This window comes from Tachyglossus aculeatus, chromosome 2, assembly GCF_015852505.1.
Source record: "Tachyglossus aculeatus isolate mTacAcu1 chromosome 2, mTacAcu1.pri, whole genome shotgun sequence".
Taxonomy (NCBI): Eukaryota; Metazoa; Chordata; class Mammalia; order Monotremata; family Tachyglossidae; genus Tachyglossus; species Tachyglossus aculeatus.
In genome coordinates, this window is record NC_052067.1 from 160,909,727 (window position 1) to 162,063,159 (window position 1,153,433).

The 1,153,433-nt window shown below is 43.7% G+C and overlaps 2 protein-coding genes and 15 non-coding genes across 23 annotated transcripts; 10 read left to right on the top strand and 7 right to left on the bottom strand.

The window, feature by feature from the left end:
• Positions 1-38,874: 38,874 nt before the first annotated feature.
• LOC119924439 lies at positions 38,875-39,012 on the bottom strand. Its single transcript, XR_005449152.1, has one exon. It is a non-coding gene; the product is annotated as a small nucleolar RNA SNORA7 (small nucleolar RNA).
• A 60,619-nt stretch (positions 39,013-99,631) lies between these two features.
• LOC119925101 lies at positions 99,632-99,769 on the bottom strand. Its single transcript, XR_005449770.1, has one exon. It is a non-coding gene; the product is annotated as a small nucleolar RNA SNORA7 (small nucleolar RNA).
• Positions 99,770-101,007: 1,238 nt separating this feature from the next.
• Positions 101,008-101,145, bottom strand: LOC119923551. Its single transcript, XR_005448879.1, has one exon. It is a non-coding gene; the product is annotated as a small nucleolar RNA SNORA7 (small nucleolar RNA).
• Positions 101,146-152,303: 51,158 nt separating this feature from the next.
• On the bottom strand, positions 152,304-152,441 carry LOC119924596. The gene has a single exon (XR_005449301.1). It is a non-coding gene; the product is annotated as a small nucleolar RNA SNORA7 (small nucleolar RNA).
• A 228,471-nt stretch (positions 152,442-380,912) lies between these two features.
• Positions 380,913-907,742, bottom strand: TAFA2 (TAFA chemokine like family member 2). 2 transcript variants are annotated; one of them, XR_005456473.1, is made up of 6 exons: positions 907,677-907,742; positions 539,719-539,825; positions 425,538-425,690; positions 423,782-423,906; positions 407,710-407,956; positions 380,913-383,179 (listed from the first exon to the last, which is right to left on the bottom strand). XR_005456473.1 is itself a non-coding variant. In XM_038768659.1 (5 exons), the coding sequence occupies exons 2-5, from the start codon at positions 539,822-539,824 to the stop codon at positions 383,168-383,170; spliced, it is 396 nt and encodes a 131-aa protein (XP_038624587.1). In that variant the 5' UTR covers position 539,825; positions 907,677-907,742; the 3' UTR covers positions 380,913-383,167. The 2 variants fall into 2 exon arrangements, 1 of the variants encoding a protein (XP_038624587.1); XM_038768659.1 differs by lacking the exon at positions 407,710-407,956.
• LOC119924811 lies at positions 401,096-401,233 on the top strand. The gene has a single exon (XR_005449503.1). It is a non-coding gene; the product is annotated as a small nucleolar RNA SNORA7 (small nucleolar RNA).
• Positions 527,846-527,934, top strand: TRNAY-GUA. Its single transcript is given in 2 exon segments — positions 527,846-527,882; positions 527,899-527,934. It is a non-coding gene; the product is annotated as a tRNA-Tyr (tRNA).
• On the top strand, positions 620,795-620,932 carry LOC119924992. The gene has a single exon (XR_005449665.1). It is a non-coding gene; the product is annotated as a small nucleolar RNA SNORA7 (small nucleolar RNA).
• Positions 626,171-626,308, top strand: LOC119925000. Its single transcript, XR_005449672.1, has one exon. It is a non-coding gene; the product is annotated as a small nucleolar RNA SNORA7 (small nucleolar RNA).
• Positions 661,484-661,621, top strand: LOC119924800. The gene has a single exon (XR_005449493.1). It is a non-coding gene; the product is annotated as a small nucleolar RNA SNORA7 (small nucleolar RNA).
• LOC119925103 lies at positions 794,636-794,773 on the top strand. Its single transcript, XR_005449772.1, has one exon. It is a non-coding gene; the product is annotated as a small nucleolar RNA SNORA7 (small nucleolar RNA).
• LOC119923374 lies at positions 856,563-856,700 on the top strand. The gene has a single exon (XR_005448841.1). It is a non-coding gene; the product is annotated as a small nucleolar RNA SNORA7 (small nucleolar RNA).
• Positions 883,338-883,479, top strand: LOC119923740. The gene has a single exon (XR_005448953.1). It is a non-coding gene; the product is annotated as a small nucleolar RNA SNORA7 (small nucleolar RNA).
• A 47,929-nt stretch (positions 907,743-955,671) lies between the features above and the next one.
• Positions 955,672-955,808, bottom strand: LOC119925107. Its single transcript, XR_005449776.1, has one exon. It is a non-coding gene; the product is annotated as a small nucleolar RNA SNORA7 (small nucleolar RNA).
• A 5,687-nt stretch (positions 955,809-961,495) lies between these two features.
• LOC119925125 lies at positions 961,496-961,633 on the bottom strand. Its single transcript, XR_005449793.1, has one exon. It is a non-coding gene; the product is annotated as a small nucleolar RNA SNORA7 (small nucleolar RNA).
• Positions 961,634-973,460: 11,827 nt separating this feature from the next.
• LOC119924516 lies at positions 973,461-973,600 on the top strand. Its single transcript, XR_005449227.1, has one exon. It is a non-coding gene; the product is annotated as a small nucleolar RNA SNORA7 (small nucleolar RNA).
• A 19,322-nt stretch (positions 973,601-992,922) lies between these two features.
• On the top strand, positions 992,923-1,141,725 carry USP15 (ubiquitin specific peptidase 15). Of its 6 annotated transcripts, none has more exons than XR_005454902.1 (22): positions 992,923-993,011; positions 1,037,578-1,037,729; positions 1,048,776-1,048,906; positions 1,058,797-1,058,923; positions 1,065,974-1,066,119; positions 1,078,138-1,078,199; positions 1,085,525-1,085,611; positions 1,098,637-1,098,781; positions 1,114,339-1,114,512; positions 1,116,862-1,117,020; positions 1,117,160-1,117,384; positions 1,121,555-1,121,638; positions 1,121,733-1,121,827; positions 1,121,926-1,122,117; positions 1,124,192-1,124,307; positions 1,125,149-1,125,424; positions 1,125,993-1,126,063; positions 1,126,471-1,126,586; positions 1,129,186-1,129,335; positions 1,129,630-1,129,692; positions 1,134,691-1,134,779; positions 1,139,776-1,139,864. XR_005454902.1 is itself a non-coding variant. In XM_038760446.1 (22 exons), exons 1-22 carry the CDS (start codon positions 992,923-992,925, stop codon positions 1,139,953-1,139,955), a joined length of 2,970 nt encoding a protein of 989 aa, XP_038616374.1. In that variant the 3' UTR covers positions 1,139,956-1,141,724. The 6 variants fall into 6 exon arrangements, 5 of the variants coding, with proteins under 5 accessions (XP_038616374.1, XP_038616382.1, XP_038616391.1 ...); XM_038760446.1 differs by having other exon boundaries at positions 1,129,589-1,129,692; positions 1,139,776-1,141,724; XM_038760454.1 differs by having other exon boundaries at positions 1,037,578-1,037,705; positions 1,129,589-1,129,692; positions 1,139,776-1,141,724.
• Positions 1,141,726-1,153,433: the final 11,708 nt, after the last annotated feature.

The window sequence follows — 1,153,433 nt, forward strand, 5'->3', positions numbered from 1 at the left end:
GTCAAAGGTCATCATCATCATCATCAATCGTATTTATTGAGCGCTTACTATGTGCAGAGCACTGTACTAAGCGCTTGGGAAGGACAAATTGGCAACATATAGAGACAGTCCCTACCCAACAGTGGGCTCACAGTCTAAAAGGGGGAGACAGAGAACAAAACCAAACATACTAACAAAATAAAAGAAATAGAATAGATAGGTACAAGTAAAATAAATAAATAAATAAATAAAGGTCATGGGTTCTAATCCCGGCTCTGAGAGACAGGGGCCATGGCTTCTAATCCCAGCCCCACCACTTGTCTGCTGTGTGACTGTGGGTAACTTACCTCACTTCTCTGAGCCTCAGTTACCTCATTAGTGGAAAGAGCATGGATTTGAGAGTCAGAGGTCGTGGGTTCTAATCCCAGCTCTGCCACTTGTCGGCTGTGTGACTTTGGGCAGGTCACTTCACTTCTCTGTGCCTCAATTACCTCATCTGGAAAATGGGGATTAAGACTGTGAGCCCCACGTGGGACCACCTGATTACCTTGTATCTACGCCAGCACTTAGAACAGTGCTTGGCACATAGTAAGCGTAAGATTGTAGTAAGATTGAGACTGTAAGCCCCACATGGGACAGGGACTCGGTCCAACTCACTTTGCTCAAATCTATCCAAGCGCTTAGTACAGTGTCAGAAGCAGTGTGGCTCAATGGAAAGAGCACGGGCTGTGGAGTCAGAGGTCATGGGTTCAAATCCTAGCTCCGCCAGTTGTCAGCTGTGTGACTTTGGGCAAGTCACTTATCTTCTCTGTGCCTCAGTTACGTCATCTGTAAAATGGGGATTAAGACTGCGAGCCCCTCGAGGGACAACCTGATCACCTTGTAACCTCCCCAGCACTTAGAACAGTGCTTTACACATAATAAGCGCTTAATAAATGCCATTATTATTATTATTACGGTGCCTGACACATAGCAAGTGCTTCGCAAGTACTGACTACCATGAGAACCCCTCAGCAAGTTACCTGCAGGGCGGAGGAGCTAAGGAAGCCTGAGAGGCCATTTTTCAATCAATCAATCAATCTATCATATTTATTAAGTGCTTACTGTGTGCAGAGCACTGTACTAAGCGCTTGGGAAGTGCCTCACTTCAGAGCAACCTCAGTGAGCTCTGTGGCAAGACTAGTGGAATGTGGTACACAAAATCTCAAGGTGCCATCCTGGCTAATCAATCAATCAATCAATCAATCACTCAATCATATTTATTGAGCACTTACTGGGTGCAGAGCACTGTACTAAGCGCTTGGGAAGTACAAGTTGGCAACATATAGAGACGGTCCCTACCCAACAGTGGGCTCACAGTCTAGGCTAATGCTAGGCTTAAGCCAGGCTGATTTGAACCCATCCAGAATGACCAATGAAGAAATAATCTTAAAGTAAGTTTTCTCATGCCAATCAGTCTATGTATTCAATTCATAGCAGGAATCTTTACCCTTTGGGCATTTGGTATTCACTCCCCAGCCCTCAGTCTCACGGTAGGTAGGAAAATTATCTTTGACTATGTATATCTGTAATAATAATAATAATAATAATAATAATAATAATGTTGGTATTTGTTAAGTGCTTACTATGTGCAAGGCACTGTTCTAAGCGCTGGGGTAGATACAAGGTAATCAGGTTGTCCCACATGGTACTCACAGTCTTCATCCCCATTTTACAGATGAGGGAACTGAGGCCCAGAGAAGTTAAGTGACTTGCCCAAAGTCGCACAGCAGACAAGTGGCAGAGCCGGGATTTGAACCCACGACCTCTGACTCCAAAGCCCGTGCTCTTTCCACTGAGCCACGCTGCTTCCTAAATCTGGATCTGTAAATACATGCAAATACTTTTATATTTATGTCCGTCGCTCTAGACTGTAAGCTCAGTGTGGACAGGGAACAAGTGTACCAACTCTGGGTTATTGAATTCTCCCACGCAGTTAGCGCAGTGCTCAGTAAATATTAACTGATTGATAGCCAGGTGTTGTTGTTTTATGCCCTCAAGACATGTCCAACCCAATAAAACAATAAACAGACACATTCTCTGCCCACAGTGAGCTTACGGTCTAGAGGGAGCTTACATTAATAAAAATAAATAATGATCATGGTTCTTGTTAGGTGTTTACTATGTACCCAGCATTGTTTTAAGAATGCTGCTTTAGAGAAGCAGCGTGGCTCAGTGGAATGAGCCCGGGCTTTGGAGTCAGAGGACCTGGGTTCAAATCCCGACTCCCCTACTTGTCAGCTGTGTGACTTTGGGCAAGTCACTTCCCTTCTCTGGGCCTCAGTTCCCTCATCTGGAAAATGGGATTAAGATTGTGAGCCCCATGTGGGACAACCCTGATCACCTGGTATCCCCCCAGCACTTAGAACAGTGCTTTGCACATAGTAAGCGCTTAACAAATACTATTATTATTATTATTATTATTATTATTATTATTATTATTATTATTCAAGAGCTGGGGTAGATATAAGTTAATCAGGTGGAACACAATCCCTGTCCCAAATGGTGCTCATACTCTTACTCCCCATTTTACAGATGAGGGAACTGAGGCCCAGAAAAGTTAAGTGACTTGCCCAAGGTCACACAGCAGACAAGTGGCAGAGGTGGAATTAGAATCTAGGTCCTTCTGACTCCTAGTCCCATGCTATATGCACTAAACCACGCTGCTTTAGAGGCATGCCAGTCTGATGCCATTCCACCAGTCAGATCCAATCAATCAATCCATCAATCATATTTATTGAGCGTTTACTGTGTGCAGAGCATTGTACTAAGCGCTTGGGAAGTACAAGTTGGCAACATATAGAGACGGTCCCTACCCAACAGTGGGCTCACAGTCTAGAATGGGGAGACAGAGAACAAAACAAAACATATTAACAAAATAAAATAAATAGAATAGATATGTACAAGTAAAATAAATAAATAAATAGAATAATAAATACATACAAACATATATACATATATACAGGTGCTGTGGGGAAGGGAAGGAGGTAAGGCGGGGGGGATGGAAGTCAGGGCCTGGCACACAGTAAATGCTTAACAAATACCACAATTATTATGATTATTATAATAAATAATTTTAGGTCATACAGCAATCTCAATTGCATTACTAGTTCTCATTACATATTGTCCACTAAACTAGGTGTGAGCACCTAGAAGGCAGGGATTTTGTCTACCTACTCTATTACATTCTCCCAGGTGCTTAGCACAGCATCTGCTATTCTTGCCTTCCACTACAACCCAATTTGTCACGGGAGAATCCATTCACCCAGTTCAGTGGAAATCTGCAATGAAGATATGAAGGTGACAAAAAAAAAAAAACAACAAAATTCTGCTTTATAAATAATCGATTATCTGAAAGTGGAGGTCAGTTTTTTTTAAGTGGTATTAATGCATGAGGCGTTTTGAAAATGAGGCTTATATTTATCTTTGATCAAAAATTCATGTGGTTACACCAATACTTGTTAAGGAGATATTGACTGATGCTATGTAATATAAATTATAGAAATCTCACAAAACAGATCCAGGGGTGAGGTATAAAATTATCTTCTGCATAACTGAGAAGCAGCATGGCCTACTGGAAAGAGCCTGTGCCTGGGAGTCAGAAGATCTGGGTTCTAATTCTGCTCCACCTCACATCTGCTGTGTGACCTTGGGCAAATTTCTTTACTTCTCTGTGCCTTAGTTACCACATCTGTAAAATGGGCATTAAGACTGTGAGCCTATGTGGAACAGGGGCTGTGTCCGACTCAATTATCTTGTATAATAATTATAATGTGGCATTTGTTAAGTGCTTACTATGTGTCAGGCACTGTACTAAGTGCTGTACAAGCAAATTGAGTTGGACACAGTTCCTGCCCCATATAGGGTTCACAGTCACAACCCCAATTTCACAGATGAGATAACTGAGGCTGAGACAAATGAAGTTCATGCCGTCGTATTTATCGAGTGCTTACTGTGTACAGAGCACTGTACTTGAAGTGACTTGCCCAAGGTCATACAGCAGACAAGTGGCAGAGCCAGGATTAGAACCCATGACCTACTATCTATCTACTCTGCCATGCTCTAACAATAATAATAATAATAATAATAATAATAATAATAATAATTGTGGTATTTGTTAAGCGCTTACTATGTGCTGGCCACTGTATTGAGCATTGGGGTGGATACACAAAATTAGGGTTGGACACAGCGCCTGTCCCACATGGGGTGCACAGACTCAATCCCCATTTTACACATGATATAACTGAGGCACAGAGAAGTGAAGTGACTTGCTCAAGGTCATACAGGAAACAAGTAGTGGATTAGAACCCATGACCTTCTAACCCCAAGGCCCGTGCTCTATCTACTATGTCATGCAGCTTAGTACAGTGCATAGCATATAGCAAGAGCTTAATGAATAGCACAATCATTACTATTATAACTGTAATATGGAAAAAGTCTTTGTTGCACTTATCACCACTGATGATCACATTCTACCTTCTTTCAACTCCACAACTCTGCTGAATTGAGTTATTTGTACCTACGATGTTATATACATTTTGAGTTGATCAATCAACAGGACAAATGAATAATAATAATAATGGCATTTATTAAGCACTTACTATGTATAAAGCACTGTTCTAAGCGCTGGGGAGGTTACAGATGATCAGGTTGTCCCACGGGGGTTCACAGTCTTCATCCCCATTTTCCAGATGAGGGAACGGAGGCCCAGAGAAGTGAAGTGACTTGCCCAAAGTCACAGAGCTGACAAGTGGTGGAGTCAGAATTTGAACCCATGACCTCTGACTATAAAGCCCGGGCTCTTTCCACTGAGTCATGCTGCTTCTCATGATAATATCCAACGACTCTTTTTCAACTCTCATATTCAATCAATTGTTAAATCCTTTCAGATTTTCTTCCCCCAAATTCCTGGGATCCGTCTATTCCTCTCCATACAGAGGGTCTTCACATTGGTCCAGTTACTTGTCATATCACAACTAGACCAATGTATCAGCTGAACAAATACCATTATCGTTATTAGTATTGTTATCTTCATTGTTCTCCCTGCATGGCCTACTGGATAATCGAGAATGGGCCTGGGATTCAGAAGATCAGGGGCTCTTATCCTGGCTCTGCCGCTCATTTTCTACTCAATCAATCAATCAATCGTATTTATTGAGCGCTTACTATGTGCAGAGCACTGTACTAAGCACTTGGGAAGTACAAATTGGCAACACATAGAGACAGTCCCTACCCAGCAGTGGGCTCACAGTCTAAAAGGGGGAGACAGAGAACAGAACCAAACATACCAACAAAATAAAATAAATAGGATAGAAATGTACAAGTAAAATAAATAAATAAATAAATAGAGTAATAAATATGTACAACCATATATACATATATACAGGTGCTGTGGGGAAGGGAAGGAGGTAAGATGGGGGGATGGAGAGGGGGACGAGGGGGAGAGGAAGGAAGGGGCTCAGTCTGGGAAGGCCTCCTGGAGGAGGTGAGCTCTCAGCAGGGCCTTGAAGGGAGGAAGAGAGCTACTCAGCCTTCCTGTCCCGCCATCGACCCCTGGCCCACGTCATCCCCCGGGCCTGGAATGCCCTCCCTCTGCCCATCCGCCAAGCTAGCTCTCTTCCTCCCTTCAAGGCCCTACTGAGAGCTCATCTCCTCCAGGAGGCCTTCCCAGATTGAGCCCCTTCCTTCCTCTCCCCCTCATCCCCCTCTCCATCCCCCGCATCTCACCTCCTTCCCTCCCCACAGCACCTGTATATATGTATATATGTTTGTACATATTTATTACTCTATTTATTTATTTATTTTACTTGTACCTATCTATTCTATTTATTTTATTTTGTTAGTATGTTTGGTTTTGTTCTCTGTCTCCCCCTTCTAGACTGTGAGCCCACTGTTGGGTAGGGACTGTCTCTATATGTTGCCAGCTTGTACTTCCCAAACGCTTAGTACAGTGCTGTGCACACAGTAAGCGCACAGTAAATACGATTGATTGATTGATTGATTTTCTGTGTGACCTTGGGCAAGTTATTTCACACTTCTCTGGGCCTTAGTATCTCATCTGTAAAATAGGGATTAAGACTGTGAGTCCAATGTGGGACAGGGACTGTGCCCAACCCAATTTGCTTTTATTCCCCGCCCCCTCCCCAGTTCTTGATACAGTGTCTAGCACATAGTAAGTGCTTAACACACACCACTATTTTTATTATTGTTCAGTCCATCACCACCACCCCCATACAGACACCCATCTCTCTAGTCCATACTTCACTCTGATGCCCAGATCAGTTTTCTACATCATTCTGCACCTCTCTTCCTACTCCTTAATAATAATAATGATAATGATGGCATTTATTAAGTGCTTACTGTGTGTAAAGAACTGTTCAAAGCACTGTGGAGGTTACAAGGTGATCAGATTGTCCCTCGCGGGATCACAGTCTTAATTCCCATTTTACAGATGAGCTAACTGAGGCACAGAGAAGTGAAGTGACTTGCCCAAAGTCACAGAGCTGGCAATTGGCGGAGCCAGGGTTTGAACCCATGCCCTCTGACTCCAAAGCCCGTGCTCTTTCCACTGAGCCATGCTGCTTCCCTTAATATCATTAATGGAAACTCAACTCAGCCACTTGTCAGCTGTGTGACCTTGGGCAAGCCACTGAACTTCTCTGTGCCTCACTTACCTCATCTGTAAAATGGGGTTTAAGACTGTCAGTCCCAGTCTCCCCCTTTTACACTGTAAGCCCACTGTTGGGTAGGGACTGTCTCTATATGTTGCCATCTTGTACTTCCCAAGCGCTTAGTACAGTGCTCTGCACACAGTAAGCGCTCAATAAATACAATTGATTGATTGATGTGGGACAACCTGATCACCTAAATACCATCATTATTATTGTATCCCCCCAGCACTTAGAACAGTGCTTTGCACATAGTAAGTGCTTAATAAATACCACCATTATTATTATTCCCCTCCACACCAAGTTAAAACTCTTAGTTGTCACCAAGTGGATAGAGCACGGGCCTGGGATTCAGAATGACCTGGTTCTGATTCCAGGTCTGTCACTTGTCTGCTGTGTGACCTTGGGTGAATCACTTCACTTCTCTGTTCCTCAGTTGCTTCTTGTGTATGATGGGGATTAAGACTGCAAGCCACATGTGGGATAAGGACCGTGTCCAACCCAATTTGCTTGTATCCACCCCTGTGCTTAGTGCAGTACCTTGTACATTGTAAGCAATTGAAAATCATTATTATTATTATTGTTATTATTATTATTATTATTATCATCATCATCATCATCATCATTATTTAAGTCCCTCCATTAGCTTTTTCCTTCTTAGTCTTTCACTCTCTCGTCTCCTCCACTGCAGCTCCTGCTTTTCATTCCTCTCATGCTAACGTACTTTAGAAACAGCATGGCATAGTGGATAAAGCACAGGCCTCGAGGTCAGAAGGTCATGGTAGCTCCACCACATAATAGTAATAAATAAATAATGATAGCATTTATTAAGTGCTTACTATGTGCAAAGCACTGTTCTAAGCGCTGGGTGGGGATACAAGGTGATCAGGTTGTCCCACAGAGGGCTCACAGTCTTCATCCCCATTTTACAGATGATGTAACTGAGGCTCAGAGAAGCTCCACACGGCTGACAGTTGGCGGTGCCGGGATTCAAACCCATAACCTCTGACTCCAAAGCCCGTGCTCTTTCTACTGAGCCACGCTGCTTCTCCAATGCCTGCTGTGTGGCCTTGGGCAAGTTACTTCACTTCTCTGGATCCCAGTCCCCTCACCTGTAAAATGGGGATTGATACTGTGAGCCCCAGGTGGGACGGGGACTGTGTCCAACCTGATTAACTTATATCTTCCCCAGCTTAGAACAGTGCTTGGCACATAGTAAGCACTTAACAAGTACCATAATTATTATTATCATTATTACTTTCTGTACCTAATTTACGTCTCTCTCACATTTCACCTCCTGTTCAAGCTTTCCATCCTGCCTGGAACAACATGCTCCTTCAAATCTGTCAGAATGTTCTTCTCTCCAACTTTTGAAGCACCACCTCCTTCAGGACACTTTCCCCAGTTCATTTTTCTTCTCTTTGTATCCTGTCAATCAATCTTTCATTGAGTATTTACTGTGTGCAGAGCACTGTACCAAGTGTTTGGGAGAGGACAATAGGGCAGGGTTGGTAAGGCTCCAAGATCTCTCTACTGAGGGGCACAATCCCGCACGAACCAGCGACCGTCACTGGGACGGAGACCTGACCGACGACCCCGAGATCTCTCCGCTGAGATGCCACAAAGCGACGTCGACCATCACCTGCAACAGTGCTTGACCGAGGACACCGAGATCCCTCCACCAAGCGGCCTTGGCCTGTCCAGGTAATCGGCCAACCGAACAATGGCCTACCATCCAACCGTCCTCCCACCCACCATCATCATCATCATCATCAATCGTATTTATTGAGCGCTTACTATGTGCAGAGCACTGTACTAAGCGCTTGGGAAGTACAAATTGGCAACACACAGAGACAGTCCCCACCCAACAGTGGGCTCACAGTCTAAAAGGGGGAGACAGAGACCAAACATACTAACAAAATAAAATAAATAGAATAGATATGTACAAATAAATTAAATAAATAAATAAATAAATAGAGTCAAAAAGTATGTACAAACATATACATATATACAGGTGCTGTGGGGAAGGGAGGGGGGTAAGATGGGGGGATGGAGAGGGGGACGAGGGGGAGAGCACTCTGACATTTCATTCCCCATCTGCTGCAGCTGAGAAGTGGCCATTTCTTCATCTTCCCCGTTTCTTTGCAGTCAGGCCTGATTCCACAGTGGAGAATACAGATCAGGGTATGGCTGCCTGACTCCCTGCTGACAAAGACCCAGATTTTTACATATCAACCCCCGCCTGCCTTCACACTAACCCAGACCCTGTTTTCTCCTGAATATCGATCTCTTCATTCTCAAGAACCTGCTCACAATTCAACCATGTCCTCGGGGTATCACCCGATTAAGTAGTTATTGCTATGGATTACCTCACCTACACCGTTTAAAGTACAATGTCCCCTCAACATCCACGCTTTCGTCAGTCCAACCCAGTCCTCTCCTCCCAACAAAACTCCCCCTCGCCCTCCTCCTTATAACATCTTCCCACCTCTTCTCCCCTGCCCCATCCCTCCCATCCTGCCCCATAGTCACCCCTCATCCCTCTCTCCCTGCATCATCAGCTCTCTCCCAACCAACTCCTCCCCACCTTTGGAATTCTTTGGGAATTGCTTTGCGACCATACTCTCCCTAGTTTTCAGTGCCCGTTCAACTCAGACATGCTAATTGTATCCTCTTTCCTCCGCAAATGCGTCAGAGAGAGAACAGTAGTTACATCCCTTCAGTACACAGTAGAGTTCCCCAAGTGGTAATTTGCTTGTTTATCTTTTTCAATCATCATCTATTTCCAAGTTTAACAGCCTCAAATGTGAACATGTTAATACCCGTTCCACCCCAGATGCAACACGACTCTCCGAGATGTGACAATACTAGATTACTGTATGTGTCATCTGAGTTATCATGTTCACGAACTGAAAAACAACAAATGTGTGACTTTGATAAAACACAATGAATACAGATGAGATTGTAGATCAAAAAATATCACTGGAGAAAGTAATTCCGGCGTTACTAGGCCAGAGTAGACACAGGTTCAAAAACTGTAGGGAGAGAAGGAAAAGTGAATGTGTGATGAATGTAGGTTATCAAAGTGAAGTCTAAGATTCTACTTATCCAGATGTAATTAAATCTAGATAGATTGCCAGTCACAATTTCCCCTCTATTTCTCAAGGGTTGGCTATTTCTTGGCACCATAATAATAACAATAATAATAATAATGATGATGATGATGATGCATTTATTAAGTGCTTACTATGTGCAAAGCACTGTTCTATTGTAAGCGCCGAGGAGGTGATTCATCATCATCATCAATCGTATTTATTGAGTGCTTGCTATGCGCAGAGCACTGTACTAAGCGCTTGGGAAGTACAAATTGGCAACATATAAAGACAGTCCCTACCCAACAGTGGGCTCACAGTCTAAAAGAGGGAGACAGAGAACAAAACCAAACATACTAACAAAATAAAATAAATAGGATAGATATGTACAAGTAAAATAAATAAATAAATAAATAGAGTAATAAATATGTACAACCATATATACATATATACAGGTGCTGTGGGGAAGGGAAGGAGGTAAGATGGGGGGGATGGAGAGGGGGACGAGGGGGATTCCCTGGCCTGGAATGCCCTCCTTCCGCACATCCGCCAAGCTGTCTCTCTTCCTCCCTTCAAAGCCCTACTGAGAGCTCACCTCCTCCAGGAGGCCTTCCCAGACTGAGCCCCCTCCTTCCTCTCCCCCTCTTTCCCTTCCCCATCCCCCCACCTTACCTCCTTCCCCTCCCCACAACACCTATATATAATAATAATAATAATAATAATAATAATAATGGCATTTATTAAGTGCTTACTATGTGCAAAGCACTGTTCTAAGCGCTGGGGAGGTTACAAGGTGATCAGGGTGTCCCATGGGGGGCTCACAGTCTTTTGGTTCTCTGCCTCCCCCTTCTAGACTGTGAGCGCGCTGTTGGGTAGGGACTGTCTCTAGATGTTGCCGACTTGTACTTCCCAAGTGCTTAGTACAGTGCCCTGCACGCAGTAAGCGCTCAATAAATACGATTGAATGAATGAATGAAATAGAAGTAAAGCTAGATGCACTTCGTTAACAAAATAAATAGAATAGTCTTCCCCTTCTAGACTGTGAGCCCGCTGTTGGGTAGGGACTGTCTCTATATGCTGCCGCTTTGTACTTCCCAAGCGCTTAGTACAGTGCTCTGCACACAGTAAATGCTCAATAAATACGATTGAATGAATGAATGACGGGGACTGTGTCCAACCTGATCAGCTTGTATCTACCCCAGCGCTTAGTACAGTGCGTGGCACATAGGAAGCGCTTCTCAGTGGAAAGAGCACGGGCTTTGGAGTCAGAGGTCATGGGTTCAAATTCCGCTCCAGCACATGTCTGCTGTGTGACCTTGGGCAAGTCACTTAACTTCTCTGAGCCTCAGTTACCTCATCTGTAAAATGGGGATTAAAAGATTGTGAGCCCCACGTGGGGCAACTTGATCACCTTGTATCCCCCAGCACTTAGAACAGTGCTCTGCACATAGTAAGCGCTTAACAAATGCCATTATTATTATCATTATTATTATTATCATTATTATTAATCCCCATTTTCCAGATGAGGGAACTGAGGCCCAGAGAAGTTAAGTGACTTGCCCGAAGTCACACAGCTGACAATTCGCAGAGCCGGGATTTGAACCCGTGACCTCTGACTCCAAAGCCCGGACTCTTTCCATTGAGCCATGCTGCTTCGATTATTATTAATGATTAATTAATAATTAATAACAATTATTATTATTGTTATTATGTATTGGAATGCGGGCTGCAAATTACCAATGCATTGTTTGTAAGATTATTAGCCACTTGACATTCTTGTCAAATGGAAGAAATAGCAGTGAATTGGAGAGCTTTCCTTGCAGGTACAGTGTGTTTGGTGGGGTTTCTGTAGGGGAGGGGGCAGAAGGGTAAAGTTACTTAGAGAGGAAGGCAGGAGAGAGACTGGGGGATTTAGGAGGCCAATTGGTTTGGCCAGGGTGACACGGGCCAGGGCCGGAGGACTCAGTTCCAAACACGCAAAGCACAAGAAATAAATAAACTACTGCTGCTTTTTAGCCGCTGGACTCGTAGCTGTGTTGGGATGTAGGAAGAGAACTCTCGAGTGTAACCTTAGGCTTATGAAGGAAGTGTCTCAAGGAATTTGGGGTTATCTGGCATTTCTTAGTTCTGGATTTCTCCATGTCTTTTATTTAACTGAATTTCACCCAGAGCCCGGTCCTCTGAACTGTCTTGAGCACTGCACATAATTTGTCATGAAGGTTAATATGTATGTATGTTTGTACATATTTATTACTCTCTATATTTATTTTATTTGTACATATTTATTCTATTTATTTTGTTAATATGTTTTGTTTTGTTGTCAGTCTCCCGCTTCTAGACTGTGAGCCCGCTGTTGGGTAGGGACCGTCTCTATATGTTTCCAACTTGTACTTCCCAAGTGCTTAGTACAGTGCTCTGCACACAGTAAGTGCTCAATAAATATGATCGAATTAATTGAATCAGGCTGTCCTACGGGGAGCTCACAGTCTTAATCCCCATTTTACAGATGAGGTAACTGAGGCCCAAAAAAGGTAAGTGACTTGCCCAAAGTCACACAGCTGACCATTGGTGGAGCCGGGATTTGAACCCTTGACCTCTGACTCCAAAGCCCATGCCCTTTCCACTGAGCCATGCTGCTTCACCATGAAGTCACGCATGCTTCACCATAAGTATTGAGTCCTCTTCATACAGTAAAGCACATAATAAATAGTATTATACTATTAATAATAATAATGATGGCATTTATTAAGCACTTACTATGTGCAAAGCACTGTTCTAAGCGCTGGGGAGGTTACAAGGTGATCAGCTTATCCCACGGGGGGGCTCACAGTCTTCATCCCCATTTTACAGATGAGATCACTGAGGCACAGAGAAGTTAAGTGACTTGCCCAAAGTCACACAGCTGACAAGTGACGGAGCCAGGATTTGAACCCACGACCTCTGACTCCAAAGCCTGGGCTCTTTTCCACTGAGCCACGCTATTACTGCAAACAAGCTAACCAAAGCAGTGTTGCCGAATGGAAAGAGCTTGGTTTAGGTGTTAGAAGACCTGAGCTCTAATCCTGGCTCCACCACTCATCTGCTGGGTGACCTTGGGCAAGTAACTTAAATTCTCTGTGCCTCAGTTACCCCATCTGTAAAATGGAGATTAAATCTTCCTCCCTTGGATTTATAATAATATATTATCATTATTACAGTATTTCCTAAGTGCTTACATGTGCCAGGCACTGTACTAAGCGCTGGGGTGGATACAAACAAATTGGGTTGGACACAGACCCTGTCCCATGTGGAGAGCACAGTCTCAGTCCCCATTTTACAGATGAGGTAACTGAGGCCCAGAGGATGATGGCATTTATAAAGCACTGTTCTAAGCACTGGGGCGTTTACAAGGTGATCAGTTTGTCCCACGGGGGGCTCACAGTCTTCATCCCCATTTTGCAGATGAGGTAACTGAGGCCCAGAGAAGTGAAGTGACTTGCCCAAGGTCACACAGCAGACTAGTGGCACACTCAAGATTAGAACCCATGACCTTCTGACTCTCAGGCCTGTGTTCTATCCACTAAGCATGCTGTTTATATTGTGAGTACAATGTGGGACGGGGACTGTGTCCAACCTGATTATCTTGCCTCTACCCCAGCTCTTAGCACATTGCCCAACACATAGTAAGCACTTATCAAATACCAAAAAAAAATGTTAGGATGCTTTGGAAGTAGATCAGCAGATCCTCAGATAACCAGGGTCTCTCTGGACTATAGCTGTATAAAGAAATGTGTTTTCAAGTTTGATTTTAAATTTCAAGGTTGAACCAGAATTAAAGTAACTGATGTCTAACCTGAGAGACATTGAAATGGTTTTCAACAGGGAGGCAGTAAGTAGGGCCTAGTTGAAAGCCGACTTGTACTTCCCAAGCGCTTAGTACAGTGCTCTGCACACAGTAAGCGCTCAATAAATACGAATGATTGATTGATTGATTGATTGAAAGTGCATGGAACCATGAGTAAGGAGACACAGGTTTTTAATCCCAGCTTTACCACTGGCCTACTCTGTGTCCTTGAGGAAAGAACTTTATCACTCTCTGCCTCAGTTTCTTCACCTGTGAAATGGTGGTAAAATATTTGCTGTCACTACCTCTTAAAAATGTGTGTTCCCTGTAGCATAGGGTGTACGCTGTCTAATATTGTATCTTTCATGTATCTCTCCCAGTGGTTAGGAAAAGGGTTTCAGCATTTAGTAATATACTTAGTAAAGATCCCATAATTATAACTTTTGTGAGATAATTTTTGGGTTTATAGTTGTATATGCAAAATTATTCAAAATTAGAAAGGTTGGTATAATGCTTGCCATGAAGATGTTGGCGTCAATCACCTTCGGTCAACAACATACTGGATTCCTGGAAGAGAATCCCTCCAAATTAAAGACCCTCCCTGCCACCTCAACAATTCTTCACTGTTACCCAGAACATAAGTTGAGAGGTTGAGGAGTCATTGATTCCTTAAAATCTCCTTGTCCTGGTCTGTATCTTTGTTCACGGTCCTCTCCTGGGGAGGTGGAACAGCTCCAATTTGAGTCTCAAGGAAAGATGCTTGACCCGTTTAATAGCTCTTCTCATTTTCTCCTAGTTAGCTACAAAAAATAAGGGTTTGGGACCAAAGGTCTCTATAGACTCCCTGCTCTTTCTTCCTCCACTACCAGGGAGCTAGTTCTCCCCACACCCTGGAAATGAATATTTGCCCAAGTGGTCTCAAGGCAAGGATTATGTCTTTGGTTTTTGGTTTCCCAGCACTCATTACCATGATCTGCATACAGTGGAGCTTAATGATTACAGTACTTGTAGGTGAGAATAATCAAAGAATATTCATCATATCCCCACTGACGGGTAGGAACCGTCTGTATATGTTGCCAACTTGTACTTCTCAAGTGCTTAATACAGTGCTTACCTCCTCCAGGAGGCCTTCCCAGACTGAGCCCCCTCCTTCCTCTCCCCCTCATCCCCCTCTCCATCCCCCTCATCTTACCTCTTTCCCTTACCCACAGCACCTGTATATATGTATATATGTTTGTACATATTTATTACTCTATTTATTTATTTATTTATTTTACTTGTACATATCTATGCTATTTATTTTATTTTGTTAATATGTTTGGTTTTGTTCTCTGTCTCCCCCTTCCAGACTGTGAGCCCACTGTGGGGTAGGGACTGTCTCTATATGTTGCCAACTTGTACTTCCCAAGCGCTTATTACAGTACTCTGCACACAGTAAGTGCTCAATAAATACGATTGATTGATTGGTTGAGTGCTCTGCACACAGTAAGTGCTCAATAAATACAATTGAATGAATGAATGAATATTGTAGAACATTCAGTAATATTGCCATAAATTTCCAACGAGGATGGGATCTCCATACTGAGATGTCTAGATCACTTAATTAAAGTCAATAAAAAAGGAAAAGTGAAAAATAAAATGGAACTGAAAGGAATAGAAATGACAAAATGGCATTTAGGAAAAGAAGAACAGATAATATTTGCTTCCTAATTGGGCTGAAAATGTCCTTATTAATAAATCCCCATTCCAAGCTAACATCTAACTGGCATCTGCTGTCTTTTTGCAGAAGGAGTACAACGGTGACCTAAATACCAAGATGCATGTCAGAAACAGAGACATAATCTGTCTAGATAACCACCAGATTTTTGTGTTCACAAGGAGAAGGGTAAGTAAATTACTGGAGAATCATACTGAGAAAGCCAGTGTACTGGCCCTCCTAATCTTCCCCCTCTCAGGGTCGCACCTGGAGAGTTTCCAGTCCTCTACTAGTCTCGACTATGGGAGGGAGAGTCAAGCAGAGGTCAACCCATTCCGTTCTCAGCTTGGCCAGTGGCTAGCAAGTGGAAGGCAATTTTGTTACAAGTCGAAACTCACCAGTGCTGAGCAGCAGCAGCACGGGAGAGAGTCGAGGGCGGAGACTCGAGTTTACTGCGCAGAAGGAGGCAATGGTAAACCACTTCCATATTTTTACCATGAAAACTCTAGGGAAACACTCCCAGACTGATTGCAGATGGAGAGCGGGGCAATCTGGGAGAGACGTGTCCATGGCAATGCTTTGGGTCGAAGATGACTCTATAAGACAACTAATCTTCATTTCCAAATGCTTCTGATTTGGAGCCTGAACCATTATTCATACTTTGCTTGAACTGGAGTTTCTACTTGCCAGTCACTCAGTCAATCTTATTTATTGAGCACTTACTGTAGGCTGAGGACTGTTCTAAGCACCTGGGAGATTACAATACAATAGATGTGATGTTTCCTGCCCTCAGGAAGCTCAAGGAGCAGGGAAACAGATATTGAAATAGATTGAGGCTATGTACTTAAGTGCTGTGGGGTGCAGTCTAGCCCAGGACACAGATGCTAAAATCAATCAATCAATCAATCGTATTTATTGAGCACTTACTGTGTGCAGAGCACTGTACTAAGCACTTGGGAAGTACAAGTTGGCAATATATACATATAATGTTGGGCAGGGACTGTCTCTATATGTTGCCAATTTGTACTTCCCAAGCACTTAGTACAGTGCTCTGCACATAGTAAGCACTCAATAAATACGATTGATGATGATGATATAGAGACAGTCCCTACCCAACAGTGGGCTCACAGTCTAAAAGGGGGAGACAGAGAACAAAACCAAACATACTAACAAAATAAAATAAATAGAATAGATATGTACAGGTAAAATAATAAATAAATAAATAAATAAATAAATAAATAAATAAATAAATAAATAAATAGAGTAATAAATAAGTACAAACATATATACATATATACAGGTGCTGTGGGGAAGGGAAGGAGGTAAGATGGGGGGATGTAGAGGGGGATGAGGGGGAGAGGAAAGAAGGGGCTCAGTCTGGGAAGGCCTCCTGGAGGAGGTAGAGAGGTAGAGAGAATAAAAGAGCATAAAGATATGACTATAATGTCATCACATGAGGGGTGTGAATATCAAATGCTTAAGGGATACAGACCCAACTACAAGGACAATGCATAGCGGAGAGGGAGTACAGGAAAGGAGGGTGTAGAAAAGTGTTGCATAGAAAAGTGGAGTTTCAAAAGATGAATTTGATATTCACACCCCTCATACGGTGACACTATGGCCATATATTTTCGCTCTTTTATTCTCTCTACCTCTGATTTATTTTAGCATCTGTGTCCCAGGCTAGACTGTACCTCACAACACTTAAGTACATAGCCTCAATTTATTTCAATATCTGTTTCCCTGCTGCTTCTCATGTTGTTCATATTAATGTGTCTCCCTTTCTACACCATTAAGTTGTTGTGGGCATGGAACATTCATTCATTCATTCATTCATTCATTCATTCATTCAATCATATTTATTGAGTGCTCACTGTGTGCAGAGCACTGTACTAAGTGCTTGGAAAGTACAATTTCACAACAGAGACAATCCCTACCTAAAATAATAATAATAATAATGATTGAGCCCCCTCCTTCCTCTCCCCCTCCTCCCCCCTCCATCTCCCTCGCCTTACCTCCTTCCCTTCCCCACAGCACCTATATATGCGTATATATGTTTGTACGTATTTATTACTCTATTTATTTATTTTACTTGTACATATTTATTCTATTTATTTTATTCTGTTAATATGTTTTGCTTTGTTCTCTGTCTCCCCCTTCTAGACTGTGAGCCCACTATTGGGTAGGGACCGTCTCTATATGTTGCCAACTTGTACTTCCCAAGCGCTTCGTACAGTGCTCTGCACACAGTAAGTGCTCAATAAATACGAATGAATGAATGAATTAATGAATGACAGAATTTGTTAAGCACTTACTATGTGCCAAGCACTGTTCTAAGTGCTGGGGTAGATAGAAGATTACCAGATTGTCCCAGGTGGGGCTCACAGTCTTAATCCCCATTTTACAGCAGCAAGTGGCGGAGCCGGGATTGGAACCCATGACTTCTGACTCCCAAGCCCAGGCTCTTTCCAATAAGCCACATGCTTACAACGGGCTCACAGTCTAGAAGGGGGGAGACAGACAACAAAACAAAACAAAGCAAGTACACAGGCATCATTTGCATTAATATATATAAATAGAATTATTGACATATACAGATCATTAATAAAATCAATAGAATAATAAATATGTATGTATATACACAATTGCTGTGGGGCAGGGAGTGTGGTAGAGCAGAGGAAGGGACTTGGGGAAGTGGGGAGGGAGTCCAGACAATGACTATCTACCTACCTATCTACCATGCCTACCAACCGTATTTTCCAAATGCTTAGTACAGTGCTCTGCACACAGCAAGCGCTCAATAAATACGATCGAATGAATGAATGAACTCTGTTGCACTGTACTGTCCCAAGCACTTAGTGAAGTGCTCTGAGTATAGTAAGTGCATAATAAATACCACGGATTGATTGATTATTACAAGGTAGTAAATTTCGGGTACAGTTAACTTTTTTTATAAGAATAATGGGGTGACCCTGACAACAGTAAATACAGAAGAGTAAAAAGGAAAAAAAACAAAAAAGAGGACTTGGAAAAAACATGAATCGACACCTAATGAATTAACATCTGATTCTTGAATAGAATCAGTTTAAGTTTAAAGCATTTTTATTTTTATAAATAACTGGTATTTTTACACATTCAAACTACCACATTAGCAAAATACCTCAGCCCTCTCCTCAACCATTTTTTTCCCCCCGTGGCTGCTCCTGTTTCTCATCCTCTCTTACTTTGCACATACCAAAAGGCTCTGATTAGGTTCTTCTAGGCTTCCTACTTTTCCCTTACTCCCTCAGGAAATTCATCTTCTGTCACTGCTTTGGCTACCATCTCTAGGAGGATGGCTTCCAAATCCATTTCTCCAGCAATCCCCCATCCCATTATGCCTCCACTCGGATGTCCTGCAGGCATCTCAGTTTAACATGCCGAAAATATAACTCCTCATCTCTTCCCCTAAATCATTTTTCCCCCTAACCTTTCCATCTCAATTCATTCAATCGTATTTAATGAGCGCTTACTGTGTGCAGAGCACTGTACTAAGCGCTTGGGAAGTACAAGTTGGCGACTTATAGAGACGGTCCCTACCCAACAACAGGCTCGCAGTCTAGAAGGGGGAGACAGACAACCAAACAAAACATATGGATGGGTGTCAAGTTGTCAGAACAAATAGAATTAAAGCTAAATGTACATCATTAACAAAATAAATAGAATAGTAAATATGTACAAGTAAAATAAATGGAGTAATAAAACTGTGCAAACATATATACAGGTGCTGTGGGGAGGGGAAGGAGGTAGGGTCGGAGGGACGGGGAGGAGGAGAGGAAAAAGGGGACTCGATCTGTGAAGGCCTCTTGGAGGAGGTGAGCTTTCAGTAGGGCTTTGAAGGGGGAAGAGAACTAGCTTTGTGGACGCGTGGAGGGAGGGCATTACAGGACAGGGGAAGGATGTGGGCTGGGGGTTGACGGCGGGACAGGCGAGAACGAGGCCCAGTGAGGAGTTTAGCGGCAGAGGAGCGGAGGGTGCGGGCTGGGCTGGAGAAGGAGAGAAGGGAGGTGAGGTAGGAGGGGGTGAGGGGATGGACAGCCTTGAAGCCGAGACACCAGCACCTTCCTCCCCATCCCCAAAGTCCCCAATCTTGGTATCATTCTCTGTCACTCATCTCTCACCATCAAGTCTATTTATTGGCATAACTTGTCAGTTGTTTCTGCACAACATTTTTTGAACTGGACTAATCTTTTCAACTCAAACTGATACCACCCCGCTACCCTGAAGAAGCAATAATGATCATAATAATGATGGCATTTATTAAGCGTGTACTATGTGCAAGGCACTGTTGTAAGCACTGGGGTGGTTACAAGGTGATCAGGTTGTCCCACGGGGGGCTCACAGTCTTAATCCCCATTTTACAGATGAGTTAACTGAGGCATAGAGAAGTTAAGTGACTTGCCCAAAGTCACACAGTTGACAATTGGTGGAGCCGGGATTTGAACCCATGACCTCTGACTCCAAGGCCCGGGCTCTTTCCACTGAGCCATGCTGCTTCTCTTCTTCTGCTTCTTCTGCCTAGTGGATAGAGCACGGGCTTGGATGTCAGAAGGACCTGAGTTCTAATCCCAGTTCCACCAATTGTCGGTTGTGTGACCTGGGGCATGTCATTTCACTTTTCTGTGCCTCAGTTATCTCATCTGTAATATGTGGGACAGAGACTGTGTCCAACCTAACTGACTGGTGTCTACCCCACCGCTTAGTACAGTTCCTGGCACATAGTAAGCACTTCACAGATGCCATAATTATCATTATTAATATTATCATTATTATTACAAGCTCTGGTTTTACTTTGGCTAGATTATTGCATTAGCCTCTTCATTGGTCTCCACCTTCCAGTTTCTCCCACTTTCCACTCTACAAAGAATCAATTAGTCTACCAGTAGTATTTACTGAGTGCTTACTGTGTGCAGAGCACTGTACTAAGTGCTTGTACCTTCAAGTAGCTTAATATCTAGTTGGGGAGACAGACATTAAGATGAATTCTAGTTCTCACCTCTGTCTCTTCACACTGTCTCCCAGACCTGGAATGGCCTCTCTTTCCAAATCAGGCAGACCACAGCTCTGCCTCTATTCAAATCTCACCGCCACAAGCTTTCCATTCATTCATTCATTCGATGGCATTTATTGAGTGCTTACTGTGTGCAGAGCACTGTACTAAGCGCTTAAGAAGTACAAGTTGGAAACATATAGAGACGGTCCCTACCCAACAGTGGGCTCACAGTCTAGAAGTCTAGAAGTCCATCAATTTCCCAGCACCCTGAAACACATCATAAACCAGGAGCCACTAATTAGCAGCATGGCTCAGTGGAAAGAGCCCGGGCTTTGGAGTCATGGGTTCAAATCCTGGCTCCGCCAATTCCCAGCTGTGTGACTTTGGGCAAGTCACTTAACTTCTATGTGCCTCAGTTACCTCATCTGTAAAATGGGGATTAAGACTGTGAGCCCCCCATGGAACAACCTGATTGCCTTGTAACCTCCCCAGGGCTTAGAACAGTGCTTTGCACATAGTAAGCGTTTAATAAATGCTATCATTAATATTATTATTATTGGTAACTACAGGCTGTAAGAAGTTATAAGGCCTAGTGGAAAGAAAACAGACTTCGCCATCAGAGGACCTGAGTTCTAACTCCAGCTCTTCTATTTGATTGCTGTGTGACTTGGGCAAGTCACTTAATTTTTTTGTGCTTCAGTTTCCTGACTTTTAAAATGGAAATTAAATACCCGTCCTATCTTCCTCTTAGACTCTGAGCCCCAACTATTTGTTTCTGACATACCCCAACCAGGGCTTGGTGTATATATCACTGTTATTATCATCCCTGCAGGCAATGCTACAATTTCTGAACTCATTCACAACCCTTACCAATTCTACCAACTCTGTTGTAGCTTATCAACTTTGATGCATTGTACTCTCCCAAGCACTTGGTACAAACTGCCACACACAGTAAGTGCTTAATAAATACTATTAATGGACACAGCTCAATCCTTAGTATTCATTAGTACTCATTTATTACTATTATTGTTATGGTATTTATTAAGTGCTTACTACTTGCCAAACACTGTTCTAAACATGGGGGTTGTCCCACATGGAGCTCACAGTCTTAATCCCCATTTGACAGAAGAGGGAACTGAGGCACAGAGAAGTTAAGTGACTTGCCCAAGGTCACACAGCAGCAAGTGACAGAGGTAATGATAATCATAATCATAATAATAATAATGGCATTTATTAAGCACTTACTATGTGCAAAGCACTGTTCTAAGCACTGGGGAGGTTACAAGGTGATATAGTTGTCCCACAAGGGGCTCACAGTCTTCACCCCCATTTTACAGATGAGGGAACTGAGGCCCAGAGAAGTGAAGTGACTTGCCCAAACTCACACAGCTGACAAGTGGCAGAGGTGGAATTAGAACCCACATCCTCTGACTGCCAAGCCTGTGCTGTTGCCACTAGGCCATGCAGTGTGTTATACAGAACATCTTCTTCTATATAAGCCTGCTCGGTGCTTTTTTCAGTGGTGTAAATATTTTATGCTTGTCTCTCCTGTTAGTGAGTAAATTCCTTGTAGAAGTGAATGTGTCAAGTCATTATTCTGTTCCTCCAGACTCTTAGTACAGTGCTCCGAACCAAGTGGGTGTTCCTTAAATGCTACCACTACCACTCCTACTTCATGATGACCATTTATTGTTGAAATAAAAATCTTTGGATTATGTGGCAGAATATCCAGAAAACCTTCTTCCTTTCCTGAAGCTAGTGAAGACTGAATCCTACATAGTCAATCTGTCACTGAATCCTGTCAGTTCTACCTTCACAACATCACTAAAATATGCTCTTTCCTCTCCATCTAAACTACTATTTTGCTGATCCAAGCACTTATCATAGCTCTCCTTGACTACTGACTTCCCTGCCTCCTGTCTCTCCCCTCTTTGGTCCATATCTCACTCCACTTACTACTGTCCAGATCATTTTTCTAACAAAACATTCAATCCACACTCACCACTCCTCAAGAACTTCAGGTGAGAGAAGCAGCGTGGCTCAGTGGAAAGAGCAGGGGCTTTGGAGTCAGGGGTCATGGGTTCAAATCCCAGCTCTGCCAATTGTCACCTGTGTGACTTTGGGCAACTTCTCTGTGCCTCAGTTACCTCATCTGTAAAATGGGGATTAAGACTGTCGAAGAAGACTGAGCTCCTTGTCTTCCCTCCCAAACCTTGTCCTCTCCCTGACTTTCCCATCTCTGTTGACGGCACTACCATCCTTCCCGTCTCACAAGCCCGCAACCTTGGTGTCATCCTCGACTCCGCTCTCTCATTCACCCCTCACATCCAAGCCGTCACCAAAACCTGCCGGTCTCAGCTCCGCAACATTGCCAAGATCCGCCCTTTCCTCTCCATCCAAACCACTACCCTGCTCATTCAAGCTCTCATCCTATCCCGTCTGGACTACTGCACTAGCCTTCTCTCTGATCTCCCATCCTCGTGTCTCTCTCCACTTCAATCCATACTTCATGCTGCTGCCCGGATTATCTTTGTCCAGAAACGCTCTGGACATATTACTCCCCTCCTCAAAAACCTCCAATGGCTACCGATCAATCTGCGCATCAGGCAGAAACTCCTCACCCTGGGCTTCAAGGCTGTCCATCACCTCGCCCCCTCCTACCTCACCTCCCTTCTCTCCTTCTACTGCCCAGCCCGCACCCTCCGCTCCTCCACCACTAATCTCCTCACTGTACCTCGCTCTCGCCTGTCCCGCCATCGACCCCCGGCCCACGTCATCCCCCGGGCCTGGAATGCCCTCCCTCTGCCCATCCGCCAAGCTAGCTCTCTTCCTCCCTTCAAGGCCCTGCTGAGAGCTCACCTCCTCTAGGAGGCCTTCCCAGACTGAGCCCCTTCTTTCCTGTCCCCCTCGTCCCCCTCTCCATCCCCCCATCTTACCTCCTTCCCTTCCCCACAGCACCTGTATATATGTATATATGGTTGTACATATTTATTACTCTATTTATTTATTTATTTATTTATTTTACTTGTACATTTCTATCCTACTTATTTTATTTTGTTGGTATGTTTGGTTCTGTTCTCTGTCTCCCCCTTTTAGACTGTGAGCCCACTGTTGGGCAGGGACTGTCTCTATGTGATGCCAATTTGTACTTCCCAAGCGCTTAGTACAGTGCTCTGCACATAGTAAGCGCTCAATAAATACGATTGATTGATTGATTGATTGATTGACTGTGAGCCCTCCATGGGACAACCTGATCTCCTTCATTCATTCATTCATTCATTCATTCATTCATTCAATTGTATTTATTGAGCACTTACTGTGTGCAGAGCACTGTACTAACCGCTTGGGAAGTACGAGTTTGCAACATATAGAGACGGTCCCTACCCAACAGCGGGCTCACAGTCTAGAAGGGGGAGACAGACAACAAAACAAAACGTGTAAACCAAATAAAATAAATGGAATAAATAAGTACAAGTAAAATAAATAGAGTAATAAATATGTACAAACATATATACAGGTGCTGTGGGGAGGGGAAGGAGGTAAGGCGGGGGGATGGAGAGGGGGAGGAAGGGGAGAGGAAGGAGGGGGCTCAGTCTGGGAGGAAGGAGGGGGCTCAGTCAGAGCAGCCCCCTCCCCTGGGTGGCTGCCGGGTCCGCAGCGGCGGCGGTGAAGGGATGAGGAGGAGGAGTACTTAGAACAGTGCTTTGCACATAGTAAGCACTTAATAAATGCCATCATTATTATTATTACTATTATCCACCTCTGCATCAAACAGAAACTCCTTACCGTTGACTTTAAAGCCTTCTTCAGCTCTCTCCCTCCTACCTTATCTCGCTGAATTCCTATTATATCCCAACCTACACATTTTGCTCTCGAATGTCAAGCTACTCATTGTACCTCATTCTCATCTATCTCCTAGCCAACCCCTAACCCACATCTTATTTCTGCCCTGGAATTCCCTCCCCGTTCATATATGACAGACCGCTACTCTTTCCACCTTCAAACTCTTACTAAAATTGCTCTCTGAGTAAGGCCTCTTTTCCCCTACTCCCTCTCCCTTCTGCATCACCATGCACTTGGATCTATAGCCCCTTTGGAAGTGGATAGTCATTCCTCCTTCAGGCCCACAACACTCCTGAGCAAATCTTTAATTTATTGTAAAGTCCATCTCCCCCTCTAGATTGTAAACTCCCTTTTATTTTTATGGTAGTGCTTACTATATACCAGGCACTGTACTAACCACTTGGGTAGGTACGAGCTAATCAGATTGGGCATAGTCCATGTCCCACATGGGGGTCAAAGTCTTCATCTCCATTTTTCAGATGAGGTAACTGAGGCTCAGAGCAGTCAAGTGACTTACCCAAGGTCACACAAAAAGCAAGTGCCAGAGCCAGAAATAGAATCCAGTTCCTTCTGTCTCCCTATCTCATGCTCTATCCATTAGGCCATGCTGCTGCTTCTTCTTGTGGGCAGGGAATACAATAATAATAATAATGATAACAATTATGATATTTGTTAAGCACTTACTATGTGCCAAGCACTGTTCTAAGCACTGGGGTAGATACAGGGTAATCAGGATGTCCCCCATGGGGCTCACATTTTAATTCCTATTTAACAGTGAGGTAACTGAGGCACAGAGAAGTTAAGTGACTTGCCCAAGGTCACACAACAGACAAGTGGCAGATCTGGAATTAGAACCCACGTCCTCTGATTCCCAAGCCCGTGCTCTTTCCACTAAGTCATGCCCCTCTGTTATATTATAATAGTAATCATGGTATTTGTTAAGTGCTTACTATGTGCCAGGCACTATACTAAGTGCCGGGGTAGATATAAGTTAATCAGGTTAGATACCTTCCATATACCACATTGGAGTCCCAATCTGAATCCCCATTTTACAGATGAAAAATTACTATTTTTAGTGCTTAATAGAATGCTCTGCACACCACTGACTGATGGATGATGTTTAAGTTTGTAACTAAGCTTTAACCACTGAGGTCCTAATTCGATTTGCTTTGCCGCATTACACATTTCTTTCACCTCCTCTATCAGAGACACAAAATGACTTATCTCAGAAGATTTGAGCTTATCAAAGAGTAGAATATCTGTCCAAAGTTGTTTGTGTGGTTAGATCTCTGACAATTCAATTTGCACATCACCTTTCTTCAAATAACCTCCTGGCTCTCACTGGAATATTCCTTTAAATGATTTGGGAGAATCTGGGGCAACAGATGCAGATCATACAGCCTTGCTGCTTCAAAGACACTCACTGCTTTGACTGAATCCCAGTGCCACATCAGGTCAGGATTAATCCAAGAGGTTTAGGGGCAGTAGCCCTGGTATGGCCATACCACACTGAATACACCACATCTCGTCATCATCAATCACATTTATTGAGTGCTTACTATGTGCAGAGCACTGTACTAAGCGCTTGACTCTCATCTGATCTTGGAAGCTAAACAGGGTAGAGCCCGGTTAGTACTAGGATGGGAGGCCACCTGGGAATATTGGGTGCTGTACGCTTTCTTCTGGAATGTGAACCTGTTGTGGGCATGGTTTGTCTCTATTTGTTGCTGAATTGTACTTCCCAAGCACTTAGTACAGTGCTCTATACATAGTAAATGCTCAGTAAATATGATTGAATGAATCGAATGAATAAAGATGAATGAATGAATGATAGCCTGGATTTAAGGAGACTACCAAGTGCCCTCCAGACCTACACAATTTGAGCCTCAGCCACTTAAGATGGTGAGTAGCATGGTAAAGTGGTTAGAGCATGGGTCTATGAGTCAGAAGATCATGGGTTCCAATCCCGGCTCCACTACGTGTCTGCTGCATGACCTTAGCCAATTCACTTCACTTCTCTGGACCTCAGATTCCCCACCCTTAAAATAATCATAATAATGATGGCATTTGTTAAGCACTTACTATGTGCGAAGCATTCGCTGGGGGAGATACAAGGTGATCAGATTATTCCACATGGGGCTCACAGTCTTAATCCCCATTTTACAGACGAGGGAACTGAGGCTCAGAGAAGTTAAATGACTTGCCCAAGGTCATGCAACAGACATGGGGCGGAGCCAGGATTAGAACCCATGACTTCCGACTCCCAAGCCCCTGCTCTTTCTACTGAGCCATGCTGCTTCTCTAAAATGGCGATCGAGACTCTGAGCCCCACGTGGAACAGGGGCTGTGCCCAACCTGATTTGCTTGTATCCTCCCCAGCACTTAATACATTGCAAGCACATAAGCAGCACTTAACAAATACCACAATCATTATTATTATCAGTCGTGAACCTCTTGAACCGATCAACGGACCCACCACTGTATATAATAACAAGATGGCAACCAAAATGGACTTTCCCCAAATGGACACTGCACTTAAGGCAGGTCAGAGGGAGAGGCCACCCAACCCTGCCCCTCCAGTCTCAGTGATGCCATCAGTGTGCATTGGTCATTTGAAATTTTGTACAGCAGGACAGACAAATGTGTGGTGGTGTGCACTTAAAGCCTGGGACCTTCCACCACAGCCCAGCCCAGGGACAGAGCTACCCTTACTGGTGTCTTCAGGCTGCCCTCTGCCCAATTGCCAGTGAGGGCACGTCTGACTCTTTTAGACTGTGAGCCCACTATTGGGTAGGGACTGTCTTTATATGTTGCCAGCTTGTACTTCCCAAGCGCTTAGTACAGTGCTCTGCACACAGTAAGCGCTCAATAAATACGATTGATGATGATGATGATGACTCTTAGGGAATGGGCCTCGAGTGGAGGAATTGGAGGAAGCAGCAAGGTGTAACGGGTAGAGCTTGGGCCTGGGAGTAAAAAGGTCATGGGTTCTAATCCTGACCCCGCCACTTGTCTGCTGTGTCACTTCTCTGTGCCTCAGTTACCTCATCTGCCAAATGGGGATTGAGATTGTGAGCCCCATGGGGGACAGGGACTATGTCCAACCCTATTTGCTTGGATCCAACCCAACATTTAGTTTGGCGCTTGGCACATAGTAAGCGCTGAACACTGAACAAATACCATGATTATTATATATCATATATACCTGTACATATTTATTACTCTATTTATTTATTTATTTTACTTGTACATATCTATTCTATTTATTTTATTTTGTTAGTATGTTTGGTTTTGTTCTCTGTCACCCCCTTTTAGACTGTGAGCCCACTGTTGGGTAGGAACTGTCTCTATATGTTGCCAACTTGTACTTTCCAAGCGCTTAGTACAGTGCTCTGCACACAGTAAGCACTCAATAAATACGATTGATTGATTGACTGATTATTAATCATTATTATTATTATTCTCTGTGCCTCATTTCCCTCATCAGTAAAATGGGGACTGAGACTGTGAGCCTCATGAGGGTCAGGGACTGTTTCCAACTCGATTGGCTTGTATCCACAGCAGCGCTTAGTACCTGTGCCTGGCACAGAATAAATGTTTAACAGATACTGCTATTATTATTATTGAGTGAAGCAATGCTTCCTTCTCTAAATGAACTGTGATTATTTTTTTCATGGCATTTGTTAGGTCCTGAATATTAATGGTAACAATAACTGTGGCATTTGTTAAGCACTTGCTGCGTGACAGGCACTGTACTAAGCACTGGGGTAGATACAAGATAATTAGGTTGGACACAGTCCATGTTCCACATAATAATGGTGGCATTTGTTAAGCGCTTACTATGTGCAAAGCACTGTTCTAGGACTCCCAGTCTCCATCCCCATTTTACAGATAAGGTAACTGAGACACGGTGAAGTTGTTCTCTCCTTCTACAGCCCAGCCCGCACCCTCCACTCCTCTGCCACTGACCTCCTCACTGTGCCTCGTTCTCTCCTGTCCCGTCGTCGATCGCCGGCCCAAGTCCTTCCCCTGGCTTGGAATACCCTCCCTCCACACATCCCCCAAACTAGCTCTCTTCCTCCCTTCAAAGCTCTACTGAGAGCTCACCTCCTCCAGGAGGCCTTCCCAGACTAAGCCCCTTTTTTTCCTCTCCTCCTCCCCATCCCCCACCTCTGCCCTTCCTCCTTCCCCTACCCACAGAACTTGTATATATTTGTACAGATTTATTACCCTATTTATTTTACTTGTACACATTTACTACTCTATTTATTTTGTTAATGATGTGCATATAGCTATAATTATATTTATTCTGATGATTTTGACACCTGTTTACTTGTTTTGTTTTTGTTGTCTCTCTTCCCCCTTCTAGACTGTGAGCCCATTATTGGGTAGGGACCATCTCTATATGTTGCCGACTTGTACTTCCCAAGTGTTTAGTACAGTGCTGTGCACACAGTATGTGCTCAATAAATATGATTGAATGAATGAATAAATGAAATGACTTGACCATGGTCACCCAGCAGGCAGGTGAAAGAGCAGGGATTAGAACCCAAGCCCTCTATCTCCAAAGCCCAAGATTTTTCCACTAGGTCACACTGCTTCCTATGGGGAAGTTGATAGCTTGCAATTGTCAGTGCTTATTAACTCTTAGAAGTACGCATCAATGCCTACTCTCTTTGCTCAGCCAAGCCCATGGGAGATAACTAACTAACCCTATGAGCACATCCAAGCAATCAGGCAAATTTCTTGAGCCCTTTCTGCATGCAGAACACCGGACTAAGCGCTTGAGAGAATGCAATATAACAGACTTGGTAGACCCGTTTCCCTGCCCACAGTAGGTTTACAGTCTAGAGAGTTCATTTTCACGCTGGAAGTTAAGCCAGCAGGAAAGATATGACTGTAGGAATCCCTGCTTCTGTCTCCCCTTTCTGACCCGGCTTCTGGTCCCTGATGTGCAAATGGGCATGTTTTGCAGTCTTTGTAAGCCTGATCCTCGGTATTCAGATCTTAGAGAAAAATTTCATCAAGGAGAATAACCTCCCTTTGAATGGCTGCAAGATGGTCTACTGCTATTCAGCTCTGAGCATGTGTTCCACTCTTGCCCATCACTTGGATGGGAAGGAATTCAAGGTATATTTATATATATATAAATATAAATATATATATATATAAAGAATATATATATATTCTTTTTGGGGAAAAGCAATACTGTATTGGTGATGAACTGATGTTTAATAACACCTTCACTGAGCAGGAATGAACCGATGCAATTTAGCTTTCCAACCCTCTGTGTCTAGTGATTTTCCTCCCCAGGTTTCCACATCGAAGGCTATGCACTCAAATATCTTCTGACAATAGAGTAGTTAGACACTGGCAGTGTTGCATTGAGACCATACAGATTCTTAAAGACATATTTTCTTTAGAAAAGAAACGACTTATTTTCTTCTAGACTGTGAGCCCATTGTTGTGGGGGGACCGTCTCTATATGCTGCCGACTTGTAATAATAATGATAGCATTTATTAAGTGCTTACTGTGTGCAGAGCACTGTTCTAAGTGCTGGGGAGGTTACAAGGTGATCAGGTTGTCCCATGGGGGGCTCACAGTCTTAATCACCATTTTACAGATGAGGCAACTGAGGCCCAGAGAAGTGAAGTGACTGGCCCAAAGTCACACAGCAGACAAGCGGTGGAGCCAAGATTTTAACCCATGGCCTCTGACTCCAAAGCCCAGGCTCTTTCCACTGAGCCAAGCTGCTTCTCTGTTCCCAAGTGCTTAGTACAGTGCTCTGCACACAGTCAGTGCTCAATAAATATGGTTGAACATTTTACTTAGACTGCAAGTCCCATGTGGGATAGGGACTGTGTCTCACCCGGTTTACTTGTATCTACCCCAGGGCCTGGAACAGCGCATAACACAGTATTATTCTGTTTCCAATTCATAGCAACTCTATTCAAGCGTATTTATTGAGCGCTTACTGTGTGCAGAGCACTGTACTAAGCGCTTGGGAAGTACAAGTTGGCAACATATAGAGACGGTCCCTACCCAACAGTGGGCTCACAGTCTAGAAGACTCTACGGCTATACTTTCTCTAGAACGGCCTTTCCTCTGCCATAATCCGCAACCTTTCTTATGGTTCTTCCTTTATTGTTGTTATGGTCTCTATCCATCTAGCTGCCAGTCTGCCTTTTCCACATTTTCCCTGGACTTTTGCTAACATTAGTGTCTTCTCCAGAGAATTAGTCCTGCTGATGATGTGTCCAAAACATGCTAATCTAAGTCGAGTCTTTTGGCCTCCCAAAGACCACTTTGGTTTAATTTGCTCCAAAATCCAATTGTTTGTTTTTCGGGCAGTCTATGGTCTTTGCAAAAGATTTCTCCAACACCACATTTCAAAAGCATCAATGTCCTCTCTATCCTGTTTTTTCACTGTCCAGCTTTGGGATCCATACACTGTCACTGGAAACACCACAGAGTTGGCAATTTGTATTTTTGTGGCAATTGTTACATCAGCACATTTCATGACTTTTTCCAGGCTCTTCATAGCATGACACATAGTGAACAATTAGCAGTGATAATAGTAATAATAGTTAATATTCCTCTTCCTGTTGGCTGTCAATCATGGTGGGGGCATAGGCACTGATTCACTGATGGGGTTTTAAAATATTTCAGCTTTGGATAGTTGCAGGATCATTAGAGAATCACTAATGCCTCTAAGCAGGATTTGAAAGCTTGAAATAATCAATTGTCTGGTTACACAGCAGATTCTTGCAAACCTTCCATTAATCAGTCTTATTTATTGAGCACCTACAGGGTGAAGAACATTTAATTTGGAGAAGCAGCATTGTTTAGTGGTTAGAGCACTTGCATGGGAGTCTGAAGGACCTGGGTTCTAATCCTGGCTCCACCACTTGTCTGCTGCATGACTTTGGGCAAATCACTTAACTTCTCTGTGCCTCAGATTCCTAATCTGTAAAATGGGGATTAAGACTATGAGCCCTGTGTGGGACATGGACTGTGTCCAACCTGACTAGCTTGTAATAATAATGATGCATTTGTTAAGCACTTACTATGTGCCAAGCACTGTTCTAAGCGCTGGCTAGCCCAGACCTTAGTACAGTGCCTGGCATGTAGTAAATGTTTAAAAAATACTCTAAAAAAATAGAAGCAAAATACATATTCTCAGCCCTATGACATTTACAAGAGTAAGTCAAGATGACCAAACTGTGAATAAATATTGAGAGCAAGAGGAAAAGGAAAGAAGAACAAGTAGCAGGAAGAATATGTCACAATGCAATAACTGAATAAATAATTCAGTATACAACCACATATGCATATGAACATAAACTCTAAGGATAGGAATAGAATAAAGTTCTCCTCTCAGAAGAAGGAAATCTATTGATCAATCAAATAATATTAGTATTTATTGGATGCCTGCTGTCTAATACTGTGTGATACCAGGATAGTAGAGCTGACATTTCTTTATGTTATATCTGAAAAAGACTAATTAAATGTGTTAACCCATTCCCCAGAAGTGTTTTCATTTGAGCAAATTGAGCAAATTGTTTCTGTTTTCATGTTTAACGAATGACCTATAGTAAAAGATAGGGTAGTGGGAAACTGTAAAAGTCACCACAGCTTGTCAAACAGTTTTCAGTTTTAAAATGGCAGGACAGCTTTGGGTTCATTTTCCTGACTGAAAATGGATTTTCCTGACTGGATTTTTCCGATTGAAAAATCTCGAGTCTTGTGAGAGAGTGAGGTGAACATTGATGGTGATGATGATGGCATTTATTAAGCGCTTACTATGTGCAAAGCACTGTTCTAAGTGCTGGGGGGGATACAAGGTGATCAGGTTGTCCCACGGGGGTCACTGTTAACCACGACACCCATGGAATGGACATGGAAATGCCACAAGCTTTCAAAAATGCCACTGAGTTTAACATCTTCAAAAAAAAGTGGAAAGAACATATTGTACATAGGGACTATATTCAAAATGCTATTGATGCTTGTCTTCTTGTTTTGTTGTCTGTCTCCCCCTTCTAGTCTGTGAGCCTGTTGTTGGTTAGGGACCGTCTCTATATGTTGCCAACTTGTACTTCCCAAGTACTTAGTACAGTGCTCTTTACACAGTAAGCGCTCAGTAAATACGATTGAATGAATGAATGGGTAGGGATTGTCTCTATCTGCTGCCGAATTGTACTTTCCAAGTGCTTAGTACAGTGCTCTGCACACAGTAAGTGCTCAATAAATATGAATGAATGAATGAAAATATTTAATTAATTAATGATGGTATTTGTTAAGCACTAACTATGTGCAAAGCACTGTTCTAAGCTTTGGGGAGGTTACAAGGTGATCAGGTTGTCCCATGGAGGGCTCACAGTTTTAATCCCCATTTTACAGATGAGGTAACTGAGGCACAGAGAACTTAAGTGACTCCCCCAAAGTCACACAGCTGACAGTTGGTGGAGCCTGGATTTGAACCCATGACCTCTGACTCCAAAGCCCGTGCTCTTTCTACCATCAATCATCACCATCAGTGACTTGTCTGAAGGACTGGCTATGTGTCCTCTCACTTTTTCTCATAATTCAGTGTCCAAAACGGGGACTTTAGAAAACAAATTAACTCTGATCATCCAGTTTGTGGATTATCCAGGGTTTTTATTTTTTTTTCCTTTTCCATCTCTTCTACTCAGCTGGCCAGTTAGAGATTCAAGTAGGAAAAACATAGAGTGAGGAAGAGAGAGAGAGAGAGAGAGCGCAAGAGAGGAAGAGCAAGAGGAAAGGAGAGAGAGATTGAGAATCTTACAAGTACATAAAACCCAGACATTTGTTAGGTCAACAACATCAATAATTCACTACCGCTTTGAAGGATGCCATCACTGTGTTTTGCTCTGTGCATCAAAAGGAAAACCAGTGGGTGGTCTCTTAGATATACAAAGAGGAATATTTCTCCCACTGTATTGTAAAAGTAATTGCTGTAGAAACCTCTGCAAGGTGCAATTTAAAGTACAGTCTTTGTTCAGCATCACTGCCAAGTGGATAAGAAGTTTAATGATCCTGCATTCCGAACTACATATTTTAAGCAATGCATTGCATGCTTTGCACTCTACCACTATTATGAGATTTCAAGGAACAACAAAAGAGGAACTTAACATTTTTCAGGTCACCGAGAGAGCTCAGATTTGTTATTTTCCATTGACATGAAAGTAGCTAAGTCAATACTTGATAATACGTAACTGGTACTTACTTTGTAGGAATTATATTAAAATATAAGAAGGTCTCAACCTTCCATCTCTCAAATGCAATATTAAAAACGTATTAATATTTAAAGTTTCAGGAGCCACTGTGGGAAATAAAAATTTAAAGAACAAGTACAAATCACTGTTGGAAAATTCTGATTTAAACGCTTTAGTTTTCCAACTAGCGTTATCACTCCATACAACAATCCAGTCAGCAAAACAGAAAGAGTAATGTTGTAACAAGCTTTCAAATGCTTAACAAAGCACATTTCACTGACACTATATTTCTTCTTTCTAAAGGGATATTTTTGAAATCTAAACCAACACTGTAATTCCAAAGAGCAGAGGTGATGTTCAAATATACACTTACCCAGGGAACTGTAAAGATATTTATTCCTACTTAATTGGTGACTAGAATGTCCTACCATTTCAAGAATAGTGTTTTTAGAGGAAATGTTTGATTTAAGGTAAAGAATGTAAAACTTGTGGAATGCTGTGAATTCATTCATTCATTCAATCGTATTTATTGAGCGCTTACTGTGTGCAGAGCACTGTACTAAGAGTTTGGGAAGTACAAATCGGCCACAGATAGAGAGGGTTACTAACCAACAACGGGCTCTTCTCAGTCTAAAAGGGGGAGACAGACAACAAATCAAAAGCAACTTTCTTTTTATCAATCCTCCATATAGATCTGAGTCCTCCTATTGTTACTGTTCAATAGACAGAAGCATAACTTGGCAGCCAAACACAAATGCATTCCCCTCAAGGTACAAATCCCCATAAAAATTTAACAGATAAGAACTCGAGCTTTTCCTTCTCTCAACTCCTAACTCTTCCTTCAGTTCAACTTTCCCTCCCTCCCTTCTTTTCTACCTCCCTCTTTCCCTCCCTCCCTCCCTCCTTTTCTTCCTCCCTCTTTCCCTGGCTTCATTCATACACACTTCTAATCCTAAATATCTGGATGTGTATTTATTTGCATGGCTAATTTTCAAGCCCCTTACCTTTGTAGTTCACTGATCTGCTCACAGTAAGCCTCTGATAAACAGCATTGATTAACTGATCTTTAACTTTCCTCCATGGCTTATCTTGCTCTAACTAATTTTTAGACTTTTTAGACTGTGAGCCCACTGTTGGGTAGGGACTGTCTCTATGTGATGCCAATTTGTACTTCCCAAGCGCTTAGTACAGTGCTCTGCACATAGTAAGCGCTCAATAAATACGATTGATTGATTGAACTAATCCCTCATTTCCTCACCCTGTTTACTTTCCCCTCCTTATCACCTTTGCACTTGGGTCTGCTTTATGCAGTTTGATGCCCACTCCATCTCCTGTCCCAAAGCATTTATGTACATATCCTTATACTCTATTTCCCCTGGCTGTAATTTATTTTCCTGTCAGACTCATTCATTCATTCAATCGTATTTATTGAGCGCTTACTGTATGCAGAGCACTGTACTAAGCACTTGGGAAGTACCCACTCTAGTCTATTAGCTCCTTGTGAGTAGGGATTCATTCATTCAATCATATTTATTGAGCGCTTACTGTGTGCAGAGCATTCTATAAAAATAACAATAACAATGATGATGGCATTTGTTAAGCGCTTACAAATGTGCCAAGTACTGTTCTGAGGGCTGGGGTAGATACAAGGTAATCAGGTTGGCCCACGTGGGGCTCACGGTCTTAATCCCCATTTTACAGAGGAGGTCACTGAGGCACAGAGAAGTTAAGTGACTTGCCCAAAGTCACACAGCTGATAAGTGGCAGAGCTGGGATATTCTCGTAAGAGCTTAGGCCACTACTCTGCCTGCAGTCAGTGCTCAATCAATGCCAATGACTGATAGATTGCTTGATTGAATGTTTTATTGTTTGACTCATTCATTCATTCATTCATTCATTCAATCATATTTATTGAATATGATTCAATATTCACTAAGTGCTTGGGAAGTACAAGTATAGAGACGGTCCCTACTCAACAACGGGCTCACAGTCTAGAAGGGGGAGACAGACAACAAAACAAAACATGTAGACACATGTCACTGATAAATTAACTGTACTCTGGATAGGAATGTGGGGCTGGAACCCAGACACACTTGGTTTGCTACCATGGTAACAGCATCATTTGGGGATACAGGAAACAGGGAAAAAAAAAATATATATATATATATTTCTTCCTTAATAATTGAGAGAAGGAGGAGGGAGAGATTAGGAGGGGGAGGCACTTATGTGACTATTTATAGTAGGTTTGTGTTTCCTATGGAGAAAGAAATTGCAAGGCTATACTGTAAATTTTTGCTTTCATTTGAGGCATATTCTCTTTAAGACATCAGCTAATAGAATCCTTAATCACTATATCACCAATGTTATTATGGTAAAGCCTCAAAAATTCACTTCCAATTTCTATTATCAGAATTAGACTTCCCATACTAGTGAAACAGATAGCTGATGTCTAATTAAATGTTCCCTGGGCAATATGACAAGTCAAGGATCAACAGCATCAGCATCTTCAAACAATTAAAAAGACTGATAATTGTAGACTGATAGAATATAATTTAGGGCCTTTTAACTAAACTATAATAATTAAAAAGCAATAAAACCATTCAGGCCTAATAAGCCTTAGTCCAAAAAGTTCATAAAATTGAGAAATTCTTTCAAATTGTAATTAAGGGCTGATTGATAGCAGGGTGTGACTCAATATTGCCTCACTCTTCCCTTGGTACCCAGTTTAAAGTCCCTGCTCAAGTCTTGCCCTTTTGCAGTGCCAAAGGAAGGTGCCCAATCTGCTTAATTAAAGACAGTAACAAACTCAATGAGTTGAAATTTCCTGAATCTTCCTCAAATTAAATTGACTCCAAACCTCTTGGGATCACATTGGCCATGCAGATATTTGTAATCTGCATCTGTCTTTCCTATTCATGCTCATGGCGGCTTTTTGAAGAAAATTAATTGGCTCGATTTAATTTCAGTTTTCTTCCTAGTTTGTCAAATTTTCTTTCATTTTGGGAAATCTGCCTTACCTATCATGACCTGCCCTTATTAGTTAGGAGTAGTGAGTGCATAAAGGTAAGTATTCTTTAATTCAGTCAAGCATGATACTAAGCGCTTGGGAGAGTACAATATAACAGACACATTTCTTGCTTTCCCTCTCTTCTGTCACCTTTCTTTTCTTACCCCCTAGAGTTATTCCTTTAAATACCTATTTAATGTTTTTTTTTAATCTTTCAGAGATCTAGGTCATGAGTTTGGAGGTTTTTTTAATAGTATTTGTTAAGCATTTACTATGTGTCAGGTACTGTGTTAAGCACTGGGTAGATACAAGCTAACCAGCTTGAACATCGTCTGTGTCCCACATGGGGCTCATAGTCATTCATTTAATTCGATAAATACAATTTCGTGCTTACTGTGTGCAGAACACTGTACTAAGTGCTCAGGAGAGTATGATACAGCAATAAACAGACACAATTCCTGTGCACAACCAGCAGTCTTCTACCCCATTTTACGGATGAAGGAACTGAGGCAGAGAGAAGTTAAATGACTTCACCAAAGTCACACAACAGACAAGCGGTGGGCCCGGGATTAGAATCCAGTTCCCTCTGACTCCCAGGCTGTACTCTATCCACTAGGCCATGCTGCTTTTGATGTCATCTTCTTCAGTACCATCCATGGCTCACCTCCAGTTCTACTACAAGTATTATTTCCAAAGTTAACTCATGTTCAATCAATCAATCAATCAATCAATCGTATTTATTGAGCGCTTACTATGTGCAGAGCACTGTACTAAGCGCTTGGGAAGTACAAATTGGCATCACATAGAGACAGTCCCTACCCAACAGTGGGCTCACAGTCTAAAAGATTGAGAACCAGACCATCATTGCTGTTGGTTTGCTTTGTTTCTCATTTGGCTAAAGACTAAAGGGATATTTTCTGTTTGCATCTAATCCTTTGGTCTCTTAGAAAAAGAAAATGCTTAACTATTGATCTCACCCAAGACTCTTTATTTTTTTTTTAATTTCAGTTTCCCAGGTATAGCTGCATCATCAACTCATTTATCCAAAAATAGTCCCTTAGTTTTATATTTTCTTTTACTTCAATAATAATAATAACAATAATGATAATGGTATTTTTTAGGTGCTTACTATGTGCAAAGCACTGTTCTAAGCACTGGGGGGATACAAGGTGATCAGGTTGTCCCATGTGGGGCTCACAGGCTTAATCCCCATTTTACAGATGAGGGAATTGAGGCCCAGAGAAGTTAAGTGACTTGCCCAAAGTCACACAGCTGACAATTGGTGGTGCCAGGATTTGAACCCATGACCTCTGACTCCAAAGCCCATGCTCTTTCCCCCTCTGCTTCTGCCATGCTGCTTCTCATATTTTTCAATTTAATTTTTAAAACACTTGCCATTTTTTAATGAAGGAAAAAAGAATAGGGCTTAGATAATCTTAGCCGCTCAAAATACTTTAGAGCTGGCTGCCTGTTTTTTCCCAAAACTACATTAGAGTCTCAGGACCATTTAGTTACTCAATAAACTACATTTTATCACCACAGAGCACAGATGATCAAAGCTTAGTCTATCCACTTGAGTTGGTTATCACTGGATGAGCTGTCGCCCTAATTAGCTAGGTAGGCATTTAAAAGATCACTCTTTTCAGATGAGAATTAATTATAGTTTTATCCTGGTTATGCACTTGAAAGAGCGTATTTAGAAAAAAAAAAAAACATGGTCTAGGGATATTGCACTGACTTGCAATTCACTCTTTTTTTTTTCTCCTCACGGAGCTCTATCCTCAGGATCTTTTAGCTGACCCCACAGTATTGAGCCCTGAATGAGTATGACTAATTGTGAAGGATAGAAGCACATGTTTGGAGGGACCATGTGGAAAATTCCCCTGACCAGATGCCTTATGCACATAATTAATCAAGTAGCAGCTGACATTGATCCAAACTTGTTAGTGTGCTGAGATGGAGTCATTAACAGATCCACTGTCTCCTTGGAATTAGAAAGAATATTTAGCACTTTAGGATGTTGTAAGATCAACTCCAAGACTTGGAGCCTTGGAAAATTCTATTGGATGCATCGTGACGTTCTCACTTACTGACGATGATGCTAGAGATAAGCCAAATAGAGGGAATCGAGAGCACTGATGAAAGGTGTTAAGGTGAAGTAGCAGCCTTTTAGGGAAGATGTGCATAAAATGTGAAGAGAGAATGGCATGTTTACATGGTGTTTTTAAACCTCAACTGTTGTTGCTGTTCACTTATGTTGTCGAGTCACGTGTGACCCACAGTGACGCCATGGACACATCTCCACCTCCATCTGCAATTGTTCTGAGAATGTATCCATAGATTTTTTTTTGGTAAAAATACAGAAGCGGTTTACCATTGCCACCTTCCGCACAGTAGATCAGCGTCTTCGCCCTCGACTCTCTCCCAGGCTCCTGCTGCCCAGCATGGGTGAGTTTTGACTTGTAGCAGATTTTCTTCCATTCGCTAGCCACTGCCCATGCTAGGAATGGAACGGATACATCTCTGCCAGACCCTCCCTCCCATAGTTGAGGCTGGTAGAGGACTGGAAACTCTCCGGGGGCAGCCCTGAGAGGTGAAACCTCAACTACAGTTCCCCTAAAGTCAAAGTTCTTAGGTCATGTTGGGAAATATTTACTGTTCGACTTTCATTAAAAAAAAAGTAATTTTACTGAAAATTGTTGTTCAAGGTAAGGTTTTTCTTCACTTATCAATAAATCAATCATATTTATTGAGTGCTTACTGTGAGCAGAGAACTATGCTAATTGTAAGCCCGGTGAACAGCAGGGATGGTCTCTCTTTATTGCTGAATTGTACTTTCCAAGTGCTTAGTATAGTCCTCTGCACACACTAAGTCTCATTAAATATAATTGAATGAATGAATGAATACTAAGCGATGAAACATCTTCTCAATCAATCGGTACTTATTGAAAGCATATTGCAGGGCATAATACTACACTAGATGGACCAGTTCATGAGAAGCAGTGTTGCTCAGTGGAAAGAGCATGGGCTTCGGAGTCAGAGGTCATGGGTTCCAATCCTAGCTCCTCCAGTTGTCAGCTGTGTGACTTTGGGCAAGTCACTTCACTTCTCTGTGACTCAGTTACCTCATTTGTAAAACAAGGATTAAGACTCTGAGCCTCCCATGGGACAACCTGATCACCTTGTAACCATCCCAGGGCTTAGAACAGTGCTTTGCACATAGGAGGCACTTAATAAATGCTATCATTATTATTATTATTATTATTATTGAAAGCAGAAGACACATGGCCAGTTCTTGGTCCCCTTCTGTTTTCTATCTACACTTACTCCCTTGGTGAACTCATTTGCTCCCACGGCTTCAACTATCATCTCTATGCTGATGACACCCAAATCTACATCTCTGCCCCTGCTCTCTCTCCCTCCCTTCAGTCTCGTGTCTCCTCCTGCCTTCAAGACATCTCCATCTGGATGTCTGCCCACCATCTAAAATTCAACATGTCCAAGACTGAACTCCTTATCTTCCCTCCCAAACCCTGCCCTCTCCCTGACTTTTACATCTCTGTTGACGGCACTACCATCCTTCCCGTCTCACAAGCCCACAACCTTGGTGTCATCCTCGACTCCGCTCTCTCGTTCACCCCTCACATCCAATCCATCACCAAAACCTGCAGGTCCCACCTCCACAACATTGCCAAGATCTGCCCTTTCCGCTCCATCCAAACCGCTACCGTACTCGTTCAATCTCTCATCCTATCCCGACTGGATTACTGCATCAGCCTCCTCTCTGATCTCCCATCTTCCTTTCTCTCCTCAATTCAATCTATACTTCACGCTGCTGCCCAGATCGTCTCTGTGCAGAAATGCTCTGGGCATGTTACTCCCCTCCTCAAAAATCTCCACTGGCTACCAATCAACCTACACATCAGGCAAAAACTCCTCACCCTCGGCTTCAAGGCTGTCCATCACCTCGCCCCCTCCTACCTCACCTCCCTTCTCTCTTTCTCCAGCCTAGCCCGCACCCTCCACTCCTCTGCCGCCAACCTCCTCACCGTGCCTCGTTCTCGCCTGTCCCACCGTCAACCCCCAGCCCACGTCCTCCCCCTGGCCCGGAATGCCCTCCCTCCGCACATCCGCCAAGCTAGCTCTCTTCCTCCCTTCAAAGCTCTACTGAGAGCTCACCTCCTCCCGGAGGCCTTCCCAGGCTGAGGCCCCCGCTTCCTCTCCCCTTCCTCCCCCTCCCCATCCCCCTGCCTTATGTCCTTCCCCTCCCCACAGCACCTATATATATATATATATGTATATATGATTGTACATATTTATTACCCCATTTATTTTACTTGTACATATTTATTCTATTTATTTTATTTTGTTAATATGTTTTGTTTTGTTGTCTGTCTCCCTGTTCTAGCCTGTGAACCCACTGTTGGGTAGGGACCGTCTCTATATGTTGCCAACTTGTACTTCCCAAGTGCTTAGTACAGTGCTCTGCACACAGTAAGCTCTCAATAAATACAATTGAATGAATGAATGAATGAATGAATGGCCTGTCCTCAAGGAACTTACAGTTAGTCACATAATATATTTCTTGCTTATATGAAAGGTTCATATTTTTCATAGGAAAAACTCACCAAGCACTGATTTGTGAATTGAACATTTCTTTTCAAGTTGATGTAAGGGTATATGATTTTTGGGTTTTTTTTTTTAACTCAAAAAGATATTGAAATGGCATGGTTTAGTACTGAATTTTTCTAGAATATAAACTTCTTGTGGACAGGGAACATGTCTACCTACTCTTATTGTCCTCCCCCAAACATTAGAGTGCTCTGTACATAGTAATGTGGCTTAGTGGAAGGAGCTCCGGCTTTGGTGTCAGAGGTCAGGGGTTCAAATCCCAGCTCTGCCAATTATCAGCTGTGTGAATTTGGGCAAGACACTTAACTTCTCTGTGCCTCAGTTACCTCATCTGTAAAATGGGGATTAAGATAGTGAGCCCCCCTTGGGACAACCTGATCACCTTGTAACCTTCCCAGTGCTTAGAACAGTGCTTTGCACATAGTATGTGCTTAATAAATGCCATCATTATTATTATTATTATCATAGTAAGCACTCAATAACTACCACTGATTGATTGATTGATTGATTTTCCTTGGATTTGGGGGCTGAGGGTGATCATTTTGTTTAGCAAATACTACGTGGTGGGCGGGGGGGAAAATAATCATTTCCACTTCAGCCACCTGCATTGGAACCACGCATTTTGACTCCTGAGTGGGAAATCTGGACTGGAAGCAGAGATATTCCAAGTTGAAGTAATGGGATGTTTAACTATCTGAATTTCAGGCCTTTCCTCTTTAATAAACACTGCATAATACTTGGAATCCTGTTGGGCTACCTAAGACGGTGGCTTTCATTGTGACAGGTCATAAATACCGTCCTACTGTTCTATGCTTTATAGGGGTTGAGGGTAATTGTGTGAAGCTTAAAAACATATTGGTAGCATGACCCCCAGGCCCCGGTGAGCTCAACACAAAAAGAAACTCATGAACACAGAAAGTTTCCATTTTACCTCTGAGTCACAAAGGACAAAAAAACTAAGGAGATCTTCACAAAAGGCTTCATGGCTGTGTGTGTGAGAGGGAGGAAACTTTATTTTCTGCCTCTCTCTTGCAGTGTGATTAGTCTAGGGGAAAGCACTACCATCCATTATGATGACAGTACTGAAATGGAGCTAGATTAGACTGCAATAGCAAGTATGGAGCTATTTGTGTTCCCTAAGCATTTCCTGCCTTAAATTATATCATCATTATCATCATGAGGGATTTATTAGATATTGATGTCTGCAAAAAAAATTGCTCTTGTCAGATGAACAGACGCGTCGGAGGAAGGATCGAGAGGGAGATACTGATTTGCCCACTACTTTATTAGAGTAGCACTGTATAACAATAGGGTATCCTGCTCATTCATTCAATCGTATTTATTGAGTGCTTACTGTGTGCAGAGCACTGTACTAAGCACTTGGGAAGTACAAGCTGGCAACATATAGAGACAGTCCCTACCCAACAGTGGGCTCACAGTCCAGAGATATGTAGCATGACCTTCTTTAGTTATAAGAATAATAGGAGACGGGTGTATTGTGGTAAGGGTGGTGGAGAGTCATTATGGTTGAAAAGGGAAAAAGGAATATTTTGGATAGGATAAAGAGAAGCATAATTTGAAGAGAAGAGGAGATATGGCTGGATTCAGTGGTAGACAAGGGTGATTATAACAGAACAAGACTAAAGATTTGGAGAGATAGACGAAGAGCCAAGACGAAAAATGAATGAGGAAAAGACAAGAGAAGGAATGGAACATTTTCAAAACAGAAATGAAGAAACAAAATCAATTCTTGGACCACAGTGCATGGTGAAAAGTAAGAAGAGACTGTGGAGTGGGGAAAATAGGTGGAGGAGACCACAACAAACCACTTAGGAATGATAATTCTAGTCAGGGGATTCAGATGTTTCCAACTTTTAATGGGAATGGAGCCTGTACAACCCAAAATGTGTTTGGGATGTACTGCGCTGTATTTACTCTCATAAGGACTTGAAACAGTGCTCGTCATTCAGTAACCACTCAATATATGCCAGTGATTGACTGGAACCAGAGAGGTAGAGAAAGCAGTATGGCCTACTGGAAAGACTGGAAGTCATGGCACTTGGATTCTTGTCCAGGCTCTACACTAGCCTGCTGGGTGACCTTGTGTAAGACACTTCGCTTCTCTGTGCCTCAGTTCTCTCATTCACAAAATGGGGATTCAAAACCTATTCTCCCTCCTACATTGACTGTGGGCCCCATGTGGGACATGATTATCTAGTAACTACCCCAGTGCTTAGTATAGTGCTTGGCACCTAGCCAGTACTTCACAAATGCCACAAGAATTAACTGTTATCCTTAAATTGGGACAAGCCATAATAGTTTCATGGATTCCTCTCTTTTCCCAAAAGTCAAGGAGGTTCAATCTCCAGAGATATCTAACAATCCTATTATTATTTGTGTTATGTCTGCTCCTCTACCCAACACCTCTACAATGGCACTGAACATGAATTCTTTGGGCTTGGATGCACTTAATACATTAAATGTTGTAAGACCCTGTGCTAGATTGCAAACTCCTTGAGAACAAGGTTCATGTCTATTAAACATTGTCCTCTAAGTGTTTACTTCCCTAAGCCATCCTTTCCTTTTCTCCCAGTCATTCATTCATTCAATTGAATTTATTGAGTACTTTCTGTTTGCAGAGCACTGTACTAAGCGCTTGGGAAGTACAAGTCAGCAACATATAGAGACGGTCCTTACCCAACAATGCGTTCACAGTCTAGAAGGGGGAGACACACAATAAAACAAAACATGTAGACAGGTGTCAAAATCGTCAGGACAAATAGAATTAAATCTATATGCACATCATTAACAAAATAAATAGAATAATCCCTTCTGCATCATCCTGACTTGCTCCCTTTATTCATTCCCTCCTCCCAGCCCCACAACACTTACGTACATATCTGTCATTTATTTATTTATATTCATGTCTTTCTCCCTCTCTAGACTGTAAGCTCATTGTGGACAGGAAAGTGCCTGTTTGCAGTATTGCACTCTCCCAAGCACTTAGTACAGTGCTATGCACACAGTAATAATAATGATAATAATAATAATCGTGGTATTTCTTAAGTGCTTACTATGTGCCAGGCACTGTACTAAGCACTGGGGTGGATACAAGCAAATCAAGTTGGACACAGCCCCTATCCAACAGAGGGCTCGTAGGGCCCATTTTACAGATGAGGTAACTGAGGCCCAGAGAAGTTAAGTGGCTTGCCCAAGGTCACACAGCAGACAAGTGATGGAGCCGAGATTAGAAGCCATGACCTTCTGACTCCCGGGCCCGTTCTTTATCCAATATACTATAAGCGCTCAATAAATACGATTGACTGGCTGACTAGTATGGTGTCCCTCACACAGTAGGCATTCAAAAATACTACAGATTGACTGATCTGAGCTTATGTTCTGGAAATCAGTTTTATGAACCCAGATAAAGAATCACATTCTAAGAAAAATAAATTTAAGAAGGTTTTTATCAATGGCTTTCATTTCCTGACAATCCTCTTGAACTGTAAAGCCATTTCGTGTGTTAACAAATGGAAAGGGCATCTTTGATTCACCTCAGGAGATCAGCAAATACACAAAAAAAATGCAAGCTGAAAGATTTGGCCGAGAGAATCAAGCGTACCATTTAATAAATGATTAATAGCAAAAACTATTTACAAAATAAAAGCAGTGTATTTCCAAAATTCTTTCAATTTTAATCCACCCTGGTTTTCCCTGTTTGTGGTTAAATATATCAGTGATTTTTTTTGCAGGTGACCAATTCTCTGAAATTCTACGCTGCCTACCCAACTCTGTTGGATTCCAAGGCATCCGATTTGATAGAGAATCACTTTGACTGAGGCACGAACATTTTGTTTCAGGATTTCCACACCACAGGGAGACCTGTTCAGTAATTCTCTAGAGGAACGTAAAGTGGAAAGTAGAAAGGCATACGGGGTGGCATTCTACTAGAGAAATGATAACCGAGGCCAGGAGGCTTCTGTTGTTTCTGTGAATAAAAAGGTATGATTTCTCCAAATGGCAGGCTAACAGAAAGAAATGGGAATTGAGAAAGATACTGGGACAAAGGAGATAGAGGGAAATGAAGTCAAACTCTCCAAAAACTGTGTTGACACATATTTCAAAGAGTTTGAAGGTTCACTTATGCATTCCACTTATCCACATTGAGAAAGGGCAAGATCAGTTTCATAAAGATTCCTTTTAGTATAAGAATATTAAATAAGGGTAATCTGGTTCTTTCTAAATTGTTCAGGAAACTGCCAGGTATTATGTGATTAAAAGACTCAAAGGTTACCTTCAATTATCTTTCAGTCCTGGATGAACATGAAGACCAAACTCAGAAGAGAATTGGGTTAATTGTTTTCTGGGCATTAATAAATTCTTCAGTTACGTATCTCATCTTATCTTTGTGCCCTTGATATATTAAATTAACAAGAATGTGACAGAGATGAAACAATCAGAAAAATATAGATGGTTCTCCTGCACTGATTAATAGAATATCAAATTAGATTTGCCTTGCAGTTGAAGGATCTTCTGGTAATTATCCCTTTTTAATTGATTGTTCCTTTGGCTTTCTACAGGATGTGCTGCCTTTTCAAAGAACAAACAACACTACTGCAGCAGGTACCTAGAAAATCAAGGAACTAGACTGTAGTTACCTGTAAGATTGTGATCTCCAGGTGGGTAGGGAAAGTGTCTATCTTCTCTGGTGCATTGAACCCTCCCAAGCACTTAACACAGTACTCCAAACACCATAAACACTCAACAAATGCCATTGATTCATTGATTAAGTAGACAATTTCTAGAATAATGACACATAATAGGTACTTTGGATTATCAGAGTGTGAGCTATTCACACTTCTCTTTACACATGCAGACCTGTTTAAGTAAAATAGAGGACTGAACAGTAACTTTACGTGGCTTCCACAAAACAATGCAGGACATTCAGGACCCCAAAATTCACAATTAGCCACTATAGTTAGACTGTCATCTCTAAGCCTCTAGACTGTAAGCTCCTTATGGGCAGGGTTCTTGTCTGCCAAGTCTACTGTACTGTGCCCTCCCAAGGACTTAAGTGCTCAATTAAGTGCTCACTGATGGACGGATTGATACATTTTGCCAAACTTGGATTGTCTCGCAGAAATTCACAAGATCATTATGTTTAATCCTCCAGTTGGTTTGGTAGACAAAGCCTTAAAGTACTGTTCACACGAGGGCTTTATTTAAAATGGTATTTCTTAAACGTTCTGCACACTTTAGGTGCTCGATAAATGCTGAATTGTCTGACAGATGACTCTCCCCCCTCTCCCCGCCCCTGCTCCTTCAAAGCCTGATTGCAGGGCCATCTCCTCCAAGAGAACTTGCCTGACTAAACCCTCCTTTCCTCTTTCCCCACTTTCTCCTGCATCACCCTGATTTTCTCACTTTATTCATCCCCCCTCTCAGTTCCACAGCACTTATAACCCAGTGCTTAGCACAGTGCTTTGCACATAGTAAGCACTTAACAAATACCATCATTATTTTTATTATTATCTATGTCATTTCTTTATAGTAAGGTCTCTCTCCCCTCTCAGGATTCCACCCAGAGAGTTTCCAGTACTCTAGCAGTCTCATCTATGGGTGGGAGAGTTAAGCAGAGGCATACCCATTCCATTCCTAGAATGGAAGGCAATCTGCTAAATTCAAAACTCACGCTTAGAACAGTGGTCTGCACATAGTAAGCGCTTAACAAATGCCATCAAAACAAACCTGTGTTGGGCAGCAGCGGCATGGGAGACAGCTAACGGTGGAGACTCAAGTTTACTGCATGGAAGGGGGCAATGGTAAACCACTTCTGGATTTTTACCTAGAAAACTCTCTGGATACATGGCTCAGTGATAGAGCATGGGCCTGGGAATCAAAAGGTCATGGGTTCAGCTCTTAGAACAGTGCTTGGCACATAGTAAGCGCTTAACAATACCAAAATTATTATTAATGGCAGCTCCACCACGGGTCTGCTGTGTGACCTTGGATAAGTTACTTCACTTCTCTGAGCCTCAGTTACCACCCCTGTAAAATGGATATTGAGACTATGAGCCCCATGTGGTACAGGGACTATGTCCAACACGATTGGCTTGTATCCTCCACAGTGCTTAGTACAGTGCCTGGCACATAGTGAGCTCTTAACAAATACCACAGTTATTCTTATTAGAGAAGCAGCATGGCTTAGTGGAAAGAGCGTGGGATTGGAAGTCAGAGGATGCGTGTCTAATCCCGCCTCTGCCACTCGTCTGCTGTGTGACCTTGGGTAAGCCACTTAATTTCTCTGTGCCTCAGTTACCTCATCTGTCAAATTAAGAGTAAGATTGTGAGCCTCACATGGGACCACTTGATTACCTTGTAAACTGCCCCAAAGCTTAGAACAAGCGCTAAACAAATTCCATTATTATTATTATTATTATTATTATTATTATTATTATTATTGCACACTACCAGAATGATTGCAGATGGAGTATTCTGGGAAAAATATGTCTCTGTTGTCACTATGGGTTGGACATGACTTGGCCGCATAAAACTAGCTAAGGTCTCTCTCTCCCTCTAGACTGTAAGCTCATTGTGAGCAGGGAATGTGTCTGTTTTATTGTTATACAGTATTCTCCCAAGCACTTAATACAGTTCTCTGCACCCAGTAAGTGCTCATTAAATACAACTGACTGACTGACTGAAAGTGATGACAGTTGCTACCCAAAGGATTCACACCTGGATATTATTCTGCTATCATAAAGCCGTATATGTTCCCCAAAAGACAAAAGGTTTTAGTCAGTAGCAGAAGATGTTGGCTAAGAGAAGCAGCATGGCTCAGAGAAGTAGCGTGGCTCAGTGGAAAGAGCCCAGGCTTTGGAGTCAGAGGCCATGGGTTCAAATTCCCGCTCCGCCAGTTGTCAGCTGTGTGACTTTGGGCAAGTCACTTAACTTCTCTGTGCCTCAGTTAGCTCATCTGTACAATGGGGATTAAGACTGTGAGTCCCCCGTGGGACAACCTGATCACCTTGTAACCTCTCTAGCGCTTAGAACAGTGTTTGTACACAGTAAGCACTTAATAAATGCCATTATTATTATTATTAAGAGTTCACAATCTTTCCATTCTTTTGGCCTGTAGATTGGCCTGTGCTGTTCTGGTACCATTTATATACTGTCAAATAACAAAACTTCTGAAAACCAATCTTTCTGTTTATATTAATGCTCAGTTCATATTATGAAATCACATCAACTAGCCTCTTTATCTGAATTTTCACACATCTTAATGACATTATATGATATTTCCCCACTAAAAACTGGAAGAGGCACTTGGATGATAATGATGGAAAGAAAATAATCTATACGAGTACATTTTTTCCTTCTTTTCTGAGATGCAATTACTTTTCTTTTCCTTACCAATTTTGTCTCACATCCTGTTTTGACATGTTGAGTTCATATGTTTTCAAGGTTTCAAATTTAGAAACCCTATCGTTGCCAACAACTGTATTCCATGAGCAACTTACAAGGGTTCCTATAAGAGAACCCCCACCCCCTGTCAAAAATAGGGAAAGAATCCACCCTTTGCCCTGGAAATAATACCAATAATAATAATTGAGGTATTTGTTAAACATTCACTATGTGCCAAACACTCTACTAAGTACTGGGGTGGATACAAGCAAATCATTTTGAACATAGCCCCGTCTCTCGTGGGGCTCACAGTCTCAGTCCCCATTTTGCAGATGAGGGAACTGAGGCACAGAAAATTGAAGTGACTTGCCCAAGGTCACAGAGTAGACATATGGAGGAGTTGGGATTAGAACCCATGACCTTCTGTCTCCCAGGCCTATGCTATAGCCAATGTGCCATGGTGCCCTGCTGGATTGGTATAATTACCAATCCAATAATGTGATAGTACTTGTTAAGTGCTTATTATGTGCCAAACACGATTATAAGTGCTAGGGTAGATACAAGTTAATCATCATCATCATCAATCGTATTTATTGAGCACTTACTGTGTGCAGAGCACTGTACTAAGCACTTGGGAAGCACAAGTTGGCAACATATAGAGAGGGTCCCTACCCAACAGTGGGCTCACAGTCTAAAGGGGGGAGACAGAGAACAAAACCAAACATACTAACAAAATAAAATAAATAGAATAGATATGTACAAGTAAAATAAATAAATAAATAGAGTAACAAATATGTACAAACATATATACATATAAACAGGTGCTGTGGGGAAGGGAAGGCGGTAAGATGGGGAGGATGAAGAGGAGGACGAGGGGGAGAGGAAGGAACGAGGGGGAGAGGAAGGAAGAGAAGTTAATCAGGAGAGGAAGGGAGAGAAGTTAATCAGGTTGGACACAGTCTCTGTCCCACATTCATTCATTCATTCATTCATTCATTCAATTGTATTTATTGAGCACTTACTGTGTGCAGAGCACTGTACTAAGCGCTTGGGAAGTACAAGTTGGCAACATATAGAGACTGTCCCTACCCAACAGCAGGCTCACAGTCTAGAAGGGGGAGACAGAGAACAAAACAAAACATATTAAGAAAATAAAATAAATAGAATAAATATGTACAAATAAAATAAATAGAGTAATAAATACCTACAAACACATATATACATATATACAGGTGCTGTGGGGAGGGTAAGGAGGTAAGGCGGGGAAGATGGGGAGGGGGAGGAGAGGGAGAGGAAGGAGGGGGCTCAGTCTGGGAAGGCCTCCCGGAAGGCCTCCCGGAGGAGGTGAGCTCTCAAGAGGGCTTTGAAGAGAGGAAGAGAGCTAGCTTGGCGGATGGGCAGAGGGAGGGAGGGCATTCCAGGCCAGGGCAGGACATGGGCCGGGGGTCGACGGCGGGACAGGCGAGAACGAAGCATGGTGAGGAGATTAGCGGCAGAGGAGCGGAGGGTGCGGGCTGGGCTGGAGAAGGAGAGAAGGGAGGTGAGGTAGGAGGGGGCGAGGTGATGGACAGCCTTGAAGCCCAGGGTGAGGAGTTTTTGCCTGATGCGTAGGTTGATTGGTAGCCACTGGAGATTTTTGAGGAGGGGAGTAACATGGCCAGAACCCACATGGGGCTCACATTCTTAATCCCCATTTTACAGATGAGGTAACTGAAGCCCAGATAAGTTGATGACATGCTAAGGTCACAGAGCAGACATGTGAAGGAGCCAGAATTAGAACCCAGATCCTCCTGATTCCCAGGCCTGTGATCTATCCATGAAGATGACACGGCAAAATTTCCATAACAATGAGGTTTACAGGCAAGCGCCTTTGCACTGGTGCAGGAACCAGTGGCCTCTGCCCTTCAGAGCAAAGAGTGTTGTCTCCTGGGCCCCTTTAATGCCTTTCACCACTCCTTGCCCCTCCACAGTTCCTCCCTGTAAGTGGGCATCCCCACCTCTGACATCAATCTGGGTAGTCTGGGGCATTCCTGAGGTGGGTCTTGATATTTTGGGGTGTCCCCTAGTTGGGAGTCTCTGCATCTCTTGCCAAAGGGTCATGGTTGGGTCCGCTAATATGACCTTTTAGGGCTGACTGGGGAGATCTTTCTCTGCCTCTTGAATACTGCCAATCTCAATAGTTCTCCTGGTAGTGATGGGATAATAATGTTAATGATAATTGTGGCATTTGTTGTAGCCCCTTTTGTCCCTTGGATCCCCTCCTCCTTACGTGTTCTAGTTACCATACTATGACTCCTGGCACCTCCCTTTTTATAAAAAGCAGTGTGGCTCAGCGGAAAGAGTATGGGCTTGGGAGTCTGAGGTCATGGGTTCAAATCCCGGCTCTGCCACTTGTCCGTTGTGTGACTTTGGGCTAGTCACTTAACTTCTCTGTGCCTCATTTATCTCATCTGAAAAATGGTTATTAAGACTGTGAGCCCCAAGTGAGACAACCTAATCACCTTGTATCCCCCCCAGTGCTTAGAACAATGCTTCACACATAGTAAGCGCTTAACAAATACCATTATTATTATTACTGCCAAGAACTGCCCACCCAACTTCATTCTCTGACTCCTTCCACTATTCCCCTTGCATACAACTTTGGCCATAGGACACCCCAACCTCAACGTCTAGCCTCTGTAACACCTATAAAACCTTAATTCATTCATTCATTCAATCGTATTAATTGAGCACTTACTGTGTGCAGTGCACTGTACTAAGCTCTTGGAAAGTACAATTCAGCAACAAATAGAGACAATCCCTACCCAATGGGCTCACAGTCTAGAAAGGGGAAGACAGACAACAAAACAAAACAAAGCAAATGGAAGGCATCTGTAGCATCAATGTAAATAAATGGAATTATAGACATATATGAATCATTAATAAAATAAATAGAATTATAAATATGTACATATATGCACAAGTGTTGTGGGGAAGGGGGGTGGAGCAGAGGGAGGGAGTCAGGGTGATGGGGAAGGGAGGAGGAGCAGAGGAAAAGTGGAGCTCAGTCTGTGTAGGCCTCCTGGAGGAGATGAGCTTTCAGTAGGGCTTTGAAAGTCTTTGAATGTGAGGAGGGAGGGCATTCCAGGCTAGAGGTAGGATGTGGGCCAGGGGTCAATGGCAGGACAGGCAAGAATGAGGCACAGTGAGGTAGTCAACAGCAGATGAGCAGAGTGCAAAGGCTGGGATGGAGAAGGAGAAGGAGAGAAGGGAGGTGAGGTAAGAGGGGGCAAGGTTATGAGAAGCTTTGAAGCCAATAGCGAGGAGCTTTTGCTAGATTCGAAGGATGATAGGAAACCACTGGAGATTTTTGAAGAGGGGGGGTAACATGTCCAGAGTGTTTCTGTAGAAAGATAATCTGGGCAGCAGAATGAAGTATGGATTGAAGTGGGAAGAGACAGGAGGTTGGGAGATCAGAAAGGAGGCTGATGCAGTAAACCAGTCCGGAGAGGATAAGTGGTTGTACTAACAAGGTAGTGGTTTGGATGGATAGGAAAGGGTGGACCTTGGTGATGTCATGAATTTGAGACCGGCAGGTTTTGGAGATGGATTAGATATGTGGGGTGAATGAGAGAGCGTAGTCAAGGATGACACCAAGGTTGCGTGTTTGTGAGATGGGAAGGATGGTAGTGCCATCCACAGTGACGGGAAAGTCAGGGAGAGGACAGGGTTTGGAAAGGAAGATAAGGTGCTCAGTCCTGGACATGTTGAGATTTAGGAGGTGGGTGGACATCCAGGTAGAGATATCCTGAAGGCAGGAGGAGATGCGAGCCTGAAGGGAGGGAGAAAGTACAGGGGAGAAGATGTAGATTTGGGTCTATATAAGATCCATTAGTTATGTATAGGTTATTTAATTATGTTAATGTCTGTCTCCCCCTGTTAACTGTCAGCTTATGGGAAGGGAACTTGTCTACCGACTCTTTTTCATGGTACTCTCCCAAACGTTTAGTACATTGCTCAGCACACCGCTGCACCATTGATTGTTTGACTGATAGATGATTTTGACTCTAATTGCCGGAATTCTAATCCATTGATTAGTGTTATTTAACGAGGGCCTATTAGGTGCAGAACACTGTTTTGGGAAAATGCACCAGAGGGACACAACAATCACTGCTCTGAAGGAAGATGAAATCTAAGTAGGGTGTCATTCATTCATTCATTCAATCGTATTTATTGATCGCTTACTGTGTGCAGAGCACTGTACTAAGTGCTTGGGAAGTACAAGTTGGCAACATATAGAGACGGTCCCTACCCAACAGCGGGCTCACAGTCTAGAAGGGGGAGACAGACAACAAAACAAAACATATTAACAAAATCAAATAAATAGAATAAATATGCACAAATAAAATAAATAGAGTAATAAATATGTACAAACATATATACATATATGCAGGTGATGGATGGATGGGTGTCAGATGAGTGTCAGATCCCAAAACAAATTACAGGTAGGAGCAAGATGAGAATGTAACGATGGATAGATGAATAAGGAAATGGTTAAATAAAAGAGTGTATATGTGCATGTGCATGTGTGTGTATGCATATATATGCATAAAATAATAATGATGGCATTTATTAAGTGCTTACTATGTGCAAAGCACTGTTATAAGCGCTGGGGTGGTTACAAGGTGATCAGGTTGTTCCTCAGGGGGGGTCACAGTCTTAATCCCCATTTTACAGATGAGGTAACCGAGGCACAGAGAAGTTATGTGACTTGCCCAAAGTCACACAGCTGACAAGTGGTGGATCTGGGATTTGAACCCATGACCTCTGACTCCAAAGCCTGGGCTCTTTCCACTGAGCCATGCTGCTTCCCATATATATACCCATCTATGCATATATAAACAGATATGTATAGTAAAGCATTTATACATATCTACCCACACACACACAAATCTCATCTATATGAGATATGCATACTTGTGATTGTGATTCTCCACCACTTGTCTGCTGTGTGATCTTGAGCAAGCCACTTGACTTCTCTGTGCCTCAGTTACATCATCTGTAAAATGGGGCTAAAGACTGTGAGCCCCACGTGGGACACCCTGATCACCTTGTATCACTTTGTATCCCCCCAGCGCTTAGAACAGTGTTTTGCACATGGAAATCACTGAACAAATGCCATTATTATTATTATCATCATCATCATCATCATTATTGTTCTCTAGTTGCCAATGTGGCTGAAAGGTCCAAAAAATTTGGAATATCAATTTAGTAGGATTACGGAAAGATATAAATTCAAATAAGATGAAAGATTTTGCATTCAAATACGTCCTAATACTAATTATGTTAATGATTAAACATACTGTAAAATAGGGGTAAGAGTCTATGCTGGGGTAGATGAAAGATAATCAGATCAGACCCATTCCCACTCTGGCACATGGAGCACAATCTACGAGGTAGGGAGAGATCAGGAATCTTACCTCCATTTTAGAGATGGGTAGATTATAGTACAGAGAAGTGCCTTGATAGGTGTGCTGTTATAATGTTAGTACAGTGTTTTGCACACATTAAGCATTCAATAAATATGATTGATTTTGATTGATTGATGATAGATCAAGCTTACAGATCAGGTCAGTTGTCCACTGTCCCTCCTGGTTATAAAATTAGCACCACTCCACTGGACCAGATTTTTCCTTTTACCAGCATTAGCTATGAAACCTCCAGCTCACATAAGCGTTTCAAACAATCTACATACCTTAATTTTCCCCATAACCTAGCTCCACATCCAGCCCAGTTGTTCAAAACTCCCCTTTAGGAAAATTGGTCCTCAACCAGATCCTAAAAATGATGTACATAAAACAGCAGAGGAGCACTCACCGTTCAGAAACCCAGATGCGATTCACCAAGGAACCCCGAAGCCGGTAAAGGATGGAGTAGGAGTCTGAGCTCTAAGATTGTGCCTACGCAAGAAAATGAGATTAGGCAGGAGAGGCAGTTAGTCAGGTAATTCGGAGGGAAAAAAAAGAAACTTATCATCTAGGAGAAAGTAGTGTACTGCTCTGGTTCACCCAGATTGGCTGTCAGTATTGATCCGATGACCTACTCCATTTCACTTTGTCTGTGGAGATATGAACCCAGAGTGTCATGAGGAAAGATTATTATTTGTGTTGGGAGGTGAAGAAAACATTCCGTCTTTTCCCCTGGAATGCATTGACTGCCTTCCCCCAGCCGTATATTGGTTGTTTATTCTACAGAGGGTAGTGGATAGGCACTACTCTGAAAGAATCTGAATTGTGTTCCAAAGTTTCCCTCCCTTATCACCTGGAAGCAGCATGGTCAAGTGGGAAGATCACAGGATTGGGAATCCCTGCTCAGCCATTTTTCTGCTGGGAGACCTTTGACAAGACACTTAATTTCTTCATATGGTAAAATGGGGATTAAATACCTGTTTTCCCCAAAACCATAGACTGAAGTCCTCTATGACACAGGAAATGGGTCTGACCTGATTATTTTGCATCTACCCCAGTGTTTAGTAAATGCTTAACAAATGCTTAGGGAAGCAGCGAGGGCTACAGGAAAGACTGGAAGACAGAAGACCGGGGTTCTATTCCCTGTTCTGCAACTTAATGCTGTGTAACTTTCGGGAAGATACTTAAATTCTCTGTGCCTCAGTTCCCTCACCTGCAAAATGGGGATTCAATACTGTCTTCTCTCCTACTTAGACTTTGAGCCCATGTGGGACCTGATTGTTTTGTAATAATAATAATTATGGTATTTGTTAAGTGCTTACTATGTTCCAGGCACTGTTCTAAGCGCTGGGGTAGATACAGGGTAGTCAGGTTGTCCCACATGGGGCTCACAGTCTTAATCCCCATTTTCCAGATGAGGTAACTGAGGCACAGGGAAGTGAAGTGACTTGCCCAAGGTCACACAACAGACAAGTCGTGGAACCGGGATTAGAACCCATGACCTTCTGACTCGCAGGCCCGGGCTCTAGCCACTACGCCAAGCTGCTTCCCGAGCATGTCTTGTACCGACCCCAGTGCTTAGTACAGTGCTTGGCAACTAATAAGTACTTAATAAACCAATCATTATTATCGTTACTATTATTATTATTATTATTATTTTTAGTGGTAGTAGCAGCAGTAGTAGTATTAGTAGTCATAATAGTAGTAGTAACTAGTTCAGTGCCCGGCACATAGTAAGTGCTTAACAAATACCACAGTTATTATTGATATTATGATGATTAATAGTAGTAATATGAGAAAGAGCATGGACCTGTGAATCAGGGAATATTAGAAAGACCATGGACCTGTGAATCTGGGTCTGAGTTTTAATCCTGGCTCTGCCACTAGCCTGCAGTGCAACCTTGGGCAAATCACCTAACTTCCCTGTGCCTCTGTTTCCTCATCTGAAAAATGGAGATTCATTATCTGTTCTCCCTTCTACTTAGAGACTGTAACCATCATGTGGGACAGGGACTCTGACCAAACTGCATCTACTCCATTTACCCCAGTGCTTACTACAATGCCTGATAAATGCCAGTATCATTATTATTATACTTATTATTAATCAATCAATTAATTAAACCATCAGTCACATTTATTGAGTGCTTACTGTGTGCAGAGCACTGTACTAAGCACTTGGGAGAGTACAATATAATAATAATAATAATGGTGTTTCTTAAGCGCTTACTATGTGCCAAGCATGTTCTAAGCTCTTGGGTAGATATAAGGTAATCAGATTTGTCCCACGTGGGGCTCACAGTCTTGATCTCCATTTTACCGATGAGGTAACTGAGGCACAGAGAAGTTGAAGTGACTTGCCCAAAGTCACACAGCTGACAAGTGGTGGCATCAGACTGTGAGCCCACTGTTGGGTAGGGACTGTCTGTATATGTTGCCAACTTGTACTTCCCAAGCGCTTAGTACAGTGCTCTGCATACAGTAAGCGCTCAATAAATACGATTGATTGATTGATTGATTGATCAGGATTAGAAGTCTCGACTTCTGACTCCCAAGCCTGTGCTCTTTCCCCTAAGCCACACTGCTTCTCCACAACAGAACTGGTAGATACGTTCCCTGCCAACAATGAGCTTACAGTCTAGAGGGGGAGGTAGACACTAATATCAATAAATAAATTATGGATATGATTATCATTCTAATTATCGTCATCATTACTATTAAATATCACAATTAAATTGTGTTTTTATTGTTGTTGCTGAACTTCTGGACAATACAACAGACTTCAGATGCCAAAGATTAAGCATTGCCAGGAAACACCCATTGACATCCTGTAGGACAGAGGGTGGGGAAAATCATCCAATCATTCCCAGGGATTCGCGTATTCATGGATAGTTCCAGAGGTCAAATGTTTTTAATGCCTATCCATCTCCATTATCTGCCAGTTCAGAATTTACTTTCATTAGGCAAATACATTTCTAAATGGACAGATTCATTGTCTGTGATGACAATAACATATTTTATAGCTGTTCTAAATGGCCCTTCGGTTTGACTTTGGTAGACGAGGGGCTTGAAAGATTAAATGCACAATTATCTCCCAACACTGCAGGTTGTTCATCCTTCTTCTTGTATTTGTTTTGTAGGAATGCTGTCTAGTTACTAAGACATTATTACCTATGAAGATATATGACAGCATTCCTCCTTGTAAACCAGCAAACTCCATTCCATCCTGATTCTCCTAGACCTGTCAGCAGCCTTTAACACTCTGAGGCATCTTCTTCTCCTGGATCCCCTCTCAAAACAGTTTCCTTGACTTTTCCCCTGTTGCTCCTGCTACCTCTAGGCATATCGGCATGTTCTCTTTTGCTGGCTGCTTTTCTGCCTCCCATTTCCTAACTGTGGGGATTCCTCAAAGCATAATTCTAGGTCCCCGTCTCTTATACATCTACATTAACTCCCTTGGAGAATTAATTCGCTCCCACCACTGCAACTCTCACCTCTAAGTGGATGGCTCCCTATTCTGCTTTAGTCACAACCTCTCTTCTTCTATACGGTCTCACATTTCCTTTTCCCTTCAGGGCCTCTCTACATGGATGTCGCACCTACACCTCAAATTGAATACATCCAAACTGAATTTATGGTCTCACGAAAACCATCTCATCTCCCCAACTTTCCCATCACAGTTGACATGATCATCATCCTCCCTGACTCACAAACCCATTATTTTGGGGTTATCATTGCCTCATCGTTCTCATTCAACCAGCATATTCAGTCAGTCGGCAAATCCTGTCAGTTCTATCTCCACATCTCCAGAATCCACCCCTTCCTTCCTCCCCATTCACACTGCTACCCCGCAGGTCTAAGCACTTGTCATATCCCACTCTGACTACTTCATCAGCCTCCTCGCTATCCTCCCGGCCTCCAGCCTCTCCCCACCCTACCTCATACTTCACTCTGTTGTTGCCCAGATCATTTTTCTAAAACATCATTTTGCACACTTCTTCACGTGCTTCAGAAGCCTTTAGTAGCTGTCCATCACTCAGTGCATCAGGCTGAAATTCCTCCCAATCAAGTTTAAGGCCCTCCATCAGCTTTCTCCCTCTTCTAATAATAATAATAATAATAATAGCATTTATTAAGCACTATGTGCAAAGAACTGTACAGGGTGATCAGATTGTCCCACTGGGGGCTCACAGTCTTAATCCCCATTTTACAGATGAGGTAACTGAGGCATAGAGAAGTGAAGTGACTTGCCCAAAGTCAGACAGCTGACAACTGGTGGAACTGGGATTTGAACCCATGACCTCTGACTCCAAAGCCCGTGCTCTTTCCAGTGAGCCATGCTGCTTCTCATAAAATATTGACATTTATTAAGCACTTACCTTGTGCAAAGCACTGTTCTAAGCCCTGGGGAGGTTACAAGGTGATCAGGTTGTCCCACAGGGGGCTCACAGTCTTAGTCCTCCTTTTACAAATGAGGTAACTGAGGCACAGAGAAGTTAAGTAACTTGCCCAAAGTCACACATCTGACAACTGGAAGAGCTGGGATTTGAAGCCATGATCTCTGACTCCAAAGCCTGTGCTCTTTCCACTGAACCACACTCCTCCTCACTCCTACCCCACACACTTCACTCCTCTAACACAACCTACTCACTGTGTCTAACTCCTCTGCATCTTATAAAAATTCTCACATCCTCCCTTCCCTCCCTAACAGCCATCTTCAACCATTCCCTCCAATGGCTTCTTCCCCAGTTCCTTCAAACATGCCCATGTCTCCCCGATCCTAAAGAAAATCCTCCCTTGACCCCATGGCTCCCTCCAGTTATCACCCCATATCCCTCATACGATTCCTCTCCAAACTCTTTGAGGGAGTCTTCTACCCCCGCTGTCTCAAAGTCCTCTCCTCCAATTCTTACCTGGACCCCCTCCAATCTGGCTTCTGTCCCCTTCACTCCACTGAAACCACCCTCTCACCAATGATCTCCTTCTTGCCAAATCCAACGGCTTCTACTCTATCCAAATCCTCCTCAACCTCGCAACTGCCTTCAACACTGTGGACTACCCCCTTCTCCTGAAACATTATCCAATCTTGGCTTCACTGACTCTGTCCTTTCCTGGTTCTCCTCTTATCTCTCGGACCGTTCATTCTCAGTCTCCATCATGGGCTCCTCCTCTGCCTCCCACCCCCTAACTGTAAGGGTCCTCCAAGGTTAAGTTCTTTGTCCCCTTCTATTACCCATCTACACTCATTCCCTTGGAGAATAATAATAATAATAATAATAATAATAATAATGGAATTTGTTAAGCACTTTCTATATGCCAAGCACTGACCTAAGCACTGGGAAAGATGCAAGCTAACCAGGTTGTCCCACGTGGGGCTCACAGTCTTAATCTCCATTTTACACATGAGGTAACTGAGGCTCAAAGATGTTAAGTGACTTGCCCAAAGTCACAAAACTGACAAGTGGCGGAGCCAGGATTCATTGGCTCCTGACCACAACGAGTTTACAGTCTAGATGGGGGGGATACAGACTTTAATTAAAATAAATCATTTACAGATATGTACCTAAGTGCCACGTGTCTGGGGCCAGGCAGATGCTGAGGAAGAAAGGGAGCTGGTCAGGGCGATGCAGAAGGGAATAGCAGAAGAGAAAAGAGGAGACTCAGTCGAGGAAGGCCTCTTGGAGGAAATAGGCCTTCAATTAGGCTTTGAAGTGGGGGTGATTAATTCTCTGTCAGATTTGAGGAGGGCTCTGACACCTGTCTCCATGTTTTGTTTTGTCGTCTGTCTTCCCCTTCTAGACTGTGAGCCCGTTGTTGGGTAGGGACCGTCTCTATGTTGCCAACTTGGACTTCCCAAGCGCTTAGTACAGTACTCTGCACACAGTAAGCGCTCAATAAATGTGATTGAATGAATGAATGAACATGGGGGAGAGGTCGGCAGCAAGTTAGGCTAGACTGAGGCACAATGATAAGGGTAGCACTAGAGGAGCAAAGTGTGCGTGCAGAGTTGTAGCAGGAGAGTAGTGAGGTGAAGTAGGAGGGGGCAAGGTGAGGAGTTTTTGTTTGATACGGAGGTGGTTGGGCAATCTCTGAAGTTTTTTAAGGAATAGGGTAACATGTCCTGAACGTTTTTGTAGAAAAACGATCCAGGCAGAGAGTGAAGTATGTACTGGAGCTGGGTGAGACAGGAGGCTGGGAGGTCAGCAAGGAAACTGATACAGTAATCCAGGCAGGATAGGGTGAGTGATTTAATTATTATTATTAATAATAATAATAATAATAATAATAATAATAATAATAATGGTATTTATTAAGCGCTTACTATGTGCAAAGCACTGTTCTAAGCACTGGGGAGGTTACAAGGTGATCATGTTATCCCACATGGGGCTCACAGTCTTTATTCCCATTTTACAGATGAGGTCATTGAGGCACAGAGAAGTTAAGTGACTTGCCCAAAGTCACACAGCTGACAAGTGGCGGAGTCATGATTTGAACCCATGACTTCTGACTCCAAAGCCCGTGCTCTTTCCAGTGAGCCACGCTGCTTCTCACCCAGTTTGGGTGGAGAGGAACGGGCAGATTTTAGTGATGTTGTGAAGGTGGGACTGACAGGATTTAGTAATGGGTTGAATATATGGGTTGAATGAGAGAGAGGAGTCAAGGTAACGGCTTGTGAGACGCGAAGCATGGTGGTGTCGTCCCCAGTGACGGGAAAGTAAGGGGGAGGGCAGGGTTTAGGTGGGAAGATAAGGAGTTCTGTTTTGGCCATGTTACTCTTGAGGTGACAGGAGGACATCCAAGTAGAGATGTCCTGAAGGCAATAAGAAATACCTGCTGAGTGACCCTGGGCAAGTCACTATACTTCCCAGGGTCTTGGCTTCCTGTTCTCCCTCCTACTTAGACTGTGAGACCCATATGGGACAGAGGATGTGTCCTACCTGATTAACTTTTATTCATTCATTCATTCATTCATTCATTCAATCGTATTTATTGAGTGCCTACTGTGTGCAGAGCACTGTACTAAGCTCTTGGGAAGTACAAATCGGCAACATATAGAGATGGTCCCTCCTCAACAACGGGCTCACGGTCTAGAAGGGGGAGGCAGACAACAAAAGAAAACGAGTAGATGGGTGTCAATACTATCAGAATAAATTGAATTTTAGCTAAATACACATCATTAATAAAATGAATAGAGTAATAAATATGTGTAAATATACACAAGTGCTGTGGGGAGGGGAAGGGGGTAGGGCATAAGGAGGGAGTGGGGGTGATGGGGAGGGGAGGAGGAGGAGAGGAAAAGGGGGGCTCTGCCTTTGAAGCTCCTGGAAGCTCTCAGTAGGGCTTTGAAGGGAGGAAGAGAGCTAGTTTGGTGGATGTGTGGACGGAGGGCATTCCAGGAAAAAGGGAGGATGTGCACCGGGGGTGAACGGCGGGACAGGCAAGAATGAGGCCCAGTGAGAAGGTTAGCGGCAGCGGAACCGAGTGTGCGGGCTGGGCTGGAGAAGGAGAGAAGGGAGGTGAGGTAGGAGGGGGCGAGGTGATGGAGAGCACCTGTTACCGAGCTTAAAACAGTGCTTGACACATAGTGAGTGTTTAAGAAATCCTACCATTGTTATTACCTGTGTTCTAACAGTTGTGGCACTTCCATGGAGCTCAGTGACAATTGTCTTAGAAATTGTTGATTCTATTTGAAATCTAGAATTAACAGGTGGTGACTCTAGGACATACCGTAATTAGAATAGCTAGAAATTGAAAATAAACCTTGAACACTTGAATTTCCAAAGTCCTGATCTATGCCTGTTTACTTGTTTTAATGTCTGTCTCTCCCCCTTCTAGACTGTGAGCCCACTGGGGGCAGGGATTGTCTCCGTTGCTGAATTGTACTTCCAAAGCATTTAGTACAGTGCTCTGCACACAGAAGCAGCGTGGCTCAGTGGAAAGAGCATGGGCTTGGGAGCCAGAAGTCATGGATTCTAATCCTGGCTCTGCCACTTGTCAGCTGTGTGACTTTGGGCAAGTCACTTAATCAATCAATCATATTTATTGAGTGCTTACTGTGTGCAGAGCACTGTACTAAGTGCTTGGAAAGTACAAGTTGGCAACATACAGAGACGGTCCCTACCCAACACTGGGCTCACAGTCTAGAAGCGGGGGACAGAGAACAAAACGAAACATATTAACAAAATAAAATAAATAGAATAGCTATGTACAAGTAAAATAAATAAATAAATAGAGTAATAAATACGAGCAAACACATATACATATATATAGGTGCTGTGGAGAAGGGAAGGAGGACTTAACTTATCTGGGCTTCAGTTACCTCATCTGTAAAATGGGGATTAAGACTGTGAGCCCCACGTGGGACAACCTGATTATCTTGTATCCCCCCGCCCCAGCGCTTAGAAAAGTGCTTTGCACATAGTAAGCACTTAACAAATGCCATTATTATTATTATTATTTATTAATAAACGTGATTGAATGAATGAATGAATTATTTGTACTTTTCTGGTTGTAGCTAAGAAAAAAGCTGATCTGTGTCTGTTTATACAACTTAATTTTATGGATCATGAAAGAGATACAAAGAAGACATTAAAAGTACAATGTGGAACACCATCGCGTGATGATTTGTTCAGTACGAAAGAGCTTTTCCATCTTATATGAAATTGTGTTGTTAAAGGCAGACACTTTCACATGCAATGTTAATTAAATAGTCATGTTCCTCACGTGAGTGTTAACTTTGTGGAACTATAGCTTGGAATTGTTTTTTGAGTTTTTTTTTTTTAATGTAGTTACACTGTTTACTCCTTGTTCAGATGTTCTCAGTTAATCTAATTTCCCATTCCTTTATAATCGAAGCAGCATGGCTTAGTGGAAAGAGCATGAGCTTGGGAGTCAGAGGTTCCGGGTTCTAATTCCGGCTCTGCCACTTGTCAGCTATGTGACTTTGGGTGAGTCACTTAATTTCTCTCTATCTCAGTTACCTCACATGTAAAATGGGGATTAAGACTGTGAGCCCCATGTGGGACAACCTGATAACCTTGTATCCCCCAGTGCTTAGAACAGTGCTTAGCACATAGTAAGCACTTAACAAATACCATAATTATTATTAAATGATAGCACAAATTGTTGTTATCTGTTATTTTGGTCATTTGTAGGGGACTGAGGTTAGAACTAACAAAAAATTTATATCACTTCAGTAAATATTCACCTACCTGCCAAAATCATTTAAACACGAGCCTGAATCTGACCAGGTGTTTGAGATGCTAGCAATGTTTCTCTGGTCTTCATCTGCATAGAATTCAAATTTCCTTCTCATGCATTCTTTCATTCATTTAATCGTATTTATTGAGCGCTTCCTGTGTGCAGACCACTGAACTAAGCACTTGGGAAGTACAAATTGGCAACATATCATCATCATCATCATCAATTGTATTTGTTGAGCGCTTACTATGTGCAGAGCACTGTACTAAGCGCTTGGGAAGTACAAATTGGCAACATATAGAGACAGTCCCTACCCAACAGTGGGCTCACAGTCTAAAAGGGGGAGACAGAGAACAAAACCAAACATACTAACAAAATAAAATAAATAGAATAGATATGTACAAGTAAAATAAATAAATAAATAAATGGAGTAATAAATATGTACGGTCCCTACCCAACAATGGGCTCACAGTCTAGAAGGTCCTTCAAGGCCCTACTGAGAGCTCACCTCCTCCAGGAGGCCTTCCCAGACTGATCCCCCTCCTTCATCTCCCCCTCCTCCCCCTCTCCATCCCCCCTGCCTTACCTCCTTCCCTTCCCCATAGCACCTGTATATATGTTTGTATGCATTTATTACTCTATTTATTTTACTTGTACATATTTATTCTATTTATTTTATTTTGTTAATATGTTTTGTTTTGTTCTCTGTCTTCCCCTTCTAAACTGTGAGCCCACTGTTGGGTAGGGGCTGTCTCTATATGTTGCCAACTTGTACTTCCCAAGCGCTTAGTACAGTCCTCTGCACACAGTAAGCACTCAATAAATACGATTGATTGAATGAATGAATGAATGAATGAATAAATAAATAGAAGGGGAAGACAGACAACCCCAGCAAGAACCTAATATACTAATTCCATGAGATATTTTCAGAATCATTGCTTAAATTTAAAATTCTGAACAATATCCTCTAACCTTAATTCAACAAATTTGATACCAGTTCACTCGTCAAATACAGAATTTTCCAGATAATTAATTTCACTATGATGCTTGTTTGAACTCAGATGTATTGTGATCTAAAGACTATACATAGAATCATGAGGCAAACCAATGATGAATTCATTTATGGGAATAATTTTCTAGCTTTAATTTATTAACTTGTAATGAGATGAACCTAGAAGAAATTCTACAGGTGGAAAGTATCAAAGATAATGATAGGTTTTTGGGGTCACAGATTCCAGTATTTTTCCAAGACAGAGCTACAAAAATATGTCTGATACATAAAACCTTTATTTTTTGTACCTAAAGTCAGAAATGGGTACACCAAATACTAGTAAATTTCCTCCCCTAAAGATCACTAGTAAAATGCCAATAGGACACCATGAATCCAGATAAATTAATTTTAAAGAAATGTGAGAGCATCTAGCCTTAGTTATATCAGTAATATTATTTCTTATTAATATCAATAATATTATTATTATATTATAATGCACATTACATTATATATATATATACACATATATACATTATATATATACACCATGGATGCATTATTCATAGAATTTGTAATGATATTAGTGATAGTAATAATATTTAATAATAATAATAATTGTGGTGTTTGTTAAGCACTTACTATGTGCCTTGCACTGTACTAAATGCTGGGGTGGATACAAGCAAATCAAGTTGGACACAGTCCCTGTCCCATATGGAGCTCACCATCTTAATCCCCATTATACAGATAGGGGAACTGAAACATGTAGATGTTAAGCGACTTGCCCAAAATCACACAGTAAACAATCAATCAATCAATCATATTTATTGAGTGCTTACTTTGTACAGAGCACTGTACTAAGCACTTGGGTAGTACAAGTTGGCAACATATAGAGACAGTCCCTACACAACAGTGGGCTCACAGTCTAAAAGAGGGAGACAGAGAACAAAACCAAACATACTAACAAAAAAAAAAAAAATAGAATAGATATGTACAAGTAAAATAAATATATAAATAAATAGAGTAATAAATATGTACAAACATATATACATATATACAGGTGCTGTGGGGAAGGGAAGGAGGTAAGATGGGGGGGATGGAGAGGGGGATGAGGGGGAGAGGAAGGAAGGGGCTCAGTCTGGGAAGGCCTCCTGGAGGAGGTGAACTCTCAGTAGGGCCTTGAAGGGAGCTCGGGGGGTCACGTAACTGTGACAGAGCTGGGAGTACAACCCAGGTCCTTCCCAGTACTATGTTCTGTCCATTAGGTCATGGTGCTTCTCTTCCTTACATACATACCTTCATGACGTACATGACATACCTTCAAGGGAAAGTTCCCCCAGTCACTAGTACACAACACGTGTAGCGGATGTAAGTTTGAATTCAGAGTTCCCTGTCTCCTAAGGGATCCTGGGACTTCCATAGCAGACTTTTTGCTTGCTAGGGATTCATCAGCATATCCCGAGTCCTAGGAAAAACTGTCTTTAGGCTGAGTCATACCTGAGTCCCTCAAACCTTGCTTCTGGGTCCCCTTCTGTTCTCCATCTCCATCCACTCCCTTGGAGAACTCACTAACTCCCATGGCTTCAACGACAATCTCTACGCAGATGATTCCCAAATCTACATCTCCAGCCCTCATCTCTCTTCTCTGCCATCTCTTATTTCCTCCTGCCTTTAGGACATCTCTCTGTGGATGTCCTGCCAACACATCGAGCATGTCAAAAACAGAACTCCTCATATTTCCACCCAAGGACTGCCACCCTAACATTATAGACAGTACCAACCATTCTCCCTCTCTCACAAGCCCTTAATCTTACCCAACTCGGTCCAAACTGCTACCTCATTAATGCAAGCACTTATCCTACCCCGCCATGATTATTGTATTAGCCTCCTTGCTGACCTCCCACCCACCTGTCTCTCCCAACTCCAGTCCATACCTCATTTTGCTGCCCAAATTATTTTCCTTCAAAAATGTTCAGACCATGTTTCCCCACTATTCAAGAAACAAGAGTGGTTGCCCGTCCACCTCCGCATCAAATGAAAACTCCTCACCATTGGCTTTAAAGCACCTAATCACATACCCCCTCCAATCTCACCACACTACTCTCCTATTACAACCCAGCCCACAAACTTTGGTCTTCTAAAGCCAACCTTCTCACTGTACCTTGACCTTGCCAATCTTGCCACTGACATCTTGCCCAATCCTACCTCTGTCCTGAAACGTCCTCCCTCGTTACTGAACATGAATGAAGGCACATCTCCTCCAAGAAGCCTTCCCTGATTAAGCCCTCCTCTCCTCTTCTCCCATTCCCTTCTAAATCACTCTTGCTTGCTCTTTCATTCATCCTCCCTCCCATTCCCACAGTACATATATGTATATATATCTGTATATACCTGTAATTTATTGATTCATTCAATCATTTAATCTGTTTACTAATTTATTTATATTAATGTCTGTCTCCCCACTAGGGTGTTAGCTCATTGTGGGCAGGAATGTGCCTGTTTCTTGTTACGTTGTACTCTCCTAAGCACTTAGTATAGTGCTTTGTACGCAGTAAGTGCTCAATAAATACGATTGAATTAATGAATCCCTCTGATTCAATGCATATATTCAGTCTGTCACCAAATCCTACTGATACAACCTTCACAACACAGCTAAATTTCCTCTCCATCCAGACCGCTACCTCATTAATCCAAGAAATTATCCCATCTCACCTTGATTACTGTATCAGCCTCTTTGCTGACCTCCCTGCCTCCTATCTCTCCTCAATCCAGTCCATACTTCACTCTGCTGCCTGCATCATGTCTCTAAAGAAACATTTAGCCCATGTTTCCCCACTCCTCAAGAACCTCCAGGGATTTTTCCATCAACCTCCACATCAAACAGAAACTCGTTTTAGGCTTTAAAGAGCTCAATCACTTTGCCCCCTCCTGATGATGATGGTATTTGTTAAGCGCTTACTATGTGCCAAGCACTGTTCTAAGCACTAGAGTACATACAAAGTAATCAGGTTGTCCCACGTAAGACTCACAGTCTTAGTCCCCATTTTACAGATGAGGTAACTGAGGCATAGGGAAGTGAAGCGCCTTGAAGTGAACTACACATAGAGCTTTCAGTCTTAATCCCCATTTTTCAGGTCAGATAACTGAGGCACAGAGAAGTTAAGTGACTTACCCAAGGTCACACAGCAGACAAGTGCCAGAGCCGTGATTAGTAATAATAGTAATAATTCTGGTATTTGTTATTGTGTGTCGGGCACTGTATTAAACACTGGGATGAATACAAGCAAATTGGGTTAGACACAGTCCAATAATACCAGAATTATTATTATTATTATTATATATGATCAATTGATTTCAGGGCTCAAAACATAGACTGAAAAGGCACATCACCCCAAGATTAACTTGGGAGCAGCATGGCTCAGTGGAAATAATAATAATAATAACAATGATGGCATTTATTAAGCGCTTACTATGTGCAAAGCACTGTTCTAAGCGCTGGGGAGGTTACAAGGTGATCAGGTTGTCCCACGGGGTGCTCACAGTCTTAATCCCCATTTTCCAGATGAGGGAACTAAGGCCCAGAGAAGTTAAGTGACTTGCCCAAAATCACACAGCTGACAATTGGCAGAGCTGGGATTTGAACCCATGACCTCTGATTCCAAAGCCTGTGCTCTTTTCCACTGAGCCACGCTGCTTCTCATAGAAAGGGCCCAGGCTTGGGAGTCAGAGGTCATGGGTTCTAATCCCAGCTCTGCCACATGTCTGCTGTGTGACCTTGGGCAAGTCACTGAACTTCTCTGAGCCTCAGTTACCTCATCTGTAAAATGGGGATTAAGACTGTGAGCCCCACGTGGGACAACCTGATCACCTTGCATCCCCCCAGGGCTTAGAACTGTGCTTTGCACATGGTAAGCACTTAACAAATGCCATCATTATTATTATTATTATTATTATTAAAAAAGCATCACAGCAGAGGCAGAGGAATCTGGGCATAAAAGGCAAAATGCAGAACTGTTCAGGGTCCATCAGCTGGGTGAAGACAGACTGTCCCATCACTTGTGCAAAATAATATGAGGCAGGACCTTGTTGCCTGGTGAAAACTCAGTGATCAGCCCCAATCAATCTTTGCTATCATTTCATCCTAAAACCTGTCTCATTAGCACTTTTGGCATCCGTTTGGCTGCAATGACACAGTGCACATTGCTAAGTGCTCGGGAAGTACAAAAAAGCAAGTGCCCACCAGATGCAAAGACCATAATGTGGGAGACCGACCAGAAATGTATTAACCAACAGAGTAATAAAAATAAATAATTTAACGTGCAATTGAATAAATCTACACAAATAAGTGCTGAGAATGAGTATAGGTAAATACATGTCTGCTAAACCCTGGCCTCCACTGAAAGGAAAAGTACGAATCATTTTTAGAAGGCTAAACGGAAAAGTACTAGAACTTAAATATGGAATTCCCAGAATTAAACTCTCACTGTTAAACATCATTACTTCAAAAATCATTTCAGATCAATGCCAGGAAACATAAGGGCAAATCTGGACACAATCACTGGCGAATCATCAGGAGGTGGGTAGACTGGTGTTAGGAATATTATGGAAAATAACTTGTTATAGGTTGCAAATGACAGTCCAACACTTTGGTAATAACATGATATTCTGAAGGAAATTCCAAAAAGGAACTCATTCTAGGACATCATGAGTTTTTTTTTTTTTAAAAAGTAGCGTGACCTAGTAGAAAGAGTAGAGAAATCTTGACTCTAGACTGTAAGCTCCCCTTCTAGACTGTAAACTCACTGTGTGCAAGGAACATGTCTGCAAACTCTGTTATATTGTACTTTCTCAAGTGCTTGCTACAGTGGTCTATATACAGTAAGCACTCAGTAAATATGACTGATTGATTGAGTGACTGGGAGTCAGAAGACCTGGGTTTTAATCCCAGTTAATTGTGGGGGTTGTTAAGAGTTTACTGTGTGCCAGGCACTGTACTAAGCGCTGGGGTGGATGCAAACAAATTAGGTTGGACACGGTCCCTGTCCCACGTGGGGCTCACAGTCCCAATCTCCATTTTCCATTAATTCATTCATTCAGTTGTATTTATTGAACGCTTACTGTGTGCAGAGCACTGTACTAAGCACTTGGGAAATACAAATCGGCAACATATAGAGACGATCCCTACCCAACAACAGGCTTGAGGCACTGAGGAGTGAAGTGACTCTCCCAAGGTCACACAGAAGACAAGTGACAGATCTGGGATTAGGACCCACGATCTTCTTGCTCTCAGGCCCACGCTCTATCCAGTACACCATGCTGCTTCTCTCTTCTACCATTTGCCTGCTGTATTACCTTGGTGGACAAATCACCTTTCTCTGTGCCTCAGTTTCCTCATCTGTAAAATAGGGATTAAATACCTTTACTCCATTCCTCTTATATTCCAATTTCCATGTGGGACAGGGCTGTGTCTGATCTGATTATATTGTACCTACCCTCTTCACTTAGCATAGTGGATGGCTCACAGTAAATGCTCAACAAATACACAATTACTATTATTACTATTATTATTTGAAAAATTGGCTGCAAAAATAACAAAAGGCAAGAAGGTCAAATAGATTTTGGTGAGTGGGTGGATCAATACTTAAAAAATATCAACTGGCTTTGGACTAAGTGGAGATTGCCCTAAGAGGCCTGCAAATGATTGATTTTAAGTATATGACCCTCTACATATTAGAACCAGCTCCATTTTTGTCCTCTCCATTTAGTAAATAACCACTTGCCTTCTGCATTAGATAAAAACACCATCTTAAAGGAGGGAGATACTCTGTATAAAGTAGTATGGAGAAGGAGTGTGGCTCAGTGGAAAGAGCACGAGCTTGGGAGTCAGAGATCATGGGTTCTAATTCCAACTCCGCCACTTGTCAGCTGTGTGACTTTGGGCAACTCATTTCACTTCTCTGGGCCTCAGTTACCTCATCTGGAAAATGGGGATGAAGACTTGTGAGCCCCACATGGGACAACATGATAACCTTGTATCCCCCAGTGCTTAGAACAGGGCTTGGCACATAGTAAATGCTTAACAAGTGCCATCATTAATTAGTCAGTTAATTATGAAAAAAGGTGGGTAAATTTATGCTGATATTTTTAAGACTGTACCAAGATGGGGTGATAAGTAGATAGTATTGTTCCTCCTATCACAAATGCAGAAGAGCGCTCAACTCTCACATAACACATAGGCAGAACACAACATAACCCAGTACCTTTCACAAGGATTTATTTTAATGATAATAATAATTATTATGGTATTTCCTAAGCACTTACTATGTGCCAGGCTCTGTTCTAAGTGCTGGGATGGATACAAGCAAATCAGAATGGACACAGACCCTGTCCCACGTGGAGCTCCGAGTCTCAATCCCCATTTTACAGATGAAGAAACTGAAGGACACAGAAGTGAATTATTGCCCAAGGTCACACAGCAGACAAGTGGCAGAACCGGGATGAGAACCCATTACCTTCTAACTCCAAGACCTGTGCTCTATCCTCTGTACCATGCTGCTTCTCCATAGTGAGAGTTGAGGTTTTGTCCCGAGCATACTCATTTGGCAAACATTGCACACTTTCACTGGCAGTATGCAATGGTGGAGAAGTAGTCAGTGATGATGCCAGAAAACTTTAAGCTTACCTCTAGACTGCAAGCTTGTGGGAAGGGGCCATGTCTACCAATTCTGTTATGTTATACTCTCCCAAGCACTTAGTAAAGTGCTCTCACATGGCAACTGTTCAATAAATACGGCTGATAGATGTTGAATTGGAAGACTTTCCCAGAGGTGCAGAAATTCAATTCCATACCTGCTTTCAGGTCTCCTGTGGCATCTTCCAGCTTGACTGTGTACAAAAAATCGAACAGGAGCAGGCATTAAAATAAATTATGGATACGCACGTAAGTGTTGTGGGGAAGAAAGGGGAGTGAATATCAAGTGCTTAAACTACTTATGATTCAAGTTCATAGGCAACACAAAAGTGAGAGGAGGTAGAGGAAATGAGGGTTCAAGTCCGAGAAGGCCTCTTGTGGAGATGCAATTTTAATTTTATGTTTGAAGTGTCATGAGGGCATCCAAGTAGAGCTATCCTGAATGCAGGAGGAAATATGTGACTTCAGAGAAGGAGAAAGATGAGGGATGGAGACATAGATTTTGCAATCATCCATGTGGAGATGGTAGTCGAAGCCACGGGAGTGAATTAACTTTCCCAAGGAGTGGGTGGAGATGTTGAATAGAAGGGGGCCCAGAACTGAACCTTGAGGGACCCCCACTGTCATAGAGTGGGATGTTGAGGAACTGGAGAACGAGACTGAGATGAGAGGAGAACCAGAAGAGGATGGAGACAGTGAAGGCAATGCTAGATAATGTTTCAAGGAGTAGGGAGTGGTCCACAGTGTTGAAAGCACTTAGTACAGTGCTCTGCGCATAGTAAGTGCTCAATAAATATGATCGAATGAATGAAAGCAAGTGAAGGATCAAAGAGGATTAGGAAGCAATAGAGGCTGTGGGATTTGACTATGTCATTGGTGACCTTAAAGAGGTGATGCTAGACTGTGAGCCTGTTGTTGGGATTGTCTCTATTTGTTGCCCGAATTGAACTTCCCAAGTGCTTAGTACAGTGCTCTGCACACAGCAAGCGCTCAATAAATATGATTGAGTGAATGAATGAATTAGAGTGATGAGGTGGAAGCCAGATTGGAGAACTGGAGGAGAAAAAGTAAAGACAGTGGATATAGACAACTCACTCAAGGAGTTTGGAGAGGACTGGTGAGAGGAAATGGGTTGATAACTGGAGGGATGTCATGGAGTATAAAGAGGGGGCTTTTTATAATAAGGGACTCATGAGCGTGGGCCTGGCAGTCAATAAGGATGGAGAAGTAATTCTGCTGGGCAGAGGAGATGGCAGAGTTAAAGCAGGTGATGATGAAGTTGAGAGGAATGAGTTCATCCAGGTTTCTGTATTTCCACCAGCAGTGCTCCTCAGCAAATGCACAGAAACGGAGGAAATGTACTGTGGAGATCATTCAGTCTTGCAGGTTAGTGGTGTGAAATAGTCAGAAGGACAGGGGAATGAGGGAGTTGAGTTCAGTGGACAGGGCAGTGTTGAGGCTGAGGATTCATGCTTCAAGAGAAGGTGATATGGGATCAAATGAGGCATGATGACTTTAGAAAATTGGAGGGTGTCAAAAAATCAAAGGACTCTGGGAGAACAGGACAGATTTATGGGGAATGGGAGAGAAGGAAGGCAGGGAGGAGGTTGTTGTCAGATAGAGGAATATCAGATTTGGAAAGGAAAGAGATTGTCCAGTGGCTAGAGATGATGAGATTGAGCTTGTGCCCAAATTGCTTAGTAGGTGAGGAGGGGTAGAGCATTCCATCTAGTCAGTGGACTAGAGGAATGCCAAGAAGGAGATAATAATAATGATGGCATTTGTTAAGCGCTTACTATGTGCAAAGCACTGTTCTAAGCGCTGGGGGGATACAAGGTGATCAGGTTGTCCCACGTGGGGCTCACAGTCTTCATCCCCATTTTACAGATTAGGTAACTGAGGCTCAGAGAAGTTAAGTGACTTGCCCAAGGTCACACAAGCAGACATGTGGCGGAGCCAGGATTAGAACCCATGACCGCTGACTCCCAAGCCTGTGCTCTTTCAACTAAGCCACGCTGCTTCTCTTAAAAGGAGGGTAGCAGAAGGATTGTCAATACGGTTGATAGAATGTAAGACGGAAGGCCAAGTTGTAAAGAAGGGGCCAGATGAATAGCCAGGAGTGTAGATGTGGTGCTCAAGCACTTAGTACAGTGCTTTGCACTCAGTTTCTGCTTAATACAATTGAATGAATGAAAGATGAGAGGTCGGTGGGCATATGCAGAATACCAGTTGCTCTGGAAAAGATAGTGATCACTGAAGAAGATGAGTCATCAAGGTAGTGTGGAAGCAAGAATTCCCTGCAAATCTCAAGTTGTTACCAGTTAAGACCAGGCAGAGGCAGGGGTCTCACAAGAAAGACAAAGGACAAAAGAGGGGGGCTACCCAATCACCCTTTAGGCTATGTGCAGAATCACCCCACTTGTATTGGCTTCTTGCTTTTTGTTACCTGTCATTGATCAGATTGTCAGATGTGAAGCAGGTGGGAGTTCCCAGTCAGAGGAAAGAGGAGGGTGAGGGGTTGGTAGTGAGACAGTTGAGAATGAGGTACAGTGAGTTGGCATCAGAGGAGTGAAGAGAGAAGGCTAGGTTGTAGTAGAAAGTCAGTGAAGTAAGGTAGGAGGAGGTGGTATGGAACTTATTTGCTATGGAGTGGAATATTATGGGACCTCTTGGCCACCAAAGATATGTTTTCCTGTAACACTAGAAGAGTTTCATTACTCTCTCTCTCTCTCTCTCTCTCTCTCTCTCTCTCTCTCTCTCTCTCTCTGTGTGTGTGTGTGTGTGTGTGTGTGTGTGTGTGTGTCCTATACACATATATGACAACTAAATCCTCATATTTACTTGTTATGAAACTCTGAGGAGAGTAGGATTTGGAAAGCAAGGGAAAAGAAAGAAGGAGACAGAGGAAGCAGCATGGGCCAGTGGGCAGAACATGGGCCCGGGACCTGAGTTCTGTCTGCTGTGTGACCTTAGGCAAGTTGGTTCACTTCTCGAGGCCTCAGTTACCTCATCTGTAAAATGAGGATTAAGGCTGTGAGCTCCAAGTGGGTCAGGAACTGTGTCCAACTCGATCTGCTTGTATCCACCGCAGGGCTTAGAACAGGGCCTGGCACATGGTAAGCACTTAACAGACACCATAAAAAAAGAGGAAGTTTGAGAATATCAGGAAGGGAGTGGGAGGGAAAGGGGGTGAGGTGATAAAACATATCATGCTCCTTGATCACAGTGATGTAATCAGCAATTTATACAAACCATATGTTGGAAATTCCTTTCTATCTCCCCTCCCACTCTATTTCTTCTATGTTAATTTAATTACAGTTTAAGTTTCCATACAAGTTCTTACCACTTACAATATCAAGGGAAAACATGTTAACTAGTTGCCTAATAGAACTCAATTTAGTAGAAATGATTCAGAAAATAATGTTGAGATTTGGCTAATCTTTTAGAAATTCTTTTAGAAATATTTCAGTGTATTTATCCACAATGTATTATGAATGGGCCCTGGTGCAGAACTTTGAAAGATAAGGTAAGCTCAATTGAGACTATTCTTAGAATATTTTTTTTCTTATTATATCGCTTTTACATTTAATTTTATTTAATGATAGCTCTCTTGAGGGTGTATATTGATATTCATGTTACCTAAAAGCAATAAATGGCATTTTACATTTCAATAGAAACTGTACCATGGATTTAATTTTCTTGATTTGATTATACAAACACAGCTCTCCCTGACAATGAATTCTATGATCAGTCAATATTAGATAATACCACTGCTTCCAGAGAACTTGGAGTCATCAGAAACTATGTGGAATGGTAACGACATAAATCCTTCTTAAATAACAACCACTGAATCATGCACAAATTGTAGCTTTCCAACCTTAGAATTATGTTGCAAGGTCATTTGTAATGCAAATCATTATTCACATGTAGAGCAATATTTAGAAATTATTGTCTATCAAGTCTCACAGTTGAAAAAAGAGTCAAAATTCAGGGATTTTAGTTTCGTGGCATATTAAAATTCATATATGGACTATCAATATTGACTGAATTACCTTTAAAGAAAATCAAAATAATGTTATGCCCTATTATAGTGCATCCTCTAAATTGGGAATCAACTTAGTAGTCACCAATCAATCAATGGTTTTTATTCAGTGCTTAATTTGTGCAGAGTACTTTATTAAGGCCTTGGGAGAGTACATACAGTGGGTGGACACCATCTCTGCCTTTGAGGATCTTAAAGTCTAAGAGGGGAGATAGAAGTTAAGATTAATATAAGATCTGTCTTATTTGAAAATGTAAGACTGCTTATTTCCCCTTCAATAACACTGAGTGGAACAGCCTCTTTGCCATGAAAGAGAAGCATTGCAGGATATATATATATATATATATATATATATATATATATATCCACCCAAAATATATACATATATTTTGTGTGCCTATATATATAGGCACACAAAATTGTGTCCTTGTTGGGTTGCATTTTATGCTTGTGGCACTTGGTGCTGTTTCCCCTGGAAAAGACTTCTCTTTGATCCTTGACTTTTGCTTCTGGAAAAGCCATTAAGTATATAGGTTCACATACTTAATGACATACTTAAATGACTATTCACAAATTAGTCACTCTCTAAATTACCCAATCTAAGGTTTTAAGATAGGAAACCTGACAAGTATTGAATACTTCCAGTCCCCTAGCATGCAGTGTACTATCGAACAGAGTTTGTCAAAATGGTAAGTTATCGATGCAGTTCTGTGTGGGTTTATAGCCCTCCTACCAATCAATCAATAGCATTTATTGGACACTTACTTTGAGCACAGCACTATATGAAGGTGCCATAAAGCTGAAAGAGGAGTTATACACATCAGAGCTTCTTAGTTTAATAATAAAAAGTGTATTAAAGAGCAAATAAAGACTGTGTTATTTATCCCTATAATTTCTGATGAAATAGAATAAAGTTCTATTGATTAATTTAAATGTTTGTTTGTATTTCTTTTCTTATTCTTTCCTTATAGAGTATAGCTATGTGAATCTTATGGTCAATCAGTCGGTCAATCATAGCTTTTGAGTCTTACTGTATGCAGAGCATCATACTTAGCATTGGAAAAGTACAATATAACAGATACATTTCCTCCCCACAGTGAGCTTACAGTCTAGAGGGGGGAGGTAGACGTTAATATAAATAAGTGCATTTCTGGGTATATACATACGTTTTGATGGGCTGGGATGCAGGATGAATAAAGGGAGCAAGTCAAGAAGACGCAGAAATGGGAGGGAGAAGAGGAGAGGAGGACTTTTTCACGGAAGGACTCTTGGAGATGTGTCTTCAATAAGGCTTTGAAGGTGGGGAGAGTAATTGTCTGTCAGATATGAAGAAGGAAGGAGTTCCAGGCCAAAGGCAGGAGGTGGGAAAGAGGTCGGCCATGAGTCAGATCAAGGTACAGTAAAAGGCTTGTCATTAGAGGAGCAAATTGTGAGGGCTGGGTTGTAGTAGGAGAGTAGCGAGGTGAGATAGGAGGGAGCAAGGTGATTTGGTACTTTAAAGCCGGTGGTAAAGAGTTTCTATTTGGTTTGACCACTGCAGTTTCTTGAGGAGAGGGGAAACGTGTACTGAATGTTCCTGTAGAAGAATGATCTGAACAGCAGAGAGAGGTATAGACTGGAGTGGGGTGAGACAGGAGGCAGGGAGCTCAGCAAGGAGGCTGATACAATAATCAAGGTGGGATAGGATAAGTGCTTGGACTAATGTGGTAGCAGTTTGGATGGAGAGGAAAGGGCAGATTTTAATGACGTTGTGAAGGTCTAACCAACAGAATTAAATGATAGATTGAATATCCGGTTTGAAAGAGAGAGATGAGTCAAGGATAACGCCAAGTTTACGGACTTGTGAGACAGAATGGATGGTGGTGCCATCTACAGTTATGGGAAAGTCAGGGGGAGGATAGAAGATAAGGAGTTCTGTTTTAGATATGTTAAGTTTGAGGTGATGGCAAGGTAACCATAGATTCGTAGAGATGTACCAATATTGATTGGTATTTATTGAGTGCTTACTGTGTACATGGGAGAGTCCATTTCAACAGACTTGGTAGACAGGTTCTCTGTCCATGATGAGACAAGAACTGGATAAAGGCAGTGGAGAATAATAACAAATGAGAGGTTTTAAATCTACAGTCTACTAAAAACAGAAGCAGTGTGGCTCACTGGAAAGAGCACGGGCTTGGGAGTCAGAGGTCGTGGGTTCTAATCCCGACTCCTCCGCTTGTTAGCTGTGTGACCTTGGGCAAGTCACTTAACTTCTCTGTGCCTCAGTTACCTCATCTGTAATATGTGGATTAAGACTGTGAGTCCCATGTGGGACAACCTGACCACCTTGTATCCCCCCAGTGCTTAGAACAGTGCTTTGCACATAGTAAGCACTTAACAAAGACCATCATTATTATTATTGTTATTAAAAACAATACTTTTTTCATTATTAACAAATAATAATAGCCCTATTAAGTTCTTATTTCATGCCAGGCTCTGGGATAGATAAAAAATGACACAGCACCTGTCCCACATAGGGTTAACATTTTAAGAGGGAGGGGAAAAAATACATTTTAAACCCATTTTAGAGATGAAGAAACCGGGACACCGAGAAGTTGTCACTTGCCCAAGGTCACTCTGCAGCTCATTTTCCCAAGTTCATTCATTCATTCAATCGAATTAATGAGAGCTTACTTGTGCAGAGCACTGTACTAAGTGCTTGAACTAGAACACAGAACACAGGCCTCCTGACTCTCGGACACATAATCCTTTCCCTAGGATACTCTTCTGTAACGTCACTTAAGATAAAACCCAAAGGAAAATCAAATCCTATCTGCTCAAGATTCTTAAAGTACCATTAGATAGAAAAAAAACTACTACAGAGTTTTTATGGATCTTCTATAACGGTGATCTCAGGATCTGTTTAAAAAATTTATTATCCTTAAACATGGTTACACTAATCTATTTAAGCTTGTTGAAAACACAGGGCATTTCATGATTTTGCCAGTAGAATGTTTCTTCTGAAACACTTTTCCTGATATCAATCTCTGCTTTGCTCCCTAAATTCATTCATTCATTCATTCAATCATATTTATTGAGTGCTTATTGTGTGCAGAGCACTGTACTAAGTGCTTGGGAAGTACAAATTGGCAACATATAGAGGTGGTCCCTACCCAACAACGGGCTCACAGTCTAGAAGGGGGAGACAGACAACAAAACAAAATATATTAACAAAATAAAATAAATAGAATAGTAAATATGTACAAGTAAAATAAATAGAGTAATAAATCTGTACAAACATATATACAGGTGCCGTGGGGAGGGGAAGGAGGTAGGGTGGGGGGGATGGGGATGGGGAGAGGAAGGAGGGGGCTCAGTGTGGGAAGGCCTCCTGGAGGAGGTGAGCTCTCAGTAGGGCTTTGAAGGGAAGAAGAGAGCTAGCTTGGCGGATGTGCGGAGGGAGGGCATTCCGGGCCGGGGGGAGGACGTGGGCCGGGGGTCGACAGCGGGACAGGAGAGAATAAGGCACAGTGAGGAGGTTAGTGGCAGAGGAGCGGAGGGTGCGGGCTGGGCTGGAGAAGGAGGGAAGGGAGGTGAGGTAGGAGGGGGCGAGGTGATGGACAGCCTGGAAGCCCAGGGTGAGGAGTTTCTGCCTGATGTGCAGATTGGTTGGTAGCCACTTGGAGGGGAGTAACATGCCAGAGCGTTTCTGCACAAAGATGATCCGGTCAGCAGTGTGAAGTATAGACTGAAGTGGGGAGAGACAGGAGGATGGGAGGTCAGAGAGGAGGCTGATACAGTAATCCAGTCAGGATGGGATGAGAGATTGAACCAGCTGGGTAGCGGATTGGATGGAGAGGAAAGGGCAGATCTTGGCGATGTTGCGGAGGTGAGACTGGCAGTTTTTTGTGATGGATTGAATGTGAGGGGTGAACGAGAGAGTAGAGTCGAGGATGTCACCAAGGTTGCGGGCTTGTGAGATGGGAAGGATGGTAGTACAGAGACCATGATCAACTTTGCATTCTGCTTCAATTTGTATTTTACGAAGTTGATGGATGATCTCGATTATAATTTCCAGGAACATCTATTAGGATCAGTTCATGAGTTTTGCACAATAAAACTTTATTTTATTCAGCATACACCATCAACCCTCTTCACACATCAGTAAACATGTCTAGAAATGTCTTACATCATCTTAATCAGTCAATGTTATCACCCTTATAGCTAAAATTTGAAGATCTCTGCATCAGTTGGACTCTTCCAAAACTGGCCAATCTCTCAGTAAAGTGAATATTTCTTCACACATTTTCTAAGAAAAAGTAAATAATAATAGACACGGCCCAGGACGTTAACTGTATTTCTGTCAACTTCTGATAGAAAAAGTAATCAAATGGAACGAAAAAATAATGCAAAATTTACTTTTACTACTGTAAAAGAGGCTACAAAAACCTCAAAGGAGATGTGAAAAGGAAGTCTTTGAATGCTCATGATGCATGATTACAGAACATTTTCTATCTTATTTTAATGCTCTCAAATCATATTCATTTTGGATAAATTCCTAAACCCATACTCTATGTACACAATTCTCACTGAACTTAACAGATCTACTATTTAGATATTAAAAGAGTTGTAAATCATTGCAACAAATTTAGCACATACAACAATCCCCACTTTCCAATGTTTCTTCCATCTCTCTTTCAACATAGCACTATATCATTTTAATGCTGGCATGATTTATGACACTCTATCGCTGTGAGATAATGCAGAAGAGTTTAGCTTCTCATCCCTATGAAGAATTTTGACTGACCTGATTAGAGTGATTAAGCCTCATTTCATATGAGCATGGGTAATGGCAGATCTCCAATTTTTTTTAGCAAAGGTTGTTTTTTTGTTGAATAAGAGGTAAAAGATAGCATTCTGAATAGTAATATTAGCAGAATTTGTTAAAGTTTTTCTAAGTCGCAAGCAACTGTACTAAGAGCTGCTACAAATTAGTCAGAGCAGACACAGTCCTAGCCCACATGGGGCTCCTAGTCTAAAAGGGAGAAAGAACAATACTGAAACCCCATTTTACAAATAAATATATTGATGCACAAAGAAGGTAAGTGTCTTGCCCAAGGTCACCCAGCAGGCAAGTGGGAGAAGCAGCCTGGCTCAGTGGAAAGAGCATGGGCTTTGGAGTCAGAGGTCATGAATTCAAATCCCGACTCCACCAATTGTCAACTGTGTGACTTTGGGCATGTCACTTAACTTCTCTGTGCCTCAGTTATCTCATCTGTAAAATGGAGATGAAGACTGTGATCCCGCCGTGGGACAACCTGATCACCTTGTAACCTCCCCAGCGCTTAGAACAGTGCTTTGCACATAGTAAGCACTTAATAAATGCCATTATAAAGTGGCAAAGGCGGGGTATTTGAACCCATGTCCAGGAACTTCCAGGCCAATGTTCTTTCCGCTAGGCGACAATATTATATTTACATATAAACAAAACACATTTTAATTCAAAATCTTCCATTAAGGGACCATATTTATATTGTTATTTATTTGCAACATGGTAGTTTTTATTACTGTTTTTTAAAATATCTATATCGATCTGGTTAGTTTTTTGGAATGCTTTTTGCACATGGATGTGTATTCTTTAAGGCTTGATATTCACCGATCAATCAATCATATTTATCGGTCAAGTGTTGGCTAGCTGAGAAGTAACAACGTGTGAACTTCCTTGGAAACAGGTGGTGGGCAGCTTGCCTTCACAGATGGAGAACACAGTTAATTTGGCTGGGTCTAACTGAGTAAATCTCCAAATTTAGGAATCCAACTTTCCTGCATCAGGTCATCCAAAGAATAGTTCCAGCTTTGCTTTTGTTCTCGGGGATGGCTGTTCAAACCTTGAAGGTCTACCCACTCGGTATATTTTCTCCACTAGCCTGTAGCTTGGGAACTTATCTTCCCCTTTGTTCTGCAATTGTCTAATAAGATGCTCTGCCTCCAATTGGTGCTTAATGACACATAGTAAGGGCTTAACAAATGCCTAATAATAATAGCAATAACACTGATAATAGTATTTCAGAATCTTGTAATAGGACAGTGAGCATGAAAGGAGAGGAAAGGAGAAGGGGATGGCAGCTAGGTTGGTGGAGGCCAGAGCTATGCTATATTAGTTTTACCACGCACATACCTCCATCTGTAAAGCAGTGACCATAAAGAAACTAAATTTCTCACTAGCTTGTAAACCCCTTTAAGGGCACGTATTGTGTGTTATGTACTCATCCAAGCATTTAGTTCAGTGCTCTGCACACATTAAGCACTCAATAGAAACCACGGATTGATTAGGAGCAAGACCAGTAAAAATCCCTTATCCACTTCTGGGAATTTTTACCTTAACACAGATGACTGGAATATAGGTGGAATATAAAATTGTCTTACCTTGCTAGAATTTCAGGAAACAGCTCTTATAACTTGACCTTTCTTGGCATTTGGGACTTAGGAGCCACAGAAATAACTTTATATGCTACCCATTTTTTTCATGAACTCATTATATTTTAAGTTTGATTTTCGTTTTTCCTTGTTGAGTTCATAAAAGCTTTATGGAAAAATATGAATAGAAGGCATCATTTTACTTGATATTGATTGGCACTGGCAAAAAATGAATCAGCTAACTACCATAAAAATCCTCACTCCGTGAGTGATTTCGGCACCACGGTTATAAACAGTACTGATTACTACATTGAAGGACCTGCCTTTGCATTAGGGAAATGTTAACTGAATCAGTTAACAAGGGAACCCGACTCACTTCCTTGGCTGTACCTCCCTCCTTGCCCCATGGCACTTGTGTGTACATATGTACATATTTATAATTATAATTCTATTTATTTTTATTAATGATGTGTACATATCACTAATTCTTTTCATTTATAATGATGCTACTGAAGCCAGTTTACTTGTTTTGTTGTCTGTCTCCCCCTTCTAGACTATGAACTCATTGTATGCAGGGATTGTCTCTGTTGCTGAATTGTACTTCCCAAGCACTCACTACAGTGCTCTGCACACAAGTGTTCAATAAATATCATTGAATGAATGAACATTTTTTATTAGAAAATATTAGAATATCTATGAAAATATTAGCATCTTACAAGACCTTCAAAATCTTTCTGAAATAACATCTCCTTCAGGAGGGCTACTCCAAGTGAATCTATTTCATTATTATTATTATTATTATTATTATTATTATTATTATTATTATTATTATTAAGTGCCGTTGAGGTGCTTCTGATTCATAGTGACTCCATGGATACACTTTCTCCAGAACATCCTGTCTTCTGCCATATTCCACAACGTTTCTAATGATTCTTCTGTTACCATTGCTATGGTCTCAATCCATCTAGCTGTTGGTCTGCCTTTTCCATGTTTTCCCTGGACTTTTCCTAGCATTAGTGTCTTTTCCAGAAAATTAGTCCTCCAGATTATGTGTCCCAAATATGCTAATCAAAGTCGAGTCATTTGGCCTTCCAAAGGCCACTTTGCTTTAATTTGCTCTAATTTTATATGATAATAATAATAATAATGTTTGTATTTGTTAAGTGCTTACTATGTGCCAAGCACTGTTCTAAGCGCTGGGGGGGATACAAGGTAATCAGGGTTGTCCCACGTGGGGCTCACAGTCTTCATCCCCATTTTACAGATGAGGTAACTGAGGCCCAGAGAAGTGAAGTGACTTGCCCAAAGTCACCCAGCTGACAAGTGATGGAGGTGGGATTTGAACCCATGACCTCTGACTCCTAAGCCCGGGCTCTTTCCACTGAGCCATGCCACTTCTCTTAGCTATATATCTGATATATATATATATATATTTGATTGAATGAATGAATATATATATATCTCATTTGTTCATTCAATTGTACTTATTGTGCACTTACTGTGTGCAGAGCACTGTACTAAGCCCTTGGAAGAGTACAACAATGAGCAGACACATTCCCTGCCTATGATCTAACAGTCTAGAGTATACAGTCATCCCTTCCATGCCCCTAAGAATTCAAGTACTCGCACCTCTGATAGCACTTTTGCATACATCTTCATACATTATTAATTACTCCTATTTGTAAAGCAATCAGTCTATTGAGCACTTTCTGTTCCCTTTTGTATCTGTCCTTCCCACTAGATTGTAAACTCCTTGTGTAGGGATAGTGCATACTAATTTTAATGCATTCTCTCAAAACCCTAATAGTAGTAATAATATTTCCTGAGCAACTCATGTGCAGAGCATTGTTCTTAGCGCTGAGAAAAACACATGGGTTAGAACTAGATATACGAGATCCTCTAATGTGGCCTGAGGCCCTGGGACCAGAAGACCTGGGTTCTAATCCCATTTCTACTGCTTACCTGCTATGTGACCTAGGGCAAGTCAGTTAACTTCTCTTTTTCTTAGCTTCCTCATCTGTAAAGTGGGGATTAAATATATGATACAGTCCTATGTAGATTGTGAGCCCTTTGTGGGACAATGATTGTGTCTAATCTGCATATACTCCATTCATTCATTCGATCATATTTACTGAGCGTTTACTGTGTACAGAGCACTATACTAAGTACTTGGAAAGTACTAAGCACTTGGAAAGCACTTGAAGCAGCTTGGCTCAGTGGAAAGAGCATGGGCTCTGGAGTCAGAGGTAAGGGGTTCAAATCCCGGCTCCGCCAAATGTCAGCTGTGTGACTTTGGGCAAGTCACTTGACTTCTCTGTGCCTCAGTTACCTCATTTGTAAAATGGGGATTAAGACTGTGAGCTCCCCCGGGACAACCTAATCACCTTGTAACCTCCCCAGCACTGAGAACAGTGCTTTGCACATAGTTAGCGCTTAATAAATGACATTATTATTATTATTATTATTACAATTCAGCAATCCCTGCCCACACCAGGCTTAGAGTCTAGACCCCAGTGTGTAGTATGGTACATACCACATTGCAAACCCTTAATAAATCTCAACTTGTGTGTGTGTCTCTGTTTCTCTCTGTCTCTCTCTTTCTATATATACATATATAATAATAATTATAATAATAATTTTGGTATTTGTTAAGCAGTTACTATGTGACATGCCCATACCCACTGTGTTACTATGTGGGTATAAATAGGGTTGGACACGGTCCCTGTCCCATGTGGAGCTCATAGTCTCAATCCTCATTTTACAGATGAGGGAACTGAGGCTCAAAGAAGTTAAGTGACTTGCCCAAAGCCACAGAGCAGACACATGGTGGAGCTGAGATTCAAACATATGACCTCCCAGCCCCGTGGTCTATCCACTATGCCATGCTGCTTCTTCAGTGAGCTTTTTACCCTCATTCCCACAGCAGCTATGGTCATATCCATAATTTATTTTAATATCTGCTTCCACCTCTAGAATGCAAGCTCCCTGTGGACATAGAATGTGTCTACCAACTCTGGTGCATTGTACTGTTCTGCACATAGTAAGTGCTCAATGAATACTAGTGATAGATGGATTGATAGATCGATATAAGAAAGCATGAATATCCTTTACACTATTTCCCATGGGGACAGTTCTTTATTTAGCTCTTTGCTAAAACATTCATTTTCTGAAAGTAATTGACAGCAATTAATAGTCAGAGTAGTGATGTTAGGTCTCTTGTTCAAATTCAGAATTCATTTATATACCAAAACAAGAACCCGAGAGGAATATCTTACTGTATTCTTCCCAGCACCTGTGAAAGATAGAGGCTCACAATCAAAGAAGAAGATGAAGTGAGGTTTGGCTGCAGACACAAGTGGAAAGATGAAATACAAAAACTTAAAAGCAAAGATCAGAGTCCAAAAAGCCTGGTGGTAAAGGGAAACTGTGGGTATCTCAGGAGGCAGAGGTCCATGTGGCTGAGAAGGCCGTAAAAACCAAAGCCTTCCCAACAGGCTAAAATTTATAGAGGCCTTGCCTGCTGTTGCCACTTAAATACTCCCACTATCCTGTGCCCACCCAGGGTAAATTGGGAGCAAGGGTCCAGGGTGGACACAGTAGAGATGATGGGAGGTGGATAAGGCCTGGAATGGCCTCCCTCTGCCCATCCGCCAAGCTAGCTTTCTTCCTCCCTTCAAGGCCCTACTGAGAGCTCACCTCTTCCAGGAGGCCTTCCCAGACTGAGCCCCTTCCTTCCTCTCCCCCTCGTCCCCCTCTCCATCCCCCCATCTTACCTCTTTCCCTTCCCCACAGCACCTGTATATATGTATATATGTTTGTACATATTTATTACTCTATTTATTTATTTATTTATTTTACTTGTACATATCTATTCTGTTTATTTTATTTTGTTAGTATGTTTGGTTTTGTTCTCTGTCTCCCCGTTTTAGACTGTGAGCCCACTGTTGGGTAGGGACTGTCTCTACATGTTGCCAACTTGTACTTCCCAAGTGCTTAGTACAGTGCTCTGCACACAGTAAGTGCTCAATAAATACGATTGATTGATTGATTGATTGATTGATGAGGGGTCATAAGGTTTCATTCAGGGGTCAGCCTAGTGGAGTGAGAGACCCTGCTTTCAGTAGACACTCAAAAAATATTATTCATTGATTGATAAAATAATTCGTGGTTCAGTGGATAGAGCCCAGGCTTGGGAGTCGGAGGTCATGGGTTCTAATCCCTGCTCCACCACTTATCAGTTGTGTGACTTTGGACAAGTCACTTAACTTCTCTGAGCCTCAGTTCCCTCATCTGTCAAATGGGGATGGAGACTGTGAGCCCCACGTAGGACAACCTGATCACCTTGTATCCACCCCAGTGCTTAGAACAGCGCTTTGCACATAGTGAGCGCTTAACAAATGTCATTATCATTGTTATCATAATTAATAAAAGCTCACTGTTCTGCAGCTTTTATTATGTCAGTATTATGTTTATGTCAGTATTACGTGTTTTTTATGTCAGTACATAATTTTTGGAGGTTCATTCATTCATTCACTCAGTCATTTATTGAGTGCTTACTGTGCTGCAGAGCAGTGTATTAAGTGCTTGGGAGACTACTATACAACAATAAACAGACACATTCCCTGCCCACAGTGAGCTTATAGTCTAGAGGGGGAGATGGACATCAATACAAATAATTACAGATTTGCACATACATGCTGTGGGGCTGGGAGTGGGTAAGAAGAAAGGGACCAAAGGGAAGTTGTATTTTGGAATCACCATATCAAGGATATTTATTGAGTGACAACTGTGTGCAAAACACTGTACTAGGTGCTTGAGAGCGTTCAATACTACATAGTTGGTAGACACATTCCCTGCCCAGAAGGAGATAATTTTACCTTCAATTGTGAGTTCTCCATGAGATAGGAACCAAGTCTTCAGATACGCACATATCTGTAATTTATTTATATTAATGTCTACCCCCCCCCCCCCCCACGACTGTAAGCTCGTTGAGGACAGGGAATGTGTAAATATTAAACAGTAAATATACTGTTGTATTGTAGTGTCCCAAGAGCTTGGTACAGTGTTCTGCAAACAGTGAAGTGCTCAATAAATACGATTAGATGGATGAAGGATGTCTAATTCTCAGCTGTGTATTCTCCCCCAGTTCTTTATGCAGTGTTCTGTACTCAGCAAGTGCAGAGCAGCAAGGCTTAGTGAAAAAAGCACAGGTTTGGGAGTCAAAGGTTGTGGGTTCTAATCCCAGCTCTGTCACTTGTCTGCTGTGTGACCTTGGGCAAGTCACTTCACTTCTCTGTGCTTCAGTTACCTCATCTATAAAGTGGCAATTGAGACTGTGAGCCCTGCATGGGACAACCCGATTACTCTGTATCAACCCCAGCATTTAGAACAGTGTTTGGCACAGAGTAAGCGATTAACAAATACTAGAGTTATTATTAATAAACGCTTATACAACTACGGAGTAGTGATGAGGGGACAGCAGCAGGGAGTATAGTACTGATTTGCTAAAATCCCAAGTAGGAAAGTACTGCTACATCACAACCGTATGCACAACCAGTCTTTTATTTACAATATTTGTTACATGCTCAAAATGTGCCAGTCACTGTAATAGTACTGAGATAGATACGAGATAATCAGGTTGGACTTTGGACACAGTCTATGTCACACAAAGGGCTCAGAGTCTTAATCCCCATTCTACAGATGAAGCAACTCAGATGCAGAGGAGTTGAGTGACTTGCCCAAGATCACACAGTAGATGAGCTGTGGAGCTGGGATTAAAACCCAGTTCCTCTGACTCCAGGTCCATGCTCTTTCCACTAGGTCATGCTGCTTCACACTACTTTTTCTTATAGTATTTAGTAAGTGCTTAGTATGTGCCAGGCACTGTTCTATGCGCTGGGTTAGATACAAAGTAATCAGGTTGGACACAGTCCACGTCCCACATAGGGCTCACAGTCCTAATCCCCATTTTACCTGTGAGGCAGCTAAGGCACCGAGAAGTTAAGTGATTTACCCAAGGTCATGCAGCAGACAGGTGGTGGACCGGGATTAGAACTCAGGTCCTATGACTTGCAGGTCTCTGCAGGTGTCAATCAAAAACTCCTCACTGTCCATCAGCTCGCCCCCTCATACCTCACCTCCCTTCTCTCCTTCTACAGCCCAGCCCGCACCCTCCGTCCCTCTGCCGCTAACCTCCTCACTGTATCGCATTCTCACCTGTCCCACTATCGATCCCTGGCCCACGTCCTACCTCTGGCCTGGAATGCCCTCCCTCCACACATCTGCCAAGCTAGCTCTCTTCCTCCCTTCAAAGCCCTACTGAGAGCCCACCTCCTCCAGGAGGTCTTCCCATACTGAGCCCCCTTTTTCCTCTCCTCCTCCGCACCCCACCATGCCCTACCTCCTTCCCCTCCCTACAGCACCTGTATATATGTTTGTATAGATTTATCACTCTATTTATTTTACTTGTACATATTTACTATTCTATTTATTTTTTTAATGATGTGCACCTAGCTTTACTTCTGTTTATTCTGATGACTTGACACTGTCTACATGTTTTGTTTTGTTGTCTGTCTCCCCCTTCTAGACTGTGAGCCTGTTGTTGAGTAGGGACCATCTCTATATATTGCCAACTTGTACTTCCCAAGAACTTAGTACAGTGCTCTGCACACAGTAAGCACTCAATAAATACGATTGAATGAATGAATGAATGAATAAATACGACCGAATGAATGCTCTTTCTACTAGGCCATGCTGCTTCTCACTACTTTCCCCTCACTTCTTGGCTTTTACAGCGGTAATGACTTCCTCAAGATTGGAAGCTAAAGTCACACCTTCGTATTTTGTCAGATTTCAAGCAGCAGCCTTTGTCTGTACCTCAGGCTAGACACCTACATTTTGAGATAATTATCAAAACTGTAAAATGAGATTCTATTATTTTGTTGTACTATGTCTTAAGATCATCAGATGAATTGTTCAGAGAACAGGATAGAGACTACACGGTTTTCATGATTATTAAATAGGAACAGCAGTCAACTAATCACTACTTCCCCCTGATTTTGTGCTGCCAGGAGACAATAGCTCATTTCTAGTATGGTCAAACCTTATAGGCTTTTCACAAAAGTAATGTGGCACTTTCTTTTTCATGTCAAAAATAGAGCATCGAAGATGTTGAAGTTCAGGGTTTTAAAACAAAATTTCAAAAACCCTATTTGGTATTAAATGAATTTCCCCAAATGATGCCTGCAATGACTAAAGAATACTGATATAAATGATTATTTAGTATTTTCTCTAAAGATACAGACACATATTCCAATTCTATTCTAATTGTAGAATGCCAGGCCCTGGAGGATAGATAGAAAATGAGTGCTATGGAAAATCTGAAAATACAGTAAAACTTTAGAGAAGATATATGTTTCATAGGAATATTTGTCTCCAACACCCTATTTGCCTTCTGTTCAGATTGTGAATCCTGAGAGCTCATGGAACTAAGCTCCCGCAGACGGTAAGCTCACTGTGGGCAGGAAACATGTCTATTAACTTTGCGGTACCGTACCCTCCCAAGCATTTTATAGCACACTCCGCACATAGGAAGTGCTCAATAAATTCCAGTGATTGATTGATCTATTGTCTATATGTCATTGGTGTGTTGTTTCAGTGTTTTGTAGAAGTGCTTAGGACACAATAGGTGCTCAGTGAATGTCAACACTGCTACTATTTCCATAGCGACATTGATTGTACTGAAGTGTAGGTGGTAGAAATAGTTTAAGTTCCTCACAATACGTTTACAGTCTAGAGGGAGAGCCAAATATTTATATAAATGAATAGTTTATTCATTTATTAGTATTTAGTATTAATTAGTATTTAGTATGTAATTAGTATTTATTACATATTAGTGTGTACATAAGTATGGTAGGGTAGAGGGACAGGTGAATAATTGGTGCAAATCCAAGTGCAAGAGTGATGCAGAAGGGAGTGGGGGAAGATCAATCCATCCATCAATCAGTTGTATTTATTGGGTGCTTACTGGGTGCAGAGCTCTTTATTAAGTGCTGGGACGAGAACGATATAACAGAGTTGGTAGATGGGTTCACTGCCCGCAATGAGCTTACACTCTAGAGGGGTATTTATAAATCAATAAATTACTGATGTGTTCATAAGATGAACATCTTAATCCAAGTGCAAGGATTTCATATGTTCATAAGATAAAAGGGAGAAAATCCAAGTGCAAGGGCCAAACAGAAGGGAGTGGGAGAAGAGACTCTCAGACTGAGCGTCCTTTCTCGTCTCCTCCTCCCCATCCCCCCCGCCCTACCTCCTTCCCCTCCCCACAGCACCTGTATATATGTTTGTACAGATTTATTACTCTATTTATTTTACCCGTATATATTTACTATTCTATTTATTTTGTTAATGATGTGCATTAAGCTTTAATTCTATTTGTTCTGACAGCTTGACACCTGTCCACATGTTTTGTTTAGTTGTCTGTCTCCACCTTCTAGACTGTGAGCCCGTTGTTGGGTAGGGGCCATCTCTATAGGTCGCCAACTTGTACTTCCCAAGCGCTTATACGGTGCTCCACTCACAGTAAGCGCTCAATAAATACGATTTAATGAATGAATGAAAGAGGAATTGAGGGCTTAGTCAGGAAAGGCCTTTTGGAGAAGATATGCCTTCACCAAGGCTTCGAAAAGGGGAGAGTGTTTGCCTGTCAGTTATGAAGAGGGAAGGCATATCGGGCCAGAGGCAGGATGTTGTTAAGAGGTCGGTGGCAAGATAGAGGAGATGGAGGTACAGTGAGTAGGTTGGAAATTAGTGGAGCCAAGTGTACTGGCTGGATTGAAGTAGGAAATCGGGAGGTAAGGTATATAATAATGATAATGGCATTTATTAAGCTCTTACTATGGGCAAAGCACTGTTCTAAGCACTGAGGAGGTTACAAGGTGATCAGGTTGTCCCACGGGGGGGCTCACAGCCTTCATCCCCATTTTACAGATGAGGTAACTGAGGCCCAGAGAAGTGACTCACCCAAAGTCACCCAGCTGACAACTGGCAGAGTAGGGATTTTAACCTATGACCTCTGACTCCAAAGCCTGTGCTCTTTCCACTGAGCCACGCTGCTTCTCCTGGGAGGGGGCAAGGTGATTGAGGGCTTTAAAGCCGATGTTCAGGAGTTTCTGTTGGATGCGGAGGTGGACTGGCAACCACTAGAGGTTCTTGATAAGTGGGAAAACATGGACTGAACGTTTTTGTAGACAAATGATCTGCATAGCAGAGTGAAGTATGCACGGGAGTGGCGAAAAACAGGAGTCAGGGAGGTCAGAAGGGAAACAGACTGAATAACTAGTCAAAGTGGGATAGGATAAGTTCTTGAATTAATGTGGTAGGAGTTTGGAGAGTGAGGACAGGGTGGATTTCAATGATGTTGTGAAGTTTGAACCAACGGGGTTTAATGACAGATTGAATAGGTGGTTTGAATGGGAGTATTGAGAAACAGCATGGCCTAGTGGATAGAGCACAGGCCTGGGAATCAGATGGACCTAGATTTTAATCCCAGTTCTACCAGTTATCTATTATATGACCTTGGATGAGTGGAGAAGCAGCGTGGCACAGTGGAAAGAGCCCGGGCTTTGGAGTCAAACCCTGGCTCTGCCAATTGTCAGCTGTGTGAGTTTGGGCAAGTCACTTCACTTCTCTGGGCCTCAGTTCCCTCATCTGTAAAATGGGGATGAAGACTGTGAGCCCCCCGTGCGACAACCTGATCACCTTGTAACCTCCCCAGCGCTTAGAACAGTGCTTTGTACATAGTAAGTGCTTAATAAATGCCATTATTATTATTATTATTATTATTTCTCTCTGCCTCAGTTACCTCATCTGTAAAATGGGAATTTAGACTATGTGGGGCATGGCCTGTGTCCAACCTTGTATCTATCCTAGTGCTTAGTAAAGTGCCTGGCACATAGTAAGTGCTTAACAAATACCATAAAAAGAGATGAGTCAAGGATAACGCCAAAGTTAAGGGCTTGTGAGACAAGAAGGATGGTAGTGCTATCTACAAGGACAGGAAATTCAGTGGCGGGCGGGAGGACAGGTTTGGGTGGGAGGATAAGAGTTCTGTTTTGGACATGTTCAGTTTAGGTGGCAGTGGGACATTGAAGTAGAGCTGTCTTGAAGACTGGAGGAAATGTGAGACTTAGAGAAGGAGAGAGATCAGGGCTGGAGATGTAGATTTGGGAATCATCTGCAAAGAGATGGAAGTTGAATCCACATGAGTGAATGAGTTCTCCAAGGGAGTGGGAGGAGATGAAGAATTGAAGGAGACCCAGAACTAAGCTTGAGGGACTCCCACAGTTAGGGGGTGGGAAGGAGAGGAGGATCCCACAAAAGAGATGGATAAATAGGAGCCAGAAAGATTGGAGGAGAACCAGGAGAGGATAGGGTCACTGAGGTTAAGGATGGATATTGTTTCCAGGAGAGGGGGGTGGTCGACATCATCATCATCATCAATCGTATTTATTGAGCGCTTACTATGTGCAGAGCACTGTACTAAGCGCTTGGGAAGTACAAATTGGCAATATATGGAGACAGTCCCTACCCAACAGTGGGCTCACATTCTAAAAGGGGAGACAGAGAACAAAACCAAACATACTAACAAAATAAAATAAATAGAATAGATATGTACAAGTAAAATAAATAAATAAATAAATAAATAGAGTAATAAATATGTACAACCATATATACGTAAATACAGGTGTTGTGGGGAAGGGAAGGAGGTAAGATGGGGGGGGATGGAGAGGGGGACGAGGGGGAGAGGAAGGAAGGGGCTCAGTCTGGGAAGGCCTCCTGGAGGAGGTGAGCTCTCAGCAGGGCCTTGAAGGGAGGAAGAGAGCTAGCTTGGCGGATGGGCAGAGGGAGGGCATTCCAGGCCCGGGGGATGACGTGGGCCGAGGGTCGATGGCGGGACAGGCGAGAACGAGGTACGGTGAGGAGATTAGCAGCAGAGGAGCGGAGGTTGTGGGCTGGGCTGGAGAAGGAGAGAAGGGAGGTGAGGTAGGAGGGGGCGAGGTGATAGACAGCCTTGAAGCCCAGGGTGAGGAGTTTCTGCCTGATGAGCAGATTGACTGCTGGCCACTGGAGATTTTTGAGGACATGGTCAAAGGAGCCTGAAAGGTAGAGGAGGACTACCCAGACTGAGCCCCCTCCTTCCTCTCCCCCTCCTCCCCCTCACCAGCCCCTCGTCTTACCTCCTTCCCTTCCCCACAGCACCTGTATATATGTATATATGTTTGTACATATTTATTACTCTATTTATTCATTTATTTTATTTGTACATATTTATTCTATTTATTTTATTTTGTTAATATGTTTCGTTTTGTTCTCTGTCTCCCCCTTCTAGACTGTGAGCCCACTGTTGGGTAGGGACCGTCTCTATACGTTGCCAACTTGTACTTCCCAAGTGCTTAGTACAGTGCTCTGCACACAGTAAGCGCTCAATAAATACAATTGAATGAATGAATGAAAGGAGGATTAGGATGGAGTAGAGGCCGTTGGATTTGGCAAGAAGGAGATCATTGGTGAAGGCATCTCTTGGTGAAGGCATCTCAAACCCATTCTTTAATGGCATTTGTTAATAATAATAATTTTGGTATTTGTTAAGTACTTACTATGTGTAAAGCACTGTTCTAAGCTCTGGGAAGGATACAAGGTGATCAGGTTGTCCCATATGGGGCTCACAGTCTTAATCCCCATTTTACAGATGAGGTAACTGAGGCACAGAGAAGTTACTTGCCCAAATTCATACAGCTGACAAGCAGGAGAGATGGAATTTGAACCCATGACCTCTGACTCCTAAGCCCGTGCTCTTTCCACTGAGCCACGCTGCTTCTCTAATAACGATGGCATTTGTTAAGCGCTTACTATGTGCAAAGCATTGTTCTAAGCACTGAGGAGGTTACCAGGTGATCAGGTTGTCCTACGTGGGGCTCACAGTCTTCTTCCCTATTTTACAGATGAGGGAACCGAGGCCCAGAGAAGTGAAGTGACTTGCCCAAAGTCACACAGCTGACAAGTGGCAGAGTCGGAATTTGAACTCATGACCTCTGATTCCCAAGCCCGGGCTCTTGCCACTGAGCCACAGTATCAGGTTGAACACAGTCCCTATCCCACATAAGGCTCACAGTCTAAATTGGAGGGAGGAGAATTATAATCCCTAATATAGAGATGAGGCAACTAAGATAAAGAGAAGTTAGGTGACTTGCCCAAAGTCACACAGTAAACAACCGGCAGAGTTGGAATTAGAATCCAGGTCCTGTAACTCACAGACCCATGCCCTTCCCAATAGGTCACACTGCTTCTCCTCAGCACTTTTTGAATTAGTGCCTGTGTAGAAATTGTGGTGCAGAAACACTCTGGGCATGTTACTCCCCTCCTCAAAAATCTCCAGTGGCTGCCTGTCAACCTACGAATCAAGCAAAAACTCCTGACTCTCGGTTTCAAGGCTGCCCGTCACCTCGCCCCCTCCTACCTCACCTCCCTTCTCTCCTTCTGCAGCCCAGCCCGCACCCTCCGCTCCTCTGCCACCAAACTCCTCACTGTACCTTGTTCTTACCTGTCCCGCCGTTGACCCCCAGCCCATGTCCTTCCCCTGTCCTGGAATGACCTTCCTCCGTACAACCGCCAAGCTAGCTCTCTTCCTCCCTTCAAAGCCCCACTGAGAGCTCACCTCCTCCAGGAGGCCTTCCCAGACTTAGCCCCCTTTTACCTCTCCTCCTTCTCATCCCCCCCACCTACCTCCTTCCCCTCCCCACAGCACCTGTATATATGTTTGTATAGATTTATTACTCTATTATTTTACTTGTACATATTTACTGTTCTATTCATTTTGTTAATGATGTGCATTTAGCTTTAATTCTATTTGTTCTGATGACTTGACACCTGTCCACATGTTTTGTTTTGTTGTCTGTCTACCCCTTCTAGACTGTGAGCCCGTCGTTGGGTAGGGGCCGTCTCTGTATGTTTCCAACTTGTACTTCCCAAGTGCTTAGTACAGTGCTCTGCACACAGTAAGCGCTCAATAAATATGATTGAATGAATGAATGAACGAAAGATGGCTGAGAATCCAGGGCAAGTTGTGGAGTTGTGGAGTACTAAATCCCCATTTTACAGTTGAGGAAACTGAAGCACAAAGAAGGTAAGTGACTTTCCGAAATTCACACAGCAACTAGCAGGGTGATTGGCATATCCAGGATTAGAACCCAGGTCCTCTGATATCCAGGCCCATGCTTTTTCCACTTGGCAATTCACTTGCCTACTGTGTGACCTATGGCAAGTCAATTAACGTATCTGTGCCTCAGTTTCTCGGTCTGTAAAATGGGTTTTATATACTGGTTCTTCGTGGGGGTTCCCCAAGGTTCAGTTCTTGGTCCCCTTCTGTTCTCGATCTACGCTCACTCCCTTGGTGACCTCATTCGCTCCCACAGCTTCAACTATCACCTCTACGCAGATGACATCCAGATCTACATCTCTGCCCCCGCTCTCTCCCCCTGTCTCCAGACTCGCATCTCCTCCTGCCTTCAGGACATCTCCATCTGGATGTCTGCCCACCACCTAAAACTGTCCAAGACTGAACTCCTTGTCTTCCCTCCCAAACCCTGCCCTCTTCCTGACTTTCCCATCACTGTTGACGGCACTACCATCCTTCCCGTCTCACAAGCCCGCAACCTTGGTGTCATCCTCGACTCCACTCTCTCATTCACCCCTCACATCCAAGCCGTCACCAAAACCTGCCGGTCTCAGCTCCGCAACATTGCCAAGATCTGCCCTTTCCTCTCCATCCAAACTGCTATCCTGCTCATTCAAGCTCTCATCCTATCCCGTCTGGACTACTGCACCAGCCTTCTCTCTGATCTCCCATCCTCGTGTCTCTCCCCACTTCAATCCATACTTCATGCTGCTGCCCGGATTGTCTTTGTCCAGAAACGCTCTGGGCATGTTACTTCCCTCCTCAAAAATCTCCAGTGGCTACCAATCAATCTGCGCATCAGGCAAAAATTCCTCACCCTGGGCTTCAAGGCTCTCGATCACCTCGTACCCTCCTACCTCACCTCCTTTTTCTCCTTCTCCAGCCCAGCCCACACCCTCCGCTCCTCTGCCGCTAATCTCCTCACCATACCTCGTTCTCTCCTGTCCCTCCATCGACCCCCGGCCCAAGTCCTCCCCCGGGCCTGGAATGCCCTCCCTCTGCCCATCCGCCAAGCTAGCTCTCTTCCTCCCTTCAAGGCCCTACTGAGAGCTCACCTCCTCCAGGAGGCCTTCCCAGACTGAGCCCCTTCCTTCCAATCCCCCTTGTCCCCCTCTCCATCCTCCCCGTCTTACCTCCTTCCCTTCCCCACAGCACCTGTATATATGTATATATGTTTGTACATATTTATTACTCTATTTATTTATTTTACTTGTACCTACCTATTCTATTTATTTTATTTTGTTAATATGTTTGGTTTTGTTCTCTGTCTCCCCCTTCTAGACTGTGAGCCCACTGTTGGGTAGGGACTGTCTCTATACGTTGCCAACTTGTACTTCCCAAGCCCTTAGTACAGTGCTCTGCACACAGTAAGTGCTCAATAAATACAATTGATTGATTGTATACCCCAGGTGGGACACAGTCTCTTGTCTGATCTGATTTTATTATACCTACCCCAGTGCTTAGCATGATGTTTGACATTTAGTAGGCACTTTAATACTACTATTATTGCCATCTTCATTCTTCAGGAACCCAGCATGGAGCTGCCTTATTTTTTTGAAATCCACTTTTCAATACTGTGGTTACACCAACCATAACAGTTTGGAATACTCAATCAATGATTTAGCCCAGAATTTGCATCTGTGTATTGCTGAAGAATATCCTTGTGGTCTCGTGAGAGGAAATTAGTCACTAGGACCAAATGTCAAGTTTTCCTTAGATTCGCTAAATGTTTAAATACATCAATTCATTATTTTCTCTTTCCCAAATAGGTTTTCCTATTTATTTTGAGAAGGACTGAATTTTCACACGATAAATATATAAAAAATCAATATGAACCAGGATCTCTAACATTCTAATACTTGACAGGTGACTAGAATTGTACTTTCACTCATATTTTGAACATATTAGATAATTAGAAAATATTAGAAAAGACACTAGGATCCAAACCGTATCCAAAGTTCTGGGAGGTTTGGGAAGCAGCATGACCTAGGAGATCACAGGCTTAATAGTCAGAGGACCTGGGTTCTAATCCCAGCTCCACCACTGTATGTGATCTTGGACATGTCACTTAACTCCTCTGTGCCTCAGTTATCTCATCTGTATAATGGGGATTAAAGACATGTGGGGCATGGATATGGTCCAACCTGATTAGCTTGTATCTACCCCTGCCCTTAGAACAGTGCCTGGCACACAGGAGATACTTAAGAGATACCATTAAAAAAATAAAAAGGAGAGAAGAAGATCCATGTCTTCTCAGTAATTCCAACTATCAAAGGATATTTCCATTTCATTTTTCCCTGTGACCCATTAGATATAGAATGAGAAGCAGCATGGCATAATAGAGCTCTGGCCTGAGCATCAGAAAGTCATGGGGTCTAATGATGGCTCTGCCACTTGTCTGCTGTGTGACCTTGGGAAAGTCACTTCAGTTCTCTGGGTCTCAGTTACCACATCCTTAAAACTTTGACTGTAAACTGTAAAACTGGATATTGTGACCCCAACAAGGGACAGGGACTGTGCCTGACCCGATTTCCTTATATCCACCCCAGTGCTTAGAATAATGCCTGGAACATAATAACTGCTTAACAAATACCATAATCATTATTATTGTCATAATTATAGGAAAATCAGTTCCAAAATTAATTTCCTTTCTACCTGTCTCTGTTAGGTCACTACTAAATCAATAATAATAATAATAATTATCATATTTGTTAAGCTCTTACTATGTGCCAGAACCTGAGATGATTAGAGTGTCTGACAAGATAAACTATGTGCAATCAAGCCAGTGGGCTAGGCTGAGCTAATAATAATAATAATAACAATGGCATTTATTAAGAGCTTACTATGTACAAAGCACTGTTCTAAGCAGTGGGGAGATTACAAGGTGGTCAGGTTGTCCCACGGGGGGCTCACAGTCTTAATCCCCATTTTTACATATGAGGTAACTGAGGCACAGAGAAGTTAATTGACTTGCCCAAAGTCACACAGCTGACTACTGGCAGACCTGGGATTTGAACCCATGACCTCTGAAGCCAAAGCCCATGTTTTTTTCACTGAGCCATGCTGAGTCTAAGGAATTGAAGAAACATATCCAGATTTGAATTTCAACTCTTTCATAGTTCCCGTGTGTTTGTAATTGAGACAGATGTGCTATTAGCAAACTGCAGGATGTTCCCGCCACATTTCTATCAGGACCACGGTTATTCAGCCAAAGATTCATCATCCATCCATTGCACAGAATTAAGTCTTAAGTGACATGTGTAATCCCTTTCATTTCTTCTCAGGTTTAAGGCCTGGACCTGTGGCATTTGTCTCCCATGATTTCATGACATTAATCTCTGTGACATGAGCCACCCTGGAAGCTTGTCAGCATCACCCACGATGGGGTTTTAAGATGAGGCCTGAGATGAGCCACAAGGCAATTTTCATGGCAACGCTACTCAACTTCCTGCAACCCACACAGATGGAGGATGCTGTAAATTGGAACTCCAAATAACACACAACCACTCAACCATGAATGGCAGTGGAAAGGCCCAGAGAGGGTCAAGATAAAAAATGGACTCACTGATGCACAACTTCAATAAGGCGATATTAGAAACTTCTGGAAACAACAGCAGCAACAAAATCAACCTAACATGCCGGGGTTGGGAAAAGGGAAAAGCATGGTATGGCGGATAGAGCTCAGGCCTGGGAATCAGAAGGTTGATTTTAATTCCAGCGCGGCCACTTGCCTACCGTATGATCTTGAGCAAGTCATTTTTCTTCTGTGGGCCTCAGCTGCCTCATCTGTAAAATGGGGATTGAGTCTGACTGTTCCACATGGGACAGGGACTGTGTCCAACCCGATTTGCTTGTATCCACTCCAGTGCCTAGTGCAGTGCCCGGCACACGGCAAGCACTTAACAAATACCACAATTATTATTATTAAAGTTTCTTGCAGATGTCGATCTAGGGAGAATAGCCAGAAGCAGATTAGAGAATAGACATAGTCCCGGTCCCACGTGGGGTTTGCAGAGGTAGGACGAGGGCCAGGGGTCGATGGCGGGACAGGCGAGAACAAGGCGCAATGAGGAGGTTAGCGGCAGAGGAGCAGAGGGTGCGGGCTGGGCTGTAGTGAGCCCACTGTTGGGTAGGGACTGCCTCTATATGTTGCCAACTTGTACTTCCCAAGCGCTTAGTACAGTGTTCTGCACACAGTAAGCACTCAATAAATACGATTGATGATGATGATGTAGGAGAGAAGGGAAGTGAGATAGGAGGGGGCGAGGGGATGGCAAACTTTGAAGCTGAGAGTGAGGAGTTTTTGCTTGATTTGAAGGTTGATAGGCAACCACTGGAGATTTCTGATTTCCTATTCCAATCCAACCCACGCAATTCACTCTTCTAATGCCAACCTACTCACTGAACCTTGATCTTATCTATCTTGCTGCCAAGACACCCATGTCTTACGTCTGGCCTGTTGCCAACTTGTACTTCCCAAGTGCTTAGTACAGTGCTCCGCACGTAGTAAGTGCTCAGTAAATACGATTGAATGAATGAAGGGAACTCCTTGCACCTTCATAACCGCCGAATGATTACTCTTCCCACCTTCAAAGCCTTAATAAAAAGCACATCACTGGTAAGATTTAATCCCCAACTAAGTCCTCATTTCATCTTCTTTCATTCCCTTCTTTGTCACCCTGGTACATGGCTTTGCACATTATATTCACCCAACTCACAGGCCCACAACACTCCATAGATAGCCATGATTCATTTATTTATATCAATATCTGTCTCCCCCTCTATACTGCAAACTCCTTGCAAATAGGGAATGTGTCTATCATCTCTTTGACACTGTACATTCCCAAATGCTTAGTTCGATACACTACAAGAAGTAAATGCACAATGAATATGATTGATTGATTGGTGATATGGGCTAGAATGTTGGCCACATATACATCATACATATAGAAATGCATTGTCTTGTCTTATGCCGTCGAGTCATATTTGACCCATAGCAGCACCATGTCTCCCAGAACGCCCCACCTCCACCTGCAATCGTTCTGATAGTGTATCCACAGAGTTTTCTTGGTAAAAATAAGGAAGTGGTTTACCATTGCTTCCTTCAGTGCAGTAAACTTGAGTCTCCACCGTCGACTCTCTCCCATGTCGTTGCTGCCCAGCACAGGTGCGTTTTGACTTGTAGCAGATTGCCTTCCATTTGCTAGCCTCCACCAAAGCTAGTAATGGAATGGGTAGGCCTCTGCCTGACACTTCCTCCCATAGCCAAGACTGATAGAGGACTGGAATCTCTCCAGGTGTGATCCTGAGAGGGCAGAAATGCATTGTGAGTAGTGTAATCTTTGACATTTTAAAAAATAATGTATGCATATATGTATATATTATATATGAATATATCTCTAATCCTGTCTCCGCCACTTGTCTGCTGTGTGAACTTGGGCAAGTCACTTAAGCTCTCTGTGCCTCAGTTGCCTCATCTGTAAAACAGGGATTGAAACTGTGAGCCCCATGTGGGACAGGGATTTGTCCAACCTGATCTTGCCGTATCTTCCCCAGAGCTTAAACAGTGCTTGGCACATAGTCAGTACTTCAAAATACTGTTTTTAGTAGTAGTAGTGACGGTAATCATTAAGTGCTTACTATGTGCCAAAGGACTGTACTAAGCACTGGAGTAAATACAAGATAAGCAGGTTGGACACAGTCCCTGTTCTACATCATGCTCACTGACTAAGTAGGAGGGAGACTAATCAATCAATCGCATTTATTGAGCACTTACTGTGTGCACAGCACTGTACTATGCGCTTGGGAAGTACAAGCTGGCAACATATAGAGACAGTCCCTACCCAACAGTGGGCTCACAGTCTAGAAGGGGAAGACAGAGAACAAAACCAAACATACTAACAAACTAAAATAAATAGAATAGATAGGTACATGTAAAATAAATAAATAAATAGAGTAATAAATATGTACAAACATATATACATATATACAGTTGTTGTGGGGAAAGGAAGGAGGTAAGATGCGGGGGATGGAGAGGGGGACGAGGGGGAGAGGAAGGAAGGGGCTCAGTTTGGGAAGGCCTCCTGGAGGAGATGAGCTCTCAGTAGGGCCTTGAAGGGAGGAAGAGAGCTAGCTTGGAGGATGGGCAGAGGGAGGGCATTCCAGGCCCAGGGGAGGATGTGGGCCGAGGATGTGGGACTAAGTATTCATCCCCATTTTTCAGATGAAAAAACTGAGGCACAGAGAAGTTAAGTGAGTTGTTCAGTCACAGCAGGCAAGTGGCAGAGCTGAGATTAGAATCTTGGTCCACTCACTCCCAGGCTCTTCCCAATAGGCCCTTCTTGTCTTATGCCGTCGAGTCATATTCGACTCATAGCAACCCATCTCTCCCAGAACGCCCCACCTCCATCTGCAATTGTTCCGGTAGTGTATCCATAGAGTTTTCTTGGTAAAAATACAGAAGCGGTTTACCATCACCTCCTTCCGTGCAGTAAACCTGGGTCTCCACCCTCAACTCTTATTCACACTGCTGCTGCCCAGCAAAGGGGAGTTTTGATGTAGCAGATTGCCTTCCACTCGCTAGCCACTGCCAAAGCTTGGAATGGAATGGTTATGCCTCTACTTGACTCTTCCTCCTGTAACCAAGACTGGTAGAGTACTGGAAACTCTCCAGGTTCAACCCTGAGAGGGGCAATATGTGCCTTGCAGCCCTTCAAAATAGTCCTTAAATTCTCCCATTCCCCTTAGTAATTTATTTTAATGGCTGTCTCCCCCTCTGGAATGTGACTCCCTGAGAGCAGGAAACATGCCTATCAACTCTACTATATTGTTCTCTCCCAAGTACCTAGGACATTTCATTCATTCATTCAATCAATCGTATTTATTGAGCACTTACTGTGTGCAGAGCACTGTAATAAGCGCTTGGGAAGTACAAGTTGGCAATGTATAGAGACGGTCCCTACCCAACAGTGGGCTCACAGTCTAGAAGGGGGAGACAGAGAACAAAACAAAACATATTAACAAAATAAAATCAATAGAATAAATATGTACAAATAAAATAAATAGCTCCCAGTCGGTGCTCTATGAATAACACTGGCTGATTCATGTACAGCCATATATGATGATGATGATGATGATGATGATGATGATGGCATTTATTAAGTCCTTACTATGTGCAAAGCACTGTTCTAAGCGCTGGGGAATTTACAAGGTGACCAGGTTGTCCCACATGGGGCTCACAGTCTTAATCCCCATTTTACAGAGGAGGTAAGTGAGGCCCAGAGAAGTGAAGTGACTTGCCCAAAGTCACACAGCTGACAAGTGGCAGAGCCGGGATTTGAACCCGTGACCTCTGACTCCAAAGCCCAGGCTCTTTCCGCTGTATATACCTGCATAAGTATTATCTATTATACATGTTTATCTAGTATATATTGCAGATATGTGCGTGTATATATATATATATATACATATGTGTGCATGACAATGGGTCCAAAGAAATATCCAACTAGATATAGGCTCAGACTCATTTCCATAAAGTTTCAATATACAAGTTTTACTCAATTCACATCAAGGACAATGCCATGCTATAATCTCAACGATTCATTAAGCAAAGCATGATGAGGGAAAAGGTATTGGCTTTGGAACATGAATAATATAAAAATCAACAGTTGTTGCAAGATCTTGTGCTGCAGAAGAGTATGATGCTTATATAAACTTTTACAATCATTTCCAAATTCCTCAATTATATGAACAGCTTCTACAAAATACTTCTACAAAATACAGCATTATTTTTATTTTTTTCTCATTGAGGGTTTGTAGTGACTGCAAGCTTTGCAAACAAAACGGACAACTGGAATGACATTTTATCTGCTGAGGGACAGTTGAAAAGAGAATACTCTTTTTTTTGCAGCAGGATTGCATGATTCTCAGGACTGTTAATGCATGGTCTGAGTTCTTAGTCATAGCCCAGAGTTCAAGGAACACTTGGAGCTTATTAGGGGAAAGATTGTCCTATTTATTAGGTGAGAAGTTCTGGAGGAAGGCGGAAATATGACATTGGAAATGGCAAAAATTACTTTCCTAGAGAATGAGGTGGGTTTGTGGACACACAGCTAGTTCTTTCTTTGATATAAATACACTGAAAGGCAGAAAGGACCTGAATAGGGAACCACTTAAAGAAATTGTGATAAATATGGTACTTGTTAAGCACTTACTATGTGTCAAACACTGTTCTAAATGCTGGGGTAGGTACTAGTGAGTGGGACTCACAGTCTCAATCTTCATTTTACAGATGAGGTAACTGAGGTCCAGTGAAGTGAAGTGACTTGCCTAAGGGAACACAGCAGACAAGTGGTGGAGCTGGGTTTAGAACCCAGATCCTTCTAATAATAATAATAATGATGGCATTTATTAAGTGCTTACTATGTGCAAAGCACTGTTCTAAGTGCCGTGCTCTATCCACTAAGTCACAGCTGCTTCTCAGTGCAAGTGAGTTTATTCATCGATGGAGGGATGGATGGTTGGATGTAAAGGTAGGTGGATGGATGGATGGATTGATGGAAGGATGGGGGGAAGGATAATCTATCACATTTTTTTTTCCTTCCAGCTCTATGGAAATGTGGACATAAATGCTCCTCCCCGGCATTTGCGGCAAGTAGTAGCATTGGCCATGATGCAGTGGCCCTGCCAGGTAGATACCAGCTGTGCCATCTGACCCTCACTCCTTCTACCCCTGATCTTCCAGCCTACAGGAACAAACTAATGACTAGGTGCTCAGTCCAGGAAGCAATGGGTTCCTCATTTTCACAGGATGCAGTCTTGTCAACATTGCGGTTTGAAATGCCCCTCTGTCCCCCTCTATCTTTCCCCACCCCACAACCACACAACACCTAGTCTGAGCACATCAGCCACAACCAGTCACCTTTAAATACTTCACCTCCTACCCCCATCTGATTTGAGTCTACTTTTACTTTTAGCCCTCGATACAGCTCAAAGATACATCTTGTTGGTGCAAAAATGTGTAGAAATTAATCCTTATCACTTTTTTAAATGGTATCTGCTAAGCACTAACTTTGTGCCAGGCATTGTTTTAGGAGCTGGAGTAATAATAATAATAATGGCATTTATTAAGCACTTACTGTGTGCAAAGCACTGTTCAAGCGCTAAGGAGGATACAAGGGGATCAGGTAGTCCCACGTCAGGCTCACAGTCTTAATCCCCATTTTTGAAGTTGAGGGAACTGAGGCACAGAGAAGTTAAGTGACTTGCCCAAAGTCACACAGCTGACAACTGGTGGAGCCAAGATTCGAACCCAAGACCTCTGGCTCCCAAGCCCATGCTCTTTCCACTGAGCCACGCTGCTTCTCTAGGTTGGACAAAGAACCTGTCCTGTGTGGGCCTCACAGTGTTAAGCTCCATTTTACAGATGAAAACATGTCTAACTCCCCATCAGGGAATCTAACCCCGGTCTCCTTTGTGACAAGTGGGAACACTAACCACTATACTGACACAAACTGTAGTTTATTCATCTTCTCCTGCATGTGCATGAACAATTTACTCAGTCTCCAAACTAGGAGCAGGAATGTTTCCTTCTCCAAAATGCCTGCTTTCACTTAGAAGCCCAACGTTTCTTTTCTCGAACAATCCACCATTCTACACTAGGAGTTTCACATCATTCTTTCAATCGTATTTATTGAAGACATACTGTGTGCAGAGCACTGTACTAAGCGCTTGGAGGGTACAATTTGCAACAGAGACAATCCCTACCCAACATGGGGCTCACATTCTAGAAGGGGGGAGACGGACAACAAAACAGAACAAGTAGACAGGCATCAATAAAAAGAAATAGAATTATAGATATATACACATCATTAATAAAATGAATATAATAATAAATACATACATATATACACAAGTGCTGAGGGGCAGGGAGGAGGGTAGAGCAGAGGGACAGAGTCAGGGCGATGGGGAGGGGAGGAGGAGCAGAGGAAAAGGGGGACTCAGTCTGGGAAGTCCTCCTGGAGGAGGTGAACTCTCAGTAGGGCTTTAAAGCAGGGGGAAGTGTGCTAGTTTGGTGGATGTGAGAAAAGAGGGCATTCCAGGCCAGAGGGAGGATGTGGGCCAGGGGTCGACGGTGGGACAGTAGAGGATGAGGCACAGTGAGGAGGTTAGTGGCAGAGGAGTGGAGTGTGCGGGCTGGGCTGTAGAAGGAGAGAAGGTAGTTGAGGTGGGGGGTGGGCAGGTGATGGACAGCTTTGAAGCCAAAAATGAGGAGTTTTTGCTTGATACAAAGGTTGATAGGCAACCACTGGAGATTTTTGAGGAGGTGGGGGTGACATGCCCAGAGCGTTTCTGTAGAAAAGCCAGAGTCTGTGAGTTCTACACTTCTACAGACAAATAACAACAACCGAGTTTCGACCCGCCGATAAAACCTCGCTGTAAAACTGAGTCAAAATTTTTCATCCCATTATCCTCCCTAAGTGTTTTAGTTAATCTCTGTGAATTCTTTCATTAGAGATGTTGCAGGATGGAATTCACCCCAGCTTAAAAATTTGATAGTTTATTAAACACCTAATGTGATGATCCTATACTATTTCCACATGACGTCGGCTCTGGTTTTCAGCTGTGGAACTAGTAGAAAGAAAAATGATAATGATGTTGTGAAGTTAATAGCGGGATTCTTCCAAGAGCTCAAAGGGATTATTTAGAAGGTGATTAACCAGGACGAACTGATTTCTTCTGATGGTAAGTACGTAAAACCAATGGGTCTTAATGGGTAACAGTTGAGAAATGAAGATAAAACTACCTTTCCTCCCTCCCTCTTAGATTATGAGCCATAGTTCTATCAAGGATGGAGTCCAAACTGATTATTTTATATCTATTCCAGGATGTATGTTTGGCATCTAATAAGGACTTAAAGAGAATATAATTCTAGTTGAAGGTATGACATTACAGAGTTGTTTTGTTCTAAAAAGCCCAAGAAACTGAGTTTTTCTGTTCCAGGAATCAGCAAAAAATATGCTAGCACATTGTAGCTTTAAAATCTTTCACTTGCTCAGTGCTTAATGGGACATTTCTAAGTGAACTAAAATTAAGTGTATGAAGTCTATGTTAAAAAGGGTTCATGGGGGGCTTGATAAAATAAAAATTAAGTCCACAGAATTGGAGAAATCGGGAATGCAGTGAATCAGTCAATGGTAATTATCGTGCAGGAGAGACAGATGTTGAAATAATTTGCAGAGAGGAGGGAGAAGAAAAGAGTTATGTTGGAGTCCGTGACAGAGGTATAGTTTGCGTAAGAGGCTTTTGGGTGGCTTACGAGGTTGTCTGGGCACCTTATCAATTCTACCAATCCCAAGGTGAAGGGGTTGAACTATGATCCAACAGGATGCTGCCTCTTGTTATATGAAGCAATCCGATGCCAGCCTAGTGCCACCCCCAACCAGAGCTCCCTGATCTCTAGCTAAACAGAATGAGCCCCCTTCTTTCCTCTCCTCCTCCCCATCCCCCTGCGCTACCTCCTTCCCCTCCCCACAGCACCTGTATTTATGTTTGTACAGATTTATGACTCTATTTCACTTGTACATACTTACTATTCTATTTATTTTGTTAATGATGTGCATTTAGCTTTGTTCTGATGACTTGACACCTGTCCACGTTTTGTTTTGTTGTCTGCCTCCCCCTTCTAGACTGTGAGCCCACTGTTGGGTAGGGACCGTCTCTATATGTTGCCAACTTGTACTTCCCGAGCGTTTAGTACAGTGCTCTGCACACAGTAAGTGCTCAATAAATACGACTGAATGAATGAATGAATAATACTTCAAAAGGCATGGATGTTCTGTTTTTCTTGAGAAAGAAGGGATACCAGTGTGAGAGTATTAGGTGATTCTTAATATTGCTTGGGGAACAGCTAGAGAAGCAGGGAGTCAGTTCTAATTGCAAATTCTAACCTGAGTTCTAATCCCGGCTCAGCCACTTGTCTGCTCGTTTGACTTTGGGCAAGTCACTTAACTTCTCTGTACTTCAGTTAACTCATCGGAAAAATGGGGATTGAGACTGTGAGTCCCATGTGAGACATGGACTGCATTCCACCTCATTAGTTTATATCCACCCCAGCACTTAGAGAGTGCCTGCCACATAGTAAGTACTTAAACAACATAAAGGAAAAAAAAAGCAACAACAATGTGCCACATTCCCATAATCTTTATCTATTACTTTGGAGGGAGTGGGGATTAACATTTTTGAAAGCTCCATTACCTCTGTCCCTCGTCTGCTGGGTTCATACCTTTCTCAACTAAGAGAAGCTGCCTCATTCAAATCTACCAGTGGCAAACTGAGTAAAGGTGGAAAAACAGTCTTGGATTCAACCCTCAACTGTCAAGCTGACCTAGCAGGCTGCTACTACTATTTTCAGCCACCATGTAGCCCAGAGGAGAGAAAATGTTAGGTAGAACTCATGGAAAAGGGACATTTTACATCACAAGATTACATTCTAGTGCTGGCCTTTTGGTTGACCAGAAAGATTGACTAATTAAGAGCCCACTATTCATTCATTCAATCATGCTTATGGTGCGCTTACTTTGCACAAAGCACTGTACTAAGCTCTTGGAAGAGTACAATATAACAATAAACAGACACATTCCCTGCCCACTCTTCATCCTGCTCCAAATTCACCTAGAATCTGGGACATACCTAAGACCTTTCATGGCAGCAATGGGGTGTTGGGGAGGAAAGGATGAGCTCAGAGGGTCAAAAAGACTTGAAAGCTCCATTAATCAGACATTAGGAATTCTGGGAGAGATTCACAGGTGGGATTAGTGTTATCCTTGTTAGAGTGTTAGCTCCTGTAAGCAGGGAATTGTCACTTCTTTTTTGTACTTACCAAGTGCTTAGTACAGTGCATTACACCCGGTGTGGGATCAGCAGATTTTATTACTATTACTAATGACACTATGTGGAGTTTTGGTAGGGGGAAGAGATGGGAAGTTGGGAGCAGCAGTGGGAAAAGGAAGGGGAGGGATAGGTGGGTAAGGGAGGAAAACAAGGGGGAGGAGTGGTTGGGATAGGAGTGAGAAAGATTTAAAGGGGAGGGGAGGAGAGGGATGGGACAAAGAGCAAGAAGGGTAAGAAGAGGAGGGAAGTGAGTGGGAAGGGGAGGAGGAGGAAGAAAAGGGGGAGAGAAGAAGGGGAGGAGGGAGGGAAAGAAAGGGAAGGAAGAGAAAGTGATGGGGTAGACAGGGAGGAAGAGAAAGGGAGGAAGAAGAGGGGGAAGGAGGAAGGAGGGAGGAAATCAGAGAGGGGAGAAGGAGGAGAAAGATAGGTGAAGAGAAGGAGGGAACAAAATGAAAGGAAGGAAAAGATGGTGAGGAAGAAAAGGGAGAAGAGGAGACGGTAGAGGAGGAAGGGGATTGGGGGGGAGGGGAGATAAGATGATTCTTCAATAATGGTGGTCCCAGAGTTCACAGCCTGGTGGTAACAAGTGCAGGGTGGCTCTTCTAAAAAAAATTAAAATAAACAACAAAAAACCCCTCTTTCTTCCATTTATTTTTTCTCTAGACTATGTATTTGGTCTCCTACTTGCCTCCCTCTGGATTTCTATGTGCTCATTTCTACTCTCATTATCAACAATGGGTGAGAGAGTCTAGCTCCTATGGAAAACACCACTTATAAATAGAATGACATACGGCTATTTGCCACAAAATGATTGTCAAACATTCTAACATATTCAAGAACTAATGTAATTATTAGTCATAATCAGTGCCTGTCAGTTTTCACAAATTGAAACAAATTCCACCCTGTTTCCTCTCACTCCCAACGCTGCTTCCCACCAGCCACGGACGGAGAGAATTTCTCCTGCTCATTAACATTTCTGAATGGTCCCTCTTCAGAACTAAATCAGGGGAAGCAAGCTCCATGATAGTTTCATGTAATGCCCACAAATTAAGCATCTACTTTTCCTGAATAACATCCCCAAGTTGCTTAATACCCAACATCATTTCTAATGCACCAAGTAGTCTCAAGTGGAACTATTACTCAAGGCAGTATGTATTACTGCCTCTGTAATGGTCCCAGAAATAATATGTACAAATTGTCAGTGTTTAGTGAAGTGATGTTAAGTTTTGCATTATGCTTTAGTGGTGATATCAGCTTGGCACTGGAACTGTATATTAATCATATTTTGTCAACCACTGGTAGCATATGGTATTTTAATGACACGAAGCAAGTTTCCGGATTTGTGAACAGGTGCTAATCGTTATTTTTGAATATGAAAGAACTTTGACAAGATGTTCCTTTCCACCAAACTGCCTCCACAAAAGCAAACCTAGTCAAACTGACTAATCAGTCCTATGTGCATCAAGATAGTCCACATTGATTCCTAATCACATTCAAAATCAGTAACAGCACAACAGCTTGAAAAAAAAAGAGCTGTTTTCACCTGAATACAGAATAGAACTCCAGTTAGGTTTTTAATGCTTTTTTATATCAATCAATGGTATTTACTGAGCACTTACCAAGTACAGAGCACTGTACTAAGTGCTTGGGAGAGCACGATATAACTAAAAGGAAACAAGCAAGCTTATTTTTTCTTGCCATTGAGAATGGTTCATTTTGGTCTCCATAGGTTGGGAAATGGGGCAGATTTATGAAAATGCTTTCTGTTTAGCTCTAGTGGAAAGAGCATGGTGCTGGGAGACAGAATACCTGGGTCCTAGTTCCAGCTATGCCACTGAGGGCTATGTGACCTTGGGCAAGTCAATGAATTTCTCTGTGCCTCAGTTTGCATAACTGCAAAATTCATTCATACATTCATTCAATCGTATTTATTGAGCGCTTACTGTGTGCAGAGCACTGTACTAAGAGCTTGGGAAGTACAAGTTGGCAACATATAGAGATGGTCCCTACCCAACAGTGGGCTCACAGTCTAGAAGGAGGAGACAGAAAACAAAACAAAACATATTAAAATAAAATAAATAGAATAAATATGTACAAATAAAATAGAGTAATAAATCCATACAAACATATATACATATATACAGGTGCTGTGGGGAGGGGAAGGAGGTAAGGTGGAGGAGATGGGGAGGGGGAGGAGGGGGAGAGGAAGGAGGGGGCTCAGCCTGGGTCAGTCACATAATTGAGGAATATGTGAATATTTGTAAAAGATAAAAAAGTAGTAGTAGCAATAATAGTAGAAGTAGGAGTAGTAATGGCAGCAGTAGTAGTAATAGTAGTAGCGTTTATTGAGTTCCCTTTTGGTGCAGTAATAATAATAGTATTTGTTAAGCACTTACTAAGTGCTAGCACTGCAATAAGCACTGGGATGGATACAAATAAATTAAGTTCGACACAGTACCTGTCCCATGTGGGGCTCAAGGTCTCAATCCCCATTTCACAGATGAGATAACTGAGGCACAGAGAAGTGAAGTCTACTGTGTGGCCTTGAGTAGGTCAATCAAACTTCAGTAGGAGTGCAGCGTGGCTCAGTGGAAAGAGCCCGGGCTTTGGAGTCAGAGGTCATGGGTTCAAATCCCGCCTCCGCCACTTGTCCACTGGGTGACTCTGGGCAAGTCACTTACCTTCTCTGTGCCTCAGTTATCTCATCTGTAAAATGGGGATGAAGACTGCAAGCCCCACGTGGGACAACACGATTACCTTGTATCTACCCCAGTGCTTAGAACAGTGCTTGGCACATAGTAAGTGCTTAATAAATGCCATTATTATTATTAGTAGTAGTAGTAGTAGTAATTGTAGGAGTGGAACAGCGAGGCCTAGCAGAAAGAGCATGAACCTGGGAGTCAGTAGACCCGACTTTAAACTCATTGTGGGCAGGGAATTTGTCTATCATTCTATTGTACTCTCTCAAGCGCTTAGTACAGTGCCTTGCACACAGTAAGTGCTCAATAAATGCAATTGACTGACCGACCTGACTTCTAATCCCAACTCTGCCACTTATCTCTGTGTCACCTTGGACAGGTCACTGACTCTCTGTGCCTCAGTTTCCTTAATTGTGAAATGGTGATTAAATACCTGCTTTCCCTCTCCTTTAGACTATGAGCACCATATTAAACAGAGACTTTCCAACCCAATTGTATTTACCCCAGTTCTTGCCACAGAGTAACTGCTTAACAACTACAATGTAATGATATTTACTGAGGGACTACTACTGTGTATATTCATTCATTCAATAGTATTTATTGAGCACTTACTGTGCTTACTGCAGAGCACTGTACTAAGCGCTTGGGAAGTATAACTCAGCAACATATAGAGATGGCCCTACCCAATAACGGGCGCACGGTCTAGAAGGAGGAGGCCATGTATATGCATTGTAACGATAGAGTGTGAGCTCCTTGTGGGCCAGAAATTTATCACGTCACTTTCCAAACAGCTAGAGCAGCGTGCTGCAGCATGGCATAGTGGATAGAGCACAGAGCTGGGAGTCAGAAGGTCATGGGTTCTCATCCCGGCTCTACCACTTGTCTGCTGTGTGACCTTGGCTAAATCCCTTAACAGCTCTTTGCCTCAGTCACCCCATCTGCAAAATGGGGATTGTAACCTTGAGCCCCACATAGGACAGGGACTGTGTCCAACTCAATTTGCTTGCATACACCCCAGCACTTAGTACAGTGCTTGGCACATTAGTAAGTGATTAAATACCACAGTTAAATGCACACAATGAGGAATGGGCTGCCAACTGCGTATACTACTACTGCTACTACTACTACTACTACTACTACTAATAATAATAATAATAATAATAATGGCATTTATTAAGTGCTTACTATGTGCAAAGCACTGTATAGGCCTTTTACTCAAATTGCTCAAAAGGATAAAGAATTGTCACAAAAATCATCTTTACTTTGAAGAACATGTATGCAAGTGATTCTCCATGAGCATGAAGAAGAATAGAATATGCAAATAAACCACACCCCAGCAGCTATCAGTCTTCCAGGGCCTCTCTGTTCTCTATTCTCCTCTCTCCCACCATCCACCCCTTGCTCACCTGCTCCCTCCTGCCTGAGACTCCCTCCCCATTCACATCCACCAGATCACTGCCCTTCCCATCTCCTCCAGGAGGATTTACCCAGTGGATTTCTAACCCCCTCATCTCATCCCTGTCTCTCATTCAAACCACCCATTCAGTCCATCACTAAATCCTCCATCTTCACAACATCACTAAAATCTGCCTTTTCCTCTCTATCCAAAATGCTACCACATTAACCAAGCACTTATCCTATCCCTGATTACTATACTAGCCTCCTTGCCAATCTTCCTCCATGCTCCACACTACTGCCCAGATCACTTTTCTACCAAAATGTTCAGGTCATGTTTCCCCACTCCTTAAGAAACTCCAGTAGTTTCCAATCCACCTCCACATCAAACAGAAACTCTTTATCATCAGCTTTAAAGTAGTCAACCACCTTTCCCTCTCCAAACTCACCTCACTACTCTCCTACTACAACCCAGTTCACACACTTCGCTCCTCTAAAGCCAACCTTTTCACTGTACCTCGACCTCATCTATATACGTCTCACCCACATCCTGCTTCTGCCCTCTCTCTTCATACCCGACAGAAAATTACTCTCCCCCTGCTTCAATCAATCAATCAACTGTATTTATTGAGTGATTATTGTGTGCAGAGCACTGTACCAAGTGCTTGGGAAGTACAAGTTGGCAACATATAGAGACAGTCCCTATCCAACAGTGGGCTCACAGTCTAGAAGGGGGAGACAGAGAACAATACCAAACATATTAACAAAATAAAATAAATAGAATAGATATGTACAAGTTAAATAAATAAATAAATAAATAGAGTAATAAATATGTACAAACATATATACATATATACAGGTGCTGTGGGGAAGGGAAGGAGGTAAGACGGGGACGATGGAGAGGGGAACGAGGGGGAAAGGAAGGAGGGGGCTCAGTCTGGGAAGGCCTCCTGGAGGAGGTGAGCTCTCAGTAGGGCCTTGAAGGGAGGAAGAGAGCTAGCTTGGCGGATATTGGGAGGGAGAGCATTCCAGGCCAGGGGGATGACGTGGGCCAGGGGTCAATGGCGGGACAGGCGAGAACGAGGCATGGTGAGGAGATTAGCGGCAGAGGAGCAGAGGGTGTGGGCTGGGCTGGAGAAGAAGAGAAGGGAGGGGAGGTAGGAGGGGGCGAAGTGATGGACAGCCTTGAAGCCCAGGGTGAGGAGTTTCTGCCTGATGCACAGATTGATTGGTAGCCACTGGAGATTTTTGAGGAGGGGAGTAACATGCCCAGAGCATTTCTGGACAAAGACAATCCGGGCAGCAGCGCAAAGTATGGATTGAAGTGGGGAGAGACACGAGGATGGGAGATCAGAGAGGAAGCTGATGCATTAGTCCAGACGGGATAGGATGAGAGCTTGAACGAGCAGGGTAGCAGTTTGGATCGAGAGGAAAGGGCAGATCTTGGCAATGCTGCGGCGCTGAGACTGGCAGGTTTTGGTGACGGCTTGGATGTGAGATGTGAATGAGAGAGCGGAGTCGTGGATGACACCAAGGTTGCGGGCTCATGATATGGGAAGGATGGTAGTGCCGTCAACAGTGATGGGAAAGTCAGGGAGAGGGCAGGGTTTGGGAGGGATGACAAGGAGTTCAGTCTTGGACATGTTGATTAGGTGGCGGGCAGACATCCAGATGGAGATGTACTGAAGGCAGGAGGAGATGCGAGCCTGGAGAGAGGGGGAGAGAGCATGGGCAGAGATGTAGATCTGGGTGTCATCAGCGTAGAGATGGTAGTTGAAGCCGTGGGAGTGAATGAGTTCACCAAGGGAGTGAGTGTAGATCAAGAACAGAAGTGGACCAAGAACTGAACCTTGGGAACCCCCGCAGTAAGGGGATGGGAGGGGGAGGAGGAGCCTGCAAAAGAGACTGAGAATGAATGACCGGAGAGATAAGAGGAGAACCAGGAGAGGACGGAGTCTGTGAAGCCAAGGTTGGATACCGTGTTGAGGAGACGGGGGTGGTCCACAGTGTCGAAGGCAGCTGAGAGGTCGAGGAGGATTAGCATAGAGTATGAGCAGTTGGATTTGGCAAGCAGGAGGTCATTGGTGACCTTTGAGAGGGCAGTTTCTGGGGAATGTAGGGGACGGAAGCCAGACTGGAAGGGGTCGAGGAGAGAAAGCCTTATTTAAGGCACATCTCCTCCAAGAGACCTTCCCTGACTAAGCACTCCTTTCCTCTTCTCCCACTCCCTTTTTACATCACCTTGACTTGGTTCCTTTGCTCATCCCCTCCAGCCTAAGCCCCACAGTACATACGTCCATGTCTGTAATTTTATTTATTTATATTAATGTCTGTCTGCCCCTCTAGATTATAAATTCGTCATGGGCAGGGAGTGTGTCTGTTATATGTACTCCCCCTAGGACTTAGTACAGTGCTTTGCAGCCAGTAAAGGCACCTACTAATTCCCTGAAAGACTCTTAAATATTTAGTACCATATATTCCATACAGTAGGTGTATAATAAACGTGATTTCTTTATTGGTTGACAGAAAGTAACCTCTGAATATGGAATGCATCAACATCACTTAATTTTACTAGAGCTGTTATTTGGTTAGGTAATTTCACAAAACCACAGAATAGTGTCCTATTCCTAATCTGCTATCAGTTTTCCAAGAGTGTGTAATTGGATGACATCCTTTTGATCTAGTGATGCCATATAGAATACTGGCCTCCCAAGAGACTATGAAAGGCATACCTTCTCCTCCTCTAACTTAAATTGATTGAGCTGAACAATGTAATCTTTCACCATTATTTCCAATACGGTTTGACTTCCACCAAGGAGGCAGATAGAGAACTATTTATAATCCCAATCAAAACCTTTATAGTTCTGCGTTTTCAACCATCCTGAAGGCTACAAGTTGGAAGCTGAAGGTATTGATTGTTCTTAAAACAGCAGGGTGAGAGCATTTAGGGAAGCAGCATGCCTAATGGCTAGGGAATCAAGACCTTGGTTCTAACCCTGGCTCCACCACTTATCTGCCCGGTGACCTTGGACTTTCATTTCTCTGTGTCTCAGTTACCTCAACTATAAAATGGAGATTAAGACGGTACACCCTCAGTGGAACACGTACTCCTTCCAACCCCATTAACTTGTATTTACTCCAGTGCTTAATACAGTTCCTAGAGCATAATCACCATAAATCACCTTAAAAAAATTGAGAGTCTTTTGGCAAATTAAAGATTACTATACATTCCTGCATTTCTGCAATAAGCATCAGATGCCATCACTTTCTTTTGCTTTCTTAATCATAAGGATTTCTATTAAAATCAGTAATATGAAGGAACTCTGAATGGGTGGTAGATGATTTAGCTGTAACTACAGTAGTAAAAAGGGAATTCCCTACAAGTCTATAAATTCATTCATTCATTCAATTGTATGGAATGGGCATGCCTCTGCTTGACTCTCCCTCCTGTAGTCATGACTGGTAGAGTACTGGAAACTCTCCAGGTGCGACGCTGAGAAGGGACTTGGAAGAGTGCAATATAATTCCCCCTTCTATACTGTGATCCTGCTATTGGGTGGGGCAGTCTCTATATGTTACCAACTTGTACTTCCTAAGCGCTTAGAATAGTGCTCTGCACACAGTAAGCGCTCAATAAATATGATTGAATGAATGAATGAATAAAAATATAACAGACACATTCCCTGCCCACAATGAGTATGCAGTCTAGAGGGGGAGATGGACATTAATATAAATAAATAAATTACAGATTAGATAAATTACATAAGTGCTATGGGGCTGTGAGGGGTTATAAGTAAAGGGAGCAAAACAGGGAGATGCAGAAGGGAGTGTGAGAAGAGGAAAGTTCTTGGGCTTAGTCAGGGAAGGCCTCTCAGAGGAGATGTGCCTTCAATAAGACTTTGAAGGGGGGAAAAGTAATTGTCAGATGTGAAGAGGGAGGGTATTCCAGGCCAGAAAAAGGATGAGGGTGACAGGTCAGCCATGAGACAGATGAGATCGAGGTACAGTGAAAAGGTTGACGGTTGGATTTGAGGAGGGAGAACTTTCCAGGCTAGAGGAATGATGGAGGCGAGGGGTTGGTGGTGAGATAGATGGATAAAGGCACAGTGAGAAGGTTGGCAGTAGAGGAGCAAAGTGTATGGGCTGGATTGTAGTAGAAGAGTGGACAGATGAGGTCAGAGGGGGTCAAGGTGATTGCATGCTTTGAAGCCAATGGTGAGGAGCTTTTCCTTGATGTGGAGATGGATGGGTAACCATTGGAGTTTCTTAAGGAGTGGAGAAACATGTCCTGAACGTTTTTGTAGAACAATCATCATCATCATCATCAATCGTATTTATTGAGCGCTTACTGTGTGCAGAGCACTGTACTAAGCGCTAGGGAAATACAAGGCAACATATAGAGACAGTCCCTACCCAACAGTGGGCTCACAGTCTAAAAGGGGGAGACAAAGAACAAAACCAAACTTACTAACAAAATAAAATTAATAGAATAGATATGTACAAGTAAAATAAATAAATAAATAGAGTAATAAATATGTACAAACATATATACATATATACAGGTGCTGTGGGGAAGGGAAGGAGGTAAGATGGGGGGGATGGAGAGGGTGACGATGGGGAGAGGAAGGAAGGGGCTCAGTCTGGGAAGGCCTCCTGGAGGAGGTGAGCTCTCAGTAGGGCCTTGAAGGGAGGAAGAGAGCTAGCTTGGTGGATGGGCAGAGGGAGGGAGGGCATTCCAGGCCCGGGGGATGACGTGGGCCGGGGGTCGATGGCAGGACAGGTGAGAACGAGGTACGGTGAGGAGATTAGTGGCAGAGGAGCAGAGGGTGTGGGGTGGGCTGTAGAAGGAGAGAAGGGAGGTGAGGTAGGAGGGGACGAGGTGATGGACAGCCTTGAAGCCCAGGGTGAGGAGTTTCTGCCTGATGCGCAGATTGATTGGTAGCCACTGGAGATTTTTGAGGAGGGGAGTAATATGCCCAGAGCATTTCTGGACAAAGATAATCCGGGCAGCAGCATGAAGTATGGATTGAAGTGGGGAGAGACACGAGGATGGGAGATCAGAGAGGAGGCTGATGCAGTAGTCCAGACGGGATAGGATGAGAGCTTGAATGAGCAGGGTAGCGGTATGGATGGAGAGGAAAGGGCGGATCTTGGCAATGTGAACAATGATCCGGGCAGCTGAGTGAAATGTGGACTGGAGCAGGGAGAGACAAATGCATTTGTTGTAACACGAATTTGCTCAGCTGCTTGTCACCGGCGTATCCATTGGGACATAGTGTGGCGTAGTGGAAAGAGCACGAGACTGGGAGTCAGGGAGTCTCTGACTCCCTGGGAGCCTGGGAGTCAGAGAACTGGGTTCTCATCCCGGCCCCACCAATTGTTTACTGGGTGACCATGGGCAAGTCACTATACAACTCTTTGCTTCAGTCACCCCATCTGTAAAATGGGGATTAAATCCTACACCCTTCTACTTAGAGGGTGAACTTCACGGAGGACAGTGACTATGTTCAACCTATCTTGTAGTGTTTAACAGAGTAACTGGCACCTAGGAAGCACTTAACAAGTACCATAGAAACAAAGAAAAATCTTGAAGTTGGAAACTCCCAGGGTTGCTAAGGAAAAGACCAGCTGGGTGTAGCATTCAGAACTCCATAATGTCAAAGGCTCAAAAAAGTTCATCTTTGGCTACATGATCTATGTATACATTGTTCTATTTCCAAATTTTGATTATCACCCCAGCCCCACAATACCATATCCTTATGCGCTACTATTTTGCCTAGCCATAATACATCTTAATGGTTGTGTTGCCTTGTAGACGGTAAGCTCCTTGTGGGCAGGGATCATGCCTACCAACTCTGTTGTATTTTACTTTCCCAAGTGCTTAGTTTAGTACTCTGCTTACAGTAAGTGCTCAATAAATGCCACTGTTTGATTAATTTATTGATATGTGCACCATATTAGACTTAGATATTTTTCTTCTTTCCTCTCTGCAAACCGCTCCTTAGAGTCTTCTTACTCTTCTAGGGTCTTTTTCTTCTTAACCATTGCATGTAAGGAACACAAGAGTTAAATCACCACTCTTCCAAGAGGCCTTCCTTGACTAAGCCCATTTTTTGCCTACTCTCCCTCCCCTCTGCATTGCCTATATATTTAGATCTATACCTTTTAAGCACAATATTCACACCACCCTCAGCCCCACAGCACTTAATCATTCATATTTATTAAGCTATTACTGTGTGCAGAGCACTGTACTAAGCGTATGGGAAAGCAGCTTGGCTCAGTGGAAAGAGCACAGGTTTGGAAGTCAGAGGACATGCGCTCTAAACCTGGCTCTGCCACTTGTCTGCTGTGTGACCTTGGGCAAGCCACTTAACTTCTCTATGCCTCAGTTACCTCATCTAGAAAATGGGGATTAAGACTGTGAGCCCCACATGGGACAACCTGATTACCTTAATAATAATAATTATGACATTTATTAAGTGCTTACTATGTGCAAAGCACTGTTCTAAGTGCTGGGGAGGTTACAAGGTGACCAGGTTGTCCCACTGGGGGGCTCACAATCTTAATCCCCATTTTACAGATGAGGTAACTGAGGCCCAGAGAAGTTAAGTGACTTGCCCAAAGTCACACAGCTGACAATTGGCGGAGCCGGGATTTGAACCCATGACCTCTGACTCCAAAGCCCGTGCTCTTTCCACTGAGCCACGCTGCTTCTCTAGATACCTTGTACCTACCCCAGCTCTTAGAACAATGCTTGACACCTAGTAAGCCCTTAACAAATACCAAAATTATTATCATTATTATTATTACAATATAACAATAAAGAGAGACAACCCCTGCCCACAACAAGCTCACAATCTAGAGGACATATCTGTAATTTATTTCTTTATACTGATGTCTAGACTGTGAGCCCGTTGTTCGGTAGGGACTGTCTCTATGTGTTGCCGACTTGTACTTTCCAAGCACCTAGAATAGTGCTCTGCACACAGTAAGCGCTCAATAAATACAATTGAATGAATGAATGAATGACTCTCTTCCACTCTAGACTGTAAGCTAGTTGTGGGAAGGGACTGTTTCAGTTTTCTTGTTAAATCATACTCTCCCAATTTTATAACCTATGCTGTTATATTTTACAATGCTGTATTGTACCGTCTCAATATTGTACAGTGCTCTGCACATAGTAAGTGCTCAATAATAATTATAATTATAATTATTATAGTATTTGTCAAGTGCTTATTATGTGCCAAGCACTGTTCTAAGTGCTGGGATAGATACAAGGTTATCAGGTTGCCCACGTGGGGCTCACCGTCTTTCCGGATGAGGTAACTGAGGCACAGAGAAGTTAAGTGGCTTGCCCAAGGTCACATAGCAGACAAGTGGCAGAACTGGGATTAGAACTCACATCCTCGGACTCTCAAGCCTGTGCTCTTGCCACCGGTCAGGGTAACTGACTGTCTTGTTTTGATGTCTGTCTCCTCTACTGTAGACTGTAAGCCCATTTTGGGCAGGGATTGCCTCTCTTTATTGCTGTAGTATACTCTCCAAGCACTTAATACAAGGTTCTGCACACAGTAAGGACTCAATAAATACGATTGAATGAATGAATGCTTGTAAATTCCTTGTGGACAGGGAACATGCCTACCAACTCTACTGTATTGTACTCTCCCAAGTGCTTTGTATGGTGTTCTGATCACAAAAAATGCTCAATAAATACCTTTGATTGATTGGTAGTAGTAAGGCAGGGAGTTTTGAGGAAGGGCTAATCCTAAGGGATGGGCTTCAAAATACTAATAGACCAGAAAGTCCCATTTTTCGAACTTTTCCACCCAGATTAGAAACTGTCAAATCTTGTTTTAGACCTCAGTTGAGTGAGTGTGCAAGTCCCGTGCACAGAGGTGTAGGGGATCTTGGCTTCACTGCGCCTCTGGACTGGATACTTAGGATGCCTGTTATCAGTGGTCTGGGGGACCATTAAGCTCACAGTGTGTCAGCTGCAGATCAGCCAAAGCCAGATTCAGCATTGACCACATCGGTCCAGGCCAGGCAATCTGGTCATCTCTGGAACTGCTCAAGGAGAAGATTCACACATACCAGCCTCAAAACAAAGACCTCTCAAGGAAAGCATTCCTGAGTTCTGTTAATGAAAGGGGAGGAATCAGTTCTGTCTGCAAATCCACCTGGATTCCTGCCTGGATTACTGCATCAGCCTTCTTGCAGACCTCCCAGCCTCCTGACTCTCCCCATACCAGTCTGTACCTCATTCTGCTGCCCAGATCATTTTTCTACAAATGTTTTCAGGACATGTCACCCTGCTCTTTAAAAAACTCTAGTGGTTGCCTATCCACCTCCTCATCAGACATAAACTCCACACCATTGCCTTTAAAGCACTCCATCACCATGCCCCCTCCTAGTTCACCTCCCTTCTCTCCTACAACCCAGGCTGCACACTTTGCTCCTCTAGTGCTCCCCTTCTCACTGTGCCTCAATCTTACCTGTCTCCCCACCGACCCCTCGCCCACATCTTGCCTCTGGCCTGGAATCCATTCAATCATATTTATTGAGCTTAGTCTGGGATGCCCTCCATCCTCAGATCTGACAGTCAATCACTCTCCCCACCTTCAAAGCCTTATTGAAGGCAGATCTCCTCCAAGAGGCATTCCCAGACTAAGCCCCACTTTTCCTCATTCCCACTCCCTTCCACATTGCCCTGAGTTGCTCCCTTTCTTCTTGCCCCCTTCCAGCCTCCCTGCACTTATTTACATATCTGTAGTTTTATTTATTTGTATTGATGTCTGTCTCCCACCTTCTAGACCGAAAGCTCTTTGTGGGCAGGGAATGTGTCTGTTTATGGTTGCATTGTACTCCCCTAAGCGCTAAGTGTAGTGCTCTGCACACCGTAAGCGCTCAGTAAATATGATTGAATGATTGAATAATGAATGACCCACAGTGAGCTCCTTGAATATTATCAGTCAGTCAGCTGTATTTACTGATTTCTTACTGGGTTCAGGGCACTATACTAAGTGCTTGGGATAGTACAGTATATCATTATAAATAGATACAATCCCTGCCCACAAGGAGCTCACAGTCTAGAGTTCAACAGCACTGAGGCAATGCTCCCTCCATCGCAGCTTCCCTGAACAGGACATGTGTGAAGAAGAATGGATGGTACAGGAGGATACAAAAGCAGCTAATAAATGGGACCATGCTAGGGGACTCCTGCAAGCAGTGAGGGTAGAACAAGCGTGTAACGTTAGAGTGAAACACAGTTTCAAACAAGCAGAAGTAACAGTAGTCTGCTAGGGGCCCGGGGCAGAAAAGAGTAGAAGCAGCAAGGCCTAGTGGAATGAGAGAGGGCCTTGGACTCAGAGGACCTGTATTCTAATCTCAGTTTCACCATTTTGTCTGCTGTGCCACCTTGGCCAAGTCACTTCACTTCTTTGTGCCTCGGTTACCTCATCTGTAAAATGGAGATTAAGACTGTGAACCCCAGGACAACCTGATTACCTTGTCACCATGTAAGAAGCAGCATGGTTTAGTGGAGAGAGCCCAGGCTTGGGAGTCAGAGGTCGTGGGTTCTAATTCCAGCTCTGCCACTTGTCAGCTGTGTGACCTTGGGCAAGTCACTGAACTTCTCTGGGCCTCAGTTACCTCATCTGTAAAATGGGGATGAAGACTGTGAGTCCCACTCGGGACAACCTGACTACCTTGTATTTACTCCAGCGCTTAGCACAGTGCTTGGCACATAGTAAGCGCTTAACAAATACCAACATTATTACCCTGTATCTACCCCAGTTCGGTGCTTGGTACATAGTAAGTGCTTAGCAAATACTATAATTACTGTTATTATTATTACCACAGGACTTAGTACAATGCCTGGCATAGTAAGCACTGGACAAATATCATTTAAAACAACCAAAAAACAATTGTAACAGAGACTTTTCTACCTTGAAAGGAGCCACTCTGAAGATCAGGATACAAAGGGGCTGCATCAAAAACACAGACAAGCTCAGCGTACAGCCAACATATAATAATAATAATAATAATGGCATTTGTTAAGCACTTACTATGTGCCAAACACTGTTCTAAGCCCTGGGGGAGATACAAGGTTAACATATCATCACAGAACTACCTTCATGGGAAGGTAGGTCTAGAAGTCAGAGGACTCGTGTTTAATCCCAGATCTGCCATTAGCCTGCTGGGTGACCTTGGGCAAGTCACTTATCTGTGCTTCAGTTTCCTCAACTGTACAATGGGGATTCAATAACCATTCTCCCACCTACTTGGACTGTGAGCTCCATATGGGACAGGTACTGTGGCCAACATGATTACTTCCCCAGTGCTTAGAGCAATGTTTGACGCATAGTAGGCATTTAACAAGTGCCATAATGCTATAATAATCATTATTCTTCTTATTCATATATAATAGTAGCAATAGATCATTATTGGTAGTGGGGCAGGGGCTCACAGTCTAAGTCAGATGGAGTAAGATTTATGGATTGATGTATGGATTGACTAGAGTGACAAGTATTCATCTATTTTTTCAGCCATTTCTACACACCGGTGGATAGAATTCATGGTCAGAAGTGTCATCTTCAAAAACAAAATGTGCTATATATGGGTCATTTAATTCCTAGAGAAATATTTGCTTTCCTTTCCTTCCATCCTTCCATCACATCAACAATCCACTTGTTCTGCATGCTTGTGCATTTCTCTAGGTCATTTGTGAGAAAATCCTTCTTCCCACTCTAAATTCACATTAAGATGCCAAAGCCTACAGCTAAATTAAAGGAGCCAGTGTTCTAGCAACAGCACATCTGGGCTTGTCTCTCACACTCCGTCTCTCTCTCACGATTTGTGGGAGTGAGGGATACCAAACAAATAAAACCTCAGCGTGTTAGTGACAGGTTAGGTTTTCACTGCTATATTATTTTCAAACTCCGGTGGTCCAAACTGATATCTAGATGCAGTCCAAACAGAAATATGGAGTGGTTTCCAGGCAGTACCCCCTAAATAAGGTACCGATACCTGAGACCCATTTTCATTCTTCTCAGCATCAATATGGAGCAGCACAAAAGTGCACAGAAATCTCCTCGATGGCCTTTTCACTGCTGAGGCTGATCAGGGCTTGAGTTGGAATAGAGAGCCTGCCATAGTGTGGCTAAGTGGTAAAAACATGGGCTTTGGAGTCAGAGGTCTTGGGTTCTAATCCCTCCTCCACTTGTCGGCTGTGTGAGTTTGGGCAAGTCACTTAACTTCTCTGTGCCTCAGTTACCTCATCTATAAAATCTGTTACTCTCCCAAGTGCTTAGTAAAAGTACGTGCTCAATAAATATGATCAAATGAATGATCATAAGAGAGGAAGAGAGGGGGAGAGAAAAGAGAAGGGAAATATTAGGGAAGAGAGCAGGGAGGGAGGAGAAGGGAAAAGGGAGTGGAAAGGAGAGGAGAGAGCAGAGGGTAGCAAAAGGGAAGAGAAAGGGGATAGGAGAGGGGAAGAAGATTAGAGAAGAGGGGAGGGTGGAAGAAGGGAAGAGGATTGGAAAAGAGAGGAGAGGGGAGGGAGGAGAGGTTAGGGGAAGAGAAGGACAGGGGGAAAGAAAGCAGGGGGAAGGGAGTAAGGACAAGGCAGCCCTACCTGCTGACTGCCAAGCCTGGGTAGGAAGGGGAGAGGTGGGCATTCATGGGCAGGCCTGAGCCAGGAGGGAAGGAGAGAGGCCAGAGGTGCAGTCCAGCCTTCCCCTCCTCTCTCCTCAGCCCCCTGGACACTTTACTCCAAAGCCAATTCCAAGGAAACCCTTTCCCCTCATTAGGTCCAGCCAAGCTGGACAAAGGGAGGATGGCAGTAACTTGGTAGGGTCAGAGGGTATCCTACCTGACTAGTGAGGATGAGGGAGATAGGAGAGAAAATGCAAGAAAACAATTTTTATGCCTGCTCATTTTCTTCTTCCTCCTTCTCCTCCCCCTCCTCCTCCAAGGGGATCTGCCATGGGTTGGGGCTCATGGGAAGAGGTTGCAGCTCCTGATATAGGAATCAGACTTGTCTCTACCCCAGCTCCTCCATGCCCAGTGTGCAACTGGTGCACTCACGGTTGTTACTGGGACAAAAGGTAACTCACATTTAGCCCCAGACTGTCCTCTTCTCTGGTCCAGGACGGGGTGAGCCCTGCCCTTCCCCATCTGCCTCGGCTGCCTGATACTTCTGGTGCTGCTTGATGGTGTGGGCAAGGGATTTTGGCAGCTGGAACTCATGTTATAATGAGCTGACTCATGGAGCCATCATCTTGGCTCCCCTCCCAGCCCCTTCTGGTTTAACAGAGCTGGCCATCCCCATTCCTTCCTGCCCACCTTCCACAAGATGACAAAGCCAGTGGCATCACCCTCACATATCCAAGCCTGGGAGTGGGCACCTGTACCTAACTACCAAATGGGACTCCAAGAAGAGCCACAAGTTACTTACGAGACATAAGTTCCCAACCCCTGGCCTAGAATGTCTCTCCTGGTGGACAGACTCTGAAGAGTTTATCAAGCTAAACTGGCCAGAAAAGAATGCAAAGGCTCCCAAAGTAGGCAGGTATAACTAACACGTAATAATAATAATAACCGTGGGATTTGTTAAGCGCTTACTATGTGCCACGCACTGGGGTAAAGCACAGGGGTGGATACAAGCAAATTTGGTTGGACACAGTCCCTGTCCCACACAGGGCTCACAGTCTCAATCCCCATTTTACAGATGAGGGAACTGAGGCACAGAGAACTGAAGTGACTAGAGAAGCAGTGTGGCTCAATGGAAAGAGCATGGGCTTTGGAGTCTGAGGTCATGGGTTCAACTCTCAGCCCCACCAGTGGTCAGCTGTGTGACTTTGGGCAAGTCACTCAACTTCTCTGTGCCTCAGGTACCTCATCTGTAAAATGGGGATTAAGACTGTGAGCCCCCTGTGGGACAACCTGATCACCTTGTAACCTCCCCAGCGCTTAGAACAGTGCTTTGCGCATAGTAAGTGCTTAATAAATGTCATTATTATTATTATTATAGGTGGAAGAGTCAGGATTAGAAACCATGACCTTCTAATTCCCAAGCCGTGTTCTATCCACTATGCCATGCTGCTTCTCCTGCTGGTCTAGGACACTCCAGCACAGCAAAGGAACTAGGCTGCAGTCATTTTGGCTCAAATAGGTTTTGACCATCCATGGATTTTTTTTGCAGACATTTAGCAATATGTTTCATCTGTTCCCCTAATCATTTGTTACACCTACTCACTGCCCTTGGGGAAACACAGCTGGCAGCGACAAGATAGCACTGTGGTCCAGGCCCTGAGGAGACAGAGGACCTGAGTTCTAATTCTGGCTCTGAAACGTGCCGACCAAGTGACCTTGGGTCAGTCACTTAACTTTTCATTGCCTCTGTTTCCTCATCTGTAATGGGGATTAAATACCTGCTCTCCCTCCTATTTAGACTGCAAGCCTCATTTGGAAAGGGATAGTGTCTGATCGTGGCTCAGTGGAAAAAGCATGGGCTTTGGAGTCAGAGGTCTTGGGTTCAAATCCCGGCTCTGCCAATTATCAGCTGCATGACTTTGGGCAAGTCACTTAACTTCTCTGTGCCTCAGTTACCTCATCTGGAAAATGGGGATTAAGACTGTGACCCCCCCGTGGCACAACCTGATCACCTTGTAACCTCCCCAGCGCTTAGAACAGTGCTTTGCACATAGTAAGTACTTAATAAATTCCATTATTATTATCTGATTTTCTTGTGTCTACCCAGTGTGAGGTACTAGTAAGTGTTCCAGAGTACCATTATTATTATGTTTGAGAAGTGCTACATAATAATAATAATGATGGCATTTGTTAAGCACCTGCTATGTGCAAAGCACTGTTCTAAGTGCTGAGGGGGATACAAGGTGATCACGTTGTCCCACGGGGGGCTCACAGTCTTAATCCCCTAACTCTATAATGCATTCCTCTTTGCAGGTTCTTGAGACGAAAATCTTCTTGACCAGAGTGAGGACTGTCAGTCATTTATGATTGAAGGCTCCATCATCATTATTTATAATCATAATTTATCTGTGTGGCTTAGTGGAAAGAGCATGGGCTTGGGAAGCAGAGGGAGTGAGTTCCAATCCCGGCTCCGCCACTTGTCAACTGTGTGACCTTGGGCAAGTCAATTAACTTCTCTGTGCCTCAGTTCCCTCATCTGTAAAATGGGGATGAAGACTGTGAGCCCTACCTGGGACAACCTGATGACCTTGTATCTATTTCAGCGCTAAGTACAGGGCTTGACACATAGTAAGCGCTTACAAATACCAACATTATTATTATTATTATTTAAAGGAACTAGTTCCACCTTCACTCAAGCAAACCAAATGTCTTTCCCAATCCCCTCGTTCCTCCCACAATCCCTTATCTTGCTCCCCCTTTAAAAAATGTTAAATCTTCTATCCTATCCCATCTGATTTTTGCCCTGTCAACTTTTACAGGGTGTATGGGCATTAATGTGCCAAATTCTCTCCTCTCTCATTTTCAATCGGGCGCTCAGCTGCATTTAATCTTTGAGGCAAGAAGGAGCATCATTTAATGCATCACTGCCACACCGTATCCTCAATCCCTTGAAGTTCTGATTCCAGGGACCTACTTAGACATAGAGGAAGGATAGAATTCAAATCGAGAGAGTTAATAACTGTCCAGTCTTTGGCCACCTTGGTAGCTAGTTCTGTATGTGTGTAATTTATCATTATAATACAGTCAGTGATTATTATTACTGAATCAGGGGCATAAGAGACTAAAACGCCACTCCAAGTGACCTTTATCTCTTTTCTTGGGTGACTCTCAAATCCTCTAAGAAAATGAAGGGTCTCTCATTTGAGGTGCTGTTGAGTAAAAATTATGACAGTATATAAGAGGAAATGAGCATCTCATGAATGGAATGAAATATTCAGGTTATCAGCAAAAGCTATTAACAGAAGTCAGAGATACAAAGTGAGGATGCATGGGCTGATTCTCTGTTTTCTTATGATAGGATTCTAAATCCAGGCACCAGCAAGGTCAATCAGTCAAACGTATTAATTGAGCGCTTAATGTCTGCGGAGCGCTATAACAAGTACTTAGGAGAGCACGATAAAACAATAAGAGTTTACCTCCTCCAGGAGGCCTTCCCAGACAGAACCCCCACCTTTTTCCTCTCCTCCTCCTCCCCTCCCCATCGCTTCCCTTCCCCTCCCCACAGCACTTGTATATATTTGTACATATTTATTACTCTATTTTATTTGTACATATTTACTATATTTATTTTATTAATGACATGTATATAGCTATAACTCTACTTATTCTGATGGTATTGACACCTGTCTACTTGTTTTGTTTTGTTGCCTGTCTCCCCCTTCTAGATTGTGAGCCTGTTGTTGGGTAGGAACCGTCTCTATATGTTGTCAATTTGTACTTCTCTAGCGCTTAGTACAGTGCTCTGCACACAGTAAGCACTCTATAAATACGACTGAATGGATGAATTAATAAACAGACACATTCCCTGCCCACAACGAGCTTACATTCTAGAGGAAAGGACAGACATTAATATAAATAAATTACAGATGTGTACATAAGTGCTGTGGGGCTGAGAGGAGGAATGAATGAAGGGAGCAAGTCAGAAGGATGCAAAAGGGAGTGGGAGAAGAGGAAAGGAGGGCCTAGTCCTAGAGAAGCAGCGTGGTTCAGTGGAAAGAGCACGGACTTTGGAGTCAGAGATCATGGGTTCAAATCCCAGCTCCGCCACTTGTCAGCTGTTTGACATTGGGCAAGTCACTTAACTTCTCTGTGCCTCTGTTACCTCATCTGTAAAAATGGGGATGAACACTGTGAGCCCCCCGTGGGACAGCCTGATTACCTTGTATCCCCCCAACACTTAGAACAGTGCTTTGCACATAGTAAGCACTTAATAAATGCCATTATTATTATTATTATTATTATAGTCAGAGAAGGCCTCCCAGAAGAGATGTGCCTTCAGTAAGGCTTTTTAAGGTGGGGAGAGCAATTTTCTGTTGGATATGAGGAAGGAGGGAATTCTAGGCCAGAAGCAGGAAGTGGGTGTGAGGTTGGTGGTAAGATGGATGAGATGGAGGTACAGTGATAAGGTAAGCTTTTTGGGGGTTTTTTTTGATGGCATTTATTAAGCACTTACTATGTGCAAAGCACTGTTCTAAGCGCTTCTCTGACAATGGCCCACTTAATGATACAGAGGATGTGGCTGCTGCTCTGACATGCTTCATTCTGCTCCTCTCTAGGCTTCTAAATGGGAAGACGAATGCAGAAATACTATGGATTCACCTTACTCATCTTCTCACATGTTCCCTTCTAGACTCTAAGTACCATGTGGGCAGGGATTGTGGCTATTGTATTATAGTATTTGTATATTGTATTATTATTGTATTTACCAGCTATTGTATTCAATCAATCAGTGGTGTTTATTGAGTGTTTACTATGTGCAGACCACTGTAACTAAGCACTTGGGAAAGTACAATAAAATAGAATTATTGCAGTGTACTCTCCCATGCTCTTAGTACACATAGTGCACTAATAAGTACCACTGATAGATGGATTGGTTTTGAGGCAGTGTGACCTGTTGGAAACAGAACGGGTTTAGGAATCAGGAGGCCCAGGTTCTAATCCCAGCTCTGCAACTGCCCTGCTGTGTGGCCATGGAGAAGTCACTCAACTTCTCTGGGCCTCCGGGTCCTCGCCTGTACAATAGGAATTAAAAATACCTGCTGTCTCTACCTCTTAGATTATGAGCCTCCAAGAGGCCTTCCATGACTAAGCCCTATTTTCCCTTACTCTCTCTCCCTTCTCTGTCGCCCTTGCACTTGGATCAGTCCGCTTTAAACATGATATTCACCCCAACCTCAGGCTCACAGCATTTACTCATATGTCCATATTAATTTATGGAAGCAGCGTGGCTCAGTGGAAAGAGCCCGAGCTTGGGAGCCAGAGGTCAAGGGTTCTAATCCCAGCTCCGCCACTTGTCAGCTGTGTGACTTTGGGCAAGTCATTTGACTTCTCTGTGCCTCAGTTCCCTCATCTGTAAAATAGGGCTTAAGACTGTGAGCCCCATGTGGGACAACGTGATTACCTTGTATCCTCCCCCCAGTGCTTAGAACAGTGCTTGGGACATAGTAAACACTTAACAAATGCCATCATTATCATTATTATTTATTTATATCAATATCTGTCTCCCCCTTTAGACTGTAAGCACCTCATGGGCAGGGAAAGTGTCTACCAACTGTCTACTTGATTTGTTTTGTTGTATGCCTCCCCCTTCTAATCAATCAATCAATCAATCAATCGTATTTATTGAGCGCTTACTATGTGCAGAGCACTGTACTAAGCGCTTGGGAAGTACAAATTGGCATCACATAGAGACAGTCCCTACCCAACAGTGGGCTCACAGTCTAAAAGGGGGAGACAGAGAACAGAACCAAACATACCAACAAAATAAAATAAGTAGGATAGAAATGTACAAGTAAAATAAATAAATGAATAAATAGAGTAATAAATATGTACAACCATGTATACATATATACAGGTGCTGTGGGGAAGGGACTGTGAGCCCGTTGTTCTGCAGGTATTGTCTCTATCTGTTGTCAAATTGTACTTTCCAGGTGCTTGATGCAGTGCTCTGCACACAGTAAGCGCTCAATAAATACAACTGAATGAATGTATGAATTTGTACCAACTCTATTGTATTGCATTCTTCCGTGTGTTTAATATAGTACTCTGCATATGTTAAGTGCTCAATAAATACCTTTGACTGATTATTATAATTAATTTTGTCATGGTTATTTGGCACAGACTAGAAAGGATCCTAATAATGTTCATTTTTGTCTTAACCAAATAAGGTCTGAAGGACTGAAAGGAACCAAACGTTGAAAACTTTGCTAGGAGGCACAGCTTGAATTAGAAAGACAAATGTTTAACTTTAATCAGTTTATTGGTTGAAACCATTATAATAATAATAATAATAATGGCATTTATTAAGCGCTTACTATGTGCAAAGCACTGTTCTAAGTGCTGGGGAGGTTACAAGGTGATCAGGTTGTCCCATGGAGGGCTCACAGTCTTCATCCCCATTTTACAGATGAGGGAACTGAGGCACAGAGAAGTTAAGTGACTTGCCCAAAGTCACACAGCTGACAATTGGGGTAGCCAGGATTTGAACCCATGACATCTGAATCCAAAGCCCAGGCTCTTTCCACTGAGCCACGCTAACCATTCATACTAAGTATCTCAGTCCACACGATTGGTGGTGAAATGTCAAAGTATGTATTGCAATATTCCAATACTAATGACTAATTAACAAGGCCTACTTACTGGGGCTTAATAAGATAGTGCCTCTTAAGAGTAGCTATTAATTATAATGTTAACAGAATATTTATAATTACTTCAAAATCAACCTTTATATCCTCAGGAGCTTTCTCACTCTAAGTCACTTGATGTCTTATAGAGAAACTAATTAGTAAACAAATGATAAGTATTGAAGACATACAAATTAGTTCTTTGTTTACTGCTTCCTGATTGCACCATATAATTTTGTATTGTAATTAAAAATGATTTCATTTTTGTAAACAGAAATGTGTATGTTTCAGGAACGGTAATGTAACTTCAAGTATTCTGAGGCAATTGTTGACATATTCATTGGTTGCTACTGTATGTTCACTAGTAATAGAGCAAAGGAGAAGTGGAAAAAAACTTGAATCAGATCCATCAATCAATCAGTGGTGTTTATTGAGTGCTTATTGTGTGATTCTTTTCACAAAGGCCTACCTATCTTTTATTGGCATCATTAGAATTTCAGATTTATGTACCCTACCTCCCACAAAAAAATCTATAAAAACATCGATAAAAATCAATTATTTATAGGCACATTGGAGGAAGATTCTCCACTGACTTCTACTTGCTGGAACTACCAAAAAAGAGTTACTGAAACTCTGAAAATCACATCTTAATGATAAATGGATGGGCACTTGGATAGACAATATCCCACCATTTTGATCATTATATTGGTTTATAATTACAGGCTACTTTTTAGATACTAATAATAATGATGATGGCATTTGTTAAGCACGTACTATGTGCAAAACACTGTTCTAGATGGAATACAGCACTATCTGCAGCAATCGAGAGACATCTCACATCTAAGTAAATGTGATTCTTGGAGGTTAAACTCCAAGCCGAGTGGCTTAGTGGAAGAGCCCAGGCTTGGGAGTCAGAGTTTGTGGGTTCTAATTGTACTTTCCAAGCACTTAGTACAGTGCTGTGCACACAGTAAGCGCTCAATAAATAGGTTTGAATGAATGAATGAATAATCCTGGCTCTGTCACTTCATCATCAATCGTATTCATTGAGCGCTTACTATGTGCAGAGCACTGTACTAAGTGCTTACTAAGTACTAAGTACTCTGTCACCTGTCAGCTGTGTGACTTTGGGCAGGTCACTTCACTTCTCTGGGCCTCAGTTCCCTCATCTGTAAAATGGGGATGAAGACTGTGAGCCCTACGTGGAACAACCTTGTATCTATCCCAGCAATTAGAAAAACACAGTGTAAGCACTTAACAAATACCATTATTATTATTATTATGGGCAGGTAAGTGTCGCTTCTCTGTTTTGAACCTCCCAAGTCTTTAGTACAGTGTAATTCACCTGGTTAGAGCTCAGTACATATCATAGCATACAAGACATATCATATATTATCATTACTACTAAATACAATGTGTATATCATTCTATTTTCCTACTGAAAATGGGGAAAAATAGGTTCACTTAGCTTTGCTGAGAAATGCCTGCCTGTGTTTAAGAAAGATAAAGGGAATGAAGAAGGGCAACCCCTACTAACATAGTTCCTTGTCCTTTACAGACAGTGTTTATAGCTTGCCAGAGTTAATTCATTCAGTTGCATTTATTTAGCACTTGCTGTGTTCAGAACACTGTACTGAGAGCCTGGGAGAGGACAACACAACAATAAACACATGCATTCTCTGCCCACAACGTGTTTACAGTTAGAAGAGTAAAACTGACTTGCAAGAATACTGGCAGGACCCCAATCCAGCTATCTTGGGGTCATTCAACAAGTCGACTGTATTTATCAAGCACTTAGTATATGCAGAGCATTCTACTAAGCACTAGAGAGAGTATGATACAATTGATGGATGTTAGCCTTGCTCTCAATCAATCAAATGTACTTATTGAGCACTTACTGTGTGCAGAGCACTGTACTAAGTGCACTATAGGGTTGGTAGACACATTCCCTGCACACAGAGGAGTCAACGGTCTAGAAGCAGAGGCATCCCATGAAAAAGAATGAGAATGACCAGTCAAGAGTACAATTCAACACTAAACAAACACATTCCCTGCCCATAAAAAGCTTACAGTCTAGAGGAGTAAAACTGACTGTCAACAATAATAATAATAATAATAATAGAGAAGCAGTATGGCTCAGTGGAAAGAGCATGGGCTTGGGAATCAGAGGTCATGGGTTCTACTGCTGGCTCCACCACTTATCAGCTGGGTGACTTTGGGCAAGTCACAACTTCTCTGTGCCTCAGTTCCCTCATCTGTAAAATGTTTTTCCACTAAGCCTGGCAAGACCCCTATCCAGCAATTTTGGAGTCAATAGCCAGATCACTCAACAAGTCAACAGTATTTACTGAGCACTTACTGTATGCAGAGCACTGTACTAAGCACTAGAGAGAGTACAATAGAGTTAATGGATGCTGCCCCTGCCCTCAATCAATTATTCATACATTTATTGAGTACCTACTGTGTGCAGAGCACTGTACTAGGCATAATATAACAGAGTTGGTAGACGCATTCCCTGCTCATAGAGTTTACAGTCTAGAAGCTGAGAGAGAGAGCCAATGAAAGAAAATGAGAATGATCAGTCAGAGATTTAGGAGGAGGACCTGGAGAGGTCAGTGTCAGTGAAGCCAAGGTTTAGTCATGTTTCCAGGAGAAGTGGGTGGTCCACAGAGATGAAGACAGGCTAGATGTCAAGGAGGATTAGGATGGCTGTTGGATTTGGCAAGAAGGAGTTCCTTTGCAACCTTAGAGAAGGAAGTTTCTGTAAACACAAATGGGCAGAAGCCAGATTGGAGGGAGTCAAAGAGAGCATTGGAAAAGAAGTGGAGGCATAGACAACTTGATCAAGGAATTTGGAGAGGAATGGAAAGAGGGAGATGGGGTCATAACTGAAGGGAGCCATGCGGTTAAGGGAGGATTTTTTAAATTTATTTAGGATAAGGGATCCATGAGCACGTTTGAAAAGCAATGGGGAACCAGCCCTTGAAGAGTGAACAGTTGAAGATAGCAGTCAGGGAGGGAAGAAGAGAGAGGGTAAGTGTTGTGATAAGGTGTATGAAGGGTAGGGTCAGAGGCACAGGTGGAAGGGATTGATTTTGAGAGGAAGTGGGAGATCTCATAAGACACTGCAATGAAAGATGGGATAGTTGAAGAAAGGTCAGGAGGTCGGAGGGACTGGAGAGGTACGGGGGAAATCAATCAATAAGTGGTATTTATTGAACACTTACTATGTGCAAGGCACTGAATTTTAAGGAGATCAGGCCTCATGGTTTCCATTCTATCAATAAAGAAGGTGGTCAGTTCATTGGGGCAAGAGATAGGGGTAGGCAGGATAATGGGCGTTTGAGGAGGGAGTTAAGCATCTGTAAGAACTGGTGAGGTCATTGGTCATGGGAGTCTGTAAGGATGGAGAAGGAATATCAAGGAGTTTATAATCCAGTCATGGAAAACCAGTGTGTCATAGTGGAATGTGTGCAGACCTGAGTTCTAATCCTGACTCTACCACTTGCCTGCTCTATGAAGTTGGGCCATTCTGGCCTCAGATTCCTCATTAATCAATCAATAGTTGATATTTTCTTAGCACTCACTGTGTGCACAACACTAAATGAAGCATTTTGGAGAGTACAATGTAAGAGGTGTTTTACAATCTAGATTAATTTACGGTCTGGAAAATGGGAATCAAATACTTGTCCTCCCTCCTAATTACAGTGTGAGTCCCATGTGGGGCAGAGTCTGTGTCCAACCTGATTACCTTTTTTCCATTCAACTGTAAGCTCCTTGATGGCTGGGATTTTGTCTACCAATTGTACAATTAGTACAGTGTTGTGCACAAAGGAAGCAATGAATAAATAATGCAAATTATAATAATAATAATGCTTAAGTTCATTCATTCATTCTTATTAACTAAGCACTGTGTGCAGAGCACTGTACTAAGCACTTGAGAGAGTACAATACAACAATAAACAGACACATTCACATTCCCTTCACAACAAGCTTACAGTCTAGAGGCGGGGAGACAGATATTAATATGAATAAATAAATTAGAGGTATGTACAAAAATGCTGTGGAGCTGAGAAGGGGGAAGAAGAAAGGGAACAAAGTGAGAGTGATGCAGAAGGGAGTGGGAGAAGAGGGAGGGGGGCTTAGTCAGGGAAGTCCTCTTGGAGGAGATGTGACCTCAATTAGGCTTTGAATTGAGAGTAATTGTCAAATTTGATTCTGGGCCGGAGGCAGGACATGGACCAGGGGTCGGCAGCAAAACAGGCAAGATGGAGGCATAGAGAGAAGGCTAGCGTTAGGGAAGTGAAGTGGGTGAGCTGGGTTGTACTAGGAGAGAAGCTAGGTGAGGTAGGAGTGGGTAAGGTGATTAAGTGCTTTAAATCAATCAATCAATCAATCGTATTTATTGAGCGCTTACTATGTGCAGAGCACTGTACTAAGCGCTTGGGAAGTACAAATTGGCATCACATAGAGACAGTCCCTACCCAACAGTGGGCTCACAGTCTAAAAGGGGGAGACAGAGAACAGAACCAAACATACCAACAAAATAAAATAAGTAGGATAGAAGTGTACAAGTAAAATAAATAAATAAATAAATAAATAGAGTAATAAATATGTATAACCATATATACATATATACAGGTGCTGTGGGGAAGGGAAGGAGGTAAGACAGGGGGATGGAGAGTGGGACGAGGGGGAGAGGAAAGAAGGGGCTCAGTCTGGGAAGGCCTCCTGGAGGAGGTGAGCTCTCAGCAGGGCCTTGAAGGGAGGAAGAGAGCTAGCGCGGCGGATGGGCAGAGGGAGGGCATTCCAGGCCCGGGGGATGACGTGGGCCGGGGGTCGATGGCGGGACAGGCGAGAGCGAGGTACAGTGAGGAGATTAGTGGTGGAGGAGCGGAGGGTGCGGGCTGGGCAGTAGAAGGAGAGAAGGGAGGTGAGGTAGGAGGGGGCGAGGTGATGGAGAGCCTTGAAGCCCAGGGTGAGGAGTTTCTGCTTGATGCGCAGATTGATCGGTAGCTTTAAAGCCAATGGCAAGGAGTTTTTGTTTGATGCAAAGTTGGACAGGCAACCACTGGAATGTTTTCTGGACCGGGGTGACGTGTCCTGAACGTTTTTGTAGAAAAATGATACTGGCAGCAGAGCGAAATATGGACTGGAGTAGGAAGAAACGGGAGGTTGGGAGGTGAGCAAGGAGGCTATAATCCAGGAGGAATAAACTGAGTGATTGGATTAACATGGGAGCAGTTTGGATGGAGAGGGAAGGGTGGATTTTAGTGATGCTCTGAAGGTGGGACAGACAGGATTTAGTGATGGATTGAATATGTGGCTTGAATGACAGAGAGAAGTCAAGGATAATGCCAAGGTGAAGTATGGACTGGAGACTGGAGAAGTGTGGCTTGTGAGACAGAAAGGATGGTGGTGCCATAGACAGTGATGGCAAAGTCAGTGGGAGGACAGGGTTTGGGTGGGTGGTTAAGGAGTCCTATTTTGGACATAGTAAGCTTGAGGTGACAGGAGGACTTCCAAGTAGAGATGTCTTGAAAGCAGGAGGAAATGTGACACTGCAGAGAGGGAGAGAAATCAGGGCTGGAGATGTAAAAAGAGAGACAGGAGACAAGGAAAATGCCAAGGTTGTGGACTTGAGAGTCATAGCCCATGTGGGACAGAGCTTGTGTTCAACCTGATCATCTTGTAACTACCCCAGTACTAGTACAGTGCCTGGCACATAGTAAAAACTTAAGAAGAATGATAATTCTTAATTATCATTGTTATTATTATTGTTATTATGAGTGGTACTGTAAAAGTGATGCGTTAGTTAGGAGCAGGAGAGGGCTTCAGAGGGAAGATGTGGAGTTCAATTTGGACCTGTTGATCTTGAGATGACAGCGGTACATCTATGGTAGCGAGAAGTCCCAGAATCAGGAGGACGTGCAAAATCGCAGAAAAGAAGAGAAAGTGGTGCTAGTGGGGTAGATTTAGTGGGCAATGCCAGGGCTGCGATTTGCCCAGGAAGAGTTTGTTTGGAATGCAAATATTTCTGGGTGCCCCATCAAATCTATCTATCCATGTGGAACTATGAACCAACATGATTAATTGATACCTGATTGATGCCTGTCAGTCATATGATGCAATCTGATGCTGATCTGGCACCCTCTCCCGGAGCTCATGGCCCGCTACCCAGCTGCACCAGAGACTCCATCCTTCTGCCCCCGTTGGAGCGGCCTCTCTTTCCCCTCTACCCTCGCAGCCACGGCCAGGGACTCCATCTCCCTGCTCCTCCTGGACAGCTTCTCTAGGTCCTCCACCCTCAAAGCCATGAGAAGAGGCTCCATTCCCCTGCCCCTGACAGAGCGGCCTGTCTCCTCCACACACCCAGTCATGGCAAGAGACTCTGTCCCCCTGTCCCTGATGGATCACCCTCTCTGTCTCCCCCACCCTCACAGCCAGGATGAGAGACTCTACTCCCTTGCCCTCATCAGAAAGGCCTCTCTGCCTTCTTCCCACACAATCATGGCCAGAGACTCTGTTCTCCTGCCCTTACCAGAGTGACCTTGGTGACCTCATTCGCTCCCACGGCTTCAACTATCATCTCTACGCTGATGACACCCAGATCTACATCTCTGCCCCTGCTCTCTCCCCCTCTCTCCAGGCTCACATCTCCTCCTGCCTTCAGGACATCTCAATCCGGATGTCTGCCCGCCACCTAAAACTCAACATGTCCAAGACTGTACTCCTTGTCTTCCCTCGCAAACCCTGCCCTCTCCCTGACTTTCCCATCTCTGTTGACGGCACTACCATTCTTCCCGTCTCACAAGCCCACAACCTTGGTGTCATCCTCGACTCCGCTCTCTCGTTCACCCCTCACATCCAAGCCGTCACCAAAACCTGACGGTCTCAGCTCCGCAACATTGCCAAGATCCGCCCTTTCCTCTCCATCCAAACCGCTACCCTGCTCGTTCAAGCTCTCATCCTATCCCGTCTGGACTACTGCATCAGCCTTCTCTCTGATCTCCCATCCTCGTGTCTCTCCCCACTTCAATCCATACTTCATGCTGCTGCCTGGATTATCTTTGTCCAGAAATGCTCTGGGCATGTTACTCCCCTCCTCAAAAATCTCCAGTGGCTACCAATCAATCTGTGCATCAGGCAGAAACTCCTCACCCTGGGCTTCAAGGCTCTGCATCACCTCGCCCCCTCCTACCTCACCTCCCTTCTCTCCTTCTACAGCCCACCCCACACGCTCCGCTCCTCTGACGCTAATCTCCTCACCGTACCTCGTTCTCACCTGTCCCGCCATCGACCCCCGGCCCACGTCATCCCCCGGGCCTGGAATGCCCTCCCTCTGCCCATCCGCCGCGCTAGCTCTCTTCCTCCCTTCAAGGCCCTGCTGAGAGCTCACCTCCTCCAGGAGGCCTTCCCAGACTGAGCCCCTTCCTTCCTCTCCCCCTCGTCCCCCTCTCCATCCCCCTCATCTTACCTCCTTCCCTTCCCCACAGCACCTGTATATATGTATATATGTTTGTACATATTTATTACTCTAATTATTTATTTATTTATTTTACTTGTACATATCTATTCTATTTATTTTATTTTGTTAGTATGTTTGGTTTTGTTCTCTGTCTCCCCCTTTTAGACTGTGGGCCCACTGTTGGGTAGGGACTGTCTCTATATGTTGGCAACTTGTACTTCCCAAGCTCTTAGTACAGTGCTCTGCACACAGTAAGCGCTCAATAAATACGATTGATGATGATGATGATGACCTCTCTTTCCCCTCCACCCTCACAGCCATGACAAAAAACTTCATTCCCTTGACAGAATGGCCTTTCTGCCTCCGCCACCCTCATAGCCGTGACAAGAAACACTATTCCTCTGCCCCTGTCAGAACGGCCTCTCTTTCCTCTCCACCCTCACAACCCTGACAAGAGACTCCATTTCCTTGTCAGAGTGGCCTCTCTCACTCCTCCCACCTCACAGCCGTGACAAGAAACTCCATTCCCCTGCCAGAGCGGCCTCTATGTCTCCTCCTCACATATAGTCATGGCCAGAGACTCTGTCCCCCTGCCCCTGCTAGAGCAGCTTCTCTATCCCATCCACCCTCGCAGCCATGATGGGAGACTCCATCCTCCATCCCCGGCTGCATAGACCAGCTCAGAATAAAGTCCCTCCATCCACTTCCCTGTACCACCCTTTTGTTGCCAGATTACGTGACTTCATCATTTAAACTAGGAAGATAGTCTATCAGGAGCTGACATAAGTGGCACATTACTCAAATCGTCTCGAGGGGCATCACTTGATTATGGTGGTAGCGCATTTTTAAAAATGGTATGCGTTAAGCATTTGCAATGCGCCAGGCACTGTATTAAATGCTGGGCTACATACAAGTTAATCAGGTTGGATACAGTGTGTATCCCACTTGGGGTTCACAATCTTAATCCCCATTTTACAGATAAGAGAAGTGAGGCCCAGAGAAATGAAGTTACTTGACTTAGGTCACACAGGAGACAAGTGGTGTGGCTTAGTGGAAAGAGCCCGGGCTTGAGAGTCAGAGGACATGGGTTACAATCCCGGCTCTGCCACTTGTCTGCTGTATCACCTTGGACAAGCCACTTCACTTCTCTGTGCCTCAGTTAAGTCATATGTAAAATGGGGGTGAAGACTGTGAGCCCCACGTGGGACAACCTAATCACCTTGTATCCTCCCCAGCGCTTAGAACAGTGCTTTGCACATAGTAAGTGCTTAACAAATGTCATTATTATTATTATCATTATTATTATTATTATTATTATTAAATAAAAGGGGTTCAGACTTAAGCCGTGAAGGACACCCACACAATGTTATTGAAGGCAGAGGAGGATCAATTAATCAATCAATGTTATTTATTGAGCTCTTACTATGTGCAGAGCACCGTACTAAGCTTTTAGGGCCTACAATGCAGCAGAATTAGAGGACATGTTCCCTGGCCCTAGCGAGTTTACAATCTAGAGGAGAAACCTCTAAAAGAGTCAAGATTACAAATGACCCCCAAATCTAATGAATTATTCTGGTGGATTAGATGCTGTTTTCTACACCTGCAAGTGTTCATGTATCTCAGAAGTACTCCTTGTTTACAAAAGTATTCCCCAGATACTTTGCAACAGCCGATTGAACGTCAGTTTAGAATCAGGAAAACGTCCACATGTTCAACCATCCAAACAAGCATTTAACACACTTTGTTTACATTTTTCTCCTATTTGTTATTTCTAATTTAAGTTGTCAAACCTGGAAGGAAACTAATTGCTCCGTGGAGTAAACTGAAATTCAGTTTATACTAATTTTAGTACCACTTAAAGAATATCTTCAGAATCATCTTCTGAACCTTAATTGGGCCACTGGAGAGGTTAATGAAAACTTTGAGGATTAATTATGCAAATTTCACCCATTTTTGAGTGATTTACTTCTTTTTCATTCTCTTTTCAAAAATAAGGATGCGTATTTTAGGATGATTTTTGTAAAATATAAAGCATATGATGCATGAGAATGTCCAAAATAAAAATACAAGCTAGGACTTACACAGAGAACCAAATAAAAAAATTTCAGCAAAATTAATAGATGAGAATCACTGGCTCCAGATCTTTCTATTTTGCCATCAAATACATGAGATATTTTCAAAGGCAGTTTTATTATGTTTATTATATTATTATTATTGTATTATCATGATGTTAAGTTTATTATCTTTGCTCCTAGGTTTGACAAAGTCGTCACCACAGTTAAAGCCACAACAGTAGTGTCTCTCGCCCCGCACTAGACTGTAAGCTCATTGAGGGAAGAGAGCGTGTCTTCTAATTCTTGTATTCATTCATTCAATCATTCATTCAATCATATTTATTGAGCACTTACTATGCTCAAAGCACTGTACTGAGTGCTTGAAAAGTGCAATTCCGCAATAAAGAGAGACAGTCCCTGCCCACAATGGTCTTACAGTCTAGAAGGGAAGAGACAGACATCAAAATAAGTAAACAGGCATCGGTAGAATCAATATAAGTAAATAGAATTTTAGAAGAGATTCTCATGCACATAGTACGGTTCTCTGCACAGGTAGGTGCTCAATAAATGATGATGATGATGAAGACAGTGGTGGTGATGGATAGATCTTGGTAGCAGTTCTTCTGATCTGCTTACAGAAGCAGAGTGGCTCAGTGGAAAGAGCCTGGGCTTTGGAGTCAGAGGTCATGGGTTCAAATCCCGGCTTCGCCACTTGTCAGCTGTGTGACTTTGGGCAAGTCACTTCACTTCTCTGGGCCTCAGTTACCTCATCTGTCAAATGGGGATAAAGACTGTGAGCCCCCCGTGGGACAACCTGATCACCTTGTAACTTCCCCAGCGCTTAGAACAGTGCATTGCACATAGTAAGCGCTTAATAAATGCTATTATTATTATTATTATTATTATTATCTAGAATTTCTGGGAGTCAGAGGACTTGGGTTCTAATCTGAGCTCCACCATTTCTCTATTGTGTGATCTTAAGCAAGTCACTTAACTTTTCTGCGCTTCCAAGAACCCCATCCTGCACCCAGGCTCACATTTTATTACCTATGGTTAGCAGGAGTGTCACCCGCACAGTAGAATGATGATGGCTACTTTATTTCCCACCCACCCAGGCTAAAACGCATGGTCTAGTGGCTAGAGCCCGGGCCCGGGAATCATAAGGTCATGGGTTTTCATCCTGGCTTTCCACCTGTCTACTAGTCTTTTCAAATTGTCCCTTTAGCACCACTTGTCTGCTGTGTGACCTTAGGCAAGTCACATCACTTCTCTGTGCCTCAGTGACCTCATCTGTAAAATGGGGATGAAGACTGCGAGCCCAATGTGGGACAGGGACTGGATCTTACCCGATTTCCATGGGAAGCAGTGTGGCCCAGTGGAAAGAGCCCGGGCTTTGGATCCAGAGGTCATGGGTTCAAATCCCGGCTCCGCCAACTGTCAGCTGTGTGACTTCGGGCAAGTCACTTCACTTCTCTGGGCCTCAGTGACCTCATCTGTAAAATGGGGATGAAGACTGTGAGCCCAATGTGGGACAGGGATTGGGTCCTACCCGATTTCCTCAGTTACCCCATCTGTAAAATGGGGATTAATGATGATGATGATGGCATTTATTAAGTGCTTACTATGTGCAAAGCACTGTTCTAAGTACTGGGGAGGTTACAACGTGATCAGGTTGTCCCATGGGGGCTCACAGTCTTAATCCTCATTTTACAGATGAGGGAACTGAGGCACAGAGAAGTTAAGTGAGTTGCCCAAAGTCACACAGCTGACAATTGGTGGAGCTGAGATTTGAACCCTTAAACCTCTGACTCCAAAGCCCAGGCTCTTTCCAATGAGCCATGCTGCATCCACTGAGCCACATTGCTTAAGACTGTGAGCCCCTGTGGGACAACCTGATCACCTTGTAACCTCTCCAGCGCTTAGAACAGTGCTTTGCACATAGTAGTGCTTAACAAATACCATTGTTATTACTATTATTATTTGATTGTATCCACCCCCCTCCCCCCCTCCCCCCAGTGCTTAGTACAGTGCCTGGCATAGTAAGCACTTAATGAATACCATTATTATCATTATTTTTACTACAAGGGATAAATGTGTGCTTATGTGTTCCATGTGTTTGGCATGACTTTTCAAATTAATCCCTTACTACATAAAACTCATCATGTTTGGCACCACTCATCTTATTTATTGAGCACTTTCTGGGTGCAGATCATGGTACTAAGTGCTTAGTAAGTAAAATTCAGCAATAAAGAGAGACGATCCCTGCCCACTACAGGATCACAGTCTAGAAGGGGGGAGACAGACATCAAAACAAGTAAACAGGCATCAATATTAATTAATAAAATTATAGGCATATACACATCAAAACAAGTAAACAGGCATTAATATACATAAATAGAATTATAGATGATATATACATATATACAAAAGTGCTGGAAGGCAGGGAGGGGGGTAGAGCAAAGGGAGCGAGTCAGGGTGATGGGGGGGGTGCTGAAGAAAAGAGGAGCTTCATCTGGGAAGGCCTCTTGGAGGAGGTGAGCATTCAGTAGGGTTTTAAAGAGGGGAAGTGTGATTTTTGGCCAATTTGAGGAAGGAGGGCATTCAGGGCCAGAGGTGGGATGTGGGTCAGGGGTCGACAGTAGGACAGGCGAGAACTAGGCACAGTGAGGATGTTAGCGGCGGCAGAGGAGCAGAGTGTGCGGGCTGGGCTGGAGAAGGAGAGAAGGGATTTGAGGTAGTAGGGGGCAAGGGGATGGACTGTTTTGAAGCCAATAGTGAGGAGTTTTTGCTTGATACAGGGGTTGATAGGCAACCACTGGAGATTTTTGAGGAGGCGGTTGACATGCCCAGCCTGCAGGGGGTCCATTCCATCTACATTGCAGTGGGGGGTTCTTGTTTAATTTCTAATTCTGACCAGCAAGTCTCTCTCTCTCTCTCTCTCTCTCCACTGTCTCGAGGTCTCCTTAGTCCATTACACACAACCTTACTAGAGAAGCAGCATGGCCTAGTGACAAGGGCTTGGGCGTCAGAAGAAGTGGGTTCTAATCCCGGCTCCACCACTTTTCTTCTGTGTGACCTTGGGCAAGTCACTTCACTTCTCTGTGCAGTAGTTACCTCATCTGTAAAGTGGGGAGTAAGACTGAGAGTCCTATGTGGGACAGGGACTGTGTCCCACCTGATTACCTGTATCTACCCCAGTTCTTGAACAGCACTTGGCACATAGCACTTAACAAATACCATAATTATTATTATCCAAACCTCTTCCCTCAGGGGCAACTTGACACTAAAACCCTTCATTACCCAACATATAATATGATTTAATTCACACATTCACACCCGGGATTCTCCCCTGTCCAATCCTGACTCCCCGCAGTGACCCAGCAGAGGTCATCCCACAGCCACACCTTCTTCCTCTATGTGGTTTTTCAAATTAATCCCTCCCTCCCCACCCTGCAGAAATACCCTGGTACATCATTTCCCATCTGGACTCCAAACAGAATTCCTTCTGCACTTCCTGCCTCCAGCCTCACCACTCTTTAGCCCCATCACTCTTTATGCTCTGAAAATCTACCTGTCTCAGCTTCCTCAAATCCCAACTAGAAAGAACCATTTCTTTTCTCCAAAGATCACCAGTAGCTCTTCACTGCTTATCTAATATAAGTTCTTCACCATGAAGGATCTCCCCCAGTTAGTTGACTCTCACTTCTCTCTTCTTTTCTCCCCCTACCTCTGTTATCATTTTTTGCTTTCAATTCTCCTCCTTCTATCCTGTTGCTCCCACCATCTGATCTGCCTGAGTTACCTTCTCCTCTCAGCTCTACTAAACCTCATCTCTCTCTAAAAGCCACCTCTCTCCTAATTAATCCTCGACTATTCTGATCATGCCGCCCCTTCAGCCGCTTCAGCATCCATTCGTATTTATCCGTTGTTATTTATCTAGTTGTTATTGATTTATTTTTTCCATTTGTGTTGACTTTTCAATAAGGAAGTAAAGGTTTGTGCCACAGGGACTGTCAGCTTTGGTGCTTGGGCTATGGATTTTTCAGGCCTCTGTCTGTTTTTCTTTCATCTGTTTTGTTGTTCTTCCTCCTTGTTCTTCACCTTCTACTCTTTCAAAAATGTTTTAGATTTCTTTCAGGGAACATCCTTATAGCACCTACAGGGCAGTTTATGTCCGAGGGCTTGCATGTCCAACTAAATAGCCTTTATTGAGACATCTTCTTGGTAAATAAAACAAAACAAAATAAAAAATCCCCTGGTTGTTATGGGAAGCAGTGAGTTTGTTGTTTGTTGTGTCAGGGATTGTCTATTTTACGGCTACAAGTTGTACCCCTAACCCCAACCAGCCATCTCATCTCATAATGATGACATTACAGGTGGTAGTTGTGGTGGTAGTGGTGGCCCTGATAGTGATGATGGGGGTAGTCCTGGTGGTGCTCTGCACACAGTAAGTGCTCAATAAATATGATTGAATGAATGATTGTACTTTCACCAAATCCTTTCGGGTTCTGTCTTCAGGACATTATCAAAATCTGCCCTTTCCTCTCCATCCACTCTACTACCATGCCGATCCAAGCACTTATAATAATGATAATAACAATAATAATAATAGTGGTATTTGTTAATTGCTTACTATGTATCAAGCACTGTTCTAAGCGCTGAGGGGAATAAAAGGTGATCATGGTTGTCCCACATAGGGCTCACAGTCTTAGTCCCCATTTTACAGATGAGGGAACTGAGGCCCAGAGAAGCTAAGTGACGTGCCCAAGGTCACACAGCTGACAAGTGGCAGAGCCGGGATAATAATAGTACTAATGATGGTATTTGTTAAGAGCCTACTGTGTACCAGGCACTATACTAAGTGCTGGGGTGGATAGAAGCAAATCGGGTTGGACACACTCCTGTGCCATGTGGGGCTCACAGTCTCAATCCCCATTTTCCAGATGAGGTAACCGAGGTGCAGAGAAGCGAAGTGACTTGTCCAAAGTCACACAGCAGACAAGTGGGGAGCCGTGATTTGAACCCATGACCTCTCTGTCTCCAGTCTCTCCCCACACTAGTCCACACTTCGCTCTGCTGCATGGATCACTTTTATAAAAAAATAGGTTCAGTCCATGTCTGCCCACTCCTGGAGAACCTCCAAAGGTTTCCCATCCACCTCCGCATCAAACAGAAACACCTTCCCCTTGGCTTTAAAGCTCTCAGTCAACTCTCCCCCTCATAGATCACCTTGCTGTTCTCCTTCTATAACCCAGCTCATACAATTTGCTCCTCTAGTGTCAGCTTACTCCATGTGCCCCGATTTCATCTCTCAAGAGCCCGCACCCTTTCCCACATCCTCCCCCTTCCCTGGAACTCCCTCCTCCTCCTCCATATACTGCAGACTACTACTCTCCCCACCTTCAAAGCATTATTAACTTCACATCTCCTCCAAAAGGTTTTCCCCTCATAAGCCCTTTTTTCCCCATTGCCCTCTCCTTTCTGGGTTGTCTATACGCTTGTGTCTGTGACTTTGAAGCATTTGACATTTGCTCCATTCATTCAATCGTATTTATTGAGCACTTACTGTGTGCAGAGCACTGTACTAGGCACTTGGGAGATGGTCCCTACCCAACAGTGGGCTCCACCCTCGACCCCACAGTACTTATGTCCAAATATTGAAATTATATATTCTAAATTATTTATTTACATTAATCTCTCTCCCCCTTTAGTTGATAAACTCGTGGGCAGGGAATGTGGTTGCCAACTCTATTGTACTGTACCCTCTTAAGCACTTAGTACAGTGCTCTGAACATAGTAAGTTTAGAGAAGCAGCACGGCTCAGTGGAAAGAGCACGGGCTTGGGAGTCAGAGGTCATGGGTTCTGATCCCAGTTCCGCCACATGTCTGCTGTGTGACCTTGGCCAAGTCACTTAACTTCTCCGAGCCTCAGTTACCTCATCTGTAAAATGGGGATTAAGACTGTGAGCCCCACATGGGACAACCTGATCACCTTGTATCCCCCCAGGGCTTAGAACAGTGCTTCATAGTAAGTGCTTAACAAATGCCATCATCATTATTATTATTGTTATTAAGTGCTCAGCAAATGCCATTGATGAGGATGATGATGGTGGTGGTGGAGGTGGAGGTAATAACAGCAGTGATGGTGGTGATGATGGTCACAGTCCAGGTGGTGCCGCTGGTGGCAGTGGTGATGCATCCCAACCGCTACCTTGCTGGTTCAATCTCTCATCCTATCCCAACTGGATTACTGCATCAGCCTGCTTTCTGATCTCCCATCCTCCTGTCTCTCCCCACTTCAGTCTATACTTCACTCTGCTGCCCGGATCATCTCTGTGCAGAAACGCTCAGGGCATGTTGCTCTCCTCCTCAAAAATCTCCAGTGGCTGCCTGTCAACCTATGCATCAAGCAAAAACTCCTCATTCTCAGCTTCAAGGCTGTCTATCACCTCGTCCCCTCCTACCTCACCTCCCTTTTCTCCTTCTACAGCTGAGCCCACACCCTCGGCTCCTCTGTTGCTAACCTCCTCACTGTACCTCATTCTCACCTATCCCGCCTTCGACCCCCAGCTCACATCCTTCCCCTGTTCTGGAATGTCCTTCCTCCACGCAACTGCCAAGCTAGCTCTCTTCCTCCCTTCAAAGCCCTTCTGAGAGCTCATCTCCTCCAGGAGGCCTTGCCAGACTGAGCCCCCTTTTTCCTCTCCTCCTCCCCATCCCCCCAGCCCTACCTCCTTCCCACAGCACTTATACATATATATTTGTACAGATTTATTACTCTAATTTACTTGTACATATTTACTATTCCATTTATTTTGTTAATGATGTGCACATAGCCATAATTCTATTTGTTCTGACAATTTTGACACCTGTCTACATGTTGTGTTTTGTTGTATGTCTCCCCCTTCAAGACTGTGAGCCAGTTGTCGGGTAGGGACCATCTTTACATGTTGCTGACTTGTACTTCCCAAGCACTTAGTACAGTGCTCCACACACAGTAAGCACTCAATAAATATGATTGAATGAATGAATGAGTGAATGATGCTGGTGGGACTGGTTGAGGTGCTGGAGGAGATAGTGATACTGTTGGGGAAGATGCTGGTGAGACTGGTGGTGGTGATTTTTTTAATTGCATTCATTAAGCGCTTACTATGTGCAAAGCACTGTTCTAAGTGCTGGGGAGGTTACAAGGTGATCAGGTTGTTCCATGGGGGGCTCACCGTCTTCATCTCCATTTTGCAGATGAGGCAACTGAAGCACAGAGAAGTGAAGTGACTTGCCCAAAGTCACACATCTGACAAGTGGTAGGGGTGGGATTTGAACCCATGACCTCTGACTCCAAAGCTCGGGCTCTTTCCACTGAGCCACACTGCTTCTGGTGATTCGGAAGTAACATATAGAGATGGTCCCTACCCAACAGTGGGCTCACAGTCTAGAAGGGGGAGGGGGGATTTTGGTCATTAGTCTTAGAAGGACAGTTATCTAATTATTATTACTATCATTATCATTATAATTATCTTGGAGTGAAATGGGTGGAAGTGCTAAGTGCTTAGTACAGTGCTTTGCACACAGTAAGTGCTCAATAAATATGATTGAATGAACTGCAGGGATCAAGAAGAGAAATGGAGGCAGTGAGTTTAAAAATAATAATAATAATTACTGTGGCATTTGTTGAGTGCTTACTATGTGCCAGGCACTGTTCTAAGCACTGGGGCAGATACAGGAAAATTGGGTTGGACATAGTCCCCGTCCTGCGTGAGGCTCTCAGTCCCCACTTTATTGATGAGGGAACTGAGACACGGAGAAGTGAAGTGACTTGCCCAAGTGGAGGGCATGCATATAGGTGTATATAACTAGAATTCTATTTATTCTGATAGTATTGACACCTGTCTACTTGTTTTGTTTTGCTGTCTGTCTCCCCCTTCTAGACTATGAGCCCATTGTTGGGCAGGGGCCGTCTCTATTTGTTGCCAATTTGTACTTCCCAAGTGCTTAGTACAGTGCTCTGCACACAGTAAGTGCTTAATAAATACAATTGAATGAATGAATGAATGAATTCTGGTGGGACTGGTGGTGGGGCCGGAGGAGATGGTGGTGATGCTGGGGGGACTGGCGGAGGTGCTGGGGGAGGTGGCAGTGGTGATGGTGAGACTGGTCGTAGTGCCGGAGGAGGTGCCAGTGGACGTGGTGGAGAAGCTGGTGAGACTGGTGCTACTGCTGGGGGAGATGGCAGTGGTGGTGTTGATGGTAGTAGTGATAGTGGTGATAGTGATGGCGATAGAGAAGCAGTGTGGCCCAGTGGAAAGAGCCCAGGCTTGGGAGTCAGAGGTCATGAGTTCTAATCCCCGCTCCGCCACTTGTCAGCTGTGTGATTTTGGCCAAGACACTTCACTTCTCTTGCCCTCAGTTCCCTCATCTTGAAAATGGGGATGAAGACTGTGAGCCCCTCGTGGGACAACCTGATCACCTTGTATCCCCCCCAGCGCTTAGAACAGTGCTTTGCACATCGTAAGCACTTAACAAATGTCATCATTATTAAGCACTTCGTATGGTGCTCTGCACACAGTAAGTGCTCAATAAATACGATTGAATGAATGAGTGATGATGGCAGAGGTGGTGATGGCGATGATGGTATTGGTGGAGGCAGTCATGGTGAGGGTAGTAGCAGAGGGAACATACTCTGCTATTCACATATGCTCATCTTCAACAATTAGAACCCTCAAGAAATATTACTGGATTGCACAGATGCCATTTATAATCACCATCTTAGATGGACTGTGGATGGGAACCCCACGTGGGACAGGAACTGGTTTCAACCCACTTTGCTTGTATCCCCCCAGCGCTTAGTAGAGTGTCTGGTATACAGTAATAATAATAATAATACTAATGATGGCATTTATTAAGTACTTACTATGTGCAAAATACTGTTCTAAGTGCTGGGGAGGTTACAAGGTGATCAGGTGGTCCCACGGGGGGCTCACAGTCTCAATCCCCATTTTACAGATGAGGTAACTGAGGCGCAGAGAAGTTAAGTGACCTGCCCAAAGTCACACAGCTGACAATTGGTAGAGCTGGGATTTGAACCCCTGACCTCTGACTCCAAAGCCCGGGCTCTACCCACTGAGCTACGCTGCTTCTCGACGTGCTTAACAGATACCACAAATAAATTACTGGGGCATATGGATGTTTTCCATCTCTGAGAAGATTCTAACTAGACAGATGTCCAAAAAACTTCATCAGCAAAGGACAACCCAAATCTCTGTGTGGCCTCGGATCAAAGAACAACACGGCCAGTAGAATCTTTGCAGCGTGCCACATACAGAAATAGTTCAGGAAGCAAAACCAAAGCCCCTTTACTTTTTCATTGACTTTGCATAAAATATTCAATCTCACCAACAGACCAGAATTCTGCTGATTGCTAAACAAATTTACTTTCCATGGACACTCACCATGACCTGAGGCTACTCTACAATACTGTGGCTCACCATGTTTGAGTTTTACTGAGCATCGTCATTATACAGCAGAGAGGGTGGTAGATAAATCCTATTCAACCGAGTCTATGCTGACGTGTTTGAGGGTTAAATGCAGAATTTAGAGTATGGATCAGAATGTGCTTAGAGAAGCATCGTGGCTCAGTGGAAAGAACAAGGGCTTTGGAGTCAGAGGTCATGAGTTCAAATCACAGCTCCACCAATTGTCAGCTGTGTGACTTGGTCAAGTCACTTAACTTATCTGTGCCTCAGTTACCTCATCTGTAAAATGGGGATTAAGACTGTGAGCCCCATGTGGGACAACCTGATCACCTTGTAACCTCCCCAGTGCTTAGGACAGTGCTTTGCACATAGTAACTGCTTAATAAATGCTATTATTATTATTATTATTATTATTATTATTATTATTATTAACTACCAGGCAACTCTTCCAATCCATCAACCTCTTTGAGAGGCCAATTCTCGAACTTCTGTGGACTGGTAATTATGCTCTTGAGGCACACACAGAGAAAGACGTTCCAAGAATTATGAATCACTCCAAAGCATCCCACAGTCATACGAATTGACAATGAGCCTTATAAAAGCAAGGTAATGTACAAGCCCACACCGAGAAATCCATCACATAGAGAGTAGGAGAACCATAAACAAAAGGAAAAAAAAAATGTTTTGTACATCAACAAAGAAAAATTCCAGGAACAGTGGTGAGTTTGGAAGCCTTCAGCATTCTGGAACTACTGCTGTGAATGTCTTGGAATTATAATAAAATATAAACTAGGCAAGCTCCAGTTGGAACAAGGAAGACCAGAGAAGCATTGTGGACCACCCCCTTCTCATTAAAATGCTATCCAACCTTGGCTTCACAGACTCCGTCCTCTCCTGGTTCTCCTCTTATCTCTCCAGCCATTCATTCTCAGTCTCCTCTGTGGGCTCCTCCTCCCCCTTCCATCCCCGTATGGTAGGGGTTCCTTAAGGGTCAGTTCTTGGTCCTCTTCTGTTCTCTATTTACATGCACTCCCTCAGTGAACTCATTCTCTCCAACAGCTTCAACTATCATCTCTACGCTGATGACAACCAAATTTACATCTCGGCCTCTGCCCTCTCTCCCTCCCTCCGGACTCTTATCTCCTCCTGCCTTCAGGATATCTCCATCTGGATGTCTGCCCACCATCTAAAACTCAATATATCCAAGACTGAACTCCTTATCTTCCCTCCCAAACCCTGCCCTTTCCCTGACTTACCCCTCACTGTAGACGGCACTACCATCCTTCCCATCTCACAAGCTCGCAACCTTGGTGTCATCCTGGACTCCACTCTCGTTCACCCCACACATCCAATCCGTCACCAAAATCTCCTGGTCTCACCTCCGCAACATCGCCAAGATCAGCCCTTTCCTCTCCATCCAAACTGCTACCTTGCAGGTTCAATCTCTCATCCTATCCCAACTGGATTACTGCATCAGCCTCCTCTCTGATCTCCCATCCTCCTGTCTCTCCCCACTTCAGTCTATACTTCACTCTGCTGCCCAGATCATCTTTTTGCGGAAATGCACTGGGCGTTTTACTCCCCTCCTCAAAAATCTCCAGTGGCTGCCTGTCAACCCACGAATCAGGCAAAAACTCCTCACTCTCAGCTTCAAGGCTCTCCATCACCTCGCCCCCTCCTACCTCACTTCCCTTCTCTCCTTCTCCAGCCCAGCCCGCACCCTCCACTCCTCTGCCGCTAACCTCCTCACTGTACCTCGTTCTGGCCTGTCCCACCATCAACCCCCGGCCCACGTCCTTCCCATGGTCTGGAATGCCCTCTCTCTGCAAATCCGCCAAGCTAGCTCTCTTCCTCCCTTCAAAGCCCTACTGAGAGCTCACCTCCTCCAAGAGGCCTTCCCAGACTGAGCCCCCCTTTTCCTCTCCTTCTCCCCATCCCCTCGACCTTACCTCCTTCCCCTCCCCACAGCATTTGTATATATATATATATATATATATATATATATATATATATATTTGTACAGATTTATTACTCTATTTTACTTGTACATATTTACTATTCTATTTATTTTGTTAATGATGTGCATACAGCTCTATTTTTATTTGTTCTGATGATTTTGACACCTATCTACATGTTTTGTTTTGTTGTCTGTCTCCCCCTTCTAGACTGGGAGCCTGTTGTTGGGTAGGGTCCATCTCTGTATGTTGCCAACTTGTACTTCCCAAGCACTTAGTACAGTGCTCTGCACACAGCAAGTGCTTAGTAAATACAATTGAATTCACTCATTCAGTCAGTCATATATATTGAGCCACTTTAAATGGGTTGGGGAGATCACACCAATATTTGAATGTATTGAATCAAGGTTTCCCTAGCAATGGTCACCGGCATGCCAGTGCCATGGAGAGAGCTTCTAGAAGTTGTCTAGATGTTCTGGGCCAAGAGCTCTAATGTCAGTGCCCACTCTAGACTGTAAGCCCGTTGTGGGTAGGGAATCTGACTGTTTATTGCTGTATTATACCGTCCCAAGTGCTTAGCCTAGTGCTCTGCACATATGAAGCTCTCAACAAATATGATTGAATAAATGACAGAATCATTATGGGCAGGAAATGGGTCTACTAGATTGTTAGACTGTACTCTCATTCATTCATTCATATTTATTGAGCACTTACTGTGTTCAGAGCACTGCACTAAGCGCTTGGGAAGTACAAGTCAGCAACAAATAGAGACGGTCCCTACCCAAAAATGGGCTCACAGTATAGAAGGGGGAGGCAGACAACCAAATAAAACATGTAGACAGGTGTCAAAATCGTCAGAACAAATAGAATTATAGCTAAATGCACATCATTAAGAAAGTAAATAGAATAGTAAATATGTACAAGAACTCTCCCAAGCTCTTATTACTGCTCTGCATTCCTTCATTCATTCAGTCAGTTGTATTTATTGAGGGCTTGTTGTTGTTGTCTTTTTCTGTCGAATCACATCCGACCCATAGTGGCACCATAGGCACATCTCTTCCAGAATGCCCCACTTCCATCTGCAATCGTTCTGGTAGCATATCCATCCCCTCTCCATCCCCCTGCCTTACCTCCTTCCCTTCCCCTCTCCATCATCCCCTCTCCATCCCCCCCACCTTACCTCCTTCCCTTCCCCATAGCACCTGTATATATGTATATATGTTTGTACATATTTATTACTCTATTTATTTACTTAACTTGTACATTTTTATTCTACTTATTTTATTTTGTTAATATGTTTTGTTTTGCTCTCTGTCTCCCCCTTCTAGGCTGTGAGCCCACTGTTGGGTAGGGACCGTCTCTATGTGTTGCCAACTTGTACTTCCCAAGCACTTAGTACAGTGCTCTGCACACAGTAAGTGCTCAATAAATACGATTGAATGAATGAATGAATATCCATAGAGTTTTCTTGGTTAAAATACAGAAGGGGTTTATCATTGCCTTCTTCTGTGGAGTAAATGAGTCTCTGCCCTCAACTCTCTCCCATGTCACTGCTGCCCAGCGCAGCAGAGTTTTGACCGGTCACAGATTGCCTTCCACTCGCTAGCCATTGCCCAAGCTAGTAATGAAATGAGTAGGCTTCTGCTTGACTCAACCTCCTGTAGTCATGACTGGTAGAGTACTGGGAACTCTCCAGATGTGACCCTGAGAGGGGATTGAGTGTTAACTGTGTGCAAAGCACTGTACCAAGTGCTTGAGTACAATATAATGTTAAAATGTTAAAAAATGTTAAAATCCCTGCCCACAGTGAGCTTGTAGTCTACTGCACACAGCAAGTGTTCAATAAATACGATTGATCGATTGATTTGCAGCTACGCCCTCCCTCTGGTATCATGGACAGGGTTACCCAACAAAATCAAAGACGGCAGCACCCCAGACAGCTATGAGGCCTCCAAGCCCGATGTGGTCCTACTTATTTCACTGCACGGATGTGTACATTGCATGAATTTGGTATGACACCCATATCTGAACCTTGAACTAGTGTGTGTCACTAACAACATCCCACTTGCTCAGACTAGTTCTTTGGTAGCTGGACAAAGTTGATGAACGCACATTCCAAACATGCCCAACATACTGCCAAAAATAACTTTTGCATCTGAAGAATCTGGCTCACAGAATTATAAAAGGTATTGAACATAGTGGGCTATTTTCAAGAGAAAATAGCATCCCTGAGCAAGTTACTTAACTTCTCTGTGCCTCAGGTACCTCATCTGCAAAATGGGGATTAACATTGGGAGCCCTAAGTGGGACAGGGACTGTTTCCTACCTGATTATCTAGTTTCTAGTGCTTAGGACAGTACCTGACACATAGTAAGTACGTAACAAATGCCGTAAAAAAAGAGAAGCAGTGTGGTCTAGTGGAAAAAGCATGAGCCAGGGATTCAAGGACCTGGATTCTACTCTTGTTTCCTCCACTTGTTGGCTGTGTGGCCTTGGACAAGTCACTTACCTTCTCTGTGCCTCAGTTACTTCATCTGTAAAATGGGGATTATGATTGTGAGCCATGTGTGGAACATGGACTGCGTCCAACTTGGTCACAAATTTCATTTAAAAAAACGATTCCTGATTTACAGGATCAAACCTCTGAAGTTTTCTGTTTTTATCACATGCATTTTCCAACTGTATTTCATTTGAGCTGAGGATATATCTCAATTCCTTTTTTTAATCTGGTGATTTATCTTTCCATTTCCTATTATTTATAAGTCAATGCTCCAACTATAAGTTTTCAATCTTCTAAGCTTTGAGGTGGGGGACATAATTCACTGGAAAAAATCCTAGAAGATAAAATTGCATATTGTTTAAAGCTATTGGGTTTCCTTTCATTTTGCCCCAATAAGTAGTCCTTGCCTAACATTCTTAGTGTTAAAGAGATTAAGTCCAATCCTTAACTGTTATCCCCTGAGCATTTGCTTACTAAGCATTTGCTCAGTTTATTTTCAATGCTGTTTTTCAAGTGATAAAACTCACAGATTGTGTATACTGTACATAAGAACTTAACAGGGGGAAAAATGCCAAATTATCTTGGAATGAGCATTTCAGTTCAAATGGCAGAGTGTCAGATAATATCATGTTAGTTTAGAAAGCATTAAATAGGAAAGAGAAGAATAGCACAGTTTTTATAATCTGGTCCAGTGACATCTTGATAAAGTTATTATAGGTTGTCTTTAGATAATGTGATAGTCTAAAGCACAAGCAAATTATCCATATAATTCAGTTGTCTTCAATACACTTTGCCCTCAGGTTACCCAGACTTTCAGGTGGTAGAATTGGACTATCCGAATAATTAAAAATAAAATATATTTCAGGGTTCAATTATGTGTCCAACCTGATTGGCTTGTACCTATCCCAGTGCTTAGAACAGTGCTCAGCACAGTGAGTGCTTAACAAATACGATTAGTATTATTCTTATTGGATAATTTGTTCGTGTAGAACCAGGCCCAATTTTAATCTCTTTCTGCCTTCCTAAATGTGACCCTTGAAAGAGCATGGGCTTTGGAGTCAGAGATCAAGTGTTCAAATCCCGGCTCTGCCAATTGTCAGCTATGTGACTTTGGGCAAGTCACTTAACTTCTCTATGCCTCAGTTCCCTCATCTGTAAAATGGGGATTAAGACTGTGAGCCCCCCGTGGGACAACCTGATCACCTTGTAACCTCCCCAGTGCTTAAAACAGTGCTTTGCACATAGTAAGCCCCTAATAAATGCCATTATTATTATTACACCGAAAGTTGTCTTCCTTTTATCCAGGAAATAATTGGAAACTGATTGAGCAAGGAATATTGGGTAAGTTGAAGCAGACTGCCTGTTACAGTACAGTTTCTTTCCCAGGGTTTAGTACAGTGCTCTGTACATAGTAAGCTCTTAGTAAGTGTTCTTGCTACTACTATTACTACAGTTACTAGCATATCAGCGTATATTAGAAGGTTAAAAATTTACAAAAGAAGTAAAAGCCTTAATTCCTGAATTCCAGAAGCATTTGATCCAGAGGAGAAATGTGGCCTAATGGAATGAGCATAGACCTTGAGCTAGTCACTTACCTTCTCTGTGCCTCGGTTACATCATCTGTAAAATGGGGCTTAAGACTATGAGCCCTGTGTGGGACAGAGACTGTACCTAACATAATTATATTGTATCTACCCCAGCACTTAATAGAGTACCTGGCACACATTGTAAGCAATTAATAACAAATACTATTAAAAACATAAATTTTGTAAAGGAGGAAACAAGCAGACTCCAATTGTTAAATAGATGATAGATAAAAATGTGGGTATATATATATATATTCATTTTTAATTAGGCATAAATGTATATGCCTATTTAAAAAATGAATGTACACATGAATGCTAAGGTGCCTATTGGGAGGTTATGAGCAGTAAGGTAGGCGGCACAGCAGATAAGCGATGGAGCCAGGATTAGAACCCAGGTCCTCTGATTTCCAGGCCCAAGCTCTTTCCACTAGGCCTATCAGACAGAAAATTGTTCTCCCCCACTTCAAAGCCTTGTTTATGGAAGGCACATCTCCTCCAGGAAGCCTTCTCTGACTGAGCCCTCCTCCCCTCTTCTCCCACTCTTTTCTGTGTCACTCATATTTGCTCCTTCATTCATCCTCTCTCCCTTCCCCATGGCACATATGTATGTATCTAGACTGTGAGCCCGCTGTTGGGTAGGAACCGTCTCTATATGTTGCCAACTTGTACCTCCCAAGCGCTTAGCACAGTGCTCTGCACACAGTAAGCGCTCAATAAATACGATTGAATGAATGAATGAATATCTGCAATTTATTTATTTATTCATTTAATGTCTTCCTCCCCCACTAGCCTGTGAGCTCGCTATAGGCAGAGAATGTGTTTGATCTTATATTGTACTCTCTCAAGCACATGGTACAGTGCTTGGCACACAGTAAGTGCTCAATTAATGTGATTATTATTATTAATAAGAATAATAATAATAGACCAGGCTGCTCCTCAACTAAGCACTTATGTAGACACAATAGATAGGGTTTACAGTCTTCATCCCCATTTTACCATTGAGGTAACTGAGGCACAGAGAAGTGAAGTGACTTGCCCAAAAGTCACATAGCTGACAAGTGGCGGAGTCAGGATTGGAACCCACTCCCAAGCCCAGGCTCTTGCCATTAAACCACGTGCATTAGCTCTCCCTATCCTCAGTACACTAATAGCAATAATGATAACAGTAAAAAATAGTAAGCCACTACCTACAAGTGGTACTTGTTAACTGCATACTATGTGGCAAACACTGTACTAAGTGCTGGGATAGATACGATATACACAGTAGACTGCATATGTGAGTGTGTATTTATATAACGTGAGAAACAGCATGGTCTAGAAGATAAATAAGGAGCCTGGGAGTCAGAAGGACCTGGGTTCAGATCCCAACTCCATCACGTGTCTCCTATGTGACCTTGGGGAAGTCATTTCACTTCTTTGGGTCTCAGGTACCTCATCTGTAAAATGGGGATTAAGATTGCAAGCCCCACGTGGGCACAGGGACTGTGTCCAACCCAATTTGTATTCACCCAGTGCTTAGAACAGTCCTTGGGCAGAAGAAAAGAAGAAGGTGGTTATCGTTTGTCACAGACTGAGCCATTTCAGCTTCCCTGAAAAGTCATTGCAGCATTACTTTTGCTGTGTCTGTGCTGAATTGCGTTTCCGGGTTCATCTTATTGCTTATTAAAATATTTGAAGACCAGAAAGAACATTGCCAAGCAAAGACAGTGTTCAGCAGCAAAGCATCTACCTATGGCCTTTAAAACTAGATATTTGTTAGGACAGGACCCAGTCTTGGTTGAATGTGTTCTGTTGTTCGAGAATCTTGCAGCTTGTGAAAGAAATGCACTCTGGCAGGAGTGTGAGAAACCTCTGTCACATTGAAAATCAATGGGGAAGAAAGGAGAGATGAGTGGGAAACTCTCATTCGAAAACTGTACACTCTGCAGAAAACCTCTTTTCAACCTTTCAGAAAGAGAGGATTGCAATAGCCAGTGGTTTCCTGGTTTTCAAATTTTGAAGAGAGGCTGAAACAGAGATGACAGTGATCTGGGTCTATTTTCCACCTGCGTAGCCTTTTCCAGCATTTAAGTACAGTGTTCCACATGAAATAATAATAATAATAATAATAATGATGGTCTTAGTTAAGTGCTTACTATGTGCAAAACACTGTTCTAAGCACTGAGGGGGGAATACAAGGTGATCAGGTTGTGCCACGTGGAGCTCACAGTCTTAATCCTCATTTTACAGATGAGGTAACAGGCAGAGAGAAGTTAAGTGACTTGCCCAAATCACACAGCTGACAAGTGGCGGAGTCGGGATTAGAACCCATGACCTTTGACTCCCAAGCCCATGCTCTTTCCACTGAGCCATGCTGCTTCTCCAATAAGAGCTTAACACATAGCACGATTTTCTATGCATTTCTCTGAGGGGCACACCATCACTTTCTGCGATCACTTATCGCTCGAGAATTAAACTGAATCATTTATGACAGTGTGGAAGACTGTATAAATAGGAACTGTGTTCAATCAAATAATCAATTTTGAGCATGTACGTTGAGCAGACCATTGTTCTAAAGCACTCGAGATAGTAGAACCGATTCCTGCCCTCAAGAAGCTTGCAATCTGTTAGGGGAAACTGATAATAAAATGAATTCCAGATAGTAAAGCAGTGTAGTCAAATATCTATATAAAAGTTTGTAAATATTCACACGAAAGGATACATAAGCTTTTTTTATGTCATTTGTTAAGAACCTACTATGTACCAGATACTTTACTAAGTGCTGAGGTGGATGCACAAAAATCAGATTGAACCAGTCCCTGACCCACAAAGGGCTTACAGACATAGCCCCTATTTTTAAAATGAGGTAAATGAGACACAGAAAAGTGAAATGACTTGCCCAAGATCACACAACAGAGAAGAGGAAGAGCCAGGATTAGAACCCAGGTCCTCTGACTTCCAGATCCGCTGCTCTCATTCGTCTTTTCATTTGCAAAGCAAGGGATAGCAAAATTAAAAACTTTCAAAGTAAATGGTGGACACAAAAACCTGGGAACTCAGAGAAATGTGTCTTTAATTTCTGGGCAGTCTCATCGAGTTTCATGGGTGACCACATGTCATTTTCTGAAGGGCTTTGTTTAGCCAAATGTGAAAAGGCACACACACACACACACACATGCACACAGAGAGCATTGATTATATGAGGCTGTTAATGGGTGTAGAATTTAGGGGCTCTTTTAGGGGCTCTATTAAGTTGATTTGGTTCTTTCAACTGACATCCTGACTCCTTACCATTACCATCAGGGAGTTTACGATCTAATGGGGAGCAGACATTAATATAAATCAATACTTTATAATATCTAAGACACTCAATTAGCTCTCTCCCTCCTACCTGACATGGCTCATCTCCTATTACAACTCATCATGCAAGATTTGCTTCTCTACACCAACCTCCTCTCTGTCCCTTGTTCTTGTATGTTTCATAACCCTGTATATAGCTGTATATATGTTTGTACATATTTATTACGCTATTTATTTATTTATTTTACTTGTACATATCTATTCTATTTATTTTATTTTGTTAGTATGTTTGGTTTTGTTCTCTGTCTCCCCGTTTTAGACTGTGAGCCTACTGTTGGGTAGGGACTGTCTCTATATGTTGCCAATTTGTACTTCCCAAGCGCTTAGTACAGTGCTCTGCACACAGTAAGCGCTCAATAAATACAATTGATGATGATGATGATGATAACCCACAGGACTTATTTATATATCCTTATACTCTGCCACTTCCTCTTTCTGTAATTTCATATAATATCTGTCTTCCCCTCTAGATTGCTCTACCAATTCTACTTTATTGAAAGCTCCCAAGTGCTTAGTGTTCTGCACACAATTAGTGAAACTGAAGCAGAGTGGCTTACCGGATAGACAACAGAGCTAGGAGTCAGAAGGACCTGGGTTCTAATACGGTTCCACTGCATGCCTGCTGTGTGACCTTGGGTAAGTCACTTCACTATGCCTCCGTTATCTCATCTGTAAAATGGGGATAAGAGTCTCAGCCCCAAGTGGGACAGGGACTGTGTCAGATCTAATGAACTTGTATTTACCCCAGTGCTTAGAACAGTGTTCAGCACATAGTGAGTGTTTAACAAGTATCATTATTACTATTACTATTATTATGCTCTCAATAATCAGCACTGATTGATTGATTGATATTTTCCTGGGAAATTTCAGGGCACTTCTCAGGCCCTGGAAAGCTCAGTTCTACACTGCACCAGGCTTGATTCTTCTTCGGAATAAATATTCTGTGTCACAATTGCGGTCCTGACACATTGATTGATGTGCTGTCAAGGGCATATTGATGAATCAACTCTATATAATGGCAGTAAACAGACCAGCCTGTTGCCCAGAATTTGGAAGAGGGGTTGCCTTTTTGAGCAGAGCTTCAAGTTGAAGGGAAGAAAGAGATTTGCCAATAGCAACAGGTGCTAATAGAAGAAAATTCAGTAACACAGTAGAGCGCTAACTCCACAACCACCCAGTGGAGAATGGATTGCTGTGCTGAGCCACATCACTCCAGTTCACACATACAAAAGGAAAGACCTGCAACAAAACTTACATTATTGCCTTCTAAAGGGCAGCTATCAATCAGTTAATGGTGTATTTTGAGTACCTAATATGCACAGAGCGTTGGTGCTTACAAGAATACACCAGAAGTGAACCAAAAGAAAAAAAAACGCTAAAAAAGCAAAAAAGGAATTATATTTCCTGCCCTTTTCCCTCTTAAGAATAGGTTGAGGGGAGAGTGCTTCAAAGAACAGAAATAATATCCCACTAGTAAATCATATTTGAAGAGGACATCATTGTTGGTGAGTTTTGCCCGTGATTGTTGTTTGGGGGAGAAATACTACTACAGCTAATAATAATAATGATTCTGATATTTGTTAAGAGCTTACTATGTGCCAAGCACTATTCTAAGCACCGGGGTAGATACAAGGTAGGTTATCCCACATGGGGCTCATAGTTTCAATCCCCATTTTACAGATGAGGTAACTGAGGCATAGATAAGTTAAGTGACTTGCCCAAGGTCACACAGCAGACAAGGGGCGGAGCTGGGATTATAACATAAAACCTTCTGACTCCCAAGCCTATGCCTTATCCACTACACCCTGCTGCTTCTCATATATACATATAAATAAATTGATAGATCACTCCCTTGGTGAACTCATTCGCTCCCACGGCTTCAACTATCATCTCTATGCTGATGACACCCAAATCTACATCTCCACCCCTCTTCTCTCTCCCTCTCTCCAGGCTCGTATCTCCTGCTGCCTTCAGGACATCTCCGTCTGGATGTCTGTCCACCATCTAAAACTCAACATGTCCAAGATTTGAGCTCATTATCTTCCCTCCCAAACCCTGTCTTCTCCCTGACTTTCCTGTCACTGTGGATGGCACTACCATCCTTCCCATCTCACAAGCCCGCAACCTTGGTGTTATCCTTGACTCTGCTCTCTCATTCACCCCACACATCCAATCTGTCACCAAAGCCTGCTGGTCTCACCTTCACAACATCGCCAAGATCTGTCCTTTCCTCTCCATCCAAACCGCTACCTTGTTGGTATAATTTCTCATCCTAGCCTGACTGGATTACTACATCAGCGTCCTTTCTGATCTCGCATCCTCCTGTCTCTCCCTGCTTCAGTCCATACTTCACTCTGCTGCCCAGATTATCTTTCTACAGAAATGCTCTGGGCATGTCACCCCCTTCCTCAAAAATCTCCAGTGATTGCCTATCAACCTTCATGTAAAGCAAAAACTCCTCACTATTGACTTCAAAGCTGTCCATCCCCTCGCCCCCTCATACCTCACCTCCCTTCTCTCATTCTCCAGCCCAGCCTGCACACCCCGCTTCTCTGCCACTTCTAACCTCCTCACTGTGCATCATTCTCACCTGTCCCACCATCGACCCCCAGCCCACATCCTCCCCCTGACCTGGAATGCCCTCCCTCCACACATCCGCCAAGCTTGCTCTCTTCCTCCCTTCAAAGCCCTACTGAGAGCCACCTCCTCCAGGAGGCCCTCCCAGACTGAGCACCCTCCTTTTCCTTTCCTCCTCCTCCTCCCCTCCCCATCATCCCCCCCGCCCTACCCTCTTCCCCACAGCACTTGTATATATTTGTACATATTTATTACTCTATTTTATTTGTACATATTTATTACTCTATTTTATTAATGTGTATATAGCTATAAATCTATTTATTCTGATGGTATTGATGCCTGTCTACTTGCTTTATTCTGTTTTCTGTCTCCCCCTTCGAGACTGTGAGCACTCTGTTGGGTAGGGACCATCTCTATATGTTGACCATTGGCACTTCCCAAGTGCTTAGTATAGTGCTCTGCACACAGTAAGCGCTCAATAAATATGACTGAATGAATGAATAAATGGCTATATATTTATTTGCCCAAGGTAATACACTAGGGAAGTATCAGAGCCAGAAATAGGACCCAGGTTCCCAGACACCCAGTCCAGTGTTCTATTCTATTAATCCATGTTTTCTCTCATTCATTCATTCATTCAATCATATTTATTGAGTATTTAATATGTGCAGAGCACTGCCCTAAGCTCTTGGAGGAATACAGAAGCAGCGTGACTCGGTGGAAAGAGCACGGGATTGGGAGTCAGCGGTCTTGGGTTCTAATTATGCTCCGTCACTTGTCAGCTGTGTGACTTTGTGCAAGTCACTTAACTTCTCTGGGCCTCAGTTCCCTCATCTGTAAAATGGGTATTAAGACTGTGAGCCCCATGTGGGACAACCTGATTACCTCGTATCTCCCCCACTGCTTAGAACAGTTCTTGGCACATAGTAAGTGCTTAACAAATACCATCATTAGTATTATTATTACAATATAACAATAGACACACTGCCTGCTGTCTCCCCCTACTAGACTGTGAGCCCACTGTTGGGTAGGGACTGTCTCTTTATGTTGCCAACTTGTACTTCCCAAGCGCTTAGTACAGTGCTCTGCACACAGTAAGTGCTCAATAAATACGATTGATTGATTGATTGCTCACAACAAGCATGATATTTAGTGAGCACTTACTATGTGCAGAGCACTGTGCACAAATGGACTGTGTCCAACTTGATTGGCCTGTATTTACCCCACCACTTGGTACAGTGGCTGGCACATAGTAAGCATTTTAACAAATGTCATTAAAAAAATAGATTTTGGATCCTATTTCCAGATCAGGAACTTGAGGCACAGAGAAGTGAAGCGAAGTTACTTGCCAAAGGTTACACAGCAGGCAGGCAGCAGAGCCGGAATTTGAATCCAGATCCCCTGATTCACAGACCCATCCTCTTTCCACTAGGCCATACGTTCTCAAGGTTGAACAGTACAATGACATTCTACAGACGACCAACGCAGTCACGCTGCTGCTACATTCGGACAGTCTTCCAAAGGAAGATTCAATTGAGTCGATTGAATTTTGATTCTTGATTCAATTTTCTACTTTCTGTCTGGCGACGCGTGTCGAACAAGTGTGCTGTCTAGCCAATGGAATCCTGTGCTGCCGATAAAGATCTCACCCCAAAACTGAAACAGACAGCCTGGTGCGACTTTTAGCCTGGCATCTGGAATTCATTCCGCCCTAGCTAGTCCGGGAACAGACACGCAAACAATGTGAATGTTGTTCAGTGAATTTTTTGGATGATTTAGGGATGATCTACCAAGTTCTCAGAGTGTAGGACTCCAGAGGGACAGGGACTGTGTTTAAATCCTCCAGACTGTAAGCTCGTTGTTGGCAGGGAATGTGTCTGTGTATTATTATACTGTACTCTCTTAAGCACTTAGTACAGTACTTTGCAAACAATAAGCACTCAATAAACATGATTGAATGAATAAATCCCACCTGGGTATTCTGGAGAAACAGAGTGGCTTAGTGGAAAGAGCACGGGCTTGGTAGTCAGAGGTCATGGGTTCTAATCCTGTCTCCACCACTTATCATCTGTGTGACTTTGGGCAAGTCTCGGTGCCTCAGTTACCTCATCTGTAAAATGGGGAATATGGGTGTGATCCACACATGGGACAACCTGGTTACCTTCTATCAACTCCAGCACTTAGAACAGTGCTTGACACATAGTAAGTACTTAAATACAATTATTATTATTATTATTATTATTGTTATTCTCTACCAGCACTTAGTACTGTGTCTGCACACAGTAAATGCTAAGTCAATGCTATTACTTCTACTCTTTCTAATCCAGTTCATTCAAACAAAGTATATCCATCATTAGCAAGAATGATCCACATACATAAATGTCTCTAGATTCCCTGGATAACTCTGCAACTCAAAATTTTGCTTTGGTAGTGTAGAACAGCCCTGAATATCCAGACTGGAATAATGTTGCTTGGTTTCTTGTGTTTCTTTTTCCTTCTACTTCTAAGAACATCCTAAAATGGTTTCCCCAATCAAGTGTGTATTAGTACTGCTCACATCTTATGCATTCTGTTTGAAATAATGGGTAATTCATCATCAAGACAGGTTTCTTGCAAATGAATCATTTACCTCAGCATGCAGTCTTAATCGCACAAAAATTTCAGTGATCATAAAAACAGCGACTGGCAGAAAAGCAGTGCTCTCATATCTCTTCCCATTCCATGTTTGGAAATATGAAAGCAAGAGATGGAAGTTTTCTTGCTTCGATGTTCTATTTTCCTTGTGATTATTTCATTTCTGAGCTGGTAGAGGTCGCAGAGATGATATGGTTCTTCAGCTTTAGCACTTTAATGACTTGGTTGTCTAATTCTTGGGAGCCAATAGCAAGGGAGAAAATAGTTCAGCAAGACTGATACAAATTGCCTTGCCAGAGGAAGCACTTTGTTTCCAAATGTACTAGCCGCAAACTTAATGGTCATCAATTACATATTCACTGGGTTTCTGAGCTAGTAATATAGTTTCAGTTTCCTTTTCATAAAAACTTACAAAGTCATACAGAAATAAGAAATTTGCTGCCCAATCAGTTCTTCTAAGCTCAACTAAAAAGTTCATTAAAAATATGTTAATATGTTAAGCTTTTTCCTTTTCATTCATTCATATTTAGCTTTGAATGCATTTACCATCTATGAGAGAAATGGAATAATGATAATAATTGTGTTATCAATCTATCAATCATTGGTATTCATTGAATGTTTACAATGAGAAGAGTACTGTACTAAGCACGTGGGACAGAGTACAATTCAGTGGAATTAGCGGATATGTACCATGACCACAATGGCTCAATGCTTCCTGTGTGTTCATTGCATCTGTAAAATAGGGTTTAAGACTGTGAGCCCTTTGTGGGGCATGGACTGTGTCCAACCTGATTATTTTGTATAATAATACTGATGATTATGGTATTTGTTAAGCACTTACTATGTGCCGGGCAAGGTACTAAGAGCTGGGGTGGATCCAAGCAAATTGGGTTGAACGCAATCTCTGTCCCACAGAGGGCTTAATCTCAGTCAAGCAAAAACTCCTTACTGTCGACTTCAAAGCTCTCCATCCCCTTGCCCCCTCCTACCTCACCTCCTTTCTCTCCTTCTACAGCCCAGCCCACACCCTCTGCTCCTCTGCCACTAACCTCCTCCCTGTACCTCATTCTAGCCTGTCTCGCCATCGACCCCCGACCCTCGTCCTTCCCCTGGCCTGAAATGCCCTCCCTCCACATGTCTGCCAAGTTTGCTCTCTTCCTCCCTTCAAAGCCCTACTGAGAGCTCACCTCCTCCAGGAGGCCTTCCCAGACTAAGCCCCCTTTTTCCTCTCCTCATCCCCATCCCCCCAGCCCTACCTCCTTCCCCTCCCCACAGCACTTGTATATATCTGTACAGATTTAACACTCTATTTTACTTGTACATATTTACTCTTCTATTTATTTTGTTAATTGATGTGCATATAGCTTTAATTCTATTTGCTCTGACGATTTTGACACCTGTCCACATGTTTTATTTTGTTGTTTGTCTCCCCCTTCTAGACTGTGAGCCCGTTGTTGGGTAGGGACCGTCTCTGTTGACAACTGGTACTTCCCAAGCACTTAGTACAGTGCTCTGCACACAGTAAGCACTCAATAAATATGATTGAATGAATGAATCCCCATTTTACAGATGAGGTAACTGAGGCCCAGAGAAGTGAAGTGACTTGCCCAAGGTTGTGGTGAGCCCACAACAATCTGCCTTGGTAGAGACTGTTTGTGATCCTGTAAACAAGAAGGAAGAGACTGGCAAAGGCACTGATGGGCTCTACTGGGGACAGGTGATTGCTAGCCTGTGGGAGTGCAGCATGGAGGGAGGCGAGGCCTTCTCTCCCTGCTCTACCCAGTAATGGGGCTGAACCAATCAATGATGGCACGTGGGGTCATAGCTGCGATGCCTAAGGCATAAAAGGCACTCATTTTGAATTGCAAGGAGGCACCTGGAAGCAACATGGAGGCATGCAGAGAATCAGAGAGCAGCAGGAAAGCAGCACTCCACAGCAGGAGAAGGCCTTAGCCCTTGGAAGCAGAAAGAAGAAGCATCGGCAGAACGGGCTCCTTCGACCACAGATTGATATTGGACCCTTGGTGGAGTGGAATGAGTGTGTGTGTATGTGTGTCACTCCCTTGCACATTGGTAAAACTAAATAAAAAAAACTTTCCACAGTAACCTAGGTGGTCAGAGGTGTGGTTTGACTTCTACTATGTGTCACTGAGGCTCCCCTGGTCCAGCAAGGCTCTGGGTGGTCCCAACCCAGGGCTCACGACAAGCACACAGTAATCAATCAATCAATCAATCAATCAATCAATCGTATTTATGGAGCACTTACTGTGTGCAGAGCACTGTACTAAGCGCTTGGGAAGTACAAGTTGGCAACATATAGAGACAGTCCCTACCCAATAGTGGGCTCACAGTCTAAAAGGGGGAGACAGAGAACAAAACCAAACATACTAACAAAATAAAATAAATAGAATAGATATGTACAAGTAAAATAAATAAATAAATAGAGTAATCATAGCGGAACTGGGATTAGAACCCCTAACCTTCTGACTCCCGGGCCTGTGCTCTACTCACTAGGCCAAGCTGCTTCTCAGCAGCAGTATTTACCCCAGCGCTTAGAACGATGCCTGGTATGTAGTGAGTGCCTAACAAATTGTGTGTATTAAAAAAAATGCATATCTCCTCCCTGTGCTTTGGACCTCCTCATATCTCTCACCATCAGAACCCTTGATTACTCCCTCCATCTTCCTAGGACTCCACCGCCCCACGTACAACTGGAAAAATTAAGAAAAAAATTAGCCTTGCCTAAATGGGGAATTCCACATAAACTACTTTCTGCTCATATCACATATTGTCCTACGTAGACATTTGGAGGCCATGTCAGAACATTAATTCCTCAACAGTGTTTCTTTGAACATGAAAGATTAGACCACTTTATGTCCAAAATAATTAACCAGCTAAATGTTAGATATCATGTTTTGTTTGTTCTGAGGATAATCTCATTACTCACATTCCAGTTATCCTGCACCAGATCTAATCTGATAATAATTGGAAAGCATGAGAATAATAATAATAATGGTATTTGTTAAGCATTTACTATGTGCAAAGCACTGTTCTAAGCACTGGGGAGATTACAAGGTGATCAGGTTGTCCCACGGGGGGCTCAAGGTTTTAATCCCCATTTTACAGATGACGTAACTGAGGCACAGAGAAGTTGAGTGACTTGCCCAAAGTCACACAGTTGACGGAGTTGGGATTTGAACCCATGACCTCTGACTCCAAAGCCTGTGTTCTTTCCACTGAGCCACACCACGTAGCCTAGTGGATAGAGCACGGGCCTGGAAGTTAGAAGGACCTGGGATCTAATCCTAGATCCGCCACATGTCAGCTGTGTGACCTTGGGCAAGCCATTTCCCTTCTCTGGGCCTCAGTTCTCATCTGTAAAATGGAGATTAAATGTGTAAGTGGGACAGGGACTATGTCCAACCTGATTAACTGGTATCTGCCCCAGTGCTTAGAAGAGTACTTGACACATAGTAAGTGCTTAACAAGTACCATTATTATTATTATTATTTCACTTCCCTGGGCCTCAGTTCCCTCATCTGTAAAATGGGAATTAGGACTCTGAGCACTCTGTGGAACAGGGATTGTGTCCAACCCAATTACCCCATATCTACCCCAGCGCTTAGAACAGTGCTAGACACATAGTAAGTGCTTAACAAACACCATCATCAATATAATCGGTAGTTTTGCAACTGGAGAATCAGCCAGCAAAGAAACACTTGGTATCTGTTCCAATCCAAATATTCAGGCCTAATTGTTCTTACTATAATCGAAGCAGAACGAACTAAAGATGTTCTGATCACCCAAGGCAAGAGCAGAGTTAATGGGAGATAACCATTTTATGATGAATCCAAACTGTCATTTTATTTACTGTACTGCATTTCCAACTGAAGAAATGCAAGCCGACGTCAAGACCAATCAGATCATGCAGTGCAAAGTTCCCAGAGAACACAACACTCAGTAACATCTCAAACAGCTAAAGGCAGAAACTTATCATATATTAAGATCCCAACAACTTGAAGTGGGTGCATTATCCACATTCTTACTTCTCAATATTTCTCCATGACAGTTTCAGAGCTCTGGAGAATAGGAAAAGGAAGGGAATCAAATCAAGCAATCTGAAGTTTTTATTGACTGATCGTCGTGTAAAGAGCACTTCACCAAGCACTTGGGAGAGTACAACAGAATTAGTAGATGTGATCCGTACCCTGAGGAGCTCATGATCTAGTGGGGGAAGGCATGCTAAAATAAATTATAAGTAAGAAGAAGAAATAGAATATAAAGAGAAGATAAGCAGTGTGGCTGAGTGGATAGAGCATGGGCCTCAGAGTCAGAAGGACCTGGATTCTAATTCTGACTCCTCTCATGTCTGCTGTGTGACCTTGGGCAAATCACTTCAGAGTCTGTTATTGGGTAGGGACTGTCTCTGTTGCCAAATTGTACTTCCCAAGTGCTTAGTACAGTGCGCTGCACCCAGTAAGCGCTCAATAAATACGGTTGAATGAATGAACGTCTCTGTGCCTCAGTCACCTCATCTGTAAAATGGGGATTGAGTGTAAGCCCCTTATGGGAAGGGGACTGTGTTCAATCTGATTAACTTAATAATAATAATGATAGCATTTATTAAGCACTTAGTATGTGCAAAGCACTGTTCTAAGTGCTGGGGAGGTTACAAGGTGATCAGGTTGTCCCACGGGGGGCTCACAGTCTTAATCCCCATTTTACAGATGAGGTAACTGAAGCGCAGAGAAGTTAAGTGACTTGCCCAAAGTCACACAGCTGACAAGGGGGAGAAGCTGGGATTTGAACCCATGACCTTTGACTCCAAAGCCCAGGCTCTTTCCACTGAGCCATGCTGCTTTTCGTAACTTAACTTGTATCTATTCCAATGCTTAGAACAGTGCTCGGCACATAGTAAGCACTTAAGTACCATTATCATTATTATTATTATTATTATTATCATTATTATTATTACTTACATAAATCCTAGAGTGGGGGTGTGCAGGGAGAGAGAATACAAAGGCTTTGGAGATGCCTAACTGGCAGGAGGAGGGGAGATATACACTGGAAATCAATTAGTCACAAATAATCAATCAATTAATAAACCCACAGTATTGACTGAGCACTTATTGTTCACAGAGATCTATACTAAGTGTTTGGAAGAGTACAAGAATACAAAGTGGGTAGATATGATACCTGTCGACAGAGATCTTACAGTCTAAAGGGGATAATGAGAACTAAATCATGGAAGGCCTCCTGGAGGAGATTCCATTTCAGAAGGACCATAAAGATTAGGAGAGCTGGGGTCTGTCGGATGTGAAGGAGGAGCAGAAGTGAGCAGCAGTAAGAGAATTAGGCACAGCAAGTCCATTTTCTGAAAGGATCAAATCTTCTAGGGGATATGAGAGAGAGTGAGAGTAAACAGAGGGAAAAAAGCCAAGTGCCTTAAAGCAAAAAGTCAGGAATTTCTGTTTGATGTGGAGAGGAAGGGGCAACCGTTGGAGATTTTTGAGGAGTGGGAAGATGTGCACAGAACAATCTTTTAAAGAAAAGGGGAGAGGGGAGACTTTAGTCAATCAATCAATCAATCAATCAATCGTATTTATTGAGCGCTTACTATGTGCAGAGCACTGTACTAAGCGCTTGGGAAGTACAAATTGGCATCACATAGAGACAGTCCCTACCCAACAGTGGGCTCACAGTCTAAAAGGGGGAGACAGAGAACAGAACCAAACATACCAACAAAATAAAATAAGTAGGATAGAAATGTACAAGTAAAATAAATAAATAGAGTAATAAATATGTACAACCATATATACATATATACAGGTGCTGTGGGGAAGGGAAGGAGGTAAGACGGGGGGATGGAGAGGGGGACGAGGGGGAGAGGAAAGAAGGGGCTCAGTCTGGGAAGGCCTCCTGGAGGAGGTGAGCTCTCAGCAGGGCCTTGAAGGGAGGAAGAGAGCTAGCTTGGCGGATGGGCAGAGGGAGGGCATTCCAGGCCCGGGGGATGACGTGGGCCGGGGGTCGATGGCGGGACAGGCGAGAGCGAGGTACGGTGAGGAGATTAGTGGTGGAGGAGCGGAGGGTGCGGGCTGGGCAGTAGAAGGAGAGAAGGGAGGTGAGGTAGGAGGGGGTGAGGTGATGGACAGCCTTGAAGCCCAGGGTGAGGAGTTTCTGCCTGATGCGCAGATTGATCGGTAGCCATTGGAGGTTTTTGAGGAGGGGAGTAATATGTCCAGAGCGTTTCTGGACAAAGATAATCAGCCTGTAGGGAAAAAGGGGGAAGTGAACTAATGGATAAATTAAGGCTAAGGGATTGTCTGTAGATTCCAATTCCTATTTTACCCCTGGTTTATTTTATCACTGATATGCATATATGCCCTCTGATACACACACACACATGCATATACTAGTTTTCCTATACAAAGATGAAAGTGAATTTGACCCTGCAGGTGCAAACGTGGCCGAAATTGTTGATAACGATGAAAACGATAATAATAATAATGATGAGAATAACTGTATTTGTTAAGCCTTTCCTACATGCTAAGCACTGGGGTGAATACAGTACAGTCAGATCAGACAGTCCCCGTCCCATACAGGAAGCAGAGTCTAAAAGCAAGTCTAAACAGGTATTTTTCCCCCATTTTACAGAAGCGGAGTCACAAGGAAGCTAAATGACTTGCCCAAATTGGACCCTCCAAGCAGTCTAGGCCATATGGGGGATGCCGGAGAGCAGGGCACCTAGGGGTGATGGGAGAACAGCACCTCCCTGCAGGAATTTGCGGTGGAGGTAAGACCAGCCTTTAATATTAGAAATACTACTACTAATAATAATAATAATGGTATTCGTTAAGCACTTACTATGTACCAGGCACTGTACTAAGCACGGGGATGGAAACAGGCAAATGGGGTTGGACACAGTCCCTGTCCCACATGGGGCTCAGTCTCAATCCCCATTTCCCAGATGAGGTAACTGAGGCCCAGAGAAGTGAAATGACTTGTCCAAGGCCACACAGCAGGCAAGTGGTGGAGCCGGGATTAGAACCCATTGACTTCCAGGCCTGGGCTCCGTCGACTACACTGGGTTGCTTCTTCGTTTCTTAGTTTGCTATAGAGCTTTTATTACCAAAGTGCCCTCATGTTAATTAGTTCATTTCAACCCTCACAACAACCCTGTGAGGTAGGGAGACAATAATAATGATCATGGCATTTATTAAGCGCTTACTATGTGTGACACACTGTTTTAAGCGCTGGAGAAGTTACAAGGTGGTCAGGTTGTCCCACGGGGGGCTCACAGTCTTCATCCCCATTTTACAGATGAGGGAACTGAGGCCCAGAGAAGTTAAGTGCCTTGCCCAAAGTCACACAGCTGACACTTGGCAGAGCAGGGATTTGAACCCATGACCTCTGACTCCAAAGCCCATGCTCTTCCCAATGAGCCAAGCTTCTTCTCAAGGCAGGTATGTTTAATCCCCATTTTACAGATGGGGAAACTGAGGTACGGGGAATGTAAGTGACTCACCCCCGGTCACATGACAAGCTAACAGCACAGCTTGGATTTGAACCCGGGTCCTCCGGCTGTCTGTCGCTTCGCCACACTGCTTGTTCAATTGCACTCTCCCAAGCACTTAGTACAGTGCCCGGGACACAGTAATTGTTCAATAAATATGATCGAACAAAGGGGAACCAGCAAAATATGGAGTCTGCCCTCCAGGAGTTAGCATTCCTGCCTCTGGACCCCTGCCTTTTGTCCTCTACCTTCCTAATAATAATAATAATGATAATAATAATAATCATAATGGCATTTATTAAGCGCTTACTATGTGCAAAGCACTGTTCTAAGCGCTGGAGGAATTACAAGGTGATCAGGTTGTCCCACGGGAGGCTCACAATCTTAGTCCCCATTTACAGATGAGGGAACTGAGGCACAGAGAAATTAAGTGACTTGCCCAAAGTCACACAGCTGACAAGTGGTGGAGCCGGGATTAGAACCCATGACCTCTTACTCCCAAACTCGGGCTCTTTCCACTGAGCCATGCTGCTTCCTACTTGGAGAAACAGCATGGCTCAGTGGAAAGAGCCGGGTTTTGGAGTCAGAGGTCAGGGGTTTAAATCCCGGCTCCACCAGTTGTCAGCTGTGTGACTTTGGGCATGTCACTTAACTTCTCTGGGCCTCAGTTACCTCATCTGTCAAATGGGGATGAAGACTATGAGCCCCCCGTGGGACAACCTGATCACCTTGTAACCTCTCCAGCGCTTAGAACAGTGCTTTCTAGACTGTGAGCCCACTGTTGGAGGGACTGTCTCTTTATGTTGCCAACTTGTACTTCCCAAGCACTTAGTACAGTGCTCTGCACATAGTAAGTGCTCAATAAATACAATTGAATGAATGAATGAATGCTTTGCACATAGTGAGCGCTTAATACATGCCATCATTATTATTATTATTATTATTATTATTATTATTATTATTACTTCCTGCCTCCTGCTCCTTTCCCCTGCCTTCTGCCCCCAGCCTTTTCCTTTGACCTCTATCCTTCATCCTCTGCCCTCTACCCCCTGCTCTCTGTCCTTTACCCCTCCTTTGTCCTCTGCATCCAGCTTTGTGTCCTCTGCCCTGCACTTACTCAAAAATGTTCCATCCCAACACGGGCTGGATCGGCCACCAGTGTGGACTTTGCTACTGAGAATTTCAAAAAATTACTTTCAGAATCCTTAATGATAATAATAATAATAATAATAATAATAATAATAATAATAATGGCATTTGTTAAGCGCTTACTATGTGCAAAGCACTGTTTTAAGCTCTGGGGAGGATACAAGGCGATCAGGTTGTGCCACGTGGGGTTCACAGTCTTAATCCCCATTTTACAGATGAGGTAACTGAGGCCCAGAGAAGTTAAGTGACTCACCCAAGGTCACACAACTGACAATTGGCAGAGCCTAGATTTGAACCCATGACCTCTGACTCCAAAGCCCGGGCTCTTTCCATTGAGCCACGTTATGACAAAAAAGTGGGGCTTAAGTTCCCGAACAACTCAAGATAAACATAATTAAAAAAGCTTTTGCGAATAATCAGTTGCATTCTTGCAAGACCCCACGTTAGGGAAAACTCAATCAATCAATTGTATTTATTGAGCACTTACTGTGTGCAGAGCACTGTACTAAGCGCTTAAACTCATGTAATTTGTGCCTGCGTATCCAGTGTCCACAAAAACATCTCTTCTTATACGTCAACACATTAGTTGTTAGGACTTGGGGTAGCACTTAGGAAGCTCAGAAGAAGTTACCTCCTCACCGTGCCTCGTTCTCGCCTGTCCCGCCATCGACCCCCGGCCCACGTCCTCCCCCTGGCCTGGAATGCCCTCCCTCTGCCCATCCGCCAAGCTAGCTCTCTTCCTCCCTTCAAGGCCCTACTGAGAGCTCACCTCCTCCAGGATGCCTTCCCAGACTGAGCCCCTTCCTTCCTCTCCCCCTCATCCCCCTCTCCATTCCCCCCATCTTACCTCCTTCCCTTCCCCACAGCACCTGTATATATGTATATATGTTTGTACATATTTATTACTCTATTTATTTATTTATTTATTTTACTTGTACATATCTATTCTATTAATTTTATTTTGTTAGTATGTTTGGTTTTGTTCTCTGTCTCCCCCTTTTAGACTGTGAGCCCACTGCTGGGTAGGGACTGTCTCTATATGTTGCCAGCTTGTACTTCCCAAGCTCTTAGTACAGTGCTCTGAACACAGTAAGTGCTCAATAAATACGATTGATTGATTGATTGATTGATTGATTGATCTCTTATACGTCAACACATTAGTTGTTAGGACTTGGGTCAGTACTTAGGAAGCTCAGAAGAAGTTACAGGATGCCAGCCCTCGAGGATTTTACATTTCAATGGGGGAGACAAACATGAGGTGTTTACAACCAGAGTGATGGAAATAAATAACTGAGCACACAAAGATATGTGAGTGCTGAAGATGATATAGATAAAAAGTTCACAAGTGCCAGATTTGGCCAATGGGCTCATTCTCGCCTGTTCCACCTTCGACCCCCGGCCCACGTCCTTCCCCTGGCCTGGAATGCCCTCCCTCCACACATCCGCCAAGCTAGCTCTCCTCCTCCCTTCAAAGCCCTACTGAGAGCTCACCTCCTCCAGGAGGCCTTCCCAGACTGAGCCCCCTCTTTCCTCCCCTCCTCCCCATCCCCCCGCCCTACCTCCTTCCCCTCCCCAAAGCACTTGTATATATAACTGTACAGATTCATTACTTTATTTATTTTACTGGCACACATTTACTATTCCATTCATTTTGTTAATGATGTGCATATAGCTTAAATTCTATTTGCTCAGACGATTTTGACACCTGTCTACATGTTTTGTTTTCTTCTCTGTCTCCCCCTTCTAGACTGTGAGCCCATTGTTGGGTAGGGACTGTCTCTATATGTTGCCGACTTGTACTTCCCAAGTGCTTAGTACAGTGCTCCGCACACAGTAAGCGCTCAATAAATGATTGAATGAATTAATTAATTAATGGCTCAAGGCGCTGGGAAAATAGAGAAGCTGCATGGTCTAGTGGAAAATGCACAGGCCTCGGAGTCAAAGGACCTGGGTTCTAATCCTGACTTCAACACATACATGGTGGGGAGGGAATGTGCCTGCTGTTGCATTGTGCTCTCCCAAGTGCTTGTATAGTGCACTTCACATTAAGCCCCCAATAAATACGATCGAATACCTGCTGTGCGATCGGAGAAGACACAACTTCTCTGGGCCTCGGTTACCTCATCTCTAAAATGGGAATGAAGACTGTGAGCTCCATGTGGGACAGGGACTGTGTCCATCATGATTACTATATATTTACCCCAGTGCTTAGTATAGTGTCTGGTACATTGTAAGTGCTTTACAGATACCATAAAAAAATCGGGAAAGGCTTCTTGGAGGGAGTATTTTAGGGGGACATGGTTGTGGGGAGAGCTGTTGTTTCATGATGTTGGGACGTAGGGAGATCCAGGCTGGGGGATCCAGCATGTCAGGGGATAGAAGCACAAGAATCAAGCGCTTAGTACAGTGCTCTGCACTCAGTAAGTGCTCAATAAATATGATTGAATTGAATGAATGAAGAATCCTAGGTCAGAAGTCTTAACACATATCCGTTGCAGTGACATTCTAATTCAGTATTAATGGGATGTAATTGCTTGCTCAAATAATAAGCAGAGATGTACTTGTCCTTTGTACTAAAATAGGTCTTACCTCCTGGCCTTACCTCCTTCCCCTCCCCACAGTACCTGTATATGTGTATATATGCTTGTAGGTATTTATTACTCTATTTATTTTATTTGTACATATTTATTTTTTTGTTTTGTTTTGTTCTCTGTCTCCCCCTTCTAGACTGTGAACCCACTGTTGGGTAGGGACCGTCTCTATGTGTTGTCAACTTGTACTTCCCAAGCGCTTAGTACAGTGCTCTGCACACAGTAAGCGCTCAATGAATATGATTGAATGAATGAATGAATGAATGAATGAATGAATGAAAGATGACAGTGGTGGAGAAGGTCACATACGACCTTAGAGAAGCAGTGTGGCTCAGTGGAAAGAGCCCGGGCTTTGGAGTCAGAGGTCATGGGTTCGAATCCCGGCTCCACCACAAGTCTGCTGTGTGACCTTGGGCAAGTCACTTAACTTCTCTGAGCCTCAGTTACCTCATCTGTAAAAATGGGATTAAGACTGTGAGCCCCACGTGGGACAACCTGATCACATTGTATCCCCCCCAGAGCTTAGAACAGTGCTTTGTACGTAGTAAGCGCTTAACAAATGCCATTATTATTATTGTTATATGACTTCATGAGTGGCTTGAGTGAAGTAGCATGGCTTAGTGGAAACAGCACGTGTTTGGGACTCAGAAGTCATGGGTTCTAATTCCAGCTCCACCACATATCATCTGTGTGACTTTGGGCAAATCAATTAACTTATCTGTGCCTCAGTTATCTCCTCTGTAAAATGGGGAATGAGACTGTGAGCCCTACATGGGACAACCTGATTACCTTGTATCTACCCCAACGCTTAGAACAGTGCCTGGCACATAGTAAACACTTAACAAATACTATCATTAACATTATTAGTCACTTCCCTCGGCCTCAGTTAACTCATCTGTAAAATGGGTATTAAGATTGTGAACCTCACATGGGACAAAGACTGTGTCCAACCCAATTTGCTTGTAAGCACCCCAGCGTTTAGTAAAGTGGCTGGCACATAGCAAGTGCTTAACAAATAATAATAATAATGCTATTTGTTAAGCACTTACTATGTGCCAAGCACTGTTCTAAGCACTGGGGTAGATACAAGGTAATCAGGTTGTCCCACGTGGGGCTCGCACTCAATCCCTATTTTACAGATGAGGTAAATGAGGCACAGAGAAGTTAAGTGGCTTGCCCAAGGTCACACAGCAGACAAGTGGCAGAGCCGGGATTAGAACCCACAACCTCTGACTCCCAAGCCCAGGCTGTTTCCACTAAGCCTCGCTGCTTATTACTGAAAAGGCCAGTGTAGGATCCTCAGTGTCAGTCACACTGGGCACACAAAGAGTGTGTTTCTAATTGTGTTGTTGTAGTTAATGTTTGTAGCACTTGGTGATATTTTCTCTTTTGTCTCTTGGTCCATCTGGAAATTTAGCTCAAACAGAGCCTCTCACCTCCCTGATGGCAAGGCACTGTACAGGTCTACCCTCGGCAACTGACTCCCAATTTTCAGCTAGGATGCAGCACTGTTTGCCGCTTTGTTTCCCTGTGTCCTTAAAACAGTACCTCTGCCCTCCTTGCATTCACTTTCCCAATTTAAGCTTTCCATTATAGCAGCTCTTTGGGCTTCCTGCTCTCAATAATCACATAAATAATAATAATAGTGGCATTTGTAAAGTGCTTACTATGTGCAAAGCACTGTTCTAAGCTCTGGGGAGGCTACAAGGTGATCAGGTTGTCCCACCGGGGGCTCACGGTAAATCCCCATTTTACAGATGAGGTCACTGAGGCACAGAGAAGTTAAGCGACTTGGCCAAAGTCACACAGCTGACAACTGGCGGAGCCGGAATTTGAACCCATGACCACTGACTCCAAAGCCAATGCTCTTTCCAAAGAGAATACAATAATGCCATTAGTTTTGGTCATCATAATCAACGTTTCATCTCAATGATAATGATAATAATGATAATAACTTACTAAGTGCCAAACTGAAGTGCTGGAGCAGATAAAATTGTATTCATCCATTCAATCATATTTATTGAGGGCTTATTGCATTCAGAGCACAATACTAAGCGCTTGGGAGAGTACAATGTAAAAATAAACGGACACATTCCCTGTCCACAATGAGTTTACAGTCTAGAGGGAGAGACAGACATTTATTATGGGCAGAGAATGTGTCTGTTGTTTTATTGTACTCTTCCAAGTGCTTAGTGCAGTGCTCTGCAAACAGTAAGCATTCAATAAATATGACAATGAAGGAAATACAATTGAATTAATATAAATAAATAAGTAAAAAATACCCCCAAGTGCTTGGCACAGTGCTCTGCCCACAGTAAGCACTCAAAAAATGCAACTGATTGATTGATTGATAGTCATACCTAATACAGACTCTATCCCACATAGGGTTAAAGGTCTAAGGAGGAGGGAAAACAGGTATCCCATCCTATCTTCAAGGTGATGAAACTGAAGCATAGAGAAGTCAAGTGACTTACCCAAGGTCACACAGCAGGCAAGTGGCAGAGTTGTTATTAGAACACACTTTTCCCAATTCACTGTCTTGTGCCCCAAGTATGAGGGAGAACAATAATTGAATCCACTATGTACAGATCAGCCAATCATATTTATTGGGTTGATTGAGGAAACTGAGGCACAAAGAAGCTAAATGAGTTGTGGAATTACAATATGTACATCAGATCTTGAAAAGTTCAGGAAATTTATATTGATTTCCACGTTACTTAGCCATTAGGTAGGGTGTTATTTTGCTAAACTTCCCAGTTCAAGATTTTTAGATGCCCTGCAGTATTCATTGACATTATGTCATGACACTTGATTGACATATAAGACTGCTGAATTATTTGAAAATTCCTAATGTTATAAATACATTTTCACAGAAGATTGGTCTTGTACAAGTAACCCTAATGATCTGTTGTAAAAATATGGATTTAGAGTAGTTTTAAAATATGAATTATTGACTCAACCAGTAATAAGTCCAATGGCAATATTGTTATCTCCCATATAAATACTTATTAAATAATTATTTAAAACAGGAATTATTGACCCAGTTGACCATAACAATTGCTCCCGAGGTGTTATTGTCTGTTATGCTACAGCTAGAAAAGTCATTTCAGAACTTGGCTTCTTGGCTCAGTGCACCAAAACAAAATCACTCTGGTCAGCTGTGTGAAAGTATCTTAGTTGATGTATCATCGAATAAACAGATGGCACCTGATCCCAGGAGCAATTTCACAATGATAGCATTGATGTTCAGTTATTTTCCAGTAGCTTTACAAATGGAGATCCCTTAAGAAATCGAATTTAAGAAAAAAAATTTGCCCAAATTGAACTTGGTTAAGAAAAGAATCACCTTATTTGCCACCAGACTGTAAGCTCTCAGTAGACAGGGAATACGTCTACCAACTCTGTTGTATTGTACTCTCCCGAGCACTTAGTACAGTGTTCTGTGCAGAGTTACTGCTCAATAAATGCCAGTGCTGCGTGGCTTAGTGGATAGAGCATGGGCCTAGGTGTCAAAAGGACCTGGGTTCTAATCCTGCCTCTGCCACTTGTCTTCTTTGTGCCCTTGAGGAGATCAATTCACTTCTCTGTGACTCAATTCTCTCATATGGAAAATGGGGATTAAGACTGGGGATTAAGATAACCGCTGCCTCAAATTCCTCAATGCCAACTCTCTCCTTGAACCCCTCCAATCTGGCTTCCATCCCCTATGATCCACCGAAAGTGCCCTCTCAGAGGTCACCAATGACCTCCTTCTTGCCAAATCCAACAGCTCCTACTCTATCCTAATCCTCCAAGACCTCTCAGCTGCCTTTGAAAACTGTGGACCACCCCCTTCTCCTCAACACGCTATCCAACCTTGGCTTCACGGACTCCGTCCTCTCCTGGTTCTCCTCTTATCTCTCCAGCCATTCATTCTCAGTCTCCTTTGCGGGCTCCTCCTCCCCCTCCCATCCTCTTACCATAGAGGTTCCTCAAGGGTCAGTGCTTGGTCCCCTTCTGTTCTCTATCTACACTCACTCCCTTGGTGAACTCATTCACTCCCACAGCTTCAACTATCATCTCTTAAGCTGATGACACCCAAATCTACATCTCTCCCCTGCTCTCTCTCCCTCCTTCCAGGCTCGTGTCTCCTCCTGCCTTCAGGACATCTCTATCTGGATGTCTGCTCACCATCTAAAACTCAACATGTCCAAAACTGAACTCATTATCTTCCCTCCCCAACTCTGCCCTCTCCCTGACTTTCCCGTCACTGTAGACAGCACTACCATGGTGCCTGTCTCACAAGCCCGCAACCTTGGTGTCGTCCTCGACTCCGCTCTCTCATTCAACCCTCACATCCAATCCATCACCAAAACCTGCTGGTCTCACCTCCGCAACATTGCCAAGATCCACCCTTTCCTCTCCATCCAAACCGCTACCTTGCTGGCTCAATCTCTCATTTTATCCCAACTGGATTACAGCATCAGCTTTCTCTCTATTCTCCTTCCTCCTGTCTCTCCCCACTTCAGTCTATACTTCATGCTGCTGCCCGGATCATCGTTGTGCAAAAACACTCTGGGCATGTTACTCCCCTCCTCAAAAATCTCCAGTGTCTGCGTGTCAACCTATGAATCAAGAAAAAACTCCTCCCTCTCGGCTTCAATGCTGTCCATCTCCTCACCCCCTCCTACCTCACCTCCCTTCTCTCTTTCTACAGTCCAGCCCACACCTGCCACTCCTCTGCCACTAATCTCACTGCACATTGTTCTCACCTGTCCCACCGTCAACCCCAAGCCCACGTCCTCCCCCTGGCCTGGAATGCCCGCCCTCCGCACATCTGCCAAGCTAGCTCTCTTCCTCCCTTCAAAGTCCTACTGAGAGCTCACCTCCTCCAGGAGGCCTTCCCAGATTGAGCCCCCTCCTTCCTCTCCCCCCATTCCCCCCGCCCTACCTCTTTCCCCTCCCCATAGGACCTGTATATATGTTTGTACAGATTTATTACTCTATTTTACTTGTACATATTTACTATTCTATTTATTTTGTTAATGATGTGCATTTAGCTTTAATTCCATTTATTCTGATGACTTGACACCTGTCCACATGTTTTGTTTTGTTGTCTGTCTCCCCCTTCTAGACTGTGAGCCCGCTGTTGGGTAGGTACCGTTTCTATACGTTGCCAACTTGTACTTCCCAAGTGCTTAGTACAGTGTTCTGCACACAGTAAGTGCTCAATAAATACGATGAATGAATGAATGAATGTGAGCCCTATGAAGGACAGAGACTGTGTCTAGCCCACGTACTTTGCATCTAACCCAGCACTTAGTACAAATGCCTGGTGCCTAGTAAGTGCTTAACCAATACCATAATTATTATGACTGATTTGTTGATTGATTGTGCTAGGAGAACTGACAACAGCAGTCTGATTTTTCAAATGAAATGGGTTAGAACTGCACTCCTCGATCAATTTTTGAAAATGGGGTAATAGTCTGCCCACAGTGCTCCAGAAGAGGAAATAACATCCCTTCTTCCTGTTTTGTGGTGGTAGCTGGTCTCCAAATTAGAAGACACCATTGTGCTGATGCCTGTTTACTTGTTTTGATGTCTGTCTCCCTCTTCTAGACTGTGAGCCCATTGTGGGCAGGGATTATCTCTATTTTCTGCTGAATTGTACTTCCCAGGTACTTAGTACAGCACTCTACACTCAGTAAGCAATCCATAAATACAATTGAATGAATAATAATAATAATCATGATGGCATTTGTAAAGCACTTACTATGTGGCAGGCACTTGTTCTAAGCGCTGGGGTAGATACAAGGTAAACAGGTTGTCCCACGTGGGGCTCACAGTCTTAATCCCCATTTTACAGATGAGGTAACTGAGGCATAGAGAAGTTAAGTGACTTGCCCAAAGTCACACAGCTGATCAGCGGCAGAGCCGGGATTAGAACCCATGACCTCTGACTTCCAAGTCCATGCTCTTTCCACTATGCCATGCTGAATGAATGAATTAATAAATAATGCTCACTACTGAAAAGGAAAAATAAAGGGCCCGACAGTCCCTGACTTGGCTTACACACAAAAAGGCAGTTACTTGTTGTTTTGTCATGATTGGCATTTGCAGATCCTGACACTGTTGTCTCTCTTGCCTCCTTGTCTCTTGTTCTTATCAATCAATCAATCAGTGGTACTGAGTGCTCACCACATGCAGAACATTGTACTAAGTGCTTGGGAAAGTACAATAGAGTTGGTAGACATGAAATCTGCCCATCTTTTACTCAAAATTAGGTACTCAATCAATCAATCGTATTTATTGAGTGCTTACTGTGTGCAGAGCGCTGTACTAAGCGCTTGAGAAGTACAAGTTGGCAACATATAGAGACAGTCCCTACCCAACAGTGAGCTCACCCTTACCTTAAAGTTAATCAATCTTTCTCTGAAATATCGTTCTGTGCATTTCTTCCCACTCCTCAAAAACCTCCAATCCAACAGCGCATCAAGCAGAAACTCCCCATTTCCACTAAAGGCATTCAATTTATTCAATTGTATTTATTGAGCCCTTACTGTGTGCAGAGCACTATCCTAAGTGCTTGGAAGAGTACAATACAGCAATAAACAGTGACATTCAGGGCCCACAATGAGCTCACAGTCTATAGTTCGGAAGACAGAGATCAATACAAATAAATAAAATTGCCGATGTGGACATAAGTGCTTTGGGGCTGGAACTGGGGAAGAGCAAAGGGATGAATAAAATGACAGTTATGTACAGAAGTGCTTTGGGGCCGGGATGGGGGAAAAGAAAAGGGAGCAAGTCAGGGTGAGGCAGAAGGGCGTGGGAGATGAGGAAAAGTGGGGCTTAGTCTGGGAAGACATTCAGTCAGCTCTCCCTGTCCATTTTTTTGCTCTACTCACACTAAACCCTGGCCTCCACACTTTACTCCTCTAAAACAACCTACTAGACTGTGAGCCCGTTGTTGGGTAGGGACTGTCTCTATATGTTGCCGACTTGTACTTTCCAAGGGCTTAGTACAATGCTCTGCACACAGTAAGTGCACAATAAATACGACTGAATTAATGAATGAACCCACTCACTGAACCATGATCTCATTAGCGAAGCAGCGTGGCTTAATGGAAAGAGCATGGGGTTAGGAGTCAGAGGTCGTGGGTTCTAATCCCGGCTCCACCATTTGTCTGCTTTGTGACTTTGGACAAGTCACTTAACTTCTCTGTGCCTCAGTTACCTCATCTGTAAAATAGGGATTAAGACTGTGAGCCCCACGTGGGACAACCCGATTACCTTATATCTCCCCCAGCTCTTAGAACAGTGCTTGGCCCATCGAAAGCGCTTAACAAATGCCATCATTATTATTATTTATCAATCTCATATTTGACCCCTTTGACCTCTTGTTCAAACCCTGCCTTCTGTCTGTACCTCCCTCTCTCCTATCTGACAGACCACCACCCTTCCCATATTCAAAGTCTTATTAAAATCATATCTCCTCCAGGGAATCGTTCCTGCCTAACCTCTCAAATCTCCACCTTATTCTCCCTTCTGTTACTGTGTCCATCTAAGCAGCATAGCCTAGTGGATAGAGCACAGGTCTGGGCATAAGAAGGACTTGGGTTCTAATCCTGCCTCTTCGACTTGTCTGCTGTGTGACCTTGGGTAAGTCACTTCACTTCTCTGGGCCTCGGTTCCCTCATCTGGAAAATGGGGATTCAGACTGTGAGCCCCATGTGGGACATGAACTGTGTGCAACCCAATTAGCCTGTCTCTACCCCAGCGCTTAGTATAGCACTTGGCACATAGTAAGTAAGCACTTAACAAATACCATACACACACATCTAACATGAAGGTTGATTGTGCCAGCCACTTGCCAGCTCCTCCGTTTTCCTCAGGTTTTGCCATCCTGCCAACCTGTCTATGAAGTCCTGATTCCTGGACTTCTTATACTGGGAGGCCCATATAATAATAATAATAATAATAATAATAATAATAATAATAATAATAATGGCATTTGTTAAGTGCTTACTATGTGCAAAGCACTGTTCTAAGCTCTGGGGGGGGATACAAGGTCATCAGGTTGTCCCATGTGAGGCTCACAGTCTTCATCCCCATTTTAGAGATGAGGTAGCTGAGGCACAGAGAACTTAAATGACTTGCCCAAGGTCACACAGCAGACAAGTGGCAGAGCCAGGATTAGAACCCATGACCTCTGGCTCTCAAGCCCGGGCTCTTTCCAGTGAGGCACACTGCTTCTCTTATGGGCCAGAGCCTGTGTCCAACCTAAATACCATGTATCTACCCTAGTTGCTTAGTACAGTGTTTGTTACATAGTAAATTCTTAATACATACAACTATTATTCTTATCATTATCATTGTTATCAGAGAAGCAGCAAGGCTTAGTGGAAAGAGCACGGACTTGGGAGTCAGAGGATGTAGTTTGTAATCCCAGCTCCAGCGCTTGTGTAACCTTGGGCAAGCCACTTTACTTATATGTGCCTCAGTTACTTCATCAGCAAAATGGGCATTAAGACTGTGGGCCTCTCATGGGATAACCTGATCATCTTATATTATAATAATTATAGTAATAATGGTATTTGTTAAGTGCTTACTATGTGCCAAGCACTGTCCTAAGTGTTGGGGCAGATACAAGGTAATCAGGTTGTCCCAATGGGGCTCACAGTCTTCAACCCCACTTTACAGATTAGGTAACTGAGGCACAGATAAGTTAAGTGTCTTGCCCAAGGTCACACTTCTACAACTACTTCTGCAACTACATCCAGCTACCTGGATGTAGTTACCAGGTACCTCCATCTCCAAATAGTTTACAACTACTACACTCCTACTACATCCTCAAGGTCACACAATATTATTATCATTATTCCAATAATAGCTATTATTATTATTAGTGGAACCATGTTGTAGTTGGCTCTTATACCATGTATCTATCTTAATGCTTAGACATAGTAGGTGCTTAACTGATACCATCATCATCGTTATTATTATAATTATTATTCATTAGAGAAGCAGCATGGCTCAGTGGAAAAAGCACGGGCTTTGGAGTCAGAGGTCATGGGTTCAAATCCCAGCTCCACCAATTGTCAGCTGTGTGACTTTGGGCAAGTCACTTAACTTCTCTGGGCCGCAGTTACCTCATCTGTAAAATGGGGATGAAAACCGTGAGCCCCATGTGGGACAACCTGATCAATCAATCAATCGATCGTATTTATTGAGTGTTTACTGTGTGCAGAGCACTGTACTAAGCGCTTGGGAAGTACAAGTTGGCAACCAGATCACCTTGTAACCTCCCCAGCACTTAGAACAGTGCTTTGCACATAGAAAGCGCTTAATAAATGCCATCATTATCATTATTATATTATTATTACTAATAATTTTCTGTGTTTCCAGTCCTTGCTTGCCTCTCCCAAGCAATCTCTTCCCCTCTTCTCATGCTGGCCCATGCCTCAGCTCCTGGTTCTTCTCCCATATTATCTCAGATCCCCAATCTATCCATACTATTTGTTGAGTACCTACTGTATGACTCCAGCTGGAAGGAGCATGGGAGTAGTATACCCAAGCAGTCATTGAAAGGAGGTCACCCACAGGACCCAAAATAACTGCGGTATTTTTTAAGAGCTTACTATGTGCCATACATTGTACTAAGTACTGGGGTTGGACACAGTCCCTGTCTCATGCAGGGGAGCTCACATTCTCATTCATTCCTTCAGTCGTATTTATTGAGTGCTTATTTTCTAGATAAGTGGCCCAGAGAAGTGAAATGACATGCCCGGGCTCACATAGGAGACAAGTGGTGGAGCCTGGATTATTATTATTATTGTTATTATTATGGCATTTGTTAAGCGCTATGTGCCAAGCACCGTTCTAAGCGCTGAGGTAGATTATTATCATTATTATTATACAAGGCAATGAGGTTGTCCCACATGGGCTCAAAGTCTTAATCCCCATTTTACAGATAAGGAAACTGAGGCACAGACAAGTGAAGTGGCTTACCCAAGGTCACACAGCAGAGAAGTGGCAGAGCCGGGATTAGAACCAGATTAGAAACCATGACCTTCTGACTCCCATCCGCTACGCCATGCTCTTTCCCAAACACTACCGGCTTGTACCGGGATTGAACATGCTACCTCAGCATAATCAGCACCATTCTCTCACCAACTGAGTTAACCAGCTGATGGACCAGCAGGGCTAAAGGAACTATTTACAAATACCATAAAAATACATCGATTTAAAACCGTAGTGAGGTAGAGCACCCAAGAATACAGCAGAGCAGTGATTCCAGGGAGACCACAGCAGCAGATGGAGCAGTCAGCCCAGTAGGAATCCAGCAGTTGGCTGGTGGAGATGGGGGGAAGCCAGGACAGGCATGACTCTCCTCCATGAAGACAGCCAAAGTTGGAGTTGCAAGAGTCCCAGGCCCAGCAAAGATCTCTCTTAGAGTTTAAGCAATGTGTAGGATGGATCCGTTTCACATAAGTCTCTTCTGTCATACATGCACACAATGTACTTGCCTTCCCTTCAAGCCCAATAAGCACATCGGTTAACTCTTCTGACGTTAAAAAATACAGAGGCGGGCATTTTCTTCCACTCATTCATTTATTCTATCATATTTATTGAGCACTTACTATGTCCAAAGCACTGAACTAAGCACTTGGGAGAGTACAATATAACAACAAACAGACACATTCCCTGCCCACAATGCACTCACAGTCTAGGGGAGAGACGGACATTAATATAAATAGATAAATCACAGATATATATGCACAGAAATATACATATGTATTGTGGGGATGGGAGGGAGGATGAATGAAGGAGCAAGTAAGAGCAGCCCAGGGGGAATGGGAGGAGAGGAGGGCTTAGTCGGGGAAGGCTTCTTGGAGGAGATGTGCCTTCAATAAGGCAATTATCTGTCTGATAGGAGGGAGGGTGTTCCAGGCCAGAGGCAGGATGTGGGTAAGAGATTGGTAGTGAGATAGATGAGAACGAGGTACAGTGAGAGGGTAGGTATTTGAGGAATGAAGTGTGCGGGCTGAGTTGTAGTACATCTCCTCCACTAGACTATAAGCTCCTCAAAGGCAAGGGTCCCGTAAACTCGTTGTGGGAGTTGTGCTCCTCACACAGCACTCAATAAATACATCTGAATGCATATTAATTCTACTGTATTCTCCCAAGTGTTTAGTACAGTATTCTGCCAACCACAAGCTTTCAATATATCCTGTTGATAGATTTCACCATCCATAGCATCACCTTTGTAAATGAAGGACAACCAAACACGCATTCTAAGACATTAAACTTCTATGACCTTCTCTGAACTCCAAACTTCTCTATTGGTTCACTATTTCCAGATGATATCAATCAATCATTTGTACTTATTGAGCACTTACTATATGCAGGACACAGTACTAATTACAATACAATTAATTTAGCAGTCATTCTCTGCCTATAATGTGCTTACAGTCTAGAGGGGGATATAAATCAAAGGTATTTACTGAGCACTTACTATGTGCAGAGCACAGTACCAAGTGCTTATGATATCTGGCTTTTAGTTGGGAGCTGAAGAAGGAGAATTTGCATGGCATTGGATTTTGATCTTTAACTCAATTGTAAGCTCCTTGTGGGCAGGAAACATGTCTAAAAACTCTTTTGTGCTATATTCTCCCAAGCACTTAGTGCAATGCTCTGCCCGCAGTAAACACTCAAGGAATATGATTGTTTGTAAAAGCTCTTCTTCAAACCGTTATTAAGCTGCTGCCTATATTAACTCTTACCTGTTTTCTCTAGCTCCACCCCGCATGAGACAATGTGCCTTGGTTGCAAGACAGCCCGTGTTGGGAGAGAGAAATCAAAGCTCCAAGTCCTCTTTGGCCCATTCAAAGAGATTCAAAGGATTCTGGAGATGAAAGGGAGGAGGGACTTAGACTAATAGATAGAGCACAGGCCTGAGAATCAGAAAGACCTGGGTTCTAATCCTGGTTCTGCCACTCATCTGCTGTGTGACTTTGGGCAAGACATTTCACTTCTCTGGGCCTCAGTTCCCTCATCTGTAAAACGGGGATTAAGAATATGAGCCCCATGCAGGACAGGGACTATGTCTAAACTGGCTAGCTTGTATCTACCCCAACGCTTAGAATCAATCAATAAATCAATCAATCGTATTTATTGAGCGTTTACTGTGTGCAGAGCACTGTACTAAGCACTTGGGAAGTACAACTTGGCAACATATAGAGACAGTCTCTACTCAACAGCGGGCTCACAGTCTAGAAGGGGGAGAAAGAGAATAAAACCAAACAGGGCTTGACACATGGTAAGTGCTTAACAAAATCAATCAATCAATCAATCGTATTTATTGAGCGCTTACTATGTGCAGAGCACTGTACTAAGCGCTTGGGAAGTACAAATTGGCATCACATAGAGACAGTCCCTACCCAACAGTGGGCTCACAGTCTAAAAGGGGGAGACAGAGAACAGAACCAAACATACCAACAAAATAAAATAAGTAGGATAGAAATGTACAAGTAAAATAAATAAATAAATAGATAAATAGAGTAATAAATATGTACAACCATATATACATATATACAGGTGCTGTGGGGAAGGGAAGGAGGTAAGACGGGAGGATGGAGAGGGGGACGAGGGGGAGAGGAAAGAAGGGGCTCAGTCTGGGAAGGCCTCCTGGAGGAGGTGAGCTCTCAGCAGGGCCTTGAAGGGAGGAAGAGAGCTAGCTTGGCGGATGGGCAGAGGGAGGGCATTCCAGGCCCGGGGGATGACGTGGGCCGGGGGTCGATGGCGGGACAGGCGAGAGCGAGGTACAGTGAGGAGATTAGTGGTGGAGGAGCGGAGGGTGCGGGCTGGGCAGTAGAAGGAGAGAAGGGAGGTGAGGTAGGAGGGGGCGAGGTGATGGAGAGCCTTGAAGCCCAGGGTGAGGAGTTTCTGCTTGATGCGCAGATTGATCGGTAGCCATTGGAGGTTTTTGAGGAGGGGAGTAATATGTCCAGAGCGTTTCTGGACAAAGATAATCCGGGCAGCAGCATGAAGTATGGATTGAAGTGGAGAGAGACATCATTATTATTATTAGGGGAAAGGGAATTCTTGGGGTCAGAATGGAAAGGTAGAAAGAGGAAGAGCAGGAAATTTGGTCCTAGAGCAGGACGTTTGTTCATGACGTCAACACCAAGAAAGATCCCCTGGTGGTGAGGCATCGTGCAAAAGTTCTATTGTCGGAGTGACATTTCACAAATTACTTGGTTTCTCTTAAAAGGCAGATGATGACTCAGAGAATCTGAAAAAAGTGTGCTGGAGTCATAAACCATTGCTGAAAATGCATTTTTCACTCTAATGCAGATTGAATTTAATTGCTCCCTTCATTCATCCTCCCTCCCATCCCCACAGCACCTATGTATATATCAGCATACATCTGTAATTTATTTACTCACTTATGTCTATTAATGTCTGTCTCCCCCTCTAGACTGTTAGCTCATTGTGGGCAGGTAATGTGTCTGCTGTTTTATTGTAGTCTCCCAAGCGCTTTGTACAATGCTTTGCACCTGGTGAGTTCTCAATGAATACAACCGAATGAGCAAATGAATGAACACTCTTCAAGAACTGAATTTTGTAAAATGCTTTATCAGTTTTGCAGTTTTAAACTCTTCCAGAAATATATTACCCAGCTGTCAGTTAAAGTAAATAAGTAACAGTATTGAGCAATTTGACCTTCAGGTGAAATACATTGGGTATGTACAACCACTAGATTTTTTAAATTAATGTAACTACAAGATGTTTTAGGATAGGTATGATTTTTCCATTTTTTGTTCTGACATTTTAAATGGTGCAACTAACAGGGATACAAATTTTTCTTCATTTCCATTAATTTTTGGAGTATAAATAATTTATAGCTCTCCCAAGTGTCGGTAAGAATGAGTATACACTGTGTGGTGCTTTGAGATAATAGGAAATTGCAGAAATAATATGCAGTATCAATCAATCAATCAATCATATTTATTGAGTGCTTATTGTGTGCAGAGGACTGTAATAAGCGCTTGGGAAGTATAAGTTGGCAACATATAGAAACAGTCCCTACCCAACAGTGGGCTCACAGTCTTAAAGGGGGAGATGGAGAACAAAACCAAACATACTAACAAAATAAAATAAATAGAATAGATATGTACAAGTAACATAAATAAATAAATAAATAGAATAATAAATATGTACAAACATATATACATATATACAGGTGCTGTGGGGAAGGGAAGGAGGTAAGATGAGGGGGATGGAGATGGGAACAAGGGGGAGAGGAAGGAAGGGGCTCAGTCTGGGAAGGCCTCCTGGAGTAGGTGAGCTCTCAGTAGGGCCTTGAAGGGAGGAAGAGAGCTAGCTTGGTGGATGGGCAGAGGGAGGGCATTCCAGGCCCGGGGGATGACATGGGCTGGGGGTCGATGGCGGGACAGGCGAGAACAAGGCACAGTGAGGAGATTAGCAGCGGAGGAGCGGAGGGTGCGGGTGGGCTGTAGAAGGAGAGAAGGGAGGTGAGGTAGGAGGGGACGAGGTGATCGAGAGCCTTGACGCCCAGGGTGAGGAGTTTCTGCCTGATGTGCTGATTGATTGGTAGCCACTGGAGATTTTTGAGGAGGAGAGTAACATGCCCAGAGCGTTTCTGGACAAAGACAATCTGGGCAGCAGCATAAAGTATGGATTGAAGTGGGGAGAGACACGAGGATGGGAGATCAGAGAGAAGGCTGGTGCAGTAGTCCAGATGGAATAGGATGAGAGCTTGAATGAGCAGGGTAGCGGTTTGGATGGAGAGGAAAGGGCGGATCTTGGCAATGTTGCGGAGCTGAGACCGGCAGGTTTTGGTGGCGGCTTGGATTTGAGGGGTGAATGAGAGAGCGGAGTCGAGGATGACACCAAGGTTGTGGGCTTGTGAGACAGGAAGGATGGTAGTGCCGTCAACAGAGATGGGAAAGTCAGGGAGAGGGCAGGGTTTGGGAGAATGAATGAGAATGAATGAATGAATGAGAATGAATGACCAGCGAGATAAGACGAGAAACAGAAGAGGACAGAGTCTGTGAAGCCAAGGTCGGATAGTGTGTTGAGGAGAAGGGGGTGGTCCACAGTGTCGAAGGCAGCTGAGAGGTCTAGGAGGATTAGGATAGAGTATGAGTCGTTGGATTTGGCAAGCAGGAGGTCATTGGTGATCTTTGAGAGGGCAGTTTCCGTGGAATGTAGGGGACGGAAGCCAGACCGGAGGGGGTCGAGGAGAGAGTAGGTGTTGAGGAAAACATTTTTGCTCTATATTTTCTTACTATTTCACAAAAGGAAAAAAAGAGGAAAGTTGATACCATTCAGCAAAAAAAATAGTTCATAGTAAAAAGCTATCAACTTTTTTTTTAACATTTTTTAAAAGAATCCTAGTTTCTTTAAAGATCATTATTGCATGGACACTGGGGGAGTTTTGGGAAGTAGAGGGAAAGATAGGTTGAAGAGTTATGAGATTAGTCAGGGAAGGTTTTGTGAAGGAATGGGATTGTAGTAGACCTTTGAAGAGAGAAATAGTGGTGGTCTGCAGGAGGAAAAGAAAAAAGAGAGTTTCAGGCTGGAGGGAAGGTAAGTCAGTCAACAGTATTTAGCGAGCACTTACTGTGTGTAGAATGCTGTACTAAGCCTTTGAGAGAGAACAATATAGGAATATAATGGATACACTCCCTGCCCACAATGACCTTACAGTCTAGAGGGGAAGATAGACATCAATATAAATAAATTCATTCATTCATTCAATCGTATTTATTGAGTGCTTACTGTGTGCAGAGCACTGTACTAAGCACTTGGGAAGTACAAGTTGGCAACATATAGAGACAGTCCCTACCCAACAGTGGGTTCACAGTCTAGAAGGGGGAGACGGACAACAAAACAAAACATATTAACAAAATAAAATAAATAGAATAAATATGTACAAATAAAATAAATAGAGTAATAAATACGTACAAACATATATGCATATATACAGGTGTTGTGGGGAGGAAAAGGAGGTAAGGTGGGGAGGATGGGGAGGGGAAGGAGGGGGAGAGGAAGGAGGGGGCTAAGTCTGGGAAGGCCTCCAATAAATAAATAATAGGCCTCCAATAGGCCTCCAAATAAATAAATTTCAGATATGGACATAAGTGGTGTGGGAGAGTGTGAGCAAGAGGGTGATGGCAGGATATGAGAGTGAAGCACAGTGACTAGTTTGGTATTATTGGAAGAGCAAAGCATGCTGGCAGGGTTCATTGTTGATAATAATTATGGTATTTGTTAAGTGCTTACTATGTGCCAAGCACTGTTCTAAGCACTGATGCCAAAGAGAAGCAGCGTGGCTCAGTGGAGAACAGCACGGGCTTTGGAGTCAGAGGTCATGGGTTCAAACCCCGGCTCCGCCAATTGTCAGCTGTGTGACTTTGGGCAAGTCACTTCACTTCTCTGTGCCTCAGTTCCCTCATCTGTAAAATGGGGATTGAGACTGTGAGCCCCCCATGGGACAACCTGATCACCTTGTAACCTCCCCAGCGCTTAGAACAGTGCTTTGCACATAGTAAGCGCTTAATAAATGCCATCATCATCATCATCATCAAAGAGAGCTGGTATTAACCCCAGGGAGAGACATGGGAAGGAGTGTGGCCTAGCAGAAAAAGCACGGGTCTGGGAATAAAGTAACAAAAAATAATTATCATGGTACTTGTTAAGCACTTACTAAGTGCCAAGCACTGTTCTAATCACTGGGGTACCTAAAAGTTAATTAGGTTGAACACAGTCCCTGTCCCACATGGGGCTCACACTTTAAATTCCCATTTTTCAGATGAGCTAAATGAGGCCCACAGAAGTTAAATAACTTGCCCAAGGTCACACAACAGACATGTGGTGGAGCTGGGATTAGAACCCATGACCTTCTGATCAATCAATCAATCAATCATATTTATTGAGCGAGCGCTTACTGTGTTCAGAGCACTGTACTAAGCGCTTGGGAAGTACAAATTGGCAACATATGGAGACGGTCCCTACCCAACAGTGGGCTCACAGTCTAGAAGGGGGAAGGACTCCTAGACGCATGCTTTATCCACTATGCCATGCTGCTTCTCATTTTTAGACTGTGAGACCACTGTTGGGTAGGGACTGTCTCTATATGTTGCCACCTTGTACTTCCCAAGCGCTTAGTACAGTGCTCTGCACACAGTAAGGGCTCAATAAATACGATTGATGATGATGATGATTTATTCAAGGACCTAGGTTCTAATCCGAGTTCTGCCACTTGCCTGCTATGTGACCTTGGATAAGTCACTTCACTTCTCTGGGCCTCAGTTTTCTCAAATGTTAAATGGGGATTCAATACCTGTTCTCCCTCTTACTTGGACTGTGAGTCCCAAGTAGGGCCGAAACTGTGTCTGAGCCAATTAACTTACATCTACCCCAGTCCTTAGTAGAATGCTTGCCACATAGCAAGTGCTTAACAAATACTATAAATATCATAATTAGGTCCCGAGATAACTGAGCGAGTTGTCCCTAGTTTCACACCTCTCTTGAAGGGACAATGACACTATCTTTTGTTCATCTTATTTTTCATCTTGAAGTTGGATTTCTCAAACAGACGCCATCCCAGGACTCCTTTAAAAACTCATGGTTACTCTCCTGAGACACAACTAAAAACACGTTCTTTTAATTCTTCATCCATAGTTCGGAGCACATTTAACAAGTTACCACTATCAACAATAGAATGAGAGGGAGTTTTGAATATTAATACTTTCATTCCTTAGGGAATTTATTAAGTTTACTATGTAACAAGCACATAAAGCCTAACTAAAGGCACATCTCTTCCAAGAGGCCTTCCCAGACTAGGTGCCCCCCTTCCTCTTTTCCCCTCTCCCTTCTGCATCTCCCTGACATCTCCCTTTGTTCTCCCCCCACACACACACCACTCCCAAACCCACAGCATGTATGTACATATCTGAGATTAATTTATTTGTATTGATAATAATGATGGTATTTGTTAGGCACTGCCTCCCTCCTCTAGTGCTCATTGTGGGCAGGTAATGTGTCTGTTTATTGTTGTAATATACGTTCCCAAGCACTTAGTACTTCTGTACACAGTAAGCACTCAATACATATGATTGAATGAATAAGGAGTGCTTAGTTCAGTGCTCTGCACACAATAAGCACTGAAAAAATATGATTTAATGAATGAGTGAACGAGTATACAACACATATAATAGAGTCTCTTTCTCATATGAAGCTCAAATCTACGTCAGGGAAGGTAACGACAAAGGTAATAAATTACAACAACAGTACAGCAAAGTCACAAGCCAGTACCTCTTTTTCCCCTTTATTCTGCCTTGGAAACATGAAGGAAAAATAGAGTCGCACTACAGTGATAGAGAAAATAACCTTGAAGTTAACAAATTATGCCTATAATCTAAAACAGCGTTGATGGAACAGATCCGATTAAAATGAAAATTCCTGTCACCATTCTCAGACCACCAAACCTCAATCAGGAGGTATTGATTCTGGTAATTAAAATAAGACCTGGTATTGAAATACTAGATGAAGACTAATCACACTTGCCCAGATTTGTCTGGATTTCTATTTTTTGACCCTGGCTTTCAGCCATAGACATGTTTGAATTTACAACTGAACCCTGCAAGATCAGGTCTAAATGATGGACACTCCTCAGTTGGTAAGCCCAGCTAGGGAGAAAGAAAGGAAAATGTGGGAGTAAATAAGACTAAAGAGTGATAAGGGGGTCAACAGGGGATGGCATCCTTGAGATGGTAACATGGGGTGGTAAAACCTCATATTTTAGAAAACTGAATTTTTAATGGTATTTGTAAATGCTGGGGAGATTCAAGAAAATCAAGTTAATAATAATAATAATAATAATGACATTTGTTAAGTGCTTACTATGTGCAAAGCACTGTTTTAAGCGCTGGGGAGGGCACAAGGTGATCAGATTGTCCCACGTGGGGCTCACAGTTATCATCCCCATTTTACAGATGAGATAACTGAGGCACAGAGAAGTGAAGTGACTTGCCAAAAGTCACATAGCTGACAATTGGCAGAGCTGGGATTTGAACCCATGACCCCTGACTCCCAAGCCTGTGTTCTTTCCATTGAGCCACGCTGCTTCTCTAAGTTGGACACATATTACAGATGAGGCAACTGAGTCACAGCAGAGCTAAGTGACTTGCCCAAGGTCACAGAGCAGACAAGTGGTGGAGCTGGAATTAGAATCCAGGTCCTCTGAATCCCAGGCCTGTGCCGTTTCTACTAGGCCACGCTGACCTCTGAGAAAAGTGCAAAAATAGAAAAGTAAAAGAGAGAACATAGCAAGACGGGAGAGAAAAAAGAACAAATGAAGGGAGAGGAGGTGAAGAGAAAAAGAAAAAGATCTTGTTTATCATACACTATTCTGATTTTACATTTCAAGGCCATCTCTGTAATTTCCACCCATTTTGTTAATGTGGAGATATGTTTTAATAGAATAGTATCCCCCTTATAGACTGTGAGACTGTTGTTGGGTAGGGACCATCGCTATATGTTGCTGACTTGTACTTCCCAAGCGCTTAGTACAGTGCTCTTCACACAGTAAGTGTTCAATAAATATGATTGAATGAATGAATATCTTGAAATACTTTGCTGCTGTCTCAAAGGGAAGAGACAGTTGTCTCACTCATCAAAATGGAACCAAACATATATTCCTATTGATTTGAACTATATACTAGTATTAATGAATTCTGTTCTCTAGAGAACTGAGTCTCCTGTGTTCATTAGTGGAGTTCTGATGCAATTGATGCCCGTCTACTTGTTTTGTTTTGTTGTCTGTGAGCCTGTTGTTGGGTAGGGATTATCTCTATCTGTTGCTGAACTGTACTTTTTAAGTGCTTAGTACAGTGCTCTGCACACAGTAAGCCCTCAGTAACTACAGTTGAATGAATTTAATGGCAGATCGAGAAAGCAGAATAACCGGAAGAAAATAATAGAACAAGGCTGTGAGTAAAAGAAAAGAAAAATAATAGGTGCTTCCAATAAGCCCCTCCTGATTGATTTCCACAAAAATAATTCTTCCAAGCCCACCAGAAATTTATACTCATCCTAAAGATTCTTGTATATAAGGTATACAATTTTACATTCAATAACATCCTATGCTTACTGGACATAATAAGCAGTGTGGCTCAGTGGAAAGAGCCCGGGCTTGGGAGTCAGAGATCATGGGGTCGAATCCCAGCTCTGCCACATGTCTGCTGTGTGACCTTGGGCAAGTCACTTAACTTCTCTGAGCCTCAGTTCCCTCATCTGTAAAAAAAAAATGGGGATTAAGACTGTGAGCCCCACGTGGGACAACCTGATCACCTTGTATCCGCCCCAGCGCTTAGAACAGTGCTTTGCACATAGTAAGTGCTTAACAAATGCCATTATTACATAACAAATGCCATTATTACAATTATAACAATAATGGTATTTGTTGAGCACTTAATATGTGTCAGGCATAGCTCTAGGAGCTGGGGTTAAATACACATTAATCAGGTTGGATGAAGTCCCTGCCCCACAGGGGTCTCACAAATCTAAGCAGGGAGAAGAATAGGAACTGAATTCCCATTTTCCCAATGAGGGAACTGGGGCGGAGAGAAATTAAGTGACTTGCCTAAGGTCACACAGCAGACAAGTGGCAGAGCTGGGATTAGAAGCCAGACCCTCAAACTCCCAGGTCAGTGTTCTTTCCAATAGGCCACATTGCTTCTCAAAATATGAAAATAAATACGATTTGAATGAATGAATGAATGAAACAATTAGAGAGAAAACTTACTGTGAGGAGGGAGCTCCTTGTTTTTCCCTAAAGCTTTATGGTGCATTAGAGGGCACACAGTGATTGCTAATACTAGTACTACTAGTTTAGTGCAGTGACATTTCATAGAAAACTAATTCTCGGGGGGAAAGTGAATGCCAGCATGAAATGGCCTTGTAAAGCATTTTCACAATGACTATCGTGAGAAATGAGAAGCCGTGTGACTCAGTGGAAAAACCCTGGGCTTTGGAATCAGAGGTTATGGGTTCAAATCCCTGCTCTGCCAATAATCAGCTGTGTGACTCTGGGCAAGTCACAACTTCTCTGTGCTTCAGTTACCTCATCTGTAAAATGGGGATGAAGACTGTGAGCCCCCTGTGGGACAACCTGATCACCTTGTAACCTCCCCAGCGCTTATAACAGTGCTTTGCACATAGTAAGCGCTTAATAAATGCCATCATTATTATTATCCAGCTCAAATCTCTGAAAGAAAGGCTAGGAGTGGTTCTGAAAGTGTGTCCCCTCTATCTTTCTGGATGAAAATCGGTTTTAGGATGTGGTATGTGCACCACCATATACTTAATCAATCAGTCAATGGTATTTATTGAGCACTTACTATGGGAAGAGCACTGCTCTAAGTACCTGAGAGATTACAATATGAGAGAAATTAGCAGACACATTCCCTGTCCATAATAATAATAATAATAATAATAATAGCATTTATTAAGTGCTTACTATGTGCAAAGCACTGTTCTAAGCGCTGGGGTATGTACAAGGTCATCAGGTTGCCCCACGGGGGGCTCACAGTCTTAATCCCCATTTTACAGATGAGGTCACTGAGGCACAGATAAGTGAAGTGACTTACCCAAAGTCACACAGCTGGCAATTGGTGGAGCCGGGATTTGAACCCAGGACCTCTGTCTCCAAAGCCTGGGCTCTTTCCACTGAGACAAACTGATTCTCTAATGAGCTTACACCCCATCCAGGAGTCCTGGCTGCCTGGCTGGATATTTAGAACTGTGCCTAGCACCAAGAGGCACTCTATAAATGCCACTGATCATTGAGGTGGCTGCGTGCCAGCTTGGGAGTCTTCGGGACAAAGAGTGTGGAAAAAAAAAAAAGGTGGTATTTTTAAAGTGTTTACTATGTATCAGGCACTGTACTAAGTGCTGGGGTGGATACAAGCAAATTGAGTTGTACACAGACCCTGTCCCACAGGGGGTTCATGAAGTCTCAATCCCCATTTTACAGATGAGGGAACCGAGGCACAGAGAAGTGAAGTGATTTGTCCAAGGTCACACAAACAGACAAGTGGCAGAGCCGGGATTAGAACTCACTCATGACCATCTGACTCAAATGCCCATACTCTATCCACTATGTCATGCTGCGTCTAGGACCTAATTTGAAGGACTTCTGACCTTTTTTTTGGATAGCATTTATTAAGCACTTACTATGTGCAAAGCACTGTTCTAAGCTCTGGGGAGGTTACAAGGTGATCAGGTTGTCCCACGGGGGGCTCACAGACTTTATCCCTATTTTGCAGATGTGGTCACTGAGGCACAGAGAAGTGAAGTGACTTGCCCAAAGTCACACAGCTGACAAGTGGCGGAGCCGAGATTTGAACCCATGACCTCTGACTCCAAAACCTGTGCTCTTTCCACTGAGCAACGCTGCTTCTCATATGTCCTTGCTTATTGATGCAAATTACGGCGAGAAGCCAGAGGCCCCCTGGACGGGAGGCTGGGTGGGATAGTGAGTGGAGAGGTGGGGAAGAACATTGGGTCTTCAAAGCCCCCAGGAAGGGTAGGAGAGGAAGAGGATAAGGAATTACAGAAAGCCAGCATGGCCTAGTGGAAAAAGCACGGGCCTGGGAGTGGGAAGGCCTGGGTTCTAATCCTGACTCTGCCACTGGGCTGCAATGTGACCTTGAGCAAGTCACTTCACTTCTCTGCCCCTCAGTTATTATGTCTGTAAAACAGGGATTAAGACTGTAAGCCCCATGTAGGACAAGGTGTGTGTCCAACCTGAATATCTTATCTATCCCAGTGCTTAGTACAGTGTTTGGCACTTAGCGCTTCGCAAATACCATTGAAAAGGAATCACATAGTTTGAAAGATTTCTATCACAGTTGCTAGATGTCTACTGTCCCATTGTGCCAAGAAGCTTAATGTAACGGATAAAGCACCAGCCTGGGAATCAGAAGGTTGTGAGTTCTAATATCAGTTCTTCCAAATGTCTGCTGCATGACTTTGGGCAAGTCACTTCACTTCTCTGGGCCTCAGTGACTTCATCTGTAAAATAGAGATTGAGACTGCATGCCCCACATGGGACAAGGACTGTGTCCAACCCGATTTGGCTGTATCCACCCCAGCACTTAGTACAGTGCATGGTACATAGTATGTGCTTAATAAATACCATTAAAAAAAGTCAGCATTCTTGAAAGAAAGTTAGTTATGGTATTTTTAGTTGCTCACTAAGTTCCAAAAACTGGGCTAGGCATGGGTATAAATATAGGGGATAAGACACAGTCATGCCAATCTTGAAGAAAACCAATAGTGAATCAATCAATCAATGATGTTCATTGAGCACTTACTTTGTGAGGAGTACTGTACTGAGTACAGTAATATCCCCTGCTTCTTTCCATTTTCTCTCAACCCCTGCCCTTTCTTCACCTCTCCCGTCTTTCCCAGCAATATTTCAAGAGGAGATCTCCTCCTGTCACTCAGAATCCAGGCCCTCTCCCTGAACCTCCAACTCTATTCCTTTGTACCTTATCACTTGCCCCCTCCCTAACTGCCATCTTCAATCATTTGCTCTCCAGTGGCTTCTTCCCCACTGCTGTCAAACATACCCATGTCTCCCCATCCTAAAAAAAAAAAAAACCCTCCCTTGACCCCTCGGCTCCCTCCGATTATCACCCCATCTCCCTCCTACCATTCCTCTCCAATCTCCTCGAGTGAGTTGTCTTCACCCACTGTTTCGAGTTCCTCTCTTCCAATTTTCTCCTTGACCTCCTCCCATCTGGCTTCCACCCTCTCAAAGGTCACACATGTTCTCCTTCTTGCCGGATCCAATGGCCTCTACTCTATCCTATTCTTTCTCAACTTCTCAGCTTCCTAGGACACTGTCGACCACCCCTTTCTCCTGGAAATGTTATCCAACCTCTGCTTCACTGACACTGTCCTCTCCTAGTCCTCCTCCTATCCCTCCAGCTGCTAATGTTCGTTTCTTTCATGGGCACCTTTTCTGCCTCCCATCCCATAACTGCGTAATTCCTTCAAGGTTCAGTTCTGGGTCCCCTTCTATCCTCCCTCTGGACCCACTCCCATGGAGAATTAATTCTCTCCCATGACTTCAATTACCATCTCTATATGGATGATTCCCAAATCTACATCTCCTGCCTTGGCATCTCTCCTTCTCTGTAGTCTCACATTTCCTGCTCCCTTCAGGACATTTCTACATGGATGTCCTGTGCTGACAACTCAAAATTAACATATCCAAAGCAGAGCTCGTTATCTTCCTCTCCAAACCCTGTCCTCCCCAACTTTCCCGTCAGTGTAGTTGGCACCACCATCCTTCCTCTCTCAAAAGCTCATAAAGCTGGCATTATCCTCGACTCATCACTATCATTCAACCCACATATTTAAGCTGTTAGTAAATCTTGTAGGTTCACTAAAATCCACCATTTTCTCTCCATCAAAACTGCTGCCATGTTAATCCAAGCAGTTATCCTAAGAAGCAGCGTGGCTCAGTGGAAAGAGCACGGCCTTTGGAGTCAGAGGTCATGGGTTCAAATCCCAGTTCCACCAATTGTTAGTTGTGTGACTTTGAGCAAGTCACAACTTCTCTGGGCCTCAGTTACCTCATCTGTAAAATGGGGGTTTAGACTGTGAGCCCCCAGTGGGACACCCTGATCACCTTGTAACCTCCCCAGCACTTAGAACAGTGCTTTGCACATAGTAAGCACTTAATAAATGCCAGCATTATTATTATTACTGTGCCTTGATAATTGCATCTGCCTCAACTCCCTGCCTCCTGCCTTTCCCCACTCTACTCCATACAACCTTCACCTGCCCAAATCATTTTTCTACAAAAACATTCTGTCCATGATTCCTCACTCTCAAGAACCTCCAGTGGTTGCCCATCCACCTCCACATCAAACAGAAACTCCTTACCATTGACTTTAAAGCACTCAGTCACCTTGCCCCTCCTACCTTACCTCTCTGCTCTCTTACTACAGCCCAGCCCTCACGCATCGCTCCTCTAAAGACAACCTACTCACTGTTTCTTGATCTCATCTATCTTGTTGCCCACATCTCGCTCACATCCTGGCACTGACCTCAAATGCCCTCCCTCTTCCTATCTGATGGAAAATTACTCTCCCCACTTTCAAAGCCTTATTGAAGGCAAATCTCTTCAAAGAGGCCTTCCTGATTAAGCCCCTATTTCCTCTTCTCCCACTCCCTTTGGCATCACCTTTGCACTTTGATTTTCACCTTTTTTCATCCCTCCCTCAGCCTCACAAGCACTGAAGAACATATCTATAATTACTTGGCTTATATTAATAATAGTCTCCCCTTTAAGACTGTAAACTCACTGGGGGCAGGGAATGTGTCTACCCACTTCATTTCATTGTACTCTCCCAACTGCTTAGTACAGTGCTCTGAACACAGTAAATATGATCGATTGACTAAGCACTTCAGAGAGTATGATTCAGAATTGGTAGACACGTTCCCCATCTACAGAGAGCTTACAATCTAGAGGGTGAGACAAACAATTAATTTAAATAAATTACAAATGCGTACACTTGAAGGTGGGGAGAATGGTGGTCTGTTGTATTTGAAGGGGGAGGGATTTCCAGGCCAGAAGGAGGATGTGGGCTTGGGATCTAAGGACAGTTATATGTGAAATCGTAGTATAGAGAGTAGGTTGGTGTTATGAGAGAGAACTGTTTGGCCTGGATTATAGAGGGGAAACCAGTGAGAAAGGTAGGAGGGAAGGGCTGTCAAGTTGAACCCCAAAAGAAGGAAAAAACAACCCCATCAATTTGTCCTATGCTTTATAGTTATCTCTTCCCCTCACAAAAATCACATGAAGAATGGTTAAAGTACAAAAATAATAATAATAAATTTGATTTCCTTACAAAAAAGAAATCTGACATGTGTAACAATGAAAATAGATCACTAGGGGCCCCAGCTGTGTAATACTGAATATTAAATTATTCTCTTTGACCATTTTTTCTAGACTGGGGAGAAAAATGGAAAATTTCCTGAGATGAAAAGTCCTTAAAACAATAACCAGGAACCATTTAAATAGACTACTGCCTTTCAGAAAGGAAATAAGAGTCTCAGGGGACTAGAAATAAAAAAGAAAGGTGTTTTTGGCTCAGAGGGCAGGAAAGGCAACTCCAAACCTTTCAGAGGAAAGTTTTCTATTACTCCTTCTGAAACATTTTTGGAGAAAAACCATCTAATATCATTTCCCCCATGAAAGGAAAGCTCAAATTTCTCATCAAGGACTGGCTCCCTAGTAATCTGTGGCTCAGGGGCAATTACCTCTTATACTCAGACTCTAAAGTACACAACTTCTAATGAGTGAGAGGATGGAAAGGGCCATGATGATAATAATAATCATCAATAAGAATCATAATAATAATTAATAACGATGATGATAACTGTGGTATTGGTTAAGCACTTGGTATATAGAATGATTGAGCCCCTTTTTTCCTCTCCTCCTCCCCATCCCCCTGCCCTACTTCCTTCCCCTCCCCACAGCACCTGTATCTATGTTTGTACAGATTTATTACTCTATTTATTTTACTTGTACATATTTACTATTCTATTTATTTTGTTAATGATGTGCATCTAGCTCTATTTCTATTTATTCTGATGACTTGACACGTGTCTACATGTTTTGTTTTGTTGTCTGTCTCCCCCTTCTAGACTGTGAGCCTGTTATTGGGTAGGGACCGTCTCTATATGTTGCCAACTCATACTTCCCAAGCACCTAGTACAGCGCTCTGCACACAGTAAGCGCTCAATAAATACGATTGAATGAATGAATTAATATATATATCTCAGGCAATGTGCTAAGTGCTGGGGTACATGTAATACAATCTGATCAGATAAATAGGCCATTGTTCCAATCCTCTTTGGTTCTGGATATGTATATAAGAGTTAGGGAGGTTGATGGGTTCATTAATAATAATAATAATGATGGCATTTATTAAGTGCTTACTATGTGCAAAGCACTGTTCTAAGCACTGGGGAGGTTACAACGTGATCGGGTTGTCCCATGTGGGCCTCACAGTCTTAATCCCCATTTAACAGATGAAGTAACTGAGGCACAGAGAAGTTAAGGGACTTGCCCAAAGTCACACAGCTGACAGTTGGCAGAGCCAGGATTTGAACCCATGACCTCTGACTCCAAAGCCTGGGCTCTTTCCACTGAGCCACACTGCTTCTCTGCATGTGGAGGTTGAAAAAGCCAGCAATGTAGCACTTGTAAAAGCAGAATGGAAGAACTTCACAGCTGAGAAAGTCACCTTCTCTGTAGAACTAGCTTTCCACAAAAATGTAGGCAATGAAGAAAAAAATAAAGAATACACATAACAGAAACACTATGCACCTCTTTTTCTAAGGTCCTTCCAGAAACTTCCTTCAAAATAAATCTATTTATGTTTGGTCAGATGCAAAGTCAGAAGCCACATGTTTTTCAGTCCCTGCCAAGTTTCTGCCCAAAGTCCACCAACAGAGGGAATTTATTTCTCCAGCTCTAGGAGAGTCTGATAATCAGGAAGTGATAATCAGGAAGTGATTATCTGGTTTTTGTCATTACTGATTGGCTGGAAATTTCAGGGAAAGAGGACAAGAGAGGAGGATATAAAGAGGTTAAATGGCCCTAGGGCACCAGCTATTTCCTCCAGAGGAAAAATTAGATCACAGGTTCCTTGCCTTTTCCTTTTTTATTCCAGTAACGTGTGCTCGAGGGCAGGTTTTGGGGTTTATGATTTCGCTGAATGTGGCCATATTGCTTGGAGAACAAATCAGAATGTCCAACTCCATATGATGAAACCTTTTGCCCATTTTGGTGAACTGAGATGGGATATTGAAAACAGAAAATTATGCCATCTATTAACTTGATGAGTTTTCATAACTCCTGAAATGAAATTTGTGATTAATGAAGATTTTATGTTGGCTGTGTAGTTTAAGATGAGGTTTTTATGTACAAATGGCATTATTCATGGGTTAATGAAGGAGAAAATGAAATGCAAAATAAAGTTGATTGACAAACATAATAAGTGAAAGGTAGCACTGGTTAATAGAGTATTGATTAGAATTGTAAAAAAAGAGATGTTGGCAATTCATCCAATATCCTCATTCTGGGGCTTCAGCTTGGCACATCTAATAAACATCTTTTAAGTCCAATTTCTATTTTGACATAATTCTCTTCATATCTTCCATCCCCTGAACCAGAAAAAAATAATTTTTGACAGCTATTTTAACATCTCAAATGAAGGTGAAAGTAGGGACAGTGTCTATTTTGTCTAACATAATTCGGAATACTTAATATGGTCTATGTAGACTATCCACATAGCCACAATTATGCACCTAAAACCAGTCAAAAGAGTGGAGTTTCAAAAAAGTTTCCTTCTATAATATTCAGTTTGTGCACTCAACCCTGTATTGTTGAGATATACTCTCCCAATCACTTAGTACATTTATTTTGGTTGTATTGTACTCTCCTGAGTGTTTAGTACAGTGCTCTGCACACATTAAGCACTCAATAAATTTGAGTGAATTATCTCAGAACAGTCCTGCATCCTAGCAGCAATGATTCCTGGTTAAAGCATCTCTGTGTTAACAAAATCAGTGGAAGGAGGCATTTTTCAGGAGTTAAATCAATCAATCAATCAATCGTATTTATTGAGCGCTTACTATGTGCAGAGCACTGTACTAAGCGCTTGGGAAGTACAAATTGGCATCACATAGAGACAGTCCCTACCCAACAGTGGGCTCACAGTCTAAAAGGGGGAGACAGAGAACAGAACCAAACATACCAACAAAATAAAATAAGTAGGATAGAAATGTACAAGTAAAATAAATAAATAAATAAATAGAGTAATAAATATGTACAACCATATATACATATATACAGGTGCTGTGGGGAAGGGAAGGAGGTAAGACGGGGGGATGGAGAGGGGGACGAGGGGGAGAGGAAAGAAGGGGCTCAGTCTGGGAAGGCCTCCTGGAGGAGGTGAGCTCTCAGCAGGGCCTTGAAGGGAGGAAGAGAGCTAGCTTGGCGGATGGGCAGAGGGAGGGCATTCCAGGCCCGGGGGATGACGTGGGCCGGGGGTCGACGGCGGGACAGGCGAGAGTGAGGTACGGTGAGGAGAGTAGTGGTGGAGGAGCGGAGGGTGCGGGCTGGGCTGGAGAAGGAGAGAAGGGAGGTGAGGTAGGAGGGGGCGAGGTGATGGACAGCCTTGAAGCCCAGGGTGAGGAGTTTCTGCCTGATGCGCAGATTGATCGGTAGCCATTGGAGGTTTTTGAGGAGGGGAGTAATATGTCCAGAGCGTTTCTGGACAAAGATAATCCGGGCAGCAGCATGAAGTATGGATTGAAGTGGAGAGGGACACGAGGATGGGAGATCAGAGAGAAGGCTAGTGCAGTAGTCCAGACGGGATAGGATGAGAGCTTGAATTAGCAGGGTAGCGGTTTGGATGGAGAGGAAAGGGCGGATCTTGGCAATGTTGCAGAGCTGAGACCGGCAGGTTTTGGTGACGACTTGGATGTGAGGGGTGAATGAGAGAGCGGAGTCGAGGATGACACCAAGGTTGCGGGCTTGTGAGACGGGAAGGATGGTAGTGCCATCAACAGAGATGGGAAAGTCAGGGAGAGGGCAAGGTTTGGGAGGGAAGACAAGGAGCTCAGTCTTCGACATGTTGAGCTTTAGGTGGCTGGCGGACATCCAGATGGAGATGTCCCGAAGGCAGGAGGAGATGCGAGCCTGGAGGGAGGGGGAGAGAGCAGGGGCAGAGATGTAGATCTGGGTGTCATCAGCGTAGAGATGATAGTTGAAGCCGTGGGAGCGAATGAGGTCACCAAGGGAGTGAGTGTAGATTGAGAACAGAAGCGGACCAAGCACTGAACCTTGGGGAACCCCCACAGTAAGAGAATGGGAAGGTGAGGAGGAGCCTGCAAAACAGACTGAGAAAGAACGACTGGAGAGATAAGAGGAGAACCAGGAGAGGATGGAGTCTGTGAAGCCAAGGTCAGATAACGTGTTGAGGAGAAGGGGGTGGTCCACAGTGTCAAAGGCAGCTGAGAGGTCGAGGAGGATTAGGACAGAGTATGAGCCGTTGGATTTAGCAAGCAGGAGGTCATTGGTGACCTTTGAGAGCGCAGTTTCCGTGGAATGAAGGGGACGGAAGCCAGACTGGAGGGGGTCGAGGAGAGAGTTGTTGTTGAGGAATTCTAGGCAGCGCGTGTAGACAACTCGTTCAAGGAGTTTGGAAAGGAATGGTAGGAGGGATATGGGACGATAACTAGAAGGTGAGGTGGGGTCAAGAGAGGGTTTTTTTAGGATGGGAGAGACATGGGCATGTTTGAAGGCAGAGGGGAAGGAACCAGTGGAGAGTGAGTGGTTGAAGATGGAAGTTAAGGAGGGGAGAAGGGATGGAGCGAGAGATTTCATAAGATGAGAGGGAATGGGGTCAGAAGCACAGGTGGCCGGAGTAGCACTTGAGAGGAGGGAGGAGAGTTCCTCTGAGGATACCGCTGGGAAGGATGGGAGAGTAGCAGAGAGTGTTGAGAGCCGGGGGGTTGGAGAAAGGGGGGAAGAGACTTTGGGGAGGTCGGACCTGATGGATTTAATTTTATTAATGAAGTAGGAGGCCAGATCGTTGGGGGTGAGGGAAGGAGGAGGGGGAGGAACTGGGGGCCTGAGAAGGGAGTTGAATGTACGGAAGAGCTGGCGGGGGTGATGGGCATGGGTGTCAATAAGGGAGGAGAAATAGTTTTGTCTGGCAGAAGAGAGGGCTGAGTTAAGGCAGGAAAGGATAAACTTGAAGTGAATGAGGTTGGCATGGTGTTTAGACTTTCGCCAGCAGCGTTCGGCAGCTCGAGCATAAGAGCGAAGGAGGCAGACAGTGGCAGTGATCCAGGGCTGTGGGTTAGTGGTGCGAGAGCGGCGAAGGGAAAGGGGAGCGAGCGAGTCTAGCTGAGTAGAAAGGGTAGAGTTGAGAGCAGTAATCTGATCATCAAGACTGGGTAGAGAGGAGAGGGCGGCGAGGTGGGGTGTGAGGCGCTCTGAAAGATGGGTGGGGTCCAGAGAGCGGAGATCTCTGTGAGGGAGTAATATGGATTTACAGGGGAAAGGAGTGTGAGTGAGGAGGCAGGTGAGAAGATTATGATCAGAGAGAGGGATTACAGAGTTGGTGAGGGTGGACACAGTGCACCGGTAGGAGATGATGAGGTCGAGGGTATGACCAAGTTGGTGAGTGGGTGAGGTGGGGTGGAGGAAGAGGTTGGCAGCGTCAAGGAGAGATAGAAGGCGGGCGGCAGAGGAGTCGTTAGGGATATCCATGTGGATATTGAAGTCTCCGAGGATCAGAGTGGGCATGGAGAAGGAGAGAAGGAATGTGAGGGAGGGGTCAAAGTCGTTAAAGAAGTTGGAAGTGGGGCCCGGAAGGCGGTAGATGACAGCTACAAGAATCTGGAGGGGGTGGTAGAGGCGAATAATGTGGGCTTCAAAGGAAGGGAAGAAAGGGAAGGGGGAGGAGGGATAGTGCGAAAGTGACATTGGGGGGCGAGAAGGAAACCGACACCTCCTCCTTTTCCGGTGAGTCTGGGGGAGTGGGAGAAGAAGAGGCCTGCACTGCAGAGAGCAGCAGAAGAGACCGTGTCGTCCGGCGACAGCCATGTTTCAGTTAGGGCGAGAACTGGAAAGGAAAAGGTCCAGGATGAAAGGGATCTTACTTAAAACGGAGCGGGGGTTCCAGAGGCCACACTTGGCATCAGCTGTCGAGGGAGGGGAGGGAGGGGGAAGGGTGCGAGGGGTGGGGAGGGTTTGGATTGGGATGAGTTGGCGGGGGCCTGGGCGCGGAGAGTGGGAAGGAGGATGGCGATGGGGAAGGAGAACTGGGATGAGGTGGGGGCGGGGAGAAGGGGGGGGGGGGCCGGGAGGGAGAAGCGGAGGACCTGCGCTGGTACAGAGGAATCCTTGGTAGGGGGGTGAGGGGGAGTGGTCTTGGTGGGTGAGAGGGAGGGAAACAGCTGGGTGGGAGAGGGGAAGGGGAAGGTGAGGAATGGGAATGGCAGTTGGGAGCAAGGGAACTGAAAGTTCATGGTGAGGTCAGCAGGGCAAGTGACAGTACCGCGGGGGGTTAACAATTGAGATGCAGAAGCAATAAAACAGTAGCAATGATAAAAGTAGGCGATGGCATCACAGGGTGTAGTTAAGCAATCAATATGCTATGGCAATAATAGAATTGGCAGACCATGATGCCACAGAGAGCAGATACAAACTATTAAGAGCTGGAGTAGGGTGGGCCAGTTAAAGGGGGTCAGGGAGCAGAGATACCTGGGGAGGGGAGCGAACAGTCAACTAGCATGGGAGTTAAATGGAATCTTTCTCCAAAAATTATTTCATAGATTAATACCACATATAAAACAGGATAATGGGCCTTCTTTGGCACTTGAAGATCATTTATGAATAGAATGGGTTTGCCTGCATATGTATTAAAATGTATTTCCATTATTCATATTAATGTCTACCTCCCCCTCTAGACCGTAAAGTCATTATGGGCAGGGAGCATGTACTAATTCTATTGCATTGTAATCTTCCAAATGCTTAGTCCAGTGCTCTGCACATAGTAAGTGCTCAATAAATATCATTGATGATCAAGTCATTATTAATTTCATATTCAGAGAAAGATGTTTGATCTTGATCCATTTTATTGATGCTGTGAAGATAGAACTGACAGGTTTTGGAGACACTGAATATGTGGGTTTAATGACAGAGATGAGTTGAGGATAATGCCAAGTTTACAGGTTTGTGAGAAAGGGAGGATGATTGTGCTGTCTACAATCAATCAATCCATCAATCAGGTGTATTTACTGAGTGCTTACTGTGGGCAGAGCACTGTTCTAAATGCTTGGGAGAGTACAATATAACACAATTGGTAGACACTTTCGCACAGCAAGCTTACAATTTAGAAGGGGGGGATAGACATTATTATAAAATGAATAAATTGTGTATATATACTGTAGGGCTGAAGGAGAACTTGAAAAAAGGGGGCAAATCCAAGTGCAGCAGTGACAGAGAAGGGAGTGGGAGAAGAGGAAATGAGGGATTAATCAGGGAAGACCTCTTGGAGAAGATGTGCCTTCAATAAAGCTTTGAAGGTGGGAAGTGTGATCATCTGTCATGTGAAGAGGAAAGGCATTCCAGGCCAGAAGCCAGAGGTGAGCTAGAGGGCAGTGACAAAATAGATGCTACTGAGGTATAGTGAGTAGGTTGGCACTAGAGGAGTGTCTTCTGTGGGCTGGGCTGTAGCAGGAAAGCAATGAGGTATGGTAGGAAGGGGCTAGGTGATTGAGTGCTTTAAATAATAATAATAATGATGGCATTTGTTAAGTGCTTACTATGTGCAAAGCACTGTTCTAAGCGCTGGGGAGATACAAGGTGATCAGGTTGTCCCACAAAGGGCTCACAGTCTTAATCCTGATTTTACAGATGAGGTAACTGAGGCCCAGAGAAGTTAAGTGACTTGCCCAAAGTCACACAGCTGACAATTGGCAGAGCCGGGAATTGAACCCATGACCTCTGACTCCAAAGACTGTGCTCTTTCCACTGAGCCACGCTGAACGTAAAGAGTTTCCGATTGACACAGAGGTGGACGGGCAACTTGTGGAGGTTCTTGAGGAGTGGGGAAAGATAGAGTGAGTGCTTTTGTCAAAAAGTGATCCATTCATTCATTCATTCTTTCATTCAATTGTATTTATGGAGCATTTACTGTATGCAAAGCACTGTATTAAGTCCTTGGGAGAGTACAATACAACATTCACAACAACAGACACATTCCCTGCCCACAATGAGCTCACAGTCTAGAGGGGGAGACAGACATTGATATAAATAAATAGATGGCAAATAAATAAATTAATAACAGATATTTACATATGTGGGGCTGGGAGAGGGGGTAAATGAAAAGAGCAAGTCAGAGAGACGCAGAAAGGAGTGGGAGAAGAGGAGAGAAGGGCTCAGTCAGGGAAGGCTTCTTGGATTTTAGCAATGCCATGAAGGTAGAACTACAGGATTTAGTGATGGTAGACAGCCGAGTGATTTATGGACTGGAGAGGGGAGACAGGAGTCCGGTAAGTCAGCAAGGAGGCTGATATCAAGTCTATGGGGGTGGGAAAGTTCTGGGGAGGAGAGGGTTAAGATGAGGCGTTCTGTTTTGGACAGCATACAGACAAGTATCCCCATTTTACAGATGAGGAAACTGATGCATAGAGAAGTCAAATGATTTGCCCTAGTTCACCCAGCAGGAAAGTGACAGAGTCAGAATTAGAATCCAGGTTTCCTGACTCATAGCTCTGTGCTCTTCCCACTAGGCCGTGCTGACGCCCATGATAATGGTGCCATCTTTGCATAGTAATAACCATAAATAATTTATAATAATCACAACATTTTTAAGCTCTTACTCTGAGACACATGGTATGATATGAGCAGGAGTGCAAAATCAAGATCATTCACTCATTCATTCAATCGTATTTATTGAGCACTTACGGTGTGCGGAGCACTGCACTAAGTGCTTGGGAAGTACAAGTTGGCAACATATAGAGACGGTCCCTACCCAACAACGAGCTCACGGTCTAGAGGGGGAGACAGACATTAATACAAATAGATAAAACAATAAATCACAGATATCTACAGATAGATATGTGCTGTGGGGATTCATTTATTCAATCGTATTTATTGAGGGCTTACTGTGTGCGGAGCACTGCACTAAGCACTTGGGAAGTACAAGTTGGAAACATATAGAGACAGTCCCTACCCAACAACGAGCTCACGGTCTAGAGGGGGAGGCAGACATTAATACAAATAGATAAAACAATCAATTACAGATATATACAGATAGACAAATATGTGCTGTGGGGAGTCATTCATTCAGTCGTATTTATTGAGTGCTCACTGTGTGCGGAGCACTGCACTAAGCGCTTGGGAAGTACAAGTTGGAAACACATAGAGATGGTCCCTACCCAACAACGAGTTCACGGTCTAGAGGAGGAGACAGACACTAATACAAATAGATAAAACAATAAATTACAGATATCTACAGATAGATACATATGTGCTGTGGGGATTCATTTATTCAATCATATTTATTGAGGGCTTACTGTGTGCGGAGCACTGCACTAAGAACTTGGGAAGTACAAGTTGGAAACATATAGAGACAGTCCCTACCCAACAACGAGCTCACGGTCTAGAGGGGGAGACAGACATTAATACAAACAGATAAAACAATCAATTACAGATATATACAGATAGACACATATGTGCTGTGGGGAGTCATTCATTCAGTCGTATTTATTGAGTGCTCACTGTGTGTGGAGCACTGCACTAAGAGCTTGGGAAGTACAAGTTGGAAACACATAGAGACGGTCCCTACCCAACAACGAGCTCACAGTCTAGAGGGGGAGACAGACATTAATACAAATAGATAAAGCAATGAATTACAGATATATACAGATAGATACATATGTGCTTTGGGGAGTCATTCAGTCGTATTTATTGAGCGCTTACTGTGTGCGGAGCACTGTACTAAGAGCTTGGGAAGCACAACTTGACAACGCACAGAGACGGTCCCTACCAAACAACGGGCTCACAGTCTAGGAGACGGGAGGGAGGATGAATAGAGCAGGCCCACACTCTATCCACTAGATTATTCATACTAAGTGCTTACTGTTTTTCAGAGGGGCAGAGTCGTGGGGTGAGGAGGCCAAACAGCCCTGTCAGCGAGGGGGACCTCAGCCCCAAACGGCGCCCACCCAGGCCGGCCTATTCCGCCAGCCCTCGGCCCTGCTGTCACAGCCTTGGACGTTGGGGCGGGGAGAAGCAGGCCCCACCACCAAGTCAATGGGACCTCAGTGCCATGAAACCGGGGAAGCAGCGTGGCCCGGTAGATAGAGCACGGGCCTGCAAGTCAGAGGATCTGGGTTCTAATCCCGGCTTGGTCACTTGTCTGCTATGTGACCTCATTCTCGCCTGTCCCGCCATCGACCCTCGGCCCATGTCATCCCCCAGACCTGGAATGCCCTCCCTCTGCCCATCTGCCAAGCTAGCTGTCTTCCTCCCTTCAAGGCCCTACTGAGAGCTCACCTCCTCCAGGAGGCCTTCCCAGACTCTCCATCCCCCCCATTTTACCTCCTTCCCTTCCCCACAGCACCTGTATATATGTATATATGTTTGTACATATTTATTACTCTATTTATTTTACTTGTACATATCTATTCTATTTATTTTATTTTGTTAGTATGTTTGGTTTTGTTCTCTGTCTCCCCCTTTTAGACTGTAAGCCCACTGCTGGGTAGGGACTGTCTCTATATGTTACCAACTTGTACTTCCCAAGCGCTTAGTACAGTGCTCTGCACACAGTAAGCGCTCAATAAATACGATTGATGATGATGATGATGTGACCTTGGGCGTGGGGTCCCAAGACCCTGCGGGGACCTAGCAGGGATTAAGACTGTGAGTCCCATGTGGGACAGGGACTATTTCCAACCTGATTACCTTGTATCTACCTCAACGCTCAGTACAGTGAAGCAGCATGGCTCAGTGGAAACAGCAAGTGCCCAATAAATACGATTGATTGAATGAATGAATGGAAAGAGCCCGGGCCTTGGAGTCAGAGGTCAGGGGTTCAAATCCCGGCTCTGCCAATTCATTCATTCATTCAGTCAATCGTATTTATTGAGCACTCACTGTGTGCAGAGCACTGCACCAAGCGCTTGGGAAATACAAGTTGGCAACACACAGAGACAGTCCCTACCCTACAGTGGGCTTACAGTCTAGAAGGGGGAGCACCCAATTGTCAGATCAGACACACGAGGGTCACAATCTAAAGTTGGGAGAACAAATATCTTATCTCTATTTTAAAGATGAAGAACTTGAGGCCCAGACAGGTCAAATGGCTAAACCAAAGTCACGCAGGAGGGCAGGGATAGAGGTGGAATTAGAACCTGTTTCTCCTTATTTCCAGGCCTATGCTCTTTCCAGGTCAAGTGAAAATCTTCTGGAATTTCCTTGTTTCTGAGCTTACAAATATGCTCCACTAGAGAAGCAGCGTGGCTCAATGGAAAGAGCACGGGCTTGGGAGTCAGAGGTCATGGGTTCAAATCCCGGCTCTGCCACTTGTCAGCTGTGTGACTTTGGGCGAGTCATTTCACTTCTCTGGGCCTCAGTTCCCTCATCTGTAAAATGGGGATTAAGACTGTGCGCCCTACGTGGGACAACCTGATCACCTTGTAACCTCCCCAGAGCTTAGAACAGTGCTTTGCACATAGTAAGCGCTTAATAAATGCCATTATTATTATTATTATTATTTTACTTCACTTCTCTGTGCCTCAGTTCCCTCACCTGTAAAATGGGGATTCAGACTGTGAGCCTCCCGTGGGACAACCTGACCACCTTGCATCCTCCCCAGCTCTTAGAACGATACTTTGCACATAGTAGCGCTTAACAAATGCCATCATTATTATTATTATTACAATATAACAGGGTTGTTAGACACGTTCCCTGCCTGCAATGCACTTACAGTCTAGAGGACAAACTTAGCTATCAAGCATTGAGATTCTGTAGGAATGACACACCTAAAACATTCAAAGTAGTTAGATACTACGGCATTTTCTGAGTGCCCACTGACAACATTGCACTGTTCTAAGTGCTTGGGAAGGGGAAGCGGAGAGAAGAGCCCATGTTTCCTGCCCACAAAGAACTTGTATTGTAATTCATTCATTCATTCATTCAATCATATTTATTGAGCGCTTACTGTGTGCAGAGCACTGTACTAAGCGCTTGGGAAGTACAAGTTGGCAATGTATAAAGATGGTCCCTACCCAACAGTGGGCTCACAGTCTAGAAGGGGGAGACAAACAACAAAACAAAACATATTAACCAATGTTGGGTAGGGACTGTCTCTATATGTTGCCAATTTGTACTTCCCAAGCGCTTAGTACAGTGCTCTGCACATAGTAAGCGCTCAATAAATATGATTGATTGATATTAACAGAATAAAATAAATAGAATAAATGTACAGATAAAATAAAAAGGAGTAATAAATACGTAGAGACATATATACAGGTGTTATACATATGTACAGGTATATACATAGTAAGCACTTAACAAATACTGTTATTATTATTATTATTATTATTATTATTATTAAGTAGCGGAGGTGGGATTAGAACGCAGGTCCTTCAGATTCCCAGGCCTGTACTCTACATGCTAGGCCAAGTTATGTCTCACTGTTTGACCTTTTTCCAACGCCCCGCTCCCCTCCAGAGTCAGGTGCTTCCATGAGTCCGGGAAGAGGTGAGCTGTTCCCAATGCACCCCCTCCCCCAGAGTCCCAGCTGGGAGGACTAACAGGGAATTCCATTCAGCAACAAACACACAGGGCTACCTGTACATAATAATAATAATAATAATAATAATAATAATAATAATAGTGGTATTTGTTAAGTGCTTACTTTGTGCAAAGCACTGTTCTAAGAGCTGGGGGGATACAAGGTGATCAGGCTGTCCCCATGTAGGGCTCACAGTCTTAATCCCCATTTTACAGATGAGGTAACTGAGGCCCAGAGAAGTGAAGTGACTTGCCCAAAGTCACACAGCTGACAACTGGCAGAGCCGGGATTTGAACCCATGACCTCTGAATCCAAAGCCCGGGCTCTTTCCACTGAGCCACGCTGCTTCTCTTGCATCAGCAGTACCTGCATCAGCAGGACTTTTCGCCACGACCCCCAGGGGTAGCACGAATCTCAGGGAAAGGGCAGGAGTACTTTCCAAGCACTTAGTACAGTGCTCTGCACACAGTAAGCGCTCAATAAATTCAATTGAATGAATGAGTCGGGCCAAAACTCCGGGATGTGCTTGGGAGATTTGGAAGCATGTGCGTTGGGAGAGGCCCACGTTCCCCGTGCGCACGCTCCAAGTTCCAGACCCAAAGCATTGCTAAGCACTTAGTACAGTGCTCGGCATACAGTAAGTGCTCAATAAATACGATTGATTGAATGAATGAATGAACGAACACTATGAAACTGTGTGAACTGGAAAATGGGCTTCTGCAGAGCCTGGAAATGCAAACTGTAATAATCTTGGGGCAAGGAGGTGGAGTGGGGATGGGGGCAAGCTAGTAATATCCCTGGGGTAGGGAATGGGGCCAGGGGCAGTAAGAAACCTCAGCTAGTTCATCTGGCACACTGACAGAGTGGAGGCTCCTTGGGGGCAGGGACCATGTCACTTTTTTGTCTGGACTTCCCAAACACCCAGTACAGTGCACCAGGAAACTGCAGAGGGCAAGTCAGAAATAATCATAATATTTAACTATGGGCCAAACACCGTGCTAAACGTCGGGGTAGGTGCACGACATTCCCATTGGACATCGTCCCCATCCCACGAGGGGCTCACAGCCTGAGAGGGAAGGAGAGGCGGTATCTCTACTCTGTTGGGCAGATGAGGAAACTGAGGCCCAGAGAGGTTAAGGTACTGCCCAAGGTCAGCCAGCGGGCCGGGGGAAGAGCCGGGTATTTCGGTTCCCGGATTCTCCCGACGTGGACACGCACTGACACTGACACGCACTCCCGATGTGGACATGTAATGAGGGAGGCAGTGTAATCAGAATAAACACATAAAGTATACATAGTCGTAGTATCGTCCCATTATAAGCTTACTATAGAGGGTGTTCTCATAACAGTGCTGACTTCCAGTAAGTTACTACATGAACATATTGGACCGTAACAAAAATTTCCCCTGAATGTTTTACTATATAATAAGAATTATTTTCCTTTCAATATGTCATTGACTTTTGCCTCTTTTTAAGAGCCTGACAATTTATAATCACTTTCTCTCTCTCTCTCTCTCCCTACCTATAAATGGTTGCACATGAGCATGCACACACACACACACACACACACACACACACACACACAACAATAATAATGATGGTATTTGTTTAGCACTTTGTGCGAAGCACTGTTCTAAGCGCTGGGGGGATACATGGTGATCAGGTTGTCCCACGTGGGGCTCACCGTCTTAATCCCCATTTTACAGATGTGGTATATGAGGCACAGAGAAGTTAAGTGGCTTGCCCAAGGTCACACTGCTGACAAGTGGCAGAGCTTGGATTTGAACCCACGACCTCGAACTCCCAAGCCTGCGCCCTTTCCGGTGAGCCACGCTGCTTCTCTTGTACATATCTCTTCTCTCCCATAGTACATATTCATACATATTCATTCATTTTGTTGTCTGTCTCCCACTTCTGGACTGTGAGCCCGCTGTTGGGTAGGGACCATCTCTATATGTTACCAACTTGTATTTCCCAAGCGCTTAGTACAGTGCTCTGCACACAGTAAGCGCTCAATAAATATGATTGAATGAATGAATCTCCCCTCCCAGGCCCTGTATGTAATTCATTTATTTCTATTAATGTCTGTCTTCCCATCTAGACTGTAAGCTCCTTGTGGGCAGGGAATGTGTCTGTTTATTGTTATATCATACTTTCCCAAGGGCTTAGTCCCATGCTCTGCACATAGTAAGTGCTCAATAAATATGACTGAGTTACTGACATACTTGCATATACGTACGCATGTGTAGCTGTTCTCCATAGTCAAAGAAGACACCTCTGAAGGTAAAGTTTACCTATGAGTTCACGCATGGCTGAAAAGTAGGCAGTGCAGGAGCTTATGTCCTGGCCTCATTGTGCACACAAAAACTCAGCCTTTGACTCAAAAATAAACACAAAAACTCAACAGCCCTAGAAATGCATATTTGTGTTCATATATATTTACTGGAATGACCCCTGCTACATTATAAAATAAATGAAATCAGCACTATTTGCCATTCACCTGAAATAGAGTTATCAGATTCCCTTTTCATGTGGGAGACTGACTATTCAACAGGTTGATTTATCATGTTCACGTGTGTCCAAAGGGTACGCAGTAAAATTACTCTTAGATTTTAATCTTCACGGGGCTAGCTCTTACATTTCCGATGCTGCCCCTTTAACTGTCACTCCTTCCTACTTCACTAAACTTTTACTGAATTTACTTTCAAAAGTCATAGCAGGCCAACTGCCTGGCAAAAGTAAAGAGGTAATAGTTTGACTTTCCTAATTTGTACATCAATTTCCCCTCAAAAAGATGCATGCCTCGGAATGACAAGACCTAGGCTATTTCTAGAGTTACTTTTTGTGCAGGCTGACATGTCTAGGGGAAAAAAGACATTGTTTATTTGCATTTTAATAGAGTGAGAATCCCATTTTGAAAACTGCTACAGTTTCATTTTATACTAAGCCATGTTTGAATAGACTCATTTCAGCATTTTTTTAAACACCCCCGTCTCCATTAAACTACTACATATATTTAATTTCCTCAATTGAAACTACAGTGGTATAACAATATATTGCACAAAGCTTGAACACTCTGGGCAATTTGTGAATGAAAGTAATAGCATAGTAGTGATATGGTTCCAACCCAGTGACCGAGAGAATACTGAATCCGACAAAATGGGTTCTTATTCTCTTAAATGGTCAAACTAGAATGTGCTATCTCCTTGTTTAAGATGGCTTACACAACATTACCTCTTTTAAAGGAAAAAGTTGATTACACCTCCTTCCTTTCCCATTGCCCTGGCCATGCAGAATGAGTTGTTAAATGAATTTACTAAATAATTTCTTTTGCAATAGATTTGCAAAGCACATTTAAAATCAAATGATTATGCCTAGTGTAAGCAAGTTATTTATCCCGTATTTACAACTGTCAACTGTACGGAGGGTTTATGATATTCACTTACATTAGGGAAAAATTAGAAAATGGGTATTCTGGGAGCACCATCAACAGTGATCCTCTCTCATCACCCAAATGCTAAAATACTTATTTCTAGGTTGGCGGTAGGAAGGTGGGAATGGATCTGAATGAACCTAGCTTCCATTGAAACTAATTGAAGTTAGGCATTAATCTTGAAAGAATGTTCTCCTCAATGAAACCAACTTCTATTCTGTTTGTTCCTATTTCTGAGCCCCAGAAGAATAAGATGGATACGATGGACACTCCGGCATTTAATGCATCCTAGCTGATGCTGTGAGTTTCATATGCCTAATGCAATTTTTCTTCCTGCCAAATGATAGTGCATTCCTCTTCTTAGAGAAGCTTACTTTACAGGTGGAACCAATTATTTAAAAGCCGAATACTTTTTTCGAACCCATATCTGGCAGCATTCAGTTTGGTGAGGAAACTCAAAAAAACAATTGATTTGGTGCAGAATGTCTAATGGTTTATAGCAGGTCTTCAGTCATGGGATGCTGCTAATTTAAGGGGACAACCCAGCAATTGCGCAGAGACAAAATATTCTTAAAACACCTTACATTTTAATAACTTACTGAACAATATCTCTTCAAAGTTATCTATGGTCTCTAAGGAAAATGTTGAATACAAGTGCAGTAATTCTTGGTAAAGATAGTGTCCCAGATATACACACTACTAAAATCAAAATACAAGATATGCATTTCTCTCTCTCTCTCTCTCTCAGCCATCTTTGTGTGGTCATTCAGGTGGGGGAGGTCAATATAATCTAGTGAAAAAAGCTAGAGTCTGGAAGTCAAATGATATGAGTTCTAATCCCAGTCCGGCCACTGGCCTGCAGTGCAATTTTGGGGAACCAATTGTCTGTGCCTCAGTTCCCACACCTGTAAAATGGGGATAACTGTGCACTGTCTGTCTTAGACTACAAGTCCCGGGTGAGACAAAGTGTATCTGATCTATCTAATAGTTACCATATATCTTAACATATCTAACATATAGCAGGCACTTGAAATTGACCACAATCGTTAATAATATAGAAATAACTTTTAAGATTGTTCTGCAAAAGCTCTAACAAAATGTATTTATTAAAAATAAGAAGAAGAATGATTGTGGTATTTGTTAAGCACATCCTGTGTGCCAGGCACTGTACTACCCACAGGGGTGGATAAAAGCAAATAATAATAATGATATTTGTTAAGCACTTACTATGTGCCAAGCACTGTTGGATGTCCCTCCCCCTCGTCCCCCTCTCCATCCCCCCCATCTTACCTCCTTCCTTTCCCCACAGCACCTGTATATATGTATATATGTTTGTACATATTTATTACTCTATTTATTTTTTTGTTTATTTTACTTGTACATATCTATTCTATTTATTTTATTTTGTTAGTATGTTTGGTTTTGTCTTCCCTTTTTAGACTGTGAGCCCACTGTTGGGTAGGGACTGTCTCTATATGTTGCCAATTTGTACTTCCCAAGCCCTTAGTACAGTGCTCTGCACACAGTAAGCGCTCAATAAATACGATTGATGATGATGATGATGATGTCCCTGTCCCAGAGGGGGCTCACAATCTCAGTATCCACTTCTCAGGTGAGGTGACTGAGGCCCAGAGAAGTGAAGTGACTTGACCAAGGTCACAGAGCAGATATGTGGTGGAGCCAGAATTAGAACCCGTTCCAGGCTCATGCTTTATCCATTACACGATGCTGCTTCACTTTGAATTGTCAAAAAATACTTTTGTGCAATCTTGATAGCATTTGCTGTTTCATAAAAGATGATAAAGTTTTGGCTTTTTTAAAGGCAGCACCTTTGTAAAGCTCTCGACAAGGACGAAGGCCAAGATCCAAAGCTGTCCCAAGGCTGGTAGGTGGCAACTCAGGCTTAAGTAGAATTGCTCTGGGGCAGCACTCCCCAACATTAGGAACGTTCCTCAGGGGCAATCCAGGTTAAAAAAAGATCAAAAAGAAACATGGCAAGCAATCTATAAACACTGGTACATCATCATCATCAATGGTATTTATGAAGTGCTTACTGTGTGCAGAGCACTGTACTAAGTACATGGGAGAGTACAATGGAGCTGGTAGGCATGGTCCCTGCCCATGGTACATTTAATAATAACTATGATCAGTATGATATTTATTAAGTGCTCACTACAAACTCTATGCTAATCACTGGAGTAGATACCAAACAGAAGTGCCCAATCTCTGGAATAATAATAATAATAATAATAATAATAATAATAGTGGTATTTGTTAAGCACTTCCTATGTGCCAAGCACGGTTCTAAGTGCTGGGGTAGATACAAGGTAATCAGGCTGTCCCACGTGGGGCTCACAGTCTTAATTCCCATTTTACAGATGCTGTAACTGAGTCACAGAGAAGTGAAGAGGCTTGCCCAAGGTCACACAGCCGACAAGTGGTGGAGCCAGGATTAGAGCCCATGTCCTCTGACACCCAAGCCCCTGATCTTGTCACTAGGCCACATTCCTTCTCTAAGTAAGAGGTGTGATCATCATCCCCGTTTTACAGATAAGGAATCTGAATCTCAGAGAGGGTGAGTCACTTGTACAAGCAGATGAGTAGCAGACCTGGGCGTAGAACCTGGATCTTTCCACTAGGCAATGCTTTTTAAAAATAGCTAACAATCCTCCTTACAAAAAGGGCACAACATCTCTTCTCCAAGAACGGTCAGTGGACTCTCATTCCAGACTCTCACGGCCTGCGTCCTAAACAGCCTTCTCCACCTGAATGTAAAGAAACTGATTTTGTCCTCTTGCACTTTTCCCATTTTCAAAATAAAGATATAAGCCCAGGAGGACAGGAAGCATCTCTTATAAATTCCACATGTCAGGCAGCCGGTTCTAGGAGATTAGTAAAAAGATATGTGCAGATTAAGGTAAGAGGCTGGTTGAGAAGCAGCCTAAGACCCGACATTCCCAGAGTGAACACTAGTTTTCTGGACACCAAAGTATTCTGTTTCTGATGTGCCTCATCTTCTGCTCTCACTACACTTTCCTTCTTGGACTCTGTCACATGATTTGATTATTTTCCCGGAGAAAGAGAGGGGCAAGCAGTGTGGGTTGGCAAAGGAAACCTTCAGAAAGTAATAATAATAACTGTGGTATTTGTTAAGCACTTGCTATGTGCCTTTCTCATGGGGGCTGCTCTTCAGAGTCTGAGAAGGAAAGATGGGGTCGGGATCAATCAATCAATCATATTTATTGAGCGCTTACTGTGTGCAGAGCACTGTACTAAGCACTAGTGGATGGAGGTCTCTCAGTCCAGGAAACAGCCGGAAGGTTTGGGAGGGTACGATGCAGAGCGACGTAGGAACAAAGTAAATTATGGAATTTCCACGCTTAAAGATTGGGCGGGGAAGGATGAAGAGAGTTTAATGTGCCCACAGTAAGCGCTTAATGAATATCATAATTATAATTATAAGGGATTGCCAGGCTTCTAAGGGTCTTATCCACCATACTCACACACAGATAAAATTTCAATCAATAACTTCATCTTCAAACCCAAAGGACAGCAACATATTTGAAATAAAACTAGATCTTTTTAATGTATTATTTATTCCATGAAAATAGGACATCTGAAATGTCAGTTAGCATAACGCCGACCCCTAGGGAGGAAAGGAAGAGAGATCTCGACAGCAACAACATAAGAAAACTGAGTAAATTTGTATGGGAAGAGGCAGGCAGAAATCATTTAGGGTTCTAAGGAGTTCCCCTTCAATGGAACAAGCGTTCTCCCTGGAGAAACCGCAAATTCAACCTCCCGATCTTTATTGTAAGTCATTCTTCTGAATTCGTAGTACTTCAGGACATTTTCTCATGAAAACTTTGTTATTCCTATGGTGCATTCTTGTTAAGTTATTAAGTGCTATGGGCCAGATCTACTTCCTCTGCAATTTAATGTGAAATTCATTCGGAGTTGATGAATCAATTAATCTCCTGCTCCAGGCCCTCCCCTCAGAGTAGGGGAAGTTGAATTGCTGATTGAGAGCCTCACCTCTTTCAATATTCTCATCAATATTCCTATGACCCTGCCATTCCATGGAGGTCAGCCCTGAGTTTTTGTTTTGTTTGTTGTTTTTGTTTAAATGGTTTTTGTTAAGCGCTTACCAGGTGTCAAGCACTGTTCTAAGCACTAGGGTAGATACAAATCAACTACATCAGGCACAGTCCCTATCCCACATGAAGCTCACAGTCTACGTTATAGAGGCTGAGTTATAGGGATAATAATAATAATAATAATAATGGCATATGTTAAGCACTTACTATGTGTCAAGCACTGTTCTAAGCACTGGGGGGGTACAAGGTAATCAGGTTGTCCCACATGGGGCTCATAGCCTTGATTCTCATTTTACAGATGAGGGAACTGAGGTACAGAGAAGTTAAGTGGCTTTCCCAAAGTCACACAGCTAAGTGGCGGAGTTGGTATTAGAACCCATGACCTCTGACTCCTAAGCCTGTGCTCTTTCCACTAAGCCACTCTGCTTCTCTGGCTAAGAGTTACCATTTCTACACTGCACAATTATGCACAATTACTCTATTGTACTCTTCCAAGCCCCCTCTCAGGGTTGCACCTGGAGAATTTCCAGTACTCTATCAGTCTCAGCTACGGGAGGGAAGAGTCACGCAGAAGCCTACCCATTCCATTCTTAGCTTGGCCAGTGGCTAGTAAGTGGCAGGCAATCTGCTACAAGTCACAACTCACCCACGCTGGGCAGCAGCAGCATGGGAGAGAGTCAAGGGCAGAGATTCGAGTTGACTCCACGAAAGATGGCAGTGGTAAACCGCTTCCGGATTTTTACCAAGAAAACTCTATGGATATACTACCATTCATTCATTCATTCAATCGTATTTATTGAGAGCTTACTGTGTGCAGAGCACTGTACTAAGCGCTTGGGCAGTACAAGTTGGCAACATATAGAGACGGTCCCTACCCAACAGTGGGCTCACAGTCTAGATGGGGAATGATTGCAGATAGAGAGTGGGGCATTCTGGGAGAGATGTAGCCATGGGGCCGCTATGGGTCAGAAATGATTTATATGTTCGTATATATGTTTGCAGATATTTATTACTCTATTTATTTATCTTTCTTGTACATATCTATTCTATTTATTTTATTTTGTTAGTATCTTTGGTTTTGTTCTCTGTCTCCCCCTTCTAGACTGTAAGCCCACTGTTGGGTAGGGACTGTCTCTATGTGTTGCCGACTTGTACTTCCCAAGCGCTTAGTACAGTGCTCTGCACACATAAGCGCTCAATAAATACGATTGATTGATTGATTGATTGACTCAATGGCATAAGACGAGACAAGACATAAGACGAGACAAGACATAAGACGAGACAAGACAAGACAAGACAAGACATAAGACGAGACAAGAAAAGACTCCCAAGAACTTAGTACAGGGTCTGCATACAGAAAGGGCTCAATAAATACCACAGATTGATCGATTCAACTTGGCATACTGATTAATAATAATGCTAATAATAATGGTAATAGTGCCAACCCTGGGAATTAATATGTTGTAGTGGAAAGAGCACAGGAATGGGAGTCAGAAAGTCATGAGTTCTAATCCCAGTTCTACCACGTGTCTGTTCTGTGGCCTTGTGTGAGTCACTTCACTTCTTTGTACCTTAGGTACCTCATCTGTAAAATGGGGATCGAGAGTGTGAGCCCCACATAGGACAGCGACTGTGTCCAACCCAATTAGCTTGTATCTAGCCCAGCCCTTAGTATAGTGCCTGCACAGTAAGCCCTTAACAAATACCCCAATAATTATTATATGATAACAAGGGCGGACATAGTACCTATTCAGTCAATCAATCAGCCAATGGTGTTTAATGAGTGCTTACTGTGTGCAGGGCACTATACTGAGTTCTTGGGAAAGTATGATACAGCAGAGTTGAATGAAATACTCCCTGCCCACAAGGAGCTTACAGTTAAAAGGGAGAGACAGACATTAAAATAAATTACAGATATGGACATAGGTGTGGGATGAAAATCATGTGCTTTAAAGGTACAGATCCCAGTTCATAGGTAATGCAGAGTAGGGAGGGACCTCCCAAGATCATCGAGATTCCCTGAAATGAGTTACGTAATACTGTTCTTAGGCACGAAATACACTTAAATAACTTAACTAAAAGAGTAAAATGAACAGTATTGAAGAAAATGTGTAAAGATATCTTTGTCAGTCACCACCAAGTATCACATTTAGTAATGTAAGTAGTGTAATAATAGTATTTATTGTATTAAGCCCAAACTAAAGGTCTACGGAGCTACAGGCCTAGCTCTAACTTCTAAGGCTCAGAGTCTTGGAACGCAATCAATCAATAGTAATTATTGAATGTTTACTTTGTTCAGAGCACTGTACTGTGTGCTTGGCAAAGCACAATACACTAGAATTGATAGGTACATCCCTACCCACATGGAATTTACAGCCTTCATGGGGAGACAGACATTAAAATAAATTACTGATAGGAGAACAGAAGAGTATAAGGATAGGGACATAAGTTCTGGGAGACTGTGTGTAGGGTGAATAATAAGTGCTTGAGAGGTAAGGATCTGGGGGCATAGGTGGCTCAGAGGGCAACTGGGAAAAATGAGGACCTATATACGGAAGGCTTCTTGTAGGAGGTGAGATTTTAAAAGGGATTTAAAGGAGGAAGATCACACACAGGTACTATATCTGGATCCATGTGCAATTCCATCAGTGTCATTTATGGGCTGTAATTATTATGAACTGATAAAACAGGAGCAAGAACAATCACGGAATATATTCAGTTTCCTAGCAACAAAGTTCTGCTCCCCTTAATTCAGCTGTGTTGGGTAAGACACATGAAGAGAATGAGGAACAGCAGGGTAACTGAAAAACTGCTGAATAGACAGCTGGAAAGGGTAATAATAATAACAATAATTATAGTACTTTTTGAGCACTTACTCTGTGCCAGGAGCTGTTCTAAGCTCTGGGGTAGTTACAAGTTAAGCAGATTGGACATAGTCCCTGTCCCATATGAGGCTCACAGCATTAATCCCTATTTTTACAGATGAGGCAACTGAGATCCAGAGAAGTGAAGTGACTTACTGTGTACCAGGCACTGTACTAAGCTGGACTCTGAGCCCATTGTTGGGTAGGGACCATCTCTATGTGTTGCTGATTTGTACTTCCCAAGCAGTTAGTACAGTGTTCTGCACACAGTAAATGCTCAATAAATGCTATTGACTGAATAAGCTCTGGGGTGGATACAAGTATGAGATACAGTCCCTGTCCCAACTGGGGCTCATGGTCTTAATCCCCATTTTACAGATGAGGTAACTGAGGCCCAAAGAAATGAAGTGACTTGCCCAAAGTCACACAGCTGACAAGTGGCAGAGCCGGGATTTGAACCCATGGCTTTCTGATTCCCAAGCCCATGCTCTATCCACTACACAATGCTGCACTAATTGTAATAATAATAATAATGGCATTTATTAAGCACTTACTATGTGCAAAGCACTGTTCTAAGCGCTGGGGAGGTTACAAGGTGATCAGGTTGTCCCACAGGGGGCTCACAGATGTAATCCCCATTTTACAGATGAGGTAACTGAGGCACAGAGAAGTTAAGTGACTTGCCCAGAGTCACACAGATGACAACTGGCGGAGCCTGGATTTGAACCTCAGACAAGTACACTAATCCCTTGGGGGTGGGAACAGTCCTGGTCACTGGGGAGTGGGGGCCATAATTATTGGTCATAAGATTCCAGTGTTTATTACAGTGCCTGGTACATAGTGCTTAATACCATTCTTATTATTATTTATTAAGCATTTAGTATACTCCAAGCACCACATTAAGTCTGGGGTAGATACAAAATGATCATGTTGGATATTCCATGTTGGAGTGGTCTATGAGGGAAGGAGAACAGGTATTAAATTCCCATTGTAAAGATGAAGAAAACAGAGGAGTTAAGTGACTTGCCCAATGTCACCTAGCAGGCAAATGCTGGGATTAGAACTCAGATCCCCTGATTTTCTATTGTACCTATCATGGTTTGAACCCATGATGTAGGATCAAAATATAATAATAATAATAATAATGGCATTTATTAAGTGCTTACTAAGTTCAAAGTACTGTTCTAAGCACTGGGGAGGTTACAAGGTGATCAGGTTGCCCCACGGGAGGCTCACCATCTTGATCCCCATTTTACAGATGAGGTAACTGAGGCACAGAGAATAATAATAATAATGATAGCATTTATTAAGCGCTTACTATGTGTCAAGCACTGTTCCAAGCGCTGGGGAGGTTACAAGGTGATGAGGCTGTCCCACGGGGGGCTCACTGTCTTAATCCCCATTTTACAGATGAGGGAACTGAGGCCCAGAGAAGTGAAGCAACTTGCCCAAAGCCACACAACTGACAATTGACAGAGCCGGGATTTGAACCCATCATCATCATCATCATCAATCGTATTTATTGAGCGCTTACTGTGTGCAGAGCACTGTACTAGGCGCTTGGGAAGTACAAGTTGGCAACATATAGAGACAGTCCCTACCCAACAGTGGGATCACAGTCTAAAAGGGACTGAAACCCATGACCTCTGACTCCAAAGCCCGGGCTCTTTCCACTGAGCCACGCTGCTTCTCTAAAATATGAAAATCTAAGAGATATGAAACCTCCCACGGTGGGTTTTGAGGGAGCTGAGCAGCCAGCGCATTTCAGTGGGTAGTTAAAAGTTCAGATGCCATTATACTGAGTTATGGACATGACACCCTTGTGGATTCTCAATGCAGCAAGTCTCAGGTCACCCCAGCGGAGAGCATTAACTGTAGCTCTGTGACAGTCGTAACACTGGTTTGGTAGAGTACCCTAACAGCTGCTGCTGCCAATCATTTTCTATACTGTGGTTCTGCTCTGAAGGGGGTTGAGAGCTATAATTCTGACCATAAAGGATGCGGATTTGTGTCTGATCTGCTTACATCGTGTTAACCTCAGCGCTTAGCACAATAGTTAATGCCTGTGCTTAGTACACGCTATGGACTGTGAGCCCACTGTTGGGTAGGGACCATCTCTATATGTTGCCAACTTGTACTTCCCTAGCGCTTAGTACAGTGCTCTGCACACAGTAAGTGCTCAATAAATACGATTGAATGAATGAATATGGAAGTAGCCTGGCCTGGTGGAAAGAGCACAGGCCAGGGGTTCAGAAGGCATGGGCTCTAATCCTGGCTTTGCCACTTACCTGCTGTGTGATCCAGGGTGAAGCAGTGTGGCTCAGTGGAAAGAGCATGGGCTTTGGAGTCAGAGGTCATGGGTTCGAATCCCGGCTCTGCCACGTGTCTGCTGTGTGACCTTGGGCAAGGCACTTAAGTTCTCAGAGCCTCAGTTCCCTCATCTGTAAAATGGGCATGAAGACTGTGAGCCCCACGTAGGACAATCTGATCACCTTGTATCCCCCCAGCGCTTAGAACAGTGCTATGCACATAGTAAGCGCTTAACAAATGCCATTATTATTATTATTATTATTATCACGTCACTTTGCTGGGCCTCAGTTTCCTCATCTGTAGAATGGAGTTTCAATTTCTTGTTTGTTCTGCTACTTAAAATGTGAGCCCGTTGTGGGACAGCGACTGCAACTGCTCCGATTATCCTGAAACTACCCCAGTGCCATAGAACAGTACTTGGCACATAGTAAGTGCTTCTGAAGCAGCATGGCTCAGTGGAAAGAGCATGGGCTTTGGAGTCAGAGGTCATGGGTTCAAATCCCAGCTCCACCAATTGTAAGCTATGTGACTTTGGGCAAGTCACTTCACTTCTCTATGCCTGGTACCTCATCTGTAAAATAGGGATGAAGACTGTGAGCCCATGGGGGACAACCTGATCACCTTGTAACCTCCCCAGCACTTAGAACAGTGCTTTGCACATAATAAGTGCTTAATGAATGCCATCATTATTATTCTGTTTTTGTTTTGTTTTTTATGGTATTTGTTAAGAACTTGCTATGAGTCAGGCACTGTACTAAACACTGAGGTAAATACAATCTAATCAGGTTGGACTCCATGACCTACTATGGGGCTCCCATCTTAAGCCCCATTTTACAAATGAGGTAATTGAAGCACAGAGAAATCAAGTAACCTTCCCAAGGTCATATAGCGGATGAGTGGCAGAGATTAGTTGATTACTACTATTAAGATAATAATGATGATGTTGGGCACACAATAGTGCTTTAACATCTTCCAACATTATTAGTGTTATCCCCAAACCCAGTAACCAGATTCTTGGTTCCAACCAAGACTTTGTGGGGAACGCTGAGATCTTCAAGTCCAGATCTTTCCAGGTCTTGCGCTAGCTCTCACTAGTGTTTTAAAAGCCAGCATAGTTCACCTCTATCTCGGCAGCATCTATCTTTATATCATGCTCATCTGCTACCTTTGCAGCATTCCAGGGGCCAAAGCTGGGGAAATTGATAATTGACCCAAACTTTCAGCTTCACAGTAATTAGCTTAGCTCTCAATCAATCAATCATATTCATTGAGAATTTACTGTGTGCAGGGCACTGTACTAAGTGCTTGAGAAAGTACAACACAGCAGTATAACAAACACATCCCCCGCCCAGCCTGAAGGCTCAAATAAGGCTGTGCTAGTAGGGGAGATAATAATAATAATAACAATTGCGGTATTTGTTAAGCACTTATTTTGTGCCAAGTGCTGGGGTGGATACAAGCAAATAGAGTTGGACACAGATCCTGTCCCACATGGGGCTCCCAGTCTCGATCCCCATTTTACAGATGAGGTAACTGAGGCACAGATAAGTGAAGTGACTTACCCAAGGTCACACAGCAGACAAGTGGCAGAGCCAGGATTAGAACCCACGTCCCATGACTCTCAAACCCATACTCTATCCACAACGCTATTATTGAGCATCTGCAAAGTGCAGAGCACTCTACTGATCAATCAATCGATGGTACTTATTGAGTGCTTACCATGTGCAGAGCACTGTACTAAGCATTTGAGAGAGTAAATTATGACAGAATTCCCAACCCATGATAAGCTTACTAAGAGTTAGGGAAAGTATCTCTGAAGCAAACGATGGCTGCCCACAGGTGCCTACTCTTTAATATTCTCAAACAGGGGTAGCAGAAGAAAGAATAGGATCAGGTAGGGGAACAGAAGCAGTATATCAGGATAAAAATAATCAGAATTAAATTAATTAAATGCTTGGATGAATTAGGAGGAGATTTATAGAATTGTATGTAAGTGCTCTATGTAATCGTGCATTAGTGCTGAAAGTGGGGATGCATCGCTGAGTACTGTTGGTGTTTGGCATAGCTGTGTTCATTCAGGGACATTCTGAGACTGGTGTAACCCTAATCCCAATTCCTGCCTCATCCCCTGACCATTTTTAGCTAAATCCTCTTTTTGAAACCATAAATCAAGGTCTTAGAAGAGCGCCTGATGGAAGCACTCAATCACTTGAACTGGAAAGGTGATTCATCTGAGAAAGAGGAAGAATACAGAGACGGGGAAATATTTGAATTCCTGAAAGGATTCTGAATCTCAGCTCATCCATTTCCTGTGGGTTTTATTTCACCCAGTATAGCCTACTTGTTGTAATTTTGGAACTTGTTAAGCACTTACTATGTGCCAGCATTGCTCTAAGTGCTAGGGTAGATAAACGTTAATCAGGTTGGACAACGTTCCTGTCCGACATGGAGCTCACAGTATCAATCCCCATTTTACAGATGAGGTAACCGAGGCCCAAAGTTACAAGACTTGTCCAAGGTCCCAGAGAAGAGATGTGGTAGAGCCAGGATTAGGACCCATGTTCTTCCAGCTTCCAGGCCCATGGTCTATCGACTAAGCCACACTGCTTAGTGGACAGAGCATGTTCTCCATCATGCTCGCTGAGCATTTCCTATCAGTCAAAAAGTCAGTCATATTAGCTTACAGTCTAGAATGGAAGACAGACACTAATATCAATAAATTACAGATAAGCACCTAAGTGTTGTGGGGATGAGGGAGGGGTGAATAAAGGCTGCAAATCCAAGTGCACAGGTAACACAAAAGCAAGTGGGAAAAGAGAAAACAAGGATCTAGTCGGAAAGGCCTCTTGGAGGAGGTGTGCCTTTGATAAGACTTTGAAGGTGGAGAGAGATCATCTGTAGAGTATGAAGAGGGCTTCAAAGCCAGAGGGAGGATGTGAGTGAGAGGTCAGCATTGAGACAGATGAGATCGAGGTACATTGAGTAGATTAGCATTAGAGGAGTAATGTATGCCAGCTGGGTTGTAGTAGGAAAGCAGGGAGTTAAGGTAGTATGGGGCAAGGTGATTGAATGCTTTAAAGCTGATGGTAAGGAGCTTCTGCTTGATGCAGAATTGGTTGGGCAACCACTAGAGATTCTTGAGGAATGGGGAAACACGGATGAACGTTTTTGTAGAAAGATACTCTGGGCAGCAGAGTATGTACTGGAGTGGGCAGAAACAGGAGTCAGGAAGGTCAACAAGGAAGCCGATGGAGGAATCGAAGCGGAATACGATCAGAGATTGGATTAATGTGGTAGTGGTTTGGATGAAGAGGAAAAGGTGGATTTTAGCGATGTTGTGAAGGTTGAACTGAAAGGACTCTGTGACAGATTGAATGTATTGGGTTGAATGAGAGCGATGAGTCAAAGATAACGCCAAAGTTACAGGCTTGTGAGACAGGACAGACAGTGGTGTTGTCTACAGTGATAGGAAAGTTAGGAGCAGGACAAGGTTTGGGTGGGAAGATAAGGAGTTCTGTTTTGGACCTGTCGAGTTTGAGGTGTCGGCAGGATATCCATATAGAGATGTCCTGAAAGCACGAGGAAATGCAGGACTGCAGAGAAGGAGAGAGATCAGGGTTAGAAATGCCAAATTGGGAATCATCTGCATAGAGATGATAGGTGAAGCCTTGAGCCGTGAATCAGTTTTCCAAGGGAGTGGGTGTAGATGGAGAAGAGAAGGAGACGCAGTATTGTGCCTTTGAGGAACTCTCACAGGTAAGGGGTGGGAGGCAGAGGAGGAACCCCTGAAAAAGATTGAGAAGGAGCAGCCAGAGAGTTAGGAGGAGAACCAGGAGAGGACAGTGTCAGCAAAGCCAAGGTTGGATAATGTTTCCTAAATTACGTGCCAAGAATACATTAAAGTGCATTATCCATGTGCCAATTTGGCACTACACAAAGAATTTCAATGCAAGAGATCAATGGTATATCTAGGAGTGTGTTGATGTCCAGCCTGAAACTATATATCCCTTAACCAACCCCATTCATTTACAGATTCAGCAGACTAATCACTCCAGTGGTGATTATCAAGTGAACAGACCACTCTACATTTCCATGCACTTTACCATTTAGCTACTCCTCTTGTTCTTCAAGATCTGTGAATACCTTAAATCTCTCAATGCTGAGTTGGTGATAAATCCAAGGAGTGCCCTACTGACTTCCTTTAGAGATACTGACAGGAAACTTCATAAAAGGAGATCACTTTATGAAATAATCTTAATCCAAATGTGATTTGAAAGCCATCTTGAGGCTAAGGAGAGAGAGAGGAGGAGGAGGGTAAAGTAAGATGAATAGAGAACTAAAGCCACAAATGGGCATCTTCAGTCCATTTAAGAAAAATTCTTCAATGAATAATGCAAGGTTATGAGTAGTTCTTCAAATTTGAAAACATCGTAGACAAGAAGCTAGCCTAAAGAAAAGATACATTTGAGAATGTCTAATCAACATTTTTATAGTCAAGTATGTTTTTATGATACAAAAAAAACTAAAAGAGAACAAATCACCCCAAATAGCACTTTTATATTTAGGTCTCTCTCTCTTTTTTTTTAGCACCCAGGGACTGCCTAATCAGTACATTTAAACTTAAACGTTCAGTGCCCCAGATAACCTGAAAATTCAGTCTTTTTCTTTGCAGGTTTATTATGGGATCTCTTTGAGTGCAATCAGGGACTGAATGGAGGAGAAAAAACTTCATTCCAAGTCTAGACCAAAGTCTAGCGACTCAGGAGAGTCTGATTCACATTCAGTAGTAGAGGGGGAAAAAAAAAAAACCTATTCCAGATATAGAGCTAGTCATTGCCTGTTTAAGTCATGGCCTACTTCACCCTAACTGTGGAGCAGTGATATTAGTGAAAATGCTGGAATTCTGTGCAGGATGAAATTTATGTGAAATTGCAGTTCGCAGTACAGCTGGCAAGCAGGGCAATCAACAAGAAGCTGTCCATCAGGAAAACCTCCTGAAAAAGCACACTACTCTGTTCCTTCTTGAATTTTGATGTGAGGAAACTACCAATAAAATAGAATGAGGCTACCAAAGCCCTGTTATCAGTCCAACGTCTCCTAGAAATCTCCCAAATATTGACTCTCACTATATGTAGAAAATCATCCAAAAGCAGCTAGGAAAACAACCCCAGACCCCAAACTAAAATGAAAGCAGACTGTCTTGAAAGAAAAAGAGGATGAATAAATGTGTATTAATTTTAATGAAAACCAAATCCATGACTCCTAAAAGGATGACGAAGGAGTCTCCCTCTGCAAATGACAGCTGAGCCTCGGGGAGGCCAAAATAAGGGGCTGAAGCATATGGAGGTTAGCCCTCACTCTTGCCCAGTGCCTAAAGCACATTACTCCTTTGCTTTACAAAAGTGTCTGTCCTCAGCAGAAGGAATAGCTGAATGGCAGGTCAGATGCCAGGAGGCCCTTTCTATATGTTGCCAACTTGTACTTCCCAAGCGCTTAGTACAGTGCTCTGCACACAGTAAGCGCTCAATAAATACGATTGATTGATTATGCTGCAGGTTTCCAAGCATTAATATCAGTGGAGCTTATTTTGAGGTTGTTTTTCTTTATCCCTCGTACCTTTCCCCTGGGCAGCGTTCAGTGCTCTCTATAAAAGGTCACAGGGGTGCTTTAGAGATATTTGATTCTCTGAGACTCTGAAATGGGGGAAATTTGATTTTTTGGGTGCCGCTATTGGAAGGGTTGTACTGATGGTTTGAGTTTGAAGTACAGGTATGGGCATATGTATCTCAGTCGCTGTGGGCAGGGAATATGTCCACCTACTCTGTTATGCTGTATTCTCTTAAGTGCTTAGTACAGTGTTCGGCCCACAGTAAATGCTCAATAAATATCACTGCTTGATTGATTGGTTGATCGATCTCGTACAGAGCCACAGTGGGGTTTGGGTAGATACAGAGAAGGATAATCCAAATTCAGGTCTAGAGATGTTTAGGGTACAGAAACACTGAGGAGATTAGGAAGCAGTGTGGCCTAATTGATAAAGTACGGCTCTGGGAATCAGAGGATCTGGCTTCTAGGCCCAGCTCCACCACTTGTCTGCTATGTGGCTTTAGGCAAGCCACTTCACTTCTCTGTGCCTCAGTTACCTCATATAGAAGAGTAGGATTAAGACTGTGAGCCCTCTGTGGAACAGGGATTGTGACCCACCTGATTATCTCATATCTATCACGGCAATTTAAATAGTGCCTGGCACACAGTAAGCATTTAACAAATACGATAAAAAAAACAGGACTCTTCAGTATGAAAATCTGAAGGTCAGTTGGGAAACTTTGTAAAATGATGAAGTCTCTGGACAGGGAAAACTAAAAATTGTTCCCCAAATCCCACACCGTCAGGTTGAGGAAACAACAGAGCTTACTTTGATATTTGTCCTCATCTTTTATGTTATTTTAGTATTTCATCGTTGCTGTGTGCCTGTCATCAATCCACTCTCCCTTTTTAATCATCTTACATTGTGAGCTCCTTGAGGTCCAGGGATCATGTTTACTTTCCACCCATGTATTTTTTCCCAGCATTGAGTACAGTGCTCTGCACACGGTGAGCCCTCAACAGGAGAATAATAATAATGATGGCTTTTGTTAAGCACTTAATATGTGCAAAGCACTGTTCTAAGTGCTGTGAAGGATAAAAGGTGATCAGGTTTTCCCACGTGGGGCTCACAGTCTTAATCCCCATTTTCCAGATGAGGTAACTAAGGCATAGAGAAGTTAAGTGACTTGCCCAAAGTCACACAGCTGACAAGCGGCAGAGCTGGGATTAGAACGCACAACCTCTGACTCCCAAGCCCAGGCTCTTTCCACTGAGCCACGCTGCTTCCCCTTAAGCAGTGTTGCTTAGTGGATAGAGCACTGGCTTGGGAGTCAGAAGGACCTGGGTTCTAATCCCAGCTCCACCACTTGTCTGCTGTGTGACCTTGTGCAAATCACTTAATTTCTCTGGGCCTCAGTTACCTGATCTCTAAAATGGGGATTGAGACTGTGAACCCTCTGTCGGACAGGGACTGTGTCCAACCTGATTATCTTGCATCTACCCCAGCCCTTAGTACAGTGCATGGCTCAGTGGAAAGAGCCCGGGTTTGGGAGTCAGAGGTCATGGGTTCTAATCCCGGCTCATCCACATGTCTGCTGTGTGACCTTGGGCAAGTCACTTAACTGCTCTGAGCCTCAGTTCCCTCATCTGTAAAATGGAGATTAAAACTGTGAGCCCCACGTGGGACAACCTGATCACCTTGTATCTTCTCCAGCACTTAGAACAGTGCTTTGCACATAATAAGCACTTAACAAATGCCATCACCATCATCGTCACATAGTAAGCACTTAAATACCATGAAAACAAACAAACAAAAAAAAACCAAATATTACTACTCCTGCTGGAGGATTGTGAGTCTATAGCACTTGGCATGTTGATGCAGTGGTTGACTCATCCATCACCTCCTTCTCCCAGATGCTGGCAATCAAGGAGAGGACACCAATTAAACTGCAGCTGTGTTCTTGATTTCTTTGTATTATTTAGGAGGCAGAAGTTGAGTCGACAATTAGAAGCTGATTTGACACATTCACTGAGCAGGAGTCAACCACCAATGCTCAGTTTTCCAAAACCCATGAAGTCCTGTGATTTCCCACCCCCACAGTTCGACACGGCTACTAGCTGTTCTTGCATTGAAATTCCCTGTGGAGATCAGTTTATCACGTTTAGGGTCCATTAGAATAAGTGCCTACATCCTTGTGCTGGAAGTAGTAGTAGCTTGCCCTGCTACTAGAGGACCTGAGTTCTAACCCCTGCTCTGTGACTTGCCTACCGTCTGACCTTAGATCAGTCACTTAACCTCTCTGTCTCCCAGTTTCCACATCTATAAAATGGGGATTCAATACCTGTTCTCCCTTCTACTTAGATTGTGAACTCTAAGAGGGACAGGGAATGTGTCCAACCTGATTATTTTACATCTTCCCCAGCAGTGACTACGGTGCTTTGCACATAGTAAGTGATTAACAAATACTTTTGTTAACAATTGTCAACAGTAGAAATATATTTCTTAAATATTCCCTGGAGGGGTCAGACCTTGGGCTCTGCACTTCACCAGGCAAATCAAATTTGATGCCAAACTGCTAAAATATCATAGTATTCATCAAGCACCGAAGCAATCAATCCATCAATCATACTTATTGAGCATAGTGTGTGTACAAAGCAATTGAGAGAGTACAACATAATGATATAACCGACACATTACCTGCCCATGGTGAGCTTACAGTCTAGAGGGGAAAACAGACAATAATATAAATCAATGATTTAGGGATATGTTCAGAAGTGCTGTGGGACTGGTGGCGGGGCTGGCGAATAAAGGGAGCATATTAGAGTGACAGTAGAAAAGTAAAGCGTGCAGGCTGCGTTTGTAGTAGGAGAGTAGGGAGGTGAGGTAGAAGGGGCCAAGGTGATGGACTGCTTTAAAGTTGATGGTAAGGAGTTGCTGTTTGATGTGGAGGTGGATGGGCAACTGCTGGAGGTTCTTGAGGAGTGGGAAAACATGGACAGAACACTTTTGTAGGAAACTGATCCAGGCAGCCAAGTGTCATATGGACTGGAGTGAGGAGGGACAGGAGGCAAGGAGGTTAGCGAGGAGGCTGATACAGTAATCAAGGCAGGAATCGGATAAGTGCTTGGATTATAATAATAATAATAATAATAATGATGATAGCATGTATTAAGTGCTTACTATGTGCAAAGCACTGTTCTAAGCACTGGGGAGGTTACAAGGGGATCAGGTTGTTCCATGGGGGGCTCACAGTCTTAATTCCCATTTTCCTGATGAGGTAACAGGCACAGAGAAATTAAGTAACTTACCCAAAGTCAGCCAGTTGGCAATTGGCAGAGCCGGGATTTGAACCCATGACCTCTGACTTCAAAACCCGTGCTCTTTCCACTGAGCCACGCTGCTTCTCTAATTAATGTGAATTAATTAATGTGGCAATTAAAGTGGATTAATGAGGTAGCAGTTTGAATGGAGAGGAAAGGGTGGATTTTAGCCATGTTGTGAAGGTTGAACTGACAGGGTTTAGTGATAGATTGAATATGCGGGTTGAATGAAAGAGAGGAGTCAAGGATAATGCCAAGGTTATGGGCTATGGTAAGCACTGTAGCAAATACTGAAAGAGAGATAAGATAATCAGATCAGACACAGTCTCTGTCCCACAGGGGATCACAATGTAAGAAGGAAGAAGAGCAGGTATATAATCGCATTTTAGAGAAACAGCATGTTCTAGTGGATAGAGCACTGTCCTGGAAGTCAAATACCTGGGTCCTAATTCCAGTTCTGCCATTTGACTACTGTGTGACCTTGGGCAAGTCACTTTACTACTCATTGCCTCAGTAACCTCATCTGTAAAGTGGGGATTTAGACTGTGAGCCCCATATGGGAAAGGAAGTGTGATCCACCTGATTGGCTTGTATCCACCCCAGCACTTAGGAGACTGCCTGGCATATCGTAATGGCTTAACAAATACCATTATTATTATTTTACCGAGGAGAAAACTGAGGAAGAGGTTAAGTGATTTCACTAGGTTCCACAATAGGCCAGTAGTAAAGCTGGGATTAGAACCTGTATCTCTGAATTTCCAATAGAAGCCTTTTCCACGAGACAACGCTGTCACCATTATTCCAGTGACCTTTGGGGAGAAAGCTCTGCCTGCTTTCTGCTTCCATAATTGGGTGGGTGTCTGAACCCCCACATGTGTGTGTGCAGACATGCGCGCACACACACACACACGCGCGCGCACACACACACACACACACAAAAACACACACCCCCTCCACTCATCGCCCCAATTCCCAAAACAGGGGAGTATGGAGGCCCTACCCAGCATGGTTGCAGCTCCATCCCTCCGCTGCTTTCTGAGGTTTGACTGGTCTTGGGTACGGAAGAGAGTCTCTGATGAATATTAGATTCATTGGCAACATTAACTGCAGGGTTATTATTATCATGATTGCTATTGTTATTATTATTACAGCATTTGTAAAGTACCTACTATGTATGTATTTTTTTAAGCGGTATATTCAAGATAACCAAATGGGAAACAGTCCCTTTCCTACATTGAGTTCACAGGCTAATGAGGAGGGAGAGTGGGTATCAAAGGTACAGTCCTCTAGACTGTTAGCTTGTTGTGGGCAGGGAAAGTGTCTGTTATATCGTACTCTCCAAAGCACTGAGTACAGTGCTCTGCACACAGTAAGCATTCAATAAATACATTAGACTGACATTTAACTGACATTTAGAGGAGCAGCGTGGCTCAGTGGAAAGAGCTCGGACTTTGGAGTCAGAGGTCATGGGTTCAAATCCCGGCTCCGCCACTTGTCAGATGTGTGACTTTGGGCAAGTCACAACTTCTCTGGGCCTCAGTTCCTTCATCTGTAAAATGGGGATTAAGACTGTGAGCCCCACGTGGGACAACCTGATCACTTTGTAACCTCCGCAGTGCTTAGAACAGTGCTTTGCACATAGTAAGCACTTAATAAATGCCATTATTATTATTATTATTATTATTATTATTATTTAACAGATGAGGAAAACAGACCCAAAAAACTGAGTAGCGGATTCAAACCCAGATCTTCCAACTCCCAGGTGACTTGAGTGTATATTCCTCTACTGCTTTCTTGTATATGGTGTATGAAGTAATTTCCTGGACCTAAGGTTTTCCCCAAGGATATTTCTGGCACTTAAAAGACAGTATGAATGACATTCATTGCTTAACAACTGAATTTGAAGTCTAGTAATTTGCCTAAGGCCACTGCCCTTAGGCATTCATGCTAGGACTTACCTGGTGCTGATTATGATTTTGAAGACAACTTAGTCTGACCTAGTAATAGTAGTAGTCATGGTGGTAGCAGCAGCAGTAATTGTTGAGATTCCACTGCATGCAATGCAATCTGCTAGTCAAGTGGAAAATACAAAACAAGAAAGTGACCAATGAGGAGCTTACATTCCTCAAAAGTACAAATAGAATAATCATAAGAAACCATTTAATAAATAATCCAATACGCATAGATAAATGAGTGCTCAGGATGGGTACATGCAAGAGAGAACTAGTAAGTCATCTATCTCTTTTGAGACTGTGAATTCCTGGAGAGAAATGCTCATGTGTTTTTTACGTTGTACTCTTCCAAGCCATTAGTGCAGTGCTTCACCATCAGTACGTGCTCATTGGTGATGTTTACTGTTTCACAAGGAACAGAAGAAAGCAACTATCATAAGGGAAGAAAATTGTAAATACGGATGAATTATAGTCTCTATTCCATGTATAGCATGGTCTAGTCAGAAGCAGCATGGTCTAGTGTATAGAGCACGGACGGGCCTGGGGGTATACACATTCACACATTCTAATCCCGCATCCACACTTGCTGCTGTGCCATCTTGGCCAAGTCACTTCACTTCTCTGTGCCTCAGTTCCCTCATCTGTAAAACAGGTATCAAGGCTGTGAGCCCCACGTGGGAGAGGGACTGAGTCATTCATTCATTATTCATTCATTCATTTAATCGTATTTATTGAGCACTTACTGTGTGCAGAGCACTGTACTAAGCACTTGGGAAGTACAAGTTGGGAACATATACAGACAGTCCCTACCCAACAGTGGGCACACAGTCTAGAAGAATACTAGTCATTAGTATTTACTGAGCACTTACTGTGTACAGAGAACAATCTAGAATCAACCTGATGATGTTGTAACTACCCCAGCGCTTACACAATGCATCACACATAGTAAGCCCTTAACAGATAACATGAATATTGTTATTATTATTATTATTGTTAAATTCCTGCTATGTGCAAAGTGGTATGATAAGCACTGTGGAGAAATATATGTGAAGAACCAATTAAAACAAGTTCCTGACCCACAGGGATTCACTGTCAAACTCAGGGAGGGCAGACACATGGAAGCGCTTAGTACAGTGCTCTGCACACATTAAGCGCTCAATAAATACGATTGATTGAATGAATGAATGAATATTATTCAGACAAGTGTGAACATATGCAAGTTCAGCCTCTTTTAAGCTGGGAGGCAGGATGGCCTAGTGGAAACTGCCGGGGACTGGGAATTAGGAGAGACCCAACAATACCAGGGGCCTGCTGGGTCACCTACATGACAATCTCGTTGTGTCTCAGTTTCCTCATCCATAAAATAAGGATAATATTGCTCTCCCTCCCTCTTAGACTGAATCCCAAGTGCATGGGGGACTGTGTCTGATCTGTTTGTGTTATATCTTCCCCAACACTTTAAAAAGTATTGACACAAGTAAACACAAGAAAACACTTTATAAGTACCATAATCCTAGATTATGCTAGTAGAAGCAGGGTTGCCTAGTAGAAAGAACACGGGCCTGGGTTTCAATCCAAGCTCCACCACTGGCTTTCTGTGTGTACTTGGGCAAGTCACTTAGTATCTTTTTACCTTAGTTTCCCCATTTGTAAAATGGTGATTCAACACTTGTTCTCCCTCCTGTGTAGATTTTGAATTCCATGTGGGATAGGGACTGTATCCATACTGATTATCTCGTATCTACCCCAGCACTTTGTACAGTGCTTGGCACATAGTAAGCCCTCAACAGATACTATTATGATCATTAATATCATCATTACCTTGTCAGCATTTATTGAGTAATCACTCGGTTGCAGTGAATTGTACAAGGTGTTTGAGAATCATTTCTGTAAGTATTCATGATTTGTTGATTTATATTAATGTTTGTCTCCCCCTCTAGACTGTAAATTCATTTTGGGCAGGGAACACATGCACCAACCTTGTTTTATTGCACTCTCCCAGGTGCTTAGTACAGTGCTCTGCACACAGCAAGTGCTCAATGATTGATTGATTGATCAAAGTAATGCTAATCTTCTCACTGACCCTTCTCACTGTACCTCAAAATTGTCTATCTCACCGCCAACCTCTCGCCCACATCCAGCCTCTGGCCTGGAATGCCCTCCGTCCTCATATCAGACAGATAATTGCTCTCCCCCACTTCTTGAAGGCACATCTCCTCCAAGAAGCCTTCCCTAACTAAGCCCTCCTCTTCTCTTCTCCCACTCCCTTCTGCACTGCTCTTACTTTCTCCTTCATTCATCCTCCCTCCCATCCCCACAACATATATGTATTTATCTGTAATTTATTTATTCATTCATCTATTTTTTAAGTTTATATTAATGTCTGTTTCCCCCTCTAGACTGTGAGCTCGTTCGCGGGAAGGAGTACATCTGTTTGTTGTTATATTGTACTCTCCTAAGTGCTTAATGCAGTGCTTTGCACACAATAAGCAGTCAAAAAATACAATTCAATGAATGAATGGATAAAGTACGGAATAGATAACTGCCACATTTCCTGCCCACAGTCATCTCATATTCTTTACAGGGCAGTCAAAGAAAATGAAGTTACAACTAGAGGGGGAGAAATAAATGAGTACAACTTTATACACAAGGGCTTAGGAGGGTGTAAATAAGTCTATATGTGCCGGAGTTGGCAGAAGAGATGATACGGCTCGGGGTGCTAAGAATTAGGTCAGAGGATGCCATTTTGGAAGAGGTGAAATATCAGGTGGGATATGAATTTGGGGAGAGCTGTGGTCTGTCCTTTAAAAAGAGGGAAGGCGTTCCAAGCCAATGGAACAGTGACTGAGGAGACACAGGTTGGGGAGTTGAGAGAGTTGTTTCTTTCTCTTTATCCTACTAGTAAAATCTTTATAATACATTCAGTATTGATTTTTAAATAAGAACTTGCCACTGTAGCTCCATGCCAAAAAGAACTATTGACAATGGGTTAAACATTGATTTATAGCCACCACACCTGGAGCCAATATCAACTAAGTCTTAGTGGAGGAACAATTAGGAAGACAAAGATAGAAGGTGAAAAGAAGGCTAGGCCCCTGGTTGTCAGGTGATTTGGGTCTCTCTCTCCACTTACCCAACACCCTTTCTTCCCCCTGACCTGCAGACCCTCCCTCTTCAATCACAGAAGATTCCTCCTGTTCAACAACAAAACTGGAGAGGTGAGGCTGAAGACCTGTTATTCCAAGCTCATTAATGGACAGGGAGCATGCCTAAAAACTCTGTTAACAGTGTACACTCCCAAGCACTTAGTACGGTGCTCTGTACATGGCAAGCACTCAATAAATACAATAATTGACCGAATATTCATTCATTCCTATTTATTGAGCACTTACTGTGTGCAGAGCACTGTACTAAGTGCTTGGGAAGTACAAATTGGCAACATATAGAGACGGTCCCTAGACGGGCTCACAGTCTAGAAGGGGGAGACAGACAACAAAACAAAACATGTGGACGGGTGTCAAGTCATCAGAATAAATAGAAGTAAAGCTAGATGCACATCATTAACAAAATTAATAGTAAATTAATAGTAAATATGCACAAGTAAAATAAATAGAGTAATAAATCTGTACAAACACATATACAAGTGCTATGGGGAGAATACCAATACCTTAGACTGTAATTTCCTCAGGACAGATATCATGTCTACCTAGTCTATTGTACTTCTACACGTGCCTAGTACAGTGCGTTATACTAAGTGCACCCTAAATAATATTGATTGATTGATTGGTAAAAAAGAAAGGTGTATTGCACAGTATTTCCTTGTGGGCAGAGAATGTGTTTGCCAACATCATATTGTACTCTCAAGCGCTTAGTACAGTGCTCTGCACCTAGTAAGAATGCAATAATACTATTGATTGATAATGATGACAATAAATGTGGTACTTGTTAAGTGTTACTGTGTGCCAGGCACGGTACTAAGCACTAGGGTAGTTACAAGTTAATCAGGTTGGACACATTTCTTGTTCCACATAGGGTTCACAGTCTTAATACTCATTTTACAGATGAGGTAACTGAGGTGCAGAGAAGTAAAGTGACTTGCCCAAGGTTACACAGCAGGCAAGTGGTGGTGCTAGGATTAGAACTCAGGTCCTTCTGTCTCCTATGCCAGTGCTCTATCCTATAGGCCATGCTGTTTCTCTACTCCTACTACTAATAATAATAATGATAATAATGGCATTTATTAAGCACTTACTATGTGCAAAGCACTGTTCTAAGCGCTGGGGAGGTTACCAGGTGATCAGGTTGTCCCACGGGGGGCTCACAGTCTTAATCCCCATTTTACAGATGAGGTAACTGAGACACAGAGAAGTTAAATGACTTGCCCAAAGTCACACAGCTGACAGCTGGCAGAGTCAGGATTTGAACCCATGACCTCTGACTCCAAAACCTGTGCTCTTTCCACTGAGCCATGCTGCTTCTCCTACTACCACTACTACAACTACCACTACTATAACTAATACTACTACATTTATAAATAGTGGACTGTGAGCCCACTGTTGGGTAGGGACTGTCTCTATATGTTGCCAATTTGTACTTCCCAAGCGCTTAGTACAGTGCTCTGTGCATAGTAAGCGCTCAATGAATACGATTGATGATGATGATAGTGGAACGGGAGGACAAACCATATAGCCAAAAAAGGTACAAAGGCAGTAGTTTCAGTGCCGTCTAGAATCTACATACTTATCCAAAATAGAGAAGCAGCATGGCCTAGTGGAAAGAGCACAGGCCTAGGAGTCAGGGGACCTGAGTTCTAATCCTCTCTGCCACATGTATGCTTTGTGACCTTGGAAAAGTCACTTTCCTTCTCTGTGCCTGTCACCCCATCTGTAAAATGGTGATTAAATCCTAACCCTCCTACTATGAGAAGCAGCATGGCTCAGTGGAAAGAGCATGGGCTTTGGAGTCAGAGGTCATGGGTTCAAATCCCAGCTCTGCCAATTATCAGCTGTGTGACTTTGGGCAAGTCACTTAACTTCTCTGTGCCTCAGTTCCCTCATCTGTAAAATGGGGATGAAGACTGCGAGCCCCATGTGGAACAACCTGACCACCTTGTAACTTCCCCAGCACTTAGAACAGTACTTTGCACATAGTAAGCACTTAATAAATGCCATTATTATTATCATTATTACTTTAGATAAGGAGCCCCATGTGAGAAACGGAATGTGTTCAACCTGATTGACTTGTATCTACCCCAACACTTAGAAAAGTCCTTGGCACTTCCTAAACACCTCTCAAGTACCACTACTTTTATTATTATCCTCATTATTATTGTTATTAGTTTTAATGATAATAATGAGGATAACAATAAAATAAAATGGAAGACATTGCGTTCCCTGAAGGGGAGGAAAGTAACTTTTTTCTGTGGAACATGAACACAGCAGGCTCCTCCGCACACAAGCGCTTTGCTACTAGGCAGTAAGGAAAAGCAAGGGTAAAAAGTGGGGAATAATCACCCCAATGACAGGCTGCAATTCCAACAGACCTCAGGTGCTGTAGAGACTCACTTGGGGCTCAGAGCCACTCTTTCAGGGAGGCTGCCAAATCCACCTGGCATTGACAATACCCCAGCGCCAAGGTTTAATTCAGATAGCTGGTAGTGGCAACCCTGTGACTGGCATGGATGAAAAATGGTCACTTTTCCAAAAAAAAACCACTTCCCCCACCCCGACAGCAGCAGAGCTGGCACCCTCCCCAGACCACATGGAAATTTCCATAAATACAGGTCACTCAGGGAAAGAAATCTTAAATCCATAGTTCAACTTGGCTAATTACTAATCTGTGCCCCCCTGACTTGCTCTCTTTAGTCAACCCCCTCCTAGCTCCACGATGTTTATGTACGGGTCTGTAATTTACTTACTTATATCACTGCCTCTCTCCCCCTCTATACTGTAAGCTCAATGTGGGCAGGGAATGCATCGGTTTATGGGTTGTATAATACTCTCCCAAGGGCTTAATACGGTGCCGTGCACACAGTAAACACTCAGTAACTATGATTCATTGATTGACCTAAGGTCACACAGCAAGCAATTGGCAAAGCTAGGATTAGAACCCCAGTCCTCTGAATCTCAGGCAGGTTCTTCAGGGATTTATTTAGGAATTGGGTACACTGTACTATATTGTGCACCCAGGAAAATTTAAAAAAATGCACTTGCTCTTGGATTTGCTCCTCTCCCTCAGCCCTACAGTATTTAGATACATTTCAGTAACTCATTATTTATATTAAGGTCTACCTCCCTCTCTAGACTGTTAGTAAGTTGTGGGCAGGGAACACATCTATTGACTCCATTATATTATGCTCTCCCAAATGTGCTGTACAATGCTGTGCACACAGTAAGTGCTCAAAAGTGGCGTGACCCAGTGGATAGAATACTGGCCTGGGAGACAGAAGGATGTGGGTTCTAATCCTGCCTGTGCCACCTATCTGTTGTGCGACCTTGGACAAATCACTTCACTTCTCTGTGCCTTGGTTCCCTCAACTGTAAAATGGAAATTAAGAAAATGAGCCCCGAAGGGGACATGAACGGTGTCCTCCTAATTAGCTTGTATCTCCATATTATTTGTTGGGGAACACAGAAACAGTGCTGAGGTGTTCCCACTGGGGAGGTGTGAATTTCTGAGGTGGCCAGCTCACCATGATAATGGTAGTAAAGCGGATAGTGTGAAAATCAATCAATCAATCATATTTATTGAGTAGTTACTGTGCACAGAGCAGAGTATTAAGTGCATGGAAGAGTACACTATGACACAGTTGGTAGACACATTCCCTGCCCACAGTGATCTTACAGTCTAGGGGGGAGACAGACAATAATATAAATGAATAAACTATGGGTATGTACATAATTATATATGGTATTATTTAAGAGCATACTATGTGTCAAGCACTGTACTAAGCGCTGGGATGGATAGAGGTTTGTCAGATTGGACAGTGCCGTGGGGCTGAGGGTGGGATGAATAAGGGGAATAAATCCAAGTGCAAAGGCAGTGCAGAAAGGAGTGGGAAAAGAGGAAATGAGGACTTGGTCAGGGAAAACCTTTTTGGAGGAAATGTGGCTTCAATAAGGTTTCAAACGTGAGGAGAGTAATTGTCTGCTGGATACAAGAGTCAACAGGCAAGACATGGGCAGTGAGATAGATGAGATCCAGTTTTGTGGAGTTGTCTGGCATAAGAGAGGCAGCATGGCTTAAAGGTTAGAGGACAGTCCAGGGAGTCAGAAGGACCTGAATTCTAATCGCACTCTTCCACATGTCTGCTGTGTGACCTTGGACAAGTCACTTAACTTCTCTGGGCCTCAGTTACCTCATCTGTAAAACAGGGATTAAGAGTTTGAGCCCCATATGGGACAGGAACTGTGTCCAACCTAACTTGTAGCTACCTCAGAGCTTAGAACTGTGCTTGCCACATAGAAAGCACTTAAGTACCACCATAATGAATATCATTCTTAGAGGAGCTAAGTGTACGAGCTAGAGAAGTAGCATGGCTTAGTGGAAAGAGCCCGGGCTTGGGTTCTAATCCCAGCTCCACCACTTATCAGCTTTGTGACTTTGGGCAAGTCACTTAATTTCTCTGTTCCTCCGTTAACTCACCTGTAAAACAGGAATTAAGACTGTGAGCCTCACGTGGGACAACCTGATTACCTTGTATCTACCCCAGCACTTAGAACAGTGCTTGGCACATAGTAAGTGATTACGAAATGCCATCATTTAATAGGAGAGCAACAAGGTGAGGTAGGTGGAGGCTAGGTGACAGAGTGCTTTAAAGCCAGTGGTACAGAGTTTCTGTTTGAGATGGAGGTAGGTCGGCAACCACTGGAGGTCCTTGAGGGATGGGGAAACATGGACTGAAAGTTTTTGTAAAAAAATGATGCAGGCAGCAGAGTGAAATATGGACTGGAGTAGGAAAAGACAGGAGGCAGGGAGGTCAGCAAGGAGGCTGATACAGTAATCAAGGTGAGATAGGAGAATTGCTTGGATTAACATGGTAGTAATTTGGATGGAGAGGATAGGATGGTTAGTGATGTGGAGAAGACTGATCCAACAGGATTTAGTGATTGAATACATGGAGTGAATGAAAGAGAGAAGTCAAGGATAACACCAAGGTAACGGGCTTGTGAGACAGGAAGGTTGGGGAGAAAGACAGGTAATCGGGTCAGACGGAGTCCATGCCCCACATGGAATTACAGTCTAAATAGGTAGGAGAACAGATATTAAATCCAAGTTTTACAGTGGAGGAATCTGCCCATTCATTCAATCACATTTATTGAGTGCTTACTGTGTGCAGAGCACTGTACTAAGTACTTGGGAAGTATAATGTGGCAATAGAGACACACCCCACCCAACAACGGGCTCACAGGCTAGAAGGCAGAGACAGACAACAAAACAAAGCAAGTAGACAGGTGCCAATACCATCAAAACAGATAAATAGAATTATAGATATATACACATCAATAAAATAAATAGAATAATATGTACAAATATACACAAGTGCTTTGGGGCAGGGAAGGGGGTAGAGCAGAGGGAGGGAGTAAGGGCGATGGAGAGGGGAGGAGGAGCAGAGGAAATGGGGGACTCATTATAATAATAGTAATAATAATAATAGTATTTGTTAAGCTCTTACTATGTGCCAAGCACTGTTTTAAGCACTGGGATGGATGCAAGGTTATCAGGCTGTCCCATGTGGGGCTCACAGTATTAATTCCCATTTAACATTCCCATTCCCATTTCTGGCAATTTACAGAGCCAGAATTAGAACAGTGATCCTGCGACTCCCATTTCCATGCTCTTTTCACTGGGCTCCCCTAGCATGGGAAAGTTAACAACTTTTATGTGGCAAGAGCCTCACTTTTAGAGATGCAGCATGGCTTAATGGAAAGAGCACAGACTTGGGAGTCAGAGGTCAAGTGTTCTAAACTGTAGTGTGCCACTTAGCTGTGTGACGTTGGGCAAGTCACTTCACTTCTCTGTGCCTCAGTTCCCTCATCTGTAGAATGGGAATTAACACCATGAGCCCCACGTGGGAAAACCTGATAACCTTGCATCCATACCAGTGCTTAGAACAGTGCTTGGCACATAGTAAGCGCTTAACAAATACCATCATCATTATTATTATCATTATTATTATTTTAATGACCAGGCCAAGCAAATGCAGCATACAGGCACGTGGTAAACCTGCTGAATAGACTGTGTGGGTGGGAAATAAGTGACTAACATAGTACAGTGCTCTGCACACAATGAGTGCTCAGTAAATACAGTTGCATGAATGAATGAATACAAACAATACCACAGACACTTTCCCAGTCCAAAATGAACTTACAGTCCAGCGGATGAGCTTACTGAGACAGTCATTAATATAAATAAATATAATTACAGATGGCTGTGGCTCAGCAGAATAAATCAAACAGGAAGCTGATCATAACATACAATAACCAATGAACCATATTAATTTATTTTTATTTCTCATTGTATTTGTTAAGCGATTACCATGTGCTATGCACTGTACTTAGTGCTGGGGTAGATACAGGCTAATCAGGTTGGGCACAGTCCATGTCCCACAAGGGGCTCACAGTCTTAATCCCCATTTTTATGTTGAAGCATAGAGAAGTGAAGTGATTTGCCCAAGGTCATTTGCTAATGAAAAACTGGGAAGCAGCCCCTTGGGATTCTGATTAGTTATATTATATTAATATTATATTAATTATATTATTTATAAATAGCAAGAGCAGGAAGAACTCCGTTCACAAATCCCAAAGACCACATCTCTCCCAGTGTTCATAACCTCCTACGAATCCTAAACTCTCTCGTTTCCAACAAAACTTCCCTATTTAATTCCCAACCCCAAGTCATATAAGCCATTACTCGCTTTTATGAATTCATTTCTGCTCATCCTTAGATCTTGTGAGTACATATATATGCTTATTCATTTGTCCTGTGGGATGGAGCACGAGCCTAGGATCAGGAGGACTTGGGCTCTATCTCAACTCCATCACTTGTCTGCTGTGTGGCCTTGAGCAAGTCACTTAACTGCTCTGTGCCTCAGTTCCCTCATCTATAAAATGGGGTTTAAGACTGTGAGCTCCACATGGGACAGGGACTCTGCCCAACCTGATTACCTTGTATCTACCCCAGTGCTTAGAATAGTGCTTGCTACATGGAAAGCACTTAACAAATACCATCATTATTATCATTATTACATTTTTTATGTCCCTCTCCTCTGTTAGAATGAAAGCTTCTTATAGGCAGGGAACCTGCCTCTTCTTTCTCTTGATTTTTTCTAAGTGCACAATAAAATGCATTCATGAGGGAAGCAGCATGGCCCAGTGGCAAGACCTCGGGTTTAGGAGTCAGAGGATGTGGGTTCTGATCGCGATTCGGCCATTTGTCTGCTGTGTGGCCTTGGCTAAGCCTGCTGGAGTAGATAGAGCACAGGCCTGGGATTCAGAAAGTCATGACTTCTACTCCCGGCTCTGCCACTGTCAGCTGTGTGACTTTGGGCAAGTCACTTAACTTCTCTGTGCCTCAGTTACCTAATCTGTACAATGGGGATTAAGAGTGTGAGCCCAATGTGGGACAGGGGCTGTGTCCAACTTGATTACCTTGTATCTGCCCCAGGGTTTAGAACAGTGAGTGGAACATAGTATGCACTTAAGAAATACCATAATATTAGTAATAATAATAATAATAATAATAGTGGTGTTTAAGTACTTATTATAAGCCAAGCACTGTACTAAGCACTGGGTGGGATATAATTCAGTCAGATTTAAAACAGTCCCTGTAACACATGGGCCTCCCAATCTATGGGGGAAGGGGAACAAGTAATGAATCCCCATTTTACAGGTGAGGATACTGAGACACAGAGAATAATAACAATAATAATAATAATGACATTTTATTAAGCGCTTACTATGCGCTTAGTTCTAAGTTCTTAGCAGTTCTAAGCACTGTAGAGGTTACAAGATGATCAGGTTGTCCCATGGGGGGCTCACAGTCTTAACCCCCATTTTACAGAGGGAACTGAGGCACAGAGAAGCTAAGTGACTTGCCCAAAGTCACACAGCTGACAAGTGGTGGAGCCGGGATTTGAACCCATGACCTCTGACTCCAAAGCCCGTGCTCTTTCCACTGAGCCACGCTGCTTCATAGAAGTTAAGTGACTTGCCCAAGATCATGCAGTAAGCAAATGGAGGAGCCAGGGTTAGAATCTAGGTCTCCTGATTCCCCAGCTGGTGTTCTTTTCCCTTAGGCCATGCTGCTTTAACTGCATTAATGCTATCTATTTCACTAATCACCTTATGTTAGGGGTATTATTGTAATCCTGCAGAAAAGCATTAGTGTCAGCCCTCAGAAAAAGGAAATTTTAGCTGGGATTTCTGTCTCTATTCAATCCCTCTGAGCCTAGGATCTTAGGGCAACAGACAACTGTGAACTTCCCCTGGCACCCACAGCCTGGCTCCCTTCCCACTACCTCAGCGGGAGGCGAGCTGCATTTCATCCATTTCCTCTGCCCTGACAGCAGCTGTAGTCCCAGATCAGTATCTAGGGCAGTATGAGTGGGCTGGCTATAAGGACACAAAGCCAAACCAGAGGTGGAAAAATTGGAAAAGTCGGAAAAGCAGATGCTTTGGAGCACTGGACTCCAGGAGGCTGGGGAAGGAGGAAGGGAGAATGTGGGTTAGAAAACAAAGTGGCTGATTCTGAAGCTCAGGTCCTTAACCCAGAGCCTGGAAGCAGAGAGGCAGCATGGCTTAATGGATGGAGCAGGGCCCTGCTATCTCCAGTGGTTACCAATCAATCTGCGCATCAGGCAGAAACTCCTCACCCTCGACTTCAAGGCTGTCCATCACCTCACCCCCTCCTACCTCACCTCCCTTCTCTCCTTCTCCAGCCCAGACTGCACCCTCCGCTCCTCTGCCGCTAATCTCACTGTGCCTCGTTCTTGCCTGTCCCGCCATCAACCCCCGGCCCACGTCATCCCCCGGGCCTGGAATGCCCTCCCTCTGCCCATCCGCCAAGCTAGCTCTCTTCCTCCCTTCAAGGCCCTACTGAGAGTTCACCTCCTCCAGGAGGCCTTCCCAGACTGAGCCCCTTCCTTCCTCTCCCCCTCGTCCCCCTCTCCATCCCCCTCATCTTACCTCCTTCCCTTCCCCACAGCACCTGTATATATGTATATATGTCTGTACATATTTATTACTCTATTTATTTATTTATTTTACTTGTACATATCTATTCTACTTATTTTATTTTGTTAGTATTTTTGGTTTTGTTCTCTGTCTCCCCCTTTTAGACTGTGAGCCCACTGTTGGGTAGGGACTGTCTCTATATGTTGGCAACTTGTACTTTCCAAGCGCTTAGTACAGTGCTCTGCACACAGTAAGTGCTCAATAAATATGATTGATTGATTGATTAACTGCTGTGTGACCTTGGGAAAGGCACTTCACTTCTCTAGGCATCAGTATCCTCATCTGTAAAATAGGGATAGGAGTGTGAGTCCCATAAGGGACAGGTACTGTTTCCACCCTGATGGCATTGTATCTACCCAATGCTTAGAACAGTGCTTGGCACACAGTAAGCACTTAACAAATATCATAATTATTATTATCTAATTATTATTAGAGAAGCAGCCTGGCCAGGTGTCAAGAGCACAGGCTCGGGAGTCAGAGGACGTGGGTTCTAATTCCAGATCCGCCATTTGTCTGCTGTGTGATTTTGGGCAAGTCACTTAACTTCTCTGTGCCTCAGTTACCTCATCTGTAAAATAGGGATTAAGACTGTTAGCCCCACGTGGGACAACCTGATTACGTTGTATTTACCCCAGCGCTTAGAACAGTGCTTGGCAAATAGTAAGCACTTAAATACCATCATTACTATTATTATTAACCTAGCCCCTCCCCAGACTCGCTCCGACACATAGTGATGGTGATGGTGATGATGGCATTTATTAAGCGCTTACTATGTGCAAAGCACTGTTCTAAGCACTGGGGTAGAGACAAGGTAGTCAAGTTGTCCCACGTGGGGCTCACAGACTTAATCCCCATTTTCCAGATGAGGTAACTGAGGCCCAGAGAAGTTAAGTGACTTGCCCAAAGCCACACAGCTGACAAGTGGCAGAGCTGAGATTTGAAACCATGACCTCTGACTCCAAAGCCCGGGCTCTTTCCACTGAGCCACGCTGCTTCAGAGCACTGTACTAAGCACTTGGGAAGTACAAGTTGGCAACATATAGAGACGGCCCCTACCCAACAGTGGGCTCACAGTCTAGAGTGGCCTAATGCACAAGAGATGTGTATGCATGAAGCAGGTTTCTCTGTTACCAGTTCACATATTTTCTCCTTAGGCCTCCAAGACCTTGGGACTTGGAGCCATAGGAAGGCTCTTTCTAAGAAGCCAATTCCTCCTTTCTTCACCCCATCTATTCTCTTTTCAGGCCTTGAAGACCTTAGGGAGAAAAATGATCAAGGGAGTTTCCGGAGGAAGCAGACTGCTCCTTTTTCAATCTCATCTACTCTCTTTTCAGGCCTTGAAGACCTGACTGAGAAAGATGAAAGCAGGAGATTGGTCACCTGAAGTACGCTTCGCCTTTTCCACCCTGTACATTTTCTCTGAATGATACACAAAAGACCTGGAAAGCCTAAGGTGGAGTAACAAACAGGAACGGTATCTACAGGAAGCAAAACGTCTCCTTTGTCAGCTCATAGTGGAACCCCCAAGCCTCCAAGGACCGATATGTTCATATTTTTATATTCAGTTGTTTCCCCGTCCTGCCATTTAACTGAGCATCTGTCTCCCCAGATACAGTGTAAACTCCTTTCAGGAAGGGACTGTGTCTATTGTATTGTTCAATTCAAACAGGTACCAAGCTCTACAGAGATTGCAAACCCCTTGAGGCCAACGATCATGTCTACCAACTATACTGTACCCTCCACACAGCTCTCAATAAATCCCACTGAATGACTGCACGAATCAAGCAGCAGGGCTACTGGAGAGCTAAGTGTTCCACTCTGAAAATATCTGCCTTTTCTTGCCCTGACCTCAAAGGGCCAGTTTAGTGAACCTCTTGCTATCTTTGTAAACCACTCCAGTGCTGCCACTGATTGGGGAGGGTCTCCTAACTGCAGCTTATCTCTGATGCCAATATTCATTCATTAATTCATTCAGTTGTATTTATTGAGCGCTTACTGTGTGCAAAGCACTGTACTTGGGAAAGTACAATATAACAACAGACACATTCCTACTCACAAGAAACTCACAATCTAGAAGGGGAGATAGACATTAATATAAATGAATAAATAAATAGATGAATAAAAAGATAAATAAATGAATACATAAATAAATCAAAGATCTATATGTATGTGCTGTGGGGTTGGGAAGGGAGGATGAATGAAGGAGCAAGTGAGAATGGCACAGAAGGGAGTGGGAGGAGAGGAGAGGGGGACTTAGTCAGGGAAGGCTTCTTGGAGGAAGTGTGCCTCCAACAAGGTTTTGAAGTGGGGGAGAGCAATTATCTGTCCGATAATAATAGACTGAAATCTTCGGGAGGGCAGGGATCAAGTATACCAACTCTATTATCCTCACCCAAGAACTTAGTACAGCTGGGTACCGGACACCAGCGCGAACTGCCTAAACCATTTCTCACTGGATCATGGTCATTCTGGGCACCACTACCTGATCTTCTTTCACTCAGTTGAAGTGGTGAATGTATGGCATGGTATGAGATGCATCTTCTGATCAGTTCCTGCCAACAAGAGCCACGTATTTTTATCGTTTCCTACTTACAAGACCTGAAACTTCATTAAAACTTTATAATAGAGACAGAGCCAGAGAGAAAGCTTCTCAAAAAATCAAAATCAGTATGCTTCCCCATCTCCAACCACCATTGCCCCTGCTGCAGGAAGGGTTTGGATCTGGGGTCTTCCTACCGACAGGATCCGAAACTTTATTAGAGACAGAGAGAAGTTTCTGAAAAAATCTATATCCTTCTCCATCCCTGGCTGTACTGCCCCTGCTATGGGAGGGGTTTGGATCTAGGGTTGCTGCCTTTCTAGATCCTCAGGGCCCAAAGCAATGGAGGGGGACAGAGAGGAGGTGGGGGGGCTGGGGGTTAAAAAGCAGGTTTACCAACACTGGGAGATATGTATATTTTTATTTATTTTTAAATAAAAAGAATGCCCCTGCTGCCTCACCCTGGCAAGTCTTATCCACAAGATGGGGGAACTCCAGCACCTGGAGATTTTTATCATCATCATCATTATTATTATTATGCTTACAACAGGCAGTATTCCTAAACAGCTTCGAATATGTGTGTTATATTGTTGTGCTGTACTCTCCCAAGCACTTAGTACCCCAGTGCTTAGAACAGTGCCTGGCACATAGTAAGCGCTTAACAAATACCATAATTATTATTATTACAGTACTCTTCACCCAGTAAGCGCTCAACAAATAGGATTGACTGACTGATGGATTTTTTTTTATTTAGGGTAGCAATAAGGCCAGCTCTCCAGCTCCCTTCCTCCCCTGCCCAATGCCCTGAGGATGCAAGGGCAGTGGACAGCAGTGGACAGATAAGCAGCTCTCTGTAACTATCTGGGAGACCCCCCAGCAGAAGCAACTCAGACATGAGGCTCCTGGGGGTGTCACCCCTGCTGCAGGGCTTAGCTTCAAGTTCATCCAAACATGTTTTGGTTTCAGAGGAAATTGAACACTCTCCCACAATCATCCTATATTCCTTCCGCGCCGGCTTCATTGAAAGCCCTTTCAATCTCTTCCCCAGATCCTCCCCCAGTCAGAAGGTCATAGGTTCTGATCCCAGCCCCGTCACTCATCTGCCGTGTGGCCTTGGCCAAGTCACTTCACTTCTCTGGGCCTCAGTTACCTCTTCTGTAAAATGGGGACTAAGACTGTGAGCCCCATGCAGGACAGGGACTGTGTCCAACCTAATTTGTTTATATCCACCCCAGCACCTAGTAGAGTGCCTGGCATATAGTAAGCACTTAAATTCCGCAATCATTATCATTATTATTACTATTATTACTTGTCAGATCGGGCGACCCAATGATTCAAAGTCTGAGACAGAAGGCCCCAGAGACATTTAAAAAGTCTATCTGACATCATCTTGAAGGATTTCATCTCAATGACATGCAGTAGCAAAAAACGTGCCACTCTGTCTTTGAATCCTACAGTGCTCTACCCCATGTAAGTGCTTAAGAACTATCATTGTTAGATAGATCACAGATAAATAACAGACAACTGAACTCATCCCCAATAACACAGGAGCATCGGCATTCATTCATTCATTCATATTTATTGAGGACATTGTGTGCAAAGCACTTGGGAGAGATTTTTTTATCATTACTTAGAGATCCTCTATAGTTCTACCAAAAATGATTTTTATTATCATTTTTGAGAAATAAACTTGATCATAAAAACTCAACTTTCAGATTGCTTTTAGTCACAGGAATTTAGGCCTTCTCTAACCAGGAGAAACTGTTTAATTTAACTTAAACTTTAAAGAGCAGCCTCAGAAGGTAAAAGTTTTAAGATATTACAGAATAGAGAAGAAAAGTAAAATATGGGGGAGAGGGAATCCAACTGTAGAGAGTTTTTAAAATCAAATGTGGATTTATTTGGGGATATGGAAAATACTGAAAACGCTTTGAAAAGGAACTAATTTCTCAATTAGCCCATCTAAACCTTTCTTTCAGATATTCAGGTATTCATTTAAAATATCACTTATTTATGTACTAATATTTATAAACTTAAAATCCTTATTGGCACCCATGCCCATTGCCCTCACCAGTTATTCCAGACATATAACTCCCTCTTCAAACCCCTGGTCCCCTCGCTTCCCCACCTCTTGCCCCTAATGAGCTGGCCACTTTATCAAGAAAATTGAGACCATCAGGTGTGATCTCCATTAAATATCCCCTGCCCCTCCCCAGTCCCTTCCTTCTCCTGCCCCTTCTCCATCTCTCCCATCTTACCCAGCAGTATCTCAAGAGGATACTGCCTTCTTTAAAAAAATCCACCCCTCCACCTGCACATTCAACCCTATCCCTTTGCATCTTATGAAAACACTTGCCCCCTCCCTTCTTCCCTCACCAACCACCATCTTTAACTGCTCACTCTCCAATGGCTTTTTCCCCACTGCTTTCCAAACATGCCCATTTCTCCCCTCATCTAAAAAAACCCCTCTTGTGACCCCATGGCCTCCTCCAATTATCGTCCCATCTCCTTCCTACCATTCCTCTCCAAACTCCTTGAGTGAGTGGTCTTCACGTGCTGTCTCAAGTTCCCCTCCTCAAATTCTCTCCTTGACTCCCTCCAATCTGGCTTCCATCCCCTTCACTCCACAGAAACCACCCTCTCAAAGTTCACCAATGATCTCCTTCTTGCCAAATCCAGTGGCCTCTATTCCATCCTAATCCTCCATAACTTCTGCTGCTTTTGACAGTCGACCATCTACTTTTCCTGGAAACATTTCCAACCTCGGATTCAATGACACTGTCCTCTCCTGGTTCTCCTCTTATCTCTCTGGCTGCTCATTCTCAGTCACCTTCTCAGGCTCCTCCTCTGCCTCTCATCCCCTAAAGGTGGGTGTCCCTTAATGTTCAGTTCTGGCTCCCCTTCTATTCTCCATCCACACCCACTCACTTGGAGAACTCATTCACTCACATGGCTTCAATGACCATCTCTATGCAGATGATTCCCAAATCTACATCTCCAACCCTGATCTCTCTCCCTCTCTGCAGTGCAACATCTCCTTCAGCATTTGAGACATCTCTACTTTGATGTTCTGCCATTACCTCAAACACATGGAAAGAGTACAGGCCCGGGAGATAGAAGGACCTGGGTTCTAATCCTGTTCAGCAACTTGTCTGCTGTGTGACCCTGGGCCAGTCACTTAACTTCTCTGGGCCTCAGTTCACTCATCTGGTAAAATGGAGATTAAGACTGTGGGCTCTCTGTGGGATAGGGACTGTGCCCAAGTCGATTATCTTGTATCTACCCCAGTGCTTAGAACGGTGCCTGGCACATAGTAAGCACTTAAACACCATTATTATTATTATTATTATTATTATTATTATTATTATTATTCCCACCCTAACTTTGCCCTTCCCCTGATTTTTCCATTACTGTAGATGGCACCACCATCCTCCCTGTCTCACAAACCCATAATCTAGGCATTATCCTTCACTGCACTCTCTCGTCCTCCCACCTATTCATAATTCTTTTGGTTCAACATTCACAAAATTGCTAAAATCTGCCCTTTCCTCTCCATCTGAACTACTATAGCACGTGTATATATGTACATATTCATTATGCTATTCATTAATGATGAGTATATATCTATCATTCTATTCATTTATATTGATGCTATTTATGCCTGTGTAGTTATTTTGTTGTGTTGTCTGTCTCCCCACTTCTAGACCTTGAGCCCATTGTTGGGTAGGGATTGTCTCCTCCGAGTTGTACTTTCCAAGCACTTGGTAGAGTGCTCTGCACACAGTAAGTGTTCAGCACCTCCCAAGCGCTTAGTACAGTGCTCTGCACACAGTAAGTGCTCAATACTTCCCAAGTCATAGTACAGTGCTCTGCACACAGTAAGCACTCAATAAATATGATTGAATGAATGAATAAATATGATTGAATGAATGAAAGTTAATCCAAGTGCCTATCCTAATCTGCTATAATTACTTTATCAGTCTCCTTGCTGACTTCCCTGTCTCCTGTCTCTCCCTATTCCAGGCCATACTTCACTCTGCTGGCAAATCATTTTTTCTACAAAAATGTTCAGGCCATGTTTTCCTGAACCTCAAGGACCTCACCCATCCATCTCTACATCAAACAGAAACTCCTTACCATCAGCTTTAAAGCACTCAATCACCTTGGCTCCTCCTACATCACTGCTTTCCCAGCCCACACACTTCACTTATCAGGTGCCAACTTTCTCAGTGTACCTCAATCTCACCTGTCTCACCACCGACTTCTCGTCCAGATCCTGCCTCTGTCTTAGAAAGTCCTCCCTCTTCATATCCTTCATATACTTCTCTGCTGTGTGACCTTGGACAGGTCACTTCACTTCTCTGGGCCTCAGCTATCTCATCTGTGAAATGGGGATGAAGACTGGGAGTCCCACGTGAGACAACCTGATTCTATTGTATCTACCCCAGTGCTTAGAACAATGCTTGGCACGTAGTAAGGGCTTGACAAATACCAATATTGTTATTATTATTATTAAATCCAACAGACACTTATTCTCTCTGCCCTTCAAAGCCTTATTGAAGGCACATATCTCCCAAGATGCCTTCCCTGGATAAGCCCTCATTTCCTTTTACCCACTCCCTTCTAAATCTCCCTGATTTGCTCCCTTTATTCATTCCCCAAACCAGCCCCACAGCCCTTATGGGTTCATATCCGTATTGTTTTTATATTAATATATCCCCCCTCTAGACTGTAAGCTCACTGTGGGCAGAGAATGTGTCTGTTATATTGTATTCTCCCAAACAGAATATAACAGTGCTCTGCACCTAGTAAGCATTCAATAAATATGATCGATTGAAATAAGTAGCCTTTAAAATTCAAGATTTTTAGATACATCATGTGTATTGACTTTTTATAAATTGACTGCAAGAGTGTAGGGTGTTCATTTAATAAAATGAACATTCATCAAATAATGGAATGAAGGAAACAGATTGGCTCACTATCCATATGCTTCCCAGAAGGGAAGAAGATGCTATAGAACAAGGTCAGATTTCTCAGGGACAGACACTCCCACATGTTCAGTGGGATATTGAGAAGCAGTGTGGCTCAGTGGAAAGAGCCCGGGCTTTGGAGTCAGAGGTCTTGGGTTCAAATCCTGGCTCGGCCAACTGTCAGCTGTGTGACTTTGGGCAAGTCACTTCGCTTCTCTGTGCCTCAGTTACCTCATCTGTAAAATGGGGATTAAGACTGTGAGCCCCCTGTGGGACAACCTGATCACCTTGTAACCTCCCCAGTGCTTAGAACAGTGCTTTGCACATAGTAAGCACTTAATAATAATAATAATGATAATGATGGCCTTTATTAAACACTTACTACTCTATTCACGCAAAAAGTCTCAAGGAACATGGGAAAAGATGAATGGATAAAATAGCCACCGAGGATGGTAAGGAAAAAAATTGGTTCTGTTGTGTGTATCAACAGCCTTAATTTAAAGGATGTCTCTAAGGGCATATTCACACACCACGAGTCCAATTTGTTGCCAATTTGTACTTCCCAAGCGCTTAGTACAGTGCTCTGCACATAGTAAGCGCTCAATAAATACGATTGATGATGAGTCCGAAGTATTAAATCTTATTTTTGTCAATCAGACCCATATTACCAGTAACTGAGGAATGATGTCAGAGAGTACTATTGGCTGAACAATCATTAGAGAGAGACACTGTCATCCCAGTTTCCCATCATTTATGGGCGGTTTATGATGGAGTCTCCATTGGAAATAATAAAAATAATAATAAGCATAGTATTTAAGTGCTTACTACGTGTCAGGCACTGTACTTAGTACTGGGGTAGATATATACAAAATCAAGTTGGATGTAGTACCTGTCCCATGTAGGGCTCACAGTCTTAATCCCCATTTTACAAATGTGGTAACTGTGGCTCTGAGAAGTGAAGTAACTTGCCCAAGGTCACACAGCAGACATAGGGCAGAGCTTGAATTAGAACTCAGGTCCTCCTGACTCCCAGGACCATGCTTAATATGTTTGGTTCTGTTCTCTATCTCCCCCTTCTAGACTGTGAGCCCACTGTTGGGTAGGGACTGTCTCTATATGTTGCCAACTTGTACTTCCCAAGCGCTAGTACAGTGCTCTGCGCACAGTAAGAGCTCAATGAATACAATTCATTGATTGATTGATTTATCCACTAAACCGTGCTGCTTCTCGGTGATGAACGAGCCTCACTACAGAATCTTCAGAACTGAAAACCTCCAGGAAGGAATTGATTCTAGGGTGGGTGGCTCCTCTTGATTCCTCCCCAGTTATGTTCTTGTTGAACCTGGAGTTCCAGGAACAAGTACAGTGGCTGACATACATTCCAAGCGGCATTTTTTTCCTAAAATGCATTAATGGTTGAAGTGGCCAAGCCTTCCTTCTGGGCTACATAACCCAGCAGGTGGCTAACTGGGGACTTTGTCATCCAAATTAAGTCAGCTATTTTCAGGGTTCCTGCTGGCTCTGTCCTCCTCACAGTATGGTCTAGGTGGTGCTTCAGTCTGAAAACTTCATCATGGATGGCATAATTACAACAGTCCTTTAACCCAGGTGTCCTAATTCCCAGAGCGATGCCCTTTTTACTGGACCACCAGCAGGTCACTGGGCAATTAGACGGGTAAATGAAATACTAGTACAGTAAAAGAACCGTCCAGGCAATGAGGTAGAAGCGGTTGAGTTCTCTGCCAATTTTGTCGCCAACCGCTGTGCAGGATTGATTCTTTCTGGGCGAACCTGAATGAGAGTTTTTAAAGTTCTGATTAAAAACAGAGAGAAAGGAAGTTGCAATTTAGCTGATGCTACCAAAAGCAGGTTTGTTGGTGCTAGCGATACCTAGCAAGGAAAGGATTCTTCTGTGCTCTCAGGTGACAACAGGGCATGGCAGATCACCTGGGGTGGGAGAGAGAATGACTCGTTAACCTAAGGAATCAATCAATCAATCGTATTTATTGAGCGCTTACTATGTGCAGAGCACTGTACTAAGCGCTTGGGAAGTACAAATTGGCATCACATAGAGACAGTCCCTACCCAACAGTGGGCTCACAGTCTAAAAGAAGGAAGGAACACTCATGGAGGCTGGGTTGGAGGTGTGACTTTTCCCATATCATCGTCATCATCATCAATCGTATTTATTGAGCGCTTACTGTGTACAGAGCACTGTACTAAGCGCTTGGGAAGTACAAGTTGGCAACATATAGAGACAGTCCCTACCCAACAGTGGGCTCACAGTCTAAAAGATGCCAACATCTGAATAATATTAAGAATTTTGGGATGCAGCATGGCATAGTGGATGGAACCCAGGGCTGGGCATCAGAAGGACTTGGGTTTTAATCTCGGCTCCAATACTTGTCTGCCATGTGAACTTAAGCAAATCACTTCAATTTTCTGTGCCTCAGTTACCTCATCTGTAAAATGGCGATAAAAACTATTGAGCCCCTTGTGGAACAGTGACGGTGTCCAACCTGATTAGCTTGTATCTACCCCAGTGGTTAGTACAGTTCCTGACACAGAGTGAGTGCTTAAATACTATATATAAAAAAGAAAAATAATGGTGGTGCTAAACATTGGGGTAGATATAAGCCATATGGGCTGGTGATGGTGGGAGCCAGAGGACCTGGGTTCTAATTCCAACTCGGTCAACTGCTTGCAATGTGACCATGGGCAAATCACAACTTATCTGTGCCTCAGTTTCTTCATCTAGAAAATGGGGATTAAATCAATACCTGTTCTCAATAAATATCTCTTCTCCCTCCTACGTAGACTGTGAGTCCCAGGTGGGACAGGGACTGTTTCCAACCTGATAAACTTTGCAACCAGCCCAGGGCTTAGAACAGAGCTTGACACAGAAGAAGGAAGGAAGAGAGAAAGAAAGGGAGGAAGGAAGGGAGGGAGGAAAGGAAGGGAGGAAGGGAAGGAAGGGAGGAAGGGAAGGAAGGGAGGAAGGGAAGGAAGGGAGAGAGGGAAGGGAGGGAAGGGAGGGAAAGGAGAGAGGGAGGAAGGGAGGAAGGGAGGAAGGGAGGAAGGGAGGAAGGAAGGAAGGAAGGAAGGAAGGAAGGAAGGAAGGAAGGAAGGAAGGAAGGAAGGAAGGAAGGAAGGAAGGAAGGAAGGAAGGAAGGAAGGCTAGTGGGCTTCAATCTGCTGCTTTAAGATGTTCCAACAACATTGTTCTTGCAAAACCTCAGGAGACTAAAAATAATTGATCAGTTGGAAACAGTGTTGTCTAATGGAAAGATCCCGGGCTAGGGCACTTGTCTCCTGTGTGATCTTGGACAAATCACTTAACTTTTCTGTGTCTCAGTTTCCTCATCTGTAAAATGGAGATTCAATACCTGTTCTCCTTCCTACTTATGCTGTGGGCCCCATGTGGTACAGAGACTTTGCCAGATGTGATTATCTTATATTTACCTGAATGCTCAGTACAGCGCTTAATTACCACATTATTATTATCATTTTTAATCATTCAAGATATAACTTCTGAGGAAGAGTAAATTTGAGTCAATTAGGATAATCCAGACAACTGAGGAATATAATATCTGACAGTGGAAGGATGCTAAATATCCAAGATTAATAGCCTGTATTAATTGAATACAGCAAATAATCATTTAACTCTTGGCAGCTGTAATAGTATTATTTTTTATGCCCCCCCACCTGCAACTTCGGCACATATAGATGTCTGTGCTCCCCATTAGACTGTAAAATCTTTGAGGATATTCATTGAGTGCTCACTGTGTACAGAGCACAGAACTACTTGGGATAGTACAATACAACAGAGTTGGTGGACTTCTTACCAATGCCTTTAAAGCAGGCATTCACCTTTCCCCCTCCTACTTCACCTCATTAGACTCCTACTACAATGTGACCTGTACTCTTCACTCCTAATGCCAACCTTATGTGGCCTAGAGGAAAGGTAACAGCCTTCAAAGGCTGGAGGCCTGGGTTCTAATACCCTCTCTGGTATGAGAGTTAAAAGATTGTAAATACACAGGAGAGTTTAGAATAAATCACCTAGGAGTGCTGAGATAAAATTTTCAGCCCTTAGAACAGTGCTTTGCACATAGTAAGTGCTTAACAAATGCCATTATTATTCTTACCTCAATCTCATCTCTCTCACCTCCAACCTCTCTCCCACATCCTGCCTCTCCTGGAACACCCTCTCTCTTCAGATCTGACAGACAATTACTCCCCCGCAGCCCCCTTCAAAGACTTATTGAAGGCACACCTCCTCCAAGAGGTCTTCCCTGACTAAGCCCTCATTTCTTCTTTTCCCACTCACTTCGGCATCTTCCTGATTTGCTCCTTTTATTCCTCCCCTGTCCCAGCCACACAGCACTTATATACATACCTGTAATTTCATTTATTTCTATTAATGTCTGCCTCCCCTTCTAGACTTCAAGCTCATTGTGGGCAGGGAATGTGTCTGTTACATTGTTGTATAATAATAATAATAATGGCATTTATTAAGCACTTACTATGTGCAAAGCACTGTTCTAAGCACTGGGGAGGTTACAAGGTGATCTGGTTGTACCACTGGGGGCTCACAGTCTTAATCCCCATTTGACAGTTGAGGTAACTGAGGCACAGAGAAGTAATTTGCCCAAAGTCACACAGCTGACAATTGGTGGAGCCGGGATTTGAACCCATGACCTCTGACTCCAAAGCCCGGACTCTTTCCACTGAGCCATGCTGCTTCTCTAATTGCACTATCCCCAGTACTTAATAGACAACTGACAGTGGCCGGTAGACATGTTCCCTGCCCACAGCGAGCTTGCAGCCTATAGGGGGAGAGAGACATCAATTGTAGAAGCAGTGTGGCTTATTCATTCATTCATTCAGTCGTATTTATTGAGCAGTTACTGTGTGCAGAGCACTGTACTAAGCACTTGGGAAGTACAAGTTGGCAACATATAGAGACGATCCCTACCCAACAGTGGGCTCACAGTCTAGAAGGGGGAGACAGACAACTAAACATATTAACAAAATAAAATAGAATGAATATGTACAAATAAAATAGACTAATAAATACATACAAACACGTATACATATAAACAGGTACTGTGGGGAGGGGAAGGAGGTAAGGTGCGGGGATGGGAAAGGGGAGGAGGGGGAGAGGACGGAGGGGGCTCAGTCTGGGAAGGCCTCCTGGAGTAGGTGAGCTCTCAGTAGGGCTTTGAAGGGAGGAAGAGAGCTAGCTTGGTGGGTGTGTGGAAGGAGGGCATTCCAGGCCAGGGGGATGACATGGGCCCCGGTCGATGGGAGGACAGGTGAGAACGAGGCCCAGTGAGGAGATTAGCGGCAGAGGAGCAGAGAGTGCGGGCTGGGCTGTAGAAGGAGAGAAGGGAGGTGAGGTAAGAGGGGGCAAGGTGATGGACAGCCTTGAAGCCCAGGGTGAGGAGTTTTTGCCTAATGCGTAGGTTGATTGGTAGCCACTGGAGATTTTTGAGGAGGGGAGTAACATGGCCAGAGCATTTCTGCACAAAGACGATCCAGGCAGCGGCATGAAGCATGGATTGAAGTGGGGAGAGACAAGAGGATGGGAGATTGGAGAGGAGGCTGATGCAGTAATCCAGTCGGGATAGGATGAGAGATTGAACGAGCAGGGTAGCAGTTTGGATGGAGAGGAAAGGGCGGATCTTGGCGATGTTGCGGAGGTGAGACCGGCAGGTTTTGGCGACGGATTGGATGTGAGGGGTGAACAAGAAAGCGGAGTAGAGGATGACACCAAAGTTGTAGGCTTGTGAGACGGGAAGGATGGTAGTGCCGTCAACAGTGATGGGAAAGTCAGGGAGAGGGCAGGGTTTGGGTGGGTAGATAAGGAGTTCAGTCTTGGACATGTTGAGTTTTAGGTGGCGGGCAGACATCCAGATGGAGATGTCCTGAAGGCAGGAGGAGATGCGAGCCTGGAGGGAGGGGGAGAGAGCAGGGGCAGAGATGTAGATCTGGGTGTCATCAGCGTAGAGATGATAGTTGAAGCTGTGGGAGCAAATGAGTTCACCAAGGGAGTGAGTGTAGATAGAGAACAGAAGGGGACCGAAAACTGACCCTTGAGGAATCCTACAGTAAGGGGATAGGAGGGGGAGGAGGAGCCCGCAAAAGAGACTGAGAATGAATGGCCGGAGAGGTAAGAGGAGAACCAGGAGAGGACAGAGTCTGTGAAGCCAAGGTTGGATAGCGGAAAGAGCATGGGCTTGGGAGTCCCTGGTCATGGGTTCTCATTCCTGCTCTGCCACTTGTCTGTTTGGTAACCTTGGGAAGCTACTTAACTTCTCTTTGTCTCTGTTACCTCATCTGTAAAATGGGGATTAAGACTGTGAGTCCCAAATGGGACAACCTGATTACCGCTTAGCTACCTCAGCACTTAGGAAAGTGCTTGGCACAAAGTAAGTGCTTAACAAACACCATTATTATTATTATTATTATTATTAGAAATAAATAAAATATGGCTATGTAATTATGTGCTGTGGGCCCAACTTCTTACTGATTCCACTTTACTCTCCCAAGAACTTTCTAAACTAGACATCCTCAAATACCACTTACTGATTTTATGAAAGCCTACTAAATTCAGTGCATTCTAGTGAGTGTTTGGGAAATGCCACAGAAGCAAACGACTGCTTCTTGCCCACAAGCAGCTTTAACAGAACAACATATAACTGCTCAACAAGTATATATACACAAGTGCTGAGAATAGGCATAAATAGATAAATAAGAGGTAGCTGAAAATTAATGAGAATCATGATTAAACAACCAATCAGGGTATTTATTGAGCACTGTGTGCAGAGTGCTTGGGAGAGTTTAATATAACTTAGTTGGTCGAAACGATCCCAGCCCACAAATAGCCTATAGTCTGAAGGGAGAGACACACATGACGGTAAATTACGGACAGGTATGTACAAGTTGTGGATGAGGTGAAAATCAAGGGCTTATAGGGTACAGATTCAAGCGCATAGATGTTACAGAAGGGAGGATAAATAGGGGAAATTAGGGTTTTGTCAGGAAAGGCCTCATGGAGGAAATATGACTTTAGGATTTATAATAATCATGATAATTTAATGATAATATGTCTAATACTGAGCTCCTTATCTTCCCTCCCAAACCCTGCCCTCTCCCTGACTCTCCCACCACTGTGGACGACACTACCATCCTTCCCATCTCACAATCCCATAACCTTGGTGTCATCCTTAACTCCACTCTCTCATTCACCCCACAAATCCAATCTGTCACCAAAACCTGACGGTGTCACCTTCACAACATCACCATGATCTGCCCTTTCCTCTCCAACCAAACCACTACCTCGTTAGTGCAATCACTCATCCTATACCGACTGGATTATTGCATTAGCCTCCTCTCTGATCTCTGATCCTCCTGTCTCTCCCCGCTTCAGTCTATACCTCACTCTGCTGCCCGGATTATCTTTCTACAGAAATGCTCTGGACATGTCACTCCCCTCCTCAAAAATCTCCAGTGGTTGCCCATCAACCTTCGCATGAAGCAAAAACTCCTCACTATTAGCTTCAAAGCTCTCCATCCCCTTGCCCACTCCTACCTCACCTCCCTTCTCTCCTTCTACACTCTGCCCCTCTGCCTCTAACCTCCTCACTGTGCCTCGTTCTCACGTGTCTCACCGTCGACCCCCGGCCCACATCCTACTTCAGGCCTGGAATGCCCTCCCTCCTCACATCTGCCAATCTAGCTCTCTTCCACCCTTCAAAGCCCTACTGAGAGCTCACCTCCTCCCGGAGGCCTTCTCAGACTGAGCCCCCCTTTTCCTCTGCTCCTCCTCCCCTCCCCATCACCCTGACTCCCTCCCTCTGATCTACCCCCTTCCCCGCCCCACAGCACTTGTGCATATTTGTACATATTTATTACTCTATTTTATTAATGATGTGTATATCTATAATTCTGTTTATCTAATTTGATGCAATTGATGCCTACCTACTTGTTTTGTTTCATTGTCCATCTTCCCCTTCTAGAGTGTGAGCCCATTGTTAGCTAGGGACAGTTGCTATTAGTTGCCGAATTGTACTTTCCAAGAGCTTATTACAGTGCTCTGCACACAGAAAACACTCAATAAATACAGTTGAATGGATGAATGAATGATGATTTGAGTATTTGCTAAGCACGTACTATGTACCAGGCGCTGTTCTAAGATCTAGGGTAGAAACAAGATATTCACATTGGACACAGTCCTTGTCTCACCTGGGGCTCCCCATCTTAATCCCTATTTTACAGATGAGGGAACTGAGGCACAGAGAAGTGAAGTGACTTTTCCAAGGTCACACAGCAGACAAGTGATAGAGCTGAGATTAGAACCGGCCCATGTTCTTCCCCTGCCCTGGAATGCCCTCCCTCCACACATCTGCCAAGCTTTCTCTCTTCCTTCCTTCAAAGCCCTACTGAGAGCTCACCTCCTCCAGGAGGCCTTCCCAGACTGAGCCCCCTTTTTCCTCTCCATCTCCCCATCCCCCCCCCCCCACCAACTTCCCTTCCCCACAGCACTTGAATATATTTGTACAGATTTATTACTCGATTTATTTTACTTGTACCTATTTACTCTTCTATTTATTTTGTTAATGATGTGCATATAGCTTCAATTCTATTTGTTCTGACGATTTTGACACCCATGTCTCCATGTTTTGTTTTGTTGTCTGTCTCCCCCTTCTAGACTGTGAGCCCTTGTTTGGTAGGGACCGTCTCTATACGTTGCCAACTTGTACTTCCCGAGTGCTTAGTACGGTGCCCTGCACGCAGTAAGCGCTCAATAAATATGATTGAATGAATGAATGAACCTATGTCTTTCTCACTCCCAGGCCCATGCTCTCTCTATCCACTACACCACCCTGCTTCTCCTCATTAGCCTTATAATTACTCAACTCTCCTCTTCATTTTAACTAACACAGCCCCAGAAAACATCTACTCATATCAACGTCTACCTCCCCATCTAGACTGTAAGCACCCTGTGGGCAAGGAACGGCTCTATTGACACCATTGCATTGTACTCTCCCAAGTGCTTAGTCCAGTGCTGTTTCAACAGTGAAAGAAGAAGCCAGTATTGTCCCTGCAAGGGCTGGGGAAAAGAAGACCAGATTTAAAGCTGAATGCAATTTATTTTTTAAAATTTTCCGCTGCTCTTCTCAAGAGGATTCATTTCATGGTTTAGCACGTTTGATATCGGTGGCAGTAGTGCAACTAGGAGTTGAGCTGACTGAGGAGGAGAACTGTCCCAAGGCTGTTTCACTGGCCCGACTGCAGCCTCTATGATTCACTCATCTGATAGAGGCTTCTTGAAGCAGTTCTATCTTATCATACATTTCCACAGACAGTTCTTAGGCTATTAAGAAGAAACCAGAGAGGGGAAAGTGTGTGCTTATGCTGCAAAATAGCTATAGTGCACACCCATTCAGGCTGCTTTTGTCTGTGACCTCCATCCTACATACTTCTAGAGAACAGCGCTTCACAGAGCTCAGTTTATGGCTCTCGACAAGTCATTCTACCTCCGGAATTCTTAAAAAGGAATCTTCCCGTGGAGATCAAAATGAAAAAGTGCAAACGCCATTTTTAGTAAAGAGAATATACTAATCTGTACAAGTAGGACAGAATTTTCACAAAAGCAAAGGAAATCCATTTCCAATACCACAGAACAAAATGCTTTACAGGCTAAAGCAAACCAGTGCAATTGCTTTTTCATTCAATCAAATGTATTGCGTGCTGACTGTGTGCAAAGCACTAGGAGCTTGGGAGGGTACAATATAACAACAAACATATTCCCTGTCAACAATGAGCTCACAGACTAGAGGAGCTGACATTGCTGGTTAAACTATCTCCAAAAGCAACATCGCTTCTGAAGTAAGAGTAATAAAGGTATTCATTCAGCACCCATTTGATGGAAATCACTAGACTCATTCCTTCATTCAATTGTATTTATTGAGTGCTTACTGTATGCAGTACACTGTACTGTGGCACAGAGAAATTAAGTGACTTGCCCAAAGTCACACAGCAGACAAGTTGCAGAGCCGGGTTTATAACTCATGACCTCTGACTCCCAAGCCCAGGCTCCTTCCCCTAAGCCATGCTGATTCTCCCCTGTCATCTAATAATAATAATAATAATAATAATAATAATAATAATAATAATAATAATAATGGCATTTAAGTGCTCACTAGGTGCCGAGCACTTAGCGCTTAAACTTAGCACTTACACTTAGCACTTACATCCCAGTGCTTAGAACAGTGCTTTGCACATAGTAAGCACTTAATAAATGCCATTATTATTATTATTATTAAGTACTGTTCTAAACGCTGGGGGGATAGATAGGAATCATTCAGATAACTGTTACAGAATACCAAACTACTTTTCTTAGAAGTCTCCACCTAGTAACCAATCCCTACTTTAGAGAAGAGAAGCAGTATGGTGTAGTGGATAGAGCATGGAAGTGAAGCAACTTGCCCAAGGTCACACAGCAGACGAGTGGCAGAGTCAGGATTAGAACACATGACCTTCTGATTCCCAGGCCCATCCTCTATCCATTACGCTGATGTGTTCAAGGGGGATAATAAGGAAATCCATGACAGCCAGAATAGTTCTAATAAAACGCTCATAGAGATGTTCCCTTCAATCAGTCAATGATATTTATTGTAAGCTTATGGGCAGGGAACGAGGCTGCTAATTCTATAGTACTGTACTTTCCAAAATGCTTAGTACAGTGTTCTTCACACAGTCAGTTCTCAATCAATACGATAAACTGACTACATGCTTACTGTGTGCATCCTGGATAATAATAATAATAATAATAATAATAATAATAATAATAATAATGTCATTTATTAAGTGCCTACTATGTGAAAAGCACTGTTCTAAACGCTGGGGAGGTTACAAGGTGATCAGGTTGTCCCACAGGGGGCTCACAGTCTTAATTTTACAGATGAGGTAACTGAGGCACAGAGAAGTTAAGTGACTTGCCCAAAGTCAGCTGACAATTGGTGGAGCCGGGATTTGAACCCCTGACCTCATTCATTCATTCATTCAGTCGTATTAATTGAGTGCTTACTGTGTGCAGAGCACTGTACTAAGCGCTTGGGAAATACAAGTCGGCAACATATAAGGACGGTCCCTACCCAACAATGGGCTTACAGTCTAGAAGGGGGAGACAGACAACAAAACAAAACATGTGGACAGGTGTCAAGTCGTCAGAACAAAAAGAATTAAAGCTAGATGCACATCATTAACAAAATAAATAGAATAGTAAATATGTACAAGTGAAATAGAGTAATAAATCTGTACAAACCTATATACAGGTACTGTGGAGAGGGGAAGGAGGTACGGTTGGGGGGATGGGGAGGAGGAGAGGAAAAAGGGGGCTCAGTCTGGGAAGGCCTCTTGGAGAAGGTGAGCTCTCAGTAGGGCTTTGAAGGGAGGAATAGATGCTGGCTCTGCCACTTGTCTGCCTTGTGACCTTGGGCAAATCACTTCATTTCTCTGTGCCTCATTCATTCAATCACATTTATTGAGAGCTTACTGTGTGTCCAGTACTGCATTAAGTGCTTGGGACCTCTGACTCTAAAGCCCGTGCTCTTTCCACTGAGCCACACTGAGAGAAGAAGATCAGATCCTTATTTTGCAGATGATGCAAAGAGAAGGTATGACTTACCCAAGGTCACACACATCACCTAAGCATCAGAGCTGGGATTAGAATCCAGGGTTTCTATTTCCCAGGTCCAGGTTTTTTCTCCTAGGCCACACATAGTCTCATGGCTTGCTAGCTTTAAGCACCCTTTAGGGACACAATAGAGACCCTGAGCCATGACAAGTCTGAAATTTGGTTCCTCTAGCTAAAGTACATTACAAATCTTTGTTTCGTATCTGCATATTTTTGTTTCATCGCTCCCTGTTTACCTGTCACCAGTCCCCTCCCTTAATTTTAATTCTTAGACTGTTTGCAGCTCAAGAACAGGAGCACTATTTAAATAGCCCCGTGTGTTCTTTCCTAGGGCTTAGTTCAGTGCCCTGCACACAGTGAGTACTTCCTTCTCTCCTACAGCCCAGCCCGCACATTCCGCTCCACTGCTGCTAACTTCCTCACTTGTGCCTCATTCTCACCTGTCGCTCCTGACCCCTGGCCCACGTCCTACCTCTGGCCTGGAATGCCCTCCCTTCTCACATCATCATCATCATCATCATCATCATCAATCATATTTATTGAGCGCTTACTATGTGCAGAGCACTGTACTAAGCGCTTGCGTAGTACAAATTGGCAACATATAGAGACAGTCCCTACCCAACAGTGGGCTCACAGTATAAAAGGGCTCACATCCGCCAAACTACCTCACTTCCCCCTTTCAAAGTCCTACTGAAAGCTCACCTCCTCCAGGAGGCCTTCTCAGACAGAGCCCCCCTTTTCCTCTGCTCCCCCTCCCCTTCCCATTGCCCCCACTCCCTCCCTCTGACCTACCCCCCTTCCCTCCCCACAGCACTTGTGTATATTTGTACATATTTATTACTCTATTTTATTAATGATACACATATAGCTATAATTCTATTTATCTACTGTGATGGTATTGATGCCTGTCCACTTGTTTTGTTTTGTTGTCTGTCTCCCCCTCCTAGACTGTGAGCCCATTCTTGGGTAACGACCGTCTCTATCTGTTGCCAATTTGTGATTTCCAAGCGCTTAGTACAATTCTCCGCACACAGTAAGCATTCAATAAACACGATTGAATGAACACAATGGGCAGGGAATGGGTCTGATGTTACACTGGACTCTCCCACATGCTTAGTTCAGTGCTGTGCACACAGTAAGCGTTCAATAATTATAATTAATAATTCATTCATTCAATCATATTTATTGAGCGCCTACTGTGTGCAGAACACTGTACTAAGCGCTTAAATTATAATAACAGGGCTTCTTCCTTGGAGGGCAAAGTATGTGGTAGATGACCTGCTTCACGTAATGGTAATAGCAACTGCGGTCTAAGTTAAGTGCTTATAGTGTGCTAAGAACTGAGGTAAGTGTGTGTCCGCTGTGTGATCTTGGGCTAGTCATCTCACTTCTTTCACCATGGACTCATCTGTAAAATGGGGATTAAGACTGGCAGGTTCAAAGGGGACAGAGACCGTGTCCCACACAATTTGCTTGTATCCACTCCAGTGCTTAGAACAGTGCTTGGCACATAGTAAGCATTTAACAAGTACCATAATTATTACTACTATTATTCATGCATCCAATCTTATTTATTGAACACTTACTGTGAGCAGAGCACTGTACTAACCCTTTGGGAAATACAATTCAGCAACAAATTATTAATGATTTATTAATTATTAGATTGCAATACAGTCAGATCAGGGACAGGGATTAAAATAATCACTTCCTGGAACACAGACCCTGGTTTTATTGAACTGCAGCCTCGGACAAACACAACAGGGAAAGAAAATCTCGAGGGGTTCAAAGCTCTCCAGGCTTTCTGTTGGGGGTACAATTGGGACTAGAGGGAAGATTTGCATTCTGAAATTTAAGGACTTCATGCTGGAAAAGTCTGTGTGTACACTCAGAGAAAGTTCACATCTCCACACAAGAGTCCGGAATTCACACTTCATAAATTTTGACTACATTTAAGACCCTTAAATGATTTATATTAAAAATAGTCAAGTATTTAGTCATGTTGAGACAAAATGTACAGGTATACAATGATTGAATAAGGCAAAAAAAAAGCCAACAGCATTGCTTCCAGTTTGAGAAGCAACCTAGACTAATGGAAAGAGCCCTGATCTGATGTTCAGGAGGTATAACACAGGCTCCTCTACTTGGCTGCTGTGAGACCTTGGGCAGCATGGCTCAGTGGAAAGAGCACAGATTTTGGAGTCGGAGGTCATGGGTTCAAATCCCAGCTCTGCCAATTGTCAGCTGTGCGACTTTGGGCAAGTCACTTAACTTCTCTGGGCCTCAGTTACCTCATTTGTAAAATGAGGATTAAGACTGTGAGCCCCCCCGTGGGACAACCTGATCACCTTGTAACCTCCCCAGTGCTTAAAACAGTGCTCTGCATGTAGTAAGTGCTTAATAAATGTCATTATTATTATTACTATTATTATGTCACAACTTCTCTGTTCATTTTTAAAAGGAGATGAACAGCCTGTTCTCCTTCCCTCAGACTGTGAACTCAGATGAGGCAGGGTCTGTTTTTGATCTGCTTATCTTGTAAGTATGGTAGCACTTAGTACAGGTCTTGGCCCGTAGTAACACATAATTGGTTAACACAATCACTTAATAATAATCACTGCACAGTGTTATAGCATGCAAATAGCTAGCTTCTAATCCAAAAAGACTAAGAAATGAATTGAAAACTACTGCTGCAATAAAAATACAATCTCTTTAGCAGTTTCATTGTTTTTTCCTTAAGTCAATTAGACCTTTGTTCTCTGGGTAAAATTTCTTTTCAAAATAGAAGAAGGCCCTGGAGAACACACTTTTTCCCCAGTTGAAATGTGTGTGTGTGTTTCTTTTTTTATTTCTATAAATCAAACCACCTGTTTCTTTTTTCTGGAAATAATGATGTCATCTTGCCTGCAATTTATAATCTCTAGCACTGGTTTTCAATCTTCCAAAGCCAATTGATAGGAAGAGTGATTTCTGGCTATGCACTTTGTGCTTCCATCTAACAATTAATCCTTGGATTTCCAATTATCCTTCTTTCCTAATGGACATTTGCGTCTCCATGACTTCTCATATCAGTGTCTGTCTGGTTAATACAGCAGTTAAGTACTTGGTATGCTTGTGATTCAGTGTATTCTGGAGCTTCATAGCCATACCCTACGTAAGCAAACTATTATATAATCTGCGATTTTCAATCGCTTTTGATAGTTCACATTATTTCAATTGCTCAACCAAGAGGATTTACATAGCACTTACTACACGCATTGTACTTACTACACTTCTCTGTGCCTCAGTTACCTCATCTGTAAAATAGGGATTAAGAGTGAGAGCCCCATGTGGGACAGGGGCCATGTTCAACCTAATTAACTAGTACTACATCAGCACTTAGAACAGTGCTTGGCACATAGTAATAATAATAATAGCATTTGAGTGCTTACTATGTGCCAGACACTGTACTAAGTGGATGCACTGGGGTGGATACAAGCAAATCAGGTTGGACATAGTCCCTGTCCCACACATGGCTCACAATCTCGATCCTCAGTTTACAGATGAGGTAACAAATACTGAGAAGTCAAGTGACTTGCCCAAGGTCACACAGCAGACAAGTGATGGAGCCGGGATTAGAACCCATGATCTTCTGATTCCCAGGCCCATTCTCTAGCCATTATGCTACGCTGCACTGAAGAAATACTGTTATTATTAGTATTGTTATTAAGGAGCAATGCCAAGGCACTCCCTAATTAAGCCTTCATTTTCCCGTTTCCCTCACCCATCTGCATCATCTATGCAATTGGATCAGATATTCACCCAACCTTTATGTAATCAATCAATGGCATTTACTGAGCACTTACTATGTGCACAGCACTTTACTAAGCACTTGGCAGAGTACAAAGTACGTATCTTTAAATCATTTAATATAAATGATTTATTTATATTAATATTTCTTTGTCTTCCCCTCTAGACTGTAAGATATTCATGGTCAGGAAACATGTCTACCAACTCTGTTGTATTGTAATCTCCCAAGCGTTTAGTACGGTTCTCTGCATGCAGTGAGCACTCAATAAATGCCATTGATTAATTGATTGCTGCTTTTCCCACTCTATTCCCCGAAGCAGGAACTGGTGTCTGAAGCAGCATATCCTAGTGGGTAGAGCACAGGACTGGGAGTCTAAATTCTAATCCCAGCTATGCCACTTTCATTCAATCATATTTATTGAGTGCTTACTGTGTGCAGAGCACTGTACTAAGTGCTTTGCCTGCCAGATGACCTGGGCAAGTCACGTAACCTCTCTGGGCCTCAGTTACCTCATCTGTAAAATTGGGATTAAAACTGTGAGCCCATGTGGGATATGGACTGTGTCCAACCTGATTAGCTTGTCTCTACTGGTCATCTATCACGTGGGGTTGGGTTCAAGGATCTGCATGGCGAGAGGGAGATAGAGTCAGAAAAGGTGAGCCATGCAAGATTTATTCTACATGACAAATTAAGCCTCTCTTTCGGGAGGTCTACACTTATGTTTTTAGTTACTCACATGTGGCGTATTGAACTACCCTCTTGGGAGGAATATCATTCTATGTTACTCTCATGTGGTAAAGCACCTAGCTCCGGACCATGAACACTTCCCAGTCAGGAGGAATTCACTTTTGTGTTACCTGCACATGACGAAAGACCTAGCACCCACCTACAAACCCTTCCCAAATGGGAGGAATACACTTGTGTGTTACTCACATATGGCAAAGTATCTAGGGCCCACCCACAAACTCTTCCCAGGAACCGCTTCCTTGCTAAGAAGGAGCATGGCTTAGTGGAAAGAGCCCAGTTTTGGGAGTCAGTGGACGTGGGTTCTAATCCCAGCTCCACCACTTGTCTGCTGTGTGACCTTGGGTGATCACTTCACTTCTCTGTGCCTCAGTCACCTCATCTGTAAAATGGGGATTAAAAGTGTGAGCCCCACATGGGGTAATCTGATTACCCTTTATCTAAACCAGAGCTTGGAACAGTGCTTGGCACATAGTAAGTGCTTAATGAATAAAATTATTATTATTATTCCCACCCAGGTGGAATACATTTTTGCATTACACACTCATGGTGAAGCACCTTAGCCTTAGCCAGCTGCTGCAAGTCTCCATCCACTACACAGAATGTCAGAGGCGACAGATATTTATCATTTATCAGACACAATTACTCTCCCCTCCATCAAAGCCTAACTGAAGGCACATCTCCTCCACGAGGCTTTCCATAAGCCCTCTTTTCCTTTTCTTCAACTCCTCTGTGCATCACCTGATTTGCTGTCTTTATTCATCCTCCCTCTCATAGCACTTACTCACATACCTTTAATTTACTTATATTAATGTCTATCTCACCCTCTAGACAGCAAGCTCATTATGGACAGGGAATATGTCAGTTATATTGTTATACTGTACTCTCCCAAGCACTTAATAAAGTGCTCTGCACACTATAAGCTCTCAATAAATACAATTGACTGACTGACTGACCTGTCCCGCCGGGCCATTCAGGCTTCCGGATTCTACTTCTCCAATGTCCGTCCTCTCCCTTCCCCCACTCCACCACCTTATTTGATTGGCACAGGGATGAGGGACATCTTCTGTATTTCTGGCTTGGGATATCTAGTGGTTTCAGTTGTCCCACCCATGCTTCCGAGTTCCCCTTTGCCATCTCGATGCTCATGATAGTAGCACTTGACCTTGAGATGGTGATTACTCCAGTTTACCTTGGAACGCTATCCAAGAGCTTAATGCAGTGCCTAGCATATAGTAAGATCTTAAATACAATAAAGAAAAACAAAAAAAGAAAATTAAACCACTCTCCTATACTTCCAGGCCTTTGGGTCACTGCCGCCTCCACATTTTCAATTCAAGCTTACCATTGTGCGCTGTAGAATTAAAGAGTACCGATTCTGATTCCTTATTTCAGGTTGCTTTACACCATTCGAGGTTTGTGTTGGGTTAGCTCAGCATTTCACTTTCAGATCCATATCCACCCACATGCGAACATTCATAAATCTCACCCGACAGGGCAGTGTACTGTTTTCACAAGTTATTAATAATATTAAGTTTAAAATAACTCCACTACATCAAGGTAACAATGATGACCTAAATGGTACCCACTAATGCAAGACATTTTAACTTATGACAGAAATTCAGTCCTTAATATGGCCCACCGCGCCCGGCTATTATAGCACATAGATTACTTTTGCTTCCCTACCGTAATTCACTTACCATTCGCTAGGTTCACTTTATAGCCTCTCTGGTCTACTGAGTGAAATCCCGAGCCATAAATTAAATGGCTAAAGACCATGACAGCCCTCTGTGCCCGGAGACTGCCTCACGTGCAAACAAATGTACAGCATTTTTAAAAGTGCTTGAGAATCCCGTACATATGTGAGGAATACTTCATTAAAACACAATTTCTCTCGATAGTGGACATGAAAAATGACTCATCTTTATGGATAAGGAGTCATCATTTTTCCAATGAATTTTTAGAAATTGCATTTGCTTGGGGGTTGAACTAGGAAGATAAATAGGAATCCGTTTCTGCGACCTTCTGGCCCTTCCAACTGAGCAGATGATTAACCAGTAATACAGCTGGGGTTCCCAGAGAGAAGAATAGCCATTTCCATCACTGGATTGGCTGCCCTTAACAGAAACAAATAGTCAGCTGGCTGTATTCGGTGTAGGGACGGGTTTAATGAGTCTCCTTTATGAGACCTGTTTTTTGGACCAAATGAGAGCCATTTTGTGTTCGTGGACCCCACAGAGCAGGAGAGGGGGACTGTACCTCCAGATGAGAACTTTTCACTGAATTTGACCTTTGTTTAAAATACAGGCCCATGATTTCCTTTTGCATGAAGTTGTTTGGCAAGAAGGAGGCTGTGTGGCCTTTCAATTTAATCTTAACCTTGGGGAGGAGGAAAGGGCAGGGAAGATAAAAGGAGGAAAGAAGGGAGGAGAGCTTGTAGTTTCTCCCTTTTTTATTACAGCGGAGCTTAATCAATATCAACTCTTTTACATCATCACAAGAACATGAGTAAAGAAAGCTGAACAAATCACAGCACTCACCTTTTAATAAATACCCACAACTAGTCTGAAAACGAAATAAAAGCAACATTTAATATTTTTTGGCTTTACTGATTATGCCAAATTATGATACATAGGTGTATTGAAGGAGAGCTCAAACGACTGGCAAACATATCGCTTTACTAAAAATTACCAAATTCCTTTTAATTTGACTACCACTCACATTTATAGAAATTTTCCAAACCCACTACTCTGACCCTGGATCATCTCAACTTTTTACATTCTATTAAATAACTTCTAAATCTTGCAGAAGCCGACAGCTGTTTTGGGGAGTCATCTAAATAGAAAATTGGCAATTTGGAAATTCAATCTGCCATAACATGACTCCTTTATCTCAGCGAATTAAAAGGCATGACTTTGGGTCTCCTTACAACAAATAAAGCTACCTTTCCAATAGGCTGTCTATATTGAGAGTCCTTGGCTAAAGTCTAAGGTGCTCTAGAAAGTGATCTAGAAAACCTAAAAAACCATCCCTGAGCCAAGATCTCCTCAAGTGACTAGCCTCGCTTCCATACAGTCCGTATAAAACTGTTCACTGGAAGAAATGCATTAATAAAAGGGTGGAAACTCAGAAACTCCAAAGAGACAAGATCATTTCCTCTTAACACATCATTCCATTGATCCTCTCTAACTTTGCTCCTAACAGCAGAAGCTCAGCAAAGCATTTGGGCAACAAGATTATTACTGCTAGTGTCAATGTGACATTTGATTAAACCAGGTCTTTCAGACTTATCTATAAAAGGACGGGATTCTCGTGCTAAGAACTTAATCCTTGTGTCTCTAATTCAATTACATTTGTTGATTCAAGCAGGAGCTCTAATTCTCTGCTCCTTTTAAGGCCCCCGTGCCACTGAAGAATAGGTTTGTTTCTTCACAGATTTTAGGCATTCATTATAGTCACACAACTCATTCTGGGACGAAGAAAATGTAGCGTATTTTCATGCTCCGGATGATTACTTTGAAGTGGCTCGTTTATCAAGTAGAGGCAATCTTATTTCAGAACACTTCGAATGAATAAAGTGATACTCCTGAATCTGGTAAAAACAGTACTCTTCTAGTATAAACAACTAGGCTTCTGAGATGAATCATCACTCTGGCATTATGAGATATTTTCCTTTCTCCTTCATGTTAATAAGCTGTTGGGATTCATATATCTGGACAGATCAAAGGTGTGAGTGCCCTTTTAGAGCCCTTTCCCACTGCAAATCAAACAATTGATCATAGTTATTGAGTGCTTACTGTGTGCGGATCACTGTACTAAGCTCTTGGGAGAGTACGAGACAACAGGGTAACAAGGACATTCTTCTAGAATGTGAGCCTGTCATTGGGTAGAAATTGTGTCTGTTGCCAAATTGTACTTTCCAAATGCTTAGATTTTGTTCTGTACACAGTAAATGCTCAATAAATACGATTGAATGAATGAATGCCCACAATTAGCTTACAGCCTACTGTTGGAGGAAAGTGGGCTTTCATTCATTCATTCATATTTATTGAGCACTTACTGTGTTCAGAGCACTGTACTAAGCACTTGGGAAGTACAAGTCAGTAGCATATAGAGATGGTCCCTACCCAACAATGTGCTCACAGTCTGGCCCAATTCCATTCGACTTCTATCTACCCCAGTGCTTGGAACAGTGCTTGACACACAGTAAGCACTTAACAAGTATTATTATTATTATTATTATTATATGCAGTTATGCGGGAGGAAACCACAGGGTTGCAGGGGTTGGAATGGGCTTGGGAGTCAGAAGTCATGGGTTCTAATCCCGGCTCTGCCACGTTTCTGCTGTGTGACCTTGGGCAATTCACTCAATTTATCTGAGCCTCAGTTCCCTCATCTGTAAAATGGGGATTAAGACTGTGAGCCCCACGTGGCACAACCTGATCAACTTGTATCCCCCCTGTGCTTAGAACTGTGCTTCACACATAGTAAGTGCTTAACAAATGCCATGACCATCATCATCAATCGTATTTATTGAGCGCTTACTGTGTTCAGAGTACTGTACTAAGCGCTTGGGAAGTACAAGTTGGCAACATATAGAGACAGTCCCTGCCCAATAGTGGGCTCACGGTCTAAAAGGGGGAGACAGAGAACAAAACCAGACATACTAACAAAATAAAATAAATAGAATAGATATGTACAAGTAAAATAAATAAATACATAAATAAATAGAGTAATAAATATCTACAAACATATATACATATATACAGGTGCTATGGGGAAGGGAAGGAGGTAAGATGCGGGGGATGGAGAGGGGGACGAGGGGGAGAGGAAGGAAGGGGCTCAGTCTCGGAAGGCCTCCTGGAGGAGGTGAGCTCTCAGTAGGGCCTTGATGGGAGGAAGAGAGCTAGCTTGACGCATGGGCAGAGGGAGGGCATTCCAGGCCCGGGGGATGACGTGGGCCGGGGGTCGATGGCGGGACAGGAGAGACCAAGGTACCGTGAGGAGATTAGCGGCAGAGAAGCGGAGGGCGCGGGCTGGGCTGGTGAAGGAGAGAAGGGAGGTGAGGTAGGAGGGGGCGAGGTGATGGACAGCCTTGAAGCCCAGGGTGAGGAGTTTCTGCCTGATGCGCAGATTGATTGGTAGCCACTGGAGATTTTTGAGGAGGGGAGTAACATGCCCAGAGCGTTTCTGGACAAAGACAGCAGCAGAATGACGTATGGATTGAAGTGGGGAGAGACACAAGGATGGGAGATCAGAGAGAAGTCTGATGCAGTAGTCCAGACGGGATAGGATGAGAGCTTGAAAGAGCAGGGTAGCAGTATGGATGGAGAGGAAAGGGCGGATCTTGGCAGTGTTGCGGAGCTGAGACCGGCAGGTTTTGGTGACGGCTTGGATGTGAGGGGTGAATGAGAGAGCGGAGTCGAGGATGACACCAAGGTTGCGGGCTTGTGAGACGGGAAGGATGGTAGTGCCGTCAACAGAGATGGGAAAGTCAGGGAGAGGGCAGGGTTTGGGAGGGAAGACAAGGAGCTCAGTCCATCATTATCATCATTATTATTATTAATAGGCTTTCATACCTCTGGGAAACTCTTCTCTTTCAGTAGACTTCATACATTTTTTAAACGGTATCTGTTAAGCATTTGCTGTGTGCCAGACACTGTTCTAAATGCTGGGATACACGCCATTGTAGGCAGGGAATGTGTCTGTTTATTGTCATATTGTGCTCTCCCAAGCACTTAGTACAGTGCTCTACACATAGTAAGTGCTCAATAAATATGACTGAATGAATACGAGATGAGCGGGTTGGACACAGCCCCCTGTCCCATAAAGGGTTCACAGTCTTAATACCCATTCTACAGATTAGGGAACTGAAACACAGAGAAGTGAAGTGACTTGTCCAAGGTCCCACAGCAGAAAAGTAGTGGAACCGGGATTAGAACCCAGGTCTTTCTGACTCTCATAGCTGTGCTCTATGCACCAGGTAATGCTGCTTCTCTATATCATCCAAAATTCTAGAAACAACCTGGCTTCTAATCCCAGCTCCGCCATTTGTCTGCTGTGTGATCTTGGGTGAGTTGCTTCACTTCTCTATGCCTTGGTTATCTGGTCTGTAAAATGGGGAATAAAACTGTGAGCCCCAGGTGGGTCATGGACTGTATCCAACCTGATTTTGCTTGTATCTACCCCAATGCTTAGTACAGTGCCAGACACGTAGTGAGCACTTAATGAATACCATAAAAAATACCAAAAAAGCCATTAGATGCCCCGACCCCAGATGACATTGAGATAATTGTAAATTACCTCACTCAATCACCCCGGTGTTACAGGCTGAGAATAAATCTAAAGAAAATCAAGTTGATGTATCAGCCTGCAGCAGGGAAGCCATAGAAACAACCAAATATTCAAAATTAGCAGCACAGACCTGAAGGTTCTTTCAGAATTATGTGAGCAATACAGCCCCACTGACCAGTAACACAATAATAATAATGATGATGGTATTTGTTAAGTGCTTACTAAGTGCCAAGCACTGTTCTGAGCACTGGGGAGGATACAAGGTGATCAGGTTGTCCCATGTTGTGCTCACAGTCTTCATCCCCATTTTCCAGATGAGGTCACTGAGGCACAAAGAAGTGAAGTGATTGGCCCAAAGTCATACAGCAGACAAGTGGCGGAGCCAGGATTAGAACCCATGACCTCTGACTCCCAAGCCCAGGCTCTTTCCACTCAGCCATGCTGCTTGTCTAGACAAGTTATGCTAGACAAGTACACCAGGAAGTATAATAATAATAGTAATAATAATAATTACAGTATTTGTTGAGTACTTACTATGTGCCAGGGTAGATGCAAAATAGTTGGGTTGAACACAATCGCTGTCCCACATAGGGCACACAATTTTAATCCCCTTTTGCAGATGAGAGAACTGAGGCCCAGAGAAGAGTAGTGACTTGCCCAAGGTTGCGCAGCAGACAAGTGGTGGAGCCGGGATTAGAACCCATGACCTTCTGAGTTCCAGGGCTCATGCTCTATCCAATGGGCCATGCCGCTAATGATAATAATGACAATCATAATAATAATTGTGGTATTTGTTAAGCAACTACTATTGGTGCCACAGTATAGGTAGGGGAGGAAGAGGGTATTGGACTGCTTTTTATCGATGAAGAAACTGAGGCAAGGACAAGTTAAGAGACTTGCCCAAGGTCACAAAGCAAGCAAGTGGCAAATCAATCAATCAATCAGCATTTATTGAGCACTTACTGTGTGCAGAGCACTGTACTAACTGCTTGAGAGAGTACAACAGTATAACAGACACATTCTCTGCCAACAACAAGCTTACAGTCTAGAGGGTAAGACAGGCATTAATATTAATAAATTATTGTTATGTACATAAGCGCTGTGGAGTTGTGAATAAAAGGAGCAAGTCAGAGCAAAGCACAAGGGAGTGGGAAAAGAGGAATTGAGAGCTTTGTCAGGGAAGGCCTCTTGGGGATGTGCCTTTAATAAGGCTCTGAAAGGGGGGAGAGTAATGTCTTTCAGAAATGATAATGGTGAGCAATCCAGAAGCAGGACGTGGGTGAGAGGTCGGCAGCGAGATAGACGAGATAAAGGTGTGGTGAATAATTTGGCATTAGAAGAGCAAAGCATGCAGGCTCGGTTGTAGTAGAAGAGGAGGAGATAGGTTAGTCCTACAGAGCCCTTTGCTTTCAAAGAGGCTCCGGAACTTTAGTCAAGGGGTGGTGGAAGTGGTGGGGTGCAGAGACACGGGGAGTTCTAAACAAAACAAGTACCCAAATGTCTGTTTAAAGCATGGAAGAACTGGAGACTGAATGTGATCCGGGTGTTCCTAAAATAACTTACGATCATTCAGCTCGCATTTAAGGCTGAGAACTTCAGGTCATGTTACAGACTCACATTTTCAAATCAGTCTAGTATTAGCTCGAATGCCCCCTGCAAATTATTGGAAATATCTATAACCTGGCCTCATCAATGTTGCCACCATTCATTATATATCCCACTGGAGAAAAGTGGCATTAAGGAGGAGGAATCATGTAATAATAAGAATTTTGGTGTGTGTTAAACACTAGGTATCACCTGGTGTATTTATTCATTCGATCATATTTATTAAGAACTTACTGTGTACAGAGCACTGTACTAAGCGCTTGGGAAAGTACATTACAGCAATATGGTGTGACAATCCCTGTTCACAACAAGCTCATAGTATAGTGTGAGGGAGACAGACATCAATATAAATAAATAAAATTACAGATATCGACATAAGCGCTGTGGGGTGGGGAGATGGGGAAGAGCAAAGGGAGTAAGTCAGGGCGAAGCAGAAGGGAGTGGAAGATGAAGAAAGGTGAGGCTTAGTCTGGGAAGGCCTTTTGGAGGAGATGTGCCTTCAGTAAGGCTTTGAAGTGGGAGAGAGTAATCGTCTCGCTGATATGAGGAGGGCGGGTATTCCAGGACAGAATTAGGACGTGTGTCAGGGGTCACTGGCGAGACAAGCGAGATGGAGGCCCAGTGAGAAGGTTAGCACCAGAGGAGCAGAGTGTGCAGGCTGGGTTGTAGAAGGAGAGAAGTGAGGTGAGGTGGGAGTGTACAAGGTGATGGAGAGCTTTAGAGCCACAGGTGAGGAGGTTTTTTTTTTTTATATGAAGGTGGATAGGCCACCAATGAAGACTTTTGAGGAGAGAGGGTGACGTGTCCTGCACATTTCTGTAGAAAGATGATCTGGACAGTGGAGTGAAGTATGGACTGGAGTCGGGAGAGGCAGGAGGTTGGGAGATCATCAAAGAGGCTGATTCAGTAATCTAGGTGGGATACGATGAGTGATTGTATTTACATGGTAGCAATTTGGATGGAGAGGAAAGGTCAGGTTTTAGTGATGTTGTGAAGGTGGGACCGACAGGATTCGGTGATGGATTGAATATGTGGGTTGAATGAGAGAGAGGATTCAAGCTTAACCCCAAGGTTACAGGCTTGTGAGACGGGAAGGTTGGTGGTGCTGTCTATAGTGATGGGGGAAGTCAGGGAGAGGACAGGGTTTTGAGTGGGTGGATAAGAGTTCTGTTTTGGACATGTTAGGTTTGAGATGATGGGAATAAGTCCAAGTAGAGATGTCTTGAGGGCAGGAGGAAATGTGAGCCTGGAGAGAAGGCGAGAGATCATGGAAGGAGATGTAGATTTAAGTATCATCTGCATAGAGATGGTAGTAGAAGCCATGGGAGCGAATGAGTTCTACAAGGGAATGCATGTAGATGGAAAATGCTGGGAGAGCAGCTGGGCCGGCCTGTCAGTGAGGGCGTTCTCAAAGCGAACTCAGTTTCCCTGGCGACATCTGGAAGGTGGGCCTGGCCATGCCAGGGAGGCTCTGAGCGGAAGCCTGAGGGTTTGGGTTCCACTCTCTTGTGCCCAGCGCCCAGGCCGGGCCCCTGGTGCACCGGTCGGGCCCTCCTCTTCGCTCTGCCGCACTGGGCCCTGTGGCAACCACTCATTTACTCATTCATTCATTCATGAGAAGCAGCGTGGCTCCATGGAAAGAGCCATGGGGGGGAGTCAGAGGTCGTGGATTCTAATCCCAGCACCGCCACTTGTCAGATGTGTGACTTTGGGCAAGTCACTGCTCTGTGCCTCAATTACCTCATCTGGAAAATGGGGTTGAAGACTGCGAACCCCACGTGGGACAACATGATGACCTCGGAGAAGCAGCGTGGCTCAGTGAAAAGAGCCCATGCTCGGGAGTCAGAGGTCATGGGTTCTAATCCCGACTCCACCATTTGTTAGCTGTGTGACTTTAGGCAAGTCACTTCACTTCTCTGGGCCTCAGGGACCTCAGGTGTAAAATGGGGATTAAGACTGTGAGCCCCACGTGGGAGAACCTGATCACTTTGTATCACCCCCAGTGCTTAGAACAGTGCTTTGTACATAGTAAGTGCTTAAATACCATAATAATAATGATAATAATAATGGCATTTATTAAGCGCTTACTATGTGCAAAGCACTGTTCTAAGAGCTGGGGGGGTTACAAGGTGATCAGGTTGTCCCACGTGGGGCTCACAATCTTAATCCCCGCTTTACAGTTGAAGTAACTTAGGCCCAGAGAAGCTAAGTGACTTGCCCAAAGTCACACAGCTGACAAGTGGCGGAGCCGGGATTTGAACCGATGACCTCTGACTTCCAAGCCCCTGCTCTTTCTACTGAGCCACGCTACTTCTCTTCATCTGCTCTGGAGTCCAGGCACACTCCTGTAATTTGTTTTCCTGGAGAGAGAGAGCAAGGCCATTTTACAGCCCCGGCCCGTATATGGATGTAGCCAGAACCCCCTAACTCTCAACATCTTTTTCCACCCCAAGTGGATCTGAGTCTGGCCCGCTGAAACTGTTTATTTCTGAGAATCCAGAAAACTGGTCGAGATATAGGGGAGGGCTTTAAAATAGTAATAATAATAGTAATTGGGGTATTTGTTAAGTGGTACTCTGCGCCAAGCACTACACTAAGTACAGGGGTCAATGTAGATCATAGGACACAGTCTCCGAATCCTATGGAACCAAGTGCCCCTGTGCTCACTTCACTTCTCTGGGCCTCAGTGACCTCAGGTGTAAAATGGGGATTGAGACTGTGAGCCCCACATGGGAGAACCTGATCACTTTGTATCACCCGCAGCACTTAGAACAGTGCTGTCCACATAGTAAACGCTTAACAAATGCCATCATTATAAGTAAGAGGTAGTTCAGTCATTTATATTCATTCATTCAATCACATTTATTGAGCGCTTACTGTGTGCAGAGCAATACAATAATAATAATGATGGCTTTTTGTTGTACTTACTATTTGCCAAGCATTGTTCTAAGCGCTGGGGGGATACAAGGTAATCAGGTTGTTCTACATGGGGCTCCCAGTCTTAATCCCCATTTTACAGATGAGGTAATTGAGGCCCAAAGAAGTTCAGTGACTTGCCCAAAGTCACACAGCAGACAAGCGGCGGAGCTGGGATTAGAACCAATGACCTCTGACTCCCAAGCCCATGCTCTTTCCATTGAGCCATGCTACTTCTCCGTACTAAGCGCTTGGAAAGTATTGGGCATGTAGTAAGCTCTTAGGAGAGTACAATCCAATTCTAGACTGTAAGCCCGGTGTGGGCAGGGATTGTCTATTGCTGAACTGTACTTTCCAAGCGCTTAGTACAGTGCTCTGCACACAGTAAGTGCTCAATAAATTCGATTGAATGAATGAACAGCTTCAACTATCATCTCTATGCCGATGACACCCAAATCTACATCTCTGCCCCTGCTCTCTCTCCCTCCCTTCAGGCTCGTACCTCCTCCTGCCTTCAGGACATCTCCATCTGGATATATGCCCACCATCTAAAACTCAATATGTCCAAGACTGAGCTCCTTATCTTCTCCCCAAAACCCTGCCCTCTCCCTGACTTTCCCGTCACTGTAGACAGCACTACCATCCTTCCCATCTCACAAGTCCACAACCATGGTGTCATCCTCAACTCTGCTCTCTCGTTCACCCCTCATATCCAATCTGTCACCAAAACCTGCCTATCTCACCTCTGCAACATTGCCAAGATCCGCCCTTTCCTCTCCATTCAAACCGCTACTTTGCTGGTTCAATCTCTCATGCTATCCCGACTGGATTACTGCATCAGCCTCCTCTCTGATCTCCCATCCACCTGTCTCTCCCCACTTCAGTCTATACTTCATGCCGCTGCCTGGATCATCTTTGTGCAGAAACGCTCTGGGCACATTACTCCCCTCCTTAAAAATCTCCAGTGGCTACCAGCCAACCTACGCATCAGGCAAAAACTCCACACTCTTGGCTTCAAGGCTCTCCATCACCTCATCCCCTCCTACCTCGCCTCCCTTCTTTCCTTCTATATCTCAGCCCACACCCTCCACTCCTCTGTCACTAACCTCCTCACTTTGCCTCATTCTCACCTGTCCCGCCAACGACCCCTGGCCCACTTCCTCCCCCTGGTCCAGAATGCCCTCCCTCCATACATCCGCCAAGCTAGCTCTCTTCCTCCTTTCAAAGCCCTACTGAGAGCTCACCTCCTCCAGGAGGCCTTCCCAGACTGAGCCCCCTCGTTCCTCTCCCCCTCCCCATCCCTCGCGCCCTACCTCCTTCCTCTCCCCACAGCACCTGTATGTATGTTTGTACAGATTTATTACTCTATTTTACTTGTTCATATTTACTATACTATTTATTTTATTTTGTTAACATGTTTTGTTTTGTTGTCTGTCTCCCCCTTCTAGACTGTGCGCCCGTTGTTGGGTAGGGACTGTATATGTTGCCAACTTGTCATTGCCCAAGTGCTTAGTACAGTGCTCTGCACACAGCGCTCAATAAATACGATTGAATGAATGAATGAAAAAACCTTGAGGGACCCCCACAGTTATGGGGTGGGAGGCAAAGGAGGAGCCTGAAAAGAGGATTGAGACAGATGAACAGTTCTAGCACAATCCCTGCCTCATCTTAGGATCATAGACTAAGTGGGGTGAGAGACCAGGAATTTAATCCCCATTTTACAGGTGAGGAAATTGAAGCACAGAGCAGTTAAGTGACTTGCTCAAGGTCCCACATCAGGCAAATGGCATAGTCAGAATTAGGATTCAGGGTTTATCAGTGTCTATTTGGCTATGTTGTTTTTCATGGATAATGGTCATTTTATTACTTGCAAACACTTGAAAGGCAAACAGGCTTTGATTAATTGACTTCCTCCATGTGCAAGATATGAAAAAGAACAAGATCAGAGGCTGCAGCAACTAATGAAGTAAAAGGTGGCAGGTATTGCTGGATTGAAAAATCCCAAATCAGAGAAGCACATGGCCTAGGGGAAAGAGCATGGGCTTGGAAGTCAGAGACCTGGGTTTTCATCCTGTCTACACCACTTTGCTGTGAGACCTTGATCAAGTCATTTAACTTTTCTATGCCTCAGTTTCCTCAACTTTAAAGTGAGGATTCAGTGCATGATCTCCCTCCTACCTACCTCATGTGGGACAGAGACGGCATCCAACCTGATAAATCTGTATCCAGCCCAGCACTTAGAACAATGCTTGACACATAGTAAGTGCTTAACCAATGCCGTAATAATAATTATTATTATTATTATTTCCCCAAAAGAATCAATCATTTTCCTTGTACCATATGAAAGCAATATTAGTAAAGGCATGGTTTTAATTGTTCACTTCCACTAGGTTGTAAATTCTTTCAGGGTCAAGATTGCTTTTAGTTTGTTTTTTAAAATGGTAGTTGTTAAGCACTTACTGTGTGCCAAGTGCTACATTAAGCCCTGGAATAGACATAAGCTAATCAAGTTGAATACAGTCTTAATCCCTATTTTATCTTTTGTCTCTAATGAAATAATTGAAAATATTTGAGTTCATACCATATTCATTCATTCAATCGTATTTATTGAACACTTACTGTGAGCAGAGCACTGTACTAAGCGCTTGGAAAGTACAATTCAGCAACAGAGACAATCCCTACCCAACAATGGGCTCACGGTCTAGAAGGGATACCATATATAAACTCTTGTGGGAGAGTACAGAATAGTTAGGACCCAAAGATCCCTGCCCTCATGAAGCTTACAGCCTAGTTGAGGTGAAAGACGAGATAATTCAGACAAAAAAGATGAGAAAAAATTGAATATGTAGATGAGTAAACACTCATAGGGTATTTGGTCAGGTGCTTTGCCAGAAACTTAGTAGATTGCTCTAGTCACTGGAATTACTCAAAAAATGTGATTCCCCAGATAATTCACCTCCCAGACAAAATGGTCCTACTTAAATGAACTTCCACCTCTAGTGGAAAGGAAATCTCACATGACTTCCCAAAGAGATTACTCAGAAAGAACTATTCACTAAAGACATATTTACTATTTCCTAGAGAAGTAGCGTGGCTCAGTGAAAAGAGCACGGGCTTTGGAGTCAGATGTCATGGGTTCAAATTCTGGCTCCACTAACTGTCGGCTGTGTGACTTTGGGCAAGTCACTTAACATCTCTGTGCCTCAGCTACCTCATCTGTAAAATGGGGATTAAAACTGTGAACCCCCCATGGGACAACCTGATCACCTTGTAACCTCCCCAGCGCTTAGAACAGTGCTTTGCACATAGTAAACGCTTAACAAATACCATCATTATTGTTATTAAAATATTCTAATTTCATGTTTTTGTAAACCTAGATTCAAATAAAAGAATAAAGTATTTTTAATTTTTTTTTGTATTACTACTTCAAAATATAACATTCATTATTTGGGATGGAAAAAAACAATGACATAAATTTATATACATACACGGAGGTGTCCTATCCTTAAGGTTGGCATATTTTCATTTAAACATTGGGTGAATGTTGTAATTTAGACGCTGATTCTCTACTAGGCAACTTGCAGTAACATAAGTCTTACAGATGTAACAAGTTCAGCAATCCTGGAAATGTCATTAAGGCTGTCGTTAAGAATTAACTTATTTTTCAGTTGGAATAAGTGCCTCTAATTTGTAATTTGTTTTTCTAACAAATGAGTTTACAGGTGCACACATTTAAATTGCTTATCAAGTGATATTTTATGTCTGTTCTTTCCTCAGGAAACAGTAATAAATGAATTTGAAAAGGAGTTTCCAATGATATGTAATGAGGCAAAGTAACTTGCAGCTTCTTCGTTGGTATTTTCAATTTACACTGATATAGTTTTGAGTGTTTCTGTTCTATTAGCAACAATAGTTACCAAATTCCATGGTGTCCATTGGAACTAAACCAATTTATAAAATTTCAAGTGATGCAATAGATTAATAGTGCAGTAAATTTCTAAGCCATTTTCTGAGGTGTGGAATGGATGAACCATTTTCCTCATAAAACTTTCTTTCCTTCTTCTGGTTTCAAATTGCCAAAGAAATATTAGCTGTAACTAGCCTTCATCAATCATCATTGGTATTTATTGAGTGTTTACAGGTGTGCAGAGCAGTGTACTAAGCACTTGGGAGAGTACAATGAGTTGGTAGACATATTCCCTGCTCACAATGAGCCAGTGGATGTGAAAGACATAGAATGAGGATTACAGACAGATGAGTCCGGGTTTGGGAGTCAGAGATTGTGGGTTCTAATGCCGACTCTGCCGCTTGTCAGCTGTGTGATCTTGAGAAAGTCACTTCACTTCTCTGGGCCTCAGTTACCTCATCTGTAAAATGGTGATTAAGACTGTGAGCCCCCCGTGGGACAACCTGATAAACTTGTATCTCCCCCAGCTCTTAGAACAGTGCTTGGCACATAGTAAGTGCTTAACAAATACCATCATTATTATAATTGTTATCTTCAACCCACAGAGTGAGAGAACAGTTCCTCAGCAAACCTCAGCTGCCAATATCAATATCTGTAATTCACACCTATATTCCTTTATCAATCACTGGTATTTATTGAATGCTTGCTACGTGCAGAGCACTGTTCTAAGCGCTTGGGAGAGTATAAGAGAATTAGCAGACACATCCCCTGCCCATAATGAGCTTGCAGTCCATATAATATTTGTACTGATGTCTGTCTCCCAGCCCCTAGACTGTGAGTTCTTTGTGGGCAGGGAATGTCACTGTTCATTGTTGTATTGTACTTTCCCAAGTGCTTAGTACAGTATTCTGCACACAGTAAACACTTAATACAACTAATTGAATAAATGTATGAATGAATAGAAAGTCTACTACCATAATAGGGCAATCAGCCTGTCATGCCAGTGAAGATTAGGCTGAAAAGAGTTTTAAATAGCACACCAGGAATCCGATAATCCAAAGAGCCCTTAAGCAGTTATATCAATCAATATCAATAGTGAAGCAGCGTGGTTTAGTGTTAAAAGCACGAGCTTGGGAGTCAGAGGTCATGGGTTCTAATCCCAGCTCAGCCACTCATCAGCTTTGTGACTTTGGGCAAGTCACTTAACTTCTCTGTGCCTCAGTGACCTCATCTGTAAAATGGAGATTAAGACTGTGAGCCCCACGTGGGTCAACCATATTACTGTATCTACATTGCCACTTAGGATAGTGCTTGGCACATAGTAAGCACTTAACAAATACCATTATTATTATCAATCAGTCATATTTATTCATTCAATCGTATTTATTGAGCACTTACTGTGTGCAGAGCACTGTACTAAGCGCTTGGGAAGTACAAGTTGGCAACATATAGAGATGGTCCCTACCCAACAGTGGGCTCACAGTCTAGAAGGGGGAGACAGACAACAAAACAAAACATATTAACAAAATAAAATGAATAGAATAAATATGTACAAATAAATAAATAGAATAATAAATACATACAAACATATATACAGGTGCTGTGGGGAGGGGAAGGAGGTAAGGCGGGGGATGGGAAGGGGGAGGAGGGAGAGAGGAAGGATGGGGCACAGGACATTTACTAGTCTAGAGGCTGTATATCTAGCTTTATTTTTATTTATTCTGGTGACTTGACACTGGTCCACATGTTTTGTTTTGTTGTCTATCTCCCCCTTCTAGACTGTGAGCCCATTGTTGGGTAGGGACTGTCTCTATATGTTGCCAACTTGTACTTCCCAAGTGCTTAGTACAGTGCTCTGCACACAGTAAGTGCTCATTAAATACGACTGAATGAATGAATGAATGAATGAATGAATGAATGAATGAGAGGGAGAAGAGGAAATAAGGGCTTAGTGAGGAAAGGCATCTTGGAGGAGATGTACCCTCATTAAGGCTTTGAGGGTGAGGAGAGTGATTGTCAGGTAAGAAGAGGAGGGCACTCCAGACCAGAGGTAGGACTTGGGCTAGAGGTGGGCGATGAGAGATGAGATCAGGGTACCATGAGGAGGTTGGCACTAGAGCAGTAAAGTGGGCAGGGTGGATTGTAGTAGGAGGGCAGGGAGATAAGTTTGGAGTGAGCAAGGTCATTGAGTACTTTAAAGCCAATGGAAAGGAGTTTCTGTTTGAAGGAGAGGTATATTAGGACTTGGGTCTGGTAACCATTCTGTGCTCTTTATACTAGGCCATGCTGATGATTGTCAGATTGTCGGAAGCAGCATGTCCTAGTGGAAAGAGGCAGAGTGGAAAGAGCACTGGAATGGGAGTCAAAGGACCTAGGTTCTAATACTGGCTCTGCTGATAACTTGCTGTATAGCTTAGGGGAAGTCATTTAACTTCTCTGTGCCTCAGTTCATTCATTCATTCATTCATTCAATCATATTTACTGAGCGCTTACTGTGTGCAGAGCACTGTACTAAGCGCTTGGGGAGTATAGGTTGGCAACATATAGAGACGGTCCCTACACAACAACAGGCTCACAGTCTAGAAGGGGAGACAGGCAATAAAACAAAACATGTGGACAGGTGTCAAGTCAGCAGAACAAATAGAATTAAAGCTAAATGCACATCATTAACAAAATAAATAGAATAGTAAATTTGTACAAGTAAAATAAATAGAGTAATAAATCTGTACAAACATATATACAGGTGTTGTGGGGAGGGGAAGGAGGTAGGGCCGGTGGGGATGGGGAGGAGGAGAGGAAAAAGGGGGCTCAGTCTGGGAAAGCCTCAGTTTTCCTGTTCTCCCTCCTAGGCTTTGAACCCCATGTGGGCAGGGTCTATGCCCAACCCAATTAACTTGTAACTACTCCCTAGTTTAGAAGATAGTAAGTGCTTGAGAAATACCATCAAAAAATCCTCACAGGCTATAAAAATCTCATAACAAGTATCATTTTCAAAACTGAATTATGACTACATAGGGATATCATTGCTGTAGCTGAAGTGACAATAGTATTATTAGCTTCTTCCTTAAGCAATGGAGAGGTTCTTTCACTGAAGAGCAACATCTTTCACATGTATCGTGGTGTACTTTTGTTGTTTCAAGAGGCCTATTTTCAGTCCTGCCAGGAGCCTCTTTTAAAGCAAATACCTGACACAATCTAACTGGAATTGCAAATGCTCACCAAATTTGGAATTGATAAGTAATGTTGAGGTTGATTACAGGAAGTGAAAACAAACGAGTGTTCCAGGTCATTGATCTGAGGAGGAATATGAAGGAGAAAGAAGAGACAGTCGGACAGGTGGAGAGGAAGCAGCCATCACAAAATTGAGGGCAGTATGGGAAAGCAAATACCCCTTCAGCTCCATCCTAATTGCTAGTCAGTCAGTTGTATGCATTGAGCGCTCACTGTGTGCAGAGTACTGTACCAAGCACTTGGGAGAGTACAATATAACAATAAACAGAAACATTCCCTGCCCAGGATCAGCTTACTAATCAATCATATTTACTGTGTGCTGAGCACTACATTGCACTCTACTTCTGTGCCACTACTGCCTGCTATTCAACTACAACCCAGATGGCACAATTTGTTCTTCTAATGCTACCTTCTCACTGGACCTTGATCTCGTCTATCTCGCCACCGACCTCTCGCCCACATTTTGCCACTGGCCTGGAGCACCCTCCCTCTTCATAACAGACAGATAATTGCTCTCCCCCACTTCAAAGCCTTATTGAAGGCACATCTCCTCTAAGAAGCTTTCCCTAACTAAGCTCTCCTCTCCTCCCACTCCCTTACGCATCGCCCTGACTTGCTCCTTCATTCATCCTCCCTCCCATTCCCACAATACATATGTGTGTGTATATATATATATATATATCTATATCTGTAATTTATTGATTTATTCATGTATATTAATGCCTGTCTCCCCCTCTAGACTGTGGGCTTGTTGCGGGCAGGTAATGTGTCTTGTGTTATATTGTACTCTCCCAAGTGCTTAGTACAGTGTTTTGCACAATAACAGCTCAATAAATACAATTGAATGAATGAATGAATACTAAGCCCTTGGGAGAATACAATATGACAGAGTTGGTAGATACATTCAGGGCCGACAGCAAGCTCACTGATCCAAGCACTTATCACAGCCCACTTTGATTCCTGCATCAGCCTCCTGGTTGACCTCCCTGCTTCCTTTTTCTCCCTTCTCCAATCCATATTTCTCTCTGCTTCCTGGATCATTTTCCTAAAAAAAATAGTCAGTCCATAATCTCCCTATTGCTCAGAAATCTCCAATGGTTGCCCAAGCTCTCATCCTATCCCGTCTGGACTACTGTATCAGCCTCCTCTCCGATCTCCCATCCTCTTGTCTCTCCCCACTGCAATCCGTACTTCATGCCGCTGCTCGGATTGTCTTTGTCCAGAAACGCTCTGGACATGTTACTCCCCTCCTCAAAAATCTCCAGTGGCTACCAATCAACCTACACATCAGGCAGAAACCTCGGCTTCAAGGCTGTCCATCCCTTCACCCCCTCCTACCTCACCTCCCTTCTCTCCTTCTCCAGCCCAGCCCGCACCCTCCGCTCCTCTGCTGCTAATCTCCTCACTGTGCCTCGTTCTCACCTGTCCCGCCGTCGACCCCCAGCCCACGTCATGCCCCTGGCCTGGTATGCCCTCCCCCTCCCCACATCCGCCAAGCTAGCTCTCTTCCTCCCTTCAAGGTCCTACTGAGAGCTCACCTCCTCCAGAAGGCCTTCCCAGACTGAGCCCCCTCTTTCCTCTCCCCCTCCTTCCCCTCTCCATCCCCCCCACCTTGCCTCCTTCCCTTCCCCACAGCACCTGTATATATGTATATATGTTTGTACGTATTTATTACTCTATTTATTTATTTTACTTGTACATATCTATTCTATTTATTTTATTTTGTTAATATGTTTTGTTTTGTTCTCTGTCTCCCCCTTCTAGACTGTGAGCCCACTGTTGGGTAGGGACCGTCTCTATATGTTGCCAACTTGTACTTCCCAAGTGCTTAGTACAGTGCTCTGCACACAGTAAGCGCTCAATAAATAAGATTGATTGATTGATTGATTGATCCACCTTCGCATCAGGAACAAAACTCCCTTCCATTGGCTTTCAGACACTAAATCACCTCTCTCCCTCCTACCTTACCTCTCTGATCTACTAGAAACTGGGCCTCACGCTTCACTCTTGTAACGCCAAATTACTCTCTGGATATCGATCTTTCTCGACGCTGACCTCTTACCCACATCTTCTCTCTGGTCTGGCACTCCCTCATCGTTCATCTCCAACAGAGTACCGCTCTCCCCATCTTCAAGAGCCTCCTAAAATCCCATCTCAAATAGGCCTTCCCTAAGCCCTCATTTCCCCTACCTACTTTTCCATCTGCATCACCTATGCCCTTGGCTATGTGCCCCTTAAGGACATAGATAATAATAATAATAATAATGACATTTATTAAGCACTTACTATGTGCGAAGCACTGTTCTAAGCGCTGGGGAGGTTACAAGGTGATCAGGTTGTCCTATGTGGGGCTCACAGTCTTCATCCCCATTTTACAGATGAGGGAACTGAGGCCCAGAGAAGTTAAGTGACTTGACCAAAGACACACAGCTGACAAGTGGCAGAGTTGGGATTTGAACCCAGGACCTCTGACTCGAAAGCCCGTGTTCTTTCCACTGAGCCATAGATCCTTGGATGATCCTTGTTGACAGGGAATATGATAACCAATTCTACTGCATTGTACTTTTCCAAGCACTTAATACAGCGTTCTTTACAAAGTTGAGAGCTCAATAAATCGTTGATTGATTGATGAGAGAATAAATGGAGTCAAAGGAAGATGTTAGGTATTCATTGAGCATTTACTGTGCTTTGAGCACTACAATCAAGTTGAATCAGGCTCATATGTCCTTATTCAGGTAAAAGAGCAACTGGAAGGGAGGAAACCGGGTGAAAGATGTAGGCGAAAAAGTCTATCTTCATTTTTTTCTTTTAAAGGAAGCAATTACTGGGTTTGAGATGGATTAAACCTGAAAAAAAAATACTAATTAAGTGATAGATTTGTCTCACACAAAGGGATGCCTCAAACAATTGATAGACATATATTGAATAGTCATTATACTGCATTCCCCTGGAGAACTGCTTTAATGGTATAGTAATATGTCAGTTACTAGAAATGCTCCAACAGGTAAAGCACAGTACATTTGTGAAATCAAAGGCATTGTTATGGCTGAAAGAGTGAGTGCACTGGTTAGGGAGAGATATTAGCAGTCTTATAGGATACTAATATTCCCATGGGAAAAAAAAAGGAGAGAAAGGAAGGGAGAGGAGAAAGGAGAAGCAGCTTGGCCTAGGGAAAAGAGAACATGTCTGGGAGTCAGATGACCTGGGTTCTAATCCAACATCACCACTTATCTGCTAGGTATGTGACCCTGGGCAAATCACTTAACATCTCTGTGCCTCAGTTACCCCATCTGGGGATTAAGATGGTGAGGCCTATGTGGGACTCGATTACCTTGTGTCTACCTCAGTTCTGAATAAGACTGTAAGCCCCACGTGGGACAACCTGATCACCTTATATCTACCCCAGTGCTTAGAACAGTGCTTGGCATATAGTAAGCGCTTAAATACCATCATCATCATTATTATTATTATTAATCCCCATTTTACAGATGAGGTAACTGAGGCACAGAGAAGTGAAGTAGCTTGCCCAAAGTCACACAGTTGATAAGTGGCAGAGCTGGGATTAGACCCCATGACCTCTGACTTCCAAACCCGTGCTCTTTCCATTTAAGCCACCCATTCTGCTTCTATATGTGTGACCCTGGGCAAGTCACTTCACTTCTCTCTGCCTCACGTACCTCATCTGGAAAATGGGGATTAAGACTGTGAGCCCCATGTGGAACAGGAGCTGTGTCTAACCCCATTTGCTTGTATCCACTCCAGTGCTTAGTAGAGTGCCTGGCACATAGTAAGTACTTGCGTGGCTCAGTGGGAAGAGCCCAGGCTTGGGAGTCAGAGGTCATGGGTTCTAATCCCAGCTCTGCCACTTGTCAGCTGTGTGACTTTGGGCAAGTCACTTAACTTCTCTGTGCCTCAGTTACCTCAGCTGTAAAATGGGGATTAAGACTGTGAGCCCCACATGGGACAACCTGATGACCTTGTCTCCTCCCCAGCTCTTAGAACACTGCTTTGCACATAGTAAGTGCTTAACAAATGCCATCATTACTATCATTATTATTAACAAATACCATAATATCATTATTGTTATTATTATTATTATTATTAACAGTGGGAGAGTTAAATACTTTGTATTTAACTCAAGGAAACTACATTCATGGGTCTGGGTCTCACTATTATTATTATTATCATTATTTTATTATGGTATTTGTAAGTGTTTACTACGTGTCAAGCAGTGTACTAAGCGCTAGGGTAGATACAACTTAATCAGGTTGGACACCATCCCACTGTCCCACAAGGGGCTCACAATCTAAGTAGGAGGGAGGACAGGCATGGAATCCCATTTTACAGTTGAGGAAACTGAGGCACAGAGAAGTGAAGTGACTTGCCCAAAGTCACACAGCTGACAAGTTGCAGAGCTGGGTTGAGAACCTAGGTCCTCTGATCCCCACACCTGGGTTCTTTCCACTAGGCCACGTTGCTTTTCTGTAGTAAGGAATGATGATTCAGTTCTGTCTCATCACTCTTAGACATAGATCAGCCTATCCATTAAGGTTAAGAATATCAACCATATCTTAGTGGAAAAAGCACGGGCCTGGGAATCAGAGGTCCTGGGTTCTAATTCCAGCTTTGCCGGTTGTCTGCTGTGTGACCTTAGGCAAGCCACTTAACTTCTCTGTGCCTCATTTACCCCATCTGTAAAATGATTAAGACTGTGAGCCCCACTTGTTAAACACAAGGGTGTAATCCAGGGATCATTGGTGATAGAACTGAGAAAGGCAAAGTGAAAGAGGGAGGAACAAGGAGAAAGAGTAGGGTTAATAGGAGTAAAGTCTGGATATAGAGGAGGCAGGGAGCTGATTGAGGCTCAGAGCCTATGGTCAGAATTTCTCCTTGATGCAAAGAGAACTAGGTGATCATGACAGGTTTTTGAGGAGTGAGGACACGTGAAGGACAAGGGATGATGACAGAAAGGGGTGAGAGCACTTAGTACAGTGCTCAAACCTTTAGTTCAGTGCTTTGCACATAGTAAGCACTCAATAAATATGAATGAATGAACGAATGAATGATAGGGTGCAGGAGCTGGGTTATGTCGACCCCCTGGGCAGGATGTGACCATCAATTCCATTTATTGAGCACTTACTCTGTGCAGAGCACTGTGCTAAGTGCTTGGAAGAGTACAATACAATAGAATTGGTAGACATTATCCTTTCCGACAAGGAGTTTAAAAATAGTTAATAACAATTATAGTATTTGTTAAGTGCTTACAATATGCCAAACACTGTAGGAACTGCTGGGGTGGATACCAGCAAATCAGGCTGGACACAGTTTCTGTCCCCCATGGGGCTCACAGTCTAAAACCTCATTTTACAGATCAGGGAACTGAGGCCTAGAGAAGCGAAGCGATTTGCCCAAGGTCACACAGCAGCCAAGTGGCAGAGCTAGGATTAAAACTCTGAACATTCAGACTCCCAAGCTGGGGCTCTATCCATTACACTGTACTGCTTCTCAATCTAGTTTAAAATCTAGTGGCCACTTGGCTGGCTACACCTGTCCATAATTCACTCTGCTGCCCAGTGCATTTTTCTACTTGAAAAATGCTTAATAAATACCATCATTATTATTATTATTATTATTATTATTACAAAAACGTTCAGACCATGTTTCCCCACTCCTCAAGAACCTCCAGGGATTGCCCATCCACCTCCTTATCAAACAGAAACTCCTCACTGCAGGCTGTGAAGCCCTCCATCATCTCACCCCCTCTTACCTCACCACTCTCATTCATTCATTCAATCATATTTACTGAGTGCTTACTATGTGCAGAACACTGTACTAAGAGCTTGGGAAGTACAAATTGGCAATATATAGAGACGGTCCCTACCCAACAACAGGCAACTCAGCCCACACACTTCGCTCCTCCACTGGCCTGGAATGCCTTCCCTCCTCTTATCCAACACATAATTACTCTCCCCAACTTCCAAATCTTATTGAAGGGCCATCTCCTCTCCAAAAGGCCTTCCCTGACTTAAGCCCTCCTTTCCTCTTTTCCCACTCCCTTCTGCGTCACCGTGACTTGCTCCCTTTACTCATTCCCCCTCCGCCCCACAGCACTTATGTACTTATCTGTAATTTATTTACACTAATGTTTGTCTCCCCCTCTAGACTGTAGGCTCATGTGGGCAGGGAATCTACCTGCTTACTGTTATATCATACTGTCCCAAGCATTTAGTGCAGTGTTCTGCACACAGTAAGCACTCAGGAAATACAATTGAATTGAATGAACAAATGCACACAATAAGCACACCATATTTACAAATGAGAAATGTTTCAGGGTCGCACTGGCAACATGTGTTGGAAAACAACAGAGTTCACAATCGCAGCAATGTTACAGGTTTCTAGGCCTGGACACATGAGGACTTTAGCTTTGGATACATTGAATTCAATGGGTTGGCAGGACACACATGTAGATATGTCCTGGAGGCAAATGAAAAGCGATCGCAGAACAAAGGATTGCAGAAGCAGTGTGGCCTGGTGGAAATAGAATGTCCCTGTGAGTCAGAGGACCTGGGTTCTAATCCCAGCTTTGACATTTGTCTGCTGGGTGAATGTGGGCAAGTCGCTTAACTTCTCTGTGCCTCAGCTTCCGCAACTGTAAATTGGGAACTCAAAACCTGTTCCCCTTCCCTTTTTGACTGTTAAACCCATGTAGGGCAGGGACTGTGTCCATCCTGATTATCTTGTATCTGCCCAAGTGTTGAGTACAGTGTTTGGCACCTCATAAGTGCTCAAGAAATACCAGCATTGCCACCAGGTGGGCAGACAAAAAGCCTAACTCGGTTGTCCCGCCGTACAGCCATTTCTCCATATTCATGGCAGATTCGCTTTAGAGAAACTCCTGCAGATGTTGTTTCAAGAGTCCTATTTTCATCCCTGCCAGAGGCCCCTTTCAAAGCAAGTACCTGGCACGATCTATCTGTTATTGCAAATGCTCGCCAAATTTGGGCCATTATGGAATTGGTAAACAATATTGAGGCGATTGCAGATGAGAGGAAGCCATGAGTACCATCTGCACTGGTGGCAGCCTCACTCAAAGCCTAGGGGATAGAGCACGGGGTTGGGAGTCGGAAGGACCTGGGTTCTAATCCCCACTTGTCTGCTGGGTGACCTTGGGCAAGCCATTTCAATTCTCTATGCTTCATTTACCTCATCTGTAAAATGGGCATTAAGCCTGTGAGCCCCATGAGGGACAGGGAATGGGTCCAACCTGATTACCTTGTACCTACCCCAGCACTTAGAACAAGTGCCTGGCACAAAGGAATAACTTAACAAATACCATAATTATTATTATTATTTAAAACATTTACTGTACAAATCGTGTCCATCCAGTTTTCCCAAGGCAGTCAGGAGGGGAGATTCCTCGGTCTCTGAAGACGCGAGGCTGTGGCCTCTGGTCACAGATCTGGGACTCAGAAGGTCATGGGTCCTAATCCCGGTTCCACCACTTGTCTGCTGTGTGACCTTTGGCAAGACATTTCATTTCTCTGTGCATCAATTACCTCATCTGTATAATGAGGATTAAGACTGTGAACCCCACAAGGAACAGAGACTGTATCCAACTCAATTTGCTTGTATTCACCCCGGCGTTTAGTACAGTGCCTTGCACATAGCACTTAAGAAATACCATCATCATCACCATCAAAGGGACAGCAGACTGTCCTTCTGGACTGTAAGTTCCCTGAGGTCAGGGAACAAGTGTACTAAATCCCATGTACTCTTCAAAGCACCAAGTACAGTGCTCTGTACTCAGAAAGCACTCAATATGTACTTTTAATTGATAGTACTGTACCTGGACAGCTACTGCCAACTGTAAAAATGCAATGAAAAAAATACACAAATGCCAATGGACAAGTAATAATTACTTTCAATGTGGCATTTGTCAAAGGCTTATCTAGCCAGAAAACATTAGTGGTACCTCCAGATATTTCTCAAAACACTCAGAATACAGAATTATATATCCAGCCTAATTCAGAGGGAGAAGAAAAAAGGGCAGTTAACCCAGAATCCTTTCCAATAATCAATGCCTTACCTTGGTAGGAGAGTTTGCATATTCATTCATTCATTCAATTGTATTTATTGAGCACTTACTGTGTGCAGAGCACTGTAATAAGCACTTGGGAAGTACAAGTTGGCAACATATAGGGACGCTCCCTAACCAACAATGGGCTCACAGTCTAGAAGGGGAAGACAGACAACAAAACAAAACATGTGGACAGGTGCCAAATCATCAGAACCAATAGAAATAAAGCTAGATGCACATCATTAATAAAATAAATAGAAGAGTAAATATGAAAAGTAAAATAGAGTAATAAATCTGTACAAACATATGCTAATGAAGCTTAGAGCCATGCCATTGAAAGATATTCTCTCATCAGGGTTACCCATAATGAAAAGGTCTAAGCCAAAACATCAAAGTTGATTCACCTGAGCTGGGCAGCAGTGGCAGAGAAAAGAGTCATAGGTGGATGACTCAGTGAACAAAATGTTGATAAAGATAACGGCAGAGACTTAAATTTTTACTGCGTAGAATGCAATAGTAAATCATTTCTGTATTATTGATCAAGAAAATTCTATGAAAAACAACCACAAAGTCATTACGAATCTGAAACGACTTGATGACATCTAAGAAGAACCCAGAATCAGATTCTTACATCCTGATATTCACAGGTTCTATATACTAATAGACTTCCTTAAGAACACAATCAAACTTTTAATTACCAGATAAGTGCAGTCGCAGGCCAGTCTAAGGATCAGGACATCCAGGAAGTCCTTGAGGCATGACTTAGCAAGAAAAGAGAGCCCAAGTATGGCCACACCTGAATTTAAAGGCTCTGTACTGATTGCTGATTGAGGCTCACTCCCTGAGGATTTGGGGAAATGTAGGCCTCCGGTGCTAAAGAAATTTAGAACTGAGATACATAATGCTTCAAGAATAACTATCCCACTTCCCCTTCAGTTTATTTGAATTTAGTTTCACCTCTAATAGAGGCCTGAACATTGTACAGCCAGACCCCATAATAGTCAGGAAAATCAATTTTCCTCTGTCTCCATGACTGATTTATTTATCTTTGGGGAAGCTCTTCAGTCAGTATCATTAGTGCTTATTGAGTGCATGTGGGGAGAAGAACATTGTATCAGGAGCTTGGAGAACATGCTATCGCATGTAAAAGATGTGAACCTTGCCCTAAAGGATTTTGCAGTGGGGAAAACAGATTAATCAGTGAACTTTCCATACTGAAGACTTTGAGTGTATACAGATATACATAGATATTAAGTGAATAAAATAGAAATGAAGAGATAAACCTACAAATGCTAAGGGGACTTTGGAAGGTTAAGCATGAATTCCTTCTGAAGGCTTTGAGTAGGATAGGAATGGGGTTCAGCAAAGTGGAAAGAAAGACAAGACCAGGGCAAAAGCCTTGTTCAGTGTGTCAGAAATTAGAGATTTAGAGGTTTTCACGGAAGGAGTTTGAAATCTCCCTCAGCTTCGACTTAGCTCAGCCTTGTCAGAGGGTGAATCATATTTACCACTTTCAGTTCCACAAGCGATGGGGCATGTGCTGAATTAAAAGTTGAAGTAATTGTCTAGAGTGCTTTTTTTTAATCAAGAAAGTGGAATTGTGTGAGTTTCATTTTCTCCTCCCAAATATGGCTCACTTTAGTACAATCCTGGCCTTTCCTCTGTGGGGCAATATAGTTCATTTCCTGAGAAAGAGCAGTTTGGACATGATGTAGAATAGAAGGGAGTAAAGAGATTATAGTGGAACTGGTGAGGTCCCCAGAGCGGGAGACCAGGAAGATAACAAGCAAGTGCAGGATGGGAAGAGATTCATTCGTAGAGAAAAATACAAGCATACCTTGGGTTTCAAACACCCCGCAATCCATACACTCTGGAGATTTGTACAATACCATCACTTCCTAACCCTTCTCAGCCTATGTAAGTCCCAGCCTCGATATTACATCTTTTTGCTAATAATAATAATAATAATTGTGGTATCTGTTAAGTGCTTACTATGTGCCAAACATTGTTATAAACTCTGGGGTAGGTATTCAGTTTGGACACAATCCCTGTCTGACAAGAGGCTCACTGTCTTCATCCCCATTTTACAGATGAAGTAACTGAGGCACTGAGACATGAAATGACTTGTCCAAAGTCACACAACAGACAATTCTATTTATTTATACTGATGCCTGTTTACTTGTTTTAATGTCTGTTTCCCCACTTCTAGACTGTAAGCCTGGTGTAGGCAGGGATTGTCTCTCTTTACGTTGAATTGTACTTTCCAAGTGCTTAGTACAGTGCTCTGCACTCAACAAGTGCTCAATAAAAATGATTGAATAGTTACGTGACCCCCTGAGCCCACCTCCTCCCACTGGCCTGGAATGCCCTCACTCCACACATCCACCAAGCTAGCTCTCTTCCTCCCTTCAAAGCCCTACTGAGAGCTCACCTCTTCCAAGAGGCCTTCCCAGACTGAGCTCCCTTTTTCTTCTCCTCCTCCCCATCCCCCCACCCTACCTCCTTCCCCTCCCCACAGCACCTGTATATATGTATGTACAGATTTATTACTCAATTTATTTTACTTGTACATATTTACTATTCTATGTATTTTGTTAATAATGTGCATTTAGCTTTAATTCTATTTATTCTGACGACTTGACACCTGTCCACATGTTTTGTTTTGTTGTCTGTCTCCCCCTTCTAGACTGTGAGCCCATTGTTGGGTAGGTGCTGTCTCTATATGTCGCCCAAGTGCTTAGTACAGTGCTCTGCACTCAGTAGGTGCTCAATAAATATGATTGAATGAAGGAATGTGGCAGAGCTGGGATTAGAACCCATGTTCTTTAACTCCTTAGCCTTTGCCTTTTCCACTAGGCTGCGGTGGGAAAATCAATTCCCTCCCTGTCCCTCCTTTCATCCATTATCTCCAGCAGGGTTTCCGCTCCTGTGTTCTGAATCTGTCTCCTCCCTCTTTGTCCTTCTCCACTACCCCCTAAGCCTTTACACGCACCGCGCCGCTACTTCAATACACGGTAAACTGCATGCTCGACGAATCTCGCTCTGTTCCGGGTCAGTCTGGCCCCGACCTTAGTGGAAAAACTTCCTGCAGCATTTTAAAGGGAGAAGAGTCTCAAATAAAAACCAGCGTTCAGCTGAGAGGAAGTTGGGACAGTAAGAGGTAGGACAGAAACCCCTCTCTCACTTATAAAAATGATCCTTTCATCGAGGAACATGGCATTTTACTTTGCCGGCAGCCCGACTGGATAATCTGAAGCTACATTGTATGCAGTATAATTGGAAAAGAGGGTAAGTCATTTCAAATTGTTGTGCGAATATATGTATTTTTAAGTCACAAAGATATAACTGAGCACATGTAGCTCTCATGCTCTGGTCTATTGTGCATCCTGATCACCAGAAGGAAACCCTTTTACATCTGGGCCTAGCGCTTTGAATGCTATTTTAACCTCTGGTTTTCTAATTATCACCTACTTACTGCATTCACCAGCTCCCCATAATGAACTTGTTAACATATTTTAAGACATTAATAGATCTTTTATTAGCAATTATGCTTCAGAATTGCTTCCCATATAAAAACCTCGTTGCTAAGGGTGTCATTCCATTGATTCTACATCAGTGTGTACTCTGTTCAGCAGTTTCAAATGGATAATAACTCACTAATATAACTTTACAGGTACATTCTGTACCTTTCTCTCCTCCGGATTAGAGACATAGCAGCTCATTAGACAGCGAGTAAGAAGCCAGGCCAAGCCTTTCCTTTTAACGATCAGCAGTGTGAAACCATAAGCTGTGCCCTTCTTTTAATGATTTCACAGCACACCTCCGACATCCCAAGAGTTTGAGGGTGGGAGAGGGGAGAGAGAGAGAGAGAAAAACAGAAAGAGAGAGGTTCATCATGCTGCTTCTCGTAGGGATAATTAGTTGATATCTAGGTGACACTTTTGGTGTTTAATTTTGGACATTTGTTCAAGGTCCTGCTTACCCTCCTGTGTCACTTGAAGATCAACAGAGCTTAATTAAAAATTGTCCCATCTGTACAAGTTAGTGAGCTGAATAAAAGGGACCCAAAAGTCAAATCTCAGACCCAAGCAGGTGTAAAGTTGAGACATCACCTAATCTGACCAGTTCTCATCTAGACTGGGCCATTAATGACATAGCGAAGAATAGTCTGGGATTTTGGCTTGTAAAAATGAGATCTAGGAGGTCCTAAGCCTGCTGAATACTCCAGATAACGAGGGCTGATTTTTTAGATTTGTCAAATTGGATGGGTTGTCACCTCCAGCACTCTGAGGGGATTGGTGATGGTACAAGGCAACAGTTTCCTAGGAGAGATGGGGTACTATCTCCCTTTCTCTCCTCCCCTCTCTCCAATTGATCAGTGGTATTTATCGAGCACTTTTCACATGCTGAGCATTGTACTAGGCGCTGGGGAGTGTCTGACACAATGGAGTTGGCAAACAAGGATCCCTGCTGACAAGAAGTTTATAGCCAAGAGGGAGAGACAGACTTTAAAATAAATTACAGGTAGGGGAAATATGAGAATACGAGAACGTGTACATAAACGCTGTGGCGTTGTGGGGTGTTGTGCATTACCAGGACTGACTATTCATTCATTCATTGAATCGTATTTATTGAGTGCTTACTGTGTGCAGAGCACTGTACTAAGCGCTTGGGAAATACAGTGCTTGGGAAGCACTTGAGAAGCAGCATGGCTCAGTGGAAAGAACACGGGCTTTGGAGTCAGAGGTCATGGGTTCAAATCCCGACTCTGCCACTTGTCTGAGTGTGACTTTGGGCAAGTCATTTAACTTCTCTGGACCTCAGTTCCCTCATCTGTAAAATGGGGATGAAGACTGTGAGTTCCCCATGGGACAACCTGATCACCTTGTAACCTCCCCAGTGCTTAGAACAGTGCTTTGCACCTAGTAAGTGCTTAATAAATGCCATTATTATTATTATTGTTATTATTACAAGTTGGCAACTTATAAGAACGGTCCCTACCCAACAATGGGCTCACAGTCTAGAAGGGGGAGACAGATAACAAAACAAAACATGTAGACAGGTGTCAAGTTGTCAGAACAAATAGAATTAAAGCTAAATGCACATCATTAACAAAACGAATAGAATAGTAAACATGTACAAGTGAAATAGAGTGATAAATCTGTAAAAACATATATGCAGGTGCTGTGGGGAGGGGAAGGAGGTAGGGTGGAGAGGATGGGGAGGAGGAGAGTAAAACGGGGGCTCGGTGTGGGAAGGTTAGGCACATAGTATAGGACTATAAACTCCTCTCTAGATTGTAAGCTCGTTGTGGGCAGGGAATATGTCTGTTTATTGTTGTATTGTACTCTCCTAAGTGCTTCGTATAGTGCTCTGCATGCAGGTAAGAGCTCAATAAATATGACTGAGTGAATGAAGTGGTTTAGATCCAAGTGCATGGGCAAAGCTGAAAGAAGAAGTAGTAGTGGAAATGAGGGCTCAGTGGGCAAAGTCTCTTAGAGGAGAAATGATTTGGGGATGCCTTTGAAGGTGGCAAGAGAAGTGGTTTGTTGGATTGTGATTGTGAGCCCCACATGCGACAACCTGATCACCTTGTATCCTCCCCAGTGCTTAGTACAGTGCTTTGCACATAGTAAGTGCTTAACAAATACCAAAATTATTACCATTATTATATGATTGATGTGAAAGGGAGTTCCAGACCAGAGGGATGGCATTCATTCATTCAACCAGTCATATTTATTAAGAGCTTAATGTGTGCAGAACACTGTACTAAGCGCTTGGGAAGTGCAAGTCAGCAACATATAGAGACGGTCCCTACCCAATAATGGGCTCAGGCTAGGGGTTGGTGGCAAGATAGACGAGATTGCAGTAGAGTGAGTAAGATGGTGTTAGAGGACTCAAGTAATAATAATTATTATTATGGTATTTGTTAAATGCTTACTATGTGCCAAGCAGTGTTCTAAGCACTAGGGTAGATACAAGTTAATCAGGTTGTCCCACGTGGGGCTCACATTCTTAATCCCCATTTTACAGATGAGGTAACTGAGGCACAGAGAAGTGAAGTAGCTTGCCCAAGGTCACACAGCAGACAAATGGCGGAACCTGGATAAGAACCCAGGTCCTCAGACTCCCAGGCCCATAGTCTTTCCACTAAACCACGCTGCTTCATGTGCAGAACTCCTCATCTTCCCATCCAAACCCTGTCCTTCCCTTATCTTTAATAATAATAATAATGATAATGATAGCATTTATTAAGTGCTTACTATGTGCAAAGTACTGTTCTAAGCACTGGGGAGGTTACAAGGTGATCAGGTTGTCCCACACGGGGCTCACAATCTTAATCCCCATTTTACAGATGAGGTAACTGGGGCCCAGAGAAGTGAAGTGACTTGCCCAAAGTCACACAGCTGACAATTTAGAGAAGCAGCGTGGCTCAGTGGAAAAGAGCACGGGCTTTGGAGTCAGAGGTCATTGGTTCAAATCCCGGCTCCGCCACTTGTCAGCTGTGTGACTTTGGGCAAGTCACTTCACTTCTCTGGGCCTCAGTTCCCTCATCTGTAAAATGGGAATGAAGACTGTAAGCCCCACGTGGGACAACCTGATTACCTTGTATCTACCCCAGCACTTAGAACAGTGCTTTGCACATAGTAAGCACTTAACAAATACCAACATTATTATTATTATTATTAATTGGCAGAGGCGGGATTTGAACACATGATCTCTGACTCCAAAGCCCGTGCCCTTTCCACTGAGCCACGCTGCTTCTCTGATCTTTCCCATCACTGTAGACAACACCATTATCCTCCTTATGTCACAAGCCCATAGCCTTGGCATTCTCCTCAACCCATTTTCATTCAATCTGTCACCAAATCTTATCAGTTCTACCTTAACAGCATCACTAAAATCCACCCTTTCCTCTTCATCCAAACTGCTACCCCGCTAATCCAAGTACTTATCATACCTGGCCTTAACTGCCTCATCAGCCTCCTTGAAAACCTCCCTCCCTCCTGTCTCTCCCCACCCCAGCCCTAATCTCAATCTGCTGCTTGGATCATTTTTCAACAAAAACATTCCCCCATCTCCCGACTCCTCAAGAACCCCCGTTGGTTGCCTATGCACCTTCACATCAAACAGAAACTCCTGACTGTTGGCTTTAAGGCTCTTGATCAGCTCTACCCTTCCCTATTCCCTCTCCTTTCTGTGTCACCCATGCACTTGGAGCTGTGCCCTTTAAGCATTTGATATTCATGACACCCTGAGACCCTCAGCACTTAGGGATGGATCGGTAATTTATTTTAATGTCGATCTCCCTGCTGGACAGTAAGCTTCTTGTAAGCCAGGAATGTGTCTGCAAATTCTGTTGTATCGCACTCTCCCAAGTACTCAGTAGATAGTATTGATTGATTGATTGATTGACTGTGCAGTTTGGGTTGTAAAGGGCGACCAAGCAGCCTAGCCTAGTGGAAAGAGCACAGGACTGGAAATCAGAAGACTGGGTTCTATCTCAGCTCTGTCAGTTGCCTGCTCTGTGACCTCGGACAAGTCACTTAATTCCCCTGTACCTGAGTTTTCTTATCTAAAAAATGGATGTTAAATACCTCTTCTCCCTTCCTCTTAGACTGTGAGCTCCATGTGGATAAGAGACTGTGTCTGATCTGACTGTATTCTACGTATTCCAGTGCTTGGTGCAGTATTTGGTATTTAATAATAATAGTAATAATAATTGTCCTGTTTGTTAAGCGCTTAAGTGCTCTGCCAATTGTCAGCTGTGTGCCTTTGAGCAAGTCACTTAACTTCTCTGTGCCCCAGTGACCTCATCTGTAAAATGGGGATTGAGACTGTGAGCCCCCCGTGGGACAACCTGATCACCTTGTAACTTCCCCAGTGCTTAGAACAATGCTTTGTGCATAGTAAGTGCTCAATAAATGCCATCATTATTATTATTAGTAGTATGATCCAAGCACTGTTCTAAGTGCTGGGTTAGAGAAAAGGAAATCGTGTTGTCCCACGTGGGATTTACAGTCTTAATCCCCATTTTACAGATGAGGTAACTGAAGCACAGAGAAGTTAAGTGACTTGTCCAAAGTCACACAGCTGATAAGTGGTGGAGCGGGAATTAGAACTCACAATCTCTAACTCCCAAGCCCATGCTCTTTCCACTAAGCCACGAGCACTTAACAGATGTTCCAATTATCCAGCCCTTAATCATGACCCCCAAAATAGTTTTCCGCACTTTGAACCTCAATATCATTGAACTTGCAGCCATGTTTTGCATTTCTGGCTTTAGTTCCAGTCTCAAGACTGGTAAGCTCCTTGTGGGCAGAGAACGTGTCTCCTCACTCTGTTGCATTATCTTCCCCACACATTTAGTACAGTGCTCTGCACACAGTTAGCACCCAATAAATTGATTGATTCATGTCCTCCATCAGCATATTTGTGTATATTCATATATATATATATATATATATATATATATATATTTGAATAAATTCAATTGTTTTTACCAATAGGAATAAAAGCGTTAATCAAATACTTTCAAAGCCTTAATTAAAAGTACATTTTCTCCAAGAAGAATTCCTTGCCTAAGCCCTCATTTCCTCTTCTCCCTCCCTCTTCTGTGTCGCATTTGCACTTGGATTTACATCCTTTATTCACCCCTCCCTGAGCCCCGCAGCATTTATGTACATATCCATAATTTATTTCTTTATATTAATGTCGGTGTCCCCCTCTAAACTGTAAGTTCACTGTGGGCAGGGAACTTGTCTACCAACTTTACTCTCCCAAGTGCTTAGTAGCATGCTCTCTACATAAGAAGCATTCAATGAATATGACTGATTGATCAACTGATTGATTGACTGCAAGGCACTCTTCTAAGTTCTAGGAATAACTGACTGGGTGGGAATTAGGCAGGGTCTCTGGTCCTAAAAGGATTTGTATCTAACTATAAAGGGGGAAGGGAACCACGACAGACACATAAAGAGAGACAAAGCAACAAGATCACAAAAAAACAACATAAAAGACAAGGACAGAGATAAATTCGAAAATAAAATGTAAAATACAGAAGAGTACTGTGCCCCTCTCAGGACAACACCTGAAATGTTTCCAGTAATCTACCAGTCTCAGCTATGGTAGGGAGAGTCCAACAGAGCCGTATCCATTCCCTTCCTAGCCTGGGCAGCAGTTAGCAAGTGGAAGGCAATCCGCTACAAGTCAAAACTCACCCGTGCTGGGCAGCAGCAGCATGGGAGAGAGAGTCGAAGGCAGACACTCAAGTTTACTGTGCAGAAGGAGGCAATGGTAGACCACTTTCTGATTTTTACCAAGAAAACTCTCTGGATCCACTACTGGAATGTTTGCAGGCAAAGGTGGGGCGTTCTGGGAGAGATGTGCCCATGGAGTCTCTATGGGTCAGAAATGACTTGACAGCATAAGACCAGAGTACTGTAGCTAGAAGAGCAGAATTTTGGGCTTCCCACAGTTCAGAGCCAGCAATTACAATCGCAGCCACGGTGTTTGCCAACAACCTCCCAATGGTCTCCATTGTGTGGAGGCGTGATCTGCCGTGGTGTCTATCCTTCCCACTGGGTAGATTGAGGCAGGTGATGATGGAGGGGACATGGCTGATGTGTATTTCTAGATCTGTCTCCCCAGAGTGGAAGCTCCATGTGGGCAGAGATCATGTCTTGCACTTCTCTTGTGCTTAGAACAGTGCATTTCACTCAGTAAATAAATACAATTCACACTAACGCTGCTAAGATGTGTTTTCCTCCCAGAGGTCGTAGTCCTACTTACGGAGGAAAGGTAATTGCCAAGGAGCGTTTCGCTCTCTCCACTGCTGGTCAACACCCATTGGTCACTTCTAGAGTCTAAAATCCAAGAGGTACTAGTCACTGGCTCTCCGTCTCCTACCCAACTTGGAAAAAAGTATCTGGGCTGAGGGGCGAGTGGTGTGCGTGTCTCTGCCTCTCTCTATATTTATAATAATGGCATTTATCAAGCGCTTGCTATGTGCAAAGCACTGTTCTAAGCGCTGGGGAGGTTACAAGGTGATCAGGTTGTCCCACGGAGGCTCACAGTCTTAATCCCCATTTTACAGTTGAGGTAACTGAGGCACAGAGATGTTAAGTGACTTGCCCAAAGTCACACTGCTGACAATTGGCAAAGCTGAGATTTGAACACATAACCTCTGATTCCTAAGCCCGGCCTTTTTCCACTGAGCCACGCTTTATCCAGACAACTCAATTATACTCCTTTGTTTCTTTCACACCCCCATGGAAACACCAATCTTTTTGCTTGGACATCCCTCAGAGATTGGCGATGCAGTTTAGTGGAAAGAACATAAAACTGGAATTCAGGAGGCTTGGTTCTAGTCCCACCACTGCTACTAGCCTGCAGTGTGACTTTGGTCAAGTCATTTAACCTCTTGGTACCTTGCTTTTCTCATCTGTAAAATGGGGATAAGGTAGTGCGCTTTTAGTGGAAGGGGGGCTATGTCCAGTTAGAAAGCACTTATCACAAATTAAGCACTTAATAGATGCCATAATAATTACTCTTCCATTCCTGATTCCATTTTATCCAGAAGGTTTTACCAATATTCCAGATTCTTCAGAAAATTATGCTTAAAGATAGGGGGAAGGTATGTAAAAACTTCATGCATCATTAAACCCAATGAATAATGCAATTATTTTCACACCCAGTCAGATAATAGAAGTCAACTAACTAAAGACCTGATTAGGAATTAGAGGGCTTTATGCCTGCATTATTGAATGTTTATAGAAAATAGATATTGCTTATCAGCTCCCTAAATTACAATACATAATTCAATTTGATTCCTGTTCCTTGAGATAAATTAACACTGAATGACAACATTGTTCAATAAATGTATTCTTTTATTATACCTGCTGCATGTGATTCCAAATAAAATCACTCAGCTCTAACAAACCGTGAACACTTTATAGGAGACCTTTTCAAGGACTGCCTGGTTAGGCAGTCTTTACTCAGGTAAAACCCCCTGATTTTATTCACTTATAGCTGTTTTCGTAAGCTTTCTCACACAAATAGAAGTGCTTCGGGGCTTCATCCAAGAAGTCTACAAGACTAAATTAACAGTTAGGACCAGATAAAATAGAGATTATATCCCTGCTATTCTTTAAGGCACTTTGAGAAGTGAGCAAGGTAATAAAATGCTTTACATCTTCTTCTCAACAGGAGAGTGCAACCTGGTTGGAATGAACTATCTGGGATGACAAATCAGTTAGGTGGATTGAAGAAGAATTTGCAGATTTTATGCCAGTAATCTTAGCCACATTTGTGAAGGAGCATTGGATAGAGTTCATACTCCAGAACATTTCATAGCAAATGATACAATGAGAAGCAGTGTGGCCTAATGGAAAGAACGTGGCCCTATGGTCAGGAAACTTAGGTTCTAATACCAATTCCCCCATTTGCCAGCTGTGTGACCTTGGGGAAGGGAAACCCCATTTATCTGTGCCTCAGTTTCCTCATCTGTAAAACGGGGATCCTATACCTGTTCTCCCTCTTCCTTAGATTGTGTGTCCCATGTGGATCATGGACTGTGGTCCCTGAGTGCTTAGTGGCACTTAGTTGGTACATAGCCAGTATTAAACAAATTATTGCTATTTTAGAACTGTTATTCTGAGGAAGTTAAATTACATCCACAATTCTTTCCTGTTTAAATTGTTGCTAGTACTTTTATTTTTTCTCCCCAGGGAAAGTACTTATGTGTACCTAGGCCTGTGCCCAGCAGCAAACAAAGAAAGGCTAGCTCACATCTTCACCCTTCTTTCAAGAGACAGAGTTGTGAAAGGTGCATTCCTTCATCAGTCAATCTTGGAAGGGAAAGAGATAAGTCAAATCCCAGAGAAGTCAATAACCAGGTGAGTGAGCAAAGGAATGTGTGGGAGAGATATTGCAGAATCTTCTAAATCAGTTTCATTTACAATGACTGAGCCTCCTTTCCCTGGATTCTGTCCTGGGCTTGAAAGTATTTTTGGATATTTCCAAAATATCATGGATTCTGAAGAAAGAAAGATTATTGGAATAGGAGGGTTAAGTATTCTTGAGTGAAGCACTAAAGAGAGATACTATCCACTTAACTGTAATAATCTTGACAGTAATTGTTTTCAGCTCGATAGAATTATTATTTAGTTTTCTAGGGATTGTGAAGAATGAGCTCTTTAGAAGAATGGGGCTCTATAAATCAAGACATTATTTAGATTTCTGCAAGTAGTCTTTTCTCATTATATGTCCTGGAGACTAGAACATTTTTGATGAACTGAAAATATTATGATATAATTATGGGGAGAGACATTAATATGGTCATTAAGTACAAATATTTTCATGAGAGCTCTTTCCAAAGTAGACCTTCTAGTATATCACACACTTATGTCCCATCTGATTTACATTCTTGATCCCTTAATCACTCTTTAGTATGCAATTCATGACAAGAAAACATGGCCAAAATGAAAATTGAATTTAATTTAAGATTGAAAAGACTTCTGGGTTACCCAAATTAAAATAATAGCATTTTGGTTGATTCTGCTTCTTTCTTTCAAGCTTTTTAACAAGTAACTTGAAGGATTTTGTTTTTGATTTGTCGTTGGCACCTCTCTGTAAAAGTCAGAATGCCACAACAGCTTTCAGCTCTAGCTACTACAACCAAACTCCTCCCATTGATGTAGCAATGGCGAACGGAGTCCAGATGAGTAGTTCCATGCAATGTCCAGTCAGATCACTCAATCATTGGTATCTGAGTGCTAACGTGTGCATAGTGCTGTACGAAGCACTTGGGAAAGTACAGTACAATAGACTAGTTGAACACAATCCCTGCCTACATGGAGATTACATATGCTAACCTTAACAGGTTTTTTCTTAGGAGGGAGACCTAGTTTTTCCAGGAGGAGTTGTGCTGTTAAAGCGGATGTAATGGAAAGGAATAGTTTTGAATATCAGACTAAAAAGACATATCAATTTCCTCTATAATAATGATAATAACAATAATCATCATAATAATGATATTTGTTAAGTACTTAGTGTGTGCCAAGCATTGTACTACATTCTGGGGTAGATACAAGGTAAGCAGGTTGCCCCGCTTGGGGCTCACAGTCTTAACCCCCATTTTACAGATGAGGTAACCCATGCCCAGAGAAGTGAAGTGGTTTGCCCAAGGTCACACAGCAGACAAGTGGCTGAGTTAGGATAAGAACCCAGGACCTCTGACTCCCAAGACCGTGCTCTTTCCACTAAGCCACTCTGCTTCTCTATGTGGAGTTGTCCCTCCTATTCAAAAATGGGGAAAGGTATGTAGAAGTTTCACGCATCACTAAACCCAATGAATGATGCAATTATTTTCATACCCAGTCAGGTAGATAAAGGTCCATTGTGAGTGTATTTGTGACTGAAAAGGCCAGTGTGGGATCCATGGGTCTGGCTACACTGGGCACACAAAAACCTCCCTTGTTGTGTTGTGTTTTAAATGTTTGTAGTGCCTGGTGCAGTTTTCTTTTTTGCCTCTTTGTCTCTCTTTGCATTCGAAGCATTTGGTCAGAGCCGGTACTTTCCAGTTGGCAGCATACCATGTTGGTCTGCCCTCAGGACTGGACTTTCTAGAATTTTCCCTTCTAGACTGTGAGCCCACTGTTGGGTAGGGACCATCTCTATATGTTGCCAACTTGTACTTCCCAAGCGCTTAGTACAGTGCTCTGCACACAGTAAGTGCTCAATAAATACGATTGATTGATTGACTGACTTCCAGTTTTCACATGGGAAACAAGCAGTCTGAGTTTTACATAATAGTTTTATTTTGGGTTTTTTTTCCTATTTGCCTTGGTTGGCACCACAGATTTAGAGCTCATCGATGCAGTTTACTCATGAGCTGGGTTGGGGAAAGGCAGGCAATTTTTAGGGCCACCTTTCCTAGTCCTCTGCCACATTCTGGTCTGGGTGAATAGTTTTGATGTTACCTGGGGAGTTTCAGCCCTAAATCAATCAATCAATCAATCAATCGTATTTATTGAGCACTTACTTTGTGCAGAGCACTGTACTAAGCGTTTGGGAAGTACAAGACGGCAACATATAGAGACAGTCCCTACCCAACAGTGGGCTCACAGTCTAGAAGGGGGAGACAGAGAACAAAACCAAACATACTAACAAAATAAAATAAATAGAATAGATATGTACAAGTAAAATAGAGTAATAAATATGTTCAAACATATATACAGGTGCTGTGCAGAAGGGAAGGAGGTAAGATGGGGGGGTTGGAGAGGGGGACGAGGGGGAGAGGAAGAAGGGGCTCAGTCTGGGAAGGCCTCCTGGAGGAGGTGAGCTCTCAGTAGGGCCTTGAAGGGAGGAAGAGAGCTAGCTTGGCGGATGGGCAGAGGGAGGGCATTCCAAATCCCATCTGAAAGAGCCCCTGGAGATATAGGAAAAGCACCTGGACCCTAGCCAGCCTCTGCTGGGTTCTAAATCCTCCACCTTTCTCCTTCCACAAGTTTGGGGCTCCCTACTCAATGCACCCCAAGTCCTTCCACCCCTCTTGTTGCCACCACTGTATGGCTGGAAGTAACTCCCCGAGGTCATTGAGGACTAGGCTACCACCACTTTCCTGCTGGAAGCCCATGGACAAAGTACCTCCACTCATGGTTCCCTAAGTCATGTGACACCCCCATCACCCAGAGATTTTCCTCCCACCCCCGACCGCAGGCAAGCACTGAGATCTGAAATCTGCCCCTCTCAAGGCTGTAAGCTCATTGTGGGCAGGGACTGTGTCTGTTTATTGTTGTATTGTACTTGCCCTAGTGCTTAGTACAAAGCTCTGCACACAGCAAATGGGTAATAAATATGATTGATTGACTTTACGATATCAAATATATTCTTCATATGGTAACAACAAAAACAAATATATGTTAAACTGCCTTTCCCTGGATCTAATACTGTTCCTCTGAGAACCCTCGGAACTTCCCTGCAGGTGTTCCCAAGCTATAGTTCTTCTAATAATAATAATGGCATTTATTAAGCACTTTCTATGTGCAAAGCACTGTTCTAAGTGCTGGGGAGGTTATAAGGTTGTCCCCCGGGGGGCTCACAGTCTTAATCCCCATTTTACAGATGAGGTAAGTGAGGCACAGAGAAGTTAACTGACTTGCCCAAAGTCACACAGCTGACAATTGGCAGAGCCAGGATTTGAACCCATGGGCTCTGACTCCAAAGGCTGTGCTCTTTTCCACTGAGCCACGCTGCTTCTACTTCTCAGGGGCAGGAGCCTCACTACTTTAAAGTCCTGGCCGCTGGATTCCAAACTCCCAGGGATACTCTCTGATCCCTCCTTGTGTCCTCTATCCATTCAGGATCCAGAGCAGTTATCGATCAATGATATTTATTGAGCACATACAATGTTCAGGCCACTGTATTAAGCACTTGGGAGAGTACAATACAACAGAATAAGATCTCCTCATGTACTTCTCTCCCAAACACATCCACTCGCTTCTCTTTATCTTGAGATGTTCAAGGTTCTCCTTCTTCTTCCCAACCTGCCCCTCTTCTTCCTGCTTAATCCTACTCTCTGACAGGCTAAAATGACATTTCAGGGCAGGCACCAAAAAGTGATTCTCCTGGCATCCTCTTTCCTCTCTTTAATGTGTGGGTAGTGGTACTAGTGGTTGAGAAGCAGCGTGGCTCAGTGGAAAGAGCCCAGGCTTGGGAATCAGAGGTCATGGGTTCAAATCCCAGCTCCGCCAATTGTCGGCTTTGTGACTTTTAGGCGAGTCACTTAACTTCTCTGCGTCTCAGTTAACTCATCTGTCAAATGGGGATTTAAACTGTGAGCCCCCTGTGGAACAACCTGATCACCTTGTAATCTCCCCAGTGCTTAGAATGGTGCTTTGCACATAGTAAGTGCTTAACAATTTCCATTATTATTACTATTATAACAGGGCACTTCTGAATAGGACTGCTTTGCCATGCAGGGTAAGCTCACTGTGGGCAAGGAGCATGTCTGTTTATTGTTATAATGTACTCTCTCAAGCACTCAGTACAGTGCTCTGCACCCAATAAGTGCTAATTAAATACAATGGACTGATTGCTGAGCAATGCTGCTACCACCTCTTCATCGACCAGGCAACATGTTTAGGTTATCATATATGTTATTATATATGCATATATATATTTTATATATTTTATTCTGATGACTTGACACCTGACCACATGTTTTGTTTTGCTGTCTATCTCCCCCTTCTAGACTGTGAGCCCATTGTTGGGTAGGGACCCTCTCTATATGTTGCCGACTTGTACTTCCCAAGTACTTAGTACAGTGCTCTGCACACAGTAAGCACTCAATAAATACGATTGAATGAATATATGAATTATATATATGATTATATAATATTATGACTCATATTATAATATTAATATATTAATATTATGAAGCAGCGTGACTCAGTGGAAAGAGCCCGGGCTTGGGATCCAGAGGTCATGGGTTCTAATCCCAGCTCCACCACTTGTCAGCTGTGTGACTTTGGGCAAATCACTTAACTTCTCTGGGCCTCAGTTACCTCATCTGAAAAATGGGGATTAAAACTTTGAGCCCCACGTGGGACAACCTGATCACCTTGTATCCCCCCCAGCACTTAGAACAGTGCTTCACACATAGTAAGTGCTTAACAAATGCCATTATCATTATTATTATTATGTATGAATTATATAATTCATATATGAATTATAGCTCTATAATATATAGAGCTATATAACATATAATATGATATATAATGCATTATAGAGCTCTAATATATATCATAAAATATAGCTCTATATGAATTACAGCTCTATAGCTATAATTCTATTTATTCTGACGGTTTTGACACCTGTCTACATGTTGTGTTTTGTTGTCTGTCTCCCCCTTCTAGACTATGAGCCCATTGTGGGGTAGGGACCATCTCTATATATTAACGACTTGTACTTCCCAAGCACTTAGTACAGTGCTCTGCACACTGTAAGCGCTCAATAAATATGATTGAATGAATGAATGAATATTTGGCACCATTTTGGGGCAGGGGAGTTGGAGACCATGTAGATTAGAAGAAAGGAGGAGGAGGAGGAAGAAGGATATTGGTACATGCACATGATAGCGCTTAAATTACTGGGATATGTGAAATTTGTACAAAATAGTATGAAAGGTTGTTAGCTCTGATATGCTTAGGTGGCGTGAATTTGCTGAAATAACACTTTGGGGACATATTTAGGGGAGAGGATAAATTAATCAGTGACGTTCACCAGGAAGAGATACAGAAGGGCTTTGAAGATGGGAAGAACTGTGCTCTATCTAATATGAAGGGAAATGGATTTCCAGGCTTGGGGTGAAGAGCATGAGCAAGTTGGCAGTAGGAGAAAAGAAAGGAAGAAAGAGTGAGTCGGTATGCAGTTGGACAGGGGAGTGGATAAATAGGAGGGAGAAAGCCGATTGGGTACCTAAAAGAAAACAAGCAGGAGTTTCTGCTTGATGCAGAGAGGAATAGACAATTTTTTGAGTTGTGGAGGAGAGGGGAGAAAATGCACGTGGAATACTATTTTGGAAAAATAATTGGGGAGCCAAGTAGAGAGGTGTGATACTGGAGCCAGGAAGGTCAGCACAGAGGCTGCTGTAGTATTCACACTCGACTATGACAAGTGCTTGGACTCTCACGGTGCCCCTGTAGATGGAGAGAAAGGGAAGGATCCTGAAAATGGTGTGGAGGAAAACAAACTGGATTTGGTGATCGACTGGGGATCAGCTTTGAAAGAGATGGAAGAGCCAAAGATAAAGCCCTGGTTGAGTGTTTCTGAAATGGGGAGGATTGTAGTGTCACTGGGTTGGGAAAGTGAGGAAAAATGAGAATTGGTTGAATAGAGAAGTCTGGCTTCCAGAAACCCTTGCCTAGTAGAATAAGGTGTGAAGGTAAGGCATGCTCGCTCAGACCACACTGTTCAATGGGCATCTGCTTGGATTGCAGGGAAGATGATAAACACAAACACATAAATGCCAACCCCAGAGAGGGCAAAGGAAGTGATTTCCCCTTAGGTCTTTGAGTTGAATGACCAGGCTTTATCAACCCAGGCCTCTGATCACAGGCCCACAAAAATCTCTAGAGTGTAAACTCGTTGTGGCTGAGAATGTGTCTGTTTATTGTTGTATTACACTCTCCCAAGGGCTTAGAACAGTGCTTTGCACACTGCAAGCACTCAATAAAGGCATTTGAATGAATGAATCAAAATATATTTCTTAGGTTGACAAATTATATTTAAAGAAAAAACATTGAACTGAACACATTAATCTCATACTAGAAAATGTTCATGAGGTAGGTTATATATCACTTTACATCCCCATTCTTAGGGCAAGTGAAAAGCCCAACCTAAACACTATTGTATGATGCAGTAAATTGAGTTTGCTACATAATAATAAATGGAACATGAAAATCTCACAGCTCTCCCTCTGAGTTTCGTCAGTGTATTATAATATTAATAATAAGAAGAATTGTGGCATCTAAGTGCTTACTAGATGCCAAATACTGTACTAAACACTTGGGGTAGTTACAAGATGATCATGTCAGACACAGTCTCTATTCTACCAGGGACTCATAGACTAAGGGGATGGGACCAGAGATATTTCATCCCATTTTACAGATTAGGAAACTGAGACACCAAGTTAAGTGGCTCGGCCAAGGTCACACAGCAGGCAAGTGGCAGATTTAAGATTAGAATCCAGATCCCCTGACTTTCAGGCCCTCTCATGTAAAGGGAAAATGAAAAGTAAAGGGTGTGATGATTTCAGGAGGACATTTTTATTTTGTAAAGTAATTATTACCATTCTCTACATTTTATGCCACGGTACTTTGCTTATCATATAAAAATTATTAATGTTGAGGTAATGGACTTAAAGGTGTTGTGAAATACTAAAATATATTTTAAAAATCTAGGGATTTTTATTTTCAATGTGAATAGGCTGGTATTTGGGCTTGTGTATCAGTTCGGTCTAATCTCTGACTGGATTTGGGGTTCTTTGAACACCCTCCATTCCCCCTCACGTTGTTCTCAGTCAATTCTAAATCCTTTTAAATTAAATAATTTCACGTTTCCTCGTTTCTAATCTTTTCTCCAGCTAATCTTAAATTTGTATTGAATGGGAACAGATCAAATCATTCTAAGTATATCCCTGTTGTTGCTTGAATGTGATAATTGTTATATAATAGATTACATCAATTCACTTCTTTGGAGGCACAACAAAGATTAACCATTTATAGGTACATTACGCCTTATTTAGGAGCCTTTTGAGAGGAGATCACGCAACTTGATTGTTAGCTGAGACCATGAAAACTGCGAACATAATATATACCAGGTTAGCAGAGGCTTCGTTTCCTGGAGTTTGCTGAATGCTTTAAACTTAAAATTTCTACATATTAATTAACAGTATTTATTCTCTAATATGCTGACAGCATTTTGGAGGCCAGCCTCATGGACTGCCCGGAAATAGTCAGGGTGTCGACAGGCCCGGTGTGGGCAGGGATTGTCTCTCTTTATTGCTGAATTGTCCTTTCCATGTGCTTAATACAGTGCCCTGCACACAGTAAGCACTCAATAAATATGATTGAATGAATGAATGGATTTCTAATGAAGGTGAATAGACTGCTTTGTTTCTAGTACAGTGCTCAAGCGCTTAGTACAGTGTTCAACACATAGGAAGCCCATGATAAATACAACTGATTGGCTCCCCAGATAACTAGAAGTCAACCACAGACACACACTAAGTGCACTTTCATTCATTCATTCATTCAATCATATTTATTGAGAGCTTACTGTGTGCAGAACACTGTACTAAGTGCTTGGAAAGAAAAATTCAGCAACAGAGACAATCCCTACCCAACGAGGGGCTCACAGTCTAGAAGCAGCGTGGCTCAGTGGAAAAGAGCAAGGGCTTTGGAGTCAGAAGTCATGGGTTCAAATCCTGGCTCCTCCAATTGTCAACTGTGTGACTTTGGGCAAGTCACTTAACTTCTCTGGGCCTCAGTTCCCTCATCTGTAAAATGGGGATGAAGACTGTGAGCCCCCCGTGGGACAACCTGATCACCTTGTAACCTTCCCAGTGCTTGGAACAGTGCTATGCACATAGTAAGTGCTTAATAAATGCCATTATTATTATTACTATTATTATTATTATTAGAAGGGGGATACTTTGGGGATACTGCAGCCTCTCTTGAAAAGTGCCCTCATTTTACTTCCATGAGATTTACCTCTTCCTGTTAGTGCTCACGCTGTGAATGAATTTGTCCTCTGGAGTGTAAGCCAGGTTGAGGGCAGGGAATGTGTCCATTTATTGTTATATTGTATTCTCCTAAGTGCTTAGTACAGTGCTCTGTACACAGTAAGTGTTTCACTAAATGTGACTGACTAGCTGACTGTGAGTTCAGCTGAAATGGTGAAGATTCAGTGGGCTGATTTTCTCACTGAGCTAGTATGACAATCCAATCACCACTTCAAACACCCGCTAGATTCACCAACTTGAATTGAGTTTGTGTAGTAGCAATAATAATATATGTTAAAAATTTTTAATGGTATTTGTTAAGTGCTTACTCATGCCACACACTGTACTAAAAGCTGGGGTAGATAGAAGGTTGGACACAGTTCATGTCCCACATGGAGCTCACAGTCTTTATCTCCATTTTATTGATGAGCTAACTGAGGCACAGAGAAGGTAAGTGAATTTACCATGGTTCCCTAGCAGTTAAATGGTAAAACTGTGATTAGATCTGAGGTCCTCTGACTCTGAGGCCTGTGCTTTTTCCACATGGTCACACTGCTTCCCATAGGCCATGCTGTTCCCCATGCAGAATCCAAAAAGTGCAGATATAAGTACGAATCAGTGTTCGACTTCTAGTCGTTTGGAAAATCAACAGCGGTATTTATTATGCCATCATTTCAACTACCATCTCCATGTAGATGATCACCAAATCTCCATCTCCATCCCTTTTCTCCTTCTCTGCAGTCTTGAATTTCTACCTGCCATTAATAATAATAATTATAATATTAATGGAATCTGTTAAGCACTTACTATGTGCCAAGCACTGTACTAAGCGCTGGAATGGATAAAAGCAAATTTAGTTGGATACAGTCCCTGCAACACATGGGGCTCACAGTCCTGATCCCCATTTTACAGATAAGGTAACAGGCACAGAGAGGTGAAGTGACTTGCCCAAGGTCACACAGCAGACATGTGGTGGAGGCGGGATTAGAAACTCCGACTTTCTTTGATTCCCAGGACCATGCTCTCTCCACTATTCCATGCTGCTTCATCTCTATCTGGATGTTCCTCTGACACCTCAAACTAAACAGAACTCCTTATCTACCCACCCAAACCCTATCCTCCCCTGTCTTTCCCTTCGTTGTAGAAAATACCACTATCGGCCCTATCTTACAAGCCCATAACCTTGACATTGTTCTCTGCTTATGACTCTCATTCAACCCTCTTATTCATCATCATCATCAATGATGGTATTTACTGAGCATTTACTATGCACTGAATACCTTACTATGCCCTTGGGAAAGCACAGTACAACAGAGTTGGTAGATACAATCCTGGCCCTTAATGAGCTCACAGTCCAGAGCAGGAGACAGACATCAAAATTAAACAATAATTTGTAATGTACAATTTATTGGTATGTACCTAACTGCTTTGGGATTGAGGGTGGGATGAAAATAATAATAGTAATAATAATTAAAAATGGTATTTGTTAAGCGCCTACTATGTGCCAAGCACTGTTCTAAGCATTGGGGTAGATACAAGGATATCAGGTAGTCCCGCGTGGGGCTCACAGTCTCAATCCCCATTTTACAGATGAGGGAACTAAGGCACAGAAGAGTGAAATGACTTGTCCAAAGTCACACAGATGACAAGTGGCAGAGCTGAGATTAGAACCCATGACTTTTGACTCCCAAGGCCGTGCTCTTTCCAAATATCAAATATCCAAGTGCATAGATTGATACAGGCATTGATTGATTGATCGATTGATATAGGCGTAAGCTGCAGGAGATTCTTTTTTGAAACGTGAAGGCATAGGCCAGAATAGGAAGAGGAAAAAGGTCAGAACACTTTAGTAATGCTGTGTGTACAAGCTCACACAAGAGTTTCTTCATTGAAACATGCGAACTTCAGGGTAAGAGGAGAATGATGGTGATGATGGTATTTATTAAGCGCTTACTAGTGCCAAGCACTGTTCTAAGCACTGGGGTAGATACAAGGTCATCAGGTTGTCCTAAGTGGGGCTCACAGTCATAACCCCCATTTTACAGATGAAGTAACTGAGGCACAGAGAAGTTAAGTGATTTGCCCAAAGTCACACAGCTGATAATTGGCAGAGTTGGGATTAGAACCCATGACCTCTGACTCCCAAGGAAATGAGAGGGAAGTGTTATCATAATTCTTTGAGTGCAATAGGAGAGTACACTAGAAGAAATGGCAGAGGTATCTGCGCTTAGTACAGTGCTCTGCACACAGTAAAAGCTGTAAGAGCTCAATAAATATGATTGAATCTTTATCTTCCTTTTCCCCTCTTTTTCTCCTCCTTTTTTTTTTTATTATGTTTTGCTCCCCTATTTGTTAGACGCAATTACTAGCATAATAGCCCCTCCTTCTTTTGGGGATTTGAAAATCAGGCAAAAAATAGAGGCAATTTACAATACTGTACTATTATTATTTTTGCTACTACTACTTTACCTCTGCTTTACTACATTGACAGTGAGGGATGGATCAGGCAGGGCATCTGTGGCTCTGAGCCAAAGAGTAATGCCATCACAATGCAGTCTCATAATAATTAATAATAAATGATAAATAAATTAATAATAAATAAAAATAAATAAATAAATAATAAATAATAAATTAATAATAAATTTGGTATTTGTTAAGTGCGTGCTATGTGCCAAACACTGTTCTAAGTGCTGGGGTCGATACAAGGTAATCATGTCGGACACAGTCCCTGTCCCACATGAGGATCACTGTCTTAATCCCCTTTTTACAGATGAAGTGAAGTGACTGGTCCAAGGTCACACGGCAGACTTGTGGCAGAGTCGGGATTAGAACTCACATCCTCTGATTTCCAGGCCTGGGGAGTTTCCAACTAGCCCACACTGCTTCTTGAATCTGTCTCATGTGATCCAACTTCATATCCTCAGGACCACTGCACCAAAAACTAGCCTCCAAGCACCCTTCTCTTTCTTCTCCCTCACGCGTACATACACCTTATAACTACTCCTGACGTTGTCCAACTCTGTTATATTGTACTTTGCCAAGCTCTTAGTATAGTGCTCTGCGCACAATAAGCACTCAATAAACACAATTGAGTGACTGATTGAGTGATGAGGCGAGAGCAGGGTAAAGAACATTCAACCCTTTCCAAGTTCCTGAATAATAAAACAGGTTTTTCTGCCTTTGGAAAGTGCAGTGACAATGAAAATTATTTTTTCTAGCCCCTAAGACTGATCTGCTTCTTATAGTGGCTTGACTAAGGTGCTCTTGCCACAAACCAAACAATATTTCTTTATTTTGTAATTAGAACCCCCTAGGTTGCCCCAGACTCATTACCTACAATTATCTGGGAATCTAGCACAAGCTTATGCGTGCAGTGTAGTTACACTGAGTACATAATTATAGCAAGAAAATAGACCAGCTGGATAGGACACACTGAACAATTTCACAAAAATATGGTTTTGTATTTTTCTTGCAACCACCAGCTACATTAACAGTGGCTGATTACATGGTTTAATACAATTTTCAGTCAAGATAGTTACAGAGGGTTATTTTGTAGGTTATCTAAAAGTTATGGGCTTTTTTTTTCATTGAAATGACTAGACTAAGCTTACTTGAGGAAATGAACTTTGATGGTTTCCTTCTCTGGGCCAGTTCATGATTTTTAGGAAAATCATAAAATCATCTTAAAATAAATATCTTTACATATTACTTAGCTCGTGAGCCCCACGTGGAATTAGGGACTGTCTGACCTGATTAACTGGTGTCTACTCCAGCACTTAGTGATTGACCCCTAGTAAGCATTTCACAAATATCATGATTAATTAATTAATCTCAAGTAATTTCAAGATGAGACTATTGAAAAAATTGATTATTTAAAACAGTAAAGTTTCTGGATATTCTGTCCTGAGTCCTGATCAATTCAACGGTAAAAACCCAGGTTTTCGCCCAAAGGAATTGTGATAAACATTCAAGTGGATGGTGGTTAGTTCCTATCTTTCTCTTCTCTCTAACCACTCTCTTAAAGCTGAAGAAATGATTGACAGAAATATCTAAAAAGCAGATCTTCACGTTGGTAGCACCTTGATGGCAAGAATCCATATCCTTTGACCCTGTATTCCTGACTGTATTCTCTCATAATGACTGTGGTGTTTGTTAAAAACTTAGTATATGTCAAGCACTTTATTAAGTGCTGGGATAGATAATAATAATAATAATAATAATAATAATAATGGCACTTGTTAAGTGCTTACTATGTGGAACGCACTGTTCTAAGCACTGGGGTAAATACAAGGTGATCAGGTTGTCCCACGTGGAGCTCACAGTCTTGATCCCCATTTGACAGATGAGGGAACTAAGGCCCAGAGAAGCTAAGTGACTTGCCCAAGGTCACACAGCAGACATGTGGTGGAGCCGGGATTCGAACCCATGACCTCTGACTCCAAAGGCCGGGCTCTTTCCACTGAGCCACGCTGTTTCTATCTCTATATATAGATATAAGGTAATTCATTCATTCATTCAATCGTATTTATTGAGCACTTATGTGCAGAGCACTGTACTAAGCGCTTGGGAAGTACAAGTCGACAACATATAGAGATGGTCCCTACCCAATAACAGGATCAGGTTATGGAGCTCAAAATCTAACTAGGAAGGAAAACAGGTACTGAATCCTTATTTTTCCAAGGAGGAAGTGAGGCACAGAGAAGCTTGCCGAAGATCATGCAACAGGAAAGTGGCGGAGTCAGAATTAGAACCCAGGGCCTCAGACTCCTAGGCCCAGACTCTCGCCACTAAGTCACTGTTTCCATGTGTCCTTTATCTGTTCCCACAGTCTCATTCATTCATTTATTTATTCAGTCCTATTTATTGAGCACTTACTGTGTGCAGAGCACTGTACTAAATGCTTGGGAGAATGCAACGCAATAAACAGACACATTCCCTACCCACAGTGAGCTTTGGGTCTAGAGCCGGGGAGACAGACATCAATGCAAATAAATAAATTACAGATGTATACATAAGTGCTCTGGGGCTGGAAGAGGGGAAGAGCAAAGGGAACAAGTCAGGGGATGCAGAAGGGAGTGGGAGATGACGATAGGTGGGGCATAGTCGGGGAAGGCGTCTTGGAGCTGATGTGCCTTCAGTAATACTTTGAAGGGGGTTGGGGGGTTAGAGTAATTGTCTGTGGCCTGTGAGCCCGTTGTTGGGTAGGGACCGTCTCTGTATGTTGCCAACTTGTACCTCCCAAGTGCTTAGTATAGTGCTCTGCAGACAGTAAGTGCTCAGTAAATACGATTGAATGAATGAATGAATGAATTTGGTGTTTCAGGCCAGAGGCAAGATCAATCAATCAATCAATCAATCAATCAATCGTATTTATTGAGCGCTTACTTTGTGCAGAGCACTGTACTAAGCGCTTGGGAAGTACAAGTCGGCAACATATAGAGACAGTCCCTACCCAACAGTGGGCTCACAGTCTAAAAGGGGGAGACAGAGAACAAAACCAAACATACTAACAAAATAAAATAAATAGAATAGATATGTACAAGTAAAATAAATAAATAAATAAATAGAGTAATAAATATGTACAACCATATAGACATATATACAGGTGCTGTGGGGAAGGGAAGGAGGTAAGATGGGGGGATGGAGAGGGGGATGAGGGGGAGAGGAAGGAAGGGGCTTAGTCTGGGAAGGCCTCCTGGAGGAGGTGAGCTCTCAGTAGGGCCTTGAAGGGAGGAAGAGAGCTAGCTTGGCGGATGGGCAGAGGGAGGGCATTCCAGGCCCTGGGGATGACGTGGGCCGGGGGTCGATGGCGGGACAGGCGAGAACGAGGTATGGTGAGGAGATTAGCGGCGGAGGAGCGGAGGGTGCGGGCTGGGCTGGAGAAGGAGAGAAGGGAGATGAGGTAGGAGGGGGCGAGGTGATGGACAGCCTTGAAGCCGAGGGTGAGGAGTTTCTGCCTGATGCGCAGATTGACTGGTAGCCACTGGAGATTTTTGAGGAAGATGTGGGCTAGGAGTGGGCGGTGAGACAGGTAAAATTGAGGCACACTGAGAAGGTTAGAATGATGCATCCTGACGTCCTCTTAAAGCTGCAGGAATGAATGACAGAGAGATTTAAAGAGTAGATCTTTGTAACTTCCTTGAGAGCAAATGTCTGTGCCTACCATTTGACTGTACTCTCCTGTTTGCTTAGCATGGCGTTTTGCACACAGCAGGGTAGCACGTGATCAGTTCTTAAAATGTCCACTCTTTCTAGGGGCAACTGCAAAGGGCCTGAAGACAATAATGATGGTAATTATTAAGCACCCACTGTGTGCCACGGACTGTGCTAGGCACTGGAATGGTTACAAGGTATTCAGATTAAACTATGTCTTTGATCTACATGGCCTTCATAGTCTAAGTGGGAGAAAAGAAGGATCTAATAACCATTTTATAGAAGAGGAATCTGTTAGACCAAAATGCTAAATGACTAACCCAAGGTCATATAATAGGCAAGTAATGGAGTGTCCCGTATAGTACTATATGTTGGAGAAATGATATACAAAATAATAATAATAATAATAATAATAATAATAATACGTTTTGTATTTGTTAAGTGCTTACTACGTGCAAAGCACTGTTCTAAGTACTGGGGAGGATACAAGGTGATCAGGTTGTCCCATGTGGGGCTCACAATCTTAATCCCCATTTTACAGATGAGGTAACTGAGGCACAGAGAAAAAATAATAATAATAATAATAATGGCATTTGTTAAACCCTTACTATGTGCAAAGCACTGTTCTAAGCGCTGAGCACTGTTCTAAGAGAAGTTAAGTGACTTGCCCAAAGTCACACAGCTGACAGTTGGCGGAGCCGGGATTTGAACCCATGATCTCTGACTCCCAAGCCCATGCTCTGAAGCCTCTTTATCAATCAATCAATAGTTTTTATTGAGTACTGACTGTGTGCCAAGCACAGTATTAAGCACTTGGGAGAGGGTAATAAAGTCAGTAGATGCAATCCCTGCCCTCAGGTAATAATAATAATTATGGCATTTGTTAAGTGCTTGGCACTATACTAAGTAGATAGAAGCAAATCTTGTTGGACAAAGTCTTTGACCCATGTGGGGCTCACAGTCTCAATCCCCATTTTTCAGATGAGGGAACTGAGGCCCAGAGAAGTGAAGTGACTTGCCCAAGGTCACCCAGCAGATAAGTGGTGGAGCCAGAATTAGAACCCATGACCTTCTGACTCCCAGTCCTGTGTTCTATCCACTATGCCATACTGTTTATCAGGTATCAGGTATCTTACAGTCTAGAGAGGGAGTTAGAAAATAAAATGATTTGTTTAAGTACGGGAAGAAACTGAGTTAAATGATAGATACAAAAATGCTGTAGGGGCAAGGTAGGAAGAGGCAACCTCTATGTACACTCAAGTGCATGGGTGTCACACTAGGCAGGGAAAATAGGGTGAAAAAATGAGAGATAATCAGGAAGAATATGGGAAGAGTGGTGGTTTGAGATATGTGTGGTGGGGAACCTCCAGACAGATAGGAGGATGTGAACAAGAAGTCAAGGGTGAGGGTGAAGAGAGGCCCAGTGAGGTGAGTTGGTTGGTGTGTGAACTGGGAGAGCAATGAGCATAAATAGGAGGGGAAGAGCTGGTCAAGTGCTTTAAAGCCAATAGTCAAGAATTTCTTCTTTATAAAGGTTAGAGGAGGCATAATTAAACTCTAGAAAATAAGAAAAGATTTGAACAGTGAGCTACCTAAATCCCACCGAATCAGGATGAGGGAATTCTATTAAAGCCTGAAGGTGGAAGATTCAAAGCAAATACACTCAGATCTGCTGTAACAAGTGTTTTTTCCTCCGCATTTTGGCTCAAGTACAGTTAGGGAATTAGAGAATATTTATTCAACATCGCAAGCCTGTTTGTATACAGTCAGTGCACCATAGCGTTGGAAGAAACGGTTTGGATACATGTATACGGGGGAGTCCATCAACACAAGTTTTCTTCCACATGGAAGTTTAGCAAGAAAGGGCCTCCGCATTGTAGGAGAGCTGGATGTTGAAGCAAATCCTTCTTAACACTGTGGGAGGCAAACATATGGAGTTCACAGGCAGTTGTCCTGGGAAAAAATATCGGCAGATTCCAGAAGAGTTTGAATAAATCCAAATGCTATTAGAGGGAAAGATATAGATGCAGAAAAGAAAGTTAGGGAACTGAAAAGTGAATAATGGCTTATGCCACATTAGTGTGGATGTGAGGGGGAACAGTAGTTAAGCATTCAAACACCCTGCTGACACTTTTGGAGGCCCAATACTTGGCTGAATGTGCTGCTCACAAGGGAGTTGTTTAGCTTTTCCGGGTTCAGGGTTATGGAAGAAGAATTAGTTGGGGGTTATTGCACTGAATTCTCTCATCTATTAATCCAACCAATAAGCAGGCCAGAGTTTCTCAGAAATGATATAAAAGGCTGCAGGAAAGCTCTCCCATTGCCTCACAAGAATCACTGCTGCCTTGGATGGTGATGAAAAGTCTTCTGTGGAAATTTGGAGTGGGGTTGAATAGGAGAAGGATTGGCTCTGCCAGGCTAATCAGATCCTGGCTGGGAGGTATTGGAGAGTTCAAGGACTGTTCTGCTGTGTGACCTTGGGCAAGTGATTTAACTTTTCTATGCCTCAGTTATTTCATGTGTGAAACCAGGATTAAGTTTGTGAATCCCATGTGGGATATGTACTGTGTCCAACAGGCTGTAAAGTTGTCCTCTAGATTGTAAGCTCACTGTGGGTAGGGAACGTGTTTGTTATATTGTAGTCTCCCAAGCTCTTAGTGTGATGCTCTGCACACAGTAAACACTCAAAATATATGATTGATTGAATGGCTGATCTACTCCAGCACTTAGTACAGTGTCTGCCGCACAGTAAAAGCTTAACGGGTGCCATAAAAAACAGACCTTCAGTCAATCAATCAGTCACAAATGATCTCCTTCTTGCCAAATGGCTTTTACTCTATCCTAATCCTCCTAGACCTTTCAGCTGCCTTCGGCATTCTAGACCAACCCCTTCTCCTGGAAATATTATCCAACCTTGGCTGCACTGACACTTTCCTCTCTTGGTTCTCCTCCTCTCTCTGGCCTCTCATTCTTGGTCTCTTTTGCAGGCTCCTCCTCTGCGTCCCACCCCCTAGCTGTGGGAGACCCCCAAGGTCCAGTTCTTGAACTCTTTCATTCCCATGACTTCAACTACCATCTCTATGTGGATGATTCTCAAATCTCCATCTCCAGCCCTGATCTCTCTCTCTCTCTCTCTCTCTCTCTCTCTCTCTGCAGTCTCACATTTCCTCCTGACTTCAAGACATCTCTACTGTAGATGTTCTGCTGTCACCTCAAACTTAACATGTCCAAAACAGAGCTCCTTATCTTCCCACCAAAACCCTGTCCTCCAACTGATTTTCCCATCACTATAGATGGCACCACCATAATTCCTATCTCACAATCCCATAACTTTGGCATTATCCTTGACTCCGCTCTCTCATTCAATCCACATATTCGATCTATCACTAAATCCTGTCAGTTCAATCTCCACAGCTTCATTAAAGTCCGCCCCTTCCTCTCCATCCAAAGTGTTACCACTTTAATCCCTACACTTGGCCTATCCTGCCATGATGATTGTATCAGCCTCCCTGCTGATGTCCCTGCATCCTGTCTCTCCCCACTCCATTTCATATTTCACTCTGCTGAATGGATCATTTTTCCATAGAAATGTTCAGTCCATGTTCCCCCCCACTCCTTAAGAACCTCTAGTGGTTACCCATCCAACTCTGCATAAAACAGAAACTCGTATTTAAGGTTTTAAAGCACTCAATCAATTCACCCTCTCCTACCTCCCCTCAATTCTCTCCTATTACAACCCAGCCCACATAACGTCGCTTTTCTAATGTGACAAGATCGAGGTACAAAGATCACTCACTGTACCTCGATCTTGTCTATCTCGCCACCGACCTATTGCCCATTTCCTGATTCTGGCCTGGAATGGCTTCCCTCTTCATATTCAAAAGACAGTTCCTCTCTCCCACTTTAATGCCTTATTGAAGGCACATCTCCTCCAAGAGACCTTCCCTGAATAAGCCCTCATTTCCTTTTCTCCCACTCCCTTCTATATCACTCTAACATTCTCCCTTTATTCTCCAAACACCCCCCAGCCTCACACAACCTAGGTATATATTCGTAATTAATTTGTGTATATTAATGTCTGTCTCCCCGTCTAGAATGTAAGCTCAATGTGGACAGGAAATGTTTCTGTTATATTGTTATACTGTACACTTCCTAGTGCTTGATTGATTGAATCATGAGGATTAATTGAGTGCTCTGTGAAGAGCACTGTACTCAGCACTTGAGAGAGTACAATAGAGTTGGTAGAGACAATCCCTGCCTTCAAGGAGATTACAATCTAGTGGGAGAGACAGTCAGCAAAATAAATTAGAGATGGAGGGGAGCAATAGAGTGTGAATTTATGTACAAAAGTTCAATGGAGTAGAGGGGCTGAGTTTCCACGTGCTTAGCGGATGAGAAGTGCCTAAATGGAAGTACGGGGCAAATAGGCTGGAGAGATGAGAGATAAATCTGGGAAGGGCACTTGGACGGTGTGGGATTCCAGAAGGATTTTGAAGATGGGGAGAGCAGTAGTCTGCCAGATTTGAAAGGAGAGAGAGTTCCAGATGGAAGAGAGGGCACCAGTAAGAGATTGGAAGTGGGGAAGATAGGAGCAGTGCAAAGTGAATGGATTGGCTTGAGGGGAACCAAGCAAGCAAATGCTGAATCCATGCTCAGAACATTAGGACAGATGGGCTGTATAATAATAATAATAAAGTTGTGGTAATTGTTAAGCACTTACTATGTGCCCGGCACTGTACAAATCTCTGGGGAAGATACAAGCTAATGGTGCCCCTGTCCCACATAGGGTTCACAGTCTTAATCCTATTTTACAAATGGGGGAATTGAGGCACAGAGAAGTGAAGTGACTTGCCCAAGGTCATGCAGCAGACACATGGTGGAGTCAGAATTAGAACCCATGTCCTTCCAACTCCCAGACCTGTGCTCAACACACTAGACCATGCTGTGGAAAGAGAAGGAAAGAACTAGGATGTTTCCCCCTGTGATCCTCTTTAAGGGAAATGCCCGAGTCTGAGTTCATTTCTGTAAAGTGCAATAGAGCGACCAGCTGACAGACAACAGAAGGATAGCAATTGTTGAAATTCTCCCACAGGTGCACATGGGACTGATTCTGTGGGATCTCCTCTGGACTGTGGGCAGGGAATATATTGACCAACTCCGTTACATTGAACACTTTCAAGCACTTAGTGATAATAATGATAATTATGGTACTTGTTAAGCTCTTACTACATGCCAAGCATTGTTCTAAGCACTGGTGCAGATACAAGTCAATCAGGTCGGAAACAGTCCCTGCTTACATTGGGCTCACACTCTAAATCCCCATTTTTTCAGATGAGGTAACTGAGGCCCAGAGAAGTGAAGTGACTTGCCCTAGGTCACACAGCAGTCATGTGGAAGAGCTGGCATTAGAACCCAGGCCCTTTGGGCTCCCAGGCCTGTGCTCTATCTGCTATGCCACGCTGCTTCTCTTAATAAAGTCCTCTTCACCCAGTAAACTTTCTATAAAAAGAATTGAAAATGACAGTGAGGAGACCACAGTCTCTTTTGGACTGTGCACCCAAAAAATTTGCCCCTTGGGTTGCCCTGAATGGGGCACCTGGAACCAATTCTAATCTTTTGGCTCTTTGTCTCTCGACCCTTATGGAGTTTTGGTCCAAAGAGCAGAGCAATCACTCATTCAAATTACTGAGCATTCACTGTGTGGGCAGAGATGTTGGGAGAGAAAATACAATAGAATCGGTAGACAAGATCCCTGCTCACAGTGCACAATGCTGGTTTAGTCCATATCAAGCCCTAAACAAATGTTTAGAATGTTACCCCATAGATGATTTGGAAGCAGAGTCAATTTCCAATGTTTAGTGATAAGGCCCTATTTTATAGATCAGCTTCATCATACATTCAAAATGTAGACAGATGCAGGAACATAAATGATGTCCAATCAACCCTCTGATCATTGAGGGAAAATTTCAATCCTCTGAAGAATATTCTGTTTCTCTACAAAGGTTCTCCAGCCATCTATATGCAGTTCGAAAATCCCATATCTCCCACGCTTTTAAAGGAAAAAAGGAGGTTTGCCACCAGATATGTCTTTCTAATGATGGCGCCCGCTTGCGCCATCAAAACTGAATATATTTCCTTTCCCAGTCTTTCAGCAGTTACTGGCTCTTTAATATGATAATGAGCAGGTTCAGAACTGTTTTCAAAACTTCCCAGCTCATAACAATTTTCTGAAATGCTGTCACACATATTTTGCTGCACCTGCATAGGCATAGAAATAGAAAACAGCTAGTGTTTTGTTCCTGATTCTCCCTTCGGAACTATAGTTCAGGGTTTCATTAGTGAGCCCACTGTTGGGTAGGGACCGTCTCTATATGTTGCCAACTTGTACTTCCCAAGCGCTTAGTATAGTGCTCTGCACACAGTAAGCGCTCAATAAATACGATTGAATGAATGAATGAATGAATTAGTGCACATTTTGGCCTTGGAACCCCTAGCTCTTTTTTCTCTTGCCTTCAACCTTGCAATCCACTCCTACAGGGGGCCCAGGTTTCACGAGTTTCTTCAACTTTTACTTGCTGTCTCAGATTTCATTCTATCAATACTGTACCCTGCCAACATTTTAATCTTGCATGGAAGAATAGACACTGTAATGATATTATTCATTAAATATCTGTCTGTTGCTCCATAAGTCATGCTCTGTGTCAGTCGGCATCAATATTGTCTGACTTGCTGTGAGAGATCCTAGGAAACAGGAAATTGTCTATTTCTCTTGCTCCGAACACTCAATATTGCACCTTGTTCAGGTGGGTACTTCATTCATGTTGACATAACCTAATAATAGGGATAAAAGCACTGATTTTGAAGTAGAAGACTAAATGTTAAGTTTGCAGGCAACACATAGTGCACTTTAAACCAAGGGATACCTTTTCTTCTCATTTGAAATTCAATCCCTTGTTTCTTTTTCCATATCATAATTGGACACGTGATTTTTTTTAAACCTCCATATTTCATTGAGACATTTTTCAAATCGCCTTTATGTGGGTTTTTTTTTTTTTAAGTAGAGATGGTTATTGCACAGTGCTTGAGAAATGGCTTTTTGGATTAGCAGTGGTTAGATCCACATGAAGCAAATGTTTCCAATCTGAGATAACATTCCTTTCCGACATGGTTTATCTTGTCTACACAACAGTCAGTAGAACAGAACAGTAATCTTGCAGGACTCTGTTATGAAATATTTCAGCCTAGCGAGCTACAGGTCCACTCTTTACTCCTCAGCTAGTACTCTTCATTCCTTTCAAGCCTACCCATTAACTGCACCTTGCTCTCTACTCATTTTTTATAGTATTTGTTAGCCTCCTCCCCATCCCGCCCACCCTACCTCCATCCCCTCCCCACAGCACCTGTATATATGTTTGTACAGATTCATTACTCTATTTTACTCGTACATATTTACTATTCTAGTTATTTTGTTAATGATGCGCATCTAGCTTTACTTCTATTTATTCTGATGACTTGATACCTGTCCACATGTTTCGTTTTGTTGTCTGTCTCCCCCTTCTAGACTGTGAGCCCGTTGTTGGGTAGGGACCATCTCTATATGTCGCCAACTTGTACTTCCCTAGCGCTTAGTACAGTGCTCTGCGCACAGTAAGCGCTCAATAAATATGATTGAATGAATGAAATTAATGAATGCCAGGCACTGTTCTAAGCCCTGAAATAAATACAAGATAAACAGAATGGACACAGTCCCTGTTCCACATGGTGCTCAAAGTCTCAATCGCCATTTTACAGTTGAAGAAACTGAGGCACAGAAGTGAAGCAACTTGCCCAAGATCACACAGCAGACTAGCGGCAGAGTCGGGATTTAGAACCCAGGCTTTTCTTACTCCCAGGCCCGTGGTCTATCCACTGGGCACACTGCTTCTCTTCCACCTCTGACCTGTCTCTCACAGTTTCCCTCAGCCTAGGCCTTCCCCCAACCCTTCAAATCTATCAATTCACAGCTTTCTCTCCATCTTCGAATCTCTCCTTAAACTCTCACATTCTCCAGGAAGTCTACACTGATTGTTCCATCTCTCAAGTCACATTAACTCCACATCACTCTTAGCAAATTTGCTTCACTCCTACCCCCAGTACTAATATACCTCAATATTTCTGCATGTACAACTATTTATTCAGCTATATTCATTCAATCATACTTATTGAGTGCTGTGTGTAAAGCACTTTACTAAATGCTTGGGAGAGTACAATAAAACAATAAACTCATGCAATTCCTGCCCACAATGAGCTTACAGTCGAGAATGAGGGAGACAGACATTAATATAAATAAATAAATTACAGATAGGTACATAAGTGGGGTTGGGAGTGGGGATGAACAAAGTGAGCAAGTCAGGGAGAGGGAAGAGAGGAAAGGGGGGATTAGTCAGGGGAGCTTTTCATCGTGATACCACTGTACTATGGCCTGCTATATCCTCTTACTTCCATATTTTGTGATTTCTGTCTGCCACTCCATTAGACTGTGAGTTCCTTGAAGGCAACAACCTCACCAAATGGAAATAACCCATGCCTGGGAGTCAGAGGACCTGGATCCTAATCCCGTCTCTAACATGCCTGCTGTGTGACCTTGGACAAGTCACTTAATTTCTCTCTGCCTCAGTTTCCTCTTCAGTAAAATGGGGCTTCAAAGCTTGTTCTCCCTCCTACTTAGAGTGTGATCCCCATGTGAGAGGAGGTGGAAGAGGAGGAGGAGGAGGAGGAGTGAAGATGGAGGAAGAAGGAAGAAGGAGGGTTCATTCATTCATTCAATCGTATTTATTGAGTGCTTACTGTATGCAGAGCACTGTACTAAGCGTTTGGGAAGTACAAGTTGGCAACATATAGAGACGGTCCCTACCCAACAATGGGCTCACAGTCTTGAAGGGGGAGAGAGACAACAAAACATGTAGACAGGTGCCAAAACCATCAGAATAAATAGAATTATAGCTATATGCACATCATTAACAAAATAAATGGAGTAGTAAATATGTATAAGTAAAATAAATAGAGTAATAAATTTTTACAAATATATACAAGTGCTGTGGAGAGGGGAAGGAGGTAGGGCAGGAGGGATGGGGAGGAGAGGAAAAAGGGGGCTCCATCTGGAAAAGCTTCCTGGAGGAGATGAGCTCTCAATAGGGCTTTGAAGGGAGAAAGAGAGCTAGTTTGGTGGATGTGTGGAGGGAGGACATTCCAGGCCAAGGGAAGGGGGTGGGCCAGGGGTCGACAGTGGGACAGCTGAAAACAAGGCACAGTGAGGAGGTTAGCGACCGAACAGTGGAGGGTGCGGGCTGGGCTGGAGAAGGGGAGAAGGGAGATGAGGTAGGAGGGGGCGAGGTGATGGAGAGCCTTGAAGCCGAGAGTGAGGAGTTTTTGCTTGATTCGTAGCTTGACAAGCAACCACTGGAGATTTTTGATGAGGGGAGTGACATGCCCAGAGTGTTTCTGCACAAAGATGATCCCGGCAGCTGAGTGAAATATAGACTGAACTGGGGAGAGACAGGAGGATGGGAGATCCGAGAGGAGGCTGATGCAGTAATCCAGTCGGGATAGGATGAGAAATTGAACCAGCAAGGTAGCAGTTTGGATGGAGAGGAAAGGGTGGATCTTGAGGATGTTGTGGAGGTGAGACCGGCAGGTCTTGGTGACGGATTGGATGTGTGGGGTGAATGAGAGAGCAGAGTCGAGGATGACACCAAGGCTGGCAATTCACGGCAGCCTGGAGACAACTAACCGTACCTCACCCCCGACAGAGACTTCCCCAGTCTGCCTCAGCCTCGGCAGGGAGTCCTTACTCCACTTTGAGGAATGTTTTGCCTTTTTCTCCCTTTCAGAATGATTTGATGTGAAGGAAGTCATGTAACCGTGCTGCTAGGTCAAAAGACCATTTTAACTGTGGCAAACACAAGCTTTATGACAGGAAACCTCCCCTCGTGTGTGAAAAGATTTTTATATTTTTTGAGGAAGTATTTCACGGAACTGATCCGGAATCTCCAGAAAGAAAGCATCATTCAAGTCCTTAGTTTGATTTGCTTGCCGAGAGACAGGTTGAGAAAGTGTTGCTTTTCCCAGGAATTTTGCTAAAATATCACCACTTATTCTTCCCAGTTCCAAATCATGGTATCTTTTATTAGGATTCAAATTTGTTGTAAATACCTCAATTTTAACAACCAGCATCTCAGAGATTGCGTTTCTCTGTATGTTTCAGCAGTGACGGATGGTCAAAGCGTCTGAGATTCACTACACTCAGGAAACTGGTAATGAAGCTTATAGAGCTTATTGAAACTGTCATTTAACAAAATATATTAGCCAATTCTAAATGTCAACTCCAGCTCTATTGTACTTCAAGTTAAATGCCATGCAAAAACAGCTTGAAAAGGCTCCATTACTTGCTTATTTTCAAGGGCAGGAGAAAATTCCACGGAAGTAAGAACAGAGAAGAACCAGAGCCTCCAAAGCCCTTCACCGGCAGAGACAGAGATAGAACGCAGGGGCTGTCATGATTAATGATTCACCGTTTATTAGCGATGGTTTACCGTTTGTGATTCCCTAAGCTTCCTTGACTTGCTAGTTTCACTCTTTCTGGTCCTGTTTATCCTTAACTCATTAATGTGACACCTCCTTATATATCCCTTGGTTGGGTTTCATTCTCCAGAAACACCGCCACTCATAAATATCACAGAGCCCGCCTTCCATCATCCTAATAGTTAAATGAAGGCAATGCTCTGTAATTGAAACAGTAAGAAAGGTCACCTTGACAAGGCCGTGACTGGAGAAAGTAGCTTAAGGCCCCACAGCTCTTTATTGTGTATGAGTTGAATGGATTTATGTCGAGTCACCGACAAAAACACATTTAAATGATGTTAAGCTTTCGAAACAAACCGAGAAGTCTTTTTGGAGTCATTTCACTGCAAAAGAGACTTTGAATATGGATAGCTTTTGAAAAAATGCAGAAACCTGGAACCATGATGCTAATACAGCTGTATGGACTAAGCTCCTCCTGCCTGAATTCCCCCAAACTGATGATTTTAGAGGTGGTTTTACCAAGTGATTATTTTCTTTCTCAGTTCTAATAATAATAATAATTGTGGTATTTCTTAAGATTTTACTATATGCCAGGCTCTGTACTAAGTACTGGGAAGAAACAAGTTAATCAGGTTGGACACAGTTCTACCCAACATATTTATTCATTCATTCATTCAATCATATTTATTTAGCACTTACTGTGTGCATAGCACTGTACAAAACTCTTGGGAAGTATAAATCAGCAACATATATTCATTCATTTCATTCATTCAATCATATTTATTGAGCGCTTACTGTGTGCAGAGCACTGTACTAAGCGCTTGGGAAATATAGATCAGCAACATATGTTGTTGGTCCCTACCCAATAACGGGCTCACAGTCTAGAAGGGGGAGACAGAAAAAGTAGACAGGTGACAAAACAATTAGACAGGTGACATACAAAACAAGTAGACATAGGTCTCGCAGTCTTAAATCCCCATTTTACAGATGAGGTAACCGAGGCACAGAGAATTAAAATGACTTGCCCAAGGTCACACAGCAGACATGTGGCGAGGAGCTGGAATTAGAACCCAGGTCCTTCTGACACGTAAGTCTGTTCTCTAACCACTAACCTACACTGCTTAGTTTTGGCATTGTTAGTTGAGGGGGTGGGGGTTTGGCAAGGAGAGGAGGCCGTGTGGGGCTTTTTTGGCTGTGGAATTGCTTTCCAGAGACCACCCATTTACCCTCATTTTTCATGGGAACAGAATAATTCTGTCCCCTCACCCCCACCAGAAGGCCTTCTTTTCTGGCCTGAAACCATTCATTATCAGGGGAGTCATAGATGAGCTCACCACAACCTAAACGTGTATTCCCCAGAACTTAATAGAAGCGGCGTGGCCTAGTGGAAATAACACGAGAAGGACCTGGGTTCCAATCCTGGCTCTTCCACTTGTCTGCTGTGAGACCTTGGGCAAGTCACTTCACTTCTTTGGGCCTCAGTTACCTCATCTGAAAAATGGGGATTGAGGCTGTGAGCTTCATATGGGACAGGGACTGCGTCCAACCTGGTTAGCTCGTACCTATTCCGGAGCTTAGAGCAGTACTTGACACATAATAAGCACTTAAATACCATCATCATTATTATTATTTTATATTTTGGAGATGGGGAGATTTACTGTGCTTTTGAAAATGTAGCATCTTGAAAAAGATTATCAGAGGCAGATGCTAAGATTCTCAATTAATTAATTTTAATTGCAGCCTTCGTTAGGAAGCTCAGGTTTCCTAAATTCAATAACCTGGTTGGTTTCAACTGACCCCTTCCCTCTAGGAATACCCATTGTTAGTGTATTTACAACCAGAATATCCCCACTGAGCAACTGGAGAGGAGCTGTGATGCACAAACAACAAGCATCCGTCTGTGCCTCGTGAAACCCATTTCCTTGGGGGAACTGCAGGAGAAGGCGGGTCTTGCATCAGAGAGAAGAAGCGAACATTAATTAACAGGAGAAGCAGTGGAACAATCCCCGGACTGAGTTTCGGGAGACCTGCGCTCTAATCCCAGCTCTTCCACTTGTCTGTGTGTGACCTTGGGCAAGTCACTTCACTGTGCCTCCATTTCCTCAGTGTAATTTATTATCATTATTATTATTATCATTGTATACTATGCAACAGTATAGTATGTGCTTAACAAATATCATTATTAATTAAATGAATTATTAATATTAATCAAATATCATTAATAATGATAACACTTGAGAAGCAGCATGGCATACTGGAAAGAGCCCGGGCTTTGGAGTCAGAGATCGTGGGTTCAAATCCTGCCTCTGCCAATTGTCACCTGTGTGACTTTGGGCAAGTCACTTCACTTCTCTGGGCCTCAGTTACCTCATCTGGAAAATGGGGATTAAGACTGTGAGCCCCCGTAGGACAACCTTATCACCTTGTAACCTCTCCAGCACTTAGAACAGTGCTTTGCACTTAGTAAGCGCTTAATAAATGCCATCATTATTATTATCATCATTATTATTATTATTATTGTTAAGCACTTACTATGTGCCAGGCACTACCCTATGCACTGGATTAGATACAAGATGATTGGGTCAGACACAGTCCGTGTCCCAAAAGGGGCTCACAGACATAATCCCCATTTTACAGATGAGGGAACTGAGGCACAGAGAAGTTAAGTAGCATGCCCACGATCACATAGCAGTGGCAGAGCCAGCCCTGGAACCCAGGTCCTTCTGACTTCCAAGCCTGTGCTCTATCCACTAGGTCATGCTACTTCCTAATTAATCCTTGATTAAGGATTAAATACCTGTTCTCCCAACTACTGTGAAAACCACTGGGTCATAGACTATGTCTGATATGATTGTATTGCATTTTTACACCAGTGCTTGGAACCTAATAAGCACTTAACAAATACCATTCCCCTGTCTTCCTCAGCAATGGGCTCCAGATCAGACAGGTGAGCCCGGACGGTCTCTGATACAGAGTTTCATGCCTAGAGAATCTGCTGCAAACATGGCATCCTCAGGTTGCCATGGTGGTTTTTCCTGGCTGCTGCTTCCCCTCCCCAACTCCAAATCATGGTCTGTGTTGAGTTCCACGTGGGGATGGAGAGTCAAGTCTCAATGTCGTCCCCTCAATCGAAGGTGACTCCTCAGCGCAGAAAGGGGAACTCTGAGTTGCTGTTGCCGCCCCTCCCCACTCCTCCCTCTCTTCCCTCATAATGAAGGCCTGAACCGCTGCCTCTTCAGAGCAGCTCTGCAGTGCTCAGCCCGTGTTCATGGGTTCAGGTCATGGGTTCCAATTCCGGCTCTGCCACTTCTCTACTGTGTGACCTCGGGCAAGTCACTTCACTTCTCTTGGCCTCAGTTCCCTCATCTGTAAAATGGAGATTGAGACTGTGAGCCTCACATGGGACAGGGACTGTGTCCTACAGGATTTGCTTTTATCCATCCCAGAACTTAGTACAGTGCCTGCAACATAGTAAGTGCTTAACAAAGAGCACAATTATTATTAAAGGGGCCTGACATGGAGCAACCTGTTGTCTCTGTGTCCTCTATACTATATCTCATTGGGAGTCATAGTGCATCCCATAATCATGGTCCAGTTACTTAACTTCCTTGTGCCTCAGTTACCTCATCTTTAAAATGGGGATCCAAACTGTGTGCTCAATGTGGGACAAGGACTATGTCTGAGCCGATTATTTTGTATTATTTATTATTGTGTATCTTCCCCAATGCTTAATAAAGTACCTGGCCATAGAAAGAGCTTAACAAATACCATAAAAAACAACATTACTATTTTAGTAACTATACTATTATTATTTATACTAGCTGTAGTCTCACACCACCCCCGCAGTGCCTTAGAGAAGCAGCATGGCCTGGTGGAAAAAGCACAGGCCTGGGGGGGTCAGAAGTCACGGGTTTTAATTCCGGCTCTGCCACTTGTCTGCTGTGTGACCTTGGGTAAATCACTTAACTTCTCTATACCTCAGTTACCTCATCTGTAAAATCACTAAACTTCTCTGTACCTCAGTTACCTCATCTGTAAAATGGGGATCAAGAGTGTGAGCCCTATGAGGGACATGAACTGTGTCCAACCTGATTACCTTGTATCTATTCCAGCGCTTAGAGCAGTGCTTGGCACATAGTAAGTGCTTACCAAATACCACAGTGCCTTTTGGCCCTCTCCATAATAGATGGATGGATCATCAGCTGGTATCCAAAGGTAGTCGAAACGCAGTTCATTTGGGACCCTTCATCATTGTTCCCTCTGCCCAGGCAGAAGCCGATACAGACACCAGGGCTTAAGGCCAGGGTTTAGAGAAGCAGCGTGGCTCAGTGGAAAGAGCATGGGTTTTGGAGTCAGAGGTCATGGGTTCAAATCCCTGCTCCGCCATCTGTCAGCTGTATGACTTTGGTCAAGTCACTTCACTTCTCTGTGCCTCAGTTCCCTCGTCTGTAAAACGGGGATTAAGACTGTGAGTCCCCCGTGGGACAACCTGATCACCTTGTAACCTCCCTAGCATTTAGAACAGTTCTTTGCACATAGAAAGTGCTTAATAAATGCCATTTTTTTAAAAAAGGGAAGCACTGGAGTGACCTGAAAAGTGTCTTTTCCCCCTCCATGGCTAAGAAACATGATTCCTTCCACAAAGAGATGAACCTAGACCACTGAGAAATTTTCACGTTTGGTCAATATGGCATTTGGGGGTTGCAAAATGATGGATTCCATCTCATATTGAGCAACGTTTCCGTTTCAGGTCTATCTACACAATTCATACTGCTGGTTCATTCTTGACAGGTAACCTCTGGATAGAAAATATTGCACGGACCCACTCTGAATAAAGACCGCTTCTAAAAAAATTTGAAATCTTGATTTTAAGTTTATGGCTTAAATTGATTTCTTCCTCAAATTTAATAAACTAGGAGATCCTGTGATGATGTATTATCATTTCCTATCAGACTTTCAAGGCTTTTGCTCCAGAAATCGAATTAAACTTAGACAACCTTCAATTCCGAGTTCAAGAGCGAGAGAAAGATATAGAGTTGGGGAGTGAGAAGAGTGGCTAGAAGACAATTTGGCTGGGGAAAGAGAAATGCTGCAGGCTTGAGTCCTTTCGTTCATTCATTCACTCATTCATTCGTAATCATTGAGCATTTACTGTGTACAGGGAGAGCATGGTGTTGGGAGTCAGAGGTCATGGGTTCAAATCCCAGCTTCTTCAATTGTCAGCTGTGTGACTTTGGGCAAGTAGCGTGGCTCAGTGGAAAGAACATGGACTTGGGAGTCAGAGGTCATGGGTTCTAATCCCGGCTCCTCCACTTGTTGGCTGTGTGACTTTGGGCAAGTCACTTAACTTCTCGGCCTCAGTTTTCTCATCTGTAAAATGGGGATTAAGATTGTGAGCCCCACGTGGGACAACCTGATCACCTTGTATCCCCCCAGTGCTTAGAACAGTACTTTGCACATAGTAAGCACTTAACAAATACCACTATTATTATTATTATTATCATTATTCTCTGTGCCTCTTCTCTGTGCCTCAGTTACCTAAATCTGTAAAATGGGTATTAAGACTTTGAGCCCCATGTGGGACAACCTGATCACCTTGTATCCTCCCCAGCACTTAGAACAGTTCTTTGCACATAGTAAGTGCTTAACAAATGTCGTCATTATTATTATTATTACAATGTAGTAATAGACACATTCCCTGCCCACAGTGAGCTTACAGACTAGAGTCCTTGAACAGGTGATGAAAGGGTGCTTCCACTAGGACAATTTAGCCACCCTGATGGTTGCACATAAACCTTTAATAATAAAGCCACAAAAATGAAGTAATTTTTTTAAAAAAGATGGATATGGGAAGGGTGTGTATGTGTGTGTGTGTGTGTGTGTGTGTGTGTGTGTGTGCGCACATATGTGTGCACGTGTGCGTGTGCACGCACACACATGTGTGCGTGTATCTATGTAGAACAAAGATCTGTGCCTGACATGAGTTTTCCAAGGACTGATTAATTGCATGAGGGTAATCTTGATTTCTGGGATTTTCAAGCATTTTAGGTTATAGATCACAGAGATGATTTTGAAGATTTGTCATCAAATCTGAACACTTTCTCCTCTGCCAGGCAATCCAGCAACTAAACCGTATATGTGTATGTTTGTGCATATACTGATCTATATTATTTACATGGCAAAACGCTACTGACACAGAGGGCCTGTTGATGTGTGCAGTGTAACGGAGAAAACCTTTGCAGATTCCACATTCCCTGCCCCATTGTCATGACTATATCTCACATCAGGACAGTTTCTGTTTTCATCTCTGCCTTCTTCCAACCCAGTCGCCATGACGATGTGTCTCTAGGAGACTAACCCTTCTCTCAATTTCTGCCCCGCCTCTCCCCCCAGTTTGGTTGTCCACTGTAGTGGTCTTTCCACAGTTCACTGCTCTGTCATGTTGTTTGAGACTGGGCTTCACCAGATAACAATGATAATTATAAGAATGATAATAATCATGGTATTTTTTAAGCACTTACTATGTGTCAAGAGCTGTTCTAAGCACAGAGGTACACACAGTCTCTGTCCCACATGGGGCTTACAGTCTTAATCCCCATTTGACAGATGAGGGAACTGAGAAGTGAAATGACTTGCCTGAGGTCACATAGCAGACAAGTAGCAGAGTCTAGGCAATGCTGTGCGTATACAGATTTTTGAACCATTTTATCTGCCCATCATATATATTTGTCAGTGCCTCTTTTCACTTCCCCACAGCTGCCAGAGTATCCAGTTATCACACATTCTCCTCACATGTCCCATCCAATGGAGCTGTATGCTGTGAGCACTCCTTCACTGGTGGAGAGCAGACTGCACATCATGACCTCATTTTTGACAATTTAGTCCTGCCATTTGATGTTGCATTGGTTTCTTAAATGCACTACTGCATGGTTATGCCTTTGATAGTAAGTGCAAGTCTCACGTGGCAGGAAATGCATTTCTTTATTCTTATATTGTATTTTCCCAAGTGCTTAGTGCAGTGCTGTGTACATAGTAAGTGCTGAATAAATACAATTGAATAAATGAACTGTCATGTAGAAAGTTCAACACCACAACAGCCTTATGAACTCTCAACTTGGCATGGAGTTTGATGGCCTGTGGTAATGACTGTGTCCTGCCGCCTACCAAAATACATTCATTCATTCAATCGTATTTATTGAGCGCTTATCGTGCAGAGCCCTTTACTAAGTGCTTGAAAAGTACAATCCAGGAGTAAAGAGAGACATTCCCTGCCCACAACGGGCTTACAGTCTAAAAGGGGGAAGACAGACATCAAAACAAGTAGACATCAATGTCAATAAATAGAATTATAGATATTTACACATCAAATCAAGTCAAGCAATCAAAACAAGACATACATGTTTTTAAATGTATATATCTTTAAATTATATATAATAAAGTACTTGTTTAATGTCTGTCTCCCCCTCTAGAATGTCCCCTTCTAGACTGTGAGTAATAAGGATGGTATTTGTTAAGTGCTTACTATGTGCAAAGCACTGTTCTAAGAGCTCTAAGCCCTATGTTGGGTAGGGATCATCTCCGTTGTCAAACTGTACTTTCCAAGGGCTTAGTACTGTACAGTAGTTATTGAGTAAGTGCTCAGTAAATACAATTGAATGAATCAATGAATCAGTGTGAAATCAGCAGCAGGGATTATGTCTTTACGGTGTCTCTTTTCCCTAATGACCTGGCTACCAGCTTCATCCACAATTTTGAAACCATCAGACAAGATCTCACTCAAAATCTCCCCTGCTCCTCTACAATCCCTTCCTCTTCAACTCTCCCTATATTTCCTGCAGCAACTCAAGATGAGATCCCTCACATCCTCTCTAAATTAACCCCCTCCACCTGTGTTTTTAAACCCATCCCTCAATACCTTTTATAAACACTCGTCTCTTCCCTTCTTCCCTCCTTGACTGCCATCTTCAACTGGTTACTTTTCAACATTGTAACGTATGCCCTATCCTAAAATCAACCCTCGCTCGACCCCACGGCTCCCTCCAGTTTTCACTCCATCTCCCTCCTACCTTTTATAAAGAGTTGTTTCCAGGTGCTCTCTTCACTTTCTCTCATACACCTTCCCCAGACTAACTTCCACTCCCTTCACTCCATAGAAACAGCCCTCTCCAAAGTAACCAATGACCTTCTAGCCATATCTGACAGCCTCCACTCTATCCTAATCCACCTAGATCTCTCAGCTGCCTTCAACAATGAAGACCATCCCATTCTCCTTGAAAATTCATCCAAACTTGGCTTCACTGACACTTCTCTCTTAGTTCTCCTCTTTCTCTCTGACCATTCCTACTCAGTTTCTTTTCCATGCTCCTCCTCTGCCTCCCACCCTCTGATGGTGGGGGTTCCTCAAGGCTCAGTTCTAGGTCCCCTTCTATTCTCCTCCTAAACCCTCTCCCTGGGAGAACTCATTCACTCCCCTGGCTTCGATTACTAATTCTATGTAGATGATTCCCAAATCTACATCTCCAGCCCTGACCGCTCTCCTTCCTGCAGTCTCACATTTCCTCTAGCCTTCAAAACATCTCTACGTAGATGTCCCACCTACACCTCGAACTTAAAATGTCCAAAACTGAATTCCTTATCTTTCCAACTAACTTCTGTCCACCCCCTATCTTTCCTACCACTGTCAACAACACTATCCTCTCTATCCAAAGAGCCCATAATCTTGTCTCTAGAGAAGCAGCATGGCTCAGTGGACAGAGCATAGGTTTGGGAGTCAGAGGCCATGGGTTCAAATCCCAGCTCCGCCGTTTGTCAGCTGTGTGACTTTGGGCAAGTCACTTAACTTCTCTGTGCCTCAGTTGCCTCATCTGTAAAATGGGGATTAAGATTGTGAGCCCCACATGGGACAACCTGATCACTTTGTATCCTCCACAGTGTTTAGAACAGTGCTTTGCAGATAGTAAGTGCTTAACAAATACCAAAATTATTATTATTATTATTAACTCATTGCTCACATTCCATCCACATGTTCAATCAGTCACTAAATCCTGTCAGTTCTACCTTCACAGCATTGCTAAAATCTGCCCTTTCTTCTTCATCCCAATTGTTACCATGCTTATCCAAGCACTTATCTTACCCTATTGGCTACTGCATCTGCATCCTAGCTGACCTCCTGATCTCCTGTCTCTCCCCAATCCAATCCACACTTAACTCAGCTAAACAGATCATTTTTCAACAAAAACATTCAGTCTACGTCTCTCCACTACTCACAACCTCCAATGGCCACCCAGTCACCTCCACATCATAAAGAAACTCATTACCAGAGGTTTAAAAGCACTGAATCAGCTCAATGCCTCCTACCTCACCTAACTGATCTGCTACTCCAGTCCAGCCTGCACACTCCGCTCTTTTAGCACAAGCTTCCTCAATGTGCCACCATTTCTTCTCTCTCACTGCAGACCCCTTTCCCACGTTCTCCCCCTAGCCTGGAATTCCCTCCCACTCCACATACACCATACCATCATTCTCTCCACTTCAAAGCTTCATTAAGGCCACATCTTCTCCAAGAGGCTTTCTCTGATTAAGACCTCGTTTCCCCTCCTCCCTCTCCCCCTGCACTTGGATAATAATAATAATAATAATAATAATAGCATTTATTAAGTGCTTACTATGTGCAAAGCACTGTTCTAAGTGGTGGGGTGGTTACAAGGCAATCAGGTTGTCCCATAGGGGGCTCACAGTCTTAATCCCCATTTTACAAATGAGGTAACTGAGGCACAGAGAAGTGAAGTGGCTTGCTCAAAGTCACAAAGCTGACAATTGGCAGAGCCAGGATTTGAACCCAAGACCTCTGACTTCAAAGCCCGTGCTGTTTCCACCGAGCTACGCTGCTTCTCTGGATCTGGATGTGTGCCCTTTGGGCATTTGATATTCATTCATTCATTCAATCGTATTTATTGAGCGCTTACTGTGTGCAGAGCACTGTACTAAGCGCTTGGGAAGTACAAGTTGGCAACATATAGAGACAGTCCCTACTCAACAGTGGGCTCACAGTCTAGAAGGGGGAGACAGACAACAAAACAAAACATATTAACAAAATAAAATAGAATAGCAAATATGCACAAGTAAAATAAATAGAGTAATAAATATGTACAAACATATATACATATATACAGGTGCTGTGGGGAGGGGAAGGAGATAAGGCAGGGGGATGGGGAGGGGGATAAGGGGGTTGACTGGCTACCAATCAACCTATGCATCAGGCAAAAACTCACCCTCGGCTTCAAAGCGCTCCATCACCTCACCCCGTCCTACCTCACCTCCTTTCTCTCCTTCTGCAGCCCAGCCCTCACCCTCGGCTCCTCTGCCACTAATCTCCTCACCGTGCCTCGTTCTCGCCTGTCCCGCCGTCGACCCCCGGCCCACATCATCCCCCTGGCCTGGAATGCCCTCCCTGCCAACATCCGCCAAGCTAGCTCTCCTTCTCCCTTCAAGGCCCTACTGAGAGCTCACCTCCTCCAGGAGGCCTTCCCAGACTGAGCCCCCTCCTTCCTCTCCCCCTCATCCCCCTCTCCATCCCCCCGTCTTACCTCCTTCTCTTCCCCACAACACCTGTATATATGTATGTATGTTTGTACATATTTATTACTCTATTTATTTATTTTACTTGTACATATCCATTCTATTTTATTTTGTTAATATGTTTGGTTTTGTTCTCTGTCTCCCCCTTCTAGACTGTGAGCCCACTGTTGGGTAGGGACTGTCTCTATATGTTGCCAACTTGTACTTCCCAAGTGCTTAGTACAGTGCTTTGCACACAGTAAGCACTCAAAAAATACGATTGATTGATTGATTGATTGACTGATTGAGAGGAAGGACAGGGCTCAGTCTGGGAAGGCCTCCTGGAGGACGTGAGCTCTCAGTAGGGCTTTGAAGGGAGGAAGAGAGCTAGCTTGGCAGATGTGCAGTGGGAGGGCATTCCAGGCCAGGGGGATAACATGGGCTGGGGGTCAATGGCGGGACAGGCGAGAACGAGGCACAATGAGGAGATATTAGTGGCAGAAGAGCGGAGGTTGCGGGCTGGGCTGCAGAAGGAGAGAAAGGAGGTGAGGTAGGACGGGGCGAGGTGATGGAGAGCTTTGAAGCCGAGGGTGAGGAGTTTTTGCCTGATGCGTAGGTTGACTGGTAGCCACTGGAGATTTTTGAGGGGGGAGTAACAAGCCCAGAGCGTTTCTGCACAAAGACGATCCAGGCAGCAGTGTGACGTATGGACTGACGTGGGGAGAGACAGGAGGATGGGAGATCGGAGAGGATATTCACCCCAAACCCATAGCACATATGCATATCTTTAAATTATACATTATAAATTACTTCTATTGATTGATTGCTAACTCTGTTGTACTGTATTCTCCCCAAGTGCTTAGTACAGTGCTCTGCACATAGGAAACACCCAATGAATATAACTGATTGATTGAAAAACAACCTGGCTTTTATCTTAGGCAATTGTCCTGACCCCCGAAGGCATCATCCTATGGCCTATTTCACAAAAGCCCCAGTTTTTCATCTCAGTCACTCTGCCTATACAAGTATTAGCTACTGGTATAATTGTTTAGTATGTTTCTAATTTCTATTTTCTCCTTTTTCAATCATATTTATTGAGTGCTTACTGTGTGCAGAGCACTGTACTAAGCGTTTGGGAAGTACAAGTCGGCAACACATAGAGACAGTCCCTACTCAACAATGGGCTCACATCCTAGAAATGGGCTCAATTCTTCCCCCTATTGCCAACATTTTCTCCTGTCTGTCATATTGTAATCACTTTGAGGGCATTCATTCATTCATTCAGTCATTTATTGAGCGCTTACTGTGTGCAGAGCACTGTACTAAGCACTTGGAAAGTATAATCTGGCAACAAATAGAGACAATCCTTACCCAACAATAGGCTCACATTCTAGAAGGGAGGAGATAGACAGCAAAACAAAAAAAGTAGACCAGAATCAATAACTTCAATATAAATATATAGAATTATATATATATAGACATCATTAATAAAATAAACAGAATAATAAATACGTACATACATACAGAAGTTCTGTGGGGTGGGGAGGGGAGTAGAGCAGAGGGAAGGAGTTGGGGCGATGGGGAGGTGAGGAGGAGCAGAGGAAAATGAGGGCTCAGTCTGGGAAGGCCTCCTGGAGGAGGTGAGCTTTCAGTAGGGCTTTGAGGGGGGAAGTGAGCTAGTTTGGCAGCTGTGAGGAGGGAGGGCATTCCAGGCCAGTGGAAGGATGTGGGCCGGGGGTCGATGGTGGGACAGGCAAGAACAAGGCTCAGTGAGGAGATTAGCGGCAGTGGAGTGGAGGGTGCGGGCTGGGCTGTAGGAGGAGAGAAGGGAGGAGAGGTAGGAGGGGGAGAGGTGATGGAGAGCCTTGAAGTCGAGAGTGAGGAGTTTTTGCTTCATAAGAAGGTTTATAGAAAACCACTGGAGATTTTTGAGGAGGGGGGTGACATGCCCAGAGCAGTTCTGTAGAAAGATAATCTGGGAAGCAGAGTGAAGTATATAGGCTGAAGTGAGTAGAGAAAGGAGGTTGGGAGATCAGAAAGGATGCTGATACCGTAATCCAGTTGGGATATTCATTCAATCGTATTTATGATGAGTGATTGTACTAACAAGGTAGTGGTTTGGATGGAAAGGAAAGGGTGGATCTTGGCAATGTAAGGTGAGACTGGCAGGTTTGGGTGATGGATTGGAAGTGTAGGGAGAATGAGAGAGCAGAGTCAAGGATGATGATGATGATGATGGCATTTGTTAAGAGAACTTACTATGTGCCAAGCACTGTTCTAAGCACTGGGGGGATACAAGGTAATCAGGTTGTCCTACGTGGGCCTCACAGTCTTCATCCCCATTTTACAGAAAAGGTAACTGAGGCCCAGAGAAGTTAAGTGACTTGCCAAAAGTCACACAGCTGACACGTGGCAGAGCCGGGATTAGAACCCATGACCTCTGACTCCCAAGACCATGCTCTTTCCACTAAACCACAGTGCTTCTCTGACACCAAGGTTGTGGGTTTGTGAAACATGGAGGATGGTAGTGCCATCCACAGTGACAAGAAAGTTAGTGAAAGGACAGGGTTTGGGTGGGAAGACAAGGAGCTTAGTCTTGGACATGTTTAGTGTTTAGGTGGTGGATGGACATCCAGGTGGAGATGTCCTGAAACAGGAGGAGATACGAGCCTGGAGCTAGGGAGACAAAACAGGGGAGGAGATGTAGATTTGGGTTATCATCCACGTAGAGATGTTAGTTGAAGCCGTGGGAGCAAATGAGTTCACCAAGGGAGTGAGTGTAGATAGAGAAAAGAAGGGGACCAAGACCTGACCCTTGAGGAACCCCTACAGCTAGGGGATAATAGGGAGGAGGAGCCCACGAAAAAGACTGAGAATGAATGGCCTGAGAGATAAGAGGAGAGCGAGGAGAGGACAGATTCCATGAAGCCAGGGTTGGATAGCATGTTGAGGAGAAGGGGATGGTCGACCGTGTCAAAGGCAACACGTTATCTGACCTTGGCTTCACTGACTCCGTCCTCTCCTGGTTCTCCTCTTATCTCTCCGGTCGTTCTTTCTCAGTCTCTTTTGCAGGCTCCTCCTCCCCCTCCCATCCTCTTACTGTGGGGGTTCCCCAAGGTTCAGTGCTTGGTCCCCTTCTGTTCTCAATATACACTCACTCCCTTGGTGACCTCATTCGCTCCCACGGCTTCAACTATCATCTCTACGCTGATGACACCCAGATCTACATCTCTGCCCCTGCTCTCTCCCCCTCCCTCCAGGCTCGCATCTCCTCCTGCCTTCAGGACATCTCCATCTGGATGTCCGCCCGCCACCTAAAGCTCAACATGTCGAAGACTGAGCTCCTTGTCTTCCCTCCCAAACCTTGTCCTCTCCCTGACTTTCCCATCTCTGTTGACGGCACTACCATCCTTCCCGTCTCACAAGCCCGCAACCTTGGTGTCATCCTCGACTCCGCTCTCTCATTCACCCCTCACATCCAAGCCGTCACCAAAACCTGCCGGTCTCAGCTCCGCAACATTGCCAAGATCCGCCCTTTCCTCTCCATCCAAACCGCTACCCTGCTAATTCAAGCTCTCATCCTATCCCGTCTGGACTACTGCACTAGCCTTCTCTCTGATCTCCCATCCTCGTGTCTCTCTCCACTTCAATCCATACTTCATGCTGCTGCCCGGATTATCTTTGTCCAGAAACGCTCTGGACATATTACTCCCCTCCTCAAAAACCTCCAATGGCTACCGATCAATCTGCGCATCAAGCAGAAACTCCTCACCCTGGGCTTCAAGGCTGTCCATCACCTCGCCCCCTCCTACCTCACCGCCCTTCTCTCCTTCTACTGCCCAGCCCGCACCCTCCGCTCCTCCACCACTAATCTCCTCACTGTACCTCGCTCTCGCCTGTCCCGCCATCGACCCCCGGCCCACGTCATCCCCCGGGCCTGGAATGCCCTCCCTCTGCCCATCCGCCAAGCTAGCTCTCTTCCTCCCTTCAAGGCCCTGCTGAGAGCTCACCTCCTCCAGGAGGCCTTCCCAGACTGAGCCCCTTCTTTCCTCTCCCCCCTCGTCCCCCTCTCCATCCCCCCGTCTTACCTCCTTCCCTTCCCCACAGCACCTGTATATATGTATATATGGTTGTACATATTTATTACTCTATTCATTTATTTATTTATTTATTTTACTTGTACATTTCTATCCTACTTATTTTATTTTGTTGGTATGTTTGGTTCTGTTCTCTGTCTCCCCCTTTTAGACTGTGAGCCCACTGTTGGGTTGGGACTGTCTCTATGTGATGCCAATTTGTACTTCCCAAGCGCTTAGTACAGTGCTCTGCACATAGTAAGCGCTCAATAAATACGATTGATTGATTGATTGATTGATTGAGGAGGATTAGGATGGAGTAGGAACCATTGGATCTGGCAAGAAGGAGGTCATTGGTGACCTTTGAGAGGGTGGTTTCAGTGCAGTGGAGGGGACAGAAGCCCCCTCCAGGATGCAAGGATTAGATTTCTTATCTCTTGCCTCTGTTGTATTCTCGCAAGAAGTTAGTAAAGTGTTTTAAGTAGACACCAAAAGAAAACAGCAAAAAAAAACTATTGGTTGAGTATAAGACAACCAGTATTTGAAAAACTAATATCCCCAAAACACTGCTACTATTCTATATTTAAGTAGCATTATGCATTGGTAAGAAAAAATAACTCATAAAGGAATGCTTAAAGTACATTGCAAGCATTTACCCTTTCTAAATTATTAAAATAAGTCTCTGAAATAGCCACCAGCAATTATAGGTCTAATGGTCATTTCACCATTTAATTTTACCCCCACATTATCTTTGTGCTTCTTTAGCAAAACAAGAACAACCACACTTCTATCAGGAGGTAGATAAGATTTTGCCTAATGCATTGTTTGAGTTGGCACCACATAATATGGTCTTAACTTGCAGAATTTCAAGTCACTTAAATCTTCCAGATTTCCTGACTGCCTAATTTAAGGGAGTCTCAGGAACAATGACAAATTATTTGTCCATGCACAAAAATGTTTTACTTTTCTGCTTCTTGGCTATACTCCACCTTTCATTTATACAAACCACTGAATGATACTACACTCCCTACCCACAGTGAGGAAATAGACATGTTACATTTACATGTAACATGCTACATTGAAAATGAATTGATCAGTTGTATTTATAGAGCGCTTACTGTGTTCAGAGCATTGTTCTACACACTTGGGAGAGTACAATATAGCAGAGCTGTTTGACAGAGAGCTTCTTCAATGCTTTGGTGAGACTCAGCATCACTCTGGATCTCTTCAGCTTTGGTGTGCCACTACTGGTTGCACATTTTATTATTGTTATTGCTAATAATGATAACAACGATAATTGTGGTATTTGTTAAGCACTTACCATGTGCCAGCCATTGTTCTAAGTGCTGGAGTGGATTCAAAAAAATTTGGTTGGACACAGTCCTTTCCCTGTGTGGGGCTTAGAGTTTCAATCCAAATTTTACAGATGAGGTCACTGAGGCCCAGAGAAGTGAATAATAATAATAATAATAATAATAATAATAATAACTGTGGCATTTATTAAGCGCTTACTTTGTGCCAGGCACCATACCAGGTGCTGGGATGGATACAAGCAAATCAGATTGACACACCCCTGTCCCATTTGAGGCTCATAGTCTCAATCCCAATTTTACAGACGAGAGAACTGAGGCCCAGAGAAGTGAAGTGACTTACTCAAGATCACTCAGCAGACAAGTGGCAGAGCCAGGATTAGAACTCATGACCTTCTGACTCCAAAGCCCATGCTCTATCCACTCTTCCATGCTTATCCAAGGCCACACAGCAGACAAGTGGCAGAGCTGGGCTTAGGACCCATGACCTTCTGACCCGGAGGCCCGAGCTCTATCCATTATGCCATGCTGCTTCCCATGTTTCTTTGCTTACTCTGTTTATGCCATCAATACCTTCTCCTAGGGCTCTTCTATTAAGATCATGAGGCACTGCATTTTGGTGACACATTTTCATCACAGGAATCCCTATGATACCTCTAGGTTGTACCCACTGTCTTCTCAGTACAAGCTTTGACAACATTGACAAAACCACCCTTTGCTCGCCATCCAAACTGCTGCCACACTAATCAAAGCACCTATCCTATCCCACCTTGACTATTTCATGGGAATGTGTCTGTTTATTGTTCTATTGTACTCTCCCAAGGGCTTAGTACTGTGTGCTCTGCACACAGAAATGCTCAAATATGACTGAATGAATCTGCCTCCTGTCTCTCCCGACTCCAATCCATACTTCACTCTGCTGCATGGATCATTTTTTAACAAACATATATCAAGCTATAAGGTTACCAGATTGGATACAGTCTCTGTCCCATATGGAACTCATGCTACCTTATCCCCATTTTACAAATGAAGAAACTGAAGGCTAGAGAGGTAAAGTGACTGACCCAAGGTCACAAAACAGGCTAGTGACAGGGCTGGTACTAGAAGATTCTAGTAGGCCATGTAAAATTGAAAATAATGAGCAAATTCAATTTATAAGATGAACAAATACTACTGATTATGCTATAGTTGACTAACATGACTATAACTATATGATGAATTGAAACCTCAGTTAACAGACAGTTTAGAAAAAAAGATGACCTAATTATGATGACCTTTGTATTTCTTCAGGAGTGTAGGTCTTAATATGTTTGTAAGGAATCAGCCATCAACTTGGGCGAACTCTCTGTCCTGTGCTCACATTTTGGTGAAGGAAACATTAATCAATCTGGTAAAAAAAAAAAAAAAAAAGGTTCACAGCTAATGACAATTTAATGAAATCTTCAAAGACTTACTGGCAAGATGGCATCAAATACATCCCAACATTCCCGGTCTCTGGAAAATGGATTAAGGTTCCTAGAAGGGCTGGACAGAAATTTTAAAGTGGAAAAAAAAAATATTACCACAGACAATTGCTCCTGCTATGTAGCCGGTAATAATAATGATAGTATCTGTTAAGTGCTTACTGTGTGACAAGCACTATTCTAAGTGCCGGGGCAGATACAAACTAATTAGGTTGAACACAATCCCTGTCCCACATGGGGCTCCCAATTTTACAGACGAGGTAACTGAGGCACAGAAAAGTGAAGTGACTTCCCCAAGGTAACACAGCAGACAAGTGGCAGAACTGTTATTAGAACCCAGGTCCCTCCATCTCCCAGGGCTGGGCTCTATCCGTTAGGCCTTGTACAAATGGAATAGAATATACATGTACATACGTGGTCCCAACAGCTGTTTACCGATTGCCCTTTGAGGGTAGGAACAGACTGGTATGTAGTGCACCATTTGTTGTGAGATCTTTTATACTACAAACACTGTCCCCTCTCTAGATTGTGATATTTTGTAGTAATACCATCATCTTTCCCCACCATATGCTCTTCCTCTAGGAGTCTAATGAGCTCGCAGATATGAAGGATAACAAGGGAATATGTCTGAGGGATAATTCCTACGATTACAGCATATGGTTTTCCGGCCCTCTTGCCATGACTGCTGGGAACCCTTCTTGGCTGTGGGTGTTGGAACCGATCAGCAACTTCGGACTCGAAATTCCACCATGTCATCAGCCCATTCGGCTGCCATTTGGAGCAGCAATGATCTGTTTCCCTGTTTAAATGCCGTCAGAATTTAAGGAACTGCCTAGTAAGGCACACTCCTCCAGTGTGCCCTTGGTCTTCAATCAAAAACTCACATTACAGGTAAACTGGCTGAGTCATTCAGGTCTTTCTGAGATCTCACAGAACTCAATTCTATCTAACTTTGATTAATGAAGCCTTGAAGTGTCCAGATAGTAATTTTCTTTATTATTGTAAGTGTGGTATCTGTGAAATGTGCACTAAGTGCCAAGCACTGTGTTAGGTACAATGCAACTAATCAGACATGGGGTTCGTAGTCTAAGGGGAAGAGAGAATGGGTATGTAATCCCCATTTTACAGGTAAAGAAACTGCGGCACAGAACAGTTAAGTGACTTGCCCAAGGTCACTCAGTAGACCTGCCCTGACTAAGCCATCCTTTTCTCCCACTTCCCTCTGTGTCACCCTGACTTGCTCTTTTTATTCATCCCCCCGCCCGGCCCCACTTAAGTATACATATCTGTAATTTTATTTATTTACATTGATATCTAGACTGTGAGCCCCTTCTAGACTGTGAGTCCATTGTTGGGTAGGGACCGTCTCTATATGCTGCCAACTTGTACTTCCCAAGCGCTTAGTACAGTGCTCTGCACACAGTAAGTTCTCAATAAATACAATTGAATGAATAAATGAATTTCTGTCTCCCCTATAGACTGTAAGCTCATAATGGTCAGGGACTGCGTCTGTTATGTTGTACTCTCCCAAATGCTTACTAAAATGCTCTGCACACAGTAAGACTCAGAAAATATAATTGACTGAGAGCCAGGATTGAAAGCTAGGAGTCTCTTCCCTCTAGGCCATGATGCTTCCAAAGAGCATTTACACTCAAAACACTTGCAATGTGTTGGTGTGCTAACCAAATGGATTTTCCATCTATGCCCATGATCTTTGCTGACCTCTGCCTTTCCCCGGCCTACCAACTCATGTACCTATCTTTTTAATAAGCATTCAAATTATATCTAAACCAGGAAGTGTTACAGTGCACGGTGACAAGCTAGTGCACGCATGGTGAGATGATAATTGTAATGGCACCTATCAAGCACTTACTATGTGTGAAGCACTGGGATAGATTCAGGATTATCAGAGATAACACTGATCCTGTCCCACATGGGGATCAGCATATATTTTATCTTCATTTTCTAGATGAGGAAATTAAGGCCTAGAGAAGCCAAATGACTTGGCCAAGATCATACTGCGGGCAGGTAGAGAGCAAGGACTAGAACCTGGGTCTGTGCTCATCCCATTAGGCCTGAAAATATTACCTGGGGAGAAAAAAAATGAATTAGGGAGGTCAGCAAGGAGGCAGGTGTAGTAATAGGAAATGATAAGGCATTGGATCGGCACAGTAGCAGTTTGGATGAAGATGAAGGGGTGAATTTTAGAAATGCTGTGAAGGGGAACCAACAAGATTTGGAGACAGATAGAATGTGCATATTGGTTGGGAGAGGTGAGTTGAGAAGTCAAGGTTTTGGGCCCGTGAGGCAGTGAGGATGGAAAGTCAGTAGGGAGGGCAGGGTTTGGGTGAGAAGATGAAGAGTTCTGTTTTGGATATATTAAGTCTGAGATGTCATCGGGACAAATAGGTAGAAATGCCCTGAAGGCAGGAGGAAATGCCAGACTGCAGAGAACAAGAAGGGGTCAGGGCTCGAGACAGATGACAAATTGTCAGTGTTCAAACGGCAGTGTCCTCATGATTGACAAACTGGTATTCAAACTGGTTTATAATCTCTTGGGCTGGACTCCAAAGTGCTGGAGCCAAAAGGACTGGCTGGTTAATTTTCATATTTGTTCTTTCCAAGATATTGTCTGGGGATTTTCAGAGAATGGGCTGAGCAGTACAGTTTCCTTAGAATAACAAAGTAAGACTGCCTACAGAAGTACCACATCACCTCAACGAGTTTCTCAAATTGGACAGCAGCGGTGGCCATTCCAGCTCTGCAGACACATGTGTTTCCTGGGCCAAAGAGGCCAGGAGGCTGGACGTAATCTAATGCCTCTATTACAGGAACAGTGTGGCTCAGAGGATAGAGCATGGGCCTGCAAGTCAGAAGGACCTGGGTTCTAATCCCAGCTCTGTTACATGTCTACAGTGTGAGCTTGGGCAAATACACTTCACTTCTTTGGGAATCAGTGGGATCAAAATGGGGATTAAGAGTGTGAGTCCCATGTTGGACAGGGACTGCAACCATTGTGATTTAACTTGCATCTACCCCATCATATACAACAGTGCTTAGCACCTAGTAATTGCTTAACAAGTACCATAGTTATTATTATTATTATTATTATTATTTTAAGCCCTAGGGACAAGTAGCTTCCCAGCAGCACTAAAGTAACCTATTTCAAATGGAACCAGCATGCCAGTCCTGTCTAAAACAAGTGCTTAAATAATAATAATAACTGCGGTAGTTGTTAAGCGCATACTATGTGCCAGACACTGTACTAAATGCTGGGGGGAATAGAAGCAAATCAGATTGGATGCAGTCCCCGTTCCACATCAGGCTCACAGCCTTAATCATCATTTTACAGATGAGGTACCTGAGGCCCAGAGAAATGATGTGACTTGCCCCAAGTCATAAAGCAGACAATTGGTGGAGCCAGAATTAGAACCCATGAACTTCTGATTCCCAGGCCCCTGCTCTATCCATTACATCATGCTGTTTCTGTAAATAATAAGAGTCTATGTAAACTGACAATATCTAAATGCTTCATTTGGTGAATGCAGAAAAAGCAGCGTGGCCTAGTGAAAACAGCACAGGTCCGGGAGTCAGAAGGGCCTGGGTTCTAATCCCGACTCCATCACTTGTCTGCTGTGTGACCTTGAGCAAGTCACTTCACTTCTCAGTGCCTCAATTACATCATCTGTAAAATAGGGATTAAGACTGTGAGCCCCGTGTGGGACCGAGCGTATGTCCAACCAGCTTAACTTGTATCTACCCCAGCACTTAGTAGAGTGCCTGGCACATATACCATTAACAAATACCATTTTTTAAAAAAAGGGGTGAGGTGAGAGTTGAAAGGTTATAATGTAGGGAGCCTACATTTAAATGGTAAACTCTTTATGGGCAAGGAACGCGTCCACCAGCTTTGTTGCACTGTGTTTTCCCCAGGGCTAAGTACAGTACTCCAAAAACAGTAAGTGCTCAGTAAAGACAACTGATGGAGAAGAAAAATTAAATGGAGGAAAACCCCCTTGAGCCATCACACTGATCTCTTCACAACCTGCAGTCCCCCAAAACTAGACCAAAATGGGGGAAACCTGGAAGATAATCACTACCACCCTTTCTAGGCAAAGGAGCAAAAGTATAAAATGGAATGAAGAAGATGTGGGATTATCTGGAAGAGTAAACGCATGACTGTTTTACTTATGGTGAAGGAAAATGTCAGCAACCCTATCATGGAAACTCACAGAGTTCTGGAAAAAAAATCAGGAAATAGGCAGTTTCATAACAGCCCTAAGAACAAGTAGTAATCTTCTATTGAAACTGTGTGGAATAGATTTTTTTGGTCACAAATTTGTCTTTTCAGCCTTCTGTACACATAAATAGGCTCATGCTGCACTTATGAATTCTTCTGAACTAAGAACACTCCATGACCTTATCGAAAAAGAGGGAGGTCAAACCATCAGAATTTTAGAAGATACCCTCCGTTCTTCAGGTAGTTGTTTATGTATTTGGAATAGACAGTTTTTTCCCTCAGAGGAGAGAGGGAGTTTTCATTTGCCTAAATACCTTAAAAGTAACATGAACAAATAGAGTTCTCCCTCATATTAGGTTTATAATAGTAAATAATAAAAGTTTTATAGGCATATGTGTTTTACATTTCATTGTAGACAATGGTAATGCCTGTTTGAAGAGAATCAAATGGTAGGTTGGAAAAAAGGTGTTGAGATTACGTTTGTCGATACCGATGATGAGCCCGATTCGGGCAGTGATTGTCTTTGTTGCTGAATTGTACTTTCCAAGTGCTCTGCACACAGTTAGTGCTCAATAAATACGATTGAATGAATGAATGACTCACTAGCCACTACTCTGCCTCCCTCCCCATCCCCCCGCCTTACCTCCTTCCCCTCCCCACAGCACCTGTATATATGTTTGTACATATTTAGTACTCTATTTATTTTACTTGTACATATTTATTCTATTTATTTTATTTTGTTAATATGTTTTGTTTTGTTGTCTGTCTCCCCCTTCTAGACTGTGAGCCCGCTGTTGGGTAGGGACCGTCTCTATATGTTGCCAACTTGTACTTCCCAAGTGCTTAGTACAGTGTTCTGCACACAGTAAGCGCTCAATAAATACGATTGAATTGAATGAATGAATGGATATGCCCTCAAACAGCATTGATTGATGGATTGCTATTTCCCTGATGCCACCAAGCAAGTCACTTGATCGCTCCAGTCTTCATTGCCTCGTTTGCAAAGAGTAGCGGAGACCCTTTCTTTTAGACTATAAGCCTTGTGCAACAGAGGCACTGTCTGATTTTTTTAATGGCATATAATAATAATAATAATAATGATGATGATGATGGCATTTGTTAAGCGCTTACTATGTGCCCATATGCTAAGCACTTAGTACGTGCCAGGCACTGTACTAAGTACTGAGATGTATACATGTTAATCATGTTGGACACTGTCCATTCTCCACATGGGGCTCATAGTCTTGATTCCTATTTTACAGATGTGGTAACAGGCACAGAGAAGTTAAGCAACTTGTCGGAAGTCACACAGCAAACAAGTTGTGGAGCTGGGATTAGAACCCAAGTCCTCTGACTCTCAAGCCCATGCTCTTTCCACTAATAACAATAATAGTTACTATTGTATTTGTTAATAATAATGATGGTATTTGTTAAGCACTTACTATGTGCCAAGCACTGTTCTAAGCGCTGAACTGCTTATTATGTACCAGGCACTGTACTAAGTGCTGGGGTAGATACAAGCAAATCAGGTTGGACACAGTCCCCATCCCACATAGGGTTCAGTCTCAAACCCCGTTTTACAGGTGAGGTAACTGAGGCCCAGAGATTAATAATAATGATGGTATTTGTTAAGCTCTTCCTTTGTGACAAGCACTGTTCTAAATGCTGGGGTAGATACAAGTTACACAGGTTGTCCCAAGTGGGGCTCAGTCTTAGTTCCCATTTTACAGATGAGGTAACTGAGGCACAAAGAAGTGAAGTGACTTGCCCAACATCGTATAGAGGATCAGTGGCAGAGGATGAACTCGAACCCATGAACTTCTGACTCCCAAGCCCTTGTTCTCTCCACTAAGCCATGCTGCTTCTCAAAATCTCATAATGGCCTGGGAGTCAGATGGTCATGGGTTCTAATCCCTGCTCTGACCACCTTGTGTCTTTCCCAGTGCTTAGAACAGTGCTTGGCACATACTAAGAACTTAACAAACACCATAATTAGTATTAATTAATTATGAGGGCACTGAATATTTAATCCCCCTTTTACGGATGAGGAAACTGAGGCCGAGAGAAGTTAAGGCACAGTCAGGCACTCTGTCCACCCTGAATATCTTGTATCTTCCCCAGCAGTTATCTCAGTGCTTGGCACAGAGCAAGCGCTAAACAACTACCATCGTTATTTATTTCCCAGTGCTTAAATAAGTGCTGGGCATACGGTGAGCTCTAGGGACCGTCTCTATATGTTGCCAACTTGTACTTCCCAAGCGCTTAGTACAGTGCTCTGCACACAGTAAGCGCTCAATAAATATGATTGAATGAATGAAGGAATGCTCTGCCACTTGTCTTCTGCGTGACCCTGGGTAAGTCACTTCCCTTCTCTGGACCTCAGTTACCTATCTGCGAATAGGGATTGAGACTGTGGGACAGGGATTGTGTCCACCCCGATTTGCCTGTATCCACCCCAGCACTTAGTACGGTGCCTGGCACATAGTAAGTGCTTAACAAATACCACAGTGATCTGATTAACTTGTATACCGGTGTTCATCACATTACAAAATAAACACCGAGTTCAAGCATCTTCACCTGTATCATCTAGAGGTCAAACAACCTCATAGTGGAAAGGCAAGATTAGTTGACTTCATTATTACTATCTTGCATTGCTGCCATGCTCATCAGGACACAGAATTTCTAAGTTATACGAAAAGAAAGGAGAAACCAGCTCCTTTACCTGTAATCATTATTACAAGTAACACTTATTAAGCACATATTATGTGCCAAGCACTATGCTAAACGCTAGGGTAAGTTCAATACAACCAGATTCGACCAGATCAGACACAGTTTCTGTTCCTCATAGGAGTCACAGTCCAAGTAGTTGGGAGAACAGGTATTTAATCCCCATCTTGCAGATGAGGAAACTGAGGAACAGAGAAAAGTCAAGTGGCTTGTCGTACATCACAAAGCAGGTAAGTGGAGTAGTCGGAATTAGAACCCAGGACTACCGACTCACAATCCTGTGTTTTTAGGCTAATATACACTGCTTTTTAGCTGTTGGGAGTTTTCTAGTGGGGAGGTTTGAAATGAGCACGGAAGGCCTTGGGGCTACTGTTTGACCAAGTAGATTTTTATTTAAATTTGAGGGTAATAGAGCATTTATCCCAAGCTGGTCAAAAGAAGCAAAGTGCTGCTACCCAGCCTCCAGGGGATAATGTGCCCTAACCCAGCTTTAATGGACCCCACATGATGATGATGACGGTCTTTGTTAAGCTTTTACTCTGCGCCAGGCACTGTACTAAGCGCCAGGGAGGATACAGGTAAATTGAGTTGGACACAGTCCCTGTCCCATGTGGGGCTCACAGTCTCAATCCCCATTTTATAGATGAGGTAACTGTGGCACAGGGAAGAGAAGTGACTTGCCCAAGGACACACAGCAATCAAGTAGCTGCTTGCTTCCACTCCCAACGCCCAAATCAGGAGAATGGTATTTTGCAAACCCTTGAGGAAGAAGACTAGATGTGACATTTTCGGGCTGTCATATCTTCCTTTTGAATATTTCTTCTTAAAAAATGAGCAAGTGTGCATTTGGGGAGTTATTGGGGAAAGAATGTTCTTGCCTAAAAGTTAAGCAGAAGTACACTATGTAATCTCACAGAAACATTAAGAATTGCATTGTTCAATAATAAGGAACTTTAAAAATGACTTATTTCAGATCAGAATGGAAACCACTTGCCGGAAAGGGACAATATGTCAGAAAGATGAAGTCTGTTTCTAATTTCACATTCTGGACAAAGGAGGGGTTGGTTTTAAAGATTTTTTTTTAACTGTGGAGGTCAATTTGATTGTTTTCGAAATGGCCTTATTCAGTTACTAATATTGGTCACCTCGGCTGAATAATTTTGGCAATACATTAGTTTTTCTTAATGGTGTTTCACTTAATATGAAGAAACATTTGTTGTTTGAAATTTGAATCATTATAGTATCATGGTTTAAGTACTAGAATCTCTAAGTATATATTACTGGCTTTTGAGATGAGGATGATGTATTCTCCCAGAACTTCTGCAGCTTGCAGAAAAATTAATTTGAAATGATCACTTAAAGCTATAAAAGTGTTTTCATGTGGTTTTATTAAATGGGAAAACTCTGAATTTTACCCATCAAAATTCCCCATCAATATGCACACTTAGAAAAATTACCTAATGTAAAAGTGTAGGAATAGAGCTATCAGTTACCCTGAAAAGATAACAATTATCCCCAAAGTAGCTCCTTCTTTCTAGAAATCAAGGATATGTATTGGGTGCTTACTGTGTTCACTGTACTGTACTAAGCACTTGGGAGAGCACAATACAACAAAAATTGGTAATAATAATAATAATGATGATGGTATTTATTAAGCCCTTACTATGTTCCAAGCACTGTTCTAAGCGCTGGGGTAGATACAAGGTCATCAGGTTTCTAGACTGGTAGTCCGCTGTTGGGTCGGGACCGTCTCTACATGTTGCCAACTTGTACTTCCCAAGCGCTTAGTACAGTGCTCTGCACACAGTAAGCGCTCAATAAATATGATTGAATGCATGAATGAATGAATCAGGTTGTCCCACTTGGGCCTCCCAGTCTAAATTCCCATTTTACAGATGAGGGAACTGAGGCAAAGAGAAGTGAAGTGGCTTGTCCAAAGTCACACAGCAGACAAGTGATGGAGCTGGGATTAGAACCCACTTCCTCTGACTCCCAAACCTGTGTTCTTTCCTCTAAGTCATGCGGCCTCTCATGTGGTTAACAAGGTCCTTGTCCACAAGGAGCAGAACTAACATTACACATAACGGTATTGCTTGGTATGGGTCTAAAATGAAGTAAAAACTAAATTAAAGGGAGGCCTGGGAATGGAACTTTTGAAAAATGAATTCCTTTCCAGAGCCAGTCATGGCTCAAAGTCTTTTGGACAGACAAATATGGCATGATTCATTCCTTTAATCATATTTATTAAGGGCTTATTGGGTGTAAAACACTGTACTAAGCACTTAGGACAGTACAATAATACAAGAGACACATTCCCTGCCCACACTGAGCTAACAGTCTAGAAGGGGAGATAGACATTAATGTATATAAATAAATAAGTAAATAAGGCATGAAGGATGAGCACAAGATGAGCACCTGTCTACTTGTTCTGTGTTGTCTCTCTCCCCCTTCTAGACTGTGAGCTTGTTGTTGGGTAGGGACCGTCTCTATATGTTGCCAATTTGTACTTCCCAAGCGCTTAGTATAGTGCTCTGCACACAGTGAGTGCTCAATAAATATGACTGAATGAATGAATGAACGAATATGGACACTGCAGAGACCCCGCTAGATTGTAATCTCCTTGAGGGCAGAGATCATACCTACTAACTCTATTCTAGTCTCCCAAAGTCCTAGTTCAAGTCCTACATAGAGTAAGCACTCAAATACCATTTGAAAAGCTGCAGCCATTCAACATGAAAATTGGGGGAAAAGTAGTTGCAATTTTACTGGGGAAAGGCATGAACGTATAAGTGATGCAGATCTTTGAGAAGGAATTCCTTTTTTTTTCCTGAGCCAGTTTTCCGTGGCAAAGCTGAGCCACAATATGACCTGGTGGGAAGAGTATGGACCTTGGAGTTGGAGGATGTGGGCTTTAATCCCAGCTCTGCCAATTGCTTGCTGTGTGACCTTAGGGAAGGCACTTACATTCTCTGTGCCTGAGTTTCCTGAACTGTAAAATGGGGATTAAATACATGTTCCCATTCCCATTTAGACTGTGAGCCCCATGAAGGGCAGGGGTTATATTTGATCTAATTAATTTGTACCTACCCCAGCGCCTAGGACAGTGTTTGGCATATAGTAAGCATTCATTCATTCGATCATATTTCTTGAGTGCTTACTGCGTGTGATACAATATAGTAATAATAATAATAATGGCTTTTATTATGCTTACTATGTGCAAAGCACTGTTCTAAGCACTGGGGAGGTTACAAGGTGATCAGCTTGTCCCACAGGGGGCTCACAGTCTTAATTCTCATTTTAAAGATGAGGTAACTGAGGCACAGAGAAGTTAAGCGACTTGCCCAAAGTCACACAGCTGACACTTGGCAGAGCCAGGATTTGAACCCATGACTTCTGACTCCAAAGCCCATGCTCTTTCCACTGGGCCACACTGCTTCTCTGCTTCTGTATGATGATAAACAGACACATTCTCTGTCCTCAATGAGTTTGCAGTCTAGAGGGGATACAGACATTAATCTAAATGAATACATTACAGATATAATAATAATAATAATAATTTTGGTATTTGTAAGTGCTTACTATGTGCCAAGCACTGTTCTAAGAGCTGGGGGAGATACAAGGTAATCAGTTTGTCCTAGGTGGGGCTCACAATCTAAACCCCCATTTTACAGATGAGGGAACTGAGGCACAGAGAATTTAAGTGATTTGCCCAAAGTCACACACCTGATAAGTGGCGGAGCTGGGATTAGAACCCATGACCTCTGACTCCCAAGCCCGCACTCTTTCCACTGAGCCACCCTGCTTCTCTACGTACATAAGTGTTGTGGGGCTGGGATGGGGGATGAGTAAAAGGAGCAAGTCCTGCGCAGATGGAAGAGGGAGAAGAGTAAAGGAGGGCTTAGACAGGAAGGCCTTTTGGGGGAGATATGCCTTCAATAAGGCTTTGAAAGGGAAGAGAGTAATTGTCTGTCAGATATGAGGAGGGAGAGGGTTCCAGGCCAAAAGTAGGATGAGGGCGAGAGGCCGATGGTGAGACGGATGAATTTGAGGTACAAGGAGAAGGTTAGCTTTAGAGGAGCAAAGTGTACCTGCTGGGTTGTAGAAGGAAAATAGTGAGGTGAGGTAAGAGGGAGCAAGGTGACTGAATGCTTTAAAGCCAATATTGAGAGGATTTTGTTTGATGCAGATGTGGATGGGCAGCCACTGGAGTTTCTTGAGAAGTGAGGAAACATGGCCTGAATGTTTTTGTCAAAAAATGATTTGAGCAGCAGAGAAGTATGGACTGGAGTGCGGAGAGACAGGAGGCTGAGAGATCGGCAAGGAGGCTGATACCGAAATCAAGGTTGGGTAGGATAAGTGATTGTATTAATGTGATGGCAGTTTGGACTGAGAGAACTTAAATACCATAAAAAAGAAAATGACCCCAGGCAAGCGGGGCGGGGCGGGGCTCCCCTCACGCTTCGCACCTCTCCTCCCAGAATGATTTTATTGATTCATTTATTAATTCATAATATTAATAATAATAATGAAAGTGAAGCAGCGTGGCTCGGTGGAAGGAACACGGGCTTTGGAGTCAGAGGTCATGGGTTCAAATCCCGGCCCCGCCGACTGTCAGCTGTGTGACTTTGGGTAAGTCACGTCACTTCTCTGGGCCTCAGTGAACTCATCTGTAAAATGGGGATTCATTCATTCACTCAATCATATTTATTGAGCGCTTACTGGGTGAAGAGCACTGTACTGGGCGCTTGGGAGGTACAAGGTGGCAACATATAAAGAAGCAGCATGGCTCAGTGGAAAGAGCACGGACTTTGGAGTCAGAGGTCATGGGTTCAAATCCCAGCTTCACCAATTATCAGCTGTGTGACCTTGGGTGAGTCACTTGACTTCTCTGGGCCTCAGTTGCCTCACCTGTGAAATGGGGGTGAAGATTGTGAGCCAACATGAGACAACCTGATCACCTTTTATCCCCCCCAGCACTTAGAACAGTGCTTTGCACATAGTATGCGCTTAACAAATACTATTATTATTATTATTCCCCACCCCAGTACAGGAGGAGTAGGGAGAGTAGAGGTCCAATGCCTACCAAAGTCATATGAAGCAGCGTGGCCCAGTGGAAAGAGCACAGGCTTGGGAGTCAGAGATTGTGGCTCTGCCACCTGTCATTCATTCATTCAATGTATTTATTGAGTGCTTACTGTATGCAGAGCACTGTACCAAGCATTTGGAAAGACAATATGTCAACAGAGAGAGACAATCCCTACATAACAATGGGATCACAGCTGTGTGACTTTGGGCAAGTCACTTAACTTCTCTGTACCTCAGTTCCCTCATCTGTAAAATAGGGGTTAATACTTTGAGCCCCCTGTGGGACAACCTGATTACCTTGTATCTACCCCAGTGCTTAGAACAGTGTTTGTAACATGGTAAGCACTTAACAAATGTTATTATTATTATTATTATTATTATTATTATTATTATTATTATTATTATTATATCAACAAATGTGGAATCTTCAGGAGTCACCTCAGACTCCTCTGGAGCCATTATCTTGCTTTTCCGCTCCGCTCTGTCTTGTTTAAACTGTAAAATCAATGTGGGCAGGGAACATGTCTAATGACTCTGTTGTATTGTACTCTCCCAAGTCCTTAGTACAATGCCTTTTGCGCACAGTAAGTGCTCAGTAAATATCATTGATTGATTTGTATCTAACAGTTTAATGTGCCAGGTTGAAGAGCAAAGGGGCTGGCCTGTAGTATACTTCCTTGATCTGGGAAGGAGCAGTGAAGCTCCTACACTGACATTTCCTTTAAATTAGGGGCAAACAAAAAAACACAGAAAAGAATCAGATTTTGCACAGGGAAGCCACTGGAGAATGGCCAAGACCTAGGGGTTGGTTTTGGCAAGTCTCCTGAGCAGCAAAAACAGAAAGGGAAAAGGAAGAGTTCCAGGCCTCTTTACTTTCCCTACATTTGGCCTCATGCCCAGGGATAATAATAAAAATGATACTAGTATTTGTTAAGTACTTACTATGCACCAGTCACTGTACTAAGGGCTGGGGTGGGTACAAACACATCCAGATGGACACAGTTCCTGCCCCAAGTGGAGCTCACAGTCTTAATCTCCATTTTGTAGATGTGGGAACTGAGGCACTGAGAATAACAATAATAATAATGATGGTACTGGATAAGCACTTACTATATACAAAGCACTGTTCTAAGTGCTGGGGGCATACAAAGTGATCAGGTTGTTCCAACAGGGGGCTCACAGCCTTAATCCCCATTTTGTAGATGAGGAAACTGAGGCACAGAGAAGTGAAGCGACTTGCCCAAGGTCACCCAGCAGACAAGTGGCAAAGCTGGAATTAGAACCCATGACCTTCTGATTCCCAGGCTCATACTCTATCAACTACACCATGCCGTTTCTCTGTTTTTCTTTTACAGTGAGTGCCGGGAACACCCAGCCTGACTCAGAATCCTCCTGACCTGCCAAGCTGTCTTCACCAGCTATTTTGTTTCTTTTTTATGGTATTTGTTAAGCCCTTACTATGTGCCAAGTACTGTTCTAAGCACTAGGGGAGATGCAAAGTAATCAAGTTGGACAGAATCCATGTCCCACATGGTGCTCAAATCTTAATCCCCATTTTTCAGATGAAGGAACTGAGGTACGGAGAATTGAAGTGACCTGACCTAGAGGCAGCGTGGCTCAGTGGAAAGAGCATGGGCTTTGGAGTCAGAGCTCATGGGTTCAAGTCCTGGCTGGGGCAATTGTCAGCTGTGTGACCTTGGGCAAGTCACAACTTCTCTGTGCCTCAGTTCCCTCATCTGTAAAATGGGGATGAAGACTGTGAGCCCACCGTGGGGCAAGCTGATCACCTTGTAACCTCCCCAGTGCTTAGAACAGTGCTTTGCACATAGTAAGTGCTTAATAAATGCCATTAATATTATTATTATTATTAAGAACAGTGGAGCTGGGATTAGAGCCCAGGTCCTTCTGACTCTCAAGCCTGTGCTCTGTCCACCAGAGCATGCTGCTTCTCCTTTGTTCTTTTAAAATCCGTGAAAAGGTTTCCTCTTTCCCTTCCGCCTAAATAAACCACCAATCTTCCTCTCCAACTGCAGCTACATCCCCTCCGGCCCCTCCAACACACCCTCTTCCCCGGACAGGGATCTTCTACTCCCCACTGTTCCCCTTCCACACGAGACTAAGACTGCAGCTCCACAGATCCAGGGTTGATATTGGGATTTGGATATTAATTCCTCTTGCCCCCATTTCACCGATTAGGATCCCACCCATCCCTCCCCACCCCACAAGTGGATACTTGAAAACACAGAAGTGAATTATCCTCACTTGTTCTCTCTTTGAAATGGATTGTGGATTCATATATAAAGTGTTACCTATCGTCTGCATTTTCAGTCATAAACATAAGGTGGAGTGTAATTTTCCACAGGAAAGTTATCTTCTACAAATATGCCAAGCCAGGACCTTTGAGAAGAACTTAACTTTGATTCATCACTTCCCTTTCTATCAACATGCCTGCAAAATAGTGGGGGAAAATCACTATACTGAACAAAATACCATAGTCATTCTCTTTAACTGAACCATGATTCTCTAAAAGGTGGCATTGGCTATTTTTGAATCATTTATAAAAGACTTCTCACAGAAGAACAACCTGATGTTTGAGACTAGGAGTACTTTAGGAGGGGCAAAGAGATTATTATAACAATATTCACTATGCTAGTGGAAATCAAGTACCCAGCACAACAGTTTGTGTTTCTATTAGCTTTTAAAGAGGCTGACAATGTGTCAGCAGCTGTCACAACAAAACAGCAGAGAACTCAAATCCTTCAAATGCCACCTTCCATAATGAGCAGAGAAGAGGTGCAAGAAAACATGAAAGATCGTGCCAGGTAAAGGTCTATGGCGACATTTTCCGTGAAATATTTAAAATTACAATGAAATGGTAACAGAGAGTTTTGCGAGCTCCAGAATAAACACTTTGAAATTGTAATTTACCAACAAAGAATGAACATAAATGTTTCCATGAGAAGAACTGATTACCTAAAATTGACAGCAGTGATTAGGTAATAGTCTTCGTGCCATTTAGCAGACCTGAAATTAGGAGAGACTGCTTAATCCCATCGGACTGTTTGGCTGTGACATTTTTGATGCACGGCTCTAGAGATCTAACTATCTGCAAGAAAACAAATGACGGGGGTGGCATTTGCACTGCAAGTCTAAATCACGCTCCATTTACCAGTGTCCCGGAGAACAGCCGGTGTTTCTAGGCAGGAGGACCGAGTTGATGAGCTGGAGATGGACACAACTAAATCTGCCGCTGGTTACAATTTCCTGTGACAGCGAATGCATACACGGCTCTGTCTATGTCTCCACTAGGCCCCTGTGGTAATTCAGGGCCATTCGGTAAGAGAACGAACCTAGTTTTACCTTAGGCTTGTTAAGTCTGATCATGCAATCGAGCAGGCGCTTGTTTCTGCGCTGTGTAAATGGGAATGAATTATGAAGTTTCAGCCTCTGCAATCCAGTGCTCAAAACCAAATCTTTACATCCCCAAAGCAGCCCAAGAGCGAGGAGCTAGCATCATTCTTTCAGCCCATTTCTTTGAACCACTGGCAGTCCTCCAGTTTGCCACACAAAGGCATGAGAAGCAGCATGGCGTAGTGGCTAGAGCACGGCCCTGGGAGTCAGAAGGTCATGGGTTCTAATTCGGGTTCCCCCCCTTGCATGCTGTGTGACCTTGGGAAAGTCACTTCACTTCTCTGGGTCTCAGAGTCACCTCATCTGTAAAATGGGGATTGAGATTGTGAGCACCATGTGGGACAGGGGCTGTGTCTGACCTGATTTGTTTGTATTCACCCCAGCGCTGAGAACTGTGCCTGGCACCAAATAAGTGCTTAAAAATACCATAATTATTATTATTATTATCATTATAGGCACTGGCAACTTGCATCCCATGACAAGCCCCCCATGAGCCTCTGGATGCTTCATTAGACAACCTTAGAACCTGAGATCTGGGGAAAGGGGAAGAGGATTTTATTGGTTTGGGGGGGGGTGTTTTATGATAATTTGTTAAGCATTTACTATATTCTGAGCACTGTCCTAAATGCTGGGATAGATACAAGCTAATCAGATTGGACACAGTCCCCGTCCCACTTATGGCTCACAGTCTTAACTCCCATTTTACAAATGAGGTAACTGAGGCCCAGAGATGTCAAGTGACTTGCCCAAGGTCACACAGCAGACACGTGGTGAAACTGGAATTAGAACCCAGGTCCATGGTCCATCCAGCTGGGCTGCTTCTCTGGTTGTGTTTCAGTACAAGTCGCTTAACTTCTCTGAGCCTCAGTTACCTCATCTGTAAAATGGGGATTAAGACTGTGAGCCCCATGTGGGAAAACCTGATCACCTTGTATCCCCCCAGCGCTTAGAACAGTGCTTCACAGATAGTAAGCGATTAACAAATGCCATTATTATTATTATTATTATTATTATTATTATTATTATTCATAAACATATTTGAACCCCAGTATGCTTCTATTTTACTCATGCAGCTTAATACACTGCACCCAGGAGTGTTTGGGTGGTTGATAAATAAGGTTTGGGGGAATAAGTAATAAAATGAACAGAAAGGACAGGTTGGACAGCTCCAGGTAGAAATAAGGGAGGAAAGGGGGATTGATTCTCTCTGAAGATAATAGATTGTGAACAGAAAATGTAGGGAGATAAAGTAAAAATAGCCAGAGAGTGTCTTGAAGGATAGTGGAAAACTATAGTTATTAAACAGGAAGCATAAAGAAAGCAACTAACAAACATGAGTAGTGGAAGGAGTTGAAGAAGGAAGAATGCTGGACCATCAAGATGATAATATTAATAAAAATAATGATAATTCGGGTATTCATTCAGCACTTACTATGTGTCAAGCACCATACTAAGTGCTGGGGTAGAGACAGGATAATCCGGTTGGACACAGACCCTGATCCTGTTGGAGTTTATGGTCTAAGGGGGTGGTAAAACAGGAATCAAATCCTCATTTTACAGATGAGGTAAATATGGTGGTTTGTTCAAGGTCTCACAGCAGGCAAGTGGTGGAGTTAGGATTAGAACCCAGGTCCTCTGACTCGCAGGCCTGTATTATTTCCAGTAGGCCAGCCTGATGACAAAGCAGAATCCACAAGGAGGGTGATGGAAGAAGATGAATTCTTCAACATCAGTGAATCATATTTATTGAGCTCTTACTCTATGCAGAGCACTGTAGTAAGTACTTCGGGGAGTACAATATAAATAGAGTCGGAAGCCATGTTCCCTACCCATAACGTGTTTAGTCTCAAAACCCGTAGGAATTATTACTTCAGAGGCAAAGAGACTCATGCTGAAAGCCAAACCAGATTGGACTATAGGATGTTGAGGCGGTAAAAAGAGTTTATTACACTATGATCTTTGCTCTGTGGATTGGATACCACTGGTGACAATGATGGTGTCTATTGTTTGACCTTGGACAAGTCACTTAACTTCTCTGTGCCTCAGCTGGGATTAAGACTGTGAGTCCCATGTGCGACAAGGACCATATAATAATAATGATGGCATTTGTTAAGCACTTACTATGTGCAAAGCACTGTTCTAAGCGCTGGGGAGGTTACAAGGTGATCAGGTTGTTGCGTGGGGGGCTTGCAGTCTTCATCCCCATTTTACACATGAGGGAACTGAGGCACAGAGAAGTGAAGTGACTCACCCAAAGTCACACAGCTGACAATTGGCAGAGTCGGGATTCAAACCCATGACCTCTGACTCCAAAGCTTGGGCTCTTTCCACTGAGGCACGAGATTAACTTGTATCTGCCACAGAACTTAGAACATGGGAAGCAGCATGGCCTAGTGACAAGTGCACAGGCTTGGTAGTCAAAGGTCATGGGTTCTAATCCCAGCTCTGCCACATGTCTACTGTGTGACCTTGGGCAAGTCACTTCACTTCTCTGGGCCTCAGTTACCTCATCTGTAAAATGGGGACTGAGGCTGCGAGCCCCATGTGGGGCAGGGACTGTGTTCAACCTGCTTACCTTATATCTACTCCAGTGCTTAGAACAGTGCTTGGCACATAGTAAGCACTTAAATACCATCAAAAAACAAAAACAGTGCTTCACACATATTCAGTGCTTAAATAAAATAATAATTATTATTATTTATTACTAAGGATGCACTTTGAGCAAAGCACTGTACTAAGCAGAGGGGTAGATACAAGATAATCAAATCAGCCCCAGAGTATGTCTACATTAGGCTCACTGCTTAAATAGGGGTGAGAACAGGTACTTTTTCCCCCCATTTTACAGGTGAGGAAACTGAGACATAAAAAAGCTAAGTGCCTTGTCCAAGGTTACTTGATAGGCAAGTGGAAAAGCTGAGATTAAAACCTAGACCCTCTATCTTTTGGTGAATGAAAGGATTAACACTGAGCTGCCCTCAATAGGGACATTTCCTATTTTAGGGGGAAATCTGCTCCCCAGTAATAATAATAATAATAATAATAATGGCATTTATTAAGTGCTTACTATGTGCAAAGCACTGTTCTAAGCGCTGGGGAGGTTACAAGGAGATCAGGTTGCCCCACGGGGGGGGGGCTCACAGTCTTCATCCCCATTTTACAGATGAGGGAACTGAGGCCCAGAGAAGTGAAGTGACTTGCCCAAAGTCACACAGCTGACAGTTGGCAGAGCTGGGATTCAAACCCATGACCCCTGACTCCAAAGCCCATGCTCTTTCCATTGAGCCACGCTGCTTCTCTTAATCTCCAATCAATTGTATTTATTGCACATTTACTTTGTGCAGAACCCTGTACGAAGCAGTGTGGTCTAGTGGATTGAGGACTGGCCTGGAAATCAGAAGGACCTAGGTTCTAATCCCAGGTCTGCCGCCAGTATGCTGTGTGATTTTGAGCAAGTCACTTCACCTCTCTGTGCCTCAGTTACCTCATCTGTAAAATGAAGTTGAAGACTGTGACTCCCCTTCCCCACCCCCCCGCCTTACCTCCTCCCCCTCCCCACAGCATCTGTATATATGTTTGTACAGATTTATTACTCTATTTATTTTACTTGTGCATATTTGCTATTCTATTTATTTTATTTTGTTAATATGTTTTGTTTTGTTGTCTGTCTCCCCCTTCTAGACTGTGAGCACTCTGTAGGGTAGGGACTGTCTCTATATGTTGCCAACTTGTACTTCTCAAGCGCTTAGTACAGTGCTTTACACACAGTAAGCACTCAATAAATACAATTGAATGAATGAATGAATGAATCTGGGAAGGGACAGTGTCCCACGTGATAATCTTATATCTACAGAGCTTAGAACAGTGCCTGGCACATAGTAAGTGCCTAACAAATAACATTTTAAAAAAGTGCCTGGGAAAGTCCAGGGTGCTTTGTGACCTTTGGGCAAGCCACTTAACTTCTTTGAGCCTCAGTTATTTCATCTGCAAAATGGGGATTAAGATTGTGAGCCCTAACGTGGGACAGCCTGATTACTTGTATCTACCTTGTAGAGAAGCAGAGAAGAGAAGCAGCGTGGCTCAGTGGAAAGAACACGGGCTTTGGAGTCAGAGGTCGTGGGTTCGAATTCCAGCTCCGCCACATGCCTGCTGTGTGACCTTCGGCAAGTCACTTCACTTCTCTGAGCCTCAGTTACCTCATCTGTAAAATGGGGATTAAGACTTTGAGCCCTGTGTGGGACAACCTGATCACCTTGTATCCCCCCAGCACTTAGAACAGTGCTTTGCACATAGTAAGAGCTTAACAAATGCCATTATTATTATTATTATTACCTCAGTGCTTAGAACAGTGCTTGGCACATAGGAACTGCTTAACAAATACCACACTAATTATTATCATTTGAATGGTCATACCAAGCATCTGTAACTTACAAGCACAGTTAATTTTAATAATAATAATAATAATAATAGTGGTATTTGTTATGTGCTTACTATGTGCCAGGCACTGTACTAAGCTCTGGGGTGGCTACAAGCAAATTGGCTTGGACACAGTCCCTGTCAATCAACCAATCAATGATATTTATTCATTCAATCGTATTTATTGAGCGCTTACTGTATGCAGAGCACTGTACTAAGCACTTGAGTGCTTACTATGTGCAGGGCACTAGACTAAGTGCTTGGGAGAGTACGATGTAGCAGAGTTGATAGACACATTCCCTGCCCACTTAAACACTATAGGGACAGACATTGATATCAGTAAATAAATTACAGCTATCGAATAAATTATCAGTAAAAAAACTAAGTGCTGTCGGGTTGAAACTATGAAACTACATTCTTCAGAACTGGCCAGTCCATAAAGATTTCAATTAAAAGTTCAAAACCCTCAGCAGGCATCCAAACTGTCGCTGGCTCACATATCGACTGAAACGGATACTGTCCCATAACGGGCTCACAGTTTCCATCCCCATTTTACAGATGAGGTAATTAAGGCCCAGAGAAGTGAATGGACTTGCCCGAGGTCACACAGCAGACAAGTGGCAGACTCCCAGTCCTGTGCTCTGTCCACTAAATTATGCTGCTTTTCACTGAACAGAAGACTGGGTGGCTGGGAGGGGAAGTGATCAAAATCACCCTGCTCTCTGAGGGTCACTCACACCATTAGCAGGAAATTAAATGTGAGCCTTGTGCAGGTGTTTGACCCTTGCCTGCTCTTCAGAGCTTTTTCATTCATTCATTCATTCAATCGTATTTCTTGAGCACTTACTGTGTGCAGAGCACTGTACTAAGCGCTTGGGAAGCATTGGCAACACATAGAGACGGTCCCTACCCAACAGTGGGCTCATAGTCTAGAAGGGGGAGACAGAGAACAAAACAAAACATATTAACAAAATAAAAAAATTGAATAAATATGTACAAATAAGATAAATAAATAAATAGAGTAATAAATATGTACAAACGTATATACATATATACAGGTGCTGTGGGGCGGGGAAGGAGGTAAGGTGGGGGGGATGGGGAGGGGGATCAGGGGGAGAGGGGGCTCAGTCTGGGAAGGCCTCCTTTTTGCCAGATGGCGAGGGTCTGGTGGGTGACCGGGAAATAAAGTTTGCCCTTTTCATAGTCACTGAATGTCTCTTTTGTGGTTAGATAATTGGAGAATTGCTCCATGCCATTTCCAAAGACCATCCGCATCGCGTGGAAATGAAAACCGGGAAGGAGATTTCACTAATACTCACATTTGGTGATAGCTATCCTGGGGCTGGAGGCTGTGGTTTTTTGGGGGTGTTCTCTCACAGGGATCTCAGTAAGTCCTCAGCAAAAAGGAAGTACTCAATAAATACTTTCTTTGGGGACAGGGGGTGAAGGGGAAGGTAGCATTTTTGATCCTCTTGGGATCAGCGAAGCAGCGTGGATCAGTGGAAAGAGCATGGGCTTGGGTGTCAGAGGTCATGGGTTCTAATCCCGGCTCCACCACATGTCTGCTGTGTGACCTTGAGTAAGTCACTTAACTTCTCTAAGCCTCAATTACCTCATCTGTAAAATAGGGATTTAGGGTGTGAGCCCCACGTGGGATGACCTGATCATCTTGTATCCCCCCTCAGCACTTAGAACAGTGCTTTGCACATAGTAAGCACTTAAATGTCATTATTATTATTATTATTATTATAATCCTCTTGCCTCAAGCTTATTGCTCCCCCCTGAAAGAGTGACAGGCCACCTATCAATCAACCATATTTACTGAGCACTTTCTGTAAGCACAGCATTATACTAAGCAATTGGAAAAGTACAATATAGCAATATAACAGAGTTGTTAGATATATTTCCTACCTATAGCAAGCTTACAGTGTAGAGGTACACTCCCTACACTTATAAGCACATATTAACACATAAACTACTACCATCGATAAATGGAAATAACATATTTGGATGCACAAAAGCCCCTTAAAAGAAGGCGCGTGGTAGAGCAGTGTAATCTAGTGGATAAAGCACGTACCTGGGAACCTGGGTTCTAAACCCGGCTCCACCGGTTGTCCACTGTGGGACTTTGAGCAAGTCACTTAACTTCTCTGTGCCTCACGTGCCTCATCTGTAAAACAGGGATTAAGACTGTGAGCCCTATGTGGGACAGGGATTGTGTCCAACCTGATGACCTTGCTATCTACCCTAGAGTTTATAACAGTGCCTGACGCGTAGTAAACGTTTAACAAATATCACAATTATTATTATCAGAGAGCAACAATACTCACAGAACTTTCAATGGTTCCAGCAGAAGGTGAGGCAAATAACTTGTATTCTGAGAACTCCCTAGCTCACTTCTCCCATTCTCCTTCATGAACTTTAAGTTAAGAACCACTATTCCAAGTGGTGAAAGGAAGCCAGCTGGGGAAGATTGCTCTCTTTCAGAATTAATGATGAGGCAATTAGTGGCAAGAGGGTGTTCTCCCTCTCAACCAAGTGCAAGACAAAGGCCTCTCCCTCCTAGCTCTGCATTGCTGTAACACCAATCTACAACCACTGCTCTCAGCACTCAGCAATATCTCCCACCTCTTTGGGAGTCAGCAAGACCTAGTAGAAAGAGATGTTGAACCTATAGAGACCAAGGATGGCATGTTTATATAGTTGAGTGCTATTTTTTCATATCAGTTTGTTCAATTTTGGACATGAGTTATTTTTTTCTCAGTGTATATTGCATTTGTATAGAATGTTGGCCTTGCCGTAGACTGACCACTGGTCAAGGATAAGAATTGTTCAATAATAATAATAATGATGATGATGACATTTATTAAGTGCATACTATGTGCAAAGCACTGTTCTAAGTGCTGGGGAGGTTACAAAGAGATCAGATTGTCCCACGGGGGGCTCACAGTCTTAATCCCCATTTCACAGATGAGAGAACTGAGGCACAGAGAAGTGAAGTGACTTGCCCAAAGTCACACAGCTGACAACTGGCAGAGCCGGGATTTGAACCCATGACCCCTGACTCCAAATCCCGGGCTCTTTCCACTGAGCCATGCTGCTTATGATGATGGCATTTATTAACGCTTACTATGTGCAAAGCACTTCTCTAAGTTGTGGGAAGGTTACAAGGTGATCAGGTTGTCCCACTGGGGGCTCACAGTTTTAATCCCCATTTTACAAATGAGGTAACTGAGGCCCAGAGAAGTTAAGTGACTTGCCCAAAGTCACACAGCTGACAATTGTGGAGCCGGGGTTTGAACCCATGACCTCTGACTCCAAAGCCTGTGCTCTTTCCACTGAGCCACGCTGCTTCTCCAATGTTCAATGTTCAGACAAGGGTATATTTCATAACAAAATTATAAATAGTGAAGGGTAAGAGATGGGAAAGGGAGAAAAGGAAGAAGAGGGGCAGCTTAAAGGGGGTAATGGAAGAGAAGGATGAAAGGGGAGGCAGTATGGCATAATAGAAAGAAAAGCCGTGGGGCCTATTGGAAAGAGCATGGGCCTAAGAGTCAGAAGACCTTGGTTCTAATCCTGGCTCTGCCACCTGCTTGCTATGTGACCTTGGGCAAGTCATTTAACTTCTTTGAGGCTCAGTGTTCAACTGTAAAGTGGGGATTCAATACCTTTTCTCCCTATTATACTATAAGCCCCATGTGGTCTGAATTAATCACCTTGTACCTACCCCAGTGCTTAGAATAGTGTTTGACACATAGTGAGTGCTTAACAAATACCATAAAAAAAGGAAAAGAGCACAGAAGTAGGAGGGAGTGAGGAGACAAAAGTCCAAGCTACTGGCTTGTTGGGTGATTTAAGACAAGTAACCTAAAAACCTCTCTGGGCTTCAGTTTCTTCATCTATAAAATGGGCCCGAGATAGATTATGAGCCCAATATGGTGACTGTCAGACAGACTATCATGTAATTCTGGCAGTTCTACCTTCACATCCCTAGAATCTGCCACTTATTTTCTACCCAAACTGCTACCACACTGATCCAACCACTTCTAACCCACCTGGACTACTGCATCAGCCTCCTAGCTTACCTCTCTGCCTCCTGTCTCTCCCCACTCCAGACCCCACTCCAGACCAGATTTTACCCTGCTGCCTGGATCATTTTCTCGAAAAATGCTGAGTCCCAGCCTCCTTTCTTCTCAGAAACCATCAGTGGTTGTCCATCTAAACTCTGCATCGAAGAGAAACTCCTTATTATTAGCCTTAAGTCACTTAATCTGTTCTTGGCATCCTTCTTTAAATCGCTAATCTCCTACTTTACCTCAACCCGCATACGTTGCTCCTCTAATGCCAAACTACTCACGGTGCCTCAATTTCCTCTTTCTCCCCACTCCTGCCAACTCAGCACCTCCTAAGCACCATGGCGTAGTGAATAGATCATTGGCCTGAGAGTCAGAAAGTCATGGGTTCTAATCCCTGCTCTGCCACTTGCCTGCTGTGTGACCTTGGGAAAGTCACTTTAATTCTCTGGGCCTCAGTTCCCTCATCTGTAAAATAGGGATTGAGACTGCGAGCCCCACGCGTCAAGGATCGTGTCCAACTCGATTTGCTTAACCACCCCGGCACTTAGAACAGTGTCTGGCACATAGTAAGCACTTAACAAATACCATCATCATCGTTATTATTACTCTAAGCATACCTCTTCGGTCACCCTTTCGTACGTATCTTTAAACTCTATTTCTTCCTCCTACTTAAAGTTTATTTTCTTGTCTACCTCCCCAGCTAGATTGCAAACCTCTTGAGGGCAGGGATCATGTCTACCAATTCAAATGTACTGTTCTTTCCCAAGCGCTTATACACAGTAAGCTCTGAACACAGTAAGCACTAAATCAATTCCATTGATCGATTGATTGAGTGGAAGAGGAAAGAAAAGAGAAAGAGGAGAGAGGAATGAAAAGAGTGTAAGGATTATTTTATTAATGATATGTACATATCTATAATTCTATTTATCTATTTTGATGCTATTGATGCCTGTCTACTTGTTTTATTTTGTTGTCTGTCTCCCCTCTTCTAGACTGTGCACCCATTGTTGGGTAGGGATTGTCTCTGCTGCCAAATTGTACTTTCCAAGTGCTTAGTACAGTGCTCTGCCCACAGAAGCGCTCAATAAATACGATTGAATGAATGAATGAATGATTGAGAAGAGTGACAATGATTAGAGTCAAACTGAAGCAGGCATCATTGTCTAGACTGTAAGCTCGTTGTAGGCAGGGAATATGTCTACCAACTCTGTGAGAGTGTACTCTCTCAAGCCCGTTGTTGGGTAGGGATTGTCTCTATCTGCTGCTGCATTGTACTTTCCAAGTGCTTAGTACAGTGCTCTGCACACAGTAGGTGCTCAATAAATACTATCTATTGATTAACGGATAGCCATCTCTTTTCATTTCCCTAGCTCCATCTCAGCCTTAACAAAAACTCTTGCTGAATTTTGATTGAAAGGGCTTTACTGCCATACATACTTAGTACTCCACAGTTTTTAACAGGCCTCATGCCCCCAAGAGAGCTCCTGCATAATCATCATTTGCTAGCAGATTCAAAAACCTACATGACAAATCCTGCCAGTTCCCACACACCATCTCCCACATCCGCTTATTCTTCTCGTCCCAAACTCCAGGGTCTCCCTGCTCCGAATGAAGCGACATGCTGCTGCAGGGATTATCTTTCAGAAACACTGCTGGGGCCGTGTCTCTCCTCTCCTCAAAACAGTCCCCAGTTCCCTCTGGTTCTCCACATCCAAGCAGGGAAGCAGTGTGGCCTAATGGAAAGAGCCTGGGTTTGGGAGCCAGAGGACGTGGGTTCTAATGCCAGTCGGCCACTTGTCTGTTGTGAGGTCTTGGGCAAGTCCCTTCGCTTCTCCTCTCAGTTCTCTCATATGCAAAATGAGGATTCAATCCCCGTTCTTCCTCCTACTGTGAGCCCCATGTGGGAGCTGATTATCTTGTATCTACCCCAGTGCTTAGTACAGTGGTTGGTACATAGTAAGCGCTTAACAAATGCCATCATCATTATTGTTATTACTCTCCAACACCTCAGCCCACCATACCTATCTTTTCTCCTCACCCACTATTGACCCATTTGCTCTCTTTGAATCTCCAAAGCTAACTGCCTCACTCTCAGTTCCTGTCTCCATTCTCTTGCTCTTTCTGTTAGAGCACCTGGCTAGGGATTCCTGTCCTTCCATCAGGTAGCAGAACATGTTTTGTTTTGTTTTGTTTTCTGTCTCCCCATTCTGGATCGCGAGCCTGTTGTTGGGTAAGCAGCATGGCACAGTGGAAAGATCACGGACTTTGGAGGCAGAGGTCATGGGTTCAGATACCGGCTCCACCAACTGCCAGCTGTGTGACTTTGGGCAAGTCACTTAACCTCTCTGTGCCTCAGTTACCTCATCTGTAAAATGGGGATTAAAGCTGTGAGCCCCCCATGGGACAGCCTGATCACCTTGTGACCTCCCCAGCACTTAAAAAGCCCACTGTTGGGTAGGGACCGTCTATGTTGCTGACTTGTACTTCCCAGGTGCTTAGTACAGTGCTCTGCACACAGTAAGCACTCAATAAATACGATTGAATGAATGAATGAAAGTAGACAGGTGTAAGCATTCAATTCTGCTGCTTAGAGAAGCAGCGTGGCTCAGTGGAAAGAGCCCGGGCTTTGGAGTCAATGGTCCTGGGTTCAAATCCTGATCTGTCAGTTGTCAGCTGGGTGACTTTGGGCAAGTCACTTCATTTCCCTGGGCCTCAGTTACCTCATCTGTAAAATGGGGATTGACTGTGAGCCCCCCGTGGGGCAACCTGATCACCTTGTAACCTCCCCAGCGCTTAGAACGGTTGCTTTGCACATACTAAGCGCTTAATAAATGCCATTATTAATATTATCATTAAAAGAGTGCTTTGCACATAGTAAGCGCTTAACAAATACCATCATTATTATTATTATATGTTGCTGACTTGTACTTCCCAAGCATTTAGCACAGTGCTCTGCACACAGTAAGCACTCAATAAATACGATTGAATGAATGAATGAACGAACATGGGCTTTTCCCACATTTGAAGGCGCTCCTAAAATCCCACCTCCTCCCTTAAGCCTTCCCCAGTTATTTTCCCAGATTCCGACCGCATGTAAAGTCACAGCCAACTCTATCACTTTCAAAATTATTTATACCCATCCTCAGCACTCTTGCATATATAATAATAATGATGCTAAAAATAATAATGATAATTGTGGTCTTGAAGTGCTTACTATGTGCCAGGCACTGTACCATGAGCTAGGGTGAATATAAGCAAATAGCGCTGGACACAGTCCCTACCCAACATGGGGCTCATAGTCTTAGTCCCCATTTTACAGATGAGGTAACTGAGGCAAAAGAATAGAAATAAAATAGTGATAATTGTGGTATTTGTTAAGCTCTTACTATGTGCCAGGCACTGTACTAAGTGCTGGGAAAGAGACAAAGTAAACAGCTTGGATATAGTCCCTATCCCACTTAGGGCTCGCAGTCTGAGTCCCCATTTTACAGATGAGGTAACTGAGGCACATAGAAGTGAAGTGACTTGTCCAAGATGACACAGCAGCTATGTGGCAGAGCTAGGATTAGGCCATGCTGCTTCTCATGTCCATTTAGTGGTACATCCAATTATTTATTTTGACTATTCTATTGGTAAATATTTTTACCACTGTCTGCACCACTAGATTGCAATCTCCATGTAGGCAGGGAATCAGTGACTTCTTTATTTTGTACTTTCCAAGCATCCAGTCTAGTACACTGAACCAAGAGGACACACAATATAGTCTAATAATTCCCTTAAAAAATGACATCACCTTCATCTTTGGAAAAACAAATTTCTGCTGCATAACATAGGCATGATTACATCGTTCTTATAGTCAAGTTTATGCCCAGTAGGATAATGCTAAAGTATCTGTTTAATTTTGAAAAAAGTAAAAATAGATATCCTAGGGGTAGTGGCAGGATTTGTCGTGGGATTTTTTATTTAAACAATATTGAAATAAGAATTGCCGCAGGTGTGCAAGTGAAAAAGGATCTACTGGGGAGAAACAAAAGCTTGTTTCAGGAAAACAGAAAGCACCCTCAGATCGTATATCCATGAAGGGAGTCCATTTTCTATCACAATTTTATTCACTTGTCACAACATTAATCTATTGGGGATAATCTAGTTAGTATATTTGAAAATCCATTTATTTTCACCTATTGATATGCATGTGTTACACTTGTATATAATACAGTATTTCCAGTGGTGATTTTAAGAACAGAGTCAAAGGAAACAATTTTGAGAAACATGAAGCAGAATTTCAACCAAATCCGCACCCATATAATATCCTACAAAATACCAGCTTTCACTTTGTATTATTCCAAACAAGGGAATAAGGTTTCATAAGTTTTCACAGCCCTCTCCATCCATTCCCCTTTCTGCGCAAGCCTGTCCGGTGTGAATAAATCTGAAAATATGGAGACATCTAACTAGCTCTTACAACAGTTTATCCTCATTAAAACCAAGCAGAAAGCATTTCTTTCCATGGAAATGCTGTCTCGCATTCTTCAGAACAATGTTAAAATACACGTTTTCCATGTATTTGCAACAATTTTTACAACTGTGGTTCTGCTGTGCAATAATAGGGCCGAGGAAACGGTCTTGGAACAGCATCTCTAGGGCAATATTCATCATGGAACCCAATTTAGGTCTAATTAGCCATGTCAATGAGTTGTAGAAATGAAAAGATTTCCCTCTTTCTCTAGTATAATGGTACCTCATGCTGGCCACTTGTGTTAGCTTACGCACACAATTCGCTTCCAATAGGTCTGTGTCCACACAGTCTTCATGTCAGCTTACAGAATGAAGACACAGAAATTGTTTCCTTTACCACCCCCTCAGCCTGTGTGTATACAACAGCAACGCAACTTCCATTCTCCTCTACCTTTACGTTGCCGGCGGAGTCCGACAAATGCAGTAGAAAATTATATGTTCTGTAATGACTTAGAAAAAGTTCATAGATGTTTAAGGCCTTTAAATATCCATAAGATAATTTTTTGTAGAACCAGCAAACCACAAATTTGAAAGCCAGTTCCCCAAATCAGGGAGAAAGCCAGCTAGAATTGTCTGAGTCGGGCTGTTGTTAGTGAACATTAGTGAATTGGAGACTGGGAGAAATGAACTGTTTCCTCTATCAACGGACAGATTGGGCAGACGAATACAAAAGCATCCAGACAGTCATTGTGTTCAAGCAAGAGACAGTCATAAAAAGTCAAGAAAACCCTCCAAAAGAGCCCCATTCAAGCTCAGAATTGTTATACTCACATGCATCCCTGGCTATTTCCGAAGGGGAGTTCTACAGAGCCTTCCACTGCTCACTGCTGATCTGGGTGAGACCGGGAAGCATGGAAACGAAGGAACTAAATACATAACACTCATTGTTTTTTTTCTTCAAACTTAAAGCGTATGTATGCTCTAGAGATTTAAAATACTTTATCATGAAAATTGGAATCCAGTTTTGACCACTACTGATGGAGCTACTAAAGGAGCTGCTGTTAGCTTTGGAGAAAGATCTCAGCCTGCCTATACCTACATATATGATCCGATGAAGTATTCAGAGAACTATTACTTGTCAACAATAATCATTAACCATGGATATACATTTCCATTTCTAGAACAAAAGTAACTTCAAGATGTTGAAATATGTAGTCCCTAAGAGCTCTAGGACTCAGATACAAATAAAGATGTTTAAACTGTTGCCATGCCAGAGGACAAGTTATGAAAAAGAAATGTGATTCAAGCAGTATGGGATCCAGTCAGTGGTATATAGGATTCAGCATGGTAGCGGAACTCAAAGTCCAGTTCAGGGTGAAGAATGTTTTCAGATACAAGAAAAACAGTCTTTTCCGGAGCCAAGAACCCAAAAAGTTGGAATCTCTGTGACATCCTGGGAATCGCAACTCTTCAGACTGAAGTCAGTTCTGTTAGCCAGTACAATTTTACAAGTGAACTCAGTTCAAATCAGTCAGCGTCTTCTGGAAAGAGAAGTCCTTGCCTGATTTTTAAGAAGTTTTGGCTCCAAGAGGTTGCTGCTTGCGAGCCCATAATTCCCACAGAATTAATTGGTTCTGAAGAGCACTCACCAGCAGTATAAAAAGCTAGATTGCTTTGGATGTTAAGTTCCTACAAGGTACGTTTAATATTATCAGCCTTGAGATCCACTTGATTTGTCTTTAGCTAATGGGTTACCTGAAAGTTAAGAAGAAAAGATAGTCAGCATCTCAGAATACAGCTACAGACTTCAAGCAAGTGTGCATTTAGAAAAAGGAGAACTTCATTGGCCTTGAAATACTGAAATTCACTAGCTGGGCTTAATCTCAAACATTGGAGGTTTTAGGGATTCTCACTATAGTCAACAGGAATTACATCTTTATTTGAAACTCCAGATTTCCATTTGATCTATTCCTTTTCACTACATATACACACCATCCATACAATCATAGCGAAGTTTTGCCATTTATCTGGTTACTTCACCTTAATCACAACTGTTTAGATTTTTCCCCAGTTGGAGTATTAACACTTGGTGAGCAGGGATTATGTTGCTGAATTGTACTTTCTAAGCACTTAGTACAGTGCTCTGCACAGAGTATGTGCTTCATAAATATGACTGAATGAATAAGTTATGTCTTTTTCAGTTGTACTCGTTCATAGACTTAGTACAAGTGCAATGCATATAGCAGATGCTCAGTAAATACCATTGATAGATCATTTGATTGGTTGTGAGAAGCATTGTGATCCAAAGAAAAGAGCACACACCTGGGAGTAATTCATTAATTCATTCATATTTATTGAGCACTTACTATGTGCAAAGCACTTTACTAAGCACTTAGAGGAGCTCGGTTCTATTCCTGCTTCTGCCTGTGGGTGACTTTGGACAATCATCTAATTTCTCTGGGTCTCAGTTTCCTCATTTGTAAAATGGGGATTAATTATCAGTTATCTCAGCCACTTAGTGAGCCCTATATGGGAAAAGGACTGTGTCTGACCTGATTACCTTCTCTCCAGCCCAGACTGGAGAGTCTAGTGTTTGGCACTTAATCTAGTGTTTGGCACATTGTTGTTCGTTTATATTACTATAAAGTGTCGTCGAGTCATTTCTGATTCATTGTGACTTCATGCACATACTTTCTACAGAACGTCCTGTCTTCTGCCATAATCTGCAACCTTTCTATTGGTTCTTCCATTATTGTTGTTATAGTCTCTATCCAGTAGAGAAGAGTCTGCCTCTTCTATACTTTCGCTGGACTTTTCCTACTATTAGTGTCTTCTCCAGCAAATCAGTCCTCCTGATTACGTGTCCAAAATATGCTAATCTAAGTCGAGTCATTTGGCCTTCCACAGACCACTTCGGTTTAATTTGCTCCAAAATCCATTTATTTGTTTTTCGGGTAGTCCATGGTATTCGCAAAGCCTTCTCCAACACCACATTTCATGAGAATCGATGTTCTAGCACATACCTCAATTAATAGTGTTTTCTCCCAAGAGCTTAGTACAGTGACTGGCACTCAAAAGTCACTCTCTTAATGTTACCACAGTACTTATGTACACATCTGTAATTTATTCATTTATATTAATGTCCATCTCCCCCTCTAGACTGTTAGCTCATTGTGGGTAATGTGTCTGTTGTTATATTGTACTCTCCTAAGCGGTTAGTACAATTTTCTGCATACATGCTCAATAACTACAGACTGACTGACTGTGATTGTCTTGAGTTCTCGTTAATTCTGTCACTGTCTCTTCACCTTGAGTGTTGGGATATGGAGGCCCAAGAATCATCAAGCAAACTATAGCAAACCCCAATTTCCACTCAAGAAGTTGCAGTAGTTGTGTGGTGGTCCAACCTTGCTTTCAATAGAGGTGTTAACAGGGAAGACTGTTTGGAAATGTGTTTCTCATTCCTTTATCCTGGATGTGATTTCACACCAATAGTGCTTTTGAGGTCTAACTGTTTTAGGAAACTAGTAATTCAGAAGAATAAATAGCAGCTTTGTCAACAGAAATGACTAGGAATGTCTAGGAGTGAATGTAGAATTCCTAGTTTTTGAAAAAAACTCTCAAACCTGACTACAGCAGATTCATTCACGCTAACTGGAAATAGAAGAACCACAGAGAAAAAGGGAGTGTGAGTCAAAGCTTATTCTGAGAGCCCTTTAACTAAAGGGGATATTAAATATCACATTCTGAGGATTATTTTCTCTGTGTCACCCTGGACATTTAATGATTATGCAATTTGAAATGGCTAACTGTGTCAAGAAGAGATGCTCTCCCAGTCATTGAGAAGCAGTCTTCCAAATGGGTGCTAACAGTTGGTAACAAAAAGGGGTGTTGACTTTTCATTGAGATTGTGGAGAATTGGGACACACTCTTAAGTATGAAAAGTTCCTTTGCTGTATGCAAAAAGATTTGCATAGGGTTTTTGTTAGCTCTGCAGTAGAGAAACACTAAGCAGAATAACAAAAGAGCTATTTTATTATATTTATAAAAATTACTTTGGCTCTGCCTATATTAGTGGATGAAACCTAAAACGATGTTCAAAGGGAAGAAATAAAATTAGACTACGTTGCTGATTTGTACTTTCCAAGCGCTTAGTACAGTGCTCTGCACACAGTGAGCACTCAATACGATTGAATGAATGTAAGAGTATTTTATCCCTATCTTTAACACTCGAGTACATGTGTTTATTGTATTTGTATGTTCATTTGCATATTTAGCCTGATGCCTGGCACATAGTAAGCACTTAACAAATACCATAATCATTAGTTTTTGGAAGATGGCAAGTGTTTAACAAATACCACAATTACATTCAACTATTCATTCAGTTTTTCCATCTTGGTAAGTTGCTACTATTTTGTGCTTTATTGTTCTACATTCTACTCCTCTTAACTTTCACCTGTCTGCCCATCCCAGCATATTGTAAGTTCCTGGAGGGCAGTGACAGTGTGTCTCACTTCTGTTGTTCTCTCCTAAGTGCAAATGTTCTGATTACATAATTACTCACTCTGCCAGGTTCTTGTAGAGTGTAAGGTCTTCTCTAATAATAATAATAATTAACAATTATAGTTTTTGTTAAGCACTTACTATGTGCCAAGCACTATAGTGAATGCTGGAGTAGATACAAGGTAATCAGGTTGTCCCACGTGGGGCTCACAGTCTTAACCTCCATTTTTACAGATGAGGTAACTGAGGCACAGAGAGGTTAAGTGGCTTGCCCGAGGTCACACTGCAGATAAGTGGTGAAACTGGGATTAGAACCCATGACTTCTGACTTCCAAGCCCATGCTCTTGTCACTAAGCAATGTTGCTTCTCTTGGCTGAAAGCTCCTTGTGGGTAGGGAACGTGTCTATCAACTCTGTTATTTTGTATGCTCCCAAGCATGGAATATAATGTTTCTATGCAGTAAGAACTCAATAAATGAGACTGACTGAGTGCATCTTCCACTGATAACCCCTTGAACACAGCCTCCTTCCTGTCTGAAACTCCCTCCTGTGTCATGTATAATAATAATAATGATTTTTTTTGTCAAGCGCTTACTATGTGCCAGGCACTCTACTAAGCACTGGCAGATCACTGCTCCCCCTCATCTTCAAAGCCCTTCTGGAATATCAGAATTTGGGAAGCAGCATGGCTCAGTGGAAAGAGCCGGCGGTCATGGTCATGGTCATGGTCAAAGAGCTTTGGAGCCGGCGGTCATGGGTTCAAATCCCAGCTCCGCCAATTGTCAGCTGTGTGACTTTGGGCAAGTCACTTAACTTCTCTGTGCCTCAGTTACCTCACCTGTAAAATGAGGATTAAGACTGTGAGCCTTCCATGGGACAACCTGATCACCTTGTTACCTCCCCAGCACTTAGAACAGTGCTTTGCACATAGTAAGTGCTTAATAAATGCCATTATTATTATTATCTCCTCCAACTTCTCATCTCTACAATTTAGCAATCTCTCATTTTCCCATTTGATTTCCCATTTTATTGCCCCTTCAACACTTCTCCCCACTAAGTACTTGGCTACTCACTGCCAATCTCCAGGAGCACTTACATACTTATCTTAAACTCTGTTGATTGACTGACTGTTTTACTCTCACTATTGCTCAATAAATGTCATTGTTGATGATGCCTGAAGTCACTCAAAATGTAATAAATTGATTGACGGTATTTATAGTGTTATCCTACCAACTGCAGAGCAACATACTAAGCACTTTCAAGGGTGCAATAGAATTAGTTGACACAATCTTCATCTTTGAGGATCTTAGAGTTTAGCAGGGGAGTCTAACTGATCTACTATTGCCCAGCCCTTACACTACACTCCTCTAAAACCAGCTTACTCACTAAGCCTCGATCTCATCTACCTCATTACCTACCACTTTCTCATGTCCTCACTCTGAGCTTGAACTCCCTTCCACTCTAAATATATCAGACCAGCACTCTCCCCAACTTCAGGGCCTTCTATTCTCCGTCTTTTCCCCTCTCATCATCATCAATCGTATTTATTGAGCACTTACTGTGTGCTTCTGGGTTGTCTATGCACTTGGATCTGTGACCTTTGGACATTTGATATTCACCCCTCCTTCAACCCCACAGCACTAATGTACATATCCTTAGATTATGTATTATAAATTGTTCATGGCTCAGTGGAAAGAGCACGGACTTGGGAGTCAGAGGTCATGGCTTCTAATCTCGGCTCTGCCGCTTATCAGCTGTGTGACTTTGGGCAAGTCACCTAACTTCTCTGTGCCTCAGTTACCTCTTCTGTAAAATGGGGATTAAGACTGTGAGCCCCATGTGGGACAATCTGATCATGTTGTATCCCCCCCAGCACTTAGAACAGTGCTTTGCACATAGTAAGCATTTAACAAATACCATCAATCAATCAATCGATCGTATTTATTGAGCGCTTACTGTGTGCAGAGCACTGTACTAAGCGCTTTGGAAGTACAAGTTGGCAACATAATCATCATCATCATTCAATAATAATAATGGTATTTGCTAAGCGCTTAATATTTGCCAAGTACAAGCACAAGGGTAGATGCAAGGTAATCAGGTTGTCCCATGTGGGGAAGCACAGTTTTAATCCCCATTTTTACAGATGAAGTAACTGAGCCATAGAAAAGTTAAATGGCTTGCCCAAGGTCACACAGCAGACAGGTGGAAGAGCCAGGATTAGAACCCATGACCTCTGACTCCCAAGACCTTGATCTTGCCAGTAGGTTATGCCGCTTCCTTCTCTAGACTGTAAGCACATTTCTGTCAACTATGTTGCTTTGTACTCTCCCAAGAGTTTATTGTTCATTTAATAATAATAATGATATTTGTTACGTGCTTAGAATATGCCAAGCATTGTACTAAGCAATGGGCTAGAAACAAGGTAATCAGGTTGTCCCATGTGGGGATCACGGTCTTAATCCCCATCCCCATAGAGTGCTCTGCACATAATAAGTGCTCAGTAAATACCATTGATGCTGTTGATGATTGATAAAGCTCAAGATTTAAACAACTGAACAGGAATTTCTCAGTGACTGCTAATGACTGATAATACCAAGTGAGGTAAGTATCTGGGAGACATTATTTTTGACTGATCACATTTCAGATGCGTAGGCATGTTTAACTATTTTTCCAGAATCACTGCCTGAGAAAAGTCTCCTATTTCAGTACACCCTCCTGGATAGGATTAACAACTGGAAAATAAGGTTCAATGACCAAATTTTTAGATATACTTATGAGCAATTTTATACATTGCTCATCTTCAATCTGGGTTGAGATTTTGCTTGATGTTTTTGTAGGTAACACAAAATAATGACTTTCATAAGCAACTGATGTATAAAATTTGCCTTCGAGGTAGAAGGGGAAATAATGTTTAAAGAATTGGATTTTTTTAAAGTTATTTTATTATTCTGCTAGTTTAGCTTTCCCTTAAGCTATGTTTTATCACTTCTTTCTTTAAAAGCAGCTGCTGTTAATATAGATAATATTTATTTAGTCCCAAACCTGCTACACATGAACATTTTGGTATTCCTTCCTTTTTTGTCTTAATGTGTGTCCAGTGTAGCTGGGACTTTGAATCCTTTACTGGGCCTTCGAGTCACACGCATGCTCGAAGGTGAACTTCCGATAGTAGTTGTAGGAGCAGTTGTATTTATTAAGCACTAACTGTGTGCAGAGCACTGTACTAACTGCTGGGGGAAAGTAGACAGGTAGAAATTAAACATGGTTCCTATCCCTTATGGGGCTCACAGCCTAAAAGGTAGTGTTTTCTTTTTTATAATATTATGAGCATTTGCTTATTTATTCATTCATTTAATCATATTTATCAAGCACTTACTGTGTGTAGAGCACAGTACTAAGTGCTTGAAAAGTAAAATTCAGCAACAGAGACAATCCCTGCCCACAATGGGCTCACAGTCTAGAAGGGGGGGAGACAGACATCAAAAAAAGTAAAAAGGCATATGCATACTTGATATAAAAAATGGTCGAAAGACAGTACATCTGACTAGGTGTTTGTTATATGAACATTAATGCAAATCACATTTAAAAATGCCCTTTTTAATGTTCTGAATGTATGCAATTCCTTCACACTCTAAGTGTCATATATCCTAGCACTTTTTATGGTTCACAAATGGATAGCTTGAAATACTCAAATTATTAAATATTCTCAACGACTGTCTTGTATACCTGCTCAGAAGAACTCTTTAAAGGCTGATTTCTTCACTTTTAAAAGTCTGATTTACACACCTCTAGACTGTAAGCTTCTTGTGGACAGGAAACAAGGCTATGTTAGACTGTACTCTCCCAAGCCCTTAGTTGAGTGCTCTGAATATAGTAAGTGATTAATAAGTACTATTGATTGATATGCCTTTATTAAGTTTCTAATATTAAATGGAGCTTATAGGTGGTAAAAAATTTCCAATTGCATGACTCCTGACTATTAAAGTCATTTTCCCCTATCATCTCATAGAACATTTCTCTTTGGGCAGAAGTCAAATGGCCAGAGGCTTATCTTTCATTTTCAGTTATTTTCCAGTAACTGAAAATGGGTGTTATTGGACTAGTTTCATTGAACAGATATTTACCACCAGGACTATGTGCCATCTTCAGGTTTTGAGGAAAACAGCTGTAAAACATTGCATGCAGAAGCGAGATGGGGCTAAGATTGTTATTGTGATGCCTAGAGCTTCATACACCATAATCACTATCTCAGTAAATTTTCCTTCCCTAGGGCACTTTTTTTATACAGCTGTTCTCTTTGTGAAGACCATAATTGCATGTGCAGCACATGAACAATTTCGGGTTTTTGAAACGGCTGTGCGGCTGATCATAGGCAAAAAGAAAATCAAATAAAAGAATGTCTGGTCTTTCGGACCAAAGCACGAGAACGTATTAAACCTGCTCCTCCACTGACAAGGCAGTTTATAGGCTCACGTTCTGAGATGCATAATCTCCTTCTGACCACGAGGATCTATTTTAGTCAAAGCTCTCTTCCACTGCATTAAATAGGACTCAAGGGACCAAAAGGGTTAATGTGTCTCCAATAGGTTTGCTGATAGGATCGGCCCCAAGCTGTCCCGAGAGGGTCCTTTAGTCAACTGGATTGAGAAAATGTAATCAGGTTAGAGTTAGCACCAGTGCTGAATGGACAGTTTCTGTTCTGTACTTTCTGCTGTTTTACAGTTGTCACTGGATTCCTTATTTGTGAAGTTATGAGCATTTCCAAAATGTGTAGGTTTAGTTGCACCCCAGAGACGAATTTGGGGGTTTTGATGTTCCCAAGTTTCAAGTTAGAGCTTTCAACTTCGCTGAAAATTTCAAACTTCACTTTCACCTGCATTTCACTTCATCTTATTCCCTTGAACTACAACGCCTAGGGGTTAGCCTGTACACTGTAATGGCCCATATCACAGTCAGAAAACAATGCCAAGGAATTGTAGTTTGCTTTTCTCTCTTTTTTTTTTCCTATTTACTTGGAACCCTAAATGCTATAAAAGCAAATTTAAAGTAAATTTGATGATTCTGAATAATTTGAACTCACATTTCACAGCTATAATTATATACAAGTATTTTTCCATACTCAAAGTAGTTGTTGAAGTAATTGTGCTCAATGTGAATGAGTTTTTATCATTAGAACTTTCCCATTTTGAATATCATATCACATATTTCCTCACTTTCAAGTTACATTAACTTACTGTTTTGTAAAAGTATAATTATGGGTGAGTGTATTCCTAGCCTTTGTCAGTGACATTGATGGGTCTCTCTTAGGAGACCATGTTTATCAGGAAACAAATGAAAGAACCGGCCAAAAAATGGCTTGGAAAGGAAGGGTGGAAGAAACACCGAGAGATAGGGGAAGGTAGGGTGAAAGAGAGGAATGGAGAAGAGGAAAGAGAAGCTGGGGCAAAGGGGAGGAAGAGGGCCAGAGGGGAAGGGAGAGGTGAAGGGAGAAGAAAATGGGGACTGGAGGGGGGTTGGAGAAGGTCAGGGAGAGGGAGGAAGAAGGGGAAGAGGAGGCAGAGGGAGTATACTGTAAGAATATAATGGGGAGAGACAGTGAAAGTGGGAAGAGGAGAGGAATAGGGATAAGGGCAAGGAGAGAGGGAGGGGATGAAGAAGGGAATGGAAAGGGGAAAGGGAGGAAGAAGAGACGGGGCAAGAGGCAAAAACCACCAGGAGAGAAAGTCAGAAAGAAAAACGGCAAAGATATAGAGAATCAAAGAGTGAAAAAGTCAAAGAAAAAGAAAGAGACAGAGATTTTTAAAAACAGCAAAAATAGATAAAAGTGTAGAGGTATGGGTAATGGAAACACAAACAAACACAAATACCTCACCCACAAACATTCCCAAAGTATTCTATTTACCAGATTGATATTAGTGGAGACAATGAAGATGGGGAGCTCTGTTTCACCTACAGTCAGGTGGACAGAGGGCAGGTAGCAGCAGCACAGTGTGATCGGAAGCTACAACCATTATACAACCCCGAACCCCTGCCACTCCTTCACTGACTTCCCCAGCTGATGCCTTCTTCATGTTCATATTATCCAAAAAAATGTTCCTCGACCCAATGGCTTCCTACAATTATTGCCCCATTTCCTTCTTCAATTCCTCTCCAAACTCCTTGAGTGAGTCATCTATATCCAATGCTCACATACTCTCCTCCAGTTCTCCCCTTCAGTCTGGTTTCCACCCCCTTTATTCCATGGAAACTGCCCTCTCTGAGGTCACCAATAATAGTCTTCTTGTCAAATCCAACAGCCTTTACTTTACAGGCTTACAAAATCATTTCTGTCATGATAGCAGGCTGCACCCTGCTAATCATGATGGAAATGCTACTAAGAAGCCAGCCAGTAATGGAAACCATAGCATCAGTGGAGGAGCAGCAGAGAAGGGAATCTCATTGTTCTTGACTTCCCTTTACCTGATCAATTAATAATATTTACTGAGCGCTTATTGTGGGCAGAGCATTTTACTAAGCACTGGGGAAACTACATGCCAACAAAGTCAGTAGACGTTTTCCCTGTCCACAAGGCATTTACAGTCTAGAAGGAGAAAGAGACATTAATGTAAATAAATTACGGATATGTCCAGAAATGTTGTGGGGCTGAGACCAGTGCTAAAAGGGTAAAGGTCTAAGTGCATAGGTAATGGAGTGGGGAGAGAGAATAGGGGAAAAGAGGGTTTAGGTGGGGAAGGCTTCTTGGGGGAGATGTGACTATAACAAAGATTTGAAGGTGGGGAGAGGGTTGATCTGCAAAATTGGAAGGTGAAGGGAGTTCCAGGTCAGAGCGAGGATGTGGGAAAGGTGTTGGTAATGAGACAGATAAGAACGAGGCACCCTGAGAAGTGAAGTGTGCAGGTTAGGCTGTAGTAAGAGAAGCAGTGTGTCTTAGTGGCAAAAGCACAGGCTTGGGAGCCAGCGGATGTGGATTCTAATCCCGTCTCCACCACTTTTCTGCTGTGTGACCTCGGGCAAGTCTCTCAACTTCTCTGGGCCTCAGTTACCTCATCTGTAAAATGGGGATTAAGATTGTAAGCCCCACGTGGGACAACCTGATTACCTTGTGCTTAGAACAGTTGTTGGCACATAGTGAGTGCTTAACAAATACCATCATTATTATTAGTAGTAGTAGTAGTAGCAAATCAAGGAGGTATCAAGGTAAGGAGGTGAGCCGATTGGGAGCTTTAAATCCAACGGCAATAATAATTAATAATTATGGTATTTGTTGCCAATTTGTACTTCCCAAGCGCTTAGTACAGTGCTCTGCACATAGTAAGCGCTCAATAAATATGATTGATTGATTGATTAAGTGCTTTCTATGTGCCACGCACTGTTCTAAGCGGTAGTGTAGATACCAGGTAATCAGGTTGGACACAGTCCCGGTCCCACATGGGGCTCACAGTTTTAGTCCCCAATTTACAGATAAGGTAACTGAGGCACGGAGAATTTAAGTGACTTGCCCAAGATCATACAGCAGACAAGTGGAGGAGCCTGGATTAGAACCCATGTCCTCTGGCTCCCAAGCCCATCCTCTTGCCACTAGGCCATGCAGTTGTTTGATGACTGGGCAACCACTGGAGATTAATAAGGAATGGGGAGATTGAATATTCTTTTAGAAAAATGTTCTCGGAAGTAGAGTGAAGTAATGAGAGATAGGAGGAGATCCAAGATAGAACTGTGTCACTGAAGCCAAGATTAAATAATGTTTCAAGGAGAAGGAGGTATTCCACAGTGTTGAAGGCAGCTGAGAGGTCTAGGAGGATAAGGATGGAGTAAAGACTGTTGGATTTGGCAAGAAGAATGTCATTGTTCACCTCACCGAGGGCAGTTTCCGTGGAAAGAAGAGAGTAGAAACCAGATTGAAGAGGAGAACTAGAGGAGATTAAATGGAAGCAGTGGATATAATCTACTTGCTAAAGGAGTTTGAGGAAGAATGGGAGAAGGAATAACAGGAAATAACTGTAGGAAGCCATGGGATCGAGGGACTTTTTTTAGGATGGGGGATATATGAACATGTAATAATAATAATAATAATAATAATTGTGGATTTCTTAGACCCTTAATTAATTAATGATGGCATTTGTTAAGTGCTTACTATGTGCAAAGCACTAAGGCACTGTTCTTAACACTGGAGTAGATACAAGCCAATCAGTTCAGGCCCATTCCATGTCCCACAATGGTACTCACAATCTTAATCCCCATTTTACAGATGAGGTAAGTGAGGCACAGAGAGGTTAAATGAACTTGCCCAAGATCACAAAGCAGGTAAGTGGAGGAGCTGGAATTAGAACCCAGGACTTTCCCAGGCCCATGTTCTATCCACTAGGCCAGCCTGATGTTTGAAAGAAGTCAGAAGGAAGCCATCACTTGAATTTGGTGGGTGTTTTGAAAAGATAGGAATGGATGAGGTCAGAGGCACAGGTCAAGAGGGTAGATTTTGAGAGAAGAGAGATCTCCCTTTAAGATACCACAAGGAAAATTGGGAGCATCAAAGAGGGTGCAGAAGGAGGGAGGGACTGGAGAGATGCAGCCCAGCTTTCAGGGAGGTCACACCTTTTGGTTTCAATTTTATCAATGGCCTACATAGCCAGACCATTAGGGGAAAGAGACGGGAGAGACAGTGGGGACGCAGGAAGGGATTAAACACAGCCGGCACAGGCAATGTGAATGGGAGTCAATAACGATGAAGAAGCATTGTTGTCGGGTTGGAAGAAAGAGCAAAATTAAAGCAGGTGAGGATGAATTTACAATGGATGACATCAGCCAAATGTCTGGATTTCTGGCAGAAGCACAGCACAGCTCATGCAAACAAGCTGAGGAAGCAAACTGAGGAAGCAAACTGTGACGGATGGCACTATTACTGATCATTATTACCGACACCATACATGATGCCACTAGCATTCTGTGTTATTGTTTGCCAAAGGGGTAGAGCTAAAAGCGAGACTTTCTGGGGTTCAACCAGGCAAAAGTGAGGCAATGTGATGCAGGCTAGTATTCTGTGAGAATCCTGGCTAATGCAAAAAAGCACCTGATGAATTTATCTAACCTTCCCTCCCAACCCGCCCATACAATTCAGGTTCAAATTCTATCAGGAATGTTCCATCATACCAGTGAGGAACAAAAAACTATAGCATCTAAGTGGCCCATGATTATATTTCTGCAGTGGCCAAGTTTTGTTCATTGTATTTTTTACAGGTGGATGGAGTCTCTGTCTTTGTTTTGTTTGTGCTTGCCGAATGCTTCAAAAAGGCCAGATTTCCTTTCTGAGTGTTTCTTAGTATTCTCCAAATATTGGTCTGGTCCACAAGAGGATCCATTCTCTCCATAATGTGGTTGTAAAATTCCCATTGTGAGGAATGAAAGAGCAATTCCTTTGTTACTGCTAATGCTAATACGAGTTATGCAAACAGATTAAAGGGAAAAATAGACATTGTGGATATTGCAGCCCATTTCATAAAGAACCAGTTCCATTCTAGCTGAAAGGCCTGTGTTATTTACAGAAACATTTATTTTTGGATTGTGTGCCTGTACTCTATTTGAGCAGCTGGAAAGCAAGGTGTGGGTGCCAATATTTTTATGGGAATAAAACAGTTGAAATGCAGTGCATGCTCAATCTTTGACATCCTGAAAGAATAATAATATTCCAAGGGTGCATAAATTTGTGTAAATAAATATTTCAGCAGATAATTAATACATCTCTAATTTAGCTTTTGTTTGGCATTTAATAAGTGAGTTCTTTTTAATAAAGGACATGGCACCTTAAATTCCGATTTGAATTAATTTGTTCATTCTTGGCATATAATTGCTGCTTTAATACTTATTTTTTCACATGGTGGCTATGTCATAAATATAATGAATTTGTACTCCCTTCAGTTTCTGTGTACTAAATGTACAATTAAAGCACAATTACCGGGCATAAACCAACTTTTAAATTTGAACTGGAGAATAAGGGAAGTATAAATAAAGTGGAAGGTGTTGGGAAGTCTGGATAGGTAAAAAAATATGCACCAAGATCCTGACCTACTGCCTTTATGGACTTCAATCAGTGGCATTTATTCTTCTTCTTGATGGCATTTATTAAGTGCTTACTATGTGCAAAGCACTGTTCTAAGCGCTGGGGAGGTTACAAGGTGATCAGGTTGTCCCACGGGGGGGTCACAGTCTTAATCCCCATTTTACAGATGAGGGAACTGAGGCACAGAGAAGTTAAGTGGCTTGCCCAAGGTCACACAGCTGACAATTGGTGGAGCTGAGATTTGAACCCATGACCTTTGACTCCAAAGCCTGTGCTCTTTCCATTGAGCCATGCTGCTTCTCATTGAGCACTTACTCTGTGGAGAGCACTGTACTAAATGCTTGGGAGAGTACGACTGAGTAAATAGACACAATGCCTGTCCATAATGAATTTTCCATCTGCAGCAAGGCGTAGTGGATAGAGCATGGTCCTGGGGTCAGAAAGTTCATGGGTTCTATTCCCCGCTCCACCACCTGTCTACAGTGTGGCCGTGGGCAAGTCACTTCACTTCTCTGGGTCTCAGTTACCTCATCTGGAAAATGGGGATTAGGACTGTGAGCCTCTCGTGGGGCAACCTGACTTCCTTGTATCTACCTCAGCACTTAGAACAGTTCTTGGCACATGGTAAGCGCATAACAAATATCATAATTACTATCGGAAGAAACACAGTAGGGACTCAGATGGGTGACAGAGAGGAGAGAGAGAAAGGGTAGGGAATTGAGGGAGTGGTCAGGGAAGCCTTCCTAAGGGGAGATATGATTTTAAGAGGACTTTAAATAATAATTAGATTAATGATAATTGCGGTATTTATTAAGTGCTTCCGAGAGCTGGGAGAGATTACCCTGTAGGTAATCAGGTTGAACATTGTCCTTATACCACATGGAGCTCAAACTCATAATCCCTATTTTACAGATAAGGGAACTGAGGCCCAAAGACAAAAGTGACTTGTCTAAGGTCAAACAGCAGACATGTGGCAGAGCTGGGATTAGAACCCACACCCTCTGACTCCTTGGATGGAGAGAGTCCTGATCTGCTGGATGTGAAAGGGGAGGGAGGCAGGGAGGAAGATGAGAGCAAAGAATTGGGGACAACTTGTGATTCCCTCTGAAACATGAGCTCCTTCCTTTATGGCTAGGAGTCTGACTAAATCAATCCCTAAGTGCTCCTGAAGAGTACTGTGTTTACACTCCTTCGTTTCTCTTCCCTCAAAAACAAATGGTTAGCGTTGCACTTTTTTTTTCCATTTTGCCAACCAAAACAATTTTGTTTAATACTGAGACAAGAAGCAGAATTTTCCCTCACTGATCTTCTTCCACTGAGAAGCAGCGTGGCTCAGTGGAAAGAGCACGGGCTTGGGAGTCAGAGGTCATGGGTTCTAATCCCGGCTCTGCCACATGTCTGCTGTGTGACCTTGGGCAAGTCACTTAACTTCTCTGAGCCTCAGTTACCTCATCTGTAAAACGGGGATTAAGACTGTGAGCCCCATGTGGGGCAACGTGATCATCATCCCCCCTCCCCCTCGTCCCCCTCTCCATCCCCCCGTCTTATCTCCTTCCCTTCCCCACAGCACCTGTATATATGTATATATGTTTATACATATTTATTACTCTATTTATTTATTTATTTTACTTGTACATATCTATTCTATTTATTTTGTTTTGTTAATATGTTTGGTTTTGTTCTCTGTCTCCCCCTTCTAGACTGTGAGCCCACTGTTGGATAGGGACTGTCTCTATATGTCGCCAACTTGTACTTCCCAAGCGCTTAGTACAGTGCTCTGCACACAGTAAGCACTCAATAAATAAGCTTGATTGATTGATTGATCTTGTATCCCCCCCACCGCTCAGAACAGTGCTTTGCACATAGTAAGCACTTAACAAATGCCATCATTATTATTATTATTACTAACTAATCTTATATCAGTACTATGCCAATAAACATTTGGGTACATAGTAGCCTTTGGCTGTTGGAAAAATATCTATTTTACAAACGAGTGTCCTTCATTCTAGCTAACTGTATGGAAAGAACTGGAAACCAATGTTCAGATCAGAGGTCAGAATTCTGCAGTAAAATGATCTGACAGCATTACTGTATTAGGTGACTAAGGATAGTGGAGCCCTGTATTTGCCACCAGACTGTAAATTCCTCGAGGGCAGGGATCTTTTTAAAAGCACATATATTAAATGCTTACTATGTAACAGGCACTGTATTAAGCTCTGGAGTAGATACTAGCTAATCAAGTTGGGCACAGTCCATTACCTACATGGGGCTCCCAGTATTCATCCCCATTTTACAGTTGAAGTAACTGAGGTACAGAGAAGTTAAGGGACTTGCCCAAGGTGACAGAGAAGACACATGGTGGGGCTGGGATGAATAAACAGTAATAATAATAATGGTATTTATCAGGGTCTTACTATGTGTTGAGCACCCTACTAAGCAATGAGGTAGATGATGTGAGCCCGTTGTTGGGTAGGGATTGTCTCTATCTGTTGCCAAATTGTACTTTCCAAGAACTTAGTACAGTGCTCTGCACACAGTAAGCGCTCAATAAATATGAATGAAGCAAATCAGGTTGGACACAGTCCCTGTCCCATGTGGGGCTCACAGTCTCAATCCCCATATTAATAATAATAATAATGGCATTTATAAAGCACTTACTATGTGCAAAGCGCTGTTCTAAGTGCTGGGGAGGTTACAAGGTGATCAGGTTGTCCCACAGGGGGCTCACAGATTTAATCCTCCATTTTACAGAGGAGGTAACTGAGGCTCAGAGAAGTGAAGTGACTTGCCCAAAGTCACACAGCTGACAATTGGCAGGGCTGGGATTTGAACCCGTGACCTGTGACTCCAAAGCCCGGGCTTTTTCCATGGAGCCACGCTGCTTCTCCAATTCTGTTCTGTTCTGCTTCTATTACAGATGAGGGAACTGAGACACAGAGAAGGCCACACAGCAGACAAGTGGCAGAGCCGGAATTCGAACCCATGACCTTCTGACTCCCAGGCCCGGGCTTTATGCACTATTCCAAGGGCCTCTGAGTCCTACCCATGCTCTTTCCACTAGGCCATGCTTTTTCTCATCTTGTGTCCTTACTCTACTGCACTCTTCTTTACAGTGTTCTGCACAAATTAAGTTCCCACTAAATAATAATTATGGTATTCGTTAAGTGTTTCTATGTGCAAAGCACTGTTCTAAGTGCTGGGGTAGATGCAGAACATTCAGGTTGTCCCACGTGGGGCTCACAGTCTTAATCCCAACTTTTACAGTTGAGGTAACTGAGGCACAGAGAAGTGACTTGTCCAAGGTCACACAGCAGACAAGTGGCGGAGCTGAGATTAGAACCCAAGTCCTCTGACTCCCAAGCCTGTGCTCTTTCCACTAAGCCATGCTGCTTCTATGACCAATCAATTGATTGATTGTAGATTCTCAGAGGCTCAAACCCAGACCCAGTCCAAATTGAGCCCTAAGTGGTTTTGAACACATTTCCAGGAGAAGCTGCAGGGACATTGGTGTTCATCCATCCAATTTACCTTTCGTGTGCAATGGTGTCATAGCAACCATTGTTGGAATAGACCTGTGTCCTCCTTTGGTCCAGGAAAGCTCAAAATGGGAGCTAATCACAGTAATAGTACTTGTTAAGCAATTACTTCGCGTCAAGCACTGTTCTAAACACTGGGGTGGACACGAGCAAATCAGGCTGGACACAGTAATAATAATTGTGGTATTTGTTATGCTCTTACTGGGTGCCGGTAACTGTTCTAAGCGCTGGAGTAGATACATGATAAACAGGTTCGACAAAGTCCATGTCCCACAGAGGGATCACAGTCTTAATCCCCATTTTACAGATGAGGAAAATGAGGCACAGAGAAGTGAAGTGACTTGCCAAGGTCACACAGCATGCAAAGGGTAGAGCCAAAATTAGAACCCAGGTCCTTCTGTCTCCCAGGTCTATGCAGGGAACAATCCTATCCAGACCAAATATCTTCCCATGCCTGTCTCGGCCTGTGAGGTTAAGGTCTGGACTGCAGCCATACCGGGTTCTGCCTGGACATTCTTTACTGAAATGAGATTGGCCTCTGGTAGCTCATCCACTTACGGAAGGAACAGGCACCTTTATTTTTCCTTGTAAAGAGACTAATAATAATATTAGAATGCAGAAGCAGTACGGGCTCTTACTACAGAAACAAACATCTGTCAATGTTTTCTAGCTGCCTGCTCGGTGTAAATGAAGATAGAAGCTGGAAACCAATTTTGGAAACAGATGGACCTGCCCTATTTCTTGGAACTCGGAAAGCCGTACAGTGTGGCTGCCACGAACCCTTCTTCGTGACTCGAGATAGCAGATGACAGGTTGCTCAGCCACTTAAGTACCTTCATGCACTCTAAAGCAGATGATCTTAATATTTTTGCATGACATTTACTGTTAGAAAAACAAAACTTTTCCCAGTGTTCCGCAGGATCATTCCTGAATTCTCTGGGGAGCGGGAAGAAGTTTCTTGAAGCTATCCTTGTACCCCGCTCTCTCATACTCCCTCCTCCTGTTACCTAAGCAACACTGAAAGTCAAGGTTTGATAGGGTTACCCCAACTTCGTCCAGGAGAAATTCAGCTGCAAAAAAAAAAATATTTCAGAGGTAATAATGAGCAGATTCTACATCCCTGCATAACTCCTTTCTTTTATGTAGTTGGATGATTTTATTACTTTATTGAGAAGCAGTGTGGCCTAATGAAAAGAGCTCAGACTCAAAAGTCAGGGGTCCTGGATTCTAATTCCAGCTCTAGGCACTGGTCTGCTGTGTAAATTGGGCAAGTCGCTTAGTTTATCATTATCATCATCATCATCAATCGTATTTATTGAGCGCTTACTGTGTGCAGAGCACTGTACTAAGCGCTTGGGAAGTACAAGTTGGCAACATATAGAGACAGTCCCTACCCAACAGTGGGCTCACAGTCGAAAAGGGGGAGACAGAGAACAAAACCAAACATACTAACAAAATAAAATAAATAGAATAGATATGTACAAGTAAAATAAATAAATACATAGAGTAACAAATATGTACAAACATATATACATATATACAGGTGCCACAGTTTCCTCATCTGTAAAACAGGATTCTCCCCTCTCAGGGTCGCATCTGGAGACTTTCTGGTACTTTACCAGTCTCGACTAGGGAAGGGAGAGTCAGGCAGAGGCCTACCCATTCCATTCCTAGCTTGGCCAGTGGCTAGTGAGTGGAAGGCAATCTGCTACAAGTCAAAACTCACCCGTGCTGGGCAGTAGTGGCCTGGGAGAGAGTAAAGGGTGGAGACTCGAGTTTACCGAGCGGAAGGTGGCAACGGTAAACCACGTCAGGACTTTTACCAAGAAAACTGTGTGGATCCACTACCGGAACGATTGCAGATGGAGAGCGGGGCGTTGTGGGAGAGATGTGTCCGTGGAGTCGCTTTGGGTCGGAAACGACTTGACGGCATAAGACAAGACAAAATATTTATTACTCTATTTATTTATTTATCTATTTAACTTGTACATATTTATTCTATTTATTTTATTTTGTTAATATGTTTTGTTTTGTTGTCTGTCTCCCCCTTCTAGGCTGTGAGCCCGCTGTTGGGTAGGGACCGTCTCTATATGTTGCCAGCTTGTACTTCCCAAGCGCTCAGTACAATGCTCTACACACAGTAAGCACTCAATAAATACGATTGATTGAATGAATGAATGAATGAATGAAAACAGGGTTCAATATTCCCTCCCTCTTAGACTATGAGCCCCATATGGTACAGGACTGTATCCTACCTACCATGTATCTACCCTAGTGCTTAGTACAGTGCTTGCGCTTAGCACAAGTGTGCTCTGCACACAGTAAGCGCTCAATAAATATGATTGATTGTCCCAGAGTGATATCCTTATTACTGTTTCACCTTTCCCAATGTTTTTGTTGCTAACCCAACGTGCTCTCTTTATTCTTAGAAAATAATAATAATAATGCTAGCATTTATTAAGTGCTTACTATGTGCAAAGCACCATTCTAAGCACTGGGGAGGTTACAAGGGGATCAGGTTGTCCCACGGGGGGCTCACAGTCAATCGCCATTTTACAGATGAGGGAACTGAGGCACAGAGAAGTTAAGTGACTTGCTCAAAGTCACACAGCTGGCAATTGGCGGAGTAGGGATTTGAACCCATGAGCTCTGACTCCAAAGCCCGGGCTCTTTCCACTGAGCCATGTAAGTGGCAGAGTCGGGAATCGAACTCACGACCTCTGACTCCCAAGCCCAGGCTCTTTCCACTGAGCCACGCTGCTTGGGTCAGGGACTGTCTCTAATTTTCAACCATGTATTCCTTTTCAGCACTTGAGGAAACAGAATGGTTTAGTGGAAAAAGCATGGGCTTGGGAGTCAGAGGATGTGAGTTCTAATCCCGGCTCTGCTACAAGTCTTCTGTGTGACTTGGAGCAAGTCATTTCACTTCTGTGTTCCTCTGTAACCTCATCTGGAGAATGGGGATAAATACTGTGAACCCCATGCGGGGCAGGGACTATTACTATCCTTGTGCCCCATTATTATCTTAGACAATCTACTATAAGGACTGAATTGGAATTTTTTTAAGTTCTTGTCTTGTCTTCTGCTGTCGAGCTGTTTCCAACCCATAACAACTCCGTGGATACATCTCTCCCAGAACACTCCACCTCCATCGGCAATTGTTCTGGTAATGTAACCATACAGTTTTCTTGGTAAAAAAAATATGGAAGTGGTTTACCATTGTCTTCTTTCACTCGGTAAACTTCAGTCTCTTCCCTTGACTCTCTCCCATGCTGCTACTGCCTAGCACGGGTGGGTCTTGACTTGCAGCAGATTGTCTTCCACTTGCTAGCCACTGGCCAAGCTAGGAATAGAAAGGGCATGCCTCTGCTTGACTCTCCCTCCAGTAGTTAAGACTGATAAACTACTGGAAACTCTTTATAAGTTCACCATAGCTATTTCAGTGGATTTTCTTAATTGTTCGTAACCAACACCTACTTTATGGAGGAGCTAGTGATTATTATTTTGGCAGCATTCCCTTGCAAGCCCAGAATGTCTAGGGCTCAGCAGAAGGCAGAACCTTCAAAAGATGAAATTACACAGCCCTATAAGCTCCTTGTGGACAGGGAATGTGTCTCCCAACTCTGTTTTATTATATCGTCCTAAGCATTTAGTACAGTACTCTGCACACAGTTAGCACTCAATAAATACCATGAATTGATTGACTGATTGATTGATAGATGAAAGGTGGGTAAGATCAGGGGACAGATGTGGGGAATAGAAATAAAACTTTCTGGAGTTGCTTCCAGGTTGAAATCGGAAACACTGCTCCAGCAGTGTGTACGCTTCTTGCGGACAAGAATGTGTAACTTCTTTGTTTTGTAGAAAGAAAGAGCATGGGCTTGGGGATTAAGACTGTAAGCCCCACGTGGGACAACTTGATCACCTTGTATCCACCCCCAGCGCTCAGAACAGTGCTCTGCACATAGTAAGCACTTAACAAATGCCATTATTGTTATTATTATCATTATTATTATTATTACTAAGTGCTTGGGAAGTACAAGTCAGCAACATATAGAGACAGTCCCTACTCAACAACGCATTCAGCATGTTCTATGTACAATTTTCTTCTAAACACTACTGGTCTTGAGTGCCCCTTTATTCCATTTTTATGTCAAAATTTCTAAAATTCTTATAGTCTATTTATGAAGAAAGAGCACGGGCTTGGGAGTCAGAGATCACGAGTTCTAATCCTGGTTCCACTGCATGTCTGCTGTGTGACCTTGGGCAAGTCACTTAACTTCTCTGAGCCTCAGTTACCTCATCTGTAAAATGGGGATGAAGACTGTGAGCCCCACGTGGGACAACGTGATCACCTTGTATCCCCCCCAGTACTTAGAACAGTGCTTTGCACATAGTAAGCGCTTAACAAATGCCATCATTATTATTATAGAGGTCATGGGTTCTAATCCTAGGTTTGCCACTTGTCAGTTGTGTGACTTTGGGCAAGTCACTTCACTTATCTGTACTTCATTTACCTCATCTGTAAAATGGGGATTAAGACTGTGAGCCCCACGTGGGACAACCTATTTACCTTGTATCTACCCCAGTGCTTAGAACAGTGATTGGCACATAGTGAGCGCTTAACAAATACCATCATTATGATTGATAGAATAATTGAATGGTTGGTTGATTTGTACCTCCCAAGGTATCTCTTCAGCACATTTTACCAAGCACACACATTTCCTCCCAGAGGTCTTCCCGGATTAAGCCGTTTTTTCAATCCAGCGCTTAGAACCGTGCTCTGCACATAGTAAGTACTTAATAAACGCCATTAAAAAAAAGATGACTCAAATATGACAATGACTCTCCCCCGTTCAAAGCCTTATTGAAGGCACATCACCTCCAAGAGGCCTTCCTAGACTAAGCCCCACTTTTCCTCATCTCCCCACTTCCTTCTGCATTGTCCTGACTTGCTCCCTTTGCTCTTCCCCTTCCCAGCCCCACAGTATTTATGCACATGTCTGTAATTTCATGTGTTTTTATTGATTAGACTGTAAACCCACTGTGGGCCGAGAATGTGACTGATTACTCTTGTATTGTACTCTCCCAAGAGCTTAGTACAATGCTCTGCACACAGATAGAGCTCAATCAATATGAATGAACAAATGAATGAATCTTTTCCCCATTCCCTCTCCCTCCTTTGATCTGTTCCTTTTAAGCACCTGATATTCACCCCACCCTCAGCACCACAGCACTTTTGTAGATATCTGTAATACATTTATTTACTTTACCGTCTGTCTTCCCCTCTAGATTGTAAACTCCCTGTTGTGAAAACAGTAATTGTGATATTTGTTAAGTGCTTCCTATGTACTGAACTAAGTAGCGGGGTAAGTTCAATTTAATCAGACTGGACACAGTCCATGTACCACATTGTTCAAGTGCTTAGTACAGTGTTTTACATACAATAAATGCTGTATAAATACGACTGAATGACTGACCATGGATCTCACAGTTTAAGAATACTACCCAAATCCTTAGACTAGTGCTTAGCAGGAGGCTCTGAAAAAATACTACTGTTTGATTGACTAGGTAGACTTTAAGGTTCTTGAGGCAAGTCAATAAACTTCTCTGCATCTCAGTCAATCGATCAATGGTATTTATTGAATTCTTGCGGTGTGTAGATCAATCAAACAATCAATCATATTTATTGAGTGCTTACTGTGGGCAGAGCACTGTTAGCAGCATGGCTTAGTGGAAAGAGCACAGGCTTGGGAGTCATTCATTCATTCAATTAATTCATTCAATCGTATTTATTGAGCACTTACTGTGTGCAGAGCACTGTACTAAGCACTTGGGAAGTACAAGTTGGCAACATATAGAGACGGTCCCTACCCAACAGCGGGCTCACAGTCTAGAAGGGGGAGACAGACAACAAAACAAAACATATTAACAAAACAAAATAAATAGAATAAATATGTACAAATAAAATAAATAAATAGAGTAATAAATACGTACAAACATATATACATATATACAGGTGCTGCGGGGAGGGGAAGGAGGTAAGGCAGGGGGGATGGGGGAGGGGAGGAGGGGGAGAGGGAGGAGGGGGCTCAGTCTGGGTTAGACTGAGGTCAGTCAGAGGTCGTGAGTTCTAATCCCAGCTCCACCGCTTGCCAGCTGTGTAACTTTGGACAAGTCACTTAACTTCTCTATGCCTCAGTTACCTCATCTGTAAAATGGGGATGAAAACTGTGAGCCCAATGTAGAACAACCTGATAACCTTGCATCTATTCCAGTAGCGCTTAACAAATATAGTAACAAATACCATCATTATTATTAAGCACTTGGGAGAGTGCAATATTATAATATAACAGAGTTGGTAGACCATTCCCTGCCCACAATGAGTCACTGTACTAAGTGCTAGGCAGTGTATAATACGAAAGAGTTGATAGACACATTCCTTGTCCAAAACGAGTTTACAATCTTGATTTCCTCCTCTGTAATGTGTGATTCAATAACTGTTTTCCCTCCTACTTAGCCCGTGAGCCTTATCCGGGACAGGGGCTGTGTCTGGCTGGAATACCTTGTATATGCCCTGCAATTGGAACAGTGATTGGCAGGTAGTAAGCCCTTAACGAGTACCACAATTATTTTTGTTATTATTATTATCATTATTATTTTACCACTGTTTAATTGATTGATTGAAAGTGCTGTCTCAGGCCAGAGAGCTTGTCACAACAACAGACAAGTAAACACTCCAAGGAGTTTCTTTCTTCCATTTATTCCATTTCCAACCCCCTCTGTAGGGTGAAGTGCTTAACCACGTGTTTAGTGGCATTCTCCACCTATTATCCTGCACCTGGTTGTTCGTGACAATTTCTGCTCTTTCCATCAATTGCTAAACCCTGGATGGTTCTTTCTCGGCAGCCTGAATGCCGGCTCCTGCAACAGAACACAGGCGTCACTGTGATGTTTTTAGTGTCTCTGGCAGACAATGGGCCCAGTCAAGGCCCTGGAACTCTGCCTGAACCTGCAGGTGCTGGAGATGAGCATGGTGCCCAGACCTTCAGCATGCTAGAAGGAAAACCTGGAGTCAGATAGTCAGACCCGACACAAGCCGTCAACTTGAAAGGACACCCACTCTGGGAAACATCACTGAAAGGTTCATATTGGATTTCTATCCCTAGCCTAGATCAATCGATGGTATTTACTGAGTGTTTACTATGTGCAGAGCATTGGACTAAGAGCTTGTGAACAGAATTATCAGACACATTCCCTGCCTTTAATGAGCTTACAGTATAGAGCTGAGCTTACAGTCTAGATAAAAGTATCCAGTTACTGTGTCTCATGTCAAATAAAGAATAAATATTAGGACACCCAAACCCTAAGCCATCAATAGGGTAGGGTTCATGCCCATTTTACAGCTGAGGCTACAGAAAGAGGATAAATGACTTGCCCTAGGTCACCCACTAGGCCAGTGGCAGAGAAGGAACCAGAACTTGAGTGGCTTGATTCCCAGTCCCATGCTTTTTCATAATTACTAATAAATCCCCTATTTATTATCAGGTCTTCATTTAGTCAGTGACTTCTTTTTGTTTAGTAATATTATAGTTAAGGGCTACCAAGGTGACATATTTTCTCTTGCTTAAGGCAGTTACTAAGCATCCCCATCTCCAAGGTCACTGATGACCTATTTCACAGTTCATTCTCAAAACTTTCACAGCAGGGTCAGTTTCCTTTGTGTGGCAAGCAGAATTGAATAAATCATCTGGATAACCATTCAAGGCCATCCTACACTCTTATTAAGGATACTAGCTGGTGTGAAATATTACCAGACTTTGAAAGTCACAGGGGTAAGAAACATAAGGTCAGATGCAGAGCTATGGTCATTGATAATTTCAGATAATTAATCGAATAAACAAACAATGATAATCACTGCAACAAATTCCCAAAGAGGCCCCTTTCCATTCAAAAATCATTCTTCCTGTTAGAACAGAATAGATGAGAAAACTCCCTAGGAGAAAAGAGAACTACCCAAGTTATTTTCTTGGAGTTATTTTCCTGTGAGAAGGTTTTCTGCCTTCTGACCTTCTTTCCTGCAGCGATACCAATTAATCTTCCTCCCTCTGGATGATGGGAAACCTGGAACACTAATCGTAACTCCAATAAATACTATGTCACAGGTAATCCCATTAAGATGGCGTACACACCTGGTGCTCTGGGAGAAACAAACCAGGACAGGAGCTCATTTCAGGAGCCGGTTTGACTCTTTATTCCTCAATGAACCTTCTGGCCCTTCCTTAGAATCCGACCCAAACTAGGACTCGTCACAACTAAGGCTCCAACGAGGAGCCAGGAATATTTTTTGTGTGGAAAACTCAAAAATTGTCATCAGGCACGGCAGAAACCTCCTCTGTCTACTTCTCCATGTGGACTTGAAGAGTTTTACACGTTTGCCTAAGGAACAAACACATGTCAGGCACTACACTGATAGTCGTATTATTTATACAATACAAGCCCGGAAAATAGGGACACATTTTAAGGGAACAAATGTAAAATGACAGAGTGTATTCTTTTTCAGCTTGGACCCACAGAAGCTCAGGAAGGAGAACATTTTACATAGTTCGCAACAGCAATACTTTGAATTCCCATCCCCTTTGCATTCCACAGTCTAAATGCATTTTTTATAATGGTCAGATCCATATAAGCTATGGAATGGGCTAAAAACAAAGGTTATTGAGTTTAAAATGTTTTCCAGGTCATGAGTGGTCCTTATCATGCGTGTTGTGAAAGGGCTGATAAAACCATGGGCATATGAAAGGTACAATTTAGCTGAAGGAATAGTTGGGTTTTCACTGGTGGTGAAAAAAAATGGTTATATTACCTTCACAAAATCCTGCCCAGCAGATCCTCGCTTCCAGTACAATATACATTCACATGCACTAAAGCATTTCAGATATCAAAATGGATTTTAATAGTACTTCTGCTGTCATATATACATATTATGTGTCTAAATCCCAACACTCAAAGATTTGTCCACCCTCAGAATTTGTCTTCAAACCCATTCTCAGCCCTTACACATAAACATGTATTCATTTGTTCAGTTAATTATTTATCCTGACATATTTGCCACCACCTAATTTATCTTATTTCTTCCTGATCCCACTATTTAAAAATCCTTTCTGTCCGTCTGTCTTTGTCCCACATCATATTGTACGTTCTTTGAAGGCAGGGAATGCATGTTTTGCTTCTCTTGTATTCTCCCATAAGCTAGTCCTCTAGACTGTAAGCTTGTCCTCTAGACTATAAGCTCATTGTGGGCAGGGAATGTATCTGTTAAATTGTTGGGCTGGACTCAAGCAAGAGCTTATTGCAGTGCTCCACACAGAATAAGCACTCAATAAATATGTTTGATCTTCAAATGGTGCTCTCTGCACAAACAAGAGGCTCAATGAATATACCATTGAGTAACTGAATGCTCCCATCTTTATAGAAAGCTTTCTTTGATAGCTTTCCCCTTTTAGACTGTGAGCCCACTGTTGGGTAGGGACTGTCTCTATGTGTTGCCAATTTGTACTTCCCAAGCGCTTAGTACAGTGCTCTGCACATAGTAAGCGCTCAATAAATACGATTGATTGATTGATTGATTTGATACTGACAAAAGGAACATTGGGTTCCAAAAGGAAAAAGAGGGGCAAATTCAGAGAGGTAAACTGACCTATTAAGAATAATAATAATAAGGATGGTATTTGTGAAGCACTCACTATGTGCCAAGTACTGTATTAAGTCACATCCTTCACCATTAATTTCTCTGATTGTTCCTAAGCTTCTACAGTCTCAGGATTTGGCATTATGGATTTGCAGAGGTGCTGACATTTAGATTCACATTTGAACTTCTGATATTCAAATGTGTTCCCAGTCAGAAATGGTGTGTTTGTTGTTGTTTTTTAGTGAAATACAGGCACAAGGAAGAAAGAGGACTTTGTTTTAATGCAACAGTCTTAATTAATGTAAAGCTAACCTCTTGGTATATAGAATTGTCCAACAAGATACTACAGTACTGATGGGGTCATGCTAGGGTATCTATTTAAATTACTAAATTACTTTTCTTTCATTTGCTCATTATTTCTGAGTCATCTCCATGCTTTGACATAATACTACAAGGAAGGTTTTCTTGTCAGATACTTAGCTGTACCACTTTTTCTTACTCCAGGGCACTGCACTCTCGGCATTAGATTGTGTAATATGGGTGAGAAATAAATATTCTTGTCCCAGCTTCCTGAAATATAGTCTACTGGATAAATAGACCAATGGCTGGTACACATTCACTTGGCAGTGTACACACCTCTCCTTCTTCTCCTTTATACTGAGTAGAGTATTCCCTTTTAAAAATGTCGCTGTCATTTTATAAAAACAAAGATTGATGTTGAAGAGGTAAGTTCATTGATCCAGCCTTTTAGAGCCAGGAGAAACTGAACTTATTTTTAACAATGAGAATTAAGGAATTTTCCATGAATTTCAAGTATCTGTAATTTCCACATCCCTCATTCTCACAGATAGTTGAGAGTCAGCTGAAAATGGAATGTGTGTGTGTGTAGCATAAAATCTTTCCATTTTGTCACTGAACAAATCACTCGGTGCTAAATACTGTGCCCTAAAAGAAATCTGTATTTCCTACATTTGATCTGTGTTTATTTCCCCTTCAAAGCAAGGCCTCAGGCCTCAGTTTGGCTAAGTGGCCAGAGGCAAAGAAGACAGATTTCTTGTTAATGCTGAACCTGGAGACTTTAGCAGGGGAATTCTTAGGAGGTGCTACTTAGATGGGACAGGTAGACTTTAAAAAAATGTTCTCCTCCCTCCATTTCTCTTTTCCTAACCTAGGTATTTACTCTCATCCTGTACCAAATAGCTACTCACATCCGTTTTAAAGAAGTTATTTGACATGTTAGAAGGTGGGTAAACTTTATTTAGGCTGCTTCGCATCACAAATCTGTTTAGCCTTTTAGTAGAGAGTGCAGAATTAACAAGGATTGCATCCCCTATCCATCAATAAAAGTATTGCCGAACAAAAGATTTAGCCTAATTTTTCCAGATTTTTTTTAAGTAATGTGTTCAATTTAAAATGCACAGACCATGTTTTGTTTCTCTTCCAAAGACTGGGATAGAATCAGAGTTGGCTAACATGAGGATATAACATATACCAAGGATGGCAATCATATTTCATTGGGCACAAAAAAGCAGATGTTTCATTTCAAATCCAATGTTTCTCTTGTTCATTCTTTGAATAGGAATTATTAGCATCCACTAACAACTAAAAAGAAACTACTTATAGTTAACAATCTTTAAACACGTCCTTTCTGCAGTCATTTCCATTCTGGGCTCATTTGATTTAGTAGAAACTGTGAGCCCACTGTTGGGTAGGGACTGTCTGTATGTGTTGCCAATTTGTACTTCCCATGCGCTTAGTACAGTGCTCTGCACATAGTAAGCGCTCAATAAATACGATTGATTGATTGATTGATAATTCTAATTATTGGAAAGGTCAGTTACATTCATCTACAGAAATTTGAATTATCTAATGCATATTATAAAATGTCTTAATTTTGAAATAGTTTCTATTTTTATGTTTTTAACTAATGTTAAAGTACATCTCAATTAAATGGCTGATTTTACCACAACCAAACTATGATATGTAACTGTGCTTTAGAGATGATTAAGGAAATGCAGTACTACAAATCTATTTTTGGTTTGGGTGATTTAAAATAAATAAATCTCATTTTGATGTGGGCAGACTGTGTAGCATCCATTTTTCACACATAATATGTAATCACCTAGAACTGATAGAAACTTGAAGAAGTATTTTTTAAAAAGCAGACATGGCCAGCTTCTCATAACCACTTATTGAAAAAAATGAGAATATGGACTAGCTGAGTAGCTGTTGTAAATTTCTGTGATTTCCTCTATGGCTGTACTGGACTCTGCCAAGCACTTAGTACAGTGCTCTGCACACAGTAAGTGCTTAATAAATACAATTGAAAGAATGAACTATGGAGTAGTTCATGAAAATACTGTTCATATAATTCCTCGATTATAAAAATAGCTGCCCTAAATAAGTTGATTGAATCTGTTTGAGTCTTTGGTGTAAGAAGCCCCAACATAGATTTGTCTAAGTGAGCTTAGCCCAAAATGAAGATACGCATGGGCATGATCCTAACGTGGAAATTTGCAGGTAACAATTGGAGGAATGAAGAGAATGGCCCAGATCTTTGAGCTTCAACCAGTTTTGTTCATTAACTGCATGGAAAATGTAAATGAATGCCGACCAACCACAGGCCAGTGAGATTCTGATAATGGTTCTTTTCCTCTCTTCTGGCTCGCAAGTCCAGAACCTTGTCTACTTTGTGGTGCTTTCATCCCCCTTAACTCGCTCCTCCTGGAAAATTTCCCAGATTGTTCCACCAGTTTGGTCATGTATGTACTCTGCTGACATTATTTACAGAAATCTTCCAGGAAGTGTTGTTAAGCTAAGTGGGGAAAGTGGAGGAACCACAAAGTCTTTTAACGGAGTTGAGTGTAGCCCCTGAGAATATGTAGTTCACACACACAAATACACACACACACACACACACACACACACGCACTTACAAACACATACACACACTTATAAACACATACACACAGTTGTAGAGTCAGGGGGGAACCTGGAAGTGAAAGATTGGTTACTGTCTCTGCTTCTGGATGCTCAGCGTCACCAGAGAAGATATCCAGATTGGACCATTTGAATTTCATCTTTGAGATACCAGCTAATGTGAAGTTCTTCTTCTTCTTCAATTGCCTTTGAGTTGTTTCTGACCCCTAGCGACTCCATGGTCACACCCTCTTCAGAACATCTCATCTTCCATCATGAAGTCATTCTGGTATGGGCATCAATAGAGTTTCCTTGGTAAAGATATGGAAGTAGTTTGCCGTTGTCTTCTTCCCCACAGTAGTAACTCGAGTCTCTGCCATTGTCCTTGTTCAGCGTTTTGCTCATTTAATCGTCAGCCTTTGACTCTTTCCCTTGCTGCTGCTCCCCAGCACAGGTGAATCTACTTCCATACTTCACTCTACTGCCCAGATCATTTTTATACAAAATTGTTCCATATGTGTTTCCCCGTTCCTCAAAAAACTCCATTAATTGCCGGTCCACCTCCACATCAAACAAAATATCTTCACCATTGGCTTCAAAGCAAGTCAATCACCTTGCCTCCCCCTACCTCAACCTAGCTACTCTCCCATTACACCCCAGCCCACACATTTCACTGTTCAAATGCTAACTTTAGCACTTTTGCCAACCCCTCACCCACATCCTGCCCCTGGCCTGGAACACCCTCCCTCCTCAAATATGACAGAAAATTACTCTCTCCCCCAACCCAAGGCCTTATTGAAGGCAAATCTCCTCCAAGAGGCCTTCCCTAACTAAGCACCCCTTCCTCTTCTCCCACTCCCTTCTGCTTTGCCCTGACTTGCTCACTTTGTTCTTCTCCTCTCCCAGCCCCACAGCACTTATGTACTGTGAGCCCCACATGGGACAACCTGATAACCTTCTATCCCCCCAGCGCTTAGAACAGTGCTTTGCACATAGTAAGCACTTAACAAATGCCATTATTATTATTATATCTGTCATTTACTTATTTATATTAATGTTTGTCCCCCCCCATCAAAGACTGTAAGCGTGTTGTGGACAGGAAATGTGTCTGTTTATCGTTTATTGTACTTTCCCATGTGTTTAGTACAGTGCTCTGCACACAGTAAACACTCAATAAATACGACTGAATGAATGAATGAATGAATGAATGAATGACTTTGTCTGAAGCTTCGGCTTAGACATTTTCCATTAGGTGTAGCCCTATATGGCATAGCTCTAAGCTTCATCAGCATACACGAAAACTCTTCTGCCCCGATAAGGCATGGATTCATAGGAGAGAATGCAAGGTAGGGACCGTGAAAACCTGGCAGAGTCACAGTGTAAGGAAGCACCAAGGTGGCAATACATGAAATGAGAGCAGTTCCCACCTAAGGCCTCCAGAAGTATTCCACTCAAGCCCTCTGCCTTTCTACTCCAACTATCTGATAAGTAGAGGAGCTAATTTTAACCCTGTTGCTCATTAGGATTGAGCTTGGGTGACCCATGTAACCAAGAAGAGAGGAATAAAAAAAATCAGGGAAAATGGCAAGATCCTTGATGTCAATTAAACAAAGAATAATTGCAATCCCAATATCCAAGTGGTCACAGGTCACCAATATGGTTCATCTGTCTCTCAGACATCCAAGATGTAGTCAACAGGGTTGATTTGGATCCCATTCCAGGAGCAGGATTCTTGATGACATAACCAGGACCTTTCTTTTAGCACAATCACCAAACTGTGATGATGATGGCATCTTTGAAGTTTTGTGGGACTGTTTCAGTGTTCCATAGGTTGAGAATAAGTCCATACCATTGTCTTGGCCTTAGGGCCTCTCCCTGTCCGGTCTCCTCAGATCCAGCGTGGACCTCCTTAATAATAATAATGGTGGTATTTGTTTAGTGATTACTATGTGTCAAGCACTGTTTTAAATGCTGAGGTAGATTCAAGGTAATCAGGTTGGACACAGTCCCTGTCCCACATGAGGCTCACATTCTTAATCCCCATTTTACAGATGAGATAACTGAGGTACAGAAAAGTGAAGAAACTTGCCTAAGGTCACACAGCAGACATGTCAAGGAGCTGGGATTAGAACCTAGGCCCATCTGACTCCCGGGCCTGTGCTCTATCCACTAGACCACCCTTGTTTGCTTCTTAGTGTCCCCTGCACATCATGTTACAGGTTTTCTAGGCTCTCCTTGTGTTATGATCATTCTGTTTCGCCATCCAAAGTGATTTGATCTTGGAGTAATTTTTATCAAACCAGTCTTGTTGGTATTTCCTCGTCATGCAGACTTTCTGGATGGTTGCCTAGTTGGCGGTTTCTCAGAGAAGGAAGCCCAAGTCTCAAGTGTCCGTGTGAATAGTGAAAGGCTGCTTCTCCAAGGGTGCAGATGCAGAGAAACCAAAAGACGTGTTCAGATCGAACCGGGTGCAAAGATGGGAGATGCACTTAATTCTAGCTGGGAATAGCAAAGCACCCATATGCTGCTCATTTCCCATTTTTAATTGTAAAACCCTGGGCCAAGTTTTGAAAATATAGTCTGGGTAATGAGTTCTAAAATAGATCCTCCATTTCCCATAAGCTCTAATCGCCCAGGCAGACAACTGCAAACACTGTTAAATTACCATGAACTAAGTAAGTCTCCCTTTTAATTAAAAATACTAGATTAGCAATGTTATTTTTGCAAATGTGGCTCTCTAATCACCCAGTCCCAGACTCTCCTTTCAACAGAGAAGCTATCTGAGAAGCAGCATGGCCTAGTGGACAGTCATGGCCCTGGGAATCAGAGGATCTGTGTTCTAAATCTGCCACTGCCACAGGGCCTGCTGTGTGACTTTGGGCAAGTGAATTACCTTCTCTGTGTCTCAGTTTCCTCACTAAAATGTGGTTTTAATATCTATTCTCCTTCCCTCTCTTAGATTTTGAGCCTCATGTAGGACAGAGACTGTGACTGACCTGATTATCTTGTATCTAGTCAGTGCTTGCTATATATTATATTAATACATAATGTAATATATTATAGTATAATATATAGTATAATATATTATATCAATTATATTAATGTATTATAGCTATAATTCTATTTATTCTGACTATTTTGACACCCGTCTACATGTTTTGTTTTGTTGTCTGTCTCCCCCTTCTAGATTGTGAGCCTGTTGTTGGGTAGGGACTGTCTCTATATGTTGCCGACTTGTACTTCCCAAGCACTTAATACAGTGCTCTGCACACAGTAAGCGCTCAATAAATACGACTGAATGAATGAATGAATGAATATAATAACTGCTTAAAAAAATAAATAGTATCATCACCATAGATCATAAATTTGATTGAGGCTTCCTTTCAAACTTGTCACTTGGTGATCAACTGACTCCTCTACCATTACCAGTTTATTAGAAGCAGTGTGGCCTAATAATAATAATAATAATGATGGCATTTGTTAAGCACTTACTATGTGCAAAGCACTGTTCTAGTAGATAGGGCACAGGCCCGGGAGTCAGAAAGACCTGGGTTCTAATCCCAGCTCTGCCACCTGTCTGCTGTGTGACCTTGGGCAGGCACTTCACTTCTCAGTACCTCGGTTACTTCATCTGTAAAATGGGGATTAAGATTACAATGTGGCGAAGTGTCTGTGTCCAATGGCAATTTGCTTATGCCCACCCCAGAGCTTAGAACAGTGCCTGGCACATGGTAAATGCTTAACAAATACCCCAATTATCATTATTATTATTACTAGCTCCAATGGGATCAGTGTTTGGGAACTGGCAGCCTTCTTGGTGTCAGATCTGTCATTGTGCCCTTCAGTCAGTTGCGGCAAACACGTCAGAACGACTCTCTCCTGCACAATCTGTAGCCAGCCACAGGCCTCAAAGTTTGGCCTCCACACAGACCTGATAATACACTAGAAGTGACAGATTCAAAGATCAGCTGTCTTTTTTGAAGGGAGGCTCTGTCACTAGCCACCCAGGAATTATGCTACTGAAAATTAAACTCTTTCTACTTCTTTCCCCGGAGTCCTTAAATTAGTTGTCAGGGAGAGGGGGCCTAATTCCGAACTTTAATCTGGGTGATTTTTTCCTATTAATTAGCTGCATTCCTAATGAATACAATAAAAAATGTTGAACCCAACTTTCTTTCTGTGAAATTTAGGTTTGAGTGCTATGTGCTTCACTGAATGGCCCATGAAATTCAATTGGCCTTGAATAATTACAGGGCCCACATAAAATCTGCCCTTGTATGTTTGCACTCCCATGAAGTTGGTGTTTATGAAGTTTTTACATCCTTACAAAACTTATCAAAACTTGAGCATGCAAGTTAAGCCATCATTTTCTTGACTCCAACCCTTCATAACCTTCAAACTTAGTAGTCTTTTCTGTGAAGAAGACTGCTGACTTTTTGTTTTAATTTGTCAGATTCTTCAGAAAAATGACACCTAAGAACATTGTACTTATTCATTAAGATATCATTGTGTACTGAATTAAGGGAGTGATCAGAAGGAGACTGGAAGTGTGATTAGTAAAGTCAGTGTGTATCTTGAAATAAGTACCCAGTCAATCAAATAATATGGTTCTGTCAGCAACACAGAGGAGAACACATTGCGATTGAACAATCCTGAAGAGGCTAAAGTTAGGGCACGGACAAGGGTAGTAGATTTCACCTCAAAATTACTGCGGTACTAGCAAAAAAATGATAGGAGTAGGTCCCAGCATCAAGACGACATCATGATGTTGTGATAGCTTTGCTGCTCAGATTATAAATTCATAGCTTGTCGTCAAATGTGTCATTGGAACATTGTCTATTACAGAGCGTTATAAAGTAATCTGAGTGTTTCTATAATTTTTTTTTCCTGAAACAGGAAGAGTAGTATTAGCAAATTTCACTCTTCTCTACCAAGTTACAGCTGAGTTGAGTTGTTGCAACTGTTCTTGGAAAAACAAATCTCCAAAGGAACATATTAACAACATAAGAATCCATGGAAAGGTTTGGCCATTTCGGAAGATACTCCGGCATCAGGATTCATCAGAAAATGAATTGAAGATTCCTATAAAGTGGGAAATTAAGTAGATCTTTACGGGTTAGGGCATACTAAAATCGACTCCTCATACCACTACCTACATAGATTCATTCATTCATTCAATCATATTTATTGAGCGCTTACTGTGTGCAGAGCACTGTACTAAGGGCTTGGAAAGTACAGTTCAGTGCTTGGAAAGTAGTGGAGTTAAGTCAATTTACAGAGGCAGGTGAATTACATAATGAAGAATAAGCATTTCTCATATTAATCACTCAAGATTAAAAAAGATTAATAAGGGGGAGTGTTTGAACCTGAATTTTCTAGTCATCCTTTTTAGCACTGTTAAGAGTGCCAGTTCCTTATAGGCAGATAACATTTCATCTTACTATCCAGAATAACCCAAGTCTTACTCTTCCTCCTCCTTCTACTACCATTTCTATCATAAATTTTACCAAATCTTTCTAACCTAGCTTTACTTAGAAGATGATGAACTCTCTCCCCTGCTATTTTGAAATGCCTAACTAAAATGTTTTCATTTAACATTGGAAATAATATAGTTTTATCATCAATATTATTTTATTTTAAAATAAAATATTATTTATTTTAAAATCAATAGAATCAACATCAGCAATATCAATAGAAGCACCGGGGTGTAGTGGATAAAGAACGGGTCTGGAAATCAGAAGAACATGGATTTTAATCCTAGCTCTGCCACTTGTCTGCTGTGTGACCTTGGACAAATCACAACTTCTCTGAACCTCAGTTACCTCATCTGTAAAATGGGGATTGAGACTGTGAGCCCCACATGGGAAAGGGACTGTGCCCAACCTGACTTGCTTGTACCCACCCCAGTGCTTAGTACAGTGCCTGACATATAGTAGGCGCTTAACAAATACCATAATAATAATTATTATTAAGTATAGATTTGTAACCAGCAAGATGTTCAGCATAGTTTCTTTCATTTAACACTTCAAAAGTAGCGCAGACCTCAGTAAGTAACTATAAGAGTCTCTACATGCTTGAAGTCATTAGCAGTGGGAACTTCATTTCAAAAATAGTGATTACGGATTTCACGTTCTCCCTGCTGAATGTTAGCATTTGGGAGAAAGTATTCACATCAAAATTAGCGTGTTCTTCCTTTTTTTCTAGTTTTCTCTTCTTACCCATTTCCTCTTTATCGTAATTTAGAGAATGTGGGGCAGCTCAGAATTCACTGTAAAGAGAAATATTGGCTGGAGAAGCAGCATGGCCTAGTGGAAAGAGCCTGGGCCTGGATACCAGAAGACTTGGGTTCTAATCCTTACTCCACCACTTATCTGCTGTGTAACCTTGGGCAAATCACCTAATTTATCTGTGCCTCATTTCCCTCATCTGCAAATGGGGACTGAATACTGTTCTTCTTCCAACTTGGATTGGAAGCCCCATGTTGGACCTCTTTAGTACAGTTTAGCACAGTGCTTGGCATGTAGTAAGCACTTAACAAATGCTATTATTATTATTATTGTTCTCATTATTATTATTATTATTATTATTATTATCATTATTAGAACATAATCCAGAGGAAAGTTTAATGGAATGAGAGGGAACTTATTACAGTCAGAAAGAATACTCTCCATCTATACTGAGAGCAGAACAAAAACAGGAATAGTTCAGGCATGAGGATGAATTTTCAGAGAGGTTCATTCTAGTCATTCAAAGGAATTACTGTCAGAGCATATGGAGTGATCTTCTGGGGAGTGGGCAAAATAGCACAAAATTGCATGCTTGAAGAGGTATAGACCTTTCTGTGACTTTTAAGGTTTGCCTCAAAGGCTTATATACATCTCTTCAATTGAACATTAAATTTATTTATTCTTGTTTCACTGTTCGTAAATATTTTTATGTCTACCTTCTCTATTAGAGTATAATCTCTTTGTAGACAGGGAGTATGTTTTGCCCTTTTCTTTTGTTTTCCTGACTGTTTGGTTCATTGAATAATCATGTCATAAATACCACTAATAGTACTACCTTTCTTCCTGCCCTTTCACTATTTGATTCTCCAACAATTTAGACAATGATTATAAAATATATTTCCACCCTGGCACTTCTGTACATTTGTTATTTTGTTCCCCTCTTTTGGATCTTTTGTCTACTTGGGTTAGATTTGAAACTTTTAGAGTGTAATGTCTCCTGAGGGACAAGGCCGAGTCTCATTTCTCCTATGTAATTCTTCTTAGTGCCAGCACTGTGCTATACATACAGAGAGCCTGCACAATAAATACATCTGAGTGATTGATTGAATGAACTCTGTTCAGGGATTTTCTAGCTTAGATTTTGCACTACTCTTCCAGGCATTTGGAAGAAATGTCCTCTGAAAATTGAATATATAAATGGATCTTAGACCCTCCCTTTAGAGCATTATGGGTTTTCTCTTCTATTTCCCCAATGGAATGAGGAAAGCAGAGGTAAAAATAGCTAACGGCTCGCTCTGGGGGGTGATTTAGTGCAGGAGGGAGGACCAGATTAGGTGCCATGGTAAGCAAATACAAATATTATATCCAGTTTGGCCCTCAGCCTCACTGCTCTGAGTGTGCCCAATATCGGAACCACATTCTGTGCCAGTGATGGCATGCCTGGCTTTTACCGGGAGCCACTTAAACTCAGCTGCTATTGCTTTTGGCCTCTAAAAATGGGTTCTATGGAAGAGCTCTAAATTGGATGTTTGTATGACAATTCAGGCTATATTTTTCCTCAAAGTACATTTATATATGCATTGTGTATGTATACATTATTCTTAATCATTTATTTAGCCATTCCACTAGTTAAAATGATCCTTTTAGGCCAATGCATCTGATACTTAGGAAGAAAAACTGCCTTCCAGCTGAAAGTGATTGCTGTGTAACTCGTTCCTGATTATCTTCTGGCTACCCATTTGTTATCAGGCCCTACTAAACCATGATTTCTTATTCTCTTTTGTCACCACTGCCATGATTATTTTATTAAAGATAAAATAGTGAATGTTGATAGTGATGACTATAATGATAATGCTGATGATTAAAATATTAATGAATTTTCTTCAATATGCCCATATCTCTGTGTAGCTAGGTCTGACTCATAAACTGATTTAGAAATAGTTGTCATTCCACCTATGTCATTTTATTCTACATATAGATGTATAAAGCCCGGGCCTCGGAGTCAGAAGGACCCAGGTTCTAATCCTGGCTCTGCCACATGTCTGCTGTGTAACCTCAGGTAAGTTGCTTCACTTCTCTAGGCCTCAATTACCTCATCTGTAAAATGGGAATCGAGTGTGAGCCCCCGTGGGACAGGGACTGTGTCCAACCTGATTAGCTTATATCAACCCAGCACTTAGAAAATTTCTTGGCACATAGTAAGCACCTAAGTTCCATAATAATGATAATTATTATTATTTTTATTACGCAGTTTTAAAGATGATGCTACTGATGATCTGATTTTTATCAGCGGTAGCAAGTGTGGGAAGATTATCCTTTGCTGCTCTACTGCATTTGTTACTTCAAATGCTTGGCTCTGTTTTGGATTCTCCTCTTAGTGTTACAATATCCTGAAGACTCATCTTCATTTGGGGTTTTTATTTCATCATGACTTCAGAGGTTTTTTTCAGCTCGCTCCATCACCCCAACCAATTTTAGTTCTTCATAGAGTATTTCTTGTGGCATTCTTTTGTCTTCAATTCGTCTCATGTGACTGCCCAGAAAAGCTGTGATGTGATGTGCTTTGATGTCGGTGGTCTGATTTTCCATTCAGGATCTTATCATTTGTAATCCTGTCTGACCATCTGATGTTAAGGATTGCAAGTACGTGGCATTGGTGGATTTTCTCAGGAAGTCAAATGTGGACTTCTGTGGTAGGACAACCCATCATAGTCTTAAGGAAGATTGACAATTCAGTTAACGCTATATACTTTCAATTTGCCATATTTGCATCACAACCTATCTTTGAGCTTCCCAAAGAACCCATTAACCTTCCATCACGTTGTCTATCCTTGCATAGTAATAATGATAATAATGCTAATACTAATATTCATTAAGCACTCACTATTTGCCAAGCACTGTGTTAAACACTAGAGTAGATGCAAGATACTCAGATCAGGCACAATTCCTATCCCACAATCCCTATCGCTATTTCAGTGTCTAAGAAGAAGAGAAAACAGGTATTTTGCTCCCTGGCATAGACCCACAATAGCACTTAAGTACATATCATTGAACTCTGTTGCTTCCCCAACCTATTATTTATTTTACTGTCTGTCTTCCCCACTGGACTGTAAACTCCACTAGGACAGGAGTAATGTCTACTAACTCTACTTTTCGAGATGCTTCTAAAAGTGCTCGGCAGAGAGTAAGTGCTCAATAAATACTATTGACTGACTCTCCTTATCTTTTAAAAATTGTTGCTTAGTGGAAAGAGCACAGACTTGGGGGTCAGAGGACATGAGTTTTATTCACTGCTCCGCCACCTGTCTGCTGTGTGACCTTGGGCAAGGCACTTAAACTTCTCTGGGCCTCTCTGGGCCCATCTGTAAAGTGGGGATGAAGGCTGTGAGCCCCAACTGATTACCTTGTATCTACCTCAGTGCTTAGAACAGTGCTTGGCACGTAGTAAGTGCTTAACAAATGTCATTATTATTATTATTATTGCTAATAATAATAAAAATGAGGAAAACAGACAGAAAGAAGTTAAATAACTCATCCAAGATTACAGAGCAGGGCAAGTAACACAACATAAAACCTGAATCTCTGGATTCCCAGTTTCATGCACTTTCCCAAAGACCATGCTACTTTTCTTGCATTAGATCATCACTGGATAATGATGAACTAACAGGTAACAGGATTCAGTGACTGCATTCAATTTGGTGTTCCCTATGACCCTCCTTGATTGCATATACACTTTATACGGTGTATTATGGTTGATTGTGGGCTGGTCCTTCAGGCTAATTGTCAAACTCTGATTCTGAGGAACAGCCCACAACCCACCTTGGGTCTTCTTAGGTTTCTGCTTCCAGAACCTCATTGTTGATGTATTGGAATTCTTAATGATTCTTTCATTCTATTGAGTTGGGTCTCCGGAGAACCAGATTCATCAGTTTGACGCCTTGAGCAAGGCTGCAGAGAATAGGGTGGACCTCTTGCTCAGCCCTGGTTTATGCCACTGGAGCTAGGGAAAAGGGATGACGAGTTCCCTAAGGTTCTGTTGAGAGCAGTCACATCACTGTGGAGTAGCTTGAGAATCTTAAAAAGCTTCTCAGAGCAGCCAAAGCTGTTCAAGAATCACCAGACGTAAGGACTACTGATGACCCTGGTTTTGCTTCTGTCAGATTTCTGGACACTGTGAAAAGATTTTGATGCTATTTTTGCTTCGAACCTGGATCCAGTGAGCATCAAAGACCACACCTTACATGATCTGCACATGCATTGCAATTCTGGGAGGTTCTGGTTAAAAATGCTCAGGAGTTAGACCCAGAGGTCTCTGGCTAGACCTTTTCTAGCTTTGAAGAGCACTGAGAACCCAGAATGATTTCCACGTTCAAGAACTTCCCCAACTCTCCTCCTGGAGAGATAGGAGGCAAAAGCCAACAGGGTCCAGGTGATGTAAACAACACACATACCAGCTAGTAAGGCCTAGTCTTTTGTGTGTACAGTGGTCCTGAATTGGCCTTTTCAGTCACACATGCATCCACAGACAAATATCACCAACAATGGCATCTTCTTCAAATACCAAGGACCATTGTATTCACATACATGTGTGCTTATACAGACACATGCACACACACACATACGTATGCACTCACACACATACACCTGAGGTGGAAAATAGGAAATGCCAAATCAATTTGATATTTCTTTTAAAAGAAATATCAGTTTTTCAACTTTGTGATGTCACACAATAATAAATGTTGATTTAGCTTATTTTTTTGCCTTTGTATCTCCTGAGGTGAAAGTGAGTCTGTCAAAGACATTTCATTCAATTGTATTTATTGAGTGCTTACTGTGTGCAGAGCACCATACTAAGTGTTTAGCACTGTACTAATTTGAATAAGGGTAAATTTTAGATAAATATGCAGACAAGTGACTTAGTTGAAACTGTTGGAAAGCAGAGGATATGACCACATAACATTTCTTCCAGCCCTGAAATTTAATCTTATCAATCTGTCTGCCTTAATTACCTTCAAGAAAGGTGGTGTCCAAGTCTTCATCAGTGAACTATTTTTCAATGTTTGAAATATTCAAAAAAAACCCACATAAACCTTGAACTGATCATACCAACAGAAACTACTAGAATCTATGTTTTTGAAAGTCAACTCAATCCCCTTCAGAAAGATGAAAGTTTGAGTTTCTTCTTCCAGAATTCTAACATTTGATACTTCAATTAAAGAAAATTTCCCACTACTGTATTGAGATAGCATATGCATTTATCGAAAAACACCACATTATATTGTCACATATCATTAATTTTTAGTACTTCAGGGTAGGAAATCCAAGCACGATTCTGGAAGGGAAAGACTCAGTTATTTTATGATGATCATCCATTTCCCATTTTTCGCAATCAGTCACTGCATCTCCCAGGGCCACTGTTTCACCTACCCGAGTGGTTTTCACTTTATTTCCAGAGGAACAGCTCCATCCTTTCCGGTCGGGAAGAACTTTACATTCTTCTCCTTCTAGACACGGCTGCATGTGGCACCACCATTTCTGAGCCACTATTGAAGCTACAGAGGTAGGGGGGAAAAAAAGCCATTTAATATTTTCCATTCAAAACTATAGAGTGTTCTAGTGAAGCTATATGCAATTCTATAAGGGAAAAGAGTCATGAAATTTATTTGTTTCCTTGCTTTCCAGATGATATAAGCTTTTAATAAATCGTTTAAAAAGTAATGTCTTTATTTTGTTTTCTCCAGCAGCCCCCAATTATCAACTTTTGGATCTGATCCTACCTGTGAGGAACAAGGAGGGGAATGAAAGGAAAATTCCCCCTCAATGTCAAGCCCAGAGATCTGTCAGTTGCTCTGAATTGGTGTTATGATAGTAGGAGATGGGCTACTCTGTTGAAAGCCTCCACCATCATTTGTTTTCGTTCAAACTCTCCTGTCATTTACTGTTGACATTAGAAAACATTTACTAAGTGTTTTTCTTTGCTTCCCTCTCTTGGAAACATATTAACTAGGTTCTAGTGGGTTTCTACAGAAAAAAGAAAATCCATCAATTCACTGAGCTCTTGCTCAGTGATTGTAAGCCCCATGTTGGAAAGGATTACGTCTTTCATTCTTTTTTTTATGTTTCCCAAGCATCTGTGTAGTACCTGTACCCAGAAGGTGCTCAGTAAACATTCTTGCCAAGTTTGAATAATGTTGATGTGTTGACCAAATCGACTGTGTTCTATTTCTGATTTACATTTTCCAACACAGTTTACAGAATTCCAATTCGGCTCTTCAAGCCCTAGAATCCTACTGCTTATTTCCTTTTAGTAACTATCTCTGTCCTGATCTTTTATATTGCTTTTGTCCTCTAATCATTTGAACTTTCCTGATGTGTCTGTCACCAGTTCCTTCTCTCACTCTATGCTCTGATTGCAAACCCTCTGAGGGCCAGAGGTCATGTCTGTTCTCACCTGCATATACTTTCCCAGTGCTTATTCCAGTGTTTTGCATATAATAAGTGCTTAATCAATACTATTACTATCTCCCCTGGAGACTGTAGGTTTGCTGTGGGCAAGGAATGTGTTTGATTTATTGTTGTATTGTATTCTCCCATGCACTTAGTACAGTGCTCTGCACACAGTCAGTGCTCAATAAATATTGACTGACTGACTGCCTGGAAGAAAAGATGGCACTTTTCCTCGGACAACCTGGATGGTGGGTTAGCTTTACATTCCTCTCTCTCAAAAACAACCAACCCTTAACATGTGTATGCTTGTGAAGAAACAAATACTATATGAAAATTCTATACTTGATCATCACAAATTAGTTTAAAGATAAAAATATCCAAATCAAAGATTTTTACTTTGCTGCAGAGAAAAATGATTTGCTGATGCAGCTGTCGGCTGACTGATCTTCAGTCAATTCTATTCAGAACTAAGAGGCATTTCTGTTATTTACGGGATATAATCTCCTTCTTGAGAGGGTCCCCTTGTGATATTTAATCATTTCTCTGGCAGGTAGCATCAAACTACCCACTGTCAGTTCTTTTCCAACCCCCACCCTCGTTATGGGTCAGTTTGCATCTTTGAGCTTAAAGAACGCTTAATTTCAGTTACCAATAGAGGAAGCGACTGATCATGGCTCTAGTGTCATGAAGCCACCTGGAAAGAGACCTTACAGCGAAACAAAATAAGAAGTCGCACCATCAACACAAGAAGGCGCAGCCCGGGTGGTCCCTGCCACCTGCCCGGGGAAACAGGAGCACTTGACTGTCTGTGACCTTTCTTCTATCTTGTTCTTATTACAACATCTGTGGAGCGCCACAACCTCACAGGTCCCGGTTTTAACATGGTGAGCTGTGCAAACACAAAAAGAGAAGATAACATTCTAGGCAGTTGGGGACGCTTTTTCTCCGCCTGCTTTGAATTAGAAATACAACAAATATGGTTTGAGAAGGAACCCTGTGATGCATGAAACCCAAATTAAAATGGTCCTCGTTCTATAATGCAGATTTGATTTCTTTCCTAAATACAGTAGGGATATTTCCACCAGGAAATGCTCCTGGATGCAAAAACAATTATAGAATGTACAGTAGATTGTTACAGAACTGAGATATATAGAAATTATGTACGGTAACACAAAGACTATATTTACATCCATGGTATTGTGAGTAACCTTTTCTGTTCAACTCAGGCAACAAAATATTTCTTTCATCCACTGATAGGTGATTCTTCTCCAGAGTGGCAGTGCTACTCCATAATCAGACTTGAAACGAAAATTCAAACATTTCATCCAGAAAATGATGTGTTGCTTTTAATCAAAATGATAGGGGTAAGAGTCTAATCTCTCTGTGGAATTTTAAAATGTTAGTGTTACCCTTGTCTCCCTCATGCAAAGTGAACCCTAAGCCTCTTCAACCATAGAGCCAATGCCCACCTTATCATTCCACCCTCACCCCAGATGCAGAGAAGCAGTGTGGCTTAGTGGAAAGACCACGGGCTTGGGAGTTAGTGGTCATGGGTTCTAATCCTGGCTCTGCCACTTGTCTGCCGTGTGACCTTGGGCAAGCCACTTAACTTTCTCTGTGCCTCAGTTAACTCATCTATAAAATAGGGATTGAGACTATCAGTCCTACATGAGACAACCTGATTATTTTGTATCTACTCTAACACTTAGAACTGTGCTTGGACATAGTAAATGCTTAACAAATACCATTCATTCATTCATTCATTCATTAGTATTTATTGAGCACTTACTGTGTGCAGAGCACTGTACTAAGCGCTTGGGAAGTACAAGTTATTATTATTATTACCAGTGGAGCTGCTGCTACTGCAAGATCCCCCTCAGGCTTCTAAGGTAATCTTCTTTATAATAGTAATTATAATGATGGCATTTGTTAAGTGCTTACTATGTGCAAAGCACTGTTCTAAGTGCTGGGGAGGCTACAAGGCAATGAGGTTGTCCCACAGGGGGCTCACAGTATTCATCCCCATTTTACAGATGAGGTAACTGAGGCCCAGAGAAGTTAAGTGATTGCCCAAATCACACAGCTGACAATCAATCAATCAATCAATCATATTTATTGAGCACTTACTGTGTGCAGAGCACTGTACTAAGCACTTGGTAAGTACAAGTTGGCAACATATAGAGACGGTCCCTACCCAACAGTGGGCTCACAGTCTAGAAGACTGACAATTGGTGGAGCCGGGATTTGAACCCATGACCACTGACTCCAAAGCCCATGCCCCTTCCACTGAGCCACAATGCTTCTACAGCACATAGAAGGCTCTCCCTGATTCTTCCACCAGGGAACCAACCTCATCCCCCTCACCCTCCTCATCCATGGAGCACCCCAAAGCTTCACACAAGGAGCTACTACTGAAATGGAGAGCACGGCCCAGTGGATAGAGCATGGGCATGGGAGTCAGAAGGTCATGGGTTCTTGTCCTGGCTCCACCACTTGTCTGCTGTGTGACCCTGGGCAAGTTCATTTCATTTCTCTGGGCCTCAGTTACCTCATCTGTAAAATGGGAATTGAGACTTTAAGCCCCCCATGGGACAGGGAGTGTGTCCAACTAGATTTGCTTGTATCCACTCCTGTGCTTAGCACAGTGCCTGGCACCTTGTAAGTGCTTAACAAATACCATCGTGATAACTATCTCAGCAGTGGGCTGGATCCCCCATCCCCACACCCCTCTCCCATGCCCACCCAGCCACCAGTCCTGGAGTCCAGTTCCTTTGTCAGTTAAGCTTCAGAGGCCAAGGACTACTCCCCTTCACCCATACATATTTATTTTATTTTGTTAGTATGTTTGGTTTTGTTCTCTGTCTCCCCCTTTTAGACTGTGAGCCCACTGTTGGGTAGGGACTGTCTCTATATGTTGCCAACTTGTACTTCCCAAGCGCTTAGTACAGTGCTCTGCACACAGTAAGCGCTCAATAAATACGATTGATGATGATGATACATAGAGACCCCCAGGACCACCCCCCTTCACTCACACATAGAGACCCCCACCCCAAACACCGAGGTGCCATGGTGCGTCTCCCAACCCCTCTCCCAGAACAGAATCCACAACAACGACTGGAGCCGCTGCCATCACCAAAAGATACCTCCGAGTCCCCTCCATCACAATGTGGGATTGACCCTAGTGCCCCATGTTTCCCCAATGCCATGGTATTGGAGGATTGTCGCCCACCTCCAATCTCTGGGCCATGTGACTCCAAGATCGTACAGCAGGACTCAAAGTGGAGATCAAAAAGCTGGCTTCAAGGTTACCAAGAAGATCTTGCAGAATTTTGCTTCGGAGGGAATTTTGGAAGAGGGACCAAGAGTGATGAACACGCATGAATGGAGATAATAATATTAATATTAATGACAATAACTGTGGTATTTGGTAAGCGCTTACTCTGTGCCAGGCACTGTACTAAGCACCGGGGTGGTTACAAGCAAATCGAGTTGGACACAGTCCCTGTCCCATGGGAGGCCCCCAGTCTCAATTCCCATTTTTACAGATGAGGTAACTGAGCCCCAGAGAAGTGAAGCGACTTATCAAGATCACACAGCAGACATGTCACAGAGCCGGGAGTAGAATCCATGACTTCTGACTCTCAGGCCTGTGCTGTATCCATTGACAACCATAAATTCATTCATTCATTCACATTTATTGAGCACTTACTTTGTGCACAGCACTGTACTAAGCACTTGGAAAGTACAATTCAGCAATAAATAGAGATAATCCCTGGCCACAATGGGTTTACAGTCTAGAAGAGGGGAGACAGACATCAAAACAAGTAAACTGGCATCAATAGCATCAACATAAATAAATAGAATTGTAGATATATGCACATCAAAACAAATAAACAGGCATCAATATAAATAAATAGAATTATAGATATGTACATATGTACACAAGTGCTGTGGCAAGGAGGGGGGTAGAGCAAAAGGAGTGAGCTGGGGTAATTGGGAGAGGGAGCTGAGGAAAAAGAGGGCTTAGTCTGGGAAGGCCTATTGGAGGACGTGAGCCTTCAGTAGGGCTTTGAAAGGGGGAAGTGTGATTGTTTGGTGAATTTGAGGAGGAAAGGCATTGCAGGCCAAAGGTAGGACGTGGACAAGGGGTCGATGGCAGAACAGTCAAGAAACAGATGAAGATGATTAAGATCACAAGGACTAATGATGGTTTGTGTTGGCGGGATCATCTACATGAGGGCCAAGGGGAGGCGATTGTGTCTGATTGGGTAAATGGACAGATGTGTTAAGATCCTGCAGGTGTCAGTGGTCCATGTTAAATGCCTGGCCCAGGGACCACCCGTTGAGACCTTCTGGGAAGGAGTGGGATTAAAGGTGTCTGTCTTGGAGTGAGCTCTGGCCCCTGCCTTCTCTACGCTATTATCTGGGAGTGGCAGCAGTTTGCATGAAAACTGTATAAAAATACAAATCATAATGAAGATAAAAGTCATATTTGTTAAGTACTTACTATGTGCAAAGGACTGGGTAGATACAAGATCCCACAAGGGGCTCATAGACTAAGTAGGAGCGAGAACAAGTAATGATCCCCCAATTTGCAAATGAGGGAACTAAGGTAGAGAGAAATTAAATGACTTGCCCAAGGTCACACATTAGGTAAGTGGCAAATGCATGATTAAAACCCAGGTTGCCTGCCTCTCAGTCCCATTATCTTTCCACTAGACCACACTGCTTCTCCCAGAACATTATTATCATAGATATCTAGGGATGTTAAGAGATTTGATATTATATTTCCTAGTGGGCAACTTAGCCCAACTCTCTGAGAGATGAGCAATGCTTTTTCTGTGCTGGGAGATGCAGAGGTTTCCCTGCATGGTTATCAATCAATCAATCCATCAATCAATTATCGAGTGCTTACTGTGTGCAGGACACCATACTAAGTTCTTGGAAGACTACAACAATATAATGACACATTCCCTGCCCACAGCAAGCTTACAATCTAGAGGTGGAGACAGACATTAATATAAATAAATAAATTGTGGATAGGTGCATAAGTGTTGTTGGGTTGGGGAGGGATGAGTGGCTAATATCTATTCTATTTTATTTTATTTTGTTTACATATCTATTCTATTTATTCTATTTATTTATCTATTTATTTTATTTTGTTAGTATGTTTGGTTTTGTTCTCTGTCTCCCCCTTTTAGACTGTGAGCCCACTGTTGGGTAGGGACTGTCTCTATATGTTGCCATCTTGTATTTCCCAAGTGCTTAGTACAGTGCTCTGCACACAGTAAGCGCTCAATAAATTTGATTGATTTATTGATGGATTGATTAATAAAGGGAGCAAGTCAGGGTAATGCAGAAGGGAGTGGGAAAAAAGGAAAGGGGAGCTTAGACAGGGAAGGCCTCTTGTAGGAGATGGGCCTTTGATAAGGCTTTGAAGACAGGGAGAGTAATTGCCTGCCTGCTTTGAGGAGGGAGGGTCTTCCTGGCCAGAGGCAAGACATAGGCAAGACATGGGTGAGAGGCCAGTGGTGAGATAGATGAGATCGAGGTACAGTGAGTAGGTTAGCATTAGATGAGTAAAGTCTGCAGCCTGAGGTATGGTAGGTGGAGACAAGGGGATTGAGTGCTTTAAAGTAAATTCATTCATTCAATTGTATTTACTGAGCACTTACCGTGTGCAGAGCACTGTACTAAGCACTTGGGAAGTACGGTAAATGGTAAGAAGTTTCTATTTGACAGGGATGTGAATGGGCAACCACTAGAGGATCTTGAGGAGTGGGGAAACATGGACTCAACATTTCTGTAGAAAAATGATCTGGTCAGAAGCCATTAAGACCTCCCCTAAACTATATTAGTGCTTAGAACAATGATTTGCACACAGTAAGTGCTTAATAAATGTCATTATTATTATTATTATTACTATATCAGAAGTTCCTGCTGGACATCGGACAGGACCTTGAACTCTTTTCCCCTACCATAACATCAAGTCTCCTTCTGAGCCCTACTCAGCAAGAAGGCCAAAACAGAGCTGGTGGTTTTCTCATCGTTTATACAGATCAATGGAGAAAACAATCACAAACACTGGCATCCTGCTTTGTGTCCTTGAATGCCTGTTTGATGCTTTATCGTCTTATTTAGAAATTACATACCTTGCAGGCAAAATCTGTTCAACTCATATAAACTACTCAGCATGTGGCTGATGATTAGTAAGTATTAAATAAGTAAATAAGTAATTTAAGAACCTAAAATGAATAGACTGCTACTTGCAGAAAGTTTCTGAACAAATCCCTAAACATGATATAATGAGCCCTCAGATACCAGGCTCTTGCAATTTGGCAGAGAGCGCTTCATGGCAGTTCGAACAATCAGGTATTTATTGAATGCTTACTCTATACTAAGCGCTTGATGAGATGAGAAGCAGTGTGGCCTAGCGAAAGGAACATTGGCTGGGGAGTTGGAGGACCTGAGTTCTAATCCCACTCTGCCAATTACTGCTGCGTGAACTTGGGCCATTCATTCACTTAACTTCTCTGTGCCTCAGTTTCCTTATCTATAAAAACAGTGAGAATACCCCTTCTCCATCCTACTGTGATCCCCAAGAGGGACAGGACTGTGTCTGACCTGTATATCTAGAATATACCCCAAAGCTCAGTACAGTGCTTAGCTCACAGCAAGTTTTAACAAATGCAATCATAGAAATGAAAATTAATTAAAAATGATAATAGTTGTGATATTTCTTCTTATTATTAGTTTATGATCCATTAGAATGGTACATGGTCCTCCTCCCATATCCTTCATCCAAAATTATTTAAATGAAAAGGGAACAAATTTATCCATCAATATTCCCAATTACTACCAATTTTTTTTTCACAGACGCTGAATCATAAATACAAATAGCAGTTCCTTCACTGTTGTGAAGTGGCAAAAAGAGAGGTGCTTTTCATCATATAGCTAAAGCAATCAATATCTCCTCAACTTTGAATCTTTTAGTCTCTCCCAAATATCTAGTACATGAGTTTCCTTCCTTTTCCTTGTCTAATTTATTCCATTGGAATTGCTTCTTTCATCAGCCCTCCAACATTTTCCTTTTTCCCCAGAAGCAAATTGATTGGCATCATGCCTGATTTATTTTTATTTTCCAAACAAAGCAGTTCTATAAAATTAGGATTATAATCAATCAATCAATGGTATATTTTGAGTGATTACTGTAAGTTCTGTACACAGTGCTTGGAAGAGTAAAGTATATCAGAGTTGGTAAACATGATCCCTGCCCACAATGAGCTTAGGGTCTAGAGGGGGATGCAGACATTATTGTAAATAAATACATGACGGAGGGTGAGGTAAATACAAAATGCCCCAAGTGTACAGAGTCAAGATGATGCAGAAGGGAGAGGGAATATGGGAAAGAGGGATTAATTGGGGAAGGTCTTTTAGAGGAGATGTAAACTTACTAAAGAAATGTGATCTTTATAAGGCTTTGAAGGTGGGGAGAGTGGTGGACGGTTGCTTATGAAGCAGCAAAGCAACTTAGAAAAGCAGCATGGCCTATTGGAAAGAACCGGGGCCCGGGAGTCAGAGGACCCAGGTTCTAATTCCGGCTCCACCGCTTGTCTTCTGTGTGACCTTGGACAAGTCACTTCAATTCTCTGTGCCTCCGTTACCTCATCTGTAAAATGGGAATTAAGACTGTGGGACAGGGACTGTGTCCAATCCAATTAATTTGGGCCTACCCTGGCAGTTAGTAGGGCTACTGGCACAAAGTATTCACTTAACAAATGCCATAAAAAATATGAAGGGGGAGGAAGTTCCAGGCAAGAGGGAGGATGTAAGAAAGTGATCGGCAGCGAAACAGACGATATCGGAGCACATTAATCAAGGTGGCCCTGGAGGAGCAAGGCGGGCAGTCTGGACTGTAGTAAGAGATGGATAAGTTAAGTTAAATATCATTTCCTTTGACCTTACTTCTGTTTCGAAGTACAAGTGAGTACACATCCTCCATTATCGTGCTCATCCTGCTCACCACTGCTAGTGGAAAGCCAGATGCCAGGCTGACCTTGTCCATCTCAAATTTATCCTCATTTGCTATAACTCTGCACCCTTCTTCTGAAACCAGCACCGCTTCTTCTACCCCAGTTGAATCCCACTGAGGCTGCTTTCTGCAAGGTCAACAGCAGAAACTCCTCACAATGAGAAGCAGAGTAGCTCAATGGAAAAGAGACCGGGCTTTGGAGTCAGAAGTCATGGGTTCGAATCCCAGCTCCACCACTTGTCAGCTGTGTGCTTTTGGGCAACTCACTTCACTTCTCTGTGCCTCAGTTCCCTCATCTGTAAAATTTGTATTAAGACTGTGAGCCCCACGTGGGACAACCTGATCACTTTGTAACCTCCCCAGCGCTTAGAACAGTGCTTTGCACATAGTAAGCACTTAATAAATGCCATTATTATTATTATTATTAATCTGATTCAAGACAGCTCTCCCCCTCTTACCTATCATTCATTCTTCGATAGTATTTATTGAACTCTTACTCTGTGCAGAGCACTGTACTAACCACTTGGAAGAGAACACTATAACAATAAACAGACACATTCCCTGTCCGCAAAGAGCTTACGGTCTGGGGGCAGTGATGCAGAAGGGAGTGGGAGAAGAAGAAAAGAGGGGCTTAGTCAGAGAAGGCCTCCTGGAAGAAATCCTCACTCCTCTCCTAGAAACAAAGCCTGCGCACTTCACTCCTTTAAAAACATTATACTCACTGTGCCTCTCCCTGTCCTCACCCACTGTATCTGGGGTGAACCAAGGGTTTCCTGGAGGAAAATGCTTCTGGGGACTTGAATCTATCAAGTGGATACAAATCTCACTGTTCGCACCCTCCTCTCCGCAAGAGGAAAATCATTAGAACCAGCGTGGCTCAGTGGAAAGAGCACCGGTTTTGGAGTCAGAGGTCGTGGGTTCAAATCCCAGCTCCACTAATTGTCAGCTGTGTGACTTCAGGCAAGTCACTTCACTTCTCTGGGCCTCAGTTCCCTCATATGTAAAATGAGGATTAAAGACTGCGAGCCCCCGGTGGGACAACCTGATCACCTTGTAACCTCCCCAGCGCTTAGAACAGTGCTTTGCACATAGTAAGTGCTTAATAAATGCCATCATTATTATTATTAGGCAGAGTATAAGGTCTTTGTGGGTAAGTAGCATTTACTTCTAGACTGTAAGCTCATAATGGGAAGGGAACGTGTCTTCTTATTCTGCAGCATGGCTCAGTGGAAAAGAGCCCAGGCTTTGGAGTCAGAGGTCATGGGTTCAAATCCCAGCTCCGCCACTTGTCAGCTGTGTGACTCTGGGCAAGTCACTTCACTTCTCTGGGCCTCAGTTCCCTCATCTGTAAAATGGGGATTAAGACTGTGAGCCCCCCTTGGGACAACCTGATCACCTTATAACCTCCCCAGCACTTAGAACAGTGCTTTGCACATAGTAAGCACTTAATAAATGCTATCATTATTATTATTATTATTACTCACCCATGTGGTTAATACAGTGCTCTGCACATAGTAAGTGCTCAATAGATAATATTGATTGATTGAATAGGGACTTTGTGTCACTGTTATTCTGTACAGTGAACCACACCAAGTGGGTGATCAATAAATGTTATTGCTATTGCTACTAGATTGACACTGTATCAATATTGGCAAATCACTATCACAGGACATTTGGGACTTTTCAACACTCCTCAGCCTGTCTCACCTAGTTTCGTGGCAGATAAGTGAAGCAGTTAGACTCCAGAGCCAGTCCTTTCTTAAGGATTTCAAGATAATCAAGATTTCAACTCTGCTTGGACTCAAACAAGTGGAGTCAAGCCATTCTTAGGTATTTCTCTGTTGGCCAATCCTCTTTCAGTTAGAGCATTAAAGCAGCAGAACATTTTTGAGTTGCTAAGGAAATTTGGGTTTCAATTCTGGGTTAGCTTTGCCCCATGCTAGTCAATGGATCAATCAATTGTATTTATTGAGCACTTACTGCGTGCAGAGCACTATACTAAACGCTTGGGTCAGTACAGTATAATGGAGGTGGTAGACACATTCCCTGCCCACAATGAGTTTACAGTCTAGAGGACAAGCTTACAGTCCAAAGGAGGAGCTTATATGCCAACACGGTCAATGAACTTCTAAGTAATAGCTGCAAAAGGAGAGCAAGCCAGATGAGACCATCATTCTTTCCTTTATTTGATCTGTAGAGAAATTTGTAATTTGATTTACAAATTCTGAAACACAATTACCAATAAGGTTAAAAGTTATGCCTTAAGCCTTTTGGAACAGCCACATCCTTCTTTACCAAAAGGAAGTGAGACTCAGGAGGGTAAGTAAACTGTCAATTAACAATGTCTACAAAGAGAAAACATTTCAGTTAATATTAATTTACTGATTAGGCCATATAAATTGTGATCTATCATATTTTTCAATATACCATAATTTACAAAAGCAAGAAAACTTTGGAGATAAGATAGCCCCCTTGAATGGAAGGCTATTTTCAAATTATAATGTATCCACCATTTTTTTTTATCTCTGAGTATCTGTCATTTCTCAATTTCTATAAATCACACCATTGGACATGGCTTTTACTGTATCTCTCACCACATATCCTTCTTTAAATGCTACTTATTTTGCCGACTTACTAAAGTAGTCCAAGCAGTAAGCAGCCTGAAGCACATTGGCTGGAGACATCAAAGGGAATCATCTCTGATTCCACTCTGTTCTTTGTTCCTCTCAAGCAGATTTTCTGTAAAGGTCTTTCGTTCTTGACTTTCCCACCTCCAGCCCTTTGCTCAAATGTTTCCCCTTGCTTGGACTATCTCCATCTCTTCTCCAATTTTTGCCCGTCGAATCCTTCTAACTCTTCTAGTCTTGTCTTATGTCATCGAGTCGTTTTCGACCCATAGCGACACCATGGACACAGCTCCCCCAGAACGCTCCGCTCTCCATCTGCAATCGTTCTGCAATTGTTTATATCTATTTGGGCAACGATGGTGTCTTCTGCTTTTATTGTATACTCCCGAGGGCCTAGGATCTTGCCAAGTTCTTGGGCCAGTAGACGGAGCAGGGCTCAAGGTAGCCCCAACACTGAAAGTTTGGGAGCATCATGCCTAGTGGAAAGAACAGGGGCCTGGGAGGGAGGGAGGACCTGGGTTCTAATCCCAGCCCTGCCAATTGCTTGCTGTGACCTTGGGCAAGTCACTTAACTTCTCTGTTTCTCAGTTCTCAAACTCAAGTGCTATGGGAAGCAGCATGGCTCAGTGGAAAGAGTCCGGGCTTTGGAGTCAGAGGTCAGGGGTTCAAATCCCGGCTCCGCCAATTGTCAGCTGTGTGACTTTAGGAAAGTCACTTCACTTCTCTGGGCCTCAGTTATCTCATCTGTAAAATGGGGATTAAGACTGTGAGCCCCCCGTGGGACAACCTGATCACCTTGTAACCTCCCCAGTGCTTAGAACAGTGCTTTGCACATAGTAAGCACTTAATAAATGCCATTATTATTAATCATCAGACATATTGGGGACATCGCTAGCCACATCTGAATATGACGAGACTGAGCCTCCTCCTCCCCCATACAATTATATTGTATGTATTATATGTATATCATATATATTTATATTTTATAAATGATATTTATGTACATATACATTAGAGAAGCAGCTTGGCCTAGTGAAAAGAACCTGTGCCCGGGAGTCAGAAAAATCTGGGTTCTAATCCTGGCTCTGACACTTCTCTGCTCTGTGATCTTGGGCAGTTCATTTCAATTCTCTGTGCCTTGGTTTCCTCATCTATAATTTGGGAATTAAGACTGTGAGCCCGAGGTGGAATACAAACTGTGCCCAAATTGTTTATCTTGAATCAACCCCAGTGCTCAGTACAGTGCATGGCACATAGTAAGCGCATAACTAATATCATGAATAAAACTAATAAATCAATGGTATTTATTGAGCACCTACTGTGTGAAAAGCACTGTACTAAGTGCTTGGAAGAGAAAAATAAAACAGAGTTGGTGGAGATGCTACCCACAAGAAACTTCTGCTCCAACTCTCCTCATAATAATGATAATAATAATAATAATTGCATTTATTAAGCACTTACTATGTGCAAAACACTGTTCGAAGCACTGGGGAGGGTACAAGGTGATCAAGTTGTCCCGCGGTGGGCTCACAGTCTTAATCCCCATTTTACAGATGAGGGAACTGAGGCATAGAGAAGTGAAATGACTTGCCCAAAGTCACACAGCTGACAAGTAGTGGAGCCAGGATTTGAACCCATGACCTCTGACTCTCAAGCCTGGGATCTTTCCCCTGAGCCAAGCTGCTCCTCATGCCTTTTTTTCATACTTTCCAATATCCTCCTTCATTTAAATTATCCCACTGCCTATAAAGAGGCAAAGAATAAAATCAGCATAGCACATATATAAGACCCACAACTGTCATTCCAAGTCTTACCAATTTTTATAAAATATATCATTTAATATACTTTTAAATTGCACTTAATTGGGTTGACGTGAGATGATAAAAAAAGCTCCAGATACACATGAAAGTAAAGTTGCCATCAGGTTGAGAATTTGCTCTTGCTTAGTTTTCTCTCCATTAGATTTCAGTTCTTATTTGTATTCTGATTTGTCTCATTGATTTTGAAATTTTGTTTGTCTTTGAACACTTCTATTTAATAGTTTTACAAAGCTTGACTGACTCTCTGGAGACTCTGTATTACACCTTCTTAGCTGAAATAAAGCATCACCCAGATGCACCAACAGGCATTTGAAAAGCAAGCTAGTTAGTGGATTTAGGTTGCTCTAAACCATTCTGAAAGGAAAAATATGCTGAAAACTTTTCCAGAAAGCCAATTTCTCACTTTCTTTCCTTAGAAAGCAAATGTAATTTAAATTTATTGAATGAAACAAAAGAGTATATAATGATGATGATGGCATTCATTATGTGCTTACTGTGTGCAAAGCACTGTTCTAAGCAGGAGGTTACAAGGTGATCAGGTTGTCCCAAGGGGGGCTCACAGTCTTCATCCCCATTTTACAGATGAGGTAACTGAGGCACAGAGAAATTAAGTGACTTGCCCAAAGTCACACAGCTGACAACTGGCAGAGTCAGGCTTTGAACCCATGACCTCTGACTCCAAATCCCAGGCTCTTTCCACTGAGCCACGCTGCTGAGAGCCCATACCCATTCTTCCTACACGGCATTTCTTTCCTTCCAGATACATTCTTCAGATATGGAAGTAGCACAGCTTAGTGGATAGAGCATGGGCTTAGGAGTCAGAGGACCCGAGTTCTAATTCCAACTCTCTCACTGTAGTCAGAGAATGTTTCTGTTCATTGTTCATTCATTCATTCATTCATTCAATCCTATTTATTGAGCACTTACTGAGTGCAGAGCACTGTACTATGTGCTTGGAACGTACAATTCAGCACCAAATAGAGACAATCCCTGCCCACAGTGGGCTCACAATCTAGAAGCGGGGAGACAGACATCAAAAAAAGTAAACAGGCATCCATACGCTTAGTACAGTGCTCTGCACACAGTAAGGACTCATTGAATATGATTGATTCACTGATTGATTGACTGAGAGAGCATGCACATCTCCATTCAGCTGAGCTCCCAGGCATCCATGACGTCCCTTCAAACTCTAAGCTTCTTGTAGGCAAGGAACAGGTTTGCTAACTCTGTGGTAGTCTACTCTCCCAAGTGTTTAGTACAGTGCTCTGCATAGTCAGTCAATCATATTATTAGAGCTAGAGAGAATACAATATAACAGACACATTTCTTGCCCACAATGAGCTTCAGTATACAGGGGAAGACAGACATTAATATAACTACATAAATTACAGATCATCATCAATCATATTTATTGAGCGCTTACTATGTGCAGAGCACTGTACTAAGCGCTTGTACTAAGCTCTTGTACTAAGATCTGTATGTAAGTGCTGTGTGGCTGAGGCAGGAGATGAATACAGGGACCAAATCAAGGAAGCCAGAACGGAGTGGGAGAAGAGGAAATGAGGACATAGTCAGGGAAGGCTTCTTGGAAGAGATGCGCCTTCAGTAAGGCCTTGAAGGTAGAGAGTGTAATTTTCTTTCAGATATGAAGAAGGAGGGCATTACAGGCCTGAGGCTGAAGGTCGGTGGAGAGATACACAAGATCTAGGTACAGGGAGAAAATTGGCATTAGAGGAGTGAGGTGTATGGGCTGGGATATACCACTACTAATAATAATGTCATTTGTTAAGCACTTACTATGTGTCAAGCACTGTTCTAAGCACTAGGGTAGATACAAGGTAATTGGACAGAGTTCCTGTTCCACATGGGACCGACAGTCTTTGTCCCCATTTTACAGATGAGGTAACTGAGGCCTAGAGCAGTGAATTGCCCAGGGTCATATAGCAGACAAGAGGCGGAGTCAGGATTAGAACCCAATTCCTCTGGCTCCCAAGCCTGTACTCTTGCTACTAGGCCATACAGCTTCGTAGTAGGAGAGTAGCAGGGTGAGGAACCCATTAAGTAAATATGACTGATGAGGTGATTGAGTGATTTATTGTCCCTGTGTTGAGCTTTACTCCCTGGGCAGCACTTTCGTTCATTCATGCTTTCATTTGCATTTATTGAGCACTTACTGTGCACAGAGCACTGTACTAAGTGCTTGGGAAGTACAAGTTGGCAACATATAGAGACGGTCCCTACCCAACAGCGGGCTCACAGTCTAGAAGGGGGAGACAGACACCAAAACAAAACATATTAACAAAATGAAATAAATAGAATATTAAATATGTACAAGTAAAATAGAGTAAAAATTATGTACAAACATATATACAGGTGCTGTGGGAAGGGGAAGGAGGTGGGGGGGGATGAGAAGGAGGAGAGGAGAAAGGGGGCTCAGTGTGGGAAGGCCTCCTGGAGGAGGTGAGCTCTCAGTAGGGCTTTGAAGGGAAAAAATCTCCAGTGGCTACCAATCAATCTGCGCATCAGGCAGAAACTCCTCACCCTTGGCTTCAAGGCTGTCCATCACCTCGCCCCCTCCTACCTCACCTCCCTTCTCTCCTTCTCAGCCCACCCCGCACCCTCCGCTCCTCTGCCACTAATCTCCTCACCGTACCTCGTTCTCTCCTGTCCCTCCATTGACTCCCGGCCCACGTCCTCCCCCGGGCCTGGAATGCCCTCCCTCCTCACATTCATCCGCCAAGCTAGCTCTCTTCCTCCCTTCAAGGCCCTACTGAGAGCTCACCTCCTCCAGGAGGCCTTCTCAGACTGAGCCCCCTCTTTCCTCTCCCCCTCCTCCCCCTCTCCATTCCCCCTGCCTTACCTCCTTCCCTTCCCCACAGCACCTGTATATATGTATATATGTTTGTACATATTTATTACTCTATTTATTTATTTATTTATTTTACTTGTACATATCTATTCTATTTATTTTATTTTGTTAGTATGTTTGGTTTTGTTCTCTGTCTCCCCCTTTTAGACTGTGAGCCCACTGTTGGGTAGGGACTGTCTCTATATGTTGCCAACTTGTACTTCCCAAGCGCTTAGTACAGTGCTCTGCACACAGAAAGCGCTCAATAAATACGATTGATGATGATTGATGATGAAGAGAGCTAGCTTGGCGGATGTGTGGAGGGAGGGCATTCGAGGCCAGGGGGAGGAGGTGGGCTGGGGGTTGACAGAGGGCCAGGAGAGAACCAGGCACAATGAGGAAGTTAGCGGCAGAGGAGTGGAGGGTGCGGGCTGGGCTAGAGAAGGAGAGAAGGGAGGTGAGGTAGGAGGGGGTGAGGTGATGGAGAGCCTTGAAGCCGAAAGTGAGGAGTTTTTGCCTGATGCGTAGGTTGATTGGTAGCCACTGGAGATTTTTGAGGAGGGGAGAAACATGCCCAGAGAGTTTCTGCACAAAGATAATCTGGGCAGCAGCATGAAGTATAGATTGAAGTGGGGAGACACAGGAGGATAGGAGATCAGAGAGGAGGCCGATGCAGTAATCCAGTAGGGATAGGATGAGAGATTGAACCAGCAGGGTAGCAGTTTGGATGGAGAGGAAAGGGCGGATCTTGGAGATGTTGCGGAGGTGAGACCTGCAGATTTTGGTGACAGATTGGATGTGAGGGGTGAACAAGAGAGCAGAGTCAAGGATGACACCAAGGTTGCGGGCTTGTGAGACAGGAAGGATGGTAGTGCTATCAACAGCGATGGGAGAGTCAGGGAGAGGGCAGGGTTTGGGAGGGAAGATAAGGAGTTCAGTCTTGGACATATTGAGTTTTAGATGGCGGGCAGACATCCAGATGGAGATGTCTTGAAGGCTGGAGGAGACGCGAGCCTGAAGGGAGGGAGAGAGAGCAAGGCCAGAGATGTAGAATTGGGTGTCATCAGTGTAGAAATGATAGCTGAAGCCATGGGCGTGAATGAGTTCACCAAGGGAGTGAGTGTAGATAGAGAACAGAAGGGGACCAAGAACTGACCCTTGAGGAACCCCTACAGTAAGGCAATGGGGGGGTGGGGGGGGAGGAGCCCACAAATGAGACTGAGAATGAATAGCCGGAGAGTTAAGAGGAGAACCAGGAGAGGACAGAGTCTGTGAAGCCAAGGTTGGATAGCGTGTTGAGGAGAAGGGGGTGGTCCACAGTGTCGAAGGCAGCTGAGAGGTCTTGGAGGATTAGGATAGATTATTGGTGACCTTATTGGTCATTGGTGACCTTTGAGAGGGCAGTTTCCGTGGAATGTAGGGGACGGAAGCCAGACTGGAGGGGGTCGAGGAGAGAGTTGGCACTGAGGAATTCGAGACAGAGCATGTAGATGACTCGTTCAAGGAGTTTGGAGAGGAATGGTAGGAGGGAGATAGGGTGATAACTAGAAGGTGAGGTGGGGTCAAGAGAGGGTTTTTTTAGGATGGGAGAGACGTGGGCATGTTTGAAGGCAGAGGGGAAGGAACCAATGGAAAGTGAGTGGTTGAAGATGGAAGTTAAGGAGGGGAGGAGGTACAGAGCGAGAGATTCATAAAATGAGAGGGAATGGGGTCAGAAGTACTTCTGGGTTACAGTATCATTTGGAGTTATGATGGTGCAAGGTAACAGTCCGTGACTCGGGAATGGAAAGGGAGAGACTAATACCTAAGATAGGGAAACAGGAAAAAGAGTGTGTGAGAGAGATGGGGCAGAAACAGAGAGAGAAGGGGAAGAGTTTCATGCCCCTGTTATACCAAACTGCAACATAACCACACTTCCTGTCTCATTAAATGAAGCTGGGGCTTCTGGGTGGGGAATGTGTCTGTTTATTGTCATATTACACTCTCTCAAGCAGTTAGTACAGTGCCCTGCACACAGTAAGCACTCCATAAATATCACTGACTGACTGACTGACTGACTGACTGACTGACTGACTGCCTGGGACTTATCAGCCATTAGCTGGGTGGGCAAATTTTCTCTTTCCTATTTGGTATTCTGGGATCCACTGCTATGACTCACAGGACAGTGTTTAATATTCCAAGGGATACTATCATAACCGATTCAGGTCTCCTTAAATTAGAGAAAGCTAATTTCTAAAATATTTATTTTCTGGCCATGGGATGGTCCACACAGCCATTCACTCTCTTTATTTATTTATTTATTTTACTTGTACATATCTATTCTATTTATTTTATTTTGTTAGTATGTTTGGTTTTGTTCTCTGTCTCCCCCTTTTAGACTGTGAGCCCACTGTTGGGTAGGGACTGTCTCTATATGTTGCCAATTTGTACTTCACAAGCGCTTAGTACAGTGCTCTGCACATAGTAAGCGCTCAATAAATACGATTGATTGATTGATTGATTTATAACAATCTTCCGGTGGAGATTTTCATTGTCCTTCATGCCCATTCAATCCATCAATAGCATTTTTTGAGTGTCTACTCTTTGCAGAACACTCAGAGACAGATACAATTCCTGTACTCCAGAAATTACCAATTTAAGGAAGAGGCATACACTGAAATAATTTACACATAGGAGGAAGAAAGGGAAATACATATGTATATAAATAAACACCCCAAGCCTTTCTTATATGAACTCTTTTTGGCATTCATTCAATCATATTTATTGAGTGCTTACTGTGTGCAGAGCACTGTACTAAGCGCTTGGCACGGTCATTTGTGGGTGATCAGTGAACAGAAGGATTAGGAAGAAAACCAGAAAACCTGAATCTTCAAACTAAACAATTAAATCTTTTCTACTCCTAGCAAGTTGGCCTTGTTCAAACTGATGACAAAGGAAGCAAATTTAGCTTATCTTTTCCCTAAGCTTGGCAATTTAAATACAATAGTGTGTGTCACTCTAGATATAAAGGATGAGAATATTTTAATTTTACAAAAGAGTACTTGAATATTTTCAGCTGTTAGGAGAACTACCAGTAGCTTTGAAAAATTGAACACTGCCCTGGGATTCAGGGCAATGAGTCCCAAGAGATAACATAGAAAAATTACTTTATGATATAAAGTTGACAATCACAAAGTACTATGCATCAGAACATATTTCATATCAACTAGTATGGGGATAATTTTCATGTCTTTGAGTATAAATATCAGTTTTGGTGTCAGGTCTAATAATCAATTTAACAGTCTATTAACTAATTAATGATTAAAAAATAAATGCCACTGCCACTAATTTAATGAGCTAGTGGTGTCAATTGTATCATCAGAAATGAAACAGGTAGTAAAGAAATTAAAGGTTATTTCCAGCATTGAACAGCCAAACAAAACCTTATAATGCTATCTTTAAAAATTGCAAACTGGTCCACATGCAAGGAGGTGCTTAATAATATCCAATGTAATGAAAAATAATAATAGTAATATTTGTTAAGTACTTACTATGTGCGAAGCACTGTTCTAAGAGCTGGGGTAGATACGAGGTAATAAGGTTGCACATAGTCCCTGTCCCCAAATAGGGCTCACAGTTTTAATCCCCATTTTACAGATGAGGAAACAGAAGCACAGAGAAGTGGTGACTTGCCCAGGGTCACACAGCAGACAAGTGGCAGAGCCGGGATTAGAAGCTGTGCTCTTCTGAATCACCTGCCTGCTCTCTATCCACTAGACCACACTGCTTCTTTTCAAATTGTCACCCTTAAATAATGGCCTTCTGATAACCAGCTTAAGGTGGATTCAATCGAGCAAGTAAGAAATAGTGATGAGCACCCACGGTATGCAGAGCACCATACTAGCTCTTAGCAGAATTACATAGAAGTGGTAAGTACCACCATGGCCATCAAGGATTTTATGATCCAGCAGGAAAGACGTAAACTAAATTTTTGACTTGTCTTATGCTGTCCAGTCATTTCCATCCCAGAGACACACCACAGACACATCTCTCCTTGTCTTCCCTCCCAAACCCTGCCTTCTCCCTGACTTTCCCATCACTGTTGACGGCACTACCATCCTTCCCATCTCACAAGCCCGCAACCGTGGTGTCATCCTCGACTCCGCTCTCTCGTTCACCCCTCACATCCAAGCCATCACCAAAACCTGCTGGTCTCACCTCCGCAACATTGCCAAAATCCGTCCCTTCCTCTCCATCCAAACCGCTACACTGCTCGTTCAAGCTCTCATCCTATCCCATATGGATTACTGTATCAGCCTCCTCTCACATCTCCCATCCTACTTTCTCTCCTCACTTCAATCCATACTTCACACTGCTGCCCAGATTGTCTTTGTCCAGAAACACTCTGGGCATGTTACTCCCCTCCTCAAAAATCTCCACTGGCTACCAATCAACCTACGCATCAGGCAGAAACTCCTCACCCTCGGCTTCAAGGCTGTCCATCACCTCGCCCCCTCCTACCTCACCTCCCTTCTCTCCTTCTACAGCCCAGCACGCACCCTCCACTCCTCTGCTGCTAACCTCTTCACCGTGCCTCGTTCTCGCCTGTCCCACCGTCGACCCCCGGCCCACGTCCTCCCCCTGGCCTGGAATGCCCTCCCTCCCCACATCTGCCAAGCTAGCTCCCTTCCTCCCTTGAAGGCCCTACTGAGAGCTCACCTCCTCCAGGAGGCCTTCCCAGACTGAACCCCATCCTTCTCTCCCCCTCCTCTCCCTCTCCATCCCCCCCACCTTACCTCCTTCCTCTCCCCACAGCACCTGTATATATGTATATATGTTTGTACATATTTATTACTCTACTCATTTATTTATTTTACTTGTACGTATTTATTCTATTTATTTTATTTTGTTAATATGTTTTGTTTTGTTCTCTGTCTTCCCCTTCTAGACTGTGAGCCCACTGTTGCCTAGGGAACGTCTCTATATGTTGCCAACTTGTACTTCCCAAGCGCTTAGTACAGTGCTCTGCACACAGTAAGCGCTCAATAAATATGGTTGAATGAATGAATGAATGAATCTCTCCTAGAATGCCCCGCTGTCCACCTGCAATCGTTCTGGTAGTATATCCATAGAGTTTTCTTGGTAAAAACACAGAAGTAGTTTACCATTGCCGCCTTCTGCGCAGTAAACTCAAGTCTCCGCCCTCCACTCCCATGCCGCTACTGCCCAGCATGGGTGAGATTTGACTTATAGCAAATGGCCTTCCAGTTGCTAGCCACTGGCCCAAGCTAGGAATGGAACGGGTAGGCCTCTGCTTGACTCTCCCTCCAGTATCCAAGCCTGTAGAGTACTGGAAACTCTCCAGGTGCGACCCTGAGTGGGGAAAATAAATTACAGCTAGTACGAAGAGAAGCAGTGTGGCTTAGTGGAAAGAGCCTGGGCTTGGGAGTCAGAGGTCATGGGTTCTAATCCCGGTTCAGCCGCTTAACAGCTGTGTGACTTTGGGCAAGTCACTCGACTTCTCTGTGCCTCAGTTCCCTCATCTGTAAAATGGGGATTAAGACTGTGAGCCCCACATGGGACAATCTGATTACCTTATATCTACCCCAGCACCTAGAACAGTGCTTGGCACATAGTAAGTGCTTAACAAATACCATCATTATATTATTATTATTATTATTACAAATAGTGCAATGGCTACAGTATGGAAAATGAAGCAGTAAGTGAACAGTTGGACACTTGGAAGCATTAGGTAGGAGCCAAAATTTTGGATTTTATCCAATTATTTCCTCTTTCCTCCCATGCTGCTTCTTCCTCCTGCTTTCTCCTTCCTTGAGCATTCTCATTCCCCCATCAATTCAAATATCAAACAGCAGATTCCTGCTTGGCCACCTCCTTCTCTCTGTGAATAATAGGTTCAGAGGTATCTATTCTGTGAGTAATGATCAGTTTTGTGTCCATAAATACAACCGCATGATTATCATTTCAGAGAAAGGGCATGCGCAAGGGGATATGGCAACTGAAGGATCACTTCTTGGAATTGAGAAAGCAACCCTGGATATGTAATTACATTTAGTCAAGGTTTAAGACATGCGAGTTCTGTAGAGCTGAACAGCATCTTAAGGTTTCTCACAAGAAAACATGTTTCAATGAAATGGTGCATAAATATCTGAAAGATTAGACCTCCCTTTCGCTTCCTTTTAGGGTCTTCCATTTATTACCAGGAAACAGGAACCTCGATCAAATGTTTTCTTAGCTTAATGGCCCATTTTAAAGCATTTACAAAGGGCTCATTTTGTGGTGGGGAGATTTTAATGGATCAGCATTTTAACTTATATGACCCTCATATATTTATAGGTGGCTATAAAAACTGAAGTCTTTATACCTTTAACTCTCTGCTTTGTTTTGTTTTTTTTTTTTTTGCAAAGTGCGTTTTGATGAAAATTTGAATTTGGGCTTCACTCTACATATAAGGTGACCATTCCTCTGCCTTCATATAGGACAGTCTGGTTTTAATAATGATTATTGACTGTATTTAGTGCTTACTGGATAGATGCAGATTGGACACAGTCATTGCTCCATTCATTCATGCATTCAATAGCATTTATTGAGCGTTTACTGTGTGCAGAGCACTGTACTAAGCACTTGGTAAGTACAATTCGACAACAGATAGAGACAATCCCTTCCCAACAACAGGCTCACAGTTCCACCCAGAGTTCACAAGCTCAGAGGTAGTAGGACAAGAGCTTTAGTTTCTTAACTTCCAGTCTCTTGCTGTTTCCTCTAGATCCTGCTCTTTCACTAAGCCATGCTGTCACTCATATTATCAAATGCCATAGAGTCACTTCAGATTCATCGCGACTCTGTGGATATATTTTTTTTCCAGAACATCCTATCTTCTGCCATACACTGTAACCTTGCTAACGGTTCTTCTGTTATCATTGTTATGATTTCTATGCTTCTAGACTAGTCTAGTCTTCTAGACTGTGAGCCCACTGTTGGGTAGGGACTGTCTCTATATGTTGCCAACTTGTACTTCCCAAGCGCTCATTCATATTTAATGAATGAATATGCATCTAACTGCCAGTCTGCCTCTTTTCATTCATTTATTCAATCGTATTTATTGAGCGCTTACTGTGTGCAGAGCACTGTACGAAGCGCTTGGGAAGTACAAGTTGGCAACATATAGAGACGGTCCCTACCCAACAACAGGCTCACAGTCTAGAAAGGGGAGGCAGACAACAAAACAAAACATGTAGTCAGGTGTCAAGTCATCAGAACAAATAGAATTAAAGCTAAATGCATATCATTAACAAAATAAATAGAATAGTAAATATGTACAAGTAAAATAGAGTAATTAATCTGTACAAACATATATAGGGGTACTGTGGGGAGGGGAAAGAGGTAGGGCGGGGGAATGGGGAAGAGAAGAGGAAAAGGGGGACTCAGTTTGGGAAGGCCTCCTGGAGGAGGTGAACTCTCGGTAGGGCTTTGAAGGGAGGAAGAGAGCTAGCTTGGCGGATGCGTGGAGGGAGGGCATTCCAGGCCAGGGGATGACGTGGGCCAGGGGTCGATGGAGGGACAGGTGAGAATAAGGTACAGTGAGGAGGTTAGCGGAAGAGGAGCTGAGGGTGCGGGCTGGGCTGGAGAAAGAGAGAAGGGAGGTGAGGTAGGAGTGGGCGAGATGATGGACAGCCTTGAAGCTGAAAGTGAGGAGTTTTTACTTGATGCATAGGTTGACAGGCAGCCAGACTTTTCCTAGCATCAGTGTCTTGTCCAGAGAATTAGTCCTCCTGATGATGTGTCCAAAATATGATAATCTAAATTGAGTCATTTGGCCTTCCAAATAGCGCCTGGGTTTAATTTACTCCAAAACCCATTTGTTTGTTTTTCGGGCAGTCCATGGCACTCACAAAAGCCTTCTTCAACACCGCATTTCAAAAGAATTGATGCTCTTTCTATTCAGTTTTTTCACTGTTTATTCACTAAGTTAGCTGCCCTTTTAGCTGTCAGAAAAGTCCAGACTTGAAGGATGGTGTGGGGCAAATGGGTATCTTTTTTTTTAATGCTATTTGTTAAGTGTTTGCTTATGCGCTAGGCACAGTACTAAGAGCTGAGGAAGGTATGAGCTAATAATAATAATAATAATGATGGTAGTTGTTAAGCACTTACTATGTGCCAAGCACTGTTCTAAGCACTGTAGGGGATACAAGGTAATCAGGTTGTCCCACATGGGTCTCACAGTCTTAATCCCCATTTTACAGATGAGGTAACTGAGGCTCAGAGAAGTTAAGTGACTTGCCCAAAGTCACACAGCAGACAAGCGGCGGAGCCGGGATTAGAACCCGTGACCTCTGACTCCCAAGCCTGTGCTCTTTCCACCGAGCCACGCCGCTAATCTGGTTGGTCCCAGTTCCTGTCCCCACCATGGGGCTCACAGTCATCATCTTTACACTTTACAGTTGAGGTACCTGAAGCACAGAGAATTGAAGTGATTTGCCCAAGGCCACACAGCAGACCAGTGGTGGAGGTGAGTCCTTCCAACTCACAGACGTGGGCTCTATTCATTAGACCACACTGCTTCACATCCTGAGTGTAGTAGCCTGCCTTCTCATCCACTATGGTAAAACCTCAGCAGTAGTCTAACACAACGTCCCTGAAAATTGTGTCCTGGAAGCCAGGTCAACAACTTGGGAACCAGTCACCACTGTTTCACACCTGAGTCTGGCCCTCCAGTTCGGCCACCAGCTCATCTCTCTGGCAGTCAGACAGTATTTCAGCCCTTCCCACTGCTTTACTCTTCCCCAACTCCTCATCTTATTGGTATCGTATTTGTCAAGTGCTTACTACCTGCCAGGTACCGTATTGAGCTCTGGGGTAGATACAACCTAATCAGGTTAGTCACAGCCCATGTTCCACTTGGGGCTCACAGTATGAATCCCCATTTGACAGATGACGGAACTGAGGCCCAGAGAAATTAAGTGACTTGCCCAAGATCACATAGCAGACAAGTGACGGAGTCGGGATTGGAATCCACGTCCATGTGACTCCCCACACAACTCTCGATCAGCGTCCAAATTTGAGCAACGCTAGTGGGAGGTGGGCACCCATATATTGCCAAAAGCAGCTATCAGTTGAGCAGGTTTCAGAGCCAAAGAACTGTCTTCAACACAGTTTCCCCATGTGCATAGGTCCATTTCAGGGACACGGTGGATACCTTTCTGTGCAGCGAAAGCCTGCATAGAGCTTTGTACAATGGCTTGGAGTATGATTATTTGCATGTAGTAATAACACTTAAAACGATACTACTACTAGTGCTACTACATACTAATAATAGTAATATTTGTTAAGTGCTTATTATGGGCCAAGCACTGTTCTAGTTGCTGGGGAAGATACAAAATAGTCAGATCAAACTCAGTTTAACACAGATTCGCAATCTAAGTAGGAAGGAAAATAGTTATTGAATCCCCATTTGACAGATGAGTTAACTGAGGCACAGAGAAGTGAACTGACTTGCCCACGGTCTCACAGCAGGCATGAGGCAGAACTGGATTAGAACTCAGGTCCTCTGACTCCCACGTCTTCTGACTCTGACTCTTCTTCCAGCACACCAGAAACTAAAAGCCGTAGTTGTTTTATTTATCGACTCCTACACACTGAGCCATAGACATGAAAGAGAATGCAGTCCCCTCCCACACATGTGACCCTTTCCTCAGAAGATTTAAGCGATTTAAGAAGAACAGGTCAGGATTAAAAGCAGGAATGGTAGAAAATAGCTCGGGAGATGAGAAGAAAAATTTACATAAATTTTAATGAAACCGAGTTCTTGGAAGACAGCAAGATGATAATGTTATCCTTAATCACAGACAATCAAATAAGTTAACAAAAGATCATTATCCAAAAACACACCATTAAACTCCTGCCTCTATTTTCCAATTAGTCTGATCTAAATTACTTCCTAGGGGAACATTCATTTCTGATGAGCCCGTGACCTCAAGGTGGGATTTTCAGTTGCTACTCCCAAAAATGAAATATACAGTAATGGTAGTAGTAACAGTAGTAGTATTTTTACTATTACAAGTGATGGAGACTGGAGATCATGCCTACTTTATTATTCTCTTCCAAGTGCTTATTACAGCATTCTGTATGGAGAAAATGCTCAATAAATACCACTGATTGAATATCTATTGTCAACTGTGTGCAAATCATTGGAGAAGTATATACTTGAGAATCATACACCATCTCTGGCTTCCAAGGGTCTCTCATTCTAAGAATCAAGGAGAGAGAGAGAGAGGATTGATCACAGATTAATTAATAATTAATAATGGCATTTATAAAGCGCTTACTATGTGCCAAGCACTGTTCTAAACGCTGGGAAGGTTACATGGTGATCAGGTTGTCCCACAGCGGGCTCACAGTCTTAATCCCCATTTTACAACTGAGGCACAGAGAAAGTGTCTTGCTCAAAGTCACACAGCTGACAATTGGCGGAGCCGGGATTTGAACCTATGACTTCTGACTCCAAAGCCCAGGCTCTTTCCACTGAACCACGCTGCTTCTCAAAGATAAAGAGGAAAGTTGTAGTGACAATAGTATCACGATAGTAATACAAGAGGAACACAAAAACAACATAAAAGACAAGGGCAGGGATAAAGAGTAAAAAGATAATGCAGTTAGGAGAGCAGAGGTACAGTACAGTGCTGTGCACACAGTAAGCGCTCAATAAATATGACAGGCTTACTGACTGATGGAGATTCAGCCTCTCCCAGTTCAGACTCCACTACGGCAATGCATAGAAGCAGCCACAGCTGTAGCCACAGTCGCAGTTAATGGAATTCATAGCAAGAGACATTTGATGTTCCAGGGTAGCCACACAGTAGTCAATGGGATTTACTGTGCGCTTAATGTGCACAGAGGTCTGTACTGACAGGGACCAATCACACTGTAACTGAGCTTGAACAGATGTTTCTGGCACAGCCAGACCTGGGGGAAAGAGCACAGAACCGAGAATCAGACAACTCGGCTTCTAATCCCGACTCTGTCGCTAGCCTGGTGAGTTATCTTTGGCAAGTTTCCTCATCTATTCATCTATTGATTCAATCGCACTTATTGAGCGCTTACTGTGTGCAGAGATCTGAGATAACAGAGTTGGAACACGTGTTCCCTTTCATTCAGTCATTCATTCAATCATTTATTGAGCGCTTATTGCATGCAGAGCACTGTACTAAGCGCTTGGGAAGTACAAGTTGGCAACATATAGAGACGGTCCCTACCCAACAACAGGCTCACAGTCTAGAAGGGGGAGACAGATGACAAAACAAAACATGTGGACAGGTGTCAAGTCGTCAGAACAAATAGAATTAAAGCTAGATGCTCATCATTAACAAAGTAACTAGAATGATAAATATGTACAAGTAAAATAAATAGAGTAATAAATCTGTACAAAGATATATACAGGTGCTGTGGGGAGGGGAAGGAGGTCTATATAATGGGAATGACACAGACTCTTCCTTATGCCCTTCCTCCTACCTGGAAAGTCCTTCTGCTTCACATAGGGCAGATCTTCAAAGCCCTACTAAAATCTCATATCTTCTGACAAATCTCCCTTACCTCAATCTCTCATCTCCCTACCATATTTCCCCTTTAACTGGGTCACCTAGACACTTGATCCCTCACCTCCAACACACTTAATGACTCCACCCCACCACTTAATAAACATACCTTTAAACTCTTTTATCTCTCCCCTTGTAATTTATTTTAATCTGTCTCCCCTGCTAGACTGTAAATTCCTGAAAGCAATGTCTACAGGCTCTGCTTGGCACTTGGCACCATGATTTGCACAGAGAAACCACTCAATAAATGCCATTGATTTGATTGAATATATAGGGGAGAAGACTGAATCTGATCTCATAGCTGTAGACGATAGTAAATTCTCGGAGAAGCCGCATGGCTCAGTGGAAAGAGCCCGGGCTTTGGAGTCAGAGGTCATGAGTTTGAATCCTGTCTCTGCCACATGTCTGCTGTGTGACCTTGGGCAAGTCACTTAACTTCTCTGAGCCTCAGTGACCTCATCTGTAAAATGGAGATTAAGACTGTAAGCCCCATGTGGGACAACTTGATCCTACTCTATCCCCCAGCACTTAGAACAGTGCTTTGCACATAGTAAGTGCTTAATAAATGTCATTATTATTATTATTACTCTAATCCCGACTCCGCTACTTGTCAGCTGTGTGCCTTTGGGCAAATCACTTAACTTCTCTGTGCCTCAGTTACCTCATCTGTAAAAAGGGGATTAAGGCTTTGAACCCCACATGGGACAACCTTGTATCCCCCCAGCGCTTAGAACAGTGTTTCAAACATAGTAAGTGCTTAACAAATACCATCATTATCATTATTATTAATAATAATAAATGTCATTCTTAGCAATGATATTATTATTATATATTAAGAAGGTTTGGAAGTTAGTCATCTCTTTTGGAACATTTGGTTCTCTGGAGTGAAATGTGCAATGTGTACTGATGTCTGTCTCCCCGACCTCTAGACTGTAAGCTAATTGTGGGCAGGGAATATGCCTGTTGATTGCTATATTGTACTCTCCCAAGTGCTTAGTACAGTGCTCTGCACACAGTAAGCACTCAATAAATACGATCGAATGATTGAATGAATCCGGAAAGGCAGCTCCAAGGGTCTGTTCAAGGAAGGAATGGAGCAGGCTATCCATCATCTTTACCATACGGTCACACGAGGGGTCTCAAAAACATCAATCAGTCCATCAGTCAGTGGTATTTATTGGGTGCTTGCTATGTGCAGAGCACTGTACTGACCTCTTGGGAGAGTCCACTATAACAGAGTTGATAGACAACTGAGAGCATATGTCCCACATCATCCCCTTTCTTGGGTTTGAGTAATGTGAACCCAGCTCTGGTTTCATGGCTTAGCTCCCTCAGCCCCCACCTTGCAATCTTGGATTCTGAAGAGGATTTATTTTTGACTGTGAATCTAAGAGTAATAATAATTATTATTATGGTATTTTGTAAGTGCCTACTATGTGCCAGGCACTGAACTGAAAGCTGGGGTTGATACAAGTAAATCGGGTTGGACACTGTCCCTGTCCCACGTGGGCTTACAGTCTCAACCCCCATTTTACATATGAGGGGTAAATAATAATAATGATGGCATTTATTAAGCACTTACTAGATGCAAAGCACTGTTCTAAGCACTGGGGAGGTTACAAGGTGATCAGGTTGTCCCACAGGGGGCTCACATTCTTAATCCCCGTTTTACAGATGAGGTAACTGAGGCACAGAGAAGTTAAGTGACATGCCCAAAGTCACACAGCTGACAATCGGCAGAGCCGGGATTTGAACCCATGACCTCGGACTCCAAAGCCCGTGGTCTTTCCACTGAGCCACGCTGCTTCTCTTAAAATGCAGGCAGGTGTGTTAGAACCCATGATCTTCTGACTCTCAGGCAAAAGCTCTATCTAGTAAGCCATTATGAATGCAGAAGCTACTTCCTAAGAAGTGTATTTCTGACCCGACTTTTGTCTGTGATTTAGCAAACAATGCAACCTGCCTATCTCCAACAACAGCCTTCAGCTTCTCCCTCTTATACCACTTAGTGTGTCCACGGAGAACAGTCATGAAATCACAAGAGTAATTTTCGATAAGTGTTTACCCCACAGATGTTAGCCCAGCTACGTTCGAAGAGCTGCCTCCAATGTATAATTAACTCATTTAGTCCAACTGGATGAAGGATGGTCGGCGGAGTGCATGTGGCCTAGTGGATGACAGCTTCCCTGGTAGCCTGTAACAGCGGAGCTAATGAATGGTTCGCCACAGTCACATTGCCAAGAAGATTTTACTGCCTGGTGCCAGGGCAGAAAAAAAATCCCATCCATCAACTCATCTGCCAGCCACAGGTTGTAGCCATCTGTGAGGGAAGACATTCTGCCCTCTTGGAAGAAAATCAAGAGAGGAGAAGATGTAAGCATTCTCCAGAGATCAGCTCACTAATGACCCGGTGAAAGCGAGTCCCCAACATGCCTGGAGCCCTGTCGGGGGTACTGTCGGCTGGAGTTATCTCTGCTGAGTCAGGAAAAGGTTAGCTGGAATAACAGGGCAAATTGGCCCGGTCCCAGCCGGGCACCGAAATCTGTGGAAAACATAAAACCACAGATGGAGCCCTCCATGTAGAAAGTCCGGGAGCTGGCCGGGCTTCAGCCATCTGACTGCCTCCTCCTGGGTGTACAGAGGGGAATTTTATTCAATCAGTCTTTTGGCATCTCTAGGACCAGGTTTCTGTGAAGAGGTTATCTCTTTCTCCACAAATGTCAAGGCCTCTGCCATAGCAACAACTCTGGCTGGCCCATTACTGGGAAGACTCCCACCAGCCATGGAAGCCAGCAAGGTCCTAAACCTATCTGGAAGGGCCACAATCCCTTTTCAAGATGCCCTTTGTTTCTTCTCTGAACAACGCAGAGCTGGTGGGTTTAGGAAGCTCTCTGCAGAGCTGGGCAGATGGCTGCGGACTTCTAATTGGAGGGGGCCAACAAGAGCATTAAGGCGAAAAGACCATTCGAGGATTAAAAAAAGTCTCATGGAAAGTAAAAGGTGAGCAGTAACCTAAACACAGCTCCAGCAAAAAAACAAAGGGTAGTTTAAGAAATCCTGATTAGACAATTTCCCAGGGAGAAAAGACCAATATAGCTCTCAGGCATTGAAATGCACATTTGGCATTGATGGTTTTCATTCTTTATTCCTCACTCACTGGGCCACATGCCAATAATCTGAACTCAGCAAGAGGCAGCAAGTCTCTGAGAGAAGCCTTTAGCGAGGAAAAGAGATAGAACAGACATAACAGCTCTTCTAATCTTCAAAACCACTGTTAGGCACAGAGCTGGAGTACATTTACAGATGTGCTTAATTACCCAACTTGTGTAAGATCTAACTAGTGGTTTTTTGTTTTTGTTTTTATGAAGTGTTATCCGTGTCTATTTCAAAGAGAAGGCAGCTGGGTCTATTAATAACAGGGTTTGCTAAGCATTCATTAGGTGTTAAGCACTGGGGTAGGTACAAGATAATCATTCTGGACACAGTCCTGGTTTCTTATTAGGTTCACGGCCTAAGTAGGAGGGGGAACAGGTATTGAGTCCACATTGTAGAGATGAGGAAATGGAGGCACAAAGAATTAATGATGGAAGTAAGTGCTTACTATGTACCAGGCACTGTACTAAGCACTGAGGTGGATACAAGCAAATTGGGTTGGATGCAGCCTCTGTCCCTTGTGGGGCAGCAGCAGCAGCCCCAACCCGCGTGTCTTTCTCTGCCCAGAAGGCCAGATGCCCGCTCTGCAACCAGAACCAACACACGGAAGCAAGAGCCGTGGGATGGGTGAGTGTCTCATGGGTTGGGCCCAGGTGCCCCGCTGCGGGTGGGGATCATAAGTGGATTCCTCCCATGTAGGGAGAGCACATAATAATAATAATAATAATGGCATTTATTAAGCGCTTACTATGTCCAGAGCTAGCCGCCCACCATGTGTGCGGGTAATGGAATGGATTCTTCCGATGTGGGAAAGTAAGTGGATTCGTCCCGAGTGGGAAGTGCACATGGGTGAGAGCTAGCCATCGCACCCACCAATCAATCAATCAATCGTATTTATTGAGCGCTTACTGTGTGCAGAGCACTGTACTAAGCGCTTGGGAAGTACAAGTTGGCAACATATAGAGACAGTCCCTACCCAACAGTGGGCTCACAGTCTAAAAAGGGGAGACAGAGAACAAAACCAAACATACTAACAAAATAAAATAAATAGAATAGATATGTACAAGTAAAATAAATAAATAGAGTAATAAATATGTACAAACATATATACATATATACAGGTGCTGTGGGGAAGGGAAGGAGGTAAGATGGGGGGATGGAGAAGGGGATGAGGGGGAGAGGAAGGAAGGGGCTCAGTCTGGGATGGCCTCCTGGAGGAGGTGAGCTCTCAATAGGGCCTTGAAGGGAGGAAGAGAGCTAGCTTGGCGGATGGGCAGAGGGAGGGCATTCCAGGTCCGGGGGATGACGTGGGCCGGGGGTCGATGGTGGGACAGGCGAGAACGAGGTACAGTGAGGAGATTAGCACCCATGCACTATTAACATATGATTGTGCTCCTCCCGTTAGGGAAGCTCGAATGTTGCTAATTGATTACATTCCTCCAGAAAGGGAAGCTCAATCCATTGTGCCTAAACAACTAAATAATTCAATTTGTCTCGTGGAATAAATTTTATATAGAACTCAGGTTTTCCTTCCCTGGCCTCTCTCTCTCTCTCTCTCTCTCTCTCTCTCTCTCTCTCTCTCTCTCTCTCTCTCACTCTCCTCGCCGATTACTGAACGAACCTGGCCCCGGATGACGGGTGACAGGCACAAAGTTTCAATCTTCATTTTACAGATGAGATAACTGAGGCCCAGAGAAGTGAACTTTCCCAAGGCCAAACAGCAGACTCGTGGCGGAGTGTGGGGTTTAGAACTCAGGTCCTTCTGACTTCCAGTCCCAAGCCCCTTAGACTATGCCATGTGTTTTGCCCAAGCACCATGGTCTAGAGAATTTGAACAAGTCTGGGAGTCATGGTGCTAATTCTCCTAATTCATGCTGCTTCTAGAGGTCTCGTGGAGAGAACATTGAATTAGAGGAGAGATTTGATCCCTGACTACAACTCTGTCTAAATGAAATAATAGCATCTCGGGCCTACTGCTCTTGGTGAAGTGTTTGATACAATAAAGAAAACAATCCACAACCATTACTCTGTTCTTCCAGGCCTGCAGTCGGGCTGCAGTTAGACTGTGGCTGCAAAGACCTATTAAGGCATTTCTTCTGGTCTTCAATCTGAGAACATTCATTAATCCTTGAATTCATCTCCCCCTCTAGAATGTAAACTCCTTGATTCATTCATTCAATTGTATTTATTGAGCACTTCCTGTCTCCAGAGCACTGTACTAAGCACTTGGAAAGTACAATACAGCAAATAAAGAGAGATAATCTCTGCCCACAATGGTTCACAGTCAATCAATCAATCAATCAATCAATCAATCGTATTTATTGAGCGCTTACTATGTGCAGAGCACTGTACTAAGCGCTTGGGAAGTACAAATTGGCATCACATAGAGACAGTCCCTACCCAACAGTGGGCTCACAGTCTAAAAGGGGGAGACAGAGAACAGAACCAAACATACCAACAAAATAAAATAAGTAGGATAGAAATGTACAAGTAAAATAAATAAATAAATAAATAAATAGAGTAATAAATATGTACAACCATATATACATATATACAGGTGCTGTGGGGAAGGGAAGGAGGTAAGACGGGGGGATGGAGAGGGGGACGAGGGGAGAGGAAAGAAGGGGCTCAGTCTGGGAAGGCCTCCTGGAGGAGGTGAGCTCTCAGCAGGGCCTTGAAGGGAGGAAGAGAGCTAGCTTGGCGGAGGGGCAGAGGGAGGGCATTCCAGGCCCGGGGGATGACGTGGGCCGGGGGTCGATGGCGGGACAGGCGAGAGCGAGGTACGGTGAGGAGATTAGTGGTGGAGGAGCGGAGGGTTCGGGCTGGGCAGTAGAAGGAGAGAAGGGAGGTGAGGTAGGAGGGGGCGAGGTGATGGAGAGCCTTGAAGCCCAGGGTGAGGAGTTTCTGCTTGATGCGCAGATTGATCGGTAGCCATTGGAGGTTTTTGAGGAGGGGAGTAATATGTCCAGAGCGTTTCTGGACAAAGATAATCCGGGCAGCAGCATGAAGTATGGATTGAAGTGGAGAGAGACACGAGAATGGGAGATCAGAGAGAAGGCTAGTGCAGTAGTCCAGACGGGATAGGATGAGAGCAGTCTCCCTGTGGGCAGGGAACACCTCAGACTGAGCCCCCTTTTTCCTTTCCTCCTCCCCATCCCCCCCCACCCTACCTCCTTCCCCTCCCCACAGCATCTGTATATATGTTTGTATAGATTTATTACTCTTTTACTTGCACATATTTACTATTTATTTTGTTAATGATGTGCATTTAACTTTAATTCTATTTGTTCTGATGACTTGACTCTGTCCACATGTTTTGGTTTGTTGTCTGCCTCCCCATTCTAGACTGTGAGCCCGTTGTTGGGTAGGGACCGTCTCTATATGTTGCCAACTTACACTTCCCAAGCACTTAGTACAGTGCTCTGCACGCAGTAAGCACTCAATAAATACGACTGAATGAATGAATGAATGAATGAATGAAAGGGAACACGTGTTCCAACTCTGTTATATTAAAAGCGGTCAATCTCTTATTACAGGGCTCTGCCCTCAGTAAGCACTCAATAATTACAATTGATTGATTGATAGGTGCAGCAGATCTCTGTCCTTATAATAATGATAAATAGTAATAATTGTGATATTTGTAAGGGCTTACTATGCTCCCTGCACTGTTCTGAGTGCTGGGGTAGATACCAGGTAATCAGGTGGGACACAGCCTCTGTCCCACATGGGGCTCACAGTCTTAATCCCTATTTTATGAATGAGGTAACTGAGACCCGGAGAGGTGAAGCGACTTGCCCAAGGTCACACAGCAGATAAGTGGCAGAGCTGGGACTAGAACCCGTAACCTCCTATTCCCAAGCCCATGGTCTTGCCACTAAGCCATGCCACTTTCCTTGTCCAGCATGGTCTCCTCTATATATTTTTCCCTTTTCTGATTCAATCAGGAGATTTCACCCTGCTATGCCCTAGTCTGTCCTTTTCCTATGCCCTTCTGCATTTTCGGCGATATGAATTAACTGGAGAAAAATAGTTACAGCCTTTATTCCATCAATATTCTTGAGGCCCACCCTTTCCCTATTAACAATCGTGTCTGCTGTGCTGCTTTTGGTACGAAGCTACAACCATACCACCCTGACACACCCATTTTCATCAGATTTCAAAAACTAAACTGGGTCGGGCCTGGCTAAAACTTAGATGGGTGATCATCTGGAAAAATCGGATGCTGTACGCTTCCCTGTTAACTGTAAACTCATTATGGGCAGGGAAGGGGTCTGCTAATTCTGTTGTATTGTTCTCTCCCAAGTGCTTAGTACAGTGCGCTGTAAACAGTAAGTGATCATTAAATACAATAAATACAATTTATTGATTGCTTGATCTTACCCTGCTGATATCCTATTACAACTCAGCACACTCGGCTACTCAAATGCAAACTAGTCACTGTACCTTGATCGCATCTCTCTCCCTGCCGACCCCTCATCTACATCCTGCTTCTGCTCTGGAATTCCCTCCCTCATCACATCCGACTGACAATCACTCTCCCCATCTTTAAAGCCTTATTAAAATCACATTTCTTCCAAAAGACCTTTCCTGATAAGCCCTCATTTTCTCTGTTTTCTCTCATTTCTGCATTTTCCTGACACTCTCAATGGAAAGAGCACAGGCTTGGGAGGCAGAGGTCATGGGTTCAAATCCTGGTTCCACCAATTGTCAGCTGTATGACTTTGGGCAAGTCACTTAACTTCTCTGGGCCTCAGTTACCTCATCTGTAAAATGGGGATGAGGACTGTGAGCCCCATATGGAACAACCTGATCGCCTTGTATCCTCCTCAGAGCTTAGAAAAGTGCTTTGCACAGAGTAAGCCCTTAACAAATGCCATTATTATTTTTATTATTAGCCTTTTTTCATCCCTAAGCCCCACAATACTCACATATATATCCATAATTGATCTATTTATATTAACATTTGTCTGCCCCTCTAGACTGTAAGTGATTTGTGGGCAGGGGACATGCCTACCAAGTCTGTTATTTTGTCCTCTCCCAGTGCTTAGGGCAGTGCAGTAAGCAGTAAAAGGTCAATAAATATGATTGATTGATAAGGGATGACTTAAAAGACCTTAATTTAGTGGCCATGGGCATATCCTTATGTATCTCCAGCCTGCCTGTCCCACCACTGATTATGTGTTTTTTACTTCACTTAAATTCCATATCAGCCCACAGGTTACTTTTGAGTAAATACATGGTGGTAGTGATGCATTTCTTCTTCAGCTGAATGCAGCTTTTTTGTCCCTGAATCATTTTCATCAAACCAATGTTGGTGGTGTCCCATTCATTCATTCATTCAGTCGTATTTATTGAGTGCTTACTGCGTGCAGAGCACTGTACTAAGCACTTGGAAAGTACAATTCAGCAACAGATGGAGAAAATCCCTATTCATTCATTCATTCAATCGTATTTATTGAGACTTACTGTGTGCAGAGCACTATACTAAGCACTTGAGAAGTACAAGTTGGCAACATATAGAAACAGTCCCAACCCAACAACGGGCTCACAGTCTAGAAGGGGGAGACAGACAACAAAACAAAACATGTGGACAGATGTCAAGTCGTCAGAACAAATACAAAGCTAGATGCACATCATTAACAAAATAAAGAGAATTTCATTCATTTATTCATTCAATCGTATTTATTCATTCATTCATTCAATTGTATTTATTGAGCGCTTACTATGTGCAGAGCACTGTAAATATGTACAAGTAAAATAAATAGAGTAATAAATACCCAACAACGGGCTCACAGTCTAGAAGGGGAGTGACAGACATCAAAACCAGTAAACAGGCATCAATAGCATCAACATAAATGGAATTATAGATATATACACATCATTAATACATTAATAGAATAATAAATGTGTACATATGTACACAAGTGCTATGGGGCAGGGAAGGGGGGTAGAGCAGAGGGAGCGAGTCAGGGCGATGGGGAGGGGAGGAGGAACAGAGGAAAAGGGGGGCTCCTTGCCATACCCACAATTGTGATGGTTGTGTAGAGTGTGTTCAATAGTTGTAAACTAAATTCGCTCCAGTGAGCTCACAATTTAAATAAAACAAATGTCCCCAAAAAGAACTACAATTACTGAGAGTGAATGAGCCATATTCCTTAGGGAAGACCATATTGAGGAAAAGCTCTCTATTTCTCCCCGCTATGTCCAATGACTGTCACAAGTTCTGCTGATGGGTAAAGCTGTTTGTTGGAAGAAATGAGCTACGAATGGGACTAAAAGTGTTTGACAGCAAATACTGGGGAGAAAGAACAATTTAAACCATTTCTTCACTAAGGAAAACCTCTTAGATAATTTACTCAGTGAGAAATATGAAAGTATCTTTTGTCTCAGATGAGCTGGTTTTTCAGACTTTGGCAGAATTCAACTATGATGCTTTTCTTTCTGCATGGGCTACTCAGGATTCTGCATAGGTGAGAGAATATTATAGTGGAGTCAAAATGATTAAAAAGGAAAACTCTCCATTTTGTAGATAGACTCAAAGAACTCAAGAAGACCATGTCTTCCTTTCAAATCGTGGTCTAGTGGATAGAGAAGGGGCCTAGGACTCAGAATGACCTGGGTTCTCATCCCGGCTCTGCCGCTTGTCTGTTTTGTGATGTTGGGCAAGCCACTTAGCTTCTCTGTGCCTCAGTTCCCTCATCTGTAAATTGGGTATTAAGGAGGTGAGCCCCACGTAGGACAAGGACTGTGTCCAACCTGATCACCTTGAATCTACCTCAGTGCTTAGAACAGTGCCTGGCACATAGTAAGCTCTTAACAAATACCATAAAACAAAACAAAATAAACAGGCACAACGTAACCGACTAGAAGATATCAAGAAATTCTAGACTGTCAGCCCGTTGTTGGGTAGGGACCATCTCTATATGCTGCCGATGTGTACTTTGCAAGTGCTTAGTACCATGCTCTGCATACAGTAAATGCTCAATAAATAGGATTGAATGAAAAAATTAAGCAATATGCTATATCCATGGAATGGAATGTTTCAAATCATCACACTACCCAAAAAACTAATATCTGAAATCTGAAATCTTCCCGTCATGGAAATAATAATAATGATGATGGTATTTGTTAAGCACTTACTATGTGCCAAACACTGTTCTAAGCACTGGGGGTGGGGGGGAGATACAAGGTGATCAGGTTGTCCCACGGGGGACTCACAGTCTTAATCCCCATTTTACAGATGAGGTAACTGAGGCACAGAGAAATTATGTGACTTGCCCAAAGTCACACAGCTGATAAGTGGCAGAGTGGGGATTAGAATCCATGACCTCTGACTCCCAAGCCTGTGCTCTTTCCACTAAGCCACGCTGCTTCTCTGGTAATCAAGTTCTAATTCTATGGTTGACTTGCAAGTAAAAATAGAATGTTTCCTTCCATTCTTTAAATTTTCCTGACTCACATTTCTCTTTCAAAAACCTTTGGTATTTAACACAAAATTGTCATAGGAGTCTAATCGCTATTAAGGAAGCTGGCTGAGAAGATATTACCTCCACTTCAAATATGCTGTCAGTAAGTATAAACATTTATAAATATATCTGTCAAGAACATGCTATAATGTTAAAAGGAGCACTATCTCGTGATAGCTGTCTGACTTGAAAATCCTTGAATTCATACCTTTTATATATTCCGTTGGCCCACTGTCTTTACCACTACTGTTAAAAGAAGTACATTCATATGTGTTTTCACCCAGCTCTTCCCATCTTCAAAATCCTTCTAACACCCAACCTCCTTCAGGAAGTCTGCCCTGATTAATTCACAAGACCCTCATCAAATAGATCCAGCAGACACTATTAGCACTTCTGTATTTTATTTGATTTCCTTTTCTCAGTATTGATATTTATAAATTTATAAATATACTCCTGCCACCTGTGCTTCTGACCTCATTCCCTCTCATCTTATGAAATCTCTCGCTCCATCCCTTCTCCCCTCCTTAACTTCCATCTTCAACTGCTCACTCTCCACTGGTTCCTTCCCCTCTGCCTTCAAACATGTCCATGTCTCTCCCATCCTAAAAAAACCCTCTCTTGACCCCACCTCACCTTCTAGTTATCGCCCTATCTCCCTCCTACCATTCCTCTCCAAACTCCTTGAACGAGTCGTCTACACGCCCTGTCTCGATTACCTCAATGCAAACTCTCTCCTCGACCCCCTCCAATCTGGCTTCCATCCCCTACATTACACGGAAACTGCCTCTCAAGGTCACCAATGACCTACTGCTTACCAAATCCAATGGCTCCTACTCTATTCTAATCCTCCCCGACCTCTCAGCTGCCTTCGACACTGTGGACCACCCCCCTTCTCCTCAACACGCTATCCGACCTTGGCTTCACAGACTCCGTCCTCTCCTGGTTCTCCTCTTATCTCTCCTGTCGTTCATTCTCAGTCTCTTTTGCAGGCTCCTCCTCCCCCTCCCATCCCCTTACTGTGGGGGTTCCCCAAGGTTCAGTGCTTGGTCCCCTTCTGTTCTCGATCTACACTCACTCCCTTGGTGACCTCATTCCCTCCCACAGCTTCAACTATCATCTCTACGCTGATGACACCCAGATCTACATCTCTGCCTCTGCTCTCTCTCCCTCCCTCCAGGCTCGCATCTCCTCTTGCCTTCAGGACATCTCCATCTGGATGTCTGCCCTCCACCTAAAACTCAACATGTCCAAGACTGAACTCCTTGTCTTCCCTCCCAAACCCTGCCCTCTCCCTGACTTTCCCATCACTGTTGACGTTACTACCATCCTTCCCGTCTCACAAGCCCGTAACCTTGATGTCATCCTCGACTCTGCTGTCTCTTTCACCCCTCACATCCAAGTCATCACCAAAACCTACCAGTCTCACCTCTGCAACATTGCCAAGATCCGCCCTTTCCCTTCCATCCAAACCACTACCCTGCTCGTTCAAGCTCTCATCCTATCCCGTCTGGACTACTGTATCAGCCTCCTCTTCCATCTCCCATCCTCTTGTCTCTCCCCACTTCAATCCATACTTAATGCTGCTGCTCAGATTGTCTTTGTCCAGAAACACTCTGGGAATGTTACTCCCCTTCTCAAAAATCTCCAGTGGCTACCAATCAACCTACACATCAGGAACAAACTCGTCACCCTCGGCTTCAAGGCTCTCCATCCCCTTACCCCCTCCTACCTCACCTCCCTTCTCTTCTTCTCCAGCCCAGCCCGCACCCTCCTCTCCTCTGCCGCTAATCTCCTCACCGTGCCTCGTTCTCACCTGTCCCGCTGTTGACCCCCGGCCCACGTCATCCCCCTGGCCTGGAATGCCCTCCCTCCCCACATCTGCCAAGCTAGCTCTCTTCCTCCCTTCAAGGCCCTACTGAGAGCTCACCTCCTCCAGGAGGCATTCCCAGACTGAGCCCCCTCCTTCCTCTCCCCCTCCTCCTCCTTTCCATCCCCCCACCTTACCTCCTTCCCCTCCCCACAGCACCTGTATATATGTATATATGTTTGTACGTATTTATTACTCTATTTTATTTGTACATATTTATTCTATTTATTTCATTTTGTTTATAGGTTTTGTTTTGTTCTCTGTCTCCCCCTTCTAGTCTGTGAGCCCACTGTTGGGTAGGGACTGTCTCTATGTGTTGCCAACTTGTACTTCCCAAGCACTTAGTACAGTGCTCTGCACACAGTAAGCACTCAATAAATACGATTGAATGAATGAATGAATGAAGTACACAGAAATATGTATTTGGATTTTCACTTGTATAGTTGATTGCTTAGTCTGCTACCACATTCTGATATATTGGAAACATTTCCTGTCATATCTGTCTATGCAAATTGTTCTGTACACACATTCTACCTTTACATTTACTCTCCCAAGCACTTTATACAAAACTTGACAGTAAGTGTTCAATAAATACCATGACTTAGGTGGCATTCATTAAGTGCTTACTACAATAATAATAATAATGATGACATTTAAGTGCTTACTGTGTGCTGAGGACTGTTCTAAGCACTGGGTTAGATAAAAGGTTATCAGATTGTCCCATGTGGGACTCACAGTCTTGATCCCCATTTTACAGATGAGGTAACTGAGGTCCAGAGAAGCGACGTGACCTGCTCCGAGTCACCCAGCTGACAAGTGGTGGAGCCGGGATTAGAACCCACGACCTCTGACTCCCAAGCCCAGGCTCTCGCCACTGAGCTATGCTGCTTCTCAGATAGCACAAGGGTAGGTACAAGTTAATCAGGTTGGACACACTCCCTGCAAATCTGTCCTGTTCTCCCACAGAGACCTCCAATTTTCTTGTCATCATGTCCCGTTTGATCTTCATGTCTAAACTACTGTCTCATCGTACAAACTGCCACCTAATCATCACTATTTCCACTGAACTGACCTCCCTCACTGTCCTCTCCCTCTGCAGATTTTGTACCAATCAATCAATCGTATTTATTGAGCGCTTACTGTGTGCAGAGCACTGTACTAAGCGCTTGGGAAGTACAAGTTGACAACATATAGAGACGGTCCCTACCCAACAGTGGGCTCACAGTCTAGAAGGGGGAGGCAGAGAACAAAACCAAACATATTAACAAAATAAAATGAATAGAATAGATATGCACAAGTAAAATAAATAAATAGAGTAATAAATATGTACAAACATATATACATATATACAGGTGCTGTGGGGAAGGGAAGGAGGTAAGACGGGGGGAATGGAGAGTGGGGCGAGGGGGAGAGGAAGGAGAGGGCTCAGTCTGGGAAGGCCTCCTGGAGGAGGTGAGCTCTCGGTACCACTAATCCACAACCCTGGATAACCTCCACACTATGTTTCCTCCACTCCTGTGCTTGAGCATAGAAAATAATACTACAAGTAGTAGTAGTAGTAATAATAATAATACCATAACAATAGCATAATAGTAACAGAACTCCTCACAGTCCCATCAAACCCTTTTCTCCCTCTATTTTTCCCATCACTGAAGACAACACCACTAATCTCTGTCTCACAATAATAATAGTAATAATGATGGCATTTATTAAGCACTTACCACAAGCAAGGCACTGTTGTAAGCACTGGGGAGGTTACAAGGAGATCAGGTTGTCCCACGCAGGTCTCAAAGTCTTAATCCCCTAGCCTATAGCCTTAGCATTATCCTCCACTAGCCGCTCTGATCCAGTTCACATAATGAATCTGTCACCAAATGTTATCGGCTCTATCTTCACAATATTAACTTGCTCCTTTCATTCATTCCCTCATCCCATCACCACAGCACCTATATAAATACGTGTAATTTATTCATTTACATTAATATCTGTCTCACCCTCTATACTCTAAGCCCTTTGTTGGCAGGGAATGTATCTTTTAATTGTTGTATTGTACTCTCCCAAGTGCTTAGTACAGGGCTCTGCACACAGTAAGCACTCAAAAATTATAATTGAATGAACTGAATGAATTTCCATTTCATATAAGCTGCTACTAAACTAATCCAAGTTCTTATCGTATCCCACTTTGACAAGTGCATCACCCTCTCTACTGACCTACCTTCTTCCTGTCTCTCCCCACTCCAGTCCATACTTTACTCTGCTCCCTGGATCATTTTTCTAAAAAAAGGAAATCATCCAATCCAAGTCGCCCCACACCTCAAGATCATAGAGTGTAGTTGCCCATCCACCTCCACATCAAACAGAAACTCTTTTGAAGAGCTCAATCAGCTCCCCCACTCCTATCTTTCCTTCCTGATTTCCCACTATAGCCCAAGCCCACACACTCACTCACTCCTCTAGGACCAGTTGGCTCACTATGCCTCGGTCTTCTCTATCTCACTGCCTACCCCTTTCCCACATCCTCCCTCTGACCTGAATCTCTCCCACTCCTTAGATGACAGATCACCACTCTCCCTCTCTTCTAATCCTTATTGAAATCACATTTCTTCCAAAAGAATCTTTTCCTCTACTCTCTTTCCCTTCTGCTTTTGAGTAATGATGGTATTTGTTAAGCACTTACTATGTGCCAAGCACTGTTCTAAGTGCTGGGGTAGATACAGGGTAATCAGGTTGTCCCACATGGGGCTCACAGTTTTAATCCCCATTTCACAGATGAGGTAACTGAGGCACAGAGAAGTTAAGTGACTTGCCCAAAGTCACACAGCCGATAAGTGGTGGAGCCAGGATTAGAACTCATGACCTCTGACTCCCAAGCCCGGGCTCTTTCCAATGAACCACGCTGCTCACCTATGCCCTTCAATCTGAACCTTTAGAGCACTTCACATTCACCCCACCCTCAGCCCCACAGAACTTGTGGATCCAGCCATAATTTCTTTCAAATTCTTTCTTTCCCTCTAGACTGTAATCTCTTTGTGGGCAGGAAACATGTCCATCAGCTCTGTAAACTCCCTCTGGACTGCAAGCTCACTGTGGGAAGGAAATGAGTCTATTATATTGTCCCCTCCCAAGTGCTTAGTATGGTGCTCTGCACACAGGAAGCACTCTATAAATATGATTGATGGATTATCGTGATTATAAATATCATTATTTTTATCAAGTACAACTATATCATCATTATATTTGCATGGTAGATATAAGTTAATCATATTGGACACAGTTTCTGTCCTACACGAGACTCACAGCCTAAGTAGTGGGGAGAACAGGTGCTGCATCTCCATTTTACAGTTTAGGAAACTGAGATTCATTCTATCATTCAGTCCTATTTACTAAGCACTTACTGTGTGCAGAGCACTGTAATAAGCACTTGGAAAGTACAATATGCCAACAAACAGAGACAACCCCTACCCAAAAGATACAGAGAAGCTAAACGACTTGCTCATCACACAGCAGACAAGTGACAGAGCCGGTATCAGAATCCTGGTCCTTTGACACCCAGTCCCCTGTTTTTCAAAAAATATCATTGATTAATTGATGTATTGATAAGATAAAGTGGACTTGCAAGTACACCTCTAGACTGCAAATGGCCTGGTTAAATTCTCTCTGTTCAGGAAAGTTAGGTGACATATCCAAGGGTCTTGACTAGTGTTATTTTTCTTTAAAAAAGTGCTCCTTTAAATATAGTAATAATAATAATAATGGTATTTGTTAAGCGCTTACTATGTGCAAAGCACTGTTCTAAGCACTGGGGGGATACAAGGTGATCACGTTGTCCCACGTGGTGCTCACAGTCTTAATCCCCATTTTACAGATGAGGGAACTGAGGCACAGAGAAGTGAGTGACTTGCCCAAAATCACACAGCTGACAGCAGAGTAGGGATTTGAACCCATGACCTCTGACTCCCAAGCCCGTGCTCTTTCCACTGAGCCACACTGCTTCTGGCGGCAGTAGTGGTGGCAGAAGTACTATTAGTAGTAGTAATTAGTAGCATTTATTGAATGTTCTTTTGGTATTGTTCTCTGTAGTCGTTCAATCTTATTTATTGAGTGCGTACTGTTTGCAGAGCACTGTACCAAGTACTTGGAAAGTACAATTCGGCAACAGATAGAGACAATAGCTACCCAACAACGGGCTTACAGTCTAGACAGGGAAGACAGACAACAAAACAAATCACTAAGCACTTGGAAAACACAAAACATAAGGTGAAGTATTCCTTATCTACAAGATTTTACTTTAAGAGGGAAGACCCGTACAAAACTGTACAACTAAACAACTAGTGTGGTCAAAATAAATATATTATGTGGACATATGTAAACGAGTGCCAAGAAGTGTGTAAATACATTGGTAAGTGCTAGAGCTGGCTAACAGGGAAGATCCAACTCAGGGTTCTGAAAAATTAATCGGAGACAACTTGCTGGACAAGGAGGGTTTCTGGAGGGATTTGGCGGGGGTAGGGGAGGAGCTGTAGCCTGTCTGAGAAGGAGGGAAATAATTCCAAGCTGGAAGACAGCATGAGTGAGGAGATGGAACTGGGGGAGTCAAGAGAAAGAAATAGGCAGAAGGTTGGCTTGGGAGGGGTGTTGGAGAATAGTGGGAGAAGCAGCAGATGGATGAGGTGGAGCTAGATGGTAGTAAGTCGAAGTTGATTGTGAGGAGTTTTTCTTGGTGCACACAGTAAGCGCTCAATAAATACGATAGAATGAATGAATGAATGAATGAATGAATGAATGAATGAATGAATGCATGAATGGTACAGAGAGACACAGGGATCCAGTGGAGGACTCTGAGGAGAAGAGAGATGTGGGCAGTGTGCTAAACTAAGCCCTGGAAGAAGAACATAAGCAAAAGATAGGCTCTTTGACTGAAAGGCACTTGCAATCTAATTCCAAGGAACTGACTAACTAGGAAGAGCATGGCATACTGGATAGGACAAGGGCCTGGTAAGCACAGGGTTGTGGGTTCTAATTCCGGCTCTGCAACTTGTCTGCTGTGTGATCTTCTAGACTGTGATCTCACTGTTGGGTAGGGACTGTCTCTCTATGTTGCCAACTTGTACTTCTCAAGTGCTTAGTACAGTGCTCTGCACACAGTAAGCGCTCAGTAAATACGATTGATTGATTGATTGATCTTGGACAAATCACTTCACTTCTCTGGGCCTCAGTTACCTTATCTGGCAAATGGGGATTGAGAGTGTGAGCTCCACATGGGACAGAGGGACTGTGTCTAATCCTAATTACTTGTATCCACCCCAGCACTTATTACAGTGCCGGGCACATAGTAAGCATTTAACAAACACCACTATCATTATTATTATTATTATTATTATTATTATTATTATTATTATTATTAAGACACCCCCATGATGTTGATCACAAATTCTAACTCTCTTCCTCCCTTCAAGGCCCTACTGAGAGCTCACCTCCTCCAGGAGGCCTTCCCACACTGAGCCCCCTCCTTCCTCTCCCCCTCGTCACCCTCTCCATCCCCCTGCCTTACCTCCTTCCCTTCCCCACAGCACCTGTATAAATGTATATATGTTTGTATGTATTTATTACTCTATTCATTTATTTATTTTACTTGTACATATCTATTCTATTTATTTTATTTTCTTAATATGTTTTGTTTTGTTCCCTGTCTCCCCCTTCTAGACTGTGAGCCCACTGTTGGGTAGGGACCATCTCTTTGTGTTGCCAACTTGTACTTCCCAAGAGCTTAGTACAGTGCTCTGTACACAGTAAGTGCTCAATAAATATGATTGATTGATTGAAATTCTGGTGCTGAGACACTGTGAAGAGCAATATGGCCAGGGATAGTATGGTTCCTTAAAAATACTTTTTCCCCAAAATTCAGCAATCCTACCATTCTACTACTCAGACCTCTGAGGACTAACATATTGCTATGTGTCAACCAACTCCGTTGTACTGTGCAATCTTAAGTGCTTAATACAGTGCTCTGCATGGAGAAAGTGCTCAATAAATGCAATTGATTGATTGATGACTGATTGATGAGGTATTTGGACTCAGATCCATCTGGAACATGATCCGAGCAGTAGGCTTCAAACGAAGTTCACTTTTGCTTTCAAGTTAGAGGCCTTCTGAATGCCCAACTGAGAAAATTTGACTGGTCTTAAGAACCAAAAAAAAACCACCCCAAAAACAGTTCATCTCTGACTGTGAAAGCCTACAGCTAAATACGGCCTAGTGAAATTACATTAATTCAGCACCGAAGCTTCAGTGCGGACTTCAGATTGAGAGCATGGATTAGTCCCTAAACTAAAGAGAATGGGACATCCAGCACAAGTTAATGAAAGAGTAAGTGTAGGGAGATCATTCACAGATAGAACTTTTTGTGCCCAGAGTGAAGAGCAGGGATTTTGGGTTTCCAAGGACAGAAAAATGCCTCAGTGTCCATGGGAGTATATCCTAGCAACCTTTTCGGGATGTGAAGCAATTTAGTTAAATAACATTAATTCAGTACCCGCTGTCTGCACTGTATGGAAGCCCTGTGGGGAATTAGCAGCCCTTGTCCTCAAACATCGCCCATAGACTATTTCTCTAATAGCAATGTGTAGTAACATGGTCTAGAGAATAGAGCAAGGGCCTTGTATTTCCCAAGCGCTTAGTACAGTGGTCTGCACACAGTAAGCGCTCAATAAATACGATTGATGATGATGATGATGATGATGGAAGTCAAAAGGACCTGGGTTCTAATCCCAGCTCTGCCACTTGTCTGCTGTGTAATCCTGGGCAAGTCATTTAACTTAGTGCCTCAGTTACCTCATCTGTAAAATGGGGATGGAGGCTGTGAGCCCCACGTGGGACAACCTGATTACCACGTATTTACCTAGCACTCAGGACAATGCTTGGCACGTAGCAAGTGCTTAACATATACCGTCATTATGATTATTATAATTATTCTCTGTGCCTCAGTTTATCTGCTTAGAACAGTGTTTTGCACATAGTAAGCACTTAACAAATACCAACATCATTATTATTATTATTATTATTATCTGCAAAATGGGGTTTAAGACCATGAGCCCCATGTTGGACATTGACTAAGTCCAACCTGAATACCTTGTATCTACCCCAGTACGTGGTATCGTACCTGGCACATAGAAAGGGCTGAACAAATACCATTAAAACAAAGAATCCCATCTGCAAAGTACCCCAAATAATTGGCCATAATCTGCAAATATTTGCCATTTGCAAGGAGTCATATTAGGTCACCTGACAAAATATAGGTGCATTCTCAGAATGTTTGAACATAAGAACACTGTGTTTCTATAGAAAGGCTTAGCCTGTTCCTGGTCCAATAGAAAGCTCAGGGATCTGGGCAGCAGGACATCTGTGTTATAATCCTGGTTCTGCAATTAACATGTTGTTTTTTGGAGTTATTCCATCAAAGGTGAAGCTTTCTGACACAATAAAAGCTCCTAGTGTTCTTAATTAGGCCTTCCTCATTTCCCCAACCACCCTTCAATCAATCGACAGATCAACAGTGTTAGCTGAGTGCTTACTGTGTGCAGAGCACTGCACTAAGCACCATAATAATAATGATGGTATTTCTTAAGAGCTTACTATGTGATGAGCACTGTTCGAAGGCCTGGGGCAGATACAAGGTAATCAGGTTGTCCCACGTGGGGCTCACAGTCTTCATTCCCATTTCACAGATGAGGGAACTGAGGCCCAGAGAAGTGAAGTGACTTGCCCAAGGTCGCACAGCAGACAAGTGGCAAAGTGGGGATTAGTACCTGAGACCTCTGACGCCCAAGCCTGGGCTCTTTCCACTAAGCCTCACTGCTAAGCGCTTGGGAGAGTAGAACATAACAGAGTTGGTAGACACTTTCTCGGCCCACAGTGAGTTCCCTCTGCTTCGCTTATCATCATCATCATCATCAATTGTATTTATTGAGCGCTTACTATGTGCAGAGCACTGTACTAAGCGCTTGGGAAGTACAAATTGGCAACATATAGAGACAGTCCCTACCCAACAGTGGGCTCACAGTCTAAAAGGGGAGACAGGGAACAAAACCAAACATACTAACAAAATAAAATAAATAGAATAGATATTACAAGTAAAATAAATAAATAAATAAATAGACTAATAAATATGTACAGTACAATACCCCTTGAGCTACTCATATTCACTCCCATTCTCAGCTCCCACAGCACTTACCCTCAGCCTCACAGCACTTACATAACATCGCTTTACACTCTTTCATTTCCCTTCACTGTAATCTATTTTATTGTCTGACTTTCCCTAGACTATAAACTCCCCATGGGCAGGGATCATGTCTAACAACTCTCTTCTTACTTGAAGCAGCATGGTTTAGTGGAAAAAGCATGGGATTGGGAGTCAGAGGTGGTGGGTTCTAATCACAGCTCTACCACTTATCAGCTGTGTGACTTTAGGCAAGTCACTTCACTTCTCTATGCCTCAGTTACTTCATCTGTAAAATGGGGATTAAGACTGTGAGCCTCACGTGGGACAACCTGATGACCTTGTATCTTCCCCAGCACATAGAACAGTGCTTTGCACATAGTAAGCGCTTAACAGATACCATAATCATTATTATTATTATTGTATTATTGTATTGTATCCCGCCTCCCCCACATGTCTGCTGTGTGACCTTGGGCAAGTTACTTCACTTCTCTGTGCCTCAGTTCCCTCATCTGTAAAACGGGGATTAAGACTGTGAGCCCCACATGGGACAACCTCATCTCCTTGTATTCCCCCCAGCGCTTAGAACAGTGCTTTGCACATAGTAAGCGCTTAACAAATACCAACATTATTATTATTATTATTATTATTATTGCACTTTCCCAAATACTTAGTACAATGCTCTTCTCACAGTAATTGTCAGGCCTCCCCGACTCAGTCCTCCTTATCTCTTCTCCCACTCCCCTCTGTGTCATCCTGACTTGCTCCCTTTATTCATCCCCTTTCCCAGCCCCACAGCACTTATGTACATAACTGTAATTTCTTTATATCAACATCTGTCTCCCTCTCTAGACTGTACGCTTGTTGTGTGTAGGGAATGTCTCCATTTACTGTTCTATCGTACTCTCCCAAATGCTTACTATAGTGCTCTGCACACAGTAAGCACTCAAGAAATACCATTAACTGACTGGCTGTCAGCATGGCTTAGTGGAAAGAGCACAAGCTTGGGATTCAGAGGTAATTGGTTCTAATCCCAACTCCGCCTCATGTCTGCTGTGTGACCTTGGGAAAGTCACTTAACTTCTCTGTGCCTCAGTTACCTCTTTTGTAAAATGGGGATTAAGACTGTGAGCCCTGCATGGGACAACATGACTACGTTGTATCTACCCCAGTGCTTGGAACAGTGCTTGGCACACAGTAAGAGCTTAACAAATACCATTATTCTTCTTCTTATTATTATTATTATTATTATTATTATTAAATACCATGAATTGATTAACGGAGTGATTAAGTTGCTCCCCAGCTGGACAGGCCCAGCAGAAGAACTGAGAAGCGGCTGGCTAGCGTGGGCGATGGAAACTATAGTGGGCAGCCAGGCGTGGCACTATGGCATGAAATTAACATTATACTGCGGTCATCTTGGTCATAACTGTATTCTGTGTGTAAAACAAAATGCCCTGTACCATTTTTTCACTGCTTTGCACACCTTCCTGCTCACTTGTTTGTTCCACTCTGTGCCCCAATGGAGACACAATTGGTAACATCAGAAAGTGAACCTAACGCTGCATCCCACACTTTCATTACAACAATCTCCTTCGTGCAGGTTCTCAGATAATAATAATGGTATTTATTATGCCCTTACTATGTGCCAAGCACTGTACTTAGCTCTGGGACAGATACAAGATGATCGGGCCCCACGTGGGGCTCTCAATCTGAGCAGGAGGGAGAACAGATATTGAATCCCCATTTTATGAATGAAGAAACTGAGGTGAAGAAAAATGAAGGGACTTGCCCAAGGTCACATAACAGACACAGGGTGGAGCCGGGATTAGAACCCAGGTCCTTTGACTCCCAGGCTGGTGATCTTTCCACTAGGCCATGATACTTCTCTGAGCTTTGGACAAAGGCTCAGGTTTTGTTCTCGGCAGATTCTCCATCATCATCATCACCATCATTCTCAGCTCAGAAAGGACTATATTTTAAGAAGAAACAATTGTCAGAAATCAATGATAATGCAGAAGAGGTTACCTACAAAACTAGTCAAATAGGAGCTTATATCCTACTGCTTGTTAGTTCCAGCTGAACACACAAAGGGCATTGCTAAGACGGTTTTAATTCACTTCAAAAAAACATTCTATGTGACATTAAATGGCTGAGGCAACGTTGACTAGAAACATACAAGATAGCTCTTCTTCTCTGATGGGGAGAGGTTTATGGAGGAAAAGAGAAAAAAAGAACCAAGCCTGGAAGAATATAGTTAAATAAAGGATAGGCATTCTCAGACTCTTATCCCATCTTAGGGTCACTTCTGTCTGTTTAGTGTTATAGCGTACTCTCCCAGTTGCTTAGTACAATGCTTCGCAGACAATAAATGTTCAATAAATATGATCGAATGAATGAATGAGTGAATTTTGGAATTCCCTCCCTTCCTCTGTTGGGCAGACCACAGCTCTCCCTACATTCAAATCCCTCTGAAAATTCCACCACCTCTTGTCCCAACTCTTGTCCCAATGGGGATTTTCTGATGGTACCTATTAAGCACTCACTATGTGTCAGGCACTGTACTAAGCACTAAGCAAGATCATCAGGTTGTACACAGTCCTCATTCATTCAATCATATTTATTCAGCGCTTACTGTGTGCAGAGCACTGTACTAAGCACTTGGGAAGTACAAGATGGCAACATATAGAGACGGTCCCTACCCAACAATGGGCTCACCTGTTCCCACATGGGGCAAACAATACAAATAGAAAGACTTAGGGTTTCATCCCCATTTTACAGATGAAGAAATTGAGGCTCAGAGAAGTTAAGCTACGTGCCCTAGGTCACACAGCAGACAAGTGGCAGAGCCGGGCTTAGAACTTGCCTGCTATGTGACCTTGGGCAAGTCAGTTGATGGCTCTGTACTTCATTTTCCTCATCTGTTAAATGGGAATTAAATATTCATTCAGTCATATTTATCGAGCACTTATGGTTTACAGAGCGCTGTACTAAGCATTTAAATATCTGTTCTCTGTCAGAACGTGAGCCACATATATGAGAGGAATTATATGTTGCATCTTCCTTGACTCTTGGCATATAGAAAAAAATAATAATAAAGCAGTATATTCCAGTGAAAGAGCTTGGACCTGAGAATCAGAGGACCTGGGTTCCAATCCTGGCTTTGCCACTTGCCTGCTGTGTGACCTTGGTCAAGTAACTTCACTTCTCTGAAGAGAAGCAGAGAAAAAAGCAGTGAGAATCACCAAGAGAAGCAGCATGGCTCAGAGGAAAGACCACGGGCTTGGGAGTCAGAAGTCATGGGTTCTAATCCCGGCTCTGCCACTTGTCAGCTATGTGACCTTGGGCAAGTCACTTAACTTCTCTGTGCCTCAGTTCCCTCACTTGGAAAATGGAGATTAAGACTGTGAGCCCCATGTGGGACAACCTGATTACCTTGTATCCCCCAAGCCTTAGAATAGTGCTTGGCACATAGTAAGTGCTTAACAAATGCTATTATTATCATTATTATTATTATTATTATTATTATCATCATCATTATCATTCTCTGTGCCTCAATTTCCTCATCTCTAAACTGGGGATTCCATTCTTCACACTTCTATTTAGACCATGGTAGAAGTGGGTTTTGAGGAAGGCTTTAAAGGTGGGAAGAGTTGGGAAGTGAAGAGAATTCAAAGCCTTCTGCTTGAAACTGCTTGATTAAGGAAACAAAAACCCAAGTGAGGTACAGCTAGAGTGTTGGCCTGGCAAGAACAAAGAAAGCCAGATGAAGAGTAGCAAATAAGAGGGTTGACGTGTAAGTAGAGGAGAGCTGCTGAGGTACCTTGAAACCCATCAGGGGAAGCTTTTTCTTGATGTAGAGGGAATGGGAAACCTTTGGAGGTATTTAAGGATGGGGAAGAAGTGAGATAAATGATGCTTTAAGAAAATGTTTCATGCAGTGGCATTTAGCCTACCTATCACTGTGGCTTAGTGCATAGAGCATGGGGCTGGGAGTTCAAAGACCTGGGTTCTAGTCCCAGCTCTACCACTTATCTGCTCTGTGACTTAAGGTAAGTCACTTCTCTTCTCTGGGCCACAGTTCCCTCATCTGCAAAATGAGGATCCATATCTGTTCTCCCTCCTACTTACACTGTGACTTCAGTGTGGGACCAGATTATTTTGTGCCTATCTCAGCACAATAAATACCACTATTTATAAATACCACTATTATTGTTCTGATTACTTTGCATATTCACCTCTTTTCTTCCAGACAGAGCAGAGTACTATCTGTGGAGACACACACGGCCAGTTTTATACTACTAATAATAACAATAATGGCATTTATTAAGCACTTACTATGTGCAAAGCACTGTTCTAAGCACTGGGGAGGTTACAAGGTGATCAGGTTGTCCCATGGAGGGCTCACAGTCTTAGTCCCCATTTTACAGATGAGGTAACTGAGGCACAGAAAAGTTAAGTGACTTGCCCAAAGTCACACAGCTGACAATTGATGGAGCTGGGATTTGAACCCATGACCACTGACTCCAAAGCCTGTGCTCTTTCCACTGAGCCAAGCTGCTTCTCTAATGACCTGCTCAATATATTCAAGCTCCACGGTTTGCCCTCCGAGACCCACCCCTATGCATCCTCCCCAGCCCAGTGCTTAGAACAGTGCTTGGCACATAGTAAGCACTTAACAAATACCATCATTATTATATAAATCCTGTTATGCCCTTCCTAGCATTTGAACAGGCACAAGAGAAACCAACGGCCATCATAAGGCCACTATACAAAATGATACTATGTCTGCACCGGGAATAATCAATCAGTTAATCAATCAATCATATTTATTGAGCACTCTCCGCATGTAGGGTACCATACTAAGTGCTTGGGAGAGTGTAATATCACAGAGTTGGTAGATTTGTTCCACGTCCTCAAGGAGTTTTTACAGTCTTGAGCCTAAGACAGACATGAAGAAAATGAATTGTAGATAGGGACATAAGTGCTGTGGGGCTGAGGGAGGGGTGAACATTGGCTATAACTCCAAGTGCAATGAAGATGCAGAAGGGAGTGGGAGAAATATCCTGTATAGTTCTTCCCCACATGTTAGGAAAGACATACTCAGGCTACAGAAAGGGCGAAGAGCAATCAGTGTGATCAGAGAGTTGTGGCGTGTTGTCTCAGATTCCTTCTGAAGACAAACTGTACCAATTAGGACCCTTCAAACTAGAAAAACACAGGCTTGGGGGAACATGATTGAGGTTTGCAGAACAGTAAGGGTTTGGACAGGGTGAGCCCTAAATTGTTATTCACTAAATCCTAAACCAGCAGGATAAAGAGGCACCTATTGAAGTTTGGACACGATTACTTCAAAACAAACACAAGAAACACTTTTCACACAGCGGGTGGTGACCATGAAATCTGTTATTACTAGGAGTTGTTGAGGAATAAAATTCCAGCAAGTCCAAGAGTGGCTTAGCTAAATTTGTCAATTAATCTGGAAAATGGAGAAGCAGCATGGCCTAGTGAATACATCACAGGCCTGGGAATCAGAAGGGCCCAGGTTTTAATCCCAGCTCTGACACTTGTCTGCTGTGTGACTTGTACTGGTCACTTAACTTCTCTGTGCATCCTATACCGCATCTGTAAAATGGAGATTGACTGGGAGCCCCTCGTGGGACGTGGATTGTGTCCAACCTGCTTTTCTTGTACCAACTCCAGTTCTTAGCACAGTACCTGGCACATAGTAAGCACTTAACAAATACCATAAAGAAGAAGAAAGGAAATAAATTGATTGATTAGAGAAAAGTTTGTTAGGGAAGTTTTTTAGGTAGGTGAGAGGAAACACTTCTAATCCTCCGGATGAAAGCCAGAGAGGGCAACCATAACAATTTCCCCAGGTGCATCCTGATTTCACTGTGAGAGGCAGACAGTGATCCCGATGAACGCGGACCATGGATTTGATGCAAGAATGGCATTGCTTATGCCTCTGTGGTAAAGACGAAAGAATCTAGAACAATTGGGAAAACCCAGCAGAGGGAAAGAAAGGAAGGGAGAAAGAAATATTTTCATCTTTAAATAGCTTACTCCAGATCAAAAGAAAATGAATGTAAAGCCAAATACTGCAATACCTTCGAGAATCCAAGAGTAACATTCACAATGAGAATGTGAGCTATTATCATTCAGAATGGGATTTTTATAAAGATTCAATTCCAACAGAACCATCAAAATTTTCATGTCTTCTAAATCATTAAATTACTTTATATTACAGACTATATATTTGTCTTATTAAACAAACATATGATAACCATCATTAAAATTTAACTTCATTGATATCATTTGTATTTCTTTTCCATCTAATGATGACTGAGATTGACAGTTCAGAGCCTGATTATTCTGCTCTGCAAAGATGGAACAGGGTTGCCAAATGAAGTTGGAAGTTTAATGCTTTTTCAGAGTAGGCCCAGGTCCCTTTAAAAGGATGATTATTTTGAGGGCTACCTAATGTTCACAGACCACAGAAATGACCTGTTAAGAATCTTCTATATAGAACTCGGTCTAAGAGCCAAACATCAGCCTTTCATTCACTAACTTTTATAGATGAAATACACCCTTAAAATAATAAATGAGGAGTCAGGAATGTTGATCTTGTCTAACATTCATAATATGCAATCAGTCAATTCATCAATCATTGCTATTGCACTTTAGGAGAATACAATACAATAGAGTTACTAAATACTATCTCTGCCCTCAACAGTGGAATTGACAATGCCTGTGAAAGATCAGGATTGCATTTATCACTCAAATTCTCCCCTGGAAACCATAGTTTTTCTGCATGATACCCCAGTTAGGACTAAATACATTTCTCTCTAAAGGTATTCTTGAAAGAAATACATTAGGGTTAGTAGCATCAGGTCATCCTAGGTTTGCTTTTAGTGAATAAATAGCAAGGAGATGCTTTGAGTGATTTGAATTGGCTTCACATCTATGTTTCTAGGAAAGCTAAATTGTAATAAAGTGATACTTTTGAAGGCTGCTGGCTAATAACAATCAATACTCATTCTGAAAACTTGTTTCTACATTTTCCCTCTGAGAGCATTTTAGAATTCAATACTCGCAAGTGTCATATCTGAATTTTAAATATGACATTTGGTTATATTACAATACAGACCTTTTGATCAACTACTATACACAACCTAAAAATGCGAAGGTTAGAGAGACATTTATGATATTACTGAGATGTGAGAATAAATTGGATGTTTGAGTTAACTGACTGTAAACTGCCAACTACGTTCTAAGCTCCTTGAAGGCAGAGATTTTATCTTCTGATTCCACTGTACTCTCTCAAGAAATTAATAATAATACTCTGCATTAGTAGGTCTCAATAAATACATGTATATGTTTACTCAGTTGTTCATTTAGTTATTTATTTTGATTGTTCTGTTTGTATGTGAAACCCAAGTGGGACAGGTACTGTGTCTGATCTGATTATCTTCTACCTACCCCAGCGGGTGGTACAGTGTTTGGCACATGGTAAGCACTTAAAGGATATTACCATTATTATTATTATTATTATTATTATTATTATATTTATTACATACTTTAAGTCTGCTTCTCCACTAAGGGGGTAAGATCCTTGTGGACAGAAAATGTACCACTTGCTTGTTTTGAACTTCCTAAACACATAATAAAATGCATGCCCCCAGTCAACCTTCCAAAAGTTCTAGTGTTATTATCACTACTATTAATTGATTGATTGACTGACTGACAGAGGTATAGTTAAATTTTAGCAGGGAATTTAAAAGATTCTTATAGTCTGAATTCAAATATGTTTTATTTTTTATCAGAGCTTAGCTTTAAAAATTGAAAACCCAACAGATACATATGCCTAAAAATAATAATAATTATGATATTTGTTAAGCACTTACTATGTGCCGAGGACTGTTCTAAGCACAGGGGTAGACATGGGGGTAGATAAAAGGTCATCAGGTTGTCCCACGTGGGGCTCACAGTTTTAATCCCCATTTTACAGATGAGGTTACTGAGGCACAGAGGAGGTAAGCGGCTTGCCCAAGGTCACACAGCAGGCAAGTGGCGGAGTCATTCATTCATTCATTCAATCATACTTATTGAGCACTTACTGTGTGCAGAGCACTGTACTAAGCACTTGGGAAGTACAAGTTGGCAACATATAGAGACGTTCAACAACAGACTCACAGTCTAGAAGGGGGAAGGAGTCTGAATTAGAACCCATGTCTTCTGTCTCCCAAGTCCATGCTCTTTCCACTAAGCCACGCTGATGTAGAAGAGGAGGAGACACAAATGGAAACAATGGAAACAGGAGTAAAAACCCAAGTATACCTTAAACAGCAGCAGTTGCTACAGTAAGCTAACGATTTAAGCGTGCAGAACACAGTCCTAAAAATTTGGGAACATACAAAAGAACAAAAAATCTCAGTTCCTGACTTTCAGGAGTAAATAATCTGATGGGGGTGACTGTACATTAATAAGAACGTTAGTATTTGTTATGTGCTTACTATGCGCCAAGCACTGAACTGAGTACTAGGGTAGATCCAAGATCATCAGATTGCACACAACTGCCTCTCCTATGTAGGGCTCACAGTCTATGTAGGAGAGAGAACAGGTATTGAATCTCCATTTCAAAGATGGGGAAACTGAGGCCCAGAAAAATCAAGTGACTTACCTTAGGTGACAAAGCAGGCAAAGTTGGGATTCGAATCCAGGTCTTCTGACTTTAGGGTCCATGCTCTTTCCATTAGGCCACACTGATTCTTGGGTCACACATCAGCCTAGCCATTTCCTTTCGTTCTGTCAAAGCCCTAATCCTGACCACAGCAGAAACTTCTGTCTCTATGAGTTGCTCTCTTCCTCCCCCCCACTTCTCCCCTTCCTTCTTCTCTTTCTCTTTGTCTGAATACTTACATCCCTGTTTCTTCTCATTCTTCATTCCTATCGTATTGGTATTGCCGTTCCTCTTCACCCTTTTCTTAGTACTTGGAGCTTAGAACAGTGCCAAGTACTTAGTAAAGTGCTTTGCACACAGCAAGCACTCAATAAATGCTATTGAATAATTGATTTGCCTAGTGGCATCCGGTTCAACTTGGCTTTCGATAAGGCGCCTGATTGTTCATGTCCTAGTTTAACCACATACAATTTCTCAAATTGCAACCTTGGGTAACCTCCACTATCTGCTTCCACTGTAAATCCAACCATTTGGTGATCCGTTTTAATAATAATAATAATAATAATGGCATTTATTAAGCGCTTACTATGTGCAAAGCACTGTTCTAAGTGCTGGGAGGATACAAGGTGATCAGGTTGTTCCACGTGGGGCTCACAGTCTTCATCCCCATTTTACAGATGAGGTCACTGAGGCCCAGAGAAGCGAAGTGACTTGCCCAAAGCCACACAGCTGACAAGTGGCAGAGCCGGGATTTGAACCCATGACCTCTGGCTCCAAAGCCCGGGCTCTTTCCACCGAGCCACGCTGCTTCTCTGTTTTCTAGAACATGAGGCCACATGCTCCCTAGGTGATGATACAATTTCATTCTATATTCCCTACCTCAGCCTCATCACTGCCAAGCTGTGATAAAATAATCTGCACTTTCGCCAAACATTCGGTACCTATTATTCGTATTGTCCCTATTCCCAACATCATGGGTAACCAACTGTCTCTGAACTAAAAATACGCTTTTATTACAAAAAAGGATCTCTTTTTTCCAAGCCTATAAACTACACCCTAATCCCAGCTCTGCCACTTGCCTGCTGTGTGACCTTAGGCAGTCACTTCACTTCTCTGTGCCTCAGTCTCATTACCTTTAAAATGGGCATTTAATTCCCGTTCTCTCTCCAATTTAGACTGTGAACCCCATGTGGAATGGGGACTTTGATCTAATTACAGTGTATCTACACCGGGGCTTAGTACAGTGTTTGGCACATAGTAAGTGCTTGACAAATACTACAATTTTCATTGATATGATCGTTATCTATAACTCAAGTGTATATCCTGCTGACAGCAGAACACATCATTCTGCATTTAGCCATTAGTATCTGAACAATGCTCATCCTGAATGACAAGGGGCTAGAAAGTAGGCTTGACTTAATTTTCACAGCATAGTGTGCAAATTGGCAAGTACTTCTCTCTCCACGACCCACTAACCCTCACATGAATCAAACCATCAACGGCATCATCTTCCGACCGGCAGACAGCTCTCCAAGTCACCTACCGGGTCCTAGATGACTGAATGCATAATCCCAAGCAACAGAATGAGACGATTAGAAAGTTTTCTATCTTTTCTCAGGTTCAGAAAAACCCAAAACCCTAAGAAACAAAGATCCTCATTCCTGCACTGGAAATGCAAGCAGTCTTAAAGAGCTGGAAATAGGCTTTGGAAAGATGCCAGCCTGTACCAGTGTCAAAACCTGGATTACAAAATTCCATACACTTCTTCATCAAACAGAAATTCCTCAACATTAGCTTTAAAGCACTTAATCATCTTGCCCCCTCCTACCTCACCTCGCTACTCTTCTACTACAACCCAGCATGCACACTTTGCTCCTCTAAAGCCAACCTACTACCTGTACCTTCATCTCATCTATCTCCCCACCGACCTCTCGCCCACATTCTGCCTCTGGCCTGGAATGCCGTCCGCTTTCCTATCTGACAGGAAATTACCCTCCACCACTCCTTATTGAAGGCACGTCTCCTCCAAGAGGTCTTCCTCGATTAAGCTCCCCTTTCCTCTTCTCCCACTCCCTTCTCCATCACCATGACTTCCCCCCTCACAGCTCCACAGTACTTATGTATATATCCATAATTCATGTATTTATATTAACGTCTGTCTCCCCCTCTAGACTGTAAATTCATTGTGGGCTGAAAATGTTTCTGTTATACTGTTGCATTGGACTCTCCCAAGTGCTAAGTACAGTGCTCTACACACAGTAAGTACTCAGTAAATAATAATAATTTCTAGACTGTGATCTCGTTGTTGGGTAGGGACCATCTTCTCGATACGTTGCCGATTTGTACTTCCAAAGCACTTAGTACAGTGCTCTGCACACAGTAAGCACTCAATAAATACGACTGAATGAATAATAATAAATAATAACAGTATTTTTTAAGTGCTTACTATGTGCCAATCACTGTTCTAAGCACTGGGGTATATACAAGATAAACCAGTTGTACTAAGTGGGGCTCACAGTCTTAGTCCACATTTTACAGATGAGGTAACTGAGACAAAGAAAAGTTAAGCGACTTGCCCAAAGTCACACAACTGGCAAGAGGCAGTGCTGGGATTCGAACTCATGATCTCTGACTCCCGATTGATTGAATGATTGATTCCTTCCAGCTATGTATTATCACACTTTTTGGAGACCTGATCTCAGGTGCACGTGCCCAAACTGAGATTCTGCATTATCCCCACTGCGTATCTGTTTATACTTTTCTGCAGAAACACTGTTATCTTTGCTATTTTCTTTTCCTGGCAGATGTTCAAGGGTGAATTATGCAATTAAGAATCCAAATTCCCACTTCTTCCAGATGCCTAATTTTCTAACTATTCACTTGTCGGAAACACATGTTTACCACCTATTACATAATGACTAGGACTGTGATCGGCTTCTGGCTCCCATTTCGTGAAATTTGCACAGTGAATTTGGGGAAGGTAGCCTAGAAGGTATACTGTTCTGGGCCTATTTATCAATAATACCAATAATATTATTCGTTAAACATTACTGTGTGCCAGGCTCTGTACTAAGTGCTGGAGTAGATAGAAGCAAATCGGGTTGGACACAGTCCCTGTCCCACGTGGGGCTCACGATCTCAATCCCCATTTTAAAGATGAGGTAATTGAGGCACAAAGAAGTGAAGGGACTTGCCCAAGGTCACACAGGAGACAAGTAGTGAACCTGGGATTAGAACCCATGACCTTCTGACTTCCAGGCCTGTGCTCTAGAAATTCACCAAAATCTGGAAAAATCTGACTTTGAGAAAAGCCAACAACTCCATTTCAGAATATACTTTGGATTTTTAAAAATACAGGGTAAAATGTTTGGTTCGAGGATGACCCTCAAACTAAATATTATAGATTAAATTGTAAGAGGAAGATCCACTGGAGAGAGAGGCATACAAGTATAAGCTTTATTGACCACTGCATCTGATTTCCCAGACAGAGCTTTGCCCAGAGGAGAAGACCTGACTATCTAGCTTTCAAGTGAAATGTTCAATCTCTGTAAGGCAGAAGATCAACGGGCCGATTTGGCAGGGAAGGGTTGGTTCAGGGTAGCCAAAAGGCAGGAAAAGAAGATGGAAACACAGAGATGATGAGAGAATATGAAAGAAGATCCAGAAAGAGAAAAAGATAGGAACAAAGTAGTAATACCAATACTAGTAGAAGCATAGATACAATACAATACCAAACAGAGAAGCAGCGTGGCTCAGTGGAAAAAGCACAGGCTTCGGAGTCAGAGGTCATGGGTTCAAATCCCGGCTCCACCAACTGTCAGCTGTGTGACTTTGGGCAAGTCACTTAATTTCTCTGTGCCTCAGTTACCTCATCTGTAAAATGGGGATTAAAACTGTGAGCACCCCGTGGGACAACCTGATCACCTTGTAACCTCCCCAGTGCTTAGAATAGTGCTTTGCACATAATAAGTGCTTAACAAATACCATCGTTATTAGTAGTAGTAGTAGTAGTAGTAGTAGTAGAGGTAAGAGTCTGCTGTGTGAACTTAGGCAAGTCACTTCACTTCTCTGTGCCTCAGTTACTTCATCTGTAAAATGAGGATTGAGACTGTGAGCTCCACGTGGGACTGGGACTGTATCTAACCCAGTTTGCTTGTATCCACCCCTGAGCTTGGCACATAGCACTTAACAAATACCATAATTATCATTATCAGAATTAATAATGATAATAATAATAGTAATAATGATAATAATGTTTTTTCTTAAACACTTACTATGTGTCAGGTACTGTGCTAAATGCCAGGGTGAATAAAAAGAGATCATTCAAGGACTGTATCTACCAAATCTGTGTGGTACTCTATCAAGCACATATTATATGTAGAATGCACACAGAATTCAATAAATACCACTGGTGGATTTATTGATCCACTCTCATAGCTTCAACCACCACCTCTACTGATGATTCCCAAATCTACTTCAAAAGCACCAAACTCTTGGCTCTGCCAACTGTCAGCTGTGTGACTTTGCGCAAGTCACTTAACTTCTCTGTGCCTCAGTTACCTCATCTGTAAAATGGGGATTAAGACTGTGAGCCCCCCGTGGGACAACCTGATAACCTTTAACCTCCCCAGCGCTTAGAACAGTGCTTTGCACATAGTAAGCGCTTAATAAATGCCATAAAAAAACTCTCCTCTTCTTTTAAACCTCACATCTCCTCCTGCCTAAAGGATATTTGTACATGATTCATTCATTCATTCGATTATATTTATTCAGCACTTTCTGGGTGCAAAGCACTTTACTAACAATACTAACAAAAAACAGATACATTCTTTGCCCACAACAAGCTTGCAGTCTATAGGGGAAGACAGACATTAAAATAAATAAATTACAGATATGTACATAATTGCCATGGGGCTGGGAGGGGGGATGAATAAAGGGAGTGAGTCAGGGTGACTTGGTTGCCCACTGACACATCAAGATCAACGTGGCTCAGTGGAAAGAGCGTGGGTTTTGGAGTCAGAGGTCATGGGTTCAAATTCCAGCTCCGCCACTTGTCAGCTGTGCGACCTAGGGCAAGCCACTTAACTTCTTTGTGCTTCAGTGACCTCATCTGTAAAATGGGGATTAAGACTGTGAGCCCCACGTGGGACAACCTGATCAACTTGTATCCCCCCCAGCGCTTAGAACAGTGCTTTGCACATAGTAAGTGCGTAACAAATACCATCATCCACAGTTGAACCCCTCATCTTTACACCTGTATCTTCTCCTCTACCCAACTTTATCATCACCAATGGCAATAATACTATTCTCCCTGTCTCACAAGCCTGTACCCTTGGCATTATCCTCAACTCATTTCCCTTATCTGACCTCCTGACATTGAATCATGCACAAAATTCTGTTGGTTCTGCATTCACAATGTTGGTAGAATCTGACCTTTCCACTCTATAGCAATGATGATGATGATATTTGTTAAGCGCTTACTATGTGCCAAGCACTGTTCTAAGCACTGAGGTAGATGTAATAATGATAATAATAATAATAATAATTGTAATTATAATAATAATGATAGCATTTGTTAAGCACTTACTATGTGACAAGCACTGTTCTAGGAACTGGGGAGATACAAGGTGATCAAGATATCCCATGTGGGGCTCACAGTCTTAATCCCCATTTTACAGATGAGGTAACTGAGGCACAGAGAAGTTAAGTGACTTGCCCAAAGTTACACAGCTGACAAGTGGTGGAGCTGGGATTAGAACCCATGACCTCTGGCTCCCAAGCCCGTGCTCTTTCCACTGAGCCACGCTGCTTCTCAAGGTGATCAGGTTGTCCCACTTGGGGCTCCCAGGTTCAATCCCCATTTTACAGATGAGGGAACTGAGGCACAAAGAAGCTAAGTGACTTGCCCAATGTCACACAGCAGACAAGTGGCAGAGGTGGGATTAGAACCCACAAGCTCTGGCTCCCAAGCCCGGGCTCTTGCCACTAGGCCACGTTGCTTCTCTATCCAAATAGTTACCTGGCTGATGCAAGAACTCATCATTTCCCATCAGCCTCTTTGTTGACCTCACTGCATCCTGTCTCTCCCAACTCCAATCCCTACTTCACCCTGCTGCTTGATTAATTTTAATAAAGAACACTTTTATACACCTCCAAGGTGTATCTCTAAGGTTGCCCATTCCTTTCCACAGCAATCAATCAATCGTATTTATTGAGCGCTTACTGTGTGCAAAGCACTGTACTAAGCGCTTGGGAAGTACAAGTCGGCAACACATCAAGGAGAAACTCCTGACCTCCGGCTTTAAGGACCTCAGTCAGCTCTCACTTGCTCCGTATCCTCACTCCTGTCCCACTCCAACCCAGCTCACACACTTTGTCCCACTCACGACAACCTACTCAATGTGCCTTGCACTTAGAGAAGCAGCTTGGCTCAGTGGAAAGAGCGCAGGCTTGGGAGTCAGAAGCCATGGGTTCCAATCCTGGCTCCGCCACTTGTCAGCTGTGTGACTTTGGGCAAGTCACTTCACTTCTTTGTGCCTCAATTCCCTCACCTGTAAAATGAGAATTAAGACTGTGAGCCCCACACGGGACAACCTTGATTTCCTTGTAACCCCCCCGCCCGGTGCTTAGAACAGTGCTTGGCACATTGTAAGCACTTAACAAATACCAACATTATTATTATTGGCCTGGAATTCCCTTCTTTCTCAGCAAGTAGACCATTGCTCTCCTCAATTTCAAGGCCTTTCTGAAATCACTCATCCACCAGAAGGCCTTTCCTGTTTAATTCCTCATCTCCCCTAACCTATTTTCCCCTAAATACCACTTCATCAGTTTACCCAATAACCTGCCATTTGTTCTTTGAATATATCTTTACTCTCTTTTGTTTTCCCCTACAAATAATTTAATTTTGTGTATCTCTCCTGCTAGATTGTAAATGTCTTGCAAGCAAGGATCAGGTCTACTTGGAATAGCAATAGTATTTATTAATACTAAATAATATTAGAGAAGCAGCATGGCTCAGTGGAAACAGCCCGGGCTTGGGAGTCACAGGTCATGGGTTCTAATTCTGGCTCCCCCCCTTGTCTGCTGTGTGACCTTGTGCAAGTCACTTAACTTCTCTGGGCCTCAGTTACCTCATCTGTAAAACAGGGATTAAGACTGTGAGCCCCACGTGGAACAACCTGATCACTTTGTATCCCCCCCACAACGCTTAGAACAGTTCTTCACATTCATTCATTCAATCATATTTATTGAGCACTCACTGTGTGGACAAGACTGTACTAAGCACTTGGGAAGTACAAGTCGGCAACATATAGGGACAGTCCCTACCCAACAACGGTCTCACAGTCTAGAAGGAGAGACAGACAACAAAATAAAACACATAGGTATGAAAACCATCAAATAAATAGAATTATAGCTATATGTGTATCATTAATATAATAAATAGAGTAGTAAATATGTACAAGTATAAAAGAATAATCAATTTGTATAATCCCAGCTCCATCCCATGTCTGCTGTGTGACCTCGGGCAAGTCATTTAACTTCTCTGGGCCTCAGTTACCTTGTCTGTAAAATGGAAATTAAGACTGTGAGCCCCACGTGGGACAACCTGATCACCTTGTATCCGCCCCCTCCAGCGCTTAGAACAGTGTTACGCACAGAGTAGGTGCTTAACAAATGCCATCATCATTATTATTATTATTGTTAATCACTTACTGTGTGCTGAGCACTGTACTAAATGCTGGGGGAGAATGCAAGGGTGGGTATTAGTTACAGCCCCTGTCCCTTGGAGGGCTTCACAAGCTAACCCAATTATACTCTCCCAACCACTTAATTCAGTGCTATGAATAGATTAAATTCTCAATAAATAGTTGTTGCTTTTTTGGTGGGAGGAAAAAAAGAAATCATAGGGAAAGGGGGAGGGATTGTTGATGAGACTAAGCCATGGCAAAACAAAATAAATAGTCAGGCTAGGAGGAAACTGCCCAGAGCCAATGGAGGAAGGTAACTTATGATTAAGCCAAACTGTAGCACTATCACATACGTAATTAATCAGTCTACAATCAGTGGTACTTATTGAGCACTTACTGGGTGCAGAGAACCATACTAAGCACTTGGGAGAATATAATGCAGTAAAATCGGTAGAAACAATTTGGTAGACTGGTTAATACTTACAAAGGATGATTCCTACTAATTATTCAAATGGAGATTATTGGGGGAAAGTCTGGAGAAGAGAACTCCCAGACTGTTGAGGTAGTTAATGCACAAAGTGTTTGGGATTTGAAGTAGTGTGGAAAGCAGCAAGCCTAATGGAAAGAGCATGGGCTTGGGAGTCACAGGACCTGGGTTCTAATCTTGCCTCAATTACTTCATTCATTCATTCAATCAAATTTATTGAGCGCATGGAAAGTACAATTCAGCAACAAATACAGACAATCCCTGCCCACAACGGGCTCACAGTCTAGAAGTTACTTACAGGCTGTGTGATCTTGGGCAAATCACTTAACTTCTCTGTGCCTCAATTTCCTCAACTGTAAAATGGGTTTTCCAATTCCCATTCTCCCTCCTAGACCATAAGCCCTTTGTGCGGCAGGGCCTGTGTCCAAGCTAATTAACTTGTATCCATGCCAGTGTTTAAACAGAGCTTGACACAAAGTCAGCAGTTAAATACCATAATAATAATAACAATAATATTAATCAGTTGTAATTGAGTGGCTATTACATCAGATTTAATCCAGATTCCTGCTGTCCCTCTGATAGTTGGCTGTAGGCTTCATTAGAAAATGCCGCCAGACATTATCTTTTTGGAACACTGTGGAAAAATGCTAGATAGTGAAATTTCTTCACAAATGTTTTCTGAGAGATGCTGCTCACACTATTAAAGCATTAGATGACAATCATACTGGTTTATGAGGCCTATACAACAGAATTTTATGCAGAAAAAAAATCTGTCGATACCACATTAAAACCACTGGATTCTGCAAAATTCTCTTCCTTTTTTGAAAAAAAAAGGGAAGGAACTGGAGCACATGCATCATCTGATAGCAATTAAAACTCCCTATCAAGTAAGTATTTGAACTAGATTTCAAGCCCTGGGTTGTGAAGCAAGGGGTCGCGGGGGGGTGCATTTGTGTGTGTCCTTTAGGTTGGACGTTGATGTCACTGACAATGAGATATTTTTTATGTGAGTGACTGAATTCAGACCAATGCACAACCAATTATACTTTCTGCATCATGTGCATGTAAAATTGCCCTTTGTGGCACAGATAATAATAATAATGACAATTGTATATGTTAAGCACTTACATGTCTCAGGTACTGTCCTAAGCACTGCAGTAGATAGAAGATAATCAGGTTGGAGAGTCCTTGTCCCACACGGGACTCACAGTCTTAACCCCCATTTTTAGATGAGGTAACTAAGGCACAGAGAAGTGAAGTGACAAGTGGCATGGCCTAATGGCAAGAGAATGGGCTTGGGAGTTAGAGGTCATGGGTTCTAATCCTGGCCCCGCCCCCTGTCTGCTGTGTGACCTTGGGCAAGTTGCTTCACTTCTTTGTGTCTCAATTACCTCATCTGTAAAATAGGGATTAAGGCTGTGAGCCCCCCGTAGGACCACCTGATTACCGTATATGTACCCCAGTGCTTAGAACATTGTAAGTGCTTAACTAATACCATAATTAGTAATATTATTATTATTACTTGCCCAAGGTCACACAGCAGAAAAGTGGTGGAGTGGGGATTAGAACCCATGACCTTCTGACTTCCAAGCCGGTGCTCTATCCACTAGACCATGCTGCTTCTCAACCGTTCCTTCTCAATTACAGTTGAATTGTTATTCATCAATCAATCAATCAATCATATTTATTGAGCGCTTACTGTGTGCAGAGCACTGTACTAAGCGCTTGGGAAGTACAAGTTGGCAACATATAGAGACAGTCCCTACCCAACAGTGGGCTCACAGTCTAGATGGGGGAGACAGAGAACAAAACCAAACATACTAACAAAATAAAATAAATAGAATAGATATGTACAAGTAAGATAAATAAATAAATAGAGTAATAAATATGTACAAACATATATACATATATACAAGTGCTGTGCTGTTGATTCATAATCAACAAATATAGCAGCATGGCCTAGTGGACAGACGTCAGGCCTGGGAGTCAGATGATCCGGTTTCGAATTCCAGCTCCATCACTTATTTTCAATAGTATTTACTGAGCACTTACTGTGAACATCAAACATAGCTCTCTGTACTCTGTAATAATGATGATGGTATTTGCTAAGTGCTTACTATGTGCCAAGCACTGTTCTAAGCACTGGAGTAAATACAAGGTAATCGGGTTGTCCCACGTGGGGCTCACAGTCTCAATCCCCATTTTAAACAGATAAGTTAAGTGACTTGCCCAAGGTCACACAGCAGACAAGTGGCAGAATAGGGATTAGAACCCATGACCTCTGACTCCCAAGCCCGTGGTCTTTCCACTAAGCCATGCTGCTTCCCTACTAAGCACTTGAGAGAGTAGATGTTAACCCTGTAGACACATTCTCTGCCCACAACGAGCCTACAGTCTAGACGGGGAGATGGACATTAATATGATTAAACAAATTACTTGTGCTCTGTGTGACCTTGGGCAAGTCACTTAACTTTTCTATACCTCAGTTACCTCAGCTGTACAATGGAGATTAAAACTGTGAGCTCCATTCATTTGTTCACTCGTTGTCGTATTAATTGAGCACTTACTGTGTGCAGAGCACTGTACTAAGTGCTTGGGAAAGTACAACACAACAGTACATGAGGGACATTAACTGTTTCCAACCTTGAATCTACCCCAGTGCTTAGTTCAGTGCCTGGCACAGTAAGTGCTTAACAAATACCATTAAAAAGAAAAAAAAAAAAATGGAGAAAAGAAAGGAAGAGGAATGGCGAGAGTAAGAGTGTGATTGAAAATTTTGTTTTACAAAAGCAGAAAGATAGGCTAACACCAAAGAGCAATAGAAATGGAGGTGAAAATATGAAGAGGAAAATTGGGTGAGATTCCCCTGTGTGACCAAATAATTAAAAAAATAACTCTAACTGAGAAAAGACTTGATATTAATATGGGTCAAAATGCTCCAAATACTCCAAGAAACAAAAAAAATGTGCTTGTTGATTTTGACACATTCATATACTCCAACTACCACAAACTAGTATGCAGTTAATATTAGAATGAATGAGAGAAACAGTCACTTCTATCCTTCATTCATCTGTCAATTATATTCTCAAATCCAACTAATTCTGCTGGAATGATCTGGGGACAACCAGAGTGAGTTTATTTTCCTCTGTTTATATTTTGTTTCAAAAGAAGCAGATTGGCCTAACGGAAAGAGCACAGCAGTGTAAGCTCATCCTCTTGACTGTAAGCTTGCTGTGGGCAGGGAATGTGTTATTGTTGTATTGTACTTCCCCAAGCACTTAGTACGGCGTGGCTCAATGGAAAGAGCCCGGGCTTTGGAGTCAGAGGTCATGGGTTCAAATCCCAGCTCCGCCACTTGTCAGCTGTGTGACTTTGGGCAAGTCACTTAACTTCTCTGGGCCTCAGTTACCTCATCTGTAAAATGGGGATTAAGACTGTGAGCCCCACGTGAGATAACCTGATCACCTTGTAACCTCCCCGGTGCTTAGAACAGTGCTTTGCACATAGTAAGTGCTTATTAAATGCTATCATTATTATTATTATTATTACAGTGCTTTGCACACAATAAGTGCACAATAAATATGATTGACTGACTGTCTGGAATTCAGGAGATCTGGATTCCAATTGCAGCTCCTCCACTTGCCTGCTGTGTGCCCTTGGGAAAGTCACTTCTCCTCTCTCTGATTCCTGGTCTATGAAATAGGGATAAAATACCTACTCTCCCGTCCTTTAGACTTTGAGCCCAGCATGGGACAGAGACTGTGTCTCATCAGATTGTAATATACCTACCTCAGAACTCGGTACGATTCTTGACACATAGTAAGCACTTAACAAATGCCATTTTTTTTTTCTTTTTATCTGCTTTGCCCACACTGCGTGCTCAGTAAATATGAATCTAAACTGTAATTCTGCTGCAGTTTCCTCTCCCAAGTGCTTAGTCCAGGGCTCTGCACATAGTAAGCTTTCAATAAATATGATTGATTGATTGATGCCTGTCAAAGACTAAGGTCACCAAATGCTTTTTAGAAAAGCCTCAGATCATTAAGTATATTGATCCAGTGTGTTCAGTGATATCAGGCAAAAACTACAAGAGCACCATTAACCTTTCTTCCTGAAATTTTTAACACCATCAATTGGTCGCTGACATGCTACACTAAGATCATAATAACACTCCTTTTCTATCTAGGATACTTACAGTGTTACCAAAAATACACTAATTCCCTCTCCATTTTCTTTTATAATACTAATTATAATGATGGCATTTGTTAAGCACTTAATATATGTAAAGCACTGTTCTAAGTGCTGGGGAGGATACAAGGTGATCAGATTGTCCCACATGGGGCTCACATCCCCATTTTACAGATGAGGTAACTGAGACACAGAGAAGCTAAGTGACTTGCCCAAAGTCACACAGTGGACAATTGGCAGAGCCAGGATTTGAACTCATGACCTCTGACTCCCAAGCCCAGGCTCTTGCCATTAGGCCACGCTGCTTCTTTTATAAAACTCTATTGGGAACTCTTCAACTCTGGAGTTTACCAAGCATTAACATACTTTTGAACTATCATTTCACCCTGACGCCACTGAGTAGAATTTCTCTATTAAAAGTCTACCTTGTTCCATCCACTGGAAAGATACTACTATAGCAAAGCTATAAAATATTAGCATCTCGATTTGACCAGCTTAGCGATACATTATTTTAAATGCAAAGTACTTTCCTGGGGTTTGACGCAGAGTAAAATTCCCTATGACCAAGGCCTCACCTTCATTTAACCTCCTGGCTCTCTTTCTTTCAAATTTACTGTGGAGGTACTATTAAAATTTTATATTTTGTTAAAATTACCTTATATATATGATATATATTGAGTAGGAAATGACAGTACATCGTTCACTGCAAGGGAGCATTACTAAGGCCGAGAAGGTTGTTACCCAGAATTCTGTTCCTTTCAAAGAGTTTATAAATGGATTTTGGGATGACTTTTTTCCATAAGCACACTCTACAGGAAGCAAGAGAGTCTAACTATGTCTACACTGCCATTCACCTAAACAGTTTCGCTTGGATATATTGGGTAAAAGTGGGATAGAGAGAGTTGAAATTGTAAAAAAAAACCCAAAATATTCAGTTAGGCAGGCCAACCTTTAGGTAGAAGGAGGGTACAAATGATTTCACAACAGGCTCTAAAACCATAGGGACCAGAGAGACAAAATAATTCACTTGTGCCCAGCATATTTCTGGGAAGGGTGGGCAGTCACAACCACCTTATCCTGCCCACTTGGAGTGAAGGCATCTACTCCATCTCTTGTACCTAGAAACCTGACTTATGGTTGCCTGCCTCTGCCACTAACTAAAGAAGCAATGTGGTCCAGTGGATAGAGCACAGGCCTGGGAATTGAGGACCTGGGTTCTAATCCTGACTCCCCCAGTTTTCTACTGGGTGACCCTGGAAGAGTGGTTTAACTTGTCTGTGCTTTAGTTCTTCATTTGTATAATGGGGCTCCAATACCTGTTCTCCCTCCTAGTTAGACTGTGAGCCCCATGAGGTACAGGGACTGTATCTGAACTGAGTAACTTGTATCGACCCCAGCCCTTAGAACAGTGCTTGGCACAGAGTAAGTGCTTAACAAATACCATAAAAAAGAAAGCTTTTCTTATTTTCCTCCTCCACCTAACAGTCCCATACTAGTTGCTACCTCCACCATCTCCTTATCTCTGAAGTCCATAACATTAGTATTTATTTATTCAGTTGTATTTATTGAGCACTTACTGTGTGCAGAGCACTGTACTAAGCACTTGGGAAGTACAATTCATATTATGCTCTCTCTTTCAACACTCATCTTTGATCTGACCCCCAAAACTCTTGGCTTTTCCTCTTAAGAATGACAATAATAATAGCATTTGTTAAGTGCTTACTACATGCCAAGCACTGTTCTAAACACTGGAGTAGACACAAGATATTAGGGCAGGGCACAGTCCCTGTCTCCTAAAGGACTCACAGTCTAAATCCCCATTTCACAAATTAGGGAAATGAAGCACAGGGAAATGAAGTGACTTGCCCAAGGTCACATATCAGACAAGAGGCGGAGCTGAGATTAGAACTCAGATCTTTCTTGGTCTCGGGCCCACTCTCTATCCACTAGGCCATGCTGCCCCACCACAGTTACCAGATTCATTCATTCAATTGTATTTATTGAGTGCTTACTGTGTGCAGAGCACTGTACTGAGTGCTTGGGAAGTACAAGTTGGCAACATATAGAGATGGTCCCTACCCAACAACAGGCTCACAGTCTAGAAGGGGGAGACAGACAACAAAACAAAACATGTAGACTGGTGAAAATAGTAACGAACACATACATGGAGAGCATAATGGAACCCATACATGGAGAGCATAATGGTTTAGCAGTCCATCACCTTAAACACTGGGCCACCTCGTCGTCACCATACCTGCTCTTTCCTCTTCATCCAAAAGGACACCACCCTGGTCCTAGTGTCTGTCACATCCCTGTTTAGACTATTCTTGCTGTGTCCTCACTGGTCTCCCTGCCTCTAACCTGTCACTTCTCTAATCATCATCATCATCATCAATCGTATTTATTGAGCGCTTACTATGTGCAGAGCACTGTACTAAGCGCTTGGGAAGTACAAATTGGCAACATATAGAGACAGTCCCTACCCAACAGTGGGCTCACAGTCTAAAAGGGGGAGACAGAGAACAAAACCATACTAACAAAATAAAATAGAATAGATATGTACAAGTAAAATAAATAAATAAATAAATAAATAGAGTAATAAATATGTACAAACATATATACATATATACAGTCCTGTGGGGAAGGGAAGGAGGTAAGATGGGGGGGATGGAGAGGGGGATGAGGGGGAGAGCAAGGAAGGGGCTCAGTCTGGGAAGGCCTCTTGGAGGAGGTGAGCTCTCAGTAGGGCCTTGAAGGGAGGAAGAGAGCTAGCTCGGCGGATGGGCAGAGGGAGGGCATTCCAGGCCCGGGGGATGATGTGGGCCGGGGGTAGATGGTGGGACAGGCGAGAACGAGGTACGGTGAGGAGATTAGCAGCGGAGGAGCGGAGGGTTTGGGCTGGGCTGGAGAAGGAGAGAAGGGAGGTGAGGTAGGAGGGGGCGAGGTGATGGACAGCCTTGAAGCCCAGGGTGAGGAGTTTCTGCCTGATGCGCAGATTGATTGGTAGCCACTGGAGATTTTTGAGGAGGGGAGTAATATGCCCAGAGCGTTTCTGGACAAAAATAATCCGGGCAGCAGCATGAAGTATGGATTGAAGTGGAGAGAGACACGAGGATGGGAGATCAGAGAGAAGGCTGATGCAGTAGTCCAGACGGGATAGGATGAGAGCTTGAATGAGCAGGGTAGCGGTATGGATGGAGAGGAAAGGGCGGATCTTGGCAATGTTGCAGACATTGAACTGAAACTTGAATCTGCTGAACAGAATTTTCCAAAATGTCACGTCTTTCTATTTATTTAAAATTGAACAGTTATCCATGTAACTTCTGACCATAGGCTTTAAGGTGCCGTATTAGCTCTCTCCCACCCAAGAACTGTATTTTTCTGCCGCACTTCAATGCACACTGATGCTTTTCATTCATTCCCTATATGACCGTCTCTATATGTTGCCAACCTGTATTTCCCAAGTGCTTAGTACAGTGTTCTGCACACAGTAAGCGCTCAATAAATACGATTGAATGAATGAATGAATGAATTCATTCCTCCCATGCTCCCTTTCTCCCGGTACCATGTCTCTCAACACTCCTGTCTCTACCTCATGTCAAATCTTCCCTCCTCTCTGAAACTCCTCCCTCTCCAAGTCCACAAGAATTTTCAATTATAATAAAAAATAATGATGATGGCATTTATTAAGTGCTTACTATGTGCAAAGCACTGTTCTAAGTCCTGGGGAGGATACAAGGGGATCAGGTTGTCCCACATGGGGCTCACAGTCTTCATCCCCATTTTCCAGATGAGGTAACTGAGGCACAGAGAAGTTAAGTGACTTGCCCAAGGTCACAAAGCTGACAATTGGCAGATGGGACTTGAACCCATGACCTCTGACTCCCAAGCCCGTGCTCTTTCCATTGAGCCACACTGCTTTTGAAGTTCTCCCTTCTCCAGTAAGCTTTTCCCAATTAATTATTCCTCTCCCCAGGTCACAATCTCCTAATCTCCTGAAGTACTTCATACATATCAATACTATACTATGGGAGTATTTCTTCCTTCTTCCTGAAAATGTTATGTCTATCACCCTTGCTATACTGTAAACTTATGGAAGTCAGAGACTGTGTCTTTTTCCTTTACTGTATGCATAGTACTCATTGCTCACAAGCCTGGGAGTCAGCAGGTCACGGGTTCTAATCCTAACTCTGCCACTTGTCTGCTGGGTGACCTTAGGCAAGTCACTTCACTTCTCTGGGTCTCAGTTCCCTCATCCTGAAAATGGAGATTGAGACTGTGAGCCCCACATGGGACAGGGACTATGTCCAACCTGATTTGCTTGTAATAATAATAATAATAATGGTATTTGTAATGTGCCAGGCACAGCACTGAGCATGGGGGTGGATACAAGCAAATCGGGTTGGACACAGTCCCTGTCCCATGTGGGGCTCACAGTCACAATTCCCACATTCCAGATGAGGCAACTGAGGCACAGAGAAGTGAAGTGACTTGCCCATGGTCACACAGCAATAACCACCCCTGCAATGAGTACAGTGCCTGGCATTCATTCATTCATTCACTCAATAGAATTTATTGAGCACTTACTGTGTGCAGAGCACTGTACTAAGCACTTGGGAAGTACAAGTTGGCAACATATAGAGACGGTCCCTACCCAAAAATGGGCTCACAGTCTAGGAGGGGGAGACAGACAACAAAACAAAACATGTGGACAGGTGTCAAGTCACCAGAATAAATAGAAATAAAGCAGGATGCACATCATTAACAAAATAAATAGAATGGTAAATATGTACAAGTAAAATAAATAGACTAATAAATCTGTACAAACGTATATACAGGTGCTGTGGGAGGGGAAGGAGGTAGGGTGGGGGGGATGGGGAAGAGGAGAGGAAAAATGGGGCTCAGTCTGGGAAGGCCTCCTGGAAGAGGTGAGCTCTCAGTAGGGCTTTGAAGGGAGGAAGAGAGCTAGCTTGGTGGATGTGCGGAGGGAGGGCATTCCAGGCCAGGGGGAGGATGTGGGCCGGGGGTCGATGGCATGACAGGTGGGAATGAGGTACAGTGAGGAGGTTAGCAGCAGAGGAGCGGAGGGTGCGGGCTGGGCTGGAGAAGGAGAGAAGGGAGGTGAGGTAGGAGGGGGTGAGTGATGGACAGCCTTGAAGTCGAGAGTGAGGAGTTTTTGCTTGATGCGTAGGTTGACTGGTAGCCACTGGAGATTTTTGAGAAGGGGAGTAACATGCCCAGAGCGTTTCTGCACAGAGATGATCCGGGCAGCAGCGTGAAGTACAGACTGAAGTGGGGAGAGACAGGAGGATAGGAGATCAGAGAGGAGGCTGATTCAGTAATCCAGTCGGGATAGGATGAGAGATTGAACCAGCAAGGTAGCGGTTTGGATGGAGCAGAAAAGGCGGATCTTGGCGATGTTGCGGAGGTGAGACCGGCGGGTTTTGATGACGGTTTGGATGTGAGGGGTGAAAGAGAGAGCAGGGTCAGGGATGACACCAAGGTTGTGGGCTTGTGAGACGGGAAGGATGGTACTGCCATCTACAGTGTTGGGAAAGTCAGGGAGAGGGCAGGGTTTGGGAGGGAAGATGAACATAGTAAGCTCTTAACAAATACCATAATTATCATTATTATTCTAAGAGTAGAGTAGGAGCAAGGTGGCCTAAAAGAAAGAGCCACAGCCTGGGTATTAGAGGACTTGGCTCCGTCACTTGCCAGGTGGGTGACCTTGGTCAACTTACTTTTGTGCCTCAGTTTTCTCATCTATAAAATAGGGATTGAATACCTGATTTCCCTCCTATTTAGACTGTAAACATCATCAATCAATCAATCAGTGCTATTTCTTGAGCATTTACCATGTGCAGAGCACTGTACTAAACTTTTGGGAGAGGAGATTACAGCAGATTTAGCAGACACATACGTTGCACATAACGAGCTCACAGTCCACAGGTGAGTCAGAGACTGTGGCCAAACTGATTTACTTATATCTACCCAACTATCCAAGAGCTTAAAACGGCTTTCAATGCATAATAAACTCTTAACATATCTACTATTGTTATCCTGAGAATTATCATTATTATTATACCACAAATTACAGCACTGTAGTGTTATTGCTTGGGAAAGAACTCCAGAAAGAAGTGGTGCATTCCCTGCCTACAAAGAGCAGAAACACTTTAATAAATCTGAGTCCAACAGAAACTCCTTACCCACTACTGACTCCTGTCACGTCCCGCCACAGGAAAGGAACAAAGATGATTTAATTATACCCCTCATTTTTCCCATTTTTATTTCTTTTTCCCTACTACAGCTTTGACTCTGGGTTCCCTTTCAACAAGTTAGAGCACCATTAAGTAAGTCAAGAATGGGCATGGCTAGAAACAGTAAGAAGCAGCATGGGCCTGGTGGATAAAGTACGGACCTAGGGGTCAGAAGCACCTGGATTGTAGTCCCGGCTCTGCTACTTGTCTGCTGTGTGGCCTTGGGCACATCACTTCACTTTTCTGTGCCTCAGTTCCCTCATCTGTAAAACGGGGATTTAAACTGTGATCTCATATGGGGCAGGGACTGTGTCCAACCTTATTACCTTGAATCTACCACAGTACTTAGAACAGTGCCTGGCATATGGTGAGAGCCTAAGAAATCCTTTTAAAAATTGAGTAACCTGTTTGCTAATTTGTTCATTCATTCATTCAATCAAATTTATTGAGCGCCTACTGTGTGCAGAGCACTGTACTATGTGCTTGTAAAGTACAATACAGCAAAAAAAGAGAGACAATCCCTGCCCACAATGAGTACACAATCTAGAGAGGGGGAGACAGACATCAATACAAGTAAACAGACATCAATATAAATAAATGGAATTATAGATATATACATATATACATAGGTGCTGTGGGGAGGGGAGAAGGGGGAAGAGCAAAGGGAGCGAGTGGGAGCTGAGGAATTTGTTGATATGCTATGGCAATACCAGTGGCTGAAAGGGAGCTCATCTGCCAGTCCTGTCATATTGTACTCTCATAACTGCTTAGTACAGTGCTCTGCGCACTATAAGTGCTCAATAAATACCATTCATGTGTTCAATCATATTTATTGAGCGCTTACTGTGTGCAGAGCACTGTACTAAGTGCTTGGGAAGTACAAATCGGCAACATATAGAGATGGTCCCTACCCAACAATGGACTCACGGTATAAAAGATGATGACGACGGAAATGCACATACTCTGTCACTGTGTCAACAGGCACAAATAAGCACTGGAGGTTTCACCCAGTCCAGTTCTACAAACCCAACCCACCACTTCTTACCGTTTGCTCCATTCTCACTTTCCCTAGATCAAATGAAAGTCATTTCTCCGAATTATCCTTCCCCATTCAATCTAATTCAAGGTAATTGCCCTCCATGGGCTCATCAATTACTTTTTATCTAACCTTATCCAATCACCGGCAATTATCTAACACCAGTTCTGGTACTTTAACTTCTCTCTTGGAACATGGTTCTTTGTCCCTCCTTAAGTTTCTCCAGTAGCAACTGCATCCTGCCCAATTTTTTTTCTTCCCTACAATAATGGGGCTCCCTCCAACAGAGAGCCTAAGGGGAAAGGAAGCTCAACCTTAACTTTAAACTTGATTTTCTTCACGTTGGGGCTGACTTGAGAGGGTTTTAGATATGAGTTGCAGCCAACATGCTGACTCAGGGCCAGTTTGATTTATTTTTATTTTGATTCCCTTCTATTGTTGCGTCTGAGCCGGGGAAAAGAAAGAGAACGGCGAATTTACAAAGCAGCGATATTGATTAGATTCTTTATTGTTTCCATTTATCAGGTGGCTCCATTTTCCTGTTGTATCAGCCCTTCGTGTGATGATAATTACAATCATAAATGTTATTTTGCAATTACAGCTTGACTGCTATTCCAAACACAGAGAAATTCTATCATATGAGAAAGAGATATCTGTATTACCCACGGATAGGATCTTAGCATCAGTAGCATCATCTTCCCAAATGAAGCATGTGTGCCACAGTGCCAACCGTCTATAAATTTGGGATAAAAGTCAAGGTGTATTTGTAAAATTGCCTTTAGGATTGCAATTATCATCGCTGGAAGAATTGATTTAATAGGAAAATGGAGCCACCTGGTAAATTGAAACAATAAATAATCATATATATGTCTATACACACCCACACACATAGACACATATATATTTAGAGCTACCCTTGACATTCAGAAATGATGTGAATGGTCAAGAGATCTAAGCTCTGCAAGTGTGGCTGAAAAGGTCTATGTGGCTTAGTGGAAAGAGCACGGGCTTTGGAGTCAGAGATCATGGGTTCAAATCCAAGCTCCGCCAATTGTCAGCTGTGTGACTTTGGGCAAGTCACTTAACTTCTCTGTGCCTCAGTTACCTCCTCTGGAAAATGGGGATTAAGACTGTGAGCCCCCGGTGGGACAACCTGATCACCTTGTAGTCTCCCCAGCACTTAGAACAGTGCTTTCAACATGGTTAGTGCATAATAAATGCTATTATTATTATTATTATTATTATTATTATTATTAAAGGTCCATGCATATTCAACACTTCAGTTAGCATTATAACTACAGATAGGTCATTCTTGGCTGTACTACTACTACTACTAAAAATAATAATAATAATAATTGGAGTATTTGTTAAGCTCTTACTATATGCCAGGCACTATAATAATAATAACAATAATAATAACAATGATGGCATTTATTAAGCACTTACTATGTGCCAAGCACTGTTCTAAGTGCTGGGGAGGTACAGGGTGATCCGGTTGTCCTACAGGGGGCTCACAGTCTTAATCCCCATTTTACAGATGAGATAACTGAGGCACGGAGAAGTTAAGTGACTTGCCCAAAGTCACACAGCTGACAATTGGCAGAGCCAGGATTTGAACCCATGACCTCTGACTCCAAAGCCCGTGCTCTTTCCAATGAGCCATGCTGCTTCACATACTGATACTGAGTTACTGATTGCTAGGGTAGATACAAGGTAAATGGGTTGGACACAGTCCCCATCCCACATAGGACTCGTAGTCTTAACCCCCATTTTACAGATGAGGTAACTGAATCACAGAGAAGTGAAGTGACTCACCCAAGGTCACCCAGCAGACCAGTGGCAAAGCTGAAACTAGGACCCAGGTCCCCTGATTTCCAGGTCGTGCTCTTTCTACTATGTCATGCTGCTTCCTCAATCTTGCAGTCTACAGGAAGAAGGAAGAGGCTCTTCCTGACCAGAGATTTCATCCGAATTGAGAGACCAGCAGGAAAAACAGAGCTGCAAACAGCTAGCAGGACAGCGCAACAAGAGATAACTATTTTAGGTGCCCAAAGCAGCCAGGGTCATGCATCCCAGATTGGCCTTTTCATCCACACACACAGCCACAGGTGAATTGCAAGCGCTTAGTACAAGGTTTACAGGAAACACTAAATAAATATGGTTAACTGCATGAATTGCCCCATCGACGGCATCTTCTTTGAGTTTGAAAGCTATGATTTCAGCTAGGTAAAAACTGAATTTAAAACCCAATAGTCTTAAAAACTGTCTATTTTATCTAAAATTGTGTCACGATCTCCATGCAACATCTATACAATAACTATTTTTCGGCAATAGTTCTCATGTCCGCCAATGATACGAGCGTCTAAGCAAATGCTTGACATCATGGCTAATGTCATTCTATGCAGCAATGCCAACACAACCTTGTTAAATTCTACATATCAAATGCCAGTGCCAATCCTCTAACATCTCCTCTTAGCTCTTCAGCCAGCTTACTTTGAAACAAATATTCATTGGTGTGTGTGTGTTTGTGTGTGTTTGTGTGTGTGTGTTTACACATGCACACATGTCTGAAATTCTGAGTGAGAAAGAGAAGGAATATCTGGACCCTTTTTTACGTAAAGCGACCTTCCTCCCCAATATACCCCAGGATCTCTCCTGCCAGTGTCCCCACCCCCATACCCCACAGAACCACCGATTTCCACAAAGCCCGACTGCCAATTTCAAGTGCAACTAAGTTTCTCTCAAAAAGGCAGAAGCCATTTCGGAGTACAGCAGGCTTGAAAAATATTCAGACCGAACTCCCTCACTCTTGAAAATGTCAGACGCAGATCTTTCCGGAAATTCTGCCTGACATTTCCCGGCACTGAACAACTGAATGCATAAATCCACGTGAGGGTACGGACCTGAATTAAGATCTCAGATCCTGGTGGCCCCGGAAGATTGTTACTTTTTTAATAATCTGTTTGGAGGATGCTCACCCTTAACCTTAGGCGCTAGGTCTTCATTAAAGAGAACTTCTCAGAATTAGTGAGAGCTGAATGGAGCCACCTAACCTAGTTTGGGAAAGCCAGTTGGAAAGGTCACACTAATATGAAATCTCATTTTTTTGTAAACCACACAGAGGCCTTTGGAGCCTGAGACGTGTTGGGAAGTTAACACCCGGCACTAGGAAATGATCCTTTGGGAACAAATAATGGTTCCGATATCCTGAGGGAAATTTGGCTCCAAGCTTGCAAGAGAGAGCGGTAGAAGTAATGAGTTAATATTTCCAGAGAACTTTGAGCTTCGAGGGTGGGAGAAACTGCATAAGAACGAAGGATTGTTTTGTAAACCTAAAATGTTTCATTGTGAAGTAGCCCAGATCTTCCGGCCCCTAAAATTACTCCTGGGAATGAAGTCATGCACTCGAGCAGGTTTTAGCACTTTCATATTTTGACGCTTTCAGTCCCATGAGAAATGAGGCCCCCTGCACTGCAGCTGTATTTTGCATTTTGCCTTTCGCAGCATGCACAATGCAGGCGAGAAGATACTGATGTATTAAATGGTACTCAGTCCCCTGCTAGTCTGAAGGAGCTATTTTATTTCCCCTAAGGTCCTTCTGGCAATCAGAGGATACCTTCTAGTCCTGGGAAAACTGGGCTCTTTATAAGCATACTAATAATAAGACAATCAAACAAGCAATGGTATTTACTGTGGGCTTACTGTGTGCAGAACACTGTACAAAGCACTTGGCACAGTACAATACAGCAGAGTTAGTAGATAATTTCCTGGCCCACGATGTGCATTCAGTCATGAGGGTGAGACAGACATTAATATTAATACATAAATGACAGAAAAATGCAGAAGTACCATAGGGCTGAGAGTGGGACGAATACCAAGGTCCTGAAAGATACAGACCCAGGAGCATAGATTATTCAGCTAAATAAGAATTTACCCAATTTCTATCACTACACTACAGTACTGAGAAGACACTGCATTTTATTGTCATGTTTTCAGTATAAGCACAGGAGCAAAGTTGAGGCAGGGTGGTGAGGAGGTGGGTGGGAGGGGAAGGTTTCGAGGAGCTGAGGGGGAAGGAGAAGTAAACAGGAAGAGAAAAGCCAGAAGGAGGTGGAGATAGGAGAAGAAAATGATGGAGGAGATAGGAGAAGGAGGAAAAGATGGGAAAAAGGTGAAAGAGGAAGAGAGGAGAAGATGGGAAAGGAAGAGGGAGATAGAGATAGGAGACAGAGGAGAAGATAAGGAGAGGGAGGAAGAGATGAGAAAAAGGTGAAGGACAGAGGGAGGGAGGAGAGATGGTAAAGGAAGGAGGAGATGGAAAAGGGAGAAGTAGGAGAAGATCGGAAAGGGAGGAGATTATTATTGTTAATAATATTCATTGAGCATTTGCTGTACGCAAAGCATTGTACTAAGTGCTTGGGAGAGTACAACAGCAAACAGACACATTCAATGCCCACAGCAAGCTCACAGACTAGAGGGGGAGACAGACACTAATATAAGTAAATAGATAACTAAATAAAGCTACAAATAACAGATAAATATATGCAGGAGATGGGAGCGGGAGGCGAAGACAGGATAGGGAGGAAAAGATGAGAAAAAGGTGAAGGTGAGAGGAAGGAAGGAAAAGATGGTAAAGGAAGAAGGAGATGCAAGAGGGAGAAGGAAGAGAAGCTAGGAGAGGGAGGAAGAGATCAGCAAAAAGGTAAAGAGAAGGAGGGAGGAGAAGATGGGAAAGGAAGAAGGAGATGGGATAGGGAGAAATAGGAGAAAACATGAAAGGGGGAAGGAGATGGGATAGGGAGGAGGCAAAAGAAAGGGAAGTGAAGTGGCACAGAAAGAAGTAGACTGCAGAGGAATGGGAGAAGGAGATCTACAGAAAAGGAAGAGACTACTTATCCTGGACTGCCAGGTCATCTTTTCCTCCACCATTACTACTGTTACTGCAACTACCATCATCATCATCATCATCATCATCATCATCATTAATTCATTCATTCAATCGTATTTATTGAGTGCTTACTGTGTGTAGAACACTGTATCAAGTGCTTGGGAAGTACAAGTTGGCAACGTATAGGGATGGTACCTACCCAACAACAGGCTCACAGTCTAGAAGGGGGAGACAAATAACAAAACAAAACATGTGGATAGGTGTCAAGTCATCAGAATAAATAGAGATAAAGCTAGATGTACATCATTAACATCATCTTCATCATCAGTGGTATTTATTGAGCACTTACTACAGTGTATTAAGCACTTGGGAGAACACAACAGAGTTAGGAGGCACATTCCCTGCCTACAATGAGCTTACATAACCAGGCAAGCCACAGACAGACCAGCTGAGCTGGAGCCGATCCACTCTATGTGGTATTCATTAAGCGCTTACTACGTGCCAAACATCAAACTAAGTACGGGGGTAGATACAAGCTAATCAGGCTAGATGCAGTCCATGTCCCACCCAGGACTCACAGCCTTAATCCCCGTTTTACAAATGAGGTACCTGCGGTACAGAGATGTGGAGTGACTTGCCCAAGGTCACACAGCAGACAAGCAGTGGGGTCAGGATTAGAACCCAGGTCCTTCTGACTCACATGTCTGGGATGTATCCACTAGAATACAGTATCTCTACTTAAGCAGAGATGGTGACAGCATAGAGAACAGCATTTCTGGACCTGGAAGCAGCCTGGCCCCTGTGTGAATGGAACCACAGAATCTACATGGTGCTTCTGTGACTCTGTCAATCAACCTGTGATGGATTGTCCCAAAAGCAGGTGAAGAGTGGGCAGACAAAAGTGACTTCCCTAAATCTGAGGCTCGAGGTGAGAGGAGCTTCTTTTTAATGTTTCTTGAGCACAGTGGATACAAGAAACACAATGCCTTCCCTCCAAAAGCTTGCACTCTAATGGGGGAGATAGACACAAGTTAATTAGCGGATAGGAGGGAAGATGTAGACATTTTTTTTTAATGGCATTTATTAAACGCTTACTATGTGCAAAGCACTGTTCTAAGCGCTGAGGTAGATACAAGGTAATCAAGTTGTCCCACGTGGGGCTCACAGACTTAATCCCCATTTTCCAGGTGAAGGAACTGAGGCCCAGAGAAGTGAAGTAACTTGCCCAAAGTCACACAGCTGACAAGTGGCGGAGCCGGGATTCGAACCCATGACCTCTGACTCCAAAGCCCGGACTCTTTCCACTGAGCCACGCTGCTTCTCAGAGATGTGTTTTGAGTGGACATAAGTACTTTGTGGTTGCAAAATGGGGCAATATGGCCTGATGAAAAGAGCACAAGACTGGAAGTCAGGAGACCAGAGACCTAAACCCAGCTCCATCTCTTTCTTTCTGTGTGACCTTGGACAAGTCAATTGACTTCCCCTTCGCTCACTTTCCTCATCTGTAAAATGAATAGAAAATGCCTGTTCTCCCTTCCTGTTAGACTCTGAACCAGTGTAGGATGAGGACCATCTCTATGTGATTGTTGACAGGGAGAGTGTCTATCAAATCTGTTATATCGTTATATTGTAATCACTTCCAAGTGATTACTGCTTCCAAGAGTTTACTGCTCTGTACCCAGTAAACTCAATAAATACCACTGATTGATTGATTGACCTTCTGTCTAGTACAGTTATTGGCACATAGTAAGTGATGAGGAGGTGGTAATGAAGTTTAAGAGGAACAGAAGGGCACACACTGAGAATGGGAAATGGGAGAAAAAAAAGCCAGCATTGCCTGGTGGAAAAAGCATGGATTCGGGTGTCAGAAGGACTTGGTTTCTAAACCTGGCTCGAGCACTTGTCTGCTGTGTTAGCTTGGGACATTCACTTAACTTCTCCTCAACCACATCACTTCAACAAGTTTCTTGAATTTGTCAGCAGTGGTGGCCATTCCATCTCTGCAGCCATGCGTGTTTCCTGGGCCAAAGAGGTCAGGAGGCAAGATATTGTCTAGTGCTTCTATTAGCGAAACAGTGTGGCTTAGCGGATTGAGCATGGGCCTGGGAGTAAGAAGGACCAGCTCTGTTACATGTCTGCTGTGTGACCTTGGGCAAGTCACTTCACCTCTTTGGGTCTCAGTTACCTTATTAGTAAGATGTGGATTGAGACTGTGAGTCCCATGTGGGTCATGGACTGTGTCCAACCTGATTAACTTGTACCTACCCCAGCTCTTAGAACAGTGCGTGGCACATAGTAAACACTTAAAAAACACCATTTATATATCTATATATGTATCTATAGCTATATATGTATTGATACATATATAGCTATAGATATAGTATATATATACTGATACATATGTAGATATAGATGCAAATACATACTATACCCTCTCAGGGTCAAGCCTGGAGAGTTTCCAGGACTCTACCAGTGTCAGCTAGGGGAGGGAGAGTGTAGAAGAGACCTATCCATTCCATTCCTAGCTTGGCCAGTTGTTAGTAAGTGGAAGGCAATCTGCTACAAGTCAAAACTCCCCTGTACTGGGCAGCAGCAGCAAGGGAGAGAGTTGAGGGTGGCGATTCAAGTTTATTGTGTGGAAGGAGGCAATGGTAAACCACTTCCGGATTTTTACCAAGAAAACTCTATGAATACACTGCCAAAATAATTGCAGATGGAGGTGGGACATTCTGGGAGAGATGTGTCCATGGCATTGTGATAGGTTGGAGACGACTCAACAACATAAAACAAAACAAGATACATAATATATATATATATATATATATATATATATGTATGTGTGTGTATCTATCTATCTATATATAACATATATATATAACATATATATAACATGTGTGTATATGTATATAACAAGCAGCATGGCTTATTGGAAAGAGCATGGAGTCAGAGGTCATGGGTTCAAATCCCACTCCACCAATTGTCAGCTGTGTGACTTTGGGCAAGTCACATAACTTTTCTGTGCCTCAGTTCCCTCATCTGTAAAATGGGGATTAAGACTGTGAGCCCCCCACGGGACAACCTGATCACCTTGTAACCTCCCCAGAGCTTAGAACAGTGCTTTGCACATAGTAAGCGCTTAATAAATGCCACTATTACTATTATATAACACGTACATGTATATATTGTATCTTACATAATGAGATAATATCTTACATTATATTACATCTTACAAATTTATATATGAGTAATTTTTAACTGACTGTGGTCTGCTGAATATTTTGTAACTGCATGCTGTGCTTTAAGGGGAGTCGGGACTTAGGTAGAGCTCTTCAAGGCTTTAGGTAAGGGTGATGGATTTTGAGCATATGGGAGAGGCAGCGGCCAGGTGGAGTTTATTGGAAATTTACAGCTGCAACAAAGAAGTGTCTATGTTTAGGGGCAACAGCAGGAAGCATTACCTGCCCTACTGGAGGAGAGAATCAGGCAGGAAGACAGCAGGACCAGACCAACCAACCACAGAGGGACATGAATGATGAAGAGGAACAATAGACTTCTAGGGGAAATGTTGGCAACCAATGGACATGAGGGAAGGTTTATGCAGGTGGGTGGATTAATTAATTAATGATGGCATTTAAGTGCTTACTATGTGCAAAGCACTGTTCTAAGCGCTGGGGAAGTTACAAGGTGATCAGGTTGTCCCACGTGGGGCTCACAGTCTTAATCTCCATTTTACAGATGAGGGAACTGAGGCACAGAGAAGTTAAGTGACTTGCCCAAAGTCACACAGTTGACAAGTGGCAGAGCCGGGATTTGAGCCCACCATCACTAACTCCAAAGCCCAGGCTCTTTCCACTGAGCCACGCTGCTGCTAGTGGTGCAGTCTCCCAAAGCTACAGAGAATGATCCAATCAGTGGCACCCCACTGCGGTGTGGACTGGTAGGATTTAATAGAATAACTATTGCTGATTGGAAACTGGCCATGCTTGGTGTTCATTGTCTCCAAGCTGTGGTGGTAAGAGGATAGAGAAGCAGTGTGGCTCAGTGGAAAAGAGCCCGGCTTTGGAGTCAGAGGTCATGGGTTCAAATGCTGGCTCCGCCAATTGTCAGCTGTGTGACTTTGGGCAAGTCACTTAACTTCTCTGGGCCCCAGTTCCCTCATCTGTAAAATGGGGATTAAGACTGTGAGCCCCACGTGGGACAACCTGATCACCTTGTATCCTCCCCAGCGCTTAGAACAGTGCTTTGCACATAGTAAGCACTTAATAAATGCCATTATAAAAAAAAGAGGACAACATTAAGTGCTTACCGATGATGACTTTGGCATTTATTAAGCACTTACTAGGTGCCAAGGACTGTAGAGCTCACAGACTAAGTAGGAGGGAGAAGGACACCCTTTATAGAGATTAGGAAACTGAGGCCCAGAGAAGTGAAGTGACACGCCCAAGGTCACACAACAGACAAGTGGTGGAGCCGGGATTAGAACCCACATCCTCTGATTCCCAGGTCTGTGCTCTTTCCACTAGAGCACATTAATTCTCTAATAAATGCCATTATTATTATCATCTGTTGGGAGGAGTAGAAAAATTAATGTGAGGAGTCCTCTTGGAGGAGGTGGGATTTCAGTAGGGTTTTGACAATGGGGAGAACTGTGTTCTAGATTTGAAAAAGGAGAGAATTCCAGGCCAGGGGGAACATCCTGAGTAGGATCGGAAGCAGGAAGGTTGAGAACAAGGCACAGTTGGACAGTCACTCAGGAAGAAAGAAGAGCAAGAGCTGAGGTGTCCTAGGAGAAAAGAATTGTTATGTAATGGGTATAAAGTTGAGGGTGCACCTTAAAGTCAATGGTCAGGAGTTTCTGCTTTACATCAAAAGAATGATTAACCATTGAAGGATACCAGGGAAAGTAAGAGAAACCACATAATGCCCATTATCACCCAGTATCTTGGTTCTACTTCCAGCTTTATTTCTGGCTCTGAAGGGTAGAGTAGGCTACCTACCTCTTTCCATCTTGAGCAAAAAGGAGTGAGAAAAAAACTAATGACCTAACTGCCTCAATAGCCAATCCCATGGAGACAGTGACCTCCCTCTCACTTCCAAACAGCTGGCATCTCTCATTTTGGCCTATAGGAATATGTTCGAATTTGACCTTGAGTCTTTGTCATCCAGTGCCCAGCTTCCCACTCTGAAATGGATGCCTGCTACATTTTAGAAAATGCTCATGTAATTTAATCTAAATCACATGTGCTTCCTCAACTTTCGGTTACCAAATTTGAGCTCAGTAACAAGTCATCTCTCCTAAACACATTAAAGAGAAAACAGTGTGGATTTTCCTCCCGACAAAGGGTTTTCACTTGTTTTTTTTAACAGCCACTCTTCTCTGAAATACAGATTTTTTTACATTTTTTGTTTGATATCTTAACTGCAACTAGGGGTCAGAATGGATCATTTCTATAGTAACTAGGATTAAGGAGTCTCTTCACCAGAGGAGCTGAAGTGTTAGCTCTTGAGAGGAAAATAAACAGAAATCACAGTTCGGATCCATGGCAATGATTCAGTAGAGAGGAAACCATGTTACCGTCACCCAGTGAAACATAATAACTATACTTAAAAACATATTCCATTTAAAATGTCTCATCAGTCTTGCAGCTAGCCATAGGATAACTCAAAAATGATGTCAACTTCTTTCATTTTATGACCTGGGTGACTTCTCTGAAGGGAAAAAAAAGTTAAATTTTGGGCGGACTGGTAAACATGGATTAAATAATTATAATCACAATGATGATAATGATAAATTGTGCTATTGTTCAGTGCCTTCCTGTGCCATGTATACAGCACATGGGTAGATACAAGAAAATCAGGTTGGCCACAGTCCCCGGCCCACATGGGCTTACAGTCCAAGGGGGAGAGAGAACAGGAATTGAATCCCCATTTTGCAGATGAGGATCTGAGGAACAGAGAAGTTAAGTGACTCATCCAAGATCATTAAACAGCTACGTGGCGGAGCCAGAATTAGAACCCAAGTCGTCTGAGTCCCAAGCCTATGCTCTTCCCATTAGGCCACACTGCTTCCCTAGTTTAGTTTAAGACTCTCTTGGCTTAGGTCCTAGAGAATAGCATCCTAGATTAAGGACTCCCTTAAGAACAGAGATGCCATCAATGTCACCAATTGATTAATCAATAATATTTATCTCAATACTTTCCTAGGCACTTGGGAGAGTGCCATGGAGTTGGTAGACATGATCACTGTCCACAAGGAGCATACAGTCTACTGGGGTGAGGGCAGGGACATACATTAAAATAAATTATGGATTTGTACATTAGTGCTATGGGGCTGAGGAAGGAGTAAATCTTAAGTGCTTTTAAGGGTGCAGATCCAGGTTTATAGGTGGTGCAGAAGGGGGAGGGAGTAGGAGAAAACAGGGGTTGATTGGGGAAAGCCTCTTGGAGGAGACGTGATTTTAATGAAGCTTTGAAGGTGACAGGTTCATAATACGGTGAGCTTTATCGGTTGTTTTCTGAAGGAATTACCTCCATCAAAGTTGAAATGCAACTGTCATCTAAATAAGGAAATCCTGGTTTGTATACAAAAGTCAGGACAGAGAAAGCTGAAGAGAGCACTAACTAATTCTTCCATCCTGTGACAAAATTTTTCCATAGAAGGGCAATAAAGAACAACCAGTCAATCAACTAATGGAATTTATTGAGCACTTCATCCTGTGCAGAGGACTGTACGAAAAATTTGGGACAGTAAGGAAGAGTATCGAGGGACTTAGATTCCATTAGCACTTTTGGTTTTGCACGAGTCACAGTCTTCCAAAATACCCTGATTGGTAGATTAACAAATGGCAAATTAAGTAAAGTTGATGGGTTGGTAAATTAGGCAACATCTCAGCCTCCTGGAAAGTGCCCAGGCCTGAGTATCAGGAGCCCTGGGTTCTAATTCTACATCTGTCATTGGCAGTCTGTGAAACCTTGGACAAGCCATTTAACCTTTCTGTCCTTGTTTCCTCATCTAAAAAATTGAAATAAAATACTCACTCTACCTCTAGTGTGCGAACCTTACGTGGGGTAGGGATTTTGTTTGGTATGACTTTGTGCATTTAATCCAGCTCTTTGTATAATCCTTGACACATTATGCATATCATAAGAGCTGAACCTAAGTTATAATCCCAGCTCTACCATTTGTCTGCTGTGTGACCTTGGGTAAGTCACTTAATCAATTAATCATATTTATTCAGTGCTTACTGTTGGCAGAGCACTGTACTAAACACATGGGAGAGTATAACGCAACAGAGTTGGCAGTCACATTCTCTGCCCACAAGGAGTTCACAGTCTAGAGGGGGTGACATACAATAATTTCTCTGTGCCTCAGTTTCCACTAGACTATAAACTCATTGTGGTGGGTGAATATGTCTACCAACTCTGCTGTATTGTACTCTCCCAAATGCTTACTAGTACGGTGCCCGTCCCACTGTACGTACTCAATAAATTCCATAGATTGGTTGATTGACTGTAAAGACCCATGGGGAGGAGGGACTGTATCCAACCTGATTACCTTGTAATAATAATAATAATAATGATGGCATTTATTAGTAATAATAATAATAATGGTATCTAAGTGCATACTATTTGCCAGGCACTGTACTAAGCACTGGGGTGGACACAAAGAAATCAGGTTGGACACAGTCTTTGTCCCAGGTGGGGCTCACATGGCCATTTTACATGTGAGGTAACCGAGGTACAGAGAAGTGAAGTGACTTGCCCAAGGTCACACAGCAAATGAGTGGCGGAGCCAGGATTGTACCCACCCTGTCACTTGGTTCAATGCTTAGCACATAGTAAGTGGTAAAAAGTGTTATACTAAGTGCTTAGTACAATGTTCTGCACACAGTAAGCACTCAATAAATACCTCTGATTGATTGGTAGATCACAACTCACCAGGAAAAAAGAGATTCTCATACTGAAAGGAAAGTACAGTAATAATGTGCAGACACAATTCTCAACAGAACTTGTGTTATTTTAATCGAGTATTCTGTCAGGAAAGTAGTTTTGAGCAGGACCTACATTTTTGTGGTGGAGCAGAGATGCTGCGAAACTAATTTCCCTGTCATTTTCAAGGAAATGAGAAGGAACCGGGTTTACAAAAGACTGAAGCTGCACTAAAGGCTGCAGGAAAAAAAAACACCGAGTATTGAACTAGATTTTCTGTAGATAAAACTCTCAAAAAATCAGGAAGCCACATCATGCCGTATATATGAGAAGTGGTGGTAGAAGAGTCAATTGGTGAAGGAAAACACAGTGAATCAAGAATCTTAATGGTCCAATATAAACCATGAATTGAGACATCGAATGTGATTTCATTCTCAAGTTTATCTCAACTGAGTCTACTTTAAGTACACCAGAAATTGTCTTAAAGAGTAATAATAGTATTAGAAGTGGTAGCAATCGTACTTATTGATCACACACTGAATGCAGTGCACTCAATCAGTCAAGTATATTTATTGACTACTTACTGTGTGCAGGGCATGATGCTAAGCCCTTAGAAGAGAACAAAACAGCAGAGTTGGAAGACATACCATTGATTGAATGGTTAATGGTAACTGTGGTATTTGTGAAGCGCTTACTATATGCTAAGCACCTTATTAAGCACTGGGATAGATACAAAATAATCACGTCTGACATAATCCCTATCCAACAGGGGTATCACAGTCTATGTAGGAGGGAGACAAGACGTTTACCCTCATTTTAAAGATGAGGAAACTGAGGCACGGAGAATCAATCATATTTATTGAGCACTTATTATTAATAATAATAATAATGATGACATTTGTTAAGCACTTACTATGTGCAAAGCACTGTTTTAAGTTCTGGGGAGGATACAAGGTGATCAGATTGTCCCATGTGGGGCTCAGAGTCTTAATCCCCATTTTACAGATGATGTAACTGAGGCACAGAGAAGTCAAGTGACTTGCCCAAAATCACACACCTGACAACTGCTGCTTACTGTGTGCCATGCACTGTACGGGGTTGGAGAAGGAACAAGGGGAGACCGAGGGGATGAAGTCGGAGGTCTGGGAGGTGGTGTGTGCAAAGCCCTGTGTTCAGTGTTTTGGAGAGTACAATATAAAAGAGTTGGTATACATGTTCCCTTCACGGCTCAGGGTCACACCTGTAGGGTTTCCAGTACTCTACCAGTTTTGACTATGGGAGGTAAAGTCAAGCAGAGGTATATCTGTTCCATTCCTAGCTTGGGCGGTGGCTAGCGAGTGGAAGACAAACTGCTACAAGTCAAAACTCACCCATGCTGGGCAGCAGTGGCATGGAAGAGAGTCGAGGGCAGAGACATAGCTTTACTGAGTGGAAGGAGGCAGTGGTAAACCACTTCTGTATTTTTACCAAGAAAATTCTATGGATCAACTACCAGAACGATTGCGGATGGAGACGGGGCATTCTGGAAGAGATGTGTCAGTGGCATCGCTTTGGGTCAGACATGACTCGACAGCATAAAGCAAACATGTTCCATGCCCAAGATCAAAAGCAGAAACTTTAGAACCCAAGATTTCTGACTTTCAGACCTGTGCTCTTTCCGCCAGGCCGTGCTGCTTCTTGCTCTTGTTTTGGCTATTAGTATTCATTCAATCATATTTATTAAGCACTCACTGTGTGCAGAGCATTGTACTAAGCACTTGGGAAGGTACAATGCAACAATAAACAGTCAAAAGGATCTCTCCAACCCCATGCAAACACTGCACATTGTGCTGTTATGGTTGTTGCTCCCAGTGGTATTTTTTTGCTTTTTTTTTCCTCCTTGTTGCTCCATTCTTACAAAGAAAGGTCTCGCAGACATTTCTCTTCCTGATCACAGTATGGTAGAGTGCCTTTTCTTTGGCAGGTGATGCCAGTAATGCTGTAACTCTTTGATTTTTGTGGCAAATACAATATCCATAATGTAAAATGTGGGCTGCAGGAGAGATTTTGCTCCTACCTAATAACCAACATGAGTCCCCATCTGATTGCAAATTTCATTTGGATCATAATCTCTAGACTGTGAGTTCCCTGGGGGCTGGGAACGTGTCTATCACCTCTACCCAATCGATCAATCAATCATACTTATTGAGCACTTACTATACTTCTAGACTGTGAGCCCACTGTTGGGTAGGGACTGTCTCTATATGTTGCCAACTTGTACTTCCCAAGAGCTTAGTACAGTGCTCTGCACACAGTAAGCGCTCAATAAATACGATTGATTGATTGATTGATTGACTGTCTCTATATGTTGCCAGCTTGTACTTCCCAAGCGCTTAGTACAGTGCTCTGCACACAGTAAGTGCTCAATAAATATGATTGATTGGTTGATATACAGAGCACGACACTAAGTGCGTGGGAGACCACAAGCACGAGAAGCAGCGTGGCTCAGACTTCAGGCAAGTCACTTAACTTCTCTGTGCCTCAGTTACCTTATCTGTAAAATGGGGATTAAGACTGTTAGCCCCCCAGGGACAACCTGATTACCTTGTAACCTCCCCAGTGCTTAGAATAGTGCTTTGCACATAGTAAGTGCTTAATAAATGCTATCATTTTTATTATTATTACAATCCAACAGAATTAGCAGACACATTCCCTGCCCCTACCCAGCTTAGACTGCATTGTACTCTTCCAAACCCTTACTGTTCATTTCTCTGAAATGCGGTGCCGGAGAAGGCTTTTGTGAATACCATGGACTGCCCAAAATAACGAACAAATAGATTTTGGAGCAAATTAAACCAAAGTGGTCTTTGGAAGACCACATGACTCGCCTTAGATTAGCATATTTACATATTTTAGCAAGTTCGCTCCTCAATTTGTCTACCGAGGACTCTCTGCTCCAATCAGGACCGCAGGCTCCTGGGGCTGGGGGACGGGCAGGATGGAGATGGGGGTCAAGCCAACGTCAGGAGGACCCCCTATTGGGGTGGAATGATCTATCCTGTCGTAGCAGGTGGTGGCCCAAAAGCCACACTCCTCAAACCAAGCGCTCTCTCAACCCGTTAGGTGAAAGGGCTTTGTCCCCTACATCGTGTGTAAATGACCTCACCTTTCTCCATCTTTGATCCTGCGATTCACTGACAACAAATCTATATCTTCACAGCTCCTTCTATTGCAAAAGGATCTCAACCAATCTGACTAGTCCGTTTTCACTGAACGGCAACTACAATACCATAGAGCCGAACCACAAGAGCTGTGTCTCTGAGTTGTAGAGTTGTATAATAATAATAATAATGATAGCATTTATTAAGCGCTTACTATGTGCAAAGCATTGTTCTAAGCGCTGGGGAGGTTACAAGGTGATCAGGTTGTCCCACATGGGGTTCACAGTCTTAATCCCCATTTTACAGATGAGGTAACTGAGGTGCAAAGAAGTTAAGTGACTTGCCCAAAGTCACACAGCTGACAAGTGGGGAAGCCGGGATTTGAACCCATGACCTCTGACTCCAAAGCCCGGGCTCTTTCCACTGAGCCACGCATGCTGCTTGGTATGTACCAAAGATGGTTGTAACCTGAGATAAAGTACCAAACTAGAAGTGTTTGTATGTATCATAGGGTGGCTGTAACCCGAGTTATCCCTGTATAATCACTTGGGAGAGTGACATGATAATAATAATAACAATAATAATAATAAGGGTATTTTTTAAGTATTTACTATATGCCAACCACTGTACTAAACAAGTGCTTTGCACATAGTAAGCGCTTAACAAATGCCATCATTATTATACAAGCACCGTGGCTCAGCAGAAAGAGCACGGGCTTGGGAGTCAGAGGTCATGGGTTCTAATCCCAGCTCAGCAGCTTCTCAGCTGTGTGGCTTTGGGCAAGTCACTTAACTTCTCTGGGCCTCAGTTACCTCATCTGTAAAATGGGGATTAAGACTGTGAGCCCCACATGGGACAACCTGCTCACCTTGTATCCTCCCCAGTGCTTAGAACAGTGCTTTGCACATAGTAAGTGCTTAACAAATGCCATAATTATTATTATTATTTCAAGATAAACACATCTCACATAGGATTCACTGCCTAAATGGGAGGGAGAACAGGTATTGAATCCCCAGTTTGCAGAAGAAGGACTGGAGGGACAGAAAAGTTAAGTTACTTACTCAAGGTCACACAGCAGGTACGTGCCAGGCATGGAATGAAAATGTGGTCCTCTGACTCCCAGGTTTGAGTTTTTTCTTCTAGGCCATGCTGCTTCCCTACCTTCAAAGGATCTACAGTCTAGAGTAAGTATGTGTGAGCAGATGGGGTTTGAGGGAAGCAAAAAGAAGATGATTAGCCACGAAAATAATGTACTGATAATAGGAAGAAGTGGATGTGCATGAAATAATAATAATGATTGTGATATTTGTTAAATACTTCCTATGTGCACTGAGGTAGGCACAAGATAATCAATTTGGACACAGTCTCTATACTACACAGTGCTCACAGCCCAAGAGGGAAGAAGAACAGGGATTTAATCTCTATTTTGCACATAAGGAAACTGAGGTACAGGGAAATTCAGTGGCATGCCTAAGGTCATAGAACAGATTACGAGCTAGGACTTGTAAAATAGGCAATATAAGGCTATAGGTGAGTACACAAATGTGTAATTGGCCCTGAAGTGGCAGAAGAATTGGGTTTTTAGAGAGAAACTGTGTACCTAGCAAGGTCCCCGTCCAGTATTATAAATTAGAGGGCATTTCCCTGTTTGCCCCTGGTATTAGTAGGATCTACTAACCTTTCTGTCCCTTGGCTTCCAACTGATAAACTAAGGATAAGTGATTGGTGAGCCTTATAGAACAAGTCACTCACTGCCAAGGACCAGGAAGATAACACTACTTATGTTTAAGTGTATTAGAAGAAATTATCTTGCCCCGCCACCCCCTGCCCCTCAACAACAGCTGCAAGAAAGATAAATGAAACATAAGGTTCTTGAAAGCCCTTCCTTTTTTTTCCTCCCAGAGGCTTTGTCAATATGAACTTGAGGGCTTTTTGAAATGTGGGATATTGATCCAGCAGGTTGCACTGGCTCCTTCAAAGTCATTTAGATCTTTTCTATCAATACATTATTTGAGACTTTAGAAGATAATGATTAATGACCTAATCAAGAATAATATGAGTAAGAAGGTATTCTAGTCACCAATGTAAATAAGAATGATCAAAGTCCACCTCAAGAGAGTCCAGACCTCTTTCAACTCCCTTAAGTTACCTTCTAATTAGAGAGAGAGAGAGAGAGAGAGTTTGTGTGTGTGTGTGCATGCACACACATGTGTGTGTCCATCCTTGGCACTCAGAAATAATGCGGCTAATGCTGAGCTCCTATCCACCTGTCCAGGTGTAACTGCAAAATCTTTGCACATCCGACACCCCATTCCTCACTTCATTCATGTCTTGCTGTAGTTCTTGCCACTTACTGCCAGTCACCTTTTCCCATTAGTAGTAACCAATCAATCAATCATGTTTATTGAGCGCTTACTGTGTGCAGAGCACCATATAAGTGCTAGGGGCCGTAAGCTCCCTCTAGACCATAAGCTTCCTGTGATTAGGGAATGTGTCTGTTATGTTGCTGTGTCCCATGCCCTTAGTGCCCTGTACACCCTAAGTACTCAACAAATTTGATTGATTTGTTGGTTGGAAGAGTCACCCCATACATCCAATCCATCACCAAAACCTACTGGTCTCACCTCCACAACATCGCCAAGATCTGCCCTTTCCTCTCCGTCCAAACCGCTACCTTGTCGGTTCAGTCTCTCATCCCATCAACCTCCTCTCTGATCTCCCATCCTCCTGTCTCTCCCCATTTCAAGCTACACTTCACTCTGCTGCCTGGATCATCTTTGTGCAGAAAGGCTCTGGGCATGTTACTCCCCTCCTCAAAAATCTCCAGTGGCTGCCCGTCAACTTACGAATCAAGCAAAAACTCCTCACTCTTGGCTTCAAGGCTGTCCATCACCTCACCCCCTCCTACCTCACCTCCCTTCTCTCCTTCTACAGCCCAGCCCAAACCCTCCACTCCTCTGCCTCTAACCCCCTCATTGTACCTCATTCTCGCTTTACCCGCCGTCGACCCCCGGCCCACATCCTCCCCCTGACATGGAATGCCCTCCCTCCACACATCCACCAAGCTAGCTCTCTTCCTCCCTTCAAAGCCCTACAGAGCTCACCTCCTCCAGGAGGCCTTCCCAGACTGAGCCCCCTTTTTCCTCTCCTCCTCCCCATCCCCCCCACCCTACCTCCTTCCCCTCCCCACAGCGCTTGTATATATATTTGTACAGATTTATTACTCTATTTCACTTGTACATATTTACTGTTCTATTTATTTTGTTAATGATGCGCATATAGTTATAATTCTATTTGTTCTGATGATTTTGACACCTGCCCACATGTTTTGTTTTGTTGTCTGTCTCCCTCTTCTAGACTGTGAGCTCGTTATTGTGTAGGGACCGACTCTATATGTTGCCAACTTGTACTTACCAAGCACTTAGTACAGTGCTCTGCACACAGTAAGTGCTCAATAAATATGATTGAATGAATGAATGAATAACAGAGTTGGTAGACATGTACCCTGCCCACAGTGAGCTTACGATATAGAAGGGGAGACAGACATTAATATAAATAAATTAATTAAATTACAGATATATACATAAGTGCTGTGGGGATGCGGGAGGGATGAATAATAATGTTAATAATGTCAGTATTTGTTAAGCACTTCATCATCATCATCATCAATCGTATTTATTGAGCGCTTACTGTGTGCAGAGCACTGTACAAAGTGCTTGGGAAGTACAAATTGGCAACATATAGAGACAGTCCCTGCCCAACAGCGGGCTTACAGTCTAAAAGGCTCACAGCACTTACTATGTGCCAAGCACTGCTCTAAGCTCTGGGGGGAATATAAGGTAATCAGGTTGTCCCATGTGAGGCTCACAGTCTTAATCCCTATTTTACAGATGAGGGAACTGAGGCACTGAGAAGTGAAGCAACTTGCCCCAAATCACCCAGTTGATAAGTGAGAGAGCCAGGATTAGAACCCATGACCTCTGACTCCCACACCCGGGCTCTTTCCACTAATGCAAGGGTGATGTGAAAGAGAGGGGGAGAGGAAGAAACAAGATTTTTGTCCAGAAAGGCCTCTTGGTTGATATGTGAGCTCTCGAGACTATGAGCTCATTGTGGGCAGGGATTGTCACTCTCTATTATTGTACTTTCCCAAGTGCTAAGTACAGTGCTCTGTATAAAGTAAGCATTTGGTAATAATAATAATAGTAATAATTATGGTATTTGTTAAGTGCTTACTATATGCCAAGCACTGTACTAAGAGCTGGGGTAGAAAAAAGGTAATCGGGTTGCCCCAACGTGGGGCTCACACTCTTAATCCCCATTTTACAGATGAGGGAACTGAGGCACAGAGAAGTTAAGTGACTTGCCCAAAGTCACACAGCTGATAAGTGGCAGGGCAGGGATTAGAACCTATGACCTCTTGAATGGATGAATGTGCTTTTAATAAGGCTTTGAAGGTGGGAAGAGTGAATGTCTGTAAGATATGAAGAGGGAGGGAGTTCCAGGTAAGAGGCAGGATGTGGGAGAGGGGTTGGTGGTGAGAAAGATGAGATTGAGGAAGTGTGTGGGTTGGCATAAGAAGCAAGATGTAGTATTCATTCATTCTTTCAATCGTATTTATTGAGCACTTCCTGTGTGCAGGGCACTGTACTAAGTGCTTGGGAAAGTATGCTTATGTGAAGAAGCACGGCTCAGTGGAAAGAGCCCGGGCTTTGGAGTCAGAGGTCAGGGGTTCAAATCCCAGCTCTGCCAACTGTCAGCTGTGTGACTTTGAGCAAGTCACTTAACTTCTCTGTGCCTCAGTGACCTCATCTGTAAAATGGAGATTAAGACTGTGAGCCCCCTGTGGGACAACCTGATCGCCTTGTAACCTCCCCAGCGCTTAGATCAGTGCTTTGCACATAGTAAGTGCTTAAGAAATGCCATCATCATCATCATCATCAAAGTGCAAAACAGCAAAACAGTGACATTCTCTGACCACAACGAGCTTATAATCTACAGAAGGGGAGACAGACATCAATACAAATCAATAAAATTACAGATATGTACATAAGTGCTTTGGGGCTGAGGCGGGGGGGAAAGCAAAGGGATAAATACAATTACAGATATGAACATAAGTGCTTTGGAGCTGGGAGGGGGAAGAGTAAAGGGAGAAAGTCAGGGTGAACCAGAAGGGAGGGGGAGATGAGGATAAGTGGGGCTTAGTCTGGGAAGGCCTCTTGGAGAACATATGTCTTCAATAAGACTTTGAACTGAGGGAGAGTGGTCGTCTGTTGGATTAATAATAATAATAATGGCATTTTATTAAGCGCTTACTATGTGCAAAGCACTGTTCTAAGCGCTGGGGAGGAAACAAGGTGATCAGGTTGTCCCACAGGGGGCTCACAGTCTTCATCCCCATTTTACAGATGAGGGAACTGAGGCCCAGAGAAGTGAAGTGACTTGCCCAAAGTCACACAGCTGCCAGTTGGCAGAGCCGCGATTTGAACCCATGACCTCTGGACTCCAAAGCCCGGGCTCTTTCCACTGAGCCACGCTGCTTAGAGGTGGGGCGGGCATATGGAGGTAATAATATTTGTTCAGCACTTACTGTGTGCAAAGCACTGAATTCAGCTCTGGGAGAGGTGCATTTTCATACAGTCTTTAAACAAGGATGAGTTCTCCTCTCTCCTAAGCATCACTTATAAGGCTGGTCTATCTTCTTCAACTGTTCTCTTCCAACAGTCCACAATTAGCGCTTGAGGAAATGATTCCTTCCTGACTTTCTCATGTCCTACCTACGGCTCCTACCTATCCCCAGCGATACAACCCCCTCTGTCTATAATCCGCCAAACCGTGTCCCTATCCGCCTTCCAACTGGTTCTGAAAATCCAACTCATCTGTAGAGGAATTCCTTAATCAATCACCACGGTCCCTTTCCTGCCACCCCATCACCTACCTAAGCTTTTTCATTCCTTTTGGTTTTCTTTATTCGATTACCTATTTTCCTTGCATCTATTCTCTTACAAGCTATCCTATTTTAATCTATTCTCAAACACATATTGCATATTTGAAATTTGTGACCATGGTTCTCCATCGTTAGATGACGAACTTCTTGAGAGCAGCATGCATGTCTCACTTCTGTTTCATCCCACAGCAGACGTTAAAATTAATTATAGAGGGAATGACAGAGTGTAGAACTTGCCTCAGAAACCTTGGCCTGACTTTATCCTTCACTTACTTCAACCCAGTCCTAAATTTAATTTTTCAAATATCCTTTCTGAGGTTACTCACTTTAACCGCTATTATCCCATCTACGTGAATCATGTGTTCTGGCTTTTGGAGGGATAAATTGTCCAGGGAGACTTTCAGTCTGCACTTGCACAGACATCTAGAGTGTCAAGAAGTAGGGAAAAGATGAAGCCACAGTCAAGGCCTAAAGGAGACCTAATTGGAGCCCTGAACCCTGGCCTTGAATCCATCCTGGAGTCTGACAGCCCAAATCCGCAATCTCCTGGAACAGTAGTCACTCAATCGATGCTCTTCACTCTGTGCAAAGCACCATACTAATTGCTGGAAGAGCATATAATAGAGTTAGTAGACCCAATTCCTGTCCTCAAATAGCTTATATCCTAATGGGGGAGACACATACTGAAGTAAATTACACGTGGGCGAAGCAAGTTTTAGGGTCAATCAATCCATCATATTTATTGTTTCCTGTGTGCAGAGCACTGTCCTAAACACTTGGGAGAAAGCAATATAACAATATAACAGAGTTGGTAGACACAATCCTTGCCTATAATGAGCTTCAGGAAGTAGGGGGAGAGAGACATTAATAATATAATTAAATAAATTATGTTTATGTACAAAAGTGCTGAGTGGTTGAGGCAGGGCAATGAATAAAGTGAGTGAATCAGGGTGACACAGAAGGGAGTGAGAAAAGAGGACATGAAGACTTAGTCAGGGAAGGCCTCTTGGAGGATTCGTACCAATTGTGTGGGGGAGAGGAGGAGAGGTGAATACCAAAAAAAAATGGCGAGGACTAATTATTTCATGGGTGATACAGAATGGGGACATGGGGAGATGGGAGATTATATACGGAAGGCTTCCTGGAGGAGATGTGATTTTAGTATGACTTTGAAAATGAAGAGAATAGTAGTTTGGTGGGTGTGAAGGAGGAGAGAGTTCCTAGCAGGAGGAGAGGAGTGAGCAAGAGATTGATTTTGAGAAACATAAAGGGTGGCACAAGTGAATAGGTTGGCCCTAAGAGGAGCAAAGTGAGGAATTGGTTGAACTTTGGCCACCTCTAGACTGTGCAACATCTCCACTGGACTTTCAGATGGATTGAATTGTAAGCGCCTTAAAGGCAGTCTTGTTTTTGCTGTACTCTCCCAAGCACTTAGTTCTGTACCTAGTTCTCAATAAATTCTCGGTAAGTACTACGGATGATTGTAGAGAAGCAGCGTAGATTAGTGGATAAAGCAACAGCTTGGGAGTCAGAAGGTCATGGGTTCTAATTCTGGCTTTGCCACTTGGCTGCTGTGTGACCTTGGGCAAGTCACTTCACTTCTCTGGGCCTCAGTTACCTCATCTGTAAAATCGGGATTAACAGTGTGAGCCCTATGTGGGACAGGGACTGTGTCCAACTTGATTAACTTGTATCTATCCCAGCACTTAGATCAGTGCTTGGCACAGAATAAGTGTTTAACAAGTACTTAATAATAATCTAAGGATAACGCTGAGGCCAGGATTCAGAAAAGGCCAAGGAAAAATGGAGGAGAAGGCCAGGAAGAAGTGGAGAGTCAGGGAGAAAGAGGAAAAAGGTAAAGCTGTAGACTATATCCAACTTGATTACCTTGTATCTATCCCAGTGCTTAGAACAGTGCTTGGCACTAGTAGGTGCTTAACAAATACCATTATTATTATTATCATTATTACCCAACTTCCTCCCTCTGCTCTACCTCACCCCCCAGCCCCACAGCCCATTGTTGAGTAGGGGCCATCTCTATATGTTGCCAACTTGTACTTCCCAAGCGCTTAGTACAATGCTCTGCACACAGTAAGTGCTCAATAAATACGATTGAATGAATGAATGAATGAATGTACATATTTAGTATTCTATTTATTTTATTAATGATGTGTATGAATCTATAACTCTATATAGGTGCTATTGATGCCTGTCTACTTGTTTGTTTTGTTTTGTTGTCTCTGTCCCCCCCTTGTAGACTGTGAGCCTGTTGCTGGGTGAGGATTGTCTCTGTTGCTGCACTGTACTTTCCAAGTGCTTAGTACAGTGTTCTGCACACAGTAAGCGCTCAATAAATACGACTGAATGAATGAATGACTGATGGCACATCCCGAACCAGGAGAAAAGATGGCAAAGGTACAAACCATCACATTGTTCCCCGGGGCCCCATTAAATGTTGCTATCAGGGACAGGGTACGAACTGAATGGTCTATTGGTTTGATGGAGTAGGCCACGTCTTCTGTTCTTAACTCAGTCTTCTTCAGATTAATTATCACACATAGAGCTGTGCTAACCCTGTGTAAGCATCTCCAAAGCAAACACCATCAGGATAAAGTAGCTTCTGAATGACTGCACCAAAGATTTTCAGTGAAGCTCTTAACTTAATGGGTGTCGAAGCTCCTGATGGAGAGGAAATGTAATTGACATCACTTTCCTTTTCAGCTGGAAAGCCCTCAAGCGGCATAAAAGGAAGCTGAGCAGGATTAGACCTTCTTCATGATCCCAATCAATCAATCAACAACAGTGTTTATTGAGCGCTTACTGTTTCCAGTAGATTGTACTAAGGCCTTGACCAATTGTAATGGGGAAAATGTCCGACAAGATGCCTTAAACTTTGACTCACTGGCCACATTTTAGGATTTTCAAGAATTTCTCAGAACAACAAGATTTTCTTAGAGGTTGTGAAAGCTTGGCTGTGGAGATCAAGCAATCGGTGATGTTTATTGAGTACCTAGTGAAAGCAGAGTTTGGGAGAGTATATACGAAGTAAAGCAAACATTCCCTGCCCTAAAGAAGCTTAAATCTGATGGCGTTTATAATGTCGATGGTCTCAAATGCTTTTATAATGATGATGGTACTTGTTAAGTGCTAACTATGTGCCAGGCACTGTACTAAGAGCCGGGATGGATACAAGCAAATCATTCATTCATTCATTCAATCGTATTTATTGAGAGATTACTGTGTGCAGAGCACTGTACTAAGTGCTTGGGAAGTACAAATCGGCCACAAAAAGAGACGGTCCCTATCCAACAGTGGGTTCACAGTCTAGAAGGGGGAGACAGACAACAAAACAAAACAAGTAGACAGGTGTCAATACCATCAGAATAAATAGAATAATAGCTATATACATTCATTCATTCATTCAATCGTATTTATTGAGCGCTCACTCTGTGCAGAGCACTGTACTAAGTGCTTGGGAGGTACAAATCGAAAGCATATGGAGACGGCCCTTACCCAACAACAGGCTCACAGTTTAGAACTATATATGCAATAATAATGTTGGTATTTGTTAAAAGCTTACTATGTGCCAAGCATTGTTCTAAGTGCTAGGGGAGATACAAGGTAATCAGGTTGCCCCATGTGGGGCTCACAGTCTTAATACCCATTTATCCAGATGAGGTCACTGAGGCTCAGAGAATCAATCAATCGTATTTATTCAGCGCTTACTGTGTGCAGAGCACTGTACTAAGCGCTTGGGAAGTACAAGTTGGCAACACATAGAGACGGTCCCTACCCAACAGTGGGCTCACAGTCTAGAAGGGGGAGACAGAGAACCAAACAAAACATATTAACAAAATAAAATAAATAGAACAGATATGTACAAGTAAAATAAATGAGTGACTTGCCCAAAGTCACACAGCTGACATGTGGTGGAGCCAGGATTGGAACCCACGACCTTTGACTCCCAAGCCCCGGCTCTTTCCACTGAGCCACCCCGCTTCTAATGCCGACTGCACCCCTTTCACTTCCTGGGATCACCAACTGCACCCCCTTCCCTTCCTGGGATCAACGACCACATCCCTTTCCCTTCCCTGGATCACCGACTGCACCCCTTTTTTTTCTCTGAATCACTGACAGCATCCCCTTCACTTCCTGGGGTCACCTACTGCACTGGACACAGTCCCTGTCACACATAGGGTTCACAATCTCAATCCCCATTTTACACACGAGGTAACTGAGGCCCAGAGAAGTCAAGTGACTTGCCCAAGGTCACACAGCAGCCAAGCAAGGATTAGAACCCATGACCTTCTTACTTCCAGGACTGTGCTCTATCCATGAAAATAGAGTGCTTTAGTTAAAGAAAGCTAAAGCAAGTAGAGTGTCACATAGGCAATGAAGTAAAACACATTTATGCATTCCCAAGGAGCAGAAAATTAACCAACACAACCTATATTTATAAAGGTAATGAAAAGCACATTAACTTACATGACCACATAGCACTGTCAAGTGAACCAATAATGAATAATGCTGAATTTAAACAATTACATTTTACAAAATTACAAAATGTTCTAAAGGCAGAAGGAGCTCACTACATACCATTGATAGTTTGACAACATAATTGTCCTCACTAAAAACTTTTCCTCCGTTGATTGCCTGCTTACCTGAATCCAGACCCTTCATCAAATCCAGTACATAAAATCTAACTGTCAGATTTGAGCTTCAGTGGCATCGGCTACTAGTAAGGATAATAATGATGCTAATAATTGTCAAGCACTAACTACGTGCCAGGCACTGTACTAAGTGCTGGACAAGTTACAAGTAAATCTGGTTGGACACAGTCCCTGTCCCACATGAGGTTCACAGTCTTAATCCCCATTTTACAGATGAGGTAACTGAGGCCCAGAGAAGTTAAGTAGCTTGCCCAAGTTCACACAGCAGGCAAGTGGCAGAGCTGGGATTAGAACCCACGTTCTTCTGAGCTCTATCTGCTAGCCCATGCTATTCCCTCCCATCAATCAATCAGTGGCATTTGTTGAAAGCTTACTGCATGCAGAGCAGTGTACTAAGCGCTTGGGTAGCGTACAGTACAACAGTTAGAAGACACGCTCCCTTTCCACCATGAGCTTCCAGTCTAGAGAGGTCTGGACATATTAGCTTTCAGTTTCAGGGACATAAGCCTTTAATAGCTCAGTTGGTAGAGCAGAGGACTGTAGAGCTGCATAGTTAGTCATCCTTAGGTCGCTGGTTCGAATCCGGCTCGAAGGACTCGTCTTTTCAGCACTTAGAACAGTGCTCTGCACATAGTAAGCACTAAACAAATGCCATTATTATTATTATTATTATTTGCAGTTGTGATACATCATACTTTACCTCCCCAAGAAGTAACTTCAACACTAAACATTGCCTTGGCCCAGGTTGGAGCAGAGCTAGGCCCTTGCATGCCCAGCTTCCTGAACTCACCTTCCCTCTTGCTCACTGGTAGGGAAAAATCACATGATAATAATAATAATAATGATGGTATTTGTTAAGTACCTACTAAGTACAAAGCACTGTTCTAAGTGCTGGGGGGATACAAGGTGATCAGGTTGTCCCATGTGGGGCTCACAGTCTTCATCCCCATTTTACAAATGAGGTAACTGAGGCACAGAGAAGGTAAATGACTTGCCCGAAGTCACACAGCTGAAAATTAGCAGAGTCAGGATTTGAACCCATGACCTTTGACTCCAAAGCCCGTGCTCTATTCATTGAGCCACTCTTCGTCTTTTAAGGTCACATCTCTTTCGAGAGGCCTTACCCAATTAAGCCCTTTTTTCTCCTGCTCCCTCTCCCTTCTGCATCGTCTACACACTTGGATCTGTGACTTTACTGTTGGGTAGGGACTGTCTCTATATGTTGCCAAATTGTACTTCCCAAGCGCTTAGTACAGTGCTCTGCACACAGTAAGCGCTCAATAAATACGACTGATGATGATGATATTCGCCCCACCCTCAACCCCACAGCACTTATGTACATATCTTTAAATTATACATTATAAATTATTTATTCATATAGATTATTGTCTGTCTCACCCTCTAGAGCGTAAGCTTGTTACAGGTAGGGACTGTGTATCATAGCCTCCCAAGGACTTCATTACCTCATTCATTCAATTCAATCCATCAATCGTATTTATTGAGCGCTTACTGTGTGCAGAGCACTGTACTAAGCGCTTGGGAAGTACAAGTTGGCAACATATAGGATTTTCAATTATATTTATTAATTGTATTAATTAATTAATTAATTAATTGTATTTATTAAAAACTTACTCTGTGCAGAGCACTGGGCTCTGCACAGAGTACTATGGAGAAGCATCAAGGTGTAGTGGATAGAGCAGGCCTAGGAGTCAGAAGCTCATGAGTTCTAATCCCGGCTCCATCAATTGTCAGCTATTTGACTGTGTGCACGTCACTTCACTTCTCTGTTCCTCAGTTACCTCATCTGGAAAATGGGGTTTGAAATTGTGAGCCCCACGTGGGACAGGGACTGTGTCCAACCCATTTTGCTTGTATCTACCTCAGTGCTTTGAACAGTGCCTGGCACGCTGTAAGTACTTAACAAATACCATAATTAGTAGTAGTAGTAGTAGTAGTAAGTGCTCAATAATCACCACTGATTGATTGACTGATAAGGAAAGCCCAGCGCTCTGGAATTTGGTACAAGGAAAGTTTGCTTCTGGACTTTTTCTCACCCTGAGGTCAAACTTCATTAAGACCAAATAAAGTAAAACAATTTAGTGTGTGTTATTTCAATATTACCTCTGTAAAGAACTTAAGGCTGACTTTTCCCCGTCTAGACTCTAAACTTGTGTGGACAGGAGAACATGTCTACCAACTCTGTTAAATTGCTCTCTCCCAATCAATCAATCAATCGATCAATCGTATTTATTGAGCGCTTACTGTGTGCAGAGCACTGTACTAAGCGCTTGGGAAGTACAAGTTGGTAACGTATAGAGACAGTCCCTACCCAACAGTGGGCTCACAGTCTAAAAGGGGGAGACGGAGAACAAAACCAAACATACTAACAAAATAAAATAAATAGAATAGATATGTACAAGTAAAATAAATAAATAAATAAATAGAGTAATAAATATGTACAAACATATATACATATGTACAGGTTCTGTGGGGAAGGGAAGGAGGTAAAATGGGGGGATGGAAAGGGGGACGAGGGGGAGAGGAAGGAAGGGGCTCAGTCTGGGAAGGCCTCCTGGAGGAGGTGAACTCTCAGTAGGGCCTTGAAGGGAGGAAGAGAGGTCCCAAGGTCCTAGTACAATGTTCTGCATGCCCAATAAATATGAAATATGAAATATTGATTGATTGATTGATTGCTGTTCAAGACAAAGTCCAGTCTTCCTCTGACCTAAGAGACATTTGCTCATGTTTGACTGAGAGATGTAATATTACTTATCACCTCCTACATGGATAAGCAGTTAGTCTTGGAATTTGTAGAACCAGAGGATGGTTGGAATTCCTAACTATGGATGCTATGAAGGATTTCTCATATAAGATGTTTATTATTCCAGGAATGATGGAATGTGCTCTGTTAAAATATTTTCATTGTGTTCATCAACATCTTCGACTCTAGAGACTGATGGATTCAGTGGTGGAATTCCAGCAGAGAGAGATTGCCCTGTTCATTTTTAATATATGGCTGTCACTCCTCTCACTAAGCTAGGCCTAGAAATTTCTGCTAACAGTAAGTAGAAGAATCCAGGGTGGCATCTCTCTAACGGTTTCAAACAATCCCTCCTTTGTAAGCTCCCCTTTTCCCTTCTTTCATACCCTTCTGCATCACCCTGACTTGCTCCTTTTGTTCTTCCCTCCTCACAGCCCCACAGCACTTATGCACATATCTGTATTTTATTTATTTCTTTTAATGTCTGTCTTACTTTAAACACATTGTGGGCAGGGAATTTGCCTTTTTATTGTTGTCTTGTAATAATAATAATAATGATAATAATAATAATGATAATAGTAATAATGTCATTTATTAAGTGCTTACTATGTGCAAAGCACTGTTCTAAGTGCCGGGGAGGTCACAAGGTGATCAGGTTGTCCCACGGGGGGCTCACAGTCTTAATCCCCATTTTACAGATGAGGTAACTGAGGCCCAGAGAAGTTGTGACTTGCCCAAAGTCACACAGCTGACAATCAATCAATCAATCAATCATATTTATTGAGCGCTTACTGTGTGCAGAGCACTGTACTAAGTGCTTGGGAAGTACATGATGGCAACATATAGAGACAGTCCCTACCCAACATCATCATCATCATCATCAATCGTATTTATTGAGCGCTTACTGTGTGCAGAGCACTGTACTAAGCACTTGGGAAGTACAAGTTGGCAACATATAGAGACAGTCCCTACCCAACAGTGGGCTCACAGTCTAAAAGGGGGAGACAGAGAACAAAACCAAACATACTAACAAAATAAAATAAATAGAATCGATATGTACAAGTAAAATAAATAAATAGAGTAATAAATATGTACAGGCATATATACAGGTATATACATATATACAGGTGGATTTGAACCCATGTCCTCTGACTCCAAAGCCTGGGCTCTCTGCTGTACTCTCCTGTGTGCTTAGTACAGTGCTCTGCACACAGTAAGCACTCAATAAATATGATTGAATAAATGAATGAATGAATGAAGACAAAATTGGCTACCAGTAGTTTTGGTGGGAGTCAGATGCCTTTGTTAAGTAGGTGAGGATAACCCCTATTATCTTTGATCATTAATTCTGCATGCTCTCGGGACTGAATCCTGTTCCTACATCAATTTGTCAAGGATCATTTCCTGCATCTGGGTTAGACAGTAGATGATAGAATCCTGTATTTTGTTTCTTCAAGACTGGAGCAACTTCCCTCTGCTATGACACCGGGGGTTCTCCACTCTAAGTCCCACTTAAAAGCATCCCTGGAATCAACCTAGGAGCTCTGGGATGCTGGGACAATAAATATAATAGCAACTGTGATATTTGTTAAGCACGTTCTATAACCCTAGCACTGTTCTAAGTGCTGGGGTAGATACAAGGTAATCAATCCCTGTTCCACATGGGGTTCACTATCTTAATTCCCATTTTACAGATGAGGTAAGAGAGGCCCAGAGACGTGAAGTGACTTGTCCAAGGTCACAGAGGCCCCAGGCAGCCTCCACTGTGTCCTAAAGTCCTTAGTTGTTCTGTTCTTTAAATGCAGGCTTGGCGACTTTCTGATCCCCAGGTCTCTGCACCTCCAGTGTAGCCACCACCATTCACCTGAAGCCCAAGCATCTCCCCGGATAATGACCTGAGGGGTCATTCATTCATTCATTCAATTGTATTTATTGAGCACTTACTGTGTCTAGAGCACTCTACTAAGTGCTTGGGAAGTACAAATTGGCACAGGGACTAGCCTAACCCTTGCTCCCCTCCCAGGGCTGACTGCAGGAAGCTTGTGGAAAAAGTGCCCCCTTTGCTGCCATCTAATCATTTCCACAGAACTCAGGAGGTTCTCTCCCACTCCCTACCTCAGGCAGACTCCCAGATCAGAGATCGCAACAAAGATCATTGTTTCTTTAATTTGGTAACCCACAGTGTAGTGGATAAAGCATGGGCCTGGGAATCAGAGGGCCATGAGTTCTAATCCCAGCTCTGCCACTTGTCTGTTGTGTGACCTTGGCCAAGTCACTTCACTTCTCTGTGCCTCAGTTACCTCATCTGAAAAAAGAGGATTGGGACTGTGAGGCACACATGGATAGGAGCTGGGGTGCTTCGATCCACTCGTGCTTAGAACAGTATCTGGTAAATAATAAGTACTTAACAAACGTCACTATCATTATTATTATTATGATTATTATTATTATTGAGAAGCACATGGCCTAACGGAAAGAGCACGGATCAGCGAGTCAGAAGGCCTGGGGTTCTAATGCCGGCTCTGCCACTTGTCTGTTGTGTGACCTTAGGCAAATCACTTAATTTCTCTGTGTCTCAATCACCTCATCTATAAAATGGGCATTAAGACTGTGAGCCGTGTGTGGGACAGGGACTGTGATGTTGATTATCTCATATCTATGCCAGGATTTAGTACATTGTCTGCCACATATGCGCTTAACAAATATCATTTTAAAAAAATCATTTCTCATTCAAACCAACTTTCCCTAAATTTAATACCTGCTTCCCCTCCCCACTCCCCTCCAAGGCCTCCCTGAACTTTCCTGTAGTTTTCACAGGGCTCACTTCCCTCCGCTTCTGCCTCTTCCCTCGAGGCCTCCCAGCTTCCAACCTCACAATCTCTGAGTCCTCCAGAGGCCAGTAGCAGGGTGGCCTGGTGGCTAGAGCACAGACCAGGGAATCAGGAGGACCTAGGGTTTAATCCCACTCATTCATTCATTCATTCATTCATTCAATCGTATTTACTGAGCACTTACTGTGTGCAGAGCACTGTACTAAGCGCTTGGAAAGTACAAGTTGGCAACATACAGAGTCGGTCCCTACCCAACAATGGGCTCACAGTCTAGAAGGGGGAGACAGACAACAAAACATGCGGATAGGTGTCAAGTCATCAGAATAAATAGAAGTAAAGCTAGATGCACAACATTAACCAAATAAATAGAATAGTAAGTATGTACAAGTAAAATAAATAGAGTTAATAAACCTGTACAAACATATATACAGGTGTAGTGGGGAGGGGAAGGAGGTGGGGGGGGGGGGATGGGGAGGAGGAGAGGAAAAAGGGGGCTCAGTCTGGGAAGGCCTCCTGGAGGAGTTAAGCTCTCAGTAGGGCTTTGAAGGGAGGAAGAGAGCTAGCTTGGTGGATGTGGGGAGGGAGGGCATTCCAGGCCAGGGGGAAGGACGTGGGTGGGACAGGCGAGAATGAGGCACAGTGAGGAGGTTAGCGGCAGAGGAGCGGAGGGTGCGGGCTGGGCTGGAGAAGGAGAGAAGGAGGTGAGGTAAGAGGGGGTGAGGTGATGGACAGCCTTGAAGCCGAGAGTGAGGAGTTTTTGCCTGATTCGTGGGTTGACTGGCAGCCACTGGAGATTTTTGAGGAGAGGAGTGACATGCCCAGAGCATTTCTGCACAAAGATCATCCAGGCAGCAGCGTGAAGTATAGACTGAAGTGGGGAGAGACAGGAGGATGGGAGATCAGACAGGAGGCTGATGCAGTAATACAGTCGGGATAGGATGAGAGATTGAGTATTATTCCACCACTTGTCTGCTCTGTGACCTTGGGCAAGCCACTTAACTTCTCTGTGCCTCAGTGACCTCATCCTCAAAATGGGGAGTAAGACAGTGAGCCCCAAGTGGGATGGGAACTGAGTTCAACTGATTACCTCATATGCGCCACAGAGTTCAGAACAGTGCCTGGTACATAGTAACACAATGAATATTTAAACAAAAATGCCGACATTTCTCAGTGTCCTTTCTCCCACTTTGGGACAGTCGCCTCACTCCTTCAGAATCCTAGGTAGTGAACCCTGAATCTCCAGGGCATCCTAATCAATCCGTCAGTCAATGGCATTCATTGAGCGCTTATTGTGTGCTGAGCACTGTACTAAGCACTTGGGAGAGTACAATACAACAGAGTGTGTAGTAATGTTATGAGCTAATCCTCACCTGATGCCCTATGTCCACCCAGGGCCACCATACAAATTCCGTCCTGTGCCTGAATGGCAGAAATTTAAAGAGATGTACACAAGTTCTATGGGACTGACGGTGGGGAGAATATCAGAGTGCTTAAGGGGTAAGAACTCAAGTGCATAAATGAATAGAAATAGGGAAAGTGTGGGGTTAGAGGAGCAGCATGACAGAGCAAGGGCCTGGGGGTCAGAAGGACTTGGGTTCTAATCCCGGCTCCACTACTTGTCTGCTTTGTGACCTTGGGCAAGTCGCTTAATTTCTCTGTGCCTCAGTTCCCTTATCCATAAAAAAAGATGGGGATTAAGACTGTGAGCCTTATGTGGAACAGGGACTGTGTCCAACCCAATGACCTTGTAATAATGATAATAATAATAATAATAATAATACTAATAATGGCATTTATTAAGCGCTTACTATGTGCAAAGCACAGTTCCAAGTTCTGGGGAGGTTACGGGGTGATCAGGTTGCCCCACAGGGGGGCTCACAATCTTAATCCCCATTTTACACATGAGGTAACTGAGGCACAGAGAAGTTAAGTGACTTACCCAAAGTCACACAGCTGACAATTGGCGGAGCCGGGATTCGAGCCCATGAAGTCTGACTCCAAAGCCAATGCTCTTTCCACTGAGCCACGCTGCATCCCCATACGCTGCTTGTATCTACCCTAATGCTTTGAACAGTCCCTGGCACATAGTAAGCACTTAACAAATACCATAATTATTATTAGTATTATTATCAGTCAAGGACAGCTTTTAGAAGAGATCTGATTTGAATAGGGATTTGAAGATAGGGAGAGTGGTGGTCTGTCGGATAAGAAGGGGAAGGGAATTCCAAGCCAGAGGAAGGGCATGGGCAGTGAGATATATGAGATCAAGGCAGATTAAGTGCTTTGGCATTAGAAAAGCAAAATGTGTGGGGTGGGTTGGAGGTTTTTGAGTAGTGGAGTGATATGGGCTGAACATTTTTTTTTTTTTAGAAAAGTGATCGAGAGAGCAGAGTGAAATATGGACTGGAGGTGGAAGACAGGAAGGCCAATGAGGAGGCTGATACAGTAGTTTTGGTGGTTTAAGATAAGTGTGTGGATGAGCATGGTAGCAGGTGTGGGTGGAGAGGAAGGGCAATTATAGAAACAGAGTGAAGGAAGAAGGAAGTGGGGGAAGCAGTGTGGCTGAGTGGAAAGAACCCGGGCTTTGGAGTCAGAGGTCATGGGTTCAAATCCCTGCTCCGCCGCTTGTCAGCCGTGTGACTCTGGGCAAGTCACTTAATTTCTCTGCACCTCAGTTACCTCATCTGTAAAATGAGGATTAAGACTGTGAGCCCCTCGTGGGACAATCTGATCAACTTGTATCCTCCCCAGCACATAGAACAGTGCTTTGCACATAGTAAGTGCTTAATAAATGACATTATTATTATTATTGTTAAAGAGCCCGGACTTTGGAGTCAGAGTTCATGGGTTCAAATCCCAGCTCCGCCAATTGTCAGCTGTGTGACTTTGGGCAAGTCACTTCACTTCTCTGTGCCTCAGTTACCTCATCTGTAAAATGGGTGTTAAGATTGTGAGTCCCCCGTGGGACAACCTGATCACCTTGTAACCTCCCCAGCACTTAGAACAGTGCTTTGCACATAGTAAGCGATTAATAAATGCCATCATTGTTATTATTATTATTATTATTATTATTAAACAGGATTTGGTGACAGATTGAATGAAAAAGGTAAGTTGAGGAAATGTCCAGGTTATGAACTTTTAAGACAGAGAGGATAGTACTGTTGTCAACAGTGATGGGAAAAACTAGGAAGGTCAGGGTTGGGTGAGAAGATGAAGAGTTAGATTTGAGATGTCATCAGGACATTCCGATAGAGATGGCCTGAAAGGAGGAGGAAATGTGGAATTGTAGAGAGAGGCTAAGGCTGGAGAGGTAGATTTGGGATTTCAGTGATGATAATTGAAGCCATGGTAGTGAAAGAATTCTCCAACGGAATGAAAGTAGATGGAGTATAGAAGGGGACCCAGAGCTGAGCTTTGAGGGACTCCCACAGTTAGGGGGTGGGAGGTAGAGGAGGAGCCCGTGAAAAAAGATTCAGAATGAGTCTGCCAGAGAGATAGGAGGAAATACGAGACTGCAGTGGAGAGAGAGATCTGGGCTGGAGAGGTAGATTTGGAAACCATTTGTGTAGACATGGTAGTTGAAGCCAGGGGAGCCGAATGAATTCTCTGAGGAAGTAGGCATGGATCAAAAACAGAAGAAGACCCAGAACAGAGCCTTGAGGGACTCCTACAGTTAAGGAGTGGGAGGCAGAGGAGCCTGAAAGAGCCTGAGGAGTGAGATAGTTGGAGAACCAGGAGAGGACAATATCCATGAAGCCAAGGTTATATGATATTTCCAGGAGAAGGGATGGGTCCACAGTCTATCGGGATGGAATAGAGGCCGTTGGATAGAGGCAAGAAGGAGGTGGCTGGTAACCTTAGAGAGGGGAGCTGCCATGGAGCGGAGAGGGTTGGGGGAACCAGATTGCAGGGAGTCAAGGAGAGAATTGTTGTAAGTGGAGGCTGGGGCAATAACTGAAGAGTCCCGTGGGATCCAGGGAGGGGATTTGGGGAGAGGAGATATATGGACATGTTTGAAAGCAGTGCGGGAGGAGCTACTGGAGAGTGAGGGATTTAAGGTAGCCATCGGGAAGGGAAGAAAGAAGGGGGCAAGTGTTTTTACATTCATTCATTCATTCACCCGTGACTTATTGAGCGCTTACCATGTGCAGAGCACTGTATTAAGTTCTTGGGAAAGAACAAAGCAACAAGCTGACACATTCCCTGCCCAAAACGAGCTTACAGTCTAGAGGGAGAGACAGACAGTCATATAAATAAATGAATAAATTGCACATATGTACATAAGTACTGTGGTGTTGGGAGGATAAGTTGTGGAAGGAAAGGGTATGGAAATTCTGCCATTTCGCCTAACTGTAATTGATTTTAAAATTTGTATCACCCTCCAGCCTGTGAAAGTCCTTCTGGGCAGGGATCATGACTATCAACTCTATTGTTCTGTTCTTTCCTAAGTGCCCAGTACAATGTTTGGGCCACTGTAATTGCTCAATAAATAATAATGATAATGGTACTTGTTAAGGGCTTACTCTGTGCAATGCACTGTTCTAAGCACTGGGGTAGATACAGGTTAATCAGGTTTGACAGAGTCTCTGTCTCACATGGGGCTCACAGTTTAATCCCCATTTGACAGATGAGGTAACTGAAGCCCAGAGAAGTCAAGTGATTTGCCCAAGGTCACACAGCAGACATGCGGCAAAACCAGAATTAGAACCCATGACCTTCTGCCTTCCAGGCCCATGCTCTATGCACTATGCTATGCTGCTTCTCCTGGTTGATTAACTGATTGTGGTTTTGCCAATTATTTGGCACTAATTCATTAGCTGTGGAAAATACGTATCTGAAAATTCATCAAGTAATGACCTTCCGAAGCAAAACTCGGTTATTTATCCCTACAATTATGTAACAAATCCACCTCTCCTGAAAAGAGGCTATTCAGTTTCCCAAAATAATGTAACCCTATGTATCATTAGAAACAAATGCTCCAAAAATAATTGTTCTCCCAAAGTAATATGCACTCAAAATTTCATATGAGGTTATGATTACCACATTTTGTTTCCAGTTTAGGTGCAGCACTGAAAGTCCTAAGCAAAATGAGATCTCTACCCTATATAATGCAAAACTGTAAGTGATGATGCATATTGCAAAGCAATAACAGATAATTTGGTACAATTAGGAACAGTTACATACTTCCTACTCTGCAGGAAGAATACGAAACCAGCAAAAAATTTTGAAACTCATTCCACCTGAAAAATCCTTATGATGTAATTCCCTTCGTTGCAATATATTTACATTCATATTTCCCAGGAAGAAAATGCGTCTCCAACCAGTTGTAATTACACTCCAGGAAATAGTACTTTGTGGAGATTTAGTTTAGAATGTGAGGGGACTCAGAGAAGTCATACGTAGATCAAATGCAGACAACTTCCCCTTTACGTCCAAAAGACTAGCCAATTTCTGCCGAAAAAATTTATATAAAAGCAACAGCTCTGTACCTTTTACACTGATTCAGGGTTACACCTTCCAAGAGCAATGACACACTAGTCTGTTGACAAAATGAGTAAGCATTTTAGATGGAAACAAGTAGTTTGCCAAAATGTTGGGGAACTGTCAGCTTTAAAACTGGAGTAACGGGCAATGTCTTTAATTTTTTTTAGAGGCTCCATTGTATAGTGCGCCCATACCAAAATACCCAACTCTGAGAGGTGAAGGATCACCCATCAGATCCTCCTGATTCAAAAGATATTGCATCATGAACATTAATCCGTCGTAATCCTAATTTACAGGCCTGTGTTGATCTGATCTAATAAATACAATTAAATACGATTGATTGATTGATGTAAAGGTAGCAGAATAAAAAAAAGTCAAGGGAAAGTCATTTGTTGTCCTACACCGACCAGCCAAAAAGGGAGAAGGAGCCGAGTTTCAAGCTACCAAGCAGTGTTAGGCTTAATGCAGGCATAGATCCTAAAATTTAGAACAGTGCTCGGCACATGGTTAGCGCTTAACAAATGCCATTAAAAAAAAAAAATTAAAAAAACGTGCCTGCCCGGATTACAGAGGTTTAAACCAGTCTCACGCCATCAAGGTTACTAGGGTGAGGGTTCAAATTCATTCATTCATTCAATCATATTTATTGAGCACTTGTTGTGTGCAGAGCACTGTACTAAGCGTTTGGGAAGTACAATGCAACTACAGAGATGATCCATGCCCGCAACGGGCTCACAGTCTAGAAGCGGGGAGACAGTGTTTGGAGGTGGACAAGGGAAGAAGGTGTACATACGCCTCTTCATCTTCTACTGAGAAAACAATCCAATTCAGCGCACGCACTCTCCCCAAACTTATCCCTGCCAGACAAACAATTTGCATGCAACAGCAGGATCCACATTATTAAAGATGCTTTCTTTATGAGGTCTATTGCAGTCGGGGGCTCATCTACGGCATTTATGTGCTGTTTGATGCATCTTTATTACATGTCAACACAACATTTCAGCTTCACTATCATAGAGAGGAAAATGGCAAAAAAAAACCACCCAAAATTGCCATCACAAATTTATACAGATTTGAACTGGAGGGTGAAACATATACAGTATCAGTCCTGGGAAAATTTAAATCACCATTCCCACCCTCACCCCACCCAGTATAATGATAACTCGTTTCTTTGTGTTCATTGTAAACAGATTCCGAGGAGCATCCCAAACCTAGGAAAAGGACACCACCTTGGAAGAGCTTCTGTCAGTCACGGGCCAACCGAGTGTTAGTTACTCCGACTGGAAAGAAATCAGCTTCTTACCTTTGTGATGGTTTGCAGCCGCTGCTAATTTTCCCCACAAGGTTACAATAAATATTATTATTAGCAGTTTGCCTTTTGTTGCTTTCTGTAAGTATCTCCTATTCATCCTGCAAATAAAAAAAAAATACATAAGTGCCTGTGGTTTTTGTTTTTCTGTTTTAAGCCTGTTTTAAGCCTTTTTTTAATAAAGAAGAAAAAGTTAAATTTTGAAAAATGGTTCTGGATGTAGACTCAGAGATTTAGCTTCATTTAGCTGAGGGTGAACTGCCACACCGTCCCACCCAAATTCCTCTGCCAAATTAGACTGTTAATAATCATGGTATTTGTTAAGGTCTTGTTATGTGTCAAGTGTGCTAAACACTGGGGTAGATGCAAGATAATCAGGGAGGACACAGTCCCTGTCCCACATGGAGCCTACAACCTAAGTAGGAGGGGAAACAGTTATTTAATCCCCACTTTATAGGTGATGAATCTGAGGCACAGAGAAGTTAAGTGACTCGTCCAAAGTCATACAGCAGTCAAGTACCATAGCTGGGATTAGAACCCTAGTCCTGTGACTCCCAAGGCTGCGCTCTTTCCAATAGGCTTATTGCTTCTTTTTTCTTTCTTATTTTTTAGCTTTTGTGTCGGTCCGCCACACTAAGATTCTAATCGACTCAAGAGCCAAAGACGAGTCTGAATTCATGTCCACGCATTCTTCCCAGGGCTTAGGCCCGTGCTGTTGCGATTGTATTAGGATCAGAGCCTGGCTGGCAGCAATAGAACAGCAGCTCTGCAAAGGCTCCGTTCTCATGGTTTAGTTGGCTGCCATCACCTCTGGGCTGACAGGCCCTGACCCTAGAGGACTCTCAGATGGTGGAGGCACTCTGCTCACAGTTTCCTGTCCCAAAAGCCCCCAGGGCCCAGAATGCAGAAGCAGTGTGGCAGCCAGGACTACTGAGGCAACAAAGATAAGCTGGAACCCTCTCCCTACTCTCCTACTACAACCCAGCCCGCACACTTCACTCCCCTAAAGCTAACCTTCTCACTCTGCCTCCATCTTGCCTATCTCACTTCTGACCCCTTGCCCACATCTTGCCTCTGGCCTGGACGCCCTCCCTCCTCAAATCCAATGAGCAATTACTCTCCCCAAATGCCCTCCCTCCACAAATCTGACAGATAATGACTCTCCCCACCTTCAAAGCCTCACTGAAGGCTCGTCTCCTCCAAGAGGCCTTCCCAGTCTAAGCCCTTCTTTCCTCTTAATGATGGCATTTATTAAGCGCTTACTATGTGCAAAGCACTGTTCTAAGTGCTGGGGAGGTTACAAGGTAATCAGGTTGCCCCATGTGGGGCTCACAGTCTTCATTCTCTCCACTTCAATCCATACTTCATGCTGCTGCCCAGATTACCTTTGTCCAGAAACGCTCTGGACATATTACTCCCCTCCTCAAAAACCTCCAATGGCTACCGATCAATCTGCGCATCAGGCAGAAACTCCTCACCCTGGGCTTCAAGGCTGTCCATCACCTCGCCCCCTCCTACCTCACCTCCCTTCTCTCCTTCTACTGCCCAGCCCGCACCCTCCGCTCCTCCACCGCTAATCTCCTCACTGTACCTCGCTCTCGCCTGTCCCGCCATCGACCCCCGGCCCACGTCATCCCCCGGGCCTGGAATGCCCTCCCTCTGCCCATCCGCCAAGCTAGCTCTCTTCCTCCCTTCAAGGCCCTGCTGAGAGCTCACCTCCTCCAGGAGGCCTTCCCAGACTGAGCCCCTTCTTTCCTCTCCCCCTCGTCCCCCTCTCCATCCCCCCGTCTTGCCTCCTTCCCTTCCCCACAGCACCTGTATATATGTATATATGGTTGTACATATTTATTACTCTATTTATTTATTTATTTATTTATTTATTTTACTTGTACATTTCTATCCTACTTATTTTATTTTGTTGGTATGTTTGGTTCTGTTCTCTGTCTCCCCCTTTTAGACTGTGAGCCCACTGTTGCGTAGGGACTGTCTCTATGTGATGCCAATTTGTACTTCCCAAGCGCTTAGTACAGTGCTCTGCACATAGTAAGCGCTCAATAAATACGATTGATTGATTGATTGATTGATTCATCCCCATTTTACAGATGAGGTAACTGAGGCACAGAGAAGTTAAGTGACTTGCCCAAAGTCACACAGCTGACAATTGGCGGAGCCGGGATTTGAACCCATGACCTCTGACTCCAAAGCCCGTGTTCTTTTCCACTGAGCCACGCTGCTTCTCTTCCTCTTCTCTCACTCCCTTCTGCATCACACTGACTTTCATCACACTGAGAAGCAGTGTGGCTCAATGGAAAGAGCAGGGGCTTGGGAGTCAGAGGTCATCGGGTTCAAATCCCGGCTCCGCCAATTGTCAGCTGTGTGACTTTAGGCAAGTCACTTAACTCCTCTGTGCCTCAGTTACCTCATCTGTAAAATGGGGATTAAGACTGTGAGCCCCATGTGGGACAACCTGATCACCTTGTATCCTCCCAGCACTTAGAACAGTGCTTTGCACGTAGTAAGCACTTAACAAATGCCATTATTATTATTATTATTATTATTATTATTATTTCTCCCTTTGTTCTTCCCCGCTCCCAGCACCAGAGCACTCATGTACCTATCTGTAATTTATTTATTCATATTAATCTCTGTCTCCCCTCTCTAGACCATAAATTCACTGTGGGCAGGGAATGTGTCTGTTTATTGTTGTACTGTACTCTCCCAAGCCTTTAGTACAGTGCTCTGCACACAGTAAGCACCCAATAAATATGACTGATGAATAATAAGGATGGTATATGTTCAGCACTTACTATGTGTCAAGCACCGCTCTAAGTACTGGCATAGATCAAACTAATCAGGTTGGACACAGTCCCTGTCCCAGGTGTGGCACATGTGGTAAATCCCCAATTTACAGATGAGGTAAATAAGGCACAGAGAAGTGAAGTGACTTGCCCAAAGTCACAGATCAGATAAGTGGCAGAGCTGGGACAGTGCTCTGCACACAGTAAGCGCTCAATAAATACTACTGAATGAATGAATGAGAACCCAGGTCCTTCTGACTCTCAGGCCTGTGGTCTATCCACGAGGCCATGCTGCTCCCTGACTGTAAGATCATCCTCTAGACTTTAAGTTCATTATGGGTAGGAAACGTGTCTGATAATTTTTTTGTATTATACTCTCCCAAGTGCTTAGAACAGTGCTCTACATATAGTAAGCACTCAGTGAATACCATTCATTGATTGACTGACCCTAGGGAGAATCAGCTTGGTGTTGACGGTCTCTTCTCCACCAAGAGCATGGCATAGTGGAGAGAGCACAGGCCTGGAGCCAAAAGGTCATGGGTTCTATTCCCGGCTCAACCACTTGTCTGCTGTGTGACCTCAGGCAAGTCACTTCACTTCTCTGTGCCTCAGTTACCTCAACTGTAAAATGGGGGTTGAGACCACGAGCCCCATGTGGGACAGGGACTGTGTTCAAACCAATTTGGTTGGATCCACCTCCACACTTAGTAAGCGCTTAACAAATACCATAATTATTATTATTATTCTTTCTCCACGTTCCAGTAGCTTTCTCCTCTGTGAGCTCCATGCCAAAATTGCCTCAGATGCTGCTTAGTAATCCCAGCTAAAACAGCACTTTAATGGACTCTAATATAGCCCATTCATTTATTCATTCATTCACTCAAAGTATTTCATTCATTCATTCAAACATATTTACTGAGAGCTTACTGTGTGCAGAGCTCTGTACTAAGCACTTGGGAAGTACAAATCGGCACCATACAGAGACAGTCCCTACCCAACAACAGGCTCACAGTCTAGAAGGGGGAGATAGACAACAAAACAGAAAACAAATAGACAGGTTTCATCGATATACCATCGAAATAAATAGAATTATAGCAATATAAACAAATATACAACAAATATAGTTGGTGTAACACCAACTGTAACAAGTACTGGGAAAAAGTGACTGGGCAAATCCCAAAGCGTTCACATGCTGGAAGAAGCAGAAAGAAAATTAATCTTGGTCTGGTGTTTATAAGAGCAAGTGACTGAACATCAGGAGACCTGGGTTCTCATCCCAGTCCACCTCTGACATGGTAAGTGACAAAGACTGGAAGTTTACTGTGGTGGGGGGAATGTTTCTACTGACTGTTGTCTTCTCCCAAGTGCTTAGCATAGTGCTCTACACACAGTAAGTGCTTAATGAGTATGACTGACTGATTGATGGATTTAACCTCCCTGTGCCTCAGCTTCCTCATCTGTAAAATGGGGATAAGATTGCTGCTTTCCCTTCATCTCAGAATGTGAGCCTCGTTTGGGACTGGGAAATGTATCCTGTCTGATCTTCTGGCTCTACCCAATACTTAGCATAGAGAAAATATTTAATAAATATCGAAATTAATGTTCTCCATCCCACAGTCCACTTTTTCCTTCCTTCAGCTGATTCCTCCTTGCTGAATCTAATAGAGTGTTTCTCTCACCCCATATTCTCGGTCAAAGGAAATTTCACCTAGCCCCAGATCATGAAAGCAACTTTATAACCGAGCCCTGGAAGATTCCACTGCTAGAAAGAGAAAATGCATCTGCAAAAGCAGCCAACTTCAAATGGTTCTTTTGTCAGCAGCAGCTGGCAACTCAGAGATAGAAGCCCCAGATGCCCAAACCCTGAGAAACCGAAAAGAAAATACATGATGTAAATAGCTTAGGGGAATTTCCAGAGGTGATCATCTATGAGCTTGGCAGCCAAGATGTTTTAAAGCAAGAGAATTTACATTTGAACCTCTGCATTGTTCTTATTTTCCACCTGTTTCTGCATCCTTGGCTTCTCTATCATTGGCTCACAGTTCTCTCCTGGGAGTCTGGACCTCAGGTAACAGTTTTTAAAGCATTCTATATTAAATATGTGTTTATTTGTACCAGCTCAGGAATTGAACTGTTTACTTTAGTGGTGGAGGTTTTTTTTTTTCCATGTTTTGAAATTTCTTCACTGCATTTCACTTGTTTTTCCACTGGATTTCAAAGTAGGTTAAATTAGTCTGCAAGGACCTTCTGTGCTTGTTTCCAAAGCCACCTAAAGGCAGATTATAAAAATGAGTGGCAACTGCTGTGTATTCTATTCTTATCCTAGGATATAAGAAATCTGTTTTCTAACCCCATATCTCCCAAGACCACTGAGTTTCTGAAAAAGTCACTTAAGCTCTCTTGATCATTTATCTTTAATGCCTTCTCCCACTAGATTATAACTCTCCATTCATTCAATTGTAGTTATTGAGCGCTTACTGTGTGCAGAGCACCATAGTAAGCACTTGGGAAGTACAAGTCGGCAACATATAGTGACGGTCCCTACCCAACAACGGGCTCACAGTCTAGAAGGGGGAGACAGACAACAAAACAAAGCATGTAGACAGATGTCAAAACTGTTAGAATAAATAGAATTATAGCTATATGCACATCATTAATAAAATGGAGTAGCAAATATGTGCAAGTAAAATAAATAGAGTAATAAATCTGTACAAATATATACAAGTGCTGTGGGGAGGGGAAGGAGGTAGGATGTGGGGGGCGATGGGGAGAAGGAGAGGAAAACGGGGGCTCAGTCTGGGAAGGCCTCCTGAAGGAGGTGAGCTCTCAGAACCTCTAGAGGACAGGGGTCATGTTTACCTTCTGTATCCTTGCAAGAGCTTAGTGCTGTGCACACAGTAATCATTCCATAAATACCAGTGATTGATCATCACCTCAGTTTTTTTATTTCTATAATAATGGTCCCACTATCTACTGCTCTCTAATCCATTGAATACTGGGAGGATAAATGAGGCAGTGGGCGAAAACATAATAATAATAATTGTGGCATTCATTAAGCATTTATGATGTGCTAAATGCAAGGGTAGATACAAGGTAATCAGGAGTCCCAAATGGGGCTCAGTGAGCCTGCTGTTGGGTAGGGACTGTCTCTATATGTTGCCAACTTGTACTTCCCAAGCACTTAGTACAGTGGTCTGCACACAGTAAGCGCTCAATAAATACAAATGAATGAATGAATGAAAGTAGACAAGCAGCATGGCTCAGTGGAAAAAGAGCACGGGCTTTGGAGTCATAGGTCATGGGCTCAAATCCTGGCTCGGCCACTTGTCAGCTGTGTGACTTGGGGCAAGTCACTTAACTTCACTGTGCCTCAGTTACCTCATCTGTAAAATGAGGATGAAGACTGTGAGCCCCACGGGGGACAAACTGATCACCATGTAACCTCCCCAGTGCTTAGAACAGTGCTTGGCACATAGTAAGCGCTTAATAAATGCCATCATTATTATTTTAAGTAGGAGAAAAGATACCGGCTAGACTGAAGTTGGTATCATTACTCTTTCTAAAAGCTATAATCAAGCAGCAGACGAAACAACTGTTCTCTGTCTCTCCCCATCTCTAGACTGTGAGCTTGTTGTGGGCAGGGAATGTCACTGTTTATTGCTGCACTGTCCTCTCCCAAGCACTTAATACAGTGCTCTGCACACAGTAAGCACTCAATAAATACGATTGAAGTAATGAATGAACTGTGGACAAGCAACCTGGCCTAGTGGAGAGAGCATGAGTCTGGGAGTCAGAGGACCTGGGTTCTAAACCCAGCTCTGCCAACTGCTTGCTGTGTGACCTTGGGCAAGTCACTTAACTTCTCTATGCCTCAGTTCCCTCCACTGTAAATACCTGCTCTCCCTCCTACTGAGACTGTGTGCCCCATTGAGAAGCAGCGTAGCTCAGTGGAAAAAGCCCAGGCTTGGGAGTCAGAGGTCATGGGTTCTAATCCTCGATCCTCCACTTGTCAGCTGTGTGTCTTTGGGAAAGTCACTTCACTTCTGTGTGCCTCAGTTCCCTCATCTGTAAAATGGGGATTAAGACTGTGAGCCCCATGTGGGACAATCCGAGTACTTTGTATCCCCCCAGCACTTAGAACAGTGCTTGGCACATAGTAAGCGCTTAACAAATGCCATCATTATATGCAAGACATGGGCTCTGTCCAACCTAACTAGTTGTACCCACCCCAGCACTTAGAACTATGTTTGACACATAGTAAGGACTGGAAGCAGCATGGTCTAGTGGATAGAGCACAGTTCTGGGAGTCAAAAGGTCATGGGTTCTAATCCCAGCTCCGCCACCTGTCTGCTGTGTGGCCTTGGGCCATTCACTTCAACTTCTCTGGGCCTCAATTCCCTCATCCATAAAATGGGGATTAAGACTGAGAGCCCATGTGGGACAGGGACTGGAACATAGTAAGTGCTTAAAAAATACCACAAATATTATTATTATCATTATTATTATTATTATTATTAATCATAATAATAAATACCATAAAGAAAACTGCTTTAAAATCCTAAAAATACTTAATTAAGACACATTTTATGGTGACAGTTGCTTTTTGGATACCACTCGGTAAGTTTCTAAGTGTTACATTTCTAGCCAAGATAAGTTTTTGGTGTTTAGGGTTGCCAGTGGGCTCAAACCTGATTTTGGAGCCCCAGTGATCTCTTTCTCTGTCCCAAACTCATAGTTTCTGGCACCTAGTGAAAAGAAAATGAAGACTGTGGCAGGCCAAAGCCCCTGGAGCTCTGCACCTTACAATCTGTCACTATTTAGGTAGGATGTGGGTGTTTGGCACCCAGATGTCTAGAACAGGGAAAAAGACTAGGAGATAAAAATTTTAAAAAAATGGTTGGCCACAGAAAGAATGATATAATATCGTGACAGGAGTTTCTGCTATCGCTTGGCACTTCAATCCCTGGAAGTTTGCCCGCAACCGTGGTGTCATCCTTGACTCTGCTCTCTCATTCACCCCTCACATCCAAGACGTCACCAAAACCTGCCGGTCTCAGCTCCGCAACATTGCCAAGATCCGCCCTTTCCTCTCCATCCAAACCGCTACCCTGCTCATTCAAGCTCTCATCCTATCCCGTCTGGACTACTGCATCAGCCTCCTCTCTGATCTCCCATCCTCGTGTCTCTCCCCACTTCAATCCATACTTCACACCGCTGCCCGGATCGTCTTTGTCCAGAAACACTCTGGGCATGTTACTCCCCTCCTCAAAAATCTCCAGTGGCTACCAATCTGCGCATCAGGCAGAAACTCCTCACCCTGGGCTTCAAGGCTGTCCATCACCTCGCCCCCTCCTACCTCACCTCCCTTCTCTCCTTCTCCAGCCCAGCCCGCACCCTCCACTCCTCTGTTGCCAATCTCCTCACCATGCCTCGTTCTCGCCTGTCCCGCCGTCAACCCCTGGTCCACGTCATCCCCCTGGCCTGGAATGTCCTCCCTCCCAACATCTGCCAAGCTAGCTCTCTTCATCCCTTCAAGGCCCTACTGAGAGCTCACCTCCTCCAGGAGGCCTTCCCAGACTGAGCCCCCTCCTTCCTCTCCCCCCTTCCCCCTCTCCATCCCCCTGTCTTACCTCCTTCTCTTCCCCACAGCATTTGTATATATGTATATATGTTTGTACATATTTATTATTCTATTTATTTATATATTTTACTTGTACATATCTATTCTATTTATTTTATTTTGTTAATATGTTTTGTTTTGTTCCCTGTCTCCCCCTTCTAGACTGTGAGCCCACTGTTGGGTAGGGACGGTCTCTATATGTTGCCAACTTGTACTTCCCAAGTGCTTAGTACAGTGCTCTGCACACAGTACGCACTCAATAAATATGATTGATTGATTGATTGTTACCCCACCTTATTCACAGTCCTAGACTTCTCCTGACGCTGGGGCCAAGGATTCATTCATTCATTTAATTGTATTTATTGAGCCTGACTGTGTGCAGAGCACTGTAATAAGCTCTTGGGAAAGTACCCATACAGCAATAAAGAGAGACAATCCCTGCCCACAACAAGCTCACAGTCTAGGGACCGGGGCGGGGGGGTGGCAGGAGGCAACAATACAAATAAAACAACATCAATATAAATGAATGAAATTATAGATATAGACATAAGTGCATGTGGGTTAGCGAGAGTGGGGAAAAGTGAAGAGAGCAAATCAGGTTGACGCAGAAGGGAGTGAGAGATGAGGAAAAGTGGGGCTGAGTCTGGGAAGGCCTCTTGGAGGAGGTGCACCTTCAGTAAGGCTTTGAAGTGGGGGAAAGGAATTGTCTGTGGGATTTGAGGAGGAAGTGTGTTCCAGGCCAGAGGGAGGATGTGGGCCAGGGCTTCGGCAGTGAGACAGGTGAGATGGAGGCACAGCAAGAGGGTTAGTGTGCAGGCTGAGTTGCAGAAGGAGAGAAGCGAGGTAAGGTAGGAGTGGGCAAGGTGAAGGAGCGCTCTAAAGCCAATGGCAAGGAGTTTTTGTTTTATATGGAGGTGGCTAGGCAACCACTGGAGATTTTGGAGGAGGGGGGTGACATGTCCTGAAAGTTTCTGTAGAAACATAACCTGGGAGTGAAGTATGGACTTGAATAGGGAGAGGTAGGAGGTTGGGAGATTGTGAGGAGATTGGGAGGTTGTGAGAAGCAGTGTGGCTCAGTGGAACGAGCCCGGGCTTTGGAGTCAGAGGTCATGGGTTCAAATCCCAGCTCCACCAATTGTCAGCTGTGTGACTTTGGGCAAGACACTTCACTTCTCTGGGCCTCAGTGACCTCATCTGTAAAATGGGGATTAAGACTGTTAGCCCCCTGTGGGACAATCTGATCATCTTGCAACCTCCCCATTGCTTAGAACAGTGCTTTGCACATAGTAAGTGCTTAATAAATGCCATTATTATTATTATTATTATTATTATTATTATTATCAGAAAGGGTTAAAAGTGAAAGGAAAAATGCAGAGGAGAGTTTGAGGTACACACACACCCTAATAGGGGACAGCAAAACACAATTGAAAGACACAGTGATTAGGTGATGCCTTGAGCAACCGGATATGAGTAGGGGGAGGCAATCAGGGGAAGCGGAATTGTCTACTTTGAGCCCATCTCAAGGAGGTCCTGGAGTACAATGCGATTGGCGGCAAGTACAACAGAGGGTTGACTGTATTGGAGGCCTATCGGGAGCTGACCGGCCCCGCCAAGTTGGACCAAGATCAGCTACAGAGGGCCCTGGCCGTGGGCTGTTGTGTAGAGCTGGTGAGTCGGGGGTAACAATAATAATAATAATAATAATAATAATAATAATAGCATTTATTAAGCGCTTAGTATGTTGTTAGTATGTTTGGTTTTGTTCTCCATCTCCCCCTTTTAGACTGTGAGCCCACTGTTGGGTAGGGACTGTCTCTATATGTTGCCAACTTCTACTTCCCAAGAGCTTAGTACAGTGCTCTGCACAGAGTAAGCGCTCAATAAATACGATTGATTGATTGATTGATTACTATGTGCAACGCCCTGTTCTAAGTGCTGGGGAGGTTACAAGGTGATCAGATTTATTTTTAATAATAATAATAGCATTGATTAAGTGCTTACTATGTGCAACGCACTGTTCTAAGCACTGGGGAGGTTACAAGGTGATCACATTTATTTTATTTTATTTGTACATATTTATTCTATTGATTTTATTTTGTTAATATGTTTTGTTTTGTCGTCCGTCTCCCCCTTCTAGACTGTGAGCCCGCTGTCGGGTAGGGACCAGCTCTAGATGTTGCCAACTTGGACTTCCCAAGCACTTAGTACAGTGATCAGCACACAGTAAGCACTCAATAAATACAATTGAATGAATGAATGAATGAATGGAGACCTGGAGACCAAGAGGTAGGTATGAAAAAGCAACAGAGAAACTGCATCAGCAAAGAATATTCTCTTCAGTCTCCCAGTATGACCTAGATGATCACCACACTCAGCCAGATTCAAGCATGCCTGACTCACATTTCACTGTTTCCATCATCAACTTGAAATGTAAAGAACATTAATGATAATAATTGCAGTATTTGTTAAGCACTTATTACGTGTCAAGCACTGTTCTAAGTGCTGGGGTGGATACAAGCATATTGGGTTGGAAACGGTCTCTGTCCCACATGGAGTTCACAGTCTTCATCCCCATTTTACAGATGAGGTAGCTGAGGCCCAGAGAAGTGAAGCAACTTGTTCAAGGTCGCACAGCATCATTCATTCATTCAATCATATTTATTGAGCACTTACTGTGTGTAGAGCAGTGTACTAATCACTTGGGAGAGTACAATACAACAATAAACAGACACATCCCCTGCCCATAGTGAGCTTACAGTCTAGAGGAGGGGGAGAAAGACATTTAAGGAAATAATTAAATTACATATGTGTACATTATTGGTGTGGGGCTGGGTGGGAAGACGAAAGGGAGCAAGTCAGTGTGATGCAGAAGGGAGCAGGAAAAAAAGAAAGGGAGGGTTTAGAAAGGGAAAGCCTCCTGGAGGAGATGTGCCTTCAATAAGGCTTTAATGGTGGAGAGAGTAATTAATTGTCTGTCGTATTTGAGGAGGGACAGCATTCCAGGCCAGAAGTGGGACTTGTGCTAGGGGTCGGCAGCAAGATAGATGAGAACCAGTCACAGTTAGAAGGTTAGCATTAGAGAAGCAAAGTGTGTGGGATGGGTTGTAGAAGGAGAGTATCAAGGTAAGGTAGGAGGAGGCAAGGTGGTGGAGTGCTTTAAAGCCAATGGTGAGGAGATTTTTTTTTTGATGTGGAGGTGGATGGACAACCACTGGAGTTTTTTAAGGAGTGGGGAGACATGTGGTGAACTTTTTTGTAGAACAATGAGCCAGGCAGCAGATTGAAGGATGGACTGGAGTGAGGAGAGATAGAAGGCTGGGAGGTCAGCAAGGCGGCTGATGCAGTAATCTAGGTGGAATACGCTGAGGGATTTGATAAATGTGATAGCAGTTTTGATGGAGAGGAAAGAGTGGATTATAGTGATTTTGTGAAGGTGGGACTGACAGGATTTATTAAGGGATTGAACATGTGTGATGAATAAGAGAGAGGAGCCAAGAATAATGCCAAATTTGGGGCTTGGAAGACGAAAGGATGGTGGTGCCATCTATGATGATAGGAAAGTCAAGGGGAGGCCAAGATTAGGTTGGGAAGATCAGGAGTTCACTTTTGGCCATGTTAAGCTTGAGGTGACAGGAGGATATCTAAGTAGCAATGTCTTAAAGCCAAGAGGAAATGTGAGACTGCAGAGAGGGAGAGAGATCAGGACTGGAGATTAGATTTAGGTATTATCCATATAGAAGTGGTAGCTGTAACCATGGGAGCAAATGAGTTCTCCACGGAAGTGGGTGTACATGGAGAATAGAAGGTAAACCAGAATTAAGGGTCCCCCACAGTTAGGGGATGGGAGGTAGAGGAGAAGCACACAAAAGAAGCCTGAGAATGAGTGGCCAGAGAGATGAGAGAAGAATCAGCAGAGGACAGTGTCAGTGAAAGCACGCTTGGATAATGTTCCCAGAAGAAGGGGATGGTCGACAGTGTCGAAGGCAGTCGAGAGGTCGAGGAGGATTAGGATGGAGTAGAGGCCGCTGGACTTGGCAAGAAGGAAATCATTGCTGAACTTTGAGAGGGTGGTTTCTGTGGAGCGAAGGGGATGGAAGCCAGATTGGAGGGGATCAAGGAGAGAATTGGAGAAGCGGAATTTGAGACAGTGGGTTTGGAGAGAAATGATAGGAGAGAGATGGGGCGATAACTGGAGGGAGCTGTGGGGTCAAGGGAGGGTTTTTTTTAGGATGAGAGATATCCTCTAGACTGTGAGCTCATTGTGAGCATGAAATGTGTCCGTTTGTTATTTTATTCTTCTCTCCCAAGCGCTTTGTACAGTGATTTGCATACAGTAAGAGCTCAATAAATACAACTGAAAGAATGATTGGGCATATCTCAGCAGACAAGTGGCGGAGCTGGTTTAGAATCCAGATTCTTCTGACTCCCAGGGCCGTGCTCTATCCCCTCGGCCATGCTGCTTCTCTTTAAAATGGGAAGCTTCTTGATGGACAGAAGCATTTCCATTGCTTCTCTGGTATTTTTCCCAAGTGCGTAATTCAGGGTTCAACACTCAATAGGCATTCATTAAATGCTATTGACTGCCAACTCTAAACACACACACACACACACACACACACACACACACACACACAGGTTTTCCATCCCCCTACCTAGGTTTTCCATCCCCTCTGTGAGATCTTGGACATCACAAATCTCAATCCATCAATGGTCCTGGTATTCATTAAGCACTTACTCTGAGAAAAGTACCGTACTAAGCACTTGGGTGATTGCATTAGAGTTGATAGGCACAATACCTGCCCACAAGGAACTATATTTTTCCATCCTATCGTGAAAGATCCTGTGAAAATGAATGGGATCAGAAATGTAAGAGAACATTGAACTCTTCAGGGGAGACTGTTGAATGCATTCTGAGAATCACTATACTATTATTAAGGCTCTGTGGCTTTAAATGGACCAGCTTAGAAAGGAGTAACCTTATATAATTCAGAAGGCTCACTCTGTTGGAAGAAGTCTCTTTAGAACTTCTAGATGAGGGTCTATTTTCTCACGTCACTTACTCTCCAACCACCTCCTCCATCATACTGAGATTAGACAAGGCTCAATCTCCACTGCAAAGTCTGGAGACTATTCTTCAGCTGCACTAGCCTGGGGCCCTATTAACTTTCCAAAGAAAATCACACTGGCTTCTAGGTTGAGGTAATGGGAGTTTCTGACAAGCAAATTAAGATTAGAGTTGCACAGAGGGTGTCAGGCAGTGGGATAATAAAATCTCCATTCATTTTTTTGGGGTGCTGGTAGGGGGGAGGTTTCCTATGTGTGTACGTCAGGGAAGCTAGCTAAGAAACAGCGCTGGGGGTTGGCTGTGGGTTCTGCTGACAGGTCAAGAAGACACCATACTATTTAAATTGAAAAAGCGGCAAGATTGGCCATTTCTGTATAGTTATTACTGTTTAACAATGCCTGAGGCTCTATGGGTTGCTCTCTTCTTCAAAACCGATAGCCCTGCACTGATACAAAACTCTCATGCTGTCTCCACTCCTCTCTGATTATAAGAGTCATAAACCACATTCAAAAAATATGCCCCTCCATATCTCTTTTCTCCCAAGCTCTGTGGATGCATTGTACCACTACCCTGGGAGCCCCAAGTGCTTTGAAAAACCCCGATCAGTAAGAATTAATCACTGGATCCAATTCTCCGTCCCCTTCACCAAGACTTAGCCTCAGTTACTTTTCCTTTGGAAATCCCCTCCTGTGTTCAATATCCAAAATGTATCATCTGTTCATTGATTTTTAAAACTTGTAAAACTTGCTTCTGTGATTCAAATAGTTAGACTGGGAACCCCATGTCTGAAAGAGACTGTCTCATCTGCTAACCTTGGCTCTACCCCCAACATTTAGTTCAGTGCTTGGCACATATCCAGTGCTTAACAAATACTATTTTCTAAATAATCTGGTTTTTCAAGAGCCAGATCCACAATATTATCATGTGTGATTATTAGAAAGAAGCTTTCCTGCTGAAACATATGTAACAAACAATGTGGGACTTAAAACCAACAGAAGAGTAGGAGTCAAGCCTAACTAAACTAAAATGTAAAAACAGCCTGATCCCTTTAATTGGAGCCAAATGCTTCTTGAGAAATTCTTTGATTCTATTGTGAACATGTCCTAAATGTTTACTTGACCTGGTAAATGGTGACCAGGATATAGAATGAGAAACCTGAAAGCCAAAGATCTTCCAAAAATTTGTAGTTTCAACCTCTAATCTTTTGACAATAAGCTCAGTTAACCTTTAGTAAAATGTGATTATTTGGTCTTCTCTTTCTCTTTGACGTATTTGCAATTCACCCCCATCCTCAGGCCCACAGCAGTTATGTACATGTCTGTAAACTATTTATTTATATTAATGTCTATTTCTTCCTATATACTGTAAACTCCTTGTTGGCAGGGAGCATGATTACCAACTCTTTTGTATTATACTCTTCTAAGTGCTTAATACAGTGCTCTACATACAGTAAGTGTTCAATTAACATCATTGATTGACTGCTTCTGTGCTGACAAGCACTGACTCATTTACATCTCCATATTTCTTTTCTATCTGTAAATTATTTTGCCCTTTGCTCCATTATTAATCAAATCAGCAATAGTATTTATCGAGTGCAAAACACTTCTAAGTGCTTGGGAGAGGCAGACATTAAAATAAATTACAGAGAGGGGAAATGGCAGAGTTTACTAGCCTGAAAACTCCTTGAGGGCAGAGATAATGTCTTCTAAGTCTATTATACTTTGCCATGTGTTTTACCCACTGTTGACCCTCAGCATATGCCAATTACTGGATGAGAGTAGATATAAATGGAGGAATTTAGCAAAAGAGATATAATTTGTAAACACAAATGAATAGATAATGAATAGTTTATCTGTTCTATCTGTAAATAGAACAGATACACCTCATGATTCCTTTCTGAATGCTTTTCATGCGGAATTCTTAAATAATCTTAATAGCAGTAAGATCCAACAGCACAGAATTCATTTAAAATCACTGTTTAGACTCTCTTTAGGTGAATTTGACCTATGTCCATACATACTTGTGTTTGCACATAGGTGTACATATACATCGCCAAGTAAATGATCTCTGATGGAACAGAAGCCTGCAAATGTGGTCTGTTCTTGTAGTAAAGTACTGGGCTCAGCATTCAATTAATAGCCTGAATGATTGAACATTTCAGTGGTTAACAATCCAAATAGCAGCCCCATTCTGCTGAGAACCATAAATTTCTGGAATATACTGCTTTATTATCTGATTCCCTTTGCATTGAGGTTTAAGGTCCTTGAAAATGAAACTTCTTCCAGTCACTCCAGTCATTGATTTGCAAGTTCTAAACTGAAGAAACTTTCCTTTCAAAATATGTTTTTTACTCATATGCATTTTGAACTTCCCACTGTCATTTAATAGGCTCCACCCAGCAAGTGCTTAGTACAGTGCTCTGCACACAGTAAGCGCTCAATAAATACTATTGAATGAGTAATGTGTAAACAGCATGACCAAGTAGAAAAATCTCAAGCCTGGAAGTCAGAAGACCTGGGTTCTAATCTCATCTCTGTCCGGTTCAAGCTGTGTGATCTTGGGCAAGGCACATTTTCTCATTTTCTTCAACAGCAACCTGGGGGTTGAATACATGGTCTCCCTCCTACATTGACCATGAGCTCTCTGTGGAACAGGGACTGTGTCCAACCTGATTATCTACCCCAGTGCTTAGGAGAGTGCGTGACATATAGTAAGTGCTTAACAAATACCATAATTATTATCAACTGTATTTATTAAGTGCTTACTGTGGGTGGAGCAGTTATTACTATATCATTACTAAAATGCATTCCTTCCCCTTGATTCAACGTTCTGCATTCCTCATTCACCAATACTGACTAGGTTCTCTAACCTGCCAAGCCAAATTAGATGCTCTGTGACAGAGAACTCAGAATGTAATCATAATTACTGTGTTATTTGTTAAGTACTTACAGTGTGTTAAGTGCTCTACTAAGCGCTATGGTAGATATGATGCATTTAGATCAAACACAGCCCCCATGGAGCTCAAAGCTAAAGGAGAGGGGGAATAATAATAATAATGATGGCATTTATTAAGGTTACAAAGTGATCACGTTGTCCCCCGTGGGGCTCACAGTCTTAATCCCCATTTTACAGATGAGGGAACTGTGGCCTGGAGGAGTTAAGTGACTTACCCACAGTCACACAGCTGACAAGTGGCAGAGCAGGATTTGAACTCATGACCTCTGACTCCAAAGCCCGGGCTCTTTCCACTGAGCCACGCTGCTTCTGGGTATGCAACCCCCATTTCAGATGAGGAAACTGAGGTGCAGAGAAACTAAGTGACTTGCCCAAGGCCCCACAGAGGGTGACCAGCAGAGGTGGGATTAGAACCCAGGTAATAATAATGGTATCTGTTAAGTGCTTACTATGTGCCAGGCACTGTTCTAAGCACTGAGGTGGATACAAGCAAATCAGGTTGGACACAGTCCAACGTCCCTGTCCCACGTAGGGCTCACAGTCTTAATCCCCATTTTACAGATGAGGGAACAGAGAAGTGAAGTGACTTGCCCAAGGTCACACAGCAGACAAGTGGCGGAGCTGGGATTAGAACCCAGGACCTTCTGACTCCCAGGACTATGCTGTAGCCTCTATGCCACGCTGCTGATCTCCCGAGTCTCTGGCCCCGATACTTTTCACTATTCACTTCATTCATTCAATAGTATTTATTGAGCGCTTACTGTGTATTAAGCGCTTGCGAGGTACAAGTCGGCAACATATAGACTTTGCAGGGAAGCAGCGTGGTTCAGTGGAAAGAGCCTGGGCTTTGGAGTCAGAGGTTGGGGGTTCAAATCCCGGCTCTGCCACTTGTCAGCTGTGTGATTTTGGGCAAGTCACTTCACTTCTCTGGGCCTCAGTTCCCTCATCTGTAAAATGGGGATGAAGACTGTGAGCCCCAAGTGGGACAACCTGATTACCTTGTATCTACCCCAGTGCTTAGAACAGTGCTTCACACATAGTAAGTGCTTAACAAATACCAACATTATTATTATTATTATAGAGAGACGGTCCCTATCCAACAACAGGCTCACAGTCCAAAAGGGGGAGGTCACTAGGTCAAAAAAGCCTATGTTTCCCACTACTCTTGAGGTGACATCCAAACCGTAAGAAGGTTAGGCTAATTTACAATGTCCCAGGGCAGAGACAGAATCTCCTCTACCTGCACCTAATCTAACACTTGTGGAGTTTCCACATAATGCATCCTTCATCACCATCCTCAACAGTGTATACTGAGTGCCTATTGGGTTTAGAGAAGCAGTGTGGCTCAATGGAAAGAGCCCGGGCTTGGGAATCAGAGGTCATGGGTTCAAATCCCGGCTCTGCCAATTGTCAGCTGTGTGACTTTGGGCAAGTCACTTAACTTCTCTGGGCCTCAGTTACCTCATCTGTAAAATGTGGGGATGAAGACAGTGAGCCCCACGTGGGACAACTTGATGACCCTGTATCCTCCCCAGGGCTTAGAACAGTGCTTGGCACATAGTAAGCACTTAACAAATGCCATCATCATTATTATGGTTTAAACACTGGAATGATAACTGTGACATTTGTTAAGTGCTTACAATGTGTGAGGTACCAAGTGCTGGGATAGTAATAATAATGATAATAATAATAATTGTGATATTTGTTAAGCATTTACTAAGTTCCAGGCATTATACTAAATGCCGGGGCAGATACAAGTAGATTGGGTCCAATTCACTTCAGTCATATTTATTGAACGCTTACTGTGTGCAGAGCACTGTACTAAGCACTTGGAAAGTACAATACAGCAATAAAGTGAGACGTTCCTTGCCTACAATGGGCTCACAGTCTAGAGGTGGGAGGGGGAAGCCTAAGGCGGGGAGAAAGGGGGAAATCAAAGGGAGCGAGTTGTGGTGACACAGGAAGGAGTGGGAGCTAAGGAAAAGGGGGGCTTAGTCTGGGAAGGCCTCTTAGAGGAGGTGAGCTTTCAGTAATAATAATAATAATAATAATGGCATTTATTAAGCGCTTACTATGTGCAGAGCACTGTTCTAAGTGCTGAACAGTAGGGCTTTGAAGGAGGGAAGAGTGATTGTCTGGAGTATTTGAGGAGGGAGGGCATTCCAGGACAGAGGTAGGAGTGAGCCGGTGGTCGGCAGTGAGAGAGGCGAGATGGAGGCACAGTAAGAAGGCTAACACCAGGGGAGTGAAATGTGCAGGCTGGGTTGTAGGAGAGAAGGGAGGGGAAGTTAGATGGGACAAGGTGATGGAGAGCTTTAAAGCCAATAGTGAGGAGTTTTTGTTTGATACAGAGGTTGATAGGCAACCATTGGAGATTTTTGAGGAGTGCAGTGACGTGCTCCGAACATTTCTGTAGAAAGATAATCTGGGCAGCAGAGCGAAGTATGGACTGAAATAGGGAGAGGCAGGAGGTTGGGAGGTCAGAAAGGAGGCCAATACAGTCATCCAGTTGGGATAGATTGGACAGAGTACAACACGGGTTGGACACCGTTCTTGTCCTATATGGGGCTCACAGTCTCAATCACCGTTTTACAGATGAGGTAACTGAAGGACAGATATGTTAAGTGACTTGCCCAAGGTCACAAAGCAGACAAGTAACAGAGCTGGAATTAGAACCGATGACCTTCTGATTCCCAGGCTCGGGCTCTATCCACTATGCCATGATACAGAAAATGTCCCACATGGAGCTCACAGTCCTAATTCCCATTTTCCAGATGAGGAAACGGAAACAGAGAAATTAAGTGACTTGTCCAATTTTACAGAGCAGACAAATGGTGAAGCTGGGATTAAGTCCCAGCTCCTTCTGACTCCCAAGTCCTGGCTCTATCTACTAGGCTGGGCAACTTCTCCAATACTCTCTACTGTGTACTTGGGAGAATATGCTTTCCCCCTCTTTCCAACCCTCAAGGGACTTACCCTCTAGTGGGAGAGGCAGTTAAATGCAAATAGTTGGGGGCACAGGGATGAAATGGAGATTCCTCTGGCAATAGCCAGAGTTTGTAAAGACACAAAAATGAAAAGATCAGTAAATGAATATCTTGATTACTATATTCATATGCAATAAGTATGATATTTGATAAGGCCTTATGTAAAAAGTACTCTACTAGTTATAAGGTTATCAGATCGGACACGGTCCCTATCCCAGGTGGAGCTCACTATCTAAGAGGGAGGGAGAACTGGTATTTAATCCCTATTTTGCAGTTGAGGAAACTAAGGCACACAAAAGTTTAGTGACTTGCTCAATCTCACACAGAAGGTAAGAGGTAGAGCCAGGATTACACCCCGCCCCCGCAGATCTATGAATTCCAGAACACAAACACACAAGTGCACACTCCTATACGTTTAGGAAGGTTCACTTAGTACCTAACTTCCTCTCAAAAATAGTGAATCTCTTTGAACTAATGGGTTCAGAGTAAACAGGATATACAGGAACTTTGAGGGGAGGTATACCCCCCCGTTCTCAACCCCCTCCTCTACTTTCCCATCCTTCCCAGAAGTATCTTCAGAGGAGATCTCCTCCCTCCTCTCAAGTGCCACCCCCTCCACCTTTGTTTCAACCGAGCCCGGGCTTGGGAGTCAGAGGTCATGGGTTCTAATCATGGCCCCGCCACTTGTCAGATGTATGACTTTGGGCAAGTCACTTCATTCATTCAATCATATTTATTGAGTGCTTACTGTGTGCAGCGCACTGTACTAAGCGCTTGCCTCAGTTACCTCATCTGTAAAATGGAGTTTAAGACTGTGGGCCCCAGGTGGGACAACCTAATAACCTGGTATTCCCTCCCAGTACTTAGAACAGTGTTTGGCACATAGTAAGCACTTAACAAATACCATCATTATTATTATTATTATTCCCTCTCACCTTATAAAAACTCTCACCCCTTCCCTCCTCCCCTCCTTAACTTCCATCTTCAACCACTCACTCTCCAATGGCTTCTTCCCCTCTGCCTTCAAATATGTCCACATCTCCCCCATCCTAAAAAAACCCTCTCTTGACCCCACTGTCCCTTCCAGTTATCGCCTTATCTCCCTCCTACCCTTCCTTTGGAAACTCCTGGAACGAGTCTTCTAGAATCGCTACCTTGAATTCCTCGAACTCCAACTCTCTCCTGGACCCCCTCCAATCTGGCTTCTGGCCCCTGCACTCCACCAAAACTGCCCTCTCAAAACTCAACAATGACCTCCTTCTTGCTAAATCCAATGGCTCCTACTCTATCCTAATTCTCCTCGAACTCTCAGCTGCCTTCGACACTGTCCACCATCCCCTTCTCCTCAACACATTATTCAACCTTGGCTTCATGAACTCTCCTCTCCTGGTTCTCCTCTTCTCTCTCTGGCCGTTCATTCTCAGTCTCCTTCATGGGCTCCTCCTCCCCCTCCCATCCAAGCCGTCATCAAAACCTGCCGGTCTTAGCTCCGCAACATTGCCAAGATCCGCCCTTTCATCTCCATCCATAACGCTACCCTGCTCGTTCAAGCTCTCATCCTATCCCGTCTGGACTACTGCATCAGCCTTCTCTCTGATCTCCCATTCTCGTGTCTCTCCCCACTTCAATCCATACTTCATGCTGCTGCCCGGATTGTCTGTGTCCAGAAACGCTCTGGGCATGTTACTCCCCTCCTCAAAAATCTCCAGTGGCTACCAATCAATCTGCTCATCAGGCAGAAACTCCTCACCCCGGGCTTCAAGGCTGTCCATCACCTCGCCCCCTCCTACCTCACCTCCCTTCTCTCCTTCTACAGCCCACCCCACTCCCTCCGTTCCTCCGCCGCTAATCTCCTCACTGTACCTCGCTCTCGCCTGTCCCACCATCGACCCCCGGCCCACGTCATCCCCCGGGCCTGGAATGCCCTCCCTCTGCCCATCCGCCAAGCTAGCTCTCTTCCTCCCTTCAAGGCCCTACTGAGAGCTCACCTCCTCCAGGAGGCCTTCCCAGACTGAGCCCCTTCCTTCCTCTCCCCCTCGTCTCCCTCTCCATCCCCCCATCTTACCTCCTTCCCTTCCCCACAGCACCTGTATATACGTATATATGTTTGTACATATTTATTACTCTATTTATTTATTTATTTATTTTGCCTGTACATATCTATTCTATTAATTTTATTTTGTTAGTATGTTTGGTTTTGTTCTCTGTCTCCCCCTTTTAGACTGTGAGCCCACTGTTGGGTAGGGACTGTCTCTATATGTTGCCAACTTGTACTTCCCAAGAGCTTAGTACAGTGCTCTGCACACAGTAAGCACTCATTAAATACGATTGATTGATTGATCCCCTTACTGTAGGGGGTCCTCAAGGGTCATTTCTTGGTCCCCTTCTATTCCCCATCTACAATCACTCCCTTGGTGAGCTCATTCACTCCCATGGCTTCAACTATCATCTCTACACAGATAACTCCCAAATCTACATCTCCTCCCCTGCTCTCTCTCACACCCACCATGATCATAGATCATATCTCCCCTTGCCTTCAGGACATCTTCAGGCCTAAAACTCAACATTTCCAAGACTGAGCTCCTTATCTTCCCTCCTAAACCCTGTCCTCTCCCTGACTTTCCCATCTCTATGGATGGTACTACCATTCTTCCTGATTCACAAGCCCGCAACTTTGTTGTCATCCTTGACTCTGCTCTCCCATTCACCCTACACATCCAATCCATCACCAAAGCCTGCCAGTGTCACCTTCACATGTCACCTTCACAACATCACCGAGATCTGCCCTTTCCTCTCCATCCAAACAGCTACCTTGTTGGTACAATCTCTCTTCCTATCCTGACTAGATTACTGCATCAGCCTACTTTCTGATCTCCCATCCTCCTGTCTTTCTCCACTTCAGTCTATACTTCACTCTGCTGCCCAGAGATTATCTTTCTAAAGAAATGCTCTGGGCATGTCACTCCCCTCCTCAAAAATCTCCAGTGGTTGCCAGTCAACCTACGCACCAGGCAAAAACTCCTCATTCTCAGCTTCAAGGCTGTCCATCACCTCGCCTCCTCCTACCTCACCTCCCTTCTCTCCTTCTCCAGCCCAGCCCGCACCCTCCGCTCCTCTGTCACTAACCTCCTCACTGTACCTTGTTCTTGCCTGTCCCACTGTTGACCCCAGCCCACGTCCTCCCCCTGGCCCGGAATGCCCTCCCTCCACACATCCGCCTAACTAGCTCTTTTCCTCCCTTCAAGGCCCTACTGAGAGCCCACCTCCTCCAGGAGGCCTTCCCAGGCTTAGGTCCCCTTTTATTTTACAAGTAAAATAAATAGAGTGATAAATCTGTACAAACACATATACAGGTGCTGTGGGGAGGGGAAGGAGGAGAGGAAAAAGGGGGCTCAGTCTGGGAAGGCCTCTTGGAGGAGGTGACCTCTCAGTTATCAATGGCTATCAATGATAACTATTATTATAGTATTTGTTAAGTGTTTACTACGTGCCAGGCACTGTTCTAAGCACTGGGTTGGATTCAAGCAAATTATGTTAGACAAAGCCCCTGCCCCACATGGGGTTTCACAGTCTCAATCCCCATTTTACAGATGAGGTGACTGAGGCCCAGAGAAGTGAAGTGACTTGCCCAAGGTCACACAGTAGACACGTGGTAGAGACAGGATTAGAACCCAGGTCCTTTTAACTCCCAGGCCTGTGCTATTTCCATAAGGCCACCCTGCTTCCCCCTAATTAATCAGTCAATGGTATTTATTGAATACCTACTGCTTGCAGAGCAATGTACTAAGCACTTGGGAAAGTACAATAGAATAACATTCATTCATTCATTCAATTGTATTTATTGTGTGCTGAGCACTGTACTAAGTGCTTGGAAAGTATAATTTGGCAACATATAGAGATGGTCCCTACTCAACAACGGGCTCACAGTCTAGAAGGGGGAGACAGACAACCAAACAAAACAAGTAGACAGGCAACAATAGCATCAAAATAGATAAATAGAATTATAGACATAAACACGTCATTAATAAAATAAATAGAATAATAAATTTGTACAAATATACACAAGTGCTGTGGTGTGGGGAGGGTGGTAGAGCAGAGGGAAGGAGTCAGGGAGATGGGGAGGGGAGGAGAAGCAGAGGAAAAGGGGGCTTATCTCAAAATCAATCAATCAATCAAGTACCTAGGTGTCACTGTAGTAGGGGAAATGGGGTCGGGAGAGGAGAGATCACGATTAACTGATTTTTTTTCCTGATCCTGCATCAAATGCCTCAGCATCCTCCCATCTCTCCCACCCCTCCAGCAATCCTGGACTGGCAGAAACTGCTGATCTGGAGTCCCATCAGGCAGAAGCTGCAGAAGTAGCCCTCTGAGGCAAGCTGGGATAAGTTGCCTCTGAATTCCGCTGTAGATGGTATTCCCAGTCCCTCGAAGCTTCGAAGGCTGCTTTTTCATTTTATGGCATTTGTTAATCAATCAATCAATCAATCATATTTATTGAGCGCTTACTATGTGCAGAGCACTGTACTAAGCGCTTGGGAAGTACAAATTGGCATCACATAGAGACAGTCCCTACCCAACAGTGGGCTCACAGTCTAAAAGGGGGAGACAGAGAACAGAACCAAACATACCAACAAAATAAAATAAGTAGTATAGAAATGTACAAGTAAAATAAATAAATAAATAAATAAATAGAGTAATAAATATGTACAACCATATATACATATATACAGGTGCTGTGGGGAAGGGAAGGAGGTAAGACGGGGGGATGGAGAGGGGGACGAGGGGGAGAGGAAAGAAGGGGCTCAGTCTGGGAAGGCCTCCTGGAGGAGGTGAGCTCTCAGCAGGGCCTTGAAGGGAGGAAGAGAGCTAGCTTGGCGGATGGGCAGAGGGAGGGCATTCCAGGCCCGGGGGATGACGTGGGCCGGGGGTCGATGGCGGGACAGGCGAGAGCGAGGTACAGTGAGGAGATTAGTGGTGGAGGAGCGGAGGGTGCGGGCTGGGCAGTAGAAGGAGAGAAGGGAGGTGAGGTAGGAGGGGGCGAGGTGATGGACAGCCTTGAAGCCCAGGGTGAGGAGTTTCTGCCTGATGCGCAGATTGATCGGTAGCCATTGGAGGTTTTTGAGGAGGGGAGTAATATGTCCAGAGCGTTTCTGGACAAAGATAATCCGGGCAGCAGCATGAAGTATGGATTGAAGTGGAGAGAGACACGCTTTCTATGCCCAGGCACTGTAGTAGATGCAAGACAATCAGGTTGGACACAGTCCCTGTCCAACATGGGACTCACAGTCCAAGAGGTACAGAGAAGCAGCGTGGCCTAGTGGATAGAACATGGATCTGGGGAGTCGGAGTTCTAATCCTAGCTCTGCCAATTGTCTGCTGTGTAGATGCTCAATACATACTAGTAGTTGATTGATCACAGCTGCTGATAAATGTATATTTTCCTCAATAGAAAAATATGGCACAATTTCACACCATTCATTGTAGATGTACTTTTCACATTTAAACATTTTCTTTTTCCATTCGTGGCAGAATGTATAATTTGACCAAAATATAACTACTAACAGGCAGGGAACGTGTCTACCAACACTATTCTATTGTGCTCTCCCAAGCACTTAGCACAGTGCTCTGCACACAATAAGCACTCAGTAAATACCATAGTTCAACAAATGATAGTTTTCATTATTTGGGGTCAATCAGTCTGCTAAGTGTCAGAGTTGCATGTAATTCATTGTCACATTTATTGAGCTCTTACTGTGTGCAGAACACCATACTAAGCACTTGGGAGAGTACAACTGAATAATAAGCAGACACATTCCTTGCCCACAATGAGTTTACAGTCTAGAGAACAAATTTACAGTCTAGAGAATTAGTTTATAGTCCCTATCCTAGAATCAAAGAGGAGTAGAGAGAAAGGCACTTTATTCCTACTGAACAGATTAGGTAATTGAGACACGGAGAGTTTAAGTGACTTGCCCAAGGTCGCACAGGGGGAAGTGGAGGAGAGGGGACAAGAACCCCAGCCTCCTGCTTTCCAGTCCCATGCTGTTTCCACTAAGGCAATGGGCTACCCTGTGTAAAATATATTTATTCTTATAATAGTCTCCACCACATAAACTCCCTACCCAGATTTTTGAAGAGGAAATAAAAGCAGAGAAGCAGTGTGGCTGCAGAGAAGTAATGTGGCCCAGTGGAAAGAGCAAGGGTTTGTGAGACAGAGGTCATGGGTTCCAATCCCAGCTCCATCACTTGTCAGCTGTGTGACTTTGGGCAAGTCACTTAACTTTTCTGTGCCTCAGTACCTCAACTGTAAAATGGGGATTAAGACAGTAAGCCCCATGTGGGATAACCTGATTACCTTGTATCCCCCCCCGGCCCAGCATTTAAAACAGTGCTTGGCACATAGTAAGCACTTAACAAATGCCATCATTATTATTATTATTTTAAAAGATTACCCTTTGTGTTTTGGTTACCATATTTGCCCATTCATTATTCTCCATTCTCATTCATGGAGACTGTAAGGTTGTTATGGGCAGGGAATGTGCCCATTTGTTGGCACATTCTCCCAAGCACTTTGTACAATGCTTTTCATAGAGTAAGCGTTCAATAAATATGTCTGAATGAATGATTGGAGATTCTAATGTCCACTGATCTACAATAGCTATTGTGTAACAGTTCTTTAGTCTACTCAATCCTAGTCCTCCTGACATTTAGCACCTTGTTTCGCAAAATAACTAATGTTCTGAGATGACAATAATCAAGCCAAACTGAATTTTCCATTTTATATACAAAACTAGAACACAATTAAAATATACTTAGGTCCAGGTGCTATGGCTTAATGGATAGAGCCCAGGCATGGGAGTCAGAAGGACCTGGGTTCTAATCCTGGCTCTGCCACTCATCTGTTGTGCTATCTCAGCCAAGTCACTTCACTTCTCTGTGCCTCAGTTACCACATCTGTAAAATGGGGATTAAGAATGTGAGTCCCATGTGGAACAGGGACTGTGTCCAACCTGATTAGTTTTGATCTACCCTAGCACTTAGAATAGTGCTTCAAAGTAAGCACTTAAGTGCCATTATATTATTATCATTGTTATTATTACATCAATCTCTGTGGGTAAGGGGAGTTAACCACAATCTTCTTAAGTAGCACCCTCTAGATATAAACTCCTTGTGGACAGGGAACATGTCTACAAACTCTGTTGCATTGCACTCGCCCAAGAGTTTAGTTACAGTGCTCTGAACCCAGTAAAGCTCATTAATTGATTCCAAAATTTTCTCTACCTAGAATCATATTGGAAAAAAGAAATACTTATCATACACGTTTTGGGAGCTACTGTAAATAATATACCCATTGCCACAGTGAGTTGTCAAGCAAAATTAAAGGTGGAATTATCTTTCCAAAATTTGCCCTCTGAGAAGTATGCTTAGGTTAAGTTTATACAACAGCAAGCATTCTTCTAACTTCTTAAACAATTTGATATCATGATAATCCCCACACCTGCTTGCAAGACACACCCATCGACTAACGTGACAGTGTGGCCATCCACAATGAAGGGATGATTACATCATCCTAAAGGACCAATCTTGAATTACAGCATTTGCTCCTCCTCAGGCAGTCTCATGTAGTGTTAAATGGCAAATGGCGTCTGGGATGGTGCCGTGTTTCTAGGCTTTAGAGAATATCTGACAGTTACACAAGAAAGGAGTAACTACACAGAACAGGGGACGTTTTCCTCTGCTTGTCTTTCTTTTCCTTTATTCTAACCTTTTGGTCCAATCTTCTCCAAAACCATTACCCATTCATTCCACTGACAGACTCCCAAGCACCCCTTATAAATATATAATGTCTGTCTTTCAAAGGGACTCAAGGTACTTGTCGGCCAGTATGTCACATCATTTACACTTACAATATACCCGTAGCTAAGAGAAATATCCTATTATTCCCATTTTACAGACATGAAAACTGAGGTATAGGGAGAACCCTTTGCTGAATGGCCTTTGTCAAGTTGTTTTGAGACTCCCAATACAATGATTAAGACATTGCCACCTTAGGCAATCAATCAATCAATCAATCGTATTTATTGAGCGCTTACTATGTGCAGAGCACTGTACTAAGCGTTTGGGAAGTACAAATTGGCAACACATAGAGACAGTCCCTACCCAACAGTGGGCTCACAGTCTAAAAGGGGGAGACAGAGAACAGAACCAAACATACCAACAAAATAAAATAAATAGGATAAAAATGTACAAGTAAAATAAATAAATAAATAAATAAATAGAGTAATAAATATGTACAACCATATATACATATATACAAGGCACATATCTTAAAGCACATACATCTTATGCAGTCTATTTCTCCCCCTCTCCTAACTGTAATTTATTTGTCTGTCTCTCCCACTAGACTGAAAACAGTGTGGTCTAGGGGAAAGAGCACAGTCTTGGGAATCAGACCTGAGTTCTAATCGCAGCTCTTGGGCCAGTCACTTAACCTTTCTGTGCCTCGGTACCTCATCTGTAAAGTGGAAATTAAGCCTACGAGTGCCATGTGTGACCTGAACTTTGTCCAGCCCAACTAGCTTTTATCTACCTAACAGCTTTGCACAGTGCTGGGCACATAGTAAGTACTTAAGAAATGTCATTTAAAAAAAATGAATCTTATGTCCTAGAGTTCTTGCAGCCCAGGTTTGCTGAAAAACAAATGTTGGCAGCCTAAAGATCTACCACCTCAGTTACATATAGTCTAGAGAAGCAGCATGGCTCAATGGAAAGAACATGGGCTTTGGAGTCAGAGGTTCAAATCCCGGCTCCGCCAATTGTCAGCTGTGTGATTTTGGGCAAGTCACTTAACTTCTCTGTGCCTCAGTTACCTCATCTGTAAAATGGGGATTAACATTGTGAGCCCCCCATGGGACAACCTGATCATCTTGTAACCTCCCCAGTGCTTAGAACAGTGTTTTGCACATGGTAAGTGCTTCATAAATGCCATTATTATTATATAGTCACTCTTTCGTATTATACTCTCCCAAGCCCTGAGTACAGTGCTCTGCATATAGTAAGTGCTCAATCAATACCACTGATCGATTTATTTATATGGTCTACAGATTTTAATGATACTTTCCTAAGTCTCTTGATTCCTTTGCCTGGAAAATTTCATATTACTTGGCAACGTTTGATTCAAACTATGACTACATTCTCATCTTTTTGACATAGCATCATCATAACAGCAATATGGTTCAAAGAATGCTTTTTATTGAGTGTAGACTCTTGTGGAAAGACCACAAGCCTGGGAGTCAGAAGGTCATGGGTTCTAATCCCAGCCCCACTGCTTGTCAGCTGTGTTACTTTGGGCAAGTTACTCAACTTCCCTGTGCCTCAGTTACCTCATCTATAAAATGGGGATTAAGACTGTGAACCTCACTTGGGACAACCTGATTACCTTGTACCTACCCCAGTGCTTAGAACAGTGCTTGGCACAAAGTAAGTGCTTAACCAATACCATTATTATTATTAAGAGCACTGTACTAAGTAGTCGGGAGAATACAATATAATAGAGTTAGTACACACCATCCCTGCTCTCAAGGAGCATACAGACTATTAGGAGAAATAGACATTAAATTAATTATGTGAAGCAACCAAGTATAAAGATATGTACAGATATGATTTCATCCACCCCAGTACTTAGTACAATGCCTGGCACATAGTAAGCGCTTAAGAAATACCACAATAATTAGAAGTCTTGTGGGGGTTGGATGAGATGAGTACTTTAATGCTTGGGGGAAAAGGATTCCAGTTCATAGGTGATGCAGGAGTAAATGGGGTGGGAAATAGGGAGGGAAGATGGAAGATTGGTCAGGGATAGCTTCCTGGAGGAAATATGCCATATAAAGAATTTAAGGAAAAGAAAACTAACTAAAAATTTGTCATAAAGCCTCCTGGTAATCAAAAATAACATGCAACTCTTTTGTATTCACTGGAGCAATGATACTGCAGTGAGCAGTAAAACAGCACCCATTAGACAAAGCTAATGCCAGTGTTGAGTGTTTGTTCAAGTCAACAGGCTTTTTAATGCATTAAATACAAACAAGATGATGCTTCAGACATTCCTTTTAGAGTAACATTCCTTATAAGAGCATCAGTGGGCCTTTAAAACTGACTCATTAATGACACCTCCCTAAGCTTTGAACTAACACTTTGACAATTCCTTTTTGCAGTATGAAGACTCTTTTTTGGGCCTGAAACTTCTGTGGATTTTGTGAAGACTCTCAGATTAGGATGTTCTCTCACAGTGAAGTATGTCTGCTTCCCCCATCAAATGCTGAGTTTTCTGGTACAAAAAGAGTTTTGAGGGTTTTACAATGACCTGAATGAAACATCACATTTTTCTTCCCTTCCCTTTTTAAAGTTGATATTTCACCTCCTATACAGAAAATCTGAGATAAACATTTAAAGTGGGCCATGAGTGTAGATTTTTTGCTCGGAAAAAGCTCAGCAGTTGATATTTTTTGCTCGGAAAAAGCACAGCAGTTGATATTATTCTAGACCATAGCATTCGCCCCTTATTATTCATTAGGAATATTTTCTTCTCCCTCGACATTCACAGCTTCTATTGTCTATTGTCTCTCTGGTGTAAACTGCGAACATATTAAAATTATTCCTCGGAAGATGAGGTCACAGTGAATTTAACACCTAAGTGATCCCTATGTGCTTGTATATATGGGTCTATTTGTATATATACTTATATACTTTTACTTACATTTACATATGCTATGTATATAAATCCCCCCTAGGATATTCCTGTCATGTTTGCTCAGTGAACAAGTAATTTGCCACTCTTATTACTCCAGGTACAAGGCAGCTTGGGAAAAATCAATCTTCTTACTGCTTCATACATCACAGCCTCCTCCAGACACAAAGCACGTTTTTCTTCAGAAATGAAGCTATAAGAAAAGAAGATACGGGTCTATTCTAATAACCTATATTGATCAAAGAAGGTAAGAAATGTTACCCTCCTCTTTCTCTGAAAACAAGAGCTCTATAAGTCACCAAGGAAATTTCTACATGCAAAGACAAAAACAACAATACTTTTTTTTTTTTCCAAGTGGTCATTTTCCAGCAGGATACTGCAGTAGTGGAAAGAGCACCTCGCTACAGGGGTTTTGGTGCTCAGCTATTCAGAAATATTAATCTTCCCTCTCCCCAGGTCACAAATCATTTTCTCCACCTCTTGGCAGGCTGAAATTTGACTTTGAAGGACAATGTGCATCAGAGTCCAGGCTGCCTGGAGTAGTCTAGGGTTTTCCCCAGAATGTCATTCGTTGCTCCTATCGGCAGAGGGGAAAAAAGCATTTTCAAGATTTTCTCTGGCTAAAATTTGAAAACAGCATTCAGCACCAAAATGTCAACTTCAGCACTCTGGCAGGGAAGCCAGAAGGAAAGAATGAAAAGGCCCCGCCATTCTCTACCTGTTTCCAAACACGGATTTCAATCATCGTTCCTGAAAATTTCCATGCTCATCCTTCTCTTGAGCTCGTGAAGAAAACTGGCAGCACAAAGTGGCTTAATCCCCAGTTTATAAATGAGGTGACAAGCACAGAGAAGTGAAGTGACTTGCCCAAGTTCACACAGCAGTCAAGTGGAGGAGCCGGAATTAGAACCCGTTCACACTGGGGCCTTCCCACTCCTCCTGCTTGCTGATCCCCCATCCCCTGTTCTCTACACGATCATTTTCCTCTTCTCCCACTCCCTTCTGTGTCACTCTGACTTTCTCCCTTTATACTTGCCCACTCCCAGACCCACAGCACGTATGCGCATAACTGTAATTTATTCATTTATATGAATGTCTGTCTCCCCACTCTAGGCTGACAGCTCATTTTGAGAAGGGAATGTTTCTGTTTATTGTTACATTGTACTCTCCCAAGTATTTAGTACAGTGCACTGCACACAGTGATCACTCAATAAATACCATTGACTGAGAAATAAGCAAGTTATAAACTATTCGGATCAACACAAATCTAAACCGACCGAGATCACTCAGGTTGAAGGTTGCTGGATTTCAGTTCAGCGAGGTCCTGATATCGGCCGTCATTTTGCTTCACCTGTCCCAAATTCCTGGGGAGATGTGAGTGACCAGTCATATGGTGCCATACTGGACAGTCCCATTTCTGTCCATTCCATCCCCTGCATGCTACGGATAAAACTCTGGAGCTGTTTTATTTTAAAAGAGTCCTGCTTCCCTCCACCTCCTCTCTTGGCACCAAGGTCCACAGCTCAGTAGCGGTGCCAGCATGGATAGAGCATGGGCCTGGAGTCAGAAGGTCCTGGGTTCTAATTCCGACCCCACCACCTGCCTGCCATGTGACCTTGGGCAAATCACTTCACTGTGCCTCAATTCCCTCATCTGTCAATTGGGGATTAATGTGGGACAGGGACTGTGTCCGACCCGATTAGCTTGTATCTACCCCAGAGTTAAGTACAGTGCCTGGCACAGAGTAAGCACTTAACAAATACCATTATTATTATAATTATTACAGGGCTCCAGGTAGGAAATGCAAAAGCTATGGAACCAAGGGAGTGGAGCGGCCAGGGGGAGATCCAGGATCTCTCACGAGAAATGTTCCAAGATTACATGAACCTGGTGTACTCCTGCAAATTGCAGCTTAGAAGGTGAATAACTTATGCCACACATTGGGAAATGCAGGTGGCTTCCTGTGGGTTTCCACATTGGGCATTTTTGAGAACTGTCAGTAGCTACATTAAAGTAGAAGCGGGCATGCAGCACTTCACTGGAAACGACGGTGAGTATTCCAGTCAGTCACTCAGTCAATTGTATTTACCGAGCGCACTTACTGTGTGCAGAGCACTGAACTAAGTGCTTGGGAGAGTACAAAAGAACAATATAACAGACACATTCCCTGACCACAGTGAGCTTACAGTCTAGAGGGGGAGAAGAACAAGAGAAATCAATAAATTACAGACCTACATAAGTGCTGTGGGGCTGGGAAGGGGGATGAATAAAGGGGGCAAGTCGGGGTGACGCAAAAGGGAGTGAGAGAAGAGGAAAGTTGGAATTAGTCCTGGAAGGCCTCTTCGAGAAGGTGAGCTTTCAATAAGGCTTTGAAGGTGGGGTGAAAGTCATGATCTGTCAAAAATGAGGAGGGAGAGTGTTCCAGGCCAAAAGCAGGACATCGGCAAGACAGACGACCTGGAGGTACAGTGAGAAGGTTGCCACTAGAAGAGTAAAGTGTTTCGGCTGGGCTATAGCAGAAGAGTAGTAAGGTGAGGTAGGAGGGGGTAAGGTGATTAAGTCCAGGACATATAGTCCGGGCCTGCGATTCAGAAGGTCATGGATTCTAATCCTGGCTCTGCCACTTGTCTGCTGTGTAACCTTGGGCAGGTCACTTCTTCACTTCTCTGGGCCTCAGTTACCACATCTGTAAAATGGGGACTGAGACTGTGAGCCCCACATGGGACAGGGACTGTATCCAATCCAATTTGCTTGTATTCCCCCCTAAAGTGCTTAGTACAGTGCCTGGCACATAGTAAGTGCTTTTCGAGTACCACAATTATTATTATCATGAGATATTTGACAACTGCATCCAGATCCACAGGTAAAGGGAAAGGACATGCAGAGTCATGCAACAGGGAGCCACCACGACCCCAGAGCCACAGACACTACAAGAAGCCAGCAGTTGCCTGGGTTTCATACGTTCTCTACTAAGCACTGTGGGAATGAGCCCCATCTTCCAGCTTCCAAACACTTGGGAAGGTCACGGGATCAACCAACCAAGGACTGCTTAGACTGGAGTAATGGCACATGCATAGACACAGAGTAATTGAGACCATCATTTTGTCATTTTCTATTAACTCGTTTTCATTGTGTTCCCAGAATATTCTTTGCTTAACATGTTACCATCCCCCACTTCAATTTGAGCCCCCTGTGGCCCAGAGACATTTTATTAAGACCAAATACCAAATATCATCATTATTTAATTTGATCTCCTTGGACTTAGCCCAGGGCTACTTGGTACAGTGCTTAGCACATAGTAGGCACTAAACATGAGTAATATAAAATACTAATAATCAAAGTTAGTGAAGTGCTCAAGGGCTTAGTACAGTGCTCTGCACACAGTGAGCACTCAAATACCACTGATTGATCAAACTAATAAGAACAATTGTGGTTTAGCTCTTATCCATCACAAGCACCGCGCTAAACATTAGGGCAGATGAAATATAAACAAATCAAACATTGGCCCTGTCTTACATGAGACACACAGTCTAAAGTGAAGGGGTTATAGGTATTTAATCCCAATTTAATAAATGAGGAAACCGAAATACAGAGAATTATGTGATTTTACCTAATTCACCCAGCAGGCAAATTAGCGGAGTTGGGATTAGAACCCAAGTTTCCTTACTCCCAGTCCTGTGCTCTTATCACTAGACCCTTCTATTTTTCCAAGAAATCGTGAAGATAGTACATCTGAGAAGAATAATATTATTCACTCCTTAGTTCCCTGGGGGTTTTTTCTCTCTGAAAATGAGGCAGACCAATGAAAAATGCCCAATTCAGTGCCATACTGGAGTTTAGATTAATGCCTCTGAAATTCAGAAACTCCAAAATTTAAGTTTCCATGAAATTGTGCCATGGTACCCAATTTTAAAAACCTGCATTGATACTGAGTTTAAAAAATTCTGCATGGAAACAAAGAACTGCTTGCTGTTTGGGCTCCTGATCTTTGTGTGAATTGTATTAATATGGATTGTTTCCATGTGATCTAGCTGAACCCTGAAAAGGGCATGTATGGTTAAAGAACAACCTTGAATTATTGGCAAGAAAGCACAGTTGGTTTTCTGAGAATAGAATGCTATGAGTTTGTCGAGAGAATTTTTTTAAGTGGTGATATTAAGGTTAGAAAATGGGAAAAAGGTTCCTTTTAAAAATTATTCTTTGAGTGCAATGCAATTAATTATCCAATAACTGCTGAACCGGTGTTTCTTGCAAATGTATGTAATTATTTATACCTGCAGTCTTCATGTAATTATTATTACAGAACTGATAATGTGATAAACTTTATCCTTGGATTTCCACAGGTTTGGCAAAGTGTTATCTGCATGATTCCCAGTATATTTAATAGGTCTCTCACAGCTACAACTCCCTCAGAGCCTCTTGAAAATTTAGGGGAATTTATTTCCTTTTCAAATAATACAATTAAAATCAAATTGATACTGCTTTTAAAAAGGATATACTATGGATGCAGATTCCTAATAAACCAAATTACACGGTATTAATCTGAGTTCCAGCTTAAATGTTATTTCTTTCCCAGCATGATTTCCACTGTCATTCCATTTCAGGAGAAGAATCTAGCCAAGAATACAGAACAGAACAATGGAAGGGTAAATCAGAAAAAGCAGTCTCCTTCCTGCTAGTTACTACTTGACTAAACCCTGCCAGAGTCTACTGGGCATATTTCCTTGTCTCTAATTTTGCTCAGGGCTGGAGTCTAGGAGAACACAATAATAACCTAATTGTAGGGCATCTGTTCTCAAGGAGCTCAAAGCACCTTCCTGTTATTATTTCATTAATTCCCACAACCCCCCTGCAAAGACAGTTGTTATTGTAATGATGAAAATTACCAGTTGCGATGTCCTCTTATTCACCACTGCCCCTCCCTTCTGACCTGAAATTGTGTCTCCATCCTCCACCTACCTCAGGCCCCAACTCTGAGCGCCTGGAGAGGGGAAGAACGGTCAGTCAATCAATCGTACTTACTGAACGCTTGCAGTGTGCAGAGCACTGTACTAAGTGCTTGGGAGAGTACAACGTGGCTTAGTGGCTAAAGCAAGAGCCTGGGAATTAGAAGGATCTGGGTTCTAATCCCGGCTCCGCCACCTGTCTGTTGTTTAACCTTGGGCAAATCACTTCACTTCTCTCTGCTTCAGTTCTCTCATCTGTCAAACCAGAATTAAGACTGTGAGCCCCACGAGGAAAAGGGACTGTGTCCAGCACTAGTAAAGTGCTCTGCATAAAGAAAGCACTCAATAAATACCATCGATGGACTGATTGGTAAAAAGAACAGTGTTGAAGGCATGGACTATTGTACATAAAGTGAGTTGGACTGTGGTGAGCCCAGGAGAAAATCTAAGTAGTTAGGGGCTAGTGGCCAGTAGGCTGCAAGTTGGACATGCCTGATTTAGTTGGTTAAGGTTTCCTCTACCACCAGCATCAGGAATAATGAAAAACATTGTAAAGTTTTGCATAGGTCTTCTCTGACACCATGAAGGCTTTTCTCTCTCAATTGGGACATAAAAGAGCCTGGGATTAGAAGCCAGAAAACCCAGGCACCAGGTCTGATTCTACCACTTGCCTGCTGGGTGATGATGAGAAAAATAGCTACACTTCACTGAATCTTGGTTTCCTCATCTGTAATATGGCCTCTCAGACTGCTAACCCCAGATGGGACTATGTCCAAACTGATTATCTTGTACGTACCCTAGATCTTAAGACAATGCTTGACAGGTAGTAAGCACTTAATAAATACCTCGGGGCTTTTCATGGGCTCCTCCTCCCCCTCCCATTTCCTTACTGTAGGGGTCCCTCAAGGTTCAATTCTTGGTCCCCATCTATTCTCCATCTACATTCACTCCCTTGGAGAAATCATTTCCTCCCACCCCTTTAATTATCATCTCTATGCAGATGACACCCAAATCTACATCTCCTCCCCTGTTCTCTCTCCCTTCCTCCAGGCTCGCATCTCCTCCTGCCTTCAGGACATCTTTACATGGATGTCCTCCTGCCACCAAAAGCTCAACATATCCAAGACAGAGCTCCTTATCTTCCCTCCCAAACCCTGTCCTCTTCCTGACTTTCCCATCACTGTGGACGGCACAACCATCCTTCCCGTCTCACAAGCCCACAACTTTGGTGTCATACTTGACTCCTCTCTCTCATTTACCCCACACATCCAATGTGTCACCAAAAACTGCTGGTCTCAACTTCACAAAATCGCCAAGATCCGCCCTTTCCTCTCCATCCAAACCGCTACCATATTAGTACAATCACTCATCATATCCCAAATGGATTACTGCATCAGCCTCCTCTCTGACCTCCCAACCTCCAATCTCTCCCCACTTCAGTCCATACTTCACTCCGCTGCCCAGATTATCTTTCTACAGAAACGTTCAGGGCATGTCATCTCCCTCCTCAAAAATCTCCAGTGGTTACCTATCAACCTCTGTATCAAACAAAAACTCCTCAAAGCTTTCCATCACCTTGTCCCTTCTTACCTCACCTACCTTCTCTCCTTCTACATCCCAGCCCCCACACTCAGCTCCACTGGTGCTAACCTTCTCACTGTGCCTCCATCATTAGAAAAGCAGCATGGATCAGTGGAAAGATCACGGGCTTTGGAGTCAGAGGTCATGGGTTGAAATCCCAGCCCCACCAATTGCCAGCTGTGTGACTTTGGGCAAGTCACTTAACTTCTCTGTGCCTCAGTTACCTCATCTGTAAAATGGGGATTAAGACTGTGAGCCCCCCGTGGGACAACCTGATCACCATGTCACCTCGCTAGTGCTTAGAACAGTGCTTTGCACATAGTAAGCACTTAATAAATGCTATCATTATTATTATTATTATCTCACCTGTCCCGCCATCGAACCCTGGCCCTCACCTTACCTCTGGCCTGGAATGCTCTTGCTCCTCAAGTCCAGCAAACAATCACTCTTCCCCCGCTTCAAAATCCTACTGAAGGTGCCCCTCTTCCAAGAGGCCTTCCCAGACTAAGCCCCCCTTTTCCTCAGCTCCCCTCCCTTCCACATCACCTCAACCTACATCCTTTGCCCTCCCTCTGCCCCCAAAGCTTGTGTGTATAAGTATATATCTATAATTCTATTTATTTATATTGATGCCTGTTTGTTTTGTCTATCTGTCTCCCCCCTTCTAGATTGCAAGCCCCATGTGGGCACGGATTGTCTCTATTGCTGAGCTGTACTTTGCAAGTGCTTAGTACAGTGCTCTACACTCAGTAGGCACTCAATAATTACAATTGAATAAATGAATGAATAAATTATTGCCTGGTGGCAAGAGCACAGGCTTGGGAGTCTGAAGTCGTGGGTTCTAATCCCAGCTCTGCCACTTATCTGCTGTGTGACCTTGAGCAACTCACTTAACTTCTCTGTGCCTCAGTTACCTCATCTGTAAAATGGGGATTAAGAATTTGAGCCCCATGGGGGACAGCCTGATTACCTTGTATCTACCTCAGTGTTTAGCACATAGTAAGCACGTAACAAATGCCATAATTATTATTATTAGCAGTAGTAGTTATTGTTGGGTTTTTTTAGTCAAAGTAGTATTGTTTTGGTTGTAGTAATTGGCAGGGAACTTGTTTACCAACTCAGTTAAATTGTACTTACCTAAGTGCTAAAAACAGTGCTCTGCACATAGTAAACGCTCAATAAGTACAACTGATCGATTGATTGGTAGTAGTGGTAATAGCAGTAATAGTATCCTCCACCTGCTCAAATGATGATCTATGGCCAATGATTTTAAAATGGAAATCTAGTAAAACCAATTTATCATCCCAGCACTCAAATGTACTTTAGTGATTTAGATCCTAATACCAGCATTTTCTTAATACACTCATATTACCAATTGGATGGAAATCTGTTTACTCTCAACAGGTCTATTCCAACACTAGACTTTCCTCATTCTCAATCATATAGATTTAATCCACTGATAGTATCACTGGGGGAGAGGGGGATTCATTTGGCATTCTGGCATCCAGACAAGCCATGACATCTTCCCTGAGGCCTATAATTCAAGGAGATTGGCACTTAATAACCCAAGCACCTAAACTCTAAGGCCTTTTATTGAAAACTTTCTACTGAAAACACCCCAACCTTGGACAGCAAATTCCAAAAAGATCTGGGAGAACAAGGAATCTATCCCATTGCTGTGAAGTCATTCCTCATCAAAAGCTAAGATTAGGAAAAATTTCCACCTTGCCATTTAGTGCAGTTGCTCCCTATAGATATCTGAAGAAATGAGTATCTGGGGACTTTATCATCAGTTTGAAAACGAAGTCATGGTTCAATTAAACAGCTGTGATCTCCACCTTGTTGTTCAGACAAGGAAATGTGAGAAAAACTCTGGAGCACATGTGATGGAATACTGATAATAAAATTACACAACTGTTTTTGTGAAGCTACTAAAATATTCTTAATTCTCTACTTACTCTGCAATTTTTTTTTAAATCCAGTGATTCCCTAGGCACCGGGACAATGAACTCCGTAGCTAATTACGGAACGCTTGGAAAGTGTTAAGATTCTCATTTCCATTATTTTCTTAGATGTTACCCAGTCACTTGAGGTCCCTGAAACATTTTTATTACAGCCTCTGTGCTGAAAGAAGATAAGATTCTACATTTAATTATATCTTACACCAGACCCTCGCTCTCTCCATCTTCATTGCCTTATTGAGGTCACATCTCCTGCAAGAGCCCTTCCCCAACTATAATCCTTCTTTTCCCCAAGGCCTCTCTCAGCCCTGAAGTATTTGCATATTTACATACAAATTCCATATTCATAAATACCAATAAATTGTTCTATCTATAAATTATTATTTCTATAACTAATATAGCTATAAATCATTTACTTTGTATATGTTTACATTAATATATGTCTCCCATTCCAGACTGTAAGCTCGTTGAGAATGGTAATGTGTCAATCACCTCTGGCGCATTGGACTCTCCCAAGCACTTAGTACATTGCTCTACTTGCAGTAAGCACTCATTAAATACCATTAATTACTTGGAAGAGTACAATAGAATTATTTGACCTGATTCCTGTCATCAAGGAGCTTACTACTCAAACTGTAAACATTTATGTTGGACTTCCTTACTGAAGTATCTGCAGCTTGTGAACAAGAAACTTTCTCATCTTGTGAGAATCAATCATATTTATTGAGCACTTACTGTGTGCACAGCACTGTACTAAGCACTTGGGAAGTACAAGTTGGCAACATATAGAGACAGTCCCTACCCAACAGTGGGCTCACAGTCTAAAAGGGGAAGACAGAGAACAAAACTAAACATACTAACAAAATAAAATAGAATAGATATGTACAAGTAAAATAAATAAATAGAGTAATAAATATGTACAAACTTATATACAAATATACAGGTATATATGTATAGTGAGAAGCAGCACTGCACAGTGGAAAGAGCACAAACTTAGAAATCAGAAGGTCATGGGTTCTAATTCTGGCTCCACCACTTGTCTACTGTGTGATCTCGTGCAAATTACTTAACTTCTCTGGGCCTCAGTTACCTCATCTGCAAAATAGGGATTAAGATTGTGATTCCCCATGTTTGTCATGGACCGTGCCCAACCTGATTGGCTTGCATCTACCCCAGATCTTAGTACACTTTTTACTTATACATATTTACCATTCTATTTATTTATTATTTATTTATCTATTTATTTTGTTAACGATGTGCATCTAGCTTTATTTCTACTTGTTCTGACACCTGTCTACATGTTTTGTTTTGTTCTCTGTCTCCCCTTCTAGACTGTGAGCCCGTTGTTATGTAGGGACTGTCTCTATATGTTGCCAACTTGTACTTCCCAAGCGCTTAGTACAGTGCTCTGCACACCGTAAATGTTCAATAAGTATGACTGAATGAATGAATGAATGAATGAATGGAGCTTAACAAATATCATTAAAGCAAAGGAGCAAAAGAAACTCATCTCATAATTTTCTACTTCCCAAGTGACTAAAAATACAGTGCAATGCACTAAATGGGGGCTCAATAAATGTTATAATCAATCAATCAAACAGCATAGCTCTTACTGTGTACGGAGCCCTGTACTAATGGCTGTGAGAATATTTTTTTTTCCTTTGGTATTTGTAGAGCACTTACTATGTGCCAGGCACTGTACTAATATAATGCAATAGAGTTGATAGAACACTTACTGTGTGCTGAGCACTATACTAAGTGCTTGGGAGAGTATAGTAAAATAGATAAGATCCCTGTTGACAAGGAACTTACAGTCTGGAGTCAGGGACAAGCATTAAAATAAATTAAAGAGAGAGGAAATGGGAAAGTATAAGACTATGTATGTAGGTGTGGTGGGGTTATTATTTACAATCCAACAGTGGAGACATACACTAAAGGATAGTACAGATTGGAGGATGTAATACAGTATATGAGATATTTGCCTTAGATCCACCGTGGCTCAACGGAAAGAGCCCGGGCTTTGGAGTCAGAGGTCATGGGTACAAATCCAGGCTCTGCCAACTGTCGGCTGTGTGACTTTGGGCAAGTCACTTCACTTCTCTGGGCCTCAGTTACCTCTTCTGTAAAATGGGGATTGAGACTGTGAGCCCCATGCGGGACAACCTGATCACCTTGTAACCTCCCCAGCGCTTAGAACAGTGCTTTGCACATAGTAAGCGCTTAATAAATGCCATTATCATTATTATTATTATTATTATTATTATTATTATTATTATTATTATTATCCCCATATGGCTGCAGTACACAGGAGACGCAAAAATGCTGATATGGGAGTCAGAGGATATAAAATAGGGAGATGAGAAATAAATTGGGGAGATATAATTACAGAAGGGCTTTGGAGATGCATAGAGCTGTGTGAAGATGTGAAAAATTATGAAATGGGAAAACGTTCTAGGCAGAGGGAATACGTGAGCAAGAAATACACAGTGGGAAGATGAGAACTTAGCCTACGCGACCCATGTTGGAAAAGGACTGTGTCTAACATGATGATCTTATATCTAACCCAGCCTTTAGTACAACATTTGGCACAGAATAATAATGATAATGATAACAATAAGAATTGTAGTATTTGCTAAGAGCTTACTATATGCCAAGCATTGTACTAAGACCTGGGGTAGGTACAAAATAATCAGTTCCCACATATGGCTCACAGTCTAAGCAGGAGAAAGGATAGATATTCAATCTCCATTTTGCAGATGAGGGATTTGAGGCCCAGAGAAGTCACTTGTGAAGCAGCATAGCATAGTGTATAGAACACATATCTGGGAGTCAGAAGGTCTAATCCCAGCTCCGCCACTTGCCTGCTGTGAGGCCTGGGGCAAGTCACGTAGCTTCTCTGATCCTTAGTCACTTCATCTGTAAAACAGGGATTCAGACTGTGAGCCCTACGTGGGATAAGGGTGGCTCAATGGAAAGATCCTGGGCTTTGGAGTCAGAGGTCATGGGTTCAAATCCCATCTCTGCCAACTGTTAGCTGTGTGACTTTGGGCAAGTCACTTCACTTCTCTGAGCCTCAGTTACTTCATCTGTAAAATGGGGACTAAGATTGTGAGCCTCACATGGGGCAACCTGATCATCCTGTATCCTCCCCAGCGCTTAGAACAGTGCTTTGCACATAGTAAGCGCTTAACAAATACCAAAATTATTATTATTATCATTATTATAAGGACTGTGTCCAAGCCAATTTGCTTGTATCCACCCCAGTGCTTAGAACGGTGCTTGGCCTATAGTAAGCACTTTACAAATTCCACAGTTATTATTATTATGGTGGAGAGAGGATGAGAGGAGACAAGGAAGGGCTCAGTAAGCTTCAAACAAAATATCTCATGGTCACCTGAATTGTTGAAAAATCCCGAGCCCTAAAAAGACATGCCAGTATGTGAGATTAGCTTTTAAAGATGTACAAATAGCAGGCAAATAACCAAAGCAACAGATTATGTATTATAACTTTGGTTAATTTTTTTTCCATTACATGGGTATATTTTGAGATGTTTCATTCATTCAATCATATTTATTGAGCACTTACTGTTTGCAGAGCACTGTACTAAGCGCTTGGAAAGTACAATTCAGCAATAAATAGAAACAATCCCTACCCAACAACGGACTCACAGTCTAGAAATGAGATGGTTGATGTGGAACCAGAGAAAACCCAAGTTAATTTCTGAAGGCTGACATTTTCTGTGATTTTAAAAACAACTGATGCCCCCTGGATGAGAAGATCATCTAATTCAGGAATCTGTATCTTCTAGAGTATAAGCTTCTTGAGGCTGGGGATTGTTTCCTTTAACGCTACTGTACTCTCCCAATTACACAGTACAGTACCACTCACACAGTCAGTACTATTGAATTCTTCATATTGTGCTGGTCTGTTAAGTTGAATTGGACTCAGTTACTCAATGATTAGCACTTCCATTTGATTTCTAGTTGTTTCCTATTCGACCATGCACCTTTACAATTAAAAATCATTCTTCTCTAGGAATTTCTTTCCTTTCACCCTTTGCTAACACTGACATAATGAGGATTGGATACCCAAGAACCTTGAAAATGCACGCACTGTAATTGCTGTGTGGAAGTCCCAATTTTCTCAAGGGATCTTATGCAGAAAACACAGTCGCTTGCCTTACAGGAATTAATTATTTTTTCAGATAAGACCAGAAGAGGCACAATAGGATTCCAGATCTGAAGGAAGGAACTGTACAACTCAAGCATTTTAAATCCTCATGTCTCTGTGCCCTTCCCTAATCTCTTCCACACAGCATTAGAAAAGCAATTTTTAGGTGGTTACAATACTTCAACTTCCGATGACAATGGTGATGTTACCTGACCTGTCAAAGACGGTCCATTGCTATCAGTTTGAAGATTGTCGTGCATAAGGGTCAACTTTTTGGCCATCACTGGATGTTAGTGGGGCAACCGACCAACCTCATTCAATGCCTACTCTGTGATTGACACAGCCATTGGATGGGCAGGGCTTTCTTCTCTGCCTGTACTTCAGCCAGTCAGATGACTTGGCTTTAGCTATTTCATTAGCCCAGTTGAAGGACTCATTCAAGTGTTAGGGTAGATGTCTTTTGTTGTTTTTTAATGGTATTCATTAAGCTCTTACTATGCTCCAGGCTTCCTCTAAGGGTCACAGCTGGAGAGTTTCCAGTACCCTACCAATCACGATTAATAATAATGATGGCATTTATTAAGCATTTACTATGTGCAAAGCACTGTTCTAAGTGCTGGGGAGGTTACAAGGTGATCAGGTTGTCCCACGGGGGGCTCAAAGTATTAATCCCCATTTTACAGATGAGGTAACTGAGGCACAGATAAGTTAAATGACTTGCCCTAAGTCACACAGCTGACAATTGGCAGGGTCAGGATTTGAACCCATGATCTCTGACTCCAAAACCAGTGCTCTTTCCACTGAGCCACGGAGGGAGAGTCAAGGAGAGGCCTACCCACTCCATTCCCCCAGCATGGGCAGTGGCTAGTGAGTGGAAGGCAATCTGCTACAAGTCAAAACTCACCTGCGCTGGGCAGAAGCATCACCATCATCATCATCATCAATCGTATTTATTGAGCGCTTACTATGTGCAGAGCACTGTACTAAGCGCTTGGCAAGTACAAATTGGCAAGAGAGTCGAGGGCAGAGACTCACTTACTGCATGGTAGGAGGCAATGGTAAACCACTTCCAGATTTTTACCAAGAAAACTCTATGGATACACTACCAGAACAATTGCAGATGGAAGTGGGACATTCTGGGAGAGATGTGTCTGTGGCGTCATTATGGGTCGGACAGGACTCGACAGCATAAGGAAACAACAACAAATGCTCCAGGCACTGTACTATGTGCTGAGGTAGAGTTAATCAGGGTGGACACAGTCCCGAACCCACAGTCTTAATCCCCATTTTATAGATGAGATAACTGAGGCACAGAAAGTGAAGTGACTGGCCAAAGGTTACACAGCAGACTAGTGGTGGAGCCAGGATTAGAAACCCAGAACCCTCTGACTCCCAGGACTGTACTCTTCCCATTAAGCCACACTGCTTCTCTGTTTGGCTGTTACCCAAACCTACATAATCCTCTGAAAGGCACATGCATATGTTTCCGTTCCTTGTCCTCTTCGTCATCTTCTCCATTTCACGCCTCTCTCCCTTGGGTCTAGTGCCTGTTTAATGTTTGTACATGGATGAATGCGTGCACAGATGCTTGGCTTATCTCCCATCAATAGATCACAGACCCCTTGAGGGAAAGGATTGTCTGGTTCTTACTTTGTATTGTCCTCAGCATCTGGTCCTCATATAATGGGAGCAAATGCTGTTGGCTGACTGAAGTAACCTCATCATTAGGCAGCAAACACTTTATGCAGTCCAAGAATTTCAACCAAACTGTGACTTCCAAATAAGCAATAGTCTCAACCTCCATATCAATAGATCTAGCTGTGGCATTCCTCCTTGCAGGAAATCAATAAATATCTGTGGATGGTAAGCCAATGATGATGATAATTCATTGACAGAGGCCTAACTCTTCGTTTTTCAACATACTTCCTAAAAAAGAGGAAAGCAGATCACCTCTCTAGACTGTATGCTCTTTGTGGGCAGGGACAGAGTCTACCACTTCTACTGTATTGTACTGTCCCAAACACTTAGTGCTGTGGTCTGCACTCAATAAGTGCTCTATAAATGCCATTGATGGACTGATTAGTGGATCAATTATGAACTATTATCTAAACTCTGATTGAACCCAAGCTGGCAATATCATATCCCTCCCATCCTCACTGAGGTGAGCTTCCCCTTTCACCACACCCAATCAGAAAGAAAATCAGTATTACAACCACCATTCCCCAACATCTTCAAAATAGGTATTCGATACCTGTTCTCTCTACTAGACTGTGAACCCCATATGGGTACTGATTATCTTGAATCTACCCTAGTACTTAGTAAAGTGTTTAGTACACAGTAAGCGCTTAGCTAATAATGATAATGGTATTTGTTAAGCACTTACTATGCGTCAGGCACTGTATTAAACGCTGGGGGGGAAACAAGCAAATCAGGTTAGACACAGTCCCTGTCCCATGTGGGGCTCTCAACCTTAATCCCCATTTTACAGATGAGAGTACTGAGGCCCAGAGAAAAAAAGTGACTTGCCGAAGGTCACACAGTAGATAAGTGGCTGATTGACACATTCTCCGCCCACAAAGAGCTTACAGTCTAGAGGGGAGACAGACATTAATATAAGAAATAAATTCCTGAAATGTACATTAGGGCAGCGGGGTTCAGGGTGGAGTAAATAAAGGGTGCAATTTCAAGTGCAAAGGTGACACAGAGCGGAGGGGGAGTAGAGGAAATGAGGGCTTAGTGGGGGAAGGCCTCTTCGTGGAGCAGTGATTTCAATAAAGCTTTCAAGGAGGGGAGAGCTATAGTCCAACAGATACGAAGGGGGAGGCAGTAAGTAATAATATTATTACTAATATTGTTAGAGTAAGCACTCAATAAATACTATCACTTAATTGAAAAAGCCTATAAATATTTGGTGGTCTGAAATTCGGTATGAAGCTTGCTGACCCATTGTCACAACAATGGGTCTGTTATCACTCAGGCATTGCTTACTTTCTTGATTCATTTCTCCTTTGTTGGTGCATCACATTAGTATTATCATTCATCAAATTTTATTTTTCACTTAGTATGATACAAAGCACACTACTTTATATTTGGAAGGGTAAAATTGTTAAAAAAAAAGACATGGCCTCATTAAATAGAAGTCTTTAATTTAAAGGGCTACCTCGGTAGCAGAATTTAGTTCTGTGCAGCCATTTACATTTTTAAGTAGTGTATTAGTTTTCAGTTGGGCAGAGCATTCAGTCTTCTTCAGGCAAATTTTCAGCCCATAGCTCTACGAGATTTTGTGAAGCTGTCCGTAATGATCTAAGTGCCTTGCTATGCAAATTTGTTTCTAAAGCATAACCATCACTATGCTATAAAGCATGCCTGACCACTTCAGATTTCAGACATCATTGATGCTTATATCCTGTTGAGGTAGAAAAGTTTCCTGATAGATCAAAAGTTTTCTTTCCTCTCATTAGTTTCCAGCTCCTTTGTTGTATCCTCAAGTAGAGCCACATAAAATAGGTTAGACGAGCCTGAGCCTTATCACGCAGCTCTGCTTTACTCCACTGGCAAAGGAGTCAAACAAGGCCCCTTCAGTTCTGACTCGACAGGATATTCCACTGTACTTGCGACAGCCAAATTTGTTCTGCTGAGGATGCCAAGTCCACTCCTCACAAACCACTCTGAGTATTTCGTTGTGTATTTTTTATCAACTTTGATCACGGTGAACTGAATTGAGAACCCCATAAAAAAGCCATTTTGGCACCCTGTCATAATAATAATAATAATGATGGTATTTGTTGAGTGCTTTACTTTGTGTCAAGCACTGTTCTAAATGCTGGGGTAGATACAAAGTAATCAGATTAGACAAAGTCCCTGTCCCACATGAGATTCGTAGACTTACTCCCCATTTTACAGATGAGATAAATGAGTCATAGAGAACTGAAGTGACATGGCCAAGGTCCTACAGGGCATAAGTGACGAAACTGGGATTAGAACCCAGATCCTTCTGATTTCCAGGCCTGTCTTCTAAGTGGAGAAGGAGTATGTCTTAATGGAAAGAGCATGGGCTGGGAGTCAGCAGGTCATCGGTTCTAATCCCGGCTCCGCCACATGTCTGCTGTGTGACTTTGAGCAAGTCACTTTACTTCTCCCAGCCTCAGTTACCTCATCTATAAAATGAGGATTAAGAGTGTGAGCCCTACGTGGGACAGGGACTGTGTACAATCTAACTAACTTGTATCTACTCCAGCGCTTAGAACAGTGTTTGGCACATAGTAAATGCTTAACAAGTACCATAATCATTATTATTATTATGGTGATGTGATGAGTATTGTTTCAGAGGAGATGGACTCTATTCTAGAACCCAATTGCTGGTGATCCAATCTTGACCTTTCATTTTAGATATCGTATGTAGACAGTGTAGTTGAAACTGAAATAGAAGTTGGTATGGAGTCTGGGGTAGATTGGATGCTACACTAGAATAGAATGTCATATGGGAGAAAATCAAAAGCCTTACTGAAATTTCCATCCAAATTTACCACAGACCATGAAATAAGACTTATCCTTGAAATTCTTATGTGATACTTGGAAACACCAATCTGAAATGCATCTCTAAATCAATTCATTCCCAAGGAGTTGGATCATACCATGTAGCTGTATAATGTACATGATACTGAAATGTTTTTAGTGATGTCGGCACTGCCATTCCAATTCATTGCAAAGGAGTAAACATGCTCCTAATTGTATTTCTTTATTGCTTTATTTCTTTACTAACCAATGATGTTTCCTTAAACAACAGAATCAGCAGAGTTGCATTAGCATCCCCGACCCATTGAATTCAGTCAAGAATGCCTGGTTCAAGAGTAGGGAACAAATCCAGTGGCTGTTGCATGGGAGATTATAGTGACTTTTTTATTTTTCAATTCTTCATTTTATAAAATTAATAATAAGAATAAGAATAATAACAGCAGTTGCAAGGCACTGTATTAGGCACTGGGGTAGCTACTCATAATAAGGTCCCATATGGGGCTCATAGTCTAAGTAGGAAGGAGAATGGGCATTGAATCCCCATTTTACAGGTGAGGAAACTGAGGCACAGAGAAGTAACTTGCCCAAGTCACATAGCAGGTACTTGGTGGATCTGGGATTAGAACCCAGGTTCTCTGACCTCCGGACCTGTGCTCTTTCCACTAGGTCATCCTGCTCCTCAATTTTATAACAATTGGTGAGGTCTAGGAATGAATCCGGGTAGCAGGTTTTAATTTCAGCAAGAATATTGGCAGCTAATTTGTCAGTGAGAGTCTCAGAGCCTAATGGAATTATTTTACTGCCACTTTACAATGACACGCACTGCTTGTAGAAGAAGAGATTACATTTTCACTCAAAAGGGCAAACTTCAATGGGAAAGTGCAATAAGAATGTTGAATAGTCAAGCTCGCATGGGATGTATCACAAACATACAGCAGCGTGGCTCAGTGGAAAGAGCCCAGGCTTTGGAGTCAGAGGTCATTGGTTCAAATCCCGACTCCACCACTTATCAGCTGTGTGACTTTGGGCAAGTCACTTAACTTCTTTGTGCCTCAGTTCCCTCATCTGGAAAATGGGGATTAAGAATGTGAGCCCCACGTGGGACAACCTGATCACCTTGTATCCCCCCCAGTGCTTAGAACAGTGCTTTGCACATGGTAAATGCCATATTTATTAAACAAATAAATTCCCAGTTCTTGTAAAGCTATAATTAGTAGGGGCAGTAGTTCAACATTAAGGTGTCAATTTAGAGAGCCAGAGATAAGAGATCACCTAAATCAGAGAAAATATGTTATCACCTTCTAGACCTTATAATATTCAAATATTATTGATATAATGCTATTTGCTATCATCTCCAAATATTCCAAAAAGCCATTTTTCTGCATATTTTAAAACATTTTCATGTATTTTTATACATTTATACTATTTCTCTTTAAGCACTTGGTATTCACTCCATCCTCACACCCACAGACCTTGTGTACTTTTCTGTAATTTATTTTAATGTCTGTCTCCCCCTTCTAGACTGTAAGCTCCTTGTGGGCAGGGAATGTGACTACGAATTCTGCTGTGTTGTACTCTCCCAAGTGCTTAGTATAGTGCTCTGCACAGAGTAAGTGCTCCATTAATTACATTGATTGATTGATTGATTTTCAAGAGACAGCGTGACATAGTGGGTTTGCATAGTCCTGGCTCCTCCACTGATCTAATGCATGACTTTGGGCAAGTCAATTAACCTCTCTGGGCCCCAGGCTCCTCATTTGTAAAGTTCTGGGCCTCATATGGGAGAAGGTCCCCCCTCAGTGTCACACCTGGAGTGTTTCCAATATTCCACGAGTCTCAGCTAAGGGAGGGAGAGTCAAGCAGAGGCCTACCCATTCCATTCCTAGCTTGGGCAGTGGCTAGTGAGTGGAATGCAATCTGCTACAAGTCAAAAGTCACCTGTGCTGGGCAGCAGCGGCATGGGAAAGAGTCGAGGACGGAGACCCAGGTATACTGTGTGGAAGGAGGCAATGGTAAACCACTTCCGGATTTTGACCAAGAAAACTCTATTGATCCACTACCAGAATGATTACAGATGGAGAGCGGGGCGTGCTGGGAGAGATGTGTCCGTGGTGTCGCTATGGGTCGGAGACGACTCGACGGAATAAAACAAGACAAAAATGTGGGAGAAGGACTGTGTCCAATCTGATTATCCTCTATCTCAGTGTTTAACACACAGTACTTGCTTAATGAATACCATTATGCATTCCATAATTATTATTAGGCCATTGCTAGTCCATTAAGTGCAGATCATTACAGTAGAGTCTCGCCGATTTGTGCCGTAAAAGAGGTAACAGACTGGGAGAGGAGACAGACACGATGACATATGAATATAAATTCAAGTGAGATCATCATCATCATCATCACTCGTATTTATTGAGCGCTTACTATGTGCACAGCATTGTACTAAGCGCTTGGGTAGTACAAATTGGCAACATATAGAGACAGTCCCTACCCAACAGTGGTCTCACAGTCTAAAAGGGGGAGATGGGGAAAGGTATTAAAAATGCATAAATATATAAAGCTATAAATGTAATCTATTAGGGAGATTTTGCTTTGGTATTTGTTAAGCACTTCCTATTTGCCAGTCTCTGTACTAAGTGCTGGAGTAGATACAAGATAATCAAGTTGGACACAGTCCCTGTACCACATAGGGCTCAGTCTTAATCTCCATTTTACAGATGAGGTAACTGGGGCACAGAGAAGTGAAGTGACTTGCCCAAGGTCACACAGCAGACAAGTGGTAGAGCTGGAATTAGAACCCAGATCCTCTGAGAAGGAGCATGGTGTACTGAGAAGCAGCATGGCATAGTGGATAGAGCACTGGACTGGGAGTCCAGTCTGGGAATGAATGAATGAATGAATGAATGAATGATAGGGACTGTATCTACCTCAGCATTTAGTACAGTGCCTGGCACATAGTAAGCACTTACAAATACCATAATTATTATCATTATTATTCCCAGACCCATGCTCTTTCAACTAAATCATGCTACTTCTCACAAGGGGTAAGCACATAGGGCTGACTGTCTAACAGGGGGTGGCCAGCAGATAGAAACTATTTAGAAACAATGGGAGCAGGAAGAAGAAAACGGGCACTCAGATAGATCAGTCCGAAATAGCCAAACAAGCAATTAAATATACACATTCACAAACATTCCAGAGAAGCTTCAAGGCCCGAGGGAAAGAGCACAGACCTGGGCGTCAGGAGGAAAGGTTCTATTCCAATCTGTCATTTTTCTGCTGTGTGACTTTGAGCAAGTCACTTGAATTCATGGGGCCTTAGTTTCTTCATCTGTAAAATGAGGATTAAACCCCTTAAACTATGAGCCGCATGTGGGATAAAGATGTGTCTGATCTGATATATTGTATCTACCCCACGATTAGCACAGTATGAATTTAGCAAATACCACTATTTTTATCATCATTATTATTATTATGACTAGCTACTGGACCATGTAAATTGAGGTGGTTAAAATCAATAAGGGAATACTTCCTAAAAGAGATAGAATTTTAGGAGAGCTCTGAAGACTGGAAGAGCTGTAGACTTCCAGATTTGTAGGCTGAGGGAATTCCAGGCCAGAAAGAGTAGCAAGCAGCGTGGCCTAGTGGAAAGAGCACGGGCTTTGGAGTCAAACGATCTGAGTTATAATTCTGGCTCTGCCAATTGTTTGCTATGTAACCTTGGGCAAGTTATTTCACCACTCCATGCCTCAGTTACCCCATCTGTAAAATGGGGGTTAAAGATTGTGAGCCCTATGTGGGCCAGGGACTGTGTCTGACTCAATTATCTAGTGTCTACACCATCATTTAGTATAGTGCCTGGCACATAGTTAGTGCGTAACAAATACCACTGTTAGTATGAGAAATTATGTGGGGGAATTGAGAATGAGGTACAGTCAGAAGGTTAGCGTGGATCAAATTATGTGAACTGGGGAATAATGGGTCAAAAGAGCTGACATGCAAAGGGTGAAAACCTTTAGTCTTTGACAAAATGCATCTAGCCTTAATTACCCAAGATCCAATAGACTAGTGGTAAAATCAATCCAGCCAGTTAAGAACCTGATAAGAAAAGCATCTGACAAGGATGAGATGTACATAAAGTATAACAGGCTTACCACAGCCACTCCAGAGCAGGTTCTAATGGGAAGTGTACACACTCATCATTGATAGGACATTAGATAGTAAAAGCATGAGACCATGGGGAAGATATAGAAGAGTTCCTAGTATTGAAACCTGGTGAAAGAATCAGAGTTTTCTCAGGATCACATCTGGAGCATCGCCAGTACTCTACCCGTTTTGGCTATGGGAGGGAGAGTCAACCAAAGACGTACCCATTCCATTCCTAGCTTGGGCAATGGCTAGTGAGTGGAAGGCAATTTGCTATAGGTCAAAAATCACCTGTGCTGGGCAGCAGCGACACGGGAATAAAGGGTGGAGACTCAAGTCGGAAGGCGGAAGTGATAAACCACTTTCGGATTTTTACCAAGAAAATTCCATGGATAAACTACCAGAACATTTGTTGGTGGAAGTGGGGTATTCTGGGAGAGTTGTGCCCATGGACACGACAGCATGATAAGACAAGAAGGAATTAGAAATAAGGTTTAAGGGTTATAGAGCAACTGATGGTCTTATATGGTCGAGTTCAGGGCCATGTGAATCGCTTCCCCCATGGGCCTGGGGCTGAGGGATTTTACTGGGACCCCAAGTAATGTATGGTGAAATAAATTTCGTGGTTTAGTAAAGCTAGAAACCCATTACCCAAGCAGGCCTGACTGGGAAAGATTGGGTGTCAGGCGCTGCAGTGCTGATACTTTCATTTTCCAGATCCCATCTTCTTCCTCCATGGTTCTTGCCTCCTAATTCTGTCACTCAGACATGGTGACACATTCTCTGCCCACAATGAACTGCATCATCCATGCCCTTGGTTCTATACATCTTAAACACCATGGAGCTCACAGTGGTCTCGGAAGGGAACATTATGGCTCAGGAGAAAGTAATTCTAGGATCAGCCAAAATCAGTTTACATCCAGGAAAAAAAAAATCACACAGATGAGGTCATCCAGTATGCTCAGTGTTATGGTGTCATTAAAATGTCAGTCCACGAATGGTATTTATTTATTTTTACAATGTGAGCATCATCTGGGATGTGATGACCTTGTATCAACCCCAGCACTTAGTACAGTGATTGACACCTAGTAAGTGCTTAACAAATACCACAGTTGTTAGGATTATTATTACTATAACGAGCACTTATTATGTACAGAGCATGGCACCAAGCAGAATGAAGAGTGCAATACAGTTAGTAAACTTGATCTCTGCCATCAAGAATAATAATCAATACTTGGTATTTATTGAGTGCTTACTGTGTGCAGAGCACTTTGTTAAGCACTGGGGTAGGTACAATATAATCAGGTTGAACAGAGTCCCTGTCCCACATGGGGTTCACAGTTAAAGTAAGAGGGAGTGGGATTTAATTCCTGTTTTACAGATGAGGAAACTGAGGCACAGAGAAGTTAATTGACTTGTCCAAGGTCATAAAGCAAATGAGTGGCAGAGCTGGGAGTCCTCTGACCCCCCAAGCCCATGTTCTTTCCACCAGGCCACACTGCTTCTAGTCGAAGCATGCAATCTAATGGAAAGACAAACACTAACATAAATTTCAGTCTCTTTGCTCAGCATTCACAGGGTCTGTCACTAGATACCCTTAGAAGACACCAGTGAAGGGGTTCAATATCAGGTGAAAACAGACGAGGAAAGTTTCTTATTCAGCGGACATATTTGAATCAGCAGCAGATCCAGCTCTAGAATTTAAAAAATTGATCCCCAGTTTCTTCCACCCCACCTCTCCTGCTTTCTAGGACTCGAGCCAGGAAGAGATGAACACAGAAAGCACAGCAGTTTATCCAGGAGCTTGGGATCACACGGTTCCTGACTCCAGTGTATCTGGAATAAAACTTATTAATATTGGCTCCGCAACTCTGCTCTCCCACTAATTTAATTCCTAAGGAAATAGATAGGGTCAGCAACCATAGTCCTTCATGCAAGGAAAGTACAATCTGGTTAGGGGAACAGCAGCCATTTAAGAGGATCATCTTCGCTAACAGAAAGGAAATGAAGATAGTGTGGAGTGGGGAAGAGGACTCCCTGGCTATTCGGCACTAAACTTTGTTAAAGTCCACAGAGGTACAGTCCCGCACTACATTTTCATCTCTATCAGAAGGAAAGATGTAAAACAGAGTATTGTGAATGTGAATGTACTAAATTGCAGAATGGATCTGATCGATGGCCAAAGCGAAGAGGGAAGTTGAGGCATTTATCAGAAACCTCAGGGAGGCTTGTAGGCCAGGTGTAAGCTGACACCAATTTTGCCCCAAGAGTCAGGGATGGAGCCAAGATTGGAGCCTTAGTTGTCTACCCACTGTTAATAATCATAATGATAATAATAAAAGTTTGGTATTTGCTAAGCACTTACTATGTGCCAGACACCATGCAAAGTGCTGGGGTGAATACAAGCAAATCAGGTTGGACACAGTCCCTGTCCAGCGTGGGCCTCAATCCCCATTTTACAGATGAGATTACTAAGGCACAGATAAGTGACTTGCCCTTGGTCGCTCAGCAGACAAGTGGCTGATCCGGGATTAGAACACATGACCTCCTGACTTCCAGTCCTGTGCCCTATCAACTAGGCCATGCTGCTTTGTTTCTACCAACACTGTTTTATTATACTCTCCCAAGTTTTTTGTAAAGTGCTCTGCACGCAGTAGACTATAAACTCAGTGCGTGCAAAGCAATGTGCCTGTTGTTGTACTGTACTACTCCAAGCACTTAGTACAGTGTCCTGAACATAATAAATGCTCAATAAATACAATTGATTTATTGATTGCTCAATAAATACCATTAATCGATTAAGGATCATCAATTCACTGGACTAAGAATAGAAGCACCACTGCTGAAGTGAAGGAATTTATTTAGCACCAACTGGAATAAGTGAGTTCGTACTAAGCGTTTGTCATCAGGTGTCCCTCGATGTCGGGGTTATGAGCTTCCTTTGCAGAAGCCCCTATTTTTATTATAATAATTATGGTATTTGTTAAGCGCTTTCTATTTGCCAGACACCATTCTAAGCACTGGGGAGTGCACAGCAAATCAGGGTGGACACAGTCCCTGTCCCATGTGGGGCTCGGTCTCAATCTTCATTTTACAGATAAGGTAACAGGCTCAGAGATGTGAAGTGATTTGCCCAAGGTCACACAGCAGAAACGTGGAGGACCCGGGATTAGAACCCATGACCTTCTTCTCCCAGGCCCATACTCTATCCACTAAGCCATGCTGCTTCAGAAACGGGGAGAGGTTAGTACTGTGGTAACAGGGCATTAACCTATCTGTGATGTATTAATAATAATAATAATGGCATTTATTAAGCACTTACTATGTGCAAAGCACTGTTCTATGCACTGGGGAGGTTACAAGGTGATCAGGTTGTCTCACGGGGGGCTCACAGCCTTGATCTCCATTTTACAGATAAGGTAACTGAGGCCCAGAGAAGTTAAGTGACTTGCCCAACGTCACACAGCTGACAATTAGCAGAGCTGGGATTTGAACCCATGACCACTGACTCCAAAGCCTGTGCTCTTTCCACTGAGCCACGCTGCTTCTCTATTCTAACTGATGGAGAACAAGATTCGAAGGAGGTTATTTGCAACCTCTAACCTATGCTCCGCAAGGGACAGGGGCCATATCTAATCCCCACATCTGTTTCATAATAATGGTATTTGTTAAGCACTTACTATGTGCCAAGAACTGTTCTAAGCGCTAGAGTAGATAAAAGGTAATCAGTTTGTCCCATGTGGGGCTCACAATCTTAATCCCCATTTTAAAGATGAGGTAACAGGTGCAGAGAAGTGACTTGGCCAAAGTCACACAGCTGACAATCTGTATTCATCAATCGTATTTATTGAGCACTTACTGTGTGCAGAGCACTGTACTAAGCGCTTGGGAAGTACAAGTTGGCAACATAACTCTCTTCCAACTCTCTTCCAACTCTCTGTATTCTCTTCCAAGACTTAGTGCAGTGCTTTGCAAAAAGTAAGCACTTAATAAATACTATTATCATTATTAGTCCAGTGTCTGCTGAAAATAACAGAGAAACAGCATCACCCAGTAGATAGAACATGAGCCTTGGAGTCAGAAAGACTTGTTTTCTAAACCAGACTAGTCTGCATTGTGATCTTGGGCAAGTCCCTTCACTTCTTTGGGCTTCTGTTCCATCACCCGTGAAATGGGAATTAGAGAAGCAGCGTGGCTTGGTGGAGAGAACACGGGCTTGAGACTCAGAGGTAGTGGGTTCTAATCCCAACTCCGCCACTTATCAGCTGTGTGACTTTGGGCAAGTCATTAACTTCTCTGGGCCTCAGTTCCCTCATCTGGAAAATGGGGATTAAGACTGTGAGCCCCACGTGGGAGAACCTGATTACCTTGTATCTCCCCCAGCGCTTAGAACAGTGCTTGGCACATAGTAAGCGCTTAACAAATGCCATCATTATTATTATTATCATGAGTCCCATGTGGGATACAGACTGTGTCCAACCTGATGAGCTAGTATCTATTCCAGTGCTTAGTACAGTGCCTGGCACGTAGTAAGGTCTTAACTAATACTATTTAAAAAAAATATAGATTGGCCTATCAGAGTCATAGGTATGTCCCAACTTTCCTACCTAATTTTTCCTTCTATTATACTCCACCCTCATTCTTTGTGCCAATCAAGTTTGCCTTATTATGGTCTTAGGTACCTTGTTCCAACATTTCTTCCTAGCCTTAGCCAAACTTTCCATTATATATAGAACGAGCTCTCTGCACTGATTCACCATGCCACATCGCATCTTTGAATCCCAGCTCCAGCCTCATCTCCTTTTTGAAGTTTCCTCTCATTAACCCACCCATCCTCCTTTAAGATAGCACAATCCATGTTTATCTCCACAAATATAAACTCTTTTATATAACCATTTGTGGGTGTGTGGGGGAAGTAGCAGGGTTTAGTTTATAGAGCACAGGCCCGGGAGTCAGAAGGACCTGGATTCTAATCCCAGCCCCATCATATGTTTGCTGTGTGACTTTGGGTAAGTCACTTCACTTCTCTGGGCCTCAGTAACCTCATCTGTAAAAGGGGGATTAAGAGTGTGAACTCATGTGGAACAGGGACAGTGTCCAACCTGATTAATTTGTATCTACTCCAGCACTTAGAACTGTGCTTGGCACAGAGTAAGTCCTTAACATGTACCATAATTATTATAATTATTATTATTAATTAGTGTGTGTGTGTGTTTCTGTGTGTAAGCTCTGTGAGAAGCAGGAACCTTGGGCAAGTCACTCCACTTCTCTGTGCCTCTGTTACTTCATCTATAATATGGGGATTGAACTGTATCCAACCCGATTCGCTTGTGTCCACCCCAGTGCTAAGTACAGTGCCTGGCAAATGGTAAGCACTTAACAAATGCCACAATTATTATTGTTAAGAGCAGGGATTGTGTCGCTTCTCAAACAGACTGAAGCTCAAAGCTCAGTTCCAGTAGATACATTAATAATAATTGGGATATTTAAGTGTTTACTATGTACCAAGCACTGGACAGATAAAAGCTAATCTGACCATACAAAGTCCCTGTCCCACTTGGGGTTTCGAGTTTAAGGGGATGGGAGAACAGATATTGAATTATCATTTTACAGATGAGGAAACTGAGGCACAGGGAAGATAACAGTGCTCTGCACATTGTAAGCGCTCAATAAATACGATTGATGATAACAGAATTCCCTGAAGCCTCAGAGCAGTGAAGTGTTGAGCCAGGATTAGAATCCAGGTATGACTCCCAAGCCCAGGGTCTTTCCTCTAGGCCATGCTGCTTCCCAGGCAGTATATACTTAGTAATGATAATTATGATGACTCAAACTGAAAAACTCAGAGCCCGGACACAGGAAATTGGCTCTCCAAAGAATTGATTTTGAGTTCTGTGGTTTAGTTCCGGGCTCTTTGTCATAGATAACCTTTTGCCAGGGAGGACTGTTGAATCACAGAACCATAGGTCTGTAGGAGTTGTGGAGAGGTCATCTCAACCAGCTTCCAGCCCCTGGGCATTTGAATGATTCATCCGTTTGATTTGGATTTTTCTTAAAAATATGTATTAATCAATAAATCACAGGCTCACCTTCTACTGTTTTATTCCCTTGCTTCTGTCAAGCAGGTTTTTTCAATCTAGAAAATAGGGATTAAATGTCTGTTCTCCCTCCTTCCCTCTTAGTCTGCGAGGCGCTGGTAGGACTGAAACTCTGTCTGAACTGATTTCTTTGTAATAATGATAATAGAGTATTTAAGGGCATAATAATAATAATAATAATAATAATAATAATAATAATGGTATTTGTTAAGCGCTTACTATGAGCCAAGCACAGTTCTAAGTGCTGGGGTAGATACAAGGTAATCAGATTGCCCCATGTGAGGCTCACAGTCTTCATCCCCATTTTACAGATGAGGGAACTGAGGCACAGAGAAGTTAAGTGACTTGTCCAAAGTCACACAGCAGACAAGTGGCCGAGTCGGCATTAGAACCCATGACCTCTGACTCCCAAGCCCGAGCTCTTACCAGGAGCCAAGCACTGGAGAAAATGCAAGATAAACAGGTTGGTTGGACACAGTCCCTGTCGCACATAGGATTCAGAGTCTAAGTGGGAACGATAATGGGTATTGAAGTCCCATTTTACAGAAGAGGAAACTGAGCCACAGAGAAGTTCAATGACTGCTCCAAGGTCACACAGCTGACAAGTGATGGAGACAGATTAGAACCCAGGTCCCCTGACTTCCAAGCCTACGCTTTTTCCACCAAGCCACACAATTCTCACACTTTTTTTGTCATAGGAGTTGGCACAGTGCTTGACATGCAGTAAGCCCTTAAAAGATCCCATAACTACTATTGTCTTGAAGTAATCAAAATTTCTAGTGTAATTTAAAACCTTAATCTTGGAGGATAGAAAGATCCATCTCTCCCAAAATCCCTCCCCATCCTCGGAGCTATCCCTCCTTTTCCTAAAAGACGTCAAATGCTTGTTTTTCATTATTCCTTCCATGCCCAGAATAAAACTCAGATGGGCATTATGTTGGGCCAAACTATATGTATATATTTTTCAATAAAGTTTTCTCCATCAAATAGGTAGGTTTCATCCTTCTTATGTTTGTTTGATGGCACTTGTTAAGCACTTACACTGTTCAAAGTGCTGGGGTAGGTACAAGATAATTAGATGGACACAAATCCCCGTCCCACAATCTTCTTCTACTCCTTATCCATATATTTTTCCCTCTACCTTGGATTTCTCTCTTAAACAAAAGTGTCTTCCAACCCCATCCCAAAATTTTCCATGTAGGACATGTTCAAAATAAACCTCACACTCACACTCTGTCCTGACAGGGTACGGCTCTCATTTCCACTTAATCACAAAGACCTCTCCATTTTGCTTTAATAAAAAGCAGGGATAGATTTTAGGTTTTATGCTTCCTTATCCAAATTATGTACACATGCTGTATGGAAATGCCTTCTTAATGGCTACATTAACTCTGATAAGTTCATTCACATCATTGCCATTCACGTCTAATTAACCTAAATGCCCAAGTGCGAATTGTCAAGCTTGACACAAAGCTGAGAGGGAAGGGGGGAAATTGAGTGAGTACCCCAATAACCCACCCCCATCTGCCCACCAAGATGTCTGATGCTTTGGGGAAAATGACAAAGGACAAGTCAACAGGTGGAACTGAAAGAATAGTATGAAACAGGAGATATATTTTTATCACAGGAAATTCTCATTTCAAGTGAAAAGCTGTTAAGAAAAATGGAATAATATGATTAGGGAGCATAAAATTGTCTTCATAAATCTAAGACCATCAGCCATTTATAAAAGAGTGGCAGACACCTATATTCAACCATCTTTTCAGGAAATTAGATATGCAGGATTCATTAACAATAAATCCAAGTAGTTCATGAAATTCCTTGGACAACTCATTAAAATTATACTACCTGTGGTACTGCTCATCACTGGGTAATTTATTTGATTACTTTCACATCAGTGAAAGAAATGGTCATACTTCACCTTTCTACTGAGTGATATGAAGGAACAGCTCTACTAATAGAGGCAGAAACTTCAGTCAATTGTCTCTATAATTAAAACTGAAAAATGATTGGGTTCAATCAATCAACCATATTTATTGAGCACTTACTACATGCAGAGCACTGTAATAAAAGCTTGGGAGAGTACAATATAAGAGAGTTGCCCACAAAAAGCTTACAATTTCAATTTTCTTGCTATCCCAGGCAAAGGAGTATAGGGGCAGAGCTTAGCAAGTGAACTTTCTACATTTTCCACTTAGCTTGTACAATTTCTGGCCATCTCACGCACCACATAATTCCAGTGCTTACATGCAGAGTGACTAATAATAATAATAATGGTATTTATTAAGCACTTGCTATGTGCAAAGCACTGTTCTAAGTGCTGAGGAGGTTACAAGGTGATCAGGTTGTCCCACAGAGGGCTCACAATCTGTAAAATCCTCATTTTACAGATGAGGTAACCGAGGCCTAGAGAAGTTAAGTGACTTGCCCAAAGTCACACAGCTGACAATTGGCGGAGCCGGGATTTGAACCCATGATGTCTGACTCTAAAGCCTGGGCTCTTTCCACTAAGCCATGCTGCTTATCCTGAAAATAGTAACAATAATATAAATAATAATATTAATAGTAATTGCTATTACTAATAGTAATAATAGCATTTATTAAGCACTTACTATGTGCCACATACTGTTCTAACCACTGAGGTAGTTACAAGCAAATTGGGTTGGACACCATCCCTGTCCCACATGGGGATCATACTCTTAATCCCCATTTTACATATGAGGTAACTGAAGCCCAAAGAAGTGAAGTGACTTGTCCAAGGTCACAAAGCAGACACATGAGGTTTCCCCTAATTCTGCATGTGAAAGAAATAAATAGAGGAAAGAACACAAAAGAAGGATCACCTGTCAGACAGGGAAAGTCAAATCATGATACGTTACATAGCCATCCACAATCAATCATACTGTTAGCAGCACACTGTACTAAGCACTGGGGGAATACAATATAACAGATTTGGTAGACTCGTTCCTGCCTACAATGAATTTATAGTCTAGAGAAGACACAGTCCCTGCCCTCAAGGACCTTACAGTTTAGCAGGGAAGACAGATACAAAATAATATGAAGTTAGAAAAAGAGGATAAATAGACCCGTTAATAAATAATAATGATGATGATGGCATTTGTTAAGCGCTTACTATGTGCCAAGCACTGTTCTAAGCACTGGGGGGATACATGGTGATCAGGTTGTCCCACATGGGGATAACAGTCTTAATCCCTATTTTACAGATGAGGGAACTGAGGCACAGCAAAGTTAAGTGACTTGCCCAAAGTCACACAGCTGACAAGTGGCGGAGCCAGGATTAGAACGTGACCTCAGTTGATTAGCAAATTTTTAAATAGTAGGATAGAAAGAACCAAGACCTAAATGGTGTAATTCTTCTGGCCATAGTAGCCATCACCATCCCAACATGTGTATATACATGTATATATATGTATCTGTGTATATAGCTATACATATATACACGTGTGTGTGTGTATCTGTGTATATTGTCAATATGACTGTGATCTGTTTCCCCTGCTCTTACATATTAATGATCAGCTGTCAGACAAATAAAGTCAGATCACTGGGGAAGAAGCGTGGCTCAGTGGAAAGAGCACAGGCTTTGGAGTCAGAGGTCATGGGTTCAAATCCCAGCTCTGCCAACTGTCAGCTCTGTGACTTTGGGTAAGTCACTTCACTTCTCTATGCCTCAGTTACCTCATCTGTAAAATGGGGATTAAGACTGTGAGCCCCCCGTGGGACAACCTGCTCACCTTGTAATCTCCCCAGCGCTTAGAACAGTGCTTTGCACATAGTAAGTGCTTAATAAATGCCATCATTATTATTATTATTATCATGATATGTGTTATGTAGCCGTCCTTCGTTTTCAAAGATGTTACTGACAACAAGACTCTATCCACACGTGCTAGGGAGGATGAAGCAATGGATGCTTCGTTTACACATATGAAAGATTCTTCAGGCTCTAATTGGGCTGTCCTGTAAGACCGAGGTTGACCAGCTAGGATCCTCAGGAGAACAAGTTTGAGGTGTGAGATGTCTGTGATGTTTAGGGCACCTTTTCTAGCCCCATCTGAGGTGAGTAGTGCACCCCTAAGTAGCAGCATGGCATAGTAGATACAGCATGGGCCCAGGAGTCAAAAGGTTGTGGCTTCCAGTTCCGGCTCCGCCACATGTCTGCTGTGTGATCTTGGGCAAGTCACTTCACTTCTCTGTGCCTCAGTTCCCTCATCCGTAAAATGGGGACTGAGACTGTGAGCCCCACATGGGACAGGAACTGTGACCAACCCGATTTGCTTGTATCCACCCCATCGCTTAGTACAGTGCCGGAAAGCGCTTAACAAATGTCACAATTATAGGGTTATACAGAGCTGACCAACCAACCAGTAGCCTGAGCCTCCCACTCACTTCTTTTCAGGGAGAGGGAGGTGGTATTCCACTGTCCCCACCTTCCAAACCCTTCTAAAATCACATCTTCTCCAAGAGGTCTTCCTTGACTAACCACTCATTTCCCCTAGCCGATCTCCTCTGTGGGTCACCTATGCACTTGGCTTTGTACTCATTAATCACTTAGATAAGTCCCCTATATACTGGAAGCTCCTTGTGGGAAGGGAATGTATCCTCCAACTCAAGCATAGTGTACTCTCCCAAGCATTTAGTACATTGCTCTGCCCACAGTAAGTGCTAAATAATTATGATTGATTGACTGACTGATACTGTCCCCATACTGTGCATTAGAAAGTGCTTAATAAATATTAATGCTGGATTGATTACAAGAGAAACATTTCAATCAATCCATAATATTTATTGATTTTGTCTACCGAGTGCTGATCGCCCTTGGGAGTGAACAATAGTCAACAAGGGCCCACATCAGCCCTTGGGAGTCAACAATAGAATCAGTGGACATTATCTCTACCTTCGAGGAGCTTGCAATTGAGCAGGGAAGACAGATAATAAAATAAATTAAGGTTTTGTCATGCCCATCTCCTAGCCTATTCAAGATACAATGCATGTTTCCCAGGTTTTGATTCAAATTTATCAAAAATATATGGATATCCAGCCACCATACCTCTCCTTATACTCTATTATTTCCCATATCTGTTACTTATTTTAATGGCTGAAGACTGTAAGCTTCTCGTGGGCAGAGAGTGGGCCCACCAACTCTACTGTAGTTTACTTTGCCAAGCACATAGTACGATGCTCTGCACACAGTAAGTGCTCAATAAATACAACCGATGGATTTTTCCTGCAGCGGTAATGATCCATGGAGAGCTAGCCACACTCTCTTGGCTGGCCCCATGGACCAGTCACAAGCATTTTGAAGCTAGAGGTGTGGCTAATTTTTATAGTCGATGGCCAGAAAATTCCCAGGTACTCAGTGTCTATGTCATGGCTTATGCCGTCAATTCGTCTCTGCCTCATAGTGATGCCACAGACACATCTCCCCCAGAATGCCCCAATTCCATCTGCCATTGTTCTGGTAGTGGATCCATATAGTTTTCTAGTACTAGTTAAAATATTAATGGTATTTACTGAGCACCCATTGGATGCAATGTACTTTTCAGCTAAACTAGAGGCTCCTTGAGGGTACGGATCATGTCTACAAATTGTATTGTGCTCTCCCAAATGCCTAATACAGTCTTCTGCACAAAGTCAGTGTTTAATGGGAATGGGTATGGGAATGTGTGTAACATAACAAGCTAAATGAGACTCATTCCCTGCCTACAAGGAGCTTACACTTCAATGGAGGGAAGGGAAATACTTAGATCATGAACTCCGTGAGGGCCAGGGACTGTGTCAGACTTGATAACCTGGTGTCTACTAGATTTTAAGCTCTGAAGGGCAGAGTTTGTCTCTGCCAAATCTATTGTACTGTACTCTCCAGGTACTTACTACAGTGCTGTGCACACCGTAAGTGATTAGTAAATAGTCATTGATTGATCGCATCAACCCCAGCACTGATTACAATGCTCAGCAAAGAGAAAGAGCTTAACAAATACCACAGTTATTATGATTACACAAGCGCTTATACTTACTACAGTGCTGTGCACACAGTAAGTGATCAGTAAATAGTCATTGACTGATTGCATCAACCCCAGCACTGATTACAATGCTCAGCAAAGAGAAAGAGCTTAACAAATACCACAGTTATTATGATTACTCAGCGCTTAGTACAGTACTCTGCACACGATAAGCGCCCGAGAAACACGATTGAATGAATTACCCAAGTACTGCCGAAGTCATACTGGAGATGGTTTGATGTGACTTGGGTATTAGTAAAACAGGGAAGGCTTGTTGAAGGAGGTGGTTTTTGTAGACCTTTGAGTTTGGAGAGAAGGGTGGTAGAGGCTGGGGGAACAGTGTGAGTCAGGGGACAAGGGAAACAATCAATAAGTGGTATTTATTGAGCAATTACTGTGTGCAGAGCGCTGTAATAACTGATTCAGAGAAAACAATATAACAGACTTGGTAGAGACACATTACCTGCCCACCAGGAGCTTACAGTCTAGAGAAAGCAGTATGGCCTAGTGGAATGAGCATGGACGTGGGAGTCAAGAGGTCATGTGTTCTAATCCCAGCTCTGCCACATGTCTGCTGTGACACCTTGGGCAAGTCCCTTCACTTCTCTGGGCCTCAGTAACCTCACCAGTAAAATGAGGATCAAAATTGTGAGCCCCATGTGAGACAAGGACTGTGTTCAACCTGATTATCTTGTATCTACCCCATGGCTTAGAACAATGCTTGACACTTTACAAATGCTACACTCATTATTATTATTAGAAGGGGAAGCAGCATGGCTCAGTGAAAAGAGCCCGGGCTTTGGAGTCGGAGGTCATGGGTTCAAATCCCAGCTCCACCACTTGTCAGCTGTGTGGCTTTGGGCAAGTCACCACTTCTCTGGGCCTCAGTTCCCTCATCTGTAAAATGGGGATTAAGACTGTGAGCCCCACAGGGGACAACCTGATCACCTTGTATGCTCCCAGCGCTTAGAACAGTGCTTTGCACATAGTAAGCACTTAACAAATACCATCATCATCATCATCATCATCATCAAGTGGTGTTGCCTAATGGGAAGAGCACAAACCTGGAAGTCAGAGGAACTGAGTTCTAATCCCAGATCTGCCACCTATCCGCTGCATGACAGTGGGCAGGTCACTTAACATTTTTGGGCCTCAATTACCTCATCTGTAAAATGGGGATTAAATCCTCCTCTCTCTGATTTTAGACTGTGAGCTCAGTGTGGTTCATGGGCCGCATGCAACCTGATTATCTTATACATAACCCAGTGCTTAGTATAGTGCTTGACACATATTAAGCACTTAATGAGTACCCTAAAAATGGCAGGAAAGATTAAATACCTCTTCCCCCTCCCTCTTAGAATATGAACCCCATATGGGATAAAGATTGTGTCCCATCTGCTTCTCCTAAATCTACCTCAGTGTTTACGACAGGGTGTGGCACAGGGTAAGCATTTAATAAATTCCACAGTTATAATTAGGAAAGTCAAGAGCAAGATAGAGTGAAGGAGGTTAGCCTTGGAGGATTAAATAGAGCAAGATGGGAAGTAAACAGGAAAAATTGCCAATAAATGTGACTGGAGAGATTTGATGAGCCTTGAAGTCAAGCATGAAGAGTCATGAGTTAGTTTTAAGTTTCCAGAGTCTTCATTTTATACTTCTACCTTCTTTTCTGCCTTCCATTCATTCAATTTCATTCAATCATATTTATTGAGTGCTTACTGTGTGCAGAACACTCTACTTAGCACTTGGGAGAGTACAAGCTGTGAGCCTTGGGCAAGTCACTCCACTTCTCTGTGCCTCAGTTACCCCATCAGTAAAATGGGGATTGAGACTATGAGCCCCACATGGGACAGGGACTGCGTCCAACCCAATTTGCTGTATCCACCCCAGAGCTTAGTACAGTGCCTTGAACATAATAAGCCCTTAAGTATTATTATTATTATTATTATTACAATATAACAATATAAAAAACACATTCCCTGCCCACAGTGAGCTTACAGCCTTCCCAGACTGAGAACCCTCCTTCCTCGCCTCCTCGTCCCCCTCTCCATCCCCCCTGTCTTGCCTCCTTCCCTTCTCCACAGCACCTGTATATATGTATATATGATTGTACATATTTATTACTCTATTAATTTTACTTATACATATCTATTCTATTGATTTTATTTTGTTAATATGTTTGGTTTTGTTCTCTGTCTCCCCCTTCTAGACTGTGAGCCCACTGTTGGGTAGGGACCATCTCTATATGTTGCCAACTTGTACTTCCCAAGCGCTTAGTACAGTGCTCTGCACACAGTAAGCGCTCAATAAACATGATTGATTGATTGATTACAGCCTAGAGTGGGGGAGATAAACATTAATATAAATAAACTACAGACATATACATAAGTACTTTGGGACTGGAAGGAGGGGAGAATAAAAGGAGCAAGTCAGAGTGACGCAGAAGGGAGTGGGAGAGGAGGAAAGGTGAGTTTAGTCAGGGAAGCCCTCTAAGAGGAGAAGTGCCTTCAGTAAGGCTTTGAAAGCAGGGGGGACTTCCAAAAATCTTCCAACAACAATTCTATTTGTACCGCAGTTATTATTGTGTTATTTCTTCTTTCTCCCCTGCCTGATATGCTTGAAGTTTTGCTCTTTTCTACATCTGCAATTTGGCTCCTCATGGTCCAAGCTGCCTCATCCTTAAGGTATTTCTGGAAATCGAGCCTATCATTAGTAAAAGTGATTGTGAGGCACTTTACAAGTCTCTATCGCTTCATAAATGCCAACTAACCCCAAGAATAATTCATGAGCTTGACCCCAAATGATAAAGGATCCACTTTTCTCATGGCCGCATTATTACCCTCCACCTCCGTGTCAGAGCTCTGTGTACAAATGTGGAATAAAAGCTTTACGGCAGTATATATTCCACATTACAAAGCATCGTGATTATGCTATAATAATTATAGGCAGTTCCTTTTGCTCCCATAAAACTACCCTTGCAAAGCTTTTATAAGGGTTTTCTCACCACCAAGCCCTGTATCCTACTTTAATTCTCATTTGCCTTAGTTTCTCTTCCTCTCGATTCAATTTATCACACAAACGCCCCATGAAACATGTCTAAATCTAGATTTCTGAGAATCAGAGTGGTCTAGTGTCAAGAATATGGAAGTCAGAGGACCTGGGTGCTAATCACAGCCCCATCACTTGCCTGCTGAGTGACCTTGGGCAAGTCACTTCACTGTACTGCACTTATCTCATCTGAAAAACGGGGATCAAATACCTTCATTCATTCATTCAATCGTATTTATGGAGCACTTACTGTGTACAGAGCACTCTACTGAGCACTTGGGAGGTACAATATAACAATAAAAAGACACCTTCCCTTCCCACAGCCAGCTTACAGTCTGTTCTCCCTCCAACTTAGACTGAGCCTTATGTGAGAGAGGGATGGTGCCAAATCTGATTGAATTGCATCTACCCCAGTGCTTAGAACAGTGCTTAATACATAGTGTGCACTTAAAAATACCACAATTATGATTATGATCATTATCATCATCATCATTTATTATTATTAATAATTATTATTATTGTTATTGTGTTATTTGTTAAGTGCTTACTATGTGCTAGTCACTGTACTAAGCACAGGGGTGGATACAAGCAAATAAGGTTGGACAAAGCCCCTGTCCCACGTGGGGCTCACAGTTTCGATCCCCATTTTACAAATGAGTAACTGAGGCCCAGAGAAGTGAAGTGACTTGCCTAAGGTTACATAGCAGACAAGTGGCAGAGCTGAGATTAGAACCCATGACCTTCTGATTCCCAGGCCAGTGCTCTATTCACTACATCTATGCCATCTCCTCTTTGAGTCCACTGCAGACTAGCCATAATTGCTTCCTCTTGAAATGATGCGAGGGGCAAGGAGGATGAGCAAAGGAGAGATGGGGGAGAGGGAGGGAAAGGATTAGTGAAGGGAACCTCACAACTTTCCCCCCACCCTCAACACTCCCTCCTCTGGAAGACAGAAACTGTAGGAAGGAGTAAATAATATAAAAACATAACAACTTAGAAGACAACATAAACATGGAAAATCCGCCCAATCCACTGACCTTTAGGGCCGTCATAAATTTTCAGAGGCAAGCTGCCGCTGCTTAAATCCAGATACAATTTAGCAATCCTTTCTCATTTCCTGCTATCAGCAGTTAATCAAAATCCCTTCCCTTTCTCTATAGGACTACGATTCAATATGTAGGAAATTTACTTTCTCGTATTGCGGTATTATTCACTGGTCCATCCCGTGTCTGACCGTGGTCCACAGCTGTAATTAATCTTTGTCCTAAATATACCAAAATGAATCACAAAAACATGCATTTTCCCATTACATTGGCCATCTCTTAGTATTAAATAAGTCTGAGATGAAAAGATTCCCTCAGTATTTAAATGCAAATATTGCCCAACCTTGATTCAAGCCAAATGAAATTGCACAGCACCTGATCATGTGCCCCCTGAACTGCTAGCCTTGGCCTACTGCTGTGAAATTGGTTACCTTTAATGTCTTTCTGGATTAAATACAGTGTATGAAAGCCATAAACTTTAAATCTAGTCAGAGGCTACACTTTTACTTCACTTGGTTTGCAATCTTTTGTGAAACTCCGGAAGAAGGATTATGTCTTGGACTTGCAGTCTTTGAAGTTGAAGTTGCAAAACTTGGAGAATCAATGCAAGAATCTATTTAAATCTTAGATAGGGGAGGGTGCTTCTGGACTTCACACTAGCCCATCCCTGAAAGGTCCTGCAGCATTTCAGAATGGCATTTAGCCTTTCTTTGATCAACCCATCAATCATATTTATTGTGCCCTTACTGTGTACACAGCACTGTACTAGAGAAGCATCATGGCCTAGTGGCAAGAGCATGGGAGTCAGAGGTCGTGGGTTCAGGCAAAAATTCCTCACTGTCGGCTTCAAGGCTCTCCATCACCTTGCCCCCTCCTACCTCACCTCCCTTCTTCCCTTCTCCAGCCCAGCCTGCACCCTTCGCTCCTTAGCCACTAACCTCCTCACTGGGCCTCGTTCTCGCCTGTCCCACCATCGACCCCCAGCCCACGTCCTTCCCCTGGCCTGGAATGCCCTCCCTCCGCACATCCACCAAGCTAGCTCTCTTCCTCCCTTCAAAGCCCTACTGAGAGGTCACCTCCTCCAGGAGGCCTTCCCAGACTGAGCCCCTCCTCCTTCTCCCCCTCCTCCCCCTTCCCATCCCCCCGCCTTACCTCCTTCCCCTCCCCACAGCACCTGTATATATATATGTTTGTACATATTTATTACTTTATTTTACTTGTACATATTTATTCTATTTATTTTATTTTGTTAATATGTTTTGTTTTGTTGTCTGTCTCCCCCTTCTAGACTGTGAGCCCACTGTTGGGTAGGGACCATCTCTACATGTTGCCAACTTGTACTGCCCAAGCGCTTAGTACAGTGCTCTGCACACAGTAAGCGCTCAATAAATACGATTGAATGAATGAATGAATAATCCCGTCCACCACTTGTCTGCTGTTTGACCTTGGGCAAGTCACTTAACCTCTCTGTGCCTCAGTTACCTCACCTGTAAAATGGGGATTAATACTGTAATCCCCACATGGGACAATCTGATTACTGTGTATCTACCCCAGCACTTAGAACAGTGCTTGGCACATAGTAAGAGCTTAGCAAATACTGTAAATATTATTATCATTACTATAAGCACTTGGGAGAATCCACTATAACAATATAACAGGCACATGCCTGCTCACAATGAGCCTATAGAGAGAGCTTTTGAAGAAATTTATGAGCTAAGTGATCTTTGAGAAATATTCTGAACCACAAAAAGCAATGTACAACTGACCCATCTTTTTTTATCAGGTATGCGTTTGCAAATTTCAAAAGAAATAGAGTGCAGAAGGAGTTAACCCAATGGCAGGAAGGTAGGGCAGATAATTCTGGTTTCCAATGTTTGCATTCTTCTTAAACCTGATCACTAAGCATAAATTCTCTGTTCATCATTTCCACCCCAATCGAAATGGGTTAAACTCACTGAATTCATTTTAATAATATTTCAAAGGAAAGGAAGGCATTTTCTAACCAAACCTGGTCCATTATAAGAGGTGTTAAAAGATGATTCAGAAAACCAAGCACCTAAAAACATACATGAATTTTCTTCTTAAAATATAAAATCCTAAATCATTTAAGCTCATTTTTATGTTTTTAGTGTGAGTTTATGATTTGGGCCAATGCCATGAGAGAGAAAGTCTGAGAGTTGGGATAAGTAAGTTGATATAATATTAATATGATACACATGAAGTGATGTTATTTTCCTCTCTATTGATATTCAGATTAGAAAAGCACTGGTTATAGGTGATGTCGTTTTTCTATATGCCACGGTCTTGGTGGCTTATTATTGGATGGAGGGGCTAAAGAAAATTAGTGACCGCAACAAACCCGTCAATCCCAGGAAATGGAGGCTACGCCTAAGTCTCTCTCATTTATTCCGGAATATGACCACAGTGCACTTTCAACACTCAATAACTTATAACCCCAAAATTCCTTTTAACACTCTTAAAGCGATTTAGTCCACACTTCTCCACTCCTCAAAAAGCTCTGATGGTTGCCCAACATTCTCTGCATCAAACAGAAACTCGTGACAATCCCATCAGAAACTCCCACCCCCATCATACCTCCCTAATCACCTACTTCAGCCCAGCCCACATGTTTTGTTCCTCTAAAGCCAACCTACTCTCCGTCCCTCAATCTCATCTATCCCTCCCTCAACCAATTGACCACATCCTTGCTCTGGCCTGGAACTCCTTTTCCCTTCTGTCTGAAAGACCACCGCTCCCTCTATTTTCAGGGCCTTTCTAAAATTATATTTCCTTCAAGGGGCTTCCCATGATTAAGCCCTCATTTTCCCACCCTATTCGTCATTCATTTGTTCAGTCGTATTTACTGCGCAATCACTGTGTGTGGAGCACTGCACTTAGCACTTGGGAGAGTACGATACAACAATAAGCAGATTCCCTGCCCACAGCAAGCTTAGATTCCAGAGAGGGAGTGAGACATTAATAGAAATAAATACATTACAGGTATGTACATGAGTTCTGTGGGGTTGGGATGGGAGATGAATAAAGAAACCAAATCAGAGCGACGCAAAAGGGAGTGGGAGAGGAGGAAAGAGGGGCTTTGTCAGGGAAGGTCTCCTGGAGGAGATGTGCTTTCAATAAGTCCCTCCCTTCATGTATCACCTTTGTACTTGGATCTTTACCCCTTGCGTACTTCGATAATAGGGGCAGCAGTGTGGCTTAGGGGAAAGAGCCCGGGCTTGGGAATCAGAGATCATGGGTTCTAATCCCAGATCCACCACTTGTCAGCTGTGTGACTTTGGGCAAGTCACTGCACTTTTCTGTGCCTCAGTTTCCTCATCTGGAAAATGGGGATTAAGACTGTGAGCCCCACGTGGGACAACCTGATCACCTTGTATCCTCCCCAGCGCTTAGAGCAGTGCCTTGCACATAGTAGGCACTTAACAAATGTCATCATTATTATCATTATTATTATAAAAATAATCATGGCACTTATTAAGCCCTTACTATGTGCTAGGCACTGCACTAAGTGTTGGTGTGGATAGAAGCAAATCGGGTTGGACATACTCCTTGTCCCATGTGGGGCTCACAGTCTCAATTCCCTTTTTACAGATGAGGGAACTGAAACACAGAGAAATGAAGTGACTTGCCCAGGGTCACAAAGCAGACAAGTGGTGGAGCTAGGATTAGAACTCATGACCTTCAGACTTCCAGGCCTGTGCTCTATTATGCCATGCTACTTCTCCAAGCCAAGTCCCCCAGCAGTTAGGCACATAGTCTTATATTCTGGCATTTCACTTTTTTGAAATCAATTTAAACATCTTGATTCTCTCCCCATCTAGACTTTAAGCTCCTTATGAGCAGTGATCAAGTCTTCCAACACTATAGTACTGTATTCTCCCAAGTGCTTAATACAGTGCTCTGCACAAAGTAAGTTCTCAAAGAATAGCAGTGATTAACTGACTGACAGACTGACGGTTGACCCTTCTGATACGACTTGAGAGGCCCCTAAACAGATGGAGAAATGTATTTTGAGGCTTAGCAAAAATAGGTAAAGGAAAATAAAGGATGCAGGAGTCCAAATTTAGGCTGATGTTCTTGCCATTTTAATCGAATGATTTTGCTGGGTGAGAAGTACTGTGGTCTAATGGATAGAGCACAGAACTGAGAGACAAAAGGACCTGGGTTCTAACCCTGAATACGCTACTTGTTTGCTGTGTAACCTTGGGCAAGTCTCTTCACTTCTGTCTGCCTCAGTTACCTCATGTGTAAAATGTAAATCCTGTAAAATTAGGACAGTGAGCCCCATGTTCCATATGGACTGTGTCCAATCTGACTAGCTTATAACAACCCTGGAACTTAGTACAGTGATTAGTACATATTAAGCACTTAGCAAATACCATAAAAAACAACCAGCTTTTATGCAGTTATGCCCAGTGTAGAGAGCGCCGGCCTGAGAGTCAAAGGATCTGGGTTCTAATCCTAGCTCTCCATTTGTGTGATATGTGATCTTAGCCAAGTCACTTAACTTCTTTGTGCCTCAGTTTCCTGATTTGTAAAATGGGGATAACTTGTAACTTGTGTCTTAGCACTTAGCACTAACTCTAGGTTAATACAGCGTTCTGCACAAAGTTCTCAAGGATTAGCAGTGATGAACTGACTGAAAGATTGATTGTTGACCCATCTGATATGGAAGTGTTTTGAAAGTCTAACCCTAGCACTTGGCACATTGGTTGGAACATAGTAAGTGCTTAACATGACATAGTGGATAGAGCGTGGGCCTGAGAGTCCGAAGGTCATGGGCTCTGCCACTTGTCTGCTGGGTGATCTTAGGCAAGTCACTTCACTTCTCTGGGCCTCAGGTACCTCATCTATAAAATGGGGATTGACACTGTGAGTCCCATAGGGGACAGGAACTGTGTCCAACCCGATTTGCTCATATCCACCCCAGTGCTTAGTACAGTGCCTGGCACATAGTAAGAGCTTAACAAATACCATAATTATTATTATTATTATTATTAACAATTAACCACAATTATCATTTTACAGGCTCTAAGATGGCAAATTCCCCTTATTTGAACAAAATCTTTGAAAAATAGAAAATCTGGTGGTCAGCAATTGAGTTTCACAAGCAAATCGAGCCTTCAAACAAACTCACCACCACAAGTCCTGATGGAAGCGCAGGAGAGAACTAAAGGATAAATACAATCTCCTAAAACTAGGTCAGTGCCTGACTTGATGTAGCTGAATAACTTAATCTTCCTTTGCCTCCGTTTCTCCTTTTGAAAAAACCATGATTAAACTCTAACCCTAAAGATTGGTGACCTCCCAGGGTCTTGAGGATTGCCAGACAAGGAAATGGGACATCAAAGAGGAAGGTAGAATTTTTTGAAAGTATTTTAAAAGTAGGACAGATTCCACTCAGACTTTAATGGTTAGAAAAGAGCAGTAGTTCCAGCCAGAGGACTAGAAACAGAGTGCTGTACTAAGCGATTGGGAGAGTACAATACAAAAGATTTAGCAGACACATTTTCTGCTCATAGACAGTTTACAGTCCACGGGGGAGAAAGACATTAGAGAAGCAGCGTAGCTCAGTGGAAAGAGCCCAGGCTTGGGAGTCAGAGGTCATTTGTTCTAATCCCGGCTCCACCACTTGTCAGCTGTGTGACTTTGGACAAGTCACATCACTTCTCTGTGCCTCAGTTGCCTCATATGTAAAATGGAGATTAAGACTGTGAGCCTCATGTGGGACAACCTGATTACCTTGTTTCCCCCCAGCACTTAGAACAGTGCTTGGCACATAGTAAGAGCTTAACAAATGCCATCATTATTATTATTATAAATAAATGATTTATAATACACAATTTATAGATATGTTCATAACTGTTATGGGGTGAGGATGGGGCAAAAATCTAATGTCCAAAGGTCACAGATCCAAGTGCATCCCCCTCCTCCCCCTCCCCATCCCCCCAACGTTACCTCCTTCCCCTCCCCATGGCACCTGCATATATGTATATATGCTTGTACATATTTATCACTCTATTTTATTTGTACATATTTATTCTATTTATTTTATTTTGTTAATATGTTTTGTTTTGTTGCCTGTCATCCCCTTCTAGACTATGAGCCCACTGTTGGGGAGGGACCGTCTCTATATGTTGCCAACTTGTATTTCCCAAGCACTCAGTACAGTGCTCTGCACACAGTAAGCGCGCAATAAATACAATTGAATGAATGATACAGAAAGGGGAAGAAGCCAGGGAAAAGAGGGTTTAATCAGGGAAGGCATCTTGGAGGAGACATAACTTTAATAATGCTTTGAAAGTTGCACGTATGCAGGGGGAGGGAGTTCCAAGCTATGGGGAGGACGTAGAGAAGGGGTCAGTGGTGAGATAGAGGAGACTGAGGCACAGTGAGTATTGTACATGCCCAAGCACTTAGTAGAATGTCCTGCACACAGTAATAATAATAATAATAATGATGGCATTTGTTAAGCGCTTACTATGTGCAAAGCACTGTTCTAGCCCAGTAAGCATTCAATAAACATGGTTGAATGAATTAATGAATGAACAGAGGAGCAAAGTTTGGGGGCTGGACTATAGTAGATCAGTGAGGTGAAGTAGGATGTGGCATGCTGATTGACAACTGATAAAGCTTAATAATCAATTAAGTTTAAAAAGTAGGACCTCAGAGCTGAATTCTTAAATATTAGCAAAACTCCCATCAGGGTAAGGATGAATTTGGGATGGAATATTCTTTTCAAGTTATTCCGAATAAGCGTAGCCCTAAGAGTACAATATAAACCCATGTATTATTATATCTTCCCTGCATAGAAAATGTTTTACATATCACAAAGCCTGGATATTTTAATTGATAGTGTGTGACATTATCCGGAAATCATTATTCAGGAATTGTCAAGAAATCATAGTGTCAAAATGATTAGAAATGTTTTAAGGGTCTTTTCCCAGAGATACAATCTGTTTCTCTGATAGAAATTCATTGAATGCAACAGCCCATCAGAAAACTTCACCAAGTCCCAATTCATCAAAAATCACCAGACTGAAATACTGTAATAATCCCAGAATCAAGGAAATAATTCATCTATCTATTTATGAGTTTATGAATGCCCTACCAAGCAGCCGATGTGCTGTGCCACATCAATTTCAAACTCCATCCAACGACTGAGCAATTCTGATTCTTGAAATTGTCTCATTTCCATTATAGGATTACTTAAGCTTAACAAGATCACTCTTTCTCGCTCTTTTAATTTGGGTAATCCCATACCAAATTCTTCAATATTGAAATCACATAGCAAAGAGGTGAAGAGACCAAAAGAAGTAATCAGGTGATCTCATTGATTAATACTGATTGTGAGCCAGAAGAAATATCCCCTCATTACATGAAGACTTTGAATCTAAAAAAATGACCACTCTGGTCTAAATTGATCCTCTTAATATTAAGGTTGGACTGCTGGGCACTGCTCACTAAACATTTCTTTCCAGAAAATTGTTACTAGTCCTAAAACACTGAATTAAACTTAATTCGGCTAAGTATATAACCCCTTTCTAATGAAGAATAAAGGGGTCAGATGACCAAGGCAAAGGAATGGTCTGGTGGATAGAGCACCAGCCTGGGAGTCATAAGGTCCTGGGTTCTAATCCCTTCTCCTCCACTTGTCTGCTGTGTAATCTTGGGTAAATCACTTCACTTCTCTGGGCCTCAGTTATCTCATCTGGAAAATGGAGATGAAGACTGTGAGCCCTATGCTGGACAGGGACTGTGTCCAACCCACTTTGTTTGTATCCACCCCAGTGCTTAGTAAGCACCTAACAAATACCACAATTATTATTATTATTATTATTATTATCATTATTATTATTTGGTCTACCCTCAGTTTGGGGGCATAGAGGCCACTGGTCAGCTTACCCTGGATCTCTCACTCATCCAATCCTGCCTGGATTACCGCATCAGCCTCCTTGCTGACCTCCCAGCCTCAATCAATCAATCAACCAATCATATTTATTGAGCGCTTACTGTGTGCAGAGCACTGTACTAAGTGCTTGGGAAGTACAAGTTGGCAACACATAGAGACGGTCCCTACCCAACAGTGGACTCACAGTCTAGAAGGGGGAGACAGAGAACAAAACATATTAACAAAATAAAATAGAATAGACATGTACAAGTAAAATAAATAAATAAATAGAGTAATAAATATGTGCAAACATATATACATATATACAGGTGCAGTGGGGAAGGGAAGGAGGTAAGGCGAGGGGGGTGGAGAGGGGGAGGAGGGGGAGAGGAAGGAGGGGGCTCAGTCTGGGAAGGCCTCCTGGAGGAGGTGAGCTCTCAGTAGGGCCTTGAAGGGAGGAAGAGAGCTAGCTTGGCGGATGGGCAGAGGAAGGGCATTCCAGGCCAGGGGGATGATGTGGGCCGGGGGATATCCCTAACGACTCCTCTGCCGCCCACCTTCTATCTCTCCTTGATGCTGCCAACCTCTTCCTCCACCCCACCTCACCCACTCACCAACTTGGTCATACCCTCAACCTCATCATCTCCTACCGCTGCACTGTGTCCACCCTCACCAACTCTGAAATCCCTCTCTCTGATCATAATCTTCTCACCTGCCTCCTCACTCACACTCCTTTCCCCTGTAAATCCGTATTACTCCCTCACAGAGATCTCCGCTCTCTTGACCCCACCCATCTTTCGGAGCGCCTCACACCCCGCCTCGCCGCCCTCTCCTCTCTACCCAGTCTTGATGATCAGATTACTGCTCTCAACTCTACCCTTTCTACTCAGCTAGACTCACTCGCTCCCCTTTCCCTTCGCCGCTCTCGTACCACTAACCCACAGCCCTGGATCACTGCCACCGTCCGCCTCCTTCGCTCTTAAGCTCGAGCTGCCGAATGCTGCTGGTGAAAGTCTAAACACCATGCCAACCTCGTTCACTTCAAGTTTATCCTTTCCTGCCTTAACTCAGCCCTCTCCTCTGCCAAACTATTTCTCCTCCCTTATTGACACCCATGCCCATCACCCCCGCCAGCTCTTCCGTACACTCAACTCCCTTCTCAGGCCTCCGGTTCCTCCACCTCCTCCTTCCCTCACCCCCAACGATCTGGCCTCCTACTTCATTAACAAAATTCAATCCATCAGGTCCGACCTCCTCAAAGTCTCTTCCCCCCTTTCTCCATCCCCCCGGCTCTCAACACTCTCTGCTACTCTCCCATCCTTCCCAGCGGTATCCTCAGAGGAACTCTCCTCCCTCCTCTCAAGTGCTACTCCGGCCACCTGTGCTTCTGACCCCATTCCCTCTCATCTTATGAAATCTCTCGCTCCATCCCTTCTCCCCTCCTTAACTTCCATCTTCAACCGCTCACTCTCCACTGGTTCCTTCCCCTCTTCCTTCAAACATGCCCATGTCTCTCCCATCCTAAAAAAACCCTCTCTTGACCCCACCTCACCTTCTAGTTATCGTCCCATATCCCTCCTACTATTCCTTTCCAAACTCCTTGAACGAGTTGTCTACATGTGCTGCCTAGAATTCCTCAACAACAACTCTCTCCTCGACCCCCTCCAGTCTGGCTTCCGTCCCCTACATTCCACGGAAACTGCCCTCTCAAAGGTCACCAATGACCTCCTGCTTGCCAAATCCAACGGCTCATATTCTGTCCTAATCCTCCTCGACCTCTCAGCTGCCTTTGACACTGTGGACCACCCCCTTCTTCTCAACACACTATCTGACCTTGGCTTCACAGACTCCGTCCTCTCCTGGTTCTCCTCTTACCTCTCCGGTTGTTCTTTCTCAGTCTCTTTTGCAGGCTCCTCCTCCCCCTCCCATTCTCTCACTGTGGGGGTTCCCCAAGGTTCAGTGCTTGGTCCCCTTCTGTCCTCGATCTACACGCACTCCCTTGGTGACCTCATTCGCTCCCACGGCTTCAACTATCATCTCTACGCTGATGACACCCAGATCTACATCTCTGCCCCTGCTCTCTCCCCCTCTCTCCAGGCTCGCATCTCCTCCTGCCTTCAGGACATCTCCATTTGGATGTCTGCCCGCCACCTAAAGCTCAACATGTTGAAGACTGAACTCCTTGTCTTCCCTCCCAAACCTTGTCCTCTGCCTGACTTTCCCATCTCTGTTGACGGCACTACCATCCTTCCCATCTCACAAGCTCGCAACCTTGGTGTCATCCTCTACTCCGCTCTCTCATTCACCCCTCACATCCAAGCCGTGACCAAAACCTGCCGGTCTCAGCTCCACAACATTGCCAAGATCCGCCCTTTCCTCTCCATCCCAACCGCTACCCTGCTCATTCAAGCTCTCATCCTATCCCATCTGGACTACTGCATCAGCCTTCTCTCTGATCTCCCATCCTCGTGTCTCTCTCCACTTCAATCCATACTTCATGCTGCTTCCCGGATTATCTTTGTCCCTGGGCTTCAAGGTTCTTCATCACCTCGCCCCCTCCTACCTCACCTCCCTTCTCTCCTTCTACAGCCCAGTCCGCACCCTCCGCTCCTCCAGCACTAATCTCCTCACCGTACCTCACTCTCGCCTGTCCCACCATCGACCCCCGGCCCACGTCATCCCCCGGGCCTGGAATGCCCTCCCTCTGACCATCCGCCAAGCTAGCTCTCTTCCTCCCTTCAAGGCCCGGCTGAGAGCTCACCTCCTCCAGGAGGCCTTCCCAGACTGAGCCCCTTCCTTCCTCTCCCCCTCGCCCCCCTCTCCATCCCCCCCATCTTACCTCCTTCCCTTCCCCACAGCACCTGTATATATGTATATATGTTTGTACATATTTATTACTCTATTTATTTATTGATTTATTTTATTTGTACATATCTATTCTATTTATTTTATTTTGTTAGTATGTTTGGTTTTGTTCTCTGTCTCCCCCTTTTAGACTGTGAGCCCACTGTTGCGTAGGGACTGTCTCTATATGTTGCCAATTTGTACTTCCCAAGCGCTTAGTACAGTGCTCTGCACATAGTAAGCGCTCAATAAATATGATTGATGATGATGATGACAGGCGAGAACGAGGCACGGTGAGATTAGCAACAGAGGAGTGGAGGGTGCGGGCTGGGTTGTAGAAGGAGAGAAGGGAGGTGAGGTAGGAGGGGGCAAGGTGATGGACAGCCTTGAAGCCCTTGGGTGAGGAGTTTCTGCCTGATGCACAGACTGATTGGTAGCCACTGGAGATTTTTGAGGAGGGGAGTAACATGCCCAGAGCTTTTCTGGACAAAGACAATCTGGGCAGCGGCGTGAAGTATGGATTGAAGTGGGGAGAGACAAGAGGATGGGAGATCGGAGAAGAGGCTGATACAGTAGTCCAGATGGGATAGGTTGGGAGCTTGAACGAGCAGGGTAGCGGTTTGGATGGGGAGGAAAGGGCGGATCTTGGCAATGTTGCGGAGCTGAAACTGGAAGGTTTTGGTGATGGCTTGGATGTCAGGGGTGAACGAGAAAGCGGAGTCGAGGATGACACCAAGGTTGCGGCCTTCTGTGTCTCCCCACTCCAGTCCATTCTTCACTCTGCTGCTTGGATTACCTTTCTACAGAAACGTTCAGGGCATGTCACCCTCCCCCCTTCAAAAATCTCCGGTGGTTGCCTATCAACTTCCATATTGAACAAAAACTCCTCACTATTGGCTTCAAAGCTCACCAACGCCTGGCCCCCTCCTACCTCACCTCCCTTCTCTCCTTCTACATCCCAGACCCACACACTCCGCTCCATTTTCATTTCATTTTTCATTTAATCGTATTTATTGAGCGCTTACTGTGTGCAGAGCACTGTACTAAGCGCTTGGGAAGTACAAGTTGAGCGCTTACTGTGTGCGGAGCGCCGTACCGGCAGCTTGGGAAAGGGCAGCGGGGCCTAGTGGATGGAACCCGGGCTTGGGGGTCAGAAAGACCTGGATTCTAATCCCCGATCCGCCACTTTTAATAATAATAATAATGATGGTATTTGTTAAGCGCACGCTGGGCTTCAAGGCTGTCCATCACCTCGCCCCCTCCTACCTCACCTCCCTTCTCTCCTTCTACAGCCCACCCCGCACCCTCCGCTCCTCTGCCACTAATCTCCTCACCGTACCTCGTTCTCGCCTGTCCCGCCATCGACCCCCGGCCCACGTCATCCCCCGGGCCTGGAATGCCCTCCCTCTGCCCATCCGCCAAGCTAGCTCTCTTCCTCCCTTCAAGGCCCTACTGAAAGCTCACCTCCTCCAGAAGGCCTTCCCACACTGAGCCCCTTCCTTCCTCTCCCCCTCGTCCCCCTCTCCATTCCCCCATCTTACCTCCTTCCCTTCCCCACAGCACCTGTATATATGTACATATGTTTGTACATATTTATTACTCTATTTATTTATTTTACTTGTACATATCTATTCTATCTATCTTATTTTGTCCCTGGTACTAGCCTTCTCAATGTGCCTCGATCTCACCTGCCCCTCCATCAACCCTTGTCCCACGTCCTATCTCTGGCCTGGAATGCCCTCCTTCCTCAATTCCGCCAAATTAGCAAAATTCCCCCCTTCAAAGCCCTACTCAAAGATTGCTTCCTCCAGGAGGCCTTTCCAGATGAACCCCCACTTTTCCTCTGCTCCCCCTCCCCTCCCCATTGCCCCAACTCGCTCCCTTTGCTCTACCCCATCCTTGCCCCACAGCACTTGTGTATATATGTACATATTTATAGTTATAATTCTATTTATTTTAATTAATGATATGCATATATCCATAATTCTATTTATTTATAATGATGCTACTGATGCCTGTTTACTTGTTTTGATGTCTGTCTCCCCCCTTCTAGACTGTGAGCCCGTTGTGGGCTCACAAATTGTCTCTATTTGCTGCTGAACTGTACTTCCCAAACACTTCATACAGTGCTCTGCACACAGTGAGTGCTCAATAAATATTGACTGAATGAATGACCTTCTCTGTGCCTTGGTTACTTCATCTGTAAAATGGGGATTGAGACTGTGAGCCCCACGTGGAACAGGGACAGGGACTGTGTCCCACCTGATATGCTTGTATTCTCCCGAGTGCTTAGTACAGTGCCTGACACATAGGAAGTGCTTAACAAATGCCACAATTATTATTATTATTACCATTATTATTATTATTATTATTATTGGAAAAGCAGAGGAATAAGTTACCTGGAAAAGATAAGAAATAGAAAGAGCTAGATTCCCGTTAAGGTCCAAAATGTGAATCCCATGAATTACACTACTAAATATAAAATTCAAGCTCAGAAAACTATTGGTTTCTGGATTCCTTTTGGGGAAAATCAGGCAAACATGGTCTCTGTCTGTCCACATAGAGGGGATGAAGGCACACCTCAGGCTGGGATTTGGGAGAGAATCTTTTTTTATGTACCTCTCAGGGTCTCACCTGGAGAGCTTCCAGTACTCTACCAGTCATGACTATGGGAGGGAGAGTCAAGCAGAGGCCTACCCATTCCATTCCTAGCTTGTGCAGTGACTAGCGATTGGCAGAAAATCTGCTACAAGTAAAAATTCACCCATGCTGGGCAGCAGCGGCATGGGAGAGAGTCGAGGGTGAAGACTCAAGTTTACTGCACGGAAGAAGGCAGTGGTAAACCACTTTTGTATTTTTACCAAGAAAACTATGGATACACTACCAGAATGATTACAAATGGAGGTGGGGCAATCTGGAAGAGATGCGTCCATGGCGTCACTATCAGTCGGACATGACTTGACAGCATAAGACAACAACAATTTTTTTATGGTATTTGTTAAGTTCTTAAGTAGATACAAGCTAATCAGGTTGAACACAGTCGATGTCCCATGTGGGGCTCACTGTCTCAATCCCCATTTTGCAGATGAGGTAACTGAGGCACAAGGAGTGAAGTTGCTTGCCCAAGGTCACTCAGTGGGCAACTGGTGGAGCCGGGAATAGAACCCAGGTCCTTCTGACTCTCAGGCCCGAGCTTATCCACTACGTCATGTTGATCCATCATCGTCATCATCATACATCAACAGGGTATTTGTTAAGTGTTTCCTACATGCCAAGACTTTATTGAGCACTGGAGAAGATACAAGATAAGCAGGACACAGTCCCTGTCTCCCTTGGTGCTCTTAATCCCGGCTCTGCCACATATCTGCTGTGTGACCTTGGGAAAGTCATTTTGCTTCTCTGGGCCTCAGTTATGCCATCCGTAAAATGGGGACTGAGGCTGTGAGCCCCATTTGGGACAGGGGCTGAGTCCAACCTGATCATCTTGTAGCTACTCTAGCGCTTAGAACAGTGAGCAGTGCATAGTAAATGCTAACAAACGCCACAATTACTATTATCTAAATAGGACAGAGAACAGGTATTGAATCCCAATTTTACAGATGAGGAAACTGAGGCACAGTGTTGTTAAGTGACTTGCCTTAAGTCACCCAGCAGGCAAATAGCAGTGGGACAAGACCCAGGTCCTCTGACTGCCCTAGGCCATGATGCTTCTCCATTTCTCCTCCTTTCCCCAGGTGTCATCTGAATTTAACCAAGGCAGGTTGAAAGGGAGAGCTGGTGACTCCTCTGCCGCCCGCCTTCTAACTCTCCTTAACGCTGCCAACCTCTTGCTCCACCCCACCTCGCCCACTCACCAACTTGGTCATACCCTCGACCTCATCATCTCCTACCGCTGCACTGTGTCCAACCTCACCAACTCTGAAATCCCTCTCTCTGATCATAATTTTCTCACCTGCCTCCTCACTCACACTCCTTTCCCTTGTAAATCCATATTACTCCCTCACAGAGATCTCTGCTCTCTTGACCCCATCCATCTTTCTGAGCACCTCACACTCCACCTCGCTCCCTCTCCTCTCTACCCAATCTTGCTGATCAGATTGCTGCTCTCAACTCTACCCTTTCTACTCAGCTAGACTCACTCGCTCCCCTTTCCCTTCGCCGCTCTCGTACCACTAACCCACAGCCCTGGATCACTGCCACTGTCCACCTCCTTAGCTCTTATGCTCGAGCTGCCGAAAGCTGCTGGCGAAAGTCTAAACACCATGCCAACCTGGTTCATTTCAAGTGTATCCTTTCCTGCCTTAACTCAGCCCTCTCCTCTGCCAGACAAAACTACTTCTCCGCCCGTATTGACACCCATGCCCATCGCCCCCGCCAGCTCTTCCATACATTCAACTCCCTTCTCAGGCCCCCGGTTCCTCCCCCTCCTCCTTCCCTCACCCCCAACATCTGGTCTCCTACTTCATTGATAAAATTAAATCCCTCAGGTCTGACTTCCTCAAAGTCACTCCCCCCCCCTCCAACCCCCCAGCTCTCAACACTCTCTGCTACTTTCCCATCCTTCCCAGCAGTATCCTCAGAGGAGCTCTCCTCCCTTCTTTCAAGTGCTGCTCCAGCCACCTGTGCTTCTGACCCCATTCCCTCTCATCTTATGAAATCTCTCGCTCCGTCCCTTCTCCCCTCCTTAACTTCCATCTTCAACCGCTCACTCTCCACTGGTTCCTTCCCCTCTGCCTTCAAACATGCCCATGTCTCGCCCATCCTAAAAAAACCCTCTCTTGACCCCACCTCACCTTCTACCATTCCTCTCCAAACTCCTTGAACAAGTCGTCTACATGCACTGCCTCGAACTCCTCAACACCAACTCTCTCTTCGACCCCCTCCAGTCTGGCTTCCATCCCCTACATTCCACAGAAACTACCTTCTCAAAGGTCACCAATGACCTCCTGCTTGCCAAATCCAACAGCTCATACTCTGTCCTAATCCTCCTCGACCTCTCAGCCGCCTTCGACACTGTGGACCACCCCCTTCCCCTCAACACGCTGTCCAACCTTGGCTTCACAGACTCCGTCCTCTCCTGGTTCTCCTCTTATCTCTCTGGTTGTTCATTCTCAGTCTCTTTTGTGGGCTCCTCCTCCCCCTCCCATCCCCTTACTGTGGGGGTTCCCCAAGGTTCAGTTCTTGGTCCCCTTCTGTTCTCTATCTACACTCACTCCCTTGGTGAACTCATTCGCTCCCACGGCTTCAACTATCATCTCTACGCTGATGACGCCCAAATCTACATCTCTGCCCCTGCTCTCTCTCCCTCCCTCCAGGCTCGCATCTCCTCCTGCCTTCAGGACATCTCCATCTGGATGTCTGCCCGCCACCTAAAACTCAACATGTCCAAGACTGAACTCCTTGTCTTCCTTCCCAACCCCTGCCCTCTCCCTGACTTTCCCATCACTGTTGACGGCACTACCATCCTTCCCGTCTCACAAGCCCGCAACCTTGGTGTCATCCTCGACTCCGCTCTCTCGCTCACCCCTCACATCCAAGTCGTCACCAAAACCTGCCGGTCTCAGCTCCGCAACATTGCCAAGATCCGCCCTTTCCTCTCCATCCAAACCGCTACCCTGATCGCTCAAGCTCTCATCCTATCCCGTCTGGACTACTGTATCAGCCTCCTCTCCGATCTCCCATCCTCTTGTCTCTCCCCACTTCAATCCATACTTCACGCCGCTGCCCGGATTGTCTTTGTCCAGAAACGCTCTGGGTATGTTACTCCCCTCCTCAAAAATCTTCAGTGGCTACCAATCAACCTACACATCAGGCAAAAACTCCTCACCCTCGGCTCCAAGGCTCTCCATTGCCACGCCCCTTCCTACCTCACCTTCCTTCTCTCCTTCTACAGCCCAGCCCGCACCCTCCGCTCCTCTGACACTAATCTCCACACTGTGCCTCGTTCTCGCCTGTCCCCCCGTCGACCCCCGGCCCACGTCATCTCCCGGGCCTGGAATGCCCTCCCTCTGCCCATCCACCAAGCTAGCTCTCTTCCTCCCTTCAAGGCCCTACTGAGAGCTCACCTCCTCCAGGAGGCCTTCCCAGACTAAGCCCCCTCCTTCCTCTCCCCTTCTCCCCCTCTCCATCCCCCCGCCTAACCTCCTTCCTTTCCCCACAGCACCTATATATATGTATATATGTTTGTACATATTTATTACTCTATTTATTTATCTTCCTTGTACATATCTATTCTATTTATTTTATTTTGTTAATATGTTTGGTTTTGTTCTCTGTCTCCCCCTTCTAGACTGTGAGCTCACTGTTGGGTAGGGACCGTCTCTATATGTTGCCAACTTGTACTTCCCAAGTGCTTAGTACAGTGCTCTGCACACAGTAAGTGCTCAATAAATATGATTGATTGATTGATTGATTGATTGATTGAACAATAGCATTGGCAATGGAATTGGGATTTGGGAGGGGATTAGAGTGTGAGTGTTTGTCTTCTTCTTGAGATCTCTTTTTGACCTTGGTTCAGACACAAAGCCTCTAGGACATCTGTTTTCCCATCTCTAAATTGGGTTGTTTGCTCTATTTGACCACTTTAGGTATTACTTTAGAATGCCATTGAAATCTTAGTATAAGCACAGTACTGAATTCAATAAAAAATATGAAATAGTATGCCAAAATGCCCAATAAATGTATATGAAAAATATTCCAATCAGTCAATAATATTTACTGAAACTGAACATTTATTATATACTGAGCACTGTACTAAACACTTTGAAGACTATATCAATAACAGGCAAAATATCTCTCTTCAAGGATCTAACCAATCAATCAATCAGTGATATTTATTGAGAGCTTACTACATGCAAAACACTTCCCTAAGCGCTTGGGAGAATACAACAGAACTGTTGTTCTGTTCTGCATCCATAGTGAGCTTACAGTCTTATAATTTGATTGGGGAAATACAGACACTAAACTAAAGGGCAAATGGATCAGCACTGCAAGGACTTATCTTTAGAGACACAGGCAATCCATGTCTCCCCACACTTCAAGAACCCCCAGTGGTTGCCCATCCACCTCCACATCAAGCAGAAACTCCTTACCATCAGCATGAAAACCCTCAATCACCTTGCTCTCTCCTGCCTCAGTTTACTGCTCTCCTACTATAACCCAGCCCGCACACTTCCCTCCTCCGCTGCCAAGTTGCTCACAGTGCCTTCTCTATCTTAACACCAACCCTTTTCCCACATCCTCTCTCTGTCCTGGAACCCCCACCCCTCCCATCTGTGCGAGTCCACCTTATCAAGGTCATATCTCCTCCATGAGGCCTTCCCTGATTAAGACTTCTTTTCCCCGACTCCCTCTCCCCTCTCTGTTGACTAGGCACTGGTTCTGCACTTGTTAAGCATTTAATATTCCCTCTACAGCCCTTACGTACGTATCTGTAATTTCTTTGTTTATATTAATGTCTGTCTCCCCTTCTAGACTGTAAGTTCCTTCTACAACTCTGTTGTGCTGTACCCTCTCTAGCATTTAGTACAGTGCTCTGCACATAGTAAGTGCTCAATAAATGCTGCTTGATTTACAAACAGAAGAAAATAGGGAGTATCTGAGAGTTAGGACACATTGATATGTATGGAGAGGGACTCATTGTGAGAGACACCACTGAATGAAATAAAAGACATAAATACATTTGTGTAGGTAGTACAGTGACGCAGCCTGGCCTAGTAGAAGTAGTGTGGGCTGGGATTCAAGAAGCCTGAGTACTAGCCAAGCTCTGACCCTTGTCTGCTGTGTGAACTTGTACAAGTACTTTAACCTTTCTGGGACTCAGTTTCCTCATTTGTAAAACGGGGATACAGATACCTGCCTCTCTTTACCTTACAGAGAAGTTATGCGGAAAAGAGGTCATTGATGCAAAAATGCTTTGGTTAAATAAAAATACTATGCAAACTTAAGATATTACTATAACTGTATGATATTGTGTGTCCCTAAGCACGTAGGCCCCTCTCAGGATGGCATCTGGAGAGTTTCCAGTACTCTACCAGTCTCAGTTATGGGAGAGAGGGTCAACCAGAGGCATACCCATTCCATTCTTAGCTTGGCCAGTGGCTAGTGAGTGGAAGGCAATCTGCTACAAGTCAAAACTCACCTGTACTGGGCAGCAGCAACATGGGACAGTGTCCAGAGCAGAGGCTCAAGCTTACTGTGCAGAAGAATGCAACGGAAAACCACTTCTGTATTTTTACCAAGAAAACTCTAAGGATCATCTACCAGAACGATTTCAGATGGAGGTGGGGGCGTTCTGGGAGAATGTGTCCAAGTTGTCGCTATGGGTCAGAAATGACTCAACAGCATAAGACAAGCATTTGGGTACTTGTCCCACCTCCACTCACACCACAGTTATAAATACACATCCTTATACTTGCTTGCTTCCCTAATTATTTTAGTACCTGTCTCCCCTGCTAAATTTTAAGCTTCTTGAGGGCAATAATCGTGTTTATGTAGTCTATTGTACACTCTCAAGCTCTCAGTACACACTCTGCACAGAGTGCTCAATAACTATTATTGATTTATGACTTAGGAAATTCATCTGTAAAAAAAGTTACAGAGCTGATTCAGGGAATGATAAATTGGTAAACTTCCCATATATAATCTGAGAAAGTAGAAGAGATCAGTTTATATTCCAATACTGAAGAAAGGAGATACAACTAAATGCGACAATTATTACAGTTTCTTCGCTCTCTCATGCCAGCAAGGTACTGCTAAAAGTTATACAGTGTCAAATGGAGACCTACATGGAACACGAATTGCCCAGTGTTCAAGCAGGATTCCGGAAAGGACACGGGACAAGAGATATTATTGCTGATGTCTGCTGGATAATTAAAAGGACATGAGACTATCAAAAGGAAGTCAGCATGTGTATTATTGATTATAGTAAGGCCTTGACTGCATGGATCACGAGAAACTCTGGAGCACATTAAGGAAAATGGGCACGCCGGACCATTTAATTGCATTAATACGGAGCCTGAATGACAAATAGGAGGCTACAATAAAAACAAAGTATGTAGAAACGGATTGGTTTCCCTTTAGTAAGGGAGAAAGACAGGATGTATTTTATCTCCCTATCTGTCCATCCTTTATGTCAAATAGCTAGTTAGAGAAGCCAGATTGGATGAAGACAAACAAGGAGTAAAGATTGGAGGAAGGAATATAAACATCCTTCATTATGCTGATGATACAACCCTACTAGCAGAAAGTGAAGAAGACTTGAAGGTCTTATTATTAAAAGTTAAGGAACTGGGCAAAAAGATGGGCCTATATTTGAATGTCAAGAAAACAAAGATCATGACAATTGGAAGTTTTCACACATTTGTAGTGGACAGAGAGAAGATTGAAATAGTTGACAATTTTTCTCTCCTGAGATCGATAATCAATAATAAACGAAATAGTAGCCAAGAAATACGCAGAAGATTAATGCTAGGAAGACTTGCTATGGAGAGTCTGGAAAAAAGTCATGAAACGTGCTGACATAACTACTGCCACAAAAATACAAATTGTCAACTCTATGGGGTTTCCAGTGACAATGTATGGATCTGAAAGTTGGACAGTGAAAAAACAGGACAGAAAGAACATCGATTCTTTTGAAATGTGGTGTTGGAGAAGGCTTTTGCGAATACCATGGACTGTCCGAAAGACAAACAAATGGATTTTAGAGCAAATTAAACCAAAGTGGTCTTTGGAAGGCCAAATGACTTGACTTCGATTAGTATATTTTGGATACATAATCAGGAGGAATAATTCTCTGGAGAAGACACTAATGCTAGGAAAAGTCCAGGGAAAACATGGAGGAGGCAGACCAGCAGCTAGATGGACAGAGACCATAACAATGATAACGGAAAAACCATTCGAAAGGTTGCAGATTATGGCAGAGGACAGGATGTTCTGGAGAAAATATATCCATGGAGTCGCTATGAATCAGAAATGACTCAACGGCACTTAATAATAATAATAATGAAGTGAAATTGATAAGTTCAGAATAGATGAGCATTTTGAGAAACACAACCTACTGGGAGGAGACAATGAAGTGTCAGAAAGAAAAAAGAAAACTTCAAGAAAATGTTGGATTTCTTTTAAGGGGTCAACAAGCATAGATGGTGGCATTTATTAAGTGCTTACTATGTGCAAAGCACTGTTCTAAGCTCTGGGGGTTACAAGGTGATCAGGTTGTCCCCGTTTTACAGATGAGGTAACTGAGGCACAGAGAAGTTAAGTGACTTGCCCAAAGTCACACAGCTGAAAATTGTGGAGCCGGGATCTTCGGGGGAAGCAGTAGATATAAGACATTTTGATTTTCAGAAGGCCTTGGACACGAATCCACGTCAAGGACTTATCAAAAATTAAATAATCTTGAGAATAGAGGGAATGATCTGCCAAGGATGGAAATTAGAAAAAAAAATATAGGAAACAAAGATGGATGAGCTTAAAATCATTAGTCTGGGAAGATAATGGTGAGATAATATCGAGAAGATATGTTTTAAGACTGCAAAATCATGAAAGGTGTGGACAGATGGTGGACTCTTGATGGTGATAGGTTTTAATCAATCAATCAGTCAATCTTATTTATTGAGTGCTTACTGTGTGCAGAGCACGGTACTAAGCGCTTGGGAAGTACAACTTGGCAACATATAGAGACAATCCCTACCCAACAGTGGGCTCACAGTCTAAAAGGGGGAGACAGAGAACAAAACCAAACATACTAACAAAATAAAATAAATAGAATAGATAGGTACAAATAAAATAAATAAATAAATAGAGTAATAAATATGTACACACATATATACATATATACAGCTGCTGTGGGGAAGGGAAGGAGGTAAGATGGGGGGATGGAGAGGGGGATGAGGGGGAGAGGGAGGAAGGGGCTCAGTCTGGGAAGGCCTCCTGGAGGAGGTGAGCTCTCAGTAGGGCCTTAAAAATACACACATGAAATCAATTCTACACACAGCAGGTGGGAAGCATATGGAATGTGTTACCACAAGAAGTTATGCAGGCTGAAAATATCAGTCGGTTTAAGGAAGCATTTAAATCAATTCATGGACAAGCAGTTGAGAATGAGTTGCTTTGACACCAAACACTTATGGGAGTCTAAGACCACGGGTAACAACACTTATTCGTCCTTTCATTCATTCTATCATAATTATTGAGTGCTTACTATGTGTGGAGCACTGTACTAAGTGTTTGGAAAGTACAATTTGGCAATAAAGAGAGACAATCCCTGCCCACACCAAGCTTACAGTCTAGAAGGGGGGAACAGACATCAAGTAAGCAGGCAACAATATAAATAAATAGAATTATAGATATATACACATCAAAACAAGAAAATAGGCATCAATATAAATAGAATTATAGATATGTACATATATACACACAAGTGCTGTGAGGTTGGGGGGGTGGAGAAAAGTGAGTGAGTCGGGGTGACGCGGAAGGGACGGGGAGCTGAGAAGAGGGTGGTTTAGTCTGGGAAGGCCTCTTGGAGGAAGTGAGCCTTCAGTAGGGCTTTGAAGGGGGGAAGTCTGATTGTTGGGCAGATTTGAGGAGCGAGAGTGTTCCAGGCCAGAGATAGGACATAGACCAGGGGCGGATGGCAGGACAGGCAAGATCGAGCCCCAGTGAGACTGTTAGCACCGAAGAATCAGAGTGTGAGGACTTGGATGTAGAAGGAGAGAAGGGAAGTGAGGTAAGAAGGAATAAGGATGGCCCATGTTGTTTTGGATTCTTATTGCTTCTTAATCTTACTATTCTCTCACCACTTCTGCTTAAAAGGAACCAATCCTTGCCCAAAGGCCATGGGCCTGGTTGGCCTATCTGTTCTCTCTAGACTGTAAATTTGTCTCTAGATTGGAAGCTTGTAATGGGGAGAGAGCGCGTCTACTAATTCTGTTGCACTGTAGCCCTCCCTATTGCTTAGTTCAGTGCCCTGCACAGACTCGGCACTCAATAAATACTATCAATTGATTGCTGAAATTGTCTCCCAAAAGTTATCTGCAATGATACCTTGTCCAAGGTGGCCCTTCTCTGATTTCTTGAGCCTGTCAGTCAATTAACGTATCAGCTCCGATGATACATGAAGCTCTTACTGAAGGCACATCTCCTCTAAGAGGCTTTCCCCGACTAAGCCCTCCCTTCCTCTTCTACCACTCAACTTCTGCATTGCCCTGAAATGCTCCTTCTATTCATCCCCCCTCCCAGCCCCACAGTATTTATGTACATATCTGTCATTTCTTTATTTATTTATATTAATGGCTCTCTCCCCCTCTAGACTGTAAGCTCATTTTGGGCAGGGAATGTGTCTGTTTTATCCAAGGGCTTAGTACAGTGCTCTGCACACAGTAAGCCTTCAATAAATACTGAATAAATAAATTTCTACCCACAAAGAGCTTACAGTCTAGAGGGGAAGACAGACATTAGAATAAATTACTTGTACTTCCCAAGCGCTTAGTACAGTGCTCTGCACACAGTAAGCACTCAATAAATACGATTGAATGAATGAATGAATGAAATTACAGATAGGGGAAAATATTGTGAGGCTGGGAGTGGGAGTCTTCTAGACTGTGAGCCCACTGTTGGGTAGGGGCTGTCTCTATGTGTTGCCAACTTGTACTTCCCAAGCGCTTAGTACAGTGCTCTGCACACAGTAAGCACTCAATAAATACAATTGATTGATTGATTGATTGAGTAGTGTTTTCAAGATGAGTCACGCTCTATCAGAGTACAAAACTCCAATCCTTCGGTTGGCTTTCAAATCAAGCCCTCGGCATGCTACATCAGTTAAGTTCCAGAAGTTATCAATCAATCAATCAATCAATCAGTTATCCACCCCCATTTGAATTATTTTTTTATTTTCAAACTGCATCACAAGCTCACCTGATACAGCTCTGAGAGGTGAATTAGAAAATATATTCTCTTCTATGTTCAGTGACTTAGGATAAAATTCAGCAGTGTGGCTTAGTGGAAAGAGCCTGGGCTTGGGAGTCAGAGGTCGTGGATTCTAATCCCAGCTCTGCCACTTGTCACTCAGCTGTGTGACCTTGGGCAAGTCATTTAATTTCTCTGTGCCTCAGTTACCTCATCTGTAAAATGGGGATGAAGACTGCCTCATGTGGGACAAACTGATTACTTGTATCTACCCCAGCACTTAGAACAGTGTTTGGCACATAGCACTTAACAAACACCAACGTTGTTATTATTATTACTGTTCAAAGGGAAGAGGAGATTGTGAAATTCCTGCTTCATTTTTGTGACATAGTCAGGCCGTTCGATCACTCAGTCTCTAAGTTATGCCAAATTACCCAGTTTGAACTTGGTAGATGTAGCTTTGGTTTCTCCATCAGAAAATGAAAACAAAAGCACTTTTCTTTTCTACATGCCCCAGGGGAGGCATAAGGGCTAATAGATTAATGCCCATAATGCATTTTTAATTTTTCAATTGAAAGAGATGTAAAATACAAAGTCCTATATAAAGCATTCGAAGTCGTAGGTTTTGCTCTGTTTTTAGGCAGAAGGTAGGGAAAAGGTTCTTTTGCTTATCATTTACCTGCTTTTTTTCCTCACTCTATTGTTCACCAAAGAGGATATTTGCTAGTGGGGGTTGAAGTATGAAAAAAATACTTGCTTCCCCCTCTTGAGGATAACTCTTCGCCCAGCATATACTCTTCATTTTTTCCAAACTCACTTTTAAACTGTATTTCACTCTCACCTCTCCCTCCACCTCCTCCCTCATGTTCTTCCCCGAGCCTGGAACTCCCTAACCCTCCCAATCCACCAGGTCACAGTTCTCCCCATCTTCCATTCATTCATTCAATCATATTTGCTGAGCACCAACTGTGTACACAGCACTGTACCGAGCATTCAGGGGAGTACAATACATAAGAATTAGTAGACATGTTCCCTGCCCGTAACAAGGAACCTTTGAGAAAAAGCTTCATATAGAAAAAGAGACAAGGAGGCAAAAGAGAAAAAAGCGCCAGATACTACAAAGTTTAAGCATCACACAAGGGGTACACACATATATACTTATGCATAGATATATAGTTGTGTATATGTTGAATATATATGCATGTGTGTATGCATGTGTGAACAGTCAGTTGCCACTCTTTATAAACCTGTACAGAGTACGCTGCTTGTTGGCAGGTAATAAATCCACTGTGGTACTTCCTTCCCAAGCATTTAGCACAGTACTAGAAATAAATTTAACTTACGTGGAAAGAAAGAGTGAGACCTAATAATGATGGAGTCCCCTGTCAGGAATAACAGTTGAGCCTAGAACTGATATAATAATAATAATGGCATTTGTTAAGTGCTTACTATGTGCAAAGCACTGTTCTAAGCGGTGGGAGGGATGCAAGGTGATCAGGTTGTCCCACGTGGGGCTCACAGTCTTCATCCCCATTTTACACATGAGGTTATTGAGACTCAGAGAAGTTAAGTGACTTGCCCAAGGTCACAAAGCAGACATGTGGTGGAGCCAGGATTAGAACCCATGACCTCTGACTCCCAAGCCCGTGCTCTTTCCACCGAGCCATGCTGCTAAGAGAAGGTATTGATTATGGTGCCGGTGGCTTTCAGAGAGCCACTTGATCAATCTATCAAAGATATTTGTTGAACACTTACAGTGTGCAGAGCACTGTATTAAGTGCTTTGGAGAGTACAATAGAGTACTCACACTCGCTTGTCCCTTCCAGGCTTGTTCACACTGGGGTACAGCATACAGAGCATTTATGTACATATCCATAATTTATTTATTTATATTAATGTCTCTCTCCCCCTCTAGACTGTAAGCTCGTTGTGGGCAGGGACTGTGTCTGTTCCTTATCATACCATACTCTCCAAAACACTTAGTACAGTGCTCTGCACATAGTAAGTGCTCAATAAACAGGATGAATTGACTGAACAAGGGTGTAAGTGGACAGGAGTGCAGCACACTATGAAGTGTTTGTAAGATCTTCATCTACGTAGCCAGCTAGAGGCCGAGCCAGGACAAAAACTTGGGTCTCCTGATTCCCTGAGTACTGTACTCTCCACAGGACCCATGTCCAGGCTAGCATGCCAAATGGGAACTTAACAAGGTCACACTGGATGTGAGTAGAGGTTTGCCTTTCAGATGCTATTTACTCACCTGATTCTACATGCGAAGTACAATCTGCGGCCTGAGACCTCATAATAATAATGATGGTATTTGTTAAGAGCTTACTATGTGCGAAGCACTGTTTTAAGCACTGGGGGGGGATACAAGGTGATCAGATTGTCCCACATGGGGCTCACAGTCTTAATCCCCATTTTACAGATGAGGGAACTGAGGCACAGAGAACTTAATTGACTTGCCCAAGGTCACACAGCTGACATGTGGTGGAGCCGGGATTAGAACCCATGACCTCTGACTCCCAAGTCCATGCTCTTTCCACTGAGCCATGCTGCTTTGGCAGGATAAAAATTGATCATCATCAGTGGCATTTATTGAGCACTTATTGTGTGACAAGCACTGTACTGAGTGCTTGGAAAGGAACAGTGCAACAACAAGGATACATTTCACAGAAGTAATAACAGAATGTCCATGAGAAGTAAGGGAAGTCTTAATACTCCCAGTAATACTTGCTACCACGTTAATTCAATCACTCATCCTACCCTGCCTAGATTACTGTATCAGCCTTCTTGCTGACCTCCCAACCTCCTGCCTCTCCGCACTCCAGTCCATACTTCACGCCGCTGCCTGGATCATCTTTCTACAAAAACGTTCATGGCATGTCACTCCCCTTCCCCCAAATCTCCAGTGGTTGCTATCCACCTCCATATCCAACAAAAACTCCTCACCATTTGCTTTAAAGCAGTCCATCACCTTGCCCCCTCCTACCTCATCTCGCTTCTCTCCTTCTGCAACCCAGCCCACATACTTTGCTTCTGTAGTGCAAGCCTTCTTGCTCTGCCTCAATCTCACCTATCTCACCACTGAATCCTGGCCCACATCCTGCTTCTGGCCTGCAATGCCTCCCTCCTCAAATCTGACATACAATTACTCTGTCCCTTTTCAAAGACTTATTATAATAATAATGATGATGGTATTTGTTAAGCACTTACTATGTGCAAAACACTGGGGAGGTTACAAGGTGATCAGGTTGTCATACGGGGGGCTCACAGTTTTAATCCCCATTTTACAGATGAGGTAACTGAGGCCCAGAGAAGTTAAGTGACTTGCCCAAAGTCACACAGCTGGCAGTTGGTGCAGCTGGGATTTGAACCTATGACCTCTGACTCCAAAGCCCATGCTCTTTCCACTGAGCCACGCTGCTTCTTAACTTATTGAAGTCACATCTCCTCCAAGAGGCCTTCCCAGACTAAGCCCCACTTTTTCTCAACTCCCACATATTCTGTGCTGCCCTAATTTTCTGCCTTTGCCCTCCTCCACCCCCCTCCAGCCCCACAGCACTTATGTATATATCTGTAATTTTATTTATTTGTATTGATGTCTGTCTCTCCCCCTGTAGACAGTGAGCTCACTGTGGACAGGGAATGTCACTGCTGAATGTTGTACTGTACTTTCCCAAGGGCTTAGTACAGTGCTTTGCTCACAATAAGTATTTAATAAATATGATTGAATGAATGAATATTCTGAAAGGTGAGCAGCAACATATCTGCCTCACCAAATACAGCCCTTTAAATAAGTTTGAAATATCCTCCCTCTGTCAGGGCTCGGTTTTCACAAGGGGGCTTATTTCAATCAAATTATAGGCCTTTGTCATAAGAATTCAAATTTTAAAGCCAGTAATTCAGAGATAAATAACCACAGGTTAGCTCCAGTTTCTAAGGCAGAGAAACAAGTTGGGTTATTCAGGGAAGGTGTAATTTCAATATAGTTCCACCTTTGGGAAGAACAAATAAAATGCATATTTGATTCTGCTTCTCTTTAATAATTTGAACTGCTGCCAGTCACTCCCATGAAATGTACATACCCTGCCATTTTAGTTAACATTTATTTGTAATTTTTATTTGCTATTAAATGGGTGGGATGGGGTGGGTTCCAATACAGTGAATACCAATGAGTTTCTCCGTTTGTGGGGAAAGGAGGATGAAGAAAGAATGTCTATCCACTGTACTATGGCAGTGGGTGATTTTTACTCCATGTCTCTGTCTGTCTCTCTCACCATTTTTCAGATGCAGAAAGACATTAAATCACAAAGAGGATTTATGGTTTTTGAAGGCTTCATTTACTTCCTTGCTTTCAGTAGCTTATCAAGAGCTGAATGAAAAGAAGCCTTTTCCAATCCTCAGGTATCAATTCCCTGAGAAAAGTTCCAACATTCAGTCCTCCAGTTGGAGGGAGCAAGGCTGATAAAATAAAGCCCTTAATACAGTGCTTTGCACACAGTAAGCACTTAACAAATACTACTGAATGAGAAGCCGAACCTACCAAATTGGATGGAGCTAGACAGTCCCAGAAAAATGGTTTTCAAAGAAAATGTGTCATCTGAATTGTAGTCTTGTAGTTTCTGGCCAGTTGGGCTGATTCCTGGGTACAAAGAAAGTCTGCACATCAAATGGGAGAAGGACACTATGTTACCAGAGAGGTCCTCATGGAAACCAGAGAGGTGTTTGGCTCTCCTAGGTGGCCCAGGAGCACAACAATGAATCAATCGATGGTATTTACTGAGAGCTTTCTGTTTCCAGAGCACTGAATGAAGCACTTGGGTGAGTACAAGACAAGTTAGTGGGAATAATCCTTGCTCTCAAGGAGCGTACAATTTTAGCAGTGGAAGCATAGGGAAAAATAAATTACAATTAAGGGTAAGCAGCGGAGGATGTGTAAGTAAATGTTGTGAGGGTGGAGTATCTAATAATAATAACAGCATTTGTTAAGTTCTTACTTTGTGCTAGGCACTGTACTAAGAGCTGGGGGGGGGAATACACGTAATCGGGTCCTGTCCCACATGGGTCTTAGCAAATTGGGTTGGACACGGTCCCTGTCCTATGTGGAGCTCACAGTCTCGATCCCCATTTTTCAGATGAGTTATATGAGGCCCAGAAAAGTGACTTGACTTGCCCAAGGTCACACAGCAGACAGGTGGCAGAGTTGGGATTAGAACTCCGACTCCCAGGCCCATAATGATAATAATGATAATAACGGCATTTATTAAGCGTTTACCATGTGCAAAGCACTGTTCTAAGTACTAGGGAGGTTACAAGGTGATCAGGTTGTCCCACAGGGGCTCACAATCTTAATCCCCATTTTACAGATGAGGTAACTGAGGCACAGAGTAGTTAAGTAACTTGCCCAAAGTCACACAGTGACAATTGGAGGAGACGGAATTTGAACCCATGAACTCTGACTCCAAAGCCTGAGCTCTTTCCACTGAGCCACGCTGCTTCTCATAAGCCCACGATCTACGCCATGCAGCTTCTCACCTTAGAGAGGCTGTACTTACCAGCTCTTCCCCTCCTACCTTACTGATTTCCCACCTCAATGCAACCTGCATACTTTGCTCCTCTAAAGGCAACTTATTCGATCAGTCAATCAATCAACAGCATCTATTGAACACTTACTGTGTGCAGAGCAATGTACTCGGTGTTTGGGAGCGTACAATACAACAAAGTTGGTCAGTACATTCCCTGCCTACAAGGAGCTTAAAGTCTAAAGGAGGAACCTGATGTCCAGAGGTAATTTCTGTACCTCAGCCTCATCTGCTCACTGCCCCGATCTTACCTCCAGCTTGGAACTCCCTCTTCCTTCATATCTGACAGACCACCGCTCTCCAGACATAGTCACATAAACTCCAGCAAGCGTTCTCTGACTAAAGCCTCATTTCCCCTATGAGCTCTCCCTTCTGTCACCTACGTACTTAGTTCTATACCCCAAAAGCATTTGGTGACATTCCCCCCATCCCCAGTCCCACAGCACTTATGTCCTTGTCCTTATACTCTCCCATATCCCTTATCTGTAATTTATTTCAATATCTGTCTCCCGCTTTTAGACTGCAGATTCCTTGGTGCAGGGATCACGTCAACCAATTCTATTGTACCGTGCTCTCCATTAGAACAGCGCTCAGCACACGTAAGCCCTCCGTACGTACCTTGATTGATTGATTGACTGATAACTTCCGTATAAGAAACCCTCACTTTTGCAATCATGAAGAAATCCTGATTCAATTCTCATTCTACAGTCTTGGCTGAAATTGTAATTGAATTCACTTTTTCAGCCTCCAAATGCAAGTTTTCACAGAAAACCAGATGGCAATTTTTTTTGTTTGGTGGATTTGGAATTTTTGCTATGTTTGTTTTTTTTTTAACAGGTGTGGCAGATACTTTCTCCACTCCTGCATTAGCACATTTAATTGCTAAGTTCATAGGCAGTCATCTCATTGCCTTTGCAGACAGATGGTAAAAGTGATTTTGGAAAGGGAGCTGGGGTATTTTTCAAGAACCATTTCAAAATGGAATGTGATCTGCTCTCTCTTCAGTGGATCTGTAGAACTCTGATGAACAATAATGGTAGTCACATATGAGCATCTACAGTGCATTTGCCTTTAATTACTTGACAGTTATCCAGACTTTGTCAGACTTCTGTGCATTCTCTCAAACAACACAATGTACATGAGGTAACTTTTCAAATCACTTTTTTACTGGTAGCTATTTAAACTTCATTCTGCTCCTTACAAGTAGAAATGTTAATTTTCTCATTATATTAAAGCACTAGGTACTATGGGGAAGTCCAAAGATCACTCGATCAATCGTGGCTCAGTGGAAAGAGCACAGGCTTTGGAGTCAGAGGTCATGAGTTCAAATCCCGGCTCTGCCACTTGTCAGCTGTGTAACTTTGGGCAAGTCACTTAACTTCTCTGGGCCTCAGTTCCCTCATCTGTAAAATGGGGATTAAGACTGTGAGCCACCCATGGGACAACCTCATCACCTTGTAACCTCCCCAGCGCTTAGAACAGTGCTTTGCACATAGTAAGCACTTAATAAATGCCATCATTATTATTATTAATAATCAATAGAATTTATTGAGCACGTACTATGAGCACAGCATCATAGTACAGTGCTCTGCACATAGTAAGTGCTCAATAAATACTATTGAATGAATAAGTGCTGGGGAGAGGGGATATTATCCATTTCCACAGGGAGCTTGCAATCTAATGGGGGAAACAGACCCATAACAACTCTAGACTGTGATCTTGTTGTGGGCAAGGATAGTCACTCTTTATTGCTGTACTGTACTTTCCCAAGTGCTTAGTACAGTGCTTTGCACACGGTAAGTGCTCAATAAATACAATTGAATGAATGAACCTACAGATATACGGAAGAAGTGCTTATAAAGAATTTGTAAATCCAAGTGTACAAAAGAGAAGTGGCACTTTGTGAGCACAAGTGGTGAAATGGGAATGGGTAGGTTAAAGTCGCCAGGGGAAAGAAACAACTCTGGAAATAAAATATGCTACCTATAAGAGCATATTCAGCATGGCTCAGTGGAAAGAGCATGGGCTTTGGAGTCTGAGGTCATGGGTTCGAATCCTGACTCTGCCACATGTTTGCTGTGTGACCTTGGGCAAGACACTTAACTTCTCTGAGCCTTAGTTGCCTCATCTGTAAAATGGGGATTAAGACTGTGAGCCCCACATGGGACAACCTGATCACTTTGTATCCCCCCGCCCCCCAGTGCTTAGAACAAGGCCCTACTGAGAGCTCACCTCCTCCAGGAGGGCTTCCCAGACTGAGCCCCTTCCTTCCTCTCCCCCTCGTCCCCTTCTCCATCCCCCCATCTTACCTCCTTCCCTTCCCCACAGCACCTGTATATATGTATATATGTTTGTACATATTTATTACTCTATTTATTTATTTATTTATTTTACTTGTACAAATCTACTCTATTAATTTTATTTTGTTAGTATGTTTGGTTTTGTTCTCTGTCTCCCCCTTCTAGACTGTGAGCCCACTGTTGGGTAGGGACTGTCTCTATATGTTGCCAACTTGTACTTCCCAAGCGCTTAGTACAGTGCTCTGCACACAGTAAGTGCTCAATAAATACGATCGACTGATTGATTGATTTGCACATAGAAAGCGCTTAACAAATGCCAACATCATTATTATTATTATTATTATTAGAGAATAAGAGAAGCAGCGTGGCTCAGTGGAAAGAGCCCGGGCTTTGGAGTCAGAGGTCAAGGGTTCAAGTCCCGGCTCCGCCACTTGTCAGCTGGGTGACTCTGGGCAAGTCACTTCACTTCTCTGGGCCTCAGTTCCCTCATCTGTCAAATGGGGATGAAGACTGTGAGCCCCACGTGGGACAACCTCATCACCTTGTATCCTCCCCAGCGCTTAGAACAGTGCTTTGCACATAGTAAGCGCTTAATAAATGCCATTATTATTATTATTATTATTATATTTTCCCCTTAGGCATTATCTAATATAAATTAATGCCTGTCTCCTCCTCTAGACTGTAAGCTCGTTGGGGGTGGGGAATGTGTCTGTTTACTGTTATACTGTAATAATAATAATTAATAATAATTGTGCTACTTAAGCACTTACTATGTGCCAGACACTGTACTAAGCACTAGGGTGGATACAAGCAAATCGGCTTGGCAAAGTCCCCGTTCCATGTGAGGCTCGCAGTCTTAATCCCCATTTTACATATGAGGGAACTGAGGCCCAAAGAAGTAAAGTGATTTGCCTAATCACATAACTGACAAGTGGCAGAGCCAGGACTAGAACCTGTGACCTTCTGACTCCTACGATGTGTGGCTCCCAAGTGCTTTGTACAGTGCTTTGCACACAATAAGCACTCAATAAATACAATGGACTGACTGACTAGTATTTAAAAGTCCAGAAGACCCTATTCTTTTGAGTACATTTAGAGGTAGGAGTAGACAATTCCTGTAGCTAAACTTGAAAAAGCAGCCTTGGAGCCTTGAAAATCTTCATCTGCAAAATCCATTTAATATTTTAATGAGATTGTCTTCTAAACTCCAAATTTAGGCTCTCCCATTTAGGTTGTTATTGTTAGTATTGATTTTTGTTACAATAATACTAATTCTGCAAAGAAAAGAAACCTAATACCACCATTCACAATCCATTACTAAGCAGACTGTTTTGAGAAACAGGCTATATCAAATGCTTTAGACCACACTGCATTTGTTCATAGCATTTTATATAGAACAGATCTAGGACACTATAGCATCTTACATCAGTGAGCAAAATCATTGTCCTTACCGTTTGCGGTGATTTCAAGATGCTAGAATTGAATCTTCCCTTTCAGCATCATCAACATCACCAGTGGTGTTTATTGAGCACTTTTCATTCATTCATTCATTCAATCGTATTTATTGAGTGCTTACTGTGTGCAGAGCACTGTACTAAGTGCTTGGGAAGTACAAATTGGCAACAAATAGAGACAGTCCCTACCCAACAACGGGCTCACAGTCTAGAAGGGGGAGACAGACGACAAAACGAAACATGTGGACAGGTGTCAAGTCATCAGAACAAATAGAATTAAAGCTAAATACACATCATTAACAAAATTAATAGAATAGTAAATATGTACATGTACACTTCCTATATGCAGAGCACTGTACTAAGCATTTGGGGGAATACAATACAAAAGAGTTGGCAGACATGTTCCCTGCCCACAGCAATCTTAACTTTGAAACATTCAGAGCAATGAAAGACTACATGGATGCATTAGCTATTGGAGCTCCTAATGTTTCCATTCAGAATTAGATGAATAGATAAATAAAAGAGGGGAAGAGGCGCAGAAGAGGAGAAGTCAGTTTGCCAATGAGTCGGTTTTATTGAGCACTTACTACGCGCAGAGCACTGTAGCAAATGCTTGGGACAGTATACTACAACAGTATTAGAATGCACAATACCATTCCATACAGCTCATACTTGTATAGCAACACACTAGGCATTGTGGATAGTTGAAAAAAATAGAAGAGGCAGTCCCTGCAATAAAGTTTATAATCCCACCTGAGATGAGTTCAACACAAATAAGTGCCTGTAAACACAACTGGAAGGAACACCTACAAAACCACTGGAAGTGTATAAAAATGAACACACAATTACTGAGGAATTAAAGTGAGGAATGAAAGTGTGGTAGTAGGAGACGATATCTTGAAGGAAATGGATGTTGAGCAGAGATTTGAAGGAGGGACATAAGGAGAGGGTGCCAAAGAGGAGAATGACAGAGGTGATGGATTGGAGGCAGGGAAGAGTGAAATGGGGGAAAATAATAATAATAATTGTGGTATTTGTTAAGCACTTACTATGCACCAGGCACTGTACTAAGCACTGGGGTGGACACAAGCAAATCGGGTTGGACACAGTCCTTGTCCCGCATGGGGCTCACAGTCTAAATCCCCATTTTACAGATGAGGTAACTGAGGCACAGAGAAGCGAAGTGACTTGCCCAAGGCCACACAGCAGACAAGTGGTAGAGCCGGGATTAGAACCCATGACGTTCTGACTCCCAAGCCTGGGCTTTTTCTACTATAGCATGCTGCTTTCCCCAGGAAAATGAACAAGCAGGGTGACCAAATGGAAAGAGCACGGTCTCAGTAGGCAGGTGCTCTGGGAGGTCTGGGTTTTAATTCTGGTTCTGCCACTTGCCTGAGGTGTGATCTCTTAACTGCTCTGTGCCTCAGTTTCCCCACTTGTTAAACAGGAATTCGCTATCCCTTCTCCCTCCTACTAATGTTGTGAGCCCATTGTTGGTTAGGGGTCATCTCTATATGTTGCTAACTTATACTTCCCAAGCGCTTAGTACAGTGCTCTGCACACAGTAAGTGCTCTAAATATGATTGAATGACTGAATGAATAATGATATGAGCCCCATGTGGGACAGTGATTGTGTCTATCTGATGATCTTGTATCTATCCCAGCGCTCAGCACACTGCATGGCACATAGTAAGAAATTAACAAATACCATAACTATTCATATTATTTTGACTGGAAGTAATAATTGAAATAGCCAACCTTAAATAAACTAGCGCTGATGTAACCCATCATTTTTTAATGGTATTTGTTAAGTTCTTACTATGTACCAGGCACTCTTCTAAGCACTGGGGTAGATACAAGCTAATCAGGTTGGACACAGTCCATGTCAATCAATCAATCAATCGTATTTATTGAGCGCTTACTGTGTGCAGAGCACTGTACTAAGCGCTTGGGAAGTACAAGTTGGCAACATATAGAGACAGTCCCTACCCAACAGTGGGCTCACAGTCTAGAAGAGTGGGTTCACAGTCTAGAAGCCTTGTGAGGTTCATAGTCTTAATCCCCATTTTACAGAGGAGGTCAATGAGGCAGAGAGAAGTGAAGTGACTTGCCCAAGATCACACAGCAGACAAGCGGTATAGCCGGGATTAGAACCCAGGTCCTTCTGACTCCAACCCCAGGCTCTATCCACTAGGCCAGGTTGATTTCATAATGACGTCTTAAACTGCACATATGCTGGAAGAATTAGGGACAGAATATTTCAGGATCTTTTCCAACCAAGATCTTAAACTTTAATGTTGCAGGAATTCTGAGAATCAATCAATCAATCAATTGTATTTATTGAGTGCTTACTGTGTGCAGAGCACTGTACTAAGCACTTGGGAAGTACAAATTGGCAACATATTGAGATGGTCCCTACCCAACAGTGGGCTCACAGTCTAGAAGGGGGAGACAGAACAAAACAAAACATATTAACAAAATAAAATAAATAGAATAGATATGTACAAGTAAAATAGAGTAATAAATATGTACAAACATATATACATATATACAGGTGCTGTGGGGAAGGGAAGGAGGTAAGATGGGGGATGGAGGGGGGACGAGGGGGAGAGGAAGGAGGGGGCTCAGTCTGGGAAGGCCTCCTGGAGGAGGTGAGCTCTCAGTATGGCCTTGAAGGGAGGAAGAGAGCTAGCTTGGCGGATGTGGGGAGGGAAGGCATGCCAGGCCAGGGGGATGACGTGGACCAGGGGTCGACGGCAGGACAGGCGAGAACGAGGTACGGTGAGGAGATTAGCGGCAGAGGAGCGGAGGGTGCGGGCTGGGCTGGAGAAGAAGAGAAGGGAGGTGAGGTAGGAGGGGGTGAGGTGATGGACAGCCTTGAAGCCCAGGGTGAGGAGTTTCCGCCTGATGGTGAGGAGTTTCTGCCTGATATGTGCCCAAGAACCAAGTTCCTTGTGAGGTAGTACATCTGCCATCTAGTTCATATACAGATTGGTATATCGTTCCAGGCATGAAAACCAGATCGGTAATTTAAGGTATGGTCATTCATGTCAATCAAAAAGATCACGTGGCCAGGAAATGGTCTATACTGTTGTAATATAAGCACTGCAATAAAAACACAGCCACAAAAAGAGAAAAAAAAGGAAGAAGAAAAACATGTATTATGCTATATGGAAAGATAATGATGCCTCAGTAAGTAGATCAGCTATTATGTTAACTACATTATTTAAAATTAGGACAGACAGAAAAAGACCAGGAGAGACAATGAGGGAAAAAGAAATGAAACACTGTCATTTGAAGATGTTCAATTCGATCTTTTCAATCTTTATATGACTAAAAAAATGTTCATGTTCTATTCAGGATTGCCAGAAGAACAGGTTTTAAGGACTGGAGGATAGAAAGGGTTTTTGATGGGTTGAGTACACTGCTCTTCTAGTGTTCGAAGGCTACAGATGTGATAGTCAGGGCAGGATAAATGCTTGAATAAGCATGGTAGCATTTTGAATGGAGATGAAAAGGTGGATTTTAGTGAAGTGTAGGTAGAATGGACCAAATGGACCAAATGGACCAAATGGACGAAATTTGGTGACACATTGAATATGTAGGTTGATTGAGAGAGATGAGATGAGGATAAAGCCAAGATTATAGGCTTGTGAGATGTGTGGGGGGGGATAGTGGAGTTGTCTATAGTGATGAGAAAGACTTGGGTGGGCGGAGTTTGGGTGGGAAGATGAGGAGTTCTGTTTGAAACATGTTAAGTTTGAGGTGCCTGCAGAACATCCCAAGTAATGATATCCTGAAGGCAGGAGGAAATTCAGACTGCAGAGAAGGGGAGAGATCAAGGCTGAAGATGTAGGTTTGGGAGTCATCCACATAGAGATGGTAGCTGAAGGCATGGGAGTGAATGAGTTCTCCGAGGGAGTGGGTGCAGATAGAGAATAGAAAGGGACCCAAAACTGAGCCTTCAGGCACCCCCAAAGTTAGAGGGGTGGCATATGAATAATCATAAATGTGATAAGCAAAAGCAAGCTGTTGGCATATACAGGCCAGAGCAAGGTTTTGGGCCCACAAAACATTAGTTCATTCACTGCCAACATTTATCAAATCAAATGGGAAATCAAATCCTATTTGATCTGCTCCAACACTCATTCAATTCAATAGTATTTATTAATTCAATTCAATAGTATTTATTCAATTATTAATTCAATTCAATAGTATTTATTAAGCGCCTACTGTCTGCAAAGCACTGTACTAAGCGCTTGAAGAGTACAAGTTGGCAACATATAGAGACGGTCCCTACCCAACAGCGGGCTCACAGTCTAGAAGAAAGCAGTTCTCCCTCCTACTTAGATTGTGATCTCCATGTGGGACATGACGATCTTCTGCCTATCGCATTATTTAATACAGTGCTTGGCACATTGGAAGCTACAATTATGTGGGTCATGGACTGTGTCCAACCTGTTGGCTTGTAATAATAATAATAATAATGTTGGTATTTGTTAAGCACTTACTATGTTCCAAGCACTGTTTTAAGTACTGGGGAGGTTACAAGGTGATCAGGTTGTCCCACGGGGGGCTCACACAATTTTAATCCCCATTTTACAGATGAGGTAACTGAGGCACAGAGAAATTAAGTGACTTGCCCAAGTCACAGTTGGCGGAGCCAGGATTTGAACCCATGACCTCTGACTCCAAAGCCCATGCTCTTTCCACTGAGCCACACTGCTTAGATTCCAACACCAATCTCCTCACTCACTGTACCTCAATCACATAGGGTAGGGATTGTGTTTGATGTTATAGTGTACTCACCCAAGCACTTAGTACAGTGTTTTGCACACAGTAAGCGCTCAATAAATAGGATTAGCAATAATAATATTATTTCTCAACACCGATGACCCCTTACCCGCATCCTTCCTCTGTCTTGGCATATCCAACAGGCCATCTCTCAACCCATCTTCAAATCCAGACTAAAAATCATAGCTCCTCCACGAGGCCTTCCCCGATTATGCCCTCACTTTGCCCCTCGCCTCTGTGTTACCTAAGCATTTGGATCTGTACCCCTTAAGTACTTTGATATGGAGCGTGGCTCAGTGGAAAGAGCACGGGCTTTGGGCAAGTCACTTAACTTCTCTGGGCCTCAGTTACCTCATCTTTAAAATGGGGATTAAGACTGTGAGCCCCCTGTGGTACAACCTGATCACCTTGCAACCTCCCCAAAGCTTAGAACAGTGCTTTGCACATAGTAAGCGCTTAATAAGTGGCATCATTCTTATTATTATATTCACCCCACCCACAACACTTATGTACGTATCCATGTGTAATTTATTTTCATGTTGATCTCCTCCACCAGTTTGTGAACTTGTGAGCAGGGATTGTGTCTTCCTATTATTATATTGTATGCACCCAAGTGCTCATTACAGTACTCTTCACTCAGTAAGCACTCAATAAATACGATCGACTGACTCTTCTGCGTCGCCCCAACTTGCTCCCTTTATTCATCCCCCCATCCCAGCCCCATAACACTTAGTACAGTGCTCTGCATACAGTAAGCGCTCAATAAATACGATTGAATGAATATCTGTAATTTATTTCTATTAATGTCTGTCTCCCCCTCTAGACTGTAAGCTCATTGTGGGCAGGTAATGTGTCTGTTTACCCTTATACTGTACTCTTCCAAGCGCTTAGTACAGTGCTCTGCACACGGTAAGCCCTCAATAAATTAGATCGAATGACTTGAATGAATGAATGAATGAATGAATGAATGAATGGAAGTTTCTGACGTTAGAAAATAAACAGGTTAATTACTAGAATGAATGGTAATTTCACAATGTACAAAAGACCTTATCTCTCATTCAGGTCTTTAAACAGATTCTAATAACAATAGCAGCCTGACCTACTAGAATGGTGTAAGGTGTAAAATGAACACATTCTCTTTCAAATGTAAAGAAAGAATAGTTTCCATAAAATGATTTGTTGAAGTGACTTTTCCCATTTATTTAATCTTTACCTTTTTATGTAAATATGCTGCTAAAAAGGATTTTTAAAGCATCATTGAAAACAGACTTTATAATGTATAATTAGATTCTCTGTCAGATGGGAAGACAAATTAAAAGTGCTATTCACACTGTTCCAGCCGCTTTGCCACCAAGGAGGTAGTAATGCTTTTCACAATGCTCACAGCAGAATGTACTCCGGTCTCTATGGGGCATGTGATTATAGACTTGCGGGAAACTGGGATTTAAATTATTCATTAATGCAAGGCTCCTTTGGCTGATAAAGTGTGGGCCTCATAAATAGCAAAAATGTTCTTTCTTGGCCTTTTGAAAATGAATTGCCTAGTAAAAGCCCCAGTTATTTCCTGTAAGTTTTAGCCACACAAAGACAGAGGCTGTTACCCAGTGATGGCCCTGTATGAAAAATGCAAGATACCGGACAGATGTGAAGCTAATTAAAGTTGCCAAATATATTAGCTCCTATGAACGTAAACTGTTTTTCCAAAGTAGATGAATCTGATTAATACAATTCCAAATTATGCCCAAGATTTACTTCAGAGGTCGTGTCATCTTCAGTATTACCCTGAACCTTACACTTATCATTACACTTTGCCATTTCCTCTATCTGTAACTTGTCTTCATTTCTGTCTCCCCTCCAGTTTGCTAGTTCCCTTTGGACAAGAATCATGTCTAACAAATTTAATGTATTGCATTCTCTCGAGAGCTTAGTGCTGTCCTCTGCATACAGAAAATACTAAACAAATATTATTGATTGATTGATTACTAGTCTTATTCACCTCCAGAAAGGAATTACTTATTTAATTTTTGTTGGAAACATTTTCCTGTTTGGTAACTGTTCAACCTAACTTTTTGCCGGAAAACAGAATTAGTGTTTTTTTTGTTCCCCCATTGACTAAATGAGTGGAAAAGTAGGGAACCAGAATGACCTAGTGGGAAAAACACAGGCCTGGGAGTTAGAGGACGTATGTTATAATCCTGGTTCCATCACTTGTTTGGTGTAAGACCTTGGGCAAGTCACTTAGCTTCTCTGTGTCTCAGTTACCGCATCTAGACTGTGAGCCCGTTGTTGGGTAGGGACCATCTCTATATGTTGCCGACTTGTACTTCCCAAGCACTTAGTATAGTGCTCTGCACACTGTAAGAGCTCAATAAATACGATTGAATTGAATGAATCTGTAAAAATGGGGATTAAATCCTTTTCCCTCAAATTTAGCTTGTGAGTCCCTTGTGGGACAGGAACTGTGTCCAACCTGATTATCTTGTACCTACCCTAGCATTTAGCACATAGTAAGAGATTAACAAATACCATAATAATTGAAATTTTTTTGTCAGAAGATAACAATTGAAATAGCCAACCCTAAATATAATATAGCTGATGCAACCCCTTATTTTTTTTTTTTTACGGTGTTTGTTAACTCTGTACTAAGTGTCCCAGCACTTACTACATTGCCTGGAACATTGTAAGCACTTAACGAGTACCATTAAAAATAAAGAGAAGAAAAGAGTAATTTCTAAAAACTGTATCTCATCCATCTTTCAGTCTGAGATAATAATAATGGCATTTATTAAGCACTTACTATTTGCAAAGCACTGTTCTAAGCACTGAGCACTGTTCTGAGATTCCATCATCATCATCATCTGGCTACCAAACAGTAGTAGTAGTAATAGGGAAAATATTTATTGAGCGCTCACTGGGTGAAATGTGTTGTACTAAGCGCTTTGTACTAGGTACAAAAAAGGGGGACATGTTGCCTGCCCACAAGATATTTACCAACTCAGAGGGGACACATAACTCCCCTCTAGACTATAAGCTCTTTGTGGGCAGGGAATGTAACCATTTATTGTACTACTGTACCCTCCCAAGTGCTTAGTACAGTGCTCGGCACACAATAATGGCTCAATACATACAACTGAATGAATTAATGAATGCATAATCCAAATCATGTGTACAATAGCATTAATCTATACACATTAGTGCTGAGGATGAAGTGAAGCACATAAGGAAAAGCACATAATCAATCAATCTATGGTATTTATTAAGCAGTTACTGTGGGCAGAGCGGTGTACTAAGCACTTGGGAGAGCACAATACAACTATATAGCAGAGTTGATTGTCGCATTCCCTGTCTACAAAGAGCTTAGATAGACAAGAGGTGGATACATTTTGGAATGCTGGGAATTCACTGGAGAAATCTTACTGGAAGAAGTGAGATTTGCATGTCAATCAATCAATAGTATTCACTGAGCATTTACTTTATGCCAAATACAGGGAGAACTGTGGTGGGCCCAAATTGGAGAGGAATGGAAATTGGGCTGGGGAAACAGCCTGAGGTATGAGATGGGTCAGTGGATGGCACAGTCCATTGAGGAGGCGGAAGACCAGGTATTGGAAGCAGCATGGCCTAGTGGATAGAGCACAGGTCTGGGAGTTAGAAGGACCTGGGTTCTAATCCCTGTTCTGCCACATGTCTGCTGTGTGACCTTGGGTCAGTCACTTCACTTCTCTGAGCCTCAGTTGCCTCGTCTGTAAAACGGTGATTAGGACTGTGAGCCCCATGTTGGGGAGGGACTGTATCCAACCTGATTAGCTTGAACAGTGCTTGAAAAATAGTAAGTAGCGTGGCTCAGTGGAAAGAGCATGGGCTTTGGAGTCAGAGGTCATGGGTTCAAATCCCACCTCCACCACTTGTTCAGCTGTGTGACTTTGGGCAAGTCACTTAACTTCTCTGGGCCTCAGTTTCCTCATCTTTTAAATTGGGATGAAGACTGTGAGCCCCCCGTGGGACAACCTGATCACCTTGTAAGCTCCCCAGCACTTAGAACAGTGCTTTGCACATAGTAAGCGCTTAATAAATGCCATTAAAAAAAGTGCTTAACAAATGCCATCATTATTATTAAATCTCCATTTTTCAGATGAGGAAAATGAAGCCCAGATCAAGATCACACAGCAGACAAGTGATAGATCCAGAATTAGAACCCAGACCCCCGGCTCTTTCCACTAGGTCATCCTGGAGTAACCCCATTTTCCCATAGAGAAGCTCAGACTGGAAACCAGTCCAGCCCCACCTGGATGCCAGTGGAGAATTTACTACCTACAGGAAGCCTCATCAGATTGGCCCTGATGATTGGGAGTGACAGAAGTTGGCTTGAAAGGCACTAGGAGGGAGCTGGGTATGGAATTCCTGCCAAAAATAACAGTTATCGTGCATATTTTCTATCCACCAAATAATAATGATAATAACCGTGGTATTTGTTAAGCAGGGTAGAAACGAGCAAATCAGGTTGGACACAGTCCCTGTCCCATGTGGGGCTCACAGTCTCAATCCCCATTTTAAAGATGAGGGAACTGAGGCCCAGTGAAGTGACTTGCCCAAGGTCACATAACAGACAATCGGCAGAACTGGAATTAGAACCCATGACCTTCTAACTCCCAGGCCTATGCTCTATCAGGCCATCCCCGTTGTTGGGTAGGAAGTGTCTCTATATGTTGCCGACTTGTACTTACCAACCGCTTAGTACAGTGCTCTGCACACAGTAAGCGCTCAATAAATACGAATGAATGAATGAATGCAGCTCCAATCAGGTCATCAGATAATCCTCTGTTCAGTTGCAACTTAAAATGCAATTATTGTGCAAGCTCCAAAGCACTATCCAGAATCCTGCTGAGAATCTGCATTATGCCCCACACATAATTGGGTATTCCAGTCACATACTCAAATAATCTTGGTTACCAAAACCTTATTAGATGGTTTATGTGATCTCAAATTCATTTTTCCTTTTAGCACGATATTAGGATAAGTATAGCTTTTTTTCTCCTTTCATTATTAACATGTTTCAGGCTATTAATATTTAATAAGTATTTTTTTTTCAAATCCTAATTGTCTCTTACCCCAGAAGACAGACTGTGTGGCTTATACTAGGGACATTTTTATGATCTCTACCTAAATATGAAACAAAGATATATTTGAATCCGTGACTTTTTATGCAAGACTATCCTGAAAGTCACTGCTTTCGTAGCTCAACCAGACAGAGTAATATGTCTTTGTCAGCAAGCCTGTCAACAATGAAACCTTCCCGGTCAGTATGTACTCTTCATTCTGTATCCCATCTGCCCTCCAAGAAGGAGGATAGGGCATTGATTGCCCTGCTGTTTGGATACCAGAGACCTCAAGTTGTTGGGTCTTTGAAAGTCTGGTTTTATCAATCAATCAATGGTATTTATTGAGTGCTTACTGTGTGCAGAGTGCTGCATTCAACTGGAAATTTGCTTAACTCTACAAGTCTATGTAGACTTTGGCAGAGCACACAGCATTCATTCACTTTCTCAAGGAAATAAAAAGAAGCAATAAGAAGAAAAGTTTTAGTGACAATCTTTCTCTATTTTCTTTCCATTTAAAATGCTTACCATGTGCCAAACATTGTACTAAGCAATCAATCAATGGTATTTACTGAACACTTACTGTGTGCAGAGTACTCTAGTAAGTGCCTTTCATCTGGAAATTCACTTAATTCCGCAAGTCTATGCAGTTTTTGGCAGAGCGCATGACTTTCATCATCATCATCATCATCAATTGTATTTATTGAGCGTTTATTGTGTGCAGAGCACTGTACTAAGCGCTCGGGAAGTACAAGTTGGTAACATATAGAGACAGTCCCTACCCAGCAGTGGGCTCACAGTCTAAAAGGGGGAGACAGAGAACAAAACCAAACATACTAACAAAATAAAATAAATAGAATAGATATGTACAAGTAAAATAAATAAATAAATAAAGTAACAAATATGTACAAACATATATACATCTATACAGGTGCCGTGGGGAAGGGAAGGAGGTAAGATGTGGGGGGTGGAGAGAGGGACGAGGGGGAGAGGAAGGAAAGGGCTCAGTCTCAGACTTTCATTCACATTCACTTCTTAAGGAAATAAAAAGAAGCATTAAAAAGAATAACTTTAGTGACAATCTTCCTCTACTTCCTTTTTCTTAAAAAATCTGACCATGTGCTAAACATGGTACTAAGTAATCAATCAATCTACTGTCTAATTGTTTTGTTTTGTTGTCTGTTTCCCCCTTTTAGACTATGAGCCCGATGCTGGATATGGACCGTCTCTATACGTTGCCGATTTGTACTTCCCAAGCACTTAGTTCAGTGCTCTGCACACAGTAAGTGCTCAATAAATACGATTGAATGAATGAATCAATCAATCAATCGTATATATAAGGAGTGCTTACTGTGTATAGAGCACTGAATTCAGTGTTTGGGAGAGTACAATATAACAGAGTTGGTAGACAAGTTCCCTGTCTGCAATGAGGTTACAGTCTAGAAAAGGAGACTGATGTGGATATAATAATAATAATAATAATAATAATAATGGCATTTGTTAAGTGCTTACTATTTGCAGAGCACTGTTCTAAGCGCTGGGGGGGGCGGTTTACAAGGTGATCAAGTTGTCCCACATGGGGCTCACAGTCTTAATCCCCATTTTACAGATGAGGTAACTGAGGCTCAGAGAAGTGAAGTGACTTGCCCAAGATCACACAGCAGACATGTGGCGGAGGTGGAGTGCTATGGTGCTGATAAAGGGTACAAATCCAAATGCAAGGGCCTTTGCATTGTAATAATAATAATAACAATAATGGCATTTATTAAGCACTTACTATGTGCAAAGCACTGTTCTAAGCACTGGGGAGGTTACAAGGTGATCAGGTTGTCCCACGGGGGCTCACAGTCTTAACCCCATTTTACAGATGAGGCAACTGAGGCCCAGAGAAGTTAAGTGACTTGCCAAAAGTCACACAGCTGACAATTGGTGGAGCTGGGATTTGAACCCATGACCTCTGACTCCAAAGTCTGGGATCTTTCCACTGAGCCACGCTGCTTCTCAAGTGCTTAGTACAGTCCTCTGCATACAGTAAGTGCCTGTTGTTGGGTAGGGATTGTCTCTGTTTCTGAATTGTACTTTTCAAGCGCTTAGTACAGTGCTCTGAACACAGTAAGCGATCAATAAATACAACTGAGTGAATGAATGAATGGAGTAGGGTAACTGAGGGTATAGACTGTCTATCTGTCTTCCCCTCTCAACTGTAAGCTTGTTGTGGGTAGGGAATGTGTCTATTGTTATAGTGTACTCTCTCAAGTGTTTAGTACAGTGCTCTGCACACAGTAAGTGCTCAATAAATACAATTGAATGAATGAATGAACAAGGGACCTGTGGATCCATACTGAAAGCCAACCTGGCCAATTGACTCTGGCCAATTGGCCCTGCTGAGAGCTCACCTCCTCCAGGAGGCCTTCCCAGACTGAGCCCCTTCCTTCCTCTCCCCCTCGTCCCCCTCTCCATCCCCCCATCTTACCTCCTTCCCTTCCCCACAGCACCTGTATATATGTATATATGGTTGTACATATTTATTACTCTATTTATTTATTTATTTATTTATTTTACTTGTACATTTCTATCCTATTTATTTTATTCTGTTGGTATGTTTGGTTCTGTTCTCTGTCTCCCCCTTTTAGACTGTGAGCCCACTGTTGGGTAGGGACTGTCTCTATGTGTTGCCAATTTGTACTTCCCAAGCGCTTAGTACAGTGCTCTGCACATAGTAAGCGCTCAATAAATACAATTGATTGATTGATTGATTGATTGACTCTCTACCATCCACATGGCTCACGGAGCAAAATTCCTTGAGGGCAGAGATTAGGTCTACTAAATCTACTGAAACTAGTGCAGTATTTTGCCCCAGTAGATACTCAATTAATACAACTGACTGGTTGACAACATCTTCCTTAGACCAGAAGTGAAATGCCCCTGGACATTTTCTGACATCTGATTCCTTGCTAAGCAGCAAAAGAACGGGCATCAGAGGTATTTTTATTAAAACGGGTCTCTTTCACCTTTTGACTCCACTTGGAAATCTGAAGCTGGAAGCAACGGAGCTCTGGACAGACATCAAGCCCAACTCTGTAAACAGGTGCTGAAATCCTGCAAAACTACTTCTGCTTAAAACTCTCTTACAAAACTCTATGGATCCACTACCAGAGTGGTTACAGATGGAGGTGGGGCGTTCTGGGAGAGATGTGTCCATGGAGTTGCTATGGGTTGGAAATGAGTCAACAGCATAAGATGAGGTGAGAAAAAAATGGGCTACTTTTGCCCCCTCACATCTCCACCTTGGAAGTTTCGGTCAACTAGACTATCTGCAGACATAAAATAAAATAATTTTTATCGACCTGAACAAATATCATGCTGGAATCACCTTTGATGTCCATTGCACATAGCACAGTGCTCCACACAATGGATTATAAGCTTCTCAAGGGCTGAGACTGTAATATATTGTGCCGTTTTGTGCTCTCCCAATAATAATAATAATAATAATGGTATTTGTTAAGTGCTTACTATGTGTCAAGCACTGTTCTATGCAATGGGTAGATACAAGCACTTAATATTGTGCTCTGCACACAGTAAGCACTCAGTAACCTCTACTGATTAACTGATTGGACACTAAGTGCTTAATAAATACCATTATTGACTGGCTGATTGAATTGATCGATACTAATTTTTTTGGCAAAGGATCCTCTAGACTGTAAGCTCCTTGTCAGCAGAGGGCATGTTCACCAACTCTGTTGTATTATACTCTCCCAAGTGCTTAGTATAGTGCTCTGCACACAGTAAGCACTCAATTAATACCATTGATTGTCTGATGCTGTCCAACAGTAATCACTTTCAAAGGAAAATGCACTCCAATGCCTCAATGCTAAAATTCAGTTGATTTTTTTAAAGCTGTAGAACATTTTGTTTGCTTTTCCCCTGAAGATCATTTGATGTTAATTGTTTTTAGGTAACAGAATAATTAGCAATAAAATGAATTCGGTCACACGAAACCTCATATGTTGTAGTTACTTTGTAATTGCATGGTACGTTGTTTAATTACCCTGCCACTACATGGCACTTACCACATAATTAAGAAAATACCAATTATCCTGTGAGGAGCCAATAACTAAATGAAATTTGTGCAGTGTAAAATAAATCACTGCTTTATAACACAGACATTGCAATTCATGGGTGAAATGCTGAAACCAAACCTGGAAAACCCAGTCATATGTGAGAAATCACACTGAGAGATTTAGAAGGGGCTATCCTATCCAGAAGACAGACCACTATCTCTCTTCCATATTCAGGGAATGGCTGCTTATCTACTTGGTTGTCTTCAGTAGAAAGGGAGCATATCAGTCCCTGGGTCTTTCTTTTTCATTTCCGCAGATTTTCTTTTTCATTTCTGCAGATTGTAATCTCCTCGTGGGCAGGGATCTTGTTTTCAACTTTCCCAAGCACTTAGTCCAATGCTCAGAACACAGTAAGTGCTCGGTAAATACCTTGATTGATTCAATAGCTTTAATTCTATTATAGCTTTAATTCTATTTGTTCTGACAATTTTACACCTGTCTACATGTTTTGTTTTGTTGTCTGTCTCCCCCTTCTAGACTGTGAGCCCGTTGTTGGGTAGGGACCGTCTCTATATGCTGCTGACTTGTACTTCCCAAGCACTTAGTACAGTGCTCTGCACACAGTAAGCACTCAATATGACTGACTGAATGAATGAATGAATTCATTCGTTTTTAAAAAATGTTCCCTCGAGTGGGGAGGAAGGGCCTGATTTTTGCTAGTTCGACAACCAGGTTGGCCCATGCAGTTCTCTCACTTCTGAGACAATTGGGTCCTGAAAACCGGACTTCGAGAAGAAATGCTAATCAGAAGCAATTACCTCAAAGGGACAATGTTATGAATGGTGACTTTGCTCCTGAACCAAAACCAGACACCCTATATTTGTCAAAATAAGCTAGAAATATGTACTAATTAAATTATATGTGAAAAATATAGCCACATTCATTCATTCATTCAATCGTATTTATTGAGCGCTTACTGTGTGCAGAGCACTGTACTAAGCATTTGGGAAGTACAAGTTGGCAACATATAGAAGCGATCCCTACCCAACAATGGGCTCACAGTCTTTAAGGTATGGTGCTTCAGAGGGTGAGATAGCTGACTTTTAATAATAATAATGGTGTTTGTTGAGCGTTTACTATGTGCCAAGCACCATTCTAAGTGCTGGTACTTCAACGGGAGTAAAATGGACATGTTTACATCCCCAGTGACTTTCTCCAGAGATTGGATAACTCCATCCCACTGGCTTCCACCTCATCCTCCTTAAAATTTGCCGCTGTTTCCCCCCCACCCCCCATCATGGCCTTTAACGTCATACTCAGCTCTGATGAAGCACTTAACTATAGATCGTAAAGGAAGCTAGGGCCATAAAGGAGGCTAGTGTCTTATAATCGTAGCTGAAATAGTATGACTATAAATGTTCTAAGCACCATTCATTATGACTCAAAACGCCATAAGTCAAAGTCTCGTGGGCAGGGAATGTGTCTGTTGTTGTGGTATTGTACTCTCCCAAGCGCTTTGTGCAGTGCTTTGCACACAGTAAGTGCTCAATAAATACAGCTGAATGAATGAAACACCCAATGGGTATCTGTGGGCCTGGAATTTGTCTGTTCATTGTTATATTGTCATCTCCCAAGCACTTAGTACAGTGCTTTGCACACACTAAACCCTCTATAAAGACAATTGACTGACTGCCTGATGACTGCCTGATTGAGGAGCAGATGCACAAGATGGAATGGGAAACTCTGCCACCATTTTTATCCTGCAACAAATGGAGTCAACTACTATGCCCAGCACTCTTTTCATTTCATTCATTCATTCAATGATATTTATTGAGCGATTACTGTGTGCAGAGCACTGTACTAAGTGCTTGGGAGAGTACAAATCGGCAACATATAGAGACGGCCCCTACCCAACAATGGGCTCACAGTCTAGAAGAGGGAGACAGAAAACAAAACAAAACAAGTAAACAGGTGTCAAGACCATCAGAATACCTATATACACATCATTAATAAAATAGAATAATAAATATGTACAAATAAAATAGAGTAATAAATACGTACAAATATATATAAGTGCTATAGGGAGGGGAAGGGGGTAGGGCCGGGGTGGTGGAGGCGATGGGGAAGGGGGGCCATCCTTTGGCCCTTTTCCAGTTCCAGCAGATTTATAACATAGGGGACAAGAAGCAGCATGACCTATTGGAAACAGCACAGGCTTGAGAGTCAGAGGACCTGAGTTCTAATCCCTCCACGGCCACTTACCTGTTGTGTGACCTTGGGCAAATCACAACTTCTCTGGGCCCCAGTTTTCTCATCTGTAAAATAGGGATTCAGTAGCTGTTCTCCCTGCTTCTTAGACTGTAAGCCCCATTTGTGGGAGAGAGATTGTGTCCAAACTGATTATCTTGTATCTACCTCAGGACCTAAGTACAGTGATTGGCACACAGTAAGTGCTTAACAAACAGTGCAATTATTGTTAGAAGGTACAAAGGTACAGGGAATGGCATGTCCAGATTGCATATATGTATATTAAATTATTTATTCAGCTATTTCAAACTATGTGTATCATTCCCTGTCATATCCTTGCTCTTCAATCAATCAATCAATTGTATTTATTGAGCGCTTACTGTGTGCAGAGCACTGTACTAAGTGCTTGTTAAGTACAAGTTGGCAACATCTTCCTCCTGTTCCCACTGTTTGTAAATATTTTTTGCCTATCTCCCTCATTAGATAGGAAGCTCCTGGAGGACAGAGAAAGCTGTTTATGTTTTGTTTGTTTGATTTTTAATTTTGATTTTTGTTTTGATTTTTAAGAGTGTACTATGTATCAGTAATATGACTAAGTACTGGGGTAAATATAAGATAATCAGGTTGAACACAGTCTCTGCCCCACATAGTGCACAAAGTCTTCATCCCCATTTCACAGTTGAAGTAACTGAAGCACAGAGAAGTTAAATGACATCCCCAAGGTCACACAGCGGACAGGTGGTGGAGCTGGAAAGTGTGCCCTCTTTCTGTTGTTCTCTCCCAAATATAATGCTTGGCACTCAGAAGGTGCTCAATGAATATTACTGATCGATTGCTAGAGTTTTCCTCTATCTATGACAAATCATCATCCACACATCAGCAAAGTGAATCATTGGGGTTGAATAAAGAAGGGCGGCTAGTGGCTTTCAACTACCCGCTTCACTCCCCTACTCCAAATTCTAGTCTTCCCTTCTCCCCATCCAATTTAGTTTCCCTCCTCCCCCAACTCCTACATGCAAGAGAGGATAGAGTGCAAGTTATCAGTTGGTCAGGGATTCGTATTCTGCACCAAAATGTTGACATCTTGGTAGGTATCTGGAGATGAGAGCCCTTGGAAAAGCCAAGATTCATTATTTTTTTATTACTCTAAGTACTACCTGCCTTTAGCATTTGTATTTAATGAAGGGCATGATTTGGGGGAATGTTGGGAAATTTAACCTCTCATACATTTTGTGCTTATTTTATTTTCACTTATTCTCAGCTCAGCGGGTTGGAGCTACCAAGTCTAGGAGGATACAGAGAAGAGAAAGAGAAGGGGGACAGGACATTGGTTGAATTAATCACATAAACCTGAGGAGATTTTGTTTATGCCTTTCAGTTCTGAGTTTTTGGAGATTATTGTTCCGTCTAACAATACATCACAAGGATAATTCGTATCATATGTTGAAATTATTTTGGTGGGCTTCAAATAGGGGGCTAATTTACTCCAGGGAAAACTCCAATTCTCTTCTGCATTTAAGTATATTTTTCTACTGGACAATGATGTTAACATGTTATGTTACAGCCTGTAAACATCAGAATAAAATTGGACAAAAAGTATTACACAGTACCTCAAAGACCTAAGTCTGTGGACCCAAACAAATTAACTTGGAAGTTAGAATCATCTATCATTCAATTTCTGTGTGGTACAATTGTGAAGTTCACTTTTTACACCGTAGCTTGCTTGTAGTAGGAGGAGGAGTAATAGCTTTTATCGACCACCACTGGGTAAAATTTAACATACTAAACACATAGAAATAACAAAACAAAGAAATAACAGATTCCCTGCCCACAAGGCAATTATATTCTAAAAGAGAGGCAACACAAAAATATTCTCAAATAGAATCTTCACAGTGAATAACTGAATGCACAGTTGAATACACATATTTACATAGTTGGGAGGCAGGGAGTCGGTTCTAGTCCTAGCTCGGCCATGCTGTGTGACCTTAAGCAAGTCACTTAACTTCTCTGTATCTCCCTTTTCTCATTTTAAAATGGGGAATAGCTGTTCATTTTCCCCCCCTTTTAGACTCTGAGGCCCATGAGAGACAGGGACTCCATCAAGTATGATTATCCTGTATTTGCCCTAGCCCCTAGCATAGAGCTTTGCACACAGTAAATGCTTTATAAATGTTATCCTGAGTATCATGCTAATTATAATCATAATTGAATTTTTTGTAAGGGCTGAGGATGGAGATAAACCAGTATATAAACGTTAGAGGTGCCTTGGAATTAATTTGGGGAAGATTTTGTTGGAAGACATGAGATTTCAGGAGGATTTTGAATATGGGGAGAGCCATGGTCTGTCAAATTTGGAAATGGAGGGAGTTACCGACCAGTAGAGACTGTGAGTGGAGGAGGGAGGGGGCACTGTAAAGAGCGAGGTACAGTTGGAATTTTGCTTTAAATTGCCACTGTTGTTAAAATATTCTATAAATAAATTATAATTTTACCTATAAACAAAGAAAATTTTTTTCTCTCTGTTGCTGAAAGCATGAAACAGAAAAGAGTCTGTTTCAACAGCTCTCACAAAAGATAGCATTAAGATCTATTAATCTTAAATCTACTCCAGAATAGGCTTTTTTGCCTATCAATTATTCAGACACCAGACAGAGTTTACATACTTTAACACTGTATAGACTATGCATTTGCTCTCAAACCTTTTAAAAAATGATAATAATAATAAAAATAATGGCATTTATTAAGCACTTACTACGTGCAAACCACTGTTCTAAGCGCTGGGGGGATACAAGGTCATGAGGTTGTCCCACATGGGGCTCACAGTCTCACCCCCATTTTACAGATGAGGGAACTGAGGCCCAGAGAAGTGAAGTGACTTGCCCAAAGTAACACAGCTGACAAGTGCAGGAGCCAGAATTTGAACCCATGACCTCTGACTCCAAAGCCCGTGCGCTTTTCCACTGAGCCATGCTGCTTCTCCAAATAATCTGCCATTCATTTTAATTACGTTTTGACTGAAGGGGAATAGATCTGGGGTGTGGAATTGTGACAGCAAAATCTGACTTCAGCAGAGAATCCACACGTTGTGCTGTTCAAGGAAAAATCCTTTCCACGAGCCTCCTCTAAAAGAGATCATTTTAATAGGAAGAAACTATCCCAAATGCCCGTCCCACATATTCTGATTTTGTTAAATGTTTCCCATGTTCTTTCTGTTTCTCCCTCGCACAGCTCAAATTTAATTGAAAGGAAATGACAGGGAAAAAGAGAGCCATATGATGGGCTCAGGCATTAATGTGAAAACATTATAGATTTCCAATGTCGCCTTGACACTCAGATATTTCACTGATGCATTTGCCCATTCTTCCTCTTCTGGGCAAAGCAGGAAAAAGCAAGTGCTTTGGTGGAAGAGTCTGGAGAATTCCAGTCGCATGTGTCGGACACTGACAGCCCCAACAGATACCGGACTAGGACAGCACCTGATGCTACATGCATATAGCGTGATATAGTACGGTCTCATATGTCATTATGAGGAAGTATGTCTGAGGAGGTCTGGCCATCTGAACCTAGTATGTTTTCCCATAGTTGGGAGGGGAGGAGAATAGAGTGAAGCAGCGAGAAGCATCATAGTTTAGTGGATAGTTCCCCGGACCCAGGAGTCGGAAGGACCTAGTTCTAATTCTGGTTCTGCCATTTGTCTGCTGTGTGATCTTGAGCAGGTCACCCAACTTCTCTGGTCCTCCATTACCTCATCTGTAAAATGAGAATTGAGACTGTGAGCCCTATGGGGGACAGAGGCTGTGTCCCACCTGACTGGTTTTTATCATCATCATCAATCGTATTTATTGAGCGCTTACTATGTGCAGAGCACTGTACTAAGCGCTTGGGAAGTACAAATTGGCAACATATAGAGACAGTCCCTACCCAACAGTGGGCTCACAGTCTAAAAGGGGGAGACAGAGAACAAAATCAAACATACTAACAAAATAAAATAAATAGAATAGATATGTACAAGTAGAATAAATAAATAAATAAATAAATAGAGTAATAAATATGTACAAACATATATACATATATACAGGTTTTAATAATATTTTTATAATAATAATAGTAATGGTATTTGTTAAGTGCTTACTATGTGAGAAGCACTGTTCTAAGCACTGGGGGTGGGGGGGTACAAGGTGATCAGGTTGTCCCATGTGGGGCTCACAGTCTCAATCCCCATTTTACAGATGAGGTAACTGAGGCACAGAGAAGTTAAGTGACTTGCCCAAAGTCACACAGCTGACAAGTGACGGAGCTGAGATTAGAACCCATGACCTCTAACTATACCTTGGCACTTAATAATAATAATAATGATAATGATGGCATTTGTTAAGCGCTTACTATGTGTCAAGCACCACTCTAAGCTTAGTACACTGCTTGGCATATAGTAAACACTTAACAAATAACTTTAAAAAAAAAGAGAGAGAGCAGGACTCCTACTGTACCACACACACTTAGTTCTAAGCCACTGAGAGCCCCTCTCGGGTCGCGGTGAATTCGGAAGTCACTTCTGAGAGGCAGAAGTAAGAGTAGGAACTGAGGCAGGGGGAAGTCCGCCACTTAAAATAACATCACTGGATACAAAAACATCCAGTGCTGGGATCCACTCCAGTGTGGCCTAGTGGAAGGAGCACGGGCTTGGGTTCTTATTCCAGCTCCACCATTTATCTGCTGCATGACCCTAGGCAAGTCACTTCACTTCTCTGTGCCTCATCTGAAAAATGGGGATTCAATCCTACTCCCTCCTATTTAGACTTTGAGCCTCAAGTGGGACAGGGACTGTATCCAACATGATTAACTTGTATCTGCCCCAGGACTTTCCCCTCTCAGGGTCACACCTGGAGAGTTTCCAGTCCTCTACCAGTCTCGGCTATGGGAGGGAGAGTCAAGCAGAGGCCTACCCTTTCCATTCCTAGCTTGGGCAGTGGTTAGTGAGTGGAAGGCAATCTGCTACAAGCCAAAGCTCACCCGTGCTGCGCAGCAGCAGCATGGGAGAAAGTCAAAGGTGGAGACTCGAGTTTACTGCGCAGAAGGCAGCAATGCTAAACCACTTTCATATTTTTAATATTTTTCATATTTTTCATTTTTTCATATTTTTCATATTTTTACCAAGAAAATTCTATGGATCCACTACTAGAATGATTGTAGATGGAGAGCGGGGTGTTCTGGGTAAGATGTGTCTGTGGTGTCACTACGCATCGGAAACAACTCGACGGCAAACGACAAGACCCCAGCACTTAGAACAGTACTTGGCATATAGTAAACTCTTAGCAAGTACATTATTATTGTAATTACTATTATTATTATTATTCAGGAGAGACCACAATGACTGGCATAAAATCAGGTAGCTGGCCACTTGCCAGGATAGTACATAGTGGATAGAGCACAGAGCTGAGAGTCAGAAGGTCATGGGTTCTAATCCCGGCTCCACCACTTGGTCTATGTGACCTTGGGCAAGTCACTTCACAGTTACCTCATCTGTAAAATGGGGATTGAGACTGTGAGCCCCATGTGGGACATGGACTGCATCCAACCCGATTTGCTTGTATCCACCCCAACGCTTAGTGCCTGGCACATTGTAAGTACTTAACAAATACCATAATTATCCTAACCATATTTTTATTAATAACTAGCAAGAGTTGCAGCCAGGTGGGACCAAAGCTGAGCTATGACATACCTGGAACAACTCTAGTATGTGCTAGAGTGGGTTCAAAAGAGTGGGTTCAAATGGGTGAGTCATGACCCACTAGAGTGGGTCATGGGTTCAAATCCCAGCTCTGTCACTAGCCAGCTGTGTGACTTTGGGCAAGTCACTTCACTTCTCTGTGCCTCAGTTCCCTCATCTGCAAAATGGGGATTAAGGTGGTGAGACCCACATGGGACAACCTGATCACCTGGTATCCTCCCCAGTGCTTAGAACTGTGGTTTGCACATAGTAAGCCCTTAACAAATGCCATCATCATCATCATTATTATTATTATTAACAACTAATTTATCCCCACCCCCACTTACCACTCATTTGTCCTCATTTATTTTGAACACCATAGTGTAAAAAATTTTAGTTGGTCTCCCTTGAGTGTAAGCTCCTTGTGGCCAGGGAATGTGTCACTTCTGTATTCTGTATTTCCCAAGTGCTTAAAACATTGCATTGCACAGAGTAAGTGCCCAGTAAATGCTGCTACCACTATTACTATTATAACCTGAACAGAAAGCAGAGATTGTTTTTGCATGTGAAGAGGGGGTAGAAGTAACTTTAAGGATCATATTAATAATAAGGATAATTGCTGAATTTGTTAAATGCTTAGTATGGGCCAAGCATTAGCTCATTATGGGCAGGGAATGTTCTGTTTATTGTTATAATGTAGTCTCCCAAGTGCTTAGTACAGTGTTCTGCACACAGTAAGCACTCAATAAATATAATCAACTGACTGAAGAAGATTAGATTACAGATGATCGGGTTAGACACAGTCCCTGACCAATGTAGGGTGCATAATCTAAGGACGGGGAAGAACAGCCATTTAATCTTCATTTTACAGATGAGGAAATTGAGGCACAGAGAGGTTGAGTGGTTTATCCAAGATCACACAGCAGGCATGTGTCAGAATCAGGATTGGAACCCAAGTCCTCTGACTCCTATGTCCTTGCTCTTTCAACTATACCACACTGGAACGTGATAGAGGGGTATTTCTTCTGGTTCCTTCAATGTGCCTTCAATAAGGTTTTGAAGGGGAGAGAGTCATTGTCTGTTGGATAGAGGGAGGAAGGGTATTCCAGCCAGAGACAGGACGTACCTCGTTCTCGCCTGTCCCGCCATCGACCCCCGGCCCACGTCATCCCCCGGGCCTGGAATGCCCTCCCTCTGCCCATCCGCCAAGCTAGCTCTCTTCCTCCCTTCAAGGCCCTGCTGAGAGCTCACCTCCTCCAGGAGGCCTTCCCAGGCTGAGCCCCCTCCTTCCTCTCCCCCTCGACCCCCTCTCCATCCTCCCCATCTTACCTCCTTCCCTTCCCCACAGCACCTGTATATATGTATATATGTTTGTACATATTTATTACTCTATTTATTTATTTATTTTACTTGTACATATCTATTCTATTTATTTTATTTTGTTAGTATGTTTGGTTTTGTTCTCTGTCTCCCCCTTTTAGACTGTGAGCCCAATGTTGGGCAGGGACTGTCTCTATATGTTGCCAATTTGTACTTCCCAAGCGCTTAGTACAGTGCTCTGCACATAGTAAGCGCTCAATAAATATGATTGATGATGACGTGGGAGAGAGATCAGCAGCATGATAGATGAGCTCAAGATATGGTGAGAAGGTTGGCATTAGAGGAGCAACGTGTGCGGGCTGGCTTGGAGGAGGAGAGCAGCAAGGTGAGGTAGGAGGGCCAAAGTGACTGAATGTTTTAAAGTCAATGGTGAAGAGTTTCTGTTTGATGAGGAAAAAGAAAATTGGAGAATGTGGCAGGCGTCGGAGGGGACTGAATCAAATGCCTTAAAGACAATGTTTAGGAATTTCTGGTTGATGTGGAGAAGAAGGGGCGGGCGACCATCGGATGTATTGGAGGTGGGGTGTCAAGATAGACTATCTGGGGGCAGCCACTCCTGACTGACCCCAGGACTCAACACCAGGGACAGCTAAGCACCCCCCCGGCACCTCCTCCACCGTGAGTCTCCTCCCTCTCCCCCTTCTAGACTGTGAGTCCGTTGTTGGGTAGGTACCGTCTCTATATGTTGCCGACTTCTACTTCCCAAGCGCTTAGTACAGTGCTCTGCACACAGTAAGCGCTCAATAAATATGATTGAATGAAGCTCACCTCCTCCAGGAGGCCTTCTCAGACTGAGCCCTCTTTTTCCTCTCCTCCTCCCCATCCCCCCCGCTTTACCTCCTTCCCCTCCCCACAGCACCTGTATATATGTTAGTACAGATTTATTACTCTATTTATTTTACTTGTACATATTTACTATTCTATTTATTTTGTTAATGATGTGCATCTAGCTTTATTTCTATTTATTCTGATGACTTGACACCTGTCCACATGTTTTGTTTCATTGTCTGTCTCCCTCTTCTAGACTGTGAGCCCGTTGTTGGGTAGGGACCGTATCTATATGTTGCCAACTTGTACTTCCCAAGCACTTAGTACAGTGCTCTGCACACAGTAAGGGCTCAATAAATACGATTAAATGAATGAATGAATGACTGAAAGAGTCCAATATTCCCTCCCTCATCCTGCTACCAGCCTACTTACATCCTGCAGGAGGTTGAAGGGGCAGGAAGGGGAAAGTGATTGTCTGGAGCACCTAATGCCAATCAAAAAAAAAAAAAAATGCAGAGAGGAAAGAACATAGGTCTGGAAGTAAGAACACTGGCCAATTGGCTGGCCTAGGTTAGGATTCAGTCTCTCTGTGCCTCAGATTTCCTAGCTATAGAACAATAATAATAGTAGTAACTGCAGGTTTAGGCTTTCTATATATTTACCCTGTGTGAACCACTGAGGTGATATAATCCTCTAGACTGTGAGCTCGCTGTGGGCAGGGAATATGTCTGTTGATATAATTGTACTCTCTCAAGCACTTAGTACAGTGCTTTGCACACAGTAAGCACTCAGCACTTAGTAATAATAATAATAATCATAATAATGGTATTTGTTAAGCACTTACTATGTGCCAAACACTCTTCTAAGCATTGGGGTAATAATAATAATGGCATTTATTAAGCACTTCCTATGTGCATAGCACTGTTCTAAACACTGGGGAGGTTACAAGGTGATCAAGTTGTCCCACGGGGGGCTCACAGTCTTAATCCCCATTTTACAGATGAGGGAAGTGAGGCACAAAGAAGTGAAGTCATCCCCCGGGCCTGGAATGCCCTCCCTCTACCCATCCGCCAAGCTAGCTCTCTTCCTCCCTTCAAGGCCCTACTGAGAGCTCACCTCCTCCAGGAGGCCTTCCCAGACTGAGCCCCTTCCTCTCCCCCTCACCCCCCTCTCCATCCCCCACATCCCCACATACCGCCTTCCCTTCCTCACAGCACCTGTATATATGTATATATGTTTGTACATATTTATTACTCTATTTATTTATTTTATTTGTACATGTCTATTCTATTTAATTTATTTTGTTAGTATGTTTGGTTTTGTTCTCTGTCTCCCCCTTTTAGACTGTGAGCCCACTGTTGGGTAATAATAATAATAATGGCATTTATTAAGCACTTACTATGTGCAAAGCAGTGTTCTAAGCGCTGGGGGAGGTTACAAGGCGATCAGGTTGTCCCAAGGGGCTCACAGTCTTAATCCCCATTTTACAGATGAGGTAACTGAGGCCCAGAGAAGTTAAGTGACTTGCCCAAAGTCACACAGCTGACAAGTGGCGGAGCTGGGATTTGAACCCCTGACCTCTGACTCCAAAGCCCGTGCTCTTTCCATTGAGCCACGCTGGGACTGTCTCTATATGTTGCCAACTTGTACTTCCCAAGTGCTTAGTACAGTGCTCTGCACACAGTAAGTGCTCAATAAATACAATTGATTGATTGAAGTGACTTGCCCAAAGTCACAGAGCTGACAAATGGTGGAGCTGGAATTACAACCCCCAATCTCTAACTCCCCAGCCTGTGCTCTTTCCCCTGAGCCACACTGCTTCTCTAAAATAATCTGTGGTACAATGCTTGGCACATGGTAAGTGCTTAACAAATATCATAATCATTATCATTATTATTATTAAATATGATTTAATAATCAGATCAGATAGAGCCCCTGAGCAACACATGGTTCACAGTTTAAGGGAGAGGAAAAACACATTTCAATGCCTCTTTTACAAATGAGGAAATTGAGGCACACAGATGTCAAACGATTTGCCCAAGACTGTACAGCAGGCAAACGGCAGAGTCAGGACTGGAATTTAGGGCCCTGCCTTGCGACTCATAATCCCTGTACTCTGCTCTTAGCACTAGACCAAGCTTCTTCTCTTAAGGGTATAAGAAAACTGCTCTCTCTACTAAACGGTCCCTGCCCCACACAAGGCTCACCAAAGATACTCAATCCAGTTCCCCTTTTAGACTGTGAGCCCACTGTCAGGTAGGGACTGTCTCTATATGTTGCCAAATTGTACTTCCCAAGCGCGTAGTACAGTGCTCTGCACACAGTAAGTGCTCAATAAATACTATTGATGATGATGATGATGAATCCAATTACTTTAGGTCGACACCAGCTTTAAGCACACTGTTCCAAGTGTCATAAGCATTTAAGATCAGGGGCCTGGGAATCAGAGGACTTGGGTCCTAATTCCCGCTCCACCGCTTGTCTGCTGTGTGACCTAGGGCAAGTCACTTCACTTCTCTGGGCCTCCATTCCCTCATCTGCAAAAGGGGGACTCGATATCCATTCTTCCTCCTACTTAGACTGTGAGCCCGCTGTTGGGTAGGGACCATCTCTATATGTTGCCAACTTGTACTTCCCAAGCGCTTAGTACAGTGCTCTGCGCATAGTAAGTGCTCAATAAATATGATTGAATGAATGAATGGGACCTGATTATAATGATAATAATAATAATGTTGGTATTTGTTAAGCGCTTACTATGTGTGAAGCACTGTTCTAAGTGCTGGGGGAGATACAAGGTAATCAGGTTTTCCCACGTGGGGCTCAGAGTCTTCATCCCCATTTTACAGATGAGGTAACATGAACAGAGAAGTTAAGTGACTTGCCCAAGGTCACACAGCTGACAAGTGGCGGAGTCAGAATTAGAACCCACAACCACTGACTCCCAAGCCTGTGCTCTTTCCACTAAGCCACGCTGCTTCTCGTATCTACCCCAGCAATTAGGACAGTATTTGGACTGTCACTTTTCACTTGGACTTTTCACTTTTCACTTTTCACTTGGACTCACTTTTAGACTGTGAGCCCACTATTGGGTAGGGACTGTCTCTATATGTTGCCAACTTGTACTTCCCAAGCGCTTAGTACAGTGCTCTGCACACAGTAAGCGCTCAGTAAATATGATTGATGATTTGGCCCATAGTAAGCATTAACAAATGCCAGGCAATTCATAACTTCCATAACTAAGAAAATCAAGCAGGTTCAGAATAACGAGACCCAACAGAGAGTTGCTACTACCATGTCCAGCGACCATAACTGGTGGGTAGGTGTCAGACTTTTCCTATCTGGAATTGGGCTTAAGAGAGAAATTTCCTCTGGAAAATTCATTGAGAACAATGCCCATTCCCGCCTCTGCCGTGACCTCACTCAGACACAATAAAGTCTTAGAAAGGAATTGTTTTGACACAGCAATCAGCAGTTGGGGTTAGGATTTTATGTTAATTGGCAAAATGTCGTTGGAGATTTGTGAAAGTGCTGTGGGGGCGATAATGTCTTTGGACTGTAAACTCCCCAGGGCAGGGATCCAATTTTGGGTTTGCATAGTTTATTACTGTAGGATTCAGAGAACTGCTCCAGGGTCATTGGAGTCTCTCTTTCCTTTTAAAATCATAAACTGTTTCTGGTCAACTGGAGTTAAATTCTGAGTTTGAACTGGAATGTAATTCGTCCTTTTGAAAGAAGCTGACCAGCCTTAGAACCAAATCTACACTAGCAAATTTCTAGGGCAATTATCCAGATAATTAAAGTTTGGGGGGTTTTGGTTGTTTTCTTTTAAGAAAATGTATCAGTAGATAATTGGGAAATAAATGGGGTTTTGGCTTTTTTTCCCCATCTTGATTTTTCACTTCTGTTATGATTTTATAAACAAAATGTTCAGCAGAGAATTGAGGCAATTTTCTATGTAATTCTAAAGCAAAAGATCCTTTCATTTAAAATATCTGCATAATGGAAGACAAAGTATATTTTCTAAGATTAAGTTGCCTAATAATTTATTAGGATAGATCCAGAATAAGAGCCCCCAAGGTTCCATATTTAGGAAGAAAATAATATAACATTTAGTTTAAGAGTTTCCAAAGATGAGGAGATAAGAAAAATGGCAATTTCTATATTCCCCAAAAACTTCCTTTCAAAGATGATATTCCCAACACAATTTATTCTTTGGCTTCAAAAAAAAAAAAGATAGTAAAAAAGTTTCTCTTCCTTTACCGTGTGCAATAACGTACCACTTAACTCAAGTTAAATCCTGAAGCATCATGGCTTAGAGGATAGAGCACTGGCCTGAGAGTCAGAAGGAGCTGGGTTCTAATTCTGTTCTGCCTCTTGTCTGCTGGGTGACCTTGGGCACCTCACTTCATTTCTCTGTGCCTTAGTTACCTCATCTGTAAAATGCGAATTAAGACCGTGGGCCCCATGTAGGACATGGACTGTGTCCGACCTGATTACCTTGTATCTACCCAAGCACTTAGAACAGTGCCTGAAACATAGTAAGAACTTGACAAATATCATTTTTAAAAAACCAAAAAACTTCTAGTTCGTATATTAAAATTGAAATTTGTTACAGTTCCACTGGAAAGGCAGAGTTAAGTGAATTGTGAGGACATCATAATACAATTAGAATGCTATCTTTTAAGAATAAGAAAAAAATCACATTAGCATGAATTGCTATTTTAGTCCTCTACCACATTTGCTGTGTTAAAAAATGTTTGTATTTTATCTTGCTTGATACATGCAGGCTATGTTAGAAGCCTCCCTTTCCCCTTCTCTCACTCACTTCTGCATCGCCTTGCTCCCTTACCCCCCCCCCCCCCCGCCCCCAGCCCCCCAGGACTTTCATACATATCTATAATTTATTCATTTAGGCTAATGGCTGTCTTCCCCACTAATAACAATAATAATAATGGTATTTGTTAAGCGCTTACTATGTGCCAGGTATCGTACTAAGCACTGGGGTGGGTAGAAGCCAATCGGGTTGGACACAGTCTCTATCCCAAGTGGGGCTCACAGTCTCAATCCCCATTTTCCAGATGAGGTAACTGAGGCACAAAGAAGTTAAATGCCTTCCCCAAAGTCACACAGCAGACAAGTGGTGAGGCCGGGATTAGAACCCATGACCCTCTTACTCCTAGGCCTGTGCTCTATCCACTACACCATGCTGCTTCTCTAGACTGTAAGCTCATTATGGGCAGGGAATGTGCCTGCTTACTGTTATTTTGTACTCTCCTAAGCACTTAGTACAGTGCTCTGCAAACAGTAAGCGTTCAATGAATACGACTGAATGAATATAACTCATCCTGCTTGCCCACTTGATCAGATCTCCACCACCGTCCTTACTCACCTGATCACACTCCTCTCATTTCGATCCTTTCCTTAGAGGCTTCCCACCACAGCCCCAATCTAAAATGCTCCGGCAAAATTACTCCACAAGGCGCTAGCTTGGTGCGTCCTACACAGCATGCTCAAGAGGAAAACTAAAGGAATATTTTCTGGTGTGCTGTACATCTCAGGAATACTGAAATCAGATTAGTGAAGGCCTTAAGCATCTTGGGATTCCATCAGACGAAAAATATAGCCTGATAAACACAGCGGTTTTGGCCAACTTCCCAGCACGCCTCAGAGGTCTTGTCCTCCTCAGACCTGCAAGCAAACTAGATCCTTTAATTCCCCTGGCCTCCAAGTTTATCCTGTTTGCTGAATTTTATCGCATTTAAGGCAAAACTTGCTCTTTCTTCATTTAAGGTCTAACAGTGTGTCAGATTGCAAGTAGGAGAGAGAGGGAGCAGGAAAGAGTCAGGGGGAAAGCAAACTAGAGAGACATTGCTCGTTATGGGGAAAGAACATGTCTGCTAATTCTGTTATATTGTACTCTCCCCAAGTGCTTAGTACAGTGGTCTGCACATAGTAAGCACTCAATAAACACCACTAATTAATTGATTGTACAGACAATAAAAAGGGCAAAAATTATGGGAAAAAGTGAATTACCCAGCAGGCCCAAGATAATAGTGGTCTCTGACACCCATTCTCATTACTTGGAGACAAAAAATGCTTCTCAGAAGACATGGGCTGTCAGACAATTAATAATAATAATTAATCATTGTGGTCTTTGTTAAGCGCTTACTATGTGCTCTTCTAAGTGCTGGAGTGGATACAAGCAAATCAGGTTAGACACAGTCCCTGTCCCACATAGGGTTCACAGTCTTAATCCCCATTTTACAGATGAGGTAACTGAGGCTCAGAGAAGCAAAGTGACTTGCCAAAGATTATACAGCAGACAAGTGGCAGAGCCAGTATTAGAACCCAGGTTCTCCGACCCCCAGGCCCATGCTCTAACCACTAGACCATGCTGCTTCTCACAAGGGGACAAAGAAGGTGTCCAGTTCTTTCTGCGTATTCTAAAAACATAAGTTATGATAGTGTTCCACCTCTTCAACTAGGACAACAAGAAAAGTCTCACCCTTGGGCTGTATTAATAGTCGTGCTATTGCCACTTCATTTCTTGAATAATGACTAATGTCAAAAAGGAAGAAAAAATATCTCCTCTAACGGAGCTTTTAAAAATCTGCTTATAATGTGAAGTCTATAACTACAAAATGTTACAGTAAAAAAGTGTGAAATTTGAGCCCACTATACAGACTCAGTGAGACGGTGATGTTTGTAATTTGCTACCCAAATCTACTTTTACCTTACAAAGGTACAAAATCAACAGTGAATGCAGAAACTGTCACAGGTTTCCCAAGGGATCTGAACATAATTGAAGGAGCCCCTTTTGACCCATTTCATTCATTCAATCGTATTTATTGAGCACTTACTGTGTGCAGAGCACTGTACTAAGCGCTTGGGAAGTACAAGTTGGGAACATATAGAGACGGCCCCTACCCAACAACAGTCTCACAGTCTAGAGTCTCCATTTCCCTTCCCCATTAGAGTAGAGAGAGGCTGTGAGGGAAATTTGGTAGTATTCAGTGCTGCAATGCTGGAGAATGTAACAAAAAACACAGAAGCTAGCAGACATCCCCTGGGGAATGCTCCCAACTCAACAGGCCATAAGCATCATTGGAAGTTGCTGGATTATGATGATGGTGGTCAAGAAGCACAGACCCCAGGAGACATCCCGATGGTCATGGACCACTTCACAGATTTGCATAGCTCTAGGAAATGACAACGATCTTGAAGAAAATCGAGACCACATAGCGTCTGCATCAGAAAAGTCCTACACGCAAGACAGAAATTAATGTTGTTGCTGAATTCTCTTATTGGTACCCTACCCAATAAGGCCTGGGCAGATGAAAATAGAACATCAGTTAGTCAATCGTAATTATTGAGTCTTTACTGTGTGCAGAGCACTGTACTAAGATCTTGGGAAAGTACAATATAACAATAGACACATTCCCTGCCCACAATGAGCTTACAGTTTAGAGGGGGAGATAAACATTAATATAAATAATTTAATAATAATAATACTGATGGTACTTGTTAAGCTCTTACTATGTGTAAAGCACTGTTCTAAGCACTGGGATAGATACAAGGACATCAGGTTGTCCCAAGTGGGGTCACAATCTTAATCCCAATTTTACAGATGAGGTAACTGAGGCACAGAGACTTGCCCAAGGTCACACAGCTGACACATGGCAGAGCCAGGATTAGAATCCATGACCTCTGACTCCCACACTGCCACACTGGAGCCACACTGCTTCTTATAAGTTACAGATATGTACAATCATATTTTTTGAGCACTTACTATGTGCAAAGTACTTTTCTAAGCAATTGGGCGTACAATGTAGAGTCGGCAGACACCTTCTCTGCCCACAAAATAAGCTTACACAGCCTAGAGGGGTCAGAATGATCAAAAAATTGTCTTTGGGAAGGTAAATGACTATGACCAAGCTTCATAACAGACTGAAGGCACACAGGGATCAATCAAACGATTACTGTGCAGAGCACTGAACTGCACGCTTGGGAAAATATAAAACAACAGAGCTGGTAGATACAGTTCATGCCCAAAAAGAACTTAGAATCCACATGGGGACACAGACAATGAAATAGATTAAGGATCAGGGTAATAGTAGAGTATAAGAATATTTATATGAGTACTGAGGGGCTGGGGTGAGTATCAAAGCTCATAGCCAACAAATACAGAGTGGAGGGTGGATAAGGGAAATAAAGTTCACCAATTTCGTCACACCCTCGACCTCATCATCTCCTACTTCTGCACTATTTCCACCCTCACCAACTCTGAAATCTGTCTCTCTGATCATAACCTTCTCACCTGCCTCCTCTCACGTTCCTCCTCCTGTAAATGTATATTACTCCCCCACAGAGACCTCCGCTCTCTCAACCCCATCCCTCTCAAGCGCATCACACCCCAACTCGCCTCCCTTTCCTCTCTACCCAATCTTGATGACCAGATTACTGCTCTCAACTCAACCCTCTCTACTCAACTCGCCCGCTCCCCTTTCCCTTCATCGCTCTCACACCATTAACCCACAGCCTTGGATCACTGCCCCTGCCCGCCTCCTTCACTCTTATGCTTGAGCTGCTGAATGCTGCTGGAGAAAGCCTAAAAACAAAGCCAACCTTGTTCACTTTAACGTTATCCTTTCCTGCCTTAACTCTGCCCTCTCCACTGCCAGGCAAAACTCTTTTTCTTCCCTTATTGACATCCATGCCCATCACCTCCGTCAGCTGTTCTGGACATTGAATGATGTGCATTTAGCTTTAATTCTATTGATTCTGATGACTTGACACCTGTTCACATGTTCTGTTTTGTTGTCTGTCTCCCCCTTCTAGACTGTGAGCCCGTTGTTGGGTAGGGACCGTCTCTATATGTTGCCAACTTGTACTTCCCAAGCACTCAGTACAGTGCTCTGCACACAGTAAGCACTCAATAAATATCATTGAATGAATGAATGAATTTAACTCTCTCCTCAGGCCCCTGTTCATCCCTTTCCTCCATCCCCCACCCCCAAAGATCTGGCCACCTACTTCATTAGTAAAATTAACACCAACAGGTCTGAGCTCCCCAAAGTCACCTCTCCCCGTTCTCTATCCCCCCAGCTCTCAACCCTCTCCACTACTTTCCCATCCTTTCCAGGAGAATCTTCAGATGAAATCTCCTCCCTCCTCTCAAGTGCCACCCCATCCACCTGTGCTTCGGACCCCATTCCCTCTCATCTTATGAAAACTCTCTCCCCTTCCCTCCTCCCCTCCTTAACTTCCATCTTCAACTGCTCACTCTCCACTGGTTCCTTCTCCTCTGCCTTCAAACATGCCCACATCTCCCCCATCCTGAAAAAAACCCTCTCTTGACCCCACTGCCCCATCTCCCTCCTACCCTTCCTTTCCAAACTCCTAGAACGAGTCATCTACACTCGCTGCCTCGAATTCCTCAACTTCAACTCTCTCCTAGACCCCCTCCAATCTGGCTTCAGTCCCCTACACTCCACAAGAACTGCCCTCTCAAAGGTCACCAATGACCTCCTTCTTGCCAAATCCAATGGCTCCTACACAATTCTAATCCTCCTCAACCTCTCAGCTGCCTTCGACACTGTGGACCATCCCCTTCTCAACACGCTATCCAACCTTGGTTTCACAGACTCTGTCCTCTTCTGGTTCTCCTCTCATCTCTCCGGCCGTTCATTCTCACTCTCCTTCACAGGCTCCTCCTCCCCCTCCCATCCCCTTATTGTAGGGGTCCCTCAAGGGTCAGTTCTTGAACCCCTTCTGCTCTTGATCTACACCCACTCCCTTGGTGACCTCATTCGCTCCCACGGCTTCAACTATCACCTCTACGCTGATGACACCCAAATCTACATCTCCATCCCAGTTCTCTCTCCCTCCCTCTGGGCTCGTATCTCCTCCTGCCTTTGGGACATCTCCATCTGGATGTCTGCCTGCCATTTAAACTCAACATGTCCAAGACTGAGCTCCTTATCTTCCCTCCCAAACCCTGTCCTCTCCCTGACCTTTCCGTCAATGTAGACAGCACTACCATCCTTCCCGTCTCACAAGCCCGCAATCTTGTTGTCATCCTTGACACCGCTCTCTCATTCACCCACACATCCAATCCATCACCAAAACCTAACAGTCTCACCTCCAGAACATCGCCAAGATCTGCCCTTTCCTCTCCATCCAAACCACTACCTTGCTGGTTCAATTTCTCATCCTATCCCGACTGGATTACTGTATCAGCCTCCTTTCTGATCTCCCATCATCTTGTCTCTAGCTGCTTCAGTTTATACTTCATTCTGCTGCCTGGAATACATTTCTACAGAAATGCTCTGGGCATGTCACTCCCCTCCTCAAAAGTCTCCAGTGGTTGCCTTTCAACCCTCAAATCAAGCAAATCAGCTTCAAAGTTCTCCATCACCTCTCCCCCTCCTACCTCACCTCCCTTCTCTCCTTCTATAGTCCAGCCCACACACTCTGCTCCTCTGCCACTAATCTCCTCACTGTGCCTCGTTCTCGCCTGTCCCACCGTCAACGCCCAGCCCACGTCCTACTTCTGGCCTGGAATGCCCTCCATCCACACTTCTGCCAAGCTAACTCTCTTCCTCCCTTCAAAGCCCTACTGAGCTCACCTCTTCCAGGAGGCCTTCCCAGACCGAGCCCCCCATTTCCTCTTCTCCTCCTCCTCATCTCCCTTTCTGCCTTCCCCTTCCCACAATACTTGTGTGTATTTGTACATATTTATTACTCTAGTTATTTTATTAATGATGTGTATATAACTATAATTCTATTTATTTTGATAGTATTGACACCTGTTTACTTGTTTTGTTGTCTGTCTCCCCCTTCTAAACTGTGAGCTCATTGTTGGGTAGGGACCATCTCTATATATTGCCTATTTATACTTCCCAAGTTTAGTACAGTGTTCTGCACACAGTAAGCTCTCAATAAATATGATTAAATGAATGAATGAATGAAGTGCTTACCCTGGAAGGCCTCTCAGAGGAGTTGGAATTTTGGTAAGGCTTTGAAGATGGACAGAGTGGTGGACTGTTAGATAGGAAGGGAGAGGGGCAAATGGTTGCATGTGAGGCAGGTGAGACTGAGGGATGTGAGTTGTGGAAATGGCCACCAATCTACATGACTTGAAGATCTATCTGACAGATGATTACTCTCCCTGCCTTCAAAGCCTTACTGAAGGCCCATCTTCCCCAAGAGGCCTTCCCAAACTAAGCCCCACCTTTCCTCCTCTCCCACTCTCTTTTGCGTCGACCTGACTTGTTCCCTTTGGTCTTCCCCTCTCACAGCCCCACACCACTTAACAACATATCTGTAACTTTATTTATATTCATGTCTGTCTCTCCCGCTCTAGACAGTAAGCTCGTTGTGGGCAGGGAATTTGTCTGTTTATTCTAGTTTTGTACTCTCCCAAACAGTATGGTTCACCACACCCAGTACGTGCTCAATAAATATGACTGACTGACTGAATGAATCTAGAACTTATTGCAGAAGTTATCCCTGGCTGCCTGAACAGCTCTATCTTCATGGGCTATGAGTCAGAGTGAATAGTAATGAGCAGGGCAGAGTCACTAAAATGAAGAACCAGAATAAAGTCTCTCACCAGCAGTGAGGCAATGCTCATCACAAAACAACTTGCCTGGAAAGGACATGTCCAGAGAAAGGATAAGCTCGCTGTGGGCAGGGAATTTATCTGCTTATTGTTATATTTTACTCTCCCAAGCGCTTAGTACAGGGCTCTGCACATAGTAAATACTCAATAAATAATAACAATAATAATAATAATAATAATAATAATAATGGCATTCATTAAGCACTTACTATGTGCAAAGCACTGTTCTAAGTGCTGGGGAGGTTACAAGGTGATGAGGTTGTCCCACGGGGGGCTCATAGTCTTCATCCCCATTTTACAGATGAGGGAACTGAGGCCCAGAGAAGTTAAGTGACTTGCCTAAAGTCACACAGCTAACAATTGGCAGAGCTGGGATTTGAACCCATGACCTCTGACTCCAAAGCCCAGGCTCTTTCCACTGAGCCACGCTGCTGATTAAATGATTGAATTCAATTCACTCATTCTACCACTGAAGGAATGATAGACCCCAAGCAGCTGCTGAAAATGGGCACATGCAAGCAGGGAATGTCTGTAATTTATGTCCATATCTGTAATTTATTTACATTAATGTCTGTCTCCACCTCTAGAGAGTAAGCTCATTGTGGGAAGGGAATGTGTCTGTTTACTTATATATTGTACTCTCCCAAGCGCTTAGTACTGTACTCTTGTACAGAGTAAGTGCTCAGATATGATTGAATGAATGAAGGGATGGTAAAGGAAATGTTTTAAAGAAAAAAAGGAAGACCTAACGTCAAGCAATGGGGTACAACAGCAAACTGGTTGGAAACAATAGCTCTGAGATCATCCGATGATCAGTAATCAGAAAAGAGATTTCTTGACTTGAACAGAAGTCTCAATCAGATTAAAATTCCACAAGACAGCCTCAAAAACACCAACAGGCACTATTCAGGCACCCAGTATGGAATGGAAACAACCCTTTCTTTTTTTATGATATTTATTAAGCGACTGCTCTGCATCAGGCTCTGTCTTGAGCCGTGGAGTAGATAAAAACTAATCAGATTGGACATAGTCCATTTCCTACCTAGGATTCACAGTCTTAATCCCTATTTCAAGGTGAGGTAACTGAGGCACAGAGAAGTGAAGTGACTTGCCAAAGGTCCCACAACAGACAAGTGGTGGGATTAGAATTCATTCATTCATTCAATCGTGTTTACTGAGCGCTACTGTGTGCAGAGCACTGTACTAAGCGCTTGGGAAGTACAAGTGGGCAATATATAGAGACGGTCCCTACCCAATAATGGGTCCATGGTCTAGAAGCAGCGTGGCTCAGTGGAAAGAGCCCGGGCTTTGGAGTCAGAGGTCATGGGTTCAAATCCTGGCTCTGCCAATTGTCAGCTGTGTGACTTTGGGCAAGTCACTTCACTTCTCTGGGCCTCAGTTCCCTCATCTGTAAAATGGGGATTTAGATTGTGAGCCCCACATGGACAACCTGTTCACCTTGTATCCTCCCCAGTGCTTAGGACAGTGCTTTGCACATAGTAAGCGCTTAACAAATACCAAAATTATTATTATTATTATTATCATTATTACTATCAGAAGGGGGAGACAGACAACAAAACAAAACACGTAGATAGGTGTCAAAATCATCAGAACAAATAAAATTAAAGCTATATTCACATCATTAACAAAATAAATAGAACAGTAAATTTGTACAAGTAAAATAAATAGAGTAATAAATCTGGACAAATATATATACAGGTGCTGCGGGGAGGGGAAGGAGGTAGGGCGGGGGGGAATGGAGAGGAGGAGAAGAAAAAGGGGGCTCAGTCTGGGAAGGCCTCCTGGAGGAGGTGAGCCCTCAGTAGGGCTTTGAAGAGAGTAAGAGAGCTGGCTTGGTGGATGTGTGGAGGGAGGGCATTCCAGGCCATGGGAAGGATGTGGGCCGGGGGTCGACAGGGGGACAGGTGAGAACAAGGTACAGTGAGGAGGTTACGGCAGAGGAGCGGAGGGTGTGGGCTGGGCTGGAGAAGGAAGGAAGGGAGGATCCCTCTGACACCCAAGCTCAAGCCCTATCCGCTTGTCCATGCTACTTCTCCTTGTCAGTACTGTCATCTTCAACTGTGAAAGACAACGCTCACCACTGTAGTAATGGCAATAATATAGTAACGGCAATAATTGTAGTCATCATGATGACAATAACAACAGTGATCATCACAGTAGTGGTAGCGATTGTGGAAGTCATTGTAATCATAGCAGTAATACCATGAGTGGTAGTGGTATTATAATCACAATAATAATAATGATAAATGCTTACTATATGCCAGGCCCTGGACTAAGCACTGGGGTGGACAGATTCAAATTGGGTTGGACACAGTCCCTGTCCCATGTGGGTCTCACTGTCTCAATCCTCATTTTACAGATGAGGTAACTGAGCCACAGAGAAGTGAAGTGACTTGCCTAAGGTCAAACAACAGATAAGTTGTTTTGATGTCTGTCTCTCCTGCTCTAGACTGTGAGCCCATAGTAGGCAGGGATTTTCCAAGCAATTAGTACAGGGCTCTGTACACAGTAAGTGCTCAATAAATTTGTATTTCCCAAGTGGTTAGTACAGTGCTCTGCACACAGTAAGTGCTCAATAAATATGATTGAATGAATGAACACAGTTGAATGAATGAAATGGAGGAGCTGGGATTAGAACCCATGACCTTCTGATTTTCAGGCCCGTGCTCTATCCACTACGTCATGCTGCTTCTACCACATCAGACAGCGTGGTTTAGTGGATAGAACATGGGCCTCAGACACAGAAGAACGTGGGTTCTAATCCCTACTCCACCACTTGTCTGCTGTGTGACCTTGGGCAAGCCATTTCACTTCTCTGGGCCTCAGATACCTCATCTATAAAATGGGGACAAAGACTGTGAGCCCCACGTGGGGCAACCTGATGACCTTGCATCTACCGCAGCACTTAGAACAGTGTTTGGCAGCGTGGCTCAGTTGACAGAGCCCGGGCTTTGGAGTCAGAGATTGCGGGTTCAAATCCCGGCTCCGCCACTTGTCAGCTCTGTGACTTTGGGTAAGTCACTTAACTTCTCTGGGCCTCAGTTCCCTCATCTGGAAAATGGGGATTAATTCTGTGAGCCCCACGTGGGACAACTTGATTACCTTGTTTGTACTCCAGCACTTAGAACAGTGCTTTGCACATAGTAAGCGCTTAATAAATGCCATCATTATTATTATTATTATTATTTGGCATACAATAAGCACTTAGTAAATACCGTAATCATTATTATTATTATGTGGGACAGGGACTGTGTTCAACCTGATTAACTTGTATCTACTCCAGCAATTAGAATCGTGATTGACACATAGTAAATTCTTAAGTACAACAATTATTATTAGTCGTCCTAATAGTAACAGTTATAGCAGTATAATTTATTCATTTATATTAATGTCTGCCTCCCTTCCTTCTAGATGTAAGCTTGTTGTGAGCAGAGAATGTGTCTGTTTATTGTTGTATTGTACACTCTGAAGCACTTAGTGCAGTGCTCTGCACATAGTAAGTGCTCAACAAATACAATTGAATGAATGAACGAGCAATAAAAAAGTAAGAGTAGCAGTAGTCCACTAGTGGCAGAAACAGTAGTAGCATTTCATGAATTTATTCATTCTATCATATTTATTGAGCTTTTACTGTGTGCACAGCACTGTACTAAGGGCTTGGAAAGTACAATACAGGAATAGAGAGACAATCCCTGACCACAACGGGCTTGCATTCATTCATTCAATTGTATTTATTGAGCACTTACTGTGTGCAGAGCACTGTACTAAGTGCTTGGAAAATACAAGTTGGCAACATATTGAGATGGTCCCTACCCAAAAACAGGCTCACAGTCTAGAGGGGAGAGACAGACATCAAAGCAAGTAAACAGGCATCAATATAAATAAATAGACTTATAGATATATACATATGTACATAAGTGCTGTGGGGTGGGCAGAGGGTGGGGAAGAGCAAAAGGAGTAAGTCAAGGTGATGCAGAAGGGATGGGGAGCCGAGAAAAAGGGAGCTTAGTTTGGGAAGCCCTCCCACTTGGAGGAGGGGTGCCTTCAGTAGGGCTTTGAAGTGGGGGAGAAGAGTGATTGTCTGGCGGATTTGAGGAGGAAGGGTTTTTCAAGCCAGAGGTAGGACATCATCATCATCATCAATCGTATTTATTGAGCGCTTACTGTGTGCAGAGCACTGTACTAAGCACTTGGGAAGTACAAGTTGGCAACATATAGAGACAGTCCCTACCCAACAGTGGGCTCACAGTCTAAAAGGGGGAGACAAAACCAAACATACTAACGAAATAAAATAAATAGAATAGATATGTACAAGTAAAATAAATAAATAAATAGAGTAATAAATATGTACAAACATATATACATATATACAGGTGCTGTGGGGAAGGGAAGGAGGTAAGATGGGGGGGATGGAGAGGGGGACGAGGACACGGGCCAAGGGTCGGCAGCGAGACCATCGAGATGGAGGCCCAGTGAGAAGGATAGTACCAGAGAAGAAGAGTGTGCGGGCTGGGATGGAGAAGGAAAGTAGGGAGGTGAGGTAAGAAGGGGAAAGGTGATGAACAGCTATAAAGCCAATATTGAAGAGTTTTTGTTAGAGATGAGGGTTGATTGACAACCACTGGAGATTTTTGAGGAGAAGGTTGACTTGCCCTGAATGTTTCTGTAGAAAGATAACCTGGGCAGCAGAGTGAAGTATGGACTGAAGTGGCGAGAGGCAGGAAGTGGGGAGGTCAGAAAGGAGGCCGTTGCAGTAATCCGGTCGGGACAGGATGAGCGATTATACTAACATGGTAGCGGTGTGGATGGGAGAAGAGAGGGTGGATCTTGGCGATGCTGTGAAGGTGAGATTGACAGGATTTGGTGATGGATTGGATATGTGGGGTGAATAATAATAATAATAATAATAATAATGATAGCATTTATTAAGCACTTACTATGTGTAAAGCACTGTTCTAAGCGCTGGGGAGGTTACAAGGTGATGAGGTTGTACCACGGGTGGCTCACAGTTTTCATCCCCATTTTAAAGATAAGGGAACTGAGGCCCAGAGAAGTTAAGTGATTTGCCCAGTCACACTGCTGACAATTGGCAGATCCGGGATTTGAACCCATGACCTCTGACTCCAAAGCCTGTGCTCTTTCTAATGAGAGAGCGGAGTCAAGGATGACACCAGCGAAACGGGCTTGTGAGATGGGAAGGATGGTTGTGCCTTCTACAGTGAAGGGAAAGTTCAGGAGTGGATTGGGTCTGGGAGAGAAGATAAGGAGGTCAGTCTTGGACATGTTGAGTTTGAGGTGGCGGGAGAACATCCAAGTAGAGTAACTTCAATAATAATAATAATAATAATAATAGCATTTATTAAGCGCTTACTATGTGCAAAGCACTGTTCTAAACACGGGGGAGGTTACAAGGTGATCAGGCTGACCCATGGGGGGCTCACAGTCATAACCCCCATTTTACAGATGAGGGAACTGAGTCCCAGAGAAGTTAAGTGACTTGTCCAAAGTCACACAGCTGACAAGTGGCGGAGCAGGATTTGAACCCGTGACCTCTGACTCCACAGCCTGTGCTCTTTCCACTGAGCCATGCTGCTTCTCTTTATTGTCTATGGTAGTTCTTAAGTGCTTACTAAGTGTCAGCACTGCTCCATGTGCTGGGGTAGACCCTGTGCCTGGCACGTTGTAAGCACTTGCTTAACAAATATCACTATTATCATTACTATAATCATTAGTAAAAACAGAAGATGGGCAGGGGTGCAGCACGTTGCATTGATGTGGTAGTATTGCATCCTGGACCAGCTTCCAGCTGCCAGGGGAGCCAACTCAAGAGAAACATCTCCTCCAGGAGGCTTTCCCTGACTAAGCAGTGTGGCCCAGTGGAAAGAGCCCGGGCTTGGCAGTCAGAGGTCATGGGTTCTGATCCCGGCTCCGCCACTTGTCAGCTGTTTGACTTTGGGCAAGTCACTTAACTTCTCTGGGACTCAGTTCCCTCATCAGTAAAATGGGGATTAAGACTGTGAGCCCCATGTGGGACAACCTTGATTACCTTGTATCCCCCCTCAGCGCTTAGAACAGTGCTTGGCACACAGTAAGCGCTTAACAAATACCAATATCATTATTATTATTATTATTAAGCCCCACCTTTCCTCTTCCCCACTCCCTTCTACACCACCCTGACTTGCTCTCTTGTTCTTCCCCCCTCCCAGGCCCACAGCACTTATGTCCATATTTGTACTTTATTTATTTCTATTAAGGCCTGAATGTCTTTCTCCCCCACTCTAGACTGTAAGGTCATTGTGGGCAGGGAATGTGTTTGTTTATTACTGAATAAGAGCTTAGTACAGTGAATGAAAGAGCTGACTATTTTCAAAGTGCCTGCTGTGAACTCCATGAGCCATCCTGTGTGACTCTTGGGTCTGAAACAGCCTCTTCTGGGGGCTGAGCCCCAGCTGGCAATCTATCAATCAATCAGCCAATGGTATTGATTAATAATAATAATAATGATAGCATTTATTACAAACTTACTATGTGCAAAGCACCGTTCTAAGCACTGGGGAGGTTACAAGGTGATCAGGTTGTCCTGCGGGGGGCTTACAGTCTTCATCCCCATTTTACAGATGAGGTCACTGAGTCACAGAGAAGTGAAGTAACTTGCCCAAAGTCACACAGCTGACAAGTGGCGGAGCCGGGGTTTGAACCCATGACCTCTGACTCCAAAGCCTGTGCTCTTTCCATTGAGCCATGCTGCTTCTCATGACTGAGAGAGTATGTACCAAGCAGCTACAGTACAAACATCTAATGGCAGAAGATGTTGATAAGCATCATCCCTGCCCTCAAGGAGCTTACGGTTTAGATGGGGTTCCATAATCAATCAATGGTATTTTTTCAGCACTTATTATGTGCAGAGCACTGTACTGAACACTCGGCAGAGTACAATGCAAATGTCTAATGGTAGATTGATGTTGGTAGACATCGTCCCTGCCCCAAAGGAGCGTACGGTCTAGGTCTGGTTCCATAATCTATCAATCAATCAATGGTATTTATTGAGCAATTACTATGTTCCGAGCCCACAGGAGAGTACAATACAACAGAATTAGCAGACATGTTCCCCACCCATAAGGAGCTTGGGGTGCACAGCCTGGAATGAGCCCGACTCCATTGTCTTCAAGGAGTTGGACTAGATCAGAAATGACAGCTAGCCACAAATTCCTCAGTGGCTTTGAAATTTATCTTTAACTAAGTGCCTCATGGTAGCTCTTAAAGAATGTGTTTTCAGGATGAAAAGGTGGGAGGGAGAAGGGGGGACGGAAATTGAAAACATACACTCGCTGTTCAACAGCTACTCTGGCTAAGGTTAGAAAAGGTTTCAAGTGTCATTTTCTGATCCTGTAAAATATCTCACTTAGATGTGTGGAAGAGTCACACTTTTGACAGTCTATCCTGAGGATTTTCTTCTTGCGGAGCAACCCAATCTAGTACTGTTTGGGAAGACAAGGTCCAGGGCCACTGAGGTTTATTCTAGGAAAATTCAGAGAAATATACAGTAATTCAAAATAAAATTTGAATTTCTACACTCTCCCACTTTCATTCTCCAGCAACCCTTCCCCAGCGAATTATCAGCAGTGGCCACAAATCTTCTTAACCTCACTCCTCCTCTTGGACTCACGGATTTTCTCAGACTTATAATAATAATAATAATTATGGCATTTATTAAGCGCTTACTACGTGCAAAGCACTGTTCTAAGTGCTGTGGAGGTTACAAGGTGATCAGGTTGCCCCACAGGGGGCTCACAGAGTCTTAATTCCCATTTGACAGATGAGGTAACTGAGGCACAGAGAAGTGAAGTGACTTGCCCAAAGTCACACAGCTGACAATTGGCAGAGCCGGGATTTGAACCTGCGACCTCTGACTCCAAAGCCCGGGCTCTTCCCACTGAGCCACGCTGCTTCTTTTAGCTTAGCTTAGCTTATCCTAGCACTTCTGCAAATTTGTATATTTAATTTTACTTATTCAGATTCCACTACTTGCAAATACGTGGACTACTGGAAAGAGAACAGGACTGGGAATCAGGAGAATGAAAATCAATTTCTTCTTCCAGTTGCACCTATGTATGCTGTGTGACCTTGGGCAAGTTACTTAACTTCTCTATGTCTCACTTCCCTCGGTGGCTCAGTGGGAAAGAGCACGGGCTTTGGAGTCAGAGGTCATGAGTTCAAATTCCGGCTCTGCCAATTAGCTATGTGACTTTGGGCAAGTCACTTAACTTCTCTGGGCCTCAGTTACCTCATCTGTAAAATGGGGATGAAGACTGTGAGCGCCCCCCCGTGGGACAACCTGATCATCTTGTAACCTCTCCAGTGCTTAGAACAGTGCTTTGCACATAGTAAGTGCCTAATAAATGCCATTATTATTATTATTATCTGTAAATTGGGTATAAGATCCCCCACTTTCCCCAGCTAATAAACGCTGTGTCTGATCTGATTATATCATGTCTACCCCAGTGCTTAGCAGAGTGCTTGTCACATAGTAAGCGCTTAATGAGTACCATAGTTGTCATTATCATGGCATCTGCCTCCCCCATTAGAATGTAAACCTTTTAAGCAGTCTGTGCTTCTGTTGCACTTCCCAAGCGTTTAGCACAGGGCACTGCACTCAGGAAACCTTGCAATGTCATAATTATTACTCCTTTGTGACATAAAGATCTACACATGCGGTATCCTGCTATATAAAAAACAATAATTCAGTTTTATTTCCTAATTGGTTTCCCTCAGTATGAGCCTGGTGTTCTAACTGAAGCATGAGAAGCAGCATGGCATAGTGGATAAAGCCCGGGCCTGAGAGTCAGAAGGTCATGGGTTCTAATCCGGATTCCACCACTTGTCTGCTGTGTGACCTCAGGCAAGTCACTTCACATCTCTGTGCCTCAGTTGCCTCATCTGTAAAACAGATCGTGTCCAACCTGATTTTCTTTTATCTACCCCAGTGCTCTGCACATAGTAAGCACTTAACAAATACCATAATTATTATTCATTGAAAACAGGTATATAGGCAGAGTCTTCACCCAGCAGAGCTCAAGGAATCATACAGAGGCAGCCTAGTCCTCTAAACTGGAAGCTCCTTGTGGGTAGAGGCCGTGTCTACCAACTCCACTGCATGGAACTCTCCCAAGTGTTTATTAATAATAATAATAATAATAACGGCATTTATTAAGTGCAAAGCACTGTTCTAAGCGCTGGGGAGGTTACGAGGTGATCAGGTTGTTCCACGGGGGGCTCACAGTCTTCATCCCCATTTTATAGATGAGGTAACTGAGGCACAGAGAAGTTAAGTGACTTGCCCAAAGTCACACAGCTGACAGTTGGCGGAGCAGGGATTTGAACCCATGACCTCTGACTCCAGAGCCCGTGCTCTTTTCCACTGAGCCATGCTGCTTCTCTGCACCCTTTAAGTGCTTGATGCATATTATTGCTACTACTACTATGAGTACTATTTTGTCTGGACTGGGGAAGGGTGGAATCCCTGAAATGACCCTGATGTGTTCAGGTGAGGGAAAGAACTGAGCAGACAGAAGCGAGTGAGTGTGGTTCTTGGCCTGGAAAATATTGTGTGGCCTGTTGCGTTAGTGTGTGATAACTCCCTAGGGGGTCCGCAGGCCCCCATGGAATGGGGTGGAACCTCTGTGCCTCCCCCCGGTTGCAATCTTGTCTATTTCTTCTCCTGTGCTCTGTTTAGCACAGTGCTCTGCTCATAGTAAGCACTCAACAAATCACACAGCAGACAAGTGGTAGAGCTGGCATTAGAACCCAGGTACTTTGAGTCCCAAGCCTGTGCTCTTTTCCACTGGGCCATGCCACTTCCTCATCTATCTCACCGCTGACCCTTTTCCCAAATCCTTCTTCTGGCCTGGAATTCCCTCCCCTCCATATACGACAGACCACCGCTCTCCCTACCTTCAAGGCCTTATTGAAGGTGGGAAAGAGTACACAGGTAGAAATTAGACAGAGACCCTGTTCTTTCAGGTGATCAAAATCTATGAATACAGGTGAGGGTTGGGAGAGAGACTGGAGACAGGCATAAAGGGAGCAATGAAACAATAAAACGTTTCAACAGCATAAGGTACTAGGACAGTAAGCAACACTCAAAAACCAAAAAAATAATAATTATGGTATTGGTTAAATGCTTACTTTGTGCCAACACTGTACTAAGTGCTGGGGTACATACAAGCTAATCAGGTTGGACACATTCCCTGTCCCACAAAGTCATGCAGCAGACATATGGTAGAGCCAGGATTAGAACCCATGCCCGATTAATCCCAAACCTTTGCTCTTTCCACAAGGCCACTCTGCTTCTACTCTCCCAAGCACTTAGTAGTGCTCTGCACATAATAAACTCTCAAGAAATACCATTTATTGGTTAATAAACCGCTTTCCCAAAGAATTTCATAGCACCTTCAAGTTCACATGGCTTCAAAATCCATAGAAACACATGCCCCTTCTCCGTGTATGAAAGAAGCCTACGCTAGCCACAAAGAAGTATCAATATTAAATCTTAAATAGTGATTAGCAGTGGGTATAAGGCTTACAGAAAGATAATAATAATGGTATTTGTTAAGCGCTTACTATGTCCAAGGCATTGTACTAAGTGCTGGGGTGGATACAAGCAAATCACACTGGAAACATTCCCTATCCCACAGTCTCAATCCCCATTTTACAGATGAGGTAATGGAGGCACAGATAAATTAAGTGGTTTGCCAAAGGTCACACAGCAGGCAAGTGGCACAGCCAGAACTAAAACCCAGGTCCTTCAAATCCCGGCTCCGCCAATTGTCAGCTGTGTAACTTTGGGCAAGTCACTTAACTTCTCTGGGCCTCAGTTTGCTCATCTGTAAAATGGGGATCAAGACTGTGAGCCCCCCGTGGGACAGCCTGATCACCTTGTACCTCCCCAGCCCTTAGAACAGTGCTTCGCACATAGTAAGCCCTTAATAAATGCCATTATTATTATTATTATTATCTGCTAGGCCACATAAACTAGCCACAATTGATCAAACGGATTCATGAAGCAAATCCTAGAATAATTCCTAATCTGGGAAACAGCGTGGTTTGGGAAAAAGGGCACAAGCCTGGGAATCAGAGGACCTGAGTTCTGATCACAGCTCCGCCACTTGTCTGCTGTGTGAATTTAGACAGGTCACTAAACTTCTCTGTGCCCCCATTTCCTCATTGGAAAATGGAGTTTAAACACCTGTTCTCCCTCCAATTAAACTATGAGCCCCACATGGGAGAAGAACTGTGTCCATTCTTATAATCGTGTTTCTATCCTAATGCTCAGTACAGTGTTTGACCCATATTAGAGAAGCAGCATGGCTCAATGGAAAGAGCCCGGGCTTGGGAGTCAGAGGACATGGGCTCTAACCCCGGCTCTGGCACTTGTCAGCTTTGTGACTTTGGACAAGTCACTTAACTTCTCTGTGCCTCAGTTACCTCATCTGTAAAATAGGGATTAAGAATGTGAGCCCCACATGGGACAACATGATTACCTTGTATCTCTCCCAGTGCTTAGAACAGTGCTTGGCACATAGTAAGCGCTTAACAAATGCCATTATTATCATTATTATTATATCAAGCCCTTACAAATACCATCAGTATCATTATCAATATAGTCTTATCCTAATCTTTTATTTAATCTAGCATTCTCTAATCAAGACTAAAAACCGACTTAGCTGCTGCGATATTGGAACGGCACCTCAAGATTCCTCCAGGGCCTGGAGTTGGGGTTCAGCCTGACCCATTCCAAGGCAGTGCAAATGACATCAGCACCCGAGAAACAGCGCGGCTCAGTGGAAAAAGCGTGGGCTTTGGAGTCAGAGGTCATGGGTTCAAATCCTGGCTCCACCAACTGTCAGCTGTGTGACTTTACCTCACCTCCCTTCTCTCCTTCTACAGCCCAGCCCACACCCTCGCTCCTCTGCCGCTAATCTCCTCACTGTGCCTCATTCTTGCCTATCCCACTGTCGAACCCCAGCCCATGTCATCCCCCTGGCCTGGAATGCCCTCCCTCCGCACATCCGCCAAGCTAGCTCTCTTCCTCCCTTCAAGGCCCTACTGAGAGCTCACCTCCTCCAAAAGGCCTTCCCAGACTGAGCCCCCTCCTTCCTCTCCCCATACTCCCCCTCCCCATCCCCCCCGCCTTACCTCCTTCCCCTCCCCACAACACCTGTATATATGTATGTATGTTTGTACGTATTTATTACTCTATTTATTTTACTTGTACATATTTATTCTATTTATTTTATTGTGTTAATATGTTTTGTTTTGTTGTCTGGCTCCCCCTTCTAGACTGTGAGCCCGCTGTTGGGTAGGGACCGTCTCTATATGCTGCCAACTTGTACTTCCCAAGTGCTTAGTACAGTAATCTGCACACAGTAAACACTCAATAAATACGATTGAATGAATGAATGAGTGACTTTGGGCAAGTCACTTAACTTCTCTACACCTCAGTTACCACATCTGTAAAATGGAGATTAAAACTGTGAGCCCCCTGTGGGACAACCTGATTACCTTGTAACCTCCCCAGCACTTAGAACAGTGCTTTGCACATAGTAAGCGCTTAACAAATACCATCATTATCATTATTATTATCTGGCAACCTGGCTTTTGATCTCACCCCCTTTTCCCAGTCTCTCCCTTTGAATTGGCTGAGCTCTGGGCTGATGTCATCAGGTGAGTGATTGGCAGTTTATGTAAATGAGGCAAGGGTTGGAAAGGCTACAGGGGCTGACAGTTCAATTTGCATTTCATCTACCCTCCTGACCTCAGCATGGAGATATATGTGGGCTTTGGCTGGGTGGCCTGTCAGCAGAAAATGGAAAAACTGTGTCCAAAATGAACTTCTTGGAGCACAGATAATAATAATAATAATAATAATAATAATGGCATTTATTCAGTGCTTACTATGAGCAAAGCAATGTTCTAAGCACTGGGGGGGGGGATACAAGGTGATCAGGTTGTCCCACGTGGGGCTCACAGTCTTAATCCTCATTTTACAGAAGAGGTAACTGAGGCACAGGGAAGTGACGTGACTTGCCCAAAGTCACACAGCTGACAATTGGGGGAGCAGGATTTGAACCCATGACCTCTGACCTCAAAGCCCGTGCTCTTTTTCACTGAGCCACGTTGCTTCTCTCCTCGTGAATCTTGGTCATTTGTCCCTGCCTTTTCCTGTATTTATCTTCCTCCTTTCCTAACTTAACCTGCCGCTTTTAGTCTTGGGTCATTGCAGCTCTGTTATATTGTTATATTATACTCTCCCAAGCACTTATGGTGCAGTGGCTACCACAAGTCTGGGAGTCAGAAGGCCATGGGTTCTAATCCCTGCTCTGCCACTTGTCTACTGTGTGACCTTGGGCAAGTCACTTCACCTCTCTGTGCCTCAGTTCCCTCATCTGTAAAACGGCGATTGAGACTCTGAGCCCCATGTGGGACAGAGGTTGTGTCCAACCCTATTTATTTGTATCCATCTCAGCACTTAGTATCGTGCCTGGCACATAGTAAGTGCTTAACAAATACCATAATTATTATTATTATTATTATTTATATTAATGTTTGTCTCCTCCTCTAGACTGGAAGCTCACTGAGGGCAGGGAATGTGTCTATTATATTGTTTTATTGTACTCGCCCTAGAGTACAGTGCTCTGTGCACAGTAAGCACCCCATGGGACAACCTGATCACCTTGTAACCTCCCCAGTGCTTAGAACAGTGCTTTGCACATAGTAAGCACTTAATAAATGCCATCATCATTATTATTATTAAGCACTCAATAAATACAATTGATTGCCTGACAATATAGTGCTCTGCACACAGTAAGCTATCCATAAATATGATTGATTGATTACCCCATTGGAAACCTGTTCCACTGTTCCCAGAGGTGCCCAACAGCTGATCCTCTTTTCTCCCCTGCTGAAAGTAGAAACAATGTGACCTAGTGGATAGATCTTGGGCCTGGGAATCAGAAGGACCTGAGTTCTAATCTCATCTCCACCACTTGTCTGCTGTGGGACGTTGGGCAAGTCAATTCACTTATCTGTTACCTCACCTGTAAAATGGGGATTAAGACTGTGAGCCTCATGTGCAACGGGGACTGTGTAAAATAATAATAATTGTGGTACCTGTTAAGCGTTTACTATAAGCCAGGCACTGTGAGGTACTCTATGATGAATTATTCATAAAAATAATAATGATAATAATAATAGTGATATTTGTTAAGCGCTTACTATGTGCCAAGCACTGTTCTAAGTGCTAGATACAAGGTCATCAGGTTGTCCCACATGGGGCTCACAGTCTTAATCCCCATTTTACAGATGAGGGAACTGAGGCCCAGGGAAGTTAAGTGACTTGCCTAAGGTCACACAGCAGACAAGTGGCAGAGTCAGGATTAGAACCCACCACCTCTGACTCCCAAGCCCACACTCTTTCCACAGAGCCATGCTGCTTCTCTAAGTGAAGTGACTGGCCCAAGGTCACACAGCAGACAAGTGGCAGAGTCCAGATTAAATGGCAGGTGCTCTTCCCTCTAGGCCACATTGTGCTCAGGTGGCTCAAAGTGCTGAATAGGTCAGAGTAGGGATAAAAGCTGTGGAGATTAACATTAACCAGGGAAGGCCTCTTGGAGGAGATAAGATTTCAGAAAAGCACACTTTATAAGAGGAAAAAATGACTACTGCAAATGACATATTTTGCTGTTAGCTTATCCAAATGTCTGAGTCTCTCTATCCTTTCATGGACTTTCACAATATAGGCTTTAGGGTGAAATAAGACCTGTATTGCCCTGAATTTCCATTCGGGCATGAATGGTAGTAGAATTGAATTAGAGGAGCTTCTCTCACCCAGCTAATGCTCAGCATGATCCTGGTGGTGGGCTCTGTGCCTTAATTTATCGATGCAGTGCCAGGCAAAGTTTCCACATCAAAGCAAGACAGCATTCTCAGACTTGGACAAGGTCTTGCTGACATTTCCTTTTGTAAAGGTCCTACTGGGAGAAAGGGAGGGAGGGAGGGAAGGCTTCCTGCCCCATGACCCAATAGAATATCGTCAAATGGCTGATCATGAATCTCCCTTCACTCCTCCAATGTCAACCTCCATATTTATCTTGCCACTGACCCCTACCTCTGGCCTGGAACTCTCTCCCCCTCCATGTACAAGAGACCACCATTCTCCCCACCTTCCCCAACATTTCTCCTATTCCCTCTCCCTTCTTCTTCGTCTACATGCTCAGATCTGAACCCTTTAAGCACTTGATATTCACCTCACCTTCTGCCTCACAACACTTACATAGATATCTTTAATTTATTTTAATATCTATCTCCCCCTCTAGACTGTAAGTGCCTTGCGGTCAGGGAAGATTTCTACCAACTCTACTGTACTCTCAAAAAGGACTTAAAACAGTATTCTGCACCTAGGAAGTGCTCAGTAAATACAACTGATTTATCGATTAAATGCTTCATGTCGTTGTTCTTTTCTTCTGTAGTCAATCTAGAATTTGAAAAGGGAAAACATTTCCCAAATATGGAAAAAGAACAAAGAAGCAACTGAGGGAAAACATGAATTTTAATTTTGTCAGTATATGCTAGTACATACTGGTTTTTTTATTATCATATGCCAAAAGCTGTGAAAATGGAAATATTTTTAACACACTGTTATGCATACACAGACATCTAAGCCTGATCAAAATGTGATGTTCTTGAAATTCTTTTTCAGAAAGTAAAACAATCCCTGAAAATGCCCACTGGGAGGTAAGCATGTATTTGAAATGGGTACATTTAAGATATGGTTATAACCACAGAGGGAAATTATTAAATAGGGAGGTAATTAACATAACCCAAATGTTACTTGCTGATTTTCTGGCTTTTCTGTCTAGCTGCATGCAATGTCTTTGCACCCAAGAAAAACAGTCATCGTCATTTAGTGTTTTGAAAAATACCTGCCACTATCAGTTTCACTGCCAACATTATTCATTCAATCGTATTTATTGAGCACTTACAGTGTGCAGAGCACTGTATTATCTAGGCCCCATATTGGGCACGATGGGAGAACTGACTTTCGAAAGAAATTTGTGGAGTCGAGCAGCATTAAGTCGCATGACAGGCACTGGGGAGAGAAGACTGTTGCTACAATTACTCGAGTCCTCTATGTGATTAGCTTTTCTAACCATAAGTCGTTATTTTAATCAGACTCCTCAGTGAAATCTCAGAAAGTATATCATTTTTATGAGGTGAATCCTGGTCACATATACTTTTGTTTCCTTTGGAGCATTGGGTCAAAACAATCCAGAGCTAGAGATATTTCAGGCTTCGAAATGCAACTCTCACCCTCTGCTCAAAACTTTTGGTTTGAATTGGTGGCCCCTGGAATTATTTTTCTCTAGGCTTTCTAGGCTATCAAAGGAGACACTATGAAGGAGTGTGGCCTGATGGATAGAACATGGGCTGAGAGTCAGAAGGACCTGGTTGCTAAACCCAGCTTTGCCACTTGTCTGCTGGGTGACCTTGGGCAAGTGACGTAACTTCTCTGGGCCTCAGTTACCTCATCTGTAAAATGACGATTAAGCCTGTGAGCCCATAAAGAACATGGACTGTGTCCGACCTAATTATATCTAATTAGCGCTCAGCAAAATGCGTGACATATAGTAAGCACTGAACAAAGTGAGCCTGTTGGGTAGAGAACGTCTCTATATGTTGCCAACTTGTACTTCCCAAGTGCTTAGTACAGTGCTCTGCAAACAATACGTGCTCAGTAAATATGATTGAATGAATGAATGAATGAATGAAAAAAATCAATAAAACAATGGAATGTCTTGAGCACTTGTTAGGCGGTATGAAAATCAATCAATTAATTGTACATATTAAACACTTACTAAGTGCAGATCACTAGAAGTATATAATAGGGTAGCTAGACAGGATTTTGTCTTATGCTGTTGAGTCATCTCTGACCCATAGCGACGCCATGGACACATCTAAGAGCCCGGGCTTTGGAGTCAAAGGTCATGGGTTCAAACCCTGGCTCCACCACTTGTCAGCTGGGTGACTTTGGGCAAGCCACTTCACTTCTCTGGGCCTCAGTTCCCTCATCTGTCAAATGGGGATGAAGACTGTGAGCCCCACTGTGGGACAACCTGGTCACCTTGTAACCACCCCCCCCAGCGCTTAGAACAGTGCTTTGCACATAGTAAGCACTTAATAAATGCTATTATTATTATTATTATTATTATTACTATTATTATTATTATTATTATCTCTCCCAGAATGACCCACCTCCATCTGCAATCATTCTGGTAGTGAATCCATAGAGTTTTCAGAAGCGGTTTACCATTGCCTCCTTCTGCACAGTAAAACTGAGGCTCCACCCTCGACTCTCTCCCATATCACTGCTGCCCAGCACAGGTGTTTAGACATGATACCCAGGTTCTAATCCTGGCTCCGTCACTTACCTACCATTTGAGCATGAATGGGAGTAGAAATGAATTCAAAAAGCTTTCCCCACCCATCTAATGCCGAGCATTGGTGATCCTGGCTCTCTGCCTTCAATTGTCGTTGCAATGCCAGGCAAAGATTCGACATCAAAGCAAGACTGCATTCTCAGACTTGGACAAGGTCTTGCTGACACTTCCTGTGGTCCTACTGGGAGGAAGGGAGGGAGGAAAAAAGGAAGGAAGGCAGGGAGGGAAGGCTTCCTGCACCATGACCCAATGGAATACGTCAAATGGCTGATCATGAGTCTCCCTTTCCTTCTCCAATGTCAACCTTGATCTCATCTATCTCCCCGCTGACACCTCACAGTCATTTAACTTCTTTGGGCCTCAGTTTCCTCATCTGTAAAATGGAGTTCAGTACCTACTTTCCCTCCTACTTAGACTGTGAGCCCCATGTAGGACAGGGATTGTGTCCAATTTGGTTACTTTGCACTACCCCGTCACTTAGCACAGTGTGGGCAAGTAGTCAGCATTTAAGAAATTATATCATAATTATCATTAATATTATTATTATTATCATTATACTACCTTTTTTAATGGTCATTATAGCTAGATTCACCATAGAAACAATGCCACAACAAAACCGTGTTCATATCCACGCTGGAGCTTAGTACAGTGCCTGGCACATATTAAGCGCTTAATAAATGCCATTATTATTATTATTAAGCACTTAAAAACTAATTATTATTATTATTATTATTATTATTATTACAACAGGGTAGTTGTCCCTTCACCACCAATATACCCCCAGAACAGCTCTGGAGGGGAGACTGAAATGTTTTCAAACCTTCCCTTCCCTTAAGGATTTCATTTTGAATGTAATCCTCCTCCTCACAGGATCATACTAACTTCCTAAAGGACCAGTCTCAAAGTAAGGCTTATAGATAGTTATGCAAAATGTGAGTGTCCTTTCCTGCCAGAATTTAAGGAGTTAGAGATGCTACCATAAATTGTTCTCCGGTTGGGGCAAACATTGGAGATGGAGAGGAAAAGTTATCAGCAATCAAGCATTGGTGGTTCCTGGGGGATTTTCCCAGAGGATTTTCCTGAAGTCACTGCTTCTTGAGCAGAAACTGGTCAGATATCCAGGGGCCTCCCTACCCATGGCTTATGGCATAGAGGGAAAGTTCTTCAGCTACCAGAGTGAATACAGCACCCAAAACCAGTGGTGAACGCATTGAATCTATCATTGTTTGAAAAAGGCACAGCCCCCTGCAGACTTCCAATCTCACCTCTGAAGACACAGCCTAAAATAAGATATTTCCTTCCATCTTATGAATCATAATTATGGCAGTTAGAAAGCTCTCATTTTGTGCAAAGCACTCTACTAATTGGGGCGGATGGAATATTATCGAGTCAAAGTCTCTATCCCAGGTGGGGCTCACAGTCTCAGTAGGAGGAAATAGGATTTAATTCCCCATTTTACAGGTGAGGAAATGAGGTGTAGAGTAGTAAGGTGACTGGCCCAAGGTCACAGAGCAGGCAAGTGGCAGAGCTATTGACAAGAAGCCAGGTTTTCTGACTCTCAGGCCTGTGAACTTTCCACTAGGCCATGTTACTTTCTTATCTTGCAAGGTCTCAGGATTCCATGGTCAAAAATGTGTCTCAAGATGCAGAAATTGGAACAAGCTTTATCTTATTTTTCAAAGACAGATGTAGGCAAGTAGCTGTATCTCACCTATCCCATCATCTCAACATTTCCAAACACATAAGGCTTTATTCTTCCTGACCCTCCATAGGATGGTAGAGCCATGAACGTAATGGACAACAACAATCCAATCTGAAGCATAACATTACAAATTTAACCTTATCAATGCCAAATATAAGCAGTAAGCTTTTCATGCAACCATACTACTCAAGCATTCCAATAATAAAATCCACTCGGGAAAAGAAATGAAAACATTCAATTCACCACATTATACCACCACAAGATTCGAAGAAAAAAGCCCCTTAAATCTTCACACCGATGGGAAATTCAATTTGCCTGCAAAAATACTTTTAAGTGCACTAATGCTGCAGAGAAACATTTGCAGTGAAGTTTGCCCAGTTAACAGAAGGGCTCCAAACCTTGATACACACACATTATACACATACACATATCGTACACACACATCATACACACAAGCACACACACACCCTCTCTTTCACCCTCCCACTCTACAATGCTTATCATTAATTATTTGCCCAACGAGCCTGCCTGGCCTCTTTTGTACAGTACTCAACACTTAGAGTGCTCAGCGCTTAGTACAGTTCTCTGCATCCAGTAAGCAGTCAATAATAATTGGCTATGCTTAATCACAAGGACAATATTTTATTAGATGCTAACGTGAATTAAGCCTAGACCTGACAATGTTTACATGATTAGGAAGCATCACAGCCTAGGGCAAAGAGCAAGATTCTGAGAGTCAGGGAACCTGGGTTCTATTTCCAGCTCTGCCACTTGCGAGCTGTGTGACCTTGTCCAAGTCACCTAATTTCTCTGTGACTTTGTTGCCCAACTGAAAATGGGGATTAAATAACTGTTCTCCCTCCACCTTAGAATTGATTGATTATGATTGACTGACAGACAAAAGTCCTGTGTGGGACAAGGACTGTGTCCGATCTGATTACCTTGTATCTGCCCCAGTGCTTAGTACAGTGCTTGGGAAATACCAATACCACCATTGTCATCAAGGAAAAAAATGTATAGATTGTAATGGAGCCACAATTTGAAAAAGGATAGGGATAAATCAAAAATTAAATGCATTTATGTTAATATCTGCCTCCTAGTCTAGACAGTAAGCTCCTTGTGGGCAGGGAATGTGTCTACCAACCCTGTTGTAGTGTACCCTCCCAAGGGCTTACTACAGTGTTCAGCATTCAATCAATCAATTGTATTTATTGAGCGCTTTTTGTATTAAGTGTTTGGGAGAGAGCAGTGTAGCAGAGCTAATAGACACGTTCCCTACCTACAGTGAGCTCACAGTCTGTGGGAGAACACAGAGTGAGTACTTAATAAATACCACTGGTTGATGATAACGTAAATTAGGCAGGGTTTTCCCCTATGAATACAGGTAGGATAAATTCCAGGTTTTGCAGCTTGTGAAGTTGTAGTATTCACCATACTGGATGCACAATAGAAACCCAACTCTGCCCACCCACTCATTCCTTTCTTTCACAGAACACCAAGGATGTGAACAGCTGGAGGAAGAAAAAATGTTTATTTTAAGTGAACAGGAAAGGACTTTGACAAATACTGAACAGTGAGAAGGGAAGGAAGAGGTCCTCTGTTAACATCTATTTTAGCCTAAAATTCAGGACACGAAGAGTACATTTTGGGATTTCTCTTTCCTAAGGCAAATATAATAACCAGACATTTAACTATGCATGTATATCTTCCATGCCCAGAGGGCTTTCTCCCTAACCTTTCCCCCCCTGTGAATAATATGAAGATCAAGTCATCTTTACGTTTAAACTTAAACTAACCATGGAATTAGTGCGCTGCATTGTATACACTCATTGGCTGATTACTACAGTCCTATCCTTCTGGCTGCTCATTCTCGGTCTCCTTTGCAGGCTCTTCAGCCCTTCAAGGTTCAGTTCCGGGCCCCTTTCTATTCTCCATCTACACAGACTCCCTTGGAGAACTCATTCGCTCACCTGGCTTCAACTACTACCGCTGCGCAGTTGACACCCAAAACTACATCTCCAGCTCTGATCTCTCTCCCTCTCTGCAGTCTCATAATTCCTCCTGCCTTCAAGACATCTGCAGATGGATGCCCTCCCATCACCTCCAACTAAATAGGTCTGAGACAGAACTTCTAACCTTTCCATCCAAATCCTGTCCTCCCCCTCACTTTCCCATCACTGTAGATGGCACCACCAACCTTCCTGTCTCACAAACCCGTAACCCTGGCATTATCCACGACTCCTCTCTGTCATTCAACTCACATATTAGAGAAGCAGCGTAGTTCAGTGGAAAGAGCACGGGCTTTGGAGTCAGAGGTCATGGGTTCAAATCCCAGGTCCGCCACTTGTCAGCTGTGTGACTTTGGGCAAGTCACTTAACTTCTCTGTGCCTCACCTGTAAAATGAGGATTGTCTGTGAGCCCCACGTGGGACAGCTTGATTACCTTGTATCTACTCCAGTGCTTAGAACAGTGCTTTGCACATAGTAAGCACTTAATAAATGCCATCATTATTTATTATTATATTCAATCCACCACTAAATCCAATTGGTTCCACCTTCACAACATGGCTAAAATCTATTATTTTCTCTCCATCCCAACTGCTACCACATTAATCCAAATGCTCATCCTATCTCACCTTTATTACTGTAGCAGTATCCTTGTTGACCTCCCAGCCTCCTGTCTCTCCCCACTCCATTCCACACGTCATTCTGCTGCCTGGATCATTTTCCTACAGAAATATTCAGATGATGTTTCCCCACTCCTCAAGAAACTCCAGTGGTTGCCCATCCACCTCAGCATCAGACAAAAACTCCTCACCATTGGCTTTACAGCACTCAGTCACGTCGCCTCTTCCTACCTCACAACTCTCTTAATGCAAGTGTGCAACCCAGCCTGCACACTTTGCTCTTCTAATGTTAGCCTTCTTACTGTAACGTGATCTCATCTATCTCATCACCGTCCTCTCACTCACATCCTGTCTCGGGCCTGTAATGTCCTCCCTCCTCATATCCGACAGATAATTACTCTCCCCCCATTCAAAGCCCACCTCTCAGGGTCGCACCTGGAGAGTTTCCAGTACTCTAACAGTCTCAACTATGGGACGGAGATTCATGCAGAAGCCTACCCGTTCCATTCCTACCTTGGGCAGTGGCTAGCAAGTGGAAGATAATCTGCTACAAGTCAAAAGTCACCTGTGCTGGACAGCAGCGGCATGGGAGAGAGTCAAGGACTCAGGTTTACTGCTAAGAGGAAGGCAATGGTAAACTGCTTCCATATTTTTACCAAGAAAACTCTCTGGATCCACTACCAGAACGATTGCAGATGGAGGTGAGACTTTCTGGAGAGATGTGTCCATGGTGTCGCTATGGGTCGGACACATCTCGACAACATAAAACGACAAAAACAACAACAACATCTGAAGCCATACTGAAGGCACATCTCCTCCAAGAGGCCTTCCCTAACTAAGCCCTTCTTTCCTCTTCTCCCATTCCCTTCTGCATCACCCTGATTTGTTCCCTTCATTCATCGCCCCCTTTCAGCCCCACAGCACACATGTACATATCTGTAATTTATTTATTTATTTATTTATAAATGTATATTAATGCCTGCCTCCCCATCTGGACCATAAGCTTGATGTTGGAAGGGAACGTATCTGTCTATTCATTCATTCATTTATTCAATCATATTTATTGAGCGCTTACTGTGTGCAGAGCACTGTACTAAGCACTTGGGAAGTACAAGTTGGCAACATAAGAGATGGTCCCTACCCAACAATGGGCTCACAGTCTAGAAGGGGGAGACAGACAACAAAACAAAATGTGGACAGGTGTCGTGTCATCAGCATAAATAGAAATAAAGCTAGATGCACATCATTAACAAAATAAATACAATAGTAAATATGTACAAGTAAAATAAATAGAGTAATAAATCTGTACAAACATATATACAGTTGCTGTGGGGAGGGGAAGGAGGTAGGGTGGGTGGGATGGGGAGGGGGAGAGGAAAAAGGGGGATCAGTCTGGGAAGGCCTCCTGGAGGAGGTGAGCTCTCCATAGGGCTTTGAAGGGAGGAAGAGAGCAAGCTTGGCAGATGTGCAGAGGGAGGGAATTCCAGGCCAGGGGAAGGACATGGGCCGGGGGTCGACTGCGGGACAGGCAAGAATGAGGTACAGTGAGGGAACGAGGTATAGTGAGGGTACAGTGGCTATTGTGACACTGTACTCTCCCAAGCACCTAATACAGTGTTTTGCATACAGTAAGTGCTCAATAAATACAGTTGAATGAAAGAATGAATGAAATACTACCCAGTTAATAGATAAATCAAACAACCAAAGGGTATCAGCATGGCTCAGTGGAAAGAGCACGGGCTTGGGAGTCAGAGGTCATGGGTTCAAGTCCTGGCTCCCCCAATTGTCAGCTGTGTGACTTTGGGCAAGTCACTTAGCTTCTCTGTGCCTCAGTTATCTCATCTGTAAAACGGGGATTAAGACTGTGAGCCCCACGTGGGACAATCTAATCACCTTATATTTTCCCCAGTGCTTAGTACAGTGCTTTGCACACAGTAAGCACTTAATAAATGCCATCATTATTATTTACTGAGCTTCTTGTGGTCAGAGATCTTATCTACTAACTCTGTTGTACTCTCCCAAGTGCTTAGTACAGTCCTTTGCACACAATAAGCGCTCAATAAATATGACTGATTAATTAATAGAGTGCATACTGAGCAGAGTATTTATACTAAGGGCTTGAGAACATACAGCTTGGTCTAGGGAAACAGCAAGGCTTAGTGGCCTAGATCCTCGGCCTGAGAGTCGGATGACCTGGGCTCTAATCCCAGCTCTACTAATTGTTCTACCAGTTATTGGCTGTGTGACCTTGGGCAAGTCACTTAACTTTTCTGTGCCTCAGTTTTCTCAGTTGTAAAATGGGGATTCAATACCTCTTCTCCCTCCCACTTAGGAATGTGAACCCCATGTGGGACAGGGACTGGGCCAGACACGATTACTTGTACCTACCCCAGTACTTAGAACAGTGTTTGACACATAGGAAGTGTTTCACAAGTATCATCAAACAAACAAAAAATATAATATTGTCGGTAGATACTAGCACTGCCCAAAAGGAGCTTATAGCCTAAAGGAGAATACAGGTATTAAGATGAATTACAGAGAGGAGAAATAGTGGAGTACAATTTACATAAGTGCTGTGGGGCTTGGGAGAGAAGGCTTGGGGTTCACTGTGGGGAGAGCAGTGTACTAAGTGCTTGAAAGAGTACTATGCAACAGAGCAGCATGGCTCAGTGGAAAGAACACCAGCTTTGGAGTCAGAGGTCAATCAATCAATCAATCAATCGTATTTATTGAGCGCTTACTATGTGCAGAGCACTGTACTAAGCGCTTGGGAAGTACAAATTGGCATCACATAGAGACAGTCCCTACCCAACAGTGGGCTCACAGTCTAAAAGGGGGAGACAGAGAACAGAACCAAACATACCAACAAAATAAAATAAGTAGGATAGAAATGTACAAGTAAAATAAATAAATAGAGTAATAAATATGTACAACCATATATACATATATACAGGTGCTGTGGGGAAGGGAAGGAGGTAAGACGGGGGGATGGAGAGGGGGACGAGGGGGAGAGGAAAGAAGGGGCTCAGTCTGGGAAGGCCTCCTGGAGGAGGTGAGCTCTCAGCAGGGCCTTGAAGGGAGGAAGAGAGCTAGCTTGGCGGATGGGCAGAGGGAGGGCATTCCAGGCCCGGGGGATGACGTGGGCCGGGGGTCGATGGCGGGACAGGCGAGAGCGAGGTACAGTGAGGAAATTAGAGTACAGTGAGGAGATTAACTTCTCTGTGCCTCAGTTACCTCATCTGGAAAATGGGGATTAAGACTGTGAGCCCCCCAAGTGTCAGCCTGATCACCCCGTAACCTCCTCAATGCTTAGAACAGTGCTTTGCACATAGTAAGCGCTGAATAAATGCCATCATCATCATCATTCCCTGCTCACAGTGAACTCATGGGTCTACCTGATCTGGTCCTTAGAACGATTTTCAGCTTCCAGAGAGTTTTAATCTGGGATTCGTACCAAATGCCAAAACTAAATCTCCACTGTACGTTTGGGGTGCAGTCGGGCTGTAGGCAACTTGTTCATGCAGGGAGAAACATGGGAAGAGAAGAAATGTCGCTGCTGAACAAATCTAAGAATAACATTACTCTATGAGGAGGAAAGGGCAGGGAATGCAATGCAGAAGAAATGCATCACACACAAACTAGGACATGCACTGAAACAATGAAACATTAACCTGGGTTATAACCAAACAGCAAGAGCTATGAACAACAGGAGATGAGGTGCTTCTATTTGACCAAAAAAAGTCATATGATCTTGGATCTGAGACTCAGAACTATAAATAGCCACAAACCCTTCAGCCATTGGCTGGGTTTAAAAGGTAAAGAGAGCTAAAGCATCGGGAAATCAATGTGGAAGAAATTTCTAGCCACATGTCAGGTTTTTTCTGCCACATGTACACTTGGGGGAAAAAGCCATAATAGAACAGCATCTAAAAACAAATCATTTCTCATAATGTGGGTAGAAAAAACTTCAATTATTCTAGCAAGTCAATTTTTAAAGTATGAGGCTTGGCTCAGATTCACTTTAGAATCAAACAGGATTAAATGGATCACTAATTTTGAATCTTGAAGAATAATAAATAATAATAACAGTATTTGTTAAGTGCTTACTATATGTCAAACACTGTTTTAAGTGCCGGGATAAATACAATGTTATCAGGTTGTTCCACATGAGGCTCATAGTCTTAATTCCCATTTTACAGATGAGGTAACTGAGGCACAGAGCAGTTAAGTAACTTGTCCAAAGTCACACAACTGTCAAGGGGCAGAACCGGGATTAGAACCTATGCCCTCTGACTCTCAAGCTCGTGCTCTTTCCACTAAGCCACGATAAACTTAAATTACGAGCGAAATGTGAAAGTATTGAGTGGTTTCCCTGAAAATACACCCTCTTGGGCCAAGAAGAGTAGAGAATAATAATAATAATGATGGCATTTATTAAGCACTTACTATGTGAAAAGCACTGTTCTAAGCTCTGGGGAGGAATACAAGGTGATCAGGTTGTCCCACGTGGGGGCTCACAGTCGTCATCCTCATTTTACAGATGAGGGAACTGAGGCTCCGAGAAGTGAAGTGATTTCCCCAAGGTCACACAGCAGACATGTGGCGGAGCTGGGATTCGAACCCATGACCTCTGACTCCAAAGCCCGGGCTCTTTCCACTGAGCCACGCTGCTTCTCTTACCACCATGGCCTAATAGAAAGAGTCCTACGCTAGTAGTTAGAGAACCCGGGCTTTTTTCCCAGCTCCGCCACTTGCCTGCTGTGACCCTGGGCAAGTCACTTAACCTCTCTGTGCCTCAGTTTCCTCATGTGTAAAATGGGACCAAATACCAGTTCGTTTATTCATTCAGTTGTATTTATTGAGCACTTACTGTGTGCAAAGCACTGTACTAAGCACTTGTACCTCCCAAGCGCTTAGTACAGTGCTCGGCACACAGTAAGCGCTCAATAAATACGATTGATTGATTGATTGATTCCTCTCCCCCTCGTCCCCCTCTCCATCCCCCCGTCTTACCTCCTTCCCTTCCCCACAGCACCTGTATATATGTATATATGTTTGTACATATTTATTACTCTATTTATTTATTTATTTATTTTACCTGTACATATCTATTCTATTTATTTTATTTTGTTAATATGTTTGGTTTTGTTCTCTGTCTCCCCTTTTAGACTGTGAGCCCACTGTTGGGTAGGGACTGTCTCTATATGTTGCCAACTTGTACTTCCCAAGAGCTTAGTACAGTGCTCTGCACACAGTAAGCGCTCAATAAATGACTGATTGATTGATTGAGAGAGTACAATATAACAACACAAAGACACATTCCTGTCCACAATAAGCTCACAGTCTGTTCTTCCTCATACAGAGCCACGGAGAGATTCTCCCTAGAGGCAAGAAACAGGAGGCCACCCCTGGGACCAGTCACTGACAACGGGAGGTTGAGTTGGGCCATAGGCAGGCAGTCAGTCAGTTGTATGAACTGAGCACTTATATGTGCGAAGCACTGTACTAAGCGCTTGGGAGAGTACAATACAACAATAAACAGACACATTCCCTGTCCACAAAGAGCTTACAGACTGACCTGAGTTACAGGGGGGCTAGGCGATTGGATTGACCCTAATGGACAGAGCCCACTCTTTTAGACTGTGAGCCCACTGTTGGGTAGGGACTGTATATGTTGCCAATTTGTACTTCCCAAGCGCTTAGTATAGTGTCTGCACATAGTAAGCGCTCAATAAATACGATTGATGATGATGATGACCACCTCCTTCCCATCATCCTTCACAGAGGGAAATGAAAAGATGCTACAAAGCACAGGGAGCAGTGGTGAACGGGAAGACTCAAAGGGAGGAAAAACACAAAATTTGTGTAGTTTCTTTCCAGGTTCAGCTAGTCGGTAACTACAGAGAAGCAGCATGGCATAGTGAATAGAGCACAAGCCTGGAAGTCAGAAGGTCATGAGTTCTAATCCCAGCTCCCCCACTTGTCTGCTGTGTGACCTTGGACAAGTCATGGCTCAGCGGGAAGAGCACGGGCTTTTGGAGTCAGAGGTCATGGGTTCAAATCCCAGTTCCACCAATTGTCAGTTGTGTGACTTTGGGCAAGTCACTTCACTTCTCTGTGCCTCAGTTACCTCATCTGGAAAATGGGGATTAAGACTGTGAGCCCCCTGTGGGACAACCTGATCACCTTGTAACCTCCCCAGCACTTAGAACAGTGCTTTGCACATAGTAAGCATTTAATAAATGCCATCCTCTGGGCCTCAGTTACCTCACCTGTAAAATGGGGATTGAGACTTTGAGCCGCACTTGTGACAGGGGATTTGTCTGAGCCGATTTGCTTCTATCCACCCCAGCATTTAGTACAGTGGTTGGCACATAGTAAGTGCTTAAGAAATACCGAACAAAAAAAAGTGAGAAGTATTGACATCTTTGATCATGAAAGGTGATATTTTGCACAATAGCAGTAAGATTAGCCTGCCATTAGAAAAGATATTTGAGGAGAAGATTATTTATCCATAGTACAACTTATATGTGTGTGTGCATATTTCTATATATGCATACAAATTCATTCATTCATTCAGTCGTATTAATATTTTATATTCAATCTGAATATTAAATGAAATACAGATCATATAAAGGGAAATAGAAAAAAAGCTACCTAGTTTGTTTTGCTTCCTCTCCCTCTAGGCCGTAAACTTATAAAAGTCAGGAATGTGTCCACTAATTCTCTCCCAAGCCCTTAGTACATTGCTCTGCACATAGTAAGCACTCAATATATATCACTGATTGATTTACTGATGGATTTGCTCTATAGGACTCTCTGTAAGGTGAATCTTTTTTCAAAAAACAGGTCATTTGATTGCAGGAGAATGAATTTCCATCAATATGAACCAAAGAGGGCCTTTTCAATTGAGGTTCTCTTCCCCCTCTCTTTCCTAATATGTAAACATTACATGGGAATTCCTGGGCTTACTGATTGGACACATGCCGACTTCTCATCATTGATATGCACAGCCCACTTTTCAAGAGTTACAAAACAACCTCAAACTTCGGGCCTCCCTTTTACAATGAAAGCATAAAAATCAGTTCAGATGCCTTTCCTGGGATTATATGAGGGTAACAGTGGAAATAAAATCGTGTCAATAATAATGAAGATTTTTGTGCATCTAATAATCCAGAAAACTTTTCTCTCTCAAAGTGTTTTTCCTAAGACATTTAGAGATAACCCTAAGTGACTGATTGAATCTCATTTGTTGGTTTTTAAAGTGTGTGTGTGTGTGTGTGTGTGTGTGTACGTGTGTGTGTTTTAAGAGACACTGAGGGTCTGATGTGTGTATGCAGGACAATGTAGAGATTACAATAAAATACAACACAAGAAAGTACACACCGTCCCTGCCTTCCAGTAGCTTAAAATCTAATGGAGAAGAAAGACATAAATTTTAAGCACTTTAGAGACAAAATGACGTAAAGAACTTGTCTCTTTCTGCAGTCACTTGGGTTCATTAAAAAAAATAGGAGTTAACCTCAACATAATTTCTGAGACTGATCTGATAATAATCAGACGGTCAGTCAATCGTATTTATTGAGCACAAACTGTGTGCAGAGCATTGTACTAAGTGCTTAGGAGAGTACAATCTAGCACTAAGATAAATTCCCTACCTACAGTGAGTTTATAGTCTAGAGGATAATAACAATAATAATGTCAATCAATCAATCAATCATTAATATTTATAGTCTATGAGCCCTATATGGGGAAAGGACTGTGTTTAACCTGATTATCTTGTGTCTACCTCAGTATTTAGTTCAGTGCTTAGCACATAGGAAGAGCTTCACAAATACCATTATTATTATTGTTATTATTATTATCATTATATATGACAGTCCCCTGGCTCTGGCCCATCTTCCAATCTCACATGCAGTCCTCAGCTGGTGGGTGACTTTAGGGTACATTCACATGACCACCTGCCCACTCATGCCCACTTTAAGCTCGAGACTGTAAGCTCACTGTGGGCAGGGAATTTGTTTATTGTTATATTGTACTCCTCCGAACACTTAGTACAATGTTCTGCACACAGAAAGAGCTCAATAAATACGATTGATTGACTGAATGACTGACTGACACTGTGGGTGGGCTCGCTTAGAGTGGAATTTAGAGGCAGTGGTGATGTCCAGAAGTGAGGAGAGCAGTGAGAAATTTGGGCAGTTTGCCACCCTACCACCCCCGCTGAGATCACATGAGATGGATGGTCCCTTGGCAAGCTCGTTGTGGGCAGGGAATGTGTCTGTATATTGTTCTATTGTTCTCTCCCAAGCACTTAGTATAGTTCTCCACACACAGTAAGTACTCAATAAGTCCACTTGAATGGATGAATTGCCCAAATTCCTTTTAGTGAGACCCTGAGTTAAGAAGCCCCAATACTGCAACCCTATCAATCAGTGGTTCCCACCAAGAGGTTATGGGAGTTAGGAAGGCAGTGGGTCTATAACTCTGGTCCACAGTGGGGAAACCAAGTCAGGGAATCAGAGAACCTGGATTCTGATCCCAGCCTGTGCCTGTTTTGTGACCCTGGGCAAGTCATTTGGCTTCTCTGGGGTTCAATACCTATTCTCCCACCTACAGACTGTGAACCACATGGGAACAGACATCATTTCCAACCTGATTATCATGTTTCTAGACTATAACCTCGTTGTGGGCAGAGAATGTGTCTGTCGATTCTTATAATGTACTCAGTACAGTGCTTTGCACACAGTAAACACTCAATAAATATGATTGAAAGAATGAATGAATGTATGTACCCCATTGCTTAGTATAGTGCTTTGGCACAGATTAAGTGCTTAACAAATACCACAATTATTATTATTGGTGTTGTTATTATGTGCTTACTGTATACAAAGCACCATACTAATGGCTTTGGAAAGTACAATACAACAGAGTTGGTACATGTGATTCTCACCCACGAGGTTTTTTTAGTCTACAGAGGGAGACAGACATTGAAATAAACTGTGGATAGGAGAACTCAAGATACAGATAAACCCGGTGTGGGCAAGAATATCTCTCTTTAACAATTAACAATATTAACATTAACAATAATGATGGCATTTATTAAGTGCTTACTATGTGCAAAGCACTGTTCTAAGTGCTGGGAAGGTTACAAGTGATCAGATTGTCCCAGAGTATGCTCACAGTCTTAATCCCCATTTTACAGATGAGGTAACTGAGGCACAGAGAAGTTAAGTGACTTGCCCAAAGTCACACAGCTGACAATTGGCAGAGCTGGAATTTGAACCCATGACCTCTGACTCCAAAGCCCGGGCTCTTTCCACTGAGCCATACTGCTCTTTATTACTGAATTGTACTTTCCAAGTGCTTAGTACAGTGCTCTGCAGACGGTAAGCGCTCAATAAATATGATTGAATGAATGAATGAAATTGAGTGTAAGGAAATATACCTATTCAAAATAACCTATTCTCTAAGCTGCTTTATACCAGAACCCAAATATAAGTAATCAGCCAGCCTTCCATCATGTCAAATTTCTACTTCTTATGCATCAAAAGATCCTAAATTTCTCTTACACAAGTCTTTAAATTATTCTGACAAAGAGCCCAAGACAACAAATTTCCAAGATTATACTTACAAAAAAAATTATCATAAAGAATGTTCCAGATGGACACAGGAAATCTCAGAATAAATACAAGCCCTAGAAGAGGAAAGCCCAAAAAAAGTTCCCTGGTAAATAGTTCAACCCTATAAATAAGTTATTTGTTGTTTACTAACACATATAGCAAGTAGATTGCTTCTTGCTAAAGTCACAACACACCTACAAAAAGCTGTGTGGGTGGAAGTGTGTTTGTGCTTCCAAATGAGGAGGGTGAAGAAGAAAGGCTAGAAATTAACATTCCTTACAGAGCCATGTTTCCACTGGCATTTTTGATGCATTTCCCAGCAGCAGAGCTAATGAAATCACTGAGCCACCAGTTCACCCGGAAGAGAAGAATAGTGAAAGGAAATGAAAACTCATTCATTTGTTGTTTTTAAATGCTATTTGCTAAGTGCTTACTATGTGTCAGGCACTGTTCTAAGCACTGGGGTAAATACGAGCTAATCAGGTTGGACACAGTCCTTGTCTGTCTTGGGGCTCACAGGCTCAATCCCCATTTTCCAGATGAGGTAACTGAGGCACAGAGAAGCAAAGTGACTTGCCCAAGGTAACAAAGCGGACAAATGGAGGAGCAGGGAATACGGTCCTTCTGACACCCAGGCCTGTGCGCTATGCCCCAGGCCATGTTGCTTCTTCATTTAAAAAGCAATCAGGGATGTGATCTAATAATAATGGCATTTATTAAGCGCTTACTATGTGCAAAGCACTGTTCTAAGCGCTGGGGAGGTTACAAGGTGATCAGGTTGTCCCATGGGGGGCTCATAGTCCCCATTTTCCAGATGAGGTAACTGAGGCCCAGAGAAGTTAAGTGACTTGCCCAAAGTCACACAGCTGACAAGTGGCGGAGCCGGGATTTGAACCCATGACCTCTGACTCCAAAGCCCGGGCTCTTTCCACTGAGCCACGCTGCTCTCTACTACAAGTAGTAGCGGTAGTTCTACTGTACTGCTGGTACTACTTCTCTTACTACATTCAAAGGACCTGGATTCTAATGGCAAGTCCATCACTCACCACCTGCGTGACAACCCCCCACCCCCTTCCTCTCCCCCTCCTCCCCATCTCCATCCCCCCCATCTTACCTCCTTCCCGTCCCCACAGCGCCTGTATATATGTATATATGTTTGTACATATTTATTACTCTATTTATTTATTTATTTTACTTGTACATATCTATTCTATTTATTTTATTTTGTTACTATGTTTGGTTTTGTTCTCTGTCTCCCCCTTTTAGACTGTGAGCCCACTGTTGGGTAGGGACTGTCTCTATATGTTGCCAACTTGTACTTCCCAAGCGCTTAGTACAGTGCTCTGCACACAGTAAGTGCTCAATAAATACGATTGATGATGATGATGAAAGGTAAGTCACTTCACTTCTCTGTGCCTCAATTCCCTTATCTGCAAAGTGAGGATTCAACACCCGCTCTGACTCCTACTTGGACTGTGAGCTCCATGTGGGACCAGATAATCTTGTATCTACCCGTAGCATTTAGTACAGTGCTTGGTACTAAGTAAGCGCCTAAAAGATATCACAAGTAATACTAGTAATTGTAGTATTCATTCAATCGTATTTATTGAGCGCTTACTATGTGCAGAGCACTGTACTAAGAGCTTGGGAATTACAAGTTGGCAACATATAGAGACAGTCCCTACCCAACAGCGGGCTCACAGTCTAGAATTATTTATGAAGCCCCTACTTGGTGAAGTGTATTATACTCAGCAATTGGGAAATACTACAGAAAAAAAGTCAAACTTTCCCTGCCCGCAAGGAATCTGCACCTTAACAGGGGAGATGTACTTCAGAAATATCTGCAATTAGAGCAGAATGATTAAAATCAATAAATGATTATTAGTATTATTGTGAATGGTAACATTATGAATAATAATAATAATGGCATTTGTTAAGCACCTCCTATGAAGCAGGCACTGTTCTAAGCATTGTGGCTGATAAATGTTAATTACATGACGCAGTCCCTGTTCCACTTGGGGCTCACATTCTTAATCCCCAGTTTACAGATGAGGTAACTGAGGCCCAGAAAAGTGAAGTGACTTGCCCAAGGTCATCCAGCAGACAAGTGGCAGAGCTGGGATAAAAAAAACAGGTCCTTCCCAGGCCAGTGCTCTTTCATTCATTCATTCAATCGTATTTATTGAGCACTTACTGTGTGCAGAGCACTGTACTAAACACTTGGGAAGTACAAGTCGGCAATATTTAGAGACAGTCCCTACCCAACAATGGCCTCAAAGTGCTCTTTCCACTTAGGCCACTATAACTCTCCGCCAGAACCAAAGAAGCAGCCAAGGAGGGTTAAATAAGATCTTAAGTGCTACAGCTGGTTGTCTCTGTGAGCTGGGAAATGAATCGGGGAAGACTTGTTGAGGAGGAGTAGAAAGATCACAGACTTGGGAGTCGGAGGTCATGGGTTCTAATCCCGGCTCTGCCATATGACTGCTGTGTGATCTTGGGCAAGTCACAACTTCTCTGAGCCTCAGTTACCTCATCTGTAAAATGGGGATTGACTGTGAGCCCCATATGGGACAACCTGACCACCCTGTATTCATTCATTCATTCATTCAATCATATTTATTGAGCGCTTACTGTGTGCAGAGCACTGTACTAAGCTCTTGGGAAGTACAAGTTGGCAACATATAGAGACGGTCCCTACCCAACAACAGGCTCAAACAGTCTAGAAGGGGGAGACAGACAACAAAACAAAACATGTGGACAGGTGTCAAGTCATCAGAACAGATAGAATTAAAGCTAAATGAACATCATTAACAAAATAAATAGAATAGTAAATATGTACAAGTAAAATAAATAGAGTAATAAATCTGTACAAACATATATACAGGTGCTGTGGGGAGGGGAAGGAGGTCGGGCGGGGGGATGGGGAGGAGGAGAGGAAAAAGGGGGCTCAGTCTGGGAAGGCCTCCTGGAGGAGGTGAGCTCTCAGTAGGGCTTTGAAGGGAGGAAGAGAGCTAGCTTGGCGGATATGCGGAGGGAGGGCATTCCAGGCCAGGGGAGGACGTGGGCAAGGGTTCGACAGCGGGACAAGTGAGAATGAGGCACGGTGAGGAGGTTAGCGGCGGCAGAGGAGCAGAGGGTGCGGGCTGCGCTGGAGAAGAAGAGAAGGGAGGTGAGATAGGACGGGGCGAGGTGATGGACGGCCTTGAAGCCGAGAGTGAGGAGTTTTTGCTTGATGCGTAGGTTGACAGGCAGCCACTGGAGATCCCCCCACAGTGCTTAGAAAAGTGCTTTGCACATAGGAAGCGCTTAACAAATGCCATCATTATTATGATTTTAGACGTCTTGCCCAAGGTGGCATGGCTGGAGGGGGCAGAGCTGGATCTAGAGCCTGGATCTCCTTGCTCCCAGCCACCACCATTCATTCATTCATTCAATCGTATTTATTGAGCACTTACTGTGTGCAGAGCACTGTACTAAGCGATTGGGAAGTACAAGTTGGCAACAAGTTGGCACCAGACCACGCTGCCTCCCTAACACTGTGCACAACATTAAAAAACTCAAAACATACCACCTGAATTCTAACTGGCAGTTTTCCAGTTGCAAATTTTTATGACACGTCCTGAAAATGACCCTGCCTGGCACATAGTAAGCGCTTAACAAATGCCATTAAAGAAAAAATCATGGTAAGAGGTCAGGATGGAGCCTTCATCGTTTCATGGGTTTTGGAAGTAGCGTGGCCTAATGGAAAGCATTAGGGAGTGGGAGTCAGAATAATAATGATAAGAATAATTATGGTATTTGTCAAGTGCTTACTATGCGCCAGGTATGTACTAAGTGCTGGGATGGGTATTAATAACAATAATAATAATAATAATGATGGCATTTGTTAAGTGCTTACTACGTGCAAAGCACTGTTCTAAGCGCTGGGGGGATGCAAGTTGATCAGGTTGTCCCATGTGGGGCTCACAGTCTTAATCCCCATTTTACAAATGATGTAATTGAGGAACAGAGAAGTGAAGTGACTTGCCCAAGGTCACACAGCAGACAAGTGGTGGAGCCAGGATTAGAAACCATGACCTTCTGACTCACAGTCTATCCACATCCACTATGCCACGCTGCTGGCTCCACCACTTGCTTGCTGTGTGACCTCTGTTAAGTGCTTAACAAATACCACAATTATTTTATTATTGTTACTATGAACTGGTAGGATTTGGAATTAAATTGAATACGAATGATGCCAAGGGTTACACCGTCTGGAACAGGAAAGATAATAATGTTATCAACATTCATTATTTCAATCGTATTTATTGAGTGCTTACTGTGTGCAGAGCACTGTACTAAGCGCTTATCAACAGAGGAGGGAAAGTTAGAATAAGTATGTTGGGGATGTGGGAGAGGAGTCATTTAATTTTAATAATAATTGAGGGGGTTTTAATGGTATTTGTTAAGCACTTGCTATGTGCCAGGTACTCTACTAATTGCTGAGGTAGATACAAGATAATCAGGTTGGATGCCATCATAAGCCCCTCTTTTACAGATGAGGGAACTGAGGCACAGAGAAGTGAAGTGACTTGCACAGGGTCACATAGCAGGTAAGTGATGAAGTCAGGATTAGAACCCAGGTCCTTCTAACTCCCAAGCCCATGCTCTATCCACTAGGCCATGTGCTTCTCATTTCTTTATTTCTTAACCACTTCATTCCCAAGCGCTTAGTACAGTGCTCTGCACACAGTAAGTGCTCAATAAATACGATTGATTGATTGAACTTCATTCATTCATTCATTCAATCGTATTTATTGATTTATGTGCCAAGCACTGTACTAGAGTATGCTGTAGAGTACTGGTAGAGTACGCTGCTTAGAGAAGCAGCGTGGCTCAGTGGAAAGAGCATGCTCTTTGGAGTCAGTGGTCATGAGTTCAAATTCCAGCTCCGCCAATTGTCAGCTGTGTGACTTTGGGCAAGTCACTTAACTTCTCTGTGCCTCAGTTACCTCATCTGTAAAATGGGGATTGACTGTGAGCCCCCGGTGGGACAACCTGATCACCTTGTAGCCTCCCCAGTGCTTAGAACAGCGCTTTGCACGTAGTAAGTGCTTAACAAATGCCATCATCATTATTATTATTATTACTACTACTACTACTACTAAGTGGTGGGGTAGATAAGTGTTCATCAAATCAGGCACAGTCCCTGTCTTGGGGGTCAGGGTAGGGCGGGGCGGGGAGGAGAACAGATCCGCCGAATTTGAGGTCCTAGGGAAACACCCAGTTAGAGATGTCCTAGAAGAAAAAGATGCAGGATTCAACTTCAGTTGAGAGGTCAGATATAGAGAGGAAAATTTGAGAGTTATCTGATTAGAAGTCATAGTAGAACCATAGGGTCAATCTTCACAAGCTTATATTTCAGAAGCATAATTGAACAGACAAGCAGATATGAGCTAATGAATAGGCGATAGTTAAATGAATACAAGAGGAGATGCAATTGTTGAACCTAAGTGGATAAATAAATAAATAACAAAGAAGTAAATACATGAATCTTGACATAGCTGAAGTGATGGCATGACCAGGAAGGTAGAAGGTTTATCTGGGAACGCCTTGTAGAAGAGATGTCTTTTGAAAGGGAAAAGCACAAAAAAACTGGATGAAGCTGACAGAAGGATGAGCAGAGACTAGAATGTCAAGATTTTCTTGTAAGGAACAATGAACGTGAACTAGGATGGGGCAGGGATGAAATGAAAAGTAGCGTGGCCTAGTGGAAAGAGATCAGATTTGGGCGGGAGGAGCGAGGAAGACTGATTCTACTCTCAGCTCTGACATTTGCCTGCAGTGTGACCTTGGGAAAGTCACTTACCTTCTCTTTCTCTTTTAATTAAATTTGTTAAGTACTTACTATATGCAGGTATTGTACTAAACGCTGGGTTAGATTCAAGATAATTGGGTTGGACAGAGTCCCTGTCCCATATAGGGCTCACACTATTAATCCTCATTTTTCAGATGAGGCACCTGAGGTATAGAGAAGTTAAGTGACTTGCCCATGGACACAGAGCGGACAAGTGGCAGAGCTGGGATTCTACTCCCAGCTCTGACATTTGCCTGCAGTGTGACCTTGGGAAAGTCACTTACCTTCTCTTTCTCTTTTAATTAAATCTGTTAAGCACTTACTATATGCCAATATTGTACTAAACGCTGGGTTAGATTCAAGATAATTGGGTTGGACAGAGTCCCTGTCCCATATAGGGCTCACACTATTAATCCTCATTTTTCAGATGAGGCAACTGAGGTAGAGAGAAATTAAGTGACTTGCCCATTGACACAGAGCGGACAGGTGGCAGAGCTGGGATTAGAACCCAGGTCCTTCTCTGGGTCTCAGTTTCCTCTTTTTAAAATTGGAATTTAATACCTGTTTAGTTATTTTTATGGCATTTATTAAATCCTTACTATGTTTCAGGCACTGTTCTAAGAGCTGGGGTAGATGCAAGGTAATGGGGTTGGACACAGTCCATGTCCCAAATAGAGTTTACAGTCTAGATCAGAGAGTGGAAGATTTAATCCCCATTTTACAGATGAGGTAACTGAGGCCCAGAGACGTTAACTAACTTGGCCAAGGTCACACAGCAGACTAATGCCGAGCTAGGACTAAAACCCAGGTCCTCTGTCTCCCAAGCCCATGCTCTTTCCACTAGGCCTGCTGGTTCCCTGTTCTCCCTTCCCCTTAGAAGATGAGCTCTGGATGGGACAGATCCAGTGTTCGATCTAATCATGTTTGGCACCTAATAAGCACCTAAGGGGTAAAGGTCAATTAATAATAATAATAATAATGATAGCATTTATTAAGCGCTTACTATGTGCAAAGCACTGTCCTAAGCACTGGGGAGATTACAAGGCAATCGGGTTGTCCCACAGGGGGCTCACAGTCTTAATCCCCATTTTACAGATGAGGGAACTGAGGCACAGAGAAGTTAAGTGATTTGCCCAAAGTCACACAGCTGACAAGTGGTGGAGCCGGGATTCGAACCCATGACCTCTGACTCCAAAGCCCGGGCTCTTTCCATTGAGCTACGCTGCTTAGAGAAGCAGCGTAATTAATGGTCTGCCTTGGAGCAGATGATCCCAAGTTTTTGTTTCACATGAAAAGCAGCGTGGCTTAGTGGAAAGAGCACGGGCTTGGGTGTCAGAGGTTGTGGGTTTTAATCCCGACTCCACCACTTGTCAGCTGTGTGACTTCGGGTAGGTCACTTAACTTCTCTGTGCCTTGGTGACTTCATCTGTAAAATGGGGATTAAGACTGTGAGCCCCATGTGGGACGACCTGATTACCTTGTATCCTCCCCCAGCACTTAGAACAGTGCTTGGCACATAGTAAGCGCTTAGCGAATACCATAATCACCATCATCGATGACAATGGTAACTCACTGGACATTTGGAGGAAGGGAGTGTTGTGCTGGGATGGGGGATTTAGAGATGATAGACACATTGCGTATCAATCAATCAATCAATGGCATTTATTGAGTACCTTCTATTACAGAGTGCTGAACTAAACACTTTTTATAGTAGTTGTTAAGTGCTTACTATGTGCCAGACACCATACTGAGCGCTGGAGTGGGCAAGCTAATCAGGTTGGACACAGGCCCTGTCCTGCATGGGGCTCACAGTCACTACCCCCATTTTACAGATGAGAGAACTGAGGCACAGAAAAGTGAAGTGACTTGTCCAAGGTCACACAACAGACAAATGGCAGAGCCAGGATCGGAATCACGATCCTTCTGACTGCTAGGCCCAAGGTTTAATAATAATAATAATAATAATAATAATAATAATAATAATAATAATAATAGTATTTGTTAAGCACTTACTAGGTGCCAGGCACTGTACTATGCCCTGGGGGTAACACAGTTGATAGGCAGTGTGGCCTGATAGAAAGGAAATGTGCTTGGGAGTTGAAAACCTGTATTCTAGTCTCTGCTTCACCAATTTTCTGATTATGGGGGCCCAGCCTGAGATATGTCCACAGTTGTCCGACCAGAGCAAGCCAAACTGACTCCATTTTGGAAAAGTCTGTTATCTCCTCTGTTATCTGAGAATTGTTACATAGTCTTAGTTGTTTATGTATGAGTTACAAAGGATTTGTAATTAGAGGCTACAGCTTGCAGACATGGCCCAAGGTTGCACTTCACAGGGACTAAACATCTCACCCAAAACCCTCCCCACCTGCCATTTCCATGAAATCTTTATATGTAGATTAGAGCCCACGCGGAAGGAGCTCAAAGTTAAATGTTACAAGCAGATAATCCTTTCCCAAACATGGCAGTGATAGGGTATGCTCCTCTGGTTGGTCCGTGGAAGAGAAGCAGCATAGCTCAGTGGAAAGAGTACGGGCTTGGGAGTCAGAGGTCATGGGTTCAAATCCTGGCTCTGCCACTTGTCAGCTGTGTGACTTTGGGCAAGTCATTTCACTTCTCTGTGCCTCAGTTACCTCATCTGTAAAATGGGGATTAAGACTGTGAGCCCCACATGGGACAACCTGATCACCTTGTATCCTCCCCAGCACTTAGAACAGTGCTTTGCACATAGTAAGGGCTTAACAAATACCACAATTATTATTATTATTATTATTATTATTATTATCACTATTATTACCAGCAAAATGGGTTGGACACAGTCCCTGTCCCATATAGGCTCACAGTCTCACTCCCCATTTTGTAGATGAGGTAACTGAGGCACAGAGAAGTGAAATGACTTGTACAAGGTCACACAGCAGACAAGTGGCAGAGCCGGGATTAGAACCTATGACTTTCTGATGCCTAGGCCCGGGCTCTATCCACTATGTCTATCCACTGGGTAATGCCGCTTATCTCCTAAGCAGCTTATCTTCCAAGCAGTTTATCTACACTTTGGAGTACCTTACAATAGAGTTCACAGACATGATCCCTGCCCTTGGAGCTTACAGTCTTATAGGGATATATAAGATAAAGATATAATATCTTTGCATGTACCAAAAGCATGTATAAAGATAAATGTATATTAAGATAAATATAAATATATATTATTGATAATAATACTTGTTAAGCGCTTATTATGTGCCAAGCACTATTCATGTATTCATTCAATCGCATTTATTGAGCACTTACAGTGTGCAGAGCACTGTACTAAATTCTAAGCTCTGGAGTAGATACATAGTAGTCACGTTAGACGTATTCCCTATCCTACACAGGGCTCACACTCTTAATCCCCATTTTCCAGATGAGGTAACTGAGGACTAGAGAAGTGAAGTGATTTACCCAACGTCACAAAGCAGACATGTGGTGGAGATGATTTTAGAACCCATGACCTTCTGTCTCCGGGGCCTGTGCTCTATCCACCAAGCAACACTGCTGGAGGAAGATCGATCATATTTTTTGAGCACTAACTATGTGCAGAGCACTGCACTAAGAACTTGGGAGAGTACAATACAGTAGAGTTGGTAGACATATTCCCTTCCCACAACAACCTCACAGTATAGAGCAGCAGTCAGACATTAACATATATATATTACAGATATGTATATAAATGTTGTGGGCCTGAAGGAGAGGAATAAAGGGAGCAAATCAGGTTGACACAGAAGGGAGTGGGAAAAAAGGAAATGAGCACCTGGTCAGGAAAGACCTCTTGACGGAGATGTGCCTTCCGTAAGGCTTTGAAGGAGGGGACAGTAATTGTCTGTTAGATATGAGGAGGGAAGGAGTTCCCGGCCAGAGGCGGGGCATAGGCGAGAAATTGGCAGCAAGATAGATGAGAACAAATTACAGCAAAAAGGTTGGCACCAGAGGAGAAAAGTGTACCCGTTGGGTTGTAATAGGAGAGCAGCAAGGTGAGGTAGGAGAGGACAAGGTGATTGAGTGCTTTAAAGCTGATGGTAAGGAGTTGCTGTTTGATACAGAGGTGGATGGGCAACTGAAGGTTCTTGAGAAGTGGGGAAACATGGAGTGAGCATTTCTGTAAACACATGATCCGGGCAGCAGAGTGAAGTATGGACTGGAGCAGGGAGAGGCAGGAGGCAGGGAGGTCAGCAAAGAGACTGATACAGTAAGATACTATAATAATAATAATGGTATTTGTTCAGCGCTTACTATATGCCGAGCCCTGTTCTAATCGCTGGGGTAGATACAAGGTAATCAGGTTGTCCCACGTGGAGCTCACAGTCTTAATCCCCATTTTACAGGTAAGGTAACTGAGGCCCACAGAAGTTAAATGACTTGCCCAAAGTCACACGTAGCTGATAAGTGGCAGAGCTGGGATTAGAACCCATGACCTCTGACTTCCAAGTCCGGGCTCTTTCCACAAAGCCACGCTGCTTCTCTAAGAAAAGAGACCTATAAGGAGGCTGTACATTAGTGCAGCCAGAGGGCATCCCAATAACGCCGTGATCAGTTTGCTGGTTTGGTTTCCTTTGTGTCTCATTTTCCTCAACAAGACACTCCTCCCTGCAGAGTGCTATTCAACAATATCTAATTGGACAAAAATTTTAGTTTTCAAATTCCCCCAAGTCTCCCTGGACTTTTAAAGCATGTGGGAAGTATGCCTAAATGGAGCACTCTGAAAAGTGAAAACATTTAGAATTAAAACTCTATATTTAAATACTGGACTCTGCTGGTATCATTTACACGGGAACATCAAACAGCAGGAGACAAATCAGGACGCAGCTAGAAATTTCAGCCTTAACTCATCTGATTACATAATTTTAGAGCTTTTCCTTTGAAAATTAATAGCTCAAAATAAGGATTATTATTTTTCTGGTGCTCCTCCTCTGAATAATGCCTCCCCAGTGGTTCATAAGATGCCGTATATAACTACCCCATCTGCAATAATTAGGCTTAATTTTCCAATTTAGCAAAACAACAACTGTAACACACATATTGGAAAAATCACTGAGCTAAAAGTAGAATTTAAAATATGTGAGTGTCCTAAGGAGACGTCTTTTCTTAGACTGTTGCAGGCATAATCATTGAGGTGAATGACAAAGAGGGCAATGGCTATATTCTTCTTCCAAGCATCTTGTTGCCACTGTCGGAGTCAGACTATTAGACTGTATGCACTACTGGCATAGCCCAATAGTGGCATTAGGCAAGACTCTTTCCAGTTCCGTAATTCCTATTCTATGTTTCTTTGAGAAGCAGCGTGGCTCAGTGGAAAGAACAGGGGCTTTGGAGTCAGAGGTCATGTGTTCAAATCCCAGCTCTGCGACTTGTCAGCTGTGTGACTTTGGGCAAGTCACTTAACTTCTCCGGGCCTCAGTTCCCTCATCTGTAAAATGGGGATGAAGACTGTGAGCCCACCGTGGGACAAGCTGATCACCTTGTATCCTCCCCAGCGCTTACGGTGCCTTGCACATAGTAAGTGCTTAATAAATACCATAATTATTATTATTATTTGAGTCTAGTAAAATAAAGCTAGAGGTGCTTTCCATCCCAGGCAGTACACTCAAGTCCTGATTAAACAGAGCAATTTATCCTGAATTGTCTTTTGATGCTCAGATCCCCCTCTCATACTCCTTCTCTCTTTCTCCAATCCTACCCTGATCCTCAGGGATTTCAATGTTCCCAATCAATCACCTTCCCACTGCCCGCTTCCTCTCACCTGCTCTCATCCAATCACCAACCTGGACATGCATTAGATCTCATCATCTCTAGTCACTGCAGAATCCCTAACGTCACCAATTCTACAATTCTACTCTCTAACCAAACCTCCTCCCCTGTCTTCTCTCCCATACACCCACCTGTCATGTCCCCAAAGAGATCTCTCAACCTCTTCCAATTCCCAGTCATCACATCCCATTTGGTCTCCATATGCCACATCCCTTCTCTTGATAAAAAATCCATGCCCTCATCACCATCCTCTCCATTGAACTCAACTTCCTCACTCCCCTGTCCCTCACCAATCTTGTATTACCTAGCCACAGCCCTAGATCACCTCCACACTTGCTTGCCCCACTCAGGCTAGATTTTCAAACCTTGAAAAAGGACCTTTATCTCTGAAACACTTGTTTAGCCCTCTATATGATCGTTATTGTTGCTACATTGTACTCTCCCAAGTGCTTAGTATTGTGCTTTGTACACAGTAAGCACTCAGTAAATACAAGTGATTGAATGAATGAGAGAATGAATAAGCTGCACAGTGTTGCTGGCAGAAATCAGGACATCAGACCAACCTCATCCCTTTCAAATTCATCCTCACCTGCTCTAACTCTGCCCTCTCCTCTGTTCAGCAACAATACTCCTCCACCTTTTCTGACTCTTGTGCCCATTGCCTGTGCTGGCTGATTCATACTTTTAACTCCATCCTCAAACCACCTGTTGCCCACTCCCCATCTCTTCAATTCATCATCTTCCCACCCAAACCCTGTCTTTCTATCACTTTCCACCTCCATTCTCTGCCTCACAAGCCCATAACCTTGGCCTTATCCTCTGCTATCCCTCTCACTTAACCCATATTTTCAATCTCTCACTAAATCCTGTTGATTTCAATTCTAGAGCAATATCTCTAGAATCCGCCCCTTCCTCATCATCCAAATTGCGACCTTGCTCCCAGATCCAAGTGGTTTTCATATCCCACCTTGACTACCCTATCAGCCTCCTTGCTGACTTCTCTTCCTCCTGTCACTCCCGACTCCAGTCCTTACTTCACTTGCCCTAAGGATTTTCCAAAAAAGTTTAGTCCACATCTCCCCGTTGCTCAAGAATCTCCAGTGGTTGCCCATCCACCTCCAGATCAAACAGAAACTCCTTACCATTGGCTTTAAGACAATCATATTTCCCCCTTTACCCTACTTTGCTGATTTCCTTGACACATTTCACTCCCCTGATGCACCTTTTGCTCCTCTGCTGCTACCCTACACATTGTATGCATTGGAAAGCAGCATGGCCTAGTGGAAAGAGCAACAGCCTGGGGGTCAGAGGACGTGGGTTCTAATCCCAGCTCTGCCACGAGCCTGCTGTGTGACCTAGGACAAGTTACTTTACAGGGATGTAAAGTAACTTTATCATACTTTATGCCTTCTAGACTGTGAGCCCGTTGTTGGGTAGGAACCATTTCAATATGCTGCCGACTTGTAATAATAATAATGATTGCATTTATTAAGCACTCACTATGTGCAAAGCACTGTTCTAAGTGCTGGGGAGGTTACAAGGTGATCAGGTTGTCCCACGGGGGGCTCACAGTCTTCATCCCCATTTTACAGGTGAGGTAACTGAGGCTCAGAGAAGTGAAGTGACTTGCCCAAAGTCACACAGCTGACAAGCGGCAGAGCTGGGATTTGAACCCATGACCTCCGACTCCAAAGCCCAGGCTCTTTCCACTGAGCCATGCTACTTGTACTTCCCAAACACTTAGTACAGTGCTCTGCACATGGTAAGCACTCAATAAATAAGATTGAGTTAATGAATGAATCTCTGTGCCTCAGCTTTCTCATCCATGTAATGGGGATTCAATCTCTATTCTCCTTCCAACTTGGGCCATGATCTCCATGTGGGACAGGGACTGTGTACATCCTGATGAATTTGCATCTACCCCTGTTCTTGGCACATAGTAAGGACTTAACAAATATCACAATTATTATCATACCTCTACCTTTACTTTCTCACTGTCATCCCCTTACCCACGTCCTCCCTCTGGCCTGCCTTCTTCCCACATACTTTACTTTCTCAATGTCATCCGCTTACCCTCATCCTCCCTCCGGCCTGCCTTCTTCCAACATACCACTATTCTCCCCACCTTCTAGAATCACATTTCCAAGAGGCCATCCCTCAGTTCCATTTCCCTTTTCACCCTCCCTTCTGCATCATCAATGCAGTTGGATCTGCACCCCTTAAGCACTTCGATATTCTCCCGACCCCGAGTCCTCCAATATTTGTGCACACAGCCTCCATTTCCCCTATAAGCAACCTATTTTTATGCCTGTCATCCCCTCTAGACTGTAAGATCCTTGAGGGGGCAGGAATCACATCTACCAACTCTATTATATTGTGTTCTCCTGAGGGTTTAGTACAGCTTTCTGCAAACAGTAAGTGCTTAATGCTTAGTATAGTGCTCTCATTCACTCATTCATTCATTCACTCAATCGTATTTATTGAGCACTTACTGTGTGCAGAGCACTGTACTAAGTGCTTGGAAAGTACAAGTCGGCAACATATAGAGATGGTCCCTACCCAACAACGGGCTCACAGTCTAGAAGGGGGAGACAGACAACAAAACAAAACATGTAGAGAAGTGTCAAAATTGTCATAAGAAATAGAATTAAAGCTATATGCACGTCATTAACAAAATAAATAGAATAGTAAATATGTAACAAGTAAAATAAATAGAGTAATGAATCTGTACAAATATATACAAGTGCCGTGGGGAGGGCAAGGAGGTAGGGCAGGGGGTGGGTTGGGGAGGAGGAGAGGAAAAAGGGGGCTCAATCTGGGAAGTCCTCTTGGAGGAGGTGAGCTCTCAGTAGGGCTTTGAAGGGAGGAAGAGAGCTAGCTTGGCGGATGTGTGGAAGAAGGGCATTCCAGGCCAGGGGAAGGACGTGGGCCGGGGGTCGACGGCAGGATAGGCGAGAACGAGGCACAGTGAGGAGGTTAGTAGCAGAGGAGCGGAGGGTGCGGGCTGGGCTGTAGAAGGAGGGAAGGGAGGTGAGGTAGGAGGGGATGAGGTGATGGACAGCCTTGAAGCCGAGGTTGCTTGATTGATTGACTGCTTAGTAATTACTGCTTTTCTTAATGGTATTTGTTAAGCACTTACTATGCACAGGCACTGTTCTAAGGGCTGGGGTAGATACGAGGTAATCAGGTTTGAACACAGTCCTTGTCCCACGTGGGGCTCACAGTCTTAGTCCCCACATTACAGATGAGGGAACTGCAGCACAGAGAAGTTAAGTAACTTGCCTAAGATCACCCAACAGAAAAATAGGCACACAGTAAGCGCTCAAAAAATATGGTTGAATGAATGAATGAAGTAGAGCAGCCGGGATTAGATCCCAGGTCCTTCTGACAACCAGGCTCATGCTGTATCCACTAAGCCACCCTGTTTCAATCACACCAGAAAGTTCTCTTGTCATCCTCTGGTTACCACCCTTTTTGTTGCAGTGTACTTTCCCGAGTGCTTAATACAGTGTTCTGCACACAGTAAGCGCTTAATAAATTTGATTGAATGAATAAATGAATACTGTGGGCTGCCTGGATTCCTGTCGTAGAGTGGAAGCCAAAAACAAAAGTTTGTATGTGGGGGAGAGGGGGAGGGAGGAGGCGGTAAAATCAACAATTCTAATTAGGTAGAAGAGACATCATCTGTTGTAGCACCACAACAACAACTCCAGAGAACAAATTTCAAATCAAACTACTTCCCCCTTCCTGCTTGGCTCTACTTCCACTGATTTGTACCTGATAACAGGCCCTAATAATAATAATAATGACTATGGTATTTGTTAAGTGCTTACTATGTGCCAGACACTGTACTAAGCACTGGGGTAGATGCAAGTCCCTCCATGTCTTATCACATAATACAATATCAACTATACAATTTATAGTTGGTAGACAGGTTCCATGCCTTTAATGAGTTTGCAGTCTACAGTGGGAAACAGACATTAATATAAATAAATAAATTAAAGATCTGTAAATAAGTGCTGTGGGGGAGAGGGAGGAATGATAAAAAGGAGTCTAAGTAGGAGGGAGTAGGATTTAATCCCCATTTTACAGATGAGGAAACTGAAGCCCAGAGAAGTTAAGTGAGTGGCCAAGGACACACACCAGAGATGTAGCAGAGGCAGAATTAGAACCCAGTTCCTCTGACTCCATAACCCATGCTCCTTTCACTAGGCCACGCTGCTTTCACATGTACACTAATAATTCAGGGCCAAACCATAATCATCTTCCCACTCTCAGCCCAATGCCAAAACCTCATTCTGCACTTGAAAAATGGAAAAATCAGCTTTCTCATCTAATATCATCCTGGATTATTGATAGGAACAAAGAGCTTTTTCTAAATTTAATATTACGTACATTAAATGTTGAACATGTAAAATGTTCTCATGGGTTTTATGGTTTTTAATCCTCAACTCTCATCGGAATGAGTTAAATAACACTTAACCTCAACTAATTATTTTTTTAATCCAAAACCAGAATTCCTTTAAGACTCTCTAATATGAAAATGCCAACTGGCAGCAATTTTTCAACAACCCTATGTAGATGCAGCAAAGTTCTCCTTCATCCTATTTAAAAATGGCTATTCTGCGCTGGGTTTGCAAGTCTCCCCCTCCAGTGTGTGTCCAAGTGACCAAAGGTGACTCGTCAGTGTTGCAAGGGTGGTGACTAGGGCACAAGCGATTAAACAGCCATGCGTCTCATTCACATCCGACAATTTCAGAGCGGGCACTACGTTTTGCTTCTCATCTATCCTATTTAGACTGTCAGCCCACTGTTGGGTAGGGACTGTCTCTATATGTTGCCAATTTGTACTTCCCAAGCGCTTAGTACAGTGCTCTGCACATAGTAAGCGCTCAATAAATACGATTGATGATGATCTATCCAGTAAGGGCCACTCCTGACTAAAAGGGCTCAATAAGCACGATTGACTGATCCTCCCCACAGCACCTGTATATATGTTTCTACAGATTTATTACTCCATTTATTTTCCTTGTACATATTTACTATTCTATTTATTTTGTTAATGATGTGCATTTAGCTTTAATTCTGTTTGTTCTGATGGCTTGACACCTGTCCACATGTTTTGTTTTGTTGTCTGTCTCCCCCTTCTAGACTGTGAGCCCGTTGTCGGGTAGGGACCGTCTCTATATGTTGCCAACTTGTACTTCCCAAGCGCTTAGTACAGTGCGCTGCACACAGTAAGTGCTCAATAAATACGATTGAATGAATGAATGAATGAATGAAAAGTAAGACTCACTTCCTGTCATCTAGAGAGACTGTGGCCTCCTGTTTACTCCTGTCCTCCCCCAGACTTTGGGATTTACCATGTTGCAATATCCAGCATGACCCAGTGAATAAAACATGGAACTGGGAGTGAGAAGGACCTGGGTTCTAATTCCGGCCTCACCACTTGTCCGCTGTGTGACCTTGAGCAAGTCGCTTTACTTCTCTGTACCTCAGTTGCCTCATCTGTAAAATGGGGATTGAGATTGTGAGTCCCATGTGAAACAGGGACAGTGTTTGCTTCTATCCACCCCAGCATTTAGTACAGTGCCTGGCACATAGTAAGCACTTAACAAATACCAGAATTATTATTATTATGCAGGATTACACTCTGCTCTCCCCGCTGGTCACCCAGTGTGATAGCTCCAGAAATACCGGCTTCTCTTCCAACTCTACCAAGTGTAGATGAGGGTGAAAATTTGGCAGTGTACTACTCTGATCCTTTATTAATCAATCATATTTGTTAAGTTCTACTGTGTAGAACTACTGTGTAGTTCTACTGTGCAGAGTACTCATGGCTCAGTGGAAAGGACAAGGGCTTTGGAGTCAGAGGTCATGGGTTCAAATCCTGGCTCCACCACCTGTCAGCTGTGTGACTTTGGGCAAGTCAATTAACTTCTCTGGGCCTCAGTTACCTCATCTGTAAAATGGGGATTAAGACTGTGAGCCCCCCATGGGACAACCTGATCACCTTGTAACCTCCCCAGCTCTTAGAACAGTGCTTTGCACATAGTAAGCGCTTAATAAATGTCATCATTATTATTATTACTGTACTTAGCACTTGGGACAACACAACAAAACTAGCACTGGATTGTATTGTTCAGTATTGTATTGTAGGGAAGCAGCATGGCCTAGTGGATAGAGCACAGCCCTGGGAGTCGGAAGGCCCTGCGTTCTAATCCGGGCTCTGCCACTTGTCTGCTGTGTGACCTTGGGCAAGTCACTTCATTTCTCAGTGCCTCAATTACCTCATCTGTAAAATGGGGATTAAGACTGTGAGCCCCACGTGGAACATGGACAGTGTTCAACCTGATTATCTTGTATCTACCCCAGCCCTTAGAACCATCCCTGGCACATAGTAAGTATTTAAGAAATACCGTTAAATTTTTTTTTTAAGTGTAAGGATATGTGCTGTGGTGGTGAGGATGAGGTAGTGCCTAAGTGCTTAACGGGGAGTGACTCAAGTATCCAGGTGATGCAGTAAGATGGAAACGAGAATGGGGAGATGACAGATTAGTCAGGAAAAGTAACTTTAGTAAGGCCTTGACCTTTTTAAATTTCATAATCCAGTACTCAATTCTATAAATTGGATACCCGTACAGTGAAAAGCACTGGCCAAAGCACTTTGGAGAGTACAATAGAAGCAGGAAAGGCATTGAGGGACTCACAGTCTAATGTGGGAAGCAAACAAAAATCCTGGAAGAAGGAGGAAGCTCAGGATCATATCAGGTAGTAGTACAAATATGTTAGGATGAAATAGCTGAATAAATGACTGAATCAATCAATCAATTGTATTTATTGAGCATTTACACTGTGCTGAGCACTATAGTAAGTGCTTGGGAGAATGCAATATTACAGATCTGGTAGAGATGTTCCCTACCTTACAAGGAGCTGACAGACATGAATAAAAAAAAAGATTACTAATATTCATTCATTCAATCAATCATACTTACCAAGCACTTACTGTGTGCAGAGTACTGTTCTAAGCACTTGTGAAAGTACAACAATAAATATGTACATAAGTGCTGTGGGGCTGAGGGAGGAGTGAATGAAGTGTGCAAATTCAAGTGCAAGTGTGATGCAGAAGGGAGTGGGAGAAGAGGAAATGAGGGTCAAGTCAGGGAGTGAATATACAAATATGTGTGTGCATGTGTGTGTGTGTGTGTGTGTGTGTATAAAACGTACAACTGAATAATAATAATAATAATGGTATTTGCTAAGCGCTTACTATGTGCCAAGCACTGTTCTAAGCTCTGGGGTAGATACAAGGTGGGGTTCACAATCATAATTCCCATTTTACAGATGCGGTAACTGAAGCACAGAGAAGTTAAATGGCTTGCCCAGTCATACAGCTGACATGTGGCAGAGGCGAGATTAGAACCCACGACCTTTGACTCCTAAGCCCGGACTCTTGCCACTAAGCCACGCTGCTTCTCTTATATGAATATACATATACTTGTTCCAAAGTGCAGAAGATAGGAATAATATAAATTCAAGCCAAGGGTAGCTATTGGGTTGGCATTGGCAGCTGTTGAGAACTAATCCAAGAAGACTTCCTGGAATAGCTACAATATTCCCTAGGCACCTTGGGCCTAAATATAGCCATATTAAACTTATTCTCAGCTCTCCTGGAGTTGGTATTAATTAGCACCTACTGGGCTAAAACCTGCCTTCTGGACCCACCTGAGCTCTGGGCCACTGGGCATTAGCGATCCTCATCCAGAAGCTAGTTCCTCCAGAAAAATTTCCTGGAATAAGCCCTCAGCCCCCTACCTTATTTTCCCTCTTTACTGTCCCTGCCACGCACTTTGACTTACCCTCTCAGTACGTAGCTATTCCCCCATCTCCCACCTCACAACATTTCACTCATTGGTTTAGTGGCAAGAGCTCGGGCTTGAGAATAAGAGGACATGGGTTCTAATTCTGGCTCTGCCACTTGTCAGCTGTGTGACTTTGGGCAAGTCACTTCACTTCTCTGTGTTTTAGTTCCCTCATCTGCAAAATGGGGATTAAGTCTGAGCCCCCTGTGGGACAATGTGATTACCTTGTATCTACCCAAGTGCTTAAAACAGTGCTTGGCACATAGCAGGTGCTTAACAAATACCATCATTATTATTTATTGAGCACTTACTGTGTGCAGAGCATTGTACTAAGAGCTCGGAAACAACAATTCAGCAATGAAGACAGGAAATCCCTGCCCACACCGGGCTATGTATCCTCATACTCAGTTGCTTCCCATACCTGTAATTTATTTTAATGTCTTCAAGTTTCTCAAGAGGAGGAATCATGTCTACAAACAGTATTGTACTAAGTGCTTAGGACAGTGCACTGCAAAAAGTAAGCTCTTAATAAATACCACTGATTGAGTTGAAGGAGACGCTGAGAATGGCCATCGCTGCTGACACAGCAGAACCCTTGGATTTTGTTTAGAGTAATATGATCAATATGATCCCATTTCCAAAATGACCCTGTACCTCGTGGATGCTAAAGGATGGAAAATTAAATGCCTCCATTAGCAAGAACATCCTCAAGATGTGAAAAGACGGAGAAGGTCTGTAATGAAAAATGAAAAAAAGCTCAGATTTTTGCTGCCTTCAGTCCTACCAGTCCATCAGTAAATCATATTTATTGAGCATTTACTGTGTGCCCAGCACTGTACTAAGTGCTTGGGAGAGTACACTAGAACAATGAACAGAAACATTCCTGGCCCACAATGAGCTTACGGTCTAGAAGGAGTTTGTAGTCCAGAAGGAGTTTACAATCTAGAGGGAGCTTACAGACTATCATTCCCTCCCCCTGTGCTGGGCTGTGCAGGCAGGCAGGGGTCAAGGAACATTGGTCCCCTGAAAAATATATTTAGAAAATGCATCAGCAATCTCCCTGAAGGCTGTCCTCCCCTGAAGTATTGATGTTCATATCTTCTTCTTCTTTTCCAGCCACGCTGTAAGGGATTAAAAAGTCAATAAATATCTATATACCAAACCTCAGGCCCATCCTCTTCCTTCCAAAGAAACGTTTGTGCCAACTGCCAGGTTGCACAGCCAGCTATGTCAGAGCATCACTCTTCCGTGCCAACAGACCAAAGCAGATCCCACGCCACTGGCTTGGCCTTCAGAGGCAGAAACAATCAGTCCCTTTTATGCATGAGTCAGTTCCCAGCAGAAATGTGGCAATTAACGTATGTCTCCTTGTGAGCTTCCTTCTTGGAGAGATTCCCTCACATGATGTAATTTTCCCTGTGGCCCAGAGGATGCCAGGGATTTGGTCACCGAAAGAGGAATTCCCTTTTATGCTCTGAATCAGAACTGGCAGTGAGAAGCAATGACTCTTTCCTACTGCAACAGGGATCTGAGGGTCAGGAGACCCTGGTTCTAACCCAAACTCTGCCACTGGCTTCCTGGGTGACCTGGCGTAAATCACTTAACCTCACTGAGTCTCAATTTCCTCATCTGTAAAATGGGGCTAAGATACGTACTCTCTATATCTCTTAGATTATGAGGCACATGTGAAACTTGGACTATGTCTCCTATGATCATCCTTGTAGATACCCCAGTGCTTAGGACAGGACTTGATTCATTCATTCAATCGTATATATTGAGCATTTATTGTGTGCAGATCACTGTACTAAGCAGTTGGAAAGTGAAATTCGGCAACAGAGACAATCCCTACCCAACAACGGGCTCACATGGACCAATCACTTAATACCATGATAATTATAATTGTTTGTATTAGTACTGTATTTGAAAATTCTAAATGAAGCCATCAATAGTCTATTTGTTCCCTTCAAGGTGTCCTTATCCTTAATATGTGACTTCATTCATTCATTCAATCGTATTTATTGAGTGCTTACTGTGTGCAGAGCACTGTACTAAGCGCTTGGGAAGTACAAGTTAGCAACATATAGAGATGGTCCCTACCCAACAGTGGGTTTACAGTCTAGAAGGGGAAGACAGACAACAAAACAAAACATATTGACAAAATCAAATAAATAGAATAAATATGTACAAGTAAAATAGAGTAATAAATATATACAAACATATATACATATATACAGGTGCTGTGGGGAGGGGAAGGAGGTAAGGTGGGGGATGGGGAGGGGGAGGAGGGGAAGAGGAAGGAGGGGACTCAGTCTGGGAAGGCCTCCTGGAGGAGGTGAGCTCTCAGTAGGGCTTAATGTTTGACCTGTGACTTAATATGACAAAGTAGGTATACTTGTCACTAATATTCATTAAATCACATTTATTGAGCACTTACTGTGTGCAGGGCACTGTTCTAAGCACTTGAGATAGTATAATATAATAATAAACAGACATATTCCCTGCCCACAACAAGCTTACTGTCTATTGATGATGGTATTTATGAAGAACTTACTATGTGCCAAGTATTGTGTTTAAATACTGGGGGATGTACCAGATAATTAGATCACATTAGAAGCAGCATGGCATAGTGGTTAAAGCACAGGCCTGGGAGTTAGAAGATCATGACTTCTGCCATAATCATGTCTCTGCCACTGGTCTTCTGTGTGACCTTGAGCAAGTCACTTTACTTCTCCGTGCCTCAGTTATACATCATCTGCAAAATGGGGATTAAGACTGTGAACCCCATGTGGGACAAGGATTGTGTCCAACCTGATTTGCTTGTATCCACCCTAGTGCTTAGTACAGTGCCTGGCACATAGTAAGCACTTAGTTACCATAACAATTATTATTTATTATTATCACACCTATCCACAGACTAAACGAGAGCAAATATCCGATTCTCATTTTATAGATGAAACACAGAAAGATTAAGTGATTTATTTACCTCACCCTCAGTCCACAGAATTTATGTGCATATCCACAATGTACTTTAATGTCTGTCAATCAACCAATTGTATTTAGTGAGTGCTTACTTTGTGCAGAATATTGTATTAAGCACTTGGAAGAGTGCAATATAACAGAGTTGGTAGACACATTTCCCTGCCTACAATGAGCTGTCTTTCCCTCTAGACTGAAAGGTCCTTGAGGGCAGGGAATGTGTTTACCTACTCTGTCATATTGTACGCTCCCAAACACTTAGTACAGTGCTCTGAACACAATAATGTGCTCGATAAATATGATTGATGGAGTGATTTACTTGACCAAGTTCACACACGGCAAATGGCAGAGCCAGGATTAGAAGCAGCCTCTGCAGAACTTCAGTCCTGTGCTTTTCCACTTGGCCCCACTGCCCACCATGTATTATAGCTAAATTTTGAGGCTGAAAGTTCAAGGGGGCTCCGAAGGATAACAAGAGCCCCTGGATCATATCTGGGAAATACTGCACAATTTTCGTCCTCTATTAACCACTTTTTAGTCATCCCATCTCCCCAACACTGATCCTTTTTCATGAAATATTTTATCTGAATTCCAAAGCAATCTTCAAATATATAGGGGATTACTATACTACAGAAAGGCCTATGAGCTGATGATCTCCATCTTCTCCCCGGGGATAGAAGCAGCAGAAATGGGATTACATTGCATCAAGAAAGATACGAATAAACTATATACAATCATTAGAACTAGAAACGAGTTACAGCTCTAAATTGTGAAATCTTCCTTCACTGAAGATTTTTTAAAAATATGATTGTCAGTTCTCTGTCTAGAATGCTTTAAGTTCAAGCCTTTTTTCTACAGTCCCTCAGGGTAAACGTGAGGAAGAGGACAAAGGCGGAGGAGGAGGATATGAATCAGACCCAACATGGCTTCAAGGACGTTTCACAGCAGAAAGAGCGTGGAAACCAGAACTAACCTCTCCAAGGGGAAGACGGATTACACAACCCTTTTTATCTCATTCACCAGCTACGAACAGATGGTGAAAAATCCCCCCTGAAGGACATGTATCTCTGACTCCTCTACCTGAAGTTGCACAGCGAGTTGCAAGATAGAAGCATATTTATAATCTTGCAGAAAGACTCGTCGAGCAAAGCAGAACCAAGTGACGGAGGTCCTCAGTCATGCGGAGGAGGGGAGGAAGATCGAGTGATATTCACAAATCACTGAAGAAAGGGGAACGTCACTCCGCCATCAATAACGGCAGTCAAACTTAAGTAAAACTACAGTCCAAGAATTGGGAAACGAGAATCCCAGCCCCTTTGCTTTGCTCCGCTCTTCTGTCGATGACCCAGCCCACACACTAACACCAACCTACTCTCTTTGCCTCCATCTCATCTTTCTCTCCATCACCCCTTGCTCACGTTTCCCTCCTGCTCTGGAACTCCAGACAGGTTTACATCTACCATACATCCCCATCTTAATAACTCTACTGAAATCTTTTCTCATCCAAGAAGCCTTCCCCTCCCAGTCCCACAGCATTTATGTCCATATCTGTAATTGATTGATTTATATTAATGTCTGTCTCCACCTCTAGACCATAAACTCGTTGCGGGCAGGAAATATGTCCATTTTATTGTATTCTCCTAAATGCTTAGTACAGTGCTCTGCACATAGTAAGGGCTCAATAAATACAATTGACTGACTGACTAATCTCTCATTTCCACATCCAATTCACCTTAATAATAATAATAATGATGGCATTTATTAAGGGCTTACTATGTGTAAAGCACTGTACTAAGCGTTGGGGAGGTTACAAGGGATCAGGTTGTCCCACAGGGGGCTCACAGTCTTCATTTCCATTTTACAGATGAGGGAACTGAGGCACAGAGAAGTGAAGTGACTTGCTTACTTACCTTACTTTCTGCTTCTGCTAGACATTTGGACCACACCCCTTAAGCACTTGATACTCACCCTACTCCTAGCCCCAGGCACTTATGTACACATCCTCATACTCTGCCACTTCTGCTCACTCTAATTTCATTGAAAGGTTTCTCCCACACTAAATTCTTGAGGGCAGGGATCGTTTCTACCAACTCAATTGTATTGTACACTCTCAAGTGCTTAGAAGAGTGCCTGCAAACCATAAGCACTCAATAAATACCATTGATCAACCGAAGAGAAGATATTTTTCCCTCTACACAAAAGAGAGTGTACTATTAGGTCTATCCTTGGCTCAAAATGAATAATTGAATAATAATATTGTAAAAAAAATGTATAAGAAAAAGAAATCCAATTACAGGGTCAGGCCAATGACATCCATCTTAGCTCTCTGTCCCACCAGTGGGAAATAAGATGCTTGGTGGAATCATGTGATGATGACCCTGCTTAGCATCCTTCCTCCTGATTATGGATATTGCATGTACTGCCTCTCTACTGTTTTCCACAGGGATCTGGTCGATTAATTTATCCAAACCTTTCTTGAACCTATTGATATTTTTGGCCTGCAAAACATCTCATGGCAATAAATTTCAAAAGTTTACCACCCACTCACTATATTGCCTTCTGTTGCTTTTGAAACCTACAACCTTCAAACTTCAACGGGTCTCCAGACTCCTGTCCCTTTGTGGGAACTGTTTAACAATAACTCCATTCGAGACTGTGAGTCCATTGTTGGGTAGAGATCATCTCTATCTGTTGCCAAATTGAACTTTCCAAGCCCTTTACAGTGCTCTGCACGCAGTAAGCACTCAATAAATACGATTGAATGAATGAGTGAATTTGGGGCTCCCCTGACTCTTCAGGATTATTACAACCTTCAGAGATTTTGTAAACTTCATAGAACGATTTTAGGGCATTGCTCCAAGGTGAACCAGTGCACCCACCATCTCAAGGTCAAATGCTATCTTTGTGACTGCCTGAGCTAGCAAATAATAATAATGGCATTTATTAAGTGCTTACTATGTGCAAAGCTCTGTTCTAAGCACTGGGGAGGTTACAAGGTGATCAGGTTGTCCCACCGGGGCCTCACAGTCTTAATCCCCATTTGACAGATGAGGGAACTGAGGCACAGAGAAGTTAAGTGACCTGCCCAAAGTCACACAGCTGACAATTGGCAGAGCCAGGATTTGAATCCATGACCTCTAAACCCAAAGCCCCTGCTCTTTCCATTAAGCCATGCTGCTTCCCTGCAAAGTGGAACTGGGAAATGCAGGAGGGACATTGCCCCCGCAACCGAAACCGCTAGACATCCAAGGCCAGAATACAGAAGGTGTCCCTCACCTCCATGCCAATACGGGGGGAAGATGGAGATTAGAGAAGCAGAAACATGAAGCCCGAGTGGCCCAGAAGGACAGGTGAAAAATACCCGTCAACTCCAACACTCTGTGCAGCAGATTGAGACTTCCAGCAGCCGGCTGCGTATTACCTCTGCCCAGAGTATGGGATGCCCACTCTGTCTGCACCAAGGGAGGAGCCGTGGGGTGGGTGAGTGTCCTTCTGAACTCTTGTGGGGCTGGAAGCTAAGTCGTTTCACCATGTGAATGTAATGCATAAATGTATTCCTCCCAAGTTGGGAAGCATTCATGGGTGGGAGTTAGGTGCTTCACCGCATGCGAGTAACACATAACTTAATTCCTCCCAAATGGGAAGCATTTGTGGGCGGGAGCTAGGGCAGTCAATCAGCCAGTCAATCATATTTATAGAGCACTTACTGTGTGCAGAGCACTGTACTTACTGCTTGGGAGAGTACAATACAACAATAAACAGATACATCCCCAGCCCACAACAAGCTTACAGTTTAGGTGCTTCACCACATGTGAGTAACGCATAAGTGAATTCCTCCTGAGTGGGAAACGTTCATGGTCAGGAACTAGATTCTTCACCACATACAAGTAACGTATAAGTGTATTCCTCCCGAGAGGGAAGTTCAATTCATCACGTGTGAATAACGAAAACTAAGTGTATTCCTCCTGAAAGGAAAGTTCAATTTGCCGCGTAGAAAAAACTTTGCACGGTTCATTCTTTCTGACCTCAGTCGCCGATCCTCGAACTCGTCCCCTCACTGATGACAGGCATACAAAAAGCCACATAAAAACACACTGATAAGTTCACACACAGTAAGGCTCGTTGTGGCCAGGGAATGTGTCTGTTACATTGTTATCTTGTACTCTACCAAGCACTTAGTAGAGTGCTCTGCACACAATAAGTGCTTGATAAATAGGATTGACTGACTGAATAAACTATATATCTGGGAGCTTATTTCACTCCCAAAGTAAAATCTAATCCACAAGCTATAGCAATGGGATCAACCTCACTCAAACATTATTGTGGCTTAAGAAATACTAAATATATCAGAACTACCTCTCCGGCTGCTACTTCTGCAAGAATACTATCAGAAAGTATAACTATTTTGTGGTTAAGTTTAAGCTTGATAACATTTGACAGTTTTCCCTTTAACTCAAAGGTGAGATTTGGAAACAATTACTCGATCAAGGCAGAAAAACTTTATAAAGCTAAATCTTTGCTTTTAGTCTTGGCGAAAATCCTTCAGCTAATTCAGTTATTCTGACCCCAGTGACCCCTAATGACAGAGAGCCTATTACCTCTACCATCTTATCCAGCACCATACCTTTCTGCTCCTTTAGGGACATACAAAAATTGTCATCAGTTTTCCTTCCACTTCAATTCTATTCCACCAGCGTTCAGCAAGGCAATGAGCTTAAAAGTTGTTTACAAGTGCGATTTAATGGCGATAAAGAGGTGAATTCTGGGCGTTCTTTGGAAAGGGATGTTATTGCATGCTCTTAACTCCCCACATGAAGAAACGGCATCATGGCGACAATAACCAGGCGGATGGAGAATATTTTTATCTCAGTCTCCTTCCCTTCACCTTGCTCTCTTGCTCTTTCTCTCTTTACCATAGAACAACCGTGGCAACAGACTCTCTGTTCTTGCTCCATCTGGCCTCGCAAGCCACTGCCCATCTGTGCTGTGTGATTTTCAAGCAAACCTCTGATAAAGAGTGAGAGAGCCATCGCTTGTTGAACACACTGGGTTGGAAACGAAGGAGTAGGTGTTAGGTTACTTCTCGGCTCTTGGATGCTTCCACTAACGTTCCTCTCCTTCTCTGACTTCTCAATTGATACCTCGAATCCATTAATTGTATTTATTGAGTGCTTAATGTGTGCACACCACTATTCTAAGTGCATGGGAGAGTTCAATGTAACATGCAGCAAGAAGCAGCGTGGCTCAGTGGAAAGAGCACGGGCTTTGGAGTCAGAGGTCCTGGCTTCTCTGTGCCTCAGTGACCTCAACTGTAAAATGGGGATTAAGACTGTGAGCCCCCCATGGGACAACCTGATCACCTTGTAACCTCCCCAGCGCTTAGAACAGTGCTTTGCACATAGTAAGCGCTTAATAAATGTCATTATTATTATATATATTCCAAATATATCAGGATGACTTTTTGTATTTGATTTCCTTATATACCTCCTTTACCAATTTAGCAAAATTTAATGCAGTAGAATTTTAGAAATAAAGATTAAATCACCACCCATACAGTTATTCCTAGGCTAAGAGAGCAATGGCAAATTCACTCCGAATTACCACCACTGTAGTTTCTAGAGGGAGGTGCTTTACATTGAGAAGGGCAACCATTCTGGACTGTGAGCCCGTGGTTGGGTAGGGACCGTCTCTATATGTTGCAAACTTGTACTTCCCAAGCACTTAGTACAGTGCTCTGCACACAGTAAGCGCTCAATAAATATGACGGAATGAATGAATGAAGGTCATGGGTTCAAATCCCAGCTCTGCCAACTGTCAGCTGTGTGACTTTGGGCAAGTCATTTAACTTCCCTGTGCCTCAGTTACCTCATCTGGAAAATGGGGATTAATACTGTGAGCCCCCCGTGGGACAGCCTGATTACCTTCTAACCTCCCCAGTTCTTAGAACAGTGCTTTGCACATAGGAAGTGCTTACCAAATACCATCATTATTATTATTACTATGCAGTATATATATATTGAATATATTATATGTGAAATGAGCAATTTTAGTAACAGCCTGTAAATCCCAATCTAGCCAAACAATACTACATAATGTTTATAACGTTGTCTCTAATCACATTATGAAATTACCATCTTAATGATAGCCGCATACTTATCAATTGCTTAATAACGGGTAATTCTAATCAATGGCATTTATTCTTTTAAGCTACATCGGGGTGATTTTTTTTGTAATAACAATAATAATTATGGTATTTGTTAAGCACTTACTCTGTGCCAAGCAGTCTTCTAAGCTCTGGGGTAGATACAAGGTAAATAGGTTGTCCCATGTGGGGCTCACAGTCAATCCCCATTTTACAGATGAGGTAACTGAGACACAGAGAGGTGGCTTGCCCAAGGTCACACAGCAGAAAAGCGGTGGAGTCAGGATTAGAACCCACATCCTCGGACTCCCAAGCCCGTGCTCTTTCCACTAAGCCACAGGACTTCTTTGTATATGCCCTGAATCATTTGTTTCTTGTTTAATCAGAAAAATGGTACTGAAAAGTATGTGTTTGAAGCTATTGGATCCAGCCAGATTGTGAGAGCAGTCGAAATACAAAAAGCAGAAGAAATTCATGGCCACAGGGCTAATTGAAAACTCCAGGGGCAGGATAAGCCACAGACTGTGGGAAATATATCAGTCCATCCTGTGACACTGGATTTGCCTTACATTCTTAAGAGCTTACTATGTAATAATAATAATAATAATAATAATAATAGTGTTTGTTAAGTGCTTACTAAGAGCTAGCACCGTACTAAGTGCTGGGGCGGACACACGGTAATTGGGTTGGACACATCCCTAACCCACATGGGGCTCACAACCTTAATCCCCATTTTACAGATGCGGTAACAGACACAGAGAAGTGAAGTGACTTGTCCAAGGTCACACAGCAGACAAATGGTGGAGCCAAAATTGGAACCCAGGTTCTTCTGACTTTCAGGACAGGGCTCTATCCACTAGACCACCATGGATCCGGGGTAACTTCAAGATAACTAGGTCCCACATGGGGCTCCCAGTATAAGTAGGAAGGAGAACAGGCATTAAATCTCCATTTTGCAGCTGACGGAACTGAGGCGCAGAGGAGTGAAGTGACTTGCCCAGTCACACAGCAGCTGGAGAAGCAGCGTGGCTCAGTGGAAAAAGCCCGGCCTTTGGAGTCAGAGGTCATGGGTTCAAATCCCAGCTATGCCAATTGTCAGCTGTGTGACTTTGGTCAAGTCGCTTCACTTCTCTGGGCCTCAGTTACCTCATCTGAAAAATGGGAATTAAGACTGTGAGCCCCCGTGGGACAGCCTGATCACCCTGTGACCTCCCCAGCACTTAGAACAGTGCTTTGCACATAGTAAGTGCTTAATAAATGCCATCATCATCATCATCAGACAAATGGCCGGGCCAGGATTAGAACCCAGATTCTCTGACTTTCAGAACTGTAATCTTTCCACCAACAAGGCCATGTTGCTTCTCAACAAAAAATAAATAAGAAATCAACTGAAACCATCACCCTAGGACGGTGATACCCCAACCTACAACACAAAGACAGATGTGTAGCATCCAACAAACATCCCACCGCTTGCTGGATAGATTGTTCATTGTCTCATTTCTATTAATATCTATTAACATAGAAGCAGCGTGGCTGAGTGGAAAGAGTTCGGGTCTGAGAATCAGAAGGACCTGTGTTCTAATCCCAGCTCTGCCGCTTGTCTGCCACATGACCCTGGGCAAGTCCCTTCACTTCTCTGACCCTCCATTACCTGATCTGTAAAATGGGGATTAAGACTCTGAGCCCCATGTTGGAAGGGACTGCCCAACCCAATTATCTTGTGTCTACCCCAGTGCTTAGCACAGTGTTTGGCACACAGTAAGAGCTTAACAAATTCCACAATTGTTATTACTTTCTTCTTGAGCTAGGACAGCATTGCTGGTCAACCCTTCTATTTGTTTTTTTTTTTTTTTCCAAAAATAAAGTTCCTAATGCCAGCAAACTAACACATCCTGGGACTTACACTTGATTTTACCACTTTCCATAGTGGTCACTAAAATTAGATGAAAAATCTGGTCCAATGTACCCAAATGTATATTTACCCTTCGTACTTTGGAAGGCTCAAAGGTAGCATGTGATATCAACAGGACACCAAGATTCAGATCTCGCTGAAGGACTTTGGGGCAGTGAGATGAAGCAGCATGGCCTGGAAATCAGGTGACCTGGGTTCTAATCCCTGGTCCACCACTTGCCTGCTGTGTAACCCTGAGCAGGTCACTTCATTTCCCTGTGCCTCAGTTTCTTCATCTGGAAAATGGAGATTCAATACCTGTTCTCCCTTCCCTATAGACTGGGAGCTCCATGGGGGACAAGGGCTATGCCTGACCTGATTATTTTAGATCTAGACTATAATCTTGTGGTAGGCAGGGAATGAGTCTACTAACTTTCCCAAGAGCTTAGTGCAATGCTCTGCACTGCAAGCACTCAATAAGTAACTTTGGATTGACAGTGACAGCAAGGAGCTTACATGGCTGACTATCCTATCGTGGCATAATCTCAGGAGCCCGATAAACCCCTCAGGGCAGCCAAATTCATTGCATAGTTGCCAGAACAAAGATTGACTGATGGCATGAAATGCTATTGCCAAGTTTATGAAAACAGTAATATAGAGGGATCAGTGTTGCTCTCTGCACTTCCTCCGCATCTAGTACGCAGCAAAGATCACTTCTGAGGGGCGTGCACTGTGACTTTAGGCTACACTGCGGTCACTGGAGCAGAAAATTAACAGTTCTCTGCAGAAATTGGCCCAATGGGTCACAACTAGGATCTTGCCAATAATAGAGAGCACTGAGTTGTAGGATATTTACTGATCTTTCACCTTTCTTCTTGAAAACAGTGATGTTGGGTGTATCTTTATGATCCCACGGCATCACTCAGCATTCCAGATGTTAAGAAAGAGCTTCTCAATGTGTTTAACCAGAATATTCCTTCTAGGCTTGTTGATCTTCACAGACCCATCAAAGCCAGGATTTCAGTCATATTTCAGGGTTCTGTCTGAAGTGAGGACTTCCTCCAAAATTAGAATGAGGCCAAGACTTCACGTGTTGGCAGATTCACTTTGCGTTGTAGGCCCTTTGGTAACAGAAGTTGTGTTCAAGAGATTTTATTGCTGCCAAGGTCACACAAGCCAAAAAGTGGTGGAATGGAGATTAGAACCCAGATCCTCTGACTCCCAATTCCGTGTTCTTTCCCCTAAGCCACACTGCTTCTCAAAGCAATTAAATAGTTTTACTGATAGTTGTCTGCTGTGTGACCTTGGGCAAGTCACTTCACTTCTCTGTGACTTAGTTACCTCATCTGTAAAATGGGGATTAAGACTTTGCACCCCAGGTGGGACAATCTGATTACCTTGTAGCAACCCCAGCACTTTAAACAGTGCTTGGCATATAGTAGGCACTTAATAAATACCATTATTATTATTATTTTAGTTACAATAGCTCTTTGGGAAAAGCAAACAAGCCAAATTTCCATGCAGATGAGTTGCGACACTGGTATTAACATTCTCACGGAGATGTATGTGACCCTTCCTTTGTAGATCTTCTGATTACTTGTGGAGTTTGCTGCTACGCTTGTATGCTTACAGTTATTTTTCAGCATTAGACCATATTCATTCCCTCCAAAATGTGTCTGCTGATGATGGCGAGAATCCTTCCTTTCATTCTCTATATGTCTCTATATGTTGCCAACTTGTACTTCCCAAGCGCTTAGTACAGTGCTCTGCACACAGTAAGTGCTCAATAAATACGATTGATTGATTCTCTGTCCTGGCTCGAAGCCATGGAAAGGAGACAGACCTTGGAGCAACAACCAGGGTATTAAAACTATCACTATCATTCTCAGCAAAAGCCCTGATCGATCAATCAATCAGTCAATCATATTTATTGGGTGCGTACTGTGTGCAGAGCACTGTACTTAGCACTTGGGAGAGTACAATCGAGAAGCAGCGTGGCCTAGTGGGAAGAGCACAAGGTTCAAATCCCGGCTCTGCCACTCGTCTGCTGTGTGACTATGGGTAAGTCACTTAACTTCTCTGATTGTAATCAATCAATCGTATTTATGGAGCACTTACTGTGTGCAGAGCAGTGTACTAAGCGCTTGGGAAGTACAAGTTGGCAACATATAGAGACGGGCCCTACCCAACAGTGGGCTCACAGTCTAAAAGGGGGAGACAGAAAACAAAACCAAACATACTAACAAAATAAAATAAATAGAATAGATATGTACAAGTAAAATAAATAAATAGAGTAATAAATATGTACAAACATATATACAGGATTCTAAGATCGTTTTGGGAAGAGAATGTGTCTATAATATTGTTGTCTTGTAGTCTCCCAGACTCTTAGTACAGTGCTCTACACTTTGTAAACACAGAATGAATATGATTGATCGATTGTGCCTCAGTTACCTCAACTGTAAAACAAGAATTAAATTCTCCTCCTTCTGACTTGAAGTGTGAGTCCTCTGTGGGACAGGAACTATGACCAACATGGTTTCCTTGTGTCTATCCCAGTTCCTACAACAGCGCTTGACACAAAATAAGTACTTCACATATGCAACAAAATATGTATATATGGATAGATAGATGACAGATAAATAACAGAGTTGGTAGAGACGTTCCCTGCCCACAGTGTGTTCACAGTCTAGGGGGGAAATCAGAACCAGTGATCTGATTCCACTGCTTATAACTGTTTTTTACAATCAGTGACTTTATCATTAAACGCCATGTCTACAAGACTTCTCTACCCCAGCATGGCTTAGTGGAAACAGCTCAGGCTTGGGAGTCATCATCAATCGTATTTATTGAGCGCTTACTGTGTGCAGAGCACTGTACTAAGCACTTGGGAAGTACAAGTTGGCACAACTTGTTGGTACAAGTCAGAGGTCATGGGTTCTAATTCCAGCTCTGGCACTAGTCAGCTGTGTGACTTTGGGCAAGTCACTTAACTTCTCTGAGCCTCAGTTACTTCATCTGTAGAAGGGGGATTAAGACTTCGAGCTCTATGTCAGACAACCTGATTACCTTGTATCTACCCCAGCGCTTAGAAATGTGCTTGGAACATAGTAAGCGTTTAACAAATACTATCATTATTATCATTATTATTTCCCCATTTTAGGAAGGATAAGACAGGAGCGTGAAGTGGGTTCTTGGCATAGGGATCGTCTTGCCACAGGGCAGTGCTTAAGTCAGCACTTAGAACAGTGCTTTGCACATAGTAAGCGCTTAACAAATGCCATCATTATTATTATTATTAAAAGTTTTCTGTATTTTTGGAATGGTCCGACCCAGGATTGAAAGTGATCCTTCCAGGCTCAAAATGTGTAAACAAGTCAGTTGGAAAACCCAGTGAAGTAAATCTGGGTTCACTCAAGTGCCGCTTCATTTTCCCACGTACTCTGTGCAACATCCTCAACAATTAATCAATCAATAGATTTGCTGGGCACTTACCCTGTGCAGAGCTCTGTAAGCTCACTGTGGGCAGGGAATGTGTCTACCACCTCTGTCATACTGTACTCTCCCAAACCCTGAGTACATTGCTCTGTACTCAATAATTACAATTTTTTGATTGATTGATTGATTGATTGACTGGACTAAATGTTTGGGAGAGTCCAGTAGAGTTACAAGACATAATTCCTTCCCTTGAGGAATTTAAAGTCTGGACAATGAGACAGATGTTTAAAAGCTGTCGATATTTATATTAAAGTTACCCTTCCCTTGAATATGTCCCCTTCCTCCTCTTCCTCCTCTGTTCTCTCCTCATTCCATGGCTCAGTGGAAAGAGCATGGGCTTGGGAGTCAGAGGTCAAGGGTTCAAATCCCAGCTCTGCCACTTGTCAGCTGTGTGACTTTGGGCAAGTCACTTCACTTCTCTGTGCCTCAGTTCCCTCATCTGTAAAATGGGGATTAAGACTGTGAACCCCCATGGGACAACCTAATCACCCTGAATCCCCCCCCAGTGCTTAAAACAATGCTTTGCACATAGTAAGCACTTAACAAATGCCATCATTATTATTATTATTCATTCTTTCGATTGCATTTATTGAGTGCTTACTGTGTGCAAAGCACTGTACTAAGCACTTGGGAGAGTAAAATATAACAACAAACAGACACATTCCTCTTAAAAATCCCTGGTCAGGTATTTTGGAAGATCCTATAACCATTCTCAATCTACAGGTCCACCCCCTCACCAAAAAATACTTTCTGAATAGGTGGTAAAAAAAAAAGTCACACACAAAAAAGCTGCAAGCTCTGATGCTAGAAAGCCAAGACTGGAAATGGAGTAAATGCAAGCTGGATCTATGTCTGGGAGTCATTCTGTGCTGGGAGCCAAGTAACTAATGCCACCTAACCCTCTATTTGAAGCCGCAGCCCATGGAGACAATCCAAAGTGAGAGAAGAAGAAGAAAGAAGAAGAAAGAAGAAGAAAGAAGGAAGAAGGAAGAAGGAAGAAGGAAGAAGGAAGAAGGAAGAAAGAAGAAAGAAGAAGAAAGAAGAAAAAGAAGGAAGGAAGAAGGAAGAAGGAAGAAGGAAGAAGGAAGAAGGAAGAAGGAGAAGGAGAAGGAGAAGGAGAAGGAGAAGGAGAAGGAGAAGAAGAAGAAGAAGAAGAAGAAGAAGAAGAAGAAGAAGAAGAAGAGTATTTGTTAAGCGCTTACTACATGCCAACCACTGTTCTAAGCGCTGGAGTAGATACACAGAGAACACAGAGGCACAGAGAAGTTATGAGAAGCAGCATGGCTCAGTGGACAGAGCACGGGCTTTGGAGTCAGAGATCATGGGTTCAAACCCCGGCTCCGCCAATTGTCAGCTGTGTGACTTTAGGCAAGTCACTTCACTTCTCTGTGCCTCAGTTACCTCATCTGGAAAATGGGAATGAAAACTGTGAGCCCCCCGAGGGACAACCTGATCACCTTGTAACCTCCCCAGTGCTTAGAACAGTGCTTTGCACATAGTAAGTGCTTAATAAATGCCATTATTATCATTATTATTATTATTAAGTGGCTTGCCCAAGGTCACACAGCAGACAAGTGGCAGAGCCGGGATTAGAACCCATGTCCTCTGACCCCCAAGCCCAGGCTCTTTCCACTAAACCACGCTGCAAAGATACGTTGGCAAACAATCACAATATACTGGCTTTCACAGATCCAGGGTAATGTGGATAAAACTGTAAAAATCTCATTCCCCCAAATGCTGACTGGATCAATTCAAGCTCCAGGAAACCTGGCTTATTGGATGTTGTTTACTGATAACCTCCTTCTACATTCCACTATTAAAGATTTGGGCCTCACTCAAAATCTGCTCATTACCAGCCTTAGTGATTCCTTAAATGTTGGACTCTTTTGGTTAGAACTTGAACAGTTCATGAGACAAAGCCTTCATTTTTGTCCTAGAATAATGACTCTTGAAAAACTCTAGGTATCCTAATACAAATAAGAAGAATAAGAATAATCATCATATTTGTTAAGCATTTCCTATGGACCAAGCACACTACTAAGTGTACACTACTCTCCCCCTTTTAGACTGTGAGCCCACTGTTGGGTAGGGACTGTCTCTATATGTTGCCAATTTGTACTTCCCAAGCGCTTACTACAGTGCTCTGCACATAGTAAGCGCTCAATAAATACGATTGATGATGATGATGAGGTAGATAAATATGAACAGACTGAGAACAGTCCCTGTCCCACGAGGTTCACATTCATACATTAGGAGAAGCAGCGTGGCTCAGTGGAAAGAGCGTGGGCTTTGGAGTCAGAGGTCATGGGTTCAAATCCTGGCTCCACCACAAGTCTGCTGTGTGACCTTGGGCAAGTCACTTCACTTCTCTGAGCCTCAGTTACCTCATCTGTAAAAATGGGGATTAAGACTGTGAGCCCCACGTGGGACAATTTGATCACATTGTATCTCCCCCAGCGCTTAGAACAGTGCTTTGCACATCGTAAGTGCTTAACAAATGCCATTATTATTATTAGTATTATACAGGAAGGGAGAACGTGAGAAGCAGTGTGGCCTCATGGACGGAACAAGGGGCCTGGAAATCAGAAGGACCTGTGTTCTAATCCCTGCTCTGCCACTTGTCTGCAGTTTGACCCTGGGTAAGTCACTTGACTTCTCTGTGCATCATTTCCCTCATCTGCAAAATGGAGATTAAGACTGTGAGCCCCATGTGGGACAGGGACTGAGATTACCGTGTGTACCCCAGAGCTTAGTACAGTGCCTGACACATAATAAATGCTAAACAAATGCTATACAAAAATGGGTACTTTATCCCCATTTTTTTCCTAATGAGTAAATTGAGGCACAGGGAACTTAAGTGACTTGCCCAAGGTCATAGATTTGGAGAAGCAGCATGGCTCAGTGGTAAGAGCCCAGGCTTGGGAGTCAAAGGACATGGGTTCTAATCCCGGCTCCGCCACTTGTCCGCTGTGTGACCTTGGGCAAGTCACTTCACTTCTCTGTGCCTCAGTGACCTCATCTGTAAAATGGGGATCAAGACTGTGAGTTCCACGTGGGGCAACCTGATTACCTTGTATCTCCCCCAGCACTTAGAACAGTGCTTGGCACATAGTAAGTGCTTAACAAATACCATCATCATCATCATCATTATTATTATTATTAAGAGGCAGAGGCACGATGAAAAACCCAGGTCTCCTGGCTCTTGGCCTGTGTCCTTTCATTCATTCATTCTATCATACTTATTGAGCACTTACTGGGTGCAGAGCACCGTACTAAGCACTTGGGAGAATACAACAATTAACAGACTCTTTCCCTGCCTACAACAAGCTTAGAGTCTAGAAGTGGGGGAGACAGACTTTAATGTAAATAACTAAATTTCAGATATGTACATAAGCGTTGTGGGGCTGGGGGGCTGGGGGGGGAGAACAAAGTGAACAAGTCAGGGTGAGGCAGAAGGGGTGGGAGAAGAGGAAGGGAGGGCTTAGTCAGGGAAGGCCTGTTGGAGGAGATGTGCCTTCAATTAAACTTTGAAGAGGGTGGAAAGTAATTGTCTGTCAGATTTGAGGAGGAGGAAGGGGATTCCAGACCAAGAGCAGGATTTGGGCCAGGGGTCTGCGGTGAGATAGGTGAGACTGAGATCGTGGATAGGTGAGAAGGTTAGCACTAGAGGAGTGATGTGTGCGGGCTGGGTTGTAGAAGGAGAGAAGCAAGGTTAGGTAGGAGAGGCAAGGTAGTGGAGTGTTTTAAAGCCAATGGTGAGGAGTCTGTGTTTGACAGAGAGGTGGATGGGCAACCACTGAAGTGTTTTGAAGAGTAGGATGTCACGTTCTGAAGATTTTTGTAGAAAAATGATCTGTATAGCAGAGTGAAGCATGGATTGGAGTGAGGAGAGACAGGACACTGGGAGGTCAGCAAGGAGGATGATGCAGAAATCCAGGAGGGACAGGATGAGTAATTGTGTTAATGTGGTAGCAGTTTGGATGGAGAGGAAATGGTGGATTTTAGCTGTGTAATGAAGGTGGGACTGACAGGATTTAGTGATGGACTGAATATGTGGGTTGAATGACCACGAGAAATCAAGGATAATGCCATGGTTATGGGCTTGTGAGACGGGAAAGATGATGGTGCCATTTATAGTGATGGAAAAGTCAAAGGAAGGACAGGATTTGGGTGGGAAGCTAAGGAGTTCTGTTTTGGACATGTCAAACTTGAAGTGATGGGAGGATGTCCAAGTAGAGATGTCTTGAAGGCAGGAGGAAATGTGAGACTGAAGAGAGGATGAGAGATCAGGGGAGGAGAGGTAGATTTGGGTATCATCCACATAGGAGTGGTAGTTGAAAACATGGGAGCAAACGAGTTCTCCAAGGTAGTGGGTATAGATAGAGAAGAGAAAGGGACACAGAACTGAACCTTGAGGGGCCCCCACAGTTAGGGATGGGAGGCAGAGGAGGAGCCCGTGAAGGAGACTGAGAATGAATGACCAGAGAGATAAGAGCAGAACCAGATGAGGACAGTCAGTGAAGCCAAGGTTGGATAACACTTCCAGGAGAAGGGTGTGGTCCACAGTGTCAAAGGCAGCTGAGAGGTCGAAGAGGATTAAGATGGAGTAGAGGCTGTTGAGTTTGGCAAGCAGGAGATCATTGGTGACCTTTGAGAGGGCATTTTCTATACAGTGAAACGGGTTGGAAGCCAGATTGGAGTGGGTCAAGGAGAGAATTGGAGGAGAGGAATTTGAGACAGTGGGTGTTGAAAACTCGCTTAAGGAGTTTGGAGAGGAATGGTGGGAGGGAGATGTGGGCAGTGGGATCAAGAGAGGATTTTTTTAGGATAGGGGAGATATGGGGTATGTTTGAAAGCAATGGGGAAGAAGCCACTGGAGAGCAAACAGTTGAAGATGGCTGTTAGGGAGGGAAGAAGGGATGGATGGGGTCGGATGAGCAGGTCACGTGGCTGGCTTTTGAAAGGAGGCAGATCTCCTCTAGAGATACTGCTGAGAAGGATTGGAAGAGTTGAAGAGGAGGTCAGAAGTGGGAGGGACTGAGGAAGGGCAGGGGCGATTTTAGGGAGCTTCTGCCTGACAGTGTAATTTTTCTTAATAAAGTAGGTGGCCAGGTCATTGGGGACAAGAGATGGGGAAGATGGGTGAAAAGGGGACTCGAGGAGGGAGCTAAATGTCTGGAACAACTGGCAAGGGCAAAGGACATGGGTGTCAATAAGGGTGGAGAAATATTTTTTCTGGGCAGAGGAGAGGGCAGAGTTAAAGCATGCAAGGAGAAACGACATTGACGAAGTCAGCCTGATATTTAGATTTCCGCCAGCAGCGTTCAGCGACTCAAGCATAAGAGCGAAGGAGGCGGACAGTGGGAGTGATCCAGGGCTGTGAGTTAGTGGTATGAGATGGATGAAGGGATAGAGGAGTGAGCGAGTTGAGTTCAGTAGAGAGGATGGCATTAGATATGGAGACTAAGTGGGGCATGATGAGTTGATAAAATTGGATGAGGTCAAAAGATTGGAAGTCTCTGCAGGAAAATAGTACAGATTTACAGGGAGGAGGTGTGTTGGAGAGAGGCCTCCTCAAGGGGGTATACAAATGTGGTTACAATTCTTCCCTTCAAAGTACAAAGTTCAAAGAAATTTGGACATGCAAAATTTAGAAATGAACAGAGTACTAGGGGAACCACAAATCGAACATTTGGGGAATGTAGGATGTAAGAAGTTTTCCTCACAAACTATGTTTTTGGGGTTTTTTTTCCTATTAGAAAGTATCACCCTAACTCTGGAGTACTTCGTATTATCCGGGAGCTATTTAAAATACTCAAATTTTAAATCTTTGAAAAAACATGATTTATAGCAGAATCTAAGTGACAGTTCCTCCTTTCCCCTTTCCAGAAGTCAATCAAATCACAGAAGGTTCCCCAAGCAGCATGAGGAAAACTTATCATTCACATGCCAAGCTTTATAAGAAGAATGAAGGCACCCCAATTCAGCTCTGCCTGAGGAGAGTCAAAGAGAGCAATATGCCTGGGGTGAAAGACGGGAGAGAGAGAAAGAGCTACTGGAACCGTCAAGCTTCAAGATCTAAAAGACAGCCTGAAAAATGGCCTGTGATCCCAGAAAATCCAGAGAAATAGCAAATGGTAAATTTGGAGAAGAACAAAATGGGTTAAGGGGATATAGAGCACTGGATGCTGAGGGAAAACCAGAGGTCAGAGGGCCCACAGATGTCAGTGATCTAGCCAGGAATTATTTTGCTACTGTCTTGGCTTTCATTTAGAAATTTCTTGAAGTCAGAAGGACCTGGGTTCTAATCCCAGCTCCACAACGTGCCTGCTGAGTGACCTTGGGCAAGCTACTTAACTTCTGTGTGCTCTGCACACAGTAAGTGCTCAATAAATACAATTGAATGAATGAATGAGTCAAGCAGAGGCATAGAGAAGCAGCGTGGCTCAGTGGAAAGGGCCAGGGCTTTGGAGTCAGAGGTCATGGGTTCAAATCCCGGCTCTGCCAATTGTCAGCTGTGTGGCTTTGAGCAAGTCACTTCACTTCTCTGTGCCTCAGTTACCTCATCTGTAAAATGGGGATTAAGACTGTGAGCCCCATGTGGGATAATCTGATCACCTCGTATCCCCCCCCCTCAGCGCTTAGAACAGTACTTTGCACATAGTAAGCGCTTAATAAATGCCATCAATATTATTATTAATATATCCGTTCCATTCTTAGCTTGGCCAGTGACTAGCGAGTGGAAGGCAATCTGCTACAAGTCCAAACTCACCCATGCTGGACAGCAACAGCATGGGAGAGAGTGGAGGGCGGAGACTCAGGTTTACTGCTCCAAAGGAGGCAATGGTAAACCGCTTTCGTGTTTTTACCAAGAAAACTCTATGGATCTACTACCAGAACAATTGTAGAGAGAGGTGGGGCATTCTGGGAGAGATGTGTCCATGGCGTCACTTTGGGTCGGACACAACTCGACAGCCTAAAGCAACAACTACTATGTGCCAAGCACGGTACCAAGCACTGGGCTAGATACAAGTTAATCCATTTGGATGCAGTCCCTGTCCCATATGGGGCGCACACTTTTTAATCCCCATTTTTTACAGATGAGGTAACTGCAGCCCAGAGAAGTTAAGTAATTTGCCCAAATTCAGGCAGCAGACATGTGGCAGAGCCAGGATTAGAGCTTCCAGACTCTGGCTTCTAGAACCCTGCTCTATCCCCTAAGCCATGCTGCTTCTGGTACACAGTAAGCATTTAACAAACAACATTTACAAAAGCTCTTCTGAAGATAATAATAGGACTTTGATAGGATACCCAGGAACAATTGCAGGTCCATTTCCCCTAACAATCCCTCAGTTTATCTGGTTTTAAACAAGATGATCTCACATTCCCTGAAACTCGAGATAGCTGGCTTCCCAGGGCATTGTGGATAGAAATATGATGAATACAAAGAAAAAGTTGAGGTAAATCCACTGTAAGGATGCAGTCATTAGATATTCTTTAGTTATTTCTTCTCTCGCCACCACTAATATAGGGGCTATCTTAATGGGACGTCTTTCACTGTTCCTTTCAAAAGCAATTCCAAGGGAGTAACTCTGTAAGAAGTTCTGGCTATCAATTAGTAGGTGTGTTAGTAGATGATCACTTACCTTACCCACCACAGAATGAAGACTCAAAACTGCAGATAGGAATAAAGTAGATGTAGGGGAAATAATAATAATAATAATAATAGTAATAATAATAATGATAATGGTATTTGTTAAGTGCTTACTATGTGCAAAGCACTGTTCTAAGCACTGGGGTAGACACAAGGTGATTAGGTTGCCCCACGTGGGGCTCACAGTCTAAATCCCCATTTTACAGATGGGTAACTGAGGCCCAGAGAAGTGACTTGCCCAAAGTCACGCAGCTGACAAGTGGTGGAGCCGGGATTAGAACCCGTGACCTCTGACTCCCAAGCCCAGGCTCTTTACACTGAGCCACGCCGCTTCTCTAAAACATTTTAAAGTAGCTGAATAATGGTGAAGTGCAACTGAAGATCATGTATTTATTATCCAGACTACAGTAAAGAAGAATAAATAAATGAACCTCATAAATTGTTTGATTTGTGTACAAATATCTTATAGAAGAGATTATATTCATTCATTCATTCATTCATATTTATTGAGCGCTTACTGTGTGCAGAGCACCGTACTAAGCGCTTGGGAAGTACAAGTTGGCAACATATAGAGACGGTCCCTACCCAATAGCAGGCTCACAGTCTAGAAGAGACTATATGAAAAAAAGTATCACGCATTTAAAAAAAATTATATTAACAGCCAAACTATGGTATAGCACTGAGTCTGGATTAAATATTTTGAAGAATAAAAGAATGAATATATTAACTGAGAGTCTTCATGTCAGATGACAAGACTGAGCTATCCATTAATCAATCAGGATTATTTATAATAATAGTAATAATGGCATTTGTTAAGCACTATGTGCAAAACACTGTTCTAAGTGCTGAGGAGGATATAAGGTGATCAGGTTGTCCCACCTGGGGCTCACCGTCTTAATCCCCATTTTACAGGTGGTAACTGAGGCCCAGAGAAGTTAAGTGACTTGCCCAAAGTCACACACCTGACAATTGGCTGAGGCGGGATTTGAACCCATGACCTCTGACTCCCAAGCCCATGCTTTTTCCACTGAGCCACTCATTTATTTAATGTCTACCATAAGCAGAGCACTATACTAAGCACTTGAGCGAATAGAATAGAATTAGTAAGTACGATCCCTGCCCACAAGAATTTAGAATATAGCAGACAACCGAGACGTCTAAGGATGAAGGAGTGGCAGAGCTTTCAGAAAGGCAGTGTTAGAGCGGCCTAGAATCCTAGATGATGATACTAACTACAGAATTTAAGTACTTACTACAACTCAAACACTGTACTAACCACTGGGGTAGAGACAAGATAATCAGGTCAGGCCCAGTCCTTGGCCCACATGGAGGTCTAAGGGAGAGCAAGGAAGGATGTTGCATTCCCATTTTACGGATGAGGAAACTAAGGCCCATAGAAGTCGAGGGCTTGCCCAAAGCCTCACAGCAGGTAGGCAGCAGAGACGGGATTTGAGGCCAGGACTCTTGGCTTCCAGCCTTGTTATAGTAATAATAATAATAATGGCATTTATTAAGTGCTTACTATGCGCAAAGCACTGTTCTAAGCACTGGGGAGGTTACAAGGTGATCAGGTTGCCCCATGGGGGGCTCACAGTCTTAATCCTCATTTTACAGATGAGGTAACTGAGGCCCAAAGAAGTGAAGTGACTTGCCCAAAGTTACACAGCTGACAATTGGCAGAGCTGGGATTTGAACCCATGACCTCTGACTCCAAAGCCCGTGATCTTTCCACTGAGCCACACTGCATCTCTTGTTCTCTTTCCACTAGTCCATTCTATCTCAGGGGAGCACAGAAATTTCAGAATGGTACCTGTAGTTTCTCAAATACCATTGGCAGTAACAAATATGAAGGCACCCTTGCCTTTGGAAAACTATGTGAACGTTGCATTGATTTCTTGTCTCCCCATGCTGTGAAAGTTTTCATTACTGTTTTAGGTGGCTTTAAAATGACCCAAAAGCCTCATTAAAATTGTTATCGACTGAAAGCCCAGCAGCTGCTCCCCCTCAACACTCACACTAGCCAGTCAGTCAATCAGTCGATTGTATTTATTGAGCACATACTGTGTGCAGAGCACTGTACTACTAAGCACTTGGGAGAGTCCAATACAACAATAAAACAGAGACATTCCCAGCCCATAGTGAGCTTGTTAACACTGGGCTTGTTCCAGGCAAGACACCCAAAGTTCCACAGATTCCAAAGTTCCAAAGTTCCACAGTCTTCTAGACTGTGAGCCCGTTGTTGGGTAGGGACCGACTCTATATGTTGCCGACTGGTACTTCCCAAGCGCTTAGTACAGTGCTCTGCACACAGTAAGCACTCAATAGACATGATTGAATGAATAGATCCACATACGGGAAGCAGCATGGCTCAGTGGAAAGAGCACGGGCTTTGGAGTCAGAGGTCATGGGTTCAAATCCTGACTCCGCCACTTGTCAGCTGTGTGACTCTGGGCAAGTCACTTAACTTCTCTGTGCCTCAGTTACCTCATCTGTAAAATGGGGATTAGGACTGTGAGCCCCACGTGGGACAACCTGATCACCTTGTAAACTCCCCAGCACTTAGAACAGTGCTTTGTACATAATAAGCACTTAATAAATGCCATCATTATTATTATAGGCCTGCCTGCTGCACCTGCCAAGACAGTTAATAATAAGTGTTATTATTATAAATTATAATTATAATGGCTGTATTTAAGTGCTTACTATGTGCCAAGCAGTGTACTAAGCACTGGCTTACAGTCTCAATATCCCCATATTACAGGTGAGGTAACTGAGGCCCAGAGAAGTGAAGTGGCTTGCCCAAGGTCACACAGCAGACAAGTGGTGGAGCCAGGATTAGAACCCATTATCTTCTGACTCCCAGGACCATGATCTATCTATCCACTTCGCTGGGCTGCTTCTCAGACAGGTGCTGCAGTAGGTCCCACTGAAGGCTGCCACAGCACTCGTGCCATGGGATCGCTGGATTTCACGGAGGAAAGTTTGTTGGGCTGAGCCAGGACCTGCTTGTCTCAGCTGGGATGAAGAAACCATTTCCAAAAGAGTGAAAACAAGCAAGGTCTTCAGCCACCTTCCAAACCTGAAAGGGGACTTTAGTTTCTTAAATGTTATTTTAGAAAACTTTTCACCTTCAGACACTGTGACCTGTTTTGTATTTACCCCACTGGAAACAGTGCTGTTTGAATACCTAGAAAGGCATTGTAACTCATTATTTTAATGTCTGTCTTCTCCTTTGTACTTCCCAAGCACTTAGTACAGTGCTCTGCACACAGTAAATACGATTGAATGAATGAATGAATGAATAGACTATAAGTTAGTTGTGGGCAGAGATCTCATAATAATAATTCATTCATTCATTCAGTCGTATTTATTAAGCGCTTACTGTGTGCGGAGCACTGTACTAAGTGCTTGGGAAGTACAAGTTGGCAACATATAGAGACGGTCCCTACCCAACAGTGGGCTCACAGTCTAGAAGGGGGAGCCAGACAACAAAACATATTAACAAAATAAAATAAATAGAATAAATATGTACAAAATAATAATAATAATGGTACCTGTTAAGTGCTTAATATGTTCCAGGTACTTCATTCATTCATTCAATTGTATTTATTGAGCGCTTACTGTGTGCAGAGCACTGTACTAAGCACTTGGAAAGTACAATACAGCAATAAATACTGTACTGTTCTAAGCACTAGGGTAGATACAAGTTAATGAGGTTGGATACATTCCCTGTCCCATGTAGGGCTTAAGGTCTTAATCCCCATTTTACAGATGAGGGAATTGAGGCACAGAGAAGTGAAGTGACTTGCTCAAGGTCACGCAGCAGGCACGTGGAGGATGTGGGACTGGGACCCAGGTCTTTGTCTCCCAGACCCATGCCCTATCCACTAAGCCACACTGCTTCTCCTAACAATGCTCTATGTACTTACCCAAGGACTTAGTACAGTGCTCTACTCACAGTAAGTGCTCACTAAATACCACTGGTTGATTGATTGATTAAGTATGCCTTTAACCTTGTTGTTAAGCTTTTGTAGAAAGGTTTAGGACAAGTACAGTACAATGGTTTGCATACAGTATGTGCTCAATAAATACCATTGATTGATAGGTAAATAAGAGTTGCAACTTTTTTTCGGCTACTTATTAAACGTTCACTAAGGGTAGGCACAAACCAATCCAGTTGGACACATTCCCTGTCCCACATAGGGCTCACAGTCATAATCCCCATTTTACAGATGAGGGAACTGAAGCACAGAGAAGTGAAGTGACTTCCTCAGGGCCACACAGCAAACAAGTGGCAGAACTGGGATTAGAATCCAGTTCCTCGGACTCCCAGGTACATGCTCCTTCCACTAGGCCCTGCTGTCTCCCTTACTGTCTTTCTTGTGAGGTTCCTCATTTCTCTGAAAATTCTCTGATTTAATCGTTGTTTGTGAATGCTGGGTTTGTAGATACCCTCTCTCAAAATGCTTCAGGGTATGCTTCTTAGGAGTTGGGAGTTTGATACTTACATTAACAAGATCTTTTAAGAAAATTAATTTTCTTGATGTTAGGGAAATTTTCCACTTGTCTGTTCTGTTATTTGGAAGTGCGTAGTACAGTGCATTGCACCCAGTGGGTGCTCGATAAATGCTATTACCACGAATAATAATAGTACTTGTTAAACACTTTCTATGTGCCAAGAACAGGACTAAGTGATGAAGTAAATGTAAGATGACACCCCCTAGACTGTAAGCTCATCTTGGGCAGGAAACGTTTCTACCAACTCTTGTATTGTACTCTCACAAGTACTTAGTACAGTACACTGCACACAGTAAGTGCTCAGTAAGTACCACTGATTGACTGATAATTAGATTGGGCACAATCCCTGTCCCACCCTGGGCTCCCCATCTAAAGAGAACAGAAAATAAGCATTTAATCTCCATCTTACAGATAAGGAAAGTGAGGTGTATAAAAATTAAGTGACTTGCCCAAGGTCACAGAGCAGGCAGCTAGCAGAACTAGGATTGAAGCCCAGGTCCTCTGATTCCCAGACCCACACTTTCCATTAATCCCCGCTCCTTCCCTATTTTTATTATGTTTATTTCCATTCCTAACACCCCACCGGCACCTCTAGCCTTCTTCACCAATGCTCACTCTTTGTCCCTAATCCCCACATCCTGGCAAGGTCCCAAATTCAGTGCAGAACTATCATTCTCTATCCTTCCACCTCTTCTTCCAACCAGAATGCTTTGCTAAGTAAAACAGGAAGAGTCTTCCATTTAAGTCTAATAGATGCTTAAGAGAAATTACTAAGAGTGAGCGGTAATTCTTTTTTGCCTAACAAGAAGATGGGACACAGAGGTAAAATGCAGTAGGCTAGAGTTTAGGAAAAATTCCATACAATAAATTTTGTGAAACACTGTGATGTGTTAGCATGGAAAGTTACTGGTCTTCACTGAACTGTGGCTTCAGGAGACTAGTCAACTATATTTTTGGAATTATTTCAGTGTCCAAAGGTAGAAAAATGGACTAGGTGATCTCTGTTGGCAGGGAATGTGTCTACCAATTCTGTTGTATTGAACTTTCCCAAGCGCTAAGTGCAATGCTCTGCAAACAGTAGGTGCTCAATAAGTACCACTGATTGACTGATTGATCTCCTTCAAATTCTTGTCATTTTAAAACTAGTCAAGATGCAAACATTAGAACCCTTGTAGAAAAAGGCTATAAAGAGTTTCATTTTGAATCTCTTTCATAAGTGAACGTATATATTTTACCTTTTATACTCATTTTTATTTGTATTTGTTTCTGTGAACTGCCTCAGCCTCCTTGCTGAGATCTCTACTTCCAGCTTCTTGCCTCTCCAGTCTATTCTTCTCTCTGCTGTCCTGGTCATTTTTCTGAAAGAATTTTCCATGCATGTACCCCTACTCCTTGAAAACCTCTAATGGCTGTCCATCCACTACTTCTTCAAACAGAAGCTTCTTACCACTGTCTTAAAGTCAGCTTTCCCACTTCTGCCTAAACTTAATCCTCTCCCTTGCAAGCCAGACCTCACACTTCATTCCTCTAAAACTGATCTACTTCTGTGCCTTGACCTCCTCTCTCTCACTGTTGACCCCTCGCCCATTTCCTTTCTACTTGTAACTCCCTCCCCCTGCACATACAAGAAAACACCATTCTCCATATTTCAAAGCCTCACAAAAACATCTCCCCACTCTATTTGAAGACAAGGAACATGTATCTTGCTACTACTGTACTCTCCCAAATACTTGCTACAATGCCTTGCACACAACAGGTGCCCAGTGAATGCCATTTTTAATGGGTAAATGGTCATACCCCTAGCAAAAGTGCTTGGCCACTTTTCTCCTCAGAAAATCAAATGGAAGAGGAATAATGGGGGGAATTCTGGGAGGTTGATTCTAAATTCCCAGTGACTTTTTAATGGGTGGTGGTGGTAGTAGTAGGAAAAGGAGGAATAGTAATAGCAATAGTAGTAGAAGTAGAGAAACAGTGTTACTTAGCGGATAGAGCATAGGCCTGGAGGTCAAAGGATCTGAGTCCTAATCCTACCTCCAGCACTTTCCTGTGGGACTTTGGGCCACTCACTTCACTTCTCTTGCCTCAGTTACCTCATCTGTAAAATGAGGATTAAGAGTGTGAGCCCCATGTGGGACACAGACTGGGTCAACCTGATTACCTTTTATCTACCCAATATTTACAACAGTGTCTGACACATACTAAGTACTTAATAAGTCTTGTCTTGTCTTATATTGTGGAGTCGTCTCTGACCCATAGTGACTCCATGGACATATCTCTCCCAGAACACCCCACCTCCATCTGGTAGTGCATCCATAGAGTTTGACTGGTAAAAATACAAAATTAGTTTACCACTGCCTCCTTCCGTGTAGTAAACCTGAGTCTCCACCCTCGACTCTCTCCCCTGCCACTGCTGCCCAGAACTGTTGAGTTTTGACTTGTAGGAGATGGTCTGCCACTCGCTAGCCTCTGGCCAAACTAGGAATGGAATGGGTAGGCCTCTACTTGACTCTCCCTCCCATAGTCGAGACTGGTAGTGTATTGGAAACTTTCCAGGTGCAACCCTGAGAGGACACTTAACAAGTACTAGGGACCGTCTCTATATGTTGCCAACTTCCCAAGCACTTAGTACAGTGCTCTGCACACAGTAAGTGCTCAATAAATACGATTGAATGAATGAAGTACCATAAACAATTAAAATCGTACTAGTAGCAGTATTTACTAGTGCTTATTATGTGCACAACATTATTCTAAGATATGAGAGGGGGAATTTGTCTGCTAATTGTTGTATTCTTCCAAGCGCAGTGCTCAATAAATACTGTGTTCCACCATTAGTAAGTGCTCAATAAATACATTGATTGACTGATTGATTGAGGAAATACACACGTGGGAATTCATTCATTCAATTGTATTCATTGAGCAATTACTGTGTGCAGAGCACTATACTAAGTGCTTGGGAAGTACAAATCAGCAACATATAGAGATGACCCCTACCCAACAACGGTCTCACAGTCTAGAAGGGGGAGACAGACAACAAAACAAGTAAACAGGTGTTAATACCATCAGAATAACTAGAGAAGCAGTGTGGCTCAGTGGAAAGAGCCCGGGCTTTGGAGTCGGAGGTCATGGGTTCTAATCCTGCCTCTGCCACTTGTCAGCTGAGTGACTTTGGGCAAGTCACTTAACTTCTCTATGCCTCAGTTACCTCATCAGTAAAATGGCGATTAAGACTGTGAGCCCCATGTGGGACAACCTGATCACCTTGCATCCCCCCCCCCCAGTGCTTAGAACAGTGCTTGGTACATAGTAAGTGCTTAATAAATGCCATTATTATTATTATTATTATTAGATAGAATTATAGCTACATACACATCATTAATAAAACAGAGTAATAAATATGTACAAATTTACACAAGTGCTGTGGGGAGGGGAAGGGGGTAGGGCAGGGGGTGATGGGGAGGGGAGGAGGAAAGGAAAAAGGAGGGCTCAGTCTCGGAAGGCCTCCCGGAGGAGGTGAGCTCTCAGCAGGGCTTTGAAGGGAGGAAGAGAGCTAGTTTGGCACATGTGTGGAGAGAGGGCATTCCAGGCCAGAGGTAGGATGTGGGCCAGGGGCCGAAGGCAGAACATGCGAGAAAGAGGCACAGTGAGGAGGTTAGCGGCAGAGGAGTGGAGTGTGTGGGCTGCGCTGAAGAAGGAAAGAAGGGAGGTGAGGTAGGAGGGGGTAGAGTGATGGACAGCTTTGAAGCCAATAGTGACGAGTTTTAGCTTCATATAAAGGTTGATATGCAACCACTGGAAATTTTTGAGGAGGGGGATGACATGCCCAGAGCATTTCTGAAGGAAGATAATTCGGGCAGCAAAATGAAGTATAGACTGAAACAGGGAGAAACAAGTGGTTGGGAGATCAGAAAAGAGCTGATGCAGTACTCTAGTCGGGATAGGATGAGAGATTGAAACAGTCAGGTAGTGGTTTGCATGGAGAGGAAAGGGCGGATCTTGGAGATGTCGTGGAGGTGAGACCTGCAGGTTTTGGTGATGCATTGGATGTGTGGGATGAATGAGAGAGCAGAGTCAAGGATGACACCAAGTTTGTGGGTTCGTGAGATGGGAAGGATGGTAGTGGCATCTACAGTGATGGGAAAGTCAGGGAGAGGACAGGGTTTGGGAGGGAAGATAAGGAGCTTAGTCTTGGACATGTTGAGTTTTAAATGGTGGGCAGATATCCAGATGGAGATGTCCTGAAGGCAGAAGGTGATACGAGCCTGGAAGGAGGGAGAGAGAACAGGGATGGAGATGTAGATTTGGGTGTGATCAGCGTAGAGATGATAGTTGAAGCCACGGGAGTGAATGAGTTCAACAAGGGAGTGAGTGTAGATGGAGAACAGAAAGGGACCAAGAGGAAGCTCCCTTGAGGAACCCCTCCAATCAGGGGATAGGAGGGGGAGGAAGAGTCCACTAAGGAGACTGAGAATGAACGGCCAGAGAGATGAGGAAAACCAGAAGACAGAGTCTGTGAAGCGAATGTTGGATAGAGTGTTGGATAGAGTGTTGGGGAGAAGGAGGTGGTCCACAGTGTGGAAGGCAGCTGAAAGGTCAATCAATCAATCAATCAATCAATCGTATTTATTGAGCACTTACTGTGTGCAGAGCACTGTACTAAGCGCTAGGGAAGTACAAGTCGGCAACACATAGAGACAATCCCTACCCAACATCGGGCTCACAGTCTAGAAGGGGGAGACAGAGAACAAAACCAAACATACTAACAAAATAAAATAAATAGAATAGATATGTACAAGTAAGATAAATAGAGTAATAAATATGTACAAACATATATACATATATACAGGTGCTGTGGGGAAGGGAAGGAGGTAAGATGGGGGGGATGGAGAGGGGGATGAGGGGGAGAAGAAGGAAGGGGCTCAGTCTGGGAAGGCCTCCTGGAGGAGGTGAGCTCTCAGTAGGGCCTTGGTCAAGGAGGATTACGATAGAGTAGGAACCATTGAATTTGGCAAGCAGGAGGTTATTGGTGACCTTTGAGAGGGCAGTTTTGGTGGAGTGGAGGGGACGGAAGCCAGATTGGAGGGGGTCTAGGAGAGAGTTGTAGTTGAGGAATTTGAGGCAGCGAGTGTAGATGATTCATTCTAGGAGTTTGGAAAGGAAGGGTAGGAGGGAGATAGGGTGATAACTAGAAGGGGAAGTGGGATCAAGAGAGGGATTTTTTTAGGATGGAAGAGACAAGGGCATGTTTGAAGGCAGAGGGGAAGGAACCAGTGGAGAGTGAACGGTTGAAGACAGAAATTAAGGAGGGGAGGAGGGAAGGGGCAAGAGTTTTCATAAGATGAGAGGGAATGGGGTGGCACAGGTGGACGGGGTGGCACTTGAGAGGAGGGATGAGATTTCATCTGAAGATTCTGCTGGAAAGGATGGGAAAGTAGCAGAGAGGGTTGAGAGCTGGGGGGATGGAGAAGGGGGAGAGGTGACTTTGGGGAGCTCAGACCTGATGGTGTTAATTTTCCTAATGAAGTAGGTGGCCAGATCGTTGTGGATGAAGGATGGAGGAAGGGAAGGAACAGTGGGCCTAAGGAGGGAGTTAAATGTCCAGAACAGCTGACGGGGTGATGGGCCTGGTGGCAATAAGGGAAGAAAAAGAGTTTTGCCTGGCAGAGGATCGGGCAGAGTTAAAGCAGGAAAGGATAAAATTAAAGTGAACGGGTTGGCTTGGTGTTTAGACTTTCACCAGCAGCATTCAGCAGCTCAAGCATTAGAGTGAAGAAGGCAGACAGGGGCAGTGATCCAAAGCTGTGGGTTAGTCATGCGAGAGCGATGAAGGGAAAGGGGAGTGAGCGAGTTGAGTTGAGTAGAGAGGGTAGAGTTAAGAGCAGTACTCTGGTCATCAAGAGTGGGTAGAGAGGATAGAGAGGTGAGGTGGGGTGTGGAATAAGAGATGGTCTCTGCCCTGAAAGGGACTTGGGAACCTGTGTATCAACTAATTGACCCAAAAAAAATCATTAAAATAGATTTTTTTCTCCAGAGTCTCCAAATATAAAAACCGTCACATCATGAAACAAATTATCCAAGGGAATTTAGGGGCTGAGACAGAAATGTTCAATCACCAAGATGGTGTCCCTCTTCCAGACATTGTAAACTCTGCTAGCTTATGATTCTTCGAAGGGTTGAGGTGGCTTGGAAGAGCTGCTAAAACAAAAGCGGAGGTGATTCACAGCAATGACTTGAAAGCTAAATTTTAGGTTCTTTTTTGAAATGATTTGACAGACGTTTTCAATAAATACTACTGATCAATTAATTGTTTGATTGATTGAGGTTATTTTGTTCACAAGTTGGAACTGAGCCAATAATGTTACTGTCTCTTTTTTCGTATGGGTAATATAGATTCAAAATTAAGACCACAGTCTCTTTCAAATTATGGTTTTACTCAACATTTCGGACATGTGTAGTCCAATTGTATTCTGATACAAGTGAACTAGATTTAGACTATCTACACGGTCTCATTTAAACCCTGATAAGTATTTACTCTAGAGTACCTCACGGAGAGAGGCTACACATTAGGGCAAAAGGTTTAAGAAGTCAGTATTCCCTGTTTTTGAAAGGCATTTCTGGATTGAGCCTCAAAGGCAAGAATTTCAAAGTTCCATCAGTTTTTTGTTTTCTTTTCTTCTTTTTTTTTTTCCTAAAATGCAATCTCCCAAGAATAGAACACAAATTACTGGTGGTACCATAAAGGCTTCCAAAATGAAAGTTAATGTAATTCATTGCCATCCAAATCAAAATTGTGAATGCATAAAGAGCAAACAGTGAGTTTCCCCAAGCAATAATTCTGCCTTTCACCAAGCCTCAAGTGTATTACATTTCAAATTAATATTTTCCCAGCAGGAGATTTTTACTTGTATGGTCAGTATGAGAACTGCCTCAGAAATTCAGAAACCCAAATAATGCTCATTTTTATCTCCTGGTGTGCATTTTAAAATAAGATCTTTGATGCCTTTTACAATGGAACTTTTTATTAAATTTTCACATGTGGAAATATGAAAGGAAATTGAGTAAAAAATAAAATATTTTGAATGGTGTGTTACCCAACAAAGCCAGCTATGAAATTGAGGAATTTGTCTTTACCATCCATTAGGCAACCAATAACCAAGAAGTGCCAAACCTGTGCGAAGGGCTACTGCCAGTGAAGTGTAATATCAGGAGTGTAACTGCAATATCAAAAGTCTGGTGTGTGTTTTTCCAGGGAAATAAACACAAATTTCCACACCGCTGAAAGGCAATATCTTTGTGACTTCATCTATTGCAACGTGTTGAAATGGGAGCTATTTTGCTTTCTGTTTGTGCGCCCACACTCCAGGGGTATTAAGAATCATTGCTCCACAAATATCCACCCAGAACACTTAGCCTCATTCATACCAGATCTCTGACAAGATCAGAGAGTTTCCTATCAGGGTCAACAGACTCAATAATAGCAATGATAATGGTATTTATTAAATGCTTATTATATGTCAAGCACAGTAGCAAGTACACATAGTTGGTTGTCCTTCATTCATTCAATCATATTTATTAAGCACTTACAAGTCGGCAACATATAGAGATGGTCCCTACCCAACAACGGGCTCACAGTCTAGCAATCTTTCGCATTCAAAGAAACTACTGGGAGTGACTGAAGAAGTACAGGAATCCACAGTCCTAGGCACTGTACTAAGCACTGGGGTAGATACAAGCTAATCAGGTTGGACATAGTCCCAGTCCCACAAAGGGCTCACAATCTTCATCCCCATTTTACAGATGAGGTCACTGAGGCACAGAGAAGAATAGTGACTTGCTTAAGGTCCCTCGGCCGGCAGTCGGCGGAGCTAGGATTAGAAGGACTGTACCCCCATTCACTAGATTATGCTGCTTCCTTAAAGTGCTTCCTCTATCCTCGGGCTTTGGATTTTCCATTTTCTCCTCTTTTTACAGTATCTGTTTGGTAGCCGTCTGTCACTCCTACTCTTCACATGTGATCCAGCAGAGCAAATATAGGCGGGAAGCCAGGGAGATAATGATATAAGCCATCAAACAAGCCAAGACAACACAAAAAGGTAGAGGCAAAGAGCATCTACATTTGGACATGTGTTTGATTCAAGAATGAAGACAATGTTTGCTAAACCCTGTCTCTGTTCATTGCTGAGTCAAATTAGGAAAAATATTAAAAGTAAATGCATTTCTAAGATTTATGAATAAAGTACTCAATCAGCTTTCTCCCGCTTACCTACCATCGCTGATCTCCTACTACAACCCAACCACTCTGCTCCTTTAACGCCAACCAACTGGTTGTATATAATAATAATAATAGTAATGGCATTTATTAAGCGCTTACTATGTGCAAAGCACTGTTCTAAGCGCTGGGGAGGTTACAAGGTGATCAGGTTGTCCCACGTGGGGCTCACAGTCTTAATCCCCATTTTACAGATGAGGTAACTAAGTCACAGAGAAGTTAAGTGACTTGCCCAGAGTCACACAGCTGACAGTTGGCGGAGCCGGGGTTTGAACCCGTGACCTCTGACTCCAAAGCATGTGCTCTTTCCATTGAGCCACGCTGCTTCTCACATCGATCCATCCCACCACCAATTCCTCTGCCCATGTTCTTCCACAGGTCTCAAACTCTCTCCTCTTTCACATCCAGCAATCCACCATTTTCCTCACCTCCAAAATACTCTTTAAATCACATCTCCAAGAGGCCTTCCCAGACTAAGTCCTTGTTTCATCTATCCACCCTCCTCACTACCTCTACTGAATATTCCTTAAGCACTTCGATACTCACTCGAGTCCTATTATTCATTCAATCATACTTATTGAGTGCTTACTGTGTGCAGAGCACTGTACTAAGTGCTTAGGAAGTACAAGTTGGCAACGTATAGAGATGGTCCCTACCCAACAATGGGTTCACAGTCTAGAAGGGAGAGACAGATAACAAAACAAAACATGTGGACAGGTGTCAAATCGTCAGAACAAATAGAATTAAAGCTAAACCCTTCTAGTTTATGGTACTATGGTACTTACTCTTATACTCTACTATTTCCCCTATGCCTAATCTATTTTTTGTGTGTTTCCTTCTGTAGAAAATAAGCTCCATGTGGGAAGAGATTGCACCTGCCAGCTCTGTCGTATTGTACTTTCCCAAGTGCTTGGTTCATTCAGTGTAGAACACTTTACTAAGCACTTGGAAAGTACAATTCAGAAATAAAGAGAGACAATCCCTGCCCACACCGGGTTTACAGTCTAGTAGGGGGACAGACATCAAAACAAGTAAACAGGCATCAATATAAATAAATAGAATTATAGATACATACATATAAGCTCTGAACATAGTGAGCCCTCAATAAATACCACTGATTGATTGATTAAAATAGAATGCAATATATTAAAATAAAAATTGCTACTGCAGTAACACACGTACCATATTCTTTCACTGGATGAATCGATTCATCAACCAACCAATGGTATTTATTGAGCACTTACTGTGTGCAGAGTACTGGAATAAGTGCCTGGGAGAGTGCAATGTAACCAAGTTCAACTGAAAACCCTGTGATTCTACTGAGGCAACTCTCACTGCACAGCCATAGCTGTTTCTTGGACCCCTGAGTACTGGATGCCCCTTTTTGGATGCAACAGAATAAATTCTTGTGCATACGTGTTTGAAGAGATTGCCCTGCTTAATTCTTAGAACACTTAGAACACTTGGAAACATCTAAAGCGTGGCATAGCATGAAGCAGCATAGCGTAGTGAGAAGCAGCATGATGCAGTAGATAGAGCATGGGCCTCAGAGTCAGAAGGTCATGGGTTCTAATCCCAGCTCTGCCACTTGTCTGCTGTGTGACCTTGGGCAAGTCACCTTGCTTCTTTATACCTCAGTTACTTCATCTCAGTAAGCGCTCAATAAATATGATTGAATGAATGAATGAATGAATGGAGATTGAGACTGTGACTGAGAGCCCTGTCCAATTTGCTTCTATCTACCACAGTGCTTAGTACAGTGTCTGGCACATAGTAAGCCATTAACAAATACTATCATTATTATTATTATTATAGACAAGGGAAGCAGCATGGGCTAGTGGAGAGAGCACGGGCCTGGGAGTAGGACCTGGGTTCAAATTCACTTCCCTTTGCCTTGGTTACCTCATCTGTAAAATGGGGATTAAAGCTGTGTACCCAGTGTGGAACACGGACAGTGTCCAACCCGATTTTTACCAAACGATCAGCCTTCCCATCTTCAGAGCCGTATTGGGAACACATTTCCTCCAAGAGGCCTTCCCAAACTAAGCCTTCATTTCCTCTTCTCCCACTCCCATCTGTGTTGCTTTCGCACTTGGATTTGCATCCTTTATTCACCCCTCCCTCAGCCCCACAGCACTTTGTACATGTCTGTAATTTATTTATTTATATTAATAATAATAATAATAATAATGGCATTTGTTAAGCACTTACTATGTGCAGAGCACTGTTCTAATCACTGAGGGGGATACAAGGTGATCAAGTTGTCCCACGTGGGGCTCACAGTCTTCATCCCCATTTTACAGGTGAGATAATTGAGGCTCAGAGAAGTGAAGTGACTTGCCCAAGGTCACACAGCAGACATGCGGCAGAGCTGGGGTTTGAACCCATAACCTCTGACTCCAAAGCCCGTGCTCTTTCCACTGAGCATGTCTTCCCCCCCTAGACTTTAAGCTTATGGTGGACAGGGAACCTGCCTACCAAGTCATTATATCGTACTCTCGGAAGTGTATGGGTCAGTGCTCTGCACACTGTAAGCACTCAATAAAAACAAGTGATTGATTGATCCTGAATCTACGCCAGCGCTTAGTACAGTTACCTGGCACAGAGTAAACATTTAACAAACATCAAAAAAATAGAATAAGAAACGTCTTTGAATAACACACCATATCAAACTGCCTTAGGACGACAACCCAGACATTTTTTAATAGTAGTTGTTAAGTGCTTACTATGTGTCAGGTACTGTACCAAGCACTGGAGTAGATACACGATAATCAGGTTAGAGACAGTCACCACCCCTCTTGGGGGTCACATTCTGAGAAAAAGGGTAAAACTGAGTAAAACTAATCCCCATTTTACAGATGATGTAACAGAGACGTCAAGTGATTTACCCCTGGTCATAAATAGACAAATCATGGAGTCAGGATTAGAACTCAGGTCTTTTCACTTCCAGACCCATGATCTTTCCACTAAGCCATGCTGGTTCCTTAAGTATAATAATAAAAATAATTGTGGTATCTGTTAAGTGCTTACTATATGCCAGACACTGTGCTAAACACTGGGGGGATATAAGCAAATTGGGTTGGACATTGTCCCTGTACCACATGGGGCTCAGAGTCTTAATCCCCATTTTACAGATGGGGTAACTGAGGCACCGAGAAGTTAAGTGACTTACCCAAGGTCACGCAGTACAAAGTGGTGGAGCTGGTCAAGGCGCTATCCATTAGGCCATGCTGCTTCCAAGTCTTCCGAGAAGTGAGCAAGGCAACTAGCTTCCCGCTCTCTCAAAAGAATTCACTCCAAACACAAGTCAAAGAGAACAGACGTTTTCTCCCAAGAATGGACAGACTACAGTTTCCAGCCTATTTCATTTTACTAAGAGTCACTGAGGTGATAAGCTTCACGTTCAATGAGAGTTTGGGCACCAAACACCATTCAAATGTCAGCAATGTTTGCAGAGGAGAGAAGAAGGCAAATTAAGTGGCAAAATGCAAACAAATGTTCTCTGAAGGTTTGCAGGGGAAGATTTTATACTGTAGTCCTCCCAAGCCGTCGTAATACACCACACATTGCAAATTCTGAAGCAATATTAAAGGGTCTGATTTAAAGCCACCATCTCTTGCCCAAATTAGAAAATTCGGTCTTATGACAGAACATTCAACTATTATGTCACAGTCTTTTAAAGGTGTGATTTATTTATTCTATTTCCCCAGATGTCAAAAAGCATACGAACTTTTGAATAAATAACCCATTCATTAACATACTTTCTTGGAAGTCCTCCAGATCAGTGAAATATTGGCATATAATATGCCATTCAAGTCCCAGAAATGAGTCTAGGGCATATATGAACTTGCAATTTTGAGGGTCCCACTGGCCAAAAAAGGTACTGGAAATGAAGAATTTGGGCTCTGTGGCTAGTTCTTCAATGGCGTTACTTCCAGTAAGTGCTTTGAACCTTAACAGAAGTTATATCCCGACCTCTGAACTTCTGTTTCAATTAACCAATAATAATAAATAATAAATAATGATGGCATTTATTAAGCGCTTACTATGTGCAAAGCACTGTTCTAAGCGCTGGAGGGATACAAGGTGATCAGGTTGTCCCACGGGGGGCTCACAGTCAATCCCCATTTTACAGATGAGGGAAGTGAGGCCCAGAGAAGTTAAGTGACTTGCCCAAAGTCACACAGCTGACAGTTGGCAGAGCCAGGATTTGAATCCATGACCACTGACTCCAATGCCCGGGCTCTTTTCCACTAAGCCACGCTGCTTCTCCAATGGTACTTATTGAGCATTAAGCTCTTGGGAGTGTACAATACAACAGAATTAGCAGACACCTTCCCTATCCTTAATGAGCTTGCAGTCTAGGTGGGGAGATAGGCATTACTATAAATGACAAAGCTACAGATTTGTATGCAAGTGATCCCTCTCTCTGATCATATCTGGAGAGTTTCCAGTACTCTACCAATCTCAAGGGAGAGACAAGCAGAGGCCTACCCATTCCATTCCTAGCTTGGGCAGTGGCTAGCGAGTGGAAGGCAATGTTACAAGTCAAAACTCACCTGTGCTGGGCAGCAGCAGCATGGGAGAGTCAAGGGCAGAGACTCAAGTTTACTGCATGGAAGATGGCAATGGTAAACCACTTCCAGATTTTTACCAACAAAACTCAATGAATTCACTACCAGAACGATTGCAGATGGAAAGTGGGGCGTTCTGGGAGAGATATGTCCATGGAGATGCTATGGACCGGAGATGACTCGACAGCATAAGACAAGTCAATTTAAAGATATGTTTATAAGTGTTGTGGGGTCCAGAGTGGGGTGAATAGCAAATGTCCAGAGGTCACAGATCCAAGTGCATAGATGACACAGAAGGGAGAGCGAGCCAAAGAAAAGGGCTTAATCAGGAACGGCATTTTGGAGGAGATGTGACCTTTGAAAGTGAGGAGAGTGGTGGTCTGGCACATATGGAGGGGGAGGGAGTTCCAGGCTATGACAAGGACATTGGGAAAGGGGTTGTCAGCGATATATATATACATATATATGTGTGTGTGTATCATGGTAACTGTTAAGCAGTTACTGTGCATCAGGCACTTACTAAGAGCAGAGATGGGTATTGTGTGGCTGAGTGGAAAGAGTATGGGCTTGGGAGTCAGAAGTCATGGGTTCTAATCCGGCTCTGCCACTTATCAGCTGTATGACTTCGGGCAAGTCACTTAACTTCTCTGGGCCTCAGTTACCTCATCTATAAAATGGGGATTAAGACTGTGAGCCCCATGTGGGACAACCTGATTACCCTGTATCTACCCCAGCACCCAGAATGGTGCTTGGCACATAGTAAGCAAGCATGGCTCAGTGGAAAGAGCATGGGCTTTGGAGTCAGAGGTCATGGGTTCAAATTCCAGCTCTGCCACCTGTCAGCTGTGTGGCTTCAGGCAAATCACTTAACTTCTCTGGGCCTCAGTTACCTCATCTGTAAAATGAGGATGAAGACTGTGAGCCCCCCATGGGACAATCTGATCACCTTGTAACCTCCCCAGAGCTTAGAACAGTGCTTTGCACATATTAAACACTTAATAAATGCCATCATTAGTAAGAACTTAACAAATACCATCATTATTATTATTATTATTATTATTACAAGCATATTGGGTTGGACACAGTCCCCGTCCCACCTGGGGCTCACAGTCTCAATCCCTATTTTACAGATGAGGTGAGGCACAGAGAAGTGACGTGACTTGCCCAAGGTCACACAGCAAACAAATGTCAGAGCCGGGACAAGAACCCATGACTTTCTGACTTCCAGGCCCTTGTTCTATCCACTATGCCAGGCTGCTTCTTCATGACGAGTTGAGATGAGATGAGATAGGTGAGATCGATATACAAGGGTCAGTTCTTGGTCCCCTTCTGTTCTCGATCTACACTCACTCCCTTGGTGACCTCATTCGCTTCCACAGCTTCAACTATCATCTCTACGCTGATGACACCCAAATCTACATCTCTGCCCCTGCTCTCTCTCCCTCCCTTCAGGCTTATGTCTCCTCCTGCCTTCAAGACATCTCCATCTGGATGTCTGCCCGACATCTAAAACTTAATATGTCCAAGACTGAACTCCTTATTTTCCCTCCCAAACCCTGCCTTATCCCTGACTTTCCCATCACCATTGATGGCACTACCATCCTTCCCGTCTCACAAGCCCACAACCTTGGTGTCATCCTCGACTCTGCTCTCTCGTTCACCCCTCACATCCAATCTGTCACCAAAACCTGCCGGTCTCACCTCCACAACTTCGCCAAGATCCACCCTTTCCTCTCCATCCATACTGCTACCCTGCTCGTTCAATCTTATATCCTATCCTGACTGGATTGCTGCATCGGCCTCCTCTTTGATCTCCCATCCTCCTGTCTCCTCCCACTTCAATCTATACTTCACGCTGCTGCCCATATCATCTTTGCGCAGAAAAGCTCTGGGCATGTTACTCCCCTCCTCAACAATCTCCAGTGGCTACCAATCAACCTACGCATCAGGCAAAAACTCCTCACTCTCAGCTTCAAGGTTCTCCATCACCTTGCCCCCTCCTACCTCACCTCCCTTCTTTCCTTCTACAGCCCAGCCCACACCCTCCACTCCTCTGCCGCTAACCTCCTCACTGTGCCTCATTCTCACCTGTCCCGCCATCGACCTCTGGCCCACGTCCTCCCCATGGCCTGAAATGCCCTCCCTCCGCACATGCACCAAGCTATCTCTCTTCCTCCCTTCAAAGCCCTACTGAGAGCTCACCTCCTCCAGGAGGCCTTCCCAGGCTGAGCCCCTTCCTTCCTCTCCCCCACCTCCCCCTCCCCATCCCCTCCACCTTACCTCCTTCCCCTCCCCACTGCACCTGTATATTCATTCATTCATTCAATCATATTTATTGAGCGCTTACTGTGTGCAGAGCACTGTACTAAGTGCTTGGGAAGTACAAGTTGGCAACATATCTAGATATATATATATGTATATATGTTTGTACATATTTATTACTCTATTTATTTTGCTTGTAAATATTTATTCTATTTATTTTATTTTGTTAATATGTTTTGTTTTGTTGTCTGTCTCCCCACTTCTAGACTGTGAGCCCGCTGTTGGGTAGGGACCCTCTCTATATGTTGCCAACTTGTACTACCCAAGCACTTAGTACAGTGCTCTGCACACAGTAAGCGCTCAATAAATACAATTGAATGAAATGAATGAATGAATACAGTGAACAAGCTGACACTAGAAGAACTGAATTTGGGGGCTGGGCTGCAGTAGGAGGTGAGCGAGAGGAGGTAGTATGGGATGAGCTGATTGAGTGCTTTAAAGCCAAAGGTAAGGACTTTTTGTTTGATGCAGAGGTGGATGGGCAGCCAATGGAAGTTCTTGAGAAATGGGGAAACATGGACTGAACATTTCTGTGGAAAAATGATCAGCGCAGACTAGTGAAGTATGAACTGGAGTGGGGAAAGACAGGAGGCCGGGAGGTCAGTGAGGAGGTTGATACAGTAGTCAAGGCATGATAGGATAAGTGCTTGCATCGGTGTGGTAGCAGTTTGAATGGAAAGGAAAGGGAGGATTCTAGCAATGCCGTGAAGGTAGAACTGACAGGATTGGTGACAGATTGAATATGTGGGTGGAATGAGAGAGATGAGTCGAGAACAATGCCAAGGTTACAGACTGGTGAGATAGGGAGGGCTGTGGCATTTCAATCAATCAATCAGTCATATTAATTGAGCACTTACTAGAGTGCAGGGCACAGGAGAGTACAAAAGAGTTGGTGGACATCTTCTCTGCCCACAACAAACTTACAGCTTATAGAAGCAGCGTGGCTCAATGGAAAGAGTATGGGCTTTGGAGTCAGAGATCATGGGTTCAAATCCTGGCTCTGCCAATTGTCAGCTGTGTGACTTTGGCAAGTCACTTAACTGCTCTGTGCCTCAGTTACCTCATCTGTAAAATGGGGATTAAGACTGTAAGCCCCCTGTGGGACAACCTGATCACCTTGTAACCTCCCCAGTGCTTAGAACAGTGCTTTGCACATAGTAAGCACTTAATAAATGCCATTATTATTATTACAGTCTAGAGGTCTTGTATACAGTGATAGGAAAGACAGGGAGAGGACAGTGTTTGGGTTGGACGTGTCTAGGTTGAGGTTTTGGCAGGACATCTAGGTCCTGAATACAGGTGGAAATGTGAGAGGGCAGCAGAGGAGAAAGCTCAGGGCTGGAGATGTAGACTTGGAAATCAACTACATAGAGATAGTAGTTGAATTCTCCAAGTGGAGAAGGAGAATAGAAAGGGACAAAGAACTAGGCATTGAAGGACCCTCACTGTTCTGAGGGTGGAAGGCAAAGGAAGAGCCAGCAAAAGAACTGAGAAGGAGTGTTCAGAGAGATAGGAGAACCAAGAGAGGATAGCATCAGTGAAGCCAAGGTTGGAGGGGATGGTCTACAGTGTCAAAGAGAGCTGAGAGGTCTTGGAGAATTAAGATTGAATGGAGGCTATTAAATTTGGTGAGAAGAATATCACAGGTTAACTTAGAGAGAGCTGTTTCTGTGGAGTGAAGAGGGTGGAAGCCATATTGGAGGGGATTTAGGAGAGAATTGGACAATAGAAAGTGAAGACTGTGTATAAAACAACTCGAGTTTAGAAAGAAATTGTAGGAGGGAGATGGGGAGATAACTAAAGGGAGCTGTAGGGTCAAGGGAGGGTTTTTTAGGATAGGGGAGACATAAGCATGTTTGAACGGCGGGACCCCTCCCCCTCCCCAACCCCAACCCGCGGCGGTGTCCCGGGCCTTGCCAAGCCTCCCTCTGCCAGGCCCGCCACCCCAATAATCATCATGAGGGAATTTATTAAGCGCTGCGGCGGTTACAAGGCGATCTTTTTAGACTGTGAGCCCACTATTGGGTAGGGACTGTCTCTATATGTTGCCAACTTGTACTTCTCAAGCCCTTAGTACAGTGCTGTGCACACAGTAAGCACTCAATAAATACGATTGATGATGATGATGATGATCCGGTGGGGCTCAGAGTCCTAATCCCCGTTTTACAGAGGAGGGAACTGAGGCCCAGAGCAGTGAATAATAATAATGGTGGTATTTGTTAAGCGCTCACTATGTGCAAAGCACTGTTCTAAGCGCTGGGGGGGCTACAAGGTGATCGGGTTGTCCCACTTGGGGCTCACAGTCTTCATCCCCATTTTACAGATGAGGGAACTGAGGCACAGAGAAGTTAAGTGGCTTGCCCAAGGTCACACAGCTGACAAGTGGCGGAGCCGGGATTCGAACCCATGACCTCTGACTCCCAAGCCCTCGCTCTTTCCACTGAGCCACGGTGCTTCCCCTTGCCTTCCCTTCCCCACAGCACCTGTATATATGTTTGTACATATTTATTACCCTATTTATTTATTTATTTTACTTGTACCTATCGATTCTATTTATTTTATTTTGTTAGTATGTTTTTTTTGTTCTCTGTCTTCCCCTTTTAGACTGTGAGCCCATTGTTGGGTAGGGGCCGTCTCTATATGTTGCCAGCTTGTACTTCCCAAGCGCTTAGTACAGTGCTCTGCACACAGTAAGCGCTCAATAAATACAATTGATTGATTGATTGATTGATTGAAAGCAGTGGGGAAGAAGCAGTTGGAAAGTGTACAGTTGAAAATGACAGTCAAAGAAGGAAGAAGAGAGGGAGTGAGCGTTTTAGAAAAGTATGAAGGGATTGGGTCAGAAGCACAGCTGGAGGGGATAGGTTTAGAGAGGAAGCAGTGCAGTCTAGTGGATAGAAGCCAGACATGGGAGTCAGAAGGACCTGGGTTCTAATCCTGATCTGCCATTTCTCTGTTGTATAACCTGGGATAAGTCACTTCACTTTTCTGTGCCTCATTTAATTCATACTAAAGTGGAGAATAAGGCTTTGAGCCCCATGTGGGACATGGACTGGTGAGTTTGTATATACCCCAGTGCTTAATACAGTGCCTGGCACGTAAAGAGTGCTTATCAAATACCATTAAAAAAATTAAGGAGGCAAGAGATCTCATCTTGAGTTACTGCAGGGAATATAGGGAGGGTTGAAGAGTGTGGGGGAGGAGGTGGGGCTTCTAGACTGTGAGCCCGCTGTTGGATAGGGACCGTCTCTGTATGTTGCCAACTTGTACTTCCCAAGCGCTTAGTACAGTGCTCTGCACACAGTAAGTGCTCAAAAAATACGATTGAATGAATGAATGAATGAATGGAGAGGAACAGGGAGATTTTAGTTTTAGTTTCACTTCTGTTTCATAAATAAATGGAATTAGAATTTTCCTGGGTTTTCATGAAGTCTTTAGTGTTCAAAATTTCAGAATCTTGTCACTGGCTCAGAAACACAGAGTTTGCAAATTAGCTAGTATCGTCATTAATGTCAGCATGAGCTCAGACCAGCATCAGAGCTCAAATCTCCCCAGCAGATAAATGAATCCTCTCATTTCCACAAGACAGTCATTTTTATGCTGGAAAGGCCACTGCAAACTTGTATCATATATATTTCAAACATGATTCCTCTAAACTAATATATTTATAGTCCATAAAAACCTGTATAACCCACCTTTCATTCATATCCTGATAAAGTTTGATATTTAGATGGCAAACCCACCAACCATTTTTCAGCTGCTGTTTTCCAGATAATAGGAGAGCCTTTGAAAAAGCTGAGAGGATGTCACATTTTAGAAATTGGATTTTTATATTTTCAATATCAAGTTATTACCTCGTTTCAATTCTGTCACACAACTCAGATCTTTGCTTTGGAAGATAATACTTGGCCTCCTTTCTAATAATTGTCATATTTGTTAAAAGCTATGCTGGGTAGAGAAAAGATAATCAGGTCAGACAAAGGCTGTGTCCTGCAAGAGGCTCACAGTTTAAGTGAGAATAGGTAATGAATCCTCATTTTACAGATGGGAAACTGAGGCACTTATAAATTAAATGATTTAGCCAAGGTCACAGAGCAGACAATTAGCAGAGCTAGGATTCAAACCCAGATTTCTCTGATTCCCAGGTCCATGCCCTTTCCATATACCACTCCGCTTTCTCCACCATGTTCTTTTTAAAGGAGGAGAAAATGATTGGATTTACCTCTACCTGGATGCCTGCCTGCCCCCTAAAACTCAACATGTCTAAGACTGAGCTCCTTATCTTCCCTCCCAAACCCTGTCCTCTCCCTGACTTTCCCGTCACTGTGGACAGCACTGCCATCCTTCCCGTCTCATAAGAGCCCCTTCCTTCCTCTCCCCCTCTTTCCCCTCTCCATCCCCCCCATCTTACCTCCTTCCCTTCCCCACAACACCTGTATATATGCATATATGTTTGTACATATTTATTACTCTATTACTCTATTTATTTATTTATTTTATTTGTACATATCTATTCTATTTATTTTATTTTGTTAGTATGTTTGGTTTTGTTCTCTGTCTCCCCCTTTTAGACTGTGAGCCCACTGTTGGGTAGGGACTGTATATGTTGCCAATTTGTGCTTCCCAAGCGCTTAGTACAGTGCTCTGCACATAGTAAGCGCTCAATAAATACAATTGATGATGATGATGATGATGATGATGATGATGATGATAAGCCCGCAACCTTGGTATCATCCTTGACTCCACTGTCTCACTCACCCCACACATCCAATCCCTCACCAAAACCTGCTGGTCTCACCTCACAACATCACTGAGATCCGCCCTTTCCTCTCCATCCAAACCACTGCCTCGTTGGTACAGTCTCTCATCATATCCTGACTGGATTACTGCATCAGCGTCCTCTCTGACCTCCGAACCACCTGTCTCTCCCTGCTTCAGTCTTTACTTCATTTTGCTGCCCAGATTATCTTTCTGCAGAAGCACTCTGGGCATGTCAGCCCCCTTCTCAAAAATTTCCAGTGGATACTTATCAACCTTCATATGAAGCAAAAACTCGTCACTATTGGCTTCAAAGCTCTCCAACACTCTGCCCCCTCCTATCTCACCTCCCTTCTTTCCTTCTTCATCCCAGCCCGCACACTCCACTCCTCTGCCACTAACCTCCTCACTGTGCCTCGTTCTCGCCCAGCCCGCCGTCGACCCCCAGCCCACATCCTATCTCTGGCCTGGAATGCTCTCCCTCCTCAAATCCACCAAACTAGCACACTTCCCCCCTTCAAAGCCCTACTGAGAGCTCACCTCCTCCAGGAGGCCTTCCCAGACTGAGCCCCCCTTTTCCTCTGTTTCTCCTCCCCTCTCCATTGCCCCTACTCCCTCCCTCTGCTCTACCACCCTCCCCACCCCACAGCACTTGTGGATATTTGTACATACTTATTATTCTATTTATTTTATTAATGATGTGTATATATCTATAATTCTATTTATCTATTTTGATGCTATTAATGTCTGTCTATTTGTTTTATTTTGTTGTCTGCCTCCTCTCTCCTAGACTACGAACCTGTTGTTGGATAGGAATTGTCTCTATCTGTTGCCAAATTGTACTTTCCAAGTGCTTAGTACAGTGTTTTGCACACAATAAGCGCTCAATAAATACGATTGGATGAATGAATAAATGAACCTAGTTAGTGAAGACATTCAAGTTGTTGCCTTGAACAGATGTGATATCCTCTTTCCCTCACAGTTTGAAAGATCAGTCATTTGTCTGTCAGCAGCTCTGATGTTTAATAGGTAGCAGAAGAAAAGCAGTGTGGCCTAGTGGAAATAGCACGGGCCTGGGAGTTAGAGAATCTGAATACTAATCCAGGCTCTAACACTTGTTTGCTGTGTGACCTTGGGCAAGTCACTTCACTTCTCTGTGCCTCAGTTCCCTCATCTGCAAAATGGGAATACAATACCTGTTCTACCTCCTACTTAGACTGTGAGCTCCATATGGGACCTGATGATCCTTTATCTATCCCACAGCTTAGTATAGTGCTTGATACATAGTCAGCACTTAACAAATACCACTATTATTGTTATTACTATTACTGTTATTATTTCTGGAAACATTTCTCTTTTTACCCTCATTCATTGGATTTGGTCAAGAATCCACGAAGAGCTCCCACCCAATAAATTGTCCTACTGGACCACCGTGTTAGTCCTCACAAAGTTTCACTGTGACTGCTGAACTGTATCACTTTTCTCTACTCCAGCACTTAGTACAGTCCTAGGCACATAATCACCACTTAACAAATGCCACAAGTATTGTTACTTCACAAAAAATGTATCCAGATAACTGGTGTGACCCTTTCAACCATCCTGCACCATTTACACATAGGAGTAAACAAGTTTTTTTTATAGTACCTGTGAAGCACTTACTATGCACTAGGCACTGTTCTAAGTCCTGGGGTAGATACAAGGTAATCAGATAAAACAGAGTCCCTGTCCCACATGGGGCTTATAGTCTTAATCTCCATTTTACAAATGGGGTAACAGGCACAGAGAAATGAAGTGACTTGCCCAAGGTCACACAGCAGACAGGGATTAGAACCCAGGTTCTTCTGATGCCTAGGCCCTTGCTCTATCCAGTAGGCCATGCTGCTTCTCAATCCTTTCCACCATCCTGTGCCATTTACACACAGGAGTAAATCACTTTCTTCCATAGGACTCCTAATTCCTCTGAGAATATGGAAATACAGTCACAGAGCCACCTTGCAGTAAATACTTTTGAGAGTAATTTCAGTGCTAAGCCAAATATTAGTTTTCAACAGCCTGATCTATCTAGCTGATATATTAAACTGTGAGGCTCTCTAACAGCTTCACAAGTATCAGGAAATATATAACTCTGGAATCAATCAATATGCAGAGCATTGTAATAAGCACTTGGGAGAGTACAATACAACAGAATTAGCAGACATGCTCCCTGCCCATAATGAGCTTACAGTCTAGAGGATGTAGTTTGATACCTATCAATAATGTTGGCAGTGATAAGAAGCCACTCTGAAACAAAAGCAGCCAACGTTCACTGTATTACCATTGTCTACAATAACAATCTGAGAATAGATAAATTGGTGAGTTCATATAGCAATTCCTCATTTTCTCCTGTGATTGTCTTTCTCATCCTATTCCTGAAGTTTATTCTAGGCAGCTGCACTTTGACCAAGTTGGACCAAGTTAGTTTAAAAACCCAAACCACAAAGCAAGCAAAATTATTTGGTGTTGAATTTCCACAGGCCAGGATTAGTTTATGCAGTGCACGTGACCCACCTATAAATGATTTTTCTACTCTGTTATAAAGTCTCTGGCTTCTCTCTTTTTTCTCTGTGACAGTCTGTTACCCTTTGTAGTTTATCTCTGACCGACAGATCAAATCCCTGGTGGTTGTGATGAGAAAGAATGAAACCACAGATTTCTGTAAGGAGTTTATCATTTATTTTCAAGAAAGCACTGAAGCTGATATTTTTACTGGGTCTGGGAGCCCACAGGTCAGAATCTATGTCTGCCCCTGTGTTCTGTGCTAGTACACTGGCAATGTTTAATCAATTCTAGCATGAGTTTTCCATTACTGATGTCACTCTTGGTTATAAGGGAGTTGATATCCTCGGATGTCAGCCTCAGCCTCCAAAGATGTCTGCATAAAGCCAGGAAGCACCTTATGGACTGGGAGAATCTTGCCTCATTAGTTCCCAACCAACTCATTTAGTACAGTTGCTGATAAAAACAATATATCCATTGAGAGGAGTAAAAGAAGAGAAGAATTAAAAAAACCTAAGGGTTTCAAGGATTTTCTTGGGTGCCCCTCTTTCCTCCCCACAGAGAATTGAAAACACTTCTTTAAGTATCGCACATATTACCAAAACAGGTCAAAGCAACTAGTTTGCAGACTTGATGTCCACCTGCAAGGTACAGTCGATCAATTAGGGGCCTGCCATGTTATTTCGATTTACAGGAGCATTATGTATGTCTTATCAGTCCAACTAGACTGAAAATTGAGCTGCAGCAGTTTCAGAATTTTCAATAAAAAAATTTAAATAATGCTATTTGTTACTGTATCAGCCTCCTCTCTGATCTCCCATCCTCTTGTCTCTCCCCACTTCAATCCATACTTCACGCCGCTGCCTGGATTGTCTTTGTCCAGAAACACTCTGGGCATGTTACTCTCCTCCTCAAAAATCTCCAGTGGCTACCAATCAACCTATGCATCAGGCAGAAACTCCTCACCCTCGGCTTCAAGTCTGTCCATCACCTCGCCCCCTCCTGCCTCACCTCCCTTCTCTCCTTCTACAGCCCAGCCCGCACCCTCTGCTCTTCTGCCTCTAATCTCCTCACCGTGCCTCATTCTCGCCTGTCCCGCCGTCAACCCCTGGCCCACGTCCTCCCCCTGGCCTGGAATGCCCTCCCTCCCCACATCCGCCAAGCTAGCTCTCTTCCTCCCTTCAAGGCCCTACTGAGAGTTCACCTCCTCCAGGAGGCCTTCCCAGACTGAGCCCCCTCCTTCCTCTCACCCTCATCCCCCCTCCATCCTCCCCACCTTACCTCCTTCCCTTCCCCACAGCACCTGTATATATGTACGCTTGTACGTATTTATTACTCTATTTATTTTACTTGTACATATCTATTCTATTTATTTTATTAATATGTTTTGTTTTGTTCTCTGTCTCCCCCTTCTAGACTGTGAGCCCACGGTTGGATAGGGACCGTCTCTATATGTTGCCAACTTGTACTTCCCAAGTGCTTAGTACAGTGCTCTGCACACAGTAAGTGCTCAATAAATATGATTGATTGATTGATTAAGCACTTACTATGTGCCGGGCACTGTACTAAGGGTTGATTAAGCACTTACTATGTGCCGGGCACTGTACTAAGGGCTGGAATCAAGGTAAATGGGTTGGACACGGTCCCTGTCCCACATTATCCCCATTTTACGGATGAGGTAACAGGCCCGGAGAAGTGAAGTGATTTGCCCAAGTTCACATAACCAACAAGTGACAGAGCAGGAATTAGAACCCAGCTCCTTCTGATTTCTAGGCCCAGGCTCTAACCACTAAACCTATGCTTTTTGCCCCTTAATACCATATTATATGTTGGCTGCCCTCTATTTTTGATGATGGAATTACTAAAGCAAGCGCTTAGTATAGTGCTCTGCACACAGTGAGTGCTCAATAAATATGACTGCGTGAATGAATAAAGGTGAGATGCTGTTTCAGGGTTCTAGTTTGGTCAGCAAGACAGACGACTAGCCAAAACTCCCTTCCACGGTGTTTTTTTGTTTGTTTGCTTTTGTTCTTTTTAATGGTACTTATTAAGGATTTACGAAGTGTCAGACACTGTACTAAGCACTGGGGTAGAGAAAAACTAATCAGGTCGGACAGAGTCCCTGTCCCATGGGGGCTACCAGTCTCAATCCCCATTTCACAGATGAGGTAACAGGGGAAAAGAGAAGTGAAGTGACTTGCCCAAGGTCACACAGCAGACACATGGCAGACCCGGGATTAGAACCCAGGTCCTCTGACTCCCAGGACCATGCTCTTTCCACTAGGCCATGCTGCTTCTCAATATTTGCCCTTGAAGATTGACCTTCATTACACTGATGGGTTGTCCCATGCAGAATTGGTTCCTTTGTGACTTTATCTCCATAAAGATTTTTCTCAAGGAGGGTGAACCCTCTCCCACAACTGACTTCTGACTGAAGCAGGAGTCTCCAAACAGTCCACTGCCATGATAATAATAATAATAGCATTTATTAAGCGCTTATTACATGCAAAGCACTGTTCTAAGCTCTGGGGAGGTTACAAGGTGATCAGGCTGTCCCACTGGAGGCTCACAGTCTTAATCCCCATTTTACAGATGAGGGAACTGAGGCACAGAGAAGTTAAGTGACTTACCCAAAGTCACATAGCTGACAACCGGCGGAGCGGGACTTTGAACCCATGACCTCTGACTCCAAAGCCCGGGCTCTTCCCACTGAGCCACGCTGCTTCCCTCAGTGAATCAGTTTGGACACAGTCGCTAGACAGTCCACCCTCTAGACTGGAAGCTCCTTGTGTGCAGGGAGAGTGTCTACAACTCTATTGTATAGTGCTCCCAGACCTGTGCTCTATCTATCTAGAGAAGCAGCGTGGCTCAGTGGAAAGAGCACGGGCTTTGGAGTCAGAGGTCATGGGTTCGAATCCCGGCTCCACCACAAGTCTGCTGTGTGACCTTGGGCAAGTCACTTAACTTCTCTGAGCCTCAGTTACGTCATCTGTAAAAATGGGGATTAAGACTGTGAGCCCCACGTGGGACAACTTGATCACATTGTATCCCCCCAGTGCTTAGAACAGTGCTTTGCACATAGTAAGCGCTTAACAAATACCATCATCATCATCATCATCTATCCACCACGCCATGCTGCTTCCCTCAACGAATCACTTTGGACACAGTCTCTGTCCACATGGGGCTCACACTTTCAATTCCCATTTTATAGATAAGGTAACTGAGCCATAGAGAAATGAAGTGACTTGCCCAAGGTCACACAGCAGACACATAGTAGAGCCGAGATTGGAACACAAGACCTTCTGACTCCCAGGCACCTGTTCTAGCCACTATACCGTGCTGCTTCTCTGTACCAATATGACACTCAATAAATACTTTACTGATGCTTCCATCACCATCTGGTTTTCTTGAAAGGTACTAAAGCCATACCTTGAAAATACAGCTTTGTCCAAATAGCTTAGTGCATGTGCTTAGAGAAGCAGCATGGCTTAGCGGAAAAAGCACGGGATGGGGAGTTAGAGGACGTGGGTTCTAATCCCCGCTTCACCACTTGTCAGCTGTGTGACTTTGGCAAGTCACTTCACTTCTCTAGGCCTCAGTTACCTCATCTATAAAATGGGGATAAAGACTGTTAGCCCCAAGTGGGACAACCTGATCACCTAGTATCTGCCCCAGCATTAGAACAGTGTTTGGTGCATAGTAAGCCCTTAACAAATACCATTATTATTATTATTATTATTATGTGAATCAAATGGAATTAGCTGGCCCAGTAATAGTAAGTAGTAGTACTAGTAATAGTACTATGCCTAGAAAGTGCACAGTCAGCCCTTAATAAATACCATTATTATTATTATCATCATCATTATTATGTGAAACAAATGGAATTAGCTGGCCCAGAGCATGGAGAAAGGAGAGGAGTTGTTGCATTGGAGGGCCAGGGGAGAGAAGGGGTTGTCACCATGCAGCATTAGCGATGCTGTAGCCATACTGGAGGGCCTGGGGGAGGAGGGAGACTGAGGGATGGGTTATGCAGGGCCATTAGCAAAATTAGTAGGGAACAAGAGCAAGGAAAGGTGGGAAACCATTAGGAATAACATCAGTTTTCTATCAATCGATCATTCAGTGGCCTTTCTTGAGCACTTACTGTGTTCAGATCACTGTACTAAGCTCTTGGTAGTGCCACTGCAACAGAGTCGGTAGATATGATCCATGCTCACAAGGAGTTACAATCTCCAGGGAAAGGCAGACATAGAAATACATTACAGATAAAGGAAATCAGCAGTATAGGAGTATGATAATTTTTACATGAATGCTGTGGGGCTGGAGTGAGAGTAGCAAAGTGCTTAAGGGAGTCACATCCAAGTGCACGGTCACTCTCCCAAGGGCTTACCACAGTGCTCTGCACAGAATAAACTCAATAAGCCAATGAGAAGAGCATGGCTTAGTGAATAGAGCATGGGCCTTGGAATCAGAAGGACATGAGTTCTAATCCCGTCTCCACCATTGGTCTGCTTTGTGACCTTGGGGGAGTCATTTCATTTCTCTGGGCCTCAGTTACCTCCTATGTAAAAGGGGGATTAAGATTGTGAGCGCCATTTGAGACCGGGACTGTGTCCATCTGCTTATCTTGTATCTACCCTAGCACTTAGAACGGTGCCTGCCACTTTTTAAGCACTTTACAAATGTCATAAAAAATAAGTAAATAAATAAAAAATCTTGAATAAGTGCCAAACAGTGCTCTAGGAACAAGGAGATGAAAGCAAGTCCTCTCCCTCCCCAGCCTTTGTCATGTAGGTAATAGATTGGTGTCCTTTTTGTATATAATCGCCCTTTGTAATCAGAGCTCATGCTTCTAAGAGTGAAAGCTAATCAGGTGTGTGACTGTAACTGAGAGGCCAGTGGATAAGCGATAGTTCCTTCCACATCCAGCTTACCCAAATACTCCCTTCACCCTGTGGGACAACACCAGTTTATAGACCGCAGTGTCATTCCAACTTACCCTCTCACTTGCAGCCTGATCGCTCGAGTTCAAAAGCCATCGGCAAGGCTGGAGTGGTCACCCTGGTTTCTTTCAGAAGTCTGACAGCATTGTCCCACTGTTTGAGGCACCTATTCCAGGGGGAGAAGTGGGGAAAATGGCCCCCAAAACACTCTCAGCTGGATTCCCTAGCCCACTGATTATTGGTCTCAACAAGAAAGACCTGAGAGTTTCAAGTCGGGGCTGAAAAAATCCCCAGGTGGTGGCTTTCTGGCCCTGTTAGCTCTTTGAATCCTGCCTTCTCCCAATCCCTTTCCCTGCTAAAATCTCACCGCTTTTTTTGCCCCTGTGGTCAAAATAAAAAATTGGAACATACTCTTGGGGACAACCTGTTTCAGTCTCCACACCACAGCTGATTGGGTGTCCTGCTGACATTCTTCAAAGAGGAAGACAAAGAGGAAGAAATTCATTTCTTCCAGATTCAGAGGACTACGAGGCCCACAGCCATTTGTTAGTTCAGTGCTTCTGGGAGGCACAGAAGTGCAGAGGTTTTTAGAGAAACAACGTGGCTTAGAGCATGGGCCTGGGAAACAAAAGGACCTGGGTTCTCTTCCTGTTGGGTGACCTTGGGCAAGTCAGTTCACTTCTCTGGGACTCAGTTACCTCATCTTTAAATGGGCATAAGAGTGGGAGTCCCATGTGGGATAGGGACTGTGTCCAACCTGATTAAGTTGTACCTACCCCAGTGCTTAGAACAGAAGCTCGACACATAGTAAGTGCATAACAAGTACCATAATTATTATTATTATTATCCTAATTTAAACAAAGAGAAAGCCAAAGCCCAGAGGGGGCACTCCAGGTTCTACATATAGTGGATGGCAGAGCCGTAAATCAATCAATTGTATTTCTTGAACATTCAGAGCACTGTCAATCAGTTAATCATATTTGTTGAGCGCTACCATGTACAGAGCACAGCTTTTTTTTATGGAACATTCTAATGCTACATATCTATCAGTCAATCAGTAGAATTTATTGAGCACTTATAATGTGCTGAGCACCGTACTAAGTGCTTGGGAGAGTACAGTATAATATTATAACCTAATAGAGTTGGTAGATATGTTCACTGTGCACAGTGAGTTTATTAGTCTGGAGGGGAGCTTACAGCCTGTGAGAGGTAGGGGAGGAGATATTCTTATACTCTGTTGTTTCCCCTATCTGAAATTTATTTTAATTAATTAATCAATCAATGGCATTTAATGATTGCTTACTATGTGCAGAGCACTGTACTATGAACTTGGGAGAATACCAAACAGAGTTGGTAGACACATTCCCTGACCACAAAGAGCTTACTGTCTAGATGGGGAGACAAACATTAGTATAAATAAATAAGTTATGACTGTTGACATAATAAGTGGGGCTGAGGGTGGGTTGACTTTCAAGGGTCCAAATGGTACAGATCCAAGTGCAAATGTCTGTCTCTCCCCATTAGACTGCAAGCTTCTTGAGGGCAGGGATCATGTCTACCCAACTCTACTGTATTGTGCTCTCCCAAGAGCTCTGCACACCATAAGGACTCAGTAAATGTCACCGATTGATTGATTAATGATAAGTACATAATCATTTGTTTTCTTTGACTTTCATTTGCTATAAGTCCAGTGTGGTCTAGTGGAAAGAGAAAATCAGAAGAAGTCAGGAGGCTTGGTTTCGAGTCCTAACTCTCCCTGCTGTGTGACCTCGGGCAAGTTACTTAACTTTCCTGAGACTCGGTGTCCTCATCTGAAAAACAGGGATAAGATCCATGCTCTCCCTGGTCCAAAGGTTGTCAGCAACAAGTGGAACGTGGACTGTGTCTGATCTGATTATTCTGTACCTTCTCCAACACTCATCCGAATGTTTAGGAAGCACTTACTGCATGTCAATCAATCAATGATATTTATTGAGCACTTACATTGCAGAGCAATGTATTAAGCACTTGGGAGAGCACAGTGCAACAGAGTTGGTAGACCCTTTCCCTGCCCCCAGTGAGTTTACTGTCTAGAGGCGGAGACAGACATCAAAATAAATTACGGATAAGTACACAGTACATCTCCAAGTGCAAGGGTGATGCAGAAGGGAGAGAGACAGTAGGGGAAATGAGAGCATCAGGGAAGGCCTCTTGGAGGAGATGTGATTTTAATAATCCTTTGAAGGTGGGGAGAGTGATGGTCAGTCAAATATGAAGAGGGAGGAAGTTCCAGGTCAAGGGCAGGGCATGGGAAAAGTGTCAGCGGTGAGATAGATGAGACTGAGGTACAGTGCATAGGTTGTCATCAGAGGAAAGAAGCGAGCATGCTGGGTTGTAATAGGAAATCAGCCAAATGCTAATTAAACCCTATATAAATAAGATCAGGACTACTAGTCAGACATTTTGCCGTTTCTCTGGCATGGTAGGTCTTGGTCAGAATAGAGAACTGTTTTCCTAGTTCTAGTAGTGAATATAAGCCATAGAGAAAGAGGGAATAGACCAATTATTCAATGAAATAGAGAGTCACAGAAATGCACTGTGGGCAGAGAATGGGTCTATTTATTGCTAGATTGTACTCTCCCAAGCACTTAGTACAGTGCTTTGTACATAGTAAGCACTCAATGAAAAAGATTGAAAGAATGAATGACTAATTTCATCTCAAAAACTTGTTTTTTACATCTGTCTATTTCTCTGTGCCCTGGAACACCCCCCAACAACCCCCCGCCACCCCAGGCCTGCACCAATCAGGAATTTCATTTCACTTCATCACATGTAGTCTCATTTCTCATTTTCTGTGTTCACATGTTGCAAGGGACAGTCAGCAGTATATCAAAGCATGAAGTTTCATCTCCAGAACTGGAGCCATAAACCAACGCCTCTGTCAAAACTCAGAGAAAACCATCAAGGTTGAGCTTACAAAGTGCCACAACCCACCACCCCTTACTTGTCTAACAGAAATATTAGCCAGGAAACATAAGGCTGTGTGTATACTACCAAGGTAAAATGTATTTTCAAAACCCACCAAAAAATACCTTTTACCCAAATACCTAATATTTAGAGTGTAATAAGATTCTAGAATGAAAGTAGCAAAGAGTTGGAAATTATTGCCACTGTTTGTATTATTACTACTGAACTAAATTCCCTAAACTGCTACCATAATAGCTTTTTCCTGTTTCTGTCAGAGTTCCTGAAAAGAGAGGCAGGTGTCATGTAAACAGGAATGAGTAACTAATATCCTTGAGCTACCTATTTTGTCATCCTCAGTGCTCAAATGGAAAAAAAAATAAGGCTTAACTAAAATCTATAATAGAGAAAACAAGTCAACAAACAGTGGCACTTAGAGGAGTTGACTAAGAAAATTAAATTTCTTCATATTTTTCCCCGAATCTATAATCAATAATAAATAGTAAGTTCCTGTTGCTGAAGAAATTAGTACCTCCTGTCACCCAGAAATGTAGAATATGCATGAAGAATGCAGGCATGAGGTGTTTGGGAATAAGAAGAGAGGATTACATCCAATTTTTGTTAGAAGAGTTTATAATTGAATTTTCGAGGAGCATGAGTTCAATTATATCGGGCCATTGGTAGAAACTTGCTATCAGTTTATTGGCTTCCCTATCAAAATTGAGTTGGGTTTTGACATGGCTCTTAAACACAGGAGAGTTTTAGTAATAATATTGAGCCTTTATGGAGCTCTTTACCTTTTCTCACCACACTTCTACAATAATTAGTTAATCCACCTAAAACCGCTGCGATGTGCAGTGTGTGTCTCTTAATAATCCCTTTTTTCGCAGATGAGGAAATGAAGAGAAAAATGGTCACAGAGCTTGGATTAGCCTCATATTTCTGCACCCCGGCCTTTGCTCAGATCACTAGCCCTACCGCCTCTCAAGTATGAGAGCGAGAGTAGAATAATTTTCCAGGATTTACCTGGAAGGAAATAAAGTTACTTTACATTGCAAAAATGCCCTGACACTTGATCGTGCTTAAATTTCAAATTGAAGATTTCTCTTCAAAGTAGGGATTAAAACAACCCTGAGAGTCCATCCTTTCATGCGATGTAATTGTTTTAAGAAAGATGCTTCCTTATTGGCGCCTTCATAATTCATCAAAATTATTGAATGTTTATAAAATTACTAATCTAGGTGCATTAGTGGTAACACAATACCCCTCTCAATGATTGACTTTTCAGCCATCAGTTTCCCATAAGATCATGTAATTTCTTATTTTCAACATATTTCTATCTTTTCTCTTTCATTCCTCAAACCATATTTTTCAGGCTCCAATTAGTTCGGATGAAATCAGTGTGGCCTAGAGGAAAGAGAACTGGCCTGAGAGTCAGAGAACCTGAGTTCTAATTCCAGTTCTGCCATATGTCTGCTGTGTGACCTTGGGCAAGACACTTAACTTCTCTGTGCCTCAATTACCTCATCTGTAAAATGGAGATTAAATCCTGCTCCCTCCTTCTTAGACTGTGAGCCCCATGTGGGGCAGGGACTTGGTCCAACCTGATTAACTTGTATCTACCCCAGCACTTAAAACAGTGCTTGGCACACGGTAAGTGATTAATAAATATTAGTACTACTATTAATTTTTATTTACTAGTAAATATTTACTAGTAAATATTTACAGTGTAATACTACTAGTTTACTAGTATAGTAAATACTAATAAATATTCAATACGACAATCCATCACTAAATCCTGTCAATTCACCCTTCACAATCTAGCCCTTTTCTTTCTATCCAATCTGCTACCACATTAATCCAACCATTTATCCTCTCCTGACTTGATTACCATATAGGTTTCTGACCTCCCTGCCTCCTGTCTCTCCCAACTCCAGTCCATACTTCACTCTGCTGTCGGGATCATTTTACTACAGAAATGTTCAGGCCATGTTTCCCCACTCCCCAAGAACTTCCAGTGGTTGCCCTTCCACCTTCGCATCAAACAGAGACTCCTCACCATTGGCTTTAAAGCATTCCATCACTTCACCCCCTCCTTCCACCTTCGCATCAAACAGAGGCGCCTCACCATTGGCTTTAAAGCATTTCATCACTTCACCCCTTCCTACCTCACCTTGCTACTGTGCTACAACAACCCAGCCGGTACACTTTGCTCCTCTAATGTTAACTTTCTCTCTTTACCTTGATCTCCTCGTCTATATCACCGCCAACCTTTTGCCCACATCTTGCCTCTAGCCTGGAAGCTTCCTCATATCCAACAGACAATTACCCTCCCACTCCTTCAAAGTGTTATTGAAGGCACATTTCCTCCAAGCCCTCCTTTCCTTTTCTCCCTCTCCCTTCTATGTCGCCCTTTCTCACTTTATCCATCCCCTCTCCCAGCCCCACAGTATTTATGTCCATATCTGACATTTATTTATGCATTTATTTATTTATTTATTTATTTATATTAATGTGTGCCTCCCCCTCTAGACCGTAAGCTCAATGTGGGCAGGGAAAGTGTCTGTTATATTATTGTTGTACTCTCCCAAGCATTTACTACAGTGCTCCGTACACAGTAAGCGCTCCGTACACAGTAAGCGCTCAATAAATATGATTGAATGAATGAACGAATGAATGAATGAACGGGGTTCCATGCTCTTTCAATGCAGCATTTTTGTGGGCAAGGTCCTCGCCTGGTTCATTCATTTATTCATTCAATCGTATTTATTGAGTGCTTACTGTGTGCACAGCACTGTACTAAGCGCTTGGGAAGTACAAGTTGGCAACTTATAGAGACGGTTCCTACCCAACAGAGGGTTGGTTCTCCTCCAGTCTCTCTGACTTCTCCATCTCAGTGTCTTCTGCAGGCTCCTCCTCTTCCTCCCACCCTCTAACTACGGTGATGTCTCCAGGCTCTCTTCTGGAGCCCCTTCAATTCTCCATCTACACCCCTTCCCTTGGACAACTCACTCATTCCAGTGACTTCAACTGCCATCACTATGTGATGATTTCCCAAACTGTCTCTCCATCCCTGGCCATTCAACTTCTCTCCAGTCTTCAATTTCCTCCTGACTTCAGGACATCTCATCTTGGATGTCTCACTAGCACCTCAAACTGAACCCATGCAAAACAGAGCTCCTCATCTTCCCACCCAAACCCTGCCTCCCCATGACTTTCCCGTCACTGTAGACTGCACCACCATCTTCCCTCTCTCACAAGCCCATAATCTCTGGATTATATTTGACTCACCTCTCTCATTCAACCCTCACATTCAATCTGTCACCAAATCCTGTCTGTTCTACTTTCACAACATCTCTATAATCCATCCTTTCCTCTCCATTTAAACTGCTACTACCCTGAGCCAAGCACTCATTTCTCACCTTGACTACTTCATCAGCTCCATCATTGACTTCCCAGACTCCTGCTTCCTTGTCCACACTTCCCTCTGCTTACCACATCAATTTTCTGAAAAGCCACTCAGTCCATAACTCTCCACTCCTCAGAAACCTCCGAAGGTTGCCCAACCTCCTCCATATCAAACAGAAACACCTTACCTATCTTAATCTCACTGATCTCCTCCTACAAACCAACCTGCACCATCAACCTAATCTCTGTAGCTCAATCTCATCTATCCTGCCAACCATCCCTTTTCCACATTCTTCCTTGGGCCTAGAACTCCCTCCCTCTTCATATCTGAAAATTCACCACTCTCCCAACCTTCAAAATCCTCCTAAAATCACAAATCTTCCCATTGGCCTTCTCTAACCAAGTTTCTAGTTCTACAGCTACTATTCCCTTCAAAGCCCTACTGAGAGCTCACCTCCTCCAGGAGGCCTTCCCAGACTAAGCCCCTTCCTTCCTCTCCCCCTCGTCCCCCTCTCCATCCCCCCCGTCTTACCTCCTTCCCTTCCCCACAGCACCTGTATATATGTATGTACATATTTATTACTCTATTTATTCATTTATTTATTTTACTTGTACATATCTATTCTATTTATTTTATTTTGTTAATATGTTTGGTTTTGTTCTCTGTCTCCCCCTTCTAGACTGTGAGCCCACTGTTGGGTAGGGACTGTCTCTATGTGTTGCCAACTTATACTTCCCAAGGGCTTAGTACAGTGCTCTGCACACAGTAAGTGCTAAATAAAAATGATTGATTGATTGATTGATATTACCACTACTACTAATACTACTACCGCTACTATTATTGCTACTACAACTGCTTTGACTGCTACAGCTACTGCTACTACTTCTATTACTATTCAAGCGCTTAGTACAGTGCTTTGCACACAGTAAGTGTTAAATAAATATGATTGAATGAATTACTGCTACTACTACTTATCGGCTATGTGACTTTGGGCAAGTAACAACTTCTCTGTGCCTCAGTTACCTCATCTGTAAACTGGGGATTAAGACTGTGAGGCCCACATGGGACAACCTGATCACCTTGTATCCCCCCAGCACTAAAAACAGTGCTTTGCACATAGTAAGTACTTAACAAATACCATCAGTATTATTACAAATACTATTGCAACAACTGCTACTATTATTAATACTATTACTACTACCATGCCCACCTGTTTTTGCCTAAATATGAATTAAATGTGAATATCAAAAAGTAACTAGTGCACTGTGTATTGGCTTTTCTAATAAAGATCAATTACATTAAGAAAGAGAGCCTAAGTCCAGGCTACTATAACTACAATGACATGTTTCCTTCATGTTTTCTGTTGAACTTGCTTAGAATTGTAATACCTTTTTTTTCCATCCTGGGTTAAGTCACTCTCTAAAAGTACAATCAGTCTGGATTTTGAAATCCATTTTCTGAAGGTACCTGCCCCATTACAAGGGAACTCTTTAAAATGCTGAGTCAATGTGACCTTGTGGAGAGAGAACAAGACTGAGAGTTGAGAGGCCTGGGTTCCAATCCCCGCTCTGCAACTCATCTTCTACAAGACCTTGGACAAGTCACTGAACCATGCTGGCCCTAAATTCTCTCATCTCTAAAATGGGAATAAGATACCTAGACTGTGAGCCCCATTCGGGACAGGGACCATGTCCAACCTAATTTACTTGTATCTACCCCAGTACTTAGAACAGTGTTGACACATTGTAAGTGCTTAACAGATACCATTTAAAAAAAAACGATACTTGTGAAACCTACCTCATAGATTATCAGCCCTGTGTAAAACAGATATTCTCTAATTTCATTCTCTTGTATTCATTCATTCATTCAATTGCATTTATTGAGCATTTACCGTGTGCAGAACACTGTATTAAGCACTTGGGAAGTACAAGTCGGCAACATATAGGGACGGTCCCTATCCAACAACAGACTTGTCTCTACCCTAGTGCTTTCTTTATGCCAAAACACTGTACTAAGCGTTTAATGAACAACATCTTTCTATAATTAAAGGAATATGTTAACCACACAATGCTACTATGGAATCAGAATCCCCGTCTCAGAAGCCGGCATGGGAAACTGACACAGTGAGAGTGTCAGTTTGAGCATTTGCTAGGCAGCTTTATTAGAAGATGATCTTGATTGGATATGGTAGTGGAGCATCTGGAGATATTCTGTAGCAATAGGGGGCCAGAGTCAGGCATAATGTCATCTTTTTTTGTTTTGTTTTGTAGCAGTGCTTGGCAGAGGGCAGGGAAAAGAGAAAGTTCTCCAGACCTGAAATCTAGAACCAGGTTTAGGGAGTGCAAAGTTAATGAAGGCACACATTTATAATAATAATAATAATAATTGCATTTATTAAGCACTTGCTATGTGCAAAGCACTATTCTAAGTGCTGGGGAAGTTAAAAGGAGATCAGGTTGTCCCATGGGGGGGCTCACAGTCTTAATCCCCATTTTACAGATGAGGGAACTGAGGCACAGAGAAATTAAGTGACTTGCCCAAAGTCACACAGCTGACAATTGGCAGAGCCAGGATTTGAAAGAAGAGTATAATTATGGCATTTGTTAAGCACATACGGTGTGCTGAGCACTGAATTTAGCCCTGGAGTAGATACAAGTTAGGATAGACACAGACCCTGTCCCACATGGGGCTCCTAATCTAGAGGAGTGGAAGAACAGTTACTGAATCCCCATTTTACAGATGAGGAAATTAAGGAACAAGGAAGTTAAGTAACTTACCCAAGATCACCCAGCAGGCAAATGGCAGAGCAGAAATAGAACCCAGTTCCTCTGACTCTGCCACCCTGGGCTCTTTTCACTAATAATAATAATGATAATAATAATAATGGTATTTGTTAAGCTCTTACTATGTGCAAAGCACTGTTCTGAGTGCTGAGGAGGATACAAGGTGATCAGATTGTCCCACATGGAATCAGTCTTAATCCTCATTTTACAGATGAGGTAACTGAGGCACAGAGAAGTTGCCCAAGGTCACACAGCTGACAATAGGCCACTGTGCTTCTCTGCACTGCCACTTCTCTTACTAACACTTCAATACAGGTTGCTATTCAAGTCTTTGTCACACATTTCTTGTAGTCCACATTACGAAAATGTTACCAACAGTATTGTAATCCTCAGAATGAGGGGCAACTACCTAACTGCATATGTGTGTGTGAGAGAGAGAGAGAAAGAAAGAGAGAGAAAGAGAAAGAGAGAGAGAGAGAGAGAGAGAGACTGTAAGATTAAAGTGTCCTTTTAGTGTGATCTAGGATTCTGAAACTTCACAAAGTTGTGTAACTCATTAAGGGCCTGAATTTTGATCTCTCCCCTTGGGCCTTTGAGCAGTTATCTTATCAAGGAGGATTGGACGGCTACCAACAGCCTGATTTGTATATCCCATGGCTTGTTCGGAGAAAAAATGTGAGCTAATAATACTAATTGTAGTACTTGTTAAGAGCTTGCTACATGCCAAGATCTGGGCTAAGCCCTAGGGAAGATACAGAATCACCAGTTCAGACACAGTCCCTGCCCCACGCAGGTTTCACAGTCTAATAGAGATGGAGAACAGGTATTTAATTCCCCTTTTACAGATAAGGCAATTGAGTCCCAGATAAGTTAAGTGACTCGAGCTTCTGAATCCCCTCCTTTCGGTTAAATCAATCAATCAATCAATCAATCAATCAATCATATTTATTGAGCGCTTACTGTGTGCAGAGCACTGTACTAAGCGCTTGGGAAGTACAAGTTGGCAACATATAGAGACAGTCCCTACCCAACAGTGGGCTCACAGTCTAAAAGGGGGAGACAGAGAACAAAACCAAACATACTAACAAAATAAAATAAATAGAATAGATATGCACAAATAAAATAAATAAAGGAACAAATCATTCACACTGGAGGGTGAAAGATGAATAGTTCAGTAACCACCTCTCTGTGTTCCTTTTCCTCATTTTTTTATGGCATTTATTAAGGCCTGGCTCTTTCCACTGAGCCACACTGCTTCTCTGTAGAGTACTGGAAACTCTCTCCCATGCCGCTGCTGCCCAGCATGGGTGAGTTTTGATTTGTAGCAGATTGCCTTCCACTCGCTAGTCAATGGCCAAGATAATAACAATAATAATAATAATAATAATAATAATAATAATAACGATGATGATTATGGCATTTGTTAAGCGCTTACTATGTGCCAAGTATTGTTCTAAAGCACTGTGGGGGGGGGGGGGGATACAAGGTAATCAGGTTGTCCCACATGGGGCTCACAGTCTTAATCCCCATTTTACAGATGAGGTAACTGAGGCACAGAGACGTTAAGTGACTTTCCCAAAATCACACAGCTGACAAGTGGCATAGCCTGGATTAGAACCCATGACCTCTGACTTCCAAGCCCGTGCTCTTTCCACTGAGCCATGCTGCTTCTCTAGACAGCATGTGCCAATATTGTGGCAATGTATCATACATCTACAAGGAAAATACTCTCAAATGTGGAGGAATTGACGAGATAGGACAGCGGTATGTTGGATATTCTGTTGTATAGGATCTTTTGGGATTGATGATTTAAAATATCTGAATCATAAAAATTGCATTAATAGATTTAGAAGGCATGTTCTGTGCTTCTTTTTATCAACTCCATTTTACAGTCCCTTGTGAGACAGCTCTGATTTCTTTCCAGTTGTGTTGACTGTAGTATGAAGAATATGATATAATTATATTTTCTCACAACTCAAAAAATATAAAGAGTTTTTATCAGTAGTCCCAGAGAGTGCTCACAATGAACTTCAGGATCAGAAGATTTATAGTTTAAGTGAGAGTACACAGTACACTTTCAGAAAAGCCAAGCTTTCATCAATTCTGAACAAGTATGCAGAGAGAGGCAATTCCATTTGGAAACTTAACTAGCACTCCATTTTTCTAATATTTTTCTCATCCCATCATAGTCTTTATCCTAATGCAGTTTTCGCTTCCAAATTGGCAGGATAGTTTTTCACAAAAACCATTTTGTCCTGACATATTTAATACATAGACACCAAACAGCTTCTCTAATATCTGGTTATAAATTATGAGCCCAATTACTCCAATTGTTACCCTTTCTCCATTTGCTTCTCTCTAACTGCAGGAAGCAAGCACAGAAGTAAAGATATTATACAATGGATGCTAAACAGGTGTGCATTTCACCTTTTATACCCTCCCCCTGCCCCACTATAAACACCAGACCACCACTCTTCCCACCTTCAAAGCATTATTAAGGTCAAATCTCCTCCAAGAGGTCTTCCCAGATTAAGCTCTCTGCACCGTCTATGTACTTGGATCTGTGGCCTTTGAGTATTTGATATTCGCCCCACCCTCAATCAATCAACCCATGGTATTTATTGAGCACTTACTATGTGCAGAGCACTGTACTCCACCCCACAGCACTTATGGACATATCATTAAACTATAAATTACTTATTTATTTACTTATATTAATGTCTGACTCCCCCTCTAGACTGTAAATTTATTATGGGCAGGGAATGTGTCTGCTAAGTCTCTTGTGTTGTAATCTAGTAGACTTCTAGACTGTGAGCCCGCTGTTGGGTAGGGACCGTCTCTATATGTTGCCAACTTGTACTTCCCAAGCGCTTAGTACAGTGCTCTGCACACAGTAAGTGCTCAATAAATACGATTGAATGAATAAATGAATGACTAGTACAGTGCTATGGAATCTATCAATTAATCAATCATATTTATTGAGCACTTACTATATGCAGAGCACTGTACTAAGTGTTTGGGAGAGTAGAATACAACAGAATTAGCAGATACATTCCCTGCCCATAACGAGCTTGCAGCACAGAGGAGGAGACAGACATTAATATGAATAAATAAGTAATTTATAATATATAATTTAAAGATATGTACAGAAGCAGCATGGCCTAGTGGATAGAGCACAGGCCTGAGAGACAGAAGGACCTGAGTTCTAATCCCAGCTCCACCACTTGTCCGCTGTGTGATCTTGGGCAAATCACTTCACTTCTCTGTGCCTCAATTACATCATCTGCAAAATGGGGTTTAACACTGTGAGCCCCATGTGGGATATGGACTGTGTCCAACCGGATTACTTTGCATCTACCCCAGTTCTTAGAACAGCACCTGGCAAAGAGTGAACACAGAACAAATACCATAAAAAAAACACTGGGGGGTTGGGGATGGGGAACACATCAAATGTCCAGAGGTCATAAATCTAAGTGCATAGATGATGCAGAAGAGAGAGTGAGCAGGGGAAAAGAGGGTTTAATCAGGGAAGGCCTCTTGAAGAAGATGTGACCTTAGCAGAGCTTTGCAGGTGGAGAGTAAGCACTCAATAAATACCATTGATTGATTGATTGATGTACCAAGGCCCCAAATCTCTGGGCATTCTGACGGGTACATTTAAGGGCAATTTTTTGCAAGATAACCTACTCAGTATTTGTTAAAAAAAAAAAAAAAAGAATTGTGCTCTCCCAGTAAGGAGGGAAGAGGGAAGAAAGAACAGTCAAAAAGTAAATTTTCCCCACACTGACAACCTCACCCCATTGGAATCTTTAAGTGGTCAACCCATGTACAAACCTGGGCACCAACATAAAATTCAGAAGAAAGGACAATAGAACATGCAGGTAGTCGAGAGACAAAAGCTTTGACAAATACTCTTAAAACCTACCCAAAGGATTTCATTTGTTTGCCTTTAGCCTGCGCTGTGGGAGTGAGAGACTAGGTTTATTGTTTCTCATTTTTCCCGGAGACAGAAAGGATTCTGCCATGAAACAGAGAGACAATACAAAAGCCGGCACTAAGGCAACACAATAAGAAGCAAAACTGCTCACTATCCCGGAAAATCTCTGGAAAGGGAGTTGAACTTACTGAAAGCACGCCTCCAGGTTTTTAGCTGGCTACCCAGCCTTGTGACATTTAATGCTACAATGGAACATTGAAAATGTCCTGGATGAGGCTTAATTGTCATTGTAACCTGCAGGTTAAGCAAAGACAACAATGAGGTTTACAAGAGAAAGACAAGGATAAGACTAAGCTCTTCAGGGCCAGGAAATTTCTCTTCTATTTCCCCACCATTCTGTACACGTAGGGCAAGCTTAGTGGTAGAATACCAGCATATGTCCCCACTCAGGGTCTCACCTGGAGAGTTTCCAGCACTCAACCAGTCTCGACTATGGGAGGGAGAGTCAAGCAGAGCCATACCCATTCCATTCCTGGCTTGGCCAGTGGCTAGCGAGTGGAAGGCAATCTGCTACAAGTCAAAACTCACCCGTGCTGGGCAGCAGCAGCATAGGAGAGAGTTGAGGGCAGAGAAGGAGGCAGTGGTAAACCAATTCCATAGTTTTACCAAGAAAAGTCTACGGTTCCACTACTGGAACGATTGCGGATGGAAGCGGGACATTCTGGGAGAGACGCACCCATGGCGTCACTGGGTCGGAGACGACATGATGGCATAAGACAAGAGAAGACCAGCATATGTGTTTAAAGCTCTCCATCAGCTTGTCCCGTCCTATCTCACCTCGCTGCTCTGCTACTACAACCCAGCCCTCACACTTCACTCCTCTAATGCCAACCTACTCACTGCACCTGTCTCATCTATCTCGTCTCCACCTTCTCGCCCACTTCCCATCTCTGGCCTGGAATGCCCTCCCTCTTCATATCCAAGAGACTAACACTCTCCCCACCTTCAAATCCTCATTGAAGGCCCATCTCTTCCAAGCGGTCTACTCTGACTAAGCCTTCCTCTCCTCTTTTCCCACTCCCTTATGTGGTACCCTGATTTGCTCCCTTTATTCACCCTTCCCTCCGCCCCACAGCACTTATGTACACATCTATAATTTATTAATTTATATTTCTATCTCCGTTTGTCTGTAGCTCGTTGTGAGCAGTGAACGTGTCTAGCAACCCTATTATATTGTTAGGACTTAGTATAGCACTCTACACACAGTAAGCCCTCAATAAATATGATAGATCGATGGATACGGGAGAAGCAGCGTGGTGTAGTGGAAAGAGCATGGGACTGGGAATCAGAAGGTCATGAGTTTTAGTCCCGGCTCCACCACTTGTCTGCTGTATGACACTGAGAAAATCACTTCACTTCTCTGTGCCTCAGTTTCCTCATCTATAAGATGGGGATTGAGAATGTGAGCCCCACGTGGGACAGGGACTGTGTCCAATCCGATTTGCTTGTATCCACCCCAATGCTTAGAACAATGCCATGCACATAGTAAGTACTTAAATATCATTATTATTATTATTATTATATACATTCCCATCCACTACTAACCTACTTCTTTCTACAAGCATCTCCATGAGTAGCATTTTTGAGCATCTACTGATGTGAAGCACTAAACCCCGTGATGAATGACCAGAAAGAGCCTTGAGTGCAGTGATCTTGCCTCCCAACTGTACTGGACCCTCCTAAGAGTTTAGTACAATGTTCTCCACAAAGTAAGAGCTCAATAAATATGATTCATTCAGTCATTCAGTCGTATTTATTGAGTGCTTGCTGTGTGAAAAGCACTGTACTAAGCTCTTGGAAAGTATAATATAGCAATAAAGAGAGATAATTCCTGCCCACAACAGGCTTACCGACATCAATACAAGTAAATGGGAATCAATATAAATAAGTAGAATTATAGACATATACCTATATACATAAGTGCTATAGAGCAAAGGGGGAAGAGCAAAGGGAGCGAGTCAGGGTGATGCAGAAGGGAGTGGGAGCTGAGGAAAAGTGGGGCTTAGTCTGGGAAGGCCTGTTGGAGGAGGTGTGCCTTCACTAGGGCCTTGAAGAGGGGGGACAGTGATTGTCTGCTGGATTTGAGGAGGGAGGCAGGATGTGGGCCAGGGGTTGACAGTGTGACAGATAAGATGCAGGCCCAATGAGAAGGTTAGCACCAGAGGAGTGGAGTGTGCAGGCTGTAATGGAGAAGGAGAGTAGGGAAGTGAGGTAAGAAGGGAGCAAGGTGTTGGAGAGCTTTAAAGCCATTAGTGAGGAGTTTTTGTTTGAAATGGAGGTGGGTTGGCAACCACTGGAGATTTTGAGGTCGGGGGGCGGGGGGGGTGACATGCCCTGAATGTTTGACTGTTTGACTGATTACAGTTGATTGATTGATTGCTTAGTACAATAGAAACAAAGACTCCCAGTCACAGCCCTCCAGTACTTCCTCATCTACATGGAATTGTCCTCCATATTTGAAGACAAAACCGATGGTTAAAATCCACTGGGTGGCCAGGCAGGCAAAAATAATTTACAAAGAGTGAGAGCAGGAGGAAGGAGAGGGATGTAACGGGAGAGAGTACAAATCTATCAGGATAAAATGGCTAAAGAATTGGATGTGCAAATAAATACCCAGATGAAAAAATATGTCCGTATGGAGGATAGGAATGAAAACAAGGTATTAAGAGTGGTGTTGGGTTGGGAGAAGCAGTGTGGCCTAATGCATACAGCATGGAAGTCAGAAGGACCTGGGTTCTAATCTCACCTCCACCACTTGTCTGCTGTGTGACTTTGAGCAAGTCACTTCACTTCATGGGGCCTCAGTTACCTCATCTGTAAAATGGGGATTGATCGTGACCCCTTCGCAGGACATGGACTGTGTCCAACCCAATTAGTTTATATCTACCCCTGTGCATAGTACAGTGCTTGGCACCGAGTAAGCACTTCCAAAAATACCACAATTATTAGTATTGTTATTATTATTATCATCAGTATTTATTGAATTCTGTCTGTGCAGAATGCTGTCCCAGGCTCTTGGGAATAGCTCATACAGTGGTGGACGGCTCATAAATGAGGTGGAGTAACTGAACGAAGGTGAACCCACAGTAAATCAAAACTGAGAGGACATGAAAGAAAAAGGCCCTGTCAGTCAATCAGTGGGATTTATTGAGCTCTTACTGCACAGAGCACTGTACTAAGTGCTTGGGCGAATTCAATGGAACCGTGTTGGAAGCAGTGTGGCTTAGCGGAAAGGGCACAGACTGTGAGCCCGCTGTTGGGTAGGGACCGTCTCTACATGTTGCCAACTTGTACTTCCCAAGCGCTTAGTACAGTGCTCTGCACACAGTAAGCGCTCAATAAATACGATTGAATGAATGAATGAACAGTGTTTGGCACATAGTAAGCGCTTAACAAATACAATCATTATTATTATTATATTATTGCTTTCCCTGTCCGCGATGTGCTTAGAGTCTGTAGGGGGAGAAAGATATGAATATAAATCGATAAATTATGGATATGTATGTAAATGCTGTGGGGCTGAGGGAGGGATGAAATGAACACCAAGTGCCCAAAGGGTACAACACATAGACGGCACAGAAGGGAGAGGGACTGTGAGCCCGTTGTCGGGTAGGGACCGTCTCCATATGTTGCCAACTTGTACTTCCCAAGTGCTTAGTACAGTGCTCTGCACACAATAAGTGCTCAATAAATACGATTTATTGAATGAATGAATGAGTCTGGGAAAGGGGGTGTAATCAGGGAAGGCCTTCTGGAGAAGTTGTGATGTTAATAAGGCTAGGAATATGGACAGAATGGTGGTCTGGCTTACACAGAGGAGGAGGGAATTCCAGGCCAGAGGGAGGATGTGGGAAAGGGATAGGCAGCGGGATGGACAAAATTGAGACACAGTGAGCAAACTGCCACCAAAGGAGCTAAGTGTGTTGGCCGTACTGGAGTAGGAGATGAGTGAGGTGAGGTGGGGTGGGGTGAGCTGATTGAATGCTTTAAAGTCAATGGTAAGGAGTTTCAGTTTGATGTGGAGATAGATGGGCAACCACTGGAGGGTGTTAGGAAAAGAAATCAGAAAAATGAGCAAATAGTGCCTTAGCCCCCTTTGACTACGTCACCAGCACTTCTTAGGACCAATGCTGCAAAAACCTTCTGCTACCAACTTTATAAGGGGAAGAAATATTAGGAGAAGCATGCTACGATGAAAGTAGGAAAGGGAATAGTCGGTTAACATGTACTCCAAGGGGCTGAAAGAGAAGTAGCGTGACCTAATGGACAGAGAGCACGGGCCTGGGGTTCAGAAAGACCAGCGCTTAGAACAGTACTTTGAACATAGTAAGCGCTTAATAAATGCCATTATTATTATTATTATAAAGACCTGAGTTCTAGTCCCGGCTCCACTACTTGTCTGCTTTGTGACCTGGGGCAAATTATCTCACTTCTCTGGGCCTCAGTTTTGTTATTTGTAAAATGGGGATTAAGGCTGTGAGGTCCAGGTGGGAAATGGACTGTATCCAACCTGATTATCTGGGCCATGTGTGCTCTGGAGGGGACTGGGGAGTTCAAGGGCATTCCTCTGTGTTAGCTCTCTAGGTTTAGGCAACTTCCCCCAGATACTGGGTGACATCATTGCATGTCATCGCCCGGTTCGTTGGTCTTCTTTAGTGTCAGGAGTGGTCACCTGAACTATTGGACAGGATAAATTTCCTCTTTTTTATGGAGTTTGTTCAGCAGTTATTATGTGCCAGGCACTGTACTAAGCACTGGGGTAGATAAAAGATAATCAGGTTGGACACAGTCCATTCCCCCCCATTCACAGTCTGAAGGGATTGTATCTATTTATTGTTATCGTGCACTCTCCCAAGAACTTAGTACAGTGCTCTGTACACAGTAAGCGCTCAATATTCATTCATTCAATTTGTTCAGTTGTATTTATTGAGCACTTACTTTGTGCAGAGCACTGTACTAAACGCTTGGAAAGTGCAATTCGGCAACAACGGGCTCAGTCTAGAAGGGGGAGACAGACAACAAAACAAGTAGACAGGCATCAATAGCATCAAAATAGATCAATATAATTATAGATATATATACAATAAATATGATTGACTGACACAAATGTCTGTGCCTTGTCTGAGTCACTGCAGGAATTGAGGCAGAAGAAGGCTAGGAACCTTAGGTAAAAAATTTTGCAATCACTCTTTCCCACTTCAAAGCATTATTAAAAGCACATCTCCAAGAGGCCTTCCCCAGTTAAGCCTTCATTCCTCTTCTACTCCCTTCTGATCTCCCTTGCACTTGAATTTGAAATCCAATGTCTGTCTCTCCCTCTAGACTGTAAACTCACTATGGGCAGGGAACATTTCTACCAACTCTGTTATAGTGTACTCTTCCAAGTGCTTAGTATGGTGCTCTGCACACAGTAAGCACTCAGTAAGTATAACTGACTGGCACATTAATAAAAGCATCTTGTATTGGACAGGGGTCAGACCAGCTGAAAAACGAACTGGTATTTATAAAGGCAGATGGCTGGCCATACTATCAATTCTGTCCATTGCCCCTTTTTGTCATTTCCTGCCATTTTTTTCCATCCACTCATTTACTCTAACTCTATCATTCGTGTGCTTCCATGACTCTCCTGCCTCTTTTCCCCTTTTTTGGGCCATTCGCTTAGCCTGGAACTCCCTTCCCAACCAAATTTGACAGCCCACAGCTCCCCTCATATTTAAAGCCCTTTTTTCCAAGATATTTGTTAAGGGCTTACTACATCACAGAACTGTACTAAGCACTGAGGTAGATACAAGCTAATCAGGTTGGACAGAGGGGTGAAGTGCCTTGCCCAAGGTCACACAGCAGAAAAGTGGTGGTGCAGGGATTAATACCCAGGATTTCTGATTCCCAAGGCCATGTTCCTTCCATGTTGCTTCTCCACAGCCCTTCTGCATTACCCACGCCCTCCAACAAGCCTTCTCCATTTAATCCCCAGGATCAATTTACTATTTCCAGCACTTATGTATGCATTTGTACCCATCTTAAGCACTTGTGTACATATATATCTGTGTGTATATGTACATACATATATATGTTTATTCCATTATACATTAGATCATTTATGTTTCTTGCTCAAATGTTAATTTTTGTCTCCCCTGTTGTCGTGGAAGTTCTAGCAGGCAGGAAATGTGTCATTCCTTTGTGTTATACTCTCCCAAGAGCTTAGTACAGTGCATTGCACCTGTAGCTCAGTGATAGAGCAAGAGTTTCGGAGTTAGAAGAACCTGTGAGCTCGCTGTAGGCAGGGAATGTGTTGTACTGTACTCTCCCAAGCACTTAGTACAGTGCTTTGCACACAGTAAGCACAATTTATTTGTATTGATGTCTGCCTCCCCTCCTCTAGACTGTGAGCTAGTTGTGGACAGGGACAGTCACTCTTCATTTTTGTACTGTTCTTTCACAAGCGCTTAGTACAGTGCTCTGCACACAGTAAGCACTTAATAAATATGACCGAATGAATAAATAAATAAGATTGAGTAATGAATGAATGACCTACATTCCACGACGTGGGCTGTGTGATCTTGGGTAAGTCACTTAACTTCTCTGTGCCTCAGTTACCTCATCTGTAAAATGGGGATAAGAATGTGAGCTCCAAGTGGGACAAGGATTGTGTCTGATTAAATTGTATCTACCCCAGCGTTTAGAACAGTGCTTGGCACATAGAAAGTGCTTAACAAGAACCATAATTATTATAATAATAAGAAGAAATGTGATTATTTCTACCACTAGTACTTCTACTGCTACACGATCAGGTGAGCATCTTCTACCCAGAAAAAAGAATAGCAGCCCCAATAGCCAGGGAAGCCATTGCAAACTTTTTCTATTTCACTATTCACGATGGGGAATGGGCCACCTATCCATCCCTGTGGGTGTATGAACGTAAGGCTCTAACACCTTAGGCGAATATCACAAACCCCTCTAATGATATGGAATCAAACCTAACTAGCTTGGAATCAAGCAATACTGCACCTTTTCCTTGAGTGCTTTTTTTTTTTGTTGGGGTCTTTATGGTATTTGTAAAGAGCTTACTATGTATCAGATGCTATTCATTCATTCATTCAATTGTATTTATTGAGTGCTTACTGTGTGCAGAGCACTGTACTAAGCACTTGGGAAGAAAAATCGGCAACATATAGAGACGGTTCCTACCCAACAACAGCCTGTTGTGAGCACTGAGGTAGGTACAACTTAGTAATAATTGTGGTATTTGTTAAGTGCTTACTATGTGCCAGACTGGAGTGGCATTAAGCATTGCAGAGGCTACAAACAAATACTGTTGGACACAGTCCCTATCCCACATGGGGCTCACAGTTTGAATCCCCATTTTCCAGATGAGGGAACTGAAGCACAGAGAAGTGAAGTGACTTGCCAAGGTCGCACAGCAGAACCAGGATTAGAATCCATGACCTTCGGACTCCCAGGCCTGTGCTCTGTCCACTCTGCCATGCTGCTTCTCTTACTCCTAGCTACTTCTCTTAATTAAGCTGGATACTTCATTCATTCATTCATTCATTCAATTGTATTTATTGAGCACTTACTGTGTGCAGAGCACTGTACTAAGCGCTTGGGAAGTACAAGTTGGCAACATATAGAGATGGTCCCTACCCAGTAGCGGGCTCACAGTCTAGAAGGGGGAGACAGACAACAAAACAAAATATATTAACAAAATAAAATCAATAAAATAAATATGTACAAGTAAAATAGAGTAATAAATATGTACAAATATATATATATACAGGTGCTGTGGGGAGGGGAAGAAGGTAAGGTGGGAGGGATAGGGAGGGGGAGGAGGAGGAGAGGAAGGAGGGGGCTCAGTCTGGAACTTAATTAGGTTGGACAAAGTCCCTGTCCCCCATGGGATCCACAGTCTAAATAGGAGGGAGAACCAGAGAACCAAGGTTCAGGGAAGATAAGCAACATGCCCAAGGTCACCCAGAAAGCAACTGAAAGAGGCAGGATTGGAACCCAGGTCTTCTGACTCCCGGGCCTGTGCTCTTTCCACTAGGCCCCACTGCTCCCCATGTGTTGTCCTTCAGACCCAAGACGATGCTGATAACGGTTAGACTGTATCCATATATGTGCCTGTCAATGAGGTGGAAAGTTCACACAGGAAAACAAAGGAATTGATAATTGACTGGGGACTCTCAGAGGACCAGGTTCATGCAAAGAAGATAATAATGAGATTATTTACGTTACAAAGGCAATCATTACACCTCACCTGCTGTCCATAATCTCCCAACCCACAAAAGACTTCAATCTAGCCCAACATCTTCTGCTTAGACTTCCAAACAAAGAGTCTTTCAGGGTCCAAGAGCTCAGTGTCTGTTTCTTATGTTTTTGTTTCGCAGCTACCAGAGTTGGACTCTACGAGGCAGGTTATGAAGAATAGGCGATTACCACTCCCAGAGAATCAATCATATTTATTGAGAACTTACTCTATGCAGGGCACTGTACTAAGCACTTGGGAGTGTACAACGAAACAGAATTGGTAGACACATCCCCTGCCCACAACAAGCTTACAGTCTAGAGGGGGGACAGACATTGATATAAATAAATAAATTACGGTTGGGTATGTAAGTGCTGGGTGGCTGAGGGAGGTATGAATAAAGTGCAAATCCAATTGAAAGGGTGAATCTGAAGCTCCTGAACATCATGTGGAGAAGCAGCGTGGCTCAGTGGAAAGAGCCCGGGCTTGGGAGCCAGAGGTCATGGGTTCTAATCCCTGCTCCACCACTTGTCAGCTGTGTGACTTTGGGCAAGTCACTTAACTTCTCTGGGCATCAGTTCCCTCATCTGTAAAATGGGGATTAAGACTGTGAGCCCCACGTGGGACAATCTGATCACCTTATATCCCCCCCAGTGCTTAGAACAGTGCTTCCCGTCCTTCCTCTCCCCCTCCCCATCCCCCCCGCCCTACCTCTTTCCCCTCCCCTACCTCTTTCCCCTCCCCACAGCACCTGTATATGTTTGTACAGATTTATTACTCTATTTATTTTACTTGTACATATTTACTATTCTATTTATTTTATTTTGTTAATATGTTTTGTTTTGTTTTCTGTTTCCCCCTTCTAGACTGTGAGCCCGCTATTGAGTAGGGACCATCTCTATATGTTGCCAACTTGTACTTCCCAAGTGCTAGTACAGTGCCCTGCACACAGTAAGCTCTCAATAAATATGATTGAATGAATGAAATGCTTCGTACATAGTATGCACTTAACAAATGACATCATTATTTTTTATTATTATTATTATTATTATTATTATTATTATGTGGCTGTTTTTTTCCTACAGCTCGATGTGGTCTAAATCCCTGTTAACCTCCTCCAATCTTTTAAATATATATGGTGTTCGGGTAATAATGATAACAATAATTATGGTATCTGCTAAGTGCTTACCATGTACCAGGCACTGTCCTAAGCACTGGGGTAGATATAAAGTAATCAGGTTGGACACAGTTCCTGTCCCACATAGGGCTCACAGTCTTAATCCCCATTTTACAGATAAGCTGAGGCCCAGAGAAGTGAAGCAACTTGCCCAAGGTCACACAGCAGACAAGTGGCGGAGCCGGAATTAGAACTCAGGTCCTTCTGACTCCCAGGTTCGTGCCCTATCCATTAGGCCACGCGTCATGATCAAAATGGTTATGTAAAAACCCCAGGCCAAACTTTTGCTAAGAAATGATTGCAGAGCCTTAGGTTTTGAGCACTGGGAGTTGCTGGCACTTTCTTTTCACTTTCAAGATCAACAGCTGCTGGTAACAAATTTGATTAGGTCATTGCCTATGCAAATGTCACTCATTTTACTGCTGTCATTTACCTTATTCCCCCAACCAAGTTCTTTATCTGCATACTGCCACCAATTCATCTGACTAGCTCATCACGGGACTCTAAATTAAACCGGCTGCAACATAGATGTTCTCCTTGATGAGTTATGCGCTCCCCAAATGGTATAAATTCTCTTCCGACTGAATATTCCAGCCCCTTCCTCACCTCCCTCAGGCATCACAATGATCGCTCATTTTGCCAAGAATTAAGATCTCTCTGGGTATCAATCCACGTGCACATCCCGCCTTTTTCTGAGGGAATGAGCTCTGACAGGATTTCCAAATGTACCCAAATCCCTGCTTTACTAAAGTTTAAAGTGCTGAAGTATTTCTGGACTAATGGCCAGGAGGGAGGATGTTGCCTGGAAATGAATGACCAGCTGGGGAAGCCGAGGGCCCGAAGTAAAACCTTGCGACTTTAACTCACAGGCTCATTACCTGGTGGAAAATGTTCTGACTCCAGAGGCAACGCTGCTATTACAATCAAAACCATGCAATTAACCAAATTATCCAAGAAAAAAAAAAAACGTGTGGAGAGTTAAGTGGCTGAATGCCATGTCCTCTGGGATGGTGTTTTCTTCATTCGCCTCACTTTCTTACACACCACACCAGTTAACAACCGACAGGAAAGGCAGACTTCATTTTTAATTGATGGAAAGAGCACGGGCTAGGGAACCGGAGGTTGCGGGTTCTAATCCCAGCCCCACCACTTGTCAGCTGTGTGACCTTGGGTAAGTCACTTAACTTCTCTGGGCCTCAGTTCCCTTGTATCTACCCCAGCGCTTAGAATAGCGCTTGGCACATAGTAAGTGCTTAACAAATACCAACATTATTATTATTATTATTACGATAAGCCAAAGAGGAAAAGGCATCCATCTTAAAGATATGAAATTATAGCCATTTCCATGCTGGCAAAGTAAAATATGTTATTTGTAGACTTATTCCCTTCCTACACAAAGACTCATCAGCATCTTAAATTCGGTATATCAAAACACTTAAATCCTCGAAGTTCCTTTTAAGCGTTTTGCTCCTCATTTTTCTATCCCTGTCAACATCAATCACACTGTTTCAGAAGCGCACAACCTTGACAGTTTCAGCCCTTCTCTAAGTCCTTCCAGCTCTTCCTCTGCAACACTGGGCAAATGTCAAGAAGCAGCATGGCCTGTTGGAAAGAGCACAGGCCTGAGAGACAGAGGACCTGGGTTCTAATTCCGACTCTGCCAATTGTTTGCTGCGTGACCTTGGGCAGAGTGGCCCAAGTGGATAAAAACGTGGGCCTGGCAGCAAGAACAACTGGGTTCTAATCCTAGATCCAACACTAGGCTGCTGTGTGAGTTTGGGCAAGACACTTACTTCTCTGTGGCACAGTTTACTCAACTGTAGATTGGTGATTCAATACCTGTTTTCCCTCCTACTTAGATTGGGAGCCCCATGTGGGACAGAGACTCTGTCCAACCTGATTTATTTGTATCTACCTCAGTGCCTAGAACAGTCCTTGACACACAGTAAAGGTTAATACCATAATAATAATAATTTACCTCTTTCTCTCACCCTTATGACTTTAAATATAGTAAGCGCTTAATAAATGCCATTATTATTATTAACATCCTCCTGCTTAATTGCCATTCTAGACACTTTAACAATCACCCTGCCTCAACTCTTTTTCCCCTTTTCAACCTAACCTACCTACCTTTCCCTGTATCATTTTCTTCAAAAATCACGTGGAACACAAACACTACCTCCTTTAGACATCTCTCCTGGCTAACCATTTCACATTACCCTGAACAGAAACTCCGGGTTGGATGTAAAACACTCCAGTGACCCTCTTCTTCTTAACTTCATACTCTATTCTACCACTCGTGGCCTAGTGGACAGTGTCACGAGCCCCCAGTTCATACCAACCAGAACCTTTTTGGACCAGGGACTCTCTCGGTGACACGCAGTAGAAGTCAAACCACACCTCTGCTCGCCAACGTTACAGTGGAAAGGTTTTTACTTAGTTTAACAACGTGCAAGGGAGTGATACATATCCACACTCACTCACTCCACTCCACTCCACCAAAGGTCCAATACCAGTCTCTGGTCAAAGGAGCCTGTTCTGCCTATGTTCTTCTTTCTGCTTCCAAGGGCTGCTGCCTTCTGCTGCTGTTGAATGCTGCTTGTCTGCTGCTTCTGCTGTTCTCAGCGTGCTTCCTTCTTGCTTCTCTGCATGCTTCTGCCCCAGGTGCTTGCCTCTTGTTTCTCCGTGTGCCTCTGTGTGTCCTTTCACGATTCAAAACGAGTGCCTTTTATCTGCCTTAGGTGTCACAGCTGTCTCTGATTGGTTCGGGCCTGTTACCAAGTAGAACAGGGGGAGATGGCCATTCCTCCCTCCGGGCTCCACCCTCACAGGCCAAAAATCACCTGTCTCAGGTAGATCCCATCAGAGACTTCACCAGTCTCTTCCTTTTTGTTGTTCACGGGATCACAAACAATCCCAAACAAGGCAGCTTGTTGTGGGCAGAGCACAAGCCTGGGAATCAGCAGGACCTGGGTTCTAATCCAGCTCTGCCACTTGTATGCTGTGTGACCTTGGGCAAGTCACTTCACTTCTCTGCGCCTCAGCTACCTTATCTGCAAAATGGGGATTAAGACTGCGAGCACCATGTGGGACAGGGACTGTGTCCAACCTAGTTAACTTGTATCTACCCCAGTGCTTAGAATAGTTCTTGACACATAGTAAGCACTTAACAAATACTATCATTATTATTTTGTTATGATTATTATTATTATTATTATCATTATTATTTCAGGCTGGAAAACCTCCAACCTGGGTGCTGGGAGCCATGGCCTTGAGCAGAGTTTGACATTCCAAGCTGAGCTGGTTGGTAAGGCCTTGCTTGAGGATATGACTCTCAACAGCAGAGGACAGAATCCCTGTCTTAAAGAAACAGGGGAAAGAGCTCAGGACTGAGAGACAGAAGGAACCAGGTTCTACTCCCAGCTCTGCCAATTGCCTGCTGTGTGCTAAGGGAAAAGTCTCTGTGCCTCCATTTCCTCATCTGTAAAAAGACAATTAAAAGCCTGTTTTCCTTAGAACAGGAGCCCCTTGTGGGACAGAGACTGTACTCATACTAATCCTCCTCAACCACTCAGCTGCCTTTGACACAGTTGAATATCCCCTTCTCCTAAAAACATTATCCAACCTCAGCTTCACTGATGCTCTCCTCTCTTGGTTCTCCTCTGGCTGCTCATTCTCAGTCTTCTTTGTGGGTTCCTCCTCTATCTCCCACCCCCTAATTGTGAAGGTCCCTCGAGGTTCAGTTCTGGATCCCCTTCTATTCTCCACCTACACCCACTTTCTTGGAGAACTCAGTCACTCCCATGGCTTCAACAACCACCTCTATGCAGATGATTCCCAAGTCTACATCCCCAGCTGTGATCTCTTTCCTTCTCTGTGATCCCACATTCAATAGTGTGGCCAGTACAAGAAGCCAAATGGGGCCTGGTGGCTGATGGTGGACTATCGGTCCCTGAACACCCAGACCGGACCGCTGCATGCTGTTGTCTCTTCCATGGAGGAAATTCTCAGCCAGATGGAAGTCCTGTCCCCAACAAGGATGGCAACCTTCAAGACACTTTTACTTGAATCTCATCAACACTTCAAACTTATCATGTCCAAAAGAGAACTCCTCATCTTCCCGCCCAAACCCTGTCCTCCCCTGTCTTTCCCATTACCATAGACAGCACCACCATCCTCCCTGCCTCACGGTATAGTAATAATAATAATAATAATAACAACAACATTCTAGACTGTGAGCCCCTTCTAGACTGTGAGCCCACTGTTGGGTAGGGACCGTCTCTATATGTTGCCAACTTGCACTTCCCAAGCGCTTAGTACAGTGCTCTGCACAGAGTAATTGCTCAATATATATGATTGATTGATTGATAATAATAATAATATGGCATTTGTTTAGCACTTACTATGTGCCAGGCAGTGTACTAAGCATTGGGGTGGATACAAGCAAATTGGTTTGGACACAGTCCCTGTCCCACATGGGGCTCACAGTCTCAATCTTCTAGACTGCGAGCCCATTGTTAGGTAGGGACCATCTCTATATGTTGCCAACTTGTACTTCCCAAGAGCTTAGTACAGTGCTCTGCACACAGTAAGTGCTCAATAAATAAGATTGAATGAATAAATGGATGAATCCCCATTTTACAAAGAAGTGAAGTGACTTGCCCAAGATCACACAGCAGACTTGTGCAGGGCTGGGATTAGAACTCACATCCTCTGATTCCCAAGCCCCTGCTCTTGCCACTAGGCCACGCTGCTTCATTATGACAGGCCACCACTCTCCCCAACTTGAGCAAAGCCTTATTAATAATAATAATAATGGTATTTGTCAAGCACTTACTATGTGCAAAGCACAGTTCTAAGCTCTGGGGGGATACAAGGTGATCAGGTTGTCCCACGTGGGGCTCACAGTCTTAATCCCCATTTTACAGATGAGGGAACTGAGGCAAAGAAAAGTTAAGTGACTTGCCCAAAGTCACACAGCTGACAATTGGCGGAGTCGGAATTTGAACGCTTGACCTCTGAATCCAAAGCCCATGCTCCTTCCACTGAGCCACGCTGCTTCTCTTCTTAATCAAATCACGTGCCCTCCCAGAGGCCTTCCCTGGCAAAGCTCTCATTTTCCCTACTCCCTCTCACTTCTGTGTCAGCTATGTCCTTAGATCTGTCCTTAGAGAAGCAGCATGGCTCAGTGGAAATAAGCATGGGCTTTGGAGTCAGAGGTCATGGGTTCAAATCCCGCTCCACAAATTATCAGCTATGTGACGTTGGGCAAGTCACTTCACTTCTCTGCCTGTTACCCCATCTGTAAAATGGGGATTAAGACTGTGAGCCCCCCCATGGGACAACCTGATCACCTTATAACCTCCCCAGTGCTTAGAACAGTACTTTGCACATAGTAAGTGCTTAATAAATGCTATCATCATCATTATTATTATTATCTGTACTGTTTAAGCTTCTGATATTCATCAGTCCCACTGCACTTTGAACATATCCATCATTTCTTTTTAGTGTCTGTCTCCCTTAGCTCGCTGTGGGCAGGGAACGTATCTACCAATTCTGTCTCATTGTACTCTCCCAAGCACTTAGTACAGTGCTCTGGCCATAGTATGTACCCAATAAATTTCAGGGGTTGACTGATTGATTCACCCCACCCCAACAACACATCACCTATGTACATATCCCTATACTCTGCCACTTCACCTGTCTGTACTTAATTTTATTATCTGTCTCTCACCTCTAGATTCCAAGCTCCTTATGAGCACAGATCGTGTCTACGAACTTTTTTTGTATTGTAGGCAACAAAACTACAGTACACTAAAGGGCAGTGCTTTGCACCCAGTAAGCACAACAAATACCATTGTTTGATTGACAGTGGATCAGTCGACCAAAGATATTGCATTTGAAATGGAATGGGCATACTAATTCTAATTGTAAATCATAATCCACTCACCTGTTAGGTTCATATCCTTTCCAACTCTGATGCTTACCTTCAATTTACAAAATTTAGCTTTTATTGGAAGACATCACACCCTACTTGAAACACCTGTAGCGAGCTTGTTAAATTATATTTTCCCATGAAGCGTTTGCTTTAGAAATAATTTAATGAACCAAAAGATCACTTGACTTTTGCAGAACAGATGGTATTTATGAAATAATTCTGACAAATTATACAGCTCTGGCCAATTTTTTTAAGCAAAGACTCTCAGAAAAATCCATACTCGAAAGGAATCTGTAGCTCTTCTCAATTTAGTTTCAGCGGTAATGATGATATAAGAGCAAAACCTGATAAATCAGAGAATGGAGAAATGCTCTGCTTAATCAATATCCTAAGTCTGTAGAACATCCTCCAAATCAATGAGATATATAGTAATGACAAGAAGCATCTAAGAGTAAATGAAAAAAAAATGAATTGTAACCGAGCCCAGAACCATTATCAAAACTATATTAAAAGCAAATTTAACACAAGAATGCTATCCGTCTTAAGTTTAATGGTCTTGGCAATAAATAAAATGTATCTCTCCCACTTCAAAATTCAGAGTTGATATTCTAGAAATTTCTTGACAATGCAAGAAGAAATTGCTCCCCAGTTCGTGCTCCGTAGTAAGTACAGTTTGTGTAGGGCCTTCGAAAGCCTTCGACACTATCAACAGACGTGGACTCGGGGAACCATTGTGCAAATTTGACTCATCACAAAAGTTCCTTCAGCTGAACCATAATGATATGTCTGGTTCGGTCAAAGCTGAAGGTGATTTGTGCCCACTCATTTCTTAGCACCATCAGAGTAAAGCAAAGGTAGTGTGATTTCTCTAGTATTCAACCTATTACACTGATGTTCGTCCAGTGGAAAGAATATGTTTCTGGGAATCAGGAGACTTGGGTTCTAATTCCGGCTCTGCAATGATGGTGGTAGTTCTTAAGTGCCCACTATTTGCCAAGTACTGGGACAGATACAAGATAATAATAATAATAATAATACTGGTATTTGTTAAGCACTTACTATGTGCAAAGCACTGTTCTAAGCGCTGGGGAGCTTACAAGGTGATCAGGTTGTCCCACAGGGGGCTCACAGTTTTAATCCCCATTTTACAGATGAGATAACTGAGGCAAAGAGAAGTTAAGTGACTTGCCCAAAGTCACACAGCTGACAGTTGGCGGAATCGGAATTTGAACCCATGACCTCTGACTCCAAAGCCCGTGCTCTTTCCACTGAGCCACACTGCTTCTCTAATCAGATCAGACATGATCTCTGTCCCCCATTAGGATCACAATCTAAGAGGGGGAGCACAGGAATTTTACCCCGGTTTTAAAAATGAGGATACTGAGGCCCAGAGAAGTTATGTGACTTGCCCAAGGTCACATAGCAGACCAATGGCGGATCTGGTGCTTGAGTCCAGGGTTTCTAATACCCAGTCCTGTGCTTTTTCCACTAGACCACACACCTCTTGGGGTTTTGCTTCTCTTACTCACCATCTGAAATAGACCCTGGGGTTCAGTATGCTAAACGTGATACTAAGCAGCGTGGCTTAGTGGAAAGAGCACAGACTTGGGAGTCAGAGGTCATGGGTTCAAATTCCAGCTCTGCCACTTGTCAGCTGTGTGACTTTGGACAAGTCAACTAACTTCTCTGTGCCTCAGTTACCTCACCTGTAAAATGGGGATTAAGACTGTGAGCCCCATGTGGGACAACCTGATCACCTTGTATCCTTCCCAGCACTTAGAACAGTGTTTTGCACATAGTAAGTGCTTAACAAATGCCATCAGTTTTTTTAAACCTTCACACCCTCAGCCATCTGGATAGAGCATGGGCCTGGGAATCAGAAGGACCAGTCCCCGTCTCCCTCCTACCCTTCCTTTCTAAACTCCTGGAGCAAGTCGTCTACACTCACTGCATCAAATTCCTCTCCTCCAACTCTCTCCTGGACCCCTCCAATCAGGCTTCCACCTGCTCCACTCCATGGAAACCGCTCTCTCAAAGGTCACCAATGACCTCCTTCTTGCCAAAACCAATGACTCCTACTCTATCCTAATCCTTCTTGACCTCTCAGCTGCCTTTGACACTGTGAACCACCCCCTTCTCCTCAACACGTTATCCAACCTTGGCTTCACAGACTCCATCCTCTCCTGGTTCTCCTCTTATCTCTCTGGCCATTCATTTTCAGTCTCCTTCATGGGCTTCTCCTCTCCCTCCCATCCCCTAACTGTAGGGGGTCCCTCAAGGGTCAGTTATTGGTCCCCTTCTAATTCTCCATCAACACTCACTCCCTTGATGAACTCATTTGCTCCCATGGTTTCAACTATCATCTCTATGTGAATGACATCCAAATCTATATCATCTCCCCTGTTCCCTCTCACTCCTTCCAGTCTTGCATCCCCTCCTGCCTTCAGGGCATCTCCACCTGGATGTCTTCCCACCACCGAAATTCAACATATCCAAGACAGGGCTCACTATCTTCCCTCCCAAACCCTGTGCTCTCCCTGCCTTTCCCATCACTGTGGACAACACCACCATCCTTCACATCACACAAGCCCACAACCTTGGTGTCATCCTTGACTCAGTTCTCTCATTCACCCCACATATCCAATCTGTCACCAAAACCTGCCGGTCTCACCTTCACAACATCACCAAGAACTGCCCTTTCCTCTCCATCCAAACTGCTACCGCGTTAGTACAATCACTCATCCTATCCTGACTGGATTACTGCATCAGCCTATTTTCTGACCTCCCAACCTCCTGTCTCTCCTCACTTCAGACCATCCTTCACTCTGCTGCCCAGATTATATTTCTACAGAAATGTTCTGGGCATGTCAATCCCGTCCTCAAAAATCTCCAGTGGTAACCTATCAACCTCCATATCAAACAAAAACTCCTCACTATTGGCTTCAAAGCGCTCCATCGCCTTGCCCCTTGTTACCTCAACTCCCTTGTCTCCTTCTACAGCCCAGCCTACACAATCTGCTCCTCTGGTGCCAACCTTCTTACTGTGCCTCCATTTTGCCAATCTCGCCACCGACCCCTGGCCCATGTCCTACCTCTGGCCTGGAATGTCCTCCCTCCTCAAATCTGCCAAGCAATCATACTTCCCCCTTCAAAGCCCTATTGATGACTTACCTCCTTCAAGAGGCCTTCCCAGACTAAACCCCCCTTTTCCTCAGTTCCCCCCTCCCCTCCACGTCACCCCAACTCGGTCCCTTTGTTCTACCCTCCTGTCCCCACTCCAAGACACTTGAGTATATATATATATATATATATATGTATATATATATATATATATATATATATATATATACATATATATATATATATATATACTCCATTTATTTATTTATTTATACTGATGTCTGTTTACTTGTTTTGATGCCTGTCTCCCCCCTTCTAGACTGTGAGCCCGATGTGGGCAGGGATTGTCTCTCTTTATTGCTGAATTGCTCTTTCCAAGTGTGTAGTGCAGTGTTCTGAGCACAGTAAGCGCTCAATAAATATGATTGAATGAATTAATGAATACTAATCCTGGCTCTGCCACTTGTCTGCTGTGAGACCTGGGCAACACATAACTTCTCTGGGCCTCAGTTACCTCATCTGTAAAATAATAATAATAATAATAATATGGCATTTATTAAGCACTTACTATGTGCAAAGCACTGTTCTAAGCGCTGGGGAGGTTACAACGTGATCAGGTTGTCCCACTTGGGGCTCACAGTCTTAATCCCCATTTTACAGATGAGGTAACTGAGGCACAGAGAAGTTAAGTGACTTGCCCAAAGTCACACAGCTGACACTTGGCAGAGCCGGGATTTGAACCCATGACCTCTGACTCCAAAGCCCAGGCTCTTTCCATTGAGCCACGCTGCTTCTGAAGACTGTGAGACCCATTTGGGACAAGAACTATGTCCTACCTGATAGAAAGGGAGCATAGCTTAGTGAACAAGAGCACAGGCCAGGGAGTTAGAAGGATCTGGGTTCTAATCCTAGCTCTGCTACCTAAAAAATAACAATAATTATCGTACTTGTTAAGCACTTACTACATGCCAAGCACTGTTCTAAGCACTGGGGCAGAGACAAGTTAATCAGGTTGGACACAGTCCCTGTCCCCTTGTGGGGCTCACATTCTTGTCTGCTGTGTGACCTTTGGCAAGTTATTTAACTTCTCTGGGCCTCAGTTACCTCATCTGTAAAATGTACTTCCCAAGTGCTCAGTACAGTGCTCTACACACAGTAAGCGCTCAACAAATATGATTGAATATGATTGAATGAATGAATGAACAGCGCTTGGTACACAGTAAGTGCTTAACAAATGCCATCATTATCATTATTATTACAAGTAGAAGCAGTGTGGCTTGGTGGAAAGAGCCCGGGCTTAGGAGTCAGAAGTCATGGGTTCTAATCCCACCTCCACCACTTGTCAGGTGTGTGACTTTGGGCAAGTCACTTCACTTCTCCGTGGCTCAGTTACCTCATCTGGAAAATGAGAATTAAGACTGTGAGCCCCAGTGGGACAACCAGATTACCTTGTATCTACCCTAGAATTTAGAACAGTGCTTGACACATAGTCAGCACTTAAATTCCATTATTATTATTATTACAATAGAACAATAAACAGACACATTCCCAGCTCACAATGACCTTACAGCCTGGAGTGAGAGACAGACATTAATAGAATAAATAAATGACAAATATGTAGGTAAATTCTGCTGCTCATTCATTTCCCTCTGGGACCCAGCAGGAAAATGGCAGGGAGGGCAGAGAGGGGGCCAGTGTGGCTCTAGGACTGTCATCCTTTCCTCTGTGCAGACTCTCATTCATTCATTCAATCATATTTATAGAGCGCTTACTGTGTGCAGAGCACTGTACTAAGCACTCGGGAAGTACAAGTCAGCAATACATACAGATGGTCCCTACCCAACAAGGGGCTCACAGTCTAGAAGGGAGAGATAAACAACAAAACAAAACAAGTAGACAGGTGTCAATACCATCAGAATAAATACAATTATAGCTATATACACATTATTAATAAAATAAATAGAATAGTAAATATGTACAAATAAAATAAATAGGACAATAAATCTGTACAAATATATGTACAGGTGCTGTGGGGACGGGAAGGAGGTAGGGCGGGGGGATGGGGAGGAGGAGAGGTAAATGGGGGCTCAGTCTGGGAATCAATCAATCAATCAATCAATCAATCATATTTACTGAGCGCTTACTGTGTGAAGAGCACTGTACTAAGCACTTGGGAAGTACAAGCTGGCAACATATAGAGACAGTCCCTACCCAACAGTGGGCTCACAGTCTAGAAGGGGGAGACAGAGAACAAAACCAAACATACTAACAAAATAAAATAGAATACATATGTACAAGTAAAATAAATAAATAGAGTAATAAATATGTACAAACATATATACATATATACAGGTGCTGTGGGGAAGGGAAGGAGGTAAGATGGGGGGGATGGAGAGGGGAAGGGGGGAGAGGAAGGAAGGGGCTCAGTCTGGGAAGGCCTCTTGGAGGAGGTGACTCTCAGTCCCAAAGTCTTCATGACTGGACTGAGGTGTGGCCAACAGAAAAGCAGCACAGTGTACAGAGGAGCGGCATAGCCTAATGGATAGAGCATTGGCCTGGGTGTCAGAAGGTCATGGGTTCTAATCCCAGCTCTGCCACTTTGCTGTATGACCGTGGGCAAGTCACTTCACTTCTCTGGGCTTCTGTTGCCTCATCCATAAAATGGGGATTGAGACTGTGAGCCCCATGTGGGAGAGGGACTCTGTCCAACCTGATTTGCCCCTTGAGGTTAGGTATCATATACTCTAACTCTACTATTCTCACCAGGGGCTTTGAATATTGATATTTTGTTTTATGGTATTTGCTATTTGTACATATCTATTCTATTTATTTTATTATGTTAATATGTTTGGTTTTGTTCTCTGTCTCCCCCTTCTAGACTGTGAGCACACTGTTGGGTAGGGACTGTCTCTATATGTTGCCAACTTGTACTTCCCAAGTGCTTAGTACAGTGCTCTGCACAAAGTGCTCAATAAATATGATTGATTGATTGATTGACTGTTAAGCACTTACTATGTGCCTACTTAGACTGTGAGCCCCATGTGGGTCAGAAGCTATGACCAACCTAATGAACTTGCACCTACTCCAGTGCTTAGGACAGTGTTTAACACATATTAAGCATTTAACAAAAATCATAAAAAAGGCACTGTCCAAAACAATAGGATCGAAACAAGATAATCAGGTCAGACAGAATCCTATGCGCTTGGATCTATGCCCTTAGGATACTTAATATTCACCCCACAGTCTGTCTCCTCATCTAGACTGTAAGCTCCTAGCAGGCAGGGAATTTATCTGCCAACTCTGTAGTACTGTACTCTCCCAAGCACTTAGTACAGCGCTTGGAACACAGTAAGCAATCTGTGCACAGACCACAGTGTAGCCTAATAAAAAGAGAACGGGCTTGAGAGTCAGAGATCCTGAGTTTTGATCCCAGCTCTATCACCCATCTGCTGGGTGGACTTGGACAAATTCCTTAACTTCTCTCTATCTCAGTTTTGTCCTCTGTAAAACGGGAATTGTATTCTACTCCTGCCTGCTACACTGTGAGCACCATGTGAGACAAAGATTGTGCGTAACCTGATTATCTTGAACTTACCCCAGGACTTAGTACAGTGCTTGGCGTATAATAATCACTTAGCAAGTACCATTAAAAAAAAAATTCATTTTCCCACTGGGGCTCACACTCAATGGCATTTAGGATGCAGAGAAAGTGAACTACACAAGCAATCTGTAAAACCCACACAATCTTCCTGTTGTAATAACAATGATAACTGTGGTATTTGTTGAGTGCTTACTGTATGTCAGACACTATACTAAATGCTGGGGTGGAGGCATGCAAATCGGGTTAGACACAGTCCCTGTCCCATGTGGGGCTCATAGTCATAGTGTTAGCCAGTCAGTCATTCAGTCAATCGTATTTACTGAGCACTTCCTGTGTGCAGAGCACTGTACTAAGAGCTTGGGAGAGAACAGTAGAACAATAAACAGACACATTCCCTGCCAATAGTGAGCTTACAGTCTCGAGGGGAGACAGACATTAATATAAGTGAATAGTGTCTCTCAGAGCTCAGGAAAGATGATCCCAGTGTGTTCCCAGGCCAGCAACCTATTAATCATTCAATCAAACATATTTATTGCATGCCTCCTTGGTGCAGAGCACTGTATTAAGCACTTAGGACAGTATAACAGAACAATATAACAGTCTTATTCTCTGCCCACAAAGGCATCCCACATTCCTTGTTTCCGGGTCAATGCAAGTGTTCCCAGACACCCAGGAAATCTTCCCTGCTCCCTCTGTAACCCACAACACTGCTGCTCTGGCCCCGTTACCCTGCGATGGCGGGCATGAGAAGCAGTGTGGCCTTGTCGGTAGCGCACGGGCCTGGGAATCAGAAAGACCTAAGTTCCAATCCCAGCTCTGCCATATGTCTGCTGTGTGACCTTGGACGAGCCACTTCACTTCTGTGTACCTCAATTCCCTCGTCTGCAAAATGGGAATTAAGACCATAAGCGCCGTATGGGACAGGGACTGTGTCCAACCTGATTACCTTGTACCTACCCCAGCACTTAGAACAGTGCCTAGCACATAGCAAGGGCTTAACAAATTTTTCTCGTCTTATGCTGTCAAGTCATCTCCGACCCATAGCGACTCCATGGGCATATCTCTCCCAGAATGCCCCACCTCCATTTGCAATTGTTCTGGTAGTGTGACCATAGAGTTTCCTTGGTAAAAATCCAGAAGTGGTTTACAACTGCTTTCTTCCGCACAGTAAACTTGAGTCTCCACCCTCTACTCTCTCCCATGCCGCCGCCACCCAGCACAGGGGAATTTTGACTTGTAGCAGGTTGCCTTCCACTCTCTAGCCACTGCCTAAACTAGGAATGGCATGGGTAGGCCTCTGCTTGACCATACACCCCATAGTCGAGATGGCTAGAGTACTGGAAACTCTCCACTTGTGACCCTGAGAGAGGGCTTAACAAATACCATTAAAAAAAAAATAACTCAACTACATGCCTCAGCTATTCATCTCATGAGAGCACCCATCTGACAAGGTTGAAGAAAAATATCTTCTGGTCCTGTCACCTCACACTCCTCACCCGCTTTGATGGTCCCTAGCTGAGGATTGTCACCAATCAATCGATTGTATTTATTGAGCGCTTACTGTGGGCAGAGCACTGTACTAAGCACTTGGGAAGTACAAGTTGGCAACATATAGAGATGGTCCCTATGCAACAGTGGGCTCACAGTCTAGAAGGGGGAGACAGAGAACAAAACAAAACATATTAACAAAATAAAATAAATAGAATAGATATGTACAAGTAAAATAAATAGAGTAATAAATACGTACAAACATATATACATATATACAGGTGCTGTGAGGAAGGGAAGGAGGTAAGGTGGGGGGGATGGAGAGGGGAAGGAGGGGGAGAGGCAGGAGGGGGCTCAGTCTGGGAAGGCCTCCTGGAGGAGGTGAGCTCTCAGTAGGGCCTTGTTCTCACCAAGAGAGAACAAGGTCCGCACTCATTCATTCAATCATTCAATCATATTTACTGAGCACTTACTGTGTGCAGAGCACTGTACTAAGTGCTTGGGAAGTACAAGTCTGCAACTTATAGCGAAGGCCTCTACCCAACAATGGGCCCACAGTCTAGAAGGGGGAGACAGACAACGAAACACTCCCGCTGCTCACATGCACCTTGGCCTCCACAGTCTTTCCAGACCTCTCACCTCACAGCCGGGAGGTGTTCCCCGCTCAGAAGTCACACTCAGGTACGTACCTCAGGCGGTGTCACAAAGCAGGAAAGTTCTGCGACCCCTTGAATCTGGGAGTTTTGCCCGGGGCAAAATTGCTCCTTCAGCTACCCAGATTGGCAGCCCCCTGGAATCTGAGTTGCCTCACACACAGCTCTTTTGGCAGCTGCTTGGTGGTATGGGCGAATATGAAGTGACACAAATGCCAAATGAGCAACGACTAATTATTTAAGCTCTGCTTCAGAGACAAAAGCAAGGAAACTGAGAGTAATGGATGAAACTCCATCCTCCTCTAAGCCCATTGTGCCCGCATCCGGCACCAGGTTCTAATTTTAGACTCTGCCTTTCCACGGGTGCATCTATCACCCCTGGGTCTGGACACCTTTAAGTTGGCAGGGCTGTGTTGAACATTTTGCAATGCTTATTGACAATACAAATGAAAACCCAGGCTGAGTAAAACGGGAAGTGATAACTACCGGATTTCAATTCACCAAAATATAGATTTATTAAGGGAATTTATCAAACAATAATTAGAAAGGAAAGGTGACAAAGGTGAACCTATTTAATGTCAGCCTAAGGAAGTAGCATGATTTCCAGCAGCATTTTCCAATAGATATTTCCATTTTAGCCATGAATCCATCCTTGGCAAACCCACTCTCCAATGCTGACATTAAGCAGCATGGCCTAGCGGATAGAGCACAGACCCGGGAATCAGAAGGACCTGGGTTCTAATCCTGGCTCCACCACTCATCTGCTGTGTGACTTTGGACAAGTCACTTCACTTCTCTGGGCTTCAGTGACCTTATCTGTAAAATGAAGATTAAGTCTGTGACCCTGATGTGGGACATGGATTGTATCCAACCTGATTAGCTTGTCTCTCTAGACTGTGCCTGTTTATTGTTATAATGTACTCTCCCGAGCTCTTAGTAATCAATCAATCAATCATATTTATTGAGCACTTACTGTGTGCAGAGCACTATACTAAGCACTTGGAAAGTAGAATTCAGCAATAGAGATAATCCCTGCCCACAATGGGTTTACAGTCTAGAAGGGGAGAGACAGACATCAAAACAAGTAAACAGGCATCAATAGCATCAATATAAATAAATAGAATTATATATATTATACACATCAAAACAAGTAAACAGGCATTAATGTAAATAAATAGAATCATAGGTATGTACATATGTGCTGTGGATGGGGAGGGGGGTAGAGTGAAGGGAGCAAGTCAGAGAGATGGGGAGGCAAGGGGGAGCTGAGGGAAAGAGGGGTTTAATTTGGGAAGGCCTGTTGGAGGAAGTGAGCCTTCAGTAGTGCTTTGAACGGGGAAGTGTGATTGCTTGGCAGTTTTCAGGAAGGGGGGCATTCCAGGCCAGAGGTAGGACATGGGCCAGGGGTCGATGGCAGAACAGGAGGGAATGAGGCACACTGAGAAGGTTAGCACCAGAGGAGCAGAGTGTGTGGGCTGGGATGTAGAAGGAGAAAAGGGAGGTGAGGTAAGAAGGGGCAAGGTGATAGAGAGCTTTGAAGTCCTAGTGAGGAGTTTTTGATTGATACAGAAGTTGATAAGCAACCACTGGAGATTTTTGAGAAGGGGGGTGACATGACCAGAACATTTCTGTAGAAATATAATCCAGGCAGCAGAGTGAAGTACATATTGAATTGAGGAGAGAGAGGAGTTTGGGACATCAGAAAGGATGCTGATGCAGTATTCCAGTCGGGATAGGATGAGTGACTGTACTGTGGTGCTAATGGTTTGGATGGAGAGGAAAGGCCAAATCTTGGTGTTGTGAAGGTGAGATCGGCAGCTTTTGGTGACAGATTGGATATGTGGGGTGAATTGAAAGGGTGGAGTCAAGGATGACACCAAGGTTGTGGGCTTGGGATGGGAAGGATGGTAGGGCCGTCCACAGTGATGGGAAAGTCAGGAAGAGGACAGGGTTTGGGAGGGAAGATAAGGAGCTCCATCTTGGACATATTGAGTTTTAGGTGGCGAGAGGACATTCAAGTAGAGGTGTCCTGCAAGCAAGAGGAGATGCAAGCCTGGAGGGAGGGAGAGAGAACAGGGGAGGAGATATAGATTGGGTATCGTCTGCATAGAGATGAGAGTTGAAGCCATGAGAGCTAATGAGTTCACCAAGGGAGTGAGTATAGATGGAGACTAAAAGGGGACCAAAAACTGGCCTTTGGGGAACCCCTACAGTTAGGGGATGGGAGCCCGCGAAGGAGACTGAGAATGAACTGTCAGAGAGATAAAAGGAGAACCAGGAGAGGACGAACTCAGTGAAACCAAAGTTGGCATAACATGTTGAGGAGAAGGGGATGGTCGACCACGTCAAAGGCAGCTGAGAGGTCGAGTACAGTGCTTTAAACATAATAAGTCATTGACAAATGCTCCTGAATGAATGAATCTACCTCAGCACTTAATACAGTGCCTGGTACCTAGTAAGCTTTTAACGAATGTCATAAAAAAAAACTGGTTAGGTTGTGCAAACCCAGTCCTTTATGAAGACCTAACAGCTTGGTCTACTGGAAAGAGCAGATCTTGGAAAATCAGAAGCCGGGGTTCTATCCCAAGTCTTACCCCTGGCCTGCCAAGTAGCCTTGGTCAAATCCTTTACCTTTTTGTACAGTGTTTCCCTCATCAATCAATCAATCAATCAGTGGTAATTATTAAACACTTACTATGTGCAGAGCCCTGTACTAAGTGCCTCATCTATCATCATCATCATCATCTTCATCAGAGGTCGTGGGTTCTAATCCCAGCTCCACCACTGATCAGCTGTGTGACTTTGGGCAAGTCACTTGACTTCTCTGTGCCTCAGTTACCTCATCTGTAAAACGAGGATTAAGATTGTGAGCCCCACGTGGAACAATCTCATTACCTTATATCTACCCCAGCACTTGGAACCGTGCTCGGAACATGGTAAGCACTTAACAAATGCCATCGTTATTACTATCTATAAAATGGGCATAAAAATATTTTCTTCCCAGGCATGGCATGGCAACAGAGTGAGATAAGTAATCCAAAAGTCCTCTGAAGTGCTCTACAAATTCAAGGTAACCAATATTTCCACCTCCAGTGCCTCTCTAGAAAAGGCCTCTCGATCAACCGATCAGTGGTATTTATTGAGTGCTTACTATATGCAGAGCACTGTATTAAGTGCTTGGGAAAGTACTTAGAGAAGCAGCATGGCTCAGTGGAAAAAGCCCGGGCTTGGGAGTCGGAGGTCATGGATTCTAATCCTGGCTCCGCCACTTGTCAGCTGTGTGACTTTGGGCAAGTCACTTCACTTCTCTGGGCCTCAGTTACCTCATCTGTAAAATGGGGATTAAGACTGTGAGCCCCACGTGGGACAACCTGATTACCTTATATCTACCCCAGTACTTAGAACAGTGCTTGGCACATAGTAAGTATTTAACAAATACCATCATTATTATTATTATTATCTGATTAGCTTGTATTTACCATAGTGCTTAAAACAGTGCTTGACACATAGTAAACTCTTAATAAATACCATCATTGAAGCAGCAAAGCATAGTGATAGAGCACAGTGCTGGGAGTCAGAAATTCATGGGTTCTAATCCCACTTATCTGTTCTATGGCCTTGGGCAAACTTAACTTCTCTAGACCTCATTTACCTCATCTGTAAAATGGGGATTAAGATTGTGAGTCCCATGTGGGACAGGGACTGTATTGAACATGATTAACTTGTACCTGCCCCAGTGCTTACAACGGTGCCTGGCATATAGTAAGCACTTAACAAATACCATTATTATTATTATCATTACAAGATAACGAAGTTGGTAGATACTTTCCCTGCCCACAACAAGTTTACAGTCTAGTGAGGGACATAGACATTAATAGAAATCAACTATGAAGAGGTGAATTGATAAGTACATAAGTGAATAATTGCATAAGTGCTCTGGGGCTGAAGGAGGGATACAAAAAATGGAGCAAATTCAAGTACCTCAGATGTCAGCCCCTAACTCTGATGAACAGGAAGCATTTCGAGCTTTTCACACCCTTCATTCCAAACCATTTCACCTGATGCCTTAAAGCAGGAAAGGGTTTGAGGGCAAAACCATCAGCCTGTCAGTTCTGACATCATCTATCAAACCAATGGGCCGCCAGGCCAACCAGAAGGCATGTTCACAGCATAGCCCGGCTGCCATGTCTAACCTGGCCTCTGCCAAAACTGTGCTCAGCTTCAACAACAAAAAAAATAATTAGCTGTCACTTTTCCTTGTTTTGGGATCGTACTGAACCTGGAGACGTGTCAGCAGGTTTAACTTCTCATGTTCCTGTCTTTTCTTCATCATCATCAGTATTCACTGAGTGCCCAATGGGTCGGAGTTCGGGACTAGGGGCTTGGGAGAGTACAATTAAAATGGAGAACAATCTTTGAGAAACTTAGCACATAATGGGGAAGACGGGCAGATACAGAGAGTGTACAAACAAATAAATGTTATTTTTAAAAGGGAAAAGAAGAAGCTGATATATCCACGGTTGCTGAGGTGGTTACTGGGGGAAAGGGTGAAGTCTAGTGGAAAGAGCAAAGGACGGGGAGTAGACAGGGAGCCAGGAGATCTGGGTTCTAATTCCGGCTCAACTCCTTGATTTCTGAGTGACATTGGGTAAGTTATTTATTATCTCGGAGCCTCAGTTTCTTTGTCTGTAAAGTGGAAGTTAAATAACTGTTCTCCCATTACCTTAAACTGTAAGCCCCATGTGGGACAGGGACTGTGTCTGATCTACAACCTGATTACCCTGTATCTACCCCAGCGCTTTCATAGTGCTTGGCACATAGTAAGCTCTTAACAAATACCATATCTATTATCTGATTAAACTTTATCTACCTCAGTGTGTGACACATAATAAGCTTAACGAATACCATCGTCATGATTATTATTATTGTATCACGGTCATTGAGACAGAGAGGAATGGGGAATACTTCCAGAAGGAAGAGGATTTTTGAGGTTTTTGAAGGTGGGAAGACCTGATTTGTTGCATTTGAGGGGTTAGGGAATTCCAGGCAGGAGGAAGGGTATGGGCCATGGAGGAGTCAAGAATGAGGTTCGGCAAAGCAGTTCGCCTGTTAGTCATGCATGATTACTGCATCAGCCTTCTCTCGGATCTCCCATCCTCGTGTCTCTCTCCACTTCAATCCATACTTCATGCTGCTGCCCGGATTATCTTTGTCCAGAAATGCTCTGGGCATATTACTCCCCTCCTCAAAAATCTCCAGTGGCTACCAATCTGTGCATCAGGCAGAAACTCCTCACCCTGGGCTTCAAGGCTGTCCATCATCTCGCCCCCTCCTACCTCACCTCCCTTCTCTCCTTCTCCAGCCCACCCCGCACCCTCCGCTCCTCCGCCGCTAATCTCCTCATCGTAACTCGTTCTCGCCTGTCCCGCCATCGACCCCCGGCCCACGTCATCCCCCGGGCCTGGAATGCCCTCCCTCTGCCCATCCGCCTAGCAAGCTCTCTTCAAGGCCCTGCTGAGAGCTCACCTCCTCCAGGAGGCCTTCCCAGACTGAGCCCCTTCCTTCCTCTCCCCCTCGTCCCCCACTCCATCCCCCCCATCTTACCTCCTTCCCTTCCCCACAGCACCTGTGTATATGTATAGATGTTTGTACATATTTATTACTCTATTTATTTATTTATTTTACTTGTACATATCTATTCTATTTATTTTATTTTGTTAGTATGTTTGGCTTTGTCCTCTGTCTCCCCCTTTTAGACTGTGAGCCCAATGTTGGGTAGGGACTGTCTCTATATGTTGCCAATTTGTACTTCCCAAGCGCTTAGTACAGTGCTCTGCACATAGGAAGCGCTCAATAAATATGATTGATTGATAGTCAACCTCACAGCTGAATCAGGAATGCACTTCTTTTCTAGCTAAATATACCAATTGAAGTGATTCAGGGAGGAAGCATGCCCTAGTGGAAGGATCATGGGCCTAGGAGTCAGAAGGATCTGGGTTCTAATCCCAGGTCAGCCACATGTCTGCCGTGTGACATTGGGCAAATCACTTCACTTCTCCGTGTCTCAGTTACCTCATCTGTAAAATGGGGATTAAGATTGTGAGCCCCATGTGGAATAGGGAGTGTGTCCAACCCGATTTGCTTGTATTCACTCCAGTGCTTAGAACAGTGTCTGGCACAGAGCAAGCACTTAAAGAATACCATTATTATTATTATTATTATTATTATTATTATTATTATTGTTGTTGTTGTTGTTGTTGTTGTTATTGTTATTATTATTATCATTATCATTATTGTCTTCCCCCACACATTTACTTCAGTTCTTGGCTCAATATATATGATTAATGATTAGTGAAGCAGCATGACTTAGTGGCAAGAACACGGGATTGTAAGTCAGAAGTCATGGGTTTTAACCCTGGCTCCGCCACTTGTCTGCTGTGTGACCTTGGGCAAGTAATTTAACTTCTCTGTGCCTCGGTTAACTCAACTGTAAAATGGAGTTTGAGACTGTGAGCTGCATTTGGGACAGGGACTGTGTCCAGCTTGATTACCTTGTATCTATCCCAGTGCTTAAAACAGTGCTTGGCACACATTAAGTGCTTAACAAAAACCATTATTATCATAATTATCATTAATAATAATAACCAATTTATCATCATTATTATTATCAGTATTATTACACAATTGCCTCTTCCATTATTTGGGACCATTTTACATAAGGATTGTCTTTTGGGGGGAGAAATTACAGGAATCCTACAGAAACATCAAATGAGATGGAATGGGTCCATCCTCAACAGTCAACCTATGTTCATTCATTCATTCATTCAATCATATTTATTGAGTGCTTACTGTGTGCAGAGCACTGTACTAAGCATTTGAGAGAGGACAATACAACAGTAAGCAGACACACTCTCTGCCCACAACAAGCTTACAGTCTAGATGATGATGGCATCACCTGCATCACCTACTAAATCAGTCCAGTTGTAAAGCCAGAGCCTCCTGTGTTAAATAGGAGCCAAAAGAATCAGACTGGCAAGAATCAACACGATAAATGTGAAATCAAAATAATTTACCATGCAAGTACACACACATGATGTACTACAATGAGCATTTATAATATAGTTCAGCCGAGAGAAAGTCAAAGCCTTCTTTTCCTAACCATTTCTGTCAACAATAATAATTTGATTTTTATTTTGGAAATAAACGTATAATGGTTACTGGAGGGGACCATTATTTCGGAAGATAGTTTTGTGCCTCTATAAATGATTATCCACACTCTCAGTGTACATTAAAATGTAATTGAATGGTATTAACAACAAGCTATTGAATGTGTGGGTAATGCAAACCACCCAAAGAAAGCCAAAATGTAGAGCAGGTTGAATCAATTCATTTAGAAAAATTCCAAACCCTTCCGAAGGTACATAGTTGAACCCATTTAATAAATCAATCACTGGTATACACTGAGCACTTACTGTGTGCAGAACACTGTTATCAAGTGCTGAGAGTACAATTCAACTGATTTGGTAGATATGTTCACTTTTCACAATGAGCTTACCATCTAACTGTCCAAGAATATGAAGAAACTTCCAATTAAGTCTCAGATAAGGCAGCATCGGCTATTGGCATGGAGAGTGATGAACACCGTCAATCAATCGATTGTATTTATTGAGTGCTTACTGTGTGCAAGCACTTGGGAGAGTACAATATGGCAATATAACAAAGTTGGAACAGACAGTCCCTGACCACAATAAGCTTACTGTCTAAGGGGAATAAATAACTAAATCAAAACAAATCTCGAGCCATCAGAGGAGAATAGAGTAGCACATCAGTCATGAGTGATCAGTTGTATTTATTGAGCACTTATTGTGTGCAGCGCATTGTACTAAATGTTTGGGAGAGTACAATATAACCCAGTTGGTACACAAGTTCCCTGCCTACAAGGAGTTTAGAGTCTAGTGGGGGAGAGAGGCAGAACATGCACCAGTCATAATAATAATGGCATTTATTAAGCACTTACTATGTGAAAAGCACTGTTCTAAGCTCTGGGATAGATACAAGGTGATGAGGTTGTCCTACATGGGGCTTACAGTCTTAATCCACATTTTACAGATGAGGTAACTGAGGCACAGAGAAGTTAAGTAACTTGCCCAAAGTCACACAGCTGACAAATGGTGGAGCCGGGATTTGAACCCATGCCCTCTGACTCCAAAGCCCATGCTATTTCCACTGAGCCACGCTGCTTCTCTTCTTCTTCTCATCACCCGGCACTGCATATACACCTGCTAGTTCTGAGGCAAAACCGATGAAAATCCTGCTTCCTACCTCAGCTTTGAAGCCTTAAAACTTTCCTGGAAAAATCAATGACACAGTCAGAGATAAAGAAATTGTAAGCAGTTGTATGATAAGAACACCTCTCTGAGTATTCTGGAATTGAGAGTTCTTAACTCAGAACTCTCCCTAGCAGGTGCCAATATTTTACTTTCAAGTTGAATTCTTCTCTGACAGGACTAAAGTCCACCCTGAGGTGTGTTGTGTGCAGTTACAACTAACTTCAAGGTGAATTCCTGAGTGTTCTAGACAATGGGAACCTGACCCAGGGTGGAGAAATCCTTGTAATAGCAGTAGCCTTTTCTCAACTAGATTTTCATGTTATTTTTCAATCAATAAATGGCATCTTCTGAGTGCATGCTATGTGCAGAGCACTATACAATAGTAAAACTTCACTCTCCAACACTATTTCTAATATTCCACTATCCTAATCGTCCTCAACCTTTCTGCTGCCTTCAATGCTGTGGTCTTTCCCCTTCTCCTGGAGACATTGTCAGGCCTATGCTACAGTCCTCTCGTGTCTCCTTGTCTGTTCCTTCTTGGTCTTTAACTGGCTTCCCCTCTGCCAGTCAGTCAGTCATTCATATTTACTGAGCACTTACTGTGTGCAGAGCACTGTACTAACCGCTCGGTACCCACTCTCTAGCTGTAGGAATGCCTCAGGGTTCAGTTCTGAGTCTCATTCTGCACTCATTCATTCATTCATTCATTCATTCAATCGTATTTGTTATGCACTTACTGTGTGCAGAGCACTGCACTAAGCACTTGGGAAAGTACAGTACAATAATAAACACTGACATTTCATGCCCACAACGAGCTCACAGTCTAGACGGGGAGAGACGGACATCAATACAAGTAAATAAATTTACAGATATATACATACATAAGTGCTATGTGCTGGGAGTAGGGGTTGGGGGAGAGCAAAGGAATCAAGTCAGGGTGATTCGAAGGGAGTGGGAGATGAGGAAAAGTGGGGCTTAGTCTGGGAAGGCCTCTTGGAAGAGATGTGCCTTCAATAAGGCGTGAACTGGGGGAGAGTAATTGTCAGGCGGATTTGAGGAGGAAGGGCATTCCAGACCAGAGGCAGGATGTGGGCCAAGGGCTAGCAGTGAGACAGGAGAGATTGGGGCCTAATAATAATAATAATGGCATTTATTAAGCACTTACTATGTGAAAAGCACTGTTCCACCCACTCCCTTGTTAAACTCTTTCACTCCCATGGCTTCAACTACCATCTTTACGCAGATGATCCTGCAGCCTCGTGTTTCCTCCTGCCCTTATGAAATCTTTACTTGGGAGTTCTGCCAACACCTCAAACTTAACATGTCAAAAACAGAGCTCTTTATCTTCCTGCATAAACCTTGTCCTCCCCCTTGCTTTTCTATAACCTAAACAACACCACCATCGTCCCTGTCTCCCAGACCCATAACCTGGGCATTTTCCTCAACTCGTCTCTCTCATTCAACCCACATACTCAATCTGTCACCAAATCCTGTCAGTCCTACCTTCACCACATCGCTAAAATCTGCACTTTTCACTCAGTCCCAATTGCTACCACCTTAATCCAAGCACTCACATCCACTCACACTCACACAACACCGCACTTACCTTCTCCATCCTATCACTCTCCTCCACAGTTTACACGTTGTTCTGATGCCTGGATTATTTCTCTGAAAAAACACTCTGTCCATATCTTTCCACTCCTCAGAAACCTCCAAGAGTTCCCTACCCACCTCTGCATCAAGGTGAAATTCTTTACTTTCTGCTTTAAGACGCTCAATCAGCTTGATGTTATTGATATTATTGTTTTGTTTTGTTGTCTGTCTCCCCCTTCTAGACTGTGAGCCCGTTGTTGGGTAAGGATTGTCTCTGTTGCCGAATTGTACTTTCCAAGTGCTTAGTACAGTGCTTTGCACACGGTAAGTGCTCAATAAATACGATTGAATGAATGAATCAGCTCTCTCCCTCCTACCTTTCCTCACTGACCTCCTACTAAAACCCAATCAACACACTCCACTCTTCAAACACCAACCTACCCTCTGTACTTCAATCTCATCTATCTGGCCACTTACCCTTTTCCCACGTTTTCCCTCAAGGCCTGGACTTTCCTCCCCCTTATTATTTATTTTGACATTTGTTAAGTGCTTACTATGTGCAAAGCACTGTTTTAGGCGCTGGGGAGGATACAAGGTGATCAGGTTGTCTCATGTGGGGCTCACAATCTTAATCCCCATTTTACAGATGAGGTAACTGAGGCCCAGAGAAGTTAAGTGACTTGCCCAAAGTCACACAGCTGACAAGTGGCGGAGCCGGGATTTCAACCCATGACCTCTGACTCCCAAGCCCGTGCTCTTTCCACTGGGCCACGCTGCTTCTCACGTGCTCAATAAATACAATCGACTGATTGCTCCACACATAACAAGCACTCAATAAATGCCCCGATCAATTGATTGGATGCATTTCCCATCATTAAAAGTGAAATTCTCATCACAGTCAGAATGGATAGAAATTGGAAGACGGGCTGTCCTCAGAAAGATCCTTCAAAATGATTCAACCCTGATTATCTTGCACCTACCCCAATGCTTAGCAGAGTGCTTTGCAGATAATGAGCGCTTAATCCCGGCTTCACCACTTGTCTGCTGTGTGGCCTTGGACAAGTCATTTATCTTCTCTGTGCCTCAGCTACCTCATCTGTAAAATTGGGACTAAGACTGTGAGTCCTTTGTGGGGCACGGACTGTGTCCAACCTGACTAGCTTGTATCTACCCATTAGAATATTGCTTGATACATAATAAGTGTTTAACAAATACCATCACCTTCATTATTATTATTATTATTATTATTATTATTATTATTATTATTATTAACAACTGCCAACATTATTACATGCTCAAAAATTAAACAGATTTTTAAGTGCTGCAAGAAAGGTAATCCCAGTTCCGCCACTTGTTACTGGGTATCCTCAGGCAAGTCTCATAACTTCTCTGTGCCTCAGTTACTTCATCTGTAAAATGGGAGCTAATTCTGTGAGTCCCATGTGGGATAGGGACTGTGTGCAGGAAACGTGTCTGTTATTGTATTGTAATCTCCCATGCGATTAGTACTGTGCTCTGCCCACAGTAAGCACTCAGTGAATATGATTGAATGAGTGATTGAATGAACCTGATTTGCTTGTATCCAACCCAGCGCTTAGTACAGTGTCTGGCACATAGTAAGTGCTTAACAAATACTACAATTATTACTATTGGTGTAGTGGATAGAAGACAGACCTGGGAGTCTGAAGGTCATGGGTTCTAATTCTGACTCCGCCACTTTGCTGTGTGAATTTGGGCAAATCACTTTACTTTGCGCCTCAGTTACCTCGTGATGATGATGATGATGGCATTTATTAAGTGCTTACTATGTGCAAAGCACTGTTCTAAGCACTGGGGCGGTTACAAGGTGATCAGGTTGTCCCACGGGGGGCTCCCAGTCTTAATTCCCATTTTCCAGATGAGGTAACTGAGGCCCAGAGAAGTGAAGCGACTTGCCCAAAGTCACACAGCTGACAATTGGCAGAGCCGGGATTCGAACCCATGACCTCTGACTCCAAAGCTTGTGCTCTTTCCACTGAGCCACGTGTAGATACAGGGTAATGAGGTTGTCCCACATGGGGCTCACAGTCGTTGGGTAGGGACCGTCTCTATATGTTGCTGACTTGTACTTCCCAAGCGCTTAGTACAGTGCTCTGCACACATCTGTAAAATGGGGATTGAGTCTGTGAGCCCCACATGGGACAGAGACTGCGTCCAACTTGATTTGCTTGTATCCACCCCAGCACTTAGAACTGTGCCTGGCACATCATAAGCACTTAACGAATACCACTATTATTATAATTATTATTATTATTATTATTATTAAGGATGGAGGGAGCAGAACCAGTCCTTTTAACTTGGACCACAGACCCTCAATATTGATGCATAATGACGGAACCCTAGAAAGCAAGGTCTTCCTCATTGGAGTTTTCCTGGAGTCAGTATTTAGAATCCGTGACCTTCTGACTCCCAGGCCGGAGGGAGTCACGACGCCACGCTGCATAAATAAGCGAGAAATGGTGGAGAGTCTTCTGGCTAAAAGTGACACATCAACATTGCAGAACTGTCTAGAATGAACATGAAATGCTTGGATTCTACAAACCGCACTGTCTATCAGTGCGGCCTAATGGAAAGAACGTGCAACTGGGAGCTATTTAGCTTTGCTTTTAGCTTATTTAGCTTTGCTTGATTTGTCATTTCGATATCTCCCACATTAGAGTTTCTCATGACAGGGGACATACTCCGTGCCTCTGCTGTATTTTTGCATGCACGTAGTACGGTGGCTAGTGCATTTAGTAGGTGCCTAATAAACAGCATTACTATTACTACTACTATTACATTAAAACTGAGTAGATACCAAATTATTTTCATTTTAATTATCTCCCAAATAAATTAAGCTTCAAATGACTGCACAAGATACAAGATTTTCGTACAAGATATTTTTGCTCTTTAGGACTATATGGATAGGCAGTGTCAACATATTACAAGAAATCCAAAGACTCTTTATGATTCTAAACACAGATTTTGATGGGATGCCTTACTGATGGTTGAAAATGACTATGTACTTCATTCATCAACTCTATAGATAGAGCTATCATGCCAAATAAGCTTTTCCAACAGAGAGTATTATAAAGATCACTCCAACAGCATCTTCCTGACATTTCTTTTCACAGAACAAATCCTCTTGCCCACAGTCAGATCTCCTTTAAACTCAGATCAACTTCAGGATAAACCTAATTTCAGGGCCTCTACAGTCTTAGCCAAAATAGAACAAGATTTATGAGCTTTTGTATGAACTCTACTCTGCTACAGTTAAAATAAAGCAAGATGTGGCCATATCTTCAGGTTTTAGAAGAGGGCTGACAACATAATACCCTCGAATATTCCAATTTCCTTCCCTTCACTGTGCTTTGTAATTTCACCTGAGAACCAAATGGAATTGGAAGTTTCTTTTTCCAGTCAAAATCAGGAAAGCTGAATTGCTTTAAGTGAGAAGATAGATTTTGATGGAAGTCTCTTGTATACGTCATCATCATATTAGGATTCTGTTTTAATATTATAGTAAATCGTTCTTTATACTTTAGTCCCAATTCTGTGGAAGTCAGTAGGTCAGTCAATCGAATTTATTGAGCACTTACTGTTTGCAAAGCATTGCGCTTGGGAGAGTACAATACAGAAGCTAGCATGGCCTAATGGATAGAGCACGGGGCTGGGAGTCCAGAGGACCTGAGTCTGAATCCTACCTCTTCATCTTGACTGCTGTGTGACCTTGGGCAAGTCACTTCACTTCTCTGTGCCTCAGGTCCCTTATCTATAAAGTAGGGATTAACACTGTGAGCCCTAATGTGGGACAGAGAGTGTATACAATGAAATTAACTTGTACCTACTCCAGCACTTAGAACGGTGCCTGACAAATAGTGAGTGCTTCACAAATATCACCATGATGATGATGATGATGATGATGATGATTATTACTATTATAACAGTAAACAAACACACTCAATGCTCCCAACAAGAGCATCTCTGTGCAAAGGCTGAGCTAAGAAGTTGAAATTGAGAAGCAAATAGTTGCAATAAGAGAAATTAAGTAAGAATAGCTTCAGACCTCTTTTTAATGTTATTTGTTAAGTGTTTACCATGATCCCAGAGCTGTAAAGGTACTGGGGTAGAATCAAGCTAATCCAGTTGGACACAGTCCACATCCCACATGGGGCTCACGTATTAGCTCCCATTTTACAGATGAGGTAACTGAGGCAAAGAGAAGTTAAGTGGCTTGCCCAAGGTCACACAGCAGACAAGCAACAGAGTTGGTATTGCCTTTCTTACAGCATTTATAAACCTGCTTAATTTTTCAGCATGTAATAATTTTGGTGTTGTTAAGTGCTCACTATATGCCAAGCACTCTGCTAAATAAAAACAGAGGTAGAAACTGAGGTAGATACAAGATTATCAGTTCAGACACAGTCTTGTTCTGCCAGGTTTCACAGTCTAAGCAGGAGGAAGACCAGATGAAGAAACTGAAACATGGAGAAGCAAAATAACTTACCCAAGGTCACACTGCAGACAAAAGGTGGAGCTGGCATTTATATTTAGTTCCACAGAAAATCAGCCTAATAATTATATCTTTTTCTAGCTAAGTAAACTAAGAATACTAATGCATTTTAGTTAGAACTCTCATGAAGATTAGGGAAATGGAGGTATTGAATCTGTGAAAATTACCATTTGCATCATAATCACCATGATTATGTTTAATGATGGCAAAAAGCCATTCAAATTATCTTTCAGCAGTCCTTTCTCATGCTTCACCTTAATTGCAATGAAAGGGGTTTACTTAAACAGTTTTCTCTGTGATTCATTTTTATGTCAAAATATTTGTTAGTTGCTAAATTGTCATTTCTTTCTAATGATTTTTCAAAATAGACCATTGTAAATTGAGAATGATAATTAGAATATTGACAAGTATTGGTTGTGGAAGACATTTTGTTTCTCCCAGTAGGCACTTAATATCATTGGTCAAATTTATTCCACCTTCAGCTGCAAAAATCCACAATGTATTGTACTCTCCCAAGTGCTTAGTACAGTGCTTTAAACACAGTATGCGCTCAATAAATGCAATTGCATGAATGAATGAATGGACTCCTTCAAAATGTATCCACGCAAACTTTCTTCTCCCTCATCTTCGCTATGCACTGAGCATTTACTGGTTGAAGAGCATGGCAGTGAACGCTTGGAAATATATAAATAGAAGAAGATACACTATTATTTTTTATGGTATTTGTTAAGCGCTTACTATGTGCAAAGCACTGTTCTAAGCACTGGGGGAATACAAGGTGATCAGGTTGTCCCACGGGGGGGCTCACAGTCTTAATCCCCATTTTACAGATGAGGGAACTGAGGCACAGAGAAGTAAAGTGACTTGCCCAAAGTCACACAGCTGACAATTGGCAGAGCCGGGATTTGAACCCCTGACCTCTGACTCCAAAGCCCAGGCTCTTTCCACTGAGCCACGCTGCTTCTCTTATTTATTTCTAATCGTATGTCAAAATAGTTGATTGTAAATTGAGAATGATAATTATACTATTGATAAGTATTAGTTCATTCATTCACTCATTCAATCGTATTTATTGAACGCTTACCGTTTGCAGAGCACTGTACTAAGCCCTTGGGAAGTACAAGTTGGCGACACAGAGACGGTGCGTACCCAACAACGGGCTCACAGTCTAGATTAGTTGTAGAAGACATTTTGTTTCTCCCGGCAAGCAGAAACAATTTTCCTCCTTTTCCCACCTTTTCCCTGTCTTAGGGGTCCTTGGTGCAAAGCCAGCCATTTTTTAAAGGACCAGCAGCCTATTAAGTTGTTAACGTTCAGGACATAAACTCTAGAACTGGGTCAGCGCCAAACCGAGCTAGAATTGTGGGGGAAGAGCGGGTAGCTTCGGCAGCAGAAGGGGAGGAAGAGGTCCACGGGTGAGGGGCCGCAAAATGGCTGCAGAGAAGGAGGAGGGGGCTGCTGTCATGAACGTCTTCCTCAGCCATCCTCCTCCCTCCTCCTCCGGCCATATTCTCCTAAGTGATCAGTACAGTGGCCTGCATGTAGTAAGTGCTCCATAAGCACTCTGATCGATCGATTGATTGATTGAAAGATCTGAGTTCTAGTCCCAGCTTCACCACTTGCTTGATTCATTCAATCGTATTTATTGAGCGCTTATTGTGTGCAGAGCACTGTACTAAGCGCTTGATCTGTGAACTTGGGTGAGTCACTTTGTTGTGGGCAGGGAATGTGCTTGTTTATTGTTTTAGTGTACTCTCCCAAGCGCTTAGTACAGTATTCTGCACACAGTAACTGCTGAATAAATATGATTCACTGGCTGACTTTCTGTGCCTCCGTTTTCTCATTTATAAAATGAGGATTACATACCTATTTTGTCAGTGATGTACATATAGCTATAATTCTATTTATTCTGATGTTTGACACCTGTCTAAATGTTTTGTTGTCTGTCTCCCCCTTCTAGACTGTGAGCCCGCTGTAGGTTAAGGACCATCTCTATATGTTGCCGACTTGTACTTCCCAAGCGCTTAGAACAGTGCTCTACACACAGCAAGCACTAAATAAATACGATTGAATGAATGAATGAATACCTGAGCAGGAATGTTTCTGTTTGTTGTTATATTGTACTTTCCCAAGTGCTTAGTACAGTGCCATGCTCAATAAATACGATTGAATGAGTGACTGTTCTCCCTCCCTCTTGGATTGTATCTGATCTACCACAGTGTTTGGTGCAATGTAAGTGCTTGGCACAAAGTGCTTAAATATTATAAAAATAATAAGAATGATATTTTAAGCACTTCCATGTGTCAAGCCCTGTAGTAAGCGCCGGATTAGATACAAGATGATCAGGTCCCACATAAGGCTCACAGTCTAAGTCGGAGGGAGAACGGATATTGAATCCCCATTTTGCAGATGAGGGAACTGAGGCCCAGAGAAGTGAAGTGACTTGCTCAAGATCACAGAGCAGACAAATAGCAGAGCCATGATTAGAACCCAGGTCTTCTGACCCCCAGGCCCGTGCTCTTACCACTAGGCCACGTTGCTTCTCCTCGTTATTGCTATTAAGCACCTTGACAGGAAAGAGGTGCTCTTTGTGCTTCCCCACCAGTGTGGCAAAAGTCTCCGCACTGATAGGTAACTGAGGAAAGAGTTGAAGAACGACTCTGGGAGGAAGTGGAATTTTCTAGAAACAGAGGAGGGATGTGGTTTGTTGGATTCTGCTGCTCTCATTCTCCACTGGGCAAAATAAAGTTCTGTTCATTGGTTCATTCAAGGGCTTTCCTTTACATAGCACTCTGCTCTCCTTCGATGTTTTACACAATATCCTGCTGAGTAAAGTGAGATCATCCCCTGTTTAGAGAAAAATGTCACATATCCATCAAACTAGCTCTCTCCCTCCCTTCAAAGCCCTACTGAGAGCTCACATCCTCCAGGAGGCCTTCCCAGACTGAACCCCCTTTTTCCTCTCCTCCTCCCCATCCCCCCTGTCCTAGCTCCTTCCCCTCCCCACAGCACTTGTATATATTTTGTACAGATTTATTACTCAATTTATTTTACTTGTACATACTTACTATTCTATTTATTTTGTTAATGATGTGCATATAGCTATAATTCTATTTATTCTAACGATTTTGAAACCTGTCTACATGTTTTGTTTTGTTGTCTGTCTCCCTCTTCTAGACTGTGAGCCCGTTGTTGGGTAGGGACCGTCTCTATATGTTGCCGACTTGTACTTCCCAAGCACTTAGTACAGTGCTCTGCACACAGTAAGTGCTCAATAAATACAATTGAATGAATGAATGAAAGATTGGTGTTCAGTGAGATGTGTAGGTGTTCTATGCCAGGCAGGAGTAGAAGTGAGGTTTTGCCTCTGGAAATGCTCTATCAACGAACCCCTCTGCCTCCTTTATTTGAGGTCCAATTTAATTACTATGTATTGAGCACCCAGAGGACACACAGCACTCTACTCAAGACTCAACAAGGCACCTCACTCCCAGTGGTCTCCTTTCACAGAGCCAATTGATTTCCTCTAAGAGAAATAGTTGAAAAACCATATTCATTTTGAAATGGTATCTGTAAAGCCCTACAATATGCCAGGCAGTGTACTAAGCTCTGAGGTAATAATAATAATAATATTATATGTTAAGCACTTACTACCTGCCAAGCAATCAATCAATCAATCGTATTTATTGAGCGCTTACTATGTGCAGAGCACTGTACTAAGCGCTTGGGAAGTACAAATTGGCATCACATAGAGACAGTCCCTACCCAACAGTGGGCTCACAGTCTAAAAGGGGGAGAACTGTTCTAAGCATTGGGGTAGATACTAGGTAATCAAGTCGTCCCATGTGGGGCTCACTGTTTTAATCCCCATTTTATAGATGAGGTAACTGAGGCAGAGGGAAGTTAATTGACTTGCCCAGGATCACACAGCAGACAAGTGGCAGAGCCGAGATTAGAACCCACGTCCTGTGACTCCCAAGCCTGGGCTCTTGCCACTAAGCCACGCTCCTTCTCAAGACACAAGTAAATCAGATTGGACACATCCATGACCCACATACGGCTCACATTCTATGTAGGAGGGAAAATAGGAGAACTGAGGCACAAGGTCACATAGCAGACAAGTGGTGGAGCTGGGACTGGAACCCAGGTCCTCTGAGTCTCAGATCTGGGTTTCTTTCCACTAAGCCATGCTGTTTGATCATTTAGGCAGAAGATAGCAGCTTTTCATTCACTCATTCAATTGTATTTATGTAAGAGTGCTTACAGTGTGCAGAGCACTCTTGGGAGAGTGCAATATAACTAAACAGACATATTCCCTGCTCATAATAAGTTTAAAGTCTAGAGTTGGGAACTGATATTAATATAAATAAATGAAATATAGAAATAATAATAATGATGGCATTTATTAAGCACTTAACTATGTGCATAGCACTGTTCTAAGTGCTGGGGAGGTTACAAGGTGATCAGGTTGTCCCATGGGGGGCTCACAGTCTTAATCCCCATTTCACAAATGAGGGAACTGAGGCCCAGAGAAGTTAAGTGACTTACCCAAAGTCACACAGCTGACAATTGGCAGAGCTGGGATCTGAACCCATGACCTCTGACTCCAAAGCCCGGGTTCTTTCCACTGAGCCACGCTGCTTCTCTTTAGAAATGTACCTAAGTGCTGTGGGACTGGGAAGGGGAGGTAAATAAAGGAGCAAATCAGAGTGATGCAGAAGGGAGTGGGAGAAGAGAAAAGGAGGGTTTAGTCAGGAAAGGCCTTCTGGACGTGTTATGGCTTCAATAAGGCTTTGAATGGGAGAAGAGTAATTGTCTGTGAGATATGAGGAGGTTGGGCATTCCAGGCCAGAGGCAGGACATGGGAGAGAGGTCACAGGCAAGACAGACGAGATCGAGGTACAGTGAGAAGGTTAATAATAGAGGAGCAAAGAGTGCAGGCTGGGTCGTAGTAGGAGAGTACTGAGGTTAGGCAGCAAGGGGGCAAGGTGATTGACTGCTTTATGGCCAATGGTGAGGAGTTGTGACGCAAGTATTGCAGCTTATAAATCTTCAGTTAGCTTTAACCTCCTGATCCATTCCCAACACATCCTGTGACATAACTTGCTCCATGTAGGGTGAGAAGCTACAGAATGGCTTTGTCCACGGTCTCCCCCCAACACCCAGAAAGTGGGTTTTGACTAAGTAGAATAATGAGGAGAGAGAATTGCATCAGCTCCTCCCCAACCCCTCTAGTACCCACTACCGCTATCACCCACTTAAATAATTATAATGATAGTATTGGTTAAGCGCTTACTATCTGCCGAGCCTGGTACTAAGCACTGGAGTAGATACAAGATAATCAGGTTGAATGTAGTCCCTGTCCCACAAAGGGCTCACAGACTAAGTGGGAGGGAGAACAGGTTTTGAATCTCCATCTTACAGGTGAGGAAAGTGAACCCCGGAAAAACTAATTCATTCAGGTCACTCAGTTGTATGTATCGAGTGCTTACTGTGTGCAGAGCACTGTACTAATCACTTGGGAGAGTACAATATAACAATTAACCGACACATTCTCTGCCTACAACGAGCTTACAGTCTAGAGGGGGAGACAGACATTAATATAAATAAATAAATTACAATTATGTACATAATTTCTGTGGGGCTGGGAGGCAGGGGATGAATAAAGGGAGGGAGTCAGGGCGACGCCGAAGGGAGTGGGAGAAGAGGAAAGGAGGGCTTAGGGAAGGCCTCTTGGAGGAGATGGGCCTTCAATAAGGCTTTAAAGATGGGGACGAGTGACTTGCCCAAGGTCACACAGCAGGCAACTGGTGGGACTGGCATTAGAACCCAGGTAGGTCTGCTGAATCCCAGACTCATGCTCTTTCCACTAGACCAGACGCTACCTCTGACGCTACCACTACAACCCAGTTACCGTGGCTTCCGGTGCCCTACTGAACCACACTTTGCAGGTGGGTCAGAATTAGTCACCATGGTAATGATGGAGTCAACCATAACCATAATAATAAATAATAATAATGATGGCATTTGCTAAGCACTTACTATGTGCAAAGCACTGTTCTAAGCGCTGGCACTAACCATCTCCACATTCTGTCCATAACCATCTCCACATTCTGTCCCCGCAGAAAGTTCATGGCTGTAGAGCCACAGTCTCACTGGTGGACTCTCAAGAGATCATTCTCGGTGCCTCAACAGAGACCCTGATTTCCCAGCAACTGTCAGCCAGCTGAAAACCTAACTCAGGGAAGAGTTACACTCCCTCACAGCCCCCAGATTAAACTAGACTGATCTTGTGTTTTCCTCTGAATATTAAGCATCTGCAAACATACTGCCTTGGAAATGATATAATGAGTCAGAGAAGTAAGTGGCCATCTTCAAAATAAAAACCTTCACCTGGAAATTACCCGAAGCATATTCACAAAAGAGATTTTCACTAGACTCGACTATAATTCTAAGGGATTCACGGTCCACAGCAAAGTAGAAAAGGTAGGGGGTTTTGTTCCAACTCCAGCACTGACAGCATTTTCTGAGAGCTCAGAAATGAAACACCGGCCTTCCTTAACTCTGCCCTTTCCATTTGCAGATGATCCGTTTCCTCCCTCCTGATTCAAATGCAGTGTGAAATTACCAAGGCCTCTGTTTCCCTCCTCTCCACATCCCGCAATCGATGTGGCCAGCACAGCCCAAGCAAGAGAATTTCTTAATTAACTTGGGCTCCCTCTGCTGGGTCTTCAGCTGTAAAACCTCAAACCTGGAAGAGCTGGAGGTTAGAAAAGGTCATTCTTCATCATTCCTCCTAATATTGTAACAGAATATATTAAGCAACTACCGCAAGTAAAGTGCTGTGGCTATCCTTCAGGGACCCCGGGATCTATCGGGATATTCAGGCTTAGCGGTAGAGCACGGGCCCGGGAATCAGAAGGACCTGGATTCTAATCCCATCTGCGGTGTGACCTTGGGCAAGTCACTTCACTTCTCTGGGCCTCAATTACCTCGTCTGGAAAGTGGGGATTAAGAGTGTGAGCCCCACGTGGGACAGGGACTGTGTACAACCTGATTAACTTGTATCTACCGCAGTACTTAGAGAAGCAGCGTGGCTCAGTGGAAAGAGCCCGGGCTTTGGAGCCAGAGGTCATGGGTTCGAATCCCAGCTCTGCCACATGTCTGCTGTGTGACCTTGGGCAAGTCACTTCACTTCTCTGAGCCTCAGTTCCCTCATCTGTAAAATGGGGATTAAGTCTGTGAGCCCCACATGGGACACCCTGATCACCTTGTATCCCCCCCAGCGCTTAGAACAGTGCTTTGCACATAGTAAGTGCTTACCAAATGCCATCATTATTATTATCATTATTATTATTACTTAGAACAGTGCTTAGCATGTAGTAAGTGGTTAAGTATCATTATTATTACTTATTATTATTATTATTCTACCTCCACCCAAAAGGAATGTCATCGAAGCCTATCACATTTACTTCCTGGTTGAACTACCAGCTTCATCATGCTAGAAATCAAGAAAAGGGTCTCCTAAACCTCCTAAATCAGTAGTGGAGCTCTGCTTGTTGTTATTTATACAACGCCTGGAGGGATGGTTTTCGGTGGAGGATTTTTAGTTTTCCAAGGATGCCAATTTAAGAAATCCAGAGTAGAAAGGGATAGAGAAGCAAAAAAGAAAGACCTGTATCATTTATGTATTAGCCACGAGCCAATGCAGATGAATGCCAATGGACACATTCGCAGACAAAGAACCAAAAGAGAAAATCGGCTAAAAGACAGAAGCAGCAAGAAAGAAAAGAGGGGGATTTGTTTGAAAAATAATCAGTAAAAGTCTTTAAGTGAGGACTCTGTTGAAGTGAAAAAAGCAAAAAAGAAAGTGGGTTGTATGTCTGGAGGAATATAAATCAAAAACGTTGATACTATCACTATAATACATTAGCCAACTTGACAGAATCTAGTGCGGAGTACAGCACCCATACAAGGCAAAACATTCAACTACCCTTTAACAGACACCTTGCAGAGCAACCGGAATATCTAAGGATGACAGAAATGTGAGGCCCAAGTCAAAATGGAAAAAAATGAATATTGATCCCTGCACAAAAGGAAGTGGTGCTGCCTATTGAATCAATTTGGGGCTTATAATAAAAGGGAATTACGACACTGACTTTTAAACCAACCACAGAGAGCAGGGGCAGGGCTTTAAAGCATAGCAACCCAGACCTTCAGAGATCTAGAAAACTCTCTTCCTAATCCAGAAAAAAAAAAGATTTCAAATCTTAAAGTTTGTTTCAATTGCTGGCCAATATTTCCCCAACATTTAGGATATCTGTCCAGAGTGAAATGAGGTAGACTGTGAATTCGCTACCTGTGAATTTGCACAGCTGTAGACAGCTAAACTACATCCCAAGGGCAGACAGAATGGTAAAATGAACCCCCCACCAGTTTGTAAGTTCCTACAGGGCAGAGAAATTGTCTACCAGGTTAAGGAAATGTGTCTGTTATAGCGTTATAATGCTAAGTACAGTGCTCTGCACACAATAAGACTTAATAAAATCGACTGACTGACTGACAAGTCTCCCAGAAGGTCTGCACTTCTCTGCTTGGCACAGAGTAAGTGCTCAGTAAATACCAGGGGTTGCCGCAGCACCTGTATATATGTTTGTCCAGATTTATTACTCTTTTTATTTTACTTGTACGTATTTACTATTCTATTTATTTGATTTTGTTAATATGTTTTGTTTTGTTGTCTGTCTCCCCCTTCTAGACTGTGAGCCCATTGTTGGGTAGGGACCGTCTCCATATGTTGTCAACTTGTACTTCCCAAGTGCTTAGTACAGTGCTCTGCACACAGTAAGCGCTCAATAAATACGATTGAATGAATGAATGAGGGTGATGGAGCAGTGACAATAGAAGCAGTGTGGTCTGATGGATAGAGCACGGACCTGGGAGACAGGTGAGCTGGGCTCTCATCCCAACTCCACCACTTGTGTCTGCCATGTGACCTGTATATATGTATATATGGTTGTACATATTTATTACTCTATTTATTTATTTTACTTGTACATTTCTATCCTACTTATTTTATTTTGTTTTATTTTTTATTTTTTTTGTCTCCCCCTTTTAGACTGTGAGCCCACTGTTGGGTAGGGACTGTCTCTATGTGATGCCAATTTGTACTTCCCAAGCGCTTAGTACAGTGCTCTGCACATAGTAAGCGCTCAATAAATATGATTGATTGATTGATTGATTGATGTGACCGAGGGCAGGTCACTTAACTTCTCTTTGCTTCGGTTACCTCATCGGTAAAATGGGGATTAAGACTGTGAGCTCCATGTGGGAGAGGTACTGTGCCCAACCCGGTTAGCTTGTACCTAGCCCAGTGCTTAGTACAGTGCCCTGCATATAGTAAGTGCTTAATACATACGATTTAAAAAAAAATTAGCCTCCTGAGGAGGGGCAGCTCTGACTCCACTATCCAAAGGAGCAACACAGTTGGGTAAAAAAGTCACTTGGTCATGCTTGGGGATTTCCAGACACGGACATGGAAAATAATAATAATAGTAATAAAAATTGTATTTGTTAAGCGCTTACTATGTGCCAAACACTGTTCTAAGTGCTGGGGTAGATACAAGGTTATCAGGTTGTCCCACATGGGCTCACAGTCTTAATCCCCGTTTTACAGATGAAGGAACTGAGGCAGAGAGAAGTTAAATGAGTTGCCCAAGGTCACACAGCAGATAAGTGGTGGAGCCGGGATCAGAACCCATGACTTCTGACTCCCAAGCCCAGGATCTTTCCACTAAGCCATGCTGCTTCTCAACATGAGAGATGGGAATGAGAACCCATGTATTCTGATCCAAGTCCCAGCTCTGCTCCTGCTGGCTGACCTTAGGCAAGATTGTGATATTTGTTAAGCATTTACTATGCTCCAAGCACTATACTAAGTGCTGAGGTAAACACAAGATAATCAGATCCCCCAAGGGGCTCACAGACTAAGTAGGACGGAGAACAGGTACTGAATCCCCATTTTTCAGGAGAGGGAACTGAGGCTCAGAGAAGTGAAGTGACTTGCCAAAGACCCACAGCAGAGAAAAGGAGGAGCCGGGATTAGAACCCAGGTCCTCTGACTTAGGCCCATGCTCTTTCCACTAAGCCACACTGCTTCTCTTTCTTCATGATGAAGAACCAGTCCCTTGTTTTCTTGGGATAGTGACTGTGTTCAGTTCGATTTGCGTGTATCCACCCCAGCACGTAGTACAGTGCCTGGCACATAGTAATCACTTATTAAATAGCACAATGATTATTATTACTTTTTATTCTTCTCTTGATCCTCCTCATTGGGAAGTGAAACCAGATTGGCTCCAATGGGCCAAGAGTGCTATTAATAACAGTAATAAAGGTGTTCATTAAGCACTTACTCTACACCACGCGCTGCACTAAGTACTGGGGTAGACACAAGTTAATCAGGTTGGACCCAGTCCCTGTCCCACTTAGGGCTCACAGCCTAAGTAATGATAATAATAATAATGGCATTTATTAAGCGCTTACTATGTGCAAAGCACTGTTCTAAGCGCTGGGGAGGTTACAAGGAGATCAGGTTGTCCCATGGGTGGCTCAAAGTCTTAATCCCCATTTTACAGATGAGGGAACTGAGGCCCAGAGAAGTTAAGTGACTTGCCCAAAGTCACACAGTTGACAATTGGCAGAGTTGGGATTCTAACCCATGACCCCTGACTCCAAAGCCCGTGCTCTTTCCACTGAGCCACGCTGCTTCTCTGAGGGAGAACAGCCTTTGAATTCCCATTTTCCAGAAAAGGAAACGGAGGCACAGAGAAGCGAAGTGACTTGCCCAAGGTCACACAGCAGGCAAGTGCAGAATTGAGATTAGAACTCAGGTCCCCGGCTCCCAGGCCCATGCTGTTTCCACTAGGCCACACTTCTTCCTAATGTTCTTATTCCTAATGTTTCTACTTTCCTAATGTTCCTGTGTTCTACATAGGGGTGAAAAGTAAGTCGGGCTTCTTCTTTGGGAATACATTACTGAGCAAGCATAAAGCCCTTTCTGTTGAGGAAAGTGAACATGATTTGAGCCTAGTGGCTATAGTAACTTAGCAAGAGGAAAACCTCACAACTGGCAAATGGCAACATGTTAATTAATAAAACATTAGCGACTGATTATGGCAATGATGCAGGACGGGAGAGCAGCTAGCTGACACGCTATAACTGTTAAAACTGAAAAACGGGCACTTATAAACTCGGACCGTGCTATATACTTCATTGACTTTTGTGGAAACATTAGGATACCCCAAATCAGTGCATATATGTATACATGTAAATAAATTACACCAAACCATTGTGCAGATTTTTGCCTCAAAAGCTATCAAATTGTCAATTTAACAAGCCCCTTGACAACATATTCAACTGCACTAGCAAAACATTCATCTTTCATAGACAAAGAAAACTTTTTCATTCCCAACCTAAGTAGTTATTGCTTCATATATCACTACGAGCTCGTTATGGGCAGGGAACGTGTCTGATTATTATTCTATTGCACTCTCCCAAGTGCTTGGTAGAGGGCTCTACATACAGTAAGTGCTCAATAAATACGATTGAATGAATGAATGAGGCCTAGGCACTCTGCCTCTAGAGAAACCAAGGCACAGGAAAATGAAGGTGTCTCACTGAGCAAAGGGGTTGGAGAACCAAGATTAGAACTCCTGAAATCAACCTGATTCCCTGACATTCATTCCTTTAGGATTTTCTGGTTATTGGATGAGTCACCGAGGAGCAGATAATAAGTCGGTGATGATAAGCTTGTTGGGTAGGGAATGAGTCTGTTTACTGTTGCATTATACTCTCCCAGGTGCTTAATACAGTACTCTGCACACAGTAAGTGCTCAATAAATACGATCAAATGAATGAATAGGGTCTCCCATCAGAAACTACAGGCGGGCTTAGGTCCTCGAGTTTCAGAATGGAGAACCTTCATGAAGGAATTGATCACAAGGATAGTTGTTTATGCCAGTGACCTTCTCGACCCTCCTTGTTTGATTCCATTGGAGCACGGAGAACGCCAAGTGAGCAGGTGGATAACGTCACCTTCTCTTTGTCTCGGTTTCTTCATCCAAGAAGTAGCCTGGACTAGTGAAGAGACCTGGGAGTTCTAATCCTGGCTCTGCCCTTGTATTCTGTGTGACCTTGGGCAAGTCATTTCACTTCTCAGGGCCTCACATCCCTCATCTGAAAAATGAGGATTCGTGATGATGATGATGGCATTTGTTAAGCCCTTACTATGTGTCAAGGGCTGTTCTAAGCACTGGGGTAGAAACAAGGTAATCAGGTTGGACATAGTCCCTGTCCCACGTGGGGCTCGCACTCTTAATCCCCATTTTACATATGAGGGAATTGAGGCCCAGAGAAATTAAGTGACTTGCCCAAGGTCACGCAGCAGACATATGGCTATTCTATTTCTATTTATTCTATTCTATTTATTCTATTCTATTCTAAATATTCTATTTATTTTATTTTGTTAGTATGTTTGGTTTTGTTCTCTGTCTCCCCCTTTTAGACTGTGAGCCCACTGTTGGGTAGGGACTGTCTCTATATGTTGCCAATTTGTACTTCCCAAGTGCTTAGTACAGTGCTCTGTACACAGTAAGCGCTCAATAAATACGATTGATGATGATGATATGGCAGAGCTGGGATTAGAACCCAGGTCCTTCTGACTCCCAGGACCATGCTGTATCCACTAAGCCACGCTGTTATTCAATATCTGCCTCCCTCCTACTTAGACTGTGAGCCCATGTGGGAAATAATAATAAAAACAACAATAATAATAATAAAGATAATAATAGCATGGGAGAGCCACATGTGGGACCTCATAATCTTCTATCTACCCCAACGTTTAGTACAGTACTTGACATATAGTAAGTGCTTAACAAATACAATAATAATCATATTCATCTGTGAAATGTGGATTCAATACCTGCTTTCCCACCTTCTTAGCCTGTGAGCCCCATGTGGGAAAGAATAAAAACAATTATAATAATAAATAGTAATGATAAATAATAATGATTGTGGTATTTGCTCAATGCTTCCTATATGCCAAGGAACGATCAGGGGACGACCCTTTTCTTATCATCATCATCATCAATCGTATTTCTTATGGCATTTGTTAAGCGCTTACTATGTTCCAGACACCATTCTAAGTGCTGGAGTATATACAAGTTAAAAGATTGGACGCAGTCCCTGTCTGACATGGGGCCCTTAATCCCTGTTTTACAAACGAGAGAACAGAGGGAAAAAAAAGTGAAATGATTTACCCAAGTTCACACACCAGACAGCTGGCGGAGCCCGAATTAGAACCCGGGTCCTCTAGGCTGAGCTCCTTCCTCTAGGCCACACTCCTGGCAGGCCTGTTCAGCCCTCAGAAACCTAGTTCCACAATGAACAACCTTCACCTATGAAGGTACAACTCCAGCAGGCCATACCAGGATTACAACCCAAGCCTATTGATTCCCAGAGGAGAGTTCTTTCCTCCAGACCGAGGAAAAGACTAGGACTAGAATCACTGAAGAGAGTTTGCGTCCTGTTTCATATCCAAGATATCCTGTCTTTGATCAAATGGTTTTGAGGTCTCATTCCTGGCAGGACTTCTAAATTAGCACATTTTTATTTCCCAGGAAGGATGTTTACTTTTCTTTGCCCTTCAAAATGCTGAATTTTAAGTGCTCCTGTATTTCAGGCCTGACCTTCAGTCTGACTATTGAACTGGGAGATTGGGGGATCCAATAAGGTTGGCATCAGCTCAGACACACAAGAATGCGAGCAGTCACTCAGAAAGACCAAAAGCTTCTTTTGAAGGCCCTCAGCAGAGGCTCAGCTTTGCACATCTTTATTCCCTTAAGCTGCTACCTTATTTTCTTAAAGAACTTAGCTCACCAAGTGTAGGCAAGGCAGTTTACTCAGTTCTCCAAAACTCCAAAGACAGGCATGAAAAAACTGCACTGACAGATTGGGATTTAGAAATTGTTTTTTTAAAAAAAAAATGCTATGTATTAAGCACTTAGTATGTGCCAGGAACTGTACTAAGCGCTGGAGTAGATACAAGCAAATCAGTTTGGACACAGTCCATGTCCCACAAGAGGCTCACGGTTTTAATCCCCATATTATAGATGAGGTAACCAAGGAACGGAGAAATGACTTGCCCAAGAGCACACAGCAGACAAGTGGCGGAGCCGGAATTAGGACATGGTTCCTTCTGACTCCCAGGGGCTCTACCCCTTAGACCAAGATGCTTCTTCCATTTAACTCTTAGACTGTGAGCCCTATGTGGGATACGCACTGTGTCTGACTATCTTGAATCTACCTCAGTATGTAGCATGACACTTTTTCCACTAAAGTAATGATAATAATAATAATAAAGATAATAATAATTTTGGTACTCATTAGGTGCTTACTATGTGCCAAGCACTGTTCTATGCAAGGGGGTAGAAACAAGTTAATCAGGTTGGAACACAGTCCCTGTCCCACACTGGGCTCACACTCTTATTCCCCATTTTTTACAGAGGAAACTGAGGCACAGAGAAGTGAAATGACTTGCCCAAGGTCACCCAGCAGACAAGTGGTGGAGCTGGGATTGAAACCTATAACCTTCTTACTCCCGGGCCTGTGCTCTATCCACAAAGCATTCTATTGGGCGTTTGGAAGAAATCCATGGGCCGGACTTAGACCTAGCTGCTGGTCCTCCAGAAGCTCACAGTCTAAAAATACGGTGGGGAAGACACAGTAGGAAAGATAAAATTCTATAAGTACAAAACAACAGTATGCACTTAGTACAGTACTCTGCACATAGTAAGCGCTCAATAAATACCATTGATTGATGGATTGAGTGATGGACAAAATTGGCTCAGTGGCAAGAGCAGCAAGAACCTATTAGTCAGAGGACCTGAGTTCTGATCCTAGCTCTGCCATTTTCCTGCTGGGTGACCTTGGGCTAGTCACATAACTACTCTGATCCCTGGTTCCCTCACGTGTAAAATTAATCACTCAATACAGTGCTTTGCACACAGTAAGCGCTCAATAAATACACGAGTGAATAAAGTGGGAATTTAATACCTTTCATTTATTCGATCGTATTTATTGAGCACTTGCTGAGTGCAGAGAACTGTACTAAGCGCTTGAGAGAGTACAATAGAACAATAAACAGACACATTCCCTGCCCACAAAAATAATAATAATAATAATGGCATTTATTAAGCGCTTACTATGTGCAAAGCACCATTCTAAGCGCTGAGGAGGTTACAAGGTGATCAGGTTGTCCCACGTCAGGCTCACAGTCTTAATCCCCATTTTACAGATGAGGTAACTGAGGCCCAGAGAAGTTAAGTGACTTGCCCAAAGTCACACAGCTGACAACTGGCAGAGGCAGGATTTGAACCCCTGACCTCTGACTCCAAAGCCCGTGCTCTTTTCCACTGAGCCACACTGCTCACAATAAGCTTACCTGTTCTCCCTCCCCCTTAGACTTGGAGGCCTGGGTGGGACAGGGACTGTGACTGACCTGATTGTCTTGTAGATACCCCAGGGTTTAGTACAGCGCTTGGCACATAGTAAGAACTTAACAGATACCATAACTATTATTATTATTATCCTTATTATTAAAGTCTAAAGTCCAACAGGGCCTCAGGGTGCAGCCACTCCATGGCTCAGTGGAAAGAGCAAGGGCTTTGGAGTCAGAAATCACAGGTTCAAATCCCTGCTCTGCCAATTGTCAGCTGTGTGACTTTGGGAAAGTCATTTAACTTCTCTGTGTCTCAGTTACCTCATCTGTAAAATGGGGATGAAGACTGTGAGCCCCCCGTGGGACAACCTGATCACCTTGTAACCTCCCCAGTGCTTAGAACAGTGCTTTGCACATAGTAAGCGCTTAATAAATGCTATTATTATTATTATTATTATTATTATTATTATTATTATTATTATTTAGATCCCAGCCACCTAGACAGCACAGAGAAGCAGTGTGGCCTAGTGGATAGAGCACGGGCCTGGAAGTCAGAAGGAACCGGGTTCTAATCCCGGCACCACCACCTGTCTGCTGTGTGACCTTGGGCAAGTCACTTCACCTCTCTATGTCTCAGTTCTTTCATTTATAAAATGGAGATTTAGACTGTGAGCCCCACAGGGAACGTGGACTGTATACAACCTAATTGGCTTGTATCTACCCCAGTGCTTAGTACAGTATATTGGACATAGTAAGCACTTGACAAATACCATGAAAAAATTAAATAAAATAAAATTTGCGGAGGCTGCAAGCTGTGGCCGGGTATATCCCTGACGCCTGACATGCATAGAACATGTTGGGAGCAGGGACCTGCTAGTTGTGATAGGAAGATAGAGGATTTCCAGTGGTAATAATAATTATGGTACTTGTTAACACCTATTGTGTGCCAAGCACTGTTCTAAGTACTGGGGCGGGTACAGGTTAATTGGGTTGGACACAGTCCCTGTCCCAGGTGGGGCTCACACTCTTAATCCCCATTTTACAGATGAGGTAACTGAGGCCCAGAGAAGTGAAGCGCCTTGCCCGACATCACACAGCAGACATTTGGTGGAGGTGGGATTAGAACCCAGATCCTTCTGTCTCCTAGGTCCATGCTCTGGCAGTTTTGTAGAAAAAGAGTCTAAGGGGTGCCCTGCTGCAGTTTAAATCCCCGATGACCCCCTTGCGCACAATGCTTAATAAATATCAGTATTATTAATACCGTTATGATCCTCATCGATAGTATTATTCTCATTAATAACGATAATAATAATAATAATAATAATGATAAAGAAGAGTTTAAAAATCACAATGTTGAAGCCTTGGTCAAATGGGGCTGCAGGTCAACAAGAGAAATGAGAAAAGAGCTGAGAAAGTGGGAAGGTAGAATTCGCCTGCAAGAAGCATTGAGTGCTGGGGAAAAAAATGCAATAAATAATAGATCCTACACCCAGGGAAAGCAGCACATCCATACAGGATGGTAATAACTTTTGCTATTAAAAAGCAATTCAAATACTGATTAATCACCTCTGCACTATTCCACTTATGGGGATCATCAGCTTAATTAGCTTAGTAGTGGGGCAAAAATTGTGCCGTAAAGTGGAAAAATTATGAACGACCATTAGAAAATTCTATATTTTGATTGGTCAATTACCAGTTAATGAAGTCATATCGATTTAATTCCTAATGTGAGCTGATAAACAAAAGTAAATCTCTGGAAAGACCTATGTGTGTTCAACAAACACCTGGTCTCTTCCCACTCACACGCTTCCAACTCTATATTACTCTCCCAAGTGCTTAGGACAGTGCTCTGCACACAGTAAGCACTCATTAACACTACTGATTGATTCCAATCCCTCTCCACTTGTACCTTGTGAGGAGATAGAGAGAAAACATCCCCTGACTCATTACTCACAGATAATTCCTTCTCACTCAGATATCTGGCTTCTTTGGCTAGCCAACTGATCCTGTCAAGCCCAAGGATAATAATAATAATAATAATGGCATTTATTAAGCATTTACTATGTGCAAAGCACTGTTCTAAGCGCTGGGGGGGAATACAAGGTGATCAGGTTGTCCCACATGGGGCTCACAGTCTTCATCCCCATTTTCCAGTTGAGGTAACTGAGGCACAGAGAAGTTAAGTGACTTCCCCAAAATCACACAGCTGACAATTGGCAGAGCCGGGATTTGAACCCATGACCTCTGACTCCAAAGCCCGGGCTCTTTCCACTGAGCCACGCTGCTTCTCTAAGCAAGAACCTCACAAGAGGTTCACAAGAACCTCATAATCCAGCAGGGGAAACACTAAAGTAAATCAAATGTAAAGGAATGCAAGAGAGTTTACTGATATGTACAAAGTGGCCAGGGTAGGTGCCTTAAGTGGTTAAGAGAGATGGACTCAATAATAATAATAATAATAATTCATTCATTCATTCAATCGTATTTATTGAGCCCTTACTGCGTGCAGAGCAATGATGGTATTTGTTAAGCACTTACTGTGTGCCAAGACTGTTCTAGACTGTGAGCCCACTGTTGGGTAGGGACCGTCTCTATATGTTGCCAACTTGTACTTCCCAAGCACTTAGTACAGTGCTCTGCAAACAGTAAGCGCTCAATAAATACGATTGATTGATTGATTGATTGCTGGGGTAGATACAAGCTAATCAGGTTGTCCTACGTGGGCCTCACAGTCTCAATCCCCATTTTACCATTAAGATAACTGAGGCCCTGAAAAGTGAAGTGACTTGCCCAAGATCACACAGCACACAGGTGATGGAGCTGGGATTAGAACTCACATCTTCTAATTCCCAAGTCCATGCTCTTGCCACTAGGCCATGCTGCCTCTAAGCACATAGGTGATGCAGTAAGGAGGGATAATAGGATGAGGAGACGAAGGCTTAATCAAGGAAGGCTTCCTGCAGATGTGATTTTAGTAGTGCCTTGAAGATGGGGAGAGCAATGGTTTGCTGGATATGACGGGAGAAGGCGTTTTCAGGCAGGAAAGAAGTCAGGAACAAGAGGACAGTGGGCAGGGAATGTGCCTGCTTAATTCTGTTGTATCGTACTCTCTCAAGTGCTTAGTACAATGCTCTGCACATAGCAAACACTCAATAAATACCACTGATTGAGTGACTGATTGTCAACGGCCAGAGAATCAAGAGAGAAGCCCAATGAGAAAGTTGAAGAAAATTTCACAATTGTTATGCATTATTTTCTGCAGTTATTCAATGCAGATGGATCACAATGCTACAAATCCAAACTATACAAAAGGTGGCCGTTTGGGGCTCTTCCGTGATCCTCCAGTCAATTTTGTTCATTTTCAAAGAAATCTGTTTCCCCGTCTATCCAAGCATCTCATTCCTTCTCTCAGCAAATAAAAGTACCAAAGCATCGATTTTTCTAAATATGCCTTCACCTCCAAAAGGTTTTGGGGGGAAAATATTCAGGATAAACAAGGCATTTTGATCATTCACCATGACTATGGGTATATTTTCTGAAGGTGCCCTAAGATGCTTCTTTAAATAGAACACAGTATACGCCAAAAAGATATACAATTAGCAGTAGCTGGAAAAGCCAAAGACAGAAATTATTGACAGACTGAGAAATATAAGAAGCCAGAATCACCTCAAAGTGCTTTATGGTGAACTCTTTATCTAGAGAAGCAACTGGAAGACAGAATGATTTTTCTGCTACAATTAGTAGAATGCTTACTGTGTGCATGGCACCGTACTAAGCGCTTGGGAGAGTAGAATACAATAGAGTTGGTAGACAAGTTCCCTGCTCTCAAGGATATAACAGTCTGGTGGATTAGGTTTTGTGGAATCCAAAGTTAGCCCATTGGCTAAAAGTGACAAGAAGATTTTCCTTCATAGAGCCCAGTTGCTAATTTCTCTGTTCCTGTAGACCCAGGAGTCGAGCCAATGATTTGTGTACTTAACTCTAGGTTACAATCTTGAAGAACCCTTCATTAGGGAAACTCACGCTATATAGTTTCATGTAGATCAACACTGTGTACATATCCACAATCATTTCCTCCAACATCACATTGCATTCTACCCATTGTTAGAACAATTCCCCACAGCATTTTATGCACAGTTTGTAATAAAATCTCACATTAATAACGATGATGATGATGGCATTTATTGAGCGCTTACTATGTGCAAAGCACTGTTCTAAACACTGGGGAGGTTACAAGGTGATCAGGTTGTCCCATGTGGGGCTCACAGTCTTAATCCCCATTTTACAGATGAGGGAACTGAGGCCCAGAGTAGTTGTGACTTGCCCAAAGTCACACAGATGACAAGTGGCAGAGGCGGGATTTGAACCCATGACCTCTGACTCCAAAGCCCGTGCTCTTTCCACTGAGCCATGCTGCTTCTCTATAATGATAACCATGGTTTTCGTTAAGTCTTTACTATGCACCAAGCCCTGTACTAAGATCTTGCCCCAGTCACTGACCCAACGGGGGGCTCACAGTCTGAACATTAGGGAGAACAGATATCTTATCCTCATTTTCCAGCTGAGAAAAATGAGACACAGAGAAGTTAAGTGACTTGTCCAAGGTGACACAGCAGGCAAGAGTTAAGGCCTTGATTCCCAGGCCTGCACTCTTTCTACTAATCCAAATCTCACACATCTGATTTTTCAGAGATCTACAATTATTTCACCTTAACATCATCATTATCTTTTGTGCAATCAATCAATCAGTAGTATTTATTGAGTGTTCACGTCAATCAGTCGCATAGATTGAGCGCTTACTGTGTGCAGAGCACTTACTAAGTGCTTGGGAGAATACAAGAACTGACAGAGTTGGTATACCTGTTCCCTACAAGGAGCTTACAGTGAAGAAGAGGAGCTTACATGCAGAACTCTTTAATATTCTTTGGGAGAGTACATTGTGGCCCAGTGAAAAGGACACTACTAGCCTGGCAATTGGGAATTAGAGAAGCAGTGTGGCTCATTGGAAGGAGCACAGGCTTTGGAGTCAGAGGTCATGGGTTCAAATCCCGGCTCCGCCAATTGCCAGCTGTGTGACTTTGGGCGAGTCACTTCACTTCTCTGGGCCTCAGTTACCTCATCTGTAAAATGGGGATTAAGACTGTGAGCCCCAAGTGGGACAACCTGATCACCTTGTATCCTCCCCAGTGCTTAGAACAGTGCTTTGCACATAGTAAGCGCTTAACAAATGCCATCATTATTATTATTAATTGGGGAACCTGGGTTCTAGTTCCTTCTCTGCCACTTCATTCATGCCTGCATGCATTCAATCACACTTATTGTGCACTTACTGTGTGCAGGGCACTGTACTAAGCACTTGGGAGAGTACAACAGTGAAGGGACACATTCCCTGCCCACAGCGAGCATACAGTCTAGAGGCGGGGAGGCAGACATTAATAGAAATAAACAAATGACAGATATGGACATAGGTGCGGTGGGGCTGGGAGGACGGATGAACAGTGAGAGCAAGTCAGAAGGGAGTTGGAGAAGAGGAAAGGGGTGCTTAGTTAGGGAAGGCCTCTTGGAGGAGATGTGCCCCAGATAATCAATCAATCAATCGTATTTATTGAGCGCTTACTGTGTGCAGAGCACTGTACTAAGCGCTTGGGAAGTACAAGTCGGCAACACATAGAGACAATCCCTACCCAACAGTGGGCTCACAGTCTAGAAGGGGGAGACAGAGAACAAAACCAAACATACTAACAAAATAAAATAAATAGAATAGATATGTACAAGTAAGATAATTGGCGGAGCCGGGATTTGAACCCATGACCTCTGACTCCAAAGCCCGGGCTCTTTTCCACTGAGCCACGCTGCTTCTCTGTGCAATGGCACAGAGACGGTGAGACAGCAGCGGCGAGATGCCTCGACTTCTCTCCCCCGTCCCAGAGCCACCAGGACCCCCGACCCTTCCCCTCTCCCGGGGCTCCCGTTACCCCCGTTTCTCCATCTCAGGGACCACTGCCTTCACCAGCAGAGCCGTGGCCTTCACGTTAATATCCAGAATCTGAAAGCGAGATGGGGGGCGGGGAGGTCAGAGCTGGGATTCTGGGTTCTTCTTTTTTTTTTTTTTACTGTTAAGTGCATTCTACTTGTCAAACGCTGTTCATTCATTCAATCATATTTATTGAGCGCTCTGAAGGTGGGGAGAGTAACTGTGTGTTGGATTTGAGGAGAGAGGGTGCCAGGCCAGAGGCAGGATGTGGGCAAGAGGTTGGTGGTGAGACAGACGAGATCGAGGGATAGTGAGAAGGTTAACACTAGAGGAGCAAACTGTGCGGGCTAGATTATAGTAGAAGAGTAGTGAGGTGAGGTAGGAGGGGCCAAGGTGAGGGACTGCTTTAAAGCCAATGATGAGGAGTATTTGTTTGATGCAGAGGTGGATGGGCAACCATTGGAGTTTTGTGAGGAGGGGAGTGACGTGTTCTGAACACTTTTGTAATAATAATAATAATAATGGCATTTGTTAAGTGCTTACTATGTGCAAAGCACTGTTCTAAGCACTGGGGGGATACAAGGTGACCACGTTGTCCCACGTGGGGCTCACAGTCGTCATCCCCATTTTACAGATGGGGGAACTGAGGCTCAAAGAAGTTAAGTGACTTGCCCAATGTCACACAGCAGACATGTGGCAGAGCCAGAATTCGAACCCATGACCCCTGACTCCAAAGCCCGTGCTCTTTCCACTGAGCCACGCTGCTTCTCTACAAATGCTTCTCATTTGCAGAAAAATGATCCGGGCAGCAGAGTGAAGTATGGACTGGAGTGGGGAGAGACAGGAGGCTGGAAGGTCAGCAAGGAGGCTGACGCAGTAATCCAGGTGGGATAGGATGAGCGATTGTAATAATGTGGCAGCAGTTTGGATGGATAGGAGAGGGTGGATTTAAGTAATGTTGTGAAGGTTGAACTGACAAGATTTAGTGATGGACTGAATATGCGGGTTGAATGAGAGAGAGGAGTCAAGAAAGCAGCATGGCGTAGTGGATAGAGCATGGGCCTGGGAGCCGGAGGACGTGGGTTCTAATCCCAGTTCTGCCACTTGTCTGCTGGGTGACATTGGGCAAGTCACTTCACTTCTCTGGCCTTGGTTACCTCATCTGTAAAATGGGGATTAAGACTGTGAGCCCCATATGGGACAGGGACTGTGTCCAACCTGATTACCTTGTATCTATCCCAGTGCTTAGAATGGTGCTTGGCACACAGTAAGTGCAGCGTGGCTCAGTGGAAAAAGCCCGGGCTTTGGAGTCAGAAGTCATGGGTTCAAATCCTGGCTTCGCCAATGGTCAGCTGTGTGACTTTGGGCAAGTCACTTAACTTCTCTGTGCCTCAGTTACCTCATCTGTAAAAGGGGGATTAAGACTGTGAGCCCCACGTGGGACAACCTGATCGCCTTGTATCCCCCCAGTGTTTAGAACAGCGCTTTGCACATAGTAAGTGCTTAACAAATACCATCATCATTATTATTATTAACAAATATTATTATGATTATTATTACAAGTTTAATACCAAGGTTATCAGCGTGTGAGACAGAAAGGAAGGGGGTGCCATCTACAGTGATAGGAAAGTTAGGGGGAGGACAGGGTTTGGGAGAGAAGATAAGGAGCTCAGTTTTGGACATGATACGCTTGAGTTGACAGGAGGACATCCAAGTCAGGATGTCTTGAAGGCAGGAGGAAATGTGAGACTGCAGAGAGGGAGAGAGATCAGGGGAGGAGATGGAGATTTGGGTATCATCCATATAGAGGTGGTGGTTGAAGACATGGGAGCAAATTAGTTCTCCAAGGGAGGGGGTGTAGATGGAGGATAGAAGGGGACCCAGAACTGAACCTTGAGGGACCCACACGGGTAGGAGCTGGGAGGCAGAGGAGAAGCCTGAGAAGGAGACTGAGAATGAAAGGCCAGAGACATAAGAGGAGAACCAGAAGAAAGCACTTTCCTGCTGTGCGACCATGGGCAAGTTATTTAACTTCTCTTTGCCTCCGTTTCTCCATCTGTAAATTGGGGGTAAAAGAACAGTTCTTCCTCCCCCATAGATGACTGTGAGCCCCATGTGGGGCAAGGTCTGTGACTGATTTGCATGGCCTAATGGAAAGAGACCCCTCTCAGGGTCGCACCTGGAGAGTTTCCAGTCCTCTACCAGTCTCAGCTATGGGAGGGAGAGTCAAGCAGAGGCCTACCCATTCCTTTCCTAGCTTGGCCAGTGGCTAATGAGTGGAAGGCAGTCTGCTGCAAGTCAAAACTCACTCATGCTGGGCAGCGGCGGCATGGGAGAGAGTCGAGGGCAGAGACCTGAGTTTACTGTGCAGAAGGAGGCAGTGGAAAACCACTTCTGGATTTTTACCAAGAAAACTCTATGGATCCACTACCAGAATGATTGCAGATGGAGGTGGGGTGTTCTGGGAGAGATGGCATAAGACAAGACAATGGAAAGAAATGGGCTTGGGAGTCAGAAGGTCATGGTTCTAGTCCCGGCACTGCCACTTGTCTGCTTGTGACCTAGGACAAGTCACTTCACTTCTCTGGACCTCAGTTCCCTCATCTGTAAATGGGGATTGAGACTGTGAACTCCATGTGGGACAGGGACTGTCCAACCCAATTTGCTTCTCTCCACCCCAGCACTTAATACAGTGCCTGGCACATAGTAAGTGCTTAACAAATACCACTATTATTATTATTATCATTATTCATTCAATCATATTTATTGAGCGCTTACTGTGTGCAGAGCACTGTACTAAGCACTTGGGACGTACAAGTCGGCAACATATAGAGACGGTCCCTACCCAACAACATGCTCCCATTATCATTATTATTATTATTATTATTATCCAGCCTGGCATGCAACAATCAGGAGAGGACTTGCCCTCCTTGGACATGAAATTCAGGAAGCTATGGAGACCAAGATGTTATTCTAAAGCAGCAACAAATATGCTACAGAAACTGTGATACATGAGGACAGAACCCCCAGGCCACTGACAAGTCCAGGGTCTGCACAGAGCTGTCAGTCGGTCAGTCCATCAATCATATTTATTAAACACTTACTGTGTACAGAGAACTGGACTAAGCATTTGAAAGAGTACAAGATAACAATATAACAAACATATTCCTTGCCCACATCAAGCTTACAGTGTAGAGGACTGGTAGGCCAAAGAGCTGCATCCTTCCTCCTCCTCTCCTGCTAAACATCATGGAAATCAAGCCTGACTTTCCAACTAGATCATGTCCATGTTAACATCAAGACCGTTGACTTGGAATGCTCAAGTATCTGAACCCCTGCCCCCACCAGTTCTGACTTAGTTGAATATTGCTATTTTCAGTTGCTGAATTTTAATTTGCTCTAATTGTTGTTTGTATTTGCTTCTTATTGTTCTATGTGATTTAGATTGTGAGCGCCTGTGGGACAGGCACCAAGTGCTAATTGATTTTCCCTAATAATAATAATAATAATAATGGCATTTTTAAGCACCTATCTTATTTTTTAAGATAGGTGGCTGAGCAGGAAGAAGAGAAAAAGGAAAACAAAAAGCAGAAAGAGGAGGAGGCGGAGGAGGAGGAGAAGTAAAGGGAAGAGAAAATGAATCAGTGTGGCAAAGAACATATTATATGGAATGGAATGTAGGTTCCTCAAATGTTTTATTAGATTAATCCATGAACTCTCAAAACTGGCCTAGTGGATATACGCTTGTGCCTGGAAGTCACGAGGACCTGAGTTCTAGTTCCGGCTCCACCAGGTCTCTGCTGTGTGACCTTAGGCAAGTCACTTCATCATCATCATCATCATCAATCGTATTTATTGAGCGCTTACTGTGTGCAGAGCACTGTACTAAGCGCTTGGGAAGTACAAATTGGCAACATATAGAGACAGTCCCTACCCAACAGTGGGCTCACAGTCTAAAAGGGGGAGACAGAGAACAAAACCAAACATACTAACAAAATAAAATAAATAGAATAGTTATGTACAAGTAAAATAAATAAATAAATAGAGTAACAAATATGTACAAACATATATACATATAAACAGGTGCTGTGGGGAAGGGAAGGAGGTAAGATGGGGGCGATGGAGAGGGGGACGAGGGGGAGAGGAAGAAAGGGGCTCAGTCTGGGAAGGCCTCCTGGAGGAGGTGAGCTCTCAGTAGGGCCTTGAAGGGAGGAAGAGAGCTAGCTTGGCGGATGGGCACAGAGAGGGCATTCCAGGCCCGGGGGATGACATGGGCCGGGGGTCGACGGCGGGACAGACGAGAACGAGGCACGGTGAGGAGATTAGCAGCAGAGGAGCGGAGGGTGCGGGCTGGGCTGGAGAAGGAGAGAAGGGAGGTGAGGTAGGAGGGGGCGAGGTGATGGACAGCCTTGAAGCCCAGGGTGAGGAGTTTCTGCCTGATGCGCAGATTGATTGGTAGCCACTGGAGATTTTTGAGGAGGGGAGTAACATGCCCAGAGTGTTTCTGGACAAAGACAATCCGGGCAGCGGCATGAAGTATGGATTGAAGTGGGGAGAGACACGAGGATGGGAGATCAGAGAGAAGGCTGATGCAGTAGTCCAGACGGGATAGGATGAGAGCTTGAACGAGAAAGGTAGCAGTGTGGATGGAGAGGAAAGGGCGGATCTTGGCAATGTTGCGGAGCTGAGACCGGCAGGTTTTGGTGACGGCTTGGATGTGAGGGGTGAACGAGAGAGCGGAGTCGAGGATGACACCAAGGTTGCGGGCTTGTGAGTCACTTCACTTCTCTGTGCCTCTGGTAGCTCATCTGTAAAATGGGGATTAAGACTGTGATCCCCAAGTGGGACATGAACTGTGTCTGACCTGATTAGCTTGTATCTACCCCAGCTCTTAGTACAGTGCCTGGCACATAGTAAGCGCTTAACAGATACCATAAAAAAGCATCATCTCCAAATACATGTGTTTATATGTGTGTGTGTGTATGTGTACAAATACATATATATATATATAATATATATATATATATGTATATATATGTGTGTGTGTGTATTCAAAGATATATACTCCATACATGTGTATACATACATGCATATATATATATAATAATAATAATGGCATGTTAAGCACTTACTATGTGCAAAGCACTGTTCTAAGCGCTGGGGGGATACAATGTGATCAGGTTGTCCCATGTGGGACTCACAGTCTTAATCCCCATTTTACAGATGAGGTAACTGAGGCAGCGAGAAGTTAAGTGACTTGCCCAAAGTCACTCAGCTGACAAGTGGTGGAACCCGGATTAGAACCCTGGACCTCTGACTCCCAAGCCTGTGCTCTTTCCACTGAGCAATACTGCTTCTCTATGTGTCTGTATATATGTATACATATATGTGTGTATTCAAAGATATACACTCCATATACTCCATTGTGTAACATACAAATGCGGTCCTAGGTTCTCAGTATTGTCTTCAGAAAAGCAACATACCCCTGCTTCTTTATTTCCCCTCAATTCAATACAGGATATTTTAAATAAATGGTGGTTTCAGTTGAAAATAACATTTTATGAAGAAAAAGACATGGCAACTGAATCGCCATTTCAATTACACATTCCAGAAGAATTACCAGATTCCATGTGGTCAAAAAAGCCTGTTACAAAAGGAAATAATTTCCTTTCTGTGCTATGGTGTAACCTGGAATAACACTGAAGAAATATTCTGTTTCTTTGAATTTCTCCAACATGTCTAAAGGACAGAAAAAATATTCAGGCTGTTTACTAAGAGTACTGGTTCATGCAGCTAATCCCTTGCCAAAAGATAGGTCCAGGGGAGTGAAAAACAGAAACCAATAATTACCCATAATATTTTAATAATTGCTAAGAAAGAAATATTCAGCACAGAAATCATTTATAGAATTCCTTTTGCTATCATTGCCAACCCAACAATCACTGCAAAATGACTGCCTTTTTACTGAGTGTAATAAAATTTTTAAATACTTTTCTTGATACATTTTCCCCACTTAACAAGTGTTACTCGTAAAGAAATAGTCTAACGACAAAAACTGGTCCCTTTGAGTGTCAGCCCTCAGAAGTTAATTCTTAATTGGAAAGCCACAATAACTATTTTTTATGATAGAATATGAATCACATATTTACTTCTTACAGTAGCATCTGAACAAAATGTTTCATAGTATTAATATTTTTCCTCTTCCAAGAAAAAAAAACACCTTAAATTGAGGTTCTGCTCAATAACAATAAAAATAAGAGGAAATCTAGTGCCATACACACAAAGTAGAAGAAATTGAAATATTTTTATAAGGAATTTTTGGATGAACCAAAGGTAATGATTTTGCCAAAAAATGTTTAGTTCTAGTAAAAAAAATTGGAAAGCCAAAAGGAAAGCTTGAGCCTATGTTTTCATTGTAAAGATGAAGGATTTTGAAAAGAGTGAATAATATCTCCGCTGCGCTGAAACTACGGCACATACACATCTTGTGAATTTTTATGTCTCTATACATTCTGATATTCAATAAAAATCAAGTTACTATACCAACCGCTTCTTCCCAGGGTGTTATAATTATATTGTCACTGAGTCAGAACATTTTCCGAAATTTTTCTTTCCTCTATTGATGTTTCATTAAGAAAAAATATAGTCCTCCTCAGAACCATTTCCCGATACCTGTGAGCATTCACATACTTTTAAAGGGGGAGATGATTTAATAGGCCTGTAGTCTCAAAGTTGTCAAATTAGTTCATATACTGAGAGTTCAAAAAAAAAGGGTCAATCGTTATTTTTCCTTCCTTGAATTCAGCTTGAGTCTGATTTTTTTTCTGTTCTTTCTTTTAGCAGACTGGGATAAACCCAGGCCTGAAAACCTACTCACCCCGCAGCAAGAGACAAGAGAGTTCTGTTTCTGTATTTGTCCCACACGTGGACATATACCCATCCAAAGACACACACAAAGCTCAGGGGAGCCGGCTCAAAGGAGAGCACTGCCTGACAGAGTCTGCCAGTATAGAGTCTGCCCTGGGACCTAACTCCCTCTTCATATCAAACAGAGGATCACACTCCCCATCTTCAAAGCCTTTTTAAAAGCACAATTCCTCCAATAGACCCTCTTCAATTCAGACCTCATTTCCTCTTCTCCCACTCCCTTCTTGTGGCCCTTTCTCTTGCATTTGCCACTTTTATTCACCTCTCCTTCAGCTCCACAACTCTCATGCACATATCTGTGAATATGTATTTGTATGTATTTGTATTTGAGAAGCAGCGTGGCTCAGTGGAAAGAGCAGGGGTTTTGGAGTCAGAGGTCATGGGTTCAAATCCCAGCTCTGCCAGTTGTCAGCTGTGTGACTTTGGGCAAATCACTTAACTTCTCTGTGCCTCAGTTACCTCATCTGGAAAATGGGGATTAAGACTGTGAGCTCCCCGTGGGACAAGCTGATCACCAAGTAACCTCACCAGTGCTTAGAACAGTGCTTTGCACATAGTAAGTGCTTAATAAATGCCATCGTTATCATTATTATTATTCATGCCTGTCTCTCCCTTTAGACTGTAAGCTCACTGTGGACAGGTTACATGTCTACCAACTCTGTTATATTTTTTTCTCCCAATTACTTGGTGCAGTGCTCTGCACACAATAAGCACCCAATAAATAAAATTGACTGATTGATAGTTATCCTTTGGACTTGAAGAAGACAAGCCTAATGTACATATCTGTAATTTATCTATAGAAATGTCTGTCTCCTCTTCTAGACTGTAAGCTCGTTAAGGGTCCTCGACCTCTCAGCTGCCTTCGAAACTGGACCACCCCCTTCTCCTCAACATGCTATCCAACCTTGGCTTCACAGACTCTGTCCTCTCCTGGTACTCCTCTTATCTCTCCAGCCGTTCATTCTCAGTCTCTTTTGTGGGCTCCTCCTCCCCCTCACACCCCCTTACTGTAGGGGTTCCTCAAGGGTCAGTTCTTGGTCCCCTTCTGTTCTCTATCTACACTCACTCCCTTGGTGAACTCGTTTGCTCCCACGCCTTCAACTATCATCTCTACGCTGATGACACACAAATCTACATCTCTGCCCCTGCTCTCTCCCCCTCCCTTCAGGCTCATGTCTCCCCCTGCCTTCAAGACATCTCCATCTGGATGTCTGCCCACCATCTAAAACTCAATATGTCCGAGACTGAACTCCTTATCTTCCCTCCCAAACCCTTCCCTCTCCCTGACTTTCCCATCACTGTTGAAGGCACTACCATCCCTCCCATCTCACAAGCCCGAAACCTTGGTGTCAACCTTGACTCTGCTCTCTCGCTCACCCCTCACATCCAATCCATCACCAAAAACTGCCGCTCTCACCTCCACAACATAGCCAAGATCCGACCTTTCCTCTCCATCCAAACCACTACCCTGCCGGTTCAATCTCTCATCCTATCCTGACTGTATTATTGCATCAGCCTCCTCACTGATCTCCCATCCTCCTGTCTCTCCTCACTTCAATCAATACTTCACGCTGCTGCCTGGATCGTCTCCGTGCAGAAACGCTCTGGGCATGTTACTCCCCTCCTCAGAAATCTCCAGTGGCTACCAATCAACCTACGCATCAGGCAAAAACTCTTCACTCTCAGCTTCAAGGCTGTCCACCACCTCGTCCCCTCCTACCTCACCTCCCTTTTTTCCTTCTACAGCCCAGCCCACACCCTCTGCTCCTCTGCCACTAACCTCCTCACTGTGCCTCGTTCTCACCTGTCCCGCCATCGACCCCCGGCCCACGTCCTCCCCCTGGTCTGGAATGCCCTCCCTTCGCACATCCGCCAAGCTAGCTCTCTTCCTCCCTTCAAGGCCCTACTGAGAGCTAACCTCCTCCGGGAGGCCTTCCCAGACTGAGCGCCCTCCTTTCTCTCCCCCTCCCCATCCCCCAGCCCTACCTCCTTCCCCTCCCCACAGCAGCTGTATATATGTTTGTACAGATTTATTACTCTATTTTACTTGTACATATTTACTATTCTATTTATTTTATTTTGTTAATATGTTTTGTTTTGTTGTCTGTCTCCGCCTTCTAGACCGTGAGCCCGCTGTTGGGTAGGGACTGTCTCTATATGTTGCCAACTTGTACTTCCCAAGCGCTTAGTATAGTGCTCTGCACACAGTTAACACTCAATAAATATGATTGAAAGAATGAATGAATGAATTAATGCTTATTATATATTGTACTCTCCCAAGCACTCAATATAGTGCTCTGCACACAGTAAGCGCTCAATAATTATGATTGACTGACTGATGACTGACTGACTGCCTGGCTGACAACACTGACAATGAGGTTCACCTGTGAGTGTGTGTGTTGCTGAAAAGGCCAATGCAGGATGCTCAGTGCCAGCCACTTTGGGCACACAAAAATGCTGTCTCGTGTTTTGGTACCTAATGTTTGTACCTAATATAGTACCTAATAATAGTAATGATAATGATGGCATTTGTTAAGCACTTACTATGTGAGAAGCACTGTTCTAAGTGCTGGGGGGGATTCAAGGTGATCAGGTTGTCCCACATGGGGCTCACCATCTTAATCCCTATTTTATAGATGAGGTAACTGAGGCTCGGAGAAGTTAAGTGACTTGCCTAATAATAATAATAATAATAATAATAATAATAATAGCATTTACTAAGCACTTACTACATGGAAAGCACTGTTCTAAGCACTGGGGAGGATACAAGGTGATCAGGTTGTCCCACGTGGGGCTCACAGTCTTAATCCCCATTTTATAGATGAGGCAAATGAGGCTCAGAGAAGTTAAGTGACTAGCCCAAGGTCACACAACAGACATGTGACAGAGCCAGGATGAGGACCCATGACCTCTGACTCCCAAGCCCATGCTCTTTCTACTGAGCCACGCTGCTTCTCATGTCAGAGTCCCTTCGCTTCTCTGTACTTCAGTTACCTCATCTGCAAAATGAAGATTGAGACTGTGAGCCCCAAATGGGATAGGGACTGTGTCCAACCTGATTTGCTTGCAACCACCTTAGTACAGTGCTCAGCACAGAGTAAGTGCTTAACAAATACCATCAATAATGTTTGCAATGCCTGGTGCTGTTTTCTTTTTTGCCTCCTTGTCTCTCTCTCTCTCCATAATAATAATTATGATACTCATTAAGCCCTTACTCTGTGCCAAGCACTGTTCTAAAGCACTGGGGGAGATACAAATTAGTACAGTGTTCTGCACACAATGAGCACTCAATAAATATGATTGAATGAATATGAATACAAGTTAATTCATTCATTCGATCATATTTATTGAGCGCTTACTGTATGCAGAGCAAATCAGGTTGGATACAGTCCCTCTCCCATACAGGCTCACAGTCTTAATCCCCATTTTTTAGATGAGGTAACTGAGGTCCAGAGAAGTTAGTTGACTTGCCCAAGGTCACACAGGAGAAATATGGAAGACCCGGCATTAGAACCCAGGTCCCTCTGTCTCCTGGACCCGGGCATGATCTACTAAGCCATAGGATGCTTTTGCTCTAAGGGAGCCGCTCCCTTCTTGATGGCAGTGAACCATATTGCTCTGTCCTCAGGAATGAACTCCCGTTTTCAACAGGGATGTGGGACTGTCTGAGGCGTTATTTTACCGTATCCTTAGAATGATTCTTCTGCCCTCCCTGTTGTTGGTTTCCCAATTTCAGCTCTCCATCGAGCGGCTGTTTGAGTCCCCTGTTGTCATGAATTCTCCTCCCATGTCCCACCCAGTGAGGCTGTGTTAAGGCGACCCAACAGTAAGGCAGATGTCACTCAAACCCTTCACAATAGTTTCCCTTGGTCCCTTTTGCAGTGATACCAGAAAATTGAATTGTTGGTGGCCAGTAAGGGAGGCAAACGGAAATAAATCTCAAAGAAAGTTTATTGTGGGAAAACCTAATATGTGGGAAGGTCCTCTATCAATCGATCAATCAATGGTATTTGTTAAGTGCTTACTGTGTGTAGACCACTGTAATCAATCAATGTCATATTTATTGAGCGCTTACTATGTGCCGAGCACTGTACTAAGTGGTTGGAAGAGTACGGTATGACAAAATAAGCAGTTATGTTCCCTGCCCATAACGAGCTTAAAATCTAGGTGGGGAGACAGACATCACTATTAATAAGTAATTTATAATATATAATTCAAAGATATGTACACAAGGACTGTGGGGTTGGGAGTGGGGAGAATATCAAGTGTCCAAAGGTCACAGATTTAAGTGCATAGATGACAAAGAAGGTAGAGTGAGCTGGGGAAAAGAGGGCTTTATCGGGGAAGGCCTCTTGGAGGAGGTGTGAGTTAGTCATGCTTGGAAGGTGGACAGAATGGTGATCTGGTGTATATGAAGCATTTTGGGAGCATATACTAGGCATTTGGGAGAGTGCAATACAACAGAATTGGTAGACAGGTCCCCTGCCCACAAGGAACTCATGGTCTTGAGGGAGAGACAGACATTAAAATATATTACACACGTATGCACAAGTGCTGTGGGGCTGAGGGGGGAGGTCAGAGGGAGCAAATCCAAGTGGGACAATGCAGAAGGAAGAGGGAGTAGGGGGAATGAGGTGTTAGTGAGGGAAGGTCTCTCAGGAGATCAGGAGATGTGCCCCCTAAAAGGCTTTGAAGCTGGGGGGAAGAGTGTGGATCTGCCATATGAAGGGGGGAGAAATTCCAGGCCAAGGGGAAGATGTGGGAAAGGGGTTGGCAACAAGATAGACGAGAGCCAGGTATAGTGAATACGTGGGCTTTAGAGGAGCAGAGTGTGCAGGCTGTGTTGTAGTAAGAAATAGGGGAGGGAACATTGGAGGGGTCAAGGTGATTAAGTGTTTTGAAGCCAATGGGAAGGAGTTTCTGTTTGACATGAAGGTGGATGTGCAACCATTGGAGGTTCTTGAGGAGTGGGGAAACATGATGATTTTGGTGATGATGATGATAATGATATTTGTTAAGTGCGTACTATGTGCCAAACACTGCTCTAAGCACCGGGCACTGTTCTAAACGTGAATGGATTTTAGAAAAATATTCCAGGCAGCAGAATGAAGTATGGACTGGAGTGGGGAGAGAAAGGAGGCAGTGAGAACAGCAGGACTGTATTCATTCAATCGTATTTATTGAGTGCTTACTGTGTGCAGAGCACTGTCCTAAGTGCTTAGTATATAGACTGTATGTGCTAGGCACTATTCTAAGCACTCGGGTAGAGACTGTAACCCCGTTTAGGCAGGGATTGTCCCTCTTTAGTGATGAATTGTACTTTCCAAACACTTAGTACAGTGCTCTGCACATAGTAATAATAATAATAATATTGATAGCATTTATTAAGCGCTTACTGTGTGCAAAGCACTGTTCTAAGCGCTGGGAAGGTTACAAGGTGATCAGGTTGTCCCACGGGGGGCTCACAGTCTTCATCCCCATTTTACAGATGAGGGAACTGAGGCCCAGAGAAATGAAGTGACTTACCCAAAGTCACACAGCTGGCAAATGGCAGAGCCGGAATTTGAACCCATGATCTCTGACTCCAATTCCCATGCTCTTTCCACTGAGCCACGCTGTTTCTCTGCAGCATAGTAAGCATTCAATAAATACAACTGAATGAATGAATGAATAAAAGCTTATGAATAAAAGCCAAATAAAAGGTTGGGCCCAGTTCCTGTCCCACATGGGACACACAGTCTTAATTCCCCATTTTACAAATGAAGTAACTGGGGTGCAGAGAAGTTAAGTGACTCACCCAAAAGTCACCTAGCAGACAAGTGGAAATTCAGGATTAGAACCCAAGTCCTTCTGACTCCCAGGACCACGCTCTTTCCACCAGACCATGTTGCTTCAATAATGCCAAGGTTCTGGCCTTGTGAGTCAGGGAAGATGCTAGTGCTGTCTAGATTAATAGGAAAGTCAGGGGGAGGGCAGGGTTTGGGTGGAAAGATGAAGAGTTCTGTTTTGGACTTGGTAAGCTTGTGTTGCCAGTGGAATATCCAAGTAGAGAAGCCCCGAAGGCAGGAGGAAATACGGAACTGCAGAGAAGGAGAAAGATCAGGGCTGGAGATGTAGTTTTGGGAATCGTCCACATAGAGATAGAAATCGAAGCCGTGGAAGCGAATGAGTTTTCCAAAGGAATGGGTGTAGAGAGAGGACTGAAGGGGACCCAGAACTGAGCCCCGCTTCTAACTAATTCTGTGCCCCCCATAAAAAACCTTCCATGTAATGACTAATCTTCACCACAGCTAAATGTGGTAGAAGCTTTCCACCCATTTCCCGTACACTCTCAACCCGCTCACGGCGTGAATGTGCCTAAATGTCAGCTTGAAAATACTAAAAGTTAACCAACATCTCGTGACCCATCTCTAAGAGCTCCAACCCTGCTGGGTTCCCTCAGGGTTACCGGTACTCCTGCCACCAACTCCAGGTAGGTTGCCCCTACTGCTTCCGTGGTTTGCCATCCCCACCTTCTGAGGCGGTCAGGTTGGGGCACTGGGTGACACTGGGGTGTCTAAATCCTGCCACTGATCCAAACTGGACTCCAGATCCTGTCTATTCTTCCACAATATTTCCGGAATCCAATCCTTCCTCTCCATCCAAGCTGATTCAGGCAGCATAACATGACCCGATTACTCCCTGCCTCCAGCATCTCGCCTCTCCAATCCACACTTCACTGGGCTCCCCAAATCACTCTTCCCCAGCTTCATTCTGCACATAATAATAATAATAATAATAATAATAATAATAATAATGGTATTTGTTAAGTGCTTACTATGTGCAAAGCACTGTTCTAAGCACTGGGGAGGTTACAGGGTGATCAGGTTGTACCATGGGGGACTCACAGTTTTAATCCCCATTTTACAGATGAGGTAACTGAGGCACAGAGAAGTTAAGTGACTTGCCCAAAGTCACACAGCTGACAGTTGGCGGAGCAGGGATTTGAACCCATGCTCCAAAGCCCATGCTTTTTCCACTGAGCCATGCTACTTCTCCACATGTCTCCCCACTTCTCAAAAATAGTTATCCATTCTCCTTAGCTTCAATCAGTTCTCTCCTTCCTACTTACCCACTCTCTTCTCCTACTACAGCCCACTTGCACACTTTGCTCCTCTAAAGTCAAGTTACTTGTGCCTTATTCTAGTTTCACTTCCAACCTCTTGCTCGCATCATCCCTCCTGTGTGGGACTCCCTCTTCCTTCATATGATGATGATGATGATGATGATGGTATTTGTTAAGCACTATCTGACAAACCTCTGTTCTCCCCATTCATTCATTCATTCAATCGTATTTATTGAGCGCATACTGTGTGCAGAGCACTGTACTAAGCGCTTGGGAAGTACAAGTTGGCAACATATGGAGACGGTCCCTACCCAACCGTGGGCTCACAGTCTAGAAGTCAAGGACTAACCTCGGCTCTGCCAATTACTTTGTGACCTCGGGAAAGTCACTTTACTTCGTACCTTGCCTGTAAAATGGGGATTAAATACCTGTTCTCCCTCCCTCCTGTAAGCCCCAAGCGGGGCAAGGGACTGCATTCAAAGCCCTTCTGAAATATCTTCTCCACGAGGCTTTCCTTAATTAATCTCTCATTTCTCTACTTCATATTGCCTGCATATAATAATAATAATAATAATAGTAATAATAATGGTATTTATTAATACCTTCTAGACTGTGGCCCGCTCATCTAGACTGTGAGCCCACTCTTCTAGACTGTGAGCCCGCTGTTGGGTAGGGACCATCTCTATGTGTTGCCAACTTGTACTTCCCAAGCGCTTAGTGCAGTGCTCTGCACACAGTAAGCGCTCAATAAATACGATTGAATGAATGAATGAATATTAAGCACTTACTATCTGCCAAGCACTTTTCTAAGTGCTGGGGTAGAGACAAGATAATCAAGTTGGACACAATCCCTGTCCCACATGGGGCTCACACTCTTAATCTCTATTTTTCCAGATGAGGGAACCGAGGCCCAGAGAAGTGAAGTGACTTGCCCAAGGTCATGCAGCAGACAAGTGGCAGAGCCAGGATTAGAAGCCAGACTGTGAGCTCCCCCACTAAACTGTGACTCACTGTGGGCAGAAATGTGTCTGTTGGTTGTTATACTCTTCCAAGCACTCAGCACAGTGCTCTGCAGATGATAAGAGCTCAATAAGTACGATTGAATGAATGAATGTAGGTCCTTCTGACTCCCAGACTCTTGCTCTATCCACTATGCAACGCTGCTTCCCAACCCCTTCTAGGAGACGGGAGTGAAACCGACAGCTAATAGGGCTTTTTTCAGGAATTTACTGAACTTACTTAGCCACTTCAGCCGAATACTCACCTTCCCAAATACACACATACACCCATGGCACTTTGGTTCATATCTTTATTCCCCATTACTTCCTCCTATCTGTAATTCATTTTAGTCTGTCTCCCTCTCTAGATTGTAAACTCCTTGAGGGCAGGGATCCTGTCTCCTAAAAGCAGCGTGGCTCAGTGGACAGAACACAGGCTTGGGAGTCAGAGGTTGTGGATTCAAATCCCGGCTCCGCCACTTGTCAACTGTGTGACTTCGGGCAAGTCACTTCACTTCCCTGTGCTTCAGTTACCGCATCTGAAAAATGGGGATTAAGACTGTGAGCCCCATGTGGGACAACCTGTTTACCTTGTAGCCCCACCAGTGCTTAGAACAGTGCTTGGCACGTAGTAAGCACTTAACAAATGCCATCATCATTATTATTCTATAGTACCCTCCAAAAAAAATTTTTTTTAATTATGGTATTTGTTAAGCACTTACTATGTGCCGAGCACTGTACTAAGCACTGGGGTGGATAGAAGGCAAATCAGGTTGGACACAGTCCCTGTCCCACATGGGGCTCACAGTCTCAATCCCCATTTTACAGATGAGGTAACTGAGGCAAAGAGAAGCAAAGTGACTTGCCCAAAGTCACACAGCAGACAAGCACTTAGTACAGTCTTTTGCGCAAAATAGAAGCACAATAATACTACTAATAATGATGATGGAATTTGTTAAGTACTTAGTACAGTGCTCTGCACACAGTAAGTGCTCAATAAATACGATTGATTGATTGATTGATTGATTGATTAAGCACTTACTATGTTTCAAGCACTGTTCTAAGAGCTGGGGTAGAGTCAAGATCATCAGGTTGGACACAGTTCCTGTCCCACATGGGGCTCACAGTCTTAACCTCCATTTTATAGATGAGGTCACTGAGGCACAGAGAAGTGAAGTGACTTGTCCAAGGTCACATCAGGCAAGTTGAGGAACAAGAATTAAAACCTAGGTCCTGCTGACTTCCAGGACCATGCTCTAGCCACTAGGCCATGCTGCTTCCCATAACAAATAAATAATATATATATATGTGTGTGTGTGTATATATATACACAATTTATATATATATATATATTAATTAATATATATATTAATTGTTTCGGGTTGGAGCAAAGGCAGGGAGCAGAGGAGGGAAGGGAAAAGGTGGGGGACAATCAGTCTCTTCTTCTCACCTCCCACAGATATTAAGGTCTTCTTACATAATCTCCACTCCTCTACCCCCACCTCCTGCCCTAAATAATTCATTCTGTAAGCACCTCTTCGGAGTCCTGTTTTTCTGGGCCAAAACTAGTGCACTCATTGCCTTTCAAAAGAACTTAACCTGAAGCTTTCTTAATGAGAAATGAATTGGAATGCAGACGGCTATGAAAATAGACTGGCTTTGTTTTTTAATACTCCTGCCTCAGAAGACAACATGTAAATTCCCATCATTTCCTTTATGGCAGGCAATGAAAATGAGATTATAACCATTGGGAGGTAAGTGTTTTTGCCTGCCTCCATAGCTAGCAGTGGAAAAGCACATGCATATCCACACGTGCATTTGTGCATAATATTAAAAGCATCTAAATTGATGAGTGTGGTATGAAAAACCCCAGGGAGATGATGAGTTTCCCGGCCATTTTTAAAAGAAAGCTTTGGTTCTGTTCAGTTGACTGCAGTTTTGCTTTCCTAATGCAATGTTATTTTCCCTGTTGATGTTACTGATGGGCCTACTGTTCCAGAAGAAAGTACTAAATCAAAAAAGCCTGCGTTACTGAAAATATCATGCAGCACAGACTGGCATCATGCTTTCTATCCCTCCCCAGAACCATATTTATTTAAAGGCTAACACTTCCTAGCTGCGATAGCTCATTGGGTAACTGGATCTCTAAGTTAAATGGAACATTGCTAAAGAAGGTATTTTTTAAGTTCTAGCCCCCAAAGTATCTGTCAGTCAGTCAGTTGGTCAGTGGTAATCACTGAGCGCTTACTGCGTGGAGAGCACTGTACTAAGCGTTTGAGAGAGCACAATATAACCATATAACAGACAGATTCCCTGCCTACAGTGAGTCAAATAATCCAATATATAATCCAATATATAGCCTAATGGAAGCCATGTAGAAGAGAGTCCAGTCTGTGCCGAGGATGGATAAATGTGAAAAAAAAAAAATCATTTCATTTAAGGAATGTTGTGTGCTGGTCAGTACAACCTAAAGAGGAGAAAACTGCCACGGAAATTTTAATTAAATCATCCTCTGACATAATAAAAAGCAATTTTTTCCTTCGTGTGAGGGAGGAACAGGTGCACCCAGGACTTTGGTAAGTCAGAGGGCTCTACTTGTGAGTGACTGTACACCACCAACAAGATTCCACCCCATCCTGCATTTCCCACCCTGACGGGAAAGAGATTTAACCAATAATTTAATTGGTTTATTTATATTAATGTCTATCTCCCTTTCTGTACTGTAAGTTCACTGTGGGCAGGGAACATGTCTAACAACTCTGCTACAGGGTACATTTTCAAGTGCTTAGTATAATGCTCTGCATGCAGTAAGTGCTCCAAAAATATGATTGATTGGTCGATTGTTTAATTGAAGTTCCCCTGAATCAATGAAGTGCCCCTAAGAAACTCAGAGGGGATGGAATGAGAAAAAGGAGGTAGAGTGAGTGACAATGTATTCTTTAATTTCCTAACGGAGCTCAATCATCATATTGGGCCTGGCTCTTGAACAGAAAATGAACAAATTACAACGAACTGTTAGGGGAAACGATTCCCACAGTACAGTAGACCCACATTTTGAAGGACTATGTGGATAGACCCAGGCCTTGGAGTCTGAAGGACCTGGGTTCTAATTCCAGCTCCATCACTTGTCTGCTGTGTGACCTTGAGCAAGTCGTTTCACTTTTCTGTGCCTCAGTTCCCTCATCGGTAAAATGGGGGTTAAGACTGTGAGTTGCATGTGCTCTGCACACAGTAAACGCTCAATAAATATGATTGAACGAATGTATGAACAGGAACTGTTGCCAGTCCAATTAGCTTGCATCTACTCCAGCATTTAGTACAGTTGCCTGGCACGTAGTAAGCGCTTAACAAATACCCCCCAAAAAAGTTTAAAACCTGTGAAGCCAACGGTTTATAGATACATGATATACATATAATAAATACATAATTAACATATGTTGTGTGTGTGTGTTTGTGTATACAAAATGGGGAGTTTCAAAGTACATTCACCACCTCCACCCTCTACATCCTGAAGTCTCAGAGACTATGACTCCACTACCCTCAAGTGCTTAATACAGTGCTCTGCAGAAAGTAAGCACTCAGTAAATACCATTGACTGGTTGCTTCACAGTTTTTCACCCAGCCAGAATCATTTATTCATTCAATTGTAGTTAATGAGCACTTACTGTGTACAAAGCACAGTACTAAGTGCTTGGGAGAGTACAGTAGAGCAATAAACAGAAACAATCTCTGCCCACAACAAGCTTTCCATTTCATCTTTGCAATAGCAAACAGCCATTCTCAGTATTATTACTAAGATGGTTCAGCTGTGTAAAGAATTCTTTTTTTGTGTTCTATTCCTTATCTTTTCGAAGGGACAAAAGAAAACTGCGTCAGAAGTAAGCTCTGCTCCCCAACTGACATTCACCAGCCGCCAGTCTGGGTTTGTCCTTGACCTTCCTACTCATTTGCAAGTGAGGCATCTTACCTATTTAAAGATCATTTGTTGAACCCAAATAAGCACTCCCAGAGTTGTAAGGACCCACACAAATGTCTTCTTTCATTAGTAAAATATGCATTCCCAGACACACGCTTTTAGAAATTAACTGTAATTCAAATATAGCAAATATATTAGTTTGTTTTCCAAAGAGAGAGAATCCTCTCCTGCTCATGTAAACTACAAGCGGAGCTTCAAAAACCCTGACATTCAAAGGGGAAGCAGCATGATCTAGTGGGAAGAGCAGAAGCCTGCGAGTCGGGAGACCTGAGATCTAATCCCATTTCTGCACTTGCCTGCTGTGTGACCTTAGACACGTCACCTAACTTTTCTGTGGCTCAGTATCTTCATCTGTAAAATGGAGATAAAAAATACCTGTTTCTTTAATGCTGTGTGATAAGTGTTTATTATGTGTCAGGCACCGTACTAAGCACGGGAGTCGATACAAGTTAATCAGGTCAGACACAGATCCTGTCCCGCATGGGGTTTAAAGTCTAAGTAGGAGCGAGAACAGGAATCCCAAGTGGACAGGGACTGTGTCTGACCTGACTATCCGCCATCTACCCCAACATTTAGCACAACACTAAGCAAAATCAAGCGCTTCGAACAGTGCTTTGCACATAGTAAGTGCTTAACAAATGCCATTAAAAAAATTAGTGCTTTAATAATTACCACAATGATTATTAATAGCACCATATGTGGCATAGAGGAAACAGCACAGGCTTGGGAATCAGAAGGACCTGAGATCTAAATCCAGCTCTGCCACTAGTCTGCTGTGTGACCTTGCACAAGTTATCATTATTATTATTTATTGAGCACTTACTGTGTGCAAAGCACTGTACTAAGCGTTTGGGAGAGTATAATATTATATCAAACACATTCCCTGCCCACAAGGAGCTCACAGTCTAGAGAAGAGCTCACAGTCTAGAGTTACCTAACTTCTCTGTGCCTCATCTGTGTAAATGGGCATCAAATTGGTGAGCCCCATGTGGGACAGGGACTGTGCTCAAGCTGATTAGCTTGTTTCTACCCCAGTGCTTAGTACAGTGCCTGGCACATAATTAAATCTTAACAAATACCATTTAAAAAATCATAAAAAGGCTCAGAGAAAGTTGAGGGAACCTCCCTTGCCATCAGCGTGGCTCAGTGGAAAGACCACGGGCTTTGGAGTCAAAGGTCATGGGTTCAAATCCCAGCTCTGACACTTGTCACTGTGTGACTTTGAACAAGTCACTTTGCTTCTCTGTGCCTCAGTTACCTCATCTGTAAAATGGGGATTAAGACTGTGAGCCCCCCGTGGGACAACCTGATCATCTTGTAACTTCCCCAGCACTTAGAACAGTGCTTTGCACATAGTGAGCATTTAATAAATGCCATCATTATTATTATTATTATTATTATTATCAGGGATCAAAGTTCATCCTTCCTACACTCCACCACCAGGCCCCAGGATCTGGGCACCAGCACCAATTGTGGTACTGGCAGGGCAACCTTTAGACCCTTAGAGGCAGGAGTGTGGGGAAGAGGAGAAGAGAAAAAAGCAGGGTCTAAAGAGAAGCAGTACAGCCTAGTGGGTAGATCCGGGCCTGGGAGTCTGAAGGACCTGGGTTCTAATCCCGGCTCCACCACACATCCGCTGTGTGACCTTGGGCAAATCACTTCACATCTTTGGGCCTCAGTTACCTCATCTGTAAAACAGGGATTAATTCTGTGAGCCCCATGTGGGACAGGGAACACGTCCAACCCGATTTCCTTGTATCTCCTAGCACTTAGTATAGTGTCTGGCACACAGTAAGCACTTAACAAATTCCCTTGGTGAACTCATTCGCTCCCATGGCTTCAACTATCATCTCTACGCTGATGACACCCAAATCTACATCTCTACCCCTGCTCTCTCTCCCTCCCTTCAGGCTCGTGTCTCCTCCTGCCTTCAAGACATCTCCATCTGGATGTCTGCCCGCCATCGAAAACTCAATATGTACAAGACTGAACTCCTTATCTTCCCTCCCAAACCCTCCCCTCTCCCTGACTCTCCCATCACTGTAGACAGCACTACCATCCTTCCCGTCTCACAAGCCCGCAACCTTGGTGTCATCCTCGACTCTGCTCTCTCGTTCACCCCTCACATCCAGTCCGTCACCAAAACCTGCCAGTCTCACCTCCGCAACATTGCCAAGATCTACCCTTTCCTCTCCATCCAAACCGCTACCCTGCTGGTTCAATCTCTCACCCTATCCCGACTGGATTACTGTACCGGCTTCCGCTCTGATCTCCCATCCTCCTGTCTCTCCCCACTTCAATCCATACATACTTCATCAATCATATTTATTGAGCGCTTACTGTGTGCAGAGCACTGTACAAAGTGCTTAGTACACACTAAGTGTGTGTACTTCACGCTGCTGCCTGGATCATCTCAGTGCAGAAACACTCTGGGCATGTTACTCCCCTCCTCAAAAATCTCCAGTGGCTACCAGTCAGCCTACACATCAGGCAAAAACTCCTCACTCGGCTTCAAGGCTGCCCGCCACCTCGCCCCCTCCTACCTCACCTCCCTTCTTTCCTTCTCCAGCTGAGCCCGCACCCTCCACTCCTCTGCCGCTAACCTCCTCACTGTGCCTCGTTCTCACCTGTCCCACCGTCGACCCCTGGCCCACGTCCTCCACCTGGCCTGGAATGCCTTCCCTCTGCACATCAGCCAAGCTAGCTCTCTTCCTCCCTTCAAAGCCCTACTGAGAGCTCACCTCCTCCAGAAGGCCTTCTCAGACTGAGCCCCCTCCTTCCTCTCCCCCTCCCCAACCCACCGCCCTACCTCCTTCCCCTCCCCACAGCACCTGTATATATGTTTGTACAGATTTATTACTCTATTTATTTTACTTGTACATATTTACTATTCTATTTATTTTATTTTGTTAATATATTTTGTTTTGTTGTCTGTCTCCCCCTTCTAGACTGTGAGCCCGTTGTTGGGTAGGGACCGTCTCTATATGTTGCCAACTTGTACTTACCAAGTGCTTAGTACAGTGCTCTGCACACAGTAAGCGCTCAATAAATACGATTGAATGAATGAATGAACAAATACCATGACTATTATCATTAGTAGGAGTAGCAGGAGCAAATACTCCCTGTGTGGAACGAGTCTTCCTGCAGGACAGAAGGAGCTCCCTAAAGTCGGAGTGGAGGAGGTATTTGTTAAGCGCTTACTATGTGTCAAACACTGTTATAAGTGCTAAAGTAGATTCAAATTAATTAGGTTGCACATAATCCCTGTCCCACATTGGACTCACGATCTAAGAAGCAGAACAGGAGAACTGAGGCATAGAGAGGTTAAATGACTTGACCAAGGTCACACAGTGAGCAAATGGAAGAGCCTAGAGCCCAGTTCCTCTGACTCCAAGGCCTGTGCTCTTTCTATTAGGTCAAAACAATAATAATAATGGTATTTGTTAAGCACTTACTATGTGCCACGCACTGTTCTAAGCGCTGGGGTAGATACAAGGTGATCAGGTTGTCCCACAGGAGGCTCACAGTCTTAATCCCCATTTTACAGATGAGGTAACTGAGGCACGGAGAAATGAAGTGACTTGCCCAAAGTCACACAGCTGACAAGCGGCGGGGCTGGGATTAGAACCCACTACTGACTCCCAAGCCCGTGCTCTTTCCACTAAGCCACGCCGCTTCTCTCAAGTCATGCTGCTCCTCTTCTGCCTGACAGTGTAGTACAGTGTTCTGCACAAAGTAAGCTCTCAATAAATACCACTGATGGATTGATCAGGCCAGGCTGGGTGTTCACTAGGCAAAGCAAGAAAGGACCATCAGCCACAATTATTTATTGTAGAGGATAATAATAATAATAATAATGGTATTTGTTAAGCACTTACTATGTGCCAAGCACGGTTCTAAGCACTGGGGGGATACAAGGTGATCAGGTTGTCCCTTGTGGGGCTCACAGTCTTAATCTTCATTTTACAGATGAGGGAACTGAGGCACAGAGAAGTTTAGTGACTTGCCCAAAGTCACACAGCTGACAATTGACAGAGCCGGGATTTGAACCCATGACCTCTCAAAGCCGGTACTCTTTCCACTGAGTGGCTTCGTGGATAGAGCACAGGCCTGGGAGTAAGAAGGTCATGGGTTCTAATCCCAGCTCTGCCCCTTATCTGCGGTGTGGCCTTGGGCAAGTCATTTCACTTCTCTGTGTCCCAGTTACCTCATCCATAAAATGGGGAATGAGAGTGTGAGCCCTATGTGGGGCAGGGACTGTGTCCAACCTGATTACCTTGTATCAACCACAGCACTTAGAACAATGCTGGGCACATCGAAATTACTTAACAAATACCATAATAATTATCATTACTAACCTGTCACATTGCTTTTGACAGTTCTATTAAAAATGTAAAGAGAAACGAAAATATGGAAAAGTTCTATTTCACCTCTCCCAAAGACCACATTCATTCAATCGTATTATTGAGCGCTTACTGTGTGCAGGGATGAAAAACGTTGCCATTGTAATCATAACTGAGCTCTAATTTCCTTTTTTAAAACAGACAAAATGAAAATGATATGAATAGTCTTATTTCAAGCAATCAAAGGGAGCGGGACTCAAAACCTAGTATTTGATTTGTTTTTTATCACAAGGGTCAAGTCAAAGAACAGCTGTGCTGGGCTGGGGATTCTTATGTACCATATTCTTCCTTAGATGTTTCTGTACCAGCTAAAACCACTGATCTGTGATTTTTGTGAACCGGAGGTTTTTGAAGGGAGGCCAAAGTTTCACTCTAGTTTTTCAACAACTCTCTAGAACTGAAGAACATGGCTCTTGTTCCGGGAAAACGAAAGACATTTCCATCTGAAATATAATTGAGCTGAAACTGCAATAGGAACTTAAGACTGTAAACTCGTTGTGGACAGGAAATGTGTCTGTTTATTGTTGCACCTACTCTCCCAAGCGATTAGTACAGTGCTCTGCACATGATAAGTGCTCAATAAATGCGATTAAATTAAATTAATGAATGAAATATCACAATTAGCAACCTAAAGAGCAGCCTCATCAATGCCACCACACATTCCCTTTTTATCTTTTTTCTTTTGATTTTTTTGTAGTATCTGTTAAGTGTTTATTATGTGCCAGGCACTGTACTAAACACTGAAGTAGTTATGAGAAGTAGTTATGAAGTAGTTATGAGAAGCAGCGTGGCTCAGTGGAAAGAGCACGGGCTTTGGAGTCAGAGGTCATGAGTTCGAATTCTGGCTCCGCCACTTGTCAGCGGTGGGGCCTTAGGCAAGCCACTTAACTTCTCTGTGCCTCAGTTACCTCATCTGTAAAATGGGATTAAGACTGTGAGCCCCACGTGGGACAACCTGATCACCTTGTATCCCCCAGTGCTTAGAACAGTGCTTTGCACATAGTAAGCACTTAATAAATGCCATTATTATTATTATTATAAGATAATCAGGTTGAACACAGTCGCTGTCCTACATTGGGCTCACAGTCTTATTCCCCATTTTACAAATGAGGTAACTGAAGCGCAGAGCAGTGAAGTGATTTGCCCAAAGTCACACAGCAGACAAGTGTGGGCAGGGAATGTGTCAGTTTGTTGTTACATCGTATTCTCTCAAGCACTTAGTACAGTGCTTTGAACACAGTTAGCGCTCAATAAATACGATTGATTGAATGAATGAATGAAAGTGGTTTAGCTGGGATTAGAACCAAGGTCCTTCTGGCTCTCAGGCCCATGCTCTCTCCACTAGGCCATGCTGCTTCTGGTGCCTTTAGAAAAGCATATCTAAATAATAATAATAATAATGGTATTTGTTAAGCACTTACTACGTGCCAAGCACTGTTCCAAGTGCTGGGGGGGATACAAGGTAATCAGGTTGTCCCACATGGGGCTCACAGTCTTAATCCCCATTTTCCAGATGGGGTAACTGAGGCCCAGAGAAGTGACTTACCCAAAGTCACACAGCTGACAAGTGGTGGAGCCAGGATTAGAACCCACGTCCTCTGACTCCCAAGCCCGTGCTCTTTCCACTGAGCCACACTGCTTCACTGAAGTCATGGAAGGCAGTGTGGCCTAATGGGACAAATCCTGGGGCACCAAATCAGGAAAACCAGGTCCCTGTCCTCTACCACTGGCCCTCTATGTGACCTTGGGAAAAAGTCATAACATCTCTGTGCCTCGGTTTCTTCATCTGTAAAATGGGGATGTTATTTACCCTCTGAAGCTCTCAGACTGCAAGCTCCATGAAGGAGAGGACCTGCATCTCAACTCATAATCTGTATGTACCCCAGCTCTTGGTTTGCAGTAAAGCAATCAATTAATCAATCAATGGCATTTATTGAGCACTTGTCCACTGTGTGACCTCGGGGAAGTCACTTCACTGCTCTAGGCCTCAGTTACCTCATCTGCAAAATGAGGATTGAGACTGTGATCCCTACATGGGACAGGGACTGTGCCCAACATGATTTGCTTGTATCCACCCCAGCATCATCATCATCATCATCAATCATATTTATTGAGCGCTTACTCTGTGCAGAGCACTGTACTAAGCACTTGGGAAGTACAAATTGGCAACATATAGAGACAGTCCCTACACAACAGTGGGCTCACAGTCTAAAAGACTGTGCTTTTAGTACAGCACTTAGTACAATGCCTGGCATATAGTAAGCCCTTAACAAATACCATAGTTATTATTATTATTATCTATTCCAGTGCCTAGAACAGTGTGTGGCACATAATGGGAGCTTAACAAATACCAAAATTATTATTATTATTATTATTATGAGGGCAGAGATCTCCAGAGCTTTTCTAACCCATTGCCCTGCTTGCAGACATGCTCCAGCTAAACTCTCTGCTCCCAGCCCCACAGCCCTTATGCACCATACACACAATGTATTTATTTATATTAATGTCTGTCTCCCCCTCTATATTGTATGCTCCTTGTGGATAGGGAATGTATCTACCAACTCTGTTATATTGTTATACTGTACTCTCCCAAGTCCTTAGTACAGAGCTCTGCCCACTGTAAGTGCTCAGTAAATACGACTGAGAGATTGATATAAAGGAGGTCTACACTCTGCTCTTGAGCTCCAGGGAAGGGGATTCCTCTCCCTTCAGACAGTCTTTATTTAAGAAAATATCAGAAATCAAAAAAAGTTACTCGACCTCCAAATTAACCTACTTTTTGGTTTTTTTGGACCACCCTCAATTATTGGGTAAAGGATGTTCGAGAACCTGAATCCTTTCAGAATAAAGTCGCCTTCAATACAGCCCTCGAAACTATAAGCTCTCCCTGTAATTGGAAACTCACTGTGGACAGGGAATGTGTCTGTTATATTGTACTCTACTAAGTGCTTAGTACAGTGCTCTGCACACAGAAAGCACTTAGTAAATATGATTGATTGATTGATAGTAGCATTTGACCACTGTATTAAGTGGCTGGCATAGCATATTGGATGATACATGTATCTTGGCATCTAGGCTTTTGGCGTGTCAGTGCTGGCCATCCTCTTGATGGATTAGGTAAGGACAAAGTCATTCATTCATTCATTCATTCAATCATATGTATTGAGCGCTTACTGTGTGCAAAGCACTGTACTAAATTCCTGCCCACAACGAGCTCACAGTCAAAAGGGGGAGACAGATATTAATATAAATAAATAAATTACAGATATATAAATATGTGCTGTGGAGATGGGAGGGAGGATGAATGAAGGGAGCAAATAAGGGTGACGCAGAAGGGAGTGAGGGAAGAGGAGAGGAAGGCTTAGTCAGGAAAGGCCTCTTGGAGGAGGTGGGCCTTCAGTAAGGTTTTGAAGTGGGGGAGAGAAATTATCGATCTGATATGAGGAGGGAGGGCGTTTCAGGCCAGAGGTAGAATGTGGGCAAGAGGTCGGTGGTGAGATAGACTAGTTTGAGGTACAGTGACAAGGTTAGGGTTAGAGGAACCCAGTGTGCCGGCTGAGTTTTAGTAGGAGAGTAGCAAGGTGAGGTAGGAGGGGGCAAGATGATTAAGTGCTTTAAAGTCAATGGTGAGGAGTTTTTATAATAATAATAATAATAATAATAGTGGTATTGTTATATTGTACTCTCCCAAGTGCTTAATATAGTGCTTTTCACACAGTAAGCACTCAATAAATACAACTGAACGAATGATTGGTATATATTAAATGCTTACTATGTGCCAGGCACTGTACTAAGCATTGGAATGGATACAAGCAAATTGGGTTGGATACGGTCCCTGTCCCACATAGGAGTCACAGTCTCAATACCCATTTTACAGATGACATAACTGAGGCACAGAGAATTGAAGTGACTTGCCCAAAATCTCACAGCATACAAGTGGAAGAGATGGGATTAGAACCCAGGTTCTTCAAGCTTCCAGGCCTGGGCAATTGCACTAAACCACGCTGCTTCGTGTCTGCTCCTGAGGAGATATCACACAAAGGTTCTAGTCCGTTCAGACACCTCCATTTCTATTTTTGCTGACTTCCAGGATTTACCATGGGCCACATGGGGTCTGGGCTAGAGATTGGGATGCTTCAACCCAGAACAAACTGGAAAGACAAAGCAAGCCCGTATCATACCCATGATAGGATAATTAATTAGTTGTGGTATTTATTAAGTGCTTAGTACGTGCCAGGCACTGTACTAAGTGCTGGGGTGGATACAAGGAAATAGGGTTGGACATAGTTCCTGTTCCACATGGGGCTCACGGTCTTAATCCCCATTTTACAGATGAGGTAACTGAGTCCCACAGAAGTGAAGTGACTTGCCCAAGACCACACAGCAGACAGATGATGGAGCAGGGATGAGAACCCATGACCTTTTGACTCTCAGGCTGGTGCTCTATCCACTACACCATGCTGCTTCCCCATCCCTGCCCCTCTGATGTTAAGCAAAGTTTCTGTGCAACTAAGTTGAACATTGGCGCTTCATTTTCTGAGAAGACGACAATGTCTTTTGGCAGTACACTTTGTGTCAGAGCAGTCCAACTGGATAAGAGGGTAGCAAGGTGCCCTGATGGCTTTCAATACTGCACGATGGAAAAGCCTGGGCTTTTTTTCAGTCACACTCCTACAGAGATGAAATCTCACCATTAATGATGCCATCTTTGATGAGAACAGACAGGCAGATGCACACTGCCGCGGCATAGACTGTGAGCCCATTGTTCATCATCATCATCATCAATCGTATTTATTGAGCGCTTACTGTGTGCAGAGCACTGTACTAAGCGCTTGGGAAGTACAAATTGGCAACATATAGAACATATAGAACATCGTTGTGTAGGGACCGTCTCTATATGTTGCCGACTTGTACTTCCCAAGAAGCAGCGTGGCTCAGTGGAAAGAGCCCGGGCTTTGGAGTCAGAGGTCATGGGTTCAAATCCCAACTCCGCCAAATGACTGCTGTGTGACCTTGGGCAGGTCACTTAACTTCTCTGAGCCTCAGTTCCCTCATCTGTAAAATGGGGATTAAGATTGTGAGCCCCACGTGGGGCAACTTGATCACCTTGTAACCCCCCCCAGCGCTTAGAACAGTGCTCTGCACGTAGTAAGCGCTTAACAAATGTCATCATCATTAGTACAGTGCTCTGCACACAGTAAATGCTCAATAAATATGATTGAATAAATTCACTAGTGGAAAGGTGACAGAACTGGGCGTCAGATGACCTGGGTTCTCATCCCAGCTCGGCCACTCACCTGCTGTTAACCTGAAGCAAGTCACTTCATTTCTCTGTGCCTCTGCTTCCTCATCTGCAAAATGGGAATCCAACACCAGTTCTCCCTGACCCTTACACTTGAGCCCCGTGTGGGACAGGGACCCTGTCCCATCTGATGATCTTGTTTCTAACCCTGTGCTCCTTGGCATAGATGCTCTTAACAAATACCATTATTATCACAGATAGATCATGTCTGCCTTCAAACACACACCCCTTTCAGGGTCGGTCGCACCTGGAGAGTTTCTGGTCCTCTACCAGTCTCGGCTGCAGGAGGGAAAGTCAAGCAGAAGCCTACCCATTCCATTCCTAGCTTTGCCAGTGGCTAGGGAGTGGAAGGCAATCTGCTACAAGTCAAAATTCTCCCATGCTGGATAGCAACAGCATGGGAGAGAGTGGAGGGCAGAGACTCAAGTTTACTACTTGGAAGGCAGCAATGGTAAACCACCTCCGGATTTTTACCAAGAAAACTCTATGGATCCACTACCAGAACAATTGCAGGTGGAGATGGGGAGTTCTGGGAGAGATGTGTCCATGGTGTCACTATGGGTCGGAAATCAATCAATCGTATTTATTGAGCGCTTACTAAATGCAGAGCACTGTACTAAGCACTTGGGAAGTACAAGTTTGCAACATATAGATGGTCCCTACCCAACAGTGGGCTCACGGTCTAGAAGGGGGAGACAGACAACAAACTCGATGGCATAAGAAAAGACAAGACACACACACACACACACACACAAAAAAAAAAAAAATACTACCAGGAAATAGAGCCTGTGTAACCTGGGAAACACCTCACAGGATGGCACCTGGAGAGTTTCCAGTACTCTACCAGTCTCGACTATGGGAGGGAGAATCAAGCAGAGGCCTACCCATTCCATTCTTGGCTAACAAGTGGAAGGCAATCTGCTACAGGTCAAAACTCACCTGTGCCGGGCAGCAGCGGCACAGGAGAGAGTCGGAGGCAGAGACTCAAGTTTGCTGCATGGAAGAAAGCAATGGTAAGCCACTTCCATATTTTTACTAATAAAACTCTCTGGATACACTACCAAAACGGTTGCAGATGAAGATGGAGCGTTCGGGGAGAGATGTGTCCATGGAGTAGCTATGGGTCAGAGATGACTCGACTGCATAATAATAACAATAATAATGATTGTATTTGTTAAGTGCTTACTATGTGCTAAGCACTGTCCTAAGCGCTGGGGTAGGCACAAGGTAATTAGGTTGTCCCATGTGGGGCTCACAGACTTAATCCCCATTTTACAGATGAGGTAACTGAGGCAAAGAGAAGTTAAATGACTTGCCTGAAGTCACACAGCTGACAAGAGGCAGAGCCGGGATTAGAACCCATGACCTCTGACTCCCAAGCCCACGCTCTTTCCACTAAGTGAGGTGAGGTAGGAGGGGGCAAGGTGTTGGAGTGCTTTAAAGCCAATGGTGCAGCGTTTTTGTTTAATATGGAAGTGGATAGGCAACCACTGGAGATTTTTGAGGAGGAGGGTGATATGTCCAGGAACATACCACCCCTGAACATTTCTGTAGGAAGATGAACCAAGACATTCTGGAAAGAGGACACTCTAGTTTAAAAAAAAAGCTTGTGAAATGGCAAATGGATTGTATTTTTTGGTAAAATTTAAGGAACAATTTGAACTCATATTTCCCTTTAGAATAATTTCATTAGATTGTAAACTCCTCAAAGACAAGATTGGCCCTTCTGTTTTTACTCTAGTCTCCCAAATGCTGATGAGCCCAGTACCCCACTTATAGTAGACACTCATTACTTTCCCGTCACTGTATATGGCACCACTATTCTTCCCTTCTCACAAGCCCATAAGGTTTACGTTATCCTTGAATCCTCTCTGTCATCCAACCCACATATTCAATCCATCACCAAATCCTGTCAGTCCCACCTTCACAACATCGCTAAAATCTGACCTTTCCTCTCCATCCAAATTGCTCCCATGTTAATTCAATCACTCATCCTACTCCAGGCTCCTGACTCTCCCCACTCCAGTCCATACATACTTCACACGTTTTCTATAAAAACATTCAGGGCATGTTACTCCACTCCTCAAAAAACTCCAGTAGTTGCCTATCCACCTCTGTATCAAACAAAAACCCCTTATCATTGGCTTTAAATCACTTCACCACCTTGTCTCCTCTTACCTCACCTCACTACTCTCCTTCTACAACCGAAATCACATACTTTACTCCTCTAATGCCAACCTCCTCACTGTGTCTCGGTCTCTTCTGTCTCGCCACTGACCCGGGCGCCCGTCCTGCCCCTGACTTGGAACGGCCTCCCTCCTCAAATCTGACAGACAATTATTCTCCTCCCTTTCAAAACCTGATTGAAAGGACGTCTCCTCCAAGAGGACTTCCCAGACTAAGTCCCTCCTTTCCTCTTCTCCCACTCCCTTCTGTGTCACCCTGACTTGCTCCCTTTATTCTTCCCCCCTCCCAGCCCCATAGCACTTATGTACATATCTGTAATTGATTTATTTGTATTAATGTCTACCTCTCCCCATCTAGACCGTAAGCTCACTGTGGGCAGAGAATGTGTTGGTTTACTGTTGTATTGTACTCTCCCAAGCACTTAGTACAGTGCTTGGTCTTCCCAGACTGAGCATCCTCCTTCCTCTCCCCCTCCTCCCCCTCCTCATCCCTCCCGCCTTACCTCCTTCCCCTCCCCACAGCACTTGTATATATGTATATATGTTTGTACGTATTTATTACTCTATTTATTTATTCATTTTATTTGTATATATTTATTCTATTTATTTTATTTTGTTAATATGTTTTGTTTTGTTGTCTATCTCCCCCTTCCAGACTGTGAGCCTGCTGTTGGGTAGGGACCGTCTCTTTATGTTGCCAACTTATACTTCCCAAGCGCTTAGTACAGTGCTCTGCACACGGTATGTGCTCAATAAATACGATTGATTGATTGATTGATTGATTGAAAAACAAAGCTTTAAATGTCCCATACAAAAGGAGCCAACAAAAATAGGAAGGACTTTTACAAACATATTAAGGAAAAAAAGAGATATTGGAGAGAAAATAGACTCACTAATAAATGAGGAGCAACATAAAATTAATGATGTCTTTGAAATGACCAAGATAATGGACTCATTCTTTTAAATCAGTCTTTAACCAGAAAAATGAGGAGAGTAAATTAGAAAATAATGGAGGACTAGAGAAAACAGCAATTGGTATATGAGGCCTGAAAAATATCAACATGTATATATATATATACATATTGGTACATGTGTATATATACATATTCAGGCCTTAGATATATATAAGGCCTGAATATGTGTATATATGGAGAGAGAGACAGACAGAGACAGAAAGAGAGAGAGAGATGCAAGTATCATGTATCATGCAATACAGAGGGAATTAGCTTTCTTACTAAATGTCCCCACCCGTATTTTCTTTCTGGGACACGTTAAAGGACTGGAATAAAATAGTAATGACAATAATAATAATAACAACAACAACAATTTGTTAGGTGCTTACTATAATAATGATGGCATTTATTAAGTGCTTACTATGTGCAAAGCACTGTTCTAAGCATTAAGAGCTGAAGTAGCCATTTAATCAGGTCAGATACAGTCCCTCTCCTGGAGAACAGATATTTTAAACCATTTTAAAAATGAGAAAACTGAGGCACAGAGCAGTTGAGTGATTTGCCAAGGTCACACATCAGGCACGTGGTGGGGCCAGGATTAGAATGGAAAAGAGACACACTCCTGCCTTCAAGACGTTTACCATCTAACGGGATACAGGTAACTAAAGCATATTTACAAATAGTGGATAGAGGAGGAAATAATAATAATAATGGTATTTGTTAAGTGCTTACTATTTGCAAAGCACTGTTCTAAGCATGGGGGGGGGATACAAGGTGATGAGGTTGCCCCACCTAGGACTCACAGTCTTAATCCCCATTTTCCAGATGAGGTAACTGAGGCACAGAGGAGTTAAGTGACTTGACCAAAGTCACCCAGCTGATAAGTGGCAGAGTTGGGATTAGAACCCATGACCCAGGAAAGAAAAAGATACAATTATAAATAGCCATTGGAGAAGCAGCGTGGCCTAATGGATAGAGCACAGGCCTTGGAGTCAGAAGGACCTGGGTTCTAATTCCAGATCCCCCATTGTTCTGTGTGACCTTGGGTAAGTTATTTCACTTCACCGGGCCTCCGTCCCGTCATCTGTAAAAATGGGGATTAAGACTGAGCCGTATGTGGGGCAGGGATTGCGTCCAACCCGATTATCTTGCATATCTACCCCAGGGCTTAGAGCAGTGCTTGGCACATAGTAAGCACTCAGAAAATACCAGTTATCAATCAATCAAAGTATTAACTGAGCACTTCTGTGTGCAGAGCACTGTACTAAGTGCCTGGGAAAGTATAATACAGTTGATAGACATGATTCCTTGTCATAAGAAACCTACAGTCCAGCAGAGGAGACAGACATTAAAATAATAATAATAATGATGGTATTTGTTAAGCGCTTACCATGTGCAAAGCAGTGTTCTAAGCGCTGGGGAGGTTACAAGGGGATCAGGTTGTCCCACAGTTTTAATCCCCATTTTACAGATGAGGTAACTGAGGCACAGAGAAGATAATCAATCAATCGTATTTATTGAGCGCTTACTGTGTGCAGAGCACTGTACTAAGCGCTTGGGAAGTACAAGTTGGCAACATAAGATAAGTGACTTGCCCAAAGTCACACAGTGACAGTTGGTGGAGCCAGGATTTGAACCCATGACCTCTGACTCCAAAGCCCATGCTCCTTCCACTGAGCCATGCTGCTTCTTTGATAAGCAACCAAGTATAAGGACAGGTGCATATCTGTAGTTGGGATGGAGGTGGGAGATTAGAGGCATTTAGAGAGTAGGTCCAAGTGCACAGGGGAGGCAGGGAAGGCTTCCTGGAGGAAATGCCATTTTAGTAGGGCTTTGAAGATAGGGAGAATAATAATAATAATGATGGCATTTATTAAGTGCTTACTATGTGCAAAGCACTGTTCTAAGCGCTGGGGAGGTTACAAGGTGATCAGGTTGTCCCACAGGGGGCTCACAGTCTTCACCCCCATTTTACAGATGAGGGAACTGAGGCACAGAGAAGTTAAATGACTTGCCCAAAGTCACACAGTTGACAATTGGCAGAGCTGGGATTCGAACGCATGACCTCTGACTCCGAAGCCCGGGCTCTTTACACTGAGCCACGCTGCTTCTCGGGAGAATGCTGGTCTAAGCACTTAGTACAGTGCTTTGTACACACTAAGCACTCAATAAACATGACTGAATGAATGATCTGTCTGATATGTTCCTTGCAGGCTGGAGGGTGTGGGAGAGATGGCTGAGGTGAGAGGGAGAGATAGTCATTGCATTCATATTAGAAGGGGAAAGTTTGCAGTCTGGGTTGTAGTGGGAGAGGAGTAAGGGTGGATAAGGAAAGAGAGCCGAGTGAACCTTGAACCCAACAATGAAGAGATTCTGCTTGGTGCAGAGATGGACCCCCATTTTAAAGATGAAGGAGTTATTCACAGAGAAATGAAGTGACTTACCCAAGGTCACATAGCGGGTATGTGGTAGAGCCAGGATTAGAACTCAGAGCCTCAGATTCCCAGGCCTGTGCTGTTTCCACTAAGTCATGCTTCTTCACGGACCAAGCGTGTTTACGTCACACGCTTATTTTGCCACATCCTCCCCAACCTGAAATAGTGTGGCTTGTTATCTCCTCCAAAGTGGCTCTTCAATTGGAATCATATTAAGATTTGTTATGAGTTTAATTGCAATTCAGGGCAAAAGACTTTTTCAACTCTTTCTAACAGCTGGGAAAACATCGATATTTATAATTTTTAGAAATGCACTATTATTACCCAGAACTTACTGATAATTTAATCAAACTGCCAGGCATTGCCATTCCATTTTAAAAGCCAAGATCCTGATTCTGACACAGAAAGCAAATGAAATATATGGAGTGTATAATGTAATACTCACATACTTGAAAGAATGATAAAACAATTTATACACGATTGGTCATAAAAAAATACCAAATCAATCTGTTCCCACCCTCTTTAGATGCTGAATTCCAAACAGAACTCAAAAGCAAATCCACTGTAACTGCAGCATGGAACTCCTGCTTTGATGCTGCCCTCATATTAAAAAGATCCATAACCTCTCAGTATCAAAAAACAGAATTCGTATTGCCAAGGAATGCCAACTACCCGCATTTCTGGGGTATTAAAAAAAATTATTTTAGAGAGTTCTCTTTCTACTATGTATCCTTTGTTACAAATAAAGTTAAGACAAGAGTACTTAGAACGGATGGCTTGAAATTTTCCAATCATAATTCATGTTGTCATGAACCATGTCATTAATCAGAAATGCGGGAAATTGCATGGTTCAATGCTCACTAGGCGTTTAGCAGCTAATTATTTTCATATTGATGTTCTGCTAATGCAATAGATCCTTGCAATGAACACTGCAGCACACATGTTGTTTATACCCCTGAGAAACTCCTTCATCTTGCATAGCAAGCCCCCAAAACAGACTTGTGTAAGATCTGTGGACGAGAGAGCTTGAACCCTAAGTTAAATACTTCAAGAAGATGTTTATCTACTGTTGCTTTATGGGATGGTGTGATGGTTTTTCCACTGCTGAGGAGTGACAATCCATCTGAATTCCCCTTTATATATCTATATCAACTCGTCATTTTTAAAAAAGAAAATCGAAATATAATTGAGAACCGGAGTGGCCTATTGGAAAGAGCTCGGGCCTGGGAGTCAAAGGACCTGAGTTCTAATCCCAGCTCTACAGCTTACCTGCTGTGTGACCTTGGGCAAGTCACTTAACTTCTCTGTGCCTCATTTTCATCTCTAGGGAAGCAGTGTGGCTCAGTGGAAAGAGCCTGGGCTTTGGAGTCAGTGGTTGTGGGTTCAAATCCCGGCTCCGCCACTTGTCAGCTGTGTGACCTTGGGCAGGTCACTTAACTTCTCTGGGCCTCAGTTACCTCATCTGTAAAATGGGGGTTGACTGTGAGCCCCCTGCGGGACAACCTGATCACCTTGTATCCCCCCAGTGCTTAGAACAGTGCTTTGCACATAGTAAGTGCTTAATAAATGCCATTATTATTATTATTATCTCTAAAATGGCGATTCCGTACCTGTTCTCCCTCCTACTTAGAGTTCATCGGACCTGATTAAATTGCGTCTACCCCAGTGCTTAGAACAGTGCTTGACACACAGTAAGTGCTGAACGAACATCATTATTATTATGCTTATCAATATTATTGTATTATCATCAAATTACCAGTTCTAGCATCTCTTGTCTTATGCTGTCAAGTCATCTTTGATCCATAGCAACTCCATGGACACAGCTCTCCCAGGACACCCCACTTCCATCTGCAATCATTCTGGTCATGGATCCATAGAGTTTTCTTGGTAAAAATCCAGAAGTGGTTTACCATTGCCTCCTTCCACACAGTAAACTTGAATCTCCACCCTCTACTCTCTCCCATGCTGCCGCTGCCCAGCACGGGTGAGTTTTGACATGTAGCGATTGCCTTCAACTTGCTAGCCACTGGCCAAGCTAGGAATGGAATGGGTAGGCCTCTGCTTGACTCTCCCTCCAGTAGCCAAGACTGGTAGTGTACTGGAAACTCTCCAGGTGCCACCCTGAGAGGGGTCTTCCTTCTCACAATCACTATGATCAAGTCCTTCACACAAGTTCTTTGTCCTGGAGTCTCAGAAGCGACCCTCATCCAGCAAAGTTGATGGGAGACTCCCTCATCTCTCCAGCATTCCTTAAGATAAAGTTGACTAAACAAAAAAATTCATTTCTAGGCCCCAAAATCACTTTCAAACAACACGGTAGAGAGCTGCCGGGTATTTTCTAGTTGTCTTTGAAGATGCAGTTCTATCTCGTTAGTAACGGGACATACACGGGCTTCAGTGTGGCCTAAAGGAAAGGGCAGGGGGCTGGGAGTCAAAGGACACGTGTGCGAGTCCTGCCTCCACCACGTCTGCTGTGTGACCTTGGGCAAGTCAGTTACTTTCTCTGGGCCTCAGTTCCCTCATCTGTAAAATGGGGATTAAGACTATAAACCCCCTGCAGGACAGGGACTGTGTCCAAGCTGATTATCTTGTATCTACCCGTGCCTAGAACAATGCTTGGGACATAGTACGTGCTTAACAAATATCGCAGTTAACTAGTGCTTAGTACAGTGCTCTACACCTAGTAAGGACTCAGTAAATGCCATGGATTGATTGACAACTAGATCAGTAAGTCAGATAACCAATCAATCAAAAGAGTATTTATAGAGCACTGATCCTATGCAGTACCTGGTATGAAGTACCTAGAAGAATAAAATTAGAGTTAGTAGACAAGTGGTAGGTTTGAATTTGAATTTTCTCTTTTTACAACATTGAATTCAGAGAGAAAATGAAAGTGGAATTTTGTGATCTTTACCAGGAAAGCTTAGGATCTGGCATCCAATATTTTATCAATAATAATAATAATAATAATGGTACTTGCTAAACTCTTACTGTGTAGCAAGCACTGTTTTAGGCTCTGGGATGGATACAAGATTGGACACAGTCCCTGTCCCACATGGGGCTCACTGATTTTGGAAACTGAGGTACAGAGAAGTTAAGTGACTTGCCCAAGGTCACCTAGCAAGCAACTGGCAGAGCTAGGATAAGAACCCAGGTCCTCTGACTCCGAAACCGTGTTTTTTGCACTAGACCACATTGCTCCCCTAGTCCTATAGAAGCGAGGGGCATGGTCCCTGCCCACAGGGAGCTAATGGGGGAGACAACATAAAAGTGTATGAAGGTTTGACCAGTCTCTCGATGGAGATCTCATGGAAGGGAAAGAAAATACGTAACTTTTGCTGTACTTTTACAAGTACTTAGCACGGTAGAGAAGCAGCGTGGCTTAGTGGAAAGAGCAAGGGCTTGGGAGTCAGAGGACATGGGTTATAATCCGGCTTCGCCACTTGTCAGCTATGTGACCTTGGGCAAGCCATTAACTTCACTGGGCCTCAGTTCCCTCATCTGTAAAATGGGGATGAAGACCGTGAACCCCACATGGGACAACCTGATTACGTTGTATCTACCCCAGAGCTTAGAACAGTGCTTCACACATAGTAAGCACTTAACAAATACCATGATTATTATTGTTTACCCTCAATAGGAGTTCAGTAAATATCACTTGCATTCCTATTGGGTTTTTTGCTTCAAATGGATTTTTTTTTTCTCTCAATTCTACCCCTCTTCCCACTCTTTTCACCCAATTCTCCAAGAGTTCCAACAGATTGATTTTTTGGGTGTACCTCCTTTCCTCTCTTAAAGGTCAAGATTTCCTGCTTTCCTTTTCCAAATAGCGACCAAAATCAGATTCATCTTCCCGGCCACCATGTCCCTGCTCAGATCTATTCCATCTGTCCTCCAACCTGTCGCCTCTTCCCCACCACATCCAACAAAATGCTAACACTGCCACATTCCCTAGCCCCGCTTAGCCAGATATTCAGTCTGCTGCCTTTTTATTTACGTTCACTTCAGTCTGCTCTGCCATCTGGGCATAAAGCAGAGCTTATGCAATGCACCAAGGAAACCTATGAAAAGTAATCTTAAATCCACCTTGCAGGCCGCGTGTAATCAGTTGCTGAGAAAAGAAAGAGAGGGAGAAAGAGCTAAGCTCACCAAACTTTTAAGACCCTTCTCAACTCAACTCCCCACTGACTGATTGACTGATTGATTAAGAGTGTACAAGGGATGACATTGAGTAACATAGCCTAGTAAATACAGAGCAAGCCTGGGAATCAGAAGGATCTGGCTTCTAATCTCAGCTCACCCACGTGTCTGCTGTGTGATCTTGGGCAAGTAACTTCGTTTCTCTGTGCCTCAGTTACCTCAACTGTAAAATGGGGATTCAGATTGTGAGCCCCATGTGGGACCTTGACTGTGTCCAACCTGTTGATCTACCCCAGAGCTTAGCCATATGTACCCGGCACATAGAAAGCATTTAACAAATACCACAGTTATTACTATTTGTTGTGGTAGTAGCAGTAGTCACAGAAATACTATGCTTTTAGCTCCCGTTGAGTCGGTGCACTGTACTAGGTGCAATTCTGAGATGGTGAAACTCCCCAAGGGACATTTATTTATTTTACTTGTACATATCTATTCTATTTATTTTATTTTGTTAGTATGTTTGGTTTTGTTCTCTGTCTCCTCCTTTTAGACTGTGAGCCCACTGCTGGGTAGGGACTGTCTCTATATGTTGCCAACTTGTACTTCCCAAGCGCTTAGTACAGTGCTCTGCACACAGTAAGTGCTCAATAAATACGATTGATGATGATGATGATGATGATGACAGGGATCGTGTTTAATTCCTACCTATATTCCCAGTGCTGATTTCAGTCCTCTACACACCAAAAGCATTGAATACCAGTTCTACTACTACTACTAATCCTAAATCCTATCAAAGCGAGACATGGTCCCTGACCCCAAGGAACTAAAAGAGGGGACAACATAAAAATATTTACAAATAGAGTGATGAGAATAAATAATTGAATATGCAATTGAATATGCATGGGATGTAAGCTTCACTTTAATTTCACTGAGTGATTTTTGAATATGGTAAAGGGATATGTGGTAAAAATGAGAAGCAACATGACCTAGTAGAAAGAGGAACCAGAGGTCCTAGGTTCTAAACCCAGCCTGGCCACTTGTCTACCATGTGACCTTGGGCAAGTCACTTCAGTTCTCTGTGCCTCCGGTATTTCCTTTATAAAATGGGGATTAAGATGGGGAGCCTCATGTGGGACATGGACTGTGTCCAATCTGATTATCTTGCACCTACCCTAGCACTTAATACAATGCCTGGCACACAGTAAGTGCTTAACAAATACCATTAAAAAAACTGACTTAATTTTGTGGCATGTTTCTTACTTTCCCTTGAGGGATTTCTCCATAATCTCTTTTTAGAGAACGAGTGATGAAAGTTCAAATCTCATCATAATTATAATAATGATAATAATGGCATTTATTAAGCGCTTACTATGTGCCTAGCACTGTTCTAAGCGCTGAAGTAGATACAATGTAATCAGGTTGCCCCACATGGGGCTCACAGTCTTAATCCCTATTTTACAGATGAGGTTAACTGAGGCACAGAGAAGTTAAGTGACTTGCCCAAGATCACACAGCAGACAAGTGGGGGAGCCAGGATTAGAACGTGCATCCTCTCACTCCCAAACCCGGGATCTTGCCACTGGGCCACGCTGCTTCTCTAATCTTTTGTCTATCCACAGATATCCTGGGTTTATTAAATTACAGTCTGGTTTTTCTAATTTTCGAGAAACTGAAAAGGTGTGTGTCTCAAACTAAAGTGTGTACAGGCCAGGGAGATTTAGGTAAACGTATACAAAGAAACAGGAAACTACTGTAACTGGAAAATATGTCAATATGCATTAAACTAAATCCCAACAGTTCCAATAACAGTTCCAATATCCTTTGTTTCCTAGTGTTTCTACATGCTAAATCAATCTCTGCCTTGAGATTAAGAATATACAAATGCATGGATTTTTCTCATCAAAATAAATCATACTATCATATTATTTGATTAATCATGGGATTGATTTAATCTTAATAAGAAACAGGGAAATAACATTTGAATGCCTTATTTGAGGAAAAACAAGGGAAGAATTGAAGACATACAATACTAGATTGTAAACTCCTTGAGGGCAGGGACCATACCTACCCATTCTTCCTACTCTACCAAGCATTTTTTTTAATTAGTGTTTATTAAACGCTATTTTACCTAGGAAGCCAACTCTGTACAATCAGTTCCTTACCAAAAATTAGAATAGACATCAAAATCTTAAAGAACTCTGGAGCTAGACAACCAAAAGATTTATGATCAATTATGAAGATAATAATTATGAAAATAAAGATCAATGGATTCACATTCCCTGAAGAAAAATGAGTCAATCCTATGACAAGAACAATCAGAATAAATTCCACCTGGGTTTGCCAACTTTTAAATTTGGTTTTGAAGAACACAACGCAATGTATGTATTGGTATAATAACAGGTGTGATTTCCACTTCAGTAAGGAAAATGCATCAGAATGTTCAGTTTCCCACCAAAACACTTAAAAGTCAACTAATATGTGGGTCAAAGAGGTGACTTAATTTTCTTCCCACATGCTGTATCTAAAATAATGAGCCAATTTAATAAGCCCATCTTTTCAATTAGTCATTAAATCAGTGGTATTTATTGAAAAGCAGCATGGCCTAGTGGATAGAGCCTGGCCCAGGGAGTCCAAAGGACCAGGGTTCTAATCCTGGCTCTGCCCCTTGTTGGCAGGGTGACCATGGGCAAGTCCCTTCACTTCTCTGTGCCTCAGTTACCTCTTCTGTAAAATGGGGATTAAGACCATGAGCCCTACGTGGGACAGGGGCAGTGTCCAACTTGACTTGTATTTAATAATGATGGCATTTATTAAGTGCTTACTGTGTGCAAAGCACTGTTCTAAGCGCTGGGGAGGTTAGAAGGTGATCAGGTTGTCCCACAGGGGGCTCACAGTCAGTCAATTGGTATTATTATACCAATACATCATCATCATCATCATCATCAATCGTATTTATTGAGCGCTTACTGTGTGCAGAGCACTGTACTAAGTGCTTGGGAAGTACAAGTTGGTAACATATAGAGACAGTCCCTACCCAGTTAGATGAGGTAACTGAGGCCCAGAGAAGTGAAGTGACCCGCCCAAAGTCACACAGCTGACAATTGGCGGAGCCGGGATTCAAACCCATGACCACCGACTCCAAAGCCCGGGCTCCCTCCACTGAGCCACGCTGCTTCTTGACTACTTTTGAGAAGCAGTATGGAAAGAACACAGGGCTGGGAGCTAAGAAACCAGGGTATCAATCCCCGCCTTCCTGCTGTGTGACCTTGGGCAGATCACCCAACCCATCCAGGCCCCAGTCCCCTCATCAGTCAAATTGGTATAAAATACCTGTTCTCCCTTCCCCCTTTGCCTGTGAGCCTCATGAGGGAGTATCTACCCAGTGCTTAGTACAGTGCCTGGTACATAGTCCCCCCAGACTGTAAACTCATTGTGGGCAGTGAATGTGCCTGTTATATCGTTACACTATACTCTCCCAAGTGCTTAGTACAGAGTTCTGCACACAGTGACTGCTCAATAAATACGACTGACTGCTTAACAAATACCATTAAAAAATTGAGTTTATTGGGTGTAGAGCACTGTACTAACTGCTTGGGAGTTGAGAGAAAGCAGTGTGGTTTAGCAGATCGAGCAAAGGCCTGGGAGTTAACTCAATTTTTTAATGGTATTTGTTAAGCATTCGGTCAGTCGTATTTATTGAGCACTCACTGTGTGCAGAACTCTGTACTCAGCACTTGGGAGTTGAGAGAAAGAAGTGTGGTTTAGCGGATCGAGCGCAGGCTCTGGGAGTCAGAAGGACCTGGGTTCTAATCCCAGCTCCGCTACATGTCTGCTGTGTGACCTTGGGCCAGTCGCTTCACTTCTCTGGGTACCAGTTACCTCATCTGTAAAATGGGGATTAAGACTGTGAGCCCCATGTGGAAAAGGGGCTGTGTCCAACCTGATTAATTTGTTTCTACCCTAGTGCTTAGAACACAGCATGGCTCAGTAGAAAGAACATGGGCTTTGGAGTCAGAGGTCATGGGCTCAAATCTCGGCTCCGCCACTTGTCAGCTGTGTGACTTTGGGTAAGTCACTTAACTTCTCTGTGCCTCAGGTACCTCATCTGTAAAATGGCGATTAAGACTGTAAGCCCCCCGTGGGACAACCTGATCACCTTGTAACCTCCCCAGTGCTTAGAACAGTGCTTTGCATAAGTAAGTGCTTAATAAATGCTATTATTATTATTATATAGTGAGCGCTTAAAAAGTACCAGCATTATTATTATGGATAAACAGGATCCCTGCTAGAAGCTCAAAAATACAGTTCAATTCACAATGCATTAACATAAATTTAATGTCAACATAGATTTCTGTCTACAGCCCCTTGATTCCCCCAAGAAGGACTTTAACACTCCATCTCTTGCCCAACCAAACCCCCGGGCAGGGATTCTGCTTTCAAAGTCCCTCTCCTGCAGGCTTGCAAGGAGGCTTCAGGCTGCACTGGCAACTCTTGCTTATGCCAGGGGGCTGCTCTATGGGCTTTTGAGATCCTGCTTCCATCAGTAATAATAATAATAACAATAATGATGACATTTATTAAGCACTTGCTATGTGCAAAGCGCTGTTCTAAGCACTGGGGAGGTTACAAGGTGATCAGGTTGTCCCATGAGGGGCTCACAGTCTTAATCCCCATTTTACAGATGAGGGAACTGAGGCCCAGAGAAGTTAAGTGCCCAAAGTCACACAGCTGACAATTGGCGGAGTAGGATTTGAACTCATGACCTCTGACTCCAGAGCCCGTGCTCTTTTCACTGAGCCACGCTGCTTCTCTAGTAGTATTTGCTGAGCACTTTAATGTGTGCAGGGCACTGAACTGAGCACTTGGGAGAATAATAAAGAATTGTAGTATTTGTTAAGCACTTACTATGCACCAAACACTGTACTATGAGTTGGGATAAGTACAAGATGACAAGGTCCCACAGGGGATTCACAGTCTAAGTAGGAGGGAGAACAGGTATTGAATCCCCATTTTGCAGATGAAACTGAGGCACGTACAAGTTAAGTGACTTGCCCAAAGTCACAGAGGAGATAAGTGGCAGGGGTGGGATTAGAACCCAGGTCCTCTGACTCCAAGACCTGTGCTCTTTCTACTAGGCCATGCTGCTTGGGACTACAGTGATTACAGACTGAGCCCCCTTTTTCCTCTCCTCCTCCCCATCCCTCCAGCCCTACCTCCTTCCCCTCCCCACAGCACCTGTATATATGTTTGTACAGATTTATTGCTCTATTTATTTTACTTCTACATATTTACTATTCTATTTATTTTATTAATGATGTGTGTATAGCTATAATTCTATTTATTCTGATGGCATTGACACCCATTTGTTTTGTTTAGTGGTTTGTCTCCCCATTCTAGACTGTGAGCCCGCTGTTGGGTAGGGACCGTCTCTATATGTTGCCAAGTTGTACTTCCCAAGCGCTTAGTACAGTGCTCTGCACACAGTAAGCGCTCAATAAATATGATTGATTGATTGATTGATTGACTGATTGGGGAGAAGCATGGCCTAGTGGATAGAGCAAGGACCTGGGAATCAGAAGGACCTGGGTTCTAATTCCAGTTCTGCCATTTATCTGCTGTGTGACCTTGGGTAAGTCACTTCAATCAATCAATCAATCGATCAATCAATCGTATTTATTGAGCACTTACTGTGTGCAGAGCACTGTACTAAGCACTTGGGAAGTACAAGTCGGCAATACATAGAGACAGTCCCTACCCAACAACAGGCTCACAGTCTAGAAGGGGGAGACAGAGAACAAAACCAAACATACTAACAAAATAAAATAAATAGAATAGATAGGTACAAGTAAGATAGATAAATAAATAAATAAATAGAGTAATAAACATGTACGAACATATATACATATATACAGGTGCTGTGGGGAAGGGAAGGAGGAAAGATGGGGGAGATGGAGAGGGGGACAAGGGGGAGAGGAAGGAAGGGGCTCAGTCTGGAAAGGCCTCCTGGAGGAGGTGAGCTCTCAGCAGGGCCTTGAAGGGAGGAAGAGAGCTAGCTTGGCGGATGGGCAGAGGGAGGGCATTCCAGGCAAGGGGGATGACGTGGGCCGGGGGTCGATGGCGGGACAGGTGAGAGCGAGGTACGGTGAGGAGATTAGTGGTGGCAGAGGAGCGGAGGGTGCGGGCTGGGCTGGAGAAGGAGAGAAGGGAGATGAGGTAAGAGGGGGCGAGGTGATGGACAGCCTTGAAGCCGAGGGTGAGGAGTTTCTGCCTGATGCGCAGATTGACTGGTAGCCACTGGAGATTTTTGAGGAGGGGAGTAACATGCCCAGAGCGTTTCTGGACAAAGACAATCCGGGCAGCAGCATGAAGTATGGATTGAAGTGGGGAGAGACACGAGGATGGGAGATCAGAGAGAAGGCTGATGCAGTAGGCTTCACTTCACTTCTCTGTGCCTCATTACTTCATCTGTAAAATGGAGATTAAGACTGTAAGCCCCAGGAGGGACAGGGTCTGTGTCCAACCCAATTACCTTGTATCTTCCCTAGTGGTTAATACAGTGCCTAGTAATAATAATGGTGGTATTTGTTAAGTGCTTACTATGTACAAAGCACTGTTCTAAGCGCTGGGGGGATACAAGGTGATCAGGTTGTCCCACTTGGGGCTCACAGTCTTAATCCCCATTTTACAGATGAGGTAACTGAGGCACATAGAAGTTAAGTGACTTGCCCAAGGTCACACAGCTGACAAGTGGCAGAGCCGGGATTCGAACCAATGACCTCTGACTCCCAAGCCCACGCTCTTTCCACTGAGCCACACTGCTTCCGCTGGTACCTAGTAAGCGCATAACAAATACCATAATTATTATTATTATCAATTCATTAGGTCATTCGTTCATTAAGCGCTTAGTACAGTACTCTGCACACAGCAAGTGCTCAATAAATACGATTGAATGAATGAATGAATGAATTCAAGTCACTTCACTTGAGTGCTTTACTTGAGTGCATTTATTGAGTGCATACTACGTGCAGAGCACTGTACTAAGCATTTGGGAAGTACAAGTCGGCAACGTATAGAGAAGGTCCCTACCCAACAACTGGCTCAGATTCTAGAAGGGGAAGACAGACAACAAAACAAAACATGTAGACAGGTGTCAAATTATTGAGTGCTTACTGTGTGCAGAGCACTGTACTGTACTAATCGCTTATTATTGTGATTACAGGGAACATATAGGTATAACAGACTGGGGTGGTGGGGGCACAGAGAAAGATGCTATCAGCTCCTCCTGTCTCATGTGGCTGCCATGGTCAGACTGCCCATGGAAATCCTCCAAGAAGATAATTCTGTTGAGTGTGGGGGGGTGTCTGTTGGTGTGTTGGTGTATGTGTGGGTCTGTTTGAGAAGGTGACTCTTCTGTGTTTCTGAGTCACTTTCTTGGCTTTTATGCTCTACTAATTTGTTCCACCGTCCACGCTCCCCAAGAACCCCCAAGTACACTGTATCTGCAAGAGCTCTCCCTATCAGTTCCATTTTCTTTGCTCCTAGTTAATAATAATTCCATTGCAGTCCACACTCCAGCCCAATATAACAGACACATTCACTGCCCGTAAGGAGCTTACAGTCTAGAGGGGAAAGACATATTAACATAAATAAATTAAATTACAGATATGTGCTTTAGTGCTGTGGGGCTCGGTGGGGTGGGGGTGGACGCAGAAGGGAGTGGGAGAAGCGGAAAGGTGGGTTTAGTTAGGGAAGGCCTCTTGCAGGAAATGTGCCTTCAGTAAGGCTTTGAACAGGGGGGGAGAGTAATTGCGGGATATGAAGAGGGAGGGTGTTGCAGGCCAGAGGCAGGACGAGTGTGAGAGGTAAGCGGCGAGATAGATGAGACCGAGGTACAGTGAGAAGACAGGCATTAGAGGAGTGAGGTTTGCAGGCCGGGTTGTAGTAGGGAAGTAGTGATGTGCGGTTGGAGGGGACAAGATGATTGAGTGTTTTAAAGCTGAAGGTAAGGAGTTTCTGAGGCTCTTCCTCCTCATTCTCTGTTCTCTATTTTCTGTTTACTTGTGTCTCTCTGTCTCTCTCTTTGATCTAATTGTCTCTCGCCTCTATCTTTTCCAAGTTTTTCTTTCTCCGCTTTCTCCGACTCCTGTAGCTCTCTCCTTTGAGAGTCAGTCTTGTTGCCTTTTCTCATCCCTTCACCTCAGAAAGCTCCACAGCATTCACATCAATGTTCCAAATGGCTTGGGCAGAACTAGGTCTTTCTGAGGAGCCCAACAACAACCTCTCATTGTTCAGTCCGCTTCTCCCGGCTCCCTCTCCAGGAACATTCAAGACTCTGTCTGACACAATTACAATTCTGAAGTTTGAGGCAGAATGGACAATGGAAATTTTCCATTCCCCCACCCCTCCCCCCGCCAAAAAATGGCAATTAAAATTTGAGCTAACATTAATCTATAAAAAAATAAGTACATTTAAAGGCTTCATCAAGCAGCATGGCCTAGTGGCCGGAGCACGGGCCTAGGAGTCAGAAGGACCTGGGTTCTAATCCCAGCTCCTACACTTGTCTGCTGTGTGACCTTGGGCAAGTTACATTACTTTTCTGTGCTTCAGTTACCTCATCCATAAAATACGGATTAAGACTGTGAGCCCCATGTGGGACCATGGACTGTGTCCAACTTGTTTAGCTGGTATCTACCCTAGAGCTTAATACAGTAACTGGCAAATAGTAAGTGTAGGAAATATGTCTGTTATACTGTCGTGTTGTACTCGCCCAAGCGTTTAGTACACAATAAGCGCTCAATAAATACGATTGAGTGATTGAAATGCTGAACATACCATTTAAAAAAAAAGTAATGTCTAGTTTTGGAAGAGAATCAGTCTTCTCTCAGCCAGGGTTATTCCTGTGATATTTATTATAGCTTCAGTACTTGGGCACAAGAATCTTGCTGTGTTTTCACCTACTGTGATCCTCTCCTTAGCACTTCTAACAGTTGCCTGCTTATAAAGAGCCGCGTGATTCTATGGAAGCCGGACATGAGAACTGCATATCATGAAGGTCAGCAGTGGGAAGCCAAAATGGAGTTACTGAGGGCCACGGCTAATTAACACTGCTTATTGAAAGAGTTTGGAGCCTTAAAAAGGTTAACCCATTTATCTACTCCCGTACTTGCAATTACATAGGTGAGCGGTTCTTTGCAGCAAAAGACGCGGCAATACCTAGCAAAACAAATCTTTCATTCATCCCAAGTTATTTCTAACTTAACGGGGCCTCATGTGTGGAGACATCTCTTGAATCTCTTGAACGCACAACCAGATAAAGGGAGGAAAGAAAACTTGACTTTCGTCATCCCCATTTGGTCAAAGTCAATAGGATCCCACTCTAAGTGCTAACTGTATAGCATTATCTAATTACTGCATCTCTCTGTAAAGAGTTTTTGGTGATCTACTAGATGAAAGAAGCAATATTAAAATAAATTGGAATGCGCTTCTACGATTCGTGCTGCTGTTAGGGAAGAGGGAGAAACTGTACTTTGGACTAACTGGTCACTGAAGGGAAATCATAGAACTATCACAATAATTTTGATGATTAAAGGGGGAAAAGCAGATGACTAAATGAGACAAAGCCACTAAAAAAATGGAATTCTGACTTTTCTCTTGTGCTACTCATCTCCCTCAAGGGTTGCTATGAGCAGAATGGAATTCTCTTAGGCATGCTCTTCATGGTTTTATGTCTCTGTTCACTTTAATCCCAGACCATCAGGGTGCTTTCTTTTACAGTAGCCATAATCTTGGGATTCTTAGGCAGGCAAAACTACTGCTGACTGTGGTGACAGATTTATCCATCAGTTCAACACCGGATTGGGTCCAGCATCTGCTAGTTTGTGTTTTTGAACTCATTGGTCATGAATGGGTTTATAAAAGCCTAACTTGCTTCAGAGGTTCAGTCTGAATATTTTTCTGGCAAATTTGTAGAGATCGCTTGCCAAATAAAATAAAATGTTCTAATGTCATGCTTGGTTTGATGTTTTGACAGTGGAGGTGTATATTTAATAGTGCCACACACAGCTCTGCTCAATGCTTAAAACGGGTTGAAATTCCCTATTGCAGTATCAATAAAGGTATCCCATCACATCCCTGCAGAGAGGGCAAAATTCAGTTTGTTCAAACCTTGGGAGCCAAAAAATGTCCAGAACCTAAAATAAAAACAAAGATAATGAGCATAGGAATGTAGCCAGCATTTACATAGTATGGTCCTTCAAAAAGCCAAAAATACTTATCAGATTGTAACTAACGCACATTCAGATCATCAAGTTTCACTGGGTCCATTTTGCAGATGAAGAGACTGAGACTCTAAAATAAGTGAGTCAAAACAGTGAAGGGCCTTATCCAAGGTCACCCAGAGGCATATTGGCAAGGCAAGGGTCCCTAGATCATCACTCGTCCTCAACTACAGACAGGAATTCGATTCTAAAATAGAAAATTTGCCCCTTTTTAAATGGTAGGTAGTATCTCATTCTGACCACCTTATCTCTTTTGATATAAAATTTTAAATATGTTATTGGCAAGTAGTATTTCCCAAGTAAACTGAAATATTTAACCAATATAATTTTAAATGAAATGGCAGATGAGCCAGATTACACAGAATTACAAAATCAATGACTTTAGAGACTACATGTATCAATAAGGCATTTTGTGGAAATGTGATGTTCAGAATAGGGCATAGAAGTATGTGCTTGAACATAAATTAATTAGATCAGAAGACTCTCTTCAGAGGGTTTGGCTTCCATGGATCTTGATGCAGTCTGTTTGTTTTAGTGCCTTTTCTTTCCTTTGTTTTGATGTAGCCCTACTAATAAACAGGTTGAAGAATTCCATCTGTAAATGCCAGCCATAGATCATAAGGAAAATCTGCCAGATGCTTACTTTTGCCTGAACTTAAGAGTTTTTCACCAAGAAAACAATGCTGCATTGCACAATAAAGTTTCCGATTTTAACTCGAATTTTCAATGAACAAAACGGTGATCGAATATTATAATTTAATGAGGCATCTCTAATAAAATCCCGCAGGCATAAAAGCAGTAACACAGAACTGTTTGAACTCTCTCCCGTTCATCATTTCAAATGCAATCGGTCACGTTTTGTTATTTTCCTTGGTCAGGGAAAACGTTTGCCATCTTAAAGCTAGGGTGTGTTTCAGGCCAGATAACATGGACTTCAGATGTGCACTTCATTTTGAGGGGGCATGGGGAAAAAACCTAGGAATACCCCCAGATCCAGTTACCAGCTAACCATAGCGGAGCAAGTGCCATTAAACCTGCAATTAGTGTAATGCACCTCAAGTATTTATTCTTCTAAATTGTCACTGTAATAGTCCAGAATGGATACCACTTTGAGAAAAGCTAAGGGGTGGTTTAATAGCAAATGAATAGACTTTGTAAGGCTATTTAAGTCATCATCCTTGGGGTGTAACATTTTAGAAGTTAAAAATGGAGGAAAAAAAGTATCTACCTCAACGGATGTGTCATGTGTCAAAACGTTTTGAAACTTAGGAGCTAAGAAATTCTGCCGTTTAGTTTCTAAGCATTATATATCCATTTCTGATACCCATCCACAGGCAGTTCCATGACTCTTCTCTCTTCAACTTGTCATGGCTACAATGGCTCATGTTTACATGTGTAAAAATCTCACACACTCACTTCCACTTCTAAACCCTCGACTCTCCATTAGCACTCTCTGCAACACTATGTTGTTGGCTAGAATGTTCAAATCTCTGGATTCCCTTTGAAAAACGCAGACTGCTGATGCTCCCCACTCGTCAAGCCTGTGACAAGGCGCTTGCTGAATTCGTACTAGTTGGCTGAAGATGCCGATTCCGAGACTATGAAAAGAATCAAGGTTTTCATCTCCAAGCTATCTGACGTCAACCAGGTGGTATTAAAATAGTATTTTCTTTTCTTAAAGGCCTCCCTAGACCAGGCCAGAGGTGGCTAAGACCATTGTAAGTACTCCATGAGTGCTAACACCATTCTCGGACTATTGTCTTTACCAGCCCTTATTCCTTTTCAGCTGCCAAGAGAAAGATAACACACCTACATAGCAGCGGTTTCTAAGCTTAAGCAAACAGACCACTTACCAGATACAGACAAATGACAGTATTCCTGGGGACGATAGCAAGATTTGCAAGATGCTTTCAAACTCTAAGTCCCCGGGGACCGTTAAGAAATGCATAAAGACTCAGGGGTATAATCAGATTTAAAGTGCAAAAAGCGGAGGGGATTATACCTGACTCAGGGGTATAATCAGATTTAAAGTGCAAAAAGGCCAATATGACAAAAGTATCAAGAGTCAAATTAAGAAAGATCACTTCTGGCGCCCCTGTTTCAAAATGGTTTGAGAAATGCTTTGCTTTCTCCCTTCTCCTTTACCTGCAACTCTTAGTCTTCTAATCTCCTCGGCAAATTATTGCACTTTGGCACTTTACAAAGAAATCTTATATTAATTGCTAATTTGCCTTAACTGATCTTGCCTAATAGAGCAGTTTTCAAGTGTTAATTGATAACCGTCCTAATGTTGACGTCTAAAACAATCCAGTTGGGGAGAGGAGATCCAGATCATTATCATTTAGTCGATAGTCATTTAGATTCATTTTAGGCTCTAAGGCTGCCCGAACAACGTGGGTACTTCAAGGAACTTTTAGAGCGAGAGAAAATTGGTTCTTTTTTATATGTAAAGTGCAGTTCTGCAGGAGTGCAAAGAAAATTTCATTTTTCCCCGAAACGGTGAGTTCCATACTGGACTTCAGCCTTAAAATCACAAGCCAAAGTCTCCATACGCAAGGGGGAAACCGTTGTGACTGCAGAGGTGATTGGCAATTGTTTAACTTTTGATCCGCAACCAAGAAGCGGGGCCACTACCGTAGGCACTGGATGCTAGCTAGCAATCTCTCTCTTTCTCTCTCATGCACATAAACTGGGTAGCTAACACCGTGGCACTAGAAGAAACAGGCAGCGATTCTAAAACTTTGACTGGCTGAGGCACAGTTTCAGGAAATAAACAGACTAATTCACACCGCTGTGAAATCAAGGTCGGTAGCCGGAAAGAAAATGGCATTTGATAGCAAACTAGGCTATTTAAATGGAAGAGATGGAGAGATCAAAGCAAATGGGCAAGAAAACTGTCACAGAGTTCTCAGGATCTGAGGGGCACCTAGCCAGCAAAGAAATGGAAGCGAAAACCACAGGTTTTCTAGAACCGTTTTCCTTCAAGTTGTTAATGAAATGATTTCTCTCTAGCCATACCCTGTCATTCAAGAAAGCCGTTTCCACACTTTCGCCTCCAAATATACATATATATATTGTAGCCAGACCTCTGGAATTTATCAGTCTGATTCTTGATAAAAATAGTTTGGTAGAGGAATCGATAGCCTCCCAACACAACCCACTCCCGGGCCAACAGGCCCGAGATGAACTAATCAGAAGTGGACAGAAAGTGGAAATTTCAGAAAGGCGACTTCGACACATCGCATTTATCCACGCGGGGCCCCGACCCCAGCTACTTATTGAGCGACTCCCACGTGGTTCCCAACGGGGTTTGATCCGGGATTACTGATGAGATGAAGGCATATTTTCGATTCTCAATAAGGTTCAATCCAGTGGGCTTGGCGGGGGCGAGAGGAGGGTTGGAAAACGGGGGGAAGGGAGGGAAAAAGGGGTTCCCCCAAGGAATCAGCGGCCACCTCTCCACCCAACCACCGTCCCACCCATCCTGTCTCCCTTCGGTTGCCCTGCCCAACTCTGCTCCGGGTTGGGAAGGAGTGGGAGGGTTGGGTGCCCAGGGTTGACCAGGACTAGCCCGATCCCCGGGGTAAGGGGGAGAGGGACACCAACTTGAATTTCTCCTCCTTTATTCATTCAATCGTATTTATTGAGCGCTTACTGTATGCGGAGCACTGTAGTAAGCGCGTGGGAAGTACAAATCGGCAACATATAGAGACGGTCCCTACCCAACCTCCTATACCAGCGCCCGGGAGGGAGCCAGTCCTGCGCCTCTGCGTCTCTACGCCCCCTTGTCTCTGTGCCCCCTTGTCTCTGAGCCCCCTTATCACTGAGCCCCCTTGTCTCTGAGCCCCGTGGTCTCTGAGCCACCTTGTCTCTGAGCCCCCTTGTCTCTGAGCCCCGTGGTCTCTGAGCCACCTTGTCTCTGAGCCACCTTGTCTCTGAGCCCCATGGTCTCTGAGCCACCTTGTCTCTGAGCCCCCTTGTCTCTGTGCCCCCTTGGCTCTGAGCCCCCTTGGCTCTGTGCCCCCTTGGCTCTGTGCCCCCTTGTCTCTGAGCCCCATGGTCTCTGAGCCACCTTGTCTCTGAGCCCCCTTGTCTCTGAGCCCCCTTGTCTCTGAACCCCATGGTCTCTGAGCCACCTTGTCTCTGAGCCCCCTTGTCTCTGAGTCCCATGGTCTCTGAGCCACCTTGGCTCTGAGCCCCCTTGGCTCTGTGCCCCCTTGGCTCTGAGCCCCCTTGGCTCTGCGCCCCCTTGTCTCTGCGCCCCGTTGTCTCTGCGCCCCCTTGTCTCTGCGCCCCCTTATCTCTGAGCCCCGGATGGGTCGGGAGGTGAGGAAGGGATGGAGGGAGGGACTGCACGAGGGAGAGATCGGGACAGCCCGGGAAAGCCTGGAAAACCTGGAAAACCTGGAGAGGCTGAAGAACCCCGGAGATCCCGCAGAACCCGGGGGAGCCCGGGACAGTCCTGGAAAGCCCGGTAGAGGCTTGGACAGTCCTGGACAATCCCGGGGAGCCCTGGAGAGTCCTGGAGGAGCCCGGAGCCCCCGGGCTAGCCCACGACGGTCCTCGCACCTACCTGCAGCCCCGCTTTCCCGCTGACGGCCTGCAGCTTTCCGGGGCCCGAGCCCGCCTTATCGTCCTCGCATCGCCTCCAAAATCCCAGTCCGCCTGCACCGGCCAATGGCAGAGAGGAGACCGGCGGGCGAGCCGCCTGCTGGGGGCAGGACACGGGGGCGGGGGGCCCTCGGGGGACCCTGTCTCTGGGTGTGTGTGTGTGTGTCTGTGTGTCTGTGTCTGCGTCTGTGTGTGTGTGTGTGAGGCTGTGTGGGGGGGAGGGGGGGAGGGTGAGGGGGGGGAGAGAGAGGTCTTCAAATCCAAACGCCAACAATCCCCCAGGCAGGTGTCAGGATGCCCCGGCCCGGCCGGACCCTTTTCTCCTTTTCCTCCTCGTCCGTTGGTTTTGGGGGGTTGGGGTTGGGTGGGTTTTTTTTCTTTTTTCTCGCGGAGCCAAAGTCATCGAAAGATGGGTTTATTGGAATAAACCGGAGCGGCGGCGGCGGCGGCGGCGGCGGCGTTGGTCCGGGCGGGTCCGGGCGGGTCCTGGGTGTCCCCGGGCCCCCCCCCGCCCCTCCCCGAGCCCCCCACCGGCCTCGACCTCCCCGCACCGCGCTCCCCCGCAGACCCCCGGGGAATCCAAGCGGCCCCCGGCCCCCGGCCCGCGACCTCCGCGCTCCCACACCCAACCAACACTTTTCCCGGCGCCTCTCCTCCCTCGGTCCGTCCCTCCCTCCCTGGGCCCGTCCCTCCCTGGGCCCGTCCCTCCCTGGGCCCGTCCCTCCCTGGGCCCGTCCCTCTGTCCCCTCCCCCCGTCACACACACAAACGCCCCTCCCCCGGGCTGGGCGGCCCCCGGGGGGACAACGGCCCCGGACTGAGCGCTGACCCAATAAATACGACTGACTGACTGGATGAATGACTGACTGAATGAATGAATGCCCCCTCTGTCCGGAGGCTGGACGGCAGGACGGCCGGGGCCGGGGCCGGTGGGGCGGGGGAGGGTCGATGGCAGCCAGGCAGACCCCCGGGACACAGAGCCACAGCCACAGCCACAGCCAGGCAGCACAGCAGACAGGACAGGACAGGACGGGACAGGCAGGACAGGACAGGGGGCGGGCACGACCCGGGGGGCGAGCGGAGAGGGGGGTGTTCTCTCTCTCTCACTCTCCTCTTCCCCCCTTCTCTCCTCCCTCCCCACTACTCCTCCTCCTCCCTCCCCTCACCCTCTCTCCTCTTCTCCCTCTTTCCCTCCGCTCCCTCTCTTTCCTTTTCTTCCTATTTCCTCCCTCTCCTTTTCTCCCTTTCCCCCCTTTTCCCTTTTTCTTCCTCTCCCTGTCTCTTCTCCCTCTTTCCCTCCTCTCCCTCTCCTCCCTTTTTCCCTCCTCTCCCTCTTTCCTCTTCTTCCTATTTCCTCGCTCTCCCTCCCTCTCCTTTTCTCCCTCTTTCCCTCCCTTCTCCCTCTGTCTCCTCTCCTCCCTCTTTCCCTCTTCTCCCTCCTTCCCTCCTCTCCCTCTTTCCTTTTCTTCCTATTTCCTTCCTCTCCCTCCCTCTCTTTTTCTCCCTTTCCCTCCCTCTCCTTTTCTCCCTTTCCCCTCCTCTCCCTCTCTTCTCCCCTTTTCCCTCCTTTCCCTCCCTCTCCTTTTCTCCCTTTTCCTCCTCTCCCTCCCTCTCCTTTTCTCCCTTTTTCCCCCTCCTCTCCCTCCTCTCCCTCCCTCTCCTTTTCTCCTTTTCCCTCCTCTCCCTCCCTCTCCTCTTCTTCCTTTTTCCCTCCCTCTCTTCCCTCTATCCCTCCTCCCTCCCCCCCTGTGAACTAAAATCGGATGGCCCCTACCCCCGAGTCAAGCTGCAGCCCCTGGAGCCCTGCTGGGACGGTCCCGGACAGAGCGACCTCCCCCCACTTATACACCCCCCCTCCCGCCCCCCACCACACAGTTTACCCCTCCTGTCGTCTCTCTCTCTCTCTCTCTCTCTCTCTCTCTCTCTCTCTCTCTCTCTCTCTCTCTCTCTCTCTCTCTCTCCCTCTCCCTCTCCCTCTCCCTCTCCCTCCCTCTCCCTCCTCCACCCCCCGAGAAGGACAAACCAGGGTCGAGTCCCAAGCCCGAAAGGTGCCGAACACGTGTCGCCTTGTGTCACTTGGCTAGATCAGCAGCGTGGGTGCAGAGAGGGGAAGAGACACGCGGAGGGAGAGACCCCCGAGAGGAGAGACCCCGAGAGAGACCTTGAGAAAGGCAGGGAAAGCACTAAACCCCGACCGCCAGTGGGAGGGAAGCACCTCCTCCCCAAAAAACAGAACCCCAGTTCTGCACCTTCAGTTGTGTGACCTTGGGCAAGCCGCTTCGCTTCTCTGGGCCTCAGTGACCTCTTCTGTAAAAAGGGGATGCAGTCCGTGAGTCCCACGTGGGACAACCTGATTAGCTGTATCCACCCCAGAGTTTAGAACAGTGCTTGGCACGTAGTAAGCGCTTAACAAATACTAGAATTAGGATTATTATTATTATGCTGGGGTTTCTTTTCAATAGAAGCTCTTGGAGGAGGCCTGGGGCACAGGGGGAGGGGGCACACGGGACCCTTGCCCACCACGCAGGGTGATCTCAAAGAGCCAACGGCAGGGTCGGCGATCCTGGGAGAGTTGGGAGGGAGTGGGATTCAATCCCAGCTGTGCCCCCATCTCCTAGCCCCAGACCCTCCTGCGAGCAAAGCAAAGCAAAGCAAAGAAAAGGTCCTGAGGGACAAGAGGGGAGGGGGCTGGCGTCGGTCTGTGGGTCCGGAGCCAGCAGGCGAGGAGAGGCCAACTAGGCCCCAACAAAGCCTGGCCTGTGTCTCCCTCCAGAGGAGCCACACAGTTTTTCGTCTCTGACTCCGCTCCGATTTCTCCTCCAAGAAAAAGTCGCCGACTCCCAGCAATTCCCTCCAATTCCGGCTCCTAAAGAGCTCCATGCCACACAGCCTTCCTGAAAAGCAGGCCTTCACGTTGGAAAGGCCTGACCCGGCTCGCTGCCACGGAACACTCACCCTCTGGACCCGGCCTTGGGTGTCAGAGGACGTGGGTTCTAATCCCGGCCCTGCCACTTTCATTCATTCAATCGTATTTATTGAGCGCTTACTGTGTGCAGGGCACTGCACTAAGCGCTTGGGAAGTACAAGTCGGCAACATATAGCGACGGTCCCTACCCAACAACGGGCTCACAGTCTTGAAGGGGGAGACAGACAACAAAACACAACATGTGGACAGGTGTCAAAATCGTCAGAACAAATAGAATTAAAGCCATATGCACGTCGTTAACAAAATAAATATAGTAAATATGTACAAGTAAAATAAATAGAGTAATAAATCTGCACAAGTATATATGAGTGCTGTGAGGAGGGGAAGGAGGTAGGGCGGGGGGATGGGGAGGAGGAGAGGAAAAGGGAGGCTTAGTCTGGGAAGGCCTTCTGGAGGAGGTGAGCTCTCAGTAGGGCTTTGAAGGGAGGAAGACAGCTAGCTTGCAGATGTGCGGAGGGAGGGCATTCCAGGCCAGGGGGAGGACGTGGGCCGGGGGTCGACGGCCGGACAGGTGAGAACAAGGTACAGGGAGGAGGTTAGTGGCAGAGGAGCGGAGGATGCGGAAAGAAGGGAGGTGAGGTAGGAGGGGGTGAGGTGATGGACAGCCTTGAAGCCGAGAGTGAGGAGTTTTTGCTTAATTCGTAGGTTGACAGGCAGCCACTGGAGATTTTTGAGGAGGGGAGTGACATGCCCAGAGTGTTTCTGTACACAAATAAACCGGGCATCAGAGAGAAGTATAGACTGAAGTGGGGAGAGACAGAAGTCATTCATTCATTCTTTCATTGAATCGTATTTATTGAGCGCTTACTGTGGGCAGAGCACTGTACTAACTGCTTGGGAAGTACAATTCGGCAACAGACAGAAGCCATTCATTCATTCTTTCATTCAATCGTATTTATTGAGCGCTTACTGTGGGCAGAGCACTGTGCTAATTGCTTGGGAAGTACAATTCGGCAACAGATAGAGACCATCCCTATGCAACAACGGGCTCACAGTCTAGAAGGGGGAGACAAACAACAAAACAGAACAAGTAGACAGGCATCAATAGCATCATGTCTGCTGTGTGACCTTGGGCAAGCCGCTTCACTTCTCCAGGCCTCAGTTACCTCATCTGTAAAATAGGGATGCAGACTGTGAGCCCCACAAGAGACAACCTGATTACCCTGTATCTACCATTCATTCATTCAATCGTATTTATTGAGCACTTACTGTTTGCAGAGCACTGTACTAAGCACTTGGGAAGTACAAATTGGCAACATATAGTAAACATGTAAACATGTGGAAAGCGCTTAGTACAGTGCTCTGCACACAGTAAGCGCTCAATAAATACGATAAATACGATTGATGATATAGAGACAGTCCCTACCCAACAATGGGCTCACAGTCTAGAAGAGGCCTCACAGTGCTTACTACAGTGCTTGTCACGTAGTAAGCACTTAAGCAATACCATAATTATCCCTCTAGACTGTATTCTCGTTGTGGGCAGGGATTGTCTCTCTTTGTTGCTGGACTGTACTTTCTAAGTGCTTAGTACGGTGCTCTGCACACAGTAAGCACTCAATAAATACGATTGAATGAATGAATGATAATAATTAGGGTATTTGTTCAGCACTTACTTTGTGCCAAGCACTGTTCTAAGCGCTGGGATAGATGCAAGGTATCAGGTTGTCCCATGTGGAGCTCACAGTCTTAATCCCCATTTTTACAGATGAGGGAACTGAGGCCCAGAGAAGTGAAGCGGCTTGCCCGAGGTCACACAGCAGACAAGTGGCGGAGCTGGCATTAGAAGCCACATCTTCTGACTCCCAAGTCCGCACTCTTGCCACTAAGGCACGCTGCTTCTCCTTTCTTACAAGGCAGACAAGAATTTGGAAAGTTTTGGGCACCCAGGCACAGTCAGTTATGATCATGGCAGAAAAAGCAATTTAATGAGTTTCTTTGAGAGTTTCTACCAATTTAAGGAAGAGTTTCTACTAGCTCAGGCCTGGGAGTCAGAGGACTTGGGTTTTAATCCCGTCTCCTCCACTTGTCTGCTGCGTGACCTTGGGCAAGTCACTTCACTTCTCTGGGTGCCAGTTACCTCATCTGAGTTTGTAAGCTCGTTGTGGGCAGGGAATGTGTCTGTTTATTGTTATATTGTACTCTTCCAGTCGCTTAGGACAGTGGTCTGCTGACACGAAGTACTCAATAAATATTCATGCATTCATTCAATTGTATTTATTGAGCATTTACTGTGTGCAGACCACTGTACTAAGCGCTTGGGAAGTACAATTCAGCAACAGAGACAATCCCTGCCCACAACAGGCTCACAGTCTAGAAGCGGGGAGGCAGACATCAAAACAAGTAAACAGGCATCAGCAGCATCATCATAAATAAATAGAATTATAGATATATAAACATTAAAACAAGTAAACAGGCATTGATATCAATAAATAGAATTATAGATATGTACCTATATACGCAAGTGCTGTGGGGTGGGGAAAGGGCATAAAGCAAAGTGAGCAAATCGGGGGGTGGGGGAGTTGAGGAAAAGGGTGGTTTAGTCTGGGAAGGCCTCTTGGAGGAGGTGAGACTTCAGTAGGGTTTTGAAGGGGGGAAATGTGCTAGTGTGGTGGATTTGAGAGGGAGGGCATTCCAAGTTAGAGGAAGGACATGGGCCAGGTATCGATGGCGGGACAGGAGAGAACGAGGCACAGCGAGAAGGTTAGCACCAGAGGAGCAGAGTGTGTGGACTGGGATTTAGAAGGAGAGAAGGGAAATGAGGTAAGAAGGGGCAAGGTGATGGAGACCTATGAGGCCAATAATGAGGAGTTTTTGTTTGATACAGAGTTTGATAGGCAACCACTGGAGATTTTTGAGGAGGTGGGTGTGACATGCACCCAGTTGAAGAGATGAATAAAATCATCATCAATCGTATTTATTGAGCACTTACTGTGTGCAGAGCACTGTACTAAGCTCAAATATACAGTATACTGTACTGTAATGAGGATTAACACTGCAAGCCTGTGTCCAACCTGATTACCTTGCATCTTCCCCAGTACTTAGTACAGTGCCTGGCACATAGTAGACACTTAACAAACATCAGAAAAAAAGGCATGTGGCATGCTAAGCAGAGATAGGGAGGACTTGAAGCTTAATACAGAAGTGTATACATTAAGCACTTGATATTGTGGAAAGCCCGCAACAAGCAGCCTTATTAGTGACTGTTTGTGATCTGCCCTACCTCCTTCCCCTCCCCACAGCACTTGTATATATATTTGCACAGATTTATTACTCTATTTTACTTGTACATATTTACTATTCTATTTATTTTGTTAATGGTGTGCATATAGCTTATAAAGGAATATATAGCATGGTGTGCATATAGCATATAATGGTAATTTTATTTGTTAAGCACTTACTATGTACTAAGCATTGTACTTAGCATTGTACATGCTAAGAAGCAGCATGGCTCAGTGGAAAGAGCCTGGGCTTTGGAGTCAGAGGTCATGAGTTCAAATCCTGACTCCGCCAACTGTCAGCTGTGTGACTTTGGGCAAGTCACTTAACTTCTCTGGGCCTCAGTTCCCTCATCTGTAAAATGGGGATTAAGACTGTGAGTCCCCCGTGGGACAACCTGATCACCTTTCATTCATTCATTCAATCAATCATAGAGCACTGTACTAAGCGCTTGGGAAGTACAAGTTGGCAACATATGGAGACGGTCCCTACCCAACAACCGTCTCACAGTCTAGAAGGGGGAGACAGACAACAAAGCGAAACATGTGGACAGGTGTCAAGTCATCAGAATAAATAGAAGTAAAGCTAGATGCACATCATTAACAAAATAAATAGAATAGTAAATATGTACAAGTAAAATAAATAGAGTAATATGAAACATGGCTGTCGCCGGACGACACGGTCTCTTCTGCTGCTCTCTGCAGTGCAGGCCTCTTCTTCTCCCACTCCCCCAGACTCACCGGAAAAGGAGGAGGTGTCGGTTTCCTTCTCGCCCCCCAATGTCGCTTTCGCACTATCCCTCCTCCCCCTTCCCTTTCCTTCCCTTCCTTTGAAGCCCACATTATTCGCCTCTACCACCCCCTCCAGATTCTTGTAGCCGTCAGCTACCGCCCTCCGGGCCCCACTTCCAACTTCTTTAATGACTTTGACCCCTTCCTCACATTCCTTCTCTCCTTCTCCATGCCCACTCTGATCCTCGGAGACTTCAATATCCACATGGATATCCCTAACGACTCCTCTGCCGCCCGCCTTCTATCTCTCCTTGACGCTGCCAACCTCTTCCTCCACCCCACCTCACCCACTCACCAACTTGGTCATACCCTCGACCTCATCATCTCCTACCGCTGCACTGTGTCCACCCTCACCAACTCTGTGATCCCTCTCTCTGATCATAATCTTCTCACCTGCCTCCTCACTCACACTCCTTTCCCCTGTAAATCCGTATTACTCCCTCACAGAGATCTCCGCTCTCTGGACCCCACCCATCTTTAGGAGCGCCTCACACCCCACCTCGCCGCCCTCTCCTCTCTACCCAGTCTTGATGATCAGATTACTGCTCTCAACTCTACCCTTTCTACTCAGCTAGACTCGCTCGCTCCCCTTTCCCTTCGCCGCTCTCGCACCACTAACCCACAGCCCTGGATCACTGCCACTGTCCGCCTCCTTCGCTCTTATGCTCGAGCTGCTGAACGCTGCTGGCGAAAGTCTAAACACCATGCCAACCTCGTTCACTTCAAGTTTATCCTTTCCTGCCTTAACTCAGCCCTCTCTTCTGCCAGACAAAACTATTTCTCCTCCCTTATTGACACCCAGGCCCATCATCCCCGCCAGCTCTTCCGTACATTCAACTCCCTTCTCAGGCCCCCGGTTCCTCCCCCTCCTCCTTCCCTCACCCCCAACGATCTGGCCTCCTACTTCATCAACAAAATTAAATCCATCAGGTCCGACCTCCCCAAAGTCTCTTCCCCCCTTTCTCCAACCCCCCGGCTCTCAACACTCTCTGCTACTCTCCCATCCTTCCCAGCGGTATCCTCAGAGGAACTCTCCTCCCTCCTCTCAAGTACTACTCCGGCCACCTGTGCTTCAGACCCCATTCCCTCTCATGCCATGAAATCTCTCGCTCCATCCCTTCTCCTAAACTTCCATCTTCAACCACTCACTCTCCACTGGTTCCTTCCCCTCTGCCTTCAAACATGCCCATGTCTCTCCCATCCTAAAAAAACCCTCTCTTGACCCCCACCTCACCTTCTAGTTATCGTCCCATATCCCTCCTACCATTCCTTTCCAAACTCCTTGAACGAGTTGTCTACACGCGCTGCCTAGAATTCCTCAACAACAACTCTCTCCTCGATCCCCTCCAGTCTGGCTTCCGTCCCCTTCATTCCACGGAAACTGCGCTCTCAAAGGTCACCAATGACCTCCTGCTTGCCAAATCCAACGGCTCATACTCTGTCCTAATCCTCCTCGACCTCTCAGCTGCCTTTGACACTGTGGACCACCCCCTTCTCCTCAACACGTTATCTGACCTTGGCTTCACTGACTCCGTCCTCTCCTGGTTCTCCTCTTATCTCTCCGGTCGTTCTTTCTCAGTCTCTTTTGCAGGCTCCTCCTCCCCCTCCCATCCTCTTACTGTGGGGGTTCCCCAAGGTTCAGTGCTTGGTCCCCTTCTGTTCTCAATCTACACTCACTCCCTTGGTGACCTCATTCGCTCCCACGGCTTCAACTATCATCTCTACGCTGATGACACCCAGATCTACATCTCTGCCCCTGCTCTCTCCCCCTCCCTCCAGGCTCGCATCTCCTCCTGCCTTCAGGACATCTCCATCTGGATGTCCGCCCGCCACCTAAAGCTCAACATGTCGAAGACTGAGCTCCTTGTCTTCCCTCCCAAACCTTGTCCTCTCCCTGACTTTCCCATCTCTGTTGACGGCACTACCATCCTTCCCGTCTCACAAGCCCGCAACCTTGGTGTCATCCTCGACTCCGCTCTCTCATTCACCCCTCACATCCAAGCCGTCACCAAAACCTGCCGGTCTCAGCTCCGCAACATTGCCAAGATCCGCCCTTTCCTCTCCATCCAAACTGCTACCCTGCTCATTCAAGCTCTCATCCTATCCCGTCTGGACTACTGCACTAGCCTTCTCTCTGATCTCCCATCCTCGTGTCTCTCTCCACTTCAATCCATACTTCATGCTGCTGCCCGGATTATCTTTGTCCAGAAACGCTCTGGACATATTACTCCCCTCCTCAAAAACCTCCAATGGCTACCGATCAATCTGCGCATCAAGCAGAAACTCCTCACCCTGGGCTTCAAGGCTCTCCATCACCTCGCCCCCTCCTACCTCACCTCCCTTCTCTCCTTCTACTGCCCAGCCCGCACCCTCCGCTCCTCCACCACTAATCTCCTCACTGTACCTCGCTCTCGCCTGTCCCGCCATCGACCCCCGGCCCACGTCATCCCCCGGGCCTGGAATGCCCTCCCTCTGCCCATCCGCCAAGCTAGCTCTCTTCCTCCCTTCAAGGCCCTGCTGAGAGCTCACCTCCTCCAGGAGGCCTTCCCAGACTGAGCCCCTTCTTTCCTCTCCCCTCGTCCCCCTCTCCATCCCCCCGTCTTACCTCCTTCCCTTCCCCACAGCACCTGTATATATGTATATATGGTTGTACATATTTATTACTCTATTTATTTATTTATTTATTTATTTTACTTGTACATTTCTATCCTACTTATTTTATTTTGTTGGTATGTTTGGTTCTGTTCTCTGTCTCCCCCTTTTAGACTGTGAGCCCACTGTTGGGTAGGGACTGTCTCTATGTGATGCCAATTTGTACTTCCCAAGCGCTTAGTACAGTGCTCTGCACATAGTAAGCGCTCAATAAATACGATTGATTGATTGATTGATTAATAAATCTGAACTAACATATATACAGGTGCTGTGGGGAGGGGAAGGAGGTAGGGCGGGGGAGATGGGGAGGGGGAGAGGAAAGAGAGGGCTCAGTCTGGGAAGGCCTCCTGGAGGAGGTGAGCTCTCAGGGCTTTGAAGGGAGGAAGAGAGCTAGCTTGGTGGATTTGTGGAGGGAGGTTATTCCAGGCTGGGGGAGGACATGGACCGGGGGTCAATGGCGGGACAGGCGAAAACGAGGCACAGCGAGGAGGTTAGCAGCAGAGGAGCGGAGGGTGTGGGCTAGGCTGTAGAAGGAGAGAAGGGAGGTGAGGTAGGAGGGGGCAAGGTGATGGACAGCCTTGAAGCCGAGAGTGAGAAAAGTTTTTGCCTGACGCGTAGGTTGACTGTTAGCCACTGGAGATTTTTGAGGAGGGGAGTAACATGCCCAGAGCATTTCTGCACAAAGATGATCCAGGCAGCAGCGTGAAGTATAGACTGAAGTGGGGAGAGACAGGAGGATGGGAGGTCAGAGAGGAGGCTGATGCAGTAATCCAGTCGGGATAGGATGAGAGATTGAACCAGCAGGGTAGCGGTTTGGATGGAGAGGAAAGGGCAGATCTTGGCAGTGTTGCGGAGGTGAGACCAGCAGGTTTTGGTGACGGACTGGATGTTAGGGATGAACGAGAGAGCAGAGTTGAGGATGACATCAAGGTTGCGGGCTTGTGAGACGGGAAGGATGGTAGTGCCGTCTACAGTGATGGGAAAGTCAGGGAGAGGGCAGGGTTTGGGAGGGGAGATAAGGAGTTCAGTCTTGGATATATTGAGTTTTAGATGACAGGCAGACATCCAGATGGAGATGTCCTGAAGGCAGGAGGAGACACGAGCCTGAAGGGAGGGAGAGAAAGCAGGACAGAGATGTAGATTTGTAACCTCCTTGTAACCTCCCCAGTGCTTAGAACCGTGCTTTGCACATAGTAAGCACTTAACAAATACCAGCATCATTATTATTATTATTATTACTTTATGCTGAGGTAGGCACAAGATAATTAGGTTCCACAAGGGGTTCGCAGTCTAAATAGGAGGTAGAACTGGTAATGAATTCCCGTTTTTCAGATGAGAGATTGCCTGGGGGAAATGAATGAGGCTAGTGATTTGTTGTAGTTTTCTTCTTGTCTGTCATTCACTGTACAGATCAACAGCACACAGTGACAATACTTAATAATAATCATCAGGTCAGTTACATGCTTTCTAGGTGCAAAGCACCGTGCTGAAAGCTGGGGCAGACCTTCTAGACTGTGAGCCCACTGTTGGGTAGGGACTGTCTCTACCTGTTGCCAACTTGTACTTCCCAAGCGCTTAGTACAGTGCTCTGCACACAGTAAGCGCTCAATAAATACGATTGAATGAATGAATGAATGAATAAATGAATAAAGGTCAATCAGATTAGGAATATTCCCTGTCCCAAGTGGGGCTCACAGTATAAGGGGGGCAGAGGGGGAGAATAGGTAATGAATCCCCATTTTACAGATGAGGAAACTGAGACAAAGAGTAGTTAAATGATTGCCCAAGGTCACACAGCAGGAAAGTGACAGAGCCAGGATTTAGAACCCATATTCTCCTACTCCCAGGCCTGTGTTCTTTCTACTAGGCCATGCCACTTTAAATAAAATATTACAACTGAATCAAACTCATAAGTGCAGCACAAGTATATAGATATTACTTTCAGTGTCTGTTTACCCTCCTACTTACCTCGCTGACCTTTCACCCACCTCACAAAGATAGTAGGAGAATTTATTGGAAACTGTCAGGAAAGGTCAATGGTCTCTTTAGAGGAAGATGCTAGAGTTATTCAAATTATCGCTATTAAACTCTTTAGGTGGATTCTTTCCACTTTAATTTTATCCTCTGGAGAAATGTCCTTTTAAATTGGCACTTTAAATAAGTCTCCCTGCTTAAAGAACAAAATATATTTGGTGTTCATTTGCAAGGTCACTGGGAGGCAGTATGGCTCAGGGGAAAGAGCATGTAACTGGGATACCTGGGCTTTAGTCTCAGCTCCATCATTAGCCTGCTGTGTGACCTCTAACAAGTCACTTAACCTCTCTGTGCCTCACTTTCCTCATCTGTAAAATTGAAATTAAATATGTGTTCCCCCTCCCACTGTGACTGTGACCCTCATTTGGGATAGAGATTGCTTCTGATCTATCTTATATCTACCCCAGCTCTTAATGCAATGCTTGAACTAGTAAGCACTTAGAAAATAATATCATTAAACATTCACTAATTTATTATCACAGGCCAAATATATCAGCAAATTCAAAAGGGGTTGAGATAAATTCATGGATACGATTCAGGAGGAAGGGTGTCCACTGATTGTTGTATTGTACTCTCCCAAGCACTTAATACAGTGCTCTGCACGTAGTGAGCACTCAATAAGTACCATTGACTGATTACAAGAGGGGAAGCTATATAGGTGCAAAGAAAAGTTAAAGCCTTAGATGGGACATCCCTGAACATTAAGATAATGTCAAGGACCTTGACATAATCATTAATTTCAAGAAGCAGCATTACTTTGCAGATACAGCACAGACCTGGGAGTTGGAAGACCCTGGTTTCTAATCCCAGATCTGACACTTGTCTGCTGTGTGACCTTGAACAAGTCACTTAACTTTTCCGTGTCCCAGTAACCTCTTCTGTAAAATGGCATTAAGGTCATGAGCCCTATGTGGTACATGGATGGTTTACAACCTGATTAGCTTGTATCTTCCCAGTTTTGGTACAGTGCCTGACACATAGTAAGTACTTAACAAATACCATAAAAAAAGGACCAGCAGAGTATTCCTCCAAATTTCTGGTGCCCTTACCATAGACAGAATATTGTATGAATTGGCCATTGATCTGATTCACTACCAGTGACATTTCTTGTGTTATGTCTACTCATTTCCATACACTATGCTTACAACTTTGGATACAACCACAAGAAACTAAAAAGGAAATGTCTTTACTTTTCTCAATCAAAGAAATTTAAAACAAAGCCTGAAAGTCAACGTTCAGAAGCTTCATCATCATCGGCATCAATCGCATTTTTTGAGAGCTTACTGTGTGCAGAGCACTGTACTAAGCGCTTGGGAAGTACAAGTTGGCAACATATAAAGACAGTTCCTACCCAGCAGTGGGCTCACAGTCTAAAAGGGGGAGACAGAGAACAAAACCAAACATACTAACAAAATAAAATAATTAGAATAGATATGTACAATAAATAGAATAGATATGTACAATAAACAGAATAGATATGTACAGCTTCTACTTGGTGCAGTGGTGCAGTGAGGAATGGGTAATCTTTAGGGATTTTTTTTTTTGCAAAGTCAGGACATGCTGGAGATAAACGATCCAGTTTAGAGATGGCAAAGGGAGAAATGGTGACATGAAATGTTTGTCCACAAAATATTGCAAACATCATTATGTCATTCAAAGGGAAGCTGTGTGGCCCAGGGGATAGAGCACAGGACTGGGAGTTGGAGGACTTGGGTTCTAATCCCAGCTCCACCAATTGCGTGCTGTGTGATCTTGGGCAAGTTACTTCTCTGTTCCTCAGTTTCATCAACTGTAAAATGGGGATTAGATACCTGTTCTCCCTCCTACTTAGACTGTGAGCTACATGAAGGACACAGACTGTGTCTGACCTAATTAACCCATACTTTTTTATGGCATTTGTAAAGCGCTTACTATGTGCCAGGCACTGAAATAAGCGCTGAGGGAGATACAAGCTTTTCAGGTTGGACACAGTCCCTGTCCCACATGGGGATCCCAAACTTAGTTCCCATTTTACAGATGAGGTAACTGAGGAACAGAGAAGTAAAGTCACTTGCCCAAAGTCACATAGCAGACAAGTGGCAGAGCCAGGATTAGAACCCAGGTTCTTCTGACACCCAGGCCTGTGCTCTATCCACTAGGCCATGCTGCCTCTACTTACCCCTATGCTTAGAACAGTGTTTGACACTTCACTTAACTTCTCTGTGCCTCAGTTACCTCATCTGTAAAATGGGGATTAAAACTGTGAGCCCCCTGTGGGACAACCTGATCACCTTGTAACCTCCCCAGTGCTTAGAACAGTGCTTTGCACATAGTAAGTGCTTAACAAATACCATCATTATTAATAAGCCTTCAACAAATACCATTAAAAAAATGTTATGCTGTACATGCATGTATTGTAGTGATGTCATTATGGAATGACATAAGCAGCGTGGCTCAGTGGAAAGAGCCTGGGCTTGGGAGTCAGAGGTCATGTGTCTAATCCGGGCTCCACCACTTGTTAGCTGTGTGACTTTGGGCAAGTCACTTCACTTCTCTGAGCCTCAGTTACCTCATCTGTAAAATGGGGATGAAGACTGTGAGCCCCACGTGGGACAACCTGATCTCCTTGTATCCCCCCTAGTGCTTAGAACAGTGCTTCACACACAGTAATCACTTAACAAATGCCATCATTATTATTACAGAGAAGCAGGGTGGTGCAGTGGAAAGATCACGGGCTTGGGAGTCAGAGGTGATTGGTTCAAATCCTGGCTCCGCCGCTTAACAGCTGTGTGACTTTGGGCAAGTCACTTAACTTCTCTGTGCCTCAGTTCCCTCATCTGTAAAATGGGGATTGAAACTGTGAGCCCCAAGTGGGACAACCTGATCACTTTGAATCCTCCCCAGTGCTTAGAACAGTGCTTTGCACATAGTAAGTGCTTAACAAATGCCATTATTATTATTATTATTATTATTATTATTATTTTGAGGGGAGGAACTGGTTTTCCTGACCCAAATGTTTGAGTATCTGTAATCAGTTCTGCATAGAATCTCAGCTCCCCAAGGCTCAAAGTATGAACTTCATGGCATCTGGCACTGTTTGCCACAGAATTCTTACAACAGTTCTCTGTCTCTGTTAGGAGTGGGAAAGGATCCAAGCTGGGATGGCACTGAAGAATTAGGTTTACTGCTTGTAGGATGAATCTATTTATGAAATCATTTCAGATCTTTGACCTTCTCCTCCCACGAAGAAGTTAAGTCATTCTGCTACTTCTATCCTGTTTTACAAGGATCTCACCTGGACTAGGGAAAAAGCCATCACTCAAAGCTATTTACTGAGTGCTTGCTGTGTGCAGAGTATAGTACTAAGCGCTTGGGAGAGTACAACCCTACAGAGTGGGTGGGCAGTTAATCTGCCCAACAAGGAGCTCACAGTCTATTCAATCAGTCAGTAAATCATGTCTATTGAGCACTTATTATGTCTAGAGCACTGTACTAAGCGCTTGGGACAGTACAATATAGCAGACACATTCCCCACCCACAGTGAGATTACAGTCTAGAGGGGGAGATAGACATTAATATAAATAAATTATAGATATGGACAAACTCCTCACCCTCGGCTTCAAGGCTCTCCATCACCTCGCCCCCTCCTACCTCACCTCCCTTCTCTCCTTCTACAGCCCAGCCCGCACCCTCCGCTCCTCTGCTGCTAATCTCCTCACCGTGCCTCGTTCTCACCTGTCCCACCATCGACCCCCGGCCCACGTCATCCCCCTGGCCTGGCATGCCCTCCCTCCACACATCTGCCAAGCTAACTCTCTTCCTCCCTTCAAAGCCCTACTGAGAGCTCACCTCCTCCAGGAGGCCTTCCCAGACTGACCCCCCTCCTTCCTCTCCCCCTCCTCTCCTTCCCAATCCCCCCGCTTTACCTCCTTCCCCTCCCCACAGCACCTGTATATATGTTTGTATGTATTTATTATGCTATTTATTTATTTATTTTATTTGTACATATTTATTCTATTTATTTTATCTTGTTAATATGTTTTGTTTTGTTGTCTGTCTCCGCCTCCTTGACTCTGAGCCCGCTGTTGGGTAGGGACCATCTCTATATGTTGCCAACTTGTACTTCCCAAGCGCTTAGTACAGTGCTCTGCACACAGTAAGCACTCAATAAATACGATTGAATGAATGAATGAATGAGGTTTTGTGGGGCTGGGGGGCAAGAGGGATAGTGAATAAAGGGAGCACATCAGAGTGACGCAGAAGGGAATGGAAGAACAGGAAAAGAGGGCTTAGTCAGGGAAGGCCTCTTGGAGGAGATGTGCCTTCAATAAAGCTTTGAAGTGGGGGCAGAGTATTTGTCTGTCAGATAAGGGGGAGGGTGGGGGGCATTCCAGGCCAGAGGCAGGATGTGGGAGAGAGGTCTAGAGGGGAAGACTGAGAGGGAGAGTCTAGAGGGAGAGACAGACATTAATCAATTAATCAAGCAATCGTATTTATTGAGCGCTTACTGTGTGCAGAGCACTGTACTAAGCACTTGGGAAGTACAAGTTGGCAACATATAAAGACAGTCCCTACCCAACAGTGGGCTCACAGTCTAGAAGGGCGAGACAGAGAACAAAACAAAACATATTAACAAAATAAAATAAATAGAATAGATATGTACAAGTAAAATAAATAAATAAATAGAGTAATAAATACGTACAAACATATATACATATATACAGGTGCTGTGGGGAAGGGAAGGAGATAAGGTGGTGGGGATGGAGAGGGGCAGGAGGGAGAGAGGAAGGAGGGGGCTCAGTCTGGGAAGGCCTCCTGGAGGAGGTGAGCTCTCAGTAGGGCCTTGAAGGGAGGAAGAGAGCTAGCTTGGCGGTTGTGGGGAGGGAGGGCATTCCAGGCCAGGGGGAGGACGTGGGCCAGGGGTCGATGGTGGGACAGGTGAGAATGAGGCCCAGTGAGGAGATTAGTGGCAGAGGAGTGGAGGGTGCAGGCTGGGCTGGAGAAGGAGGGTGGAGGGTGCAGGCTGGGCTGGAGAAGGAGGGAAGGGAGGTGAGGTAGGAAGGGGCAAGGTGATGGAAAGCCTTGAAGCCGAGGGTGAGGAGTTTCTGCCTGTTGCGTAGGTTGATTGGTAGCCACTGGAGATTTTTGAGGAGGGGAGTAACATGCCCAGAGTGTTTCTGGACAAAGACAATCCGGGCAGCGGCGTGAAGTATGGATTGAAGTGGGGAGAGACACGAGGATGGGAGATCGGAGAGGAGGCTGATACAGTAGTCCAGATGGGATAGGATGAGAGCTTGAATGAGCAGGGTAGTGGTTTGGATGGAGAGGAAAGGGCGGATCTTGGCAATGTTGCGGAGCTGAGACCGGCTGGTTTTGGTGACGGCTTGGATGTGAGGGGTGAACGAGAGAGTGGAGTTGAGGATGACACCAAGGTTGTGGGCTTGTGAGATAGGAAGGATGGTAGTGCCATCAACAGTGATGGGAAAGTCGGGGAGAGGACAGGGTTTGGGAGGGAAGACAAGGAGTTCAGTCTTGGACATGTTGAGTTTTAGGTGGTGGGCAGACATCCAGATAAAGATGTCCTGAAGGCAGGAGGAGATGCGAGCCTGGAGGGAGGGGGAGAGAGCAGGGGCAGAGATGTAGATTTGGGTGTCATCAGCGTAGAGATGATAGTTGAAGCCGTGGGAGCGAATGAGGTCACCAAGGGAGTGAGTGTAGATCGAGAACTTAAGGGGACCGAGAACTGAACTTTGGGGAACCCCCACAGTAAGGGGATGGGGGGGGGGGGAGGAGGAGCCTGCAAAAGAGACTGAGAATGAATGACTGGAGCGATAAGAGGAAAACCAGGAAAGGACGGAGTCTGTGAAGCCAAGGTCGGATAGCGTGTTGAGGAGAAGAGGGTGGTCCACAGTGTCGAAGGCAGCTGAGAGGTCGAGGAGGATTAGGATAGAGTATGAGCCATTGGATTTGGAAAGCAGGAGGTCATCAGTGAACTTTGAGAGGGCAGTTTCCGTGGAATGTAGGGGACAGAAGCCAGACTGGAGGGGGTCGACGAGAGAGTTGGTGTTGAGGAATTCAAGGCAGCACGTGTAGACGACTCATTCCAAGAGTTTGGAAAGGAATGATAGGAGGGAGATGGGGCGATAACTAGAATGTGAGGTAGGGTCGAGAGGGTTTTTTAGGATGGGAGAGACATGGTATGTTTGAAGGCAGAGGGGAAGGAACTAGTGGAGAGTGAGCGGTTGAAGATGGAAGTTAAGGAGGGAAGAAGGGATGGAGCGAGAGATTTCATGAGATGAGAGGGAATGGGGTCAGAAGCACAAGTGGCCCGAGTAGCACTTGAGAAGAGGGAGGAGAGTTCCTCTGAGGATACTTCTGGGAAGGATGGGAGAACAGCAGAGAGTGTTGAGAGCCGGGGGGTTGGAGAATGGGGGGGAGTGACTTTGTCAAATGTAAATTTGACATTAAATAAATCTACCTCATAGGTAAATTGGATTCATCCACCTGAGAGTTTCTTCTGTGTCTATTGTTGCATTTCCCTTTGTCATTATTTTGAGATTTTGTTGTTTTTACAAAACAAAATAAAACCTAGTGGAAAGAACACAGGACAGGGAGTCAGGAAACTTCAGTTCTAATCCAGGCTCTTCCACCAGACTGCTGTGGAAATTTGGTCAACTCATTTCATTTCTCTATGCCTTGGTTTCCTCATCTGTAAAATGAGAATTAAATATCTGTTCTTCCTCTAGACTGTGAGTCTCATGCGGGACAGGAACTGTGTCCAACCTAATTATCAAATAAGATCATTGGGAAGGAACAGTCATTTAAAAATGAAATCAAAAAGACTTTTGAATAGTAATAATAATAATTGCATTTGTTAAGTGCTTACTATGTGCAAAGCACTATTCTAAACAACGGACACATGGAAAAAAGAAAACTTTTTTTTCCCCAGTTCAGGCACCTCCACCACTCATTTTTCCAGAAATAAAGTTCCATCCCTTCACCAAAGGGGAGCAATTGCAAGCCTAAATCAGGTTTACAAGCCCATAATTTCTACTTCAGACCCGTTCTTCACCAGAGATCATTTCTTATTCAGCAAATAGAGCAATCTTGGTAACTTCCGCACTTAACTGGTTTGAATCCACTCGTGAAGGTTCTATGGCTTTAGTTAACGAATCCCATCATGCAGTACTCCTCCACAATTCTCCAGAAAGCATTAAGGCTCCAGTAATTTGTTCACAGCTGTCATGTCCAGTCACTGTTTTAAAAACCAATTCTCTGCTTCCTCTAGTCTCAATCACCTTCCCTGCACAGGATGGGGTAGTGAGAATGGGGAGCAAAACAGAGCTTGTGACATTCACTGGGAAACATGGAAATTGAAATTTCTGTTCGGAAGTTTGGACAGACCTCAGAAAAGAGAGAATGTGTTGTATCCCGGGCTTTCTGAACTATCTGCATGGGACACTGATGTGCCTCAACTCGTTCCTATTTTATACTTTAAACTACTTGGTTCCTCTTCTGGCTGTCACCAACAGTAGACATTTTTTGTCTGTCTCTCCCATTAGACTGTAAACTCCTTGATGGAAGAGGTTGTATTTGTTCATTATGAGCAGGAAACATTGGCTAATTCTGTTGTTATTATACTCATTCATTCGTTCAATCGTATTTATTGAGTGCTTATGTGTGCAGAGCACTGTACTAAGCACTTGGAAAGTACAATACAGCAATAAAGAGAGACAATCCCTGACCACAACAGGCTCACAGCCTCTCCCAAGCACTTAGTACAGTGCTCTGCACACAGTAAGTACTCGATAAATACCACTGATTGATTGACTGTTGCTATTGTTGAACTCTTCCGAGTGCTTAGTTCAGTGCTTTGCACTCTTCAGTGCTTTGTACAGTGCTTTGTGCATAGTAAGCACTTAACAAATGCCACCATTATTATTATTGAGAGAAGCAGCATGGCTCAGTGGAAAGAGCACAGGCTTGGGAGTCAGAGGTTCAAATCCCAGCTCCACCACTTGTCAGCTGTGTGACTTTGGGCAAGTCACTTCATTTCTCTGTGCCTCGGTTACCTCATCTGTAAAATGGGGATTAAGGCTGTGAGCCCCACGTGGGACAACCTGATCATCTTTTATCCTCCCCAGTGCTTAGAACAGTGCTTTGCACATAGTAAGCACTTAAAAATGCCATCATTATTATTATTATTATCACCAAAATTATCATTGATTGATAATCATAATCAGTCAATGGTATTTATTACATGCTTGTTGTGTGCAGAGCATTTGGTGGAGTCCAAGAGAATTAGTAGACACAATCCCTGCCCTCAAGGAGCTTACCATCTAGCTGGGGAATCAGAAACTAAGCCACAGAGGTAAAAGGTATGAACATATGTATTAATAATAACAATAATGGTATTTAAGTGCTTACTATGTGCAAGGCACTGTACTAAGTGCTGGGGTAGATACAAGCCATTTGGGTTGGACACATTCCCCTGTCCCACAAGTCTCACAGTCTCAACTCCCATTTTACAGATGGAGAAACTGAGGCCCAGAGAAGTGAAGTGACTCACCCAAAATCACACAGCAGGTAAGCAGCAGAGCTGGGATTAGAACCCATGGTCTCTGATGCCCAGACCTGTGATCTATTCATTACGCCATGCTCTAGGAAAAGGAGGAGACTTGAATATCTACACACCCTCTACATGGTAAGCTCACTGTGGGCAGGGAACATGTCTTGCTTTGTACTCTCCCAAGCACTTTGTACAGTGCTTTGCACAGAGTAAACACTCAATAATTACCATTGATTGACTATGCACTCAGCAGTGAGACTCAACCAAAAACCCATTCATTCATTCAACTGTATTTATTGAGCGCTTACAGTGTGCAAAGCATTCTATTAAGCGCTTGGGAGAGTACAGTATAGCAACAGGCACATTCCTGCCCACACTGAGCTCACAATCTAGAGAGAGCTCATTGTCAGTTAACAGTCGGAGGAGAAATAGGATGGAGAGATGAGAGATTAGTCAGGGAAGGCTACTGGGAGATAATTTGATTTTAGACTCTGCGTCTAAATTTCCCATTCCTCTGAGAATGGAAAGTTAGGGGGAATCACTGGGGCAGTGGTGCCCCAATCAATCAATTAATGCTATTTACTGAGCACTTGCTGTGTGCAGAGCACTGTACTATCAATCAATCAATCGTATTTATTGAGCACTTACTTTGTGCAGAGCACTGTACTAAGCGCTTGGGAAGTACAAGTTGGCAACATATAGAGACAGTCCCTACCCAACAGTGGGCTCACAGTCTAAAAGTCTAAGTGCTTGGAAAGTAAAACAAAACAGAGTGGATGGATGTGATCCCTGCCCACAATGAGCTTACAGTCTATGGGAGAAGAGAGCATTGAAACAGATTCAGGAGAGGGGAAATAATACAGCATAAGAATATTTACATAAGCACTGTGGGGCTGGGTGGGTGTCAAAGTTCTTAAGGTGTACCCCTCCTGACATTGTAGTTTCCATCAATCATTCGTATTTATTGAGAGATTACTGCATTCAGAGCACTGTATTGGACAATACAACATAACAGTATAACAGACATATTCCCTACCCATAGTAAGCTTACCGTCTAAAGGGGAGGCTTGCAGTCTGTCGGGTGGAGGGAGGGAGGTGAAGTTTGATTATCTAATCAGCAAAATTCCCAGAGGAATAACTCCACCCCCTGCTCCTGTGGAGTAATTTCTAGTGTAGAACTAGAACTCTGAAACCAACTTGGATCAAGTCAGAGAAAAATCATTTGCACCATAACAGGCCTCCTTGAACCTGGAGTCTCATCAAGAAAGATTTCCAGTGAATCCATTTGGATCACTCATCTCTAAGTCACGAGCCACCTATCCAGAGCATGCAGAAAGAAAGGAAAATATGTTGAAGCAAACACAGTTTAAAACTTACTGAGGTTGAACAAGATTAGAGACTGAAGTCCGGTGGGTTTTGAACTGCTGCGATTGTGTGGAGATCAAAGCTGTGCCAAGATTTTGCTGTTTAAAATTCATCTCCCTCTCAATCATATTCTTCAGGAACTGAGCCTATTGTAATGAGTTAGATTAAGATAATGAATCTATCCTGTGTATTTCCACTGACATTGGAAAAAAAATAAGCAACACCTTGTATCCAAAGCTTCCTAAAAATTACTAAATTAATGCTCTCAAATTTACCTCTCCAGCTTTGATCTCTCTCCTTCTCTGCAGTCTCACATTTCCTCCTGCCTTCAATACATTTATACTCTGTTGTCCTGCTGACACCTGAAACTTAACATGCCCAAACCAGAACTCTCCACCTTCCCACCCAAACCTTCTTCTCCCCAACACTTTGCCATCCCTGAGACAACACCACCGCCCTCCCTATCTCACAAATTTGGCATTATGCCCAACTCATTTCTCTCATTCAACCTGAAAACTCAATATGTCACTAAATCCTATTGGTCCTACCTTCGCAAGACTTTTTAAATCTGTCCCTTCATCTCCATCCAAAGTGCTACCTCAATGGTCCAGGAATTTGTTAAATCAATCTTGATTACTGCTTCAGCCTCCTCGCTGACCTCCCTGCCTTCCGTCTTCCCCCGGCTCCAATTCACACTTCACTCAGATGTTGCATCATTCTTCAAAAAAAATAATAATAATCACTCTATGCAAGTCTCCCCATTCCTCAAAACCCTCCAATGGTCTTTGCATTTAAATGAAACTCTTCACTATTAGCTTTAGAGCACTCAAGCAACTCTCCCCACTGGCTTCTAGACTGTGAGCCCGCTGTTGGGTAGGGACTGTCTCTATATGTTGCCAACTTGTACTTCCCAAGTGCTTAGTACAGTGCTCTGCACACAGTAAGCGCTAAATAAATATGATTGAATGAATGAATGAATGAATGCTAACTATCCTTGCTCCTCTCCCAAAATAACCCAGCCTGCACACACCACTCATCTAACACCAACCTACTTACTGTACCTCAATCTCATCTCTCTCACCATCAATTCCTTGCTCATATCCTCCCTCCCCAACCATACCCTCGTGGTGAGCTGGGAATGGGTCTAACAACTCTGCTATTCTGTATTCTCTCAAGTACTTAGTACAATTCTCTGCACACAGTAAGCATGCCATAATAGAATAATAATAATAAATGATGGCATTTATTAAGCACTTACTCTGTGCAAAGCACTGTTCTAAGTGCTGGAGTGCTTACAAGGTGATCAGGTTGTTCCAGGGGAGGCTTACAGTCTTAATCCCCATTTTACAGATGAGGTAACTGAGGCACAGAGAAGTTAAGTGACTTGCCCAAAGTCACACAGCTGACAATTGGCAGAGCTGGGATTTGAGCCCATGACCTCTGACTTCAAAGTCCGTGCTCTTTCCACTGAGCCAGTGAATGACCAGCACTCTCTCCTTATGAAGAGTCCTACTTAAATCCTACCTCTTCCAAGAAGCCTTTCTTGACTTCCTTCTCATCTTCCCACCCTATTCTTCCCCTCTTCTGCTTCACCTATGTACTTGGGCTATACCCTTTAAACGCTTTGATACTCACCCCACCTTGACAGCTCTTATATTCCTAGCTTTATACTACCCTGCTTCCCCTATCTGTAATTTATTAATGTCTGTCTCCCCAGCTTGATTGTAAGGTCCTTGTGGACAGGGATCATATCCCCCAACTCTTTGGTATTGTACTCTTCCAAGTACTTAGTACAGGGCTCTGCACACACTAAATCCTCCATAAATACCACAGATCGACTCCTGTTCTCCTTCCTACTTTTTTATTTGGTATTTATTAAGTGCTTACCATTTGCCAGGCACTGTACTAAGCTCTGGGCTAGATTCAAGTTAATCAGGGGGTTCACAATCCAAATCCCACATGGGGCTCACAGTCTTAATTCTCTCTTTACAGATGAGGGAAGTGAGGCCCAGAGAAGTGAAGTGACTTGCTCAAGGCCACACAGCAGACAAGTGGCAGAGCTGGGATTAGAATCCAGGTCCTTCTGATTTATAGGCCAGTGCTTTATCTAGAGAAGCAGTGTGGCTCAATGGAAAGAACCCAGGCTTTGGAGTCAGAGGTCGTGGGTTCTAATCCCGGCTCCACCACCTGTCAGCTGTGTGACTTTGGGCAAGTCACTTAACTTCTCTGTGCCTCAATTCCCTCATCTGTAAAATGGGGATTAAGACTGCGAGCCCCACATGGGACGATCTGATCACCTTGTATTCCCCCCCTGCCCCCAGCGCTTAGAACAGTGCTTGGCACATAGTAAATGCTTAACAAATACCATTATTATTAGTAGGCCATGCTGCTTCCTACTTAGACTATGAGCCCCAGGTAGAATGGAGGCTGTGTCCAAATTGATTAACTTGTTTCTACCCCACCACTTTGTACAGTGCTTGGCTCATGGTAAGCACATCAATACTATTAATGTCATGATGACAATGATGATGTAATGAGAGACTTACGTTTATTTTCATCTGGGATGAAATAATAATAATTATTATTATTATAGTATTTGCTAAGCACTTACTATGTGCCAAGCACTGTACTGAGCACTGGAGTAGATGCAAGGTAATTAGGTTGTCCCACGTGGGGCTCACAGTCTTAACCCCCACTTTTACAGATGAGGTGACTGAGGCATGGAGAAGTGAAGTGACTTGCCCAAGGTCACACAGTAGACAAGTGGCGGATCTGGGATTAGAACCCACGACCTCTGACTCCCAAGTCCGTGCTCTTGTCACTAGGCTATGCTGCTTCTCTGAAATGACTAATGACTAAGAGATTTTTGCTCTGCTCTTGGGTAAACCACACTGTATAAAGCTCTTCCTGTCCAGGAAAATAAGAGTTAAATCCAGGGAAGAGTGGTGTGATTAAGAGAAGCAGCGTGGCTCAGTGGAAAGAGCCCGGGCTTTGGAGTCAGAGGTCATGGGTTCGAATCCTGCTCCACCACATGTCTGCTGTGTGATCTTGGGCAAGTCACTTCACTTCTCTGGGCCTCAGTTCCCTCATCTGTAAAATGGGGATTAAGGCTGTGAGCCCCACGTGGGACAACCTGATCACCCTGTATCCTCCCCAGCACTTAGAACAGTGCTTTGCACATAGTAAGCGCTTAACAAATGCCAATGATTATTATGATTATTAAGGTGTCAAGTACACCCAGGTACACCCAGCTCTGCTTAAATCAATCAATAGTATTTATTGCTTGCTTACTGTGTAGAGAGCATTGTACTAAGCACTTGGGAGAGTATAATACAACAGAGTTGGTAGACCCATTCCCTGCCCACAATGAGCTTACAATCTAGAGGGGGAGACAGACATGAGTATAAATAAATTATGGATATATACATAAGTAAACTCACCCTGGGAAGGGAGTGTGTCTGTTTGTTAAACTCTCCTTTCCCAAATGCTTAGCACAATGCTTTGCACACAGTAAGTGCTCAGTAAATACAGTTGAATGAATAAATAAATGAAATGTTGTGGGCAGAATTACAATTCCTTAAAGGGTACAGATCCCAGTGCATAGGCAATTTAGATAGGTAAAAGAGTCCAATTTGTACTTCCCAAGTGCTTAGTACAATGCTCTGCACACAGTAAGCGCTCAATAAATACAAATGAATGAATGAATGAATGAGTCGGGGGAAAGAAGGCTTAATCTGGGAAGGCCTCTTGGAGGAGATGTGACCTTACTAAGGCTTTGAAGGTGGGGAGAGCGATGGTCTGTCAGATTTGAAGGGAGAGGGGGTGTTCCAGGCCTGAGGTAGGATGTGGTGAAAGGGAGGCTGCAGTCCTGCAAAACCTTACATTAGGAAAAATGTGCATGGTAGTATTCACTGGGTCTGGTACTTAATTTACCACCAGTGAGTGACTTTCAGCACTGGGAGATTTGGAGTCAGTTACAACCAGAATTAATTAATTCATTTATTCAATAATTTACTGAGCACTTACTATGTGCAAAGCATGGTACTAAGTGCTTGGGAGAGTACAGTATAACAACAAACAGTCACATTCCTCCTCACAACCAGTTTACGTTCTAGAGAAGGAGACAGACATTAATATAAATAGATAAATAAATGATCAAATTACAAATACATACAGACATATACATAAGTAGAAATATACCAGAAGAAATAATTTTAGAGCATTGTTAAGCACTTACTATGCGCCAGGCACTGTACTAAGCCCTGTAGTAGATACAAGCTAATTAAGTTGGACACAGTCCCTGTTCCACACGGAGCTAAATCTTAATCTCCATTTTACAGATGAGGGAACTGAGGCACAGAACAATTTAGTGTCTTGCCCAAGGTCACACAGCAGACAAGTGGCGGAGCCAGGATTAAAACCCTGGTCCTTCTGACTCCCGGGCCCATTAGCCATCCACTAGGCCATGCTGCTTCTCTTAAAAAATAAAATAAATCGTCTGGTTTGGCAGTTGACTTCCTCCTGGCTCTGAAGCTCTAGGCAGCTTTATTCGATCTGCTCCCACATTCAGGATCTATGTTATCCTGAATTAGATAAACTTGCCTAAAGCGTATTTTACTTAGCGGTTAAGATAGGAGGCAAGTTCATCAAGATGAATTTATACTGCTTCTACCTAACCTCCAGGAGAGGTGTGAGTTGTACTGATTTGCGCAGGAAACACAGAATGACTGTAGACATTAGGTAGAAGTATGATGATGAATAAACCCAGGGACCTAAGAGCTATTTTACCTCAGATGATCAAGAATCATAAATTATTTTTAGCCATTCTATCCATGGAGTATCCCCATGGAATATGAACATATAACCAGAGAGGCAATCCCCCAAAATAGCTTATTTCCCCCACCCAATCTTTTCTCTCCATTTCTGTATTAAACGGCATCTTTCATAGTAGTTACTCTGGAACCCATACCCCGGAAAAAAAAAGGGAAAAAGAACATTACTTCTCTGACAGCCCAAGGAAGAGATGATTAAGATAAAATTGAAATAACAGGGTCTAAGCATTTGCAAGGGAGCAATAAAGCGAAGTGAGTATTGCAGTGGTTTAATCTGTTCAAAGGGCTGTTTTTGTTCGGAATATCGGAAAGCACTTTGTAGCACTAAGGTCAATTAGGCAATGTAATGACCCACAAAGGGAATTAGTAAAATTGCCAATATTGGGGGGCATTCAAGGAAAGACTAGCAAGGAAAACTGATGGGAAACCTATAGAAATCTATTATTCCTAAACTGTAGTGATGTAGGTAAATGATCAACAGGAGGCAAGAGATTTATTTTACCAAGCCCCAAATTATATGAATTTCTATTGGTATTCCCGGTCACTATGGCACTAGAGAAACTGAATTCAGAGTGGAATCTATTCAGAAGCAGAAACAGAAATTCCAGGGAAATTCCTCTTGAGCTCACTAGCTACTCCCATTGAAGCAGAAAGAAGTCCGACTCAATCTGTGGGATTATCTCTATTTCTTGCTGAATTGTACTTTCCAAGAGCTTAGTACAGTGCTCTGCACACAGTAAGCACTCAATAAATATGATTGAATGAATGAATCTCGCAGTTGGCCCCTCATCCTCGGTCTGTCAATTTGAATTTTTGTTATGGTATTTATTAGGCACTTACTATGTGTCAAGCACTGTTCTAAATTCTGGGATAGATAGAAGTTAATCATCATCATCATCACCATCAATCGTGTTTATTGAGCGCTTACTATGTGCAGAGCACTGTACTAAGCGCTTGGGAAGTACAAATTGGCAACACATAGAGACGGTCCCTACCCAACAGTGGGCTCACAGTCTAAAAGGGGGAGACAGAGAACAAAACCAAACATACAAACAAAATAAAATAAATAGAATAGGTATGTACAAATAAAATAAATAAATAAATAGAGTAATAAATATGTACAAACATATATACATATATATGCATATATATATATATATATATATATACACATATATAATCAGACCAGATACAGCCCCTTGTCCCACATGGGACTCCCAATCTAAGTAGAAGGTAGACTAGGTACTTAATCCCCATTTTGCAGTTGAGGAAACTGAGGCACAGAGACATTAAGGGACTTACCCAAGGTCACACAGCAGGCAAATGGCAGAACTGGGACGAGAGCTCAGGTCTTCTGACACTCAGGCCCATAGCCTGGGCTCTTTCCACTGAGCCACACTAGATTAGGTAACTGGGACACAGAGAAGTGAAGCGACTTGCCCAAAGTCACCCAGCTGACAAGTGGCGGAGCCGGGATTTGAACCCATGACCTCCGACCCCAAAGCCCGGGCTCTTTCCACTGAGCCACGCTGCTTCTCATCAAACTCCTTACAGGTGGCGTTAAAGCACTCAATCGGCTCGCCACTTCATACCTTACCTCTCTGAGCTCCTATTCCAACCCAGCCCACACAATTCGCTCCTCTAATGCCAAACTACTCACTACCCTCCCTGATATCGCCTGTCTCACCTCTGACCCCTCACCCACGTCCCGCCTCTGGCCTGGAACTCCCCCGACCATCTGACAGTCCAGTATTCTCCCCACCTTTTTCTTATGGGAGTTGTTGAGCGCTTACTATATGCCAGGCACTGTACTAAGTGCAAGCTAATCGGGTTGGACCCAGTCCCCGTCCCACGTTGGGCTCACAGTCTTCATCCCCATTTTACGGATGAGGCAACTGGGGCACAGAGAAGTGAAGTGACTTGCCCACAGTCAAACGTGGCTCAGTTGGAAGAGCCCGGGCTTGGGAGTCAGAGGTCATGGGTTCTAATCCCGGCTCCCCCACATGTCTGCTATGTGACCGTGGGCAAGTCACTTAACTTCTCTGAGCCTCAGTCACCTCATCTGTATAATGGGGATTAAGGTTGTGAGCCCCACGTGGGACAACCTGATCACCTTGTATCCTCCCCAGCGCTTAGAACAGTGTTTTCTAGACTGTGAGCCCACTGTTGGGTAGGGACTGTCTCTGTATGTTGCCAACTTGTACTTCCCAAGCGCTTAGTACAGTGCTCTGCACACAGTAAGCACTCAATAAATACGATTGTTTTCTCCCCACAGCACCTGTATATACGTTTGTACAGATTTATTACTCTATTTATTTTACTTGTACATATTTACTATTCTGTTTTGTTAATGATGTGCATTTAGCTTTAATTCTATTCATTCTGATGACTTGACACCTGTCCACATGTTTTGTTGTCTGTCTCCCCCTTCTAGACTGTGATCCCGTTGTTGGGTAGGGACCGTCTCTATATGTTGTCGACTTGTACTTCCCAAGCGCTTAGTACAATGCTCTGCACACAGTAAGCGCTCAATAAATACGATTGAATGAATGAATGAATAATTTATCTACTAGGCCTTGCCACTTTCCATGTTTTGTTATCTTAACACTGAAGTGGACTATGGAAACATTTTGGTGATTTTTTTTTAGCTTTCCATAACGATCAGTCAATCATTGGTATTGGTTGAGGGCTTATGGGGGGGAAAAAACAACACATTAAGCAGAGGCAAGACACACATCTCTGCCCACGAAGAGCTCACAATCTAAAGAAGGAAACTGACAAAAACTATTTACTATTTTTAATGTATTCCATAGAGAAGGGTCTTTATCATGTTTTATTCATTCATTCATTCATTCATTCAATCGTATTTATTAAGCGCTTACTGTGTGCAGAGTACTGTACTAAGCGCTTGGGAAGTACGAGTTGGCAACATATAGAGACAGTCCCTACTCAACAGTGGGTTCACAGACTAGAAGGGGGAGACAGAGAACAAAACAAAGCATATTAACAAAATAAAAAAAATAGAATAAATATGTACAAATAAAATAGAGTAATAATAAAATAAATAGAGTAATAATTTTAATGATATCCTAGGTAGACAATTCAACAATTCACCTGGGTAATTCGATACAGACTTTAATATTGCCGTGCTGTCAATAAATTCTTCCTTAATGTGGGAGGCATCACGGTCTGTTGGAAAAGGCCGTCTGGGAAGACCTGGGGTTTGACGTGAATTCTGCCCTTCACCTGCTGTGTGACACCTATCAAGGTATTTAATCTCTCTGTGTCTCCTCTTCTGTAAAATAGGGACAATAATACCTGTCCTTCCCTATCTCATAAAGACTTAGGGAGGATAAAATGAAATAATTAATGTGATTGTACTCCCAGGTATTAATAATTTAAAAGAACCTCCTCTGTTACAGAGTAAAACTGTCAATCATTTATATTTATTGAGGGCTTACTCTACATACAGTACTAAGTGCTTGGGTGTGGTGGAGGGTGCGAGGAGCGGGTACAATAGTTAGGAAACATGGTCCCTGCCCTCAAGAAGTTCACAGTTTAATGGTGGGGAGACAGATACTAAAATATATAGGGAAGCAGCATGGTCTAATGGAAAAAAGCACAGGCCTTTGAATCAGAGGAACTGGGTTCTAATCCCTGCTCTGCCACTGATCTGCTTTGTGAATTTAGACAGGTCACTTAACTTCTCAGTGCCTCAATTATCTCATCTGTAAAATGGGAATTAAGACTGTGAGTCCCATGTGGGACAGGGACTGTGTCCAGTCTGGTTATCTTGTAACTACCCCGGCACTTACTACAGTGCCTGGAACATTGTAAGCACTTAACATTTACCATATCAAAAAAATTACAGGTAGGAGTCTTTTACCTTGTTCTGTTATCTCTGAAGATGGAGATTAGCTAGTCACCAGCCCTTATACAATAACTTTGTTTTCTGTAAAGCTACTTTAAACCAGTAATTCCATCTTTCTTTCCCCTTCATTATGTTCACTTCCAAGGAGTTAAAGCTCAGCTTGGTTTTCTGTCTGCCGGAGTGCACTGATTTGAATGGGTGGAATTTTACTTTCTCACTCTTCTCTCTGCTGGAAAACCATTTTCTAAACATCTTTCTTCTTTTCTTGGCAGTTGGAATTGCTTCCCTTTAAAATCCTATTAGGCCTCCCACAGACAAAGCAGTTCTGTGATCTACCTGAAAATCCTCAGATTAGAAGGGAACATTTTGGGGATGCTCCCTTGTTTCAAATTTATTTCTTCAAAGAACCATTTTAATAATTTAGCTGGAAGTTTCTTTTTTATTTTTTCTTACAATGAACAAACTTCCTTGAGCCCAGAAATAGCAATTAATCCACCAGATTTCCAGATCCAAAGGTTTTAATCGTAATCCTAAATGGGGATCAGCATGGCCTAAGGGGGAAGAGCACAGGCATGAGAGTAGAGGACCTGGGTTCTAATTTGACTCCTCCATTTGTCTGCTTTGTGACCTGGGGCAAGTCACATAACTTCTCTGTGCCTCAGTTCCCTCATCTCTGTAAAATGGGGATTAAGTCTGTGAGTCCTCTGTGGGGCAGGAACTGTGTTCAACTTGATTGTCTTTTATCTATGAGTGCATAGCACAGTGCCTGACAAATAGTAAGTGCTTAACAAATGCCATTAAAAAAAGGTAAAAAGTAATTTGCTACTCTCTAACCCTTCAACTGATTGAGTGAAATGCTTCCGTGTTTAAATCCCACCCGAAGCAGTGTAGCTTAGTGGAAAGAGCCCGGGCTTGGGAGTCAGACATCGTAGGTTCTAATCCCACTCCGCCACTTGTCAGCTGTGTGACTTTGGGCAAGTCACTTCACTTCTCTGGGCCTCAGTTATCTCATCTGGAAAATGAGGATGAAGACTGAGTCCCACGTGGGACAACCTGATTACCTTGTAACTCCCCCAGTGCTTAGAACAGTGCTTGGCACATAGTAAGCACTTAACAAATACCATCATTATTATTATTATTACAGTGCACAGTAAACACTTAGTAAATACCAATACTATTATTACTATTACTACTACCACTACTAATCCCTTATTATGGATCGTCAGCTGGAAATTGGACCCATAGTTTAAACGTGATTTCCAAAAGAACTCCCTGGGGCAAGATCATAGTAATGCAGCCTAATACCCACCTAAAAGAAACAGTTCCTGCCTTCTGGAAATTTACAATCTAAAATATAAGAAATGCAGCATGGCCTAGTGGATAGAGTCCAATCCCGGGAGTCAGAAGGGCATAGGTTCCAATCCCCGCTCCACCGCTTGTCTGCTGTGTGACCTTGGGCAAGGCACTTCATTTCTCTGTGCCTCAGTTACCCCATTTGTAAGGTGGGAATTGAAACTGTGAGCCCCAAGTGGGACAGGGATTGGGTCCAACATGATTTGCTTGTAACCACTCCAGTGTCCAGCACGTAGTAAGTGCTTAACAAATATCACAATTATTGTTATTTTTACTACTATTCAGTCAGAATAATGGTCCATTCAGTTCACTCTTTGGTCTTCAACACTGGCAACAGGCTGCTGGGTGTGGGAAACAAGGCCATTACTCCCCTTGATGTCTGCCTCCCTGACATTTTGAAAGCTACTTGGTGATACTTTCCTCTTCAGTCCCATCTGGCATCATCTCCTGGGCCTCGGTGGAAACTGAGATGGGCAGGATGGCTAATGCCCCACCTAGAAATCTGTGCAGATAAAGAGAGGATTGAAGCAGTGTGGACTAATGGAAAGAACACAAGCCTAAATGTCATAGCGCAAGGATTCTAATCCCGGTTCTGCCAGGAACCTGCCGTATATTAGGCAAGTCATTTATCTTCTTTGAGCCTCAGTTTCCTCATCTGTAAAATGAAGAGTACATCCTATTTCTTCCTACTTAGATTGTGAGCTCCATGAGGGACAGGGACTATGTCCACCCTGATTATCCCGTGTCTTCTCCAGCACTTAGTGGAATATTTAGCACATATTCAGCACTTAAAAAGTACTATAATAATAATTAGTAGTAGTAGCAGCAGCATGATTTCTCCCACTCAATCTGGATCTGTATTACCAAGAGCTTGGTTAGCTTCATATCTGACAGACCACCACTCACCCCTTCTTCAAAGCCCCCCTAAAATAATATCTCCCCCAGAGGCCTTCCCTGCCAGACTATCTCCTCATTTCCCTACCCTTGTAGACAGAGAATGGGCGTGGGAGTCAGAAGGTCATTGGTTCTAATCCCAGCCCTGTTGATGGCGGCGGCAGTTCTGGATTGCCACCAAGGTCGCCGGGCGACTAAAGAATTAATCAAACAGCATGTGACTATTGAAAATTTTAATAAAGCTTTATTGGTAAGGCCGAAGACCGAATAGGGAGTAACGCACCTGGTGGGCTCTTTTCCTTAAGAGAAAAGGCGCCCGAGTGCCCCGATGCAATGAGTTTACATACTGCTGTTGCTGATCACAGTGACTGGCACAGATTTGAAAACAGCGGGGACTACATTGGTGCAGATTTAGTGCAGATCTGGTGAAGAGCTGGGTGGAGTCTATCTCCGTATTTGGTTTGGTTTCTGGACTCAGCCAGTGGGCTGCAGGGTCTAAGGCCCATACAAAATATGGCAACAGGACCGCGTACGTTCAAACAATATCTGCAACCTTTCCATGGTGCATGGGGCCCCCATCACTGCTACTTGCCTGCCGTGTGGCCTTGGTCAAGTCACTTAACTTCTCCGTGCCTCAGTTACCTCATCTGTAAAATGGGGATTAAGACTGTGAGCCCTATGCAGGACAAAGGCTATGTCCAATCTGATTTGCTTGTGTCTCCCCCAGTGCTTAGTACAGTGTCTGGCATACAGTAAGCACATAACAAATCCCATAATTATTATTATAATCATTATTCTGCCTCATCTATGCACTTAAGCCTGTACCCTTAAGCATTTGGATAATTACCCCACCCCAACCTCACAGCTCTTCATTCAATCGTATTTGTTGAGCGCTTACTGTGTGCAAAGCACTGTACTAAACACTCGAGAAAGTACAATATAACAACAGACACATTGCTGCCCATAACGAGCTCACAGTCTAGAGGGGGAGGCAGACATTAATATAGATTAATAAAGTAAATAACAAGATATATACATATATGTTGTGGGGATGGAAGGGAGAATGAATGAAGGAGCAAGTAAGAGTGGCATGGAAGGGAGTAGTAGAAGAGGAGAGGAGGGCTTTGTCAGGGAAAGCTTCTTGAAGGAGATATACTTTCAATAAGATTTTGAAGTTGGGGAGAGCAATTATCTGTCGGATTTGAGGCGGGAGGGCGTTTCAAGCCAGAGGTAGGTTGTGGGCGAGAGGTCAGGGACAAGATAGATGAGATCCCTCTACTATATTATACATATCCCTATGGGCTAGTGGTAAGAGCACAGGCTTGGGAGTCAGAGGTCATGGGTTTCAATCCCAGCTCTGCCACTTGTCTGCTGTGTGACCTTGAGCAAGCCACTTAACTTCTCTGTACCTCAGTTCCCTCATCTGTAAAATGGGGATTAAGAGTGTGAGCCTCATGTGGGACAGGGAATGTGTCTAACTTGATTACCTTGATTCCCTCCCTCCAGGCTCGCATCTCCTCCTGCCTTCAGGACATCTACATCTGGATGTCCGCCCGCCACCTAAAGCTCAACATGTCGAAGACTGAGCTCCTTGTCTTCCCTCCCAAACCTTGTCCTCTCCCTAACTTTCCCATCTCTGTTGACGGCACTACCATCCTTCCCGTCTCACAAGCCCGCAACCTTGGTGTCATCCTCGACTCCGCTCTCTCATTCACCCCTCACATCCAAGCCGTCACCAAAACCTGCCGGTCTCAGCTCCGCAACATTGCCAAGATCCGCCCTTTCCTCTCCATCCAAACCGCTACCCTGCTAATTCAAGCTCTCATCCTATCCCGTCTGGACTACTGCACTAGCCTTCTCTCTGATCTCCCATCCTCGTGTCTCTCTCCACTTCAATCCATACTTCATGCTGCGGCCCGGATTATCTTTGTCCAGAAACGCTCTGGACATATTACTCCCCTCCTCAAAAACCTCCAATGGCTACCGATCAATCTGCGCATCAAGCAGAAACTCCTCACCCTGGGCTTCAAGGCTCTCCATCACCTCGCCCCCTCCTACCTCACCTCCCTTCTCTCCTTCTACTGCCCAGCCCGCACCCTCCGCTCCTCCACCACTAATCTCCTCACTGTACCTCGCTCTCGCCTGTCCCGCCATCGACCCCCAGCCCACGTCATCCCCCGGGCCTGGAATGCCCTCCCTCTGCCCATCCGCCAAGCTAGCTCTCTTCCTCCCTTCAAGGCCCTGCTGAGAGCTCACCTCCTCCAGGAGGCCTTCCCAGACTGAGCCCCTTCTTTCCTCTCCCCTCGTCCCCCTCTCCATCCCCCCGTCTTACCTCCTTCCCTTCCCCACAGCACCTGTATATATGTATATATGGTTGTACATATTTATTACTCTATTTATTTATTTATTTATTTATTTTACTTGTACATTTCTATCCTACTTATTTTATTTTGTTGGTATGTTTGGTTCTGTTCTCTGTCTCCCCCTTTTAGACTGTGAGCCCACTGTTGGGTAGGGACTGTCTCTATGTGATGCCAATTTGTACTTCCCAAGCGCTTAGTACAGTGCTCTGCACATAGTAAGCGCTCAATAAATACGATTGATTGATTGATTGATTGAATCTACCCCAGCACTTACAACAGTGCTTGGACTCTGTCCAACCTGATTACCTTGAATCTACCCCAGCACTTAGAACAGTGCTTGGCACATAGTAAGCGCTTAACAAATACCACAATTATTATTTATTTATTATCCCTATACTCTGCCCTTCCTCTATCTGTAAATTGTTTTACTGTCTCCCATGCTAGACCTTAAATTCCTTGCGAGCAGGGATCAAGTCTACCCACTAACTCTACGGTATTCCCCCCAGTGCTTAGTTCAGTGCTCTGCATACAATGTGTTCAATAAATACAAGTGATAGATTGATTGATTGGCTGGCTCTTGCAAAAGACACATTTTCAACTGCCCCCACCCCCCACTTAATTTCGGTTACAATATGCAAACGTTACTATACCCTTACCATCCTCTTCCTTTACTACACTCCTTATTTATCTCTCATTTACACAGGACATCGAGTTTTAATGCCCTTCATACTTATTTATTGTGCTCTCTCACTTTGCGATAAAAATGCAAAGTTTGTCACTTCAGCACTTTCCTCTCTCTCTGAAGCATTTTGACTGACTAAAATACAGCTCAATTAAGCATAGATAAAGGCAGATCTTCTTAGCATAGATAATGACATTTCGAGTCTGAAAGCACAAAATGCCTTTTAGGGGAATGGGATCTGAAGGATAACCCTTAAAAATGGCCTATGCCTACATAATAATTTAATTTAAAATATTTCATTATATCAATCCTATTTATTGAGTGTTTACTGTGTGCAGAGCATTGTGCTAAGAACTTGGGAGGGTACTACAGAGGGGTTTTTTTTTTTTTGGTTGTTTTTCCAGTACAGTGCCTGGCACATAGTAAGTGCTTAAGAAATTCATTTATTCAATCAATCAATCAATCGTATTTATTGAGCGCTTACTGTGTGCAGAGCACTGTACTAAGCGCTTGGGAAGTACAAGTTGGCAACACATAGAGACGGTCCCTACCCAACAGTGGGCTCACAGTCTAGAAGGGGGGTGACAGAGAACAAAACAAAACATATTAACAAAATAAAATAAATAGAATAGATATGTACAAGTAAAATAAATAAATAAATAGAATACTAAATACATACAAACATATACATATATACAGGTGCTGTGGGGAAGGGAAGGAGGTAAGACGGTGGGGATGGAGAGGGGGAGGAGGGGGAAAGGAAAAGGAAGGAGGGGGCTCAGTCTGGGAAGGCCTCCTGGAGGAGGTAAGCTCTCAGTAGGGCCTTGAAGGGAGGAAGAGAGCTAGCTTGGCGGATGGGCAGAGGGAGGGCATTCCAGGCCCGGGGGATGACGTGGGACGGGGGTCGATGGCGGGACAGGCAAGAACGAGGTACGGTGAGAAGATTAGCGGCGGAGGAGCGGAGGGTGCGGGCTGGGCTGGAGAAGGAGAGAAGGGAGGTGAGGTAGGAGGGGGCGAGGTGATGGACAGCCTTGAAGCCCAGGGTGAGGAGTTTCTGCCTGATGCGCAGATTGATTGGTAGCCACTGGAGATTTTTGAGGAGGGGAGTAATATGCCCAGAACGTTTCTGGACAAAGATAATCCGGGCAGCAGCATGAAGTATGGATTGAAGTCGAGAGAGACACGAGGATGGGAGATCAGAGAGAAGGCTGGTGCAGTAGGCCAGACGGGATAGGATGAGAGCTTGAATGAGCAGGGTAGCGGTTGGGGTGGAGAGGAAAGGGCAGATCTTGGCAATGCTGCAGAGCTGAGACCGGCAGGTTTTGGTGACAGCTTGGATGTGAGGGGTGAATGAGAGAGCGGAGTCGAGGATGACACCAAGGTTGTGGGCTTGTGAGACGGGAAGGTTGGTAGTGTCGTCAACAGTGATGGGAAAGGCAGGGAGAGGGCAGGGTTTGGGAGGGAAGACAAGGAGTTCAATCTTGGACATGTTGAGTTTTAGGTGGCGGCAGACATCCAGATGGAGATGTCCTGAAGGCAGGAGGAGATACGAGCCTGGAGGGATGTGGAGAGTGCTGGGGCAGAGATGTAGATTTGAGTGTCATCAGCGTAGAGATGATAGTTGACACCACCATCCTGTGCCTCAGTTACCTCATCTGTAAAATGGGATTAAGACTGTGAGCCCCCTGTGGGGCAACCTGATCACCTTGTAACCTCCGCAGCGCTTAGAACAGTGCTTTGTTCATGGTAAGCGCTTAATAAATGTCATTATTATTATTATTATTATCCTTCCTGTCTCACAAGCCCATGGGTTTATCCTTGACTGCTCACTTTCATTCAACCCACATACATAGAATGTGACTGCTTATTCATTCAATCGTATTTATTGAGTGCTTACTGTGTGCAGAGCACTGTACTAAGCGCTTGGGAAGTACAAGTTGGCAACATATAGAGAGGCAGGTGATTCATTCATTCATTCAATCGTATTTATTGAGCGCTTACTGTGTGCAGAGCACTGTACTAAGCGCTTGGGAAGTACAAGTTGGCAACATATAGAGACGGTCCCTACCCAACAACGGGTTTACAGTCTAGAAAATCTATATGTACTTCCTCAAAAATCTCCAGTGGCTACCAATCAACCTAAGCATCAGGCAGAAACTCCTCACCCTGGGCTTCAAGGCTGTCCATCCCCTCGCCCCCTCCTACCTCACCTCCCTTCTCTCCTTCTCCAGCCCAGCCTGCACCCTCCGCTCCTCTGCCGCTCACCTCCTCACCGTTAGGCCTCGTTCTCGCCTGTCCCGCCGTCGACCCCCGGTCCACGTCCTCCCCCGGGCCTGGAATGCCCTCCCTCTGTCCATCCGCCAAGCTAGCTCTCTTCCTCCCTTCAAGGCCCTGCTGAGAGCTCACCTCCTCCAGGAGGCCTTCCCACACTGAGCCCCTTCCTTCCTCTCCCCCTCGCCCCCGCTCCATCCCCCATCTTACCTCCTTCCCTTCCCCACAGCACCTGTATATATGTATATATGTTTGTACATATTTATTACTCTATTTATTTATTTTACTTGTACATATCTATTCTATTTATTTTATTTTATTTAGTTAATATGTTTTGTTTTGTTCTCTGTCTCCTCCTTCAGTCGTGAGCCCACTATTGGGTAGGGACCGTCTCTATATGTTGCCAACTTGTACTTCCCAAGCGCTTAGTACAGTGCTCTGCACACAATATGCGCTCAATAAATACTTTTGATTGATTAGAAGGGAGAGACAGACAACAAAACAAAACATATGGACAGGTGTCAAATCATCAGAATAAATAGAAATGAAGCTAGATGTACATCATTAACAACATAAATAGAATACTCTCCCAAGTGCCTAGTGCAGTGCTCTGCACACAGTAAGAGCTCAATAAATACGATGGAATGAATATTCAATCCATCACTAAATCCTATCGGTCCCACCTTCACAAAATCGCTAAAATCCGCCGTTTCCGCCTCCAACCTACTACCACGTTAATACAATCATTCATCCTGTCCCACCTGGATTACTGCATCAGCCTCCTTGTTGACTTTCCAGTCTCCCGCCTCACCCCACTCCAGTGCATACTTCATAATATGTATATTATTCATATTATATATATATTATATACATATATGTACTATATACATATACATGTATAATATGCATATATATGTATATATATTTGTACGTATTTATTACTCTATTTACTTATTTATTTTACTTGTGCATATCTATTCTATTTATTTTATTTTGTTAATATGTTTTGTTTTGTTCTCTGTCTCCCCCTTCTAGACTGTGAGCCCACTGTTGGGTAGGGACCGTCTCTAGATGTTGCCAACTTGTACTGCCCAAGCGCTTAGTACAGTGCTCTGCACACAGTAAGCGCTCAATAAATACGATTGATTGATTGTTATCCACCGTAGTCCCATACTCCAGCAGAAGCGGTATTGACTGCATTTTCCCTAAAGGTTTAGCATAACCGACTCCATGGTATGTAGGGCTTAACAACAGGATGTGTGAGGAATGCCAACTTGTACTTCCCAAGCGCTTAGTACAGGGCTCTGCACACAGTAAGCGCTCAATAAATACGATTGATTGATTGAATGGGCGCCGGCCTCGCGCAAGATCCTGTAAATCTAGGAGAGCTGACACTGATCAAAGAGGCTACGCCCTGTCTGAGACGACCCCACCCTGTGTGGGCGATGGCTCCCGATAACATCTCCTGACAACAGGGTGCCAAAGTTTTGCGCGCCCGGGAATCCTTTGTGTAGCTCTGATGGGGAACCAAAGAAAAAGGAAGAAGCGGCTGGGATCGGAGCTGTTCGTCCCTTGTACCTCTTAGGAGGTGAAAGGGCAAGCAGTCACCTTTCCTACCTCTACTGTTCTATCTATCGTCCCCCTCTCCATCCCCCCATCTTACCTCCTTCCCTTCCCCACAGCACCTGTATATATGTATATATGGTTGTACATATTTATTACTCTATTTATTTATTTTTATTTATTTTACTTGTACATTTCTATCCTATTTATTTTATTTTGTTGGTATGTTTGGTTCTGTTCTCTGTCTCCCCCTTTTAGACTGTGAGCCCACTGTTGGGTAGGGACTGTCTCTATGTGTTGCCAATTTGTACTTCCCAAGCGCTTAGTACAGTGCTCAGCACATAGTAAGCGCTCAATAAATACGATTGATTGATGATATCTGAACTCATGTCTCCCAGTCATTTTTCCTATCTGCGTCACCACCTTGAGTTCTCGAACCCTGCGGCCGATTTACGCCGGTTAATTTATTTTGTCACCTACTTGTCGATAACAATAATGGCATTCGTTAAGCCCTTACTATGTGCCAAACACATGGGGTAGATACAAGGTGATCAGGTTGCCCCACGTGGGGCTCAGTCTTCATTCCCATTTTACAGACGGGGTAACGAGTCACAGAGAAGTTAAGTGACTTGCCCAAAGTCACACAGCTGATAAGTGCCAGAGTCGGGATTAGAATCCACGACCTCTGGCTCCCAAGCCCGGGCTCTTGCCACTACGCCACTCTACCTGGATCGTTTTTCTATAGAAACATTCAGGACATGTCACCCTGCTCCTCAAAAAACTTCAGTGGTTGCCCATCCACTTCTGCATTAAACAAAAACTCTTCACCATTGGCATAATTATAATCATAATGGCATTTATTAAGCACTTACTGTGTGCCAAGCACTGTTCTAAGCGCTGGGGAGGTTACATGGTGATCAGGTTGTCCCACGGGGGGCTTACATTAATCCCCATATTACAGATGCAGGAACTGACATCTGTAAACTAAACTTAACTGCAAGTTAAGTGACTTGCCCAAAGTCACACAGCTGACAATTGGCAGAGCCGGTATTTGAATCCATGACCTCTGACTCCGAAGCCCGTGCTCTTTCCACTGAGTCACGCTGCTTCTCCAATTGGCAGTAGGAGAAGCAGCGTGGCTCAGTGGAAAGAGCACTTGCTTTGGAGTCATAGGGTCATTCATTCATTCAATCGCATTTATTGAGCGCTTACTGTGTGCAGAGCACTGTACTAAGCGCTTGGGAAGTACAAGTTGGCAACATATAGAGACGGTCCCTACCCAACAGTGGGCTCACAGTCTAGAAGGGGGAGACAGAGAACAAAACAAAACATATTAACAGAATAAAATAGATAGAATAAATATGTACAAGTAAAATAAATAGAGTATGCCAGCAAACTTGGCATGACTGACTCCATCTTGTGCATACCAACAGTAACCCTTTATTTTGTGCAGACCGAAAGCACTCCAGGGTGTAAAGTAACATTAATCAAAGTGGCTTCTCTCTGTCTGGAATGTCCCCATCCTGTGTTGACTGTTATCTCCTGATAACATCTCTTAAACAGGGATTTTAACACTAACCAAACCATGACAAACAAACGGTTGTACTTTAACTTGGGATCTAGGAATGCCAAGGCCTCACCTACGGGCACTACTCTCAGGAATCCTTTGTGTAGCTCAGATTTGAAACCCAATAAAAGAGGAAGAAGCGGTGGGATCGGGGCTGCTTGCCACTCATACCTCTCTCGGGAGGTGAACGGGCAGGTAGCCACTTTCCTTCTTTACTGCTGTATCTGAACTCATGTCTCCGAGTCATTTTTCCTATCTGCGTCACCACCTTGGGTTCTCGAACCCTGTGGCCGATTTACACCGATTAACCTATTTCCCTACTTTTCGATAACAGAGGTCATGGGTTCAAATCCTTGCTCCACCACTTGTCAGCTGTGTGACTTTGGGCAAGTCACTTAACTTCTCTGGGCCTCAGTTCCCTCATCTGGAAAACGGGGATGAAGACTGTGAGCCCTCCGTGGGACAACCTGATTACCTTGTTAACCTCCCCAGAGCTTAGAACAGTGCTTTGCACATAGTAAGTGCTTAATAAATGCTATCATTATTATTAGGGCACTCTATCATCTCATCCCTTCCTACCTCACCTCCCAAGTCTCCTTCTCCATCCCGCCCTTATATTTGGCTCCTCTGGAGGTAACCTGCTCACTGAGGCCTTCCCAGACTGAACCCCCCCCCCCTTTTCCTCTGCTGCTCCCCTCCCCGTCGCCCCGACTCCCTCCCTCTGCTCTACCTACGTCCCCGCCCCACAGCACTTGGGTATATATGTGCATAGTTATTATTCTATTTTATTAACGATATGAATATATAATTCTACTTACGTTGATGTTATTGATGCTTTTCTACCTGTTTTGTTTTGTTTTTCTGTCTGTCTCACCCCTTCTAGACTATGAGCCCGTTGTTGGGTAAGGATTGTCTCTACTTGTTGCCGAATTGTACTTTCCAAGTGCTTAGTGCAGTGCTCTGCACGCGGTAAGCACATAATAAATACGGCTGAATGAATGAATGAGAATACAACACGACAATCCAACAGATACATTCCCTGCCCTCGACAAACCTCTTGTTTGACGTATGGACTCCTACTGCCTTAGATGAGCAGCGTGGTTTAGTGGAAAGAGCACGGGTTTGGGAGTCAGAGGACATGAGTTCTAATCTCGTCTCCACCACTTGTCAGCTGTGTGACATGTCAAGTCACTTCACTTCTCTGTGCCTCAGTTTTCTCATCTGTAAAATAGGGATTAAAAGTGTGAGCCCCACATGGGACAACCTGATTACCTTGTATCCACCCCGGCATTTAGAACAGTGCTTGGCACAAAGTAAGTGTTTGACAAATACCATGATTACTATTATTAGTAGTAATAACCACTCAGTAAAAAGGATTGAATGGGCCTCCATCTCACCTATCTGGCCGCCAACCCCTTATTCCACATCCTGCCTCTGGCCTAGAATGCGTCCACCCCCGCCCCCCCGCCTCAAATCTGACAATTACTTTCCCCTCCTTCAAATCTTTATTGAAGACACAGCTCCCCCAAGAAGCCTTTCACTAAGCCTTCTTTTCCTTTTCTTCAGCTCCCTTCTGCTTCACCCTGATTTGCTCCCTTTATTCATTTCCCCCTCATTCATTCAATCGTAGTTATTGAGCACTTCAGTAAGCACACAGTTCTGCAGAGCACTGTACTAAGTGCTTGGGAAGTACAAGTTGGCAACATATAGAGGTGGTCCCTACCCAACAGTAGGCTCACAGTCTAGAAGGGGGAAACAGACAACAAAACAAAACACATTAACAAAATAAAATAAATAGAATAAATATGTACAAGTAAAATAAATAAATAGAGTAATAAATACGTACAAACATATATACATATATACAGGTGTTGTGGGGAGGGGAAGGCGGTAAGGCGGGGGGGGGATGGGGAGGGGGAGGAGAGGGAGAGGAAAGAGGGAGCTCAGTCTGGGAAGGCCTCCCAGCCCCACACCGCTTATATCTGTATCTATTTCTTTATTTCTATTATAATAATGATGGCATTTGTTAAAGCTCACTATGTGCCAAGCACTGTTCTATTAATGTCTGTCTCCCCTTTTAGACTGTAAACATGTTGTGGGCAGGGAATGTGTCTGTTTATAATAATAATGGTATTTTTTAAGCACTTACTGTGTGCCAAGCACTGTTCTAAGCACTGAGGTAGATAAAAGGTAATCAGGTTGTCCCATGTGGGGCTCACAGTCTTCAACCCCAATTTACAGATGAGGTAGCTGAGGCCCAGAGAAGTGAAGTGACTTGTCCAAAATCATCCATCTGACAAGTGGAGAAGTCGGGATTAGAACCCACGTCCTCTGACTCCCAAGCCCGGGCTTTTTCCACTAAGCCACGCTGCTCCTTTATTAATGTATAATACAAGTATTATGTATTATTATAAGTATTATACTATACATTATACATAACATATGTATACATTATGAATATATATTATTATAATGTATAATATCAAGTACAACTACTCTCCCGAGAGCATAGTACAATGCTCCACACGCAGGAAGAGCTCAACAAATACGACTGACTGAGCCGCCCCCACGCCACCCCTCCACACCCCAACCGCCCAAGAAGCAGGACAGCCACTCACCAAGGAGGTAATAACGTGGCAACAGTCACCCCGCTAAAGCTAAGGACCTTATTCATTCATTCAATCGTATTTATTGAGCGCTTACTGTGTGCAGAGCACAGTACTAAGCGCTTGGGAGAGTACAAGTCGGCAACATATAGAGATGGTCCCTACCCAACAACGGGCCCACAGTCTAGAAAGGGAAGACAGACAACAAAACCAAACATGTAGACAGGTGTCAATACGTTCAGAACAAATAGAATTACAGCTATATGCATACCATTAACAAAATAAATTGAATAGTAAATATGTACAAGTAGAATAAATAGAGTAATAAATCTGTACAAATATATACAAGTTTTATGGGGAGGGGAAGGAGGTAGGGTGGGGGGGATGGGGAGGATTCATTAATAATAATAATAATAATAATGGCATTTGTTAAGCGCTTACTATGTGCACAGCACTGTTCTAAGCGCTGGGGGGGATACAAGGTGATTAAGTTGTCCCACGTGGGGCTCACAGTCTTAATCCCCATTTTACAGATGAGGTAACTGAGGCTCAGAGAAGTTAAGTGACTTGCCCAAGGTCACACAGCAGACGAGAAGCAGCTTGTCTCAGTGGAAAGAGTCCGGGCTTTGGAGTCAGAGGTCAAGGGTTCGAATCCCGTCTCTGCCAATTGTTGGCTGTGTGACTTTGGGTAAGTCACTTTACTTCTCTGTGCCTCAGGTACCTCATCTGTAAAATGGGGATTAAAACTGTGAGCCCCCTGTGGGACTACCTGATCAACTTGTAACCTCCCCAGCGCTTAGAACAGTGCTTTGCACATAGTAAGCGCTTAATAAATGCCATCATTATTATTATTGTGTGGTGGAGTAGGGATTCGAACCCATGACCTCTGGCTCCAAAGCCCGTGCTCTTTCCATTGAGCCACGCTGCTTCTCATTCATTCAATCAATCGTATTGATTGAGCTATTACTGTGTGCAGAGCACTGTACTAAGCGCTTGGAAAGTACAATTTAGCAACAGATAAGAGACAATCCCTACCCAACAACGGGCTCACAGTCTAGAAGGGGGAGATAGACAGCAAAATAAAGCAAGTAGACAGGCCTCAATTGCATCAAAGGCCCACTCGCTGCCAACAGCCGCTTTAATGACTTGCTAATGGTTAATGACTCGCTAATCGCAGCTCCGAACTTGTGGATTCCCCCCAGCTGGGACCTGCTGAGTAGCCCCCTAACTAGAAGACCCCGAATTGGCCACTGGGATGTACAGATCAGTTGCTGTAGCTCCAGACTGTTTTCATGATAAGAATAATAATAATAATAATAATAATAATAATAATAATAATAATAATAATAGTATTTGTTAACCGCTTACTATAGAGAGAAGCAGTGTGGCTCAGAGGAAAGAGCCCGGGCTTGGGAGTCAGAGGATATGGGTTCTAATGATGATGATGATAGTAATAATAATAACGATGGCATTTGTTAAGCGCTTACTATGTGCCAAGCACTGTTCTAAGCGCTGGGGGTATAAAAGGTAATCAGGTTGTCCCACGTGGGGCTCACAGTCTTAATCCCCATTTTATAGATGAGGGAAGTGAGGCATAGAGAAGTTAAGTGACTTGCCCAAAGTCACACAGCTGACAAGTGGTGGAGCCGGCATTAGAATTCACGATCTCCCAAGCCCGTGCTCTTTCCTCTGAGCCACGCTGCTTCTCCTTGGTATTTGTTAAGCGCTTACTATGTGCCACGCACTGTTCTAAGCGCTGGGGTAGATACAAGGAAATCCGGGCTCTGCCACCTGTCAGCTGTGTGACCTTGGGCAAGCCACTTAACTTCTCTGGGTATCCCCCCACCCCACCCCCCGGGTTTAGAGCAGTGCTTGGCACAGAGTAAGCGCTTAACAAATACCATTATTATTATTAGCAACAGTGTTTTGCACATAGTACACGCTTAATAAATGCTATCATTATTATTACCAGCTGCTGTACCAACTCCCTCTAGATTGTAAAGTCACTGCGGGCCGGGAATGTGTCTACTTATTGTTATATTGTACTTTCTCAAGCGCTTAGCACAGTGCTCTGCACACATTCTTTTGTGTGCTCTGCACACAGTCTTTTAGACTGTGACCCCACCGTTGGGTAGGGACTGTCTCTATATGTTGCCAATTTGTACTTCCCAAGCGCTTAGTACAGTGCTCTGCACATAGTAAGCGCTCAATAAATACGATTGATGATGATGACATTAAGCGCTCAATAAATACGAATGGCCGAATGTTATATTCCTCTCCCACGACTTTAGTACAGTGCTTTTCACCTGGTAAATGGGCAATAAATACCACTGAATGACTGACTCCTCTTTGTTAAGCACTGCATGAAGCACCGGAAAAGATTTAGGATAATTCATTCATTCATTCATTCATTCATTCATTCAATCGTATTTATTGAGGGCTTCCTGTGTGCAGAGCACTGTACTAGGCGCTTGGGAAGTACAATTCAGCAACAGAGACAATCCCTGATAATCTGGTGGGACGCAGAGTTCGTTAGCTAAGGGGTATGGGAGAGCCGGTATTTTATGCCATTTTGCGGTCAGCAGCATGGCCTAGTGGATAGAAAATGTACTTTCCAAACGCTTAGTACAGTGCTCTGCACACAGTAAGCGCTCAGTAAATACGATTGAATGAATGACACAGGGCTGGGAGTCAGAGATCGTGGGTTCTAATCCCATTCCACCACTTGTCAACTGTGTGACTTTGGTCACTTAATTTCTCTGTGCCTCTGTTACCTCATCTGTAAAATGGGGATTAAGACTGTGAGCCCCTCGTGGGACAACCTGATTAGCTTGTATCTACCCCAGCGCTTAGAACAGTGCTTGGCACATAGTAAGCGCTAACAAGTACCGTCATTATTATTATTATGATTCCCTCATCCACAAAATGGGAATTGAGACTGTGAGCTCCTCATGGGACATGGACTGTGTTAAACCTCATTACCTTGTATCTACTCCAGTGCTTAGTTCAATGACTGGCACACAGCAAGCGTTTAACAAATACCATTAAAAAATCAATTATTGACTCCTTTCTGTGTGCAGAACACAGTACTAAGCACTTTGGTGAGGACAGTACAATAGAATTGGTAGAAGCGTTCCCAGGTTTTTACCAATTCGGGCACCTTCTAAGATTTTCCCACCCTTCGCCGTGGTAGAGGTCATTTAAGTAATAATAATGGCATTTGTTAAGCACTTACTATGTGTAAAGCACTGTTCTAAGTGCTGCGGAGGATACAGGGTGATCAGGTTGTTCCACGTGGGGCTCACATTCTTAATCCCCATTTTACAGATGAGGTAACTGAGGCACAGATAAGTTAAGTGACTTGCCCAAAGTCACACAGCTGACAATTGGTGGAGCCAGGATTTGAACCCATGACCTCTGACTCCCAAGCCTGTGCTCTTTCCATTGAGCCACGCTGCTTCTATTTAAGTGGCTGTCATAACCGCAAACCGGTGTTATTACATTCCCCAACTGGACAGCCTCCTCTGGGCCTCGAACTTGACCATTGCCCCTTCCAATGGATGTAATCTCTTCTAGCCTTTCTGCCTATTTCGGTACTTGTCTTGTTTTACGCCATCGAGTCGCCCCCGACTCATAGCGAAGCCGTGGGCCCATCTCTCGAGAACACCCCACCTCCATCTGCAATCATTTCAGTAGTGGATCCGTAGAGTTTTCTTGGTAAAAAACAATCCAGAATAACAATAATAATAATTGCATTTGTTAAGCGCTTAATGTGTGCAAAGCACTGTTCTAAGCACTGGGAGGGAATGAGGGAACTGAGGCCCAGACAAGTGAAGTGACTTGCCCAAACTCACACAGCTCACGTAATTCTTAATTCTATTTGTTCTGACCATTTTGACACCTGTCTACATGTTTTGTTTTGTTTTCTGTCTCCCCCTTCTAGACTGTGAGCCCATTATTGAGTAGGGGCCGTCTCTAGATGTTGCCGATTTGTACTTCCCAAGTGCTTAGTACAGTGCTCTGCACACAGTAAGCGCTCAATAAATACGATTGAATGAATGAATGAATGAATACAAGGTGATCAGGTTGTCCTACATAGGGCTCACAGTCTTCATCCCCATTTTACAGATGAGGGAACTGAGGCAGAGAGAAGTTAAATGGCTTGCCCAAGGTCACACAGCTGACAAGTGGTGGAGCCGGGATTCGAACCTGTGACCTCTGACTCCCAAGCCTGAGCTCTTTCCACTGAGCCACACTGCTGCTCCTAAGTGGTTTACCATTGCTGCCTTCCACACAGTAAACTTGAGTCTCCATCCTCTACTCTCTCCCATGCCGCCACTGCCCAGCATGGGTGAGTTTTGACTTGTAGCACATTGCCTTCCACTTGCTAGCCACTGGCCAAGCTAGGAATGGAATGGGTAGGCCTCTGCTTCACTCTTCCTCCTGTAGTCGAGACTGGTAGAGTCCTGGGAACTCTCCAGTGTGACCCTGGGAGGGGGCTTAACAAATACCAAAATAATAATAACTCCTCCATTCATTCATTCAATCGTATTTATTGCTTCGTACAGAGCACTGTACTAAGCACTTGGGAAGTACAATTCAGCAACAAATAGAGTCCCTACCCAACAACGGGCTCAGAGTCTGTACACGCCTTGCATCTCCCTCTCCTGCCCCATCTCTGGAATCCCTCTGCCCCAGAGGCACCCCTCGTCCCCCTCCCCACTTGCCAGCACCCATCAACTAACTGTCTCCCATCCAAATCCTCTCCACCCCTCACGCTGTCCCCTCCTCCACTATCCCTCCACAGCTGCTGCCAAGTGTGAAAGGGAAAGGAAGAGGTCCATACTTTACTCACTCCAATTCATACTTCACTCTGCTGCCACGATCATTGCTCTACGAAAACGTTCAGAACACCTCACCCCCCTTCCTCAAAAAACTCCAGTGGTTGCCCATCCACCTCCATTTCTAACAAAAACTCCTCACCATTGGCTTTAAAGCTGTCCATCACCTTGCCCCTTTGTACTTCACCTCCCTTCTCTCCTTCTATAGCCCAGCCCGCACACTCTGCTCCTCTGCCACTAACCTTTTCACTGGGCCTCCTTCTCGCCTGTCCCGCCGCAGACCCCTGGCCCACGTCCAACTCTGGCCTGGAATGCCCTCCCTCCTCAAATCCCACAAATCCCTCCTGTTCCCCCCTTCAAAGCCTTACTGAAGGCCCACCTACTCTATGAGGCCTTCCCAGACTAAGCCCCTTAGAGAAGCAGCGTGGCTCAGTGGAAAGAGCCCGGGCTTTGGAGTCAGAGGTCATGGGTTCAAGTCCCGACTCTGCCGATTGTCAGCTGTGTGACTTTGGGCAAGTCACTTAACTTCTTTGTGCCTTAATCCCTCATCTGTAAAATGGGGATTAAGACTGTGAGCCCCGCATGGGACAACCTTGATTACCTTGTCCCCCACCCCCCCCCCCCCCCCCCCAGGGCTTAGAACAGTGCTTGGCACATAGTAAACGCTTAACAAATACCAACATTATTATTATTATTATTATTATTATTATTATTATTATCATTTTCTTCATCTCCCACTCCCCTCTGCATCACCCTGACTTGCTCCCTTTGCTCTTCCCCTCCTCCCACCCCCAGCCCCACGGCAGTTTCGTACGTATCTGTAATTTTATTTAAGAGGGTGATGATGGTATTTGTTAAGCGTTGATTATGTGCCAAGCACTGTTCTAAATGCTGGATTAAATACAAGGTAATTAGGTTGTCCCACGGGGGGCTCACAGTCTTAATTCCCATTTTACAGATGAGGTAACTGAAGCTTAGAGAAGTTAACTGACTTGGCTGTAAAAGGAACTGACAGCTGATAAGTATTGATGTTTACCTCCGCTCCTCTAGACTGTAAGCTCATGTTGGGCAGGGAATGTCACTGTTTATTGTCGGGTTGTACTTTCCCAAACATTTAGTACAGTGCTCTACACTCAGTAAGCGCTCAATAAATATGATTGAACGAATTAATGAATGAATGCTCTACATACTATAAGCACTTAATAAATATATCTATAATGTATTTATATTAATGTCTGACTCCCCCTCTAGGCTGTAAACTTGCTGTGGACAGGGAATGTGTCTATTTATTGTTATTTTGTACTCTCCTAAAGCGCTTAATACAGTGCTCTGCACACAGTAATAAATACAATTGAATGAATAAATGGTATTATAACTAGAAAGCAGCATGGCCTAGTGGAGAAGAGCACGGGCTGGGAATCAGAAGGACCTGGCTTCTAATTCCAGCTCTCCCACTTCATCATCATCATCAATCGTATTTATTGAGCGCTTACTGTGTGCAGAGCACTGTACTAAGCACTTGGGAAGTACAAATTGGCAACATATAGAGACAGTCCCTACCCAACAGTGGGCTCACAGTCTAAAAGGGGGCTTGGCTGCTGTGTGACCTTGGGAAAGTCACTTCACTTCTCTGGACCTCAGAGTTACCTCATCTGGAAAATGGAGATTAAGACCGTGAACCCCATATGGGACAGGGACTGTGTCCAACCTGATAATCTTGTGTCTACCCCAGGGCTTAGAACAGTGTTTGACATATAGTAAGCACTTAACAGATACCATTATTACTATTAATGAAGGAGAGAAGTAGCGTGGCTCAGTGGAAAGAGCGCAGGCTTGGCAGTCAGAGGTCATGGGTTCTAATCCCCGCTCCGCCACTTGTCAGCTGTGTGACTTTAGGCAAGTCACTTCACTTCTCCGTGCCTCAGTTCCCTCATCTGGAAAATGGGGATTAAGACTGTGAGCCCCACGTGGGACAACCTTGATTACTGTCCCCCCGCCTCCAGCGCTTAGAACAAGTGTTTGGCACATAGTAAGCGCTTAACAAATACCAACATTATTATTATTACAACTAACTCAGTCCGAGGTTGGTGTGCAAATCAGTAGTTGTGTACGAGAGCCCCAATAAGCGTGCAGTACAGGAAAAGACACTAGGGGGAAGCAAAAAAAAGCTTTTCTAAAAAACTTATTATTAGAATTCAGTGTTGTGCATTAATTCAATCATATTTATTGAGCGTTTACTGTGTACAGAGCACAGTACTGAGCGCTTGGGAAGTACAATTCAGCAACAAATAGGGACAATCTCTGCCCAAACCGGGTTCACAGTCTAGAAGGGGGGAGACAGACATCATCATCATCATCATCAATCGTATTTATTGAGCGCTTACTATGTGCAGAGCACTGGACTAAGCGCTTGGGAAGTACAAATTGGCAACATATAGAGACAGTCCCTACCCAACAGTGGGCTCACAGTCTAAAAGGGGGAGACAGAGAACAAAACCAAACATACTAACAAAATAAAATAAATAGAATAGATAAGTACAAATAAAATAAGTAGAGTAAAAAATATGTACAAACATAGATACATATATACAGGTGCTGTGGGGAAGGGAAGGAGGTAAGATGGGGGGGATGGAGAGGGGGACGATTATTAGCCTGAAGGGCTGGCTGCCAGGGCAGAATGGCTAGTCCAGTCTGCTCCAATGGCTACTAACTTCTGAACAAGTAAACAGGCATCAGTAGCATCATTATAAATAAACAGAATGATAGGTATACACACATCATTAATAGAATAAATAGAATTATAATTATAAATATGTACATATACGCACAAGTGCTGTGGGGCGGGGAGGGAGGTAGAGCAAAGGGAGGGAGTAGGGGCGATGGGGAGGGGAGGAGGAGCAGAGGAAAAGGGGGGCTCAGTCTGGGAAGGCCTCCTGGAGGAGGTGAGCCTTCAGTAGAGCTTTGAAGGGGGGGAAGTGTGATTGTCTGGTAGATTTGAGGAGGGAGGGCATTCCAGGACAGAGGTAGGACGTTGGCTGACATAGGTCAGCGGCGGGACAGGTGAGAAAGAGATCCAGTGAGAAGGTTAGCGGCACCAGGGGAGCTGAGTGTGCGGACTGGGATGGAGATGGAGAGAAGGGAAGTGAGGTAAGAAGGGGCAAGGTGATGAACAGCTTTGAGGCCAATAGTGAGTAGTTTTTGCTTGATAAGTGCCCAGCAAAAATGTTAAGAAGCGGACTAGATAAAAAACAAACAGATCAGAAATGGATTTATTGCCTAGCCAGGAGTTGGATCCTTTTTTGTCTCTCCTAATTGTATCATTCTCTGATTTGATTGGGTTTCTGGATGACACGAGCTAATCATCGCTACAATTTCTCCAAGTAGCTACTTAAGTTCTTAATTATTGATGGTTGGGCTTTTAGAAACGGATACATTTTGAATTTGTTATCTGTAATTCGTTCATTCAGTCATATTTGTTGAGTGCTTACTGTTGCAGAGCACTGTACTAAACGCTTGGAAAGTACAATTCGGCGACAGATAGAGACAGTCCCTACCCAACAATGGGCTCAAAGTCTAGAAGGGGGAGACAGACAACAAAAAAAACAAGTAGACAGGTGTCAATACGATCAAAATAGATAAATAGAATTGTAGATATATACACATCATTAATAAAAAAGAGTAATAAATATGTACAAATATACACAAGTGCTGTGGGGAGGGGAAGGGGGGAGGGCAGAGGGTGGGAGTGGGGGTGATGGGGAGGGGTGGAGGAGCAGAGGATAAAGGGAGGACTCAGTCTGGGAAGGCCTTCTGGAGGAGGTGAGCTCCTGCTTCCTATTTGTCTGTCCTCCCCAACTCTAGATTTTGAGGACAAGGTCTATGTTTGAATTGATTTTCTTGTATTTGATAATTGTGGTATTGATTAAGTGCTTACTATGGGTCTAGGGCTAAACTAAGCACTGGGGTAGATGCAAGATAATCAGTCTTCATGTGATGCTCAGGTCTAAGTAATAATTCAGTCATATTTATTGAGCACTTACTGTGTGCAGAACACTCTACTGAGCATCTTGGAGGGTACAATGTAGCAATATAACAGTCACATTGGAACAGATACTGAATCCTCATTTTGCAGATGAGGAAAGTGAGGGCCCAGAGAAGTAATGTGACTTGTCCAAGGTCACACAGCAGACAGATGGCAGAGGCAGGATTAAAACCCAGGTTTTCTGGCTCCCATGGCCCAGGCTCTTTCCACCAGGCCATGCTGTTTCGCAAGTTTTTACCCTACTCCTTATCGTAGTACTTCGTACATACCATGAGTGCTCAATAAATACTATTACTTCTAGTACTATATGGTCTTGTCTTATGCCGTCGAGTCGTTTCTGACCCATAGCGATACCATAGACACATCTCTCCCAGAACGCCCCGCTTTCCCTCTACAGTCATTCTGGTCACGTATCCATAGAGTTTTCTTGGTAAAAATCCAGAATTGGTTTACCATTGCCTCCTTAATAATAATAATAATTATAATGGTATTTGTTAAGCGCTTACTATGTGCAAAGCACTGTTCTAAGCACTGGGAGGATACAAAGTGATCCAGTTGTTTCTGACCCATAACGACACCAAAGACACATCTCTCCCAGAACGCTCCGCTCTCCATCTACAATCATTCTGGTCACGTATCCATAGAGTTTTCTTGGTAAAAATCCAGAAGTGGTTTACCATTGCCTCCATAATAATAATAATAATAATAATAATAATAATAATAATAATAATAATAATAATAATAATAATATTTGTTAAGTGCTTACTATGTGCAAAGCACTGTTCTAAGCACTGTGGGGATACAAGGTGATCAGGTTATCCCACATGGGGCTCACAGTCTTAATCCCCATTTTACAGATGAGGTAACTGAGGCATAGAGAAGTTAAGTGACTTGCCCAAAGTCACACAGCTGACAATTGGCAGAGATGGGATTTGAACCCGTGACCTCTGACTCCAAGGCCCGGGCTCTTTCCACTGAGCCACGCTGCTTCTCTATAATCATGGCATTTATTAAGTGCTTATTATGTGCAAAGCACTGTTCTAAGCTCTGGAGAGGTTACATGGTGATCAGGTTGTCCTATGGGGGGCTCACAGTCTTAATCCCCATTTTACAGATGAGGTAACGGAGGCACAGAGAAGTTAAGTGACTTGCCCAAAGTCACACAGCTGACAGTTGGTGGAGTTGGAATTTGAACCCAGGACCTCTGACTCCAAAGCCCACGCTCTTTCCACTGCACCAAGCTGCTTCTCTCTGCCGACAACTCTTTCCCATGCCACTGCGGCCCAGCACGGTTGAGTTTTGACTTGTAGCAGATTGCCTTCCACTCGCTAGTCACTGGCCAAGCTAAGAATGGAATGGACAGGCCTCTGCTTGACTCTCCCTCCCATATCTTAGACTGGTAGGGTACTGGAAACTCTCCAGGTGCGATCCTGAGAGGGGTACTATTATATGCTAAGCACTTGATAAATAGCATCAACAACCAAACAAAATTGAATTATAGCGTAATTTAGGTCTATTGTCCTAGGTATTTAATTTCAGTGCTAATTTTGTGTTCATGATAATAATAAATATGGCCTTTCTCTTCTTTTTTGGTATTGATTTTATGTTTAATATGTGCCAGACACTGAACTAAGCACTGGGGTAGGTACAAGCCAATCAGATTAAACACAGTTTCTGTCCCACATGGGACTCACAGTTTTAATCTTCATTTTGTGGATGAGGGAACTGAGCCTCAGAGAAATGAAGTGACTTACTCAAGGTCTCACAGTAGACAAGTGGCAGAGAGGGGATAAGAACGGCTCCTCAAATTCACCAAACTAGCACACTTCCCCTCTTCAAAGCCCTACTGAAAGCTCACCTCCTCCAGGAGGCCTTCCCAGACTGAGCCCCCCCTTTATTTATTTATTTATTTTTTTAATGGCATTTATTAAGCGCTTACTATGTGCAAAGCACTGTTCTAAGCGCTGGAGAGGTTACAAGGTGATCAGGTTGTCCCATGTGGGGCTCACAATCTTAATCCCCATTTTACAGATGAGGGAACTGAGGCTCAGAGAAGTTAAGTGACTTGCCCAAAGTCACACAGCTGACAAGTGGCAGAGGTGGGATTTGAACCCATGACCTCTGACTCCAAAGCCCGTGCTCTTTCCACTGAGCCACGCTGCCTTTTCCTCTGCTCCCCTTCCCCTCCCCATCACCCCGGCTCCTTCCCTTTGCTCTACCCCACCTCCCCACAGCACATGTGCATATATGTACATATTTATTATTGCAATTCTATTTTTTTTTATTAATGATGTGTATATATCTATTTATAATTTTAATTCTATTTATTTATAATGCTACTGATGCCTGTTGACTTTTTTTAATCTCTGTCTCTCTTCTCCTAGACTGTGAGCCCCTTGTGGGCAGGAATTGTCTCTGTTGCTGAATTGTACTTCCCGAATGTTTATTACAGTGCTCTGCACAAAGTAAGCGCTCAGTAAATACAATTGAATGAATGAATAAGACCAGGCCCTTCTAACACCCAGGCCTGTGCTCCATCTTCTAAGTTATGCTGCTTCTTTGGGAAGCACTCACAGTCCGCCAGACTCTGGGATTGAAACAAGATAATCAATCAATCGTATTTATTGAGCGCTTACTGTGTGCAGGGCAAGCAGAACAGATACAGTCCCTGTCCCACATGGGGTTCACAGTCTAAGCCAACTTGTACTTCCCAAGGGCTTAATACAGTGCTCTGCACACAGTAAGTGCTCAGTAAATACGACTGAATGAATGAAGGAACAAACAAGTGGGAGAACAGGTCTCCTTACCCTATTTTTAAAGATAAGGAAACAAAGAGGTTAAGTGACTTGCCTGAAGTCCCAAGTGGCAGAGTTGGAATTAGAAGTCAGGAGACCTAGTGTTCTTTTCACTAGGCCATGCTCCTCTCCATGAGTACAGTGCCTCAGGACTTAATACAGTGCCTCAGTACGTAGTACAGTGCCTGGCACATAATAAGCACTTACAAAAAAAAATGACTCCTGCTACAGTGACTTTCCATTCAATCAATCAATCAATCATATTTATTGAGCGCTTACTGTGTGCAGAGCACTGTACTAAATGCTTGGGAAGTACAAGTTGGCAACACATAGAGACAGTCCGTACCCAACAGTGGGCTCACAGTCTAGAAGAGCATTCAAGCTCCTTGAGGAAAGTGATCATCAATTAATCAACCAGTGGTATCTACTGGCCACTTACTGTGTTCAGAGCACTGTGCTAAGTGCTTAAGAGAGTACAGTACAACAAGTGGTAGACACTTTCATGTCCACAGTGAACTTAAAGTCTAGCGGGGGTTGGCAGACATAATATAAATAAGTAGGTTATGGATATAGCGTGGCTCAGTGGAAGGAGGGCGGGCTTGGGAGTCAGAGGTCATGGGTTCTAATCCCGGCTCTGCCACTTGTCAGCTGTGTGACTTTGGGCAAGTCACTTCACTTCTCTGGGCCTCGGTTCCCTCATCTGGAAAATGGGATTAAGACTGTGAGCCCCATGTGGGACAACTTGATTACCTTGTATCTCCCCCAGTGCTTAGAAAAGTGCTTGGCACATAGTAAGCACATAACAAATACCAAAATTATATATATTATATATATTATATATATGTATACACATGTATATAAGTGCTGTGGAGCTGAGGGTGGGGTGGCTATCAAGTGCATGTCTTCTAATTCTTTTGTACTCTCCCAAGTGCATAGGACAGTGCTCTATACATTGTAGATACTCAATAAATACTATTGATTGATTCCAAGATAATAATAATAACACAGTGCTCTGCATACAGGAAGTGCTCAGTAGATCAATCAATCAATCAGTCGTATTTATTGAGCGCTTACTGTGTGCAGAGCACTGTACTAAGTGCTTGGGAAGTACAAGTTGGCAACATATAGAGACAGTCCCTACCCAACAGTGGGCTCACAGTCTAGAAGGGGGAGACAGAGAACAAAACCAAACATATTAACAAAATAAAATAAATAGAATAGCTATGTACAAGTAAAATAAATAAATAGAGTAATAAATATGTACAACCATATATACATATATACAGGTGCTGTGGGGAAGGGAAAGAGGTAAGATAGGGGGATGGAGAGGGAGACAAGGGGGAGAGGAAGGAGGGGGCTCAGTCTGGGAAGGCCTCCTGGAGGAGGTGAGCTCTCAGTAGGGCCTTGAAGGGAGGAAGAGAGCTAGCTTGGCGGATGTGGAGAGGGAGGGCATTCCAGGCCAGGGGGATGACGTGGGCCGGGGGTCGACGGCGGGACAGTCGAGAACGAGGCCCAGTGACGAGATTAGCGGCAGAAGAGCAGAGGGTGCGGGCTGGGCTGGCGAAGGAGAGAAGGGAGGTGAGGTAGGAGGGGGCGAGTTGATGGACAGCCTTGAAGCCGAGGGTGAGGAGTTTCTACCTTATGCGCAGATTGATTGGTAGCCACTGGAGGTTTTTGAGGAGAGGAGTAACATGCCCAGAGCGTTTCTGGACAAAGACAATCTGGGCAGCAGCATGAAGTATGGATTGAAGTGGGGAGAGAGACGAGGATGGGAGATCGGAGAGGAGGCTGATACAGTAGTCCAGACAGGATAGGATGAGAGCTTGAACGAGCAGGGTAGCGGTTGGGATGGAGAGGAAAGGGCGGATCTTGGCAATGTTGCGGAGCTGAGACCGGCAGGTTTTGGTAACGGCTTGGATGTGAGGGGTGAACGAGAGAGTGGAGTCGAGGATGACACCAAGGTTGTGGGCTTGTGAGACGGGAAGGATGGTAGTGCCGTCCACAGTGACAGGAAAGCAGGGAGAGGGCAGAGTTTGGGAGGGAAGACAAGGAGTTCAGTCTTGGACATGTTGAGTTTTAGGTGACGGACGGACATCCAGATGGAGATGTCCTGAAGGCAGGAGGAGATGCGAGCCTGGAGGGAGGGGGAGAGAGCAGGGGCAGAGATGTAGATTTGGATGTCATCAGTGTAGAGATGATAGTTGAAGCCGTGGGAGCGAATGAGGTCACCAAAGGAGTGAGTAGATACGTTTGATAGACCAATTACTTTGTATCTACCCCAGTGCTTAGTACAGTGCCTGGCACATAGTAATCGCTTAACAAATACTATGGATGTCTTTTAAAATCCACCCACTTTACTTGTGTATCTGCCATTCCTTCGCATCTTATCAAAACATTTGCCCCGCCCTTATTTCCTCCTTAGCTGCCGTCTATTCACTAGGTCTGACATCTGAGCTTTCCAGAGTTGTGGTTAGAGCAGGGAAGGGAGGGAAGGAAGGAGACTGGGAACGGGCCTGGTAGTTCCTGAGAGTAATAATAATAATTATTATTATTATGGTATTTGTTAAGGCCTTACTATGTGCCAAGCACTGTCCTAAGCACTGAAGTAGGTACAGGGAAATCAGGTTGTCCCACGTGAGGCTCACAGTCTTCATCCCCAATTTACAGGTGAGGTAATTGAGGATCAGAGAAGTTAAATGATTTGCCCAAGGTCACATAGCAGACAAGTGGCAGAGCTGGGATTAGAACCCATATCCTCTGAGTCCCAAGCCCATGCTCTTTCCACTAAGCCATGCTGTTTCTCTAAATAGGGCAAGCCCTAAGGCGTTGGCACATCAGGATGAAGCTGCTAGTTTGCCATCCTGGAAAAATCTGTGCCCTGGAGAGCTGCAACATTCCCGATTAATCAATCAATCAATCAATTATATTTATCGAGTGGTTACTGTGTGCAGAGCACTTTACTAAGCACTTGGGAGAGTATAATATAACAGAGTTGGTAGACACACTCCCAGCCCACATTGAGCTGCAGTCTAGTGTGGTAATAGACATGAATATGAATGCATGAATTATAGATATGTAAATAAGTGCTGTGGGGGAAGGGGGAAAAAGAAAGCAAATCCAAATGCAAGGGCGATGCAGAAGGGAGTGGGGGGAGAGGAAATGAGGGTCTTGTTGGAGAAGGCCTCTTGGGGGAGATGAGCTTCCAATAAGGCTTTGAAGCAGGGGAGTGTAATTGTCTGATATGAAGAAGGAGAGCATTCCAGGCCAGAGGCAGGATGCGGGCAAGAGGTCGGTGTCCCAAGGTGACCCTTGGGTGCCAGCCATCTCAAGGTCAAATGCTATCTCGTGGCCACCCGAGCCAGCAGGCAGAACTCAGAAGTGAGGGTGTGATTCCACCACCACAACCCAAACTGCTTGATTGACAGCCCAAGCTGGGAATACAGAAGGTGTCCCTCGCCCCCGTGCCAATCAAATTAGGTATGGAGGACGGAAAGGGCAGAGATTGGATAAACTAAGGCCGGAAGCTGAAATGGCCTAGGAGCAGAGGTGATAAATACCTGCGGCCTCTGGCCCTCTAGGCAGAGGATCAAGACTTGCAGCGGGTGGCTGCAGGGTATCTCTGTCCAGAGCATGAGAAGCCCTCTCCACCTGCACCAAGTGAGGAGCCCTGGGATGGGGAAGTATCCTGTCCCACTGGACGCTCGTGGGGCTGGAAGCCAGGCGCTTCGCCATGGGTATGTAATGAATGAATGGATTCCTCCCAAATGGAAAATCCCCTTCGGTGGGAGCTAGGGGCTTCCCCCATGGGTGTGTAACTCAAGTGGATTCCTCCTGAGTGGGAAGTGCACATCAGTGCAAACAAATTGTAAGGGAATTCTGCCTGGGTGGGACCTGGGGGTTCTGCCACTCGCGAGTAATGTATACGTGTGTTCCTCCCGTTAGGGAAGCTCTAATATTACTAATTGATTACATTTTTCCCAAAAGGGAAGTTCAATCCATTGCGCCTAAACAATTACATAATTCAATTCGCCTCACGGAATTAATTTTATATAAAACTCAGGCTTTCCATCCCCGGCCTCTCTCTCTCGCCTCGTCGATTACTGAATGAACCCGTCCCTGGACTATGGGTGACAGTCAGTGGCGAGATAGATGAGATGGAGGTACAGTGAGAAGGTTGGCATTAGATTAGCACAGTGTGCGGGCTGGCTTGTAGTAGGAAATCATGGAGGTAAGGTAGGAGCAGGCAAGGTCATTGAGCGCTTTAAAGCCAGTGGTCAGGCGTTTCTGTTTGATGCACGATTGATCCAAAGTCAGGATGACCCTACAGTTATAGAAGCAGGATGGCCTAGTGACAGGAGCCACTATGAGCTTCTCACCTGGGTTCTAATTCATTCATTCATTCAATCATTCAATCGTATTTATTGAGCGCTTACTGTGTGCAGAGCACTGTACTAAGCACTTGGGAACTACAAGTTGGCAACATATAGAGACTGTCCCTACCCAACAGTGGGCTCACAGTCTAGAAGGGGGAGACAGAGAACAAAACAAAACATATTAACAAAATAAAGTAAATAGAATAAACATGTACAAATAAAATAAATAAATGGAGTAATAAATACGTACAAACATATATACATATATACAGGTGCTGTGGGGAAGGGAAGAAGGTAAGGCGGGGGATGGGGAGGGGGAGGAGAGGGAGAGGAAGGAGGGGGCTCAGTCTGGGAAGGCCTCCTGGAGGAGGTGAGCTCTCAGTAGGGCTTTGAAGGAAGGAAGAGAGCTAGCTTGGCGGATGGGCAGAGGGAGGGCATTCCAGGCCAGGGGGATGACGGGGGCCAGGGGTTGACGGTGGGACAGGCGAGAAAGAGGCACAGTGAGGAGATTAGCGGCAGAGGACTGTAGAAGGAGAGAAGGGAGGTGAGGTAGGAGGGGGGCGAGGTGATGGACAGCCTTGAAGCCCAGGGTGAGGAGTTTTTGCCTGATGTGTAGGTTGATTGGTAGCCACTGGAGATTTTTGAGGAGGGGAGTAACATGCCCAGAGTGTTTCTGCACAAAGACAATCCAGGCAGTGGCATGAAGTATGGATTGAAGTGGGGAGAGACAGGAGGATGGGAGATCGGAGAGGAGGCTGATACAGTAATCCAGACGGGATAGGATGAGAGCTTGAACGAGGAGGGTAGCAGTTTGGATGGAGAGGAAAGGGTGGATCTTGGCAATGTTGCGGAGCTGAGACCGGCAGGTTATGGTGACGGCTTGGATGTGAGGGGTGACCGAGAAAGCGGAGTCGCGGATGACGCTAAGGTTGCGGGCTTGCGGGCTAATCCCAGCTCTGCCATGTGTCTACTGCATGCCCTTGGGTAAGCCACTTCACTTCTCTGTGCCTCAGTTCCCTCATCTTTAAGATGAGAATTCAATCCTGTTCATTCATTTAATCACATTTATTGAGCACTCACTGTGTGCAGAGCACTGTACTAAGCGTTTGGAAGGTATAATTCAGCAATAAAGAGAAACAATCCCTGCTCACATTGGGTTTACAGTCTACAAGGGTCTAAATGAATTTGACTCCCTAGTTCAACAAGTTCTTCATCTCCCTGATCTGTATGTGATGGATCATTCAATCGTATTTATTGAGCTCCTACTGTTTGCAGAACATTCTACTAAGCACTCGGGAGGGGACAATGAAACAGGGTTACATTGAATGGAGGATATAAAATCACACAAGATGCAGGGGCCTCCTGGACAGAACATAGGCCCGGGAGTCAGAACACCTAGGCTCTCATCCCAGCTCCACTTCATGTCTGCTGTGGTCCCTGTTCAATTCACACAACTTCTCAAGGCCTCTTCTGCAAAATGGGGATTAAATCTTACTCCTTCTTAGACTGTGAGCCTCAGGTGGGACTTGATTATCTTGTATCTACTCCAACGCTTGGTTCGGTCCTTGGCACATAGTAAGTGCTGCCCTCTCCCCGCCTTTCCCATCACTGTTGACGGCACTACCATCCTTCCCATCTTACAAGCCCGCAACCTTGGTGTCATCCTCGACTCTGCTCTCTCGTTCACCCCTCACATCCAATCCATCACCAAAACCTGCCAGTTTCACCTCCGCAACATCACCAAGATCCGCCCTTTCCTCTCCATTCAAACCGCTACCCTGCTGGTTCAATCTCTCATCCTATCCTGACTGGATTACTGCATCAGCCTCCTCTCCGATCTCCCATCCTCCTGTCTCTCACCACTTCAATCTATACTTCACGCCGCTGCCCAGATCATCTCTGTGCAGAAACGCTCTGGGCATGTTACTCCCCTCCTCAAAAATCTCTAGTGGCTACCAATCAACTTATGCATCAGGCAAAAACTCCTCACTCTCAGCTTCAAGGCTGTCCATCACCTCGCCCCCTCCTACCTCACCTCCCTTCTTTCCTTCTACAGCCCAGCCCGCACCCTCCACTCCTCTGCCACTAACCTCCTCACTGTGCCTTGTTCTCGCCTATCCTGCCATCAACCCCCAGCCCACGTCCTCCCCCTGTCCTGGAATTCCCTCCCTCCACACATCCGCCAAGCTAGCTCTCTTCCTCCCTTCAAAGCCCTACTGAGAGCTCACCTCCTCCAGGAGGACTTCCCAGACTGAGCCCCCTCATTCCTCTCCCTCTCCTCCCTCTCCCCATCCCAACCCTTACTTCCTTCTACTCCCCACAGCACCTGTATATATATTTGTACATATTTATTACTCTATTTATTTTACTTGTCCATATTTACTATTCTATTTTATTTTGTTAATATGTTTTGAATGAAAACAATTGAGTAGAAAAAGTTTCCCAATATTTTTGCTAAATGGTCAATCTTTTGCTATTAAGTGACTTCATATTTTAATATGGTTTGAGATATTAGCCATTTCTTCTGGATTCTTAAAATTGTGGTATGCAAATGAGAAAAAGGACAGAAAATCATTTTTGAGGAATTCTCAGATGTAGCGGAGTATTAGGAAATAGCTGAAAGGCACCAACTAAATCCCTAAAACTAAGCATAAGCCAAACTCGAAAACTTTAATCAATCAATCAATGGCTTTACTGAGAGCTTACTGGGTGCTGAGCACTGTACTAAGGGCTTAGGGAGAACATAATACAGTTAAGTTGGTAGGCACTATTCCTGTCCTCAAGGAATTTATAATCTAGAGCGGGGAGTTGGATATTAAATACTTTTCAGATACTGGAAGCAGCCAGAATATAAGACCCTGTCCATGTCTTCTAGACTGTAAGCTCTATGTGGGCAGGAAATGTGTGTTTATGGCTATATTGTACTCTCCCAAGCGCTTAGTACAGTGATCTGCACTCAATAAACACTCAGTAAATATGACAATGAAAGAATGAAGTTCTGTGGATCTGGAGGCGGGGTGAAAAACAAAGGGCTTAAGGAGTACAGGCCCAACTGCATAGATTCATTCAATTCATTCAATCATATTTATTGAGCGCTTACTGTGTGAAGAGCACTGTACTAAGTGCATGGGAAGTAGAAGTTGGCAACATATAGAGACGGTCCCTACCCAACAACGGGTTCACAGTCTAGATGATGCAGAAGGGAGGGCAAATCGGGTCTGTAGATGGGAGGTTCCCTCACTCACTATATGCAGGGCATTGTAGAAAGCACTTGGGAGAGAACAAGCAGCATGAAAAGCAACACGGTTTAGGGGAAAGAGCACGGGCTTGGGAGTCAGAAGATGTGAGTTCTAATCCCAACTCCGCCACTTATCTTCTGTGTGACCTTGGGCAAGCCACTTAACATCTCTGTGCCTCAGTTACCTCATCTGAAAAATGAGGATTAAGACTGTGAGGCCCATGTGGGACAACCTGATTACCTTGTACCTATCCTAGCATTTAGAACAGTGCTTAGCACATAGTAAGCGCTAAACAAATGCCATCATCATCATCATTACAACAATAGCAAAATGCACATTCTCTACCTTCAAGGAGATTGCAATTTAATTTGGGAAATGGACAAAAATGACTGACAAGCAGAGGAGGCAGGAGGAAAAATACAGATATAACAAGAAGCAAGCAAGATTGAGGGGATGAAGTGGGTATTTAGGATCGCAAATGAGGGGGAACATTTGGAGGTTTCGCCTGCATCTATCACTCAGCAATCTACCTTAAAACCATCCTGAAACCCCACTGCAAAATGTAGATCAGGAGATGTGGGTTCTAGCCCTGGTTCTGCCACTTATTTGCTGTGTGACCTTGGGCAAGTCACTTAACCTCTCTGTGCCTCTGTTTCCTCATCTCAAAATGGGGATTAAGAATTCATTCATTCAATTATATGTATTGAGTGCTTACTGTGAGCGGAGCACTGTACTAAGTGTTTGGGAGGCAGGATGTGGGCGAGAGGTTGGCTGTGAGATAGGAGAGATCAAGGTACAGTGAGAAGGTTAGCAATAGACTAGTGAAGTGTGCTAGCTGGAAGCAGCGTGGCTCAGTGGAGAGAGTACGGGCTTGGGAGTCAGAGGTCAGGGGTTCTAATCCTGACTCTGCCACTTATCGGCTGTGTAACTTTGGGCAAGTCACTTAACTTCTCTGTGCCTCAGTTACCTCATCTGAAAAATGGGGATTGATTGTGAGCCCCGTGTGGGACAAGTTGATCACCTTGTATCCCCCAGCGCTTAGAACAGTGCTCTGCACACAGTAAGCGCTTAACAAATAAAACTGAATGAATGAATGTAGGCGGGAACAAGGTGATTGAGTTCTTTAAAGCCAATAGTGAGGAGTTTTTGTTTGATACGGAGGTGGATGGGCAACCACTGGAGGTTCTTGAGGAGTGGGGTAACATGGCCTGAACATTTTGTAGAAAAAATGATCCAGGCAGGAGAGTGAAGTATGGACTGGAGTGGGGTGAGACAGGAGGCTGGGAGGTAAGCAAGGAGGTTTATACAGTAATCAAGGCAAGGTAAGGTAAGTGATTGGATTAACGTGGTAGCAGTTTGGATGGAGAGGAAAGGGTGGGTTTTGGTGATGTTGTGAAGGTGGAACTGACGGGATTTAGTGATGGATTGAATATGTAGGTTGAATGAGAGAGAAAGAGGAGTCAAGGATAATGCCAAGGTTAAGGGCTTGTGAGACAGGAAGCATGAAAAAGACAAGGGGAGGAGAGGGTTTGGTTGGGAAAACAAGGCATTCTGTTTTGGACATATTAAGTTTGAGGTGACAGCAGGACAACCAAGTAGCGAAGTCTTGAAGGCAGGGGAAAATGTGAGACTGCAGAGAGGGAGAGAGAACAGGGCTGGAGTTGAGGATTTGGGAAGCATATTGGTGGCAGTTGAAGCCCTGGGAGCCAATGAATAGAAGGGGACCGAGAACTGAACCTTGAGGAACACCCACAGTTAGGGAGTGGGAGGCAGAGGAGGAGCCCGCAAAAGAGATTGAGAAGCGGCCAGAGAGATAGGAGGAGAACCAGGAGAGGACAGTGTCGGGGAAACAGTGGTTGGATAATGTTTCCAGGAGAAGGGGTGGTCGACAGTGTTAAAGACAGCTGAGAGGTCGAGGAGGATAAGATAGAGTAGGAGCCGTTGGGTTTGGCAAGAAGGATATCATTGGTGACCTTTGAGAGGGTGGTTTCTGTGGAGCAAAGGGGGCAGAAGCCAAATTAGAGGGGGTCAAGGAGAGAATTGGAGGAGAGAAATTTGAGACAGCAGCTGTAGACAACTTTCTCAAGGAGTTTGGAGAGGGATGGTAGGAGGGAGATGGGGCAATAACTGGAGGGAGTCATGGGGTCAAGGGAGGATTTTTTTTAGGTTGGGGATGGAATAGGGGAGAAAAGTACATGTTCTTCCCTTTTTAACTGTGAGCTCCATGGTAGGCAGGTACTATGATCTGATTATCTTCTATCCATTCCAGAGTTTAGCACAGTATTTACACACTAATAAGCGCTTAATACTACTATTATTAAGAAGTAGGACAAATATGTCAGGATGAAATAGCTGAAAAAAATCAATCAGTGGTATTTGTTGTGTGCTTATTGTGTGTAGATCACTGGACTAAATATTTGGGAGAGTACAATACAAAAGAGTAGGTATAGCCAATCCTTGCCCACAAACAGTTTATAAAATAGAAGGGGATAAATAATTGTTTATACATATATATGTAAGTATGCACACACATATATACATAATATGTATAGTATATATAATTGTTCCTATATAACCATTTATATAACATGTAAATATATCAATTATATCTAAATAGAGATATCAATTGTTTATGTATGTGCATTTATATCATTGTTCTTCAAATTTTTAAAAGTCTTATTCAGATCACACCCAAGAGGGCTTCCTCGACTAAATCCTCATTTCCTATTCTCCCACTTCCTTCTGCATTGCCCTTGCACTTGGATTTGCACTCTTGATTCACCCCTCCCTCAACCCCCCAGGCCTTAGGTACATAGCCATAATTCATTTCTCTAAATTAATGTGTCTCCCCGACTAGACTCCCCTTTGAGGGTCACATCTGGGGAGTTTCCAGTACTCTACCAGTCTCGGCTACTGGAGGTAGAACCAAGCAGAGAGGCCTACCCATTCCATTCCTAGCTTGGGCAGTGGCTAGCGAGTAGAAGGCAATCTGCCACAAGTCAAAACTCATCCATGCTGGGCAGCACCGGCATGGGAGAGAGTCGAGGGCGGAGACTCTAGTGTACTGTGTGGAAGGTGGCAATGGTTAAGCCATTTCCGCATTTTTACCAAGGAAACTCTATGGATCCCCTACCGGAATGATTGCAGCTGAAGAGCGGGTCGTTCTGGGAGAGATGTGTCCATCGTGTCGCTATGGGTCAGAAATGTCTTGACGGCGTAAGACAAGACGGGACCCTCTAGACTGTAAGCTCCCTTGTGGGCACGTAACGTGCCTACCAACTCTGTTATAATGTACTCTCCCAAGTGCTTAGTTCAGTGCTCTGCATGCAGTAAGCATTCAATAACTATGATTGATTGATTGACTGATTAATTGATCCCATCCAAAGAAGACACCGCTGACAGTGAAGTTCAGCTGTGAGTGTGTGTTTGGCTGAAAAGACCAATGTGGGACCAAGTGTTTCTTTCCTTTCTTTTGAATCCCATATCACCCCCCTACCAACCATGACAGATACCAGAAACAGTCATCTACCTCCTCCTTGGCCCCCCTCCAACTTTTTGAGCCATTTTGATCCCTTTCTCTCATTCCTTTTCTCTTTTGCCATGCCTCCATTGATCCTTGGGGACTTCGATATCCACTTGATGTTTCTGATGACCCTTCTGCTGCCCGCTTTCTATCACTCCTCATCTCCGCTGACCTCCCACTCCACCCCAGCTCTCCCACTCATCACCCAATCTCATCCTCACCAACTCTGAAATCCCTCTACCTGACCGCGACCTCCTCACCTGCCGTCTTTCCCACATACCTCTCCCCTTCAAATCTGTGCTGTTCTCCCACAGAGACCACTGGTCTTTTGACCCCACCCAATTTTCTCAACTCTTCATGGCTCATTAGCCTCATACCCAAACTACCTTTCCCTGATGACCAAAATGACACTCTCTACTGAACTCAGCTCACCCGCTCACCCATCTCTTTGTCACTCTCGTACCAGTAACCCACAGCTCTGAAACACCTCCACGGTCCGATTCCTTCGCTCCTGTGCATGAGTCTCAGAGAGCAGCTGGGGGAAATGCAGATATCAGGCCAACCTCGTCCACATCAAGTTTATTTTTGCAGTTTTAATTCTGCCGTCTCCTCGGCCCAGCAAAATTATTTCTCCGTCCTTACTGACACCCATGTCCATTACCCTCACCAGTTGTTCCAGACATTTAACTCCCTCCTCAAACCCCCTGTCTCCCCAACCTCCTCCGTCCCTTTCTCCTAATGACCTGGCCACCTGTTTAATTGAGAAAATTGAAATCAATCAGTGTGATCTCCCTAAAATCTTCCCTGAATCCTCTCCAGTCCTCCCCCATCCTGCCCTTTCTTCAACTCTCCCATCTTTCCCAGCAGTACCCCAAGAAGTGACCTCCTGCCTTCTCTCAAAATCCATCCCCTCCACCTGCACATCCAACCCCATCCCCTTGCCCCTTATCAAAATGATTGCCCCCTCTCTTCTTCCCTCCCTGACCACCATCTTCAACTGTTCACTCTTCAGTGGCTTCTTCCCCACTGCTTTCAAACATGCACATGTCTCCCCTCTCCTAAAAAAACCCCTTCCTTGACCTTAAAGCTTCCTCCAGTTATTGCCCCATCTCCCTCTTACCATTCTTCTTCCAAACTCCTTGAGAGAGTTGTCTACATGGGCTGTTTCAAGTTCCTCTCCTCCAATTCACTCCTTGATTCCCTCCAATCTGGTTTCCGTGCCCTCCACTCCACAGAAACTACCCTCTCAAAGGTCACAAATATCTCCTTCTTGCCAAATCCGAATTCTTCTACACTATCCTAATCTTCCTTGACCTCTCAGCTGTCTCTGACATTGTTGACCATCCCCTTCTCCTGGAAACATTATCCAGTACTGCTGCCCCGACACTGTCCTCTCCTGTATCTCCTCCTATCTCTCTGGTCACTCCCTTTTAGTCTCTTTGGTCAGCTCCTCCTCTGCCTCCCATTGTCTAACTGTGGGAGTCCTTCAAAGCTCAGTCTGGGTCCCCTTCTATTCTCCATCTCCACCCAATCCCTTGGAGAACTCATTGGCTCCCTTCGCTTCAACTTCCACCTCTATGCGGATGATTCCCAAATCCACATCTCCAGCCTGGCTCTCTTTCTCCCTCTCTGCAATCTGGCATTTCCTCCTGCCTTCAAGACATATCTACTTGGATGATGAGGATGGTATTTGTCAAGTGCTTATTATGTGCCAAGCATTTTTCTAAACACTGGGGTAAATACAAGATTATCAGGTTGTCCCACATGGGGCTCACAATCTTAATCCCCATTTTACAGATGAGATAACTGAGGCACAGAGAAGTTAAAGTGACTTGCCTAAAGTCACACAGCTGACAAGTGGTGGAGCTGGGATTCGAACCCACAACTTCTGACTCCCAAGCCCATGCTCTCTGCATTACCTCGCCCCCTCCTACCTCACCTCCCTTCTCTCCTTCTACAGCCCAGCCTGCACCCTCCGCTCCTCTGCCGCTAATCTCATCATCGTGCCTCGTTCTCGCCTGTCCTGCCATCGACCCCCGGCCCACGTCATTCCCTGGGCCTGGAAAGCCCTCCCTCTGCCCATCCGCCAAGCTAGCTCTCTTCCTCCCTTCAAGGCCCTACTGAGAGCTCACCTCCTCCAGGAGGCCTTCCCAGACTGAGCCCCTTCCTTCCTCTCCCCCTCGTCCCCCTCTCCATCCCCCCATCTTACCTCCTTCCCTTCCCCACAGCACCTGTATATATGTATATATGTTTGTACATATTTATTACTCTATTTATTTATTTATTTATTGTACTTGTACATATCTATTCTATTTATTTTATTTTGTTAGTATGTTTGGTTTTGTTCTCTGTCTCCCCCTTTTAGACTGTGAGCCCACTGTTGGGTAGGGACTGTCTCTATATGTTGCCAACTTGTACTTCCCAAGCGCTTAGTACAGTGCTCTGCACACAGTAAGCGCTCAATAAATACTATTGATTGATTGATTAAGCCACGCTGCTAAGCCACAAATTAAACATGTCCAAAACTGAACTCCTTATCCTTTCACCGAAACCCTGCTCCTCCCTGCATCTTTACCATCGCTGTACACAACACCACTAAAGTCCCTATTCATTAATTTAATCATGTTTATTGAGCACTTACTGTGTGCATTCATTCATTCAAGTGTATTTATTGAGTGCTTACTATGTGCAGAGCACTGTACTAAGCACTTGATAATAATAATAATGATGGTATTTGCTAAGCGCTTACTATGTGCAAAGCAAACCACTGTTCTAAGCACTACGGGGATACAAGGTGATCAGGTTGTCCCACGGGGGGCTCACAGTCTTAATCCCCATTTTACAGATGAGGTAACTGAGGCACAGAGAAGTTAAGTGACTTGCCCAAAGTCACACAGCTGACAATTGGCGGAGCCGGTATTTGAACCCGTGACCTCTGACCCCAAAGCCCGGGCTCTTTCCACTGAGCCACGCTGCTTCTCTAGCACTGTACTAACCCTATCTCACAAGCCTGTAACCTTGGCGTTGTTCTTGACTCATCTCTCTCGTTCCACTCACCTATTCAGTCTGTCACCAATATTCAGTCTGTTACCAAATGCTTTTGTTTCTACCTTCACAGTGTTGCTAAAATCTGCCCTTTCCTCTCCATCCACACTGCTACCATGCTGATCCAAGGACTTATCTTATCCTGCCTTGACTACTGCACCTGCCTCTTCGCTGACTCCCTACTCCAATCCCTCCTCCTGCATGGATCATTTATCAATAAAAACGTTCAGTCCGTGTCTCCCCACTCCTCAAGGAATTCCCCCGGTTGCCCATCCACCTCTGCATCAAACAGAAATTCCTCACCTTTAAAGCGCTCAATTAGCTCACCCTATCCTACCTCACCGCACTGCCCAGCTGGCCCATTCTGCTCCTCCAGCACCAATTTACTCACTGCCTCAATCTCGCCTATCTCACCGCCAACCCCTTTTCCACATCTTCCACCTAACCTGGAACTCCTTCCCCCTCCATATAAGCCAGACCACCATTCTCTCCACCTTCAAATCATTATTAAGGTCACGTTTTCTCCAAAAAGCCTTCCCCGAATAAGCCCTCTTTTCTCCGGCTCGCTCTCCCTTCTGCATCATCTATGCATTTCGATCGGTGACCTTTGGACATTTGATATCCACCCCACCCCCAGCCCCACAGCACTTTATATCTTTAAATTATATATTACAAATTATTAATTCATATTAATGTCTAGACTGTAAGTTTATTATTGGCAGAGAACATGTCTGCTGATTCTGTTGGGTTGCACTCTCCCAAGTGCTTACTACAGTGCTCTGCACACAGTAATAATAATAATAATAATAATAATTGTGGTATTTGTTAAGCACTTATTGTGTGCCAGGCACTGTACTAAGCACTGGGATGGATATAAGCAAATCGGGTTGGACACAATCCCTGTCCCACATAGGCTCCCACTCTCAATCCCCATTACAGATGAGATAACTGAGGCACAGAGAAGTTAAGTGACTTGCTCATGGTCACACAGCAGACAAGGGGTGGAGCCAGGATAAGAACCCTGACCTTCTGACTCCCAAGTCCGTGCTCTGTCCATTACACCATGCTATTAAGTGCTCATTAAATACAACTGATTGATTGATTAATTGGTAAGGGATTAACAAATATCATTATTATTATTGTTCCCTTTTCCTTCCAATCTTTAAACTATTTTAGGATCTATCCCTCCCACTGGATTGTAAACTCCTTGAGGACAGGAACCGTATTGTTTAACTTTGTTGTACTTTCCCAAATGGTTGACACCTTGTTCTGCACACAGTAGAACATGTGCTCAGTAAAACCCACTGATGGATAATAGTGATGGTATTTGTTAAGCACTTTCTAAGCGTCAGGCACTGTACTAAGTGCTGAGCTAGATACAAGCAAATCAAGTTGGACACAGTCCCTGTCCCACGTGGGGCTCGCAGTCTTCATTCCTATTTTACAGATGAGGTATCTGAGGTCCAGAGAAGTGTAGTGACTTGCCCCAAATCACACAGAAGACAAGTGGCAGAGCCAGGATTAGAACTCATGACCAGACTCCCTTGGCTCTAACCACTGTGCCATGCTGCTTCTCCTGCATCTTTGCAGATCCTTCTTGTGGGCAGGGAATGCATCTACCGACGCTGTTGCAGTCTCCCAATCAGTATTCATTCATTCAATCATATTTATTGAGCGCTTACTATGTGCAGAGCACTGTACTAAGCACTTGGAAAGTACAAGTCAGCAACAGATAGAGACAATCCCTACCTAACAATGGGCTCAGTCTAGAAGGGGGGAGACAGAGAACAAAACAGGTACAAGTAAATAGTCATCAATATGTTGCCAACTTGTACTTCCCAAGCGCTTAATACAGTGATGATGGCATTCATTAAGCACTTACTATGTGCAAAGCACTGTTCTAAGCGCTGGGGAGGTTACAAGGTGATCAGGTTGTCCCACGGGGAGCTCACAGTCTTAATCCCCATTTTACAGATGAGGTAACTGAGGCCCAGAGAAGCAAAGTGACTTGCCCAAGGTCACACAGCTGACAATTGGCGGAGCCGGGATTTGAACCCATGACCTCTGACTCCAAAGTCCGTGCTCTTTCCACTGAGCCACGCTGCTTCTCCAGCTCTGCACACAGTAAGCACTCAATAAATACGATTGATTGATTGATAGCATCAATACAAATAATAGAATTATAAATATGTGCACATCATTAATAAAATAATTAGAATAACAAATATGTACATAGATACACAAGTGCTGTAGGGCGGGGAGGTGGATAGAACAGAGGAAGGGTGTTGGGACGATGGGGAGGGGAGGAGGAGCAGAGGAAAAGGGGGGCCTAGTCTAGGTCCAATCAATCAATAAATGGCATTGATTGAGTGCTTACTGTGTGCAGAGCACTGTACTAAGTGCTTGGGAGAGTACAGTACAACAGAACTGGTAAACATGTTCCCCGCCCACAGTGAGCTTCCAGTCTACAGGACCCCCTAGACTTTATCGGGATTGTCCCAGGTAAATGAGAAAATTGAGTTTTCCCAAGGCTTTAATCATCCTACTTGCCTCCGTCAGGACTCCTGCTGAGTTCCTTATGGAACATTAGATTCAATATATAACTGACAAGTTTACAGCCAAGAGCATACCTGCCAAGAGAGTACCTCCTCATGTCAGCTCTGTGACTTTGTGCAAGTCATTTAACTTCTCTGTGCCTCAGTCACCTCACCTGTAAAATGAGGATTAAGTCTGTGAGCCCCACATGGGACAACCTGATTACCTTGTATCTACCCCAGCGCTTAGAACAGTACTTGGCACATAGTAAGCGTTTAACAAATGCCATCATTACAGTGCTCTGCACACAATATATACTCAGTTATCATCAATGGTATTTTTTGAGCAATTACCTTGTGCAGAGCAATAATAATAATAATGGTATTTATTAAGCGCTTACTATGTGCCAAGCACCGTTCTAAGCGCTGGGGAGGTTACAAGGTGATCAGGTTGTCCCATGTGGGGCTCACACTCTGAATCCCCATTTTACAGATGAGGGAACTGAGGCTCAGAGAAGTTAAGTGACTTGCCCAAAGTCACACAGCTGACAATTGGCAGAGCCGGAATTTGAACCCATAACCTCTGACTCCGAAGCCCGTGCTCTTTCCACTGAGCCACGCTGCTTCTCTGAGTGCTGAGTACTGTACTAATGCCTAGAGAGAGTACAGAAAAACAGAATTGGTTGACACGTTCCCTGACCACAAAGAGCTTACCGTCTAGAAGAGAAGCCCAGTTAATACCACTGATTGACTGACTGACTGATCCTGACTCCCAAACCTGCATTCCCTCCCTTAGATCATGCCAGTTATCATCATCATCATCATCAATCGTATTTATCGAGTGCTTACTGTGTGCAGAGCACTGTACTAAGCGCTTGGGAAGTACAAGTTGGCAACATATAGAGACAGTCCCTACCCAACAGTGGACTCACAGTCTAAAACGGGGAGAATTCAAGGACCTTTGATGATACTTTCCATCTTTTCAGTTGGAAGAATTTCTCAAGGAAACAGAATCGTATTCAAACACCACCTTCCACGTTCCTTTTTGCTTCCTCAAACATGGCACAACAGCGTTGTTACACCAAGTCCTAACTCTGTCACAACACCATTCTTCCTTCTGCAATAACCCACTCAGTGCTTTTGTTCCCCAGTTTAATCCTGCGACAAAATGACTTTAGGAAGACCAGAGACCTGAAGAACGGGCTTGCTTTGTTTTGAAAGACAGCAAATTCTGAACAGCTCCATATTTTTTCTCCTTCCCATCACACCTCCCCAAGAGAATAGATGGAAAAAGAAGGCTAGCAGTGAATTCTTAACTCAAAGGGCTGAAAGAGGCCTGCTGTTCACTTCGGTTTCCATGAGTTAGTCAGTAGCCGATCACTGTCAGATTTAAAGGCTACTGCTTTTAACCACTGTAGCCCCTCTAGCAGAACACTTTTCTCTCTATCTTGAATCTGGTTCCTACCATTATCCACATTGTCTGGAAATGTAGGCTTGATTTTTTTATTAAATAGTATCTGTTAAGCTCTTACTATGTGTCCAACACTGTTCTAAGTGCAGGGGTAGGTACAAGTTAAGTCGGACAAAGTCCCTCTCCTGCGAGGGGCTCACAATCAATCAATCAATCAATCAATTGTATTTATTGAGCGCTTACTGTGTGCAGAGCACTGTACTAAGCGCTTGGGAAGTACAAGTTGGCAACATATAGAGATGGTCCCTACCCAACAGTGGGCTCACAGTCTAAAAGGGGGAGACAGAGAACAAAACCAAACATACTAACAAAATAAAATAAATAGAATAGATATGTACAAGTACAATAAATAAATAAATAAACAGAGTAATAAATATGTACAAACTTATATACATATATACAGGTGCTGTGGGGAAGGGAAGGAGGTAAGATGGGGGGATGGAGAGGGGGACGAGGGGGAGAGGAAGGAAGGGGCTCAGTCTGGGAAGGCCTCCTGGAGGAAGTGAGCTCTCAGCAGGGCCTTGAAGGGAGGAAGAGAGCTAGCTTGGCGGATGGGCAGAGGGAGGGCATTCCAGGCCCGGGGGATGACGTGGGCAGGGGGTCGATGGCGGGACAGGCGAGAACGAGGCACGGTGAGGAGATTAGCAGCAGAGGAGCGGAGGGTGCCGGGTGGGCTGTAGAAGGAGAGAAGGTGGGAGAACATGTGTCCCCAGTTTACACTTGAGGAAACTGAGGCACAGAGAGGTGAAGGGATTTGCCCAAGGTCACACAGCAGGCAATTGGCAGAGCCGGGAGGCTTGTCACCCTCCTCCTCAAAAATCTCCGTGTCAAACAAAAATTCCTCATCATTGACTTTAAAGCAGTCCATCACCTTGCCCCCTCCTACCTCACCTAGCTTCTCTCTTTCTACAACCCAGCCTTCTCACTAACCTCCTCACTGTGCCTTTCTCTCATCAGTCTCACCGCCGACCCCTGACCCGTGTTCTATCTCTGGTCTGGAACGCCCTCCCTCCTCAAATCCGCCAGACAATCACACTTCCCCCTTCAAAGCCCTACTGAAAGCACATCTCCTCCAAGAGGCCTTCCCACACTAAGCCCTACCTTTCCTCATCCTCCACTCCCTTCCTCGTCGCCCTACCTTGCTCCCTTTGTTCTTCCCCCTCCTCCCCATCCCACAGCACTTGGGTATATATCTGTAATTGTATTTATTTATATTGATGTCTGTTTACTTGTATTGGTGTCTGTCTCCCCCATTCTAGACTGTGAGCTCGCTGTGGACAGGGATTGTCTCTATTGCTTTATTGTTCTTTCCTGAGCGCTTAGTACAGTGCTTTGCACACAGGAAGCACTCAATAAATACTATTGAATGAATGAATGAAACTAGACTTTTAGACTGTGAGCCCACTATCTTTTAATAATGATGGCATTTGTTAAGCGCTTACTATGTGCAAAGCACTGTTCTAAGCGCTGGGGGGGGATACAATGTGATCAAGTTGTCCCACGTGGGGCTCACAGTCTTAATCCCCATTTTTACAGATGAGGGAACTGAGGCTCAGAGAAGTGAAGTGACTTGCCCAAGGTCACACGGCAGACTTGTTTGGAGTGGGATTCAAACCCACAACCTCTGACTCCAAAGTTGGCATCATATAGAGACAGTCCCTACCCAACAATGGGTATTATCTGTACAATGGGGATGAAGACTGTGAACCCCATGTGGGACAGGGACTGTGTCCCAGCTGATTAACTTAGAACAGCACTTGACACAGAATATTATGCAAATTATATATATTATAATTTATATTATATATAATTATATCGTATTATTATTATTATTATTATTATTATTATTATTATTCGACAGCTGGCACAGTGCACCTCCTGGACCACGGGTAATAGTTTACACTTACCAAATTCCACAGTCATTATTAGTTGTTCAGTGAATACTATTGATTGATTCTGAATGTGGTGGGTTGCATGCTCCTTGAGGGCAGGGACTATGTCTCTGAGCTGTTTTCTCCGAAGCACTTAGAACAGTACTCTCTGTATGCAGTAGGCGTTCATTAAATATGATTAATCGATGGATTGATTGCATGTAAAACCTGTACACCGGTTAGAGGGTAGATCCCAAAGCATTGCAGCCTAATGGAGATGTTCCAATCCCAGACCTTGAACACGTCACTTCACTTCTCAGGGGCCTCACTTTCTTCATCTGTAAAGTGAGGATTCAATCTCTGTTCTCCCTCCTACTTAAGACTGCGAGCCTCATATGGGGCAGGGGCTGTGTCTGACATAATAATAATAATAATAATAATAATAATAATAATAATAATAATAATGGCATTTGTTAAGCGCTTACTATATGCCGAGCACTGTTCTAAGTGCTGGGGTAGATACAGGGTAATCATGTTGTCCCATGTAGGGCTCACAGTCTCAATCCCCATTTCACAGATGAGGTAACTGAGGCACTGAGAAGTTAAGTGACTTGCCCAAAGTCACACAGTTGACAAGTGGCGGAGGCGGAATTAGAACCCATGACATGTTTAGACTGTGAGCCCACTGTTGGGCAGGGACTGTCTCTATATGTTGCCAATTTGTACTTCCCAAGCGCTTAGTACAGTACTCTGCATATAGTAAGCGCTCAATAAATATGATTGATGATGTTTAGACACTTAGTCTGCACACAGTAAGTGCTCAATAAATACAATCGAATGAATAAATGACATGATTAACTTGCATCTACCCCAGTGCCTAGAACAGTGCTTGACACATAGTAAGCACTTAACAAATACCACAGTTGTTTTTATCATTGGTAGTAGTAGTAGTAGTCAGTCAATCAAATTTATTGAGCACTTGCCATGTGCAGAGTACTGTAGTAATAATAATAATAATAATGGCATTTGTTAAGCGCTTACTATGTGCAAAGCACTGTTCTAAGCGCTGGTAAGCTCTTGGGAGAGTACAGTACAATAATTCACCTTGTAACCTCCCCAGTGGTTAGAACAGTGCTTTGCATATAGTAAGCGCTTAATAAATGCCATCATTATTATTACTATTATTAATAAACAGACACAGTTCCTGCCCACAATAGGTTTACAATCTAGAGGAGGAGACATTCATTCATTCATTCAATCATATTTATTGAGCGCTTACTTTGTGCAGAGCACTGTACTAAGCGCTTGGGAAGTACAAGTTGGCCACATACAGAGACGGTCCCTACCCAACAACGGGCTCACAGTCTAGAAGGGGGGAGACAGACAACAGAACAAAACATGTGGACAGGTGTCAAGTCATCAGAATAAATAGAAATAAAGCTAGATGCACATCATTAACAGAATAAATAGAATTGTAGATATGTACAAGTAAAATAAATAGAGTAATAAATCTGTACAAACATATATACAGGTGCTGTGGGGAGGGGAAGGAGGTAGGGCGGGGGGATGGAGAGAAGGAGAGGAAAAAGGGGGGTCAGTCTGGGAAGACCTTCTGGATGAGATGAGCTCTCAATAGGGCTTTGATTAATAGAGTAATTAATAGAATTAATTATTATAAAGAATAATTAATAGAAATAAATAAAATTATGTGCTGTGAGGCTGGGAAGAGGGATGGATTAAGAGGGCAAGTTAGGGTGATACAGAAAGGAGAGGGAGAAGAGACGGAGAAGTAGTAGTAAGTAGTAGGCAGCTGTCACACCTCAAGCTCAACATATCCAAGACAGAGCTCCTTATCTTCCCTCCCAAACCCTGCCCTCTCCCTGAACTTTCCCGTCACTGTGGACCGCACAACCCCCCTTCCCATCCACCAGCCCGCAACCCTGGTGTCATCTGTGACTCTGCTCTCTCATTCACCCCACACATCCAATCCGTCACCAAAGCCTGCCGGTCTCACCTTCACAACATCTCCAAGTTCTGCCCTTTCCTCTCCATCCAAACCACTACCAAGTTAGTACAACCACTCATCCTATTCCAACTGGATTACTTCATCAGCCTCCTTTCTGACCTCTCAACCTCCTGCTTCTCCCCGCTTCAGTCCATAGTGTACTCCGCTGCTTGGATTATCTTTCTACAGAAACGCTCTGGGCATGTCACCCCCCTCCTCAAAAATCTCCAGTGGTCACCTATCAACCTCCGTATCAAACAAAAACTCCTCACTCTCGGCTTCAAGGCTGTCCATCCCCTTGCCCCCTCCTACCTCACCTCCCTTCTCTCCTTCTCCAGCCCAGCCCGCACCCTCCGCTCCTCTGCCACCGCTCACCTCCTCACTGGGCCTCGTTCTCGCCTGTCCCGCCGTCGACCCAGGCCCATATCCTTCCTCTGGCCTGGAACGTCCTCTCTCCTCAAATCCCACAGACAATCCCTCTTCGCCCCTTCAAAGCCCTACTGAGGCACAATTCCTCTAATAGGACTTTTCAGAATAAGCCCCCTCTTCCCCAGCTCCCCCTTCCTTCTGCATCACCACGACTTTTTCCCTTTGCTCTCCCCGCCCACCCCACTCCCTGCCTCATAGCACTAATGTATATATGTATATATCTCTAATTCTATTTATTTATATTGATGCCTGTTTACTTGTTTTCATGTCGGTCTCCCCCCCCCCCCCCGCCCCGCCCCCAGACTGTAAGCCCGTTGTGGGTAGGGATTGCCTCTCTTTATTGCTGTTTTGTACTTTCCAAGCACTCAGTGCAGTGCTCTGCACACAGTAAGTGCTCAATAAATATGGTTGAATGAATGAATGAATCAAAGTGTCCCTTTTGTACTAGTAGTATTATTTTTCCTTATTATTATTTTATCATCATCATCATCATCATTATTATTATTACTAGTAGTAGTAATAGTTGTACAGTCCTGGGAGTCAAAGGTAATGAGTTCTAATCCCTGCTCCACCACATATCTGCTGTGTGACCTTGGGCAAGTCATTTCACTTCTCTGTGCCTGAGGTACCTCATCTGGAAAATGGGGATTAAGATCAATCAATCAATCAATCAATCGTATTTATTGAGCGCTTACTGTGTGCAGAGCACTGTACTAAGCGCTTGGGAAGTACAAGCTGGCAACATCTAGAGACAGTCCCTACCCAACAGTGGGCTCACAGTCTAGAAGGGGGAGACAGAGAACAAAACCAAACATACTAACAAAATAAAATAAATAGAATAGATAGGTACATGAATCCCACATGTAACAGGGACTGTTTCCAACCTGATTTGCTTGTAACCACCCCAGTGCTTAGTACAGTGCTTGGCACATAGTAAATGCTTAACAAATACCACAATTTATTATTATTATTATTACCATTATTGTCATTATTATATAATAGAAGCAGTAGCATTTATTGAGTGCTCACTTGGTTTAGCACACTTTGTTAGGCACTTTCTAGAGCATACAGTGATTACAAGGGAAAAGAGGGAAAATCTAGCTTCAGAGGATGTTTATTAATGATTACTGTGGTTTAGTTGAATACCTTTTTATGGGCTACTATTGGATATTATTACTGTTATTGTTACTTTTCTTAATTCTGCGACTCATTCTCCCTTTGATCTCAGGAAAGCTTTATACCTTTCAAATCTGAATGTCATTCTTTGCACTGTCTGGTTTTTCCAGGTTCTCCAATGACAGGGACACTGCAAATGCAAATTACTGTAAATTGTTGCTGTTACTGATAATTATTATTTTCACTGTTGCTGTTATTAGGCAGGAAGTGAGATCTCTCTCTGTCTCTCTGTCTCTCTCTCTCTCTCTCTCTCTCTCTCACACACACACACACACACACACTAATATCCACAGGGCTTTTTTATAGAGTCATTCATTCTGGAGAGCTTAAAGGCTTTCATACGTTAGATCAATCCCTCTTACCAGATCCCTGGACAGGAGAAAAGAGAGAAGTTGCTTCCCAACAATGGCTGAGCTGGTCTTGTCCTTCCACAACCTTTACCTGTCAATCAGTCAATCAATCCATGGTATTTTGGGCTTTAAAGCAGTCCAATCACCTTGCCCCCTCCTACCTCACCTCACTTCTCTTCTATTACATCCCAGTCCGCACACTCTGCTCCTCTGGTGCCGCTAACCTCCTCACCGGGCCTCCTTCTCACCTGTCCCATTGCCAACCCCTGGCCCGTGTCCTGCCTCTGGCCTGGAACGCCCTCCCTCCTCAAATCAATCAATCAATCAATCGTATTTATTGAGCGCTTACTGTGTGCAGAGCACTGTACTAAGCGCTTGGGAAGTACAAGTTGGCAACATGTAGAGACAGTTCCTACCCAACAGTGGGCTCACAGTCTAGAAGGGGGAGACAGAGAACAAAACCAAACATACTAACAAAATAAAATAAATAGAATAGATAGGCACAAGTAAAATAAATAAATAAATAAATAAATGCATACATCCATAAATAAATACACAAATAAATAAATAAATAAATAAATAAATAAATAAATAAATAGAGTAATATCAAATCAAATCTGACAGACAATTAGTCTCCCTGCCTTCAAATCCTCACTGAAGGCCCATCTCCTCCAAGAGGCCTTCCCAGTCTAAGCCCCACTTCTCCTCATTGCCCACTTTCTTCTGTGTCACCCTGACTTGCTCCTTTTCCTCTTTCCCCCCCAACCCTCCCAGTCCCACAGCACTTACGTCCATATCTATCATTTTATTTATTTTTATTGACGTCTGTTTATTTATATTGATGTCCGCCATGTCTAGACTGTGAGCTCGTTGTGGGCAGGGATTGTCACTGTTTATTATCGCATTGTGCTTTCCCAAGCACTTAGTACAGTGCTCTGCACACTGTAAGCGCTCAATCAATACGATTGAATGAAGGAATGAGCGTATGAGCACTTTACCGTGTCCAGAGAGCTTGGGAAAATCCAGCAGAGTTGGTAGCCGTGAGACCTGGCCACAAGAAGTTTACATTCTACAGGGAGAGAGGAACTAAAATAGGGATAAGGAAAATTCAAGAGCATGAAACTATTGCCTATGACCAGTCAGTCCCTTGTATTTATTGAGCACTTACTGTGTGCAGAGCCATGTTCAAAGTTCTTGGGAGAATAAAATACAACAATGACCAGTCAGTCCCTTGTATTTATTGAGCACTTACTGTGTGCAGAGCCATGTTCAAAGTTCTTGGGAGAATAAAATACAACAATACAGCGGACAAATTCTCTGTCCACAATGAGCTTACAATCCAGAGGGACCAAACAGGGCCTTTCACACTATTTGTTTGGGTGTAACACTCTCATTTGGAACCACTGTGGCTGTGGAGGGCGGCGAACGTGTCTACCAACTCTGTCGCGTTTAGTTCCCAAGCGTTTAGTACAGTGCTCTGCATGCAGTAAGCACTCAATAAATATGATTGGTTGATTGGTTGATTAACAAACCTCAGATCCCAATCCATCAGTTCCATTTATTGAGTTGCTACTGTTTGTGCAGAGCACCGTACTAAGTGCTTGCGAGAGTAAGTAGGGAACATCTAGGCTGCAGGAACACGGGAAACAGATGCATTCATTCATTCAGTCGTATTTATTAAGCGCTTATTGTGTGCAGAGCACTGTGCTAAGCGCTTGAGAAGCACAAGTTGGCGACATATAGAGACGGTCCCTACCCAACAATGGGCTCCAGATCATCAACACAACTCTGTTGTCTGTTCAAAGCTCTGACTCGGGGCTCTGAGCCAAAATGATTTCTTTTGCCCCTCTAAGCCTCAGTTTCATCATCATCAATCGTATTTATTGAGCGCTTACTGTGTGCAGAGCACTGTACTAAGCGCTTGGGAAGTACAAGTTGGCAACATATAGAGACAGTCCCTACCCAACAGTGGGCTCACAGTCTAAAAGGGGATCAGTTTGGGATGAGTACCTTGGATGTGCCCACAGGGTTGGCATTATCGATTGTGAGCCCCATGTGGAACAAGGATTATGCCTGACCCGATTTATTTTTTAAAAAATTTTTGATGGTGTTTGTTAAGCGCTTAATACGGGCCAGGTATTGTACCCAATACTGGGGAAGATGCAAGCTGATCAGGCTGGACAGAGTCCCTGTCCCCCACGGGGCTCTCAATCCCCATTTTACAGATGAGATACTGAGGCCCAGAGAAGTAACAGGCAAGTGGCAGAGCTGGGATTAGAACTCAGGTCCTTCTATCTTGTGTTGCTTCCCTTTTTATCTTGTATTTTACCCCAGTGCTTAGTACAGTTGCTTGGCACCTAGTAAGCACTTAGATATTGTACTGTGGTGGTGAGGGGACAGAAGAATGACACCCTAGAACTCCTCTTACCCCCCCCAGAGAGCTGCTGGCAGTGGTGAAGGGGTTTGGAACTGCTCCAGTGCTTTTTGAGTCATTCATTTGATTGTATTTATTGGGCACTTACTGTGTGTAGAGCACTGTACTAAGTGCTTGGAAAGTACAATTTGGCAACAGATAGAGACAATCCCTACCCAACATCGGGCTCGCAGTACTCGTTCGTGTTTTAGGTAATGCCTGGCTGCGCATCTTAAGCTGGGGCATTTGGCAATGCCAGGCCGACAGTTGTGTTCTTCCTACCCCTGCTGCTTTAAACCAGGCCATGCTCTCCATCCTCATCAGCATGGTGGGGGTTGGGGGGTTTCACTGAGCATCCGGCCTCAGTGGAGAGAGGGAGGGAGGGAGGGAAGGAGGGAGGGATGGTGCTGGTGATGATGATGGTCAAGGGGGTGCTGGTGGTGGTGATGGGATGGTGATGATGACAGAGGTGGTGATGGTGGTGGTGATAATAATAATAATCATCATCATCATCAATCGCATTTATTGAGCGCTTACTGTGTGCAGAGCACTGTACTAAGCGCTTGGGAAGTACACGTTGGCAACATATAGAGACAGTCCCTACCCAACAGTGGGCTCACAGTCTAGAAGGGGGAGACAGAGAATAAAACCAAACATACTAACAAAATAAAATAAATAGAATAGATAGGTACAAGTAAAATGAATAAATAAATAGAGTAACAAATATGTACAAACATATATACATATATACAGGTGCTGTGGGGAAGAGAAGGAGGTAAGATGGGGGAAGGAGGGGGGACGAGGGGGAGAGGAAAGAAGGGGCTCAGTCTGGGAAGGCCTCCTGGAGGAGGTGAGCTCTCAGCAGGGCCTAGAAGGGAGGAAGAGAGCTAGCTTGGTGGATGGGCAGTGGGAGGGCTTTCCAGGCCCGGGGGATGACGTGGGCCGGGGGTCGATGGCGGGACAGGCGAGAACGAGGTACGGTGAGGAGATTAGCGGCACAGGAGCGGAGGGTGCGGGCTGGGCTGGAGAAGGAGAGAAGGGAGGTGAGGTAGGAGGGGGCGAGGGGATGGACAGCCTTGAAGCCCAGGGTGAGGAGTTTCTGCCTGATGCGCAGATTGATTGGTAGCCACTGGAGATTTTTGAGGAGGGGAGTAACATGGTATTTGTTAAGCGCTTACTATGTGCCGAGCACCGTTCAAAGCGCTGGGGTAGATACGAGGTCATCAGGTTGCTCCACAGGGGGGCTCACAGATGGGATGGTGCTCGTGATGAGGTGGGGGTGGGGGTGGTGATGGTTCCCCTCCCCACAGCACCTGTATATATGTTTGTACAGATTTATTACTCTATTTTACTTGATGTGCATTTGGCTTTAATTCTATTTGTTCTGACGACTTGACACCAGTCCACACGTTTTGTTTTGTTTTGTTGCCTGTCCCCCCCTTCTGTGCTGTGAGCTCATTGTTGGGTAGGGAACTTCTCTATATGTTGCCGACTTGTACTTCCCAAGCGCTTAGTACAGTGCTCTGCACACAGTAAGCACTTAATAAATACGATTGAATGAATGAATGAATGAATGAATGAATGAATTATAGAGGTGGTGATCAATCAATCAATCAATCGTATTTATTGAGTGCTTACTGTGTGCAGAGCACTGTAGTAAGCGCTTGGGAAGTACAAGTTGGCAACATATAGGGACAGTCCCTACCCAACAGTGGGCTCACAGTCTAAAAGGGGGTGATGAGATGGTGGTGATGGTGGTGCTGGTAATAAAAATAATGGCATTTATTAAGCGCTTACTATGTGCAAAGTGCTGTTCTAAGCGCTGTGGGGGGATACAGGGTGATCAGGTTGTCCCACGGGGGCTCACAGTCTTAATCCCCATTTTACCGATGAGGTAACTGAGGCCCAGAGAAGTGAAGTGACTTGCCCAAAAAGTCACACAGCTGAAAATGAGCAGAGGCGGGATTTGAACACACTACCTCTGACTCCAAAGGCCGGGCTCTTTCCAGCGAGGCACACTGCTTCTCTAAGCAGTAATGGGGGTGATGGTGGCAGGTGGTGATGGAGTTGGTGGTGGTGGTGGTGAGAGTGATGATGATGATGATGATGATGGTGATGGCGGAGGTGGTGGCTGGAAATGCTCTGCCCCTGTGGGCTGCCGGTCAATCAATCAATCAATCAATCAATCAATCGTATTTATTGAGCACTTACTGTGTGCAGAGCACTGTACCAAGTGCTTGGGAGGTACTAGTTGGCAACATCTAGAGACGGTCCCTACCCAACAGTGGGCTCACAGTCTAGAAGGGGGAGACAGAGAACCAAAGCAAACATATTAACAAAATAAAATAAACAGATATGTACAAGTAAAATAAATAAATACATAAATAAATAAATAAATGAGTAATAAATATGTACAAACATATATGTACATACATAGAGGACATATATACAGATAATACAGGCCCTGACGCCCAAGGCGCGGGGCCGACAGCCAGCCCACGGACGGCCGCCAGGGGGCGCCGGGGCCGACAGCCATCCCACGGACGGCCGCCGGGGGGGCGCCGGGGCCGCCAGGCAGCCCACGGGCGGCCGCCGGGGGGGCGCCGGGGCCGCCAGGCAGTCCACGGGCGGCCGCCAGGGGGCGCCGGGGGCCGCCAGCCAGCCCACGGGCGGCCGCCAGGGGGCGCCGGGGCCGCCAGCCAGCCCACGGGCGGCCGCCAGGGGGCGCCGGGGCCGCCAGCCAGCCCACGGATGGCCGCCAGGGGGCGCCCGGGGGCGCCGGGGCCGACACGCAGCCCAGGGACGGCCGCCGGGGGGCGCCGGGGCCGACACGCAGCCCAGGGACGGCCGCCAGGGGGCGCCGGGGCCGCCAGCCAGCCCACGGATGGCCGCCAGGGGGCGCCCGGGGCCTCCGGGGCCGACACGCAGCCCAGGGCCGGCCGCCGGGGGGCGCCGGGGCCGACACGCAGCCCAGGGCCGGCCGCCGGGGGGGCGCCGGGGCCGTACACGCAGCCCACGGCCGGCCGCCCGCTAGGGGGCGTTGGGGAGCGCCGGGTCCGTGGGCGCGTCCGGCCGGTAGGCGGCGGGCGGGCGCGGGAGGGAGGCCCGCGGGGGGCCCCTTGCGGTCTCCGCCCCCGTTGCCATGACGTCGGCGGGGTGTGGGCGGGGCGGGGAGGGCGGGGGCGGCGGCGGCGGCGGCGGCGGCGGCGGCGCGCTCCCACAATGCCCCGGGGCGGGGCGGGGCGGGTCGTCGGCCCCGCCCCCTTCCCCCCCTTTCCCCTCCCCCGCTCCTCCCCCTGGGCCCGGGCCCCCCTCCGCCCCGCCGCCCCGCCGCCCCTCCTCCGACCCGGCCGGTGCCCGCTCCCCGCTCCCCGCTCCCCGCTCCGCTCCCTTCCCCCCTCGGTCCCCCTCCCGTCCGGTCCGGTCCGGTCCCCGTCGGTCCCCTCCCGTCCCCCGCGCCCTGCCCTCCCCCCCCCCCCCCCCCCCCGGGCGGTGCGGCGAGAAGATGGCGGAGGGCGGCGCGGCGGAGCTGGACGGGCAGCGCGCCGACATCGCCGCGCTCCTCAAAACGGCGCTCCGGAAGGGGGACACCTGGTGAGAGGGGGGGACCCCCCCGCCCCCCCCCGGGCGGCGCGCGGGCACGGGCACGGGCACGCGGACAGACGGACGGACGGGCGGGCGGACGGGGGCCCCGGCAGGGGCGGCGGCTCCGCCTCGGCCTCCCCCTCCCCTTCCCCCTCCTCCCCGGCCTCATTTCTCCTTAATAGTGACATTCATTTCAGCGCGTCCTATGTGCCAAGCAAAGCGGCGCCGTAAGCGCTGTCCCCGGTCCCTTCCTCCTCCTCGTCCTTCCCCCTCCCCGGCCTCTTCCTTCCTCGTTTTCTCCCCGGCCCCTTCCCCCTCCGCCCCGGCCTCCTCCTGCTCCTCCTGCTCGGCCTCCCCCTCCTCTCCGGCCTCCCCCGCCTTCTCCTCCCCGGCCTCCTCATCTCTCCTCCCCCCCGGCCCCCTCTCCTCTCCTCTCCTCTCCTCTCCTCTCCTCTCCTCTCCTCCTCCCCCCCCGGCCCCACCTCTCTCTTGCCCCCTTCCTTCCTCTCCCCCTCTTTCCCCTCTCCATCCCCCCCGCCTTACCTCCTTCCCTTCCCCACGGCACCTGGATAAATGTATATATGTTTGTACGGATTCATTACTCTATTTATTTTGCTTGTTCATATCTATTCTATTTATTTGGTTTGGTTTTGTTCTCCGTCTCCCCCTTCTAGACTGTGAGCCCACTGTTGGGTAGGGACCGTCTCTATGTGTTGCCAACTTGTACTTCCCAAGCGCCTAGTGCAGTGCTCTGCACATAGTAAGCGCTCAATAAATACGATTGGTGATGATGATGATGATCTCTCCTTCTCCTCCCCGGCCTCCTCATTTCTCCTCCTTCCCGGCCTCCTCTTCTCTCCTCCTCCTCGCCCTCCCCCTCTTCTCCGGCCTCCTCCACCTTCTCCTCCCCGGCCTCATCTCTCCTTCTCGTCCCCGGCCTCATCTCTCCTCGTCCCCGGCCTCCTCTTCTCTCCTCCTCCTCCTCCTCCTGCTCATCCTCCTCCTCCTCCCCGGCCTCCTCTCCCCTCCTCCCCGGCCTCAGAATAAACTAGACTGTCAGTCCCCTTCTAGACCGTGAGCCCACTGTTGGGTAGGGAGCGTCTCTATATGTTGCCAACTTGTACTTCCCAAGCGCTTAGTACAGTGCCCTGCACACAGTAAGCGCTCAGTAAATACGATTGAATGAATGAATAATAATAATGGTATTTATTAAGCGCTTAGTACAGTGCCCTGCACACAGTAAGCACTCAGTAAATACGATTGAATGAATGAATAATAATAATGGTATTTATTAAACGCTTACCATGTGCCAAGCACTGTTCTCATCTCACATCATTCCTCCTCCTCCTCCTCCTCCTCCTCCTCGTATTTACTGAGCACCTACTGGGTGCAGAGCTCCGTACTAAGCGCTTGGGAGAGGAGAGACTGTGAGCCCACTGTTGGGTAGGGACCGTCTCTACATGTTGCCAACTTGGACTTCCCAAGCGCTTAGTACAGTGCCCTGCACACAGTAAGCACTCAGTAAATACGATTGAATGAATGAATAATAGTAATGGTATTTATTAAACGCTTGCTATGTGCTAAGCACTGTTCTCATCTCACATCATTCTTCCTCCTCCCTTTCCTCCTTCTCGTATTTACTGAGCACCTACTGGGTGCAGAGCTCCATACTAAGCGCTTGGGAGAGGAGAGACTGTGAGCCCACTGTTGGGTAGGGACCGTCTCTATATGTTGCTAACTTGTACTTCCCAAGCGCTTAGTACAGTGCCCTGCACACAGTAAGCGCTCAGTAAATACGATTGAATGAATGAATAATAATAGTAAGAATAATACTGATATTTATTAAACGCTCACTATGTGCCAAGCACTGTTCTCATCTCACATCATTCCTCCTCCCTTTCCTCCTCCTCCTCCTCCTCATATTTACTGAGCACCTACTGGGTGCAGAGCTCCGTACTAAGCGCTTGGGAGAGGGGAGACTGTGAGCCCATTGTTGGGTAGGGACCGTCTCTATACGTTGCCAACTTGGACTTCCCAAGCGCTTAGTACAGTGTTCTGCACACAGTAAGTGCTCAATAAATACGATTGATTAATTGATTGATTGACAGTGTAGCAATAGAGTGACAGTCCAACATACACACACACACACACACACACACACACACACACACAGTCTCTAATCATGCTCACTGCCCTGTTGGGCCAGTGCTCCCTCCACTAACGCTGAGGCAGTGCCCACAGGTGAGGTCCGGGCCCAGGCTGCACACAGATCGGACAACTCTTTCATTTATTCAGTCGTATTTATTGAGCGCTTACTGTGTGCAGAGCACTGTGCTAAGCGCTCCAGCGCTTAGCACAGTGCTCTGCACATAGTAAGCGCTTAACAAATACCAACATTATTATTATTATTGGGAAGGACAAGTCGGCAACATACGCAAGTACCTCACAGTCTGAGGGGAGGAAAGGCGGGGTGGGGTTCGATCCCCATTTGGCAGATGAGGAAACCGAGGCACGGAGAAGTGAGGTGACCGGTCCAAGGTCACCCAGCAGACAAGCGGCGGAGTCACGGTGGGAACCCGCGGCTCCGTGGAAAGGGCCCGGGCTTTGGAGTCAGAGGTCACGGGTTCAAATCCCGGCTCTGCCAGTTGTCAGTTCCCTTTCTCTGTGCCTCAGTTCCGTCATCTGTAAAATGGGGATTAAGACTGGGAGCCCCCCGTGGGACAACCTGATCACCTTGTAACCTGCCCAGCGCTTGGAACAGTGCTTGGCACGTAGTAAGCGCTTAATAAATGCAGTCATACCCCAGGTCCCTCTGACTCCCGGCCCCGTTTCAATCCATTAGGACAAGCTGTTTCCCCGCTGTAGGATGCAAGGTGGAGTGTGGAGAGAGAAGCCTCTCTTCGTGGACCCTCTCAGTCCGTCAGTCGTCTTTACTGAGTGCTCATTGTGTGCAGAGGGCTTGAGAGCGTACAATACAACAAGAAACGGGCACTTTTCCTGCCCTCAAGGAGCTAGGAGGGAAGATTCCCCCAGACCTGAATAAGGTGCGGAGGGACCTTTTTGGCGGAAGATGCCCTGTGGTTCAGAGGAGGTTTGATAGACACCAGCAAAGTCTGCCTTAGACAGGCCACCCCCACCTCTTTCGTGAAGATAAGGTAGTCTGTAAAAAATAGATAAACTTCCTTAGGTCTTAAACATACCAGCAGAGATGCCGAGGGTTCGCGGGTAAAGGTGGAGAAGGGTTCAACGTTCAGTATTGTGGTGGGGGGGGGGTGGCAAGCCAAAAGTTTTCACTCCCTAGAGAAAGAAAGGCCCGGGATGTTGAGTCCATTTGGAGAGACTATATTAAGAAAGTGAGAAGCAGCGTGGCTCAGTGGGAAGAGCCCGGGCTTTGGAGTCAGAGGTCATGGGTTCAAATCCCGGCTCCGCCAACTGTCAGCGGTGTGACTTTGGGCAAGTCACTTAACTCGTCTGTACCTCAGTTACCTCATCTGTAAAATGGGGATTAAAACTGAGCCCCCTGTGGGACAACCTGTTCACCTTGTACATATTTATTACTCTATTTATTTATTTACTTATTTTACTTGTACATTTCTATCCTACTTTTTTTATTTTGTTGGTATGTTTGGTTCTGTTCTCTGTCTCCCCCTTTTAGACTGTGAGCCCACTGTTGGGTAGGGACTGTCTCTATGTGATGCCAATTTGTACTTCCCAAGCGCTTAGTACAGTGCTCTGCACATAGTAAGCGCTCAATAAATACGATTGATTGATTGATTGATTGATTGTAGCCTCCCCAGCGCTTAGAACAGTGCTTCGCACATAGTAAGCGCTTAATAAATGCCATCGTTATTATTATTAAGAAAGGGCTCGCTCTAAATTTTCTCTTGAGTGAACGGAACAAAGAAAGCACTACACTATTACCTTCTCAGACGCCCTTTTGCCTTTTCACTTGTGGGACCCAGTGCCCTAGTGGGTAGGTGACCGGTGAGGCCAAGAGAGCCAAGCTGGCATCATATGAAGTTCCTCCCCGTGGGTGTCCAGTTCCAGGCTTTGACGTCCTGTACGATGGGCGGTTCCGTCATCTGCCCGACTAAAGTACAGGTCCTATGGGGGCCTCCTTCGCCTCTATCGTGGATATGGTCCACAATGTATCAACAGATTGGTTATCGTGTCCTCGGAACCACATTTTCGCCATTGGCTTTTATCCGTGTCGTTCACCATGCAGGACTCCCCAGAGTTTGCAGAGTCTTGGTCTCCGTTAGAGTGGGTCACGGCCCCACTACCCCAAGCTCGTCTGGCGTATAGTCATCATCATCATCATCAATCGTATTTATTGAGCGCTTACTATGTGCAGAGCACTGTACTAAGCACTTGGGAAGTACAAATTGGCAACATATAGAGACAGTCCCTACCCAACAGTGGGCTCACAGTGTAAAAGGGGGAGACAGAGAACAAAACCAAACATACTAACAAAATAAAATAAATAGAATAGATATGTACAAGTAAAATAAATAAATAAATAGGGTAATAAATATGTACAAACATATATACATATATACAGGTGCTGTGGGGAAGGGAAGGAGGTAAGATGGGGGGATGGAGAGGGGGACGAGGGGGAGAGGAAGGAAGGGGCTCAGTCTGGGAAGGCCACCTGGAGGAGGTGAGTTCTCAGTAGGGCCTTGAAGGGAGGAAGAGAGCTAGCTTGGCGGATGGGCAGAGGGAGGGCATTCCAGGCCAGGGGGATGACGTGGGCTGGGGGTCGATGGTGGGACAGGCGAGAACGAGATACGGTGTCCTGTGGACACGCTGTTCCTCCGCTTTGCGTTATAGAAAATAGACCATTTCTTCACATGTTTACGTGATGACATCTAGTGTGGATGGGGTGAGAGGTGTGTGTGTGTGTGTGTGTGTGTGTGTGTATCTCACAGCCCCGCTACCCCAAGCTCATCTAGCATGGAGTCCTTTGGATATCTGTTCCTCTGCTACATGTTCTGGAAAATGGAGCATTTCTTCACAGTCTTCTAGACTGTCAACCCGTTATTGGGTAGGGACTGTCTCTGTATGTTACAGTGCTCTGCACACAGTAAGCGCTCAATAAATACGATTGATTGTATGTTGCCAACTTGTACTTCCCAAGCGCTTAGTACAGTGCTCTGCATACAGTAAGCGCTCAATAAATACGACTGAATGAATGAATGTATAAGTGATGGGTCTGAGGATGATCTATTACTTGTACATATCTATTCTATTTATTTCATTTTGTTAGTATGTTTGGTTTTGTTCTCCGTCTTCCACTTTTAGACTGCGAGCCCACTGTTGGGTAGGGACTGTCTCTATACGTTGCCAGCTTGTACTTCCCAAGCGCTTAGTACAGTGCTCTGTACACAGTAAGCGTTCAATAAATACGACTGATTGATTGATTTAGAGGAGGAGCGGATGGGCTGAGAGGGGACAGTTGTGTTGGAGGCCGAAGTGGGGCAAGGCGCCCAGAGAGAAATGCCCAAGGGAACTTAAGGAGGAAGGGGAGGTGGGACATTGGAGAGATAATCAGTCGTCTTCATCGGGCACTTGAGTGTCCAGAACACTGCATCGAGTGCATGGGAGGAGAGTATGGTACAACAGCGTAGGTAGACCTGTTGCCTGCCCACAACCTGTTTATAGTCTGGGGGGAGACAGATGTTGATGTAAATATATATATGCGATCTGTGGTTATAATAACGATGGTATTTGTTAAGCGCTTACTATGTGCCAAACACCGTTCTAAGTGCTGGGGTGGATACGAGGTAATCGGGTTTTCCCAGGTGGGGCTCACAGTCCCAGTCCCCATTTTACTGATGAGGTAACTGAGGCACAGAGAAGTTAAGTGAGTTGTCCAAAGGTCCCACAGCTCACAAGTGGTGGAGGCGGGATTAGAACCCACGACCTCCGACTCCCAAGCCTGGGCTCTTTCCAGTAGGCCACGCCGCTTCTCAGTGTACAGATATCTACAGAGAGAGCGGTGGGGCTAATACCAGCTGCCCAGAAGTCACAGATCCGAGACAACGCAGAAGGGAAAAGAGGGCTTCGCTTAATCTGGGCGAGCCTCTCGGAGGAGGTGTGACCACGGTTCAGTCCCCCTCACTCCTGACTCCGCCATTGGCTCCCTCAGTACCGTCTCTCCCCAAACTTTCGGTTCCTCCCGGGGACGGCGTCAGGGAGCAGTAAGATGGATCAGTCGATGGTATTGAGAAGCGGCCTAACGGATAGAGCACGGATCTGGGAATCAGAGGACCTGGGTTCTAATCCCGGTTCCTCCGCTTGTCTGCCGGCCTTGGGCAAGACACTTCTCTGGGCCTCAGTTATCTCCTCTGTAGAATGGGGACTAAAACCGTGAGCCGGCTGTGGGACGGGGACTGCGCTCAACCCAGTTATCTTGTGTGTACTGTAGCGTTTAGTACAGTGCCCGGCACATAGTAAACACCAAACACCATAAAAAAAAAGTGGTACTGTGTGCAGAGCGCTTGGGAGAGTACGGCAACAGCGTTGGTGAACGTGTTCTCTGCCCACAAGGACTTCAGAGTCTAGAGGATGTCAACTGACGGGAAATTCCTGATGTAGGCTCAGATTTCAGATAGCCAGCCAACATCTTTGTTTCAGTAATATAAATATAAATGCGACCGGTGAATACAGTGAGTGATTAGACTTCAAAAAAAAACAAAACAACCTCTTAACAAGTGGTCACAGACTTTTAAAAACGTGAGAATCGAAAGTAAAAGGGACATTACGGAACGGACGGTTTACAGAATAGAAGACTAAAAATGATCCTACAAGGCAGGAAGGTGGAGGGAACGACCTGTTTTGTAGATTTTTGTTGTTGTTCGGACTGTAAGCTCATCTAGGGCAGGGACCATGCCCGTGACAGTTATCGACCGCTTCCGAGAGCCTGCGTGGTGGTGACTGAATTTGAGGTGTTGAGACAAATGGCTCTCTGAAATTATAAAAAGTTGGTCAAAAATTTGGCAAAAGCGCAATCGCTTGACAGAAACCGATGACGCTTCGTCACGGCACAAATTTCAACTTTTACTTACTGGTGTCCTATTTAAACAAGATAACTTTGAAAATGCTGAATTTCTTTGGAAGAGATTGAGAATTTCAACACCCGACATCGGAAAGTGTGATTTTTTTCACTCTAGAGAAAACTTTTAGGTTTACATGAGTTCCATCCTGAAATTCGACAAAACGGCAAAGACTTGCAAGAGCTCATTTGACGAAACAGCAAAAATGCTTCGTGCTTTCTTGGGGGTGTTCCAGATTTGCAGGTTCTAGTACACATGCTTGCCCATACATAGAAATGCAGGATGGTAATTTAGAGAGAAAAAATAAACTCGAAATACAACGGAGACGGTCTGGCTTTATCCAGATCTAATGGGAAGCTAGAGCTGGTTGTAGCTCAGTAAAATAATGTTTTAGAATCACAGTTCAATCAGTCAGTCGTATTTACTGAGCTCTTACTGTGTGCAGAGCACTGGACTAAGCGCTTGGGAAGTACAAGTTGGCAACATATAGAGACAGTCCCTACCCAACAGTGGGCTCACAGTCTAAAAGGGGGAGACAGAGAACAAAACCAAACATACTAACAAAATAAAATAAATAGAATAGATATGTACAAGTAAAATAAATAAATAAATAGAGTAATAAATAAAATCACAGTTGATACTGAGGTCCATCGTTAAAAATCTAGATGAGGAACCACAAAATTCCACGCTGAGAAAAAAGTGAGGCCTAGTTGACAGAGCACGGGCCTGGGAGTTGGAAGGACCTGGGTTCTAATCCCGACTCCCACACGTCCGTTGTGTGACCTTGGGCAAGTCACTTCACTTCTCCGGGCCTCAGTTCCCTCATCTGTAAAAGGGGGATGAAGAACGTGAACCCCATGAGGGACGGGGACTGCATCCAACCTGATTAGCTTGTATCTACCCCAGTACTTAGTACAAAGCCTCTCACATGGCAAGCACTGATTAAATGCTGTAAAAGAAAAGTGAGTCTCCACTTCAAATCAGCAATCAGTTAATGATACTATTGGATGCTTGGTGTGTGCAGCACTGCTAATAATAATTGTGGTATTTTAGCACTTACTATGTGCAGAACTCTGTATTAAGCGCTTGGGAGAGTACTGTATGGCAGAGTTGGGAGACACATTCCCTGCTCACAGCGAGCTTCCAGTCTTCAGGACTGTAAGCCGACCCAAGTGCATAGGTCTGCAGGAAAGTCCTCAGCAGAGGAAATGCTGGGAGGAGTGAGGGAGAGGCTAGCTGGGGAAAGTTTCTTGGGGGGCGGGGGGGGGTACTAGATGGGTAGAGGGGTCTTCTAGACTGTAAGCTCGTCACGGGCAGGGAATGTGTCTGTTTATCGTTCTGTTGGACTCTCCCCAGCGTATAGTACAATGCTCTGCTCTGACTGTGACTAGTCTAGCAGCCATGAAGGGAAAGGGCTGGGCTCACACTGGGCTTACTGGGTAAGGGGTATCGATCGAATCTCCTCGCCCCCTCCTACCTCACCTCCCTTCTTTCCTTCTACAGCCCAGCCCGCACCCTCCGCTCCTCCGCCGCTAATCTCCTCACCGTACCTCGTTTTCGCCTGTCCCGCCATCGACCCCCGGCCCACGTCATCCCCGGGGCCTGGAATGCCCTCCCTCTGCCCATCCGCCAAGCTAGCTCTCTTCCTCCCTTCAAGGCCCTACTGAGAGCTCACCTCCTCCAGGAGGCCTTCCCAGACTGAGCCCCTTCCTTCCTCTCCCCCTCGTCCCCCTCTCCATCCCCCCCAGATCACCTCCTTCCCTTCCCCACAGCACCTGTATATATGTATATATGTTTGTACATATTTATTACTCTATTTATTTGTTTTGCTTGTACATATCTATTCCATTTATTTTATTTTGTTAGTATGTTTGGTTTTGTTCTCTGTCTCCCCCTTTTACACTGTGAGCCCACTGTTGGGTAGGGACCGTCTCTGTATGTTGCCACTTTGTACTTCCCAAGCTCTTAGTACAGTGCTATGCACATAGTAAGCGCTCAATAAATACGATTGATGATGATGATGATGATGAATCCCCTTTTCACAGGGGAGAGAGACGAAGGCCAGAGAAGTTAAGCCACTTGCCCGCAAGTCAAGACAGAATCGAGATTGGAACCTGGGCCCCCGACTCCTGCTGGGCCATGCTGCTTCTCAGTTACTGAGGCCTAGATTAGTGTAGCTAGCAAAAACTACCCAGTCTTCACTCTGCGATCCTCACTCAACTCTTGTGTTGGTCTATCAGTCCACCTCATCTTCTCCCCCTTTACTCGTGTGTCTCTCTTCATTTGTCCCTCTTCTTCCCCGGGCCAAACACTCCACACTACCAACGCAAGACTCTGGTGGCTACCAGTGCTGCACCTATGGACGCACGCCTACCTGTATGGGGTAATAATTGATTTACCTACTTGGCGGTCTAAGAATTGTCATCCTCATAGCCACCTTTCCATTCTCTTCTTCCTCCAGTCCATAAATCGTTTTGCGCCTGGCCTCCCCACCCCCATCCCTCCTAGAAGGTACACTCTTTGAGGCTGGGGGTTGTGTCTTCAATCAGTCGTGTGTATGGAGTGCTTATTGTGTGCACTGTACTAAGCACTTGGGAGAGCACAATATAACAGTTGGTAGTCACATGCCCTGCTCACAGTGAGCTTTCAGTCTACAGGGGGAGAAAAACGTTAATATAATAATTCTAATATGCCATTTCCCCTCCTCTTTCCCCTCTTTCCCCCCCTTCCTCCCCTTCTTCCCCCCACTCTTTTCACCTCTCTTCCCCCAGCCCCACCCCAGACAGTACAGTGGAGTTGGTAGCTATGATCCTTATCTTCAACGCCCCACATCACTGTTCAGTCTCTCACCAGATCCCATTACTTCTACCTTCACAGCATGTGGAGAATCTGTCCGTCGCCTTTTCCTATCCATCCGGACTGCTACCATGCTGATCCGAGTACTTATCCTCCCCCACCTGGATTACTGTATCAGCCTCCTTGCCGATCCCCCAGCCTTCTGTCTCTCCTCACTCCGGTCCATACCTCACTCTGCTGCACCCATTATTTCACTTTTAGACTGTGAGCCCAATGTTGGGTAGGGACTGTCTCTCTATGTTGCCAAGTTGTACTTCCCAAGCGCTTAGTACAGTGCTCTGCACATAGTAAGCGCTCAATAAATACGATTGATGATGATGATTCACTCTTCACAAGCCAAAACCCACCCTTTTCTCTCCAGTCAGACTGCTCCTATGCTGATCCAATCACTTGTCGTGTCCCACCTTGACTACTACTTTAGCCTTCTCACTGTTCTCACGGCCTCCTTTCTTTTCCCTCTCTAGTCCATACTTCATTCTGCTGCCTGGATCATGTTTCTAAAAAAAAAAAAAAATCAGTCTATGTTTTCCCGCTCCTCAAAAATTCCCAATGCTTTCCCACCCATCTCTGCACCAAATTCCTTATCATCGGAATCATTTGTTATCATTTGTTCGCTGTCTCCCCCTTTTAGACTGTGAGCCCACTGGTTGGGTAGGGACTGTCTCTGTATGTTGCCAATTTGTACTTCCCAAGCGCTTAGTACAGTGCTCTGCACACAGTAAGCGCTCAATAAATACGATTGATGATGATGATGATCGGACTTAAGGCACTCAGTCAGCTCCCTTCCTCCCTTCTTTCCTTCTTCCCTTCCTCCCGTCCTCCTTCCCTCCCCACCTGCTATGGCTCCCCAGCCCTTCCCTCTGCCCAGGGTCACCACCCATTCCCCCCAAATCAATCAATCAATCGTATTTATTGAGCGCTTACTGTGTGCAGAGCACTGTACTAAGCGCTTGGGAAGTACAAGTTGGCAACATATAGAGACGGTCTCTACCAACAGTGGGCTCTTGCCACTAAACCACACTGCTTGTGTCGGACTCTCCCAAGAGCTTAGTACAGTGCTCTGCACACAGTCACAATAATAATAATAATAATGATAATGTTGGTATTTGTTAAGCGCTTAGCAGTACCACTGATTGGTTGATTATCCCAGCCCACACAATTGGCTCCTCTAATGCCCACCTCCTCCCTGCACCTTGATCTAACCTCTAACCTCCTGGCTCATGCACACCGTCGGCCTGGAACTCTTTTCCCCCCTTCATATCCAACAGACCACACTCACCCCAACTTCAAAGCCATCCTAAAATCCCATCCATCAGTGCAATGTATTGAGTGCTTACTGTGTACAGAAAACTGTACTAAGTGCTTGGGGAAGTACAATACAACAATTAGTGGACTGTGGACTCTTGGTGGACTCTTCTAGACTGTGAGCCCACTGTTGGGTCGGGACCGTCTCTGTATGTTGCCAACTTGTACTTCCCAAGCGCTTAGTACAGTGCTCTGCACACAGTAAGCACTCAATAAATACGATTGATTGATTGATTGGACACGTTCCCTGCCATAATGAACTCACAGTCTAGAGAGGGAGAAGGATGTTAATATGAATATGTAATCTATAGCATAATATAGATATATGATGATGATGGCATTTATTAAGCACTTACTGTGTGCAAAGCACTGGGGAGGTGACAAGGTGATCAGGTTGTCCCACGAGGGGCTCACCATCTTAATCCCCATTTTGCAGATGAGGGAACTGAGGCCCAGAGAAGTGAAGTGACTTGCCCAAAGTCACACAGCTGACAAATGACGGAGCCGGGATTTGAACCCATGACCTCTGACTCCAAAGCCCGGGCTCTTTCCACTGAGCCACACTGCTTCTGCTGTCACTGCTACTGATATATGTACATAAGTGCCGTGGGGTTGGTGGGACAAATATCAAATGTCCAAAGGTCACAGATCCAAGCGCACAAATGACACAGAAGGAGAACGAGGTGGGGGAAAGAGAGCTTAATCAGGAAAGTCCTCCTGGAGGAGATGTGACCTTAATAAGACTTTGAAGGTGGAGAGAGTGAGAGTCTGGCGTCTATGGAGAGGGAGGGAGGTCCAGGCTGGGGGAAGGATGTGGGAAAGGGGTCGTCGTCGAGATAGACGAGATTGGAGCACAGCGAGTAAGCTGGAGCTAGAGGAGCCGAGTGTGCGGGTTGGGCTGGAGCGGGAGATGAGTGAAGTAATAATAATAATGATGGTATTTGTTAAACACTTACTCTATGCCACGCACTGTTCTAAGCGCTGGGGTAGATATAAGTTAATCAGGTTGTCCCACATGGGGCTCACAGTTTTAATCCCTATTTTACAGATGAGGTAACAGGCCCAGAGAAGTGAAGTGACTTACCTAAAGCCACACAGCTGATATGTGGTGGAGCCGGGATTAGAACCCGTACCCTCTGACTGACTTCCAAGCCCGGGCTCTTTCCACTAAGCTACGCTGCTTCTCCAAGTAGGGTGGGGCGAGGCGATGTGGAGCTTTAAAGCAGCTGGAGAGGAGTTTCTGTTTGATGCAGAGGTGGGTGGGCAGCCGTCGGAGGTTCTTGAGGAGCGGGGAGACCTGGACTTTTTTAAGCACCTTTTATTGAGCCCTTACTATGTTCAGAGCACTGTACTGAGCGCTTCTACACCTCCAAAAGCTCTTCCCTGAGCAACCCCTCATTTCCCCATCCTATTCATCATCCCTTCTGCAACACACATGCACCTGGGTATGTATTCCTTCAGTACTTCGACATTCGCCCTACAGCACTTACGTTCATATCCCCATATATCCCCATTACGTTCGTATATGTTGCCAACTTGTACTTCCCAAGTGCTTAGTACGGTGCTGTGCACACAGTAAGCGCTCAATAAATACGATTGATGATGATGATATCCCCGCAATCTCCTATTTCCCCTCTCCATAACTTAACTTTAGAGTCTGTCTCTCCCTCTAGACCGTGAGTTCCTGGGAGCAGGGATTTTGTCTACCAGATCTGTTGTATTGACTTCTCCCAAATGGTGCTCTGTGCACAGTAAGGGCTCAGTACATAGCACTGACTGATTTGATATGATCAGACTCGTGGTGAAGGTGGGGTACAGTGAGTTATCAAAATGCCTAGGAGCAGAGGCCACACAGAAGAGAGGGAAGAGATGAGAGATGTCATAGGGGATGCAGGAGGGAGGCCTTAAATGCAAAGCCCTACTACAACAGGCACATCTTCTAACTCCTTGGAACGGTCTCAAGTGCTCGGCACATAGTAGGCCCTTAGTAAGTACTTTGAATGACTTGCCTTCTCAAACAGATACACAGAAGTGGCGATCCCATATGCATTTTGCATTGTATTTATGTGTATGGTTGTGTGTGTAGCAATAGATGGTCCTTCTACTTAGGAGGGATGTTGAAAGGGATGTAAGAGGAGAACAGTGAAGATGTCTAAAAAGACTGCGGAAACACGTGGACCTGTGTGTATGTATGTTGTCCCTTAGCAAGCAGCAGCGACAGTTGTTGAAAATCATCATCAATGGCGTTTGCACCTTTTTTTTAAAAAAAAAAATAGTATTAAGCGCTTACTATGTCCAGACACTGTACTACGCCCTAGGGTGGATTCAAGATAATAGGTTGGACATAGTCCATGTCTCACATGGGGCTCCCAGTCTTAATCCCCATTTTCCAGTTAAGCAAAGGAGTGAAGCGACTCGCCCAAGGTCACCCAGCTGACAAGTGGCGGAGCCGGGATTAGAACCCACGCAGGTCCTCTGACCTCCAGGCCCGGCTCTAACCACGAGGCCGGGCTGCTCCCCTGCAGATGGAAGCCAAACCCCACGACAGGAGTTGACCGCGGCGATGTGAGGGTTTAGCCAGGCTGGGACAAGGACTCCATGGGACCGGGCCCAAGTACCCGCCCCGTGAAGAGAGCCAGCTAAGGCCACGGACCTGGGTTCCGATCCCGGCTCTGCCACCTCTCTGCTGTGACTTTGGGCACGTAACTTCACTTCTCTGGGCCTCGCTCCCTCGTCTGCAAAATGTGGATTTGAATACCAGTTCTCTCTCTCAAACTGTGAGCTCCACGTGGGACCTGATGATCTTGTATCTACTCCAGTACCTAACACAGTGCTCGGCACCTAGTAGGCTCTTAAATATCACAGTTATTATGATGATGGTGATGATGAAGCGAGTCAGGAGGATGGCCACTCGCATAATAAATACGAATGAATGAATGAATGGTGAGGTCTGTTGCCTCGGGTTTAATATACCCTGATATTCTCAATACTTTTCTGGGGGATGCTTTAAAAATAGGAGCAGTATTATGGGATGGGCTATGTGTCACAGCATTTAATTTGAATCAATCATATTTCTGCTGCATTAGGATCATATATAGGAATTCAAGTTTCCAGTTCATTCTAGGGGTTCCACTGTCACATGCCCCCGTTAACCTCTGTGACAAGCATTAGATGACCTGACACCTGTCCACGTGTCTGTCTCCCCCTTCTAGACTGTGAGCCCGTTGTTGAGTAGGGACCGTCGCTATATGTTGCCAACTTGTACTTCCCAAGTGCTTAGTACAGTGCTGTGCACACAGTAAGCGCTCAATAAATGCGATTGAATGAATGAGTGACAGGGCTAGCAGATGTCCCCTGCCCCTTTGCCACCAGAATCGATCAATTCATCCATCAGTAGTATTTCTTGAGCGCTTACCGTGTGCAGAGCTACTAAGCACTTGGGAGAGCACAGTAGGACAGAGTTGATTGATAGGTCCCCTGCCCTTAGCGAGCTCGGAGTCTGGAGGTGTGTGTTTCTGGTGCGTGATCTCTTGGGTAATGGGTCCTGTTCCCCAAACGGGTCAGAAGGAACAGTAAGAATCCCCCAAATTGGATTGTGCATTTATTTCAAGTCTTAGACGATCGAGTCTTCAAGTGACAAAAAAAAGTATTTCCCAGTTGATGCTGACCGACCTTCCGTAATGTGGTTGGCTCGATTAATGGGCACTTAGAATGATATTCTAACACTGAGAGCGTCGGTCAATAATAATAATAATTATTATTATGGTGTTTAAGCACTTACTGTGTGCCAGGCACTGTACTAAGCACTGGGGTGGATACAAGCAAATTGGTTTGGACACAGTCCCTGTCCTGCATGGGGCTCACAGTCTCAATCCCTTACAGATGAGGTAACTGAGGCACAGGGAAGTAAAGTGACTTGCCCCAGATCACACGGCAGACGTGGCAGAGTCAGGATTAGAACTCATGACCTTCTGACTCCGAGGCCTGTGCTCTATCCAGTATGCCATGCTGCTTCTCTGTCAATCAATCAGTGGTATTTATTGAATGCTTACTGTGTGCAAAGTACTGTATTAAGCGCTTGGGAGAGTACACTACAACAGAGTTGGTAGGTACTTTCCCTGCCCAAGGGGAGGGGTGGGGGGAACAGATGTTAATATAAAGGAGTAAATTACAGATACGGATATAACGGCTGGGGGGCTCGGTGGGGTGACTAGCAAGTGCCTAAAGAAGCAGCGTGGCTCAGTGGAAGGAGCACGGGCTTTGGAGTCAGAGGTCATGGGTTCGAATCCCGACTCCGCCACATGTCTGCTGTGTGACCTTGGGCAAGTCACTTAACTTCTCTGAGCCTCAGTTACCTCATCTGTAAAATGGGGAATACGACTGTGAGCCCCACGTGGGGCAACCTGATCACCTTGTATCCCCCCCAGCGCTTAGAACAGTGCTTTGCACATAGTAAGCGCTTAACAAATGCCATGATTATTATTATTATTATTATACACAGATCCGAGGGCATAGATGATGCAGTTGGGAGAGGAAGTCATGGAAAGGAGGGCTTACTCTGGGAAGGCCTCTTGGAGGAGAAGTCCTCAGGGAAGCAGCGTGGTTTAGGGGATTGAGGATGGGTCTGGGAATCCAGAGGACCTGGGCTCTAATCCTGGGCTCCGCTACTTGTCTGCTGTGTGACTTGGCCAGGTCGCTTCACTTCTCTAGTCCTCGGTCACCTCATCTGTAAAATGGGGATTAAGAGTGTGGGACAAGGGACAGTGCCCAACCTGATTAAATTGTATCCCAGCGTGGCTTAGTGAAAAGAGCACGGGTTTGGGAGTCAGAGGATGTGGGTTCTAATCCCGGCTCCACCGCTTGTCTGCAGTGTGGCCTTGGGCAAGCCACTTCACTTCTCTGGGCCTCAGTTCCCTCATTTGGAAAATGGGGATTAAGACTGTGAGCCCCCTGTGGGACAGCCTGATTACCGTGTATCTATCCTAGTGCTTAGAACAGTGCTTGGCACATAGTAAGTGCTTAACAAATACCAGAATCATTATTACTACAGTGCTTGGCACATAATAAGTGCTTAACAAGTACTGTTGTTATTATTGTTATTGTTATCAGATGTGACGCTCAAGAGAATGTGTGCGGTTGCCATTCCTACTTCAAGGCCCTACTGAGAGCTCACCTCCTCCAGGAGGCCTTCCCAGACCGAGCCCCTTCCTTCCTTTCCCCCTCGTCCCCCTCTCCATCCCCCCATCTTACCTCCTTTCCTTCCCCACAGCACCTGTATATATGTATATATGTTTGTACATAGTTATTACTCTATTTATTTTACTTGTACATATCTATTTATTTTATTTTGTTAGTATGTTTGGTTTTGTTCTCTGTCTCCCCCTTTTAGACTGTGAGCCCACTGTTGGGTAGGGACTGTCTCTATGTGTTGTCAACTTGTACTTCCCAAGTGCTTAGTACAGTGCTCTGCACACAGTAAGTGCTTAATAAATACAATTGATTGATTGATTGATTGTGCTCTGCACACAGTAAGTGCTCAATAAATACGATTGATTGATTGATCCCTGCAAGATTTCCTCATCTCTGATGAGGATAGAGCTGTTTTGAGTGGCTTAGCGCTGCTGTGAAATTGTGTACAGGGCCACCAGTGAACTCTAGATGTTCTCAGTTTGGTGGTCGTCTATATAGATTTCGACCTCTGCAATCCAGACGCTGTGCCATTGATCGTCCGGATTCCGTCCCTTGATGGGCCGCACCTCTCGACACAGCGTGGCTAAGTGGTTAGCACACGGGCCTGGGTTCCCCCCGCACATCTGCTGTGTGGCCTGGGGCAAGTCACTTCACTTCCCAGTTCTCATCTGTAAAACGGGGATTTAGAGAGTGAACCCTGTGAGGGACGGGGCCTGTGTCCGACCTGACTAACTTGTAACTACCCCAGAGTTTATGTGCTCAGCACATAGTAAGCGCTTAAGTACCATAATTGTTGTTATTATTATTAGGGACTGCATGGTGTTGATGCATTCTTCGTTGGCTGCCAGTAGGCCTTTAATCTGTAAATGAGGGGCATACAGATTGAGGAGGAGGAAGAAGGGGGAAACTGAGGCCCGGAGAGGTCAAGCGACTTCCCAGACTGAGCCCCTTCCTTCCTCTCCCCCTCATCCCCCTCTCCATCCCCCCCATCTTACCTCCTTCCCTTCCCCACAGTACCTGTATATATGTATATATGTTTGTACATATTTATTACTCTATTTATTTATTTTACTTGTACATATTTATTCTGTTTATCTTATTTTGTTAGTATGTTTGGTTTTGTTCTCTGTCTCCCCCTTTTAGACTGTGAGCCCACTGTTGGGTAGGGACTGTCTCTATATGTTGCCAACTTGTACTTCCCAAGCGCTTAGTACAGTGCTCTGCACACAGTAAGCGCTCAATAAATACAATTGATGATGATGATGTAAGTGGGTAGCATGGAACTTGGTGGCCTTTAGAAGCCCCACCCAGTAATAATAATAATAATAATAATAATAATAATAATAATAATAATAATAATAATAGTAATAGCATTTGTTAAGCACTTAGTATGTGCAAATCACTGTTCCAAGCGCTTAGTACAGTGCTCTGTGCACAGTAAGCGCTCAATAAATACGATTGATTGATTGATTGATTGATCTATTTATTTTATTTTGTTGGTATGTTTGGTTTTGTTCTCTGTCTCCCCCTTTTAGACTGTGAGCCCACTGTCGGGTAGGGACTGTCTCTAGATGTTGCCAACTTGTCCTTCCCAAGCGCTTAGTACAGTGCTCTGCACACAGTAAGCGCTCAATAAATACGATTGATTGATCTATTCTGTTTTATTTTGTTAGTATGTTTGGTTTTGTTCTCTGTCTCCCCCCTTTTAGACTGTGAGCCCACTGTTGGGTAGGGACTGTCTCTATATGTTGCCAACTTGTACTTCCCAAGCGCTTAGTACAGTGCTCTGCACAGTAAGTGCTCAATAAATACGATTGATTGATTGATCGATCTATTCTATTTATTTTATTTTGTTAGTATGTTTGGTTTTGTTCTCTGTCTCCCCCTTTTAGACTGTGAGCCCACTGTTGGGTAGGGACTGTCTCTAGATGTTGCCAACTTGTCCTTCCCAAGCGCTTAGTACAGTGCTCTGCACACAGTAGCGCTCAATAAATACGATTGATTGATTGATAGGGAGAGATACAAGATGATCAGGTTGTCTCACATGGGGCTCAGTCTTCATCCCCATTTTACAGATGAGGGAACTGAGGGTCAGAGAGGTTTAGTGACTTGCCCAAGGTCACACAGCAGACATGTGGCGGAGCTGGACTTAGAACCCGATGCCTAGATCCCACCTGGAAAACTGGGGTGAAGAGAAGCAGCCATTTGTAGTTTCCTCGTTCCAACAGGGCAGCTTGTAATGTTGCTGTGGTTTTCCCCCCTCTAGACCGTAAGCTTGTTGTGGGCAGGAACATGTCTGTTTAGTGTTGTATTCGACTCTCCCAAGCGCTTAGTACAGTTCTCTGCACACAATAAGCTCTCAGTAAAGACGATTAAATGAGTCAAAAGTAGTAACTTCCAGGGGTTGCAAAGGATTATTCCGTTATGTCATAGCAGGGAGTGGGGTTCAGATCCATTTTATGGGCATGTTTAAATATTTCAAACATGTTCATACATTGCAGAATCACGTAAAATGAATTATAGCTTTGTGAAGGAGGATGGGCATAAAGAAAAAAAATTATAGACAATGGGACAGGAACTGTAGCCCCCCGATTCTTATACCTCCCCCAGTGCTTGTCGCACCTAGTAAGCATTTAACGAATGCCACGCTTAGAACAGTGCTTTGCACATAGTAAGCGTTTAATAAATGCCATTATTATTATTATTATTACAGAAAAAAAAATCAAGAATCCAAATCATTTGAGGTTTATTGAGCATTTACTACTTGGCAGAGCGCTGTACAAAGCGTTTGGGTGTGGATAGTAGAATTAACAGTAGTATTCATTAAGGGATTACAGTGTGCAGAGCAATCAGGGGAATTAGACACTGAGGGCTCTGTCCCTCAGGAGAACGTGTCTACCAACTGTTTTATAATGGACTCTCCCAAGCACTTAGTGCAGTACTCTGCACCCATCAATTGTCAGCTGTGTGACCTTGGGCTAGTCACTTCAGTTCTCTGTGCCTCAGTTCCCTCATCTGTAAAATGGGGATTAAGACTGTGAGCCTCATGTGGGACCACCTAATCACCTTGTATCCTCCCCAGTGTTTAGAACATTGCTTTGTACATAGTAAGCGCTTAACAAATGCCATCAATCAATCAATCAATCAATCGTATTTATTGAGTGCTTACTATGTGCAGAGCACTGTACTGAGCGCTTGGGAAGTACAAATTGGCAACATATAGAGACAGTCCCTACCCAACAGTGGGCTCGCAGCCATCATTATTAGAGAAGCAGCGTGGCTCAGTGGAAAGAGCACGGGCTTTGGAGTCAGAGGTCACGGGTTCAAATGCCGACTCCGCCAATTGTCAGCTGTATGACCTGGGGAAAGTCACTTCACTTCTCTGTGCCTCAGTTCCCTCATCTGTAAAATGGGGATTAAGACTGTGAGCCTCACGTGGAACAACCTAATCACCTTGTATCCTCCCTCAGCGCTTAGAACAGTGCTTTGCACATAGAAAGCTCTTAACAAATACCATCATCATTATTATTATTATTACTTAATAAATGCAGTTGATTGAATCTAAACCTGATCCTTGCCCACTAGGAGTTTACAATCTAGCAGCGGGGCCTGACAGTAGATTCAGTGCCTCTTCTCCCTCCTACTTAGAATGTGAACCTCCTGTGGGAAAAGGACTGTGCTCAACCTGATGATTTTGTATCTACCTCAGAGCATAGTATGAAGCTTGGCCTGTAGTTAGCACTTAATTATCATTATTATTATTAATAATAATAACAACAATAATAATACCAACAACAACATGGGGTGAGCTGTCGGCTCCCTAAGGAAGAGCTCACTGCCTTCTCCAAGGCTGGGGAGGCTTTAGAAACAAGAGACCCCCCCCCTCCATGCTCCCCCCCAACCCCAAAGAGAAGTGATCACCTACTGGAGTTCACATTATTCTCTTGGATTGTTGATTTTTGTAATTTATTACTCTTCTGCATTTCACTGTTATTGCTCCATGTTCCTGTTTTTATCCCCACTCGATGTATCGTGGTGTGTGTGCACCCCCTTGTAGTACTGGGACCCGATCAGATCTATCTACCTCGTAGTAATCCCAGCGTGTAGTGTGCTGCTTTGCAAATAGTAAAGGTTTCATTGCCTTCTGAGCAGTCTAGCAAAGGGAGTTATAGGAAATGAAACTAAAAGTATGAAACAAAAGTAGCCAGAGCTAAGTGGAATGTGTAGTTGCTTGTTTTTCTGTAGGAAATATGTCAGCACAAGGAGGGCATTAGGGGTTGCATTTCATTCCCTTTTTCAAAAAAAAAGAAGAAGCGGTCTTAGAAGGTACAAACTAAAACTCCCACAAAATTCCAGTTTGGTTTGCTTGGTTATTTCCCTGAAATAAGTGGCTTGATTAGCTTAAGTCTTCTTCTGTGTGGTTTGTTTCTGTTTTAATTCATTCATTCAAGGCCCTGCTGAGAGCTTCAAGGCCCTGCTGAGAGCTCAAGGCCCTGCTGAGAGCTCACCTCCTCCAGGAGGCCTTCCCAGACTGAGCCCCTTCTTTCCTCTCCCCTCGTCCCCCTCTCCATCCCCCCGTCTTACCTCCTTCCCTTCCCCACAGCACCTGTATATATGTATATATGGTTGTACATATTTATTACTCTATTTATTTATTTATTTATTTATTTTACTTGTACATTTCTATCCTACTTATTTTATTTTGTTGGTATGTTTGGTTCTGTTCTCTGTCTCCCCCTTTTAGACTGTGAGCCCACTGTTGGGTAGGGACTGTCTCTATGTGATGCCAATTTGTACTTCCCAAGCGCTTAGTACAGTGCTCTGCACATAGTAAGCGCTCAATAAATACGATTGATTGATTGATTGATTGATTCATTCACTCAGTCATATTTACTGAGCACTTACTGTGCACAGAGCACTGTACTAAGCACTTGGAAAGTACAATTCGGCAATAGAGACAGAGAGCCCACACCGGGCTTATAGTCTAGAAGAGAGAAGACAGACATCAAAACAAGTAAACAGGTGTCAATATAAATAAATAGAATTATAGATATATGCATATCCAAAATTTTGCACCTTTCCTTTAAAGGTTGCAGAAAGCATTTAATCTAGTGAATCTCTACTTTGACCTCAGACATAGCTATGCCGAAGAAAAATCTGTAGCTCCTTCCGCATTGTAATTTTGAAAAATGTTAAAAAGTCGGAGAACCAAGTTGGAGAGACAGGCTCCCTAATGGGCATTTCCTTTCAGCTTTAATTATTGTTAAACCCCATTCGTGCCAAGTTTCCTTGTTTTTCCCATTTCTGTTTGATTTTCTCATTCTAAATAGGAAAAGAACCTTCTGCTAGTCAATCTGTGCACCTTTTTTGCTTTAGGTAGCAGATGTATCTGCCAACTCTTGTTGTAGTGTACTCTCCCAAGCACTTAGTACAGCACTCTGCACACAGTCGGCGCTCAAGAAATAGGATTAATTGATTGTTTAAAGGTATCACCATCAATACCAGTTCTCCCTCCTACTTAGACTCTATCCCCATATGGGACAAGAACTGGATCCCTCCTGATGATAAGAAGCAGCACAGCAAAGTGGATAGAGCACGAGCCTGAGAGTCCCTAGGTCTTGGGTTCTAATCCTGGCTCCACCACCTGTCTGCTTTGTGGCCTTGGACAAGTCACTTCACTTTTCTGTGCCTCAGTTACCTCATCTGTAAAGTGGGGATGGAGACTGAGTCCCATGTGCTACAGGGACTAATTTACTTGTATCCACCCCAGCGCTTAGTACAGTGCCTGGCACATAGTAAGCACTTAATAAATGCCACAATCGCTGTTATTATCTTTTATCTGCCCCAGTGTTTAGTACAGTGCTTGGGTACATGGTAAGTCCTTAACAAATACCCTAATAGTAGTAATAATTAGCATTAGTAATAGTAGTGTAAGTCATAAGTCCTTGGGCACCTTAACTGATGACTTTTAATCAGTGAGCTTTCACATATAAATACAAGTGTATTTTTCAGATTAACATGATAATTTTTTCGCATTAACTGAAGATACATGGTTGGTTCTGAGGAGCAATTAAGGTCATAAGGACCACTTAAATGTCAAAAAGCAAGACTGGAATTTTTGGCATTTCCCATAACATCCGTCATTATACTACATCCCTCATAGTGATCTCTCAATCCACTTTCTCCCCACCATTTCTTCTCACTCGTGTCCATCGCAAACGAGCCGGCACACTCCTCCCCTCTATTATCATCAGCCTGACTCAGTGGGCCTGGCTCTCGTGTCTTTCACCGACGACCTCCTGCAAACGTCCTCCGACCTGCCCATTTGGCAGACCGGCCCGGCACTCTCCCCACCTTTCGAGCTCTAGTAAAATCACTTCTCCCCGAGGAAGCTGTCAGCTCCTTGTGGGCAGGGAACGTGTCTACCGACTCGGTTGTATTGTTCTCTCCTAAGCACCTAGCAAGATCACAGACTTGGGAGCCAGAGGATGACGGTTCTAATCCCAGCACCGCTGCTTATGTGCCAGATGACCTTGAGCAAGCCACTTAAATTCTCTGTGCCTCAGTTACCTCATCCGTAAAATGAGGATTAAGACTGTGAGCCCCTCGAGGGACAACCCGATTACCTTGTTTCTCCTCCAGTGCAGTGCTTGGCATGTAGTAAGAGCTTGACAAATACCATAATTATTATTAATAGTAGTAGTACAGTGCTTTGCACATAGTAAATGCTCAATAAATCTTTTTGATTGACTGAAACCCTCAATGACAGCAAATCTCTTATCTCCCCGTCCTATTTTAATAATAATAATAATGGCATTTATTAAGTGCTTACTATGTGCAAAGCACTGTACTGAGCGCTGGGGAGATTACAAGGAGATCAGGTTGTCCCACGGGGGGCTCACAGTCTTAATCCCCATTTTACAGATGAGGGACCTGAGGCCCAGAGAAGTGAAGTGACTTGCTCAAAGTCACACAGCTGACAATTGGCAGAGCCCAGATTCGAACCCGTGACCCCTGACTCCAAAGCCCGGGCTCTTTCCACTGAGCCATGCTGCTTCTCTACAATTTGAAATAAGCACTTGCTTTCATATCCCGTAAGCACTTCGGTTCTTACTGCAACCCCCGGTGCCCCCGGAGTACTTATGTGCAGATCTTTATACTTGGTTGCTCCCCCATGCCTATCATTTGTTTTAATATCTGTTTCCCCGCTAGACTGTAAACTCCTCGGGGCCAGGGATCATGCCTCTTTGCTCTGTTGTCCTCTCCTGACCACTTAGTATAGGCCTCTGCATTCAGGCAGTGCTCACTACCTTCCATTGATTGATTGGCCGAGCATGTTGATCCTGGGGAAGAAGCAACTGTGTCCAATGTAGGATAGGCGTGTCTACGGGGGCCTCTTACCCACCCAATTTAGGTGTCTGAGTGGAAGGCATTCTGTCATTCAGATCATTTTGATCTCCCGTGAAAGTAAATTATTATTTTCTATGTTAATGTTTCTGTTAATAGATGTTTATATTTTCACTTATTTCCTTCACAAATATATCCCTTTCTTCATTGAAAGTAATGATACCAATTAAATGTCAAGTCCAGTGTGTTGTAATTTTGTAATTGACATATATTCATTCATTCATTCAATCGTATTTATTGAGCACTTGTACTTCCCAAGCGCTTAGTACAGTGCTCTGCACACAGTAAGCGCTCAATAAATACGATTGATTGATTGATTGAGCACTTACTGTGTGCAGAGCACTTGGGAAGTACAAGTTGGCAACACATAGAATACACATATATATATATATATGTACACGTATATATATGTATGTACACACATACACATTTACACAAATATGTGTACTGTATTTTGCAGTCTTTGAGCCAGATTCTTCCATTTCCTCAGTTTCCTTCCCAGTACGTTGTGGGTGGGTGGGGGCTGGGGGAGTGTTGACTACTTAAGACCAATAAGGTCTTAAGCGCTCAATAAATACGATTGATGATGATGATGATGATAAGGGATTGCCTAGTGTATTACTCAATGCACTGCACATCTCCTGTACCAAACGGTGTCCTAATGACACCCAAGCATCTCGAGACTGTAAACCTATTGTGGGCAGGGAACATGACTATTAACTCTGTTATATTGTTGTATCGTACTCTCCCAAGCGCTTAGTACAGTGCTTTGCAATCAGTAAACGCTCAGTAAATATGATCAATTGGAGGGGGCACAGTCATTATGGCCAACACAGGGGCTAGGCAGTGGGAACTTTGGACATCTAGCGGGAAATAGCAACAGTCTAGCCCAAGCAATCGCATCCTGCTCAGCACCCTTGTAGATTAGTCGACCAGTGGTATTTGTTGAGCATGGACCTGGTGCAAAGCACTGTGTCAGATGCTTCGGAGAGTACAGTAGCCTTAGTAGGCACGGTCTTGCCCTTAAGGAGGAGGGTGGGGAGGGGAGGGAAAGGGAGAGAGAGAGAGAGAAAGAAAAGAGGAAGAGAGTAAGAAAAGAGAAAGAAGAAAAGAGAAGAGAAAACTAAATGACAGCTAGGAGGTGGTCATAATAATTATGCTATTTGTTAAGTGCTTACTATGTGTGGGGCACTGTACTAAGTGCTGGGGTGGATATAAGCAAATTGGGTTGGACAAAGTCCCTGTCCCACGTGGGGCTCACAGTCTCAACCCCCATTTAACAGGTGAGGTCACTGAGGCCCAGAGAAGTGAAGTGACTTGCCCAAGGTCACACAGCAGGCAAGTGGCGGAGCCGGGATCAGAATGGCGCGGACTGGATCAGCTGTGGACTGGAAGGGAAAGAGACTGATGAGAAGCCGCTTGGCCTCGTGGAAAAAGCACAAGTCTGGGAGTCAGAGGACCTGGCTTCTAATCCTGGCTCCACCGCGGCTCAGTGGAAGAAGCACGGGCTTTGGAGTCAGAGGTCATGGGTTCGAATCCCGGCCCCGCCAATTGTCAGCTGTGTGACTTTGGACAAGTCACTCAACTTCTCTGTGCCTCAGTTCCCTCATCTGTAAAATGGGGATTAAGACTGTGAGCCCCCTGTGGGACAACTTTATCACCTTGTAACCTCCCCAGCACTTAGAACAGTGCTTTGCACATAGTAAGCGCTTAATAAATGTTATTATTATTATTATTATTATTACTTGTCAAGTCAAGTAACAAGTCAGTTCAGTTACCTCATCTGTAAATTGGGGATTAAGATTGTGGGCCTCAAGTGGGTCATGGACTGTGTCTAACCTGATAATCATGCATCTACCCCAGTACATAGTACAGTGCCTGGCACATAGTTAAGGGGGTGGATTCTGGAAAGATTGTGGAATAAAAAGTGACGGGATTTAGTGACAGTGAATATGTGGATTTAAAGATAGGGAAGGGTAAAGGCTAGATAGTAGAATGAATATGTCATTGTCTCCTTGTCTTCCCTCCCAAACCTTGCCCTCTCCCTGACTTTCCCATCTCTGTTGACGGCACTACCATCCTTCCCGTCTCACAAGCCCGCAACCTTGGTGTCATCCTCGACTCCGCTCTCTCATTCACCCCTCACATCCAAGCCGTGACCAAAACCTGCCGGTCTCAGCTCCACAACATTGCCAAGATCCGCCCTTTCCTCTCCATCCATACCGCTACACTGCTCATTCAAGCTCTCATCCTATCCCGTCTGGACTACTGCACCAGCCTTCTCTCTGATCTCCCATCCCCGTGTCTCTCTCCACTTCAATCCATACTTCATGCTGCTGCCCAGATTATCTTTGTCCAGAAACGCTCTGGGCATATCACTCCCCTCCTCAAAAATCTCCAGTGGCTACCAATCAATCTGCTCATCAGGCAGAAACTCCTCACCCTGGGCTTCAAGGCTGTCCGTCACCTCGCCCTCTCCTACCTCACCTCCCTTCTCTCCTTCTACAGCCCAGCCCACACCCTCCACTCCACTGCCGCTAATCTCCCCACCGTGCCTCGTTCTCGCCTGTCCCGCCATCGACCCCCGGCCCACGTCATCCCCTGGGCCTGGAATGTCCTTCCTCCCCACATCCGCCAAGCTAGCTCTCTTCCTCCCTTCAAGGCCCTACTGAGAGCTCACCTCCTCCAGGAGGCCTTCCCAGACTGAGCCCCTTCCTTCCTCTCCCCCTCGTCCCCCTCTCCATCCCCCCATCTTACCTCCCTCCCTTCCCCACAGCACCTGTATATATGTATATATGTTTGTACATATTTTTTTTTTACTCTATTTATTTATTTAATTTATTTCTACATATCTATTCTATTTTATTTTGTTAGTATGTTTGGTTTTGTTCTCTGTCTCCCCCTTTTAGACTGTGAGCCCACTGTTGGGTAGGGACTGTCTCTATATGTTGCCAATTTGTACTTCCCAAGCGCTTAGTACAGTGCTCTGCACATAGTAAGCGCTCAATAAATACGATTGATGATGATGATTGTGAAAAATGGAAGAAATAATATATAAGCAGATTTTATATATAGATTTAAATATTAAGTATTTAAATATTTAGAGAAACAGCGTGGCTTAGTGGAAAGAGCCTGGGCTTGGGAGTCAGAGGTCGTGGGTTCTAATGCCGGCTCCGCCACTTATCAGCTATGTGACTTTGGGCAAGTCAGTTAACTTCTCTGTGCCTCAGTTCCCTCATCTGTAAAATGGCGGTTAATACTGTGAGCCCCACGTGGGACAACCTGATGACCTTATATTTGCCCCAGTGCTTAGAACAGTGTTTGGCACGTCGTAAGTGTTTAACAAATCCCATTATTATTATTATATGCATATACACACACCCGTGCTGAGGGTGAATATAAAATACAGAAGTTGTAAGGGCGGCTGTTGTGTTGATGCAATATGTTACCTGCAGCTGCTTGGCATGAACAGAAGGATTCTTTGGACTCCAGTGAGTGTTTTTCTGTGGTTAAGTGAAACAGTGAATGACAGATCACCACTATCCCCTCTTTCAAATCCTCCCCAAAATCACATTTTCAGGAGGCCTTCCCCAGCTAAGTTCCAGTTTCCCCTACTCCCTCTCCCTTCTGCCTCACCTTTAAGCACTTGACATTCACCCGAACCTATCTGTAATTGGTATTAATGCGCGTGTCCCCATAGACTGGAAAATCCCTATGGGCAGAGACCATGCCTACAAACCCTGTTGCAGTGTATTCTCCCAGGCACTCAGTACACTGTTCTGCATACCATAAGTGCTCAATAAATACCATTGATTGATAGATTGACATATAAGGGGACTGGCGTGGGAGGAGCCTAGGAAGGGAGAGAGAAATGTGGGACAGAGAGATACCTGTTGGGGGAAATTTTCCTTCATTCCATCATATTTATTGAGCGCTTACTGTATGTGGAGCACTGTACTAAGCGCTTGGGAGAGTACAGTGTAGCGATAAACAGACACATTCCCTGCCCACCACGAGCTGAGCGTCTAGAGGGGAAACCTTCAAGCAAAACCTTCCAACATCAGTGACACAGGCTCAAATTTTGTGAACGGATCAACGCTTCTTTCAGTCTCGTTTCCTGGAAGAAAATGCATAGGTTCTGGAACAGTTGGGTTCAGTACAAGTTCTTTCCTTATGTGGTCTCGTGATTTATGATTTCCAGTTAACCTTAATGATGATGATGGCATTTATTAAGCGCTTACTATGTGCAAAGCACTGTTCTAAGCGCTGGGGGGATACAAAGTGATGAGGTTGTCCCACGTGGGGCTCACAGTCTTCATCCCCATTTTACAGACGAGGGAACTGAGGCCCAGAGAAGTGAAGTGACTTGCCCAAAGTCACACAGCTGACAAGTGGCGGGGCCGGGATTTGAACCCGTGACCTCTGACTCCAAAGCCCGTGCTCTTTCCCAATGAGCCACGCTGCTTCTCTAACCTTGAGTGGGTACTGCCTAATTTGGGATCTGGGGATGAAGCTACAGGAGTAGTGTGAGTCTGCCAAGGATAAATGGCATTTTCTGAGGACGGCGGTTTAGAGTAGTGTTCTGAGTTCGGTGGATAATGGTTTTGGGGTGATTTTTGTTAATGTGGTAAGGATTCTCGGTACATCATGCTGCCTTGAGGATAATAGCGATACATTTTCAGTTGGAAATTACTCAGTGGGTGAGCACCGTAATAGATTAAAGAAGTTCAAAATCTGGAGCGAATGCTTGAGCAACGGGAAGGAGGTGTGAGAGTTGAGATGGTAAGCTCCTTGTGGGCAGGGGGTGCATCTACCAGCTCTGTTGTATTTCCCTAAGCACTTAGTATAGTGCTTTGCACATAGCACAACAGGGAGGAGGCCTACACTGTAATGGCAAAATCAGCGCTTTTCCAGGGTATTAGCTGTTTGGGTGGAGAAAGGGGGCGGATCTGAGAAATCCAGGGGAGGCTGACGGGATTTGGCAGTGAAGTGGAACAATATGAGCGTTGAACAATCGCAGAGAGCCGAAAATGACGGCAAGGTGATGGGGTTGGGGACGGAGAGGAGTAGAGAAGCAGTGTGGCTCAGTGGCTTTGGAGTCAGAGGTCATGGGTTCAAATCCCGGCTCCGCCATTTGTCAGCTGTGTGACTTTGGGCAAGTCTCTTAACTTCTCTGTGCCTCAGTGACCTCATCTGTAAAATGGGGATTAAGACTGTGAGCCCCCCGTGGGACAACCTGATCACCTTGTAACCTCCCCAGTGCATAGAACAGTGCTTTGCACATAGTAAGCGCTTAATAAATGCCATCATTATTATTATTATTAGAATGTGCAGCTGCTAAGGGCGGGTGTTGTTCCACCGTGGTTGAGGTCTTGTGAATGGAGTGGGGGAGAGGGGATTTTCATTCATTCATTGATTCATTCAGTATTGTTTATTAAGCGCTTACTGTGTGCAGAGCACTGTACTAAGCGCTTGATAAAGTGCAATACACCATTAAAGAGTGACGATTCCTGCCCACAACAAGCTCACAGTCTGGGCGGGGGGGGCGGTGGTTCAGGTAGATGGGAGCCCTGTGGTTTGGTAGATGTGGTTAGGATCGGGGGCAGCAACGTGAGCTCCGGGTCTCATTAGAAGCAAGCGCTTAGTACAGTGCTCTGCACACAGTAAGCGCTCAATAAATACGATTGATGATTAGAAGCAGCGGGGCATAGTGACTAGAGCACAGGCCTGGGAATCAGGTGGTCATGGGCCCGAATCCCAGCTCCTCCGCATGTTTGTTCTGACGACTTGACACCTGTCCACATGTTTTGCTCTGTTGTCTGTCTCCCCTTTCTAGACTGTGAGCCAGTTGTTGGGTAGGGACTGCCTCTATTTATTGCCAACTTGTACTTCCCAAGCGTTTAGTACAGTCCTCTGCCCACAGTAAGCGCTCAATAAATATGATTGAATGAATGAATGAATGTCTGCTGGGTGATCTTGGGCAAATCACCTCACTTCTCTGGGCCTCAGTTGCCTCATCTGTAAAGTGAGGATTAAGCGTGTGAGCCCTATGTGGGACAGGGATTGTGTCCAGCCTACCTTTTATAATAATAATAATAATGGCATTTATTAAGCGCTTCCTATGTGCAAAGCACTGTTTTAAGTGCTGGGGAGGTTACAAGGTGATCGTGTTGTCCCACGGGGGGCTCACAGTCTTAATGCCCATTTTACAGATGAGGGAACTGAGGCACAGAGAAGTTAAGTGACTTTCATTCATGGCTCAGTGGAAAGAGCACGGGCTTTGGAGTCAGAGGTCAGGGGTTCAAATCCCGGCTCCGCCACATGTCAGCTGTGTGACTTTGGGCAAGTCACTTAACTTCTCTGGGCCTCACTTACCTCATCTGTAAAATGTGGATGAAGACTGTGAGCCCCACGTGGGACAACCTGATTACCTTGTATCTACCCCAGCGCTTAGAACAGTGCTTGGCACATAGTAAGCGCTTAACAAATACCAGTATTATTATTATTATTATTATTGAGCATTTACTGTGTGCAGAGCACTGTACTAAGCGCTTGGGAAGTATAAGTCGGCAACATCTAGAGACGGTCCCTACCCAGCAACGGGCTCACAGTCTAGAAGGGGGAGACAGACAACAAAAACATGTAGACGGTGCCAAAATCATTAGAACAAATAGAATTATAGCTATATGCACATCATTAATAAAATAAATAGAATAGTAAATATGTACAAGTAAAATAAATAGAGTAATAAATCTGTAGAAACATATATACAGGTGCTGTGGGGAGGGGAAGGAGGTTGGGCGGGGGGGAGGGGGAGAGGAAAAAGGGGGCTCAGTGAGGGAAGGCCTCCTGGAGGAGGTGAGCTCTCAGTAGGGCTTTGAAAGGAGGAAAAGAGCTAGCTTGGCAGATGTGCGGAGGGAGGGCAGTCCAGGCCAGGGTGGTGACTTGCTCAAAGTCACTCAGCTGACAGTTGGCAAAGTCGGGATTTGAACCCACGACCTCTGACTCCAAAGCCCGTGCTCTTTCCACTGAGCCACGCTACTTCTTTTATCTATCCAAGCGCTTAGAACAGCGCCTGGCATGTAGTAGGCGCTTAACAAATACCATAATTACTGTTAATTATTATTAGGTGGGGGAGTTGAGAGTGAGGTACAGTTAGAAGGGTTGCTTGGGAGGAGCCGTGGGTTTAAGATGAGGGCCTGTGGGTGAAGAAAACTGATCGATATCAGTCAATCGATCCCCGGTATTTATGATTATGAATAATAATAATGCTGTTTATTAAGCACTTACTGTGTGCCAGGCACTATATTAAGCGCTGGGGTGGACGCATGCAAATTGAGTTGGATGCAATTCCTGTCCCTTGTGGGGCTTGCACTCAATCCCCATTTTACAGATGAGGTAACTGAGGCCCAGAGAAGTGAAGTGACTTGCCCAAAGTCACACAGTGGACAGTTGGCAGAGCCGGGATTAGATCCTGTGAACTTCTGATTCCCAGGCCCGTACTCTATCCACTATGCCACGTTATTGAGCAAATACTGTGTGCAGATCATTGTACTGATGGCTTGGGAAAGTACAACACAATAGAGGTGATAGACTTTTTTATGATATTTATCGAGCGCTTACTATATGGCCCACGTGGTTCCTCTAATGCTAACTTTCTCACCATACCTCGATCTTGTCTAGCTTGCCACTGACCTCTTGCCCACATCCTACCTTTGATTTGGAATGAGCTCCCTCAATCAATCAATCAATCAATCAATCAATCATATTTATTGAGCGCTTACTGTGTGCAGAACACTGTACTAAGCGCTTGTGAAGTACAAGTTGGCAACATATAGAGACAGTCCCTACCCAACAGTGGACTCACAGTCTAGAAGACTCACAGTCCCTCCTCATTATCAGACAGGCACTTGCTCTCCCCTGCTTCAAATCCTTACTGAAGGCACACCTCCTCCAAGAAGCCTTCCCTGACTGAGCCCTCCTCTCTTCTCCCACTCCCTTCTCTTTGCCCTGACTTTCTCCCTTCAAGGCCCTGCTGAGAGCTCACCTCCTCCAGGAGGCCTTCCCAGACTGAGCCCCTTCCTTCCTCTCCCCCTCGTCCCCCTCTCCATCCCCCATCTTACCTCCTTCCCTTTCCCACAGCACCTGTATATATGTATATATGTTTGTACATATTTATTACTCTATTTATTTTACTTGTACATATCTATTCTATTTATTTTACTTTGTTAGTATGTTTGGTTTTGTTCTCTGTCTCCCCCTTTTAGACTGTGAGCCCACTGTTGGGTAGGGACTGTCTCTATATGTTGCCAATTTGTACTTCCCAAGCGCTTAGTACAGTGCTCTGCACATAGTAAGCACTCAATAAATACGATTGATGATGATGATGACTTTCTCCTTTCAGCACCCCCACCCAGCCCCACAGCACTTATGTATGTAGCTGTAATTTATTGATTTATTTATGTATATTAACATCTGTCTCGTCCCTGGACTGTAAGTTCATTATGGGTAGGGAATGTGTTCATTGTCATATTGTGCTCTCCCAAGTCCTTAGTACAGTGCTTTGCACACAGCAAGTGCTCAGTAAATATGATTGAATGATGATGACGATGATGGCATTTATTAAGCGCTTACGATGTGCAAAGCACTGTTCTAAGTGCCGGGGAGAATACAAGGTGATCAGGTTGTCCCACATGGGGCTCACAGTTGTAATCCCCATTTTACAGATGAGGTAACTGAGGCACAGAGAACTTAAGTGACTTGCCCAAGGTCACTCAGCTGACAGTTGGCGGAGCCAGGATTTGAACCCGTGACCTCTGGCAGGGTACTAAGCGCTGGGGTTGATGCAAGCTAATCAGGTTGGGCACAGTCCACGTCCCACACGGGGCTCACAGTCGTAATCCCCGTTTTAAAGATGAGGTTACTGAGGCACAGAGAAGTGACTTGCCCAAGGTCACACAGCAATCAATGAAGCAATCAGTCGTATTTATTGAGTGCTTACTGTGTGCAGAGCACTGTGCTAAGCACTTGGGAAGTCCAAGTTGGCAACATATAAGACGGTCCCTACCCAACAGAGGGTTTACAGTCGAGAAGGGGGAGAAGCAGCAGACAAGCGGCGGAGCCGGGATTAGGACCTTGTACTTCCCAAGCGCTTAGTACAGTGCTCTGCACACAGTAAGCGCTCAATAAATGCGATTGAATGAATTATTTTCTTATTTAGTCACATTATCTAGACTGTTAGCTCACCATAGCAGGGAATGTGTCTATGTTGTACCCTCCTAAGCACTTAGTACAGTCCTTTGCATACAGAAAGCACTCCATAAATACAGTCGAATGAATGAATGAAGGCCTTCTGACTCTCAGGTTCGGGCTCTGTGCACTAGGGCACACTTCTTCACACTGTGGTCAAAACCCACAAGGAGCTTCCAGTCTGTCGCGGGAGACTGGCAGGGCAAGAGGCGAGGGAGGCGCCTTGAAGTCAATGTTAAGGAGTTGTTGCTTCCTCCAGCGAGAGGTGGGTGTGACTTGGAGTTTTTGAGGCCAAGTCTTATTGCTGCTGAAACACACAAGTGCATTGAGCAAGTCGATGTCACAAGAAGAAAAAAAGCAGATGAATATGCCAAAGTATTAAAAGTAAAAAAAAAAATTCTGCTACTACTATTACTACTACTACTGCTACTAATATTAATAATAATTACGGTACTTGTTAAGTGTTAACTATGTGCCAGGCACTGTTCCAAGCACTCGGGTAGATTCAGGTTAGGTTGGACACAGTCCCTGTCCCACTTTGGGCTCACTCATAATAAAACCATTTTGGGTTAAGTATTTTTAGGGAAGCAGCGTGGCTCAGTGGAAAGAGCCCGGGCTTTGGAGTCAGAGGTCATGGGTTCAGATCCTGGCTCTGCCACTTGTCAGCTGTGTGACTTTGTGCAAGTCACTTAACTTCTCTGGGCCTCAGTTACCTCATTTGTAAAATGGGGATTAAGACTGTGAGCCCCCCATGGGACAACCTGATCACCTTGTAACCTCCCCAGCGCTTAGAACAGTGCTTTGCACATAGTAAGCGCTTAATAAATGCCAGTATTATTATTATTATTTTTCTTAAAAAATACACCACCATAGTCATTTAAGACTCATCACTCCTCAGAGCATTTATGGATGCATATCTTTATGCTCCATTACTTCCAGAATAATAATAATAATAGTAATAGTGCTATTTGATTGAAAGAATATTTGTTAAGCGCTTCTATGCCAAGCACTGTACTAAGCACTGGGGTAGATACAAGGTAATTGGGTTGGGCACAGTCCCTGTTCCACATGGGGGTTTCCAGTGTTAATCCCCATTTTACAGATGAGGTAACTGAGGCCCAGAGAAGTGAAGTGACCTGCCCAACATTACACAACAGACAGTTTCCTCTCCCCCTACTCCCCCTCTCCATCCCCCCACCTTACCTCCTTCCCCTCCCCACAGCACCTGTACATATGTATATATGTTTGTACATATTTATTACCCTATTTATTTATTTTACTCGTACATATTTATTCTATTTATTTTATTTGGTTTATATGTTTTATTTTGTTGTCTTCTCCCCCTTCTAGACTGTGAGCCCACTGTTGGGTAGGGACCATCTCTATATGTTGCCAACTAGTATTTCCCAAGCGCTTAGTACAGTGCTCTGCACACAGTAAGCGCTCAATAAATACGCTTGAATGAATTGTTTTCTTATTTAGTCATATTGTCTAGACTGTAAGCTCACCGTAGCAGGGAATGTGTCAGTGTTGTACCCTCCTAAGCACTTAGTACAGTCCTTTGCATACAGTAGGCACTCCATAAATACAGTTGAATGAATGAATGAAGTGGTGGAGCTGGAATTAGAACCCGGTCCCTCCGACTCCCAGGTTTGCGCTCTTTCCACGAGGCCACGTTGCTTCGTGTGCCCCACACTAGATTGTAAAATCCTTGACGGCAGGGCTCAGGTTATTCCACTTCACTCTCCCAAGTGCTTAATATAGTACTCTTTACACAACAGGCATTTAAGACTGTTGATTGATTATTTTGTGTGAACTGAAAATGGTGTGAATTTCAAGAAGAATGATCATAACGTAGCCCTAATCCCTTAACCTGTTGGAAGTGTGGAAGATATAATAATAATAATAATAATAATAATGGTATTTGTTAAGTGCTTGCTGTGTGCCAGGCACTGTACTAAGCACTGGGGTGGTAACAGTCCTTGTCTCATGTGGGGCTCACAGTCTTAATCCCAGTTTTACAGATGAGGTATCTGAGGCACAGTGAGGTGACGTGCCCAAAGTCACACAGCAGACAAGTGGAAGAGCCAGGATTAGAACCCATGACCTCGTCTCCCTCTCCATCCCCCCATCTTACCTCCTTCCCTTCCCCACAGCACTTGTATATATGTATATATGTTTGTACATATTTATTACTCTATTTTACTTGTACATATCTGTTCTATTTTATTTTGTTAATATGTTTGGTTTTGTTCTCTGTCTCCCCCTTTTAGACTGTGAGCTCACTGTTGGGTAGGGACTGTCTATATATGTTGCCAACTTGTACTTCCCAAGCGCTCAGTACAGTGCTCTGCACACAGTAAGTGCTCAATAAATACGATTGATTGATTGATTGATTCTGACTCCCGGGCGCATGCCCTATCCACTCTGCCATGCTGCTTCTCAATTTGTTTCCCATTTGTTGATCCGGTTTGTTTCTGTGTTGTATACAAGGGTCGCTGTAGAAAGAAGCTTAGATTTGAGGGTTGTCTGGGGTAAAGGTATAATATTCGTAAATTGATCTTCATTCCAGTTTATGAAACATTGGCTGCTATGCAATCCCGGTAGCTAATTGCCTGTCAATCAGTGGATTCAATCAATAGAGAAGCAGTGTGGATGAGTGGAAAGGAAATGGGCCTGGGACTCAGGTCCCAGATTTTAGTCCCCCCTTTTAGACTGTGAGCCCACTGTTGGGTAGGGACTGTCTCTATATGTTGCCAATTTGTACTTCCCAAGTGCTTAGTACAGTGCTCTGCACGTAGTAAGCGCTCAGTAAATACGATTGATGATGATGATGATGATTTTAGTCCCGGCTCCGTTGCTTGTCTGCTGTGTGACCTTGGGCATATCACTTCACTTCGGAGCACGGGCTTGGGATCCAGAGGTCGTGAGTTCTAATCCTGGCTCCGTCACTTGTTAGCCGTGTGACTTTGAGCAAGTCACTTCACTTCTCTGTGCCTCAGTTACCTCCTCTGTAAAATGGGGATTAAAGACTGTGAGCCCCATGTGGGACAACCGATTACCTTGTATCTATCTACCTCAGCACTTAGAACAGTGCTTGACACATAGTAAGCGCTTAACAAATACCATCATTATTATTATTATTTATTCTGGGCCTCACTCACCTCAGCTGTAAAATGAGGATTAAGACAGTGAGCCCCAGGTGGGACAGAGTCCGTGTCCAACTGAATTATCTTGTATCTGCCTTAGCACTTAGGAGCACAGTGTCTGCTATTCTCCCTTTATTTATTGCCCCTCCCAGCCCCCACAGCACTTATGGACATATCTGCCATTTATTTAATGTCTGTGTCTCCCTCCAGACTTTAATAATAATAATCATAATCATGGCATTTATTAAGCGCTTACTATGAGCAAATCACTGTTCTAAGCACTGGGGAGGTTACAGTGTCATCATTTGTTAATGATGTGCATCTAGCTTTACTTCTATTTATTCTGATGACTTGACACCTGTCCACATGTTTTGTTGTCTGTCTCCCCCTTCTAGACTGTGAGCCCGTTGTTGGGTAGGGACCATCTCTGTATGTTGCCAACTTGTACTTCCCAAGCGCTTAGTACAGTGCTCTGCACACAGTAAGCGCTCAATAAATATGACTGAATGAATGAATAAATCAGGTTGTCCCACGGGGGGCTCACAGTCTTAATCCCCATTTTACAGATGAGGTAACTGAGGCACAGATAAGTAAAGTGACTTGCCCAAAGTCACACAGCTGACACTTGGCAGAGCTGGGATTTGAACCCATGCCCTCTGACTCCAAAGCCCGTGCTCTTTCCACTGAGCCATGCTGCTTCTCTGAGCTTCTCTGTGCTTTAAGCTTAAGCTTCTTATGGGCAGGGAATGTGTCTCTTGTTCTTTTGCACTCTCCCAAACGTTTAGTAGAGTGCACACAGGAAGCTCTCAATAAATACAATTGAATGAATGAATGGCACGTAGTAAGTGTTTTTTTTAAAAAAAATATGTCTATTTGTGCTTTGTGCAGAGCACTTTATTAAGTGTTTGGGAGAATACAGTAGAGGTGGTAGGTATGAAGGAGTTCATAATGTACTGGGGGAGACGGACACTGAAATAAGTGACAGAGAAGACCCAGCTATACTATAGAAAAATGTACACAGAAATGCCTACAGGGCCTGGGGATCTGAGTGGCCATATGCTTAGGTGACTTGGAGCTTTGGAAGCAGCACTTAAAGGGAAGAGAATATGGAACGGTAAAATAAGATTAATCTGGGATGGCCTCCTGGAAGCGATAGTCATTGTCTCCTAGATAGTGGGAGAATCATTCATTCGTGTTTATTGAGCACTTACTGTGTACAGAGCACTATACTAAGTGCTTGGGATGTACAAGTCGGCAACATCTAGAGACGGTCCCTACCCAACAACAGACTCACAGTCTAGAAGGGGGAGACAGACAACAAAACAAAACATGTGGACAGGTATCAAAATAATCAGAACAAATAGAATTATAGCTATGTGCACATCATTAACAAAATAAATAGAACAGTAAATATGTACAGGTAATATAGAGTAATAAATATATGCAAATATACACAAGTGCTGTGGGGAGGGGAAGGAGGAAGGGCGGGAGGGGATGGGGAGGAGGAGGAAAAGGGGGGCTCAGTCTGGGAAGGCCTTGTGGAAGAAGTGAGCTCTAAGTAGGGCTTTGAAGGGAGGAAGAGAGCTAGCTTGGAGGATGTGCGGAGGGAGGGCATGCCAGGCCAGGGGGAGGACATGGGCCGGGGGTCGACGGCGGGACAGGCGAGAACGAGGCATAGTGAGGAGGTTAGCAGCAGAGGAGCGGAGGGTGCAGGCTGGGCCGGAGAAGGAGGGAAGGGAGGTGAGGTAGGAGGGGGCGAGGGGATGGACAGCCTTGAAGCCGAGAGTGAGGAGTTTTTGCTTGATGCATAGGTTGACAGGCAACCACTGGAGGTTTTTGAGGAGGAGAGTAACATGTCCAGAGCGTTTCTGCACAAAGATGATCCGGGCAGGAGAGTGAAGTATAGACTGAAGTGGGGAGAGGCAGGAGGATGGGAGATCAGAGAGGAGGCTGATGCAGTAATCCAGTCGGGATAGGATGAGAGATTGAACCAGCAAGGTAGTGGTTTGGATGGAGAGGAAAGGGCGGATCTTGGCAATGTTGTGGAGGTGAGACCGGTAGGTTTTGGTGACGGATTGGATGTGTAGGGTGAACGAGAGAGTGGAGTCAAGGATGACACCAAGGTTGCGGGCTTGTGAGACAGGAAGGATGGTAATGCCGTCTACAGTGACGATAAAGTCAGGGAGAGGGCAGGGTTTGGGAGGGAAGATAAGGAGTTCAGTCTTGGACATATTGAGTTTTAGATGTCGGGCAGACATCCAGATGGCGATATCCTGAAGGCAGGAGGAGACACGAGCCTGGAGGGAGGGAGAGAGAGCAGGGGCAGAGATGTAGATTTAGATGTAGAATCAACCTCACTTAGTGAACTTAGCATATCAGTCGATCATCTGTTTTCATTGCACACTTACCATGTGCAGAGCACTGTACGAAGTGCTTAGGAGTGTACAGTAGAAGAGGGTCTGAACGTGTCTTTGCTCACCTTTTCTGCTTTGGTTTCTTGTTTTTTTCTTGTGGTTTGGTGCGTAGCCTCAGCAGCTCTCTGCTTCCCCGTTGTATGTTTGCTAGTTTACTTAGGTGATTTCACTTCGTTCTGCTATTAAATCCTGCTCTGTATTATTATTTATTCAAGTGACCGGTTTGACTGTAATGCCATTGAGGAATGTGGCAACATCTTTTTATTTGAATGGTAAACTCTACGGATTCACTACCAGAACGATTGCAGATGGAGGTGGGGTGTTCTGGAAGAGATGTGTCCATGGCATTCCTATGGGTCGTTGATGACTCGACAGCATGAGACAAAAAATTCGTTAGCATTTACTTTGTGCCAGGCACTGTACTAAGCATTGGGGTGGATACAGGCTAATCAGGTTGGACACAGTCCTAGTCCCACGTGGGGTTCACAGTCTTAATCCCCGTTTTACAGATGAGGGAACTGAGGCCCAGAGAAGTGAAGTGGCACATGCTCGAGGTCACCCAGCAGACAAGTGGCGAAGTCAGGATCAGAACCTGGGTCCTTCTGATTTCCAGGCCCGTGCTGTAGCCACTAGGCCCCACTGCTTCATCCAGGCCCAAACATGGTGTCAGAAAGGGTGGGTTGTGCAGTGTGAGTTATTTAACACCAGATTTCTCCAGGTCACCACCCTCCTGTTACAGGAGAACTGCAGGGTATACCTAGTGAATGAATGTTCACCATTCGTTTCCCTTAAAAATAAAAACTAATGATGGCATTTGTTAAGCGCTTACTATGTGTGAAGCAATGTTCTAAGCGCTGGTGGGGGGATACAAGATGATCAGGTTGTCCCACGTAGGGCTCACGGTTTTAATCCCAGTTTTACAGATGAGGTAACTGAGGCCCAGAGAAGTTAAGTGACTTGCCCAAAGTCACACAGCTGATAGGTGGCGGAGTAGGGATTAGAACCCATGACCTTCTGACTTCCAGGCACATGTTCTATCCACTAGGCCATGAAGTGTTGCATAGACTTTTATGATGAGTTCCAAAATTACTTTCACGTGCCCCGCCCGGCATAGGTGTGAGGGGCGAAGCATTGATGGCTTTCTGCTTTGATACTGGCCAACTGGCTGCAAGAATTGACTAGAAGATTGACACATATATCATATCACAATCCAGTATCATATCCGTGTTTTTCTAACCAGTCAATCCATGCTATTTTTTGAGCACATACTGTATGCAGACCACTCTACCAGCGGTTGGGAAAGTCCAATACAGCTGAGTTGGTAGACACTTTCTCCGCCCAAAGAGAAGCCGTGTGGCCTAATGGATAGAGCCTGGGCCTGGGAATCAGAAGGACCTGGGTTCTGATCCACTTGTCTGCCGTGTGACCTCGTGCAAATCACTCCACTCCTCTGGGCCTCAGTTTCTTCATCAGTAAAATGGGGATTAAGACTGTGAGCCCCATGTGGGACAGGGACTGTGCCCAGCCCGATTTGCTTAGTATCCACCCCAGTGCTTAGTACAGTGCCTGGCACATAGTAAGAGGTAAACAAATACCACAGTTACTTAGCAAATACCACAATTGTACCATAACAGGACTTAGTACACTGGCTAGCATATAGTTAGACCTTAACAAATCCCATAAAAGAGTACGATTGATTGAATTGATTACCCATCTCCTTGTCACTGGCCCAGGATGGGCTTGCTGTCTCAAGAGTCTTTGCTTGCTCCTCCTACAGCTAGATTCCTTTTTGCTTGTATCAGCTCATCTGTTTTTTTGTTTTTTTGTTTGTTTTTGTTAAGCACTTACTATGTGCAAAGCACTGTTCTAAGCGCTGGGGAGGTTACAAGGTGATCAGGTTGTCCCACAAGGGGCTCACAGTTTTAATCCCCATTTTACAGATGAGGTAACTGAGGCCCAGAGAAGTTAAGTGACTTGCCCAAAGTCACACAGCTGACAGTTGGCAGAGTTGGGATATGAACCCATGACCTCTGCCTCCAAAGCCCGGGCTCTTTCCACTGAGCTACGCTGCTTCTCCAAGCGAAGCTTCTGTTAAGAGAAGCACCATGGCTTTGGTGAAAAGAGCCCAGGCTTGGGAGTCAGAGGTCGTGGGTTCTAATCCCGCCTCCACCACTTATCAGCCGTGTGACTTTGGGCAAGTCACTTCACTTCTCTAGGCCTCAGATACCTCATCTGTAAAATGGGGACTAAGACCGTGAGCCCCACATGGAACAGGAACTGTGTCCAACCCAATTTGCTTGTATCCACCCCAGCACTTAGTACAGTACCTGGCACATAATAAGCACTTAAATATGCTATTGATGCCTGTCTACTTGTTTTGTTCTGTTTTGTTGTCTGTCTCCCCCTTTCTAGACTGTGAGCCCGTTGTTGGGTAGGGATTGTCTCTATTTGTTCCCGAATTGTACTTTCCAAGCACTTAGTACATTGCTCTCAATAAATACGATTAATCCAAGCACTTAGTACATTGCTCTCAATAAATACGATTGAATGAATGAATGAATCTGTTCCCTCACCTCTCCATCCTTCTTCCCCTTAGACCGCGAACCCCTGTGGGGTAGGAACTCACTCCAATCCGATCATATACTGTCTCCCCTAGTACTTGGCACACGGTTAGCATTTAATAAGAAAAGCAGCCTGGCTTAGTGGAAGGACCATGGGCGTAGGAGTCAGAGGTCATGTGTTCAGAGGTCATGGGTTCTAATCCCGGCTCTGCCATTTGTCAGCTGTGTGAACTTGGGCAAGTCACTTAACTTCTCTGTGCCTCAGTTACCTCATTTGTAAAATGGAGATTAAGACGGTGAGCCCCACGTGGGACAACCTGATTACCTTATATCTACCCCAGCGCTTAGAACAGTGCTCGGCACATAGTGATTAACAAATGTCATCATTACTATTATTGTTGTTAACAAATTCCATCATCACTGTGATTATCATTAATACTATTAGCATTATTAATAATAATTGAAGTATTTGCTAAGCACTATTTGCTCTGCCAGACACTGGGATAGATACAAGATGATCGGGTGGGACACGGTCCCCGTCCCACGTAAGGTTCACGGTCTTAATCCCTGCAGCGTGGCTCAGTGGAAAGAGCCCGGGCTTGGGAGTCAGAGATCATGTGTTCTAATCCCGGCTTTACCGCTTTCATTCATTCATTCAATCGTATTTATTGAGCGCTAACTGTGTGCAGAGCACTGTACTAAGCGCTTGGGAAGTACAAGTTGGCAACATGTAGACGGTCCCTACCCAACAGTGGGCTCACAGTCTAAAAGGGGGAGACAGACAACAAAACAAAACATATTAACAAAATAAAATAAATAGAATAAATATGTGCAAATAAATAAATAGAGTAATAAATATGTACAAACATATATACATCTATACGGGTGCTGTGGGGAGGGGAAGGGGGTAAGGCGGGGGGATGGGGAGGGGCGAGACAGGGAGAGGAAGGAGGGGGCTCAGTCTGGGAAGGCCTTCTGGAGGAGGTGAGCTCTCAGTAGGGCCTTCAAGGGAGAAAGAGAGCTAGCTTGGCAGATGTGGGGAGGGAGGGCATTCCAGGCCAGGGGGATGACGGTGGGACAGGCGAGAACGAGGCACGGTGAGGAGATTAGCGGCAGAGGAGCGGAGGGTGTGGGCTGGGCTGGAGAAGGAGAGAAGGGAGGTGAGGTAGGAGGGGGCGAGGGGATGGAGAGCTTTGAAGCCTGAAGGCAGGAGGAGATGCGAGCCTGGAGGGAGGGAGAGAGAGCAGGGGCAGAGATGTAGATTTGGGTGTCATCAGCGTAGAGATGATAGTTGAAGCCGTAGGAGCGAATGAGTTCACCAAGGGAGTGAGTGTAGATCGAGAACAGAAGGGGACCAAGATCTGACCCTTGAGGAACCCCTACGGTAAGGGGATGGGAGGGGGAGGAGGAGCCCGCAAAGGAGACTGAGAATGAATGGCCGGAGAGATAAGAGGAGAACCAGGAGAGGACGGAGTCTGAAGCCAAGGTTGGATAGCGTGTTGAGGAGACGGGGGTGGTCCACAGTGTCGAAGGCAGCCGAGAGGTCTAGGAGGATTAGGGTAGAGTATGAGCCATTGGATTTGTCGAGTAGGAGGTCATTGGTGACCTTTGAGAGGGCAGTTTCCGTGGAATGTAGGGGATGGAAGCCAGATTGGAGGGGGTCGAGGAGAGAGTTGGCGCTGAGGAATTCGAGGCAGCACGTGTAGACAACTCGTTCAAGGAGCTTGGAAAGGAATGGTAGGAGGGAGATAGGGCGATAACTAGAAGGTGAGGTGAGGTCAAGAGAGGGTTTTTTTAGGATGGGAGAGACGTGGGCATGTTTGAAGGCAGAGGGGAAGGAACCGGTGGAGAGTGAGCGGTAGAAGATGGAAGTTAAGGAGGGGAGAAGGGACGGAGCGAGAGATTTCATGAGATGAGAGGGAATGGGGTCAGAAGCACAGGTGGCCGGAGTAGCACTTGAGAGAAGGGAGGAGATCTCTTCTGAGGATACTGCAGGGAAGGATGGGAGAGTAGCAGAGAGCGTTGAGAGCCGGGGGGTTGGAGAAGGTGGGGGAGTGACTTGACACCACTTGTCAGATGTGTGACTTTGGGCAAGTCACTTAACTTCTCTGTGGTGCAGTTACCTCATCTGTAAAATGGGGATGAAGACTGTGAGCCCCACGTGGGACAACCTGATCACCCTGTATCACCTAAGCGCTTAACAAATGCCATCATTATTATTATTATTATTATTATTATTATGAGGTATCTGAGGCCCAGAGAAGTGAAATGACTTGCCCAGGATCAGCCAGCAGACAAGTGGCAGAGCCAGGATTAGAACCCAGGTCCTTCCGAGTCCCAGGCCTGTGCTCTACCCACTAAGCCACCATTATTTTCCACATGAATTTGTGGCTCTCATCCACTTGCCTTTCCAGCTGTCTACCAAGCCACTTCTCCTGCTCCCCTTCTCCCTTGGGCTCATTGCTGCCCGGCTCTGTGAGCAGCCCACCAAGCCCATCACCCCTTGGGAGCCCTCCCTCAACCAATCAGAGCGCTCGGCCAGATGGGAGCCCCGCCTGAACCAATCAGAGCGCTCGGCCAGATGGGAGCCTCTCCCTGAACCAATCAGAGCGCTTGGCCAGCTGGGAGCCCCGCCTGAACCAATCAGAGCGCTCGGCCAGATGGGAGCCCCGCCTGAACCAATCAGAGCTCTCGGCCAGATGGGAGCCCCGCCTGAACCAATCAGAGTGCTCGGCCAGCTGAGAGCCCCGCCTGAACCAATCAGAGCACTCAGCAGTCAGCCAGCTGCAGATAATAACAATAATAATAATGATGGTATTAAGCGCTTACTATGTGCAAAGCACTGTTCTAAGCACTGGGGGGGGGGGGAATACAAGGCGATCAGGTTCTCCCACATGGGGCTAACAGTCTTAACCCCGATTTTACAGAGGAAGTAACTGAGGCACAGAGAAGTTAAGTGGCTTGCCCAAGGTCATACAGCTGACAAGTGGCTGAGCTGGGATTCGAACCCATGACCTCTGACTCCCAAGCCCGCGCTCTTTCCACTGAACCTTACTGCAGATGGCTTGTACCATGCGTACAGCATGTACATGGAGAGATATGATCAACATTACTGATTTCCTGTCATAAATTATTACTCACTCTGGACGAGTGGCCATTTGCAAAGTTGCATTATTGATACTTTGGACCTGCACTGTGTTTCTCTTACTAATAGCTTTTAGTGAGCCACAGTCATTCTCATTAATCTTCAATAAACCTGTAAGTCAACCCGTTAAAAATTCCAAGAATGACATCTTAAACTGTTTTTATTTTCTCCTAAGAGTAATTTGATATGGTAAGCTGTGTTCTCTCATAGTAATTTTTTTCTTCCCTTCTCTTTTCTTTTCTAGGTATCTTGTGGATAGTCGCTGGTTCAAACAGTGGAAAAAATATGTTGGGTTTGACAGCTGGGATAAATACCAGATGGGAGATCAGAATGTGTATCCTGGTCCCATTGATAACTCTGGACTTCTCAAAGGTTATTTAGTATTGTGTTCCTATAGTAAGAGTCGAGTTCTTTTTTTTTAATGAATTCTTAAATGAATTAAGGCATTTCTTGGTACCGCAGTGTTGACTCGATGGGCTTAATGCGTATAAAATTGTTTAGCATTTTTATGGGTTTTGTTTTTAGTAGTCATTTATTTCCTCTAAAATATATACTGATGAAATGTGGAAAATCTTATTCATTTGAAAAGTGGAAAATCTTTTTTTGAAAATGATATGAGGGAAACCATAAATATGCTTGAATGTTTTTGAGTTACTAATGACTGGCCTATACATAATACATATTCATTCTTTCAGTCGTGTTTATTGAATGCTTACTGTGTGTGGAACACTGTACTCAGCGTTTGGGAGAATAATAAACAGACATATTCCCTTCTCACAATCAGCTTACAGTCTCGATGGGGGGAAACAGACATCAGTAAAATAAATGACAGATAGGCACCTAAGTGCTGTGGGGCTGGCAGGGGGACGAACAAAGGGAACAAGTCAGGGGGACGCTTAAGGGAGTATGAAGAAAAGGGGAGCTTAATCAGGGAAGGCCTCTCGGAGGAGATGTGCCTTCAATAAAGCTTTGAAGTGGGGGAGAGTAATAGACGTGGATGAGGAGTCGGTAACGAGATAGGTGAGATCGAGGCGCAGTGAGAAGGTGAGCATTAGAGGAGCGAGGTGTGCGGGCTGTGTAGTAGGAGAGTAGCAAGGTGAGGTAGGAGGGGATAAGGTGATAGAGTGCCCTAAAGCCATTAGTGAGGAGTTTTTGTTGGATGTAGAGATGGATGGGCATCCACTGGAGTTTTTTGTGGAGGTGGGTGACGTGTCCTGAACGTTTTTGTGGAAAAATGATCCGGGCAGCAGAGTGAAGTATGGACTGGAGTGGGGAGAGACAGTAGGCTGGAAGGACAGCAAGGAGTCTGATGCAGTAACCAAAGAGGGATTGGATGAGTTATTATATTAGCGTGGTAGCGGTTTGGATGGAGAGGAAAGGACGGATTTTAGCGATTTTGTGAAGGTGGGCCCGACAGGATTTAGTGACGGATTGAATATAATAATAATAATGATGATGGCATTTATTAAGCGCTTACTATGTGCAACGCACTGTTCTAAGCCCTGGGGAGGTTACAAGATGGTCAGGTTGTCCCACAGGGGGCTCACAGTCTTAATCCCCATTTTACAGATGAGAATATATGGGTTGAATGAAAGAGAGGAGTCAAGGATAAAGCCAAGGTTATGGGTTTATGAGACAGGAAGGATGGTGGTGCTGTCTACGGCTCCGCCGCTTGTCAGCTGTGTGACTTCGGGCAAGTCACTTAACTTCTCTGTGCCTCAGTTACCTCATCTGTAAAATGGGGATGAAGACTGTGAGCCCCATGTGGGACAACCTTATCAGCTTGTATCCCCCCAGCGCTTAGGACAGTGCTTTGTACATAGTAAGCGCTTAATAGATACCATCATTATTATTATAGGAAAGTCAGCGGGAGGAGAGGGCTTGGGTGGGAAGATAAGGACTTGTGTATTGGACATGTTCAGCTTGAGGTGACGGGAGGACATCTAAATGGAGGTGTCTCGAAGATGAGGAAATGCGAGACTGCAGAGAGGGAGAGGGATCAGGACTGGAGATGTAGATTTGGGTAACATCCACATAGCGACGGTAGTTGAAACCATGGGAGTGAATGAGCTCTGCAAGGGAGTGGGTGTAGATGGAGAATAGAATATCCCTCACTTGGCCCCGGGGGTGATGGTCTTTGAAAAGGTTTACAGAAGTAAGTCAATATAAAGTGATAACAGGTTTATGTTGAAAAGCATACAAGCAACAAATCAGAGAAGCAGCGTGACCTAGGGGAAAGAGCATGGGTCTGGGATTCAGAGGACCTGGGTTCTAATCCTCCCTCTGCCACATGGTTGCCCGTGTGACCTTGGGCAAGTCACTTAATTTTTCTGGGCCTCAGTTATCTGTAAAATGGGGATAATATATAATATAATAATAATAATGATGATGATGACGGTATTTGTTAAGCGCTTACTATCTGTGAAGCAGTCAATCAATCAATCATATTTATTGAGCGCTTACTGTGTGCAGAGCACTGTACTAAGCACTTGGGAAGTACAAGTTGGCAACATATAGAGACAATCCCTACCCAACAGTGGGCTCACAGTATCATCATCATCATCAATCGTATTTATTGAGCGCTTACTATGTGCAGAGCACTGTACTAAGCACTTGGGAAGTACAAGTTGGCAACATATAGAGACAGTCCCTACCCAACAGTGGGCTCACGGTCTAAAAGGGGGAGACAGAGAACAAAACCAAACATACTAACAAAATAAAATAAATAGAATAGATATGTACAAGTAAAATAAATAGAGTAATAAATATGTACAAACATATATACAGGTGCTGTGGGGAAGGGAAGGAGGTAAGATGAGGGGGATGGAGAGGGGGACGAGGGGGAGAGGAAGGAAGGGGCTCAGTCTGGGAAGGCCTCCTGGAGGAGGTGAGCTCTCAGTAGGGCCTTGAAGGGAGGGAAGCACTGTTCTAAGCGCTGGCACTGTTGTTCTACTCCCTCCTACTTAGATTGTGAGCCCCATTTGGGAGAGATACTGTGGCCAACTTGGTCAGCTTGTACCTACCCCAGGGTTTAGAACAGTGCTGGGCATAGAGTAAGCATTTAACAAGTACTATAATCATCATTATTATTATTATTATTATTATTATGTTTATCGAGCTATGTACCGAGCACTTAGGGGAGTTCAGCAGAAGCAAAAGACGTGGTCCCCGCACTCAAGGCGTAACAGTCAACTTGAAAGTGATGGGCAGACATAAATTATTCACCAATATAGAGAGCAGGAAAAAGAAGACAGAGCATATAGCAACATGATGAAATAACTGAATAAATTGGTGAAATGTACAGTTGGATGCGTATACACTCATTATTTATTTTATTTTGTTAGTGTGTTTGGTTTTGTTCTCTGTCTCCCCCTTTTAGACTGTGAGCCCACTGTTGGGTAGGGACTGTCTCTATATGTTGCCTGTTTGTACTTCCCAAGTGCTTAGTACAGTGCTCTGCACATAGTAAGTGCTCAATAAATACGATTGATGATGATGACTGCCAAAACTCTGAGAAGCAGCATGGCCTAATGGACAGAACGTGAGCCTGGAAGTCAGAAGGATCTGGGTTCTAATCCTGACTCCATCACTCATCTGCTTTATGACCTTGGACAAGTCTCTTTGCCTCAGTTACCTCATTTGCAAAATGGGGATTAAGACCGTGAGCCCCGCATGGGGCATGGAGTATGTTCAACCTGATGAACTTGTATCTACCCCAGCGCTTAGAACAGTGCCTGACACATAGTAAGTGCTTAACAGATCCCATTAAAAAGAAGTCCAGTCCTGAGTCAGCATGACCATAGAGGGCTCAACTCATCCGAGTCTTTCAAAGCCCAAGCCAAGTCCTTCCAAGCATTCCCGAACTGGGATTGAACTCTAGACTGGAATGCCCTCCCTCTGCACATCCGCCAAGCTCTCTTCCTCCCTTCAAAGCCCTACTGAGAGCTCACCTCCTCCAGGAGGCCTTCCCAGACTGAGCACCCTCCCCATCCCCCCCACCTTACCTCCTTCCCCTCCCCACAGCACCTGTATATATGTATATATGCTTGTACGTATTTATTACTCTATTTTACTGATACATATTTATTCTATTTATTTTATTTTGTTAATATGTTTTGTTTTGTTGTCTGTCTCCCCTCTCTAGACTGGGAGCCCGCTGTTGGGTAGGGACCGTCTCTATATGTTGCCAACTTGTACTTCCCAAGTGCTTAGTACAGTGCTCTGCACACAGTAAGCGCTCAGTAAATATGATTGAATGAATGAATGGAAGCTCATTGTGGGCAGGGAATGTGTCTGTTCATTCCTGTTCAAGCCCTGCACACAGTAAGCGCTCAATAAGTATGATGGACTGAATGAATGAAGCTGCAGGTGACTGGGCCGATCCCTTACCGCCCCGATTGAGCCTGCTCAACCCCTCCGGGCCGTGGCAAAAACCCCACACCGCTGAACCACGTGACTGTAAGCTCGTTGTGGGCAGGGAACGTGTCTGTCCTAGTGTTCCTTTGGACTCTCCCAAGCTCTCAGTCCAGTGCTGTGCACGCAGTAAGTGTTCAATAAATGTGACTGGCCGACTCGTCATCCGCAAAAGTGATACAGAGGCCTCTCGTGCTAGGAGGGCATGGAGGCGGAAGGTAATTGAGCCAGTAGCAGGGAGAGGGGAGAAGGAAGAGAATTTCACTGGACAAGTTTAATCGTGATCCAGTGCTCAGAGCTAACAAGCGGAGTAGAGGACCAGGGAAATCCCAGAGAGTAAGAAGGCTGCTGAGGAGAGGACAGGAACAGTGAGAAGAGAACGACCTGTAGAATTGGCTAGAGAAGAGAGACAGAATCAATCAGTTCATTCATTCAGTCATACTTATTGAGCGCTTACTGTGTGCAGAGCACTTACTAAGCACTTAGGAGAGTACAACAATAAACAGATACATTCCTTGCCCACAGTGAGCTTAAAGTCTAGATGGGGAGAAGGACATTAATAGAAGTGACAACTACGTGCATAAGTGCTGTGGGGCTGGGAAGGGGGATGAATTAAGGAAGCAAGTCAGGGTGATACTGCTGGTCTCACCTCCGCAACATCGCCAAGATCCGCCCTTTCCTCTCCATCCAAACCGCTACCCTGCTGGTTCAATCTCTCATCCTATCCCGACGATCTCCCATCCTCTTGTCTCTCTCCACTTCATTCTATACTTCACGCTGCTGCCCGGATCACCTTTGTGTAGAAACGTTCTGGGCATGTTACTCCCCTCCTCAAAAACCTCCAGTGGCTACCAATCAATCTACACTTCAGGCAAAAACTCCTCACTCTTGGCTTCAAGGCTGTCCATCACCTCGCCCCCTCCTACCTCACCTCCCTTCTCTCCTTCTCCAGCCCAGCCCACACCCTCCACTCCTCCGCCGCTAACCTCACCGTGCCTCGTTCTCGCCTGTCCCGCCGTCGACCCCCGGCCCACGTCATCCCCCGGGCCTGGAATGCCCTCCCTCTGCCCATCCGCCAAGCTAGCTCTCTTCCTCCCTTCAAAGCCCTACTGAGAGCTCACCTCCTCCAGGAGGCCTTCCCAGACTGAGCCCCTTCTTCCCTCTCCCCCTCCCCATCACCCCGGCCCTACCTCCTTCCCCTCCCCACAGCACCTGTGTATATGTTTGTACGTATTTATTACTCTATTTATTTTATTTGTACATATTTATTCTATTTATTTTATTTTGTTAATATGTTTTGTTTTGTTGTCTGTCTCCCCCCCCAGACTCCCCCCCGCTGTTGGGTAGGGACCGTCTCTATATGTTGCCAACTTGTACTTCCCAAGGGCTTAGTACAGTGCTCTGCACACAGTAAGTGCTCAATAAATCCAATTGAATGAATGATACAAAGTGGAGTGGGAGATGAGGAAAGGGGGGGCTTAGTCTGGGCAGGCCTCATGGAGGAGATGTGCCTTCAGTAAGGTTTGAAGGCCGTACTAGTGCCGAGTTTTGAACTGGGGGTTTGGGAGAGAACAATACAGTAGAGTTGGGAGACAGGTTCCCTGCCCACAGGGAGCTCACTGTCTGTGGCGGGGAGACAGATATTACAATACATTACTGATGGGGAAATGGGGTAGTATAAGGCTGTGGATTTAAGTGCGGGAGGGTGCTGAAGGTGGGGTGGGTGAATATTTTGTCTTACTGGGCATGGAATCAAGTACATAGGTGGTGCAGTAGGGAGAGAAAAATCGTACTGTCAGATCCCTGAAAAATTCTTGGCAGGTTTCAACTAGCTTTTGAGTTGGTTTTTTTTTTTTTTTGGAAGGGCAAGTCTGACACATTCAGAGAAACCCATATGAAGTCATAATTTTGGAAGATGACCTCTGAGGGAGTTTTTAAATTTTCATGAGACCCACCCTCATAGTGAAAGGAAAGTTTCTCTACACCATTTATTCTCCTGATCCCCTTGCCTTGGTCTTTGCTTTACGGCTTAGGAATAGGCGATTCAGTTCAGTTGTATTTATTGAGCGCTTAATGTGTGCAAAGTACTGTACTAAGCACTTGGGAGAGTACAACAATAAACAGACACATTCCCTGCCCACAACAAGCTCACAGTATAGAGGAGGAGGCAGATATTAATACATTAAGGTGATGATCTTCCATAAAGTGTGGAGTGTGTGTGCGGGAAGCGTTTTTTCAAAAGGGAAAAACAGCGTGGACTAGTGAATAGAGCACGGGCCTTCTAATTCTGGCTCTATCACTTGTCTGCCTTGTGACCTTGGGCAAGTCACTTCTCTGCCTCAGTTACCTCATCTGTAAAATGGCGGTAAAGACTGTGAGCCCCATTTGGGACAGGGAATTTATCCAACCTGTGTGTATATATATATATATGTTTGCACGTATTTATTACTCTATTAATAATGATGGTATTTGTTAAGCGCTTACTATGTGCAAAGCACTGTTCTAAGAGCTGGGGGGGATGCAAGGTGATGAGTTTGTCCCATGTGGGCCTCACAGTCTTAATCCCCATTTTACAGATGAGGTAACTGAGGCTCAGAGAAGTGAAGTGACTTGCTCAAGGTCACTCAGCAGACATGTGGCAGAGCCGGGATTCAAACCCATGACCTCTGACTCCAAAGCCCGGGCTCTTTCCACTGAGCCACGCTGCTTCTCTTAATTTATTTATTTTATTTGTACATATTTATTTTATTTATTTTATTTTGTTAATATGTTTTGTTTTGTTCTCTGTCTCCCCCTTCTAGACTGTGAGCCCGCTGTTGGGTAGGGACCGTCTCTATTTGTTGCCAACTTGTACTTCCCAAGCGCTTAGTACAGTGCTCTGCACACAGTAAGCACTCAATAAATACAATTGAGTGAATGAATGAATGAACCTGATTAGTTTGTATGTACCCTAGCGCTTAGTACAATGCCTGGCACAAAGTAAGGATGTAATAAATATCATTCAAAAATAAAAGCAGAGGATGTGGGGAGGGGAGGTTCTTTCAGAAACTTCAAACACTATATAATAGGGCCACATTTAGATTGAGCTACCTTGCTGAACATTAGATATTTTTGAAGGTTGTGGAGCATTTGAGAAGTGACTTTGTTCCTTCCTGCCCACTCCCACCCCTTTCAAATAGCTTAATATTTGGGAGGATTTCCCCAAAGATGGTCGCTAGTGAGGTGGGGTACTGGGGGTTGTGAGGGAATGTGGGTGATAAATTAGCAGTCACTTTGGCTGAACCGAAGTATTGTTTAATTTCTCTCTGACCAATCTGTTTGGTTAACAATTTCCAGAAATTTGAAATTTGTTAATGCTAAACAATTGAACAGTTTCGATTAGCTATTTATAGTTTTGTTTTGGTAGGTGTAGTGGACACTTTTTTGCCTGCACTGTAGCAGGAAACATTTATGTGATTTCTGGACTTTAGCTTTAAAAATTTTGAATTATGCTTTCTGATTCTGATTTCTGTGTGGCTGACTCTAATCTACCCCTCCAGCACTGACCTCTCTCCTCCTCTCCAGTCTCGCATTTCCCTCTGCCTTCAGGACATCTCTGTTTGGATTCATTCAGTCATATTTATTGAGCACTTACTGTGTGCAGAGCACTGTACTAAGTGCTTAATTTGGATGGGCCACCAACCTCTCAAACTTAACATGTCTGAAACACAAATACTTGCCTCTTCTCCCTCCGACTTTCCCATCACACCACACCACCCTCCCTGTCTTATAAACCCCTAATCATGGCATTATCTCTCTCATCTCTCTAATTCAGCCACATTTTCAGCCTTGTCACCGCCAAATCATGTGGGTTCCGCGTTCACATGTCGATAATTTTTTTTTATGATACTTGTTAAGTGTTTACTATGCACCAGGCACTATACTAAACCCTGGGGTAGGACACAGTCCCTGTCCTTCATAGGGCTCTAAGTCCAAGGTGAAGGAAGAAGGATTTAATCCCCATTTTGCAGGTGAGGAAACAAGCTCAAAGATGTGAAATGACTTATCCAAGGTCACCCAGGAGGCAGGTTGGTGGAACTGGGATTAGAGTCCAGGTCCTTGATTCCCGGGCTCCTGATCTTTCCACTAGACAAAACACTGCTCTCTTTCCATCCAAACTGCTACCATGCTGGTCCACCCGTTTATTTTTCACCTTGACTACTTCATCAGCCTCCTCACTGACCTCCCTGCCTCCAGTGTCTCCCCACTCCAGGCCATACTTCATTCTGCTTCTCAGATCATTTTTCTAAAAAAAAAAAAGTTCTGTGTCCGTCTCCCCACCCCTCAAGGACCTCCAGTGATTTGATAGAGATGGGGAAGTAGACTGTGCAAAGCACTTTTTCGACTGTGAGCCCACTGTTGGGTAGGGACTGTCTCTATATGTTGCCAACTTGTACTTCCCAAGCGCTTAGTACAGTGCTCTGCACACAGTAAGCGTTCAATGAATACGATTGATGATGATGATGAAGTAGAAGATGGGAAAGAGGCAAGGGGAAGATACAGGTGCAGTGCAAGAGAAAGCAAGAAAATAAATCCATGAGATGGAATATAAAGCTTACTGTGGGCCTCGCTTAAGCATCCTTATCCACCCACCTCGGAGGGTTGTCACGGTCCTGTAGACTGGGAGCTCCTTGTGGGCAGGAAACATGTCTACTAACTCTGTTATAATGTATTTTTCCACGAGCTTACTACAGTGCTTTGCACACAGTAAATGCTCAATAAATACCACTGATTGGTTGCTATGCCTTCATGACGTTTTCCCTGGAAGATCAGGTACATGTTGGAGTTCTCACGTGGCAGCCACTGTACCAGCCAGAGCTGTCTGCAGTGTGGTAGACAATATTCCCCTCAAGGATAAATTCATCTTCTGCCTGCCTCTTGCCCATATCCTGCCCCTGGCCTGGAATGCCCTCCTCATTACTCTCCCCTGCCCCTTCAAAACCTTATTGAAGGCCCATCTCCTCCAAGAGGCCTGCCCTGCCTAAGCCCTCCTTTCCTCTTCTCCCACTCCCTTCTGCGTCGCCCTGACTTGCTCCCTTTATTCATCCCCCTTCTCAGCCCCACAGCACTTATGTCCATTTCTGTAATTCATTGATTTATCATCATCATCAATCGTATTTATTGAGCGCTTACTGTGTGCAGAGCACTGTACTAAGCGCTTGGGAAGTACAAGTTGGCAACACATAGAGACAGTCCCTACCCAACAGAGGGCTCACAGTCTAAAAGGGGGAGACAGAGAACAAAACCAAACATACTAACAAAATAAAATAAATAGAATAGATATGTACAAGTAAAATAAATAAATAAATAAATAGAGTAATAAATATGTACAAACATATATACATATTTACAGGTGCTGTGGGGAAGGGAAGGAGGTAAGATGGAGAGGGGGACGAGGGGAAGAGGAAGGAAGGGGCTCAGTCTGGGAAGGCCTCCTGGAGGAGGTGAGCTCTCAGGAGGGCCTTGAAGGGAGGAAGAGAGCTAGCTTGGCGGGTGGGCAGAGGGAGGGCATTCCAGGCCCGGGGTCTATCTCCCCTCTTGACCATAAGCTCCCTGTATATTGTTATATTGTATTCTCCCAAGCACTTAGTACAGTGCTTAGTAAGTGCTCAATAAATATGATTGACTGTAAGCTCCTTGAGAGCAGGAATCGTGTCTATCCATTCTCCCCAGCACCTAGTTGTAGCAGTAATAGTTTATATTGAATGCTTACTGAGTACAGAGCAGCGTGGCTTAGTGGAAAGAGCCCGGGCTTGGGAGTCAGAAGTCATGAGCTCTAATCCCGGCTCTGCCTCTTGTCGGCGTGGGACCTTGGGCAAGTCACTTAACTTCTCTGTTTGTACATATTTATTACTCTATTTATTTATTTATTTTACTTGTACATATCTATTCTATTTATTTTATTTTGTTAGTATGTTTGGTTTTGTTCTCTGTCTCCCCCTTTTAGACTGTGAGCCCACTGTTGGGTAGGGACCGTCTCTATATGTTGCCAACTTGTACTTCCCAAGCACTTAGTACAGTGCTCTGCACACAGTAAGCGCTCAATAAATACGATTGATTGATTGATTCTCTGTGCCTCCAGTTACCTCATCTGTAAAATGGGGATGAAGACTGAGCCCATGTGGGACAATCTGATTACCTTGTATCTATCCCAGCACTTAGTAGTTCTTGGCCCATAGTAAGCGCTTAACAAATACCAACATTATTATTATTATTATTATTATTATTATTATTATTATTATTACTAAACCCTGGGAGAAAATGATCAACTGGGAATTAGACCCGGTCCCTATCTTTTGGGGAGCTTAGTATTGTGCCGTGCACAGAGTAAGCTCTCAGTAACACTATTGCTTGATTGCTGTTCAGGTTATCCAGCGCTTAGTAGTTCTTGGCCCATAGTAAGCACTTATTTTATTTTGTTAGTATGTTTGGTTCTGTTCTCTGTCTCCCCCTTTTAGACTGTGAGCCCACTGTTGGGTAGGGACTGTCTCTATATGTTGCCAACTTGTACTTCCCAAGTGCTTAGTACAGTGCTCTGCACACAATAAGCGCTCAATAAATACGATTGATGATGATGATAAATACGATTGATTGATTAACAAATACCAACGTCATTATTATTATTATTATTATTACTAAACCCTGGGAGAAAATGATCAACTGGGAATTAGACCCGGTCCCTATCTTTTGGGGAGCTTAATATTGTGCCCTGGACAGAGTAAGCACTCAATAACACTATTGATTGATTGCCGTTCAGGTTATCCAGGGGCAATAAGTGACATAGCAGGGTGCACTTGGAGACTTGCGGGCTTGATATTGAGATCAATCTACTTTTTCACTCTTTCTTTTTGTCTCTGTATGATTCTGTTTTCATCAAAAGATAATTGTATGAAAGGCTGGCCGCAATTAGGGAAGCAGCTTGTGTTTTACTCAGAGCATTTGAATGGTATCACCTGTGTTTTGTGTGATCAGTCCTTCTTTGTCTTGCAGATGGTGATGCTCAGGCCCTTAAGGAGCATCTCATTGATGAGTTGGATTACATTTTACTGCCAACTGAAGGCTGGAACAAGCTGGTCAGCTGGTACACATTGATGGTGGGTCAGGAGCCAATAGCCCGCAAGGTAATTGTAACAACTTTGGTTATCGTCAATCGTATTTATTGAGCGCTTACTGTGTGCAGAGCACTATACTAAGCGCTTGACCGGTAATGGCAGAGGTTGTGGGTTTATCAGAATGGAATTTTACAATACTTCAAGGTGTCATAGTAATCAGTATGGCTATAAATATCGATATGGCTATAAATTATGTTGCTAACTTGTACTTCCCAAGTGCTTAGTACAGTGCTCTGCACACAGTAAGCGCTCAATAAATACGACTGAATGAATGAATAAATAAATTATAAATAAATTTGACTGACCGACTGGATAATATTTTTTTTTCTAATGGACTGCCTAGTGGAAAGAGCATGGACTTGGTTGCTAATCCCGGCTCCACCGCTTGCCTGCTGGGTGACCTTGGGCAAGTCACTTTGCTTCTCTGTGCCTCAGTTTCTTCACCTGTAAAATGGAGATTAAATACCTGTTCTCCCTCCCCTTTAGACTGTGAACCCCATATGAGACAGAGACTGTGTCCTACTTGATTATCTTGTATCGATCCTATATTTACTACAGTTCTTGGCAAACATTCGTTCATTCATTCCATCATATTTATTGAGCGCTTACTGTGTGCAGAGCACTGTACTAAGCACTTGGGAAGTACAAGTAGGCAACATATAGATACGGTTCCTACCCAACAGCGGGCTCACAGTCTAGAACGGGGAGACAGACAACAAAACAAAACATGTAGACAAGGTGTCAAAACAAATAGAATTATAGCCATGTGCACATCATTAACAAAATAAATAGAAAGCGCTTGACAAATGACTTGGGTTCTAGTCCCAGCTCTGCCATTTGTGTTCAGCTTGACCTTGGGCAAGTCACCTAACTTCTCCGGTCCTCCGTTACCTCATCTGTAAAACGGAGAGGAAGACTGTGAGCATAGACTGCATCCAACCCAATTAGCTTGTATCTACCCCAGTACTTAGTACAGTGCCTGGCACATAGTAAGCACTTAATCATGATGACATTTTTTAAGTGCTTACTGTGTGCAAAGCACTGTTCTAAGCGCTGGGGTGGATGCAAGGTGATCACATTGTCCCACGTGGGGCTCACAGTCTTCCTCCCCATTTTACAGATAAGGTAACTGAGGCTCAGAGAAGTTAAGTGACTTGCCCAAGGTCACACAGCAGACGTGGGGGAGCCGGGATTAGAACCCATGACCTCTGACTCCCAAGCCCGGGCCCTTCCCACTGAGCCACGCTGCTTCTATTGACAAATACCATTTTAAAAACTACCATAATTATTGCTATTATTATCACTAGACCGAGATCCATCCAGAAGAATGATCCTGGAAACTGAATATTTTGATGTCCCTCATTCAGTTGTAAGCTCCTTAAGGGCTGGGATTGTGTCATCATCATCATCAATCGTATTTATTGAGCGCTTACTATGTGCCGAGCACTGTACTAAGCGCTTGGGAAGTACAAATTTGCAACATATAGAGACAGTCCCTACCCAACAGTGGGCTCACAGTCTAAAAAGTGTCAGCCAGCTATTGGACACTCCCAAGTGCTCAGCCTAGTGCTCTGCAGCAAGTAAGCCCACAGTAAATGTGATTGATTGATTGATTATTGTATCATTTCATACTAGTACGACAGAATATTAGAATTTAATGGCAAAGAATTTTGTTGGAAGATCAATCATTTGAAAAAACTGAAAATATTTGTTCTTAAGTGTTACAAGTATTCCCTAAAATGTAGAAAGGATCAGGTTTTTTGTGCAATTTTAAGATGTGAAAACATTCATTAAAGTTAGGGAAAGCTGCATTGTTATGGAGGGAGAACCCCACGAAGCATTCACATCAGTCATTCAGTGGTATTTATTGAGCATTCAACTGTATGCAGAGCTCTGTACTAGGCGCTTGGGAGAGTACAGTACAGCAGAGTTGGTAGATACATTCCCTGTCCACCAGGAACTTAGTCACATCTTCAAATAGATTTGCCAATCTTAAACAGTTAGTGGTGATTTTTTTTTTTTTGATCTGGAAAATGTCATCATCCCATTAATTACTTCCTCTGTAAAATGGGGTTTAAAACTGTGAGCGCCATGTCGGACAACCTGATTACCTTGTATCCCCCTCCCCCCACAGTGCTTAGAACAGTGCTTGGCACATAGTAAGCGCTTAACAAATGCCATCATTATTATTATTAAATATATTTTCAACAGATGCTCTAAATCAGGCTCTGGGTGTAGGTGTCAGAGGTGAACAGATAGTACTGTAAGCCTATTAAATCATTAGCTCCTAAAGTGGCTGGTTACATTTTATTATCAGGAGGGACAGAACAAAGCATTAGTGCTTGTAGATGATCAGAAAGTTATTCTCACAATTCTCTTGTTTTGGTGAATTGTTTATTATTTGGGCACTGGAAAGTTGTGATTTTCATCGATCTTTCCTTGCGGCCTTTAAGATACTGGAATTCCTCACAGATACTAATTCCAGATTGACACCAATTCCATCTGGGTAAGCATTCAGATGTATCCCTAGGAACAGAAGGGAAAAATAATCAGCAAAGTTACATATTCATTTAATTAATTCATTCATTGTCGTATTTATTGAGCGCTTACTGTGTACAGAGCACCGTACTAAGCGCTTGGGAAGTACAAGTTGGCAACATACGATCCATATTTGATTACATGTCCTCATCTTTGCTGGCATGCCAGTAAACAGTATTTCATTTTTCAGTTGCGCAGGACATTTTCCATTACCTTGCTGGAGGAGATCCATGGTGAATCTCATAGAGTTAGAGTAGCAATAGATCAGCGAACAGCCTCATAGTTACTAGACTCTGTTATATTTTGACTCCCCCATGCTCCAACACCCCTCTGTGTGTCAGTCAGTCCTATCTATTGAGTGCTTACTGTGTCATCCTCAACTCTGCTCTCTCGTTCACCCCACACATCCAATCTGTCACCAAAACCTGCCGGTCTCATCTCTACAACATCGCCAAGATCCGCCCTTTCCATCCAAACCGCTACCTTGCTGGTGCAGTCTCTCATCCTATTCCGACTGGACTACTGCATCAGCCTCCTCTCTGATCTCCCATCCTCCTGTCTCTTGTCTCCTGTCTCTTCCCCACTTCAGTCTATACTTCACTCTGCTGCCTGGATTATCTTTGTGCAGAAATGCTCTGGGCATGTCACTCCCCTCTTCAGAAATCTCCAGTGGCTGCCCGTTAACCTACGAATCAAGCAAAAACTCCTCATTCTTGGCTTCAAGGCTGTCCATCCCCTCGCCCCCTCCTACCTCACCTCCCTTCTCTCCTTCTCCAGCCCAGCCCGCAGTCTCCACTCCTCTTCATTCATTCATTCATTCATTCATTCATTCATTCATTCATTCATTCATTCTTTCAATCGTATTTATTGAGCGCTTACTGTGTGCAGAGCACTGTAGTAAGCGCTTGGGTAGTACAAGTTGGCAACATATAGAGACGGTCCCTACCCAGCAGTGGGCTTACAGTCTAGAAGGGGGAGACAGAGAACAAACCCAAACATATTAACAAAATAAAATAAATAGAATAAATGTGTACCAGTAAAATATATAAATAGAGTAATAAATACATACAAACATGTATACATATATACAGGTGCTGTGGGGAAGGGAAGGAGGTAAGGCTTGGAGGTGGAGAGGGGGAGGAGGGGGAGAGGAAGGAGAGGGCTTAGTCTGGGAAGGCCTCCTCTGCCGCTAACCTCCTTACTGTACCCTGTTCTCACCTATTCCGCCATCGACCCCCGGGCCTGGAATGCCCTCCCTCCGCACATCCACCAAGCTAGCTCTCTTCCTCCCTTCAAAGCCCTACTGACAGCTCACCTCCTCCACGAAGCCTTCCCAGACTGAGCCCCCTTTTTCCTCTCCTCCCCATCCCCCCCCGCCCTACCTCCTTCCCCTTCCCACAGCACTTGTATATATTTGTACAGATTTGTTACTCTATTTTACTTGTTCACATTTACTATATTTATTGTGTTAATGATGTGCATGCAGCTTTAATTCTATTTGTTCTGACGGTTTTGACACCTGTCTACATGTTTGATTTTGTTGTCTGTCTCCCCCTTCTAGACTGTGAGCCCGTTATTGGGTAGGAACCGTCTCTGTATGTTGCCGACTTGTACTTCCCAAGTGCGTAGTACAGTGCCTTGCACACAGTAAGTGCTCAATAAATACGATTGAATGAATGGATGAATGAATGAATACTAAGCATCTGGGAGAGTACAACAACAGACACATTCCCCACCCACCGCGAGCTCCACCCAGAGTGACATTCAGCAGTAGTGGCATCCACCACATACCTTAACAAAGAGCAGTAGGGAAAGTGGGCCCATGAATCTTGGGGAGGTTGTCTTTAAGAAGAGACACTACGGCCCAGCCACGGATTTTGGTGGCAGCAGCAGGCCTGGAAGCCTGGCAGTTAGAAGCAGCAGGAAAACAGCCTTGGCTTGATTCAAAAAGCCACAGAAGTCAGTGTGGTGGGGAGGAGGGAAAGGGTCATGACCCCAAATCATCCAAGGGCTAGGCACTTAGAATCTCTTTTTTTAGGGCATCCTTTTCTAGCCCTCGGGTGGCCTCCTTTTAATGGCTTTAGTCCTAGTCCATTCTTCTTGGAACAGGGTGCCCAGGCAGGATTAGAGGAAGCAGCATGGCCTTGTGGATAGAGCACAAACCTGGGAGTCAGAAGGACTTGGGTTCTAATCCCTGCTCAGCCACTTAGCTGTGTGACCTTGGGCAAGGAGCCCCATGAGGGACAACCTCATTACCTTGAATCTACCCTGGTGCTTAGAACAGTGCTTGGCACATAGAAAGCGCTTAACAAATTCCTGGATCCCTTCCTATTCTTTATCTACATCCACGCCCTTGGAGAACTCATTTAGTGCCACAATTTCCACTACTGTCTCTATGCCAACAATTCCCAAATCTACATCTCCAGCCCTGAGCTATCTCCTTCTTCGCAGTCTCACATTTTCTCCTGCCTTCAGGGCATCACTGCTTAGTACAGTGCTCTGCACACAAGTAAGCACTCATCAACTATCAATTCACAATAAAGGCCTTTGCAAATTTATTCAAACTCCTCTTGAACCCTCCTCCTTCCTCTTTCATTTTGAAAACAGGAAAAGCTAATATGGAAAGGCCTGAAGTTGATTTGTATGCTGAATATTTAATTCATTAAGATCTGTGTATTTTTTTTTAATTCCACATGAACCTGATTCTCCAATTACAGGCCTGTCTCCAAGTTGGATGAGAAGTGGAAATTTTGCTTCGTGTTTATTGGGTTGAGTAGGGCTCGGGTGACCTTAAGTTTCCACCCCACCTCATCTTAATGCTTCTCCCTCAGGCCACCGTCCCAACCACCGTATGAGGAAGGGGATGCTGAGGGGGCCCTTGCCTGTATCCTTGATGCCCAGGGAGAGGGCAGTTGGGGCAACACAATAGTTCTCCCGCCGGATTGCGTCCATAGAGTGAGCCATACACCTGTTTGATTCATTTCCCCAATGTGGATGGGGAGCCTAAGCATCTTTTAATAGATTCAGAAATGCTATCCGTTTCATTCTCCCCCATCACAGAAGAAAACTCCTCACTGGAAGCCACTGGGGCAGGGATATTTAGCATACAACTTACCACCTGTGATGATAAGTTTTTGGAGCCTGGATAAAATATTTTGGCTGATAACATAGTTTTGGGAGCCTGGATAAAATATTTTCACCAAGTCTTGAGGTCAAATGCAAAGGAATCATTTTCCAAATCTATTTCCCCCTGGGCAGTGGGCACCAGAGAGGACTGGTCTTTGGCATATTGATAGACTCAGACTATCTGGGTGGGACAGAGACTAGATCTAATACGGAGTTTGAATGTGTGGTCTAATTTCCTCAATGATCCTGGGTTTTTTTTCTGGTCATTTTGGCTCCAAGTTAAGGTTGAAAGTGAAGGTATGTGGCATAAACTTGTTTTTTGTGTTGGATATGCTTACCCAAGCCTGTTTCTAGTTCATTTTGCCTACAGAAGAGTAAAAGACCATATCACGTTAGTGGATAGCTCATTCTTATGTGTGACAAAAAATGAGTGTAGGGACAAAGTCAGATTTTCCTCAATAGAACCCTTGACCCTCTGGTGATTCTTGTTAATTCAGAGCAACATTTTTTTAACATACTCCTTGTTCCAAATCCAGTTGTCCAGACTCTCGGGTGAGCTACTTACTCAAGATAGACTCTAGTGAAGCAAATTTCAGAGCAGAGATTCATTCATTCAGTCGTATTTATTGAGCGCTTACTGTGTGCAGAGCACTGTACTAAGCACTTGGGAATTACAAGTCGGCAACATGTAGAGACGGTTCCTACCCAACAGTGGGCTCACAATCGAGAAGGGGGAGACAGACAACAAAACAAAACAAGTAGACAGGTGTCAAAACCGTCAGAATAAATTGAATTATAGCTATATGCACATCATTAATAAAACAGAGTAGTAAATATGTATAAGTAAAATAAATAGAGTAATAAATATGTACAAATATATACAAGTGCTGTGGGGAGGGGAAGGAGGTAGGGTGGGAGGGCAATGGGGAGGAGGAGAGGAAAAAGGGGGCTCAGTCTGGGAAGGCCTCCTGGAGGAGGTGAGCTTTCAGTAGGGCTTTAAAGGGAGGAAGAGAGCTAGTTTGGCAGATATGTGGAGGGAGGGAATTCCAGGCCAGGGGAAGGACATGGGCCAGGGTCGATGGCAGGACAGGCGAGAACGAGGCACGATGATCAATCAATCAATCAATCATATTTATTGAGCGCTTACTATGTGCAGAGCACTGTACTAAGCGCTTGGGAAGTACAAATTGGCAACACATAGAGGCAGTCCCTACCCAACAGTGGGCTCACAGTCTAAAAGATGACGATGATGAGATTAGCGGCAGAGGAGCGGAGGGTGCAGGCTGGGCTGGAAAAGGAGAGAAGGGAAGTGAAGTAGGAGGGGGCGAGGTGATGGACAGCCTCGAAGCCGAGAGTGTTTTTCTTGATTCGTAGGTTGACAGGCAACCACTGGAGATTTTTGAGGAGGGAAGTGACATGCCAGAGTGTTTCTGTGCAAAGATATCCAGGCAGCAGAGTGAAGTATAGACTGGAACATGGAGAGATGGGAGGATGGGAGATCAGAGAAGAAGCTGATGCAATAATCCAGTCGGGATAGGGTGAGAGATTGAACCAGCAAGATAGCGGTTTGGATGGAGAGGAAAGGGCGGATCTTGGCGATGTTGTGGAGGTGAGACCGGCAGGTTTTGGTGACGGATTGGATGTACGGGATGAATGAGACAGCAGAGTTGAGGATGACACCAAGGTTGCGGGCTTGTGAGACGGGAAGGAAGGTAGTGCCGTCTACAGTGACAGGAAAGTCAGGGAAAGGACAGGATTTGGAAGGGTAAATAAGGAGCTTAGTCTTGGAAGTATTGAGCTTTAGATGGCAGGAAGGCATCCAGATGGATGTCCTGAAGGCAGGAGGAAATGTGAGCCTGGAGGGAGGGAGAGAGAGCTTGGGCGGAGATGTAGATTTGGGTGTCATCAGCGTAGAGATGATAATTGAAGCCATGGGAGCGAATGAGTTCACCAAGGGAGTGAGTGTAGATAGAGAACAGAAGGGGACCAAGAACTGACCCTTGGGAGGGGGAGGAGGAGCCCACGAAGGAGACTGAGAATGAACGGCCAGAGAGATAAGAGGAGAACCAGGAGAGGATGGAGTCTGTGAAGCCAAGGTTGGATAGCATGTTGAGGAGATGGGGGTGATCCACAGTGTTGAAGGCAGCTGAGAGGTCGAGGAGGATTAGGATAGAGTAGGAGCCGTTGGATTTGGCAAGAAGGAGCTCATTGATGACCTTTGAGAGGGCAATTGCAGTGGAGGGGTTGATCCACAGTGTCGAAGGCAGCTGAGAGGTCGAGGAGGATTAGGATAGAGTAGGAGCCGTTGGATTTGGCAAGAAGGAGGTCATTGGTGACCTCTGAGAGGGCAGTTTCGGTGGAGTGGAGGGGACGGAAACCAGATTGGAGGGGGTCAAGGAGAGAGTTGGCGTTGAGGAATTTGAGGCAGCGAGTCCAGATGACTCGTTCTGGAAGTTTGGAAAGGAAGGGTTGGTGGGAGATAGGCCGATAACTAGAAGGGACAGTGGGGTGGAGAGAGAGTTGTTTTAGGATGGGGGAGACTTCGCATTTTTGAAGGCAGAGAGGAAGGAACCAGTGGAGAGTGAGCGGTTGAAGATGGAAGTTGAGGGGAGGAGGGAAAGGATGAGAGATTTAAACCCTGTCTGAACTTCGGTGAATAGTTGTTTTGGTATGTGTTGCTTTTTTTTTTTTCTGAGAACCATTTCATAGCAACACTTTTTTTCCATTTTTTTAAGAAGAAATCAGTTGTACAGAGTATTCTGAAAGCAAAAATCAGATGTCTTCTTGAAAAAAAGAAAATTTGAGTACCAAAGATGAATACATGTCATTAAAGTTTCTGCAAGAACTCTACTGGCATTTTGGAAAAAAAAAAAAAAGATTTAGGTGACTTTTGGATTCTTTTAAGAAGAAAAATCTGATTTTTATAAGCAGTCTTTGCTCCTCCTTCCATCTCCCCAAAAGAAAAACATTTTAGAGAGATAAGGGAAGATTTAAAACTAGCCCAAGGGAATGGCCACAGCATATGCCATGTTTCAGAAGTGAATTGGGTTAGCTATGAATTTTGATCATTGCTGAAGGAAGAGCGTGTGTGTGAACCAAAGTAAGTCAAATTACTTTTGCTTAGCCCTGTGAGAAGTTTGAAAATCTGTCTTGGATTTAGCCAAGAAATGGGAATTTGAATCATTTTTAGACCTAGAGAAGACTCTAAGATTAAGGCAAGGGTAGTCAGCACTCCAGAGGATTTGGGGGTGATGTGCATATGACCAATAAGGAAAGTGACGAGACTAGTTAGCACCACCCCAGGGCAATCATTTGGAGCCTCCCCCTTTGCCATATTTGTGTCATGTATCTCACATATCAGGCCCACGACTATTTTCAGAAACGACTGCGTAGCTCAAGTCCCGCAGTTACCCTTTGGAAGAGCAAAAGGAAATCTATTTATTTAAAAGGTGACCCTGAGTCCGTCTCTGTCTCTCTCTCTCTTTTTGTCTTGTGGTGTGAAGTTTGATTTCTTGTCTTTTTAGCTGCTTTACTATTAGACCGGGATCTTGAAGGGGAAGGTAAAGGTCAAACTAAAACTCGTCACAGGACAGTTATGCTAAATCTAACATATCAATTACAGGAGCCTAGTAGAATGCTTTGGCTTGTAATTCTGGCTGACTTAGGATTTTTATTATGTGAAATGTCAATATTTAATATTCATAATGGCTATAATATGCAGCAGTTGTTTGTAATAAACTTGGCTAAAGAACTATATTGTTAATTTACTGTGTGATTTGATTCAGGAACTGAAAATTTCCAAACTTTGTAATATTTCAAGGAAATTAATCACTAGTGAACCCATGTCCTACAGTAAATACTTTCGTTGCATTACTTGTCCTAAGTAAATGTATATATGTTTCTATGTGTGTGTATAGATATGCACATGCTCACAAACATATTTATACATATATAAGTAGAGCTGCTGTTTGAACACTATACTTTTCTTTAGCTTTCAGTTATCTACTACGTAAAGCCATGAGCATTCAGTTAATTTGATATCGTACTAAAATTCCAACCTTGTTACTTTTATATATGTTGATTGGTTATAATTTATTTTAGAATAGCGTATATTTTTTATTGTAAAAATATTATTTTCTAATAATTGCATATTTTAAAAAAACTTGGGATATGTAAAGGGTACTTGGGAAGATTCGATCAGATATTATCACTGATGTTGATTTGTTATTTTTCAGGTGGTCGAACAGGGTATGTTTGTAAAGCACTGCAAGGTAGAAGTATATCTAACAGAATTAAAGCTGTGTGAAAATGGAAATATGAACAATGTGGTAACACGAAGATTTAGCAAAGCTGATACAATAGGTATGCCTAACCATTTTCCAAGTTAATGCATAACCATTTTCCAAGTTGTGTAACAGAATAATTCATTTGTCTTTTAGCAGCATTTTGAACATGAAAAGTTTGGTCATTTGGCTTTTTAAAAGAGAAATTAACTGGGAAGTAGCTCTCAAGGGTTAATTTGAATTAATAACAAGTGATTTATGCCTCTGTGCAGTGGTCAATTGAAAATAATTTAGACAAGTTAAGGAGTTTAGCCATACATGGCTAGACCGATTGTAAAGCATTTGATGAACATTAGTCTGAAAATGAGAGGCTGCCTGTGGTTACGGCACATTGCAACGGATGCGTATCTATCTTGTGCTCCATTTATCCTCGTCCTACTTCAGCCCTTTAATAGGACTAACAATGTGCTTAATCATACAAATTGAATAATGAAATTACCCAGAGAAGAACTGGCTTCTAAAAGTTTGGTAACTTTATTACTATTTGATTTTCAACTTAAACTACCGTTCTGTCTGTTTATGAGATGTGCATCTGACCTGAAGTATCTAGAATGTATAAAAATGTGGCATCGTATTTTCCATATGGAACCACAGACTGGGCATTTGAATAAGTGGCAGTGGTGTCCACCTTAGACTTTCAAAATATTAGGCAAGTGTGCAGCTTTATGCAGTGTACCTCCAGCATACACACACACATGCACGCGCGCACATGCGCACCCCGCCCAGGTCAGCCAATTTATCGCTTTTACCCATTTCAAAATGGGTTTTTTACCTGCGGTTAAAATCAACTTTTCAAATTATTGTTAAGGTCCATTTGCCAGAAATGTGAATGCTGTAAAAAGTGAGGTGAGAGTTTTCCAGGTTGGCATTGATTCCGTAGAATTCTGACAAATAATTCCATTCCATTGGAGAAACAAGAGCAACCACCAGGTCAGACCATGGAGGTTAGTTCCAGCTCAGTTTATTTGGGATGATAATTCTTTACTTTGGAATTTTTGAATTGTCTTCCTCCAACAAAACAAGTAAAAGACAGAGAACGTTCAATGCGTTATATCTGAGTGAATGTTTGAGTCATTTAATCCGCGATGGTATTTCTTGAGCACTTGCTGTGTGTAAATAACTCAAAACATTCTCTTAGGTATAACACATTGAACGTTCTCTGTCTTTTAATTAATTGTTTCGTCGGAGGAAGACAATTTGAAAATTCCAGAGTAAAGAATTATCATCCCAAGTAAACTGAGCTGGAACTAACCTCCATGGTCTGGCCTGGTGGTTGCTCTTGGAGAAACGACTGGAGTCCTAAGCAATCCTGTCTTGTACAAGGTGGGATAGAGATAGCACATTATGGTTGTCTGATAGCCCTCTGTATTATTATTATTATTATTATTATTAAGTGCCATCGAGTCATTTCTAATTCATAGTGACTCCATGGATATACTTTCTCCAGAACATCTTGTCCTCTGCCATAATCCACAAATAGTGTTTCTAATGTTTCTTCTGTTATCGTTGTTATGGTCTCTATCCATCTAGCTGCCGGTCTGCCTCTTCCACATTTTCTCTGGACTTTTCCTAGCATTATTGTCTTCTTCAGAGAATTAGCCCTCCTGATTGTGTGTCCAAAATATGCTAATCTGAGTTGAGTCATTTTGGTTTAATTTGCTCTAAAATCCATTTGTTTGTCGTTCGGGATATCCATGGTATTCGCAAAAGCCTTCTCCAACACCACATTTCAAAAGAATTTGTAGGACCTCTAAATATTCATTCATTTACTAAGTGCTAACTGTATGCAGATCACTCTACTAAACACTTGGGAGAGTTCAATATAAGAAGAAATGGACACCTTCCTTGCCCACAATGAAATATATTTATTTGTACCTGTAATTCATTTATTTATATTAATGTCTCTCTCCCCCTCTAGACTGCAAGCCAATGTTGTGGGCAGGGAATGTTTCTGTATATTGTTATATTGTGCTCTCCCAAGTGCTTAGTACAGTGTTTTGCACACAGTAAGCACTCAGCATATGATTGAATGCATGCAGGAACCCTTGCCTAGTCTCCCTCAGTGGTCTCATTTCTGGACAGGCCCTGAACACGGTAGCTGTTGTTAATAATAGTAATAATAATAATAATAATAATGTTGGCATTTGTTAAGCGCTTTCTATGTGCCAAGCACTGTTCTAAACACTGGGGTAAATACAGGGTAATCAGGTTGTCCCACCTGGGGCTCACAGTCTTCATCCCCGTTTTACAGATGAGGTAACTGAGGCCCAGAGAACTTAAGTGATTTGCCCAAGGTCACACAGCTGACAAGTGGCAGAGATGGGATCAGAACCCACAACCTCTGACTCCCAACCCCGGGCTCTTTCCACTAAGCCATGCTGCTTCTCATTCTGTTAATTCGTGATTAACAGGTTCCTCCAACTCCCCAAGCAACAAAGCCTTTGCTGTAGTGTACTTTTTAATGAGCAAATTCATATGAAGGACTTACAGGTAGCCTTTTAAAAGATGGTATTTGTCATATACATCAATCAGTCAGTCAGTGGTATTTATTGAGTGCTTACTATGTGCAGAGCACTGTACTAAGCACTTAGGAGAGAGTACAGTACAACAGAATTAGCCTGCATGCTCCCTGCCCATAACGAGCATATTTTCAATGACTCTAAATACATCTCACTTTAGAGACTCTCAACTCATTGAATAATACAAGTGTGGCGAGTAAGGGATCTAAATAATTATGGTATGAACCGCTGTACTGAGCGTTCTGGGGTAGTTAGAAGTAATCAGATCAGATTCAGTCTTTGCTCCCCAGAGGGTTCACAATTAAGTTGGCCACTTGAAGAAAGGAGAACTAGGATGAAAATGCACTCTCCAGTCCTCATCGGTAATAATAATAATGATGATGGTATTTGTTAAGCGTTTACTATGTGCCAAGCACTGTTCTAAGCACTGGGGGGGATGCAAGGTAATCAGGTTGTGCCACATGGGGCTCGCAGTCTTAATCCCCATTTCACAGATGAGGTAACTGAGGCACAGAAAAGTTAAGTGATGGAGCTGGCATTAGAACCCGTGATCTCTGACTCTGTCTTCTTTCCACTGAGACACGCTGCTTCTCGTATTGGGGAAACCTGTAAGATTCCTACTCCCCATAGTCAGATCTTTCTAAAAAAGGAATGGGGTGTCAAGATCAAAGTTAGAATTAGTATTTTCCTGCATTTATCGTTCAGATGCTGCATTTTTAGTGCGATATTAATTAAGTCAGAGTGGATCCAAAATAATGCAACATAATCAGTATCATTGTTGATGTCTTTTTTTGTGAATTCTATCTGGGCAAAAGTGTTGTTTGTAAATTGACTAATATATTTTGGTACTTTCATTTTCCATTGAGTCTATATACAAAGATGAATAAAAGTAGTCATTGAAACAGATTAATTTTTATACCTTTCAGTGAAATAATATGCCAATCATGATTTGCCTTTTTCATAATGTCTCAGAAATTAACTTTTTTCTTTGTTTTTGGACACGTGAAGATTTTCACATTCTGTCTTTCTCCAGCAAAGCAGTGTATTAAGGAAAGTCACTGTGGAAAATGACATTTATCTTTGAGTATAAAATGTAAAACAGAAGTTTAAAAATTTAATATAAAAACACTGGTTCAGTTCATCAGCAGTGCAAAATTGTGGAGTAACTTGTTTGATCGCCTGCAGATTCTTTATAAGATAAGCTGAAATTTAAGAGAAGCAGGGCCTTTTGGATAGAGCACAGAACTGGGAAAATCTGGGCTCTGGTTCTGGCTCCTTCACTTGCCTACTTTGTGTGACATTGGGCAAGTCAACTGTCTTCTCTGTTGCCTCAGTTTCGTCATAAATAAAAAAGGGATGAACTAACTGTTCTCCCTCCCTCTTAGACTGTGCACCCTCAGTTTTGTCATCAATAAAATAGGGATGAACTAACTGTTCTCCCTCCCTCTTAGACTGTGCACCCATTAAGGGACAGTGAGTGGAACGGATCTGATGATCCCTTTATCCATCCCTGTGCTTAACAAACTGCTTGGTTCATAGGAAGAGTTTAAAAAATGCTATGGTGGTTATTTTTTATGCTCGGTTTATAAACGATAGTCTTACCAGTTTCTGTTAATGCCTATAAAGTCCTTCCAAATTGGTTAGCAAGAAGAAATTTAATGATACTGTTTTGCCTTTTTTTTTTACATTGGTGTACTAATTTTATAATAGAAGAGCGCATTAATAGCTAACTATCTTTATAAGGTATCATTTAAAAGGAGAACTCACTGAAGTCTTTTTTAGGCTCCAGTATTGCACTTTGCAGTGCCTCACTTCTCTGGGAAGACTTGAATCTTTATTCCGACAAAGGTTTTCCAGTGGTTTACAGGTTAAATTAGTACTAGAGAGATCTAATCATATGTTTTGTATTAGCGTTGCTAGGAATGTTTATCTTTTAAACACCTGAACAAATCTTGCCTTGAAAGTAGCTATGAGTTTCACCAACTCCACCCCAACGGTACATATTCCTTTGGGCGGCTGGAACGAGTACAGTGCCTGGCCTTTTCTGTGCCTTTGGTGCAAGTCCGGCCCCTCCATTTGTCAGTCAGTCAGTTGTACTTATTTGAGCGCTTACTGTGTGCAGAACACTGCACTGAGCGTTTGGGAGAGTGCAGTATAACGGACACATCCCCTGACCGCAACGAGCTTACGTCTAGAGGGGGAGAACAGACATTAATATAGATAAATAAATTACAGATCTGTACATAGGCTAGCTATTTGGCTAGCGACAGGACTCGAGGAGAGGGATTAGTAATAGGCACCTGGCTCCCTGCCTCAGAAAGCCCTCCTTACTTTCATCTGTGGGAGGTTGAGTGAAGCATGGCTGGGACTCAAACTCTGCCCCTCCCCATCCTTTGAAAGGTACACGAGGACCATTTTGGGTAATGCCAACAGCATGGCATGGCTAGAGCGAGGGCCTAGGAATCAGGAGGTCACGGAGTCTAATCCCCGCTCTGCCACTTATCTGCTGGGTAACCTCGGGCAAGTCACTTCACTTCTCTAGGCTTCAGTTCCTTCATCTGTAAAATGGGGGTTGAGGCTGTAAACCCCTCGTGGGACAGGGACTGCGTCCTTCCCGATTTGCTTGTAGCCACCCCAGTGCTTAGTTCAGTACCTGGCCCATAGTCAGCGCTTAATAATTATAATAATGAGGGCATTTATTCATTCATTCAATCGTATTTATGTTGCTGACTTGTACTTCCCAAGCGCTGTGCACACAGTAAGCGCTCAATAAATACGATCGAATGAATGAATGAATTTATTAAGCGCTTATTATGTGCAAAGCACTGTTCTAAGTGCTGGGGAGGTTACAAGGTGATCAGGTTGTCCCACGTGGGGCTCACAGTCTTCATCCCCATTTTACAGATGAGGTAACTGAGGCCCATAGAAGTTGTGACTTGCCCAAAGTCACACACAGCTGACAAGTGGAGGAGCTCTGACTCCAAAGCCCGTGCTCTTTCCACGGAGCCACGCTGCTTCTCTGCTTAACAAATACCGCAGTTGTTATTACATGTGGAGGAAAGTAGTACGTAATAGTTAATGTTTGAATGAAATCCAATTTTTTAATGAGATTTGGGCCAGAGACCTTAAGGAAGTTCAGAAGTACCAAATCTCTCTCTTGACTGAGTGTACTCAAGCTTGGATTTATTAAAAGGGGAGGCTCAACTGACCATATAAATCAGAGGTGTTTTTTCCATATTAATTTTCAGTGGCAGTATTTGACTTTAAAAGTCTTTAAATGTCAATTTGAAAGAAATGGAAATTATTTTTTAAACTGTTAAGTTGACAAACTATAAGGCCTTTAAGTACAGTATATAATCCCATTTGTTATAATCAAATAGTTCATATTTGAAGTTGTCAGTCAGTGGTATTCATTGAATGGTTGCTATGTGCAGAGCACTGTACTACGTGCTTGGGAGAGTACAGTATAAAATAATTAGCAGACGCATTCCCTGCCCATAATGAGTTTACAGTCTAGCAATCTGTCCAGTTTACAGCCTAGCTGTTGTGTTAGCACTCAGTAAATCCTTAAATTTTGAAAACAACTTAAGAATCTTAAATTACCTTTACTCTGGAAATATGATCCTTAATTTTTCCTGAAAGCATTTTCTTGCTATTTGTCAAACTGATCTTCCTTATCAGTTCTCGGGCTTGTTTGAAAGTCTTGAATGACAGAAGCAACTTGGCCTAGTGGAAGGGGCACGGGCATGGCAGTCAGAGGGCCTGGGCTCTAATCCCATCTTCCTCACTTGCCTGCTGGGTGACCCTGGGCAAGTCACTTAGCCTCCCTGTGCATCAGTTTCCCCATCTGAATAAATGGGGATTAGATACCTTTTCTCCCTTAATAATAATAATTATAATAATAATGGTATTTGTTAAGCGCTTACTATGTGCAAAGCACTGTTCTAAACACTGGGGAGCTTACAAGGTGATCAGGTTGTCCCACGGGGGGGCTCACAGTTTTAATCCCCATTTTACAGATGAGGAAACTGAGGCCCAGGGAAGTGAAGTGACTTGCCCAAAGTCACACAGCTGACAGCTGGTGGAGCCGGGATTTGAACCCATGACCTCTGACTCCAAAGCCCGGGCTCTTTCCACTGAGCCATGCTGCTTCTGCGTGGCTTCTCCTTTTTCCCTTCTCCCTTCTCCTTAAACTATGAATAGCCCCATTTGGACAGGGACTGTGTCTGAGCTACTTATAGTAAACCTACCCCAGTGCTTAGCAGAGCTATATGTTGCCAACTTGTACTTCCCAGGCGCTTAGTACAGTGCTCTGCACACAGTAAGCGCTCAATAAATGCGATTGATTGATAGTGGCATGTCCAATCCAATTTGCTTGTATCTACCACAGAGCTTAGTGTAGTGCCTGGCAAATAGTAAGTGCTTCGCAAATACCATGATTATTACTATCCTGTGCTAAGAACGTACCAAATACCCCTGGCGTCTGTTTCAGCTTTACGTGGAAGACCTAAGTTTCCTCACATTTCCATGTCTTTTCTTCCTGAATGCAGATACAATTGAAAAAGAAATTAGAAAAATCTTCAATATTCCAGATGAAAAAGAGACCAGATTGTGGAACAAATACATGAGCAATACATTTGAACCATTGAATAAGCCAGACAGCACCATTCAGGATGCCGGGTTATATCAAGGACAGGTATTGTTTGATAACTTTTTCTCTTTGTTTTTAAACACGTTCATTGCCTTTTCATGAGTTGCTAACAAGAATTCCTCACAGCAGTTTTCTTACTTTATCTTTTCATCCTCACTGATTTTTCGTTCCTATTTTTACTCCTTTAAAAGAAATACCGCTTAAAAGCTTAAATAATTCAGTATTAAAACATTGTAAATGAAACATATTTATTGAGTGATTGCTGTGGGCAGGACATTGTACTAAACATTTGGGAGAGTAACCACAACAATATACGCACTCTCTGTCCATGAGCTTATTATTATAATAATAATGATGTCATTTGTTATGTGCTTACTATGTGCTTCTAAGCACTGGGGTAGATACAAGCTTATCAGGTTGTCCCACTAGGGGCTCACAGTCTTAATCCCCATTTTACAGAAGAGGTAACTGAGGCACAGAGAAGTGGCTTGCCCAAAGTCACACAGCTGACAAAGTTGTGGAGCCAGTAGTAGAGAAGCAGCGTGGCTCAGTGGAAAGAGCCCGGGCTTTGGAGTCAGAGGTCTTGGGTTCGAATCCCGGCTCCACCACATGTCTGCTGTGTGACCTTGGGCAAGTCACTTAACTTCTCTGAGCCTCAGTTACCTCATCTGTAAAATGGGGATTGACTGTGAGCCCCACGTGGGACAACCTGATCACGTTGTATCCCCCCCAGTGCTTAGAACAGTGCTTTGCACATAGTAAGCGCTTAACAAATGCCATCATTATTATTATTATTAGAACCCACGACCTCTGACTCCCAAGCCCGGGCTTTCATGTCTTTATCCAAATCTCGTTAGGTTGAGATTTTTTTTTTTACCTGCTTCAAGTCCCTGGCCCATAAATAAATTAAATTCTATTAACTATTGCCATTTTACAGTTATACTACCAACATCTTTATATTGGAAGCAGATGTTAAAACAGTGCATCAGATATACGAATATTTGTATCTGCCTTTTAGTCTCCCCACAACTCTCCCCTCCTAGGCTGTGAGCCCACTGTGGGCAGGGAATGTGTCTGCCAACTGTGTTGTACTGTACTCTCCTGAGTGCTTTGTACAGTGCTCTGCACATAGTAAGCACTCATTAAATACAGTTGATTGATTGGACCATGTCAGAACTTGGAAAGGGGAGCTACCGGATGGGGCCCGAGAAGCTGGAGTTGGTTTTTGGCCCTCGGTTCTAGGAACAGTGAGAAGCACTGTGGCCTAGTGGATAGAGCACAAGCCTGGGAGTCAGAAGGACTTGGATCCTAATCCCGGCTCTGCTACTTGTTTGCTGTGTGACCTGGCCGAGTCGCTTCACTTCTCTGGGCTACAGCTACCTCATCTGTGAAAAATGAGGATTAAGACCGGGAGCCCCATGTGGGACATGGACTGTGCCCAACCTGACTTAATTGTATCTACATATTTCGGGCACAAAATCAAGAGGACTGATTCTCTGGAGAAGACACTAATGCTAGGAAAAGTCCAGGGAAAACACGGAAGAGTCCGACTGGCAGCTAGATGGATAGAAACCCTAACAAGGATAACGGAAGAACTGTTAGCAAGGTTACGGACTGTGTCAAAAGACAGGATGTTCTGGAGAAAATATATCCATAGAGTAGTTATGAATCAGAAACGACACGACAGCACTTGATAATATAATAATAACCCCAGCGCTTAGTACATTGTAAAGCGCTTAACAAGTACCATTTTAAAAAAATATGAACACAGCGGCCATGATCACATGTATGTGGAATGTGATTACTGGGAGACAGATGTTTCTCTCCTGTTCAACGGGAGATACTAGTAACAGGACCTCGAAGATCCGGGCAAAGATTTTCGAGGGTGTGTTGGAAGACTGCCCGATTGTTTTCCCTTTGTCAGAATCCATAACCTGCATTGTCAGCGGAAACAGCAGAGGTTTTCAAGCACCTACTAGGTGCCGAGCTGTGTACGAGATACTTTGGGAGCATTCAGTATTCTATTCTATTTATTTTATTTTGTTAGTATGTTTGGTTTTGTTCTCTCTCCCCCTTTTCGACTGTGAGCCCACTGTTGGGTAGGGACTGTCTCTATATGTTGCCAACTTGTACTTCCCAAGCACTTAGTATAGTGCTCTGCACACAGTAAGTGCTCAATAAATACGATTGATTGATTGATTGATTCAGTAGAAGCCAAAGACGCCACGTCTGTCTGGGAAGACAGGAATGGGGGAAATCAGAACGCAGCCAAAGCAGTATTCCTGTTAATAATGAACGTATGGGTTGGAGTTGGCACAAGCATAAATGCCAACCAGCCACTTGCTCCCATTGTAAAGAGGAGTTCATGCTTCTCTTTTCCTCATTCAGAATCCCAGTGATCCCCCAAGGCCCCTTTCCCTACCAACCAAAGAGGTCTGAGATCTGGTCAACTTCCATCTTACTGGAAGTGAGGCAAGCAGAACAGGGTCGATACAAAAGCAGTGTGGCCTCGGGGAAAGAGCACCGGCCTGGAAGTCAAAGGACCTCAGTTCCAGTTACAACTCTGCCGTTTCCCTGCTGTGTGACCTTGGACCAGTCACTTAACTTTTCTCTGCATCACTTTCCTAATCCGTAAAATGGGCATATAATACCTGTTCCCCCTCCTACTTAGACTGTGGGCTCAATGTGGGACAGGGACTCCGTCCCACCTGATTAACTTGTCTGTCCCATTGCTTAAGATAATGCTTGCCACATGGTAAGCACTTAACAGATGCCATCATTATTATTAGTATTTCGTCACTCCGCAACAGGGCTGACTCAGAGCTAATTCCTGATAAGGGTTCATTAGGAATGTAGACTTTGGGAGACCTGTGAATATTTATTTCCCCAGTGTAGTCCCTCCTGCCTGCTACCGTACTATGGGATTATGACCAGAATGGCCCTGTGTTCTCCTCCTAGGCCACCATCGCAGCCGCTAGCCGTAAATCATGATACATTCACTCAAACACCCTTGACTACTTCATCAGCCTCTTCACTGACCTCCCTGCCTCCAGTGTCTCCCCACTCCAGTGCTTTGCATATAGTAAGCACTTAATAAATGCCATCATCATCATCACTCCAGGCCATACTTCATTCTGCTTCTCAGATCATTTTTCTAAAAAAAAAGTTCTGTGTCTGTCTCCCCACTCCTCAAGGACCCCCAGTAGTTTGATAGAGATGGGGAAGTAGAAGATGGGAAAGAGGCAAGGGGAAGATACAGGTGCAGTGCAAGAGAAGGCAAGAAAATATATCCATGAGATGGGCTGTAAAGCTTTTGTTCTGACGATTTTGACACCTGTCTGCATGTTTTGTTTTGTTGTCTGTCTCCCCCTTCTAGACCGTGAGCCTGTTCGTTCATTCAGTCATATTTTTTGAGCACTTACTGTGTGCAGAGCACTGTACTAAGCGCTTAATAATTATGGTATGTGTTAAGTGCTTGCTATGTGCCAAGCACTGTTCTAAGCACTGGGAAAGATACAAGGTAGTCAGGTTGTCCCAAGAGAGGCTCGCAGTCTTAATCCCCATTTTCCAGATGAGGTAACTGAGGCCCAGAGAAGTGAAGTGACTTGCCCAAGGTCACACAGAGACAAGGGGTGGACCCTGGACTAGAACCCATGACCTTCTGACTCCTAGCCCCGGGCTCTATCCATTATGCCGTGCTGAGCCCGTTGTTGGGTAGGGACCATCTCTATATGTTACCAATTTGTACTTCCCAAGCGCTTATTACAGTGCTCTGCACACAGTAAGCGCTCAATAAATATGATTGAATGAATGAATGATACAGAAGAGTGGGCAGCTTGTGGCCTTCTTCCTCCTGTTACCTTTGTGTAACAGCTGCAACAACATATAATGCTTGCATGCACACGCTCTATCTCTCTCTCCACCTCCACCAACCCCGCCTCCCCCAAAGACCCAGATACACACATACCCATCCACCCACCCCAGAGACCTACATTCATTCATTCATTCATTCATTCAGTCGTATTTATTGAGCGCTTACTGTGTGCAGAGCACTGTACTAAGTGCTTGGGAAGTACAAGTTGGCAACATATAGAGACGGTCCCTACCCAACAACGGGCTCACAGTCTAGAAGGGGGAGACAGACAACAAAACAAAACATATGGACAGGTGTCAAGTCATCAGAATAAATAGAAGTAAAGCCAGATGCACGTCATTAACAAAATAAATAGAATAGTAAATAGGTACAAGTAAAATAGAGTAATAAAACTGTACAAACATATATACAGGTGCTGTGGGGAGGAGAAGGAAGTAGGGCCGGAGGGATGGGGACGGGGAGAGGAAGGAGGGGGCTCAGTCTGGGGAGGCCTCCTGGAGGAGGTGAGCTCTCAGTAGGGCTATGAAGGGAGGAAGAGAGCTAGCTTGGCGGATGTGGGGAGGGAGGGCATTCCAGGCCAAGGGGATGACGTGGGCTGGGGGTTGATGGTGGGACAGGCGAGAACAAGGCACGGTGAGGAGGTTAGCTGCAGAGGAGCGGAGGGTGCAGGCTGGGCTGGAAAAGGAGAGAAGGGAAATGAAGTAGGAGGGGGCGAGGGGATGGACAGCCTTGAGGCCGAGAGTGAGGAGTTTTTGCTTGATTCGTAAGTTGACAGGCAACCACTGGAGATTTTTGAGGAGGGAAATGACATGCCAAAGTGTTTCTGCACAAAGATAATCCAGGCAGCAGAGTGAAGTATAGACTGAAGTGGGGAGAGACAGGAGGATGAAAGATCAGAGAGGAGGCTGATGCAGTAATCCAGTCTGGATAGGATGAGGGATTGAACCAGCAGGGTAGCGGTTTGGATGGAGAGGAAAGGGCGGATCTTGGCGATGTTGCGGAGGTGAGACCGGTAGGTTTTGGTGACGGATTGGATGTGAGGGGTGATCGAGAGAGCAGAGTCAAGGGTGACACCAAGGTTGTGGGCTTGTGAGACGGGAAGGATGGTAGTGCCGTCTACAGTGATGGGAAAGTCAGGGAGAGGGCAGCGTTAGGGAGGGAAGATAAGAAGTTCAGTCTTGGACATTTTGAGTTTTAGATGTCGTTCAGACGTCCAGATGGAGATGTCTTGAAGGCAGGAGGAGACACGAGCCTGAAGGGAGGGAGAGAGAGCAGGGGCAGAGATGTAGATTTGGGTGTCATCAGCGTAGAGATGATAGTTGAAGCCGTGGAAGCAAATGAGTTCACCAAGGGAGTGAGTGTAGATAGAGAACAGAAGGGGACTAAGAACTGACCCTTGAGGAACCCCGGGGGAGGAAGAGCCTGCAAAGGAGACTGAGAATAAACGGCCAGAGAGATGAGGAGAGCCAGGAGAGGACGGAGTCTGTGAAGCCAAGCTTGGATAGCGTGTTGAGGAGAAGGGGCATTCAGTCATATTTATTGAGTACTTACTGTGTGCAGAGCACTGTACTAAGTGCTTGGAAAGTACAATTCGGCAACAGAGACAGTCCCTACCCAACAATGGGCACACAGTCTAGAAGTCCAGCGCTTAGAACAGTGCTTTGCACATAGTAAGCACTTAATAAATGCCATTATTATAGAAGGGGGAGACATTCCAACCCAGACATCTTTAATAATTATAGTATTTGTTTAGCGCGTACTCTGTGCAAAACACAGTTCTAAGCACTGGGGTAGATACGAGGTAATCAGGTTGCCCCTCATGGGGCTCACAGTCTTAATCCCCATTTTACAGTTGAGGTAACTGAGGACAGTGAAGTTAAGTGCCTTGCCCAAAGTCACACAGCAGACAGGTGGCGGAGCCGGAATTAGGTCCCATGTCCTCTGACTCCCAAACCCCTGTTCTTACCCCTAGGCCATCTTTGTTGAGGTGTAAGCTCTCTAGACTGTAATCTCTTTGTGGGCAGGGAATGTGTCTGTTTATTGTTCTGTTGTTCTCCCCCAAGAGCTTAGTACAGTGCTTTGCACACAGAAAGCGCTCCATAAATAGGAAGGAAGTGAGGGAGGGACTACAGTAGAAGATCAGGGAAACTCAACGCAGGTGAAGACAGCCTCCCTGCCGCCCTGATGGTAGCCACCAGCCCTCTGGGATTCTTGAGTGGAGCCTGTAAGAGTCAGGCAAACAGTCCCAACAAGGAATCCTCCACATGGAAGCTGCCACTTTTGCTCCTGACTCCCTGTTGTCCTGCCTCCATCTGCCCCAGCGGGTCCCTGCGCTGGGAAATTGGGGCTGCCAGGATGGTGGGCAGCTCTGTATGTCTACTGTTTGGGAACGCTTGTGCTAATTCCCTTGTATTGAACTCTCCCAAGTGCTTAGAACAGTGCTCTGCATGTAATAATAATAATTATGGCATTTGTTAAGCACTTGCTATGTGCCAGGCACTGTACTAAGCACTGGAGTGGGTACGAGCAAATTGGGTGGAACACAGTCCCTGTTCCACATGGGGCTCACAGTCTCAATCCCCATTTTACAGATGAGGTAACTGAGGCGCAGAGAGGTGAAGTGACTTGCCCGAGGTCACACAGCAGACAAGTGGCGGAACTGGGATTAGAACCCATGACCTTCTGACACCCAGGCCCATGCTCTAGCCACTAGGCCATGGTGCATCGTAAGCATTCAATAAATAGCATTGACAGTGCTTCACAGTCTCTTATTGCTGCTCCTGCTCTGGTAGTAATAGGGGTAGAAGCAGTATTGGTAGTTGTAATAACATTTATTGAGCACTTATTGGGTGCAGCACACCGTTACCAAGCACATGGGAAGCACAAAACAGAAAAACTGACACATTCCCTGCCCAAGAGAGCTTACATGTTAACAGAGAGACAGGCATGAGAATTTACAGGGAATTCGAAACAAATGAACAGCTGAATGTATGAGTGAATAAATCAGCACACCTAAGTTCTGAGGATGGAGTGATACAATTTAGGATGCTGGGGTGTAGATGGGGCAGGCTTGTTGGAGAAGGTAGTTTTTCAGGCCGTTTTGGAACATGAGGTGTGCCGTGATCCATTGGTTTGGGGAGGGGGGCACTTCCGACCCAAGGGAAGAAAGCGAGCAAGCCTATGGACGTGGGGGATTCCAGTGCTTAGTACAGTGCCTGGCACATAGTAAGCGCTTCCCGAATACCATCATCATTAAGAGTGATGTTCTGTTAGGAGACTGGCTTGGGAGGAATGAATAGTACTGGTTGAGGAGTAGCAGGTGAAGAAAGCAGATGGGTACGGTGCAGTGAGTTGGTGGAGGGGCTTAAAGCCCCCCAGTGTTCCATTTCAGGCCACTCTGTATTCCCCTCCATGCCAAGGACTAATGAGTAGCTAATTATAGAAGTCTCTGAGAGGGAGTGTGAGAATGGGGTTGGTGCCGGACGGCCTATTTCTGTCTCTGTCTGTCCGTTCTTCTCAAGAAGAGTATCCTTCTGCTCCCTTGCGTGAAGCATGAGCCTTTCTGTTTTCAAAGCATATTTTATATCCAGACTTGAGAAATCTTACAAATCCCCTTCTGTGTGGGGTTGTGTGTTGTGGAGCTTGTAATCTAGTGTTTGACTCAGCTGCTAGTAGCTATATTTCAAGATTGAATATAGTCATTAAAGAATCAAAAATGAAATTAGGTTACCTGATCCTTACCCCTCAGCTCTACGGTGTCATTCCTTGCCCTTCCTTTTGACCTTATTGTCCCTTTGAACCCCATTTTGGGTGGATTTTCCTCTGCCTCCTTAAACTTGAAGTTTAAACTTTCATCAGTGTATTGGGGAAAGGCCCTTTTTTTTGGCAGAGAGAGGGATTGTTTGTTGTTTTTTAGTAAGGAGAATTTGTTGACTTTGCCACATAATCCTGGGTGTGTGAAATTAACTTTGCGTTTGCTGGCACAGCTGCTATAAGGTTTCCACCTTGAGTCTCTTTCTACTACATTTTTGTAATGGCTCATTTCACTTCAGAGTTGTCCAGACTTTCCTGATGACCTACTATCAAAGGAAATCACTTGGGGCTCATTTCCCCCAGATGTATGAGAGAGAATGGCACCATCAAAGAAGAAATCTGTGGCCTGTGGCTCCTATCTAACCTTGAGCCCTGCAAAAAATCCTCGAGTCTTAATCACGGGTTTGGGAGTCAGAGGACCTGAGTCCTAATCCCAGCTCCTTGGTCAAGTCACTTCACTTCCTCCGTGCCTCGTTTACCTCATCTGTAAAACCAGGATTAAGCCTGCGAACCTGTCATTCCTGTGACAGGAATGGTGTCCAACCTGATTGTTTCTTATCTGCCCCAACTCGGCACAGAGTAAATATAATTTAAATATCATTTTAAAAATGTAAGCAAGGTGCACCCAGTTGTCCGGTGATGTATTTCCCCCCTGCAACCCCGCTGCCGTCCAACACCATACACAAGCACACCGACAGGCTTGGCTTGTTGGAAGGCAGTTTTGTAATGCCCGTAAGGCATTCTCGTTGAAACACAGAGTGATCATACCCGTCAGGGTAGACCTGGGTGTGCTATCTACCGTCTCAAAATTATTTTGAGGAGGCATAGCCTGAAGTGAGGCTATAATAATAATAGTAATAATAATGATTGTATTTCTTAAGTGCTTACTATGTGCCAAGCACTGTTCTAAACACTGGGGGGTAAATACAAGGTGATCAGGTTGTCCCACGTGGGCTCGCAGTCTTAATCCCCATTTTATAGATGAGGTAACTGAGGCCCAGAGAAGTGAAGTGACTTGCCCAAGGTCACACAGGAGACAAGTGGCAGAACCGGGATTAGAACCCACAACCTCTGACTCCGAAGCCCGTGCTTTGTCCACTAAGCCACACTGCTTCTCAAAAAATAAATAACATGTAATGTAACATCCACCCAGAGTTGGGCCTATATGAAGGATATTTTATGCCATTTCAACCGACTATGAAAATATATTTTTTTTTGTATAGCTGTCTGTGACGGTACTTCTAAAGTCTGTGTGTGAGCATCTAAAGTAGTTAAACTATGCTTAAAAGTAAATGTCACCTGGATGTTTTTAAATAATTAAATCATTATGTTCTTTCAAAGGGAATTCTGGGGTACAGAAGTGTTCTCATACCCAAGGGCTACCTGAGTAGCCCGCCCTTTTCAGCTTTTTTTATTCCTAAAGCCACCGTAGGCTTCCCCTGGACTGTGGCTCACCAGACTCTAACCAGGGATATCAGTGTTTTGCACATAGTAAGCGCTTAATAAATGCCATTATTATTATTATGAACCACTGCTTTTATCAAACAGTCATTCAGTCAATCAGCGGTATTTATTGCGAACTCTCTGGGTGTGGAGCAGTGTACTAAGCACTCAGAAGGGAATGGTAAAACAGAGGTGGTAGAGATTTTTGTTTTTACAGCTTTGGGACTTCTCCTAACTGTAGTAACCTGCTTTTCAGCCTGCTGTTGTCCTAGACCCCTGGGCAGTTTCCCCATCTCCCTCTACTCCAGCTCGGGGGACTGGGGCCCTATGGCCAAAACAACACCATGATTTATTTCAATATCTGTCTCCCCCTCTAGACTGTAAGCTCATTGTGGGCAGGGAACGTATCTGCCAAATATTAATAATAATAATTATGGTATTTGTAAAGGGCTTGCTGCATGCCAAGCACTGTTCTAAGCACTGAGGTAGATACAAGCTCATTCATTGTCATATTGATTGAGTGCTTATCGTGTGCAGAGAACTCTAATCAGGTCCGACACAGTTCCTGTCCCACGTGGGGCTCACACTCTTATTGCCATTTTCCAGATGAAGTAACTGAGGCACAGAGAAGCAAAGTGACTTGCCCAGGGCCACCCAGCAGACGTGTGGCAGTCAGGATTAGAACCCAGGTCCTTGCGGCTCGCAGGCCCGTGCTCTATGCACTAAGCCAATGCTGCTTCTTACAGTGCTGTGCTCATAGCAAGCTCTCAGTAAATGCCTTTGATGATGATGGGTGAGTAGGAGAGCACAGTGGACAGCAGAAAGCAAACTCTGGGACTGAAACCAATGAAAAATCAGCAGTTGCGCTGGCTTATGGCTGCCTCCTTCCTAGCCTGCTGTTTCCTCCCCCATAAGCAGGAAAAGTATAAATCAATGGCATTTATTGAGCACTTTTCATTCAGTCAGTCGTATTTATCGAGCACTTACTGTGCACAGAACACTGTATTAAGCACTTGGGAGAGTATGGTTTAACAAGAGTTGATAGACATGTTCTTTGCCCCCTAAGAGTTTATAGTCTAGAAAGGGAGACCTTGTTTGGGATGCCTGTCCTTGGATATTTGCAACTAGTGGTTCTAGAGCTCCATGTGTTCTGTCCTGGGTGCATTTATATTGTTTCATAGTAAAACTTAACTTTTCTGAATCTTAAGAAAGTCAGTAATACTTCTGAAACTGCATTCTTTATGGTAACCTTTGTTCCCAGAGTTCAAAAAAATATGTTTTCTTTGAGGGCTGCCTTCCTTCCTAGAGAAGCAGCCTGGATTAGTGGAAAGACTGGACTAGAAATCAGGAAACTTGGGTGCTAGTTCCAGCTCCGTCACGTGTCTGCCTGCCTTCTTGACCTTGGGAAAGTCATTGAACTTTGCTGTACCTCAGTTTCCTCAACTGTAAAATAACAATTGTGATATTTGTGAAGCGCTCAGTTTGTGCTAGGCGTTGGGGTGGATAAGCGTTGGGGTGGATACAAGTAAATCAGGTTGGACACAGTCCCTGGCCCACATGGGGCTCACAGTCTTAATCCCAATTTTGTAGATGAGGCCCAGAGAAGTTAAGGGACTTGCCCAGGGTCACACAGTAGACAAGTGGTGGAGCAGGGAGTAGAACCCAAGTCCTCCTGACTCCCAGGCTTGTTCTCTGTCCAGTAGGCCATGGTGCTTCCCTTAGTAAAATGACAGTTCTTCCTCCCTCTTAGACTGAGTCCTTTGTCGAGGACAGGGATTAGGTCTGATGTGCTTAAACTGTATCAACAAATGCAGCTGGTTGTGGTATTTGTTCAGTGCTTTCTAAATGCCAAGAACTGTGCCTGTTGACTGAGGAGGTAAGGGCAATCGGATCAGTCTCTGTCCCACACAGGATGCGGAAGAGTTTCTTATCTCCGTTTTGCTGATGAGGAAAGCGAGGCGCAGAAAGGTTAAGTGATTTGTCTGTGGTCACATGGCAGGGCAGGGGGCAGAGCAAGGACCAGACTCCTGCCTCTCGATCCGACTTTATGCCCTTTCCACGAGGCCACACTGCCTTCTGTGCTCATTCTAGTCCCCACTCTGCCCCTGGGCTACCATACTACCATTGGCAAATGGTCAGAAAGCACACAATACGTGGCACTTAGAAAGCACTGAACAAGCGCCGTAACTAACTGTAGATCTTGAATTTCCGAGATTCCTGGAATACAGACTGTCATTTTGGGTACAAATTTTCTGACTCACCCAGCATTCCCACACGAGATGTAGAAATCATCATCATCATCACCAATCGTATTTATTGAGCGCTTACTATGTGCAGAGCACTGTACTAAGCGCTTGGGAAGTACAAATTGGCAACATATAGAGACAGTCCCTACCCAACAGTGGGCTCACAGTCTAAAAGGGGGAGACAGAGAACAAAACCAAACATACTAACAAAATAAAATAAATAGAATAGATATGTACAAGTAAAATAAATAAATAGTGTAATAAGTATGTACAAACATATATACATATATACATATATACAGGTGCTGTGGGGAAGGGAAGGAGGTAAGATTGGGGGGATGGAGAGGGGGACGAGGGGGAGAGGAAGGAAGGGGCTCAGTCTGGGAGGAAGGGGCTCAGTCTAGATTAAGGCCCTTACAGGTAAATCAAAGGAAAGAGAATACAGGATTCATGAAAAATAACTTTGGGTTACTTTGAAAACAGTAGGACTTATCGCAATGTAAAAAAAAAAAAATCTGATGTTTGCAGGGAGACCATTTACTTTCAAGGAGTTTTCAGAAATAAGAAAGCCCCAGTCGTCCAATATAGATTTCAGTGAAATTAAGCCAGGGGTCGGAAGTAAAGTATGTCTCGTCAACAGAGGCACGAGAATTAAGAATTTAGTTTCCCAATGTGTTGTACTTGTAGGTGCTGGTGATAGAGCAGAAAAATGAAGATGGAACGTGGCCCAGGGGTTGTTCTACGCCCAAGTAAGTGTTCTTCTTTGTGCAGACTCTGCATAATGGTTCTCCCCTCTATGTTTTCATGAGGTTGCTTTTCAGGTAAACCCAAGAGGATGCAGTTTTGTTCCAGATGTTTGCTTTTCCCCAGCTGTAGGTTGTCTATCAAGACTTTTCTATTTTAGTGTGTGTTTTTTTTCCTCTTTTGGTGCTCTGTTCTTAGACGAGGTAGTCATGTGGAAGGTGGGTTGGCTGTAGTGTTATGTGTCTTGTGTATCACTAAACTTTTGTGTGATATTTTGAAACATATCTCTGAACAATCGGGGCAGTGAAAATGCCAATTTGTCACTGTGCAGAAATGATACTTGTTCGTGTTATGTCAGCACTATAGACTATGAAAGATAAGATCCACTCTGTGAAGTGGTAGAATAGAAATTTTGGAAATACGGATGTATCTAAATATTGTCAGTTACATTTCAAAAACCAGAAGGTGGTTAGGCAATTTTATTGTTTAGGAAAGGCCTGTGAAGAATCTCACCCTGGTTTGGCAATTAACTGCCTTGCAAGTCCAAGAATTACTGGAATCAGTCTTCATGACAAAATATTCCTGTTACATTGCTCCATCTTGAGGATGCTAGGAGTAACCATGGTATTTATTGAGCTTCCACTGGGTGTACATCACTGTACTAACCACAGGCATTCTGGAGAAATATAATTTTAGAAATTCATTGTTCACATTAGGGCTTTTCCATTTCATTTTGCCTAGTCTGGCTTTCTCATTTAGGAAGTGCTTTTTTTCTTTGATCAGATAGCGATTCTGTACGATTTCATCGAAGTGTCATTTTGTCAGAATTCAAAATCCCTCTGGTCAAGTAGTTGGTTGCAGGTAAGCTGTTTACCGAGGACAATCTTAGATGGTCAGCCAGTGAATCCACATCATGATAACGTTGTGATTGATTGCCGTCATTCACATGCCTGCTTTTTTTCCATCCAATTTGCATAACGTCAGTTTCAAAGACGGAAGCAATGCAACCTATTCATAGCATAAGCTGGGTGAAGAAACAATTGGATGGATGAGAAATCCACTGTCTATATAATTCTAGAGGGGCCGACATGAACCTTGAGGTGTCTCTTCCTTGTCAGCCCTTTGTTCCTTTGTTCACTCTAGAACGAAGCAGCGTGGCTCAGTGGAAAGAGCATGGGCTTTGGAGTCAGAGGTCATGGGTTCAAATCCTGGCCCCCGCCAGCTGTCAGCTGTGTGACTTTGGGCACGTCACTTCTCTTCCCTGGGCCTCAGTTACCTCATCTGTCAAATGGGGATTAAGACTGTGAGCCCCCCCGTGGGACAACCTGATCACCTTGTAACCTCCACAGCGCGTAGAACAGTGCTTTGCACATAGTAAGCTCTTAATAAATGCCATTATAAAAAAAAAACGAAGGTGGAGAAGCCACTTGGCCTAGTGGATAAAACCCAGGCCTGTGAGTCAAAAGGACCTGACTTCTAATCCCTGCCACTTGTCTGCTGTATGACCTTAGCAAGTCACTTCACTTCTCTGTGCTTCAGTTACTTCACCTGTAAAATGGGGATCTCTTGATTTATTTGTGTTAGTGTCTGTCTCCCCCTCTAAACTCCAAGCTCGTTGTGGGCAGGGAATGTGTCTGTTATACTGTTTTAGTGTACTGTCCCGAGCACTTAGTACAGTGCTCTTCACACAGTAAGTGCTCAACAGATACCGCAATCATAAATTATTATTATTATTACTGTTGATCGATTTAACTGTCCCCAGAATAATTGTTCTCCTGACCGGAACTAGCCACTTGAGACTACATCCCTGGGTTAGTCACTTCACTTCTGTGTACCTCAGGTACCTCATCCGTCAAGTGGGAATTTGAGACTGTGCGCCTCAAGTAGGACAGGAACTGTCTCCAACCCAATTTGCTTGTATCCACCTCCGCGCTTAGTACAAAGCCTGGCACATAGTAAGCGCTTAACAAATACCAGAATTATTATCATCCGTGGAAAACGTAGTGAATCGTTTCCATCATGTGAGTCACAAGTAGTCATCTAGCTTTGAGTCCCCACTCTGTGCAGAGCCCAGTATGTGGGGTTTATCAATCAGTCAGTGGGTGACTGAGCACTGTAATAAGTGCTCGGGCAAGTACAATATAACAGAGTTGGTAGGCATGATCTCTGCCCACAGCAAGCTTAGAGTCTAGGGGCAATAGAGATGAAGAAAAAGCAGCCCCTGCTCTCCAGGAGTTTATAGTCGACTGGGGTGATGAACGGAAACGAATTGCCGAATGTTCAACTGGTCATAGAGCGAGAACATGGGATAGAAACTCATGTCAGCAACTGCATAAACAGTTAACAGGGGTACACATGAGTGCTGAAGTGGCTGATTGCAGGGGGATTGACGTAACCACCAAGGTAGGAGATTTAGTCACCTGTTTGACCCTGCTCTCTGTTCAGGCAAAAGGAGTTATTCATTCCACGATTCATGAATAAAATTGACCACATTGCATTTACCTAAGCAATCAGTTTGGCTACATTATGTGTATTCATTAAACGGTTTGAATAGCACCCGACGGAAAAATCGGAGAACGTTCTTCTCGCAACAGGAATCCGCTTCTGGGTGTGACACGATTCCCAAGTAGGCCCAGTGGGTATGATGCAACTGTTGTGTGCACGTGTGTGACGGTGGTGTCTGTTAAGGCGTGATGCTGCTAGGCAGTCCCCCCCACGCCCACCAGCTTCTTCGTGAGCCAGATTGAATCGTCTCAAACGGTATTTCGGTGTTTCTTTTGTAGTTTTTCGTGTGTTTTTGTAATTTTGTGGTTTGTAATGCGGTTAAGTGATGAGTAGCAAGAGTTTAAAACATTGTGCTACTAGTGGGTCTAAATACAAATGTAGGCATTTGTATAGGTAAATGCCATTACGGGGGTGTCTTGGAACCATTACCCCCTAACCAATATTTCCTGTTAAATCAGTGGTTACTGTAATGCAATTTTCCATCAACCCAACCCAAGGTTATAGAAGAATCAGATATACCACCAATGATTGGTTTGTCGGCCTTAGCGAAAAGCACTGTGGAATCGAGATGGTAGCACGTAACCACTTTGAGTGGACTTTTCATGCATCCTCTAGACTGTAAGTTCGTTGTGGGCAGGGAATGTGCCTACCAACGCTGTTATATTGTATTCTCTCAAGTGCTTAGTACAGTGTTGTGCACACAGTAAACGCTCAATAAACATGCTTGATCAATTGACTGATCTGTGTCATTATTTACTCCCTCACCTAACCGCAATAAAACTACTTAGGAGATGAAAATTGACTGATTTTTTTTTTAGCTTCAGTACCTTTTTCAGTTGGAGGTGTTAGACATCTATTCTTCCTCCCTCTTTGACTCTGAGCCCCATATGAGACCCTGACAGTACTCTCTCTGATTATTTTGGATCCACCCCAGTGCTTAGGAAATAGTGCTCAATAAATACCATCATTTTTATTTTTATTTTCATTATTATGATGTCAGAAAAAAAGGCAAAATAAATTCATAACCTTGATTTCACAAGTTGATTTTCATGGATGTTTAAAATAATAAAAGGTTATAGATTATAGTTTGGCAATGGGTATTTTGATGTGATGTTTTTCATGTGAATGCCTGAGTATTTTGAAATTATTCCCTGAGATGATTCTAAAATTCCTTAAGAACATTTTTTTTTACAACTCCCTTAATTTTCTTTCTCCAGAAGCATTGTATATACATCTAACTTTCTAAGTTCTCCAGGTATTAGTATTTTGTTAGCATTGATGTTCCGAATATGCGCTTGTAGGTGCTGATCAGATGGTTTTTTGGACCCATTCATTCAGTCATATTTATTGAGCGCTTACTGTATGCAGAACACAGTACTAAGCGCTTGGGAAGTACAAATCGGCAACATATAGAGACGGTCCCTACCCAACAACAGGCTCACAGTCTAGAAGGGGGAGACAGACAACAAAACAGCGAGTAGCCATAGCAAGTCTTTGCCACCCTGAGGAGGGTCAGCAGTATGTCCCCAAGCTGGAATGAAGAAGAGGAGAAAGAGGAGGATGTTGAGCTCCTTCTTTGATGTCGATGCATGTAATCAATTTATTTATATTAATGTCAGCCTCCCACTCTGGACTTTGTTTGTTGTGGCTAGGCAGTGTGTCTGTTTATTGTTCTATTGTACTTTCCCAAGTACTTAGTCCAGTAAGCACTCAGGAAGTATGATTGACTGACTGACTGACTTGGTCTGAGGCTCACTAGGAGTGTGTGTGTGTGTGTGTGTGTGTGTGTGTGTGTGTCGGGGGGTTGCGGGGGGATCCCACCCGGGGGCCTGGGGATCTGTGAGCGATTCATTCAATCATATTTATTGAGTGCTTACTGTGTGCAGAGCACTGTACTAAGAGAGATGGGGGCAGCTGGGGGGCCTGCCCACGCATCACCTCCAACGGGCAAGGACTTGCGAGAGTCACAGCCGAGCCTCGCAGAGGAGGCACTATTCAATCAGTCAGTCGTATATATTGAGTACTTGCTGTGTGCAGACCACTGGACTAAGCACTTGGGAGACTACAATATACAGAATAATTTAACAGCGTAACAGTATAACAGACACGTTCCCTGCCCACAACAAGCCTACAGTCTAGAACCCAGACGCCAACCCTCCTCCACCTTTGTCGGCTCCCTGGCCGCCCAGTAGTGAGAAAAGCAGGAAACGGCCTCTCCCCTGTTGGAATTTGAGGGCAGGAGTCAGTCGATCATACTTATTGAGCACTCACTCTGTGCAGAACACCATAGTAAGCAGAACGGGAGAGTCGAATGTAAAAGTAGACACATTCTTTGCCCCTAACGAGCTTATAGTCTAAAGAGAGAGACAGGCATTAATAGAAATAAATAAATAAATAGCAGGTATGGATGTAAGTGCCATGGGGCTGGGAGGGAGTATGAATAAAGGGAGCAAGTCGGGGCAACGCAGAAGGGAGTAGGAGGCCCTGCTGAGAGCTCACCTCCTCCAGGAGGCCTTCCCAGATTGAGCCCCTTCTTTCCTCTCCCCCTCGTCCCCCTCTCCATCCCCCCGCCTTACCGCCTTCCCCTCCCCACAGCACCTGTATATATGTATATATGGTTGTACATATTTATTACTCTGTTTATTTATTTATTTATTTATTTTACTTGTACATTTCTATCCTACTTATTTTATTTTGTTGGTATGTTTGGTTCTGTTCTCTGTCTCCCCCTTTTAGACTGTGAGCCCACTATCGGGTAGGGACTGTCTCTATGTGATGCCAATTTGTACTTCCCAAGCGCTTAGTACAGTGCTCTGCACATAGTAAGCGCTCAATAAATACGATTGATTGATTGATTGATTGAGAAGAGGAGAGGAGGGCTTAGGGAAGGCCCCTTGGAGGAGATGTGCCTTCAATAAGGCTTTGAAGTGGGAAAAGGTAATTGTCTATCAGATGTGAAGAGGGAGGGCATTTCAGGCCAGAGGCAGGAGGTGGGTGAGAGAAACTTGAAGCCTTTCCAGCTGGTCCACCGGCCCAGGGATCAGCCATGCTGTGCTGACCCTTGCCCCCAACCCTCCCAGGCAGGTTACGGGGAGTAGGGAGAGGGGAGTTTGGGGGCAGAGGGAGCACCCATGCTTGTTGATGATCCCGAAGGCAGGCTTCGAGGAGGAGGGGGTGGGAGAAGCACCAGAGAGGTCCTCTTCCTTCCTCTCCCCCCACCAACCCCCTCTCTTCTGTTCCATCTAGCCACTTCCTACCTCCCTTTCCTTTTCCTCCTCCCTCCTCCTCTTCTCCTCCTTTTCTCCCTTTCCCTCTCTTTTTTTTCTCCCTCCCAAGTCAACATGCCTCCAGGTTTTACTCCAACACACTCAAAATGAAGGATGGAATCCAGAAACATGCAGGCCATCACCTCTAAATCCTCCAGAACCTCATTTTGAAATGATGTAGGTCTGGTGCTGCTCCCCACTCCGGCTGTCTGCCTTTAGCTCACTGCATGCTCAGGAGCATCTTCTCCAGAAAATCGGCAAAGGGGAAGAAAAATTTCGCGGTTAATAAGCAGTTCTTTCCTAAGAACATAAAGAATGCCCTGGGTCAGGCCCGCTGCCCATCCAAGTCAATGTTCTATCTCCGATAATGGCAATGGAAAGTTTGGAGGCTGCTGCGTGGTTGTTGTCCCCAGTCACAACAGCCTGCATTTAGAGGGGTACTCATTCATGTACCTTAATTTTTCCCTCTTCCTCTGTAGCATTCCATCTAGAAACCCAATCCACACCATTCAGCCACAGTCTCTCCAATCCACTTTTGAATCCGCTAATCTGAGCAACTTCCATTAATTTTTTAAAAAACCACATGTTTACTAGCTGTTGTATAAAGAAGTGTATATTTTGGTTTGCGTAGTGGATAGAACACAGGCCTGGGAGACAGAAGGTCATGGGTTCTAATCCCTGCTCCTCCTCTTGTCCACTGTGTGAACTTGGGCAAGTCACTTAGCTTCTCTGTGCCTCAGTTCCCTCATCTGTAAAATGGGGGTTAAGACTGTGAGCCCTATGTGGGACAGGGACTGTGTCCAACCCAATTGTCTTGTATCTACCCCAGCGCTTAGAACAGTGCCTGGCACAAAGTAAGCGCACAACTTGAGTGATTTAGTAGGCTCCAGTCAGGTCCACCTCTCTGCCTTTGCCTTTCCAGACTGAGGACTCCCTCATCCCCAGTCTCTTTCAGTATTCCATCATATGGTAACTTCTGGTGCAACATTGGAATGATCTGCTAAAATATGATTTTCAGAGTATCTTTAGAACAGCATTTAATCATTTGATTCTAGTATCCAAACCCTACATGTAATTGGGAGTTGAATGTTTTATGTTGTCTGTCAACTGGCTTTTGGAAAAATGGGCTAGTGTCTGGTTAGTTTGGAGTTAACCCCAGTTAGTCAATGAGATTTTAGGAAAAATGACTAAGGTGTTTCATGTAGTTTCATTGCAATACTGCAGTTCCAGGAGGAGCTTATCAATGCAATTTTGATAATGGTACATGTCTTTAACTTATGTGGAAACAAGATTGTTTGGTATATAAAATTAAAGTGAAATATTTTTCATTTGGCTAATGAAGAGTAAAGAGGTACTCTTTGAACTGAGTTGATTTTGATTATATGAACACATGCACTGTGAAATGGGAAACAAATGCGCATTTAGTGCACTTTGCTCACATTTGCTTCTGTTTTTCCATACTGATTTGCTTCATACATTATCATCTGTAAATTTTTTTCTTTCATGATTAATTTCAAGTCAGCATTTTTATCTAATTTAACATTTTCATATTTTTAAAGGTCCCCAGGTGCATCCAATTTTTCAACTTTACCAAAGATCTCTCCTTCATCTCTATCAAATAATTATAACAACATCAACAACAGAAAGTAAGCAATGCATCTTAAGCACTGTTTGTTTAATTGAATCACCCAATCATGGTTGTAGAAATAGCTTGTGTCTAGTCCTGAGGGTAAAAAAGGTTTACTTTTTTGTTTTGCAGTGATATAGGGGGTTTTGCCGTTTTTTTTATTCCTGGTCATATTAATTGTGGCAAAAAAATGAAAGCTCAAGTACAATTGTGATTGTTGATTCAGTATTTTGACGACAGTAGTTCAAGGGATTAGAGACCAAAAGGTAGTGTTTTAAAATGCATTAAAATCTTTTAGAATTGGACATTCTAACACTAAATTACCACAGTAGTTGTTGCGTTTAGTAAAATTAGATATCAAAACTATAATTATCATGAATTAGAAAGCCAATCTTTTTTTGGCTCTTCTGCCTAAACATTCTACTCCCTGTATACAGTCATTTATTCAGTGGTATTTATTGAGCATTTACTGATACACATCAATCAATAGTGTTTATTGAGCACTTGCTATTTGCAGAGAGCACTGTACTAAACATTAGGGAGAGTACAATTGCTACAATACACGTATGTTTTAAATCTTGTGGGATCTTCTTGCATTTCTCATTGATCTAAGACTGACAATTCCAGTAATATAGGGAGAAGTTCCCCTGGAATTTAAAAAATTAGTCCTTTTGATCTTTTTTCTTATGTAATGTAACTTTGGATTTGAGCAATTGTATTTGACCATGTATGGTTTGGATGCTGAATATCTGGGGAGAACTTAATTCCAGAAATCCGTGGTGTTTTGGACTTCTTTTCTGCTTAGTGTAGTATATTGACTAGGCAAGCAACCTGTTTGGAGAGATCTAACCCATTTAATTATAGCAGTCGGCTCACACAGGTGTCCTGTTATATTTTTTCCCACGCCTGAGAAGGAATGAAAGAGAACTAGGCATTTTTACCTTAAAATAAAATGCTTCATTCAACATCTTCCAGTTTCATATTTCATTTTTCAGAAGGGATTTTTCATAAGGGGTGAAGTGTCATTTGTGCCTCTACCAATTGTTAGCAGTCGTCAGCTCTCACGGCGAAAGGACACAATTACACGTAGTTACCTGCAGCCTAAGAGTCATACGTGTCGGGGTAAATATATATCTCAGTGTAGCTCAGTGTAGTAATTTATAATTAGAGCCCTCAGTGGTTTCTGTGGGTTAGGTGAATTCACCGGAACTAATTTGGGGTGTTGGGTGGGGGGGTGAAGTCTTTCCCTTTCTCAGTGTTGGAATTGTGGGATTGGTTGGATTTTATTTGGAACAATTGGCTTCTGTGTCAAGATTCCGATATGGCTGGGGTAGCATAATTACAAGCGGTGGCTTTAGTTTATGACTCAGGTCTGTGTCGCCATCTGACTGAGATGGCGGAGGAATGGGGAGACTATTCACTGGCAAAGCAAAAGAAGTGGAGCAGTGTGACCTAATGGATGGAGTGCGAGCCTGGGAATCAGGAGGACCTGGGTTCTAATTCTGGCTCCGCCACTTGTCTTTTTTGTGACAGTGGGCAAGTCCCTTCACTTCCCTGTGCCTCAGCTCTAAAATGGGGATAAGACCTGTGAGCCCCATGTGGGACATAGACTGTGACCGACCTGATTAGCTTGCATCTACCCCAGCGCTTAGTACAGTGTCTGGCAGTGCTTAAAAAATAGTCATTTAAAAAAAGAAAGAAAGAAAGTTTTGATGCAATTTGAAGAAAACCAGGGCTGATTTTTCACATGGTTTTGTGTGCCAGTGTCATACTATGCTGGCTCACGCTGTGGTCACCCGGGGCAAGTACCAGGAGGTCAGTGGAGATCTAGGGTTTCATGGGGGAGGCTAACAGGTTCAGAGCTGCACATCAAGTGCTCCCCGCCCCCACTGCCATTTTCCCGGGCCACACTGGCTAAGTGGGTCCCAAGTCCATGCAAATAATCCCTCCTACCCCACCCTGTGACAAACATACCCAGTAGCCCCTCAGTGAGGCTGCCGTCGTCCCTTTGGGCTGTAGGAAGCAAGAAAAAGCAAGACAGATGCCATTCAGCTTCTGTTGGCTTCCTGCAGTCAGTCAATCAATCGTATTTATTGAGCGCTTACTGTGTGCAGAGCGCTGTACTATGCGCTTGGGAAGTACAAGTTGGCAACATATAGAGACAATCCCTACCCAACAGTGGGCTCACAGTCTAAAAGGGGGAGACAGAGAACAAAACCAAACATACTAACAAAATAAAATAAATAGAATAGATATGTACAAGTAAAATAAATAGAGTAATAAACATGTACAAACATATATACATATATTCAGGTACTGTGGGGAAGGGAAGGAGGTAAGATGGGGGGGATGGAGAGGGGGACGAGGGGGAGGGGAAGGAAGGGGCTCAGTCTGGGAAGGCCTCCTGGAGGAGGTGAGCTCTCAGTAGGGCCTTGAAGGGAGGAAGAGAGCTAGCTTGGCCGATGAGGTCAGGTATAGTTGGTGGAGAAGGGTGAGGGGAAAAGGGGAGGGAGCGGATGCACATTTGTGTGTGTGTGTGTGTGTGTGTGTGTGTGTGTGTGTGTGAGTGTGTGTGTGTTGTCTGTGTCTGTTCGTTCTTGCTGTTTTATTGCGTTGGAATTGTGGGATTGGGACAGACCGTAACTCTGAACCAGACAATATTTTTCAAACCTCTGAAATGACCAACTTAATATAAAACTACTTCAGAATGAATTGCTTTTAGCTGTAGTTGATTTTCTGGTGACAAAAATGTTTTGGGGGAAATCTATAAAATTCCCAATGGCCGCTGTTACCACCGGGGGTTAAACCTGCTATGAAAGTTTTCTAATTTCTTACATTCAGTATTGGGCAGAATTTTAAATGAATTCCTAAATGAAGAGTTTCTTTGTGTTTTGAGGAGGTTGAATTAAAATTACAAATTTAGATAGCTGAAAGTCATTCATTCATTCAGTTGTATTTATTGAGCTCTTACTGTGTGTAGAGCACTGTACTAAGCGCTTGGGAAGTACAAGTTGGCAACATATACGGTCCCTACCCAACAACGGGCTCACAGTCTAGAAGGAGGGAGGCAGACAACAAAACAAAACATGTAGACAGGTGTCAAAGTCTTCAGAACAAATAGAATTAAAGCTATATGCACATCACTAACAAAATAAATAGATGGTATATATGTACAAGTGAAGTAAATAGAGTAATAAATCTACATATATATTATATATATACATATATACATATATATATGTACATATACATATACATATACATATATACATATATATATATATACAGGTGCTGTGGGGAGGGGAAGGAGGTAGGGCGGGGGGATGGGGAGGAGGAGAGGAAAAAGGGGGCTCAGTCTGGGAAGGCCTCCTGTAGGAGGTGAGCTCTCAGTAGGGCTTTGAAGGGAGGAAGAGAGCTAGCTTGGCGGATGTGTGGAGGGAGGGCATGCCAGGCCAGGGGGATGACGTGGGCCGGGGTTCGACGGCGGGACAGGCGAGAACGAGGTACGGTGAGGAGATTAGCGGCAGAGGAGCGGAGGGTGCGGGCTGGGCTGGAGAAGGAGAGAAGGGAGGTGAGGTAGGAGGGGGCGAGGTGATGGACAGCCTTGAAGCCCAGGGTGAGGAGTTTCTGCCTGATGCGTAGGTTGATAGGCAGCCACTGGAGATTTTTGAGGAGGGGAGTAACATGGCCAGAGTGTTTCTGCACAAAGATAATCCAGGCAGCTGAGTGAAGTATAGACTGAAATGGGCAGAGGCAGGGGATGGGAGATCAGAGAAGAGGCTGATGCAGTAATCCAGTCGGGCTAGGATGAGAGATTGAACCAGCAGGGTAGCCGTTTGGATGGAGAGGACAGGACAGATCTTGGCAACATTGCAGAGGTGAGACCGGCAGGTTTTGGTGATGGATTGGATGTGTTGGGTGAACGAGAGTGTGGAGTCAAAGATGACACCAAGATTGCGAGCTTGTGAGATGGGAAGGATGGTAGTGCCATCTACAGTGACGGGAAAGTCAAGGAGAGGGCAGAGTTTGGGAGGGAAGATAAGGAGTTCAGTCTTGGACATATTGAGTTTTAGATGTCGGGCAGACATCCAGATGGAGATGTCCTGAAGGCAGGAGGAGACATGAGCCTGGAGGGAGGGAGAGAGAGCAGGGGCAGAGATGTAGATTTGGGTGTCATCAGTGTAGAGATGATACTTGAAGCCGTGGGAGCGAATGAGTTCACCAAGAGAGTGAGTGTAGATCGAGAACAGAAGGGGACCAAGAACTGACCCTTGAGGAACCCCTACCGTAAGGGGATGGGAGGGAGAGGAGGAGCCCAAGAAGGAGACTGAGAATGAATGGCTGGAGAGATAAGAGGAGAACCAGGAGAGGACGGAGTCTGTGGAGCCAAGGTTGGATAGCGTGTTGAGGAGAAGGGGGTGGTCCACAGTGTCAAAGGCAGCTGAGAGGTCGAGGAGGATTAGGACAGAGTATGAGCCGTTGGATTTGGCAAGAAGGAACTCATTGGTGACCTTTGAGAGGGCAGTTTCAGTGGAGTGTAGGGGATGGAAGCCAGATTGGAGAGGCTCAAGGAGAGAGATGGCGTTGAGGAATTCAAGGCAACGGGTGTAGACGACTCATTCTAGGAGTTTGGAAAGGAAGGGTAGGAGGGAGATAGGGTGATAACTAGAAGGGGAGGTGGGGTCGAGTGGGGTTTTTTTAGGATGGGGGAGATGTGGGCAGTCATGGTTTATGCCTACCAGTTTCTGATTTGCCATTCAGTTTTTCTTCAATTTGTGCTATAATCCAGTGTTCACGTGTGGATGCATCTATTTGTATTGATTGAAGTAGTTGTGATTTAACTCTTAGAAAGATATTTAAGAGATTCAGATCCTGAGATAATTTGCTTTTTTCACAAAATACAATCGCATAGTTGCATACTCGTCTCTGAGTTGTAAATTAACTCAGTGAATGTGGACAGTTTTTCTCATAACGTAAAAAAAGCTAAAAATACTCCTTTAATACCTCATAATGGCTTAAAATTTGGGGGGGGTGGAGGCCCTGTTTACATTACATAATAATAGTCTGATAGTATACCTTGTTCATCTGGGGGCAAAGTTTGTGCTTAACATCACAGACGTTAATGAAGACTTCATGAGTAGGAGGTATGTGAAAAACAGCTTCTCTGGAAGTGACAATCCATTTCTGACTTCAATATTTACATTTACAGCCCTGCCATCATTTCCTTTTAACACTGAAAGCTGTTATCATGTCACTTTATCTATTTATCCATTCTGCTTATTTGCTTTTATGACCATCCCTACAACCTCTAAAGCACATGTATATTTTCAACCGATTCAACACCAATCACTTATTATGGAACAGAAATGTCGCCTAATTTTTTGTGTTTTATAAGATTCAGAATCCTCCATCTAGATTATTTCAAGACTTCGTGAAGGCATTTTGACTGTAAATACCACCCTTTCTCTCCTCTAAAAATGGCTTCAAATCAGTGTTCTCTAAAGAAGAGAGGGGTATGTATGCTTGCCCGTGTTTGTGTGTGCTTTGAAACGAAAGGACGAATCCTAAGGTAGGAAAAATATTTGGATGCAAAGTGGTCATTCAGAGAAAAAAAGCTTACCAGTGTTTTGGGTAACTGATGGAAGATAGTGTTTTCCCACACCACCCGGGTTTAATTGAGGCTCTTAACTATCCATTTGAACATACGTCACAGATGACCACTAGAAGGGTTATGACAAGTAGAATACCTGGCCCCGAGTGGCATCCTTCCTATTCGAGAAAATTTTGGGGGTCCCACAGGATGAGAGGTCGTCATTATTTGTTACGATACACGCACTGTTAAAAGTAAGTGAGTTCACTGCGGCTACATGTGGAAGAATTTTCTGTAATCCAGAGCTAGACAAGTAGATGATTGGCTGGATTCATAGATGACCTGCAGAATTGAAGTGGCCTTTTGGGAAGGGACTGAGCTAATTATTAGCTAATTAGCTAATGGGCTAATAATTATGTAAGATTACAGAGGCTGACTTGAAGGCCTCAGTGAAAATGTGTGCTCAGTTGGGAGCCTTGTTGAAGGTAATTTGCTTCGGAATGGGCATTGGGAATTAGATCAGGTCAGCATCAGTGTGAAGGACCTAGGTTCTAATCCCGGCTCCTCCCACTTCAGTTCTCTGTGCCTTCGTTACCTCACCCGTAAAATGGGGATTAATGATGATGATGATGATGGCATTTGTTAAGCGCTTACTATGTGCAAAGCACTGTTCTAGGCGCTGGGGGAGATACAAGGTGATCAGGTTGTCCCACGGGGGGCTCACAGTCTTAATCCCCATTTTACAGATGAGGGAACTGAGGCCCAGAGAAATCAAGTGACTTGCCCAAGGTCACACAGCAGACACGTGGCGAAGCTGGGATTAGAACCCATGACCTCTGACTCCCAAGCCTGTGCTCTTTCCACTGAGCCAAGCTGCTGGGACAGGAACTAACAACTTGATTAGCTTGTATCTACCCTAGTGCTTATAACAGTGCTTGGTATAGAGTAAGCACTTAACAAATACCATCATTATTATTATTATTAAGGCTCTCTCGGGTGCAGGTGTATTAATACAGTGAAGGTGTCTTTTAGCAGAGAATCATGGAATAATGAGGGAATTTGAGAGGGTGTCTAACCACTCTACACTTAGTCCCACGCCAGCCCCCATATTTGTTACTACTTATTTCTTAGATGAGTTTTTTTTTAATTCCTGAGTAGCTCAAAATTCACCTCCCAGGAAATTCCACCGTGGTTGCTGCAAACCCATGGAGACCTCCCAACCTCCATTTAGATATGGCCGGGGAATCTAGATAACGTCACAAACAACTAATCCCGTTTGTGATGTGAAACTAGAAATGTGCTTTCTGTTTTTGCACTTGGGTGTTTGTGTGTGCATGGATTGGCATGATTTGGTGGTGACTGCAGAGATTTATGTATACCGTTTTATTATCAATTTTCTAGTCACAAAATTTCTTTAGAATATAGTATTTGCTTTTTATGGAATATCCCAGACTCAATTATTTGCCTTTTAAATTTTTTCAACTTGCAGTATTAATTAATGATGGCATTTATTAAGCGCTTACTATGTGCAAGGCACTGTTCTAAGCACTGGGGAGGTTACAAGGTGATCAGGTTGTCCCACGGGGGGCTCACAGTCTTAATCCCCATTTTACAGATGAGGTCATTGAGGCTCAGAGAAGTTAAGTGACTTGCCCAAAGTCACACAGCTGACAAGTGGCGGAGCCAGAATTTGAACCCATGACCTCTGACTCCAAAGCCCAGGCTCCCTTCCCCACAGCTCCTGTATATTTGTATATATGTTTGTACGTATTTATTACTCTATTTATTTATTTATTTATTTATTTATCTTGTACATATCTATTCTATTTATTTTTTGTTAATATGTTTGGTTTTGTTCTCTGTCTCCCCCTTCTAGACTGTGAGCCCGCTGTTGGGTAGGGACTGTCTCTATGTGTTGCCGACTTGTACTTCCCAAGCGCTTAGTACAGTGCTCTGCACACAGTAAGCGCTCAATAAATACAATTGATTGATTTCCACTGAGCCATGCGAGTATTAATATAACAGGAATAAATAAAGCCCCTTCTTGGATTGTAGAACCCAGTCCTAAGCAGAACTGTAGAGGAATACAGAGGTCTGAGACAGGAATTTTATTGTCAATGTCTGTACCCATTTTTTGTCTCCGCGCCCCCCCCCCATCTCTCTCTGTCTCTCTGTCTCTCTCTCTTCCTCTCCCTCTCTCTCTCTCTCTCTGTCTTCCTCTCCCTCTCTCTCTCCCTCCCTCCCTCTCTCCCTTCCTCCCACTCAAGGATCAATCGATCAGTGGTATCTACTGAGCACTTACTGTGCACAATATAGTGGAGATAAGACTGTGAGCCCCATGTGGGACAGGGACTGTGTCCAACCTGATTAACTTGGGTCTACCCCAGCCCTTAGAACAGGGCCTGGGGCATAGTAAGAGCTTAACAAGTACCATGAACAAAGCAACTAAACAAAGGGTAGATAGACACAATCCCTGCCCACAAGGAGCTTACATGCATAGGTTTGCTAAACCAGGAATGTGGGCAGAGAATGTGTTTCTGTGTGTTATTGTTCTGTTGTAGTTGCCATCGACCCCCGGCCCACGTCATCCCCCGGGCCTGGAATGCCCTCCCTCTGCCCATCCGCCAAGCTAGTTCTCTTCCTCCCTTCAAGGCCCTGCTGAGAGCTCACCTCCTCCAGGAGGCCTTCCCAGACTGAGCCCCTTCCTTCCTCTCCCCCTCGTCCCCCTCTCCATCCCCCCCATCTTACCTCCTTCCCTTCCCGACAGCACCTGTATATATGTATATATGTTTGTACATATTTATTACTCTATTTATTTATTTTGTACATATCTAGTCTTTATTTTATTTTGTTAGTATGTTTGGTTTTGTTCTCTGTCTCCCCCTTTTAGACTGTGAGCCCACTGTTGGGTAGGGACTGCCTCTATATGTTGCCAATTTGTACTTCCCAAGCGCTTAGTACAGTGCTCTGCACATAGTAAGCGCTCAATAAATACGATTGATGTCGATGATGATGTAGTCTCCCATGTGCTTAGTACAGTGCTCTGCACACGGTAAGTGCTCAATAAATACCATTGACTGACAGACTGAGGGGGGAAGCAGCTTTCTCCTTTGGGTGCCATTCTTAAGGTGACCACTGGATGGCACTGATAATACCATTCACATTTAACAATAATAATAATTATTATTATGGTACGTGTTAAACGCTCACTATGTGCCAACTGCTGTTCTAAGCGCTAGGGTAGATAATAATAATAATAGTAATGGCCTTTATTAAGTGCTTACTATGTGCAGAGCACTGTTCTAAGCGCTGGGGAGGATACAAGGTGATCAGGTTGTTCCTCGGGGGGCTCCCAGTCTTCATCCCCATTTTCCAGATGAGGTAACTGAGGCACAGAGAAGTGATGTGACTCGCCCAAAGTCACCCAGCTGACAGTTGGCAGAGCTGGGATTCGAACCCATGACCTCTGACTCCGAAGCCCGGGCTCTTTCCATTGAGCCACGCTGCTTCTTTAGTAAGCGCTGCGGTAGATACCAGTTAATCAGGTTGGACACAATCCCTGTCCCACATGGGGCTCACAGTCCTAGTCCCCATTTTACAGATCAATCAATCAGTCAATCAGTCGTATTTATTGAGCGCTTACTGTGTGCAGAGCACTGTACTAAGTGCTTGGGAAGTACAAGATGGCAACATACAGAGACAGTCCCTACCCAACAGTGGGCTCACAGTCTAGAAGGGGGAGACAGAGAATAAAATCGAACATACTAACAAAATAAAATAAATAGAATAGATATGTACAAGTAAAATAAATAGAGTAATAAATATGTACAGGCATATATACGTATATACAGGTGCTGTGGGGAAGGGAAGGAGGTAAGATGGGGGGATGGAGGGGGGGCGAGGGGGAGAGGAAGGAAGGGGCTTAGTCTGGGAAGGCCTCCTGGAGGAGGTGCTACAGATGCTCAGAGAAGTGAAGTGACTTGTCCCAGATCACACAGCGGACATGTGGAAGAGCCCAGATTAGAACCCAGGTCCTTTTGACTCCCAGGCCTGTGCTCTATAATAATAATAGTAGCATTTATTAAGCGCTTACTATGTGCAAAGCACTGTTCTAAGCGCTGGGGAGGTTACAAGGTGATCAGGTGGTCCCACATGAAGCTCACAGTCTTAATCCCCATTTTACAGATGAGGTAGCTGAGGCACAGAGAAGTTAAGTGACTTGCCTAAAGTCACACAGCTGACAGTTGGCGGAGCCGGGATTTGAACCCATGACCTCTAACTCCAAAGCCCATGCTCCGTCCACTAAGCCACGCTGCTTCTCTTTGCTAATCCAGAAATAATAGGGTTATTGGGTGCCTGGTGAGGCAGTTTTCGCCACAGAATATAATGAATACAAGGGGTGGGGGGTCGGGGGGCCTTTTAAAGAAATCAGCAGAACCATTCCCTGATCCCTGTCAATGCAGGCACAGGGGGAGAGCCAGGCTGGGCTGTTTAAATCAAAGTGTTTGACATGAGCTCAACTGGAGTCTCCTTGTGGACAAGGAACAGGTCTACCCTCTCTGTCTATGGGACTCTCCCAAGTGCTTAGTTCAGTGCTCTGCGCAGTGTAAGTGCTCAATAAATACCTTTGATTGATTGTACTGTGGTGGTACTGTGGAGCCGCCTGCCGTAGTGGATGCAGCGTGGTCCTGGGAGTCAGAAGGACCTGACGTTTCTGATCCATTTCCGATTCTAATTCCAATTCTGACACTTGTCTGCTGTGTGATCTTGGCCAAGTCACTTCACTTCTCCGGGCCTCAGTTGCCTCATCTATAAAATGGAGATTGAGACTGTGAGTCCCGCATGGGACAGGGACAGGGTCCGACACAATTTGTTTGTATCCACTCCAGCACTTAGTACAGTGCCTGGTACATCATCATCATCATCATCAATCGTATTTATTGAGCGCTTACTGTGTGCAGAGCACTGTACTAAGCGCTTGGGAAGTACAAATTGGCAACATATAGAGACAGTCCCTACCCAGCAGTGGGCTCACAGTCTAAAGGGGGGAGACAGAGAACAAAACCAAACATACTAACAAAATAAAATGAATAGAATAGATATGTACAAGTAAAATAAATAAATAAATAAATAGAGTAATAAATATGTACAAACATAATAAGCACTTAACAAATACCATAATAATTATTATTGTTATTACTGGGCAGAAGACAGATCTGCTAGAAATTGGACTGCCCGGTTTAAAGCAGGGTAATATATTCCCCGCCCACCCACCCATCCCAGGCCCTCCACTCACACTTTGTTGTAAAGCAGGATATTGAAGATCTAATGGAAAAGTACAAGCCTGGGAGTCAGAGGACCTGGATTCTGATCCCAGCTCTACCACTTACCTGCTATGTGTGACCTTGGACAAGTCACTTAACTTCTGTGCCTGTCTCCTCACCTGTAAAATAGGGACTCAGTACTACTTCCTACTTCCTGTAGCGCAAGAACTATGTCCAACTGATTTTTTCGTCTCTACCCCAGCACTTAGTACAGTGCTTAGCACATAAGAAGAGAAGCAGCGTGGCTCAATGGAAAAGAGCACGGGCTTTGGAGTCAGAGGTCATGGGTTCAGATCCCGGCTCCGCCAATTGTCAGCTGTGTGACTTTGGGCAAGTCACTGAACTTCTCTGGGCCTCAGCTACCTCATCTGTAAAATGGGGATTAAGACTGTGAGACCCCCATGGGACAACCTGATCACCTTGTAACTTCCCCAGCGCTTAGAATGGTGCTTTGCACATAGTAAGTGCTTAATAAATGCCATCATTATTATTATTATTATTATAAGCACTTAACAAGTACCACAGTTATTATTATTTTTATGATTTCACACTGCCACCTCCCATTTCCCAGTTCGTGTGATTTGGGCCCAGCGCGGCACAAGGCCTATAGCCATTGCCCATATTACCTCACTACCCTTACCAAATGCCATTACCCTTCTTCCAGCTCTGGATCTCTAGGGACTGAAAATAGATTTCAGGCTTTTAGAAGGGTAGTGACTTGCAGAAATTTAAAAAATAAATAAATAAATAAAAGCTCGATAGCTTGAATCTCAGTGTTATTCTCCAAACTGGACATTTTGAAGGGTAAAAGTGAAAGTTTGAAAAAATGTTGATTCATTTCTCCCCATTTTTTCAGAAATAAAAAAATGATGGTGTTCACACTGTGCTCGTGTGTGTGTCTGTGTGTGTTTGAATTCTGATTGGTGTGTTACTGTTTTGTAGTATTGGGTGAGTATCACATAAAAAGGAGTATTTCAGTAGAGGATTGCTGCAAATGTGAAGGTTACATGTATAATTTAAGAATACTGAATATCAGATATTTGCTGTTTTTGCAGTTGTGTAACCAGGATAGATCAAAAACCTCTGTTACTGGCTTTGAAGGTAATCAAGATCAGTAATTGATCAGCGTACATTTGTAACATTATATATTCTTTTTCTTGCCATGTTTGCTTTTAGCAAATGCCCTTGGAAAGCTAATTCAGGTTTGCTCTGAATTGGAAAGCTGCTTGAAGATTGCAGCGACGCTTTTGAATCGTACCCAAAGCTGCTATCATGAATATTTCATGTGATCACTAACTGAAACTTCTCTTAAGGAAGAATTGTACCTTTTTTCACAAAATCACTTTTCAGTTCGTTTAAAAAAACTAAATGCTGCCCTGTTTTCTCAAAAATCATTAATTTACCATTGCTTTGGATATTTTAGATTATTATTAAATTGACCCCTCCCCCCGCCCCAACCAAAATCCCAAATTATCACTCTTCTGCAAATGTAGCCGCACTGTGCTCTGAGAGAAAAAGGAGAGCTGAATATCGCTGGTGTTTTATGTACCACCGTAGAAGCATTTTGTGCCTTCTCAATCACCCTGTGTGTTTTTCTGCATTTGATGGCCGGATTATGCTGTCCTAGCAAATGAACTATAAATAGTCTCCAGTGCATCGGGCCGGTGACGTCACAGTGGCCTTGGAATGTCAGGCAGCCCTCACCTCCCTCTCAACCTCACTCTGTTGTGGTAGCAGGATATGCCGAAGGGGACACAAATGAGATGATCTATTGCTGCTGGTGGTGTTTCAAATCGGAATGCTTCCAATTTGATGGAGCAGTGCAGAATGGAGTGTGCTGTGGAGCTGCTCCAGTGAATCCAGGGTAGAAAGACCCAGCCGACATCCGTGTTGGGGGGCGCATCCCCCTAGTTGGGGTTGGTGGGGACCCGGGATGGGAGGATTGATTTTTGCGGGGGGCCGGGGACAGTGTCTCTGTTGGCCAGGGTTCAAAACGACGTACCTGAATTCAGAATTTATTTAAGTGTAATCCTTCACCACTTCATAAAAAGGACAACTGCTGAACGTTCATTGCAGCGACCTCTAGACTCTTTTTGCTTGCGTGATGAAAGCTGTTTTGTTTTCTTCCAGTGTGAAAAACTCAAACTATTGCCTCCCAGCGTACACTGCTTATAAGAACTACGATTACACAGAGCCAGGAAGGAACAATGAACAGCCCGGCCTCTGTGGCCTAAGTAACTTGGGAAATACGTGTTTCATGAACTCAGCTATCCAGGTAGGTGTTTCAGAAAAGTTGAAGTGGATGTGCTTCTTGAGAACTGGCATTTCGGTATTCGCATTGGGTAATCGGAGCAGAAGATCCAGTTGGATCAGCCCTGTTTTATGCATTTGGCTTAAATGGTTTGGTTTGGCTTTTTCAAATGGGTTTTGGTTAGCAGGAACACAGCTTGTTTTTGTAGGAGTTAAATTGTAGCTCTCTTTTCAGTGCTTATTCTAGGGGGCCCGTGTGCCATTTGCAAGTACTGCTACCACATGTTCCAGTTGAGTAGCAGGTGATAATAATAATGGTACTTGTTAAGCACTTACGATGTGCCACGCACTGTTCTAAGCACAGGGGTAAATACAAGTTAATCAGGTAGGACACAGCCCCTCACACCCATGCCGTTCCTCCAAACAGATCCCTCCGAAGGGGGCAGGCAGACAGGCTAGTTAGAGTGAAAGACAGACAGACAGACATTGTGGGACACAGGCAGACAGGGAGGGCTGGGCAGACAGAGGGAGACAGCAAAACAGAGGCAGGCAGGGGGGCAGACAGGCAGACCGAGAGCCAGAGGCGGGCACGGACGGAGAGTCGGGGGCGGTGGCTACCAATCAACTTATGCATCAGGCTAAAACTTCTCACCCTGGGCTTCAAGGCTGTCCATCCGCTCGCCCCCTCCTACCTCACCTCCCTTCTCTCCTTCTCCAGCCCAGCCCGCACCCTCCGCTCCTCTGCCACTAATCTCCTCACCGTGCCTCATTCTCGCCTGTCCCGCCATCAACCCCTGGCCTGTAATGCCCTCCCTCTGCACATCCACCAAGCTAGCTCTCTTCCTCCCTTCAAAGCCCTACTGAGAGCTCACCTCCTCCAGGAGGCCTTCCCAGACTGAGCCCCCTCCTTCCTCTCCCCCTCCTCCCCCTCCCCATCGCCTTACCTCCTTCCCCTCCCCACAGCACCTGTATATATGTATATATGTTTGTACGTATTTATTCCTCTATTTTATTTATTCTGTTTATTTTATTTTGTTAATATGTTTTGTTGTCTGTCTGTCCCTTGTAGACTGTGAGCCCGCTGTTGGGTAGGGACCGTCTCTATATGTTGCCAACTTGTACTTCCCAAGTGCTTAGTACAGTGCTCTGCACACAGTAAGCGCTCAATAAATACGATTGAATGAATGAATGAATCCCCATTTTCCAAATGAGGGAACTGAGGCCCAGAGATGTGAAGTGACTTGTCCAAGGTCATACAGTAGGCATGTGGTGGAGCCGGAATGAGAATCCAGGTCCTTCAGACTTCCAGGCCTGGGCTTTACTATGCTAAAGAGAAGCAGTGTGGCTCAGTGGAAAGAGCACGGGCTTTGGAGTCAGAGGTCATGGGTTCGAATCCCAGCTCCGCCACAAGTCTGCTGTGTGACCTTGGGCAAGTCACTTCACTTCTCTGAGCCTCAGTCACCTCATCTGTAAAAATGGGGATTAAGACTGTGAGCCCCACGTGGGACAACTTGATCACATTGCATCTCCCCCAGTGCTTTGCACATAGTAAGCACTTAACAAATGCCATCATTATTATTATTATTTACCCATTAAGCCACGCTGATGGTTGTATCCTGAGTAACACTTTTTACGCAGGTCTGTTTTCAGGGAAGACTTGTGTGTCTTCTGCAGAAGGAGGACCGTTAGTCAGGAAGCCAGTACCATTTTGCATTAAGTGGAATGCATTGATTATTGAAGCCCAAGGGGGTAAACGGGTAACTGTTAATAGAATAACTTCAAAGGGAAAATTCAGAGAGACCTTTGCTATGACCAGAAGAGGGAAATGTGTGAGGAAAGAGATATAATTGATCCAAATGCTAATGGCTTTTTTTTCCATCAAAACAACTTTTAGAAGTGAAATCATATGAGCTTCTAGATGACCTTAGTTTCAAAGTACCAGAAACTTTAGGGTACACGTAAAGGGATTGAATTCGTCTTGTTTGTTCACACGGAGATATTCTCCCTTTCTACCTATCAGTCATTGGTATTAATTGAGCATTTACTGCTTGTAAGAGCACAAAACAGTAGAGTTGGTCGACGCTTTCCCTGCTCGCAAGAAGCTCACAGTCTAGAGGGGGAGACAGATGTTAATTGATTGATTTTAAGTCATCAGTCTATATACCATATACCCTGCCTAATCATGCAAGGGGTTTTCCCTTTCAGGAAATACTGATAATATCGCGGTACCAACCGACTGTGCCCTAATCCAAGTGGTTTAGGTACCTAAAGAATGTGCCTTCAACGGGGCAACCAGAATCTCAAATACGATATGCTTTAAGGGAGCAGTGGGGGTAATGTAACACCCCACTGGGATCTCAGTGAGTTGCTCTCTCTCAGCATAATCATCGATCCCAAATAATAATTGTGGTATTTGTTAAGCCCTTACAATGTGCCAGGCACTGTACTAAGTGCTGGAGTGAATACTAGCAAATTGGGTTAGACCCAGTCCGTGTCTCACTTGGGGCTCACAGTCTCACTGCCCATTTTACAGATGAGGAAACTGAGGGTCCAGAGAAGTGAATTGACTTGCCCAAGGTGACACAGCAGACAAGTGGCAAAGCCGGCATTAGAACTCATGACCCGACACCCAGGCCCACGCTCTACCCACAAAGCCGTACTGCTTCTCTCCATGTAAGGTTGTAGAAATCATTCCTATTTATCTCAGGGCCCCCACAGAAGTTGGGTTAACTATAATCAGAGCTTGCCAACCGCCCCTACACGCACATCCAATCTATAGAGATGAGCTAAAATCGGCCGAGTCTGGAGCACTGCTTGGTTGCCAGTCCATCCATCGGTGGTGTTAATTGCGCTCTTACTAGCAGCAGAGCACACAGAGTTCTGTATTAGGAGGTTGGGAGAGTACAGTTCAGTAGAGTTGGTGGACACGATCCCTGCCCACAAGAAGCTTCCAGCCTAGAGTCTGTAAGCACGAACCGCCATTCATTGTCAGTCATATTTATTGAGTGCCTACTATGTGCAGAACACTGTGCTAAGAGCTTGGAAAGTACAGTTCAGCAACAAAGAGAGACAGTCGCTGCCCACAGTAGGCTCACGGTCTAGATGGAGGGAGAGACTGTGAGCCCACTGTTGGGTAGGGACTGTCTCTATGTGTTGCCAGTTTGTATTTCCCAAGCGCTTAGTACAGTGCTCTGCACATAGTAAGCGCTCAATAAATACGATTGATGATGATGATGATGACAGACATCGAAACAAGTCTCCCGGCTGGGTCAGCAGCAGGCAAAATTCAGAGCGTCACCGCCACGTCCCCCGCCATCTCTCCATTTCCAGAAGGTCCTTATATTAGGGTTGCCCATCACTGAGGGTTTTTTGTTCAAGCAGAGTCTACATAAGATTTGGATGATTGCTCTCATTTATTGATTTAGTGGTATCTGTTAAGCACTTACTGTGTGGCAGACACTGTACTAAGCGCTGGGGTAATAATAATCATAATAATAACGGTATTTGTTAAGCACTTACTATGTGCCAAACGCTGTTGTAAGTGTTGGGTAGATTAAAAGGCAATAAGGTTGGACACAGTCCCTGTCCCACAAGGGGGTCTCAGTCCCCATTTTACAGATGAGGTAACTGAGGCACAGAAAAGTGAAGTGACTTGCCTAAGGTCACACAGCAGACAAGTGGTGGAGCTGGGATTAGAACCGGCGACCTCTGACTCACAAGCCACTAGGACATGCTGCTTCTCTAGATACAAGCTAATAAGGTTGGACACAGTCTGCATCCCACATGGGGCTAACGGTCTCATTCCTCGTTTTACAGATGAAGGAACTGAGACCTGGAGAACTCATTCATTCAGTCATATTTATTGAATGTTTCCTGTGTGCAGAGCGCTTGGGAGAGTATTATATAACAAGTGAGGTGACTTGCACAGGGTCACACAGCAGACAAGTGGCAGAGCCGGGGTTAGAACCCAAGTCTTCCTGACTCCCAGACTGGTACTCTAGCTGCTTCCCTCTAGACTAAGCTCGTTTGGGGCAGGGAATGTTTCCGTTATATTGTACTCTCGCAAGCTCTTACTACAGTACTCGGCACAAAGTAAGCACTCAGTAAATGCGATTGACTGAGTGACTGCCTGCACCCCCATCCTCTCTCTCCCCTCCTGTTCGTGCTTCCCAACATTCCCCCCCCCTCCCCTCCCCCGGGAATGCCTGCTCTCTGCCACCTTTGATCTTCAGTCAAAAGATGTGAAAATGAGTAGTTTTAATTCAGGCTGTTCATGAAAATCATTCTCAACAGTTGCAACGTTGATGGTACCCAACACGGCTTTGGCATGGAAATGGTTTGTTTTTGAACACAACCTCGGTGAATTAATCTTCTCAAGATGAACAATAAGTATAGTGCTTCAGAGCTGGCTTTGCTGTCATAAAATGTACGGATCGACTTGGCCCGTGGTTGAAGTTTAGTGGGAGTGAAATCCTTAGCCCAGAGATGAAAACATACCTTGAATTTCCTTGAAGTTCTTCCTGTGCTCACCAAGGTCTCAGGTGAATGGGGTGAACAATAATCCCCTTTCTTTTTACTTAAAAGCCACACACAGCTTTGTTCCCTAATCACTGTTTACAAATCTTTATTCTCCTAAAGTCCTACATGAGTTGAAAATTGTTTTCAGTGACTTCTGAACTATGTTTAGTCCGGAACTTTGGTTTTGAAAGAAAAACAAAATTCAGTTGCGTTTAGTTCTTCCTTCTTTGTTCACCTGCTTTCCATTTGGAGAAGCTTGTTTTCCCAGTATTGTTTGCAGTGGCCTGTTTACAAGAGAGCCAAGAAAAAGTCAGTTCACACAATTCCTAACATTAGGAGTAGGAAGAAAAACTAGATTAGAAAAGAGCCATTGCTGAGTTCCCCGGGAGGACTAGAAAGTGCTTTGCCCTCTTCCTGAAAAGGAGGCTAATTATCTGGAGACTGCCTGGAGTGAAGTTATTTGCATCTGTTTGGAGTAATCGTTAAAACACTTATGCTAGAAATAGAGCACTTGTACCACACAGTTTATAGACCTGCTGTGTGCAGAGCACTGTACTAAGTGCTGGGGAGAGGACAATATAAAAGACACATTCCCTGCCCACAGTGAGCTTACAGTCTGTGGGGTGGGTGGGGTGGCGGTGGCGGGGAATATAACAGATATGTTCATAACTGCTGTGGGGCTCGGAGGGGGTATAAGTAAAGGGAGCAAGTCAAGGCGATGCAGAAGGGCATCGGAGATGAGGAAAGGAGAGCTTTGTCGGGGAAGGCCTCTTGGAGGAAATATACCTTCGGTAAGGCCTTGAAGGTGGGGGAGAGATTTCATCTGTTGCACTAAGCGCTTAGTACAGTGCTCTGCACACAGTAAGCGCTCAATAAATATGATTGATTGATCTATTGGACATTAAGAGGGAGGGCGTTCCAGGCCAGAGGCAGGACGTGGGTGAGAGGTCAGCAGTGAGATAGACGAGATTGAAGTACAGTGCCTAGGTTAGCACCAGAGGAGTCAAGTGTGCGGGCTGGTTTGTAGTAGGAGAGTAGCGAGTGACCTGAATACATTGCTGAACGGAAAAAAAGAACATCATTTTAAATAATGTTCTGGAAACATGATTGGCTCTTCAGAGGTTATTTTTTAAAGCCCTTTCACATTACAGTTGGCCATACCACCCTGAACGTGCTTGATCATTTCTGATCTCAGAAGCCAGGCAGGGTCAGGCTGGATTAGTACCTGGATGGGAGACCGTCTGGGAATACAGGGTGCTGTAGGCATTCCCCCTCTAGACTGTAAACTCACCGTGGGCAGGGAGTGTGTCTGTTAATGGTTGTATTGTAATCTCCCAAGCATTTAGTACAGTGCTCTGCACGCAGTCTTATCTTATCTTATGCTGTCCAGTCATTTCCGACCCCTGGCGACTCCTTGGACACATCTCTCCCAGAACACCCCACTCTCCATCTGCAACCATTCTGGTAGTGTTGTCTTGGAAAAATATGGAAGTGGTTTACCATTGCCGCCTTCCGCGCAGTAAACTTGAGTCTCCGCACTCAACTCTCTCCCATGCCGCTTCTGCCCAGCACAGGTGAGTTTTGACTCATGGCAGATTGCCTTTCACTCACTAGCCGGTGCCCGAGCTCGGAATGGAATGGGCAGGCCTCTGCTTGGCTCTCCCTCCCGTAGCCGAGACTGGTGTAGGACTGGAAACTCTGCAGTTGTGATCCTGAGAGGGGGCTTGGGAGAGTCTGCACACAGTAAGCACTCAATAAATACGATTGACTGACTGACTGACCCACAAAGCTTGCTCCTCCGATACATCCAGTCCTGCCGTAATGTGTTTCTCTGACCACAGCTTGAATTTAACGCAGCGGAAGAATGAGAGAATTCCTTCCTACTAGAAGGAGGAAGGGTTTTCTATGAGAAAACCCAATCCACAGGTTGAAGTAAGCGGATTGATTTAGTGGAGAGAGAAACAGTTGTGTACAACATCATGGCGTCAGTGTAGGCATGAGATTCTCACCTTCACCATCTCTGCCTCAGCCTTTCTACTCGGAGTCAACTGGTCCTCCGTGGGGTTTTTACAACTGCAGAGTGATATAGGGTCTAGTGGATTGAGCCTCAGATTCAGGAACCATGGGCTCTAACCCCTGGTCCTCCTTGTGACTTTGGGTAAATCACTTAACTTCTAAGCGTCTGTTTCCTGCTCTGTAAAATGGGGTTTGAATAGCTGTTTTCCCTCCCGCCTAGACTGTGAGTGGGGACTGTCTGATCTGATTGTCCTGTATCTGTTGCAGTGCTTAGCACAGTGTTTGGCACAGTGTTTCCCCCTCGTCCCCCTCTCCACCCCCCCATCTTACCTCCTTCCGTTCCCCACAGCACCTGTATATATGTATATATGTTTGTACATATTTGTTACTCTATTTATTTATTTTACTTGTACATATCTGTTCTATTTATTTTATTTTGTTAGTATGTTTGGTTTTGTTCTCTGTCTCCCCCTTTTAGACTGTGAGCCCACTGTTGGGTAGGGCCTGTCTCTATATGTTGCCAACTTGTACTTCCCAAGCGCTTAGTACAGTGCTCTGCACACAGATGTACGCTCAATAAATACGATTGATGATGATGATGATGATGATGATATAGAGGCAGCATGGCATAGAGGATAGAGCACAGGCCTGGGGGTCAGAACATAGTGGGTTCTAATCCCGGCTCTTCCACTTGCCTGCTGTGTGACCTTGGGCAAATCACTTCACTTCTCTGGGCATCAGTTACCTCATCTATAAAATGGGATTGAAACTGTGAACCCCATGTGGGACAGGGACTGTCCAACCCAATTTGCTTATATCCCCCCCAGCACTTAGTAAGTGCCTGGCACGAGGTAAGTGTTTAGCAAATACTACTACTGTTATTATAGCGATGAATAGCGGATATTCTATTTGCTGTAGACATAATAGTAGTATTGAGATGTGTATTACAAAATGTCAGTCGGGGGAAAGTGTTCTAACCATCTACCCTCTAACCATTGAACCAATAGTTACTGTAACATGATTTTCTCCAAGGACACAACCTCTTCACTGTAGGAGAACTCCTTGTATCACAGAATGAAATGTGAAAGCAAGGATTTAGAACTTTGGGCAAAATTCCCACCTTGACTTCGACTTCCTTGCGGACCTCCCTCCATCCTGTCTCTCCCCTCTCCAGTCCATACTGCACTTTGCTGCCCTGATGATTTTCTTGGGGAAAAAAAGTAGTTCAGACCCTACTTCCCCACTCAAAAACCTCCAATGGTTGCCCACCCACCTCCACATCAAAAAGAAGCTCTTTACCTTAGACCGAAGGCACTCAGTCAGCTCGCTCCCTCTGTTACCTCACTGATCTGCTACAGTTCAACACCCACACGCCACTCTTCCAACTCCACTCTACTCTCTTTATTTAAGTCTCACCAGTTTTGCTGCCAATCCTTTGCCCTAGTCCTCCCTCTGGCCAGAAGTTCCCTCCTGCTTCATATGAGAAACAGCACGGCTTCGTGGCAAGAACCCGGGTTTGGGAGTCAGAGGATGTGGGTTCTAATCCTGTGTGACCTTGTGCAATTCACTTCACTTCTCTGGGCCTCAATTCCCTCATCTGTAAAATGGGGATTAGGATTGTGAGCCCCATGTGGTATAACCAGATTAGCTTGTATCTACCCCAGTACTTAGAACAGTGCTTGGCACAAAGTAAGTGCTTAACAAATACCATTATTATTATTATATCTAACAGTCTTCCACTCTCCACTCGTTCAAAACCCTCCTAAATTCACATCTCCTCCAGGAAGCCTTCCGTGATTAAGCCCTCATTTCTCCTATCCCCATGCTCCCTCCCCTCTGCATCCATTATGGCTTGTGTATCCCTTACACGCTCCGCTACTTATGCCAGCACCACAGCATTTCTGTACATATCTGTAATTTATTTTAATATCCGTCTCCCCCTGTGGTCTTTAAGCTCCTTGTGGGCAGGCGTCACCTCTGCCAACTCCATTTTATTGTATTTTTCCAAGGGCTTAATACAGTGCTCTTCCCAGAATAATTGCTCAGTAAATACCATTGATTGATTGATTCACATCTTATTGCATCGGCTCAGCCCTCAAGCTGAAGGCCTCTGAGAAGCAGCATGGCTCAGTGGAAAGAGCACGGGCTTTGGAGTCATGGGTTCAAATCCCGGCTCTGCCAACTGTCAGCTGTGTGATTTTGGGCGAGTCACTTCTCTGTGCCTCAGTTACCTGATCTGTAAAATGGGGATTATGACTGTGAGCCCCCCGTGGGACAACCTGATCACCTTGTAACCTCCCCAGTGCTTAGAACAGTGCTTTGCACATAGTAAGCGCTTAACAAATACCATCATTATTATTATTACAGAAAATTTGACCAGGCTTATAAGAAAACAGGCTGTGGGAAAGTCTTCTAAGAATTGTAAATGTAGCCCGCAACACTTTTTTTTCCCCCGCTTAAGGGTCCTGTCATTTGCTTATATATTAGCACCATGGCATTTGGATTAAGAGGTTGGGAATTAGGCTGGTTAAAAATTCTGTGACGATTTTCTTTGTCAAGGTTATGGGAATGATTTGGGAACCTCGAGTGTTCAGTCTCTTTAATCAGTCGAGAGTCTTTATTGAGCACGTTCTGTGGGCAGAGCGCTGTACTCTGTGCTTGGGAGAATATTGGTAGTGCCAGTTGAAGAGTTGTGAGGAAAAATGGGTAGAGCGGGTCTGTATTCATGACAGTAGCCCCAGCTGCTGCTCCTTCCATCTGAGTGACGAGGATGCCCAAAGGGAAGTGACATGAGCACCTCCCGAATGAAGACAGACGCACAGACATGGGGTGGCCAACTTGCAACTAGAGGTTGGTGGTGTTGGCAGAATGACCGGGCGAACCACCTTTGGATACCCACACTGCAAGTGGCCCACTCTTCCATTCTCGTGTTCTGCCTGAGTGTGGCCTTCCCAGTTTGCGTGCGGCCTAGTGGAAAGGTCACGGGCCTTAGGGGTCAGAGGACTTGGGTTCTAAGCCCAGATCCACCACTTGTCTGCAAGCAGCGTGGCTCAGTGGAAAGAGCCCGGGCTTTGGAGTCGGAGGTCATGGGTTCAAGCCCCGGCTCCACCAAGTGTCAGCTGTGTGACTTTGGGCAAGTCACTTCACTTCTCTGTGCCTCAGTTACCTCATCTGTAAAATGGGGATTAAAACTGTGAGCCCCCCACGGGACAACCTGATCACCTTGTAACCTCCCCAGCACTTAGAACAGTGCTTTGTACATAGTAAGCGCTTAATAAATGCCATTATTATTATTATTATTATTATTATTATTGTCTGCAGTGACCTTGGGAAGTCACTTCACTTCTCTGGACCTCACAGTTTCCTCATCCTTAAAAAGGGGATTCAGTACCTGTTTCTCTTCCCACTTAGACCATGAGCCAAATGTGGAACAGGGACTGTGTCCTTCCCGATTAATCAAACGTATTAATTGAGTGCTTTCTACGTGCAGAGCACTGTACTAAGCGCTTGGGAGGACACAGTACGACCGAATTAGCAGACACATTCCCTAATGAGACGCAGAGTGGCTCAGTAGAAAGAGCACGGGCTCTGGAGTCAGAGGTCGTGGGTTCAAATCCCAACTCCGCCACTTGTCAGCTCTGTGAACTTGGGCAAGTCACTTAACTTCTCTGTGCCTCAGTTCCCTCATCTGGAAAATGGGGATTAAGACTGTGACCCCCATGTGGGACAACCTGATTACCTTGTCCTCCCTTTCCACCAGATTTTAGAACAGTGCTTGGCACATAGTAAGCACTTAACAAATACCATTATTATCAAGGCCCTACTGAGAGCTCACCTCCTCCAGGAGGCCTTCCCAAACTGAGCCCCTCCCTTCCTCTCCCCCTCGTCCCCCTCTCCATCCCCCCCATCTTACCTCCTTCCCTTCCCCACAGCACCTGTATATATGTATATATGTTTGTACATATTTATTACTTTATTTATTTATTTATTTTGTACATATCTATTCTATTTATTTTATTTTGTTAGTATGTTTGGTTATGTTCTGTGTCTCCCCCTTTTAGACTGTGAGCCCACTGTTGGGTAGGGACTGTCTCTATATGTTGCCAACTTGTACTTCCCAAGCGCTTAGTACAGTGCTCTGCACACAGTAAGCGCTCAACAAATACGATTGATTGATCGATTGATTAAGGTGGAGAAGTTAAGGGACAGGCCCAGGGTTGCACGGCAGGCACGTAGTGGAGAATTTGTTTCCAATCCACTGAAAGCTATCAATTCTCCAGGCTACAAGCATTATCCAAAGGTAATGGAAACCAAACCAAAGAATGGATTTGGTCATTCCAGAAGCCGCTATATGCTGCTGGCTGGCTGCCAGGCACTATTCTGAGCCCTGGGGTAGATACAGGATAAACCAGTCAGACCCAGGCCCTGCCCGACATGAGCTGGCCAGTCTAAGTAGGAGCCAGAACAGCTACCCAATCCCCATTTTACAGATGAGGAAATAGAGGTACAGAGAAGTTAAGGGATTTGACCAGGATCATACAGCAGGCAGATTTAACGCAGTAACCAAATTTTGCTTTCCAGCCAGCATACCGTCCATCGTCATCATCATCATCAATCGTATTTATTGAGCGCTTACTATGTGCAGAGCACTGTACTAAGCGCTTGGGAAGTACAAGTTGGCAACATATAGAGACAGTCCCTACCCAACAGTGGGCTCACAGTCTAAAAGGGGGAGACAGAGAACAAAACCAAACATACTAACAAAATAAAATAAATAGAATAGATATGTACAAGTAAAATAAATAAATAAATAAATAGAATAATAAATATGTACAAACATATATTCATATATACAGGTGCTGTGGGGAAGGGAAGGAGGTAAGATGGGGGGGATGGAGGGGGGACGGGGGGGAGAGGAAGGAAGGGGCTCAGTCTGGGGCTAGAAGGGGCTAGTCCCGTTGGTCGAACCTCAAAACATTTAGAGCGAAGGCCGCCTGCATCCAACACTGCCCTCAATGCCAGATTTTTGCTTTTAAGTAGGTAACTCTATTTTTAATAATACCTAACCGCAAACCGGCATGTCGAATCTTAGCAGAAGAGGAAAACGAAAACGCAAAAGGAGTCCAGTGATGAATGACTTGACTGTTTTAAGAACGAGGTCAAAAGTGACTTCTGGACAGCGCAGTTTGAGAGGAGAGGGTGGAAGTCAGATTGCGGAGGCGATTGTAAAATCCCCGAGAGGATTGTCAAATCTGCGATCACCGTGTAGGGGTCTTGATTCTCTGCTCTGCATCCGTCCTGTCAGTGATGAACAGTATGTGCTCTGTGCCCTGCTGTGGTGTGGGGTAGTGTTACGCTTCTTGGGAGTGCATGCTTAACGATGTTCCAGATTAGAACAGCAGTGGCAGGAAATTGGCATCTGTACCTGTAACCGAGGTCTGCTTCGGTCCATCCGCTTTGATTATGGCGTACTGTGGGATTTGGTTTTGTGCGGGGGGGGGGGGGGGGGGGGGGGGCTTGTGGGGTGTGTGTGTGTGTGTGTGTGTGTGTGTTTTTAATCTCCACATTCCAGCAGTAACAAGACTGTAACTATCAATCAATCAATCGTATTTATTGAATGCTTACTGTGTGCAGAGCACTGTACTAAGCGCTTGGGAAGTACAAGTTGGCAACATATAGAGACAGTCCCTACCCAACAGTGGGCTCACAGTCTAGAAGGGGGAGACAGAGAACAAAACCAAACATACTAACAAAATAAAATAAATAGAATAGATATGTACAAGTAAAATAAATAAATAGAGTAATGAATATGTACAAACATATATACATATATACAGGTGCTGTGGGGAAGGGAAGGAGGTAAGATGTGGGGGATGGAGAGGGGGACGAGGGGGAGAGGAAGGAAGGGGCTCAGACTAACTAGGAACTAGACTGTAAGCTTGTTGTGGGTAGGGAGCGTGCCTGTTTATTGTTATATTGTACTCTCCCAAGCGCTTAGTACAGTGCTCTGCACACGGTAAGCTCTCAGTAAAGACAATGGAATGAATGAATGAATGAAGAAATCCCAGGTTAAGAGACTGAACTGTCCCTTGCAGCCTGTTTCATAACGTCATGAAACCGCGCGCCATTTAGTGTGAGGAACCTTTTGCTTCCCTTTTCTTATTGTGCGTTGAGAATATTTGAATAACTACTTCATCATCACCACGCTCTCGGGGTAGAAAACTCTCTTCGGAGAAGAGGAAGAAGTACCCTTCTGCCTAAACTTAATTTACCCAGTGGGAAAACACATCTCAATTTGCGTAGCTGGGTTTTTGACTGTCTTTATTTTCTGGACTCAGGCTACTGGATTATATTTGTGAAGGAAAGCTTGTTTTCCAGGGAAACTGGCTTTTAAATGTGAGGGATGCCTCAAGTATCTAACAATAGCATTTGAGGTTTGGTATTTAAGGCTCAGCTGCTTTAGCTGATGGCTTCTCAGTTGATGAATCACCCAGTCTTCACTGCGGGTCAAGAAAACAAATAAATACAGCCTGTTCCATACCTTTCAGTTGCTGGTTATTCTATTTGCCGTTTATTAATGCCATATGTCTCGTCTCCCAGGGGCCAGGCAGAGGCCGAATGGGAGCAGTTGGGCTGAGCTGCCATAGCGCTCGGGAGACTGAGCTGGCTTTATATGGGGAGAAGCAGTGTGGCCTCGCGGATAGAGCATGAGCCTGAGAGTCTGTGGCCTCTGCCTCCTCCACTTGTCTGCTGTGACCTTGGGCCAGTCACTTCACACCCTTCTAGACTGTGAGCCCATTGTTGGGTAGGGATTGTCTCTATCTGTTGCCGAATTGTACTTTCCAAGTGCTTAGTCCAGTGCTCTGAACACAGTTAGCGCTCTGTAAATGTGATTGAACGGATGAATGAATGAACATCTCTGGGCCTCAGTTACCTCATCTGGAAAATGGGGATAAAGACCATGAGCCCCATGTGGGACATGGAGTGTGTCCAGCGCGATCCATCCCTTCCTGCGTGATTCATCCCCCCTCCCAGTCCCTCAGCACTTATGTACATATCTGTGATTTCTTTGTTTATATCCATGTCTGTCGCCCTCTCTAAACCATAAACTTGCCGTGGGCAGGGAATGTGTTTGTTGTTCTATTGTACTCTCCCAAGCACTTAGTACAGTGCTCTGCACGTAGTAAACGCTCAGTAAATGCGGTTGAATCTCAGGTTGTATCTTCACCAGCGCTTAGTACGGTGCCTGGCACATAATAAGCACGTTAACAAATGCCATTTAAAAAAAGGACCTGGATTCTAATCCCTGCTTGGCCACTAGTCTGCTGTGTGACTGTGGGCAAGTCTCCTTTCAAAAAAAAAAAGGTTCTAGCTAAGTGGTTCATTAATTCATTCATTTAATCGTATTTATTTAGCACTTGCCATGTGCAGAGCACTGTACCAAGCACTTGAGAGAGTACAATACAGCAATAAACAGTCATATTCCATGCCTACAACAGGCTTTCAGTCTAGTTGGGGGCGGGGAGACAAATAAATGTCATTATAAAAAAAAAAAAAGATACCGATACAAATAAAATGACAGATATGTACATAAGTGCTGGGAGAGGGGATGAGCAAAGGGAACAAGTCAGTGTATTGCAAAAGGGAGTGGGAGATGAGGAAAAGTGGTTGCATGGAAGCTTTGAGAAGGCCCAGCTAAATGAAGGTCTGCTCCTAGATAATAATAATAATAATGATAGCATTTATTAAGCGTTTACTATGTGCAAAGCACTGTTCTAAGCGCTGGGGGTATACAAGGTCATGAGGTTGTCCCACGTGGGGCTCACAGTCTTCATCCCCATTTTACAGATGAGGGAACTGAGGCCCAGAGAAGTGAAGTGACTTGCCCAAAGTCACACAGCTGACAAGTGGCGGAGTGGGATTTGAACCCATGACCTCTGACTCCAAAGCACGGGCTCTTTTCCACTGAGCCACGCTGCTTCTCAGATGACCCCAAAGCAGGGTCCGGTTTCTCAAAGTCAGCATGGCCTAATGGGAAGAGTCTGAGCCTGGACGTCAGAGAGCCTGGGTTCTAATCCCAGCTCCTCCAAATGTCTGCCGTGGGACCTTGGGCCAGTCACTTCACTTCTCTGAGCCTCAGTTCCCTCTTCCCACATGAGGAGCAGCATGGCGTAGTGGATAGAGCACGGGCCCAGGAGTCAGAAGGTTATGGGTTCTAATCCCAGCCCTGCCACTTGTCTGCTCTGTGACCTTGGGCAAGTCACTTCACTTCTCTGTGCCTCAGTTACCTCTTCTGTAAAATGGGGATTGAGACTGTGAACACCATGCAGGACAGTGAATAAGTCCAACCTGATTTGCTTGTATCCACCCCAGCACTTAGTACAGTGCCTGGCACAAAGTAAGCACTCCAAAAATGCCATAATAATAATAATAATAAGGATTATTATTAGTAAAACAGAGATAAGACCGTGTCCAACCCAATTAGTTTGTATCTATCCCAGCACTTAATACAGTGCCTGGCACATAGTAAGCACTTAACAAATGCCATTCAAAAAAAAAAAGCTCTTTTTCCCAGTAAGTTGGCATCCCTGGTCATCCCCCCACTTTTTGTTCTTGTTTTCTATTTTCACCACCCTTATTTTTTCCTGTATTCTTTCCCATTTATCTGTAATAAATTCTGAGCTGCACTAATCTATTAAATCAGTAATAATAAATAATGTGCACTAATCTGTTAAATCAATAATAATAACTGGCACATTGTCACTCACAGAAATGATCTTCAAGAAACCCCAAACATACACATCGTTCGTTAGTTCAGAAATGCGCTATAATAGGGCTGGTGTATTATGGAACTGAATTCACAGAAAATTTGGGCAGTGAAAGAGCTGGCGATGATTCAGGAGGTTTTTGGCCTGATGCTCGGCTGCCCGGGAGCCTACCCTTATAGAATTTATGAGTGCGTATTGTTGTTAAAAAGTCAGTTGATGTCCCAAGCAAATGTTGTTTAGCAAAAAAATGTAAGCACATTTTTGGTTTTACTTTTCGCAGTGCTTGAGCAACACCCCTCCACTTACAGAATACTTCCTCAATGACAAATATCAGGAAGAATTGAATTTTGACAATCCCTTAGGAATGAGAGGTGAAATAGCTAAGTCGTATGCTGAACTCATCAAGCAGATGTGGTCGGGAAAATACAGTTACGTCACTCCAAGGGCATTTAAGGTAAGTGAGATATGTGAAATGATATTCATCCCACAACCTGAATTGTGGATTTGTTTCGATTTCCAATCTAACCTGAAAAAAGCTTAATGGTGAACTCACCACAGCAAAAACTTCGCGAACCATCCACGAGTCAATCAATCTGGTATCTGTTGAGTGCCTTCTGTGTGCAAAGCGCTGTACTAAGTGCCAGGGAGAGTATAATACAATAGAATTGTAATCATTCCATGGTATTTATAGAGTGTTTCACTGCGTGCAGAGCAGCACTGTTTTAAGCACTTGGGAGAGTACAAAACAACAGAGTTGGTAGACACGTTCCCTGTCCACAATGAGCTTACTGTCTAGAGAGAAGCAGAGTGGCTTAGTGGAAAGAGCCCAGGTTTGAGAGTCAGAAGTTGTGGGTTCTAATCCCAGCTCTGCCACTTATCAGGTGTGTAACTTTGGACAAGTCACTTCACTTCTCTATGCCTCAGTTAACCTCATCTGGAAAATGGGGCTTAAAATGTGAGCCACACATGGGACAACCTGACTGTCTTGCACATAGCACATAGTAAGTGCTTAACAAATACCATCATCATCATTTGTTCAGAACATTGAATATACAGATATCCTAGGATTCAACCTAGGATGCACTGAGTCCCCTTTATCTTCTAGCAGAGTGGAAATTTGGTCTGGGTTCAGAATTCTTGTTCAATCCGCTTTTAGTTCAGTTGAACTCATTTGCTCATAAGACTTGACCAATAATAGTTATTGAGCTCTTCCTGGGTCCAGGAAATGCACTGTGGCTATGTACCTTGCCATCCAGAGAACACCCAAGTTAACCTATTGTTTGGGCAGTTTGTAGGCCCCAGAAAAATGATAATATTTGTCACCCATTTTAAGAGAGCTAGCACTCTAATAAAATCCTATAGTTGGCCTGAAATTTTTCCGTCAAGTAGTTGATCTTGCAATTGTAGTTCACTAATTGATGCCTGGGCATTAGGAGGAAATGGACCTTCCTCTCCATCAGTCAATCAGTCAGTGGTATTTATTGAACATTTACTGATCCCTATACTAAGCACTTGGGAAAGGACAACATGAGAGTTGGTGGACATAATCTCTGCCCTCGAGGAGGTTACAGTCTCCTGGCGGAGACAGATATTAAAGTAAACCACAGGTACAAAAAGCAAATAATGGTCATTTAAAGGGAAAGGTGAGGTGTGGGTCAGTTGATTATGTTAATATGTAGGGAGTGCCTGTGTTGAAGCAGTGGTATTTATGGAGTGCTTCCTGAATGCAGAGCGCTGTATTAAGCACTTGTGTGCAGCTGTTATGTGCCGAGCACTATAGAAATCGCTTAGAATTAGTGGAAGCGATCCGTGCTCTCCAGGAGTTTAAAGTCTACTGGGGAAGACAATACTCAAAAATAAATTGCAGACAAGAGAAAGAAGAAAAGGGGAATGATTACATGAGGTAGTGCTTAAATAATAGGGTCTGTAAATCCTTAAGTGCTTAGGTAGCTCAGGGGTGCTCAGCAGGCAGTGGAGGATAAAAGCCAGGGAAATTGGAAGATACTCAGGGAAGACTTCTTAGCAGAGACTATTCCAGAGAGGCTCTGGAAACAGGCATAGCTGAAATCTGTTGGATTTGAAGAGGAAGGGAAGTCCAGGCAAGGGGTCAGTGGGGGGAGAAACAAGAAGGAGGCTAAGGAGTGTGGCTTAGTGGATAGAGCATGGACCTGGGTTCTAATCTCGGCTCTGCCACCTGTCTTCTGTGTGACCTTGGGCAAGTCGCTTCCTTCTCTGTGCCTCAGTTACCTCAACTGTAAATTGGGAGTGAAGATTGTGAGCCCCATGTGGGACAGGAACTGTGTCCAACGTCATTAACTTGTATCTACCCCAGCACTTCCCCTGTCAGGATGGCACTTGGAAAGTTTCTGGTACTCTGCCAGTCTCGGCTATGGGAGGCAGAGCCAAGAGAAACATACCCTTTTCATTCCTGGCTTGGGCAGTGGCTAGCAAGAGGAAGGCAGTCTGTTACAAGTCAAAACTCGCCTGTGCTGGGCAGCAGCAGCTTGGGAGAGATTCAAGGGCAGAGACTCAAATTTACTGCACGGGGGAAGGCAATGGTACGCCACTTCCATATTTTTATCAAGAAAACTCTGTGGATCCCCTACCAGAATGATCGCAGATGGAGGTGGGGCGTTCTGGGAGAGATGTGTTTGTGGAGTCGCTGTGGGTCGGAGATGACTCATATTGGGAGTTTTCAGACTGGACCTCAGTAAACAGGCTCAGAGCCCTGCTTGTTATTTCACGTTGATCAACAACATCCTTTCAGCACTCTGTTTTGCAATTTGGTCTCCTCCCCTCTCAGACCCAGGTAGGACGATTCGCACCTCAGTTCTCCGGCTATCAGCAGCAAGATTGTCAGGAGTTGTTAGCTTTCCTCTTGGACGGCTTACATGAAGATTTGAATCGAATTAGGAAAAAGCCGTACATTCAACTGAAGGATGCTGACGGCAGGCCTGACAAGGTACTTTGAAGTTTTCTCATTTCCATTAATAGAGGTGTCTGGGTCGGGGTTGGTGAGGACGGTGGGAGTGTTTTCTGAATTGGGTGTTTTGTTTCCGTTTTATGCTACCGTTCGCTGCAGATTGTCTGTTCACTTGTAGGTGGTTGCTGAGGAAGCCTGGGAAAATCACTTAAAAAGAAATGATTCTATCATAGTGGATATATTTCATGGCCTTTTTAAATCCACCCTAGTGTGTCCCGAATGTGCTAAGATTTCTGTCACATTTGATCCCTTCTGCTACTTGACGCTTCCATTGCCCATGAAGAAAGAGCGGAGCTTGGAAGTTTATCTGGTTAGAATGGATCCACTTGCCAAACCTATGCAGGTAAGTAATTAGCTGTAGCAGGCCGAGCCGTCGGTGTACTTTCATGTGCTCTAAATACAGTTAAGAAAGGCGTGTTAATTGGTCAAAGATATAAACCAAACCAGAAATTAGCAGGCATTAAGAAAATTCTTGGAGAAATGAAAAGGTGATGAGTAGCTGTCACAATTTAGGAATCATTTTCAAGAATCTCTAACCAAACGGTCATTTCTAGGGACTTGAATGAGACACCACTTATCCCTTCGAAAGTTCACTTCTCAAAGTCTCTCTAACACCTAAATCTGATTATTTTAGGAGCTAAGAATGAGAGATTTTTACACGTTTCTGTAGTTGGAAAGCTTGTCTTTCTTGCTGATTGTGTTTTTTTGTTTGAGTGTTGCTATCCTGGCAGAATTTGTTTTACTTCGATTATGTCTGTTTTTGACTTCATATTTTCTAGGTTCAACTTTAATGAATAATAGACTTTCCTTTGTGAAATACAAAGAAAAATTGTATATATCCTCTAAGAAAAATTAGCATTGAATCCTGTTGTACTCCTGTCACCAGTTCTGGTTTTCAAGATCCCTTAACTGGTCTCAGAAGTCCTTCAAATTGTAAGAGCAAAGGACCCTTCTCCCTTTCAAACAACCTTCATCTTAAAAGAAAACATTCAAAATTTGAGTGAATACCATTTCATCCCTGCTTACATGTTCCACTGTTCCCCCAACCCCCCCATCTTTAATTGTGTTAAAGAAAAAAATCTTGGTTTTTCAGATGACCGTCAATGATGGATAAAGTTGAACTGTACTTCAAAATGTGCTTCTCCTGTAGCTACTCTGACTCCCTGAAAAACGTACTGGCATATAGCAGAATATTTTGTTCCCAGACTTTCCTTCAAAAAGCAATTGTCCTGCTTTGAAGAAGGATGCCTACATGCAGCAGAACTCTAAAACTCCCTATGTTACACTCTGGAAACCCATGTGCAGAGCATTATCGGATCTGCCGTGAAACTTTCAAAACCATAGAACAATTTAGCCAGAGATCTCACCAAGAGAGGATTTGCAAGCATTTGTGAGAGTTTAAGGTTGCTGAAATAGTAATTCATTTTTTTCACCTTGTACTCCTTTCTGAGTTCTAATATCACCAACAGATCATATCTTAATATTCATACATATACACTGGCATTTATACAAAGTCTGCATGTACTTTACACTTACTTTAAATGGATAACCCATTATCCCATGCCTCCTGAACTGCATACAAGATTATTTAGCTGATGACTGAGACTCAGATTGTAATAACCTACTCCTAGACTGTTTCTTCAATAAGACCGCTTATGCTGTTCACTTAGAAGAGTTGCTTATTCAGAAACTAGGAACCTTAGAGAAGTCTGAAGTGTCTCGTTCACTAGTGCCTGAGGGAACAGGAGTAATGGGAACATTTGTTTGCAGTGAGCCATACAAAAGCCTTTAGCAGTATAAAACAGCAGGACCTTGTAAATAGAGCAAGGGTCTGGGAATCAAAAAGACCTGGGTTCTAATTCTGGCTTCGCCGCTTTTCTGCTGTGTGACTTGGGGCAAGTCACTTCACTTGGCTGGGCCTCAGTTACCTCATCTACAAAATGGGGCTTAAGACTGAACCCCATGTAGGGCATGGAATGCATCAGTCAGTCATATTCATTGAGCACTTACCGTGTGCAGAACATTGTACTAAGCACTGGGGAGAGTACTGTAAGCTCATCATGGGCAGGGAAAGGGTCTTTATTGTTGTAGTGAACTCTCCTAACCCTTAGTACAGTGCTCTGCACATAGTAAGTGCTCAATTAAATACGAATGAATGAATGAACACAACACAGTAACAGGTGCGTTCCCTGCCCGCAACGAGTCTAGAGCGGGAAACAGACATTAATATAAGTAAATAAAATTAATAATATAAATAAAATTAAAATAAAATAAATAAATACATACAAAAGTGCTGTAGGGCTGGGAGGGGGGATGAGTAAATGGAGCTAGTCAAGGTGGTGTGGAAGGGAGCAGGAGAAGAGGAATGGAGGGCTTAGTCAAGGAAGGCTTCTTGGAGGAGATGTCCTGCAATAAAGTTTTAAAGGGGAGTAGAGTAATTGGAGTTGAGGAGGCAGGGTGTTCCAGGACCAAGGCGGGACGTGGGTGAGAGGTTGGTAGTGAGATAGACAAGAGGGTTGGCACTGGAGGAATGAAATGTGCGGTCTCGGTTGTAGCGGGAGAGGGGTGAGGTGAGGTAGGAGGAGGCAAGGTAATTGAGTGTTTTAGAGCCAACAATAAGGAGTTTCTGTTTGATGTAGTGGTGGATGGGCAACCACCTGAGGTTCTTGAAGAGTGGGGAAGTGCGACCTGGATGTTTTTTGTAGAAAAATGATCCAGGCAGCAGAATGAAGTATGGACTGAAGTGGGGAGAGACAGGAGGCTGGGAGGTCAGCAAGGAGCCTGATAGAGTAATCAAGGAGGGGTAGGATAAGTGCTTGGATTAACATGGTAGCAGTTCGGATGGAGAGGGAAAGGTGGATTTTAGCAACGTTATGAAGGTTGAACCGACAGGATTTAGTGGTGGAGTGAATGCTTGGGTTGAATGAGAGAGAGGAATCAAGGATAACACCAAGGTTATGGGTTTATGAAACAGGAAGAAGGGTAGTGTCGTCTACAGTGGACTGTTAACCCTGATTAGTTTGTATCTACCCCAGCACTTAGTACAATGCCTTGGCACATAGTAAACAGTTAACAAATACCATTTTTAGAAAAAAAAAAAAAAAGAGAGACATGTTCCCTGCCAACAAGGAATTTGCTCATACTAACAAGGGAGACATGTGCATGCTTGAGAAAATTAGTTTGTGGAAGCCACAGCAGATGCTCAAGTTTTTGGCCCCAGCTGTCATGCCTAAGAGCTTTCTAGTGTCCCTCACTTGATCTTGAAAGCTGAAGATTGTCCTACTCATGCAGGGGAAATTATTTTCCGTAGTTTGCCTCTCCCAACCCCCGCTTTTGCTGTGTATTTTGAATTGGCCACTGAAAAATGGCAGTGCTGTCAGAAAGTCACGTTTTGAAAGAGTTTTAGGATTGAATCCCCACTACTAAGAGAATATATTGAAAGCTTTCATTTTGCCAGTTTAATACCGTTCCGGTCAGACAGTTGAGACATAAAGTATTTCTAGGAAAAGGTATTTGGACAATCTAGGAAGAAAAAAAGATGTAAAAGTTTTAGAAAAATCTTTCTCTTTGGAAGCCATCAACCTGAAGACAAAGGGTACTCTCTTCTTCATCCCTGCTATCTGTTTTGAGTTTGACTTATTCTCAGTAAGAGATGTTCCAATGGGTTCTTTTCTTAGAGCATGGAGATGTTATTTTGCAGCCTGCTTTTTTGTGGGAGAAAAAGGGTTCACAGACAAAAATACTGGATATAGATTTAATGATGCATAGAGAAGAGGCCCATCGTGACATGCAAGTGAAAAGCTAGGGGTGTTAGAAGCTGGAGAAGGAAATTATACATGGGATGCATTACTAGAAGCAAAAATTAGGGAGATTAGATGGTACAGCCTTTAACCATTAGGGTAGATTTCAAGAAAGGCAACTATCACACTGTTCCTTCAAGCAATCTTTAATATCATTAAGGGACTTCGAAAACAGGGCCAAGACAGACCATTGGTCTTAATATACTGTTACGTTCAAAGGGACCATGTCTTAATTCCCACCAGTGTTTTAAATCAATCAGTGGTATTTACTGAGTGCCTATTGTATGCAGAGCCCTATACTAAGTGCTTGGCAGAGTACAATACAACAGAGTTGGGAGTCATGTTCCCTGCCCACAGTGTGTATACAGTCGAGATGGGGAGACAGACCTAAATATAAATAATTTATAATATATAATTTTAATTATTATTTGTATGATAATTATATATAATATAGAATTCATAAGTGCTGTGGGGCAAATTCCAAATGCCCAAATATCACAGATCCAGGTGTATAGACAACGCAGATGGGAGAGGGTGCCTGGGAAAAGAGAGCTTAAATATTCTCTCCCAATGCTTAGTACAGTGCTCTGCAGCTGTAAGCACATAAGTAACACTGCTGCTGCTACTACTACTACTAAAGGATTTTTTTTAGCCTAAATCTTCATTTCTTCCAAAATGCTAATTCTAATTCCATTACCTTTTTTATTTTCTAGTACAAAGTAGTAGTCCCCAAAATTGGAAATATACTAGATCTTTGCACAGCACTGTCCACTTTGTCTGGGGTCGCTGCAGATAAGGTAAGGTGTTTCTGAGCCAGGTTCACAAATTCACCGCTTGGTTTTTTGAGTTTTTTCCAAAAAATGTAATAGTGATTTCTTCTGCTTGTTTTAGATGATAGTTACAGATATCTACAACCACAGGTTTCACCGGATATTTGCCATGGATGAAAACCTTAGTAGTATTATGGAACGTGATGATATTTATGTGTAAGTCCAGATCATCTGCTGCCCGGTAGAAAATGCCACGAGGAAGCGATTTAAGAGGAAACGCGCTTCACTTTGCGGTTTCGCTCTTGCTCTTGTAGGTTTGAAATAACCCTCAACAGAACGGAGGATACAGACCAAGTCATCATTCCGGTTTGCTTAAGGGAAAAGTTCAGGCACACAGGCTACAGCCATCACAGCGGCTCTTCACTGTTTGGGCAGCCTTTCCTTATGGCAGTGCCCCGAAGCAATACTGAAGATAAACTCTACAATCTTCTGCTCTTGAGGATGTGGTAAGAGTCTCCTTTAGAACTGAATTAACAAAGCTAAGGGAGAAATAGCCATACTAATAATTATAGTGGTGTTGAGTGCTTGCTGTATGCTAAAAATCCTTTAGTAGTAGTAGTAGCAGCAGCAGTGTTACTTATTATGTGCTTACTGTTGCAGAGCATCATCATCAATCGTATTTATTGAGCGCTTACTGTGTGCAGAGCACTGTACTAAGCGCTTGGGAAGTACAAGTTGGCAACATATAGAGACAGTCCCTACCCAACAGTGGGCTCACAGTCTAAAAGCTGTGTTCTGTTCTAAGCACTGGGTAGAAACAAGATAGTGGGGTTGGGCAAAGTCCCCGTCCCACGTAGGACTCGCGGTCTTAAGCAGTTCCAGATGAGGGAACTGAGGCCTGGAGAAGTGCATTGACTTGCCCAAGGTCATGCAGCAGACAAGTGGCGGAGCTGGGATTAGAGCCCTTGACCTTCTGACGCCCAGGCCCATGCTTTATCCACCAGACCATGCTAAACAACCCCCTCCCAAACCTAAATTGGGGTGTTTTTGTGTGCTTTAGATTTATCAGGCCACAAGGAAATAGTAGAGTCCTGCCTGGCCTAAGCCCACTTTTCCTTTCCAAAGGCCAGGCTGGAGCAGCCCAGAGCCAGTCCTGCCAAGCCCAGCTTGGGTTCAGAACTTCCTCTGGTCTCCGGCAACTCCCACATGGAGCAGGAGGCTGAGCCACCAGGGCACTGCCAGACCCAAGCAGCTCGGGATTCACCTTCCCGAATAACTTGGCAAGTGCACAATTGTCCTGGGGGCTACTGAGGCCCGTGAAGCCCAGCCTCTGTCTGGGTGTAGATCTGCCAAGCAGGTGTTGCTTAATCCCCTCATGGATCAGTCGGTCTCCCAATGGTATTCTTTGAGCACCCACTGCGCGCAGACCTTCGTACTGAACTCTCGGGACGTGTAGACCTTCACATTGAGCTCCCGGGAGCATACCTTAGCATCAGTAGACATCATCCCTACCCTCAGACAGCTTACAATTCAGTTAGGAGAACAAGTAAGAGGAAGTAGCAGAGTAGTATTTTCTTGTTGCGTAGGTAGATGAAGCAGTTAAGCAGGTATATAAGTGTACAAGTCACTTAACTTCTCTGTGCCTCAGTTACCTCATCTGTAAAATGGAGATTAGTTCTGAGCCCTACGTGGGACAACCTGATTACCTTGTATCTAACCCAGTGCTTAGAACAGTGCTTGGCACATAGGAAGCACTTAACAAATACCAAATGCCGTAAGTGCTGTGAGGGGAGGACCAGGTAAGTTCGTGGCCGGGAATGTGTCTGTTTATTGTTGTATTGTACTCTTCCAAGTGCTTAGTACAGTGCTCTGCACATAGCGCTCAATGGATACGATTGAACAAATGAATAAGTAGTTATGGTATTTAAGCAGTCACTCTTTGCCAAATGCTGGGGTTTATCCAAGGTAATTAAGTTGAACACAGACTATGTGCCTAGATACCCCCGGAGCAAAGGAGAATAGAGTGGGGAGTTGGGAAATTAGTCAGGGAATGCTGACTAATGTTCAGGGGTCCTAGGTCACTTATCTTTTGGGGCCCCTTTTTACAACAGCGGTGAGTTGCTCTGTTTTTCACCAAGATTCTCATAGATTTTTACTGAACTCCCATCTTGGCTTGAGACACTCTCCCTCCCCCTCTCCCCCAACCCCAGCTTATTTTGAGCCTTCCATTTAAATCACACCAGTCACCTATACCTGCAAAATAAAGGTTTGTCTTGTTTTTTTACAATCTTTATAAATACTTAAAGGGAAATTGAATCGGTAAATCTTGCACTCAGATGATCTTGATAAAGTATACTTAAAGGAAGTTAAATTGGCAAATGTTTCATCCAGAAAACAATGATTCGGTGAATGGCTGATTTGTAGTTTATTAGAGGCGCCAGTCGTCACGTCGAAGAAATAGAAAACAAGTGCCCGCACCTGAATGAAAGAAGTCATTGCTCTTTCCCCAGACCCACATGGCGTGGGAGAAAAGCTGCAAGTGTCCAGCTTAAAGTGTTTCTTGCCCTGTTCTCATTTCAGCCGCTATGTGAAAATGTCGACCGAAAGCGAAGAATCGGAAGGACCGCTCCATTGCTGTAAGGACCACGGTATCAATGGCAATGGCCCCAATGGCATCCACGAGGAAGGCTCCCCGAGTAAGACTTCCATCAGTCAGCAGATTGGTGCTATTTATTGAGCGTTTCACTGTGCGCAGAGCGCTAGGGAGAGCACAACACAGTAGAATTGGTAGAAACAATCTCTGCCCTCAGGGAGCGTACAGTTTGGCAAGGGAGCGGGGCATTAAAATAAATTCCTTCATTCAGTCGTATTTATTGAGCGCTTACTGTGTGCAGAGCACCGTACTAAGCACTTGGGAGAGTAAGGTGGAACAATTAATAAGAGAAAGGGGATGCAGCAGTGGGTAAGGTGATGTACATCAGTATGTGGCGCCGGGGTGGGGTATCAGACTGCTTGAGAGGTAGGTTACTGGCCCAAGTGCCTAGGTGAGGCAGAAGGGAAGGCAAATAAGGTGGAGAAACTGAGAAGTTAATCATTTGGAGCAGATGTGATTCTGGTAGGGCTTTGAAGATTCATTCATTCAGTCGTATTTATTGAGTGCTTACTGTGGGCAGAGCACCGTACTAAGCACTTGGGAAGTACAAGTCGGCAACATATAGAGACGGTCCCTACCCAACAGTGGACAAAATGAGGATGAGGAGAATGGTGGTCTGGCAGTTTTGAATGGAAAGGGAGTCCCAGGCAAGAGGGAGGCCTTGAGTGAGCGGTCGTCGGCGAGATCGAGGCTTAGATAGGCTTCAAAACGTGTCCGTCCTGTTGGTGCTCCAAGCGTAGTCGAGGAGGTGGAAGAGGGAAATTCGGGAGCGGACGGACAGGGAAATTTGAGGAGCCTTTAGAACTGAATGTGCTTATTGAACGAGTAAGATGTCAGGAAATCTACTGTCAGGTGTGTTTTCTGATCTCTTAATACTCTCCCAGGTGAAATGGAAACAGACGAACCAGACGATGAATCCAGCCAGGATCAAGAGCTCCCCTCAGAAAATGAAAACAGTCAATCAGAAGATTCAGTGGGGGGAGATAATGATTCTGAGAATGGATTAAGTACTGAGGAGACTTGCAAAGGTCAACTTCTCACGGGACACAAAAAGCGACTGTTTACATTCCAGTTCAACAACTTAGGCAATACAGACATCAACTACATCAAAGATGATACCAGGCATATTAGATTTGATGATCGACAGCTCAGGCTAGATGGTAAGTAGGCTGGGGTTGGGGAGCTTTGGGCCCTGAACTTCTTCTGATCACGGTCCCCCTTAAGTCATTAAACGGACTTTCCGGGTAAGATCGGGACCCTCAGTAGAAGAGGCGAATTCACCCCCACGCACATCTTTTCACAAAGTCAGACACATTTTTCTGGCCGAGACATGAAAATCTGAGCTGCCCGTTTCCGGACATTAATTTAGAAATCGGAGCCAAGTTCTCATAAGCATTTTATTGAAACTAAATTTTCAATAGTCAGGTTGACAAATGTTGAATGAAGTTCCATTAACATTCCAATTCCATCCGATGACTCGGAAGTGGCAGGTTAACCAGTACAAGAAGAAAGGGTGCTGGGCAAGTAAGAGGGTGCTGATTTCTTTCATTTGAATTCATTTATGTCTAAGAGGGTGAGGGAGAGGGTTTAGCATGGGAAAAAATTGTGCCGGCGAGTATGGTTTTTTTTTTTTTTAAAAAAAAAGCAAGTGTAAAGTTGCATTAAAAGATAAAGAAAGTCTCATGTTCTTGGGCATTTTAAAGGGGAAAAATGTGTTTTTCATCTTAGAAAGATCTTTTCTTGCTTTGGATTGGGATCCTGAATTGAAAAAAAGATATTTTGATGATAATGCAGCTGAGGTAAGTCACTTCTTTAACCTCTCATGTAGCCTTACCAAATTGGCCTGTTCCCAAATGGAACTGCTGATATCAGTTACCTGTGCCTCGTTTTCCATCTCAGAGTAAGAGCCCAGAGTTGGTCAGAGAGCGTAGCCTTTAGAGAACACCTGTTCAGAGACCCCAACCGTAGCATTGTCCAGAAAAAATGTGATGGATTGTGCTTCTAATTAAACTGGTGGGCTACCCACAAAAAAAAGAAACGTTGGTTCTGGCAATGAAGTTACAATTGTCAACTGCAGTTGTCCCCGATGCTTCATAAGAAATTATCCACATTTAGGAGCTTGTCGTTATTTTTCGTAGTAAGACGGTGTCACTAAAATGCGTTTTGTTTCATTTGTTCTCTTAACTCAAGAAATACTTCTCTTTAGGATTTTGAAAAACATGAAAGCGTGGAATATAAACCTCCGAAAAAACCCTTTGTGAAATTAAAAGATTGCATTGAACTTTTCACCACGAAAGAAAAACTAGGTGCTGAAGATCCCTGGTAAGGAGCAGCGTCAGCTACTCGTAGCTAATTGGGACGGGACTTGTGCTCCGGGTCCGGCTGCGGAACCTGAAATGTGGCTCGGGGCGCCCCAGGTTAGGGAACTTGAAGGATGCTAAACCTCAGGAGGAAACATCCCACGGGATGGTAGCTGCAGCCCCAGGCGTGAAAGCAGCTGCCCTAGGTTACCTGTGGGATCCCAGCTCTCCTCAGAAGAGAAGCGGGGGACAGAGGAAAATGGCCAGTTGTCCTGGCCTGGTGGCACCAGGCCAATGTAACAGAGCAACTGCTCCAAAACTGGGATCTATCAGGTGGAAATGGGCATCAGGGCCCCCTGGGCAAAGCCAGGGATTGGCCCACCGTCCGCCGGGAACCAGGCCAAGAGCCGGTGATGCCTTTTCTACAGGGTATGGCAAAATAGAAAATAAAGATTGATTTCAGTGGTTCACCAGACCTGTGGAGAGGTCCAGGATTCCAACTGCATCATGGTTTTCACATGGAGTTGTGATAAAAAATAAATTTAAGGCGGATTCCTGAGGCATTTGCGAGGAGAGCAGTGTTGTCTCAATATTGCTGTTACCCTAGGGTTAACTTGGTTATTCCAAGAATGTTTAGGCCTGAGCCCTAAAGTGAGCTGCGTTTAGGAGGAGACCTTAGTACTGATAGTCAGGGTAGTGCCATTTCCGTTTGGGGCAACAAATTTTAGAGATTCCAAAGCAGAATCGCACTACTGAAACATTCGACCAGAATGGGTCCAGAGCTTTTGCACTGAGGCTCCAAATCTGTCTGTGAGACCAGACTGATGCTGAATTTCCTCAATAATATGTGCCCCAGAAACCAAAAAGAAAGAGCAGGGGAAGAGTCGGGGGAGAGAAAAAACTGAAAAACTGTTTGGTTATAGGAGGACCAGGGCAGCTCTTTCCTAAAAGCCTTCTCCAATTTATCCTTTGCTGGTCAAGGCCATCCTCTTTCCTCCTTTGCTGTTCACCAGTTGAGGGCTGATACCTCTTAACACTCTTTAGTTCATGCCTAAAAGGGGGAAGAAAGCCATATTTCATATTATCATTATTGTTATAGTCATTCTTATGGTATTTATTAGGTGCTTACCATGTGTCGAGCACTGTTGTAAGTGCTGGGGAAGATACAAGTTAACCAAGGCCGGACACAGTCCTTTTCCCACATAAGGCTCACGGTTTAAGTAGGAGGGAGAACAGGTATTGCATCCCCATTTTTCAGTAGAGGAAAGTGAGGTACAGAGAGGCCAAGTGACTTTCCCAAGGTCACACAGCAGGCAAGTGGCAGGGCCAGGATTAGAATCCAGGTCCTCCAACTCCCAGGCCCAGGTTTTACCCACTAGCCCACTGCTTCCCCAAGCTGTTCCTCATTCCACTGACTTCAGCCGTTCATTTTCTAAATTCATAGTGTTTTGTATTGGTTCTGCCGTATTTTGAAGAGTGGGAAATTTCAGTTCTGAGGGATTGCACAGACCAAGGAACTACACACTCTATTCAGCCCAGATTCCTAGCAGGCTTGAATAACTTCTGCCCAATAATGATAATAATAATTGTAGTATTATGCTCTACTATGTGCCGAGCTTTGTACTAAGCTCTGGGGTAGATAAGTACGAGATCATCAGGTCCCACATGGGACTCACAGTCTTGAGACGCAGCATGGTGTAGTGGATAGAGCACAGGCCCAGGAGTCAAAAGGACAAGGGTTCTAATCCCGGCCCTGCCACTTGTCTGCTGTGTGACCTCGGGCAAGTCCCTTACCTCCTCTGGAGCTCAGTTACCTCATCTGTGAAATGGGGATTGAGACTGTGAGCCCCATACGGGACTGTGTCCAGCCCGATTTGCCTGTATCAACCCCTGCGCCAGGTAGAGTGCCAGGCACATAGTAAGCGCTTTAACAAATACCACAATTACTGTTGTTATTATTAGGAGGAGGAGGGGAATAGGGATTGAATCTCCATTTGGCAGCCGAATGAACTGAGGCCCAGAGAGGTGAAATGACTTGCCCAAGGTCACACCACAGGCAAGTGGGAGAGCTGGGAATGGAACCCAGGTCCTCTGACTGCCAGGCCCAGACTCTTTCCACTAAGCCACACTGCTTCTCACGTGCCCTCGTGTGCCCAAACTTGCATTTTCTTCAGAAGACAAGTTATCTAGCCTTCTGCTACCCCCGCCCCCAGTTTAAGTCCTAAGGGTCTTTCAGAGAAGCGCAACAGCAAAAAACTAATTTCAAAAATCTTGTTTATTCAGAAGTCTCCGATTTTGTTGAATAAGCTTGGAGAAAGCAGTTCTTTAACAGCAGGTTATCATGTGCAGACCGCTGCTTGCTTCAATCGACGAGTGTTTTCTAGTTAGCAACAAATGTCGTGGGTTTTTCTAAAGACGTATTTTCTAAGGACGTATTTTTCATGATTAGAAGAGAAAGACGATTGGCCTCAATGAAGCAATGCACTTGGGTTCTGGGAACTGGGCGTATTTGGCAGTGTTTATTATTCATCATTGACCCTCCATACCATTGATTGGCCCGCTCGCTCGAACACCTCAGTTTTTACGCGTGCTAATTTTTCCGAGTGTCTTTCTCATTTTAGGTACTGTCCAAACTGTAAAGAGCATCAGCAAGCTACGAAAAAATTAGATCTGTGGTCTCTGCCTCCGGTGCTAGTGGTCCATCTAAAGCGTTTTTCTTACAGCAGATACATGAGGGACAAATTGGACACCTTAGTCGATTTTCCTATTGCGTAAGTTTCCCCAGAATGTTGAAAATGGCCCTACATCCACAATCCTTTCGGGGGAAACTAGATAAAAGCTGATTTAGAGGCGCTCAGAATAATTTAACGCTTCAGGGAGGAATACGGATGAGCCCAGGAAGGTAAGTCCAGGCAGGGGAGATGGTGGCGAGAACATCGGTGAGCGTGAAAGGGGTCAGGAAGGTGGGCGGGTTCGTCGACCGGTTGGGAAAACCCATGAACTAACGAGCTTTTCTTTAAACAGTGATTTGGACATGTCCGAATTCCTTATTAATCCAAATGCAGGGCCCTGCCGCTACAATTTGATCGCTGTGTCCAACCACTATGGAGGGATGGGAGGAGGACACTGTAAGTTCATTTTACCTATGTGAACTCGGGCGGAGAAGTCAATGTTTGTTTGCCAAGTAACCGTTGGGATCAAGGTGTATTTCCTGTTTATGTCTCGTGATACGGGGGAGCAACATGTGGAGCGGTCAGTCAGTGAGTCTTCAGCGCTTACAGTGTGCAGAGTGCTGTCCTAAGCAGTTGGGAAAAGTATGATGCAGCCAAGTGGTTTGACACAATCCCTGCCAACAAATAATAATAATAATTGTGGTATTTAAGTGCTTACTGTGTGCCAGGCACTGTCCTAAGCACTGGGATGGATACAAGCAAATCGGATTGGACACAGTCCCTATCCCACATGGAGCTCCCATTCTAGATCCTCATTTTACAGATGAGGTAACTGAAGCCCAGAGAAGTGAAATGACTTGCCCAAGGTCACACAACAGACAAGTGGCAGAACCAGGATTCGAACCCATGACCAGGCCCGTGCTCTGTGCACTACATCACTCTCTCTAGGGGGAGACAGAAATGGAAGAAGATTAGGGGTAGGGAAAATAGAGTATATGTTGTGTGGGGCTGGGGTAAGTCGAGGTAGTTAAGGGGTACACAGCCAAGTTCTTAGTTAACACAGAGTGGGGAGGAGATAGGGGAAATAAAAGGTGGGATTAGTCGGGAAAGGCCTTTTGAATGAGATGTGGTTTTGGAAGTGAGGAGAGCGGTGGTCTGTCAAATGTGAAGAGGAAAGGGGTTCCAGGCCCGAGAGAGAATGTGGACAAGGGTTCGATAGCTTATGAGACAGGGAGGGAAATGGAACTGTCCACGGTCATAGGAAGGTAGGGGGAGGATACGATTTGGGTGGGAAGGTGAGGGGTCTGTTTTGGATACGTTGAGTTCGAGGCACCAGTGAAAAACTTCAGAGGGGAGAGGTCTGGGTTGGAGATGTAGATTTGAGAATCATCTGTGTGGAGGTGGTAGTTGAAACCCTGGGAGCGAATGAATTCCCCAAGGGAGTATATGGAGATTATATTATATAACGTGTATATGATATATATATATATATATATATATATATATATATATATATATATATATATATATATATATTAGTATATGGAGATTAGAAGGGGACCCAGAACTGAGCCTTGAGAGACTCCCATGGTTCGTTCATTCATTCATTTGTATTTATTGATTGCTTACTCTGTGCAGAGCACTGTACGAAGCACTTGGGAGAGTACAGTACAACAATAAACAGACACATCCCCTGACCACAACAAGCTTACGGTCTAGACGGGCAGACAGGCGTTAGTATCAATAAATAGATGACAGATTTGGACATAAGTGCTGTGGGGCTGGGAGGCGGGGATGAATAAAGGGAGCAAGTCAGGGTGACGCACAGGGAGTGGCAGAAGAGGAAAGGGGGCCTTAGTCGAGGAAGGCCTCTTGGAGGAGGTATGTCTTCAGTAAGGCTTTGAAGTGGGGGAGAGTCATTGTCTGTCAAGGCTTTGAAGTGGGGGAGAGTTATTGTCTGTCGGATTTAAGGAAGGAGGGCATTCCAGGCTGGAGACAGGATGTGGACACGTGGTTAGGAGCAAGATAGATGAGATTGAGGTACAGCGATAAGGTTAGCATTAGACAAAGCGCATGGGCTGGGTTGTAGTAGAAGAGTAGCGAGTTGAGGTAGGAGGGAGCAATGGGATCAAGTGCTTTAAAGCCAGTTGTGAGGAGTTTTTGATGTGGAGGTGGATGGGCAACCACTGGAGTCTCTTGAGGAGTGGGAAAAATGGGCTGAATGTTTTTGCAGCAGAGTGAAGTATGGACTGGACGGAGTAGGGAGAGACAGAAGGCTGGGAGGTCAGCAAGGAGGTTGATACAGAGGGTGGGAGGCAGAGGTGAGGGAGCCTGCTAAAGAGATGGAGACGGGGTGGACAGAGAGATAGGACAAGAACCAGGAAAGTAGTGTCGATGAAACCAAGACTGGATATTGTTTCCAAGAGAAGAGCGTTGAAGGCGACCAAAAGGTCAAGGGGGATTAGGATGGAGTAGAGGCCATTGGATTTAGCAAGAAGGAGGTCATCGGTGACCTTAGAGAGGGTGGTTTGCGTATAGTGGGGGGCTGGATAACCTGCACTCCGGTGAGAAAGATTGATAGAAAAATCTATAGGAATGGGATTCCAAACATTGTTTTCTCAGACATGTTGGATAATCCAATGTTATTCATCCCACCCTCAACCCCACAGTACTTATGTACATATCCGTAATTTAATGTCTGTCACCCCCTCTAGACTGGAAGTTCCTTGTGGGCAAGGAATGTGTTTACCAACTCTGTTGTACTGTATTTTCCCAAGTGCTTAATATGGTTCTCTGCACATTGAGTGCTCCGTAAATACAGTTTACTGATTGATAAACGGTAATGGGAAGAGGATTGATTAAACGCTTCCTAGAGCAAAGCATTGTGCTATAGATTGGGTCAGAAGCTGTCCGATAATCATAAAATCAGACATAATAGGTAAATGATAGAGATTCCTAAGTAATTGTGGTATTTTTAAGTCTTCAATACATGCCAAATTGGGAGTCAGAGGTCTTGGGTTCTAATCCCGGCTCCGCCACTTGTCAGCTGTGTGACTTTGGGCTAGTCACTTAACTTCTCTGTGCCTCAGTTACCTCATCTGTAAAATGGGGATTAAGACTGTGAGCCCCACATGGGACAACCTGATTATCTTGTATCCCCCCCAGCGCTTAGAACGGTGCTTGGCATGTAGTAAGTGCTTAACAAATACCATCATTATTTATTATTATTATTATTACAAGATAATCAGGTCGGACACAGTTCCTGCCCACATGAGATTCACAGTCTTCCTTCCCTACCATCTGCTTTTGCCCTGTGGAGCATCTGATTTTAAAAGGAAGGATCGATTAGAACAAGGACATAGTTTATAAACTACTGAGAAAATGTACTTATATGAATTGATTAATCCCTCCTTACTGCTGGGTGTGAGGAGTTGAAATATACAGACGTTTCTTCCCACTAGAGTTTAAGCTCCTTGAGGGCAGAGAACATGGGTACCAACTCTGCTGTATTGTACGCTCCCAAGTGCTTAGTACAGTGCTTAGCATACAGTAAGCGCTCAGTAAATAACATTGATTGTTTGATGTAATGTAATGAGACTACATGCCCAGCACACGATCAGAACGAGATACGCTGTAGAGTGGTAATAAGCCACTAGAAAGTAGTGCATTGTAATCACTTGTCAAATGTGAGGCCTGTTGTGAGCCTTCCAGCTTCAGGAGGAGGAAAGGCAGGGCGGGGAGAGAGTGAAAGAGATAGCAAAATCAAATAACAGTATTTGTTGAGCAAGTACTTTATGCAGAGCATTGTCCCAAGAGCTTCAGAGAGTTCCACAGAGTGAAAGGACAAATCCTTGCCATCAAGTAACTTAAAATCTAGCGGGATATGCAGCCGAGGCCAATTGAAGGGGACCCCACTGCCTCAAACTGCTAGAAAGCAGGCCACTCTGGTCGGACCAGAGGCTGAGGAGGGTCATCATCATCATCATCAATCGTATTTATTGAGCACTTACTGTGTTCAGAGCACCGTACTACGTGCTTGGGAAGTACAAGTTGGAAACATATAGAGACAGTCCCTACCCAACAGTGGGCTCACAGTCTAAAAGGGGGAGACAGAGAACAAAACCAAACATACTAACAAAATAAAATAAATGGAATAGATATGTACAAGTTAAATAAATAGAGTAACAAATATGTACAAACGTATATACATATATGCAGGAGCAGTGGGGAAGGGGAGGTAAGATGGGGGGGATGGAGAGGGGGACGAGGGGGAGAGGAAGGAAGGGGCTCAGTGTGGGAAGGCCTCCTGGAGGAGGTGAGCTCTCAGTAGGGCCTTGAAGGGAGGAAGAGAGCTAGTTGATATAACATTAGTGGGTCAGACACAGTCCCTGGCACCTTTGTGACGCCCAATTTCAGAGGGGAAGAATGGGTATGTTTATCCCCATTTTATAGATGAAGTAACTGAGGCACAGAGAACTTAGGTACTTGCGCAGGGTCACCCAACAAGCAAGTGGCAGAGCTGGGATTTTTTTTTGTTGTTTTTTTCTGGTAGTATGTACTAAGTACTTACTATATACCAGGCACTGTACTAAGCATTGGAATAGATACAAGCTTATCAGGTTGGACACAGTCCCTGTCCCAAATGGGGCTCATAGTCTTATTCCCTATTTTACAGATGAGATGACTGAGGCACAGAAAAGTTGTGACAAAGCAGACAAGTGGCAGAGCCAGGATTAGAACCCAGGTCCTCTGACTCCTTGGCCTGTGCTCTTTCCACTAAGCCATGATGCTTCTCCACAAGGCAATACTAGGTTGTTAATAATTTTACAGGGATTTTATGGATAATTTGTAGCTTTTTTTTTTAAAGGGCAGCTCATATTCAAATGTACCTGCACAAGAGGGCAAGAGTTTAATATTTCTGTCGCAGTAGCCTGAGTATAATGAATGGCCCTCCCAAAGTGCCTACCTTGAGCCAGGGGAGTAGTAGTACAAGTTAGTAGTAGTAGTAGTAGTAGTGTTAAAACAACTACTAATAATAACACTTGTGGTATTTGTTAAGCGCTTACTCTGTGCCAAGCAGTGTACGAAGCCCTACAGTAAATACAAGATAATCAGCTTGGACACAGTCCCTATCCCACATGGAGTTCGCAGTCTGTGGGGAAAGGAGAACAAGGATTGAATCCCCATTTTACAGATGAAGAAACTGAGGCACAGAGTAGTGAAGCAGTTTACCCAAGGTCATACAGCAAACAAGCAGTAGAGTCGGGATTACAGCCCAGGTCCTCTGAGTGCATTGCCCCGTGCTTTTCCCACTAGGCCGCACTTCTTCCTAAGGCCATAGATTGTTGTTTTGATCAAATACTGAATTTGAAATTGACTAAAGCTGTCCTTTCAGGTCTCAGTGAAATCAAATTTGAACGGTCCCTTACACCGCCACGTGTTTTTTCCTCCTAGATACTGCTTTTGCGAAAAATAAAGATGATGGAAAGTGGTACTATTTTGATGATAGTAGTGTCTCAACTGCATCTGAAGACCAAATCGTGGTAAGTGTCCCTTTCTGCACCTACAGAACAAAAAAAAATGTGTAAGGAATTGAGAATAAAGTTAAATCTATAAAAGACTACCATCTAGAAAGTTTCTTTAAAGAATATGTATTGAAAAGTATTCATTTTAGAAATTTTGTGATGTTAAAAAGGTGTAAAGTTATCAAGTGGGGACATGAGGTACAAAATTAGAGGTGTTTAGAAATACGGTGGGTTAAGTATAGTCCAGTTTGGGATAGACTTGATTGAGAGCCCATTGAATTTAACACGACTTCCTTAGAGGTTAGTAAGTAGAGTCCTTAGCTCTATGTATAGGAAGCAAAGAGAAGATAAAGTCTTATCCATCAGGAGCTTTTGTAACTTTAACATGAAACTTAGCAGCATAGTGTTTAACATAAAAAAAACCAGAAAAATATTTTTCTTAAATTGTATTTTTCAGCCTACTACATATTTGCATACTTATAAAGGAAGTGAAGTGTGGAACAAAATTATCCACCTCCCCTTTCACCTGCATCTACTTGCACCTATTTTATTCATTCAGTCAGTCATATTTATTGAGCACTAACTGTGTGTAGAGCACTGTACTAAGCGCTTGTAAAGTACAATTCAGCAACAAATAGAGGCAATCCCTGCCCACAGTGGGCTCACAGTCTAGAAGGGGGGAGACAGGCATCAAAACAAGCTTAACAGGCATCAGTAGCATCAATATCAATCAACAGAATTATAGATACGTACACATTATTGATATAAATAAATAGAATTAAAAATATGTACGTATATATGCAAGTGTTTTTGTGGGGAGAGGGTAGAGCAAAGGGAATGAGTCGGGGCAGTGAGCGGGGAGGGGGAGAGGAAAAGAGTGGGCTTAGTCTGGGAAGGCCTCCTGGAGGAGGTGAGCCTTCAGTAGGGCTTTGAAGGGGGGAAGTGTTATTGTTTGGCGGATTTGAGAAGGGAGCGCATTCCAGGCCAGGAGTAGGGCGTGGGACAGGTGAGAAGGTCAGCAGCAGAGGGGCGGAGTGTGCAGACTGGGATGTAGAAGGAGAGAAGGCAGATGTTAGTTGATATTTATTACTCTACTTCATTTGTACATATTTATTCTATTTATTTTATTTTGTTAATATGTTTTGTTTTGTTCTCTGTCTGCCCCTTCTAGACTGTGAGCCCACTGTTGGGTAGGGACCGTCTCTATATGTTGCCAGCTTGGACTTCCCAAGCGCTTAGTACAGTGCTCTGCACACAGTAAGCGCTCAATAAATATGATTGATTGATTGATTGATCTGCTGGTAGGGGTTTAGGAAATTTGAAAACGAGACATTCTTCGTAAGCAACAGACTGTTTCCTGTGTCATTCAACAACAACAGGATAAAGAAGAAGCTGGACTGCGGAACAGATAAATTGCTTTTCAGACCATTCAATCAATCAATCAATCAATCGTATTTATTGAGCGCTTACTGTGTGCAGAGCACTGTACTAAGCGCTTGGGAAGTACAAGTTGGCAACATATAGAGGCAGTCCCTACCCAACAGTGGGCTCACAGTCTAAAAGTCTAAATTCAGTCATATTTGTTGAGCGCTTACTGTGAGCAGAGCACTGTACTAAGTACTTGGGAGAGTATAGTACAGCTATAAACAGAAACATTGCCTGCCCACAACGAGCTTACAGTCTACAGCCATGGAGATCAAGGAAAGGAATGAGAAGATAAAAGTCCTAGTCTAGTGAGGTTCCAATAGAACCTCTACCGACAGACCAGTGGTAAATGAGCACTTTTTTAAATATTTTTTTCAAAAAAAGTGAAAGGACTTGAATATACAAGAGCTCTGCATTTGAAAGGAGTTTCCCCCTGTGTTTCTAGAGTTTGGGGAAATTCACATTGGTATCTATAATCATCAGTCATCATCAATCGTATTTATTGAGTGCTTACTATGTGCAGAGCACTGTACTAAGCGCTTGGGAAGTACAAGTTGGCAACATATAGAGGCAGTCCCTACCCAACAGTGGGCTCACAGTCTAAAAGTCTAAATTCAGTCATATTTGTTGAGCACTTACTGTGAGCAGAGCACTGTACTAAGTACTTGGGAGAGTATAGTACAGCTATAAACAGACACATTGCCTGCCCACAAGGAGCTTACAGTCTACAGACCATGGAGATCAAGGAAAGGAATGAAAAGATAAAAGTCCTAGTCTAGTGAGGTTCCAATAGAACCTCTACCGACAGACCAGTGGTAAATTAGCACTTTTTTAAATACTTTTTTCAAAAAAAGTGAAAGGACTTGAATATACAAGAGCTCTGCATTTCCCTGTGTTTATAGAGTTTGGGGAAATTCACATTGGTATCTGTAATGCTTGTCAGAATGGGCCTTCTTGCCATCAATCACTCTAGCGAGGTGGAAGCCAATTCCAAAGCCAGAGCAGTGCCAGACTCCCTCCCCTGCCCCATCACCCCAGCCTGGCTTTTTCCTAGGGTCAACAGTGCCCAGACACATTTCCACGTACCAGGCAGGGTGGGGGTAGCAACTTAAAACACACAACTGGGGTTGAATCGTCTGGACGTTCTTGCCTTAATCTTTGACAGTCCATTCTGGGGAAAAAAAATTCCGTTAGAAAAGGAAAAAAGAAAGTGTTAAGTGTTTTGTATTGTTCTTATTTTTAGACTGTGAGCCCACTGTTGGGTAGGGACTGTCTCTATATGTTGCCAATTTGTACTTCCCAAGTGCTTAGTACAGTGCTCTGCACATGGTAAGCGCTCAATAAATACGATTGATGATGATGATGATTATTCTCGTTGCTAGGTTCCAGGCTGACGAATCAGTAGAACCAGTCACAACTGGGAATGTCCAACTTGTTCTCTAGCTCACTAAGTTGTTTGAAGTGTTTTAGGGCAGAGTCTGTGTCCTCTGCTTTGTTTGTGGCATGTTGGGCACTAAATAATGATATGTCCTTTAGAACATACTCCTAGAGTGTTCGGCTGACGGTGCTGAAATTTTGTTTCTCCCCCTGTAGGTTCAGTCTTTATGTAATTCAAACAGAACTGCACTTTGGAAAATGCCATTTCAGAAGGGCAGAACATTAAGGATTATCAATCAATCAGATTTATTAAGGGTTTACTGAGTGCGGAGCCTGTACTAAGCAGAGAAGCAGCGTGGTTCAGTGGAAGGAGCACAGGCTTTGAAGTTAGAGGTCATGGGTTCAAGTCCTGACTCTGCCTATTGTCAGCTGTGTGACTTTGGGCAAGTCACTTCTCAGTGCCTCAGTTGCCTCATCTGCAAAATGGGGATTAAGACTGTGAGCCCCCCATGGGACAACCTGATCACCTTGTAACCTCCCCAGCGCTTAGAACAGTGCTTTGCTCATAGTAAGCTCTTAGTAAATGCCGCCATTATTATTATTATTATTATTACTAAGCCCTTTGGAGAACCCACTACAATAGAGTTGGTAGACGTGTTCCCTGCCCACAGTGAGCTTACAGTCTGGAAGAGGGTATTAGTCTAGCAGATGACCTTTCCCCTCAATCAATCAATCATATTTATTGAGCGCTTACTGTGTGCAGAGCACTGTACTAAGCGATTGGGAAGTACAAGTCGGCAACATATAGAGACAGTCCCTACCCAACAGTGGGCTCACAGTCTAAAAGGGGGAGACAGAGAACAAAACCAAACGTACTAACAAAATAAAATAAATAGAATAGATATGTACAAGTAAAATAAATAAATAAATAGAGTAATAAATATGTACAAACATATACATATATACAGGTGCTGTGGGGAAGGGAAGGCGGTAAGATGGAGGAGATGGAGAGGGGGACGAGGGGGAGAGGAAGGAAGGGGCTCAGTCTGGGATGGCCTCCTGGAGAAGGTGAGCTCTCAGTAGGGCCTTGAAGGGAGGAAAAGAGCTAGCTTGGCAGATGGGCAGAGGGAGGGCATTCCAGGCCCGGGGGATGACGTGGGCCGGGGGTCGATGGCGGGACAGGTGAGATCGAGACACAGTGAGGAGATTAGCGGCAGAGGAGCGGAGGGTGCGGAGTGGGCTGGAGAAGGAGAGGAGGGAGGTGAGGTAGGAGGGGGTGAGGTGATGGACAGCCTTGAAGCCCAGGGTGAGTTGCTGGTCAGTCACAAAGACCAGTGGTTGAATGCTTTGTGCTGGTCACTGGCTTCTAGCTGTCCTTCAGCACAGCTGGCTTTCCCCCCACCACCTCCCACGCTTCTCACTTCCACCCCAGAAAGGTGGCCAGTGGCCCGATGAAATGCTCCTGGAGCCCGCTGCCGAGCAGCTTTAGACAGTAGCCCCATTCTGCCTTCCCTCCTGTTGAAATCAAGTACCTCTTCCAGGCCACCTTCATTTGGTTTGGCCGTGGAGTTTTGCTCTCATGATGTAGTACTGTTTGACTTTCACATTGCGTTCATCCGCCTGGCTATAACGTGGAAATCGGCCCAGCGTCGACTGACAGAAAGCAATTTGATAGTCCGTCGAAACATTCTTTCCTACTGATGTTTGACTTCTTGTAACTAGACAACCACCTCCCCTCGACCTTTAATCAACCGATCAGCGGTATTTATTGAGCACCTACAGTGTGTACTAAGCACTTGGGAGAGTACAGTACAACAGGATTAGCGGATGTGTTCCCTGCCCAGGAGCGGGGGAGACAGATATTAATCGAATGAATAAGTAATTTCTAAGATAGCATTTAGAGATATATACAGAAGAGTTGTGGCATCGGGGGAGGTGGGGTGGAATCTCAAATGCACAGACACCCTTCTGCCTCGATGGTCATCCGTTTCCGGGCACGCGTCCTGATACCTAAAACTCTGGCGCGATCTTCCCTTTTAGACTGTGAGCCCACTGTTGGGTAGGGACTGTCTCTATGTGTTGCCAATTTGTACTTCCCAAGCGCTTAGTACAGTGCTCTGCACATAGTAAGCGCTCAATAACTACGATTGATTGATTGATTGATTCCAGGATCTGGCCGAGTAACCCCGCTGTTTGCCCTTTGCCTCGACAGTCGAAAGCCGCGTACGTGCTCTTCTACCAGAGGCAGGACACTTTCAGCGGGACGGGCTTTTTCCCTCTCGATCGAGAAGCCAACCAAGGGGCCTCGGCCTCCACGGGCAGCCCGCTGGAGAGGGACGAAGACAGCAACGAGAACGACGTGGACAATGAACACTGTATGCACACTAACTGACGGAGGCCCCCGAAGCCGGAGCGCCAGAGACAGACAGGCGGACGGCCAGAGACGTCCCCCCTCGCTGAAACCGTGACGTGACCCGCCGCCACGTTCCACCCGGAGTCTGAGATGGGGAGTTTTCGGATCACAGAATGTAAATTCTTTATCAGATTTTAACTCGTGCAGTACTTGAAGTGAAACACAATGAGAACCCTAACAGCAACCGTCTCTTACTACATTTACCGTCTTGTATCCACAAGCTAAATATATATAGGAAATCACAAATAAACCCCTTTTAAGTTTTGCTGCTGTTCCGATGAATTACGTTTTCTTTAATTGTTTCGGATGTGAGTTACTTGATGAACAGAGATGTTAAATTTGTGGATGTTGGTCATTTATTTTTGCTCTGTCAACGTGGCAAGGAAACTACTGCTGAACCTAGTCTGGGGATGATTTTCCTCGTGTGTGTTAGGCTGCCGTATACCTATCGCTAGGAGTCAGCGTGGCGTTAAGCACTGCAGTAGTGTTCTTGGAAATCCGATTTTCACGTTTATCCCGGGTGATCAGTGCCGGCCCGATTGAAAACGGAATCACGAGAGAAGACGTGATCCCCGGAAGGGGATTTCAGCCTTCTGTGGAATCGTCCGACGCCCAGCTGACGGGAGGCGTTTGCCGTCTGCTGCCGCAGCGGGATCGATTCTAGATTTCCCACCCTGCCTAAAGAGCCATCCTCTTTCCATTAAGTAGCGGTGTCCGTCTTGGCGGTGAGATCTACCCCTTCCTTGGACAGGGAGACCAAGAAATAGTTCACCTTGATCCGCGGTCGGTCGGGGCCCCATTTGGAATCGATGCAGTTTTTCCCGATCCCGATTTCGAGCTCTCCCGACTGCCACGGAAAGGGTCAGACAAACTAAAATTCTCTATCCCAGGCGATAACTGCGCATCGAGCTTAGGTGAGTTCTCTGTTGGGTTTGTTTCTCGTTTGTTTTTCTCCGCATAACTTGGGTGGCCTTTAGGTCGTTAGCGAACGATGGGTTTTAAAGGTCGGTCCGTTCATTTTCTTTGTGTGTTCCTGATGGAATTCACCATAGCCTTACAGCTTTTCTCAGAAGGTAACTTGTTCTAAGAGATTTGGCATTTGCATGTTCCGGAGTTGCAACCTGTACAGTATATAAAAGCATACAAACCTTGAATTTGATCTGAGTGAACCACATTCAAGGATCCAAGGATGCCAAAAATAAGTGTGAACGTTGGAAACATTTTTAATTTGCTGCTTTCTCTTTGATCTAGTTGGAAGAATGTATTGTTCATTGGCAGACGATACTGCCTTTATAGGAGCTCTTTAAGTGCTGGGGCACACTTCACATATTTACTACCTGATGAATTGCTTTGTGTCCCATTATTATTGAAGCAAAAAGTATGATGTTCTTCACTTGAACTAATCGAATACAATAGGTTATAAATTGTGTATTGTAAATAAAAGTTCACTCTGTGAGTGCACATTTTGGTAAATTATTTATTTATGTTAGCGTTAAAAATTAAAAAGGAGAAAAAAAAAAAAGATGCATTTGACCAGGATAAACGAGGTATGTTGACATGGCTTTGCTTAATACCTTGATATTAAAAGCTGGTGTTTCATCCTGGTATTTTAAAGCTGCTTTTTTGGTTTGATTTTTTTTTTTTTATGTAAACCTCCTGCATGTCAGAGGTTAAAATTTTGTCTGCACTTGAGTTCACTTGAGTTTACATTTGAAATGTGCATGTTTATTTATACAGATTTCAATAAAGCTATTCAAGGCCTTACTTAGTCTTACTCTTCTTACTCATGACCTCTTTCAAAGTCTGTATTGAATGGGTAAATCATTGAATGCAGGAAGTGGTTGACTTAGGACCTTCTCAGCTCTCCTGACATCCTTAATAATAATAATAATAATAATAATAATAATGGCATTTATTAAGCGCTTACTATGTGCAGCGCACTGTTCTAAGCGCTGGAGGGGATACAAGGTGATCAGATCAGATAACAATAATAATAATAATAATAATAATAATAATAATAATAGTGTTAAGTGCTTACTGTTCTAAGCACTGGGGTAGATACAGGGTAATCAGGTCGTCCCACGTGGGGCTCTCAGTTTTTAATCCCCATTTTACAGATGAGGTAATTGAGGCACAGAGAAGTGAAGTGATTTGCCCAATGTTACACAGCAGACAAGTGGCGGAGCCAGGATTAGAACCCACACCCTCTGACTCCCGAGCCCGGGCTCTTTCCACTAAGCCAGGCTACTTACCTCCCGTCCATAGCATCTTACCCCATTTTAGTCTCGAGGCGCCCAGTGCTCGTAGAGCAACTGTCCCCTCTGTTCTCTCAGCTTAACTGTTCTCCCTCCCTGAGCATTCGTCTCTTGGCCCACTAGACTGTAAGCGCCTGGAGGGTACGGGTTGTGTCTGCCAACTCTATTCCCTCATCACCGATTGCATTTATTGAGCGCTTACTACGTAGAGAGCACTTTACTAAGGGCTTGGGAGGAGTACAACAGAGTTGGTAGACATGTCACCTGCCCACCTGCCCATTTTCCCTGAGGAAAATAAAAAAAGCTTACAACTCCCCAAAACTCTTCTCTTTGATAGCGATTAACACGCTCTAACACACAGCTCAACCTCATGTGGAAAACTGCATCACTTCGAACCGTATATGAAAAACTTGGTACACGTGAGTACCTCTCTCTCTCACTTATTATATTTTAGGAACACTAATGGATTCTGCTAGAGGCTTTTTGGCTGGTAGACCAGAACTTGAAAAATCACGATGGCCCCACCCATAGTGGGATGTGAAAGACGGTATTTCAGAGCTATGTGACTGATGCTTTGCTCATAGTAAGTGCTTAACAAATACCATCATTATTATTATTATTATTATTATTATTATTATTATGAAGTCCTCTGCATTGCTGCTATTAGAGTGTAATGGAGAGGAATGGGGAGTGGATACTGACCGAAGGGATACTATTCTGTTTGATAAAAAGCTCCACGGAGAATGGTTGTACTAGGGAGCATGGTCTAGTGGACAGAGCACAGGCCCGGGAGTTGGAAGAACCTGGGTTCTAATTCCACCTCCACCACTTGTCAGCCGTGTGACCTTGGGACAGTCACTTCACTTGTTTGGGCCTCAGTTCCCTCATCTGTAAAATGGGGATCAAGTCCCTGACCCCACGTGGGACAGGGACCGTGTCCAACCTGATTAGTTTGGCCCAGTGCTTAGAACAGTGCCTGACACATAGTAAGTGCTTAACAAATACCCTCTAGATTATTTTTATCGTCATCATCGTTGTTAATGAGCTTCCAGTCTAGAGGGATGGTAATCAATTGACGGTATTTAGCCGAGCACACTGCTAAGCACTTGGAACCAACAGTGTCGGTAGACTTTTAGACTGCGAGCCCACTTTTAGACTGTGAGCCCACTGTTGGGTAGGGACTGTCTCTGTATGTTGCCGATTTGTACTTCCCAAGCGCTTAGTACAGTGCTCTGCACACAGTAAGCGCTCAATAAATACGATTGATGATGATGATGATGTGATCCCTGCCCACGAGGAGCTTACAATCTAGAGGGGGAGACGAAGGATAAAATCCATTACAGAAAAGGGAAATAGAGTAGAAGTGTATTTACAGAAGTGGTGTGGGGCTGGGCTGAATCATCATCAATTGTATTTATTGAGCGCTTACTGTGTGCAGAGCACTGTACTAAGCGCTTGGGAAGTACAAGTTGGCAACATATAGAGACAGTCCCTACCCAACAGTGGGCTCACAGTCTAAAAGGGGGAGACAGAGAACAAAACCAAACATACTAACAAAATAAAATAAATAGAATAGATATCATCATCATCACCGTCAATCATATTTATTGAGCGCTTACTATGTGCAGAGCACTGTACTAAGCGCTTGGGAAATACAAATTGGCAACACACAGAGACAGTCCCTACCCAACAGTGGGCTCACAGTATAAAAGGGATATGTACAAGTAAAATAAATAAATAAATAAATAAATAAATAAATAGAGTAACAAATATGTACAAACATATATACATATATACAGGTATACATGTATATAGACTGCGTGCAGCCCGCAGTGCTCAATAAGTGCCACTGATGGATTGCCACCCCTCCACTCCTCTGCTCAATGTCACTGCTGCTCCCGCAACCAGGCCCCCTGGCAGGGGGTGGGCCAGGATTGGGTGGGGGGGCAACAGCAGTTGGGTCTGGACCCCTTCGGTTCTCCCTCCCCGCAACCTCAGTGGAGTGCGGAGGAGCACTATTAAAAAATGCTTTCAACAATCCCGTGTCTAATATGGAAGCCTGGTGCTTTGCCAGTGGTCTCTGATAAGTAATGGTGGTATTTAGTCATCATCATCAAAATCAATCGTATTTATTGAGCACTTATTGTGTGCAGAGCACTGTACTAAGCACTTGGGAAGTCCAAGTTGGCAACATTAGAGACAGTCCCTACCCAATAGTGGGCTCACAGTCTAAAAGGGGGAGACAGAGAACAAAACCAAACATACTAACAAAATAAAATAAATAGAATAGATATGTACAAGTAAAATAGAGTAATAAATATGTACAAACATATATCCATATATACAGGTGTTGTGGGGAAGGGAAGGAGGTAAGATGGGGGGGATGGAGAGGGGGACGAGGGGGAGAGGAAGGAAGGGGCTCAGTCTGGGAAGGCCTCCTGGAGGAGGTGAGCTCTCAGCAGGGCCTTGAAGGGAGGAAGAGAGCTAGCTTGGCGGGTGGGCAGAGGGAGGGCATTCCAGGCCCGGGGGATGACGTGGGCCGGGGGGTCGACGGCGGGACAGGCGAGAACGAGGTACAGTGAGGAGATTAGCGGTGGAGGAGCGGGGGGTGCGGGCTGGGCTGGAGAAGGAGAGAAGGGAGGTGAGGTAGGAGGGGGCGAGGTGATGGACAACCTTGAAGCCCAGGGTGAGGAGTTTCTGCCTGATGCGCAGATTGATTGGTAGCCACTGGAGAGTTTTGAGGAGGGGAGTAACATGCCCAGAGCGTTTCTGGACAAAGACAATCCGGGCAGCGGCATGAAGTATGGATTGAAGTGGGGAGAGACACGAGGATGGGAGATCAGAGAGAAGGCTGATGCAGTAGTCCAGACAGGATAGGATGAGAGCTTGAATGAGCAGGGTAGCGGTGTGGATGGAGTAAATAGTCATTATTGACCACACACTATACTAAGCGGTAGGGTCTGGCCGAGAAGACACTAAACTCGTCGTGGGCAATGTTTGTGAGTGTGGCTCAGCGGAAAGAGCGCGGGCTTGGGAGTCAGAGTTCGTGGTGGGTTCAAATCCCGGCTCCGCCGCTTGTCAGCTGCGTGACTTTGGGCAAGTCACTTAACTTCTCTGTGCCTCAGTTCACTCATCTGTTAAATGGGGATTAAGACTGTGAGCCCCCCGTGGGACAACCTGATCACCTTGTATCTTCCCCAGCGCTTTGAACAGTGCTTTGCACATAGTAAGTGCTTAACCAATGCCATCATTATTATTGTTACCAGTTGCATTGTGCACGTAGTGAGCACTCCAGATTGGACCTAATGCCTGCCCTCCAAAGGGCTCACAGTCTTCATCCCCCTTTTACAGATGAGGTACCTGAGGCACAGAGAAGTTAAATGACTTGCCCAAGGTCACACAGCAGCAAGTGGCGGAGCCGCGACTGGAACCAAGGTCCTTCCCACTCCCAGGCCTGGGCTCTATCCACGAGGCCCTGCTGCTTCTCCTAGGGTTCAATCAATCAATCAATCAATCGTATTTATTGAGCGCTTACTGTGTGCAGAGCACTGTACTAAGCGCTTGGGAAGTACAAGTTGGCAACATATAGCGACGGTCCCTACCCAACAGTGGGCTCAGTCTAAAAGGGGGAGACAGAGAACAAAACCAAACATACTAACAAAATAAAATAAATAGAATAGATATGTACAAGTAAAATAGAGTAATAAATCTGTACAAACATATATACATATATACAGTTGCTGTGGGGAAGGGAAGGAGGTAAGATGGAGGGGATGGAGAGCGGGACGAGGGGGAGAGGAAGGAAGGGGCTCATCATCATCATCAATTGTATTTATTGAGCGCTTACTATGTGCAGAGCACTGTACTAAGCGCTTAGTCTGGGAAGGCCTCCTGGAGGAGGTGAGCTCTCAGTAGGGTTGTCTTGTTGAGGATTACTGACCAGGTGAATGTCAGCTCTTCCGCAGCAAGAACAGTCCGTAGTACAGGAACCTCTAGAATGTTGAAATTTACAGCTTCTACATCAATCAATCAATCGTATTTATTGAGCGCTTACTGTGTACAGAGCACTGTACTAAGCGCTTGGGAAGTACAAGTTGGCAACATATAGAGACAGTCCCTACCCAACAGTGGGCTCACAGTCTAATCCCTCACGTCCTTGGTATTACCTCAGTAAATATCGAATCTATTGGTCTCGCATTTCGGCCATCTGAGGATTGTGGCAAAGCGTTTGACAATCATCGAATCCTTCATTTTTTATTGCGAAGATAGCTTTCTGAACACGATAAGACACCAGGGTGGTGGTCTGTTTGCAGTTACAGATAGACTCAAGTGATGGGTAGGAAGGACTCATTTTTCACTCTGGCTTGTTTTAAATCGGTCTCCAGTAATGACAGATAGGGGCCGTACCTTCAACTGAATCATCTCTGTAATCTTAAATAATTGCTGAAATAGGAGCTAAAAGTCCAGAAAGCTGCCATTTGGGAGCTTTGAATTCCCGATCGGAAACCCTCGGGCCTGATCAGGCCCCTGTGGGGAAGCAAGGCACGCACAGGCCCGGGAGGCAGAAGGACCTGGGTTCTAATCCCGGCTCCTCCATGTTTCTGCGGTGTGATCCTGGGCAAGTCACTTCCCTTCTCTGGGCCTCAGTTCATCATCTGTAAAATGGGAGTTATTAATAATAATAGTTATTATTATGTTAAGTGCTTACTGTTATTATTATGTTATTCATTCATTCATTCAATCGTATTTATTGAGCGCTTACTGTGTGCAGAGCACTGTACTAAGCACTTGGGAAGTACAAGTTGGCAACATATAGAGACAGTCCCTACACAACAGTGGGCTCCCAGTCTAGAAGGGGGAGACAGAGAACAAAACAAAACATATTAACAAAATAAAATCAATAGAATAAATATGTACAAATAAAAAAAGGTAATAAATCTGTACAGACATATATACAGGTGCTGTGGGGAGGGGAAGGAGGTAAGGCGGGGGGCATGGGGAGAGAAAGGAGGGGGCTAGTTATTATGTTACTATGTTATGTTAGTTATTATTATGTTAAGTGTTTCTGATCACACCTGGGCAAGTCACTTCACTTCTCTGGGCCTCAGTTCATCATCTGTAAAATGGGAGTTATTAATAATAATAGTTATTATTACGTTAAGTGCTTACTATGTGCCAAGCACTGCTCTAAGCACTGGGGTAGATACAGGGTAATCAGGTCGTCCCACGTGGGGCTCACGCTTTTTAATCCCCATTTTACAAATGAGGTAACTGAGGCACGGAGAAGTTAAGTGACTTGCCCATGGTCACACAGCGGACAAGTGGGGGAGTCAGGATTAGAAATCATGACCTTCTGATTCCCAGGCCCGTGCTCTTATCCACTAGGCCATGGGTGAGCTCCCAAGCGTTCAGTACAGTGGTCTGCAAACAGTAAGCGCTCAATAAATACAACTGACTGACTGACTCCTACTTAGACTCTGAGCCCCACGAGGGGACCTGGTTATCACATATCTACCCCAGCGTTTAGTAAAGTGCTTGGCGCTAAGTAAGCACTTTATGCATACCACAATTATTATTATTAATAACAGGCTGAAATGGGGACTCCCCTAGCAAGGGGTGGAAGGGTGATATTTTCAATCAATCAATCAATCGTATTTATTGGGCGCTTACTGTGTGCAGAGCACTGTATTAAGCGCTTGGGAAGTACAAGTTGGCAACATATAGAGACAGTCCCTACCCAACAGTGGGCTCACAGTCTAAAAGGGGGAGACAGAGAACAAAACCAAACATACTAACAAAATAAATGGAATAGGTATGTACAAGTAAAATAAATAAATAAATAAATAAATAGAGTAATAAATATGTACATATATACATATATACAGGTATATACATATATACATATATATGTATATATACATATATATGTATATATACATATATACAGGCATATACATATATGCATATATATATGTATATGTGTATATATACATATATATATACATATATATACATATAGACAGATATTGTCCACAGCCCTCTCTGTGCTCTGGATAATAATAATAATTGTGGTATTTATTAAGTGCTTACTATGCGCCAGGCACTGTACTAAGCGCTGGAGTGGGTGCAAGCAAATCAGGTTGAACACAGTCCCTGTCCCACGTGGATCATTTGTCTGAAGGAAGAGAAGGCTGAGGGGTTGACTTGATGATGATGATGATGATGAAGGTATTTATTAAGTGCTTACAATGTGCCAAGCACTGTTCTAAACACTGGGTTAGATACAAGGTGATCAGGTCGTCCCAAGTGGGGCTTACAATCTTAATCCCCATTTTACAGATGAGGTAACTGAGGCACAGAGGAGTTAAGTGACTTGCCCAAAGTCACCTAGCTGGTAAGTGGTGGAGCCGGGATTAGAACCCATGACGTCTGACTCCCAAGACCATGCTCTTTCCCCTAAGCCATGCTGCTTAAATCAATCAATCAATCAATCAATTGTATTTATTGAGCGCTTACTGTGTGCAGAGCACTGGACTAAGCGCTTGGGAAGTACAATTTGGCAACATATAGAGACAGTTCCTACCCAACAGCGGGCTCACAGTCTAAAAGGGGGAGACAGAGAACAAAACCAAACATACTAACAAAATAAAATAAATAGAATAGATATGTACAAGTAAAATAAATAGAGTAGTAAATATGTACAAACATGCATACTAGGTGCCAATAATAATTACAGTATTTGTTAAGCACTTACTACATACCAGGCACTGTACTAAGCGCTGGGGTAGACACAAAAAATCAAGTGGATACAAACAAACCAGGTTTCCCGTCCCCCGTGGGGCTCACAGTTTCGATCCCCATTTGACAGATGAGGTAACTAAGGCCCAGAGAAGTGAAGCGACTTGCCCAAGGTCACACAGCAGATAAGTGCCAGAGCTGGGAGTAGAACCCATGACCTAAGGCTCAGGTCCATGCTCTCTCCACTCCACTGTGCTTCCAGGCACTGTACTAAGCACTGGGGTAGATAAACAATCATCAGGTTCCACTTGGGGCTTACAGTCTAAGTAGGAGGGACAAGAGATCCCTATTTTGCAGAGGAGGCAACTGAGGCACAGAGAATAATAATAATGATGGCATTTGTTAAGCGCTTACTATGTGCCAAGCACTGTTCTAAGCGCTGGGGGAGATACAAGGCAATCAGGTGACTTGGTACCAAGTTTTCATTTTGAGGCTTCCAAAAGCTAACGGGCCAGAAAACCATCATATTGATAGTAATCGTTGTTGTATCGGTTAAGCTGTTTTTTCTAAAAAAAAAAAAGGTATTTTGTTAAGCACTTACTCCGTGCCAGGCACTGTACTAAGCGCTAGAGTAGGGACAATAATAATAATAATGATGGCATTTTATTAAGCGCTTACTATGTGCAAAGCACTGTTCTAAGCGCTGGGGAGGTTACAAGGTGATCGGGTTGTCCCACCGGGGGCTCAGTCTTCATCCCCATTTTACAGATGAGGGAACTGAGGCCCAGAGAAGTGAAGTGACTTGCCCAAAGTCACACAGCTGACAAGTGGGGGAGCTGGGATTTGAATCAATCAATCAATCAATCAATAGTATTTATTGAGCGCATACTATGTGCAGAGCACTGTACTAAGCGCTTGGGAAGCACAAATTGGCAACATATAGAGACAGTCCCTACCCAACAGTGGGCTCACAGTCTAAAAGGGGGAGACAGAGAACAAAACCAAACACACTAACAAAATAAAATAAATAGAATAGATATGTACAAATAAAATAAATAAATAAATGAATAGAGTAATAAATAAGTACAAACATATATACATATATACAGGTATATATACCTTTGAACCCATGACCTCTGACTCCAAAGCCCATGCCCTTTCCACTGAGCCACGCTGCTTCTCTGACAAGCTAATCAGGTTGGACACAGTCCCGGTCCCACATGGGGCTCACAATCTCAATCCCCATTTTACAGATGAGGTAATTGAGGCAAGGAGAAACGAAGTGCTTACTATGTGCCATGCACTATACTAAATCCTGGACAGAGGCAAGATATCAAATCAGACACAGTCCCTGCTCACATGGGGCTCACGGCAAAAGGGAAGGAAAATGGGGATTTTATCCCCCGTTTTACAGATGAGGAAACAGGCGCAGAAAAGTGAAGTGACTTGCCCAGGGCCCACTGTTGGGTAGGGACTGTCTCTATGTGTTGCCAACTTGTACTTCCCAAGCGCTTAGTACAGTGCTCTGCACACAGTAAGCGCTCAATAAATACGATTGATGATGATGATACAGCAAACAAGTGGCAGAGCTGGGATTAGAACCCAGGTCCTGTGGCTCCCATGGGCTTTTTCCATTAGACCACACTGCATGGGAGAGTACTTGTATATATTTGTACAGATTTATTACTCCATTTATTTTACTTAGACGTATTTACTTTTCTATTTATTTTGTTAATGATGTGCATATAGCTTTAATTCTATTTGTTCTGACGATTTTGACACCTGTCATATTATTATTATGTACCAGACACTGTACTCAGCACTGGGGTGGATGCAAGGAAATAGGGTTGGACACGGTCCTCGTCCCATGTGGGGCTCACAGTCTCCCTCCCCGTTTTACAGATGAGGTCACTGAGGCCCAGAGAAGTGAAGTGACTTACCCAAGGCCACACAGCAGGCAGGTGGTGGAGCTGGGATTAGAACCCATGACCTTCTGACTCTCAGGCCTGTGTCTCCACTATGTCATGCTACTTAATAATGATAACAATAATAATAATAATAATAATAATGGCATTCATGAGCCCACTGTTGGGTAGGGACTGTCTCTATATGTTGCCAATTTGTACTTCCCAAGTGCTTAGTACAGTGCTCTGCACACAGTAAGCGCTCAATAAATACGATTGATGATGATGATGATGATGATTCATTAAGTGATTACTATGTGCAAAGCACTAAGTGCTGGGGAGGTTTCAAGGTGATCAGGTTGTGCCATGGGGGGCTCACATTCTTAATCCCCATTTTGCAGGTGAGGGAACTGAGGCCCAGAGAAGTGAAGTGACTTGCCCAAAGTCACCCAGCTGACAACTGGCAGAGCCTGGATTTGAACCCGTGACCTCTGACTCCAAAGCCCGGGCTCTTTCCACTGAGCCACACTGCTTCTCTGCTTCTCATCTGATTATCTTGTATTTACTCTAGTGCTTAGCACAGCGTTAGGCTCATAGAGTAAACGCTTCATCAATCAATTGGTGGTATTTTTTTAGTGCTTACTGTGGGCAGAGCGCTATACTAAGAGCTTGGGAGAGTACAACGCTGTTGGGCGACAAGTTCCCTGCCCACAGGGAGTTTACAGTTTGGAGGCAGGGACGGAAGTTAAATTTTAGATCTGTACACGAGCTGTGGGGCTGAGGGTGGGTTGGATATCATCATCATCATCAATCGTATTTATTGAGCGCTTACTATGTGCAGAGCACTGTACTAAGCGCTTGGGAAGTACAAATTGGCAACATAGAGAGACAGTCCCTACCCAACAGTGGGCTCACAGTCCACCATATGCTTAAAGAATACAGATCCAAGTGTATAAGTGATGCAGAAGGGGAAAAGGAGGAAGAGAAAGGGGGCTTAGTCGGAAAAGGCTTCCTGGAGGAGTTGTGCTTTTAAGAAGCTTTTTCCCATAAGAGGAGGAGCTGTTCTTCAGTCTACCGGAGGCAGAGACTTGAAATCATAATCAATCAATCGTATTTATTGAGCGCTTACTGTGTGCAGAGCACTGTACGAAGCGCTTGGGAAGTACAAATTGGCAACATATAGAGACAGTCCCTACCCAACAGTGGGCTCACAGTCTTAAAGGGGGAGACAGTGAACAAAACCAAGCATACAAACAAAATAAAATAAATAGAATAGATATGTGCAAGTAAAACAAATAAATAAATAAATAATAATAATGGCATTTGTTAAGCGCTTACTATGTGCAAAGCACCATTCTAAGCTCTGGGGGGATTCAAGGTGATCAGGTTGTCCCGCGTGGGGCTCACAGTCATCATCCCCATTTTACAGATGAGGGAACTGAGGCTCCGAGAAGGTAAGTGACTTGCCCAAGGTCACACAGCAGACACGTGGCAGAGCCGGGATTCGAACCCATGACCTCTGACTCCAAAGCCCGGGCTCTTTCCACTGAGCCACGCTGCTTCACCCATTTTACCTCCTTCCCTTCCCCACAGCACCTGTATATATGTATATATGTTTGTACATATTTATTAAAACTATTTATTTATTTATTTTACTTGTACATATCTATTCTATTTATTTTATTTTGTTAGTATGTTTGGTTTTGTTCTCTGTCTCCCCCTTTTAGACTGTGAGCCCACTGTTGGGTAGGGACTGTCTCTAGATGTTGCAAACTTATACTTCCCAAGCGCTTAGTACAGTGCTCTGCACACAGTAAGCGCTCAATAAATACGATTGATGATGAAATAAGTAAATAGAGTAATAAATATGTACAAACATATATACATATATACAGGTGCTGTGGGGAAGGGAAGGAGGTAAGACGGGGGGATGGAGAGGGGGACGAGGGGGAGAGGAAGGAAGGGGCTCAATCTGGGAAGGCCTCCTGGAGGAGGTGAGCTCTCAGTAGGGCCTTGAAGGGAGGAAGAGAGCTAAGTTGCAGGTAGCTTTAATCTCCTTAATATGTCGGAATAATGTTCATGTTTTCAGTGAGGAAATCACCAGCCTTCTTCTGCCAGCCAGTAATTTAGGCTGCTGGATGGACAACAAAACAAATAAGACATCATAAATGTGTTCCTCAAATGACTACAGAAGGTGTGTAAACCCCATAGGCTCTCATGCTTGCCTTTACACATTATACATCCTTATGAGAAAGAAACTCAAGAGATGAGTATAGTGGGGAGGTTCATTCAATCATATTTATTGAGCGCTTACTGTGTGCAGAGCACTGTACTAAGCGCTTAGGAAGTCCAAGTTGGCAACATATAGAGACGGTCCCTACCCAACAGCGGGCTCACAGTCTAGAAGGGGGAGACAGACAACAAGACAAAACATATTAACAAAATAAAATAAATAGAATAAATATGTACAAGTAAAACAAATATATAGAGTAGTAAATCATCATCATCATCAATCATATTTATTGAGCGCCCACTGAGTGCAGAGCACTGTACTAAGCGC

Excerpts from the sequence above, each read along its gene's own strand:
- TAFA2 (XM_038768659.1), bottom strand. The coding sequence starts at position 539,824 with ATGAATAGGAGATACTTACAGAAAGCAACAAAAGGCAAACTGCTAATA. Across the intron at positions 425,691-539,718 it reads GGCTGCAAACCATCACAAAG|CTCACCATGTTAAAACCGGG; the intron begins GTAAGAAGCTGA and ends GTGTTTGCACAG. Across the intron at positions 423,907-425,537 it reads TGCGCCTTCTTGTGTTGATG|CTTCAATAGTGGCTCAGAAA; the intron begins GTGCGACTTCTT and ends CTACCTCTGTAG.
- USP15 (XM_038760446.1), top strand. The coding sequence starts at position 992,923 with ATGGCGGAGGGCGGCGCGGCGGAGCTGGACGGGCAGCGCGCCGACATC. Across the intron at positions 1,121,828-1,121,925 it reads GAACGTGATGATATTTATGT|GTTTGAAATAACCCTCAACA; the intron begins GTAAGTCCAGAT and ends TTGCTCTTGTAG. Across the intron at positions 1,134,780-1,139,775 it reads CATCTGAAGACCAAATCGTG|TCGAAAGCCGCGTACGTGCT; the intron begins GTAAGTGTCCCT and ends TTGCCTCGACAG.